Source organism: Megachile rotundata, chromosome 9, assembly GCF_050947335.1.
Source record: "Megachile rotundata isolate GNS110a chromosome 9, iyMegRotu1, whole genome shotgun sequence".
Classification (NCBI taxonomy): Eukaryota; Metazoa; Arthropoda; class Insecta; order Hymenoptera; family Megachilidae; genus Megachile; species Megachile rotundata.
Window position 1 is genome coordinate 17,309,615 of NC_134991.1, and position 917,379 is coordinate 18,226,993.

A 917,379-nucleotide genomic window follows, 5' to 3' on the forward strand; every position below is an offset into this window, starting at 1 on the left:
AACTTTTATTGCTTTATTTGGGTTCTATCGCGATCACATAACACTTTCCGAGCCTCAGAAGTACTCAAAGTTCGTTAATTTTCGAGAAAATCGCATTTTTATATTTTTGTAGTTCCAACTTTCACCGCTAGATGGACGCCAATTTTTTAGTCCATGTTTTGACCTATTTTTTAATTTTCTTTTCTAGCACTCTGAGGAGGTTCTTGTGGCAATACATAGGTTCTAGAGTGGCCACAGAACAATTTCTGACCCTCAGAAATACGTAAAATTGCCTAATTTCGGAGAAAATCGAAATTTTAGTTTTTCATAGTTTCGCCGCTCGCCGCTAGATGGCGCCACCTGTACCGTTTTCGAACGAATTCAACAAAAATTGATTTTCTGGCTTTGTTAGGCATCAAAACGCATCAAACCCTAATAGAAATTTGTTTCTAAATGCCTCAGGGACCATACTACGTCGTCAAAGTGCCGAAATTTTGCACTTTGCATGCGCAGTAGAGTTGACATAGGCGGCTTATGTACGTATCGCAATGCTGCCACAAGATAATTAATTACTCATTACCCGAACATTATTTATGAACTTTTATGATCGAACCATGTAAACAATGCATTGGTGAAGTGCAAAGTTTTATGTCACTCCCTATATCACCGACAAGATAAAATATAGTGTGCGAATTGTTCTGAATAAGACCTTCGGATCCACTGTATCGTGCTCTTCATTATCTACAACGGGTACAAAGGTAGTACTACCGCAACAACTGCCCACAAATATAACACTTCTGTCATTTGTACTACTTTATAAAATTCCGCATAGATGTCTAATTTGGTATGTTTCGAAGTTCGAACGACACTAGATTTCGATTTATTCATAACTTCAACAAAAAAGTAATCGCCATTATACAAGTGCGGAACAACTCTTTACAGTATCTAGAAGTATATTTCTCTGATCGCGTTGAAATTTTAAACAAGATCTCGAGTGCGTCGCGAAGAGTAAGAAAAGCAAGTCTCAGAGGGTAGGACCAGTGAAAACGGGGTGGTAGGGTAGAAAGAATAACACGGAAGCGAATCTGGGGGTGAGCAGAACGTGACAAAAGGATCAGATAAGGAATCTTGCCTTCTTCTTTTGACGTTTCCTTTGTTCAGGAATTAAGATAAAGAAGCGAGAATGAGGTGTAAGGACCGCGGAAGCCTGTCTGTTTGAGCTCGAGCAGGAACAAACCAGGCGCGCCTCCTTTTCTTTCGTCCAAGTCAAATATTATCGGATATGTACGCTTACCTGTATGTATGCTTTACTTTCAGGGCACCTGCGTGGAACAGAACGAAACATCGCTCGTTACAAGTGTAACTTTTTCTCAAATGTATCGATCGTTTCGATGATTGTATCAAAGTACAAGTTTTAACTCTTAACGCGGGAGTCGCTATCGAAAGCTGAGGAAATAGTAATAAATGTATAACAAACAATTTTATTTCAGGACTATTCAAATTGAATGAATACTCTCTTATTGTGCGAGGACTTCTTTATATACGTACGAACAATCAACAGCGGTAATGAAGCGTGTAATGAGGGACTTAAGAATCGGTCGAACACCGCAAGGCGCCAATGGCGATAAAAAGCAGGGTTAAATTCGCGTAATCTTGGAGATAATCGGAAGAAAACAAAAGGCTTTGGTAAATATTTTCGGACGGGAGGATCAGTCGTCCGGTTGTTTCGGTGGAAAACTGATTTCACTCGGTCAAAGGTTTTTATATTTACCGTGCACTCACGAGGCTTCAGACCCGAGTACCGTGGAACGAGCGGTTTTACTCGCTCGTATATTTACCGGAAGGTGGAGGAGGTCCTCTTTAAATTCCACCAGCAATCGGCGCCTCGGTACACCGAAAATAACTTTAACGATCTTTCGGCTTAGCCACGAGAATCCATAAACTTGGTAATGACTGGGATCGCGATGCAAGGTTGGACTACGACCGAAGCGTTCAAATTGATAGAACGACGAGGAAAATTGTAGCTTGTTCGCGAGCAAAAGCGTTTTATCAGAGACGGATAAGAGAGACGATGAACGTAACGCGGTAGAAAACAATTTTCCCTCAAAACGGGAGAATAAAGATCCTGACGGATAAACGTTTAACGTTTAGAGAGACGCAGAGAGAGAGAGAGAGACGAATCGGGTATAAAAGAGAAATGGATACGGAGAAGAAAAGAGAGGAGAGCAATGGAGCAACTGGAAAGCCCGGATTTCGTTCCCAGGAGGAGCGCTCGACCGCGCTACGCAGGATTAAGCAATCACACAGGCCGATGGTTCTTCGATAGCGATGCTAATGTCGGGTCGAAAGGGCCAAGCACGCGTTTATGGCCCTTCCGTTTGCTTAGGCAAATCGAAGACATTCGCGGCAGAAGGGCGGCTCTGTGTGTATCTTCTTTCACGGAGGGCCGAAGCTGCAATAAAAACTATGACGGTCGCGGCATCTAATCTTTTTAACGGTGAAAGCTGTTCCTCTCGAATATGTAACGTGTGTACATTAATCGAGGAACCTTTTATTCCGCATCCGTATATCTTTTAACCCTCTTTGCAGTCGAAATTAACTTGTACTCGCGATAACGGGACAAAAAAAACTGGTGTCTCGAAGAATACGCGAATTTGTAGGCAACAAGATTGTTATTAGCGGTATGGAACCCGGAACGAAGAGAAGCGCCTAGGAGAATCGATGCGCCGGATGATCGATGACGGCGATCGTTTCGTCTATTATACGCGGTAGGCAAACGGGCAATAATCGACGCGTATCGAACCACTCGAATCGATCTCACGCTCTCACGGGTCGTTGAGTCCGAATCGTGTTGCCGTAGCTCGATTATGAAACTCGCGTGTCACAACATTTCTCCTCTTCAATTTGTCCGATCGATCTCGAATCGATCGGTCACGGTCAGGTTCTCGAAGGATACTTTATCGATGGTTTTCGCGATTTTCTTACGGCGGGACGAAGAAGAAGAAGAAGAAGAAAAGATCGCGATGAATCGGTGAGAAAGCAAATGACCCCGTAAGAATCTTCCACGTTAGGAGAGAAGAAGCGAGAAGAAAGAGCAAGACCGAAAGGAAGGATAGGGTCAGAAGGAGGTTGGGTTGGTTGGTAGCGATTAACTCTTACTTAAAGGGCGCCTCCGCCCTTGCGAGACCCCGTCACTTCGCCAAGATGTCGTGCAACAATGGAGCACTTAAACGCCGCGAATGCTTAAGTCATCTTAACGGCCAATCGACAGCCACCGGCTGCTCCCCAATTATCTCTCGGGGCAAAACAATTAAACGCGACTCGTCGTTACCCGTCCCCGGATCTCTGCCCTGACTAATGCCCACTAAAGACCAAATCACCTGTAACCGGTCACCGACTACGAAACTCGTGGCTTTCGTCTCTACCAGGGACAAAAGGATGTGCATCTTCATCCAATTAGGCGATAATGGAACATCGGACGCGCGTTTTGCCACGGGCCTTGGCTCTCGATGATTTTTCGATCTTTCTCGATACCTGTCCCTCTCTGCCCGTCATCCTCTCTCTTCCCGTGCATCGTGCTTTTTATATTTCCTTGAGACTTTCGTAGAATTTACGTTCAACGTAATCTCGTGTTCTTCTTTCTATTTATTTTCTTTTTATACTTTAAAAGAATATTCGTAGAATCGGAGAGTTATTCGATCGCGATTCTCGTGCTTTCACGAGACGGTATTTCGGACATTTCGAGAATTTCGAGAGTTATAAAACGAAGCTGCGTTTCGGAAAGAATTTCCACGTCCCGAAGGAACGCACGAGGTAGTAAGAGCAAACAGAAATTTATAGTAGCCCGTACAGCGAAATGACGGTAGAACATGGTCACGGGTAAGAGAGAAATAGAGAAAAAGAGGGAAACGGAGTGCGGGTCAGAGGCAAAGACGGATCGCGACAGTCCCGATAACTGTTTGCCTGCGTCAAGAGCGTTCGAGCGCGTTACAACTCAAACCTTTTAGCCGTTGTTTGCACGGCGCTTTGTATTCTATTTGTACAACCGCTTAAACAACTCCGGTCTGAACGTATAAGCCCGTCGTCGAGCCTCCTCGAGGGAGTTGTGCGAACCCTCGATCGAGTCGAGGGTGCTACTTTCCGGGCCAACCTGTTGACGCGTCGGTCCAAAAGATTTCTTCCTTCTTCTTTCGGGCCAGGATCGTTGACCAAATCGCTTCGCGTATTAATCTGGTCGCGCGAGATACGAGAGCCAAGAGGAGGGACGGATTAGTCGTCGCCGCAGACAAGGCGGAAAAACGTCCGAGACGTTTCGTCTTCTTTGTTTTCACGGGATACCTTCGGCTTCCAGGCTACGGATTTCTTCGGGACCTGTCTCGATTTCACAATCTCGGGGATGTCGAGTCGCGTTAAACGAAAGAAGGATGCGATCCGCTACCATCACGGAAGGAGGATCGTTGACGGGCTACGAAAAGGTTAGATGCTTCTTTCTTTTCGTTGGTCCGGATAACGGCCAGGAAAAAGAGTAGTTTAGCTCGGCTACCGATACGTGACTAATACGTTTTTACGATATTCCATTTTACAACGAGAGATAAATTCGGAGGGAGATATCGTAGGCGTACACGCTATTATGAAACGGACTGTACCCGTACGGAAGAAACAGTGTTCGTAGAGAAGACAGGTTAGGTGGATAGCAGAGCGGTACGATCACTAAATTAAGCTGGATTAGGCTAATCTGGCCCCGCGGATCGTTAATTAACGAGGCTATTAGTCAGCGACGGTGACTATTAATTCGAACGATAGTCGTGTCTCGACGATACGTTATGGCAATATCGTGTATTTGTCACTATCGTCCGGCTCACAAATTGGTTACAGCGCACCTGGAATGTCGTATCCCTTCTCCACCTTTCCGTCCGTTCTTCCACTCTCCCTTTCTCCGCCTCCCTCCTTCTTTTCGAGGATCATCTTTCTTTCACTTTGTTTTCGTTCGTCTTTCTCGCGCTCGTTCGCGCGGTATGCTTCCGTCTCGCTCGTCGCGTCTTCGATGGGACCCTAAGTCCGACTGGTTAGAGGCATTTTTCGCGAAACGGTCTGCCACCGGGTCGTTCGCACGAGGATGGGACCAAGATTCGATCGTTATCGTCCCCCTCATCAACGTCGTTTCGCTATTAATTTATCGGCGTGTCGCGGTTCAACCGAACGATACCACGGTCGGACCACACTCGGGATACCTCGAGCAGCGCTCGCTCGATAAATTACATCCACGGACGATCGATTAATTCACCGAAATTGGATACTTTATAGTCGAGTACAGCCTGTGAAAGAGAACGGATGAGAAATCGATCGACGGTTTCGTCCGGGATTCCGGTAGCGTGCTCGAAGGATCTCGGAATCGTGCCGATTCTCTTGCTTCTCTCCTGTCTACTCCCGTAGCTGGAGAAAGCGCTAAGAAACGATCAGTATTTTATTTTTCTCTACAAACGTCGCGTCGTTATTTGATCGAATTGCTCGGTAAGTTCGAGTAGGGCAATGAATGGACCCGTTAAAACTGTCACCGAGACGACGCGAACGGGACACAACTAGTTCAGTGTCCATTGATGGTTCAGGTAGGTGACGGCAGGGTTCCACGTTGCTGTCCTGGGTGTCATCGGTTAAACTCGAGTTTAAGAAGGCCGAATCTCCCCTTTGACCGGCTCTTAACTAGCGTGCATCCGGGCTGACCGTAGACCGTCGACTAAAGGGAAAAAGACTCGCCTCCTCCTCCTCCTCTTGCTCACCTGGCTATGACAAATTTAAGAAATATTTGTAGGCACGCCACGAAGATGGAGCACAACGCGTACGCGTAGCCACTTCGAAAAGGAACGTCTCAATGGAAAATCACCGAGGATAGCTAATTCGGAATTCGTTGTTGGACCGGTGTCGCCGCGGACACCGGGAACGACTTCCAACAAAAACAGCTTCCAGATCTCTCCGACGTTTCTATTTCTTTTTTTTCTCTCCTCGTTTCATGACTCGCCAAACACGGATCTCGTCTCGAGTTGAATTTTCTTTTCGCGGACCGAGGGATCCGCGATTATTAACGATTTGGCACGGGTTTCAAGGGCTCGCTAGAGAACCGCCCGTGGAGCCGGAGTTTTGCGCGTCCGTTCGCGCCGAAATTACAACGGGACGCCTAATTATCCTTCGAACAGAGGATCGTCGAGGTCCGGGGAGAAGCAGGGATCGTTCGCGAGCATTTTACCTACCGCGAAGGCGGTCGTTGATTCGTCGCGGCTAAGAGGAACGCGTACGCGTTCGCCAACTGGACCCCTCGTCGCGTAATAACTTTATTTCTGAAATTAGCTTGGCACTCTGCTGCTCGTGGACGTTGAAACGACGCGTAGCGTCGCATCGCGTCGTCTCGGCTCGAAGAATCGTGGATCTGACTCGAAAGCGGGCCGCCTCCACTGGGTGGTCAATGGTTCGAACAGTCGGGTCGAGAAGCATAGTTACACCTATTTGTTCCTCGAATTCGACATAGACGAGGCATTTCCGTCGATGGTTCTCGCAGCTGGTCAATCTTCGTTGCGCGATCGTTTTGTTTCGCCTTTCTATTTCGACGATGTTGCCGTGAACGCTTCGACGACTCGTCGAGCAGTCTGGTCGAGTTTCGACGCGATCGAACGCGCCATTCGTTTATTACCATTAACAGAGATGACTAGTCAAGGTTGATCTGGCGTAAACATTTCGATCGTGCGAGCGGGTTCGCGGAAGTGACGGACGATAGTCTAAACCGGTGATTCACGGTCACGCGTCAACTTCTTCGGCGAACTGTACGTATCGATTCGATTACGAACCGACCAATTACTGACCAAGTATAGTGTACCGAAATCGTCGATACACGGTTCGATAAGAGAGGTGTCCCAGATTCGATCGATTCTGTAGTAAACGACGAGAGGATAGCTCGTAAAAACGTCGGGTGTCTCGAATAAAGTCGATATTTTAGATCGAAAATCAACGTCGATCCGTAGTTAGAACGGAGGCTTCGAGGGGGTCTTCGACCCTCGCGAGGCCCACTGTGGGAATCGTAGATATCGATGACGGGTGAAGAACGCATCCCGTGGAGCGCTAATGGATCGATCCTGGGTGGTTCGATCGGCGGCTCGATCACGATCTTCGTGATCCAAGATTTGGTCGAGGGCTCGAGGAACCGATTGCTCGTCGGGTCGTCGAGAGAGGTCGTTGAAAACGACGACGGCTCGACCAAAACAGCCCCTCGGGGCACCCTTCCACGCTCGCGATTCGCCTCGCGTGTCGCGTGATTAACGCAACGTTATTAAAACGTATATATCCGCGTGTCCACGGGGTCACGTTCAAACGTACGATCAGCCATTAGCCCTAGCGAAAACCGTGGTGGCTAATTAATCGGAGCAATTAAGAGGAGAAGAAGAGTTGTCCTCCGTACCCCTCGTCCGTTTCTTCTTCCATCTTCATCCGCTCTGTTCTCCGCTGTCCCTCTTCGTTTTTTCTTTCTCTTGCTCTTTCTCGTTCTCGGTTTTGCCGGGTCCCGAACCTCCTATGGATCCCCGCGTGGCTCGTGAGCCCGCGACACGATGATCTACGCCCCGTGCGTCCACGCCGATTTATTAATGCGCGCCCACGGCGTGGGACTTTGTTCTTTCTTTTTTTATCGTCCAGCTCTGCCTCGGGAAACGGACGACGGACGGTCGCTGCGAGGAACGGCAACAATTTTGATGCTACTCTTCGTTTTCCTTCGCGGCACTTTAATCAATTCGCTTCTTATTAATTTTACACCGGAAGTCGAACGTTCGAACTGACCAGATTTTTCGACTCGATTTACGATTTCGCGAGAATGTCGGTAAATCGAAAATTTCCCGGCGTTATCCAGTGTCGACGATTGAAACACCAACCTCGTGGAATTTTCAAAGGACAAGCAACGTAACAGCAGGTAGGTATAAAACCTTTGATCGATTCCCATGGTGGAACGATTTTTACCTTTGAAGGACCGTCGCGTATAGAAAGCAAGACGTCTGTGTCTCACGGTGGCGCGTTACACCCGTTTATTTCCGTTCGTTCGACAGTGTGGCGTCGCGTCGTGGCACGCGCGAACCATTCTTGCACAAGAAGCGCAATCTTTCCAGACAGATCGGTTCGGTTCGCACCGCCTCGTAAACGTTTTTTCTCCGTTTGGATCCGCGAATCGGTAGGCCCGCTGCGTTCGACTATACGTCATTTCTTGGCGGATCGAACGATCGATATTAACGCGTCCCGTCACGCGAAGAATGCGATGTCGACGCGTCTCTATTTCTTTCTTCCTTGGGGGACGACTACGCCCTTCTTTCTTTTTCCGCTTCTTCTTCTTCTTTCCCCTTTGGCGAACGATTCACGGGAAGGGACGTGGTCGATCGACGGGAGCCTCGAGATTTATCGACCGGTTCCCGAAGACTCGTTATTGTTCCATATCGTATCGTCGTCTGGATAATTGCGCGGACACGCGCGTCGAATGTCGATTCGCGAAGGGAACGAACGACCGTCGCTTACGAATTTACTCGTTCGAGACCTCTTCGGGGAAAAGAAATGGGACATTTCGAAAACGAAGAAACGACGACAACGCGTAAAAATAGGACAAGTTTCGTCCACGGTTTCCTAACGAAACGACGGTGAATACGAATTTGCATAAAATCGGGAAGAATCAGAGTCGAAATAAACGGGTACAATAAATTACATTGTCTTAACATTTATGCGTCTCTTATTTCACGGTTAATCTCGATGAAGAACGAGGGGTGCGAACGAAGAAATCGGGTATCGCGAGGGTCGCACGGCCCGTGGACGGAACCAGCCTCGACCGACTCGCTGGCTGGCTGGCACAACGGGATTAATTAATATTAGTAACACTGGGGGAGGCCGTAATTAATTACTGGTCCGGAGCAACCATTCGTCTTAATACGGCCGCGCTATGCGCCCCCTTCCATCACCACCCTTGGCATTCGCTCGTTTGTTCGCCCGGGCCAGATAATGATCGCGACCTAATGAAAACATTATGTTTGACGATGGGGACTCGAGGCGATTCGAGTCCCCGAGAATATTACTCGAGGCTACGCGATTGGCGAACAAATCGGGACTTTGTAGACAGAATTCGAACCCTTCGAACGCCTCTTTTTTGCCTTCTCGAATAAACGTACTTCGCGCGACGTTTATTTGTTAACGATTCCACTTTCGTACCGAAAGCCTATTACCAATGTTTTAACGACACTCCGCGCTCGTAAATTACGTCTAATATAAGTACCTACTTAATGATTAACGATGGAAGAAGAGGACATTAGAAGAGGGATAATAACCGAAGTAATAAATATTATTAAAAATTACTCGGTCAAGTAACTAAGTAAACGAACGGACGCGTGTTCGAGCGCAAGAAAGGAAATAGAAGTTGGTTCAGATAAGAAGCCGAAGAATTCCTTTGAGGCAACGATCAAAGAAGAGCTCTTACTTTTGCGATATCAAGGAGGAGATAAAAAGCAGACGCGAACGAAAGCAGTGCCGTAGCATCCAGCTTAGAATAAAAACGACCGAATGATCCATGAACGGTCTTTCTTTTTTTTCTTGGTCTCGGTAGGGTCCCTGGAGCGAGGAGGAGCCGAAGCGGTAGTAACGCGTATCGATCACGTCCGTGAGGTTATTATGCCAGCCGTTTGTCCGGCAATAAATACATAAATGTTTGCCCATAACAGAAGGGATAATTCGGCGTGCAAGCCCCATGGGTGGTGTGTGCTCCAGGTACTTTCGCTCTTTCTTCCTCTTTCCGTTTGGGACTCTGCTCGGTGGTCATGGGTCCTCTTCAGGTAAGCCAACTCGGCACGCGTTTTCTTTCTCGTGGAAGAGGTCTGCCGCTATAGCCCGAAGCTTGGACAGTCACACGTTAAGTTTAACGTATTTATTAAGTTGAACGCGAGTCGCCGCGAGCGAGAGAATCGGCCGAGCTGGGGAAAAAGGGTGGACGAGGTGCAAGGTGGCAAGAAACAGGGCGTTCGTTCGACGAAACACCTTGGAAGATCGCGAACTGCTCTGTTCCGTGCTTTCTTAACCGTTGTTTACTCGAGCTCCATGGCGAATCTCTTTATTCCTCCCAACAATCTTCTAAATAATTGCGACAAATTAAATTCGTTTCATCCTAACGGAAATCGAAAGCTATTATAACGCGCGTGTATGTATTTTCTTGCGACACGTAAGAGATATCATCGATCTCAGAATATTCTGAACCGTTTTGATTTATGAGTTGATCGGCTCTTAACGCTTTCCGGTTGTAAGCACGTTAATGTATCGACATACGTGTAGTAGATCTGTGATTAGGCGAAGGTGTTACAGAGAGAAATACGAGTGAAAGGTTGTTTGCTTACGTTAATACGATCGTAAACATGATTAAATAGTTACGGCTGAAAATTATGAAGCGTAAAATCTCTGTATTCGACATAACGCTGGAATGTTGTCTCGAAGTAAGTATATCGTGCATATTGACAATAAAGTCTGCGATTCATTTTATCGCTTTCATCTTTGCAAACGTTCTTCCGTGACGAAGGTAAACGTCGGGTAATAAATCGAACGGGAATCGATGGATATACGAGGGCAAAAGGGGGAAAGAAAATTTAAACGTCGCGTTAACAAAAAAGGAAATTACTCGAAGGATCGATTGATCAAGGCTGAGTATCCAGATCGTAGCGCGCGACTGGCAATGAAAGAAACGGCAACGAAATTCGCGTCGAGCTCGAGTAAATCGATCGAAGAACGACGACCTTGCGAGATCTCGGAATGCGGGACCGTGGATAATCGACGGTGAGTCGAATGGCGTTCTCTTAATTAAGGGTGGTCGGTGGAATGCTCGGGAAAGCAGCAGGTTGATCCTTCTTCTTTCCATCGCCTGGCTCGATCGTTCGAAGAAAGCTGACTGTCACGATCGTAGCTGGAAACAGAAGAGCCAGATGAAGGAAAAGAAGAAGAAGAAGAAAGAGAAGAAGAAGCGAAACGAGAGAGAGAGGGGTGAGAATGGCAGCGCCTATCGTGCAGGCGCCACCGTGTTCACGGTTCCGCTTGGCCGGCATCGAGAAACAATAATTAGCTCTCGCGGGGTCCTTTGATGTCCTCCGACGCGTTCGCACCCCGCCCAGAAATCCTCCGGTAGGTGTCCCGGGTGGTCGTAGACGGTCATCACGCACACCGAAACGATTCCGAACCTTAACAACGATCCTGCCGTGTACACGAGTCTTTTCGCTGAATCGGACAGAAACTGTTCGACGATTCCGTGTGTCCAAGCAACGATGCTCGCGTTTTTGTATCGATCCTCTCGACCGGACTTTGGAATTCCAGCCAAAGAGGACTTCTTCTCTGCCCATCGTCCGACCAAGTCGGCTCCTTCCAATTTTTTCTATCGCGATCGTCCGTACAGGAATTAAGTAGAACGTCGATTATACAAATACCGGTTGATCGAACGATCGGTTATAATTATCGCAACGTGAAACGGCGATCGTTTAAACTTAATTTTAGGTTCTGTAAGGAATTTGTTTTTTTCTTCGACTTTAAAATATTTCATTACTTCGTTTGCGACATAAATGCAAATTTGAATTTAGAAAATGTAACTTCGAGTAGCTATTAGTCCGAATAATAGAAGTTTCTCCGTAACCATTTTCCTGTTTTGCTCGTGAACGACGCGTGTATATTTCCAGTAATACCCGATAATCTTTCGCAAGGACAGACGGGATAGAAAGGCTTTGGAAAAATCGTTGAAAGGGAGCCGAACAGGATCGTCCGAAACAAAACGAATCCTCGGCATTGTAGTCTCTTTATTCGGTTAGTTAATGAGGATGAACGTTAACCTATATTAAGCTGATCCCCATCCCTCGGTGGAAAGCCGCCCGTTGGGTCTCGAGACCTCCACGAAGAAGAGAATTCGTGGAGGAAGGAACCACCTGCCGTCAGTGGCAATTCTTTGTCGAGTAGTTCGCGAGGTCTGCTGAATTCGATAAAGATCGATTTCACGCGTATACTCGCGTCAGTGCCGACCGTGAAATCGGATTACCTGGCCTAAAGCTTCGAAATCAAATCGTCTTTTCGAATGTCCGGAATCCGTGTAAACTCGAGAAAAGTATCTAGATAAGCTCTAAGTAAGCTTCTTCCTGCGCAATGATTCTGAGCCAAAGGAAGCTCGTATTGCACTAGAGCGTGTACTAACAAGCGCTCTCTCGAGGGAAATAAAGACGTAGGGTATGGTGCTCTTTCTTTAGAAGTCGTGCTAGCGTTTTGCGAACAGGATTGGAGGCTGTTGCGGGTCCAGCACGCACGGGAGACAAAATATGCGGGGTGGTCCGGTCGAGTTTGCGGCGGGCCACAGGCCGCAACTTCATTTACACCTATTCAACCTCCTTCCTTCTGAACACGGTCTTTAGATTTACGAGCCACCTCGCTCTCGCCTCGGTTCGCCTCTGCTTTTCGGTTCGTTCAGCTCCGTCGTCCACCATCTTCTTCCTTTACGATGCTCCAACTTTTCTCCGACAGATTAAACCGGTGATATTAGGAGAAATTTGAACATAAAACGTAAAAGTTTGTCCTTAACCAGACTCGTCGTGTACCGATGAGCCTCTAAACGAAAATTAAAAGAGAGATAAGGATAGCGCATATATTTTTATTTTTCTGTGCAAGAGACTACGACTCGCAGCTACGCTTATTTTCGTCGAAGCTCAGGGACCAGGTGTGTACGCCACGTACGCGGAACGAGCGGACGATTTTTGCCGTGGAACGTGGAAAAACGCGGTCGTACAACATCGTAGAACTCGTCGACATTAAGTCATTACCGTAAGCGTCGAGCCGAGCAAGTAATCGACGGACGCACCGTCCGTCACGCGAGCCCTTCGCTCCCGCCAGATCTTGCTCCTTCCAACAACTTATTCCTCGCGTCATTACTTCGACGCGACGTCGAAGGAATTTCGACGATCATTAGCGAGAATTAGAAGATCGTAGACGATATCGAGAGTGTCGGGCGATTCGTTTCTCGATTCGGTGAAGGAACACCGATTTGACATAGAGTTCGCACGCTGCTAAGGGAGATATACGTTTTCAAAGTTTCGTTAACGTCTAATTAGCGTTTCGAAGAGGTTCGTTATCACGGACAAAGACAGCGGAGAGAAGAATCCAGCAAACATTTGATCGTTCCTCGAGGGGTTTTATCGCGCGGCGGCAGGGCGATCAATTTTCAGCCGTCAGCGAGCGAAAGAAGAACGAGCGGATCCGAGGAGAGAAAAGGTTTCGCGGGAGCGTACGCTCGCATTCTTCGCGTATAATTGCCTCCGTGATTTTGTCGGGCAAAGCGGAGACAAGCTCGACCTCTTCGCGTCTTCCTCTACTCGCGTTTTCAAGCGCGATTCCGAGGACAGGATCGAGCGTACGCGCGCCGACAAAAACGTAATTGCGCCCTCGTCGCCGCGACGATTTACGTCGATCAATCTCCGTAACTCTTCGCCGGGATCTCGCGACCACTGTTCTGACCTCGTTCCCGAATATCCCTCGCTCCGATCTTTTTACGCGTCCCCGTAAATTGCCCTTTTTCTCCTCCTCGCGTTCGTCGCGATCCTTTCCTTCTCCTCGCCTCCCCCGCTGCCTTTCTTTCGACGCTGCTTTCGTTTTCCAGCCGCGAATCCGCGCGCTTTCGAATTTCGCGGTTTTCCGACGACCAGGAATAGGAATTCGCGGTCGCGAGAGGAAAAAGCTCCTCGTCCCGGCGCGGTTCCATGGCTACGCTCGCTTCGACTCTCGCATTCCGAACCGAGTTCCCACACACGCATGTGCACCACCACCTTTCGATTCGTGCATTCTCCGCGACGTCGTCCCTCGACGTTCGTAGGAAGGGAGACGGAAACGGCGATCCGCGGCGCGACGGAGAGCAACGCGAGGGCAAAGAGGAACGAGGAAGGAACCGCTCGACGGATGAATGGAAAAAAAGTAGGAGAAAGGAGAGACGCGTCGAACGGCCGAGGGACGAAGAAAGAGAAGCAGACGCGCGAACGAGAGAAGAGAGAGAGAGCGCGATATCCGGGTAGGTTTTCGGAGAGTGGGAGAGCATCGACGAGAGTTCCTTGCGCGATGACCACGAGGAACGCGGTGGGGATGCCGAGAGGCGTGACTTTCGTTAAGACCGCCCACCATTTTCCCTTCAAAGCCACGTGCTCGTCTACGATCAGCGGAGAACAGTTCATCGGGTAGAATCTGTCAGCGTCCCTCTTCCGTTTCCTCCACAACTTTCTATCGCGCGAAATCTCCGGGCAAAACGACCTCGATGTTCCGACGCGTACGACGGAAGATCCTCTTCGTTGAATGGAAAACGAATCTGGAGTAGAATTCGCGAGGGAAAGGAGCGGGAAGGTGGTCGGTAGTGGAGCAAGAGAGGAGGATAAATAAAAGTCGAAACGGAGAAAGAGGAAGGTTGTTCGAGAACGGGCACGTAAAAGAAGAAAGGGCAGGAGTTGCACGATCAGTGGGGCGGAGCGAGGTTCTATCGGAGGGATCCGCCGGACCGAGGGGAAACGAGCTGGTCGCATGGATCAGCGAAGAAGCGGAGAAAACGGAAAGGAAAGGAAAAGAAGAGAAGAGAAGAGAAGAGAAGAGCAGAGAAGAGCAGAGCAGAGCAAAGAGCAGAGAAGAGAAGAGAAGAGAAGAGAAGAGGAAAGAAGAGAAGAGAAGCGAGAAGGTCGAAGCAAGGAGGGGAGAAGAAGCGAGACGGTTAGAGGACTCGTGGGGCGGAGAGGGGAGAAGGTTCCGTTCTCTCTACTGAAGAGAGATCGGCTCTTCCGCGGACGAGCGCGTGCAGTCGCTAGCCGAGGCCTATACTTGTCCGTCGAAGGGTATTGGTTCTCCAACTCGGTACCGTACCCCCCGAGACCCAGCGAAAGAGAAGGAAACGACGAGTCTCTCCCCTTGGCGCGTTCTCTCGACTGGGTCGACGCTCGTTCCTTCGCTGCTCGTTCGTGCGTTCTTACGTGGGTTCGATCGGCCGATCGATCGTCCGCGTCGCGCGACTCGCTACCACGCGACCGGATCAAACGGAGAAACGTTTCAGAGTAAGCAGAAACGGGCGAGACCGCGAAAGGTTAGCGATTTACCGGGCCGCTCGGCCTCCCTGCCGGCTCCGTTATTAACCGGGCCGTCGCTACCGACCGACGCGACCCGGCGCGACGCGTCGCGACGGGCCTAAACGTCGAGGAGGGTTGTCAGGTATATCCTCCGACCGCACCGTGCCTCTCCCACCACCTCTGATTCGGCGAGAACTCGGCAAGGGTGACACCCACCCCTCGAAAAAAGCCCTTCGGGGGGTGAGTTTCCGGCTTTCGAGGTCGACAGCTCCGGCTCTACCAACTACAGTCACTCAACGGCCTGTCGGCATTACGGTTCTTCCGACCCCCGTGCTTTTCACAGCTGACTCTTTATCGCCGCGCCGTTCCCTCTCGATACGGATCTTCTTGGTGGACCACGTTCTTCCTGTCCCGAGGAAGATGATTTAAACGGTTCCCTCGACCCGCCTTACCGGTCAATCGTCTTCCGAGTGTCGCTGTCCCGAGGACATCTCTCCGAGAGACGCGTGGACGCTCGTTATGTGCGCGACACCGTACGCGAACAGTATCGTGTGATGTTTGTAACGCGGTGAGTGAGACGATCAGTGTGCGTGGTGTATCATCTTTTGGAAGAGGCTCGAGGAACAGTCCGGAGAAGAAAGCGGACGAACCAGCATCGATCGCCGAAGAAACGATGAGGCTTTGGGTGATTATCGGCGCCCTCGTGGTCGCGATACACGCGTCCATCGCGGAAATCACCAGGAACAAGAATCGCGGCAGAGGATCCATGTGGTGGTAAGTGACTTTTATTCCGTAACGATCCGAATTTTCGCATCTCGAGTAAGAATAGGTATCGCCGACTTAACCGCGCTTTACTACAAAGATAGTTCCTTGTTTATTCGCCGCAAACTTACGCGTTGTTCCAAGTAATTTTCGAAAATCCTGCCCGGAATACATAAAAAGTCCACGTTATTCGTCGAAAAAAAGGTGAATCATAATTTCGTTGTCTCGGTAGGGCCCCTCGCGTTCTCGTCACGACCTTTGACAGTTAATTACCAGTCGCGTTAACACCTGTCTCCGGAAGGCACTCTTATCGAGCCAACGGTGGCACCTAAGACCGCGCGGCTTCTTATTAATTCATTAATCATAAACCTTCGGGTCCATTCGTTTCAATTCGCCAATGATTTCTGCGCGTAGCATGCCGCGGCTACAAGAAAACACGTTGGATAGATATTAGATAATGGCTAACTTCATTAGCCGGGTAATAAATAATGGTCACGGGTACGGTCGAGCGCGCGTGTGTACACGTGTGCGAGCGGTCGTTTAACAACCGAAAGAGATAGCCGCGGAAATATCCACGTAACGATAAACTGCCGGCGATAAATCAGTCGGCTCTTGGACGGCTTTTCCAACCGCGTTGATTTAAGACACGGCCACGCACGTCGAGTAATTATTACCTACGAATTAATTAATCTAATGCGACGGTAAATTCGCGTCGGACGGGGCTGCCATCGAATTTCGCGGTCGGCATTAATTTATCGTGGCTCGGCGAAAGGCTGACTCGGAGATCGTGACTTTTCGGTGGATTTATGTTCGGAACAGCTTGTCGTGCTTTCTCGACTAGATATCGCGAGCAAAATCGCTCGTATATTCGCTGGTAATAGGGGATTACTTATCGAGTTAAGAAACGACGTACGACGATTCTGGGTGGTCTTGTTCGACATCGATCACCGAACTATTCGGAAACCGTAACTCACTAGTCCAACCGACAACGAAAATTAGGAAGTTACGAAACTTTGTATGCAAATGGAGCACTTGATCCGTACCGAATACTTATTTTTTACCGGTGCCACTGTCGTGGATAATCGCGAAGATATTTCGAAATAAAACATCATCGAAGCTAGGATTCAATAACGGTCTTTTGTCATTGCGAACGCGTGCCATCGAATCGTTATTAGCCCTCTACGCTCTATAAATTATTTTCGTTGCGGTGGCGTGTCCGTTGGCACGTAACACGTGGACGGGTTAGAAGAAGGAGAAGAAGAAGAAGAGAAGAATGGTTCCACAGATTTTCTGCTCCGACGTAAATTACGAGCAATAGAAATATCCTAACCGGTCCAATGCATCGTTCATTTACGATGGTTGTTTATCGAATGCATCGTACGTATTCCCGTATTTGCAACGCGCATGCGCGACCGTGAATTCTGACTGCGCGGATTTTTAGGCGCGCAGTATAAACAGAGATATTACTATCTCTGTAGCGGAATAATTCGTTTATTCCTATCGCGAAACCGGTGACGAGAAATCATTGTCGTTACAAGACGAGAAGCGGTCTTTCGATATGCGATCGTGCTCCGCTCCGGAACAGAGATTCGGGTTCGTTGGTTCCTGTTGCTGGCCAATGTAACGCAACGTAACCAACGTTTTTACGAGCGACCGCATCGTAATTCGGTTTATTTACACGGCTAGGAGAGTGTCAACGGAAAATCTCGTTGGTCCTCGCTGGTGCCTGGTTGCTGTCTCTGCTAGGCGTCACGAGGCTACGTTGACAACGAACCGTCGACGGAGATCCAACGACAGTGATTAGCTGTTTATTGTGCACGGCGATGAGCGATCCGATCCCTACCAGTGCGAGCTATTTTTTGATTCGACGATACTCCGTTCAACCAAGAGTAACGTATTTTGCTCCAAATCCTTTAAACACGCTCCGGAAACGTTCCCGTTACCGTAACGAAAAATTACGCAGTCTGTTCTTCTCTAAATTTTACAATTATTGCATATTATCGATATGCACACTCGCTACCCTCCTAATTCTAATAATACCAACAAATAAGACGAACGACGAGGATCATTCTTGAGCAATGATTTCGAAGCGGTCCGAAAGTCGCGATCCTCGGACGTTTCTCTCTATAGTTTGCACGTTCTTCCCACGAAAGGGACGCGAGCAGAGCGCTGTTAAGCGTTTTTCTGCGCGACGCTCGATCGATCGAGACGCGAATTCTTTCGCAGGCAGAACTCGCGCGGCAGCTTGATTTATATATACCTCGGCTACCGTTGACCGAAACTGTTGAACCAGTTTCGTCTTTCGAACTAATCCTTCTCCAATGCTCCTTCTCTTCTCCTCTGTCTCCTTACCCTTTCTGTGCTGCTCCTACGTACCCTTTTTCTTCCTTTCTTCTTCGTCTCCTCTTTCCACTGTTACTCGAGGCGCTTCAAAGCGTATCGTTTTTGCGCGTAAACCAAATTAGCGTCGAACGAACGCACGAGAAATGCCAATTCCGCCGGACTATCGACGCGCGACCGAACGAATCGCGGCTCGCGACGTCCTTTAACCCTCTCGCCCTGAGCGACGCCGAAGGCCTATTAATAACGACACGAGCAGTTGGTTAATCGCCACGGAAGAGGTTCATTCTTCGAGACTTTCTAGACCTCTCTTTTTTTCTCGTCACAGTTTGTTTCTCGTTGCGCTCTATATCTACGTTTTTGAACAAGCAGCGCGTTTAACAGGTTGAAACGTGGCTGTCGCTGTCAAAGCTCGTCACTGACGCGACGCGTGTTTGAAAACGCGTCTTTCGCGCGGTGTCTGCCGGATTCGAGCGAGTGTTCCTCATCGGACATTCTCCCTAGTCTTCGAATCGGCTACGAGAACATGCGGTATCGACTGATTTTTAACGAACAAATGACTTCTCCGATAGTTCGATTAAAAATAAATTTCGAGAAATAACTGCAGGGTATAACCACGTACCGAACAGAAGGATGATTATCCAGCGAGCTAGACGTATCTAACTCCATCTTTCTCTTTTTTCTTGTCAGGGGAATCGCCAAGGCAGGAGAACCGAACAATTTTTTGCCAATGTCTCCGGCATCCCTGCACATGGATCCCACGGTGTACGCGACCTTGAGGAGAAAGCAACGAAAACTGGCCAGAGAAAACCCAGGAGTCCTGATGGCTGTGGCCAGGGGTGCGAATCAGGCGATCGCCGAGTGTCAACATCAGTTTCGCAATCGTCGATGGAACTGTTCCACCAAGAACTTTCTGCGTGGGAAAAATTTGTTCGGAAAGATCGTCGACAGAGGTGAGCCAATCAGATTTTTCCTTTCTCTTTGCTCCTACTTCTAACCGCGAGCTGTTCAGATGAATCCGACTTATGTTTACCTCTATCTCTCCAATATTGTACACTGTCGATGCACGAGAAGGAATTTTTTTCAACGATCGATTTATTTCGTAAAACGACACCGAGTCACCGAGCTGAGACCTCCGTGGCGTTTTTGTTCGACCGCGATCGAAGCGACAGATGTTTAATAATCGATTCAAATATCGAACAAATGACCAAAAAGTAGAGAAACCGCATCGAAGCGAGGTTGCCGAGCACGGAGGAATCGAGATTCGCGATAAAACGATTTATACCTGTATAGATATACGCGTATATAACGGACCATAAGGTGGACTCGTTCCACGTTCGAAAGAAAAAAGGAACAGCCCATTGTCCATGGCCGTCTCCGACAACCGGTATTCTCGATAGAGATTTACAGAAGACGAGTTTCGTGAAAAGAGACGGAACGACGTCGAATCGACAAGAGGGAAGAGAAGCAGAGGGTGACAGCGCTCTCGTGGTCCTCTCGAAATCGCGAACGTGCAATCTGTCGATCCGAATCGACGACGCAACAACGACGAGCTTATCTCGAGTCGCGTAGAATGACCAACATGAAAAGACGTCGTTGTCTTTGGATGATCGTTAACGACGTCATCGTAAACGAGACGATCAACCGAATAAACTATATACGACCTACTCGAGTTTCAGCTTGGGTAATATCGTTAGCCGATCGATTCGTGAAGCACCGTAAAAAGCCAATCCCTTTCGGCCGCATAATTAAAGTACGACTAATTGGATCACGGTTAGTTAGTTGTACACGATAATTTGTCGTATCGTAAATCGGTCACGGATGCGTAAGCTTCTCTAACGTTCTTTTCGTTGTGCTCGAACACGTTATTAAACTGTAGATCACGGGCTACGGTCTTAATTACCGCGAACGAGAAACATGTCCATAGATTTTAACACGTGCCATCGAAAGCAGGAGACACTGTGGAGAGAGATGTTTCGAGGGATGAAATTACGTCGTTTAACGACTTTTTTCATCCACGAAAGGGTGAAAAAATCGTAGATCGATCGCAGGACCGTGTCGAGACCGGAAGATTATTCGAAGTCGTCGAAGGTACGGAGTGTCGAGTAGGGGTTGCATTAGAAGCAAGGATCAGAGGACAGGCACCGGGGGATATAAAAGGGGCGTGCCCTTGGTCCGAAGGCCCCGGGCACGTGCCCTCACCGACCAGATGTATGTTTTGCAACCTGATAATGGACCTTCTCGTACCAGTTTCTGGCTCCCCTGCGGCTCTTTTAGATCTCGTCCGAGCGATTGTAAGAGGAGCTTTTTCGCTCGGCCCGCTCCCGCCCCATCGCGTTCAGTGTCCCCATATGGCCACTTATCGCGGTAGTAAAACCGAAAAAAAGAATCACGGGATACAAAATAGCGAAGAGGAGGAGATCGCACGCGCGCGTTCTTCTCACCAGCAGCTCGCGTAACCCTTGCTTCGCGACGCTACCCTTTACCGCTCTTTTTATGTTCTTTCGCATAAAACTTCTCCGACAACGATTGTGCCGATCTAACGAAAAGAGGACAATTTCGTCGTTTCATCGAATGACATTTTTTAATACTGTCGAGTCGAACGCGCTAATTTCATTACACAGGAAATAACCGTTAATTTCTGTGTATTTGCATGGGAAATCTATTTTTAGACGACCAACCGTTTAGCGCCAGTCTTCGGAAGGTCTAATTTTAGACGATACCGTGCTAACTGTTCAAAACCATCGAGGATGCGTTTTCTCTCTTCCTTCTCTCGCTCTTCCAGTTTTATACGTACTCCACGTTTCGAAATATTAGCTCGGTGCATCCTACTCGATACACTTATCGGAAAATTTCCGTGCTTCTGAATCTACTTGGAATAATCGCCACTACTTGATACGTGGTTCGAGCAGGAGCGCGATACAGCCCAATGTAGAAAACAAAAGAGACATCAACGAGACATTCCTCGACGTACGGACGAAGAGGGCCTCGACCTTTCACCCCTCGCGATCGTCTCGGCCGAACGAGGACCAGTTTCTATCTTCGTGCGTATCCGTCCTCTGTTCGTCTTGCCACGTTGCTATCTTTTGTCTCGTCGAACCGATCCTGCGCGTAGATTAGATCCGTGAGGGGAGGCTCCTAGGGGAAACTCGGATCGCTATCGTCGATCCGTAATACGCTCGCGTACTCGTCGTATTTGAGGATCGTGAAAGGGGATCGTTGGCAGACTGGTTGTCGCGCGCCAAACTAAACGGTCGTTTCCGGATTATGCGAGCTTACCCGATTACAAGATTACCCGTCGTGTTCTTTTCTTTTGTCGCTTCCCTACGATTCGCTAATGTCCATTCGTTTCATCACGGTTCAACGGCGAGTTCTTTTCGCGCATTCGTTTCGATAATACGAAAACGAGAAGAAACATCCTGAATAGCGTTACTGTCGCGAATTGATAGTTTCAATTTGTACGTTAATCCTCGGAAATGAGAGGCTCGGCGCGCGCCTGCAAGCTCGCGTGCATTTTCACCGAAGCAGCGAACGCGTTAATAAGTAGAGCAGTTGTCCGACAAGTAGAAGATTCCATTAATTCGTTCGATCGCGGTTCTTTCTTGCTTACGATATCGTGATTCTCCAACTAAACGTACGAAGCGTGCGTTCGAGTCGAAAAGAACGAAACTCCTCGATACTTTTGGAAGTGTTTGTACTCGATATTATAGCTGGTAGTGAGTAGGTTCGCGGCCTGTAATCATTTCGCCGCCAAGAGCCACCTACCGCATCGGTCTCTACCCTCGCTTTCGTTCGTTCTCGTCTTCCTCTTTCGTTCTCGGCTGACCATCTCTTCTCCTTTACCCCACGGCGAGCACCGTTTCAACGTGTTCGTCTCGCGTGGAAGCCGAGCCAAGTTCCGCAGGCTAATTGCTCGGTAAACTGCGAATCTCGCGAGCCTCGGGTGCTGCGTTCACGTTTTTCTTCGATTTCACGGGACTGTCTCCCCTGTGACCCCTCGGTTCATCGGGCGGGAATCGACGTCGGACGTGACCGACGAGGAATATCGAGGCAAGAAAATTCGTATTTCGATCGTATCAAAAATTAATTTGCTTCCAAGCAAAGACCGCGTCCGTTGATTGGTACAATGTTCGATACCGGTTAAAAAAAAATAAATTCGATCGATATCGATGGATGGTGGCGCGCGACGCGCGGCTCGCGTCTTATACGGAGGACCAGGTTGACTTTTTGCCACGGCGTTACGCCGCCATAAATCGCGGCCTATGATGGGCTACATGTGTCGACGGCACGCCACGATTTCTTGCGAAAACGTGAGTCGCGAGTCAATGGGCCTGTGTCCTCCCGTATCCTTCCTCGTTGCCTCGTCCCATCAGTTCGTGATTTTTACATCTTGTTTTTTTTCCACGCTCGGGTTACGGGTTCCCGTCGCGAACAGAACTACGGCCTATATGGCGGTCGCGTTTTCGCACCCGCTTCTCCTCTGCCCTTCTTTCTGCGCGACTCCCTTTTGCATTCAACGGACACGCACGTAGCCTCTGGTCGAATGCACTTTTTCTTGGTCGGACTTTCAGGGTGAACGTGACGTTCGATAACGTTTCGTTAATAAACATCTAAGGATTTTTTCTTACGGTAATTCGGTGGTCCGTGTCGAGTCAGCGGTTCCAGGAATTGGCAAATGTAGCTAGCGGTGTAGTCTTGCGTCTTGCGGTCAGTCGGTGACCAGGACGATTAATCATCTTTTGACGTAATCGTTAGCTCTGTACGTTACCAACGTACAGATTGCCGAATTCTTTAAAACCAAATGTAGCGAGAACGTTACACACGGATGTATCTATCAGTGTGAGAAACGTCAAGAATACTTTTCTCCCGGACTCGGCTTACAGCCAAAAATCTCAAACAGTATTAACTGTAATATTTTTTGCTTCGCTTTGCGGAACAGGTACGCGAGCCAGGAATTTCCCAACGATGCGACCGGCTGTTTGCCTTGCGGCAACGAGCTGCGCCTCCACCTTGCTCGTACTATTTGCACGAGTCGATAAAGCGAACGTCAAACCGTTTATCGCGCACGGAAACGACAAAGCGTCGAAGCGGTCGTCGCGCGTTGCCCGTCCGCGAGGACAAATAACGCATCTCGGGATTATCCTTCTCTCCGTGCTTTTCTTCGGTTCTGTTCTTTTTTTTCTCTGTTCGCGACCGCGTCGATAACCATTTTTCTCGAGAACCATTCTCGTTACGTTCCTTATCTCTGCGTCATCCGGCTGTTTGAAGATCGTAAAATCTTCGAAACAGATGATCGCACGAGTCCGACTCTTTTGAAAGTCGCGAGGTTCGTGGGACGCGGCCGTCGCGATGATTTCATCGCGGCTTTCGTCGTTTCCGTGAGAAAATTCCTTTCTCTTCTTCGACTCCATACTTTTAGTCTTTCGGTCGTTACGCGCGAACGCCTTCCAATGACGTTCGGCAATTGACCGAGTGCTAAGGGCTCCAAGGATGGGAACAGGGACCTGTCGAAGGATAGAAGACAACGTTGCGCGAGCCCGATTTTCGACGACTCGCGGAGAGAACTCCCACCAGCCGTATAATCCTCTCGGTTATGCCAGTCCCGATGATGAGGAATAATATCTGGAACCGATGAAATTTCGAGGATACTGCGTCTCGAGGATTGGACGCGGTAACAGGGTGGAACGGCGTAAATCTTGCTTCCTCTCGGGTTACCTCGGGACTGGAAAGCGTCGCTTCCGTCGACCGCCGTTAGCCTCCGGTCTTCACCTTGGACAGGGATTAGGTGGAAATCGTTTCTTTCTTTCCTTCCTTTCCTCCTTTCTTCCGTGATTTCGCTTACCACCGGGAGCGATGCCAGCACTCACGAGGAAAACATTCGTGACGAATTTGGATCTCGCTTGGAAATTTGACGCGGTCGATTATCTCTTTGCTGCACCGGTTTCTTTTCTCTCGGTTCCAGCCTATTCCCTCGGTTTGACGTCTCATTTCGAGCCTGCTTCTCGGACTTTTTCACCTGGCTCATTCGTCGAGTCGGTGATACCATTTGTCGCTCCGTGGAACGTTATAGCTTGCCATTATCCACGCGATCATAAAGGTACGTTTCTACGAGACGGTAAAAATTCTCACCGTCGCGACGTCGCGTCACTTTAAAGCGCGCGTTTTCGATAATTACGAGAATTCGTTATCGCGACGACGCGATTTTCGCTTTTCACGACAGCGAAAGTCGCGAAATTCGTGTTACGATTTTAAAAGCGACGATTTACGGTCACGTGGGAAAGTACCTTAAAGGTGGCAATTTGCGAAACGACTCCTCCTTAATCTCTCTCCGTTGTCTTTGGTGGCTCGCGAAGGTGCTTTAGCTGGTCGCAAAGGTGCCGGCACGCACCTGCGCCTTATGCAGATAAGGTCGAGGTGGCTGTCGGGTCAGCCTACTCGGGGTTAAGGTCGTGTTCTCCCCCTCTCCCTCTCTCTCTCTCGCTCTCTTTCTCCGTGGCCGGCCAGGTTGCAGCACGTCCTTCCAGGTTCCTTCCACACCTGCGCGTAGGAGATCTCGCGCGCAGGTAGTCCAAGGATTGAGACGTTGTTCCCTGACGTCACCTCCCACGTTACCGGCCACCGCAACATTTTTGTTCGTCGTTCGACTTTCCTCTCGCCGTTGCAGTTTCGATATTTTCTTAGCTCGGTTTTTCTAGGTTGACGCTTTCGCTAATCGCTTAATTAGAAACATTGAAATTACGGATAATAGAAATACCGTAATGTCACGAAAATAATGGACTACCAGTAATTCCTCTCGTAGGAAGTCGAAGAAAGCAACGCGTGACGTTCGACGACGATAGCTTAACGTTTTTTTGTTTTACGCGATGTTACAGGTTGTCGAGAGACCGCCTTCATATACGCCATCACCAGCGCGGCTGTGACTCACAGCATCGCGCGAGCGTGTAGCGAGGGCACCATCCAGTCGTGTTCCTGCGACTATACCCACCAATCGCGACCACCATCCGCCGTGAGGGACTGGGAATGGGGTGGCTGTTCCGACAACATCGGCTACGGCTTCAAGTTCTCCCGCGAATTCGTCGACACCGGGGAACGGGGACGGAACCTGCGCGAGAAGATGAATCTGCACAACAACGAGGCGGGTAGAGCGGTAAGCTTCTATTCCTCTTCGCCACGAACCGTTTTGGACCGGCCAAGCTTAACGATCAACGATATAGCAGGAATCGTAATACGTTTCTCGTTTGTCGCAGCACGTGTCATCGGGGATGCGTCAAGATTGTAAATGTCACGGGATGTCCGGTTCCTGTACCGTGAAGACCTGTTGGATGAGGTTGCCGAACTTCCGCGTGGTCGGTGACAACCTGAAGGATCGATTCGACGGCGCGTCTCGGGTGATGGTGAGCAATTCGGATCGCGTGCGAGGCAACGGGAACGCGATCGTCAGCAACTCCGCGAGTAATTCGGTGCACGGGCACCGGGACGGTCTCGGTCGTCGACACCGGTACAACTTCCAGCTGAAACCTTACAACCCGGAGCACAAACCACCCGGGCCGAAGGACCTGGTCTACCTGGAGCCTTCGCCGCCGTTCTGCGAGAAGAATCCGAAGCTCGGCATCTTGGGCACCCACGGCAGACAGTGCAACGACACAAGCATCGGCGTCGATGGCTGCGATCTCATGTGCTGCGGCAGGGGCTACAAAACGCAGGAGGTGACGGTCGTAGAGAGATGCGCCTGCACCTTCCATTGGTGTTGCGAGGTCAAGTGTCAACTCTGTAGAATCAAGAAGACGATACACACGTGCCTGTAGTCCTTCTAACGTTTCACCGGCGAAGAGACTACCCCCTTCCGGGCGAAGGACGTGTCCGTAGTCTCTCGTAGGCAACGAGGTGATCGTATTCCCATCGCGTCGACGTGTACTTTTTCGATCTGTAACCCTCGATAATGAAACCCTCGATAATGAAATAACGAAACACCGACGCGATGCATACTCGGAAAGTCGCGACGACTAACGAAAGGGTGATCTTCGAAACGATCGTAGGAGGGTCTCGTTCGTTCGGGGTCTTCCCCGTCTCCCCAGTATTACGCGAAACGATCGAGAGACCATGCGAAGACTGACACGCCGAGAAACGTTGGACGGTTCGCGATCGTAAGCTTTTTAGGACGGTAGATGTAAATCGGCGGATCCTCGTGGTCTTTTCTTTTTTTTTAACGTTGTACATACGATAATCGTTTAATTTTTACGCGAGTACGTTCCCTTTCTTTTTATCGCTTCGAAACAACGAGCTTCGAACTTGCACGTGCCTCTCCTTCTAGATCGACGAAACGCGTGCGAGATTCACCAGATTCGTTATTTATTCCGATCTTTATGGCTCGCGTTCTTGTATATACATATAGATGGTAGTTATATAAATATATATATATATACATATATATATATATATATATATATATTATTTTTTGATATCGTGCGAGGAAAAACCTCGTTGTAAATAAAATAAATTGACGTCGAATCGAGACTAGCCGACGCTCCGCGTTCGGTACTCGTAAATTATTTTTATACGTCTCTTCCCGTGCGCTTGTTACGCTCACGCACGCGCGGCATTATCGCACAGGCTTGGAAGAATTCGTTAGCCCAGTGTTTTAGACGATCGACTCTTTTCTCGTTTTGAGAAAACGGTGATTATGGTATTCGTACGCACAACAAACGTGTTTTTTTGTTTTTTAATCGACTTTTGTAATTTATAAAGACGAACGAGTAAGGAGAGGAAATAAAAACGACTACAAAGTTGACTGATTTGCGAAAGCTTCTTTTAATCCTATTCTCCCATTTAGCAGAACTTTTCGCGTTCCCCGTCTTCGCGAAGTCGTACGAGTGAAAAAAAAAACCGCTTAATCTCTAGAACCTAAACGAACCTAAACGGCGTCTTCCTTATCTCTCTTTCTCTTTTTCTTTCCTACCGCGATCATTTCGCGAACGAATTTCTTGTTCGGTCGCAGACGGAACGATGCAGAGTCCTCGCGTAGAGCCGTATCGACGTCTCGGGGTTACACGAGGGCCGTATCCTCGCGAAATATAGCAACCAACTGGTTCTCCAGTTGGACGACTTCATAACTCCTTTACCGGGCGAATATCGTGGGAGGCCCGTGCCTCGAATAAGACTGGTTCGACTCTCTCCCTTTGCTTCTTCGCCGTCGTTTCCCATCGCGTTCTTTCCTCCTACGTTTCTTCGTGGCTGTGTGCTGCACGCGATGATAACGAACGAAGGAATCCCGTAGGAATCTCTGTACGGGATAAAAGGATTCTGACCGCATACGAACAGGCATTCGCGCTAATGGTTCCGACGCTCCTTTTGCCCTCTTCCTCTTCTTCCTCGTCTCCTTCGCTGTCCTCCTTCTTTCCCAACGATCGGCATTTCCACTTGTAAGCGCATTCCGTGGCGAGTTCTGCGCGGGGTGAGTCGATAACGTGTGCTTTGACCTGGACTCGGAGTTCGATTTCGGTAGCAACGAACGAACAAAGATTCTTTTCGCTTCGAGCGCGAAAATTCATCTCGTTAGATCCATAAACGTTATTTAAAGATCAATTTCGAGCAAAAGTATCGATCGATGGATTGGTCGTAAGAGAAAAGAACGCGGTAAGTCCGAGGGACGATCGCGCAACGGGCCGTGCGCGCGATGGAATCAGGTGGCACCAGGAAGGGGGTAGGTTGACCGTGATACTAAAACAAATTCTTCGGTGCGCGAGAGGGGCTCCCAGCATCCCGGCAGACAAGAATCTCGAGCAGCCGGGCCACTTCTCACGGCGGCTGCTTTGATCTCGACCGACCACCCCCTCGTCTCCATCACGGTCACTCGAGCAACGGCAGCGCGACCGCCTCCCTCGGCAGCGAGCCTTTTTACCCGCTTCTGCTCTCGTCGCCTCTTTTTTCCCCTCTCGTGGATGAAACGGGTCCACGACGGGCCCGAAAACCGGCGAGATATACCGGACCAAGGTGGGTTCATTCAGTTTTACTATTATTACGCATACCGTCACGCGTGTGCAGCTCGTTCCACGCTGCGGAATGTTCTAGAATCATAGGGGGCGCTACGAGATTCTCGAACGTTGGCGCTGCGTTTACGAGCCGTTCCTCGAAACCAACGCGTGCCATTTTCTGTACCGCGAAACGGCAACGTTTCATCTCGCGAAACGCAGAATAATATTTCGAGGAATTCCAAATTAGCCGAAAAATCGAACGGTTCTCCCAAGTGACCTAACCGAAGAAGGAGAATAAAGCGAAAAGAAGAAAGCTGTCAGGTTGAAGAATACGTTTAATACGTGGACGAAAAACGGGGTAGGGTCGACGACTTTAAACGAAAAAAGACGACGAACGAGCAAAAGCGGAGCGGTCTTCTCACAGTCTCGCGAGAGAATTCGTCTTGTTCGAGAAGCTCGCTCGCATCTGGCTCATTATGCTCGACGAATACGAAATTCAATCCACGAGGTTGACAATCGAGGTCCCCCGAGAGACACAGCGGCTCGCGTCACTCCGTGAACAGGACCCCATCAGGGATGCCACGCGCGTGTGATCGGCCGCGACGCGCCGCGTGCCGTTTCGCCCGCCTTCCACTGCCCCGATTTTATCCTTCTAACCGAGACTTCTCTCGATCCCCGAATTCAATTTTTCTTTCTCGACTGCTTTTTTTACCTTCGATCCTACCGAATAATTTACCGAGTATCGCGATAAATCATTTTATTCTTTTAACGCGCATTCGAATCGCGTACTTTACTATCGAGTCGACTTTCGTTGGTTCAATCGAGTATCGTTCTCAACGGAAGCGTAATTTATGGCTCGCGGACCAGAATGCGTTGAAAGCAACACCTTATCTCGTCGCGAAGTTCGATGAAGAAGCGGAGAAAAGAAGAAAAAGCGAAAGGCGAGTAGACAGAGAAGTATACGGCGTGCTTCCTGTTGCCCTAATCTTCCAGTGGCGGAGAGGGCTGGTTCCCCCGGTCAGGAGTTATTCTCGATAAAAAACGGGCGAGTAAATCAACTAATTTATCGTTTTTGCGATTGGGTAGAAGGTGGGCCGCGGACGCGTTCGGCGGAGCGTAGGCTGCCGGGGAATGGCAGGAATCCCTTTCGCCGTGGTCCAGGATCTGGTCGTCCGTCCTTACCGAGAGCCATCCGTGGGAAAGAATATCGGCTGACGTTCGAGACCACACGGTCGAATTATCGGTGTTTTGGCATGTTATACGGTCCCACCGATATTCTCTCTCTCTCTCTCTCTGTTTGTCGTTATTGCTCGAATTAGCCGGCGCGCGCGCGCGCGCACACACACCTCCTCCTCCTCTTTCTCTCCGCCTGTTTTCTCCCTTGGCCGTCTTTGGACGTCTTCGGACGTCTTCCGCGGAACGAGCAAAGGGAATCTCCTTCGGAATCCACGTCCCCGCCGACTGTGGGAACGAAAGCACGAGATCGCGATTCTCCGTACACCGTGTTCGGACGCGTTCATCGACAGCCAGATTCCTATCCTATCTAGCTTTATCTTTGCCTCTTCTATGCCTGTTACGGGCCCAACTCGGACGGCATCGACGAAGAATTCGCGAAACGCGCCCGTTTGGCCCTTCTTCGTTTAGCGGCTAATTCCTCGGGAAGAATGATCGACCACCGTCACGATTTAGCGCGCATTCTAGGAATTCGTGGAAAGTAGGGCACCAGGAGTCGTCAGCGAATTTCGTCGCTACGTCGTCGTCATCGGTCGAAGAAATTTCTCGTGCTCGTTATCGTTCACCGCGATATAATCTCGCAGGATTCGCGTGTTCCATTTTCCAAGCGGTTACGGTGCATGGTCGGCAAGGGTTCGTTCTCTTCCGCTCGATCGAGAGTAGCACGAAGAATCGACTGGGACACTGTCAGGAAAACGAATCCCTTTGCCCGAAGAAACACGCGACTAGTCGACCGAGTCACGAGCGGAAGGAGAAGCGAGAGAGCCGGTAATGAACCGAGGAAGAGGAAAGGTAGTCGTTTCACGGAGCGAAGAAGCGACCAGTCGGGAACCAAGAGACGTTATTATTAATGTCGAGCAAAAACGCCGAAATACATCATCTCGACCAGCTACGGCCACCTAAGTAGTCGAGACCCTACGGAGAGGGTAGGAAGGGCTTCGAAGCCGATACACCGACACCCTGCTCCACCTGGGTAATTAATGGTTTTACGATATTGGAAATATCTTGCGAGCAACCGAGCAGAATCGGTTCAGGCGTCAAAACGGAAGGTCGATCCGCTCGATCGCCGTGTTTTTTATTTTCTTTTTTTCTTAACGTGCCGTTCGCAGAGTCGAATGAACGAAGAAGAAGACGAGGGAGAATTTGTTTAGGTAAAGCGAGATTATACGGGCAGGACACGGAAGATTCGATTCGACGTCGAGATCATCGACGCGGCGGCGAGGACGAAGACGCGAGGGAAAAAGTCGAGGGCACTCGGGTGTGTACGCGCAAAGAGAGGACCACCTGGTCATCCGAGGACTGGACTCATTCTTCTGTCCGACGTTGGACGAGGCAAGAAGGAGAGACGGCAGCAACTACGCCAGCAGAAGCAGAAGGAGAAGAAGAAGAGGAAGAGGGATTCCTGGTAAATTAGCATATACCGCTCGGATCGGTGACTCCAGGGCTATCCTGGTCTCTTTGTTCTCACTCCGGAGAACGCACGAAAGACCGAAATCGTGAAGCTTCTCGCGAGATACGGACGATCTGGACGAAGAGTAACGGAGAGGCTACTAACGCTTTTCGTTTTCGCGCTACCGCGTGTACTATTGCTTCGACTTATTTGGCCCGCTCCGAATACGCGGTCTCCCGCTGAACGTTACCTTTAGACTTGCTCGCTTTACAAACGGAAGAACATTTTCACGGAAATTATTAAATGTCTGGAACGTAAAGTTGAACGCGAACCACCAGGGGAACGCGATAAAAAGGAGAAAAGAGAAGGAAGGCAAAGGGCCACATTGGACCCACCGCCGTGTTCCGCGAGCCTCGTAATTACACCGCAAGGCCGCCACGAACGAAAGGCGTCAAAATCCTCCTCCTGCTGCTCTCCCCTCTCTCTCTTCTTTTCTCACGCCACTCCTTCTGACCTTTTTCTCTCTCTCCACCGTCAAAATTTGTTGCTCGCGCGATCTCTTCGGCCATTATCGAAATTGATATTTTATCGATGACCCGCGCCATCGTAATCCAATCGGGCCCCTTATTGAGTTATTTCTCGGTAATTACGAATCGGTCACGATAATTCGAGGTTAATCGACCGCAACGATTGCCGTCTACGATTTCTCTCGGATAGGCGCGATAAAAATTTCGTATTTCTTCCTTTTCTCGACAGAGACGATAACAATTAGGATCCGACTACGTCGGCGTCCGGGATAATTTAAGGGTAATATGGTCGAAATTAAAACGACCGAGCTTGGTAACCGTGTGCGACGTCGGGTTCGAAGTTTGGATCGACGCGCGAGGTCGGAACAGAGGCGAGGAAAAAATCCCCTGCGGTCGCAAAACAAAATGTCACGTAATTATCGCGGTAGGTGTTCCATCGAGCGAGCGACGAAGAACGAAGAAGTTTCCTCCGGAGTTCGGTCCGCGCCTCAACCCCTCTTTGACCGGTAGGTAAGCTTTCAGACAGCGGTCAGCGAGCAAAAACTGAAGCGAAAACCACCGTTGGGATCGTAAAACGGGGCCGTTTATGAGATGGGACCGACGCGTCCGGAGGAGGGACCGTTTCCACCGATCCTCCCGCAATAAACGTTCTCGCTAGCGTTACACTCACGAATAGAGCACCTGCGCGATCTTTCCGTTCCTTTTTCATCGTTCCTCTACATTTTTCGAACTACCGGACGCTGCTAGGTCCTCGTTGCTCTTTACGGTCCTCAGGTTTCGAAGCATTAGAGAACAATTACGCGACCATAGGCCTTTTAGATAACTTCGCTGACGAGTTCGCTCTTTCTTTTTTCCTTCCCGTCACGATCGATCATCGTAATCGTACAGCGGTTTCTACAATACTATGCAAATAAATAAATGGACGAGTAAATAAGTGGATTAGCTAACTACCTGTGGCAAGGCGAGATAGCCTTACGGTTCTCTCCGACTGTAAAAAGGTATACCTACGAGGATAGGTAAGGAACGCAACGTTTTTATTATCGTTATTCAGACGTAAGCTCAGCGATATAACGACAGAGATCTATGTACATGGCATAATTGTAATTCCCTACAACGACAGTTTCGAGTTAATTGCGATACTTAAGACGGGGGAAACGAGTTCATTTAGCGAGAAACGAGCGTAGAAGGAAAGAAGAAATACGCGAGAGCCGCGTTTTCGAGAGATTTCGCGATGATTCAACAGCCTCGCGTTGCGTAGAATCGCGTCGCGTTGTGGCCCGTTGCGCCAACTAACTGCCCGCATCCATATCCTCCTGATCGTGGGTGGACGCGCGACATGAGCCAAAAGTCAGGGGGACAAGCACGAGACACGCCGCTCCGTTCTTCGTGGATTTTCATAACCGACCGTTGCACCGCGGCGCCTTTCGGAGCAAGAGATATGTTTCGCGATTAACCAGCTTTGAACAGCCACGCGTACTTTGCTCTAGCGTCCGCTCGCGCGACGAAAAAGAAGACAAAGGAGAAATTGTGTCGATACAAACATTCGCTATTTAACACCTGGCCATCAAATTAAGATACTACCATTTAATATCCGATTAGGAAGCACGAACGATTTTTACGGAACAAGTAGCCAACAAAAATTGAAATCGAAATCGTAAGGACATCGAGAGTGTATCGTTCTCGAGGAGATCCATGGGACGACGGGAGAACGTGAATTACGTTCGAGTTCCATGGTGAATCGATGGCTGATCGAGCGGATATACGGAGTTGAACGTCGATCTCAGATCGACCGTTCGCGATAAAGGATCGATTCTTGCTCCCACACACGGGACAACGGTGGTCCGTTTACGAAAACAGCTTCATTAGACCGAGCTGCGGCATCCCTCGATCTCCTCTGTTTGGAAACTTCTGCGCGCCTTCTCCCGTTACCGCCTCTCTTCTTTTTTCATCCCGTTCATCGACGCATCTGCGATTTCATCTACTGGCAACGAACGAATACTTGCCGCGGAGATTCGTAAATTTCGTGAAACGCAATTGGATCGGTACGCCACGGCGTATACTTTGAAAACTGAGGGCTAGCGTAGGAAGCATCGCGAAGGTTCGATATAAATTCATTTAATTTCCTTGTCTTGTCTCTTCGCTTCTATGTACTACACGCTCGTTCGTAGTAGTTACGTTTTATCGGACACGGACGATAATCTCGTAACAGCATGAATAAAAGAGAAAAGGAAAAAAGCTTTAAAGCGCAAAGGTTAGGAAGCAGCGATGCGCGAGCCTGCCCTACGACTCTGTTTATCTGATACTCTCATCGTTCCGTCGTCGCCCCTTCTTAATTCACAGCCAGCCACGGCCATAATTCGCGTTTTACCTCGCGGTGTTTATGTACTTTTAATAATGTCTGATATCTCGTGGAGGCGCTGCTCGATTCCCCCGGACCCTGCGACCACCGTTCTCCGCCTCCCGTTCCTCGCGGCCTCGGACACCCCGCTGCGAGCCCATGCGTGCTCCAACTTGCCGGAGAAACTTTCGACCGCGTCTTCGAGCATCTTTGCTCTCGATATCTTTCCGATCCTTCGTCTTCGCCCATCTTTCTCGCTACTTGGCCTGATTTTTCCTAAACGTTTTCTGATCCGATCGGCTTCGATCTTCCAGCGGAGGAAATTCCGTCGGAGGCATCTTCGGCTTTCGCTCGGTGGAATCGTTCGACTTTGAAGAAAACCGGTCCAAAGAAATCGATCGAATCGACTACTTCCACCGTATTAAGGCTTTAAATTTAAATACGAGTAATTCTCGTTCGCCTTTCCAAAGTATTCGAACGACTCGTTGAAACGAATCGGTCTGGTCTCGGAACAGATTTTCGCCGAGAATACGGTACTTCGTCGAAGTATGAATGGTAGCAAGATAGTTGCGAGCGAAACGAGATTGTATCGAAATTTCGGCCGCCTACGGAGCGCAATACTTGCTCAGCCACGGTCCTGTTCCTTCCTCTTCCGTCGACTCACCCTCCTTCGCTGTCTCTCTCGGTCTCTGCGCCGCGTTCGCCGTCACCGCCACCCTCCGGCACATGTTAACAGCACTTTAAAGTTTTATTAATAAGGATAAATCAGAGGCGCCCCGCGGATGAAGTTGTCGGTGTCACGGTCCAGCGCGTATAATCTGGCATCGGAAACACGGCGGAGTCTGTGCAGAGAGGAGGACGAGGAGGATGAGGAGAAGGGCTTGGCAACACGTCGCTTTACGACCATTGCCCACAATGTCGTGTGCTCGCAACGCGACCGCACAGAGATATTTATCGTCCTGTCGACTCTGGCTCGTTCTGCTCCTCCTTTTCGGGACCAAAGAGCTCGGCGATTTCCCCCGGATTCGCTGAATCTCTTTTGCCATCCTGTAAGACGGTACAGAGACCGAGAGGGCGTTTTCCGCGGAAACGTCCGAGATTTTGAACGCGTTCGTTCTCGAACGAGTCACGACCCGCCTGAACGAGAAGCTCCACGATCGTTTACTCGACTAAGAGGATAAAGTTGTTTTCTCGCTGAAACGAGTAGATTTTGTAAACGTTAATAAACGCGACGCAAAAGGAACAACTAGTTTGCAAATGCATGGGACTGACGAAGATTTTTGCGGTCGTTATACATTTGATCGGCGGTTCGCGATAAATCAGAAAGCGAGCCGCAACGAAACGGTACCAGCTGCAACATACTTGTCCGAGTACCTTGCAGATAAAACGAAATTCCTGGTGCGCGCGTAAAAATTCTTGAAAATAAACCCACCGATATTATGCGACCGATAATTACGACACGCCTCGACTCGTTTCCAGTCGGACTCGACTCGGCTCGATCAACATCGGGCCGAAGGGAAATTACGAGCTCACCTGGACGGTAATTTCCATCCCTCCTCGAACGTTAACTGATTTTCCGCAATTCGCCGTAAATTCAGCTCGCGAAACGAATCGTGCTCCGATCACGCGCGATAAGCATCGAAGAACGAAGGTGGTCGAACGACTCGAGAATTTCCCCGCTTTCGCGGACCGACTGGAACGCGGAAGATGGCGCCGCGAGCGCGCGTTAACCGCTTCTAAACGTCTCTGAACGTCTCTAAACGAATCGGCGGGAATTAGCGGTTCACCGTGGCGAACAACAATGCTCTCGAAACGGAACGCTCGATTACCTGGAAGAAGAAGCAACGACGAACAACCGAGCTTATCCGGAGCGTGCATTCCGAGCGAAGATTACTCGCCCCTCGTGTCCCTCGCTTTTTCGACAGGGGAACGAACAGGAGGGAGAAAAAAAGACACGCGGCTAATTACGCAAGACCTGTACGCCAGGAAGGAAGGGTGAAGCGAGAGGAAAAAAAAGAGAGGAGAGGAGAGAGTAGAGTAGAGAAAAGAGGAGTTCGAAGAAATTCCAAGAAGCTGGAAGAACCGTAAAGATTTCAACGACCTCCTCCACCTACCTCGTGGCACGGTCCTTCGTCCTTCGAGTAGCTGGATCGGAGAAAAAGGGCGAGGAAGAGCGGTGAAAGGGAGAGGACACGGGAGGAATATATTCTTTTTCGAAGAATATCTGAACGAGACGCAAAGAGGAGAGAGAGCCGTTCGTGGCCGGTGGCCCGCGTCCGGTGGAAACGGTAAACGGTGCACCGGCTTAAGGCCCGTGGAATTATCCTCCTGTAAACACCTACCTAATTAAGATTGGAACATTTTAACGTCCTGCTCGGCGAGCCCAATAAACCGCCTAACGTACAGCCAGTTTGTTAGGCGCTTATGGGATCGTTTAATTAATATTGGCGTCGGTCGGCTCCAACGACCGACCACCTCCGGCGCCTCGATTTCTTGCTTGCCCCTGTACGTACACTTGCTGCTTGCGATCTTTCTTAACCCTTTTGCTCTGCTCTCTGTGTATACGAACTTCGGAATTAATAACGAAAGCGGCAAGTATGCGGATATCGACCGTGATATCGAATTAGCATCGAGCTAAGATACGATTAGGTATCGCGTTAATTCGACTATCGGAGAGAAATTCATTAAGGATGCTGCGAATGGGATACTCGGGTTCCTCGCCTATTCTCGTACACGTTTCTTCCATTCGGGTCGGAGTTGGCCAAGTCGTTGCGCCAGGACCTTTCTTTTCCCACCGTTTCAGGACGCAACTTTGTTTCGGCGATTCGTTCTACTTGTTCTTCCCTCGATAACGAGCGTTTCGACGATCCCGTTGAAAAAAGCTCGACGGTCGCGCGTCCAGTCACGGTACCTTATCGTTGTTTCCTCCAGCAGTTCGAGGGTAACGAGGCAACGAAGAAACTTTCAAAGAAGAAAGAACAGGAAGGTAAGAGGAGAGCTTGTTGCCTCTTTCTCTTTCGCGAGCAGCTACGATTAATCACGGTCGCGTTTTGCGGTTTTGTCGCGCGTCACGACTCACGTGCGTTCTGCGGGTCCCATTGTTCCGCGTCTAATCGTTCCAGGAACGGTGCCAAACGAACGGTCCTCCTCCGTGAGAGAGTTGCTCTCGCGAGTACGACCCCCCATCGTCTATTCTTTTTCTCCGTCTCGATTTCGATAGTCGCGGGAAAGTGGTCCGACGACGGGCTCTGTACAACTGTCTCGAATACGTCCGATTAGATGTTAAATCGGCGAGGAAGAAATATTCGTAACGAGTTAACGCGGCGATCGAGAAAAATCGATAAATAAATCTGACGTCGCTTCCCATGAGTCGAGGTATCCCCCGTGACGGCGATGTTTTCATTAGGCCGTAATAACCGGTACTGATCGCCTCTGTCGGGCGAAATTGAATTACCACCGGAAGATCTCTCGCCTTTCCTTCGCTCGTGGGAAGAAGCAGGAGAAGAAGGAGAAGAAAAGATGGCGACCGTCGAGTCCTGAGAGCGACGAGTTACGGGCCGGGTTTCTGGTACGCGCTCGGTAACTTCGGGTCCAATTTCGAGGGGCCATTTTTCCCTCAAAGGGGAACGTCGACGGCAGCCGAAAATTACCCTGGTTGGACCACCCAGTTAGCCCAAAGCAGACCAATCTCTTGGCCATGGGCTAATCGAGTCCGGACGGTCCGGTCCAGCGAAGCTGGTGGGGCTAATTGCAGCTCACCACCTTTCTACCCTATGGAGGTCGACCTCTCTATTAAGAGACCTTTACGCGAGCTCTTCTCGCGCGCACACCTCTCCTTTGCCGCGTCAACCTATTAAATCGGAGGGTGTAACAGCCGAAACTTTTTTACTCGACCCCTGCGAACGACTTTTGCCAGGACCATTCAGAGTTTAATGGTTATCAAAGGAACATATTCTTCGTGCTTTTTTTATCGTTCCTCACGAATTCCTTACGGCCGATGTTTCTTTATTAGCTCTCCAATTTTTAGCCGGCAATAAGGACACGATAAATATGTCATTTTTTTACAACATTTTCGTTACAATACATAAGTAGGTAAAAAGATATTGAACTTTAACGACTGATTTGCGACTTTCACGCAAGAAACGACGCACGGAGAGTTCGGAGCGACCCTTCGCACCGACGCGAGATCAAGACGACGAAAAATTTTGAAATCGATTATACCGTCCCAACCGACCGCGTTAATTTTCACGTCCGACAAACGAACGAAAGGAGAAGCAAAACGATCGAGGAAGCTCGTGTCGAAGAGGGTAAAAAAAGGATTTTTCTCAGCGAAGTTTATGGCTTCCGCTATCGCCGAAACGCGACGAGCGCGCCGCGCGATACGACGCGAACGTTCCTTCTCTTTTCTGGCTTTATGGTTATGCGAAATTCCTTTCTCTGGCCTCAGCCGTAAAACTATTTTATAGGAGATGTAGACACCGGTTGTTTATTGCTCGCACGACCGCTCTCGTGTACAAGGTCGAATTACAGCTAAAAGCTTGTGTTGTACAAGACGCGGTAAAATACGAGATCTCCTAACGTCGTTTCTCTTTCGATCATCAACGGATCCTCTTCGGATCCTAATAAACTCGAACATTTCTTTATTCTTCGGTCGTTTAACCCTTGGCTATCCGTTAATTTCAAATCGACAAGGATGTGCAGTCGATATGCTACCGAGTCCCGGAAGAAACAAAATACCTTTAAAAAATGTAAGAAGCGGTAAAGATCAACTTGATCGTCGCCTTTATTTTTAGCGTACACGATGTACGACTTTCGTTTGAAACGATCTTAACGAAGGGATTAATTACGAAACGTTTCACTTACCTGCAGTGGAACGGAAAGACGAGTATCGAGGTCAGAATGAAAGAAAGAAGCTTCGACCGACACAGACGTCACAGCTGGTGGCGGTGATTAATCGGCGATCTCGTTGCAAACGAGCTCAAAGGTCGATCAATGCGATCGCGAGGCGGTTTATAGAAAGTAACCAACGAGAATTTTGCCCGTGGGTACACGTCTTTTTATTCTGGCACAATATAAAATTTCGTCGATTCAGTCTTATTTACAAGAGCGAAAAAAAAAACAAACAAACAGATAAAAAATAATACTAATACAAGATAAAAAAAATCATGGAGACATGTTGCAAGCGTAAGGAAAAACACTCGTCGACGAGGTCGGCGAGAAGCGAGAAAAGCTACGAACGTTCCGTGCGCGACGAACGCGAGCGGAATCGCTCGAAACGAACAGCTGGAGATACCTGGAAAGCTTCGAACGACGACGAGTATCGCTTCTCGAGCGAAAAATTAGGCACAGCCTTTTTACGGCTCGATTCGCGATATCTATATTACAAACGCTTACTCTAACCGCGAGATCTACGGTACAGGTTAATTCGCGTCTTTTCTTTTCAGGCAGTTGTCGGTACTTCGATACGTTAACGCGTTGTCGAATATCGTACGGTGTACACGAATGATTAGCAATAAAAAAAGTACAAAGAACTAGCACTATTTTCTATTTAACTCGAATTTCTAAAGATCTAGGAGAATAAAAGAAACATGTATAATGAGGGTGTCGCGAGAAACGCGTTCAACGTGGACTGCTGAACCGTATTCTAATAAAAGGAAAGTGAAACGCGTCGACAAGGGGAAGTAGGAATTATCTAAAAAATCATTCGTTCGACGATCGCTAACGACACGTGTTGACGGTCTTCTTGACGAGACAAGTGTTGCAGGTGACCTCGCAACACCAACGGAATCTGCACTCGCAATTGATCTTCTCCTTGACGATCCTGGTGTCGTAGCCTCTGCCGCAGCACAGTAGCTCGCAGCCGTCTACTCCTTGACTGGTGGAGTTGCAACGACGTCCCTGCGTACCTAACGATCCCGTCTTTCGGTTCGGCTTGCAGAAGTCGGGCGAGTCCTCGCTGTAAATCAGATCGAATCTGTCGGGCGGCTTGATGGTCGGACCCTCTGTGATGAAGCTGTGCCCGTCGTTGCTCGGTATCACCTTTGCCGCCCCGTCGAACGACTCTTTCAGCCTGTTACCCACGTCTCGGAACGGCGGCATTTTCCGCCAACACGTGCGAACCGTGCACGACCCTGACAATCCGTGACACTTGCACTCCGTCCTCATAAAGTTCCTGATAGCCTGCGATACCAACCAAACAACGCGTTCGTTGAGAAATCCTTCGAAAAGGATCGATCGCTGACCGGTATAACCAACGAAACGAAAGGGAAGAGAGAGAGGGTGCGTTTACCAAACGGCCAGCGTTGTTGTTGTGAAGTTTCACCAGAGTCTTGATGTCGGTGCGTTTCCGATAAGGAGCGTCCATGAAATCCCGAGACTTCTTGAAACCAAATTTCACGTTGTCGCCGCATCCGCCCCATTCCCAGTCACCTTCCGTGGGCAGACTCTTTTCCGTGTCGATGGCGCGTGCGAGTTTACCGAGACGATTACCTAAATATTTCACGTGCAGTTCGCAACAGCGTTTCGCGAATAGGATGATAAAGAGGAATCGAATAATGTTTACCTTTTGGCGTCATCTTGTCGCAAGAGCATTCGACCAGGTGGCCCATGGTGCAGGCTCTGGTGACCGCGTAAGTGACTCCAGCCGCGGTTATGGCGTTCACGAAACCCGCCTCTCTGGTATCTGAAAGTATCGGCCGTTCGGCGATCAACGTACGAACGTTTCGATGTTCGAAGGCTACGGAACGAGTTTTCGACGAGAAACTGTTCGTGGCTCTAATTATATCGATGCTCGGCTTTGCACCCCTGGATTAAAGAGAACCGAAGGAAACAAACAGGATTACGCGTCGTTCCTCGAGCAAGACAATTACGAAAGGGGTAGTTTGGGTAAGTCGGTTAAATCGAGGGATCGCTGATTCAGCGCGAAAGACGACCCTCTTAGGAAAATGTCATAATCGTCGATGGACAGACGTCCCGAAAGCTTCGGTGCCGAGAGGCGGATTGGTCGGGTCGGCTAGCTGCTCGTCGTGGTTCTGGGAGCAGCGTAGCCAGAGAGAATTTCGGTGACGTGTGTATTCGGTTTCACCTGTCATGTCTCCACTCCATCATTAAGCGGACAATGCACGCCGGAGTTCCACCCCTTTTCAAAACGGCGGATTACCACCGCCATCGTCCTGGCTCTCCCTGTCACCCATTGTCTCTCACCTGCCCGGGCATCCGGGTTTTGCAAATCCTCTCGGATCCTTTCTCTCGCATATTTTTTTCTCTTTTCTTTTTTTATTTCCGCGTGTCCAAGTCCCGCCTCACCGTTACCTTGGCGCAATCCCGAGATAAGTTTTTGGTCCGTGTTTCATCGAGAAATCGCGTCTCTTCGAAAGTTCGCGTCGCTCGGTTCGCGACAAGATAGAATCTAGCGGTTACACCCTTCGATTAACTTATAATCGTAACGGGGAATGCGGCTCCAATTACCCGATTCCTTTGGGCGTGCGACGAGCCAAGGGAATCGGCGATCCTGGTCAAAGTATCGGGAGCGTATCTGTCGGCGATCGGTCGAGTCGAACAGAGTCGAGCCGGGCGGCGATCGAATCGAACAAACGCTCGAAGCGTTTCCGCGCCGCGAGGCAATTATCCTTTTCGAACGTTTAAGCGAAAACCAGTCGCGAATACTAATGCCGACCGTGGCGGATCGAGGATCGAAATCTCCAAGGACGTTGCGGAGGAAACGCGCGAGAAAATCAGCCGATGCGACGAAAAGAGGACGAGAAGTTTCCGCGTTGAAAACGTTGCGCGATCAGCGAAAGCGTGAAATTCGAAAGGAGCAACATCGTTTATGGAATGACCTAATATTCGATTCGGTTCGAGCGCGAGTCGTAAGAAGGAAGCGAAAAGGGTAGCGAAAGAGAACGAAGAAGCGGCGCGAGCCTGGGAAGGGGTTATACGCGTTAAGCTCGGTTCGCCGTGGTTCCCATGGATTCCAAGCGGGTATCTTCGCAACGGATCGACACGCGGACGAACGAACGGACGGACGGAACGAGAGGACGCAGCTCGAGAGAAGTAGCCTGCCACCGCCCGCGTATCTTCCGATGCATCGCCTCACCTTTCAGTGCGTATTTAAACGATACGATAGTTTTATACGGGCGATCTGATATCGGTGGTGGCTTCGAGAGCGAAAGGCCCTGGGCTGTTTGCTGTCTTCTCGAGCTCTCCTTTCTAACCATGCCCGCCGCGTGTTGCGTCCGCTGCCTTTTGCCCGGCTATCCGCCTCTTCCGCTGCACCGCGCCGTACCAGCCGCACCTCACAGCACCTCACCGCATCGCGATAGCTGCGCGATCTTTCAACGCGAACCGAATCTACCTCCGTGCTTCTTGTTTCGCGCTTCCGGATTACCTTTCTCTTCTTTCGAATCGCCGCAGCAACGCGCCGGACTAAAGCGTAGTCCTCTCTCGATTCGAATTTCACGAAAATGCATTAGTAGAAATTTCAAAATATGTAGGCATTTCGTATCGCGCGACCTAACGCGTCGTATAATATTTTTCTGTTGGCATGCACGCACGTCACGAATACGGCGCGATCGCGTCCGAATCGGGCTTAAAAGCGTATTCGTCTCGCGTACGAAGCAATGAAATCGATTGGAGCGTGTGACGCGGAGAGGGGAGAATGTTCGTGGCAGCAGGTAATATAAATCACTTGGAATCAATTAGACACGAGGGATCGCGAGCCGATGATCTTGCAGTGCCGTGCGATGCCAGAGCCAGGTGCACGGAGTACCCATCGTCTCTCGGGTCGTCCCGACGGCTCAGCCAATTATCAGCATTCCGGGGCATTATCCTCGCAGCGAGACTTACGCCGTGTTTAATTGCGAGTGGTCTTCTTCTTCTTCTTCTGCTTCTTCGTCCTCTTCTTCTTCTTCTCCTCCTCCTCCTCGCTTCTTCCGCTTCTTCTTTAACGCGTCTGTTCCCCCTCGCTGTTAAATCGCTTCTGATTTTCGCGTTTACTCGCGAAGCAACGCGAAAATAGTGTTGTTGCGTTGTTAAAAAACGAAGGATAAACGCGGTTCGTTCACCCAATGATTCGCCAAAAGAAAAGAAAAATCGTGAAAGCTCGTTGGAGATGCACGTTGTTCGTATTCGGTCGATCTGTTTGCTCGACGATTATGCAAGCTGACGAGAACTCGTCGAGAGGTATTTATTCGCGAAAGTATGGCTACCGTTTTGCGACGCGAATCTTTCGCTTAACGGGACGAGTATGCGCGTCTTCTATTGACCGCGGTAAAATACAACGTGGAGAGATCATCGGAATAAATAGACGCGATCGAAGTATTCTTAATCCTTTTGCTACCGACGCCGACTACACCACCAAGCAAAGATCGCGAACGTGCAATCGCGTTTTCCTTATATAAGAGTACCGCGATAAGAAATTATAGTAATTTATTATCGTTGAAAAATGGCGTTTCAAGGTACATTTTAAGTTGAACGACGACACGGGTAGACGGATGGCTCGACCATCGTAGTAGTTTCCGAAGGCTGTAGAAGACAAGAAGGCAATTTTGCTGGCACGTTTAGGGCCGATCACCCTCCGCGAAAGAGTGAAAAGAAAATTGAAGAGAACCGTTGCCGAAAGAATCGCGGATCCCGGCGATCGATTTATTGGCGCCTGCGCGAATTATACATCCGAACGGAAGCTACGCCCGCTAGTTTACTCCGCTGGCGCGCTCTCGCGGCCTCGACAAATCCCTCGTAAATCGCGGCGTGATTAATCGGTCCATCGGATTATGTAAGCGTGTAATTTGCGACGGTGCATCGGTGCCGCCATTGCAGGAATTATGTCGCCGGCAGAGTCGATCGACGCGACGCGGCCAGATGCTATCGATCGGTCCCCGTCCAGTGATTTGTTTTACCGTCTCGCGATTTATCGACGCTGGATGCGCCGATTCGTGCGCAATAGATCGCCTCGACTCGCGTCCGTAAATCCAACTAGTTCGAATCGATCGTAACCAATCGGAACGTTACGCCAGTCGTTTCGTCGAGTTCGCTCTAATTGCGGATAAGATTCGTGGAAAAGAGAGAGAGAGGAAGGAGAGGAGGAGCGTGACAAAGTCAAGGGGAAAAGATAAATCGCGATCACCGTCCGTAAATAAAGAGAAGAATATCGAAGAAGAGAGAAAAAGATAGCGAGGAATACGGCGTTTAGTTAACCCCGTGTATAGCAGATCCTACCAGAGAAACCTTTCCAATAAATACAGCGAGAACGGACGCATGAATGCCGACAAAAATCGCCCAATGACCAATTGCGGCAACGGCCACTCGCCTTTTCCCGAGATTCCGCAGGATTTTTGAGCGGCTCGGTATCACTGCTGGATTCTCTTCTCTCGCTGGAATTTCTACTTCGCGTCCTCTCTCCCCACATATACGTATCTCCTTCTCGTACCTATACCGCTATCTCCTTCTTTCCAACCGAACGAACCTGTATAACTCGAAGATACCGCGGCAATTACGCCTATACGCTTCTTCCGTTTCTCTTTCGCTCCGCTTCTCTCGCTTCTTTCGAGAACATCTCGGAGGAACGGTTTCGATTCGAGGGTTGCGAGGGAAAGTGCTCGGCGTTTCGAAGACACGGTATCGGCCGGAGGGAATTTTCCACGATCCATTACCGCGCGCGATTCGCGAGTATCGAAACGTCGAGAAGCAAAAGTCCGAAAACGACGGAGAGAAGGAGGGTAGTGCGTTTCGCGATAGAGAACGGTGAACGGGCAAAGGATATCGGAAAGAAGTTCTCCTCGTTTTCTCTGGCGAGTCTTCTTCCTTCGGGCTTCCCCTTCGCCGATGTAAAATCGAGCGAGCATTCAAATGTCACCGGCGAACGGGCAGAGTCTAACAGAATAACAGATCTGTCCCGGTGTTCCGATTCTCCTCTTCTCTTACCTCTCGGTCTTCTCCTTCTTGCCTCCTTTCGTCGCTCCTTCTACTTTAGCTGCCGATGCGAGCTAAAGCCACGGTAGCCGAGATACAATAAACGTACGGGACATTAAACTGTTTGCTATTGTCAATCCTTTGTGGGGAATACCGGCCATACCGTATCGATGCTCCTCTTCTCTTCTCTGCTATGTCGAAACACGATCCTTTGGAAAAAGTATTAAATTCAACTTGAAACTATTTCTCCTTATATCGCCATCTTCGGCAAATACCAAATGTACGATAAACACGCGCGTTCGATAGAAATTAGCGGCAAAAGTTCTCGCGCGCAGAGACGGCTTTAGACAAATATTTCCTGCGTCGTTTCGTACAGAGAGCGCGGACCGGTATGCGACCGCTGATAAACTCCGAGAGAATAGACAAGCGTGAAGAAGTCTAAGAGAGAATCGTGAACGATGACGACGAAGAAAGGGAAGAGTACCTACGGTTCTGGCTGCTAGTGGACAACCAGAGGCGTCTTTAGTCACGGACAATTTCCTTCCTACCGACGGCTGCCTCCACGCTGGAAGCGAGAAAAATTGGGCTTTCCCTTTTCATCTGGAAGACACGCTTCCTCCATAATCGTCGTTCATGGCTCGTGTATTGTTGTTTCCTGTGGCGAGGGTGCCGACTACGTAGCCACCACTCTCGGTTCGAGTGTTACAACGGATAAATCATCGAGATTTTCTCGCTTGGACTCACCCGTGATTTTGGCCCACCCTGTCGATTTTTCTTGCATCGTTCGAGGCAACTCGAACAACTTCCGAGTAAAGTTTGTCGAAGCGTTCGAAGGAAAATTTCTAAACGAGAGAAGAAAGGAAACGACGTGTGAGGTAATTCCATGGATACAGGAGGAACGCGGTGACGAATTCGTCGACGAGTCGATAGAAGGTAAAGGGTGAGAGGCGAAGAAGAGAGAGATACGGGTACGAACCGTTCGCGGACCGCATTAGTTAGCACCGAGTTCGCGAGGCGACAAAACACTTAGCGCCGTGACGCTAAATCGCTTTTAGCTCGCTCATTATCGTCTTGTCCTGTTTCGTTTCGTCCCGTCCCGTTTCGCCGTGTCGCGAACCTTCACCAAACAACTTGGAACTCTCGACGTGTTTTCTTTGCCTTTAAATCTACGAATATGACAAATCTACGCGCGTAACTGTAACGTAATCGACTATTTAAATAAAAAATAATTCTTTGATCGAGTATTTTTATTTTCGAGAAGATCCAATTAGAAACAAATCGTGAATTTACACGTCAAAACAGCGTGTCCATTTCAAGTTCGAGAGAAAAGAACGAAGAAAGAATGTGGTCAGAATCTGTCTCGCTGTTTAACGTGCTAATCGTTATCGACGAGTAAAGTATTCGAGTTCACCTTCGGAACCGATGAGAAAGATCTCTACGTAGCAATTATCGAAAGCGAGCGGAACCGAGTTGCGAAAACGAGGAATAATCGCGAGTCGAGACGCGAGTTTATTAACGCGCCAAGGTGAGCATCCTCGTTAGCGGACAGAAACGTCGACGAAAAGAATGTTTTCGAGGTAATTCCACGAACGAATGTGGACGTACGCGCAATGAATGAAATCTTGGTCGGAAATCCAAACAGGAAAGGAATTCGAGAAAATCGTTAAAATTCGACGAGCGGAATTTAAAACTGATCCCGTACTCTTACGTTGTTTATCATTTTTATTCTCGCTAAAGCGTTCCAGCGAGAAACGGGGATAAAATTTCATTCTCTCGCGATACTTGGGGGCTGAGAAGGTTTAGTAGGTGCCGTACGATTTTGAGCAATAGCGTAGGTATCGAGAAGAGAGGATCCAGTAGGAATCCACGTTGGATAACCCTGAAGGAACAACGAGCGAACGAGTCTTAGCAACGCAATAAATTCCTTCCTCCTTTCGTTTCAGTTCCCCTTCTTGGTAGCTCTTTCCACGGGTTTTTGACGCCCGTGTTTCTCTTATCGCGACACGCGGCACCCCTCAATTAAGAGGTGCTGCTCGTCCACGAATGTTCTACCAGTCTAACCTCGAATCTCCTCCGGGACTTTTTTTCGGACCACACAGCAGGAGCTACCTGCGGGGCTAACCTATCGGCCAGATCGCGCCCATAAAAATTAAACGTCGCCAGATAAATAAACGTCAATCGAGAATTAAGATAGGCGCCGACGGTAGCGTGGCTTTTGCCTTCTACCACGCTTTTTCTCTATATGTTTTGTGCCCGTTAGGAATTTTTCCTCGCTTCCTCTCGATCCTGCTTCGTCCGACCTTACCTCGATAGGCTCCCACGAATTTTTCTCTCTCTCCTTCTCGGTTAATCTCGACCTCCCACCGTGATTCTTTCGTTCGCGCGACAGTCTTAACTGTTTCGTCATCTCGCGACCCAGTAACGTATCGGTACACGAACTTTCGAAGCTTCACTAGAATTTCGCGAATACGCGGTATTTCAAAGAAATAAAATATGTATGTTAAAATGTTCCGAAGGATATAGGCTGCCTTTAAAATTCCCTTTGTACGCTGAAAGTCGCAAAATCGAGTTTCGATGCAACTCACCAGGTCCTGTACAGTTTCTAATTAAAAGGACCACACGATGGACCAACCAGGACCCAATTTGCGTTCCACCTGCCACTTACGAGCTCGACTCATCCCATAAAAACGATACCTTCGTCGTAAAGACGACAATGTCCGATTACATTATGCTTCGCCGTGCAATCGTTAAGTTCCTGTCACCTGTTACACCCTTCGTAATTAACGATTCCTTGCTGCTACCGACGTTCTCGCGCCAATTTCTTCTATCGTATCCTCGCCGAACAATGGAAATGCTTGTTTTCGTGTAACCGTTACCGATCGCTAATTTCTTAAACACAGATAAACGTAACACGCGTTTACGTAAACGTTCCTCTAAATTCGTAAGGCATTATATTTCCCTTAGAGTTCTAAGGAGAAACAGTAGAGCGGTTCGTGAGCCAGAACGGTAGGAAGGTTCGGAAAAGGTTGAACAGCAGGTACATAAATTCTGGCTGCCGGGCGCATTATTGGACGGTGCGGATCGATGACAGGGACGACGATGTGTTAACCGGTCGTTTCGGGTGACAATTCTCAACGTCGTCATTTATCTGCGATCCTCGGGCGAAGACAGCTCGCCCTGGGAAGTCTACGACAAGAAATATACGAGCTTTCGGCCCACCCTCGGCTTCGAGATCGCTCGCGCAACGCCTTCCATATTCTTCCATATTCGTGCGAATGTACGTATTGCCGTTTCCCTTTCATCCTTTCATTTTCTTACTCGCATCGACCGAAAATAAAAGTAAATATTTCTCTACGCTTTCGAAGAAACTTTAGTGGAAATTTTTCGAATCGTTCCAAGATATCGTGTACACGTTGCGGTAACCCGTTGCTTTCGTGGTACGTCGAAGGTTGAATCGAGTATAAAACGATGTATCCTGTCCGTGGAATCTTCGATCGGTCGAACAACGATCGTCAGGCACGGTCTACAGTGTCGGATATAATTCGATCATCGATCGTCCACGATGGAATCCACGCGTCCGGTACGTACAAGTTGATCAGGGACGTCGACGAATCACGATCGATAGGATCGACGGTATAATCTTTTAAAGAACATAAGAAGAAGAAGAAGAAGAGAAAGGAGGAGAAGAGGAAGGAGAAAAGAATAAGAAGAAGATAAAGAGACTAAACGGAACGGTTCGAAGGATCGGTCGCCTTGGCAATGAAGCCTTTAATTAAGGGAACATATTGCCACTAATATCCGACGGACAGTGTCAATCTGTCAGGCTACCAAAAGGTACCGATCTGATAGCGGAACCTAGAGAGCAGTTCGGCCTATTGGACACGCTGTCTTCGATTTAGTTGTCGTGCTCGATCACCCGGAATTAATACATCGGATGGTTAACTGAGCGAGCCACGCGGACAGGTACGTTCTCTCTTCTGGTCGGTTCACGAATAAACGCAAAGCCAACCGCGTGAGAATTTCTCTTCGGACACCAGGCTCGAGACCCTCCTTCAATTTGTTCCATTTACATTCGCAACCGTTTACGCCGCTCTTCTGGTTCCCGCTCACCGAAATAGCTCCACTTTCTGTCAACCTTCTTTTCATGCTAATCAACCTCCTATATCGTTTCGTATTCGACGTAATCGTCGTTACACGCGTCGCTTGATAATAAATGCGAGTTGAAAATATTCGTGTATTCGAGTTTTTGTCGCGTCGCCACGCGTTCTACGACCGCGCGTTTGTCACCGGACATTAAATCATCGCGTGTTCTTCACGCCTCCTTGAAGGAAAGAACTTTCCGATCGGCTCGATACATCGTCGATTCCGAGTAATATCCGCTCCTATAACTCCCTCAAAATATCCTGTTAATTCACCGGTCTACCTTGTCGCGACGACTAACAAGAGCACGGATATCCAATCGCGAAGTGCTAATTGCTTTTTTCCAGATAATTACTAACATCGGAATATTTATTAATTGCGATTCGATTGACGGTGCGTCGCGCCGTAAACGAGCGCGGCTTCTGTGACCAATAAAACGAACGGTTACCAACGCCTAGTAGACAGAAGCGAGGAAATAGAAAAAAGAGGGATGGTCGTGTAACTTTCCTCCGTTCGCGACAACGTCGTCGAGGTTAATTCGAAAATAATGACGGACGTTCGATCGGATATAATAACACTGATCGAGCATCGATGCGATTCGTCTCGAATAGAGCGATCAACGTCGAATCGGAACAACTTCCTCCAGAGGTGTGCCGTTAGATTGCCTGCATTTAATCGTAACGAATCGAACCGCCGCGGTTTGAAAGGGAGTGTGTAATCGACATCTGGTTCGCCTAATCTCGAATCGGCTGGCTTTTTTCGTGTTCTAATAAAGTTGTGGCAACAAGTGTACCGGTGTCGCAATATTCTGCTCGCGAGAACGCGAACATGTTACGTTTAACGCGTTAATTGCCGCGAGGGATCACCGCTCGACTCGTACAGCAAACTCGATATACTCGAATGATTTATCGAGGAAAAGAAACGATCTAAGATAAACGATACGACAACGTATTAATCGATTTGCGATTACTGATCATACTTTGCAAGGTTTATGTATCTTTTCCACGAAACTTTTCTTTTTCGATACCGATCAAACGACCGACATATCGATATCGAAAATTGGACGATAACCGACACTCACCTCGTAACAAAATCTTTCTCAACGATCTCCTGATCGTGGTACAATTCCATCGTCGATTCCTGAATTGATGCTGGCATTCTCTGGTCCCGACTTGCACGCCTCTCGCGATCTCTTTCAACAAGGAAGGCTCTTTGCGACAAATATCCGCCATCTTGCCTCTCAGTCTTCTGGTTTTCTTGCAGATCAGCAGCGGATCCATCACCACCTGATTTCCAACGGTCCTGAAACGAATAATCGAGTCGTAGAGATAATCGAATCTCCGTTACGTTCGAGCGGTGAGGTAGCAAGGACGTGGCAAGGTCTACGGGGAAAAGTAAAGGACGAAGACGAAGGTAACCGCGACTTTCCTCCTTCGAGATCGCGAACAAGAAGGAGAAGGAAAAGAAACGAACCTAGAGTAAAAAATTTGGAAAAGAAGAAGGACGAGTCGAGCGCGGAGAAGACGAGACTGATTAAAAGGACAGTCCGAGCGAACTTCGTTACGAAACGTTAATTAAGATCATTAGTTCTGCGTCGGTTGGATGCCAGGACGCGTACACGACGGCCTCTCGGGAATGTAACGACCTTAATGGCAAATAATTCCGTTAAGGACGGTTGCTCGCACCCGTCTATGCGTCCCTGATGCTGCTCCTGCTTTTCGTTCCGCACGAACCAAGCACGGGAAGAAGGAGAAGAAGAAGTAATACGGGGTAACAGTGCACCGGTGACATCGTCATTTGGGCGAGGATTCCTGCTTCGAACGACGACTATAACAACGAGGACAAGAACGTCGGGACGGAGAATTCTCGAGAAACTCGCGATCGAGAGAGATCGAGAGAGATCGAGAGAGATCGAGAGAGATCGCGAGAGAGCCGAGACCGAAAGACGTTCGGAATCAAGCCGGTTGCGGTCTTCGTTCCTTCACAGAGAGAGAAAGAAAAAAAGGTTAAACGTTGCTCTGGTTCTCGAGCAAAATATGGCGCATGTTACGTCTCACGGGACGATCGGACTCGCTGGCAGAGAACAACGCGCAAGAACTTCATTCGACTCGTCGATATTCTTACTCGATGCTCGTTCTCGACGGTCCATAACGGAGAGCACCACCTTCGAGTCACCGGAACTGGACACGCTTCGAACGAGATCGAGAATGCTCGATCATCCTCCGAGGAATCTGCGAGCCTGATACGTCCGTGCCTCTTAACAATGTTTCGCTATCGCATCGATCAAATTTTTTAAACTTCCGACACGATAACATCAAAGTATCTTAACGAGTATCGAAATTAATTCTTTATCCGTATCGTCCTAATTTCCTAATTCGCGAGGAATGCGACGGAAACTCCCGATTCGTCAGCGCTCATCGACACAGATACCAGAGGACAACGGACTTTCCAAGAAGTCGAAAGTTATGGCACGGCACTCGCCGAGCCGCGTACATCAAACGCTTATCGTTGTGCTGACAAGTCGAGAACCAACTCTTACGCGTGCTCCTAAAAATAGTCGATTCCTCGACGCGAGTGTCGCTTTCGACGCGAACGCGTTGTGAATTCTCTTTCCGTATACTCGTTTTGTCTACGACTACGTATCGTTCGTGCCGATAGCAACTATCTTAATCTCTCCGGTAGGATGCGATTTTACCAGCTGTTTTATATTTCAACGCAAAAGATTTGGCGAAACTCGCGAGCATCGTAGCGATGGCGTCGCGTCGTAGAATCGGTTAGGACAAACGAGAAAGGGACAAGAGAAAAATGAAAACGGAGGGTACCCTGCAGCGTGATACTATCCTGACCCTACACGGTTCAAAGGGATCGCGGGCAAAGAGTATTTGCGCTGGTTCGTTAACGACCGTGTGCACCAGCTAAGCGATCCAACCCAAATAAACGTTCAAATCTCGTGGTTGGTCGATACGCGAATAACGTTACGACGTTATTAATGGAAACACGTCGCGTCGTTCGACTGATCGGTCGGTTCGTTTTCTATCATTCCGTGGCCTATAAATAACCTGGCACGACTGGCGGTCAGTTTTCGGAGAGAAATTGGAGTGGTCAAGAAACTGAAACGTTTCCGAGCAAGTTAGCTCTCTAGTTTTAGTAGAATCGAGTAAAGCTTCGGAAGGAACGCGACGCGTTCAGAAGAAGAAGAAGAAAGGGTCTCTCGAGTCTAGAGAGAAAGTCGAGCAAACGAGCCGAAGATAACGAACAATCGGTTCGAGCGGTGTCTCTTCGACATCGACGAAAGGGTAGAGGAGAATCTTTCGAGGCAGAAAGAAGAAGTAGAAGGGGTTGTACTCGCGGAGAAGGCAAGAAAAGAACTCGAACCGGAGGATGGACACGTCGTCGCGAACGAAAAGCGTGGAGAAGGCCGGTTAGGGCGGTCGACTTATTTATTGCCTCATTAGACGCACTCACTTTGCTCGAAGGCAGCTCCACGCTGTCTGCTCGGATAGACAGTGACGAGAGAGCTACGTTGGCTGGCTCGCTCGCCTCGTCGGTCTCTGTACGCGTTCGAATCGAGGCGGAGTTGGAAAGAGTCCGCGCGATTCCGAACGAACCTCGTCGGACAGAGAGAACGAATCGTCCTCCGATTGCCGAAAGGAACCCACGAAGAAGAAGAAGAAGGAACGGGACCAAATGGGAGGAGGAATATGGGAGGAGGAGAAGAAGAACGGGGTCCTGGGACCAACGGCGAATTCCTCGAATATCTCGCACCGTTCGAACGAGACCCTCGAGAATAGGAAGAAAACACGACGGAAGTTGGCAGCCTCGACTTCAAGGACATCGCAACTAATCCGATCGGATGCTTTCACCCTTACCCATCGACCGCAGGAATCTGATTCAGAAAAATAAGATGGACGCTGCGAGCAAAAAGTAACGCGAACGGAAGTTGAATGTCACGACACGCAACCCGTCACGGATATGCGCGCTCGATCCGAGTCGGTGCTCGATGACATGCCAATGAAAAGAAACCGCGCGTATACGGTTCTAGGCTTAGTAATCGCGTCAACTTGCTTCGGACGTCGTTTCTTACGGACAAATAGACGGCTTGGAAGATGACTCCTTTAAGTTAACGAACAACAGAATCGAACATGCACGTTGACCAACGCAGTAGAATCAGACACATCTAGTAAGACACGGTGGCAGAATCGCGTACGCTAGCGCAACAAATTCGTTGCATCTTCTCCATTTTATTTGTTGCAACATTTTCTTCATTCTGTACTATATTTGAAGAATCACGGCCCGACTAGAACGAAACGAACGCGCGATAGTCCTTAAAAATTCTACGAAGAAATGAACCGTTTCGTCCGCCACAACGCGTTAAGCGAATTCCATCGGTCAGCAGCATGGGTCAGAGAAGAGAGCAAAGAAACGAAGGTACACGGAAACGAGTAAAGAAGCCAAGTATCGGACAAAGGATGGACCGTGCCGCGTAAGAAAGGCGATTCAACTGGCCTCGAGAATGCGCGAACAAATTGGTGGCAAGGGTTACAGGGTGCAAGCCGAGTCTAGGTTGCGTTTCCTAACAGTCAGCTGGAATTCGTGGCGCGGTCGTCGTTCAACCTTTCGATCGTAACAGCGGAAGACACGAAAGAGACGACGCCTCTATTTCCGGTTGCCGATAATCGTAAACTACCTAACGTGCCCCAGCGTTTAACGAATTATTCGAAGCACGCGGCTTAATGAAATCCGATCGAATCGGAAAAGGGACTAATAAAATTAGAGTAAACTTTGGAAGGGGGTCTTAAAATTCCATACATAGCTGGTTGCGTCGTGCACGCGCCGTCGAAACAATTTGAAATTCTTCTGTCGGGAACGTCTAGCGTCGGGAAACGCGTTTACCTCCCTCGTTCTAACATTCCACGAAAATCGATCCCATGCTTTTGCTCGTACGGGACACGCGTTCCAACCTCGTTAACTACCCACGATGGTCTTGTTCCACTATAACTATTATCGTAGACCACGTACCATGCGTCTCTTTTTTCCGGATCGTTCGTCGTTCAACGAACAAAATCTGAGAGACCCCCTTGCCACCGAACGAATCACTCGCTTCCGCTGAAAGAATCGACCTTTTTGCCGTAGTTGGTCTCCGGCAAAAAATAATGCACGATTTTTAGCGGAGGAAGAACCCGTATATCTCTCGAGTTAATATATCAGAGCGTCCCGGAAATAACGCTGCGCTTCCAAATAATCGTCTTAATCTCTAATGTTGCAAATAGAAGGACGAAACTTTTGTTTCGTTGACAAGCGAAAGCGTGCACGGTAGGGTAGTGCAAAGGGAAGGAATTTTCCGTGTTTACGTTGGCACAGTTACTGGCGGTGTACGCATCCCTCCTCAAACGAAAAGATCGGGCTTTTACGGCCGCAAATAGACAAACCGACCGCGCAAGAGGGTACTAATCCTCGGCGAAACTTCGAGGAACGTTCGCGACGAAAATAAGCATTACGAGCACCGGCTGACCGAAATACGCTCGGTATCGGGATCAAACATTCGTACGCCAAACCGCGTAGTTTCCGGAATGGCATAGACAAACGCTTAATCTGTACTATTTATACGGTAAAAAGCGATACATTGTATCGATAAGAAAGAATAAGAAATTTCAAAAGACTCGAAGTAGTATCGGTACGCTTACAATTACCTGTAAGATTAAAATTGGAAATTGAAGCGAACATATCGTAGATAATGGCAATTAAAACGGGCCTCGACGGAGCAAAGTCCGCTTGATACTCGCGGACCCTTTGAATCGATCGAAGCAAAACCGGAGTGTGACCTCGCGTCGCGCTGTCCCTTATGATTATGATTATACAGGAACACGGTAAAGAAAGAGAGAGGCCAGGTGAGATAGAGTGTATCGGGTGGGAGTATCGGGTTGTCCAACCAGCGAGAAGGTAGCCGTGGACTGCCCACCGCGCGGCTCATTGGCCGACTTTGCGACCCGACCGAACGCTATCGTATTATCGGCAAACTGGTCGTTACGATACCCGTGGTCGATCGCTCGATACCTAGATACCTTTTTCACCTGCGACACGGCCAACAGGTTCGGCCGCTTCTGCGCCAAAGAGAAAGGCAGAAGGTGGACGCGTTCGTGGGGAATAATTAGCTGAACTTGATCGGTGCTCGTTGCTATAGGTTCACGCACGGGAAATTAGTAGATACGCGACGATAGTCCTCGCACCTGCTGTCGACGGGTCATCCGCAACACCTACCTTTTCCTACCTTTCGCACCGTCTTCCCTTCGCGTTAGTTTTTTATTGTTCGACTCGTTTCGACTATAGCTTCGATAGATTGGTCGCGATGTCGAAAATTACAACGACCGATTCCAAAGGATAGCGGTCATTTCGAGCTCGTAACCAGGGTCAGTTCGACGGAAAATTAACGGAGGCAGATACGAGAACGGTGCCTGTAGAGAACGTTCGTGGCGAGAGACAGGAAGAATGCGAGTCTGGTGGAAGAAAGAGAGAGCAAGAGGCGCAAGAATGCATTCGAATCTACCGCGGGATCGTTGTGGGCCTGGTCTCGATTTTTGTGCCCCGAGACGGCTCGCGGGTCCGTGGCAGCGAGACGAAGAAGGATCGCGCGACCGGGAAACAGAAGGCGAAGAGGGAAGAGGCGAAACGGGGCTGCTGCTGCCGACTTACAAATTATACGCGCTCAACGAGATTTACGGGTGACGCTTCGAGCGAGACCATTGTCCGTCCTCGCTCGCTTCTTTACCTCTTTACTCTTCCACTCGGTCGTCTTTGTCCTTTGCTGGATTCAGCTTTGGCCGCGTGTCTTCTGACTACCGTGAAACGAATCGAGCGAAAGAGAGAAAGAGCGAGCCGATCCGAATCGCGGAGAAACCCGGAGAATAGGATGGTATTCCTCGCGACAAAATCGTGGAATCTCGATCGAGAGAATCCGGTTTCGATCGAGTAATCGGTTCGCGAATTCGCGGTACCAGAAAGCTCCGACTCGACGAATCTACACGGACAGTTATCGACACCGTCGCGTATCAAAATTTCGCAAGGAGCACGCACGAATCGAGTCGAATTTGTCGAAAAAAGCGATACGACCATTTGGCTGAACCAACGCGGACGAGGAGCGTGCGACATTCCCAAAGACGTCCGACGAGAAAAAGAAGTCAGAAACGGGCCTGGCTGTTGACGGGAAAGAAGGTTCCTCGAACCTACTTAAACAGCTGTTAAATACCTGTCGTCGAAACAAACCAGGAACCTTCTAATGTATTTATCAAACACTCGGTCGTGTGGACCGTGTGGACAGGTAAGCGAGCAAGGTGCGACGTGCGACGGCACAGTGTCGAGTGCGCGCAGAAATCCCCTTTAAATCGTTGACAAATATTTACTCGACCTTACAGAAGAAAGAGAGAGAACACCGCTGCTACTTTCCACCCTCTGCGGAAATCATACTTTCTGAGCATAACGTTTACGCGGGAAACGCATAAAGAACCATAAAATTCGATATAAACGGTAACAGGATTCGATGCCGTGTAATGATAAAATAAATAAAATGTTATTTGATCGAATGTTAATTTCGACTCTTCCTCGTTTACAACTCACGCTTCACGCACTTTTCCGCTTAACCCGGAAAATTGAACGATCAAAGTGGACCGACGTTCGAAATGGACTTTCGTTGACAGGAAACGAATAATCTTTTGGACAGGCTGGAGTGGATAGAATCGAAAGGATCGATTACGAGACGAGTAAAACGCGGTTCGAAGGAAGCAGCGAAGTAGCTGCTTTCGTCTCTGGAACCTTGGATGGCAGTACGACGATAACGGTCTCTATATCGTCGTCCAAACATTTACATAATAAACTCGAGTACACATCGCGCGCTCCAGCTACCGAATAATTTACTGTTCCAGCTCGCGAGATACGTAACTCGGTTACGAGCAGCTCGCATCACGTGGACCGAGTTACGAATTCTCACCGTGTTTCAACCCTCGACGTTCGAGTCCAGTTTTTTACGCGTCATCCGTCACGCTCTTTAGAAATTGTCGGGTTCACGGAAGACTACGATAAAAGCCGAATACCGTTACGTTAACCGTCGTACGTTTCGTTTAGGATCCAATCTGTATGTAAGACGAACGACTCGAGCAATAAACAATTTACGAAATAAATACCGCGTTTAAAGACGACCTGTCCCTTTTTGGATGCTCCATCGGGACATTCCGAGCAAAAGAATTGCCGGCGATGGTAACGCGTAATTTAAACGAATCGAAATGAAATCGTAAATCTCGGGACAGGTCTTACTTACCGCGAGAGACAGAGAGGTAACTCGAGCAACTACCAAAGGTGGATTTATAGGGTCATTAATCATTCCGCGTGCGGGTAACGTGCCGCGTAATTGATAACCCAGATGACGTGCTTCGGAACTGGAGCACTCGTTAGTTCGTCACGTTCGTAGAGCAACGGCGTTTACCGGTGCTCCAAGACCGACCATTTTCTACGTAATTACCCGCGTAAAAGTGTGACGTTTTTCATTACGACTTGCCATTTTTGCTAGTTTCGTTTAATTTACTCGCGAGCGTGGAAAGAGTAATCGCGAAAGAATGCGCGAATCTCATTCGACGACTCCTCGGTGTTTATTTTCTTTTACTCTTAATTGCTCGTTAATCCTTGTATGGGCGATATCGTATCCGCGATATCCATCCAAGTTTTACCGTTTCGATAAAGTTCTTCCGAACTATTTGGCGCGTGTTAACGAGACGAGAGGTACGGAATACGAAATTAGGAATCCACGAAAAAAAAGTGAACGATAAACGATTCGAACATGCAAAGAACAGTAACGAATGTACGTACCAGAAAGAGCCGGCGATGGGGGTGACGAGAAGGAGGCAGACCGCCACGAGAACGAGGCGCATCTCCATCCCCTCCGCCCCTCCGTACAAGTCCTGAGACAATTGCTTTCCTTCCCGGCCGTTCGTGTCGCTGGATACCGGAAGACGGATGTTCTCGAGTCGACAACGCGAAAGGAAATCGACCTCCTCGTTCGACCTAGAGAACCTCGTCGATTCCTGACCTACCAAATTCGTCGAAAAAATTCCGCGACTCGTTCGCCACTGTCGTTTCGATCACTGGTGTTTACTTTTTCAAGAATATTCGACGCTCCTTTTTCCACGATGTCTAGTCAGAGAAATTTCTTTATCGAGCACCCGATCTCCTCGACCGTCCACTCTCGACTACTTTCTCGTGTATCTTCGCTTCTGCCGACACTTCACCGAAGCATGATCCTTTTCTTCCTCTTCCTCTGCTTCTTCTTCTCCTTCTTCTTCTTCTTCTTCTTCTTCTTCTTCTTCTTCTTCTTCTTCTTCTGCTTCTGTTTCGGCGTTGCTACAGCCCTCTACTTTCTCCTCCTCCACCTCCACGCCTTCTTCTTTGGTTCTTCTTCAATTTCGAAATCAAAGCGAACGAGCTTCCGCGAAATGCAAATATCGAACACGTCGAATGCTCATCTTCCCTTTCCAGATTGCCGCACCAAACGATCGAAAAACAATCAAATTTCCCGGTTTGCTTTGACTCTCGCGAGCTCTCAGGTCCACGGTGTATCTTCGTTATCACTAAATCGAGAAACATCCGGAAGACCGTTCGCTTCCGGTCTCTTGAACTAGATATACCCCCACCTTAAAACTCCCCCTGCCGATTCCTCTCCTTTCCGTCTCCTGTTTCTATCCTTCGACCCTCTCCTCTTTTGATCCGTCGTTATAAGCTGTCGATGCTTTTTAGAACGCAAAATGCTACAATGTCGTCTCTTTCGGCTTGGGACAAAAACGCGTCGCGTTCCTGCCAGAACTACGTCACCACGAACTTTGAGTGTTGCCTTACCCCCACCAGAAATGTGTGCTAAGCAGTAGAGAAGACAGCAGCCCCACCATTCACCTTACTCTTCGTCTTCTTCTTCTTCTTCTTCTTTTTCCTCTTCTGGATTTTCTTTCCGAGACACCACCTGATCCACCTTCACTGCACGACCGTTCGAAGGAAGAGACAAACGTCGATCGAATTCTTGTCTATTATCGTCGAAGCGATAGAGGGATGATAGACACGGTTGATGGGAAAGGAAAGGCAAGACGAAGCGAGGCAAAAGGTGAGAGACAGAGGGAAAGGCAAGGAAAGGAAAGGGGGTAGACCGAAAAGCTGACGACACGTGGCGTAGCGAGATCGTGCGGAGGTGGAAAGCGAAGAAGGAGGTCGATGGTAGGGGATGGAGGAGAAGAGAAGAGAAGAGAATCGTTGGTCCGTGATCGGCGACGAGGCTCCTGGTCGGAGCGAACCGTACGAGACTGTTGCGGACTAGGCAGGTGAGCGCCGCTCGGCGGCAACGAGACGCAACCGAGCCCCTCTTTTCCTCTTTTAACTCTCCTACGAGAACCGAGAGGCTCCTCTCTGCTTCTTGCAACCTGCCGCCACGGGTTCCACGGAGGGAGGACCAGCTTCCAACCGCGCCGCTATCTTTCGATGCTTCCGATCCGTACCGAAAATTAGCTGGATCAGAGGGAACGACGACGATTCGCAGAACGATTCACGGATACGAATATTAGAATTCTACAGCAATCTGTAAGATATCGCGATTGTACCGCGCTTCCCTTTCTCTATTCGCCGGTAGCGAGCGCGGAGAACGGCTGACCTAATTGACAGATCGGTCCGTTGGTATCTCGAAGTCACGGGTCAACTGCTTCGTTGACCGAAGCGATCGGTCTCGATGTCACGACCGTTCTCCGTTACTTCGCAGAAGCGACCAGAACCGTTTCGCGGTACAGAGAACGCGAACAACGAATTCGTCCGCAAACGCGAAATCGGAATCGTCGAAACAATTTCGATCTCTAATTCAATTTGAACCCGCCTCGCTGATCCTCGAATTAAAAATGCTTGATGCTTAAGGAATTTCGTTCGCGAGCGCCGTTGAATCGACGGGAGAAGAAAAAAAGGAGCGATAACAGCGGCGATGAAAGACGAGAAACGATAAAAGGAGCGGGAAGAGTGACGGTAAAAGGAATCGTCCGGTGTGGCCGTATCATGACCGCCGAATCCTACCCGAGAGGCAAGTAGTTTCGAGAGAAAGAAGGACGCGGTCGGAGGAGATCGGCCAGACTGGAGAAGCAACGGGCGAAAGAAGGAAAGGAGGAAGGGACGAAAGAAGAGCGAGAAGCAAGGGGGTCAGCGGGGGTCCGTATTACAGCTCATTTAGCAGCGGGGTCCTGTGCCTCTTCGGCGGGCCCGAGAGATCCTCCCGGATCAGAAGAGCGGACCCACGATACGGACGAGTTCCTTCCCGTTCTCGTAGGACACAGGCTCAGACGTTCCGGCACCTAGATACCGCTTCGAATCCTCTTCGGTCGTCGATCACGACTACGATTACGGGCTAAAAATCGATCGAATATTCGAAGAGGTGTATCGTTTATTTTCGAAGATGGCGTGCAAGAGGCACCGCGTAAAATGTGAAAGAAGGGACGAGAAAAGATGGGAAAAAAAGAGTGGAAATGGAAGGCAGACCGAGCGGAAGGATCGAAGGAGGAGGACGTTACCGAGTTGTGACCAACACAGACGCGGAATAGCCAGTAATTTATGGGTGAGACTAATTACCGGGGAATGCCGCTCCTCCGACTCTTCTTTGCTCCTAAGACCGCGTCTCCGGCAGACCAGTTTTCGGAGACGAGCACGACTTCCCTTTGGCCCATCTTTTTCACCTTGTTTCTTTTTTTTTCCACCTTTCTCTCTCGCCCCCTTTTTCATCCTCGTTCGAGCGGTACGGGCTGATTCGCGAAAAAACGCGATCGATCGATCGCGTCGAAACAACGATTATCGTGGAATAATTTAATCGTCGACGCTGCGTACGGCCGAAAGTCGTGGTACCGCCTCCCGTACCGATCGAAACGGTGAGACGAGAAAGAGAAGACGGGGGTTCTTTCCCGAAAAAGGAAGGAAAATATCGAGGCGAGGGTGCTCTCCAGGAGGATAATGGAGAGAAAAAGAGAAGCGGGCGTGTTCCCACGAGCCATCGTGACGGAGAAGGGTGTCGGAACAATACCAGGCCCTGTCCACGGCCGTCGTTTCGACATTAGCCTGACCTAGCAATTTGGAGCAAGCTCGCCGGGCCCGGCTACCACGATTCCTCTTCGTTAAATGCCATTATACGTTTCACTCGGACACCCGGTCGTCGTCGCATGAGTCGTGAATTCCTGAGAACCTGCTCCGGGAACCTCGACAGCCAGCGGCGTGCCGCCCGGTGCGGTGGCGGCCACCGGTGTGCCGCTCGAAACGATAGAGGCGGACCAAAGCGGCCAGCCACGAACAGATTCTTCTATTATGACGAGAACGAATCGAGAGGAGAGAGAGACGGGAAAAAAGAGGAGAGGATCGACCCGCTGACGTGCACGCGTGACGAACTCGCTTCGAAAGAGCAGCGCGTCCTTCTTCTTCGAGAGTCTCGATCGCCGCGCGATTCGACGCGATCGAGTCGAATTTACGATTTTCCCGTACAAAGTCTCCCCGACGCGGCGACGCGCGTTTCGATTTCGTCGATCCGATCGACGGAAATCGAGCAAATCGAGCAAACTGCGCCGCTGCCACCCTGTTTTCAGTCACCCTGTTCGAATCAAGGACCCATAACGCATTCTAAGCGAAACGCGAACAGAAGCGGAGGAGAAGGAAGGAAGAGAATCGAAGGGAACCGCAAACAGTTTTTGCCGGGAATCTCGCAAGGCCGCGTCGCAGACGATCGAGCGGGACCTCGTGACCAAGTGGTGGAATCGAAAGCCGCGTTCGCTCGGGGACCAATGCCGTGTCATCGGTCCCACGACAAAGAAACAGCGAGACGAGCTGGATCCGGCTGTTTTTATGCGTCCTGACGTTTCGCCAATTTATTGCGCCTCTGCCCCTCGTCGTCATCCACCTTCCGACCAAGAATTTCGTGTCGGATAGGCCGGCGCCGGGACGGTAGCTTCGAACCGTGAATCCATCCGATTCGCAACAGGTAAATTATGAGGAAAGTATTTCGGAAAAAAGAAACGCTACGGTACACGTAACTCGTTTCGCGAACAATCATCGTCGTAGTCCTGTCGGACGCTATCCTTCATCTGTGTGTCCGCGTCGATGGAGAACGTTACCGCGACGACGTCCGCGAGAACCGCGTACTTTCGAGATATAGTAGATATCGAGGCTAATAATTACGCGATACGCGTTTCGTTCCTAATTATCGAAGGTAGGAGGAAGGCCACCGTGTCGAACGGTTTCGAAATAGCCGTGGCAGCGTCGTTAATGCGAATCAGATACCGATCGGCAGCCAGTTTCCGCGGGTATTAAGCGCGCTCGCGCCGAGATGGAAACCGATTCGAACGATCTCGAAATGGGCGTTTACGAGCCGCGATCCAAGTGGGTAAACAGATGCGCGAGTATACTCGTCGTAGCAATTACACGGCACTCGCGAGACCCTGCATACGCGACTGGCCTCGAGATACTACCTTTCCCGTTTCTCTTTTTACCGCTCTCCGTATTCTCTTCCTCAACTGTCCTCGAAATATCGTAAAAATTGAACGACAACGCGTCGCAATTCGAATCGTTAATTGTCTCTTAATCCGAAATAATCGGTACCTTCTCTTCGAGTTCTCTTCGAGTTCTCTTCGAGTTCTCTTGGAGTTTTCACAATGGTAATTACGAGGCAGTTCGCTCGTAAATTTCGCGCAGGCTAAACGTAAGTACGCACCGCGGTGAACCGCGACGAAACGCGGGGCACCGCGGCCACACCGCGTGGCCACTTTCTATTTCCCATAGGCTATAGGAATCGATAAGTTCTCGATCGAGACGACGCGACGCGACGGAGAAAAGAAGAACTCGACCCTGGCTGACCCGTTCGGGTTAAACGACTCCGCGTGCCCCGTGTTCTCCACTTGTCCCTTGCTCGTTCTCCTTGTTCCTCTTCCGCTTGGTCGTCGTTCGAGCTTTCCTCTCGTCCGAGGCCTACAACGATCCGGACCAGATCACGACGTCTATCCGCGCCGTTCTCACAGCTTTTGGCACGATGAATCGTCCACGGATCGGCGATTTAAACCATGTAAAACAACGATCGTTCCGAAAGAATCTCGCGAACGAAACAACGCTTGTGTCCCCGGTTATGGAACACGGATAGACGAGCGAGCCCGTTCGCGATCGTATTTCGTTCGAACGAAACAGGGAACCGCTCGTGCTTGTAAATCCGGATCAGTTTATAGATCAGCGGTCGTTCGTGAAACGCTCGTGTTCCTCGCTCGTCCATCGTATTATTATGCTGGCTGGAACACGCGCGTGGCAACGGGAAGAGGACCGTCGTGACACGCGGAAGCGCGACGCGAAAATCGCGTATCGAGGCAACGAACGAGAAGGACGAAAGATCGAGCGGGTAGAGTCGGAGGGAAGCCTCGAGGGATCCACTAAATGTTCGAAACGTGTCTGGGCCGCATCAAAAGCGAACCTGGCCGCAGGCCGGCGTTATAATTTCCAGGCGGTTTCAGGGAGGTCCTGGACCCGCGGGCCAACCGGGACCAGTTCAATGAAGTCATCAGCTAGTCGGGGCTGGGGTGCTCTGTTATTATACCGTGGTACCGCGCCACCATCCACAACCTTCGTTCTTCCACGCAGACTGCAACAGAGACTCGATATCTTCGCTCGAATCCGTCCATTTCGTTTACGCGATCGGCGTACCTAATTTTCCTCTAACTCTCGCTAAAGAAACGACGTGCCTATAGAAAACGTATCTCTCGACGTTTCACCGTGCGCGTCGTTATTAGGAAATTCGTAATAGCTCGATAACTTAATTCGAAGTTGCTCGAATGAAAACTTCTCGACGGAATAATAACGAACTTTAACGAGTTAATTACCAGATATCACCGATCACACCCTCGGGCAATCGCTGCGTTTATCCTCCTTTTCACTCGCCTCGAAGGAGATCGAAAAAGTCTGCCGGTCTGAAAAGAGGGAGTCGTTTAAAGCATAAATTGTGTTCTCAGGTATTCCAGTGCGATTGGATCCAGACATCTTCGGCCAGGAACTGAAAGCTCTTTTATCCGTTCCGATGAAAGAGGCTCGTGTACCGTGGCGCGGCTGATAAACGGATTAAGAACTTTGGATCTAATTGGCCCCCGGGGCCGATTGTAAAAGAAACCCTCGCCGTCCTTATTGCCATCCACCAGAGATTAGGATTCGTTCGTGTGTATATACTCTTCGAAGCTTATCTACACTTTCAACGTTGCTTTCCAACCTGTCGTGAAACCTGCCTCTATTTACTCGCGTATCCCTTGGGTTTCCAATCGTTTTACGCTCCTCTAATCGTCACTTCCGCATATTTGACCGACATTCGGTACACCGAGCACGGATCCGTTATCGTCTATCGTTATCGTCAGCCATCGTTTCGTTTCGACCGAACAACCTGCGATCGTTCGTTTCGTTTTCATCGACCGAAAATCTACCCGTTTCGTATCTAGAAAGAGGAGAGCACGATCGAGCGGATAATTCTCGGAATAGTTGGAATCGTTTTACGATTCTTTAATCGATCCGGTACACCGTAACTACTCGCTGCTTATGCACCGAAACGAACGAAGAAAATCGAGATATTTCTTAGGTCGGTAATTCGATCGAAAGCGTAACTATCTCGGAAGTATAATTTATTCGCGTTAAACGGCAAATCCTCGAGCGTTATTAATCGTAACGACAGCAAAAGAAAAAGAGACATCTCGGTGGTGAGTTAGGTCCGGCAGTACGGATGGATACAACGTAGAAAAGAAGAGGAGAAGAAGGAGGGCCTGTTGGAGCACGGGGGCCTCCGGCATGGCATTCGTGTGGATATTAGAGCGATTGTCGTGCCTGATTCGGTACGGTCTTGAAATAAGGCCCCCGCGGGCTGACAGCGGCGAGGGCTCCTCGTACAAAACCGGCTAACGGTGCCCACCCTACGACTCTTCTGCACGAGATGCCCCACCGTCGCTTCGCTTCGCTTAGCGTCGCGTCGTCCGCTTCTTTCCGACGCCTTCCGCTGCCCTAATCGTCTCCTCTTCTTTCCTTCTTCCGCCCGTATTCCTTCTGCCGCGTTCGCTCGGGGGACACGAACACCCGCCTAATCATCGCCGGAGACACCCCTTCGATCTCCTCTGCCGATAACGCAACAAATTATCGGAACGATTCAATTAACCAACGATACTACGAATACGTCAACTTTTCAGTTTGATACGAAAAGGATCGTTCGTCCAAGATACGAAGAATCCTTCCGCAAAGTAAAATTCAAAGTCCTCCCCTGGAGGTCCGAGCAACGTTTCGTCTTCGTCTCTCCCTGTCCGTGGCGCGCATCATCCTCGAGGCCGACGTACCGGTCGGCATCGTGTGAAGTCCGTCCGAGCCATTATATCCCCCTTGGCCGCCTTCGAGGTGTATATACCGTCGAGGTATCCTCGATCGCTACGAGAAGGGAAAAGGGGTACGAGAGGTTGCGGAGCAGAAGGGAGAGATGCCGCGGTTCGTTCCTCCTTCACCCTCGTTCGTCTTTCCGCGTCTTCTCGCCTTTTCCCTTCGACGTGACCGAAGCGGGAACAGTTAGCGGGAGAGAGAGAGAGAAGAGGAATCGCGGAGGAAGAAGGCTGGAGGGAAGAAGAGGAAAGTGCGTGCTGGATCGCGGAGTCGAGAGGTGTCGGGGCCCGCATTAAGGGGGCGGAACGCCTCGAAGGGGCCCCGAATTATGACGTCACGGACCGCACACGTTGCGATCAGGCGAGTCGAATACAAAAATGAATTGTTCGGTACGAGGCAAATCGACCTCGTCACTTTACCTTCTCTGTCGCGCGCCACCCCTTTACGACGCTACCAAAATTTACGCCATTTTATGGAATCGCGTGTACCAGCTCCTCCAAATACGTGACCGAATCTCGGTTAGAAGGTAACCTTCTTCCTCGCGTTCAACCACCCTCGAGAAAACGGCGCAATAGAAAAGCGTCGAATAGGTCGGGTTCGAACTCGCGAGTAGGCATTAACCGAGTACAACGCGTGCTCGGCAGGTCGTGCCATTCTAGCGGACAGGAGAATCAATCGGTCGATTACGAGATAATGCTGGATAGAAGGGCAGGAAAAAAGAGAGCGTATCGAGCGTAGAAAGAAGAAAGAACTAAGAAAGAGGGGCGGAGAGACGGGGTGGAGAAAGGCTCCTCCTTTCGAAACCGATCGTTAAGATTCTCCGTGGAAGCCGCAAACGCGCGTGAAAGAGAAAATAGACGATAGCGGGGAGGAGGATCCAGAAAGTTGAAAGAGAAACCGAGGAAAATAGAAAGGATCCCGTGAGGAGAACATCTACTACCTTCTTCATTCATGAAATCCTTTCTCTCGTTGGATTTCTACGAAAATTGGTTCCCACAGTACGCGGAGACAATGAAAAACATCTTTCACCGACTGCGCGTCCGTAGGTGGCCAACTCATCGTGAGCTTTAAGGTTGCATTACACGCCGCGTTTTCGAGCGAGATCGCGCTGGAACAGCTTCGTCATACGGATGCGTTGGATTTCGTGTCCTCGTTCCTCTTTTCCGAATGTACGGTTAAGCTATTCCGTGATCTCTGCGCCAGATAATTGAGTCATCGCACGATTCTCTAGCGGGAATGGACGGGAGACGTCCATTTTCTGCTCGTTAACGGGCATTTCGCGGCCGCGAGATTACTATGCCGATTCCGTACGTACGCGATTAATGGAAGCTCGAAAGAGTATTTGTTGGCTCGTCGAACGGGCAGTAGCGTGGGAAAGGGTCGAGCATCGTGGCCGAGACGAATCGCAGATTGGACCGATCCGAGAGTAATCCGCTCGCCGCAACGCGCCGACACGCGGCGAAACGGAGAGCTCGTAACGTTGGTAACGGATTTAATACTTGTACATCGACCGCTTCGTGTTACGGCAACCGAAGGTGTTCCCGAGCTGTGCCCCAACTTATTGGGCAACGGAAATTCGCGAAATCTACGAACCCTGTCCGAGCGTACCGATCAACAACGCGATCGAATTCGAGCCAACGTGAAGAGAAACATTCGCAAGAGTACGCGCGAGTACACGGAGTGAACGAAGAAGCAGTTGCGAGTGGATGTACGGTACCCGCGAAGATACGATACTCGTGATCGTTAATCGCGTTAAGTTAATCTTGTTTACGGCTGTTTTAGCATCGGCGAGCAACGCTCGTAATAAAATGGTTCGCAAAGTTGCTGTTCCTGTTCTCGCGTTTTCAGCGAACTCGAGACCACCCGCTGTTCGTAGACGACGTCGACTCGCGGGTTTCTTCGCCCTATCCATCGTTCGCGATTCCTCGACGCTCGAACCACCCGTAGAGTCTCGAGGGACTTGCTCGAGGGATTTATTAAAGCGAAACGGAGTGTGTTTTACCGTTCGAATCGATTTCAAACAACTTCTTTCGCGAATCGGATTAACTTTTTTCCGTATCGTTAAATACCTTTCAATACTTGGAATTTTCTTCTGTAAAAAGTCAGAGTCGCAACTATCGAGGTTCAACCGTATTTGAATCCTTGGACTGGCATACGCGCGAGAAAGTTCGACCCTCCGGCAACACAGAACCAGCCGACGGGATATGTAACCTCTTCGAAAACCGACGCTTATTATGGAATGACCTAATATAGAAAGTGGTCGCGCCTCGATAGCGTCCCTGATCGGTCGTCGTTCGGTTTCTCGCGAATCTGACCGTTCGATCGTTCCATCGTATCGAAGACTAATCGATGTTTAATCGCGAGAGGCGCGCTCGTGCTCACGTACACGTACACGTGCGTGCAGCACGTGCGAGGAACACGTGTCGCGCTCTTGCGCGGCGTTGCGCGCGCGCGCACACACGACCGGGATACATACCTGTACGTACGCGAGGGGACACGCTGGATCCAAGGAGCCGGTTCATTTCTTTCTAGCCGCCTCTCCTCGTTCCGTTTTCTCTCTGTTCGTCTTTCGCGAAACCAGTCAACGGTGGGGACGCGAAACGAGCAACGTTTATTATTAACGTTTTGTTTGTACATCTCGATTAGAGCTAATCGATCCTCCGGCGAAATGAGGCATAATATAGAGCCGTGCCAGCCTCATAAATACTCATTTGTGCGGCTAGCCGATGCATTCCGTCTCGCTTTATCCCCTTGCCTTTGTCCCTGTCCACCGAGATTTCCACCACCGTCAAAGTCGGCTTCGTTACGCTCGCTGCGTCGATCGCCGAATTCGTATATACGAATTTGAGTACGTAATTAACGAGCTTTATTAGCTGGTAATTATATTTATCGTCGACGATGCCTGGACTGACCAGTCGGGAGAATTTAATACCGCCGAGAGACGAACGGCTGTTGATAAATGAAATTGATCGTATTGTACTTTTTAGAGGAGGGATGGTTTTCGATCGTTATTATGTTCTACCTTATCGGCAAGAACATAATAATTATTTAACGTCTATTTTCCAAATTACCGATCCCTTCGGTCGTTTAACGAGTTTTAGCCGGTTGAAAAAGTACGTATACCGGGTACATTCCGAACGTAAGGAGCAGGACACTTAGGTATTCACAACGTAACACAGAGCAGTCGATGCGTTTCGACGTTGATGCTTCGAATAACGGATCACCTGACAACAGAAATCTGTCCGCGATGAAATCATCGTGAGGGTGGGGCATACGAGGGACCTACCGCGCGCCATCACGAGCATCCTTTCGATCTTTCTGATCCACGAATCGATCGCTTCGACGCGATACCAGGATAATAGAGCCGCATCATCGTATTTAATAATCGTACAATGGTCGACGCGAACCGATAACATCGCGATCGTTTCGGTAGACGGACGAAACCTCGATAAGCTGTTCGACCATAATAACGCAATTAACACTTCTTTGTTCGATCAATTTCCATCCGCTTGTCTTCGTGGCTCGTCGCGAATCGAAAAAGGCTCACGCTGGGAGGAGAAAGAAGAGTGCTATGTCGAATACTTGCTGCTTACTTGCACGGCTCGCGTTTATGGGAACGTGTCCATTTTCACGCGACACTTTTTCGCTCGAATCGCGTAGCGGTTTTCCATACCCACTTTAATACCAACATTCGCCATCTACAGCGAATGTCCTTCGATCGTTAGCAAACGCGCGTTCTTTTGTTTTATAACCTTGCCACCCGCATAAAACCACCCACACCTTGCGTGCAATTCGTAAAGCGTTGTCCGCGTTGATTCGGTATGTTAAATACGGAACGAAAGTCGAGTAAAACGGAAGGAAGGAAGAAAGGGAAGACCGATAAAACGAGTTTATTGGCTCGTTTGTTCTCGAAGGTGGCGGTTTCTTTGTCGCGACTAGTAACGATCGTTTTACTACCGGTTTCAACGATTAGGGCTATCGTGACGTTTCGCGAATGAAAAGAGAGGAAAAAAAAGGAGAAAAGAAAAAGGAGGAGAAACATGCAGTGATTTATCGGTCGTAAAGGATCGTAATCAACTCGAGCCAAGAGTTTCGAGCACATTGGGGTGTCCGGCAATTACGAGAAGGAATATATCAGTTAACGTAATACGTATACTGTTCGGCTTTAAACAGTGTAAAGTATTAATGCTTGATTTTAACGACACATAACTGCAGTGTATTTAACGGACGATGTACGAAGAAACACGTACGACCAAAGTAAAAATGATGGAATATTAACCAACGTTATAATTATTAATTTCGTAAAGTAACGTGCTGGCTATTTACCGTCGCGTATCACGATGTAATTTTACTCGAAAAATGAAACTATTGTATTCAGAATATGCACGATAACATGCTGCGGCATCTAGCCATCCCGTGTCTTACCACGTACGGCTAATTCTACTGCGGAGGTACGCGAACTTTATTTCGTAAGTTTCAATCGTGGATCCGGGTCCAGAGAATCGACGAAGCGAACTCGTATTGTTGCATCGAAATAAAACAGCGCATAATTTGTTGTTTGAACTTGCGATATAATCGAAAATTTGCTTCGCGTCGCGTGAAAACTACACACGGTTCGTATCGAATCGACGTAATTCGAAGAAGAAGAAGAAGAAGAAGAGAGTCGAGAAAGGAAAGGAAAGGTTCGATCCACAGGCTCGAGCCAAAGAGTCGTATACATATGCTGGAGAAGATAGCCGGATCCACAGGGAGTGTGAGATCCGACAGCTTCGGAGGTGGCAATGAGCCTGGGTCCCGCCTGCCGCCACACCCACGCGCATATATCTTATTTTCCCTCTTTATTTATTCGAATTGCCGTTGGTCGAGGGCCACTCTTCGGATCCCCATGGTTCCTTTGCCATAATAGGCGAGCATGGTGGCCCATCGCCTCTTTGGCCTTCCCTCTATCTCTTCGGCTAACCATTCCTCATCCTTGGATGCTCCTTATTTTCAGCTATTCTCTGCCCTCCTCGACTACTCCGGAATCTTCGTTTTTTCCTTTTTTCCTTCGAATAGTTCGTGCCTCCCGTTTCTTCCATTTTATGCTTTCTTATCGATGGCTCTCGGCGTTAACCCTTTCTGTATCGCCGACTTACACTATCGTATCGTTTCGTAAGTTTCGGAGCATCGAATGAATTTTGAACATCTTTAATAAAACCGGACCGATAAACCGTGTCGAGTGCACTCGGTAATCGAAGTGTCGTTTACCGGACGAACGTGTCACGATCGACCCAGTTTCACCGTTTAATCGACTATGTATCGAAATCTTCTCGTTTCCAGGAACAAACGCGGCTCGTTACGCGTATACCATCCGAGGCAAAAATCTCCTCGAGATCCTTTTATCCTCTTAAGTCGTTACTTAAGGTGGATCGGGCTCCGTCAATGAACGAGCACTCTCGTCCCTATCGAAACGTTCATTGTGTCCGCGATGGAATCCCGAGCGAAACGTTTTGCGAAAACCGTAGCCGATATTTTCCCGGTGTTTTCTACTCGTTCCCTTTGCTGGGATTTTCTTTGAAGTGTCGGGACATTTCACGGATGCGTGCGCTCGGATACGCGCGAAAGCACACGGAACAAACGCGCTTCTTCCTGCTTTTCCAGCGAGACGCGAGGAACACGGCCAGCGTTGTGCCGTCGAATAATAAACAGTCGGTACACGTCTATGATCCTCGAAAGCAGATTATCCGGGAGCTACGTTTTAGCCGGGAAATCGATCATGCCCGAGCGCACTCCAACAAGTGGCTTTTAACGGAAAACGATGCCCGATCATCCGCCTTCGGATTCTATCTCCTCGTTGATCGTGCGATCGAGCGTTACCATTTTGTAACGGATATCTGTTCGAGCGTTTCGCTGCTCATCCTGCAACAACGGCGAGTAAACGAGTCGCTACACAATACCTAGACAGGATTCTTCTCTGGAGCGTCTTCTGTGGTCGGCCATTTAATCGTTTAGTCTAGGAAAATTCTCGTAAACCCTGAAAGTTGACGGATCCAACGCGAGACTAGGAAACGCTGGGTGGGTAGTTGCGGCGTAATTTTGCTAAATCCCCTCGATTCGTTTCCGGTGCGTTCCCTACGGTCGGTAGTTGTTCCTTTTGATCGGCGTACGCGTCTTGTACCGAAATAATCGCGAAGAACAAGGCATCGAATTCACGGTGAAAGGACGAGGAGGCGTGACGGATACGCGCGTACACCTTCCCTCTTCTTCTTTGGTCCGTGGAACGCGGTGGGTGTTGCGTTCACTTGACGCACCCGTTCTACGACATAATAGTTAATGACGGGTCCTGTCGAGCATCCAGTAACGCAGTCTTCTCGGATGCGTTCGTCAAAGAGCGGCACAATGTTAGACCTTAAGAGCCCGGTAGGAAGTGGGACGTTCCGAAACGTTCGACTTTGCTCGTACCCCGATCCCTTTCTTTTTTCTTTTTTTTCTTTTTTTAATATTACTTCCATAAGTGTATCGCGTTACCCGTCGTTCCCAAGGACGCATTCTTTCGACCCGAGAAAAATACCTGGTTAATTATATCATAGTTGTACACGAAAGCAAAAGGAAGGGGATGCTGCTCACAATACAACCCCTCCGCCGCTTTCAACGTTCAGCAGGAATGCATATTATTAAAACATTCCGGACAGGTCTCTCCGTCTACGGCTGTGGCTCCCACAGCCTCCCATAGTTTCCATGGTGAGCGGAATCGTTCGAATTGCTACGCTTCTCTCGGCGAACGACGAGTAATTTCTCTTTCCGAGGCAGAAAAGAATGGAGTACAATTTACAGGACGAATCGATGCACCGTGAAGCTTTTTCCACGCTTCTCGTTAGGGATTTCTTGTTTGGTCGGCTTGACGTCTCGATTAACGTCGAAATCGATCCGTTGTCCCGCGAAAACGAGTCTCGAAGCCGGTCGATCGATTATCACGCTCGATACGTGATCGTTTTCTTCGCCGAGATGAAATTCGTGTATTCGAGCATTGTCGAGAGAAGAAGAGAGATCGAACGAGACGAGCGAGCGAAAAGGAAGGAGGAAGAGGATACGTAACACGTTTTACGCGTTACGGCTGAAAGATAATTCGTTTATCGGGATTTTCATACCTTCCAAGGGGTAACAGACTAGTGCACGAGCGGAGGTGCTAGTTTTCTCGCAAACTCGAGTCGATAAGCGCGCGTTCAATCGAGTCTAGACCGAGTCGTAAGTCGTAAGTCGTAAGTGGATAGATGCCTCGCTAAATGTCGCGAGCACCGGACCGCGTCGAACAGGTATAATTCTAACAATACCTTTAATCCCCTTTTCCCTATATCCGATCACGAAATAATTAGATAAGACGCGATCGGTAAAGTACAAATAGGGCACAATTGTCGTACACGAATCGTTATCGCGATCTACTCCGAAAGAAAAGAAGGAGGACGAGAGTCTCGTAGTCTTTTACGAACGTCGGGCCAATTAGGCTTCCGAGCAAGAGTGCACGAGGGCGCATTGCACGGCGATAGGATGATCGAGTGGTTCGATGGTATCGATGCTCGCGCGCCAAGATCATAGTCAGGACACTCGATAGGCCGATAAGTAATGCACCCAGATAGGATGACAGAGGGTACACGACGAAAAGGAGAGGGAGTTTCGTGGAGAAAGGGAAGGGCAACGAGAGGAACTCCGGTGCAAGCACGAACGATCTTATCGTCGCGTCGCGTCTTCGAGGTACCTGGCCCGGCAATCAGAGTCCACTACTAAACGACTGGAACGCGGAGTCGTCGCGTACGGTTCTCGCGCGTACCGAGTTCAACGAGAGACAGAAACGAGAAGAAAGTAAAAGTAGGCTCGGCCCGCGTGCCTCCGTAAACAAAAAATATTCGTGTCTCTCGGCCGAGTCTCGACGATCATAGTCGCGATTCACCGCCCAAACTGGTATCGATCACTATAAACGCGGCATTCGCGAGTCGCGTACGCGTCAACGAATATAGCAACCGATTCGTCGCGATTTGCCAACGACGCGCGATCGTTGCGACACGCGCCGTTAAAAATATAAATCTCTGTCGGAGAAGCGAAAGAAGGAGAAAAAGCTGATTCTCTATGGAACCTCGGTGACGCAACGCGACGCGGTCTCGTTCATTGGCACGTGAATTCTAATGGCCATCGACAAACGCATCCTGCGCGTTCGTTCGTCGTCGTCGTTTCGATCGGATGATCAACGAAGAGACGCGTCTACGACGTTCCTCTGGTCGGGGAAGACCCCGCGTTAGTTCGCTTTGATTCGGGACATCGTTTGATCTTCGACCACGTGGCAGGCTGGGGTAAACCGTAGCCCCGGAGTTGCGCGAACGGGGTCGTTGCGACTAATTGCCAACTCACAGACCACGTCAATGAATTCGAACTCGGCCGATGGAGCAAGAGGACCGAGGATGAAAAAAGAACAAAGAGCCAAAGGTGGATGGCAAGGGGGTGGAGGACGGATCCAAGGGGAACGAACGGTCTCCCTTACGCGTTTCACCCTCGGTAATCGCGGAACGGACTTTGGGATCTTGGCGAGTCGATCGTTACACCGAAAGCTCCGCTAATTGGATGCGTAGAATCGAGCCGGAGACCAGAGGCCAGAGACGGGACAGATAATCGCGCCGAAACCGATCCGGTGGTCTATCGCGTCGAAACGCTTGGAGAGTAACCGCGATAGAAGAACGCCGCGGCGACCCTTGCTCGATTCGACGGCATTCGCGCGCCTGTGCACGATTCTACGGAAACGAGCGAACGACGCAGGACGAAGAGAGACGCGGAGAAAGCTACGGAACGAGCGAGAAGGGAGAAGCGGGCTCGAGTAGTAGGCGGAAAACAGAGTTAGGGAACGGAGATAAACCTCAATTATGCCGATTGAGCATCCTCCGGGGGATGCTAGGTAGGGGAAGTTCGCTCCTCCTACTTTTCCTGCCACGTGATCAAGGGCAACCTCCCTTTCTTCTTTCCTTCCTTCCGTTCCGTCTCCTCCTTCGTTCCTTCCTTCCTTTCCTCGACGGGCAAGTAACGCGGTCGATCGTTCGATCGTCCCGTAAGTCGCGACGAATCGTTACCGAAGGAGCGAAAGCAACGGGAGGAGGGAGAAAGAAGAGAATAGTTATTCGGAGGATCGGTACGGAGGACGAAACTCCGCGGAAGCTCGGGGAGTTGACGCGAAATACCTGTTGGTTCGCGAAGAGGCGTTTTAAGACGATCGTTCGACGGATAAAGACAGAGAAGAAGGGAGAGGAAAAGAGAATTGGAAAGAAAAAGGTGGTCGGAAGTGGGAGGAAACAGAGGGAGATGCAGAAACTGGCCACAGGCTCTCTGTCTCGCGACGACGTCTCCCTCTCTCTTGGTCCGTCTGGCTCTGCTTTTCTCGGCGCTCCGTCTCGGTTCGTCTCCGTCGAGATCCCGGTCTCTCGGTCCTCGCGCGTCTGTCCGTCTCCGTTGGTAGTTTAACTCGCGATCGCGCATCCTCGTCTGGTCGGTTTGAATCTCTCAGGGTGGTGGCCGTCGTCGCTCGGGTAGTGGTGGTCGTGGTCCGGATGGTGGTGGTTATGGTGGGGGGGTAGTTGGTTTCTTCGGTGCCTACCGCGCTCCCTATCTCTCCTTTCGCTCCCTATGGGAGGGCGAGGAGGGCCCCCGTAGCCGCGCACTGCGCACCGAGTTCATCATAGACAGACCGATCTCCCTGACAGCTCCTCGTCTCGAGCTTCAACGGAGGTGGAATCATCAGATTCCGTCTATCTCTTCTTCGGCTCGCAAGTAGCGTGTCTGGATAACGAAACACGGGGATTAACGATATAGTGCGTGGCCACGCGTCGTCGCGTCGTCGTCGCGTCTCTCGTCTTCGCCTCATCGAGCATCCCTCTCGCTATCGCGCTCTCTCTTTTACACCGTCCCTTCCACTCTTTCGGATCTCGTTTCACCCCCTCGGACATCGTGTATCGTTTCCTTTCCTCCTACCGTTTCCACGACTTCTTCCGTTTCTTTTCTCTTCATCTTCGCTGTTGGCTTTTCTCACCCCCTTTGCTCTCGACCGTCTTCGAGCCGGCTACCTTTCCGACTACTCGGAAATTCGCTACTCGACCGTTCCCTTTGAACGTAGGAGCCGGTTGCTCGTACCGGCACCTCGCGCGTGCAGCTCGGTGGTGTGTCGACGACGCTCGTCGACGCGTAACGACGACGCGGCCACGGGAAGTTTGCCGTTCCGACTGTTTGCACGAACGAAACGAAACGAAACGAAACGAAACGATAGCCGCGGTGGTACGCGACCGACAGATCGAAAGAGAGAGAAAACGAGAGGGAGAAAGAGAGAAAGAGAGAGGGAGAGAAACGTAGAGAAAAAGAGACGGAACGAGAGCAACGGTGGAAGAGGAACACCACGAACGACGAAGGAGGGGGATGCGTGCGTGGGAGGAGTAAGAGATCCCGGAGGGCGACTTTTCTTTTATTTGAGCTTGACACTTCGTCGTGGACGCGCGCACACACCGGAAGTACGATACGCCATCGGTCTCGTTGTTTCGTCGCGCGGCGCCGGCCACGGAGCAGAATCGGAGGAAACGCGGTTCCATCGGCGAGCACCGAACGCGAAGGGTCGCGAACGCGTCGACGGAATGTCGCGGAATCCGAGAACCGTTGCGGCGAACAAGGCTGCATCCTCGAAACGCGTTCTCCTCGTTGGTCGGGGTTAGGATTTGCCCCGCGTCTCTTCTTTCGAGCGAACTCGCCGAGTGTTCTTTTCTCTCGTGGCACGTGGGACGTCCACGGGACACGCGCATCGCGAACAGAGGGGTTGCGGGCACGCGTTTGTTAACGAATCGACTCGACCGGTGTCAGTGAAGCAACTCGTAGAGGGACTGGAATCTTCGGAAGATCGTAAGATATCGCGAGGCTCGTGGAGGGAACTTCCGGAAACGGTGAGAAGAAAACTGGCCGAAAGTCGACGGACGAGCCGTTCGATCGTCATCGAGGATATTGTCCCGGGGTAGTTTTTCGGAGCGACCCCTCGAAGCGACGAAACTGGAAGCTCTCGAATCGTACGGAACGTCAAAGCAGAAGCGCCGGTGCCCGGGGCGAGGAGGAGTCCTCGACGCGTGCCAGACTGCTGATCACAGGCACCGCGCCAGTCACGCCAGAGGAAGAGAGTGGTAGGTGTGGGATTCGAAAGAAAGAAAGGAAAGAAGAAACAAAAGAAAAGAAAGGAAAACGTGCGGAGAAACGGCACGGAGAGGAAGAAAGAGGAACGACGACGCCACGCCGGTCTCTCCAGCGAGGGGTCCTTCCGTTCGGGTGCTAGGGGTGTGCAGCCTTGGACGAGGGGTCGCACTCGACTCTTTTTAAAGCGGGCAAACCGCGCTAAAGAATAAGAGACGTCCTCGGGGCGATGACAGGATGCCTCCTTCTCGATCAGGACGCGTCTACGAAGGACCACCGTCTAGGATCGCCATCAGGATCGGACCCGCCATCGCGCTCTTGCTGATTCTCTTCGAGAATCGTCGGTGAGTACAAATCACTGCTACCCTTCGGTTTAACGAGTATACGCTCGAACACGATGTGTCACCAACGTTTTTCAATAATCCGAACAGAAATGGTACATATACGAGATGGGTACTTTCTCGATTAGCCTTCGAAATTCATTTTATTGCCGACAACCGATTCGTCGCTAGGTACAAACCATTATACGCGTAATCGTCGAATTTATCGTTTGTATCGTTGCTTCGAATCGTTCGAAATGTGTCTTGCAAGACGTACGCATGACTATTTTCTGCGTTCGAATCGAACCTCCATCTCCTACGCATCTTATCTTATCCTCGTCGATTTGTTATTGTAACAACCGCATCGCATTATTCGGACTCTCTAATTAACATTCGATATCTCGCACCGTGTCGTGTCGTGTTCGGTCTCGCTCCCTTCGATCGAGAATATTTATTTATTCGTTCGGAAGATTACGCCGCGAAAACGAGCCAAATTGGAGCGCTGAAAAGTTATCTTCGCGATTCGTATCGTTACGTCGCGTTCCTTCGAGCTCGGATATTCGTCGCGAAGAAATACCACGGTAAAGAAAATGATCGCGAAACAGCGAAATGGTCAGACGGACAGAACATGTCCGTGTCCGATTTCGTGGAGAAAAATTTACGAGCACAACTTCGCGCTCTTCTCTTTTCCGTCTGTTGCGGAAAGAATCCGTCAATAGAGACGTTTCGTGGAGGCAGAAAGGCCGTATCGTCGGTTTCGAGGTAGAGTACAATGACGAAGTGCAAATAGGGGCCCCTTTCAGCCGGCACGAACAACGAACGATCCCGCTGCGATCTTCATTATGCCTGTACCCGATCTTGCTCGGGCACTGTGTCGAACGCGCTGCACGCTCTAATCGAATCTTCCTTTCGCCAATGGAACGATCGTTCGACGTCTTCTTTCTCGCGTGAACAACGCTTCTATTTCGTCACGACGCGTTCAGTCCGGGCGAGGCCTCGAGGCAGGATCGTCCGCGAGTTACTCCGGATGTCCAGGGAACACACGGTTGCCTTAGAGATCGATCTCGCGGCAACGATGACAGAGGCGTTAAAGTAAGTAAAGGAAGACGTAATGCCCTTCGGAGTTCCCGATCGGACCCCTTAACGCTCGGAATTGTTTAGAACGCTGGTCATCGCTAAAAAACGGTCACTTTTAGAAAAGAATCGCTTTGAGAAGATCACGACGCTTTCCAGGACGCGGGCAAATCGCACGGAAGCGAAACACGGTACCATGAATCGCGACGAATTGTTTGGTTGGTTACTTCCAGGAATACAAATCGCTCTTCTCGTCCCGACTACACGAAACGACAAACATCCTCGACTATCCGTGACAATGTTGTGTCTTCGAGATAAAAGGTAGCCACGTACATGCTCGGAGAGGACTAGCATCGAAGCGTCTCGTTGGTCTGACCACGACCAAACGTCGGACATATTCTCCTTCCTGCCCACGCGGTTTCTCGTAAATAATTGCAAACAGCATCCGGGAACAAGGCCGAAGTACACCGTAACCGTAGCGGCATGCACGAACGCTCGCGTATAGATACAGGCATGCGTGCTCTTCGACGTATTTACGGGACGACATTGAATCACCGCATCCAATAACTGCCCCGTGATGTAACGGTCGATAAACCAGTTTAAGGGACGCAACGCGCTGCTTAGCACCCTGACAAACATCCTGATTCGGAGTACGGTACATCGAATAGTGCCACTTGTCGCGATGATTTTTTTCGACGATCGATCGGAAAAGACGAGAAAAACGCGAAGGACCTCTTTGCGAAAAACGACTCTATACCGCGGGAACGGGCGCGTAACATCCTAACCACCCGATCATCGAGACGACCTAAGAACGCCGCCGTTGACGATGATTCGTCGGACGATAGGACATCGCGACGTTTCGATGCTTTTCATCGGAGATCCGCGATATCGAGACGATACCGAGAGTAGTCGAAGAGGTTGGTTCGCGCGAAAATAAAAGAAACGAAGCGATTCGATATCTACCGCAGGAATTCTCGCGAGTCTCTGGTAACGAGTTCTCTCTCCGCGGGTATACCTCCATTAAATGCGAAATTCCGTTCCGTGATTCTCTCTTTCTCCGTTGCTTCTGCTCGTCTCGTTTCCCTTGCGAACAAGTTAAATAAAACACGTGCATCAGCTACGCCATCTTGGATTCTTCGGCGACCCCTTGGATCATTGCAAAAATGCAGGACGCTACTCGGTCCTTTTCTCTCTTTCGTGTCGCGTTCACCCTCTTGATTTGCTCGACGATTTCCCACGAGTTCGGGGAACACGATCCAAAGATACGAACCTGGTATCGTTCTCTTTTATTATTTCCATTGCGTCGCGTACGAGATCTGCTCGTTTTTCTCGAAGGAAGGTGCGCGCAGGAAGCGACGAAGGAAGCCCGAGAAAACGAGATGCAACGAACAGAAGAACCGAGAGAGGAAAGGTAACGGAAAGAAGGAATCCATTCGACCCGGTCAGCCTGCCACAGGTACGGCCGATGTCTTCGGTAATTTGTTTCGGGGAGTTAAGATCATTAATCTGCTTCCCGTAGATCATCAATAGCGCGAAAGATAGCGACGGTGGCAACGGTGTATCGGTAATGGGAGCCCTCAATAACCTGCTTCGCGACCCTTCAAATCTTCTTCCTCCTCCGGCGCGCCGTTCTTTCCCACACTTAGCGACAAGCAGAAGCGCCAGATTTCACGGGACACCTTCTTTCCGGTTCTCCTTGCCAACACCTTCACGATCTACAGGCCGCGACAAAATTTCTACCATTTTAAATCCACCTTATTGTCCACAATTTTCTTTTCTTTTCTTTTACTTTTCAGCTATCGAATATTTTATTAGTCGATCGCGATCGATCATTTCAGATTCTGATCTAATCGATTAGAGGCGAGCGACATTTTACGGCACGTATTTCTGACTCGTTAAATCGTGTCGGATCGTCGCGGTAACGAATGTCGCGAATTTTGTCGCACCCTGTATACGTTCTTCTTCTTTTTGCTCGGGTCCTCGAGATCCCTTTGCGCCTCTCTTTTCTCTCTTTTCCTCGTTCGCGCGGGTGCTATACACAACTTTTACTTTAGGAGAAGCTCGTCGGCTAATTTGTACTCGCAGATAACCACCGACCCACCGAGAACCTTGCACCCGTCCTCTGACATCGTTCCAGACCCAGGTCAGCCCTTCGTAAAAAAATTGCCCACTTCGCGAGCGAACCGAATAAAATCAAACGAACCAGCTTCGCGGCCGAAATCCTTCTTCCTGTCAAAGTTTCTTTTTCTTTTTTTTTCCTTTTTTCGGAACAACCCTTCGTTGCGGTTCACCCTTCGATCCCTCTTTGGCTTCCTTCCATCTGGAAATTAATTAACACCCGGTGTCTCGTAATGCGCCGCCATTAGCCAGAAGCTGTCGCTTAAGATAGCGCTTTAAGAGCTACTCTTCCGAGACGCGAATGGCGTTATCGCGACGATGCGAAAGGGTGTCGTGGAAAAAGGGTAACGAGCGAAGGATGCGATGGAACACCCAGCGAAACAGATCTATGGCGAGCTCTTTGAGAGCTATCGCACCTCTGACCTTAAACTCGTAAAACTGTCGAAAGTAAAGCAGACGATTCGGTTGGATGCGAGTTCGTTGCAGCAACGTCATCGCAACCAGTTCGTTTTTAGAACTTATCGCGCAGCTTTGGTTAGGAACGAATCTCGAGAAGGTATTAGTAAACCCCTTCCGCTTCGGCTCGTTCGAGATCGCATTTATACCGTGTCGATCCGTCTTCTCGCGGCTCTCCCGTCTTACTCGGTAACTGGTAAAAGGTCTCATCCAACTATTCTTGCCTTCGTGAACGCTATCGTGAAAGTTTATAGACTCGTAAGAAAGTTCGTTCATACGAGACATAATATCGCAATATTCGAGAACATCCTTTCGCGAGGCATCGAATCGATAACGTAATCCGTGAAAGCGATAATCGAATAAGAGTTCGCCAGCGAGTACAAGAGAAACGTCCCAAAGCGAATTCTGTAGAAGTTACGATCTCCGAAAGCATTCGAATGCCCGAGGAGAGAGAGTGCAGTCATCCTCGAGTGTAACGTTCGAAGCGAAGGGAGTAGTTTTAATCGGTAAACGTCGTTTGATTTACAGCGCGACCTGCTTAATGAGCAACTCCGTGGACGATTGGGTGAGCGGCAATGCCGTGGTGTGCAACGGTATACCAGGCCTGACGAAGGAGCAACGCGAGCTCTGCCACAGGAATCCGGACGTGACGGTGGCTGCGATCAAAGGTCTGCAAATGGCGATATCCGAATGTCAACATCAATTCATGTGGCACAGGTGGAACTGTTCGTCTCTCACGCCGAGCAGTAGAACTCAGCAAAGCAGCGTTCTTCTTCAAAGAGGTAAAAAAGGGAAACGCGATGGATCTTTCTTTTCGATCTTCTGTATTTCGTTTGTTCGATCATAATCTAATAGACTAATACACGAGTGTCAACGTATGAAAAAAAAACAACTTATTTCGCCAGCCGATAAACGAGCAGCGGAGTCGCGATGTCCGTCGCCGACACGGACCATCGAGACGTGGAAACGAGGGAGAAAGGTGAAATCTTTTACGACGTCGTTGACGTCGACGAAACGGTCGCGGCGTAGGCGAGAGACGAGTGCGCTTCCTTAAATCAGAATACACGCGGTTAAGCTGCCAGCTCCGAGAACCTGTCCCAAATCTACGTTAAAAAGCGAGCAGACGAGAAAAGAAGAGTGCCCCCCTCGACTGTCCTATTCCAGTGTGACATATAAATTCGTCGTGGCGCGTACGTGCGTCGAAAGAGGAAACATATATCGTGCCGGACGAGTGCGCGAGAGCGCGACATCGAGCGCACCTGACCTGAAAGCTTAAGTTCCGTCCTGCGTGGCCACGATCTCGCCGCGTCTGTCTTCTCGTTATCTACCTTCGTGGATCGGTACACCTTTTCGTTTTCTTTCCTTTTTACCTCGTCCTTTGGCTCGAGCCAGACAACGAGAGGTGTCGATTCCACGACTTGTTTCGAGGAACGGGTCAACGGCGGAACAGCCGCGAAACCGTGGCAAACGTTGGCCGATTTTCGAGGAAAGGTCGATTCGCCGATTATCCGACGCACGAAAAGTGAAAATGGTTAGTGTCGGAACGGAGAGGGCAGCAGCTTCCGAGAAACGGATCGTACTTTACCAGTTGCCAACGGTTTCAGCTTTTTGAAGACGACATCGGTGGCCAGGTGAGGAGGGTACTCGGTCGTTGGAGAAATCCACCGTGTCAAATTCGTGCCGGCTACGTATCTCGAGGAGAACGCGGATCGTTAAATCTCTCTGGACACGGTCCTCTCCTTTTCTCTTTCTCTCTCGTCGCTCTTCCTTTCGCTCTCCTTTCTTCCATCCTTTCTTGGCCCGTCCTTTCGGATCATCTCGTCTCGCTTTTGCCACGTATTCGTTAAACCTCGGCGAAACGACTTAATGTATTATGAAATGTACACGAAACGGTCTTCCTTCTGACTGTCCCACAGGCCCACACAACGCGAACCGCTGCCCACAGGCTCGACGTGCACCGAGCTCTTTCGTTCGCCGGCAGCCGGCGACAGTGTTTGCGCTTGTAAATTCTTAGATGGACGAGCGAATATGCTTACGCGTCGCTGACAGTGTTCGATGCGCGGCAATCGCGAATTGACTTTTTCTCGACTTTTTCGTTTACGGGAAAAGGTCTCGTTCGCCGCGAGATTATCGAAAAGATCCTGGTCCCGTGCGCGTAACGAAGCTCGTACCAGCTACGCTATCTATTGAGTTATCTAAACAGTGATTCGGGCTTGACACAGGGTAGCAGGGTAAAGCCAGTGCGCCATCCGTCACCGCGTCCCTGCGTCACAGTCCGAACGGAGTAAAGAGAAGAGGCAGTTCGTGGTCCTCCGTGCACCTCAGCCTTCGTATCTTCTTCCTTCCACCTGTACAACCTCTCCCTCCGCTGTCCACCGGAGGAGACGCACAACTCCCCGTGGAGGATTTATTACAAAGTCTCCGGTGTGCTCCTCTTACCAGCGAGACGCAGCAACAGCAACAGCGGTTGCAGTAGCTGCAGCCCTCCAATGGTTATCTGCATTATAAAACAGTTGCTGCGAATAGCCGTATAAAGCGCGAGCTTTCGATCGCCCCTCCCGTCGCGAGACCATATAAAGAGCAGTTTTCGTTTCGTTTCGTCCACGAAAGCCGGTCTTCGCCGAATCGACGAGGCTATCATCCTTTCAGGAAGGAACACGAAATATCCGATGGTTCGGACAGCGAACGATAACTCCGGATCCGGCAACGATACCCTACGAATCCGATGCTCTATCCTGTCCGAGCAAATTCGACTCGCGGATCCCTCGATCGTTCCTCGTCGACGACGTTTCTATCGAACACGGCGATCTCGAGAAAAAATCTGCCCACCGATCGAGCGACTGTCGACTCTTTAACGTCGTCCAGGGTTCTTCCGATCGACGAAGGGCGACGTAATCGACCGCCGGCTGTCCGATCTCTCGCGCTGAAACGGACTCGTGCTGTCTGTTGAATCCGTCGAGACGCGAGTCCGTGGCACCGTTACATCGAGTCTCGGCTAAAAGGAAAGATCGCGAGACGCTCGTCGCGGGAACGGGAAAATTAGAGAAGAACCGTTGGAAAAGACGCGTTTCTTCGTCGAGAAGTTGACGCGCGAGTCGCGTTCGAAAACACGGTCCGAAAACGGAAAGAACAAAAGGGACGCTTGTCGAGAGGGGCAGTCGCGACGACAGCACGGTGGCTCATCGGGTGTCGGGAACGAATACCACAAATCCTTTCGAATGCGCCTTTAGCGCGTCGTCTCTCCCCGGTCTCTCATGAATACTGCAAATACCGCCCGGTATTCGTGGATTGGAGTAGCTCTTTCGAAGGCAGCAACAGGAGGCAGAGTAATGTGTGGGCATTGTCGAGCAGTCGAGAGGAGAAAGGACAGTTGGAGCCGCGCGTATTCCAATACCCATGCGGACAGTCGTGTGTCGTATCGTTTGTAAGTTGACAGCCACCATTGCGGTTTGACGATCGACCATCCGTCAATCCGACTCCAGTCGACGCTTCGGGGACGAACAGACCCTGGAGGTAGCGAAGAAAAAGTGCGTTTGACGTCGCATTACTTATCGGACTGGACCAGTCTAAACCCTTTTGTTCCTCCATCGACCGATTTCCAAATTCTACTCTTCGAACGTCGGACTTTCCGTCACCTCGTCGATCAAACGAGCCCGATAAGCTCTCGGGAGTCTCGAGAAAATTAACGACGTCGCGACGCGCTTCCGGACCCGTTCGATTTCCGGGCAAAAACGACGCACGTAAAATTGTCGGGAAACGCGGTTAGAGTTTGGGATCGCGTGTTCGGGAACCCCATCGGGAGATCGTTTATACATGCAGTCACAATGGATGCCCGCCGGCCGCCGCTGTTGATGGCCACGCTTTGTTTTGACGGACGGCTGAATAATCTACCTCTGAACTTTGTCTGATGGCTGTCTGTCGGTCGAATCGTCGCTACCGAGACTCCTTCTACGGAAGCTGGGATCCACGATGTCCCGCTGTTTCGCGTTCTCGTTGCTTCGGACGATCGACGACCGCCGTTGTCGTCGTTGCGTATATTACTCTTCCGCCGTGAGAATGGCGTCACCGTGGACGAGCAGCAATTTGCTAACCGGTCCTCGCGTCTCGATCGCTACCCTTCCATCTTTCTTCTCCGCGTCCCGTGGCAGCGGTTACGCTCGAATCTCGATACCTACAACCCCGATATACTTGCGCTTGTCGCCGAAATTTTTAACGTTGGCTCCTCGATTCCTTCCGCTCGACAGATCACGGCGACTACGACGTCTAATGGTTCCGCCGTTAGCGCATCCCACCGTTTCGGATTCCTCTCAATTGCCCGAACGAATCTTTAAATAGAATTTCCCGCAGTTATCGAAACTCGACAGCAGTATTTTCTAAAGAAGTATCGATTTTTACAGGTTACAGAGAAACCGCGTTCGCGTTCGCTATCTCCGCGGCGGGGGTGGCTCACAGCGTTGCCCGAGCGTGCAGCATGGGACGGCTACTCTCCTGCGGATGCGACCCGTCCAGCTACAAGGGTAAACCTCCTGCCAAGGCCAGGGGCACGCAATGGAAGTGGGGCGGCTGCTCTCACAACCTCGATTACGGCATGGAGTTCTCGAGACAGTTCCTAGACACGCGCGAAAGGGTCGGGGATATACAGTCGACGGTCAATCTCCACAACAATCAGGCTGGTCGCTTGGTAAGCCGTTCGATTAATCTTCCTTTTCGTTCGTTGTTTTCTTCTCGCCCCGTTTTTATCGAGTCTCGCTCTTTCTCGCGATAAATATTTCATTCCACGACGATATACGCTTCTTGTTCGAGCGTTTTTCTTCGTTTCGCTCGATTGTTCGCGTTTGAACGTTGATCCGTGCTCGTCGATGCTAGAACATCGACTAAAGAAACAACGCGAAAGAGAAAGAGGACAAAAGGAAACGGTGAACAAGGGTGGAGAGTAGTAGGAGAACGAGCGAGTCCGTTTCTCTCCTCCACGCGGCTCTCCACGCTCGGTCTCGCCTCGACGTTATTAAGACGAAGCCCGGGGCTGGACCACCCAGCCGTAGACTCATTAACTGTTTTGTACGCGACACCTCTTTGTTTAAAAGAAATTGACCCCCTTGCTCTTCCTCCGTCGTTATACCTGCCCCTTCTTTGACCATTCTACGCGTGTTCGCTGATCCGAATCATCGATTCGAGCACGTAAGAGTCCGCGGAGAATAAGGCTCGAGTCTTCCGCGTTCTACCTACTTGTCTCGTTTGCTTATCTCGCTGTCATTTCTCCCGCTGTAATATCGCGATTCAACGATCGTTGCCCTTCGTTCGAAATTTATTAGAAATTTGCGCGTTTACCACGTTCGTTTGTTACTCTCGATTCGAAATTTTAGGCGGTGGCGACGAACATGCAGGTGCGCTGCAAGTGTCACGGCATGTCCGGCTCCTGCGAGCTGAAGACCTGCTGGAAGGTAGCGCCGGACTTTCGATTAGTCGGGAAAACGTTAAAGGATCGTTTCCGAAACGCCGTGTTGGTGGCACAGAGCAATCTAGGCAGCGTGACACCGTTGACTCGAGTGAGAGGCTCGCGAAGAAGAAGGCCGGATCGACAGAGGCAAAGGAAACATCGTGGCGGTGGCCGTAAAAGGAGGCCTCGCGATCTCGCTAAACAGCTGTTCTATTACCAAAAATCGCCGAATTTCTGCGAGAGGGATCCTAGCGCGGACATTCCTGGTACCGCCGGTCGAAGGTGCAACAAGACCAGTTCCGGCGGGGACGGATGCGGCAGTCTCTGCTGCGGCAGAGGGTACAACGTGGTCAGGCAACGACGCGTCGAGAGGTGCAGGTGCAAATTTCACTGGTGTTGCTACGTGCAGTGTCAAAATTGCACGGTGGAAGAGTGGATCACCGTTTGCAAGTGAACAAACGTTGATATACATCGAACGAACGTTTCTGTTTGTTCTCCTCGCAGCCAGCTGGATTATCGTCAAGCGACCGAGGGAAAAATGATGAAACGAAGAAGACGATCGACGTCAAATACATTTCGACGGGCTATGAAACACTTGGAAACGTTTCGAATATACAGGCAGGCATAAAAATAGGTGGACAAACTTTGACGACGTACTCTGCCCCCTTCGAACATTATTTATCCGTTACAGAAAAGAATAATATGCCAGGTAATCGCGACGAGAAATATTCCAGCATTTCGGAATAAGATGCCGAAGTTTGTCCACCCTTTTCTCTCTCACCCTGTAAATACCTCGAGAGGCTTACAATTCTGTTCGAACCCTATAGACGAATCGAAATATTAGAATATGCAAACAAATATAACTTATTTCGAGATTTTCACGATTCGAACAAAATTCTAATCAACTCGAAGTTGGAAAATTTACGAAATAAAGTTCCAAGTACCAAACGCTGCGGACTACGGTATACGAAACGAGTCCGCTTTTATTTCGTGTCGTGCAAAAACGACCGTGATACCGGAGACTGGTAAAAAACCCGATTCGATCGTCGATTCGGTGACCGTACTTTTTAATCACGCTTACAATTAATACGTTATCGACACGGGAGCCCGATTGACGACAACTGGTTCCCATCAACGGAACGATCGACGTCGTTGTTCTAAACCGCGCGAGTAATATAATTTAATCGTCTAGATTAAGCGAGCCTGTAATTTATTTGTAACGTTGGATAATCTATTTAATTAGTAGATAATTTGAATATTCGCAGCAACTGTAACACCTCCGTCACAGTATTATTAGAAGAAGCAACAGTGCGTGTGAAAATGATCGGGAATGGATGCGATTGTATACAAATTTACTGATTTGCGCGTACAATAAAGAGTTCCTTACGACCACATCATCGTTTTATTCATTTACTTCCGACGCGATCTATAAGATCAATCTATGACCGCGTAAAGCGCGACGATTTAAAACCGGTTAAAGAGTTACAAAGTTGATCGATTATTAGCGAGTTTGCAAGTACAAGCGATCGGATAATAAATTTTCCAAATAACTTTCTAAAGAACTAGTAAAAAAACGATTGCGACTTGATCGAATCGAAAAGTAAAAAATAAAGTAGGATTTTCTAGAAAACATTCGATGTTCATAATGGTCGGTGCAGTTCGAACGGTTGCTCGATAGAGAAAAGATCGATGGACGCAGCAACGATTACAACACAACCCCTCGTTACGCAGAAATCGTCCGGAAAGCGTAACTCTTTCGGACAGATTTACAGATGACCGAAGCCTTTCCGATACTATTATTCCTTGCCACGATAGATTCGTTCGACCTTCTTTTTCCATCGATCGAACGATAAATTGTCCCCATGTTAAAACCTTGGAAAAAAATCTGTGCCAATCCCGCTTACGTGCCAACAAGCAAAAAGACCCGTTTCAACGGTGCATTGCGAAACATTGGAGAGGAATGCTTGACGCGTTCATTTTCGATTCGCGTTTCAAATGCTGCTGACTTCTATATCCGAAGAGATGCTCTTTCGATTCCAATCGGCCGACGAGAACATACGAGAGAGAGAGAGAGAGTCTCTTTGTGAAGACCGATAACACAAAGGACGATTATCTTTCCGTGATCGAGAGCATCGCGTTTGCATGCTCAACGATTCGATTCGAATCGAGTCGACTCGAGCCGAGATTCAAAGCCCCTACAATTCATCGATGAGCAAATTAGGTTCTCCGGACTATACCGCGGTGACTAGGATTCCGATTAGATTAGCACCGAAATCGAACGAGGACTTTCGTAATCGTATTTTACGCGGGTCGCTGCTCGCCGCGACGCCACGTCGATAACCGATAATCCAAACCGCTACTGTTATATTTTTATCCAAGATATTAATATGCTTTACTTAAAACGCGTTACGACGTTGAACACGTTTCTTCTTCCATATTATCGAAGATCGTCGATAAAGCGAAACGACATTTATCGTGATCCATGTCGCGAATTCGATCGAATCGATGATCGAAGACAAGTTATTATATCAATACGATGGTACTTTCCTTTAATCCGAAGCACGGAGAAGAAGAAAAAGAAGAGGAAGAAGAAGAAGAAGAAGAAGAAGAAGGAGATGAAGATGAGGAAGAAACGTTTCGCTTCGTATTCGCATTAACCGCGGCTCTCTTTGACAAGAACACTAGCCAGGATGACCCTGAAGAAGCCGCGATAAAGCGCATTAATTTATCGCGCGACCCTCGAGAGATCTTTTTCAAGGCGCATCGATCCGGTCAACGAGATTAGAAGCGGGACCGCGACGCGACACTTTTTACCGCTAGATACCTGTATCTGAACGACAATTATTTCCGTACCCTTGACGATTCCCGATTCATCGCACGTTTACCAGTTCCTCCAAAGCGAAACAATAGCGTTTACGCGAATCGGACGATTTATTTCGAATCGATTGACTTCGAATAATAGTCGCAGAGGATGATACGTTTCTCTTTTCTTATAGCAGAGAAAGATGCTTCGCGCTGAAAATCCTATTCTTCGGGGCAACGACATCCTAACGTTGCGAACAACGTATCGCTTCGATATAGAATAAAATGTATGTACCGTAAAGTCGTATGAAAGAAAAGTTGGTATAAATAAAGAAAATAAATCGTAAGTGCGTCCTCGAAGGACATATTAAAAGCATGGAAAAAGAGAGAAAAGGAGATAGCGAAGAAGAAGGGAAAAAGAGGAGAAGAAGGAGAGGAGAGAGAAAAAGAGAGGCTGAACGACGATCTCAGGAACGAAATCAATGAGCTAACAGGCTTGCGAGTTAGCAGTTAGTTAATTAAGTCGGCGTTATTGGATCATGGAAGCCAAGCACCCCTCCCCAGTAGCACCCCCTCGACGCAATCGTGACTACCGCCCTCCACGAGCGTCGTGGAACTCGGCTCTTACGCCGGCACACGAGCATTGCGAACATTGCGAGGGTGGACGCCGCAGGGCCTGCACAACCTGCCAGACGTTTTAATTAGAGGTGAGTTTCATCGCGAGCCACGCTAAGAGCACCACCACTGACTACCCCCTTCCTATTACTTGTCCCTTACGAGTAAGTATTTTGCACACCTTTCGCGAAACCCCCTTCGTTCCTTTCGTCGCTAGAACGCCGCACGAGCCAGAAGATCTCGCGTCTCTCTCTTCGACGTCGTCGACTCTTGGAAAACCGATGACGCGAATCGAGAAGAACGCCTAGCGAAAACTCTACTTAAACTTCGATTTTCTTTCGACCGACGACGTTCCTGCTATTCTCGTGCGGTGCTTCAACCATGTTTGCGATTAGCTGGCTAGCGATAATTAAATAGACTAGACATCGCTTTCGCTTCTTCTGCTAATTTTTTTAGAATTCTTCCTACGATGTTCGTGTCCGTAATTCGATCGCAATTTAGGTAAAACGTTTCCGTGTCGCGAGTAACGAGTTCCGTTAGAGACCAGGAACGAAGAAGAAAAGAAAAAGCACGAAGGAACATTGTCGTGGAGTTATCAGAAAAAGGGCGCGTATACCGCGGGGTGTTTTACGTTCCACGGTGCGTGTCACAGAGGTGGCGGAACATGTGTTCCAGTATGTTTTGCCAGGAGGCAAAAGACACGGATAGAATACGGGGTAGACGAGGGGGACGAGGCAGGACGACGGGAAGGATTCGTCTACGGCGTACGGATAGCGGAGGTAAATCCAAGGCAGGTGTCTCGACGTGGCAAGAACGATCGAGGAGACGAGCACGCGGTAGTTTCTACCGACGTATCGGTATTTCCAACGAGAGAGCAGAGAGAGGGAGAGAAAAAAAGAAGGGGATACACGGTAGTAAGACAAGACGGAAAGAAAGAAAGACAAGAGGAGAGGAGGATCTCTCGCGAGTCGTGGTCGAGTCGCGAGACGAGAGCCGAGTGCCGAGACCGCGCCAGTCCAGAGAAGAATATAGCGAAAAGTTAAATGTTGCATGAGCTTCGAGGAAGAAGAACAGCCGCGAGATTCCCGGTATCGATTAACCCCCTGACGGAAATAACGTACGAGCGGCGAGGAACGAGCGATTTTTCGTATCGATCGCGAGAACAGCGACACCTCCGCCTCGGAATGCCAAACGGAGGAGAGAACGCGTCGTTATCTGTCGAAAGGATCGATCTTGGATCTGTAAAAGGTAGTAGCAACGCCGAGAAAAAGACCAGCCGAAAGAAAGATATCCGTGGCGCGAGAAGACGAATAGAGAGGAAAGCTCGCGGCTCTACCGAGCGAGCGGGCGATTCGCGCGCCTCTACGACGGCGATCGATGCGATCGCCGGACGTACGATACCGTGGCCGCTAATCGATGCAACGACGACGTTGCAACTTTTTCGTCGAGCGCCGAATCGAAAGGACATCGCGCGTCTGCTAGTTTTTCCGGCGTACAGGCGCGTTTCGAGCCACCATCGAGACCACTTGTCACCAGTTTACCGTACTTTCCGACGAAACGAGTGTCGAACCCTTTTCAACCGGTCCGAACCGGTCGGCTGCCGATCGTTTTCGGCCTCTGCCGCTCTTTTTCTTTCTCTTCTTCCTCGTCCACCGCCGCTGATTCTTCCCAGGGATTCGCGGTGCTAACATTCCGCCCGGGGACCGTTCTTCCAACCGTCGAACGACCGAACGTCAACTTTCCCACAACCGATTTCGAGACTTTCTAACCCGTCGCGCGCGTCTTCGCTTCGTCTTATCGAACAGCGGCGAATCTATTCGTCTTATCGAACAGCGGAGAACGGAGATCTATTCGGCAGCGCCCGTTCGCTTCTTCTTGGACGAAACTTTCCCACAACGGCCGTTTCGTCGCCCGCTTCTTCCCTTTTAAAGAGCTCGTACCCTGGACGAGACGCGACGAGCAAGGACAACGACGAAGAGAGACGACGCGAGCCGACGCTCGACCGAGACGAAGAGAAAGAACCGATGGACCGAGTGGCACGGAAAGCTTTTTCTGAAATCACGGGACCCGTCCTTACCACCCCGCTCCTCTCCCTCTTTTCTTCTCGTTCGTCTTCTCGCGACGCGCGGTCGGGCATCAATAATTTAACGCCCTGACTTACCGATAAACCTGCACGGCTCAACGCCAACAGGAAAAGGAACAAGACGCGCGAGTAGGAGGAAGAAGACCGGTGTCCGTTCGCGAGACGTAACCGAGGAAACTGACAGAGAAGAGAAACACCGTGTGGACATCGTGGATCAACTCGAGTTTCTTACGTTCGTTCGTTCACATATAGTCAGTGACGCGTCACCCTCTCTCTCTCCTTCCCTCTTTCTTTCTTTCTCTTTTATCCCTCACCCTTTCCCTGTTCGATTACAAGAGGCAAGAAGCAGCATTACACGAGACACGCCGCGCCGACAAATCGACGGATTATGCCGGACGAGCGCCGACCCACCGGGAATAAATGAATTGGCTAACGACGCGAATCCTCTCGTTTCTCGCCCTTCTCTTCTCCTTTCCAGACTTACCTCGGCTTTTCTCTTCTCTAGTCTGCCAGATCAGACCAAGGAGATTCGAACGACACCGTGGAACCATCGGATTTCTTCGGCATCGACGACCGAGAGAAAGTCCTCCTCTTTTCGTCGCGTTTAAACAGATTTTGCTCCTCGTGTTTACGCGTCTTTCTCGTGGATCGCTCGAACCTTTATCTCCTATTATTCCGAGAAAATTATTTACTTTCGTAAAGAAAGATCTGTTCGGGATCGGAGCCTTAACGAGAAGGTTAATAAATGTTAAACGCGTATCGTTAACCCGAAAAATCTTGTCAAATGATTCCATCGAAAGGATTACGAGAGCGACGCTAACCATCCAATAACGAGGACACTTGGCACGAGCGTTTTCGTGCCAACGAAGCTTATCAACTGCGTTGTCGCGATAACGGGTACGCGAAGAAAAAGAAGAAGAGGTCCTCGGGAGAGGTCTACGAAAGTAGAACCGCATCGATCGGGCCGTGTCTTTGGTAAAGCGGTTAAGCGAACCAGCCGTTACCCACGGACTCGCGTAACTCATTAAATACTCTTACGCAATCCGTGGGATCCGATAAATGGGATATGTATTACCCTGCAACGTTTCCGCAGCCCTACAAGTACCCAGCAGGGACACGGGATGGTAAAACGAAAGATACAACTGGCGCTTGCCAATCGATTCTGTCGGTTTTTCTTCGTTTTTCGCTTCGATAAAACGTTCCATGCAGATCACCGAAATTATGGTTCCTGCGTCGCGTCGTTCGATTCGATCGAAAGAAATTTTTCGAAGAACAAAGATACGAATAATTTTCTCTTGTCATCTTTTCTGATAAATAATTGAACGAGATACGTGAAATCGTTTCGATTCTTACTAGAAGATCGTCGAAGGAACGACGAATTTGATAATTTTCTATAATTCTTCGTTAGCACGCTCGTCGATAAGTTTGACACGGAAAGCCACAGAAATCCCGCAAGTTCTGTCATACTCGCGCGTCGCGGTATTACCCGGCGATCGAGTCGATAGAGGCTACGTATTACGTACTCGCTGGTCTGCACCGGTCGTGAACTTTCTAAACCGACGAAACGAAGGAACGCGAATAAAAGCTCGTTTCGATAAACGACCAACGAACCTGACAGAAGAAAATTGGTAAATTCGAATTCGTCGAAAGCGAAACGAGATATCCAACGGAATCATCCGGTGGCTCTTCCCTCGTAGAAGCTTTCAGGAAGCCTAGCTACTAATTAGCGATTACCACTCGTTCACGCGCCACTCGAGAAAGAATATAATTAGCACTCACCTTTGTACCGATGTGCCGTGAAACCCTCGACCGGCCGAACCTGGCCTCTCGTAAAAAAATCCGTAGAGCATTCGCTCCCGAAGAGTCATTCTCGACCTTCTCTACTCTCCACGTTCGAACGGATGGAAAGAGGTCCTGCTTTTCCTCGCGAGCGTGAAGAGCGTACGCGACGACCTCTTCGTGTCCCGGTCTCTATCCACTCTGTTCCGGAAACGAGAACAAAATTAATGAACTTTTTGTTATCGGCTTTCATCGAGGAATAGAGGGAACATTGACAGTTTTTAATCTATTTTCACTCGATGCGGCTCAATCCGAATCGTTTAAATTTTATTTTCGCGCTTTGCTTTCTTCTTTCTTTTCTTTTTTTTTCTTTACGCTTTGTTGTCTCTCGCAACAGATATTCGTCTCGTTTCTATCGAACATCCAATTATTCCGCTACTCGAAACGGTACAATTTTTCCTCTCGCTTTCACCCGTTTTTATAGCGACTCGCGCTAACAATTTGCGCGTGAAAATTTCCTAAAAACGACTACGCGAACTTTTCTTTATAGATTTTAACGCGTTCGCAGCCACCGATGTCGTTGCGTGTCTTTTCGATTTTCGAAAAGCTCGGATCGAATTAGTGTGTCGACGTTTTTAAGGTAACGAGAAGAACGATCGAAAATGAGCGATTACGGATACGGCAGAAGGGGTGGATCAGATTCCAGACGTTCAGGGAGTCGAGGCGACGACGACGATTACGAGGATCGAGGACGAAGTACTCTCCAGCGTCTCGATAGTATTCAAGATCCTGGAAAACGTTATCTTCTCAGAGAGTGCATAGGATCCGGTGTATGCGGGGACGTTTACGAAGCCATTGATCAGCAAGCAGGTACGGTAACGATCGACTTTACGATACCTTCGTTCGATTATCTCGCTCACGAGCAAATTATCCGTCAGGAGCGGTTTTCCGAGCGCGGACCGTCCGAAACCTTATCGAACAGTGTACCTACAAAAAGCTTTTTCCTTCCTCCTCTAACATAACCCAACCCTCGTAACGTAATCTTGTGGTTTATGCTTTCTACAGGAAACAAGAGGGTCGCGGTAAAGGTGCAAAAGCTCACGCCTGAATCGCAGTCTCTGATCATAGAAGAGTACAAAGTCCTTCGAGATTTCGCGTCTCACCCTAATCTGCCCGACTTTTACGGAATCTATCGCAGAAGATCCGGCAAGAAGACCGAGTACGATCAGATATGGTTCGTTATGGAGGTAAGTCGAAATCATAATCGGCTCGATACTCGAACAACGAAGAATTTTTACGGACCTAATCCTGGTTAACTGTAAACACGTCGACGAGTACCGTACCTTTCGCTCGCTATCGACGGACCTACGGAACGTTCGTATACGAAGATTTCAAGAACTATAGGTAAAACAGCCACTCCTTTAACATCGTAATTCCTCGAGAAGAAAAAGAAAGAAAAGTTGAGAGATCGAGAACAGACAGGGTACAAGAGTGTGGGATTGTGAAGAATGGGGGCGGAGGGAGAACGGGGAGAAAGGGAAAAAAGAGAAAACGAAGGCAACGTCGAAGGGAAGAGTTGCTGTACGTAGCCATGCCAGGACCCGGAGGCAATTTCAAGCATTTGAGACGGTCGAATACACGGATAATTTACGACACGCGCGGCCATTAAACAATCATTAAACTCGTTCGTGTACGCAGGTGAGCCCTGGCACGTCGCGTACCTAATTTACGGGTGGACCTCCGCGGTGAGCTCGAAATATTATTACTTATCTCGAGCAAAAGCGTCGATGTTTCGTTTAACGCGAACGCGTGCACGCTTCCGATTCTCTTGGAAACGCGCCTAAACTCGACAACGAAGAAAGACGAGTAATATAGCTCGATAGAAATTGGTATCGTTCTCTGGAAACGATATATGCACGAAGCAACGATCGAACCTTTATGGGCCGATCTTTAAAAACGTCAAGGTGTTAATAGAGCGGTAGAGTGGTTCGATCTTGAAAGACGAAGAACGCGGCAAAGAAACGGGTATACGATAACTGTGAGTAACAAAGAAAGTAACAACGATTTTGCGAGTCAATCGATTCCAGCAAAAAGTTCTGTAAACGTTCGGGCAGGTAAGAGTAGCACGAGGAAGAAAAAGGGAAGCCAAGAGGCGGGTTGTAAAAGGAGGTACGACACGCAACGACAATGTGGTCAAGATTTATCGCCGATGGTATTTCATATCGTATCGCGAGCGAGTTTAACGGGCACGTATACGCAAACTGTTTGCCAGTAGAGCAACTTTTCGTGCCGCAGCCGAAGCACCTTTGCTCGAAAGAATGCATCCAAGGGCATGTATCGCGTGCTTGCTCCGTCTCTTCGAAGCTTCTGCCAAATGCGTCCATCGGAGGTACGAGAAGAGTTCGAGCTTTCGCGCTACTATACTCGTATGGTACTATAATCGTATCAAGAGATAGAGATAAGAACGGTAAGGTCAAGATACAGAAATGACGAGTAATTACGCAAAATCATGGTACGGGGAATATCGAACTCCGCTCCGGGTAGTCGATTTAGATTACTTCCGCAATTTTATGGGCAATACTAAGCCATCGGCGGGAGGAGACGAGAGGAAGAAGCAATGCAAATCGAAAATTACTTTCGCGTACTATCATTATAATACGGCTCTTGTACCAGCATATACCACGAACGGATAATTATTGTTCTCGTTGTGTAATTTTCAGCTTTGCGACGGTGGAACTGTGATGGACCTCGTTCACGGACTTTTAGCCATGGACAGAAAAATGCGCGAAGAACACATCGGTTTCATCTTGAGAGAAGTGATTCAGGTACATCTCGAACGATCAATCGAACTCGTTTGAAATCGCGCTGAAACGAAACAAGGTTCGTTCGAAGGTTCACGAAGGTAAAAATGTCGATGCTCGATATATTCTTACACGGTCGATTACTCGAATAAACGTGCGTTTATGTAACGTTCTTGCCTCGTTTCTGCTCGCGGAAAATACTAGGTCATCGTAGCGATAAAAAGCTGGACCACCTTGTATAATTGTATGCTATCTTACCTTTCGTGCCTCGTTTCACGGGATCGATCTGTACGAATCCGTTTCGAACGAGTCCGCGGAAACAGAAAGGAACGACGGAATGGCAAGAAACAGAAAGGAAACGATTAAGGAAAAACCAGTGGTGGAGAGCGAAGTGGACGGGTGTCATTTGCTCGTCAAACGTTGCTGCAACTTGCATCGGCATCGAAGATAAAACGCGCGTTTCCGTTTCGAATCGTGTACCGTTTCCCTTCCGTTCCGTAGACTCGGTGCGGCGTAGCGGTTCGCGGCTCGATTTCTCTTCGCGGCAAAAACGCTGGGATCGCGTAAAATCGATGGGTTCTGCTAATTATCCGCGCCGTGGGAACCTCGGAAACCCGATCCCTCTCGAACTTCTTTCGAAATCGTGCGAAAAACTTGGAATAACTTCATCGACCGTCGCGTTTTCGTTCGATAGGCAGCGATATTCGCGGGACCATTTTTCGAGCGTCCCTTTCTCCCTGTCTCGCTATCCTTTCTCGTAAAGCGCACGCAACAACCCCTTCTTCTCTTCGTCTTCTTGTTCTCGTTGCTACGTGTTCCATGGTCCCAGTAGCGATTCGTCCACGGTCGCTCGTGCGGTAAATCAGGCCACGTTGACGTTTAATGCCGGCAAATTACACGCGAAATAAATGCTCGCGAAGAAAACGAGCCACCGCTGTCTACCGCCGACGAAATCGTGCCTAGAGGAAAGCGTAAAGGCTTACCGAACCTGCTATTCCGATTCCCCTCTCTCTTTCTCTGCCTCCGTAGACCGCGTAGACTACACGGTGAACCAGCATTTTTTCTTTTTACCAGGCGATGGCGTTTCTGCACGAGAACAACGTGATGCACCGCGACATTCGTGGCAGCAATATTTTGTTGACGAAAGAGGGCGAAGTGAAGTTGGTCGATTTCGGATTGTCGAGAACCGTGAAAGGCGAAATGGGCAAACGGTACACGTGTATCGGTTCGCCGTGTTGGATGGCACCGGAAGTCGCAGCGAGCAAAGGGAACACTTCCGACGCTGGTTACGGAAACCGCGCGGACGTGTGGGCGATCGGAATCACCGCGATCGAATTGGCCGATGGTAAACCACCGTTTCAAGACATGCATCCGACCAGGGCGTTGTTCCAAATCGTTCGCAATCCACCGCCAAATTTGTACAGGCCGTCGAATTGGTCGCAAAATTTCAACGACTTCATCGCCGAGTACGTATTCGAGTACGCGTGCATGATCCGTTATCGAGACTGATATCGTTCGAATCCTTGCACTTCTACTTTTAGGTGTCTCGAGAAGAATCCAGACAACAGACCTTTCATGGCGGAAATAGCCGAACATCCTTTTCTAGCGGATATACCCGAGAACGATTTTTTGGTAAGTTACGACAATTTGGCAGAACAAGCGGACGATACGAACGTAAAAAGAAAAACGACAACGATATTTGCAGATGACGAAAGAGATCAAGGTACTGATGATGGACGCGGGTACGAAAGGTAAACAGGAGAGGAGACCGGAAGTGATAGTTCGAAAAGGTTTCCTCAAGGTAATAATCTTGAACAAACATCTGTATTTACCGGATATACGATCTTTTCGTTTCTTCTTCGTGATTCAGACCCACCAAACGGATCCTCTTGAGCCTATGTTCATGGAAGATCTCGCGGCACTCGAGACGCTCACGGAAGACGCGATTTTGGACGAACTGCACGACAGATTGCGGCAAGGTTACTATCACAGTTTCATCGGTGACATTCTATTGATTCTAAATCCGAACGAAAAACAGGACATTTATGGATCCGACGTGAGTATCGATCACTTTATCGATCCTTTCGATTCTCGTCGATCAACCTCGCTAACCATCTACCATTTTCCTGCAGTATCACACAAAGTATCAGTTTAAATCGCGATCGGATAACGCGCCTCACGTATACTCGGTAGCGGATAGCGCTTTTCAGGACGTGCTGCACAACGACGAGCCTCAACACATTCTATTGGCCGGAGAGAGTAATTCGGGGAAAACGACGAACATGATGCATCTGATTCAGCATCTCATGTATCTGGGGAAAGTAAGTTGAACGAACATCGCTTAAACGATTCGCCACGTAAATAGAACTTTCGTTGAACTTCAGAGCCTGCAAGATACAGGAGCTAGACTGATGAGAGCCATAAAAGTGCTTCACGCGTTTTGCAACGCCGCCACACCGTTAAATCCTAACTCGACCAGATGCGTGTTCCAAGTGCAAACCACCTACGGATCTTCCGGCAAAGCATCAGGCGGTATATTCTGGTTGTATCAGCTTGAAAAGTGGCGCGTTTCTACTCGCGACAGGTAGATTTTCCGAGTGGCTGTACGGTTACGTTCGCGATATCTGAATCGATTCCGTGCAATCAAAATTACCGATTCGTCCGTACGAATCTCGAGGTCGCGGTGTAACTTTTAACCCTTTGTACTCTAACAACTCGCCGCTAAGAACAAGGTTTCACTTCCCGATCGTTCTAACGGACGCGTATCGTGGTAGCTAGGTTCGTAGTATGTACTTCGTCTGCTTCGATCAATCTTTTACCGCAAGTAGTTAGAGCGAACGAACGTTTTTTACCAACCTTGCATAAGTAGATCGACGGCTTAACGTAGGTCCAAACCTTAGACGCAAAACGGAGCGCAATACTGACAGCAATTCAAATTGTTCGGTAGTCTTTCGTCATCGCGTTCGATTTACGTCCCGAGTGCAAAGGGTTAATTTATTAAGTTTCTCGAATCGACACGCCAGTCACGCTTTCGATATGTTCCCAACAGAAACCAATCGAATTTTCACGTGTTCTACTATTTTTACGACGGTCTCGACGTCACGAACAAATTGAAACAGTATAATCTATCGTCTGGAAGAAGGATGCGATATCTTCGAATCAGCGAAAAGGGAACGGAACGAAAGCGATCGTTCAAAGTTAGGAACGATCCACGCGGGAACGTAACGAAGTTCGAAGAGCTGAGGGAAAATCTGAAAATCTTAGAGATGGAAGAATATTGCGAGACGATCTGGAAAACTTTGGCGGCGATTTTGTGTTTAGGAGAGGTTCGATTCGTCGAAGGTAACAACGGAGAAGCTGACATGGATAATCACGACGCTGCTAACAGAGGTACGATCTAATGGACAGAACGAATCGATTGTGAAATGTTGAAACTGACAAACGAACGTTTGCTCGCACTCCAGTGGCTCAACTGCTCAATCTGGACGAAAAGAAGTTTGTTTGGTCATTGCTGAACTACTGCATAATCAGCGGTGGCGCCGTGGTACGCAAAAAATACTCCTGCGACGAAGCGAAAGAAGCAAGAGACGTCTTAGCCAACACGCTCTACCAGAGATTGGTAGACTGGATAATAAACACCATCAATCAGAAGTTCACGGTTACTCGTACTTTGTTGTAAGTTCTCAAATGAAACACGTAGTGTATGCAAATATCTTTGTCATCGTTTGCCGATGTACCGGTGGCTTTAACGAACGCGTCAAGATCCTTTTATTTTTCAGCGGAGACAAATACGGGATCAGCGTGATGGACATGTTCGGATTCGAGTGTTTCGCGGTGAACCGATTGGAGCAGCTGATAGTGAACACGATGAACGAACAGATGCAGTGTTATTACAATCAGAGGATATTCGCCTGGGAAATGGTAAGTGTTCGATAGAGGGTGACGATCTCGAGAGAATGCATTATCGCAACGACGTTGATTCGTAGCAAGAACAAGAGGAAGAAGACATACCCGTGCAGCGTTTACATTTTTACGATAACAAGGATGCGATAGATCATCTGTTGAGCAAGGACAGAGGTTTGTTCACTTTGATCGACGAAGCGTCGAAACACATGATGGATTATCAGTACGTAATGAATAAAATAGAAGAACGATCGGGCAACGTTTACGTAAAACCGGCAAGCGCTCACGAGTTCACCGTTGCTCATTATACGGGAAAATTGATTTACGACGCCAGCGAAATCGCCGAGAAGAATCGTGACTTCGTGTCGCCAGAGATGATCGAGACTCTCAGGCTATCGAGCATCGAACCCGTGAAGGAAATGTTCACGAACAAACTGACGAAGACCGGAAATCTGACCATCGTCGTCGAACATCCGAAGGTCGCCGATAAGAAGACGAGCAAAGGAAAGTGGGGCGCGCTCATGCAGGAAACGTCGAAACCGAAGGTGAGAAAACTCGAATTTTCGTCTATTCGCACCTTGTTCCTGTGAAATTATTAGATCGATATTATCGATATCGAGGACTAACGATTAGGCGATAAAATTACTTGTTTATATCCCTTTGCCGTGTAGACAAAAAAGAAAAGGAGATCTCTCGCGGTGAAACGTAACGAATTACAGTGGAAAAAATATGATCACTTCGCGATTATTATTTTACAAACAGAGATTTAACACCGCATCCCGAGGGCAATACTCGCAGACACGGAAAATGAGAACGTGCGCGGCTACATTTAAATCCACCAGCCTTGAAATCCTTAAGAACCTTTCGGCAGGTGGCGGAAGTGGTGGTATCCATTTCATCAGGTGCGTCAGATCCGATCTCGAAGGGGCGCCTCGTGGCTTTTACCGCGAGGTTGTTAGACAACAAATCAGAGCGTTGGCTATTCTAGACACTGCCAAAGCCAGACAACGTGGCTACCCGCACAGAATACGCTTCCAAGAGTTTCTTCGAAGGTAGATTACTCGTACAACGATTATTCGAAAAGAGTATCTCGATCGTTATTGTTGTTGTGTCGCTTATGTTTAGGTATCAATTCTTAGCGTTCGATTTCGACGAAAACGTTGAAATCACCAAAGATAACTGCCGACTGTTATTGGTCCGATTGAAAATGGAAGGTTGGATGATCGGGAAAACGAAAGTGTTTCTAAAGTATTACAACGAGGAATACCTATCGCGCTTGTACGAGACGCAGGTGAAAAAGATTGTAAAGGTTCAGTGTATGATGAGGGCCTTTCTAGCGCGTAAGAACATGGCATCGAAAATCACCTCGACCGTGAAGAAAGAAGTCGGTAGGTAATTCGATTTACGAAGAACGAGAGAACATTGGGTACGAGCCGGCTTCATTATTCGTTTCATTTCTCCGTTTTTTTGGTTTTTATCGTCGTAAGGCTCGTACGTTTTCCATTGGTTACAAGAAATTTAACAGGAATTGTTTCAGTGAAGCAAGCGTCTTTAAAGAAGAAACCATCGGTGGAATTGTCGGAAGATCAGGCAGCGGTAATGATTCAGAAAGGTAGGACGGACGGAAAGTAATTAATGGAAAGAGAGGAATTTGATTTTTGACGAGCCTAATAGCGTAGCAAGTCATTTTCATCGCACGTTCCATCGTACTCGTTACTGTTCCATAAACAGAAAGATATGACTAAATATGTAATCTGCTCAAATGATACAGCATACAGGGGTCATGCAGTGAGGAAGGAAATGGCACCCCAACTTGGGAAGGGCCAGATAGATCCGGAGAAGATGGACATGATGAAGTTTTACAGCAGCAAATGGAGATCGAAGAGTATATTCCAAGTCCTCCTACGTTACCGTGCAGCCCGCTATCAAGACCTCGTGCAATTCTCGCAACAAGTAAGCCTTGTTTGCCGTGTTTAACCCCGATGCGGCCATTGTTTATCACGGCACTCTGTCGTTTCGCCGAACAGGTTCATCTATTCAATCAAGCGATAGTGGCGAGTCTGGAGAAGACCAATAATCAAATATCGATAGAGAAGATCGACTCGAAAGTTTCCGCGTCCGGATACTTGGGCCAGATGAGACCACCTCAAGTGCACAAGCTCCCTTTCAACTTTTATAGCGACTTACCTTTCACGAGCGGCAACGCGGGGATGAAAGGTTTCGGGTGAGTCGATTTTACGTGACTTCTATCGTGAGTGTCTTTATTGCGTTAGTGGTAGACGTAAAGAAACGAGGGGTTTCGCTAGTGGGCCCAAATCGACCGGAGAGAAAACTTAGACGACAACCGTCCTGATTCGTTGATTAGTTTCGATCCTCATCGTTAGACGTCATCCACCATTTAAATATCGTATCGTGTGCGTAGTTAGTCCTCCGTGTCTTGTGTCCGTGTTTCCCCCTACTCGTAATACTGTCCACGGAATAGAAAGAAAACTAAAATAATAACGGAACAGCTACACGACGGAGAGAGCCTCGTGTAGCCCGTGACGCGTAAACGCGTCGTTGTAATCGACGTCTTTTGCTTTTTTTGTCCTATTGTCGCGCGCTTCCACGTGTTGCACTTTTCTTTTTCTTTTTTTTTCTCTCTATTATTTTGTTAAACTGCGCAACAAGTCACGCTCTCCTTTCTCGTTGTGTGTGCCGTCTCTATCGAGTTTAAGAGCCGCTTAAGAATCTCTGCGGAGACTTGTGGCGTCAACTGAGAAATACGTTCTCGCAGATCCGCGTCGTCATCGGCGTCTGACGACGAGCACGAAGCCTGGGACGCGCCATTACGGAGACAAACGGTGCCTTGGGCCAACAGGAACACTCGTACCAGAGGTGCCTATCACATTTTGTTTCATTCCCGTCGAGCCGCATCGATACCGATACCCGATCGTACGCCACTATTCATGCAGGAACATACATACGTTTATCCTACATTTTCAAGTCTCTCGCTCTTCTGTTTCTTTTCTTTATCCGATCCGAGTCCGACGATCGCGCGTACAGGGTGCGCCTCGATTGCGAATCGTACGCGGAAACGCGGGAACCGCGAGTACGCGATCGAAACGTTTCAAGAAACAGACTAGGCGCGAGAACCGCGTACAAGCTGGCTCGACAGAAATTTTACTTTTCTCGTTTCACAATTCGGAACTTCGGTTTCGGGACAAAACCGTCTCGACGCGCGGCATTTATCGCGCTACAATCGAATTTAGAAGGGATTTCTTTCTCGAGGCAGCTTGCACGATTATCACGTCACTCTGTATAGTTCGTCCGACTCGGTGCATTTTCATCAGATTCTCTTTCTCTTGCAGTCGTAATAAGAAGGTGTTTCACCGAGTATATTGTCACTTAATCAATTTATCGTCGCTAACGATCGATCGAGATTCGCTTTCGTATGATCGTTTTACGGTTAAGAGAGGTGCGCGTTTGGGGCGACGAGACGACGGTCCGAGAAAAATCGAGACAAAAATCTCGATTGCCTGTGCCGAGTGGCGAATACTTTCCTCGGGAGAGAACTCACTCTCCATTGGATTGATCTGCATTTTTCAGACGTCGAGGTTCAAACAACGAACTCGCCACATCGAGTGGCGAATTCAGGCGCCGAGGGACAGAGTCTGATCAACACTCCGTTTTCCAGAGACCCAAATATCTCGGTCCGATGTCCACCGGAAGAATCAGCCCGAAGCAGAATGGGTAACTCCGGGTATCAACAACTTCCGAGCAACCGTAGTCCCGTACCATCTGCTAACGCTCACAATCCTCGCTCAGTAAGTTGGACGATATCGATCAGCCTTTCTTCTACTCTTCTCTCGCTCCGAGTCTCGCCCCGAGTTTACGCTCTACCTTTTGTTTCCACCGATACTTTGATCGTTCGTGTTTTCAGAATAATTACGATAGCACTGGATCGATACGCTCTAGAAAACACGCACCGCCACCGCCTATTCCGTTCAATCAGTCGCAACCACCCCCGATGCGTAGCACCGACAATTACGGTCAAGACGCTCGAAGTAAAAGCAACGTAGACAGCGGTAGCAACGATTGGGAGTTCGACGACAGAATTAACAGAAATGCCGGCAATGTTAATCGGTTCGATAAAGCTAACTCTACAAATACATACTCTGCTTTAAAAGTTCGTCAAACTACCCTGATCATTTTTTTCTTCGTCCTTTTCAGCGTCAATCCGATACAGGAACTGCAAATGATAGGTCGTAGAAATAACAATGTCGGTAACGACGACGACGAACCACCGTTCAATTTCCAGGTGCGTGAATTTTTTACCAACGCGTTCGCGTTACTTCATTCGGCGCGTGTCCCCGAAACGTAACGTCGACGTTGCTCTGTTCCAGGCGATGTTGAGGAAAACGAGTCACAACAGAGCGTCGATGAAACGTACTCCCGTCTACGATAGCTATGCCCCTTCACCACTGCCAGGTTCCGGATACCGTGGAACCCGTGAGACCGAGTCGAACGTTGTTTACAGAAGCGGCGGAAGTCGTAGAGATTCCGCCGAATGGAGTCCGAACGAGATGGTAAGAATGTCCGAAAAGTACGGAAAAGAAGGAGCTTGGGGAGAAGATCGGTCCAACACGGCTCAACGAGGCCAAACAACTTCGGAGAGCGTCACAGCGGAGATTGCGCCAGGAATCGTTGTCGAAGGCTACGTGGCCGAATTGTAAACAACGAACGCTTCTTTCGAGCATAATTCGCAAACTGTGTCCTTCTTCTTTCGATCAATTTCGAAATTCAGCTACACCTTCTGCCCTCGTAAGCGAGAAGTATGAGTAAGTTGGGCGTGTGGTGGAGGAAAAACAACCCTTTCCTATACGTGTCGATATCGAACGATGTTTCGAACTGTTTAAACGACGATAATAAATATGCGAACACGTCTATTGAAACGTTGTACGATTGAAAGGAAAAAGGACACGGCTAAACAACCGATGAACGCTTCTTATGTGTCGAACCATGTATACAAAAACTGGATTCAGTTGGAATTGCGAATGTCGCGTAAAAAGAGAAGAACAAGGAAAAGAAGAAGCGGAACAAAGAAGCTTGTAAAGATACCTGTAGATGTCCCGATGGAAACAAATGTAAGATTCGTATGATCGAATTGAACGATTGATGCCCAAAATCCACCAACGTTGCTGACTCGGAGAGACTCTTTTTATCCACAAATATGTACATACATTGTATATTTTTAGCACTTTTCTTTTTCTCTCTTCTTTCTTTCTTTTTTTCTAAATGAACACGAACAACACGACGATACAACGCTTCTTTTGTAATTTCTATCTGTACCTCGAGCGACCGTGATGTCGGCGATTCTTGTCCAATGTACAATAATTTTTCATGGAAGGATTCGATTTCCAAAAACGTGCCTATGTTCTCGAACAGTTAGCAATGCTCCTTACCGACGCGCAGTATCTCATCGTCCTTTTTTTTATAACGGCTGTATTCGCAAACGAAGAAAAAATTACCGTTACCTTTATCGATAATTCGTACGGCCATGCGTACCTACCATGTCACACCGTTATTACAACGCAAAAAACGAAACGATCAAAAGGCGATCAAGTTCGTATATCCAATTCGAAACGATGCTTCTGTACCCCTTTGCCGCACGCAATTCACATTCATCGATGGAATCGAATTGTCATCGAAAAAGTGCACCTTGCACCATTTGCAAAGATTGGCTCCATTTGCAAAGCACGAAATTCCACTCACTTTTACGAAGTAAAATATTTATAAAAATTTCAACCGACTGATGCACGATTGTCAAAAATTTTAAACAATAAAGAGTTAAAAACTACGCTACTTTTATCCCGAAAGCAAATCCTTCTACCCTCATATCCCATCATTTTTCGTATCGTAAATGTTCTCAAAGCAACCAATAGCGATAAACAATTTTATTACTTTTCTTATAAAATTTTGGCGGATATAACAATAAAAATACTTTGCACCCTGTAAACGCGATACTGGCCATCGGACAGTGACTATAAAAGCGATATTTACAATATTATACGAATATACATTTAAAAAATAACAACGATCAACCATATCCTTGTTCGTTTACGAATCACAGAGAAATTATAATACTTTTAAGGCAATTATCAAACAGATCATTACATCGTTAATACGCATTTAAGAAAGTTGCGCAGAAAAGTCTTGAACTTCTTGAAGCTCGTTACCCAACCCGAAATTCAATTTCAATCTTTATCAACCCGAGGATTATCCTGATTACTATTCTGCTGCGAATTCTGCTTGATTATACTAACTAAGGCGTGTAACCGTGTAGGACGCACATTTTGCAGCACCATGTGCGCTTCCTCCAAGATCAGCAGACCATTATGAGCGTCGTTCGCCGATAGATTGTGCGCAAGTATTACGTGTCGTCTCCAAGCCGCATGCGTAGGGAGAATCTGAAAAATGATCATACTCGGTTCACGCCTTATCAATCGCTATATTACTGTAAACTCGTTCGCGATTATCGATATGATCTAAATAATTTCCTACGAACTGTTGATCTCGAGTACCTACCTGCAGACACCATTTGCAATTAAGCGACGGCGAGATCGTGTGGACAGCTTTGATATGTCTTCGTCGAAATCCCCAACTCGTGTACGTCCTATCGCAAAAGGGACAGGGAAACGGTGGATACGCAGCAGCACCCTGTACAGTCTCGTCCGGCAAGTCTGAACTGCCAGCAATTCCGACGTAAGCTGGAAATACGGAACGCAGAACTCTGGGATCTTGTTCCACGAAAATATTCGCTGTATCCTGTTGATCCACCGTTGGCTCCGAATACGAACGATTCGGTGACCGAAGCTCGTCGATGGATCGAGAAGTGTTCCAAGGTGGAGTTCGATCGAGGGTTATCGGAGGCCTAGACGAGGTTCGAGGCTCTGGCGAAGGTGTCGATCGTTCTCGGGCATCGGCGATCACGGTTACGGTTGGTTTTGAAGATCCTGCAAGTAATTCCAGTCTACGACTTCAAATTTTCTATGTTCGATCAAAGTCGACGCGTTTCGATCAAATGGTCCGTCGGTGACAAATGGAAGGAAAGGACGATTCAGCATGGATAAAGGTTCTTGGATCGAGGAATTTTTTCTGAATTCGTAAACACGTTTTCTTTCAAATTTACACCCGTATCTTTGGATACCGACTAACTTAAGACGTTCAAAGTTTATTTGTTCGAAACTTTTTAAGTTTATTTTTTAACATAGTTACCAAGATACGAACGAATGCAAAAGAAAGTAAAATGCGTGTACGAGGAAACGGAGTACCGGCAAATAACGAGACAATTAAAAATGTAAAATAGGTTTATTTGCAACCAGTCGCGTGTGTGTTTTTTCTACAATCGTATCTGATTCAAATGAACAATTAACTCGAAGCGTATCATGCCCTCCGCGAGATCAATCAACGAAATCAAAGAGAGCGGTAAACGAACGGAGGAAACCAAATTTGTTCGTTCGGTAATAAACGTTCGAAATAAACTTTCCAAAACTGTAATTCGCGTGAAGTCTCGTTACGGCACATTTTACGCGTTAAATACTCTACTAGCATATTTTATGTGGGATTAGGAGCCCATACCCAATAAAAGGAATCGTGGAATCGAATAGCCGACCGTGAACCTCTCGGTTTTGGGTCCGGTTTCAAATGTTCCCATTTTCCACGGATTCCTATACTTACGTTACTACTCTCAACATAACAGCTACTTCTCATTTACATGTACAGGGTGTTAAAAAATTAATAATCGCAGCTCAGAGGAACAGACATTTGCAAAGAAAACCTAGCAATATACTTTTCTTTGCAAAGGTTTTTTGAAAGTATCGCGATGGTTTCGCCTAAAAATTTACTTCTGTAAATCACGAGTATTACTTTCTTAACACCCTGTGCGTTAAGTCGCGATCTTGTGCGCGCGCGCGCGCCTGATCATACTGACGCATTATCATTTCGCGCGACACGCAATTCTCTACATTTAATCGCGTACTTTGCAGGTATTTGCAGTTCGCGGGTATACGTACACCTATATATTTAACTACTCGCGTACGTTAATGCGTGTGATTGCACAACCGCGTGCACAGAGAACTTTTGATCAGCGAAGGAAAGAGGGTTCACCACTTTCCTGAGCGGTTCGTGGTTTCGAAGGGACAAGAGTAGTTTCGTTGAGCTAACTGTAACACGTGGATTTCCCTTTAACCGACCAAGTATCTATGCACGCGACTGTACGTACTTTCCGTGCCGTCGAGTGTAAGACAGATCCCGCGTGTGTCCCTACGACACAACGCGTAATAATATTAGTATACACGTGTTATTGTAGATCGTCTACGACAAGAGTGCGTATTCGCGTGAACATCGTGAAGAAACGACAGGGAGGAATGTTACGTTGCTCAAAATACGAGACATAAGGTACAAGAGAAAAAGGAAAAAGGAAGGACACCTTTCGATAATTAAACGAAAGACAACGGTAGGTTCGTCTCGAAGAACGAAAAGATTTAAAATTGCGCGATCATTTGCCTCGTGAAAGCCAAACGTGAAGCGTATAGTTAATTGGACCACGCCTGAAACGCTTTCCGTCTCCCTACTCTCTCTTTCTTTAAAGGCATTCTGCTGTTTACTACGAAACTCTCGATTCTATCTATCGATTCTTCGAAAAAGCGTGTAGTCCATTAAGTTCTAGTCCGTTTTAAGTTGCCTTATTATTATGCGTGTACACTCATCAGAAATCCCCCATCATCGTCGCACCTTTCTTTATTCTATATCGTGTTATTCTTTCTACAAGAAAATTCGCGATTATCGACTCAGCGACAGAAGAAAGGATACGGAGAAACATCGAGAACGATTTCCATGACGATCCTACACGATCTATGACCGATCAGAACGATGGATCGGCGTAACAGAAAAATTTCACTCCAGCCAGTGGAAACGTTTACGTTTTACCCCTGACCTGAAACGCCCTAGTCATTGAGTGTAAACCGACCGCCTCTGGAACAGATACCTTTTCAAACCCCTATTGCTAGTATCGATCTTTGTCACGCAATTTTTCCACGTCTCCTCCCATTCGACGCTGTTCGGTGCAATGCCGCTAAAGTGCAACAGAACTTCCCTTATCAAATGTATTTTGTTACTATCGAACTGCTGTTTCCCCATCTTGCCGTTCACGTTACAAAGAATCCTCTCCTCCGGGGTAAAAAGAATCTTCATAAGGTCACAGGCCAAATGATCCATCGGTCGAGAAGATGCCCACGTTGAAATAATCTCCGGACTCGGCAGAAGATCGGCGTAAGGTAGTTGCTCATACGCGTACAGCATTGGCTTCACGTCCGAGAATCCAGTTAGGCCGGATAACCCAGATAAACCGGAAATGTCTTCAGCAGGGCTGTTCCCAGACCCTGCCACACACATCAGACCACAGCCTGCTTTAGACACGGATCCCCCTGGACGCGCGACAGTCGAACAATCAAACAAAACTCGACGAGATTTTTTTCGTTTTTTTTTTTCTTTTTAGCTCTTTAATACGATCGATGGATCGCGTATCGTTCGATTTCTCTCCTATGCCGCGCATGCACGCGTACGTTTTACTGGATCAGAAAAAAAATCTAAAATAATCCCAAGTAACTAGAAGTCAGGACTGCGTGTACTCGATCGAACGAGTACATGCCAAATGATTCTATCAAACTACGTACGTTTCTCTGTATGTTTTATCTAATCGTCATCTGGTTCCTTGACCTCTAGTCTCTTCGATCATATTTCTCTTTTTACAATTTGCTACCTGCACGCGCTTCCGTTTCCGCTAACGATTCGCTGAGAACATCAAGCGAAACCAAAAGAAACGAAAGAAAGAAATACGTGCCAGACCAATATCGATCAACGACGGAACAACGATCAAAGCTAACTGAGTTACGTTAACAAAGCAGACGTCGAGCAAAATAATCGATCAAATTAGATGCTTCCTAACGATATAAGCTTGACTCGTTGAAAATCTTGCACAATTCTGTGAGTAGTGTATCCGTCAACGCGTTCGTATGTTATTTCAACAGCAATACAAATCAAATTTCTAGCGATATAACGTAACTATGACTTTCGAGTTCGATTATCTTCGGTGAAGGTATTGCTATGCTAAGCTTAGATATGCCAAATACCCTTTAACGGCATTGGATAAGCACTGCGATATAATGCTCGCGCGAAACACGTACGAATAATATAATGCAATTGTAATTTGCAACGCTGAAGAGTATACGTTTAAATATAGCACATAAAATGAAACAAAATAAAATATACTCTGCAAATAAAATACCAATCTTACTGCATTCTGTAATTTTCCTTACAGATACGTAAATATTTTTAATATACTAACCTTGATTCTCATCAATCTGACCAGTGTCCAACCTTTCTCCTGGATCTTTATCCGTTGCAGGTTGTTTCTGAGAATTATCTATCGCTGTCTCCACTGGTTCTATCTGAAATACGATTAATAAGATTGTTATTTTATTATCTAATTTACTGCAGCATACATTACTGAAATAACTAACTTTCATTTCCAATCGCTGAAAAACTGGATTCTGGAGCATGTCATCCTGAAGCGGATAATCCCCTTCCTTTCTGCCTTGGTCGCTGATCACCGATTCGTCGGTTCCCTCCAACTGCGAAATGTTGGGTGTCAACGCTGTTTCTAATATAGAATGTTGATGCTTATTAACTTTCTGCTTCTTTCGTGGTGTATCTTCCCTAACGGTTGTGACACTTTCTTCGACTGTTTGTTCCAATTCGGCTAATCTCTTGTACGATTCTTTAGCAAATATATCGCCTCCGGAAAGCCCACGAATTTGCAACGTCTCTGCTGCTTTCAACAGGGCTGGCAAGTTTTTCTGCTCTATATTCACTTCTCCTTTATATATAAATATAAGCAACGCTTCCAATTCACTGAAGTGCACATCTTGAAGTATTATAACGGGATGTTGGCAGGGATTTGTCTGTAACAAGAGAGAAAATTCTTTTCGAAAATCGAAATTTCGTACAATCGAAACTTCAAAATATGACATGTACTGTTTAAAATAGGTTAACCTCGAGTAAGGCAGAGTACATATATTTGCTTTATACAATTTTCTGTCGACTTATATCAGTTGAGTATAGATTAATAATAACGTTTGCTCGACGGTGAGACAATTGTCAGAAATCAAGGAAGTTAAAAACGTAAAACGAACAACGTAGAAAATTAACCTGAAAAACTTTCTTGAAGAAAGGACTGCTAGCCGAGAGGATCACTTTGTGCGCTGTAAGACATTGTCCATCGCTTGCCAATGTTACGTCGACTAGACCTTCCTCTTCCCAAAGGCTCTCGAAACTCGTGGCGATGTTGTTCAAAAAACTGTTCCATTTTAGACATATTTGATTAGACATATCTCACTCGGTAAGTGTCAGGTCTGCCAAAAATGTTAACAGCTCGTCGCAGATTACACGACACTCGAACGCGTCGATGACAATTACGATTCAACGAGAGTAACAACGTCGACAACAGCAAGAGGAATAACAACAACGGGAATGACAACGACAACGACGACGACGGCAACGACCGCGATGTAATAGCAGTCGTGCCAGGCACGCACAAACATCCTTGGTGCTGGGTTGGGAGAATATAGTCAATATGGCTGCCATGCTCTGTTGAATTGCGCGCGACCTTAGAAACCACCATCGAAACACTGCACCGCTCTTCGCTGTCTACTTACTATTACAATTCGATAGATCAAACAACCGAATAAAGAAGAAACATACTTCCTTATATTAATCGATACCTACTCATTTTCACGAGAAATATGCAAAATACTGCGTTTAAACATTTCAAATTACCATGCATAAACTTAACTGATGCATAGTACATAGCACTTTACATTCTATAATGTTACAATTATAAAGTTGGATAACATTGCTATTAGAAACTTAGAATTGACTAATTTACAGAATCACAATTTAATCGCGATAAAATATATTTCAGTTCTTAAGAAATTTATTCGAAAATAAAATCTTAACAATAGATCGGACTAAAGGATAATGAAATATTGCTAAGCGAAGAAATTATATTAAAGCAGCAATAGCAAGTGCGTGCTTGCGTGCTCACGCTCAGGTGTATACAGGTGTGCACAGCTGTCAATTGCCGCGTGCAATGCGTAGGTAGCGTGCGTGCATTCTGGCGTGTCGTGTCTGCATGCTTGCGTGAGTTCGTATCTTATAACAGTATTCCATAATCGTTAAGATTCTACCATAGCAAACGCATCAAAGTACACGAGAAAAGTTTTACGATATTGCGAAATCTTCGTAACATCAAATGCTTTGCCATCTTATGCCTCTGTTTTTCTTAACATTAGACATATTTCTTTTGTTTCTTCACTGTGACAAATAAAAAAAATTAAATGGCATTCGATAAGTCGAAAAAGGATCAAATGGTAGCACTGTACTTCTTATCTAAAAGCTCATATGCGCAATGTCCTTTTATTAGAAACGTCCTCGTTAACATTATTCATTCGATCGCTGATGCATTATTTTATACATATAAATTAATACATGATCTATTTATTGAATCCAAATTTGATAAGTAAAATGAAATAGAGCAAATTTTAAATGTACTGCTGCAAAAACTTCTGACAACGGTCTCTGGCCATCGGCCTGTTGAAAATTCTTTTTTATCAACTATATGATTATTTAAAAAAATAGAATAAATAGAACCCGATCCGTTCAGTGTCTCTAATAATAAACAGTGTGAGGTGTTGAGGGGAGCGAATTGACCTGAAAGCGTTCGAGTACAAAACATTACGGTCAAGAGTAGTCAGAAGGGATAATCACCCTTCGAATTCTTTCAATTCTAACATGAAATTTCTTTTACATCGTTTGCCAAACGACCAATCAGAGTAGGTATAGGGTGCTATTGTCTAGCTTTCATACAAAACTACGCTTCACTGGTTTTCCATTTCATTCGTAATTCCTTAGGTGTAATGTATAGACTGGTCGGTGTCCAGGAAACAAAAATCTGAAGCGACATAGTGTTTCTGTACGGTGGCGATAGCAAGAGTGAAGTGTCAGCGATCATGCCGAAGGAAAATAAAAGCACAAGCAGAAGGAACAGGCGTCAGTGCTCGGAAGTCGATAACGTAAGTACACGCTTTCGCGAACGAGAAAATAAAAAAAAGAACAAGTGGAAAGTGAACGCAACGAACGATCAGCAATCTGATATCAAAGGTGATTGTTTTATTGATAACGTCGATGATCGTACCTTACCTCACACTGGCATGTTTCGTGATAAATCGAGCCACGAGAATTTCCTTTGAAGTGAGTCAAAATTATTTCTTGCTTGAAACAGAGAGTACGTGCTTATGTCTCGTCTGGTATATATATTGTGACGTCACACAATTATAGATAAACCAACGCTAATTATGTTCTCCAAATTATCTGAAATTTAATATTATTTACGTAACGATAAACCCGATCCGTGGCTCGAAGAAAACGTTCACTTTTGACAAGATTATCTTGTGTCGAGTTCCAGCGAAATTCACGAATCGTATTTCATCACACAATTTCATACATGCAATTCATGCTTTTAATGCTCTCCATATTTCCTAAATTTTCACCACTACCGTCAGTGTAGACTTCGATCTTCGTCAGAGTGTCTTTTGTTATTAAAACCACGAGTTTACAATCGTTCGACGAACACCAAACATTTCACCAAACATTTTAATATTCGTGTAAATTAATATTTTGATAGGAAACTGCGGGATCGAGTGCACGAGATTCGTCGAAGAGTGCGATCAACGGCAATCGCTACAACCCATTCGTACGAGAAATACCAAGGACAGATTCGAAGACGAAACAAGAAAACACGATGATGCCATCAATTGAAGTTCTTCATTCGATGAGCGGCGGTATCATCGAGAGCGGCATTAAGTACATTCTCTTCCCTCTGCATCTGTTACGTTTCTGTATATTTGGAACGAGTACGAAATCCATCGACTCCGACAAACTCACAGAATCCAGTAGCAAAAAAGATACAGCAGAAAAAGAAGAAAAGAAAACGAAAGAACGAGAAGAGAAGAAGCATACACAGCATGAAACTTCGAGGGTGAAACCTTCGGAGAAATCTAGGCAGCCTAAGCTCGATCACGATTTGGTGGATGAAAATAAAGACGCGATACCGGATGTAAAAACTTCAAAGGAAAAGAAAAATAATGACAAGGATGAATCCGCTGACGAGATGGTAACTGCCGAGGAAGACTCAGATTCCTCTGGTGAACAATGGAGCACCGCAAACGACATAATGGAAATGAACATATCGGTAGATAATGACAATCTCGATAAAATTTCGTCGAACACGGTGCTGGAAGAACCTATGGATATATCTATAGAGGAACAATCTATTGACAAGATGCATATCCCACGCGACTTATCGCGGGATCATCGAATATTTGAACAATTTCAAAACAACAAAGAAAACATAGCCGCGAACTTGAACGTCAATGATCAAGATAGCAATTCGTCCGTGGACGAAGAAATTGCCAGAATCTTTCAGAAACAATGTACTTCCTCTGAAGATGAATTTCCTTCCTCGTTTGTTAAATCGTCATCCTCTTTCAAGCGTGAGAAAATGAAACAGAATAATTTTCTTTATTACAAGACTAATTATAACGCTTCCACGGTTGCAAAGAGAGAAGCACAGAGCAACACGAGGGAGCAAAAGAAGAAAGAACCGTCAGATTTTAGCATTAATAGTAAAAGAAGAAAAGTGTCGAACGAGGAAAATAAACATGAAAGACATAGCGAACGAAAAACTGGTAATAAAATTCGCGAAGAAAAACGAAGCTCCCGTCAAAATACTCCTAGTAAACACGAATCACGATCTTCGAGGACAACAGTGAAGAATAGAGAAACGAAACGGAAAGACGTTAAGTTTAAAGAAATAGCCACGCAAACGGACAGTGCATTTTCGGACGACGACGTTGAAATGATTCCTGTAGACGGTAAACTGTACGAAAAACAACTTTGCCATAAACGTACAGGTCGCAGATTACAGTTCAATCTCTTGGACGTATGTTTACAATTTTCTTTTTCTTGATAATGGTAACACACTTTTCTTGCTATAACACATTGCTATTCTTTTTCTTTCAGAATAAAAACACGGAACAAGAATTAAACTACATAGCAGACAATGAAGATTCGAACGATGGATCATCAAAAGTTGAACGTAAACGAATTTCATCCAGCAGTACGTCATCCTCGTCGACGGATCTCGGTTTCGATGAGCGTGCAATGCTAACTCCTGATATGTTGATCGTAGTTGGACGATCGCGTACAAACTCATTGGACAACACGAATAATTTTCCAGCACGATCTCGTCCACCACCTGGCTTCCCAGAATTACCTCAGAATCCACCGTTAATGTCTTACGTCGGTAACAATTACAAACACTTTTTAGCGACGCACTCAAAGTACAATTGTCTTCATTGCTCGATCGTGCCACCAGCACCTTCGCCTATGAGACATCTCTATTACGATTATCCCGAATTTATGGACCTACCTATCGATGTTAATTCCTCGAAAATTTTAAATAACATTTTGAGGAACAATTACTATCGGTGATATCATTGTACTAAAAAAAATAAATATATATGTTATAAAAACATACGTTTGTACAGAAAGTAACGTGTCATAAATAAAACTTTGTTATAAAAAATGTTACGATTTAATTTTTTAATATTTATTAAAAATATATACAACGTACAAAGCGACAAGTTCAACGATTCCCTGGTATCGTTCCCATATCTTACGGCGTTGGCATGAATGACAAGTTCATCGGTGATAACTGGCTTCCTGGAGTGGCATCTGTTCTTTCCCCTTGTTCGATAACAGGATCCGTTTCGTTCATATCTTCTACCTATAATTGATGCGGAATTAGAAATATGTTGCTAGCGATCGTCTCTTAGATATACTGAATATTGCTCTATTACCACCATCGAAGTCTCTTCAACTTTTACTCTTTTCTGTGCGATCGTTCTCAATAGCGCTTTAGCTTCCTCTTTCGTTTCGTCGAATTGCAAACATTTTTGGGCATAGTGATTAGCTTGATCCAACTGTTCTCGTTTCAAATGATATTGAGTTAGATATTTATATGCATGGCTTAAATCAGTTCTGTCCGCATTCCTAAACTCATCCATCACGAAATCAGTATACGCTGCTGCCGCATGATCGTGTTCACCTAACTTCTCATATAATCTATAATATACGAGATACAAACGTGTATTTAATTGTAACTGATATACCTTAAATGATACTAAACTTGAATACATACGTAGCCAATTTTAATAATGCCATTCCCTCGATATCGCCAACATTGCATGCTTTATAATAACACTTCAATGCGTCTTGTATTTTATCTTGCTTTTCGTATGCTTCTCCTAAAGCTAGTACCATTCTACTATCATGTGGCCTCAAAAGTTGAGCCTGTTTATAATAGTAGAGTGCATAAAATGGCATTTTTAATATTTCATACGTCTGACCCAAGCCATACCATGCTCTGTAATCCCGTTTATTCACTTCTACATAAATAAAAAATTGTTAGATGAATACTTTTATAGGATTTAAGGTATTCATTTAAAACGTACCAATCGCTTGTCGGTAACTATGAATGGCACCATTGGTATTTTTCATTTCCATAAATTCGTGACCGAGTAATGTCCAGGCCGAGAGATATTGCGGATTTAACTTTAATGCCCTATGAAAATACATCACTGCCTTTTGATGATCTCCTCTTAAACTATAGTAATTTCCTAGAGAATATTAATTCTACTAGATGGCAAAACCATGTCTTTAGTTTAGATGCTTTCAATGATACAGCAAACTTACCTACTATACAACATGTTTCTAATCTATATTTATCTATTTCTGTTGCTCTGTGAGCTAAATATGCTAATTCAACTTTCATTTCCTTTACATAAAGTAGATTAGAATATGTATCCATATTATCTAAGCAATAAGGATCTTCCTTTATTATCCTTTTAAATGTCTCTATAGCGTTATCAACATCTGAAATCAAAATATATGAATTTAATACAAGTTCCAGTTCCAAAATCATACAATTATTAAGAAATTCATTTACCTCGCCTATAATGTACCGCGATCGCAGTTTGCGCAAGTACATATCCATTTTTTTTAAACCCCATTGACTGTAGTTCGTAATATAGAGCTAATCCTTCATCGATCAATTGCAACTCTAAATACATATGAGCCATAAAGAAATGTTTCATCCAATGATTAGGCAGACATAGATTTTCCAGTTTTTCTCTATCGATAATTAAAGAAGCTAATTCTAGCCATGATCCCCAATGCATAGGTTGTTTGTGAGTTGCCTCAACCAACACATCCATAGCTTCTCTAGTAAGTTGCAATTTTTTTAACGTTACACCAAAGAGATAAAGACCAAAACCATCGAGCTTATCATCCAAATGATCTTTTCTTAAATCAGCGCATAATAACTTTAAACTATCATTTTTCAGAGGATCTGGAGGCACTACAGTCATATCGTCTATCTTCTTCTTTTCGCCTGATAAATAGCGGGAATATAAATGTAAAAATCTAACTTTCGGGCTTTTACATTGTTCGGTAAAATAAGCCGCCCTATCGTATTCTTTCAAATCGAAATAAGTTTTTGCCAATATATACGTGTCTTCTTCTTCATCTGTGTCCGATAAGTATACATCGGCGGTAATATCGTGAACATTTGGCTTGACGTCCTTCAGAGAATAACTCAATTCCGCTAACCTACAAACATATAAAAGTTATTTTTTCGATCGGTACTATAATGAAATAACAGCTTCCTTGTTACTCTTTTTTCATAATCGTACAAACCATTTTGTGGTATGCAATAATCCACGTTGAGAACATTCGTTTATCGCGCGCAAAAGATCAGACTTAACCTCTTTGATATCAAACTTGATAGGTTCTTCCATATCGTATAAATGATTGATCAATGATTGATCTAATTATTATAACTACCGTAGTTAATTAAATACCGATTCTACACATTTCAATAAAAGAATCAATGTTTTTATGAGTTAAATTAAGAAACTGTATACAAAATTTGTATACACGAACATGTTTTGCCGCCATCTACATCGTATGACCGAAATATTAACCTATTAATTTTTCGAGTCTTTCAGTTTTTACTTTAGTACATACGTATTTAGTCATCTAGCTTAAAATTACAGATGATTTTAATTCTATTATTGAAACATGGCCAAAACATGAAATACGAGTATTTTATAAGAAACAATTTACACGTATTCAAGCAACGATGAGCTATCGCTTAATTTCATGGGTAACGTAACTAAACGTTTTTACTACACATTTTTATACACGATCATCTTTATTTCAAATATGCACCCGTTAATAATTTAATTTCGTAAAATCTATAATGAATTATAAACAAAATTGCGCGCAGTTAATAAAATGTTATTCATAATCGATAAGATCAAATTCAAACATAAGTCCAAGATTTGGTGGGAATATTCAAAACATAGAGGACAAGTCTAGATTATTTTAAAACATAAGATTTGCAATTAAGTAAAAATTAAACGTTGTATAGGGTGCCAATTCTCATGGTCAACTTGGACAAGGCATTCGTTCGGAAGAATGCCTTTTGCCGCAAGAAGTTAATTTATCCGGATGTTCGTTAGAACCACGTAGAATACGTAAAATAGTCGGCGGTGCTGGTCACTCCCTAATTTTAGACGATCGCGGTCGCGTTTATTCCTGTGGCTGGAACAATAAAGGACAAACAGGTTTTCCTACGCAGCAGGATGTTCTTTTGTTTCAAGAAATAGGTGGTAAACTCGAAGACAATGTTATCGTGGACGTCGCATGTGGCTGGGACTGTTCCGCGGCATTAACAATAGAAGGTACCTTATTTCTATGGGGGTCTAATTCTTTCGGACAATTGGGAAAACACCCGAGTGATTTTCGATGGACACACGAACCTTTCGTGCTTCTAATTGATCGAAAAATCAAAGGAATTTCTTTTGGCTTAAGGCACACTGCACTAGTAACGGACGATCATAAAGTTCTAGTAGCGGGTGCAGGTAACAGAGGACAATTGGGCTTAAGTCCGTCAAAGAACGAACCGTTTTTAAATGCCGCATACAATTTCGTGGAAGGTAAACATTTTATGAAACGAAACATCGTCTCTATATGGGTCTAAATTATTTTCTAATACTCTGTAAACAGTTCCAACTTTGACGAATGTGCGCAGCGTTAGTTGCGGTCAACATCATACGATCGCAATTGAGGATAACGGGGACCTTTATGCTTTCGGCGACAATAAACACGGACAATTAGGCTTAAATAGCGATATAATCCCAAATACATCATTTCCAATGAAATTATTAGATACGCAATTTAAATCACCACCTAAGATTCAGTGCGGTTGGTCGCATACAGTTGCATTAAGCGGTAATTCGGTTTAATATTTATCATGTAAGGTAACATGTATTATTTTAACGGTGAATGTCTCATTTCTAGATGGTAATGTTTTTTCGTGGGGCAGAAACACGTATGGGCAGTTAGGCATTGAGAAATTCGAGGGATTATCTTGGGAAGCTGTACGACTCGCAAACGAATCGAAAATTCATCAGGTTTCAGTTGGATCAGAACATAACGTTGCTTTAACAGGTGTATTTATAGTTTAGAAACAAAGGAAGAAAAATTTAAATATGTCATAACATATCACGAGTTCAATATTGCAGAAAACGATAAAATCATATGTTGGGGTTGGAACGAACACGGAAATTGCGGAAATGGATGCAGACGAGATGTTAAATCTCCGGAGCAGCTTATACTTCCGTTTGATTACGCGGGAATTCGCGTCGGTTGCGGTGCAGGTCATTCATTCGCTGTAATAAAGAAATCATAAATTTTATTGACGAAATACATGTTCCAAATGTTATTTTCACTCTTGAATCCTTATACACATATTCATAATACTATAATATTATGGAAACTTCATACAAAGTAATTCCATGGAAAAAATCTAAAATATATTCCTACAATAATTGCATGTATGAAATTGCTGTAAAATTAAATAGCGCTCGCACAACAAGGGGTCAAAGAATCGTATTCGTTTCTTCGTAAATATTTCGTAAAGAAACTATAGTTTTACAGGTAGGTAGGCAAAGGCCAGGTAGTACAGTGTAGGTAAAAGTCGACCTCCCTTCGGGTTATAATGCACCACCTGTCAACAATAAACTGTTCAGTAGGGGGAGTGAAATGGTAAAAGTGTAGTAGTTTCATAGGAACATCGATTTAAGTTTGAAAAACAAAAAATTGAAAAACGTGTACATACCACATGATGTTACGTTCAAGATCCCAGATCAGTATATGGTAAATATTTTAACGCGTCTGTAAAGTATCTAGGACTATGTTTTAATGTTATATTTTGTAACTTTTATTAGGGAACAAGAAGCAAAATTTGTGCAAGACAGAATATCTAACGTAGAGAGACACTTCGCAGAACTATGCACGACATTTGCAGCATATACAAGAAAAGCGGCAAGGTTGTTCATAATACCTTTATTTATCGATTATTTGATTGCCTATTTATATTCATAAGTGTACTTTCAGACTACGCGATAAAGGTGATGAAGTTGCGAAAGTAATACAGACTTATGCTCAATCAGAAACTACAAATCGATCTCTTTCTATGGGGTTAATGAATTTTTCTGCGACGCTATCAGTAATAGGAGACTACAGGTATCTACACGTTGACTTGCTAAATAAAACTTGTCAATCGTTTACGAGCCGAAACCCGCTTTAAGAAGTAATAATGTTCCGCGACCCATTCGTTTATGATGCATTATTTACCACAGTTCTGAGGTTCTAATTTTGAAATCTTAAAAGTCCCAAAAACCATCGGGGGAAGAGAAGTTCGAGACTAGCTTTGCAAGAATTTTCGAGCAAAATTATGAAAATGAGTAAATAACAAAATTTTGTTATGTTATTAGGGATGCCAAAGTACAAAGGCTTGATGCAAAAATAATTGCTCCGCTTTCTCAATATGCGACGATCTGCAAACATGCTCGCGATGATGTGAAAAATACTTTTGCTGCACGTGACAAAGAATTAACAAGGAAACGACATTTAGACAGACTCAGAGAAAGAAATCCTAGAAACAGACAAATGATTGTATCCTTATATTAATGTTCACGTTACAATACATGTCATTTCCAATGTATTTTATATTCTTAAAAATGAATAGTCACAAGCCGAATCGGAATTAATGAAAGCATCCGTCGAAGTTTCAAGGGTTGTAAAAGGGTTGGAAGAACAAATCGATTCGTTCGAAAAACGAAAATTACACGATCTGAAAACATTATTGTTAGATTTTGTTGTTATCGAGCTTAGTTTCCACGCGAAAACTCTGGAATTATTGACAAAGGCTTATCAAGATATTGCTGAAATTGATGAAGTTAAAGATTTAGAGGTGAGACCTGTTTCGTTTAAAAAACCAATTTAAATTAGCGTCATATTGATGTTTTTCTCACAGGACTTTCGAACAATGAGAGGAAGTATGAATGGGGTAAATTGTTATTTTGCTTATTATGTTTAATTTCGTGTCGTGAAGGTATCATATAAAAGATATTTTCACTATTTAAATTAATAAATTTAACGATTGGATTCAGGAATTTCGGGAAGTGATGCATGTACCAGACTCCATTGCAAGATTGGCTACAGTTGGACGAACTTCATTCAGACAGGCCTATTCTCTCACTAACTTAGCTAGTCGTTTTACTTCTTCTCCCGTTATTTCGCAAAAATTAGATTCCCGTGCTACAGGATCCACGGTAGGTTTTAATTTTAATTTTAATTTAAAATGGACGACAATACAGTCGTGAAAACTCTATGAATATTTATTTACAGGATTCTGCAAAATCTAGTTTAAAAACAAACTCTTCAGAATCTGTACAAATTGAGGAATACAAAGATAGTTCAGAAGAAACAGAATCTGAATCGATTAAACAGAAACCTGTGAGAACTAGACATAAATCTATGTAATTATGTATAATTCATATATTTTCTTTAATATTTTATACAATTGTAGATTAAACTGCAAAATAACTATAAACATGATGTTCCAAGCCAATTAGTACTTAAAGCAGTACCCCCTGTTCCTGCGTATCAGAAGATTTTAACAAAGCCTATGATGATTATGTACGACTAACAGTATACCTCATTTTTTTACTTAATACCAGAAAAATGTAGATTAGATTATAATATCTTATTGCAAAAAATGTGATTTATTTGTTTTCATAATCAAAAGTACACGTTAATAATCTTCAGATATCATTCTTTGTCAGTAATAATTGCCAATATTGCAATTTATAACTTTGTTGAATACCAAAGTTTATTTTATAATAGATATGATCATTTTTCACCTCCTTCTACTCCAGCCTGTGTCATTAGGTCTGTAATATTCTTCTCGAGATCATCTATTCTATTTCCCATTTCATCTAGTACTTCGTGTTAAGGTTTCTTATAGTGATTATCATTATAATTATAAAATTGTTATAGTATATTACGTGTTTCCTTAAATAAACTTACTTTATCTGTATACTGTCTTTTATAATTGCGTAATAAACACTTCAGCTGTCATAACAGTTACATTTTTGAGGTTATTTAAGAAAGCACGTTTTAAAAAAGAAACTTGAAAAAAGGATATTTTTGCCAAGAATTTGATCCGACATTGTTTGAAATTTGCCCTGCATATTTTGCAATAATGTTTGCACCTAAAAATAAAGAATAAAAATATAAATGAGTAATCGTAATATTAAGTAATAGTAAATATCAAAAATAAACAAGACTATTCTTACATATTCTGTTAATTCCTGCATATTTTTTGGTTCCGCGTTATTACCCATTCCATAATTATCAGTATCTTCAACTTTATGATCTTGTTTAATATCTGCCATTTCTAAACAATTCACTTTTACTTAATTCCGTTTGAGAATGAAATAAATTTCGTTCTCTTAAATAGTTCGGTCGAGCGCATGCGAAGATTTTCAGTTGACTAATCGTTTGCTATGCATATCGCAAAACATTAATGCATTGATTTAATAAATGTAAATAAAATGTCATATTTCGATCAAACTTTCCTACTACCATTCAACAATGAACACCACCCTGTTACTTCTTTTATATACATGTTCATATACTTTCTGTTCTAATAAACCATTTCATTGGAGGAAAGTAATGGGAGAGGGAAGGTTCTCCCACTTTATATCTGTTCAAGCTTCATAAAGCTTATACAATGTATAGGTATAGTATTTAGTATAGGCTTTATATCAAGACTAAACCATGAAACAATAATATTTATAATACAACCAAATTATTAAAAGAAATAAATATAATTCATAAATATAAAATTATTGTTATTATTAATTTGTTATTTACAAAATGATTACAAATGCTTAGTTTATTATCATTTTCACTTAAAAACAGTTTTCACTGAGATTGAAACATGATATCCATGTTATTTGGTACTGAAACATTTAGCAAATTTATTGTTCCAGGTATTTGATGGTTTGTATTAACTACTGGAGTTACAAGCATTTGGTCATTTTTGGTTTCTTTAGGTGTTAAGAATTTGCAACATACAATGTACCAAAAATACTGAACAATATTCTTTACTAATCCTGTAAAATTTATTGTATTGAAAATACTTTTAAAAGGACACAAATTGTGTAGTTACAATGAATAGTTACTTACCGCTTGTAACAAAAATGCCTCCAACCGTAGCACATAATTTTACTAAAAATTGGGATACTGTATCACGTTGTTGAGTAACTTTTATTTTAAGTGCACTCATGTCATACTTAAAAAAGATTCCAGGAACTCCATGGGATCCTTTTTGATGATCGATAGGTCTTTGATAATCTTTTACGCTATACTGATAAGTTTTAGAAGTACTCAATAAAGTCTGTATATCTGTGGGAACTACTTCCACAAAATACTGATATAAAATCATATCTAAAAGACCAATTTTTTCTTATTAATTATAGATTCTATAAAAGTTCATAGTCGTATTTTATATATTTTATGAACCTACTGTTATCAGCAATTTTTTCATCGCCTTCTAATGGATGAACAACACCCGGACTAGGCCCGCCAAATGAAAACTTATTTATTCTATGAGTAAAATTATAGTCTCTATCAATCATAAATGCTGAAATATGTATATGTCCTCTGGGAATAGATAATGATTTTCCAGCTGTTATATGAAAATTTCCAGATACTTTATTAACATTTAGACTGCCATGAATGCGGCATGCATTCGGTGGATATGAAGGTTGATGACTTCTAAAAGAACACATAACTATAATGAGATCCTCTGAGTAAACTAATAAGCATCTGATATTATTTGAAAGAGTATAATCACAAAGATATATTTCAATAAGATTCATATACCGTTTAGGCATTTCACTGTGCAAAGTAACTTGATTAGATTTCCATAATAGCTCGTGAATTGCATGATATTCCTCCCTTAAATAAGAATTCATATGTTTTAAAGCTTCGAAATGGGATCTTTGTTCTTGTGTTAATTCCCACCAAGTATCTTCTTCCTCCAAGGATTCATGCCCTACCATATTTTGATTGGTAGAATCTAGAACATCTGCACCAATGCGACCACATGGCATAGCGACAGTTATATCAATATTTATTTTTAATTTTGCATCAATATCTGTATCTAGTTCAAATTTAAATTGTAATCTGCTATCAAGATAATAACTTGTTTCAGCTATTATAAGGTATGCAATAATACATATTGTAAATATAGAAACTGTAAATAAGAAACATAATAAATTATTGCTAGGCATAAACAAAACATTGAATTATCTAGCATATAGCTTACATGTTCCTCCAACTGCAGTCTTATCAACATAAGGTTCAGGAACCTTAGGAAATCCATCCAGTTCTTTGACAGTTTTAATGTTTACATGCCGCCTTCTTAACATCTTAACAATTTGTAAAATGTAATAAATATAAGATAACACTTATTTATTATCACTTAACCTGTGTCATGTATAAAAATAGATCTAAAAATATTTATACTTTATTTACAAGTCTAACTATTATTTTTACCTTAATTTTATACTGATTACTAATAATTTATACATATTTACAAATCAAATAAATATTTACTAATATTTTCAATACGTGTTACGTTCAATATGTCACGTCCTCACGTGTTAGAAACGAAAGTTTCAATACTGAACATTTTTTTCTTATCGTGATTTTAAATTACTTAGAAACAAACGAAGTTTGACTTTTAATAACACCAAGAGCGCCACCCTACCTATAAAACGAATGCAAGTTGAACAAAATTATCAATCAAATATCTTAATATCAAAAAGAACAATAAGTAATATTATGGTTATACTAAGCAACAAAACTAGTTGGAAATATTAATAAGTATACATTATAAACTGATTTTTAGATAAATAATTTTGTCACTTTTATTTTCAATTACTTTCACAGACTTATATTTGAATCGTTTATAGTTTATGGAACAGATACCTGGTTGTATGTTTATCTAACTTTCAGTGTAGTAGTTAATTTCGTAGTTAAATAAGTATGTGTTATCAAATTAATGATTTAAAGCACTCTCCTTATCTCAAAAGATTTTTACAGTTAACGTTTATATCAGAAATAAGTAGATTTTCAGTTATGGATGACTACATGTTATGTTCTTTCTGTTGAAAATTACAGTATTCTAATTAATTAATGGTGAATTATATAAAGGTTTTCATTAAAAAGTGTATTTGATTAGGTATATTTTTGTAGCATTTTGTGCTGTCTTATATTTATGGCTTTTAATGGTTCTTCATAAATGTTTCATTACCAGTGTACATTGATATACGTATAGTGTATACAGTGTATTCATATAGCAACATGTGCAATATATAAATGTATACATATATATAGAGAGAAAGAATATATATATATTTAATAATATTGCACATTTAATATTATAGTAGATATTTATTAAGTAAAGAGTTTTGGTCCATGTTACAATTGTTACATAACAAATAATAGAATTAGTTTCTTTTATTGACATACTTTATATTAAATCTATATGCAAGTGTCTATGAAGTGCCTTAAAATGTCAAAGTTAATTTGTGAATCATTAGTAAAATTTACTTAAATTTAGTTTCATACATTAGAAACATTTAAAATAAATATCTGCATTTGATATTCAACAGTTGTATTTACTAATTGAATTAATATATTAATATTAATTTTATATAAAAACTAAAACACATGTAATAAATATAGTGAAGAACGTTTGTGTCAATGTGGAAAGTACTAAGAGATTAAGAATATAAGATGCCAGGTACTTTGACCTACCCAATATATGCTGGTGTTGAATCGTCTCCGCAAAGAACTCGTTCTTATACTTGGAATAGTCAGCATCGTTCTACATCTCGAATACTACAAGCTAATACAAGACCAGGACGAGTATCGCTAACAGAGCCTATGGTATGTGAATTTAATTAAAGACTAAGGGTTTATTTTATAATAGTAACTTAAAAATTATTTATCTTCACCACTGTTTTACAACATTCAGATGGAAAATTGAATAGTAAAAAATTCTTTATCATATATTTTGTTACAATTTTCTTATCACTGAAAGTCCTTCAATATTAAAATAATACTTTGATAAACATTAAAACACACAAGTCCTTTTATAGGCGTATTAACTATTTAAATAGAATGATAATTAACGAATAACTTTAATCGGGATAAAAATGAAGTTTTCATAATTTCGATGTCATTGATCAATTCATTGCGTACAATGACGAAAAACTTGTATTTAGGAAAATTCGGAGAAATTCGCAGGCGCATTAGATATTACTCATTGCAATGTTAAACTTGTTCTGTGGATACATCTTTTGTTTTTTAATTTTAAGAATCAAAGATGACGTGTCTTGTGAAGACTAGAATACTTTCAAAAGAATAAAGATACATTTGTTAATTGGAACGTGGATAAAATACAGGAGTTAAATGTTTAGTTATATGTTTAAATATTGGAAAGGAAGTTAGCCATCTTTAAGCGGGAGTATGTCATATCCGTTTCGTTCATGCAATAGTAACGGAGAGGGGTTAAGACAAAATAGGTTTCTTGATGGCACATAAGAAACTGTGAACATCGCTAAATTGTAAGAAACAGCAATCGACGATTAAAACAAAATCGATTACATTTAACGTTAATGGCAGAAGAACATGTTTACGGATATAATCCGACGCCAGGAGTTGACGGAGAGTCTGTACGTAACTATTTTGACAGTTTGACAAGTATAGGTTGGATTTTTGATTGATAGACTTCAGGAAGGGTGTTACTTCCAAAGAGTTGTTGATTTTATGATTAGTAATATTGCTGTGCTAACGTTGCAAGTTTTTACTCAATTGAAAATCATGATGCGAGTTGTTTTAATTATGTTTACTTATAGAGAAATACTGATCAACAATATCTATAAATTGTAAAATGATTACAAGTGGGTTTATTATATAAAATGCACAAAAGTGGATAAAAAGTTCTTGTCATATCGTTGGCTATACGAATGAACGAGATAATCAATGGTTTAATGATTCATAAAAAAATTATAATTTCTTATAAATTTATTTATATATATATATATAAATAAGTTATATTTGATACTAATAACTGACACAAGTTATTATACAACAATTGTTCATTTCAGTTAATAACTACTATTGAATTCTATCTTAATACCTGGATTTTTATGTTTTTTGAACAGAGAAATGAAACCACCAGTAAGTTGAGACTAAAAGTGATCGCTGCGCACCAATTAGCGAAAAAAGACATTTTTGGTGCAAGCGATCCATATGTACGCGTTGATTTAAATACTATAAATGGTGATCAAACAGTGGATTCTGCTCTTACAAAAACAAAAAAGAAGACTTTGAATCCCACATGGGAAGAAGAGTTTATATTTAGAGTAAGATTAATGCAATATATTTTGATGACACAGCAAAATAAATATGTATAAATCTGATATGCAAATAAAATACATTTTTGATCTGTAGGTTAAACCTGTTGATCACAAATTAGTGTTACAAGTTTTTGACGAGAATAGATTGACAAGGGATGATTTTCTTGGAATGGTAGAATTAACATTAATTAATTTGCCTAAAGAACAAGAAGGTCGTACAATTCCTACTAGACGTTATTTACTTCGACCCCGTAGGTAAGTACTTTTGTAATGTATGCTTGGAGCTACATATTTTAATGTTTTGAGACTTTAATTTCTGAGCTTATATTTTAAAATGATTTGTTAATGAATTTTTATGCAATGTGAATTCTCAATTAACTGCATCTGTATTTTTATTTTATTCATTAACTTTTATTGTCTTCATATTTATATGCATTATTTTGAATCATAAAAATTATAATATTTTGCAACGAGTCAGTTTTCTTATTTAGTTCATTATAATATTTTTTTTTTGTATATTTTGTTTGCAAATGCAAAATGAATAACTTACGAGGATATGGCTAGTAATCATTCCAGTCAGCGTTCGAGAGTGAAGGGTACATTGGAGGTATACCATGCATATATTTCTGACACGTCAAGCGTAGACAATGATAATGGAGATGCTGCATCTGACTCAGGAGGGTGGGAAATGGTACAACAACCAAATAATAGTCCTGTGGAACAGGTTGCAGATGTATGGCCAGTTGTGCATGCATTTACTATGCATGGATTAACCAATTTTAAACATTACAATTACAATAAATAACATTCTATACTAATTTCTCTTAGGTTGTCCTTAACAGACCTTTACCACCAGGATGGGAAGAAAGACAGGATGCGAATGGACGAACATATTATGTTAATCATATAGCAAGATTTACACAGTGGGAATGCCCAACAGAATCGTATGTAACAGATATTATAATTGTCATGTTATAGCAATACGTAAATAACGATATTTGTAAGATATTAAAATGTTTTTACAGTACTACTTCACCTAGTGGAAATATGACAATTGAAAGAAATTTCAGTACAGCAGCAACTGAATTTCAGCGACGTTTTCATATTAGCGCGGATGAAGAAAATAGACACAGAAGTTCCATTAATCAGGTAATATTAAATCATTTATTTGCAACAAATGCAGTAAGAAAAATATAATTTATAAAATTAAAGTTCTTGTACATTAGCTTTTACAGTAAGATATTTATGAAATAGAAATTGAAATGTAAAAATATAGTGTATATTTGTTTTATTTACGTTAAACTTCGAGCAATTTGAATGCATTTTATTATCATGACTAATTCTTCTATAGTACAATGTTCTGTTTACACATGTCTTATGTTCTATTAAATTTGTATAGTAACATTTATATTTTACGTATGTGTGTATATAAACACGTACACACACACGCACAAAAAGTAGGATTTACTTCTTTATTATTATTTCACTCTTTACTTATAGAAATTACATTATGTACTATCTTATAATGCTGTTTTATTGTGTTAGGAATTTAATAAGATAAATAATCAACGAAATTTTTTCACAATTTACAAATATTGGTAGTTCTATTTAGTATTTTTAGGTGCAATATATTTTAGCAACTACAGATGTATGCTTTTTCTATACTTACTTATCTTAATATGTTATGGTATCATAATGAAAAATACTATTGTAACTGATGATTTACTAAGAGCTAGATTTGCATGAATTATACAAGGAAAAGATTTGATAAATTCTAGTGTTTCAAGGGTATGATACTTTATTAACCAATAGAGTACCTAGCATGCAGTATGTAGCAATTTTGTGCATGTGTGTGTAAGGATGGTGAAGTTCTTCGCGAGGAAGGTGAAGATTCGGAAACGAGAGATTATGAGATTGAGAATCATAGGGGAGGGGGTATGGGGGATACTTCTTCAGACTCTGGACATTCTCTTGATCAACGTGGCTACCTTAGTGAATGTGAAGACCAGGTACTCGTACATGTAGACATGCTCACTTTCAGTTCTATTCAAAGTTTTTGTTTATATTTTCGTTTCCGCATTACAAAAGTAAAATCCGAAATTCGGGAGAAAAGAAAAATATTTACTTTATAGCACTCCCATCGTGTATACATATATATTTTTTTTTATATAAATAATACTTAAAAAGTGATTTGTTATGAAACTTCACCATGCATTTGCTTCTATTTCCCGGATATATTTGATTAACAAATTTTGTTTATATTTTAAACAATGTAATTCGTATGCATGTCTATACAGAATTTTGCTTTAAATTTGTGTAATTGATACATTGCATGATTCTGCTTAATTCTGTTTTCCAAAAATAATTCCATAATTAACGTATAAATCGTAAATGCTTAATATGTCGTCAAACGTTGAACATGCATAAGATGTAAGTTTATCTTATTGCATAACTAATTGACATTGTTATATGAGCGTGTTTATCATGTGAGTGTGTATTTAATTTATACAAAATCATATTTTGATGTAAAATATGTTAATAACGTTTACAGAGTGACGACAATGTGGATAGTCCAGCTGGATCTAGGCGATCGTCCGAACAAGTGGGTACTGATTTGAGTAAACATAGTTATCTAACAGTAACTCATTGTTCGAATAAACAATTAAAAAACGTTTATCATATAATATTCAGATTGAAAGTCCAAAGCCGACGCTTCCCGTATCAAGCGACGAAGGGTTACCTCCTGGTTGGGGTATGCAAATAGCTCCGAATGGTAGAGTATTTTTTATTGATCATAACGAGAGGACAACAACATGGATCGATCCTCGAACAGGGCGTCCAAGCTCGATACCTAACCACATTGCCCCTTCTACTACATCAAGAAGCGATTTAGATCAACTTGGACCTCTTCCCGAAGGTTGGGAAGAAAGAGTTCATACCGATGGACGAATATTTTTCATCGATCACAGTATGTTTATAGTAATGTTTAATCATGTAATAGATAAAAATGTTCAGTTTAACTACATTGTGTTCTCCCTTCACCTTGTTTAGATACAAGAACAACACAATGGGAAGATCCACGTATGTCAAATCCTCAAATTGCAGGACCGGTGAGTGTAATACTTTGCAATGTTAAAAATTAACGTTTACTAAAAAATATAGTATGAAAATTCTATCAAATTAATTTTATGGTATTTATACAGGCTGTACCATATTCAAGGGATTATAAACGTAAATACGAATATCTTAAATCCCAGTTAAGAAAGCCTGTAAGTACGGAACACAATTAGAGAATTATTTTGGGGTACTTTTATTAGTATCGTTATAACATTATGGTTATGTTATTTGCCTTTTAGAACAATGTTCCTAATAAATTTGAAATCAAAGTTAGCCGAAATAACATTTTAGAAGATTCGTACCGTATAATTAGTTCAGTCAATCGAGTCGAAATACTAAAAACAAAATTATGGGTTGAGTTCGAAGGGGAAGTTGGTTTAGATTATGGAGGGCTAGCTCGAGAATGGTTTTTCCTCTTGTCGAAAGAAATGTTCAATCCTTATTATGGATTGTTCGAATATTCCGCTACGTAAGTATATTTACGATTTAGTACATCTCCCGTATAGTATACGATGTAACGGGTAATAACAATTGGAATTGTTCGTAGGGATAATTATACTCTACAAATTAATCCTTTCTCGGGAGTATGCAACGAAGAACATTTGAATTATTTTAAATTCATAGGGCGGATTGCTGGAATGGCCGTTTATCACGGGAAATTGTTAGACGGTAAAATTTATACTGCAGTAAAGATATAGAAATATTTGGTAATTTGACAAATATTTGGTAATAATAAACGAAGTTGTTATTTCTTTTTTACAGCGTTTTTCATTCGTCCATTTTACAAAATGATGCTGGGTAAATCTATTGATTTAAAAGACATGGAAAGCGTTGATTCGGAATACTACAATTCGTTACTGTGGATTAAGGAAAATGATCCTAGCGAATTGGAACTCACGTTTTGCGTCGACGAAGAAAGTTTTGGACATACCTCTCAAAGAGAACTCAAGCCAGACGGTGCTAATATTCCACTGACAGATGAAAATAAGGACGAATACATTGGTTTGGTGATACAATGGCGGTTCGTGTCGAGAGTTCAAGAACAGATGAATGCATTTTTAGAAGGTTTTAATGCTCTTATACCGCCAACGTTGGTAAAAATATTTGACGAACACGAATTGGAATTATTGATGTGTGGTATTCAACACATTGACGTGAAAGACTGGAAACAGAATACGTTGTACAAAGGAGATTATCACGCAAATCATATTGTTGTCCAATGGTTTTGGCGAGTAGTACTTTCATTTAGTAACGAAATGCGATCTAGACTTTTACAGTTTGTTACTGGTACGTCTCGAGTGCCGATGAACGGTTTCAAGGAACTTTATGGTAGCAATGGACCACAGTTGTTTACAATTGAAAAATGGGGCACACCGGACAATTATCCAAGAGCTCATACTTGGTAAGTATCTAATTTTCAGTCAATGACACCGATTAAAAGCTATAGCAGTTTTTGCTTACACCGTTATTTTTATTTTGTAAACCACGTTGAATAGATTTAAAAGATATTGTTTCATATCTGATGGTCAATATTCCATTTCCAGTTTTAATCGTATTGACCTTCCTCCTTACGAAAGTTATCAACAACTCAGGGAGAAATTGATTAAAGCAATTGAAGGTTCTCAAGGTTTTGCTGGAGTGGATTAGCACGAAATACCCCTTTTCATGATGATATCTGTAATATAATGTGTACATATATACATACATATACATACGCAATCGTGTATATTATCTAATATGATGAACTACTTAACAGGATAAACATCTTTCTGCACTCCGAAGGCTTAGATGTCTTTTAACTGCTAGTTACAATATTGAGACAAATCAGAAAAAAGTATGTTTAAATATTACTTAGCCGCTATCAATAGTTCAAAACAATTTTATGCACTTTTAAAATCATAAGCTATATTTAGAAAAGAAAAAATTTGGAAGTAATCTCAAATACTGCTTCAGACACTTATCAACTACAATTTATTAACTCACTTCACTTTTTAAACGTAATTTCGTATTTTGACTGTTATACTTTTAAAACAGTTTTTTGGAAAAAATTTTGTTCGTCACTATAGGAAAAAATATTAATCTGATATTAATTGTAAATAACTTTAAGATAAGGTTATAATCGATCAATTACTTGTCTTACTTGGTTGATAAAAATGCCTTGTTACAGAAGGAATTTATGGATACGAACTTACAAATTAAAAAATAATAAATTGCAATTGAACTCGTTATATTTTGATTACGTTCGCATTGGTATGATGGAAACAAAATTTGTAATGTTGTTATGTATACAATGACGCTATGTAATTTATGACAAATTGTATGATTAAATTCGGAGTTAATTTTAATTTTAACGTTGAAACCAGCTTTTCCAAAACGAATGTCTTCAAGGTAGTGATTTTGTTTGTTTATATTTTTTACAAAAAAGAAAAGACAGATGTTCCATGGAAATATTTGAGTTTAATTTTCTGTAAGGATATGAAAGCGTGATATTCAAAAAAAAAATTTGTTTAAACCTTTCCTCATGGATTTTCTATTGTCACAACGAAAACTGGAAAATCTATTACGTTTTGTAAAAACGTGTAATCATAAAAATATATAAATAAGAGAAAAAGATCGAAAAAAGATTATGTTGTTAGAAGATGTAATAAGAAAAATCGTAGATATTCTAAAATACGTAACTTTTTTATTGTAAAAAACGTTATTTAATTAAATAATTCACGCGAACTGAACTGATAACAGACGTTGAACTGATGTTACTTGGTTTATTTGCGTGACATGTAAAAAATGTTGCCTATATAACAACTATTGTTCTTGTATTATGTTCTCCTGAGAATCGATAATGAAAAGCTATATTGTGCTTAGCTCATTGTATATAGCATTAGAAGGAAAAGAAGGAAAAGAAAGACGAATTTGCTTATGTATTGTACATTATGACAATATACGAAAGAATGAATACATTAGATTTTTTTCTTTATCTGAAAGTGATACTATACAACGCACGAAGTTAACTAACCGGAAATTCCGTGTTTAGCGTTACCTGTAAATGCCTACTTTGTACGATAACAACTATTCCGAGAATGTAACAAGCGTTCTAACAAAAGATATTTAGCATTTAAAGCTAACGAAACATTCCATCCTGTTTGTACAGCTTATTTTATTGTAAACAGATACGTCCCGTTAGATAATAAATAATTATTATTACGAGACAAATTTTGTGGCCTTAAATTCTGATTACTTTGAATTTTACGTATTCCATGCGTTACTATGGCGAGCTTTCGAATTACATATACATGTCTTAGAAGGTAATTTAAAATGGAATAATCTATTGTGATGTATTTTTTGAACGCGTAACTTTATTTCGACGATTGTAAAATTTTCCTTTATCTTGTTAACTCAAAATTGTATTCGGACAGAAACGTAAGATTACTAATCACCTACATATTTCATCCGCACCTACTTACCTAATCGTTTTTTTGATTTTATCGTTGAATAATGTTCACGTATTATACCGAACAATCTAGTTCTTGTTACCGCGTTTCAACGTATCGTTTTTAAGAGCACCTTTGCAAAATAATTTCGTTGTTAAATTTAGGTAAAAAGCTACTTAATTTTTCCTTTTTCTTTTATAAATATTTAACTATCGTGTATAACAAAATCGATTTATCGATTGGGCGTACAAGTCGATGAAGATATGCCTGACTTAACCTGCAATGTATCTCCCTTTTAGTTTGTACATAAATATAAGAGCATGTATCTTGTAATATATATCGACTACAAGGATGTATGCATTTGTACAACACTTGCGACAAATGAATATGTAACAAAAACATGCTTGTAGATTTAAGTTCTTGCGATTATTTACTATTAACAGAATATGGCGAAGTTATAAATATATATATCCTAACAGTGGTTAAGCGTTAATACTATAATTAATTATCTTAAGATTACGATAAATTATGTTCTTATATGATATTGTGAAAAACGAGTCTATATATATATATATATACATATATATACATGTACAATATATATTTATATATATATATATATGCACGCAAATAAATTACATTGTAAAATGCAAGATATTTCTAGATTGAATATTTTCATTGTATCCTGATGTAAAAATATAGAACCCAATTTTGAAAGGTGAAGATCAGCGTATAGACGCTAAGGTTCCTTGTTAAAAGTTCAGTAAAATAGTTTTTACACATAGTTTTTGATGTTTCAATATGATAGAATTATAGCACTGTATCAGCTTTTACAACATTTAAATGTAGACGTTTTCTCGTTTCATACTTCAAAAATGAAATAATTAAATAAAATTATGTAGCTCTGACAATTTATTCGGAAATACGTAGTATGCAACTACATTCGATCGTTTGTATTTTCGCGGCGAACCGCGAACGGAGAAGTTAAGAGAGGTACCGTCAGATGGTGGTAGTCGCGAGCACATCCGCAGAATCAAAAAAGACAGCTGGGAAGTGTAACATCACACATCGATTCGGCGGTCCTACGAGGCCGAAAAACTTTTTCGTTTCCGCGTTTGTTGCGGACTACTCGCGTTCCATCGTCAAGTAAACGGTGGCTCGTCGCGTTCGTTCGATAGAAACGCGTGTGGTGCGGTGTACAGAGTGATCGTTTCGCGAACCGATGTGCCGATAGAAACGTGACTGTTGGTTATGCGGTGGTTCCTGTCACGGACAGCAGTAGCCCTTGTTCAACCCCCGTTTCACGAGTCTCGCAGCAACGAAGGAGGGAAGCTCTGCATGATACAAGCGTGGAGGTCACTGCATTGCGGTGAGTACAACGAAATGTTATCGTTCACTTTCATCGATATCGTGCCGAGTCGAGGTCCGTTTTTCCGTAAAACCGATGCGGGGTTCGTTACCCTCTCGAACGGTCAGTGTTACATCGGCGATTTCGATACGGAAAAGCTTCGTGCACTCGAATATTTTATACTCCTTCGATTCGATGTCGATGTGTTCTTCAGTAAAATAAAATTAGCACATTTTCAAAAAGAAGGTATATACGCGAAAAATATTTTCCAGGAACTCTATTTGGAATGGTTGATTTTGCAGCGACACGAGGATCGCTTTTAAGAATGGAGCATGCCAACGAGTTTTCATTCATTGGACGCGTGACGCGTTTTCATGATTCCGCCGTCGAAAATTTGAATAGGAAATATTTTTTAAACGGAATTAGAAATCGTGCATACAATTAACGTTGCATTTCGATTTTGTTCGCGACATCGGGATGGCATCGAATTTTCGGACGGTCCAAGGTTCTGTACGCGTGCATAAAATATTTGTATGCGCACGCAGAGGTACACGGTGTACCCGAAAGGTGTCGACGAACCTAACGTCGCGACATTAACCGAGAATCGTTTCAAAGCGCTCTTGTTATCGTTGCTTTCTCGTCGGCAAACGAGCAAACACACATTTCGTTAACGTAACAAGCCCGGTGACCGTGCAATAAGAACGAACAGTGTGCTCCGATACGGCATTGTGTTCAATTGAAAATTAGATTTAGGACGTTACATTTTTTTTTCAAACTAATAATGCACGATATATCTTATCGCATATACGTGTCATTTAAAACAATTTTTAAATTTTAACATTCTTTTTTTAATTCTTTTTCAAATTTTCTTCGACGATTTCGATATAACCACTTATAATTTTCAGTAATTTTAGGTTATTTTAATGGATAAAACAAACAATTACTGGGTGGTAGAATTATTTAAGTCGATTCTCGGGCACAGTGCATGGGTACCTCGTAATTTGATTTTCTATTTTCGAATTTCTGGTTACACGATTAAGTGAACGTCAGCAAAGACAGATGTTCGAGTTAATCGACAGCTGTATATCAAAGTGCGAGACGAAAATATTAAATCTTGTATTAATATAGAAACTGTCAGCTTTTTTATACCTATAACGAAATGTTTTATAATAAAGTAGAACTTCATATTGTGAGGGAATATTTGACGAATCAACATATAAATATTTGAATAAATAAATAACAGATGCATTGAAATATCGCGAAAATAGTAGATCAAACTCGTTAATAATAAAAAAACACTGTTTAATGAAATTTTAGAGAAAATCTAGTTAGAGATGGCTGAAAACAACGTAATACATGTCTGAGCAAATTCGATTTCTCCAGGGCAATAATTTTACTGCCTAGGGTGAACCATAATTAAACCACGCCTCGATAGTCGTACGATGGAGCTATAAAGTGAAATATAATAAATGTCAGAGAAATAAAACTAACGTCCATAAAGTGGGAAAATGTTAATGACTTTTGACGCGATTGCCTCTCCAATTATGGCCAGTGCGTCATTCGAATTCACCTGGATTTGATTTAGTAAAATAAGTATGTTGCGAAATGTTAATGATGGAAACGCGATGCAAGGTGGTATTGATTTTGAGCGCAAGGTGAAGAACAGTACCGTTTTCGAGCCGTGGACGATGGAGATTAATGGAAAGAAACGTGTATTGGCTTTTCTATCGCGTAGTCGGCCAAGTCTTCAAGATCGTTTTCTTCCCCTCTCGAAGGTTTACCTAAAAGCAGTCTCGTCGCGTAACAACGACGTCAGTTTTTTTTTTGAATATCATGCGTCTTATCTGAAACCTTTTTCGGTCGTTTTCGATGCAAGGCTTTCCCGTATGTTCGTTATCGATATTGAGCCCGGAAGAGGTCGACCACAAACGATCCTCCGATAGCCGGAAACCGAGGAACGTTTGCTTTCGTCCATCACTCGATAAATCAACATCTATGATGGTTGTCGCGTTTATTCGATTTCGGGAAAGCGACTCTTTTCAAAAGAGAACTCGTATTCGATCATGTCCACCGTTCGAGAATGTTATCAATCTCGATGCCGACGTTAAATAATTTATTATATTTTTGTCGAGACATATACATATTCTGGCAATGCTATCGAACCAAATTTCTGGTTCATTTTAAACACTTGAATACTCGGAGTATATGGAGTACGACATAAACGTAAACGTTATATACATATCGTAAAACCGATAGCTTAAATTATAAGTTTTTAGACATTCCGTCTAGAGACGGAAAGGAATAAACACGAAATGTAGTATCTCGAAACAAGACCAAAGGACTTGGTTAGATACGAAACTATTCGACCGACAGACTAACACCTTTACGTTAACTGTATCCAAAGTGTCGCTATTCTTCAGACACGCTGCGTTGGAAGCACGGCTCAAAGTGGCTTCAGCGATTCCTCACGACGTACTTTCGTTAAATTAAACGCGAAGCTATCCAGTTTCCGAAGTTGCAACGCGTAGTCGAGCGAAACACGTGTCATCCGATTCCCTCGCCGGTTACTCTCAGTCTTTGCAATAATTGTACACGTAACTTCGTGTCTGTTTGACCGCATTAATTTGAAGCGATGTCGAGTGAAATCGGGTCACCGTCAAACGCATCGAGAAAACGTTGCTTTCTCGGAGAGCAAATATACCTTTACAATACGTATAAATGTTATAGCGATCGAGTACGATCGATAAGATCGAATATTTATTCTTGACAGGATAACTTGATTGGACAAAGGCGGGCTGGTATATTTCCATGTTATAGTCTCGTTCATGGCAATGTAAGAAAAGTGCAGCGTAACAGGAACGAGGAGGAAGACAACGTTGTCGAATATTTGTAGGAATTTGAACGGAATTTCAGCGTTTCAGAATGGATGATCAAGTACGTGTTCGAGTACCGTATCGTACTAAAATTGCACGAAGATCGACGCGTGTCGCTCGAACGATGTCCCTTGTTAGAGGGACAACAACAGGGCCGTAACGTTTCTATAAAATTGTTCGTTCGATACGTGTACGTAGCTCGTTCGAGGGTGGTTGTCGCGCACAGGTCTTTTTTTCTCGCTCGAAGACGTACAGGTCGAGAGGGGTGTAAAAGTTGGATTACGTGGAAAGTGTGGAATGGCGGTGTCGCAATCCCATACCGTGTGCCGTACAGTCGCGAGCTACCAGAACTCTTGCGCGTTTCACCACGATTTCTCGACCCGTTTCGCTTTGCCGTTCGCGCCGGTGCTCTTCATCGATATATACGTTTACCTCCGGTCAATCATTATCGACTTTCCTTTTGCACGGCTCCCTTTGTGCTCCGTGTTCCCGCATCAGTGATTCAACCATCGCTACGGCACGATAACAATATTTTGTCGACGGATAACGCGATCTTCCCTGGACAAAGGGGAGGCCAAGACACTGGAGGGTGGCCACCACCTTAAGCCGTTTGTTCTCGATCTCTTCCTCGCAAGCTTCTTTCGTGTTTCTTCCACGTTCAGGCGGGTTTAAAGGGATACAAAGTACCGATCGTTCTATGTTTTTTCCCTTCAACCAAGACCCATCAGATTACCTTTCGGATTTCGTTCCTTTCGTTTTACGCGCGCGTTTCTACCAATTTCTGTTCCTTCGTATTTTCGATTTGTTCGAAAGATTGCTCTCGATGCTTGTCGAATACCGGTGTAATTTAATCGAAAGTCATTTTTATTAACAGTAATGTTCGTTGAATCGTTAAGTGTCGGTTGAGTGATTTCGAAAGAGAAAATCTACCACGATTCGATGACACCGAATTACCGCGAAACGTTAGCAATGTAAATGTTATATCGAAATCCGTAATCTATCGATGAAATATTTGCATAACAATTTTCACCGGACATTAAGCTCGAAATCGATGCGTTATCGGTTGACACGCAACGATCGACTATTGGTTACAACTATCTATCCCACGTGTCTTGAGTCATTTTTTAAACACCCTGTAAATTGTTACGTACAAAAGAATAGGATACACGAAGGGAAAAAGAAAGAGAAATCTATCGCGACAATAGGAGTTTTTCCATAGCCAGCATCTCCGCATAGCCATTGCGATAGCGAAGAAAGTGCTTTTATTCAACCACGTAAGAACGAATCGATTGCTAAAACTGCCGTTAACCGACTGCCGCCGGATAAAATTCTTTTTGTCGCGAGAGAAACTCTGTTCGTTCGGGCCGTAGAATCGGAAAGAAGCGGAAGGGTATCGCGAAGGATGCGCTATCGATGTGTTCGTCGTTTCATCAAAGTCCCTCGTTCAAGGCCGGTCAGAGATACGTCGTTCTCATCTTTGGTCGCACGATCAATCGTAGTTCTCTCTTTCCCCTTCTAGTTTCGCCAATGTTGAGGCCATAGACCTCGCTGCGACATTCTGAAAGTTCGAAATGAACCTCGTGGCATATAGAAAAGCGAATTTGCCTGGTATTTCGTTTAATATTCTTCCCTTCTTACTACATCTTTCTTGGCCTTTGCTATTAGTCGAAAGAATGGATAGTGGTCGAACTGGTAGTACAAAGTCGGGACGGAACACGCGTTACGCGAGCAGAAACGGAAGCTATTCGCGAAAGAAGGTCGAGAAAAGTGATCGAATAGGTACGCTGGAATTACGGAGCCTCGAGCAGAAAGTTGGACCGCTCGCGTCGATTCTAAAGAAACAAAGGAGCATCGAATCGTACCTGATCGCGATCCGTGTACGTACGCGCGACGACAGGCACGCGAGATATCCGCATTGCGGTTACACGAGCTTTTTAACACTTTGTGCCCGTGCACGGGCACAGTGTGTACGATACGCACCACCGCAGCCAGTAAACATCAGACTCGCGTGTGTCGGTGACTGCACGGTCGGTGAGTGTCGTCCTCTGCAAGCACAAAAGCGAGACAGGGGAGGCGAGTGGATGAGGACGACGATTACGCTGGCAGCGAGAGGGCGAGGGTGAGGCAAGGGTGAAACGAAAGGGAAGCAGGGGCGAGAGGGGGTCAAAACACGATATTAGGTTTGGACCAGGTCTATGTATGCATGTATACACATATGTACACCCCCGGTGGAAGATCGCAGGACTAAACGCGAGCGGAACGCTCGGTACGCCCCTGGAATTGCATCCATTTTCGAGAGAGACCTCAGTCTCCTCTGATAAGCTATATACGCGTACATACACTGCCACGGAGTAATATATCGCGAGGCGAGACGTCGGGTTGCGAGCGCGATCTCGGGAGAATCGGTTCCACCAGCCTGCTGGGACGAATCTGCGAGCACACCTGCCGTCTACCATCGACGGAGAATAACAACGCTAGTAGCGCGATCGTACGTTGTTAACGCTTCGATTGCCGTGTCGATTGTACGTTGACGACAATCGTTTATTCGACAATCTTTACAGAAATCTGTCGAATCGAGTTTTCTCCTTTCGGCACTCGGTGCACAAATCGCAACGACGAGACTCGACACCGACTTATTTCGGTCTAATCGCGAGTGCCAACGCGCGTTTCAACGTCGATCGAAATCGCCTCAAATAGTCGAAAATCGGAACGTCACCTTACTAATTTTTCCACGGACATTATCTCTCTCCCTCTTTTCTGCTTCGCTTCTGCGCCGATTTCCATTCCCGTCGCATGACAAGAGCCTCGTGGAAAATAGGAGTTTGATTGGGACAGAGGGAATTTCAATCGGAATCCTAGGGCCGTGTCGGCCAGATACGACTACGACGAGCAAGAAGCACGGGGACGAGGAGGTGGAGGAGGAGCAAGAACGCTGATTCCACCGTCGTCGACGAGCGACGACGCCGACGACGGCTTTGCTCGTAAATAACATTTGCCTGTTCGCGTAGGAATGAAGTTACGACCGCGGAAAGGGGAGGTGAGCGGAAGGAAAAAAAGAAAGGCGGAAACGAGGGTAGAAGAGGAAGAGTGCACCGGTTGTCGCGGGCAAACAAACGGGCGAGTTACAAAGCGTCCAAGGCCTCGGTCGAACTGTATCTCGATGAAAATCGGAGAATATGTACGTTCGGGGAAAACCGAGGCGACCGAGGCTTTAGCTATCGATTCGACTTGTTCCAGAGGCGTCGCGATAAACCTACAAATTATAGTTGAACGTGTACGCGTTGAAATTTCCATTCACCCTCGCCAACTTCGCGATATCTTTGGAAGACGACGCCCGGTACCGACATCCTAAAGCTACTAATCAGAGCATTCGATGCGCGGCAACTTAACATCTGTTAGACTTATCGTTGATCGTAGCGGTCCGAGAGAGAAGTAAGTTCATTTTTTCGCGTTAATATCCTTCCAAGAACTCGAGATCGTTTTTTGGAAGAAAAGGGAACGAAAGTAGGAGAAACTCGAGCAGAGAGGTCGCTTTAAAGATTTGAAATTGCACGGTACGAAGGCGCGACACGAGCAGAAACGAAAAGTCACGGTGCTGGTAACAGGATTTATCGCGTTCTTAGATCGTGCATCACGATACCCTGGTGAATTTACAGCTGGTTCCCGTGCACCAGGTAAAAATCGATGAAGAAGCTCTGTCCCGAGAATATCGAAGAGGACTTTCGAGCAGGAATACCAAGCGATTTTCCTCGAATCTAGTTCAGCGGAGGATACCTTGGGTCAGTAGATATTCCCAGTCCAAGATACTCGGGGACTCGGCGTTATATTTTCGTTGGCGAAACCATCTGAAAACACTGGAAGCTTCGAGATCGGTATCGAATACCGAGGAAATTTCGTCTTGTTTAATTTGCAAATTGTTGCCAAGTCGAAAGCTTTGAAAATCGACTTTCGAACGATTTTCGAAAGAGATGCACGCGATAAGTTAGTCTCGGTGAAAAGTGAAAAGGGGATGTTCGCTCGAAGAGAGGATGAAAGGGAGCGGAAAAAGGAATAGAAAAAGAGAAAGAAAAAGGGGCATAGAAAGAGGAATGCACACGTTAGAATTCGCACAGACGAGCAGAGCCGCGCACCGATTTTCTCGATATTTCGGCTGTTCCCTGTTCCGAATTCCCCCGTTGCGTTGGTCCTTTGGAATAGTCGAGCGAGCAGCCATCGTCGCTCTCTATGTACTTTCGGACGCGGCTTAATCACCGTGAAGGCTTCCCTACCGTATTTCCCAGTGAACGAGAAAGGATCCGGTCTTTATCTCGAACAGCACACGTTGCGTCCCCGCCAGGATTATTCCGTATCCATTCGGTCGCTTCGTTAATTTCTGCCCATAGAATTACGATAGTTTGGCTTCCAAACGCGATATCGACCGATCGAACCGTTCGCTTCTCTCTCCTCTTATTTTCTTTTCTTTTATCTCGTCTTCTCTCGCTTTCTCTTTCTCCGCGCTGCGTTACACGCTAACGCGTTCGATTTATTTAACGCGTTGTATCGCACTTCAAGATTATACGCCGTGGAAACGAACGAGTCTTCAAAATATGTCCTTTACGACTACGTTTTGCAGTCTATCGTTTCGTTTTCGAGATAAAATTATGCGAAACGTTTGTACGACGTTGCGTAATCCAGAAATTAACGAGCATTCCTCGTCGAGGATTTTCGGAGCGAATATTCGATTCGACTCGTAACGATGGTTTGGAAGGTAAAGAGCCTCTCGCGCCAATCTTTCAACGATCTTACGGATTTCTGTTGTCGAGAAAAGAATCGTTATTGAGCTCGAATCGAACGAAAAATAAATACGCGGAATCGAACTTGGAAGATTTAACGAGAACAAGTTTTTCGTGGCTACGTTGTTGATCGATCGAAATGGTTCTGTTTGGCCTGGTTCCTTCGTATCGATAGGCGCGCGCGGGCGCGTTATTGAAATTCGCACAGAACGTTGCAGCAGGGATTACGTTATGGTTGACCCGCGTGCACGTAGCTTGAACTTTAGTCCTAGCTACCGTACTTCATAAATATGCTGGCTATAACCATAAAATTCTAACCAGCCGATTACGGTTATGGCTTTATTCGCCGCCTACGTAACGATAGCCACGTACCCAGGCTTTCTCGTCAATAAAATCTGCTCGACCGTACGTTCAAACACGCCAAAAATCGTGCCGTAAGTCGCAGCAGCTTTTGCTCAAAATTGGTAAACGTTCATCGCCTCTGCTTCTGCAAATTGTTCGATTCGGTTCTTTTCCGATTAATTTTTTATCCTCCTCGATTTGACAAGATCAGTCGTATTTGTTACCGATTATGAATATTCTTTTAATGTAAAAAGATGGAAAAAGATGGAAAAGCGACAAAATTTTGAAGCGAAGTAACGGTACGGAAAGCGTTTCGGTCGACCAACCGGAATGACTCGTTCACGGAAAAGAAAACAAAGAAATGGAGGGAAAACTCGGTTTTCCCTGCTTCTCACTGACTCTTCTCGGAAGCTTGTTCAAAACTCGTTGAAATTTCAAATGTTCAACGCCGTATGACTAATTATATTATCGTTAAATAAATTAGAAGGAACAAGAGAAGGATGGGTGGGGCAGAATCGTGCAAAAGATCCGTGGACCAGCGAGCGTACGTTGAGACCTATTCACCTCGATGTTTTTTCCCTCCTTGTGCACGTACGCGTTATACAGGGTGCTTCGCTACGTTTCTGGCTAGTTTCGGTGGTAGACGTCTATAACGTTTAAACATCGCAGTCGTTTTTTCATTCGTTTAGATAATTGGAAAACTTCTCGAATGGCGAGTATTTAGGAAAAACAAACTGAATGGCTTAAAGACGAAGAATTCTTAACGAATTGGGACAAAGAAAACAGTTTTTTGCACCTGATGGGATGAATCGATTGGTAAAAATTGGACAATGAAATTTTAACAGCGAACTGAATAGAGACTAACGAATCCGGTGTAAAGAGATCGCGCGTGGATTATGCACCGAAATTATTTCCACGCGTTACAAATCACCCTATATATTTTGTGGGCGTACCGCTTTCGCACGAGCGCTCTCCGTAATTATGCCTTGCCCTTTGCGCGAGAGGTGCGTCACCGTGAACGAGACGGTGCAACCTGGTCTCGTACGTTCCCCTAACGCTGTATTTATCGTTTCGGGATGCGACACTCGCGCTCGCGGAATCTCCGTTCCTCGCTTCTCCGTGCTTCCTCGCACGTTTCTTCCTTCCAGTTTGCTGCTTTCGCCGGAATTTCATTGCGTCGCGATACGATTTCTAGCGGCAACCGTGACGACGATGGTGCACTTTCACCGCGGCAACCATACGTTTCTCCGTTTCGCGTGTTCCCATAAAAGCTCGCGCGATATCCTCGCGTTTCCCTCTTCCCCTTTTTAAACGTTCTTTATCGCGTGAAAAGTCACGGAATCCGAATCTCAGACTTTGTACGAGTCGCGGAGCTTTTCTGCTGACCCGTATGAAAATCATGCAAACGGCCGGGTAGCGATCGAATTAAACTCCCTGCTCTTCCGCGCTATTTTTGTTATCTCCGTACTTAACGATGCATAATATAATCTCCGGCCGTTATCCGTTTCGCCATTCATTTCACGTTAACGCCAAGGGTCTTCTTATCCCGTCGAGTCTTTCCGAAAGAACAAGTCGTTCCGTCGTTGTTCTCGTTTTTCTCTTCCTCCTTCTTTCGCTTTCGGTCTTACGCCATGTTTCGTACGCAAAGAAACGCCTAGTTAGCGGCTGCTCCAACGAAGAATGGCACGGATTTTAAGGATTCCGCTCGTACGAAAGAGTGCACGGTATTTCGTTGTGGGGCTTCTCGATAACTTGCCGCGAGCAAGTACATTCTCGGCATGGAATTTGGGCAAGAAGATCCGAATTTATTTGGTAGGGGTTCGATGGAGTGTTAGAAGAACGACAGGGGGAACACTCGAGGAAAGCGTATGCTGCGGGGAAACTTTCGAATCCACGCTAAGAAGATTTGTACGAATAAGTTTCTCGAGAAAGGGAATGCGACGTCGAAGTTTGCCCTGCCACGTGTATCCTGTACACCTCGTGTACTGTCGCGTCCGGTGCCCCCGATGTTCACGTGTCTCGTGACCCGTGCAACTCGAGTTAATCGTGCCACGTGCCCTACGAATTTTCGCGTTCGGTCAATTTAAATTTCGTAGTTCGAAGCTCTTGATTAATTTTAAAATGTAAAATACCAATTCGTCTTGTACGCTTCGCACGCACGATCACCGTCGACTCGTAACTCGTCAAGGTGCACGCACGTATCCCGAGGTATCTCCTTTCTTTTCCCTTGATCGAGCAACGAGTAATCGGATATGTCGGAGCGGTTACGTAAAGGATCACTTCCGTGTAGCTTGTCCAGTTGATCGACGTTCGACCAATGTTTTCCGACGTCTCGTATCTTCGGTGTATTCGTTGTGTCTCGATTCAGCGTCTTCTGGAGCGACTCGCGATTCGTCGTGGCTCGATTCGGATATAAATCCATTCGGTGGATGTTTGGCTAGGACCCGCGAGTATCCTTCGGTTAATAGATTTGTATGTTTATTGCCCATGTATGATCTGCCAGTCGGTCGTTATATGTCGTGCAATTTATTCCCGTGTATCCTGGAATCGCGGCTGTAGTGTATACGCGAAGGCGCCTGTACGTCGGGACGCGTCGCGCGACGTTCTTCGTATCGTGATACGACGCGTGCTACTTTGCTCAGTTGGCAGGCTTTTCGTCGAATCGAGTGATGCTGTTATTTCTTTTTTCTCTTTCTTGCTACGAGGAAGAAAGGGGATACGTTTTTCAACTTGGATTTTCCATTTCCCCCTCGATGTCGTACGTTTCGACGCGAAAGGTTCTTCGAGACGATGATACAGCTTGCCTTTTACAGTCAAATCTATCCGTGTACTCGTGAGCAGAGACTCGTTGCGAGATTAGAGGGAAACGAAACGTCGAGAATCTGCCGATTCGAGATAGGTGGATACTCCGCACCTGCCGAAAATTCGTTGTTCGATATCGCGTTTCCTAATTTTCCTTAGCGGTCCTTTGCTTCTTACAAGTTCGAGTAACGATAACGAAGATAGGAAGAAGACGGAAGAAAAAGGACGCTGCTATCGACGCGAGAAATATACATATAATATGTTCTGAAATATGTAGGTGGATCGGTGACCGCGCCACGACGACGCAGTTTCCCGCCGTATAAAATGGTAAACGGAAGAAGGGTTCTCGTGTAATCTACACCCGCGATATCCACGGGTATAAATAAAGAGCGGAATCGATCGGAATTCGTCGCGTTCAATAAAGATAATTAAGGGTAAAAATTACCGTGAATTTCCAACGGTCCCGGTACCATTTAGTATACGGCTCCGGGGTACAACGAGCAGCGGTATCATTCATTTTCCGTGTGTTTCCTATCGAACGAAAAATTAACGCCGTGTGTAATTAACCCTTCCGCCCGCGTGCCGTGTCGGTTCGATATGCCGGCCACGTTTAATTTCACTAATTATACGTGACCAGTAGGGATTGGCTCGCTGTCAGAGCCAACGGCCGCGTCATTATGCGATATCGTTCGGAACTAAAAGGATTAAAATCGCGCTACGAACAAAAAGAAGGGGAAAAAGAAGATAGATGGGCAGGAAAGAGAAAAGTCGGGGAAAATACGAGAAACCGGTGTGTATTGCCTCGGCAAAAGATATTGAAAAGGCTCGAAAAAGTTAAGCAGCGAGCAAAAATCAGACGGAAAAGTCGATGGTAACCGTATGCATGTACGGGGGCGTGCATTGAACGAGGGCGCGGTGCACGGATCCGTTACTCGAGTGCATCTGCACGATGCACCATGATGCACCACGAGGCACGGATGCACGGGATGTAGGCTAGAAGCTGTGCGCATCGTGCCGCAACAAGCTAGCCTCTCCTTCTCTCCTTTGCCCGTGTTTTTTTTCTCCGCTGCTTTCTCCCGTTTCTTTCTCTCTTTCTCTGTCTCTCTCTCTCTCTCTCCCTCGGCAAGGTTGCATTTACAGGAGAACCACCATCGCTCGTATTTCCATCCTCGATGCCTGGGTGAAAACCGAAACGCCCCTGCATCGTCTTCTTCTTCTTCTTCTTCTGTTCTTTTCTCTCGCACGGCGAGATCGGTCGTTCGTCGAACGATGGCCTGAAAACATCGAACGATACGCCGAGATTTTCCATATTAGAATTTTTAAATATTCAACAATGCATCGCGTCTGTCGGGGATACGAGGCGCGTCCAGTTCCCTTTTTACGCATACAGATTGTTTCGAAGTAGCTGTTCAGCGTGGAAAAGTCTTTTACCGTTTTATAATTCGAAATTTCGTTCTTCAGATACGACCGATTAAAAATTTACGAAGAACGTAAGGAAATTTACGCCACGGTATTTTGAAACGCTCTATATGTATATTCGTTGATCTTCTCCCCTTGCCCCGTGACCGATTGCAGCTGCGTTCTCTCGATATTCTAATATCGAAATGATCTTCGCCGGTAAATTACATTTTATACGACGTTTCGTGATAAATTAGGTTCGGCACGTGCTCGCGCAACAATGCCACGATCTTCTCCGAGGATGAATTTTTCGAGACGCGTCCCGTTTTCACGATCGGGCATCGAAAATTGAAGAACGATGAGAAGGTCGTGGTGCAAGATGCGCGTTGCAGCCAGTCGAATGAAAAACCGTTTCCGAATGTCGCGGATATATCTATCGCGTAATTGTTCGAAGCGTTTTTAGTCGTCCATGGTTGTTCCATTGTTGTTCGATAAAATGCTCGTGCACGCGATACAACGCGCGCAAGGGTCTGTGGTTTGCCAAAATCGTGTCGCGTCGATTCTTTATAGGAAACGATCAAAATTTCACGCGACGCGGTCGTAAGTTGGAATTTGTTGGCTTTCCAACGACGAAATAATCTTTGACGATTGCATGCACGACCAGTCTCCGTTCCAGTGTTTCCGGAGTTGCTCGTTAGCGACCTCTTCACGGCATTTCGGTCGACCGAGTACATTCGATTTTTCAGCTGGAATGCAGAGAGCGTAGGCATCGCGCCAGCTTCTCCAGCGGCGGATTACAATTTTTAAATATTCAACGTTCTATGCGAGGAAATACGAGATCGTTCGGTGTCAGCTACATTCTCGATGCTACGATATACGGTAAGATTTGTCTCCGTGGTCGAGAATTTCAGATGACTATTGTGACGTTGCTTCCGGCATTCGTTACCGGAGGGACATTCGTTGCACTCCGAACACCGATACCTAACTTGGAAAACTATGCATTTTCCGAGAATAAGTCTTTTACTAATTTCGTTAATTTGTAGCTTAAATACTTTGCATTTCGAGTCGCTCTGCACGTAGATCCATCGTTTGTTTTTTTCTTACTTACACGGCTGGTTGTCGTCGTTTTATTGGATCTCCGTTCGTCTCGATTCGCCTCTCCGCTAGATTTCAAAATTAAACGAAATAGATATTTAAGCGTTCGAATATGTAGCGACTAGAAAGCACGAGCTTTTACCGCAGTTTTCGACGGTCGCGCCCAGATGATATCCTGGCACGGATATCCAAGGAATACGAAATCGCGTATAACCGTAACGCGTTTCTGAAAATACTTCTCGTCGAGATAGAATCGCGGAACCGATCGGTCGTTATACTTGGAGACGGTCCACCGTTTCCCTTCTTCGATTTCCCTCCCGATGGGCGGGATAGGGTGGGATGGAAGTTTTGACGGTGGTGGCGCCCCGTTGGGTGCCAAGTAACTTTATTGAAAAGTATCTAGGTAAGTCCCGAAGAACAAAGGTAGTGCTTCCCGGTTCCTTCTCCCTCTTTCTTCCTTCTTTCTCCAGTCACCGTAGCAGCTCTCGATCGGCCATGGAACGGAATATTGCCTTTTCGTCGTCGTGCAAGCAAAATCCTTTCCTCCCGCTCGAACACTCGCTGGAAATTGACTCTGCTTATATCGGCTTACCGTCGGCTTTGCAGCCTCTTGGACCGCGTTTCCTTTCTCCTCCTTCGTTACCTCTCTTCTCTCGTTTCGTCTCGTCTCGTCTCGTCTGGCCTGGTCTCGTTTCGTCCCGTCTCCTATCTGCGCGGGTTTCTCTTTCTTGGTTTTGCGTAGGGCCGCGCCTACCGTCTGTCGCGCGTCAGGCCCCTTTGTAACGTTTCTCCCTTCCTCGTGTACGCGATCACGAACACCACTATGGAAGCCACCTTCTTTCACCGAGGAAACGATTTTCTTTCTTGCCAGAATTTTATTTCCTCGTCGAGTCCTTTTCCGATCGGATGAATAATTCATCGTTAAGGAGTTTCGAAGGTGCTCCCGCGTGACGCGTGACCGAGCGTACGTCAGCTTCGCGCGTTACTCGAGCAACGCGTTGACCGCGTGGATGACCCTGCGTCTTCGTTATTTAAAGTGTTGGCTAATAATTTCATCGCGTAAAATAAAGCTGACAACTGCTACACGACTTGTTCAGTGTACAGAATGTAACTACTACACGTACACAGCTATTTACTAGTTTGTATAGGTGGATAATCGTGAATAGATATCTCTGCTCTTCCTCGTCCCTAAAAGTTGGGTTTCTCGTCGCACACGTGGTGTCCCATGACTCACAGTCGTTCTATGCCCCGTACATTTTTCTTACCCTCCATAATATTCCCCGTGCCCTTTTTCCACGCTGTGACCCGAACCAAACGTTCGTCTATCCGTGGGATAGACGACGCGATGCCGTCATCGAGAAGCTCGTTTTTAGACCGATCCAATCGCTTCGATATGTTTCTTAAAAATTTCTCCGACACGAGAACGAACCTGCTTTCGGCCAGTCGAAGACGTATTACGCGTTACGGGAAGCATCCGGATTTTCTTCGCGAGTTTTTCTCGCTACGCTCGAGGCGTGTTTTCAGTTAATTCGAGCAAAGTGCTTCGAACGTTCGTAAATAGCTGTGGAAACAGGCGGATGCGAGAGAATACGAGAGAATAAGAAAGAGAGAGGAAGAGAGAGAGATTAGAGAGGCTGCTGAACTTCTTCTCATACGTTTACCAAAGTTTCCTACTAATTTTACCACCGTACACTCGTTCAACGCCACGGTTCCAAGTATTGTTCTTGACACGAACGAGCAACGAGCAGGGATTCACCGAATTTTGTTTAAATAAATGACGAAAATCGTTAAAATAACTTCGTAACTGCGGGAACTGAGGGAACATTTTTAAATTCAATTTCAATTTATTTCTGGCGTGCTGCCGTGCTTCCGACTGGTCACTGATTTTTTGTCTCTTTATTAATTTAAGCTGTAATTATTTGTAACGGTCTGTCGCGTTTTCCAAATATTTCACAAATTTATTTTTGTGTTCGCAATCGAGTCTATTTTCGAGGTAATATTTGAGCGTTTTTACGGTTCCCTTTTGACTACTGTTTACCATCAAACAACCACGAATATGGTCGAAAAAAGAAATCGGAAACTAACTGTTTAGTCTGTACAAATTTCGATAACTACTCGAAGCAGAATACATATGTAATAGTTTGTAAGCGCGAAATCGTTTCATAGACACGTCAAAGACACAAAATATAGGCGCCAGTTGCGTCTCTTGTATACGTTTTCGCTTGTCGGTCGAATCGAATTTTCCCTGTAAAATCAATGAAATTTTGACTACAAAATCAAATTTTCAGCGCAAAAAGGTTTGAATTTGGTGGAAATTTTTGGTAAAAAGGAAGGTTACAGGGACAACAAAGTTATTCTTTTCATCGTTGTGCACTGCTTTGACGAACCGAACTTTCGGTACTAAACGGATTAAATGTATGAATTCCTCAAACGAAATCGATCTTTTCGAAGCATTCGCGTTTTACGCATCGACGTTCGTTGATTTTCGGTTCCGTCAATTTGTCACCGACAATCATCCACCTGTGCTCCTCTTTCACCCCCGTACCGCCTACTTGATCGTTCCAATCGAAGTTTAATACCCCGTACAGGCTTTTATTTCCTGCAGATAGGTCGACATAAATCTTCCTGGAACCGTGATACGCGTATTCGTGTTCGTATTGGTACATGGGTTACGCGCACGTAATTCGACATGAAACGACGACACGTTCGTGCGCATTTATCGAAACGTTATCACTGGCAACGAGCAACGATCGATGCCGTTTGATAGTCGATTCGTTAACGAAGGAATTTCCGTTAAATACGGATGGTCGGCTATTCACTAGATCGTATACCACGTGTCTTGGTACACAGATTCTGTTCAAGCGTTTTATGATTAATCCACGTACGGAGGCAAAAATGCTACGGCAGAACGTGGTTACTTTTCCAATTAATATTCGTATTAAAATTCATCCGTCGGAGCAAATAGCTTTGCTATACACGTTCGGCCGAGTTAGGAAACATTTTACGCGTTTGCGCGTTTAAAATCGAGTCTGCGCTACGTTCAATTTTTCGGTCGACACGATGTCGGTCGTTTGGAACGTCTCTCCCTATTTTTATCTCTGTATAGACCCGACGCGAAAGCTTCCCTTCTTTTCATGGCGGCTATAGCCGCCATTTAACAGACGCGGCATCTTCGTTGCTGACAGGAACTTTCGACTCGCGTGTACAAGTCTGTGGCTGTTTATTAGAATCGCGATTACCGTCATACTCTTCCGAGTTAAGCGCTTCCCGTCAATCTTTGTGTCGTGTTCTCCCTTATCATTCTCTTTGTACCGATTCTTATCCCTGATCATTCTCTATTTGATCGTTCGACCGCTTGGATTTCAAATTGCCGATAAACGAAGGCCGAAAACTTTATAAACGTCGGATCGTATACGCGATTAACGTCGACGGATGGCTTATCGTTCTCGAATTAACTAACAAATATATTATTAAAGCGTATTATCGTGAAGGAAACGTCGCGATAAAAAATGTGACTGTGCAAGAAATGCGTTGAGTCGAGAAATTATTACGTCTCAATAGAACATAAACAGACGCAATTTTTCTCGTTTTCCTGGTAAATTACAAGCCACGATACAATAAGATTTCACGTAATCGCGGTAGCTCTCTGGAATCGTGTTGAGAAGTTAATGTTATCCACGATTGTATTCGATCAAACTCGCTTGAAAAAAGGAAAAGAAAAACCGGTGAAAAAGAATCAGGTTGCATCAACCATCTCTGGCAACGAGTTTTGCTTTTCTACGGGAGAGTTGCCTTTTGTTCCCGCGTATCTGTTACCGGCGGCCATTGTAATCGTCGTAAACGGATTTGCACGTGCAAATCATCGTTCCGACGTATCGGAGGTAAAATTCAATTCCTCCCCCCACTCGCGCTCGGAAGCTTGAATCGTCTTCGCGGAGGAAACATTCTTTTTCTTCTCGAATGGAAAGTCGATCGCGTAAAAGGGGAATACGAAGATGGGGGTGTTGCGATCGGGGGTGAAAAGCGTACTTGTAAGGAATAAAAGGGGGAGTAGGGGGAGCGGGCAGAGGGCAAAGAAATCGAGTAGAAATCCAGGAACACCGTTGGAACTCGGAAACGACGTAACGAAGTTTCGACTCGGCGCAACGGAAGTCGACCGATGCTTCGTACACCGAGATGCATGTGCGCGCATTCAACGTAGTGGATGGGTGTATCGTGTACCGCGCCACGGTGGTCACGATTTCTTCTTTTTTACCCATCTTTTCCTCCCTTTCTCTCTTTCTTTCTACCTTTCGAACACGTCGAGCGAAAAGTGCGGTTAGAAATTCCGCGTGGCGTCGCAACGCCGTCGTGAACCATTTTGTCACCCACGGCAAATTGAAATTTCCCACGGTCCCTGGTGCCTTCAACCCCTTTTCTCTCCCCACCCTCTCACGATTCCTTTCGCTTCTACCTCCGCGAAGACACTTCGAAGTCACTGGGACAAATCGATAGTCGAGATTCATCGAATCCTGCAGCCGATTGCTTCTTTCGCGTATTTGTCTTCGGTACATCGCGGCGATATTTCATTCTCGCTGTTTCGTTGTTTTCCTTTCGTTCGACGTTTAAGTACGTCGCCTACCTTACTAATAGCCGACGACGAGAAAATTTTCTCCCCCGATAACGTTCGATCGCGATATAATATTACAGGCGTTCGACGGATACGCGTAATCGTGATCCAATTAACGACGCGAAAGCTTTCTATCGAGAAATCCGATTTTCATGGATTTCTTCTAAATCGGTCGAATCTGCCGCGAGTCGTGTCGTAGACTCGTAATACCCCTGGCTCGTCGAGCAATAGAAACGAGAATAAGAAAACAGAACAGGAAAGGAAGCAGCAAGAAGGGATTCGAAGAAGCGCGAGAATCGAATTACTGCCGTCGGAAATGATTTATATTCCGTGGATTCGAGGAGCTTCCTTAACCCATTTCTCAGAATTTTAAGACGCGCGCTTTTTCCCCTCTCGAACTAGCATCCTGCCAGTCGACCCTCTTCCTCTTCGACCGTACCTCTCGAACTTCCTTTCGCTTCTAGTCTTTCGTCGATCTTTCCTTGGCCTCGTCTATCTCGCCATCTCTCTTCAAACTGTTCGAGAAGTTCTCCGTGCGTTACACGTTTCCGCGAGCGGAAATTGTCCTGTCTCGCAAATCATGCTCGTTTTCCGCTTCTTTCTTTCTTTCTCGCCGTTTCTCCGAGCAGAAACGCGCGCGAACTTTGTTGCACGAGCATAACTCGCGACTGAACGCGAGCCACTCACGCGCTAACGCTCGAGAAAGGATTTCTTTCTTCTCTCCTCGCTTTCCTTACGGCGATCTTGTTCTATGGATTTCACCGCGTCCGGCTAGTTATCGTGTCTCGAATCTTTTCAAACGGACCGTTTTGTGCCATGTTTTATAACAAATTGTTCCGTTCAAATTCGCTAATTGACACTCGAATCGTGCAAATATACGCGCCTTGTTAGAACGTAACTTCGACAATTTGGAATTGGTAGGCTGTACAAACTTTGCTTCGCGAAATTTTTCATTTATTTCGTTTGCGCTTTCGGTTAGCGTTTTCGTTTCGGAAATGAAACGACATTCAAATTACATCGGTAATAAGAGTATTCGTGCGTATTTTTAGCAACGGGTCATTCGAAAATAAATTTCTCCTCGTTTGTATTTTCCCCAACGAGCGTACCCGTTGCATTTTCCATCGATACGTAGCTAATTCGAAAACCAATTTTCCTTTCGTTTTTGTATGTTTAACGAGGATATTCGTTGTAATTTTCGTTGATCGGTGTTTGGAAAATAAATTTCCCTTCGTTCCCCGCATCTCGAATACACGCATTACGCATTCGGAAATTTACCGGTTTGATGGAGCTTCGCGATATTCGTGATTTCACAAAAAAATTATCAGCCTTGTATCTTATCTTTCGTGCAACGAACGTTTAGTGACTGGATTCGTTTTGATATCGCGATCAGTAATTCGGACATCGACGATGTAACGCCGACGGAAAAGGGAATTAATTAGTTCGTGGTCAAGGCGTGGTTATTTAAGCGTATCGATTATTGCGCGCAGTTTCGTCCTTTTTTATTCGAGAACGTTGACGAGGATCGGGCGAAATTATGCATAACAGAATCCAATTTGACGAAACTAGTCGCGTTGACACGTTTACGGCGCGACACCTATAAAACAGATCGGATCAATTCGAGTCTCCGAATCTGTAATACCTCGACTAATTAGCGGCCATGCTAATCTCAGAACGCAACTATAGGCGCGCAGATTATCCCGGGGTTATGTTTGGAAGGGTACATACATGACGCATAACTCCCCCGTTGGGCTTTGCGATACGCTACCGACGTGCTTCTGCTTTCGAATACCATTTTCTAGCTGTATAATTGTTATATTGCTTCTGCTTATCGTTAAACTCCTTTATTGTATAGAGACTTTTTGTCGCTAACTAATAGGTTCCTTCGTAAAGGAATGCCGTAAAGGCATTCAACCAACTCGTACAAAAATTTTGCTTCGATTCGTTTAACTTTCATTTCGTTTATATACTTTGGAACCTGATCCAGCCAACTGCGACTCGCTTAGAAATTCCGTAACGCAGTCTTTAAAATTTTCGAATAGCAGAAAATCTTCGCATTGCGCGAAAGCTCCGATAGAAAAAAGTACTTTGACCCAGAAAACGAGCGCTCTCGTTACTCGACGATTAATTTTAAATGACTTAATTAGTGTATCTTCGAGCCGAGCGCTCGATTACGCGGAAACAAGAAAGTTTGGTGGCAAAAAAAAGTTTTTCAATTTATTTGAGAATCCGGCGCTCGAAACATCTCGCTTTTTCCTTCTCTACTTTTATCCTTTGTCGTAGTTACGCTAAGAAAAGTTTCTACGTAACGCATACTCGAACCGATTCAACTCGCTTCCATATTTTTTATCTAATTTATCGAACAGCAATCCGTTCGTCTTCTCGTTCTCGCGTCTTTTTCTTGGTCGATGCGATACACGACGGTTCATTGTCTTTTAAAACTCGTCGCGTTTCGAAGTTCGCGCGTACGATAAACTAGATCGAGATCGATCTATCACCGTTCTTCGTTGATCGATTACGAGACGGAGAAGAGTTCGTCTCTTCCGAGGCGCCTATCATCGAATTATTTACCGAGTCGGTGTCGTTAAAACCAATATCGGTAATATTACGATATTTATAGGAAATCGTCGAGAAAGTGTCACGTTGTCTATAATATTTATCGGATAGGCGTCTTGGTCGCTTCGAACCGACGCGTTTTAATCGAAAGTCGAACACTTGGAGCGCGATGACGAGGTACAAGAAGGAAAAAGGCTGGCTAGAGAAATACCTAACTCGAATCCCCCGAGGATAACGCCGATAAAAACGCTTCCTCGTAGCGAAGATTCATCAACTATTTTGTGCGAGAGCGACAGGTGACAGGGGAGATTATTTAAACGTTTGTGCGCTCGAAAACGAGCTCTTTGCGCATTTCGCGGCAAGTCTCTTTCTTCCAGGTCACCGATATAATCTGTAAAACACAAGCCTTTCTCCGTAAAAAAAGAAAGGAACGTTTCTCTACAACTTATTCGGAAAGCGTAGTGGTTCGTAATTCGAAAGAAATCACTTTGGATCGTGAATTTTCTTTATTTTTACTGTTATTTTCGCAAGGGTAGCCGCTTTATAATTCTAAGCGAAACGGTGTAAATATTATACGAAGCTAAACAAACTTTCACGAAGCTTTGACGGATCGTGTATTTTGTTTGTTCGAGAGAATCACGGTTTCAAATAATGCCTGTTGTTCGACGGAGCGATATCATTGAAAGACTCGATCAAAATTCGAAATTTGTTAACCTACTCGTACATTTTGTCCCCGTTCGGTTAAACGCATTTTCGCGAAAATTTTAAACGACCATTGGTCGCTTATAATTCACGCTGAATGTATTTTACATATAAATGCTGCATAAATTTCCGTGACAGTGGTTCTCTCTGAATGGCCCGTCGAACGGTAATTGAAATATTATAGAACGGAAAAGAGAGCTTTCGATGTTGGAACAAAGAACAAGAAAACGTGGAATTTTAATTCCGTTTAAATGTTTCGCGCGGTTGAATCGAAACAATAGATTTTTCGGTCGGTTTCGACCTTTTTCGTTTTTCTTTTTTTTTCCACAGCAGATTCTCCGGTGGTACGCGAACTTCGTTTCGAACAAGCCTAACCATCCAGAAAACGTTTTTCCGGTGCCAGATTTTTTTCTTTTTGTTTTGTTTCGCTCCTTTTTTTCCACGTTTTAAGCCGGTATTCACCGGGGGTAGCTGGACGCGGGTATACGCGAACTCAGCTTAAATGGCCTAACCAGTTTCACCCAGAAAATGTTTTTCATGTAACGACCTAGCGGAAGTTGGACTTGCACGGACTTAATTGGGTTTTGTTCCACGCCCTTCGATCGCTCGACCGGCTGCCACGACTTTTGCCCTCTCTCATCGGTTCGTGACGAGTGCCGGAGCAACGTATCCGCGTTTTCCGCGCGTTCTCCATCGGGATTTTCCCCGTTGTTCGGCTATCGATCCCCTGCAAACTTCTCCTCTCCTCTCCTCCCAACTGCCCTTCCTTTTCTGGGAACACCGACAGACTGCCTGCACTCTCGTTCCCTTGCGTCCCCTCCCCCTCACCGTATACGTGTACTCTGGATACGTAGATACGCGTGTATACGTGTGTGTTCGCCATGCCGAAAATCGACTCGTACGAAAGCACTCCCTCGGGACGGTTTTATGGGTTTTTACTTTTTTAACCTACATTTCCTATGCCGTCGCGTCGGTGGAAACGAGAGGTAACCTCGCTCGATTCGATCAGAATTCGGATGCGCGCTTCCTAAGAAAACCATTCCGAACGATTTGCGCGCTTTCAATGGACCAGACGCATCGCGACGCAACGCTCGCGTCTCCTCGCCGCTAGAATTTCATTACTGTTCTTTCCTATCGTTTAAATACGTGTTCTTTGCTCGAAAAATATAATTCTCCGTATTCGTTGATTAGTTCGAATTAAGGAGTCTTCGTATTACTAATTCATTGAGTGCTTAATTGGATTTACGAGGAGCCGAAAATTTTTCCGTCGACGTCGAGGCTTTGTCTTAGTTAGACTCGTTAAACGTAATTGCATCTGTTTCCATCAACGTTTGTTCGCTCGTTCGAGCATCGATCGGTTTCCTCTCTTGTCTTTCGCCCTTGTCAGCGATGCTTTCATGGAAAACGTAACGTTCAACGAAAGAAACGTCGACTCGGACGGAGGAACGTTGATCCCCTGGGACGATTTGGCAAGTGTATCTATCGCACCCTTCGACGGGATCCTTGAAGCGTACCCTTTCCTACCCCCTTTAAGGAAAGTCCTTCTTTCTTTCTTGTATCTTCTTTGATCGGTCTAGCGTACGTGGCACGGCTTTTAAATAAAAACCATCGAGGAATAAGAGCTTGTTCGACGTGGCATGTAAAGTGTGTTTCCCGTTTTTCGATTCGCGCTCGAACGATTCGACGGCGCACGTCGAGAACGCGTTCGGATAATACTAACGAAAAGTTTCGAGTATCCGTGACTCGCGATCTCGACTCCTACCGATGCAAACAACGACGGATTCATAACGTATTTTATATCAATTACAACGCCGCGTCGTTTGGATCGAAGAGGAGAAAGACGATGTATGGTGGCGATTACAGTTTCAAGGCGCTAGTGTTAACGAGATTGGCGAGAAATCTTTTTGGTCGTTAATATATCTCGACTACGGCTCTGTTCGCCGAGATACGGCAACGCGAATCCACCGTATTTTCTGCCAATTCATTTTTAATCCACTGTGCGTCGTAAAATATAATTTTGAACGAAATCTCGTACTTTCGACCGACGGTGTACGTGATACGATGAGATTACGAGAGACAGCCAGGAGGGATTAAGTTTTTTTATCCCTAGAAAATGTACAGCGAAGTTATAACGAGAAGTCGTTACGGTTACTCGGCCGTCAGCAAAAGCTTCCCGTCCTCCTTTTTGTTTTCGTTAATATTTCATTGGTCGCGTCCGATTGTCCATTATTCTCTCGCATCGTTGACCGTTCCAGCCGAATAACGTTTAAAGGCGAGCACGTAGCAAAGCATCGCATACGTATGTGGGTGTGTATCGCGTATACGTGTAAGCGTATAGGGTTGGCATCGCACAAACGCGTCGAAATCTGGCCACGATGCACTCCCCGTTGCTCGCACACGACCAATCATGTGCCTAGGAATTAGGGGTTCGATGTACGCTCTGGCTACTTTTAATTCGGCAAATTAATGAACAACGTCAACGTCGGCGACGTCGCAACGACTGCCGCATACAGATAACTACAGGGAAAATTTGCCGAACAGGCAGCACCGCTGTTCGGCTAACGTAGTTATCCTGTCGAGAATCCCGAACTTTTCGCGGAAAAATCGACCATGGATTTTCAAAGTTGGACAAAAATGTTACTGCAAACGTTTATAGATATAAATTATTAATTTCAAACGAGTTTCGCTACGAATTCTTTACAGAATGAAATTTAATTGGTACGCGAGCAACATGAAATCTATTTTGGACAGGTCATTTGATATTTGTCGGCGAATAACACAGTCATCGTAAGCTATCAAAAACGGTATAAAAACACTACCGTACATTAAGCAGGCGCAATATTTTTTCCAACCGTAATAATCGTTAAAAATATTAGCGTTCATTTATTTAGCATAGCGTAAAATTTCGCGTGTCTCTACTGGTCCCACGGTATTTGATAATTTTACCGTGCACGAAGGAATAATTTAAACGTGGCTTGATTGCACCGGATAATCTTTTTTTCCAGCGAAATGAAAACGCCGATGGAAATCATCCGCGCGTAGGAACGTCGATGGGAACCTTTATTAAATAAACACGGCGTTTTGATGTTGCCGGTCGAGGGGAGGCCATCTTTCCGCGAACATCCGCAAAACTTCGTATACGCGAGCAACGTAACGAGGTGATCGTTAGCTACGCGTTTATTACGCTCTCTCAGCACCCTCCCGCAAATAAAGCGTGCTAAAATCCACGCCGGTGCAAATTGAAATTCCTCTGAAATTTGGGTCAAGAAATATGTGTATCGTCGACTTGTTCGAAAAAAGAGCGAACCACGTTGCATCTGTACAACGTTTTGCTTATTCAAATACCGAAATCATAATCCATTTAAACAGTTTTATCGATCAACGGAAAGCCAGTTCGCTCTTTTAATCGACGTATTTTCATTGATGCGTTAGTTGAAAATATTTTTGAAGAGAGAAGAAAAAAAATGATTTGTCGAACAAACAAGTTTTAACATCCCTTTTTCTCGTTGCAGATTGGTGACGCTGCAGTAGCGTCGACGAGATACCGACGACGACGACGACGACGACGACGACAACGAGCACGAGTACAAGGACGACGAGGACGGCGGCGTGATCGTGTCGCGGGGGTGGCGGGTTGAAAATCGACGCTTGCCCGGTGTCTCCTGCGTGTACCAAGTTCTCTTCTCTCCCTTCGATTTCCTTCCCCTTTTTCTATCCAGTGGCCCTTATTTCGTGTACCAACGGTGTCTCTTGCTCCAACCCACGTGCATAAGAGGGTATACGTGTGCATACGTAGAGTAGTGGCGCGTAAGTGTACGCACACGCGACTCGCGGTCCGTATATACGTATCGTCGCGATTGCGCGGTACGACTCTCCGAGCGGCGACTCGCGCATCGTGGTGGGGGGCCGCGCGTCACCTGTCGAGGCGCTGCGCGTTGTCAGTGTGACGGCGACCGTCGTTGGTGCGGGTCGTGTCTTGTACGTGTCCCGTCGATGAAGGAGTGAGACTGGTACGGTGTATCGAGAAAGAGAGAGAGACACACACATACATACATACACACACACACACACGCACGCGCGCGCGTTTCTACATACATACGTACGTGTGTTCGCCCAGTCGTTGTCCTGCCTATTTCGCATATACGCGTACACGCACGCGCTTTCTCTCTCGTCTCCATCCTTCGACGCTTTTCTTCCGCTTCATTTCACCGGTTTTCGAACACGTCGAAGTGCGTGCTCGTACACCACCTTCGGTCTCGTGGATGTGCGCGGTCAGGAAGCCGGTTGTCCGCAAGGAAACATGCGTGAGCAAAGTTGGAGGACAACGACTGCGACAACGACGAGGAACACGCTGCACGTGACTGCGGCACCCTCGCACGTTCTGCTGCAGTGAGTGGAGAGAAAGGGAGGGAAAAGAGAGTGTGGTAGAAACACGTCCTTTCTCCTTCCGTTTACGCGTCAAAGTCTGTGTTTGACGAGGAGTAAAAAAAAAAAAGAAATAAAGAGTGTCGGTGATTGGTGCGATATCCGTGAGTTACCGAGGTTCTTTCTTTGCGTGATCCGTTCTCGGAGGAGACTACGAATCCTGGCACGTTTTCGGCGTTGTTCGAATCAACCGAGAGAAGATGAGGCGTACCATCTTGGATACGAGGATGCACCCGGTGTTATCCTGTTGGTGCGTCGTCGCCACCGTTACCCTCGTCCTCGCAGCGTGGCAGGAAAACATCAGGCCGAAGATGTATGTCCAGCTCGGTAAGTACATTATTCTTTCGATCTCCTATGCGCGAAGTGCGAGATTGAATCGGCGATCTATTTAACGTTTGCCTGTAACGGAGACTAAAAGAGTAAACGACGCAAACGATCGAGTATGACTTGTTCCCCTTGCTTCTTTATTTAGAGAGCTTTATTCTCGTTTTATCGATCGAGCGAAAACGGCACTCGCGACGATACGATTCGCTAAAATAAGAAGAAAATTTTTCTAACTGAGAAAAAAAAAACGGTTTATAGGTCAATTCGGTGACATGGAAAAGTATATTTTTAGTCTTCCATTTTCTCGCGTAACGGTCGTAACGTAGTCGAACGGGGATGTAGAACGGAAGTTGCACGGGGTGCAGGGTCATGGACCTTTTCCCCACTCGGTATTGGTTCGCTCGTAGAGGAGCCGTGTGTGCAACCCGGTGACTGTAAACCCTAATCAGTGACATAACCTCTCCTCGTATCGATACCAGGAAAGAATACGTAAAGTTATCGACCGTCGCGGAGTGTGTCCCGTTTAAATGATTAAATCGAAGTTCGTGGAAAGGCTGTGAGGTCCGTGATATTCGTGTTGCTACTCGTCGAGCCGACGACTCGGCGTCTCGACGTGTGTGGGGCACACCGGTGGTCATCGGCGTTGCGACTTCGATGTTATAAACGAATTATGAACGAACGATTTTGTTTGTTACAAAAAAATTCACTCGTAAATCGTATGCCTATTTCGCGTTTCGTTTCCGTTGCTTGTCGCGCGAAAGGGAGACTGGTTGGAGCGTGACCGATTAAAGTGTCTGAACGCGCCGAGAGAATAACGATCGATCGATAATCTTGGATTCGAGAGGTCGCTAAAGATTTTCCTGATACGATGCGCCGTTGTCAAGGCCGTGGTACATCGAGGAGAGGAGGTAGAAGTCGCGAAAGGGTACAAAGTGGCCCACATTCGAGCCACTCGACCTTAACGGTACTCCGCGCGTTTCGTAGTCGCGGCCCAACATCCATCATTCTTTCTAGCGATGCCGGGATATTTTAGCGAAATAAATTGCTACGAAGCGAGTGCATCGTTTCATCGCATGCCTCGTGACACATAGCGTGCTTGCCGTGTAAAAAGCTTCGTGACTCGAGAGGATCGAGCGATAGACTAGAGCCTACTCGCTAAACGTTTCGCCGTCTATGCATGTACTTACGTAGTATTCTTTCTCGTTTCGACAACTTTCGGCAACTGAAACGCGTTCTTTTTTCTTTTTTCGTCTATTGCCGTTTATTTGGAATCGTATCCGACAACACGCGAGGGGTTAATCTCGTCTCGAATAATTTTGCCGATGAAAACGCGAGCATAAGACGCCAGTCTCGTAAACATCTCTGCTAGCCTAACCGATTAGGTAATTACGCATCTCGTTCGTATATTATTTTCCAATATCGGTGGAACGGGAGTCGTGACATAAAATTGAAATTACACGAAGCACGTGTTATTAATACGCCAGTGGTGTTGCGGCAACGGTACTGTTTTGCTCGCCGAGCCAGAATTTCTGCTAATTCTACAGCAGGGAAAACCACCACGATGCAGAGTCGAAATCGTAATCACCGGGAAATGCATATTGCCGTTATGGGGGCATATCGCGACGAGACAGAGGGAGAGAGACTTTTCCCTTCTCTTTGCTGACGCGGCATTTTCCACGGTTGTTTATCGCGATTCCACGGCTCGCTACTGCTTACTTTTATTTGGTCCAGGCTTCGAGAGATACGGCAATATCGTTAGCCAATTACCTGCCAATTAAATCCTCTTTACGCTGCTCTCCGAGAGTGGCTCGTTTTAACCCTTTCATCGCGGCTCCACTCGTGTAATGTTCGCGAAACGATCGTTAAAACTTTCATGATAATTTGTTACGAGATTTTCGACGCTGCAAAGTAGATCCGCGCGAGTCGATGCTCCCATGATTAAGCAACGAAATAACATTATCGACGGGTAGTTTCATTTCCGCGATTACGAACCGTCGTTTCCCTTTATTCGGAGTATCGACGTTTCCACGAATTTCGCGCCAATGTTTCCTCGTTACAATCAATCGGTCGAAGATTAGAACATCGAAGGGAACACAAACGATTTCCCTTTTATCCGTAACGAGTAACGCTCGTCGAGGTAGGTGGCAGATTTTCAGCTCGAGTGTACTCCGCTTGTCGAGGCTACGATTTTGATTTTCAAACGCGTCGTGTCCCCGCTGGCGCCGCGCTAACCAACGCTTGATTTACGATGTTCGAAAAGCTCGCAGATATTTTATGTTTTTTTTTCCAACTAAAAGTCAGTACTCGGACGATCGTCAATGCCACTCACGAAGTACACGATTCATCGTCGTACCAGTATGAAATATCGTTGTTCGTCGATGGTTTTCGCGTGACCGGTCCAACGATTTGGAAAGATATCAAAAATTTGCCCGTTCACGTAACGCGAAAGAGATAACGATTTCCGCGAAGCATCGATCGGTGGACGAAAATTGATTTTTAATAACGAAAATTAAAACGTCGACGCTCGATGGTATTCGCGAACGGTAATTCGCGATTAGCTGCTCGTGGTACGACCGCAAGATGTTAATCGCTGCAAAATGCAGATCACGGCTCTTGACGATAAATGAGTGCAACGACGTCGATCGATCGCTCGGCATCCGCTCGCGACGGGCACGAAACTTTTTCGGCACGGTTGAATCGTTTTAACGACGAAATTCACGTGCCTCTCCCACGTACGCGACCAGAATCTACGTGTACGCATCGTATAGGCATGCCACGATTGAAACGGATAGAATGGCAGTATTTGTAAGGAACCTTATCGACCAACGAGACAAGAAATCGTGCATAGATACACGTTATCTGTAGGAAAGTCATCTTTGTCTCGCGAATATGGTCGTTTCCGTTAGCCAACGAGCGTCGAATTAACCGGGTTACACGAGATGGAACGGGGATCGAGACGATGGATTTCCAACCGGTAGAACGATGTATTCGCGTTACGCTGCTTGATCGATCAGCCAATACATCGTTTACGCGTTTATGCGAACATCGCGTTATTAAAAGACACCGTGCGGGATTCGGTGCGGTTGATAATAGCACCGGTTACCAGTTCATTACTACGTTGCAGTCGAATGCGAGCGTCGGATCGGAATATGGGCTGTAGCGGCCAGTTAATCCATATTACGGTAACTTTATCTGGCAGCGAGGAATACCGCAGCGGACCAATCACAGCGCGACCCTCCCCCTCGACCGATGAGGATACATTATGATTCGTTTCAGCAGCACCGTGTACGCGACCCGGCACGTATAATCTGACCGACCTCGCTTCTAACCACTGACTAAAATTACTGTGAATCGTGTCAATTGACTCTGCAGCACCCGCCTGAGAACCCGTGAAACGTTATTCCACTTTCGCAACCCCGACCTGCTGGCTGGTCTTTCGCTAGCCAGCAAATCGGATCCTGTGGCGTTTAAGAGTTTCCTACGTTTCGTGCTTGCACTGTCTTCTCCAACGAATATTCTTCGCTTCTCGTTACGGTCGGCCGAAACATCGGCGCAACATGGAATTTGAATAGAAAGGAGAGATCGGAAATCCAGCAAGTATCGATGCCAGACAATTGTCGTAGGTGTAGGAGTTCGCGAGCCTGGAAATGATTGATTCGATAGGAGACGAGGGGTAGCAGGGTCGGCTCTTTTTAAGATTTCTCTTTGAGGATCGTTCGCGTGTACATACCGCTCCCGCATTTTTTGTGAACCTCGAGTGTGTACTCGACGATAGAATAAGTAGCGTACTGGCATTGCCGAGAGGGGTTCATGAATCTTTTGTCGAGTCGAGATCCCCCCTTCTGCTGTACTCGATCCCGGGGAAAAAGCAAAAGGTCAAAAGCGGGAGGCTGTATCGGGGAGAGGAAGCGGTTTTCTTCGTTCGAGTGTACGAGCAAAAGTGTCCTCTTATCGTCGGTGTTGACTCGGCGTAGGCGATTGCCTTGGCGAAAACTTGGATGGAATTGCTTTCGCGTCATTTCCGAACGATTCGTCTCTTCTCCGATTGGATTGGGACGCGATTAGTTGGCGATTTTATTCTCGACTGGTCTCGAGGCATTCTTTTTTAATATCAGGACTCGACGGATGGGGAACGGGTAGTCGAAAGAAGTTGTATCGATATCGTCTCGTCTAACCATCGCGTCGCTGCGAAGCGAACTTTCGAACGGTTTCGACGCGTTAATGTGATTTCCTCGTCCGTTTCGAGCTTGTCCTCTCGATTCTATTACCGCCGCATGGAGCTCGTTTTATCGGAACCGTGAGTAATTAGATCGAGAGCGATGGCTCGTGCCTAATTATTCGCGTGTCCTTAACCTACAAATTAAAAGGTCTCCGTCTAGAAGGCGGCGAGACGCGCAACGAAGCGTCGATAACCAGGGAACGAAGAAAAGGGGTTTAACGAGTCGGCGTTAACGTCGTTCATTTTTCTATGAGGCTTCGAGTCATCGTGACAACGACAAAGCTATAAGAGTAGCCGTGAAAAGCGGTCTATTTTTCTTCTCGAAGGCATCTTCCGCATCGTTGAATCGAATGATAAAATTAAATGGCGGCGCGGATCGTTCGATGATCCTAGTTCTCGCGAAACTTTGCCTTCTTTTCTTTTCGGTTTCCTCCGCGATCGGTCGGTGTTTCGATGAAAATTTCATTATTCCAAAAGTGCCATTTATTTGAACGCGTTCGGACGTTACGAAACAAGGGGTTAAAACTTCTCTTTTTCGTTGGTCCGTCGTTGACATTCATCGTATTCTGCTCTTTCCTCGACGTCGGTCGTCCGTGCGTCGCACGTTGCGACGACCCGATCTTTTCCTCCTCGATTTGTCCGCTACAGAAATTGGTTTATCGACGGATAAGTATGAATAATTCAAACCGGACGATTCACAGTCCAATCAATTTGGGTTCAAAAGCAGCGGTAGCAGCGGGGTAGGGGCTGCCGTAGTCCGGGGGAGAGAAACTCACCCTCGAACAGGCTGGAACGAAAGGGCCATTAGTAGTACGGTCTAGTTTAATGCGAAGGTCGTTGCGCACTCTCCAATCAAATCTAACCACCCTCCAAGTAAATAGAACAATATCTCGGACAAGTTAAAAGATATAAATTCAAGATGCAACCGCTGTTGGATTACTCGAGAGGGTGCATCGGCCTAAGACGATAAAAAGTTTACTCGACCGGTAATTTCTTAAGAAACTCTAGCGCAAAATTTGCAGAAACTTTACCCTTCCCACCTTTTACTCGATGAATTTTCCCATGAATTTATTCCCTTGTTTACGCGTAACATGGCCGAGTATGGTTTACGTTGTAAACAAGCCTTCTCCATCGATCGCTTATAGAGTCGATTCTTTGGAAAATATCCGCGATACGAAAATCTCGTCGAAGCAAAACGTACCTCTGAAACTTACGCGGCGAAAGAATCGTTCTCTCCGAATCGAATCAAGCGTCGCTTCGAGCCGAGCCAGTTCGACGGAGATCGCGGAAAAAATTTCACGTTGGATACATCTTTCAAATTTCTCCGTAACGAATTAGAGCGTGCAAAGATATTAAAAGGGAAGCGAAACGATGCCATCGAGGATGAAATTGGAAAGATTAACAGCAGAGAGAAACTAAGAAGAAAAGAGAGGACGTAAAAAAGTGGGGAAATGGAGAAAAACGTACGTGACGTCTCGTCGCTTGGAGAACAAGTTTCGCAAACTCGATTACACTGGTTTTTCTCCATTGTTGATTTTTGCTCGCGATTTTTCCCTGACGTAATTGCTGACTATACGCTCGCCGTTGTCTTTTCTCTTTCCGCTCGTGCGCCAGGATATACAGATCGGTTGACACGCTTCTTTTAGTTTCGCAGACTTTTGCCGGAGCCTTTCTTAATCGAGTTTCGAAGTGAATTTTTCATTGACCGGTATGAACTTCTTACAGGATTACTCAAAGTTTTCGCGCTTTCCTCGCGAAACACCGATTATTTATTATTACCGAGCTACTTATTACTCGCTATTTACGTTTCTCCAGCGACTCGGCCAAAAAAGACAATGTAAAAGCGTAAACGACGGACAATTTCAGTTTCTCGCGACGAAAATCGTAGAAATTAGAATCGATCGGAATTCCGTAATCCGGGAAAAACTGGAAAGTACATAAACAAGCGGTCGAATCGTCGATAACGAGGAACGATCGAATAGCCTTTCCGTTTCTAAGGACGCCAGTCGAGTCTCGGACGGCGTGGTTATCAGCAACTTCCGGTCGGCATCGCGAAAGCACGGTGCTTAGTGTTTGGTATTAGTAGTCTCGGTAGGTTGTAACTTACGCCAATCCGTAGCAATTTGCGGTTTAATCGAGCGTATCTGCTGGATCAATACGAGTGGCTTCCATCCCGTCTCGTATCTCTTTCTATCGCGTTTCTAAACTCGGACCTTCTGTCTACTCGGTTCCATGCTTTTCCCTTCACCGCGCGTTGTCCACCCCCTTTTCCCTCATCCAACTTTTCTTTCTCTCTCCTTTTACCAAGATATCGTTAAAAGATCTTTAAAAGCTTTTTCACCGGTCGTTCGATGAAAAGTTTACGCGAAATAACGACGATTATCCTCGTCTTCGGTTCGATCGATCAATTTTATTCGTCCATCGAGCCAAACCAGTCACTCCACGGATGCTCATTTTTTTTGCCGAAAAGAGCAACGAACGATACACGTAATGACTTTGTCGAGCTTCTCTTCCATATCGGAACAGTTCTCGAACGTTTAAAAAATCGAGCGTGAAAAACGAAAAAGATTTCGAACAGTCGTCGAACGTTCAAATTGTGCGGTTTCTTTTTGTCGGGACATCAGGCACAGAAACGAACTTTCGGTTAAAAAGTTGAACGATATCGTCGTTAACTCCGTATCTCGCACAAGGTAAAATTATACTTGGTAGTAAGGTATTTATTGGATAATAATTTTTCCATTACGATTTCCTACGGGCCGTTAATGGAACTCTCCCATTAACCTGGAAAGAGCTTGCCGTGCGCGCTTCATGGATAGTCTTGGTCTGCGAATTTCATGGAAATTTCATAGAAAACCGCAACCCGCGTATTACGGTAATTAACTTCGACAGCACCGAAAATCGTTCCCTGGTTTGTCGTAAATTTAAGAGATCCCATAGAATGAGCCTGCTCGAATGCCGCATACGTTGGGGAATAATAGACGGAATCGTACTAACCTCGTCGATAATTGCGTTCGAAAGAAACTTTTGGCAATTTTCGGAAAATTAACTCGTTAAGTCTTCGTACAATGGCTGTGGTTAGCTGTTTGAAAAATGACAAACACGGCAAACCGTGACCGATATCGTAAATTTCACGCGGTTGAATAAACGAAAGAAATTTACAAGTATAATTAACGTTATACGAGAAAATTTTAATTAGAAAATTAAAACATCGCGTTCCGAATAATTACAGTTACATCGTGCTGTGGTACACGCGTCCGTTTTCACTACGATATGTAACGCCTTATAGAATTAGATCGCGTAATTGTATAGAAATAAGAAACAATTCGCGTAAGTAATTAAAAATTTTTGTCTGTAGTTAAATAAAAGCACGAAAATATTTTCCGTACGAATCTTGATCAAGATCGAATAAAAATTTAGGACAATCTCGTTGATAACGGGTTATCGGTGAAGTAAAATATGGTGAAGGCTGTGTCCACCGGTCATTGCCGTAGAACAGTAACTCGTGTCCTGCGAGATCGATCGGTCTCTCGAGTATCCCGCAGGATGCGACACCGTGCGCCTATCCTGTCTATTCACGAGCTTTATGTACACGATCCTTCTCCAGGAATGTTGGGTTCGTACATACGCGTACAGGACCCGTTATTAATTTTCTGATCGTTGACCGATATGATCATCGTCGATATCAGGTTAAAAGCAAAACCGATTGAAAAAGATAGAAATTATAGAAGTTATCGGAAGCACGCGAACGTAGATTTTTTTCAGATTTCTGCTCGAAATCTGTATCGTCGATAGCGATTCGATCGGAATCGAGAGAGAAACGTTTTCCAGAAAGATTGCAAATTGCTTTGGTAACGAGCGAAATCCTCGTGGAGCATTTAAAAAGCAGCTTCGTAGCCGATGTTGAGCGTGCCACCCCCGTTAACCGAATCAGGATTTCTCGCCTCGAGTCACGAATCAGAAGCTTTTCAATCGGTCCTAGGTACGGATGGCATCCATGGAAGATCGATCGTCCTTCCTCTGTCCCTTTCTTCTTCTCCCTTCTGTTCTGCAGGATGATGCGTCAGTGGTGAGATAGCGGAAGGCCAAGGGAGGGAATGCTAGGGACAAATGGAGGGTGTCCGGAGGGTACTTGGAGTCGGCCACCGCTGCCTCTCGGAAACGACTTTTTCTCCCTCCGTCCCATCCGTCCTTTCACCCTTCTTCTTCTTCTTCTTCTTCTTCTTCTGCTCATCCGTGGATGCGTATACGCGCGAGTCCGCATTTCTGCCTTTTCCCTTTCTCTCTCGATTCTGTCGCGCGTCTCGTGCCTTTCGTTCCGTCTATTCGTGGCGCTGCTTTTTCCTAGGTCCTAGATAATATCGTGGCTCGAGACGTCCGATACACGTACGATCGACCGGTCTTTCTCGTGCGTCTCGACTGGATCGCTGTAGGGGCAGACAAAAGGCACGTAAAACGGGAGTCGGCGAGGAAAAAGACGCGCAACCAGATAGATCGAATTAGTTTATCGCGTTCCGAGGGAAACTCGATCGTGTACGAAGACGTTATTCAATTTCTTGCCTCGCCAATTTTTTCATTTCGCTATTGGAACAAACAGTCAAACATTGTACGCGGTTTGCGCACGACCACCGGAACTTGATACGTATCGATTAAAATTCGATCATTTCGTTTCTGGTAAAATAGCGCGTGTCAAATTATTTAGACCGTTAAACGATGCTATTTCCAGTACCTTGAAGAAACATCGAAATTGGAAAATAACAGAAACCAGTTAAAGATTCGTTTAGTCGTTATTCGTGGAAGTTTGTCGATCAACTGTCCAATCAACATCGTTCCGATTTTAGCGGCAAACTATTCGTACTCGGACGTAATAAACGGATGTTTAACATAGATCATGGTATTTCATGATCGAACAAGTATTCGTAAATGAAACCATTAATTATCGAAATTAAGCGACCGAATAATATAACAATGAAAACAATCCGACTTCTTCGACAGCTGAACATACAATCTTGCTCGAAACTGACGAAGTCGAAATTCTATAGAACGGTCGGAACAACCTAATAAAATAACGCCGGTTGTTTTCTTAGGATACTCGTGCTTTTACCGTGATAGCATGGTAATATTCGCGTAAAATACGGTGTTACGTAATCGTTGCCGAAGAAATCAACTTACGCGAATCAAACATTTGCAACCCTTTTCTTTTTTCTTTCTCTTCTCTTCTTAATTAAGCCGAAGTTTTCGGGAAGCGGTTAAAAGTTGGCTCGTTTCTTTCTCGAAAGAGTTAGCGAACACGTTAAACAGTTGTAGGAACGACCTACACGCCCCGCCTGAAAATCGTAGGCGGTGTAAGAGTAGCTACCTTGCGGGTGGAAACGGCGGAAAAAAGATGCTTTCCGAGGAAAAACCGTCCGAGAACGTAACCGCTCTGGCATTTTGTTGGAAAGGAAACGAGCCATGCGACACGAACGACAGATGTTTCAAAATACAGTACTGATTCGTAATAAGCAACTCGCTCGGGTCTGGCGAGTTGCTTGTTACGAATCAGGTATATTTTCGGCTTGCCTTTGTTCCCGAGCGCGAGGACGGTGACGGCGTAGAAAAAACAGGGGGTTGGGTGTAGCGGTATATTATAAAGTAATCGGTCGCGCGGCGATGTTATTCTTTAGACAAGAACAGAACATAGCATGCTTTCCCTTTTTAATAGTAGTAAAATTTCATGAATGGAAAAATATACCGGATTCGTAACAAGCAACTGCCCAAACTCAAGCCAGTGGCTTATTACGAGTGGCTTATTTCGAATCGATGTAGAATCAGATGAATCGAATACGTTGCAATTCCTAATTTGTCACACTTTGCCTTATCTTTTTACAATTATGTGAATATAAACATATACCTACATAGCAGTTTAAGAAATATTGATGTCAAAAAATAGTAGGTCATCGCCATTACTGCGACAATAAAGCAATTCGGAAAAAATTATGGTTGAACGAGCAGCTAGTTTTATGATCATTTCATTGTACATAGTTCATATAGTATTATATATTGTATATAGTGTATTATACTTACATAATTTTTCCTTCAACTTTTTTTTATTTTTGTTAAAAAAATTAATTAAAATTATAGATAAAAATGTACCTCAAATTATTGTTCACTGTCAACCATTAGATTTAAAAAAAAATGTCATATTACGACAGAATCGCTATGTATCAGAATGAGAAAACAATATAATGTACCGGATTCGTAACAAGCAACTGGCCAGATCCGAGCGAGTGGCTTATTACGAATCAATGTAGAATTAATTGAATGAGCGACAGAATCGCTATGCATCAGAGTGAGAAAACAATATATATGTTCTGTCCTCTTTCCACTAAACTGTTCGGTCGACCGTGAAAATTTATGACTTCTTCGGTTTCGCGGACCTCTCACTCTTTCTCGGATCTCTCACTCAGCAGCCGACTTCAAACAAAGAAGAGGGGATAGAAATTTGCTTGTTACGAATCACAAAACTGTTGCTTGTTACGAATCAGTACTGTACCGAGAAAAAGTCGCGCAACGCTCGTTCATCGTCTTGACAGATCGAAGAAATACGCATTCTTCGTATAAAGACGACCAAATTGGAGCTTAACTCGTACCCACATAACCGTTGGTAGTACTGGCGCGTGGCGATACAGCGGTCGGTAATACGGCTATATAACTCTCGGTGATTAGATTTACGACGACGAACGAAAATTATTAAACCTTCTCGAATATCGTACAAGGAACGAACTCTGGCCAGTTTTTTCGTTATCCTGAGTAGAATTTCGATTGTAACGTCATTGAGAATCCGTGGAAATATTTAATGCTGGTCCCCGAAGAAGACACGGACGAGACAGAGAGTAGGAAATAGCGAGAAAAGGATAAAACGAGTAGCAGAGGGAGAAGAGTCGGTGGCTGCATCATATATCCGTTGCTGTGGTCGAGTGCGCCTTGTGCGTGTGTCGGTGGTGGCGGTCGTCGTGTGAGTGAAGGGGTGGCGACCACGTGACCGCCTACGGGCGCCATGTTAGCCACGAAGGGTGGCGATTTCGCACGAAGTCGCACGAACCTCGAGTCGCCATGTGGTCCTCGCGGGTTCAGTCGATCAATACCTTGCCGACTGCTGGCACAGCCAACAGAGCATCAACTTATGCACAAGCAACGACGATAATGCCATCGATTTAGACGACTGGGATACATTTTTCGGGGTCACAACTTATTTTTACACCCTCTCTACGCCAGCGGTCTTCGCGTTCGCTTTGTCCCGATCTTCTTTGTTCCGTTCGATAAGGGCGATATAATTTTTTTTTTATCGCTATCAACAATCTCTCGGCGCATCTTCGTCTTAAAGTTCGTTACCGTGATCGTGTACTTTGTTTCTTTATTCGTAATACGATCAGATATATGTATGTAGAACGGTGGAAAGATCGAGTCATTGGATCGTCGATTCGTCAGCCGCTGAGAACGGTTTTCCTTTTGGCGAACAAACTTTCTTATGATTTCCAACTTTTCCAACGTAACGGCTGTTAGAAAGTTACGCGAATGTTTTGACCGTCTTGGCTCGAACCAGGAGCCGAAAAACGCGGACGAGAGTGCCGGGAGCGAACTTATCAGCCTCGGTCTTTCGAGGAGAGTACCACAGCATCTACGTATTACGTTGTTGCATATCGAATGGCCGATCGCGAGACACGAAAAGTTTCGCGCAATTCTATGACGTAAAAGTTACGAAGTGCTTTTATAGGAAAAACGAAAGTTATTCGGTAGCCAACTAGAATCAATCGTTATCTTCCATTAGGAAGGTCCGTCTTGTCGCTGGTAAATGTCGGCTGGAGTATCTACCATCGTCTTGGAGACAAGGGTGGTTCGTTGACAGAGATATCGATTGCCATTCATAAAAAAGAGGGACTAATGACGCATTTTCCGTGCTCGTAACAGATACAGGAGCACAAGGCAGACGCGTCGTTTCACGTGACATGAATGTTACCGATGCCAAACCGAATCGGAAACGCCGAATAACCGCAATAGTTTCCATTATTGAAACGGATTCGCGCGAATTCTGTCTCTCGTCTCCGTAGAATGAAGGATGATCCGTTATCTACGTGCCAAGGCGACACCGAGCACGTAGCCATCAGAAAATTCACGCAGACCGTGGTATTTCGAGGTATCGTCGCTACCCGTCCAATCTGGCGTGTCTCGGAGGTACACGGTCACCGAATAATACCGGACAAACATGATGGTACCCTACGATATCGCATCGACGATATTCGATTGTCATTTCTCTTTGTCGCGTCGCTTTGCCTCGCGTCATTGGTCGAGACGCGTGTATCCGTTTGCAGGGTGTCGGGGAATCGATAGAATTCGTTGTCCCGTTGCTTTCCTGCATCTCCCTTTTAGTAATCCACTTAATTTTATCTACCACGGGGTAGCACTTTGCGTCGATCCCCTTGGTCCACGAGTCTCGCGTCACTTTCTTTCGGATTCGATGACTAGTTCGTAAAGTCTAGTTTGTATTGGTACAAGTAAATAGGAGAGTTAGTATTCGGAGGTTTTGCTACTTGGCATGTACCGACTTTTGTCGGATCAACAAAGTGAAACGACGTCGACTGCGAATAGCCTCGAAACGGGTCGAGACTGCGTCGAACGTCAAAGTAAAGAGTAATCGAAAAAGATATAAAAGCGAAAACAAATTATAATTCGTTGCGCAAAGACCAGAGACGGTACTACGGATGTACAGATTCAGATGCAGATTAAGCTTAAGGTAAAATTCTCTTTGCGGTGAGAGAACGTAGGAATTAAATGATAAAATTGATAGAGTCAAAATGGACGTAACTAGAGTAGGTAGGCGAGTTAATTACGCTAGTGTACTTTACCCACGTAAATTAGGCTTATTCGAATTGCGCTAATATCTCATCCTTCGAACGATGCATTATTTCGCGGCCATTCTATCTTTCACGCGCTGACCTTTGCGCGCGAAATCGTGTTAAGCAACGATCCATTTGTACTCCCTCTCTGTGCTCGGAGTTCGCTGCTCTTTCGTTTGATTTTTTTTGCGAGTCGAGCACATTTTCGGGGGTTAGAAATGGACGCTTCGCGACAGACCAGAGGGATCGGTATTATGCTAAGAGTAATACTTTTTTAACCGGCAAATGGATCGCGAATGTTAGCGAGTGATTTATTTCTGACTTATACTACTTGCTAGCTGTACTACTTTTTGCTCGACTCGATTCTGTCTTCGCGGTTTTATTCGAGCGCTGACATCTTTGTTTCTATCGTACCGTTTATGCCGAATAAACATCTTGTCTTTTCATTTTTTTTCCAATATCATTTTTCCAGGACGATGACAGATTTCTTGTCTCGAATCGAGAGCTTGTTTCGCAATTCGATTTCGACCGATTCGATCGAGTCACGGTATAATTATGACGCCGGTGTAATTATCGCGTTTGAAAGGTTGCTCGCTTAGCCTCGTATTAACGAGCCTCTCCAGCCATTCTTACCTCTCCTGCCTCTCCAGCTCGATTTCCAATATCCAGAGTTCGTGCTTGTCGCTCGTAGACGATAGAATTTTGTCGTTTTCTCACAATTTTCTCGTCGCTCCTCGAGCACGTACGCATCCGTCTCTATCTGTTCCGCCATGCAGAACAGTTGAAAGAGATTATGGAAAAGCTATGCTTCGGCGGATAGATAAGCAAAGGGAGGACCGCGAGAAAAGACGAAGCTGTTGGCGAATCGCGTTGGATACGGGGAGAAGGATCGAGAAAAGGGAGAAGAACGGTCCGTCCTTAGGAGGAGTCGGTCCAATCCGGCTTTACTGCCTCATCATGCAAATTGTACGAGCAGCGGGATAAGCGGAAGAGGAGTCGCTATCGTTTTCTTCACGCACGTTGCTTCTCGAGAACGCCAAGACCGCGAGCGTTCCGCGGTGGAACAATGACTCCTTAATTGGAAACCGAGCATAGTTTTCATAGGGGTATGCGCACTTTCGCGAATCGCCCATGTCGGAGTATGTACTCGAATAGTTTGCGCGCGAGTCGAAGCTATGCTCGTTTCTACGGATCGATTCGGCCTCGTAGAAAATCGCCAATGGCTGTTTTTACCTGTGCTGATCGTATCGATTTCCTGCGAACGATTATCATTCTCGTGAACGAAAGAGCGATCGTTAGTTTATGTACGAGTCGTACATAAGAGACTTTTGAACCCGTCAAATCCATTATCGCGACAGTTTTTAACGACGAAAATCTTTAAAGCGCAGCAAATCCGTGATCGCTCTCAAGGTTTTTCGTTTAATCCAAATCGTATAATTTTTTCGTGTATCTTGAATTGTGCGCGGTCAAACGCGAGCAACGCGGGTTCATGTTCTTTCAAAGGATTAACAAAATGCGTCCACGTTATTGCCGTAATTTTCACGGTTGTCGCGACAACTCGTATTTCGTGCAGCTCCACGGTGACATTTCGGAAAAAAACGCGAGCCGGTAATTCCTCGAATCCAGTGCTGTACGATTAATCGCGCGCTGGTATTTCAAAAGCCCTGCCCGCAATGAATATAAAAAATGTAGCAAAATCAAACGTTATACAAGGTTGGTGCGCGTTTAAAAAGTTGCTTTTCCGTTCTTTAAACCAGAGCTTTGCGGTTATTCGGGTAACTAGCAACGCGTACCAACGAGGAAGTCAGTCCTCCGGTCGCTAATAAAAATATAGCGCGCTACGAGAGCTTGCGTGGCTATTCTCTCGCGAAATCCACCGTTTCTCTGCTTTACCCGTTCCCTATTTTTTTTTCTCACCGCGATTCTCCTTCGTTTCCGACTTTAATCCCAGGGAAAAATAGTGTCGTGTACTTAACGCTCTAAGAACGTCGCATCTGCGCCGCGCTGTCTGGGCACGTGCGCCACTTACGACCATCTCAGCTGCCCTTTTTACTTCTGTTTGTCCCTTGTCTTCTTCTTTTTATACCCTTGCGAGCTGACCGTCCGTTTCTTCTTCCTGTTCTTCTTTTCCTTCCTGGCTTCCTTCTTTTCGCGTGGCTCGCCCTTTACGTTCAAAGCGTTCATCGATCCGTGAGGAGAAGACTGTCTCAAACGTGGACGATTCGATAAAAATTGACGGCGATAAAGAGAGGTCGATTTAACGAATTAGCCTGTTAACTGATGGTCGGTCTACAAGCATCGATAAAGACTTCGAAAACTGATTCTTAAAGCGGTCGAAAACAAGTGGCAGTGCCTGACGATCTAGCACGTGACCCTACACAACGTTTGGCTATGCAACGCGCGGTTGGTAAGACAAGAAACCAAATTCAACGACGACGGATAATTCTTAATTATCGCCGAAAGATTAATGGTAGAAACGTAGCATGGAATGTCTATAGCTACCTCGAATCATTGATGCGTGTATAATTTTCGAGTCTGTATTCATTTTTCTGTTCCTCTTTGTTCGAATATAGAAACTCGTTCGTTTCGGGAAGCTTTGGGAAAAATGCGGAGGGATGTACGTGAAACACGGTTTAATTGCACGTTGGTTCGTCGACATGGAATTGGTCGCGACTTTTTTCCGCGGTTATTTCTCCTCGAAATTATCGTGAACGAATTCGAGCGTTCGCTCGTTGGCACAAAGGATTAAAATATTGTTGGTTCTCCTCTGTTGGTACGACTTTGATTTATTATACGTACAATAACTCCGGAAAACTGACAGCGTACAATGACCGCTGCGCTTGTCGGTGCATGTACAAGTGCATAATTAACCATAACTCTGAAAACTTTTCGGAGAAATAGTTATTTTTTATCCCGTAAGTAGTGTTTGACGTTAGAATTTCTTTTTTCCCCATATTTTTACCACAAACGAGTATTTCCAGGTTGAAAATTATTTCCACGCGCGGTACGCACATATATTCGCTGTTCCTTCGGCAAACAAGTTTCCAAAGAATCTTCTTCGATGGTGTCGAAAACGAATTAGACGACGCGTTGCCATAATTTAGCCGTTCGACTTGGAAATAATCCAATTCCCTATTCTATTTCGCGCGTGAACGATTTAACGGTTTCGCGAACGCATTTTGGCGCGACAAAGAAAACTTCCGCGGCATTCCATCGTGAGCGGCGTGAAACGAGTAACCGCGTCGCATGGAAAGAGCAATTCGATCGGTTATTTCGTCGGCGAATCGTCGATACGAACGCGTTTATTCGCGGCTCGACGCGAACATAAGCGTTTGTTTTATCGGCAATTTTAGAAATTGCGTCCGAGAGCATCGTTCGTTACCTCGGTCGACAAACGTTTCCAATGTTCCACGAAATTCTCTCGTTTTTACTCGTAACCTTTAACCCTTCGTTTCGAGTGGTTCGATCCGCGGACAAAGCCGGAACATAAGTTTCACTTTGTAGCTATATACCCGGGCTGGAAACCTGACTTATTGGTTCGCGATCCGTTTGCTCGCTTTGTAAGAACGAAAGAAGAGGATAGAAAAGTGGGGAGAAAGCGGAAGAAGGCGAAGAAGAGAAAAAAGAGTGCAAGTTCGACCAGCATCCCCATCCCCTTTTGTCTTTCACGACGAGCTTCGCCATCGGCGACGAGGACAATCGAAAGTCGAACGAAACCAGGCCAGAGCCTCGCTGCCAAATCGTTCCCGAATTTTCTCCTTCTCGTCCCCGCGTTTTCCGCGTCCAAGGAACTTCGTATTGTCCCGGGAAAATCCCTCGAGGACGAGTGCTCGAATCAGAATCGGGAATCGGTTTCTTCGCGCTTTTGTTCGCGACCGAACGTCTTGTTTCTTCCACGCGGATCTTACGCGCAGGTGTCTAGATCAAAGTCCAAGAGATTCGATTTTTCGATCTCTTTATATCGATTCGCGCAAAAACCATTAAATAAATACTATCGCCTCGTAATCGTCGTTTAATTCGAAAAACCATCGATCGTTCGTCGTTGAATGGACGAGCGAGCTTTTCGGAATCTAAATAAACTCACGAATTTTTCAATTCTTTTTTTCCATTCTAAATACCGACAATATGCTTCGCATCTTCCGTCTCTTCGCATTCTATTTTCTGACCGAGTTTTGGCAAGCGAGATTGACGTTCAGCAATATTTCCGTGAAAATTTATCGCCCGTATCGTGCACGCGCGAACGATTCGCGTCGGCGAGCTTTCACGTTGCATATCAATATAAAAAAAAAAAAAGAAAAACCAATATTTGAACGAACAATCGTTTCGTGAGGCTTTGTTCCCGGGATCGAAACGCATGGATTTTTCAAGAAGCTGATTTTTCATTTTCCTTTATCTCGATATTTACGAACGAAACGCGAAACGTATGAAACGCGCGAGGCATACGAGTGTAAGACGCAAGGATTCGCAAGAAAGAGGTTTTCTTCTCTTCCGTTATATTTTCTTCGATGCACGAACAGCGGTGAACTACTCGATGAAAGCTGGTTGTCGCAGCGACTCTGATGTACCGTTAATGGCGGTTACATACTGCACAGGGAGGTTGTTCGATCGTTGTACGCGAGACGACGCCTCGGTGCATAATTATCAGTCTCCGGAGCGCGGCGTGCGCTAATTACAGGCTAAGGTATTAGTTGACGACGTCAGGCGTGTTGGAGGCGATGTAAATATTTGGCAAGGGCCGAGAACACCGACGGCCCGGTCTGTGCCTGTCCTTTGGTTACACGCTGTCTTTAAATCACTATTAACGAGCCTAGCAAACTGAAATTTCAATTTCCTTTCGTTAGCTATCTCGTCATTTTCGTTATTTCATTTTCCTGCTCGTTTTTGTTTTTTTACGGGTTGTTCGTGATACGACGGTCTACGTTTGAACAAGTTAATTAAACAGGATTGCTCTCGGACACAAAAGCGAATTAACAGCGACCTAAACTCTAAACTAAACGTTAAAAGTTTGTTAGACGAATTCGTGGTCAACTCGAATAATTTTGTCCGTTTTACATGGAACAAATGCTCTGGATAAAAAATAAACCGGAACAGACCGTTCGGTGAATTAATCGAAGTTAAACACGGATTAATGGCATTTTTAAGGGAGGTTGGAGTCACGCTCCGTTTAAATATTTGAGTTTGGTGTTGTCGGTGTCGATTGGATTTCACTCGGCCTGCATCGTGACCGAACCGGCTCGCCCTTGTTCGCTTGTATGCGCTTTTCAAACACGCCGAGGCTCGTCGAATCCGCTCGCGGAATCGTTCCATGGAACGATTTTAATCGACCTTCGACGAGCGCAGAAAGATGCACTCGTCGGAGAAATTGCCGATTTATCGATACTTGGACGAGGTAAATTTTGGTAAACGGTTCTTTTTGTTCGCGAGATTAAAGATCGTCTTAGACGCGGTCATTTTTGTCGAATCCGGAACGCGTAATACCTAAACGTGTAACGTAGTCGGATTCCGAAAGCGATAACGCTCGAAAACTTGAGAGGATAACAACTCGTGACAGCGGAAAAATCGTGTTACCGTTATTCCGGAGTTTCGACGATAGCCAAGCAACGTTACCAGCCGACAACGCGAAATCAGCCGATTCGAGCGTGTTTCGCGAATTTTTACAGGAAAATCGAGAAGATTCGTTGGTCGCGCGTGTAAAGCTAAAATCGAGGCAGAGCGACGAGAATTCGGTATGTGACTAGGTTGAAAAACGGAACAATAATCGACAGTTCCATCCACTTGCTTATCCACGTCATGCGCACACGCGAGCAAAGTGGGCGGCTGTGTATGCCGTATAAACATATATTACGTTTCAGAGTACGTTACCTGAATTCGCGGGTAAAAGTGATTCCGCGAGTCGCGTTCCTCTCCTATTCCCGAGATTTTATATTCCAGATGCACTCGAGTTTACAAATATCTAGGTACAGGCTGGGTGGATGGGTGGGTTGATGCGACGCGACGCCCCGAGAAATTTGCTGAAAAATCGCTTCCGTCACGACAAATTCGTGCACCGAATAATTCTCCGAGTCAAGACACACGGCTACAGACAGATAATTTTTTAATTCGATCCACGGGACAGTTTCCCCTGTCGTGTGCGCGCTGGCGCACGGAACAGAGGACGAGATTAATCGCGGCGGCACGCGAAGCAATTTCGCGAAAACCGCTCCCCTGGAGGTCTTCCCATCCACGCTCGCCGATTTTCAAAGACATAATAAAACTTAATTAACTTTCCTATCAACCCACCTTTATATTCGCTTCGGACGTTCCGCGAACGGATAAAAATATTTCTCGATGCGTGGCTCCACCGTTTCGCGAATTTAACGCTTCGAAACACTCGTACGTTTTTCTCCGAATGTAAAATTCTCGCGTAACCATCGAATACCGTGGGCTTCTACTTTATTCACCGTTAAAATATCGATGCTTCGATGGACTTTATACGAAACTCTGCGCAGAAATCTCTATTCCCGTGAAAAAATATTCGAAATAACACTAATGTCGATCTGAAACTAGAACAGAAACGATTATTACCGATGTAATGTATGTATACGCGTTGAAATTTTAAGAGATGTATTCAGAATCGACGAAGCGTTTAGACAGTCATTTTCGTGAAACTTTAAACTTCGGATTAATACAAGCGCGTCGACGTCTCCGAATCGTCTTGAGCCTCGTTAGGTCGGAAAATTGGTTATGCGATGCAAAACGACCCAATAGAATCTGCAAGCGTGTATCGGAGAAAACGTTCGTCGACTTGGTTGTTTCTCTTTAAAATATCGATTGTAACGAGAAAAAGTTAATCGATTCGTCGCAAACGTTAAAAATAAAAGTTAGAAGTAGATTTCGTTTCTACCCAGTTTGCATACCGCGTATTTACCTCTTTCCGTTAAAATCAACATCGTTCCCTCGGTACGATGCGATGGTCTTATTTGAAGAATCACGAATGGTCGAACGAAGAAGAAGCGGCATTACTTTTACTTTAATTATACAATTTTTCCTTTGAGGTAAAGATAATACGTTTAAGCGGATGTAAGCGTCGAGCGTGCACTTACGAGCGAGAACTTTGTTCGCGAATTAATCGTGTCATAGACGGTTCCCTCCGATTGCTCTGAAGTTATTTTTTCTCGGTTTTCCATGGCGCTACACGAGTTTAAAGCCGATAAAAAAACGTCTCGTGGCGCTTGCGGATTTAGCAATACGTAAATACGCGCATTAACATACTGGAAATGTTTCGTTCGTGCTCGGCGAGGTTAAATAATTATAGGGATGAAAAGCAATTGTTGTCGTTTCGTATACATGTATGAACAATATAATAGATAGGTATAAATCTCTGATAAAATATCGGTAATAACTTAAGTCTTAGTACGTGTCGTGCCTGTTCCTCGTTATCTTTCTCAGAAATTGAGTGACTAGCTAGGTGTGGTTACTAAATAACAAGTAAATAACAAAATTGATACCGTAACTTAGTTTTAACGTAGTAATATTTCAGCTTCCACGTTATACCAGAAATTTTATTTAATTATCCATTATGGTACCGGCAGTTCATTGTTGCTTCTACATGAAAAATTTCATTTATAAGGAGCTTCTATTAATTAAACCGCGCGTGCTAAATTTTATTACGAGCTCCGAAACCAAACAAACGAAAGCGCAAGATGGCGTGCATGATATTAAAATTAAATTTTTTAATATTTTAGTTGGCAATTTTGCGCGCAAAAAATCTGAAGTAAATTAACATTTGATAAAGTTACAACTTCCCTGCTTCGGAATTACACTTCGTGTAATTATCTGATTGTTATTCCGGGGATTTTGAAATTCGAAAATCGCGAATAACGTGGAAAGCGGAATTTCAAGAACGAAGCGTGTCTCTTCTTATTCGATCCATCGTAATAACATTGTTTCGAACGATTGTCCACGCTCGCGTGCAACTGGCTGGTTCTCTTTCAGCTCGAGAAGAAGGAGAAAGAACATCGGAACCCTCTGTCGTACCTTTCCCTACCTTTTTCAAGCACGTCCGCGTCGCTGACTTATTCCACCTACTTTTGAAAATGAACGCGCGAGCCTCGGTAACCTCGTCGCCTTTTATTCTACCCTTTTTGCCACTACGTGTTTCCCCCCTTTACTTTTCTTTTCCTTCCATTTTTCTGTTTGCCTTAACGCGACCCTCTCGCTTCTCGTCCTACAATCTCCGTCTCTGTCCATCGCTCGATATTGTTCGATATCCCTTTCTTCCTTTGTCGTCTTTCTCTTCTTCGTAAAATATTGTTCTAATAACGCGTTATTTTCTCCTCCGACGCTACAGGATGAATGTCTGAATTTTACAAAATTTTAATACCCGTATCTCGTATTACCCCTTTTATACTTTCGTCGCTGTTGCTCGCTATCATCTTTCGCGAATTCGAAAGCAAGCGAGCGAAAGGAATACAATAGAATGAAATTGCGAAAAGAGTACTCTTTTACCGACGAACGAATCATAGAGTCTGAGTTGACGTCGCTTTGAGAAGCAAACGCTGCACCATCATCGGGAACGCGTATAAATCAGAGTTCAATTAACTCTATTTTGACGAATTGTTATCGCGCACCGACGAACGTGTCGTTTCATTATATCGGCAGAGGTAGCAGGACCACGTACACGCGATTCAACTAGGCATAACGAAGTGTGCCAGAGCTTGTACGACCGAGTTACGCGTCAATGGTTTTTTACCTGTGTCGCTGTCGACACAGCACCGAGCGTACAGGTATTCGAGCGTCGGCTGACTCTCGCTTCAAGCCAGACCGAGCACGTATCGTGGTTCGATTAATAATTCGATTACACTGCGAGCTAATTACCGACGCTCGGCCGTTGTTTCGACGTCACTAATTACTGCGAAAAACAATTTCCTCGGTTCAAAGAAACATCCTCGGTTTCCAACAAAATTCTTTGCGGGTTTTTACGATAGATCTTCCAATCGATTCGCAGACATTTCTAAATGGAATTTTTTTTGTCTTTTTTTTTTTCGAATAACCAACATTCTAATAGCGTTCGAATCGCAAACATTTAGAGTATCCTGGTCGAATTTGACTAGAAATCTCAACGAAATTCTATTCAAGTTTTTCACCAGGATCCGGTCCTGTTACGATTTTCCTATTTCGTGAGACATTAATACGAATCGAATCGAAATTCTTTATGGAGTTGTACGATAATTTGCGTTCTTCGATTAATATCAATTTGCGAGTCGAATTTAATAGAACGTTGAATATTTTAACCGTGTTTGACGCTAACATATTCCACTCGGTTCGATAACAATTAAATGGAAACAGAGCGCGTAATATGCGGCTCGATTAATAATTAAATCAGAGAAATGGCCAATTACAAAATTGGTTGCTCAATATTGTTACAGTGCCACGGATAATTATGCGTAGATTTAAAAATCTTTGGATCGTGCATGGTATTACAATCCGTTGTGAAAATAATGCCAGAAATTGACTATTATAACGGTAATTATTAACTGCAGAGACGCGCGTCAGCGATTTTGAAAATTTTCTTGCTATTGATGGTCATACCGAAGACAATATAACATCGTTTGTGATTGACGTTTCGATGCGTTGGCGTTGATCGAGCTTTCATAAATATTTTGTTGTTGAATTCGTTAAATCGCTAAATACATTTTGATCGAAAGATATAAAATTTAAATAGTCGAAATGTTTTCGATGCCGACAGATCTCTACTATATTTATCTTGACTTAAATTGATCGTTTATTATCGGTAACCGGTTGTTCCGCGCAAGATATCGTACAGTCGTATAGAATTAAAACATTTCCATCGTGAATGGTGAACCGTTTTTCTTTTTCCTTCGTATTCCTTTCGATTCCGTATCGAAGGCTTTCGGATGGAAATCGATGGGCGATAAGAGCACGGCTACAGGAATTCGATTTCTCAGCGAACGAGCAGGGATACGAGAGCTCGAATCTCGGGATCTCGACTATATCCGTCCCGTATTTGCGTAGGAGAGCAGTCACCCCTAACTGAAAGCAGTCGACATTCATTCGAGGCAGAGCACGCGACCACGAAGGATAGCCAATGATCTTGGCTTCGGCCGCCTGTTTCCGAGACCTTCTTCCTTTTCTGGAATTCCGTGCTCGATCCCACCAAATATTTCTCTTGATCAGACGAGATTGCGTCGAATAAAGGAGACGAAACCATGGAAGGGATCAATGGCCGCAGAAGAAACGAAATGAAATACGCGAAAGTTTGTCGAATGCAGCTGCAGCTGTACAAGTTTGCCGCAGGATGTTGCTAGAAACAGCTGCGACGCCCTCTTTCGATTCTCTCGTACCCTCGTTCCTCCACCTTCGACCGGATTGACCTAATTCCGTAACTTTTCGAGTTTGAAGAACGTCGGCCGAAAAATCGTCACGGCTTCGAGACTTATTTCGTCGCTGGTCCCCTTCGCTTCCGTTCCGTATGCTCCTCTCTTTACCACTCTTTCGGTCATTTCTTTCGCAATAATTTATCCACGACGAGTATTCGAATCTCGACATCCCGTTGTTTGGCTCGGCCGAGAAGTAACGGAGCGGAACATCTCGAATAAATATTTTTTAAACATTTTATTCGAACGATATTTGCCGGATAGAGATTTTGCGCGAGCGTATATAGCTTGGAGTCTGTACACGTTGAAACGCGGTCGAAATGTAAGGGAATGCGCGATTTCGAAAATCGGCAGCCGTATATCGATCGGCGTCGATGCGTGTGGTCACGACAGATGAATTTCGTATGTCCCGGCGAATGGTAAACAGCAAACGGCGGAGTTTAACTCCACCGCAAAGTTTCCGCGTATAGAGAGAACTCTTGTCTCTCTCTCTCTCTATCTATCTCTCTTGCTAGAGTTTCTCTCGGTGCGGCACGGCCGTTCCGTCTCTTTTCGTTCTCACCCCATGCATCTGCCTCGGTCAGACCGCATGGTGGTGCAACGCAGTGGCCATGGCGTTGCGTACGTGTGTAAATCCTGTGTTGCAGGGTGTGGCACCCTGTCCCCGTGTGAATATGCATGTACAACACAACCTGACAATGCATGCGTGTGCATCGTGTGTAGGTATGCGTGTGCGTCACCCTTCGTAACCAAAGCCTCCGGTTATATAGCGTTGCACGTCGCGATCGCTGGGAAATTCGACGATGTAACTGTCTCCAGCTACTGTTCTCGGTTACCGCGATGCACAATTTTATCGGAATCCTTTTTGTAGACTAACCATTAGGGAAGGATAAAGAAGTATAACAGATTCCTTGAATATCTTAACTTTACCGGATCTTTGTTGCTCGCGTAATTTCTGATACAGTTAAGACCGAATTTTCGTATCGTCTCTTCGTTCCTCTGTACGAAACAGCGAACGCGTTAATGCAACCATGATAGTGCAAAAATCGAATCGATGGTGCGTCAGAGTATAAAATAGCATAACGAACGATGTTTGTTTTTGTTTCCGGTATTTTTGTTTTACCGAAACGTGGAAAAAATAAAACGTGATCAGTCTGTGTTACGCGTGAAATAAAATTCACAGACAGGATGTAGCAGGGCGAAAACCCGTTGCCGCGTAACCTCGTGCTCTGTCCCGCGAAAATTTGATCGGTCGTCGATCGTTTTCGCTTCCGTCGTGTGCCTTTGATTATTTTCAATCGGCCGTACACGTGTCCCGCGTCAATTGATTTATCACGGGGTTGAAAAACGTAAATAAAGAAAACACATTTGTTCCGAGCAAGAACCATTAATCGATTTAAATGATGGGAACTTCGAGGTCAAAAACTTTATTCTTCTCCCTGCAAAAAATTGTTGAAAATCATTTTCGGCAGAAATAAATTCATAAATGTTAGTGAAATTACGGAAAACGTTGCATTCGAAAGTTGAAAGTCGAAATTGAAAACAGCCGGTTATTCGATTTTCGAACGTTGTCTTCCTATTTGTGTTATCGCGATGCCTCGATCGATTTCCGCGGTCCGTGTACGTGTTTCCACGATAACGAACTATAGGGAATGGTCGGCCAAAAGCACAGCGAACAGTTTTAATTATTTTTCGCCTCGGTCTATGGCGCGAATTTCCTGCGCGAAGGAACACCGGGAGGGGTTAACGAAGTAATTTCCGCCAGGCGACGCTTCGCTATAATTGGCACGAAAGACCTCGACGAAAACATTACCTTTCGTTTGCGGACCGTTTTGTCTTCAAAACGAACCAAGCCGGCGAATAGCATTCCGGTTAATACATTATTTCCTCGTGAAAGTCACTAGGCCACTGGGTGCCAGCGGAGAGATAGAGATAGAAGTCGAAAGTTTACCAGGATATCGCGTCATAACCGAGAAAATTGATTTACCACCGATACGACTGCATCGTTTATTTACAGTTAAATCTCTGTTCGCAATTTTGGTCGTTTACAGAAGTCGGCCCGTAACGTGAATCGCCGTATTTACGTGGGATGCGTTGAGCGAATTTATTCGAAAAAGATTCGAGTTTGCGTAGGAAACACGTTCTTATTCAACAACTCCCACAGGAAGATCGTTTATATTCGCTTGATGCAGGTATTACGTAAACGTGGCCAGCATATCGCTAATGTTCATCGCCGCTGTTACGTTGAATAAATAATTAATGCAGCTAACTCGTGTTCATAATGTTAAAAGGATTCGACGATTGTCTCTACCGCGTTAGCTACAGCGTTGTTTAACAGATTGATTGCCACTGGGAGAATGCTTATATTTTCGTACATTGTCGCGTGATTTATTTAAGTAATCGTTTCGTTAACACGGTTCGATAAATATTGTCAGTTTCTTCCCTCCGCGACTCTCATGGTCTAATCTATTTTGACAGCGTAAACGACGAGGAAACGAAAGTTTTACCAGGCTCGTTTTCCAACGAAAAAAGCGTGTCCGATGGTTCGATTCGCGACTCAAGTGGAAAGTCAAACATAGAAGTGGTCTCTCACCGGGCGGATCGCGATCGAGCGGAATGGAGCAGCGTGGCTCGGCGTGTCCGGAAGAAAGCAAAGAAAATAAGTTTCCTGTTAAAGGCTTTTAACGTGTGCCGCGTAAATCCTAGCAAAGGAAAGTCGTCCCAGAAGCATCGTCTCTTCCCAGTCGGTTTTATTAATTTCGTAATTAATATTTACTAGGCCCGTGGCGCGCTCGAGCTCATTAGCATTCGTCGCTGGGCGTACGCTACCGGTAGCATTTTAATTCGAATCTTTGTTGAAACCGAAAAGGGGAGTAGCTTCCGCGTCTTCTCCCTTTCTCGCTGCACGGATGCGGGCTCGATTTTTCTTTCTTTTTCTTTTTTTTTCGACGCGAATTTTCCACGAACGCGTCGGAAAGCCTTTGCTTCGCTCTCTCGCAGGATCGTTCCCGGTTTACTTTGCATATCGAGGTTACAAGTTTCGAAGGCGAAACAACGAGTTTGCGTATGAAACGACGTTCCGTAACGATTAGAATATTACTTTGGAAGGAAAATGGAGACGATACAAGAACGATACGACGCAGTTAGCCAGAGAAAATGAATCATCGGAGTGTTTAAAAACGGCAATGTCGTATCTCGTTCGCTTCGTAAACCCCGGTCGAGTGTTCCAAACAACGGACGACAAGAAAAAGTGAGGCAGAGTCTCTGTCGAAAGCAAAATGGAGGGACAATTTAATAAGTCGATAAACGCGTTAGTGGCACGCGCGTCAGCGTGTACGAACGCGCTCGTTAATGGCTTCGGCTGCGTCAAAGAAACGCTCTTGTTCGTTCGCGCCGTCCTCTCGACTCGGTTTTTCTCCGTTGTTTTGTTTCGTAATTTCATGACGCGTCGCCGCTTCCACGGAACTCGAATGCTCTTTCTCTTTCTACCTTCGCGAGATTTATCTCGACGAAGCTAAATATCGTGGAGTTTTTTACCGTGACGTTACCGGTGTCCAACTTCGCGACCGCTTCTTCAGCGCATTTTCAGATGTACAGTCTTAATGGCCGGTACTCAACACGCTTCTGCCTTTTGTCCCTGTAATTTTTAGTAGGCGACGTTCGTACGCCGCCTCCTGACCTCGATTTTCCGCTTTGATGCCGACCAACGCCTCTGTCTAAAACGAAACACTTGAGAATTCCTTTACTCGGGATAGAAAAGCGAGCTCCTCTGAGTAGCTGTAATGAAAAATGAAAAAATAGATACGGAGAACGCTAAGTATATTAGTGACGGCTCCCGTGTGCCAACAGAAACCGCGTCCCAGCGCCTTCTCAGTTTGCCCGCTGAGTACACGATCGCGGAAAGACTTTCTGTCTTTCTGTCGGAAATTCAACGGAAAGGACGGTAGATTCGAATTTGTTTCGCTGCGTATTCGAAGTCGTGGCGTAGATATTTGTCTACGGTGCGTACGCGCGTACGAGGGGAATCGAGCAAAACGATTCAAACTTTCATTCTATAAGTGGTTGGCACACATTCGAGTGGACGATTACCGTTCTCAATTGGCGGCAATTGTCCGTGGCAATGAAAGAAACAAAATGCCGGAGAATATAAAAGGAAAAGTGCGAACCTTATCGGAGCAAAAATAACAAGTTGTTTCGTTTCGTCGAATCGCATTGCAAGCTTTCTCGTTTTGCTTCCTCGTCGTTAAAACCGATCACGTAGTCACCTATCATGAATGGATAAAGGAAGAAGGAAGTGTACGTACACGGGTCTTGAAGGTATTCGAATAACATTGTGATTCGTGTTTGTTTAAATTAGTGTGCAATATTACGTAATTAATTATTAACGTAATCATAATTTGAGATCGAATCGTGACGCGATCATAGATAAATCGCGTCGGAATCGATGTCTTATACAAATAGAAGAACATCTTCGGGATAGAAGGATGTCTCGGTCGGTTATAGGTCGTCTGTTGAAATCGGTTTTCGGCAGCATAACGTTCACCCGGTTTCCGGCTGAATATTGAAACGCAACGAACTATTTCGCTGCGGGACGTGGCGGGGTAGCACGGTTTGCTGTATAATCGAAAATGAAACACAGATATTACAGTCGTGCTTTTGGTCGTGCCATCGTGTTTGCTTCGGCTATACGAACATCGTTAGAAATTAATCTAGCGAACAAATTGGTTGTGCCGATACACGATTAAACTCTGTCTCTCTCTCTCTCTCTCTCTACGTCGCGTCGTGGAAATCCAGCCTGGCAATAAGAAAGATTTCGCTCTGAAACGACGAGATTTCGTTTCACGGGGATTGTCACGAAAATCCCCTCGACTATTTACAGTATCGCGAATTAAATCGATCTCGAAATTTCAATATCCAATCGAGCCACCGACCGCCTGGACTCGATGCTCGATGACCCGATTGTTCTCTCCACTCCCAACTTCCGGCCGGTATTTATACAAACGAATCCGTGGTCGATGCTTCGGATTTTTCAACGAGGATTATTCTCCCATCGAACGATCTACAATTACGGAGTACTTTGACCCCGCGTCGATTACAGGGAGGAACAGGATCCCGGCAACTCGAAGCCGGCTTTTTCGTCGTAACAACGGGAGGAACGTTTCTGTTTCGTCGTTATAATAATGGATGGAACGTTTCGCGAGCATGTTTTTTACCCGTGAAAAACTCGATTAAAAGCGTCGCGCTATCGAGCGAAATCTTGAAAATTCGACAAGAAATCCGAGAATTTTTGTATTTTCCTCTCTATATCGATACGTCGCGTAATAATTTCGCACGGATACGACGGAGGCTCGATCGTTCGTTGGAGACAATTTATCATAGTACATCGAATCGCGGTTCGACGGAACGTCTTGCGTACCAAGTTTAATTATCGTTGCGCTTATCAGTGGCTACGAACCACTGGTCTCCTATTATTCCGACAACAGATAATCCCGGCGACAGATTAATTACTACAAGTGCATAGCGCACGTTACAACGGGACACGACGCGTGCCTATCACACCCTCTCTCACCTGTAATTACGAGCCGCGAGAGGCTACGCGCGTTTGCTACGTTCTCGACTTATCTGACCCCTCGAAAGGGGGTAGTAGTTGTGACGTATTAACTTTGCGACGGGGGAACGGCGGGAGGCAATAGAGGTTATCACGATATCTTTACTAATCGCGTTACGACAGCGGTGAAACGGATGCCCTCGGTTCAACGAGGATAGAGGGCAAACGGGGACAGTCACCCCTTTTCAGCGCCGGCATACCCCGCGGCGCCAACAACGTCGACGTTCGCGTCGAGTAAAGACGTCACGGGATTGAGAAAGTATTTTCGAAAGATATTCGTCTTTGATCCTATTAATAAGCGTAATTTTCCAGTAATTTCGTGCCGTTCGAAACGCGTCAAACTTCCTGTATTTCGAAATTCGTCACTCGATATGCGGCAATCTAATAATTACGCTCGCGGATTGTGTTCGCCTGACAAATTAAAGGAAAGATTCGCTCGATGTAACCCTGTGCTCGTTTTCTTTCGTTAATCCCGTCGAGTGGCTCGCTTCCGGTGTCGTGGCACGGGGTAAAGGCACCCTTCGTAAAACAAGAACGACCCTTTCAGCCTTTTAGCGTTGAAATTCGCTTCCACCGGCAAGAGAAAGTTTTCTCTTCTCGTTGTTCGCCGGAAAATTTGTTCGACAACGCGCGCCGCGACGTTTCCAGTTCAGAAATTTTGCATTTTTTCACGCGGGCATTCCGAACTCGTCTTCGAGCGAATTATCGCGTTGAACCTCGCGCGTAGCTTCGTCCCGATGCATAATTTGACGAAACCGCGCGTCGCGATCGCCGAAAGTAGACGCAAGGACCAATGATGCCCGCGAAGAAAGGCTAGGCGAGTCGAAGACGCGAAAATGGAGCGTGGAGAGACGCGCGTGGGGCTGGATGAAGTCCGAAGAAGGGGCTACCGGATACCGGATAACGGGTAAGGGAGCGAGAAACTAGCGGAGACGAGGAAGAGAAGCTGAAGCAGAAAGGGGAAGGAGGAGAGAGAGGACGGAGGTCTCATTAGGAGCTCTAACGACCCGAGTGCAGTACTCCCATCCCTATCGTGCTGAATCACCTCCCCCTTTTCTAGCGCACATTCTCATCCCCCGACACACAAACGCCGACTTGGCACACACAACGACTCTTGCTAGGGTACCTCGTGCCACCCCCTTCCCCTTTGTCCGTTGGCTCGCGCAACCCCAATCTGAAAGTCAAATTTCCTCGTGGCAACGGTAGATGTCGTGCTCCCTTCCTCTTTTTCTCTCTTTCTACCCCTCCCTGTCTATCTCTCTCTGTTACTCCCTGTCAGTGCGATACCTTTGGTCCTTGTCTTTTCCCTTCGGTGTGGAGTACACCCTCCGGTCAGCCCCGACCATTCAGCTCTGGCAATAAAACTGATAACATCATCGGGAATGTAATTACGCGCGCGCGCACGAGAGGAAGAGAGAGAGAAAGGGAGAGGACGAAGCCGCGAAGCGACTAGGGACGTTGAAACGAATTAAGAAGATACCGGCTTACTCGACGGCTGGTCACTCTCTTTCGCTTTTCACGCCAACCCCTTCATTTAATTTTACCTGCTGGATTACTGCGCCGAAAAACCACGTTTCCACGAACAGACGGAACGGTGGTTATTCGTTTTCGCGTCGAGCTCGTCCGAGTTTATTTTACATCCGATGGTTGCTTGGATTTTTGCCCTTAAACGACGCGCAGCATTCATGGAATCCGGTGAAAAATAGGGGAACACCGGATTCTTTGCGTTCGTAAGGCTATTCGCTGTGCCACTGTCACCTCCGCTTCCTTTTTGTCCTTTAAAGATGTTCACGGTCGCTCGAGCAACGTTCCCTGTAACGGGCTGTTTCGACGATGTCGTCTCGAACGCGTCAAATTTATATGAAACCTGTACGAACGCCGATGTACCTTGCTCGCTAGAGATTAGGTAACGCTGTACATCCTGCTTTTAGAAGTCGCGATTATCTTTCTTGTCCCTTTTTGCCGGTCGAATGTCGAGCAAGAAGGTCAATTCGGTCGTTGTGTCTTATCTCGGTTAGGGTCTGTAAAAAGAGTCTGCGAGCGTGCTTCGAAAAAGGACAATTCGCGCAAGGATGCTCCTCTTCTGTTTGTACTTGGCCAACAGTAAAGGCGATAACATCGGCTAGAAGGTAATTACGAGAAGCGGTCGGTGGTCCATGGATGGAATTAACCCTTCCGCTACGAAGGACGAGTATATACGTTTCCTTGAAATAGACAGTCGGTTACGAAACGTTAACTTTAACGAACAAAGTCGCGTTGACGTACGAACCGTTTTACGGTAACTGTTATTTTATGCGGCGTATAAACTATTCATTTGAAAACGTTCCAGTCACAATTATTCGAGCAACGTTAAGCAAACATCGCGATTTTTTCTTTGAAAAAAAGATGAAATTGATTTCTACTCGTGAGAAAATTATTCGATCGTTGCATGTCTAGAGATTGATACGACAGCTGAATACTTGATTCGATCAAGAATACCGTATCAGTCTCAAACGGTTTATCGACATTCTTATACGAAAAGATAATTTTCAACCTTGGGAGTATCCGATTTCCAATTGCTGGATATCCATTTCTAAATCCTTTGTATTTTAAAGCGGTAGAATATGTCGCATGAAAGCAGGAATAACGAACTAAAAGGTGTCGACGTTCGAAACGAGCGTTTATGAAAAGGAAGCGTTTCGTCGGCTCTTAGCGTGACGCGTCGTGGAAAAGCGTAAGACAAAGGAGAAGACAGATCCAATGGAAACCCGAGAGGTATTTCGTATTCAGACGTGCACGCTAATGAAACTACGGGCATACCCCTCCGACTTCTGGAATACGATTACATCGTCGAAGAAGCGATTCCGTCCGGAATCGAGGAATGATTTCGAATAATAGCGCGGACATATTTCGTTACGAGAATGAAGCTCGCGTTTCCGGTGCCGCAGACTCGCCGGGACTTGTTCGTCCGGAATGGAACGACCATTTGCATTTCCGTTGTTATCCGTAAGAAGAAGCGCGACCTAGAATACAGCCAGAGGATCGATAAGCGAGAGGATTCGCCAGGATTTTACTCGTCGATGGAAGACAACCTGTCGATTTTTGCTTTCTTCTCTTCTCTATTTTTTTTTCCTTCGACGATGCATCAAGATCAGGTTTTTCCGTTGTTATCCGGTGGCCCAGGCTTTTTCCAGAGATTGGAATCAGAAACGAGAGGATTTCGTGGAAGCTTACATCTCTGGAAAGAATCATTTTTCTTTTTTGCTGGACGGTTCAGGGATTCGGAATGTTTACCGACAGATTTTCAGTCGCTAGATCGAAATGGTACGACGGAGAATTAATCGATAGCAAGGCTGAAACGTATTTAAAGCAATTAGACCGCGAACATTGAACGATGCAGGAAAAGGACGCGACTCCAACCGCGTAGTCGATTTCAAAATATTTCGTTCTCGGTTGACTTTACAAAAGCTACCTTTTATGGACGAAATATTCAACGTTATTCGCGAGACGACATTAATAAACTTTAATACGAATTAATAAACGCGCGTTTCCGTTGAAAAATTTTTCGTTGACGGTCTGTGAAGCGTATAAAAAATGTTGGAAATTCTGCGGAATACGATTCACGAATGGTCGGTTTGGTCGATACGCGAAACGCTAAACCACACCCCTCGCTATAAATTGTGGAAAATCCTGGCCAAGCTTTCATTTTCTTTGGCGCGCCACTTAATCCAAAATTGTTACTCGCGAGTAAGGTGTTCGTTTACCTTGAAACACTGGCTACCGGGTCGGTTGTTCGGGTAATTTGGCTAATTTGTTGTAATTGCTATGAATCGCAACGGAGCAGAGGAAACAGAGAAACGAGCGGAAGAGGAGAAGCGAGGTACGAGAAACATCTCGTTCTCTGGCTACATTAGTTTGGTTTACGCGAAACGGTTAAACTTACGAAAGAGACAGTCGACTGGCTTGTAGACAATTTTGAAATTTCAAATTGCTCGATGTTTATTAACTCGTAAGTAAACGGTAAAGTTTGCTAACCGTTCATAATGATTCTGGCGAACCTTCCACCTCGTTTGCATTATATTGTTTCGATTATTTCTTGAAACGCGTTGCACGCTCGCGAGTAAATAAGACTAAGAAATCGGCGGTATAATTTGTTACGAGCATACTCGCACCGACTCTTCGCTAACTCGTAAAAGCACGAGCGAAAAGGTAAATTACGGATTAAAAGAAAAGAAGAGAAAACGGGAGGTCTCGTAATTTCAGTCTCGTTCTATAGAAGTCACACAAACGCCTTAACAGTTCGTTAACATCCTGTAGGCACAGTGCCGTCGTTCCTTGTTCCTGCTATTTCGCGTCGAGCACTATTTTCGGCCAGTGTTTCGCGCGAATAAAAGTAATGGCATCGTCGCGAAAGAATGTCGACGGTCGTGACGAGCGAGTATAACGACCGCTGAAAATACCCTTCGCCAGTGAAATACACGTGTACGAATACCAGATATTTATACGAAGCATAGCGAATCTGTGCACATACGTGTGCAGTTTAGGCTTCTCTTAGTAAACTGAAAGCGTGAAACGGAGTTCTTATACTCTCTATACTGAAAATTCTCTTTGGGTTCCAATCGTTCGCTAGGTTTTCTCTTTCGATCGTTTCTCAGGTGCTGCCGAAATTTCAGATAAGCGGCGAGAGTCGCTTCCCGGACGAAGGAACTGTGCATTCAGCTTGGACCGGGTCGGATTCGACTTTACTATAGCACTTAATTCTGTTCGTTCGAAAGATTTTACCATCCGTTGCGCGGTAGTTAGTCGCGACATTGAGTAATCGAAGGGCGTGGACGGTTCTTTTCCCGTGGCATACGCGTTCTCGTCTAATTTTGGACAGAGAAGTTGTGCGCGACTAACACCAGACGTTTCTTTGCGCCCTTATATTTATGTCTTTATATTTCAGCGTCGAACGATCCCTCGTCGTTATTCTTGTACGTTGGCCGAGACTCGCATGGAACGGGAATATATTGGTTTCCTGCGATTTGAATACATACATACGTATGTACGTACGTATACATATACTTGCGTGTACCTATGAAAGGTACATATACGGGAGATATTCAAAGTTTATTCGTTCGGTTACGGTTCCACGAAGTTTCGCGTATTCGGCATACGTAATGACAGGGAGCCAAGGGTTCTCGGACGAATTCGTCCTTAATTCCACTGAATTTTGATTTATGGCAATTTCGAACGTCGAACCTTTTCGAATATTTCGTTTTATCGCCTAAAATCTACGGCCTCGTCGACCGATAGGAAATTTCTTTGCGTCGGCTAATCAATCGTAATCATATTGAACTTTCCGAACGATTATTTTTCTGATCGATCTAAATTTAGCAGCATTCTCGAGAACTATTCATATTTCGAATAATCTATATTGTCCGCGGAGCTCTACAGAGTAATTATTCAATACGTGGTCCAGATCTGTCAAAAGGGTTGAGCGTTAATTAAGAGCATACGGATGGACGTTTCATTTTATACAGGGGATGAAATCGGAAAGAGAAGGTAGAGTTTTCATGTTTCAACAAAATAGTCTATATTTTCCTCGGAACCGTCGAATATAATCGTACAATATTCGGTCTAGATCTGTCAGGAGCTTTAAAAATTAATTGGGAGCATGCAGGTAGACGTTCCGTTATAATCGAAGGAAAATCGGAATGTTCCGTTTCGACACGAATATCGGCGGAAGTGGTACGCTGTAACGAATAAGAAGGCGCATCTTAATAATAATGGACGCAGTTGATAAAAAATGTTAAAAAATGTTAATCGAGAACGCAACAGGCAGGTACTTCTTAAATGGAAATATCTTCGCGTTCGGAAAATTTGACGAATCTTTTACGGCCGGATAGTTTCTTTGTATTCGACGGCCGTTAGCCGAAGATGTCGCGACGTAGAATACAAATTGAAAAGGTTCGAGTATAACGTCAGGTGCAACGGAAGAACGCAACGAACGACGGGTCCTTGAAATCGTTACCTGTCCAAGAAGATTACTCGTGGTCGGTCAGGATGGTTGTCTTAATAGGTACTGTTGTATTCTCCACTCGGATCGTTTCTCCTTGCTTCCTCGTCCTCTCTTGCCTTTCCTCGTTTTCTCCTCGCTACTTACCCCGTAATGGAGAACGAATCGATTTTCATTTAGGTAGATTGCCGTCGGTAGCAGACACGAATGTTCGCTCGATAAAATTAATTGATTCGATACGATCGAACGTCGTCGGTTGGTCGACGAATCGGTAACTGTTGCAACGACGCGTCTCTCTTTGACGGAGAAATTGATTCGATGTCCTCGAGTAAAAGTCGATCCCTCGATTAACGCTTTCGCAAATATAATTAACCTTTTCAGCTCCGTCGCCAACGATTGCTTTCGTAATTCGTTCGCCCCACAAAATAATACGAGTTTTCACGCATACACATTTATCCCTCAATTTACGCGAAGTACTCGTTTCATGCGGTTGTTTTTTGCGTGGTTAAAAATCGCATAAATGGAATCTGTCATAACGAATAATAAAAAAGAAAAAAAAATATCAGGGAAGGGAAAAAAGTCCGTGAACGTTATAAAAATATTTGTTTCGCGGGTACATATAGGAAAAACAATAATAACGAAAATTCATAAAAATCGATCGAAATTATATACGTTGTCGCTAACAGTCTTCTCGATCGAATCTAGACTCCAATTTAATTATCGGTTTTTTACGATCGCGACATATTTATTAAGAGCAGCTGTATCTCGATATTTTTCGAGGCAAGTTTCGAACAGCGAAAAGATTGAAAAAATAAGTTTGTTTTCCGCGTCGGAAACGTATCGCGACAATTAAAGCGGTAGTTAGCGGTCGTGATGGCAAAGGGCGTGGCGGCGGCTCCGAGAATAATCGTACGCCAGGGTGCGGTGTTGTGACACACGAGACAAAAATCGGAGGGGACCGCCATTAAGAAGATGAGAATTTATTATCCCGTCGAATACTGCGGGTAAAAGATTCCAGTACGACAACGAGCTTCTTCCCTTCTTTCCCTTCGAATCGAGGGAATTACGCGTAAAGCGGTTCGAACCGCTTCGAGACCAAACGAGAGAAAAAGTTTGTACTCGCAGCAATACAAAGAAGCGCGAATCGACCAAGGGAAATTCGTAGATATCTCGATTCATTCTGTACACCGGTTTCGAGTGTATAACGCCGACGAGTCAACTAAATACCGACACAATTCGCTGAAACGTGAACACGCGGCTCGACGACGCTTTATCTCGAGTTCACACGGTTATCTGGTGGTTAGAATTCGCGGAACGTCATTGCGAAATAAACGGTGAAAGCGCAGTGTCGGCGATAAACAGCCGAGTTGGATAACATTTCGCGTGTTGCTGCTGCTGTTGCCGCTGCTGCTTTTGAATGTATCCGATTTGCCTCGTGTACATCCAGCTTGAAGCGTTTAACTTTGAAGCGGCTACGCATTCTAGATTCGCGGTTAACTTTCCGCGGACGACACATTTTTTACGTTTTCGTCGCGAAATCGATACGCGTTTCTCGCCTCGACGCGTAAAACTGCTTATCCGAAGCGTTCGATTCAAGGACTGTTAACAGAAAACGAGAGAAATCGCGAGATGAAAATTTTCTACGCTTTGTTCGCATCCCCTGTTGACTCGTACAGTTACGACCTACTCACCGGACGCGTTACATCGATCCTTTATCCGATATCGATCAAAGCCAATCAACGAGGTTATCGAGGGAATTAATATAGCATTAATTACACGTGCCGCGTATGACGGCACATCGATTCGTGTAATTTAACAATAGAAACAGTCGTTCGTTTCGTCGAACGCTGTGCCGGTTGCGGTCGTCGCATCCACCGCCGAAACGACAACACGTAACTCGTTTTAGGTACAAATTATCGCCGGTTTTACGACCGCCAAAAGTGTCACGCACGACACGTAGACGAGTACATTTAATTTAATTATGGGATTTCATAATTAACAGCTCTCATTACCGTCGTGATTGCATACCGCGGCTCTGTCATTTAACCCCTCTACATCGTTTCGCTCGCTCACCCTCTCGGTTGTGTTGCCCATTCGCGATTTTCCCGCGTTTACGCAGCTTTTCTCCTCTTCTCGAGCGTTTCGATTCGTTCGGCTCATTATCGCACGACGACTAACCGCGTTTCCGGCCGTTTACTCGACGCGTTTATCTACCGAGCAAAACGTTCGCCGCCGCGGTATCGCAAAGCGTTCGAAACACGCCAGACCCTCGTTATATCGCCAAGGGTTGAACGCACCATACGGCGATACGACGCGACGACGATTTTCGATTCCCCGTTCGGACTCCGATGGAGTCGGAAGATCCTGACGAGAATCTTCGAAACGAAACATTCGTTTTTAGGCTTTGGCCCACGTTTTCGCGATATTCGACCATTGTGCGACGCTTTGATCACGGACGCGAACAATGTGTCGCTAATTAGGAGGATAACCGTTTCGCGAGCCAACCGATCGTTATCTACCTTGGAATTTCGCCACGTTCGCGAAGTTGCCCCGTTTCCGGGCGTGCGGGAAAATTCGGGTCGATCGAGGGAAATAGTGAAGGTAGTACGACTCGCGGTATGTGCCCTGATATATGCATACAATAGTGAATAGTTTGGAAAGCGGTATGGCGCTCAAACAGATAGAAATTACATGGCGAGCTAAATATTCTAGGTGGGATTTAATTTAATACTCGATCCTCCAACCGCTAACTCGACTATAACCTACGTAATCTTAAACCCTTACGAATGCATTGTACAACGGAATCGCCACGAAGAAAATAAACAACGAATGTACGTATCTAGAATCCTGCAACATTTTATGTGCACTATTTCGCGATATTTTAACGATTGTCGTACAATCACTTTTGGTTAACCGAACGACGAATTAACTTTTCTTACCTGGCTTAATCTGTTCCGAATGTTTTAACCGTTTTCTGTTCGCGGCGAATAAAGAATAGGCGAGCTCGAAAAAATAGCTGCGGTTCGTTGCTCTTTTCATTGCACTTTCTGCGCAAATAGCGTTTTGTTTTTGTTTTTTTTTATTCGCGTTGCTCCATATACGCCTCTTTATTACATTGGCCTCGCGATTGTAATTTCAAGGGTGCTCCGATTCTTTATCGAAGCATTGCACGTAAACGAGGCCGTCGCGTCGTTTTCGAAGAAAGAACATCTCATCGCGTTGCCAGATTCGATAACGAGGTCGTTTTCGCTGTAATCAAAGGTTTCGGGGACGCTGTTTCTCCTCGCTTTTGATTGGCATCAATTTCTATCATTTTTCCTTGGCGTTCATTTTCTTTCTTTCTACCGTAATTAACGCAAGGACATCGAATTGTCCATAAAGGTTTTGCGGTAAAGTAGCCTAAACGTAAACGAAGCTAACAGCGGCCGAACTTTGCAAAACGATATCGTCGGTGATACAGGTACATACGCGTTAGTGTATTCGCGCGGTCGCGATCCTATATGTGTACGTTTTGCGTGGAAGGCCGATTAAATCATTTTTATTTGCCTTTTATTACGCAGCGATTCTTGTCCACTCGCGAAAGGAGTCCTTAATAGATCAAACCAGGATTACCGGATGAAAAAGCTGGAAAACCCGGCAAGTGCGTTCTTTATAACGCAATATTTGCGACGATTTCCACTATGTCGAGGCGTGGCACTGCTAGTCGGCATGAAATACTTGATGCAATGAAAGAGGTTTGTAAAAAAGAGGGAAGGAAGGAAGGAAGGAAGGAGAAAGGAAAGAAAGAAGAGGGTGCAACAGTGGCGAAAAGGCTGGGGACAGGTTGGCCATGTCGGATAGGGGCGGGGGTGCGCAATGTGCGAAGGAAGATGGAAATATGGTGTTCGTCGGGACGATGCTTTAAAAACGAGCGGCTGTAATGCCACGACGAGAATTATTGTACGGGCTGCAACTGCAGCTGCCGTGTTATTACCTTCGACGCGAGTCGACGCGCGAGACGAATGTTTAACAGCAGGAGAAAGAGCCAGCGTGGATATTAACGGCGCACACTGGCTTGCATAAACGCTTAATGTCGTTTCCCTGCCACTCAAACGTCCATGATTCCATTTGGTCATCGTCGAACGAATCGAAATTGCTCGATTCTCTTTGCCGTGCTAGCCGAGCATACATTGCCACCATAGAAATATCCCTGCCTAACACCGCGCGAGATGATACGGATTATGGAGAGTATTGATTTCTTTGCGAGCTGGCGCTATTAATTTACGATTTTCAACGGCGTACGGAGCGAATTAGTTAACATTCGTTCAAAAGATTTACAACGCAACGATCGGCGGAATAGAGATACCGGATGCTGTAAAGTGTTACGGCATTTATCCCGTATTTCTCCATTTTGATCTCTTTCGATTTACATAACACCGTCCGTCTGCAGCAAAGACACCGAACAGTTTCGAAGAGTTTTTGATCGAGAAAGGTAGGAAGCTATCCGAAATATGACTAAAGGTAGCGGATAAAAAGAGCGGAATATCGCGGAGCAAAGTTATTGGCCAACGAGGAAACGCGAGTCTCGCGCGATAAAGGAGCCTTCATCCGTCAAATATGTTGCCGTCGTTGATGTCGACCTCTTAAAATTCTACGTCGAATAAAATAAATAGAATAAAAAGAAAAACGTATTCCTCCTCCGTATAGTGACTGACCGATTTACCGGTAACACCGACGAGATAGCATTCGGCGTTCGGTAGGTCCGATAATATACAGGTGGAATTGGATCGGATAGTTCCGGAAAGCCGCGAAATATTTTTCGATCTTCCATTTCCGGTGAAGAAAGGCCACGTATAGGGAGAGGCTCTTCTATATTTATAGCGGAACTTTTCCCATGGAATTCCGGATACGATAAGCTTCGAAAGCTATTCGCCACTTGCCGCTCGCATACGCTTCCAGATTGGCATACGAGTGACCCGTGCTTATCAGACGTTCTAATCTTTTGAATATTCCTTCTTAACCACTTCGCTGAAAGTAATCCTGCCAGGATTATTACGAAATAATCGGGCATCGAAGTTCGCGATAACGTAGAAACGACTTTTATCGACTCGCGAGAGATCGTGCCAAGTTATTTCTGAAGTTGACAATTCGATTTCGCGCGAATAATTAGCAGGCACGAATTACCTCGGCCAATTCGATAATTGGGGACGATTCTTTTTATCGCTTTGGTATTTGGACGTTGATATTTAACCTATTATCCTCGTAGTCGAAACCCGAACAGGAACACCGGTATATTTGTCGGTGCACGTTGACTTACTTTGACTCTGTCGTGCTTGTACCGTTGGTACGCGATATCTCGTGTTTGAGTTACTCGTAATTAATCGGTAGTAGGATCGTTACGGGTGTATTTCTCGTTGCCAGTGGGTCGCACACTTTTCCCCTTCTCCCGTTCAATTATCCCAAAAACGTCTAGGACAATCGTTTCGCGAGATTTGTGTGCGGAGTCTCGGGGAACAAAGGTAGCTCGTTTCCGTCGTTGAAGCCTGTTAACAAGGACAGAAGAGATTATGTTTGCGTCAAAGGAACCGGATATAGGGACAGGTCATGGACGTCGAGTAGAAAGGGGAGGAAGAAGGAACGGCAGGGGCTTGGCGTTCGGTATTCAGTTTTCCTACGGTGGCTTTGCCACGGATGCCTTCGCCCGTTGATTGTGAACCTGGTTTACCGAGGTATTCCAGTTTGCAAGAGCGAACCTCCAGCCATCGTCGGACAGCGATCCATAATTTGCGACCTGCCTCCTTGCGTTTCCGGCTACGACCCGGAGCATGGGTTACGCCATTGCTACTCCCATTATGTTTCCTTTTCGTTACCTCGCAAATTTCGCGTCGGAATGTTCCTTACAGATAACCGTTTTAACGTTACCGGTACTTACCCGTGGTTGGCCATTCCTTTTTTCAACGAAATATCGGAAATCGAACGCGTCGCGCGTTCTATGCAGAGCTTCTTTCTTCAACTCGTTGTCTCGTGTTGCTTTTTTTCGATTCACCGCTGCGGCGCACAGCTCGACGAAAAAAAGCTTTCGCCAGCCCCCGCAGACAGTAGGAGACGAAGGGTTAACGGTTTCCGGCGTCGAAGAAACGAGAAACGGCGTTAGGAAGAGCTGTCAGGAAGAGCATTGAAAATAATCGAGGCAAAAGTTCTACCGTACCTTTGGACCATAGGCGAGATATACACACGGTCTGGGTTAAATCTGTCGCGTGGGGCGAGCGAGTCGAGTGGATCGGTATCTCGGTAACGGTAGAGCGTGCAGTGTGGAGGAAATACGGCGCGGTCGTCGGAAGCCGAGGGAATAACATTGATCACAGAGGGTGAACACTCGAAAACGCTGACAAAAGCCAGGATAGCCGATACACGACACCACTTTTCTAGCCGATAATAAAAGACGTTGGTCTCGCGAGCGTAATACGCGCGATAAATTCTCGTATTACGCGGCCTGTAAAGCGACATGCCCTGTGTAACCCATTCAGATCGCGATCCTCGACGTCGAGACTATGCGAGCCGCGCGCACGTCTCTCCGTCGAGAACCGGAGCGAAACGGAACGGAGCGGAGGATCCGAGAAGACCGTAAATCATTTTTGCGAATCCCGTGTATACAGAAGCGAGAAGCATCCGAGACGAGATCAAGGAAGAAAGGTCCGGGAGTTAGGTTTGCTAGAGGGGTTGGGAACGTAACAGGGAAGAAGGGGGACGAAGGAAGGCGGAGGGACAATAACTTCGCAACATCTCGCGGATGAAAGCAGCGTTTATTACCTGCTGGAACAAACGCGGGACTGGCGTTGCACCCTGCTGCAATGGCTCATGGGTAACGTTTAATAAAATTAATTTTATCCCGTTCTCGCTCGTTCTCGCTCCTTCTCTCTTCCTTTTTTCATCGCTCATTCTTGTTGTCGCGCTTTCCACGGACGTAAATGGGCCTCGCTTTATTTCCTCCTGACGCGTTACCGCCTTTCGAGCAGTCCTTCTTTTTTCTCCGTCTTTTATCGCGCGGCCCATGATGTTATTATTTCGCCGGTGGTACTCTCGGCTGTTTCCAACCCGTGCCAAAGCGATTGACGTCGCTAGCGAAAAGTCTCTTTGATTAAAAAATCGCGCGCATTCCGCGAGAATCGACCGATTTCGCTTCGCTGTCGCGACTTCGTTTCTTCTTCGCACCGACTACGGACTATAGAAAAAATCCGGACGAAACGATTTTTCGCGTGAACCGAAAACGATGGAGAGAGAGAGAGGGAGAGATCTCGTAAGCGCGATATTACAACGATGGTTCTTTAGAAACGCAAACGCTACCTCCTTATCGAGCGGAAACCCGGAAGCTATGTCAGATCTACGCGAGTCTGACGGCAACGGTAGCTTCTGGAAATTAGCTACGTAGATCAGACCGAAGTTTCGAAACTCGAGTTCTGGTTATTTCGAGCGTCTAACATCGGTATCATCCGCGGCTGTTACCTGTTGTCGAGCAGACCAGACGGTTGTTCTGCCGGTGATTAACACTTTGACGGCTTCGCGGGATCTATGGCTGTCGTAACTCTGTGCTCGTTTAGACGTTCGAAGGCTGGCTATTTATCGACGAACGAAGGTATCCGTTTATCGTCGAAACTCCTCAAAATTCTATCCGAATATCGAAGTCCGAATGTCGATATCGATCCTGGACTCGTCCATCGATTTCTCAGGTTCATATAGAAGATTCGACATAACTCGATAACGTCAAGGTATGGTAGTCGATTACCAATTAGTTGTAATTACATCGATCGTCTCGCGTTATTAATTTCGCGTGCATAAGCTCCGATTACAATTAACGAATCGATATTCGAGAACGCAGGTCCGCTGCGCGCGCGTTAACAAGAACAAGAAACTAGGCTGCGATTCTGGTTTTACGGTGGAGAACAGTGTCGGGCCGAAGGACGGTACACGTAAAGAGGGTAGCTGCGCGACAATAATGGCCGTTAGTTATACTCACGTCCCAGCGTAATCGGTTCTCTGCAGCCAACTTTGCCAACGATAGGGAGAGAGATCTTGATAATTAGCACCCACCTATCCACCGTCTAGCTCTTCTCCCCGTGTTCCTCGTTCCTTCGCTTCTACTCTTACGCGTCCCTCGAAATGAACCGAGACCCACATACAAGGCAAGTTTGCGAGGTTGTCTAAAGCGGCATTCGTGTCTGGCAAGAGAGAGCACAAAGCTAGCTAAGGGAGTGCCGCTAATTAGGCCAAGATTTTAAGCTGACGAATCTTTATGGGGGATGAAGCTCCTGCGGGTCTCGCCCGCTTGTCTGTTTACAGATAACGGTCTCGTTATCCGAAACGAAGACGTAACGAGCGGAAAGCGGCGTGGAATTGTCTCGAGATTTAGAGCTTCCATTACGAGAGCGTCTCCGAGGGTGCACGAATAATAATTTGTCGGCAACAAAAGAGGGGGTGGCTCTTCGCGTGTCTCTCGAACGCGTCAACTCGACTCCCGACAGCCGTCGTCGTTTTTTCTCTTACGATCGAGTCTTTTATTTCGTCCGCTTCGATTTCGAATTATCTAGATACGTATTCCATTCGCGATCGACTTGTTCGATTTGATTTTCGGACGAATTTCCACAGAGAGTGTTCGATTCCCCGATAATAAAAAGGTTAAAACGAAGAACGCGAAGCGAAATGGGCGTGCCAAGGTCCCCGTGACGCGTCGCATCGAGATTTTGGAGACGCAGTCGTGGCGTAGCGTAATTCCGCGGAGACATCGGCGACTGTTTAGAATGCAACCGCGGTTTGCGTCAATCTCATTGGTCCTCTGCGGAGCATCTGCTTCCGCTGCAAGCATCGAGAGGCAAGCTACGTCGCTAATTGATTGGCACGTCTCTATTCCGACAGAGAGGTACGAGAGGATGGAAGAGAGACGTGCTTCTCTCCGTCTCCCTGTTTCTCTCTCTTTCCCTGGCGTGCATATACATATTTAGCATACTCAATGATTGGTCGTCGGCTTATTACCATTGAAATAGGCTCGCGTGTCGCTACCACCGTTATCCCAACTCGCGTGACAGCCCTGCTCGGGCTTCGACGTGCATAATAAAGTTCACTGTCATACTTATTCACGGACGTCGACGACGTCCACCATCACCTACGCCATTCTCGTCTGCGAACTACCTATACGGCGATACGAAAGTTTTCCATGGGTTTTGAATAGCGCGTCGACAGACTTTACACTCTATTTCTCGTATCGTTCCAGCGAAATATGGATCGACACAAATTAGCGAAGCGAAAATAGAGATTTAGTTTGATTTAGCAATTTATTATCGATGTATTATCGAATTATTGGCAGGGAGCGTAAAAAATGCATTAAGATCGAGATGATCGAGAGTCTAGAAACGAAAATCGAATTATAAAAGGTTCGACTCGGATTCAACTTCGTTTCGAAAGCTTCGTCGACGTCAGGTGCCGAGGACAGACGTCATTTTTCTTGCCGATTCTCGCAAACTGCTGGCAGACTTCGTTCCAGCGCTAAATAAGTTCGCGACATGCGATTTCGATGTTAAGGTCGACTCGGCCGTTATTGTTGCCTCCGTTTCTGTTCTCCGACAAACACCGTATCGAGTCGACCGTTCCGTTTAGATCGATGCTACGCGATTACTCGAGCGACTATTTCTTCTCGAACGAAAGAGAAAAAACGAGCAAGAAATTGTGCTCGCTTCTCACCTGCGCGCGACGTTTATTCGAAAAAAGGCAAAAGGGAAAAAGAAAAAGAACGTCGGGATAGACGGACGGAGATCCTAGATTACCAAACAGTTTTCACCGCCGACGCGAATTTCCTTCGTTTACCGGAAGCTCGTTAAAGGGGATCAGCGTTAAATCGCGTCGAGACTGGCGTCGTTTTGACGCGCGAAACGAGGTACACCTTGTCTCAGAATACATACACCGTATTCCGTGTATGGACTTTGAAAGAATTTTATATTAACCGATCAAAGGCGAAAAATTGTCCGGCAAAGTAATGCGTTGTTTTATTTCCGAGTTTACCAGAAAATTCGCTTCCCTGGGCCACATTCCGGAAATGTTCCAAGCGTTCACGGTGGTTACCGATCTCGAGTAACTCGACCAATATCCGCCCGCATGTCCACGAACATAATAAAACGGTTAATTTTAAATGGTTTCCTTTCTGCCACCCAGTCGAATCCACTCGAAACAGATGTTTCTGTCTGCGCGAACTCCAACAGTTAACACTCAATTGGTTTATCGTACAGCCAAGGCAGTAATTTACTTTGCGACGCGACGCTCCGATTGTACACGACGCCAACCTTTTTTTAGAAATTAGCGTTCTTATTCTTTCGTGGAACCTTCAACGAGACCCGACGAAACGGGACTTTGCTATTCCTATTAATTATAACGTTATCGCAACGTTCGCTTCACCAAAAGGTAAAGGACATGCCATTTCGATTCAGAGAGAACGTAGGAATAGCGGGGCTTTGAAAAGCGAGCAAACGGTGAGGGAATATACATCCCTCTATCCTTATCCTCCGGAAGCGTACGTTGCACAGAAGTGTACATTAAATCGAACGACCGACGATATAGTCGAAGAACGTGACTATAATACGATGAAAAGCATGTCGAAGAGTTCGATACCGGTTGCTTTATAAGCTTCGATAGGGTGTTTTGCCGCGTCGGTTCTTCTTTCCTCGCAGCGTTTTACGCTTCACGGTCGACGGCGCGTAAGACGACGATTCCACGGCTAGTTCGCTGGGAATGTTAAATTGTAACGTTCGCGAAGAGTTTTCCAGCGTTTCCGGACCGAACGGTTCGTTGAGAAGTCTCTTTTTCAGCGCGTCGTGCCGCGCCGCGCCGCACCGCGCGGAGCTTTTCCGCGGTCGCTTGGCTCTGAAGCCGGAATTCATCGTACCGCGACGTCATTGCACTCTCCTCCTCTCAACGGTTATAAAAAGTTTGAAATTCTTGCGTCCTGGAATCGAAACTAATTTCAGGAGGGGAATACTTTTACCGACCGAATTAATTTCCCCCGTAACTTTCGTTATTGCGAAATATTTCCATCGGATACGACAGATTTTTACGCAACTTTCGTTATTCGTCCGAATTTGCTACGCTGACCACCGGCAAATCTGCCTTTATCCGATCCGTAGATTTTTATAGAAATTTCGTGGAGCGTTTTATTTTCGACAAAAAAAAGGGGAAAAAAAAGGAAAAAAAAAGCATTTTTCGCTGTTTTAATCGAGGTACAGAACAGAGCATAGATCGCGTTGGGTAGCGCGTATGAAAATGAGCATTATGTGACGACACGTTCGACGTTGCGTTTCCAATGGAACGATCACGAATACGCGTCGAAAACGGCTTGGCAGAGGTACCGTGATTGGTACTATCGTGGGATAGATACTCCTGGTGGATTACAAATCAATACAATTACCGCATTCGAGAGGAACTCTTACGCAACCCGACGATGTGTTCCGCCCTATCCGTTGTTCGCTCGTAGACGGGCATGGTCGCGTCTCTCGCCTTTTCTCCTCTTCTCTTCTCTGATCTTCTCTCCTGTTTGCGTAGCTTTCTGTTTCCACTTGACGGTGCGGAAGACGATCTTACCTTCCCGTATCTGAATAGCGAGCGAACGGTGTCGCGGTAGACGTGTAGCTACGAGCACACGCGTACATACGGACAGGTTCAAAGAGGAAGGAAGCGATCAGGTTGCATCGCGGTGAAACGAGTTTTCGCGAAAGGTAGAGTATGATACGCGGTGCTGGATCGAATTTATTTCGCGCAATTTCCCTGGTCAGACTTTTAATTCGATATATTTGAAAATTTTTTGTTAGCTGCTCGTTGAACGAGAACTCGTTCTCCCGATCCTTCCTTCTTTTTCTTTATCTCTTAAAACTCTCGAGCCACGCAGCCTCTTTTTCGATCAGCCTCGTAGATCTTGTTTTTTCGCTTTCTTTCGAGACTTCTGACATCTCCATCCGCTCGTACGTCTCTCTTCGGTGTCACGAACAGGCTAAGATAAGGAGGATGCTGCTTCGCCATTTGGGTCAAACCGGTGTACCATATGCCGCGTGGCCAAACGACGCGACGAGCAACCAACCGCGTTACGCGAGACACGAAAATGTCGTGGAAACGAGGTCGAGACCTCCTGCAAGCCCCTCTGGTGAGACCTTTTAAAACCGCAAGTTGAAAGAACGCTCCGCTAAGCCTAAATACGATTCCGACCGGTTTTTTTCAATTCGCTCGCTCGTTTCGTTCTTTTGTCCCTTTGGTCGAACGAGAATCGGAGCTTTGATCGCGAAACACTGAATCCCGCTGTGGAACGGGGCATTAACAGCTCATTTATTTTCGTTTTAAAGCTTCGTTATGTTGTGCACCGTTCGTCTAAATAAGCTGGCACGCTGAGTTGCCGAAGCGAACGATTCCGGCGAGAATTCGACGTGGTCGATTAATTAACGAATTACGTCGAACGCGTCGATCGATACGAGCTAGTTTCGCCTCTTTATGGAGTAACGTCCAATTCGCGAATCGATCACCGGGTGAAAAAAAAACAATTGCGATGGCCAGAATGGAAGAATAAACCGATCTATCGATTTGTAGCGGGAATTTTTTCTACGCGATCCAAAGTCACAGAGATAGGAGGAGAGCGTGAAACGGCGAGAAACGCGTGGATGAACGAGAGTGGAATCGAAACGAATTGTTTCTCGTTTCGTTGGCTACCGTCGAACAGCAACTCGACAGAAAACGTTCATCCAACGGGCTTTGAACCATTCGCGGTGGAAGCGACGGGGAAAAACGTAGCCATTCTACCAGAAGGGAAATCCGGATACACTATCGGTCAAAAGTATTCGGCCACCGTCGAAAACGCTGCACAGATAACTTTTCGTTCGTTACGATAACGCGATATCGTTAAACGAATCGAAAATATTCGCCTTTTGGTTTTTACTCTTTTCGAACGATATTTCGGAGTAATTATCTCGTGCTCTATCGGTTAAACAAGGAATTTACTGTTCGAAAACTTTTGATATCCAAATATCGGTCTCTCAGATGGGTAATGTACGATTTTTTAATTACGTACAGAAACGAAAAATTCAATACAATTCATAACGATTGCAGAGCTTTGTACGTAGAGATGAAAAGTTTTTTAACCGGTAGTGCGCGTCGACCTTATAAGCGAACGCAATTTTCCGGGCTTGCGTACCTTTTTGTTCCGCGGTGGTTTGTATTTTTGTCGCGGACTCGAAAACAAATTTCGAACACTCTCGCAGAGCGAACATTTGACCGACCGGCCGATGGAACGGAAAGAAAATCGTTCGTGACCCGGTTTCATTCACCCTTTGGCCGATCGAAATTGCACGACGATCGAATTAATCGCGCGAAAACGATTTCGACCAGTCGATCGAGCCCGCTGGAAGCTCGCCGCACCAAAGCCTCCGTGTCAATTGTTCTATCGTTGCCTCGGTAATAGTTTTTTTTCCCTTTCTTTTCGCCAATAATAGCCCGATAAATATGCTAATTTCGAAAGGCAATTTTATGCTTGCCGTTTTCAACGTTTCTCCATGGAAACGGGCCTTCTATAGCGAGCGTTGCTGCTCGATATTCTTCGGTGAAACGAACCGGTGTTTCAAGAAATTCGTTTCGACCCATTTTCACTAACAATTCTGAAGTAGTAACTGCGATAGGGGTTGATTGTAAAAGTTCCGATGGGATGGAAACCGGTCGTTAGCCGTTTCGAGGTTTAAAAGGGTTTGTCGAACGTTTGCGATTTCGTTTAAACACCTTGTCGTTTGGTAACGATCAATCAAATTCTACAATGGCAACGTATGATTTTCGTTTTTAGCTGGCTCTTGTACGCGATTACGTATAACGAGGAACGATTCAACGATGGCAGAGCGCTTATTAAAAAGAACGCTACGCTCGACGTAGAATTAGAATCTCTTTCGAACTCGCTCGAGAAGCGAATTTTTTCGTTTCTACGGATTTTGTGTCGCGTTCTGTTTTCGCGATAATATCGTTAGCATTCGGGTAAATTAGCTGTTTGCGGGGGTGATCGTGATTGGTTCGTTCGTCGGGAAAAGGAGACGCAATGCCCGGAAGCCTGGTATATGTACGAGCGACATTAACTATGCCCCGAACAGGAAGACCCGGATAATGGGTGAAATACAACGGGCCGCGGTCGAGGCGTGCATTAAACGAGCAAATTTATTAACAGTTGATTCGCTTAATTATTAATCGAGTTTGCGTTGCCTCGCGAACCTGTACCATGTGCCCACTAAAATCATTAAATTGTACGTCGAAAAATAGCTTGTTACCTGGCTTCGTTTTACTTTTTTTTCACCCGCGCATCCGATCGTGTGAAACGACGAAAAATCCTCTGCACCTTAAAGTAGAATTTACTCGAGGAAAGTTGATCGATATTGGCGATACAACGGCACAGGGTAACCAGGACTTGTTAGCGTTTAAACGGGCCAGATAGCGACGGGGACAACGGTGAATAATCGGGATTATAAGCGGCCAGTCGGCTGTTTACAAGGCTCTGATTAACCCCTTAGCGTTATATGTATACCTACAGGTTAGGCGAAGCAGGGTAGGGACCTTCTTAATTAGTCGCGATTAATCGTTCGTGGCTCGTAACTGGGTTAAACATTACGATGGCTTTGCATGCCGTGTCGTAATAGTAACTTCTAATCGAGGAAATTTATATCTGGCTCTCGAGCATCCTACTCGAAGGGTGGTCCGAGCCGGTGATCCCTGTATTTTAGAAACAACTAGCTTTCCCCAATCTCGTTGTCGACCAATCTATCGCGTCTCGTAAAATTTCCTCATATTTCCATACGTACTTGTTCGTATAATTATTTTCTATTTTCCGGGCATTTCTCGTAAATACGAACGGCTTACCGGAGAGCGTTAAAACGTTTGTCAGTTTTCTCGTAGTTACGCGTAGCGAACATAATTTTTCAATCGGATCGAATTAGCGTTGCTCTGTCGAGCAAATTGAAAGGCCACAAAGGAAAATACCGCGGTACGAATCGTGTCGATCCGATAAAAGTATTCGTAGGAGAACGAAGCAAGGTAACAAAAATTGGGATAAAAGGCGAGCGTGTGAATCGTCTGTCGGCTCTGGCTGTATACGTGCACGGTTACAATTTTCCATTTCGCGAAATCAAATAGACATCGCGAAAGGGACAGGCAGGCCGATGGATGAAACGGCAGAAGCGGAAAAAAATGGAAGAGAAGAGAAGGGTAAGCAGACGGCTGGTCGAGAGAGGGGTTGAAGCAGACAGAGAGGGAGAGGAAGAGGGAATCCTTTCTGCGTCAAGAGAAAAATTAATAATCTACCGTGGAGCGGTTACAGCTGAATCTGGGCCAACTATTTCCATCCGCAACATCGCAAGGGGATTCATCAGTTAAAATGCTCAACCGGCAAAGGCTGTCTCTCTTTCCCTTTCGCCTGATGGATTTGCGAAAAAGAAAAAACCTTTTCAATTATCACTCTTTGATCAAAAATACCGACGGCGGGAAGCGAAATGCCACGCGTGCATACATTATCGCTCGAACGGTCTTAAAAAATCGTGATTGAATTTTACGCAGTCCGTGTTATAACGTGTACACGAATCTTGAGACTCCTTGGAAATATTCACACGAAGTAGCGGCAACGTATGGTCAGTATCGCGATAACGCGTCATACTAGTCCAATTAGTAAGATTACGTTCTAAACTCGTTGTACCGTGAATTCCTTCGTGTCGCTAAAATTTATTGTTCGAAGGGAAATTATACCGAGTGAACCCAGTCAACATGGATCTACGCGTAAAATAGTCGTGTAAAAATAATTAAAACCCAAACGCGCCTATCGCTCGAAGAGATGTTTTCGAGATCGGCGAGAAACGTTGAAAATCAATGACGCGCCATAAAATTAGCGGGTACCGTCGAATTTTTCATGTTATACGTACGTTCGATTTATCCGCTTCCCTGTTTCGTAGCAAAACCGTAGGGGAATTAATATCGAAGAATAAGGCAATTAGTATCGGAACACTCTGATTACATGAATATTAATCGCACGCGAGCCTGTCGTGCACCTTTTCCGAACGCGTATTTGAGAAAGAAAAAAGAAAGGGAGAACGTAAAAGCAAGCAGGGAAATTTGCCTAGCTCGATACGATCGAATAAAGCAACGTCGAACGCTCGGCAAGGAAATAAAAGCGAACTGGAAGAAGCGGACGAACGATGCGCAAAGCCGAAGCGGTGTCGCTAATCTAATGGAGTTTGCAAATGATCTTTTTTTCGCGTTCGTTCAAATATCTTCGAAACAGTTCGCCGCACCTCGCCGCACCCCGTATCTCGACAGATTTCCTCGTTCTCGCGTCGTTTGGCCTTGTTTGCGAAATTTCTATCGTAACTTTCAGTCGAGTCGCGGCTCTTTCTGTCAATTACCGGCGTACAGTCGGTCGCGTTAATCGAATTTCCCTCGGGCGGCGGAAACTTGCTGCAAACTTGCCACGAATTTTCGCGTCGTCGAGGAACAGAGTGTCATGCTTCTTGCTAAACCGGTCATCGAAACTACGAAACGCGTCCGTATACAATCGTTCGCGACATCGCCAAAACGAAATTACGAGCGTGTACGAATGTACGATACGTACCAACCGATTACGAACGATAACGTACTTCGCTTATATGTATAATCGTTGTTTATATAATTTGTTGTTTTAATATTCGATCGCGAAACGATAGAAAATATTCGACCGCGAAATGATAGAAGAACCGACTTGAAAGCTACGAAACCGAAACTTTTCGTGAACGCGAATGCACGAATGAACGAACGAACGGTTACCGACCCGGCGGAAGAGAACGCGAAACGGTCGTGAAACTTTGAAAGCAGCTCGTCGAAATTGTCAGGAAAGTTTGAGTTCGCGGTTAAAACGTCTGCGTCCCGATCCAACGCGGATGCATTAGGTCGCGAACCGATCGAAGGATAGCCGGTATGCGCATTCGTGTTCCTCCACCATTGACACCGTTTCTTTTCTTTCTCGGTTAATCGTTCCGTTCGCAGTCACGAGAACGACGTCCAACTTTCCATCGAGTCGAATGTAGATTACTTTTTCAGCGGTACACGGCAACACGCGGGGAAATTAATTACCGCAAAGTTTGCCGCTGACTCGACGTGGAAAGAAGAATTGATTCTTGCCCCTCCCCGGCGTATTTTCTGTTTTAATCAAGCGGATTCCTCGGGAAGAGAGCTCGAAATTTAATGCCCCGACTCGGCCGGAGGTGCGAAAAGATAAAAGCGATCGACATCGATTCTCCTCGATACCTCCGTGGAAACTTTTCAATTTCTTTAGCGGTGCTCGTAAACGTGTTCGGGATGGATAAGTTCGATTAGTCAACGGTCGTAGAAAATCCCTGATAAACTAACGCAACTGTGAAATATTCGAGGATACACCACGAGCAATAAAATATGGACCCTTTCGGTCGAAACTCGCGATACCGTCGTAAAGAACAGCGAAACTTAGCCGACGGGACATTTGTCTTTCGCGTGTGCCTCGCGAGGTCGTTGCAAAAATTCGAAACTCACCGATTCGCTCGCAGCCAGTCGGGTCATGCGATTCTTACGATAATTTTACGCGAACATGCAAGCGGAGTCGGCGATGGCGCGGCGTTGTTTACGTGACGGCAATGAACCGAAACTGTCAGCCAAGATAGCTATCGGCCCTATCTACTCCTCTGCGCGACTTTTAAAATCGCGTAACTTCCTTGTACCGCGATTCCTAGTTGGTATAGTCGGGCCGCGAACCGCGCGGGGTGTTCGATCGTAAAACGAGCCGCTTAACGAACGAAAACTCGCTAGTCTCGCGATCCCTTCCCTTCCGTCGAACCGACGAAACTCATTTAGGAAGGGACGAGATCTTCGGAAAGAACGGCTGATCGTCTGGAGCGCGTATCGCTCTCTTTGTATTCGAGAAGCGTTCTATGGCAGGCGGAGAGCGTCCCTCGGGAAAGCACGCCCGTCTTCCTTTAACCAGTTTCGATATTATCCGTGGCGAAACTCGGGCTATACCTTCTTCGATACCCTCGTATCCGTATCAGACAACGCTCTCTCGCGGAGACTCGTGTTCCTCTACAAAGTATTTCAAAATAGATTTGAAAATAGATGTACGTCGTGATCGGTACAAATTGTTATCTTCGTACGAGAGGCGAGGGAAATCGAAAAGTCTTTTGACCAAGACACGAGGGTCGCGGCGACGAACCGTTTCGAAACGAGTTTCTCCGAAACTTGTCTGTTTACCCGTAATTCGCGAAAATCGAATAGAACACTGGCAAACTCCGTCGAGCAACTAGCGTGTCGGATAAGGCGAAACTTTTGCGTGCCTCGTCGTCGTCCCCGTGTCTTGCCGTTTCCTACTTCCGAGAATGGACCTTTCCGTCTGTTGGCTTCGAGAAAAATCGTTACGAGTTCCAATCCTATCTCCGCTACGCGCCACGCGTCCAAGATCGTGTGGCGAATTTCGACGACGATCAAAAATTAGCGTTCGAACGGCGAGTCTAGAAAGAGAGAGAGAGAGAGATAGTCGTAGATGCACGTCGAAAATGTAACCGGCGGCGGTGCAACCGAGCTACCCGTAACCACGAACTCTTGGCTCGCAGGCAGGTGAAAAGAAAAGGTTTCTCGAAAGGGACGTGGCCTATTTTTGTCCCGGTGGCATTTCTCAACGGCTCTTAAGAATTTTTTTCCCTCGCAGCCGCGCAACGAGCCCATGGTAATTAAGGCCTCGAAAGAGCGCGACGAATGCACGGCCAGGAAACAATGTTCACCCTCCGCTTCCGGTCGTGAGTTTTTCAACCACGATCTCTCTCTTTCTTCTCCTTTTTTTTCCTTTGCTCGAGCCTCGCGTTACACTCGATCGCGGTTTAAAAATCCTTCTCCCGCGTTTTAATTCCCTCGCGATCACCGAAACGCTCGCTTTGGACTAAACGCGATCGTAGCAAAGCTGGAAGTCCCGAATTCTTGTTCCGCGTGTGTCCGGTCGTTGTCGAAAAGGTAGAGAAGACGCGCTCTTAGGGGATAGCCTTTTCCTTCCTCCCTTCCCAGTCCTTTCTCCTTTGCTCGCCAATCTAATTCCTCGAAACTGTTCCCGGCGAAACGCTAAAGGAAGATTTCTCTGCAGGAAGAAGCAGAATGGGCTATTCGGTTTACCCGCGCTGGGATTTGGCCTCTCGTTGGCCGGACGATCGCTTTAATCAATTGAGCTATTCAAGCCGCGAATGGAGTTCTTCTTTGCGAGCTTAATATCCAAACGACTGCCTTCTACACGTTCCAATTTGCTTCGCGTCTATTCATTCGCTCGTTCAAAGACCCGGACACCGTTGCTTTCGCGGAACAATAAGCTCGCCGCGAATTTCTTCGTCGCCAATCCGTTAGAATCGTTGAAAAATCTTCTGTTATTCGCGAAACCGATTCCGAAAGATTCGAGAATTAGTCGTACGCGTTGCAAGATGGGCCATTTCGACGCTCGATTTCCGTCCCTCGAGTGTTCGTTATTTTTTACATGGACCATCGCGTATCGGTTTAACGGCGATTCTTGGGCAAATACGATCGACAAGAGAACGTTCCGAGCGAATCGCGACGATAATAAATACCTTTACGAGATACCTTGGCTGTCGTTTAACCACGTATCGGCGATCTCTCTCGACTCTCCTTCCTTTTATCGTACTTGTTCCTCCCGTTTCGCTCGTATACAGTCGCTGGCGAACAATAGCGACAAAGTTTCGAACATCTCGGGAGACTTAATTCGCCGTAAACGTAATTTACCAGCTTGCTTGACCGGTACGAGGTTCAACCGTTAAGTTTTCAGCAGTTGTCTAATTCGATCCGGCATCGCGTATAAAATTTCGGAGCAGCGAAACGTGGCTTGCTTAATCCTCGTAAGATCGCGAACGTATACACGAGTGTATGTACCGTAGGCTTTCTTTGACCGAGGTTAAACGCGAGGAGGAAAGCCTCTCGTCACTTGCCTCGAGAAAATCTACACAGAGCCTAGGGTAAACCTAGGGAGAATCCGCCTTTCTTAAAATAAATGTACGTACGTGATCTTTCTAACCGGAAATACATCCCGCGAAAGTAAACGAGGTAATTTTCTACACGGCACGTAAATAATCGTTTAAGTAAATTATCGGAGAAAAAGCTCGCCGGAATCGTGCAACGAAAGATCTATTTTCTCGTTGATGCCGTTGCAGAGATTACAGGCTCCTGAAAGTGGGTCGGTCCGGTGTACAACGGTACACGAAAGGACGTTCAAATTTATGTTAACCCTTTTCGCTCGGAATTTGCTCGACTAGTCGAAAACGTAGTCAAGAGGCGAATGCTCGATAATATAATCTGTTGCGGTCGGAAGCTTTTCAACTCGAAATTAACTAACGTACATCCGATCGATTCTCGTTACGAAAGCTTCGTAACATTTATTCGCTTCGAACGGTTTTCTCGGCTTTTGCGAACGAATTTCTCGGCTTTAGCGAACGCTTTTAAATGAACCGGTCTAAAAGTGTCACGATAATTTCGAAATCGACTAAGGAAACAAGAATTTTTGCCACGGATAACGCTTCGAAAGACCGTACGAACCGAGATGTCGACTACCTCGAACAAAGAATTTCAGACCCTTCCGTACACAGGGAATAAAAGAGCGTAACAACTGTCAAGGTTTTCGGAGGCTGAAATTCTCCGAGGCTTTACGGAAGCTCTAGGATTTTCCAGGCAACGCCAGGTATCCCTCGAACTCGCGATCGTTGCTGCTACTGATTTTCCACGGATCACTCGGGGTTTGCGAGTCGTCGGGGTATTTACACCGGCTTGCGTCAAGATTTTTCGAAAATCCTTGTATCGTGACCTCGATCTCTTTCTCGCGAAGCTCCGTTAACCGTGAAAATCAGGGACATTTTCGTGTTCGCGGTGTTAAAAGACGCTCTGTACGATTCTCGAACAACAAGAAAATTCTGTCGCTTCATAAACTGTAGAACACAATGTCCAACACCGACTATTGTACGGGCAATGTCTACGCGTTGTTTAGGGCTGAACCTTTTCGAGCGATAAGGGTGTATCCTCTTGTCCGCTATTAGCTCGTTAACGAGTTTGGAAATCCCCTAATTATTGACGACGTCCCTTCGAAGGAGTTCCCCGGAACAAGGACCAAGTTCCTGGGAAATTAGGTCGAACGGTTGTAGTACAGTACCGTTGTCGTTTTAAAAGCCAGTTGGTCCGAGTACATAACTGGTAGTGGCGTTTTATTCAGGACTTTTAACGGATAGAGGAACAAAAGTCGGATTATATTATTCTGCATAGAATGGTTGTAAGAATAAAAATGAGAAGAGCAGTGGTAACGGTGGTACTAATATTTTTGATCACGTTCGTTCGCGGTGTAAGAGACAATAACGTTAACAACGATACTATCAAGACTCGGAGCGTAGGAAAACGAGGTAAGTCGTGGCCACAGCAAATGAAATTGGCAGCGAAGAATCGTTAGACGAGGACAAAGATCGATCCAAGCTGAAATCTGTCGGTAGTTGCTCGAATTGGAGGGAAATACGTTGCGTCGCGACGCGTAAAAAGCAACGACTACTCGTCTAGTATCGGTGAATTCCGTGGAAAAGGGGAGTAGAGAGTAGTGCGCAGGTATTCGTTAAATTAGGTTCCATCGGCACAGACGCGTCGATTCTCCAGGTTCTATTAATGCCGTGGGACAGAGGAAAATGAAGAAGGCAAAGAGCCGGGTACGGTAAAACCTCTGGCTGGTACACGGTTGGCCTCGACCGACTCTGCCAGAGAAAAAATAAAAAAAATTTCTTTTGCATCGTTTTTCCAACCACCACCGACGAGACGCGAATGCATATCGCTCTTTTCTTACCCTTCTCGTGTCTCGTTCGCTTCCAACGCTCTTCGACCGAGCTGTTTTTTCTGTCACGGAGGGAACTTGATAAATGATGCGAATAAACAAAACTGGAAGGAGATTAAGGAGGGTCGAGAAAGAGCGGTTACAAGTTGGAGGAGGGCGAAAGAAGAGAAACTGGAACAACGGTGTTTGCCGAGTAGAGTTGCAGTTATTGGCCGTTGAAAATCATTAAAAAGTGATTTTACGACGTCGCTTTTATTACCTTAAGACGAGAATTTGCTGTTACACTCTATTTCGCTGTTCTTCTCGATCTTCCGTTTCGTTCGAAAGTTGCCGACGCGAGTCGCGATATTGATAACCGCTTTTGGTCCGAAATTCGAACCGCTCGTTACGCTGTACGTATTTCGCGGCAAACTTTCGAGTGAAAAATAAAAACGGAACGAAGTTTTTGAAAGCGTGGAGCAAAACCATCGTTCGAGGATGAAATTCGTGGAAGCAGTTGCCAGAATGGACGAGTCGGTCGTTCGTCACGAGGTTAGTCTCGTCCGTAAAACGGAAGCTCGTTTCCGGAACCGAGTAATCAAATCGAGGCGTCAGGAAACGGGAAAGCTAGACGTAAACAGCAACGTTACGGATTACTCTCGGTCGATCGTTTGGTAAAATCTTCGGCCGGCGAATATTGTCGAGTCGTTCGGTATAGTTCGGAAACGAAACGAGGGCAACGAAAGGTTTGCCCGGTGCAACCGGAATACCCTTTCATCCGGAATTAACCGAATTCCTGCGGATCCGTGGCGAAGTCAATTTGTACGACGACAGGAAGTTTGGCGACATCCTGAACTCGTGACACCCACACACGTTCACGCACACGGATACGCGTACACCGATGAATTCTCGTAAACTGATCGAACGAAGGAGACGAATCCAATCAAGGCGAGGAGAATCGAGCGAACGGTTCGCGGCATGTTAGACGCGCTAGGCGACACCGCAACTTTCCTACGTTCAGGATTACGTTTACGATCGATCGTGCTTATCCTTCGCGCTATTCTCTCCTCGATTCGCTCACCTATGAACTTCGACTTTCCCTCGTCGGCTGACCTCCTTTACGTTCCACCCGAATTCCCCGACAATTTCACGACTTCGCGACGACACTTTTGTTTCTCTGGCTGATCCGATTCTCCCATTCCGCGGACTTTTCAACGGCAATAGCTAGAAAATAGATTCGGTGTAACGCCGAGATGGAAAGTCGAGTCTCGTTCGGAACGAAAACGCGAAACAGTTTCGCGCGTTGCCATTGAAAAGATTCCATAGAATCGCGCGAACGAATACGCGGCGAGAAAAGGGAAGTGCGCGAATCGATCCCGCTCTCGAAGACTCGCGAATGTTAGCCCCCTTTATTCGGTTGCAAGAGCATTAGCGTAACTTCGGGGAATTGATGTTTTTACGTCGGTGGAAGTAATTCAACGAATGGCCATGTACACCGGCACGAGAATCGACGAACAGCAGGGGCCTGCTAGGAAACCGCTTTTTCCATGGCTGGTAATGCAAAGCTTTTCACCGAGAGCAGTTCTTCCAGCTCGTTTTTTCGACGCCCCTTCTGCTCGCCGTTCGCTATCGCGCGGCAAAGAAACCTTCTCCTCGAATTAAGCGAATGGCGATGCCCGAGGAAACTGCCGGACGGTTTTGTAATTTGTATCGAGCATCGTCCAGGCATTCGTGTCTATTTTTATCGCTGCTAGCAGCTACGTCGAAAATTAACCTATCGTATCCGGTTTTGTCGTCGTACAGGATTAATTTTTTAGACCAGCGCCACGTTAATATTTGCGAGAAAGCGTAATGTCGGTGTACGCGACAGCCGAATACGAGTAAAAGAATACCTGGCGTCTAGTGGAACTATGTACGTACAAGAATCTATTTAAAACATCAGGCATGTAATAGTTTATTCGTTCTCGAAGACTTAAAGAGCTTATTTGTAAAATATCTGTTAAAAAGAAAGAAAGAATAAAAATCGCAACGGAACCTTCTATCGTTCGCACGGAATTAACTCCGTAACGTATACAATTTGGAAATTAACGCGTGCTTCGTCGTCGCTCGCGTTGGAAACGATACTCAGTTGTCCCGATAATCCAGTTGTAAATAGTTAGCCTTTAAATTCGAGCGTTGATCCGGTAATGTCGATAATCGGGGATTTTCCCGGAACAAAAATGATTTGTATATGATCGATTATTTATCCGAGGTGCGAGGGCTGCGGCGGTCAGCGGTAGCTCGCCAAATCTCGTAGCGTGTTCGCGCGTTCGAATAAATAAATATTGATGTAGGGCCTTTGCCGCGGTGTATCGCGATAATCGAATTCCGTACTAATTTAACGGTACTCGTTGAAAATTCTAACCAGCGGAACTATCGTTCGAAACCACGAATAACCATCGATCGCTCGAATAAAGCGACTCGTACGATTCGTACTCGTAGGACGCGTAGGGTTATTTTTTGTTCGAGCGTTGAGCGGGTCGAACGTAGGAAAAACCTATTTTAACGATCGAGAAACTTTGTCCGCGAACGGACAGAGAGATTAAAAAGGCAGAAATTCTCGTTTTCGCAAAGATAATTTCGTTCTTTTTCGCGAAGAAAGGTAGAAACCCCAGGGAGTCTAGCCGGGTTCCCTCGGAAGTCTCTCTGTCGTGCTCGACGGGAAATATTCTCTTTATTCGAAAAAGAAGTGACTCGCGAAACCTTTTCCTTTTACGGACGTGTTCGCGCAATCGGAGACCTTGCTCTCTTCTTCCATCAAGAAAGATCGTTCTTGCCAATTGACGAAATTTTCGCTCGACGCTGTCTTCCTCGGCGATAGGATTTAAAATCATTTCAATTTCGACAGCTGCGACAATTTTTTAGCCGCGAACGAACGCGCAAGATTTTCTTCTCGGAAGAAACTTCTCGACGATGGAAACATTCCGCGTCATTCCGACGTTCTGGAATCCTTTTTATTTCTCGCGGAATGTTTCTCTTTCTCTTCTCTATTGCCGCACGCGCCTCGTAATTTACCTTTCGCGAACGGGACCAGGGGAAAAGATGGAAGTTTTTCCAATCTCACGAGTCGCGAGGACAAGGGGTGTGCAAAAGACGGTTCGACGAAGAGGTTCGCGGAAACGCTGTTACTGTCTCGGAAACGTCGCCTGGCGTTTGTTAAATCGAGTTTCAAGCTACGTACGGCCCGGCGAACGTGATCCACCGACTTCGAACGAGTTTAATCTTTCCGGCTGCAGCTGCACGCTCGACTGGCTAACAAATGCGCTCGCGTTCGGGTAATGGGGCTGCAAAATAATCGGCATCGCCCCTTTTTCGTCCGACAAAGACCATCGACGACAAAAATCGTCTCGGCACAGTAATCGAGGTGATCTACCACCGTTCGCGACATCGGCTCGAGAGCGATTCGTAGGATTCGCGTGACATTTACCGGTTCATTCGATAATACACGCCGTTCTTAGTACAGAATTAGTAGTAGCTCTTCCTACAAGCGCTCGACGAAGGCGTGGAAATTTGCAAAGGTTCTTCGGCTTTCGAGTTCCTCTGGCATTTGCCGGTGAACAAGATATCGTTTCGGTCGAGAAAACGGTTTCGAGAGACATCGGATAGCGGTTGAAAAGAGTCGAAGAAAGGAAATAACGGCGGAGAAAGTAAGAGAGTGACTCGACGATGTTCTTCTTCTTGACACAGCCCGATTTCCTGCGACACGATCTTTCCAAGGTCTTCAGGACTTACAATGTAATTCGAGAGAGAAAGAATGGAACAACGGTGGCATCGTTGGCAAACACGCGAGAAGAAAGAGACGAAGAAAAAAAAAATGTAGGAAGTAAAGATTCGAAGTGGATGAAAAGAAAAGCACCAGCTGTAGCGTGAAGTAGCGAGAGAAGGGAAATTGAAAACTTTTACGACCTGCTAGCACGCCAAGAAACGGCCAAGAGATTGTTCTTGGGAGATGCAACCCTCTTCTATACGCCGGGAATATTTTTAGTAGCGCGTTACATGGAAATTCGCCGCCGTTTCGCTGCCATGATTTTCGAGACGAGTGATCCAAATTCGTGGTAAACTCGAATACGAGAAGGTCGTAACGCTCGATGGTCGTTACCCACCAGGATGACCAACGAAAATCAACACCTGCCTTCTCGCGTTGTCCGGAAGAAAAACGCTTGTAAGAAAGAAGCTATTTCTCGACGGTTTACCAGATTCCCCGTACAAAGGTATCCTCTATCGAGTCAAATATTTATCGTATAAATTTCAATTTCCGATCCGGCCGAAGAGTCGTCGAGAAGTTTCGATATTCATAAGAAAGTCGTGCTTCGACGACGATTAGTTCGATATAATTGTCGCTAATCGTATGTATCTTGTCCGATTGGTAAGCCGATAGGAAATATCGGTCGGCGATTCTCGAGGGCTTTTTCAATTCCCCGGGTAACACACGATGCTCCAAGTTCTCTCTGTCGATGGAACATTCGTTTGGCCAGGACACGGCCAATTATCGTAAAAAATGCAGCAAGCGGCGAAGAACCGACGATAACGAAGATGGTCGAACGAAGCTGGTGCGTTGCCAAACGTTTCGACAGACGCGATTCAATCCGTTCTTCCGTTTCCACTCGCGCCAGTTTCCACTAATCGATGTCTGGTTTCGTTGGAATTTTTTTTTTTTTTCAAAGTACACAACGCCTCCCTCGCGAGGAGAGCGAACGAGAAGAACGGTACGAAAGAACGTCGAACGGAAGAACAAGAAACAATAGTTGCATCGTTGTTTTTATCGTCGCGTTGGAAAATACCGCGGCGAGAAAACTCGATTTCCGGACCGGATTTTCCGAGAGAATCGCGATAAGATTCGAACGGGAGGAGGAAGAAGGGCGAAGAAGAAGAGGAGAAGGAGAATATCGGTTCTCGGTGAGATTGCCGGAGATAGAACAGGGGCCAGGTCGTGTCGCTCAGGGAATTATCTTCGAATTTCTCGAGATCAAACGGCGTGACTGGGTTATTCGGTTATATTCGATTCTCGCGCGAAGTTGGAAAATTTACGCGGTCCCTGGGGCGGGAAGCGCGGGGCTTTCGAAAATTCCGTGGGAAGAAGTTTTGCTGGATACTCGATGTTGGGCTGGTTCGTCTGGCGCGCGTCGATTCCCAAGTTTTCCATCGAACCGCGAACAAACTTGCCGCTACGACCACGTAGTCGAGCATCTCGAGATTTCTCCAATTTCCATTACGATTCTCAAAGAGATTTACCTCGTGCGAACGGAATGCATAACGCGCGAAATAAGAATGACGATCGAATAAACATCGACCGTACTCGTTCGAATCTCGGAAACTTTCTTTCGATTTTCTGTCTGCCTCGAGATACTGCGGAGCGCCAAATATCCGGCGTAACCACGACGAGAGCCATTGCGCGCTCGTAAATCTCGACCAATACCAACAATCGATATCTCCATCGAGCGCCGGCGCTGCGACAAACGATCAAATCGTGCGCGCGTCGTTACGACGTTCGCACTCGCGAAAATTAAACTGCATCCTCCGCTCGAAATCGCATTACCGATCTCTGACCCTAAGAATTTTCGACACGCGTACACCATCAATTTCAGACAACTTTCGAACGACGAACATCGTGTCATCGCATCGAGCGTTTTCCGTCGTAACGATACCTGAGTGCGAACGGAATTAATCCTCTTAGCGATTAGCGTAGGATGAACGATGGAATGGCTCGTTCTCGCAATATCCCTTTTACGTAACGATTAACGATTTCTACAGTTGCACATGACAGGATATTTACATATGTATATGTATATATGTACATACGCGTGTAATACATAGAGAGAGGAGAGAGTCATATACGCGTATACATACGTAGAGATTTTATCGGCGGCGTTAACGACACGTGGCTCTCGTATTTTAATTAACTCTAATTCGAGTGTAGGAGGCCGCGGTTCGAGGACAAAGTAAAATAATGGCGGGGTAACGTTCCTCGTGGACGCCTCTCGTCGGTTTCGCGTCGAAATTTATATTACGACGGTACACGGGGATGTCGCGCGTCACGAAAGCGATGTATATTCATTTGCACGCTTCCTAGTCTCTGCTTGCTCGTTTCTGCCGACCATTTTATCCGGCTGTCGTTAACGCAGACTGGATCGTATAACCCCCTTGTAAACGGTTTGTAACGATTTAGAACGTCCCGCAACGTCAAACGATAGCCGGTAACCCGAGCATGGAACGGTGTTTTCCGTGTGTGGCCTGCGGTCATACTTTTAACCTCCTCGGACAAGAATTCCCGCGAAATCTCCGTTGGGGGATCGATCGATTCGCTTAATTCTCCTTTTGTTTCTTTGCCTTTAAACAACGCTTCAATGATTTTCGTCCCTTTATTCCCGCGATCGCGTGTCACGAAGATCCACCGAGCGTCACGCGTTCCGTTGCTGCGCATTCCATTGTATCGCCACGCTTTGTATTATCACGCGTCATATTCCCACGCGATGAATCGTCGCGTTGCGTTAAATTTCTCCGCGTTAGGTAGCTAGAGCATACTTTTCGGTGCTCTCGCTCCGATAATGCAGCATCATCTTGAAACAACTAATTCGGCCCAGTTATCGCTTTTTCAATTGTTTTCGATAATCGCTGCAGCCACTCGTAAGGAAAAACGAGATGGCATTATTAGAAGTAAGGCAAAGTCTGGGGGACGAGTTGTTTGTCAACGAAATTTATTCGCGAATTCGTCTATCTCCTTTTCTCTGCCTGTCTACCGATCGAATTATTTATGGTACCGTATATGCGGGTAACGAGACGCTTCTGCTTTATGAATCCCATCGAACCAAGACGCGTAACGTTGCCTCGAGGAAATTTCGGGTAGTTGAAGAGGACCCTTTGAGTCGTTGAAATATACATATAGGCACCTTCTCTTTTTCTCTCTGTCTTTCTCGAGGAAGATTGCCACTGAATAAGGTAGCAGGATACCAGGCGTGCGATGTATCAAACAGAAATATCTAAATGCAGAGTTTCAATGAAATGCGAGAGATGGAGCGGGCAAGTAGACGCGAGGAAACGGAGCATCGCGAAGAATAACGAACCAGGATCTCCGGTATACCATGATCTCTAGGAAATATGTTCTACGAAATAGATGACATCGATCTTTTAGCATCGATTAGTGGTTTTTTGATTAGGAAAGCAACATTATCCAGCCGCGTTTTAAAACGTAACGAATTAATATTAAGTACACCGTGAAGAGGTTGCGCAAAATTTGCAATTCTACTTCTGTTTCCTGATTAACGTATTAATTAGTTTAATTATTAATAGCACGGACAAGAATTTTTTTTATTTCTAGGAGAAGCTAAGTAGATCACGATATAGTGCAAATAACTTATTAAATAGAAGCGCTGAATATGAAACTCGAATATTTCCTAGGAAGTATTCCGCGATTCATACATAATTAGCTGTATAATTCTATTATTTCGTTCGTAAAGAGCATTTCGTACTTGACGCGAAAAACCGGTTAAACGTTGTATATTTTGCGAACATAAATTTTGTTAGTCGCAAGTTGCTGTTGCGTAATCGAGAAAATAACGCGACTGCGAATGGTTCGTCGGTCAATCGAGGATATTAACGTTGTTGTTGTTGTTAATTATATGGGGGAAAGGGGACCTTTCGAGTTCCGTTGTTCCATGGCTGGCGGTAGAAACGTGGTTTGTCACGCGAAAATTAACGCGTAAAAATAATTAATCGCATTAGCGAGAGTAAACGATGCAATTTATTACACGGTGCCGCGACAAGTATTTTTCCTCTTTTCGCATGGAATCCGAAACAGTCTCTCTGAAATTCGCTGCAACGTTTTTCGATATTAATCGAGATAGCTGACAGTTACCGGTTACGTATCTCGTACGTAATAATAGTAATTTTTATCAGTTGTCCATAATGAAGAATCGATTACTTACAATAGCGATGTTACTTATAACGGAAGGACGATATATCATTTCTCTTAGACGATTTAATCACGGTTATCGTGGTACAGATTAATCGACGCTTACAAAGAAAATAAATGGCCGTGAAACGATCGACATTGATAATGATCGTTGGTCATGCGTTCGGTGCTCTCGACCGTTGTGAATTTCCATGCCTTAACGTGTCCCCGATAACCGGAAGTCATCCGTGCGTTGCCGGTGCTGCTCGTAGCGCCTTTGATCGCGACAGTTGGAGCGAGCGCTAAGAATGTTGCCACCAAGAGATATCGATTATGCAATTTGGGAAACCGAACTTGGCCTACCATGGATCGGAACGAACCCTCGACGATTTTCCTGCCTATGGCTAATTTCGAAAAGTATCGTCCCTGGCAACGAAAAAGACCATCCGAACGCGATTACGCGGCGCGTCGAAGAGAAAAAGAATTCAGAAGTTGTTCGTTCTACGTTCTAGAACGATATACGTCTACGTATAGGGTCGGTCGTTAACCTCGCGCGACGGAATCTACGGTTCACCTTTTCTCGAGCCCTATTTTGAAAAATCCTGTATATTTTCAAGGAATTCCCTGCAACGTGCAGGAAATTCGTACGACATCTCGACGTACGAGGCGGAAAATTGAACGGAACAATCTTCCCTCGTAATTTCTCGAACGAAACGAGCAACGGAAACGGGTCACGAATATCCGAGGTTGGTTACAAGTCTCGAAGCGAGCGAACCAAAACAGCCGAGAGAAGGTTGCCCGCGCCAATCGGAAGCGATATTACTTGCCGGACGAACAGGAAATACCCGAGAGAGAGAGAGAGAGAGAGTGAGTGGAAAAATTCGAAATTGAATTTCGAGGCTTGTTTGCAGGCGGGCATGACCGCGACGATCGATTATTTGCGAGAAAAATAATGCACACCCACCGTTGTCGCCTCTGGTCGCCAACCGAAAATCGAGTTATTCTCCTAGCCATAGTTAACTGGGTTAGGATAGTTTCTGGCTCGCCGGTAACCGACTGTCGGTAAAAAAATTTAAGCAACCGATACCTGGTTAACGACGATATTGGGAATCACGGTTTCGATATAAGGAATATTTCGAGCTTCGAAGCGAAAGGTAAGTTTATTTGGCGGTCAACTCGTCGATATTTCAATCTTTCACGAATGATTGATACGTCGAGTCGAAATAGCGTAAGACTCCTTTTCCAAAAACGGATTTTTCTATTTGTACGCTCATATTTTATTTCGGGTGAACGTCGAGTTTAAAAGAACGCGTCGAAACTTAAATCCGTTCTTTCTCGAATAATATCAAAGCAGGATACACTGACCCAGGGAACCATTAATAAATTCATTCGCGTTTCCACGAGCAGCTTCCTTTTCCCATGGCACTTAGACTTTACCCTTCCAATTTCCAGCGGGGAAAAATAGTTTCCCCAGTGTGTTTCTACGTGCCTTTTAAAGCTGAAGTCTCTTCGAAGAGCAGCCACGTACTTGTACGTGCACGTACCAAGAGATACGCGTAACACTATAGGAGCAGTAATCGGAGCAGCGACAGTAGCGCCGCGACGCGGCGTGTTATTGATCGGCACCCCTTTTGCGCCACCCCCGTCTCTCCGAACCTTCCTTCCTTTCTTCCTTCCTTCTACTGGAACGCCACTCAGAAGCGACCCCTAAGGTTTACGTGACCCTCGAATGTCGCTGTACGGGCCACCTTTCTCAAAGACTTTCGCGGAAAATCTCTCGTGAATCTTCATCCTTGAACGGTCCAGTTGACACTGACCCTGCCGCTGCCTCGATCCCTTCTCTCTCTTTCTTCGCCATCGAACAACCACTCCCAAACTATCGGCTTGCACGAAATCTCGAAACTCTCCTACGATTCGACCACAGAAAAATTCAGCACGATTCTGTGACGACGTAACGCGTGGCTGTACAATTTGTATCGGATCGTTGCTAATCGAACTTGTTGTTAGAATCGCTTATTCGATATTTATTAGAAAGACGATCGAAAGTGGCCGAAAGGTCGACGCTGGTTCATGAATCCAATTTACGAATTGGGTTCGCGTTGTTCCCCCTTCGGTTTGTTTCTTCTTCGATCTCGAACTACTAAAATGGTCGAACAGCAAACGAGGTTTGGAACATCTCGTTTATAAAACATCGAAATCCGCGATAACGTCGTTCGATGGGAATATTTCGTAGACGAAACGAGCTCAGCGGGGACAATGTTCTCGAATTTTCTGCAGTTAGAGGCTTCCGGGTGGTTCATTGCTCAACGTTTCGTCGCGAAATGATCCCTGGAGACGGAACGTAACCGTCTAACGGGCAAAAGTGGACTAGTCGTTTCCGTGGCCGTCGTAATTCCTAGAGATCCAATTTGCGAATTGGGACGGGGACGTTTCTCTTTCGACGGCACGTTTATCGCGCGGATCTTCTTCACGGATGGCAAAGCGTTTCATGATCCGTGGAGGATTGTTCAAACCTTTCGTGGACGGAACGATTCTAAGCTCTGCGCTCCGTGTTAATTGCGGATTAAAGCCGAATTCTCGGCCGTTTTACGAGATGAAGATACTCGTTATATTTAGCAAAAGTAACGATTGCCGTCATATGAATTACTCCACTTTTCGATCGAAATATTCGCGATATCTGTTCAGTCTCGAAAACAGTGTTAACGCGTCGTACACTTAGAACGCGTACGGGCGAATCGAGCCACAGGAGAGAATTCGCGATAAAATCGCGACGATCACGAATATAGGTATGTCTATACAGCTAATCCATGTCACGAGATCGAGTGACAGTATTGTTCCGATGGCTTCTAATTATCGTTGCGACGTACTTTCGATTAGAAGCAACTTTGCCACGCAAACTCGACGCTCCCTTTCCCCCGGTTAATCGATTCTCGCCACGTTTGTCAAACGCCACGAGAATGATCGTGAGCGTGAACGCAATTGGTAGGCCCGAATTTCCAGCAAACAGAGTTAACGAAGCGAGCTGTAAATACGCGGTGGAACGTACACGCGTGTTTCGAGCTCGCACGCTTCTGTAGGCGGGAATAATTATCGAGCGAAACGAGGATCGTGAACGGACGCGACGGGACCGCGTAAAAGTAACGCGCGAGTTAATTCGTCGAGACGAGTCGATTCGAGATCGGTCGATGAACGCCGCGGAGATTCTTTTTAACTCCAACTGTTTCTCGCGAATCCCTGCGGTAACTTCGATATACCCTTATTTACGCGTATTATTCCATTTCGTACCTCTCCTCTGTTTCCCTCTTTTCCGCGATTCTTGATCGCGAGCAAGGAGATAACGGTAAATAGAGGGATTACTCGCATCGAGCGAACCGGCATAAATTTTCGAATTGGAATTAATCGTCCTCCGTCGGATCTCCGCCCTGCTGAAAATTCGTTCGCGAGTAAATCGTACATACTACCGTGCTGTCGCTCGGGGAGTTGTCCGAACGACAAAAGCTGGGTCGATCCAATAAAAAGGAGAAAGAGTCGAGATTGCAGCGGATTCCGATCTGCTACGTGGCTCGTTTTTCCGTAATTTCGGATCGATTGCCTGTCGAACGCTGCCCTCGATCGGTCTAGGTCCATCGGGATCCACGCGATTGTTTCGACGTCCTAATTGTTTGCTCCGGATTAGCGTGCTTTAACTGGAAAGTGGCAGTTAACCGATTGCATTTTCAACTGCTTCGAAATTTTAAGCCTCCTGAAGATTCGCTATCGCGTACGTGGGTCAAAACTATGGAATAAACATGCACAGACGAGTGCGTGAACGAGCGGTTTCGCGTTACGAACAAATCAAGATTAGAGACTTTAAATCCAGAACGACGAATTTTCCACGTCTCTTTAGGGTGAAATGTTAGTACGGGCCAGAAACGACTTGGCTATCGTCTTCCGCGGTCCGTCATTGCCGGGTTAACTGAATCACCGTCGAGTTTCGAGCTGCAGGAAATTAGCCGTCCACGGTTTCCAGTCGAACATACATCACGGACGTAAAAACCTTCTCGTTCCCGTTCCCATTCCCGTTCCTGTTTCCCTACAAAGATCGTAAGACGGTGCAGGATATTACGCGAACGGAGAATTAGTTTCCCGCGGACAGCGGAAAAACCGACGCAGCTTTCAACGGACTGTCGACCAGGGAATAGACGTCCGAGAAACTTGCACGTTAATGGACTGCTCTCGTTATCGTTATCTGATAACTGATTAGGTCCGGCGTTTCTCGAACGTTTTCTCCTTAAATATCTTCTCTTCGAATATTTCTTTCGATATATAATATTTGACGAATCGAAAAAATGTCTCTTTCGCTTTCTATTCTGGGCAACGATAATCGACGAGATTACAGGGTTCGATCGATGATGGGCGGTAATGTCTCGGCGACAACCGTACGAGCGTCGACGCGTACCCGATTCCAGAAACGAAATAAAAAAATCCATTAGCGCGCGAGTTCACGAAGATCGCGTGAAATTTGCTACAATAGGGTCGCAATGGTCTGTGAAATAGAAATAGAAAGGGTCTGACCGGCGGGTACTAAGGCCATCGCGTGCAAGTATCTCGAGATCGTTGGAACGGATACGTAAACCGTTTTAAGGATTCCATCGCGTTGTAAACAGGCATGGTCGTTTTCTCGAACCGGCGCGAATAAAAGTGTCGCTCGTGTGGTTGGCGAACAGAGGGTCCGCGAACAAGTCCGTAAACAAACGACCCGTGTCTTATCACCGTGCAACTGCATTTTATTATCTAAATGGCTTTCAACGTGAGCCAACGTCAACTCCGTAACCGAAACGATGCTTTACGAGAAACGGTCTCTCTTCCTAGAAAATTCCCTAGCGACGCGATCGCTTTTCATTCTCTTTCGAGAACCGTGATTCTCTTTCTGCTTGCTTCGTTCTCGACTTTTCTCCACTTTTACCTTTCACCGTTCTACCGTTCTTAACGGTTTTCGTAACGGTTTAACCGTAATTGTAACGACACTGGCCAAATTAGCTAATTGCTCCTTAATTAATCCTTTTTCCGAACTTTCGAACGTTGACAAGTAGGAATATGGAATATCCTACGCGCAGATAGTTTTTAAATCGTTAACACTTTCGACGGTCCTAGATTTTGTTCCTTGTTTGTCTCGAACTCTCGGGTATCGTACACTGCTTGGAATTTCGGGCTCTCGTCCCTAAACTCTCTGCTATTCGGATGTCCCGTCCGTTTCTTCGCTATAAAAGTAAGATCGTGAACACTAATCGGGAGAGGATTAGATCCGATAAAGTGCAGTGGTTTAAAGCCGTCGTTCGGGACGTGTTCCTGTGATTTTTCGTCTATCCAATAACGATCTCGAGAACTCTGTTCGTAAAAAGAAAAGCGGTGGTAGAATCGCAAACGTGTACCAGCAATTTGAAAGTGAAGCACTTGCTGAAATCTGTAGACGAGGATTTACAATGAATTCATACTATCCGATGCTCGAACGATCGAACGCTTGTATCGTAAATCTCTGGAAAGCGTAAAAAAATCTGTTCCACCTTTACGAGACTATCCGATGTCAAGAATCGGCCGTTTGAAGCACGCAAAATCGGAGGCGGAATGAAAAATTTTTCGTTGGCGCGGAACATTGAACGAGCGTCGCTTTTAAATCCGATTTCGAAGATAAAACACGCTTCTGCACTCGACGCAAAACTTCCCTTTGCGTTTCCCCTTTGTTTCCACGTCAGTCGTCCCTCCTCTCCTCGGCTCCTGTCTCGTCCGGAAAATTGACCGAGTGAAACTGCACGCCGGCTCGTATAACTTATTTAAATCGCTTTTATAAGCCCCCTTTCGTGCGTCCACGTCGCCGCTGTATCGTCTCGTCGTTTGCCGTCGGCCTGGCAGAATCGACCCGAAGCGAAAGAAACTGTCGAATGACCAATCGTTTTTATACCAATCTCTGCTCTGCGTCGTAAATCAAACGACGGCCATTTTGCAATGACGGATTTCGTTTCCAGCCTCGAGTGTACGATGCTCGTTGTAGCGCGAAAGAGGCACGTGTATACGACGGACTATCTCGAGGAACCTTTTTCACGGAGAATTTTTTAATAAAATTTTCCTCTTTCGAGAACAGGGACTTTAATGATTTTCGAGAGAGTTCTTTTTATCGGAAAATTTGTCGATGTCCGTGCAGAGTTACAACAGGTTAAAAATCGTTCGGTTCGTCCCACCGGTCCTGTTTGATCCATAATACATCGACTCTGTTTGGGAATTCGTTTAAAAGATTGATTTTGGTCGAGGTCGGAGCGAAGTATCCGTTTTTCTATTTAAGGGAGGTTCGAGACGGTTCGCGTCGCTAGGCAAACCGGCCAGACGATGCAAAAAAGAGGGACGAGAATCGTGTAGGTGACGGGGGATGCGGCAGACGAGCGTTCACCTGTCGCAACCCCGTTTTCTAGGACTCTTGCCAAGTACACGGTCCCGATCGATGCGAAGCAACGAAGGCTTCGAGCCTCGAGGCTCCAGGCTAATCAAAACGTCGTCCGTGCGAGCCGCACGCTAGGCACCGGAGGAAGCCGACGAGAACCGAAAAGAAGTAGAAACCGAAAATTCACCGGAGACTCCTTCCATCCGACCCTCTTTACCTTTCTTCCTTCCTTACCTTCCTTCGTATACCTCCCTCCGGGCTTCGTTGCAATCTTTCAGCCAATCTAATCAGTCGGTACGCCTGTACAAATCTGCAGGAATTTAGGACCGTCCTTCCGTTATCTAGATTATTTAGTGTCTACTCGAACTGTCTCTTTTATCTCTTTTTTCCTTTTTCCATTCTTCTCTCGTGTAGTTCCCGTGTACTCGCCGTATCTCGCTTTTGAGGTCATCACTATTTGGGACAGAGTTTCATTAAAAGTTTCTTGGTTTATATACGGATAACAAACTTTGAATTATGTTCGCCGTTGCACACCGTTTCGTCGCGACGGAACAGATTACGCATCGATTCGTTCGTCTCGTCGGTTCCGTTTCGGTTCGCGACATATATTTATATACGCCGAAGATTCGCTTCGAGGATCTGTTTTCGTTTTAACAAAATTCTCACGAAATTCACGTTAGAATTGCAAATCGTGCAAACTGTCTAACGCGATCGCTATTATCGGCAAACCGATTAAAATTCCCTTTTGCTCGGAAAAAATGAGTGCGAAAGAACGTAACGTAATCGTCTGTACGGTCTCTTCGAACCATGTAATTCGAGGAAAAAAGTTTCAATAGGTCCACTAACAGCGGAATAATTTCGAACGGTCACGTTATGTAGCACACTTTGTAGAGAAAATCGCCGGTTACACCGTAAATTCGAGCAAAGGTTCTGTGGTTGCGAACGTATTAAGAAAATGACGATGCGGCGGCATATTTCAATGTACATACGCTAGTACCTTTTAGCGCCTTTTCAGCGCACTCGCCATTTCAATCAGCCACGAGCCACTTAATCGTTCCCTGTTTCTTGCCTGTAATCTGAATTTCGCACGCGACCAGAGTCGCAAGAAGCGTCCAGCTTTCCAGTTAGCCGAGAAAACGCGAACGTTCGCGAGATAGAATCTGCTCGAACACCCTATAGTTTTCTGAGCACCTCGGTTCTGCGGTCGAAACGAGGGTTACGTAATCGACGAGCGCTATGCCGCGATCCTCGCAACACGTGTTACCGACGTTGCTGCTTAGATTTACGAGGATCGATTTTTGCCCCCTTTTTCCCTCCTTACAACGACGAACTTGGCTGTAAATTATGCCTCCACCGCTCTCCGGAACCATTGGTCGCGTTTAAGTATTCAGCATCGGGCCACTTACGCGTTCGTTCGATGCATTTTTATGCGGCTGATTATCTTTTTCCTGTTCCCTTTCCTCTTTCTTCCCGTATCCGCCGCGGCGGGATTCTGGATTCACGGCTGATGCCACTTCCGCGATCGTTATCCTCGTCCTCTTGATCCGAAATAAAACGTTCGCGTTTTCTTTTTAACGACTGTTCGTCGATCGAAATTTCAGCTACCGGCTAATCGCGTATTCGTGATAATTGGATAATGTTTTCCGAGAGAAAATGATCGTGGCGGAGCGACGCGCTCTAAATTAGACGGACAAAGCACACCGAGGGCGACGTAAAGCGCCTTGGAAGATGCGTCATTTTAACGGGAGTTGACGGTCGGAAATGCCGCCGGTCGTTAAGCACTTTCGACGAATCTCTGGAAGACGATCTCTCTGCATGCGCCGTAGCCGTCTCTTCTTGTACGCGTACCAGCGTTTTACGACTCCGCGGGAGCATGAATCATGAACCGTAAAGATGTTCGCAGCGTTCCGCTCCTTTGCAGGCTTTTATTGCTCCGAAGATAATTTGTTGATTGCGTCGGTCGCAGCACCGTTTTCTATTGCTGGAGGGCGATCGATGAACGAGAATCGCGATCGGATCGTCGTATAAAAACCGGCAAAATCGAGCAACGAATCGTGAAACGATGAAACGCGCGAGTTGATACCGTGCAATTAGTTGCGATCAGAAATTTCGAGTTTTCTGAACCGAGAAATTGGATTAACGCTCGATGCGATGATTTAGAAAATATATCTCTGATAGATAGTGCAGGAATAATTGTTAATTATCCGGATGGGAATTTTTGCTGGTAAAGCACGGTCAACAGGAAAAGAATAATTTGCGCTTTGTTCGCGTATTTTATTTTTTATTTCGAATACGAAACACGTTGGTACGCGTCAGTTGGATGCGCGCGATCTTTCGATTCGTTTTTCACTTCCGAGAGGTCTCGTCGCTTTTGACTAGTCACCGCGATCGTTGAATCTGTATCGCACGCGTCTATAGTTACACTCGCAACATCGTCGTACGAGTTTCGATTGTCACGAGCGTACGTGAAAGTAAAGGGTGCGAAGAGAGAAAAGATTCGCGCTACGCTGGCTCTCGTTTCGCTTGAACTCGAGTAAATTGCGAATCGCGAAATACGGCAATCGTGGGACGAGAAGAACGGCGACAACCGTGACGACGACCACGACGACGACAACGACGAGAAAAGAGGGAGGAGAAAGGAGGAAAGAGAAACGAGGAGGTTGGATAGGGAGAGTCGTAACGAGGAGGTCGACGACGACACGCGCAAAGAGGGGTGCGTTTTCCGTGGCTAGATGAAAAGCGGATTCGTGCGTAGACGCGACAGTCTCGCCGGAATATCAATTTTTTCCCCCGACGAGCAGGGCCATTCGCTTCCGGGTGTGTTTGGGTCTTCCTACCCTTCGTCGCCGCCTCAGCCGCCGCCTCAGCCGCCGCCTCAGCCGCCGCCGCCCGCGGTTTCGGACATCGTGGAAAACGTTGTCGGCCGGATTGGAAAGTTTCTCGAGCGGAAGAAAGTTTCTAACCGAAGCGCCGCTTCCTACGAGAGCTTTTTCTGGATCTTCCAAAGAGAGCGTAAAAATCTCTCGTCGAGTTTCGTGATACGACCCAACCAGTCATTCTTTTCTCAAAGAGATCGCGTTACGACTGCCTCTCTACTCTCCTCCGATGTTTTTCTAACAAACTTTCCGCTCTCGTGAAACGCGTTCGTTTTCTTTCATCGATCGTCGATTCGCTCTTTTTCTTACGATTTATACAATTTCTTGTCGCGATAATACGTATTCGGTGATTCTGGTCGGTGGAAAATTTTGATTTGTTATTTTTAACGAGACGAAATGAACGAATCGGTCGATAATCGAAACTTTTTACCGCGTTCCATGCTGCGTTCGCGTGCATCGATGTTTCGCGGTGCTCCTCGACCTGTTCCTTTTCACCTTTGCGACTGCGTTCCTAACACACGCTTTCGTTCTTTTTCTCGAGAACGGTAGTGGCTCGATCCGCAAAGGATGTTTGCCTAGCGAACCCTTTGTCTCTTTGCGTTCGCATTCGACTCGTACGAGAGCTTTGAAGGGACTTTGTTTGCGTCCACGCTTTTCGGAAGAGCGTTCCCTTCGGGCGCTCGGAACCGAGACGATTGCTTGTTCTTTCCTCCTTCTTTTTCTTTTCTTTTACCGAAAAAATCTTGTTTTTGAGCTGACTCGGCGTTAACCACGAGTATTTGCGAGTCGAAAGCGGACCTCGGTTTTCTCTTTGAGCCTGTACTTGGTTCGGAAAGTGAATTAGGGACGGAATCAACTCGACGTTTAACTCCGGGAAGACTAATGAAAATTTCCCTCGAAAGTTAAGATTCGTTAGAGTTTTTACGAGATTTCCACTCGTATCGAGAGAAAATTGAACGCAACGATCGTATCGAATTCTTCCCAAAGGGAAGCATAAATTGTTGACGCGATCGATCGACGACGGAATACCTTTCGAGCGGTACTCTTCGAATTTCGGACGACGCGTTATCGTTAGCGGACTATCGCTATCGAAGGAAAGTGTCGCTGGAGTAGGATCGCGTGCGTGTTCGACAGAAAGTGCACCTAATCGTTTGCTAGCAATTGTTCGCATCAACAAGTGGCAGGCGTGGAGCAACCGGCGTATAACTCGTAACGCTCGCTAGCGGATTCGATGTTCCGATACTTTGACGACGAACGAACGCACGCAACGATGCTTGTCACGACAGCGCCTACCTTTTCGCCACCATTTTCTCGGCCAATGGGCCTTTCGATCGATACCGCGCCTTCCGCGAACGTTTTGAAGCGCGCGAATGATCGCCCCGTCGGCATCGCGACTTCATCGGATCCACCAGTCGACGGACCGGAAAGTCGAAGTTTATTCGACGGTGAAGCTCGGCTTTGGCGCATACGATTTTCGATAAAATATCCGGACAGTGACTATATATGTATGTATAGGATCGTGCCGATAGCGAGCAATCCGGGACGGGAGTATCGACTATGACGCGTTGCAGGTGTGCCGTTTGATCGAGCGGTGCGGCGCGACGCCTGGTTATATTCGCTGTTCGGTTTAATCTCGATGTTAAGATTGCCACCGCGAAAATTGGACCGAACGATGCTGGACGAGAATTTGATGCTTCGCCGGGCCGCCGGGGAAAAGGCAATTAAAGCCGCGCGTCGACGTTTGCCGTTTCAGGAACATTTCTGTCGTTGTGCGCGGAAACCACCCTCTCTCGTTCCCGGAACCGATACAAACGCGGAAACGAAGGAAATCAATGTTCGATCGCGCGATACAATTTCCACGCGCAAAGATGAAACGATTGTCGAGCTTCGAGTCGAGCCAGATCGATTACCACGATGTTCATCGATCCATTAGGTTCGATAGTTGTATTCCCCGACGAATGAATCGTGGAACGCGCATTACCAAAGCTCTTAACGAAACAAAATTTCACGTGTAACGCGTGTTCGACGCATTTTTAAAGTCGCCTTGCTCGACGACGAGCATAACGTTGCAGACGCAACGCTGAATTTTCCCACAAAGGGTACAGCCAGCGGGGATAATATCGGTTTAGAGACGGTCTCGCGTCGACGATACGGTGATTGATTAAAAAATACAAGCGATAGCGGCACGGTGACGGATGAAACTCTACGAACGAACTTGTCGCGACTAGCGAGGATTTTATCGAGCACGCATCGCGACGAACTGCTGTTGCATATTCGTTAAAAGACACGAAAGTGTCGCGCGATATTTGTTTTTTTCCGCGGAGAGCGCAGAAATTTCCTCGAGCGAACGTAAGTTCGAGTCGCGAATCGTCCGATCGCGAGCGAGGCGAGTTCGGAAAATCGTGAAGACAAAAGATACAAACGAGCTTACGAGTGGCCAGCGCGACGAATAATCGTACCGAAGGTATTTGTCGCGTTTGCTGTTTATCACAGCGTGTACACGGTGTGTTCTCCTCGAACTCGTTCCAACTCCGATTACCTTCTCGAGAAAACAGTCACGCTTGATTCACCAAGCACGATAACGCTCGAGAACCAGCTGCGTCTGCCGCTTCGTTTCCTCCCATTTCGCCCCATGGAGACACGCTGGATTCTCCGGTAAATGCTGAAAATTATCGTGCACAGTTGGGCTCGTTTCGACGCTTAAACGTTTCGCGAAAAGGTAGATACGCGCCGCCTCTTCCAGGAGGATGACACGCGTCCAGATTACGCTTTAACTTTTCCCCGATACCCTTATTTTCCCTACGGCACCGTTCAACGCGGGTACAACGATGAAAATTGTTATTAGATACCCTGGAAAATTTATTTCGCTTCACCGTGCGCTTTTACTCGCGTTACAGCTCGGTGCACGAACGCTTTTACGGCTTTGCTCGCTTTCGTAATCGAAACACGTAGCAACGCAACGAGTTATCTTCGAAAAAAAAATGATTTCGAGTCGCTTAAATTTTTCTACGACTCGAGTATCTTCGAAATGTCATGCGACCCATCGAGCTTACGTTAAATAGAAAAGCGGAAGTACTCGAAGGATGAAGTAGAATTCGTTGAACCACGTGTTTCACGTAAAAGCGCATTCGCGAACTCTCGACGTCGATCGACTCTGATTCGCCGCGACGTCGACGAACGATTTCCTTGTAAATCCCGGCAAACGATCGGTCGGTAGCTCGATGTTGATTGGGATGGCAGTCGTTCAATTATCCACGGCCAAGTTTTTCTCGCGAAACGTCAAATTGTCGCCAGGGATAATCGCGCCGATACGATCGAAGGCTTTATTTTTCCTGGCCGTTCGCGACGAGACCAGGAGAGACGAGTCTCGCCTCATCAATCACCGTCACTGCCGAAGAAACAATACCGGGCCTTTGTGCGCGTGCAGAGGACACGGGGACGGCTAGCGGCGAGTTCATTCCGCACGAACGCGCTCGGATCAACGATTTCACGGTGTCGCTCGAAAAAATTCTGATCGAAGAGCCTGCTCGGACCGCGTACAGCGTGCCTACCTCGCTTATAACTCACCGTCTTACCGAACGATTCGGTACCGATACGAGTTTTTCTTTCGATTGTTTGGCTTTTCTTTTAACGCTAAAGAGTAAATATGATCGGAAGAAACAGTTTCGTACTTTGTTCGTGGCGACAACGACACCGATCAATAGGTCATAGTTCCGCAGCTGATGCCAAAAACAAATCAGAATATCTCGTATACCGTAAACCATTGAAGCTTAAAACCACATCAGTGCCTTCGGTATTTCGATATCGGTATTTCTCTTTGTTAATTCGCTTTCAAATGGCTTACGATATGTTTTGACAAGATGTCGTTTCAAAAGTTTAACAAAAAATACATGTCTGATCGTGAGAAATTTTTGAAACATAATATATTCGCGTTACTTACATCGTTGAAGCCGCAACATTTGTTTCGCGGTAAGACGAGTCTCTCGTTCGGTTAAGAAAATCCCATGGAGATTCGGTGTTTCGGATTGCTCCAAGTGCCGCGAAGTCAGCCACCGGGAACAAACTACGTCCAGGCTGGGAAACGAATTTCCTGGATTTCTAGGCGGCCAAGTTTTCCATTTATTCCCACCGCGTCCACCGTGTGTATTCCGATGCAATTTCGAGGTAGTGCCGGCCCGCTTTCTCGTATCGCGTCGCGACGCGTCGGGGAATTCGGAATCGAGCAGAGTCGTTCCCCGTAGGCGGGCACTCTGTTCCGTCTGGTCGTTAATTTTCAAGACGATGCAACTTCCGTGGATTTGGGGCCACTTCGTTCCGGAACGCGAGAAGCCAACCATCTATAGGTACGATTCTCGGTCGAACCGGCTTGGCGCAACGACAACGTCCCGTTGGCTCGTGCACGCGACCCCTCGATCGATAAGGTTTATCAGCTCCTTAATTTGCCCTCCCTCTCGTACATTAGCGTGCACCGAGCGTACATTAGCCCGCATTACCGTTTGACGCGATCGATGATGTTGGCAAGCCTATCGTCGCACGCGACCCGACGCATTCTGACCGGTTCAAATCCCCTCTTCGTTCGGGTGGCTATCGAATCGCTGTTGTCTTCCGTGTCGTTTCTGCTCGATCGCCGCTATCGGTCGTATCGTCGTTAATAATGTCGCGTTATAAACGTACAAACAATCGCTTGCACGGAACGAATTATCCGCGATTATGGAAAAAAAATAAATAGAAAGCGGGAGAAGAAGTGGAAACGAAGCGACGGGAAGCATTCGTTTAACGGGACAACGTCTAACTCTTAATTAATCGAAGCATTTTTCGTTACCGAATTCCCAGCAGAGAGCACGGAATCGAAACGGATGGCAATTTGTTGAAAACGCGACCGCGCACAAGGGAAGAAGGGAAGGGGTTCGTTTTTATCGGTCCCTAGCCAGTCATCGTCTATCCCGGTTAATTTAACGCCGTTAGTAAATTATGCGACGGTTTTCGAACACGATCGCGCGATATCGCGTCCACTGGCAGACCCACCGCCACGCTATTCCGACCAATAATAATTCTTGTTGTTAATTTATCGCGTAGAGCTCGGCGTTGCTCTATGAATCGACCCCCGACGCGTTATTAGCCGGCCAATTAATCCGTGTCGCTGTCCTGGCCTTTTACTCTTTCTCGCGGCTCGAATAAAAATTTCTGCCGCTGCCGAGGCGAGCCGAATGGAACGACTCGAAATAAGCATCGTAAATCTTGTCTCGTTTTTAACAAAAAGCAAGTCCGACGAAACGATCGATGCTTCATCTTTCTCGATGAACGAGTATTCGTCCAAATTACGGAACTCGTTGCATCTTTTTTCCGATATCCCTACGCTTATAAATATCGCAACGATATTTAGAAATTAATTAGACGTACGTAATTAGAAATACGAGAGTGATACTTTCGATTTAAAAGAAAAAAGAAATGCCGCCTTTTGGGAATCGTTCGATAACAAGAGGCTCTCTGGATGTCCAACGTTTCGAGGAAGAGCGGTAAAAGAGGCGAATTTATAATCGGAACGGTACACGCGACAGGAATACGCGAATTATCCTCCTGGACCACGGGGAACCGAAGCCAATTAGAGCGTCTATAGATCCTTGAATAGCACGGATCCCAGGAGGTGGCTCCGCTGTGCCATTACGCGATTTGCGATGCCAGCCAATCTAGCCAGGGCAACGCGTTGAAACTCACGACCGATAATCGCGACAACGCCGAGGAAAAAAAAAAGGAAACTTGTCGTGGTTCGTTTGAAAAGACGACGAGCTCCAATTAAAATTTCCAACCGGAGACGAGAGAAGAAGAAGAATCGGGCTCGCGATCCCTCGAGAACGAGCGCATGGTTGCGTAAGTGGTCGTGTATTCTCCGAGAGCGCGGAGATAGGGGACAATTAGACGACCCATGGATGTCAATGGGGAATGGTACGTACAATGGTGGAGATGCGACTTTGCTTTTCTGACTCGACGTCGAGTTTATTAGGTTGGCGCGAATGAAACGGTCCTTTTTTTTTCTTAATCCGGCAACTTTTAACTTACGCGTCAAAAACCGCTATTCTTTCGACCGGTATCAAGGGAAACTGGTTTTTTCTTGATTAAGGATCAGCGCTAGACAACAAAACGTTTAATTTCGCGTTGCAGAGCAACGCAAGGATGATCGATATGGACAGTACATAGAAAGGTAGAAACGTCGACGCGCTGGCGATCGCGTTAAATCAACGGTTTCGCGTCGCGATTCGTCGTCGAGCGAGCATCTCGAGCAAGGAAGTTCGTGACGCCGCTTCCGGCGGCTGATCCGAACGCGTATATCTTCCGACGCGTCGCTGAAAAGCTGCCAACCGTATCGTCCTGGCCACATATCCAGGCGGTGATACGCGTTTGCCGCCGCTGTTACGCGTGCATATAATCGCGTTTCCCTCGATATTTCATTTCCCAGCTGTTTGCACGGCGTTTCAGTCGTTTTATTGGCTCCCTCGTTTAAGGTTCTTTCCTATCTTCTATCGCGCGATATCGTTTGCCGAGCAAATCTTCGGCTCGTCACGACTTCCCCGTGAGGGATTTTTCCACGGCTCGGACGATATCGCGCGATCGCTGCAGAAAATTTCCCGAGCGAAACAGAGAGAGAAAGAGCGTTTTCCGGGAACGGTGTTCCCTGCAGCGGACGCTCAATTGCATCTGCATAGGGAGGCAGTTTATCCCGTGTTTCTTGGATGGAAAGCAGACGGAGCCACGGTGAATAGCGAATTTCTTCGGCCAGAATGTGCGGGGTGAGGCGTCTAATGGAGCACATCTGAATATTTTGCGATGTAAACGAGATATTGATAAATGTTTCGCGAAAAAACAACGGCATGGTTGAAAAGAAAAGGTTTTAAGTTTCTCCGCTAACTGTTATTTACGAAAACAAATTGTTCGCAAAGCAGTCGTTTCGAAACGGGTAAAGCTCTCTCGAGATCGCGTTCATAATTCCAAACTGTTGCGTCAGGAAATTAGCTCGTAATGTCCGTAATTAATCGTATTGTCGTGTAACGTCGATCGTGGCCGTGAACGCGGTAAAATAAAATTGTACGTTAATCGAATTAAATATGATAATAGCGGCTATCGTTGTCGAGTCCTTATCCCTCGAACAACGTTTTCGCCAAAACGCGCGTATTCAGTTATCTCGATAGTTGAAATACGTATTTGGCCACACGCTCTCTTAAACGCTTCAACCACCCTGTACGTGTATTCTGTCCAAAGGAACTAGCGCACGCGCATTTACATTCTATTTTACCAGCCACGAAGAGGACCCTTATTAAATTAACCACGAATTACGGTGGAATTCTTTTCTCCAGCAAGTATCTACACCACCAAGGAACGCGACGATAATCGAGGAATTTCGGTCGCGTGTTATACCCGTCCGGTGCGAATTTTCGTTCTGTACGCGACTTTCTTGCCCCCGTCAGAGCAGGGAGAACTTTATACGACCGTTTTACGTTATCAGTCGCCAGTGAAACGGTCATAAAACATAACGAAATACGAGGCATAAAACAAATCCGTGTATCGGTCGAGTCACTTCTTTCTATCCCACGATACTTTTATTTCACGGCCTCCTTTCTTCTCTGAACAACCTCGGCTTTGCGATATTTTCCCAGTAAAATTCTCCCGTCCTCCTTTGTTCTCGCAGAAAATTCTTCGACAGACTCGGCGCGTGCTACGTAAACGGATCGCGAGATCTTGATTTTTCGTCGTTTCCCCAGGAAAATATGGAACCGATTCCTTTATTTTCCGACTACGTACTCTCGCGTCGTGTCACCGACACAAGAGAAAATATTCTCGCTTCGAACCGTCGCGTCGCGTCGACAAGTTCGTTCGTTTCGCGCAAACGTTTAAACGGATCATCCCGGAAGCGGAACAAGCCGACATAATAGTTTTTAATATCGCCAAGTCCGTGTTTCGATGGACTCGTAATTGATTTCAATGCAAATATCGAGCATGCATTTTCGGTTTTTCTAGTAGCGTACGAAACACGATACGCATTTTCGCTTTGCCTCGGTTGCCCTCGTTTACCGTACCGGTAAAATGTAACTTACTTTTATTCTGAAAATTCATTTTTTACAACGCATATCCGAATTCAACGAAAAATCTGCAACAACCAGGATCCGTTAGTAAAGCGAGAAAGTTCATTATAGAGGAATAATCCCAGTCCAAAAGTGAGGTTCGCGAAACAGAAAACACGATTATATCCTGTACGCGTTGGAGCATCGTCGGTGAAGAAAAAAAAAAGGTGAACGGTGGGTTTTCTTAACGCGCGGAATCGACTTCGGTATTCCCTCGCGAATTCACCACCGGCGAAAGCTGCTGGCTCGTCAGGAATCGCGAGCAGAATCGGTTACCGAGCCCACTAATTGCTCGACGATCAGGATTTCGCGTCGCGTACGGCGCTGCGCAACGTCTACGGAGGGGGCCTTCGAATTTCGTCCAATTGAAATTCAACGGTCGCATGGCGCTGTACGAAGCGAATGGGCTCGAGACGAGCGTGCGAGGCAAAGGTCACGCTATATCTCCCTCGCGAAACAAGATTCCTTCTCGTCCATTGACGCGACGTCTCGCGTCTGTTTGCCTGATTGCACCTTCTGCGCCTATACATAGCTCTTTAATGGAAACGGAAATCATCCGTGCAACCAGCGAGTCTTATCGTCCGCGTACGCTTCCAGCTCGAACACGATCATTTTCTCCGCTCTGGTCTTTCTCGATCGAACGAAACACTCTGCCTTCCGAAATTAACTGCTCGTAACGATTCGAAGCGTCGAAAACAATTTCGGTAGCGAACTATTCTCACCAGCCAGCGCAACGATAAATTCGCGTTCTCTCCCTTAGCCACGGCCGTCGAACGAAAGTCGAAAAGAAACGAGAAATTCGGGCAAAAGATACTTTCGAGAGAAGTATTTAAAAGGACGGAGTATTTAACACGCGCAAAGGTTAATGGACTTTGTGCCGTCGCTTTAACGAGACCTTCGGTGGCTTGATTAATTAAAGCGAGATCCCATTCGCTCTCGGCTTCGAAAAGACGTGCCGGTGAATGACGACGGATGACGATCGATACCCCGTCAGGGAGCCGTTCGTTATCCAAGCTCCAAGTTTACCAGCACACGCGGGAATTCGAAAACTCGCGTCACCTCGCGTCGTTTCGTCGATTAACGCTTGATTGATCGTCCACGTTCTTCCCGCGGCGATGTTTGCCCGATTTTCCGATGCTTCGAGAACAAGCGCGTTTGCCTCTCCTTGGAAACAAAGCGTCCCATAAATAGCTCGGGATCGAGGCCATTTTCCGTCGAACCGACACCCGCAAAAATACATCCTATGAATTTTTTTACAACTACGTATAGCGAAAAATTGTATCGCGTTTGCCCATGATATTCGATCGGAGTTTAATAATCGTCAATATTTCTTGGTTGCGACCATCGGTTGATTAATAGTCGGAGAATTTCGACTCGAATTTCCATCGGAATAACCGAGGAAATCGCTGGAAAATACCGTGCAGAATTTTCTTTCTTTTTGCGCGCTCGGTTTTGCACCAAAATCGAGTCGCGTTACGGGTATTTTAGTAAAGTTCGATAACAAGTAGAACGCTCCGCGCGGTCGCCATAAATTCATTATCGTCGAAACGGAGGCAAACGGTCTGCGGTGGCGCGGAACGGAACGCGGAACGAGCTCGTTTCCGGTTTTCCGTGCGCAACGCGACGCCTCCGATAACTGCCGAGAAAATTGAAATAAAGTTGCTCGAGCGCACGGGGAAAAATGAATGAAATGCTTCTCGAATCGTGGATGAAATTAAGAACACGCCAGCGCGATCGTTAACGGGGTTAAGCAAAGCAAGTTTATTACGCTTGGATACCTCTGTGCAATCGCACACTACTTTTTATAAAACCGCTTTAACGCGATACGGTTGAGATTCTGATATCGCGGAGTAAGATTCGAAAAAGTAAATTACTCATGGGTCGAAAAGCTTTTTGCACGCCTACTTTCATCCTTATAATTACGATTAATAATACTACTCTCGTCCCAGGATAATAACAATTACGAACAGGTTATTCCGTATTGTTTCGAGTCGTTCACGTTCTATACGTACACGTACAAGATACGCGTATGTGCGGCAAGAGTAATGCGGTCAGCCGTTTGTGGCTTAACTGCGTGCATACTGCCAATATCAAATATTCGATCGCGTCTATCGCGAAAACAAAGCCTTCTCGATTTGTTTCAGCACGAAAGATTCGTAGCTATACGGTTTTTGGATCCTATAACATTTTTCGGTATTCCTTTTCCGCGGATAGAACAAACGAGTCGGTAGAAACGGTTCGCGAGGTAAGCGCGGCGATGTTCCATTGGCGATGCGCCCTATTCGAAATTACAGGTTTTCTCGTAAATTAACGACGCGGTTCTCGATAATCGGCTTGATTTCACGTAAATTAACGACGCGACTCGAGAGAATTTGCTTTAGACGAGGATTACGCGTTTCCCTTCGACGTTACGTGGCTTTCCTACAAACATCGTGTAAACTCGCAGTGAAACGATCTCCATAAATTATTACGTTGTAGCAGATGAATTAGCCTGTTCGCTCTTAATGATATTCAGATTTATTCATTCGAGCCATGGCGAGTGCCTTCGCTTTATTTAGCGTTCGATATCAAATTAATAACCACCTTTTCGCGAATGGGGACGTTAATGCGTTTTCGATGTTATCGGTTGATCGCGTTCCAAGCGCGTGCTTTTTAATGTCTCGCGACAGAGAACGATCGGTTTTTCCGGAAGATTTTCCAGCCGCTCGACGCGTTTACGAATGCGCGAGATACGATCGAAATAACGAAATAATTATGCGTAGATGGGATAAAAAGAGAGAAACCAAAGGGTATTGGATGGTACGACTTCGATCGATCGTAGAGGAATTCGTGACCACGTTCCCATTTCGGCTCGAATGATTAATCCCGAATTTGTGTTAGCCCGCATGTTACGCGCGGCAACGACGATGCAGTTTCGCGAACGATTCACGGCTGTGGTCCGCCAATTATTACGAATCGCGGTCGAGCTTCGTGCCGTCGAATCGGTGTCATTCGACCGAAAACGATCGAAAATTCCTCGTTAATTTATCAGTTTACGGAATCGCTATCGAACCTAGCGGATCTTGCCCACGAGACAATGGTAGCAAACGAATCGAATCGATTTCGTTTGTCGTTCGTTCCAGCGACAAAAAAAATTGCTGTCGTCGAATCTTGCCAGTCTTTGTACAAAGATTCATCGTTCGATTTACAAGATCGTTCGAATCGATACGCGACAACGTCGAAAATCGCTGGATACGTACGGGCAGATTGTTCTCATTTCCGTTTGACAGTCGCGCGAATGGCCGGATAAGAAGCCGATTCTCGATTAAACCGAGGAAAGTGCGATACGATGTAACGCGAACGTATCGACGCGAGAAATCCACTTAGCCAAGCCACGAGTCGATTCGAGCTTCCAACCTGATTCGACGTTAACGATATCGCGAGTCTGTGCATTCTCGTAAACGCTTCCGTCGCGTCAACCGAGAGACACGAGTCTCGTTCATCCTTGACTTATCGAAGCCGATAAGAACGCTTCTGTTGTACCGAAATCCTGGATACAGGGGTTAACTGGGTCACCCGGATTTGCCGCATCCTTGACACGTTCGGCAACTTTACCAGAGCTTCCCCTCGATATCCAACCATTCTTTATTTCGCTGCCTCCATCCTAATCGAGGATCACCCACTTTCCATGAAAGTTCGATAACTTGCCCGCCCTTCGATCTCCGTCTATCAGGAATTCTGCAGCTGTTTGTGGCCAGTTACTTGTTAGAAGCTCGCGTAACTTCGCGAATGACCAACGGCGATGAGTTAACGATGTTTTGCTCGCCCGAACAACGAGCTTCTCTTTATCCCCGTCTCTCTCGATCTTCGATTTTTCTTCCGCGCGATCGCATCGTTCTTCTCTTACTTCTCTTTGTGCCGTTACCGCTCTCGATTCCCTCGTCGACCATTGACCCACTTCCCATCGGACGATTTTAATTTATTTAGACGATCTTTCGCGAGAGGGCCGTTACACGGCCATGGAAAATCGAAACTTGTTGGATGCGTTTCTCCATCAAAACGTTCTTCGCCTCGCGTCGGAATCGGCGTATTCTTCGTAGCTATCTCTCGAAAAGAGACTATTCAGTGTCGACCCAGTTTCGCCAACGAACGCGCTTCTTGGACGCTTCAAAATTATCGAGCTGCTTCGAGAGGAAAACGTTCGCGTGTTTTAACGCCTAGCCAGCTTTCGAGGAATTCTTGCCATTGCTGTCCCTATCGTGACGGTGTAACAACGTTGATGAATGATACGCGATAAGAAATTTCGCTTCGGTTCACCGTCTGTCTCGTACGTTTTAAAAATCGATCAAATTACTAGCGAAATATTATTAGCAAAACTAGTTGGACGATCGTCGAAGCTCGAAAACCGTTCCAGTGGAAAGACGATAGAGGATCGATCGTGGAGAGTCGGGTTCGCGATCGAAAGCCATTACCGAGGTGACAATGTAGATACATCGAAGGGTCGCGCTAACGATCGAGCTGCTCCCAGGACGGATGATCTCGTTTTCTTCGCGAACCGATCTTTCCCCGTTGGAAGCCGAAGCGAAAGCGTACGTGTTCCTAAAATCTACACCGACGCGATAAATGCCAGGGTCGGACTCGTCAGCCGAAGTTCCGCCATTTTACGGTACGCTACGTTTTTTGGCTACTCCCTGGTGGGCACCTTGACAGTCTCCGCATCTCTTCCGATGCCATTTCGCTCGAAACTCCGACTCGTACGCTTTTCCATTTCCGTTGTTTTTTTTTGTTAATTCGATTCGAATTACGCTTATTCGAAATACCCTCGAACTTGAAGGTTCCGTCGTATATCCGCGCGAGTCACCGTTAACCAAATCTCTCTCTTCTTCTATGCTCCGACATTGCATCGAACGACGAACGAAAAATTCTCGGTAAATACAAAAATCGAGTCTCGATACTCGTAGCTGGTTTGATCCAGCTTACAGACAATCGAATAAATCGAAGAAGATCAACGCTACATTTAGAAAAATGTTCGCGACAGACGCTGGTAGAGATGCATGGTATCGAAAAGGATTTAAAAAGCTGGCAGGCAGCACAGCAGAGCGCGGCGGTTCGATAAAGGGAAAGAGGTTCGAGTCCAGTCGATTCACGAACGAGACGGTTCGATTGGTGTCCCTCGTTAGCGATGTAAACTCGATGGGGGCCGGAGGGGGATGAAAACGAGGGAGGGAAAATAAAAGGTAAATACTAGAGAACGTTCGTGGAACGTCTTCGACAACGTAACAGCATTGTGGCAGAATCGGATCGTTAGGTTCTTCCGATAACGTTTGGCCCTTCTCCACCCTCCTCGCCCCTTCCTTCTGTCCCTTAGAACGGAATTACGTGCTCGACAGCGTCGATGTACCGTGTCTCTCGATGCATTCTACGCTCGTGCATCGAACACGGACACGTCTAAAGCGAGCTGACGGTTTGTATCGTCGAGATCGAATCGTTTTGATCCGATTCGGCTAATCTACCGTATTCCCTCGAGCTTACCAGCGACCGAACAACTCTTCCTTCTTCTCGTTTAATTAAATCTCCTCGAATCTGCAGATTATTCCAACGAATTATTTTCCTTTCGCATGCAACACGTGGCGACGATTTCTTCGAAATTCGCGATGCTCTAATATTTTCCCATCTCGCGCAAATAAAACCGAAAGAACGGAGAAGCAACGGAATTTAATTAGGAAGCATTCTGTAGACGCGTCTCGGCAGTTATTCGCCCGATTGACCGTGAAACCCAGCGACGAATCTCTCGTTTCGCGAATCATTTAATCTTGGCACAATTTCTCGCGCAAATACATACCTTTTTGCGCAGAGGAGAAAGAAAAATTTCCTTCCCGATTACCTCCGAGAAACGCCGTCAGATTTGTTCTTCTTTCCTGCATTCTGTCTTGTCAGCTTCCGTTTCCTCGTCGTCCGTTTCTCTCTCTTGTTCGTTCTCTTTTTCCTTCTTTCTTTCTTTCTTTCTTTCTTCGTGGACTGCCTTAGTGAAGGAAAACACGTGTTGTCCCAACGAAATTGGAGTGCACCCAGCAGGCTCGGCTAACGCGACGCGTCGCGGTACCGGGGGACATTCGCATGACTGACCGAGAACATTGTGACCGTTCCACGGTAGGATAATTTTTTAGAATTCTCCTCGGCCGTCTCTATTTCCAGCGACAGCTTTCGTCAAAGAAATTCGAGGTTCGCGTGAAAACCCGTGCGCGTGGAACACCAACGACCGGCTAGTTTAATTAAAAGTTAAATTACGAGAGGTGACATACCTTGGGCGAGGATGATAAAATGAGTCTTGTATTTTTACGACACGTTCCCTCTGTTTTAGTAATCTTTCAAGTAGCGAGTTTTAACACGATATCCTTTTCGTTCTTGGAAAGATTTCTTCCTAAATTGGATGGAAACTGCAATTACGAACTGTAACGTGACAAATTTGCCCAATATTTTGCGCGCGATATTAATCTATAGATACCGCGAGTTTTCTTTTCTCTTCGATTCAACGTTTTCTTCTCGTCGTCCGAATTTCTGTAATCGATTCGATCGAGCAAGTTCTCTCGTAACGATTGCCCGAGTAATCGAAGCGTAATCGTTCGCTATCGTGTTGGAAACCGCTATCCGAGACTATTTTTTCGCGCAATTTTGACCGCAATGAAAGCAGCGGCAAAGGGTCGGTCGGGTTGATGGGCTCGTTCATTAGTCATGGTTTAACCGCGGGTCGAAGACCACCAATCTGGCTGGTGTGCGTACGCGTATACGTAGTCGGGAGATGGTAGTAGGTAGCTGCAGGGGGGCCGTTAAAAAATAATGGCCTAGGGTCGTTGCTGGCCGTACCGTCACCGTGGCACGTGCGAAACTTTAATGACTTTCGCTCGACGTAGCGCCACTCTCTTCTTCCACATCCCGTTCTCCTTAACCCTCTTTTCCCCTTTCGTTGTGTGTAAACCGGGTCTCGCGTGGATCCACTCGCGTGGCGTACCGCCACGTCGAAGGTAATCCACTTCCGGAAACGGCTATGAGAACCCTCGATGGCCAATGGCGCGTACCCTTGCTTGCCGAACGATCAGATCACGGACAAGTATCGACTTCTCTCTTTATTAATTCATCGCGGGCTTCTTCTCTCCATCTAATGGATCTATAACACCATTGTTAATGTCCTTTCCTTTTCAATCATTTTTACGCGATCTTTCACCGGATTAACAATTTACGTCGCGTCAACGCATTGGACAGTACGTTTTGCCTCAACGATTTTGTCGACACAGCATGGGACACGCGATACTACGCGCTAATCGAAAATGAACGTTCTCGACGTTCGTTATTAGCATTAGAAAATCATTTATATCACCGATGGATTACGACATTACAAACTAGCTGACTCTGAAAAACTAAAAATGATCGTAACTATGATTGTGTTTTCCGCCATTTTCGATGTTCGTTGTTTCCGTTAGTTCGATCAGCAAAGTTTGAACCGCAACTTTGACGGCGTCCGATACATCCGAATACGCGGCTTCCGTTTCACGGCATGACAAGACACGACACCGTACACTGTTCCGTACCATAGCAGAGCGCCTCGGGAAACTTATATACGTGATTTGTGGCCTAACCTCCACCTCCTCGGTCCGTTCCACCAGATAAATTCACTTGGATCAATTTTTTAGCGGTTCACGAACAATCGCGCTCGACGCTCGCGTCGGCCTAACGCGCGCTCGCTCGTTCGCTCGAGATACCATGAAATATTGACCAACCGTACTTCGAAACCGTAACTCTCTATCGCTTCGAAATTGCTATTTCGTTCGCAAAGACGCGTATTTACGCGTTGTGCCATTTTTCATTCGCGAGTGTCGCCTTTTTTGCCAGGTTGCTGCTCGTTCGAACTCGTTAAACGAATACTCGTCAACTTTCGAAATTTGTGGGAGTAAAATGTAAAAGGATTCGAAATTAAAGTTCGCTTTCGAAACAAAGCGTTAACTCGTTACTCTTCGAGGCGCTCTTCGAGAAACAAAGAGTTTCGATCGATCGGTAATGGATCCGTCTTCCTCTATGATTGGTCACTTTTTCACTCGTCAGGAAGCTACTTCATTATCCGCTAATTACCTATCTATTGGCTTGAAACGTTCCCCTTGCCCTTCGACCGATCGATCGATTCTTTCTCCCTCGTCGTCCACTCGGAGAACGATGGCACCTCGTTTCATCCGACGAGTTTTCGAACGATATTCCTCTGCACCGTTAAAGTCTTAATCGGGGCGTTACGACGATTATCGCCTCGTTACGTAAAAAATCACGGTTACGTAAGCAACAATAACGGTAATCGACGGAAGTTTATCAGGAGTCTATTAAATGGTTCCGTAGAAAAGGAGCGTAGGATTCTCGTCCGCATGAGCGACGATATCGGAACCATGCCATCCAGAGCAGATTCTAATCCTGCTACCAACGGCATAATTATCGAGCTGTTTCCGTGTTTCGACGTCAGTCAATGTCGCTGACCGGTCCCTCCTATTCGATGGTTGCAATTTAGGTCGGAGATAAGCACGCAATAGCGTCGGCGGTAACAATGGACGGATGCTACGCCAAAGGGGACCGTTATGGGAGGACATCCTCCACGAGACCCCAAGATGTTCGATACAGTATCGGGAGTAGAAGCGTAGCTCGCGTTTAAACGCATCGTCGCCGAATTTTTATCTCGAAAACGATATCTGCGTCGCTGTAAGATTCTTTTATTTCGATAGACGAACGATCGAATAACTAAGGCATCTATCGACTCCGCGATAACGGACAACTTTCGGGATGCAATCAACGCTGACCCTTCGACACCGGTCGAGATATCGACGATCGGTATCGCGTGTCTCGCGTATGCTATTTGGGTCGTAAAATATCGTTGAACGTTAGCGAATCGTTATCGAAGGGTCATACGTTTTGCGTCGAAAACGAATTAATGTCTAACGCGGCGGTCGGACAGGAAAGCCCTGGAGAGTCGAAGAGAGAAAGAGAGATGGTAGAGGAAGATTGGTCGGGGTATGATTCCACATAGGAAAATCAGAACGAAATCGCTCTGGGCTAGCAGGTTGAATCAAATGGCCGCTTATTAAACGTTTTCCGCGTGGAAACGTTACAGCCGTATTTACGGCGCGGCGTCTGCTTCTGACTGCTTTTCACCGCGGTCGAACGCTTTGCACGGTCAAATCGATAATTATTCGGAGCAGTGGCGCTTGTTCTCTGAAGCGCTTTCGAGTCGACCAGTTCTCGCCGGTTGGATAGGTCGCGTGAAATCGCGCGAAATCGTGCGACGAGGACGAGCCTTCTGAAAAACAGGCGACACACCGGACAAAAGGTTTCGTTTATGCAATTTTTTTTGTTCGAACTAGCGGGATACGTTGCTTTCGCGCAAAATGAACGGGATCTTAAACTTTTTCAAATAAAATAAAGCGCTTCGATAATATCTTTCACGGTTTCCTAAGTAAGTTTCTGCATAAAACAGTCTATTAACAATGTAATAAGTGAAAGGTAGTTTTAATTATGAACGTGTTCGGTCGTCGATCGTTGTTCGTCGCGGAAAAGAAGAACGATGAATGGCTGTCGAGTTAATTAGACGAATAAGATGATCCTCCTTTTTCAAACTTCTCGAACGATGAAAGAAAAACCAACTGAGCGTTCCTCTGCTTTTCTTTTCCAGGTGCGGAAGATGTGTTCAGGTTTACGGGCAACGAGACGCACACAGACTACTTTCGGCTGATGTTACGGGATGGGAACTATCTTCTGGTCGGCGGAAGGTAAATAGAAGATTCATTTTGAGCGAGTGCTTTAATTAAAGGACCGCTTCTTCTTCTTCTCCTTCTACTTCTTCTTCTTCTGTTGCTGCTGCTGCTCTTCCTTCTTTGCTAGACTGCTTCGAGGGTCCTCTTTTACGATCGACGCATCGTCGGAGACGGCTGAGGTCCTGCCGACAAGTATTATTAGATCCCAGCTAATGCACCGAATAGAAATGATATTCGTTCATCGAAATCTCTACCGCACGAAGCGAACAATAGTCTATTGTGATTCGCGTTACCGATTGCCATTATTTTTAACGAAATTCATTAAACTATTAAAATATTGTTTATTTATTCAACTGCAATTTCTCTGAACGTAATGTTTAATTATCAACACGAACGTTCTTCGAATCGAAATTCAAAGGATTTCTCGTCCATTGTTTATCGTAATCGAGAGCTTACCGTTTCGCGTGAATCGCGGTAACAAAGGATACGTGTAATCGTTGCCGTGAAACTTGAGCTTTAAATTGATACGGCATAAGTGGTACTTTAGCATGTTTTCACGCTATTATTGATCACGATATTATCACGTGATATTGAATAGGAATAGGACCGTTATTCGAGAATAAACGCGCGGACTATTTTTCTGGATAAGGCTAGTTTCTTACAGATTTTCTCGACCTTTCTTTTCTTTTCCTTCTTCCTTTTCCTGCTCCTTATTCCCTTTTCTCTCCCTTTATCCTTCTTCCTCGATTTCTACTTTCCTCCGTGCTGGCTATGAATGCCAAGAGCGGCTACGGAACGCTGTTCTTCGCTGTTAATGAGATCGTCGAACTTTATTTAGAAACTTCTTTGTACGCTTTATTCTACGAGCCTTCGAATCCCAGGCACAGCGGGTAAGTACGACTTCCTACCGAGAAACTTAGTAAAAGTTTTTGATACGGAGCGAAGGAGACGAAATTCGTAATTAAAACGCGATATGCAACGCAAAATCTTGAACGCGTTCTCGCGCAATATTTAGGTGGAAAAACGATTACGGAATCCCGCCAAGAGTCCAATGCATCGTCGCTTATCGGTATTTATTCGGATCGATAAATTTCCAAGTTTCTGTTTCGTCTGTGTGCCAGAGGGAAGGACAGTGGGATTCTTAAGTTCTAGAACCCGGATCTCTCTCTCTCTCTCTCTCTTTCTACTTTTCTCGAATATTAATCTAGTGCCTCATAAATCCTGGTCCGCTCGTAATAAACGATTCGTGCTGGTGTTGTTCGCGGTCCCGTTGCTCGCGGTCTTTCGATCGACGTTTTTGCCGTCAGATTCGACGCAACGCGAAAGGACTGTGCTACGTTTTCTGGGGAACCGATGAATTCTACCGATAACGGGACGGGATCGAGTAAAAGGACGGTGGCACGGTGATTAATGCGAAAACGGTAGTATCCTTCGGGGAAAAAGCTCGTGAATCGAGCAGGAGAAATATTCGAGAAAATTGAGAAAAAGAGTAAGCGTTGGACTATCGATTCGAAGTAGCCGAGTGAATGTCACGGTGACGCGTGATCTATCAAGCGCAATAATTACCGCTTCGATGTTCTCGCGTTTCCTCAACTTTTCGACTTTTATCCGCAGAATCGTTACTTTCCATAACGCAACGACCAAATGCTCGCTGAATTTCATCGATTCGTATTTAAGCGTCGTTTATCTTTCGTTTCGTTTCAGAAATCTCGTGCACAACCTGAGTCTGACCGACCTAACCGAGCAACAAAGGCTAATTTGGTACTCGACCGACAGCGACGTAAAGATGTGTCTGATGAAGGGCACACCTGAAGAAAACTGCCAAAATTATATTCGCATTCTCGTGAAGACCGATACGAACATGTTGTTGGTGTGCGCGACAAACGCGTTCAAGCCAATGTGTCGCGATTACGCGGTACATCCTGGCAATTACACGATGTTGAAGGAGAAAGGTGGTCAAGCGATGTGTCCGTACGACCCACGTCACAACAGCACCTTCGTCTACGTGGACGGGGAACTTTACACCGGTACTGTGGCGGATTTTGCGGGCATGGATCCTATCATCTACAGAGAACCTCTGCAAACGGAGCAGTACGACTCGAAGAGCCTTAACAGTAAGCGAAACGATCAATCGTAATCGATGTTACTCGAACGGACCAAGCGCGATTACTTTATCGAAATAATTTTCGCGCGAGTCACGCCTACGAACCGATCGCGGTTAAAGTTTAAATCATCCTATGACGAATAGCAGCCATCCATTAAAAATTGATTAAAAATTGAAACAAGAATCACGCGATTTCGCCGAGTGCTTTCGGTGGTGAAAATTTATGATTCTGTATACAATGTACATTGGCCGACTACCCGCTATCAACGGTAAGGGAGAACTTTTCATTCGCGGATAAATTTCGAGTGGTCCGGTATGGTTAACCGCCCGACTTTCGAATATACGTACAACTTGCTTCCGTTCGTGATCGGCCGCGATTATCGATAACACACCGGCCGTTGGAAAATTCTTAAAAGATTATATTTACGCAAGGAAGTATGTTCACGAAACGTAGAATATTCGTCGGGTGCTCGCGAAAGTTGGAGCGACAGTTCGATTCGGTATTTACGCGAGAAGTTTCCGAGACAGACTCGACTTTGAAAATCCTGGCCCCGAGCCACGGGGCGAGAAATTACTCAGAAATGTCGCGATCGGCCACGGCAACGACCCTGCACACCGGCTTTAATCCACACGCTGTAATTCCGAGATTAACCGTGCGTGTACGTGGATTTCGCAGACTACGTCCTCGCGCAGATTACTCCACGAACCCCCCCTTCCATATCTGTGTAATGACAAAGCAGCGCACTGCGTTTCTACGCTCGTTCACTGCGAAATATGCTACGCGCGTCTCCCGTCTACGTACTTTGCCCAAGCGACGATGGGAAATTTTAATCCGGATAAAAGAACGACTTGTCCGACGCGACGGTTCAACGATTCTGTCCTGAAACCCCTTTTTTCTTCTGGATTGTTATTATTAACCCTTTGTACTTCATCGACAACGTACACGGTTACGAGAGCTTCCGTGTTTTCTTATCGGCGACGTTGTTGGATCAGGACTTCCCTCGCGTCGTACGCGGTAAAACGAATCTAGTAGTCTCGTCTTACTTACGTTGGTACAAAATTGAAATTGACGTTTCGATGACTACGATCAGCGTGTCTCGGTTAACGAAGAGAGAAAAAATGATTCGACGCCGTTATTTGTCGTGGCCACATATTATATGGTACGCCCTGTATTACGGGCAGCGGCCAGAATTACGACTCTCTCGAGAATTCGTCGACAGGTCGAATTTTTATTCGATCCGGCCACCGCACCAGCGAGAAAGAATTATAGTTCGGTTACCGAGGGATGACGCGAAGAAACGGCAAATTTTTACGAGATCACCCCGACTCCGACTCCGCGAAACAGACCGATAAACTGGATACGTCACCTTGTTCCAGGGATTCGATCGTTCGCTAGAGCATTTTAATTGAACGATGTACGAACGCTAATCAAGTTTCTCTGGCCGCTGGATAATATTGATTTTTCCCCCCGGTTCGTTGAAAATTCAATTCTCTCTCGCTCGCCCGTTCCTCTTTCTACCGTTTGTTGCCAACGAAATAGACCGAGATACAACCACCGCGAAAAATCGTGACAAAGCCGATCGCGAACCGCGAATATCACCCACAAATCTCTGCGTTGATGTGTACGGTAGTCTAATACCGCGCGGATGTATTCTTTACTCTCTAGCCCCGCTTTTCCGATTAACTTTCTCTCTTTCGATCTTTATTGCCAATTCCGTTTTTTTTCCCCTCCCTTTCTCTCTCTTTTGTTTTTGTGTACTTCTTTGTTAATGGTTTTTTATATATTCGTTGACGGAAAGAGATATCTCGCATTCGACGAAAATAGGTTACGCGAACGACCGCTAGCAATTTTCTCTAGGCTTATTTGCGAATCGATCCGGGTTAGTTTGAACGATATAATCGGAAATTGGGAGCTTCTCGTTGGTCAAAGCCAGTCGATTAAGGAGATTTTCTGCTCGGGATGGACACGATTCGTTCGGTTTCGATGCCGCGTTAAAATTCTCCCTACCAGGTTCGAACAAATTCCCGGCACTTTGTCTTGGATATAGACACGGTTAAATGCAGCGAAAAAGAAAAGACAGCCGGATGACGGGATGGAATTGGAGGAGAAACGAAAAGAGTGGAGGGAGGAGAACGACAGAAAATTTATGAGTCGGAGCACGGCAGGTCGGTCGGATATACCTATGTGGCGTGCGAGATTAATATTACTTTATGAATCCTAAGAAGCTTATGAAAACCCTGTCAAGTTAATAAATCGATAAAGTTTTCCCACTTTATCGCGCGTTCGTGCGCGCCAACCGGTGCAACGAGGACCGGAGAAACGGAGAGAAAAATTGCGGGGGACAGAGAAAGAGAGTCATTTCGAGCGTGTCGTTTCAACGCGACCGCTTTCAAATAACCGAGAAAATAAAAGGGTTCTCGCGTATATTCTTACGCGACTCGTTCGCAAGATTGATTCTAACGACGACGCGTGCCGCTCGATCGTTGCGACGTAGCGACTCTTCGAACGAGGATTATCCTTTCGAACGCGTCGAGAAATCGACCCACTCTTCGTCGCATTCCTAAGGATCGTCTTTATTTTCGTGGTCACGCCGGAACGTTTATTGCGGCTGCAGTTTATTGCGGGTTATCCGTTGCTCTGCACCGGCCAGTTATCACGTTCGTTTATTTATAAGGCCACTTTATGACCGTCCATTTACCGCATACGTAATAACGATAGCGGCGTTTTAATTGCAGCGCCAAACTTTGTCAGCTCCATGTCCCAGGGAGATTTTGTCTACTTCTTCTTCCGGGAGACTGCCGTGGAATATATGAATTGCGGCAAGGTACGTAACCGTTTATACTCTATCGAGCGAAGATTCTTGCAACGTAGAGCTTTCGTTTCTTTTTACAGACCGTTTATTCTCGCGTGGCGAGAGTCTGTAAATACGATCGCGGTGGTCCGCATCGATACCGCAATAGATGGACCTCGTTCCTAAAATCCCGTCTCAATTGTTCCGTCACCGGAGACTTTCCTTTTTACTTCAACGAAATACGTAAGTACACGAGCGTTCGCGGAATCGATCTCCGGCTCGTTCCGCTCACGGACCATCTCGATGTCGCTCGATTCACCGAGTGTTTTAAACGTTACGACGTTCTGGAACACGTTCCAGAGAGAATCCGGGAAATATATGTTCCCAACGGGTTCGCTCGTAAACGTCCGATGGTACGGAGCGAACGAGGCCACGCAAACAAAAGAGCCTCGAAATCACGAGGCATGCATTATTTGCAGAATCAACGACGGAATTGATATCGGGTCAGTACGGCAATACGTCGGCGCAGCTGATATACGGCACGTTTACCACGCCGGTGAACAGCATCAGCGGATCGGCCGTTTGCGCTTTCTCCTTGCAGGACATCACCGACACGTTCAAGGGTAACTTCAAGGAGCAAAGCGCTATCAACTCGAACTGGTTACCCGTGCAGAGCGCCAAGGTGCCCGACCCGAGACCCGGTCAATGCGTCAACGACTCTCACGCGCTGCCTGACCTGACCCTCAACTTTATTCACACTCACTCTCTCATGGACGAGTTGGTGCCCAGCTTCTTCGGTCAGCCCATCGTCATCCGCACCAGTTTTCAGTAAGTGGAAACGCTCGCGACCAGTCCGAGCTCTCCGAGTTTTGCCGTGTAGGCTCAGGTGCGGCTTATCGACCGACTCGTATGAATTTATATCGAGGTTTCGTAAGTAGGCTGCTGCTCCAACGGAGAAGGGTCCACAGTCGATTAAAGCGTCGAAACTTGGCAAGGCAGTAACAAGAGCTCATTATCGATTAACGAGCACGCTTTATACTCTCGGGCTTGGGCAACGTTACTCGATCAAATAACCAGCGCGGTGGTCAAACTTGGATACCGGGTCACGTCGAGATCCTTACAGCGCCGTTTGCTCTTATCGAGAAATTTCCCGTTTCCACGGCAACGCAAAAACTCATAAGAGTCTCCCCTCAGTTACAGATTCACGCAGATCGCCGTGGATCCCCAAGTGAAGACACCGGGTGGTAAAACGTACGACGTGTTGTTCATCGGCACCGACAACGGTAAAGTGATCAAGGCGATAAACGCGGAATCGGCCGACACCCATCTGAAGGTCAGCCCGGTGGTGATCGAGGAGATTCAGGCGTTCCCTTCGACGGTGCCCGTGCGCGGAATCAAAGTCGTGAGAGCCTCGCAAGCCGGAGACGGCCTCGAGGATGGCAGACTGGTCGTGATAGCCGACAGTCAAGTCCAAGCCCTCAGGCTGCATCGGTGCTACAGCGACAGGATATTGTCGTGCGGCGAATGCGTGGCCTTGCAGGATCCCTACTGTGCCTGGGACAAGGTGGAGGGCAAGTGCAGGGCCTTGGTTGGACCAGCGGCCACCGACGCGAGCAGATTCCTCCAGAGCATCGCGACTGGTATGCACGTTTCTTGTCCACCGAGCAAAAGTCTGAACAAGGACGCGGGCAGCGTCGGCGCCATTTCCGCGAACCAGAATAAATTCCCGCCAGACTCGATGATTCCCAACAAAGATAGTCCGGGAGGGGAGATCATCAACATCATGCAGGACGAGGAACAGGACAGTTCAGGTAGCGCGAGATCGAAATCGCGGACAACTCGAACGGTGTAAATCGTTTTCGAGACTTGCCGGTATACGCGTTTCTCTCCTGAAACGGTCGAATCGTTACAGGCCCGGAAGTGTCCGCGGCAGACTCGCCACCCCCGCAGTACTCCGTGGAAACTCTTGTAATGGCCGTGGTCGCTGGCGCATTGGCGGCCCTGTTGGTCGGTTTCGTAGCAGGTTACCTGTGCGGCAGAAAGTGCAGAAAGGACGAGGACGACAACCTGCCATACCCGGACACGGAGTACGAGTATTTCGAGCAACGGCAAAACGTGAACAGGTGAGCTAGAAAAATTGAATTTCAAAGCCGTAAGCAAAGTTCGCGTTGTCGACGCGACGAGTGCGTTGAATCGTTGCGATTGTTACGTTGCAGCAGGTTAGCGCCCGAGCCGAAACTGCTGCCCCAGGAGGAAGTAACGTACGCGGAGCCGGTGTTGGTGCCCCAGCCTCCGAAGTTGCACTCGCCGAAAGGCACGATGCGAAAACCACCGCCTACGCCGACGGAAACGCTGTTCCAATTTCCAGACGGTTACGGGTTCCGCGGTCCCAGGGATAATTTCGGCACCTTGCGATCTCATCAGGGCGACGCGTATCGGCGCAACGACGGGTTCGCGACCACCCGCAGCGTAAAGAAGGTTTATCTCTGAGAAACGAGCGAGGAGGGAGGTGGCCGTCACCGGAGCTTAGGACGGCCAGCACGCAATCGCCACAACGCGACGACAGCGGCAAGGAGTAGTCGCGCTGTGACATCCGGAGGACAGTCGAATCGCGAGCTCGCGGGTCCGAGGGCACTAGAATCACCCACGCCGCCTTCCAGCGTTTCGTCCAGTTCTCCGTCGCCTCCCTCCTCGTCACCTTCGCCCACACTCGTACCGATCGCCATGAGCGGTGCTTCGCCGCCACCGCCAACGCCGCCCTGCAGCTTCATCTATCGGTCATAGTCGTCGTCGTCGTCGGCGTCGGCTTCCTCGCCGCCGCCGTCGTACTCCGCCTCTTGTTACGCGACGCCAGCAGCCGGGACACCGTTCTACGGACCTACCGCGCGTTCCGATCCTTTGTAATTAAGCGAGAGCCGTGCCGCTTCGATTTCATCGAGACACGGCGCACCCTGCTGCCACGCGTTTCCACGTTTTCCTTTCGTTGCGAGTTCCTTGCGTTTTTCGCTTACGCTCCTCGTTTTCGTTGCGCTTCGCGCGGCCAGCTATCGTCCGCGGCACGAGAACAGTCGCGATCCATTCGCGGAACGCGGAAACGGAATTCCGCGTTTCGAAAGCCGAGAGAACGCGACGTTGCGATCTCCGTCGGTTTTTCGATTGATCGTTCCCACCGAAAAACCAAAAGAATAAGCGCGTCTATAGTATTACGGCAAGGTTTCTTCTCGTCAAGTCAATTAAAAGAGACTATCGTCGGACTCGACTTGCGATTTTTCTAATGTTATAATATTTAACGCGAGTGATCGACAGTGCCATTATCGTTCGCGTAATACTATCGCGTGCCTCTTGAAATTGCATAAGGGATGAATTTGGATGTCTCTCTCGATCGATCGAGAGAGAGAGCGAGAGAGAGAGAGGGAGAGAGAGAGAGAGAGAGAGAGAGAGAGAGAGAGAGAGAGAGAGAGAGAGAGAGAGAGAGAGAGAGAGAGAGAGAGAGAGAGAGAGAGAGAGAGAGAGAGAGAGAGAGAGAGAGAGAGAGAGAGAGAGAGAGAGAGAGAGAGAGAGAGAGAGGAGAGAGAGAGAGAGAGAGAGAGAGAGAGAGAGAGAAAGAGAGAAAGAAAGAGAGAGATAGGAGGAAATTTCGCTGGTCGACGAGGAAACGGATAGAACAAGGCGAAACTCGTTGCGTGCGTGTATGTTTATTATTGGATTAGACATCGTAGGAACACGATCGTTGCATCCTGTATCGATCACGGAGATCGCCGCGTTGCCTTTCGGGGATGGCTCGTTTTCATCGGAAACGAGTCTCTATTACCGCGGTTCGGTAAAACGAGCAAAGATACCGTCGAGAGTATTCCTAAGTTTTTCTCGTACCTTTCGGTAACGCGCATTTCATCGGCTGCACATATACGTAATAGGAAAAACGAGAAGAGAGTCAAGGGAAGAGAGAGAGAGAGATAAAAAAGACTTCCTTCGTGGAAGTCAGCGAAAGAGGAAAAAGGATGGAAAAAGGGAGCGAAAGCACACGAGGCTTGTATGTAAATAGTACGTATATACAAAGAAAAAATAGATAATATAACATATACAACGGTTTAAAGGTTATATGAGCGGCAAATGGGGGATGACGGGAAGGAAAATCAGTCCATCTAAGAGATCTTGGGCCCGATGGTACACGTAGACATCTATCTTAAAGTGCTTCTTATTTCAGTGTGTTTAGAAGTAACGCGTATGTGATATATACTATATGACACGAGGTGTTTTTCTAGGCGTTCAGAGAAAAGGGGTCGAGAAAGCGAGATAAAAGGACACGATGCACAGGTACAGGGATGCACACTAGAGCGACTCTTTTTTCTTTGTTCTTTTCGTTTCTATTGTTCGACACGCACACGACACCGAATATACACGACAAACGGATTCGTACGTTTGTCACAACGTTTCCCCGATCACTTTGCCAATCGAACCAACCGGCGCTCGATAACGCGAAACATTCGGTTCGATAAATATTCGTCGTTAATTCTCGCAAAAGTACTTTCGAATACCAAAAAAATATATATGTATGCGGTATCGGTTGGCAAAGCGTTGTTATCGGCCGCTATCGGTTAATCGATCGCTCGATCGATCGATACATTCGATCGAGAAACGAAGACCCGCCCTCACATTCATCCCCTTCGAAACGGTAAGACTGAAAAGATTCCCCGCGAAGGGCGGGTTCCTTTATCCGTTCTTAGAGTAACAGTTAGATCGACTCATCGAACGCGGTTTCCTTTGTCGACACAGTACAAATTTTCGTCGTGTTCCTTCTAACGATATCGCTTTGATTTCGCGCGCGCGATTCCGCTATTTTCCAACCGTTACGCGCGGCAAAATAGCCACGAGAAGAAAGAGGCTGGAACAAGCGTAGCGTCTCACTCGCGATACCAAAGTTTCACAAGAGAGGGGAACTCGATTAACACACGTGAACAGACACACACAGGACAGTCGCATAGACGCGAGGCGCGAAGATTTCGCGCGTTTCAAAGCTGCCATGTATAATCGAATCGACGTTGTTCTCGTCGGATCGTTCGAGAAAATAAATGACAAAAAACCAGAGAAAAATTATCAGAGTGCATGTACCTCCGGTGCGGGTAATGTATTTAACGGATTGCTTTCTCGCGTCGTTCGACGAGGTACGGTTTTTCTAAGTTCGATACGATGGAAACGGGATTCGCATTTTATTCCGGTTGAGATTAAACCGAAACATCCCTTTTGCGTGATCTTTTTCGCGAATGAAAGACTCAGGCAGGATACCAAAGATATTAATCGTAAACTAGATACATCCGTTGATCATCGCGATGACGACGATAACGATCGAAGAGGCGCACAAAACGTTCAGGGATGATTAAGCGAGTCCCTTGCACAAACATCGAACCGCGAGAAATTGTTTGCAGGCAACGAAATGGCCTCGAAACGAACCGAACGGTTCTTTTCATCGTCGTTTACGCCCCCTTTTAAAACGTTTACCGTTCACGACCCTTCTTTACGATTAACTTTTTGCCTTACAGTTTCTTTTAACGATTGAGCACGTTGTTTGGTGGTCGAATGCAAGGACAAATCTAACCCGATTCTAGTTCTTTTGATACTATGCTGTGTACCGATACTACGCGAGGCGATACGAGCCTGACAATCTAACACGAGGCAATAGATACGGCGTAACACGTGGGACTCGACCCGAACGATTATTAGATCGTAGGGTCGAATGCTTCGTGATTTTTATAGCAATTTAATACGCCAGGGTGAACTACTTGTCGCTGGCACCCCGAGACAGACGGACAAAAACTGAAATACTGTATATAACCTCTCTTCGTAAACCGTCAACGTCTTTTAACGGCATTTAAAGTTTTAATTAAAAATTTCATTACTCGGGGAATAGCATTTATTTTAGAATATAATATGAAACGCGACTGCCATCCAACGTTAATAATCCGAGGCATAAGGTTAATGTCGTTTACCCCCCACTTTATGTGTTCATCGCGAGACTAACTTACCGTTTTCCCTACGATTAATGTTAAGAAGAGGGTGCAAACGACGGATTAGATCAGTTTGAAACGACCACGTTAAAGATCGAGGAAAATGGAGAACGTTGGAATCAAGTAATGCATGAAAGGCTGCGAGAGACGAAACGTTGCAGAGATATTTTTCGAGACGATAGCAGCGTGTTGGAACAATAAGAGAAGCGAGACAAACTAATGGAAATAAGGGTGGGAACATTGCGGCGAAGAGATCAGAATTCTATAATTTTAATGATATTATTATTATTAAAAAGGAACGTTGATAGATACATGTAATAAAAATTAAAAGGGACAAAACGGGGGAGGGAGAATTTGACGATGGTTCGTGTTAAACGTGTTCAAAGGAGCTCTCGCGCGTTCGCGTCGTTTTAAAAAGCCAATAAGGAACGGATTCCATCCAAGATACAAAAAGAAAGATTAATTCGTTTGTTGCGTGGAGAAATTTTCGTTTCTCTTTTTTTCCGAGGATCGAACGAATCGAGAAACGGAGAAAATATTTTCCGGCAGAATAATAAGAAATTTTGGTTGTCGATGCGTCGCGAGAAACGGGACGCGATGATTTTCATGCATTATTTCATTTCAATCGCTTAGAGAAGCCCGAGCTTTTTCGTTTTCCTTTTTGGGATCTGTACATTTCCAAGGGCAGAGCGAAACAAGACGCAAGGAAGGAAAGAACGCGAAAGGGGAAAACGAGAAAAAGGAAGAGAGAAAGAGAGAAAGAGAGAATGCGCGTGTGCTTGGGCGTGGATAAGTTTAGCCAGTTATTATTACGATTATAAATTGATAAGAAAAAAATTAGGTAGAAACTCGGAGCGTCCACGTTTTGATAGAGAACGTTTCCGATTAGAGAACGCAAGCATGTATGGGACAAGAGATTTGACGATGAAAGCTTAGACATAAGTAGAGGATTAGCAAACAGTATATATATATATACATATATATGTATATAAATATAAATATAAATATATAAATAAATATAAATATAAATAAAAATATATATATATGTATATGTATATATATATATAGAACGCTTGAAACGTATATTAATATTATAACTTTTTATAAATATATTTTTCCGTCGAAGTCTAGCCTAGTTGGATACATACACGGTTATTAACGACTATTAATTTATCCGATCTTGATTATTAATATCGAGAATCTAGCGTTAATTCGAACACATTTTAGACGTCATAGTTTTACATGATAGGCAAACGTTGTACGAAATTGTAAACGACGGGGAAGGGGGGATAAAAGAGAGGGAAGATTGATAATGATGAAACACATTAGTACCTAAAGTTATGAAAAATTTAACTACTAGCGTTGAGCCATCGTTGAAAAAGTGATCGCTTCGCGACCGATCGATCGAATTTCGTAGAAACATTCGAAGTCGAGTAACGGCGTCCGGGAAATTGTTCGCGTACGAGGTAAATCGGTCGATGCGATCGCGAAACGATCAGAACCGCACTTTTTCGCGCTTTGTAATTAAGTGAGAGACAAAAAGAAACAGGACACGATCGAGAAAAGTTAGCGATTTAGATGAGAGAGCAGTGAGAGAGCGAAAGAGAGTGCACGTATATACACGTATAAATATGTAGTCTGACATGTACGCGAATCATTCGTTTCTTTTCTCTTCTTCTGTTTCCTCTTGGTTTTGCCAGAGAAAAGGATAGAGCGCGAGTGAAAAAGAGAAAGAAACGGGATCGAAGTAAAAGAACGAGAGCCCCGGGTTCCTCCGCGCAAGAACGAATTCCATCACCGAGGAAGAACGCTTCGACCGTAGGGTTCTCGTTCGTTGCGCTGATCACCGCATTTAACACTAATTAATAATTACCGTTAACTACCAAGTAATAATCATACTGTTAACTAAAACATAAAAAAGAAGATAAACGATCGCGATAATGCCGGACGGTGATTTTTAAAAATGAGCGAAAGAAAGAAAAAGAAGACGAAGGATACTATATAAGTATTATCAACGACAAAGTAACGAGAACGTAACACGTATTTTGCTTCTTCCTAATACAGTGCCGTTTACGCTATTTTTTACTGTAACTGATAGAGAAACAAAAAAAAAATTACATTCGGCCAAGGGGTGTGCGCGCGGCATGCCAAAGGAGGTGAACGCGTCGCCACTTTTGCAACAAAATAACCGCGAAAAATGCGTGCGTGCGTGCGAGTGAGAGATAGGAAGAGAGCGAGAGAGAGAGAGAGAGAGAGAGAGAGAGAGAGAGAGAGAGAGAGAGAGAGAGAGAGAGAGAGAGAAAGAGAGAGAAAGAATGCGTATGAAAGTAACGAAGAATGAAAGAGCAAGAGTTTTAGACAAAGATCTTTGGAATACGCGACTCTGGCGCGTTTAATCGAATAAGAAAAATCGAGGTCGATTAGTCGATGCTCGTAGCGCTTCGTTAACGACGCTACGGTTCCTTCTTGGAGCGTGTTCGCGTAACTCGTGAATTATCGTAGAATTTACGTCCTCGTCCGTCACGACACGCCCGAACCGCTCCGTTTTCAATCTCGCCTAATCCGCCTCGTTTTTTTCTTTTTGTCCATGCCACGTCGATGTTTCTGTCCCTTTGCTCGGCCGAAGCACATCCACTGTCAATTATACAAGGAACTAAGCGGCATAATTTTTAGTCGTTCTGTCGCGTAATTCTTGCAAACTCTACCCTGTCTTGTAAACTTTTTCTTCCCGGTTCTTTAGTACGGCGAACAAAAACGGGCTACCTAAAACGACCGCGTGCAAAGGGATAGAAATATATATTCTTTATTGTTTGTTCGGAAAACAGGAAGGGTACGGACAGAGAGCCTTTCGCTCTTGCGCCATTCGAAACCGAAGCGAATGATACCGTATGGAAGAAAAAATGAAAAGGGAACGTTTTTGACGCGACGTCACGACGTCGCGAGAAATTCCATTTGTTCAAGGTACTCCTCGGCACGAGGTTCGCCACACGGGGCGGGGGGTCGTAATCGATTTTTAAAAAAGAATATGTAATAACCGGCAGGATGAATAATAATTAACGATAATATTAATAATACTAATAATAGCTGCATTAATACCGACGGTATATTATTGCCGATAATTATATTGTAACGACACGAGAATGATATTATGATAATACTCTTTATAAACGCAGAGAAGAGCGAATGAAAGAACGAGAGAACGACGGCACGAGAGAGAAAGAAAAAGCGAGAAAGATGCGTAAATGCGAGGGTGCGAGAGTGGTTAAAAATAATAACGACGACGATGAGAGAACGATATAAGTAGTGTTTTTTCGCAGTAGCCTGACGGTAGAGACACGGCACGTCTAATATTAACGAACAAATTTAAGAAAAATAATAATAATGATAACGATAATGATAACGATAACGATAACGATAATTAAAACGGTAAAGTAAAACAATATCATAACGTGAAAAAAAGGTACTGTAGTGATTTACTATCGGCTGACACGTAGCGTGAATGCTGACATAGGAGAAGCATGCTGGCAACGAGTGTTTTTGCGTAATTCCGAGACGAACGGTTCGCTTTCGTCCTTCCTTGTCTTACGATGTTTAATCGATGCGCGTAGCTCGACGCGTTCCGTTTTTCGCGGTTCGCTACTGGTCCACGGCTGCGATCCACCGATCGAGACATCGCTCCGCGTCGCCGTTAAACGAATTCATTCTCTGTACGCGGTATCGTACAGGTACGAGTATTTTTCGATTCATTCATAAGGCCCCGACAAGTTTCGAACGTGTCCTCGCGAATGTTCGCGTCGACGTAGTACCGTGAAAGTCGAAAGAAATAACCGGGAAGAAAAAGGAAGCACAAAGCTGGAAACAAGACAAAGACTTTTCGTCGCGCGACGCTTGCTTTGCCATAAAGAAAAAGCGAAGAAGAAGCCAGAGAGAAAAAGACTCGTTTCCATTACCGTATTGCGTCTGTTATGCCCGACATAGTTCGCTGTTAAAGAAAAAAAGAAGGGAAGGACAGGATACTCGTGACGGAAGCGTAGCGAAGTACCGGAAACGGAGTACGACAAGGAACGGAGAGCGAACCGACGAAAAGATGGTGAACGAGAAATATCGAGAAAGACAGAGAGAAAGTGAGAGCGCGAGAGAGAATGAAAGGGTGGCGAGCGAGGATGAGAGAATGAGAAGGAGCGATTGTAGATTCGGAAAGTCACTTAGCCAGCAGACTGCTGTTCATAGTGCCCTGTTATAGTGGGTTCCCTAGGCAGAGTGGCAGAGACACGATCGAGAAGCGAACACGAAAGAACGAAAGAAAAAGACGAAGGGAAAATTCGAACGCGTTGTTTCCAACCTTTATCTTCTTTTCGCTCGAATATCAACTTTCGCGCCGCGATCGTTCGAAAGTTACGAGACTGTACAACGTGTTCCGTTGTAACTTCACATTTCTGTAAACATTTTAACCAAACGTCAAATTGATTTATCGATAACGCGATTATCGTTGATAACCTAACCTTATATCTGTAGTGGTAATTTTTTATCGATAAACTTAGCCAATTTCGTTTTCGAGAGAGATTTCTTCTTGTCAAAGGAACCACGTAGTTTTTCCTAAAAAAAAAAAAAATATCTCGCGACCGAGAATATTTTGATAGATACGGATTCGACGAATGACAAGGTGCTCCGCTCTCTGCCCACGGGACCCTGATCTATTTTTCAGAATACGCTATTGTGATTATTACTTATATGATAATATTTAAAGAAAATAACAAAAAAAGAAAAAAGAAGAAACCATTAAAAGCAGAAAAAATACCTTGTACTATTGTTTATTATACGATTCTGACGATGATTATTTGTAATGTTAATAATCTATATTAACGATAATTACCGCATTAATACCATTATTATATTTAGTACTATTTAGAGAGTGAGGCTGCTACTATATTAATGACTTAAGTACTAAGTAACGGATTAAGTAATTCATTAGACTTTATATATAAATATATAAATATTACTAAAACATACTCTTCGCGTCGAACTGCGTTTATCGGTTTTTCTCTTCGTATACACGTTGATTTCCTATACATATACGGAAATATATAAATAAATAAATAAATATATATATATATACATACATATATATATATATATAAATATAAATATACATAAAGTATTTAATAATCACAGTACGACTGCCTCTGACTCGACTTTCTTTCTTTTCCGGCCGCGCTTGTTCAGTCGGCGTTTAAGAGAACGGTTCTTTCGTTTCACCTATTTACATTCGACGACTACGTTATTTTATATATCGTAATAGACATAGACTGTACCACGAAATATTAAGTAAAAATAAATTTGATTAGGTAATACGACGATGTTTCATTTCAGCGTTCCCGACCACGATTGTTCAAGTCCTTCAAAATATCCTCGTATCCCGACCTTTTTAAAACACAATTTCAATGTTTTAAATCGAGTAAATTTTGACGTTAGGACAACAGTTTGCTCGACAATATGTAGAATTACGTACATATATCGTAGCTAAAGATACTTCAGGAGCAGGAAATAGGAATTCGCTTATCTGGAATGTCAGAAATGAATCGAAACCATGTTCATTTTTATCCACCTTTATTTAATCGTAGCACATACTATTTTAAAGATTCGTAAGTACGATGTAGATAAAAAAGTACAAATATTTACAAAATACTGTAAAAAAGAAATCGATTAGAAAAACGCGTAGGGATATGAAAGGTCGTTTTCTTTCGTTTTAAAAATGGATCTTGCGTTCGCTGCTCGCTTATATCGTTCTCACCGTGTATGACTAGACATCAGACGTATAGTAGGTCGCTTTGTTAAAAAACACCTTTTCTCTTATTTTTTTTTTATTTCAGTCTAGGTGTTGTATCAACACTCCCTTGTTCTCTTTAAAACCTCTCTCTTTAAAGCACGATAAAATGGATCGTATTCATAGAGCAGAATTCAATTCTAATTAGGATTTTAAACGTAAATCAGAACATTATTTAGATCTCCGGTTACTAAATCAGCAAAATTTGGAATATCCAATCGCTAAAGAATCGTGAAGGCAAGAAATTAATAACTAACGCAAGAGTCGTTTCGCAGCGGTTAAAAGAGAAATTGAAAGCCTAATTCACACCTACACGTTAAACGTTGTTCATTGGTGTGAAACAGGCTTAAGGGTTGACGATCACAACACCGGAAAGATTCGATCGGCGAATGATACGAGAGCACACAGTCAGAACTCGTCAGAATTGAATAATGATATACGAAATGTCAGCGAAGTGGCTGCAAGGTATGTTCCTAACGCACTTTATATTACAAGAATATTCCTTGGCCTATTACTGCGAACACTTAGGAAGCATCTGAACATTCAGGACGTTTGCAAGCGAACGTTGTTCGTCGATCGACTATATTATCGTATCTAACGGTTTCTATTATCGTCCGAACATTTTTTTCATAGGAATTCCGAACAACGACTATCGTCGTCGTAGCGTTTCAATCGTCGAAATTTCCTTCGCACAGAAGTTATAATCGTTGGTAAAAATATTTCGAGAAATCGACGACAACGTTCAAAACCCTTGCAAAATGTGCGGGCTCGTAATGGAAAAGGAATCGATAGTCAAATTGCATCGATCTTCTCTCACGGTGCCTTCGACACGACGAAGAATGGGGTGTATATTAAATTAGGGAATGGTCGTATTCGCTATGATTATGAAAACCTTTAACGTTAAAGAGATTACTCGTTGGCAGTGTTTACCTTAGCGTCTCGTACATCTAAATGCGTATATGATACATTATATATTTTATGTTGCGTATACGTGTGCAGAGCTGAGGAATACTTTGAATACTGATCGACCACCTCTCGTGTTTTCCAGCCAACATCGTGATACGGAGTACAGTAAGTATCGAAAACGCGTTAACTGCCACATTACGCGTATCCGAATTTCTCATCTCGTACATATAACGCAATCGTATCTACCAAATACCATGCTACCAAGTATTACTTCTTGTAGTTGTTTCTGAATCGAATCTGGCTCGGACACGTATAACGTGGCAGTCGCGGCGTTAAACAATTTATTTTTCTTTCGTTCGATTCTAGAAGCAATCTTCGCTTCGACGTTGACAGCTCTGTACGTGTACGTGTTTCCTCGCGTGAGCCATGATAGTCATCGTAACGGCATATCCGATGCTCTTGATTTACCGTCATCTGTAATCTCCCTCTGTGATTTGATATTCCCGAGCTCTTCTCGAATGCGAAATGGAAAATCCTATAAACGCAAAAACGTAACACGCGACTCGAGAAAACGAAATGCATCGAGCCGCGTGTCGTATCTCGTACGAAATGAAAAGAAACGAAACGAAATTTCGGCTTCGTTGTACAAATTTCGTGATATGGACGGTCGAAGTGTCCAATTATTCGAGGACGTTCGACACGACAGATTCTTAATCTATTCGTTCTCGAATAGCAAAAATAGGCTCTAAGATAGTGCTCGATATAAAACTTGGGTTTTTCTTTCAGCCTTGTTCGTCTAGCAAAGATAACGAGAAGAATAGCATGGCAAAAGTTGAATCTCGCGATTAGTACTTAACGAATGAGCTTACGTTCATACCCACGGTATGTACAAGACCGTTTTATTTATCCTCTTCGAGTCGATATCGAGAAATCGCTCCTGTCTTTCTTTCTTTCGATCATCCTTTACTTTTTTTCATTTCTCGTACTGTTGTACAAGGTGATCCAAGCGTCGTAAAACGATTATCGAATTCGTGACCCTTCCGGTATTAAATTCTTCCTCGATTTCCATCCAACAATCAAACTAAATCACAGACATACGTAAGTAGTTGTATCGACACGTCCAAGGCGCTCGCATCGCATCAATCGCGTAAACACTTTCTCGAAGGGTCGAAAATATTCGTCGTTTCGACTACCTCGCCCACCCCGTACACGTACATTCCTATCTACAAGGTATCGCACAGGTCTTCGTGAAATTTTGCCGATGATTTTCGTTACCTAAAAATCGATGAGAATTTGCTAGAAATACGCGTTACGCGGTACAAATCTCTCGTATTTTCACTGTGTCCAGTTTAATAGAGTCTCTTCGTCTTGTATTTAGTCGGACACTATCGGTAAAATTTGTAAGAAAAACCTGTCGAATACCCTGTACATTATACATATATATATATATTTATATATTTATATGTGTTACGTGTCAGACGCAAACATGTACGCTATATAAATAATTCTTAAGCCTTAGACCTTAACAGAGTACAACGAGGGCAGACGTGAATTAGGCGGTTATAAAAAACTTGTCGTTCGTTCAACGTTGATATGGTCTTGATACTTTCGTAGCTTGCGATCTCTTGCCGTGACGACAATATAATATGTATATGTATTTACGTAGCGGTGTTCTTAACGAGTATTCGATGTGCGATGATCGATATATACCCTATATATATTAAGCGTGAGCAAAAGTTTTAGTCTTTTTATTCAGTCTTTTTAGAAGCACACTGGGCAAAATATCGGATATAGTAACGTCCTACCGAAGCGGAACAATACGTTGGTCGAAGTCCGTGTCGAAACGTTGTTAGAATAGAAAAATCGAAAACCGAGGTTCATCCGGTAAGGAGGGCTAAAACTTTTGCACACCCGTAACGCGTATCGTTACACTGATATTCGATAGTAGATAGACTATAATATTGCGTTAGTCGTATAATATTGTAGCGTGTACCGTGTGTCCTTACGTTAATTCGACGTTCATAGTCGTTGGAGCGGATGTTTGTTCGGTTACAAATAAATTATTAATCCTTACCGACCTAATGGACGCGACCGAATGACCGTAACACGAGTAACCGTTGCGAGATCGAACCACGAACAGCGTTTCCCTGTCGACCGCGGTATCGCGCGAACGAATGATTACCCCTGTCTCGGCGTATTCGGATTTTAGAGCCTCGTTAGCGTTCTTGGAGTAATCTACAGACAACTGTCGACCACGATTTCACCAATTTTCAAAACAACTTCGTCGAAGGTGGGTCTATCCCGTGGATCGTTGGACCAACACTGAGCTTGGAGCTCCTGCAATGCTGGAGGCGCAGCTTTGTGAGGCTTCCACGCGAGACTCTGAGACTTCAAAGCGGTCAACACGGACTCGTCGTTCATCTTGTTGAACGGCAACTCGCCCTGGTGGAACATCTCCCATACGAGACAGGAGAACGAGTAGACGTCGCTCTTGGTCGAATACTCGTCCTCGTAGACGGCCTCGTACGGTAACCATCTCAGAGGGATCACTTGATTCCGGTGTTTGGTGTACTCCTGCTGGTACGGCTCTTTGGTCATGCAGGGAAACGAGATCTTGATCGTCAGGTTGCTGGCGATCAAACAATTCCGGGCGGCTATGTCTTTGTGAACCAGACGGCTGTCCGCCAGGTGTTTCAACCCTTTCGCCGCCTGATTCGACAGGGAGAGAATCTGCGCGACGGACAGTTGGGGTGCACGCGGAGGTTTCGTCTCCTGGGTGGGACTGGAATTGTTGTCCTTGCGAGAAGCGATCAGAAATTGCTTGAGATCGCCCCAGTCGGTGTACTCGAGGATCATGTAATCGGGTTCCTCTTCGCGGCACAGACCTATCAATTTCACCACGTTCTCGTGACTCAGTTTGTGCAGCAGATCCAGATGACGTTTGAACTCTTGCAGAGCCGTCTCGTCCTTCGTGTTGGTCAGACTCTTCACCATCACCAGGGATTCTTTGTCGCCGTCCACTTGGTACTTGGTCGCGTAGATCTCGCCGAACTCGCCGCGACCGAGAGGCTTCAATTCCTTCAAATTGTCGCGAGAGACGGCGATCTTGTCGTAGTTGGATTTCGATCTCTTCGATTGGTTGCTGCTTTGACTTTGAGCGGTATCGGCGCCGTCGCTCTTGTTATGGGAGTCGCGGTTCTCCTTTTTCTTGCCGGCGCTAGAGTTCATCTTGCTGTTGCCGGTCTCTTTCAGCTCGGTCTGTTCCTCCTGCACCTCGCCGTTCTCCAGTTTCTCTGCGCGATGGTAAGCGTGTTATTTCGAGGCGGTTAGAACGGAATCGAAGTCTGAAACGCTTTCGTGCAGCGATCGAAGCGGATAGATACCTTCAGCCTGCTCTTGGAGGTACTGCTGCTTCCTGCGACGGCGTCGGTAACGACAGTACAGCATCAGGCCGACCACGAGGACCATGTAAGCCGCGGCGGTGCTCAGAGTGATCGTGACGGTCTTGGTCATCATCGATCCGTCGTCCCCGCTTTCGGGATCCATGTCGAATCTGTACGTGTCGCCGGCTAAAACGGAATCGTCGTTTTCCTCTTCGTTTCGAACGTTTCTGGGATAGGAAATGAATTTTATCACGGTAATCGAACACTCACCTTTCACGTTCAACTGGACTTCTTCCCTCTTCAGACCGCCACTGTTGCCCGCCGTACATCCGTACTTGCCCTCGTCGGCCATGTACACTTCCTTGATGTACAAGCTACCGTTTCCCAGCACCTCGAAGCGCGAATTGTTCAGGTTGTTCATACGAGAGTCCCTGTCCCACTGTATGGTGGGTTTAGGGTCGCCGTCCGCGGCACAGTGCAGCATCACCGGGTATCCCTCGATCGCTTCGGTCGGATTCTGCGGTTGAATGGTGAATTTCGGAGCGACTGAAAAGAGCAACGATTCTTTTCAAACGAAATGATTCGCCATCGAGACGCGTACGAACTTTCATCGATTCCTCTCGAAACACTTACTGACTACGTCGATGCTGATCGTGTGGTTGATCGAGCCCTGGGCGTTGCTGGCTATACACGTGTAGCGACCCTTGTCCTCCTCGAGAACGCCATTGAAGTGGAGAGTCCCATTGATATCTTGCACGTGCTTCGGGAATTCCTCGGCCGCCGCTCCTTCCTTGATCCACTTCACCGTCGGATTAGTGGCACCCTGAGACTTGCACGGCACTTTGGCCGTCGACCCAAGCTCCAGTCGCTTGTCCACCGGTTGCGGCGAGAACTTGAGCTTCTCTTCGACCGTCAGGGTAGCCCGCTCGGAGAATATCGAAGGGAAACCTTTCGTCGATATCTCGCACGTGTAACTACCCTTGTCAGACAACTCGACGCTCTTGAAATGCAGGGTCACGTTGCCGTACTGATCGGTTACCCGGTGTCTCGTCGGTCCGCCGCTCTCTTTCAAAGGTTCTCCGTCTTTAAGCCAACGCACGTGGGTCACCGGTGGCTCCATGCCCGAATACGAACACGACAACGTCACGGAATCGCCTTCCATCGCGCTCAGACTCTCCGGCGAACTTATCAGCGTCGGCGGTGCTGCGAACACGGGTATCGAATCGACGGTAAAACGCGTACTTGCGTTGGACAACGATAAGAGTCAAGGTAAGTTAACTTACTGGAGATGAGTACTTGTGCAACCATTTCGGTCTCTCCGGCCATATTCTCGGCAACGCAGGTGTAGTTGCCGTCGTCTTCTCCTATCCGTGCCTTGGCGATGATAAGCGTGTTATCCTGAACGCGCACCGGCCCGGAATCGCTTATGATGTGTCCCTTGGGATCTCTCCAATAGACCTTGGGGGCTGGCAGACCGGACGGTTCCAAACAGCTCACTTGGAGTTCTTGTTCTTCTCCTACCACGGCTACTTGGTTCGACAATATAGGCTCGAACGAGGCAGCGGACAGATTCATCAGATCTGTAAGGAAGGTAAACGTTCCTTGGATTTTTCATGTTCGCGTTAAATATCGACGTTCGATACTTCGAAGCTTTCATTCGATTCGTTATTATCGCTACGATGATAATAATAATAATAATAATAATCGAATAATACGCAAGAAATACTTACAAGCTATTTGAAGATCGACCGTGTAGGCGATGCTGGTTTCTCCCCTTTCCCCGCGACAAGAATAGAAACCTTGATCCCTGTGCTCGGCCGAATGAATCAACAGAGTTCCGTTCTCGAAGATGACCCTCTCGTCGTCGCTTTCCAACGGTCCTATGTCCCTGAAGAACCACTGAACAGAATCCGCGTCTTCGAACACGCAATGGAGAACAGCCGGTTCTCCTCGTTTCGCGATCAGGTTCCGGGGAACGACCTTTATCGTTGCCGTCTCGTTACCGGAGACGATAAGAGGGTAGCTTTCCATTTTTGGCGAAGATCCTGCCTCGTTCTTCGCTAAACAACCGTACATTCCGCTGTCTTCGGGGACGGCTCGATGAACGTGTAGCTTCTTCTTCTTGATATCGATTCGATCGCTTCTAACCAGCGGTTCACGATTTCTGCAAAGGGCGTATCAACGTTTCTCTATCGAATTTTTCGACGAACGCGCATAATTCGTTATCTCGTAACGCATCGAAACGGACAGACATTCGGCTGTCACGACTCGGTAAAGAGGACGATCTGACGTTTAAAAAGGCAATGCCGTATCCGAGGCAATGAATTTCGCGTAAATTACGACGTGCCCTCGACGAGGGTCGAACGCGAAGCGCGAGCAAAACGTGAAAATCACTTCGACGAGGGGTGGTAGCGGAAAACGTCGCTGGATAATTCAAGGGTAGTTACGTAAACGACGGGTGTCAGTTACGCGAAGGATAAAGTTAGTTGGAAGCTGGCGGAGTCGCGAACGCCCCCATCGAGTCGCGGCTTTTCCGCGAACGATCCTCGTCCCGGGGTTATATCGCTACGTTCCGGTAAATAGCTGCGAATTATGTAACTAACTTGAACCACTCGTATTTCATGTCTCCGGATCCATCGACGTGACATCGAAGTTCAACCTCGTCTCCGATACGGATCGCCGACGGTAGTTTCGGCTGTTGCAGCTGCACGCTCGCCTCGCTGATCCCTGAAACAGAGATTCCCGCGGATCGATCAGCCCCAAGCTCTCGCGAATAATTTAACGGTATTCGACGGCGTCTCGTTCCTCTACATCCGCGCGCAACTAAAAATTTTATTCGATATTGGTGAATACTTTTAGAGAGCGAAGTCGTTTTGCCTGATCTCGAACTTTTCCGATGCATCGGTTTCTCGATCATCTGTCCTATAGGACAGCCTACTTCCGAGTGAAACAAAGGCCGATCCAGAGACATAGAAGTCGCCCGGTAAATAACGACGGATCCACTGGCCGGATCGTGGAGGATCGTTTTTAAGAGCAAGGTCGTTCAGGAGGGACAAAAAATCGGCGGTCAGGAAAGCCAGAGCCGAAGGGAATCCTGCTAGTGTATGTATATACTCGTACGTTCGTCCGGTCTTTCCTCGAAAAAACGTCGTTGGGAGAAAGGCAGAAGAGACTTCGGTGGTTCATGAATCCTTAAAACGCGGCCGAAGTTATTTGCCGACGTCTTTCAACAAAGTCTGGGTAAATTAAGAAAAAAGGAGGAAGAAGAACGCCTGGAAGCGTTTGTTCCGCGCAAACCGCGCAAACCGGAGGACATCGTCGAAAGTCGTCGTCGAGGGTACTCTCCTCATTTTTCTTCTTCCTTTTCTTCTTCTTCTTCTTCTTGTTCCTCCTTAAGGATCCTGTCGCGAATGCAGAACGAATCGAACGCGCAAGAAAGGTACAGAAGGAATAGAACGGGAAAGGAAGATCGGGAAAAAACGAAGAAGAAAAGAGAAAAACAGATGACAAGGAGCACGATGTTTTATTCGATTTGATTAAATCCGTGGGTTTCGGAAGGTCGATTTCTTCGCTAGGTTACACGCTCGCTTTCGGCCGGCTGCGCAGAATCCTTTTTCGAGAAAAAAGACCGAGGATGGAATCGAGCTGACATTCTCAGAGAGAGCGAGCATCTTCCACTTCTGCTTCGTCTTCGACTCGCCGGCAATTGCTTTTCCTTCCATTGTCCTACGGACGCTCTTTCCTCGTTTTGGAATTCCGACCTGCAACCGCGTTTTCCACCGTCTTCTCGACAATGGGATTCTCCCATCGGCCAATCGGCTAATCGAATTTTCCTTGCACGATCATTTTACGGATAGATTTTTTACCTGATCGACGCGATAATTCGATCGCGAAACTCCGACAGGAGGGTTTCTCGAGAACAAAGTATCAAATTACTCCCACCGATAGAGACAACGTCCGTAGCAGCGAACGAAGATTCGCAACTAATTAACCAACTCGTTCAATTTGTTCCTGTAAGTGCTTCTTCCAGCTCAGACTATCAGCCTTCCGGTGATCGATCGGACTTACTTTCGTATTCTTGGCCGCGATCTTATTCCGTGAAGCACGATTTATAAGGACGAGTACCTTTTCATATCGAGCGATAACCACTCGAAAGTAACGTTCGACAAGCAGGAAATTCAGAAGGAGCAGAGATTTCCAAAGGCAGAAACCGCAGACGGGTAAGCTTTCAACGGAGGAGCCAATAACGACTTGATCCCAGGGAGCAAGGAAATTCGAGACAGATATCGGGGGCAACTTACGGACAGTTTACCGGAGACCGTGATCGCGATAAGGCTTCCTTCGTTAATTTAACTCGTTACCCTTCGTCCTTCGACTACATCGATCGTTCGTCGTCCTCGAGACCGGAAGACGCAATTTCTCCCTTCCGTTTCCCACAGATTCTCCCCGATATCTTCGAAACGAAACGCTTGTTCGCGATTGCCAGCACCGATTTTCCTGTTCTCGCCAAGGGACACAAGGAACGTCGACAGAAACGGTCGGTTATCTTCGATTTTCCAATAAGTTTTCGTTTGATTTTCAAACTGTCCGATCGACGAACGAATCGAAGAGATGCAAAAAGGACACGGATCTCGATAACCGAATGAAAAGAAAGAAAACGGCAAGGAGAAAGGAGGGAGAACGGAATTTACTTTACATGGATGCCTGGTTACCCGTGAAATGGAGACGACTACTTCGAGCAACGTATCCCCGAGGTGGCATTATTAACAGCCGACTGGTCCCGCGCAGCCTGTCCAATCCTTTTACTTTTACCCGCGACGACGCTTCTGCCGTCGACGGCTTTTTTTATCGCATCGAACTCGACACGAGCCGAGCCGAGCCGAGCGGAGGCGAGACGAGACGCGACGCGACGCGAGGCGTCGAGAGGCTAAGCTTTTCTATAGTTTCTCGGGGAAATGCGACGACGATCCATCCGCGTTCGAGACCTCCGCCACCTGCGCTCCTTCTACTCCCTTACTACGGGCTGATTACTTTGCGAATTAATCTTTCCCCGCTAATGCACGCGGTTTCTTCCTTTTCTCCTTTTTTCTTTTCTTCTTCATCTACCCGCCTCTTTTTTCGTTAGGCAGAAACGAAGATTGCGCGAGGCGTAAGTCGATAAGCGGGAAACGCTATCCGAATAACGGTCGAGACGAGAATTCGTTAATCGAGAAACCAAATAAAAGCTGGATAAAAACCGGTATCGAGAAAAGTCGAGTAAAATTTCGCGCGTATCGTGGAACTCTGTATCGTGTAACGTTTCGAGGACGATAATCGCGATCCGAAGAACAGGTACAGTGTCGCGCAACGGACGTTTTTCCGTTTCCCTCCCAGCCTTTCCTCGCGGAGTGCCAGGGCCTTGTGGCTGGACGGATTAAAGGGCGGCGTTAAAATGCCCGCGCGCTCTTCTTCGGCATTGAGTCCATTAAGGGGCATTAATCTCGAGGAGTTATCCTCGAGGAGGTAGATATTCGAGGGCTGCCGCGCGTCGTCGACGTACAATGCGACAATAAAGAGTGACAAAGCTCGGAAGGAGGAAGGAAAAGAAGAAGAAAGAAGGAAAGAATGATCGCGAAGGGATAGAAAGGTTGAACGAGGTAGGCGAGGAAGAAGAGAGACGAACGCTTGGACAAGATGTTATAACGTTAAGAGAGAGACGAAGACGAGGAGGCAAAGAGAGGAAGGGGTTGGCAAGAAGGGCTCGTTTGTAATCGCGAAACTCACTTTGCGTCTCTGAGGTCTCCACGAGATTTTGCCCGGCCACTCGACTAGCTTTTTCTCTTACTTCCTCTCTTCGTTTCACCGGCTTTTCCCTTCCCTGTCCTTCTCGAGCACCGTTCCTCTCTTTCCGCTACTCGGAAAGCCGTGTTTAAATGCACAAACGAAGCGAAAGATCAAAGACGCCGCAGCGCCGACAGGGCGTGAGCGAGAAGAAGCTTGCCGAAGCAGAGAGGGAGAGAGCAACGTTTATTATTATCATCGTGTACGAAGCCAACGTCCAACCGCGTTCCCCTACCTTCCTAGACGTTTCTTCTCGCTTCTCGTTACTCGCAGCATCCACTAACCAACCGGTCGAGATTAACTTTCGCGTAAACGGCGAGGAAGAAGGCGCGTGCGTACCGAACGCGACCCGCTCGGCGCCTCGACCTTGGATCGAAGCCCGACCCTCGAATCTTCGACCCTTTCTTCTTCTTCCGGCACGACCAACTTTCTCTCCTAACGGGAACACCGCTGCTGCGAACCTTGTGCACCGTGTATCTCGATTTTACGACTTTGGAACCGACTTTATTCCAATTACCCGACGTTTCAACTTTCCGCTCGCTATTACGCGTTCGATCGAATGCTCCGAAATTACGCTCTAGCGAGGCCTGAAGAAGAGAAATTCGCGTAGAACGGATTCCGAGAACGTTTAGCCGAGAAAATAGTTTGAAATCAAAAGAGCTCTGTCCCGGGGGAATAAAAAGCTTGGTCGAGTACTAACGAGCCGTCTGGCTCTGTCGGATGTAACGCGATATTCCTTTTTCCAAGGGGGAGATCAGAAACGGATCGAGAACTCGTCGACAGATGCGTGTAATCTTCCGGGGGAGTTTCGTACGCCACCGCACGGACCACCCAGACACGATGCGATGCTACGCACAGTGGTTAAAGTCGACCTGTGACCAGACCAGTAAAGACCAGTAAAGACCAGTAAAGACCAGTAAAACGATAAATGGTAATAGATTCGAGAACAGTTCGCTCCCTCGATGGATAACGTAAAGCATCGGTGCCTTCTGTATCGCTATTTATCGTGGTAAACGAACGGAGACTCGGGTTTGTATCACGGATCATCGGGCTGGATTAACGATCACCGCAGCACACCGCGTCGCATCGAGGCGACTTTCGCGCTTTGATTTTGATTTCCCGTGAACGGAGAAGCCGTCGTTCGTTCTATTCTTAATCGAGCGTTCGACGGAAATCGGACGAGAAGCCGTTTGCACGCTCGATTTCCGTCTTGTAAAGCGCTGCGAAAGGAAAGCACGCGTCAAAGGGATCAGGAGAGTTAAGAGAAAAGTCGACAGAGCAACCGACAAAAGCGAGACCTCGGCGTTCGAACGAATCCCCTACACTCTGCAAAGCGATTTTTTCAAAATCCAAAGTATTCATTAAGGGTTTCAATCCCGAAAGAAAAAAGATTCCTGCCACGAGCGGCACGTTTCGAGGCTCTCGTCGCTTCGTAAATGTCTTGGTTTTTCCGGGAAAAGGCTAAGACAACAGTTTACGAGTTTGAGAGCGTTCGCGATGTCGAAACCTGTGACGACCGAACACCAGCGAAAGTGGTTTCTCTTTCGTGGTAAAAGGAACAAAGGTGGTAAACCGATCGATTTCGAAGCGATATCGAACCGTGAACGTGGCTTTGACGGTCAGGCGATCGAAGCAACGGCTTTGCTTTTAACGGATTTCAATCGTTTCACCGCGTATACGGATGCGTATAGCGTAAGTACGTTCTTGCGTCGATATCGCGTCGATTCGGTAATACGCGCGTATCGTCACCGAGCGATTTTCCGACAATTTCTGCGGATTTCGACATAAAGCGCTCTTAACGGGCATTAACGATAAAAAGAAGAGAACCGAGACATTAACGGGTCGAGTAAATTAAAATTCACAATGAAATAAATTAAACGGTTCCGGTCGAGAAGAATTTAATTGTTGGTATATAATGTGGAACGCACAAAAAAGAGGCTAGTCGTTGAAAACGAACGCGTAAGGCTTCCGATTGTTCGTTAAAAGAATGGCGATAATCGTCTGGTAGCGAGCGAAGAATCAAGTATGCGGCAAACGCGTCACGAACCACTCGAATTAAAATTTTCCGGGGATGTGCGCGCAAACGAGGCAACTCCGGAGGAACAACGGGACCCGTTATGCGCAACTTGTAAAGGGCGACGTTGTTACGTAAAAACCGAAAGAATAATTTTCTTCGTCGAACGGTGAAACGATTCTCGCTAAAGGGGCATCGGCCGAGAAGCTAAAAGCGTCCCGTTTCAAATCTAATATCCCTCGAAAAAGACAAAGCACTCCCCTTGGAGATCGTTTACGTACATTGTAAACCGAAAAGCACATGAAAGAATGCCGCCAAAGGGGTGACGGACGGCAGCTGTTGGATAGAAACGGACAGAGAAAAGAGAGACGGAGAGAAGGAAAGCGCAGCGGGGTAAAAAGGACGGGCTCCTGTTTTCCGCGCGACGCGTCTCTCCCGGAGCGATTTCGTCTTTCCGACAGAGGCCACTGTTTATCCTAGACGCGCAAACAAACCGCGCGGCGGTTTTCTCTGGAAACCTCTCGTCGAAAGAAAGAGACCACCGAAGCGTACGGCAGGCCAGAAGGAACGACCGCCTAGCTTCCGTTGAATTATTAGCGGATTACGCTCGTGTCGTGGCGAGCTTCGTTTTTTCGCTCGAGGGACGTTAGCCTCGCGAGCAGCGTCGCGTCGAGTCGCGTTGCCAACAACGAACAGGCGATGAAGCGCGCCACGAGCAAAGAAAAGGTGCGTGGAAAGAGATGAAAGGGTAGGCGAGCTAATTCGTCGACAAGAGTGTCGGCCAGAGACACCGCCGCGCCGCAGTCTATACTCGTTTCCAGACACGTTGCGTCGCGGGGAAACCTTCGATGGACAGAGATTCGAACCAGTGACGGCTCTAAAACGCTCCACCCCTTGCAATTCCATCAAGTAACTGTCAAACTTTCGTCAGTTATGGAATCCCGCGAGGATCAAATTCTTTCTGAAGCAACAGACATCGGAAAAAAGAACTCGTTCTTCGAAGAAACTCGGTACCTATGCCTTTAAGCGATGGAACTTATCAATGGAAACAACAAAAGCAAGTTCCAGGAAGCCTATAAAAAAGGACGTTTAGATTTCATGTTCAGAATGGAGAGTGCGACAGGGGAAATCTCGGACGGCTCGAAACGCCGAGAGATCAGATAAAAAGCCGATAAAAATGCACTCGACGTTCGCGTAACTCCGACGACCATTGGCGCGGATACGAAACTATCCGTAAATAGCGTAAATGAAAAACAGATTCTTGAATGGCGCGAGATCTTTTTAAATTATGCGACGTCTGGGAAAAGAACGCGATCGTTGGAATTTTCTCGGAACTTTTTATTCGAGCTCGAAGATTTCTATGATCGAACGTTTTGTTCGCGCGACAAATCGAGGACTCCCGACGTCGAAAGATCGTGCCTCGAAAATTATTCGTTTAATGGAACGGGTAATACCTCGAGCGTTCTCCAAAAGCTGACCCATTGTCGTGAGCGAACGAAGGTCTAAATATACGTTCCTAAGCATACACGTAGTCAGCAAATATCAGCAGGAAATCGTCCTAAACGATTGCTTTCAAAACAAACAAATCTCCAGTTAGGATTTCCTTTGATCTTGTTTCCTCTTAAACCGTATCGCTCGCGGCATTCTTCTTTCGTGGAACCCGAAACGATAGCGACACGACCCAGGCAAGATAAGGCCAGGAAATATGTTGTCTACACGCTATCGAGCGTACGCAGGCAGGATCGTGGAGATCGAGGCAAACTGCGAGGAAGAAGCTAACTAGAAGTATAAGAGGTGATCACGGACAACGTATCACCGTCGTGTGTGGTGCTACGGAAAGGGATATAACCGTAAAACGGGGCAAAATAGGAGTTGCGCAGGATATACGTACGATCGAAGAAAAGAAGGGAGAGAGAAACGGTTGTCTAGATTAGAATTCTTTGAGAGAGGTGCATCGCGCGAACGTTTAAAGTGGAGCGCGAACGAACGAGACGAAATTTCATTGAAACGCGTAACCTGCGCTAACGAGTAACAGACCGGCTAAGAGAAAAAAAAAAAATAACGAAATCCTTCTATCACCGCAAAAGAGGAGGCGCGAACATGAATAGACATATTTGGTAGCAAAGGTTCAAGCGCTTCTGTAATCCCGTAGAATCCATCCTATAAAAAGACGATTCAACCGTTTCAAGTTACTGCCACTTTCGTTTCTATGTTAATCGTAAGCACGTACGCGCATGCATAAAAGAAAAAAGTTTATCTTCTCTATTCGATTATAATCGAGCTTTCCGACGTTGCGGATATTTTCCATCGATCGAACCGTCGAAACTCAGTTTTTCCCTCGTTAACTCGCGAAGGATCAAATCGTTAGCCTCGCACTTTACTTAATCAAACCACGATCGAGATTCGTAGAAAATTTTCAGTCGTCGAATAAGCATGTGATTTTTCGTTCTACAGTTCGAATCAGCCGTGGCACATAGTGTTAAGAGATAGAAAGGGAAGAAGTAAAAAGAGAAAGGGAGAAAGAGAAGGGCAAGCCTGACGTGCCCTTGCGAGTTCCCATCCGAAAGACGAAGAAGGCGAATAGAGGGCGAGAGCGTTAGTCGAAAAGAGAAAAGACACGGAGACATCGCGATAGAAAGGGAGAGAAGGATGCAGGGTGGTTCTGTTCGGGGGTCGGTCGTTGCCATGGGGATGGTAGTAAGGCAGGGTAAGGGAAGGGAGGGTCGGTCGATGCAAACGCACCATAAAGTTTTATGGCTCTCCAGAACCGTAGCTATCCGCCCTCGTCTGCCAGCTCTGGGTCGCCGAGTCTGTTCTTCGTTTCGGGAAATACGCCGACTCTGACCCAACCAGAATTTTTTCTCGCTCCAAAAATGCTCCTCTCTACCGTCGAACACGAAATCAACAGAAAAATAAAAAAGAAAGAGAACGTTCTCGTGTCTATCTTTATTCGCGGGCCACGACGATTCGTTTCCGGACGAAATAAATATTAATGGATAGCTACACCGCTTCGTTGTTCTTCCTCGAAGCGATCTAGACCAAATTTCGTTTTTCCTTTTGCTCGAAACGTTGCTTTCTGAAAAATATTTTTTTTTCATTTACTCGTTTAGTTTTAATATTTATTTTGCAGGATGTATATTACACACCTTTCGTACATTTCACTAGACGTACGAACATGTACTTGGTCAATAGACAGATTAAGACTACTTGTATCGAAGTGAACGAGAAAAGGGTCGTCGAAACGTATCAATGACGCGAAAAGAGCGTTCAACGTTAATTATTAGCCGCGATTCATCGGCGTAGACGCGAATCGTTTTAATTGAGCGGAGAGATTCGCGGACGTCCGAGTCGCGTTGTTAACGAGCGAAATAGATTCTCGCTCGATAATTCCGTGTCGCTGAGTTCGATGCAACTCGATTCGATTCTATTCGTTTGGATTCGCGGGACACGCGGGGGCGGCTCTGTTAATGGAAAAAAGCGAGGGGAACGCGAACGGCGGACTCTGACGGCAGCAAGAGATTTTTAGGAGCGAACTTACTAACGAACGAGTCTCTGCCTCGTTACTTTTCGCCTCCCAATTATTTCGCCGTGCTTCGACTTTCAAAGCTGTTTATACATTATACATCGATCGTTTAACCCTTGAAATATAGTCTGTTCGCGTTCTCCTGCATGTTCAGCGATCAAACATTTCTCTACCCGTTGCTTGTCTTCGTTTTCACCGTTCCCGCGAGATTCAACGGTCTTACTCTTTGAACTAGAGTACCCGTGAAAAGATACTTTTTCTTCTTTAACGCTACGATTAAATGATCCGTAAAAGAGTCAAATATCGACACGATTCCATACCGTATCGAGACCGGTTGGGTCTATTAAGCTCGCGTACAGACAGGTTTCGAAGTATTTACATTTCGCCTGTTCGTAGGTGCTCCGTAGGGACCCGAGTACAATTCTCGCGTTATCGGTTTGTATCTCCTGCACGACGATTTCTACGCCGGATTCTGTTCTTCCGGAAAGCAAACGGACCGACTGCACTCGTCCATTTTTATTACCCGTAGTAATCCCAACCGTTCGTCATCCACTACGGCCGATATCGTATCTACGGACAGCGTGTATTCGAACGTTTCCATACTATTCAGAGAATTTATCTGCTCTTCTTTACGAGGTGTCATAAAAAATGCAAGAACGTTTCGGTACTTCCAACAGCCGATATCCGTCGATAGGAAAAACGGTAACAGTTGCTTGTTGTTCGAAACGTTCCGAACGAGTGACAGACCGCTGGAAATATTTAATTTGAACGGTTCAACGTTACGATATACCGAAACGTTCGTTCGAAAGTTAATCCTCGATATTATTGATTAAGACTGCCGGATAGACTCGGACGCGAACAGATTATAGAGTTTCGGATCGAAATTTCAAGTACGCGGCTAATCAATCCTCGATCATTAGTGAATAGCAAAGTCATTAATAGCCTAGGCTTTGGAACCACCTCCTATCGAATCGTCCGTTGACCAATGACTAAACATCGGATTTTGCATTGAACGTGTTAGATGTAACGAAATAAACGTCTGCTTGTGACGGAAATAAAGCATTTCCCACTGTCCGTTAGTTGAAAGAAAACGAAGACAAAAGAGTGAGAGAGAGAAGGAAAAGAAAAGGAGAAGCAACGAGCGTCTTCGAACCGTTCTTGAATTATCTAATTTCAGGAGAAACAGAGGCGAAGGAACCGAGACGGGAGAGGGTAAGGGGAGCGAGTGTATTGCGAACGTGCCCCGAGTGCCAATCCTCGAAACCACCCCAGAAGGAATACAAAAACCATGCGACGAGAGAGGCGACGCTAGTTTCCAAGGGGAGCATCGACGAAAAGACAGGGAGGTAGACGCACGGGGTAATTATTTTCGAACCGTCAAACCTGCTCGAGACGAGGGTGATGTCAGGTCGTCATCCGAAAGTCAAGGGTTACCTAGCTAGGCGATACTTAATTTTTATTAGCGAGCCTAATTGCGCTTGAAATATATCCGATCTGTTCGCGAAGCAGATCCGACAATCGAATGACCGAGGCGTTTTAATTAGGTCATCGAGAAAGTTCCTCCGGACGCGTTTGACGACAACGTCGTTACCGAGTAAAAGCTCGAAACGATGCGACGTTTTGAAGGCCATTAATTTCGCCGATACGGTGCGACGAATCCATCGATGAATGCAGATCACTCGCTGATGGATGCGTCTCGATCCTTGGGAATTAACGGGTGCAGTCTCCGGTATCGTTACGAGACGCGTCTCTCCCAGTGGCCCTGCAACCGGTACTCGACTGCGCGAAAGGGAACCATCGCGAACGATCCATTTGCGTTCAGATCGCTTGAAAATGCACCCGTTCCTTATCGGCTGTCGCGTTTAATGCGTCGCCGATGTTGCCTATTGTTTTTTCTGTGGCGAAAAAACTCTTGGGGATGGCAGAAAAATCGCACGACCGCGCCACAACTTTCTTTCTCTTTCCCCCTTTCTATCTCGTCGTTACGAATTTACGTTTACCCTCCACTCGGTTTTCGACAAATATTTTACCAATTTCTTCTTCGAATTTATCTGCCATAAACTACTTCCTCCTCACGCGAGGGTTAAGTATTTTCGAGAAACTACGAGAACCCTGAGAATATCTTAATACTTTCGAACAGTGGACGAACGTAAGAAAAGCCTTCGGGCACTGGACTACGGAGAGCGATAAAGTTTATCGCCGAGTCCAGAGAATACGCTAGGCGAAGGTGCATCGTAAGCGTTGGGTCCGATACTTTGTCTCCGCCCAAAGCGTCGCTCCGAAACGATCACATTTTCTTGCAGCTTTTAATCGACGATCGAGAAGTCACGACTCGACGAATATTTGTCTGCTCGCGCGATTCTAAAGATGAAACGAGATTCCGTGACGACGCAACGGTACCGAAGGTAACAAAGCAGACGATGAAACGAAAGAGGAAAGACGAAGACATCGGTGTATCTTCTGAACTCGAGTTTCGATTTTAAATTGGACGCGTCGCCTTGACGAATGATTTACGCTCGTGGAGGCGGGACGAAGCGAGGCGAAGCGGATCGACACCCCTTTTCCAAGCGGATCCCGACAGGAACGCGATGCCAGATCGTCGAACAAAAGCGACCATTGTCGCGACTGAAAATCAGAAACGGCGAGATCACTTCCGTCCCCAGCCCATGCTCGAGTTCGAGGGTCGAACGGCAGCTACCGAGCTCGCGTCAAATTCAACCAAACAATGCGCGCGTTGCGACGCTCGATGCTTCGCGCACGCTGTTCTCGCGTTAGACGAGCGTAACCTTACGAGTATACGTACTTTACCTGTGTAGCTATACGCTCGGTTGCCCTCACGGGGCAACGATCACGTTATGTTTTCCCTCTTCCGAACAAAAATACCTTTTACACCATTATGTATCCTCGTGTACTTGCATCCACCTCGATTTTCACTACGCTCGATCGAGAGCCTCGAGAAAACTTGCGGGTGTTTAGATTAGGTCTACCTGATCAGTAGCTGTCTATTCCGTGTATGTACCATGTTTATTCCGTAAAAGATTAATAAGTCTATTCCTACGATTGAAATACGAAAATGAAAAGATGTTTCTGTCACACGAAATAGAAAGTGTCTGTTCTCGCATCGCCACGGAAGAGGATGGCAGACACGAGGGAAAAAAGCGAATATTATTTTTCGAGTAGTCTGCGTAGCCTTTTGACCGATTCCGAAGAGGTCAGGCGTTCACAGCGATCGGTTCTTCTCAAACGAAATCCAGCCGTGGCTGGTGTATATTGCAATTACAACGAGCATCTCTTCTCGCGGGAATCGGAAGAGATAAACAAAACGGGGGAAGAGATGATAGAAAAATCCAGACGACGACGTGCAGCGTCGCGTCGCGCCGTTGCATGAGCATCGATTCGAGCGTGCTCTTGCCAGTTCGTTCCTCCGACCGAGTGTTTCGTTGCCGACGGAAAAAATTGGTGACAATAATGCTGGCGTCGCGCATTTGCCACCTGATAATCTTTTTATCGCCGTGCCGTTTTCTATATTTACTATATTTTCCGCTCGATATCGCGCTTCATCCAAGCTTCTCCGGATCCCATCAATTTTTCTGCAAATTTTCAACCGTGTTATAAAAAGTGTGCATCGCGGATAATCGATATTTTATCGGCAGCGTCATCGATAACAGTACTCGTACAACGAACGTTGTTCGGTGAAACGGAAGAAAGAACAATTACAAGCGGTTCCTTTATCCTCTCTATCCGAGATAATATCTTTTTTTCGGCACATTCGAAAGAACGGGATCGCTGGCCGATTTAAATCGCTGATGAAGCACTCGCCTGCATACAGTTTGTTTTATTGATTTACACGGGCTCAAATGTACCGGCAACATTTACTTGGCAAATAACACGGCTCGATACTCTATCGTGGCGTTTCAGATTCTCTCGGAGCTCGATACTCGACTCGCCGCTGTGTTTATGTATTTACGATTACCAGCTTGCGGAGTAAAAATAGACTCAGCATCTTGACAACGATAGACTTTTAATTAGAATTGGATCAACTACGCGTTATTAGGATCTCTCGGCTCTTCTTTCATTTTTACCGCAATCGATCGCTTTCGACGCCTACCGTCGCTTATCTTATCTTATTCGATGACGTAGCGAAATAGCGTTCGCGACACGCCACTTCGTTATTTCCTAGATCGTAAAAGATGTAGGAAATTTGATTAAAAACGCGCCGTCCAGGCATATTTTGTTGCTCTCAATGGTGAAAGCACCATACTCGAAATAAATAGAGGAGACTTTGGTTCGGAGTCGAACGATTTCCTCGACGCTTTCGAGGCGTTCCCGGTCGACTCGTTTCGCGCGACTTTTGTCTCGCGTACGCCAGGCAACCCCTGTCTGTCAAATTACCGTCATCGAGGCGAACAATCGGGGCCAAGTGTGCACGGTAAGGCGTTTTAACCGGGGGGAACCCGGGAGTAATCATTCCTCGTGCCAAATGAACGCGACTAATAGCACTGCGAAGAGAGAGAGAGAGAGAGAGAGAGAGTTGTGCATAAAAATACAAAAAAAAAAAAGAAAAGGTGGAGCGCTGGACCAAAAGCAAGAGCTGACGATAGGGAGACGGATGCGACGTGTGGGAGGAGCTGGAAGGAACAGAAGAAAAAGGAGCCGATGGAAGAAAAGAAAGAAGGACGGATACATAAAGAAAGAAAATGTGCGAGGGAAATGACAGAACCACCCTATACGCGAGAATCAGACCGATGAACACGCAAGATCCCAGCCTTCCCATTAATTACGCTCCTTACTAATTAACCTTGCGCGTTTTTCCCTAATTAGTTGTGCAGCTCGTAAGGAGAAAAGCTGCTACGTACAAGCAATTTAAGCGTCGGTTGGCTCGCGTCACGACGGAGAAAGAGACACCTGTTCATCCGTCGAATATATACGAAAACGACGGGTCGTCTCTTGCAAAAAAAAAAAAAATAAAACGAAACGACGTTCGCTCGAAGCTCGATGCTGTACACATCTACCAACACGCGAACAGAGAGAGAGAGAAAATTAACGGCTTCCACTCGGGAAAACCACCTGCAAAATCGACGCGCGACCGTTTTATTTCCTTGCTCGAGGCTCGGCTGTTCAATGTAAACGGCGTGGAGGGAACCGTCGCGAATACCGCCAAACCGGATTTTCCACGGTTGGAAATGGACAGCCACGTTGAAAACCGGATGGGGAAATGCCGAGCACGTGGAATTGGTTATTTCACGGGACACGGCGAAATATATTTTTCATATTACGCTGACGTCGGCCAACGGCCTCTATTCCCCGGGGGGATGGACGACGTTTCACCGGTTCGCTTTTTTCACCGTAGAAAAATTTGTTATTTTTTATGTTTCAGTCGAGTGGAAATGGCAAGGAACGATTTTACGTTGCGATATTACGCGAACGAACGATGGAAACGATGGAAACGCGTAATTATTGTACTAATATTTGAAAAATGAGCATAGAGAATCGATGAAAATATAGGACATTCGCTACCGTAATTCGTTTCGTCGTTGACGCCGTGATTATTTTCAAAACGATCGTGACCACGCCGCGTTAAACCTCGCGAGAATTCAACTTTAACTAGAAACGAAAGAGATCGTATAAATATCTCGTACGTATTTCGTAAAGTTACGTGTGTCAACGCGTAAAGAATTAAAACGAGGTTTAATTAAAAAAGGGGCGCGCATAGCAACAATCTGGTCGGAGGGAATAGCGAGGTTTGGTTGGCGAGGTATAGAAAACGCGAAGAAAAGCGACACGAAACGCTGAAACAGACTGGAAGTAGCTGTGAATCGAACGAAGGCAGCGCGCGTTCTGCTCGGTTTTTCTACGGTGACCCTAGAGTAGCCCGAGAAGCGGGCACGGGCGCGAAGCGTCGCACACGTTGGTGCAATTCATTCGGCACAATGCACGGCCACGGCTAGCGAGATACACCTCGAGCTCGAGCTCGAGGGACGGAGAAGGAAAAAAAAATGGAAGGATCGAAGGGTAGAGTGGGATAGGGAGAAGCAAGAGTTTCTCGTGGCACTCGTTTCGCAACGAGTATTCGTGGTAGTGTTTTTAAAAAATGCAGCCGCCTCGGGCTGCACGTTCAACGATTAGCTTACCCCCTTCCTTTTCCTCCCTCTGTTTCTCCACCTTCCCTTACTCTTTCTTTCTCTACCCTCTTCCTTCTACTTTTTTTCTCTTCCCTCTCTCGCACACACCCTCTCTCTCTCTGTTTGGTGACGGGCCAACGACGTCGACTACGACGATGACGACGACGGCGACGTGCAGCCCGCACGGAGGCGAGACAATGAAAATGCAAGCAAACCCTCCCTGAATTGAGTTCTCCACCTGCGCGCGACCGACCGGGAGAGCAAGAGTAAAAAAGAGAGGACCCGGACAAGGAAAAAACGAGAGAGAATCCCTATGGTTGGCTTGCCTCGAGATCTCGTGGATTTCCTACCTTTAAAGGGGATATAATTTCAAGCTACACCGTGTCGCGATGTTTTTCTTTCCTTCTCTCTTCGTTTTCTTTTCGCCGTCACCGACGGATTATTACGAATAGAGACGACTGAGATAAACATTTGCTCGGAAAAGGGGCGAGAGTCGTTAGCGAACGAGTACAACATGACGCCATTTTAAACTTTCAGAATTCGGCGTGAAAGGTTGCAGTAGGGGGAAAATCTGCGTATCGGCGAAATCTGTCGCGATTCCAGCCGTTTTAATTAGAACGATCAAATTTTCTAAAGATTATTCCAAGCTTAAAAAACGTTCAGATTTTTATGATCCAAAGACCAAGTGGAAGAATAGAATTTTCGGAAAATTCGATAGAGGCAATTATGCTATATTTTATTGGCAACCAATTATAATTATAAACGTTTCGATCGATCGATCGAAAGGGTGCTGCTTGTTCGGTCGAAAACATCTTTCGCTTGGAACCCATCGGCCGTTGAGCGTAGCTCGCGCGTTATGATTTATCGTCCAGGTGTCATTAATATGCCGACGAATCTGGATCACGGCACACCCCTAACGCGAAGCGGTAAATTCATCGCGGTATTTAGTGGAGGGAGCCTCTGCATGCGCGTTCTTCTCGTCAATGCGGACCCGTTGAAAAACAGCCATTGTTGCGGCGTACAATGCAGAAAGCTTAATTGCCATTTGGCCTCGCATTATGCGGTCGACCGACCGACTGGCCCGTAAGGTTCAACCGCGAACCAAGAATGCGGATACTCGTCGAGCCCTTCTTCTTCTTCTTCTTCTACTTCTCCGTACGATCAAACTTCTTTTACGTACCGTCAACCTACCAGTTAGTCGCGTTTATTAAATCCATTCGCCGAATGTTGGCTAGCAACCAGCTATTTTACGCTGAAAACGTTCACGAAGGATATATTCGTTTTCGACGCGATCATCGTTCTTGATCTAGCGACTCGTGAAAAAAATATACTTTCCACGTGGGAGGAAACGAGATTCCGAGCGGAACGATGGCTTATTGTGGAGCAGATATAATGCGAGGGGTCTAATTGCCGGTCGAGAACGACGTTTCGCTCGTGAAGATGGTAAACGAGAAGCGACGAGAACGTGAACCTTTACCGCGGTCGTTAGTTGCCCTCGTAGACCCATTACAAGTTAGAGAGAGAAACACGAGATTTTTCAGCCCGACTTCGAATACTTTTGGATTCCATTATTCGCTCGTCTACTTGAACCCTCGAGAGTCTTAAATCTTGAAATCGTTACATCTCGCGGATCATTGAACGTGGTCGAGAGCTTTTCGTAGCTCGACATCTGTATGAAGAACAGCAAAATTTCTCTCTTCACGAGTTCGCAAGAATGCTCTATTAACCTTCGAAGGACCGAACCTTATCGAATTCTAAATCTATAATTTGGAATTGAAATTCATATCTGATACTTATTCGTAATAAGTAACAACAAAATGTATTTTCGAAACGTTATATGCATATATGTTTTCGATACTGCTTCGAAGCAATCGATTCTGCATACGCGTAACACAAATTGGATAGAAGAACGCGTAAGGTCGACGATACGCTTCGTCGAGATTCGAGCCCCACGAACAAGTCCGTCGTTCGTCCCTCTGCCGTTCTCAACCCCCTTTTCCGTTCTCGTAGCTCGGGGCTGAACAACTTCCTATCCATTGTCGCGTATCGCAGCAGCAGCAGCAGCAGCAGCAGCGGCAGCAGCAACGGCAGTAGCAGGCTCTTCCTCGCTCGCGAAGCGAGATGTTATTTTTTTATTTGGACAAAGGATCCTCCTCGGCGTGTTATTACCCCCCGTTTGCCTCCGTATCCACGTAGGTCGGTCTGTGGCCGCGAGCCGAGGGGTTGGAAATTAAAAGAGGGAAAGGGATGGTTTTCACGGCGAGGTACGCGAGAAATATTCACGGCGGGCCAGCTCGTCATCGCCGAGCGTGTTCGAGAGATCACTCGTCAGACGCTCGACCTTTCGAGGGTTGAAAAACCGGGGTTCGCGCCCCGACGTCGCGTTTTTCGATATCGCGAAATTATTTCGAAACTCGCGTCTTCAATTACGGATTTTCTCTACTAGAAAATGTAAATAGAAAATAAATGTATCTATAGCCGTCAGATGGTATTTCTTTCATCGAATCGAAGAGGTACGAAATTGTTTATTTGTCACGAACGACCTTGATCCGATTTACGTAAATACGACGAATAATTAACCTAAATGAAGACGGAAAGGAAACGAAATAAAGAGAATTTTCATTCGTATTATAATAAACGATAAAGCTGGTTGGTCGACGAATAACGAGAAAAATATCATCCGGTTCCACGCGCTGCGTGAAAATCGCTGGAACTCGGAAAACGCATTTCCGTTGTTCCGTAAAAACAGATCTGCTAGAATTCCGGAAATACGCGCGAGCATTCCATTTAATGGAATTAAAATGCACCGAAATATGTACACGCCTGCGCAGACAGAGATTTCGGGAATTAAAAGGTGTTTAAAGGATTAACTGGAACGAGCGCGCTTCCAAAACGTGCAAGATGTTCCGACCAACTTTATCGCTTGGAATTGTTGGAATTTCAACGAAACAGGTCGAAAACGACTTTGGTACCAGCATCGTCGTCGTCGTCGCCAGAGCGGAAATATCCACGGTAACGTTTTGTTTGCAAACGGTTGGGTAAAGCATACCAGACCATATACGTACCAAGATATTAACGGTAATCCTTAATAGAAAAAAAGGAATATTCGTAACGATAATAAACATTTTTTTTATCTTAAATAAAACGAGACATTGAAATTCGCGAAACAACTTTGAACAGAAACTTTTAGTCGTCTATCTACCATCGTGGTATAAAAATCTTGAATATTAAAATTCTTTTAATTAACGTCAGAAGCGACGAAATGTCACGGGTCCGCCAAAGATTGTGAATCCCGCTTTCCTCCAGACGCGGTTTAATTAATCAAACAAGAAACAGAAGTAAACGTTAGACGAGTTATAGATCGGTAAGCATTTCATCCATGATGAGTGTTTTTCCCGGAGTGGAGAGTGCATCGGTGGAATCGGGAATGTGAAAAGAGGTCGTTCAGTTCGATGGAATTACGTGGCGACGACGACGACGACGGCTACGACTACGACGACTAGACGAAATTCATTGGACGCGAAAGAGGCAGGAAAACGTTTCTCGGCGTAGATGGCGGGCCCGAAGAAAACGTTCCATCGTCATTATCATTATTATATTTATCGCAATTATCAAAAGGAATCGAGCCAGGCGACGAGTATTAAGCACGCGCTAAATGTACTCGTGGCTCGGTACACTTCACCGGGTTGGTAGCAGCGTGTAATAATAATTACGAAACGATACATGATAACGAGGTGCTGGGCCGCTAACGACGCCCTGACGTTGTTTCTCTCTCTCTCTCTCTCGCTTTTTTTCCCACCACTCTTATACACCCTGTACAACTCCCTGCAACGCCAACCAACGTTTCAACACTATTTCTCTCTTCTTCGTCCGTTCTCGACGTTTCCCCGATTTAATAATATGTACTTTCATTATTTTTCTTTTTTTTTTTGCAAATTTCTTCATTATTCATTCGATCCGCGCCAACTCACCCTCCGCGTGGCTGGCGCGTACATTTATTTCGTCCCTTTAACTCGTTCCCCTTCGTCCTGCGAGCGGAAAGCACCCATTTTGTTACGTTTTACAAGTGAAAAACGAAGGAAAAAAAAGTGGTACCAACTCACGAGTAACGTTATATATTTTTTTTACCCCTGTTCCTCGTCGATTTCTCTTCTCTTTCTTTTCGTCTTACTCTCGCTCGACTTCGTCTCGACGCACCGTACGCGTCGTCGTTCTCGTCGCCGTGGTCGTCGTGGTCGTCGTCGTTGTCAGGATTTATGTTCTCGTACATGCGAACCCTTCAACGTTTTCGAATCATTAAAACGAACTGGCTGCGCACAGGCCACCAGTCATCGACGCCGCCATATTAGGCAGCTCGATTCGACAGCAAATTATCTTGCTTAATTAATGTCGCGTTGGCGAATAATTGGGTGGAGCGTGGAAGGGATGTTGCAACGAACACGAGTCGCGATATCGCGAAAATTTTTTCGAAAATTTTCTCGAGTACAGTTTAGCATACCGATGGGCACGAAGTAGTTATTTATTAAACGGAGGAAAGGGGAAACGGTATCGCAGACGTTCGCGTATTCTTTATCTCGTGCCCCTTCCTTTTTCAATAGGTTCGCCCCTATTCTCGATTCTGTTCTCGTTTCCCGTTCAGTTTCGTTTGTCTCTCTCTTTGGTTGGACCGGTGTAATTTCTGCGCAGCAGGCGTTTGATCTGCGCTTTTGCGGAGAAAGGGCGATTAAAAAGTGCCGTGAGAATAACGTAGCCACGGCGAGATCTATCCTGGCGTCGCTTTGAGTCCCTCGGGCGACGCTCTCGCGGAAACTGTCCTCTCGTACCCGCAAGCTCTCGCACTTTATCGATTAAGCAACGCGAGCGTGAACGCAGGATTATATCGGTTTGCCGGTTTCGACTCGACGTCACGCCGTGCCTAGCCAACGAACACGGGACCAACCTCTCTTCACGGTTACGCGATTAATCTCTCGATGGTCTCCATCGTTGAGGACGTTATTAATTAAACGCCGGTGTTCGCGCTCGTTAAAAAAAGTCACCGTGTTTCGCGCGCTACCGCGATGACTCGACTCAACGACTAAGCTCTTTTCATTCGATAACGATTTACTGGAATAATCGCGTACGCGATGTTGTTCGCGTATCGGACGAAATAGTTGGATTTTTTCGTGCTCCGTTTTCCAACCTTCGTTTTATATCGTTGAATTTATCGAATTTCAAAGTCACGAAATAAGTAGAATAAAAAAATAACACTTACATTGGATGTCTATCTTTGCGGGTGAACTCTCGATGGAATATCCAGTTTCCTCGTGAGTAGCCACGCAGACGAAGTTTCCACTGTCGAGGATACGGTTGACCCTGGTGATACGAAGGTCTCCACCGTGTTGGTGTCTCCGCGGACTCGGCGCGAGGGGTTGACCGTCGATTTTCCACGAGTACTTGACCCGCGAACTCGGCTGCGCCTCGCATCTCAGACGCACCGGAGATCCCTCGACGACCGTGTGCTCTCCAGGGCTCACCGAGAAATAAAGGTCGCCGTCTTGTCCAAACACCGCTGCCACTGCGCAAACCGATCGATCGAACGTAATACGATCAAACACGATTAAATACGATCAAATTATCTTCTGCCTTATATCTCTAGACCGTGAAATATCACCGTGCTCGAACGAATCGTTCCTTTTAAATTATAGGAGACAGAGATTGCAGGAAACAAAGGATCGCCGCATCGGTTTTATCTCGAAATTTTCGGTTCGAGGCTCCTGAATTTTTTACGCGTTGCGAAACAAGGGAGGCGGCTGTCGGTGGTTCGCGATTAAAAATCCACTAATTATTAGGAAGCGGATCGAATCGAACGGTAAAACCTGCGTCGAGGGAACGGTTTAAAAAGTATTCGAAAAGGAGCGGAAGCCTGGTTAAACCGACCGATAATTAGCAAGAGACAATACTATTGTTGCGCGATGTCCTTTGATTTCCACGGATATAGACATCTTCGCTTGACACGACGCGTCTCGACGTTGTTCGCTATTCTTTCTTTAATGCAATATTTGTTTCTTTTATCGGTTCACTCGCAATTTTACATCGATTCGCGATACCTCTTACCCTTCGCCGCTGTTTGCACGAACACAAACGTACATGTACATCCCTGGAGTAATTTCGCACAATTTACCGATTGCCGTGAATATCGACGATTCGGCAAAGAAACGAAAAAAAAAAGAAAACCGGAGGGAAGCGAGAATCCGTGAACGATACTCGCGTAAACGTATAGCAGGTGTTTCCCGCAGAGAATCGCATTCACGTATTCGTGCACTTCTTTCGTTTGGATACAGCGATCGTAAATCCGATCGGAAGAACCGTTTATCTTCGCGAAACAGAGATTAGAACGGGTTCGCGATAACCGTTTCGTTGCGGGTAATCTACGCTTATACGAACATCGCTGTATTCTGAATTTCGCTTTAATAATTGAAATGTTCAATTACGAAAGTGTCAGGAAGATCTGGTGACAAGAAACGCGTTGATCGACCGATTTGCTTCGAATAGAAGAAAATACGGTGAAAATTGGAAGAGAACCGAGAATTCGGAATCGCTTCGAGTCACATTCCGGCGAGATAAAGCGAGCAGTCTGGCTATTTTGTAATCGTCCGTTCGCGCGCTTCAGCGGCACGTATGCGGAAAAGCTCACGTACCCGCGACTTTGTCGAACAAACGCCGGGAACGAGCTGCAAATAGTCGTTCGCGCAAATTAAACGAACCATATTGTACGAGCATGCCGCTCGACGCGCACAGCCAGGGAAGAACGTACAGATATCCGCGAAAACAGAGGGAGAAGAAAAAAAAGGCTGTAACAAGAATCATCTGCCTGAACATACTCTTTTCGGTTCGCTTCCGCGCGCCACAAAAGAGAACGAGAAAAATCGCTGGAAATGTTCGAAAATTGTGCATCCACCGATATCGCGAACAGCACCGCGTTAAGGTGTTTATTGTCGATGTCGCGTGTATCGCGAATCGTGGCACAACCAAGCGAGAATGTTTTTACGCGCAACTCTCGCAGAGAATTTTTACGCTTTTCTCGCGATACCTCGAATCCCGTACGATTCGTAACGCCGCATATTCGACCCGTTAACCGGGAACATTCGAATCCATAATGCCTGACCATAAATCTATCTCGGACGGGCCTTTGCGCTCTTTTATTTAGCATCGCTCGGGGGCCCGTTCGGGCGGATCAGGTAGAGCTTCGGTCCCAACCACCGGATCTTTCCAACGTTTTCGAAATTCAACCGTGTCCTTTGCACACCCTGTCATTATCTCGCTCTGGCTGAAAATTAACCCTTAAAAATCCGTAGCGAGAGAAACGGTCTCTCCAAGAACCTGTAATTTACAACGCTGTCTGTTCGAGCGACCGAGATCGTAATTCTCGGTAAAATGTCCCTTCTATTTTCTTCTTCGTCGTTAAAATATAGTTATGTACGGTAGATGGGTATTAATTTCATCGTAAGCATCTAAAATCTAAACTATCCCACCGAAACAACCACGACCACCTGCTCGTTTATTACTTATTCCAACAACGTGTTACGGTTACGGACTTGCACGAACCAAATTACTACGATAATTCTAGAGTTTACGCGCAGAAATCTCGAACGAGAATCATCGTTGATAACGAAAAGGATAACGAAAGAATTCGTAATTAATTCGGAATTGTTGCGTAAGATGCTAGCGGATCTTGCGATTCTTCGTTCGGTGCAACATCGAACGCTTTTCATCGGCGTGGTTTTAAATGACCGAGTGAGTCGAAGGAAGAAGGGACGCGACCGAATCCTAAAAAAAGAATGCGCAGGACCGTTGGTCCACGATCGTGGAACCTCCCCGTGGATGGGGATGCGGTAAACAACGATCGCTTTTACGACCTACTCTCGAGATTACTTTCCTCCTCGAAGCAAACGTCTCGTTCGGTCGGACGGGCATGCAGCTGCTTCGCGTTGCTTTACGGCGTTTACACAAGCGGCGTGGTTCGGCTCGATTTTTCGGCTCCGGTATATCGCGTCGCGTCGCTACGCTTCCGCGCTCGAGCGAGGTTAACCAGCCAGCGGAACAGAGCGTCTGTATTCTAGCGGAGGGACGCACGCGAGAGGATCTCGAACGGTATTTGGCTCGTAAACCACGGAGCATCGCAAAGGACGGCCCTTCTTTTTCCTCCACGGTCGATCCGCTTCCGGTGAACTTGAAAGCGCAGCACGGACGAAGCTATTTTCTTCTCGACGCGCGCCGAAAGATCGTTTCTGTCCGCACGGCAACATTCGTTCGACTATCGCAAGAGATTTCCAAGAAACTTGTTTTTTAAGAAAATCGTTATTTCTCACGCTTGAACAGATGTCGCGATAAGACTATAGATACAAGACCGCGTAAAAGGTGCACATCCAGACGACGATTGGCCGTTGCGCGGCGTTATTATTCGTAACGCGATCTCCGCGAACAAAGAATAAAGGAGGCAAACTCGTATCCGGTACGCCTCGTTACGCGTTGAAATCTTTTCGTTACCGCTTTCGTTACCCCGAGAACCTCTCGCGCTAACGACTTGCTCGTTAAAACCGAAAAATTATTAGCCGAATGCCTTTTCCGTCGACTACTCGACGATACCCGTTACTTCTTGATACGTTCGAATCTTCCTCGCGAACGCGATACGATAAGGAAACCGCCAAAACGTGGCGTTACGCGAAAGAAGAAAAAATTTTCGCAGGATGCCCGTTGGAACAACTAGAAGGAGAGTCGGAGGAAAGTTTAACGCGCGCGGATACATAATTCATAGCGCGTTTCGCGACTCGTGGCCAGCGAACTAGGCGGACATGATTTACTCTGGCGACGCGGTACAAAAGTTGCGGCGGACCGTGTTTGCTCGTCGTTGAAAGAAAGAAAATTCAACGTGGCATCGCGGAGTCTGCGTAATATTTTCACGGGATCCTGGCCACCGTGTGTCGTTGCACGACGCCGTCGCAAATTGTGTCCGCGGTGCCGCCTTCCAGACGCTCCCTAGCACCGTGAAATTCACACTCTCGGGACGACGTTTTTCACGATTCTGAATGCGCGCTGAGAGCCTCCTTTCTTCGTGCCGGGGCGTCGAGACAAGACGCGAGTAAGTCGGAGGTCTTATTTAAAAAAAAAAAAAAGAAAAAGAAAAAAAAACGACCGAGGGAAAAATGGCGAAGAAAAGAAAAGGCAAAGAAGGAGGAGAAGAGGAGAAAGCCGAGGAAGACGACGGAGAAGGAAAAGGTGGCCAAGGAAGAGGAGAAAGGAAAGACGACAGGGATGGGAAGTGCGAGGATCAGACTTGACGAGAATTAGAGTACCGACGCTCTTTTGACAGTGAAAAAAAAAGTAACGCCACTCTGACGCGCTTCGCGGTAATAAATACAAAAGCGAAGACGCCGCGAAATTATCGTGCAGGCGACAGGATACGGCGTACCCCTTGCGCCTCAAATTCTTTACGACGAATCGTTAAAAATGCACTTTCTCGTGTCTCGTTCGAAACACGTGACACGCTGTTGGCATCGACTCGAGGCTCGAACTGCGCTCGAAGCTTCTTTTCTTACGAGTGCTTTCCGATTTCCTTCGATTTCCTACTATTTTCAGCGCCGTTATTCTTCATCGGTACTCGAAAATTTAACGACGTTAAATCAAGTGTGCGCGCCTCGAGGATCAAAGTTCGCGCACCGATCAAATCATTCCGTACGAAAAGTTTATCCTCCACGGTAGTGAAAGTGCAGTGAAATTCCACGAGACGCGTCTGCTTCATTCTTATTAAGAGACGTAATTTCTTGCTCGAAATGTTCCGTACAACGTTCTATCGTTCCAACGTTACTAGTACTAAAACTAGGACGAAAATTTGAACCTATCAACGACAGACGTCAATTTCCACGGAGGAACGAAAGGATTCGAAAGTTTGGAAAAAGAAACAGCTCGCTACGTAGGAAAACGATAGAGAGGTACTCGCGTAAAAAATTGAAAAATCGAGAGAGCATCGCGATATAAAGAGGGATAGGCGGGACGAGGGTGGCATTCACGCGAACGAATCAAAGGGAATTCGTCGAACGGAAAAGGCCGATCGAGCGTTCCGGCAGTCTCGCGCGGTATAATGAGAACGCGCGAGCAAATTTCAAAGAAAGCCTATTCGTGGCTGTTCGTCGCCTCTCCAAGTACGTATATTATCCGCGTCCCTTGCGTTGCACGCGGCTCATCGAGCGCTGCTTTCCTTCGCTACGGAACGTTTTAACCTCTTCCGGAGCGACCCACGCGGTCCATCGTCGAACTCGATGGAAAATAGAAAGGACGAGTCATTTCCTGTCGGGAACGGAAACTTCGGTATCAACGACGATACCGTGTATCTGTTCGCCGTGACCGTTCTCGAACTCGCTCGCGATTATCGCACTTACGAGCCTTCGATGTTTCCTCGTTTATTTTATTTTCATTTATTTCGCGATAAAATCGTACCTCTCGCTAGTCGATAAAGTACTTATACGAGCACAAAGTATTAGATATTCGCGAGAAGTCTAGATCCTAAGCGATTCGTCCCAGGGCGCGTGGTTGCGAGAAAAGGAGCTTAGGAGCGATTACGATTTCCGCGAGGAAAACGGTGAGCACGCGACGTAAAACGTAACACGTTCGCGAATCACGGGCTACGGTGAAAGAAAGAGAATACGAGCTTTGACAAGGGGCGCAGAAGGAAGCGTGACCTGTCCTGACAGCGCGTATCGCGGTAGCTCCGTGGAAAACACGCGCGTCGTTTTCGCTCTTTATGCGTAAATAGCCGCATTACGCGTGGCCTCCGCTTTTATTCCCTCTCTCTTTCGAGCCGTTCTACCCAGCCGAGGGATCAAAGGGCTAATACAATTTTTCTTGGTACCTCCTCGACCCTCTACGCCCCTCGAACCCGCGTCTTCGTCACGCCGTGTACCAGCTACGCGGAGCAAGAGCTAAACAGAGAAAGAGAAAACAGAAAACGGAGAACGGAGAAAGAGATTGCACGGCGAGCAACTCCGAGGCTGAATAACATTCGGTGTATAAAATAGCCGCGCACGCCGCGCCGGCCCACGGACAAAGGACCTTTAGTGGCAGCCGCTGGAAAAAGAGCGTGGAGCGAGAGCGCGAGAGAAAAGGAGAGAGGAAAAGCAACGTGGAAAAAAAGTACCGGAGTACTGGTACCCCTTTTCAGGGCACAGGACGTCTCCGAACGACACGACGGGACCGGACGGGTCGTTCTCGTCCGTAACCCGAGACGCGTAATTAGGAGCACCGGACCAACCTGAATAGCCAAGTGGCCGGTGCCGCGGTGGCCCAACAGCCGGAGAAAGGAAAAGCGGAGCCAAATCGTTGGCATAAGTATACCGTCACTCGTCCATCGACCACCCCACTTTCAATTCCATCGCTGCTCTCTTTTTACGTACGCGAACGATAGGATAATTTTGATAAAAAGGGTAACGTATGTACATAATCCGGGCGTTAAAGGATCTTCTAAACCGTGTACGGATTCCGGATTATAAATTACTCCAAAGCCCAATTTTCGAGCTTCTCCGAGAAATCGATTCGCTCACGGTCGAAATTTTTTTCTAAATAAGGTATCGCGCGAAATCTCTGCCTACTAATTTTTACTCTTGCCCTTAATCACGCGTGTAGCTGCACATACGACTTTACCGTCGATATTTGGTAGGTGGATACCTACTATGGCCCCCCTTTTCCGTCGCGAGTCTGCGTATATTCGCTTTCTAGGTGTGCATGGCTATCGAACCGGTTCTCTTCTCTTCGAGAGGCAAAAGGAGGGACAGAGAAGCAGTGGGTTACCGGCCGGCATCCACGCGCAATGAAGAGAGACCATAGCCAGCATCCACCCGGCCACCATCGCCATCGCCACCATCGGCCGCTGCTATCGGAAACATCGTCGTCGGTCAAGTCGAATTTTATATCGAAGCACGCGAGAGATCGGCACGACCGATTCTGCCACCAGCAAATTGGACCTACGAGCTTCCTTTCTCTTTCTCTTTTTTACCTTTTTTCATTCTTTCTTTCTTTCTTTCCTTTTTCAACGCTTCAAAGGATTGGACGATCGCGTTAAAGGGTCATCGATACCGTTTTGGCAGCAAGACAATAGGACGTTCGATAGTCCCCACGGGAAATTCGATAAATTTATTATAGACGTTTCTTGCGGCGATGCGAAATTATCGACAGGCGTTGCAAGGGATAACTAACTGCGGTCGAATAAAGATCATTTTTTATACACGTATCGCACCTCGACGCGAACGGCCAAGGAATTGTTTAATAGCTTTAAACGTAAGTTAAAATCTGAACGAGTTTCCAAATATTTCTGTAATTTATGACGCTACAGTCGGATTCGAGAAGTACGATCGATGTAAAATTTAATCGGAAGTTGAAAAAAAAACTCGTCTTGGGTGTGGACTGGTTTCAGAATCTACCGAACGAGATATTATCGAACGATACATTAACCGAAAGGACTGCTGCTTATAAATATTCGAATAGCTTAGAAAGTTACAAGCAATTATACTCAAATTAAGAAAAGGTCCCGAATAAACTTGTCTGTCGAATGAGAAGCTTATCGAGAAAGAGAATCTAGCAATTTATTGACGCAAAGCACGCTCGTTTAAAACAGAATTTCGGGTGAACGAGTTCGAGTCGAATTCGAGACGACAGTATCGAAAAAGGAAAATTACGCGAACGATTCGGTGTACGGAATCGTTGAAACAATTACGATTAGAAGCGAACAAACACGCTCGAGCTCCGATTCGAGCTCGAATTGGTCGAGTGTGGGAACGGAGGAGACGGCCTCGTCGGGAGACGCGAGATTATCGACCGATGTATCGATAAAAGAGGCAATAAACGGCTATAAATATTCGAGTGGTCTAGAAAGTTGCAACCGATTGAAAAGCTAAGAAAATCTGTTGGAAACGCGTCGATCGAACGTTACGACGCACAGATTGGAAAACAGAAGAGGCAAATTGCTGAAAGCGGTCGTTTGTCTCGGGAGTCGCGGCAGTCAGGCCCAATTAACCGTAATTATGGCACAGCCGGTGAAAGAAGAAAGGAAACAGAGGCGCAGAGGTTCGTTGAAAAAGCTCGTCGCGAGGGTGAACGATTTCGCGTCCAGGAGTCGGAGAGGAGTTCCCATCCATAATAGCATCCCTCTTTCGGTGTCTTCCTTTTTCTCTGCTTCCACTTCCCATGATTCGTTGCACGAGTTCCGTGAGTTCGTGAGCCCGTAATTCCGCGAGCTAAGAAAATCGCGAGAAGAAAAGGACGTCGTCGCGTGTACGGTACTCACGATAGCAGAAGAGGAGGAGCGTGACTACGTCGAGACGCCGCATCCTTTACGACACTGTCCAAAAGGGGATGAAACGCGCAGCTTCGAAAGTCACTGGAGGGTGAAAGCGCGAGGAAGACGGTCCCGTTTCTCCAAACGCTTCACGTCGCTGTCATTCTATTCCCTTCGATTCGATGCTTATCGAGAAACGAACACACTTGTACACGAACAACGAGAACGAACCAACCGAACACCACGAAACGACGCGCGATACTGAAGGCCGTTGGCTGCTAACCCACGCCGCCTCGGAGCGACCCCTGCTTGCCCGATGCCCGATGCCTGGGGTTCACGGTTCACGGTCGTACCGTTTGCTCAGGGTGTAGTCACCAGAGGGAACCGTCCTACGGCCCTTACTCTGTCTTTACCGACTGTGGATATTTCAAACTTTTCGTCGCGTCGATAAGCCAAATTCCTACTATATCCACCTTGATTTTCGCGCCGGCAACGCAACGCGCCAGTTAACGCTTAAATTGAACGAAGCGGATCGTTTCGAGCGAAATTAAATTGACAACGTGCTACAATTCAAGTTTGATATATTATTTCATACATCTTATGACACGTACGTCGTTGTTCTCTCCCTCGGTAGTCGTAGTATCGTTATCGATAGCATTTTATAATAACAATCTAAACAGTCACGTTACTTACATCTCTACATTTAAACTATATACTTTTCTCGCTTTACATATTGATGTTTCTCTTCGTCTTTTCTATCGTGTACGCTGAATCCAAGTTTCGCATCTGCGGAGATGTCTTTTATTTAACGAAAAGAGAAACCGAACAACCCATCTCGAGCACGGGTGCGAGTTCTCCTATGTACAAGTCCATAAATGTAAACGATCGATCAACGTTTTCGGTTTTGATCGCGCGTCCAATTGTACGATCTTTGATTCGAGACCCACGATACGATTCATAGATACCATTCGATGAATAAAGCTGATCGACTGACGTGTTATCAGAAACAATTATTTCGATTTATTGGAACAATTGTTTAGTTTCGAAGTTCAAAGGTATCGAATCAACTTTCGTCGCGATTAACGAAACAAACGTCCAGGCGTTTGTTCGATTATTTTCACCCGATTCAGAAAATGCGTTGGAAAAATGGTACATATGTACATAAATAATCGGCATGTTCTCGTATACAGGATGATTCAAAAACCGATCACTGTAATCCTTTCACCAACTTGAGTTTTCTGAAAAGAAATCGTCTTTTCATGCGCTATAAGCGTATAGATAACATGATCTGTACGAATAATTGTCAAAAAAAAAACGTATTCGAGGTAGGTTCCATATTTTTCAAATAAAGCTCCAAAAATATGATGTAGAAATCGGTGGACTATCGTTCGAAACGTTTGTTCCTTCGAATCCTTTGGAACAATTCTAAACTGCGACTAATTACTTTGAACTCGGCCTGTATACGCGTACAACTCATGCTTAGTATGTACATGATACATATCCGTGCACGCACAAACGCGTACGTACATAATTTTTCTTGGGATATCCTTAACGAAGATAGCAAAAAGGATCTACCGTTTCTCTCGTTGCTTCCTGCAAATTCCAACTAACTACATTCTCCGAACAACGCAGGGCTATTTATATTATATACATCAGTGTTCTCGATATTAAGAGAAGTGATCTTTCGATGAACGTTGCATCGTCACGATGTATTAATTACAAAAAAGATGCGTGACAGTAGGAAACGTTCGCGGGATACGACGCGTTCTCGATATGCGAACGATATCACGCGTAACACTGACTAAACGCCGAACGAAACACGAACTAACGTAATACCAAATGTACGAATTTGTTCTCCTCCTCTTTAAAATCATTTATTTACCAGAAATATTTCCATCGATTTTCCCTTTCATCGAGATGACTAGCGTCAGTAACGAGTGAATATTTCGCGACAACGAATAGGATTGCACGTTTCAATGAACGGAGGTAAACTAAATCGAACGCTTCGAGTTTTAATTCGTTCCGGCGAGTGCGATGTACTCTACAAATCTTTCCTAAACACGTCGTGGAAAGCGTAAATTTTCGACTGTTACGTCAGGACAAATGGAAACTTGCTTCATCGTTTCCAGTCGTTTAATCAGCCGTCTCTTCGAGAACATTTCATTTGTCCTTTGTCATATGGAACGAAAGTTTACAATTTTTATGGTGCATATTGTTTTTTAGCGAAGCACGGATATAAATTACAGATTGTTACTCGATGACATCGAAATAAGTGATAGACGAAACGATTAAACGAAATAAAGAATATTCCGCGATGATTCGACAGTTTGACCGGAAACAGAAGTATTCTTCTCTTTTAGTTAAAATATCTCGTTAAAATATCTCGCGATAAGGAAACCGGACGTTTAATACGTCGAAACATCGCACCGGTCGCTATCGTTTTCTCGAAACGAATACTTGGATAAAATACAATTTCACGGCTCGATTCCGTTGAACGCAAGGAAACGGATATAACACTCGATGATCACGCAGCGAAAAGTCGATAACACGAGCATTCGTCGCGCAACGATATGTCTCTTAACACGAAGAAGACTGTCTTTGGCCGCGTTCCACGCCGCTTAATCAGCGACACAAAGTTCGTTTATCTATTGTCGATGATATGTACCGAAGCCTTGATGTTTTGCATCAATCAGCGACTTTCAGGTTCACTTCCGATCGCCCCAGCCTGCGCTGTTGTAAAACCAGGAGGATGCACTTTCGTCCCTCGTTTTACTCCACGTGTTGTCCAAACCGCTTCCTCCTCCATCCTGTCGACAATAATTATATCGCAATGATTACATCGAATCCTAAATGGAGCGACAACGATCCGATGGTTCTTCATCCGACAATTCTCGTTCCGATCGATTCACAATCAGAACTTACCACGACGTTCAATTGATGCGTAGCAGGAGACAGATAGTCCATATTAGTGTAATAAGAAGAATAGTTTTGATAGCACTGTTGCTGGGAGGTGGTTGTTGTCCACGCTAACCTCTGATGGTCACCCGGGAATCCCCCGCCGCTTTCCGTCACGGCCGGGCTCCAAATACTACTGCTGCTACCGCCGCTACTATACACCGTTCCACCTAACTGAACGGAGAATTCGAACAACGCGTAAAGACATCTGTACCGACTACGGACGGTAAACGTGTTTTCGGTCGATAACTTACGCTCGGAGGAGTCGTGCTGGCTGCCAACAGTAGACTTCCCGCTGGTTTGTACTGAGGGGAATCCCGGAGAAGAGCTGGAGAGCTGGCCGCCGAACCACCTGTACCTCCGCTTCTACGCACACAAGTTATCGCTATAAAAATGAACAGTAACGAACCGATATCTCGTACAATCGTAAGCTCTCGTTAACGATTCTTTGTACGAAGCTCGATCCTTGTATCCTGACACCGAGACTAACTACGATAAGAACGATTATCGTTCAACCATCATCTCGCTTAACTACTTTCGTTTAATTACTTGGTCAATGCGTTTGCCCGGAAGGATGCAGTCGCGTGCATCGTAAGCGTCCCCTGCCCGCGTTACATTTTTCTCAGGTTCCCGCAAAACCAAACGCACACGGTAGGAAGTCTTCCTTCTATCCTTGGTCAAAGAAAGCTTACGTAGTACCCGAGCGTACGCAACAACATGGATAATAAGAGATGTCAAGAGTTCATTTTATAAATCGATACTCCTGTTTACTACCGCAATTCCAGCGGTCGAGCGAAGCAAAGGCAAATATCATAACAAAGATATTAATGGATAGTTACAGGGGTGTTGTGGCAGGCACCGCGGCGGCAGGCGTGGGCGTGGTAGCAATCGAAGGACTTTTTCCAGAGGGCGGATTGTTGGTCGGATTTCCCGAGGGTTTCTTCGACCTCGGTGCCTTGTCCTGTTGCTGTTGCTGCTGCTTCTGTTGCTGTCTGCATTTGGCTCTGCGATTCTTGAACCACACCTACGCACACACGTGTGATTTTCAAACGAAACACGGAATCCGGACCATTTGAAAAAAGTAGCGATTAAGACAATCGTTGTTCAAAAGGAGAGAACGAAACGCAGCGTTCCATTGGTGCTCTTGGGACTCGAACGGAACGAGATTCCGAGAAGCGAATACGAAACGGTGTACAAAGCTTTTCGCAAAGCTGGCATAATAGCCAATTAGAAGGGAATACACCGCCAGCGCAACTATCAATTACCAACGAAGCCGACTACGGTAACGCGTGCTCGTATCCCACTGCGTTCTCGTCGATGCGACAAAATTACCGGGCAAGCAAATGGATCAACCAAACTGCCTCGAGGAGGAATAATTATACCGGAATTTCATTTGCGTCGATCACTTTTACACGACACGCGTCCTACGCCATCTTGAATTCGGAATTTTTTTCGAACGATCGCGAGATTATCGATACGTGATCGCAAACAGGAAGTCAGGTCGGTAATTATCGAAGTTTTAATCTGGAAACAGTAGGAAATTTTCTCGAAATAACTGTCGAATCGATTCGAAATTTCTGCGAAGCATCCAACGAACTTGGCTCGTCCTTCGATCCACCGTTCGCCCTCCTAGATTTCCAGAACGCGAGAACGACCTCTGGAGAAGGACGCGAGACAACGAAACGGTTGGAAGAACGAAGACAGGGAATAAAGAGGTGAATGAAAGAGAGAGAGAGAGCGACAGAGGGAGAGAGGAGAGTGGGCGGAGGTGAGGCGAGAGCAAAGAGGAGAGGGAGAGGAGGCGAGAAAGAGAGGAACCTAGAGAAGCCCTGCGCGATCAATGTTAGAAGCGGAGAGGTGAGCTTGGGTTTCTACGGATTTTCTGGGGAACGACACGCGCAACCCGCGTTCTTCCACTGAAGCTGCTAGCGTCGCTGTATATTTCTACCTACTCTGTACAAATTCTCTAGTCCCGACCCGATAAATTATGTATATAGCGTATGTACGCTATCGGTCAAAACCAGCAAATCGCTCGTATCGACCAAACCGTAAAATAACATTTTTTTTAAACATCCGGTATGCAAATGTTGAGAAATAATTTTCATTTTGAAATAATCGAAATACCGATTCGTCGCGCTGTTTCTGAAAGTTTAGTCGATGTTCGCTGGAGAGATCGATCTCGCTAGACCAGGAAGTGACGAGGAAGTAAAATGGAGGAGAGCGTTGAAACGAAATAAAAGAGCAAAAAGAAATTTGCGATAGATTTTCGATCGGAAGACGACACGAGGGTCAGAGAACACGATCACGGACAAGAAGCGTCAAGTTTTGCAGTCGGCGACGAACGTGCTGAAGACTATGGGTCCGGTTGAATCCATTGAATTCGTTGACGGGGCTGGGACCAGGTGCGTTGGTCCGCAATTGCGGATGCGGTGTGCCCTTTCCACTACCGATGAGGGTGGAATATGCACGGACACGTTCTCGTTGTCTGTCGGCTTCGAAAGTCGATTCGTACGACACGAAGTCGTTCGTGACAGCGTTGAAAATTAACGATTCCACAAACTACCACGAACAGTTCCGTTTTCGAAACTACCGACAAACGTTTGCGTGAGTAGAAATTCGTCGGAAGCTTTCCAACGAAAAGACGATGGTTGACAGCGTCGGTACGCAAATTAACAGGGTGAACTACTAACTCGGTTAACACCCGATATACGGGAAACACGAACGTCCAGTAAATCGATGCTGTCTACGCGTGCCGACAGTGCTACCCTTCGGTAACGAGACACCATTAACTGCTAACGGTACCGAGACTCGTTTTCGTACACTACGCTGGATTTGCAATCGATACTTTTCTACAGATTTATTTACAAATACAACACCGTTTCGCATTTATCGAGACACGAGTGTCGATCGCGAAGATTCGTTTGTTACGGAAAAGGGACAGTAATTACGATAGAAAAAACGGTCGCATCGAAAACGTGCACCTCCAACATTCTTAGGAAGTTAAACGACAGCAACGTTTCGTACAGTTTTGCGAAAGTTGCTCCGACGTACCTGCACTCTCGACTCCGGAAGATTGATCTTCATCGCCACTTCTTCTCGCATAAAAATGTCCGGATATTTGGTCTTGGAGAAAAGTCCGTTGAGAACGTCCAACTGCGCTTTGGTAAAGGTTGTTCGCTCCCTTCGTTGCTTCCTTGGATTACCTTTAACGGAATATCCGATATACTATATTTAATAGCGGATCAACGTTCTTTCATTCGTTCTCTATAGAAATGATAGTAATAATATAAAATAACGAGTGGCACTCACAGTAGTAGGACTCACCAGCAGGAGTACAACCGGGGTAGCCAATAGTGGTGTGAAGAGCCTCGATCGGGGGCATACCGAGGGCACTGACGTAAGGGTTGGTCTTGAGGGCACCGTAGGGCCCGGCCGCGGACGCGCCAAACGCGGCGGGCCCGAAAAGATCGGAGGCCGAGGTGGTGGAGGCGGCGAGGCCCCCGAGATCGGTGGCGCCGGCGCCTCCGCTGCAACCGGAAGTACCGCCCAGGCTGTTCGGCCACATCACCACCCCCTCGGCCCCCACCACGACCACCCCCCCGCGCCTCGCGGCCGCGTCTAAGCCAAGCTCCTCCGCGCCACGGAATTACCCGCTGCTTCTGTCGTGCAAATTCAAAACCGATTAATTCTCTACCTATTTCGCCCCGGCGGAATCGACGATTTTTACGAGTTTCGAAACATCGAACGAGAATCGACCCGATAAATACCTTGACCAACGCCAAAATACCCGCGATACGTCTTCGCGACTTTCGAAACTTTGGAAAATGTCGAATTTCTAATTAACGTCGAGGCAACCGTTATCGCGCCATGTCAGTGACGATATTCGAACGCGTCAGTCGATCGTAATTTACGCATAAATATTGAAACTCGCGCACTTCGATCCCGCGACTGTTGTTTTCGACGATTCTTTTCGAACAATCGCAACGCGATACCGGTCTCTGAACGGAAGTCACGACTAACGGAAAGTTCCCGATGCACGAATATCGAAAGCGATCGCGGAAGATGGGGACGTAGAATCGAGGATGGCGCGGTTGGCAGCTGGCTTGATCGCCGGATAATCCGAAGAAGATGCAACACGACTCCACGGCACTCTTCGAAGCCGTTGATTCGCCTCGTAGACGGACAACGAGGAGGCTAATTCCGAAAACGCGTCGCGTCCTCTCGAAAACCGAGAACCGGGTCGAAAAAGGGCTCGATCTCGGACGCGTTGGTCGAGTCAGTGTCTTTCCGTTTCACGTTTTAGCCGCTGCCTAAGCCGCGTTTTATCCTCTCCGATTACAAAGTCAAGAACGTCGTCGTTCTAGCGAAGCCGGTACCGCTCGGCTTTCGATCTCGCACCTTCGTAACCTGGCCTTATTAATTTATTTGCCCTTCCGTTCCGCATCTGCGTCGTCCTCCACGTCGCCGTTGTCGTCTTCGTTATCGTTCCCGGGAGAATATCGTTTCGTTGCTCGGAGCTCGAACGGGGAGGAGAGCTCCACCGTCTGGCATATGTTTCGGATTAAAACCGGCTAATCGGTTCTTAATTAACATGTGCGACGTGAAAAACAATCGAACGACGACAGCCGCGCAGAAGGTCCCCGTGTATTTCCGATACGATTCGCGATCCGGGGAGGATCAACGAAATAATGGAAATTCTACGCGTCGCGTCGGCCATCGGTGGCATCTTCGATTCGTTACGATGCGATGGTACGATGCACGGTCGTTGCTTATACTATTCGTAAGCGTTCCAACCAGTTAATAAAAGTCAACTTAAACTCGAATCGACGCGAAAGTAACAAGCGCGCGAATCGAGACGAAAGTTTCGAGCGCGACTTTCGTCCACGTTTCCGATGCAATATTGCTGTACGCTCGTGGATCTCGTTTCGAACGCGGGTACGCTCGCGCAAAATGAAATTTCGCATCGATAAACCCGCTTTAATAAAGCATTGTTCCCGTTTCGATGGCTTCTGCGTGGCGTAACTACGAATTCCCTGATGAAAGAAGGGTGCTTCTCGGAGCATTCGAGCGAAAGTTCCTTCTCGCGGTTACGAACGAAACGAGTCCTCTCGATCGCCACTCGATTTTTCTGGTCTGTCATGGTACGCCGTGTTCGTGTTTTCGCGAGAAAATAAAAGAGCGAGAAAACCGCTGGTAGGGAGGTTCGAAACAATGCGAAACGAGCACGATTTTCTCGTTTAATTACGAGGTCTTTGCCGCGGATCCTTGCCGCGAAATGAAGTTTCAGACCGATGAAAGAGAATCCATAAAACGCGAGGCTTCCCCGTGACGCCTCCTCACCCGGTCTGGCTATATTAAAATTTGGCTGGCTATGAAAAGAAGGCCAGCGAAGAAAAGGGCGGCCTACGTCGTCGAGGGTCCTCGTGAAGCGAGTCAGGCGCGAATATCCTATACCTTTGTGCGGTCTCGCGCTCTACGCTAGTCACAAAGCACTCGTTACGAGCAAACTCTTCGTTCGTCGTACCACGCGACAACTTGGCTGATTTAAAGCGTAATAAGACGAGCACCTGTTTCCCTAGAATTTCGAATGTTCTTTTGCGCGGAAGAAACGATGGTTCGAGGGTTACGCTGAAAATGCGAGTACTTTGCGAAACAAAAAGATAAAGGGGGGTAGTCGAAAGAGGGAGAAGGACTAGCTGGCACGCTTATTTGCACTGGCGCGATATTAAAAGACCGCTGCGAAATCGGAGCGAGGGATGCGGGGGAACCTCTTCGGTGGGCAAGAGAGGTTTCTTTATCTTTGTGCAGTTTGGCGCACAGGACAATGCACTTGTTACAGGGCCGCCAAGTGCGGGCAAAATGCCCAAGTCGCCACTCGATTGGTCCTCGAGGGTACTCGACTAGTCTACGAGCCTGCTGCACAACGCTGGGCGAGAGATACGCTCGGCGAGAGAAAGACGAACGGCAAGCCTGCCTTTTCCACCCCCGATCAATCGATCTCTCGCTACAACTACCGACCACCCCCGCTTCCACTCTCGCCCTTCGATTTGGTCAGACCCTACTGCAAACACTTTATGTTACCGAACGACGTATATGTATAACGCCACCTTGTCTCTAATGACTGTTAAATCTCCATTATTACGTACCATCCGCTCGTTCGCGCTCAACCATTTCACGCGTTAATATTAGTTTTTATTTTGCCGGATTTCGTTGCAACCGGATAGAGGTCGCTTATCGCGTCGATCAACAAAGTGGAAAAAACTATGTTTAGCGCGACATCGTCGCATATTAAGGATTTTCGATCTCTGACGTAATTTTAATAGTATCCCTAATGGTTCGAAAGTATTACGTACGAATTTCCGATTACTTCGGGGTTACGAAAAAACTTGCCAAGATAAATCTCTGGTTCTCGATAATAATTTCGAGGCAGCGTAGCAGGATCGAAGGATGAAATTCGCGGAGTGTGCGAGTACAGTTTGCTCGGAAATTGTATTCGACGGTGTACGAGGAGAGAGGCTGCGACTCCGGCGGAAAGTTAAGTTCCGGCCGTGCATTGTTTCCACGAGTGTTTGCACACAACCGCATTGTTCCCGAAGAGCACTCTGTCGCTCCCTGGCGTCCACAATGGTCGCGTACCCGTACGTAACGCAGTCTGTGCGCGAACAGGAGAGTACCGGGCGCCGATGGAATCGGGAAAAGTCGAAAACTTCTTGCGGGGTATTAATCGATTTTCCCAACTACTCTTTATATCTTCCTAGTCATCGACAAATATTTCCACGTTTTTAAATCCTTTCGAACGGCTCGTACTCGATTTCCATCGCGTTCGATCGAATATAACGGCACAGACTGAAAATTACCCTCTTTTCAACGAAATTGAAAATCGTACGACCGATAAACATCCCGTCACGAGTTGAAATTTAACGGATACTCGACACGCGGTAGCCTTCGCGTCTTCGATCAAACGAAAATTCGCGTCACTGCACGTTCTAGTTGAGGCGACGAAACATCGAAACGTCGAACGATCGCGCAGAGATTTCGTCGAAAGAAGGTCTGGGCGGTGGAAAGTCGAGGGTGGACTCGTTCGCGGAACAAAAGCTGTCCGCGAACCGTCTGGCACATCGGTATCTCGTAGCTTTGAATACCTTCTTTAAGAGGTGGCATCCGCATAGTCACGAGGAAACGGTCTCTTCGCCTTGAATGCAATTTAGCCGGAGGGACTCCGTTGTTGCGCGTTCATTGAGCGTAAAACTTAATTCCCGTGGAAATGCTACGAACTAGACACGTATATATGTACCGTATATACCCATCTTCGAGGGTTGTTCTCTCACTTGGGTAGTTAGTTTTTATTCTTGGCTGGAAAAAAAGATTCCAATGGGGTTGCAGTACCCTCCTCCTAACGGGGATCAGCCTTTTTCTTTTCTTCGAGTTCTCTTCCGTCTCCTTTCTTCCCCAGCTTTCATCCTCTCCCTTTTGCTCTAAGACCACACCGGCGATCGTCGAACCGCTACGAAACTCGCTCGATTCCTGCAGATTTTCTTCCGGTTCGGTTCGGCGCTGAAACGACGATCGCGTCGTTTCGCCGTCTCCTTTTCTCCTTTCGAACGATACACGCGCGATCGTGTCGTTTCAACTGACAACTATGCACCGAGTTTAAATTTGCCGCCAATCACGCCGCGATAGGGGTTCCTTTCGAAACGAACGGCCAAGCGGAAGCATCGGGTTTCCGCTATCGTACGAAATCCCGGCACCGACTAGGATTCGAACCGTTCTCCGCTCCCGTCGAGGACGCTCCACCGCGTAAACGCGACGAGGAGACGAAGGTCCTCCTCGTGGAAGGCGGACCTTAACCGGGAGGGAGGCAAGCCAAGAAGATTACCGTAAGCAGATTATTTCCGTGGAAATCCTGCTGGCCAACTCTGCCGGCACGTTTGCCGTGGATCCAGCGTTTCGGAGCCGAATCTGTTCGTTCCGCGATCACGACCGCGATTCGAGCTTCCCGCGAAAATTCTCCGAGCATTCGATGACAACGTTCGCCGTTGCTCCTTTCCTCCACCCAGTTGCCGAATTACCAAATGTCCTCCGCAATCCTTCCTTCGCGGTTGTTTCTTCGAGTACACTTTCCTCTCCGTTCCCGTCGTTCCGTGAGGAATTTTCAACAAAATGATGCACGTGGCATCAGACGCGTTAAGCACTTGTTTCATCCGAAACCGATAACATTCGCACATATTTTCAACATGGAAATAGTTTTGATATTTGTGTTCGGTTTGATCGGAGACTAAACGGAGTATTGCCGTTTTGAACGCGATATCTTTTTAGTCGATAAAATTTCGCGAGAGTCGAGAATGCTGACGGAAAACGAATCCGAAATTCTTACTCGGCCTGCAAAAATCTTTAAGAAACAGTCTATTGAACGATACGAGTCCAGATGGCTATTGAACAGCGTACATGAATACGTAAGTAGAGTTTCAATATGTCTGACTATACACGACCGATACTACTGCGCCGGTGAAAGCGTTAACAACGCTAAATGGAAGAAACTCCCCGATGTAATCAGATCCTTTATTTTTATTTATTATTATTTTTTTTTAATAAACTTGAGACCTTTCGCGAAATGAAATTTTCTGTTTTATACGATACACATACATATAAGCGTGCTATAGTCGCGATTTTTGATAGTCTATTCTTTTTTCCACTCCATTTCATGATCTCGACAAAAACATCGAGGCGGGAAAGAAATACGAGCGGATTAAAATTTGTCCAAAAACGTGTCGAGCGATTATTTAACCGATGGGCGACAACAAAGAATCATCGATGACCTAACAAAATTAGTAGAACGCTCGCCGACGCTCACGCGAATACGACGCGAATTATACGATACGTCTCTCGAGTCGTTTGCTTTGAAAATCAACAAACGAATCGAACTCTCCGTGTTTCGTTGTAGAACGCAACGCGGTTATTTTCGAATAGAGCGTAATTCGGCGAACCTTTTTCTCGCGATGATAGGGTAGGGGAAGGAATAAAAAAAAACAGTTCTCTCGCTGTTTGGGAATATCGCACCGCGAATTCAGAGTTGTACGCTCGCGTGCAAATTTATATTCTCTCTTTGGCCGGATGAAAGCTTCCGCGTACGCTTCGCCGATTAAATGCCGGCATTTTCGAGGTTTTCGCGCACCGCAGCATCCGAATTCGGTTGATTCGTTTGGTCGGGTTTTCCCCTTCCCATTCGCGTAGCCAGATTTTTTTGTCCGTTTACCACGAAAAAGTAATCGTACGAGGGATTCGATATTCATAAAAGAATTGATACCGCAGACACGTTTCTACGAAGGAGGGCGAGTTTTGCGCGGCGAAATTCGCAGTTTTCACGGAGTCGGACGTTTAACGGGTCCACGGTGTCGGCGAATTCCGATTGCTCGTAAATCACGAGATTTCGATGTAGCCGTCGAGGGAAGCCCAGTCACTGTTACGAAACGGGTAAACATTGGATCGATAGACGCGTCGCTGGCGGATTCGTCGTTCTCGTCGTTAACCAGCTTCGAATCGTTCGAATTTCATCGCGGTTTTTACGTTTCGAGGTACCGTGACAATTTCCATAGGCCGAGTCGTTGGACGTTTCGCTCGGACGTCTCGCGGACGTCGTTCATTCGTAAAGCACAGAGATTCGGACTCGAGGAGCCGTTCGGGAACGTCACCGCGCGTATCGGCGATTCCGACGCGCGCTAACTAACGCGGCGACCGGTAAACAAATCGACGAGGATTCGCGCGTCGTCTTCCGGCGAGTCGCGGAAAGTCGCGGAACGCACTCGCGATTCCGAGATAACGGAGAAACGAACAAACAAACACTTACCCGTGTTCCTCGACTAGAATCGTCGACGTAGATTCCCGTTGCGTACGGAGCAATCCTCGGTGGTCGCGAACGACGAGGTGGAGCCGGCACCGGCGGTGGAGTCGGACAGGGTGGCGAAAACAAAGGTTAGGTGTATCCAGTGATGCGGTCGGTAGTGTCGTTGGGTCGCACGGGGCACACACGTTCGTCGCTACTGCGCCACGACGTTTCGCACTACGAGGACGCCCGATAGAGTATATCACGGATATGTAGACCGATAATGACTATTCTATTCCCTAATCCGGCCGCGTCCCTCTCTCCTTCTCGCTTTATCAGCCGATCGTCTTCCCTCTCGGTTTCTCGCTTTAGCAGCGCGTTTCTCCGTGATCGCGGCCGTTCCGCTCCGTCCCGTCCCGGCCGTCAGTCCGTCTCTTTCCCTCTGGCTGCGTGTCGGCTGGCGTTCCGTATGCGGGATGTGGGACAGACCCGGCACAGATGGACAGGGATAGACTAGGTAGGTAGAGAGAGCAGCGAGCGCGGCTATTATAGCAGGAGGGCGTAGGAGAGCCCGGCTCAACTTTTCACGAGAACTTTAGTTGTTACGGATCGCTCTCTTGGCCGAGGGGTTATGCGCGAGGGGGGCGCTCGGTCGCTCGCCGCGGGTGACCGGACCGGCAGTCGGTCGAGGGGAGGGCCGAGGGGAGGTAACCGTGCACCGGTGGGGATCGAGAAGCGACCAGGTGGGGATCGGTTCGTTGGCGTAGGCAGGACGGACTGCGAACGGGAGCGAGAGATACGGTGAGCACGGCGCGACGGAGAGCGAGCGAGACAGCGACGTGGACGCGTTTGCGCGATCGCGAAGAGGGACGAGGACGGCGCGAGTTGGTTATGCCCGAGGAGCGAAACTGGTCCGCGCCGGAACGAGAGAGGGAAACGAAACGAGTACAAAGACGTCGATCGCGAAGCGAGGAAGCGAGACGCGGCTGCGAACGACGTCGAACCGCGTCTGCTCGTGAAAAGTTGGCGTGGTTAGGGCCGTACCTTCGACCACCAGGAGTTACGGTGGGGAACCAATGGCGCGCGTTCTCGCGAACCAACCTTACCAGCCGCGATGGCAACGCTTGCTCACCGCCGCGTTACGTACAGTCCGTCTCTAAAAATATATTCCGGTCCGGTCTTCTCTTCCTCTCCCTCTCGCTCTCCCTCTCTGTCCTCCTTCTTCTTCTTCTTCTTCTTCGACCTATTCCACGAAGACGCGCGAATAAATTACGGGAAAATGAACGGACAGGGTAGTTGTTTTCGTTCGGGGATGTTTGCGCCAACCGAACGATTTCCCAGTTAATTTTCGCGTTACCGACAACTTCGATTCGAGTTTCTAGGCTCGCGATCGTAATCTGGTTAGAGAAGCGAAGAAGGAGCCGACGCGACGGACGTTCCGCTCCGAAATCGTCCTTCTCTCGTTACACCCTGTAGTCAAACGATAGCTACATAGCCGGCAGTATACCCACAACATAGCAATTTAACTTGCTCACGTGCGAGCGGTTAATGCTCTTACGGGATTTCGAAAAGATCAGCCAGCATTACTATGCTATTAGCGTAGCTAAAACCGGCTTGCTTCCATAAACCTATACTAACATGCAGCCACTTTATTCACGCCGGCCCATTCATGAACTCTTAGCCAATTTTCCTTATTGACCAATTGACTCGTCGCGCGAGTCACCGGCACGTGACGCTCGATTCGTTCGGACCACCGAGCTCGCTCTATTTTTTCTCGTTCGATCCGATGGTATCCGATCGCCACGACGTCTCGAGAATTTGCTTTTTCGCGCTTCATCGATCGATAACTTGCTCGACGCGCTTTCACGAGATTTCCAGATTCGAGCTAAAGCTATTTTATCCGTCGCGCTCGTCTCCTAACGTTTCCACGGACGCGGCTAATCGTTTTCGCGCCTTCGTTATCTCGCGCACTCGCCGCGTCGATCTTAATTAGCTGAACGCGTCGCTCGAGGATTATTGCACGCGTCATCGAACGAAACAACCGGTAACAAGAGGGGATTACCCGTTGTCCGGTCACGATCGCGATGAAAAACGCAGCTGTCCCGCGGACGGGACACGCGTCGTTATCCGAACGGCGCGGCGACGAGATTCGCGATAAGATTCGAGATCGTTCCGAAAAATTGTCGAACAAGACGGAAATTCGTAAGAGAGAGGCTCCGGTTAAACGATCGATACGCGGCACACCGCGAAAGCGCATTCGAACGAGGCTTCAAATACTCCCGTGCCTTTATATAGAATGTAGTTCATGCTCATCATCCCGAAGATCAGCCGGCTGAGCCGTTCGACAAACCGTTCGAACAAAAAGCACCGAAAAAAAGACAACTCGGTGCAAATAACCTTTGCTACGTTTTCTACCCCTCGTTCCTCTTATCCCCCGTCCCTCCCGTCTCGATTTCCCTCTTCTCCGTTTCTCTAGCTTTCTTCTCGTTTCGTCGCTTCGAATAGCTCCCCTCCATTTCTGTCTCGCGTAGGGTAGAAGCTCATTGACGAGAACAGGGCGGCTCAACCAGACGGAAGAAGAGAGACCGATGCAACGCCGGAGGGAAGGGGTATGGAATTTGAAACTGAGGCAAGCCGCTTATGAAGCTTTCGCGTAAATCACCGGTGAAAGTCACCGAGTTACCAAGTCAATGAATTACCCGGGGTCACACGCGTCTCGAGGTTACTAGGAGGTATTAGCGTCGTCGTCCGTGTCCGCGATCGAAACGACGATCCCGAAAGATTTTTCCCGATCGCGACGCGTCTCTTTCCGCGCGGCGCATCTAGGTGTACCCTACCGACGTTAATTGGATTCCATCGATCTTCGAGTCGTCGTTAATCCAGGCCCGTGGATTATCGTCCCGGGGATCCTTTATCGGTGATCTATACCGCGCGCTTTCGTCGTTCGACTACCGTTCGATTCGTTCCTCGTAAGGTATACGTATACGATCGATCGAATCGAATACCGTGTTCCACCCACGGCGACAACGAACGGCATCGATGGTGATTGATCGCGTAAACGGCAGATAGAATCGGCGCGAGAGAGGAAAAATCCTCGGAGTGGATCCGAGGCGTCGCTTTTATTCTTTCGCGAGACGTTTCTGCCGGTCATCTCGGACGACCCCACGGGAACCATTCACCGTCACGATTCGCCTGGCAGGTGCTTCTTCGGGGAATCTTCGGCTCTTTAAACGCGAGATAACGAGGCGAGGCGACGGTGAAACGAGAAACGAGGCGCGTTGCATTCGAGAAATCGAAATCCAGTCACGGCTACGTAACTCGTCGATCGACGTCTTCTCGTAATTCGATTTCTCCCAAACAATGGACGATCCTCGAACGGGGCCCCCGCGGAGGCCCCAATCCCGTCCACCATTCACGTAATTCTGCCGCGTAATACTCACGGGAATCGCGATAACGATCGACCGCTAAGAAATTGATTCTCGACAGTCACTCGAGTCTAAGGTCTACCGCGGACTTTCTTCCGTGTCAAAATACGGATACTCCCGACGCGGCTACGGTACGCGACATCTTTTGCCGGTTTCTATTACAAAAGATGCGACCACGTCGACTCTCGAGCAACGACGCGACGATACTGTAATTCGTTTCGAATAGACTACGCGTTTTCGAACTCTTCGAAAGATACCCAAACTGTTCGTTTCTAATTAAAGATAAATACAGGAATATTTATACCTTTCCAGATCAGATGCCGAACGAACCGTATATGGACGGCAGGAAATTGCTGTTGTTCCGATTCGCGCGTAAATCGTAAATCGCGTAAGACCGGAGGCAGGAAGAAGAAGCGAATAAAGGCCGACGGAGTGGGTGTCCCGAGAGAGCAATCCGAGTTCCCACATTTATTATCTCGAAATCCGAAGCGGGACTAACGAGTTTTTGATCGCTTCTGTCGGTGCTGGACCATAGACACGATTGCACCGGTCGTTTTGCTCGTTCACCTACCTGCTCCTACGTCCTCCGGTTGCTTCCTTCCTCGCATTGTCCGAACGATCCGACATTCCGTCGAACGCGAAACATTTCCTTCGAACAAAGCGAGACCGACTCGTCCGGTTTTTTTTCCTTCTTCCTTTCCGTTTTCTACCGTGTTCGACTTTCGACGCAACGCCCACCGCTTCGAAACAGAAAAGAAATTGAATCGTACGCGACCCGATCGATGCAACGCGAATCGTTTTATCCTTCCTACAAGTTATACGGAGAAGAGCGACAGCGCTGTCCAACGAGGAAGATTAGCGATCACGATGTTTGGCATCGCGACTGATTTATCGTTTTCGGGACGATCGAGTTCGTTAATCGATACTAATGAGCGACACGCGTTCGCTGCTGCTCCTCTATCGCGAGGATTATTTCCGTTTGAATGGATAATTAAACGGAAGAGAGGCAAATCGAACTCAACCGACTGTGCTTCGAGACTGGTTAAAGGCTTTGCGGTATATAATACACGAATCGTTTCCACGACGCGGCGTTTGCCTAATATTTGCGCGAATTCCAGTAATCGCAACGGAAAGAAGAAGAAGCGTGTCGGAGAATCGAAGACATTTCCGCGAAACGAAGCCACAAACTGACTTTGATTTAATCCTTGCAGAACCAATAACATCGATGGTAGTCAATGAAATAATATCGAATCGTTTTCCTCTCCGACGGTGAAACGAATTCGAAGAAAGTCGAGATAATAGAATAATTCGTTAGCTAGAAATCGACAGTCCGCGCGGTATTACGCTGAAGAGCGATCGCGGTAACCGTAAAAGTCGAGAAAATCGGCGAAATCGACAAGTAGCCGAAATAGACAGGAGACGGACGAACGAGGGACGAGTGGGTCGATCGCCGCTGCAACGGATCGGCTTAACATCGGAGGCGGCAATGTTGACTAACTGGGCTAACAACGTCGTGGCGTTTGCCGGTCGGCACGTGGCACGGTCTCTCCGTGGCTGCCTAGTCGATTAGCCGAGCTTACGTTTATTCCCGCCTCGTTCGTTGCTCCTTTCGACGATTCCTCGGTCCCTGCTCTTCTTGCCCGTCCGTTGGTTTCGAGCTAACTGGTCGTCCGCGATAAACACCGACGAAGAGAGCACGAGAAATTTCTCGTTCTGGACGAGCGACGATCCGCGAAAAGGACGCGTAAAACGGGGCGTCGCGACGCCTGTGCACGCGCCCTTACGGCTTTACGTGCACGCAGACCTTGCGCACAAAGTGAATCTCGGATTACCGGTCTCTGGGGCTCGTGGAAACCCTACACCACCGGTCGCTGGTAAAAACAGACAAGTACCGAGGTCCGTGGAGGGTAGCTGGAAACGAGATGACACGAGGAGGAGTACAGGGTGGAAGAAAGATCGCTAGGGGTTTTGATGGAAGTCCGCTATCCGCGATTCGTATTTCGAACGAACCGCGTCTGTCTCGTGGCTACGTTGTATTAATGGGTTCGTAATAACCTATTTGTGATCGCTAATAACCGAAGCTCGGTATCTCTTCCCTCTGCCTCGTCGTTTTCCCTACGCCCCGTGGAATCCCCTCGGGAAATCTGGACTGTACCCTGCGAAATGGATCGTTGCTCTTCGGCGTTCGATCACCGCGCGATCCTTTTCGACCCGGCCGTATCGTCGCGTTCTAAGGTTTCTCTTTTAACGGTTCGCCAACGGAGCTGGCTCAACTATGACCCAAATTATGCTCGAGACGAGATAAGTAGCGTTTTACGAGGTTGACGGAAATTCAACTTCGCCTCGTTCGCGTACGTTGTTACGTTTAATTTTTCTTCGGATTACGGCCCCTCGCAACTTACAACTAATTATTCGCATATTTATGTAATCCTCGATTATCTCGTCAGAATTCTTAACGCAGCAAAGCAAATTAATTTGCGCTTATCGATTCGGTAAAATGGATTTAAAAGAAATAACGACGTCGTTGAATTTTCGACGCTGTTGCGGCTCCGTGATACACGACTGTTCGCGATTTGCCTCTTACTAATGATCGCTGTTTATCTCGTTGGAATCTGACTGGATTCGACGACAAATTCACGAGTACTTCGAAAAAGAGTACTCGAAGTATAAGCGGAAAATTACTGGCAATGCCGCGCGGAATAACTATCTAAATTCTCGTTAAAACTCGAAAATGGTAAGTAAGTGTCTAAAAAGTAAATTCTGTACGATATTGCGCGTAATTTAACTTAACGATCTTTAGACCGATCGACCCGACACCGTTTCGAATTACACCGTCGAAAATGTTTAGACGGTGGACATTCGGGAACTGTTGCTATTTTTCATGATATCGTAGCCACGTTGCGAGACAGAGCGTAGTCAACGTAGATTGTAATAAGATAGGTCCGGACGAAGGGTTGCATCGCGTCGCGAGAACGAACGCTGGCCGGAATCTCGTCGTTTGCGGAGAGAAACCGAGAGAGCACCGAAAGAGCACCGAAAGAGCACCGAGAGAGCACCGAGAGAAGAAGCAAGAGGCGAAGGAGGAAGAGGGTGGTGGTCGCGAGCAATCGGGCGGTGGAGAATCGAGGCGAGGGAAGGTAGCCTAAGCGAGAGCGAGCAAAGGGCTACAGGGAATAGTGGATGCTCGGCGAGGAGCAGAGCGAACGGGGGTTGTAAGCGGCTTACGCCCGCCGAGCGGAGAGCGACTCCTCGCTAATTATTTATAGGACCCTCTCTCCCGGCTCTCTCTTCTCGTACACGGCAAGATCCTTTGCCCGAGAGGAGTTGTCTTCTCTCTTACTCCATCTTTGATCTTTTCCTTCTTTTCTCCGTCTCTCGTTCGCTTCCTCCTCCAAAGACTCCTTCGGTTTTTATTTTCTTTCGTCTCTATTCTCCCGCGCGACCGCGTTACGCGTACACGGTCTTTTCTGCTCGCTACCGAGAACTGCCCTCGGGTTCTTCAAAATGAGAAATGCTCTCTAGCCGAAGGGTGAAGTACCTTTGCCAGCGATATTTCGTCGACGGCGACGCAACGCGAATATCTTGTTCGACTTTGCGATCTTTAAAAGTACTTTTCTCCAAACGAAAACGTACAGCCCTTTGATTACGACTCAACTTACGCTTCGCTTCGTATCGTGCATATTAACGCGCAATAATTTGTGGTTCATCCTGCACGATATATGCGACGAATTGAAAAGTCGAAACAGACACTGATAAGCACGTTTTATTTCGGTATCTCCTGCAGCGAAAGGGTTAATTACGATCGTCGAAAGACCAGTAGCTATCCTCCCTCGAATTCGTAAAGGGATAATTTGGAGGATTTATGACGCGAGATCAATTAGCAACTCGCGTTAGCGTTCCTTTCAACTGGAAGGATGGTTGCCGTCCGATTCGATATCGAAAGTTCGTCTCGTTGGTACTTTTTCTCGACTAGGAAGTTGCTACGGTCTGACCTGTCGGTCCGTGTGCGTGAAAAAGCGACGAAGGAATCTCCGGCCGTGTGCCGTGTATAGCCTATGGCGGCGGAAACCGACGGTCCATTTTTTAGGATTACCTGTGGACGCTTCTCGCGCAGGCTACCGAGGGTGGCACGATCGGGGAACGAGAGAAAGGGCCGCTCGCAGAGAAACGAGATAAAGAGAGAGACGAATAGACGAGGGAAAATAGGTGTGTTGGTTACTCGTGAGCCAAGCCGAATGTTTGGACAGAGGGAGCTTAACAATGCGTTCGCGCCCCTTGACTTCCTGCCGGAGCTTCTGATCCCTCTGCCTGATCGCCGATCGTAATTGGGTCGAACGAGCCGACCTTAAGAAAGATCCACCCGTCTCGACTTTGTTGCGCGATCGACTTCCTATTTTTGCCGATTCATCGACCATACGAATCGAGGATCGCATTCGAACGAATCGTAGCGGAAGACCCCAGAGCGTTTCTCGATCTTCGGCCGATTCGCTTTTAACCCCCTATCCGCTATCCGCTCGCCTCGTCGTAATAATTCAATTTACTTCTGAAATTATGTTCCTGTATATATTGTGCACCATAAAGGATATGTTACGAGATTAATTCGGTATAAGTACACTTATTATTCTTGTCGTAGAAACAAAGTCATTGCGAGTACAGATATACTTAATTATCGTAATTAGTCTATCTCTTTTCAGATGCATTTGTCGCGTGACTCGTGATCTTCGCGAAGACTTTCAGACATAATTGTTGAGATTTCAATTTCCAAGCAAACAAATACGTTTTCGAATGCCGCGTTAAATCGAAGTTTCGTCGAAATCAAAACAGATGCGTTGCTTAACGTCCCTCGAAGAATAAAAGGAAAAACGATCGAAAAAGAGGAAAGATTCGAAGACGCGAGGATAAATCGAGGAAAGAAATAAACACGTTGATCGAATGTCGAGGAGCGAGCCCAACGGGGGACATATGCAAATAAAGTGTGTCGCGACTGGCGTCAGCATCGGCGTTAATTAAAACGATAGCTGCGTCGACTAAAGTACGTCTCGCGGTCCGGTCGATTCGAACGCGTCGAAAAAGATCAAAGCGCGTGGAAGTCGGAACGCGAAGCAACCAGCGGAACTGTCTCCAATTGAATTTGCAGCGTGGCGCGATCTCGATTCGTCACTGATTCGATTTCATCGAGTTTAAAACGGCCGCTTATAGAGCATTAAGCAATCCTCAAAGTGGGAACGGGAAATCTAGTTAGGCAAGCGCTTCTTTGATCCCAGTCCGATCCTTCCCCACCCCGCCTATGGTTCCTCTTCTCCATCCACTCCCTCGTCTTTCCATTCTTTCGATCGTCCGACCGCCCCTTTCGCCATTCTCTCTCGTTACGGATATTGCCAATCGAGAAAGAATTCCCTTCCAGGCATTCCGTACAGGCGAATCGACGAGATTGCGTGAAAATTTCATCCTCCTCGCGAGGCTATATCGACTCTCCGATACTTCCGTCTTTCGTTCCTGTATGCATAAATCAACTTACTATCCGCGTCATAAGTTATTCGTAACAGAAACTTTAACGAACACCGGTCTAATGTTCGATCGTTCGGTGCGCGATGAAAAAAAAATCGCAATGACGAGCGATCGGAAGGAAGATCGCGAGAAGCTACGGTATTCGGAAACGTTTTCGTGCAGCGATTTTCGAGCGAATTTTTGGTAGGTGCGTCGAATCGGTAAGACATAATGCGAGTATTAAACCGGCATAGAGAGGGGGACGGTAGGAAAAGGGGTAAGAGAGCGAGAGGTTCGCAAGGATAGGTAGGTAAGTCGGGGCTTAGCCCGGTGACACAGTGAGCGGAACCAAGCCACGAAGCTTACGACCGGCTCCGAGTTGTTATAATGGGATCCGGCTAAACGCAAGCCGATTTTAACTCTTCGCCGCAGCACTCGGCCAAGTTCAAGGCCATTGTCTTCGCCACGATGAAAGTGAACGGTTGACACTCGCAAACCCGTCTAAAATGTCGCCGGGATATCTCGAGGAACTAAACCAACCTTGCCCACGAGGATCTTTCGTTATTCGCGGTAACCCCTTGTTTCCAACCTTCACTCCTACCGTCTTCTTCTTTTCCTCCTTCTCGCGTCTTTTCTCTTCGCCCCCAAAAAATTAAACACGCCAAACCGACTCCGCTTTAAAGCTTAATTCGCTCTTAACTTGCTTTTTTTCAATCGGATCTAATCGTATCGCTTCCGAGGACAAAAACCTTTCAGCATTAGTTAATGTAACTCGAACCGAAAATAAACTGTATTATACGCGTCTTTATCTCCTTTATCCGAAACTACGCGAAGCGAACTTTCTTTCGCGTTGAATTATCGCGTTTACAGTCGATAACTCCGCGAAACAATTTTCCTGAAAATCTGATCATTCCTTCTTCTAAGCGCTAGGTTCGGTATGGACTCGATAAATCAGCGAAAATAAAGGATAGTTTTATCGACGGTATTATTTGCGATTTACTTCCCGGCTGTACCATCCCGTGGTCGTTAAGAGGCTCAACGAAACTCTCGGTGAATTCGAGTCGATGTTTACAGGTAATTCTTGTACGGTACACGCATCGGTCGTGAATCGACGCGACGGGATCTTCTTTCAAAGAGAGAACGTCGCGAGAAGGATTTGCGTAGCGATTATACGAAAAGGGTCATCAAAGGACCCGTGGAGGTACTTAGGTTGGCCCCGACCGATTTGTTATAGCCCGTTAATTTGATGAGTTAGAAAGGATGCCGGATTACGCCGTCAAAAGGTAGACAGGTACCTGATCTGTCCAATTAGCCAAGCACAAGCTGGCCCGGTGCTGCCTTCCACTGCTGCACGGGGTTCTTTGCCCCTCGAGTTTAGGCTATTTAGAGAGATACGCCGTTACCTCCACCGCCACCACCACCATCACCAGCATTACCCTTCTCTATCAACAACCAATTTGCTCCAACGCACTCGTATGTCCTTGTGCACCTGTGTATAGATCATCTAATGGACCGTCGTGAAAGTCGATGGTCCTCTATCTGTCTAACATCTCCCCCTTCTGTGCTCGACTCGATCGTATCAAAGGGAACGCTTTGCTATAACAAACGGTGCTGCGGAGAAACGCGTGCGTTCGCTAATTACTAATTACGCGTCCTGATGGGAAGCATAAAGTTCGAGATAACGACGAGCGGTTAGAGAGGAACTATGGTGGTAGTGCAGCGGAGCAGACACGAAGGAAACGTAGGAAGAACGAAGACATCGAAGACTCCGCGATTAAAAAACGGTAGTCTCCTTGCAAAACCCGTAAGTTCGGTCGCGCAATTATTGGTAAAGAAAGAAAGCATTCGCGATGTAAATAATTCGTTCGCGTCGCTGGTGAAATGTTTTTTAATTTCCCGGAAAACAGGATAACGTCAGGCAAGGAAGGCGCGTACGCAAATTGCAGCCAGCGATTACGGTGACCACGAGTCTGTAATTAATATGGCTTTTAACGGTTCGCGATCGATACGCGAGACCGCCCTCGTATAATGGGACGCTTTAATGTTAATTAATTTCGAGTGCATTAGCAAAATTACAGCCCGCGGCGGTGTGATCTTGCGAACATCAATGTGATTTAATGGCAGGCTACGATTTATAAGCCTGGTTATCTTTCATCGAAGCGACATAAGACACGAGACCTATACGTATCGTGTACACGAATTATTAGATGCATCGAACGTTCGCGTTAATTACGCTAGAAAATTACGCCGGAAATTAATTGTTCCCGTCTATGTATCTCGGATCATCGAACAAAAATAAATGAACAAATTGGATTATTAATAATATGCGATGCTTTATTTTTGACGTAGGAAGATTTTCTTCTCACGCGATAGAATCCAATCGTGTATCTTACAAGTTATGATAATTATGTACATTTTTTGCGTCATATTATTACAAAGTAGCTTAATGTCTATGTGCGCACAATAATCATTTATGGTTTACACGATCATCTGCTATTCTTTTACGTTACTGATATCTTGAACTTGCGTTTATTCTCTAATCCACAATAATATACAATAGGGTTGTATACACGAAATATACACTCACGATTACGTATGACGTCCTTTGACACGCTGTTTTCCTTTTTCACTCGCTTTCTCCAACACTCGTATTAAGATAGCGAAACTGGTTTCGTTCGAAAGCTGGTGCCGAATTATTATTATTTTGGCAGCGGATTATGTCGGGACGCGAGGAAAGCTCGATATGCCCTGTCCACGATAGAACGAAAGAAAGAAAAGGAGGAAGGAAGAAAGAAAAGAATAATCGTGGAACACGGAACGTTTTTTCGTTAAGAATTTACCGCAAAATCGTGAATCATTTCGTTCTCACGCATTCGCAAAAACACGCTTTCCGCTTTCGCTATGTACACGAATGTCCGGCTACTGGCCGTACTTGATATGAATGATTATCAATTACAGTGTTAATCGTAAGAATAAAGATTGTAACGATAATATTAAGAATAATAACGGCAGTGATCCGCTTGAAAGGAATTCGAAGTGAAACGTCGAAAAGAGATAATTACTCGGGGGTTCTCGCGACGGACCGGAAACGTACTTTCCGTTTCGATCCTCGTATCGCGTCGACGAGACTCTCCGTTCGTCGGAACGAAAATTCCTCGACCACCGACAAACAAGGAATAACGATAAAGCAGAAGGAAACGATGCGCTCTCGCGGTTCATCCTCGTCGTTTCGGACAAATACTACGCTCTTTCTTTTCCGTCGATTGTTTGTTCGGTTCGATCGAAGCGATATCTGGAACAGGAAGTCGGTCACGGCGGTAGCTGTACGCGATCGATCGCGACGCGCTCTTTCGCAACGACGGCTATCTCCGGACGGTTATCTTTTGCTCGATGCTCTCGGGAAAGAACCGATCGAAAATCACGAAACGATCGCGGATCGAACGGAAGCGAAGACTGAACGATACGAAAGTACGAGAAAGACTTGCCGCGCGTCAATTCGAAAGAAAAAGAAACGAGAATGATAAAACGCTGAACGATTTCGGATTCGATCGCTGGTCGACGAATGACCCGAAACTAAACGCGAGACGCGATATGTTTTTACAATTTATTCCGATCATTGATTCTCGCTAGACACACTCGTTGTTCGTATTTACAATGTTTTCAGAGCTCGCCGCGCAAACGCGATCAAGACGAACGGGAGAAACGTGCCGCGAATAAGGAAGAAACCGTTCATCAATCTCCTAAACGTTCTTTATTCGCGACGCGTTCTCGCGTCGGCTATCCCCGCGACGCGAAATAGTTGGCGATTTGAACGTTTCAACGGGAATCGATGTTCCACGGTAAGGAACGTTAAATCGCGAACATTCCGCGAAACGATGCGCACAATATAATAACGTATCCGTCCGTGTCGCGCACAGAACAGAGTTCACGCTTTCTCGAAGCGGAACGGTACGCGACTCGCGTCCATATTTCGTATCTCGAACCACGGAGAATCCTTGAATCCTCGCGGCATTCGGTGAAAGAACCGATACTAGGCGTAAGGCGTGCAAACTCGAGAGTGTCGAAAAGCGCCTCAATTGTCGTCGGAGTCGATACTACCGTTTATCTCGGGGCAAGATGGCGCCGAGGAGAGACGCCAGTTGTAGACCGCGGAAGAACTAGCCGCGGCAGTGCTCTCTTGGCCACGCTGGAACATTCCGGAGGATCTGGTGGACCGCTATACCATCGCCTGGTATTTTTGATCGGGCAGTATGTAGCCGTCGGAGTCGGATGGCGAGGCAGCCATGTCGTTGGTACCTGTTGGATTCAGGTGATGGCTGGTCAAGTGCGACATCGAGGAGGTTAGCGTCATGTTGTGATGATACTGCGGGTGATGATAATTTCCTTGAGGGCTGTGGTGCATGTGCGAGATCTGGGTTTGATAATAATCGCCGTTGGTGTACGGGTTCTGGTAGGCGTTGTAGGTCTGCCCGGCGTAACATTGACTCGGGTTCACCGAGCCCGGCGACGCTGAACTCCAAGCGAAACCATACTCGCCGTGATGAATCTGGTTCATGGGGGGCGGATAAGAGGAAGGCGGTAGCTGGCTGGAACCCGGGGTCAACGGTGGCGACGGTGTTGTCAGAGCGCTGTTGGCGCCGCTACCGCCTGTCGGCGTCACTCCGAGACGCGGGTACGTCGACGTCGTCGACAGCAGAGGCGAATTCGGAGCCGGCGCTTCTTTGCCCCGCGGCGAGGAGACCGGTGACGAGCGTCTGCTGGGCGTCGCGGACGCGGTGCTCGACATTTTGTTGCCGTTGTTGCCGTTGCTCTGCGTCTGACTCGACCTCGGCGAACCCTTCGACGGCGAGGTCTGCTGCTGCTGCTGTTGCTGTTGCTGTTGTTGCTGCAGTTGCTGTCTGCACTTTGCTCGACGATTCTTGAACCACACCTGTACAACGGACGAAACATTTATATCAGCTCCGGCAGGTTGACTCTTTTTCGCTCCGCGACCAATAGCTACGGAGCGAAATATCGGATAGGGGAGAGCTGGCTAGCGAGGTTTCGCGGAGAAAGCGTCGGCCGAGGGATCGTCGAGGAGGAAAGGTGTCCCGTGACGAGGGACGCGACCAATGGGGAGTTAATCGGCGCAATGGGAAAGTAATCGCGGCCGGACGGCCGTAACATTTCATTAAATCGCAACAATAACAACGGACGGGCAGGAGAGACGGTTCGGTGGGTTTGGTAGACGAGCACGCCTCTCGGCCGTGTGTCGGTGTGCCCCTAGGGATCTCCCGTTAACGCATGCGCGAATCGAGCCGATTCGCAGCCGTGTGTCGCGCGCGCGTTATCTACGAGGCTATCCGCACGAAGAACGCTGCCTATGTCGTAACGCCAGCGTAACAACAAACACGAGCAAGGAACCGCGGTTCAACTTCTCCCTCTAGCTTTCCCTGCCTCTTCTCCCGTTCGCCCTTCGCGAATCACCAGCGAGAGAAGGACAAAAAGCTTCCCCCGGCCGAGGCTTTTCACTCCCCCTCGCGGATCCTCTGTAATCCCGGCACACAATGTGGCCAGGGGTGCGATCCTATGAATCTATGCCCGCCTTTAAAAGCAAGACCCGTTCTCGTTGTTGTTATTATCGACAGCATTGTAACAGTTGTTGCGTAGAGCGCGAATCGCCCAAGCGAATACACGAGATTTCCACTCGTTACGAATCTACTGGCGGTTCGACGAATCGCTAACCAAAGAGAGAACACTCGACGCGAGTAAAAACTCTTTGCCCGTGCGATGAAGCGCGATCTCGTCGAGCGGATTAAAAAGTCAACGCATATTATACATATAGGCACGTGCGAGTAAATTCGAGTAGATTTGAAAGTTTAAAGCGCAAATAATTATCGTCGCGGTATCAAATGTTGGCGTTAGATTGTTCGTTCGGAGCGGTGTCGCGACAATAAGCAAATCGTCGCTCGGCAAACAGATCCCCCGAGAATGGGGTGCGAAGGTCGTAGACGCGTGAAACGCGAATATCGCGCATCGACCGCAAAGTGGAACGATCCCGAAAAGAAAGAGAGAGAAAACGGCCATTACAGTTCCGTGTTTGCACAACGACACTCACCCCCCGGTGAGTAACAACGCACGAGTCGAGGTGGCAGCTACCCCGAAAACCAACCGAACGGGCCATGCTGCGACCCGGAAACCCCCGGGGGCGACCGCAGCCAGTTTTACTCGTGTGTATCGATGGCTAGGTGTAAATTGCATCACCATCTGGTCGGCGTCCAACACGGAAAACCAACCCATTGGCCACGGGCTGCAGCAGCTGCGTTGACGTTTCCGTATGACAAATATATTTTCTTATTTGCACCATTAACACGATCTCGCGGGAGACGTTTCGAGGTGCCGGAATGTCAACGCGAACTTCAACGAGTGAAAAGGACCTTACGAAAACGGGGAGACATTGCCTTCGCCAGCTGTCCAGACGAATTTCTTCCTCGTTACGAGCGAACGTCCTTGCGATAATGTCTTGCCAATACAAATTATGTAGCAAGTTTTCAGCCAACGATCGAGAGTAACGTTGCCGCCATCGTGCGACGCTTAATCGATATTCACGATCGATAAGAATCGATTTCGCTCGAATCTGAAGGGTATCAAAATCTCGAAGCTTTATCTTTCCGAAAACGTCGACGATATCGACTAGGACAATTTAGAGCGCGTTTAGCGGTAATCGAGTTTGTCGTCGAGAAGAATTCAAGGGGAATATTATTCGCGAGGCAAACCTGTTCGCGAAGGAAACGTTCGCCGGGCTTTTCTTCTTCGATATTGCCGACTTCCTCGAAGCCACCGTATCTCTTTTTTTTACCGTCGAAGAAATAACGTTTTGACGCGTTCCTCGATCGTAAACGACGAACGAACGAGCCGGCGCATTGAAACGTAGCAAACATCGCGCGCAGCTGTGTCGTTCTCTCGCGTATAGAAACTCGCGAGCGAGATGGAACGAAGGGCTATAATCCACGAACAAATCAACTATATATGTTGTGCTCTATACACCTACCTATACACTATACACGCACCTCTGCCCTCTCTCTCCTTCTACCGTGGAAACTTTTAGATCTCCGCGTATGTCCCTTCGTTTACCCCCCTTTCGTTCATATTATTCGTTCGCGTGGATACGCCTCTACAATGTACATCGCAACTCGCACACGTGTGCTCTACGTTCGTGTGTTGTACCCTTTTGCAGTTGCGCCTCCATTCATCGAGAAGGGAGGCTTAACTTCGCGTGGAAACTCTGTCGGTAGAAATTTTCTCGCTTTGTTCTATCTTTTCCGCGATGGCGACAACGATCGAGCACCCTGCACCACGAGCTGTAGATTCTTTCCGACGAATAGACAGCCGGGATTAACAGCTCGATCGCGTGTTTACAGCGTTTCCGAAATTTCTTTCTTAATATACTACAATTCTATTCGGCAGCGATGTTACCTCTCGTACAAGTTGCGACAGCGAAATTTTCCAACTTCGAGACTGCTTCGACTATTTACCAACAGATTAACATCGAACACATAGTGCCATCATGAGAAATTCTATCGGAAAACGACTACTTCGATATCCAGCGATGAACCAAAGTAACCCAGTTGGTATATCAATAAGAACGTTCTCTAGCAATCGGTGCGAAGAACGCGGGCTGCCTATGAGGGATTACGATCCCGGAAAAAAGATTCGCGGAGTCGGAAATAGTCGCGACGAGCGTGACTTCGAGACACCCCGCCACGAAATAAAGATGTTACGAGGACCGCAATAAAAGCGTCAACGAGCTCGTCGACGCATCTATCAATGTATAGCCACGAGCGGGAACAATGGTGAAATCGGAGGGACGCGGACCGCGACACCGAGTCGTGTAAATACCTTAAATCTCGTCCACGCTTGCCGAAGCACGAAACTCTGCCCTCCTTCTCTCTTTCTCTCTTCCTCTTTTTTTCGTTACCGCCGTCCGCCGAGATCGCGTCTCCCTACTCTCTATTCCCTATACATATTTACGTATCACGAACTACTCGAATCCGTGAAATTGATTTCGACGATACATCCGCCGACAGTCATGTTTTCCGCGGTTCTACCGCCGTCGATACAAATATCGATATCGTCGAGAAAAATATAACGCGACCCTGTTTCGAATCTCGACGACGCTTCGGGAACGGGGCAAGAAAATGAAAATCTATTTACCTGAACTCGTGATTCGGGCAGTTTAATCTTGAAAGCGACCTCCTCTCGCATAAAGATATCCGGATATCTCGTTTTCGTGAAAAGATCTTCGAGCACGTCCAACTGTGCTCTGGTGAACGTTGTTCTCTCTCGACGCTGCTTGCGCTGGTTCATCCCTGAAACACGAAACGTCGAGTTTCTCAACAAAAGTCGCACGGTTTTTTATTTTTTATAAGGATGCGATAGATATCGTCGGGGACCAAATCCATAATCGGTAGGGCTTTTCAAGGTCGAAGCGTGGCTGAGCGGGAAAAACGATTCGAAGGATGTTTTCGAATATCGAGACATCGAAAACGTATCGGTTGAAAGTACGAAGACGAGCACGACTCGACATCCCGGTTCGCCTCGAAGAGGGTAAGGCATCGGAACAGAGGATGGAAAAGGGGGTGGCACAGAGGGGTGTAAGCGTTGCGAGGTCGCGATAGCGTAATTTTGAACAGTTCCCCGCTATGACCCACACCCTCCTCTACCTTCCCTGTGCCATCGAGCCTCGCTTGGCTCGTTTCGGGACCCACGTAATCCGCTTATGAGGGGGTCACGGGGGGTGGGCGGAGGGGAGGCAGGAGAACGGGGGACAAGCCGGAACGACGAAACGGGAGAGCGCGCGCGAGAGAGAGAGAGAGGCGAGAAAGAAAGAGAAAGATAGGCGTAGGGTGAGGAGGGGTACACCCCGGAATACACGACCATCCAGAGGACCAAAGTCGCGGTTCGTTCCCAGCTGCCTCTGGAAACGATGCTGCTATCCAACACGCCAACGTACAACGTCCCGACCAATAAAAAGAACAGCCTGGAAAACTGCGCCTCGCCAGTGTCTCTCCTGGTTGGAAGCTAGATCGTAAAGTCGAGAAAGGAATGGTGGATACCTGTCCGGAGGTCTGAGTGCTGCGCGATCCATTAAACAGGACGTTTTTAACGCGTTTGCCGGTGTACGCGCTCGATTTTAACGAGAATAACGAGGGAAATGGTAGCCACCCGAACGATCGTGATATCGCTGAAGCCAACAGCGAGATTATTATTCAAAAATTAATCGCGCTAATTTCTAATACGACTATCCAAACGTAATACCGATGGTTCCCCCTAAAGAATCGAAAACTATCTCCGCGATAACTAGAACGTAATCGCAGAAACTTTCGACCTTTGCCGAGTTCACGGATACGGTAGAAGAAAAGAAAGCGACATAATTTAAGCGAATAAACAGGAGCAGCGAGAAGTACGAAGAAAAAGGAAAAAGTGATTGGAATTAAGAGCGACAACTACCGAACGAGTGATTCACGAGGAGAAGCGAAAGCAACTGGACAGAGAACTCTCATTGTGCGATTCCTGTACACGAATTAGCCAGTCTCCTTTCGAATCTCGTCCGGTAGCGTCGTGACTAGTAATTATGTAAAAGTAACGAATAAAAAAGAGCGTAATCGTCGATGAAACGTATCGAAAAAGAACCGTCGGGTCGATATCGTCTTCGGTATCGGGTCGTATCTCTTGCGCTGGTTGCTCGAACGGTTCCTCCGAAGCTAACAACGATACGTAACGACGAGTCGATGGCAAAGGATGACGACGATGACGATGACGATGATGCATACGTTCGATCGTTGGCTAACGAACTGGTCGAGTGGGCTATCGGCGTAGCGTAGTCCAGGTAGAGATCCTCCGGGCAGATTGCACCCGGGCACAATGTAAAATTCCACGCTGCCACGCTACCCGGCTACCGTCGCATCGCGTCGCGTCGTTTCTCGTCCACCACGACACGCCCGCGATCGTTGAATCTATGATCCGTATCTCGAATCTCGAGTGTTCCGCGGCGGGTACGGAGGCTGCGAGCACGGAAAGAAAAGGAGGATTCGGCCGAGAGAGGATGCTTGATTGTCGAGTGGGCGTTGGCGCTACCGTTAACGACGGCCTTTGCGGGCTATACATCGGCTCCTGTGAAAGCCAGGCCCTTATCCAACGAACGAGACAATGGAATTCCGATTATGGTCTTCCGGCTACTTCCTCGAAACTCGCGGCGAGTGGGCGCGAGGAAAAGCTCTTCGTTTGCTCGAATTCTGCGATACGGCCGAGCGTTTTGGAAATCGCAAATAATTCTTAACTATTTCGAAAAAATACCCCTTAAAGATCGGCAAGTTTTTACGTTTACCGAAATAATCTCTAGATCCAACATATAATGATCAACGAAGCGATCGTTATTTTTGTAATTATCGTCATTTTACGGCTCAATAAACATCCATTGTTCTATTCGATTCCTTTTTCATCGATGGCGTTCGACAGGTTTGAAAAGTTTGCGAACAATAGGACGATCAATTTGGATGCGACGATTCGACGAGAAAGACGGCTAGAGTTAAGCAACCCCTAATGGGACGGCAAACACCCGCTGAGTCCTGAAGTATGATTCGATTTATTATCGTCAGCGCGAGACGCAACCGGGGGTTGATATAAGGGTTGCTTTGCCTCATTGGCCCGCAACGAGATCAGACGCGACCCTAATAGCAAATTCGTTTTCTGTTTATTGGATTCTTCCCTTCCATTGGAATCTCCCTTTCGCCTCTCGACCTACCGACTGGAACGGAATCTCTGAAAGTCAATGGACTGCTAACGAAATTTCACAGTAGGTTATTTTTTTCGAACCAACGATAAGTATCAACTAAATCGATCGAGCCTTTATGATAAAGTTAAAATGATTATTTTAATCGTAATCGAGAAGTACCTTCGAGTCAAAAAACTTTATGTCGAAGGAGTTCATCGATCGTCGTAATAGATCAATCGGTGTACAGCTTCTAACGTATGACTTATACGACCGGTGCTTATTTGTCCGCGCGTACCATCTAAAAATGTGTCGCGATGAAATATCGCTCGAATCGCAACGTTTGTTGCAGGTTAGGCTCGTTATTAATAAATAACGCTGATAACGCGAAGGACTTTTTTGTGCGAGTAGCTCATCGAATTAGAAGGAACAAATTAATACCAATTACCGTGAGAGCAAACGTATAAAAACCAATGGTAATTACGCGATAAATTAATTCCCGCTATTTATCGAACCGCTCGAGTCGCACAGACTGAATCATAAATTACCTGCTTCTTTCGTACGAGTAACGAGCATCGCCAAGTCGAAGAAGAATCGAGAGAAAATTCCAGTTACATTTGTATTCATGGAATACGAGACGCGACGGCAGTCGAGCCGCGACGAAGATCGAGGAAAACGATGCTCGCGAAGAAAATCGAAAATTAATTAAAAGCTAAAACGCGAATAGGCTGGTGGACGACGAAGAACGTAGGCGGAGGTGCGGATTATTCATGGGGAACCGTGGGATGATAGCACGTGCCGCTGTCGATGGGACAGGGAATTCTAAAAGGCCATCAGCTACGAAAACATTCGGCCGACTTTTCGTTTACAATTTACGGCTTGACCTACGATGAAATCGCTGCGTAAAACCGCGAGTACGTTGGCGATCGATGAGAGGAACGCTTCGAACAAAAGTGTCCCTGTACTCGCTGTAAGTGTTACTCGAAACGATTCGATAAGTTGCAATCGACAAATTAAATTAAGGCGTCGACGTTTTTCGGCCTCTTATTCGGTCAAGGTGAGTCTACGCATCTATCTAGTTTACGTAATTCGCTCCGCTCTAAAGATAACCCGATAAACACGTTATCGAACGATTGCGAATTTTTTTTTTTCGATAAAAGAAACTCGAATTTTTCATTGCAGCCAACCACGGGAATTTTCACTACGGCAGCGAACGCGTCCAGAGAAGATCTTTGATTTTTCCGTTTCTTCTACTTCTGACGGAACCGACAACGAAAAAACCTATCAAGACTCGAGAAGAAAGCAAGTGCATCGAGTACAGTTTTTAAACTGTACGAACCTCGTGACACGGAACGAGCCAAGAGAAACTCGCGTGGCCTTCGAATCTATCCGTTCTTGCCTGGTAATCTAGCGGAGAGGAACATAAGTAAGTAACGAAATACCAATACACACATCCGGGGACAATAATCGGATAAGCTTCGTGTTACCGTCCTCTAACCGACGCCTTTTTCCTTCGCTTCCTCTTCGATGCTCCCTACGCCCTGATCCACCCACCTCGTGTAACCTACCTATTACCTTTAAAAGCTGCCAATTGTATCACCAACAGGATACAGGAATCAAAGATCGAAAGAAAAACCTTTTACGATATCCTCTGGGGAATCGATCGGAATATCTTGCCGTTACTCTTGCAAGGATCCAAAAATTCGATACAATTCGTTTGAATATATTAAAAGCGCCACAATTCGGCTAATTATAACGCATAGAGCGAAGCGCGAAGAAACGAGAACAACCGGCAGAAAAGAGGTTAAAGTATCGATATCTTACGTGATATTTCACTCAGACTCGAGTGTTTATTCTGCAATTAGGGACTGGGCCTGTATTTGGATCCCTCTTTCGAGGACACAGCCCACCTACTCAATTTACTCGTGACACGCGTCGATCGGTCCTATTGCGATTTCGACTAAGATTTCTCCCTGGTGCTTTCGCGCGTGCTCCTTTCACCCGATATTTTGTGGCCACTTGGTAACGACGATGAGCACACGTGCGACAGCACGTGCCGCCCTTAACCTGATGTCTAATTGACTGATTGCGATTCCATCGAATCGACAACTTCTCTTTTCACCAACGAACCCCTCTACAAATGTTTTCAATCAATTTCTTTCGCGCACCGAAACTCCGATTCGTTATTTCAAATTATTACCGCATTTTTAACATTCTTATCATTCGATCCTTTCTTTTTCGTACTGGTTTTTAATACTGGTCATCGAAGAGTCTCACGACAGTTCGCTAATTAAGACTTGATTCCACTTATTTTCCTCGATAGCCAGAGTAACACTTTTTGCTTTCCTCTCTTAATTATTAACACCGGTTCAGAGTGATCAGCGTGGCAATAAACGCTTGGAGGAAGGAACAGTTGCCCCGTGATTATCGCGTTACCCTTCGACTACGCCCCGTTATGAAATAAAAATCAGAGGCGTGGATGTCTGTTTACGCTCCGCGATCCCACCGAGAGGCGGAGGAAGTTAAGTGGACGGGCAATTTCTCTGTGACAACAAATAGTAGTCGTCGAACGAGTAAAAGGGAGAAGCATGTGACGCGATTCCCACGTAAGTATATATCTACCCGGTGGCTGCTGTCAGTGTCCCTGAACATCGGTCGCGTTAACGATAACGTTTTCAACGCCCCTTTCCCTTTTCTCGCACCCTATGCTCAAACCTACCAGCCTTCTCTCTTTATTTCTTCCTCTCTCTCTCTCTCTCTCTCTCTCTCTCTCTCTCTGTCTCTCTCTTTTTGACCAAACACGACCCCGCGATTGTCTAATAAAATAAATATTGCCGCACGATGGAACGAAAAGACACGAACCGTCTCTTTATTCGCACGCGTCGCGATACGTCGTCTTCCGCGCGAATTTGCTTTTCTTTCGAACTTCTCGATGATTCCAAGCGTACGAATTCTAATTAGTTCTACCGTAAATTCGTTGCGATCGTAAATTCTGCGCATAAAAGAATCGATCCAACTCGATGACAAGTAAACGGCTAACCGGAGGACGTGTCCGAGAAGAGTCGTGTGGGTAGACTCGACGAAAAGTGGAAATAAGCGAAATTCGTCGAACGTGGCTAAGGAAACCATCATCGCGTTTACTCGATAAAGATCCATTCACCGACACGATCTATTCTCGCTGTCTCGCGACTTCCCTTTCGAAAGCTGCTCTCTTCCATTCTCCGGAATTGCCTCTTGCCGAAGGCAGAGAAACACTCGATTCGTTCCTCTCTCGTTCCACGGCTTTTCGTGTAGCGGATACGCCTACAACGGATAGACGGCTGGACGTGGGTACGTAGGGACCCAACGGACAGATCCGTGTTTCCATGGAAACCCACCTATCTGCGTTGGTTGGACCTATACTGCCTGCTGCCACCCTGATAAGCGGCTTACTCTCATGGTTCTCTCTACTCTTCTTCGCCGGGGCATTCCAGCCCCTTCCTCCTACACCCTCTTGCAACGACGCCACTCGCTCTCGGTGCTCTTTCACCTTTTTCTTCCTTCCCTCCTCCCCGCCGCTCACACCTCCACCCCTTTCTTTATCTCTCTGGGCTCTTTTCAAACCGCGAAAACGCCGAAGAAAGGGACGATACGTGTAGCACGCTTCGTCGCGTATGATTTTGACGCGCGCGCTAACGCGAAAACGCGAGACAAGGAAATAAAAAAATATTTATACCCATCTAGCCTTCTCCCTAACTTCTATTTCATCCTTTAACCCGGCCAACTTTCGCAGCTTGACAGCTAATGTATTTGCAACAATTTTAAATAATTTTTCTACTAAAACTTTTTACTAAAAGTTCACGGATATTTCACGTAACGCTGTCTCCAAGGATGACGAATACTGTTTGTTATCTCGCGAAAACAAATATTTAGTAATAAATATGCAAAACTATGCAAAGCACGTGGTAATGCTACTTGTAACTCGTATCGGACAGGACAGATATCGCGTCGAATATGAACTGACCATACAGAATTAACGAAAAACTTATTTGCTTTGGATTAGTGCAGCTAGGAATGTTAATCCTTGAGGCAATCATGACTCAAACTATTGTAACGTATTACACGACGATGCTTCGACTAATTAAACATTCGCATTTTTAAACGAAAGACCTTCGACGACATCGTGCCGAACTTCGTGATACTCTATGCAACTGCGTTATACTATCGCAAAAGTTTCGCGCGAATAATTCTGTGAAACTTCAACCTCAATAATGTCGAGTCAGACGACGTAATTTAACATAGTCCGAGAAAATCGAGAATAAACAATGGATTACAATTGCGTTAACGCGATATAACGGCGCCTGTATAAATTTAAGCGAGATCCGACATTCGACGAGTTAAGATTTGTCGTTTTAAGACCAAGTATCGTAACTCGTGCGCAACGGCATTTTTCGCAAACATAACCAACGACGATCGTTGTTCGGCACTAAAAGGGTTAAAGGCAACATCGAGAAGAAGAAATGCAGTGGAACGGCTGTCAAAGAATGATACAGGCTGACTATAGTTAAGAAGCCCCAGGTTTACTTCGACTTCGTATGGTTTCAGTCGATGCATCGATTTGCATGGCAATCAATAACAGTTAGTATGGCGGACAAAGCAAATACTTTAACACTGCGGAGATAACGTATCGTATAATTCGTGAAATATAAGAGACGCGTATCATCCCTTGAACAATTAGACCGAAAGCTTCGGCGTTTCAATCTACTAACGACCTTCGAATAAATCAATCGAATCACCGTTTAATCCTATCAAGCTTTCATTCGTGATTGATCCAATGTTTCCTTTAAACTTGTACAGAAATTTCAGGAAGAAACGATATAAAGAGGATTTAGAACGCTCATTGTTCGTTTTACATAGTCGATGTAAGATACGTAATTTTTTCGAAGCGATCTAATCTGAGACAAGAAATTTGTCAATCTACTTTTTCGTTTATTAAATGCAAAGTACTAATTTTAATTCGTTGAAAAAGTTGAAACGAAAAATAGTATAAAAACGAGGACGAATCAATTTTCAAGAATGTTCGCGCGGACAGCTACCGCCACCTCACGATTCCTCCTCAACTTTCACCTGCTCGTAATTATCCCTTTACAACCTTATCCATTGCAACCCTCAATTTTTACGAGCAAAGTATTTTCAATAAGACGATCCCAAAAGGATAATTTGTAGTTCAGGTAAAGGCTTTCGTCAAGATTCGACGCATTGATTTGTAACGATTAGTAAATAGTGTTTCGATAATGTGCTCGGTAACTATTCGATTGTCGATGATTTTAACCCGTGCCACCCTTAAATCGTTATTTGAAACACATAAGCCATGCTCAGAAAATATTTCGTGTAAAAATATTGGATAAAAAATAGTTGACATTGGAAAAATTAACAGGAATTGGCTGACCTAGACGCTATAATATATTTGGGGCGATAAAGGGTAAAGAGCGTGGTCGTGCTTTATCGTAAAGAAAAAAGATCATCCCGAGTATACGTAGCAGGCAGCGTGAAGGGTCGAAACGAAAAAGAAAGAAGGAAGAAAAAAAAAAGATAAAGCTGAACTAATGGTTGTTAGACTAACCTTGTGGAAAAGCCGCGAGTCCGTGTTCCAGTGGATGGGGATGCGGATGACCGTGAGTAGGGAGGGCGAAGGGTGAAGGTAGGCCAGGATGAGGTGCGCCAGGGTGCGGGTGAGAATGCGGATGGGGATGAGTACCAACACCCATCGCCGGATGACTGTGGGGATGGTACTGAGGACTTCCGGTCGGGGCGCAAGTAGCGCCCGCCGCCTTCAAGTACCCCGCCATGTAATCCGCGAGGCAAGCCAGCTCACCCGCCACCGCTGCGCCCTTATCACGCTCCCTTATCTCTTGACCTCCGCCCTCCTCCACCGCCCACCAGCTGTTTTCCTCGCGATGATCGTTCGAGCTCGATTGCGAGGATAGCTTCGTCTTCGCCCCCGACACTTTTGACGCCTGTTCCGTCGACGTTGACGCCTTGTCTTCTCCTCTACGATCCTGGTACCCTTCGTACTCCTCCACCTGCAATCAGTATCGCAACCCTGTTATTTTTACGCTCGGTTCAAGAGTTGTCAATTTATGGTCGTGGGATACAGTAGACGGAGTCCGTCGATCGTACTTTTCAAACTCTATAATTAACACTTCCCTGTTTCACGTTGCGTATCTACGCGATCCTGCTATAAGCGTATTTTTCACGAGAAATTCGTTCAAACTGAACAATAAGTTGGAAACCATTTTAATATGTTGCCTACGACCGATAATCGTCCGAAAGTGTTAATTACTTTCTTTTGTCTTCTTTCCGCGTTTCGAAACGGACCACCGAATTTCTTACGAAATAAATTTTCTGCCTAGAATCCGTTCGCAACAATGGAAACGCCTTTTATTTCCGTGACGAACTTTTCTTTCGAGTTTCCCGATAGGTTTTAGGAGGCGCGCGAACGTGAGGCACGGACGGTGACGCTTCTCGCCGGCGCGCTTTAGGTACAACGAAGAAATTAGCATTCTTTTGGTGACCGGAAAATCTTTTCACAGTGGATGTCAACGCGAAAGAAACCGCCTTTATTGTTGCGAATGACGATTCGTTACGGAATAAACACGCGTATACCTCTACTCTCCCTTCTCTCGTGATTTTCGACCCGAAAAGCTATGTTTCTCCGACGAGATTTACATTCCCCTGTTACGCGTTGTCTTCGACACGACAACGGTGTATCTTATTTTTCCTTTCAAAACTCACCGAATTACAAGATGCCTGAGAATATCCAAAATGCGTAGACATTCATTCGAATAAATCCAAGTTGTAAACTATAACTGTCCTATATTCAAGCGAATATCACAGCACTCGATCACAAACATATTCCTTCGTCTTTGGCATCGATTGCAGTCGAAACGAAAAATCAATCACACTCCGATACCGTGAACACACTACCGGCGTGCGCGTTCCGTTTCCAGTTAGTGCGATTACTAACGCGCGTTACAGCAAAGACTCCGTTTGTACCCCGCACTAATACGTCATGCTTCGTGCAGGGATTCGGTCAAACTGTGACCTACCCCCACCGTGACATCCCTAAATAGTTTTCCAGGCCCTACCTCGGTCCCTTCCCAAAAACGGGGGTGGGGATTTCAGAGTGGGCCTGTTGGAAGTGGGGGTAGTCGTATGAATGGCCACCCGTGGGTGACCCTTTTCACGGCTGAACAACGTCTACCCAGAGAAGACTCGAAAATCTAGCAAATGCTACGCGAACAATTTCAATTTTCCATATTGTCGTAGGAAATCTACAATGCTAATATCTTAATGGCCAAAGATTATTGTTCCAAAAACCGATTCCCGCGTTCATGTCATTCATAAATACACGAGTATGATTCGTTTGCCCGGACGCTAACGGCGATATTTTACTTACCTGATTAGAAATTATTTCCACCGAAATAATAAAGTTGTCCCGAAGCTCGGAAGAGGTAAGTGTACACAATAACTGACGGAGTAGATTATACGTATAAAGTTGACGAACGAATCAACGAGAGGGTAACGGCGCGTGCTAAACCGGAAGAAACGAACGGGAAGTGGGGACCATGTTAAAGAAGCGGCTTATCCGAAAAACTTAACTTCCCGCTAGACGCTAAACGGCTAAACAAACCATCCAAGTTTTTATCCGGTCAACGGACGAAGATACGATGTGTTCGAGAAAAAGATGGAACGATGAGAGTAGGAGAGGCGAGGAGAGGAATGAAAAAGAGAAGAGAGGAGAGGAGAGGAGAGGAGAGGAGAGAATGCACGTTGGTAGGTATGTTTACACGGGGGCATTATGGCGGATAATGTTTGTTATAGGCGTCTATGCTCCACGGCCAGGAGAGGCGAGACTATCCCGACGTTAAAAGGCCAGCCTGGTCGATCCGCTTACGCCGGATGAGGCTCAAATTGAGTGAGAGATAGTGAACTCTCGTGCAACGAGTTGCATGGGCATCACACGTGTCTCGATGTTATGTTAACTTCTGCATACCTGAACCATAGCAATATAGAAAATATCGCGCGATAATTCCCGAGATGATTGCGATACGCGTGCATATTAGGTTGTTTTCGGAAATAAAAATTCAGCCAGGATTTGTTCGCATAAAAGTATCGCGAAATGACAATTGCGTCGCATTAATTTCGAGCTTAAGATTTCACGAAATTTATTGCACAAAGCTCTCGTTAATATTCTGAGTATAAAATCGTCGATTATCAGTAATAGCTAACAATGACACGGAGTAAAATTCATGCACTGTTCCTTTATGGATTTTAATCAAGATATTCCACAATGATGGTTACCAGTAATTTAATACGTCTACAGGAAGTACAGCCAATAAACGCGTAATACGGCAATAGTTTAACAAACTTCAATGAGCAGAGACGTGGCTTGTAACGTGCAGGATTTTTGATAATAAGCTTTCAGATTATAACGCGAAGACGAATATACAATAATTTCTTGTCCAATAAATATCGACAATTAACGAGCGAAAAACAAATTTTATACATGGGTACGCTTCGAAACAAATGTCAGCGATCACGTAGACTTCATTGTTTCCTACCTGTCCAACGGGCATACGATGCCCCAATCAAAGAATTAATAACACTTTACATAGACCCTTTCTTCGCCGCTCATTGTTCTTTTGAAGCCTGAACAGCACAAAAGTATTACGATTTGCGGGGGACCGCGGTCAGTGTCCCAAAAGTACCTCTCTTTGGAAAAACCCAAACGGCTACCTATTCAACGAAACATTGTCTGTTAACGCCCTTCCAAGTATTAACTAACCACGGTAAACATTAGAGGGTGTCGGTGACCAGTCTTCGAGAATTCACATAGCTAATACCTTGTATACCTGAGTATCCGTGACCTCTCAGCATCTGCGACACGCGTTCGAACCTTCTCTCAAGCATTTTTTCCATGAATATCAGTTGATAAATTTGTCACGATTAATGCTCTCGTGATTTCAAACGAGCTTCGCTTACTCGAAAGTAACGTTTTCGCATAATTTCGATAATTTCTTCCGAATTATTTCAATCTCGTTTGAGTTTGAACTTTATTCGAGCCGAATCGAATTACTAGTGGTGCGCATGCCCGTGATACTTCATATTACGACGCCACATAAAAAGTAAAAATACCGTTTAGAAATAAATCGAATGCCACTAGGACAACAAATTAATAAGAGTTAATAAAGAATTACGAAAAGTGTTGACTATGTATGTACACTTTACTACGTTTTAATATTTTTTATACAATTTCTGTTTTCGACATAAACGTTCGAATTACGCGACATATTGGTCACGTTGGCGCCAAAACGTCAGTCGTTGTTCGGCGGTTACTTAACGGGCATCGCGGCGTACAGTTGTCGGGAATTTCATCTTTTAACTGAAATAATTGGCAATCCAATACGTTTCTCGACGCCCGAAGAAACGCCAAGTACCAATGGATACAGTGAAAGTGTTAGTTCCCATAATTTCATCGATGTGTACTAATTACGAGCAAAATTTTGTCGAGGCATAATGGACGAGTCGAATGTAGCCGGCCGGTCAATATCGTAGATCGATTACGAGTAAATATTTATTTATCAGCGCGTTGATTTTGTGCTTTTTGTTCGAGTACCGAGTCCTTAAAAGTGTCGTTAGCAATAACATACGATAATTCGATAATTAGGGGTCATAAATCAAAATCGGGTCGAGTCCATTATGCTACGAAGGGGTGATAGGTGGGGTCCACGATTTTCGAAGCAACAAGATCGAAGATATAAAGATGGCGGCGCGTAAGTGTCAACGTACTCCGAGTCGGTTGAAAGTTTTCGTAAAATTTTCTGACAAGTGTGTGCGATAATATTGTGTGATTTATTGTGTTTTCGTATTTGTGCAAGTGGAATATAAATACAACGTACCGTTGGATATTGGATATTGGATACATTCACATACCCTGTATTGGATTACTAAATCATCGAACGAGTGTTTCGATCGTCGAACGACGCGACGCCATCCTCCGGCAATTCTAGGTAAGTGAACGAAAATATCTAAAAGCGATAAGCGGACGTGTCGCGTTACGGGTCAACAACCGCAAAGGATGCGTACCTACGTAGATATCGTTTCTCGAGAAGTAGCAAAAATCGACGAAAGTTGTAATAACTGTAACATCCGCGGGATGTCTCCACGTACCTTAACGTTAATATCGACGCAGCACTTTTTTAAAGGCTCGATTATGATCGATCCATAATGTAGATATCGACAAATCGAGAGTAATAAGTAAACGTTGAAAGTCGATACAACGAAACGAAATAAAATACTAAAGAAAGAGAGAGAGATGTTACAGCAAGTTTGCGCAAGTCGCGTTAAACACAGGGAAGGGTCGACTAGGTAAAAAATCTATATAAAGGTGAAAAAAGGAAAACCGGATGGGGTGGTTTGCTCTTTCGAGCAAAGCAGAAGAAGAGAGGCGTGTATCGAGTTTGCGCGTTTTATTCCTCCTCCTGTGTTCAGGCCCCGCCCTGATGTTTTCCCTCCTCCAGCTTCCCTATTCGCCCTTCGAGCCCTCCTGGACCACAAGGGTTCATACTTGGCTAACGTCTCGCATCGGAATTTTAGTTCCTAAATGATGCTTGCACCGTCGCGTAATCGAGTAACCCGACGCGATGCGCATGCGCGTTAGTCCCGTCCTTCTCCGTTTTCTTTTCTTTCGCTCAGTCATAACTCGAAAAGAATCGTTACGATAGAAAAACGGTGTCCTAGGGACTTTATTATATGTGGGTTTTCTCGCTGAAAAATCAGCCGGTTCAACGATGGCAATAAAAGGTTATATTACGGTAGCCGGCGTATTCCCCGCAATCGACTTTACCTCGTTTCAGAACTTTTACAACCACGATGATTACGGTAAGAAAACTAATTTCGTAGACACTTTTGGCTCCTATTAGATCTTTTAACACCGTAATAACGATTCTCAGACACAGACTCTCGTCCTATTAGCGAATCGTGAGTCAATTTTCGGTGAATAGTAAAAAAATGATCGTTTTCGAAAATGGAATTATATGATTTCATAACCGTTTAGGATTTCAGAATTTTTCAAATATCGGGAGTTGGAGATTTTTCAACCGTGCGATCTGGAAAAATAACGCACTATTGAGACCATCGAAATTTTTCTCCCCCAAAGTTGTCAAAGTTGGTCGCTCGTCGTTGGTATTGGAATATGAGTTTGCTCGGTACGAAGCATCGTTTCGATTGACAGGAAGGCAGAGGTGAAATTGACGGGCAATAAAATCGTTATTAGTCGGTGAATATCGTTCGCGGGAATGAAGATATTCGTTAACGCTCAATCGGCTTTTATAGTTCTACTATCGGAAGCACCTTGCATCTAGACTCGGTTGTTCGCGATCGTACCCGGCGCTTCATCTACTTCATTACTTTCACTCGAATTCCAATGGCGTTCGTGCAACCGGTTTACGAACACGAGAATTTCTTACTATCGTTTCCAAATATCTTTGCACGTATATATTTTAAATTCCAACGCAGATATCTTTTCGCCAATCGTAGACAATATAAACGTATCTTCTCTTCGGAAATCTAGATCCAAAATAAAGCATGAAAATAATAGAAGTAGCAAATTCGATAATAGCGAGTTTCGTCGGTCAGCGACGGTCAGCGTAAAAAAGAGCCACGACTTTTGTTTCCTTTTGTTCTCGCTTTTGTCGGAACCTAAAATCTTGCCCTCTTCGTTCGGTGTCTTCGCGACAGCGCATAAAGCAGAGTGGTAAATAATAAATGATCCGTGCTGCTGCGTAGACGATTCGCGAATAGAAGGCAACGCACACGAGAGCCGGTAGAACGTTAAATACGGTCACGTATTTACGACACGAGAAGGCTTGTGGGAAAAGAGAGACGAGACCGATCGGTCGCGTCGCATCGCGAGAACCGAACACGGGAAGGGTAAAAACCACGAGAAAGCCACGCGGTAGAAGAGAAGAAGGGGCCCAGGCCTTCCTCGACGAATTTATAGAGGAGAAATTAGGAGGTTTATAGAAGCTGTGCGCGGTAGCTAACCGTAGATCATCATTAGAGGCCCAACTGGGCTGCTATGTGCGGATACATATGTGTGCCGTGCCAGCACATATTTACTGGCCTGCCACGGCACACCGTACCGTGTCCCACCCCACGCCTTCCTTCCCAACCTTCTCTCTTCTCTTCTCTTCTCTTCTCTTCTCTTCTCTTCTCTTCTCTTCTCTTTGCCTCGTTTCGCTTCGACCAAACACCGCTTTTAACCGCGGCTACCTCGTCGATGAGGTTCCATCGCGACGGCAAAATATTTTTCTCTTGGGTACGTTCCGCCATTGCGATCGATCCGCAAACCTTTCTCAAATATATGTATATGTGCACGTTATCGATGAAAAATTTCGGATTAGTCATTTAATAGATTTTTCGAATTTACGTCCCTCGTTACATGGGAACTGAAATTATAATTGTCATTACGGAAAACCGACCGCCTTCGTCGTGTTTGCGAAAGGAAAGCTACGTTTCAAACTGTTGCTTTAGGGTTAACAGGTTATGCACCACGCCCCTGTAACGCCCTCCGTGTCTACTCTTCTTCGCGGACCTCGGTTTCTTCTATAATCGAGAGCTACGAATTTTGAAATTAGAATTAGAATAAATAATAGCGGAATATCGGACAATTGCGTATTCGAATCTCGATGTGCCTAACGCGTAGCGAAATTATGCATCGAGGACGTTAAAAGCTCGTTCGAGTAATAAATTTGTACGTTTTCCAGGGATCCTCTGTCGTCCGATATTACTCTGCTCGTTAACGAGACGCGACAAGAGAATTCGTGTTCTCGCGTGACACGGTAGTCGCGTAGAAACGTTGCCTCGAGGCGTGTTCGGGCCAGAGGTTAGTCTTAATTCTCGAGCGATGATTAACCGAGAAGGAAACAAGTTGCAATTGGTCGTTGTAAAAGCGATGCTCTCGCGTACGTGTAACACATAGATGTAACTGGTCGGCATGGCATGGCAAGGCACGGCAGGGCACGGCACGGTATAGCGCAGCATAGCGCGGCGTAGCGCGGCGGTCCGAGGACGGTCTGCCGCAGAAACAGTTAAATCTCTCGTGGTGGTAGCAAACACCATCAGTGCTAAGCCACAAATCCTGGCTTAAACCGAGCCTATGAATTGAATTGGTTAAAGCCCGCGTTAAACTGGGTTCTCCTCTCCGCTGGCGCGCAGTCACCAAGAAGAGCCTCGCTTCGTCTTTCATTGGTCGTTCGCCACTTTCTATCCTCGTTTCTTTCTCGTTTGTCCGTCAACCTATGCCACGGTACCCCACTGTCCTATCCGCTTCTTCCCTTCTTGGTCCCTGCTCGAGCTACCGCTGCTAATTGGCAAAAGCAAAGATTTTCTCGAGATCTCGTTCAGATTAACGCGACCTACCATGTATACATCTATTTGCTTCCGAATACGCCAGTAAAATATTGTCCGACCAGCTACATCTACCAGAACAAACGCGTTTTCTCCCAATAAGGGTTAAATCTTCTTGCTGACGATCCCTCGAGTATCGTTGCTCCGTTTCAATAGCCGCGGCCCTTTGAGGATCTTTAACCTGCAGCGCTTGGTCGCTGTTATGCGAACCTCGTTTCCAGATACGTCGTTTCAAGGATCGTAAGAATTATCCAGCGATCCGGGAACACTCGACTCGATCCGGAGTCTTCGTCGGGTTACTTTCATCTTCTTCCCTCGCTTCCCAGTTAGTTAGTTACTCTACCGATTAGTTAAATGTAGAGGACAGCGAAACGATTTTGCCGTAGTAGTTGGAAATATAGTTACGCTATAGGACAAAAAGGAAAAAAAGGAAGGTAAAAATATAAGAAAGGCTCGCGTCGAGCCGAAAACGAGAAAGGACGAATCGTGTCGGAAGGGGGATCTAGTGGAGGCAAGTTCCTAAACAAACTGCGTTTACTCGTCGATCATCGAGGCCTGGGTAAACAGATTTTACAGGGACCCGTACAAACGAAACGCCAAATTGTAACAAACTGATCTATAACTAAATTACACGGTCCCCCGTGTATACGCGCGTCTTCGCCCGTGTCCCAGCCTCTCGCTCTCCTCTCTGCAGCTATATAAACACGTCAGCGAGGCATTGTGTCGTTCTCGATGCGAGGATCGAAGTCTCCTATTGTTGCATCCATGGTAGCGCTGAAAACACGACCGTGTCCTGGCCTTTCGTCTTCCACGTTTTACGTTCGTTGTGCTTGCGTGCTCGTGTACGTGGGCATGTAACGTCGGCTAGGCGAATTTCCTTTTCCGGGAGCCTGCGCGACCCACTGTCTCGAGCTTTCTTTCACTGTGAACACAGGTGCTCGCAGACGCGTAGGTGCGAAGAACATCGCAGTGGACACCCGCTGGGCGATCTCACGCTAAATTTCGATTTCGACCCTTTTCGACATTATTGCCGACTACGCCGAGAAAACAAGTTAAACGCTCGATTCGATTACTTCCGTCTGTCTTTCTGTAAGCCGATTCGCGCGATCTTTCTGGATTTTTCCGTACTTTTTTGCAGAAATATTATTTCTCGCCAGAACAAGTTCCTTATAATAACCGATCGTGAACGATGTAAATATTTCAAACTGTCCAGTTAGTTATTAACTATAATAGTTATTCTACATTAATCTATATTATATACGTATTCGAGGAAATAAAGATTTGTAAGCTATTTGTAAAGATATTGTCGAGTTATTACCGACGATTATAAATTATGATTATTTACAATAAGAATCGTAAATTATGATCGATCAATAGATTTGGAAAACGAAGGTACGAACGAATATGCGAAAGCGTGGAAACCAAAGATATCGAGCGAGTAATCCGAAAAACCCGAGCGTAATCTCTCTACGATCCCTGCTATACCACCCCATGAATAGAGGGGTGGTTGGTACGTAGCTTTGAAACCAATGGGAGGATCGAAATCGACGGTATTCGGCAAACGGTTAATCCTTCCTCTACCACCAGGAGAACCCCATTAGGACGTCAATGACTTGCGGTAATTGGCATTCTCTGTTGTTACGTTCGGCCTGGTTGGTGCACATGGTTTTCGCGACGCCGGATAATTTATGAGTAGTCGAAATCCCTTAGCCCGATGACACTTTCGACGAAATTCGTTCGCTAGACAAAACCGAGGCAAACGATGCCACGTATTCTACGCTATCCCTCGTCAAATCGAACTCGATTATGCCGCCGTTCGTTCCCGTTAGTTTTCCTCGAGACAATGCTTTCGGTAACTGTTGCTTCGAAAATTCTATAGAATCGTAGCCGAGCCGCTTCCACGAATCTTCATTTTCCCATTCCAAATTGCCGCGTATTCAATGCTTTATTTACAAAGATAATAAGGTTTCGACGACACAAAGGTAACGTTAAATGGGTTTGAAAGGTTACGCTTTTACGAAAATTACTGCGTAGCTAACATTTTCAGCAGCTACGGTAAACGATAACTAATATCGTGACGTGAAAAACATGACACGATTCGATCACGGGAAAGTATCGTAGCAAAGCTTTTATCGATCAAGTAATCGCAACTGTTAGGAGTTCTGCGATTAAATCGATCACTTAGTTTACAACGATCTGTGATCACGTAATCTGATCGATAACGTAAATTTTTACCGTATCTTTCTGCATTTTTTCTACGTTCGTTCTGTCGTCGAATGTCCGCGACCGAACAGTATGGGACGATCAAGCGAATCCGTCTCGTTTCTCGAGGAGACGGCAGAAGACGAAAGCTGTTCGTTTCGAGATCGAAATTCCTCGAATCGATTAAGATTCCTATGAATGAAAGCTCGGACCGCGAACGATCATAGATAAGAACGGACGAGAAGTGGAGTGACATAGGTTCGACTCGATAATCCGAATAAGTTTACGCTCGTTTAAATGGATTCGTAGGAGAAACGCGGACGGAGTCACCTGATCGAGGGGTGACTCGCCGCCACCTTCAGCAGGAAATATAAATTAATTCGACGCCGTTCTCGGGGTAAAAGTCGTGACGTAGTAAAGAGGGTGGGCATCCATTCGGTTTCCATTCATCGTTCTAGCAGGACTATAAATCGTCGGGTTCATTGTCCAGTTCGACCTTACTTCGTGAGAACCGGACGCGTGGATTCTTTTTCTCGGGTGTATTAATCCTTCGTGCACTTGTTGCGACAAGGCATGACGATGATAGACGAGAGAACATTACAGACTTAAAGGCCGGAATTGTATGTAGGTTCGTCGAATTCAGGAGAATGCGTCGATCGAAAATTAAAGAATTCTTCGACCTTTCGTCTTTGAATCGGAAGAAAGAGAATCGATTACCTAGTATCTACCCGGTAGAGAGTCGAGAGATACGCATAATTCAGCAGCGGATACATCAACGGAGATGTTCGCGGTTCTATTAGCAGATAAAATCTCGGTATTCTATTAACGGCAGGGGTCGGAATCGAGAAAAGAGTATTAGGTAAGTTGGAACCAATAAACGAGTCGTTTGCCAGTGATTAACTACGTAGAGAGATAGAAATCCCGAAGGGGGCGTCGAAGAACCCCATGACCGTACTTCTGGACCGTTTCCAGTCGGCGCAGCGCGGCATGGCGTTTTCTTTCGCTTTCGACGAGCGTGTACACACGTGGCGCGATATACGCCCGAGAGAAAAGGGCCGTTTAATCCCATTGGGAGTGCTAATCTTTGCGCGCAGGAAGCCCCCCGCAAATACCCCATAAATGCTGTACGCTGTACAAAGGGGGCCGCCTGCCACCAACCGTGAAAATAGGCCGCAATGTCAACCCCCGACTCGTCTCCGTATCGCGCTCTGTCGCTCGTCGATTTCATTCTTTACGTTCGTTACCGTAACAGACACGATGATTTTCTCGCAAATATCGTTTTACGCGAATGCGCGACTCTGGTAAAACAACAAAGTCGGGGGAAGTAAAACGGGGAGGTGACGGGTCACGTTCGAATCGTTAAAAGCTCGTCTTGAAAACGTCCAAGGATCTACCTGACCGAATGGTTACATGTCGAACGCGAACAGGTAGTCGCGAGAACGAGACCAAACTGAAAAGTTTTAGTGAAGGATGCACAGGTCCACCCTCCTGAAACTTTTCGACTTTTTTCCCTTCTTCTTCTCCTTCTATTTTTCACGATAGTTTTATGAGAGGACGGAAGTCGAAGGCTGTCACGGTAGAGCAAAGAGCAGGGTCCTTCTAAGCAATCGTGTTCCACGGACGAGGCGTGTCTCGAGTCTTTTAACCGTTTGACACCGGCGACACGTAGAATACATTCTGCGGGCGTCCCTCGTGCACGCAGATTCCATCTCGAGCGTCAACCTGTCCGGAGCGTCTCGTTTCTTCAAAGCCGATGGGGAACTAGCCTCCTGGATGCTTCAACGTTTCTCGGGGAGGGAGAGGGACGAGTCTTTTTCACTTTCTAATCTTACTCGAGCTCGATGCAGTATGATCGATACGTACAGCGCTAATTGCGCAAACCGTAGAAGCGAACGTTGCCAATTGCTGCGATCTGCTCCACCTATTAAAAGTCGTTACCTGTTTCGCTAATCTATAATTAGAAAACGACTCTTATATTTATGGGCATGCCTTAAACTTTAGTGAGACGAAAAAACGATGTTAGATGGTTGAACGTGAGTATTCCGTGCGAAAAAATCGAACGATTTCGTCGTAAATGTCGAACGATGGTCGTTGAACATTTTTCAAAGAGTATCGAGAAAATGATCGAAAGTTTGCTGTAGGTAGGAAAAGCGTTGAAAAGAGCGTGCTCTTTCTCGCGGAATCCTCGGAACAAACCGGCCGAGATTACGAAGGTTTTGCGGTTCCTTTAGTGGGAAAACGATGTAAACTCGAAGGGAGATCCAATCTAGAAGAGCTCGCGTCCCTTGACGAACGACGCCTGTGGTGCTACTTAGCTCCCTCTTCCTCCTCTCGAAGGACACACTATTCCCTTTTCCCCCTCGCAGATGAAACCAATGCACCTTTTTGTGCTTTGCATCGCTTAACGCTTCGACGAACGTTTTCACGTCCTGCTATTTTCACGAAAACGCGGACAGAAACGACCGCAACGATGGGCGTGCTGCCCGCACGAGTTCGAAAAGTTTCTTTTCGGAAAACACGCCTCGGTAAAATACTCTCTAGTACGATCGTGTTTCTTCGAGCTTCTACATTCTACATCCTAGATATTTTTAAGAATATCCGATATAAGAATAATCTAGGAATGGACATTGGAATTGGTTCGCTTCCTTCTTAACGTTCGCGGAACGGGTCAGCTTAACTCTTACTCGATTACCAACTAAATTCGCGAAACTCGCATCGCTATAGTTAGTTAGACGGATCTCTATTCGTGGTCGATCGTCGAAAGCAATCCTACTATCGTTTAGGTTCTCGCTAGACCAACAAGTTCTCGGTTGAACACTTGATCTGCCCGTCCCGGCTGTAAAACGTCGTGGTTTTATTAACCACGTAAAAACGTAGATCCGCACGCGATTGGACGTTCGTAAAGACGATGGCGCGTACGCGTTTTCTGTACGATGTCATCGCCGATGATCGAACGCGTAGATAAATCGCTTACCAATTAACGATCCTGTTCTCGTTTTCGAGTTTATTTCGCCACGGGAACTATTCGAAATTTCGCTCGGTGCTCGGCAGATGTTCCATAGACAGGGTCCGATTCTAATCGCGAGTCGTCCCGTTTCGTACCATTCGTTTTATCGTCGCGTTTACCGCGACCAGATAGGCTAGAAACGTTCGCTGTCCGGTTTGTCGTTTAATCTAGCTTGGCTAGTCGACAAATGTTGGTCCGCGCGATCGAAGTGACGCGGAAAAAACGAGTCGTCCGCTCGTTCGACGAATACGAGAGAGAAAAAAGGATAACGATCGTAACGGATGCGTTCCATAATTACAAGTGAACGATATTTTAACACAGGCGCGGTGTTGGCCTAACGCGAAGCCGTAAAGATCTTGATTTATTTCACCGGCACCGGAGCAGTATTACCGAGTCGTTTAATTAAACGGACCACCGATGAACGCGTGACTCCTTTATTAGCTCGTCCTATCGATCCGGTAGCTGGAGAACGTCCGACACCGTTAGGTTTGCTCCTCTCGGGGTCTTTGGTGCATCGGGCTGCATTTGAAAAGCTAAAGATACAATGCGCAGCCACTCCCAGTGAAAACGAGTCGTAATGGCTGGGGGCGTAGTGTTTTGCGCCGACCGTTTAACCCTTTTAACGGTACATTCCATTAGCGAGCGAATTTTTACTCTTTAACGTGTCAAATTATCTAGTACGATTAAACGCGCTAAATAACGGCCGAATCGATAAGAAAAGTTTCGAATGTCTGTTTTGCTTCGTAGCGAGCGTAATTTTTCTTACGAATTCATTATTTTCGGAAACATAGTTGTAAATATCGAACCCTTAATCGCTCGATTCGATGCAAGGAAAAAAGAAAAAAGCTGGAAATACTCGTTGCCGGTTGCTTCTTGTTCTTTCTTTCGTTCTTGTCTCGTGGTCGCGAGAAACGTTGGACCAGGTTTCCACTCTTTTCTTTCGATCTGTTCGCTCCGTTAATGCTCCTCGTATTTCCTCTGGTCGAAGCCACCGCCTCCGCTTCTGCTCCAACCTCGTTTCAGCTCTCCTCTCGTCGGGTTTCGGAGGATGCTTTTAGAAGGCATTAGACGGGGTGCTCACGGTTCGTCGCCCATAGTCGCTTTGCATTAAGGATCCACGCAATGTGCTCGACACGATCTCTCCACCTCGTTTTCTTGCGCTTCGTTTCTCTCTGTTCCCTTTTTTTTTCTTTCGGTGCCGTTGATAGACATCTGGCGAAGAAATCGCGATATAATTCGTACTCGGCGACGAGTCGAATCGTAAGGGGAAACGAGTTTAACGCGCGAACGCGCCGGAAACAACCGCGAACGATTAATTTTTCCGCGAGACGTTCCTTCTTTCTTCGATTCTACCGTTCGACGAAGGGATTACGAGACAACGGTACGGTGATTCGCACGCTAATGGAACATGGAATAAGTTTCGAAGAGAACTCGAGTACTTTCATCTTGACTCTATACAACCTCGGGAATTAACTCCTTAACACGTCGGCTGGCAACCGCGTCGCTCGAACTTATTAACCCGTGCACCTCGGACTTTTGTCAGTTGTCAACTTCTATAAATATAGAAATATAAATATATACGACACACGTTTGCGATAAGTTGGCACGTTTAACCGAGTTAAAACCGAAGCCGGCCAAAGCGAAAAGATAGCCTTAAAGTACAGTGGAAATAAAGTGATCGCAAAGTCGGTTTAAAACGTTTCGCCGAAAAACATCCAATTCCAACTTAAAATAGTTTACGTTAACTTCGTCGTTCTGCGAAATATACGATTTCCGAAAGATTTATAAGACGGTTGGACGAAAAGTAGAGGAAGAGGATACGATAATTGTCGATAAAGCGTAAAAAAGGAGGATGCACGCGTTAAAGGGTTAAGGTCGACGAGTTCGGTGGAGGCGAAGGGTCAAGGCCATCGGCATGAACACGATCAACGAAGAAGAGACGTATTCGCGAAAGAAACGCGAAAAGGACGCGAAAGAGACGCGAAAGGCAAATCGGTGGCACAATCCTTAATTAAGGGATGAGGCACCCGGTGGCCCGAGTCACAAACCACGCTCGTAAATTCTTCGGCAAACGCATCGAAAAAAGTAAAAAGTTGACTGGACGATGCGGTGAAACGAAGAGGGCTGGCCGAAATAAAAAGGAGAGCGAAGAGGAACGAAGGTGGCGACGATGATTCCAACAAACTGTACAGTCCTCGTAGGAAATCGTTCTATCTGTTCGTCTTCTCTCGCCTCGCCTCGCCTCGCCTCGCCTTACAGCTCTCGAAAATTAACGTAAACGTAAATCACTTTTCAGCCGTCCGCTATTCCGGAATTCCAACCACAAAAACTACCTGTCCGTCGAAACTAATAATGCCGCGTTTCGCTTCGAACCGAGAACTCGCTCGATTATCTTCCTCCACGACACTGTTCGCGGCCAATCGAATCGCGTGCTTCGAAATTTGCAAGTTATGCGACGCGACTCCCTGTGCTTACGCGAGAATCGAGATATCACGAACAAAAAGGGACGTTGAAACAAACATTTCTTCTCGCCACGATTTTTGACGCTGCGAAATTTAACAACCCGCCAGAAAGTATTTTTGCAAATAGTTTAACCGCTTTGCTGTCGATAGCGTGTACATGTGACGCACCGTCCGTTGCCAGAACCAAATTACCGACAGAAATAGTGTTTCGCGGAATTTATGACCCTCGTTCGATCTAACAGAACATTATTCATGAAACTATATTCGATACGACCGTAAGAGTGGGATCGACGTTTTAATAACAGAATTAGCCGTAATCGATAAAATATGCAACGGGACTACTTAATATTATTTTTTTATACCGAGGTCAACGAATACTTGCGTCATCCATGGCAGATGTCGATACATTCGATTTGACATTGGCGGTGTTATCCGTTGATCGGGTATTAGTAGTTTTAACGATCGCGGCAAAGGATATCTATAACGTGTAAACACTATTTTATCTTTCTTAGAACGAAATAGCAAATAGGACTAATGGGACGATCGAACTAGGACATTCGTTTGCGAGTTACGCTCGGAACTCTTAATTAATTCCACGTATTTTATAAAATCCTACGAACGTACAACGAACATTCGCGTAACTTTACGCCTAAAAAATTGTAAAATTTCTCGCTCGTGGCTCTGTATACTTAACGCGATTCATCGAATGAAATTCGTTTGGAAATGATCGCAGGTAGTAGAAAGAGAACATAATAAAATAAAGATAGATCGCAGGTAAAAGAATAATCGGTATATCGACCTGCAAAAAGTTCGAGTAATCTCCCGTTCGATAAGTCGATCAAGAACCGTGGTTGGTCATTCGAGTTGTTATGGTGTTGGCTGTACCCCGTGCAGCATCCCGCTTCTATATATAGATGTGGGACAAACGCGCACACCCATAAAGGATATCCAACGTGAGCGAGGAACGAGCCTTGAGCATATCATGGTAGGAACGGAATATGGGATGGCATGGGAGATGACACATGGTCTGGCCGCCGGTTGCGTTGTGTGTCCCGTATCGCCGACCAAAGCGTCGCGTCGGACCGAGAGAAGCATGCTCGCTTCGGTAGAACGAACAAGGAAGCTTCTATAGGAGCACCGGACAGAGGCCATGGTCAGAGAAATCGAGAGAAAAAGAGAGAAGAAGAGGCCGGTTAACTCTCTGCCACAAGCCGCCGGCGCGAGAGCACAGTAGCGGCAAATACCCATAAATATAAAATATGTCCCTTCTTTTCACCCTTTTGCACGCACACTAGCTTACTCGCGTAATATATCGATATAGCTGGGTACACGCACTCACCGATGCGAAAGGTTCCTCCTTCTTATCTCTCTCTCTCCTTATTTCTCTCTTTTCCTCCCCTTTTTTCATTTCTCAGGATGTTTTCTTCGTTGTCGCGTACGCGCGGCTATCCACCTCAACACCTTTGTGTACGACATTCCTTGAATCTTCTCTCTTTCTTCTTATCATTCTCTGTATCCACACTTTTTTTCTTTTCCGTCTCTTTCTTATTTACGTTTGATACGAGTTGCTTCTCCCTTCTTCGTTCCCTCTATCGTCACTCTATCGCTTGATACACGCAATCCGTGACTGTTGCAGCGGAGAAGCGTGGAAGAAAGGATTCCCCGCGGTTTTTACAATCCGCCGGGCATGATTACGATTAGTTGCCTCGGGAAGGATGCTTTCGGTAGCGAGTTCGGTTTCATCGCTGCGGTCGTGGTCGGGTTCGTTCCTGGTTTGGTTACCGGTATCGGTTAATCGCACGAAATTCGTTTCAACTACGCGACCCTCTAACTTTTAACAGCCTATCGAATTTCTCTCTTACGCTCGTTCATCGCCGAAATTTCTTCACGATTTATGACTCGTCAACGTCACGGACCAACCCCCGTCATCTAGCAATTTCGTTAAATATTACGAAAGCGTATCTAGACGAGCCAATCTTAATCGAGTATTAACTCGAGTACATAAACGCGAAGGCTACATACTCTCTCTAAGGATAGAGGATCGTTTTCAACAGCGATTACGATAGCACCTTTCAAGGTCCCAACGAAACACGATCCTATTAACCATTCCGTACTACTATCAACTTTATTATCCCACGGTATCAAACGGCGGAACATTCGATAATCTGTACCGCGTACATCTCAACGATTGCGTTTCGGTATTTTATCGAACGAACAACATTCTTTCTCGTTGGATCAGCGTTGCCATTGTTTTATTGGTTCATCAAGATTCAGAGGAAGAGAACATAGAGTTGATTTCGATACGTGGAGGCAATTTAACAGGTTACAGTGACGCGTCTCGTTTTGTTGTTGTCGTCGTTGTTAGTGCGCGTGTTTCTATGCGTGTATAAGGTCGAAATAAGCGGAGACTAGCTCGTGAGAGGAGAAGAAGCGGTCGAAGGACGAAGAGCGGAGAAGCGGAACGACAACGAAACCCGTTCTCATTATTATATTCATATTCAGAGCCGCGCGATGTGGCAAACCCTTCCTCCTCCTCCTCCGCCTCCTTCTCTGTTCACCTCTTTCTCTATCGTTATACGTTTTTTTACCTTCGTCTCTGTCCGTTCGAGCGCATCTCGACAGCGTAGAACGGTATAGATATAGCGGTATAAAAATCTCTATAAAAAGTTGAAAAGTGCCGCCGCCGGAGTTGAGGGGCGACAATGGATGAAATATGCCGCTCCGTTCGACCCTACTGGAAGCCTTAAGGTGCCGGGACACCTCCTTACACCTGCACAAGCCTCCATATAGCGCCTTATTATAAACCGACCGGGACGAGAACCGACACGGACAGAATCCATAGAACGATCCACGAAATCTTTGCTCGAATTATTTCGACTCGCGATCGTTTCTCCGCTCGTTCTTCCGCGCCGACTTGCTCGCGTATCTAATCGACGTTTTAACCTTTCGTACGACGTAGCTATCGCGCGTTCACCCCGCTTCGAAACAGCGTAATCTTCGAATAATACCTTTTAATCGTAACGAGCTCCGCAATTTGCCGATTCGAATCGAAAAAGATTTTATTTCGCGAATCCAGTTCTGCTACGAGTTCGGAATAACGGAAGCGAACGTCCAGGTGTTTGTCGAAACAAGCAATTCCGCTTGGCACCTTTTGCGGGATAACCCGAACCCCTGGCGAGCTTCAACGAAACCACTAATTGGTCTAGCGGAAGAAACGTGGCGGGGATAGCGTGCAGGAAGCGAAAACTGTCGACGACAGTTCGTTGCGAACCAAGAGAGGGTGGAGTTTAGTCTCGGAAAGCGTACGGCTGTTTTTCGAGACGACAATGAGGCTGATTATTAGCCGAACCGGGGGGTCTCTGCTTCGACTACGAACCCGTGCTGTTTCGTAGTACGCAGACTCGACCAACGCGTATACCTAGCTCGCTGCACCTATGCACGACCTAGGATCATCGCAGGATATAGCCATCGTTGTCCTTTCATCGTCGACCGAAGCGAGAAACAACCCAAATCCATTTACAAACCTTTCGAATACAGGTGCCTCGTCCGTCGAAACGATCTACTTGGCGAGTCTGGAGATTCTTCGGTTGTTCTACTTGCCGAAAAGATTTCGAGTCCCGAGGAAAGATCGCGCGTGGCCACGACGCCTTCCAGATCTAACGTGATCGAATAATTATTCTCAAAGAGTACTGGATACTACTTTTAACAAGTTTCGTGTTCGATTCGTCGAAATCGAATTATTCGCGAAAGAAAACTTTCCATTCCGATGGAGACGAGTTCGCGGCACTTTTTTTATAGTTTCTACTTTATCGAGTATCACGATTACATCAATGAAAATATACACGCGTGCCATATCGCATTCTTGATGCAGACTATAGGCCAAGATGTCATCGCTTGTAAATCATCAGCCACCGACGGCCGACTTAATTTATGATCGCTTTACGAAGCAACGACAGGTTAAAAAGACGATTCCCCTCACGCTACCAGTTCTTCCAGAAATCTTAGCGAAATCCACGAAAACCGCGCGATTTGTCCTTTTTCATTGAAACGCGATACCTGAAAAGATCCTGTAAAATTAGAGAAATTTTCAATTCACGCGAGGAGATAGACGTTAGCCCAAAAATATTTTCCCTCTCGTTTACGTCGCGATACTTTACGCTTTCTTTCGTAATTACTCGATATTCTTCGAGCTATCCGTATCTAACTTTGACTCGACGCGAATGTCACTCCGTACTAAATCGTTCGGTGAAACCTCAGACGATAGGTGGCGACCACCGTTTTAGGGGATGTCGCTGTTCGATCGGGCACTGCTTTCCACAGAAATGTCGTGAGGCACGTATCTCGTATCGCGTCCGTCGGACGCGGACGGTCTGGCAGGTTCGTCGCTGACTCACTCGACTCGCTCGAAAACGAGACCGAGATCGCAGCTGGTTCTAGACGAAGGCAACACGGAACGGTCAGGTCGAACCTGACCCCATCCTGGCCGTTACCGTTTCTGAGTGACGTCTTCATGTCTGGCTCTGCGGGGCATTCCTCGTTCTCATTGTCCGTTTGTCCGTCAGTTCGTTCGGTACCTGGACATGGGACGTATATCGGCAAACCCCCCGTCGTCGGCCACTTCTCGCCACGAAAAACTTGACCAAGCTCGCCAAGTGTCCCGTAAAAAGGACGAGAAAACCGCAAAAATAATCAACTGGATACCCATAACATCGCATACCCACGCGTCGCGATACACCACTCCTTTTAACCGTCTCAGTCGACGAAGCACAAAATTACAAACATTTTTTCAAATCTCGTTAACTTCGAATATAGCCGTTAGATATTCTGATCCTTTCTGTACGATTAACAGATGAATTTCAGAAGCGATAAATTGCAATTTTACCGCGAACAAATTGAAAAATTGAAAACTATCGAACTCTATCGCTTTAATGTACTCGAAAAGAATTTTGGCCGACTAAAAAAGTAATCGAAATTTTCACGAACGAAAATGAAATTTAAATGATCTTGACGCATCGTACAAGAGCAACGCCGACGAAAGGATAAGTTGAAAAAAAAAGAAAATTTCGACGATGAAAGGTTGATATAGAAGCACGATCCTCCGTGTAGAAAAAATGATTACAGAGATTGATGCGTTTCACGCGCGGTACGCTCTGCGTTTTCTACGAGCGGTGGCTGTCTTTATCGAAAAAAAGACGCGTACTTTTCATAACGATTAGCGGAGATGACGTTGCGTTATTCGGATAAATAAGTACGATGGTTTACCGGTGCTTCACACGGAGCGTTCGTCTCGTTCCGAAAGAAGGGGCAGACTGTTGGCTCGTGAATGGACTCCGATAAGTGTTAAAAACGCGCGGAGAAGGAGCGAAGGGCAATTTCGTTAATTGGCCGCAATTAACAGAACGAGCCCACGTTTCGCTACCGCGATTCGTTTAGGATGGACGAAAAGATCTCGTTTAGTCCACGCGAACCGTTTCTATCGTTCCGTTATTTTAATCGGCCGACAGACCTACGGTTACTATTAGGCGTTGATATTTTAGAATCGCGAGTAATAAGTATATCGGAATCGACGATCGTTCGCGTCGAAATAAATTATATTCACGGAACTTGGAAATTTTCACTCGGACTCGAACCGAAGTTCATCAAATAGATTATCGGCAACAAGTTCTATACGATATACCGTGTTCCTTGCATTTTTTTGCCATTCGAGTTAATCCTAGAGCATTCGATTAATAGAAAAATCGCGAGGCAACGCGTACGTTATTGGTAGAAAAATAACGCGGAAAAGGATTCTTAAAGTTATTACGGTGTTCTTCAACGATGGACAGATAATTCAACGAAATGATAAGACAAGGGGTTGGCCTGCCTCGGCACTCGAACGATAAGCATCTAATTTCAGCGCACCGAATTGCCATAAAATTCACAAAGCAAGGAATTTGGCTTAGTAATAGCGTTAATGATTATTAGAACGCCTACTGACCGCTAAAAATGATATTTTATTAGAAAAATGGAACGTAACGGGTTTCTTTGATTGGGCCCAAACCCGTTGTTAGGGCGTGTCACGCCTCGAGGCAAAGCTATACCCAATTTTGCATAATAAATACCTTACATCTTACAAATTAAATCGCGCCTCCTAATCAATTTATGAATTTAATGTTCGACTAACGCTTTTACGCGACTACGAGGTAATTGTAGCGCGTATTTGTTCGCGATCATTCTTAAACGATAGTATTTACAGCGCTCGAACGAAATTGGAAGCTTGCATCGTAGTAAACGTATAATTTTCGCGTATTAATCCAACGAGGAAAACATACTAGTAAATGTTGGTTCACGTATTTCTGACAATTTATAATGGCCCGATCGACGGAATATTATCAAACACGATTCGTCCTCGATCTTACGATAGTCTATACGCGCGAGCGTACAAATATTTACAAGATGTTTAAGCGCGGCTGATCACCGCGTATCTCGCTACTCGTCTTGCAACAATTTTTCGGCAAATTTTCAAATTTCCGGCGCTTTTTGAAGGCACGTTTTTAAAAAGTATAAAAGTATCTATTTCTGATCCTTTACGGACGATCGACGCGCGTACGAGGTTCCAACGAATATCGTACAAGAGCTGCAAGTGTAGCTTCTATAATTTTTCGGAGAAAATAAATATCATTGATTTCGACTTGAACGAAGAATGGAGAGAAGGGTTAAACATTCGCCGCAGTAGAAGCGGTCGTACAGGACACGGCTCGCTACGATCGCGATTCGGAGTCGTTGTATTAATTTTGCATGAAATTTTCTCGAATTATATTGTACCCGTAACAGTGTCGACCACGCGAAAACGGGAAAAATGAAAACGGAGAATATCGGATGAGGATATTTCGAGCCGATCCCTTACCTGTTCGCTCCCTGTTAGCCGTTCTTTCTTCTCCGCTACTGGTATCCGGCCGTGGTGCTCGTTGCGTGGTTAATTGGCAAACGGTGGCGCAGCTTCCGGAACTCGTCTGGCGGTCGTTCACTCGCGAGTCGACAGTTAGTTGGCGGAGAAAAATCCCAGTCGTGTCACACGCGATACGCGCGTAAATGGTAGGTCGAATAGGGCCAGATCGGTTCGCGCTACCCCGGTTAACTGACGCGAGAAAAGGGGATCTGCCGTCTCGATTCGAAGCGTGATGGTCTCGACGACGCGACGCGGCGCGGCGCGGCACGTCGCGGCACAGCGCGGCACGACACGTCGAGACGAGACGCGGCGCGGCGAGGCGAGACCGGATATCGTTCCGCGAAACTCACTTTGGCCACAGATGCTTAGGTATCTCGCGAGCGATATCTCGGATACTCTGTCGGCGGCGGACTCTTCTCTCTCTCTCGGCGACGCCGATGACGACGGACGACGGCCGTTGCTTCCTGGTACCGCCACTCGATAGCGCTGCCTTCGTCCTCCCGACTCGTCCTCCTACCTTCTTCTGCTCCCCACCCTCGACGAGCGCACGCAACGCACACACCAGCAAACCCCTGATCCCCAGGATGCTCTCGAGTCGGTACGAGTATTCCTCGATTTCGCGCTCCTACTTTCCACCCATCGCGTTTCCTCTCCTCCTCGAACCAAGGAACACACGCGAAGTATCCTAGGGAGCGACGTTGCTCGAGAAAGAAGGAAGAATTTCAACCACGTAGGGTATATTTCCCAGCCCTCTTAGGGAGAACAACCTCGCCTGTCCTTTTCGCGCGAACACCGACGCGATAGCAGCTGGACGAAGCTTTGGTGGGAGAAGAACGAGAGAGAGACGGCAGGAATAGGTGTGCGGACTACTGGCCCGTCCTCCGACTCGGTTTCTCTTGCCCCTCTTCTACTTCCCTTGGAACACTGGCAAGGAATTTTAACGATGACGTTACACGGACTCTCGGATAATAAAAATGAACGTTTGCCCGTATCGAAGAAAGACGAGGACGATTCTGGAACAGCTCCGATTTTCGAGAACGTTTCGTTACTCCCACACTCGAGCGTGGCTCCGCTGGATTTCTTGCTCTTCTTTCGCCCTCTGGCTGAACCTTCCGGAAGAGGGAGAAACGATCTTCTGTTTTACTTCCGACTTTGCTACCGACTGTATTTCGCGTAGCTCAGTAAGTCGACGAGGACCACCACTACCACCACCACCACTGCCACCACTACGGAGATCCTTCGAACCGATCTCGCGTCCCGAAATTTTTCGGAATTTCGGGGAAACACTAAACGCCGTCGTGCTCGGAGCCTGTTCGCCGGTCGCCTCGTTCGTTCTACGCCCCACCACTCCTGTTTCGGTTTTAAAGGAACACGCGAGCGCGGTATCCTTCCCTCCGGTGCACCCACACACGTTCCGAAGGTCACACCGTGTGTGCAGCCGGAAGACAAAGAGGGGAAACTGGCGCGCAGCCTCCGCATGGACCAAAATGGCCGGTCGAGCGTGGACCGATTGGCGGGAGGAAAACGAAAGGGGCGTGGTGAACGTACGCCACCTACCTTCCGACCGGTCGCCGATAAAAATAAAGAGATACCCAGCGAACGGAGTGGGGAGGTAACGGCGGAGGGGGATCGAAGAGAAATATACGGAACAGAAGGGAGAACGAGAGTGCAGCGGGGTGCGCGTTGCTTGCATTCGTTACGCGTTTTCGAAGGGGAGAACGATTATGGAGGGGAAACCGAGAATGCCTAGAGTGGGGGAAAGGAGTTTTTTATCCTTTTTTTTTTTTATTATTATTTTATAGATCCCTTCCCCGTCTCTCGCCTCGCCGTCACCGTCATCGTTTCGATGTTCCACGCTCTCTACCGACGAACGTATTTGCGAGAACGTATGTGTCGCGCGTAATGTACCGTGGACGGAGTACGTGTAGGTAAGAGAACGCCGGACGAGAGGGGGAGTAGGTTGGTGAGCGCGAAACGAGCGCGAACCTAGCTCGGTGATCGTCATTAAGAGAGATGCTAATTGGAGGTAAAGCATGGCCGAGTCGACTGCTCGCCTCACTATATTTGCTCTCAAATTTAGAGCAATATTTTTTCCGTTTATATCGAGTTTGCGTGTCTATCGTTGGATGATCGCTCTTTTCTCGGTACTCGGAGCTAGGCGTCGAGTACGTTTTAAAACCAATTCACCGATATATGCATTTTCTACTTGGAACTCTACTTGCTTTTCGAATCGTTTATCCGATTAATCCGGCAAGATAACGATAACCGAGCGTTAACGTAATATAGCGTAAGTAAATTTTATCGTAAATTTCCCTTCTTCGCTGTTTCGTATTTTTATTTATTCTTTTGGTGGAAATCGCGCACGGTTAGTCTGTACGAGTTTATCCGATAGCTTAGAAAGCCAACTACCGAAACCGACCCAACTCCGTTTCCTTACCGATGTTGTTGTCGACACCGTAACTTAGGTAGATCGAGGACAGCCGTGTCGCGTGGCTCTGTTCACGATTTCCCGAAGAAACTACAACTAACCCTATTCTCCTTGTAATCGAGACAACTCATCCGCGAGTAATTTTATTCGAATACATTGTTCCATGGGCCAAGGATCAAAATGTCCCTGCACATCCAACCGAGCGTCTGCCAGCGACGATATTCCTTCTGTCGGGTGTCCGTCTCGTGGACAGAAGCAGCCGACGGTTGTTTGTTTGTTTGTTTGTATATACTGCTAACAGCCGGGGTGCGGCTGGTTGGTTGCATTGGTACAGTGAAAAGGAACAGAGGGAGGTAGATGGGTATATCGTGTTCTATTCTATGGGCACACGGTTCGTACACGATGCCGTGCGTGCGGTTGAAGGGAAGCACCGCGTTACCAGCCTGAAATTCGAATGTCAGCCAAGAAAGAAATGTCACAATATTCCGCGTGTCTGCGACCGAGGCCTGCTCGCTTTCCATGTCCATCTTCTTTTTCCCTCTCTCTAATCGAGTCCTCTCGCTCCATCGCTCGATGCTCCCTGTTTTTCGAGAACGAGGGACACCGCTATTCATTTTCATAGGAAGTGTTTACGCGATGGATAGCAGACAGAAGGAACGACCGCGGATACAAATAACCGTGTAACATACGGACAAAAATAACGTCGAATAAAGAACGATCGCGGCCAATAACTAATTTCGCGTATTAGAGAACATACTGGGACGTAATAGGGGGATGGGAAAAGACTCTCGAAAAATGTTTGATAAGATCTTATATGGATCTACGTTATTCGCGGGTAAAAGTTCGATTACCATGTTCGTAAATTAACTTGATCATAATCAGGTTCCAAGCAACGCTTTGGAAATCGAAAGATCGATATCGCAGCAAAGAATCGCGAATTATATTATCGAGCTTTAACGCGAATAACTAACTCGTTTCTTTAAACGGCGAGTAATATTAGAATTCTATGGGGCGATAAATTTAGACGTTCGCTCGACGACCTCCCAATTTGCCAGCCTCTTCTCCGAGTTGACGCGTGAATCGACGTATCCTGTCTCGTTGACCAAGAAATCCTTTCGGCATCTGCGCGAGCTAGGCCTAGTCGTTGTTCGTCTGCGCCTTTTCTGAAAAAAGCGTGTCCTGCCGGGACACGAGGTTGCCTCCGCGTCGTGCCACACCGAGCCACGCTGAACCGTAATCCGACGTCCGAATGTTTGACAGAATAATTTTCACGTTAGCAGGCTGCATTATGCTCCTTTATGCTCGCGCCTAGCCCTACGTATTGTCGCCGAAATAAGCCGTATCCCACACCGTACGGCCCCCTCGGCTTTTATGCGCTTTTGCGCGTATACCGTGACCTCACAAAAACCGAGGAACCCCGTCGTATATAGCTGCCACTCGACCAGCAATGGAGAAAGAGCAAGAAAGAATACAAGATTAGAGGAGCCTAGCCGAATCACCTCCGGTAGCATCGTGTTCTTGCTTTACCTTTTTCTCGCGCTTCGACCTATTATTACCTACCAATTATCGAACGTAGCTTTATGGCTATACTCGGTATCACGAGACAACGAGCGATAAAGTTGATCGAACGAAGATGGTAAAACTAGTTAACCCCGCAGGAATCCAGCAAGGATCGGGCTCCCCGTCACTCGACACCGAATCGGACAGAATCTGTCAAAAATCTGTCACCCGGCCACAATGGCTCGACTCTCTCCCTCTAGATTTTACCTACACGGTGAAATCAGACCGGTGCGGCGCGACACGGCACGACGACGAGCAAAGCAAAGCCAAGGAATGTAAGTAGGAGGACCCTTGCCACCTATATTTGACACCTTTCAGTCCAATAAAATAAAATGGTTCGCTGGAATGTGGTCTCCGGTTCGAGGCAGAAGTGCCGTTTCCACGCCAGACGCGTAATGTCCTTCTCTCACCGGCAATCCTCTCCGTTCGACCGACTTCCCTCCAAAGCCGAGGATAATATCTCGAATCTTTGATAAGGGTTAGCCCTAACCTCCTCGTTCCACATTTTCTTCCTCGAATTCGAACGCGTGTCCCTTCGTTTCTCTCGTTTCTGTCGTTTCTCTCGTTTCTGTCGTTCACCATCGTGCAACGACAAAAAAAAAGATTCATCCTTTCGAGCGCGTATCTACCTCGTAAACGTTCGTGTTATCGAAACAAAGTTAACGATAACCCGTGATACGTTTAGAAAGCTGTCGCGTTACGAGTTGGTCAACCGTGACCCGTAGTACCCGGTTCAAGCATTGTCCTTTCTATGTATCGCACCGATATACCACATCTCGCCTATTGATTCTTCACGGAACTCGCAATAGTTTCTCCTACTCTATTATTCTCCTATTGTTATTATTCCGACGATAAATCGTACACTATGTTCTTCGACTACGGTTAGATTCAGCCTTAACGAGACCGATTCGAAGAGACTGCGAATTCGGATGAGAATAGAACGCTTCGATTCGAAGCGATTCCAACTTCTTAATTCGCTTAAAAGAAACGTTACGGTCGCTACAAGTCTCGAGGGGTACAAAATTTACGCGTTCGATAGACCCTCGACAGAACCTCGTATTCGATTTGGAAATTCCGATTTCCATTTGATAGCATCCACGGCTATTGTTTCGGTTTTTATAAACCGAGAACACGAATAATATCGATGAATTTATTTAATTTTTACAAAACGCGGGAGTTTGCTCGCTCGCCAACGCTGACGATAGTATCGTACGCGGATTTATTTACCGTTTCGAATATCCGAATTGAAGCAATTTCCCTGAAGGGAACAAAGCTGAAACGCGTACCTACGAACATTTACCAAGCGGGTGATACTACTTTTACGATCGACCTGTGTCGCGGATTTTTCGAGGCGAACAGGACGAGTGACTCGACGGAAATACTCGACCCTTTGCATTTACGTTCGTCCTAATCCGATAGGCATCGTTCCTTCCAGATGTTTAGAAGAGCTGTTTGTATCGAGATGCGTGGGACTGATATATAATCTAGTCAATTTGACACCCTCATCGAGGGACTAATGGGTGCTTTCAACTCGGGAACGAACCAGTTATACGCGGAGCTTTCCTTCGACGAACGAGGATACTTTCTTGGTCCTGGTTGAGTCGACCAGATGCTTATCGGCTATTTGTTCGTTAACGGACCGTGGTGTTATTGGTAACGTCGTTTAATCGTTAACAGTACTAACTCGTCTCGTCGACTGGTTGAATCTTTTTAACAGAGTTATGAACACAATATCTGAAAATTGAACGAGCCACGTTTCTTCTCATGAATTCAGCTTTTCCTTTTCTTGGTTCGTTATCAGCGCCGTTGGGACCGAATGTAACGGTACTTCGGTGTATTTCTTCGGTGGCAGGAATCTGAAACGTTACGTACGCGTGTAATTTCACCGATTTCCGAACAATTTAACCCTTTCCGGTCAGAGGTATAATCTACTTCTCGAGAAAATCTTGTCACCGTATCGTCCGAATTTTATCTATTACCTCAATTTTATCGATCGTGTCACAGATTTTTTTTCTTCCTGGTCACTCGACCAAAAAGGGTTCATTTAGATATCGATACTTTTGCTACGTACCTCTGAATGATGGGCGGAAAATGATTTTTGTCGACATCCTTCAAGTCTGGAACACCAGTTAGGAAACTAACTATCGTTCCGACTACCATCACTACCAGAAAACCCAACAGGGTGTAATACATGAACGATACGGCAAACAGAGCGAAAGGTTTATCCTCGTTAGTCGGCGTAGGATCCGTACCGATCGTTGTTTGATTAACGTTACTTTTTACGTTTAAACATTCTTCGGTCGAGGTAGGAAGAGGCGGATACACCAATCGTTTGAGAGCCATGTTCACTTGAGCGCCAACGATCACCCAAACCATCAACCCCATGGATAGCAATCCACCGGCTATAGCTCCTTTCGACGTAGCCCATGGCACGATCATCCCCAATGTAAAAATACCTAACATTGCTCCGGCCGTAACACCGTGAAGCGTCAGGGAAAGTTGGAATATATCGCCCAAAAATGCTACCAGGAAAACTAAAGATAGGCAAAGTATGCCCATGACCACCACGATCAACTGAAAATCATTAAATCCTTCAGTTTGATTTTTATACGGAATATCTGTTCGCGTTGGGTTTCAATCGATACAAGGTATTTATGGCTTCGTACGAACCTATGGTAAAATAAGTTTCGCTAAAGAAACGCGATTAAAATCGAATGAAATCGTTGAAACTGGCTACGAACTATGGACAACTGTAGCTGGCAATTTATAATTTCTGCCAATTACTTTCGTACCTTCATGATATTCGCTGCTCTCGCCTCTTTGTTCTCGGTATCCGGTAACCAAGGATCGATGAAATCTTCGTACATTGTACCAGCGACTGTGTTTAAAATAGCGCTCATCGTCGAGAGACCAGCGCTAACCAGACCGGCTAGAAAAAGGCCAGGAAGTCCTGGAATATGTTTGGCAACGTCCAACACGTAATACGGAAGTAGTTGATCGCTTCTCGAAATTACCTACAGGTCAATTAATCCATTAAGATTCGATCGGAACGCGAATTTCAACCATTCGCGGTCCACTTATAGTTACTTTATGTACGATTAAACTTCAATTGAAAAAAAAAAAACAAAACAAATTCAGTAGGAAATCTTGACAACTAAATTAACGAATAATTCGAGTCTTCTGTAACTTTCCCATCGTTCCTAAGCCATTTTCCCTCATCGTTCGTTGAAAGTTTCAACGAGAAGAAAAATTTCTAAGACAATTTCGTTTATCGAAAGCGATTCGCCGTGATATTCAAATAATTTGATGGATAAACAGACCGCGAAGGGTTAATCTCGTAAAGAAAGAGAAAAAGGAGAGGACGTACGTGCGTGCTTATTGGGTCGCATTTATGATACCTGGCGTACATTATAAGTCCAGTCAGCACCGATATCCACTTAATGGCTACTAAGCATACTCCCATAAACGCTATTGCCCTGAAACAACGGACGAAATAGACTGGTTATCGATTATCGTTGATTCTGAACGTTGATAACCATTTACGCTCACTTGTATGCTTCTTTAAGATTCGGTACGGACAGAAATCGTTGCATGGACACTTGGCTGATACCGAGACCGGTCATCCACGTCATCGTCATTCCGACCGCCATACCCCAGAAAGAATTTCTGGCAAAAATGCTAGGATCCATGCTAAAACGAACGAAAAAGCAGATATTCCCAATATGTTATTTCTTTCCATATTCTTGTACTTTCTTTTTTATTTTGCTCCGTAACAATGGCAGTATCGTAAGTTACTGCCATGCTAATTGAAAATAATCTGAACCATAGAAAGTCGATAAGCTTTCGTACTTCCAAAAGACAATTCTGCTACCCTCTTCTGCTATCCTCCAAGTTTCGGAGAAGCCGCCCACAGCGATAGTACCGAGAATGAACACGGCAAACAGACTTCCCAGTGTCACGGTCATTTGAACTGTATCCGCCCACACGACAGCTTTTAGACCTCCCTAAATATGTTTAAACAAAGACTTCGTTTTAACTTCGATCTATAAATAACATTTAGAATTGAACTGTTTCGCAATGCTACCGAGACGGCAAATATTGACATTATTTATTCGATCAGAAACGTAGCCGTATCTGATACGGTACACGATAAGACGGATTAATAAAGAAACTAGGGATTAGTTAGTTAAAATTGTTAGTATAATAACCATCCACGATATTCGGTCACTTCGTTTATCCTATTCTCGTTGTATCGCTAAATGAAATTCCTAAAGATGAAATCATTCATCGAGAATGCACGTATTCGAAAGGTTGAATGTTAAGTTAAATCAATCTAATCATTAGTTACGTCCGTAACTAGCAACTTTACATCCTGCCGCGATCGATACAGTCCTCGATGGGATACACGAGCGCAAACAATTATCGTAATTATATTTTTCATTCATAATCCTTCCGCGCGTTATCGAATAGGTGCTCGTATTTGATAACCCGACAGACATTCGCAATGATGTTTGTAAACATCGATAATCGAACGGCAAAGATAGCTATCGCAGATTTGTAACATTAGTAATCGCCGATAAGTGCTATTTCTCAAAGTACAATCGGTTCGTGTACGAGAAGAATTTTGTTCGGAGATTGTGTCCGAATTCATCGATGAGTATCGACAATGTCGATGATGAATTAAAAGGCGTTTCACTTACTATAGTGGTGTAAAATATACACACGATACCGATGACCGGAGTAATCAGGTGTAGATTGATCCCTGTGGCCTGTGAAAATGCCAAAGCAGGCACATAGATGATCAAAGGTACGTAAATGATCAACGAAAAGGTGTAGAGGAACGAGGCGAAGGTCCTGACCGACCTCGTGAATCTCATCTCTAAGTATTCGAAGGTACTGGTCAATTGCAATTGATAAAAGACCGGCACATAGATAATGGAGATGAGGCCGCACGATATCACAGCCGTAAAAATACACGCGGCATACTGTGTGCCGTATTGATACACCTCGACTGGTACGGCCAGCAACGAAACAGCTGATACGTGACTGAAAATTCATTGAAAAACAAAAAACAATTACGTTATGCTCGGAAACAATTCGATCGCTTTGAAATTTCAAAGACTGCCCAGTGAAATTTTCATACGTGATCGTATCATTGATCCATATTATCTAGCGTTTCTCATCGAACGTGTTCAATTTCTTTCTCTCGGCAGTCCTGATCGCTTTCGTCGATGTGTCCGTACGTTTTTCTTTTAAATAACGCTTTCAAAGAATACACCTTACCTGGCAACTAAGCTCATGCTAACCGGAAACCAGGACATTGTTTTCCCTCCGAGCAAGTACTCGGTAGTGTTATCCTGTTTCTTACTGAAACAGCCAAAGTAAATCCCTATGAGGACACTGATCCCCAACAGACCACTGAAAAGGGTGTAATCGGTCCATCCGAAAGTAAGTCGCTTCAATTCTTGTCCAAGTAAATCAGATCCTGTTTCGTTCTCGGCCATTCTACAAATTCAATGGAATCGAAAATTAAAACATCGAGAGAACGCTTTGTTTCCTCGCTCGTGATGACTGTCGTCGACAAAATTGATCCGCGACCAACGAACTGTTCCGTTTTACTATTTTTATTCGTTTCATTATTTTCTTCTTTCCTTTATTTACGTTGCGATAAAACTTGTCGCGACAAACGAAACGATAGTATCTACTCGACTCGTAACGAACAATTAAATTATTCTCTCTTCGACAAGTATATTCAATTACCGTTCGAACGTCTTGACGGAAAATTAGGAAATAGAAGCAGTCAAATATTTACAGTACCCACGTGTCGATTTCTCCTTTTTTCAGGTATTTAGAATGACATTAAACTCGCGACGAACACGATCGCTATCCTCTAACGCAGTATTCAATGATCGTCGATGTTGCTCGACGTGCAGAAAATAAAAACTAAAACACTCACTTGTTGATCTGTCTGTCTTTAGTCGCGTTATCGCGCTCTCATCGACAAGTATAATCGATAATCCGAAAATCTCACGATCTTAATAGTTGAACAAGATTTCAATCTGAACGTCGGTCGCTGATTCGAGCCAATTCGATTCGATCGTAATAAGATAGTAACGAGTTGGAAAAGTACTCGACTGGATCTACATTCTTACTGACAACGATGACGTTCAATTCTGATGCTATATGTTTAACCAATGTTGTACGAAACATCAAGGCTAATTTATGATGGGAAGATAAAGTGTTCCGTCTTTCGCAATGTTTCGCAAATAGTTAAGTATCCTTAAAAACCAACTCGAACCTTGAATTTTATTCGGTAACCAACGTCGCCGACGCCTTGTTTGCCGGGAAGAATTTCAGAGGTGTATACAGAACAACGAATCGCTGTCCCAACGAATAGAATAGACACGAAGATACCAGTAATAAATTATTTTGGACGTTGATCAAACATCGCTCGCGTCTAGAACGACTCAGCAAACGATATAACGCGCCAGCGAAAGAGCAAGAACAACAATTTGTAACAACTTATATATGTATACATGTATATATATATATATATATATATATATTTCTTTTCTTCTCTTTTCCTTTTACAATATTATCTTATGGACTGTATAAATCTCAAGACATTCCGTACAACAGCCACTCCGTTAATTGCTGCATCTTTTGTTGTCTCTCCGTGTCGCTACAATTGCCTAAAAGATCGTCCAATGTTTTCTTTTCTTCAGGATCCAATTCTTCGAAAGGGTTCAATGGTTTGGTAACCATACTTGGAAGCGTTACGTCGTAGTAGAGATAGATCTGTGAACATTTGTTTCGGATGCACGTTAACTTATCGTTCGAGAATTTTTCTTCATTTCTTTCGGTTATTAAACTATCACCACGTGCCAAGTCGGCACGCGTTGTATAACCGTACGATCAAAGAAGAAAACTTCTTACCGACACGGTATATCATCAATGTCAAGAATTTTCCGTTTCTACTCTATCGGTGGCAATATAACGGTATTCACCGCGGTATTAATATTTCCGATAAACGAAATATTACCTTATTGTTGAAGGTGTTGTACACGAGGCAAGGCGTCGAAACTCCAGGCGTGACGTTGTAATTACCGGTGCAGAACGCTCTGACCGGCTCTTCGAATTGAAAACGTACGCTGTTTCGTTTCTGATCCAAAATATAAGTTTGCCCGTCCCAAGCGCAAGCAATTATCTCGTCGGTTCCGTCACCGGTTACGTCTAATCGACATAAAGCGAATATCTGATGAGCTACTTGCATGGACCTAAAGAAAACGTATGGAACGTACAAGATGTAAACGAAAAAAACAAACCAGGTAGAAGTATACGTGCGAGATCGATAAAAATTTACGAGTATTTTACCACAAAATGATTTCGTCTTTGACCAACATTATCGTGCCGTCCAACGTAGCAAGAGCATAAGGTTTTCCTTGCGACGATGAATCTTCCTCGACGTTCGCCTCACAATCCGCTCTATCTTTCGATTTGAAACTCTCTATATTATTATTGTCGTTCATGTCTTCGGGAGAAAAGTCTTTGTACATGGGTAATAAGGAATCTTTTTCCGGTTTCTCGTCGTAATCGCCAAGAATCACGTTGCCACCCAAAATATTCCCATCAACTTCATCCGTACCGAGAGATTCGGTGCATTGGAAAAGTTTGCTCGTTCGTTCCCCTGTCGCGTCCGAGAAGTTATCTTTACGCAACTCCGACCGTGAATCGTTCGTAGCGGATTTTACGTTTCTTCCGCGTTCATGTTCGCTCGAAACCTCTTGTTTCTCTACCGTAGATTCTAAATCTCCTATGATTTCTGTTGAAATATTTTGATTACGCATTCGCGATATTCCCAGAGTTTGATAATCCACGCAACTCGCCGCCGTTTCGTTATTTGTTCGATGAATTCCGTCTTCCGAGTGACAATCTTCGGCGTTACATTTAATTCGCATGAACGTTCCACCGGGTTGAGCAACTAACAATGTTGGCGTTCCATCAGCCATGTGCTAAATGAAAATAAAACGTCAATTATTACGGGATACTCGAATTCGTTTACGGTTTCTTTAGATCCACTGTACCTGCAACGTGACTGTTCCTATCTGATTGGCACATTCCCACTTGTTCAATCCGACTAACTTTCCTCTTCCTAACTCTAGATTGCTGGACCATCTGTAAGATCTAACTACGCGATCGGTTAAACCAAGTATCATCTCATTTGCGCCATCCTTATCCACGTCTGCTACCAAAACCACTTTTGTGTTCGTTGGAATTCTTTGTACGTGCACGCATTCCATTTTACCGGACAGCTCATTGATCTCGTTAGTGCCATCGATTTGATCCGAACTTGGGGAACTGGTCGTATTAACGTCTGCCATTAAATCCATGCTTGTAAAGTCTATCGTATTCATCGAATAATCGAAATAATCGAAATAATCGAAGAAATTTTTGAACTTACTGCTCTTAATATTTTCGTGATCGATAGTTTCCTTAGTTGACTGCTGCGCGAAAGTTGTATTACTGATACTAGGATTAACGGATCTTGGACTATAGAAAATATGTGCCCAACCATCTCCGCAAATTACAACTAACGCATTTCGTCCATAATTAAAAATATCTCCTACCGCTACGCTAGTGACGAGACCTAAGCCAGGTATTTTTTGCCATAACTCGGACCCCTGTGATATAATGATTTCAAATATATATTCAGTATGTACGAAAAGATTTATATGTAAACTGTTAGGAAACCTAAAGCGTAATATTTACTTTGAAAATATAAAGTTCTCCCTCTGCCGTACCAACGACTAATTCGTTATCTCCGTCATTATCAACGTCTCCTATTGTTAATCCGTGTCTACACACGGTGCCAGGTAAATCCCACTGTAGCCTCTTAACAAAACTCACAGCCCTCATATTGTCCGCGTTAACGTTTGCGTTTATCCACCCGGAACTTTTACCGAATTTAATGGAAAATTGTGATTTAACATAGAAGGATAGAGATACTGCCAACGGCTAGGTGGCCATACTATAGATGTAGCTTTCGCGGTTATCAGCGCCGTAGAAACTGGTCCAAATGTATTAGAATCCATGGACCTTCCAATATGATCTCCTTCTACCCAACAATGACCTTCTGGAACCTGCCAAATAAATAGCATTAGAATTTGTACAACGGTGCAAGAAACAATTAACTTTTCAGAATTTTCCAGCTGTAAATACCTGAAGAATAGTTGTTTTATACCCATGGGTGCGCACAATGTCTCCAGAAAGACCCACTACTCGTTTAATTAAAATCTGATTCGGAGACTTTGGAGATCTTACGGTAACTATCTCGCCGCGTTGAATATCTTGAGTACGAACTGCGCGACGATTTAAAAAAACGTAATCTGGATTCTTCTCGTCCGGATTTAAGGTTGGTTGCATAGAAACACCTTCTACTTTGGCTATATAACCAATCTTGTCCAAGAAGGTAATCCCAGTAGGAATGCCTATAAGGATACCAGCGAAAAACTGCCGTACTTTCATCTATCGCATTTATATCCTAAAAATAATAACCAAATCATTTATTGGAAATAATGTATGAAATTATATATCCTATAATTCTACTATATATTTAACATTCTAAATCGCGTGATTTCACGATAAAAAACGAAATTACACAGTAATTTTCTATAAATCGAAAATTTTAAAGGTTAATGTATTTATATATATCAGTCGTTGAATTGAAAAGGTATTTAATACCTGATTATTTCTTCTTTCTTATTTTTCCTATATAGTACAGATCAAATTAAGATCCGAGTTGGTTAATACTAAAGAAAAACCATATTTACTGTTTATTAAACTGGTAACCAAAAATTGAGGTTATAAAGAAAATTATGAGTAAAGTGTTTAGACTTGCAGCAACTGTTGTTATTATTCAACACGCGCTTATATAATACCAACTGTTTTCCACCAACAATCCTGAAAGCAGCAATTCGTGTAACTAGATTTGAAATGTATATCTCGATGAATCAATTGAAAATATCAATTTGTAATAATATCATTTATTTCTTTGATAACAACGTTGATAGTAACTATGGCGCTAAAATAGATAATCTAAAATAGTTTATTTTTTTTCTTAGATGGATCTTTATATGTATGTATACGTTTATTCGTGAATCAGATACGATTACAAATGCTCTATCCCAACAATAATAATTATATTTTAATAAAAGTTTATCGTCATAATAATGCTTTGGGTATTATTAAATTAATATTGAAATTATATTACGCGATACAGGATATAACTAGTCGTTCTCTCAAGGCTATAATATAACGAATTGGTACTACAACGTTTTGCGTTTTCCTATTACTGTTTAGTAATGTTTTACAAAAAATGCGGCAGCCTTATGCAACTGACATATTTGCATAATTGATTTGAAACAAATATTTTAACAAAATATTTTAAATTAAATTATTTTAATTTATGCACGAATAACCAGAACATTACCTGCATTTTTTTTATTAGTATTTTATTATTAACTCTTTCTATATAGATATTATGTAACAATACTAACAATTTTAACTGATACTGATTATGAAGAAATGAATACTGTGAACATTAATAATATCGTTACCGTTATCATGGAAGATCATGCAATTAAATAAATTGTATGCTTTCCGTATAATAGTATTTTCAATTTCAACTTGCATTTTAATTTTTCTCATTTTTTACAATAAGAAACATCACTCTATATTATACAGAAAATAACAAGAGTTTTTGCACTTGCATTCGATATAGAATCGCACTAATTAAACATAGGTATGAAAATGACAATGCTGCGTACTACATGACTTTATAAACTACAACGTTATAAAATCTTCGTTCAAACATAACTGCAATACTGCCATATACAACGCGATATAAAATTCGTAAATAAAAAAACCGAACAAAATGGTTATGTTGATGACGTAATAAAAAAAAGTACTAAGTAGCATCAAACTGATAAAACTGGTATGTGCAGAAGCATATAGATCAGTGCTTGCCAATCGGTATACCTGATACAGAATCAGAATCAGATTAGAATTGCGTAGCGTTTAATTGTATTGTATCTATTGACTGTACTAGAATTCTGTGGTCTTCATTGCACAATGACGTTATCGGACATATGCGCGAAGCACTGCCTCTTGTTTGGCCCCACTGATTAATAAATTTCTGATTCTATTAAATATAGGATACAACTGGCAATAACATGATCATGCATTAAATTCGAGTCTTGTGAACTTATCAAGTGTTTGGTAGTGCTTAACCAACATTCTGTACCATTTGTAATTACTTTGACCAATTATGCTGTTATTTCTGCTTTTTATCGTTCCATCAGTTTTAAAGATTGGTAAACACTGATTTAATTAAACGTTAGTTTATCATCTCAGTTTTATTTTTTGCTGAACTGTCTTTTCATTATAAGGCAACCCGTTTGTCTCCAGTCTCTTCTATTTCACCATTTTCACTCCCCGCAATTCGTTGTTCGTATAGTGGTTATTTTTTACTCTTTTCTTCTTCCACTTCTTTCTTTGTTTCTTTTACATTTCATTTCTATATCATGCAATATCAATTAAACACGCTTCTCGTTGACACGTTTAACAGAAAATTTTACACGCTTTTTATATGCTTCTTCCATCATCATCTTCTTTGTTACTTTCGTCCTCATCGTATTCTTCTTCTTCTTCTTCTTCTTCTTCGTCTTCTTCTTCTTCTTCTTCTTCTTCGTCTTCTTCTTCTTCTTCTTCTTCTTCTTCTTCTTCTTCTTCTTCTTCAACTTCTTCTTCTTCTACTTCTACTTCTACTTCTTCTTCTTCTAATATCTCCAGCCCTTCCACTACCTGCGCCTTCTCCACCGCCACCGCCACCTCCTCCTCCTCCTCTTCCTCCTCCTCCTCCTCCTCCTCCTCCTCCTCCTCCTCCTCCTCCTTCTCCTCCTCCTCCTCCTCCTCCTCTACTTCTTCTTCTTCTTCAGTCTCTCTATCTTGTATTTCTTCCGTTTCTTTGCCATCAATTATTTCAACATTTGGCACTATTTTCCGGTTTTCCACATTTAAAATTGTGACATCTTCTGCCTCCAGTAAATCTTGATTTTCTTCTTCATATTCCTAAGTTAATAGCAAAATAGTTAATCTTCGACATAATTCAGTGATTTTAGTGTTTAAATTATAGTAAGGAAAATTGATAGATTGTATGTATTTATGAACGTGTAATAATTGTATAACAATAGATTCTAACTGTAATAATTAAATGCGGTAACTAATTCCATCGCCATTAAATAGATTCAATTAGTTTAAATAAACAAATGTTATTCACTGATATTGTTAAAAAAATTAGATTAATAGTAGGTTAATATAATATAAGTGATAAGAATTTGTTGCAATAAGAAGAATGTAAAATGTGTAATGTATGCGTTTTGGTATAAAATTAGTAGATCAATAAAAATAAATACAATGCATAATATAAATTAGATGTTAATGTTTAAAACAAATCACAGAATCCAAATGACTATTATTTGCACGATAGCATATTGGTATTGAGCTTACACGGACAATTAAGTAGAGAAGCTGTTTTTGCGGTTCATATAATTCTCGTGATTTGTCATTTTCATGTTAAGTAATCTGTACAGAAGCAAACAATTAAATGAATGAAAGAATCACCAAATAAAACAAGGCTCCGCAGATTCATTTGATTCTGTTGGTAATTCTAATATTTTCTTACAGCTGCATTTTGGTCGAGACTGATGAGGGAAAGGGTCATTTTGCCTGAAAGTACAACAGGTGCTTCCACGTCCTCTTCGGGCTTTTGTGCCTGTGTTTCTGAATCTGTTACAAGTAATTCGCACTGTGGTGGAAGTGCACCTTCTAAATATATTGGCACTGGCGGTGTTTTCTCCCTTTCAACGTGACTAAAATAATGCAATTAATGCTCTTAGAAATCTTGCGTTAACGAGCTTACACTTTTGATAATGTTTCTATTACCTAGGTGAAATAGGTATTATAGGAGTAGTAGGTCTACTACCTTTACCCTCACAACTAGCTGTCATTTCCATACCCATGACTTTAACGGTCGGTGAATGTTCTATATTTTCTATTTCTTCGTCTGTGTTACTATAATCAGCCTGGGCAACAGCATCGTTCTGTAAATTAAATTATTTAAATGAACTACCGCTCGCGCTACTTTCTTTAAAAAATAGTTACACGATTACAAGATTATAACATAAAATAAATATTATAATATATATTACTTTTAACTGATACTACAGCATGATGGTTAATATTCGTAAATTAATAAAAACTTAACGTTTTTTATTTCTATTAGGAGTACAATATAGCATTTATATAAAAATCATGCAACTTCCAGATAAAACATCAAAAGCATCGTGCTAATTTACTTTAACGAAAAGAAGGTCACAATGCTAAAAAAAAATATATAAAAATAATCGAATTTCCTTTTCGATTAGAACGATTAATAAGTTTCAATTATCATGCATTCAAATTTAGTTGACTTTAAGAAAAGACTTGGAAACATTTACTGCGGTTGAAATTTATAATTCTTGAATGTTAGATTTTGATGCATGTTGCATGTTTAACACGTGGTTATTATAGGATTAAATCCCTAATATCATGATGAATGAGTATTTTTAACGGGACAAATTTAATTTTGATGAAAGAATAAAAATTTAATACAAATAATTTCTCACAAACTCTGGTTACTCTGGTTAACAAATCTTTGAGGCAAAGAATATACCTTAAACGAGCGATCGACCCCTGCCAAGCCTTTGGACTTTGGAGGCCCATCTACTATTTAAATATAAAATTAAGAACTATAAAATTCTATTACTTAATATACTTAATGACTTAAATGCTTTGAACGAGTATTTCACTCAGCTAAAATATGAGTATGCACTTATCATCAAGATGGATGTATAAAAATTTGTAAATAGTTTAAAAATGGTTATACAAAAGCATCGATATATAGAAAAAGCAAAATAGAAGACCTTGTAGTAAAAATATAATATGTACATAATGTACGTTGGGAGAAGGTAAAATTTTTAAACGCAATCAGAACACAACAACGTGCATATATCTAAGGACTAATAAACTGAAAATGTAAATTGTTTCATAATTAGTCTAGTAAACCTTGAGTTCTTGTTGTGAGCTTGGACTATGCATAACTGAACGTGATATGTTGCCCATCTGAACAACAATTCTTTCCATGGCTGCTTCCGTCTCGACCAAACGTCGTCTCAGTTGATCTATCTCTATGTCTCCTGCCGCTTCTTGTGTTCCAGCATGTACAACATTACCAAACGAATTCAGAGAAAATACACGAGTACTTACAATACTTGTAATTTTAGTCTAACATTGTTTTAGTTAAATTCATGGTATAAATACGTGTGTGTTCTAATTGTGCAAACCTTGCATCATGCAACACCATTTAAAAATCTGATTAGATACTCAAAAAAACATGTACCTTATCTTTCGCTATTTCTTTAAAGGAACTAGCTTTCAAGGAAAACACTGCATTAATGATAAAGTAAATCAAGTGTCGTCGATAACTGTTTAAAAACTGAAAGAACTTACGATCTTTTAGCTCCTCTATGGTAGGTGTAGGCCTATCAGGTGACGATGATCTTTCCCTTTGATAATGCATCGTGCCCCCGGTCATTGCACTGGCAAAAGCTTCGGGACTAAATACCATCTTTCGGAACTCCTTTTCTGCTGCAACTCCTGGATACTCTGAAATGATTTCACTATCCGAATTTTTTTTTAGAACCTAATAAAATAAAACATAAGTTCATGGTACAATTTGTGGTAAATAAGTTGATAATAATTTTAAAATATTGTTTATAAAACATATTCTACAAATTACCTTAACAATTGTATACAAAAAGAACAGTACAATGCCTAAGGTATACAATGGCATAATGATTCCCATGGTACCATTTCCTTTTGGTGCAGAAACAACGTGTCCTGCACCACCCAAAGGTGGTCTCATTTTTGGCACAACGTGATCGGGTCTGTCTGTTACTTTGGGTACAATGTGAGAGGAAGGTATAGCTCTACCACGCTCTCTCAACGCAGGATGCAAACCTCCTGCATGAGGCGGTGTACGTCGTTCTTGTCTAAGAGTACCTAAAAGAAACATGAATACAGTGTTGCAGAAATAAAATGATTTTAAACAATTTATTACATTCATTATTATATTAGTATTAAACTACATGGTTAGTTACTATATACTAATATTGTTAGTATATAGCTCTTCCATATAACAAGAAAAATTACTACACGGATAGATGCAACTGTAACTATAGGTCAAACTTATTCCCATCTACTCGTTGCTAGTTATACTTGCTCTTTTGGCAACTTGCCAACTGAAAGAGATAATTTGAATCTGCTTTCCATATATAATCGGTAAAATTGATAAATCCAAAATTATATTTTAAATTTAAAAAAAATGATTAATTCAATGGTATTAATAAACATTTAAATACAACTGAAAATAGATAAGTACATTAACGGCAGAAAAAAGCTGCATGTATTATGTGCTGTTAGTGAGTACTGTTAACAGTTTTGATCAAAACTTTTTGTGATTCTTACTGTGAGGCATTAAAATATGATATCTTATCAGATGCGGTATTCCTAGTTGAGAAAGAGGTATACCAAAATACATTTTGAGGCATAAGGAACTATTAAATGATCTGATTTCTTCCAAAACTTGTTTATAAGACTTTCCCAAACGTTCCCTTTCGGCAAGAAAAGTAGACAGATCTATGCCACATCTTGCTAAAATTTCTTCTTTACATAGACTTGCACTTTGTGGAGTCAATTTTACTGTTCTTAAAGCATCTCTTACACGTGGATCAATCTGATGATGTTTTAATATGTTCTGACATATTTCGTACACAATATCGGCAGCAGTCACATCGCTTTCAAATATTACGTCACAGCATGCTAATAAATATTTAAGAACACAATTGAATGATTACAAAAAGATACTAAAATATATTCTACGAACCTAAATAGTTAATTGAAAACATTAAAAACTAAAATTATAAAAGAAGAAAGCTATTATAATCTTCCGTGAGGTCATTATCAATGTATTTTAATACATTGATAAATTGTCACTCATCCTTTTTTATTTTAAACATCTGAAGGATTATTAATTTGATACGTGTATTAAAATCTTACCAGAACTATCGGATGTATGATGTGGAGTGACAGATGCTGTGAGCATAGGATAGAAAATTTTCGGCCACAAAACCGCGAAGCACCCTGCCACAATGGCTAGAATAAAAATCGTTTTTCTTGGGCCAAAATCCGTTATTTCAGCCATATTCGAAAATTTGTCGTTCGTATAACGTTCGTAATTTCGATAAAAGGTAAATTAGTCGTGGATCTTCCACTACCACGTTCAAGGATCGCGAACGGATGGAAGACACAGCGCACTGTCGTCTGCTATTTCTGTCATGGGACAGGGCTGTACCTATCCGCTTTTGTTCCTAAAATATTTTCCCTTAATGTTCGTTAAAATTTTAAACACGTTTTTATAATTAAATTTTTGATCAATCAATTTTTGAACATAACATCCTTGTAACTTGCTTGAATCTAAGATTGTAGCATAACTTTCGTATAAAATGAATAAGTTATGAAAATATGAAAAATTAACGCGAGCACAAATGTATTTAAAAATCCATAATGTTTTATATTTAGACGATGACTAATTTGTAATAATAATTCTGACATAGCATAGTACTCAAATATTACATAATGTTGAAATAATTTGATCAAGTTTCTCCATTCTTGCCTGGGATTAATGTGGTACTTGTTACAAGAATAAGCCAAAAAGCTGGCCAAAAATAGCAGGTTTTGGCAATGTCATACAGGCAAAGCAAAAAGATCTTGTTTGATAGGTAAAATGATAAAAATATGTACAACTCGAGACTATGGAACTTGCTTGCATTTATTTACATCATACATTAACAATGATAACAATGATAAAGATAAGAAAATGATAGCTTACAATATCCTAAAATTGGTGCTGACCTATGGATATTCTCAATTCATACAATTTATTCTGGGCCACCTCTCTGAAAAAAGGAAATTCATTGCGATATAAAATTCGTTTAAAAAATGAAATTAAGAAATCATGCATTTATTTACAGGGCTAGTGTGAGGCTAATTCGAGGATTTAAGTATACTATGTCTTCACGAAAAGTTTGCGTAAATTTTGCGAGACTCGATGCACGATATCACGTATGAATATTTATAAAGTTTATAAGCGTTTCCAGTTCGAAATGTTTTAAGCTTGAAACGCGTCAATCTTAAAACGTTTCGAGCCCCACACAATTTTTAAACCCAACCCTACAAACGTTCGTACCTGCCTTGTTTATTTATACGCATAAATATGTACAAAAAGTTTCATTAAATCGAACGAACGGTAATAAAACAATAGTATACTTACATTAATATATGCAATTTCTTTTTCATCAATGGGTCGTCTTTGAAATCGTGGAGGTAAATGAATATCATCTATAATTGGTAAAACGGTTACATTTGGCCCCGTTGCACCGACACTTCGTTGTGATGTCGGCCCTGCTTGCGTAGACTGAACATTTGTCCCCTCAGGAATTGCTAACCAATAACAAAAATTTTAGTCAAGTTAAACGCATTTAGTGATTATATCTGATATTACCTCTGCTAATTCCTCCCTTACGAAATTTAATCAAAGGAACGTGCGGTTTTACCACCTATAGAAATGTTATTTGTGTAAATGACATAATTATTATTTGCATGTGTGGACACACGGTATATGTTTCTTACAATTATACCGATGCACTGACCTTCCAACCTTTACTTGCCATCATAATTTTTCTTAAAATTGTATGTTATGCAAAGAGGCAATGTTACTTGCGACAGTACGTATGTATCTTCTTTCGTTCACTTTAATGCTGTAAGTAGATGGCGTGTTTTGACATACTTTATCGGAGTACAAAATATTTAACGCAAACATTTAACGCGTGCAAAGTTCCATTAACTGCTTGTGCAATGCGATTGCCAAAAATGGCATCGCATGTACCAATATTTAATGTTGAACTTTTTTATTTAATTTTTTTTAGAAACTTTGTTGAAATCGAATATAAAAGAAAACATAACTGCACGAGTTTAAAGTGTGCGAAGTCTAAAGTAATTGAACTGGAAAATCATGATCAACAGCGAATATGCATACGTATTTAATAGTTTACTTGTAACAATTACAGTAACCATGACAATTATTTACTTTTTGCAATTAACTCTATCATTAGATCAATGTAACACTACAACTACTAAAGAGTTAGGAGGATGGCAGTAATAAAAATATACACACGTATTTATATATATGTATAATAGTAAATTGTATTTTATTGTAAACTTAACTTAATTCCAAAATATTTATTATCTAGAACAAAATTTTGTACTATAAATTAAGTAGGGTTTGTATGATACAAGAAATGAAAATGAGAATGTTTGACGATACCACATAAAACGTGGCTACTTTGGCAGTCTTTCAATAACTACAATGACATTAATGTTTACTTCGTATTCAGATCTTAAACTTAGTCTACTTCTTCCATTCGTGAAGCATCTTCCGTGTCTCCTTCAAGGGGAGGTACATCTTCTGTATTTTGTTCCTCTGGTGCAGGTTCTTCTTCGTCGATACCAAGTCCCAGCTTGATCATTCTATAAATTCTTGCAGCATGAACCTGAGGTTCATCCAACGTAAAACCTGAGGAAAGAAGGGCTGTTTCGAACAGCAAGATTACTAAGTCCTTTACTGCTTTATCGCTCTTGTCAACCTCTGCTTTTTGACGAAGAGTTTCAATAATAGCATGATCTGGATTGATTTCAAGATGCTTTTTAGCAGCCATGTAGCCCATAGTAGATGTATCTCTAAGAGCTTGAGCTTTCATGATTCTTTCCATGTTGGCTGTCCAGCCATACTGCGAGGTAACTATACAGCATGGAGAATCTACCAAACGATTAGATACTACAACTTTTTCTACTTTGTTATCGAGAATGTTCTTCATTACTTTGCACAAGTTTTCAAACTTGGCTTTATCTTCTTCTCTCTTTTTCTTCTCCTCCTCGTCTTCAGGGAGTTCCAATCCTTCTTTGGTTACGGATACTAACTGCTTGCCATCAAACTCTTTCATTTGTTGTACTACGTATTCATCGATAGGTTCTGTCATGTATACAACTTCGAAACCACGTTTCTTCACACGTTCAACGAAGGAACTGTTTGCAACTTGTTCTTTGTTCTCTCCAGTGATGAAGTAAATGTGTTTCTGATTTTCCTTCATTCTGCCTACGTAATCCTTGAGAGAGCAAGCTTCGTCACCAGAAGCAGAAGTATGATATCTCAAAAGGTCTGACAACTTGCTACGATTAGTACTATCCTCGTGAATACCTAATTTAATATTTTTACTAAATTGTTCATAGAATTTCTTATAGTTATCTTTATCTTCTGTAAGTTCTTCAAATAATTCTAAACATTTCTTAACAAGATTCTTACGAATAACCTTCAAGATTTTATTTTGTTGAAGCATTTCACGAGAAATGTTAAGAGGAAGGTCTTCACTGTCAACTACACCTTTCATGAAATTCAAATATTCTGGTATTAATTCTTCACAATTGTCCATAATGAATACCCTTCGTACATAAAGCTTGATGTTATTTTTCCTTTTCTTGTTCTCAAATAAGTCAAATGGCATCCGCCTTGGAACAAAGAGTAAAGCTCTAAATTCTAACTGGCCTTCGACAGAGAAGTGTTTCACAGCTAAATGATCTTCCCAATCATTGGTCAATGATTTGTAGAATTCACCGTATTCCTCTTGAGAAATGTCATCAGGATTTCTAGTCCAGATAGGTTTTGTTTTATTCAATTCTTCATCCTCTGTATATTTCTCTTTGATGGTTTTTTTCTTTTTCTTTTTTCCCTCTTCCTCGGTTGCTTCTTCACTTTCATCTACATCTTCGACTTTTGGTTTTCCATCGTCCTCTTCTTTTTTTTCCTCAGGTTCTTCAGCTTCGTCTTCGCTCAGTTCCTTCTCGCGTTCCTTCTGAACAACTAATTTGATCGGATAACCAATAAATTGGGAATGTTTCTTAACAATCTCCTTGATTTTACTTTCCTCTAAGTATTCGCTTTGGTCTTCTTTTATATGTAAAACAATTTTGGTTCCACGTCCTAATGGCTCCCCAGGATCATGCCTGACAGTAAACGATCCACCGGCACTAGACTCCCATAGGTATTGTTCGTCGTCGTTATGTTTTGAAACGACCGTAACTTTATCAGCTACAAGGTAGGCAGAGTAAAATCCTACACCAAACTGACCAATCATGGAAATATCTGCGCCAGCCTGAAGCGCTTCCATAAATGCTTTGGTACCAGACTTAGCGATTGTACCAAGATTGTTAACCAAGTCTGCCTTGGTCATACCAATGCCAGTATCAATAATGGTCAATGTGCCATCATTCTTGTTCGGAATAATTTTAATGTACAATTCTTTACCGCTGTCTAACTTGGAAGGATCGGTTAAAGATTCGTAGCGTATTTTATCGAGAGCATCACTGGAATTTGAGATCAACTCTCTTAAAAAGATTTCCTTGTTAGAATAAAACGTATTGATGATCAGAGACATAAGCTGAGCAATCTCTGCTTGAAACGCAAAAGTCTCCACGTCTCCAGCCTCAGTTTCCATTTGTGCAGACATCTGGAATAAACAAACATTTTTTTATTTTATATTCTGAAAATTTGTACCATTTTCACCATTAATTTAAGTAATTCAAATTTTGTAAAATCGATAAAAAAAAAAAGAAAAGACACGTGTCCGCATTCGCATAAGTATACACATATAGAAAAAAAAAAATATAAGCACAAAATATTAAAATTTAATACAGAAGCACCAAATTTATAAGAACGTTCGATTTAAAACAATGGTACAAAATTAGTATTATAAATTTGATTTAATAGGGACAGTTTTCGTATTTAATTATTAATCAAATTTAATATATTACACGGATGTACGAAGTAAAACTTTATAAATAGACGAAAAAATTTCTTAGAGACTCTAAAATGAAAGAAAAGAATTATACCTTGATATTGAGTCGAGTCGATATTAAATGGTTTTCGGAGATGCGAGAGCACGTTGTCGAGCACCTGGCAGATTATTGAATGAAGTGGCGCGTTTAAGTTTCGCTTTATATACTCGGGAAAATTCTAGAATGTTCTAGAACATTCTAGAACATTTTTATTTCTGTGGACGATTCACATCCGGTGAACTTGACACTCGTCTCAGTAAATTTTTCATCGATGGAACTGTTTCATTTATATAGACTATTTTATTTATGCTGGTAAAATTTACGCATATAAAGGTTGCGCAGTCGAACACCAATTCATTCGTTTTGAACGATAAAAATCCCATTAGTTATTTTCTCCCCCGACGTGGTAACTTCCGGCATTTATTACGAGCGAACAAATCGAATATAATCGAAAATTTTTTAACGCACAAATAGACGGTTCTTATCGGAACACTTCCTGCTAATCGTGATTCAGCATTTCGTGAATGTCGTTGCTTGATCAATGGAAATTACACGTGAAAAGTGCATTATCGTTCCGATAGAAAACTATTCGCCATTTTCGATTAGCTTCCTAATTCGACAACGCGTGATGTTGTATCACATTGACTTATTTAGAGTTAAAGAGTTACTCTCGAAAACTTTGACAACTTTACGCGATTCACTCGCTTGTATAATACGTATTTAAAAAAAAAAAACGAGTCGAATAGAAAATATTGTTCCGTTGCTTATAAATTTTGTATCTCTTCAATATTTAACGCAACTTGCCCAAGATCAGCTCGCAGTTCACTAAACTACGCTTTAAGGATATTTATGCTAGTCGATCAGAAATTTCGAGAATTCGAAGTTTAAGACATTTGTTGTTTTCAATTCGCACATTTAACGCATTTCCACGAGTCCTGGTTTTTGTTCGAAACAACAGTTTTCATATAGATATTTAACATTTGGAAAGTTCTGTACTATAATTTGTACAAATACGAGTCTTTGTTAAATGACTTGCTTCTTTTCTATGTTAAACGAATGCGATGTTTTAAGAAACAGCATCGATATGATGAATCATTGCGCATCATGTATATTCATTGGAAACCAGAAGGTTACTAGAAAATTGATGTATAATAGTAATAAATGAAATTGCTCAATAGTAAAATTGATCATATGCATGAAAAGAAAATCGACACCGTTGCGTGAATTTTATTTTTGTAAACACGCGATTAACAAATCGGAAAGACCGAAGAATTCGTAAGAACCGCGGAATTTCTGTCGGTATCGAATAGAATGTAACTACGTATTGGAATGTGGCGCCCCCTGAATTTCTGGCAAATAATCGATTTCGTACGAGTTTGTCATTGGACAACAAAAAGACTCGAATTTCATCGAATAAATGAATATTTATTTTTGCGATTATAATCCTTACGGTAATTAGTGTTCTATGTTTTAACTGCGATCTTTCAATTACGGAAACTCATAAAGTCTAATAATTTTTCATTTTGAAATTTATAAAACAATCGTATCGCATATATTGTATTAAAAATCGATACGAATAAATCGATAGACGGATATTAATTCGATTAGTCGAATATCTTTCAGTTTTGAAATTGATCGATAAAACGCGATCGTATAATATTTTTTGGTACATCGAATCCTGGATCGATACGGATTAATCGACACGAGGGTAAACGGTTTTTTTTCTAATTCGATTAATGGTACAGCATTTTTGAACGTTGAAACGTAAAATGTAAGAAAACGCTCGTAATATGCGTATTTATCGAATCGAAATCGTACTAATTCCATAAAAAATTCTATTTTGAAATTCAACGAAGACTTCGAACTCGAATTCGGCGTATATAGAATAAAATTAGTATGGAATAGAGTAAGGATTGGATGATATTATGATCGTTAAGCCACGAAATATGATCGCGTAAAGAGAAAAAGGAAATATCGATACTAGTTCTGAAACGTCGACGATAGGTAATCGAGTCACGTGGAAATGACACTACTAGTAATTACAAATGCCCAACCCGTACGTTCCGGTGCAGAATGAATACAGAAATGTTCGGATCGTCTTTTACCTATTCATCGTGTCTTCGGTATAGCTTATTCCAGAAGTAAAAGTTTCTTAGACCCATCTCTCTCCTCGATTGAAAGGTTCATCTAAAGATTCGAAGGATTCAAAGGAATAAATAAACGTTAACGAAACAATTTATTTTTATTCTTTTTACGTAACGTCGGTCTTACAGAGTTAAATAGGAATATTTTATTCGCATCGGAGTGTCAGGGAAAACGATAAGAGCATTACATAAATCGATTTCACGGATAAACCACGTAGAATCTGGTTCACGGCTACGAACAGTAGCTCGTTTCGAAGTATGGAACTTTCGAAACACGTCGTACCGGTGGTTGTAGCGACAGCGCTGAAATACTCGGGGGAAGATCGCTGGAGTTGATATGGCGAGGAGCTTAACTCCGGTAACCTAGCTTTATGATGTCGAATAATACTCATACAGCTAGATAACCAAAGAAAATGTCCGCGCCAAGATCCTCTCGGTCGGTTACTAGACGTCTCGAAAAATGATAATATCGATTACATGATTCGAAGAGGCGGTGGAGTTCCTTACCTACGAGGAAAGAATATAAAGAGGCAAAAGTTTGGAAAAGTTGCAAGAGGAAAAAGTTGGTTTTTATAAATTCTTTGTAAATAGCTGTCTAGAAATACATGTATCGTCGAGTGAATTTCGGAGAACGCGTAATACAGGTAACGTTAGACGACCGTAGCAGAACGGTAATAAAATGGTTTTATCGATTCGAGGGATTCCATATTGTCGGTCGGTCGGTCGGTAAACGAGATCACGCTGCAGACCGTAGTTCGTAGCATCGATCGTAGTTATCGAGTCATCGATCACCGATGGATCGTTTTTCTTGATCGCTGTTTCCTCGTTGCGGAATAATGACGTGCACGTGTCGCCAGCCAGCAGTCTGTAACAGAAAGAGTAGGAGAAATCGTAAAACGTTTAACGACAAGAATTGTTCTTTTGTCGCGTAACCAGGAATTGATTGATATGCGCGGGGCTTTGAAAAGTGAAACACGAGCCGCTGACATTTCGGAGTGAAAGTCTAGTGGTCGGTAGAAGACCGGCCGTTTGGCTACGGGATAGATAGCCACGGGCTACGAGGAGCCGCGTACACCTGGAAATTCTTTCGACGTTTCCAGGCCAAAGTCGTTCCTCGTAAAAGCACCGCATAGCGCATGGAAAGCACCGAGAACACGGAGAAAGCGACCAAACACCAATTACCTGACCGCCATACAATTACGCGCAAGTTATCGCTCTTATACGTAAGTAGCTAAGCAGTTGTTCGTTCGACACGGCTCCTATGGCTCGAAAAGATACGTCGAATATTTGTTGAAATTCGGAAAAGAAGAGAATTTTTGGAAAAATTTTCTCGCAGGAAAGCGAGCAAGTACGAATCACGCATTCGGCGAACGCGCTACTCGCGTTTAGCCGTAAAACCCGAGCGATCGAACGAAACGGAGACTTAGCTGAATCGTACAGCATATAAAGCACAACCTTACGTCATAATTACTTCAATTTAGAAGCACGTATGTACGTGTACACACATCGAAAAGCGACTTCCTGGTTAGCAGTTCTAGCGAATCGACTACTAACTTGAACAAAACTCCCGTCTCGAACTACGCAGAGGCGAACAAGATCGTAAAAGTAAATTCTAACAAACGTTTCTATTCGTTGTCGAATGAACGCGAAAGCGTAACGGGTTCGATCGAGATTCGAGCGACAGGAATAGACTTTCATTCTATTGGACATATTACGATGTCACTTGGATCCATACAAGTCCAGACATTACTCGATCATCGTTTTTATTATCTATCGTTATCCAACGCGCGTTATCTGCTCACGTTTTCTGACGTTACAGTCGCGATATCGAGAGGGCTCCCTCGAGCGGCTGCCAAGACCGGTATACGTCTACCAACGCGTGTTTCGTAAGAGGTTGCATTTGGAGAAAGTTATGATCTCGCGAGTTGCCTTATATCCGTTCTTCGACTCGGTTTTATTATCAACTTCTCCTTCTCTCTTCGTACACGCGCAATCGCTCGATCTCCGTCGAAATTCGTGACCGTGACTGAAAACGAGTACTTTACGAGAAGCGACAGCCTCGTTTTTAATCGAACCGACCGAAAACGTTCGAGCACGATGTTCGTATTTTAAGCACCACCCGTTATCGACTCTATTAGCCGGTCGAACGTGTATACGTATATCGTTTCCAGAATATCGAGTTTCGCAACAGATAATTTTGAAAGATTGCGACACATCGTTGCTCGAGCCGGGAATGAAAATCTTTTCTACAATACGATCGAGCGTTGCTACGTGATTTTTCGTTTCAACGTTCCGTCAACGACATTTCAATTTTACCTTTTATCCGAATATCCATCGAAGCTTAAACGTTAATATCGAACCTTTTTTCACGGAGAAACGCGCTTATCCTTCGAACGAATAGTATATTCGGCTGGCCACGCAACGATTAAAATTGAAATTGTCGCGATCGCGAGTATTAATACTACTTAACATAGTAAAATGTTAAACGCGCACGTACGAGAGTGAAAGTAGAAAAGATTCGATCGAGAAAACAAGCAAAAGAGAAGAAAGAACCTAAGAGAGCGCACTCACCTGCGAAACTTGGCGATTCGTTTCTGCTTCGCTATCGAACACTAGATTCAACGATACACGTAGCCTTCCTACTTTCTAACATTCAATTTGCTTTATCATTACTCTATTTTGCTCGGTTTGCAGAGCACCGTAGCAACCAGACGAACGGCGAAAGCAACGTTTCCAGCTCGAGCAAATCGCTTATCCGAGTTATGCGAGTTATCCGAGTCGCGAAATCCGTCGACGCCACGTACCTACGGTAAATACGACCGAGTACCTATATCTTTGCACGATAAGCCGGCCTTCGATTTGTTCCATTCGTTTGCCACGGTTGCTACATCCCAACTGTACTATTATCGAGAGATCACCGGTGTCAAGAATTTCGCCAAAGCTATCGGAAGAAAATACCGTTTAAACGATAGATAAAAAGCCGCTTCGAACTACGTTCGTGCAGGAATATTTCAAGATTTCGCGTTTCACCTGCTAAACATTTCAATGCCAAAGTAAAAAAAAAAGCTGGCATACAGAAATTTCGCGAGAGATCCTGAAGATAACGAGATCGTCTCCGAATAATTCATACAAGGAACAAGAACTCGTCTGATCGTCGTTCAAGGCAGAATGTTATTTATCAACGTCGCGGTTGTTTAACGATCTAATTAACGGCTTACGATACAATTAACAGTCCGGTGGTTCCGTGGAGCCATTGCAGGACAGGGTCTTTGCACGATACGTCTTATTGACCGTACTTTTTATCGACGAGTTTAGCGGCGCTCCAAAGCCGATTGCACAACCGATCAAGACGTGTCTGCAACCGAGACACGCGCCGATTCGAGTCTACCTAGCATCCCTTCGAAACTACGAGCAGAACTCGGAGAAGGATTTTTCGATGATAATCGGCACGATAGAAAGATCGTAGTCGTTGCGCGAAAGAAAGAAAGCGAACGAAACTTATAACGAGAGAGGCCGGCTTTCGACGCGACTTCCAATCGTTTACGCAAACACAGCTGCACAAGTACTCGAGATAGTCGCGACTAATGTCGTTTCACTTATAGGCATTATCACTTCGAGAGTATTTATCGAACTTGATTTAATTTCCTCGAACCGCTGTCGTACGGCAGACTCGGACGCGGAAAAAAAGCGGCGATTTTAAATGGTCTTTCGTTCCACGCTCTTTCGAAATTTCTTACTTCTCGAATTTATACTCTTCGTATCGCCTTTGATCCTGTTAACCGCGAGCCTCGTTACGCGAAATCATATTCGTTGTCTCTTTCATCATTTTTTCGTCACGTTATCGATTTCACGAATTTCGAAGCGTCGCGTCGCGTACAAATTATTCGACTATTTTTCTTAACTCCGATAAATACGTTAAGGCTAATCGATAGACGTTAACGTCAAGGACAAGGTGGTAAACTACGAAAGGTTGATTAGTCGTTCGATGGGAATGGTCGAATTTCAGAGGACGGAACGAGCAAGTAAGCCAAACAAAAAGGTATAACCTTTTCGAATAAATATTTGTAGTACGACACGACTGATGTATACGTTTCGTCTTGTTATTTACTTAACGAACGGGACGCGGTTTAACTTGCAAATTAATTTACGATCGCGAAACGGTTACTCGTTTCACTTTTTATCCCGCGCGCGTTCAACTCGAGTCAAGTTATGTAGCAGAGAAACAAGATTTCTACAAAGTAAATCGAAGCCTCAGCATCCTTTTAACGATTTCGCGTTAAATTATTTTCCAGGAAGATGGTCTCCGACATCGTATCGCGAATGTTCATTATTCGCGAATAATATCTTTTGGCGAGTAAATTCGACGAATAAACGGAATTAAACCGAAACGTAAACGGCGATGAATCTTGCTACATCGAACGAAGGCGAAAGAAACTTATCGAAGAATCTGTAAAGATGAAAACAAGCTGCACCGTGTATGTACAATGGTATCGATGGAAAGCAGAATCGATAATATTTACTGATAATATATTGCAGAGAATCTGACTGAGCAGAGGCATATACGTCGCAGGAAAGTCGGGAGGTCGTTATTTCGATCGAACGGGTTAATCGGTCGGTGTCACTGGTAACGAGGATTCACGGATCGGTAGTATGCACGCGGTGCGGTCAAACACACACGCGTATTTCTATGTTTTATTTCTCGGTCGCTCGCTCTACCGTGCAAATCTCGGATGCATTAACTGGCACGTTGAAGATCGTTCGCGATACAGGCTTCCGCAAATGCTAGCATAGCGGCCGTTGTTCGCCGCCAATCGGCAATGGTCGTCGAACGCGCGACTCGGGGAGAGAAGATCCGTTTTTTGCTGCTCGTCTATCCAGTAAAACGAGATTCTCGAAACAGGTTCGCAGAGTATTAACGATCGATACCATTCGAACGAGTTTATCTCGCCCAAAGGATTCGAACGGTGTGGCGGCGAGATGCAAAAACGTTCGAAGCATTCGAACAGCAACGAATTAAAGGAAAGCCGAGAAGAAGGTCGTTTTACGGTCGATCGTTACTTTAAAGGCCACCGTTGGCTACCTTGAACGTCGACGAGGAACGAGTTTTCCTTTTCGTTTACGCTTTCGAACGCGGGGCGCGAGGGAATAAACGGAGGAACGAAAAGACGCGACGAACGAGGCGTAAAAATCATGAGAGAATACGGGGGAACAAAAGCGTTCGAACGACTGTTATTTTTCCACGGTAGTAAGCCAGATAGACGAGCTGTTGTTGCTAAGAGGGCCGCAGAAATTCGCACGCGAAACGGTGCGAATCGGCAAGCGGACGCTCGCTCGGAAGAAGAAACGCGGAACCGTGAAAACTTGCCGAGCCGCGATTTCCTAAAAGACGAACAAGAGAAACGGAGTAGAAACGCGCGATAACGAGGAAGAGAGGCGCGTCTCTCTCGCTTCGCCTCGACCTTGTCTCTGTCGCGATTTGCGTTCTCTTCTTCCGGCGCGAACCGATACGTTGCGTTTCTCGACCACTCGACGACTTTATTTCCAACGTATCCAACGATCATTCGAGAGATCCATCGGAGCTCTCCTAAAACTTTGCCGCCCTTTCGGAGAGGACAATGTCGTAAAGGCTGAACTTCCGATCGAACAAACTCGTTTTTTTTTTTGTCTTTCTTTTTGATCGAACAAACCTTAAATTCGAGAAACGAAAAATGAGAAAGAGAGAGAGAGAGAGAGAGAAATTCGTACCTGTCGATCGAAGCCAAGGACACGGTCAGGTCAATGCGTGAATTTTAAGTCCGTTACTATTTCCTCCGTCTTACCGACGCGACGGCGCGCAGAGCACCGGGACCGAAAGAGGAGGAAAGAGAGAAGAGTCACACCTGGCGCGGTACGAGATGAGATCACTACCGCACTCACTGATCAACTGGCCCCGCGCCCCACGTCCGGGGCCGCACGCACCTTTCGCGGTTGCCCCTTCTTTGCCCCTCCGGAGCAAACTCGCCGAACCGGGCCCCTCCACTCCCTACCACCTTTCCTTTTGCCTCTTCGCCCTCGTCTCGAACGCCCATTGGTTCGTTCAAATCGACGTCGTGACGTCACCGAAGCCGAACCGACTCTCTCCTCTCTTCTCCTCTCACCTTTTCCCTTCTCCCTTCAACCTTTTCTCCCTTCACCCTTTTTCCCTGCCGTCCCCCTTCTCTTCTGGCGCTGTTCTTTCCTCCAGTCGACTACCTGTCCTTCTACCTACGTCCGTGTCTTGTATCGTCCTCTTCTCTTCTCTTCTCTTTCTCTGTGCTTTCTTTTTCTTTCCTTCTTTGGTCGGTCTCGTTCGACCGGCTCTTTCGTCTCTCTCGTCCTCTCCCTCTCTCGTTCCGGAGGAATTATCGAGCCATCCTTCTCCTTCTACCTGGTCAATTCGTTCTTTATCGCGTCCATCTCGGTACCGGCTTCTCTTCTTCGCCGTCTCGTATTTTCTTCGCTCGTACCGAACTTCGAGAGGAAGAGGAGCATCGGTCGGCGAGTTTCTGCTTTTCGATTCTTCGTCCTCTTCGACGGGAGATCTTCCTCTTTTCCGTTCGGCTCGTTTCGAAGTTGCTCGTTGCAAGATCGGTAACTTCTCCGAGTACGCTGCTATAGAATTTCGCTTCGAAATTCTTGTCCGGTCCGTAGCCGAGATTGTCCGGCAAAGGAAGATCGGCAGGGCAGCGTCGTCGCCAACGTCGCCGCCGCAACGAAGCGAGAGCAGGCTGCCGCCAGGTATACCGCGGGGAGACACAAAAAGGAAAAAAGGACGCATTCCAACGACTATAGTCGGTCCATAACGATTCCCATACGTTGAGAGTGTGCAACGAACAACCAATGACCCCTCTACCGATCTCTCGCGCCTCCTTCTCCTTTCCGCCCTTTTCCTCTCTACTTCGCGGTTTCTCTCCTCTTCTCTTCTCTTCTTCTCGACTTCTCTCTGCCGCGTTTTGCACGATTCCACGTGTGTCCTTTCCGATTCTCACACTGGTACACGCGCGGCGCGTATCCGTGTCCACGTCGCGTGTACGCGTTGCGATCGAGGTGAAGGCTCGGCCTCGTACGTAGCTACGTAGCCATTCTGTCTTCTCGTTTTTCGAAGAAAATCCTCGACGTCACGACCACCGGTCGAATATTTCTCGAGTGTACCCTTGCCCCTTCTCGAATATCCCAGCTATGGTTGCTTGCTCGGCTGCCGGGTTTCGCAGCGTGCCTCCGTACGCGTGCACCACGACAAAGACGAGTCTCTCGTTTCGTCGCCTTGACATCGAGCAGCGTCGACATCGTGGGCGTAATTACCGATCCGCTCATTTTCGCGAGCTTGATTTTCTAAAGAGGAAACGACCGCACTCGGTTACTCGGCGCACCCGCCTTCCTTCGACCCTTCTTCTCTCCGTCGAATCTATTAACATCGGAACACGAGAATTCGTGGGGAAGATCCGGTGTACACCTTGCGTGGGAATCTCGTGCGTGCCTCCTCGATGGGTCTCGCTCTTATGACTTGGTTCCTCTTCGACGAATTTCGTAATTGCGAGCCCGCACATTCCTACTACGGTTTTATCTCTAACAGTTTTAGCTTTTCGTCGTCCGTCTTGCTTTCTTCGCGGACGAACGAACGCTCGCGATGCGTTTTCGGCCGCGCCGTTCTTCTTGCCGTTCACCTAACCGAAGACAGGATACTTTGACCCGGATGTGACGTTCTTACCGCGGAAAAATTGCGACACGCAACCGTTCACCATCCGCATGCCTCTTGCTAATTGCTGCTACGTGACGGCCAATGTGAAATAGGTGCCCCGATACGCTTACGATCTAATCTGAAATTTACTCTTTCTATGGAATCTCGCTACTCGTCGTTCGTTTTCTCCTCGACTTTCGCGTATCGATTCGATAACGCCTTGTCAGCCAGTCGTTCTTAAACATTATCCCTCGCGTTTTTAACGTTGTCGTTTAACGAACGACCGTGAAACGTTGGTACCGCGAATGTCTCGTTAACGTCACCGATCGAAATACCAAAGTAACAGTACAGAAAATATGTTTTCGTTGTTCGAAGCACTTCGAGCTAACAGCGCTGTCCGAAAGCGGTTCGAAAAAATAATTAACTCGACAAAGACCCCCGTGAAACTTGTTTCGGAAAGCCGGGAGGATAAGTATCGTATTCTTTTTTTATATTTCACGCGACGCCTTTTACGTTCGAACCCATTTATGCACCCTAAAAGACACGGCTGCTTGAACGACGTTGAATCGGTTACGCTGTCTGAAGTCTGAAAGCGCGTCCTGGGAAGTTCCGCGACTCTACACGTGTCATCCATTTTCAGTTTGTGGGAAAGGCAATGCCGTGACGGCAAGTATGTGCTCGAGTGGACGATGCACGTAAGTACGTACACGCGTAATTTCAGCGTAGATCAACGACACGACGAAAGACCGATCTCTGATCGTGTCGACGCGACACGACGCCGACTCTTCTGCTACTTGTAACGTTATGTTACTTATAGACTATCTTCTAAACTCATGGAACTTTTAACCGAGGGTTAACGAACAGACGTACAAGAGGAAAGAGCGAACGTGGTCGATTAGACGAAACGCGCTTCTTTTCTTCTTTTCGAGAGAAACTCGTTTTCCCGTCTCCTCGAGACGGTCAGGAAACAAAGAATCAACCAAGTTTCGGCTGCCGACTAATTCTCGGAATGTTATTGCAACGTTAAGCCGTACGTGACGCTTACGTGAATGAAATTTTGCATGGGTATCGACTTGCTCGGAGTACCTTCTACCTCGAAGGTCGAAGTCGACGTCGAGTCAAAGATTGTACGAATCGCGCGAAAAATTTCTCGCTACGTGATCGTCGCGTCGATTCGACTCTAATGGAGAGAACGAAAAGTTACATGTTCAACCATTGTTTAATGAAAATATCGTTTAGAGAATTGACTGGAAGAAGAAACGAAGGTTGGAATTACGTACGTACTTGTACGCGATATTGGCAAAGAGACTTTGACGATTAAAAATCGGTTAATTAATTGCTTAGCCGAATTATCATTTATCTCTTTACATTCGATTTTATACATGTACTTGGGCAGCGACGTTTCGACCATATTAATCTTCTAACATTCTTTAAACGTTGCTACAACATCGAAGTTAGATCGTAAAGCATTATTCTGTATAGTTTAAAACGTTCTAAACGTCTACATAAATATACATATTGTACGATCGAAGTAGATATTAATTTTAGATTTCATAAAGTTTCTCTAGATTTAAAGTCCCGTTTTCTCGCCAGCCTGTACAACAAAGTTATTGAATTTCTAATACAAATAGAATAGCGCTACCTAAGGGCGGATCGTTAAGAATCGTGAAAAGAAATTTTCCTCGACTAATCGTCGCTTCAGATATTTAACCGACAGTGGATGGTCGGTCAAGGACGATTTTTTATTGTTCGTTTCGAAGAAGGATCCATCGAAAGGATCGGTACTGTTATATCCCCCGGTTCTGGTAACTCACCTGCGTCTGTTCAGGTACAAAGCCAATTCAGCCCTGGCTGTTGGGTACAAGCGTTGGCGTCACGAGCCGACTGACGCCCTTCGACTTCCGCCGGATGTGCATCGTCCTTGCTTTCGCGTTTCTACCGTTTTCCTTGCGTACACCTCACTTTTTTTCCATTTATTTCGAACCGCCGTCTCGAAGCGATAGAAACAAATCGAATTGGAATCGTTGGAATTTATAACAAAAGCGCGATCAGCGACTCGAAAACGAACACCTGTCGAACGAATTTCGAAAATAAAGGAAAATCGAGTTTCTCGTTCGCGTTCGACAGCGATTCGTCGGCAAAACTCGCGTTCAGAGTATTTTGCGAACAATTGTTCAGTGGAAAGACTAACAACGTTTGTTTGTTGCACACGCACACATTGGAAAAAGTTGTATTAGATATCTGAAATAACGAATTAAATCGTTAAATTAATCCTTAATATAGTTAATAATCCATATTATTCTGACAATTTTCATCGCGACAATGATCGTTTTACAAATTTCAAACGCCGATCATGAACTTTAATCGTACAAGAAAATGATTGAGACGAGAAGAAGAAGAAGAAGAAGAAGGAAGGTTCGGTAGAAGCCGGTGGACCGTTGGCAGGAAGGACGCACGTTACCGAGGGAAGACTATAGAAATCGGTTCGCACCTGCCTGGCCTGGTAAAAAGAAAAACCTACCCAGAACCCCCGTGAGCCCCGAGCTCCGAAGTAAGTTTATGGATGTCTCGCCCCTTATTCGTGACGGTCCCGGCACAGGTTTCGAGTTTAGAGAAGGTTTCCGACGCTTCTGCGTTTTCTTCTACAGGGTTGCTCCTGCTTCTTGCACGTTCCTCTTGCGAGCGTTTCTCCTTAACGACCATCCTTCTTACAGATCGTTTCTTACAGATTCTATCGCGAAAATTTTTCTAATTATTTATGTCAAATAAATAGATTCTCGTTATTTACCGCCGACTAATATTGAAAATTCTTGTTTACATTTTCAGACGGACCGAGTTTTCTAAAGTAGTTGAAACGATAGTAAATTTGGAATTGTGCGAGCAGGTATATCCAACTTAACGCGAACGAATTAAAACGAGTTTAAGTTTACGCGGCTCAAAGTATTTGTACCGAGTGAAGGAACGATAGGAGAACACGGGTAAAACTTTGTTCGTCAGATGGAAAGTTTGTTCCTCTTACGAGCAATCGAACAAGTCGATTCTAGAAACGGTTTAGAGTATAGCGCTGTTAGATGCAGAGATAAATCTCAGCAGGAGCGACATTTCGAGCAGGAGTTTCACGATGCCACGCCGCACCCTCCACAAATTCAATTTCGAACGAACACAAACGTTATCGAGGCCCGAACGAAGGGATTCGTACCCTCCATTATGAGATACACGATGTTCGATATTTTCTCAACGAATGTACCATTAGTCCTTTTCTACTTTTCCAAAATCGGCTACGAGTCGCAGGTAAAAATTTCGAGAGGAACCCTTCGATTCTTCGAGCCCTTTTTTCAACTTCCCTCGACCTTTCTTTACGAAGAACGTAAACGTTTCCTGTTACTCGCTACCATCGATAGATATTTCGTCGACGTATGCGATAAACCTTTTAAATTCGTTCGATCGTCGAGAACGTAAGGAAAGACTACGGAACGCTTAGAACTTGAAACGGATCGAGCCCGTATTGATGATACTTTCACGGGAGAATTTGTTCTAACGTTTCGTATGCGATACCGTTTCGTATTTCCATACGATTAAGGGAATCTGAAAGGCTAATTCGTCTGGTTAACAGCTTCATTTCGTTCAGAGTTAACGATCTTTCGAGCGTGACCGATCGGATTCCACGATACGATGCACCAGACAATGTCTTCTAACCGAATGAAGAGAAAAAAGCAGGTAAAAGATTTAAGGCTGAACGATCTGTTTCTTTGGACACGGAACAGAGAGAATTTGCCGTGGATATGTTGCAACGAAGAATACATTCGCGGAGGAATCGATATCGCTGTTGCAGCTCTAAGGGCATCGAAGTCTCCGAAAGACTAGATAATCGACGAACGTCTCGCTCGCGTTTCAGCCTCGAACAATTTCGTTTCTTCGACGTACTTATAGCTTCTTTGCCCTATGACACGTATACGTGTTAAAAAAGATGTTTGAAGGGATCATATTAAAAATAAGCAGTACCTCGCGGTAAAAAACGATATGAAACGAAGAAGAAGCAAACGTTCGTATCATTTCCAAGGGCTAAAAGATCAGTTTCGTAATAAAATGTAGAATCAAATATCCCGAAACAGCGTTAAAGTTATTCGAAAAATGAAATTAATCGTGTTAGCGAAACGTGTCGAACGGAAAGCGGGAACGTTCGAAGTAAAATCAAGATCGTACGAAAGAGTTTTTCGAGTCTTCTGCTCGAGAGAATGACTCGAGGCAGAACACCGATGATGTCATCGGTCGACGGATACTCGCGCCTACGCTTTTCTCTTCGCCAGTTTCACTGGCCGAGGTACCCAACGCGTGTGCTCGTTCTCGAACCAACTCTACACGAATATCCAACCAACCGTCTCTGCCGATTGCCCCCTTTCTCTTCTCTTCTCTTTTTCTCTTCTTTCCTCTCCTTTCCTCTCTGCTCCTCTTCCATTCGTTCTTCTTTCTTCTTTTCTTCTCCTCCTTCTTCTTTCTCTCTTTCGTTTCTCGTCTTTCTACCGCCTCGAGGTCCTCTTTACGGTTTGCATCGTACGAGGACGAAGCGAACGATATAATGTGCCGAGGACATGCTTGATTCTACCTTCATGCCAGTCTACATTGCTGGTATATACCGGTTATGCAGATGGAGTCTGGTCTGGACCTCCTCGGTAAACCTTACAACAGGGAACCTCGTTTTCCTCTTTTCTTTCTTCTTCTTCTTCTTCTTCTTCTTCTTCTTCTTCTTCTTCACCTCCACCTCCTCCTCCTCCTTCTTCTTCCTTTTCCTCTTCTTCGTTATCATCGTTATTCGTCGTCGTCTACTTTCCTTTCTCCTGGTCTTCTTCGTTCTTTCTTTCAGTCTTTTCAATTTTCTCTTCTCCGAATAAAACTTTTTAACTCGTAACAAAAGCCTATAGTTTTTAGATAACGAACTATTCAGGATTATTTCGATTAAAAATTGTTGCTCCGGGCCGCAACGATGTTCCAAGTTCCAAATGATTACGAGTCGATCTTTCAGGTATTTCTTTTGTTCGTCAATTATTAAATTTTAAGCTGACCAAGAATACGAATATACGAATAGACAAAAATACGCGCTTGCGGACAACGAGAAGTCATTGGCAGGAAATGATTGAAAAAGAAAAATGAAAAAACAGATACATCGTTCGAAACACGCGTTGGGATGTTGAACCGACAAAAACCGGACACGAGTCTTCCATCTTTCTCTTACCGACTGGTTTTGTTCGCGCGGCGAATATTCAAATCCAACGCGAATCACGAAGTCGAGTTACCTGGCGGGTACCGTTCACTGGAATCATGCAGATACATTATACTTCAACGAACGGACGAACGAAAAGAATACAATCGACTCGCCGTGCCTCGCCGTGCCTCGCCACGCCGCGCCACGCCGCCTCGATGAAAGGTTCAACATTCGACGAGGTACATGTTCGTTTTCGTTTAAATACTTCCATTTCCAACAACCAATTATACTTGTCAATTTGAACAATTTTCGAAATATTCGATCGATGGAAATAGGTTGAAAGTTTTTGCAATTTCACCAAAGAGGGGAGAGATATGACTACGTCGCTGAACGAAAGCATGCGATACCGCTTTTCGACGCGAATCGAGAGTCGTTAACGTTTACAAGAAGATACGATTTAACGATCGATTAAAAAAGGCGGCCGAAATAAAGCCTCGATTGAACACGAGCGAAGAATTCGATCGGAAGGGGCTAACGCGCGGCCTTTAAGGTTTCCTCCGGGCAAGCAAAATATTGCTCGCGTTACGAAAGCAGACACCTAGGCATTGCTCTCTGACAAGGTTGCGTCGCGACACGTCGCGTCTAGTCGAAATAATATTGGCGGTGTTATGTTGTGGGCACACATATCGTAGTGGTTCATAAGGAGGCAAGGAGCTTGTATATAGCGAACCGTCTACCTTAAAGAGGGGGAGGAAGGGTTCCAAGGAGCCGGTTGGCCAACGGAATGTGGCTTGACCGGCCAACCATCTCCTGCCTCCTCTACCATGGATCCTCTGGTCGAAGAAACGAGAGAAAGAGGGACGGTTGGATATAGAGGACTGGCCCAACTACCTTTGGATCCTAATGGGCCTCCATTGGGGTGCTCGAATATTCCTTCGCTATCTTCGGCCATCTTCGCCGTGAGATTTGTAATCCTCGAGAGGGGGAGAGCGCGCGGTTTTTTCGCGTTCTATCAAGCCGTACCCGGTATTCCCTGATCACCGATGTCCACTCTTCTGGACCTGGTATCCCATTTTTATTGAATGAACCACGATCTTCCTCCGGTGAAACGCGTGCAATTTTTACGTTCTTCATTGCTCCATTAAGAAAGTAACGAGACTACGTTTGTCATTTTTTCTCGCGTCCCGTTACGTCCCAAAGAATCGAAGTAATCTCCGAAGTAGTCTTCGATGTAATCTTCTTGGAAAGCGATACGACGATGGAAATGTTTTACCCACTCCTCGAAGCGGTGTTGAAAATCTTGATTCTTCGTAGCGTTCACTTCGCTCGTCGGTCATGGCCTCTCGAACGTTTTCGATCGTATGAAAACCTCGATCTCGAAGATGTTTTTTAATCTCGCGGAATTTCGTCGAGACTAATTGTGTCGATTCGGAAAATAAAATTCTGGACTAATAAATTTTCCTACGTTATCGTAGCAAAGAGCTAAACGGAAACATCTCGAAACGTCAACTTTCGATTTAAAATGCTAATAGGTTTTCGATCGAAAACGCATCTATGATACGTCCTATCGTTCGCATATTATTCGTTATGTCCGTAGTTACGGTTCCCTTGCTACCAAGACCCGGTGGTGATGGTTAAGATCTATTTAACGTTGCGTTTTATTTCAAGTTCGAAACAGCGAACCGGTACAAGCCACTCTGAATAAAAGTCCGCGAGACGGTACTCAAAGAAGTTTCGCAACTGGTCGTGGCCGGTAGATCAGCTTTCCGCTCAAGTACCGCCTAAATTTATTCCACGAACGTTTCGTGCATTCGAAAGGCCTCGCGTCGTCCGTGGAATATCATGTGATTTCCACGTTTTTGGCAAATAAACGCGTACCTCCTACTGGATCGAGTTAGGCGAGAAAGGAAAATAATTGAGAGTACAATCGGGACAATGGAATGTTTCTAATGTAACGTATGTTCACGGACGACCAAACAAGATAGAAGAGTCGAAAATTCTTTATACATTAGTGCAATTTTACGAAATATTCGTGTTAGCTCGTCCAACAGCTTGACAGTATCGAAACCTCCGAACAATTCTTCGTTACCAATATCTTTGCCGTTCCCTTCGTAAACTTACGGAACTACTTAATCGACTATCGTCGCGATAATCTAATCAGACTTTTGCCCTTTCGTTCGAATCGAGCACGCGTCGAATTATCTACTCGTAAAGGCAAGCTATTGCACCGAATAATTGCGAGTTTCATTACGTAACATTACGAAATAATTTGGAAAAACATAGGAAAAACCGAAGATGGTTTTCGTCGTCCAAACAAGGTTTAACTAAATTGCACTGTTCGTTGGACACCGCAAAAGTGATTGTACGCCATTGCATCGTATGCTTGTACTTGGATACGACAGATCAACCAAGGAAAGAGAAACGAGAGGAGCATTTTTTTAATTGTTCCGTCCAATTACGATTCGTACCGGAGGAATATCTGAAAAGTATTGGGTCCCGCAAGAAGAATGGGACAGCCGTGGCGATTTAACGAGGTATCGCGAGCGGTCTTGGGTGACGGTAGATGGCGACGTGGCGCGGTGTGGCGATTTAATCGCGGCTCTGTTCGACCGCGAGGCCGACTTGGTTCGCGATCAACGAACGTATTGTGTCCCCCGAAAAAGGATCTATCGCACCGACCAAGATAGCACCAAAGAAATAGTTCTTTTCGGCGAGCTCGTTTCTTTTTTTCCTTCGCGAAAACATCGAATTATTCGAGAAGCGTAATTTACGCAAATAAGAAGTAACTTATACGAAATATAATTCCGTCGTTTTACTCTCGGCAATCATTTTAATTACAATAACAACGGAGAACGTTAACAAGATCCTAGATATCAAAGGACGCTTCGATATTCAAGCCCTGGTTTCGTACTCGACTATCGACCGATTTATAACCGCATATCGAAGAAAAAGAATTTTTATGCAACCTTTTCGCCCCGCTTCGCTCTAATACCTTAGACTTAAACCATGATCACGACGGTTATGTTTTCCAACGACCAGGTATATGACCGTATTCGTTCGAGCGCGATTGTACCGTATGCAGTCCAAAGAAAGTGTATCTTGGTCCTGCACGTCGGTATACATACGTACACACGATAGTTTTCAACCGAACGAAACGCGAAGAGCATACCGCGAATAAAAGAGCGTAGAAATATCCAGATTCTGTAAGCTGAAGGGAAGTAAATTTTCTATCGAGCAACCTAATATAATATCGTGAAGAGGATCGAAAGCGTTCCGTGGCGACGATGTCGTCGCTTGATCGCGGGGTCGAGGTCCCGAAGAAGGTTCCAGAGATCTCCCGCGAGAGAACTCGCCCACGTAGGGTGCCGTAAAAGTTACCTTCAAATCTGCCCTCCGCCAACCGCCTCCGCTATCATCCTCCAACCAACCCCCCTTTCTCGTTACTCCTCGGCTTCTTCGCTTCCTCTTCTCTTTCCCTCGCCCTCGCCCATCCACCTATCTTTCCTTCTCTCGCCACCCGCGATCTCTTGCCTCTTCTTGTTCCTCTTTTCCCCGATTTCTTCGTCCCCCTTCCAACCAAGACACGTCGAGACGAAGCTTTCCAGGCGTCGCGTCGCCTCGCGTCTCTCGTCGACGAGCTGCAAGAATGTAGGTACGGATACTCCTGTGGCACCGCACGCTGGAAGGTGGTGGTTGGTCGGCTGAGATCTCTAAAGAGGGAGAGACTCTCTTCGAGATTCACGGACCAACAGTGGCGGGAAGAAGGAAGAGAAGGAGAAAGAGGCGAAGGAGGAGGAGGAGGAGGAGGAGGAATCTCACAGAGGGTGTCGACGGTGGAGCCAAGGAGGCGAAGGGGGCATTGTCGGACCCCGAGGGCTTGGTGGACGGGCAAGAAGAACGGCAGGGATGCGAGCGGGGAAACGGGAGAAGGATGAGAAGTGACCGGATGGCCTTGGTCCCAAGACTTGGTTAGTTACCGCGCGGCCGACTATAACTGGTCGAGCTCCGTAACACACAGGGCGGTATCTCCGATTTCGACCGCTTTTTTAAACACGACCGGACCACGGGCCACCGCGCGCCATCCGCGACACCAGGGCAGCACCGAGAAACGCTCTTCGAGAGTTTACGCCGAAAATAGGGACCTTGATGATCACCCGCCGAACCGCCTTCTAACGCTCTCTCCTTTCCATTTGCTATTCCTTTTTCGACTTTCCAACCCTTCCTTAAATCTTAAGCCTTAAATATTAATAAACGAATTAATAACGCGTTCAATTCTTACAGAATATTTTATACTATTTACGAGACGTAATTAGTACAACTAAACGCCCTAATTCGTCGTTTCGATTAATAGAATCACGTATACGTTTTCAGCCGTTAATGATCAATTTTCAATGACGCGCATACAGGTACGCCATCCACGGTAAAACGGTTAACAAGCAACACGAAAATGATGGGTTGTTACCGAGCTGCACTTTCTTCTTCTTCTACCTCCTTTCCCCCTCTCTTAAACGGGCATAATCGACTGCAGGTCGAACATCGAGAGGTTTTGTCCTTGTTACCTTTCAAGATCGAATGCTCCTTGACGACGCGTACCTCGCTCAAAAGCAACGCCTTAATAACGCATTCGCGAACGATTACGTTTTAACGACGCTTTTAAACGACACTGGAAATCAACTGGATCTTCCAGACGAATCGGTTCTTTTTACCCACCCTTTTTTCCTCCACACTCTGCGCGGTACATCGCGAGAATTGATTTATATATCGTTACAACGAAATACGTAAAAGTTATTCGAGCCTTTTGCAAAGTTACAGGAGATTCCTGTCTACGGAGAAAACAAATGGCCTGGTTATTTGACCAACGTTGCTGCTCGTTGCTCAACAGAAGCAACTTACGAGATCGTCAGATATTTCAAGATCTATAGGTTGTGTCAAATGTTAGGGCCATGCGCGTTAAATTAAATAAAGAATCTTTTATTCTTTCGCAGAGATTCGGAAATTTTTCCTTTCGAAATGATCAAGTTACGATTTTGTGAATAACAGGTATAGCTCTTTTGTTACGCGAAACAGTGGCAGTAAATTTTATTGATTTTTCGAAAGTGCAACAATTAAATTCTTATATGAAAGGTTGCCATAAAATCCGATGCTCTGGTGACGACGTGTTCAAATTCCAAGTACGATAGAACACCGTCTCCGTCGATGTCGCTTTCTTCCAATACTTTTCGGCACACGGTGGCTACTTCTTCGGCATTCAGACCACCTTGAACTAACTGTCGGCAGGTGCGTTCCAGATCGTTCGTTCCTAACACTCCATCCTCGTCGAAATCTATTTATCGAAAATTATACAAAAAGAATATTACGAATTAAACGTTGTAATTTCACTTTTTTTCCGCTTTCGAGCGATAACACTGAACGTGCTATCAAAATTCAAACTAATACCATTTACTTTCATCTGAAAAACAAACGATAGAGTAATATTCTTTTGAAAAGCGTTAACCTTTTCGGTATCTGGTTCCGTGACCCCTGTGTCATAATATTAAATCGTAAGAAAATTAATTATCTATCCTAGCTAAAAGCAGCGGCATAATAAGCAAGAAGAAAAAACGTTTTAATCGAGTTGTAATTTATAGCGCAACGAGAAAATCGATAAAAGGTTCCGTACAACGTGTCTCGTGCCTGAACGCTCTACGTATATTCGCTTCTGAAAGCCATAGACCGAGCTATACAGTAGGTAGTACGAAGTCGATCTCGAAGCACTCTCACGATCCTCTGTCTGTCTGGTTCACGCGGTGGTCCGTACCGTAAATCTTAAAGGCGTAAAAGACCTTCAAGTCCCGCGGCGCCTGCTCCGAAAAAACCGACATCATCTCGAGGAACTCCTCGAAGCAGATTCCATCGTCGTCGGACAAGTTCTGCTGTCCTAAATTCTGAACGACTCGTTTAGTAAACACCTCCGAGATACGTTGCCTGAACGGATTTTCCTGAAACGAAATCGTTCGACGTCGAATGTATCGCGCGTTAACGTTACATTATTTGCGTTACGAAAAAGTTCGAAAACCTTCAATTCCGGTATACGCGTTAAACAGGACAATGGTATACGAACAGTGGTCGCTTGCCCGGCCGTCATACACCGTGGAACAGCTCCAGGATCGCCCATTTCTCGAAATCGTTTAAATATTCTATGCAAACACGAACGTATAAAAGTCATAATTCTAGTTCCAGAACGTTCAAATACTATTTTCATTTGTTATTACGATCATAAGCAAGAAAATTTCTCAAAGAGAAATTATAGAAATTGTAGCGTCGCTCGAATATAATTGCGATTTACCTCCTGTTGTATTACTAAACTAACTAAAACGATCACTTTCTTCTTCAAGATAGATACACTAGTTACCTTAAGATTTCTTTGCGGGTAAAAAAGGTGCAATCTTGATAATCCTCTAGCTGTTCCTCGGTGAACGTGGCTACCTTGTTTCCCATTTTATTTACGAACAAAAACACTCGTGAGTGCGACCGGACGTACACAGGAAGAATCGAATTTTGCTCGATGTTTCGCTTACGACTGAGTTTTCGCGCTAGGAATGTTCAATAGGAAATCTAATAAGCAGGGTGTGTCACGCCACTCCCACATTCAGGGCTGTTTGGATCAAGAATTTACGAGGAAAATCCGAATTCCCTCGTGACTGATTTCGTTTTTTCTTTGTAAATCAAATTTATTGGCAAAATGTAAAAAACTATTATCCAACGACGCCGATACCAGCAGAGAGGGCAGCTAGGAAGTTAAAGCGTTAATTCGAGTTTCGAAAATTAAGTGCAATGTATTACAAACAGAATTGAAAAATAAAATCGATTCGATTGGTTAATTTTCCTCATGAATAATGATCTTCATAATTTTCTTTGCAATCGAGCAGATGATCCAGACATTCTTTGAACTCGTCCTCTTCTAAACCGGATTCCGTAAACGCGTGAAATTTCTTGATGCTTTTTATTTTGCTCAACAGTTCGTGCAAAGATTCGTACATCTTACCGAGACTACTTCCACTGTGCAAACCAGCCATAACAGGAACCGACTGAACATCTAAACGTAGATAATCGCATATATAGAAAACCGAACTAATTTGTATCGCATTGTCGACGTACCTGTCCCTACCGGCCATCTTGCAATTTCTCCGTTTTCGGTGATATCGTTATTAAAAATTTTCGGGAACGGCTCCTTTATGCTCAGCGGCGACGAAATGGTCGATAAATACGTAGCAGATGCATGACAAGTACACGCTAAATAAAGCATCATCATCTCGTGTACGCTAGAACATCGATACGCCGGTTTCGACATTTGTTTCATCGCGTGAGAAATAGGTCGTTTCAATCTGTCTTCGGAAATCCCTCGTAAAACTACGCTTTGCATATTTCTATCCATTGGTATTTCGCAACTTGGTGTTAAGCTAGTCCACAAGGTTCCCTCGAATTCGTCCAGCACATCGATCAGATCCATCTTCGTCATCATGGGGAATGGCAGGGTTAAACTCGTTGCGACTGCTTGTCGACCGAACTGATTAAGGTCCGCGCACAAATCGGACAAAACAACGTTTGGATACTCTTTACGCCTGTATCTAATCGTTAGCGTATCTAAAGCAGTTGCTAAGAGTGCACTGCTATGATACTTTAGTTCAGCATCGTATATTAAATGATTAAATGCTCTTGGCTCACCGGCCTGAGGCCAGCCCGCTTCTCCGCAACAGAGTGGGCTATACAAGGAAGAATATTCTCCTGCATGTTGCCAACATAGAGCTGTATTTAGCGATTTGATCAAATTCGATACAGAAGGTTCGCTCGTTTTACTGTCGATACATGGAAAAGACAATATACTTTTTTCGTATTCGTCTTTTAAGTACTGCATACACGACGTACCCAGTCCTGCGAATCCATCCACGGAATCTAGAATTATCTGCATTTCATAAATACCATCAATGTCGTGAAACGATACGAGAATAATTGTTTACATAGCTTAATTAGTCATGTACCTGAAAACCTTGCATTAAATCGCACTCTTCTACATACGCTCTTATTCTATCGGCAAAATCTTCTGAAAATTGCTCCGTATTCCATAAACTTCTTCCATAAGTAAAAATATTGAATGGTTGTGTTGTACAACCATGTTTATACTCTTTTATAATATTCACTGTTCTGGGATGAAACCTAGGTACCAAATAATCCACCCACCAATTAACGTAATCTTCTAAATTCTGAGCTGTCGATTCGAAATTTTCAGTTGGCTCCTCTAAACTTCTAACAAACGATGATTTAGTTGCTGCTTCCTCTTTTGTTACTTCTACCTTTTCTTCGTCCCACAAGCATTTCGTTTCTTCGTCTCGAGGAATACTATACAAAGAACCTTCTTGTTTCAAGTATCCACATGATCCTTTTAGATCTACGAGTAATAATCTGGGTGTGTAAGTTAGCTGTTTCTGAAAGAATGTCACCCATTTATTTGTAGTCGTACATTATTAATATTATTAAATTTAAAAGATCACATTAGTTTCAAATAGATACCTTGAAATTTTCCCCTTCTCTATATAAAACATCGTGATTTATTTCTGATGGATTATTCGGATCATAGGAAAAATTAGATTCCTGAAAATGTTCAAATGGAAATTAGCTCTTGATACATTGAACTTTAAAAAATGAATCTTCCAAATACCTGCAAATTCCACCAATGTGTGCCAATAAAATTAGAATAATGACCCAATTGAATAGTTAAAATCTCTCGTGATGTCATATTTCTTTACTTATATTTGTAGGATTTTATGTGAAACAATAACAAAGAAATAAGGTTAAGTCATAAAGCACGTGTATACATTTACGTCGTTTTGAATGTTTTATCAAATACGTCCAATGTGTTTCCACGATATCGATAAATGCTCAACATTTTCTTTTATTCTTATTCACTATTACCAAACTTTACTTCTACATTTTCACGGAAGTTTCACTACATCGTGTATGCATCCATAACTTGTATCAAAGTATACATACCATGTTTACATGAAGTAAAACTGAACATAAATTTATTTATCAAAGGAAAATAATATTTTAAGTGATTTGTAAAGGTTTTTTTTTTAGACATAACGCATTTATATATTTACAATTACATTATTATTATTATTATTATTATTATTACCATTACAATTTATTATCATTATTATTATCACAACTAGTATGTTTCATTACTGTTCTTATATTCTTATTGTAAATTTGTACAAATATTTAGTTACAATTTATAAAAATTGATTTAAAAGCAACATCTTATCGCATTAAAATACTTGTACATATCTAAGAACCCAAAACTTGCTTTATTGCTGACATTTCTTTATGAGACATGGGTTGTAACATTAAGCCAGAAACAGGTGGATTAAGTTCTAAATCTCGCAATTCATTCACTTTAATTTTTAAATTACTTCTTATTTTATTAATTTCGATGTCGCACTCTTTTTGATCTGCAATATAATGAAATATGAAATTAAGCACAGTTTATTTAACAAACATATCAAAGTAATTGAACAACAAGTGACTTGGAAACCTTTTACAAGTAATTCTTCTGCAGTTTTAGACGACATTTTCAGTAATAATGGTCCAATAGTTATCCAAGTTTTTGTGCCAGTTGCCTTTTGTAATGCTCTCATTCCAACTCTATCCTCGTTTCTTCTTTTGTCCAAAGCAATTATTTCTTGACGGTCTGTAAGAATCTCCCCTGCCTTTTCTTCGACTTGTTGTATGTGTTTTAAAGCTTTCTCTTGATCAAATTTCATCTATAAAATAAATTGTAATAAATCGCTTAAATCTTGTTTTATTCACGAATAATTTTATGTATATCAAAATCAAGCGGAATTGTAAAACAAAAAATTCACATACACATTTAAATAGCGAATGAACAATTACATTATAATCAGTCTTAGAAAAAATGTTAAATTTTAATTTTTCAAATTGTTTAATGCTACTTTAAGACAGAGCAACACGCAGTGCTCTCTCTTTTCTAGCTTCCCTGCTTAATAATTTTTCCCTATCTTTTTTCTTTAAACACTTTTGCTTAAATATTTTAGGACTGCCAATCGCTGCTGTATCTCCGGGCTTGAAATGCGTCACTCTATATTCTTTCTCATCCAATTGACCTAATCCTTTTCTATCAGTTTTTAGACAGGTTTTTATAGGGTATTTTATTCCTTTTCCTGAAGGTCCAAGGCCATATTCTTCGTCCCATCCATTATTCAACAGGATTTGATAACCTTTATTTTGCTTTGATATTCCATACATGGTGCTTGGTAGTTTTGGTTTAGAATTAAATATATGAAGCACAGATGTTTCATGTTTCTTCCAAGTTGTTTTATAAAAGTGAACTTCACAAATTTCGCAATAAAACCCTGTACTATCGCTTGAGCAGTCTTGTTCATTATCAATATTTTGGTTCCATGTTCCATTGTTATCCTTCAAAGGTTCAATTAACTCTGTCTTTTTTTGCATGGTAGTATCAATATTTATTTGTGACGAACACGTATCTGCTTCTATTGTTTTGTTACACACAGAGTCCGTTCTCTTCTTGAGTAGAGCAACTATATTTAAATAATTTTTTTTCAATGCTAATTGTGCCGCGGTAAGACCAGATTTTTCTTTAGCTTTTCTGTTGGCACCAAGGCTTAATAAAAATTCTACAATATCTAAGTAGCCACAATATGCAGCCGACATAAGAGGAGTCCAACCAAAATCATCCATCAGATTTACATTGTCACGCGTTACATGTTTTAACAAAAATTCAAAGTCTTTTTGTTCCACCGCTTTCAATATACTATTAATTGTTACCTTTTCATCTGACCTCTGGTTATGTCTAACTTTTTCATTGCTATCATTTATCGAAAGCGACTTTGTAGTACTCTTAGTAACATATGATTTCTGTTTACAATGATTGTGTTGCAACTTTGAATTTACATCGTTTCTTTCATTAATGATTTCTTCGTAAGCTTCTTTTGCTTGATTTTCCTGGAAATTCAGATGATGTTCTTTCTTTTCCGAAGGTATCGGAGAAACATCGCAAGATTCTCGAACAAACGTTTTCCATGCTATACCAATATTGTGCGTAAAAAAATTACTTTCCTTTAACATCTTTTTCGACTAATATAAATATAAATATTCACGAATAGATATATATATATATAATAATGTTTCTTTTCAATTACAAGTGTTTTTTATTCGGATAATTTATACGCTTCTTCTGTAGTTTACAGGTTCATTCTTTTTTTCTCTTTAACATATCAATTCTTTTAACCACTATATATGTATCAAGTTTGAAAACTAAATACGTAAATTATTACGATTAACACTGCGTCCGTCAATTTTACAATTACCTTTTGCCTTTTACAACTACTGCTGTTTGATCGTAGATTTCACTATTCTTATAACACAAACATAGAGTAGACATCCCTACTTTTTGATACAAATATACTATGGAATAGTAACATGCGAAACATAAAATCCACTAGCTTTGATATTTATATTTATTCAATTATAATCTGCAACAGTCATCTATGTATTATTTTATGTATGTTTTTTTTTCATTTATTCATTTTCTATTATTCTATCTTTTCTTTTTACATATACTCCGTTATTATCTTTTGTTCATTTGACTGTAGACAATACACAGATATCTATGATACTATACAGTATCACTAGAAACCACATGGCTGCATGATTTCATGCTTGTATAGTCACATGGTCGCATCTATAGTCATATAATTGCACGGCTACATGAATGAACGTTCAGGTATATAAGTAATTAATTTTTAATACAGCGATATTTTGTCTGAGTTAAAAAAGAATGGGTTTACAAATTCACGCAAAGATAGCGCTTGGATGGTAGGTGTAGAGTAATCAAATACGCTTGCATTCGCTGTTTTCGACTGAACTTCTTTTACACAGTTGACTCCTTACATAAAAGTATTTGTTATTTACAAATAAAGAATACATACATCCTTTTATATGTACATTATTCTTTGAATCCATTCAATGCGATGAAATTGTTAAAAAATATTTATACGATTTCTTTTACAGGATATTCTCTGCTGGTGTAGGAATAGCTGCTTTTGCACTAGCAAGAAGACGTATAAATGATAAAAGATATGATAATATGAAAGCAAGGCAGCGTATACGCGATTCTAATATTGTAGATTAAACTATATGTTTAATGTTATCTATATCTATATATAAATATATATAAAATAAAGAAGAATTAAAATAAAAAATGGCTGGAATACCGCAATTGAGCGAAGAACAATTAAATTTAGTAAGGGATATAGAAATTGAAATGATGACCGATATGTTTCATCGCATGACATCTGCATGTCACAAGAAATGTATACCACCAAAATATACAAATCCAGAATTAAGCAAAGGAGAATCTATATGCCTAGATCGTTGCATTGCTAAATACTTGGATGTTCAAGAGCGCATCGGGAAAAAACTCCAGCAAATTTCTGTACAAGAAGAAAGTTTCTCGAAGGGTAAAGTCGTAGAACAACCAAAAATAAATTAAGTACAACAAAATATTATTTTGTTAGAAGAAACGTATGTAAATTTTATTCGTATGCATTTAACAGTTTTTTCTTCTAATGAGTTATAAGTATACATAACTTAAATAGTAGTATAACTTACGCTTACAAAGTCGTTATTTCTGTAATTTACAGAAGAAAACTTAGAATAAATAGTAATGAAAACTTTACATTACCGTTTAACAATCTCTTACTTTAATTTAAACAATAATATATTAAAATGTGGTAAAAAATATATATCATGCAATGTTGTATGGCGAAAGAAAATGTTTTCCCGACAACACGTAATCCTCAAGTAGAAAAATTTATTTCATTGTAATACATAATTATAAGTAGAAAAAATAACAATACAATCAAAAAGTCAGTCAATATATTAATCATTATAAACACAATGACGTAATTTTTTGGCAGCACGAAAAATTATGTACATATTTAAGTATCGCGCGTTACTATCGAAATTACGGTATTCCGTCAGAAATGTATTTGTTACGCTTTCTTCGTGAACACGATTCTTCTGTAAGGGAGCTCAATTTTATTAGATTTTTTTCGTTTCGTTGTCCAAATTGCTATCACATACGCGAAACACTTCAAATTTAATAAACAAGTTGCCATTAACCAGCAGTTTTTTCTTTTATCGGATAGGTTGTCGCTAACGCTAAAGTATGTTGACCTCCGCCTGCAACTCGTACTATCGTTTTACCTTCCAATTGTTTTCCTTTAACTAATACAGGTTCTTCGACATCTTCTTCTTCTCCAGTTCCTAATTGTCCATTTGAACCCATACCCCAAGAGTATAAATCTCCTATAGAGAAGAAGCATGTATTTATTAATAAATGAATACGTATCATTGTATCGTATAACGATAAAAGTACCGGATTCGGTGACGGCAAAAGATTGAGCACTGCCCGCTGCAACGTCAACGCATTTAAAGGAACTTAAAGCAGGAACTAGTGTTAATTCTTTCGCATCCGAACAGTTTGGTCCAAGTCCAAGACGACCGTATTCTTTACGACCCATGACAAACACTTGACCAGAATCATCTAGAGCTATCGTATGATGTTGGCCACTACTAATATGTTTCCAAACCTTACCGCTGAAGGTTTTCGAAATTTGTGGGTGAAACTGAGTAACAGGATCTTTTAAACCTAAAATAATATTCGATTATAGTATTCTGTAAAAATCGAGTATCATATTTCATTCGTGTTACTTACCAATTTGATAATAATTGTTTAAGCCAAATGCATATATATCTCCTTTTTGATATTCTTTAGCAAATGTACAGTATGACCCAGCCCATATATCGGTAAATTCTAATTTTTTAGTAACTTTAAATTCAACTAAAGCTGGGATTAATAAAGGACCTATTCCATGACGGGTGTTTCTACTAGCTGCTCTAGCAGCTACGCGTCCTAGTTGACCTTGTTCTCCGCATCCACACGTATAGACGTGTCCGTTTTCGTTAAGTAATACTAAGTGGTCAGCACCAGATGCTATTTTCACTATCTTTACATTAGGCAGTATTTCTATTGGAAACCGTTCGTTTCCTTTCAAAGTAAGGCCCATGCTGCCGTGAGAATCCTTAAAGATACATTTCAATATCACATCGTCTTGTTTCTTGAAAATCTTGTATCGTACAAAACAATAAAATAAAAAGATAACTGGTAAAGAAAATATACCCTAAACGAGCCCCATGCAAACACTCGACCATCTTCCAGTAAAGCAGCGCTATGCGAATCTCCAGCAGTCACCTGAACAGCTTTACCAGGCAAATCGACAGGACCTGGTTCCGTTTCAGAACCATCTTTAGAAGTATCTCGTCCCAATGCACCTTCATCGTTGCAACCAAACGTTAATACTTCTCCTGTTTTCCTTATGCAGACATTATGCATGCCACCGGCTGCCACAGCTACGACATCTTGGTAGCCAGGAATAGTTGCTGGGCGCGTTTTCTCAACAATTTCTTCTCCTAAACCGAGTTGTCCTACATCACCTTGTCCAAATACCAGTAATACGCCGCCAGTCGCGATTTGTCGCAAGTCAGGTTTTACAATTAATTCTGTGAAATGCATGCAAACGTTTAGTCGTCACGATATTTCATGTACAAAGGAACGATCGCGTTCGCGCCGATTCACGCAAATCGTACACGCGTATTATACACGATATCGTAACAGAGAAAGTTATTTTAAACGATTCTGAAAAGTTGCGGAACACCTCAAATGTACCTCCAACTATCCACTCGAGAGAAACAATAATTATCGATCGTAAAATCGAAGCACAACCATGTGCATCGTGGTTTTATACTTTCGATAAAATTCCTCTAGATAAATAACAGTTTATAGGCGCGAAAATTACGATTTTCGGTAACTGTTTGTCATCGATAAAACGAGCAATTCACCTTGTTTTTTCCTAGTCTGTTTCGGCTCTCGTGGACCTTTCGGTGCAGTCAGTGCGGATCGTTTTGTTGCTTTCCTTGGCGGCACTGAAAGTATATCAAGGTTATGTTTACAAATACGCGCGTAAAATCGTTTTTATGACTGTCATGTATGGAACAATGAACGTTTTTAATATCGTAATTTATATACGTACTAATTTTACAAAGCGATTGTCTTGGAAGCAGGATATATCGCGCCTTACAGTCACTTGGCGCCAAAAAGTTGCAATGCTGCTGACCTCGCGACTGTTGCGCAACTCACAGGAGGCGCTAACGTTCGACTCATAGAGAAAACCTCGTCACTTTTAATATCTTCGGTCGATTTTCAATCGTAGACCTCACTTCCGAGATACGAAGCGCGTTGGCTTCGTAACGGAAATCCCACTCCTTCGTCGTCTTGGCCGCCACGTGTTCGACACGTCTTATAACTATAGAGTTCTCGATTTTGCTTTACGTATCTATTCCGATGATCCATCTTTCGAGGTAAATTTTTTTATTTTATAGCCATTTTGCTACGAAAAGTTTATTAATCAGAAACAAATAACGGCTTTATAAATACGTTAGATGATTATCGATGACAATTTTATAGGTTAACAATGTATTATGTCAATCTTCTTTAGAAGAGATCGGTGCCACGTGGATAATCATTTACGATTCACGGTATGTATCAAAAGCATCATTTTCAGAGTTGTAAGCTATACGTAGAGAAAAAATCAAGTTTACGATTATCTAAAGCGATGCGTGTAATAATTTTAATCGTAACAACTGATTGTCAAGTTTAAATTTTATAAACTCGATAAGTGAAGAATCGCACTAATTTAAATGCTTGCTAATACCCATGGAAATCTACGAAATTACGATGATAATAGGACGTTTGGGAAACGTCGATCATCGTGTAAACGCATCTTCGTTACTTTTGATAAGTGGTCATATCATTCTTGTAAATCTATTTAAAGTTGCCTTAAAAATAGTTAAAACGGCGTCGAAAAAACAACGGAAATTTATTTGGAACGTTCGTTTTCTGTGTCGACAACGACTCGATCAAGGCGACACGTGGTTCGAGACATTCGAAACGATAAATTGGTGGTATCGTTGGCAAGGTGGTACGCGTTCGCGACTCGCATTAAATCGCAAATTAGCACATTTTAGGAGGGAACAAGGTTTATGGATATCCAAGGAAAGAGGCAATGCGAGGGTAAACGGGAGCGTGCGTTGAATCAGCGGGGGCTGGCCGGTTATCAGAGGGGTCAGATACGTCGAGCGCGCCAGTCGAAGCCGAGACCTCGTCCGCGCAACTTCTCTCCGTCGAGTCTGTTTCCGTGTCGAACGGATTCGCCGGTTTTTCAACTCGTTCGTCTACCATCTATCGTGTTTTTTTTTTATTATTTCCATTTTTATCATACTTATTTGTTTATTCGATCGTGAATCGGGAGACTTTCCATTTGTGTTACGTCGAACAAACTTTTAACCTGTTTTACCCGTTAACTTTTACTCACTTTTTTCACGATAAAAGGGCTGACTTTCTTTCGTGAGTGTAGCGAATAACGAATTCAAATTAATTATTAGGTTGATGCAAATGAAATGACCGGTTTGTTTGATAAATTTTTAACACTTTTTAATTTATCAACACCGAAACAATAAATATTGAATAAAGAATAAAAAAAAAATTAGCACCTTAAGCGTTTCTATAATTTATATCCATTCTTTCCGATGAGTTCGATCGTTTTAGCATCAGAAATAATATTTATCGATCAGAGAGATCTATATATCCTGCGATAAAAATTGTTAAAGCAACGAAATATTCTGCTTTCATCGTTGAATCGATTAATTAAGAAATAATACGCGAATTTCGTTGTGAACTGTTAATTATAACAGACTTTTAGTCATATTGTACGTACAAATGAAACGTTTATCCGGTAATTTTTGTTCAATTTTAAGCTACGATTTGATATAACAATAGCGCTATTTTACCGTGCATTTATGTTATCGAATCCTGTCAGACTTTAGTATTTCGAAGTCGGTCGTTGGATATGCAACAACTTAATTTCTTCGGATCGTAACGAATCTAAATAAAATGTATTTATGAGAAGATTCTCTCGATAAACGCGTTGTTCGATCGAACGATAATTAACAGGTTAAAAGACGCAAAGGAATCGAGAGTGAACGGTGAAAAAAGCGGGTTGATGTAGAGCCGAAGAATCATGACGAGAGTGCGTCGACATCGATTCATCCCGTTACTGGTGCACATCCTGCTCGGTGGTGAGTTTCGTAAGACACGATGTTTTTATTCGCGTGGCGAATACAACGAATCGTGGAAGATCGTTTCGAGATTTTCCAGTCACCACGTGCCCGCTATTCGTCACTGTATCGACACGATGTTCTTGTCCCCGCGAGATTCAACCTTTCGATTAAGAAAAATGTACGCGTATAGTCCCTTTATATTTCGCTTATAACTTTTTAATCGCTCGACGATAAGTTATTAAAACAATAATTTAATTTTAGTTTAAGATTCTATGTGTACAATGCGTTTATCGAGCATTCTATCGTTCTTCTAACTGATATACATACATATGTCGCTTCAGTTTATCGTAGTATTTTAGTTTAGTCGGTAGGATCGAAAGCAGCATAAGACTTGTTGAATCTTACGGCGATGAAATATTTCGCGCGAAACTCGACATCTCGTCACGAGCAATGTTGTGCTTCGTTCGACTGCGACCGCTTTAGGATCGAGTCTAATCGAATCGAACAGATTCGATGGTGCACGGTACGCGTCCTCTCAATCAGGTTGAGTGGTTTCGCCAAGCTTGCATGTCCTTTTAAGAAACACAATGCCATTGTCGGATGTCATTCAGCGGCGAAGAAAGCAGACCGACTCGCGATATATTTTCTTGCATTCCAAAAGTTCGAGACTCTTCGTGATCCCTTGATCTCTCGAGCTACGAGCCGGTTCTATATCCGATGTTTTTCGAATTCTTCTGTCATGTTGTGTTCTTTTATCCCGGATATTCGTCCAGGTGATCATGGTGGTTCAGATTTTCGAAAGGAACGCGTACTCGATGTTTGGACGGTAGAGAGACAATTGATCATGCTGCCGATATTTCGAAGGAATAACCGTGATTGAAAATCTGCGCGAGCGAACGTCGGTCGGACGGTCGAGGAAAACGTTTCCCCTAGAATTTGATTATCGTCCGTAGAAGCTCGGTAACGAAACTTTGGGAATCGACGAATATCGCGATTCGCTCGATGCCACAGTCCAACGAAAAGTTTATTCGGAACACGGGAATCGTCAATTTAATCCTTATCGCGAAACGATAGCTTTTCCGTCGATGCAGCTTTCTTTGCAATCGATACAGCTTTAAAAGCTACGTTGTATATCTTGATCGTTAACGACCGCTCGAATCGTGCTTTAATCCGTTAGACTTCCGTTAATTCGTTCCTATCTTGCATACGATACGACCACAGGCTACTCGTATCGCCAAAGTAGAAAGTACAATAATATTAGGCGCGCGACGACTACAAGATTTCGCTTCGTTTACGCCTTGGAAAACGAATTCCGAATTAGCGGATAAGCTGTAAGTTTAATCAAGTTATGAATTGTTCGAAAAAAAATGTTCGTAAAACGAGATTTTCGATCAGCTAAAATTGTCTATCGAAACCATTCGCGATATCTGGTACGAATGGAGTTTAGAAGCGACGAAAACGGAATAGCGGCAAGTTTTTATCGGTCGCGAAGAAAGTCGAATCGAAGAACGAGGTGTCGGCACGATTGAAAATGCAATTTGCATCGATGGAAGGAAGCTGCTCGCAGAAATCACAAACGGGCTCTGATTAGAGCCAAGTTTTCCGACAAGAAACTGCTCGTTCGAGGACGGAGCGAACCTCGTCGAAACTCGCGAAAAAAACGAATGAGCCGAGTAACAAGACGGAGAACGAGTCGGGGAAAAAACAGGAAAGAAATTTGCCTGGGCTAATTGCATGAGATATGCGATTGTTTCATGCATATTCAGCGAGTCCTCGATGTGGGAATAGCTGATCCCTATTCTTTCCGGCTATATTCTCTTCCACCCTTTTGCATCTCTTTTCCCCGCTCGTATTCCTTTCCCGCGAAAAGTCGCCCTTTTGCAGAAGGAAGATCGTTCCTCGAGCGAGTAATCCGATCCTAAGCCTCGAGTCGCGTCCTCGATATTAATTAAGTCCTCGATCTTGCGCGCACCTGCTTCTCTCCTTTCCTCGATACGTTCGCGAATCCGTATATTTTCTCGTTTCTCTCTAGTAAACAACGCCGTCGACGGACCAGCGTAAATAACTTTTACGGAAAGCGAATCGATATTCGAAAGGAGAAACTTCCGCTGTTGGTTCCCGCAGTTCCGAAAATTTGCTTCACGGATACGAAACGAATCGACGTTACAACTAGTCCGGACAACTCTGCGTTCACGAGAGCAGCTGTTTTCTCGTAGCATATGGTTGTGAGACTACTTTACAGGTTACTACTCGACACTTTACTCGAGGGCAACTCGGAGTATCGTAGATTTTTCGCACGCTAACATACGGATCGGCAAATGAACGCGTAGCAACGTTTCTAGCCACGATCGAGTCGATTCGTCTTTTCACGAAGAAAATCGTTGGTCCGTGATTGAGGAACGATAGATAACGGCAGCAGCCGTGGACTCGTTTAAACGTTAACCGACTTGGATCGTCGTCTTTCATCGACGGAGGATAGAGAAAGAAGAGAAACCGCTTGCACCGCGAAAACACGTTCCGTTGACTCGGCAAACATTTTCTCCGCGGTCCTCCAGCGATACCTCGTTGCCTAGGATCCGAACGCTTTCGTATTTTCCCGAGAATTCGTTTTCTTTTTTTTCGCGAAAAAGTGGTTTTTTCGTCGCGGTAAGAGAGCACTTCGAATCGTGTGTTCTCAGAAAACATCCATCGGGATCGTACGCGAACGATCGTCGCTGTGCGTATACCTACGTTTGCCTGTTCGATCGAGCCAAAGTTATTTTTACGCTTGGCTGTCGTCTATCGTATCGTTTGTTTTTCCCCATAAATTTCCTACGGGTGAAAAAATTGTTAACCTCGATAATTTCTCTACGCTTAAGAGAAACGTTGCACGAAAAACAGCGATTGAAAATTTTTTGTGTCGCGAGCGTCCAGTCGAATTTAAAGGATAGCGTAAACGATCACGGTTTACAGAAAATGTCTGGGATTGTTCTCTCGAGACATCGCGTATGTTAAAGTTTAGCGATTCTCGTAATCTTTCGAAACGATTCCATTTGTGCGGTAAAGTCCCGCAGGCCCGCTAAGCAGATTGAGCGAGTGGACGATCCGCGATCACGTACAGAAAGTCAAGGTAGCCTTTGTACGCGAACGTTATCTACCATTCGTTAACGAGCATTAACTCTTCCTCGCGTAGGGAGGAAATATGGGTCAAAAGTTGGCCGCAAAGCGGTGAAACGACGCGGACCTGGCGGACTGGGTCGGCAAAGCGGAGTTAGGCATGGTTTTCGACTGGCTTTAATCTGTTCCAAGTCCAGTTACGGTATCTGCAGCAGCTTTCGAATCCTTGAATTTACGCTAAAATACTGGTTCCAGCGACTACATTAGTTTCTTCCAAGTAGACAATATAAGATTCTTACTATTCGATCATTGCTTTCTCGAACGAGCCCCGACTCGAGTTTCAGGCTATCGAGTTTAAGGGATTCGCCTACGTAGAAACGTACGATTCTTTTGGGTGACATTTTTTCCGAGTAGTCCTTAAAATACGTGTCAGTCTACGGGCTAATTTATTATGAATCGACGCTCTCTCGCATCTAGCGTTCCTCGAATTTCGGTGAGTCTTCAAGGTACGAGCGAACGTTCGCGAAGCGGAAATTCGTGGCAACAGACGGAGGTAACGGAAGCGAGAGATGCGCTCGCGAACACAATGAATTATACGAATAGAAGGGATAGAATATGGCGTTAATCCGGCGTGTGTCCGACGATTTGAAAGTCTAATGCGAACTGGAATGATTTTTCTGAAAGGGTTCGTAACCTAGCGTGTTCCACTTCGGTGCTGCCACCTGTTGGCTGGAGAATCCCATAAACTCGGTAGCAGTAATTTTTCTTTGCCGGTAAACAATTGGAAGCTTTTAAGTAATTGCTACGTTCGTACCGAAACCCTGGAAACGATCCTCCGTTTCGTATTCGTTAGGATCTCGGAATATCCTGTATTCGATTACGTCTCTTCCACGGATAAAACTAGGTCCATGAATTAAAACGATCCTCTTCCACTCGATCTACTCGGTTTCTTTCGCTACAAAAATTAGATGGTCGAGTCGATCCCGCTAGCAGAGAATGGTTAGCGGCAATCTCAGCTTTTCCGTAATTGTCGCGCTGCTATTACTTTCGAGCGAATTAGCTTTCCTTCTTCTGGAGCAAGCTGCCAAATTACCGGATTAAATAAGCGAGCGAGTCAATTTTACAATTAGGCCAGAGTGAATTTTTTCTCGCGAGATTCGTTCGACGTTAAAAAGCTTTCGTCGCTGAATGATTACATACATATTTCAAGCGTTACGCGATCGAATCGCTTACTCCTTACGTTAGTCTACGAAGCTGTAGATTTACCGATTTGTAGGCAACGATAGCTCGAATCGGGTACAGTTTCCTATAAAGCCGATACTACTTTTCGAAAGTAAATCGTAGATCTTGTCGAAGGGACATTCGTTCGGTGTAGTTTCTTTTCGCGTAGTTGCGAGTAATTTTCAGGCTCGGACGATACCGCGGCGATAAATGTCCTTGCAGTGAATAAATTCAAATGGATACCTACGTCGTAAAATAGTTGACTTTTTCCCTTATTTTTTACGTCCAGCTACGGTTTTATGGCAAACGGCGAGAAACGGGCTGCTCTCGGCTGCAGCGAGGTATAACGACACGGAAACGAATCAGAAGTCACCGCGATTTCGAGCGACTCCTGCTTTCCTCTTCGACTTTCGTTAACGCTTTTACTCCGCGCGCCACGAAATTGCAACTTTTTCTTGCGCGTTCAAGTAAATCGAAAGTAACGAAAAAAATAGCGCTTTACAAAAAACGAAGGTAGACAATTTGAAGGAAATTGCAGAATAGTAAATCACTTTACGTTGTAATCTTTACGATAGCGCGTGTTCTTCGAGACATCCTATGTACGTAGGTGCATTCTCGGGACAAATCCAGTCAACGAGACACGAGTTTACGGTTAGAGCAAAACTCTGTAACTGCAGTTTCGAACTTGCACCACGTGATTTTCGTTCGCAACAGCTGAGCACACGGTCGATCGACGGGATGCGACGCGAAGCATTGTATCGGATACAGGAAACGTGTTTTCCTTGCATCGTTATTAACACGACCGGAAAGTTTGCCTTTTCGATGCGAATTTATGTTCGTTGCTAAACTTTCGGACGACTTCTTGAATAGAAAAAAATTTGCAAGTAAACAAGAGACGTTCCGTTCGAAGGACAAGTCGTTTACGTTTACGGGCTTGAAAGTTCTTGCCGGGTATGTTTCGATTCGAAATTCTAACATTACCGGTAGTTACGGTACCGACGGAAAACTGTTTTCGCGTGTTTACGCGACCGCCTTTCCATTTTCAGACTGGAAACGCGTGTTTTCGATGCAAATCGTTGCCCGTGCGAACGCGAAATCGTAATCCACCTTTTGCGGAATTTCAAATCGCGTTCGTCGTTCACGAGTCTCCGCGAACGGGCAAAATTTTGCGCGACCTTGTCATCCGTGTTTTTTATCGACGCTGCGAGTGTCACGGGCAAATTTCATTGTCGGATATTCGATACAAAAGCGACGAGTCTCATAAACGCGGAGAGAGCAGACGAGTATTTCGTGACTCGTCGATTAGATCGCGGACTACATTGATTAAGAGCGTTTATACGGTACACGTCGAAATTAGGACTCGTTACGTAAATTTACGTAGGCGAATTAGACGAGATTTTGCGCTTGCTCCGCTCAAGGAAACCCGCTCAAGGATTTGTTCGAAAAGTTGCACGAATAAGAGAGAAAAAAAAAGAAGAACTTTTATGCGATTCGTGAGTACATTTTCGATACGCCTTGGAATTTCAGATATTTCCAATAGGGTGAGTCGACTGCGGAGGCGAGCGTGGCTACGCGATTTATAATTCTGAACGCGCGCTCGAATTATTAATACGAAAAGTTCGGGCGAATCGGCTCTTGGGAATCTTTATTCTCGTGCACGCACAAAATATTATGCATGCTAAAGAAAATCCGGAAACAGTCGTTACTTGTATGCATATTTTATTAACGCGTTCGAGTACGTGTATAAGAGGTTCTACCGAGTTAAGTTCCTTCTTAAATTTTCCCAAGATAGTCGAAATTTTCTTCAGGTATCGCCTAGACACGTCTTGGATGGTTATTTACGAATAATCAAATAATCAAAGCGGAGGTATGGGGGTACATACCATATAATTAAACGCGACCGGTAGTTTGACGATTTTAAAACGGCGAGCAAAAAATGTTGGCTTTTTCATGCGGACGTTACGGTTCATAGACGTCGAGATAAAAAGCTGCTTCTGTCAGCCAAACGGTCATTTTCTCATAACTTTTCGACCTAATTAGAAGGAAATTAATCAGACTATTGTTCGGGAAAAATTGTCGCCAGAATGGGACTTCTGAGACACCGGCTAACTTCTTCCACATTCTATATCCTCTACCTCGAGGCTCCGTGATAATATGCTTGGCAACTTCGAGAATCATCCACCAATCACGGACGTTAAAAACTTGATCACCGCGTTAATTAAAGCATTTGGGATTCTCTCAGCGATCTTTGTTCCGTATCGCGTTTCACTCGCTATCGATTCGCCACGGCGAACCGGCTGTTCTCGATTCGAGAAGATAAACGCGGTGCCCCCCCCCCCCCCCCCCCCCCCCTCTTTCGTCTATCCGCGCTTCGTGATTTTCTCTCTCGACGTTTTTCCTACCCTCTTCGGATAATCCTGTGACGCTCCAATTCGCCGATCGAACGATACGATCGCGATTGATCGCCGAACAGATCGAATACGACGATAAACATATGCTATCGAAGCGGCAGTCGCAATTTATTTTGATTTATTTAGACAAATAGATTTATTATCCCGTTGCGTCGTGCGCGATGCGCGTACAACGTCGTAAAACGAGTGACAACGGCAAAGAGAGAGGTTACGTCGAAAATTTGCGGCAATTTCACGGATCGTTGATTTATCGATTCTCGTTCGAGATGGAAGAAACGAGGCGGAACGAGGGAAGCAAAAGGTACGCGGAAGCGGACCTTTGCCACGTATTTCGTAACAGTTTGAAATCGGGCTCGATGCGTTAATTACTACGACGATATAGAATGATTGGACGTTACCTAGAAGCGATATTATTAAACGAAATAAGCGTTAGTTAATCCTTTCGATTGAACGGATCTTTCGCGACGCGGTGTAGCCGATGCAAGACCGAAATAAAAGTGCAAGGCGAATTCCATTGGGCGAGAAATCGGGCAAAAATAAAATTAGCCGCGAGGAAGCGAGATCGGGTAGGAGGTTTGGTCGCGCTAAAAGGAACGTCCGGAGTCGGTTAATTGAATCCTTTCTGGTCGCCGAGGGCGGTGGAAATTCGCGTGGGTCTCCGTGTTTGTCAACCTCTGTAAATCGATCGACTGCAACGATGTTTTATCGTCGAAGAGGCGCTGTAACTTTTGTCACGTTGGCGCTAGCTCGTTTGTTTGTTTGCCGTCGTGCCGTCCCAACCCGTCCCGACTCGTCCCGTGTGCGCGGCTTCGATCTTTATGTTCTCGGCAATTTTATTTATTCGACCGAAAAATTCGCTCGCTCGCTCGATTATCCGTGACCTGGACGAGATAAAATAATTCGACAGTTTTTTCACTGATCGGATAGATGAAAGCGGAGGTACGGTGCGGCAAAAAAAAATTGGTAAAAAGTGACGATTTTTGTTTATCGTCCGGCCAGTGGTATTCGAGTCGATTATTCATGGAGGGCAACGTGTCAAATAATTTGTGTCGCGTCTGAAAGTTAACCGATTGTCTTTCTTTTCTGCATCCTGTATAGTGTATAGAAACAGAAAGGAAACGGTTTCTAACCCGGTGACAGTGCATTTAGCGACACGACGCGTTCGAAACACGCGTTCGAGCTTTCTCGTTCTCGTTTCGATTCACGCTCGACGCTTACGAACTACGAACGAGGACAGGGGAGAGCAGTGTACTCCGGCGCACCGACTACCCCGCGACCGAGATAAACCGGCTAATGATCGCCACCTCGCCGCCATTCAATTTGGCCGAGTTTCCCGCGATATGGGTCGCGGCACAGCCGTTTCTCTTGGACAACTTGCACAACGAAAGTTTGCCAGCCGATTTGCCGACAATGGAATACACGTTCGAGAGCTACGGGGGAGAACGGAGGACTTATAAAGTCTCGACATTTTGTGCGGTAAAATCTTAATACGTACGGAATACGGTAGAGTCTGTTATAACGTCACCGGCTAGGCTATAAGCGCTAATACATCGGCTTGATCAAGAGCTTTTTTACTTCGTCGATAGTTTTTCCTTCGCGACCCGATACGCTCGGGGATGTAGCAACGTTAGAACGAATCCAATAACCACGATTCGGCAATGTAAAAATTAATACACGAACGTACGAACACGACTTTCGTTGCCGCTGCATTTCGGCATGGGTCGCGTGGAAGCAACGGTCAGGTAGTAATAGAATTTTGCGCGCGGCTACGATTTTCCACGAGAGTAGAAAATTACTCTCGAGCGGTCTGGGCGAAAATGGTCGAGTCGAAAACGTGCCACCGTATCCTCGCAATCTCTAGGAAGTTCCCCAGTCGTCCAATCACTGCTACCGAGTGTTATGTAAATTTTCGTCGCTACATTCGTAGCCGTCTCTATTCGCGCTAGATAGCGACAATTAAGCGCGATAGTTCGTTGATCGATGCATACGAGGACGACGCGACGTTCCGCGATTTCTCGCTATCGAATTTCGAAGGAAACAAAATGTCGTGATTCGAGAAAATTTATCGTCGCTTTCGTAAAATTTATTCTATTAAAAAATCTCTTTCTCGAGTTGTCGAGTTCGATCACGATGGACTAAATACAGAAAAGACCGTAACTGCAAACTGTTCGTCCCGAACCGTCGTTTTATAGACCGTACAATCTTGTTTTCTCAGGGATGCAATATAACTCTCCGCGAGTACCGGTAGTTTTCATTTCAGAAATATTCTTCATTAAGGTTTGCCTGGAAAGTTGAAAACGAGCTGCCACGATAATGCTTTCATCCACGAGACTACGAGCTCGATCAGGGTATCGTAAACTTTCGAAATGAAAATCTCGGACGATAACGTTGAACCGACGCGACGCCGCGCCACGCGGAATCTTTCCTCGATATAACGTCGTTTTTTAATAGTAACCGTGGCAGACACATCGATTAAAGAGTTATCGTTGTCGTCGAAATGTTTAAAAACGGTATTAAACGTGGAAGAGACTAGGCGGAAGGACAGGGACAATTCGTAAGGCAAGTTCCTAAAGACGCTGGTGCGCGGTATAGTCGATATAATAGGCCAACATTCACGTGTTCTTCCCTTTCGATCATCGTAGCAGGGGACGGTAGCGACTCTCGGTCGTTTCTGCGAGGAACAGCGACGCATATTTTATTTTCGAAGCTGACTGCATTGACAATTTGCACGGGCGTTATGTAAATGCAACGTCACGTACGCGCTCCGTCGCGTCGCATCCCGTTCCATCCCGTCCCGTCGAGTCCCGTCGAGTTCCGTCGCTTCCATTCCAGCTGCCGAAGAATGGCAGGAGATCCGAGGAGGGTCGGTGGCTCGGCTTAAAGCGTAAAGGCGCGAAAGTTTTGTCGAACGTCGATCGCTCGGAAAAATGCAGCGAAACGCTTTCTCCACGGTTCATCGCGAACACGCGGCCCGTTCCTGACGCGCCCCTTTCGAACCTCCTGCTTTCAGAGATGGCCCTTCTTCTCGCTGGATGGGCAACGATTCAAACGTTTTCAAGAGGATACTCGATGAGAATCACGGGATTCTGCGAATCTTCGAACAGGGACGATCGTTTCGCGATTTTTACGCGCGCGTTTCTCTCCCTCGAGATCTAACCTGTCCGCTGTTGCTCGAAAATCTGCGGGGAAACGAAGAAGCGGCAAGAGGAAGAAAATCCTCGATCTACGATAGAACGACCCCTCGATTAATTCCGTGAACGCCATTAGAGAATCGAGTAATCTGTTCGGCAGGTACATCTTCGTTGCGTTGCCGCGTTTTTTTCAGTGAAAATATTATAAATTACGGATATAAACGTTAAATAAAAACTCGGTGAAGTATCGTTGATGAGAAATATACGTGCATGTACGTATACGTGTACACGTATGTACATGGGCGGAAAATTAAAGGGAGCTAGGAGAAAGAACGAAATAAACGTTGACAAAAAAGGAGCAGACAGAAAGTAGGGAGTTGTAACGAGCGGGAGAATATGTTAATCTCGGAACCGGTGCTATACATATGGAAATGACTAGCGCACCAAGTCAACGTGCAATGCGTCGTCCCGACATTTTCTTTCAGCAGATTCTCGTGGAAAATGCTTGGAAAAGTTTCTTGCACCGACTGAATTTTTCTGTACGGTGCCCGTGTTTCAGATCAACCGATTGTTCGATGAAACGCGCAACATTTCCGCGAAATAAATATTCGGTCGATCGTTGCGAACGACAACCGACGATAATAAGCGACATTCGGTAATTAGTAATTGGACGCGTCGCTCGATGGATCGTTTAATTAGCATCGGAATAATCGAAGGACAGATCTGTTGGCAACGAACGATCGGACGAAATTTTTTTAAAAGCCTTCCCGCGTAATCTAGCGAATAAAAGGGACTGGAAAGGGACTCGCGACTTTCGTCCAAGTAGATACTTGCTATCGGCAATTTCTCTCGGTAATTTATCGTATCGTTCAGTTTTCCTTGAAGAAAATTGCGTCGAAGAATTTGCCGCGTTTTTCGAAAGTTAAGTTATTCGAATGCGATCCCATTCGAAGGTGGATGGCCTGTTTAGTTTTCGATAGGCGGGAGACGTCGAAAACGTGGACTCCTGTCGAACAACAAGCGGCAATCTCCTCGGGCTCTTTCGTTCTTCGTCGATTCGCGTTACCGATTCCAAACAGCCCGCGGTGAAACATTGTTTCGAACTTCCGTACTCGAAACGCGGCTCGGTGCGGCGAGCAAAGTCTGGACAAGGGGACAGGCGAAAGTGAAGGAAAGTGGCGACAAAGAGGGATTGGATGGGGCGAGAGGATAGAAAAGGGTAGGTGGTAGGCGAGTCGAGGGATACGCGGTTGTATCGGTTACGTACGTGTACGGGTTGTGTAGCCAACGGTGACTACAAAGAGGGATGAAATAGCGTTGGCGAGGGGCACTCTGTACGTATAAAAACAAAGGGCTGATATTTTTCCTGACGCGGGAGGAAGTCGATACTGTCGGCTATCCCGAAGCGACTGCATCCTGTTGGTCGAAGTGCACGAACGTGTTCCATTTCGTTCGAACTCGTATACGACCCGTTCTATCTCGCTTTCGCGCCATGCTGTTCCACGGATACCAAAGATTTGTCCGGAAGGTCGGTGACACGCGACACTTGGACTATCGAACGCGTAACTTGGCTTCTCCAACTTTTAGTCTTCGCTAAATCGGCTCGACGTAATTCGACTCCAGCCATTCGCTTTCACTCGTTTCGATATTTTTCACTTTTTCGACCGTGTAAATCTCTCGACTCGAACAGATTTTTTTTTTATTCCACCGAACTCTCGCCAAAATAACTAAACGAATAAACGAACCTATAGACTACGAGGATAGTAAGAGAGTTGCGCGAAAGCAGATTGGAAAATTTATTTTCGATTAACATGCTTCGGATGGTGGTGGGTTTAAGGAGCACCTTTCGGTGGAATTAACAGGAGGCACGGAAGGGCACATTCTACAAGAGGCGCGGTGCGGGGGCTGTTTAAGCCGCGAGAGAGAAGGCTGGCTTGCTTTAATTAAATTTTGTTTTCGTTCTCGAGAACTTCTTGCCGCGCTTCTTCTTTTTTCCGAACCCATTAAAACTTTCCTTTTCCCCCTTTACTCTCACTCGCGCTCTCTCTCGCTCTCTGTCTTTCTCCCTTTTTTTCTCCATCTCTTTTCGCTTCCCCTTTTTTAATTCCCTTTCATTTGACTTCGCTACGCGGTCGCTGCCCCGTGACCAACCACGCTTACACAAGATATCCGAGACGTTTCCGGTCTCGAGATTAAAATGAAATCATTCCGTGTCCGTAAGGTCTTCGCCTTTTCCTTTCATCCCCGATAGTAACCGAACAAATAGATCGGGAAAGAGAGGACCTTTTTCCTGAAAGATAATCCTCCTTAATTAATTTCGATCTAGCATCGCGATCTATTCGAAGAATATTTCATTCTCCGTAACGAACAAACGGTGTTAAAATACTCGTAATTCACCGGCCTCTTTCCGCGAATCTTTAGCGTATGAAATTTGTTCGTTTTAAAAATGAATCGATCGACGCCTTTCGGTAGAATTTTTGTAAAGGCGCGTAAACTTCTCGCCATTTGTTGGCAGGATCGAATGGAGCGACTAGGATTATCGTTAACCCCTACATCGGCACAGACGATTCTGTAGCCTTTCAGAAGCGTATGGATAGCGCTTTGCGTGTATGCGAGTTCACGGTGGTGCAAGGATTAAAAAACAGAAGAAAAACTCGCAAACGACTTGGCTGAGAGCGTAGGAAACAAGTGCACGCGTCAGATACGTGTGCATAAATATGCACGAGCTACGCGCACGACTCTCCCTGTAGTCGTACACGTACACACACAGGTGTGCGCATTAAACGGCGCATGCATCCCTTCATCGCATGATTTACATCCGCCTACTACGTGACTTCCTGTTCGCGCGATCCGTTCTTGTCGATACAACCACTCCCTCCTTCGTCGCCGACTGTCAAAGCGTAGCCGACAAAGCTTACGCTCGACGACCTGTAAATAACGAGATGTAATCGAAGGATGGCAAGTGCGAACCCTTTTTTGTTACGCACGCACGAAACCACTCGAAAAATCCCTAGTTAGCGCCTACAAATTTACGTTATCGATAGGAGCTTTTATTTAAAATTGGACCTGCTACAGGAAGCGTGGCGACAAGAAGAAACTGTACTTTCTGCGCGTTTCTTCTACCGTAGGACCAGGAAATTTGGAGATTTTCATGATTTCTGGATAAGCAATCTCGTCACCGTTGCTCGAGAACAGCGGTTAAACTTCAAAAGCGTTTCAGAGGCGGGTACAATGGACCATCTTTGTCTGCGACCTACGTCTTACCGGTATCGTTGCACGATTCGACGCTCGGAAGAAAAACGAAACGCAATTATAACGGCAGTAAGATAAAAGGCTGTACTTTAGAGGAGTGATTCGTTACTCGAGAATTACTAATTGTAAGACGCGTGCACGCGATACGAACGCACGGAGTTTCGTATTGGCTAGGAAAATGGATTACCAACGCGAAGCATCTTTTTTAAAATTGAACGCTTATCGTAAGAAAACGCCGTAAGAAGAAGAGTTCGAAGCACACGGTTACGAACGTTGAACAAAATGGAAAATTTACGTCTGCTTCGTGTCTTCGTTTGCTCGTCTAATGAAGGGAATTTCGCGCGGCTTTCGGATCGTTACCGGTGCGCCGTGGAACGGAAACTAATCCGACCAATTAGCGGCACGCCTAAATTGAATTGTACCTCGATTCGAGCAGCCGTGATACGTTGTTTCGGATAGCTTTTGCAACGTAAACCCTCTTTAACGTTTTCGCCACGGACAAAGTACGATGTCCAGCAATTGTGCAACGTCGAGTAGCTCTCGACGCGCGGTACCAACGTTTTTCGAGCGAAACACGTACATAGGCTCGATTAGGTGGCGAAAATACGGAACATCGTCGCGATCGATAGAAACGGACGGAAAAAATATTAGAAACGACGAGTAACGACCGTTACCGCGTTAATTTCGGGGTGAAGCGACGAAGATGACGTCGGGATTACAACGACATCGTTTATCGATAAGCGGATCAGTCGGTGGTCGACTTTTCCGCTGAAACGAGGGGAAACTGAAAGATCGTCGACGAACGTGGTAAAGAAATCAATCGCGACAAGCCAGGCTTCAATGGACCGCTCTTTTTTTTCTCTATTTCGCTGACGGGAGAATCGCTTCCATAAGGTCTTCTCGATCCGGCAAGTAATACGGAAGGAATTTCGCGAAAGCCGAAATTCCCTCCTTTATCTTCGCGTGCCTTTCGACGGATGTAAAATACGACTGCGCGTGGCTTCGTTCGGGACGAAAGAATATCCGGCCGATCGTCGATAATCGAATCGAACGATTACTACTTCACCGCACTTTTTTCTCCTCTTGTTGCGAAAACTCGATTACTCTACCGAATACTCGATGTTTATTTAACGCGAACCCCTGATCGACGATCCAATTAATCTCTTAGCCTATCTAATATTTACGCGATAATCGAATACCCGGAAACTTTCTATCCTGGCACAAAACGGTGGGGTTTAACGCCCGTAGCTATTCTTCTTTCGATCTTCGACTTTCTCCGAAAGTTCGATCGAATTCTGAACGCGTTATGAAGTTAGCGAAGGGTTAACGAGACGCTCGCGGTTTCCTCCCGCCGCGGCGCCGCGTCGCACAGCCATTGCGAACGCTAAGACAGTTCAAGGATCCTACGAAATACTCTGTCGTACAAGAACAATCGAAACTTTGGCGCCAAGTAATCTGCGCCTGTCTCAGTTTCGAGGTCGTTGCTTCGCTGCTTCTCGGTTCTCCTATAAACGGTTCATTTCCCGTGGGCTGTAAATCAGCATTGTCGCTCGCTGCTCGCCTATCGTTGTACACGAGCTTCTTGGAAACTTTCACGACCCCGAGTATCGGATAAACCCTTTCGTTACGAAAGATCGCCGTCTACGACCGGTCAGCCAGTCACCGATTCGAAGTTAGCGCCGTGTCGTCGTGGACAGGAGCGCTCGAAAATAGCGTCGAAGTAACGTTCGTATAAATTGCCGATGCAGCGGTCAGGTTCGAAAGTAAAATACACTCGGCCAGTATTCGATAGTAGCAATTCGGAGTGAAAAGGAAGGGTTGGATATCGGGACAGTGCGGTGTAGCAAGCAGCCTTCCGGCGGTGGAGAGCGAACAGGCTCCGGTGATTTAAGGGGTTGCACGGACGAATAAATTTGCTCGCGTCCTAACGCGGAAAAGGAGCAAGAATCGTGCGCTCGCTTCGCGGAAAAATACGTCCTGTGTACAAGTTTTCCTTGACACGTGCTCGCGCGCGGCAGCGATTACCGTTCGAAAAATAAACGAAATTCTTCCGCTCGGTTTTCGCGAACTCGCGAAACCGCCGAGTAACCGCGCAACGTCGATACGTGTACCGAAAAGCCGCGATTCGCGGAAAAAGTTGGCCGGGTTCGAAAAATTGTAGGATCCTCGAAGAAACGGAGGGGAGGAGAGAGAGGAGGATATTACTCTCGTAGCAACGAAACTGTACGGAATCGAAATGGCGTTGTTAAAGGGGTAGCAATGGAAAGGGACTGACTGATATGTTTCTGTTGTCCGTCAAATGAGCAACAAATAACAAGGTATTGTTGGAAGCGTAGGACGCGCGCGTGTGCGGGCGTGCGCGCAAACGAGAGCTCGTGGCTCACAATGGAACGATGGTCCGGGACAGAACTTTTCACGGACGGGAAACAATGCCAAGAGACGGGCGACAGCCGGTTTAATTAAACGCATCGTCAGCTCTGTATGGCAACTCGACGGTGCCGTGCGTGTGCTGCGCGTCGACGACGCGTGTCTACGGCCACAGGCTACGCTAACAGCGCACACGCCCCGAGCCCACACTCGCCGCATTTTATACACAGTACGGAGTCATAGAGTAGAGAATATAGAGGAACCACGACGCGTACACGATTCAGACGGAATTGAAAGGGTACCCCGATGCACGAGGCATCGCGCGCAGATAAGTAAACCGGACGAAAGCGCATCGACGCTCGTTTCCCGCTGGAACACGCGATACGCGAATCGTTTGGATAAATTCAGATACGATTGTCCTCGTTACGAGACCATTGTACTCGACCACGATTGTGCCTCGATATCGATGCTGTCGAGAGTGGACGTCGTTCTTCGGGCAACGGTGTACACCTCACGGTATCTCGAGTAGTTTGCGTTCACGGTCGCTTAAAAATCCTAACGATTTCCTAGATAAAAGGATTCGTCGAAATACCTTTTGAAAGATAAAGGACCGGTTGTTCGAACGATTAATCGAAGGGTTCATTTATGGCGGGTGTATCGCGCGAGGTCGAACAGTAGGTTAGCTAACCGTAGCTTTCTGTCCCCTAAAACAAAGGGAGCGTAAATTCGTTGGGCTAGGGCCGGTCGAACGAATTCGTGTCAGCGTGAATTTCATCGGTGAACGAGTCGAGGCATGGCCGCGTGACCAATAATTTGGGATCGCTCGGATTAAGCCGTTCAATTTCACTTGTACGCGACGAGTATTTGCTCGCATCCCCCGCTATAATATGTACATCTTCTTCGTTAAGACAAACGCGGGAAAATACTCTCTCTTTCTTACGTTGCAAAACATGAACCGTCGGATGAAAGGCGAAAGAAAAGAGTAGAAAGGGAATACCGTAACGTCGAAACGTTTCCACTCGAAACTCGATGCAGCTTTCGCGTCGAAGCTGAATAGTCGAGGAAAAAAGAGGGTTGTGAAATTACGTTTTGCGAGCCAGCCTCTGGAAGGGCGGTAAGAGGTACAAGGTTTTTTTTCCTTTTCTCCGGAACGTCCGATCGTAGCTTTCCAGCAGGTGGATTTAAGGCGGGTAGAGAAACGCGCGGCTTTTGTGCTCGGCCGCTGACCGAAGATAAATAGCACAGAGCCGTCTCGCGCCTCGATAACTTCGCTCGTTGATAGTCTTCATTTCGTTAACTTTTCTCTTCGCGGTTTACGAGCATAACGCAACGATCGCAAAGCCGGAACCTACCGATTACGATAAAGGATATTTCCACTCGTGCAACACGCCGCTTCGCGTCTCCTCTCGTCACCGGGACGGGCAAACAATCGCGTTCTAACGCGATAGAGTAATATCCAGTCGTGGAGCGAGATAACTTTCTCATCCGCACCCAATTCCCGGTTTAATATGTTTTTTTCTTCCTCTCTTCGACGTCCAATCCGTTCGGCCACCGCGCCTCGCGTCGCGTCGAGTTCGTTACGCGGCATTCAAACGTGGATCTGGGTCACCGTCGAATCCGAGAGAATTGATAGTTAATTAAGAACGTTTGTTCGAGGGGAAAAACGGCCTCGTAACTATGACCAGCGTCGGAGAGCCTTCGAATTCTATGTTACTTGATTTTTCTCTAATTAATCGCCAGTCACTTGAACCGAACGGTATAGTTCGTCTCCATTTTTCGAGAAACTATCCGCTGATGCGGATCCTCCGATTACGTACTTACGTATGGTTGCATTATTTTCGAACAGCTATGCTCTTACTATGTGTTAATAGCGAGTGTACGTTCGCGTGCATAGTTATCTCGTGTCGTCTAACAAACTCTATCCTGTCTTGAGTCCATTCAAAGACGGTTGTCAAGGATAGTTACCGCTCAAGAATCATCGAGCGTGTTCGCGTCCTAATTCGCTCTCGTTTTCTTGTCAGGTTGTTGACGGAATCGCATCGCTGTTCATAACCACGAGATTCGCTTGAATCCGTAGTCTTCTTTCCAACGGAGTTTTGAATAGTCTCGTGTGTTAGGGATAAATAACGACGCATCGAGTTTACGTCCATAGAGAATAAGCTTCTGTTTCCCTTGTCGAGGCTCGTTAGAGGCGGTGCAACGTCCTCGAAACCGGGAGAGAGAAAGACTCGGCAGTCGAAGCATGGAAAAGCGAGCGAGCGTAATTGAAAAGAGCGTGGCCGATTAAGGCTCTTTTCCTCCGTTCTTCGGCTCGCACCCAACTGGAACCGCTACCGCTACGCTGTTCTTTTCTTTCGCGATTGAAACCTCGCGATGTCGACGCGTTGCGTTCTTTTCGCGCACCGTTGCTTTCAATTAATCGCTACCGATTTCATGCATCGACGTGCTCGTTTTGCCTTTTCTTTCTCGAGAATCGATCTTGAGGCTTGTCGGCTAGACACGTGTACTATGAACGTTCTTCGTTATCGACGGTCGCGTAACTTAGCAAAAATCGCCACCGATCAACGGTGTACGTAATTCCTCGAATTTCACGAACAACGATTACCGCGTTCAGCGAAATGCAGTTACAAGGGCCGAAACTTTTCCAGTACAACAGTTACGTATACAAGGGGGGTTATTCGAGTAGGTTCGATCGCGAAACGACGCCAGTGTCGAGACGAATTTTCCTTCGTTCGGAAAACGGATGTAACTGGTAATTGCGGGTAAATCGAGTCGCGGTAAACGCGAAGGTTACTTATTGGACGGAAAAGTTGCAGTTTGTCGAGTTTCCGTCCGGAAAACCGATAAAAGTATGTAGTGCACTCGTGCGCAAGGATGACGCTTTTCTCGGTTAACAAAAAATGCAGCGTGGAGGTAATCGCTGGTGGTCCCTTTTCCGATTCACCTTCCATTGTTACGAGAGAGAGCGGTAGACATATTCGAAAGTATATCTACTTTTTTCGATACGGTATCGTTTCTAACGATACTTATAGAAGTCGAAAAAGCAACCGTTTCTTAAATAAAACTAACTCGAGCTACACACGACTGTATATTATCGTTACCGTGCTCGTGCGGAGACTTCGTGGATGGCTTACGAGCAGATACGCGTTCTTAACTCCCCGAGAGCACTTTACGGTTCGACGTTCCACAGAAAATCTACCGCGATCGTCGTCCACCGTTCGAACTCGTCGTCTTACGCTAACGATCGCTCGCTTCTATACATTTATTTGTCGCGTTTCACGCGAATTTCTCGATAAGATCGATAGGATCGTAAGAGAAGTTGACGAGATCGTTGCACTCCACAGCGAGTGTATTTTTCAACGAGCGCGTGTTCTTTGCCGCGTGTCATTGATCGAGAAAATTTCGTTTCCAAGATGGTTCGGTTTCACGGTCGAGTTCGCATCGACTGCAAACGCGATAAGACAATTTCGGCCGCTGACATTTTGCCAGACACGTCAGTTTCGTTTGTTTATTCGTACTAACGGGACAAACGCTCTTCGTAGATCGACGGTACACCGTTCCGAAGTTAAATCGAAAGAGCGTTGCAGAAATTCGATGCAACTCGCGCAAACAAACCCGAAAGAGCATCGATCGTTTGTTCGCGAGTTACGTTCCCCCGAATTGACATCGATTTCGCGGTAGAAAATGTTCGTGATCAGAAACTGGTCCAATTAGTCGATTCGCGACAGCGTTCGTCTTCGCTTCGTTGATGCGCGTCGAATTAATGAACCTTCGCGAAACGGCCAAAGAAAGCGCACAACCGAACCGTTCTTTATTCCATAAAGAAACATGGTCGGCTTGTTTTTGTCCGCGAACGAACCAACCTCGACAGTGGTTCGAATCCGTCCGTCTCTCTCGACTTTTTAATTGGCCAACCAGGTCGGCATCGTTTCCACCGTTCTCCGAATTTTTTTTTCATCAGAGCTCGGGCAAGCTCTGAATTTGACAGGGCAGTGTGTCATCGGCCGACAGTTTACACGGCACCGCAGAATGGACGGTCGTGTACGTGCACGCGTCCTCTAATATAACGGATTACGATGCGCCATCCCCGAACGCGTCCGTTGGCCGCGTTCTGCTCTCGATGCCGATGCAAAAGGCCACGATGTGTACCGTTCGATCGGATCTGGAATACCCTTTTAACGGACCGAGCCTTTACGAAAATATATTTTACTGGGAGCACGCCGAGCTTTTTTCAGGGACATTGCTCGAAATTGCTAGAATTTCGGTGGACGTTAAGGTAATAGTGGACTCTGGAGATGTCGCTGTACGATATCTCGATAAAACAGGGCGAATCGAAAGAAAGAAGCGAGCCGATACACCGGCTGGCAAAGTCGAGAGACCGTTGGAAGCGGGAAGGGTTGCTTTAAGTGGTAAATCTTGTCGGACGGTGGTTGTCGAGGATGGCGATGGCAGAGATGGGTCCCGGTCGACCAAAGTTGACGGCGGTTGCACGGCAGGGCCAGAGTTTCCAAAGTTTCGTCCGAACGTGTTACGTCTCGATCGGATTCCCCTTGGTTCCGTGGCCCGTAGAAACGTATGCACGCACAGCGAACAGCTATTCGACCGAGATGGCGTGTAGAACGCGAACCAGAATGTTAACGCGTGTCTTCGACGGGGGAGGAAGCTATACGGGAGAGTATAGGTATAGCCGTATCGAATGAGACGATGTTCGTCGAGAAAATAGAAGGGGTCGAGTTTGCTTGTCCGCGGGGCAAGGGATGCGCTTGTAACGAGCGTGCAGCATGTGGCACATAAGAGCAGGACCGCGGATACATAATGCAAACAGTTTGGGCCAAGCCTCGGTCACAAGTTTAACTTAGTTTGGCTACATAGGTGGAAGGTAATTGCATTTACTCTGACGTCTGTAGGTTCTCGCAGCTCTCGCCGTTTCGACCCTTCCCTCGCTCTCGCCCTATTCCTAAGCCAGTCTTCCCGCGCGCTTCCGAATCTTCCGAGTCGCGACTCGTAAACTTCGCATTCGAGATAACTCTCTAAACGTTGCCTATCGCCTTCGCTGTTCGCGATCGGGAAACACGCGTGTCGGTGTCTTCGGTTTTACCGATTTATCATTCGTTTCCTAACGCTCTCGGACTCGAACGGGATAAAACGTCGACGCAAATACACGTTCGCGTATCTCGCTACCAGAATTTATTTTACGTTTTATTGTTCGACCGATCGAACGTACGACGAATCGGACGCTCCTCGTTTTCGCGAATGCACGATTTTTTGGTAGGATAGTTTCTGCCGTTATTCGCGTATCGAGACGTTCGATATCAGGGGTAAAAATGTCGTTTTCCCGATACAGCGGCGTTAGTAGCGTAGCACATTTATGTCTCGACGGACCGTGACTTTAGCCAGCATCGAAATCGTCGTTGCTCCATTACAGATATTTCCTTCCGCGTGAATTTATTCTTTTATACGATGTTATTCGAGATTCGAGCGTACTTTTCGACGATATCGGATTTCGACGTTCGTTAATTGTTCAATTAACCCCGCGCCCCTGGCGTATATAGTATTCCGCTGATTTATTGCCGAGCACGAATACAAAAGTCTGCAACAGTGTAAAATATGCCGAACGACGTACCGAATTTTTCGTACGAACATATTTTTTAAGAGACGTATTTATCTCTGCGATCCCGTGATAAATTCAAAGTCGCGATTGCCCGTGAATCGAGCTTCCTATCGCGCGAGCAACAAAATTTCAATTACTCGCGGCAGAGTTACGCGGGTTTTCTATACGAGACTCGATGGGAAATTTACTTTCAAGTAATAGGATTCATAGACGAAAGGTGAAAGGCTCGAATTAGCGCTCGAATAATGTTTTTCATCGATTTCGCTTTGAACGGTTATGTAGTTTTTTCTTCGAATGGCCGTCCTTATCTAGCATACGAAACTTTTTGTGGTATGGAATTAATCGGTGTCGGTATTAAAACGTATTTCAGCAAGTTGTCGGTGCAAGGAGAGGTGCGACGAAGGCCAGGCATTTCGCGAGATTAAGCCCAGCCAGAAGTCGGTCGACGAGAGATGGTCGGAAGGAAAAGAGGGAGGAGAGGAGAGGAACGGAACGGACCGTCAGGATTTCCTCGTTTTTCTTCATTTTTCCGGATTCACTCGCGGCAGTCTACGTGGCAGCGTGGCTCGACTCGGTTTGCCGAGGTTAGTCGATAAATCAGTCGACGGCTACGGTCGGCTATGCACCGCTTCGTGCCACGTTTTTGCCGTTTCTCCGTCCTTTCTCGCGTATTTCTACCTCTAAGCTGCTCAAATTTGTCGCTACGTGCCGTACAATCTGCACACGCGAACCCTGATTCTGACCCTCGTCTCCCTTTGAACCCCGCGCGCTTTCAAATTTTATCCGATCGCGATTCCGTCATAGCCCGTACATCGCTTTTCTCGCTGGGAAGAACGTAGACAGTTTACGCGCGTACCTAATATCGAAACGAATCGTATCGTGCATCGACGAACTACGTCGGCAAGTTTTTCGCGAATTCGTCGAAACTTTCGGCGGAAATCGCGAGTTATTTCTACGGGCAATAAACGCGCGCGAAGATTTTAACTGCTGCAGGAGACATTGCTCGGCGGTGGCAATTTGCCGGTGCTCGTAAAAGACTCGTCGAAGCTCTATTCGGTCACTAGATAACTAGTAAACTTTGTACGAACCCGGAGAGGTCGAAAGAGATCCTACGCGACGTTCTCGCGTTTTACGACCTCGAAAATCTGTAGAAACAAGTAGGAGGTTCGGTCGACTATTTTGGTCGAAACGTTCGGCGAACATCGAATAACGCGATAAACGGATCGAGAAAGGAACCGTGTTCGCGGATGTATTTGTCGCGAGAATCGTCCGCGAAAATCAAGACCCCCTGGTAGGTTTGCGTAGTCGGGTTTTGTCGAGCAAGGAATATATTTTTCCAAGGACGGTGAACGGTAACGTTTCGACGAATTGTAAATCGCCTAGCTTCGAGACAGGGAGGAGGGTTGTACGTATTTTACGTTTATTCGATCTTGCGGCCGTTTGAATCATTCATGACCCCGCGTCCAACTTTCCAACCGTGGCTCGAACGAGAGAATACACGGTGTGGCCTTTCGTTTTTCCTTCGTTGCGCTCCAATTTTCTAAGAAAACTTCCCTCTTGTCTTCCATCCAGCCTTTCGTCGTCTGGAATATTAACTCTTTTTTCTTCCTGTAACGAATTTCTTTCATCCGGTCGTTTTTCCACGAGAACGGAAATTACCTTTTTTTACCCTTTCTTGCATTTTTCTCGTGCATAGACGTCCATCGCTTCGAAACGGTTAAAAATAAGCCGGTAATCGGATAGGGCAACCTTCGCGAACGTTTCGCGTATTTAGCGTTCGGTAAAAGGTGAACGTACCTCTACCTTGCGTAAGCGTAACAGAATGTCATCGTACGTACACGTTGGCGAGAGTGGATTTCTTTTTCCGCGATACAAACAGAAGCCTCGTCCGCGCGGTAATTTAATAAAAGAGTAAACTTTCTCGGGGAAGCACCGTGCTAGAATCGAATTGTTTGCCGGTGAACTCGGTGTCCGGGAGATGTTGCGTAGCTACAATCGGCTCCAAGTTTTCCGAGCAAATCGTCGAGTTTCATTGGCTTCGAGCAGCGTGAAAATCCGATTGAACGTCGCTTTGGTTTACAAGGGAGTCAAATGTTACGCATCTGGAGCATACGATTTCGATGTCGTTTATATCGAGCGTATTAAATCGTCGGCGTCCGTTCGATACCGTTTATTTCCTTGCACAAAGATTCGGTTCGAACGGTTGTTCGCGATCGATTATCCATGCAGGCAATTCCGATCGATTATTATCGGCGTTGTTTGCACGGGCATGTTTGCGGATGGACGCGGATCGTTAGGTCGGAGGCAGGCCGTTGTCAGAAGCCGCGAGCTCGCTGAATTAATATTTAATAGACATTACGTACAAAATACCAACGTTCCGTGCCAAACCGACTCGGTGCCGACAATAATCAGCGCATTACGCCAATTCCGGCTGACTCAATATTGACCCGCGTTTAAAAGCATTACCACCGCGCTGGAAATTATCGCAATGCGACGATAACGACCCCGACGACCGAACTTTCGTTCCCTGACTCTGTCTTCTCCGAGCAAAATCCTTGGACCGTTCTGAAACGCACCGATGCAGCCGCGTCGCTTGTTCTCTCCGTGTCGTTCGTTAATTTTCCCAGTTTCGGAATTTCTCGCCAAATTGCCACGAATTCGAGCGAGACGACCAGATATCGAGGTCAATTCTCCGAATACGTTTCTCCGTCCCGTTGCTTTCCCGCTTCGCTTTCTTCGCGTATCGCGAACTGACCTAATTTATCGATTCCGAGTTACACGAGTACTAACGTTCGAGAATGAAAGTATATCGGTAATTACGCTGTTCGAAATTAGTTAACCGAGAAGAGAAGCGGAGACACCCTCTAATGGTATCGCGAGGGTAGTTTTTGCACGTTCGCGAGAAGGTGAATCGGTCGTTACAGGGTTCGAAGCGAGGGAAAACAGAGAGAATCAAATTATCCGTTCCATTATCCCGAGAATCAGGCGCGTACGGTAGTAGACGGTAGCAGGCGGAGCGACGACGAACGTATTCACCGGATGGGAGAGCGAAATTGATTCGAGTCTGGGTTTGAAGTTCGTGTTCGTAACTGCGAACTAATCGTAAGATAATCTGGCAGACGCGGGGAAACCGCCGCTGTAAACACTCGGCGAATCGAGTTGTTCGACGCGTGTACACGCTCGAGCGTCGATCCGTCCGCTCCTCGATACGTCTTAATTAATTAATCGCGATGCGTCGTCGAGCAGGTACGCGCGTATTAACGCGTGAAATTCGAAATTTCCCAATTACCGGCCACTTTTGCGTTAGCCGGATCGAAAACTCTCGACGTTTCGTGACCGATTTCCACCCCGAAGCCCTTGCCACTTTCCGTGCCCGCGTTGTCCCCATTATCGTCGTGATTGATCGCGCTATCGCGTGTCGTTCGAGTTACCCCGCTTCTCCTCTTATTATACCAATTACGCTTTTCCTCGCCTCTCTCTGCTTCCTGACTTTTCCGATTCGGCCTGGAAACGAATTTAACCGTACGGCGACGAGCACCGAATTCGACGCGAGTTTATTTTATATCGAGTTACGGTCGCGCGCCGAACAGTAAAAAAAGGCGAACAACTCGAAGAAACAGCTTTGTCGTTAAACGGATTGGTTGTGCCTTTTCCTCCGGAAACTTTAACCATCGACGACGGATACCGGCATCAGGTTCGATGTAAGCGTACAGGAGATACCGGTAATACTGGAAGAAAGTATACTTTTTTTATCCTCTAATCAAGTTGCTGTAAACTTTTCGAAGGAAACGTTTCGTTCGAAAAGAGTGGAAATGTAGGAAAAAAAAATACGCGAATGCCAGTTAAGAATGTCCGACTCGTAACGATGAACCGTGCTCGGTACCGAAATGGCTTCATAAATCTGCCGTTGTAACGCGACACACGAGTTAGGACAAACAGCATAAATTAAGGATTAAATGGGCTTTCCATTGCGCATACGACGATAATGACTCGATATTTGTCCCGTAGGCGATCAAAAGAGAATCGCGTGGCCGATCACAGACCGATTAACCGATATCGTTGCTCGCGACGCGACACAACGCATCCTCTAATTACGGGATAAATATTGCGTGCGTCCACTCGGTCGAATAATAATCCACGAAATATCTAGCGGATCCTTTTGCGAAGGGAACGCGAGCGGTTTAATAACTGAAAATCTGCCATTCAATATCCGATGCACGGTTCGTTCAACCGGTACTCACAAAAGGCTTTCTAATTATCGTAATTAACTTTTATTCGCGTTCGAGAGCCGATAAGAATGGAAACGATCGAAAGATGGTGGTTGGAGTTGCCGCTAATCGAACAGGATACAACGATTACCTACTAGCGAAAATTAAAGCGCGAGAATCCACCGAATGTTCGACGCGTTTCCACGAGACTCGCGAAAATTACGCTCATTTTACGGGTTAAGATTTGTCTCGTCGAAGTCGTAAAAAACCGCGTAAATATTTCGTTCAGACGTTAAAAAGGCACATCCGAAGGAGGAGAACGCGGCATCGCCGCAGTACACGATTTCCAGCAGCAGGAAGCGAAATTTACGATCCGCTGCCGCAAGAATACGAGCGTACCGAGAGCCTACGCGATGTGTGTCCTGTCGATAATAATCGGAATGTCTGTGTCAATAAAGCGACCGCACATTATGGAGCCAGAGGGTGGAATGGGGGTGATGCAGCACACGGGACGAGATCGAAAATGCACTTGCCTCCGGTGGTGTGTTTCATCGTCGAACACGGAACAACGGGGCGGTGATTATTGGCTAGTCGGGATATAATTTCGACGATTGGTCCACGAGGCAAACAATCGGCTCGTGAAACAACGTTTCCGGCTGTGTTGATTCGTTGTGACACGATTAGGTCGATTAGCTAGCAACGAAACGAATAGAATGGCGCGGCGGGGCCAGGCTGACACGGGAACTTTGCCAAGAAATTAGATTATAAATTTAACCGAGACGATACACGAGCCAGGGCTGGAATGTCTTGCCACCACCTGAGCCCTCATGCATACATTCCGCAGAATGGGAAAGTAGCCGCGTACCGCGCGAGGGAAACCTCTTGCTCAGGATTCTGGATTATTTTTACGAGCCGCGGCTTTAATTCTCAATTCCTTCCTCCTTCAAACTCCCCGAACAACGGAATCGTACCAGCATGCTCGGCGAATCTGAACCTGCTCTTCTACGACGTACCTACGATACAGAGTATTCGCGCGACCGTTATCTAAGCCGCTGCGATAACGACACCGCGTTATATCGTATTTACGCTTCACGATTTTCCGATTGACAAACTCTTGTATTTGCAGATTTCTCGAATATTCCGATTGTCCGTTCGGAACAATAATTCCGAATAGAAATTCTTACAGACTCGAATTACTGGCCCGGTATTTCCTTAAAAACAGACAGAGAGGCGCGTAAACGTGGAATTTGCGTAGGTGGGACGAGGAAGCCGACTAGACGTTCAATATTTATTCGTCATTAGCGGATAAATGGACGCGTATCGGTCATCATTTAGTGCAATATTTGTCGCGGTACAATGTTTTCAGGGTCTTTTTCGAGCTTGGTTATCGTCGAATCTCGCATCGCGTGGTCGCCGATCGTTTTTTCGGCGTCCTGTCGTTAATCTTGGACAGGGATCGCGAGTTTGCAGCTCGTTACGTAATATTTATTTATCGGGGCTTGAACGCGATACAATTACCTGTTACGTTTACCGGGATTATGGATGGCATTGGCGAGCAATTAACGAGCGGACCATACGATCGATAGTCGAGCTTCGGTGTGTCCGTCCTATCGGTGAGACGAATAATTATTAACTGCGTCGAGTCTCGAATTCTAAAACTGATTAAAGTCGTTGGTAATTTCGGTGAGTAACTCGTGTTACTGTCTTTTCGAATGTTCCTCTACCGAGGCAGCGACGCATTGCTCCTTAAACTGTTTATAGAGGCATTCGTACAATGGATTACGCGGCATTCGCTCGAATCACTTAAACTCGGATTCGATCAATTGTTTCGATAACTCCCCCGTTACGCGAACTTGTTACGCGGGAAGTTGTCGAAGCGTGAAACGTTTCACGCGTTATAAATAAAGGTTTACGTTCGGTAAAACGACGAAAAAGAAAATAATTGAATTTCTAGCGACGCTCGTACATCGAAGGTTCGCGCTGGCAATTGGACAGAATCGTCGCAGCGAGAGGTAAAAAAAAAAAAAAAAACGGGTGTCGGTTGACCGAATAGAGCGTGATGGTCAAAGGCTCGAATATCAGGCGATAGATAGTGGCTCGCGGGTTAATATCGGGTCGAAATCGGTCGACTAGAGTTGGCCCGAGGGAAAAATCTGCCGACACTGTTTAATGAGCCACGAACGAGCTACGGCCGCGATAACCAACCCTATATGTATACGTACTTATATACACCGAGGATCGTTTCGCTGTTCAGGGACGCACGACACAGAGTCCTCTTTTAACGATCGTCCGAGCGGAAAAGCGTCGTTATAACGCGACGACGTATCGCCCAGGCCCCGCGGGTCTTTGACGATAATCTCCGGTGGGAGAACTGGTTGCGACATGCATCCTCTCGCGCACTTGCCACGATTAAAAGTTGCGAACGCGAAAAAGAACTCGACAGACGCGGAAAATTATTTCGCGCGCCACGAGTGCCACCGGCGACGGGGCAAGAAGGGACAAAAAATAATCGTCGACGTACGCGTTGGGAATTTCATTGAAAACACGCCGTTGCGCTCGTGGCTCGTACAATGGACAGGAAGAAAATGTACGCGGAAAATTTTCTTTGCTTCTTACTAGTCGTCCACGCGAAATTTCATCGACGCTTTAACTAATTCTCGTAGATTTCGTTCGATAGATCCTTCTCCTTTTCTCTAGCCTCTTTCCGCTTTCGATAATAAGCTTTCCCATGGCCGGACAACGTTCGCGATAGCGAGCTGCATCGTCGGCAGAGTTTCGCGCGCCACTTACGAGATCGCCGCACGCCGCCTGCAAACAACGACCTCCACCGTTAATGGACGTGCTCGATAATTGAAACGTTTCATCGATCCGAGTATTCAACTTTTTTAGCCCGACCATCCGATACGATGCCGGAAGAGTATCGCGCCAAGACTACGGTAACGCAGCAATTTCACCAACGGAGTTCAATTTGTTAATTGTGCAGGCTGTATCGGATATCTCGAAGCAAGTACGGCTCGTAAAGGTTTGATTGGCGGGAACGAAGAAATTGCCCGAAACGAAAATGTCGAGAGAGCATATTATTTACGCGGGACTCGTTTACGTAAAAATGAACGCGCTCTTACAATTAGAATGGAAGCGAATTTCATAGAGAAAACGATGGTTGTTATCTAAATATTGTCTCGCGATATTCTATGAATCGGTAAAGTAAGTCGATTCTATCGATAAGAGTATAATTTATCGAATAGATTGAAATACTTTGGTCAACGGACGAAAGAAAAAGAAAAGAGGAGGGCAGACATTGTTCGGAATTTCTTGAAATTTCCATTCGGTAATGAGGAGGCGGTATTTTCAATTACCTTGGCTCTTTACCTCTTCGATTCTTACCGTCGGCTGTCTGTGTCCACTTCTGTCTTCAATATACGATATCTATATCCCTGTAAGAGGATTCAGCCTCTTTCTCCTTCGCTAATTTCTTATAAATGCTTTCCACTCGGACGGTTCCTGGGCAATTAAGACGTCCTTTGTCTTAAGAGAACCCGCTACGGACTATCCGTCAGGACGGAAGAAGAAAAGAGTCCTGGTAAGTTGTACAAGGTGGTTCGAAAATCCACGAGCCTGCCTGAAGCGTTTCTTTCAATGAATATAATTACAATTTTTTATTGTTTGTCGAGGTTCGCGAGTACATTGTCTCCGTTCAACAGCGTCGCGAAGAAGAGGCAAAATCCATGACCGTCTCTTATAAACTCGAAACGAAAGTACACGCATCGTTGCTAGATGAAATTTCTCGCGCGCGTACCAATTTCTTGCCTGTAACGAATAAATATTTAAGTCGAACAACGTGCACGGATTGTTTAGAAAATTGTACGGTAGACAAGGAGAAAAAATAAAGAAAATTAGTATCTACGCGGTATCTCGCGTCGAATCGTTGACCATACCTACGTATTAAGGAGAAGAATATTTTTCAATCGAAATAAAAGTTTCGATTGTTCGGCGTTTTTCGAGCAGACGAGATCCTTTTGTACTCGCGTCACCGTATGGAGATTCGTTGAAACATTTATGTACAACAGATTATACTCGAGGGTATACCACGGACCGATGCTTCAAAGTGCGTGTCGTGCATAATTCACTTCTGCTCGAGCTTGAATTACGCGCACTCGTCGAGGCATTCTTAGAGAACAATGAGCCACCACCAGACCACCACCCCCCATGGACAATTCCCATTACGTAATCCAACGAAACACTTAACGGATCCCAATTTGCCGCGGAGAGAGCGTGCTCGAACGTTGTTATCGTTGCTAGTCGTTCGCCTCGAATACGATTCAATTTATCTAATAAAAATCCGATTTAATAATTTATCGAACGATCTTCACGGAGAACGTTCTCCGTCTACGCTCAATCTTTTCCCGTTTTTCCAAAAGTACTATTATTATTTTCCTATGTATATCGGAAATCGGTATCGCGAAAAGGGTTAAAGGAGCAAGTTGGAACGAACCCTCGGGCGGTCGGTGGTGAAATTCGAAAAGTTGCCGGAAAGTTTCGAGATCGTCCGTCTAGCAGCAGATTCGCTCGGAAACGGTGGCAGAGTTAGCGAGAGGGGGAACGAGGACGGGTTTGGTTGATTCGCGTTCTAAATTTTAATTCGGAACGGAAAATTTATGCGCTCGCGCGGCCTCACTGTCCCCGAGCGAACAGTTTGATTGCTCCGCGGTAAGTTCCGTGCCGGAAATCAGATAAATTCGAAGCACTTTGCAGCAGCAAATTAAATGAAACGGGATTTTATGGGAAGCTGCCGCGATTGTTATTCAGCTCGGGAACTCGCCATGAGAAATTCGAGCTTCTCGCCGTTGGCTACGATCGGAAAATTCTAAGCTGATTTTCTTTCTCTCCGCACCCTCCACTCTCTCTCTACTTCTTCCTCTCGTGTACGTTCGTTATGCGCGCTGCTGCCAGAATAACGCGCTTATTAAAGCAACAGAGCGAAAAAAAATCGTGTAATTTAACCACCCCTCCACTAGTGTCGTTTCGCGAAATGAAACTTTTGTCGCGGTTTATCTTCCTCCTATTTTCTGCATCGAAGTAACGTATCGCGCTGTTTAGAATATGCCGGGTCGCGTCCGATTTTAGCGACGTTTTGTCGTTAACGTCGAAAAAATAGCGGTCACGAATCTCCGAATACGCAGTCCTAAACTAAACGCTGCTCGTTAACAAGACGCGTCCGTGTCGGATACAATTGGACTTTGTCGGAATCGCTGGAGGCAACTCGACCTTAACTTTCTCTCAAAGGGAACGTCAGCTAGCTGCCGCCTTTACCTACGTTCCTGGCCACGTTCCCACAGCTCCTGCGACTGGAACTATGAATTAGAGACTGGTGCCGCGCGAAAAGGGTTTTCCTTCAATTTTAACGCTTTCTCTACTTTTACTGCACGGCTGCCAAATGCTCGAGCACAGACACGCTTTTTACTCGATGTACGTCTCTTCTTCTAATTGTTTCTTATTGTCACAATTTACTTGGAACGCGTTCGTCATGGCAATCGCGTTGCGCGAAGGAAACGGAGCAACGGAGAAAGGACGGTACGTTGCAGAACCTTTCGATGAAATTGTCGAGAAACGAGGTCTTTCGAGAAGAGATTTCATCGAATTCGAGGAGCCAAGTAGCTAACGAATAAATAAACGAAACGATCGAAATACCAAGCGTTAACGAGCTAAAATTTCTTCAATTATTTCATAATCTTTTTCGCGTTTATCTCGAGACTAAGAGCTGTCTTAATTGTCAGGTACGGCAACGTATACGACATAGGGTAACGCGATGACCGCGACCAAAGGGTTAAGGCTCAAGCAGACGGCCGTTGTGTTCGCAAAGAAGAAAGTTGAAAAGTTCCCTTCTTGCCAGACGAACGTCGCGACTGGCGTTGAAACTTTTCGAATCGTCTAGCAGCGACAACGCTTTTCTCCTGCTTCTTCTAGCCCTTCTTTTTCTTCGTTTTCCTCGTTTTCCTCGGTTTCTCGCAAACTGCACCGACCCTACAGAAGCAAGCAAGGTTACCAAAGTTACGCGTTCTTCGACTGTGACGACGGTAGCTTGTCCGCTTCAGAATGACATTCTCAGCCTGCTTTTCTTCCGCTGGCACAACCTTCCCCCTTTCTCTATTCTGCTTCTCTTCTTTCACCAATTTTCAGCAGATTTACGACTTTTCTACCGCTGTTCGTCGCGAAACGCGTAACCGACGTCTGGCTTGTATATTATCTCGGCAACAATTTACTCTTGAAAAAGTTTGCGTCGAAAAGGTGGATGGTTACGAATCGACGAAATCAAAGTTAATTATTCCTATTTCGTTCGGCGAAGCGTACTTACCTCGATGTTATAAAACGCACGATGCGAGACGCGTGTGCCCAAAGAGAATACGCGAGAATACCGCGAGAAATTCGAGCTAAACTTTCGCGAACGCCGCACGTAGCTGCTCCGAAGAAAATTTGCCAGCTTCCGGTCTGGCGTTTTTACTACGACAATTCCGAGTTACTCGTGACCGAATTTTCACGGATTTCCAACTTTCGACGTTCTCTCGTCTCGTTTACTTTCCGTTCCGTAACTTACTAGCTAACCAGCCTCGTAATACACATAGATTTCTGTCGAAATTTTCTCCAACGAATCGGTCGACTCGGTAAGATATTCACCCAAGTATTAGTTTATTAACTGAAAAAGAAACATCGTAATTTCGCGGACGGTAAATTACGTCGAACCGTCGACGTTCGTTCACGAGTGATCCTCTAATCGACAATACGTTCGTCGTCGAGGTCTTCCCCCTAAACAAGCAGCTTCTCTCGATCCAATAGCGATCAGCACGCGCAACAGTTTGCCGTGGCACGAGCAATGCCCAACTGATTCGGATACATCCTTCTCCGCTGTCCGATTACGGTCCATCAGTGTCTGCTAGGCACTGATCAGAGACTACCGATACGAACAGAGGCTACCGTTAAACGCTGTGCTTAACGCTGCTCGAATATGTCCGACCAAAGCTGTCCTCCTACTACCGACACTGGAAAACCGTCTCGCTGATTTCTCTCGAAAGATATTCATAGCGATCGATCGACGGAACAATGAAACGCCAGAGCACGCAAACCGCTTCGCGAGAATCGAGGAATCTCGAAATTTCGTGAAAAAATTATAATCGCTATTTTCTCGCGAAATCCGTCGATTAACCGCAGGAACGTAAATCTGTTGAAAGTTTGCTCGCGACGTTAAAATTCGCGTGGAACACCGTGAAAACGTATTTATCCGACGAGGAGAAAAAAAGGAAAACTCTTCCCTGGCCAGTTAAATGGGGTGCGCGGCTCGTTATGCGCCGCGTCCTAAGCATATTACCAGCTTTTCCGGTAATTAAGTTAGTCGTCGTTTGGGTCGGGGCATTAATTTCCGTGCAAGTTAATGCCGTTTCCCGACGCTTTACCCGCTCGATGTACGAACATCGAAAGGATCTTGTTCGTAGACACCGCAGGGATCATTCGTAGAATCAACTTTTTCGCGTAATCTCGGCTTTTCATCGCTTTCGGTACTTTCTATTCGCGCGACTTTTGCTTCCATCGCGAATCAATACGTGCTCGTACAAGTACGATTTTCAGAAGTATTCAATCTTTCAAACGTACCTAGCCTAACACGCTTTACTCGCGCAGAGAATTCACCGTGCTTACCGAATACGCGATACCGAAAACATTTACACCGATAACCGAAAATCCGGCAATTCTTTTCAAGTATCTCCGTAAATTGTTTAACGCGCTAGCGCGAAAGTAAGGCGAAATCTCCGTTCGAAATCGAAACAACGAACGGAAAGACACGCGTACCGTTCGACGAAAACGCTTTTAAAAATTTGCGCGCGAGATCGACGTCGAGAGAAAATGTAACCGGAACGCGTTACCGCGACAGACGATAGAGCAACGACAACGATACAGCCTCGTTCGAGATTTCCTGGACAGAAAGTTAAACGCGATCTTTTTTTGCTCGGCTGTTTCCGCGAAACGAGAAGGGTGCCGAGCGGTGCCGAGCGGCGCGGCCGAATCTTTCGCGGGGCGTATTACGAGCCAGGCGGAAAACTAGTTACTTGGTCGACGTTTCCTGCCCGTTATTAATTGGAAAAAAGTCGAGCCGTTCCGCCCCTCGGCGCCACTCGCCTCTCCTCGCCGCCCCTCACCGCCTCTCGCCACCCCTCGCCGCTTCCGAGAACAGCTGCGAGTGCTTCGAGCCTGGAAAAGCGAGCTCATTAAAGCGATAAAATTAATTTAAACCCCCACCAATCTCTCCCTCTGCGCACAATCTAATTATTTTTATCGGTTCAGCGAGCCGTATTACGTTCGACACGCGTACCTAATCGGCAACAGAAGAGAGAATATTTCATGAAACAGAAATCGAAAAATTGGATCGATACACGACGATTGCCAGTTCTTTTCTGCTCGGTCGCGAACGCGAATACGGATACGTTTCGGTTGGTCCGTGAAATTCTTCGAACGTTTCTTAATCCTTCGCTTCGCCGCTAGCCGTTTTCCAAGCCATATCCGACGGACCAGAGAATCGAATCTTTTTCCTTCGACAAGAAGCTAGTACAGTATCTCGCAGTTCGTTCAATATCAACGATAAAGTTTACGGTGTATCGTCTTTCGTTTATTGGAAGGCAACTGATAATACCGTGGCTCGTCGATGGAACGGCCGGATTTATATTCCGAGACTTGGCCACTGCAATCATTATGGGAATTGACAAAAAGATTGTCTTGTTCGACGATGTACGCCGCGCCGACACGGAACGCGCGAATAAATTAAGCTTGGCCGTGAACGAGACGGAACAGCGGAATGACGCGGAAATATAGGACGATCCAGCCTTTTCGATCGAACCGGAAGTTTGCGAGGACGATTCCCGTTCTCTCTGGCTCGCAACCATCCGTCGAGCCATTCGTACCGCGCGATCATCCGCTTCGATCTCCTGGTCCTCGCGCTCGCTCGATTGATTTCGGCATGTAGGTCGTACGTGATACTCCATTCGACCCGGCCATTATCACACCGCTCATCTCTTTCGCTCTTTCTCGCTCTCCATTTTCTTTTCGTGCCGCTAACCAAAAAAAATCAAAAGATTCCCGTGAAATTGATTCGAGCTCGGGGAAGGCTCGGGGAAGGAAGCGAGAGTAACAAATACACGATATTCGTTTGCGCGTATATCCTGACTATCCTATCGCGTATTTATTAGCCTGCATTTTGTCGCGAGTCGAAAGCGATCGATTATCGTTAGAGTATAACCAGATTCGCATCGATGAAACGTCTCCTTGACAATTTCTCCTTCTCTTTGACCGTTCGTTCTTTTCCGTTAAGCAAGAATTACGCGAATGTCGAAAATTGAGGCCAGGTTAAAGGACAGAAAGCGGAAGACGAAGGGAAGAAGGCGTAAATGAAATAAGTCGTCGGTACAGTCGTGTCTCGCTGGAGCTTTAAAGCAATTAGTTACTACGTCGATATCGAGGAAACGAAGAAGAAAAATCCGAGTCGAGACATTCCTCGAAGTGCTGTACAGACAGAAAATATCTTCTCGCAACAATCAGCTAGAAAGCACCGTGGATTCACCTTTGGCACAACATTCGATAGATCTGGGTGGTAATTACGCCAACGTTTTCAATCGTTTTTAGGAAATACGCGTAAAAAATTTGGACGGTGGGCAAGAATGAAAGTGTCCGATTGCCTCGAGAAGACGAGTTTCGAGTCGACTAATGAAAATGCGACAGCTCGTGAACTATGAAATCGAGTATTATTAACTCTTTTTCTCTGGACATCTTCTTTAGCGGGTGTAAACCACGATCAACTAACCAGGAGCGAGAGGAAAAAGAAGGAAAGTAAAGCAACGTTCAGCGGCAACGATAACGAAATAAGCTTCTCCCTATCGCAACAGCTGCCCGGGAAGCAATTAACCTTCGACCCGTCCGGAAGCTCGCGAAAATTTATTACCAGAAGCGTCGATAATTTCGAAAGCATCGTGAAAAAAGTCCTTTCGCCGGGTTTCTCTCGGTCTCTGTAGCTTTCTTTCGCGTGGAAATCCGGACGAATCGAAAGAAAACGGAAAAGGAGAAGCGCGCGAGAAACGAACGGAAGCGCAATAACGAAGCAGACGGTTGCGGATCGTGGCAGCTGCAACTCGTGGTCCCCGAAGCAATTAGCCTTCTCCTGGAGGCGCGACAAACGAAAAAAGAATGTCTCGAAGAATGATGCGGAAAATCGTCGTTCAGAGTGAAAGGAAATTCGTCAACGGGTGTCTTACGTGAAAACTTCTTCCAATTTCAAAATCGACGACTCTTCGTAATCGCGTCTACCTCGAACCGTTATTCGTCTTTCGAGATAACAATACATATTTCCTGCTGTTATTCCTGTACCATGAGCCGTCTCCAAAGTTTGTCAGAGATACGGTAACTATTATCGTTCCGTCTTATGCCCGAGAAGCGTTTACACAGACCACATACATATACAATTTTCCGCTAACATCTATGTCGCCGCAGTTTGAACGACATTCGAGAGAAGACGCACGGTATGTCTGTTGCTATTTACGCGAATTCGAAAGATCGATGTTTAACCCCGTTGCCGCTTATTATTTCATATTCTTCTGCTGGTGTATCGAGATAATACGTTCGCGCGATGGAAAAAGACACTCACGGGTTAACTCGGTAAACGAATATCGTTGCGAAGTAGTCGTTTGGAACCGAGCCTCGATATCCCGGATGACCGAAATCGTTAGCACACCCCCATGGGATCGGCCTATTATGGAATTATTGTTACCGTATTCCGGTCTCGTCTATGTCATTTGGTAAAGTTCCAATCTTCGCTTCGTATTGTCGGCGTGGCGCAGACAGTGGCAATTACCGGCCAATTAAGCCACCTCCGACCTCTCCATAGTTCACCTCCCGTCCCGTACGCCCTTTTGCTCTGGACACCCAGCAAGCCGGTATTCGCGGCATTTGACGCGCGTCAACCGGAACGGTATAGAAACAGGGCGAAAACAAGAACGCACGAACACCCTCGCAGACGACACCTCGAGCCGAGAGGCCCGTTCAATTCCACCTTTTGTCCCTATTAATTCATCTTTCGCTTTGCCATTGACGATCGATATTTTCCTTTTACTTCTCGTAGGGACACCGTCTACATACGTACGTACATTGTATATCGTTGGAAGACGAAGCTTCTCCTCCTACAGTTGATTCTATAGCGTGTAGCAGTTATCTGTAGGACTAGCGATTTAAGCTATTTTCAAGTTATTATACGATAATAGTCGAGAAAAGTTGAGGATAGTTTTCATAACAGGTTCAGGCTGAGTTTAACGGATGCGAAGCTGAAAGAAGTTTCTCGTGTCCGAGAAGATAGAATAAGTTTCGTCCTGCTGTTCTAACGGCGAAACAGCGTTGACAGTGTTGAGAAATGACTTAACTTTCGGAAACACGACATCGGTGAGCGAGTCTTAAAACGAGAAATAACAAATTGACTTCGATCGCGGTAAAATTGTTCGCAAAAATCGAATTCTTTTACGTATTCGTTGAAATTAATCCCCGAAAAAGACTCGTAAATAGTTTCTTCTCCATCGTTTCGAACGATTCTTTATCACGGTCAATCAATTATCCGGCTAGGTAAATATTTCTGCTGAAAAACTGGACCACTCGTTTCGCGTCCATCGGAACGAATGAACGAAGCTCGCACGCGCTTGCAGGAGCGCGCGCAAGCGTCGAAATCGATATAGCCTACACGTAATTAACAGGAGCAGCAACGATACGCGATCGCAGGCTGCCGTAAATCCAGTGCCGTAAACTGACGCGTGTCCGACTCGCTCAAGATCAGATATGTCCGTTCGGGTAACTCGCACGGCGCATCGAAATCCGGCTATGCAAATCCTGATGATTTATTCCAGTTTCCTCTATAATTCTCCGAGATGGATAATTATCGTACTTATTCCTCGTGGACAATGTTCACGAACCGAGCAAATTCGAATGTTTAAACTACGAGTTTCTGTTCGTATTACGTGTTCGAAGAGCGCAAGATGGATACAGGAAAAAAGGAAAAAGCGAGACAGAAAAGAAAGCTAAACACGTGTTTTAAGGAATGCTAAGTAAAGAGCGTATCATCGACAAATACATATATTTCTCGGTTTCGTCTGGCGGTGAACGCTTCGGCAGGAAGGGGCATTAAACGGTTGGTGGATTTACGATTTTATAGGAAATTTCGAAATCTCCGTACCGATAGATGAGATACGGTCTCGGCGAGCAGTCGCAATAGAAATGCTGGTGATTTATCCGAGTCTCCGATGCCGCCTAATGGTGCCACGAAGACAAAGTTCGCTCGGTGTCTGGGGTATTACGCGAAGTCGCGTCGCTTTCAGAAAGAAAACGATGATCGGTTCGCGGAGGAAATCTCGAAATTGATGTTGATCCTTCTCGGAGCACGAATCTTTATCCGTCGTTCGGTTCGAGCGATATTTTTCAATTTTTTCAAACGGCGACAGCCAAACGCAACTCTCTAAATCGTATCAATTTATTTCAATCTTCGCGATGGTTAAATAGGATCTAGGGGTCTTTGCACTCTTCTCCTCGTCCTGTCTCCTCGGAATGGTTCCTTTCACGGAAGAAAGACGACCACCAGGGAATCCAGCCCTTGCTCTCTAAACGAGGGTTAATGAGCTATCCGTGAAACCACCTTCGTTCTACCGCCATATTTTATCGTTTATTTTGCGCTCGTTACACCCGCCGCTGTGTAAGAATTTGCCCGTTAGCCTGGGAGATCACGTTGCCAGAACAAATGTCGTTACGCTGTCTGGACGAAGAAAAATGAAAATTGCCATCTTCTTTTCTTCGGCAACGTTTCTCTTTCGTAATCTACAGAGACAGAGAGATACGCGAAATCTTAGATCGCCTAATCGAGCGCGAACAACAACCGTTCGATAAACGCGCTATCGGTAGTACGTTTGTTTCGCTTTCCGTTTATAACTCGAATTTATTCGTTCGCGGCAGGTAGAAGCGTCGAAAGATTAACGCGAAAGAAAAAGTAGACGTTCGTAGCATATTGGAAACGTATCTCTTCCTCGCCTCATTTGGATTCGCAAACTCCGGAAAAGTTGAGCGGCTGAGTTGTTTGAAATCCAGCAGCAAAGTTTCCGGTTTTCCATCTTGAATTTCCCAGTCTGCGCGTAACCACTCCAATATCTCTGAAAGATTTCGGCGCAAACGAAGCAATAGGGGTGACTTTTCCGCGCGATTTTACAGCTTCCTGCCTATCCCCGTGGTCCATTAACCGGAATGAAGGCGCAAAAAGACTTCATCCTCGATCGCATAGCCGAAATTCCATCCTACGAATTCCGGTATAGGATCGATGAACCGTGGATGCACGGAGCCACGGCCGATCCTCGCGTTTTACGATTTATGCTCGCCATTACCGTGAAATATGTGACCGTAGCCGGTGTTGCGGCAAAAGGAAGAGGTCACACGGTGTACGACGATAAACCAAGCGCGATCTGTAACCAGCTTCGATCGCGTTCTCGACCGCTTTTACGATTTTACCGAGGATCTTTGTTTTCGCGATAATCTTGCTGCACTTTTTTTTTCCCGGACCGAATATGTATACGCGATACTTGGACTCGGAAAGTTTGCGCGTCGTTTCAACCGAACAATCGAACAGAGAAAACAACGAATTCCTTCGTCGAGTTATCAACGAAATTTGAATGAGAAATTTTCGGATTTTCATCGAGCAATCGTCGTAACCGAAAGAACACGTCGCGGAAAAGCGTTTGAACCCGAGTACCAGCAGGAAACCGGTCGACTCGGGTCGAAAGAAAGAGGATGTTACCGCCGGGAATTTAATTTTCCTCGACCAGCTGTCCTTTCTCCTCGTTCCAACCGAGAACGCTCCTAATATTTCATCCGAATTTTCACGAGACAGCTCGTAGCAGCGGAACGTTGGTCGGTCGAGGTCCGAATTTTTACCGCGGTGCGGCACGGCTCGGCTCGAAATATAATTCGCGTGGCAAGCGCATCGAGTACGTGGAACGAAATTCCACGGTTATGCTTCGGCCACGGAACAAGCGACGAGGAGATTGCGGACCGACGAAAAAATAAAAAAAAGAGAGAAAGAAAAAAATCGATACTCGCGTGCAGACGTAGTCATTTTTGTAGAATTCTTTGAACGTTGGCCGAAGTCAAAATCGTTTTCATCCAACCACAGACCACGACGCACCGAATACGCACAATAAAATCAGGAAAAAAGCCAATCACGTTCGACCTAGTTTTTCCAGCGTATCGGCCGTTTCGTATCGTTTCGCGGAAACGGGAAAAGAGAGAAGGCAAATAATGGAGAGAAACAGACGCGCTGTGATTTTGCTCGCGATTTTGCTCGCGATTTTGCTCGCGATTTTGCTCGCGATTTTGCTCGCGTAGACGCGCATTCATCTTTTATCTTCTTTCTCTTCTTCGCGAATGACGTTGAATCAATGAAATCAGCGTCAGAATTTTCTAGAGATTCCTGGACTAACAACTGGATTTTCCAATATTTCCAAACGTCCATACAATCCTTTTTGGATTCTTTCGAACGCGTTAACGGCTCGCCTATTTAATCGTTAGAGCGTAAATACCTATACGCGACGACTTTGAAGCGTTTCGTCGACAAATGGCGATTCGAGGGTGAAACGGACGTCGTAAGTGGCGAGCATCGTTGGATTTCGAGCGTAAGACCGACGCGACGAGAATAGGCTGTCCGGAAGCGAAGAGAAACGAACGGGGCCTCGGGACTGCATGTAATTAACAAGCTCAGGCATTAAGCTCCACTCTGCGTGATGAGTCACGTAATTCAAAGCTTAATGCACTCGGCTATCTATACGTATGTATATCGAGTTGAGCCATCAAGCATCCATCGCAGCCTGGATGCGAGCAGCGACTGGGGAACCGACATCGCGTTACCAAACCCGAATCGCCACAGCCACCCGACCAGCCGAACAGAGACGGTTCGGTATGCATATGCAAACGGTTCTACTATTTATCGGATGCTTCGTTCATGCTCGAACCGTCCCTGAATATTCGCGAGTAGACACTTTCCGAAGAAAACCACCAAATATTTCCAACTTCTTTTCCACTGACCTTGCTACTATCTACCTAATTACTTTAGCTAGTTAATCCATTGTATCGAAACGAAAAAAGAACGTTCACGAGGCAAAGGTGATCTCTTGATTTCTATCGAGAGTGGGAGAGACTGAAACCACGATTATAAATTATTCCCGATACTTTATTTCCATAAAGTAAGCCCCCTCGAGAAGAGGAATTAATTACAACGGAGTACGAGTAGAACGTTTTGTCGCTCCGTCGAGGGTAATAAAGGTCGCATTAGTTTCTGAAGGAGGAAGAGGAGGTCTACCCCGACAGAAGCCGCTGTTCTATGTCGGAAAGAAAGAAGAAAAAAAAAATGATTCGAAACGGAAGAATCGGTATAAAGGAAAGTAAGCTCTCGATGGAAACGTCAAAGGAGACGGCGTGACTTATCGACGGTCTTTACCACAAAGTGCGGTATCGTGCCTCCGCCTCCACCGTTTGATCCTTCGCACGATATACATTCGTAGCGGATTCTGTTCGCGATCGTAGGCCAGAAAACTACCGAACAGACCAAAAGAATTTTACTTTTGCCTCTGTCGAACTCCGACAGTTTTTTTCGTTACCTACGAAACGGACTTTCGCGAAAATCGTTCTATAAAATTAGCGAAACTTATCACGGTCATTTAACTTGACCGACAATTACTTATTTTTCTGATACATTTTGAACGTCGATTTCTCGTCTCTTCCAGCTTCGTTAGTACATAGCGTACTAATGGAAAGAATTTCCTTCGGTTTTCGCCGCTGCAATTTTCACCGCTGTCTCGTGGCAACGATAAATCGATGCGTTTGCTCGAGAAATTGCTTCACTCGTCTCTTCGTCTGAGAATCCCTTCGTGTAGAATTCAATTAAATCGGACGAGCTTGTTGTTTCTGTCGATCCTGCCTACAGGATATTAAAAGAGAGATATAACTCGTCGCGATAATTAAAACGTTTCTTTTCGTCGAGTGGAAAATAGCAAGTAACGTCGTTCGCGAACAGTCGAAATCACGGTGTAGCGTGCGTGTATCGTATAGAAGAACTATTTTCGATCGAGATAATGGCCATTAAATCCGAGAAAAACTGCAGATTGAAATTTGTCGCGAATAATTTTGCCACGCGAATAATTCGCTTCTCCGTCGACCTCGATCCAAATAAATTCCACGGCATTTCGTATTCGTTACGCGTAGCTAATTTCATCGATTTCCCATGGGGGTTCCCACGCGACCAACGAATTAATATTTTCATCGCGGAGGAAAAAGAGTGGTAAGAGGTTGGCCGTGACGATAGAAAAACAAAGCGTTGCTCGGAAATTCTATTCGTATCGAGCCGGTTGAATTGATCGCGGGGGTGCACGGTGAAATTTATACGTTTCCGAAGGGTTCTCGAACAATTCGGCCCTTCAGGTACCCATTCGCGAACGTTTTCTCGGCGAGCAGACCGAAATAGGGCAGAACGAGCACATCCAATAAGCCACATTCCCATGTGCCGTGATTTTATTATCGATCGCGATATTCGCGTCCGTTTCGTCGAATAATACCTCGCGAAATGATCGCGAAACGAACCGTTTTTTCGTGCGACCACCCTCCCGCCTTTGTAATTCCTATCTTTTCCGCTTCCTATTTACGACTAATACGTATTCATAGGTACTTACAGGTAAGTCGATTAACGCTTTCGCGTAATTGTTCGTATACTCGACTAGCGAATTAACGACGAACTTAAAGTCGCGACGACTTATAAAATTTCGTTCGTTCGATCGGCTACGCGGACGACACTCGTAGCAGCCTGACGGAGAAAGAGGAAAAAATCAAGGATTCCCTTGTTCGTTGTCGGCTGGACAGGAACATATTTCATTCGGTGGTCGTGTCGAAGTCGAAAACAGAAGGAGGAAGAGCGCGACGGGATGTCGGAAGACATCCCGACAGGAAAAGGGGAGCTCTGATACGCGTTCGAAAGAAAGAAACAAAGAGGATTACTAATGACCCAGCAAACGAATCGGTGGCTCGAACCACCGATGGGAATGCATTCGGAATCGAGAGATTTCCGTGGGAAATGTCGACGTGGACTAATTTTTCATCCTGAACTAGCTTCAGTTCCTGCCTAGTCGACCGGACAATCGACAAAAATATCGGTGTGCCTTAAAAAATCCTTTGACTTTTTTCCACCGAACGAAATCCAGTCGAAACTTTCTCTCTCGCTAATTACTCTAACCTATATATGTTCTTCGATAATCGTTGCTTTTAAATATTAATCATTGTTTACCGTGAACCGTGATCTCGATTTAATCCCGACACAATGGCGACCACGAGTTGCACAGCGAATATTCGAGCATTTGTTCGTTCAAATTGCGTTCATTCAAATTGCGATTCCGAAATTCTTTAATTTCCTAATGTATAGCATATAACTCCGTGCGTATAAATTTCATCGATTAAATATTTTTCCCTGTAGGTTGAAAAAATTCGAGGATTCTCGTTTCTTCCATAAACGCGGCTGAATGAAATAAACTCGGTCCGATCACGAGATTGTTGCGTGAATTCTGTATGCAGCTTCGACGAGCCTGTTTTTTTCTCTTATTTTAGTTTGATCGACAATACTCGAACAGCATCGGCAATTGGTTCAAGTGGAATATACGTGTACATTGGGCACAGAATAATCGGACCGCTCCCCATAATGTCAAGCTATACAAAAGAGTTGGACGATTACAATTAAATGACAATGGACACGTTGGACGACGCATGTACTTCGAAACAAACGAAATAATCAATGCATTTTCGAAAATATATTCGATTACGCGCAACGATAGTATCAAGTTCATTCGATTAATTCACTGTTCCCTTTTATTTCCAGCATTTTTTATTCCGATTCTGCTCCGTAGTTTCTCTACCGTTAGTCGACCGATTAGCGCTCGATGAAATTCCATCGAGTAATTTCTCGAAGCCGTGCACGAATGGAATTTCACGAGCTTGCACCGCGAACTCGTCTCGAGGGGCTGCCACTTAAATTCGTTCGCGCGCGTGGAACTCGTGTCGAGTCGAGCCGAAAAAACGAGCAATATCGATGTTCGAAGACGCTCGATTCTCTAGACGATCGAAAGCGAATCGCGGAACTCGTGAACCCCGCGAAACCGAGATCGCCGATGGAAAAGGAGGAGGAAAGTCACGTCGGTATCGATCTATCTTCGCGTATCGAAAAGATTTTCCATTACTCGGGCTGGGATCTTACCGAGTAAATGAAATTTTACTTGGATGTGGTCGGAATTCTCTTAGGACGATTGATTCGGTCGCGTCGCGTCGCATCGCGTCGCGTTGGTAAGAGACGGAAAGACTAGTCCCATCTCGATACGTATTTGTTCTACCGCCGATATATAATTACCCGCTGACGAACACAGCTACGAACCGATCTCTTGATAAAAAATATTCTTTCCACGGTTACGCTAGACTGTCCAAAGAAAAGACCAATTGTTGTACGGAGACGACAGCGTTTACAGGCAGACAGTGATATCGGTGGTACCTCTTAATATTCTCGCAGCGATAGGGAACGATATTTCGATACCTGTTTAATTCCATGTTCGAACGTTTAAAACGGTGGCGAGTTCGGCTAGGTCGAATCGAAGAAATCCGAGGGCCGTGTTATCTTAAAACGCGCGTCGATCGTCGACGCGACTCTACGAGGCGAACGAAATGAGAATATTCGATCTTTGTCCGATTCACAAAGGATTTCCCGCAGCTAGACGCTGCACTGGATGGGGTCAGATACGAAAGAAAGCTCGTGGTCGCGAGCCCTGATCCGAAGCTGTCGCTGCTACGTGATTCGGTTCTTCGATTCTTCCCTCTTTCGCCATGCTTTGTCTTTTAAATCAGTCTCGATACGCGGAAGAAAATCAGAATGCGCGAGGCTCGGTTCATTTCTCTCGTCCGCTACGAGCAATCTTCTAACTCGTGTCTCGAACATTTTACTATTCTTGTACAATCTTTAATCGCGTAAGTAAGCGAGCAGCTGTCGCGAGTTTGTCGCGAAAAAGAGAAGCGCAAAAACCAATAGGTTCGCGTTGCTTTCGGTTCAATTTATTCCATCGTACGCGAACGATCGAAATATCCTCGACGAAATCGAGCGGATGATGAACGTTAGGATACCTTTCCTTTCGACCAAATGAAATAGCGGAATTAACGAAAGAGAAGAAAAAGAAACGGGGGAGGACGGAAGTAGAAATTTTTCGACACATGCTACATTGAAATAGAAAAAACCGTTTTTGTGCGAGAGAAATGAATTTATTTGTTAATTTATTATGAGAAATGGAATATCATCGTTATGGAATCGTAAGTTTAGCGGAGTATCGTCGGTAATAAACGGGCCGCGGTGTCGCGCTTTATCGTGATTAAATGTCAACACGATCGGATCGGTGATATCGAGTTATCTAAAATTTTTCCAATTACAAAACTGCCGGCGACGTATGTACCTACCTAGCATTTGGATCGACTGGTTGCACTGACACGGTGATCAACGGTACACCGACTACGGTCAATCGTATCGTTTACATTTTTTCTCGTTCGACGATCAACCGGTTAACATCTAGCGAATTTTATCGTTCGATAATTGTTTCTACCGCGACGTTCGATCGAACGATATAAATCGACTAATGCGAATAATTAACTCGTTGTACCCGTTTTACTCCGCGTCGCTGTTGAACGGACAGGACATCGATGCTCGCATCGATAGGATAAGAAGATACGATTTTAATCTTACGTGCTGTACGTAGGCAATCGCCGAGTTCCATCGCCCTATGCTATAAGCTACTTTACACTATCTGAGTATACATACATATACGGTATCGGAGAGAAATCGTTTAATATTAAGTTCATAGTTAGCTAAATGCGATCGGCGCATCGGTTCAGATAAGAGCCGAGAGACCAGCAATTTTTTCCCGTGAAAAGTTTTTCGCGACGCTAAAGGGTATCTCGAATTTGAAAATATTTCTCTCTGCGCGCTGCAATTTCCCTCGTTTATCCTCGTATTTTTTTTACCGTCGACCAGCGTTTTATGAAAGGCCATCCATCTTAATATTTAGTCGGCACACAACCTACGAGTTTGCGTGGTCGAAACGAACGAGCACTACCTTCAATTATGTTGATACAGCCTTCCGTGATTTCAGCTTCTCCATTTTTCACGCGCCGACCGACCAGCGTGGACAAGCTTTCGCGTTCGTCGAGATTTTTCTATCACCGATATAAGCGACCGTATTTATTTTTCTTCAAGTAGCATACTTTTTTTTCGGACACGGTACATTCGTGCAAACAGAATCAATTTGAACGATACTCCACGAGAAACTGTTTGCGACGCACTCGCGGAAAAATATTGCGAACGATTTCGATCTTTCGACGTTTCGGTCGGACGACAAACGAGTTTCTCCGGATGCTTTTGTTCGAACGTAACGAACGTATCTCTGTCGTTGTAGTTTGATCAGTAAACGATTAACGTAGCGCAATCAGTCGGTAAAGAAGAGGTACATATTCGTGCGCAAATGTTTTCCTGCACGAACGCTCTTTGATACATTATTACTCTTCGTATGACTTTTAATATTATATTTTCGTTCGAACGTTTTGCTTTACCATGCAAATATTACCGTCGGCTTATTATTCTTACATTAATATAGTGCATGTATTTGATATTCCACCGTGGTTTTAACATTTATCGGACGGTGGTGAAATTTGTGCTTTTTAGAAAGTAATCGTCGAGTAGAGGTCGGTGATTCTTGTTCGCAAAATGTACGATAAAAAAGTTCGGTGGGACCTTGTTAAAAACAAAAAAGACTGTTTTACACGGAGAAAAGACAAGTAGAAATATTGGTGGTTAGCGTCGAATCGAAAATTTCCGTCTCGATTTTCGATTACATACATCGATGCGTAAAATTGCTGCGGTTGCGGTATAATGTGCCGACGACGGGTATTAAATTACAACGCGTAGCGTTTCAATATTTCGTAGAGAACGTTTTCAGCATTTTTCAGGATCGCTCGCAGAAATCTAATTAACGGTAGTCCGTTTTTCAGCTTGGTTTTTTGACGGTTGAAAAAGAAGCGAAAAAAAAGAAATCGTTTTTCCAACCCGCAAAAAAATAAGCAGAAAGAAAAAAAATTGGTAGGGAAAGCGGCTCGATTCTCGACCATCTCTCTATCTCATCGAGGCAGCGCGATGAAATCCACAGTTTCCATCGATTTAATCTTTCGCGTTTCCGACGCGAACGTCATCGAGATTCGCGCGGGTCAACCGAATTTTTCCTCTCCTCGAAAATTTTCCTACGCTACGCTCGACAATTTAATCTGCGTGCTCGCCTCCTCTCCTGCCCCTCGTCCTAACCCATTTTTAGTCATACCTTTGGACGGTTGAACGCATCGGCCCTTTAACCTGCGCCACGCTTCGGCTGGAAATTATCCTCTTTACGGGAGATAGACGGCAATCACGGCTCGATAATTGAAATTTTATAAAAAGAACCTATTTATCAACGCGGGAGAAAAACACGAAAAATGCACGAGAATTCGGACGAATGAAAAACGAAACCCGAAACAGTCGTTAATAATTTATCTGTCGTTCGTTTTATCGGCCGATTCCGAACGCGGTGGTCGCTCGGGTGAAATACGTATTTCAAACGTATTTTAAAATGTAACCTAGGCAAATAAGTAGAAAAAAAAATAAATGCGCGTGGAGGGTACGATTGCGTGATCTTTTTATTACAATTTCATTCGTGTTCCTTCAAGTACCTTTCCCTTTCTTGTAACACGACCAGCGAAAAGCCAAGCTTCGCGATGATGTTACGCAACACAAACGATCATGTTTGTAAAATCGCTGTACGCGATCGTTTGGCCTGCGCTTTTAACGGTACGAAAGCTGTTCCATTGTTGGACCTCGTCGAACTTTCGGAACTTCTGCCCGTGTATTTCCGTCGCGTTGGAGAACAACGACGCGGTGTGGAGCGGTGCGGAGCGGTGCGGAGCGGTGCGGAGCGGTGTAGAGCGCGGTGACGGGTTAATCGAAAAAGTGGCGCGCGCCAGATTCGAAGTTTAATCATGAATCTTGAATGAGGCCGTCGGTACCACCGCGTTGATCTCTCGTGGGTTATTTCGACGTTTTTCACCCGTCTATGGTACATTGCTTCGTTCGTTCTCGCGCGAAAGAAGCTCCGGTCCAGAAAGTTCAGGGGGTGCGCGGTAGAAAATGAAAACGCGTGCACGATTTCCAAACACGATGCGCCGTCGTACTTATCTTTCCTGTCGCCCTTTCTCTTCGCAGTTTGCCATCCAGGGAAATTCCGTTTTAATCTATGTGACCCGATTCTCCACTCCGTACGCCGTACAACATCACCAGCCACGCGCCTCATTTACCTTCGCGACAACGTTGCTGCTTCGAACTACTTCTTCGTTTATTGCGAAACACGCGTCGAGAATCCCGAAAGAGGTTCTCTTAAGTAATTGCGCTCTACTGTCCTACGTGCGCGTCGATTTTCCGATTGGACGTTGAATTTTAATCTTCTTCGTGGAAATCTCGCAGAATTTTCTATCGTCGTTTCGTACGTTTTCTTCTCGTCGAAATTTTCGAATACGAATACGGTTGATTTTGTAAATTATCGAGGGATCGCGAGGAATCTCCGTTTATTAGAAAGATATTTGCTGTGTCGCGTTTGTCTCGAGCATCGAAACACGAACGAGAAAGAACAACGCAAGAAACAGATGATCATTTGGCGTCCTTCTTCCGAACTAACGAGATACCAGGGTGCGAGTTTTTAATTGCATTCCTTCTGCCGGCATTCGCTTGGCACAATTCCGGAAACCGTGCGTTACAAAAGACTCGTATTCACAGAGAAACGCGTGCAAGAAAGTATATCTCGTGAAACGTATCTGACTTCCGGCTGGGGAGACGCGGTAACAACGTTTTCTACATCCAGCTAAAAACTCGCGTGAATCTGCTCGTTAACGAGGATCATGACACCTTTGTATCCTAGATGGGAGAAGAAAAAACACAAGATAGGGATAAAAAAGTTTATCGTTGAAAACACGTCGAGACTCTCTTTCTTACGGCTCGGTCGATCACATTTTTCTTTGCTTCGTTACGTTGTTGTCCCATAAAGTTTTCAACGGACGAGCTTCAGAACCTTCTTTCATCAACGATATCTTGCGCCATTCGATTAACTCCTTTCAGTCGCTGGTAAACAGCGTAGTTCCTCGGGCAATTCACCCCTCGACGGTATAACGCGAGTACTTGTTGCACGCAGGACATGTCCAGCGAAATCGTCTACACCGTTGGGAATTGAAATTCTCTCGGTTTCGCGTCGTTCTTATTTCGTTCGTCAACCTGCCGCTTCGAACGAGTTCGAAAAACTTTCAAAGTATCGGTATACGTTCGATCTTTGTCGGCGCGAGGCTTCTCTTTCGCGCAAAACTTTCGATGTACCTCTGAACAAGCGGCTCTTTGTTCAGCCGACAAATTCTTGAAACTTTCAGCACGAAGCTGGATTATCGTTGCGTCGCGTCGCTACAATTTCCTTGCTCGGACCTGGCTTATCCAGCCGGTATTCCCCGCGGTTTAACGTTCTCGGCTCCGTCCGGGTCGAGGACACAATGGAGTGTCAGCATTCCATCGCGATACACCGAATTCGTGTAATGAAAATAGCTACGGGGCCGGTGTACCGCGCAGTGTAGAGATTCCTGGTGGTACGCGAAAACGAGCAGGTCGGGCCTCGCTCGTGCCGCGCCAACGAAAAAATGCTGCTCAGGGAACGGGAAGAGGAGATGGAGGAGGAGGAGGAGGAGGAGGACGAGGAAGAATAGGAGGAAGAGGAGTAGGTTGGACGGGTTTGTAGTACGCGATAATTCACTCTCGGTCGCAGAGGCGGCAGCCTCTGGAAATGGAGTCACCACCCCCAGCGAGTCGCCAACCCTCGTGGACTGGCAACGGGTGGCCGGCTTAAACGGGTTTGTATCCTCGATGAGGACCAAATTAGGTTAGCGAGAAAACAGCCTATACACTATACACCGTGCCATCTCATCCTATCCCCGTTCACCCTTCTCTTTCGTTTCTGCAACCTACACCCGAGCTCCATTGTACGCGTTCAGCCTAGGGAACCATTTTCTATTTAGTTTCTCCCGCTTGGAGATCGCCTTCTCGCGTTTATACGCTCTAGATGGAGCCTTAACGAGTTGGTTATTCCTAACGAAACCGAAATAGACTCTTTGAACCGCGCGTAACCTTACTCCTGCTATCGTTTATCTTCAACAACGGATCTGTAGTTTCACCGACAACGACTTCTATATTTTCAAAGAGTGCCGCGTATAAACGGATATCCAGTTTGAAATCGCGATCGAGTTCGATACATTTTGTTCCACAGTTTCACGGTCGTGTTACGAGTTGAACCTCCTTCTCGTTGCCGTCTGTATCAAGATTTTCGTAACAGGGAAGAAAGAAGCGAACAATGACTCTCGCGACGAGCGATTGTCGAAATAGCCAGACAGCCGAGAATATTTCGCTTTTCGCCATTTGATGAACGACCTTTAGAGAATGAAATTCTCCCCTCTTCTGCTGTATCGCATCCACCTCCATTCTGGCCAGGGTCTATCGTTTTTCTTGTTTTCCAGCGCAGCGTATCGTTCTCTTTTCCCCGCTTTCGCTTGTAACCAGGCCACGGACTACGTCCAGGACGTAACACAGATTAATCTGTTTGTTGATCCTATTCCCCCTACGCTTTTTTCACCTCCGACCGTTTTTACTCCCTCCCTCATTTTCTACCGCGAGATTTTCTCTTTTCGCCAACGTCCAGTTGCACCCTTCAGATTTCCACCAGCCGTGCCAGCCGTTTCATCATACCCATCCTCTCGACGATCTTTCTCTCTCCTTTTTTTTTCTTCTTCCTTTCTTTTCTTCGCTTTTTTTTTTATCCTGCTCTGCACCATTCTTCTGTCGGAACTTTTGAAACAACCGACGAAATATACGTACACGTACATATATACCCACACGTATATTCCGCGTGTACATATTTTTAAATATGTATACACGTACATTTGTTTCGTTCACGCGCTCGCTGTAACAGTGGAACCGGATGCGCGTAATATAGTACATTTTCACAAGATCGTTACGGAGTAAGGGTTTCGTAAGATTCCTCTGCTCCCGTTATTACATACAGCGGACTCTTCCGCGGTACGACCATGGCCGAGGGGTTAGTAGAACGAGAAATTTTTCTCGAAGAGCCTTGAAGCGATTGCGACGATAGTTGCTCGATAACGACGATAAACGATACGAAAGCATTCCGAATAGAATTTCATCGACGATTTCAACGTCCGTATCTTCGAGTGTGTTCGGAAAGAAACTTTTTTTCAAGGACTACTATAAGTTTCGTTCGCGTATTCCGAGGATAATAGCGCGAAAGGAGTATCGCTAATTTTATGCAGCTTCTCGGTAACAACCCTCGAAAGCGTCTGGCTCGAGTCCCATACCCTGGCTTGCTCATTAAGCAGCGTCGATAGACGAACTTTTGATCTTAATTGCGCTGGACCGCCCCTTCTTTCTCTCTTCTTTCTCTCCCACGGGAAAACGATCAATTTTTCTGCTAGTTCGTTTCAAACGTACTTTCACCTTTCCGCTTTGTTCTTTTCGTCGGGTCATCGGCATTCTCCTGGGAAAAATAGAAAATAAAGCGGACCTTCCTCCTTCCGATTCGACGCTCTCTGCCTAGGCGTTTCATTAGAACGCTCCATTAAGCGTTTCGACGATAGCACCGAAATTTTGCCTACGCCGCTGCTTCCTTGTTTCTCTTTTCTTCGTCTTTCGTTATCGAGAACAAAAGATCGCTGCGAAAAGCAAAGGACGTCCGCTGAAATTACGTACGATGTCTTTTCGTTGAAATTCTATTTAAAACCGCGAACAAAAGGTCAACGAGAAAGAGTAATAACTAATTTCGTTGCTCGATAAACGGTTGTTTGTAGAGTCGACGGGGCGAAATTAAAAGAATTCGTAGCGAGAGTGACTCGGTCGGATCGCTACACCGAGATTCGTGCAATCCCAGCCGCCGCGCCGACGAGTTCTTTCTTCCCGAAACTCATATCCGAAATAGCTGGCGTCTACGTTGTTAAATGGGCCAATCCTTCCGGCACACAGGGGAACAATGGGAGGCCTTCATTACCCAAAAATCGGCACAGACTCTAAAGTCGTGATTCCTTGGGACAAAAATTAACCCTCGTGCAGCGGTGAAATTTTTATTACGCTCGCATTATTCGACTCGCGTAACTAATTTTTCCCATTCGCTCGAGTTCTCTCGCGGGTAGATCGCGCGGAACAACACTATTTTATCCGAAATTCGAACGTAGCTGGAACGAATCGTCTTTAACCTTTTGTAGTCGTTATCGCTCGTAACAGGGGAAAATATATATTTTTTTCCAGAATAGTACGCGAGATTGCTTCGAACTTTCAAAGTCGTTCCATCCCATCCAGCGACGCGGCATCATTTACATTTTACAAAAAAAAGAAGAAAAAAAGGGGAGCGAAAAATACGCTACACCGGGAAACTAACGCGTAAAATCCTAACGCGCATACGTTGCCCGTTCCTGCGTCGGGAGTGGGGAAAAAAAATCGTGGCAATATCTGAGCCCATGTGTAGCTAGCAGCAGCTCGAGGACAATGGCGAGCCGTTGGCGAATTTTCGTTGAAATAACAGTTGAAAGCACGCGGCTCTGTGAAAAATGTCGTTCCTCTCACCCTGGCTGTACGCTCTCGTCTCCTCTCTTGCGACTGCAAAGCAAATAAAGTAGAAAAGGGGGACGAGAGAGGGTGAAAGCCGACGTTATAGTCGGCTCTTGCACGGTCAGCCTGGTCCGCAACCCTCTGCCACCGTGATACCGCTGGCACACGCATTCCGGCCGATCCAACAGATATTAGAGGTATACAAAAGTTGCCATCGTTTCCCGGCAAGAAAGCCAATTCGCTTTATTAACTGGCCGACATTTGATACGACTAAATTTCATTTTTTGCGCTCGAATTTGTTTAGAGTCTAGGCCGTTGTTATTACTTACTTTACCGAACGGAAATAGCGACGCGATACGATTATAGGAAATTTCTATATACATATACGTATACGCATTATGAAATACGTGTACAAGGAAAACTTTATCCTCCGGCATTTAAAACTGGCGAGTTCCAGCAAAAAGCACGACTACCGAACAGTCCGTTTTTTCCTCTCCTTCGACTCGGCTCGTAAATAAGGCGTGGGCGTAAATCGGTAATCGTAAATCTCGCAGCCGGTGGCAGCGGGGGTTGCAGTTCGTGAAAAAGGAGGAATCGAACTGAAAGGCTGGCTGCCGATGAGAAACGAGAAGGAGGAAGAGGGCATAAAAAAATATATTTCTGGCGGGGAACGGTTCGTTGTCGAGTCGAATGGAATTTATCAGAAGGCCCTTTGTCCGATAGAGCGTTCCAACGGAGAAAATGCCGGCTATGCCAAAGTGCGCTTCTATATGCACATATATGTACCTATATGCACCCGTATGCAGCTATATGCACCACGTAGCCAGCACGTGCTTCACATACGCGCATTCGTTTGACCACCTAACTGGAACCGCGTGATTTCCTTGTATAGACCGTTAGTAGTTGGTAGTTCCCTAGGAGAGGGATGATTAGCGTCAACGACGTCGACTCTAGAGCGTATAGAGGCGTTCGCGAAACGTGCTAACGTAAGGAGAACGCTCTGCGACCGGAACCGTCGTCCAGCGAATTTTCGCCGAAGGACGACACGCCGTATTTCCGCTTCGAAGAATCCGCGTAGTCCGACTAAACGGACGGAAAAAGAAATAGCGAGATTTAGAGGAAGGAGGGCGCCGGGACGGAAACAAGATGGAGAAGAAAGGATACAGCAGAGGGTGAGACAGGGTAAAAAGTCGATGGCACGGTGGTGCGTTAACGTCGTACGTTTTTATTTTGCATTCCAACCGCGTACCCGGTGTGTTCGTATGCACTTCCATCTATTTCGAGACCGTACAACCTGGAAACACGGCTTGAATAAATATTCAACGAGTCTCGCGGACCGTGCTACAGATTTTTAGCCGTCTCCGCGAGAAATGAAATCACGGGAGGAGGGAAGGGAACAAAAGGGAGGATGAACGATCGGAGAGGACTGTCGGTTTAATGGTTTTCTAAAAGCATCCGTCGATGCTGATGATCTTTCCTCGTTCCTTCGTTCGTGGACGAGTACCGGTTATCGTAGCATCGGGGAGGATCTCGTTTCGATCTTCGCCCTTTTTTTTCCCCTTTTCGACGATATTCACGATCGTGCGTTATGTCCAAGGTCTTAGTTATGGCTACACGTTAATAGCTCGATACCGAATACGCTTTCGAGTTACGCTATCGAAAGAACCGTCGGCAAGTCGAAAAATCGACATTGTTGTCGACAACGTTGCGATAACAGGCGAGACTCGCTTCGTCTATAATCCTGACGACGTACAAATAAGGTCGCGAACGAACTTCGAAGAGATACGACCGGTTCGCGAGCCGGATGTTCCCGGTTCGAATCGAACGGTCATCCGCGATGGTCGTGTGCATCGTGTTCGGCCAATCTATAGATTATTCGTGTACACAGGTCGGTACACACGCGGACCAGGCTTAACGATCTGGTCACGCGCGCGGATATTAATTCCGTTAAATCGCACGGATAAGCCGGCGACGACGAGAAACACAGAGGGGAAAAACGTGGGAAATGAAAAACGGGGCCGATGTGTTTTGCGGTCGTACAGCCGATATTTTAACCGCGAACGAGCGTGGAATTTATCCTAGCGTCGTTCCCAGCCAGCTACTCGTTACCGAGAAATATCGACGCACCGTGTCGTTGAATTTCTTTACCCTTTCTCCTCTCTCACTTTCTCTCTTGCTCCGATATCACCGACCGCTTTACTCAATTTAACTATCGTCCGTTCAAGGTATCGTCTTTAGTATGATCGATACGACGTATCGGTTTTTAATCGAACGTATGCAACGAGTAGTATCGACTTCCTGTTTCGTAACAGTCTCGAAAATTCAATGACATTTACCGTTTAAACCTGAAATTGACTCGACATCGATGAAACAAAGTTGATAGAACGCTCTATTCGCGTAGCGTCGCAAGCAAACGTAAACACGCTCGAGCAAATGGGAATCCGTAGTCTCCTGGCGACTACTTTGATACTTACGATTAATATTAATTACCTCGGGGAATATGTAGGTCCGGTTGATTCACGCGTACCACCAGGAATACAGAGGGACGGGGACGAGAACACGCGTGATCGTGGCGCCGGGTCTGCGGTGGCTGTATATCGCTATTAAAGCTTGGCCCAACATCGCTTTGGGACGAGCGACCAGCGGAAACGCATATTCGCGTTGCGTCCCCGCGATAAATTTCACCGGGTGCTCACCCGTTACGAAACAATTTTGCTTTTTAACCGATCTAATCTATTAACGCGGATCTCTCCGGTCTCTCGGCGAACGAAGGATCTTCGACGTTATTTATTACGATACGGACAAAGTACAAACGGGAAATGGAAATATTTCGTGTCTCTTATTCGATAGGTGTTTCGATAGGTTTTTAGCGAAGGAATTAATTGAAGTGGCGGAAAGGAAAAAGCGTCGCAGTTAATCTTATCGACAGCCGACGGAGTATCGATCGAAGACGCAAAAAGCCGGAACCTTGTCTAGAAACGAAGCAGCGGTAATGCCGCGAATGCGAGCAATTTCACGGCAAGCGACTCTCCCGGCCCGATTCGGTTTCGATTCTGCCCGCGGATTACCAAGCAATTACGATCGTTTCTCGTGTCCGATCAGGTAAACAGCTGACCTTTTCGACGTGCCCGTCGATTACTAATTTCACCCCGAACGAACGTATTACTCTGATCGCGAACGGCATCGTTTTTGTTCTTTAAACGCGTAACGGAGCAACGGTTCGCTATCGCGCAAACGACAACCAGCGAATCGTTCGAGAAAATCTCTAATTATCCTAAAACGATCGCTCTTCGCTACAACGATTACCTCTTTTCTCCGCTGCGACAACTATACCTCTAGTAATCTTTGTTCCGTTCTCTGTCGCAGCGAATTCCCCCCCGTTACAACAGGTAGATTAATCTCTGTTCTCTGCCAAATCCAATGAAGCGATACTCTCGATTCGTTTGTTTCTCGCGAAGAGTTAAACGCGTTCGAGTCGCGCAATATTTTCTCCCTACCTTGTAATCGTATATTTACGACGTTCCTTCTCCGAACGCGAATAAATCAATACATTGTCACGAGCATAGCGCAATAAAACAGCTTTAATCCCGTTATTAGTGGCAGACGATGTTTCTTTCTCTTTTCTTTTCTCTCGTTCTCGATTCGGTGGACGCGCTTTCGGTGTTCGCCCGCATTACGGTTTTCCGTCTCGCTGCTTCCTACTGATTGGCTTCCGAATCGTCCAATTATTAATCTCTCATCTGGTTTTCCAGCCGCTATACCGGGTTTCCAGAATCAGTCGACCGCGCTCGTTAATCGTACGATCTTTCGACAAACGCGTTAACAGGTTCACGATGTCTTTCGTTCCCGATCAAACGGGTCAAAGCAAAAATTGGGTGAACCGTGTCAGCGTTGATCGTCCGAACGAACGTTCGACAACTTTTTCCACGCTTTACAAATCACGGAATTGAAAAAGGAACAAATACGGAGCACGCTGTTTTATCGCTCGGCTTTAATTTAAAATGTCTCTTCCTCTCTTGAACGTCGAAACGTCGAAGCGTCGCGCCGCGTCGCTCTTTCCCTTTTCGTCGTCGGACAGAGCATTTGTTCTACCTCGTGCGATGTAACTTTTTCTTTTTTTTCAATCGATTGGTTGCCGCGCGAGTGTTGCAAAAACGTTGTCCTTTTAAATTACCGTCGCGCGTATCGACGGATCGATGTAAATGCATCGGAGCAACGGAAAAGCTTCACGGAGGCTCTCTTCAGCGGGAAATCGTCGATCCAGAAAAGTTGGTCGCGCGAAAGAAAACGCGTATTCTTCGATCGCGAGTCGATAAATTTGTAATTTCTACTCGAATCGCTTATCGCCGTGACTAGAAATTCGAACGATTTCGTCGCGAGTATGTATTTGTCCCGTCTTCTCTGCTCGTCGATGTACAAACACGATTAACGAATCGTCAGACTCGGAGTTTCGAATTTTCTCGAATCACCCGACCTGTTGCGAAACTTTTACCGTACCTATTTTCTGGATCATCGATCGCTTCTCCCTTATCTCCCTTATCTCCCTTATCGTTTCGATATTTCATTTAATACGTTTCGATGAAACGCTTTGAATCTTTTCGCTGGCGATAATTGGCGAAAGTCGCAAGCGAACAAATCGAGTTAGGAAAAGCGAACAGGCGATCCAACATTGTAGCAAATGGATATTAGATTTTATCGGTACTCGAACCGCTTCGAATATTCCGCCGAAACATTCTATCGCGAAGTATTCTCGATACCGCGATATTAATTCGTAAGCCCAGTACGTGGATAACTATCCAGGAGGTGCACCGAATTCCTCTACCGCTTTATCTACAGTTAGCCGGTGAAAATAAGTGGCGTAGTTCTCGGGGATGCATAATTCAAGGAAAGTTACATCGTAACTTTGGACAAGGTCTTTGTCTCGACCGTGAATCACCTCCATAAATTATTTTCTCGATGTCCTCGCGGTGTATAAGTATCTACGTAATATGTACGGAGCAGTTTATCGAAGATGCGCGACCAACGCCAACTTATCCCGCCGTGTCAGTTTGTTTTCTCGCGGACTCTTTCGATATTTCGCGGTCGTTAACTGATCCGAATAATCCACAGAGACACGAATAATAATCATTGTTATGACCGTTTCTTTAACAATAACCAATTACGGATGAATATTAGCTGTAATTACAGTTTATTTCGAATAACAACCGTGCTCTATATCGATTCGAGTACAGTCGTTCGCAAAAATGTTCGCGACCTCGAATCGTTAATTCGCCAATTTAACAGCACGAAATTTTCACTCGCCACCTATCGGTACAACGTCGTTTATCGAGTTTAAGTTTATCCTAGGATGTACATTTTCAATATCTTCCTCAGACTTTAGTTGCGATATTGTTTTCGAAGCACGAATTATACATTATACATATACACATATGTTATAACGATGTCGAACGTAAGCGTTTCTCGTTACTTCCGCGAACGGCTGTAGGTACGCGTTACTGATTCATAGAAATCTGTTTTAGTTTCTAACGTATTAATCGAATTAAGAGATATACGGTGAATCAAGCGATACCGTACTTGATATAACTAATTGTATATCGATTAGAATTTATGATCGTTATTCAAATTCGAACAAATTGAATTCGATGGTACGTAATTCTGGTAGGTGGTAGAGTTACTTTCACGGGACAACGTCTGTTCTGACTCCGGTAAAAATACGCATCTCGTTTGCGCGACGAGGGAAACGGAAGCTGTGCATCGCGAGTTTGTTAATTTTGCAAAGTTATTTCCGTGACCGCGGTAACCGAGCGCCCGGCAAAAAGCATGCTTTATTAATCATTTCCATCTCGGTGAAAAATTGAATTTTTAACGGTGCAATCCTGCAACAGCCTGGCTGAAAGTTTCACGTCGCGTTCCGGACGATGCAAACGAGACTCGTCGAATAGAGACTCACCGATCGTTACAAACTCGACAATGAATACTAATAATTTTCGAGCGAAAAAGAACGACTAGAGAAAACGACTAAGAAAATATTCTATCTCCGAGTTATCGAGAATTAGTAGATTTAAATTTAATGCCTTCGCGACGTTAATGTTTCGATCGGTTGTAACGTTACGCGTACAGAGTATAACAGGAATATCGTTAAAAAGAGAAGACGCTTAATACCAAGGGAGAAACGCGAAGTTTTTCACGAAATAATGTGGTAGGATAAATCTTCTATACGTCGGCAAAGAGGATGCTTTTCTATGTTTACAATGGATTTTGCTGGTAAAATGACGAAGTACGCTTCCCAACGATTAACGCGTCCTTTGCTCCTATTATTTTGCTAAAGTTGAAAAGAAATATAATTTTCAATTTTATATTGTCATCTTGTTGAAAAATATTACAATACCATATTTACCAAATTAAGCAGCAAAATAAGTAGACGATTATCCCGTTGAGATAATTTATCGACGAAGCAGTCCGTCACAATGGATTCGATGAATCTGGACTCGGACTAGGACGAGTTAAGCGAATTTGGTAAAGTTGCGAATTAAATAAGAACTTTAACCAGGAATTCCTCTTTTAATATCCGGATAAAACTGCTCTTATATGTATAGAGGTATTGTAATAACGACCAATCCTTGTTTATCTTCTCATCGTTTCAAGATAAAACTTTCCGTTCGTTCGTTCAATTACGACGCGAAAAGTTCCTTTTATTCCGTAATAAACTATCCGAGAAAAAAATTAGCGGTTGCTATGGTAGGTAGGTACGGGGTAATATCGTTCAAAAAGTACGCGTGTAAGAGTTAACGAGATTTTTCTTTTTATACTTTCAGCTTGCCTTGGTGTTCAACAATTCAAAGAGACACCGCAATATACCGAAGTGAATCCTGGTCAGGATGCGAAGCTGATCTGTCTCGTGCACGGGAAGATGGGTCAATGTATTTGGCAAAAAGATCAAAAGGTGAGTGTCGGGCTTTACCTTGATTCCGCTTAACGATAAGCGATTTCGCGTCGTACGTTCGACAAGAATACATGAAACTGCAACTTTGTTCGAAGCGAAAAATTCGTTCGTTATTAAAACAGTTTTTCGTGAAATTTAATTATCCTAAGTGTATGCGGAACAGTGCACAGCTTCTCGCGATGATAGCCTTTTGAATTTACTAACTGGTACATATCGCAAAAAAGAAAGGGAAATATGGGAATAAAAATTGAACTTACACGAGTTTAATCTAAATGAAATGAATTCCAGGAAAAAACGGTTGAACGAGCATAGGGAAAAAATGAAAACTTGGAGTACGCGCGTACGCGTGCATACGTCGATAATAAAAGGGAAACGCTTATACGATAAAATTAAAATTAATGAAATTGAAAGCGATAAAGGAGGAATGTAGTTATTAAAAAAGCTTTTGATAAATCTCGCAGCAGGAACGTGTAAAATACGCGCGCCTTCAAGTGCAAAGTTTCAAAGTAAAATATGAAAGATCGCAGGTAAGCGTTATCTGGCGAGAGGGTAGAAAAAAGGACGCCGCCACGCCACCCTTTTCCGACTTTAACCCGTCTATCGCGATTCCAGCCAGTTCATTGTTAGCACCGGCGTGTAACCTCGAAGCAGCCAACTTTTCTGCGCCCACCCTACTCTCGATTCCGCTACTAAACTTTCCTCGAGATAAGTTTCTGCCTCCAAAGTGGACGTTACGTGTCTGTCGACAATAAATACTTGTTCGTAGGTAGCTGCCGAATCGACCCCTGGCCCTAGTCGAATCATTCGACCTAAGTAAAACGTATAGTGCCCTGTCGTACGTTTCTCGTTCGACCGATGCGGAAAAAATAGTATGTCGAAGCTGCGTAACGATCACGAACACGCGGAAAAATATCGTCGATCGAACGAAAAACCTAACTAGAATTTTATTAATACGCGTCGATGTCGATCGAAACGATTCAATGGATTTCACTCCCATAGAACCGTGCTATCGAAGGTGGATAAAAATCAGGATACGAAACAATGCTACACCCGATCGCATACACCATAGATTATTGGTTTTAACCCAGCCAAAAGAGAGATAATAATTCATGCACGCGCACGGATATTACCTTTTAAATTAACAAATCCGTCTGACAGGAATAGTGGATGGACTCGATAAACCGCGCCGCGTCCATATTGGCGGTCATGTAAATCCATGTAGAACGAGCTCAAAGCCTAGCGCGAAATTGAAAGTCCAAACGGAATTGGTTACATTCGTTATATCGCGTTTACAAGCGATACTCGTCGATCCTCGATACCGATCGTTATTACATTTTTACTATTTCTAATTCGTGTTAAACAGCACTAATTCGAAATAGCTTCGACAGCGTCGCAGCGGTATCGGCGAAATCGTGCGTCGTTTTCGTATTTCGCCAAGATTCTACCGTACGTTTTATCCGCATAAATTGCTGGCCGAATGTGTCTACGGGTCTACGGTTAAAGGAAAGTGCTGGCAGTAATGCCGCTATTCAACGGCGTTGCGCGAGCCATTCGTTTGAAAAAAATTTTTTAATTAAATCCCCAGCTACCCTTTCAAGCCTAGATTTTGTTTTTTCTCTCCTTCGAAAAAAAAAAAAGAAATAAGGTTTCGGAGAAACGAGTACACGAAAGCGAGCGTGGTCCGACTCATTTACTTACAATTACCTACTTAAAACCCTCGGAAGAGTGGGTTGTTACCACCAGTATTCACTGACCCCGTCCTTGCTGCGTATTTTTCTTCGAACGAACGTCAGTAAAAATTCTGAAAAGAAAACTACACGCGTCCGCAAAATTATATTCAAATATCGTCTCTCGATTCATTTCGCTTAACAGCCCCGGATCTCTTACCAACAAAATGCTAACGGCAGTCGGAACATTTTTTTTATTATTAATTCCTAGGTTCTTGGTTCTCTCTAAACTCTTTCGTCATATCCCTAAATTATTCGTAAATTTTCTCTAGGTTGTCTCGACACTCTCCCAACCGTAGTATTATAAAAACATTAAACGGTCGTATCCTGATAATTAATAGTAACGATATTGTCGTGAAAATTTTGTAAAGTTTCCAAGAGTCTGTATCGGTACCGTTGAAAAACCTTGATCTTTTACTAGTCATTGAGAAAACCGCGCACAACGTGTCAAGCTGAACGTTTTTGTAGGAAAAAAGGGAAGGAAGCGAGAATGGGGTTGGACAGCGGTGAACGCGACGTGGTCGCCGAGAAGAGAAGTAGAGCAAGAAACTCGCCGGAAACGAGTCTGAACGCCGCCTTTAGCTTCCGAATTGCTGTAATAAAATCGTCTGCTATTGAATCTTTCGCAACAGATGCAACTTTTTTTTTCTTTCCTTTACCTTTTATTTTTACTTTATGTACGTCCTTAATGCGTTTGTTTATTCCGGAACGGGCGTCTCTGTACCAAAATAAAACGAGTAAACGATCGATCGCGATATATTCTTTCTACAACTAGTGTTCCTAAATGAACCGTACGGTAGGCTCCCTCGAACAAACAGGCGCGATAACGTTTCTAAAAAGCGGATGATCGCGTAAGGACCTTAAAAAGTTTCGTTTGTTACTCTCGATAAAATGGGAAAGAAGCGCGTCGTTTCGCGGAAAAGGAACATCCTGTGAATCTCGCGACGAAGAAAAAATGCGACGGTTCTCCGCATTGAACCGTCGTCGGACAATAATCGTTTCTCCGTTGATGCCGTCGCTGACACTCGACTTCATTATCGTCGTTATCGTTAATCCCGAAGAAACTTTATCCTTTTTCTTTATTCCATCGGATCGCGCAACTGTCTCGAAGGGCTCCTTTCTCTGCTCACCCCTTTCCACTTTCTTTTCTGCGCCGCTTCTTCTCGCGTAATCGTCTTTTCCTTGTAATTAAGTTCTTCACGGTCCTTTGCGCGTTACCTCGACGATGAAAGAACCGGTACGTCCGTGGTTAACAAACGAGAAGGTAGCCGTGCAAGATCTCGACGTTAAAGCTCGAATCGCGTTTTACGTTTTAACCACGCGTCCCGTTTCGCTTTCGAAACAATTTGACCATGCTAGAACTCGGAATTAACCGGACAATTGTTTCGAGGTAGAACTTGTCGAAACTCGAAGGAAGGAAGGCGATAACGTTTGATAATTTTGATACGACAGTTTCGGAAAAACGCTTACTTTAATCGAACTCGACGAAGATTCGGTAGAATGTTTCTTCCGTGCAATTAGTTTTGCGACGCGAGTGATTTTCATTGAACCGTTGAGTTTCATTAAGGAAAGAAAAAGAAAAAATATCTAGTTACTATCAATCATTTTTAGACAATAGGCTATACACGAAGCGATGTAATTTCGCGCGAGTGAAAAGCTTATGAAAGAAAAGAAAAGGTTATTCCTGCTCGGTGCGTTGCACCTTGCACGCAACATAAAGGAACAATGAATCGAGCATAGCCGAATAAAAATATAAACCTGCAACGAAGAGCCGGTTTTTCTCGCCGTATTGTCGGCCGGGTTAAGAGCCACAATTTTTCTGGCGTTCGCGTCAGCGAATTACGCTTTACAGGAAGCTGGGTCACGACAAAAATACTTGGCCGCTTGTTCAAAAATTTCGAACATCACCATCTTTTGATCGTTCTTTCAGTCCTTTTATACCGATCATCGTAGAACGTTACCGAACATCGTTCAGCGGTCAATTAACTAAACAATTATTTATTATCGACACCGTGCGTTCCTTTATTACGTTCTATTATAAAACTCTCGATTCCGATAACGATACGACGTCGTAGAATTTGCCAAAGGTTAAACGAAAAAATGAACGTGCCCGGAGGTAGGTAAGACGCTAATACCCGTGTAATTGCGTGGCCGTTCTTTTTACTCGCGGCAACGCGACAGTGTAAACGTCAACGCGCTAGCGACTCATTATTCTTCTTGTCCCCAGGCATGCCTCGCGTTCTCCCTTTTATCTACGCGCAAATAATCATACCGAGAATTTCCCATTGTATCATTCTGCCTGTTGTTAAACGACGAACCGTACACAACAACGTTTCGAACGCGTATAAATTTTCTTCCGAACCAAAAGTACCTTCAAACTGGATACGAAAACGAACTTTCACATTAATTTGACCAAGCTTTTATTCCGTTGCTCGGCTAAATCATAAAGGCAAAGCTAAGAAACGGCGCCTTTTCGATTCGGGAAGCGCTACCTTCACGCCCACTCGAGTATCCACGGACGCGAACACGATTCTCCCACTACCCTTCGTATTCGGCTTCCCTTAAAGTTGCCCGTTTTTCTTATACCATGGCCGTGTACCGTTCCGCTTAATTACGAGCGCTCGCGAGCCAAACAAATTCCCTGCGGAGAAGGAAAGAAAACGCGCGTAAGGAGACATCGCGCGAAGATTCTGCGATCCGTGGAAATGCTCGATCAAAAGATTTCTTTGCCTCTCTTTAGTTCGCCGTCGTACCATCGCGGGCGCACCCCTTCCCTTTTCTCCATTTTCTTGCCTCTCTTTTTCTCTTTGTCGTCCAATTCGTTCGCGTTTCGTTTTCAACCAGCGAGCTTTTTTCAGTCGAGGTGTCGTAACGACTTGAATTTAGAGGCAACGCTCGTGGCATACCCTACCATTCTTGACCGCGATACCGATACCGCGCGCGGTGACTTTTCTCGCCGCGTAGTTTCGCGTTTTCGAATTAAACGAGCGTCAGCGCGTTATACGATTAAAGCTTCGATGTAATTAGGCGATCGAACATTCGGAAAAAAAAAACAACGCGAGCAAAGTCGACCAAGCGTATCGCGCGGAGAAGAAGAGCGTCACAGTCGAGAAATCTCTGACGCGTAAGGTCGAAGGGAAGAGGATTAGGGGGCAAGAGTCACCGGTGTCATTCATTTAAAGGATTAAAATCCGCGCGAGCGGCTGTAATGTACGAGCGTTCGCTTACTTAAGGGGAAGGGCCCTTATTCCCTTTTCTTCTTTCTCGTCGGTTCACGGCCGATTCTATCCTCTTTCCTCCTACGTCATCCACCTTCTCTTGCCTCTGTGTTCTCCGTAGAGGCCGCGACCAGCAATCAGCGTAATGCACCCGCAGACACACCCCTCGCGCCGCTGCGCCGCACCGCGCCGTCTTTCCTCTTCGTTCAACACGCTCGTACGTCGAACGTCCGCACACCACCAGCCTACGAACTCGTAACTTCTTCGTGCGCGATTCTACACGTTCGACGGAGAGGGCAAGCAAACCATCTGGCCAGGGTACTCCTCTGGGCCAAAGGCACTGATAACGCGGCCGAGAGCTTGAGTAATGCAGACGCAATGGCAATCTCTTCGAGAGCAACGAAATAGATCGTAGGACGTGGATCGATGCCGCGAAAACCCTGTCTGCTCTTCCTACCAGTTCTTCGCCCCTCCTCTTCCCGAAGCTTCTAAGTCGGTTGATGGCCGAAATCAATCTTTTGTCGATATACTTTGCGCTTTCGAACACAGCGTTGCTAATGTCCCTTCCATATTTTGAACGTTCAGCTACCGCGATTAAACGCTTCGATTTTAATCCGAGTCGTTTCGATGTTCGAATACGTGTTATCGATCTAATCGGAAAGAGCGAATCGAATCGTTGCGAACTCGTGGCGGAATACATATTTGTTTGAAAATCGAAAAAGAATAAGTCGTTACTTCCCATATTTATCGTCGAACTTTCGAAGGTACGAGTGGATTTGTTTGGTAGAAGAAGGAAGAAGGATTGATTCTCGCGCGAGCGAGCAGGGTTGCAGAGGGTTGAACGAGCGTAAAAGGCGCAGCAGAGGGTTCTCTCGGTTGGAATTTCTTCGAGGTAAAAAGAGGCTAAAGAAGAAACCGGATAAGAGGGTGCGGGAGGATGGGTCGGGTCGTGGAAAGAGCTTTCTGGTAATCCGTTCAAGGCGATTCCGTACACCTATTTCGCTAAAGTGATTTCGTGCCTTCGAAGGATTCGACGTTTCCTCGGAAATCACACCGTCGCGTTGCCTCGCGTCGTCCCATCGAACTTGCTCTCTTCCTCGGATTCCATCGTTGGGAAACGCGCATCCCGTCAACCTCGAACGCTCGTCTTCTTCGTTTTCTAATTCCTGCATTAGGTTCCGTGTTGCAGTTCGAACGAGAAATTCTTTTTTTCGAGTAAGTCGCGATCCGATCTTAAAAGAATTTCGCTGGACGATGTAATCGTGGATTACAGCGTTCGAACACGACTTAACTTTTGTTCGTTAAATTCTATGTTTCGCCCTACGAAATGAAATGAACCGTTTCCACCGTTGGTATAACCAACACTTTTACCCGGAGTGGACCGTTGCTGTACGAATTGCAACTTATCGTCTGAGCAAATAATTTACACGAGTTTTCAGAAATAACGGTCGAGAATAAGTTCGAATGCAAAGTTAGTTACGACGTCGTATCGCGATCTCGTGCAACGAGCAAACAACGCTTCTCGACGTCCTGAAACCGGATCGTCCCCAAAAGCTGCAAGATATATACCCTTCGCGGTCTCTCGTTACTTCTTCCCCGATTTCCTCCGCCTTCTCACCCTCTTTTTCTACCCTTTAACCTACCAACGATCTCTCTTTATTCGCCCTTCCCTCGAAAGCGAATATTTATGAAAGATGTAAATAACAAACAGGATAATTCTCTCCGGAGAATACGAATTACTATTGTTTATGACACTAGACGCCTTTCCTCGCTGCCAAACCCTCTTTCGTTCTCGTTCATCCGGGAACGTCTCGCGCGAGCGAGCTCCGTATTGTCTGCGACTTTTTCCACCAGCCGACTATCCAAACGCGACGCGACCCTCGCGCTACGAAAATTGCCCAATGGACCTTTTCTCTCTTTCTTATCTTATGCGACGGAAAAATTTTCTCGCAGAAAATACGAAAGTACTTTGCCATTGTGCTGCTGCTGCTGCTTCGAGTCGCGTGCGTATACTGTAATGTACATGTAAATACGAGAATTCGAAAATAATCATCCAAGATTTATCATCGCGTTCGAGTGACCGAGTAACGCGATACGAATATTAGATTTAATCGAGTTCGACCACTGCCTCTCGAATTGCTAGCATTCCTGAATTTGTTCGGAAACGTAGCAAAATTCGATTGTAAGGTACATCGAAGGGAATAGCTATAGGAGTAGCATGGCAAATTGTAAGTTTACCTTCGGCAAACTTTGTTTCCGATGATCCGAAGCTGATCGAACGCGAGTCCACTTTCTGTTGTTTCCATTTTAATCGTTTTCCGATAAAGATCCCCAATGATAAAGCGAAACTCGAGGATCGAAAATTTCACCAACTATTATGTTACATCGAGTGTGTCTTATTAAGAAAGATATAATTTGAAAATTGTCGGTGAAGAGAATATTTCGAAAAGGCGTTTACCGTTGGTTAATTTCGCCCTTTCCCCTCGATCGTTTCCGGACGCTTTCGATCGCTTTCGGCTAATTACACTAGGATTAATTATACATTCACCGCGACGGAATAGCTTACGAAAGAGAAACGTGTACGCGGGCTTTTGTAACGAAATAACAGGAACGCGAGAGAAAGAAGCAGAGGGTGAAGAGGATGGGCGGTTTTCACGATGCCTCGAGGGGTAAACAAAGCGAGGGGTCTCGCACAGAGTGGACGGATAAGTGGCGGTCGAGTGGTGGACGGTTGCTTTGGAAATTTATCATTTAATCTTTCCGCGCGATGTTCGTGGCATTGTGGTCTCTAGGTTGGTTGCCTCGCCTCTGGCTAAATACGTTTCAACGGACTTCTAGTGTCTCTTCGCGATTCGTAACAGTCTGCGTTTAAATACGCGTACAGCGTATTTAAAGGCTCGATGCAGCAAGGGACGCGAACGGTCGCGAAATTTCTGTCGATACGTAAATTGCACTTTCCTCGTCTTTCGATGTTACGCATCGATCACGACGAAATTAAATTCCTGTATCGATCATAGAATCGCTCCAGAACCGACGCGCGACCGGAAAGTACCTAACGAAAAATAACGATCCCAGCGTTTCTCTAAATTCCCCTAAAATAAACGATACTTCGCGTGATCCGAAGCTTTGTTTTTCGCAAACGAATTTTATTTACGAGAGCGACTTTTAAAACGGAATGAAATTAATGGTAATTTCATTTCATCGAAAATTGATAATCGAAAAGTATTCCGGTACAAGAGGAACAATACTATCGTATATGCGGAATAACAGTCGTGTACATTACACTCGCGTTTTCTCTGATCCCGATGTCATTAACCCGTATTACTCTAGGGGATTAATATTCAAATTAATGCCTGAAAATCGTCGGTGCGTGGTTCCGGGGCCGCAGAATTGGTCGAAATAGCAGGGAAACCGAACCGATCGATTTAACGGAGCGAAATCGCGGCCGAACGAGCGTGTAATCAAAAGCCGACCGTAAACCGAGTGAGGTCGATGAAGCCGTTCTAATATAACGGAAAATCATTATGAAAATACGTCGATACAATTATATGTATGTCATGGTATAAATAATAAAAAATGAAGTCACATAAATATCGAGCGATTCTACGCAAAGCAATCGAAGAAGAATTTTCAACTTATACTCGATTGCTCGCTAGATATTAGGGAAAACTCGTTAACCGTTTAACTGCTTTAAACGACGAACGAGAAGATTTTTCCAGAAAAACATAGGTGGTTGGTGGCGGATCGATTGAATTTTACCGAGCGCAAGGATAATAGATAACGGCGCAAGGAGCATCATAACCGTGGCCTCGATAAAGCATCGCGCGAACAGAAGAAGGGTGGAAGCAGGAAGGGAAGCGAGAACGGGCCTCGAAAATTCGGCTTTGAGCGGAACCGAGCGGATAGATTATACGAGCACACGGTGGTGAATCGATCCTTGAATTACGGCCACATTATGACTGCGAAACTTGCCAAGGCCGCACTTTCCTAGCCGGCAGACAGCGAATTAATCTACGCGAAAGAAGAGAAGAGCCTGGAACCCGGAAGCCGATGATTCATTTCGGAGGAAACGCGACCGTTGGAGCAGACGGTGTATAGTGTATAGGAACGAGGGAAGAACGAGCAGAGAAGCTTGAGAGGATTCCGGTAACGAGGAACGATCGACGTCCGTCCCTTCGTTCGTCGATTAAACGTTCCCGCAAAACGCTGACATACACCGGCCATTGTCTATGGCCCACGAACCGATGGAATCTGTTGGTGGCACTCGACTCGCGCCCCAACACCTATTCCATTATTCTAGTCACCCTTCTCGATTATTTATCTCGTTTTCCTCGACGAAACATTTCGTAATCGTCGCGTTTCATAATTGTTCGAATCGTTTCAGCCGATCGGCATGCAACTGGACAAGTACGAATGGGTGGGACAAACGGACATGGGCGACTGTTCGTTGTGGGTCAGATCCGCCCGTTTGAGTTTCGACGACGGACTGTGGCAGTGTCAGGTGACCGCCAGTGTTTTCACGGAGCAAGACGCATTGGCATCCGAACCGGCGAGGCTGGTCGTCAGAGGTAAGCGTCACCGATCTCGCCGTTGCCATTTCGCTTTCGATTATCGAACTTATTTTCTGATTTCAGTCCGCCCTCAACGACCGCAGATAGAGTACGCGAATCTTCTGATTCCACCTGGCAGCAACGTGACAGTCCGAGCAGGTGAGATCGCTACGCTCACTTGCACAGTGCGGTATGGGAATCCTCCGCCTCTAATTAAATGGTTCGTAATTGTTGCACCGTAGATTCCATACGCCGTACGCTATTTATCGCCTGTCGTCGACGCTTCTCGCCACGCGACGTTCCTTCGCTCTTCTCTCCTACCGCTTTCTTTCGATTATTCTCCCGCGATCTAACTGTTGCGCGCGACAGCTCTGCTTTCGATCGCTCGTCGAACAAACTCCGAATAATTACTCCTTCTTGCTAGTCGTTCGATTACCGACGAACGTTTCTTACGGAATAAGACGCGACTGGAATTAAACGAAGTTGTCCGAAGTCCGCGACGAAATCGACTCGAAGGCAGCGAGAACTAATCGAATCGCTTCCTAAAAGGAGCAGCCGTTTCTCCGCGATGATCGAGCGCGAGCAGAAACTGGCTGCAATCTAACAGCATTCAAAAGCTTTCCTCGAAAACCAATACTGTTACTCGAGTCCTAGCTCGCGATCACTGGTTCTCATTTTCCTACTCGGATACGTCTCAGAGGTGGCCAAGCAAAATACGTACGATCGAATTAAGTAGCGAATTTGATACGTTCATTTTTAATCGATAATATTTAGCGAATAATCGCGTATTCGAGTATTCGATACGGGACGGTGATATTAGCCAGCTAATAAGGCGCTAACGTTACGGATGCCCTATTTTGAGAGATAATTTCCAAAGAGACCTAGTCATCCAATCTTGTCAGTCTCTCCGGTAGATGCACATTCTCATTTGTTCGAGGTGTCTAGCCGGTTAGTTTTCCCCGTGCGAACATTCTGTCCCGTAACGCAGCTTGTGGATCTTGCCAATGGTAGGATGGTTCAATCTTCCCATGAATAATCATGATCCATTTCAGCCCGAGTCTAAATTCTAGGCAAAGTTAAGGAGCCAGCGCAAGGCTGACTTGCACCTTCGAGACGTAGAAATGACAAGTAAGCTTGCCGCGAAACGAAACAGGATGAACAGAGGATGATAAGCTACGGTGAGAAACGTTAATTAATTTATAGACGAATCACGAGCGAACTCGTAGAAACTTTGTCGTCGGTATCGAAAGTTCATGGCTCGTGTCGGAACACTTTGCGGATTCCACCTCTCTCCCTTTCTCTTTCTTCTACTATGAATCAAGATAATCGACAAAGCCGCGTGGCTGTCGAGATACGACTAAACGATTCGATCGTTGTCAGAGCGGATTTACGGTGTCAACTTCTCCGTGACTACGCCAAGTTTGTCCGCATCCGACAGGATTTCGAGCGGATTCGCTGTGTCTTTAAGACGAGCTTAACTCGCGAATCGATGAAAATACACGAGAACGACTCGGTTCGTGCGAAGTATAGCGCGCTTCTGCACGATCGGTTAAATTCGACCTTCGACGACTGTCACGAAAAACTTCGTAACTGGGTGTTCTCGCGTTTCCCAAACCTCGGAACGACGATCGCTAGAAAATCGCTATTCCGTTCGCAACGAAATCTCCACTTTGGCACTGGAGACGCTCGAGAATCGCGGAGCGGCGAGGCAAACTCGAGACGATTACCCGGTTGCGATCTTTGCTTTCGTAACGAAACGAGTTAACGAGAGAATGGGAGAGAGAAGGAAAAGGGAAACAGAGTTGGAGTCGAACCGAAGAAGAAGGTCGCGGCGAGAAGGAAGGGTCGATGTCCGTGGGATTTCAGTCCGCGCAGAGTCGTTAGAGAGTAGCAGCTATTGAAAATGTCAATTTTCCGGGGTAATTCGCGCAGGTACGTGGGTGAAACCGAAGTAACGGCGATGAGGCCCCAGGTAAACACCACGGAGAAGGATAATCCTCGCACTTGGGCGACCTACAGCGTCAGTGAGATTATGGCGGACCGATCTCGTTATGGTCAACTGATCAAATGCGTCGCTATTCATCCAGCCTACGAAAACTCCACCTCCAGCACCGAAGTCAGGTTCGACGTACGATGTGAGTATAATCTCGCTTTTCCAATCTCGATTCGATCGCCACCGACCATCGAACGCGTGAAAATTCTCTTCGTCGACGATAGAACGCGCGGCCGATGCAAATTACGTAAATTAACGACTAACGAAAGATCTCGAATCTTTTCGATCCAAAGCGCTGTGTATTTGTTCTTCTAAACTTTTATTACGACGTTACATAAAATTCCAACGTTCTATAATGCTTTCGTTTGTTTGCTCGACAACTTTCAGATTGTTCGATCCAACGAAGCGATTCCGGACAACTCGATTAGTCGGGAGTTATAGTTGCGGGGGGAAAGTTTTTTTCAAATATGTTGTTGTCGATAACGCGCAACAGTTTTGGTTCGGTTAAGGAATCAAAAATTGTTGGTTCGATGTTTGCTCTCGATATCGAAAGCAAATATTGTTGCTGGATCCCGGTGTTTTAACGCGAGAATGGCTGGTTCCTGTGTCAGCGAGCGATGGATTAACCGCGACGGGATATTAATTCCGGGAACTAGTTTAACAAACGGTATCAAGTTTCACCGATATCGTAGCTTGGGGACTTTTCAATAAAATGGTTTTACGTTTATCGCTCGATGGTTAGAACGGTAAATGTAAACGTAGAAAAATTCCGATAGTATTCGATGTCAGGTTGCGTAAAATTTTCGTTAATGTAATCGACGCGATCTCCCTAGTAAATTCTCGAACGCGAATACGAAAACGATTATTGACCGGTGGGTTAAGCGAAAGTAACAGCGTCGAAATACATTCGGTTTCTGGAGTGGCAACGCTCGAAGAGGACGAGGATGGCTGGCACGACGCGACGGGATCCTTCGAAATTCCCACGAGCGCAGCGCGTCGATCGTGCCACCGTCGGCACGAAATATACTGGCGTTTTCAGCGAAACTTTTCAATTTTCCGTGAAAAGTCCCCAGTAGTAGTCGGCTAATGCCTCTAATCAATATACCAGACGAGCCGTCCCGTCTCGTGTCTCCATTTTCGCTCCAATAATCCCTGCGAACCGCGACGCACGCGTCTTCGATCGAAGGCTTCCCGAAGGAAAAGGGAGGAATCGCACCGCGACCCGACCTCCAACTCGATTTCGTCTGAAACGAATTATCTTGCTGATGGCTAGTAGGAGGAGAAGGTACGGTAGGAAACGATTATTAGAGGAAAAATTTCAGTTTCTCCGACGCGGGATGAAACGAACCGCCATCGATCAGGAATTTGATTACGGGGGTCGTTCGTTCCGATTAAATTGTACCTGGTGTACCGAATTTCTTGTTAAACGAGCTTCGGTTTTGCTGGCGATCTAAGCATACCGGAATGTTCCAGTTCTTCTGCTCGATTTCGCTATTTCGGATCGCTTCGGATAACTCGTTCGCTCGTTCACGAGCTTACAAATTATCGACGTTAATATGAAATAACGAATCGATGGGCTGAAAATTAGCGAGTTCCTTTCTCGACGTAGCCGCGAGCGGTTCGGTGGAATTAATAGACAACCATTCGTATTTATGTGGTTGGCGTTAGAACTCGTCGACGCGAACAACTCGAAAGAACATCGAGTAACAAATAAATCGGTGTTAACGACAGACCGAAGGGGAAGCTGCGTGTGCAGCAAACTGACCTCAACCCCGGTCATCCCCACACGAGCAGCAATTTAACTCTGTACACACGCTGGTAACCGCGAACCCTCATCAATCTCCCTCAAAACGCCGCGTCCTGACATCCTGCTTTCCGACCTTATCGACAATTCGAGCTCCGCTGCATCGTCCGACAATTTTGAATCGCTTTTTACGAAACACCGCGGCGAACAACAATGACTGATGGCCGGTGAATCGATCTGACCGGACTGCTCGAACGCGACGTCTCTGCTTCCCTTTCGAAACCTGCAAAAATATTATTCCTCCACCGCGAACAAACAGAATCTATCATTTAACTCGATAGCGATTACGATATTCGAACATCGCGTCGAGTCGAAAGTTAAGAGATTCGCGGAAAACTTGAAATGTTTCATGACGAATGTTGATTCGAGCGTCTGTGCTGAGCCTAAACTATAACGCGTGGAAAGCTTTGGACGACGTAACTCGACGGGAATACGCGAAATTACAGATTGCTTTACGATAAAGTCAATGTTCTGTTCTTTCGAATCTCGTGTAGAACAACGGCTGTGCCGATATAATACATCGTTGCGCGTTAACATTTGTCGGATCAGGAACGTCACTGGAGCAAAGGCCGACTCGCGACAAAGTTGGACGGAAAGTTGTACGTAGGAAGAAAGAAAATCCAAGTGGAACGAATTTATGCGAGGTAGATGCAGTTTCGAACGTGCAGCTGACGCGTTAGTCCAACGACCATTCGTTGAACCGTATTCCCAGCCAGTCGTTCTTTGGGTAAACTTCAAACGCCTCTGTTTTTACGGAAGTAGGCGACGCCAGATCGAAGAGGAAAAGCCGAAAGAAAGAAAGAAAGAAAGAAATAGAGGGAGGAAAAAACGTAGCTAGCTACGTTTCGAGGGTGTAGCAGCGAACGTTTTGTATCTTTTGTGCCGCATTACAGTAATTTCTGTTTCAACGTTCGCGTCGAGACAACTTTTCCTCGTGCTCGTGTACACACCCTCTCTAAGTAAGCCATTCACCGTGAATTCGTTAATTAACCTTTATCCGATGTATCGTCTAAAAACCGAGTACGTGCTCTTGGATATTCAACGAACGCGAAGGAACATTATCGCATCGACAAATATTTACCGTCGCATCAACGATCAGACAACAAGCTGAAGCGGAAATACGAATCATTTCGCTTTTTTTTCGTGATACGATCATTTCACCCTGAATTCTTGATAATAACGGTAATTTTCTTCTTTCGCCATTCTTCCGTTCAAATTTGAAACTTTATTTTTCAGACATAAGCAATTAAAATTGACAAAAGGTAAGCACGACCGGGCAAGACTTAACTCGTTAGTCGACTGTAACTTTATTTGAAGAATGTAGAAAAAAAATATATCGGCCGATATTTCGCGAACGATTCGTCGAACGAAACGAACGAAATTTTTCGCTATGTTTTCGAAAATTTATTGTACTCTCCCTCGCACCTCCCATCTCCCGCCTTCCACCACCCATCACTGGCCCGCACCCCTACAGCGCGATAATGAATTTGTTTCGATCAACGTTGCGCTCGTTTGTTCGTAATTTACTAGCACCGATGCTGATCGAATATTCATGAAGCATTGTTCGAAAACGAATACCGAACTACAGAATTTATTGAAAACTCCAAGTGAGGCTGACGCGATTTATGCACTGGGCACGTAGTTTTCGAATGTACAGCTGACGGGCTGGCTTGTTTCCCTACAGTCTTCGGTAAACTTCGAAACCGGCTGTACGGTAATAACGTTGTTGCTCGACATGGTCAGCTTGAATACAAAAATTTGTTTTTCTTGTTTTTCCAATCACGATCAATCGCTACATCGCATCGGCCCATTTTTCTCTCCGCATCGAAATTTCCAGCATTCGACGATCGAATCCGAGCCAATAATCGAATTTGCCGTGAAATCACTACGAAATGTTAGCCATTGTGTTCCAACTATATCAATTAAACATTGCCTCAAGCAATTAAACCAGCTTGTTCGATGGTTATTATCGTTTTGGCGATACCTCCATGTATCTCCCTCTCTCTCCATCTATCTATCTATCTGTCTATCTTTTTCTCTTCCTCTACTCGTGTAAACGTATCTCTCGATTCACAAAAAAGATTGCGCTTTAAAAAAAATTACAAGCCGTTTCGCGAGATACAATGATCGTTTTAAAAATAAAAATTGACCGAATAATAATATTCGAGGCCAGCGATCGTACATCGTAATCGTCGCGAAGAGAACGCGTCACCGTTGATTCCGCATCGATTAACACGGCGAAACAGTCGTATTGTACGCGTATGTCAGAAACGAAGCGCGCGCTATCCAAACGTTTCCCGTAGGCTTTCGATTTCACGCGACACCGAACGCGTTCAAAAATATTGTATAAATGTTCGTAGTCCTTCGTTACGGCGTTTGTTCCATTTCTCAAGTACCTACTCGGTTCCGTTCGATCGCGTTTCGAACAAACGGAATTGTAATTATACCGTCGCGATTGCAGTCGACGCGAACCGAGCCTCGAGGCGAAGAAATTAATTTTCTCCTTAAAAAGCTTGGCCACAGCAGGAGGAACGTGGTTCGACGAGCAAAAGAGAGATTTAATCGGAATCGCGGACAAGAATTGCTATTACGGTTTTAATCATAGCACGGCTCGACGGACGCGGAAGAATAAACATTGGTTGCAGAAGAGTAAACGCAGCCTGGAGTAGCAAGTTTTCAGATTAAATTCTTCGTTAATGAGCGCGTAATTAAAAATGGATTCGAACTCCGCACTACCCCTTTCACCCGTCGTGCCGTGTCGTTCGAAAAGTAGAAGCGACGCGACGCTAGGCGTCCTTTCGTTCGATCGAATCGATCGATCCGAACGCTATCTCCCTGTCTCTGTTTATCTTTTCGCGGGCGGAAAGAAGGAAGGGGAAAAGGCAACACACCGGAAGCTCGATAATGGAACGGAAAACAATGGCACGCGTTCGGCATGGCGCAAAACGTTCGCTGCGTAGGAGAAAACCACGAAATAATGAATGAAAGTTGAACCGTGCAGAGGCGGGTGTTTCGTTATTCCTTGTCAGGAATAATTAGTTAGCCACGGCTCACGAAAAATTCAATTACACCTGCGCGCAGTTAATTCCGCGGTCGTTTTCCCGGGCGGAGAAGCGTAGCGGCTGATTTCCGCCTGGCAGGCTAATCGATGCGTCACGTCGCGTCGGCTAGCTCGCCGAAATCCAAGCAAAAATTTTCATTACTTTTTTTCCTTCGACCTTCTAACACCGTCGGAACGATTGTATCGTGCATTAGGGTCAACTTTACTCTTTGCCACAGTTTCTTCGATTTCTAATAACAAAATACGACGCGTTCGACTCGCTCTTTTATTTCGACGATCGATAATTAGTGACAGAGGTGTAATTAATGCTGGGCTACCGGCTACGGTAACGTCGTTACGAGCTGCAGACTGCAACGTTAATTATTTCATTCGATATTTTCCTTTTCGAACGGGCGAAACTTTTCGGTCGAAGATACCTTACGAAATCGACGAATCGCATCGAAAAAGCCTACGCAAAAGTTTCGCAGCGCGATGGTTCGTTTCCAGAGTGGATGTTTTCGTCCGTACAAAGCTTTCGATTCGGACTATAGGACGCGGAAAACAATTTACCGCGTTAATACGCAATTACTCCCTCCCTTCCTCCAGACCGTCCTCCGGTCTCTTCCCACTGATTTAAACCAATGGAAACTGTGGCCCGCCCACCGAGAAACGTCACAAATGACGGTTAATTAATGTTGGAGCACAGATCCAAATTGTATTAATTAATAATTTCGGTCCCGACCTATTTCCCGGGGGCCAAAAGTAACAAGCTCGTATTCAGACTTGGAAATACAATTACCCGACTGGCAAAGAGAAGAGGCTAAACCGGGAAACGTTAACCGTAGAAACTCGTTTCCCTTTCGCAGGAAACTTGCTCGACCGACCAACGGAGCAGGCTAATTCGTTTTCACGATTAATTATTTCTTTCGTCGTTCGATTCAGCGGATGTCCTGACTACGAGACGTTGTTTTCCTAATTCGTTCGAAGATCGAACTCGAATTTTCTCCCCGAAATTTCATTGGAAATTCAATTTTCTCCGTTGTCAATTTTACACCGTTTCGGTTAATTCGTCGTCGTTGTTGGCTGAAAAGCTCGTCGACGATCCGGTCGAGTTTGCGAGACGCGCGAAACAAATCAAACGTTCCGTCGCAAAAACGATGTCGCGCGAACCGTATCGGACGCAAAGGCGAAGGTAAAAGATGAAAAAACTGAGCAGGGAAGGGACGATATCGAATCGAATCGTCGTCGCTATACGGAATGCGGCTAGCTTGCGCAGCTGTTCATTTCACGTAACAATGATTCCGAAATACGCGCGAACGAACACTCGCTGACCCATTCACAATTTCAGCTTTCCGTCCTTCTCCTCCTTCCCCACTATTACCTTTTTTGCCGTAGCTGCTCGCGTTTCGTACGAAGCTGCGCGCGGTTCTGTGTACGTACCTGTACACGTATCGCGTGCCTATACGTATACACGGTCAACCCTATTTGTACGGTTGCACAGCGTGTTTCTCCGCGGAAAAGCCCGCAGCTGTTTCGATCGGTGGAGGCGTTCTTGTTTTATTTTCTCTCTTTCGCGTGTTTCGCCCGCGCGTCACTGCTCGCGAACGCGAACGTTTAGCCACGTGATTGGCATCTCCGAAACCGCGAATTCGTCATAAGCCAATTTTCGATTCTGTTCAGACGTCCTTTCGACGACTTTCAACATTTTTTTACCTTTTCGACTTTGGCTTGGAAAAGTTTCGATATTAACGCGGATAGTAACGCGGATAGTAACGCGGATATTAACGCGGAAACGAAACGTTTCAGATGCTCCGGAAACGAGATTGGTCGGTGTCCCGACTGGCCAACTGGAAGAGGGCCGAGATCAGTTGGAGATTCGGTGTTTGGCCGACGCGAATCCACCGGCTTCGATCCGCTGGAGGAGAACGAAGAGTTCGGGTGTGACCGAAGTAGCCAGTATCGGGGAAACTCTCTTATTTTCGCCGATCTACAGAAATCACGCAGCCGTTTACATCTGCGAAGCAGCCAATCCCGAGGGCGAAAGCAGCCCCGTCTCTGTTCAAGTGTCCGTCAACTGTAAGTATTCCTTCCCTCGACGATCCGGATAATACTTGCCATTAACCCTTCTATTTCAATGATCTTTCGAGCGACTCTACACAGGACGATAACAACACCCTTGGTCTCGGCCGATGACGCTCGCTGACCTACTATCTCACCGATGCTCGATTAAACTTTTACTTTTACGGTTTGCCGTTTTAAAATAACTCTGCTTTCGTTCTATAAAAATCCTTTTATAAAAAGACTCTTCGTGTTTATCCATTTTTGTTCTTTCGTTCGTCGAACTAATCGCGATAAGCGTAACGCGCGAATTACTCGTTCTCGAGGTGAACGAACTAAAATAAAGCGATTAATGACGGAAACGCGTTTGATTCTCGCGCAGATCCACCGACCATCAGTTCGGTCGGACCAGATCGGCTGACGACGGCGCTTCTCTATTCCCATGCTTTGTTCGAGTGCATCGCTGATGCCAAGCCACCGGCCGAATACAGGTGAACGATTCGCAAATTGATTCGCGTTCGAATTCTCGATTATTTCTGTAAGAGATACCTTATCGTTTCATCGTTTTCGCCGTTTAATCGTTAAATACTACGTTTTTTCGTTAAAATAGGTGGGCCCAGATCTTTACCGATGGCCGAATGCCACTGGAATGCGGTACAGGACAGCGATTGGTCCTGACGAACGTCACGTACGAGCAACAGGGTCAATACATATGTCTCGCTTCGAACAAGATCAATGGAAACGTTAGAGAGGTTAAGAGCGACCCTGTATCTCTGCAGGTGGTCGGTGCTCCAAGGGTAAGAGATTATAAGCGAGCCGAATTACGAGCATAAAAGAAAGTATATTCCCATCCAACCTTTGCTTCGCGGACAGCGGTAAAACGTAAAACGCGTGCAATAACGACGGGAAACATTCGTCGTTAATTAAAATTTAATCGATCGCGAAGCCAACAAATATCGACGGTCTAAAAGCTAACTATTTACTAGGCGTTGTAATTGTATCACGATCGATAATAATAAGCTTTCGCTGCGAAATCAGTGTAATCGAGAAACGTACGATCAGCATCGGCGAATAATTAATAATATTATATTTGCAGCGCGCTGGTCGATCCGTTGACGTACACGCATCGTTGAACATTTACTCGTATTTAAATATGAAATGAGAAATTCATATTTATCGAACTGGCGAACTCGGAGGAAGAGAGAAAACGAGAAAACGAGGAAACGAAAGGGTAGAAAAATTACGAACGAATAAAACGTTATTTTCACGACAAGCTTTTCCTCGCTTGATAGCAAGCTACACGCTTGTTTTCGTTCACCGATACATTTTGCAATCCATGATCCGGGCCACTGCTCGCGGTCAATTCCTGAACATTCGACACGATCGATACGGAAAATTTCACCGCTTTTACGGAAACGTTACTTTCGAAACGTCGAATGAAAACAAAAATTTGATCGCTCGTGACCGATTCATCGAGCGATTTGCGATCCTCGTACACGATAACTCGCGTCGATTCGTTCTAAAATCTACCTTTTCTCTCTTTTTCTCTTTTTTTCACCTATGTTCTCGAGACGTTTCGTATTCGTTCATTCGGTAAAAACGCGCGTCATAAATAGATCGATGGTAACGGGAGAAATCTCTGCAGTCGTAACGGAGAACGGGCTAAAAGGGAAAACAAACAAGGTTAAGAAAGATCGATCGAAGGATAAGTATAACACGCGTGTCGTAGGTGGTGAAACCAGCCATCACGGAGAAGTTAGTGATCGCAACGACGGAGGGAAGTCCAGCAAGATTAGAGATCAGACTGTGTTCGAATCCGAAACCCCAGTTGGTTGCTTGGGAATGGGGCAGCACCAGACTCCACGCCGGTTAGACTGCTTCCTCCTAGCTCTACCGCCAAAAGTATTCGACTCTTTGGTTTTGCCCTTTCAGTTTTTCATTTTTACGTACGTCTCTTCTCTTCGCTAATTGGCACTTCTTATAGCTGAAAGTGGTACACTCGCGATTAATTAATTCGAGCATCCCTTTAGTCCGCGAGCTCCCCTTTAATTATATCCATCTCCTCCTTCGAGCCGCGACTCGAACTTTCCTGACGAACCTTCGAGCAACCTTCGATCTACGATCTCGGTTTCTCTAACGTATCCCTTAGAAACGAGATTTCGACGTATCTAACTAATCGCGCGTGGACCACCGGCCGATTATACTCTTTACTTTTATAACGAGATTTCTTTAAGTTCAAACGTAAAAAGTATGACACGATTTTACGGAGCTCGCGCGTTATTCTCGTCGAATCGTGTCACGCTTTTCGTCTTTTCGAACCGGCGTTTTTCCTTTGTTTTTCATTTCATTTTCATTCTCAACCTGTTTAGTACATCCGAGGTGAACTGCGAGGTACACGAGAATCCGGAATGTCCTTCGTCTTTCGATTGCCCTCGGATGGTGGAAACGGAATAATAAAAATGATAAATATCCTTTAACCGATAACGGTAAATATTGTTATTCGACTAATACGAAGTTTCGAGCTGTTCAAAGTTTTAACGCTAAACGAAAAAGTAATATCCGTACCCGAACGACTCGTCATCCAAGGGTTAATCTAATAAAGGATCGTTACGATCTTAGGAGCCATCGCGAGTTTGCGAGAGAACGAACATTGTCGAGTTGAAATGTCTGACGAAATATTGGCAGGTGAAGCTCTGCAACCACGATATCGAGCGTTGGATCTAGAACCATTAGCGGTGGAGGATTGTTACGCGGCAGTTTTGGAATTAAGCAGCACGGTCAAGGAGGATCAGAGACTGTACCACGTAATCGTGGAAAACGATCGAGGAAGCGATCGCCGAGCACTGATGCTGAGAGTGGACGAGCCAGGCCAGGTAAACGATAATACTCGTTGTGCAAACCGATTAAAAGCTTCGAGTCATCCGATTCTTCGATACGATCGTGCGTTGCATCGCCACGTGTTTCATCGCTAATCGTTCGATCGCAACGCGTTACGTTCAAAAATTCTCGCTTCCTACGGTGCCTTGTCCCTGACGATATAACGACAATCTATTAGATGTTTTAACGAAACGATTTTGTTATTTTATGAAAATACCAGAGAACATAAATATTTCACGTACACGCAAGAGACAATACGGCAACTGATAAAAAAATCTCTTCTTCTCTTTTTCTTTTTCCCCTATCTCTGTTCTTCTCGCGTCCGTTACAGATTCCACTCGTTATCGGTGCTGTTGCCGGGTTTACCGTTCTCTCGGTGCTGATAATGGGATTCGTTTGTTTCCTACGATCGGATAGATGCTGCGTGGCCAGAAATACGGTGCCTGCCCTACAGCAAGTGCATTGGTAAGCATCCTCGATATTGCATCACGTCGGTGATTTGCGCGAATAAACGTCGAAGCAATTTGCATGTAAAATCGGCGGATCAACTCTTTTCAATGGAAATATACCTATACATGTACGTGCTGGCTAATGAATTATTCCACGCACTCTTCGCCGCTGTTTACGTTAATTACTAAAAGCATCGTAGGCTAATTAGTTATATTTTTGAACTCGTCCAATCTGGTAAAGCGGTGTTCTTCGACGGTTCTGTGTATACCATTACGAAAAAAAACTGCCGATTTCTCTATACTAAAAACCACTAGGTTCAGCATAAAATCTATTCTTCTTATTATTTGTAATAAACGTGGCGTAAAATTGCCTCGAGTATTTTTGAATCGATTACTCGATCAAGCGACGGTCGAAGTCGCAACGGGTCCGTGAGTGCCGGAAAATAGAAAGAAATCGATCTGTTACAGTACGAAAGCCTCGAATACGATGATCGAGGATCCACGCTTAGCCGTCGACACTATGGAACGTGGTAGCCAACAGTACGCGTCAAAAAAACGTCCGAACCACGTTTTGAAGCCTGTTCCGTCGCAACAGTATCAACAAGAGTGTTATCAACACGTATCCCAACATCAGCAACCGCATTACCAAAGGCATCATCATCACCATGGACAACATCATGGACCACAGTACACGCTTCAGGTCAGATAAGTTGATAGACAGAAAAACAATGGAACTTGAAAAAACTCTATTCTCATAGAGAAGTAGAGAACGACGTCGCTGAGCGACGTTCTTCAAAATTGTTTTATTCGTCCCTCCATTGTCCCCATTGTCCTCCATGGTTTCCTTCATAGTCGCGCGAATGCACGAACAGATTGCAGCAAGCGTTTATTTTTCTTCTTCTTTCGCCTGTACTTCCGAATGGCATCGATGACCAGTTACCCGAAACTTTACGATAATTTTTCTTCATTCCGAATTGTCGAAGTCGAGAGTTAGAACGTCGTGCGTCTCTCCTAAAATATCCGCAAATTGCTTAGGTTAGATTATAGATCCGAATATGACTCGATCGATCACAGGTGCCATTCCGAAGATCGTAACGAAAGATCGTAACGAAAAATAGGGAGACGCGTCCCTATAAGCGGTACATTTCATAGATACTCTATGCACGAATTGATAATCGACAGAAAAATAGTAGAAAAACGAATAAACTCCGTTCTACCGGCAAATCGAATCGTGTAATTTGTCGAGAAAACTTGCACGTGAAACGGTGAAATTCGCACGAGACTAGCCCCGATTAGCTCGCTTGTTCGCGTTACGATAGAAACTTGTCGTTCGCTGCAAATCGCGAAGCATGATCTTTCCCTCGCGAGAAGAGTTTGCGAAACTTTTTGAAGAAACCTTCGGTAAGCTTCGATTGTTTCGTCGTTGGTTCGCTCGTACGATGTTGCAGAAAAAGTTTCGCATTCGAGAGTTTAGCATTCGTTACACCTTACAGATTTTTAAATCGAGACGAAATGTCGAAGAATTTCATCTGGCATGAAAAAAAGACCTCTATAGGATATCGATGGTCTAGCGCAGCGTCGAGCAATCTGCAGGTCGTATATGACCCTTCGATTTCCTTTCTTCGATTTGAAAAAGCGAAAAAAGTAGCTACCAAAGATCATACTCTTGTTATTTAATTTTCTTATTTTTCATAAGTCCTCTACAGCGTATCGAGTTTTCAGTTTGAAGAAATAAAGGATTGCTCGTCGCTGATCTAGTGCTTTCCATTTAGAGCATTTATCATCCGTTTCACCTTTACCCCCGATTTTCAAATTACCTTAGCGTTAGAGTGCTTGCCAACACCGATCATCCACTCGTTACATTTCTAAATGCACACTTTACACGGTTATCGTCGATTTCTCATCCTCTCTTCCACACTTTTTACTTTTCTTTTTCCTCCCCAAGCCTCGGTTATTCGCTCACACTTGTCGAGAAACGATCCCGTGAACATTCGATACTCGCGTTCGAAGAAGAGAGCGTCAGAAGTACGCGTGCTCGACTCGAATGCGGATAGTAATCCCGTTGAATAAGTGCAGCTCGCGATGATTTCGTTGCCGTTTGTTTTTCATGTTGGTCGGTCGCTTCATATTTCCGTATTAAACTTTGTTCGTCGATGACGAACCGAACGTCACGAAATCTCTACAATTTCGATCGAATATTACATCGACGCATCGCGTACTCGTACACGTTGTTACATCGAACAAAGATTCAGGATTTACAGGATAGATCGATCAGGGTAGAGAATAAATAAGTGTAGGTATCGAACACACAACGATTAAATTTAAACGAACAGCGATCTATTCTGTAAGCGTTGAATCTTATTCTATATTCGTTCGATCATCTAGGTTGCAATGCTCGTGCGATAACACGATGATGACAATATAGATTCGCACGAATATCGAACACCGCTGTCCTTCTCTCGATCGAGATAATCGTTCGAGTGATTTATGCGGTCGGGTAGGGTGCATTACGCATGCATTTGGTTGCATCTAGTCTTCTCTCGCCTCGGTCCCCTCCTATCCCAATTACCGCAATGTCCTTATAGGTAATTTAATTTAGGTAGGTGTACATAAGTAACGGATACAGCCACTTCTACTGTAACGCCATTACGGTCGTCTCGAACATTAAAGAACGTGACAGTAGAATTGACTGTATCGAAAAAAAGCGGTTGCGTTATGAATTTCGTTTTGATCCACTTGCTGCATTGCATCTTTTGACCACCGCTTTCGTTTCGTTGTCGCATCCGAAACAGGACCGTTTCCGGTACGGCCACGCGTCCTTCGTGGCATTTCAAAACGAAAGACTGACTCTCTAAACTATACACGGTAAAATCTCGATATTTTTCTCATAGACAAATTCCCCAGAGCTTCTCACGCTGAAAAATCTTGAGATTTTAATGTGTCCTCCTTCTTTAAGTATTATGTCGTCTATTATCGAGGTACTAAAAAGCTTCAAAAACATATATTGACTGATTCGAATTACATGTACACCCTGATAATGGTAAATTCTATATGGTAAAAGAAATCGAGAAGTTCTGCACCGTTTAGTAATTTGAGTTTTTACTTTCGAGATATAAGCAATTGAAAATTGTTCGTTCCATTTTCGAGACGCTTTATGAAAAGTTGATAACGGCAATTCATAAGTACCGATATTTGTTATATTAGGAAAATGTTTAGCGCGAGTATTTACGATGACAGGATCAGATGCATAAAAGTTGAATGCCACCTTTAACCTTATATTTCGAAAACGAAACTCATGATTGCAAAATGATAGAGACAGTCGATCGCATTTACTACGTGGAATTTGCGTTTTTCGCGATGTGCATTTCTTTCGAAATATCCTGTATATAAACACACATGGTTGTGAGGATAGTTATATAAATAAATCTCTACCGACAGAATCTTGATGCCATAAACGGCTTGTAATCAACGTTACAATTAACAAGCACGAATGATAATCGTGTGTTCAATTACCGATTTACTCGTTCCAATAATCAAATTATACTGGTCTATTGCGAGAATACCTTTAACTCGTATGAAACGTTACGCTAATTGACGTTGACAATTATATAAGAAAGTTCGAGTGTACATACGCGTCTGGTTCTATACATATACATAAATACGTACAAACTCTTTATTTATAACAAATCGATTCCAGAAGCCAAAAAGGCATAACGTGCAAGCAAGGCTGGTAGATGAACCGTAAACGTAAACGGATTTTAAGATCGATTTATATTATCCCGTTCAGACACGTAGCGAGTAATCAACGCGAGATAACGCTAAGTATACATGTATCGAAAACAGCTAAAACAAACTTCGAAGTACTTTTTCGTGTATGATGTTGTCATTAAAAAAATGATCATGCAGATGCGTGTGCTTGTCCGTTTGTTATCCGTAAATCCCATATGGAAGCGTACAAACACGTATAATGTTGTAATATATCGTGCAATGTAACGCGACCTGTGTATACGCGACAGCGCTACGTCGCTACGCGTAATCAGCGAGTTGAAACAACCGCCAGGTCGACCGTCGGTTCTTTTCCTTTCTTGCTTTTCCCTTCGGCTATCCTTTCGCTCGTTACGACGCCTCAGATTCTCTTTACGCTCTCTCGCGATGATTAATTCCCTGACCACTATTATCCTCAACTTTTCCCACACACCTGTGTACGATCGGATCGATTTTCTACCATCGAACGAACAAAATGAAAGAGCACCTTCGTTCACGGTTACCCTCGTCGAGTATCACTGCACATCGCAGTCCGTTTCTTCTCGTTATGGGATCAGAGCCTTCGCGTAAAACCTTCAGAAACGACCGATGGAGGGACAAAGGCGAATCGGCTGTAGCGCAATGAATAAGAGGTCGAGAGAGATTTCTGCTAGTTTCGGTTGATTTCGGTTCATCGACGAGTTTCCTATGTATGTGTTACGCGATGCCTTCGACGATGCGTTCACTCGTGTTTGTACGCATCCAAACATTCCTGTTACCTCTCGTCAAGATCAATTATAATGTCGCAACAACGCGAGTTATTTTTCCTTTTCATCTATATTGTCGAGTAATAAAATTTAACCGTTACATTTTATTATTATTTATTCGCGTGTTCGGTGTTAAATTCGACTATTCGATTAAAAATCGGTAGACTTTCGCTGAAGAATCGAACGTCGGGCAATCCACTCCGTTCGTTTGCGATTAATCGAGCCAGTTTAAACATTTATTCGTGCTGTTTACTACGATGTTATCCATGATATCGGTAATATCAATGTGCGTGCAGGCGAATATTTATTTTCCATTTGCAAACATTCGAAATATTATAACGAAATATATTCTATCATGGATCGATACTAAAAAGCGTTTAAATCTTTATATACATATTGCGTGTTTTTAACTCGTCGACTGCCATAAATTTAGAATTTATATAATAACCAGTATCGCCACTAATACGTATAGTAAGAAGAAAGTTGTGGCAGTCAACGCGTTGAAATTATTAAATAAATGTCCCTCGACTCGTTTAACAGCATGACGCCTTTAAAATCGAAACAAAAGCCTCGACTAAATCCTTAAGCGTTAAAAAACGGCCCTGTTCCTTTCTTCTTCACGTATCAAACTGCAACAAGCCGCACTTTGTATCTTCTAGTTTCTTACATTCCTGATTGTCACGTATGTAATTGAACCCGTAGAATCGTAGACTTTCCTGCAGGCGCTTTGGTTTGCGCGGGAAAACTGACCGTTTAAGATCCTTAAGATGAAAATTGTGCAGGGGGAGCAGCTGTTTCTCAAACCAGATCGTTTAGCGACTCTGAAGCCCCACTGCAAGATCGAGAAGCCGCCACAGTACACGACGTTCAAGCCAAGCTCGAACAACTGAGGATTTTGCTACATATTTCTATTTTATATTGATGTACACGCGCACGTCATAGGGAAAACGGTGATGGGAGGAAGATGAAAGACGGGAGGAGAAAGAGGAAGAATCGATTAAAATGAGACTGAACAGGGACACCGGATCGAAACCGATGATCGATCGTCGTTTATTCCCTTCGAATTTAAACGAATTTTTTCCTCCTCGATTAATATTATAACGTACGAATTAATATTATAACGTTCGATCGGCAATTTATTTATTTCGCCCTTCTGGCCACGAAGAAATTTCACGGACATTATCGACCGAGGCACTCGGTCGATATTATCGTTAACGACTAAGAAAAGCGCGCTATTGTCGCTAACATTTTAAATGTTAATCGATAGACATTTCATAGTGAGAATAACTCTCTTGCCAAATAATACTGCCATTCTGTTTCGATAATAATACGATCTGTACAACGTCTGAACCAATCAAAAAATGAGAACTATAATATAAAGCGTATTTATAATGCTTACGAATAATGTTGTTAATAAAGCAATGATTTTCAGCAACTACTGGTTTTATTAATATTATACGAGCGACACGTTCGATGCGCGGATGCTGTTTGCGTTTTATCAAATTCTTAATTCGTTTTTCTTTTGTACAATTGTTACTAATTTCAATAAAGGAATTGTGCGAAAACCATATGAACGTGAATTAACGATATCCTAATTACCCTGTTGAATTCTGTTTCAAAAGAATCTGGCAAATTCCTGTTAAAATAATCGAAAATAGTTTGAACGTTTCGACGGCAGAGGGCAGTGAACGATTGTCAATGCCTGACGTCGGCCGATTACATATCTTTAGTAGAATCGCTATCTCGTGACATAAACCCTCGTGTTAGCGGGCGGAAGGAAATCGGAGCGTGGAATATAGGTTAGCGTGTGCTTTTTTTACACACTGATTAAGTTTTAACCATTTGATTTTGTAATTTTTATACAAATTGTCGAACGCTAATGTAAATTTACACCGTTGCAATTATGGCGGTACGTGTGCAGTTCGAAAATAATAACGAAGTCGGAGTATTTTCCAAGTTAACTAACGCTTATTGCCTCGTAGCAATTGGCGGTTCCGAGAATTTTTACAGGTAATGATAGGTCTGAGTAAGTAATATCGTTTTAACTTTCAGCATTTCGCTGTGTTAGTAAAACTTGTATCGAGATTACGTATAATGATGCAATAATTTCATGAGCGGCCTGTCGATTTCATAACCTATAACGTACGTTGACGCGAAACGCGATATAAATATTTACGATTAATAAAACAGATATTGACAATTACAGTGTATTCGAGGCAGAGTTAGCCGAAACCATTCCTGTAGTTCACGCATCGGTTGCAGGATGCCGGATAATAGGTCGATTATGTGTTGGTAAGCGTTAATCGCGTGAAAATTATAACCCTTCGAGTTTCCTATTAATCGAAACGAATGATCAACTAAATTTAAATAGGAAACAAAAATGGTCTGTTAGTTCCGAATACCACCACCGATACAGAATTGCAACACATACGAAATTCGTTGCCAGATAACGTGAAAGTACAAAGAATCGAAGAAAGACTGTCCGCGTTGGGTAACGTTATCGCGTGTAACGATTACGTGGCTTTGGTTCATCCTGATCTTGACAGGGCATGTATCTGTTCCGAATGTCTTTAACTTTCGCTTTCCCATCATACTAACGTTACGTTTTATAGGAAACGGAAGAAATTTTAGCCGATACATTGAACGTCGAAGTGTTCAGACAAACCGTGGCAAGTAACGTTCTAGTAGGCTCGTATTCGGTATTATCGAATCAAGGTGGCTTAGTACACCCAAAAACATCTATACAGGACCAAGATGAACTGTCATCTTTATTACAAGTACCGCTTGCTGTAAGATAATTTCATACGTACAAAAAACGATGAATTTTTACGTATCTTATTGAGCATATAAATATCATATAGGCAGGCACGGTAAATAGAGGTAGCGACGTTATAGCTGCAGGAATGGTTGTAAACGATTGGGTGTCTTTCTGTGGCATGGATACAACATCGACGGAACTTTCGGTTATTGAAAGTGTTTTCAAACTTAACGAAGCTGCCCCAGCTGCTATTACCTCTACAATGCGTGCATCTCTTATAGAAAGGTAAAGTATCTTCTAATTTAGGATAAAACCGTTGACCAAAACTGACCAAACCGTTTTCGTTTCTTTCAGTATGTCTTAAATAATAATAAACTCTCTGAGAGAGATTTTTAAAAGAAAAAAAGAAAAAAGAGGGAAGGAGAAGTAATAGATTGTACCGTGTACATGTACATAAATTCAATATTTATGTTAACGCAATTGCACAAAGCGACGAGGTGCTTTAACGATACGTCTGTAGCGAGCACACATTTTCATGATTCCAATATATAGAATAACCGAAAACTGTAACGAAATATTCTGTACTAAAATTTATATGAAATACATCTTTAAGTTCCGTCTTTCAGTCGCCAATGTTATATATGAAAATATCGTGCTTACCTCGAACAATGTTCATAAAGGAAAAAATAAAATTCTTAACCGTGAAATCTAAAAGTTACGTTTGCCGTCAAAGGTTAGAACATACAAATTTTTTAATTCTGTTGAAATTTTTTTTAATATATGGATTTATAAATATAACTGCATATAAAACGGAAATATTCTATTGAAATATATTTTAATTGTTAATATTCTCTTTGAATACAAACATATCTCGTGTTAAAAATGTAAATCATTTCGATTCTGACCCTAACTGTTTTGCATAGTAAACGAACTATCGTAAATAACATTGTGCGGACCAGCCTGCTAATTAAATTTATTACAAATAAAAAAGGGGCAGCCTGGATTTTATTAATTTTGATCAACAAGACTAGAGTAATGGTAATTGTTCAGCGTTTAACAACTCGGAAGCAGCAGCAGAATCTGCACACATAACTAATGTAATTCCTGCTTGATAGGATGCAGGAATACGAACGTGAGTTGCGCCGTTAGTTATATTATTTACTTGTCGCCTCTGAGACATTGCTTCGCGTACCATATTTACAACTTGCCCTATTAAAATAAAATATATTAAAGTAATAGTAATTATTTCAACATACTAACTGTACTTTGATAACGAATAATTAAATATACCGAGCACGTTGAGCTTTCGCCATTTCTGATCCATAGTAGCGAGCGGTGTTAGGTCTGTATTAGGATTCCAATGAGCTAAAACATCCGCTCTTCGTACTAACAAAATACTGGGACTTACAAGTTGGTGCCAAACATACTAAAATAAATTGAAGTTTGTATTGTTTTAATTACTGATTAACTATCGTTTTAACCAACCTGTTCAGGTAGACATTCTAACGGATTCGTTAAATATATCCCTGCTTGCCCTACACCAAATATCATTTGATGATGCCATGCATCAGGAATATCGCATCCTTCTCCACAATGTTGTAAATTCAACGTCGCTATGGGCGCAGCACCTAAAAAAATACATAAAGAACAATACGTTAAAACATCAACGTTTTTTTCGTTTTCCTGTTTTTCTAAATCGCTTACCTCTCGATATCCAATAATGTAACCAATGAGACAAAGAAACTTTCCTTTCCGGATAAAATGCAAAAAATTTCGTTATGACTGTACCATTTGTACTCGAAGCGATACCGCGAGCCAGATCTTTGTGTGTCGATCCCGCCACCGATCGACTATATAAATATCGCAATAATGGCGTACCTGGTTCTCTCTGTCTAGTGTTTACACTTTTTACTAACGTTTCCAATGAAAACGATACGTTTAAAGCCAACTATGAAATTCCATTAGTTAGTTAAAGTCTTGAAACTGCATTGAAACTGTGTTTAATAGTACAACATACTAAAGCATTTATCGCAGAAGTAGCACCACACGCAGAAGTTCCAATTTGTGTTACTTGTTTCACTGTAGCTTCTTGTTCACTCCACAACATAACTTTTTCGACTGGTAAAAGACCATCTAATCTTTCGTTAGATAATTCATTTTCCTATAAATATAAAAATTCATGGAAATTATCACAATGCACCGTATAATCTTATAGGATTTTATAATGATTTATATTAACTAGATTCGAGTCACCGCTCTGATTAAATGCAGCTTGTTTATTGAGCATTAATTTTTTTGCCATCATTCGATGGTAAAGAGTCGAACTGAGATTCACTCTTCTAGAGTTCAAATTAGAATTTTCTGAAACAGAAGCCGTTGAAGATTCGGTCCAAAGTTCTGAATCTGAATCTCTATTGTCACCAGGTGAAATAAGATCTCCGCTTGTATTATGATATCCGTAGGATTCTCGTAAAGGGCATCCTGTATTACGATGCTTGCCAATAGTTTCCCATTTTCCTGTATATTCGTAGTTATAGATAGTGTTATTAAACATACGACGTTTTTTATAACATACAATAGCAGTAACAATATACCGGTAGTACTACTCGTGCTTGGCATCCACGACGAAGGATAACTTGGTTTTATACTCGATTCCGGCGCAAGTTGGCTACTACAACACTGCTGAGGTCCTGTATTATTCACATTTTGTACACTCTGCTTAGGATTTTGTGAAGTAGTTGCAATTCCTTGTCTAGACACAACTTTACCGCTACTTAAGTCATTTAATACTGGATCTGGATCTATGTTATCTAGAGCTATATTCTGTATGTCTTCGTTTATAGAGGCCAAATCGCTATCTCCTGTATCCTGTATCAAAGACATTTTAGGTAGAAACTAACTTTATACATTGACTATACCTGTTCGGTACCTGTTCGCAAGAAGGTCCAGGATCAAAATCCATTTCTAAAAAGTCCATTTCTGGACTCGATCTACCGCTATGATATTGTCCTTCCTCTTCCTGTTCTTCTGCTTGTCTCTGATTTACTTCTTCCTTTTGAGCTAAATGAACTATGTCATCGTTTCCTTTGTAAGTATAAATACAGTAATCTTCTCCGTCTGACATGTCACCTTCGTTTCCAGAACTTGAATCCCTCCTTTCGTTTTGTTCTCTCTGTATACTCTAGTTTAAAAAATTAGAATTACTTTATCCTACATTAATAATATATTTTAATACTAATTCCATGTCTTACTTTTTGTAAACCGCTTGGTCCTGCTACTTCTCTGTTACCATTAATATTAGGTCTTAAGAAACAACATGTTCCTTGACTTGTGGAGCCTATACTACCACCAATATTATTCAGTATACACTTAGATCCATAGGATTTTGATGCCCAGGCACCATCCATTTCAGGACTTGAATCTGAACTACATGACACTTTTGATGGACATTTCTCAATTCCAGATATATAATCTACATTATTTTTCATATCAATATCGTCGTTTGGTTTAGTTCCTGATAAATTTGTTTGTACCGGAGAAGAAGCAGACGTTGAATTATTTAAATGAAGAACAGAATTTGACATAGCGCCAGCATTATAAGAACAAGCGTGATTCGTATGCGTATTGTTGATTTGATTGGAAGATAAATTTAGGTGCATCTGAGGCTTAGGCAAATTTAAAGCGCCTGTATTTATTATAGTCTTATGCTTCAATTGACTCGTAACAGTACTGTTCACAGTTTGAGGCTTGATGTTATTGGTATTCAAGAACATGGAAGGTACACCCATGTTCAACATGCCATCATTTCTATCTTGGTCCATAGTATTCGTGAAATTACAAGCGCCAGCTTGGTGAGATTTTGTACCATTAGCAAATGCAACCGAAGTCTTAGAAGACAAATGATTCTTGGCACTATTCTCGTCTAATTTATTATTTAACTTAAGCTGATTTCCGCACACCTTGCTCTCAAGCTGTAAAACCTTAGATGATTTGGTTGTTTGATCAATCGATTGATTACCATTTTTCTTTAAATTTCCTTCTATTCTTGCTTCAGTTTTGTTTTGGTTATTGCTTGTACCTTCTTCAGAATTCATATTATCTTTACTATACGATTGGTAAGTTATCTATTAAAAAATGAATAAGAATAATTTTTATCTCTTTTTAATTCAAGTTGTCTATACACTAGATCATTATAAGATTAATTGAAAACGAGAAGAGTTGTGTTAAATAGATGAAGCATAACCATCACATTCAACTGTGTTTCACAGAAATGTGATAACATGTATTTTACCTCTCAACTAGTTTTCAACAGATACACTATTCTACAGATCTCATTAGTTTATATTTAATAAAGCTTATATTGTAAAGAATTAAACGTGTCAGTCTTTGATTAATGAAATTATAAAAAAATAAAGTACTTGTTTGCTTATACGTGCGCTGTTATGTCAAGCGGAAACCTCACTAACATTTTCTCCCGTATTAGTTCCGGAAGTCAGCTGATTGTTAGAAACAAGTGTACAACGTACACGGAACTTCGTTATTTTTCCGACAAACTATTCAATCGTTCGTAACAACAAATTAGTAGCACACATCATTTCTATTAACACCAACACAAACAATTCGAAGAGAAGATTCTTTCGACTTTTCTTGGTATCAATGAGATTAATAAGTTCTTTCAGTATTTACAAAATATCAATGCACAAGTTGCATGCAGAAATGCGTTTATGATTTGTCTGAAAGGAAACGTTATCTAGAAAGTCTCTTTTAAATCAGAAAGCATTGTAATACACATATGTAATATATATGTGCGTTGTGTGCGCGTGTATATATATGTGTATATATATGTAGTGTATAAACGATCTAGTCTTATAGTTCAAGGAAAATATCAACCAATCGTGAAGAGACATACATTGACTTGTGTAATTTAATAGTAAAGAAGAAAAAATATTTCACGTCATATGTATATTGAATATTTGAACATTGTAGAGATTTGAATCATGTTTTACGATTAAAATTGTCAAAATGTATTGTGGTTTTTGTCGTTACAAATACATACATAATACATTTGCAATACATTATCTGTTAGTTTAGATAATGTCAAAGAATCATGTGCGAAACGTCTAACATTAGTAATCCCTAGGATCACGTTGTTTTGTTTTGATTCGGAATCTTCAATTTTTCTTACATTAGTCTTGAAGGTTGTTTAAATCTCCATTTTTTAATTCAGAATAAGTGAAATTATATTGCTTACTTCAAACAAATCAATTCTGCGACCTATTATATAGATATATTAATACACGTTTTATTGTACGTGAACGAGTAAAAGTTTATTGAATTTTCGTATATATTGAGTATTAGCTCGATCAATGAAACGTTGTTTATAATGAATGTTGTACGAATTAATTCAAGAAATGTGATTTTTGTTCTTCTGGCGATTTTATCGACTACTGTGAAACAGGCTCACATGGGTTATGGTAAATTTCATTAAAATTTCAATCATTTTAAAAATAATTTTCCAATAAATTAATATTTTTCATATAATAAATATATTTCAGACAGCGTGACGAATTATGCAATGAAAGAGGCAAATGTAAACTCTACACCAGCATACAATAGTAAAAAGGTATATAGTAGTAATACATAAATTAATACAGTAGAAAGACAATATACCCAATAATTCTAACATGTGCAGGAAGAAATTGCAAAATCGTGTCCAAGTGGTATAGCATGTTCAGAATTAAGCGGAGAATGTTTAAAGTGTAATTTAAATCCTAATTGCGTGTATGGAGCTATGTTAATTGCTAATTGTTCTGTTTTGGAACACATTGATTGTATTGTAAGTAAGATAACAATACATAATGTCTTTTTATTTAAAGTGTATTTAATACTAATGAATATAATAAAATTTTAGGGCGAACAGTTCTTCCAAAGAAAATACATATGCCGCTATTGTTATCAAACAGAGTATTGGGAACATGAATGTCATCAAAAAAATTCTTGTAGTTCTGTAGCTTCTCCTCGACAGTATTATAGAACAAACTGTACAGTAAATAGTGACATATTATGTTTAGGAAGGCGTAAATTCATGAAAAATTTGTTATGCAATTGGACTGTAGGTTACCGTTGGTCTACTGCTCTAATTTTAAGTATCACTTTAGGTGGTTTTGGAGCAGATCGGTATGTTTCCAGTGTAAAATATGAAATATTTGTTAAAAATTACATTTCATCTATTTCAATATAAATTACAGGTTTTATTTGGGTCATTGGCAAGAGGGAATTGGTAAATTGTTCACTTTCGGAGGATTGGGAGTATGGACTCTGATCGATGTAATACTTATTTCAATGAGATATTTAGGTCCAGCGGATGGATCATTGTACATTTAGAATCTATTGTGCAGAGATAAATTGAGAGTCAAGTGTGAATTCTATTAATTAATTATATATTTAGTATTTTATGAGAAGCAAGCATTTTATTATTCTTAAAAGAACTGAATTGTAATGTGATATGTATATAAAATGTTCAATAATTTTTTCTTATAATGTAATTTTTTTATTAGTCATTAATGTACTATCCAATACATACAATGAAGCATTAATTCCTTGTACCTAGTTTCGTCTTATAATTCAAAGCTTAATTTATATGATTTAAATTATCTTCTGTTTATGTTCCCTCGTTACAGTGCTTTCAATTAGCGCTGTCTAGGAATGGTAATATGCATGAAATTAGATGGGAGTGCATCTCTAATTAACTTACGAGAACATATTTAAAATTAGACGTAACGCTTAAAGTCTACGGGGACATGGTTTTTCGGTAATTATTCCTCAGTGGCATGCGCGGTCGGCCCGCAGGAGGAATATATACGATAATGAGAATGCAAAATCGTTAATTACTCACTTTCTGAGCATAGCCTATGAACTTTTATGATTAAAGAATGGTCACCACTGCATTATTTACATGGTTCGATCATAAAAGTTCATAAATAAAGTTTGGGTAATGGGTAATTAATTATTTTGTGTCAGCATTGCGATACGTACATGAGCCGCCTATGTCAATTCTACTGCGCATGCAAAGTGCAATATTTCGGCACTTTGACGACGTAGTATGGTTCCTGAGGCATATAGAAACAAATTTCTATTAGGGTTTGATGCGTTTTGATGCCTATTAAAGCCAGAAAATCAATTTTTGTAGAATTAGGTCCAGAACGGTACAGGTGGCGCCATCTAGCGGCGAGCGGTGGAACTACGAAAAACTAAAATTTCGATTTTCTCCGAAATTAGGCAATTTTACGTATTTCTGAGGGTCAGAAATTGTTCTGTGGCCTCTCTACAACCTATATATTGCCACAAGAGCCTTCTCAGAGCGCTAGAAAAGAAAATAAAAAAATAGGTCAAAACATGGGCTAAAAAATTGGCGTCCATCTAGCGGTGAAAGTTGGAACTACAAAAATATAAAAATGCGATTTTCTCGTAAATTAGCGAACTTTGAGTGCTTCTGAGGCTCAGAAAGTGTTATGTGATCGCATTAGAAGCAAAATAACGCAATAAAAGTTTCCTGAAAGCTTTAATAAAGAAAATAAAAAAAATGTCATTTTATGGAGAAAATTTGTGGCGCCATCTAGCGGTGAAACTGCGAACTAAACTGAAAAAACCGTATGACCCAACACGCCTTAAGGGGTCGAATAAAAATTGATTTTGTGGGCATAATAGGCAAAAAAATGAATAACTTATTCAACAAAAATCGTTTTAAAATGTCTAAAGAAGCATGCTACGTCGTCAATGTTGCGAAATATTACTTTTTATATTTTTCCTTAACGCGTATTGGGGCATACGTTTTTTCAGTTTAGTTCGCAGTTTCGCCGCTAGATGGCGCCACAAATTTTCTCCATAAAATGTCATTTTTTTTTATTTTCTTTATTAAAGCTTTCAGGAAACTTTTATTGCGTTATTTTGCTTCTAATGCGATCACATAACACTTTCTGAGCCTCAGAAGCACTCAAAGTTCGCTAATTTACGAGAAAATCGCATTTTTATATTTTTGTAGTTCCAACTTTCACCGCTAGATGGACGCCAATTTTTTAGCCCATGTTTTGACCTATTTTTTTATTTTCTTTTCTAGCGCTCTGAGAAGGCTCTTGTGGCAATATATAGGTTCTAGAGAGGCCACAGAACAATTTCTGACCCTCAGAAATACGTAAAATTGCCTAATTTCGGAGAAAATCGAAATTTTAGTTTTTCGTAGTTCCACCGCTCGCCGCTAGATGGCGCCACCTGTACCGTTTTGGACCTAATTCGACAAAAATTGATTTTCTGGCTTTATTAGGCATCAAAACGCATCAAACCCTAATAGAAATTTGTTTCTAAATGCCTCAGGAATCATACTACGTCGTCAAAGTGCCGAAATATTCATTTTTTTATTTTCCATTTATGCGTGTTCGGACTCTTATTTTTTAGGTTTAGTTCACCCGTTTCGCCGCTAGATGGACTCCAATTTTTTAGTCCATAAACTGAATGTGCATATGTTATTGTATGCGATAGAGACTTGTTCCCCTTGACTGCCATTTTACCAAGGGAAGCCGGATTTGGTCTGGAATGTATATATGTAATAAGAATCGATTAAAATAGACGAATATAATTGTATTTGATATGGTCATTTTACATTTTTGAACTAAAAAAGTTGCAGTATGTAAAAGGATTATTGTGTCAAAGTATCTACGTTACATAACCTCAATCTTAGACATTCGAATAAACAAGGAATTAAAGCTGTATTAAAAATGGATCGAATGGCAGATGTGCGGGATATATTAGACATCGAAGTACCCACAACTAGTGAGCTTACAAAGGAATCTATTATAGGCAGTGATAAGAAAAATCGAAAAAAATATGAATACAATAGGTCAAAGAGGCCTGAAGGTATGCACCGGGAAGTCTTTGCATTATTATGCAAGGATAATAACGATGTACCACCTTTATTCCCAACGGACACTGCGAAGGGATACAAACAAGTTAGAGCCAAACTTGGTATGAAAAAGGTTAGACCATGGAAGTGGACACCATTTACTAATCCTGCAAGAACAGACGGTGCAGTTTTTCATCATTGGAGACGAGTCGCAGATGCTGGAAAGGAATATCCTTTTGCCAAATTCAACAAAAAAGTTCCTATTCCAACGTACACTAATGCAGAATATGTTCAACATTTGGTTACAAATGGTTGGACAAGAGCAGAAACAGATCATCTCTTTGATTTGTGTAGGAGATTCGACTTAAGGTTTATTATAATTAAAGATAGATGGGATTGTACGAAATTTCCGGCAAGATCGGTAGAGGATTTGAAAGAGAGGCAAGTAACTGTTTCAAGTTTTCATATTTACTTCTATTTTTAATTAATTATGTGTACATAAATATGTTTAGGTATTACCAAGTATGCGCTGCTTTAACAAAAGCAAAATCTCACTCTGATAAGGTTTATATATTTGATGCAGAACATGAGAAGCGTAGGAAAGAGCAGCTAAAAAAGTTGTTCGAGAGAACACCGGAACAAGTAGAGGAGGAACAAATGTTATTAGCTGAATCGAGAAAAATTGAACAAAGAAAGAGGGAAAGGGATAGAAAAACACAAGATTTACAAAAATTAATAACAGCTGCTGATCATCAAGCAGATCCAAGAAAGAACGAAAGAAAACCTACGAAAAAGAGCGGCGCTGCTGCACGAAATAGACCTAATAAGGCAGATACATCTCATGTAAATAGTTGATCTGTATTTTTCATTCCGCGTATTACTTTACTGGTATCGAACTCTTACTCGAAGGTACGCAAACATATTAATGTTCATAATAACTTTCAGACAGTGGAATCTGCTGGAATTAAGTTTCCTGATTTCAAGAATAGCGGTGTTTCGCTCCGCTCTCAAAGAATAAAGTTGCCAAGTAGTCTAGGACAAAAGAAAATGAAGGGTATCGAACAAATGCTCAACGAATTACGATTAGGTATCTACAATTTGCGGAGTTTATGCTCTAGCCTGTTTCTTCTTTAATCGATATTATTACTCGTATTTTATTTGCAGAGTTAAATCCACCACCTACCGAACAAATATGTCAGCAGTTTAATGATTTAAGAAGCGATATCGTTTTACATTACGAACTTCGAAGCGCATTATCAACGTGTGACTACGAATTACAGTCGTTAAGGCATCAATATGAAGCTTTAGCTCCTGGAAAAGTAAGTACTGCTTTAACGAGTTAACTTTTAATAACTTTTTCATTTTTAAATAATACGTGAAATTTTTCAGACATTAACGATACCACCTGCACTGTTACCGAAAACAGAACCTGAAGTTAAAGCGGATATAATAGACGTAGTTGGTTCACCCAGTATGCCAACAATTACTCATTAATGTTTTAAATAAATTAGATCGATAAGGATTGTAAATAATTTCCTAAGTTTCGAAACATGATACATCGGATACGCTTATTTGATTCTCTGTACAATTTTTTTACCTTCAACTAGACGTTCATTAAAAAATAATTTAACATTGATGGTTGTTGTCATCGTTAACCATTCCAGAATCGTGTTTTTTTTTTTTTTTATTTTTATTAATGTTGCGAAGAAGGTTTCGTCGAACGGAGGATAAAGTAACTTAAACAGATTTAATTACTTATATATCTGTGTATTTTATATTGTCGACAAAAAGTAACAATGTACGGTCAAACCGTATAATTTATCTACAACAATCTACAATAGATTACAATATGTTGTTTTGTTTTCCTTTTTGTTGTGGGTTCGAGGGAGGCAGGAGCATCAGAATAACAGGAACAGGGTTCTCGGAAGGAACAGGACAATCGAGGATTCAAAGTGTGGAGGAAAGATGGTCGATGCAGGCCTTTCTTCGTTCGTGCTCCGTTAATCGCGATACAGTTAACTCGTTTTAATTCTATATATTAGAGTACTCGATAGTTCTAACCGTACTTGGTACGGAATAATGCATATATATCTGCTTAATGATCGATAACCCACCACCGCCCGACTTTTCTATCTACGCCGTGCCGTGAAGATTTTCTCGGTCAAAGTTAAATGTAAGGAAAAACTGGGCACAACGCTGGGAGGGCGTCGTTGACCCGCATATCCGATCCATTGTTCGCGGATCGTGCATCCTCTCGTCCCTCTTAGTTTCTCCCTCGCTCCATATGTGCCGATGCTTCGACCACGGTCATTCCGATAACAGGATATCTTAATTTTCAACTTCTATACATCGTTATCGTTACTTCCAATATTTCATTTGCAGATATCCTAAAAACGACATATCACTGGATACAATGTGGAGTTTTGTTACGTGGCATTCTTTTAAATGGTCCTTGTGACAAATCTAAAATAGGCTAACGTTGTGATCGTAGCGTACAGGGAGATTTCGAAATTTTCTTTTTTTTCGTACAATGCCATATACCGAGATTTATTAATTTCAAAAGAGTAATCTAACAGCATCGCCCCATGAAGATGCTATGTTTGTTTCAAGCTTCGTACGTTTCGAATGAATACTAAATAATTATCGCGTCGAAGTTAAATCGGGCCTAATCTTTTATAAATGTGTAACATCCCGTGGGATGTTAGAAATGTACTAATATAGCATTGTTCAAGAAGGGAAAACAATTGAACACGTCGCTTTATGGTACATGACATTTCCGATTTCGCTACTGATCGAATATGTTTTTGAACGGAATTCGGCGATTCATTAATTGGTAGGAACTTGTTATAGAGGCGAGAAAAGCACGATCGTTGGTTCTGGCACAGCAAACGGGTCGGGTGGAAAGAGAAAGAAGATTGAGCCACGAATAAAGGAACACCGCGGCTGACAAATGTACGTTTACACGTGTCCATACGTATTGTATTTACATACACAATACATACGTATATACACGTATTCGTACCCATAATAGAATAATTAACAATAGCAATTAATAATTAATAATAACAATAATAATGAATACGGACAACTTGCAATGTACAGAGTATGCGTATCTCGTTCGTACTTGGTTTCACGCATGTCACCTGTTCTTATTTCATTTTCTTTTCCTTTGCTCGTTAACCCTCGTACGACTAAGTTCAGCTGCCTATTTTTTTTCTGTTCCAGAGATTTGGATATTTTCAAACATAGAAATTTCAACTTTTCATCACCCTTTTCACGATTTGTTTCTAATCTAAAAATTATAACCGGTATACATTTAAGAGAAACGAACGAAAGGAAAATAATTGAAATTTGCAATTATTCGAATGTCGGAGGTTTGGAATGACCCGATCTTGCCCGGTTTTGTCGTCCGAGGGTTGAACAAACCCAAATACCATGCAGGCTTTATTGATTCGACAACGTTCGAGCGATCCTGCAACTGACCAGAGAATAGAATTTGTCTCGTTTTTTTAGTTTTAAAGTTACTTTTGCTGTTTCGTTATTTTTTTGTTGCTGCTGCTGCTGCTGCTGCTGCTTCTTATAACATGTAACATGAGAAAATCGTATCTTATTCGTTAAAGACATTCCCTACACAACACGGCTACGGTAATGCGTCATGGATATGTGCGCAAGTGCGTGTGAAGAATGAAAGGAGAGAGAAAGAGAGAGAGAAAGGTCAGATTAGTGGGGGTAAACGGAGAGGGCGAAAACGAGAAACAGAGTCAGTTTTAAAAGAAAGGAAAAGAGATTGGTAGGAGAGAAGGATGGCGTGTGGCATATGGGATATAAGGATCTGGTTGGGTTCTTTTGGAGCTGTCGAAGTGTCCGCACGTACGCGCGCGTACGCACGTGCGCACATAGGCACACGTTTCAAAAGTTTTTTTTCTTTATATGTATAGACTTTTGTATATAATGTGTTAATCGTTAATGTTTTCCTTTTCTGTTGCTGGTTGGTTGCTGCTTTTTTTCGTTTTTCTTTAAATGACTAGCTTTCTTCGAGTATGTATATATATACACATAAGTATATGTACAATACATATATATGTGAATATATATATACTTTGCTATTATATAATAATATATTAACATGTACGCTCGGCACAACTTGTTCCTTTCTCTCCCACTCTTTCGTACGAGTTTTCTTTCTCTCCCTTTCTCACTCGCACACATACATATACATCAGGCAATTACGATAATTTTCTCTCTCTCTCTCTCTCTCTCTCTCTCTCCCTCTCCCTCTCTTTCTCTCTTCTTTCACTCGTTTCAATTTGCCTATAATTGGTAACTCTACCTTGTATTGTATATAGCTACAACGCTATGGTAGACAACAACAAATAATATTTATCCTAAACTTGTTTCACCTGCTTTCTCTACAATCGTATTCGTATATGCCGTAAAAATGTTGTATATAATGATATTAATATTGTTTATAATATTTTTATGGTTTTATTGCACGCGGTTGTAGACCGCGACGGCGTCGGTGTCTCGAACGAGCGGCGATTATCCATGGTTTACAACAATCGCGATGCGGTCGTTCGATTCGAATACTAGTGTTTCGTTTTTTCGAACGAGACGACAGCGATTCGCGCGATTTCGAGTAAAAAGTTTCAAATTCGAACAACTTCGAAACAAACTTGGAGAACGAATATAATAACCGATGCCGATCGTTCGTTCCACGCCGACATCTTCGCGAACTACGTTTTCTTAACATCAGCCTGTTATAATTTCATTTCTTTCATTTTTTTTCACTTTTTGCAAAATTTTCACTGTGCTGTTTATTTATTTATTTATTTTTTTGTTGCTTTCTTGCGTGTAATACTCGTTACGTTTAAACTCGCACGCGATCAGCGATTTCTCTAAATATATATATGTATATATATATTTATATGTATAAGCCGAAAATCATCCTTCTTGCGTGAGATGTAAATAACATGGTCGTTGGTGCAGCGTTTTCTTATATTTTTTCTTCTTTTTTTTCTTTATTCTTTATTCTTTGTTTTCTTGTCTTGTTTCCGCTCAAAGAAAAAAATACCGTTCGTACCGGCTAACATCACGACTCGAGATAATGAACGAAAAAAGCATGGTCGTCTATCGTGAAAAGTCGATTTGCCGTTTATATATTTCGACAGGTATCACAAAAAAGTCGTCAAATCGAACGCTTGTCGAGACCTCGTTGTGTTTCTCGATCAAAATTGCACACGTGCACGCTGCAATCCGTAATAAAGTTCATTAATATTTATTATTTATGTGTATGCAGGTTTCGACTCTAACCGCAATGTACCCTAAATATCCGCGAGAAACAGAATCGACCCCAAAATGTACATTCCCGATTTTAACCCTCTCGCTGTTACGACTCTCCTGCTCTCCGCGTGTCTCCTATTTTTTTTATCTTTTTTTCTCCTTATTTTCATTTTCGTATAATGTATTTGTTAATTTTTAATAATAGTAAAAATATGAAAGCTTACGCGGTTCATTTATAACCCTTTCTTCGACTCATTCGTGCTCCGAACGAATCGGTCGAAAAGTTGGAACGGTGTTCCGTGAACGGTTCGTAACGGGACAGAGGTACAATGAAACCTCGCTATATGGCCTTGAACGCAAACATTTCTAAACTGGCAAATTTACGAAACGAAAATGTTAACGATTTCCAAATGTTCCGATTTATAAAGTTCAGAGTTTACAGAGAAAACGTATTCCCGCGTTTGCGAGTAGGTTCAGCAGGAGGATAAGCGAAATAGGACATCATCGACGAGGGAAAGAATCGCGAATAGTTCCATTTTCGATTTTCTCCGTTCGTGGAACCGCGTGAACGGTGATTTATACACATAGCGATTACATTGTAACCTCGAAATAATCCTACTTCCTACATCCTAAAGGTATCCTACGTGTTAGCTGCAAAAACGACGCCTCGTCGGAGCACGAAGAGTTGGCGTAACGAAGGGCATTTGACGATTTAATCACTAAACGAGTTAGAAAAAGTTGACGAGATCGCGAATGTCTCTTTATAGAATGAATGAAATACTATGATCGTTGAGCGGATTAGTCGAGAAACAACGAAAGGGTTGAAATAAGGACGACAATGATAAATATATATTGTATATTATGTATATGTTCGTACGCACGAGCGAAAGAAAGCGTTACCGTAATAAAATTCATCCTATCCTCGGACTCTTTTTGTCCCGAATACAACGTATACAACCTTTACATATATATATGCATATATATTTATATATATATATACACACATATACACGTAATATAATAGTACTATTTAAATTTTTTTATTTTAATTCATTTGTTTCTAAGAGGTTCCGCTATTAATCTAGGTATCATCGTTCTTCCTTCTTTCTTCGTTTACCTCGTTAAATCCGGATTTATCATTTTATTCTTCTTTATTCGTATCTCAATTACGTCGTATCCGGTACGTTTCTCTTCTTCCTCTTTTTGTTTTACTACTGCGGCGATGGACGGGGGTAAAACCCTATGTAATGCGACGAATTCAACAACGACAATCATAAAATATATGTATATATGTATACATATGTGTATATATATATACACGTGAAAAAAGAACCGGAACAAACGAGATCACACGTATATTCAGAATGCATCGTAATATGTGGACCACGCTTTAACGAAGATAACGAGAACTACATATTTGCCGAATGTACGTTCTATTTGACAGTGTTTCTCGAACCTATGAAAAGGAATCTTCGAAATTTGAAGAGAGAGAAAGAAAAATTCGAAGATATCGGTGCTTGTTCGAACATGAAAATTAATGGTCGATAATTTACAAATATATACATCCGAAGCAAGATAAAATACGACACGAGTTTAGAAAATTTCTATTATCGTTATCGCGTGTTCGGTTCTCGATTTCAAGGAATCCTACGTATTATGAAACACTCCGAACATGTACGTATATATGTATATGCATGTGTATACACGTGCGCACGCACGCGCGCGCGCGCGCATCAGCGAGCAAGCAACCGAACACCTGCGTTTTTATTTCTTTATAGTAATAACAACAATAATAATAATAGTAATAATAATAATAATAATAATCATTTCGTCTGGCCATTCGCGTTACGAGTACAGCATATTTGTGCACACACGCGCGCGCACACACCTCTTATATAAGTAGTATACAGTGCGATGTGCGTGTGTGTGAGTGTGTGTGCGCGCGAACGCATGCGCGCGCGTGCGATCAACGCTTCCAACAACGATCGAAATCGTTCGAGATGGGCGCTTCCCCGAAAAAACAGTATGTATAATAATACGTATGTAATATAATCTTGTTAATCATATAGAAACTTTGTAACGCTTTTTTTTATCGTCTCTGTCTAAGGTAACCTTACGATTTAAGTCTCTAATAATACCGCTAAGTAATCAGTTTTATATATATATACATATACATTATATATACACATATATATATATATACACATATACCCATATAACATATATATGTATATAGATATATATATGTATACATATATATAGTCGTCAACGTCTCTTTCTCTTTGATATGTGCGTTCGCGCCTTGTCATTGCCAAGAGAATACTTTTTTCTTTTTGTTTCTTTATGAAGCCTTTTAAGCGAAATTTCTTCTGGCTTTCATCTCTTTCTTGCCCCTCTCTGATCATCTCCCTTTTCTTCACGCATATTTGTACATTCAGGCTCACACTTTTGTCACCGGTCACGCTTTTTTTTGCTATCCTCTTCTTCCGTTTCTTCTACGTAATTATCATAGTTTTCTCGTATTCTTTTGCTAGCAATTAGTGTTGTTCGATCGGATGGGAACACGACATTTGCTAAGACGATCGGACCGACACACGCGGAAAATCAACTTATCGTCTATCTAAGAAATTTTCAAAGAAATAACGAATATTCGAATGAAAATCCGTATACATCAGCGGCGATAAAACGATAAAACCGACTAATGAAAGTTCGACGATCGGAATCGAATCGCTTCTCACTCTCGACGGTTTATCCCAAGGTATTATAAAGTACAAATTACGAGCGCGATAGCACCTCGAGCTTCCAATTGACCTTCGTCTTATCACGCGATTCCTCCGTTCATCCGTTTTCGTTCTAACTCAATTTATGGTTGCCTTCTTTGTTCGTAGGAACACGAACTCGTTTCTCCTCACGATTCACGATATAGGATTTTAATTCGATTACAAATTCTTCGCGAGAAAGAAAAACGTTCTTTTTTCGTACGAGAAGAAAAGAAATTCTAGGCTCGACCCTTGCCCTCGTAGAAAGCGTATCGTCTAGCATATCGTCCTTTTCGGTGCTGGCCAGATCGCTTCAGCAACGATCACGTATCTCTCGCGAAAATAAATTTTGTTAGCGAACCTTCTACTTTCTCTAATAATAAATAACGCGAATCCAGATCGTTTTTCGGCCCGTCAAAGTTTGCACGAACTGCTCGGTCTTTACGATATCGATGCGCATTACGATAACAAATGTTTGATTAAAAACGTTTCATCGAAACTAATTTTTCTTTCTGGTTTCGAACACGCACAAACACACGCGATACACACATTTTCTGTTCGAGCGCGAAAAAAGGGGCGCCGTCGTCTTGTTTCTATTCTCTTCGCGTATATGTATATACATGTTTCTTTTTTTTGTTCTTTTAAACGTTCTGTTCGATCGATAATCGATATCTCGGGAAGATCGTATTGTGCATTTTTCGCTACGCGCATCTCGTTTCCGTTAACGAAACTATCAAGAAACGCTACGTCCTATCGACTATTTCGCGCTAGAGATCCTCGGCCCTCCTCTCGCTCGCGACATTTGCACGCTGTTTCCGCGCTCGGAATAACTCGTCTCGTAAGAGGTCGCTTAAGTCATCCGCTTATGACTTACGGAATTACTTCTCTAACAGTTTCCGAATATTTCACTCGTTGCTAAACCGTGTTTCGAGTTTGTACAGTTCGTTGATCTTCTAGTTCAATATTCGCGCAACCATCGTCTCCTTTCTTTTCGTCATAGGCGCCCTCATAAACCTTACTGTCCGATTCAATGGGAAATATTTGTGTAACCAGAAAGTTCGAAGCTTTGAGAGTAGCCTACTGTGCCGTAGCGTGTAGGGGCCGACAATATAGTCTGGATGAAGGGCTCGTCTCGGGAAAATGATCTAAGAGGATCGATGAAAGCCATCTGGTACGTACGACGCGACGGAAGTTGAAGAATTTTTCGAAAGTACGAGCGGTACAGGTAGACGATAAGATCGAGAAACGCGATCGCGACGGTCCTTTCCACGAACGGTGTCTGTCTGGAAAAGGTCAATTGTCTCTTTCGAGACAAGTTTCACCGCTAATCGTCACGAAATTCTTACTACAAGCGTAGAATTAATTCGATGCTAGAGTTCGATAGCTGGCGATGCGTTTCGTGCGAAGTTAGCGGTAAAATATGGCAACGACAGGTAGACGTAGCAGCGGCAGAAAGGTAGAATAATTTAACGTGGACTGTTCTTTCCTTAGTTCTGCGTCGAGAGTGTACAAAAGTGAGATGGTATTTCGAATAAACGCGAAACGATTCTTGTTCCGTTTAACGATCAATCAACAATTTGACGGCCGTTTACTTTGTGGAATCTGTGACTCGTAATCATTCGTTTCCTTTTTGTAACTAATAGAAGTCTATTTGAGCAAAGACACCAACTTTTGAGACTTGCTAGTTATTCGAATGAAATTGTCCGAAGATAGCTATTCGGATAATAAATTATCTCGTTTGAATAGGAAAATAAATCAATTTCATTCTTCTCTAATGTTATATTTTATCAAATGAGTTTGCAAATAATTCTTGACATTTCCATTCTTACTTTGCGTGAGAAATTTTTCTTATTGTATAAGTATAAATGTATACAAACCAGCCGTCATAGTGTTAACTCTCTTCTTGACTCGTTTATCTTTTCTTAAAATTCATCCTGAAATCTCTCTTCTTTAACGATTCGATTCTTCGTGTCATCGTTCTGTATCACGTAACTGTTTCAACCCGTTTATATATTCTTTTTTTTACTGTTTTTCGTTTTAGTAAAAAGCTAGGCCGCTGTTAGGCGTTCAGGCGGTACCACCCTCTTGACGAACAACACTTATGTATTATCTCTACAACGCTCTCTTTTCACCCTTGTATTCTTAAATTTACTCGATATCACGTAACAACTATCGTTATATCTACGCGCTTTCAACTTGAAACATTCTATACAACAAAGAATTTATCAACGTGAATTAAAAATTTCCCTCTTTAACACGCTTTCGATCTCCCTATCTCTCAGTGTCTCACTCGCACTTGCGCCCCTGTTATACACCTCTCTCTTTCACTCTCTCTCTTCTTCTCTATCTCCTTTCTCCTCTCTCTCTCTCTCTCTCTCTCTCTCTCATACTTTCTGCTTTTCCTTACGATAATATTATGTCGAACATCGTCTAGAAGTATCACCATAGCGTGTTATAGACGAGAACTCGAAGGAATGGTCAGCGAAAAGTTTCAGCGAAGATTCGATTTTTTGTTATCGCGCGCCTCTTACGTAGACTAGTTTGCTGAATAATAATCGAGTAAGTTAAAAACAAGTGTACTTGAAAGCACAGACAAGAATTCGAATTGGGGGCTGAAGCTGGGCCTTTCGAGTACGTTTCAATTTTTTTCAATTTTTTCGTCCAGACAAGTCAAGTTAGATCAGGTTGAAAGACAACAAAGTTATGCTGGGATCACAGGCAACCGAATAAGGTTAGGTTCAAAAACAACCAGATTATATTAGGTTCAAAGGGGATGTTCGGTTGAAAGATAAGAAAATTAGGGTTAGGTGTCAAAGGCAACAAAATTAGATTCGGTTCAGGGGCAATCAGATTATGTTAGTTTTAAGGGTGAGTTAGGCTAGATTCAAATACAGGAGAATTAGTTTAGGTTGAAAAAGAAAAAAATTCGATCAAGTCGGAAGATAATAAAGAATTAGGTTCTATCGAAAAACGATGAAATCAGGTGAAATCGGAAAGAAACAATGCTAGGTCAGGTGCAAAGAGAGTAGCGGTAGAAGATAATCGATGCGATTATAGAAGATATCAATTAACTGTCATCGTTTTAATAGCCAGCGATCCGAATCGTCGCTTCCGTTTTCAAGCACACGCCACGGACCAGCTCTGGCAATCGTCAAGCTCGTTTTCGTGCAGGAAAACACGACCTCTCGACGATCGATGCGAGGCAACTCGCGTTTTCGTACCATCGTTTCCTCGCGACGTTTATTTTCCGACGCAAATATATTCGCGATCAACGTTGGTCAGTCTTCCGAACGACGATACTTCCTTACGAATTGTCTGCCGATTAATCGAAACGACTGCTCGTAACGCTATATATTTTGTCCCTGAATAAGTTCTCGCGACGTCGTTCCAATTCGTCGAATGATTTAACTCGTCGAGTAGCAAACTACGTATAAGCGTAATCTTGTATTTTCGTAACGAAATATATTTATATCTTATAAAAGTTTTGCCAATAATTTAGAACTTTTGTTTCCTCGCGTAAACTTTCGTTCATATTAAATCGTGAAACTGCCTCGAAGTTAGCAGAGCGACATCGCGTTAACGTAGATCGTAGAAGAGAAAAGGAAATCTCGTTCGAGCGAAATTTCTATGCGGTAGAATGGCGGTCATGTCGAAAGCATATTCGATCGCTGAACACCGATCTTTGGGACCAGCTGAGTAAATGTTAGGAATAATCGAAACTTGCTACTCGAGGGGTCAAAGAGACATCGTTGAAAGTATACGAAACGTTATCGAAGGAACTCGATAGCTCGAAAACGAACAGGCGAATGACGGAGCTCGTCGTCGGGTCGATTCTCGCGATCACGATAGAGTAAAGTGTCTAAGATTCTACGGTAACAGGCGAAAAAGAGAATTTCGAGAGAGAGAAATCAGCGAGCGGTCGGGCCAGCGTCCATCGTCGTAACAAGAATAATCGTCCATCGGTCGGTTTGGATGGAATCGTGCCAAGGTATCGTCGATCATGCTTGCCGAGAAGAAGAGACTCTTCCGGAGAATTCCCTATATTTCACGCGAGAAGTCGTAAAAAGTAGCTGCTGGCAGTTCGAGCGCGACGGCGCGGCGCGAAGAAAAAAGAATAGAATACGTTCGACGACGAATTCGTTGCCCTTCTACGTACTTCTTCGATCGCGTACCGATTCGACGAAGATCGTAGAGACCGGAAATAGACCACCATTTCTCCGCCAGTTCCTTAAGATATTAAAATACATTGTAGAAGAAGAAGAAGAAGAAGAAGAATAAGTAGAAGAAGAAGAAGAGGTGGAGGAAGAAGAAGAAGAGATAAAAGGGAGAAAGTGAAGTCGGTAGCGGCAAGAAAGATTTCACGTTATAGAAAGTGAATATTAATTTCGATCGTTGGCACGATTGGCCGACACACTCGCTGCGTCTAAATATTGACCGACGCAACGGCCGTTTCACTCGAACGGTTTGCGTCGCGTTTTTGTTAATTCTTAAACGAGATGAGTATTTTGTTTCAGGTATTTCAAGGTTTTCTATAATATATTTACATTCGTATCTAGAACGAAACAACGCTTGGTAAACGCTGGCCTCGGCTGTATCTTGATTTTTTTTTTTTTCTTGTATAACCATGAAATATAATCGGCGACGGATAAGGGTTAACGAGGGGGCTGTTACGGGGAACGAGGTAGGGGATGATGCATCAACAGTTTTCGATAGTTAATCTCGGGAAGGCTGTTGTTGTCGTTTGCTCCTCTTTCATGCGGCGCTCGAGGAAGATTTTCTTTCTTTTTCCGTTCGTCGGGTGAAAACGACTTCGCCGACGACGATGATGATGACACGATGACGAGACCCGTAAAATGCGCGTATATACCCTTTCTTGTTTGGACCTCTTCTTGTTCGTTCGATCTCTCGTCGTTGTCGTTGTTAGCTCCTAGACCGGACAGACGAGGAACTCGTACTCGAACATCAACGAGACCGCGACGAAGACGAAGTAGAGGAGGAACATCGTGAAACCGAGGCCCTTGTTCATTCGCCATTTGAAACAGGCTATGCTCAGTATCACGAACAGCAGCATACAGAAAAGGATCGCTATGCTGCACACCATGCCCACCGAGTTCACCTCCACGGGCCTTCCGTAGATCAAGCCGTATAGCAGCCACGGAACCGGAAGCCTGTGGACAGAAACATTACGATATGTTTCATTTCAATGACCGTCTCGTTTTTCGCGCGTTATCGCGACTAACTCTAACAAACGAGCTTTTCATTTTTATCTCGAAGCAAGATACGTTTTTCACGAGACACCATCGATATGCATCCGATTTATAAATACGATTCGAATAACGAGGCTAAAATCCTCGTAGAATATCGCGAGGAGAAAAGTTCTCTCGACGAGAACTCGTGACCTCCTTAATCCGGCTACCTTCGCGAGCCAATAGGAGCCGAACAGTTCGATCGAAAGAGATTATCAAATTTCCTTCCCACCTACATACGTATTTTCGACTACCGAAATACACGTTTTACGCTTTCTCTTTATCCCTTTGCTTGTCAGTTTACTTCCACTTCCGTACAACACAGATATCGAAGGAAAACTAGGACACCGAGCGAGAGGGGCTCTGGTGTATTCGATAGACCCTGAAACGGGACTCGTTGCTTAACGGTGAACCTTTTCAGCGTTATTCTCTTCTCTGACTCGGCGTAATCGTAATCTGCGAGGTGCAATCGGGACTTACGCGAAATCTACGTGCCTTTTTATCCGTGAACTGCCAGTCCAGGGAAGTTTCGAGAGGGACGCGCGAACGTTCCGCCGCTCTCTGTTTTCGGGCAACTTGCCAGCTGGCATCCGGACAACGGATGCGTGCAACCGAATCGATCTTCGATCGAGTCGATTGCTGGACGGAAGCAGCCTCGTTGCCAGGAAGTCGTGCGTCCGTGCGCGCGCATTCTACGCGTTCGTTCGTAGGCTAGGTTGGAATATCTTGATATTTCTTTTACAGTTGGTAATTACGCTGAATTTACATTGAAACTTTCCATCTTTCTATTCGTAATTACCGTATTTCTTCATTTTCTCGATCACCGAACGAGAACAAAGCTTCAAACTTACCGAGAACCCATCGGGAATCGAGAAATTTTTCGACGTCCTCCTGTCTTCGAATCCTTAAAACGCGATATGTGTGTTCGCGTGACCAAATTGCTTGGAAAACTCGTCGGTATCGCCGGTATAATCGGTATCGCCTGTAGTTATTGTACGAACAGAGGATTCGAACGTATAAATTGGAATTTCACCGATGATCAAATGGAGCCAAGAGGAGACGCATGGAATTGGTCGTTGCGCCAGCCCATTCAGGTATTCTCGCTATTTTCCTCTAATAGCGTTCGCCATTCGTTCGCCAACCCTTCCCCCGTCTTCCTCTCCGTATTATTATATCGTTGCCGTGCGAAATAGCAGAAATACCGTGCCACACACGCGACTCATTTTCCACTAGGATCCAGCATCGAGTCCCGATTCACGCGCGAATCCTTTTCTCGTTTACTCGACGACCAAACCGACAATGTCCAATAATAATTTCTATTTATCAACAATTAACATCTGTATCGGTATTACACCGATTATCCTACCGTAGCACCTTCTCGTAATTGAAAGAATGACGCAGTTACAGAGTTGTCACAGAGTAGCTTCCGAAATCGTGTTAATTTTTCTAATTGTAGGTATTACCGTTGCTAAGCGTCGGCCAGGAGTTAGCATCGTGCCTCTTTCAGGCGATATTTCTTCGAGAAAAAAGGAAACTGCAGTGGAGGGTAGACGGTAGGGGCTGCGAAGCAAGTCGTTGGAAGCAATTAGGCTAATTGAGTTAATTAATTTAACCGGCTTGGCGGTCGAGGCGCCGATAAATTTTGCTGAATGAGAGATTCGTTCAAAAGTGGGACGATTACGAACACGACGAGCAAATGGACGCGTGCTCGAATTCGCTCGATTCGTCGTAATAATATCTGTTCGATCTTTAGATGATCATTTTATAAAATGTCGTTTTTTCATAAATGCCAACAACCTTTCGATAGTATATCAAACGATACAATGGAATTAGAAACACGTAAGGGCCTTCTTTTATTAACGGCAACATTCTAGCAAGAGTGTTCGCTAGAACAGAAATTTGATCGAAGCCGCGTTAAACTCGTTGGTCAAACACATCGACGGAACTTTTATCCTCGGCGAAAAGACTCGAACGTTCCGAGACTTTTAATGCTTCGAATGTTTGCGGAGACAGTTAAATCGTTCGAGATTTTTAAATAGGCTCGAGAAGTTCGACCGAGCGATCCGAAAGTTTTATTATGCGCTCGAGGCAGTTCGACGCTTATCCATCGTAGCGACCACGAAATTTAAGGATCGCCTAACGGTGAAATTTTCTTCTACTCGTATAACGAGAAACATTCGATATCGTTTTTTGTCAGAAATTTTCGATCGGTTCGGTAGGAAATTTTTCTTTCAACCGTACAGTACCTAGTCGTCGACTAGGTCGCGTATCGAGATCTAATCGTATTACAAAAACGGATATCAGATTCTTATAAAAAACCACGCAAGTTATCGTGGAACGAACGGAAACGATTGTTAGCCGAGCTTACTATCGTCGTTATCCAATTAAATAGATTGTCCTCGCGTACAATGACGGTCTACAACGATATTTCCAATAACGGTCGAGCACGAATCTGTCGGAAGGACCGTTTCTTTTGGCTCTTTCAAGAAGTAATCGTTTCCAACATCGAGCAACTTCCGGTCTTCGAAGACATCTTCTTCCCTTCTCCTTCGAGGGATCGATCGGAAAGTCTTGAAAATCTATGGTCTAAAAGTTTTAGCGAAACTCGTCTAGTAGCTAGTTAGCGTAAGTCGAAGTAATCGTTAATATCGGATATAATCGCGAAACGGAACTGGCGAAACCTATAACGAGCGAAAAATCGTGTGCTCACCCAACGGTCACGTCGAAAATATTACTGCCGACGGAGCTCGACACGGCCATGTCGCCGAATCCTTTCCTCGCGACGATCACGCTGGTGATCAGGTCGGGAATACTGGTGCCGGCAGCAAGAAACGTTAGCCCCATCACTTCCGGCGGTATGCGAACCGTGTCGCCGGCGACGTTCGCCCACCAGACCATCAGGTACGAATATGCCGCGATCCAGAGGATCGACCCGAGGAACGTCACCGCAAACAACTTCTTCCCTGGAAAAATAAACACCGAACAAATTATTCTCTACAATTTCTCGAGGATTTCTTCGTTAACGTTAATTTAATCAATCCTTTAATCGACGGAGTATCGCTGAAATATTCTTTGACCGTAACCTCGATGTCGAACGTTTACACGGAAAATTCGAACGATGATCAGCAAATGACGAATAACCGATATCGATGCGAACGCAAACTGGAAGATACGGAAACGAGAGTGGTACGGTCGTTGCAACGATCGTTATTCGGTGAAATTTTCCTCGGTTACATTCTGAAAATATTTGTCGATTGATCATCTATGTCGCCGATATCGATGGCTATCGTTGAAATCGAGAGATCGCGAAGCAATTTTCTGTAACAATGAAAAGCGAATGGTCGCTCGCAACGGGACCGTGTGAATGCCTGCACGAGCCAACAATCAGTCGTCGATTCGAAATTAGCGTCTCAATATCATCTTTCGTCGCAGCTATTGTGTCTCGTTGAAATAGTACCGCTCGGCGTCACGTCGTTAATAGGCGGTGCATAATGCGACACGTCTCTGATTGACGATGAACACGAGCCACGGTTTCGAATAACAGACGCGTGTGCCGTCTATCTTGATTTTCCAAGGGAACCCTTTTTATCCTTGCAATGGAAAATAAACAATTTCGTGGCCTGTATACTCGCTAGGATAAAATACTTTTTGCTGTAAAGACGTTTGCGTTAATATCGGTGTTAAAATCAGGCTCTGTTCGCCTAATAAAGCTCGGTTAGTTTTAATAATCTTTATTCGTTTAAACGATTGCACGAGGGTACGTTATAAACTCGTAACCGAGGCATGAATGAGTTAACGGTGTGCTTTTTCGAAGGCGGTAGGGTATCCTTGCGTGGTCGGTACGATCGAACGACGGTATTAAATATTGCAGACCACGGACAGAAATATCCGGTTCCGATTAAACGTTTCATCGCGGCCACCACGGAAGAAAGTTTCATCGGCTATTTTCGGAACATTTCATCGTCGTCTTCGCGAACCTGTACGTTCCTGTCGCTTACCCTTGGGTGTCCTCGTGTCCGGCAACGTGAGCCACAGAGGGAACAAAATTGGCGCTACCAGAATGTAAGTTAGTCTCTTTTTAGGGCTGCTGGGCCAGCCCATGTTCAGGGCCTCTGGAGGTTCATCCTCCTCTCCCTGAAACATAAACGTATTCCTCGGCTTAACGACTATTCGTTTTTCGACTCTTTCGATCAGGGACTATACCGATCGAATACTAAGTCGAACTACTTTTAGTCGAAGCTAAAATTCGTAATTATAGAGTGTCGTTATTTTCTGTACTTCGAATGAACGCGATCGTTTAATTCGTTCGGTGTATCTCGTCGACTGGAACGAAAAAGAGGGATCCGGAAGTTTATCGTCCGGAATACACTTGGCTCGGATTAGGTGTGGTATTGTCGCGAAATACAATAAAGCTCACGGCGGAGACATTGTGCCTGTTGAGAAACCGCGTGTCGCGGTAAAGGCACAAAGCTAACCCTTATTCATCCCCGGCTAACCGCGGCACAATGGCCTCGTAGGTGTTTGGATTTTCCAGCTGCAATCGTTCCATCAGGGATAATTGTACTTCCCGACGAGCATTACCGTTCATTTCGCCATTTGCTCGAGTCGTCTGACTGAACTCTCTACTGGCGCGAGACACGACACGAAACGGAATTTTCTAACCAACAAGTATTTAGAAATGCTTCAAACTTATAATTTAACGATAGAATTTAACCTATCCTATAGGATAGGTGTCGTTATCGTTCTCGACGCAGGTTAATCGTATAGTCATACATTTATTATTTGAATTTTATACGATTCACGATACGTAGATGATTCTTTCGCTATTTCTTAGGATATTCACAGTGCCGAACGAACAGCGGTTTCAAACTTTTATACCATCTATGTAGGTACTATGTATAGCATCGTAAGAGCGTAACAGGCACGGTTACGCGGCGTCCGACTATACATCGACTATTCCACTGTCGCGAACCTAGACTCGAGACGAGTTCTTTCCTAAATTGCTACTGTACGATATAGCGTTATTATTATCGGCCCATTAAAAATACAAAGACGTTTCGCGAAGATAAATAACGCTCGTTTGAAAAATTTCATACGGTACGTAAATACGAGTACTTGAATTTCAAAGGATTCGTGTAGCGGGTTGATCGAGAACAGTCGACCTTGAAATTCGAAAAGGCGTGCCAGAAATCACGGAACTCGGATGAAAAAGAAAAACAATCGGTCGGCGACTTTTGGTTCGATTATTCGTAAGGTAAAAGAAGGACCGAAATAGGCAGTGTGTAGCGCAGCAATGTCGGGTTGTAGCCAGAATTGACCCAGATTCCTGGTGCATTCAAAATGAAAAGGCCTTTCTCACTCATTTAGGACAAAGAGGTTCGAGAATCACTCCCCTCGCGATCCGCGCGCGTGCACGTTCCACTCGACAGCTAATATCGATGAAAAAGCTCGTGCCACCAATTTTTCAGTCGTGAAAAACCGATTTCGCGTTTCCAGATTTCGGATTTAAACGAGTACTCGAAAAAGGTCGTGTCTTAAAATTAGGAACCGAAAGGAACCGACTAGGGAATCTTGACATTTGTTCGTCTATTTTAACAATTTTAACGGTTCCGTATTACTCGACGCAACGCGCAACCACGAGAAATGATGCTCGCGCGACCGTCGACGTTCAACGATCTCGAAACAAGGTGACCGTGAAGACGAAACGTCCGTTAACTCGACATCGAGGAATTTAACGGGACGTTACTTCCGGAGAACGAGGATATCGCGACGAGGACGAGAGCGAGTTTCGTCGATGGAAAAGAGGAGCAGCCCCGAGGAAGATATTAAGCTGAAAGCTCTCGGAGCCGGCACGCTAAGCGGACAACTTTGAACGATTCGAAAACGAGGCTGGTTGTTCTAGAGAAAGCTACTCTTAGCCAATTGCCTTATTTTCGGCTCGATGTCCTTCGCTGTACGACCCAATTCTCGAATGTCCTTTCTATTGTCGTTGACTACGTTTCGATATCACCGATGTTCTACACATTTAGCGGTGAAATAAATCGAAGGTACATTCGATAGGTATATCGATCGAATCGAGGTTGTTACAAACCGATCCGATTTATATTCGATCGATCTTCGAACGCGTTCTTTCCCGATGTTGGAAGAAGAGCACGACGAAGATCGTTTGTCAGAGGTCGACCGACTGGAAAATAAAGAGGTTCCTAGCTTCATTTTTCTTATCGCCACTCCGTTGCGTTCAGACGAATTATCAAACATCTATCTCTGTCCGCGACCTAACAGACAGAATTTCAGATAGGATGGGACAAACGATATCGTTGGTTGGATCTTCGCGTTCGTTCGACTACTCGAAATGTCTCCCTGTTTCGAACACTCTGGCTCTGATAGATAGACCTACTAACGCGGGAATTGGTGAAAAATCGGTGCTGGGAATCGAATCCGAGATCAGCGAGTCGGTAACAGGTTCTACCTCATCCATCGTGGCACCGATAGTTTCTCGTTGCCGCAACGATCGTCGAATCTTGTCGATCGAATCGAGTTATCAGTTACGAAACTATCAACGTTCTTCTTATTCAGAATTAGCACCATTTTAAATGTTTAGATCCGATACGAACGAGTGTACCTTCGCGGAGGAACATAGAATTTTAGCGCGATGTTCAAGCCTGAAATCAGTTGTACGTCGAAAGTTTTTCGAATCGATCGATAGACGATAATTGACCTGCTCGTCGAGTCTAGGTTAAATAACTAACTAATTAAGAAAGAAACGTAACCGCCGATCGATAGTTAATTTACACGTATATAACGTTCGAAAAAAGGTTTCACAGTTGTTTCGAGATGGAATATCGCGTGGTGCGTGCACGGGTGTTTAGACGAGCGGAACAAAGCCACGAATACTAGGATCCGAGGACGCATAAGGGGACGAAACATTCGTCGAATTTGATAATTACCGATTCGAGGCCCGCGTCGAGGCCAGCGGCTATACCACCGTTGGGAAGTTCCTGGATGCCAGCGGTGGTGCCGGCGGTGGTCGTCGTCGTAGTGGTGGTCGTGGTGGTGCCCTGAGAGCCTTGCTGCAGCTGTAGCGTGGTCTCTTTCGAAGAAGCCCCGGAATAATGGGCGGCGGTCGACGTCGCGGCGCCATTGTGCGGCTTGGTGGCATCCAACAGCACCTTCAGCGACGCTATCGCGTGCAGTTGCGTCGCTTTCTCGTCCACTTTGCCTGAACAGCACCAGAGATGCAGGTTAATGAGGAAAAGACCGCGAACGCGACACTCTAACGACTTTCTTCTACTTTAATCGACTTTCGACGGTCACAGGCGCCGATGTTCCAACGATTCATTTAATCCGTCTAATCCGTTCACGTTCGTTAACGGCCGAAAGATTACCTTCTATCGGTCCGATCATCGTGCGATTTCGTTTGCAAACATTTTCTACGATATTTTACGGGAGTCGAATATTTCGTTAACGAACTTACGAACGTTTAAACGGTCGCTACGTTATCGCTAAACTAAACGATCGGCAACCGTAACAATTATCTCTCTACGTCTAGCAAAAACGTAACTGGCAAGCAAGCGAAAAAAACGTTTCGATCGCCTCGATAAATTTCCAACGTCCAAGGCTCGAAGGATCTCATCCTATTATCGAGCGTGAAAGACCTTGTAAATTTTTTGCAAGCCTCGCAAATGCGCAAGACCACGAGAGATATACGTATAGCCGTTCCATTTAAGCGTGCAGTTTAAAGTTGGCTAAAGCTGGAACTACGAAATAATTATGAGCAAGAGTCATTCAAGCGTTTCTCGTGCGCTCTCGCCGCTACGTTCTACTTCGCGCGACTACATCGAACAACCTCGCCTTGCCTCGTCTTACGTAATAGATACCATTTTTCCTGTTCACTTTTCTCACCCTACCAATCTTCGCCCCTTCGTTACGAACAAAACGTGCAGAACGTTTATCGTCTTCCTGGACGTTTATTCGGCGAAGAACGGCTTCGTTGAAAAAAAAACGCTCGACGCGTTACGAACGTAACGAGCTTAACGCGCCTGATCGTCGACCAATTGGATTATCAGAGTCGAATGCCGTTCTATGCGAGTGGATCGCTCGGCAAATCGTGTTTAAAAAAATTACACCGTATACATTAATGCTCGAACAATATCCGATTACCGGTTGTCGAGAGTCTTTTACGCGGCAACGGCGCATGGATTTTAAAAGATTAACGCTTTCGACGCTTTCGACGCTTTCGAAACGTTCAAGTATTTCGATGCTTTCGAAAATCTGCCAACTTTTCAGCATCATCCCGCGAAGCATTCCGCGTATCGACGCGCCGCGTTGGAAACGTTCGTCGAGGCTCTCGAGATTCTCCCAAATTCTCTCGACGTTTTCGAATCTTTCAACTTTTCCAACGCCTTCGCGAGACTTCGGAAACCCTCGGATCTTTCGAAACGTTCAAAGCGTTCGTTGCAAATTCGACTTCGAATAAAGCAGGTCGGAATTATTTGAAGCAGAAGATGCTCGTCGCGTCTACTCGCTCGTTTCATTTCTTAACGAGGCGTAGAATTTTAAGAAGCGTCGCTATTTCACGCGATGATAAGTCCACTGGTAATACCTTCCACCTTTCCACCGCGAGAACTAATTTCTCCATCATGATTTTCTTTCCTCTTCCGGAGATGGCCTTAATTAATAGCGGATAGAAGGAAGCGAATCCGGCCAGTGAATCAACCGAGACTTCCGTTTCGTTATCGTTAGCCACCGTAATTTTCCAGAAAATCTGTGTACCGTCTAAAACCTCTCTTACCTTTCCGCAACCGGTCTCCTTCGTTCTCCTATTCTTGTCGCTCTCGACGACGCAACATTTGCATCTGTTCGAGATACGCGAACAAACTCGATGCTTCTCATTGTTCTCATTTTCGACCTCTTATTACTACGGGGATGCTCGCGACGTTATTTCGGTCTAGAAAGAAATTCAATTCCCTCGTTACACGATTCGTTTCGATCCAATAAACTTCGGACGAGAATCGTCTTTCGAAATATCTCCGTTTCGATTTAATCGAAACGAGACTTTATTCTCTAACTTACTTTATCGCGTTATTTTCTACGTATCGTCTGTTTTCGAATTTCGAGGACAACGTTCCCTGTTATCATTTTCTTGTCTATTAATTTTGCCGCCGCGTAAGGAAATCCTCGGAGCGAAGCTTCCCGTTTCCCAACATGCACACGCGAACTTTCCGAAAAATCATGTATTTCCTAAGACTTCGAAAGACGCTTGTCGGTGGATTTCGAGCGGCGATGAAAGTGGCAAATGCGACCTTCTAACCACCATAGTTGCGTCTCGCGCTTCGTAACTCTACTTTCAAGAGACTCACAGAACCACGGAACAGCTGTAAGACACTCGAAATTCGTTCGTTACCGCAACTCGTTGCAACTTCCACCGATCCTGCGCTTGTTCGTGCGATACTAGGTCAAAGAGGAAACTCGAGGTGGGTCGGAAAAGAATGGTGCAAGAAGAACACTGAAAGTCCGGGACACGATATGAAAGTATCTGTCTAGCCGGAGGCTACCTCATTTGCTATTTATCTCGTTTCTCTTCCTTTCTCTCTTCCTCTCTTTCCTCCTTTCCTTTTTTTTTTATATGTACACGCGTCGAATAGGAATACCGACACTCCGAGTTTCTTTTTTTAACGTACATCATTAGCCCTGTTTATCGATTGACCCGCCCATGACACGTTACTAAAAAAACTTTTTATTTAACGCGTACTTTTAAACGTCTCGATATCTCGTTGCTCGATAAATAATGTTCTCGATAACGATGCCGGACAACGGATTCTTTTCGCTATAACGAAACGATAATTAACGTTATTGCGTTAACGAAATTTCGTTCGATCGCGACGGAAAAGTTAAGATACGCGTAAAAACATTCGCTTGCCGATACAACGAATCGCCAACTTACGATATTACGCGATATAAAGCGAAACTGTAGAAAACGAAACGAAATATTGCCGTGAATTCCGAGGATTTCCGTGAATATAGGTTGAAAAACGAGACTCGCGCGAGTGGATCGGTCGAAACGAAAGAAGAAAACATAATTTGACGATTAGCTTGGACCAATAGCGAGCTGGCAACGGTAGCACTAGGTCAAAGAGAAAGAGTCCACCGGTGAGTGGGCTTCGGCAAGAAAAAAAAAAAAAAAAAAAAGGAGAGAAAAGAAGAAAGAGAAAGGCGAACAGCCGAGGGCGAGAAGTCGGATCGCGATGAAAGTATCGACCCTTTAAGCTGCCTCGAGCTAGATGGAAAGTCATAAGGGAGAAACGTGCAAAAAGGAAGGGGCTCAAAGAGAGAAACAGAAGGAGAGTCGTAGAGGGACCAGCGTGTTTTAAGCTGTTAAGCTTCGGTAATTCTTATTCTTTGCATTTTAGTACCCTTTTCTGTTGCGCAGTTTCTCGCCTATTGGGAAAAATAGGTGAAAGAGATTGCAGCGAAACGTGGAAACAATATAGCGGGAAAAGAAGAACACGACCTCAATTAACACATTGAAATGTACAAGTACCGTCGCATTGTAATTTAATGATTCGATAAATCAGTGTTTCTCGCGACCGTGCACCGTGAAGAAATTCCTAAAAACAACCCGATCATTTTCATTTTGCAACGATTAACATTTAATAGCAGCGTTAATTATTCGTTTAAGAATATATTCTCCTATTTGTTATTACTCCGTAACGTTGTAACGATTAGAATCGTTGATAAACGGTGTTCGTTTATCAACGAAACATTTTGAACCGCTTCTTTTTCGATTCGTTGTACAAACGGAAAGATGGAGAACAGTAGGATAATCGTGTTCCGAGTTGAAAGATGGAAATTTCGCAGCTGGTTATAACGGAGAAAGGAAAGGAAAGAGGCCGATCCGAGCGGATCAAGTAGAATGAGTCCATGCTGTTCAGCCGAAGTGGCTGTCACCTATTAACCTACAAAACGCGATCAGCCCTACGTTTGCTCAGCGGACATGCTCCGGTTTCGCGAACAATTAAATCCTGTTACTTTATATGGAAGAAAAATCGAACGAAAAGAAAATATTTTTCTATCCGTGAAATCGGTGAAACAGCTATACTACGATAATAAATATACGCGGTTAAAGAGTATCGAGCGGCACGATCGTTAAAAACCAAGATATAGATCGACTTGACCTTCGCGCGACAATAAAAACTGTCTCGTTAACCCTTTAGTCGTGAGAGACGTTTATAAAAGGTGTTCTTCGTAACGAAAATTCGAAATTCGAGAGTGCACGATACGAGAAGTTCGTCGGAATAAAGGAAAAATTCCATTCTGTTCGTTTCGATTTTTCTATTCACCGCCAAGAAAATTGAATACGAAAGTCGAGAAGAAAATGGAGTTGCGCCGAGTAATTGGGTGTAGGTCTTTAGCAAGGCGACATCTTTAAAGAAAGATGTCGAAGAAAGTTTCCTCTCTTCCAGTAGAGTGCAAGTAGAGTGGCTGCTGAATCAAGGAACATTTAATTCCTTAAAGGACCGACCACGCGAGATCCGATCGCACGAGGGTCGGTTTACTGTCCCTGCTACTATGTATATTTCAATAGCTTCGTCTTAGCTAATCTCCCTTCAAACCTCTCATGGCTATGAACTCGTATATGGGTCGTCGCTAAACGTTCGCCGAGGACCAATCTTTCGTGTACGAGTTGTCTCAAAAGCGGAGTAAAACATCTGACCGATACGTTCGAGCTAAATACTTTCGCTTTTCTAACGCGCTATTAATTATCATCGTAGTTACAGCGATTTAGATATCTTTCGATACCAGGAAAAAATCCTTGTTACATGCTCCGTGTAAACGTTGAAAGAACAACGATATCTAATTTTACGTTGAATTTCTGAAGCTTCGAGATATCGTAAACACGAAATTATCAGTGTTACGTAACAGAAGCGTTCCGTTAAACGAGCTACACTGTTTGACGAATAGAGCGTATTAAACGAATGGAGGGTTAGGCTCGAAAAATCGCGCAACACCGATGTTAAACCGGAGCAAAGGGACGAAGATGAAAAGAGGGCTGGGTACGCGATCGATATCGTTTACTCGAACCCTTTTCGACGCTATCGGATTCCCGCGAGGGTCTTGCGTGTAAACGATTAGACGCGAGTGCCAGCTAATTCTGAGGAAAAACCCGACGTGATTGATGATTCGCACTTGCCACGCTTCGTCGGTCGAAGGTCATCGAATTCGCCGTCAATTTTTTCTTCGTTTTTCCGATCTATTAACGCGTATGTTACAATCGATCAAAGTAATCGTTTTTACGTCGAACCTAGACGTAATTTCTGAATAGCAACGTTGCTAATTTAGCGAAACAACACAATATCGAGAAGCGTCAGTGTTACGGTGAACGCGATGCACCAGTTCGCTAAAATGTTTAATAACTTACGGAGAATAGTGGACGATCGATCAGCATCGTGGTGGAAGGCCAATCGAATTCCCTCGGTGACGTTTCTATATAGAATCGAAAGCAGTGATTTTATCGAAAATCTTCGTACACTCTCCTCCCCTTTCAACTCCTGCCACTTTTTACCTATACCGCACCGTTCCAATTCGTCCCGTGAGTTATACTCGTGATTGCTCGATTCCGTTGGGGATGATATTAACAAATTGGGCCGCGTTCCTTTAATTCCTAGTCTTTGCACACAAACAAGGGTCTCCGGTGGTTAACGTGCTTGTACATACCGTTACTTAATTCTCGTCGACTAGTTTCCCTTCTTCGTTCTATTTACAGAAGAACGCTGAAAGTTTGTCCTAAATGTCAGCCTTCGTTCTGACTTTTCATCCCCTTCTCCCTCTCACACTCTCTCTCTCTCTTTAAAAAGGGAAACTCGGAACGATAGGTCGCTCGTCAAACTTTCGATACTTTGTACACTAATGGATTCGACGTTACGTCGTTTAACTCTCGGATGACAGACGTCGATTATTTCCAGATATTTCTCGAGAATCTTAATATCTTCGCAAAATTCGTTCCTTTTCGAATACTAAACGATCGAAATCTCGAGCAGCGCCAACTACGCATAGAGTTTGAAAGCGTTTCGATGGTAAAGAGGATGGATAGATCCTTTTAACCGGAGAATCAATTAAAAAAGCTGGAAGAAGGGTACCTACTTCGAACTGGGTTTACTCAGTGTCCAATATCTCTGTTGACATTTCCAGAGTGTTTTCTAAGGAAATACCCTTAAGTATTCCTAAGGAAATACTTACAAGTTTTTAGCGTACACTCGAGAATCTTAACCGGTAAGATTAGCATTAATTGCAAAGCTATCACAGTATCGCGATTAACGAATATACATCGATCAAAATCACCGGAGAATTTATTATTAATTACCTTACTCGCTATTCGATCTGCATCTTAAAGCCTCGAACTATGTCGAACGCGATATCATTTTGATTTCGCATATTCGATTTATTCGAAAGAGCATTGATCCGTGCAATTGGGAAAACTAATCGTAAAAACTCCGAAATGCTACCGGACGAAGCCTCGACCGACGCTATTAACCAGCAGCGAGTCCAAGAGTATTTCGTCGAGCGGCAGAGGACACGGATCAGCACATATGCGAAATGTTGCATGAGAAATAGCCATTCACGTTGAATATTATCCGAAGCATCGTCGCAAGGTGATGTCTCGATGACGTTAAAGGCGCGGAGTTAAAGGAAGGGAAAAGGAAGGAAGGCGAGCCCCGAGCGTGGATTCGCTCGGTTACGATCGATACCCGCCGCTTTCTAGGTCAGGGTCCCGATACACGTTCGCCATTCGCCACCGTTCGTCGTGGATGTATGCTTCAAAACGCGTCCCGCAAAATTCATTCGAAACCATCCCGGCGAGCCTCTTCTCCGATGAAACGAACAGTCGAAGCTTTTCCGTTTTTTCCTTTTCTCTTTCGTTAGCTCGCCGAACGACAGAGAAAAATCGAGAGAAATACAGAAAGGAAAGGGGAAAGGAGAGGAAAAAACGAGAAAGAGGACGAACAAGAGAAATAGGCGGCTGTTTCTTTCGCGGCCGCGTGACGATGAAAAAAAAAAGAAAAAAAAAAAAAAATAAAGAAGGAAAGAACTTTCTCGTTTCCAGATGAAACGACTCGTTGTCGCACACAAACAGCGCCAGTACACACGCTTAAGAAACACGTTTGTGTCGAGAGGATATCGAACGGAAATCGCGTATTGAACCGATTCCCACGCAATCGAGATTAATGACGTTCTTTCGCGGGCACGTTCTCGTTGACCGAGAGAGGGAGAAAGAAAGGAAGAGGGAATAAGAGGAAGAAGATATATAACCACGATCGATCGAAGGATTTAAAACGGGAATCTGGATGATGTTGTCGCGGTGAATTATTGCTTAAATTATGTATATTCGGGGGATGAATGTAACGGTTGTAACAACGGATATCTCGATTGTTCGGATTCGTCGGAGGAAATGTACAAGGAATTTGCGTTCGAATCGTTCGGACCGAATATTTTCGAGAGTAAGCTCATCCGATAATGTTGGTATCGCGACGACTTTTAAGCGCTTAATAAATTCGTGTAAGAAGAAGGTTAATTACGATGAAATAACTTGATATCCAAGTATCCGCGCGAAACAGTTGTCTAATTGATGATCGGCCTTTTCTTTCCATTCTCGCGCGTGACCTGACCCATTTATATAACCGACCTCCGGTACACGTACGTGCACAGGCCGAAAATCAATTTCAACGTCGAGATTACCGGGTTACCTTCTGGATTAAGATTCCTATCGATCACGCCAGCCGCGATCCGCTCGTGTTTCGTTCCCAGGTTTAACAAACGCTCTCTCCTGAGCGGACAGTCGTACAAATTTCGTCGGCCGTGAAACGGTCGAAAACTCACGCGATCCTCTCTTACCGTAACGACTAATGATACCCCAAGGGCAAACTACGCGCGGGAACATATCGAAATCGTTCGCTCGCAGATTCGTTCCTCTACCTTTGCCTTTCGGGAGACGGACTTCCACAGGGCGAAGGTAAGGGGAACAACGCAGCCTAGACCGATCTAAGGGAAACGTAGACTAGGATAGTCTAATCCGAGGGAGACTTTCATCTGATCTAAGCTTCGGAAGAGGGAATTTTAGTGGACTTTTAGGTAATTTTAACCTAGATCCGAAGAACAGAAGTGGAAGACTTCGGATTCTCGAGTATCGTTCTCGTAAATTCTGTTTGCTGGTAAAAGATAAGTTAGCGCCATTATTGGAACGACAGGAGGAAGGTTATCGTTTATCGAGTCCGATCTTTCGTTATTACGCGTCCGCTGGCAAACAGCAACGTTGCAGAGGTCGCGCAGCCATGTAGACAAAAATAATATCCTGGATTGGATTCTTTCAATGCGATCAACACACACGGACAATCTATGTATGAATACATAAAGAACGGAGGCGTCGGTAAAAACGAACGCGCTACGTATGTATTTACAATTTATTCACCAGTCACTGTCGAATCGTATCGCTGGCTGCTTAATCTGTTGACCCCATCGCTAGTCGATACACTAAGCGCGTTTATGTACGTATACATATACCGCAGTTGCGCTGATACCTCAAGGACATGCTTTCTTCGGTCGCTAATGAGGTTACAGATAGCCAAGAACCTTTATTTTGTTTAGTCCTGTGGCCTTTGTTCCGTTTTCGGGCATGAAACTTTGCGTTTTCAACTTGTTCTTCTTCTTCTATGTATGTACGTGTACAGATTTTCTCCATAAAAATATTTGATTCGTTAACTTACACGTTATCGGTATTTATCGGTAATACGCGAAACGTTGAACGGCGCGATTCCAAAGTGAAAGTTATCGGTAACCGCGAGAATAGGAGTCCGACTAAGGCTCGAGTTGTTCTACTGATTTCTAATTTCTACCGGAGGCCTGCTCAACCCCGCGCTTTTCGTGCAGTAATTTAATCGTGCAGGATAATTGCTCGCTTCGGGTATCCAAATTATGTCTATCGGACGAATGACCGCGTTGCGAGAAAACCCTTCGGCGAAAGGAGAACATCCTCTCGTATGTACGCGCAACCTATCGCGTACCGACAAACGTATATCTGTTTCCCTTAGTCAACAGAAATTCTACGGAGAGAGATGTCCTTTTATAACCCGTCGTCGTTCGTGTCTGATCCAAGTTCGGGTTCTTAGAACTCGAGCGTTAGGTCTATCTTTTCTATAATTATCCACATGCATTTTTATCTCCTTATCGTAAATTATCGTGTTTTAAAAGGTTAGTAAGAACTGCTATTCGAGAACTCCGCTGGAGATTTTCAAGCTTTCGCGCGGCCAAGTATCTAGCTCGTTACCCAGAAAACGCTGCGCCGGTCGAGCAGGCCCGTTCTACTACGTCCTACGTGCATCGAACGTTAAACCGTACGCGAGCTTCCAGGCACAACGTGCACGACATTGAACTTCTACCTTGTAATCGTCTACTACTTCCTATGTTTAATTACTTGGTACGACGCAACGATACACAGTCACCGGTCATGCAACCTAACCTTACCAGCACGATTAAACGAATAACGCGACTGTTACTACTCTTTACTACTCGAATCTATTTACATCGAGCAATTTTTCGTTAAGCTTCGATCGCTGTTTCGCATCTTCGGTTCTTTCGAATACTCCATATTCAAAGAATTATGGAAGTATCGAATCGGAAAACAGTTTACCTACGTATACAAACTATTCGAATAAGTTTCGATCGGAATTTTGAATTAACTGTATTCGTCTATACACTTGCTAGTTAGTTAATCGATGTTTGGTCAGGCAATTGTTCTGTTCTAAACTACTTTTTGATTCGTACAAAAGGTTATCTCGGTTCTCGTGGAAGGAAATTCCTTTTTTTTCCGAAGCACGTTCCGCGATCGAAGGGAACGTTTTCCGATACGTTTCACTGGGTTAGGAGCTTCGAGTTTCACCTGTCTGTCGATAGAGCCCCCGGAGCTCTTGATAAGTGTTCGCGCGACTCTACATTTAAAAGCACTTTTGTCCGACAGAGTATCCGAGAAGTTTCGTGATTCGTCGCAGAAAGGGTTACTTTTACCCGCGGTATCGCGGGTATAGGCAAATTCGATATGTTCAAACGACAGACAGGTGTATCGAAGATCGCGAACGCGTTGTCAATTATTACAGAACATTCGATATTTTAAGTCGGTCGATTCGTAAGAAAACAACTAAATAATGTCTTAAGATACAATCCGAGAGCGTATCGTCGGTTAAACCTGTGAAAAACCGAAGCGATCGTGCTCTCGAACGACTAGATCGGATACCTCGATCGATGAAAAACAATACTTAAATAGAACATTTCTATACGTAATACAACGTCTCATAAATAGTACAACATTGGTTGGAGGGAAATTTGAATCGATAACTGGTTTTATCGTATAGTCCCGTAAAGAGTAGCACGCAACCGAGCCAAAACTGATAATTCGAGAAGACGTCCAGAGAATTTCGTTCGTTCGGAAGCTATACGTAGTTGGTTCGGTCGGTGAAAACAGTCGCGTTCTAATCTCGACCGGTTTCGCTTTCGTTAAAACGAACTTTAATCGCTTTAATTACTTAATTGTCGGTACATTGTCGTTACTTACGAGACGAGGTTAACGTTTAAAAGGAAAGAAAAGGAAAGAAAAGGAAAGAAAACTAAATAAAATAAAAACATTTATTACTAGACTTAGCAACTAAGAGCGTGCTGATCAGCGCTAAAGGCAAAGCAGCAAGCGAGAGTGATAGAGTGTGGAGTTGGTATACCGGCGCGGGACTGACCGTCGTGGAGCGGATCGAGCGTGAGCATCATAAGCTGTAGCAGGCCGTGCCTGAACTTGGCGTGGCTCTCCCTGGAATGAGACGAGGGGCCACCACCGTGGGCTCCCTGTTCGCAGCCCTGTCCGGCCGTGCCACCGGCACCGCTGCTGCTGCCACCTCTGTTGCTGCACCCGGCCTCTCCGCCCGCCGGTATGCCGCTGCTTCCGCATGCACCCGACACGCCACCCACGCTCGTCTCGCTACTGTTCGTCGCGTTCGGATGCTGCTGGAACACACACGTCATTTCGTCTCTCAGTATACAAATCGACATTCCACCAATGCCTATACCTACGCTGTCAAATCTTTCCCTATTATCCCTTTACGCCTATTACCGAATACGTGTTTCGATCGAAACGACGTTGCTGAACTTCTCGAGTTCACGCTGAAACTCCTCGAACGGCATCGAATCGGCAAAACGATGCTTAGATAAGCGAAATTTAGATACAGCGAAACAAAGTTGCTTGATCGTTTATATCGTTACAACGGTATGATAAAATATGCTATGATCGAATAAATGGCAAGGAAGATGATTCGTCTCGTTTGTTTGTCGAGGTTACGCCCACGCGTAATTTCCAACCTTTTAGGTCGCTTCCGGATAATCGAGCGACAACTTTCATACAATTCTGGACAGATACGTTATACGGTGGTTATTCTTTTGTTCGTTCGATGCAGACGAATCGATCGAATAATCGTACACAGATTTTAAACGTTAAACTTTCCGAGAAGCATCGCATACGTAACGCTGTCTGCACAGTAAATATTCCGACGAGTATGTACCGAAATGGAGAGAAATTCTATCGAACGAACCGCAAATATGGTCCTTAGTGATTCGGAGTAGAAAGTTTTCGAGTATACTTTGCGAGAATCTCGAAAATTGCGAAAATTGCGAAAACAAGAAAGATAAGGACGATAGCAGAAGGCTAAAATTAAGCGAAATATTGTAGGAAAGAAAGGAGCCAGACTGGATTTCTTTGTCGCGTGGTCTAATAAAACGCGTTGTTCGCGAGAAGTAGTATATTTTGCTGGCTTGGTCGGTGCTAAATAAACCGGGAGTAGCAACGAGCGCGACTCGTTGACGCGGTAAAAGGTAATTTCGGCTGGAAGAAAAATACCCGGGAGACTAGCTGGTCGTTGAAAAGCCGAGCTCGTATGAATGCGAAATTCGCCGAATTTTTCCACGAATTTTCCCGAAGAATTTTCTCGAAGGTGTTCACCGACACGACTTCATTTTTTTTTTGTTGCTCATCGATTTTTTCATCGTTTTAAAATTGCCATTTTCGATCGTAGCAAATAATGATTGAAAGACGGTAACGTTTATCGTCTTACACGGTAATACGGTGATAATTATTACGGCAACCCTTGGCCAACTTTTCCTTCGTTGTACCGGAGATCATGAAACACCTTATATAATCGAAAGAACGATACCGAAGGAAGTTTGTTGAATCAACAACATCTTAGACGCAACGAAACTCTTAATAAATCAACAAAAGTTTTGGTCGAGTCGAGGGCACTTTTCGGTAAAAGTGGGTCTCGGCAAGGAGCGTAAAGTACGCCTTCGGTTCAAACGAAACCTCTTTTTTTTCCCCTTTGCCGTTATTCCTTCGTCTTTCGTTTTCTTTCGACCCGTACCAAACTTACTCTATTTACGAGTCATCGTTTTCTCGAATATTACTTTTTACAAATTTGGAAGAATAATCGCACGCTAAAACCTAATATGCCGCTCCTATAAAAAAAGAACCCTATCCATTTCTCACGCTATTAGAAGCACAGTGCCGTTAGGCGGCTTTCTTTCATCTCGATTTAGCCTTAGGCTATTGCCTGGAAAAAGAATCCGAGTGTCTCGGATCAAAGGCGCGACCTTACGAGGGTGTCTTAGGCCGCATCGCTGTAAAGCGGTAAATGGCCAGAGTTAATTAGGATTACGCCTACAATTACTACACTGGCGAAAATACTGGCTTGGAAAAGAACTTGATAAGTGGGTCGATCAAGTACTAAAGCCTGCATCGAGAGAGTATACCGAAGCTATTATAGTATTATATATCGGATCGAGGGGAAATGACCAGCGGTAGAATCATGATAGACGATATTATAGTTCATCTGTCAGCCATTCGAGTATATCAACTACTTATAGAAATTACTTTGTCACGGCGTTATAGCGAATCGAGTCATTGTATATGATTATACGTATATTCATATAAGTATATGCATATATTATGATCGAAACGGTTTTTCTCTACCTTGATTTTCTCGTCCGTCTATATTTTACGCGAACTCGCTATAGCTTTCGAAAGAGAAGGTTTCTTGGTGGATTCGTTCCAACGGAGACGTCCTTCGATTTCCGCTGACTGTTCCTGTGAGACGGTATTTGCTCCGACCGTTGAAAATTCGACGAGTTCGAGCAGGAGCAGGTTAAAGGATCTCGAGTGGAACAGTGGGTCGAGTGGTGGAAACGGGTGGGGTCTATAGCAGCTTCCGAGGATCGTCGGCAAAAATTGGCAAAAGTTTCTAGGTTCGCTGTAACCCGCTCAGACGTGCATATTTCCGTGTCTGCGGAATACCGAATCCACCAGGAAACGTTACCATCCGTCCAGATAAAGCTGCGTTAGCTAAGAGGATTTAAGAAGCCAACATCCGTACAGGTTTCGTAGACTCGAAACGATGCGACGTTAAATATTTATCAACCGTGGAGTTCGAAAGAAATACGAGAAACCCTTTGTTATACATATACCACTCGTACGCGTACAAGTCGTTGAAAATCGATTATTAATTTCAAAGTGTGTACCGATTACGATGGAAAATAAATTTGCTCCAAAAGCTTTCGAGAGAACAATGAATTAGTTATTCGTTAAATTTGAATAATCCCTTTACGACTACGATCAAACGAACCCCGTAGAACAGGGATTAAGCCGTATTAGTATTTTTCACGAGACTAGCTACTAAGAATAAAAGCAAAATTTACCGCAAAAATAGTCAACGACCTTAGCCCTTATCGTTTTATTCGATCGAATTTGTTAGATCGATCGCAGAATCTTACGGGATCGGATTTCAACCTGGAAAATCCCTGACAAATTTCGATTTCGAGTACGTTCTAAGTACGAATCAAAGTCCAATAAACAGAGCGGAATAATATTCGACAGGCATATCGTGACGAGTTGCATTTGTTCGGATAAGAAAATCAAGCCACCCTGTAAAGCGGACATCGTATCACGGAAATGGGTGTGGTCATTTATTTCGTCGATCTCTTTTTCAACTGGAATAGACAGGATTAAAAGGGTGAATCGTGGTTAGTCTTAATCGCAAATGGACAATAAGGATAACAAAGAGGAAGCACTGGTTGGAATGGCTGACATAGGGTACACGTTAAAGGGTTGCGTGTTAAGCGAAGCGCACGAGAGGTAAGCAGCTTACTTGAACAGCTGACAAATTTATACGAGTTGGCTCAATTGTTGCTCCCTGCACTTCCTTCGCTCTCCCACCCTCTATATATTTCGCTTTCTCGAGCGAGAATAATTTAATTATCGTTCGAAATTCGTGAACGAACAGAAGGCTTTCTCGTAGCTGCAAGAAAATTGAAGTTTATTACCGTATCCGATATCTATAACCAACAAATTTTCAAACGGTTTAATCAACCTAGGGTATCGAGTCGATTCGACGGCGGTTCGACGGTGTATCGAACTTCGATATTAACGAAGGTTTTACAAATTTCCAAAAAGTTTGATAGTTCGATTAAGTGGAATAATTTGATAGGTCAGACTTTTAACGAACCTGTACTTATCGAATGAGTTGCATATCTAAACGCCATAAATATTCCTTTCCATTTAGCGGCAGAATAGTCGATCAACCGAATTCTAGTGCAACGAATAGAAAATTGTTTGCCGAATTGAACGCGGAGTTTAGTTTCGAATCAACTTCGACGTTTCCCAAGCCAGCAGGTGCACCAACCAATCGAATAACCGAATCGAGAGCCAGGCTCCAGAAACAATTCGAAACTTTCTAATCGGATCGCGTCGTTCGTGAAATTATTAATACCTACGGTAGTAAAATAACGATCGTAAACCAGCGGTGTTTACGTCGTAGCTAACGTTACTCTACCAATGGCGAAGTTAGGTTATTACCGAATCGACGTATGCTTTAAAGTCAAAGTTCCATCGCGTTGTTCGAGGAATTCATTTTTCTCTTGGCCGAAAATAAGCGTGTAAAAGTAAAGCGAAAAGTTTGATTTCGAAATGGCTAAAATTTACCTGCTTCACCGGGTTAACCTTAAACCGTTCTTGCGAGGAAGCGAATGTAACTATCGGGGATATTCGTCTGGTGGCGAGTGCAGGAAGTATGGCTACAATGTGTTTTAAAGTTTAACCCACATATTCCGGTGTAAAACGTCAGTCGGTCGGTTTTACGACGTTTCCAAGCGTGTTCGTGCTACCGGCACATATCCGCGTTCACGTGTCCTGCAAACGTCAGGTAACAGAAGCCCTGACCTTACCCTAGATTTGCGGACGAAAAAAAAAGGAAACTGCAAGCTCGTGCGCGGCGAAAGAAAAGAATAACGAAGAAGGGTGGTCGACAAATGAGTCAGGACCAGCTTCAGCGAGGTCTCTGCACAATTAACACCGTACGTGTGTGCCAGCACTAGATCGTGTGCCAAAGATTCCACGCGTGGAGACGAGAGGTTGAACGCGTTGAAATTTTCTTCCGTTCATAGAGGATGGAATTTTGCGTGGAAACAAAATCGATCGATTACGAGACTCGTGGTTAACTTTTTAACGCGTGTCCCTTTCAGACTAGCGTGCTTCCGGGACACTTATCGCTGTGTAGTGAAATAAGGAAAACGAGAAACGTGGAAAAACTCTGGTGCTGGAAAAAAGCACCTAACGACCCGTTGTCGGTAAGAGCATTACAGTTAATTATACTCGAAGTCGACCATTCATTAAACGAAAAGAAAAGGCACCACCAGACAGAGAGAGAGAGATAAAGAGCGTGCACGGTGCCAAGTGATAGAAATATGATCTCCTGGTGGTGATGGCATAATTTTGGCCCGCTATTCATCGCGGTCCTATTTAATAAAAATTCCTTACCGGGGCACTGTTCCAATTACACCGGATCCTAGATTCTTTCCGGGAACCACGATCGATTTCGCGCCACGGTTTATTTATGCGTTCGTGTTCGCTTTCAGAAGCGCGTATTAAATTGTTATTTCTCTTGCAATAGATAATATCCAGTTAGAGTCGAAGGGCACGAAAAGCAGTCCTGCAACGGTTCGACTCGAACGGCGAAGAGTAAGAAAGATAGCGAGAATGGAGGGAGCAGAAATTGTTTCGACTAGACGGAAGATACATCGGTAGTATGTACTACGAGAAGACGAGAAGAAAGTGGCGTTGCATCGTCGCTCTGCGATAAACGTACCAATGCGTGACAATGGAAGAATGTTAGCGGATCCAACGCGTAAAGCGTCCATTCTCGTCCAGCAGAGCCACACACGGTACGCGTACCTACATCATCTTTTTTTTTCCGCTTTTCGCGTATAACCTGGTAACAGCGGAGTCGCATTGGACGAAAGCGTAGGCGTTTATCGTTGCTGGCAATATTTCAAGAGTGCACAGCTAGGCAAGCGCAGCGAGTAGGCCAAGTGAGCCGACATCCATTCGAACTCGCTTCTTCGTCTCGCATTCGAACAATGCCGAGCCGGCACTCGATTGTCACCGACATCTTTTGCTGCAACTCGCCAAGGACGACGTTACTTCGAACAAAACCAACTTTCCAGGCGTATGCCTCGTCGAACATTGGACAAAAACAATTTGCATCGGTCTACTTGCGAATTTTCACAATTCGCGAACGTAGCGAGAGGAACAGAAATATAATATATCAGCAGTTTTGCAGAATTTCTACTTTTCTTCTTCTATACCGGTTAATCGCTCGTTAAATTCGTTACTATGTCATTTCTTCGTATAGACGCTTCACGCTGTTTAAATTTCCAAAGGCGGCAGAAACGGAATTTTTCATTGAAACTTTACTCGGAATTTCGATTCCGTTATAATACGTGTAAGAAAATTCAAAGACGCGGACAGTTGAACGTGCACGAGAACAAAAGAAAATACACAGCATTGTAACGGAGTTGACGCTTTTTAATTATAAGCTAGTTAATCGTTGAAATTTCGAACGGGACGATCAAGAAGCCGGCGCGTAGCCAACTCGAAAACCGAATAAGCTCGAGAAATAAAAGAGTTCGGAAGCGTGGTGGTGACAGATGTCGATGTATGACGGAACCCGAGTACATTCTCATCTCTCTCTCTCTCTCTCTCTCTCTATGATCCTTTGTTTCGAACTTTGGATTGACGTAATTGGAAAAACGTTTAAAATATTGCACCGTTGCGTTGCGTTACGCTGGTAGTACGTGGGTCGAACAATCAAAAGTACGCTACATTCGACGTAAACTTGAACGGAAAATCGAACGTAACGACGATAAGTGTAAAAAATAAGGGAAAAAAAGAAGAACGAAAGGCGTGACCAAAGGACGCGAGTGAATCGGGAGATCGGTAATGGTATGAATGGAATGAGCGGCTAATATTAAAGCGTCGAATACACGGTGCGCGCATTAAAGTAGGTTCGCATGCATTCGGTTCGAGAATCAGTAAATAAATGATCGAATCGTATACTACCGGCTTCTATTCGCAGCTACCGTGTTCCTGTATGTACGACTCTCCTTTTCACCTATCCTCTATTTCAAAATAGAAAAATAATCGAATGTCCGACAGATAAAGTATAATAGTAAAATATTTGTATTCTTAAAAGAGAATTTCTATCTCGAGTGTTTTAAGCCGAGTATCGCGTAACTCGTACGACTGTGCGACCACGGTTTTTATCAACCAGTTCCAAGAGAATAAGGAACAACGAGCGTAAAGTGGAACGACATCGACTGGATAATTGAAACTTTTATCACTCGCGTTCGACGATATTGTTGCTCGTAACGTAACATTTGCCAGTATCGTTTGTCGTGCATATGCTTCACGAAGCAATGTAAATACCATAATATAACGTACGTCCAGATACAAGCGAAGATATGCCGGTATATCGCGAAGGATAATTTTTTTTTACTTTTAGAACCTCGAACAAATTATCCTGGCATCGTACGACGTATGTAGGTAGGTAAAGGGTGAAAGTAAATGTTAGGATAAGAGCGAGAAAAGGAATGAAAAGGATTAGCGTAACGATGGGCTCTCGTTTCGAGAGAACGTGGAAAAATCGTGGGAACATTTCGAAAGGAAATTACTTCGATTACGAGGATTTCCCTCTCAGAGGCAGGATGTCTCGACGAGCCAGGATAATGGAGTTTATCAGGACCGACCAAGCTGCAAAGTGTTATTTAGATTCGACAGAAATGCTCCGGAGTAACTTTACGTCGACTGCGACTACTTTGATTCGAGAAATCTCTGTCTCCCTTACGATCTTGAAATCGGTCATCGAAACCGATAGGGGTGCAATTACACAACTTTTACTCCCGACCTACTTCGATCGCTCGCCCCCTAACTTTTCTCGTATAGAATAACCTACAAAGGACAACACAGTCTCGTTCGAATTCTCGTAAATCTTGTCCCCTTCTTCTCGTAGGAATCGCGATCCAATTCGGTATCTCGATATCGATTTAGTTGCTCCAACTAGGTTCGTCGAAAAATAATCGATTCTCTGTTTGGAAAAACGCGATTCCGTATCTATTAGGAATTTTCTTGGTACACGTTGGAATTACGACGGGATCGTTGTCGAACGGAATTGCATGGTCACTTGCAACTTGTCGCATCATTTCTTTCACTTTCCACGATGCGAAAGAATTCTGCGCGTACTCGTATGTATGCACGAATCTATTATACGCGGAAACGGGGTTGAGGGCGCGAATAACCGATTCTTTTCCATCGCAGCCACCACTTCTCGTGCGCGAAACGACTTGGTTGCATCCTGAGCGATGGAAGCTCGACGAGGGAGAAGGAAAAATGAGAAAGGCACGCGAGAGCTGCAGTGGTTAAAATTAAGAAGGCGACGATGAGGTTGAACCAGCAATCGATAGAGGTGAAGATAGTTTTTGTTTCGTGACCTTAACGCGATTTTCCTCGATTCTAACTAATTCGATAGAAAGGTGGCTAATTTATTTTCTTTCGCTTCGCGTATCGCGATAAGGGATGTTGCAAAAGGATTACGCTAATGTTCGATCAAATGGAATCGGTAACGTTGTTATCCGATTAATATGTTTGCACTAGTCGCGCATCCCTCGAGCGAAAGCCTTCCAGGGAAATGTAACGAGGGTTACGCGTCTCCTGAAACTTTCCCCTTGGTTTGTGCTGCGACGAAGAAACACATCGATCAAAGGCACATCGGCTGCTATAATATATCAGACACAGAATCATGCAAGTCGATTTCTTGGTTGCTAAAGTTATGGAAAATAAAATGATCGTTCTCGAATAAACGGTTCTCGTTTCGGAAACATCGTCGTTTTATCGAACATAAGCTTAGCAGCCAAAAGAGAGAAGGATATGGTAGAAAGCGATCGAGTTTATGTTCGTTGCGGCGAACAAAATTTTCCGAAAAATCACCCGACGAATCTCGAAAGATCTCGAACGATAATTTATAACTCGAAGTGAATAAATGCGATGATAAAAAACTGGATAAAGTGAAAAGTTCGTTTCTACCATTCTTCTCGGTGGACGACGATGAAACGCGACAGAAAGAAGAAAGAGTTAGAGACATGCGACTCACCAATGCCTGGGCGGCGCTCTGGTGCTGCAAGCAAGAAACACCCAGTTACAATCACAGTAACGACAATCAAGTAATCGCAATTTAGCAATGACGATCGGTGATTTCGCTAATCGGCATACAGTGACACGCGACAATGCAGTGCTCGCGAAAGCGTTCACATCGACATGTGCACAAAGATCAGACGCTAGGAAAAGCAGGGTACGTAGCATCGTCGGATTGTCGCGACTCGATTAACCCTTCGACGACGGCTCGTTCGAATCAACGACAATTTTCATTTCGTTTTACTTCCTATTCCTTCGTTTTTAAAATTTCATTTTATTCCAATTCTATATTCTTCGTACAGATATTATCTTTGCCACGACTCGTCATTCGCTTAGCTCCGTCGTTCGAGGGTTAACGAACAACGAAAGAAAGAAGCGACATCGTTCGAACTTTTACTTTTAATCGAACAATTAACCGCGATCTTCGATTTGTTCGATGGAATTGCAATTTTTTTTTAATACCTCGTGAAGCTTGCAAGGGAAAAAGCAGGAAAGCCGTTGTAAGATAACAACACGGATACTCTTTGGTTTTGTGATTACGAGACATTACGGATGTTACGTTTTAGGATTTAGAATAGAAAGTCTAACGCGAATCGACGAGCGAAAAAATACCACCAAACAGCATTTACGAAGATATAATGGAAATAATTGTATAAATGGTTCGTCAAACTTTTTTAATTATGCTTATGCCTAAATATCGTCGAAGTAATTATACAATGTTCGCGTAAACGATATTACGATTAACGTACAAACTCCAACGTGACGCGCGATAGTTACACGTTATCGAATCGTGTCGGATTCGAGAATTTCGTTTGAAATTCGATATGCAACGATCTATAGATTTATGCATCGGTAACCCTCTCCAATTTTCAAGAATCGTAAGCCGTACAAACCGTTCTTTCTTCTCTTCTCGTATTTTTTTTTCCAGCATGCCGTTCCTTCTGCTCGATCTTTTAAAAACGACCGAACACGCCGCAAGGATTCGCGACGCGAATTCGAGTACCGTCACAATGCATCGATCGATCCGTTCGAAACGCACCCTTAGCCATAGAACAGCGCCGAAAATGCATTCGTTTTTCTGAAAAGCGTAGAAATGTCATTGGTCAAGGTAACGAGAGACAAATTTTCAAGAGAGAATCGATAACTCGACAAAAGAATCTCGACCAGGCGTTATCGTTAACGGACGAAAATACTTTTGAAACACCGTGGCCTGGAATTGAAAGAATTTTTCTTCCGTGCATTTTCCTACGATCTAACGAAATAAACATACCAAGCAATGGAAACGATGTGTTCTTTTCTTTTGTTGAAAAAATTTTATTCGAGGCACATCGAACAACGGCGGTGAAACAATCGTCGAAGAAAGATCGCTTCGCGAATTAACGGCGGTTAATTAAAGATCGTAGAAAGGAACAACTTCCTTAAGAAAACTAATGAAAAGTCATTGTTGGAGCAGCGAGTATCCTTAACTGGAGTATAACTAAACGAAGCTAATTATTATTTCTAACTGTGTATACGAGAAATTTTAATCCGACCACGTCTCCCCTCCGCTACCGACAATGATTAACCGTACAATTAGTCATCTAACGAATAAGCGACGAACAAATAAAAAGTTTTCAAGCAATCGTTCGGTGAAAACGAAAAATCTAACATCCGAAACGTTTGATCAACGATGTCCATTTTAGTCGATAATGTATCATCGGCATCTCGTTTTTTCTCTTGTCCTGTTTACACGGGACTGTCGAAAGCTGGGTTCGTTCGGTCAATCGGGTTTTGTAGGCAGATTGCTGATAACTCGAGCGTGCATTTGATCAGCGTACATACATATTATATAACGCAAAGAGGAAAGAGAAAGAATGAACGAGAGGGTAGGAGAGCGTGCACGATCCCCGGACGGCGTTGGTTGTATATCGTCGTGGCGAGGTTAAGCGTTGGAAGGGCCTCTGTCGAATCGATTCGACGATGGGTAGAGGGCCTTTGCACACTGCAATGCCGTAACTTGCCCCGAGGAGAAAGATTTCATGAGCTGGAAGCAGCAAAAGATGGAAAAGATGATGACGATGATGAGAGGAGGCACGAGAGTACAACCACCGTTCCGTTTCTCTTTTACCTCTCTCTCTCTCTCTCTCTCTCTCTCTCTACCTCTCTTTCTCGCTCACGCTCTCTGCGACTTATTGGATCCTCCTTCATCCGTGAAAATCTTTTAGTAGGGAAAAAAAGAAGGTGAATTACAAACTACTCGCGAAAATACCTTTTCTCTCGGCAACTCGCGTTATTAATTAAACCTTTTATCTTTCGATCGCTTCCTATAGCCGTGATTCTTTCATTAATATTATTAAACCGGTGATAAATAAACATTCGATTCGAATCCTTTTTATGTAAAAATGATGTGTAAGAACAATAAATTTGGATGAAGATAAGTTAGCAATGTATACAGATACCGAATGAACCTCGAAGATAGAAGACTATACGTTTAGATTTTCACTAAACAAACCCATTTATAAATATTGAAATTATTAACGATTAAATGGGAAATGCATGACATGTATTACGAAAACGCCAATATTATCGTTACTATCGAAGAAAATACCGAACGTGGCCGATACGCTAAACAACTAAATAAATAAATAAAAAAAGTAGCTAACTGCTACTTAAATAATTCCCTCAGTCGTTCCATTTAGGGCTAGTGTACATTGAATTGGAATTAGTGGAACTTATGTTGGAAGTGATCGTTATAAATAAACGTATAAATAAACGGATAAACAGTCGTTACGAATACGATGAAATTAAGATCGACGGCTCTATCCGCGTACAATTGTGCAATCATTAGCGCGCAAGCCCTTCCGTTTTCAGCAATCGCGAATCAGTGTCAATAAGAGAATTATATCTCGTAACCTCGATGCCGTGCCCGATTGACAACGGTATTTCAACGTTCCACTGTACTAACTCGCGATATTCGCGCGTTGCATCCTATCGATGTACCTACAAATTTTTCGTTTATAAATCGCGAAAGGAAAGTTCTTCGGAACCGTGAAAAATGAAGAAAATAAAAAAAGAATCACGACGTCGAAGGATAATCGAATGTATTGGCAATTTCGAAAATTTTCTACCGTTCGAACTCCGTCTGCGTCGATATAACGAAGATTTACTGTAGCATGTCGCAGGAATGGGTAATTCAATGACCCCAAAACAGCCTGTTTATCACTTCGGGCAATCGATTGCCAAGGGCAATTGAATCGCGCCTCTTAGGGCAATAGCCACTAGCGAGAGAACGTTCGAACAAGAGGATACGCTGCTTTTAGCAACAGATGTAACATGAAATGGTTGGTAAAGAAAATTGAAGAGTGGTATTTACCGTGGAAAGAAGTACCGTTTGTCACCGTGAGTATTTGCTGTGCAACCGTAACTCGTGAACAATAACGAAAAACAACGCGAGCCAAGCGTTTACTACGGTTCCGTCTCGCGACTACGTGTTTTATCAGACACGATGTTGATAACGCAATTAACGCTGCTACGGTCCCCGAACGATTCATCTTTCTGAAAGCGTCGAGAGAAATATGTACGTTTCTCCGTTGTAAACGGGACGATCGATCGAAATTACATTAGAAATTTCATCGTAATTTTATCGTTCGTTTCGCGAATTGATCCGAAAATCGGTTCGCGAATCGGTTCGGTTATCGAATGGTCGATCGTGCAAAGCAGAAACGAAGAAGCGGAAAACAGCAGTGGCCTATTTCGTTCGGTTTGCTTTGGTATCGTAAGCCTAGCGAAGTGTTCGAGACACGCTCTTTCTCCCTCCGCTCCGTAGCTATCTTCCGCGTCCATAGACAATCGGGTCGCGAAAAAGTGGTACAAAGATTCGGGCACGGTCAGATTAACGCCTTTGTCCCAATTCTCAGACGTATCGAGGAACGCACTCGATACGATCTTTCCACGTCGCCAGCAGATATTTATCCTTCTCATCGGGACCGTTCTAACGTCTCTCCCGATTATATCGTACGACTACGATATACTCGAATCGATCGATGGAATTTTAACTTGCAACGTTCCCAACTCCCTGGACGCTTACTCGGCTTATTTCTACGTTTATCGTTCTATTCTCGAAAGAATTTTAAGCCGGCAGCCAGAATATTTCCGTTGTATCGATTAACGCGGTTTCTTCCGGTTACAAATTGGATTAATTCGTTATTCGCTATACCTAACAGAGGTTCTACCTCCTTCCTTTTCCTCGTGTCGCTTCCACCAAGTGGCTCTTCCGGGCTCGTGATTGCGGTGAAGCGTGTCCTCTCGATAACCAATTTCCTCTCGCGATCGGTTTACTTCTGGCTCTGTTCCCTTGCCTCTTCGATCGCCTCGATTTTCGAAACGAGCTGCGTAATCGATCGTCGTAACGACTCTCCGATAAATCAAAATTCTCTTCTTGGCGAGTCGCGAATCAATCGTTCGTGGATAATTCGATTCGAACGTTTGATTTATTCGCATTTACGTTTCACCGATTGAGTCATAAATTCCCATCCATCGGTTAACTCTTGCTATTTCTCTCGTTTTTCCTTTTTTTTTCTCTCTTACGGTAGCACGACTAATCGATCGTACAAAGTTTTGAAAGGACGTCGAAAATGGCGAACCGTTCGTAAAATTTTCACCGAAAGCAACTAATTATCATGAAACTGTAATTATATCGAGTAATAAATTCCCATCTCTCGGTTCACCGCGCGTATTTTTTCCACTAATGCGACTAATCGAGTTAGCGAACTTTCAAACGACGGCGATGGAGAACGAAAATCCTTTACAAAAGTTTCACCGAAAACAACTAATTTACGAGGCTACTGTATTTATTATGTTCTGCAAAGCTTCGTTGTTAAGAAGACGTCGAATATCGGACAAATTTCTATAGGATTCGAACGAAAACTGAAACCCGTCAAAATGCTAGATTTCGAAGGTACGTTTCAAAAGTAGGTAAATCCATATTTTATTAGCTAATGCGATGAGATATTTGCCTAATTGGTAATAATTCCCCGATAGAATTTCAAGAATTTTCGAGGGAAAAACTGCTTTTGCTGGTTTTCGCTTCAACCTGTAGTCAGATTCTCCGATTTCGAGTGAAATACCCGATAAATGTACTAATTAAGCTCGTTGGTTGGGTGGAAGACGAGTAATCGAATCATCTTGCGTGCGCCACTATTTTTCGCTCGGATATATTCATCGAGATCAACATTGCGCAAACGAGCGGATACGGAAAGCGCGAACATTTTTCACGATTCTTTCAGACTGTTGTCGCATTCGAGACAACGATGAAATCGTGCCGTCCGCGAATGTCATTTTATCGAGATAAATATACGGAAGACGAGCATCGTCGGTACGTAGAAAATATAGATCGTTGCATATCGTTCGCTTAATTATTTGTCCATCGTAGGAAAATCTAGCTTCGAATATTAGTCGAACGAAAGGAGAACGAAAGGTGGACGGCGATGATCGGTGTAGCAAGGTGGTCAATGTCGTGACCTCGATTGAGGCTCGATAAAAAAGGGGTAGAAAAAATGTAAGCGGGAGACAAGAAGAAGTGGGATCGATAAAAAAAAGCGAACGTGGCAATGTCCGTCAACGAGACGAAACAGCAGACTGGTCGGCCACGAGTAGCCGCGCGAGTAGGCATAGTCACGCGACGCGACGCGACGCGACGCGTCTAAGGACGAGCAGGGAATAAGTAACGCGATTCCAACTGTCATCAGGTACGTACGCGGGACGATCGATTTCGCGAGAGCAGAAAAAATGGAAGAAGAATTCGGTCCCGAGTTCGGTTCCCAGATAACGTTACGTACCGAGGGCATCAGCTGATCGGTGGACCTAACTCGGGTCACCTTATTCCTGTAGAATACCCTTTTGACCAGTTTCTCCATCGGTTGGTTCCATTTCATGAAGCTGACGTACGCCAAGTAGAATCCGAAGAGGACCAACGCCTCGTACCAGTGAATATAATTATCACGGAAGAAAAAGATCAGGGTGAGCAGGCTGGCGCTGTAAAAGGTGCAGTCGCGAAACAGGGGCCACCATGTGAGGGATAGCACCGTACGAGAAAATATTGCGCACATGCCGATCACGAAGAGAATATTGAATACGGCCGAACCGACGATGGTGCCGATACCGACATCGTCGAACGACACGAACACGCCGATTATCGATGTGAACAGTTCCGGCGCCGAACCGCCGGCCGCCATGAAGGTAGCACCTGCCACGTCGTCGGCGATTTCGAGTTTCTCGATGATCACGTCCAACGACGGCACAAAGAACTCGTCGCATACGATCGCTAGAGCGATGAACATGTACACAACACCGATTACGTGAAGTATCACGGCACCGCGACGTCGTTGATGGACGGTGAAGAGGTCTTCGGGAAAGAGGGGCGCCTTTTCCTCGGTCATGTTACCGCCGACCATCTGATGATGGTGATGATGAAGGGTACTGTTATAACCGTCGTCCGCAGCCTCGTTGTAGATGTTGTTGTTGTTGCCATTAGATAGGACGGTACTGTTCGGGTGCACGTACAAGGGCGTCGTTGTCGTGCTGCTACTAGTCTGAAGAATGATGGGATTGTTCGGCGCTGGCCTGTGTCCGTGAACTGGCAAAGGACCGATAACCAGGGCCAGTAAGGCCGACACCGTTATCCCGAGGACCGATCGGCGCCTCCTCCTCCAACGCGTACGTCGTTCGTCGCCTGTCACGATCATCGTCGTCGGTGGTGTTGCTGGTGCTGGTATCTCGCACCCTCGAGGACGTTCGCCGTCGTTAGCGAGTCCTCCGTCCTCCTCTTCCTTCTTCTCCTTCGTCTTCTTCTTCTCCGTCCACCTCCTCCTCCTCTTCCTCCTCCACCACTTCTCTTCTGGCCGCCGCCGCCGCCGCCTCCACCGCCACCACCACCACCACCACCACCACCGCCTCCTCCACCGCCTTCTTCTGCGTGTCGTATCGTGTCGCGGCGCGGAGGGTGTACGCCAGCAGAGGTACCCTACTAAGGCTGGGTCATGTTGAAACACCGAGGAGCTGCTCTCGCATGCTCCTCCACCTTCGATGGCTCCCTCGGACCAGAATGGACCTACCTTTTCCTTTTTCTTTCTTCTCGCCTGCTTCTCTTATTATTTCCACACCCTTTTCCTCGCTATTATTTATCTTCTTCGTTTACTCTTTCTTTTACCTCGGCGCAGTCTCCGTTGCTTTTTTACCTCCTCGTCGAAAACAATGACACTCGTATCGTTCGCTGTCACACGATTTTGAAAAAACGCTTACGTATCACGTAACTCTACTCGCTATGGATAACCAACTACAACTAACGTCGAGAACGAACGGTCGCTTCAGTATCGAACACGAACAACCTCCTCGACCAACATCCTTCTCCCGTTTCCCGACGTCGTCGTTCTCGTCGTCGTTCTCGTCGTCGTCGTCGTCGTCGTCGTCGTCGTCGTCGTCGTCGTCGTCGTCGTCGTCGTCGTCGTCGTCGTCGTCCTCGTCGTCGTCGTCGTCACCGTCGTGGTCCGTAGGATGCGGTGGATGGTGCATATAACCCTGGATGGATATACAGGAGCAGCAGAACGGCGCCCCCGCCGCGATGCCCGCCCGCTGCACACTGGAACCAACCCTGTTCCGTTCCGTTCCGTTCCTCTCTCTTCGCCCTTCTCTACGTTACCACCACCCTCTGCTACGACTCTCCCACCATCTCTCTTTTTCTCTCCTTTCTTCCCTCCGCGGCTCTCTCGACATTGGGAACTCGTCCTCTTCGTCCGTCGTTCTCCACGGTGTCACCCTTTCTCCTCTTTCTTCCCATACTCCACCCTATCCGTATCTCCGTTTTGCTCGTACCGTTTGTCCTTGTTCGTCGGTCGAACCGCTCGCTCCTCCGTCTTCTCTTTTTCCCTAACGTGCTCGTTCCTTTTCGCTCCAACGACCAACAGGCTACCCACCCTCGAACGTTCTTCCGTTTCGCTCTGGCTTGCCGTGCACCCTTAGCCGTTTCCTTGTTTCTCTCGAAATTCTTCCCCGTCTACGCCACCTGGCGAAGGTGGTAGATCGCCGAGGTGGGGGAATCTGCGCGAGTGTACATATTCCCGCGATGAATGTACGCGAACGTTCCGAGGGATGATCGCGTGTTGGTGCGGTCCTCGCGCGCCCTCGTGCGCGCAACCCTCGCTGGGCCTCCCGCTCGATATCGGAGAGTCGACTCTACGACTGCACGATACGAGTCCGTTTATACCGGGTGGCGCCTCCGTCATCTTTTCGTCTACGAGAGTTTCTTTCTTTCGCCTTCCTTTTTCCCCTACATTTCTTTTTACGTTTCCCTCCGATCCGTGCTCGGTCGTCCCCAATTTTCGACCGTCCACGAGACGAAACAGGTTACGACGACGTGTCGCCGATCGATCTTCGAACTTCCAAGGATCTTATGGAAGGGATTATACGATTTGTCGATGAGACACGCGGCTATCGCCTCTTCGAAAGCGAATGTACGGTGTCTTACATTGTTACGCGAATCGAAACTGAACAGTGGAATTTGCTTCGATGGAAAGACGCGTCGTGTCTAATGGAAACGAGTTAACCGATTGATATTCGATTCCTCCTACGACTTTCGTTCGTCGTTCGTACTCGTGTTTTCTCCTCGTAGTCCAAAGAGTTGCCTATACTTTCCTATCGCGCGTATGTACGCGATCGGAGAAATGTTTCGAAACTCGAGGAACGCACGGCTAACCCAACGCGTGACGATGCATCTCTTATATCGCGTCGACTGTGTAGAAGAGTACGACACGGTACTCGAGAACAGTTAAATCCGAAGCGTTAAATCGAAACCGTGATTCGAAGAAAGCTGGCAAAGAATTACGATCACTTTTTAAACGGAAGCTACATGTTTTTTAAAGAAACAGAGTTTGGCCTTCGTTCGAGCGACGCCGTTTCTCGAAAGGATACCGGCAAACCCAACACTAATGTCGAAACTTTCAACGAATAAAAGAAAATTGTTTCGCGATCAATCTTCCTGGATCGTTCCTGCAACGACGATCGATACCGACTAAACGAAACTATCTACTAACAACGATAAGGACTTTCAGCCTCGTTAACGTTTACTCGATGAACATTTAAATGAAAACGCGTTTACCGAAATAATAACCATTGTCTGTCGAGAGGATTACCGAACTAGTGGATGCAGCTATCGCGAGTATTCAGCGACTTACACATATCCGATTCAACGTTTCCCTAGCGACGACAATAGCGAGCTTAAGCGTAAACTTCGTAATCAAAGGAACACACTCGAACGAAACGCGACCGCTGTGCACAATGTGTTGGCCACATTCTCTCGTTAACCGTACAAAGTAACACCGTGTACATTCCGTCGACTCGAGATACTTTACAAAAGGGAAGAAACTTTTTCTCGAATCTACTCGTCGTTTTGTTCGATTCACTGACAAGTTTCTATTTGGATATTTAGCTAGAACCTTTGTTCCTCGAACACTCGCTCTCGATCTCGAACGATCGGATTATCGGTATTAACTTTCCCTTACCTCGTTATCTCGGTAGATCGTAGTCGCGTGTTCGTTGCATCGGGTATGATCCCCTTGTCCCGAATGAAAATATCGAACAGGCGAGAGAAGCGTTTCGTCGAACAAAATAATCGGCCATTACCTTGAAAAAATCCTCCTCGATCATCCTCGAATGCTGGTAAAAGAAATAGTAAGAAGCTCCGTTCCAAGCAAGCGCGATTATAACGCGAACCGTTATACAACGCTCGCGAAGCTTCGTCGCTTTCTGTATCCTCCTTAAAGCGTGTTCGTTATGTTCCAGAAGTCGTTACAGCTATTAGCGAGTGACGAAGAACGCCGGAACCGGAGACTTTCGAGCTTTCGCCTCGTTTCACCTTTCCGTGGCTTCCGCTGTAGCTGTCAGCCGACACGTGAGTGGAAATTCTTGCGAAAAAAAGCAACGGTCCAATTTTAAACGAGATCCGCTACTCTCCCTACTCTGTCCGTACACGACGTTGTCTGAATTTTAGCGATAATTTAACGAAATTGCCTCCCCTCGCTGTCAACGTTTATTCAACTTGATTTACGATTATCGCAAATTTTCTGCTAACCCCTCTGACCGTCCGACGATCCAATAAACCGTCGGAATCTCTTTAGTCGGAATAAAATTTAACCACGCAATCGTTTGCTCGAGTTACGCCGATGTCGCTTCCAGTGGTCGCCAACAGAGGGACATTCGCGACAACTCTTTCGCGAGTACACTTGCTCGCGCAACATATTTTCTCTACGATTCCAAGTCTTTTTCTACCGATTTATTTGAATTTTCTTTCGATTCGCGGCAAAAAGTTTGAAATTGCCGACTCTTCTTCCTTGAATATACATTTATTCTTCGCTCTTCCACGATCATTTTAACAATCTCGAAAAGTGAACTTGAACCGAGTTAGATCCGGTTACTAATCACGGATGTACAATATCGTAGAGTGTAGAGATACCGTGTACAGCGGTATCGCGTAAAGCGTAAAAGAGGAGCAAAAGACGCCGTCTTAAAATACTCCGCGAAGATCCTGCAAGAAAAGCTCCCTCATCGGAAAATAACGAGCAGATAATCATGACTACTACAGCCGAGTGTATCGTTCCGTCGGGTTGGTATAATTACTCGCCGCCAACGAGATTCATTAGGAAGACGCAAAGAAAATAATGACATTCGTTCGAGGTCGACTCGACTCGCGCCACACGTCGACCGGAGAACGTTCATCGTTCAGCGTGTCACTTTCTTCAGGACAGATCGTATCGAATAAGCAAGACCGTGTCAGGTTGTAGCGTTCGAATCTCGTTTAAAGCGATAAATACACCGATAGACGCGTGATCTTAACACGCTTCGCAATGTCGCGTATTATAAAGTTAATCGGAAATAATTGTCAGGGAAGTATACGAGAGTCGATCGACTTCCGATCCAGACGAGCTAATTCTCCTCTCGAGCGGAGATCGAAACGCGACCCGAGCCATTACGAGAACGAAGAAAGATTGGGCGAGCAATCGGGGCCAGAACGTCAGAAATGGAAAGGTAAGTAAAGCCGGTGACGTTAATCCAATTAATTGACGCATCGGAAACACGAGAAACGATAGGAGAAGGAGAAGGAGAAGGAGAAGAAGCCACGTGTACACGAAGCGTGTACAAGGGACACCCACCACCGAAAGCCGCCCAGTATCCACAGATTAGATACACGTATATATCGAAGCTACACCACCCTCGAAAGTTTCGACGTCTCTCCGGTCGAAAGGTGGAACCACCCCCCATTATCGAACGTCCTGCTAGCAGCAGTACCGCGTCGATTCACCCCTCCTACCCTCGACAGCATCGAAACATCTCTCGAGGCGACAACTCCTGAACAGTGTTCGCCAGAGAATTCGTCCTTTGCCCTGACGGCCAATCTCGGGCTCGTTACCATCGGTCATTTTTCGATTACGTAACGCTCGATGTCCTGGAAAAACCGTAAAAGTTCGACCGGATAACGAATACTGACCCACATACGTTCCCGCCACAAACCATCGTAAATCGTGCGGCCACGATTTAACCTAGGAACCACCCAACTTCGACCCGACCATCCTTGTTCTTCTTAATATTTTTCACCTACTCGCTACCATCCGCTGTCTCTCGCTCTATCGGCCACTACGTCTCGCACCCTTTCCATCCACTGGAAACTGGGAACGAAACGACCCTTTTGTTCCGTAGGGGTTAGGAAGAAAGGAAGAAAGGAAAGAAGGAAGGAAGGAAGGAAGGAAGAAAGGAAGGAAGAAACAAAAGAAAGAAATCGTATTGGCCTTGCGCGGCTGTACGCGCGATTAGTCGAGTTTTCGACTACCAGATACGAGGTTCTAGGCACTGCTGGCCACGTTCCAACTTCTCGTATCCACGATTCCGTGTGCACTCGCGCAACCCCCCACACGCTCGAACCCGTGCTCGAACCTGGACGCGCGTTAAGCCGCGTACATGCCGCAACGATTTTTCGATCTTCGACTCGAATCGAGTCTACGCTGTTTATCTCGATAACGGTGCTCTCATTCGAAAGAAGAAGCTAGCTCTACAACGTGGTCAGCCGTTGTTTTGTCCGCACACGTCTCGACGGTTAAAGCGCGCTCGCGTAGAAGAGCGTAGCCGACTTGGACAAGCGGAGCGCACGCGCCTCGAAATGGCCGCAAGGAAATTTCTGTTTCGCGATCGTACGCGTTTCGCTGGTCACTCTGTACGCCGCTCGCTCCTCTTATACCGACTGTGAAGCTCGATTGCACCCTTTTCCAGGCCAGTTTGAACGGCTGCCAACTGAATCGGACACGCAAATGCAACACGTATCCACGAACAACGATGTACCGATATACGGCTTTAAAACGACTTCGATTTTGTGCGAACTATGAATTTACCAAACATTTTTACTTTCGTAATTTGACTTTCAAGGGTCGTCCTCTGCGAATGCGCGATTATCCGATGGAAATTTTCTCGGATAAAAAGGGAATTATCGACACCGAGTGAACCGAGCTAGTATACGTTACGAGCAGGGGTGTAAAATTGGCCCAGACGCACGCATGCGTTCGCGCTCGCTCTACGAAATCTCCGACGAACTGGTCTCTCCGCGGAACAGCTTCCGTTTCACCTGGCATTCTCTATCGAAATAATGCCGGCGAACCGATATAATCGCGATCGTGACCCTATCGCGAAGGACAAATGCAAACGTGCCACTCGAATCAGTGTCGATAGATTGCAAGAGATCCTCGCAAATTTCCTTCCCTGAACAATCGACAAACGATCCATCGATCGTTATCCTCCCCTAACGGATTTTTCTTTGCGTCAAAGACATACTTCTTGCTTTCTAATATACGTATTCCACTCGAGAAACTTACGGACAATTTCGATTCTCCAATTACGACGCGTATACGATGACACTTCGAACGCGATCGGACGTATTCTTCCGTGTGTAAGAGTAAATCGAAAACATGAAATAACAGTTGTTTCTTGTTTACGAAAAAACTCGATACGAAAAGTTGTTTACGTAAGGAGGTAAGGAGGACGACAATCTGGACGATCGTACGATTAGCCGAGGTATTATGAATTTATTAAAGAGAAGCTCGATACAAGTAATGATCGATCATTGGGTAGCAATCTGCGATGTCGCTAATTATCGTTGTTGATCGAATAAAACACAGGAAACATCGAAGTTTCCTCCATACGGTAAAAGACGAGTTATTCGATCGATGTTACTACGTTTACCATCAGTTGCAAAAATGAGACTTAACAACGATAGACAACGTTGTGCATCGACGATAAATCAGATTCACTGAAATATCTAGTACCGAAATATTCTTAGTACCGTAATTACCATTTTAATAATAGAGAATAATTATTATTTTATTTATGTCGAGTTCGCGAAGAAGAAAGCGTTGATCGGTGGTGCCATCTTCGAACGTCCAACTACCCTGATAAAACAACCCTTGCTAACGGAGCGATAACCAACGCATTGGAAACGGTTCCAGTTGAAAAACGAGTTATCGTAGGTCGGGCAGTAGTTGATTGGCGCGTGGCAATGGTTTGTTTGGGGGAACCAAGAAAATATACATACAGAGAAACGAGAATATGGTCACGAAGTCGGGGGAATGAACTCGATAGACTCAACAAGACCTTTCCTTTACAATATTCTTCGATCACAGGCTTAATTATACCGCTTGCTGCCCTTACCTACACAGTCAACCATTTCGAAAGATTACATTAAAGAATTATGCGCGTAACGCGTGAAACGAAAAAGTATAAAAGTGACTCGCCTATAGGGACAATGCCTTAACGGTAGCTCATGGATGCTTAGAAGCATCGCTACTCGTCTCATTTTTAGCGATCGAAAGGACTTTTTCGCTTTTAACCGTACCTCGTACTTGCAGCTCGCCTACCGTAACTTCTTACCGAAAACGCTAACGGTTTTTGTCGATTTCACAATTTTCGCGTTTCACGTGCGACAACTTTCAGCCGGATAATCGAAGAGGTCCGCGAGATCGAAGACTTATACGAAGATTTATACGGCTCTTTACGAGAATCGAGGGAAAGGGAGGGCAAGGAAAGCGACGAGAAAAAAGGAACGGAAGGAACGAAAGGAAAACCGAAATAAAGTCTGAACTCGCCGAGCCGAAAGAGAGGGAAAATACGAAGGCGTTTAAAAAGGGAGAAGGATCGGCAGAAGGGGAGAGCCAAGGAATTATGCGTATTCTCGGAATGATTCATAAATAGTTTATTTTCGTAGCAGCCTACCAGAGAATCGTTAGTTACGAGGCGAGGTTACCGTTTCCATGTGGCGCCGCTCGTCTTCTCGTACATGTGCGCGTTACGCGACGGAGAGACGAAGACGAAAAGTAACCGCGGATCAATCCGATATCCGATATTATGCGTCGTACCTTTTACTTCTTTTTCGAAATACCCGCGCGTAAGTATAGATGCAAAATAAAAACGAAAAAGCGTTCCTTCGTCGCTCGTGTGTATACTCCGATCAAATTTTCAACGATAAAAACATGTATCGATAGAATCGAATTCGTTCGCAGATTCGTTGTTAACTTTTCACGCGACAAAGTTAAATCGATAGTTTCTTTGTTCATAGTAGGTAGGTAACGCGATACCGGTTGTTCGAAAATCCGTTTAATATGTTTTCGACTAAAGAAACGCTCCAACAATTACGTAATAATAGAATCGGTAATTACTACGCTATTTACGCGCGAACGACCAATATCGTAAGCGACTACATTCTACACACGCGATACCGTAGGTATACGCTTATTTCTAGACGCCCCGTATAGAAGTTACAACCTTATTTACCTCGTGAAAGTTCCTGTACAGGAAGGAACGTACGTTTACACGAAGATAAATTTAAGTAAGTCAGTTCCATGGTCACTATTAGCAACGTCAGAGAACTTGGAGCTTGAAAACGGCCAATATCGAGCGATCGAACAGCTAAAACAAGAATAGGACGAAAACGATGTCCGGACGATGAAAAGTTAATAACAGTGGACAACAGCGTTTCAAGCTTATGTTGGCAATCAACCGGTTGAATGTATAGTTAAATAAATTTTCCGACGATGATACTTGTACAACGAAGCATAAAGTGGGTGGAAAATGAAGCCGAAATCCAGATTAACGTTTCAAAACAGTGGCCACGTAATAAATTCTGTTCATCGGCTGCGAAACGAACGATACTCTATAATTCTGCGCGCATATTAAGCGACTGGTTACATATCGATAATAACGCCGGGAATGCTTTACGGACGCGTTAACGAACGTTTCATACGGGTAAAGCAAAACTATCCAACTCGTTGCTTTCTCTTCGATTTCTTTAATAACGCGAGAAAAAACTAAAAAGTCTGGCTAAAAACGTAGTAGGGTCATAGACGCGTCTAAAAGCCAAAGATTATAACAGCGAATAAAAGGCTATTAAAACGCGGAACGGTCAGGGGACATTGACAAACTAACGAAGGTGTTGAACTCTTAGGAACGAGTTGATTTATGATGGTGATCTAGGTCATGTTCGGAAAACCGACTTCCAGAAGTTGGTTTATCGGATCACAATTGCGTTTTACGGAAAAGGAACCACCGATAAAATAGAAGCGGTAGAAAAATGTTCCGACGTTTCGCCATGAAACTGTCAGTGGGTCCTGCCCGCGAATAACATAATCTAATATTTGGAATTTTATATTCTAAGCAACGAGGTAAGAACGAAAAAGCTTCTTCGTCATTTTAATGCGCTCTATCGACTGCTCTAACAATTAGCCTACTCCCACCGTTTCAGCCTACCAACCAAGCTACCGATCCAACCTACGCGTTAAGATTGAATCTGCAGCGTAATTGCTGACCACGGTAAAACAGCCGATTCACTCGGGGCGATTCTCCGAGTAGGTTTAGCCTATGCGTTTAGAACTTTTCAAGAAAGTTCTTATCAAGTAGGATCCCTCTAGTGCGAAATGCACAAAGTACAGACAGTTTTACCGTGATCGAACGAGCGACCCTTCATTTTTTCAGGAGCGAGAGAAGTTAGGACGGTGGAAGCTCGCGACCAAAGAAACTGGAACGAGTTTAATTTGCATATCTTCCGAATGCACAAACAACTCGGTCAGGCGACACGTAACGAAATTTTATATTTCAGCTGTAATAGAGAGAAAGAGAGAGAAAACTTTTTCTTTAGCGATGTTCTCGGCTTCGTCGAAATTCCACCGCGACAAAATATTCGCAGGGCCACGGTAAGTTTTCTAATTATACCCGAAGAAGGTTTGCTTTTCACCGTAACACTACCTGTGCGACGGATTTACCCTTCTTCCAACGGGAACTTTTCTCCCATTTCTTTCCTCGTTTTTCCGCCTGCCCGCTACTCTTAGTATTCTTTCCTTCGCAATTATGTAGAATTTATGACGGTCAACAACGAAATAATTTCGAAAAACGTTTCTCAAGGTCTTCACGCTTCGCGACTGCTTTACACTTTCAACCGAATGAAAGAAACAAGCGAGGAAGAATCGTGGGACGACCCGGGAGAGACCGGGGAAAGACGAAGAAAACGTGGTTACGAGGGTTGTTATTAGCGGTACGCAAAGGTTTCCATCGTTTTCAAGGCAATTTTCTTTATTAACATTCTCGTGATATCCAATTATTTATCAGAACGATGAAATAACTCGACTACTTTTTATAGCGATTTAAGCGCGCCTTCCATACCTCCTTTCGCTTGATGCATATTTCTCCGACGAAACGAACATTTTTTCCGGTACAGAGTAGTCTTTCCTTCGCGACAAATACACTGAACGCGCGATAAACAGCGAAGATGGTAATTGAAACGGTTGCGCCAGAAACTCCTGCTGTCCAATTATCTCTAAGAATTTTTTCTTCGCGAGAACAGATTTTTAATTCGTCGACGAAAGGGATCGTTTATTACACGACGCTTCGATTCAATATTTCCGATTATCGAATACTTTTTTGCCAACATTCTCCGCGCAAAATCTTGATATTATTTCGAACAGCGTCGAAGAGAAAACTTGGAAATATTAATAAACTGTTCGTTTCTTCTGGCGAAGAGGTCGACGGACAAACTGGCCGCAAGTGTTAACGATGTTACTTTGCGCGTATATTCCACGCAAGTATGTTTATGCCGGCATTAAAGTTGCCAAAAAGTCTCGTCCGACGAACGAGTCGCGTTAGCGTGTCTCGCGACCAAGTGTTTGCAGTTCGGGACGCTCGAAAAATAAAGGTAAAACGATGAAAGAAGACGGTGGAAAAAGTAGCTCGCGTGTCTCCGGTGAAAAGAAAAACAACGCTGAAGTATTTATCGGGTACGCTGGCACGGGTTTACGAAGTTGAAAGCTTCAAAAACGCGATAATTCTTTTTTCATATGGAACTTAACGCGTCCTCGTCGAAACGCGTACTACGAAATATTACTGTAATTATATCGAAAGAAGATCGGAATCGTTTGCGGCGTGCTCGCGAACAAAAATTATAATCGATTTTAGGCCACGTTTAGTTCCTTTCGAACATCCGATATTCCGAATACAACGTTTTAAATAAATCATTGAAATATTTCGATACGTGATAAATGTTTCGTATTTCGTTGTCAAATGTATGTACGTATACGAGTGACAACCACCGCATGCATAAAAAATACGAAGCGTTTCTTTCGAAAACTTGTTGATTTTCTTCGAAAGTAGGGATTCTAAATGACGAACTTCTAAAATCGTTCTAGGGAAAAGTATCTAGAGTCGAAACGTCGAATCGTTCTTTTCGAAATACCTTTTACTCGAGCGTAATTCGAGAGAGGCAAATACGGCGTTGCTCAAAAAACAAGTGGAAATCGTTGAAACGATTGAAAGTAACGCAAATAATCGTTTGAAACGACGAATAAAAACCGTTTCCGTTCGAGCAAAGTCGTATCCGTAGTGTTCCTTGCTCGTTGCATCGGTTTGCCTTACCTTGTACGCTTTTGCCCACGATGCATCCCCCGAGGCGAGTCAATTTCAGAACGAGAGAACGAAAATATCTGTTCATTCGAACGACAAGAAAACTACGCCAACCAGCCTGGTATATAAATCAACCCGTTATGTGTACCTGCTCGGTCGTCGACGATGTAAGGAGATCCGTTTGCGGGATGAAAGTTTCGCGAGACCAGTCGATACTATCGAAATCGGTACACAAAACCAACAGGGGAATCAATGTCGGGGTAAAGAAGACGAAACGGCACACGAATATCGATTCTTCGAGTCGCGAAATCCCATGATATTCCACCTAATAGGCTTCGAGTCCCCCTTAAAGAACATTGAAAAATACTCGTTCTACGATACTTATCGTAACACGTAAGTTAACAACATTTTACCGTTTCCCTTTCCACTAACTTTATTTCGTCGATATCGATATTCGGTAATATGCATACATATTACGGGACACACGATCAGTCGTCCGCTTGGAAATTATGAAATATATGGGAATCGCTTTGTTTCGAATGCAAGGTGTTAATAACGGGCCGCTGCGAATACCTCGAAACGCGTTAAACGGGCCTCGTTAATTCTCGGAAAAACATAGGTACTACGCGCGTACTTCGATTCTCGATAACTTACATAACGGTGGAACACTTGAAATCGTATGTCGGCTCGATAAAGGCCCGGATCTATCAGCCAATGGTTAACCCCTAACACGATATTAAGTTCATCGAATCCGATAATCGAACGAATATTCAGAATGTAAACGTTATAGGATCGACCGCGATAAAATTTTGAAATTTTTAACCAGCTGATTTTGACAAATTTCCGCGATAGGTAGACGAACAAACGCGCGAGCCAGCGAGGAAAACAAACGGTACAAGAATCTAGTTTTCCAACAGACACCGAAGCTTTTTGCATTAATAAAACGATTACGCGGCTCGAATTCGCTTTGATCTTGACGTAATATCGCGAATTCAAGCGGATAAGCCAGTTTCCCGCGCTAATAGGCTCGTTTGAATCCACAGATGGGGTTCGCTGCAAACAATTTGCTCGAAATTGCCGTACGTGCGCGATTCGTCGAGATAAGCACTCGAGAGGATGGAAACGGCTCTCTCGAGGACGCGACCGAGCGTCATCTCGTTGCTAACCTCGCTACCTCTTCTTCTTGTCTTACAAAAATCTCCCTTCGCGGTTACTTTCTACACTCGTAAACCTCTACGAAAGACCGACAAAGAGGAAAGAGGGAGAAAGAATCTACTTAACCCGCAAATCGTCGAATTATCGTTTCTCGACAATTAACCGCCTCGGTAGTAAGCGCTTTCCGAAAATACGCACGACGCGACGCAAAGCTTTATAAACGTCGAAGCTGTACTCTCGATAACGTCGAAAGCTTTTTTCCTCGGACATCGAACATAGGTGGAGCCTACGGATGCTGCATCGTCACGCGTTGTGTAATTTCAAAACAGAAGAAGAAGTTAAATGTCAGAAGTCGATGAAAGAAAAAAGTTCATCGAACAACTTTCGCCGAGACTCTGCCTTAGCCTTATCGGTTTGCCGGCTGCTTTTCGCTGTAATCGTCAAAGTCGTTTCTATTGCGACTATTACGATTAACCTTGGAAACGAGTATCAGCAACGGTGAAAGGAGCTTTCTTTCGTTTCAGAGAACAGAATAAACATGATCGAAAAGCCGCGCACGCACTCGGTGAACGAACGCGGTTTCCCGTTCCGTTTTTCCGTCTACGTGTGCGCGAATGCTCGCCGATTAATCTTCGAGATAAAGGGGGGAGTAAGGAGGGTCGAGGAAAGCGGCATAAATTTTGGAATAGTAGAAATTCATGGACGACTTTTTCATATATATATATATATTAAAAAAAAGCGGAGGAAAGTACCGTCGGTATTCGGTGTAACGCGGCTAAAAATTCCAGCTGCCTTTGAGCTCGAGATAAACGCGTCTTTCTACAAAGAGAAATCCTAAAAGTTAGCAGCATCCCTGTCTGCTCCGTACTTTGCTTCCACCACCAACGCCACCACCACTGCCATCACCGCCGCTGACGCCGCCGACGCCGCCAACGTTATTCGCCGGGAAAGCGGTAAAGAAAGATCGAGATACCGGAAAGTAACGAAGAAAACGGAACGTAGAAATCGAGAGAAAACCGGGAAACAAAAAAAAACTCCGAGAAAAAGCGAACGAAGGAAAGTAACGACGCCGAATCAACGATATAAGAAAAGAATGGAAAACAATAGGGGAGGATGAGGCACGTAGGGACAAGAGAACGAAAAGACAAGAGTAATGGGAGGAAAATGAGAGATGGGCCAACAACGAATCCGGTATTGCAGGCAGACTTGGAACGTACAACGAAGGTTTCCAGTTTCGAATATTAGAGAAAATGAAACGTTACGATCTTAAATTCCTGTATGTAGTAATAGTAATTACCGGTTGATTGTTCGTATTTGGTGGTCGATCATTGAAAACCGATAATTAGCAGTTAGTAGCCTTATGCTGAAAACCGAATGTTTATTATCTTTAAGAACGAGATCCCTAAGAAACAACATCTAACAAGCACCGTGAACATCGTCGGAATGTTGCTAACAATAGGAAATAACAAATCGAAGAATTTGTAAAAAAGTGGAGAAAGGCGAAAGGAGAGGATGGAGAGAGAGAAACGAGAGAAGAGAGTAGGAGAGGAGAGGAGTGAGCCGGGGTGCCGGAACGAGCGGGGTCGACCCTGCGCACAGCTTCCCTAGTCCACCCCGAAGATTCAGTCGTTGTGCGGCAGAGGAGGACCGAGGAACGCCCGGTCGAAGCACGCCGTTCCTCTTCTCGCCTCGTTTTCTCTCCTCTCTCTGTCTTTATCGTTTCCAGCCTCCCTCTGCGCGTCTCTTCGTTCGTCGGACGCACGCTCGTTGCCTCCCTTCGGGCCCGTGCGTGCCACGGTGACGAGTGAAAACGGGAGCTACGACGAGCACGGACGTTCGACGCGACTGCGGCGTCCCATTGCACCGTCCGTACTGCCGCGATAAACTCGTCGTTACGAATATTCGACGGACATAACGGATTTAAAAGAAAAAAGGTGAACAACCTTCTGAAAGGAGCACCGTGTGCGCGAATAAAAGGAGCCACGGCCATAGAAACGTCGACGCCGGTCTGGGCTCGCCACCGTCTCTCCCTCTGTCTCCGCTTCGACGCTTTTACGTATTTATACGCGTTCGGCTCGGCGAGGCCAAGGGTGGCCAGTGACAGTGTCCGGTGTGCGGTGACAGTGCAGGGTGTTGGTGGTAGCGGTGACAGCGAGGGTTTCAATTTCTAGCCGCGTGCACGTACGCGAGCCATTACGCGAGGCATTACGCGAGGCTGCGGGTATTCTCGTTCAACGACAGGGTACGCGGTCGGACTCGCTCTACGCATCGTTGCGAATTTTTCATCCCCCGTCGACGAAAGGATTACGTATTCCTTCGCCGACGTTACGCATATACATATATATATATATGTATATTCGCCGAGAATCACTGCCGCGTGCGTGAACGCGCCAGACACCCTATGGATTTTGCGCGTGCGTGTGCGTGCGTGCGTGCATACGTCCGTGTGTGCCGGGCGTGTGTGCGAACGTGTTCCTTCGTGTGCATGTGTGGTACGAGGAGGCCACGAGAGCATTCTCGAACGTGCGACACACCAAGAAACGATAGTGAACGAAGCTTCGATCGAACCGGCACAAAAACACCAGATATATGTATGTAGTTGTCTGGAGTTCGCGTCTAGGCGGTTTCGATGCGACGCTCGAATGAATGGATCAAAAGAATCGTCGCGATTCACGGCACAGAGAAACGGTAAAGTTCCAATGTTTTCTCCAGACGCTGGAAGAAAGTTTGAACACGGTTCCGGCGATAAAAAGGCCGGTTTGAAGGATGCTTGTACGTGACGGTGAAACGAAAGCAATATTTACGTCGTTCCACGATTTATGCTTTCAACGATTTCTCTCTCTCTCTCTCTCTCTCTCTCTCTCTCTCTCTCTCTCTCTCTCTGTTTCTCTCCTTTTTTGTCTCTCGAGTGTTACAGGAGCTGCTCAGTCGGATAGATGAGAATCGTAGCTCGTGGGCATTTCGTTGAACAAAGCTTGGACGTTGATCTTCTCCGAAAATCGGTCTTCCCTCTCATAGAATACGCTGAGAACGATTCAGAGTTCGCCTACGAGAATCGTTTTTTATAATGGAACGGCCACGGGCGACAATCGCTTCGGAACAGAGTACTTTAAATCGTTCTCGAACTACCGTGTCTTTAGGTATTCAGCGCTGATCCTCCGTGACAGTTCGATCGGACAAAACAACGCGATTCATTACACCTGGCAACAGATGCTTTCATCGATTCGACTCGATACTGACCTTTCTTTCGATGTCGACTGACGAAAGACAACGCGGGATCTTCCCTTCTCTTATCTTTACGTTTATCTTGATCGTTTAAAAGCTCGTTACATCTCGTCGCGACGTATATGTAGAGATCTCGACTCCATCTTCTTGACGGTGCAACGGAAAGACGTAAATCGCTACCAAAACATTACCGATTCTTCGATACCCGAATTCGGAGTCAGAATGCACAGGCTGTTTCCGAAATAGAAAACCAAATTAAAACATTTTCTTAACGAGTTCTATACCTCGGTGGAAGCAGACGTGCGTGACAAGACACGCAGTAGTAAAAGTCATCCAGGATACCTGCAAACTACATAGGACATTATGTAGTTTCCTACTGCATAATACAATAATACGGAGTAACTTCTAATAATGTTTAATCGAAAGGTCCAAGTAACAACTTTAAATTGTCAATATTATCTTAACGATATGTTCATACTTTCCAAACTTCGTTCCTCTTTCTTTCGTGTTCGTTGTTTCATTTATTATGTTAAATGATCGGCGCAATTTTCCTTCCATTTTCATCTATTAATTATTCTATCACATTAAATTGGTGGCGGCGGTCATCGGTGACCCTCCCATCAATATGGTAACGAGTTACAAATCTATACTATCGTGTTACAATCCACAGCGTGTTAACGCGAACGTGAAAATGGGTACATATACTAGAACGCGTTATAACAATTATTAATGACGTAATCATTTAACTTTCCAATTTATGCTTTCAATCTATTACCTTACATTATTATTGCCCTAATAACAATGTTGTATTATTGTAAACCATATATTCTAATTTTCCAACGCCGATCATAAGCGAACATGATACATTAGCCATGATCCTATCATTTGTTTTTCAACGTTAACACTAGAATATTACCTAATGTACTCTAATGTACTCTAAGCTGCCTGTAATATATTAATCATTTATCGATCGAAAAATGTAAATAATTCCGAAATAATTTCCGAAGCGCTCAGTATACACGGACGAGTTTTTGCATTATGGAAATCCACGAGACTTTACGACTTTTCAAAGATATCGCGTACATTTTCTTATCTCGGTTTAAGGCTCTCCGAGAAAACGTTTATCTCCGTGGCGTGTAAAGAGGATGGATAGACTCCGCGAAATCAGCAATGATCTCGCTCCATACCGAGATACGTCCGTTGCCAACCTTTCCATCCACCCTTACGCTCGCGTGAAATATTTATACGAGCATGTAGATAGATCCAAAGGAAAGGGTATTTTCGGTGAAATCACGGAACGCGATGATCAATACCGATTTCAGCTTACCTGCTAAATAAATCGAGCCGCGAAATTTCGTTCGATTCGTGTTCGCGTTCGATCGCATCGGGACGAATATCGGTAACGAAAGAGTAGGCAGCAACCATGAAATCATGGTTTGCGCCGTATCGGACTGTTTCACCCGATGGGAACGCGAAATCGGACACAAGTTTTTCTTATTCTTCGCGAGCGTTCTGCATTTTCAAAACGTTCTGGGGAAACAAGACGAAGGATCGGACGAAAAATATGACTCGGTTATGCCGAGTATAGAGTCGACCCAATTTTTCTCTGTATTTCTTTTTTCACTTACTCGATGCTCGAGAATTACCGACGTACGCGTCGAATGTCGGTCGCTTCAAACGAGATTCGCAAAAACTAGAAGGTAGTCGCGCGGGGATCGGTCCGACCAATCGTTTCTTTTTCTACTGCGAGAAACTCTCTTCTGGTTCGAAGATAAACGAACGAAAATAGAAGGGAAAAAATAGGGATGGCAGGCTACGAGTTTAAGGGGTTGTTTAAACGTTTATATGTTATTGGCTCGAGAAAGCCCCTTTCCCCATCTGTTCGAATTCCAGCAGATCGACTAGCATCCTTCGAATTTCGTATTTAGCTTTCAGATTCTTTTCCCACGGATATCAACCGTGCTCTTTATCCTCGATTTAACGTCCAACTACTAATAATATACGTCTTAACGATAACGTTCGTTCGGTAAGCAACTATCAAAGAATCTTGAAACACTCGACGCGTTCGATCGCCGGACATTAAAAGGTTAGGTTTCCGCTTCTACAGTTTGTCTCTGCAATTATTTTCAAGCTATTTCGATAGCGTTTACATTTTCACCGGACCTGTTAACGATTAACGCGCGTGAATTATTAGTGTAGGAAATTGCATTATAGAAGGTTAAGCTTCGTTCATGATCGTGTCATTATTCTCCTATGAAGTGTGCACGAATTTGTATGTTGAAAATGAGTCTTCAAGTACCTGCGTACACATAAAAGGAACCTGGAACAGGTTTTTTATCGCTTGTTTCGGTAAAACAGTATTTCTGAAGCCTTTCCGAGTAGCGAAATAATAGCCTTTTATTACCTACAACCATCACTTCTTATTAACGTCTCGATTTCTTTTCCGAGAGAATGCTTCGATTTTCAGTGCGAATATTTACGGTGTAGTTCTCGGATAACTAAAATGCATTTTCGAGTATCACTCTTTCGAAGAATAATAACCGAACAAATAATGTCAAGATTCGATTCGTTAATTTTTCAGAAACATTGATAAGCGATTCGAAAGAAAAAGAATTATTCGTTCTTCGAAAATGAATGTAGTTCTCTGTATGGTAGAAACGGCAATCTCGAACGTCTGCGTTTCCGAGAAAAGAGCAAGAAAAATTCGCTACTCGACGATGTCTGCTGACGAGCAACAAAAAACATCTTCGTTCTCGAGCGCCTTCTAAACAGCCAAAGCTAACGATACAGGTCAACTCGTGCAGACCCAAAAGCTGTTTCTGCGCTGATTAACTCCTTGCCTTACGATATCGAATCGCGTCAACAAGCACTTTGCTATTATTTATTTATAATCGAATTTTCGAAAGCGTTAGCTCGATTTTACCGTCGAATCGTATCGAACCCGGAACGCTTCGAAGCAAATAGTATTTTCCTTAAACAACAATCAGCCGTGTTCTCCCGTGTTGCTGTATTTTTTGATCACGCGATCGAACGACGCTCGGGTTCGTTACGATATGCAACAACCTAATACTTTGGCAAAAGAAATTGTAAGGCAAAAAAGTAAACGAGATGACACGGCAAATCCGTGCAGCCGTGTAGGTGTCGTTTTACGGTGTTGGGTCCGTACGTTCTTTCAGAAACGAGCGAGTTCACCGAAGCAGGAAACGAGAAGCGTACGTGCACGATGCCAGATAGCGTCTCGTCAAAGGATAAAGCCGGACCAGCAGCTAGCGGTTCGTCGCCGTCGTCGTCGTCGTCGTGGTCGTCGGGCCAAAACTCACGGGAACCTCGCTCGATTTTACACTTTTATACGAGACCGGTCGCAGTCACGATTTCCGCGTTGTTCCGGTGGCCGATCGCGCGCGTCCTCTGATTCCTGCTCGAAAATAGAAGCAACGGAGAGTGCGGTGAACGCGTAGTTTCTTTGCGAACGAAATCGTTCGTTCCGCAGCGGTACACGCGGAGAACGCAACGCGGTCAAATGGATGGGAACATTATCAAATGGATGCAAATATATTAACAGGCGATATTCGAGGACGTTTAGCCGTTTCTTAACTTACCTAGCTGACTCGACACCTTAATCTCGCGGTCGGTGGTCGAACCGAACTGGAACGAGCGGAACGGAAGAGGACAGGCAAAGCCAGAAGGCAGAAAAAACAGCCGAAATCCAGCCGGGAGACTCCTAATGTTTCTCAACGACATGAAGCTGCTAATGTTCTTAGCGGTAACGGGCTGCCTGTTGGGTTACTGCCAAACGGATGAAAAAGGTAACGTATAGGACGACCTCTTTTGGACGAGACACTTTGGTCTCGTCTCGACTAACGTCGCGTAAATCCGAGGCCCCGCGATGGAAAAAGATTAACTTTTATGGTCAAGCTGAAACGTCATGCCGTCGCTTCTCGCGACAGATATGCCAACTACTTTCGACGACACCTTTTCATCGTTCCCGATGGGATACACGAGCTTCGCAAATTTTTCCGATTCTTTTCCAAAATGTTGACGGGTTAAGAATTCGTTCGTTCTCGCCGTACGATCGTTACGAATACTTTTCGACGCGAAAATGCGAGGTACGAACCGTCGCGACGGTGTAGTCCGAGGAATTTCTGTTGCCGGTTAAAAAAGTAGGAAGAAAATGGAAACAGGCCGAGACGTCGACGCGTGCTCGCACGGGAACGTAATAACGAATTTCCACGGAAGTAAATTAGTTTCTCGCGGCGTTGCCCTCGGGAAAATGTTCATTTTGCCGGTAATTTGGTAACTGTTGACTCAACGTATCAGGAGAGAGACGAACGAACGAACGACCGACCGAATAAAGGGAAGCATTCTCCTCGTTTTTAATTAGACTCGTCAATCGACGAGACCGAAAGCATCGCCACGATCGATTCGATGGTAAAACAAACGGAACGACGAATATGGGGAAAGGTTAATTAAAAAATTAACTTGGATCGAATCGATGGAGAGAATGGAACGGAACAGAACGGAACGGAACGGAACGGAACGAAACAGAACGGAAATATATCGAAACCGAGAGAGGATTAGCGCGGTACAATACGATACTCTCGATTCTGTTCCAGAACGTCGATTCGATACGAAAACATGACAGACAGAGATACGCTTTCGATCACCTATAATTGCAACGATACGCTTCGCGATCCGCCATAGCCATTTATTCTTCGCGATATCGTCTTTCCGTTTTATCCATTATTCGATCGATTTCGATTTAATAACCGGTTACGTAAGAACACCGAACATGTGCCAATCCATCGAATCTGTTGAGCACTTTAAAAATCACCCGCAGAATGGAGATTCTGAATCCTCCATGACCGAACAAATCGACGAATCGCTTATTATTTCGGAATCTGCTATTTTAACGACCTGTTATTGTATCGATCAACCGACACGGATATCTCAAAATTTTAAATATATCGATCCTGCGATCATTCGGAACGAGCCACGCCAAATTGCGTCGATTCGATTTTCGGCGAAGCGCGACCGATTAAATCGAGTTGCGTTTAAATCGCGTCGAATTCAATCGATTCGAATTGAATAATACCGAATCGAATCGCGTTCCGTCGCGAACCCGGTCGTCGAATCGACTCGAGCCGAATCGAAACGAGTCGAATATCGACGGAATATCTTTTCCTCGACTTTAATCGGATTTATATCCCGTAAATTCGCGCCACGTAAATAACGCGCTAAATCGAGTAACTAATACTCTTGTACGCGTATTTGTTGCTTTCTTTTACGATGAAATTTCTACGATGTATAGTCCATGTAAAATCTATAACTCACGCTCAGGTGTTGACGGTTATAAGTAAAGTCGATATTCATTGTTCCCCCGGGACGATATTTTACATCGGTAGGTTTTCAGCTTCGGCATTATGTTCCGTTTGTTCGATAACCAACGTATCCGATGCAGTTTAATTGCTCCTTTATCGACCAACTAAATGGAAATCAACCCTTTTTTTAAAGAGATTTCAAAAAATTTACATTTTTCTTAGTTTCTTTTTAATATTTGAACATCGATCTTGAACGAATTATCGCGAAGAAAAATCTTTCGTATTAAAAGCATGATATTAAAAACGAAATATTCGAACGTCTCCTTCGTACTTTGATCGCGAAGCTTCGTCGTGTTCAGCTTCGAAGTTTTATCAGAGTTATCACCGATTCGAAGCACGGAACGAAATCTAATAAAAATTTAAACTTTTTCTTGCCGCCGTTTAATCGAAAAATACTTGGACTACTTTAAAGCTTTAATTTTTCAACCATAATTGATTTCGGTAGCAGATTTATCGAAAAGATTTTAATTATCCGTAAATATTTTTCAATAGCTAGTTTTCACGCTAGAATTCACGCTGCTTCGTACATAGAGCGCTCTCGTACATAAGTCCGCGATACTTAATTGTTCGTAGTAGGGAAATTAAAAGGGAGCAAAGCTGCAAGAATTCCTAGAAACGTTTGACGTCAAACCGTTAAGAACGACGTTCATTATCGGTCGCGGTTGGTTTAAGAAACGCTATCCGAAAGCTGCCGATTTGCTCGTTTCCGAGCTCTATTATATCGGTAATTAGCGACCGATGAACATTTCCGATAGCAGAAAATCTACCTGTAATTGGATAAGTACCTCGACCCGGTTATTTCTGGGCCACGCCTTGTATAGTTTAAAGGCGAAAATAATGAACGGCAAACGATAATGCGGAATACATATACGCGATAGAATGTTAGCCGCCTAACCAAAATACGTGTATACGGTGTTTTAATAATCTAAAAGTTTACTAAAAGTCTAGCCGAATGTCTCGTATTCCACGATGTTAATTTCGTTGGACGAAAGAACGGGAGACCGTAGAGAAGAGATACTCTGTAGTTAATAACCCGTGCGGTTATTCTGCGTGCTCGAACGTTTTCTTAGACCATTTACACGCCGCTGGGAACTAAACCCTCGATAAGTCGCTACGTTCCACTGTTCGTCAGATTTCTCGGTACACGGCTAGATTCGAGATCTCTGCTTGAACGGTCGTTTCAAGGAGTTGAAGTCTCTCATTCATCGGTCTTGCCAAGCTTTTCAATCGCCTTCTCTCATTTCTTCTCTCTTTTTTCTCCTACTTTTTTCCTATTCCATTCTCCGTGCCTCGATTTTGCCTTTCCGTTACACTCGTCTCGTTCCTCCGTGTTCGATCGAACCGGATTCCGCTAATGGGAAATATTTCATCGTACTTTCAATAAAGATCGACGAAACATCAATTAAATTCTACCTAGTCGCTCGATGCTTGTTTGTTTATCTGTGCCGCGTATGCTTTTCCCTCGTTGTATTTATCGTTTTGTTTCGTTGCCTTTCATCGAATCCCTGGATATTTCGCGCGCGGTAACGACGCAGCCGATTTAAAAGGCAAAAGTTCATTTACGCTAACTAAGTGGAAACAAACATATTTAATACCGATCAAAATTACGCCGGATCTTTTCAATCCGTCAACCGTTCCTTCACGCGACAGCGACGAATCGTCAAAAAATTACGTACAACCTCGACGTAAACGTTCGCGTTCTCTGCTCCCCCACTTTTTTCCGCGTCAAAACTTAAACAAACAAAATAAATTTCCAATGACAATGGCGCGCAAAATGTCGAGGATTTCGAAGGAAAAATTAAGTAGAACGTTCTTCTTCGGATGAAAACAAATTAGCGGACAATTGTAATTTATTCGATCGTTGAAAAAGGTCGTAAAGGAAAGGATTAACCCTCGGCCACCGCATCATTTGTTATTCCAAGTTAACGCTCCGAGGGTAAGCGTAAAATGGTTAATTAGTTCGATGAACTGTATAAAATACGAGTTAACGGCTCTAGCGATCGATATAAAATCGACGAAAAGAGAAGTTTCGAACGATCGAGGAGTCGGTGATCTCGATACCCGGTATCAAGATCTAAAGTTACTTTCGATAACGTTAGTTAGCGATCGGTGTTTAGGTATTAACCGCGTCGATGACGGGAAATGCGGTTAAATTGTTGAAATTTATTGCAGTGTCGTTTTACGGAGCCAGCTACATTCATCTTCCGGTTCAAGAGGCCAAGGGTGCGACCGACATCAGCTTCCGGTTCCGAACTCGTCTCGCGGACGCGATGCTGCTATTGGCCGCTGGCAAGACGGATTACTGCCTGATCAAACTCGAAGCCGGCAGATTGAAGGTTCGTTTTGCCCTCGATGCTTACGTTCTATTAATACGCTTTCGGCTTAGCCCGTAACTAACTGCTCGTGCTCTTCTGCTTCTCCTCCGCTTCCAGTACTTGCTAACGAATTAGACTCGCTTCGATACGTCGAAGAGAAGAAGCCAACGATGCCGTTTCGAGGACGCGACCATTCGTCGCCTGCCCGTAAAAAGGGATAAACAAAATAAAAATAAAAGAGAGAGAGAGAGAGAGAGAATTTCACGCGCGCGGGTCCAACGACAACGCTGCACCCTAAGTTTTATAACTTCGATAAAAACCGTGTCTTGATTTTAACAACGTCATGTCGCTACACCGTTTTATTCGACCCATTAAAACTTCACGGGTAAAAGCATTTTATTTATGTACGTCGGTGAAACAGGCGAGGGGAACGAAGAGGAAAGGGCGATGCATTTTATTTTACAAGGAAAATAAAGCTTATCGAGGAGTAGAAGGAACACGATGAGTTTCTATTTGCGTTAACACCGGTAGCTGGCATAACGAAAATGGACTTTGACAAGTTTTGACAATTGACGGTCAGAAACGATGGTTCTAGTAAAGTTTGCTACTATCCTAGCTCTAGCTCTTGTACTTGCGCGTCTAATTAATTCGTTATCTCGCGTTGATTATATACACGTATCGTATCGACAACGAGGAACTTTCTAACGGATGACCAGTTACAACGATCAAAGCATCGAAACAAAAATGATCGCGTAATCCCTTGGATTTCGTTTAAACCAATTTCACGGCATTAAGTTCCCTCGTAAATCAACGAGTCGACCGACAAAGCTTCGAGCCAATACATAATGAGTTTCATCGTGAACGTTGTCGCGTAATAAACTGTCGCGATATTTATTGTCGAAGCTTTTTCCTGCCGGAACACCTTTCTATCTTAGTCGATTTAATCAGTCTGTCATGCAAGTACCGCGCTGGGACAGAATCGTTTTATGACATTTCAAACAAACGAACGACATTACGACCTTTGTCGATCGATATTTCGCTACGAGCCAATTTTCCTCGCGGATCTAAAAAAAAAATATGATATGTATGCACGAATGGCCCGGATCAGCAGCGGACGCATTTTATTCAATTACACGCGACCCGTTCGAATTTAAATTTCATACGGGTTCGCGTAAAATATCGTAATCGTTTTTTACTCTCTCAAACATTTGCATATTAATCGCGAAAAGTGCTGATTTTTTATGTTTAAATGCTAGATGGGAAAAGTGTAAGTCGGTTTTAAAAATGATTAAACTACGTTTAGTAAATTGTTCGCGTCGAACGTGCGCCGAGCCGAATCGTCTAAAAATTCAGCAAGAAGAATGTTACATATTCGTGATATTATTCTAATCTGTTTCCCAAACAAATCTCGATTAAACACGGACGAGCAAGTTTCAGTCGCGAGGTTTACGCGCTCGTATTAAACGAGAACGCGTTATTAACGATCGTCGTGACACGATATTCGTTGCTCCGGAATGGAACGGCTACACGGAGAGCGCAGCAGGTTGATATCGCGAAGAACAACGATGCTCCGGGGACGTCGAAGCCCGGAAGGGCCACTTTACCTTTCCCTAATAATCGTCCTCGAGCTTCGGTTACAAATTACGATTTCGTGAAAAGAATCGCGATGGGACGCGACAAGATCCACGGTATATAGTGTACGCGAGTTTGCAGCTTGTCGTATCGAACGAATTTTACGTTTATTTTTTCTGAACGCGGTAGTTCGCGTTCAATCAGGGGATAATCGCTTTTCTTTTCTTTCCTTTTTATCGTAATCCGGTATCGCGACGTTACGCTAACGTTAAAATATCGACCGAAAGGGTATTAGAGGTGGCGGTGAAATATCGTTTCTCGGTCGAGCGAGGGGATCGAGCGTGAAAACCGCGAGAATCTAATTTCTGGAAGGGCTACGCCGCGTCGTGAGAAGACTGGTAGCTGGTGTCTGAGCTTAATTAAATTTGTTAAGAAGATCGTTAAGGAGGATGAGAAGGAGATAAACGGCCGAGCAAAAAGTGCAACGGAATCGTTTCGTTCCAACGTACGCGTTCGCGCTGTAGCTTCGAACGAGTAAAACCTTCCTTCGCCTTCGCGAACCTGCGAAACGCATAAAACGTTATCTCGAGAAAAATTACCCTTTCATCCTGTATACGTTGAACAATTATATCCGGCATCCGGAAATTGATACGTTCGCTAGATCGCGGTTAGAAATTTCGTTCGTGGACAATTCCGAATAGTGCATAAATTGAAAGGTAAATTTTAACGAGTACGTAATTAGGAAGCAGAAGAGGTAGAGAATGTATTCGCGATTGTTCACTTTTCAATCAGCCGTGAATCGATAATGTTCCGGTGCGGTCTTCTCTTCGACCTTCGAAACGTATAAATTCGCGTTTACATTCGACCAAGTATCGTGTCTATCGCGCTTATACATATTAATGAGGTTCTGCATAGTCATCGGACATTGCGCTGCTACCGGCTGAACTTGCAGCTCGCAAAAACTCGCGCCTTTATTACAGAATCGATCGCGGAGCGTAATTTCGAGCCGTCTCGAATAACGCGCCACGAAATAAGCATCGGCAATGCGTTGTCCGCTTACAACAAGCGATCCGCGTAAGAAACATTTTTAAAACCGAACTAATCCGATCGGAATCGTAGCGTTTTTCCTGTTGCAGATTTTCAACTTATTTATACGGGTCCGTAGTTGCAAGAAAATATGCCTAGGATCGTGAAAGGTAGACAAAGACGGTCTGCTCGAACGTAGTCACGAGTTACTAGCTGGTCGATTTAAGTCACGATTAAACACTCTATCAGATGCTGCCGCTTCGTCTCTTCCTAAAGCGCATCCTCTAACTCGATAATACATTACTCGGGAACTTATAATGGCCTCCAGATACGCTACCGAACAAACGGAAAAAGATACAAGTAATTTCCCGTAATTTACGACGGAAGCTTCGAATTAATGAAATCCACTAGCGTCTTTTACCACCGGCTAGACATTTCTTCCTAGACGCTTGAAATCAGCTGGCCAAGTGTTCATATCGAACAGTCGTTAATGTCGACAAAACTTTCGTAAATAAAGTAAGGACGATACGGTTTTTCCTAAGCTATTCCACGGAAACGATTCTTTTGGAAACGGTAGTTTTATAAAAACAAAATCGAAAGGTATTAAAAGTATTCGATTACCACCGATACGGTGGAAAAAGAAGCGTGATAAACGAGCAACCGATGTCAATCCGAGAGAAATCAATATTCAGAGCATTACAGAGGCGACGTTTTACAGACCGCATATATAAACCGGAAGAGGTACGGTAGCTGAAAGAAAGGTATGAAAAATGAAACGCCGCGGACGAGCAGGTTTTCGTTAAACCGAGTTGCCGAAAAATTGTTGAATATATTGCCAGGACGCAAAGTTACGTGACGTTTGTATTCGTCGACAGAATACAGAACAAGTTTTCGACAAGATATCTTATAAGTAATAGAATGATTTCGAAGGAGAATACTCGAGAAAATTTGATAGTACGTTTAATTACAGGTACATATTAATCTCGGTGCCGGCGAAAGCGAGATGGCCAGTGCGCGTGGACTAACGTTGAACGACCTGAATTGGCACGAGGTGAATCTGACCAGAAGAGAAGCCAACATAACTTTACAAATCGACGTGATACACACGACCAGATCACTTCTACCAGGGCGTTTCTTCGAGTTGAACATACACTATGGTGTCTTCATCGGGGGACAGGGTGATTTCAACGAGCTATTTCTAGGTAAGACGCCAACGGCGAGCTTCGCTGACTGACTCATCCGAATAAATCGTGCTTGGTCCTCGCTATTCGTTACAAAGCCCCTAACAAAAACCACGTGTACGTATGTTGCCGTTTCGACATTTTATCGCGGTTCGAGCTCATTTTTCCGTGACTCGTGCCTTCGATGAAAATGCACGCTACGAACAAACGTAACAAGGGTAACGAAGTTTCGTTTCGCGTTCGACGATCGAATTCTCGATTGCAATTTTGCTCGCGGAAACGATCGATCGATAAATCAATTACCAAATTAATACCGTTTCCACGCGACGATACACCGGTTCTCGATAACTAACGGTATCGATTAAGAAAACGATCAAATTATTCACCGTACGAAAATCCTGTTAATTTAACAATTCTTCAATGAATGATTATTAATTACTTGATAACTTGGAAATTAGCGGTAGGAATAAGCTTTTTCTTTCGAATAAAACTGCTAGGTACTTGAGCGCATCAAATATTCATCGTCCATCCGATTGTTTTTTTCCGGATGATCTCGATTCGAGTATCCTCGAACGATCTTCAACGATTTCGATCTTGTTAAATTCGTCCGAGTGGTTATCGCGAGCATAGACGGAAAGATAAAGCATCTCGTTTAAGCATACAAATAGGTTCTTTGATCGTTCGAATCGAATTGACCATTCGATGATCGAACAACATAATTTCGATCGAAACACACTTTCGTAATTTTACGTCGACGAAAATATTTCGATAAATATTTAGCGAAATGCAAAAATTCATCTGTAGGCGAGGGAGGTGACGCGTAGCAAATTGAATACGATCGGTAGAAACAGAGCGCACCCTTCCCCCTCCGTTCTCGTCGACGTTATCATCCGAAGCATCTCGCGCAACGTTGGACGACCAGCTCAAAATTCAATTTACATATTCATGACAATTCATTTGTACCCCATGGTACGACATAGCCAACCCCCACTAAACCAACCCCTTCGTAACCTCTTATTAATTTCCGTTGCCTGCTCGAATCTTCCTCGATTCTCGCGCCAAAGAAATAACGACCGAGAGGAGAAGAGAGAAATTCGTTTCTCGTTACAGAGTGTCGTCACCTTTCAAAATGCTAACGACGAAGGGAAAACTGCATTTCATTCTGACTATATCGCAAAATTTCTTTTGGCTTTCTTTTGGAGTAGAAGCCAGAAAAAAAGGAATTCGCTAATATGAAAATGTATCGATAAAAATACGTTGAAAACATTGAGTAGCAGTTGGAACGAGAAAAGGTATCGTTGCAAGCGACTGTACAGGAAATATTGTCTAACAGATATACATTCGTTGCTAAGAAATCGATACAAAGGTATACGTATAGCGAAGTAAGATGCCTTCTGTCGCGAAACGTTCCGTCCCAGTTACCACTGGCGAGTTTAACGATAAGCAGCCTATGGACCCCGAGATACTGTGTACAAGGCCCCAAATTTTCTGGCTCTTCGTCGTTGTTTTCCTCGAACGTTCCGACTGCGTGCAATCGACTATTTTTCCACGTTCCGGCTACGAATAGATAAATAAGGTCGTTTAATTCGAATACGTAATTTCCACGCGATTCTGGAAATCCTTCCGAGAACTCGGCAACAGAGTTCCGTAGCGAAACTTCTTCGATTAATATGATCGCGAACCGTATCAGAAGGACAGCATCACGCGAAATGGTAGGTACGGTGATGGTATGGTTGCAGTCTGATTCATCGCACCGTGAACAGCCTCGGTTTATTGCGATATATTATATTCAACGCCGTACCGGAAAATATCGTCGCGATCCTGAACATCCCCCTCGTTTCTCCCTTCTACGTTCGGTGGTTACCTAGCCACAGGTGCATCCAATGGTCCCAGCTTGAAATTTCAATTTTCCTTTGGTCCTATCAATCGTGAACGATCTACCGGAGGTCAAGAGTGGAATTTTAGAACGCGAGGACCAGTTACGACCTCGAGGTGCTACTTGTATCGGCTTTAGACAAGCCGAAACTCCAACGAGAACTTATGAAATTCCGCTTTTGACCTCTAGCTCTGATATCTACCGAGAGGGAATATTTTCACGTATCGTCACGAATCGTCACGAATCGTCACGAATCGTCACGAATCGTCACGAGGAAAATGCAACATTTTAAAACTCGAGCTACGAATTACGTTCGATAATAAAATTGCGAACGTAACGCGTATCATTTTATTTTATTATGCTTTGTTTTATTATCGTATAACGTTAAATATTTGCCGGATTCCGCGCATTTCCGAAAATTTTTGTATTTTCAGTGATCGATAGGCGATACAGGCAACATTCGTAACTACCCTGTTTTCGTTTCTTTCTTATTCGATAAATCAACGATAAGTCGATAAGAAAAATAATGAAACGATGATTAATTAATTTATTTTTTGTTTGTTAGGACACACAGATTACTTGAGAGGCTGCATGGCCGACATCGTGTATAACGGAGCTAGAGTAATAGAATTCGCGAAGTCAAGAAAGGGTCAGTCCGAGGCTACCGCCGTAACGTGGAGTTGCTCGCCGGAATTCGACGCTACGAGGAACGCGGAAGTCAGTTTCGTCGAGGATGGCGCGTTCACGGCGATTCCAAGACTCATTCCACGCTCCGGTTCAAAGTACGTAACTAAACTTCCTTTTCGTCCTGTAAATTAGATCCGAGCGCGTACGTCCTGCGAGACCCGAATGCTTCGAACTCTCCTTACGCTGTCTTAATTAACATTCAACCTACTCCACCCGCGATAAAAACGTTGTCGCTTTCGTCTTTATTCTCGTCGCAAACATCTTATCACTTCGATAGAGATCATTTAATACGTATAATCGTAAAGCAGAGAATAAACGATGTATTATTATAACGATAACGCTATATTATAAATTGAAACGCCAAGATGCCGATTAAAAAGTCAAGTATTCCATGAAACTAACATTATGTTCCGCACACGTTTACTCGGTAGTAAAGTATTCGATAAGTATTCGATTTAACGATACACTGGATAAGCAAATATATCCACAACTAAATTAGATCTTCTGTTTAGGAAGATTTGAAATTGACCAGCCCTCGTGTTTGACGGTTTACCGGTTAAATAGTTGTTATCGGCGGTTTCAGAAACTGTCGATAGACGCGAAACTAACGACAATATTTGATACGAATCCGGTTAAAGCCCTCGGTGAACGCGAAACTCGGTTCCCGAGTCAATTTTAACACGTTGCTCGCAGCATTTCATGCGTTCATCAAAACTGTCCAACGTGCTCGAGTTACCGTACGTCACGCCGCACCACGTCGATCGCTAAAGCGTTAAATAATCGAATGGACGATACGCAAAACTCACAAAAATCGGGTCATTCTATTTTTCTTTCGATCGAATTCGTTTCGAGTGTTTCGCAGAGAAAAGTTCCTCCGCCGCTTCGCGAACGAACGCTTTGTTTTCGAATAACGAACGAAAAGTGCGACTACTACTCGATATGATTTTTTGAAATTTTCTTGCATTCCCTGAAACGTTACGTTTCCTCTGTATCTTCTATTTGGTTTAAAAGAAACGTAACAATCTCGTTGCATCCTTGTACTTTGCTTCGACGTTTCAGGACAACAAAGACATTCGAGAGCGAATCGCTTGATCGACTAAGCGAATCGGAAAGATACACTCTTTCCACTGGTCGATGAAAAACGTCGTTCGCGAAAAACAACCGTATTCCGTAACGTTTTGTCGTAGTCGTAAATCGTTATCGCCGTGTTTATCAGTAGAAAACGTAGTCGATGAAAGAAGAATCTAAATCGGTACTACATACCATATACAGAGCATGCCATATACAGAGTGTCCCGTTTTTATCCGTCCATTCGATTATCTTCTCAACTATTCGTCGTAGAAAGGAAAGAAACGTATTTCAAACGGAGTAACTATGAAGGATAATTTATAGGAATGTTGGTGTTCGTTATTCGGAAACAACCTTTCTATTATATATCGTTGAATACGATAGTAACCGCGTTTTATTCAGAAGCTACATTTATTTTATTGTTCGAACGACAACCGGTAAACAATCGAAGGACCTTAATTCGATTGAAAGCTATAGCCGTAAAGTGTCGTCTGACCCGAGTATCGAATAAATATTGAAAGACGTTCGAGGGTATTCAGCTATCGATCCAACGTGCTTGATAATAAATTTATCTGTGTACGCGAGTCATAAGACGTTTAACCCCCCGATCGACTTCGACCAAGTTTCCGATCAAATCTTTAGAGATCTTTCTGGACGTAATTGAAATACGCTTGTTCATCCTCGATACCTAGTACATTCTTTCACCCGTTTCTGCGTACCGTAACGATTAATTCCAATTTTAAAATTACTTTCATCGCTTTACGACGTATATTATCGGTTCGAAAATACTCGCACGCGTCGAAATTCAACGCGAAGCAATCTATACAACGAGTGACGATATAACGCGCAACGATGCGACCCAGCTTTTGCTCTCGGTTGTCGCCGCCTCCGACGAAATCGAGATGAGCGGTTACGCGTCTCGAGTGTCGAGAAGTCTCCGATTCAGGAACTCTGAATTTCGTTGATTGAAACGCAAAAGTACGCTCCACACACGATTCGATACTCACCCCGGTAAATAAACGTACGAGTACTTACCTGTTGCGTATCGCAGAACTGTCGTGCGTGTGCTTGTATGCGTGCAATCTTGATTTCTCGCGATTCGCCTCGCGTTACGCGTTGAAAATCGTTGAATGTCAGCGATTGGTAGTCCACGACTGATCGATTCGCACGTAGAACAAAGCCAATCCCGTCTATTCTCAGTCGGATCTCCTGCGAATTCGATCGAGATGCCAATCGAGCGGCCCACTTTTTCAGACGCTATGTCCCTTAATGTTACAACGCGCGAAACCTGGCAAAGACTAAATTGATCATATTATTCGATCGCGTAACATAGATAATCAACATAGATTATGCAGAAAAGGTTGAAAAGCGTTGAGCAAATATATTCAGCTTGCATAAAATCAATTTAGAATCACGTTTCTCTCGAAACAGACAAAGTTTTGCAACTTCTGAAAGAGATCCAAACAGCAATTCGTATGCTCGAACGGGTAAGAAACTCGAAATTTTGGCCAGAACTCTATTTAACGGTTTAGCGAGTCCATTCGAACCAGCAGACAGCAGACGGGTAGACGGAAGAAGTCAACTACCAAATTCCAACTCGATCGTGAATAGCTTCGACAACGTTGTTACAGAGCTTCGATGTTATACTCCCCAGATATACCACTCTATATCTAATCGTTATAAGACTTTCGAAGGCATGTAGCGGTACAACGTCTACTATAATTACAGCAGCAACCATTTTACTCGAATTAGGATCTTCGAGATTAGAATTAATTAGATTAGACGATCTAATGGTCTTAGATATCTCGATATTTAGAAGTATAGGAATCTATCGATATAGAGAACTGCATGTAGGAGTAGAGAGATGGTAAGTTAGTTCGTAATATCCGTTAGTTTCGATAAACTTGTTCCTTCAAATTTTATCCTCCCCTCGCACCATTTACAGATGGGAGTTCGAGTTGAAGAGCGGCGCAGAGACCGGTCTATTGCTGTATAACACCGGTCAATCGCCGTACGCCGATTACCTCGGGATCGAGTTATTCGAGGGTAAAATACGACTTCTGATGAACAGAGGGAACGGACCGACCGAATTGATACACGACACACCGGTGGCCGACGGCAAATGGCATCGGGTGGTCGTTGTTTTTAATCCAAGCGGAATAGGGATCACCGTCGACCGGCAAGAAAAAACGATCACCCTGCCATCTGGTGGAAATCGCTACTTAGACCTGGCGGACACCCTCTACATCGGCGGCACAGAATTGAACAAACGAGCCAGGGCGCTAGGTAAAGGACTGAAGTCCGGTGACGTGAGTTACAAGGGCTGTTTGAGGAATATGCTGCTGGACAACAAGGAACTAGGTCTACCGGACGTGAAGATCAGCCAGGGTATCGTGGTCGGTTGCGTTTGGGGCTTTCCCTGCGTAGACGCTGATCCCTGTGTTTCCGGTGCCACTTGTTCGCAGCTGGGTGTCAGCTCCTTCAAATGCGATTGCGACCAGGCATTGTGTATCAAGCCAAATTATGCCGAAGATTACAAGGCAAATATTTCTTAGTGTTTCGTAGGTAGATAAACCGAACTAGCCGATTTTCCAACTTTTCTTCCACTTTATGTACATACATCGAGCGAACACGATAAGCTTCTCTAATAACAATGATAAGGTAGTACGTGGAGAGTAGATAAATATCGAATATCGTAGCAAATAGTGGTTTCCGAACAAGTAGTAGTCGATGTAAAAAGATCATTTTTCCTCGGAGAAGGCTGCTATCCTGTGATACTTACGCTGGCGTTGCTTTCATAATCCATAGGTTTATTCGAAGGCGAATTTACCCGCGAACCTAGAGATACTTTCCTTAAGCCCTCTAATGGTGTCGGAGGGGGAACACGTGCTGGTGACGAGCGATAACATTGCCATGGTACTAGACATCGCTAAATATGGGGTAGAAGAGGACGGTGTTATATTCACCTTGGTAACGCCGCCCGCCCATGGAACATTGGCTCTGGACCTCTTAACGACCAGAACCGAGCAAACCTTCACTCTTCAGGACGTTAATCAAGATAAGGTAATACTTTTTCTCCGATATCGAAACGCAGAAATTCGACAAAGGGCTTTAAATCTGACAATTTAAATGTTTCTCACGATCATTCGAAAAACCTTCTTTCCCTCTCTTGTCTCTACGTAAGTTATTGAGTTCCGAGTCCCGACTAATTGTTATTTACTCGTCACTGTTTCACATTATTTTTATCTAAAGTTAGTCTATCATCTAACTATCGAATGCTACTTTCTTAATAATCTGTTGGTCGTTGATGTCGAAGGTAAAAAGGAAAAGAATCGTGTGTTCTTCCAATTCGTCATAGGTCGACGAGCTATAGATAGTTTCTGACTGAAGGACTAACTTTAGAACCGTGGGGGGCCGTATAGCGTGGTCTCGTTGTCAGAACTCTCGGTTGTCTGTTCCTTTTCCACTTACACTCAATTTATCCAGCGACAGTGCTCTATTTATAAGCACCACCACCGCTCATTAATGGTTTTTTTCGGGGGTTTGTGCCGTGCCGTGCCGTGTCGTATCGTGTCGCGTCGAGTCGAGACCGCTTCTCCGTTAAACGTTTCACCGCGACTCACCACGGTTCACTTCTTTCCTCCAAGTTTTTTCGAACAGACTCATTTCGATCCAGAAACTGGGAATATCAATCGGAGATTTCCACTTGATTCTACGATATATGCTAATTGCCCATATAACCTCCGAGTCTATCTATCGGTAAACGGAAGTTTCGAGATATTAACAAGAATTTATCGGTTCGTTAAGAAAGCTGACGCGTCAGCGTAGAAAATTGAGAATTTTCAATTCACGATGGCTTACTCGCGACATGAATAAACCATGAAATAGAAAGAAATAAATGTCCTGATATCTGCTGCTCAAATGCCTGCGAGACTCGTTTATATATTCGTTTACACCTCTATCGTATAAATTGCTTCGCTTTAATATCGCAATCGCCGTTCTATGCACGATCAGTTGCAGTAATCATCGCACTGTAAGAAACATTCAACGAAGAGGTAAATGTTGTTCGAATTCAAAGTATAAAATAGTTTTGAAGGTCGAGTTTAAGAATAAATTTTAGTTCCTATCATCTACGCGTGTAGTAATTGAAAATTGATCAACGTGTTTATTTTGATCCGCTTCTTTATAACGATGTTCGGTAAAACAGTTATAAACATTTGGTCGTATTAGTATACGAGTAAGAAATCCGAATTCTATTCGAATTATCGCCTTACGACTGGTTCTCTTTAATACTCGTCGATATATTCGTAAGTCGGAAAAGCATCGTTTAGTCTCGTTATTCCAACGAAATTCTTGACAGATACGATACATGCACGACGGTAGCGAAACCACAGAGGACAGTATGATCCTGGAAGTGACGTTGATGGCAGGAGCTGGTTACACGTTACCAGGTTATCTCCAAGGTCGACTCAGATTTCCGCTTCATGTCAACGTTACGCCCGTCAACGATCCACCTTTGCTCGAAATATCGACGGCGAAAGTGTTACGATTGGCTCAAGTAAGTGACCGACAAAAGTCATTCTCGTTATACTCGTCGCTTTACGATTAAAAACGCGTAAAACCTCTATGTGACCGGGGATACTGTTTGAAACGAGCGGTAAGCGGATAATATCTTCGAAGAGACTTTAGAAACGCGTTAATACAATTGACTCGCTATAATACCGATTTCGCGAGTCAGGGTAAATCGATCGACGAAGAATCGAAGAAATTTTAACGCGTTTGTCGCGTCAGTGTCTTCGACGAACGAAGCAGCTGGCATGCAACGAAATCGATTTAAGCCGCTTCAGTCGTTGCCCCTAATTAACCACTTGCAACTGCAATTTTCTTAAGTGGGATCGTTTCTTTGCTCGTAAAAAATCGGTTATTAACTTGATTACCATTAAAAACCGTAGAAACCGTATTTCACCAAAGTAGTACTTACTTGTAATTGCATCTATCCGGATAGAAGTCGGTGTTCGCGGTGATCGACGCGACGATCGTTCGATTAAGCAAGAGAAGATAAAAATTGCATAGACAAGCTATTACGTTAATAATGTAATGGAAGGTAAAAAATGTTAAGAGGTTAAATTGGAATAAATTTTCGTTAGACTCGTCACGTTAAACGCGATCCAATTAAGAAAAGAGTAATTCAGAAAAGAGGAAGTAATTCGTTGGAAAATTTCCACAGGGAACAAGGAAAATTTTGACGAAAGAATTAATCTGGGCGATCGATGCCGACACACCGTCGGACATGTTGGTTTACACGGTATTACGCACGGACGCCGACGCCGGCTACGTCGAGAAGGTGACTCATCCGTCGCGAGCCATCGACACGTTTACCCAGGCCGAATTAATGCAAGGATTAATCGCATACGTGCACCGTGGAAACGGTAACGTCTTCGCCGTCGATATTGCCGCAGCGAATCGAACAGGCATCGTGTATCTATGTTTCGCGAAATGTTTTATCGTTGATTGTTCGTTACAGCGAAATCGAACGCGAAGCTGGACCTACGGGTCAGCGACGGAATAGAGAGTAGCCAACCAGCCAGTCTAAGAGTGGCGGCTCATCCTCTGGAAATCAAACTGATGCACAACACAGGATTGGTCGTCGTTCATCGATCGTTCTCCTACTTGACCCCGGCGAATCTCTCGTTCACCACCAATTCCGACGACAGCACCATCGACATACGTTACGATATCGTGTCGCAGCCTCGATTTGGCACGATACAAAAGCTGAAGGACGTCTCGAGCAGCTGGACCAACGTAGATCATTTCAGCAGCAGAGACATCGAGCTACACGCTATACGATACCTTCACAACGAGGGCAGTCCGAATCAGGACGAATTCAAGTTTCAAGCGAGCGTCAGAGAAGCGAGAACGCAGCATACTTACGACTTCCGCGTCACCTTCATAGATCTCGAATTGAAAGAAACGAAAAGAGCCTCGGTTAACTTCACTAACGTGGCCGAGGTGATCATAACCGGTAAAAATCTGAAATACCAAACGAATCCACTGATTACAGCTTCGAACAAAATTATATTTACCATGTTGACGGGACCAAGATACGGCAATCTGTTTCTATCGAATAGAAGACTAGGAATTACCGACACTTTTACTCAGGAAGACGTGGACTCCGGTAAATTGAGATATCGGTTATATAAGAGGGCTTATTCGACGATCCTGGACGAGTTCGGTTTCAAAGTAAGCGCACCGCAATGCATCGATCTACATTCGAGTCTCAAGTTCAGACACTACCTCGGTAAGAACGCGAAGCCGTTGGACAACGTCGAGACGTTGACGGTGAACGAAGGATCCAAAGCACTCGTTCGAATCCTGCATACCAATCCGAAAGATTACGGTGTCGCTTCGCTGGTCTACAATCTGACTATGAAACCTCGCCACGGTTGGCTAACCGTCACCAACGACTCCAGATCTTACACGAGAAACGACACCGATCATTTCACGTCCGAGGAGCTGCTCTCCCAAAGGGTCTACTATGTCCACGATGATTCGGAGACTCGAGAGGACTCGTTTCAGTATATGGCGATCGCTTCGGACTCGGTGGATTTCATGTACGTCGGTCTGTTTCGCGTGAACGTGAGCATGAAAAACGACAACGCGCCGGAACGCACGGTGAACAAAGTGTTCCACGTGGTGTCCAACGGCGAGAGATTGCTGACCAACAAGGATCTAGCGTACGCGGACAAGGACGTGGACACGAAGCCTAGCGAATTGATCTACGCGAGGAGGGACAAACAGAAGTACAGATTGTACAGAGTGTCAAACCTGACGATGCAGATCCACGAGTTCAGTCAACAGGAGATCGACGACGGTCGCATACTGTTCAAACACCAGGGGGAGGAGAACGGTAAATTCGAGTTCGGAGTGACGGACGGATACTTTTACGTGACAGGCGTCCTCGAGATTCAGGCTGGTGCTCCTTACGTGATGCTGAAAGAGAACAACGGATCCGTGGTACAATTCAATCGATCGATCGCCTTACGACCCGACCAACTCGGCGTCGAGACGAACGTCTACGTTTCCGACAAGGACATTCGATACACGATACTGAAGAAACCGAAGCACGGCCAGCTGCTGGTACACGGCAAGGAAACAAACGTGTTCGTCCAAGAGAATCTCCGCGATGGAATAGTATTGTACAAGCATCTCGGTGGCTCGTTGGCCAAGGACGGCTTCGAGTTTAGAGTATCGGTGAAAGGAGCCGAAACGGAAGGCGTCTTCCCCGTCAAAGTGTACCCGGAGAGCTACTGGCAGCCCCTGATCGTTCAAAACAACAAAACCATCTTCGTGGAGGAGGCTACCAGCGTTTTGCTGTCCAGAAAGAGCCTCGAAATCATGCATCCTAAGATACCGGAGTCAGAGATCGTTTATTTGGTAAAGGAATGGCCGCAAAACGGTTATCTGGAGCTGCAGATCCACGACGAGCACAGCGAGGAGACTCGAGACGATTACATCGGCAACGCGGTCAAATCTTTCAGCCAAGCTCACGTGAACGAGGCTCGCGTTTTCTACGTACAATACGTGATTAATCAGACGAACGACAAATTCGTGTTCGACGTAACCAACGGGATCACTTGGCTGAGAGACCTGAGCGTGAATTTCGTGATAGTACCGGACAAATTGTACGTCGAAGCGAAGAGTCTGGTCGTGACCGAAGGGAAGAGCGCGTTTCTCGACGAATCCAACTATTCTATCCTTACTCCTTACTATTCCGGGAAAGTGACCGACTATCGTGTCATCGAGAAGCCAAAACATGGAACCATTCTAGACACGACGAAGAATTCTCAAGCGAAGAAGTTCTCGCAGAAACACCTGACTGCCGGTATAATATCGTATAAGCATAACGGAGACGAGTCCTCGAAAGACTCGTTTAAGATGGTTCTCGTTGCTGGGGATAAAATCAGCGAACCGTTCGATGTTTGGGTGATCGTGCAACCCGTTAACGACGAACTACCTGTACTGGTCAATAAGACAGGACTGACCGTCTGGCAAGGTGGTTCGATCGCGTTAACGTCCGACAGTTTAGCAGCCGTTGACAACGATACCGCCGCTCACGACATAACGTTTAACGTGACCGGGATTAGAAACGGATTCATCTCGTTGAAATCATCGCCGGATACGGACACGTACAATTTTACTCAGCAGCAGATCGACCAACTGAATGTGATGTTCACGCATACGAGTGAGTGTTTCACGATTTTATTTTTATTTTCATGTTCGCCGAGCAGCAAAATAACCGTGACAACGGTTACGTAGAACGGGTACGGTACATAACAAAATATTCTGTACCGTATTATAATCGTGTAATTGTCGGTTTCAGATGGAACCGATGCCGAATTTCGTTTCGTCCTGAACGACGGAGTGCACACGACCGATTCTTACACGATTCCGATAACCACCAAGCCAGTTCGTTTGTCCATCGAACGCAACGCCGCGCTGAACGTTTTTCCTCTGACCAGGAAATTGCTATCGAACAAATCGCTGCTTACGAAATGTTTGGACCACGAGCGAGAAATAAAGTACGCGATAAAAAACGGACCACATCTTGGCAAGATCATCATGGAGACGAGCGAAGGTGCATGGTTGAACGTTGATCGATTCACGCAAAAGGATATCAACGAGAGCAAAGTGTTTTACGAGCACACCAAACAGTTCATGGACCTGTCCGCCAACGATTCGTTCACGTTCGACGTGGAAGCGCACTTCACGGAATCCTTAACCAATCAGGTAAGGTTACTAGATAGAGAAAGAGAAAGAGTACCACGGCGAAAATGTAATTTCTGTCGTAGGTATTTCAAATAGACATTTCCGTCTCGAGCGGCGGACTGGATCGGTACATCTCCGCGAAGAACGTGAGAGTCGAAGAAGGTGGTTCGGCTCAAATCGTGATGAACATCAGTGGAATCGTGTCGTTTCTCCAAACTCATGCTGGTATCGAGAATCCGGCGGTACTCTCGAAACTGGTTAGTCAACCTAACCACGGTCACGTGATGTTTCTTCCGGACGTGAACGTTACCACTTTCTCTCAACCCCAAATCGAAGGTGGAAAGATCACCTATTACCACGACCACTCGGATACCTTGGAGGATCGTATTCATTTTTCTCTCTACCTAACACCGGGTCACATTCTCCTATGCAACGCCACCATCTTGGTCATAATCGAACCGGTGAACGACGAACCCTTCAAGTTGATAACGAACGCTCCGTCCATCACGGTCGTTCAGAATCAGAACCAAACTATAACCAGAGAGAACTTACTGACCATCGACCCGGACACTCCGTCGGAAGAAATTATATACCAATTGATATCCGAACCTACTTACGGTCGTCTGTTGCTGCTACCGTTTAACGAGAATGTTTCGGAGGTGCGTCAGGTGGACAAATTCAGTCAACACGACGTCGACTCGAACCGACTGGTTTTCGAGCATAACGGTCCGCTTCAAGCAGCCTCCTTTTACTTCAGAGTGTGGGATGGCCATTTTAATCCCACGTACACCTTCTTCAACGTTTACGTTCTACCCATCAAGCTGAATGTCACTGTCCCGGGTCCGGTGAATCTGCAGCAAGGTTCGAACGTAGCCGTCATCTCGGACAGTAACGTGAAACTAGACACTAACGCTAGACAGGACTTGGTGGATTATCAAGTAACGAATGGACCAAAGCACGGTCTATTATACGTGCGCGATATAAAATCAGCAACAGCTTTCAAACAAACGGATCTGTCGTCGAAGAGCGTGATGTATATGCAAATGGACATGACCGTTTCGAACGACAGCTTGGAATTGACTGCCCGATTGAGCGGATTCGAGCAGAAATACATACGAATCGAGATCAAGGTGGTACCATTGATGATCGTCAACTCCATGATAGCTCTGGCGGGTGAGAAGACGCGGATAACCCTGCAACACATGGACGCTACACCGTTGGCCAAATTGACGGGTAGCAATCCCGTCTACAGGATCATCAGGAAGCCGAAATTCGGTAAAATAAAGAGAATCAGAAGAAGTTCCTCGTCTTCTGGCGAGAAACGCGGTACCAAAGAGAAAGAGGTAACCCAATTCTTTCATCAGGAGGTTATGTCCGGCGTGATTTACATGGTCTGCAGAAAAATACCGACAATAGAATACAAAGGAGTTCCGGATAGTTTCGCGTTCGTCTTGGAAGCATCCATCTACCAGCCAGCCATGGGAGAGTTCGAGTTTCGCGTGAAACTCGACATGGACGAATATAACATCACCCTCGGTGGACCAATGGATCCTGTCGGTCACGAAGGTGAAATGGCGATCGCGCCGAACATGAGCAACGACTATTTGTTGATTCTGGGCATGCTGCTCGGTGTATTTTTACTCGGAGTAGTGGTAATTATCACCATCCGGTGCAGGCACAACAGATACAAACACGCCGAAGAGGAGAAACCGGAAACAACGCCGGCGGTAGGCGTGATGCCTCTACCAAGACCTCCGGATCATTTGATGCCAGCCACACCGCATTTAAAACGTTTCGCCAACGATCACAATAGCGTGGCTGCCAGCACACCGTTACCGGTACTGCCTACGATGACGTCCACGTTGCCTCAGTGCAAAGTGATACCTCTCAGTCCTTTGGAGAGCATCGCCGGCTCAGAGGTCGACGTTTCGGCCAAGTATCCTTACGGGGTCGCGGATGCCGACGAATGGAGCAGCTTCGACACGTCCGACCTACCTTGTCAATCGGCCGCGACGCAGAGGACCAACAACCCCTTACTGAGACGAAATCAATACTGGGTCTAGCAGAAGGAGGGCTGTTCGCGATCGATGCGGAACAGGCCGTAACATACCCTTTTACCTTCGAGAAAGACTGTTTTTTTTACATAAGTCGATTACTATGGTCATAATGTGCCTAAAGATAATAACTGACTATGCGATGGACGTATATACCGGAAGCCTCGATTTTATACCGAAACCTTGACGGAAACTCTTTTTTTCCCGCGAGCGTATCGGACCGTTAACGTCTACTGATCTCGAGGCGAAACTCTATATTAAACAAATATAGTTCGCGTATAGAAGATTTTCTATACTCAGGGCCGCTTTAAACCCGGGATTCCCTTAAGCGCAGTTTCTCCATAACGAAGCCCTTTTATCTTGATCGCGGCAAGAACATCTCCGAGCCTTGCGACTAACAGCTCGTTTCTTCGCTGCTGACGTCGGTGATCACGCATAAGACAATCTCGTCTCTTTTGCTACAGTTTAATCGTTAATGTGGAAACGTTGTGCATTGTTTTCTTCTTCTTACATATTCGATTAATCCAGGCTGCATCCGTTACACTCTATAACGTCGACAACTTTTACGTATTTCGATTAGAAAAATTCGGAAAATTCGGAAAATTCGGAAAATATTGCATATCGGTATCGAAACTGTTAGCTAATATGTAGTAATGTAAATATTGTCCATCGGTTATCGATGTAAGATAAAGGAACGACCCGGTACAATGTCATTGCAGTAGTTGAACGATTAACGTCATTCTACACAATCGCGAGTCGAGGATCAGAGTTTCCATCGCGTTTCTTGTTTTTCTTTTTTTACACCAAGTACTCGAACAAAAACGTCGATTATATGTATATGTGTATCGAAACTAGGAAAGGAGATACATTTTGCGCAATCTTCGCCACGATATAGCGAGATCGTAAAACTGTTCGAATGCCGAGAGATTTTAAGGGAGAGAGTTTAAGGACGATAAAGGGATCCTGAAAGTTTCGACTTCGTTGGACGTCGCTTAACAAGAATTTCCATTTACAACTTAGCTATATCGTGACGGAGATCGTACCAAGTGATTCGCGGTGAATCGAGCTAGTGGCCACGAATCTTTCGAAATCTCGAACAATTAGACTTACTAAATGTAAAGAGATACAAAAGTCGAAACTGTATCATCGATTATTATTGGATCGAATGTGCCTAAGAGATTACCGAATCTTGTGTAAGAATATTTCCCACGAGGCCTGCACAGTGGCCAGTTCGCGGCCTTTCTTCTTCACTCGGCGTCGAATCGAAATGTTTCTACATCGGTGTTCATCCTTCGGGTAATACCTTAACAAGAATAAAAGAATAAAGTAAATCGTCGAATCGCAGAGCCGGAACACCGATGGTGTCACACGAATATTCATTGAAAAGAAAAACCGGGAGCATCTAATCTAGAGACATAAACCAAAAACGAAACAATATACATACCTGTACGTAAAATTTTGTAAAAAGAATAGTATTATAAAGATTAACTGACTATTTCGGATTTATATACGTATACACACACGCGCGCGTAAAAAATGTATAAAAATTATTCGCAACTTTTTTAAGAATGCATATACATGTGCGTTCGAAGCATACCAATGCAACAGAAACACTCGAGTTATCGCACATATCTTTTTGCGTGTTGCAAGCGTACTTTCTATCGATTCTGTATCACATACGTCGATCTATCGAATTCTTACCGATCGAGTTCAAATCTTTCGTTCAAATACAAAGATAATGTCGCAACTTTTTACTTTTGTTACGAAACAACGAAAAGAACGATCTGTCACGAATCACGAGCCACAAAAGTTCGAGTATCTCTCGGATACTCGGATAATTGAAGAATTTTTCTTTAACCGAATATTTCATAAATTCATGATCACCCGGATTACCCATAAACTGACAGTTTTAATTCGAACTCGATATCGATTCGCTCGATCTCTTCAGTATTATGACAAATTTAATAAATCGCTCGCTAATCTGTCAGTAAGTATTTAACGTTGTATCTCTTTTAGGCCTGCGCAAATTCACAGTGACCTTAATCATGATTTCGTTAAAACTTTAGATACAACGTAATGATGAAAACGCTCTAAAATCGATGTTAATATAGCGATAATGATAATAATAAACGACAGTTGTTATTATTATTATTATTATTATTATATGTACATGTATGTATAAATATATGACATATGTACACTACGCGGCATAGAAAACACTGTTTCGCAAATTCATAATATATTATAATTATTAATGTAATAGTTTCGATCGTGTGATGAAACAGGATAAGAAAATCGTGTGTTAATAATTAACGAATACGTATAATAGAAAAGTTAGGCTTTTTTACATCCCCGAAGTGAACGGATCCGAGTGCCAAACTTCTATATCGTGTAATATAGTTATATAGGATTGTATTTTCCCTGCCGACTGAATGCCATTACTCTTGTAATTCAAATAAATTAAATGTGCGATGTTATATAAAGAAAACGTGCCATCAGTAACACGAAATTACCCGTTCATTATTAATTTATACAATATGTAACTATTCAACAATAAATTTTCTCAAAAAATTTATCAAAAAAATTGCTAAACATTATGTTTTAAATATATATGTATACTATGTATATTATATTTCAAGAATTTCATTCAGCACTTTACGGAAAAACATACATTATTAACAATTCGATATTCCGAACAAAAATTAAACGATAAATAAAATTATATATAATGTTTCAAAAATTATTATTTCAAAAAGTAATTTACCGACAATGATTGGTAGGTAACAGGACTCCATCTATGCGATCGATTATATTTCATTCGAATTAGTAAGAACGCGGCATAGCAAACGTTACTTTTCAACATGGCTTCATACGTGCGGTAAGTTAATTATTTTCGGCCTTTTAACCTTCAAGAATTGAAACTAACTTTTCTTTCACGAACAGCTCTAACTCACGAAATATTTCGCTTTTAACGATTTTCATGGACACGAAGGTGTAAACGTTATTCTTCTAGTGTTTACTTTTTTACAGTTCAATCATGATCACGCTGACGTGTCCATGATAACATCGTATTTGATATAAATGATTTTTTTTTTAGTAATACAACATGCAACACTATTCTATTTTAACAACCTTATTTACGAAACCGTTGCAATATGTTTAGCGTACACAAGAAAAACAAATTTATCGTTAAAAAATAGTTTTCGATAAATCGGGAGTACGATGTTAAATACTCTTCAACTCGTTCTCCGATTAATCCAAAATAAAATTTAACCTACCATTCATAACTTAATGTTTTAAATATTCAGTTCTTTATATTATAGGGTGGCATTACTATTAGTATTGGTCTGTTCTTCCTTTCTTGTTGACGCAGTCAATAGGGATACGTTTAAAACATGCGACCAAAGCAGTTTTTGCAGGTAAATCCTTAACCTTGTCTCTATAAATGTCTGCTTTATTTACTTGAAACCCCATAAAACACCCAATTTATATTGTGCCATTAGACGCTGCAGAAAAGTTGAACCTGGAAAAACGCCGTATCAACTGCGGTTAGACACGTTGGTTAATAATCGATCCAGTATAAGCATAGATTTATTTAATAAGGATACGTGGATTCTCTATACGTTGCAATTGACGGCGTTGAAAAATAATACATTCAGACTCCGTATCAACGAAAAGAATCCTTTACGTCCCAGATATGAACCTGAACATGCTCTTCAAGACCAACCTCAAACATCCGAGTTGACACTGGTCGAAAAAACTGTAGATCAAGTAACTGTAACAAATGGAGATAACAAAGTTATATTATATGCTAATCCATTTAGAATGGACTTGTATTCTCAAGATACGTTAGTTGTGTCCGCCAATGCGAGAGGACTCATGAGATACGAGCATCATCGTGCAAAGCCTAAGTATATTGATATAACTACGAATGCTATATTGTACTTTTCTATGGTTTAATAAAGTTTGGTAAAGAATGTTCATTCGTTTTCTATAGGAAACCCGAAGAAGAAGAAACTGCAGAAAATATCGATGTAGCGAATAATGAGCAACCTCCGGGCGACGGAGCAGAAAGTGATCCAGGTGCATGGGAAGAAAATTTCAAAACTCATCATGACTCGAAACCGTTTGGTCCAGAGGCTGTTGCTTTAGATTTTAGCTTCCCAGGAGCGGAATACGCGTACGGTGTACCAGAACATGCCGATTCTTTTGCATTAAAATCAACTAAACAAGCTCATCCGTACAGACTGTATAATTTAGACGTATTCGAATACGAGGTCAACGAAAGAATGTCACTTTACGGTGCAATACCTGTTCTTTATGCTCACGGTAAAGAGAGAACGACCGGTATTTTTTGGCACAATGTTGCCGAAACATGGATCGATATTTTATCAAGTGCAGACAATAACGTCGTAGAAAGTATCGTAAATTTGGTATCTGGTTCTAGCAAAAAGTCACAAGTGGATGCCCACTTCATGTCAGAATCCGGCGTAATCGATGTATTCTTCATGTTAGGCCCTAAGCCTTTAGACGTATTTAAACAGTACACTGGCTTAACGGGCACAGCACCTTTGCCGCAAATGTTCACTTTAGGATATCACCAGTCTCGTTGGAATTACAACGATCAGGATGACGTGATACAAATAGCAGAGAACTTTGACGTGCATGATCTACCTCTAGATGTTATGTGGCTAGATATCGAATACACCGATAGTAAAAAATACTTCACTTGGGACGAACGTAAATTCCCAAATCCTCTCGAAATGATACACAACTTGACCGCAAAGGGTAGAAAATTGGTTGTTATCATCGACCCGCATATTAAACGCGATAACAGTTATTTCCTTCATAATGATGCAACGAAACTCGGTTATTACGTTAAAACGAGAGATGGAAAGGATTACGAAGGATGGTGTTGGCCGGGAGCGGCATCATATTTAGACTTCTTTGATCCACTAGTACAAGAATATTATATCAATCAATATAGCTTGGATAAATTCCATGGTACTACTAATGATGTGTACATTTGGAACGATATGAACGAACCAAGCGTATTTAACGGTCCCGAAGTAACTATGCCTAAAGATGTAATCCATCACGGTGGCTGGGAACACAGAAGCGTTCACAATATCAATGGATTTCTCATGGGCATGTTAACGTACGAAGCTTTATTCAGAAGATCAGGAGGCACTCTACGACCGTTTATTCTAACAAGATCATTCTTTGCCGGATCACAACGTTATGTGGCTATGTGGACCGGAGACAATACAGCTGAGTGGGAGCATCTTCGTATCAGTTATCCAATGTGTCTTAGCATGGCTGTTTCTGGAATGTCGTTCTGTGGTGCGGACGTTGGAGGTTTCTTCAAAAATCCGGATTCTGAACTGTTTATAAGGTGGAATCAAGCTGGTGCCTGGCTTCCTTTCTATCGTCAGCATTCCCACATCGAAACCAAACGACGCGAACCTTGGACATATAACGATGAAACTACTCAACTGGTCAGGGAAGCCTTCAGAATGAGATATTCCTATTTGCCATTATGGTATACGCTTTTCCGGGAGCATGAAACAACTGGTGTCCCTGTGATACGACCCCTATGGGCTCATTATCCGAGCGAAACAGAAACTTACGCCATCGACGATGAAATATTAGTCGGTGATTCTATACTCGTACGTCCAGTCTTTCAGCCATCCGTTACGGATGTTAACGTATACTTCCCTGGAGAAGGCAAAATAACCTGGTACGATGTTGATACCATGCAACCGTATCGTCAGCCAGGCTTGGTCAGTGTTCCTGTAACTCTTCACAAAATTCCGGTATTCCAAAGAGGCGGTTCCATCGTTCCGCGTAAAATGAGAATACGCCGTAGCACGGTCGCGATGAAAAACGATCCATACACTTTGGTAGTGATAACGGATTCTTCTGGTAAAGCAAACGGCACCTTGTACATCGATGACGAGACCAGTTTCGAATATCGCCATGGAAAATATCTATATTTGAAACTTAATTTTGAAGGGAATAAATTAACTTCCACGTTCATAGACAAATTAGCTTCGTATCAAACGGAGAGCTGGTTAGAAAGGGTAGACATCGCAAATCCACCTAAAGGAGTTAAATCGGCTGTATTAACTTCGCGCAGTAAGTAATTGAAATCTATATTATAAAAAATGAAACATACATTACATCGAGATGTATATCCCGAAATTCTTACATCGTTCTATTCATAAGTCCCTATATCGATACATCCGTATATCCCCTCGTAAACGCTCCTGCATCCGTAAATTCCTATGTATTCTTCTATAAACATCTACATCGTTACCTTCCTTTCAATTATGTACCGAGATGCGAAACTTGTTCAGTTATAATTGAAATTACATTTCTTTCAGATTTGGGAAAAGTTACCTTGGAAACTAAATACAATCCAAATAATAATGTATTAACTGTGCGTAAACCGGGTGTAAATATGGGAGAAGAATGGACTATCGAACTAATCCATTAAAATTGCATTTTTATTCATCGTACATTCAGTAATCATACAGTAATGCCAATTTTCTATTCACGTAATTTTGTCAGCTATCTGTGATCAAAATATCATTGTATACCGCAAAAGAACAAATACAACGTAGAGTTAATGTAAATGATATATTTATTACTTTGACAAGTTTGAAAAGAAGCTATTTCCGTTTGATCAAATAGTAAAATTGTAAAATCATTATTCAATCTTTGAAGCTTATAATTATGCATGTCAACAAAACATCGTATGTATTAGAAATATAAATGTTCAACATATATCTAGAGAAAAAATATTCAAATACTTAATACATCGAATTAATTGTTTTTTTAAAATAGATTTTTAAACTAGAAAAACAAATTTTATTACAGAAAAAGATTTTGTAATAGAATTGTAAACACGAAAACAAAAAAAATATCTTGATTTAATTAAATAAACGAAAAAAAACAATGTTCTATTGAATCAAATACGTTCTGCCGGTGCTTGCTTATGAGCTAAGTACAAAAACACGATTGACGATAAAGCAGATACCAAAAAAATAACGTCGAACCATCTATGATAAAAATTGAACTGTAATTCCCCTAAAACTTGAGTTATTATTATTCGATATTCAGCAGGCATATTCATTCGCATTAAAAGTACCGAAGATACGAAATACATTCCCTGAAAAGATATAAACCTATGTATATTAAAAAAACAACCACTTCATTTACAAAAAGACCTCTGGTATTTTTATCTATATCGACCAGAGAAAAATCTTACCATTATTTGAGCAAGTATAAGCACAATAATATTCGATGATTTGCTACTTGATATAGCATAAAAAAACTGAAATGAACAATATTAAGAATGTTATATATTAATAAAAACAAAAACTAATTAGAAGTTTAAGTGTACCTTTGTAAGGGTTAATAATAAACCACGGATTGACGTAAGAACAATACAACCAACAAGATAAAAGGAAATGTGTTGCGACCAGAATGTAACATCAATATTGAAACCCATCCAATGTACTGCGATTTCGATTGCCCTAGTTACAGGATCTTTCTTGCCGACACGGTCGAAAACTATATTAATCGTTGACTAAAAAGTCAAAGATTGAACGTCGAACGACTCGGTACAAGATTCTTAAAAATACCTTCGACATTAGTACTTACGATAAATATTTTCCACGTACAATATACAGAGAAGAAATATCCTAAAACATTGAAATATTTTCCTTGCCAAGTAGCAGCCCATTCTAAGCGTTCTCTTGCGATCTGAATATCGTGTGCCTCTAAAAATAACTGTCTGGATAATTCTTCTAGTGCCATGACTTCTGTTTGTAGCTGTTTAATACCTGGAAATATTGTGATCACTATATGATTCATTATTTTATACATATATCGCGTAAATAAAAGGATATCGTACATACTCTCTTGATTACTTTTAGTACCGCTTAAAGGCCCGAGCATACCCCAAAGCCGAGAACGAGCTTCAGTCTGTCCTACCACTTCTCCCTTTTTAGCTAGTGCTATCCGCTTTTTTTTAGCAACAATCATGTCCATTGTTTGCAATAACCGTCTCTCTATAGCCTGAACATCGGCGTATGTTACTGGCCTCATGAAATAAGCCATCGAGGTGTACGGATAATTAACAGCACCAAATCCTGACAACAGTGCCATAACGGTAACGCCGATAACTCCTATTCTACTAACACCTTGTTCGATAGATAAAAGACCTTTCTTTGGACTTAAAATTGGAAAAGGATCTCCCACTTTCCAAAACAAGTAAAGGTAAAAAAGATATACAATAACCGTTAATGGTCGTATTAATCTCAGTCTTACTGCAAAAATAAATTAAAGTCAATAACTGATAGTATAATCAACATTATGCCAACGTATTTGAGATACATACCAAATCTAATATTACTGATAATAAAGTATGCTATGTAAAATGGAATCAGAACAATTACCATAAAGAGAAGCATATAAAGACCAACGTTCCAATGAAAATATCTAGAACTAAACAGATATTGTTATTAGTGTTCAATAAAGAGGGACTTGTTTCCTTACCTAGAATCAAGAACTCCTACTATTTCAAAAATAATTAGCTCAAACATAGTACAGGACAATGAAAACGTTGTGGAGAAAATTAATTGTACTAATCTATGATGAACTTCGTAATCCCGAAATAACTTTTTTACAAAAAATACCCATCCTCCTAAGAAGAAAATCACCTGAAATATGTAATATAAATCAATAGAAAATGAAGTATAAACAAAACTATGAAGCTTGACTGCACATAATCGAACATATTATTAAAATTTAATAATCAAATCCATTTAGTTTCTTTACAAAATGAATCACACGATTTTAAACCACCAGATTTATTAGGGCAGTATCAATATTCATACAGATAACATAAATTACATTTACATCTTAATTAATACAATAACACAAATTTATGATGACACATACAATGTCCTAAATAGTTAATTTAGTTCAATAATCAGTATCATTCGGTATCAAAATGTTTCAAAGAATTTCATATCTCTAATGTATTTCATTTTGAAAATGTTATTAATATCAACAGAAACACTTATTCAAGTAACATAAACATTTATAATTGTAGTTTTCAACAAAAGAGAATTATACGTTCGTAACCTAATAGTATAATATCTAAAAATCCCACTAGGATTAAATTTCTATTAGTGGAAATATATTTCCACCTGTGTAACAAGAATCACGAATGTATCCTCCAAAAAGCCCATGTTTTAATAATATCACGAACACTTCGCATTGCGAAGTGTCAAATTGATCTTGCAACTTGACAGAATGCCGCAACAAAAACAATCCACGCCATATCGTACACACCGCTATCCACGAGTTCATTACATCTCAAGGTGTGTTTAAACTAAACGAACGAATCGATGCAATTGAATTCGATACTATTCGATACTATTCGACTTATTGGAATTCGACTCGGCGCAAACACGAGTGATCGTTGGTGCAATTAGGATTTTTGTCCAGTATAGGCACAAAGTTTTCATGAGGATTAGATCTGATCCCTTGTATCAATTATTATACACTTGATTTTGCAACTTCTTTGTCCGCGTTTTGCTTTTACACCACTCAACCAATTCTCATCAAATTTTGCACGCACATGCGTATGTACATCCAGATGGACATAGAAAAAAAAATTTTAAATCGGACTTGCCACGGAGGAATAAGTACCGAATAAACTGATCCTCATAGACTTCAATGTAAAAATTGAATTTGCTCACATTACAAATAATGCAGTTTATGGACTAAAAAATTGGCGTCCATCTAGCGGCGAAACGGGTGAACTAAAACTAAAAAACGAGGGGCCGAACACGCATATACGGAAAATAAAAATATGAATATTTCGGCACTTTGACGACGTAGTATGGTTCCTGAGGCATTTAGAAACAAATTTCTATTAGGGTTTGATGCGTTTTGATGCCTAATAAAGCCAGAAAATCAATTTTTGTCGAATTAGGTCCAAAACGGTACAGGTGGCGCCATCTAGCGGCGAGCGGCGGAACTACGAAAAACTAAAATTTTGATTTTCTCCGAAATTAGGCAATTTTACGTATTTCTGAGGGTCAGAAATTGTTCTGTGGCCTCTCTAGAGCCTATATATTGCCACCAGAGCCTTCTCAGAGCGCTAGAAAAGAAAATAAAAAAATAGGTCAAAACATGGACTAAAAAATTGGCGTCCATCTAGCGGTGAAAGTTGGAACTACAAAAATATAAAAATGCGATTTTCTCGAAAATTAGCGAACTTTGAGTGCTTCTGAGGCTCAGGAAGTGTTATGTGATCGCATTAGAAGCAAAATAACGCAATAAAAGTTTCCTGAAAGCTTTAATAAAGAAAATAAAAAAAATGTAATTTTATGGAGAAAATTTGTGGCGCCATCTAGCGGCGAAACTGCGAACTAAACTGAAAAAACGTATGCCCCAATACGCGTTAAGGAAAAATATAAAAAGCAATATTTCGCAACATTGACGACGTAGTATGCTTCTTTAGACATTTTAAAGCGATTTTTGTTGGATAAGTTATTCATTTTTTTGCCTATTAAGCCCACAAAATCAATTTTTATTTGACCCCTTAAGGCGTGTTGGGGCATACGATTTTCTCAGTTTAGTTCGCAGGTTCACCGCTAGATGGCGCCACAAATTTTCTCCATAAAATTATATTTTTTTTATTTTCTTTATTAAAGCTTTCAGGAAACTTTTATTGCGTTATTTTGCTTCTAATGCGATCACATAACACTTCCTGAGCCTCAGAAGCACTCAAAGTTCGCTAATTTTCGAGAAAATCGCATTTTTATATTTTTGTAGTTCCAACTTTCACCGCTAGATGGACGCCAATTTTTTAGTCCATGTTTTGACCTATTTTTTTATTTTCTTTTCTAGCGCTCTGAGAAGGCTCTGGTGGCAATATATAAGTTCTAGAGAGGCCACAGAACAATTTCTGACCCTCAGAAATACGTAAAATTGCCTAATTTCGGAGAAAATCAAAATTTTAGTTTTTCGTGGTTCCGCCGCTCGCCGCTAGATGGCGCCACCTGTACCGTTTTGGACCTAATTCGACAAAAATTGATTTTCTGGCTTTATTATGCATCAAAACGCATCAAACCCTAATAGAAATTTGTTTCTAAATGCCTCAGGAACCATACTACGTCGTCAAAGTGCCGAAATATTGCACTTTGCATGCGCAGTAGAATTGACATAGGCGGCTCATGTACGTATCGCAATGCTGACACAAAATAATTAATTACTCATTACCCGGACATTATTTATGAACTTTTATGGTCGAACCATGTAAATAATGCATTGGTGACCATTCTTTAATCATAAAAGTTCATAGACTGTGTTCAGAAAGTGAGTAATTAACGATTTTGCATACTCATTATCGTATATATTCCTCCTGCGCGCCGCCCGCGCATGCCACTGAGGAATAATTACCGAAAAACCATATCCCCGTAGACTTTAATGCAAAATAGAATTTGCTCGCGCTTATGTACTTGACTTTTCAACTTTTTTGTCCACGTTTTTCTCATGCACTACTGAACCAATTCAATTGGATGACACGGTTGACTATTTTTGCTTTAGCGTGAAATTTACTCGCTCGCTCAACATTGTTAGGTTAGGCGCGGTGTGCCTCAATCAAACAGACCTAGTATACTATCCCGGACATGTACAATCACTCTTCTCGTAGAAAAAAGAATATGCACGCATGTATATAGTTCATTTTTACAGCAGCATGACCAAACGATTATGGAAAATTTAGAGTTAAAAAATTAGAAATCTGAGAATCTGAAGATTCGAAGATTTATAATACAAGGTGTACAAAGCAAGTTACATTTCATAGTTACACTGATGGTCGCAATTCAAATTGATACGATTTATCTCGCAGTACTGAACATTCGAATACGAACGTCCAATTTAAACTTTACATTTAAACCTTACCATTTTATGTTATATTAATTATTGATTACGATGACTGGTATAAGAACATATTTACGAAAATTAATAATTGGAATTAAGAAACAAACAACATTTATGTATTTTATTTATAGTTTAATGTAATAAAAAAAATGATAATTTATTTACTGGTAAGGATAAATATTGTTTAAAAAGATTTGTCACAGTATCATGTTTGCAATTGAACATGATACATTTAATTTTATTTCGTCGTAAGCTGTATAAAATACATACAAAATTACATATATCGGATTTCCAAATATTACATATATCATAAAAGTTTTTTTTTTTTTGCTCAAATCAATTTCTCAGGTTGCATTCACAGTTTTGTTTATTTCTGTGTTATTGTTCAATGCAAAAGTTGTCTAGAAAGCAATTGAATTATATTTTATATTATATTACACTTACCATACTCGTATAAAGGATTAATGTGTTATAATATAATGTTACTATATATTCTTTAGTATCATCAATTTATATTACTTACTTCGTGTTCTTTATCATCGTTAATTTCTTTAAGTGCTTCTCTATATCTATTAAGAATTCGTTCAGGAGGAGATGTTTTAATAAGTTTCCTTGGATATTGAAAGCTTTTCCTTACTGGAGTATATCCTATTTATTTCAAACGAAACAAATAACTTTCAGTTATGTGATATAAAGAAAATATAAATAAAATCATACCTGTTGGAACATCGCGAAACAGATCCTCGACGAAAAACTTGTCAACCTGATTACGTATCGATTGTATTTCTGCGATAATCCTACTATTCGTGTTTGCTGCACTCGTATTTTCATATTCAAGTTTTTTACTTACTTCCATACACACGTTCATGAAAGCTGTTTTACAAATATTTAAGCACTTTGCGTGTTTATCGCTTGCGTTATAAACTGTCATATAAACGTCCTATAAATTATAAACATTAAAATAAAACTATGATACATAATAAAAGAATTTTAATACTAACTTTGATACTATGTTCAAGCTTACATTAATTGCCGATAAAAGGGGGCTCTTATCTTCTTCCATTTTCTGCTCCAATTCTCTTATACTACGCTCCACACAATTTTTGTAATTCGCAACTGTATCACAATTTTTGCCTAAATATGCTTGAAATTGATCTATTAACACTTTACTTTGTGCGACAGTATTTTCCGTTAATGTCCACGCCTGCGAGACACGATCCCATTAATATGAGAAAATAAAAAGTGTATATTCATCTAACAATTTCAACAACTCTTGCCTTTTCCGTTTCCACTGCAACCTCTCGTTTCACTGTTTCTAAATTATCTTGAAGTTTCTCTTGTACATGATTTCCATTTTCTATATTTATACGGCAAGTATTCGAAATCTGGTTATTTACAATACTACACGTTTCATCGATATCATTTAACGCATCATGCGTCAAGGAATAATTTTCTTTCTCTTCTTTTTGTAGCTCATTAAAACAGCGTTGTAAATCTTCCATTACCTACAAGTATACAATCTTAAAAATAAAACAATTTATCAATTGTACAAATCACGTACCTTTGCAAAATTTGCATGTTCTTTCATAACAGTATTTTGACTCTGCCGAATATTTTCAATGTTTTCTTTGACTTCTTCAATATTGTTATTTAAACGATCACACTTCTCGTTCGAATATATAAATATTGATGTAATTAATTCTTTTGCAGATTCCGTTAAACTGTCGATTTTACAAGATGTATCGGCATTTAAAACGTGACAATTTTCGGCTATTTTATTCTCCAGTAATTGCTTAATTTTCTCTGTAATACTGAACATGTGTTTTGATACCCTACGTTCTTTGTCTGCTACGGTCGTAACATTTTTTATCTCATCTTCAAACCATTGTTGATGCTTTAAATTCTAAAAAAAATATATATATATATCTTGTAATTGTTATCATTAAAATTAATATTATTAGACGTGCAATAAATATAATCATTTACAGCATCATTTATGTTCCTTTTTAGTTCATCGGTTATATTTTGCACGGAATTAACAAGACTTCCGGATATCGTTTGAATCGACTTATCAATAGCTTCGTTAAGTGAAATAGATTGCGCATCTGGAAACGCAAAATGGTAAGTTTAAGCTTAATGTAAAAATTTGGTATTTCCACTACTTATTTCTCTTACCAATATTTTCTTTCACAAAGGTACAGAATTTGATCAAAGTCTCCGCCTGTTCTGAAACATCAGCTTCGATGTTTACAATTCGATCTTTAATATATTTCTTGAACTGTTGTCCAAGACAGTTATTTTGTTGCCCTACTTGTCTATAAATACATAATTAGTAACTAAAATTCTTACAAATAACTTGAAATTCATATGAAATATCTTACATTTTACGAAAAACCTTATCATGAAGTTTATGTACATCTGCGGTAGCTGTATCAGCGACATCTAAAACCTTTTGTACTTGCGACAGGAGAATATTTTCCGTAGAAGCATGTTTTTCAACAAGATATTTTTGCTCTTCTTTCTCTTGTTCCGATACTGCCAAATACGATGATGTTATCATCAATGCATTTACTGTACTTTCCAATTGATTTGTTGTATTTTGTAGCTCATGTGCTTGTTCAGAATTCTTAGATTTTAATTTGTTGAACAGTTGCTAAACCAACAATTAATATATCTTTTAGCGTATCAAGTAATAAGAAATCATTATGAATTTAATATATCTTCCAATGTAAATAATTACCTCCTTAAAATGCATAGCTTCTTCGAGCGCTTTAATGTAATGTAACTTTTCTTCTATCTCCTTACTCTGTAATTCTATTAATGATTGCATCTCGTTGTAACTATCTGGATTTAAATAAATACCATTACGTTCACGAGTTGCTAATAAATCTTTTTTTAATTTTTCAATTTCTGCTATGTATTCCTGAAGTAATGCTTTCTTAGAAAATTTTTGGTTAATTTCAGGTCGATTCGTTATATTTTTCGCACGATGTGCATAATCCAAAGTCGACAAGGTTTCTTCAAGATTAATACTGGCAGGAGACACTGTTGCAATTATCGAAGTTCTCGTACGTCCACCCAATGATTCTTGGAGCAGCCGCGTTAACTTCGATTCTCTATATACAAGAAAATAAAAGTAAAAAATTTCGAGATCTAACCAGACTTTATAAGTATTAAATTCAAATTTCTGCAAGTATTACCTATATGGTACGTGTGGAGTTTTTTCTATAAGCGCCGTTATAACTCGACTTAATGTTAACAGAGACTGATTAATATTGCCTGCTTCTCTCGCTCTTCGATCAACGGCACCAGACTTCCCAATATTTTCACTACCCGCTAAGTCAACTAGATTTAGTTTTCCCGTCTTTACTAATTCTTCACCGTCTATAGTATATTCCTTTATATGAATGGTAATAGAAAATATTGTGTGAGAACGACTGAAATGAACAATGGATTTTACTAATATTATATTAATATTAAATATTGAATTATACTAAGTTCAATAGATACATTATTATCTAGAACAGAGATTGCCAAAGCGTGAGTCCCGACCCACTGATGAATCGCGTTAAATATTAAAGTATATAGAATTTGAGAGTAATAATGTAATATTTTTATTCGAAAAATTACTGATTTCGAAAGTAGGTCTAGGGTTCATAAAAATTTGGAAAACCCTGATCTAAGATATGAACCTTGAATGAGCATTCATCAATGTAGCTGCTGTTTGTCTTTTCTCTGAACCTCGTTGAAGAATTTTGAATACTTCAATTTTAGTGTGAATTGGCATTTCTTCTAAACCATGTACTATCACTGAACCTTTTTTGGTTGGATCCTCGTATATCCTTAAAAAAAAGTATATGTATATATTTTTAATTATAACAAACTTTACATTATAAAAATTTTATATATATAGTTACCTTATCTTAGCAGCTTCATCGCTAGGAGATAATAAGTCAAATATTTCTTCGTTATATAATTCTAAGAAACTGACTCTTATCGAATACTCTTGTACCTCTAATATACGCAGTTCATCGAATAAATGACTTAAAGCACGTGGTATGATTCCAGCGAGGGTGTCCTATGTGTTACATATTCTCTTTTATATCATTTATTGACATTAATAAAGGAAGAAAAAAAAATAATAGACTAAATTTACTTTTTGCCAATGTAATGATGGATCATTATTTGTTCCTTCCATGGTAAAAGTTTTCCCTGTACCAGTTTGACCATAAGCAAACACTGTACAATTATATCCGGCCAAAACTTCCTCCACTAATGGACTGACAACTACATTGTATACTTCTAACTGAAAGTATATTATTAATAAATTAAAGGTCCTGAAATACTCTTAACTGGACTGGAATACCTACTTGTTTCGAGTTAGGTCCAAATACTTTGTCAAAAGTGAATTTCTTCGTGAATTTATCGTACGGTGATCTATCTCGAACGACTATTTCTTTATTAGACGGAATATCCACAACTGTTACTGATTTTCCAATTCTTTCAGAATCATTTATCGGTCTAACACGAAATAGAATAATATCAATATACCATTATATTTTAATATAAAAAATTGTATACACATCTAACAATCTAATCATTTACCTGACACGAATGTAAACTTGTATATGTTGCTTCTTCTCCTTCTTTGAATTACGAGTGTCGTTCATTTTTATGAATTAAATCTTCACACTTTGTTCGACTGTAATTTTTCTATTTACACGCTTGTTTTTCGCATACAAACACGGTACTTTTCATATTGTGTACAAACGCTTCCTCGCAATGCTAACCGTTGAAAGATTTAAATACTGGGGTTCGCATAAATTTCGACAGAGGTCTCTTGCATCAAATTATCTGTAAAACTACTAACAAAATAATTGAATACTTAAAAAAACGTAAATTTATCGTATTCTTATTAAATAATGATAATGTGATAAATACACTTTACTATTAACCAAAATTAATACAAATCGAAACATCTGTAAATTTTAACTCATTTTAAACGTTGTTTTATTCAACACTTACCATAATACAATATTTTCAGTAAATACACGATTATATTAAATTCTTTAGAGTATAATATATAAGAGGACAAAAGTGATTAATTGAATACGATAAAAACAACTATTATAAAATAATTTTTCCAAATAAATTGTCACTTTTAAGAGGAAGTTAAAAAAAAAAATTTCCAATAAAAATATTCAATTTGCTATATTTTATTAATAATAAATCATGTTCTACAGGATGGATCAGGTATAAATAATTTATCCTTATAATACTGTAGTTCTTGTATGCTTTCCTTGATATCCATTAAAGCTCTATGGCAAAATTTCTTTCTCGGTGAATTTGTATAAATTGTTGGATTCCATCGTCTAAAATAAATTTCAAATAAATATAAATATTATATTATTAATACAGTGCACAAAAACTTATATAACCGTTACAAGTGCAAGTACCTGGCAAGTTCTTTAACTGAACTAACGTCGATAATTCGGTAATGTAAATAATCATTAACGAGTGGCATCAGTTTAAATAGGAATATACGATCTTGATAAATAGTGTTACCAGCTAGTGGACAAGATCCTTTTGGAACGTAGCTACTTAAAAAGTTCAGTAATAACTGTTCTGCTGCTTTTAAACTAATTGGACTAGATCGAGACTCTTTTATTAAACCTGACTGTAAATGCACAGAGTTTATTAATCAATATACGAGTTAACATGAAAATACTGCTTTGTTGGAAAATAATTAATTTACTTTGGTATGATGTTTTGTACACCAATCATTCATTGCATCTAAAACAGTGTCCGGTTGATTAATCACCACACTAAATTCTTTGCTCATTATCTTCAAATCCTTATCCGTTATGACACAAGCAACTTCTATAATTGTATCTTTTTCAATATCTAAGCCAGATAACTAAAACAAAAATGTTTGATGCAATATTTTTGTACATTTACGCGAGTTAGACTAGGAAATATACGTACTTCTAGGTCTATCCATACAATACAGTTACTGTTTTTGGATGTCATCTTCTCATTTAATCAGTGACCTATCAAATGAGATTGCATACAAAATTATTTAAAAGCATTAAGGAACAAAATAAAATATCCGTAGAATGATTATTTAATAAGCAGAAATACAATAAATTTCATACACTAGGAAAGTACATTTGAAGTTCAAATATAACCTCTATTCTTACCAATTTTATAATTTCTACAATCTTACGCAAACTAAATATATGATAACATCCTTAATAACAACACTAACTATAAATTAATACGTTATTACACTTCTGTCAAATAATTTGGTAAAACGATGAAATGCGACAATTTACAACTTTCACGTTTGACACGTTCAGTTCAACGTGCATGTATATTAGATTTGCTCTTACGAAATACAAGAACTGTCGAAAGTTAAAGATTATTTAAAGAAACCTTAAAAAATACAGTACATGTGATAGATTAATAAAATTAGGTGGTGTAAAATATGATTGTTATAAATAAATTAATTTAATTGCTTATTTTTAAGATACTTAAAAATTCTGAATATCTTTACGTATTTTACTTGCATGTATGAACATAACGTAAGTAAGTTTATAGTATTTTGTTATGGAATAACAAAATTCGACTAGTAATTAAACAATTTAACTTCACGACCTCGAAAAACACGCCGCATGTAATACTTTCTACGCATAAAAGGAGTATCAGTTTTTTTGTTTTAGTAATACAAAAGAATGTTTCGAGATGTTCATTGCCAGTTAAAAGGAAAAATACGGACATTTCCAACATCGACAACCACGATGTTTTCCGAGAGCGTAATATATGTAATCGGAATTTTTCTGTAATCAAGCATTATTTTTGTATCCACACTGTTTGGTATTAAAAATATAGATAAATTGAAAAGTTAAATAAAATATCGAATTACATGGATAAAACTGTTTCGTTCGTATAAAATACACACGTATACTGCTTTTAATTTAATGATATTCAAGTATCAAAATTTATTTTCCACCATTCGATTTCCTCATCGGAAAAATTGTTCGCATGTCTGCCAGAGAAATCATTTTATTGCATGTAAAGTATTTTGTAAAGAACAAGGTTGTTTCTTCGAGACAAATATTTGTTGGCCCTGAAAAGGGCCGATGTTTGTAAAAAAAAAAACTAGAGCTTGAATTTAAGCCCTTTCTCCTCTGATCCTACGTGCCAATTGAATATCTTTTGGCATAATAGTGACTCTCTTAGCATGAATAGCACAAAGATTCGTGTCTTCGAATAACCCAACGAGATACGCTTCGCTAGCTTCCTGAAGTGCCATAACTGCTGAACTTTGGAAACGCAAATCGGTCTTGAAATCTTGTGCGATTTCACGAACGAGTCGTTGGAAAGGTAGTTTACGGATCAAAAGCTCAGTGCTCTTTTGGTATCTTCGGATTTCACGAAGAGCAACGGTTCCAGGTCGGTAACGATGCGGCTTCTTCACTCCTCCAGTAGCAGGCGCACTTTTACGTGCAGCTTTTGTCGCCAGTTGTTTTCGCGGAGCTTTACCGCCAGTGGACTTGCGGGCAGTTTGCTTCGTACGAGCCATTTCTTTTCGAGTTTATCGGAACAGCCAAATGTTCAGTTAGACCGAAAGTTCAGCAATGTAAGTTTCGAGGCAGCGTGTTGCGCTTATATGCTATCCAACGCGGCAGCTACAAACGCGGGATTGGTTCGATGCGTGAGTGGAGGGGAGAAGCGTTTTCGTTACGGATTGGTGCACCGTGCGGCGAACAATACCGAGAGAGGGGATCCATGGTACATATGTAGTATACATATAGATTGTAATAACGACAACGACGAAAAAAAAAGAAAATTAAACAAAAGAATTTGATTGCACGATTAACGAATTAGAAACGTCGAAATGAATTTCGAAGAAAAAATAAGGAGGATACGAGGAAAATAAAATGAGGCTTATCGAAAATTAGGACTCGAATCGACTCGTCCGTCTCTCTTCTCGAAAAATCAACCGCTCGTTAACAAAAACTGACCTCTCAAGCAGGCCATGGTTTTTCGTCACTCGTAGCTCCGGGTTTTTCCATGTTTTTTTTCCATCACAATTGTAAAGCATATCTCTCGAAATTTATTCAGAACTAAACATTTTTACTAGGAAAATACAAAATACTATATCGTTCCGAATATTTTGTAATAAAAACTTATCAAACTATTCTGATAGTCTCGCGCATGATTTTCGCGAAGCATCGTTAATTCTATTCGTATTATAAACGAATTGTGAATGGAAAAGGAATGTTCGAAAGCGTTCGAAGCATTTCATTTGGAAAAGTAAAATTTAATGGTCCTTAAAAAGGCTGTTTTTCTATTGAAATCCTTGCAAGCGGCTAGCGGAAAAAAGAAGTTGGTCTCTCACAGGCATTTTATCGGTGTCCGAGGCAGGAATCATCTATCGTTAGCCGTACCGAGGAGTCTTAGTAGACAATCCTGACCCCCCGTGGCCGTCGGGGTTTTTCTACCTCTCTCGTTTTTTAATGCAAAAAAGAGAAACTTTTCCACGGCGAATCTGTGGTTCCATCGATATTTCATCGCCCTTTGCTCGAGATTACATCTGTACGCGGATGAACTTTTCTTTCAGAGCTTTATAAATACATAAATACATAAATACATAAATAATTGTAATTAATGTTCTTCCAAATTTTACTAGTCTTTTCCATGTCTTTAGCAATGTAAATTTACCAAGTAGCGTAATTGTGAACGTTTATTGTAAGTGTATTGCGAATACACTTGGACTTGTTCCCTTTTATAGTATAAACAGTTGTAACATCGCGTCAATCGACGATAAATACGAAGCTGGCGTTTAACCGTCGAAACGTTTCGACTACAGTTCGTGTAATGTAAAAGTTATAGCTTTTCGAATATCGAAATTGTCAAGCGAACATAGCCGGTACATACGGTACACGCGTGTCGTATAAGCCCGAAGCGAGAAATTATTTGAACAATTTATTTGATATAACTGTAGATAGCTAGTTTTTCGATTGTTTGTAAACGACATACGTATACATAATAAATAATAGGCGAAAATAACTAATAAGCGTTTGGAAAACGAAAACAAATGAATTTGTAGGCAGTGGTCGCGTACATCTGCGTAGCATCTGCGTCGCAAAAAGGGAGCGTTTTACAAGGTCGTAGGCAGGTATTGAAAAAGAGGAAAGGAACGGACGAGAACCCCTGGGTTTAGGGACGGGTCGAACGGTTCCCAACGGTCGAGTTTCGAATAGTACGCGCTTGAATATTTTTGCGGATTCGAAAGCTTTCCTAAATTACCTTCGGGTCTCGTAGTTTCCCGGCAAAGGTGCCGTTATACCTTTTAAAGGATAAGCAGACAAAGCGGGTGTATGCATGTATATATAGCAATGCGATGGCTAGATTTTACACAGTTTACCAATGATTTCGGCAAGCGTAACAACCGTCTTCCTCTTCGTTGCTGCTCTAACGTTGGACCGCGACGTTAGTTGTAGTTCAACGTCGCTAAATTCGTTGGAAAATATCGGAAAAAGCAATCGTTCGGTCGCGAACGACGATAGCGATGTCGAGGATTTTCCAGTACCAACGGATGGTACGTAGACGATCCGGCTATAAGTTGTTATAAGTGTAACGTATTAGGACATTTGCTGATTGTAGCGTTAGTAATATACTATAAATATAACGCGTGTATATTTATTACGAAATACGTAGACGAACTGGACACGGAGAGGATCTTTGGAGGACGATACGCGAGGCAAAATCAGTTTCCGTTCATGGTGGCAGTGCATCGATTGTTAGGCAGAGGAATGGTTTCGCAATGCGGTGGAACCATCATTACTCCGAGATGGGTATTAACGGCTGGTCATTGCGTAGCATATCCATCTCGACAATTTCTCGTTGTCTTCGGGGTAAACGATAAGACCGGTATGGGATATAATTTCTACAAAGGACCCGGTGTTTCGATGATGACCAACAAAGCATACCTGCATTCTGCTTTCAAACCGACGATAAACGATATCGGTTTATTGCACATGCCACGCAATATACCGTTCGCGGGTAAGTTCTTCCTCGAGGGATATCGATCGGTTTTGCGTTCACTATTATTATTTATACATTATTATAAATGTTTACTAAGCAAATTATTATCGTTTCCAGAAAATATACAATCGATTCAATTGGCTGGTAGCAGCTATATCGAAGACAGTTTCGTCAATAGAATGGGCATAGTTATCGGATGGGGTAAAGATCGATTCGTCGGAACAGGAACAAAGAGATTGAAGTATGCTACCTTGCCGATCATTTCCAATTCTCGATGCAGCTTATTTTGGGGTATAACAAAGAAACACGTGTGCACGGCAGCGAATTACGGCCAAGATGCCTGTCAGGTAAACGAATGTTAACCTAACTTTACGTTTAGACGAACTAAAGAAGCGTAAAAACTTGCTTGTACGTTTCCAGGGTGATAGCGGAGGTCCTCTAATCGTAGTAGAAAACGGTGTTCCCCTTCAAATTGGAATCGTCAGTTACGGAGACGCGAATTGTCCTAGCAACAGACCCGGCGTTTTTTCCAGAATCACCGGTTACATCGACTGGATCCGATCCGTTACAGGCCATTATTTTTAAACGAATCTTGTACAAACGCAATAAATTTTCTACTTTTTTCTCACGATTACAAGCAAAATAATGTTTATTTGTTCGTTTTGCACCTCATCAACCAACCAAGATCTCTGAAACGCCTTCGCTCGTAAAACTACCTTCGAAACTATTATACTTTGGCGTGACAATTAGATTTGTCGAAGTTCGAATAACTATCGGTGTGCGTTGAAAAATATCGTCGATTTCGAAAATGATCACATAAAAGATTAAACCGTTGCAATCCGTTGCGGTGCTATCTACTATCGAGACGTTTCGTGGAACCGATATTCGAAAGTTTGGAATCCGATAAACGTGTCCCTTCGGGTAATTTTCACGATTATGGAAAATACCATAAATAGTGGAGAAATGCCGAGACATCGAACAGTTCAGCATGCATTTTCTGCTAGTGTCCGTCTTTCTGTTGCTCCGTTACGGCGCTTGCGAGAAAATTCTTGAAAAAAATCCACTCGATGTATCTTCCGTTAACGAAGATGCCCAAGCGAACGTTGTCGAATCGACATTTTCAACGGACCCGTGTAAGTACTTTCGCTTTTTTGCTCGTTCATCGATATAATCATCGATATAATCAACGAAAGCGTTGTTTTATGCTATCGACGAAACAGACGATACAGAGAAGATAGCAGGCGGTTATTACGCCGAAGACGAACAGTTTCCTTTTATGGCGGTCGTTCATCGATTGCTAGGCCATGGTGCTATCTCTCAATGTGGCGGTACCGTGATTTCGAGACGATGGGTATTAACGGCGGGGCATTGCGTCGCTAGTTTGCCGCATAAATTTCTCGTCGTTTTTGGAATCATCGACAAGGCAGGCATAGGGTACAATTTTAATTACGGCCCAGGTGTCTCGATGATCGCGACGCGAGCCGTAACGCATCCGCGATACCGTCAGAGCACCAACGACATTGGCTTGATATACATGCCTCAAAACATACCGTTCACTCGTACGTATTTTATCGAACGGGATCATTTCATTGTTCTAATACATAAACAATGAATATTTGAACCGAGCATCGTGTTCTCAGAAAAAATTCAACCGATACGACTGGCCAGTTACGACGAGGAAGGGGAATCGTTCGCGAACCTGAACGCCTACGTGGTAGGATGGGGAAAGGATCGACAGAATAGCTTCGGTACAAGAGTTTTGAAATACGCTGTATTACCTATAATCAGTAACGGCGAATGTAATCAATTTTGGCGCATAGACGATAGGAATATATGTACAGCAAATGACTTCGGACAAAATGCTTGCCAGGTAGAAGAAATTTACAGAAACTCTTCTTTTTCTATGTCCTACATTTTTCGATACTAACCAATCGAAATAATATAATCGTACAGGGTGACAGCGGCGGACCACTGCTCGTTACAATGAACAATAGACCGCTACAAGTTGGCATCGTGAGCTACGGCGACGGCATGTGTCCTAGCGAAAGACCGGCAGTTTTCACGAGAGTTTCGACTTTTATATCGTGGATCGAACACGTTACCAGAATCTATTATTGAGCCTTCGCAAATACAGATAGCGTGCTTTCGAAAACTTTCCAAGTCACCACATTCGGAAATTCTACCTTCGAACTCCGATTTACTATATTTCCTAATAAATATACCTAGATTTCCACAGTTCATATATCGTAAAAAATACAACGAATCATACTTTGTAACTCGAAATATATATTTTACTTATATTATATTATACCATATTGTATTGCAACTAATAAAGTTACTCACTATGCAAAAAGAGATAATAAAAATTGAACGCGATACATCTTTCGATCGCCATTTCGTTCTTTCGTTCGATGTTTAACCGTTTCATTGTTTCTGTCGTATTGATTTATGCGCGGCCCTTCTTTTTGCTCGGACAAACATCTCGTAGCCGGTTGCTCTCCCCTTCCTTCGGCCAGGTACCGTGCGAGTACGCGGTTCCTTCAAACGCACGCTATTGGTTAGCGTGGTAAGAGAGGGGATGCTAGAAACCTTGTCTCGTCTATAAAAGCGTGGCTTTCGTACTCGATGCGTCAGAACACGTTTCGTCTTCTACGAATATTTTCATCATCATATCGAGCGAGTTGAAAAATGACTGGTCGTGGAAAGGGTGGTAAAGGATTGGGAAAGGGAGGAGCGAAGCGTCACAGGAAGGTACTTCGTGATAATATCCAGGGTATCACGAAACCAGCTATTCGTCGCTTGGCTCGTCGTGGTGGTGTCAAACGTATTTCTGGATTAATTTACGAGGAAACTCGTGGCGTGCTGAAAGTTTTCCTGGAAAACGTAATTCGTGACGCAGTTACGTACACGGAGCATGCTAAACGAAAGACTGTAACGGCTATGGACGTCGTCTATGCGTTGAAGAGGCAAGGACGCACTCTGTACGGTTTTGGAGGTTAAGAAAGAAATTTGCGTCGACGTGCGATTATCAACGATTGCTAAACAAACCGGCCCTTTTCAGGGCCACAATTTTTTTTCGAACAAAGGAACCTTCTTCGAAACATTTCATGAAATTCTTTTCAATGATTATTACGCGTTAATAAATTTATTCCTATGATTTACGTCCTACATTGTGCATTTAAATATATTAATTTAGTAATTTCGATTGAAATATACATAAGAACCAACCAACATTAGACACGAAGATCGGATAATAAATTTCTCGTTAATCCAATGTTAACTCATAACCGTTCTGCAATGGAGCAAAATAATTCCGTTTGTTAATCTTAACGCTACACGAACAACTTCTTTATGTACACTTTCTTCAAAATTATTTGCTGTTATTACACGAATATTCGTCGAAGGACAGACTTAGAATTGATCAAATAACTTACGTATATCTAAGAAATATATTTTTTAAAATTGTATAAGAAAATGTATATAGAAATTCTTAACCTATCGACTACGAATGATAGAATGGCGGTGCCGATACAACGTTGCCACATTTCCCAGCGTCTCTACCATGCACTCGTCGCTAATAATTCCTCTATATAAATCGCTGTGTTGCCATACGTAACTCCTATCAATAATAAACATGCACATATGTAAGTACCTTGGTCTCTCGAATAAAGACAAATCATATTATATTAAGAGTGTTTATATGCTTATTCTTCTGTAATTTTCAATAAAGAATACGTTTTCAAGAAATTGTTTATTCCATAAAAGTATAAAATTGCAGTTGAAATCTTACTTGTTTCATTCGTTGTATATTACTTCTGAACCTATCGATACTTGAAAAAGTTGCATATACCCGATACTGCTTCTCTTGTAATTAAAAATTTGCAAGTTACAATAAGCTACGTTAATAATATTGAAATTTTTGTTTGAAAATGTTTCATGTTTAAAATATAAAATGTTTCAATAAATATTTGTAGAATCAATTGTGCGAACTATGCAAATATGAAAAATATTCACGGGACAAAATAGAAAGAAAATGAAATTTTACTTCGTTCCGTGATCGATTCGATATAGGAGAGTTACGAAATTTAAAAATCGTTATTGAAGCTCTTTTAAATGGAGCGAAAGAAAATTTTTTATCGAAAGGAAAACAATGTTGAACGCTGTTATTATTCCTTTGATTGAAAAAAATTGGTGGCCCTGAGAAGGGCCGTTTGGTTCGAAGTATGAAGATTATGTCTTCTTGTCGGTTTTTTTCGGTAAAAGTACAGCTTGAATGTTAGGCAAAACGCCACCTTGTGCTATTGTTACTCCAGAAAGTAATTTGTTCAATTCTTCGTCGTTACGGATAGCAAGTTGCAAGTGTCGCGGAATAATTCGCGTTTTCTTGTTGTCACGAGCAGCATTACCGGCCAATTCTAAAACTTCAGCGGCCAAATACTCCATTACAGCTGCCAAATAAACCGGAGCACCGGCACCGACGCGTTCTGCGTAATTTCCTTTCCTCAAAAGACGATGAATTCGACCAACAGGAAATTGCAAACCTGCTCTATTGGATCGAGACTTTGCCTTTCCCTTCACTTTACCGCCTTTTCCACGTCCGGACATCGTGACAAATAATGAACGAGCTACGAATACAACACGTTCGCCGACGAAGAATCGTTAGACAATAATCTCTCTAACCGTCGGGCTCTCTATATATACGGTTAGGTAGTGGCGCACGCGCACCAATCGGAGCAAAGAGTTCCCACCCTACCTACTCGACGAATACTCTGATTGGCGCGCTTGCACTACTCTGTTTCCTAATAAAAGCCATATCGAAGCCGAGGAGTTCATTCGCATTAGAGATTCGTCCTCGTACAAGTCTTAATATTAAGTCGATATCTTAGCAACCATGCCGCCAAAAGCCAGTGGAAAAGCAGTGAAAAAAGCCGGCAAGGCTCAAAAGACCATTAGCAAAACTGATAAGAAGAAGAAGCGTAGGAGGAAAGAAAGCTACGCTATCTACATTTACAAAGTCTTGAAACAAGTCCATCCTGATACTGGCATTTCCAGTAAAGCCATGAGTATCATGAATAGTTTCGTAAACGACGTATTTGAACGTATCGCGGCTGAAGCATCTCGCTTGGCTCATTACAATAAACGCTCGACGATCACATCTCGTGAAATTCAAACTGCTGTTCGCTTACTACTTCCTGGTGAGTTGGCGAAACACGCTGTCAGTGAAGGAACTAAAGCTGTTACCAAATACACCAGCTCCAAGTAAAAAACACTTTACTATTCTGACCGGCCCTTTTCAGGGCCACAAATATTTAACACGTGGAAACATTTCTCGTTCTTCGACTTTTACATTTCCTCTTCTCAAATTATCCATCTTCCTAATTTCCTAATATCGTTCAAAAACAAACTGAACAAAATCCTATGAATGTTTAAATGTAAATAATAATGAACAATTTTATAACATTATTGAAAAATTTACAATAAGTAGCGAAATCGGGTTAAATAAATTAGGTCGCTTCTACGATCGTATTATTTGAAAGTAAATAAACATTGAAAATTGTTAATCCGCGATATTAAAAGGTTGTCAAAAGCATACTTAGACGCTACATTTTATTTCTATCAATATGATTTGAAATTCGAAACCGCGATTTTTCAAAACTGTCCAAAGATAATTAAAAGCATAACTTCCGTCGCAAGATCTAAATGTAATAGCACAATCTACGGATCTAGTTTGACGTCTTGTCACCAAAAAGATAATATTAAACCATAGCGGTAGAACGTAGCAACGAAGAAAGCTTATACATACAAAGTTTAAGTTTCTTAAATTATAATTAAATGGAGCTGTGCTTTTCTTTGTTATTGCGCAGTTTTACGTTATATATTGTGTTAATAGATGCAATTTTATATTTATTATAGATGTATTTTATTCATAATATATGTTCCAGACAGATTATTGTACACATTGAAGTGCGATATATGTACTATTTTTAACGCAAACTTCTGCATAAAATTAGTTCCATCGAATATAAATTACATACAGGCATAAATATACGTTAAGTACAAAAGTATTAATTTGCGAATATTTGTTACGAGCTATGATATGTACATACTATTCTGAAATACAAAGTAAATTCCTAACCCGATAAATATTTCGGTTATAAAAAGAACAAATTTTTCTTTCAGAACTCTATTCCGATTCATACCTTCTTCTTTAATTTTTATATCTTTAGGTAATTTTTTAAAAATATACAGCTAATGTATATCAGAAAATTATATTTGTGGTTTAATTAATTTTAAAGTATGTAAGTATTTAACGACTATAATACATATATTTGTGCGTTGGACGTACAAAAAAAGGATATAACGTATTTCACGTCGAAAGTTAAGCTCTGTTAAGCTTACTTATATCGTTAGGATTGTCAAAATTGTTTCTCGTATAAGAAAGTTGGGGCCCTGAAAAGGGCCATTTGTTTAATAATAAGTTTGTCAGGATATTCGATTATTTTTTAGCTGGAGATTTAACGGTTTTCGAGATAGCAGCTTTCTTCGGCCTCGGAGTCCTCGTCTTTGCAGCAGGTGCTTTTGCCGTCCTTTTACTTTTCGACATAGTCTTCGTCTCGGTCAGAGGTTTAGATTTCTCTATCTTCTTAGTCTTTTCGACTTTGACGGAAGTCTTTTTTGTTGCCGCAGTCTTCTTTGTAGTTTCAGTCTTCTTTGCGGAACTCGCTTTCTTCGGCGTTGTAGATTTCCGTACTACCGGCGTTGTTTTCTTTTCAACAGATTTTTTCGTTTTCTTCGATTCGGTTGCTCTCACGGATTTTTGAACCTTGGTTTTAGATTCGGAGCCCTTGCCCGCAGATAGTTTGAACGACCCAGAAGCACCTTTACCTTTTGTCTGAACAACAGCGCCAGAGGTAACTGCCGCCTTCAAATATCTCTTGATGAAAGGTGCCAATTTCTCGCCGTCAACTTTGTACGTTGTCGCGATATACTTCTTAATGGCTTGTAGAGACGATCCTTTACGATCCTTTAATTCCTTAATGGCAGCGTTTACCATTTCAGAAGTCGGAGGATGCAAAGTCTTCGATCGTTGAGATTTTACAGACTTCGCTTTCGACGCTTTCTTTGCTGCACTGCTATTACTTTCTGCAGTATCCACAGCGGTACTACTTCCACTCGAAGCTTTATCCTCCATCGCGAATTTCAAAAATTTCTTTACAGACAATTCGAACTTCTCGAAGGCCAGCTAGCGTATGCTTCTCAGCTAGAGACAGCGCGGACATATAGTTTCGTACTTTTCTTTTTGGGTAAGACGTACAAATGTGGCGACATCTACTTCCTCTTAACCGAAAAGTACGTTACAACACATAATATATAGTCAGTTATTTTAATATTTTCTAAAAGGTTTTCTCTCATAAACGACTGAGAATTAATTCTGTCGTGAAAAACGCTTCACATTGTCTTAACTTTTATATTGAGTCTAGTGCGTATTTATATATATTTTCCAACGGGACGGTTGAGAGGAAGTAGATGTCACCACGCATAAAATGGAAGAGGCGACACCTGCTTATTGCCGATAAAAAAGTAAGCGGGGTTACCGACTGGAACTGTTATTTAAATATAACGAAACAACTCGCACTAGCTATCGCTATCATTTTGGATTTCGAGCCTACTATCTATATTTTACTTCGATACAAGGCATTATACTTATAATTATTGCTTTAAATTTATACTTTATTTAGTCTATAAATAAATGATGAAATTAATTAAAGCGAAAATGTATTTTATTTTACATTGTTTAAAGGTCAAGTCTACGACATAAATGAAACTTCTGAATCTAATGAAACAGATAACAAGTGGTTTTATAGTGATATACAAAGTTAGGTTTGCAAAATTTCACCAACTGCTTAATAAAAGAGCTTTAATATATAAATATTTTCGAGGGCAAAAGGTTAATTCGAAATTAGATTCAAACTAACAAAGGTTAACATAATTGTGTTGATTTGGACATGCAAGTCGCATGTTACAAGTATCGAGCCACGAGAAGCTAATGTTCTTTTGACGAGCGCATAAAAGTTTACGATAATCGTAATAATAAAACATTTTGCAGTGACCGGTCTGTTTGGGTGGGGAAAATCAATAGCAAATCTGAGTTTAAATTACATGTATGGATATGGATCATTAGTGTTTAACGAATGAAATGTACGGTGACGTTTTTAAATATTCTGCTGCGTGTATAAATGTCTCAACGCGTACGAAATTGTTATCATGACCCGTTCGAAATGCGGTACTTCTTGACACGTACGAGAATGTCACGGAACTTAAAGTGCGGTACGGTTATTTCGAACAGCTGTGTTCAGTAAGAAAATGTTAAAAAATTGCGTGATTGATGCTTCTTGACATCTAACTTGAAAAACGATATATTAAGCCCAGCTTAATAATGACGATACTTAGACGAGGTCTGTTGATCTGTTTCGCGTCCTGTCTTTTGTTACAAATGGATTACGTCGAATCTACTCATATTTCGGGTACTTTTAACACGAAGGAATTTTTTCGTTTTCTCATCAAATTTGGTTTTCAAAAGACTGATCGTCATCGACAGAAAGATTCGTATGGATACATTTTCGGCAATATAACGTCCAAAACTAATTTTTCTGCGCCAATCACTTTGGCAGTTTTAGATCGAGGTCATTTTTTAGAATATTATGGTAATCGTACACTAAATAATAAAAGTACTGCTTGTACCCTTATGTTCAGTACCTTGAATCAAACTTCGTACGATGTGCATTGTAACGAAGAAGGTCAAGACTTTTTAAGGTATGTCATTTTTGGACATTTTCATAATTTGCTATAATCTAAGAGAATTAATTTTCTTCCTTTCTTTATAAAGGAGAGTACCTTGTCCAAAGGGTAAGTTGTGTCCTGACGAAGATTCCATATGGAATATCGTGAAAGGATATCAGTTTACGTATGTTATACAAGATTTTTGGCAGCCACGTTTTTGGTATATGAGTTTAGTGGCATGTTATAGAAACACGACTACTTGTCAATGGGAATATTACGATAAACACGATGAATTAGAATATGATATTTGGCTAGTAAATGGTAATCCAAATACTAGTGGCCTAAATAGCCTGACGTATCAATTTTCGTATGATAGACAAAATACAATAGAATTGTACTTGTTATTTTTTGTATGTTACATTATACTTGTGCCACTACAATTATATGCAGTGAGATTACAAAAACATCCTGTAACAAGATTATTCACTGCTAGTTTACTATTAGAATTTATAGCGGTATGTTTAATCTTAACGCATGTAGTAAAATTTGCTCTTGACGGAATTGGCTATGAACAGTTGGAAGTTGCTGGAGATATTTTTGATATTTTATCACGAGTAAGTCGTAACGAATATATTTATATATTCCAATGGAATGATTTGTTAAAAATAATATAATCTTTTAGACATCGTTCATGTTATTGCTTCTATTACTTGCCAAAGGATGGGCCGTAACAAGGATGGAACTGACATGGAAACCATTGGTTTTTACTATATGGCTATGTTACGGGGTAGTCCATATTTTACTATATGTTTGGAACATGGTATATTTTTATTTGTATAATCTTACGTAGAAATTTTTCAACTTTTACCAAATTAAGAAATAATGATTTTAGACGGAAGTCGACATCATTGAAGATATTGACGAGTACCAGACATGGCCAGGCTGGTTTATACTCTTATTTCGCAGTGCGATTATGATTTGGTTTGTGTGCGAGCTACGAAACACTATGACGTACGAGCATAATACTCAAAAATTGAATTTTCTACTTCATTTTGGTGCATCTTCGTTAGTTTGGTTCATCTATTTACCTATTATAGCACTTATTGCTCTTCATGTAAGTGCATTATGGAGGTTTAAACTTCTATTGGGTAAGTCAGTTATGAAATTTAAATTGTACAGAATGTCAGTGTTATATTATTCTTCCTATTTTGGTAGGTATCACATACTCCGCCGATTGTTTTGCGTACTGTGTGATGGCACATTTACTTTGGCCAACACGAAGCGAACAGTACTTTTTGCTCGCGCAAGGAGCAGATAATGGGGATGAACTTGATGAATTTAACGAAGCACCGCATGTATTGAACAATTATGTAGAACCTCCAGAACTTACAAAAATAATTACTTAATAATATGTCGAGATATAAGAGGCAAATATTATACACGTGAAAAGTCAAATTTAGCATTTGACCTGTTGTATCTGCCAAACTATAAAATTTTAGGGTCGATAATGCTCTACTACATACTACTTGAGACTGATATATTCTGCGCATTCTGTAATTAGAAATATATTATTAATAATCAAATTTACATATGTGATAGTAAGTCAATAATTAATACAAAAAAAAAAAGAAAGAAAGAAAGAAAGAAAGAAAAATACAATGGGTGAGTATGATATGAGTATCCTTAAGTATTTCATTTTTAATTTAGAAAGAAAATAAATACGTGTTTTTATTGTACAAATGTTTTAGATTTATAGAGATACTATTAATGAACATACAACTTTTATCCTAATGTACATAATAATCATAATCAGCTGTTAGATATTTGACATGTAAAGGATTTTCTACAGTATTACTACTGTAAGTTTCTGATTTTAATTTACTCATGTCATACTCCTAAATTATATGCATGTGGCGTCGATAATTGATTTAACGCTTAACATCATTTCCATCACTGTTTATTAATTATACACGAAAAAGTAAATAATCTAATCGTACAATTGCATCTAACAAACTTTTAATCTTGTACCAGTATATACATTTTTATGATATACCTGATTTCGTAGTTTTTAATTATATGTATGTATGTATTTATATATAGATATAAATATATATATATATATTTACCGGCCAAACCCGATTTTAGGTCAAACCCGATTTTAGGCCAAACCCGATTTGTCCTATATAGGATGAACTGGTTTGGCCTAGGAAAAACTAGTTTATCCTAAAATCGGGTTTTGCCGGTAACATATATATGTATACATACACACACACACACACCCACACACACATACATACACACAATAATGCACATTTAACAAAATATAAAAAGAAAAATAAATTTGATGACCTTTTTTGTGCTCATTTTAACGAAATATGTTTGTATAGATGAATACATAATTATAATGTGTATATCAAATTATGTATTAATATACTATACCTAAAACTCTTATAACAAATATTCTATACATGTTCATAATTCTTTCAGTATTATAACAGAGTATCATACATTGTACGTAACTTTGAATGACTAATAAGAATTATTATAAATTTTATATGTATTTTCATAATAGAGATTATTGAATGTAAATTAATTTAGTCTAAAATTGTTTTTACCTTTTTTTTTAAAATTAATATACATATATATTAATATTTTAATGTTCAAAGTATATAGAGTAGCAATATTTTTTGCAAAACTTACCTTGTTACTGTTGATTTACGTTGCTGTAGATATTTTTCATAATTCCGTGCAACCATACGATAAATTAAATATTGAAGTAGAAGCTAAAGCTTTATAAGCTGGGCAAATATAAGTCTCAATTTTGATACAGTGTTTCTCACATGATGTTAATGTGTATAGTAATACATAGATAATATACTTGATCATACAAAAAAGTGTTATAGGTGTATTTTTTAAAACTTATTTATGAAAATTTATGCTTATGCTAACGAAAATGGAAATCATTATTGTAAACGAATTGTTCATTTTATGAATGTTACATCGCAAAATGGAAAAAAATACCAACACGTTTTTTAAAGTAAAGCAATATTATATGTTTTAATACATAAAATTGAAGAATTAATATTTTAAAAACACGTTTTCTTGGTATTGTATGTACGGTGTCAGTGAAAAAATAAAGAAAGGATCAATCAACATAATAAAGCATCAATAAACATAAATTGTGATGTTTCTAATAAAATACTAATTTATTTAAGTATTACGGATTAATTCGTTCTTTAAAAATATTGAATAGAAAGGACATTTTTTTATCAGATAAAATTACTGGTATCAAAGCTTACAAGAGTTTTAAACTCGAGGTTAGCTCATCTATGGCTTGTTTTGGACCTGGTCCAATTCCAAGCGTAGAAACTGTGCCAGGCAATAATTGTGTTTTACCCGCATCTTGTATTATAGAAATAATAAGACCAGCTTTACGAGCACTGCGAGCTAACGACATTAATTCTCCTTCGTTACATATTTTTAGAACAACTTTTGGTTGACCTTGTAATAACCAAGAATTAAACACGTGTTCATATTTTGTATTACACGATGCTTGACGATAACATTCTACTGCAGCATGAGCACATTGCGCCGCAATTTTACCTTTTCCCATAACTATATCTGACCTCACAACAAGTACCATTTTAAAATGTTCATTCGCAGAATACTTTACAGGATAAATGAATATACGTTTTATAAAATTTATTATCACAGACATATTTACTAAGATGCGTATGACTTTTCTCTTTCTCTTTGATATTTATCCATGCATATTTTAAATCTTTTTACTTGCTGTTGACACTTCCTCCAATCTTGAGTTTCTGCTATACACTCCTAGAAATACAATAATAAATGATAAATTACTTTATAATATTCACCGATATATTCCCAAATACAAGATTTATACTTGAACTTGATAATGAAGTTCCATACAGCCAGTTTTTTCTAACATTTTTTCAACTGGATCTTCAACATTTTGCTGTTGAGAAGTTAAACGAATGGTCATGTTGAAACTATGAGATACACATATAATTATTTTCAAATTAACAAATATATTTATTAATTGATATAAATTCAAACGAATGTTGTACTCGAATGCTTAAAAGAGACAAGAAAACATTGGTGTTTTACGCAACTCAAATGAGCTCTCGGGCGCATGTGCATTAATTTGGGTAACAGAGTGTACTGAACCAATCGTAACCAGCAACCGATACGCATAGAATGAATGAAAGCTTGTCATTAGATATGATCCGACGATAATGTTCTTTTAAATATACATATCAAATGTATACACTTAATTAATATGTACTTCAATTAATCATTTTGAATAAAAATCGAGATATCTGAATGTATAAAATAATAAAGTGTTATTTAAAATATAAATTAATTCATGATAAAAATATTGTACCGGATATTTTTCAAAAGTATGTATATATATGTGTATATGAATTACGTAAGTTTTCATAAATGCAAAGCGTAAATGTTATATTTATTAACTATTGTTATTTTTAATTAACAATCGATCTCCAAAGTTCCAATCGTAGGTAATAATGGTACCGTTCAATTATTATGGTGATTAATGGAAAGATTATAAAGATTTCTTTGAAAATACAAGTAAGGAAACATCGTAGGTATATGGCGCTGGCTTCGACATATGGCTACCGATGACCTACGTTTTCCAGCAGACAACGTAGACAATAAGTGATGGCGTAGCAAGTGGAAAAACATGACAAACACTATATCTTATCGCGTGCGTTATTAATATTACGTGTTTTGCTTTTATTCGTGCATTGTCTATATGGCATATGTACCTCGATTTAGGTGAAGTGTCGATGATCAAAGTATCTGTCAATTGCGTTCACATCGAGGCGTTGTGTGTTCATTGCCGGTCATCAATTGTAATATTTTCGTGAGTATTTATCATGTTTTTCTTATTCCGATGACTTAAATGATACTTCTTTTTTCGAAAATATCACGATTAGTCGAATAAAATTGTATAATAAAGATGTTTCGTGGGAAATTCGTGCAACGTTATAAATTGTACCGCGATACAACAATTTCATAATACTATAACACGTGGATGGTAAACATCGAGTGGGAAAGTAACGCAAAGTGACTGCGAATATATTTAATTAATTGATCTGTGTGATTAGTAGGCCAATTCGAAAAAATGATTAAAATTAAAATGAATATTCAAGATTTTCATACTTTTAAGTTATTTACTATTTATTACGTAAAAATAAGTGATTTATCGCATCCGGTAAAACGTGAAAATAAGTCGATTTGCTGGATGCATCCAATAGAATTATTAGAAACGACTAGCAATAAATTATATCTATGTAAATTATATTTAATAGTTTAATAGCGATAAGAAAATGATATTTCCTATCGTCTATTAGTAACAAATAGATTTACTAATATTACGTATGTTTATTAGATTATTTGAATCATTTTTTATCAAGAATAGAGGTATGTATTCATATTTTGGCGGTACGCAATGCGCCATCTAGGGAACCGTAGAATCGAGTACTTTATTTTGGTCGCTAGGTGTCTGCATACAGCTGCTAAAATTTCTCGCTAGTACTCATTAGAGAGTGCAGTTCGTATATAAGGGAGAACCAGGAAACTAGCTCTCGGATAGTCCGATGCTTCCCAGGAAGAACTACCGCATTGCGGCCTTATATATTGCCACACACAAATGAGATGTACGTACTCTCTTTAGTGTACTTTTACGTCGTATCTAAAAACTAATTAAATAATTTCGCGCTTTAAAATTTGAAGCGTTGTGTAAATTACAAAGCAGCAGTGATCATCTTGCGTTGTGGAAGTTGTTTGAACTTTCAACCGTGGAAGTCGACGATGACTATCTTTTTTGCAAATTTTTCTCCATGCCAAATCAATAGTGTGACCATCAGTGCTCTTTTACTTCGACGTCAATAAATTATACCAGACTATTTTTATTGTAAAATCGATGATATTAAACACTGAAAATAAGCTAATAATAGCATACATTTTGAATGGCATTTAGTGTGTATAAAATTCGTTGTATCGTACGTATAAAACGAATAATCTTACGCAAGGATAAAAATAAAAGTGACAGAATTTTCATTGTTCACCTTCACCCGTCAACCAAATCATCGTTTAATCAGAAATATCTTACGGTAAATGATAACATAATGCTGCATATGCATTTTCGTCGTTCCGTCGGTCGTTTCTCGTTTTCTTCGAAAACGCATTCGCTATAATTTTTGAAGTATTTTGCATCGGTAAAGTATCGACAGTGGATGGCATTCGAATGTATAACTGATCGAGAAAAAAATCGATCGATTGAATTGTACTTGGATGTACACGAGGCGCTTTTTACGATTTTCAAATGGTTCCGAACGAACGTATTAAAAGTTTGCTATTGGTTGTTTGCATTCTCCCGCGCAAACCGTGACACGTCGCGTTGCCCTTGAAAAGCGCAACGACTCTTCTGCAATGACCGTACGAAAATAGCGCCTAAGCGGGACGGAATTGGCGCGATGCAGTGTGCTTGTGCATGGCGTGGAGCTTAGATCTCCCTCAGTTCAGGGGAATCGTAGAAGAAGTAATGCTCTAACGTTTTACATAAAATAATCCCAAGGGGATCCATAGTAGATTCTAAATTCTAAATTCTAGATTCGATAGACATCGGACGTATACTCGTATACTCGTGTTAAAAATTTGGAAAGTTGCAAGTTTCGAAAGCTCGAAAAATATGTTGGCCTTTTACGGTGTACGAGGGCATTGAACATTACTAGCAATTATTAAGAATTCCTACAAACCCCAAACAAAGTTCTTTCTCTAAACTTCTAATCTCTCTTCGAGTCTTCCCAAGTTTTCTCTGCACATTCTCGTAAAAATAAGGGCAAACGATGAGAGGTTGGTATGTTCGCTTTTAGCGAATGAAAGTTGCGCTCTCGCACGTGTACACACCTTCGCGATTGCAAGGAGAAGGAAGCGCGCGCGAAATTGAACACGATGGACATGGTTAATTTTAGTGTCGTCGTTGGCCGTAAGCACAATCACGATTACAACCACGAGGGACGGCTACGATTCAAGACGAGAGCAGACGCGAAACGGTGCAAATTGGTTGGACGTCGAGACGAAGAGGGAGACAGAAGGGAGGGAAAAGCAGAAGGCAAAAGCATCGACGACGATCATCGTGCATTCCCTCGATCGAATGTGTTCGGGACACTTGCGAAGGTGTGCTAATAAACGATCGCGTGTACAGTGTACTGGACCCTTTTGCTTTTGCAATTCTTGTCTTTTAGTGGAAGGATCGTTGGTTGTCGAACCGTCCAAGTTATTTGGTGTTAAGAAGAACCCTGCACACGCGCTGTTCTCAAAGGTATATTAATTACGGGTCATGGATAGAGAACAGGTGGAAGGGGATGCGAACGATAACGAGAAGAATCAGGAGGACGAGGAAGCGGAGCGCGAGAAGGATGGAACGCTCGGCGACGAGACCACCTTTCCGGAACTGGAACGCAGTCAAACTGGCCGCAAAACAAGCATTTTCAAGTATTATTCGTTCAAGGAGAAAGCAGGTAAGTCGACTCGAATTTGCTACGAAGATAAATTTTCTCAGCGAGAAAATTGTTAGACCACTGATTAAGCGGTCATTTTACTCGACTTTTTACTTATCGCGGTAGGAAATATGTAATCTGTTTTCGAAGGTATTCGATTATCGATAGTCGATAAGAAAAATCTGACCTTTAGTCGCTAATCAAGTTAAGATTAAAATGTACAATCGATATATTTACATATTTACATATATATGTAGTACTCGGAGAACTCATATTCGTTGAACCACGAGAGTCGTGTACTAGTAATCTTGCTAAAAATAAAAGGAGAATCGGCAGGATAATCGGTGCGACATTGGTACAAAAGAGTACACGATCGTAAAGTCTGTCTAGATAATAGGTACATTTATTCCGTAATCATTCCGAATACCGAATAATGTAGGCACAATAAAAATGTAAAAGGTACAGAAGGGTTCATTTAGAATAGAAGCTGCATTATCAACGTCATTGGTATATTTTGGGTTTAATTATTAGATAGATGGTGTAGAATACATCGCGCGAAACATCATTAGATCGACGACCTCGTACTGCTCTTTCATTGCCAATTGGAGAAACTTAACCGATGAAATTCTATACGTAGACATATCGATTTGTTCCGATAGCTAAAGGTAACATAACCGGTTAGTCAAGAAATTGTACGAGACTTTATTAAATTCCCCAAGAAATCATTCGAACGTTGTTTATGTAATCTTCCGGATAAATAACGAACAAATTTTTTCCTCTACTGATAGAAAATTCGTTAGTTACGAAGGATTATCGAGGATGTATAACGTTCAGTGTTATTCTTATCGCGAGTAATCAGACGTCTTTGTCTTTTATCTTTATAGCTAACAGAAGATATATGGCATACAGTTAATACAGTTCTAATCATTATAATTTATATTATAAACGATCGTATTTCTGGAAATTGTATATTATGCTTAAAAATATAATTACTATACACGTATATGAGTTAATAATTAACACGCTTAGCTAGGTGGAAAGCATTAGACAAGTGAAAAACGTGCAAGATTTTGGCACAGTTTCCAGAGTCGAAGAATAAAACGAATATCGTAACTCGGTCAAAGAATGCATGCCGATGGATCGTATTATTACGAATCTTCCTACAGATGGTCAATTTCAAAACTATTCCACTCTTACGATTCTTGATAAAGGGCCTGTTGGTTAAACGCTAGATCGTCGCGGAATAATGTCATTTTCTGCGTTATTTCGAATCTATATACTTTCTTGATAAGTTCGTTTAAAGAAATATAGCGATGAAACAATGCGCAGAACAAGTTACGTAATCCTGTGTGGACGCTGTTGCGGTCGGTGGAGGAAAGAAACTGTCCGACGTGCAACACGCTGTCGTTACTCGTTGATGCATCGTCATCGTAAATACGAACGAGCCTCTATGTGATCGACCACTTCGTTCGCGTTTGCCTATCGAAAGGCGGCGTTTCACGAGATTGAACATCTACCAAATTTCGATCTACGCGCATGCGTGTGTTTAACGCGCATCCGCTACGATTAAATACGATAACCTACACGCGAATACGTTTGTCTATATCGTGTAATTAGAAAATTGAACATTCGAAAGTTTCGGCATTTAGGAAATTTGAAAATTAATAAGTGTTGTCATTTTCTCTAGAGAAGCATATTCTTTTACGTACGAAACATAGTGTATCTAGCCCATCTGGAATAATTTATAGTCACATCTACGGCCGCAGTGTCATAAATTTAAATCAAGTACAAAGGAGCACGAAAGTACATAGATTATAATTAAATATTCTTTCTATAAATTCGTGAATTCTCGTGGTAAAATTTAATTACGCTACGAGAAAACTTACATCTTCCTGCATCGTGAACGGTTCGTCGGAAACAAATTTCTTTCGTGTTTTAAATAGCTTCATTGTAAATTTATATCGGTATATCGAAATTGTGCATACGAATACTTTGTGTCATCTCGTTTCCTCCGCAAAATAGTAGTTTTCCAATTTACGCGGTCATTCAAGCGACATCTAGAAAGCTGTAGTGTTAATATTTGACCGCTAGGTGGCTACGAACAACTGATCAAATTTCTCGCTAGTGCTTGGTCAGAGGTGCAGTTCGTATATAAGGAAGAAACCGAGATCTACCTCTCGGATAGTCCGATGCTTCCCAGGAAAATGTTATCGCATTTTTCGCGGCTTTTCATCGGCCAACCCATACTAATATTAAATAACATTGTGACGCAAACAAAAAAAAAGGTCTTTATATAATATTACTCTTCTTTGCGAAGAAAAATGGTATTGTGGTGTGTTTGTTACACATAAAAAAAACCCCCAAACCAATTTTAATTCATTTCTCCTCGCTGTTGTTGATCAGTGGGTGAAATTAATTTACAAATGCATTTGGAACTCCTCTGTGCATTTGTAAAACTTTCAACTGTGGAAGCCGGCAACGCGACTATCTTTTTTCTTGAAAATTTTTTTCCGTCAAAATGTTCTGTGTCATTCGAATAATAAAACATTAATTTTATTTTCTAACTTACGACGTACTTTTGATAGCTAATAATGCGACGTTCCAAGATTTTAAATTTAAAAAATTGTTCATTCCCAAGGTTGTGAAACTTCTGTTGCGTCGTAAATCAAGAATAAAAAGCAATTTGAATTGAATTAATTTTGACGAAACGCGATAGTCTCGAAATTTATCCCTTTTGTGCGTCGCTTACTCTTTGTACGGCGATATTACTTGTATCGACCTATCAAAGAGCAGGAGCAAATGATAATGAGCTCCCGTCGCAACGTATCACGCGTTTTTTTCCATTTCTATCGTATAATAGTATGCGTTATTATGTTCCGAGTAAAAAAGCCGTTACGATATATAGCGATAACTGGCGATGCAGAATTTTATGCGAAAATTTTGTTTTCGAAAAATAACTTTGCGTAATATCATCGAGTTCGATTTTTAAAAGAAAACTTTCGTGGAAAAAACTTTCCTAACGCAAGGAATTGTATCTCGAGGATAGCGAAGAATTCGTACGCGAAAGGTGAGACTAGCTTCTATCAGTCGTATAAGTCAGAAATTGAGATCCGACAATGAGAAATAGTCGATGTATTTACGGTGGTATCGTGTTCGTTCGATATCGTAGATCTGAAGTCCAGTTTCCAACGATATAACGTTTGTTCGTCATTAGAAACATCGTTATTAATCAATCCGTTGTTTAATCGGTAAAGAATCGTTAGGGTGCTTTTGGAAGCGCAAAATACTATATATACAAATGGCTAGTTACTTTTGGAAGTTGGAAACCTTCGTAAATTGTTGGAACCGATAAAAAAAAGTTTCCTCCAGTAGATACCGCGATGCTCCTCGAGAATTACTTGTTGGTCTACTACGACGAGAAAACACCGTTAGTGGGCGCGAAAGTGGCAATATAACGGAAATCTACTGTGCCTATATTTGGGTAGGAAAATTTGATAAAACCGCTTTCGCGAATCACTACCTACGGGAATTCACAGCTAATCGTAATATTATTGCTCAATCTATACATAGGTCATCGAAGCGTAGAATAAAACACGATAACGAAGAATATCATGCGTTATAATGCCAGTGTTCCCCTTCACTTTTCGTTCAGATATTATATAGGACGCTCGCCTCGATGTTCGAATCCTAATGCTATTCTATTTATCGTTACACGTATTCAAAGTTTCTGCAAGGAGTTTCAGGCATTAACGAATTAACAAATTTCGTATATCTTTCAGATACAATGCCGGGCTCTGGAAAGAAACCAGGACCCCTTATCGGTGTAATCGATGTTGGTACACGAACAGTTCGTTTTGTGGTAAGATAGTATTTTAACAAACGTACGCTACTATTTTAATATACGCTACTATATAAAATAATTTGATAGGCTACAAGTACTATTTCGCGATACTTTCGTCTCATTCAATTATATAGGACTTTTTATGTTTTGATATTATAATAATAAAAATCATTTAATAATAGTTAATGGATATATTATCGAGAGTAATTAAGCAATGAATTAGAAAAAATTGCATCGAATTACAGGTGTTCACCGCGAAACACGTAGCCGAGGTAGCATCCCATCAAATCGACGTAGAACAAATCTGTCCGCAGGAAGGATGGGTGGAACAAGACCCAAAAGAGATTCTTTTCGCGGTGAAGGCATGCATTAAGGACGTCATACGAAGATTCGATATACTTGGCTTGAAAGTTGACGAGATAGTAACGATCGGTATCACGAATCAAAGGGAAACAACCATAGTATGGGATGCAACGACCGGTGAACCGCTATACAATGCTATAGGTGTGTTCCGAGAATAATAAGATCCGTTAACGCATCGACGATGACGATGGAGTTGCCGATTGTTAACTCTAACCGCGAATTTAAACCGATCGAATAATTGAAAGGAAATTCGAAGTACAGTAGTGGACTCTCGTTATATTGTCATCATTACAGAGCACGAGATTCCGCGATTACGCGACGCGCTGCACGACCATCTGTCATATCGCCACGATATGATCATTCATTGATCGCTTCGTTAAATCATTTTCGTTGTTTTAGTGTGGTCCGACGTTAGAACTAGTTCGATCGTCGATAAGATAATAGCGAAATTCCCGGATCAAAGTAAAAATCATATTAAACCGTTGTGCGGATTACCAGTAAATCCATATTTTTCGGCATTAAAAATCCGCTGGATAATAGATAACGTACCCACTGTGAGAAAAGCAATGCGGGATAAGCAATGTAAAGTGGGCACCATGGATACGTGGATCGTTTGGGTACGTGAGTATTGCTCGTTTAAGAGTAGAACTTGTTTAGGATATGCAAACAATTGTTGTGACTTACAGCAAGAGGCATAATAGATGATGAAAATTCGAGATCCAGAGAATTCATTGAAAAATGGTTACAGAACTTAACGGGAGGCAAAGATGGTGGATTGTATATTACCGATGTAACAAACGCCTCAAGGACCATGTTAATGAACATAGAAACCCTTTCTTGGGATCCCACATTGTGCAGATATTTCGATATTCCTATGCAAATGTTGCCAGAAATCAGAAGCAGTGCTGAAATTTATGGACATATCAAAATTGATCCATTAAAAGGAATCCCTATATCAGGCGTAAATTCAACGATGTTTTTTCTTTCCTTACGATATAACATTTGAAATTTTCATTTTCGTTACAGTGATTTTCTTTTATTTTTAGATCTTAGGGAATCAGCAGTCCGCGTTAGTTGGTCAAAATTGTTTGAAAAAAGGACAAGCTAAAAACACGTACAGAAGCGGATGCTTTTTGCTCTGTAATACGGGAACAACGGTACGTATTGACAAAAGGAATAATTCGCGAAAGATATCGTGTATTCGTGTGTTTAAGTATAAATACAAATACAAATTCCTTTTAGCGAGTGTATTCATCTCATGGGTTAGTTACAACGGTGGCATATCAATTAGGTCCAACAAGTCCGGCCGTTTATGCATTGGAAGGCTCCGTTGCAGTGGCAGGGGCTGCCATTAAATGGTTACGGGATAATATGAAACTCATAAAAGATGTTAGCGATTGTGAACATCTGGCTGAAAGTGTTTTCAGCACCGGTGACGTTTACTTTGTGCCTGCTTTTAAGGGATTGTACGCTCCTTATTGGAGGAAGGACGCGAGAGGGTAAATACTATATATCTTCGAAAGTTTTTTCCGCATACACGTATCGGCGGGCTGATTTTTTCAATGTTTCACATAGAATTATTTGCGGTATTACCGCGTTTACCACGAAACAACATATTATAAGAGCATCGTTAGAAGCCGTTTGCTTCCAGACAAGAGATATCTTAGAAGCTATGCTCAAAGATTGTGGCTTTCCATTGACTAAGTTGAACACGGATGGAAAAATGTCTACCAACAACCTTCTTATGCAATTACAAGCAGACCTTTGCGGCACACCTGTATGTAAGTATATTTTATTTAAAATCTTTTCGACAAATTTATCATCGCCTATTAATATTTCTGTGTATATCGACAGTTAGATCAACCATGCCAGACATGACAGCATTGGGAGTTGCAATGGCTGCAGGTCACGCAGAAGGTATAAGCGTTTGGGAACTCGAAGGCGAAGAAGTGGAAACTGTACCAAAAGACACGTTTTTGCCAACAACTACGCCAGAAGGTAGAAAAGATTGAAATAATACTGTAACTTGGTTACAGGTGTTTTAGCTTTTCAAATGTTTCCTTTTCACACAGAGAGAGATGCTAGGTACAAAAAATGGAAGATGGCAGTCGAAAGAAGTTTGGGATGGGCAGCTGTGAAGAAATCCGATCAAATGACAGGTAAATTGAAAATTCTATTGCAAAGAACGATCGAGATTTCTCGTTCATGTATACCTCCGTTAGTAATTTCATTGCTTATTTTTTAATGTTTCAGACGAAAGATATTATGTTCTAGCGTCCATTCCTGCAAGTTGGTTCTTGCTGACAAGCTTTATTTTACTACGATTAAGTTATCACTTCGATAATCGGTGACGACACCTTCACTGTTGTTACAATGGAAAGTTGATTAGATAGAAGATAGCCTGCATTGTATCGTGCAAGTTCTGACAATACAGAAACTGCTAAATCTTGAAGTTATCAATAGTAGAACAAACTATAAATACCAATACCGAATTACACAATAAAATATACAGGGAAATCGCTTCGACTCGATCGAATCGTGTATACTTTCAAACTTACTAGGAATAATCGATAACGACATTGAAAGCGGTAACGCGATACAAAAGACACGAAGTCTGAAGTAAGTTGAGTGGAAAGGTTTCAAGAAAAAGAAAGTATTAGAAAAAATTAGAAAAATGCACATAGTTACTTAAAATATTCATTTAATTATTCGCTACCCTTTATCGACCATCGATACAAGATAACGTGGTATTTCGTGAATTATCGCCGACAACGGTTGAGAGGAGAGGCACGAAAAGAGTTCACGTTACGGATTCCCGTACATAACCTGCCTCTCTGATTTGCGGAAGATTCGTCAGGAAACTTTATTCACCGTGTTATATGTATCGTATAGATACTTATTAAATTCATAAACGTTCTAACTTCGAAACGATTCGAATATCGATTTTGAAACGTAGAAACACGTTTCTTCTGGACACTCTGGATATCATTTTTCAACGGCACTTTAAGTGTAACAAATAAACCAATAAACTTTCACACGATTCTACGAATCGTCAATCGTTATACGTGGAATCGTATAACGTGCGTTAACGTTATAAAATTCATTAATAATATTATCCTCTTTATCTTATAATTTAATCGATTTGTTTCGTATTTCCGAATTATTTATTACCGTACCTAAATTCCATATGTTAAATACTATAAAGACATGTATTAAAAGAGTAAACATGAAAATACACGTTTGTCTTGTTCTACTAAAGCATTTTTTTTCTTCGAATGTTTACCGATCAAACAAATTATATTTCGTTCGAGACTACTCCGTTAAGTGAAAACGGAGAAAAACTGAAGTAAAACGAGCACTAGAGTTTAGAACGTTGAGCGAAACGATTCGAAAAAGCCGCGTCGTGGAAGCGCCGCGGAGCGTCATGCGGCCGCGAATGAAAGTATAATTAATGAGCCACGGGCCACGGGCACGCTTTGGTCGTGTCAGTGTCGATTCGTTATAGTTATCCGGTGTTGTCGTTGTCAGTAGGAAGCAAGAAGACTAGGATGCGGTGTCGTGCAACGTTAGAGTATATCTCGTGGTCGCGACTACGTGAAAAGGTCGTCGAAGTAGCGAACGCGTCCCGTTAAAGGAAATGCGATATATCGCGTTAGAGGAGTGTAGGATAAGGCTAACCTGAGCAAGGTGTGTTGGTGGATATCGCGAAGGTGAAGTGTAAAAGTGCGCGGGACTCGCATCGAGAGCGAGTAGCGAGAAATCCCGGTGCCAAAGGGATATGCACGCACACGTCAAGATGTCGTCGGGAGGACATAGCAGTCGTACACGAGCCGTGCACATAGGTTCGATATTCCAGAAGCTTCATGATCGTTTTGCGGACCCTATGACACTGCCGAAACTTTCGACCGACAAGCGGATGTTGGACAAGACCTGGAAGCTCATGGACAAGGTGGTGAAATTGTGTCAACATCAACGGATGAATTTGAAAAATTCGCCGCCGTTCATACTCGACATCCTGCCGGATACATATCAACGACTCAGACTGATATACAGCAAGTACGAAGACAGGATGCAAGTGTTACACAGTAACGAACATTTTTGTGTATTCATCAATAATCTGATGAGAAAGTGCAAGCAGGCTATCAAGTTGTTCAAAGAGGGCAAAGAGAAGATGTTCGACGAGACTTCTCACTATCGTAGGAATTTAACGAAATTGAGCCTCGTATTTAGTCACATGCTGTCCGAATTGAAAGCTATATTTCCTAACGGAGTGTTTGCCGGACACAAGTTTCGTATTACCAAGGCGGATGCGGCCGAGTTCTGGAAAGAGAGCTTCGGAATCAGGTGCGTATCGTTAACGATCCTCTTCCTTTTTTCCCCCGTACTTCCGTTCGCGTAAACGGTACACCTGTCGACCTACCGCGTGTCTTTTCGCATCTGACGTGCGTAAAAACGAATAATAACGCGCGCTGTGACTCGCACGTGCGCACACCTAACCTAAAAACGGCCGTGCGTCTCTCATTGATATTGACATTACCGTCGCCGAGCGAAAACCGGGACGTGTCGATTCGTGTGCAGCTGACAACGACGATGTAGCATCAGCGAAGCGTGTTTCATTCACCGGAAGTGTTCTTTTTCACGCGTAAACCTGTCCTTCTACACGACCTCGAAACGTAAAAGTCATTTATTATTATGTGCCTGTTTATTTTGAACAGATAACCGTACGATAGCAGACTATAAAATTCACTCACGGTTATCAGGTTTCACAGTATTTTTTTTTTCTTTTTTTTTCTTTTTTTTTTTTTAACGTTCGAGCAGCTTCGCGTTTCCGGTTAGAGATAGAGGACACTTTAAACTTTAAACTATGTATATACTTACACAGTCGTGATTTTATTCCGAGTATCGAGTAACAGTTACCGCTGTATCGACACAAAGGTACTTCCGGTGTAATCAGAATTCCATTTATACTTCGCCGAGGAGCATCGAACCATGTAAATTATTAGTATTTGAACCGTTAGCAAAGCATCGTTAGTGATCGGTCACTGTTCATCGACGTTCGTTCGTAAGAAGCGCTGGCGCGAACATTTGCGAGACCGGTTACAAAATTGCGTACCGGACAAGCAAAATGTATAATACAAGCATTTATCTCGGCTTCGAATTGTGCGCCTATTGCCGTGAACAGAATTGCAAGAGCAAGAAATTCACTAGAACGCGTGGCGATATAACGCACGATAATGCAGCAATAACAATATAACGTACCGTGCGACGATACGACTCACGGTGATATATCAGCTGGAACGTCGCGTGGACGTATAACACGTGGTCCATGTTCGGAGGAGTAACTCGACGGAGGCGTAAAATAAAATAAAATTTATTTTGCAACCAGTTGCATTTAACGTTTTTTTAACACGCGTTAACATGCAAGCGTTTATGATTATTTACTTTAGGCGTGCGCTGCACAAATCGGTAAATTCCGTAACCAAGTACTCCGACACCGATCGAAAATAGTATTGCGTATATCTGTGAAACTAAGATCGATATCTAAGGCAATTATGTCGTTAAAAGTTGTAGATCGGTGAAAAGTTTTGTCGAGCGATTCGGAAAATACGAATTGTTCGAGTTGATTCGCGTCTGGAGTAGATCTCGATGATCTGCTCTTATATACGAAAAAGTAATTGTATGCGACGTAAAACTATGGATAAATTTAAAAGAAGAAGGAAATTGTTGGACGATATGGAACGTATTTGTATCGCGACAGAAGAGAATGGAATCCGAGCAAGGAAATTCGTAGGAGAGGCTATCCGGTCTCGTTAAATCCGTTTCCTGGTTACTATTGTTAGGGGGCGGTCTGGTTTCGGTATCGTTTTGCGAAAGTTTTACGCTGGAAAAGGCGATAACTCTCAGTGAACATATCGAAGATCGGTAGTCGCGGACTCTCGAGCTACGTGCTGATTTATCAGCCGGTATAAATAAACGTGCAGCGCTGCGGTTCGAGCCAATTCATGAATGACTGACTGCTGCCACGAAAAGATCGCGACGATTGGCCGGAACACGAGACCGCGAACGGATAGTCTTTCGACACGCGCTCATTGCCATGGATTTTGCATACGCAACGATATTACGTGTACGCGATTATTTCGCTTATTCCGTTTTCCATTTTTATTCTTGCAAACGCGATTCTTCGGTTATTTAATATTCCTACATAAACGTACACTGTTTTCTTCGTTTTGCTTGTTTCTTACTACGCGGCTTATCTCGTATCCACGAGAAGGTCGTATCTATCACTTTTCATTTATACCGGCGAGTTTCAAACAATTACTGGAAATAACAATGGTAATGGTATACGGGCGATCGTAAAATTTCCCGACGGTGAAATTAGAAAATACGTGGCTAACAATAGAATGAGCTTCCTGGGAGACGATAAAATATTAATACTTAGTCCCCTCCATTCTTGGAATCGGTTAAATTAAATAAGGCGGCCCAACGAAGTAAACGCTGTCTCGCGAGTAATCGAACAAAATCGATTACCGATCGAGGAGTCGTCCGTTCACTTTTTTTATCAGATTTAACTCGAAAACGATTATTTTTTCGGTTCTCTCGGTGTACTCGTAAACTGAATGAACGAAGAAGAAGGCCAGGCGATTTTCCGAGAAGCTTAAACAGAATTAGGTTTATCGAGGAAGTATTCCTCTCCCGAACTCCGAACATAGGATGCGGCCGATCGCAGGCACGATTAACATGCGGCGAGTCGACTCGATTACGCCGATGCGCGAACTTTTGCTTTCCGGTTAAATGATCCGTGGACATCCGGTTCTCCTCTATGCAAACAATTCTAACCTCTTCTCGCTGTTCGATTAAACGCAACATCGAGACGATTTTCTCTCGTTTTCGCTCAACGATAACCGAGAATCGAAAGGAATTTATCGCATCAGAAACAATATTCGTCCTTAGCGCGAATATCGATAAAATGTCGATAATTAATCGACGATCGGTACTGCTCTTTACGTAAAGTATAATTAGCTAGTACTCCGTAATCATAATCGAACGTGTTTCGCTAGGAACGCTTTCGCTCTCGGCCGCTAATGGATGTTTTCAGTGACGAGTGTACCGGAAGCGATGGCAAGGGGTGAGCTTTTATCGAAAAAGAGACCGAAGTCATCTATTCGAGATACATAGAGCGGGGAACATTGTAGCGACGAGTAGTATACCGGTATAACGCGTGTGTTACGAAGGATCGTATATACTTTGTGCGGTGCCGTGCCGTGCCGTGCCGTGCCGTGGCGCTACCGGGGGGATAGAATCTTCTCTCCGCTACGCTGTTCGCGATACATATAACGATATCCGGATGTGGCTTGGAAAAAGCCGCGCGAGAAGGAAAAAGTAACGTGGCAAGACAGAATGGAATTCAACGAGGTTGAACATTCTGCTTTCTTGTCTCCTACGATTATTTCATTAACGTGTCTCCGCCTGTCAAACCTCCTATCTCGTTGAAAATTGCTTCATGAACAAAGTGGTCCCTTTTCCTTCCTCCGCGTATTCTTCTCCTATCTCTTTTAAACGTTTTATCAAATTTCTTATCGAATTATTAATCGCGAAGTCACCTGAGCCGGTACGTCGAACGAAAACATTGATTTCTCGGCTAAGCAATTACGTACGATATACCTTCGTTCACAGATATTCGATTATGCTCGAGATATCAGGCTTTTTCTATCGAATAAGCAAACGGTGCTCTATGGTGTCTAGAGAAAGTGTCGATTTCGATTCACACTCGACGCATCGACAACGATGATCGGTAATAAAAAATACAACGCTAAAAACATTTATTAAGAAGTACCTAAAAATTATAAAAAAAATCGTCTATATCGGTGTAGCGATCATCGTGTCGCTTTCAAAACTTTATCGAGTCTTAGATATTTTTTAATAACATTTTGCTTTCTTTTTGCATTATCGTTTATCCGGAATGAAAAAATATTCGAGGACTTATCGATCACCCTGTACACGCATATATATCGTTATAAAGTCGAAACGGCTCGGCATTACGACGCGATAAATAAATCCTCGAAGGCGTCTGCGATATCTCGATCGACCGGAAGAAAAATATATTCGACCTTTCCGATTCCGAAAATATATTTATTTTATGACCGCTCATGAAACGCGTAGTAATTCTCCTTTCAGTATTTATACATTTATCTTTCGCTGTGGCACATATAATAATCGAATAAAATGTAAGTTATAAAATATGATCGTATACATATTGCTATGATAGATAGCAATGTGGTAAAAGTTGATAAAATGACACCTGGTCACCTCTCCCTCTCGACAGCGTTGGATTATCCTGGCTACGACCTCGCTTAAAAATGCGTCGCAGCTAACACGATCAACCTGACCTGCTTCATGCTTTGGGGAAGCATTCATTCATACAGTCTATTATACCTGCCGCAATCGGGTCAGTAGAATACGTTCTCGCATCTTCGCACAGGTATTTTTATGGATCGCAGTGGAATTTTACGTGCCTCGGTTCGACGCGTTAAACATCGACAAGTATTTTAGTCCCGATGCTCCCGTCATTTTTTCTCTTATTTTTTTCTTATTCATATTAATTCCGATCGGTAGGGGTTGAATGGCATTGATAGGCGGTCTTTGATGTGTATCAGTTATCCCGTGTCTGAAGAGTCGACAGACTTCCCCCGTCTCTTCTCCCCTTTCGCAGCTCTCGTTGTTAAGCTTGTATCCGGACGTGAGCCAAAGCGGAAGGAAGAGGACGTGACGTCGCGATTAAAGCAAATTAAACGAGCGAATTGTACGAATCGGCGTGACGCGTAGCGTCGCTCTGTATCGTGCTCTGTCTGGACCAGTAATGTACATACAAGCTTTGACTTACTCGCCATCTATCGTGGCGAATTTGCCCATATACGTTGCACGCGATTACTCTGCGTCTAATCGCAGAGTTCTCTTCTGACTCGAACGTTTTGTCGCCGATTACGACCGTGTGCGCTGCCCCAACAACACCTTGGTCTCGCGAACATCCAGTGTTTCGTAAATCTTGTAAAACATCGTTCGGTTGCACGATCAACACCTAAACATGCTATTTATTTCTCCGAATATCAAATATTTTTCGTTTCTTAATTACTATTAATAACGATGTATCGTAAGATTGCCGATTAAAATTCTACAAATTGTCGTCGGTTAATTAAATAACCGTTCGAATATTCGATTCAGCAATTGCAGCAACAAGTTCACGGCACTTGACATTATTTCGATCATTGAACGCGACCAACGCGTAAACACGTTGTAGCACTTTAGAGCCTTTGCAAAATCACTGTCTAGCCCCGAAGATCAATGAAAAGCGTTTTGTCTGAAAAGTTCATATCGTTATACACGATATAGTTGTGCGTACCTGTAAAAGCATCTTTTACTTTTACGACTCGCATAAGCGTGATAGAACCCTTTCAAACGAATATAGCATATCCTTGAAAGCACCATCTTCAGTCGTTCCACTAACATTTCCCGTGGCTATATTTTCCTCCTCTACATATGTATATTACATAATTGCATTCAATAATTGTTATCGGTTGTTCGAAACTTTACAGTGTCAACTATATGTCTATGAATGACGCGATCAAAAGTCTTTCATCAAAATCTTGATGAAAAATTATATGCGTACGCGCATGTACATATGTATATTATTTTTTTTATTTTACACGATAACTTCGACGAATAGGTTTGTTTTCCTTGGCTGAAGTAATCTCGTCGTTTTGTCGAGGTCTATTTTTATCTTGGATACACAGGTATTCGTCATTTTTCGTTTTTTAATTTAAAAGTACGATAACACGGACACGTAGATATCTATCTTTGCATTTCTTGTATGCTGTACAAATTTCGCCTGCCATTTCCGTTTCTTTTTCTTTACGATTATGATATTCCCTTAAGGATTCTGATCAAAGTTTTTAACACTCTCGTCTCGTTACCACCTTTATACGAATTTTTCTACACACCGTTGGCTCTTCCCACAGTCGTACTGCATGATTCGATGTTATAAGTAGCGTAGAGAAATACGCTATATTATGTTTTTATGTTTATTTTCACGTTCGTTCGATCAATTATTCGGCAAATTTTCATGGAAAAACCGTCCATGTGATTGCGCGTCGTGTTGCTAGTTTGATTTTCGATGTGTCCTTGAAGAAATCGAAAACGTCACGAGAAGACGCGAAAAACGAGTTTGCGTGTACGTGCGCGCGCGCTTTGGAAAAGCAACGATCTATGAATGGAGACGAGCCTCGGATCAGTCAGCAAGCAAGGACGACTAATTATACCGTTAATATCTCTCAGCTTCGTTTTGTACGTTAACCACGCATCGTCGCATATATATAGGTATAGGTTCTTTCATAATATACAAAAGTGACCAGTAACGAAAAAAGATCCTCATTAAACACGTGTGTCGTATATAGCCGTGACGTGTACGAGATAGCCGGCGTGAACGACGAAGGAGGAACTGCTTGCCATGAACTAGGAATAGGGTGAGTGTTTATGGCTTCGGTCTTTTGGCAAGAGAGCTTTTCGCTAGGAAGCGTCGTTGATTTCAGTCGATACTCTTCGAGTTATTTATTCCTTATCATTACCGATCCAAGCTTTTTTCTGCGAACGGCATGATTTACACGTGTTATGAAACAACCTGTATACGCGTGGACGTAGTACGTACGAATATATCGCGGAACATTCAATTTCGAGATGGCACTCTTGCAATAGAGGACGTGACCTAGTTTGATGATGACGTAAAACAGCTCAGGATTGAAATTCAGGAAGGACACGCGAATCACCCTACTCTCTTTCTCTCTTTCTTCTCTTGCATCCCGTCACTCGAATCCAACAGATGGATGCCCTTACGCGTCGAAATACGAATTTCAAACGTACAAACGAAACAGAGAAGAGGAGCGGAGAAAGGAGCGTTTATGTGTGTATATCCATCTTTCATCCTTGACCCGGTCGAAAGACACGATGGCCTTTAATTATGTCATCCTGTTGGTCTAATGTAACCGGGATACATCGACCCAATTTTTTTTTTCCCCTCGATCTATCCGCTCGAATTAATTCTTAGCAACATAATAACAACCCAACTTGTAATTACAGATGTTAAATTTTATACGATACAACTATTTTAATAATTCGGAAAATTTCGAATATGAATTCTTCGAGTTACCGAAAAGTTTTCTTACATATGCATCATGGACTCTCGTTACATTGCAATCCATATACGAATTTCCACTTATGTTACTTATGTTTTCCTGTCGCCTGAAAAAAGTAAAAATACAACGCGCAAAATACTTATTAAAAATATCAAACTGTTCAGGTGCATCGCGTTAAAAGAATAAATTAAACGAACAAAAGTTTCGCGCTAGTTACATCTTTTTTATTTTATTTTGCTTTTAGTATGCATACGCGTACACGCAATGGTACAAAGAATCATTCGTTTGTGAATATTTGTTTAAAAAAAGTGGATATTTGTTCGTTTTCATGTGGAAAAGCTATAAAAATCCATATAAATGTGAAATACTCGCCAAGAAAAGGAACAAAAAGCTTGTGTTGAAACGAATACTATTCGTGTCTGTAAAAGCCATCGTAAAACGTACATGGTAACGCGTGTGTTTTCTTTTTACTTAGTTCCGTTCTTAATAGGAATGCTCTGCGATCGTTGTATTATTCTTAAATATATTCGAAAAATACAACTGGTGCGAATATTTGCAGATACGGAAGATAAGTCTATGAAACGTTTAAAAATATTTCTCGAGATTGATTCTGAGTTTATTGGGATCCACGTTGGGCCCGTGACGTTCCACCACCTTGCCTTCCTTGTCAACGATGAATTTCGTGAAATTCCACTTGATGAAATTCCCAAGAGTTCCCCCTTGTTCTTTCTTCAGGTATTTCCAAAGCGGATGTGCATCGTCTCCATTCACGTCAATTTTTTCGAACAAATCAAACTTCACCTGAATCGAAACACAATCTCTCACTTTCTCTGAACATTAACGATATTTCGTTAGAAATTATTTTTTTTACCTTTTGTCGATCCGCAAAGCTACATATGTCATCGCTGTTTCCCGGTTCTTGTCCGTTAAATTGATTACAAGGGAAAGCCAAAATTCTTAAACCTACAGCACCCAGAAGTTAACAATTAATTATAATCATTTCCGAAATTAAAAGAAAAAAGATAGAACGATTTAATTGATACCTTTGGATTCAGCATAGTCGTCGTAGAGTTCGTTCAATTCCTTGTAATTTGTTGCTGTAAGGCCGCATTTTGATGCCACATTCACGATTAGGCATACGTGACCTTTGTACCTGTAAATTATATGAATAATACATTCCACTATCGCTGTCGATCGTATTATACATAATTTAATGAGTTAACAACTGACTTCGACAGAGGAACTTCTTCGCCTTTGATCGAGTTTGCAGTGAAGTCGTAAATCGATTTCGCTTCTTTGTAATTGTTGTTTCCGCTCATGGTTACTGCTGTTGCTGCAACTGAAATCGATATTGAAAATATTCTAGACCCGTTTTGTGCGTTTCAATCTGGTATCGAGCATCGTTCGAATAATCTTTCAATTAAAATTCGAATAAAATCCGAATTCCGATATATGCTTATTAAAAGAGAACAATTATTTATTGTTCTCGGATACATAAGTTTTTTAAATTTTTTAATTTTTCCTCGAAACTTATTCGACTAACGTACGTTTCTGCTTAAAATACTGCAAGCATCGCATAAAAATATCAGCAAAACTAATATTATTAAACGGGCAATAAACTCGCAATAGACGTGTATGGATAGCACTACATTTATTATTATTATTATTATTAAGTTAATTGGAAAATTCAGTGAGAAATTCCTGTTTATTATAGCAAAAAGTAACGTAAACCAAACAACGTAGCATACAAAGGATAAAGTTAAATGTAACGATTACTTCCAATTACGTCATTAAGGTATATGTTTATAGGTTATAGTTCTGCCAAATTGGTGGATAGTAACGTGAACAGTACATGCATTGACTAATAACATTTGGAACTATTAGACTTTAAAAAAAAAAAATGCTTTTAAAATTCTTTTTTAACAGCGGTCAGGAAAACTCGTATGTGTCGGACTTGTTGAATTACATGCCTGCAAAATTTCGAGCATGTTTAATGCCCGCCGGCAGCAGCAGTTTAAAGAAGTGCATTCCTTGATGTACAGGGTAAAAGGAAGTATTTCTGAAACTACCAGCATAGACATCTGTACACTTTCTGATGTAAACGTTTTTAGATCATAGTGTATAATTTATAAAATTCAAGGATAATGTACTTACTGCAAGATTATAAGATTGATAAAATATGCAACAAATTATAGGTTATTTCGCACTATTTAGTAGATGTAAAAAATTACGTGTTCTTCTCTCTCACTAGTTGCACGATCGTTTAATTATATTGTAATATGATATTTAAGTAATACCACTGAAGTAATCGCTGTATTAATACGTAAAAAATGTACTCAAAAAATAAGTAATTCTGAGGATATGAATACGTCATTACATATATATATATACACATGTAAAATTGATTGCCATCTGTCGTTCACTTTGCGTACTTCCAGGAATTTCTACGATCAAGTTACGATAGTTGCTTTGATATTTTACGACTAACCCATTCTTAATTTTAACTTTTAATATTTAATACAACAATCAAAGTGTTCGACTACAATTACGATGATCGATAATATATGATCGTAAAACAAATTAAATGAATCTTACCAGTAATATGTTACGAAAACGTCGTGAAGAGAAAACACCCAACCGTACTTCTCGAGTTCAACCTTTGCACTGGCTAGTTGGCTGTTATGTTGCTATCATTTATTGGTTACCGACTTGGCGCAATATGTGTTTTCATGATGACATACTGGACGTACGCTTTTAAAAGATGACATTGACAATTTGAAACTTTCGATTCATTCTTTACAGAATTATGCGTAATGGTATAAAAGTTAAAGGCGAATGTACATAAAAAGTAAAAAGTAAATAATTATTAATGTAACCTAACATAAATGTATAGATTTAACGTAAGCTAAGACTTTCTTTATGGATAGTTCAAATTAAATTACGATTCTCCTATATTTTATTTATAAAACGTTCTTATAATTTTTATTTTTACTTTTAGTACATTAGTTCCATGGAAAGTATTCAAGGAAAAATTAAACGAAGTTCATCCGATTAGTTCTGGATTGCAAGCTATGGCATTGAAGTCTACGATAGATCTCACGTGCAATGACTATATTTCAAATTTTGAGTTTGACGTATTCACAAGGTAAATTTGAAAATGTAAAAGAAGAATGTTATTTTATCGAATCTTATTTTCATAAGATAAGAAAAATAACTCTTCTTTACAGGTTATTCCAACCATGGTCCACGCTTTTACGTAACTGGAAAATTCTGGCTGTGACTCATCCTGGATACGTAGCGTTCCTTACTTACGACGAAGTGAAAGCACGTTTACAAAAGTATTGTAGTACTAGACCTGGTAGTTACGTATTCAGATTAAGCTGTACAAGGTTAGGACAATGGGCTATCGGTTATGTTACTTCGGATGGGGATATTCTGCAAACTATACCCCACAATAAAAGTTTGTGTCAAGCACTACTCGATGGATATCGAGAAGGATTGTAAGTGTATTTTGATACACCGAATAAAATTCGAAAGTACTTTTAACGTTCGTAATTTGGTTTTAGTTATTTGTATCCTGATGGCCGTAATATAAATCCTGACTTAACATGGGCAGTTCAGCCTACTCCAGAAGAACATATAAAAGTTACGGCGGAACAGTATGAATTATACTGCGAAATGGGTAGCACATTCCAATTGTGTAAAATTTGTGCAGAAAACGACAAAGATGTAAGGATAGAGCCTTGCGGACATCTTTTATGTACTCCGTGTCTAACAGCTTGGCAGGTATTAGTATTTAATTTACGTTTATATTTGACAAGCTTTTACAAAACTGTTTTATAAATATCTAAGTTAAAATTTCATGAGTATAAAAAGAAACGTATCGATTTACAGGATTCTGAAGGACAGGGCTGTCCGTTTTGTCGAGCAGAAATTAAAGGAACTGAACAGATAGTAATCGATCCGTTTGATCCTCGAAGAACGCATCGACCAGGAACACAATCAACTTCCGCTAGTAACGCATCAACTCCCACGCGGGACCTTGACCCGGACACCGAGGTATCCGACTAGGAGTAGCACCTACCCTCATTATTATTAAATGTGCTCTATGTATAACAACTTTATAGCAACACGCCTCATTTTCGAAAAGAAAAAAGAAAAATGCTTCACGCATTTCATACGAGATCTCTCGAGTTTGTACGAACGTCATGTCATATCATTTTAGAGAGTTATTGATCAAACGTTATCTTAGACAAGGTACGTAAGTTTAAATACAATGACGAACTTATCGAAGTTGATGTTCGGAGATTAAACGAATGTAAAAAGGGGACCAACTTTTTCGTCTCTGTATAAAACTTTTGTTTGAATCATATTTCTGTTCTTTTTTTTCTGTATTATTTCTTTACACAGAAGTACATATCAAAATGTCTGGCAGAATCGAGTTTCACAAAGTATCAGTTGCGAACAATTAATACCAACGTTTTTGCAATTCACTAACATATTATTGGTTTTTTAATTACTTTTCGTACATATCTCGATGTTGAAAAAAACGTCGGATTTATGGAGACTTTAAGGTAGGTTGCTTTTTTCGCATTTACAAAAGTCTTACAAAAGAGCTTATTGTACGGATTCATCGTTCATTCCATTGTTACAAAGTGTTTGCACTCGTAACTTTAAACTTTCACGAAATGAAACTTCGTATCGTTTAAGGATACAGTTACTAGATTGTATTCGGTGTACAACGATTTATTTAAAACGCTTAAATTTTATTCACAAAAGGCACATGATGTTTATTTAAAAGAATAATACTGCAGTTGATCCTCGTATCAAACTTATGACAACGTACACATACGAATTAATTCGGTTTTTTGTACAAGAACGCACTCGTTTGCGATCAGTTAAAGGACAAATAATGTTTTAAATGCATGTGCCAGTTAATGTATCTGACAATGGTTTCTTTTGCGGTGTGTGCATTATAAAACTTGAAATTAGGAAGCTTTATCTTCGTATACAATTACTCGTTACTTGCCAAATAGAAAATCTGTAATGTCAAATTAATATTTTTTTATAAGGATAAATTTGTTAGACGTAAGAAATCAGTATTGAATAGTTGTTTGTTCTGAGTAGGAAAAGTATTTAAACAAACATCTCAATTTTTTAATTTTGCTTCAGATTTCTTTTTATTCGTTGATACTTAATCCGTGTATATTTCAAATTAAATCTATGATTGTAAGCAATGACGTGGTCAAAATGACGGGTTTAAGAGAAGAAGGTGCGTTATTTCGTTTGAGAAATTTTGAAGAAGTTATATTTTTGTTTTCGAAGATTCACAAAAGTTGGATATTCATATTTTAAAGTGTACACTATACATATGTATATAATGACAAAATACGGAACTATATCAAATGGGTATCCAGTGTTTCAGAGTCTTTCTAAAGAAATATTTAACTTGTATGAAATCTCTTAAAGCGGACAACGTTCCCTCTTTTCGGTGTATCCTTCGAGCCAGCCACAATAATACTTTAATATCGGTTATCGATAGTCTGAATAAAATAAATAGGGCTCACGGAAATTTTATCTTCCAAATGGGGATAGAGAGCGTGGCTTATGATAAGCGTCAGAAGTGCTAAGCAGTCTATAAATATATTATAGGTAACGATCGTTCATCGTTTTTGTATTATTCTATTAGAATTTAATTATGTACCTGTTGGCGAGAGAAACGATGTAACGACATGCGACAGTTTGCCAGGGAAAAAAGATGTTGTTATTATTATTTTCCTTACTTTAGAATATTTATTATTTATTCCGTTTTACGCATTAAATGAATCTGAAGGATTTGTATCAGTGATTGTAATGGTGGCACATCGTATCGAATTTCATATGCTATGGTATATACGTATCTTTTTTTTTTCTTTTTCTTTTTTTCGCCCCTTTTTTTTATTTTCTCTTTCAATATACTGTCACCGTACAGATTTGTTACATATCGATGCATGCACAAGTATTGAGAAATGCAGTGATTCTTGTTATACGAGAATCAGTTTGTTTAGCATATCGATTGGCAGTTTACGGCTCCAGAAAGTTTGTAGTCATTTCTTAAGCGTAGTATTATGTATTTATCTAGAATTACCACAGAACCACTCGTAAAAGGATAGTCTTCTTTTTTTTATTGCGTTCACGTGTAACCATTAGCGTAATTTGTACAATGAATAGTGCTGCTAACTGAAAACAATCGTTTAGATCCGTTCATGCTGTGCAGATATCCAGCAGTGAAAGTGGTCTAAAATAAATGATTCATAAACATTACAAACTATAGCGTACAATTTTTTCCTACTCATTGTAAAAAATAATATCAGGGATTTGAAAAGTATGTTCTTCATATTTTTTCTGTTCGTTTATTTAGAAAATGTAACATTCGATTATATAGGTCAGCACATGCGTATGCATAACCATTTTGCTGGATTCTTTAGTTTTGTTTTCTATGGCTGTTGGATCAGTGTTTCAGCGACAGGGCACATTAATAAACGAGCCAAGATGTTATCGTTTATTATCGCTCGCATGATCGTTTATCTATTATTTCATAACGTTATCTACTGGGTCCATTGCTCTGCCCGCTGCATGATCGAAAACTAATCGGTAATGTACATAGCCGAAGGAAATATTTTTTTACCACTGTATCAAGGTAAGTGGACACACATGCATTATGGCTCTCTTTTTCTCCTCTTTTCTCCGCTTTTACGCTTTGTAATTATGCTCGTTGTTAATTGTGACGTATTTCCGCATACAGGTTTCCTTTCTTACGTACTTTGTTCATTTATAAAGGAAAGTTACGAACAACTTTCTCAAGTTGCTTACAGAGATTAATGAACATTACCAACACTGTACAATTACTTTGATTTGTTTAGTTGAAAATTTGATCGTAGTCTAATAATAGAATGAAATGAAACATTAAATAACAAAATAGTTAACAATATTATGAAAGAACATAAGAAAATGAATTAATCGATAATAATAAAGTTAATGTCTGTTTTCTTGCTATCGTTGTTTTAGGAAATAATGGATCTATGCAACGGTCATTCCGGATTAATCTGCGATGATTCGGACGAAGAAGAAGATTCGAGTCCAACGAATTCACCTGTCTCGACGCGAAGGATCGTGCCAAGTCCACCGCTGCCTCCTCGGCGTCCTTCGCCGTCGCCTACGCCAAATAGTCACGCTAGAAATGGTCGACATTTAACCGTGCCCAAAGAAAATGCTCCTCCGCCACCATCAATTGCTGCAGTTAATGCAGCGTTCAGTTCTAATATTGACAATCAGCAAAACAATAATAGTAGGTTCTTCAGTGAAAGCAAAGTAACAGTATGTGTAAGGTCGGGACTCCATACCGGATAAGTTTTGCGAAGAAGAGATGCGTTTGTAACTGTATCTATTATAATGCTTTAACACTGTTAGAGTTTGCAGGATGTATCATTGGATATTTCAATACCGAACAAAGCATACTCGAACGCTGGTAAAGCATTGAAAATATTTTTTCGGCGTACACGGCTTACTCTAGAAAGCCTCGATGAATGTTACATATAACCATTCGAACTGGAGTGTAGGCTTTAGGTATTCTTTTTCTGCGTGTACTGCATATCTTTGCCACACGTGGTAAGAGCGAAACCGTCGGACTAAGAACGTTGCCGTTTTTCCCCAACAATCTCGCTTGACGAGAACATACGCAGTCACACTCCAGTTAAAATAAAATCGAATGATGATAATCCATACCGTGAGAATCTCTCGAGCTTACCATCTCTACTCTGTCGTCGTTTGTTCTACATCTTATATCTACCTTTTATATGAAACGATATCGTTAGGACTCGCTAAGCTCTCTTCCTTTCTCCCATTTATCACGATTTGTATTACCACGCGTTGTACGGTCTAGAGTAGTATTATCACGCATCGTATAATTTAGCGTAATACGTATTATCGTGCTTCGCACAGTATCGCTATTGCACGTATTACCACAATAGCGTGGCATTACTGACTATAATTCCATGAAAAATTCAGTACCGTGTAACGCACAATTGTCTGTTTTATTCCATCAGTGAACTCTGAAGCAGGATACGACATGTTACATCGTGCTTCGTCGCCTTTGCCAGTGCCACCGATACCTCCAGCGCCATTTCCTATAAGCAGAGCTCATGTTCGTCGATCGCAGGGGAATCACGTCACCGCGTCTCAACCACAGCCACCACCGACGTTACCTGAAAAACCAAATCGTGCCTGTGGCACATCTTCCGCGATTCAAACGGCAAACAGCAATAACGTACCTCCTGTACCGCCTCCTTTGTCAGTGCCACGACCACCGAAGACAACCAACAAAGAGCACAGACAGGATCATCATTACGAGAACACGATCGTGATACCTGGTACGAGACAGCACGTCGTGAGGAACATTAATCTGGAAGCGAATACAGCTCGATTGTCCGCCCTGATGAGAGGTAAGGACGATCCTACCGGTGGTTCCGCGAAGCCAGATACCGCGGCATACGAGAATGTGAACGTCGAACACATTTCCAAGCTGACGGCTCTCGGATTCGCGCAAGACGCCGTGATTAGAGCGCTCGGTATTACTAGGAACGATCTTGAAATGGCTTGTGACATACTGCACGAATTTGCCACGAAATCGTCTTGACCAGGTATGCGTAAAAAGCAAACCTAACGATTACCGAGTATTCAATGTAAAACCCTTTTCGATAAGAGGTTACCCCGTTACAGTCTTTTCTATACACTCACATACTCTCTCCTGTCTCTTCTCATTCTCTCTCTTTCTCTCTCTTTCTTTATCTTTTTATACTATATCATAGATTCGTTACAATCGAATACGCCTAAAAATTGTTATATTCTGTGGCAATAGAACGCCAAGTTGTTCGTAGTTAACACGTTCCGTAAAATTTCAAATTTACGGTGAACATTTCATTCGCGTGTTAACTTCTTATCAAATCTATTTATATACAAAGCGTTCCGAAATAAGTGGTATAATTCGAAAACTTCGGACAAAAGTTACGGAACGTGTTAGATAGATATACGGGCATATTAGTTAAATGGTTTTTTCCTTCTTTTTGTTGCAGGCTCGAATATCGAGGGCTCGTAACTGGCTCCGATTGCCGCATCTTTTCATAAACAACCACGTGTAAAAATGTGTAGAATTTACTATTCCGGGTTCACGGAGGAATAGCCTTTATCGCGAGCTTAAGCGTACCCGCGATTCGAGCAATATACACTCCGAGAGAGTCGATAAGGAGAACTCGTCGTATTCGATTAATCGGCAGTACCATCATCGACTACGTTTGTTAATCTTCGATCGTTTTCGCGTACGTTGATTCTTCCATTTTCCTGGAAGATGTCTCGAAATGCTAGTGTATTTCTTTTTTTTTTTAGACATACGGTCACGTACAAGTTAGGTTTTCCTTCATTAAAACAGAACTTAGTTAACACGAAAAGAAGTGTCCCACTACATGCCATATTTGCCTCTAGGTTCCTCAGACTCTTTCCGAGTTTTCCCAACAAGGGAAGCAAATAGTGCGATGCTTCTTTATCTGTTATTACCTTTGGCCACATGAAGCCTACGTTACTCTCGGATGTACGCTAAGCATGGGCAACTAGAACATGGACAATCTCGATGTAGCGAATAAAGACCCCCTCCCCATAGTTCTTAATCACAAATTTCATCTATGTTAAATACCGTGACATATAGTTTGTACAATGCCTATCGGAAAAGAGAGAATTTAAAATAGTACAATAGTTCTTCCTTAACGGTCGACATTTTTCCCCGGTCATTCGATGATTTATACCCATTTTTCGAATTTTCACAGGATCTTTGGTGTATCCTGCTCGTTTTTAAGTGGTTTTTCGTAGTTCGCGTGCCCATGCTTGGTATATACATGCATTCAAGCATATACACACACACACACACACGTACACACAAACAAAACAAGACTGCTAAATAAACAAAAAAAAAAAAAAAAAGAAAAAGAAAAAAGCTGCGAGAAGATACGTTAAGTGTAAATAAAGAATTGAACTTGACGAGATAGTTCGCAGCCAGCGAGTACAAAATTTCTTCTTTTTCCGCGATTGATACAAACGACATCGTGTACCACGCTTTTCATGATAATTCTTTGATTATCCTCAAAGAACAACAGTGTTTTTCGATATACTTAACATAACGATGAAGTGCAACTGACCCTTCAACAACTCGGTTCTATGTAGCATCCTCTTTTCAAGGATCAACTGTATACGTTTTCAACAATTTTTAAAGGACTCAGATGCGCTTAGTTAAGTTTACAACGATCACATTGATCGGTACCATAAATTGTACAGTCCGGTCATACGCAGTGTACATTTCTCATAGTTAGTAGGAAGTGCGAGGAAAAAGTATTTCACCGCTTAAATTATTTATCTACGTTCTATGTATGCGAAGATGAAAACTTCTGTTAGCTGTTTCTTGGATTTTACACTCCTTAGACTTTAAGCCATCCCTAGATGCTATCTATACTCTAAACTGCTCCGGCTCTAGACTCTCCGTAGGTCCACGGTCTTAATCTGTTCCTAAATTATAGGCTTTTCTTAAAATCCTTCCTAGTTTTCGGATCTTTGCAGATAAAGAACGTGGTTAAAATAAGACGCGCAGTGAGACAAATTAATTCTCTTACACTTCTTCGTAACTAAGAGAGACAAAGTTGCACGAAACCTTCCTAATTGTCGTGAATCTTCCACACTCTGTAATAGTTACGCGAGTAGCTGAACTCTTTCCAAATATCATTTACTTATAGTTACTGAGCGATTTTTAGGAGACGTGAAAAGAATATCGCGACAGTTAGGTAGGCACTACTGTATTCTTGTTGCTCTTAATTTCTTCTCTAAAAAATAAAATATTCGTCAGATTTTTACGAAATATTTCAACCTTTTGACACTCTTGTAAAATTCATGTTTCGTAAAACCGAATCGTTGCACGGAATTTCTTTCACGATCGCATATAGCGACTGATTAGCGTATTTATCAAATGTGATATTTATGTTTTAAACAATCTTTGAGTACATTTATATCGTAACGATACATGGAAAACGAAACCGAGTATCATCAGAACCAATGACTTGAACTAAATCGTGTATATATATATATATATATACACAATATATATATTCGCAGGACACAATCATACAATTGTTTATTTTTAAAATTATTTCTGCGATTACAGTTCGTACAATTGTAAAGTTTTTCTTGTTAAGAAAATCTTTATGCACGTTTAATGGCAATCCCAAATAACCTTTAATTCAACGGCTTTTATCGCAACAATTTTCATATGACGTTGACTCGTGTAAAAACGTAAATATGCGCATATGAAATACTTTTCCTTTTTATATATATACAATACATAGTAAGTTTCGTTGCCATGAATTGTATCCGAATTGATTCTACCTCGCGACTATACTCAAAGGAACATCGTGTTCGTTGTTCTGTACCGAACGAAGTGCGTTATAGAGTGCCGATTGTTAAAAAAAAAAAGGATATGAAAACAGCAACAATTCGTTACTATGGATCCCTTATACATGTATATTTGCGAGTATCGCGGTTTGCGATAACATGAAATTTGTAAATGGCCTTGTCTCGCGGAACGAAAAAGAAACGGAGAAACTGATCATCCTTTAAGCTTTAAAGGAATACAATTTATCATTTGAACTTACGGGATGTCCACGGAAAGAGAAACCTCTCAGTCTTTACGATAAAATTCCATAGATTCAATTTAGGAATTCGGTAAATAAATATGACTATCTCATTTTTCTACATTGTATACTTCGATCAATGTAATTATATCGTAAATTATCATCGTCCGATAAGAACTGTTTAAAGGCCCCGATATCGAGAAAAAATTGCGGTACCGCTACGTTCTTCGTCGCACATTTAGCATGTAAGAGTAGCCATTCGGTGCAATATCTAGGATAGAATTTAGATTTATCCCCTTCGATTTAATCATTACTTGTAAAAATTGTTTTACATATTTCCCCAAATAAAATAACATTTCGTTTATAAGACTGAACATTGTTTGTACCTGATGCTTTGCGATCAAAGTAGTTAGAACTGTTACGACATCGACGATAAATCTAACTGCATTCTTTCGTATCTCTCTGCTTCCTCTTTGTTAACGGAAGGAACCAACTCGCATGCAGCCTTCGATAAATCTCCTAATTCGACGGTAATAGCTTCGTTTAACTTTGTCTCGTTAAACATAGATTGGTTTGTTACAGTATTTTGATTAACGACACGTTTACCGAGAACTCTGCGCGCAGCGTTTAACCACGCGTTTGAGCAAACGGAATACAAATCGGCACCAGTTGTCCGATTAGGTAACTGATCTATTAATTTTTTTAATTCTGTTCCATTCTCGCGAAACTTGAATTTACGAGTCAGCGCTTTCAACACGTTAATTTGCGACTCACGATCAGAATGAATTCCTACATATAACAATTTATCGAATCTGCCAGGCCTCAAAAGAGCTGGATCTATGAGATCCGGTCTATTCGTGGCTCCTATGATAAATATGTTGTTGGAGAAATCAAGTCCATCCATTTCAGCTAGTAACTGAGATACGACACGGTCCATTACACCACCGCTATCACCGCTGCGTCCACGATTAGGGGCCAAAGAGTCCAGTTCGTCAAAAAATATTATACACGGAACTGCCGCTCTTGCTTTCTCGAACACTATACGGAGATAATAGGTTTCTTTAATTTTAATATCCTTTCATATACCTATTTAACATGTAAGTTTATGCATTTACCTTGCCTAACATTTTTCTCACTTTGCCCAACGTACATGTTTAACACTTCTGGGCCTTTGACGGATAAAAAGTGAAGCTGATATTCTGTAGCTACAGCTTTGGCAAGTAGAGTTTTTCCAGTACCAGGTGGTCCATATAAAAGTAGTCCAGACTGACCAAATTCTAGGGTATTCATTAGAGGTAACTGAATTCTACGCATTATTTCGTGTTTTAAAGAAGCTAAACCGCCGATATCTTCCCAGTAAACTTTTGGCACACGTGGTGCATCTTTACTGTCGGTATATATTAATTGCATGTACTCTACAAATGAACGTGAAAAAATTAGAAAGAATTTAAATGGTAGCTACTTTTATAAAGAGTACAATTTTACCATAAGCTTTATCAAAATTTTCTTGCAAAAGTATAACCGATTTCAAATTTCTGCTACTGTCCTTGCAATAATATTTTACTGCGTGCAATATTAGCGCTAACAAATCTAAGAACCTGAAGTCTGAGCATATACCAGCTACTTTGTACAAATTTACTTGATGATCGAGATCTCGTTTAGCGAGCAGCCACGAAATTAAATCTGTTCTTTGATTTTGATCGAGGTGTTCCATATGAATAGTTTCGATAAAGATTCTGTACAATTCTGCCGATATATCGGACTCGTTTGTAGTAGCTACTATAATAACTGGATACTTTAGACATTTGTCGTATAATAAATTTAATTCAGCCAAAAATGTTGATATAATTCTTTCGTCTTTCTGACCTTCTGCATTTTTTCCAAAGACCTATGAACATTGTTTTAGAATCTCCAAAACTGTTGGTAATATATATAAATATATTAGCAAAATACCTCTATATTATTTAGACAAAGTATACACGGTACTGATTGCACTGCATTATGCAACACGATACGTAGTTTAGCCTCCGTTTGTGCCGATGTTAAAGCTTGAACTTCTGCAAAATCTGCGTTAACAAAATTTAAACCCATTTTTTCAGCTACTATTCGAACTAATTTACATTTGTTTGAACCGTGTGAACCTTTAACAAGAAATACTGGTTTTATGGATAACTGAATTTCTGCAAAAAGGAAAAAGAAAGTACTAACATTTAAAATTAAAAATTTAATTTCGGTATTTAATAAGTGTGCATTTATGTATTTAAATATTAATATTTTACCATATTTAATGAATGGCAAGATGCAACGTTCTAAGTGTTCCAAGGGCACGGCGATGCTCGATGGATACAATTCAATTAATGTCTCTTTGAGTTGATCATAATAGGAATGTTTTCGAGGTAGATAACTATGTACATTAGGTTCTTGAACAAGTGTTGTTTCTCCGCGCAAAATATAACAACTAGTTGTACACTCCGTACGATTAATTATAATGGTATTAACTTTAAAATGTACAACAGACGTTAAAGAGTTAATATGCAAATACATTTGATCTAACACGTGTCCTTTTACATCAATACTAAATATGTCATTTTTTCTTAAAAATCTAGGTTCAGAAAAATAATTTTCTAGTAGAATATTTATCAAATCATCTGTAATTTCGTGTGGATTCGAAATCATAGAAACTTTTGCTTCTTCGGCAAAGTTAATAACGCTCTGTTTTATTGGTACTAGAAAAGATTTAAACATAACAATTATTTAAATTATTAAGATTGTTGCATGTTAAAATCAATTTGATTGTACTTACATAAAAAACATTGTTCAACATTACAATTTAATGTATTCTCTATGTTATATTTCATTACTTCGGATACAAATATTTTGTTTGCATAAATATTCTTTAAAGGTATAACTAGCGTCTTATATTTTTTTAAACTGACTTTGGAGCAAACATAAAACCAAGTAGGTACCAATATTTTGAAATTGTCTATATTTGCTAATAAACAAGAGTTACAATCTATATAATAATTTTCGTTATCGTAAACTTGTTTTAGAAAGTCATGAAAAACATTAGCGGGTAAAATGCTCCAATTAATTGTTGTATTAATAATTATTTTTAATTTAAGAACTATGTAATGTACAAATGCAGTCATGAGCATATAATTGGGATTATGTTTCATTAATACCACTGACAATGTACGGAAACAATTTATATAATAATATAATGAATTCATGTTGAATTTATGCATAATTTTATACACACATATATATGTACATATATATATAGGTCCACGTGCTTAAAACTAGATATTCAACAGAAAATAATAATGATATCCACGATATAGTAAGCTTTACTACAAAAAAAAATATATTTAAGTCAACATAGCATCGGCAATTGAAATACTTCAATGAAATTTTTACGTTTCACAACATTACAGTGATTATTGTGAACAAGTAATAATTAGAACACAAATTAAACTATCTGTCAAATTACTATTATTTGTTTCACAGATCGTATTTAATTCGCGCACCTCGGCTAACTTCAAAAGACTCTTGCCATTTAGTTCTGTCCCGTGACTACATACTTTTTTATTCGGTCGATCTTATATATGGTAGTCAAAAATATATCAGTGGGACTGTGAAACTTTTGAATTTTCCATTTCAAGGGCTTTCAAATGTTGAGAATTCAATATTGTAGAATTCCAGGATTTAAAAATTTTTGAACATTAAGATTTTAGAAAACAATATATTACAGTCGCTTAAACCGCAAAAAATGATTATTTCCGAAAATGGGTTTCGAATATTCGATTTCAAATAAACTTTATCTTAGTGCAGTAACTATGGAAAATAAAAGTTCACTGGGTATACTCGAGTTGCGTCACAAGCATCGTAAAAGTGCATGCGCATTCACTCTCGGTTCCATAGGGTGTTCTAACCAATCAGAATTTATATGCGCAGAACGAATGAAAACTCGTTTGTTCAATGAGTATAATCTTCTGTGAAACGAATAATATAGAAATAGTGGTGAAACAGAGATTGTTACTCGAAAAAGATCATGCAAGGTTCCCCCGTAACAGATGTCCTATTGGTAATTTTCAATAGGGATTTGCGTGAAAACTACGTTAAGCACAGTGAATCTTCCTTCGCATCGCTTTTCGATTCTTTCGTATAGCTGATTGAATTAAAATCCGTGGTCAGTGAAACGTTACTCTTGCATCATTTGAAATATCAAAGACAGCGAAAAACCGTTGGTCTCTGTAGCCGTTAAATGGAAAACTAACCTAACCTAGACTGCTAGCGTCGTTATTGGAGTTATCAAGACTAGATTTATTCAAATTTGAAGGTCCGCTACCGTTCAAAGAATATTATGCGAAATTTTGGTACGCGTGAAAGGTTAAGTGTATTTTTTTGAAAGAAAAAAAAAAATATCGCTTATTTTACTGTTTGTTATTTAACAGCTTGAACACTTGTTTGTATTAACCGAATACATCTTGAACTACTTGCGACTTTGACATTGGCTCGATTTTCGTGTTTTGCTGGACACTACAATAACCTATAGTTGTTAATACACCGCGGTATACTCTACTAAATGACAAGCCATTTAAACTGTAACATTTATTTTCTTTCCACTTTCTTCTTTTTTTTTAGATGTTGTTTTAAAGTCTCATATTACACAGTGTAAAATGGTTCCATTAACTATTGATTGTTTAAAATTGGTTTTTCTAGAATATAAAATAGTTTAATTAAGAAAATATAGAATTAAGAATGGATCCTGCAACCGTCATAGCACTTTGTAAAGAAAATATTCAACCATTACGTTATGGACGAAATGCTGCACAATTAGGAACTGCATTAAGAGCACAAGAGGATGCAGATGCTCAACAATTACTTTTACAAGAGAAACAGTAGGTTAAATAGCAATTGAAATTGCTTTTATAATTTTTCAGTTGTAATATAAATTTGATATCCGTATTCTAATTAATACGTTATAATATCATGTTATGCTACAGAATGTACGAAGACGCGATCAAGAATTATGAAGGGGATGATCCTTTAGAATGTTGGTACGAATATATAATATGGGTGGAACAAAGTTATCCAAAAAGTGGTCACGAGCCACACATTGCTAAACTTTTACAACAATGTTTAGCAACGTTCGAAAAAGAGACCAAGTATCATCAAGATCGTAGATACATTCGTCTTTGGATTAATTATGTAAAGAATTTAAAATATATTTGTGTATAAAAAAACATTACTTGTACCACGTATAATATACAATGCATTTTCTGTTTTTTCTTTTTTACAGATAAGTATGCAGAAAAATCCATTAGAGTTGTATCAACTTTTACATAACAATGGAATCGGCACTATGGTTGCTGATATGTATAGAGCATGGGCTTTTGAATTAGAATTAAGGGAAGATTACAAACGCGCGGACGAAGTCTATTTAATGGGTTTATCTGCTTCTGCAGAACCACAAGATGAATTAGATTGTGCTCATAAGTATGAATCGTAATATACGATTACATAAACGAATAATCGATAATATTAATTGTATTTATCCGTCTCTCTTGTTTTTAGCAACTTTCAACTTGCAGTTGCTCGTAAAATGTTGGGGCGAACAGACGATCGTAATGAAGTATCGTTATTCGAACAGCGTCAAGCTTTCAGTTCTTTAAGGGCGATAAAAGCTGGCAGAAAAGTTAGTAGTGTACGTACTGGACATCGAGTACGCGAGCATTTCCCCGGTACCGTTCCGCAAATTTCCACGACGACGCATAATACTAAATCAAATTTCAAGATCCAAATATATGAGGTATAAGATAGTCATGGAACAAAAATGAAAGAAAAGAAAACTTTAGGAATTTGATAACGTATAAATACATTAAGTTATTTCAATAGGATGATGTTCCTAGCACAGTGAAGGGTTCAAGTATATTAGATCATGTTCCGGTAGAAGATACGGTGCATAAAGAGAACACCATTAAACCTGGTCCATGGAATAGTGGAAGCAAACGATGCCCACTAATTACATCTGCTTCTAAGCCAGCTTTTAAGGGTAGAGTTTTATTCACGATAAACTATTATTTATACATATAAATACATGACCAAGATCATTTCCTCGTTTAATTTACAGTTCATGAAGATCAAGCAGAAGATTTTGACACGGATAAGCTAAGATTATTTTCAAATCATACATTTTTTTTTGATGGTAGCAAATATCCAGAGCATATAACTGTACCTGTATTTGTACCAGACCCCCCAAATCCAAATATTATATTAAGACCGCATTATCCCAAAGAATTAGTTTATGCTAATAATGTAGATCAAAGCATGGAGGAAATAAGAGCCCAACTGTACTTACAAAGGTAATAATAATCTTCTGTACAATAATAATCCAAACAATATATAAATGTTTTAAAATAACTATGACGTTTGATGTTTTTTAACTTCAGAGCACAAATTTTAGAAAAAAAGCACGATGTGCAAGATATAAGGGAAGCTGAACAAGTTCAACATAAAAATTTCGAAACTGAAGATCAGAGGCTTGCAAGAATTTTACAAGAATATCAAAGACAAAGATCTGAACAACAAAATTTATCGAAAGCACAAAGAGAAATAGATCAACAACGAAGAGAGGTTGAACCAATTGAAGTCGATAGACAAAGACTTCAAGTTAAAGAACAGGAACTTCGAAGACAGCAGTTTGAAGTCGAGAATCAAGCTTTGGAGTCTCAAAGACGCGAAGCGGAACAAAGAGAACTGGAAAGATTAGAAGCTGAAAGAATTGAGGCTGAAAGGATCGAAGCGGAAAGACTCGAAGCACAGAGAATGGAAGCAGAATTAAATTCACAGAGAAAACTGCAAGTCTCCAATTTTATGCATCAACATCATACATCATCTTTAACTACCGACCCCGAAGAACATTTGCTCGGACAAAGTATTACAGCGAATACAAAAGAGGCGATATCGGTGATACAAGACATGTGGCGTTCTCCCGATGCTGTACATAATACTCCTAATTTTCGCACTCCTATGACACCTAGAATTCCAGATTCTAAAACAAAATTATCGTTTGATATACATATGGATAGTTCAATGACACAGCACGCGATGTCAAGCAGTAAACACCATTCAGGATATAGCATTCAACCTTACAACGATCAAGAAAATCACCAAAACTATTCCGTTCACCAAAGTTATTCGAATCAGGAACATCAAACTTCATACGGCAATCCTGGATTACATAACGCTTACCAGTACCAAATACAGGTATTAACACGAAAAAACAGCATAGAAAAAAAAATGTTATCGTTAGAAATTCTTGTACTAATTCTGATCAAATGATTAATTGCAGCAGCATCACGAACAGCAAATGCAACCTCATTCTCGGCCGCATCATTCGCAGCATCATCAACAGTTGATGCAAACACATCAACAAGCTCATATGGTCCCACATCATCATACTATTTCTCATACGCCACATTTACATGACCAAATTCATCATCAGCCTCATCCTGAGCAACATCAATCGTCGCATAACCAGCATCTTCATCAATCACCTCAAACGCATCAACACATGCAACATATGCAACATCCAGTTTATGGCAATATGATGCCAAATGATATTACTTATCAACAATACCCTTCGCAACTGGAATCGACGTTGTTACAACAAAATGTAGAACCTCAAAAACAGGTTCATTATCCTCCGTATAACGAACCAGATATTGATACTGGCAAACCTTATAGAATGCCTCTTGAGTTACCGTACATAAAGTCTCCAGGAATGAATCGCAGAGATATTAAATATCTCGAAAGCGCCGAGAACAAGGAAAATGCTATTGTCGTTGACTATAATGGACCAGTGGAAGAAAATATGCCGTCGAAGCCAGCCGATGAAAATAGTTTATACACTGATGAAAGTCTTGGTATAACTCCGTTAGCGGGGAACGATGATACTTGTTTCACAGAAGCATTTAATACACAATTGACAAGTTCTACACCTATGACTAATCATTTTAGACAATCTTACAAAGTATCAGAGGGAACTCCACAATATCCAAATCAGTGTGCTACATCACAAACGTATGTATTTTGAATAATACAATTAACGGTTAACATCAATATTTTATGTTTACGTGAAATACTTTTATTACTATTACATAGAAATTCTGAAGCTCCAAATGCCGAAACCGATGAGAAACTAAGCGTCATACTAGAATCGACTAGAGAGTATATTTCCAGTAGCTCTGGTAATAGTACCGCCCATACAAGAAACACTGCGTTGGGTTTCACGTTAACGAAAGAAGATTTGCTTCCTATAAAAGAACAATCTATTACTATAGGTATTTAACGAAATGTGTTAAAATGTACTTGTTTTATAATTTAAATGTCATTAAACATTTTATAAGAAGAATTCTCTGTTTTATAAGGCGGAGAAGAAGAATCCAATGATGTTACGCTTTCTACTAATCAACTTTACGAGCAGAAGCTTCACGCCCAAATTCAAGCTGTTCACGCCCAAAGTCCACGTACGGTGCAACGTAACGTGGATCAGATTACTTCTGAGATCAAAAAGAACTGCGATCTACGAAAATCAATTAATTTTAAACTTAACGAAATAGATCAACAAGAGAAAGTTGATTCTATGGATTGCGAAGATCATCCCGAACCAATGGAAGAAGCAGAAGAAGAAAGTTTTCAATTTCCTTCAGGAGATATAAATCCTTTCGACAAAAATTTAATAGCTGGTCTCTTAAAAAAAATTAAATTTCCCCAACCGCATCATGCTGAGGGATACGTCAGATTAAATACTAACTTAAATAAGTTTGTGCCTTCTATGATTACGCTTGGTTAGTGTATTATTAAAATTACTATAAAAACAATATCATAGACGGTCGATGGTTTTGTATATTCTTCATATATTGTTTATGTGCTTAGGTACTGAAGCATACGATTTGGAAAAGTGCCTTGGAAAGGGGATGTATGGTAAAGTATTCAAAGCTGTGAACCTGCAAACGGGTCAGACAGTTGCCCTAAAAACGCAGAAACCTGCTTGGGTTTGGGAATTTTATATCGCTAGGGAAATAAAAAATCGCCTAACCAATCCACACATGGTAGAGCATTGATTATTATATTACTCAACGAAACATTAACCAATTTTATCACCTTTAAGACATTAATGTGTCATTTTCAGTTGCGTGGATTTATGGACGTTTCGATGGCATATGTTGCTAATAATAGTAGTGTACTAGTTTCAGAGTATTCGAAGTTTGGAACATTGTTAGCGGTAACGAATCAAATAAAAATTGCCACAGGTAAACCGTTGATAGAGCATTTAGCTATATTCTTTACGATTGAAATGTTGCAAATTGTGGAGTACCTACACAAATGCCAAATAATTCATGGGGACATTAAACCAGACAATTTTCTTTTAATGCGTTTGTATGTATTTCGTATTTTCCATATCGGTATTGATGTCAGACGAAATCAGTATTTTGATTAAATCGTATTTATGTTGTATATCAATTTTATAATTTACAGACCTACCGAAGATGTAAGGCCAACAATACAGCTGATAGATTTTGGATGCAGTATAGACATGACACTTTTACCAGAAAATACAACATTTACACAGGTTATAAAGACAGAAGATTTTACGTGCATCGAAATGCAAACTGGAAAACCATGGACGTACCAGACTGATTTGTATTGTTTAGCTGCATCGAGCCATTGTTTATTGTTTGGTAATTACATGAGAGTTTCGTACATGGGTAATCGCTGGTTCATCACTTCGAAAATACCAAGGTAATTTATATATGAATAAAAAGTACTTTAAAAAGTGCGCTGATATACACGGTAGGCTCCGTTAGAAAGAATGGTTTTGTAGCGGAAAGGAGTCTCGACCCTTGTTGATTCTTGATTGATGACTTTTTCAATTTACAAACTTTCAAATACAGAACTTTAGAAATTTGGAAACTTCAGAATTTAGTTTTCGAAGAATAAGGGTCAGTGAAAAAAAGCTCCTTCTCCTCCATTCATTCTAATACACAGGAAGTCTACGTTGCACTTGAGTGTACTAATAAAGCTGTAGCGTCGTATGCCGTTCTTGTAAAAATAATTGAAAAATGCAGGTACGCCAAGAGAGCTGCATGGGAGCAATTCTTCACAGAATTATTAAACATTGAATCTTGCGATAAAACCCCAGATTTATCAAAATTGCGCAACGTGATGGAAGAAGCATTAGGACAAATGACGGATACTCATCAGAAATTTAGAAATTTTGTTAATATTTTAAACAAACGATAACACTTGCTGAATACACTATACGAAATATCGTGTCCCTACGTGTGCACATATTTAGTAAAGAACCAACATTTATTAAGAAAAATTAATGTTATTATGCTATTTATTATAAAAATTAATACTATGGTGATATATATACTATATGGTTAATAATACACGAAATGCACTTTATGGCCTGCTTCGTGGAGGATTTAAGAAACTGTACTGCTTGCACATAATTAATTACATTAGAATTACTAAAATATTTGATTCAATGAAAAGAAAAAAAAATGAAACAAAAAAAACGAAGAAAAAGATGTGAAAGCTAATTATAATATTACTGACATTTTGTGCCCCATAAGTTATAAAAATGTCTTTCAAGATACCTCGTGACGCAGTACCTGGATGTTAGCATCTGTCACGTAAATTGTGTAAAGGCAGATTTGTATAATAAAGTTGAGTAAAAACAAAACTTCGAGAAAACGAATATGTAAAAAAAATATTTATAATACGATACGAGTTGTTTACCTACAATGATTTTGTAATTATAAATAGAGGAGCTTGTGTACCAACGTATTATCAACGACCATCTAAGCTTGCATACTTTAATCTCTGTGTATGTAGCATTTATATGTGTGTATGTATATGCGTATATATTTATATATGTATGTATGTATACATATATACGTGTGTATGTGTGTGTGCGTGTGTGCGTGTACGTATATATATATATAAAGTAAAATTACTTTCCGTTTATTTCTTATTGGTACACGCATTTTAATGTTCTGATTGTATTTAAAAATCTTAATTGCATGTTTAAAACGAATTAAATCATATTTAATTATTAACAAAATATGCAAGCTAACGAAGAAATTATAATTTATCTTGATCGATTTAATTTTGAATGTGCAGGCTTATTTGCTAGTATCCACTAAACAGGCCCTTATGTAGTATATTTTATAAAATAGAATTTATTGTATCAAATATACACACAATCGAAATTTCGGGTTTGTGTTCAAATGATTCGACTTTAGATTTTATAAAGTGCACAAAAACACTAGGTTGTCCAATATTTAAGTAATAATATAAGTTATGTATATAGAATATATGAATAATAATGGATAGCCTATTGTTCTTGTTTAGAAATTTCTGAGAATATGCCTTACCTTATTTTAACGGTATAAAAATATAAACAACTATATCCGAACAGACCTTTATTGAAAAAGAGAGATCTAAGAATAGTACACGGCTGCAATTTAATTTGGTTATAAAAATAAAACCAAGGAAAAGAGTATTCTCATGATAATACTGTTTACTATCATTAGTTTACTTATTTTTATAAAAATTAAAAAAAATACATTCTCTTAAAAAATTCTAATTTAAACATATGTATTCTAATAGATTCTTTGATGTATTATTATTAAAATGTAACTGACATACACAATACTGACGACGTAACGTGGGATTAAAAGGTAATTAAATCAGTATAGGCTGATTTTACCTTGTACATAATCTTATAATTTACAAGATCCTGTAAAATTTATACATTTCGTTGCATTGTTACATCATATCGATCAATTATAATATATACCAACAAATCTCGTATAAAAAATTTCAATTCTTATAAGTACAATTATTTACAAAAATTAATCGTGTTTCTAAAAATTATACGAAAATTACAAATCGAATTTTGAATCCTCGTAGGCTATATAAAAGTTAAAGCTCAACGTGTCTGTTTAAAAACTCATAATTAAAATAAAACATTGCACAAGTGCATAACTGTCATATCGATAAACGACGTATTTCATATTTTCTTTCAAGTTTTACCATAAAATTTTCGATTTAGTAAATATAGTAATAAGTTCACGTTAACTTTCGCTTTACCGAACATGTCCATAATCGGTGAACCCTCAAATTGTAGTTCAAGCAGCTTTTGTATATCAATATCAACTTTCTCCATTTCTACTCCCATAAATTTACACCGCACATTAAATAATCCGGTATGCTCTGTTGGGCTGATCTCGAAAATTACGTTCTTAAATTGTGATTGTGGAAGTCCATCCACTTCTAATAATATTCCTTTCTCTTGTAGCTTGGCCGCTGAATATTTCAATGTCATTTTAGACCGTAACTTGCCATGATTATTCTTTTGAATGGCTTTAAATGCTCGTAAAGATCTACAAATAATTTGTGTTTGTGGTTGTGAATTAGCGAGACAATAGAAAAGGGTTACATATCATATTTACATCTATTCAGATCGTGAAGGGATTTAGGACTTCGGAATTTCAAAACCTTCGAATGTTGCGAATGTTTGAAACATTGAAATGTTGATAATTCTTAAAACACATAGCACTTTGTACATACCCTTTTCCCGTATGCAAGTTCTCCAAGCAACGTTGTATATATTCGTTATAATATTCTACCTGTTCCTGGTAATATTTGCACTTTTCTTCCAGTCTTTGTTTAGTTATGCGTAAAGTTTGTAATTCTTTATTTCGGATGATTCGGTACTTTCCTTTGTTACAAAGATCTTTAGATACGGCTGTTATAATAGTCTGATATCCATCCGATCGACTCACCCATCCTCCAAGTTCAAGTTTATTAAGGTAAGCACGAAGTTGAAGTTTACAATCATTTAAAGACGAACTGAAAGGCAGTTGTTTTACACTTTGTCGATGTTATCGAGCTACTTAAATTGTCCACTTGAATGCAATACCTTTTGTGAATGATACTTAGAGTGGGCGATAAACTAGAACACTTAACATCATAGAGTTTCTCTTGAACAGGAGAACAAGTGGTTTCCAAAGCCTCTACTAGTGTTTGTCCTTTCAAGAATTGGAGTACAGAAACCAATAGCTCTTTAGTTTTTATAAAAAGTTTGTTTAAACTAGCATCTTCATCTTCGGGTACTTGAAATTTGTTGGTAAGTACCAGACATACCTCCGTTTTTCCAAACCGTATTAAATTTGCCTCACACATCGTATCGGCTATAATATATAATTACAATGCAAGATCGTATCGATTCAAATACGTTAAGATAATTTATTATTTCTTACAGATTCCTAGCAGAGATGCGACGGTAGGTGCAGGTCCTAAATCATCTAACAAATCATGCAAGGGATCCATTGGATCTGGCGCTATTTGGTCTTGATACTCTAACATGAGGCAGTGAGTATCGCAAATTTCCTGCAATTTATTCGTGTTTCATCGCTACTGGATTATACGAATTATTTTTGATCAATTGCTTACTTGTAAGGAAATATAGATCTCAGGCTTCTGAATAAGCGTGGCCTCGGTGTACTCATGAATACAGAAATGTTCTTCCAAATCTTCAATTTGGCAACAAAAACGAAAGAATTTTTTAAATTTTTCGTGGCATTCGATTATAAAAGAGTTCAGACACACTAAATGTGTGGCTTCCTCTCCAAACTAAAACAATGTACAAATTTAGGAATCTAAAGATACGAGGTCTCGATACAGGAGATTCGTGCGTGCGCTCGCATTTCACTTTTATAGTATAAATGAATAATAATTACCCCCTTTTTAGAAGCAGCAAATTGTAGTATTTTTGCAATGCTGGCTAAATTTCTCCTTTGATCGTTTGACAATGATCTATCAATCGGTAAGGTAATTATGTCGAAAGCATCTGGAGCTACGATAGCTGCGTTAATGAAATGATAATAAATCAAGTTTCCAACTACTTTGAGAATATCTTTTTCCGGAGCGTTTGGAAATTTTTCAGTCAAAGAATCGTTTAAAATTTTCGCCATGTATAACATTCCGTATGGTATTAGATCTCGAGATTCTGTTATTTTAGTTAAGAATTCTAAGACGGTACTTTGCAACAATTGAATCCCTTTATTTAATCTGATTCGTACCTGTTCGTAATTTAAAGCTTGTTGTTGCGTTACCGTATATGGAAGATTCCTATTTAACAAATGATATAATTATAATATGAATTTGAATATTCATTATTTGAAACTCACAGTGTTTCTCCAGTCTCCATTTCTAATTGATTCCTCCAACACTTATAAATATCAACGGGATTCGTTTCTATATTCAATGTTCGGTCGGCTAATATCTTTTCAATGATTGGCCCAACAATTTGTCGTAAAGCTCTTTGACCATGTAATTGTCGTGCGTAATTCACTACCATTTTTAAGACGAGTGGATTTCCAGTTACGACTTCAGACGGTTTTTGAAATTTACACCTATAAATTTACATTATTTTCTATGTACGTATGGTTTTATCTTTATTTTAATTATAACTTCTTCAATTATGATAGTTATACCTAATTTCTTCTTGTAATGCACTGCCAAAAAGTTTCAATAATAAATACTCTTCTCTTATATTTGATCCGAAATTATATAACGTTAAAATAACATTTTGAAGAAACTTATTCGTTTTGCTTTGCGGCAAAAGAAATAAAATCTTCGATAAATATGTTGGATTAGTTTGTAACGCATAGAATAGATGCTGATACCCCTCTAACATTTTTCGACCTTCTTTTGTTAAAGATTTCAAACCTTTATGCGAAATAGTACTATCTGATAAAACATTCTTCTGATCTCTAGTTGAATTTTTCTGCTTCGCAAGTGTTTCTAAACTCTTCCCATGTGCTACAACATCCTACAAATGCGTTCATTTCTTCAGTATAACATTCTAAACAAATTAAGAACCTAAAATAGTATTTCTTGTTATAGACATTACTTGTAGCGTGATCCTATTTTGAATAAGCAAACCAATTTTTATGTCCATACTATCCAATTGTTGCGATAAAGTTTGATTATGCCGTATGTTTTGTACCACTTCGTGTTTTAATTGCTGTAATAACAAATTCATAATGAAATTTAAACAATTATAATTCTACGCGTTGTTAAAGTTCAAAACCTTTATACTTGTAATTGTAAATCTCTGTCATAATCTTCTGCATTAAAATTTAGAAGTGCAGAAAAATGTCGGACAACAGGAAATGGTGGTTTTTCCATGTACAACAATGAGTGAAACGCTCGTCTTTCTGCACGGCCACGCCACAAAGCTTGTATCTTTATTATCTTTTCCTCCTTAAGCAAGAGAAAATATGGTACACAGTTATTAATATACTATATATCGAGCATAAATAAATAACTGATTTTACTTACATGTTGTTTATAGTAATCTAATACATTTGCATACTTATTTTTAATTCTTAAACAGTTACTGGAAAATTTTTCACTACTATAATTTCTTCTTTCTGTTAATAATTTGGCGTATCGTTTACGTTGTAATATACCGCGCCACCAGGCTTGTATTTTAATAACTTTATCTACGTTGTCATAAAAATATGCAAATCTAACAGAAATTTTTTTTCGTAATAAATATCCTCGTATGCAAGCTTGCAATCGAACTATCCGTTTGCTGATTTTATGCTCTTCGTGTTCTCTTGCGGTAGTACTTTTTATTATTTCCTAAAAGCAACAATATACTAAATTTGTTCATAAAGCTTTTCCACAGCAATTATTTCGATTGTTCTTACAATTAGGTACAAAATACCTTGATATCTTCCATGTTGATATAATATGTTTCCGATATATTTTTTGGACAATCCCAAGTATAATTATACTTTTTCAAATCCAAGTACGATTCGTTGCCTTTAGGAGTGATATAACGAACTAGAGCACAATTGTACTTTTTACTCTGAAATGTAAAAGTTATCAAATTAAATCTTATATGCTACAGAAATACTTATGTGTCGCATAGTTATACCTTCATTTTTTGTAAGTTACATAAACTTTGAAAGCACTCTGTTTTGTATTTATCTGATATTTTAAAACCAAACGTCTGAAGGCAATCAACTGTGAATAACATATCGTTTTGTTGTAAACCTAAATTTACTTGTGACAGAAACGTACACGCTGCAAATACATGTAATCCTTTAAAAGAACAGTTTTAGATAAGGTATAAGTAAAACGAACAAATTACGTATACGCTGTGTACCATTTTGGACATTTTCAGATTCCGCAGCAACGATTTTTGTTATCGTTTCTACATCTTCTAACCATAATTCAGAACCATCAAAATGTTTCTCAGTAAGGCATTTTTTAAATAATTTCAAATAGAGAGATGCATCTTCTGGCGAAGTAAACTTCTGCAACTTCAAAGCGGTATCTTTTAAAGCAATTATAATTCCGTCTCGATCATTCTCTACAACAGCCGCATTTAGTTGACGTAAAACTTGTATTACTGCGAAATTAAACAGTATTAATGATATACGACTAAATAATTATGGGAGTTACATAAAGAATTAAAAATATACCATCGTCGTCATTTTGACGCTGTTGATTTACGGCATCTATACACTCTTGGATATCGATGTACGTTAGCAAAGGACATTCCTCAGCAATTGCTTGTTTTTCACATCGAACTGCTGACAGTGCTCTATAATACTTCACTTTGTTTTCATGATCCAAACCCTAAAATAACATTGTTATAATTTCTTATTAAAATTCAAAAGCTCATAAAACATTCGATTACACTTACAGAAACATGACAGTCTGGATTTTCTAATGACTGATAAACTAAATCTGGATTTCCCGTATCTACAGCTTTACTGATCGCTGCGATCACTGACAATACACGAATACTCACTACAATATCACTATATGAAAGGTCGTTCTATTAAAAACATCGTTTATATTAATAACAATTAACATGAAAGTTTTAACCGCATATTTCTTATTTTTACCTGAGATTCCGTACGATCGATTTTCATTTCTTCGTAATATAATGGTATTGCAAAATCATCGATTTGTTCGATCAATCCCAATTTCGGACTTTTTAAGGCCTCAGAGAACTCATTCTTCAAACCATTTTGTAAAGTTGAGTTTAAGAGTTTAACGCCTTCTTCACCTGCATTAATCAAATTATTCGGTAATTATAGGCAGTTATCCGATGTTTATTTTAAAATACTAACGTTTCCGAGATTTAAGCGCTGTTTCATTTGATTTATCAATTTCTTTCTGAAGCAATTGTTTCAAATGATGATTGCTTTCCGAATACATATTATTCCATTCAGAACTTTCTAGTAACTGCATTAACTGTTCTTTATATAATTCAGCATTTTCATGCTTAATGTTCTAAAAAAATTAATCAAATTCATCACATTAATAATATTATTATCAAAAAGCAGACGAAGAAAACTAGTAATGTGACATATACTTTTAAACACAAAGCAGATGCTCTCAGTGCATTCACGAACTCGTTATTGTTATGATGAATTGACCGACTTATGTTTTTCACTGCGCACTCGACTGAAAATAATGTATATAATTAAACATAGAACATGATTATAAAATAATTTCTTAGACTCTCTGACTTACCATTAACATAATTAATATGTCCCTGAATTTCTGCTTGAGTTAACAATTCATCATAAATATCTGGCACATAACTATCGTTAAGAGACTGTCAAAATCGTATCGATTAATACATAAAAACATACAAAGATGATCACGAAACTAATGTTCACTCACTCTATTAAGAGCAGCCTGTTGCTTAGAATACTTTGCCTCTGTTAATGTATCGCCATATTCCTTAATGTAGAGAGGGTTAATATTATTTATTTGCACTACTTTATTCTGAAGCGCCATTAACATTTTAACATTATCCTAAAAATAAAATAGCTGTAAATAATCGAAGTTCTTATTCGAAAAGCTTCTAAAGGAAAGGATATATATACTTTTTCTGTGATGGCCTGGTTAATTGCTATTACCGCAGCATGAAGCGTGACAGCATCGATCTCCATACTGTTCGCTAATAATCCGCCAATTTTTTGGAACGAAGGCATTTGAATTCCATACTTCTTCAATTCTTTACTAACAGCATTTATTTCGTCGTCTGAAAAATAGAAAGTCTATAGTACTAGCTAATTAATCATATAAATACTTCTTAATATTTAATCGAGTATATACCAGTGAAGTTCACTTTTCCATACAAATCCTGAATCTGTGGAGCTCTACCAAGTTTGAATAAATGAGTACTAAGAGCATGAATGCAATATATAACGCGTGGCATATTTTTTTTATCATAGATGTCTGTAGTTTCTGGTTGGAAAGTCTATAGAAAGATTTCTGTTATCAATATAAGCTGTTTCAAACAAGGCTCCGCGTGTAACATAATAAATACCTACCAATGGTAATTGCACAGTTTTTAAGGATTTTAAAAAATAATTAATATTATCTGTATGACGAAACTGTAAACCAACCGCAGTATAACGCTTCTGTTCAGGGTCATAAATTTTATTAAAGGGTAAAGAATCAGGTGCCATAAAATGTGCAAGTTTTGCTAAATATACCCCGTTCCTTAAGTTTTCTTCTAATTCAATAGTTTGTGGGAGAGTTTCTCTCAGACAGGCTTCCAGCCATCTAACAAGATTAAAAAACTTTAAGATCTTGCAAAAAAAAGTGATTATTTGTTTACTAAAATCTTAAAGGTAAGATCTACTTTTTAGCTTCCTCTAAGTGACAAAGGTACTCGTAAGCAAGAGTTTTTTGACGTTGTTCGTCCATCTCTTCTGCTGATTTCCGAGTCTCAACTTCTGAAAAACTTGGTTTCATAAGTAATTTGCGTTTCATAAGTAACAAGTGCAATATTGTAAAACATCGAATACTACACATTTCAAAATGTGTGCTCTATAATAAAAGTAAAATTATAACTAAATGTCTATATTAGTTGTTAATCTTACCCTTTTCATGATCAATTATTTTATCATCAATATCATTCATACTAAAAGAGAAAACGATACAATTATTAAAAGAAAAGATGACACTGCCACACGATAATAAAGCAATACGTTAAATTCAAACCTATTCAAAATTGTAAAACTAACTAGGGCTACCAACAGAAATGCGTCAATATCTTAAATCTTATTGGACAACAGTATATATATATATAATCATTGCGTTGGTTCCTCCTGTTACATTTATTCGTGAATTATTTGGAGAAATTTTGATATAGGCAAATTTTGATATGCTGTATATGGCTCCTCTGGGATAAATGGTAGCCAAGGGAAACAGCGTCATATTATCAGCAAAGCATACGCGCATTGACACGCAATATACCTAATGACAGACACTTTCGAAATGGATAAATAATCAAATTTTTACGAGGAAGATTTTAAAAACTGTATGACTACATAATATAACATTTTTTACGATTGAATGATACATTGCAATTGATTTACATAAGGGGAATACCGCAGCGATATAACAGGTAAAACATATATATAATACAATATGTAAGAAATCCAAAACGAAGCGAACATGAAGGAATTTTCAAAATAAAAGACTATCGAGTCTGATCTCTGATTGGGTTTATCTATTTTAAATAAATGCTGCATGTAAACTCGGCGAAATTTCGTTCTTTTATGCATATTTCAAAAGTTACAATTTCGCGCGCAAAGTTTCGAAACAGTAATATTATCGCTATACATATAACGGTAAAACGCCGAACTATCGAAACAATATATTGCGTTTTTACGAACATATTATTCTACGAGCGCATACGTACCCCTAGACCATGAGACTATATACCTTGTCCGTGATTCGAGCTTCATAATCCAAGCTAACAATAAGATGCATAGAATGAACGAAAACTTATCATCCGATGACTATAATCTTCCACGGGACGAATAGTAAATTAGTATCTTTGACAGTAGATGGCGCCATATACATTTTTTTGAATCTTCGATAACGGATAACGCGAATACTGTTAATATGCTAACTTATAATACTGTAACTACTTAGATAATTGATCAACGAAGTAATACCGTGATGCGATAAAAAAAACTGAATACTCCTTAGAAAATTGTAAAGCGAACAAATCGATTGTACGCTGTTAACGCTGAATTTTGCTCGAAATTTAATATATATGTAAAGTTTATTAAAGTAAAAGAATTCGCATAAATCCATTGGGTACGTACATACGTGGTGCTTGTTCAGTTCTTTGATTATATTTATTATTCATATTTACAGCGTTAATTCATTAACCAGTTTCGTGCGTAGTGAATAACTAGGTACTAATGCGAGTACGTTGATACCAGCGAAACGATGTAGTATTAAAGGGTGTCCAAGGAGGAAACGAAGGAAACAACGCAAGAATAAGGGAGGGGGCAAGGGGGATCAGATAAAGCGGTTGACCCTCGCCCCTTCAATGACCCGCGAGATATCGTTCCACTTAATTCACTGACGCACCTCTCAGTCAAATGCATGGCCTGTTCTATTGCAGGTCATACTGATCGTTGTTTCTCACCACGCTTGTTTATTTTGATTGTTCGTAAAAAGTGAAAATGCAGTTCTCAAAATTGTTCGTTTACTTTGCCTATTGTACTCTGGTTTGCTTTTGCGATGTTCAACAATCTTTTGGTAAGTTAGTAAATTTGCTTTTCGCCATGCTTAAGACCGTTGATCTATTATGACAGAAGAAAATTGTCAACTTCAACTAACGTTCAGTTCATAGGCCGATTAATTGTCGATACGATACAATTGAATATTTCCTAAAAATCTAATTACAATCTAATTACAATTATTAAAGTGTAATAATAATTTCAGATTATTTCATTTACATAGAATATTAAACGCGTGTTCATGTTATCAGTTAATATTAATTACATAATATTCGCAGAATCGACATTTTATAATATTCATGATGTTTGTTAATTTGACATGTATATCGATCGGTTGTTAATCGGTTATTTAATGTAATTCATTTACAATAAATCTACTAATAGATGACTAGATCATTTGAATAAGATTGATTGGTAAACTTTAAATCGCAGTTTCTATGCGTATAACTTGTTGTCTCGATACACGAACGATAATACTTTGCAGGAAAAAATGATACGGCAGCACAAATAGCGCTTGGCGAGAAACGACTCGGGGATCATATTCGCACGATCTTGAAGCACTACCAGCAAGACGATCCGGTAGGGCTACCTGGGGCACCGATACCGGACCCTATGCCAGTGCCCGATATGAAACACTCTTTTTCCATATACACCATGAATTTCAAGGAAGTGAACGTTTATGGCTTGACGAAATTTCGGATAGTACACATGGAGTCTGAATTGGCGCTGATGCAAGTGAGAATCTTTTGCGAAGCACGTTTCGCGATCGAACAATTCTAGAACAATAGCAGCGTGCAATAATATAATCTTTTTTTAACCTCTTTTTCAAAGTGTATAATTTCTCTTTAATTCGGACTATTACTTTAATTGAGATTATTACGAAAATCACGTGCTAATTATACGATGGTAAGGCGGAACCTTTCGTACCGATGACTAACTATGTAGAAACGTCATCTAATTGAATCGCATCGAGAATCCTTGCCAAATTGGTTCGCGTAAAAATTATTTACGAGTAGAAAAAATAGTCGCATCGTCATCATCTTTATATCCGATCCAAAAAAAGAATGTTTCTTTGAAATTCATGTTTCTATTAATGCTTTCGAAGGTCTCGGTGACATTGAGTATCGAAACTCTGGATATCCGTGGATTGTATACTCTCTCCTCTTGGCTATCACGATCCGCCGGTAACTTTACCGTCAAATTGACGGAAGTAAATATCCAAGGAATCGCGAGGCTCGAGGTTGCCGATGACGGTAAATTACAAGCTCAAGACATCGACATGGATTTAACGTTCGATAAAATAGACATGGACTTTAAGAATTTGGGCTTCCTGGGTTCGGTTTTTCAAGGAGTGATCAATTCCATAGGCACGTTCATTTTCGACAGTATTAAGCCCTTCATATTAAAGGAAGTCAATACTAACATACGGTAAAATCCTTTTTATTTTTTTCTTCTTTTTTCTATGCGTAATTTTATTTTATACAACGAATACGTGAACAGTTAAAACTTGTCTGAAATTTAGGGGCGAAGTTAACAAACAAATATCGCAACTGCCACAGTACTTTCCGAACTCTATATCGCCTTTTGACATGGCAGTGGCAGAAGCTCGCAAACAAGTGTCCCAATTGGGATATGATCCATTCAAAGTCCAGGATTATAGCCAAAGCGTTGGTATGTTCACTGTAACGTCGACTCACACATGGATCACTGGCTTGGCGAGTTTTTATCGAATGGGAAATATTACGCTCAGCATGGAAAATGGAACAGTAAATAATTAGTTTTTAAACCTTTTCCAGTACTAGTACTTGTCGATATAATTGCAACGCAAGTTACTTATCTGTCAGCGTAATCGAGTCAATTACGTATTACGTCGTATACTATGTAAATGAAATTGCAGTGATTAAATCGGTTATAATTGTTATACCTATTACATTCTGTTATGTCATCTAATTGTGGGCGACATTGAATTTAAATATCGTCTTGTTGTTTCCTTTTAAAGGTATACGCTTTAATCGACGTTGGAACTCAGGAGATCGAAGGAAGAACACATTGGGAAGTGAGCGTTATTGGTGGCTTCTTATCGAGAGCTGGCACAGTTTCCTTTACCGTGCAATATTTCAGGGTTCAAATAAAATTCGGCCAACCGATAGATACCAGAAAGAAACCGAGAATCGAAGAGCTTGATCTCGAGTTAGGTAACATCCAAGCCAGGATTCACGGTGCCGGTACCATTGATTACTTACTAGAAGCTAGCATCAACGTACTGCCAAACCTTTTAAGGTTCGATCTCGATGTTTTTCATTTTTTTTACTTAGAGTTTTTCAATTCGCGCATCAAACCATCGTATATTATCTATACGATACGAGGACTATTTTTCCTTTTCTTAACAGATACCAAATAATGGATGCGATAGAAGGACCGCTTAAAAGACGTATACAAGTTGAACTGAACAAAATTAACGTTGAGAAACTTATTTATGAGAAAATTCCGAATATCGAGGAACAGGCTAGATATATTCAAGGTTTAATTCCTGCGGAGGAGACTATTCTGGAGGAATTAATACCCCCACAGGATCAAGACGAACAACCATTTTCGGAAAGCGAAGAAGATAGAGGACCTTCGTAAAAATGAAACTCGTTGCGAATTATATTAATATCTTATTTATGTACGAAACGATGAAATGAAAATATCGCTTCAAATATTTTCTACATAAAACACGTTTCGTGTCTTGTAAATACTTTTATATTTGATTAAATATAAAATTCTTTAACGTATTTTTTTGGAGATTAATTTTAGAAGGAAAACAATCTGTTTTCGGTACTTGGCATTTATTGAAAAATAAAAGAGAAAAAGAAAAGAGTAAAAACCACAAAAGTGTATCTATACATACGTACAATTAAATCATTGTTACAAACATGACAGTTATACGCACATTTTGGCAGGTTATACACATATAATAAATAAATTCGAAAAATTTATATTAAGAATCTACCAAATATAGAATTTCAAATGAAATATTCAAATACGTACACTCGTACTATCAGACTTTAATTACGCAATGACAACACTTTCATGGTCACGATGTACGTATATTTATATGTATATTACATTCTTGCGTTAAATAGTTAACTTCTTTGGACGCTCGTAATACACCTATCGCGCTTACAAGCTAAAATTACATAAGGATGTAATTAAACTATCAGTAATTCATACTTATGAAACTAATTAAGAAACGATATATAAAACAAAGAATTTTCAATGTTTAAAGTGAAACAATGGAAATCTATAGAATTTAATGGAAAAAGGGAATATATTATGAACTGCCGATATAACATGTTTTTTTATGCCGATAAAAAGAAAATTGACGTTATCGTTGTATGCAGCATTAAGCAGCCTTGATCGCAGGTGCGTTGCTTCGCTCGATCGGTACGATTCTTTCTCCAGGTGCTGGTAGGGCAAGTTTTGGTGCAGTGATAGTAAGAACACCGTCAGAGGATAAGCTCGGTTTCACGTGACCCATGTCGTATCCCTGTGGGAGCACGTATCGACGCACAAAATGCCTTGACACGTATCCATGTTGATCTTTTTTCTCCTCGTGTTTACCCTCCACCGTGATACATTTGTCATCTGTTCTGACCGTTATTTCTTCGGGTGCAAATTGTTGTACATCAACGATCACTTGGAATTTGTCTTGGTCTCGTTCAACAATGGTCGAACCATCAACTTCGTGTTCCAACTGATCTATCATGTTTTTCCATGGACGGAAAAATTCACTGAAGGAAGGCATTGGAGGAGGCTGCCATAGGTCGTCTCTTGTTGTTAGCCGTTTTAAATGCTCATCCAGTTCACGATGATAACGGTCCATATCTTCCCACCAATTACGAAAAAGATCTCTCGATACTAGTGCCATTATAGTCTGCAAACGTTAAATGTACAATTTATTTAAATGACAATTCAAACGCTATAAATTTAATAAGATTTCAAAATTGTGCCATCAAATATAAGAAAGGTTTCAGGACACTCTCCGATTCGAAAATACCACCGATCCTTAAAATTTTCATCTAAATCAATATTTTGACATTAAGATATCCTTGCCGAAGCTAATACAGACTGAAGATTCTTGAAAACGTTAGTATTAAATGTAAAATATTTATAAGAAAAAAAAAAGAAAAAAAAGACAACACGGAAAAAAAGAAAAAAAAAAAAGAAGGCTTTATCAAATTTAAAACGAAACGTACATAAACAAGGCCAACGTCGTTGACGTTACCGAAACGTTGGATTTTCGTATAGTTTAAGACAAAGTAAAATCCTGTATTTTCTACGTGTTGAAGAAAAACTAAAACGCTTCCTGAAACGCATATTATGAAACAAACCTGATCGAATATTTTTACATTTCTATTTTTAGAACACGAAATGCACTTTTGAAACGTCAATATTCTGGTAACATCTACATAAACAGTGTTTATTACCGGCTACAACGTAAGCATAATATAGACGTAATCCAAATAAAACGTAATAATTTTACACTATGATCACTGACAAAGCTATAATCGTTCGGCAAGATAAATATACATACTTACTAGTTAAAAATAAAATATTCGGTCTGCTCAATAAATAACAGGTAGATCACAATTGTCGTTTGCTTCGTATCGAACAAAAACTGCTCGTTACTCGTTCAAAAATTCCCACGAAGCGCTAGCTTCGACTTCCACTTTGTAACTGACTACGCAATGTTGTGATTCGTCCATTTATATTAGCACGGCGCGCTTTTCGAGACATTTCGAAACGCGCATGCGTAGACGTAAAACGTTCTTCGAACAGTTTCACGTTCGAACTGAATATACTCGAGCTTCTATCCGTACTCGAACATACTCGAAATCGAGCTTCCGCGCTCGTTTCTCGATTCTTCGAGCAATTTCTCTCGACGTTTTTGACGCGATTTAAAGGACTTTACTTTATTCGATATTTGTCGATATCTTTAAGTTCACGCAACGCCATTGATATGTACATTTCATTATCGACATATCGCTTTAATTATTTATGCAATATTTATGGAAAATATTATGAAATGCTGCCGTTTATTCATATATTTTACACGTGTATGTATTTTTTATATCCCTATTTTATGTGTTAAATTTTGTCATATCTCGACCATAACTTTTTACAGAGGTTACGATTTTACAGAGGTTATTCCGGAAAACAATTATTATTGGAAGTACATGCAGAGATTATAATTATTAGGGTAGGTCGGTGAGTGATTGTAAAATTCCAAGTAATTATTTAAAAAATTTTACACGATATTTGCGATGTGTAGAAAAATATGTAACCAAAGTGTAAAGTGATGATCGTTTTGAAATTGTCAATTAGAAAATTAATTTTTAGATCGATGATGCGCACGCGAAAACGTTTGTTATTCTGAAAATGCGTTTGTATCAGACACACTTAATCGATGACGAATATGTTTATTCTAGGATACGTTCAATATAGACTTGAACGTTATGGAAGTAGAATAAAAAGTCGAAAGGCATAGCTACCGGTTGACATGGCTAAAAGTTCAAGATACAAATAGATAGCTGTATCGAACGAAATGATCTAATTAGAATACGATTGCTTATCTAGAGATGAATAAAAGAGCAGAGTAAACTCGACGATAGCGTTCTCTGCACGCCTTTCTACATAACTGCTAGAACAACGAAATTGTTACATCGGTACAATAGGATCTCGCCTTATCGTAAAGCGGTAGAAACGTTCTGTATCGTTGCGCATGCGCGGATTAATAAGCGCGAACATTTTGAATAGTCCTAACGAAAGGTATCCTTTCGAAAAATAAAGAAATATTTTAAACGCTACATAACAACGATAAAATCATAAATCGTTACGTGTCGAGATAAATGATCTTTATTAGTAGGGGATAGCATAAAGAACAAACGAATATGTAGTAAGTTGTAGACATTACTTTTATCCGATATATTAGTTGTTTCGGTTGTTCACTAAGACGTTCGTTACCCACTGTACCGATCATAACCGATTACACACGGTTCTCGCGTAACAATGCCGACATTGTTCGGCAACGATCCCATTATAACATATTTATTGTAACATACATCGCGTTATAACATACATACATGTATATATTTACAGGAATTACTAATGTACACTTTTACCTATGTCGTTTCAAGTTGAAATTTAAATAGCTATGGAGAAGTTTTTAACGGATACAAGACTTTATAAGGATTAAGAATACAATTCGGATCCATCAGTTTCTTCAGATCATGCATAAGTTCGATCTCGGAAGAGTTTCTGCTCATATGCAGATATTTTGTTTTAGTGAATCCCACGCCGTGCTCGGCACTGACGCTACCACGAAGACTCGAAATGTACTCGAATATAAATGGCTGCAACTCTGCTGCTATTTCCGGTTCATAGGTCGGAATAGAAATTTGCACGTGAATGTTTCCGTCGCCTAACAGATTCAGAACGATTAAAAAATGTAAGCGAAATCGAATTAAAAGATTTACCAGAATAGAAATAAATAATCTTTCGATCGTACCCATATGTCCGTAACCACTGATTCTTATGATTCGTGGATCACGTATCCGTTCTCTGAGTACTTCGATCACTTTATAAAAAGACTGGACAGGCGTGGAAACATCGTATTTAAAAACGTACCCTTCTCTTAGTACACCTTCGCTAATGCGCTCTCTGATCGACCAAATACTCTGCATAAAAGAAAAAGAGAAAATATTTTTTCATCTATATCCTCTACTATAAAGATCTATAATTGGTAACGCGTACGCAAGTAAGCAAAACGATCGTGAGTAATCGAGAGAATTACTAACTTTGATTTTCGCAGGGTCCGAAGTTAATGTTCCGTCCTCGATGATGCCATCGGAGAGAGCCTTTTCCACGAATAACGAAAGTTTCTCTTCGTCGTGAGACGCGTTGCTTCCGGAGGTTTCTATTAGGACATAGAACTCGTGCCCGTCGTCTTTCGACGTCAGTGGATTTTTCAAAGCAAATTGTTCGACCGAAACGTCCAACGATAGCTTGTCCATCACCTCGTACGACGACAGGATCTCTGCCAGCTCCTTCTTCGCCAACTGAAACGTCTTCAGCACCTTATCGAAGCTACTCAACCCTGTACGAAATTAGCGAGAGATCGTTACAAGGATGAACGCGTTGATCGCGTTGTTCGACAATTCCTAAGTATCGCAGCTAAGTATCGTACCTAAGAACGTTACGTTTACCGCTTTAGGAAGCGGTGGACATTGAATCGCGACCTTCGTCACGACTCCTAAGGTACCCTCGGAGCCTATGAACAAATGTTTCAAGTGATAGCCGGTGTTGTTCTTTTTCAGCGTATTCATGCAATCTACCACGTCTCCGTTCGCTTTCACCTACAACGAAACAGCATGGGGTGCTCGCTAAATCTTCTTTCGGGCAACTTTCTTTCTAACGAAACTCACAGCCTCGAGGCCCAACACGTTCCCATGCAGATTGCCATAACGAAGAAGCCTTATACCGCCTGCATTCGTTGACACGCAACCACCGATTAAACAACTGCCTTTCGCGCCAAGGTCGATCGGCATCATCAATCCTACGGTCGCCAAATGATTATCCAGGTCCTCCAACACGCAACCGGCTTCGCAGGTTAACACCCCTAACGTTACAAAGATCGTGAGAGAAAAGAAACGTTTAGCAAGTTCGTTCGCCGAAATACTTGGCGTTAAAACAACAGCCGGAACTTAACGTTTCTATTGTAGGAGCACCAACAATGGCTACCAACCGTCCAGTTCGTTCGTTTCGTTGATCTTGTTCATAAGTTTCATGGAAAGAACGATCTCGTCGAACACAGGCACGCTGCCTCCAACAAGACCCGTGTTGCCGCTCTGTGGACAAACGGCTAAACGATTTTCGTTGCAGTACTTCAATATGGAGGACACTTCGTTCGTCGTTTTTGGTTTCAGCACAAGATTGCTTTTTCCTGCAAGTACATTTCATGCTGTTTTCAAATATTCTTCTAAATCGCCAAATGCCCGATTCCTCGAAAGATACTGGAGATGATCTCCTCGAGAGACCATCACGGGCCACGGTTCCGTCAACCCGCGGGCACAGCCGGGAGGGTACAGCCAGAAGGGCAGCAGTCTCTTACGCGAAGAAACTAGCCTTTCCTTTCTCTTAACCGAAAAGAAAAAAATTACACTTTTTCCCTTCTTTGCAACACAATAAATTCTCTTTAGCGTGACAGAAAATGAAACTTTACCTCCGTTAAGAGGAAATCATTCGAAAGCGAGCACTGAGCATTTAGAAAAAAAGAACTCTGAATAATAACCATTAATCGACATAAGAGAAACGTGAAATTTACCTTACGATGAATTCGATTCCGTACTCTCGACTACGCCCACGCACTTACCTCTGACTATTCTCGAGAAATCTATGTTGTAACTCTCGCATTCTTCGGGATCCGTGATCACCCTGTTACGTCCGAGAAGTTCCTTGAAGAATGCTACGTGTTCCTTGGAAATTTTTGAGTAAGCATATCGTTCTATCTTGTATCTATCGGCGGTAAATTGAGGTTTCGCGTTCGCTGAAAAACAGCGGACGTTCGACGAGCGAAATAACGCGCGAACGAAAATTCGAAAGTACATGTTCTGAAAATGAAAAGATAACATGTTTTTTCTACATATTTTAAACGTTCGTTGTTTGTTCATGCGCGAATTACTCTATCGTTACGATGTCTTGTGCTGGCATTTATATCCGCGAATTGAAGGATATTTTTGTTCGTCGACCGAAGGTCGGCAAGCTGATCCAAATCGGAAAGGCGGTATTTAAATATACGCGGTTCGAAGAAAACTAGCCGCGGGACGATCAGTTCGATTCTCGAATAATCGAGATCGATATAGCGGTGAAATGAAATCGTTTATATCGTAGGCCGATTTCGTATCTACACACGTTAATCAGGTGCTAGTGTCATTGGACATTTAGACGATTACGTATTTTGTTTAGCGTTTATCGGCCGGACGACGCTTAAAACAGGTGGAACGGGTAGTAAAATTGAAACCGAGGCAACGAAGAAAATTGAAAGAAAAGTAGAAATCGTGAAAGCAGGGAAACAACGATGAAATTTCATGACTGGTCAAATGATCACCGACGCACGCTAAAAACCAGGCGGGGCGTAATTACGTGTGCCCCCGGCTGCTACCATTTTCTACGCGGTAATTCGCCTCCGATGCCCTATCGACGGACATCGCGAACGTCGAATATTATAATCCACGATGAATCTTGATGGGTAGCACCCCTCCTCCTCGCGCATAGCTCCCTCCCTCCTGTTGATCAAGAGGATTCGCGACGACGTGTGGTAGAATTACGACCCAACGACACGAAGGTGGGGAAAATAAGGTCAGGGGTAGAGGGGTCGAAAGAGCAAAGCGAATGGACGAGCGGAAAAGAGAGATCGAAACGACTCGACGGACAAAGATGCAAATCCATCGTGGAAAGGGGAAAGAAGACATCGCGAATGGAGAAGAGAGATGCCAAGACAAGACTGTGGAGTGGGAAGAGAACCAATCGTCGCGAGGACTAAACATTTTACGTGTCTCTATACGTGTGCGTGTACGAACACTCTTTTGCTCGAACCAGTTGAGAGTGTGTTCGTGTGTGTGTGTGTGTGCATAGCACGCGCTTTCTCGATCCTTGTATACCTGGTGTCTGTGTCGCGACATCGCGCGTTTCACCGCACACGATCAAATTCAAATACGTATATGACGACAAACCGGGTATACGAATATAACCACATACGAAACTGTCTACAATCGTGTGAAATGTCGCTATACGTACGTACTTGTACTCGTATATATGTATGTATGCATATCATATATATCGAAACACGAGAGTACATAGCTACGAGTTTCCATGGAGGGACGCATGCGCGACGCCGCCACGGAGCAAAGCTAATTTCTCAGTGGCGGCTCGAATCATTAACTTGTTACCTTGGCAACCCCGGTCGACCTAAACCATTGGTTGTTGCTTTCCCCCCACTTTCCTTTGCACGCTCTATCGGTCGAACAACAAACTACGCACCGCCGTCACACACTCCTTCCTTCGAATATATCGTAATTTTCCTAACCTCCCGCGGCGAGGACTATAGACTGTCGCTGGTTCCCTTTACTCGCACAATCGTGCGAATGTGTACGTTAGAAGCATGCTGCTATATAGGGAACGTGGTCGCTGGGATTGGCGCGGCCACGACTCTTCCTACCCTCCACTCAAAACATCCTACCATCTCGCTCTCTTTGCCGAAATCCGTGAACGGAGTTGGAAGATGACCGATAAATCGGATACGTTTCGCGATTTACCTTATATCTTTTCTAACCTTTCCGTACAAAACTAATCTAATTAATCGTGTAAAGATATTTACATGTTCATATAATTAAATATAATAAAATAATAACTTTATCGGCATCAAATATGTATACACATCCGCACGTAGGTGCATACTATTGATGGTGATATTTGCTGCGGATAAAGAACGATTTAACAAGTAACGATAACTAACATTTTTAATATCGTATAATAATATCAGATTTTTAGCACGTTCTTCGAATCGTGTCCTTGGTAGTTCGAATTAAAGGAGAAATATTTGAAACTTTGAATATATAGAAAATCGAATGATTATCGTTCTAGCATTTCGATTAAAAAAATTCGTGATACGATGTTTATGAATCGAACGAATATTTTTTACGTACACGCGAAGGACCAATGGCAAACGAAATCGCATTACGGGGTTTTGAGCAGGGCAGCATAAACCTCAACTTAGAAACAGCTGTATCAGGAACGTAACGCGCGTTCTCGAAACTGGGTCAGAAGTTATCCGAAACTGAATAATTTTCTAAAATAACTATTTTATCGCATCGTTTCGTCGCATAACGTCGATACCATTCGTACCATATTTATTTCTTTTTAATCTCGTGTATTTTAACCATTTACATAATACTCGTATAATTTTTTATACAAATATATGCGTAATTCTCTATATGATTAGTAGTTAAGTAGTCTATGCGTTATCGTTATATATTATTACTAGTTATTTTAATAAAGCTAACATTAGCAGTCCTTAAACTTAAACCTTAAAAACTGAAAGAATATTGCAATTTCGATCGTCTACGTAACAATATGTATTTATGCTGTTTCGAATATTCTACGACGAATTTAATCTATTTAAATATAAAAGTAAATTATTAGAAAAACTCGTTGCAAACGATGGATACATATTATACACGTATACATATATGTTTACTAATAAATTGACGGATTCCGATGCAATTTGACAGGGTCAGTGATGTTATTCGATGCGACAGGGTAACGGAGTGACTATATTCGTCCCTGATGGTATCGTGAAGTTATACCGCGAAATATTCTGCGGACTATAATCATGTATATATGCATCAAGGGGCATACGTTCGTGTTGGTAACGAATGCAGGTGTGCGTCGCAGTAAGAGTATGAGTACCGTTACGGGGCATGCGCCTGCAGCCACCATATCCAATGGCCCCGCCTTTCACGGTGCAAACGATGCCTTTGGGATTTGCCCTCGCTGGACCAATGAGAAGACAAGTTCGCGATACGCGACGAGAGAGGTGAGGTTATAGCGAGCGAAGTGGTGGGAAGTAAACGTTGAGAAGGGCGGCGAGGGGCGAAAAAGGGGGAAAACGCAGAGAAGCGAGGGGTTCCGTAGATCGTGTGGGAGCAGGGAAGCAGACAACGAATGCGACTACGATCGCTTACGAAACCTTGCAACGTCAACGTGTAACGAAATTTTTCCTTTCGAATACTTCTAGTGTTTTTTTTCGAAGGTATATCAAAAACACGGTTATATGATAAAAAGGTTGATCGAATTCGAAGTGCAATCGGACAGTGACAGTGTCTACGGCGTGTTCGAAAACGTGATAGGTGTGACTGCGCAGTCGCCATGTGAGTACCTGAACGAGTATCAAAAATTTTCTACATAAACTTTACGCGTATCTTTGACGCTTTTAATTCTCTTTTCATTTATATTGGCAACATTTAATCGATGTTTTACTGGTTTCTGCACAAGTGTATTCGGTGATTATCGACAAAAATAGGAAGTATATAACACACTATGTACCACGTCCCGCCGGATCTTCGAACGTGCTTTATTTTGTAATCCAATATGTCGGCGTTAGGGACGCTGTTCCGCATTTGTCGAGACGCGTCTTTTTCTTGCTTCGCGCAATTCCTTTATTCGACAAATAAACGTCGAACAGCCAGTTCCCAAAGAACCGCGTGTGTTGTTATTTCGCGCGTGTCGTCGCTTCGTTATTACCATTATGGCGAAATCCATGTTGTCAACCGCCCCCTGGTACGGTCGTTTCTCCCCTTCTCTTATTTTTCTTTCCCTCTTTCGCCTCCCTCCCCCTTCAACACGCCTTTCAATCGTATTTCCCGCTCAGAGATACCTTCTGTCTTCCTCTTCGAACCCCTCGTCGTTATATTAATTATTGTCGCGCTAGCAAGACGACATTTTGTTCTTTTTGCTTAAAAATCCAAGATGGATCATACATTTCGTTTTCGGTTCATCGAAATATATTTTTAATGCTTATGCGCGAACACAGATTTCTTCTTTGCGTTTAAAATGCATTTTCTTTCTTCTCTATTTATTATGGATTCACGCATTTCCCCCCCTAAAATGCTGTGATTCTTTATACCATGTAATTGTCTCGATTCCATCTGTACTTTTAAATCTTGATAAATAAATGCATTCGCTATTTTATTGCATTTTGTCTTTCTTTTCTTTTCGATATACACAATTTACATACATTGCGTTATATAGTGTATATAATTCATCGAGTATATTAATGATTCTTCATGTAATGCATTCTTGCAATTCATACACAAGTGACAGGTTAACCAGTAATTAATACAACGATTTATGTTTTCCCATAATTTCCCTGTTCTTCGTTCTCAAGAAGCAACAAGAACAAATTTTCCAACAAAAATTATAGTCTCTCCTATACTGCTTTACGTTTAAAAGATAAAATATCTGCAATTATTCTTTTAAGGTTATCTGCCTATATATAATATCCCAAGATTGAAGTTCATGGAAGCATTACGTACAAAATAAATGAATACTAATGTTTACAGTGTCTCGATAGAATCACCGATTACATCTTAGGACCTTATATTTGGTGTATAATATATTCCATGCATTAATTAAAACCGCGAAAAATATTGCATGCCAGGTTCCGTACACTAGCTTATTCGAACGACTTTTTCTTTTACTATTAAATATACGAAAGTAGTTATTTATCGTAATACACTTCGCGTTCTCGATGAATATTTGCCACTGTACATACCTCACTTTTACACTTTATACTTAATATTTTGGTTAAAAAAACTTCCAAAAAATTCTTCTTCCAATTCCGATCTTTCCACGTGTATTGAAATGATTAAGGTTATGGCCAATAAATATTGTATCATTTTTTTTTCAGTTGCGCATACTGTACACATGTATTAAATATCTATATTTACGTATTGCAATTGATCATTTGTATACAATTGCTGATTATGAATCACGATTGTAAATAAATTTTTAATAGAAGAATCATTATGATTTTTGTTTGTAAAAGAACCAAGTATTTTGTTATTTTTCATATACAGATTTATATTCTCTAATATGATTATTAATTAAATAAACATATATATTTTCAGGTGCAGCAAATTGAAAAGATTAAAAGTGATATCTTAATAAGAAATATCTATACAATGGCAAGGAAAAAAGACATAGAATCAGCGAGTGTATAATAGGAGGAAGAATACTTCTTTGTATAAAGGAAGTTCAACTTCGAATCATAAAAAGGTGCGAGAAAACATGACAGATGTTAAGTCAATTGGAATCTCCCAAAATCAATCGCAACAAACACAACAGTCGCAGCAACAGCCACAACAGCAGCAACAGCAACAACCACAATCACAACCGCCGCAGCAGCAACAACAATCTCAACCGCAACAAATGATGATCGCTACTCATGATATCCAACAACAGCAAAATGTACAACCGCAACAACAGCATGTTCAACAACAGTCTTCGCAGTCGCAACAAGTACAACAACAAGCACAGCAACAAGTACAGTCTCAACAAGTACAGCCACAGCAACAAATGCAGCAACAGGTGCAATCGCAACAGCAAATGCAAGTTCAACAAGTACAACAACAAGTTCAGCAACAACAGCAGCAACAAGTTCAGCAACAACAGCAGCAGCAGCAGCAGCAGCAGCAACAACCGTCTCAGCAACAACAATCTAATAACGGACCTCATAATGTTGTTCCTACTCAAGTGCAAGTGCAACCACAGGTAGCAGCGATCATGCCGCAACAACAGGGCGCTGTTGCTGTATCGATGCAACACCAGCAACAGGGAGTCGGAGGTGTGTCTATGACTTTGTCTGGGCAACAAGGAGCAACGACCATAACTACAATGGCTGCGCATCCCCAAGCAGTACAAGTCATTCAACAACCTATGCAAAATCAAGCATATCATTTACAACAGTTGTATAATACTCAAGGAACTCCGTTATTAATGCCAGGAAATTTAGCGCTTCATCCAGCAGGCATTAATCCTAATTCTATACAGGTACTTTAAAATACATGCGGTATTAAAATTAGCTGAAAAGCTTGCAAATTTGTTTCTAAATAGGACACATTACAGGTTATAACAGCTGGAAAACCGTTTCAATCGGCTGCTCAGTTGACGCCACATATGTTAACTACCGCATCAACGGCAGGTCAAGGCGGAGGACACCCTGCAGCTGGTGGGACTAAAGTACAAGGCTTTCCTACCGGTTACTTACCGGTACCTACTTCCGCTACACCTGGTGCAGGACAAACTTTAGTATTTGGACAACTTGGTGTATTAGGTTCTCCACAACCACCTCCCTCTATACAACAACAGCAACAACAGCAATCTGCAGCTAAACAAGATCAAGTACAAAAGGTAATTTTATGTTACATGTTTTTTATTCAGTATATTTATGTAATATTTTGTATATATTATTTTTTAAATGTCTAGTATACTACGTGTACAGCGGCTACACCATCCGGCGGAAGAGGTGGCATGCAGTTTGCTCCTTGGCAATTTACGCCACAAGTTGCTTGGGCTGGAATACAACCACCAACGCTTCTTACTAATCAGATATTCATTAGAGGTCCTACTCAACCTGATATGTTCATACAAAGTCCACAACCGATTCAAGCTCATAATGGTAAATTTAATATTTCATATCGAATAAGATTTTATCTTTTCCATTGAATTAATTCGTTATTATATTTATATAGCACTGGCTACACAGCAACAAATTCAGGGCGTACAACAAATTGCTGCAGCTAGTGGTAAACCAAAGGTAATGGATATACAACAGCAGCAGCAGCAACAGGGTAAGCAGAGCACAAGTGGACAACGACCTTTGAGTATTTTACCGTCCTCTCTGCATGCAGTACAAGCTGCTAATATTCGGGCTGCAAGTTCGGTTTCTACACAAACTGTTCATGGAGTACAAGCCACGGTACATGCACAGGTTATTATAATTAAAAATTGGAAAAAAGATTTCGATTGTTGCGATTCTCGAATCACGTAGAAACATATTAAAGTTCTGTTTCTGTTTTCGCGTAACGAAGAAGTTCATTTTATGTTTTATAACTAGAGTGGAAAAGGAAGCGGTAGTAGCGGTAAAGGCCGTACTAAACCACTGCAATCACCGCAACAACCGCAACAGTCACAGCAAACGATGCAACAACAACATCAACAGGTTTTTATCCAACAGAAACAGCACCCGCAACAGCAGCAACAGATGCAGCAACAGTACCAACAACAACAAGTGCAGCCGTCGCAACAGCAAATACAGCCAAAACCCATAATGAGTAAGACTATATTTTATTTATTGTCCATTCAATGTCATACAAATATTGGTGTATGTAATTGATCATTTTTATTACAGCAAACATGGCTTTACAACAACCGCAACAACCAGGCGTAGTTCTTGGTGGTGAACGACCAATAATGCCAGTAGTATCGGTAGGAGGAGTTGGAGTTACTACATCTCAAATGAATCAAATACCACAATCGCCCATGCCTACTATACAGCAGTTACCGTTGCAGGTAATAGACGATGTTAATTTTTCTTTTTTTATAAAACATTTCATTAATACAATGTTTTCTAGGCAATCAATTCGACAATAATTGGTAACCAGATAGTTAGTGGAACTTCGCAAGTTCAGACGATGTCTATGGTAAATCAGTCAACGGATCAGCAAACACACGATAACACCTCTACAATAATGATTACCTCACCGGATCGTAGTCATCAAACTGAATGTTCCTTAGTATTGCCAGCTGCTGCAAGTACACCACTTGCGAACGAAGAAAATTCTAAACAAGTTTTGAAAAAAGAAGACACGATACCAATTTCTATAGAAGAAGTTGCCGTACCTCAACCGGAAATTACAGGTTACGTATCGATATAATCACCGAGTGCATATGTTGTTAAGATATATCAATTTTTTTTTTATTTATAAATTTTATATTGCTTAGATGGGGACCAATGTAAAGTACCTATAAAGGAAGAAGAAAATTCACCTACAAAAACAGACGAGAAATCGTGTAACAATCCTTTGGCAGGGTTAGCAAATACAATTAATTCTATCACTAATGGCGTTACTGGTGAAGAATCTGCAACGGTTCCGGTTTCTGTACCAGTTACTGCGAACAGTAAACATGTGCCTCCAAAAGCTATGGTCAAACCACAAGTCCTTACACACGTAATCGAAGGCTTTGTCATACAAGAAGGTACAAACTTCATCGATATTTTCTATAGGACGGGACTTGCCCAAACCTTTATGAACCGAAACCCACTCATTCGCTTATTACGCATTACTTTTCTGAGTTTTAAAGTTTAAACATTCCAAAGATCAAAATTCCTCAAAAAATACAATTTTAATAATTAACAAATTTTATATTTTAACATTTAACGCGACTAGTGGGTCCGCGCTTTGGGAATCTCTACTATTACTATTACTACATATATTATTGTACTTTATTAAATAAAATTAATATTTATTTTAGCATCTGAACCATTTGCTGTTAATCGTACATCGTTAAATAATACAGTTAATCAAGATTCGAGTAATATTCTAAATCGTAGTAATAACAATTCATCGTCCGAAAAGGAGAATCACGATGAACCTCCGAGTAAGATTTACAGAAATGTTATCTATAACCTAATAGTTGTAATTCTTTTCTTTTTTTTCCCCTTTTTCTTTTTCTCTTTCCCTAAAAAACTTAAATTAAATACATTATTCTCTGTAGGAAAAAAACATGCGCCCAATTATCCCAACGACGATGATACAAATAATATTCAAATTGGGAAATGTGAAGGTTGTGGAAATTTAATAGACGAACAAAACATTAAGTTAAAGAAAGAAAAGAGATTTTGTTCCTCTGGTTGTGCAAAGAGGTCAGTGAAATTCTTTAATTATTAATAGTTGTTAGATTTTTTAAAACATAATATTTGAAATAATATTTATTATCATAAATTATGAACGAAACAGCAAAAAGCGCGAGAGAGACCGCGACGGTGTTGAGAAACAGTGGACTGAAATAGAGACTGATTCGAAAAACGAGGGAGACACGATGAAAAAGAACGGAGAAGAAAAATCATTATCGACTACAACAACAACTTCTTCCGTTGACGATACACTGCCGAAAATTAATCCTGTGAAATGGACGGTAAGAATATAATTAACGAAAATTAACTGTAAAAGTTTATTTTCGATAAAAAAAAAAGCATTACTACTATAAAATTGAATAAACTTTTATTTCGCATAGGTCGGTGAAGTATGTGATTTTATACGTGGTTTACCGGGTTGTGCCGATTACGCAGAAGATTTTGCTATTCAAGAAATAGATGGCCAAGCACTTATGTTGCTCAAAGAAGACCATCTTATGTCAGCAATGAGCATTAAATTAGGTCCTGCATTGAAAATCGTTGCCAGAATCGATTCGATGCGCGTAGAATCATTATCAAACTCTAATCCTACGTCTAATAGCTCGTAAATGTTTTAACGATTTAAGACTTTTACCCTCTCAAAATTTCAAGTTGCAGCCTATGGGCTACAGGGTTTGTGCAAGTATTCAGATTATAGAGTTAAGATTTAAAAAAAAAAAAAAGAAACATTAGATGTTTTTATATAAATACATAATTTTCCTCTGTTCCATTTAATTTAATGAAGATCTTCCTTTTCGAATAGAAAAAAATACGCTGATTATTCGATTTTAATATTCTAAATTGTATTAGCATAATTTCAAGATCGATCTATGTAAGACTATAAATTTCGTACTATCTTTTAGTACATAAAATAATTTTATTGACATTTTGAATAAAAGCGTAGCTATTATTTAATTTTTTTAAATTTTTGTATTTTTTGATTTAACCATATTGACAACATGCTTCACTGCGGTAAGTCTTACACCGATTGATTTTTTCAAATGTAAATAGAAATAAATTTATTAGGTTGTTTTATTTTAAAATCTAAGTACAATATTATTTTCAAAAGTTTAATCTAAAATACCGTTCATTGGATAGAATGATCAAGAAACTGAGTACAAATTATGTCCATTACACAAGAAAAGATAAAAAGTATCTTGTTGTATATAAACTATCTGGCGTATATGCATATGATGTATTTTGTACTCGAAAAATTACTTTTGGAAGCTGTACAAAAACCATTGCCTTTTGTGAGACTTACAATAATCTCGACAAAATTCAGCATTTTTAAAATGTTAGCCTTTATGACAAATATGTAGTGATTTATGTGCACAACAATTTCAAATTGAGTCATAAGACATCTGAAGCAATGCAATTAACTCTTGACCATATATTTTGTAAATTTATCATGTGCACACAACTTGCATACGTGTAAATATTAAACATAGAATGTTTATTTAATATACAAATTTTATAATATGAAACTTTAGTTATTAACAAACATTATCCTCCTATTTATATAGTAACTGAGTTTTAATTAAGGTAATTACTAATTTTAAGAGGAAATAAATAAATATATATATATATATATATATATACGCACATACATACATACATATATATATATATATATATATAAAACTTCCGTTATTTGTACAAAGTACTACGGTGGTGTTGAGTGAAAAGTAGAACAGTACTCTCAGTTTAATGTGATACTTTGTGGATGTGAAATGTGTTCAATGAAATGAAAAGAAGTATGAGTATGTTATTTGTATCGTTACTAAGTCTTTGCAGTTATCAGCGATGTAAATACAACATTTAATCTATAAGCATTTATTCGATAGAATTATTTAATTTTATACTTATAACTCATAGATTGATAACTATCCGATTCGATTAAAAAAGAAAAAAGGTTTTAATGAAGAAAATACTTGTATCTATGAAATGTGCAGTACTTTCGTATTCCTTGTACTTAATATTCATTTAAAATAATAAAAACATTTAAAACAACCTTATAACATAAATTCTGGCTTAAAATGCACTAGGTGTAAAAATATAATATGAAGCACATTTCTCTTTTGCCAAATTTCAAAAATTACTCAGGGCTTAGTCTTATGATATACTTTTTTGTACTAACATAGATGGCACTTGATCAGCAATTATGTATTGTGATTTCTTGAATAAAATAAAGCAAAAATATCAACAAAATAGTAGAATTACACGTGTTTTCTGTAGCATTTATGTTCGAAGTTGACACTATTATATTTTGTAAACTAACATAGAACTCTAATGTTTGCTACACACAAAAAAAAAAAATGTGAAGGGAATATAATTTCAATAAACGATAGCTATGTAAATAATTATTATGACTTTTATTCCATTATAACTTATAGCCTAATAAAAACTATTATTTCAAGTATTAACTGCTGTATACTTTCCTTCCTCTAATAATTCTTCATCAGCTTTTAATGCCATTTCTTTCAAAGCCGGTCGAATGTATCGAAAGTAATAATATCCTCGGTACGCTAAGATCGAACCACCAATTATTGTGGTAGCAATACAAACGTTTACAACTCCTCTATGCAATTTATCTAAAATGTAACTCCTCTGTTTATATTTTGGTATCATTCTTTTGCTAAAATTATTACTATCATATAATTTATAAACCTGAAAAATATATATTTATTCAATCCGATTATGGACACAAATATAATTATAAGTCTTGATTTAAAATTCAAATATAATAGTATAAAGTATGAAATTTCGTTTAATTTATACCATACCGGCTTAAAAAATGTGCACAAAATACAATATAGTAATTATCTACAAATCTCAAATATCGGTTTTCGAACACTTCATGTTTTAGGTTAGAAACAACAGGAAATCATTTCCGTACTGCAGCCCTCTATGAACGAGTATGGAAAAGTAACATTCAATTTTGATTAACCTAAAATAAAACGCTAAATATGTATTTATATATTTCAATTATTAAACTGGAAACATTCACAGCGATACATTCACAAAACATACTGCATTAATTTGAAATAGATTACAATAAAATATAACTATTATATAAAAGTTCATAGGAAAACTATATTTCTAAAATATTATTTATTTTTTACATAATTTGTACAAATCAGTTCAACAGAATAATTAAGGATTACATATTTATTTCTGATTCAGTATTTAAAATGTTCCATTCTTAATTATCTAAGAATTCATCGAATACAGTCGAATCTACATCTAAAACTATTTCGTCTAATGAAGGCCCTTGTTGCGTAACTGGTAATTCTAAAACGAAAATAAATTTTTAGCATCGAATAAAACAATATTCTTGTTCTTAAAATTTATTAAAACCTACTGGATATAGATCCTGTTTCTTTGTATTCCTTAAGTTCCTCTTTAAAGACTTCGTCGAATGTTTCTCTTCTTTCTTTCATCATTTTTTGCTGTTTAAGTTCATATTTTGATACTCTGTCAATATGTTCATTCGCTAATTTTGCTAAACATTAATATGTTCTTTATGTATCTCCTCTATATTAATAATACCTTTAATAATACCATTAATAATGATACCTTTAATAACATTTAACTCTGCTAGTTTCTTTTCTTTATATAAAGCCAATTGAAATCTGTGATCCAACTGTCTATTTTGTAAGTCCAACATTTCGTTCAAATCTTCTAATCTATATATAGCACTTTCTACTTCCTCAAACATTTCTTGCAATGTTCCTTTAATAATAATAAGAATTTTATATTAAATTTACATAGAAAAATACATTTAACGTGTTAGTACCTATTTGATCCATAAGTTCTTGTATCGCATTATTGAGTTTTGGAATATGAGCTAATATACTATTTAGACACATAATATTTTTCCATTCATTTTCAAGCTTTTCATAAATAGTTCCTATAAGTTTGTTAGCCTCTTGGGCTTTCCCTGCATTTTCCTCTGCCAACTCGTGCAATTCGTTCCATTCTAATTGAAATTTATGTAAGATATCTGCTCCAGCATTGTAATTAACATTCCTTATATTGATAAATTTTTTAGGTTTTGGATTTTCAACAATTGTCAATCCTCGAATACTAAAATAATAAAAATACGAGTATTCTAATTTTATATTTAATATCTATATAATGTTAAAGAAAATGTTACAAAAATTCTTTACCTAGCTGATATACTTTCTTGCACAGTTTGAAATTTATTGCGTAATGTACCAAACATGATTATAAATTATATTATTTCCCTATTATTATATGACGCACCATTAACATACAATTAAATATATCTTACATGTAAATCATATGTTTTCAAACGAAGTATAATAATATTAATAACATATTTGCCATTGTTAAATCCATCACTGATAAATGATGGATTTTTAATAAGATATTACTTAGAACACTGTTGAAATATCAAATCAATTGTGAAGATAACCTCTTTCTGGAAATTTCTAACAATTCAATCATCTACGTGAATACTTTCATTAATATGTCGATATGTGCACAGTCAGTTTCTCAATGTAATCGTCATTTTATTAGAATGTCATTTATAAAATTGCGGTCGCATAAAGTAATGTCAAATGTTGTCAACGTACGTAACCAAATGAAATATTACAAAAGATTCGTTCTTCTTCACTTCGTTAAAGATTTTTAATTAAAACAGACGTATAAGTGATTCGTGTGGTTTTTAATTAAAATATGTTGTTTGGTATTTCAAGTAAACATAACGTTTTGAGCAACTTTTTTGTAAGTTGGCAACATTGAATATTCCATTCGCATATACGTATATGTAGTATATATGTGTATATATGTACTATACATATGTGTGCGCGTATGTATATATATATATATATACGCATGTGTCTGTGTGTAATTATAGTTAATGAAACCTGGTAAACTATTAATAAATTTAATATCGATTGTCAAAAACAATATTAATGGTTATAATTTAATTATCATGATATTAATGTCTGATTTTTATATACCATCAATATCTATGTTAAAATATGTAATTTATGTATAACTATAAATTTTGAACTATATACACGTGTACTATGTTGCAAAAGTTTTACCGATTTATACACATAAAATATATGCGTTTACTGTTACATTAAAATGAAGCGTATTTGCAGTAAAGTACGTTACATATTATCGTCTGCTATTATATATACGGTAAATTAACATTTTTTTCTAATAAAATTAATTTAATATAATACATACATTTTAACAGAATATTTTTAATATGAAACAATTTGGCAACACCGCTAAAGCTTCACTCCCTCCCTCTGACAATATGACTGGAGCCTAGCAACCAGTGAGGTCAACAAACGAGGTCAAATTGCAAATTACCTGTGCAATAAAAAGCAGTAAATAACATTAATGGGATGAATTATCAAATTAGTTTTCATTCCTCTTAAATCAAGTTAATTAAAAAATTCGAATGAACATACAGCGTAGTAATTTTCGTTAGCATTACCCTTAAAATCGAACTAAAAATGTTGGATATTATTTTGGACTTTTTTAAAAGCAATAATTAATCAAATTACGATAAAATTACCAAAGTCTTAACTTTGTAGAAATTTCAAAATTCACACACCTGTAAAGCATGTTTTTAAAGGAAGCAGGTTAAATAAAACAATATCGCTTTACTATTTTTAAATCTGTTATATTTCAATACTTAACTTTCATTTTATATAATACGAATGATAATATAGTATATATAATTAAAAATAAGAAAGTGAAATTAAATTCTGTTTAGTATCTTGTATAAACGAAATATTTTTCGTATTCAAAAGCACATATGCATGTATCGGTAAAAACTAAAATGGTTGAAGGTATCACCCGTGTTGCCAAGTATGCCATTACTTTTATACTTTTCCGTTTTGAAAATGCTAATCAACGAACGTAGTAACAAAATTTAGTATCTATTTTGTATCTATTTAGATTCAAGTAATATAAAATATTCTAAACGATCATTAATTTACAGCAGGAAAATAGTAAATTTAAAAAATAATAAGCTATCTCATTAACGAGACCTTGAACGAGTTCGCGAAACGCTGTTAACTGAAGCCTTCATCGATATCTTTCTTTTTCTCTTCCTACCACACGTACAATGAGCATAACTTGAACAAGCCTGGTCAAGAGAGGATGGCGGATGAAGCTTAGAAAGTTGTGCGCAACTCGTGAAACCAGATTTGTGGGAGGTAGTAACGGAGAGGGAAGAGTAGTCAGGGATGTTGGGTCAACGTACGTATCCAAGTATCCCCTTTCTCCTTGCATCAAGTTAAGCCACTACTATATCGTGGTGAACTCGTCTTCTCCATAAAAGCGGTTACCTTTCTGCGCATACTAGCGCGACTACAGCGCATACTAGTAGGAATTGTTAACCAAAGGATGAGGACTTCGTGGTAGGGATGAAATCAATAGTTAAGTATTCCGTGGAACGGAAATATCAATCTACATTTCACCATTCAATTACTTAGTTCAGTTCCGTTCATTGAAATTACAAGGACAAAAAGTGGTCCAAAATAAATATAAAAAGATATAATTCTTTTATCCTTTCGATAATCTTCGATTATGTAATAGCCAATCGATAGCTGCACTAATCGTGTTTGATTCGAGGATCAATGGTTGATCTGTAATTGTTTCAACGTCACGATACTCAAAGCAAATATGTTAATACGTTATAACCAAGGAAAAAAATATTATTTCGGTACTCAATTTTTCGGTAACACATACAATACATCAATACGAAGTTCAGCGAACTAAATATATGTAGAATTTCCAAGTTGAATCGTTGAGTATTTGAATAGAAAACAGTGAAGAACCTGTTACGATCAATAGAAGCTACATTCGGCAATTTTCGACAAGTTCCGTTAAGTTCCCCTACTATATTCGTGCCTTTCGGCTTCCAACCATTCCTGCCACGCCTTGTTCACATACATGCACGTACATATGTATACATATTTCTCTGGCAAAACCGGTTATATTTCAGGTATATACGTTTTGATATTTGATTTTCAATTGAAAAACTATACTCGGAAAACTTTTTATCAACATTTCGATACAGGATATGATACGGTTCAATACAATAGGTTCAAACTTTAAATCGAACAAGATATACCCTCTTAACCCTACGTTATATAGAATACGAGCAATTATATCGAAACGAAAAGCCGCAAACTATAAAATTTATTTACATATATGTACATATATGTAAGTATATCGATTAATTCACGTCCATCTATTACTAAACCACAAACTTGTTCAAGATTTGAACGTATAAAATTGTAAGGATACATCAAATATCGGCATGATACTGTGCAATCCGCATATCCGTAGTATGTGCATACATATATACATATATGTCAGTTATGAAGCTATAAATAACCACGGCTGCAGAGCTTTTAAGCGCAATGGTTGACAGGCGGCAATTGGATAGTTAACGTTGACGATTTCGTTGGAGAATTACACGAACTGAGGGAAACCGTAGAACATTGGAGGGATAGTGAAGAGAATTGCAGGAAGAAGGGAGAGGTGTAGAAGTTAGAAAGAGAATAATGGATAACATTGGAAAAAAGAAAATAAGAGAATTGTTTGGTGGGAGCGGATTAGTAGGAGAGGTTTGTTCAGGAATACGAGGTAAAGGAAAGACGAAGGGAACTAAAAGAGAGGAAGAGAGAGAGAAAGAGGGAGCGCGCGCGCGAGACAGAGTCGAGTTGGTGCGACGATGTTCGAATTGCGCATGCGTCGATGGTACTTGCTATGAGCGGATTGGCTCCCTACTCATACTTGAGTGCACGGTTAGGTTGACTTAATTTCAATTTGGACTCCTTCTCTACTTCCCCCCACCCCGACGCACATCCCTGTCGGTTACTTTTGTTTTGTTGGGTTTCTGCTTGAAGGGCGTACGCGATAGCGTAATACATTCGCCGTGTATATTCCTGCATAACTAAAAAGCATGCAACGAGAGTGAACCCTCTGATCTTTGATAAAAAAAAATCAACGTTAGAAGCAAAGAGAAGCAAAGAAGAAGAGAAGAGGGGAGGGGAGGATAAAGGTGGTAATGGTGTGCAACGAAGGAGAAGTTACGAAGAAACAAACTGAAGAGAGGAGAGGGAAGCTCGACGTTTGTAGCAAATCGGCGCACGCTACCTTGCGCGCTCGCTTGTTCTTACAAAACAACGCATCTGAACACTCTGAACCGTCGCTGAACGCGCCTCAACAGTTCGGCACGAATTCACATTGAGTTGATTATCCTGTCCGACGCGCGGGTTTCATCGCGTCGCCGCCATATTGGCGGCTCGATATAACACGTACTAATAATAAGTTCAGATTGGATACGGTAGGCATCGCAGTTGACGCGCCGATTTTATCTTCGTTGAATATCGCTATTACGAACGTGTCGTAAACAACGCAGTGATCATGTCATAACTGTTGACAATCATACTTAACTATATGCGAGAGAAGCCGGGAAACTTTTATCGTTTATACGTATTGATAGTATATGTTGTTTTCTTTTTGATCTTATATACCAGCGGATGAAGCGTGACCGATTTTTAAATTCGAACGACGAATGTATAATCGATGTCGCATCAACGGTAATCAAGTAAAAATAAACTTAACGTTATTTTTACTTGTACAGTTAACGTTAACACACCGTTGAAAGTTTATTCAGAATTTGTTCAATCGGCCTTATTATCATGCAACGCATCGTTAGCAATTTTAAAAGCTAATGGACATTTCCCGATAACGCGGAATGAAACGGTACGATCTATGATCGCGGGACCGTTTAATCTTTTTCAGTGATCGAAAATTTCGTACACGTAAAAAATACATGTGAGCTGTTTACCAAAACGGATTATGTCGTATTTAAATGTTGACAAATATCTGTTTATGTCAAGATAAATCCTTGTTGCTGACTTTGTGACAATTTGCATTGTTAATAACAATGTCTGTAAGTATAGTAACATCGAATTAATTATGATAGTTGTGATATTGTTAATTAGTTACACGCGATATTTATATTGTATAATGATAAAAGAAAGTCAATAACTTTACTTACAGATTGGAAATGAACAATTCATTAGATCCAGATTTTGAAGAATTTAAATTTTCTGATCAGAGCAAAATTTGGAAGGACGATGCACTGGACGATATACAAAGATTTGGTATGTTCTTTCATGAAATATTGAATACAGCGTGATAAACAAACTATATTATAAAAATTAGGCGACATAACATCCTTAACCGATAGTATTAACGTTTAATTTGATACTTGCGTGCTATACTTTCAAAACTTAACATTCTATTCTTATTCGAGCAGAGATATAGCCTGTCTTAAAAGTACCAACACGTTTTATTTAAAGCATTAAAAAAAACTAAAATGTTTTTTCTTCTTTTTTTTTTTTATATCTTTGTATACCTGTCCTTTAAACATTTTTGCTCAAATTTTATAACTTTCGGAATGACTATTAGATGTCACAACTAAAAAACAGATAATTGTTTATAGGAACAGAATAATCGTTACAGAAATGAATTGAAGACAATTTAAAAAATAATTTATTATACGAGTTTATGTTTTTAATGTAAATTACTTAATTTAAAAATATTAAATCTTAATGTACATTTGCACAAATTTTATGCCCATTTAAAAAATGTAAATAACATTAAGGTTAACGTTTCTTCGAATTCCCGAGAAAAGGTTAGGATTTCTTCGACAGTTAATTATACAAAAGTGACATTATTAAATACATAAATTCGTCGATACTCAATGAACATAACGTAATTTATATTTTGATTTAATTTCAATGAAACATAAACTGACATGTCATTTTTACCATTGATAAAATGACAAAATACTTTACCGTATTGTAAAAAGATGTCTTTTCATTTTCAATATTTTTCTCCAATCGATTGATAAATTGTTCACTAATTTCGTCCATGAATCTAACTTACATAAATTAATATAATTTCTAACACCAGACAACAAAATAAGTTACCGTATCTGTAATGCGATGTAATTACGGGAAATTTATTTCTATATGAGCTACGGTATCAAGCATGGTAGGCTTCCCTAGGGAAAATGTCGATGTAGGGAAATGAAACCTCACTACTCGCTATAATAATCGAAAATTACCATACATTATGCTTAGTTTACACATATTCTTTATTCGAGCAATACGAATAGAGCATTGAAATATCAAAATTTCAAATCGTAATTTTATCGTTGTGTATATAATTAGGATTCTCGAATAATTGAATTTCGAATTAGAATTTTATCGGCATTCCAATATTAAAATATCGTTTTAAAAATATAATTTTACATTATTTAATACTAATTTTGAAAATATTAAGGTTAATTTACAAAATGACAGTTATAATTGTTAGTCGACAAATATTATGGGATTTAGTATTTAGTTAAATCATCTTAATAACGAGATAAATATCGAGTAAAAATATTACCGTACGAGTGGTGGGACCTTTCTTCTCTATATCGTAATTTTCTTCTAGAGGAGCCTATCGTATTTTGCGGTGTACATTATGGCGGGAACTTGCGCTAATATGAATTGAACCAATGATATTCATTCTTTAGGTAGTATCGATTGGAGAGTCCCGTTTTCAATTCTCGGCAAAAGCAAAGGCAATTATCTTGCTTACGCTAGGTTGTCTACTGCTTGCAACCATTTTGCGTGAACACTTGCTGTTGCTGCATATACATCGGCATCGATTGTTTACATCCGTTGTAACACGGGAAACGCGCGTTCGTGTACCGAGTAAACGAGAGCGAACCTTCGAAATAAAGAAGCGTATATGGATATAATCAATGTGTAACTTTGACAAACTGTAACGAGCATCGACACTAATTTAGTCCATTTGACAGAAGACACGAAAGCGCGGCAAATTAACGAGTCAACAACTTTTTCGAGGTTTTTATTCGAAAAGGTGGTTAGATGCTTTAACTTTGTGTTAGTTATCTGTTTTTGAGCGCTACATAAATATTGTTTTCTTAATGCGACGATGTTAATACTTTGAACGATGTGAATGTGTTGTAATTACTGGGATATTTGATTTCAGGTGAACATATAGATGATCAAAATTCAATTTTTTCTTTACAATTTCCATTGTTAAATTGCGAAATTTGTAGTAAACAGTTTATATCAAAAAAACAGTTACGTATTCACATATATACACACTTAGGAAGACCACGTATAGTTTTGAAAAGAATTGCAAATCTGAAAAGTGTTAAAAGAAAATATAGTAATACGTATTGGCTAGATCCAGGGAAAAAGGGTTCTTTGAAACTGACATTAAAAAAACAAACATTTTGCGATTCACTGAAACTTACGCTTAAAAAATCATCCGAATCTGAAGATTTTGCCGTTGTAAACACCAACATTAATCTGGGTACAGAAAATCATTGTCGGGAAGACGTGGCTGGGACTGAGGACGATGATCAAACGCGCGATAAAAATACAGAAAATTCAATTAATCGGTCATTCGAAAACGTGATGGTAGAGCAACAGGTATGTTCTAATAGTAAACATAACAAAAATTATGCAGCACAGTTTTATAAAAAAATGTTATCCTTAGGACGAATATGGGAACGTTAAGTTTAATACCCACGATCATAATCTATTGGAAGAAAATGATAGACCATCCATAGATATAAACGAGGGTGATTCGGGCGTAGGGAGTGATATGGCAAATCCATCCGAGAAAGAAGATCAAAATGTCGATGATCTTCAAAACACGGATCAATATGAGAATTCGGATAAAAGACTTTCTGAAACGGAAGATCACGAGGAATCGGATGCATTGGAGGCGACATGTCGTGAAACAATTGAAAACCTGAAAAAGCTTGGCGAACAATCTGGGTAATATCGCGTATTCGAGCACTCTTCATGGAGGAGATATCATTTGCTATGATTTGTCGTTTAATATTTCAGATCTAGGTCTATGAGTCAATTAATCGATAACTCAAATATCGAAGAGGACGATGACAGGCACGAAACGAATATGACACACGATTTAGAAGAAAATCCAGCTATTAATATTATTTCAAAGTCTTCTACGTTCTCCAATCATTCGACGAATTGTGGCGATAGCGAGGATAAAGGTGAAGAAACAGCGGAAAGCACGGCAGGTTTCAGTTGGAACCAGTTATCTACTAATTTGGCGAATAAAACTAACGAGGTTCCTAAAGAAAACGATGAACAGTCCGATCATGGCGGTGAGAGTAATATCGAGAATGCTGGATCTCTTTTACAGAACTTGATCGATCATCAAAGGCATAACCAAAATGAAACGTTATCGAATAATTTACCGTCTGAAACTGAATATGTTTCACTCGAGAAGTTAGCCGAGACTGTTAGCACGTGTCGCGTCTGCAACGAGAAATTCAAAGATATAGCTCATCTGGATGAGCATCGCAGCAAAGCTGGACATTATCAGTGCAATATTTCGGAATGTATTAATTTAATTTTTCACTCACCGTTAGAAGTGTCAATGCATAAAGCTCAAATCCATGGAACTCCTCTTTCACCGAGCGTGAGCCAATTGTCTCCACATTTGAATCCGAGTTCACCGCATTTGAATCAGAATTCACCCCATTTAAGTCAAACGTCTCCGCAATTGAATACGCATTCGCCTCATGCAACCTCTATGGAATCTCCAAATACGCCGAATTCACAGCAACTAAACAGAATTTCTCCATTAAATTCTCCTCATCAAACAAATTCGCCTACGTATAACGCAGTAGCTAATACTGGACAGCAGATACTACCGCCCGTTAATTTCGAGCAGTTACCTGCACCGGTACAACAGCTGGCTCAACAAGTGCAACGTATGCCACTCCCGCAAACGCAAATGCCTCCAAGTCTTCCACCAGGTGCTAATACAATGATCCCTGGCCCAAATTACTTTGTACAGCCACCAGGAAGACCTCCGCTATATAGGGTACCTGGTCCGCAGAGCATGCATTATCCTCCTCATATAGCACATCTGTATTCGCAGTATGGGCCAGGCCCATACCCGCAAATGACTGCACCGCCGCAAATGCATCCTCAATTGTCTCAACAAATTTCACGTGGAAGGTATCCTACCGTTGCACAAAGTAGTCGGCAAGTACTATTGATGAAATAAACACGAACATGTACTTACATATTGTTACTATACATATAAAAGTATATCATTACAATGATAAAGAATTGTCTAGAAAAAGCATTAAACAGTTTAATTTGCATTTATGTATTTGTAGGGCACCGCGGATTCCACAAAATGGATCTACTCCGCGGCAACGTATGAAACGTCCTTTACAACAAACGGTACAAGCGCAACAACAGAATAATTCTGCGATAAAACAGCGACGAATGGATGTTTTGTTACCAGACAGGAACGAAGACGCGGATTGTCACGTTATCGCTCAGCAAAAACGAAACGACGGTTTACCTGTTATACAAAATGTCCAAGGTGCTACCACTCAACAGTCTAGAAACGATTCTACTATACATCTGACGGATTCTATAACGCTCAGTGTTCGGCAACCAGGTACATTTCAATGTTCGCTCGAACATATTTTAATCAACGATGTAACTTATTATCGTTTCTTTGTTCGGGTTAAATACCTCTTCTAAGAATTAGTATCGATTTCGTATCGTGAATAAGAAAAATAAAATATAACTGTGAGCGGAAGAGTTGCAGATCGCAGAAATAAAAAGAAACATATTTTACTAATCTAAAGGTTCCGCTCCAGCTCAAGTGCAGAATACATCAGGTCCCGGTAGCAAGAAGTCTGATGCAAAGGCTGTGGCCAATGTACTAGCAGCCAGAGGTATTACTGTTACTCCAGCAGCAAATAAAAATAAATCAAGCGAACAAAACAAACAGCAGATACCTTCCCAGCCACAGAAGACTACACCTTCACAGCAGCCTTTAAATTTTACAGCGCTCACTCTGAATTCTGCTATTTCTATCATACCAGCTCATTCACAAAAAAAGCAGCCGGAACAGGGTCAGTTTGCTGTTCCCCAGAACAAACAGAATAAGACGGCCGTGAACGAAGTGGAAAGACCACCGAGACCACCTACCGTAGATTTAACGCAAGATGGCCCACCGCAAATGCCAGTAGTCAGGCGTGGTAGACCTCCACGGTAAAATATCTGCACAGTTAAATAATTGGCATTGCTCTAATATGGATTTATCGATAACAAAGATATCTTTAACCGTTGCAGAGCACTTCTTACTTGTCAGGTATGTGACAAAAGTTTTCAGAATCAAGAAATGTTAACGCAACACATGGCTACGCACCGTGCGCCTAGTAAACTGCTTCATAAGTGAGTAAATTTAAAAATATATTTCACACGATTATCCAAATAATAACGTATCGAATAATCTTTCTCATCAGATGTAATCTCTGTCCTGCCCAATATCCGACAGCTCAAGCGCTGTTGACGCATAAACAGGCGTATCATAAGGAAGTTGATACCGTAGCACAAAATGGTGGTGCAGAATTAGCGTTGCCGGTTGTAGATCTAAAATCTCCTCATGTGTTGAACAGATTATCAAATCTTGGTATACAGAGCTATATTCCGCTGTCGCAGCTTAGCGCTCAGACCGGCGGATATTTTGGTTTACCGATTATCACGATAGACGGTGCACGAAATCCTAATACTTGTAATTTAGGTGCACTTGGTGCTACATCTATTTTAAGTCTAGGCCCTCTTAAACACTTGTCAAACAGGTAACTGTGGACAATTTTACGTTTAGTCTATGTTTTTCTACTTTTTTTTACCCTAGTAATGAGTATCTTCGTACTTTTCATCGGTAGCGATCGCTTATCACGAGTATTACTGTTGTTGTCTATCTACGATAACCGATTATTCTTTTCTCTCTTCTTTTTTCGCTTTTTCGCTTTTTCGCTTTTTCTTTTCTATTTTCTGAATTGGCAAGCAACCGTAAATGGAATTTTTAATAATTCGCTCTTTGCACACTGACTCAAAGTAAATTCAACAGTTTTGTTTCTCCGTTACTTCGAACGTTTTTCTAGTTAATTCGTGTCGTAATTATTATTAGTTTATGTAATCCTAAAGCAATACAGTATTTCTAATAAGGATTGAAAAGGTGTTCGTGTTAATTTTAGAAATAATACAGAACAAGATTTAAAATACATAATCACTATGAGAAAATAGGATATCTGTATATGTCATGTATTATGAGAAAAAGTTTTTAATACGCTACTTAAAAATTGCGTGCAAATCGACGTCTCTATTAGTATATTTTTTTTAATAAAACCATCGGATAACAACTTATCTTCGAGAGTAAATATGCCGTACAGGTAAACTATGGTTCCAGGATATAGTGCCACGTTTTCATCGGCATAAAAGAGAAATCATATTATTATGTGTAACGTTTCAACTACGAAGTTGTATTAGGATTCTTATACGTGAGAATAGAAAAGAAAAAAGTTCGTTAAGCTTTTAAATTTTCAACGAATCGTATTGATTTTACTACGCGAAAATAAGTATTCTTTTAAATGAATATTAGAGAATAATGTCGCGTGAATTTGTATCATTTGAATCGCGTCGTGGTGCACTTTTTTTTTCAAATCTGATATACGGGGAACATGAATGTATGCGCTATGAAAATTACCGCTAATGTACCTAATCAGTAGATTCGTTTCGATTCAGAAGTACGATGTACGTTGGATACTTCAAAGAATTCCCCCAGATAGTAAGTGACTGTATAAGAAATACGTCATGTTGTTGAACCACGTCCGTTTTTTCAACGAGTTTATTACACGGAAAAGCGTGCAGAGTTAATACGATAAAAGCTACGAGAATTCATTATTTTTCTGTCGAACAATTTTATTTCACGGTTAGCAGATTATTACGACACGTGGCCGGTTGTAAATATATTTTGTAAAAAGAAAGGATTACAACTAAAAAAAGCATACGCTCGTTTATACGTGAAATCTTTATGAAGATACTAATAATTATGTAAGATTTAAATAGCCAACATTGAGTATAGTTCTTATATCACACGCAATTTTTTTATTTATTACCATTCCTGTTGAACATTGTTCTATGTAAATAATTATCATTCTTTGTGTACTGTCTATACTTTAAGTAAGCAATCCGTTCCGTTTAAATTATAAAAGGCGATAACGGTTACTAAAGACACAAGAACTGACTTAAAAAAATAACGATATTGTATATATTTGTATGATAATAAAAGAATGAAGTATATGATAATTTCAATTATATCTAGTTGCATAACAGCAGGGCATTACATTCTTAGTTCGTAACTGATGCTTAAAAGTTAAAGAAATTTCATTTTTCAAGTATTTTATTATGTTCTGAAATTTTGTTTATTAACCTTTTATTCTCGAGAGAATAAGTTGTATAATTTTAAGCGAAATAAAAGTATGTTTAAGTAACAATCAGTTTGTTGTCATTAGTCGAATAGCGTTTAATTGAATTATGTGGAATTAAAAACCATGCCGACGTTACCGAAAACATCATTTTTTATTTTTTATAATTGTCGAAAAGTACTTGTATTCCGCAAACCTCGTTCCTATTTGGTTCATAAAACTTATCTTTTCTATCACGGTGCTACTATCGGTCTAATCGGTCTAATGATTAATTACGAAACGATCGAAAGAGAGAATCGCGGTTTTCTGTCAAATTAGTGTTCTCGTTGCTTCGTTGATACTTGGAAATTTTTATACGGGCACGATGAAGTCTGAAAAATTAGTTTGCAATGAACTCAAAGCTTTACATTCTACAATTTAAAGTATTGTACTTTATGGCCCTTAAAATGTTTTGCCATCTAACGGTAGAAGGTGGAACATAACGGAACTAAATATGAAATACTTTATCTCAACAAATGTTAATTCTCTCGACTTATTACGTTATTGCGTATTATAAATTGCAACATGAAATTATACCCAGAAGAACATAAATATTGCTAATTTTTACGAAAATTACCAAATTTTATTTCGTTAATTCCATCGTCCATCACTAGATGACTAAGGATTTCGAGGTTCACATAATACAATTTTTTTACATTTTCAAATATGATGTTTCAAACTTAATGTAAAGCTATTTTTCTCACTATTCCCAGCTTATATTAATTATCAGCGGACATCGACAATTTCGTTTTAGTCGATGAAAAAAACGCAGTTTTTTAATTTCGTCAATTTCGAGTTCGACCGTTAGATGGCTTTAGCGGTACTATTCTCAGATAGCGCGCGTAAAAATATAAATTTCAAAATTCATATATTTTCAAGTTTTTTTAGATAATATCTAGACGATAAATTATGCTTTGTTACATATTAAATTGTTTCGATACTTTCGTTATGAATTATAAACTTGAATATAAAATTCAATTAAAAGGTACCGTCAGTCAACGTTGCGACGTAGTTCGAAGAATCAGCTTTCACAAGCGAAAAGTGCGCAATAGAATAGTTTATTTTTTAAGGCAAGCATATATTTGCGAAAATTTGATTATTTATCGTTGTCGAAAATGTTTATCACGAAGTAGTCATATCGAGCGGTAACGCGCGATATTAATGAGGGTGGTGGGGATCGCCATCCCTTGCTGCCATTTTCCTCAGGAAAGAAAGATTTGCATTCATGCCGTAGTCACTGATTCGTATATATTTACGTGCATGTCACGTAATTATAGATGCTGTGCGATTCGATGGATTCTATTTGTGATTGTAAGCATAATTCGCGAGAGTTGTTTACGTATACATCAATTTATTTTGTGTAGTTTGTAATATTTTAATTTTATTTTTTACACAAATGTTCCAGTAATCATCATGTTTATTAGGAATTAATCGTTTTCAAGTATTTGTATAACTTGTAATCTTTATGATTCTTTCCGTTTATCAGTTTTATTATAATATCAGTTGTGCTCGTTCTGAAATTGTTTCGCAAAATGGTACATTTGTTTCTCTTGCAGATATTTCAATGGTATCGAATTTGAAAATATCGATATGAGTGCTACTTTAAGCTCAAGAGCCGAACAGTATTTTTATAGTATAAATCCTTTGGCCCAAAGAATCGGTGAAGATATAACTGCAACGAAAGAAGCCTACGAGGGTTTATGGAACACGTTAAGTACAGCAGAGCAGAGTCAAGCGATTAACGAAACTATAATTCAACCAGAAGTTGCCTTAAAATACGCTCTAAAGAAAACTGAACCGAACAAAGAACTGCCAGAATGGTATCCAAAGTTAAGGATTCAGACCGGGATGAAATATGTTGTCGACGAGACTGGTTCTGTAAGTATATAGGAAAATTTAAACAGCAAAGAATCAGGAATTACGTTGTCTCTTGTCTCACGAAGCTTATAGATGCTTAACAAATCGTACAGTGTAAACTAACGGCTCTTAAATATATACATAAAAGAAATTTAATAATATAATCTAATCGAATTAGAAAAACTGATTTACAATAACGATGTTATAGACATTGCGATGGAGAGACGAACATTCAGCTCCATTTTCGTTGATGACTCAATCACAAATGAATCTGAGCATAATAGATTCAAGCGAAGATGCAAAATCTAAATCGATAAGAGCCCAATTCGGGGAATCGTCGCATTTCTCGAGTCCAGCAAAATCACAAAGGAACAACTCGAGTTCTCTTAACGATAATTACACTTTGCCTCTGGCAGTTAATCGATTTCCAACCGATCGTTTCTCCAACAGTATTTTTGGAGACGAACAGTGTAGCGGCTTGTTGGAAGGCAATATCGATAACGATCATTCGGAGAGCATATTCGCTAAATTAATAAATAAGACGTCTTTATTGAAGTTGCAGACTAATCTAGCGGACGATATGGAAAGTTTGGTCAGAGAAAGAGATTCGGATACCGAGAAAAGTCAATCGAATACCTTGGTAGTAATGTCGCGTACGAAATCGAGCGATATTAACGAATCAACAGCATTGCTAGAGACACCTAGCTCTTACAGTAGCTTCCAATCTTCTCAGTTGAATCAGGAGGAAGAAGAGAGAACTATACCAAAGACTGGCTTTGAATTTCTTGATAATTGGTAGATCGGATAATTGAAATCGGATAGATTTTCTCTAAATTCTATTTACATTGAAACTGTTACTATATTTACGTAACGATAATTCTAATATTTCGTTCGAACGTACTTGTACAATTTTAGTTCCTAAACTAATAATAATTATTGATCCTATCGAAGTAGAGCAACGTCGGTACAGATAATTAGTATTTCTACGATGCCATTTACGATCCCGACGCGATTACCAGAGAGAATCGTAACGTGTAAAGCGTATACATATCGAATATAACGAGGCGACTTGTTTTGTCAAACAGAAAAGCAGAAGTTTTGTAGATGGGGTTATTAGGTACCGTTGATAAGAGATACGTGCGTACAAGCGAAAATATTAATCGGAGTATTCGTTTTTACAAATATTTAATATTTTGATAATTCTTTTATAGTTATATTTTCATTTGAAAAAAGCTCTCGCGTTTATAACCTGCCCTTCTCCTCGCATAATCATCGACCGTTACGCAGAGTATTAGAAGACTGAAGAGGCTATTTTATTTGTTTCGCGACTTTAAATCTTATATAAATTATTATTAACGTATTTTTAATAATATGAAGAATTTATTCATATGGCTTACATAAAATAATGACGATAATATTTTTGGTGCGTTGTATAACTTTAATGTATAGTTTAGAATAGTTGGTATCGTCCGCTCGTTTTTCGAAACATTGTATGTATCGGTGTGCGATGGATCGTGCTTGCGCGAATAAGAAATGTATGCCCGGTGAGTTTTATTCGAACGCGTAGTATACGTATATGTTCTATAGAGTATCGAAGCATTTCAAAGGATATTTAAACAGATTAATCGGTGTATTATGGTCGATCCGTTGAACGAGCGGGGCCGATGCCGGCTACATTTCTTCCTCGATGATTTTTCAGGTTTTACGTTGTCCAAAAGCCAGAGAGCCGAGCTGTACAATTAAAGAGCATATACATAGGTATATTGAACGAAATTGTTGTTCTCGATTAATTTATCAGCGAACCTATATATACCTTCCGTTACGGGGGATTCCATGAAAGCGATGTTCTCATCTCCACCCCCGATCCGTCCAACTTTCGAACGATTATAACAACCGAAGATAGTTTTATTCCCTCGAGCGATACAATAAAATTCATCGAGATCGGGCGTCTTTGTTAATTTGGCTTCTGATTCTTTTTCGAAGGGTGACATCGGTATCAGACGCCTTTTCGAGGATGTTCGGACTGAAACGGCAACGATTCTCCTCACGATGCTTAGAAGATAGATTTTCGACAGGTTCGAGAAACGGATCGGTCGCCTTTTCATTCGGTCGATTTTTTCGAACTTTCGTCGAGCGAGCACGCGATACGTATATTTAATGCGGGCGCAAATATATGGCAATTGGAAAGTCGACATTTTCATAAAGTGTCTACCTTAGAAAACAGAATATAACTTTCTGAAAGTTATCTCGTTTTCTCCGCGCCATTTTCTCCGCGTCGAGTCGAACTAGTTAAGTACTAACTTAAAGGGAAAAAGCATATTTACCACGTTTATCGGTATTATTAGCCGATGCACCCTTAGATGCGTTTTTCGATCCATAAGATAGTTTTCGAGACAACGCGGTGAAGCTTTTCGAGTAGACGGTCGTATCGCGCAACGTCCCTTCGGAATTATCCGATTCGCTTTTACTCGCCGTTCCTGCGACGTTCGTTTGCTTTTCTACCGAACAACCTGAAAAACAGTTCATTAATTTCGACTTGTTCGACGTAGTCGCTGTTCGTATTTCAGGGTATTCGAGGAAACGGCTACACACTCTGAAGGCTTCGATCACGAGAACGGATAGGAAATAACACAGAAAACGTACAGTTTCCTTCGAGTTACTCTGTGTTTTTTGTAAAAAAGACCAAGGAGAAAAGGGAAAAAGAAAAGATCGATAACCTCTTTCGTTTTTTACGCGAGCGTTCAGAGGACTACACCTTCGAAAACCAGAACAGTTTTGTCCATCGAAGCAGTTGGTATTTTCGAGGTTCCTCGAGGTCGTCGAATCACCGTCGAATCGTTCGCTATCCATCGAGTAATCCTCCTGCAGGTTTTCGCAACATTTGTACTGTTCCAATGCTTGACGTTCCAGTTCCTGCAACGAAATTATCCTCGAGCTATCCGTTCGATTCGAATTTCGCCTTCAGCGATCGCGAACGCGTAACGTTATACTTGTAGAGTGCGCATCGAAGAAAGACGACGAATCGTTCGAAGGTAAGTTTAAAACATCGTACTTGATATTTCAGCGCTAGAGATTCTTCCGAGGATCTGTATTGTTCCATCGCTTGTTTCTCTAATTCGTCGTACCTGGTTTCACCAGTTATCGGACGTTAATCGGTTAAGGATCGAAGAAAATTATTATGCGCAGACAAATACATACATTACACGGTACACAGCCGATCGACTCGGTACCGTGGCAATCTAACGAGAGCGTATTCCGAGCATACCTCTTCTCGAATACGTTCTCGAACATGGCTTGATTCACCGACGCGTTCGTCAACACGTCTCTGTAAAGTCTTCTTCTGTTTCGAATTTCGCTTTGATCCTTCTTCTCGTTAGACGATCTTTCCGTCTTCGGACGTTCCTTATTCTCCGTCTCGTCCTTCTCTCTCCTGCTACCGGATGCTTTTCTATCGGCTTTCCCATCGACGTTCCTTCGTTCACAATTACTTTCGTCGATCATTTCGTTTCGCTTACCGCGAACAATTTTGAACTAACCATCGAAATACTTCCGACTCGGTTTTCGAAGCACGATTCCTCGTCTCGAGGATGTAAGTCGGCTTTTGGTGCGGTTCTTTCGATTGGCCACGATGAGCTTTCATAGCGTTCTTCGTTAAGAGTATCAGATTTTTGAAATCGACTCCATGGTTCTTTCTCTTCTGTCCCGTATCCCGATACAATTCCACAGGGTGTTGGTATACCGGTATCGATACAGGCTTCGGTTGCAGGAACTTCTCTCGAATCTGTGGAATAATATATTTTCGAACGAACGGTTACACCGTGTACGCGTTACGTTACGTTGTCTCGCAGCTGTACGGGATAACGAGCGACGCTGGTGGCTCGCAACGGTTGTATCGAGCTACACGACAGAGACGAGCCAGTAGAGCTCTGTATCTGTACAGGGGCTGGTATTCTTTGATACCATTGATGGGGATGTCCGATAAACATAGTCGTGTCCGTAGCTGCTACTAAAGGTACTCCCGTATTCTGAAATACATATTTCATTTTTCCAAGTACCAACGAAGCGAATGAAATCGAAGCGAAAGAATATATTAGGGTATAATAGCGAACCTGGTGAAACGCGGTTCCGACGTTCTCGCGAGTTCTGTTGTACGGGAATAACTCGTTCTGATAAGTCGTTTCGTCGAGGGACGGAAAATACTGCACTCGGTTAGCATTCTGTTCCCTGTTGTCGTCGAATCGCATCGTAGCCACTTTCGGAAAGAATTCGGCCACTTCGGGACTGAGAACAGCCGGTAGGTGTTTTCTGATCGTCCCGTAATCGGAAAATTGACTCTCCGGATGCGCGGTTTGGTACTCCGTTCTCAGTACCAAAGGTCTGTACCGAAACGCGTAACAGAATTGTTGCGGACGTTCTTTGCCGCGAGAATTTTGTTCGCGGGCTTGTTGTAGCCGAGAACAGTGCTGTTGCCCGTTGCCGGGAAATTTCCATAGGTTTCGAATCGCTTCGCTGGTTACGCGAACGTGTAGCTGCATCTCCATACAATTTTCAATGGTGTAACGTCGATGCGGGTAATGCTCCTTGCCAACGTTCGATTCTTGAAAAATCGAACAGTCGTTTAATTTTCTCTTATCTAACGTACGGAACTAACGTGTACGCTTCCGATCGAACGTCCGAACATTGATATTACATCGAATATAAAATGATTCGATAGCGAATTTCCTGTATCGTGGACTTTCGACGAACAACGAGAATCTCAACGAGAATGTATACATACATACGCTGACCGAGAAAACTACCGACAACGATTATTACCGATCGAAGTTGTTCGCTGGCTCGATTCGTCGTCCGAAACGTGGGTCGATCTAAACTTGTTCCGCGTTGCTCGCAACCGGTCGTCCCATTGTGGCGCGACGATGTTCGGTACGTGGTCAGCTTCCGGTACTGTAGCCGTTGAACTTCGCGGTTTCGATCATCCACGCGTAAATGTTGGTACAAACATGACAAATGAATTTTCGTTCTTTCCCTTTAGTTTCTTTTACTCTCGAACAAAATTATCGGGGACAACGCGTTTCGAATTCGAACAAAATAAATACCAACTAACAAATGGAAATAAGAAAACTAACGATTCACGATTCGATCGCGATCCGTTCGAAGTTAACCAGCCGAAGTATTTTTGGACGTCGGGAAGCATCCACGACTCGGTAACTTCCGTCCAGCAGAAATTCGGTAAAGGAGCAGAGGTTGCGTCGTCATCCGTAGAGGATTTGTAGAGGTTTTCGCGTTCCTCGTCGTACTCGTAATTGCCGTAGCTGGCCAAACGAGACTCCGGGATAACGTCGCGAACGCGTTTCGCTCGGCGGTTGACATTTTCTTTGTACTTTGCGGCCACCTTACGATACTACCGTTACGAAACAGATCAGCTAACTAAACTTCTATCAAGATACTTATCGTCTGGCAATTATCCTTTTAAAATTACCTCGATCCACAAAGATCGATTGAATTTTTGAAAAGGATCCTCTTTGTCGAAGCTCCACGCTTTGTCCGCTATTAAACTAATGTTCGCATAGGCGCTGTTGAAAAGCTCTTCGTCGTACGACGGGAACGAAGATATCATTATCCGAACATTATAACCGGTCGAATGTATTTCGGTAACCTAAACGTTCGAATTAACGATTCGAATTAGGTAACTACGATTTAGTCGATCCTACAGTCCTATCTATTCGCGCGAATAAATATATTTATTCTCGTCTATTCGTCCTGTCAAACTACTAGCGTATTAAAGGACAATCGATAGCAGAATCGATATGTATGCGAGTCGGGGAGTCGATCGCAAAATTCTCTCGTACGGTAGCGTAGTTCGTTAGATCAGAAATGTCGCTGCTAAAATATACATAAATATAAATAAGTGTAGGTAGAATTAGAAACAACCGATAGAAATATTAGAAATAGGAGAGAAACACCAAGATGAATATTTTTTACAAATCTGTCCTTTATTACAAATACGTTCGATGATAAAGTAGATACACTCGTATCATTCATACACTTTGTACAGATCAGGCGTACGCTATTTACAACGAAGAAATTCGCACGTAATTTACACAATTTTCACGATCGTTCGCGCGATAATTATACGAATCTTGTTCGAGATATCGAAAAAAAAATAATCAGTCTGACAGTTACACTCTGTCCAACGTTTTCGATCGAGCCGTACACAAGGATGATTGTAGGAAAACGTCGCACAGGTAAAGTCGTAGTCGCGGTGACACGGCTATAACGAGGAACGCCAACAGAAAGAGTGCTTTCCCTTCAACTTTTTCTTATTCTCCTTCTCGTTCTTCTTCGTTTTAACGATTGGTTACGAGTCTACCTATTGTACGACTGTATCGAGATTATCTGGCACAGATCGTCAAGGTAGGTACATTATATACAGAATTATTAAACGTTTGCGATACAATCGTACAATAATACGGTTTCGAAGATGACGTACAGTGGCGAGCATGGTAGGCTTCCCCGGGGTAAAGGGAAAACGCCGATGAATCTAGGGAAGAGTTTAGGGAGAGCATAAGGAAAAACTAACCTAGTCGCTTAACTAACGATAAGGGAAGCCTACGTTGCACTCGAGCGTACATCGAACACGTTCAAGTTCGACGAAAAAAAAAAAAAAAAAACCTTTCCTTAAGATTTATATGAAACTCGTAGCTATTCGTATCTATTCCCGAGAACAGAGATTCGTTTTATTTACAAATTCACAGTTATCCCGACATAACGAATTAACCCGAGACGATCCATCGAGGTACCGTAGTGACCGGACGCGCGAAGTCTCTCTCTCCCTCTCTCTCGAATAAACTCGACGAAACGCGTCGAGAAAAATCAGCCTGTCATCGATCGTCTCGAGTATTCTTCTACGATTATGGCAAGAGAAGCTACAGTTTTCGTTTCGCGACGATTCGCTTATCGATTTACGCGCTTTCTTACGCGTAGTTCGACGGTTTACTCGATCGGCAATTAAAGCGTATTCGACTCGTGGTCCGTTCGTTCCGTTTACGTTGAAAAGGCACCGCGTCCTTCCGAATGTTCGTTGCCGCGCGTGTCTTTAAACGTTCCTTGCGGAGTTTCGAACGAAACGCGATGCAATGCCCCCACTATCGATCGAACATACCGCGGTCTCGGTATTTCGCTCGAGTCCGAATCGTAGAATCAATGAGCGATATGGCCCGAGCGAAGGTTCGTTCGAGTTCCATCGCGAAACGTTTCCAAGGTTTTTCGGTTTCGCTCGGCGATTCTCGGATAGCGGACGAGAACGCTAACACAGCTGGTGGTTAAATAGTCGTTTAAAATCGTGGTAAAGATTCAAACGTATTCCTCGGACGGCTTGGGTATACTAGCAGGTAGTCGAAGCGTACTCGGAACGCGATTGGCACTGTCCGGCAGTTCCGCTATGTCGATGAATACTCCGACCAGACTGTCAAAATTTAGTCCCCAGTTCAACAGGTAATCCCAGCTCAATGCCGTGGTGGTGGTCGAAGGTGATCCGCTGTTAGCGGGCCTGTACAGTCCTCCCATGTGCGTAGACAGGTCGTCGTCGGAAGCTACCAAAGTACTGAGAGATCCTCGAAAAGAACTGTCGAACCCGTCGTAATTGACGTTGGGCGGTAACGGTGGTTTATTGGTCTGCGAGGATTCGTTCGCCCGTTGATTCACCTCCTCGTCGTCCTGTTTGGCAAACGGATTGTCCGATCGTTTGTCGCCGACCAACGAGGCGTTGTCGTATTCGGAGCAGGTGAAACTGTCGTTGCCGCTCTCGTCGGTCGTCGACGAGTTCCTTCTCTCGAGCCTCTCGACCGGTGGCGTGTGTCTCCTGTGAAGATGCAGCCCACCGTGGGTGGGCGGTCCCCTAGCCTCGCTGGACGAGCTAACCGCGTCCAGGGTCGATACCAGACTAGACGTTCTCGGTCTCGAATTCAGTCTCTCGATCTCTTCCGCGGTCAGACCCATCGGTCCCGAGGAGACGTTGTTCACCGAGTTCTCGTTGTTCGATTGCGGCGCCTTTCGGCTAGCCGTCGAGCCGGACAATTGGCTCATGATCGGCGAATTCAGACTTCTCTCGCTGTTCGAGTTCAACGCGTCCTTGCCGACCCCTCCGGAGGACGAGGTGGTCGCGAGCAGCGCGCTCTGCAACGGTTTACCGCTGATGTCGTGCAGGGTCAGTATCCTCGGTTGCTGAGCGGACAGTTCGCTGCTGGGCGATAATCTGGCCAACGGGGTACTCTGCAACAGTTTCTGAGTCGGTCCAGGAGGCTGAGCGACGTTGGGCGGAGGCAGAGCTCGCGGAGGAAACGGGCCGGCGTGCCGGTGCTGTTGTCCCGCGTGTTTGTGGTGGTTCGCGTAGTTGTTGATGGGCGGCGGTGTGGCTTTGTATTTCCGCATGCCGTCTCGATAGCCCTTGTAGTGGTAGACGATGTCGATGTCGCTCGGTGCTATGGAACTGGCGTTCTCCAGGTCGTAATGTTCGGGCATGTCGGGTTCCGGGTTGTGCTCGTGCGAGTGTAACGAAGTCTGCGCCGGCGGAGGCAGCGGCGGATGTTCGTCTCGAATGGGCGGCGACTTGGTCACCTCTCTTTCGATGATGTCCGGCCTTTGCGGTCGATGTTCGCTGCTCGCGTTCATCTCGCGTTCCTTGTATTTCTTCGAGATCAATTCCGGACCCATGTGTCCCACTCCGCGCAGATCCGACGCGTCGGAAATGTAGGTGTTCTCGTGACGGGACATCAGGTTGTCGTTGCCGGTGCCGACCAGCGGATTACCGCTCATTATGGCGTTCGTGTTCTTGTTCACCACCGACGGGGCAGACTTCTCCTTGTTCTGTCGTCGCAGTCGAAACACTATGAAGCTGACCAGGATAGCGATCAATAGGATAACGAAAAACACGATCACCAGGGTGATCCCTATGCTCAGAGGATCGGCCGTAGCCGCTGCGCTGATCCCGACCAGTCCTCTGCATCCGGTGTTCACTTTACCGTGATACAATACTTCCTTGAAGATCGAACCGGATCCGTTGAACGGCTGAATCTCGTTGTTGACGGTGAAATTGGTTAAACAGCCCTCGAAAGCGCGGGCCCCGCCGCTACGGGCATAGTACAGCTCCTGGTTAACCCCACCGATCGACAACACGGACAAGTACGGATCCAGAAAATCGTGGACACCGGCCGAATCCAGTTCCTCGCCCATCTGAATACCGTCCACGAACAATCTCAAGCCTCGAAGGTACGAATGGAGCGTCAGATTGTGCCAGTGGCCGTCCGCTAAGCCTACCTCCGCGTTGCCGGACATGTTCACAGGTGATCCCAGCAACGACGCGTAAAACAGCCGACCGTTGCGAAGCTGCAACATCGTACGTTCTTTTTACACCCGTTTCTCTCTCTCTCTCTCCCTCTCTCTCTACGTACACGCGTAACAAGTATAAATACCTCGACAGACGTGAAATGCTTGTTCGTCGCCGCGTACACGAGAATACCGTCCGACTTTACCGTCCTAAACATCAGACCGATCGTTTTCGTCGGCGATGGGCTGCTTACGAAGCCGGTGTCCTCGTCGACGGCCCGTCTCGTTCGATTCTTGTGCCAGACGGTCGAGCCACCGTACAGGAATTCCAACAGTTGCATCCGTCTGTGCTTCTCTGAAACCTAAACGAAACTTTCCGTTGAAATCTTTCGTTTCCGCCGACAGATCTTAGCGACGTTTCAGCGTACCTTGAATTCGACGTAACCTCCGTCGGTGAGAGTAACGGGCTCGAGCGCGGCCTCGCAATTGGGCGCGGTTACCGGTCCGCATCGGCAAGTAACTTGATGCCACTTGTCGTAGCAGTCGGTCGCGGCTTCGCAAACGGAGACCGACTCCTTTCCGTTACCGTCCTTCGCGCACGGATTCTTCTTCGATCGGACGCACGTCGACTTGACGCCGCGAGACGCGATCGGATTCGATAAATTCAACGCCCTACCGTTTATGGAGACCGAGTGCACGCATCCCACGAAGTCGTCCGAGTGCACTTGTCCCGGTCTTTCCAATACCGGGTCCGCGTTTTCCAGACCTCCCACCAGCAGTGGGTTGTTATTGAAATTCAGAGTTCTGCGAAACCGAATCGTTTATTATCGTCGGAGTCTCTGAACGCCGGTAATCGTTCGTTGATCTAACTACTAACTAACCCGGTTGGTCCTACGTCGTCCGCGTAACAAGTGCCGTCGCCTGGTCTGCAATCGTCGCAGATATCGCCGTGTTCCCTGCACACGGACACGCTCAACGACACCACTCTTCCGTTCCTGGTCGCCGTCACTTTCCTCCATTCTCCGTCGGATACCGATCGTTCGGTTTTTATGCTGATCGAGGTGATGGCGCTTCGCGCGCCACCGTAAGAGAACACCACCCTTCCGTTTACCAATTCCAACACCACGAAATCCGAACGTCCTCCGGTTTGCGGAGCGTAATTGTACAGCAAGAGAGCGTCGGGCTTCGTGGTCGCGAATACGATCGTTATATCGTTCGTGTTCGAATCGAGTGCCGGGAAAGCCATGTAGGATAATTCTTCGAATCCGAAGGTAGATCGTTCGCAGTGTCTCCCGTAACGACCCTCCGGACAACTGCATCTGTATCTGAAAGATCGACACGAGAATTGTAGACGAGTGTTCCCGCGTCGAATAACCTACGAAACTTACCCTGGTTTCTCGCCGACGCACAAACCTCCGTAGAGGCAGGGGTTCGGCCTACAAGAATCCGTAACGGCTTCGCAATGATTTCCCCTATAGCCAGCGCGACACAAGCAGAAGAAACTGAAGCTGTCGGGACTCTTTCTGCAAGATCCACCGTTTCGACAAGGATTGCTCGCGCAAGCGTCGCCTCTCTCCAGCTCGCACAGTTTTCCCTCACGGTCGATCGGGCAGGTACACTGGAAATCGTAACCTAATCGTCGGCACTGCCCTCCCTAGAAAAATCGTCGATCGGGTTCGTGAGGAATCGGAATATTTCTCGGTCGCGAGAGAGGGCGCTTACCAGCAAGCAAGGATTCGGCGAGCAAGGATCCTGTCTCCTCTCGCATCTGTCCCCGGTGAAACCGTCGCGACACTTGCAGCTCATTTCGTGCATCATCCTCGGCGACGTCAGAATCAGTGCCTGACTGTCCGTGATCCTGGCATCGTCGTATATCACAAGTTTGTCGCTACAGCTGCCCCCGTTCTCGCAAGGTATGTGCTTGCACGGCGAATAGCCGACGGTGAAGCTCTTACCTTCCAGGAGCGATCGAATTTTCTCTCGGTTACGATTCAGTAGCTCGGTAACATCGTATTTACTACGGTATCCTGTTCGATGGAAACGGACGATTATATCGAGCTTTCGAAAACGCTACAAGCTTATAGAGGGATAAGAGCGCGGATTACCTTCGGGCGATTCTACCGCCAAATGAATGTTCAAGTCGGACGCGTTCTCTCCGAGGCTGAAGATCTTCAGGTTGTCGCCCATCTCGATCTCTTCCTGTAACACGTCCAGCAACGCGCGATAGTACTGACCGAGGAAATCTCTCGCGTTCAGCTTCGAGACTTGCAACGTCACGCTGTTCTCGATGGTAGCGTTCACGAACACGAGAAACTCCACGGTCACTTTCGATACCACGTCCGGATGACGACCATCGTTGCCGGAGACGCTCAGAGAGTAACCGACACCTACGGCAGCGAAATTTCACGAAAATATTAGTTTCGAAGCGTTGCCAACGATTCTTCGCCGTAACATTCTCGATCGCGCCCCTTTCAACGAACCTGGCGTGATTTTCTTCGTGTGAAGATCGCACGCGGTAGGAATACCGAGAATCCTAGGATTCGAGCCTTGAAGTATCTTGCAGGTATAGGTGCCGGTGATGTCCGGATCGTTCGGATGTACGTCGGCGATCTTTCCCAACGGGATCTGTTCGTTGAACGAATGAACGATCACGTGAACGGATCTAGGCGACGACGGGCTATCGTTCTGGTCCGTCACGATCACGGTTATCGCGTGCTCGTTCCTCATTCGCGGTATTCCGGAATCCTCCACTTCGACCTGCAACAGAGATCTTACCTGAAGCATCGTTTCCGCGTCGCCGTCGTTTCTCTCGGCATCAACCAAAACGTATACGAACCACGAGATCCAATTGAGGCATAACTTCCCTGTCCAAACTTCTGGTAGTCTTCAGCACACCGGTATGCTTGTCCAGAGTGACCATGTCGCTCTGTCGTCCGCCGACCAGTTTGTAGGTGAACGGTGCCCCGTTCGGTGGCAAGTCCGGATCGGTGGCGCTGAGGGTCATCACGATGGTGCCAGCTGGCTCGTTCTCGTTCACGTAACCGATCACTTCCGGTGGATCGAAGATCGGTCCGTTGTCGTTGGTGTCGGACAGTTCGATATGGACCAAAGCGGTACCGGTCTGAGGCGGTGATCCGGTGTCTATAGCGCCTATAGTTAGATCGTAGACCGGAATAGACTCGCGATCCAATTGCTTGGCAGTCTCAATGTCCCCGGTTTGCGGGTCCACTTTGAAAGCTTGGCCTACGTTGCCACCGATGATCGAATAGGAGAATTGGTTGTTCTGCGGCTTGATGTCCTTGTCGACTGCCCTGACGGTAAGGACGCGCGTTCCGTGCGCAGCGCCCTCCGACACCGTGGCATCGTAATTGCTCTGCAGAAATTCTGGCGGATCGTTTCCATCCTGGATCGAGACGATCACCTGAGCCTCGTCCGTGTCGTTGCCGCGTATTCCTCCGCTGTTCTTCGTCATCACCGTCAGCACCACTCTGTTCTGTGTCTCGCGATCCAGTCGACGGGACACTCGGATGATACCCGTCTCGGAACCGATGGAAAATCCTCGATCGTTCGACGAGCCGACGAACAGGTAGTAGACTCGACCGTCCTCGCCGGCGTCCTGATCGGTCGCTTGAACGAGCCCCACCGAGGTGCCTACCTCCGCGCTCTCGGACACGTCCATGTGGAACACGGGCTGAACGAACTTTGGATAGTACTCGTTCACGCCCGTGATGTGCACCAGGACCGTCGTGAAGCCGACCATTTGCGGATTCGAGTCCGGATTCGCGGCAACGATGTCCAACGTGTACTCGTTCGCCTCCTCGTAGTCGAAGCTGATCAGGGACGTGATCTCGCCGGTGTCCTCGCGGATGCGGAAGTGGTCCTTGCCTGTACCGCCGATAATCTTGTACTGTACCACGGCGTACTTGGGCGAATCGATGTCTCGGGCAACGACCTGTAACCGATAATAATAAACTCCTATTGATCCGATTGATACGCGAGCGCGAACGCACGGAGGAGGAAGAGGATACGAAAATAGAAAACATGGAACCTTGTAAACCAAAGTCTAACCTTGTAAACGAAACTGTCGGCCGGCGAGTTCTCCAACAGGTAGGCTTCGTAGACGCTCTGATTGAACGTCGGTGGATTGTCGTTGATATCGGACACGTTCACGGTCAAGGTCGCGACTGCTTGTTTCGGTTCGAAACCCAGATCCGTCGCGGTGATGTTCAACCGATATTCCTGTACCAGGTCGTAATCGAGAGGTTCCAGTATGGTTACAGCGCCGGTGATGGCGTGGACGAAGAATTCGTTTCTTTCGTTCCCGGCCGATATCTTGTATCTGATCATTCCGTTGGGACCGTGTTGATCGTCGTCGGTAGCGCTCACCGTCAAAATGGTAGTGTTTACGGGCTCGTTCTCGGGTACTCGAACCTGATAGCTGTCCGCGGCAAAAGTCGGAGCGTGTTTATTCTCTCCCGATATGACCAAGGTCAACGGAACCTCGTCCATCTGAGGCGGCACGCCTTTGTCTATCGCTCGCGCTCTCAAGAGGAAGGTGGTGCCCACTGGAACGCTGGCCAAACTTTTTCGAACGTACACCCAGCCGGTGTTCTCGTTAATCGAGAAGTATTCCAACGGAGAGGGACCGGTTCCGTTCACGCCCGCGAAGAAATAACCGATCTCCGCGTTCACCCCGTAATCGGCATCGTCCCTGGCCACCAGTCGAATCACGCGTTGACCGTCGCACGTCTGGCGAATTTGTCCATAGTTCTCGGGCACAGGGTACAGATACGATCTTTGCTCGAACCTCGGAGCATTGTTGTTAGCGTCTACCACGTTCACGTGAACTACCGTTCTCGAGGATAACGGCGGTTTCCCGTTGTCCGTCGCGACCACCGTCAACGAGTACAAATTCTCCGGCGAATTCGGTCGATGAGTATGTTTGTATCTCAAGCTCTTCTTGCTGAACACGTCGCCCGTGGCCGGATCCACCGTGAACAGGTCCGACGGTTGCAACAGGCTGTACGATATCACCGAGTTTGGCCCTTGTTTGTCGCGATCGATCGCGGCCACTTGGCCAACGTGCGCGACAGGCGGTTGTAGCTCCGGGAAATGGAATCGGTAAGAGTCCTGCTCGAATTCCGGTGGATTGTCGTTTTGATCCTGGATGGTTATCGTCAGCACGGTCGCTGCTTGCCAGGCACCGTCCGCAACCACCAGCTGCGCAATAATCTTCGATTAGAAAATTAGAAAACGATCGAAAAAGGTTACGTCCGATTTATTCCGAGGAGCTGTTTTCTAGCTAACGAAACTATGATAATCCGCTTTCGAGCATTTCACCAACTTTTCGATACCAACCTTTAGCAAGTATTCGTCTTGCTCCTCTCTGTCCAAGTGTCCGTCCACGGTGACGTTGCCGCTAAGAGAGTCCATAGCGAACTTCTTTCCGGGATTATCGGTGAAACTGTAGGTGACGTTAGCGTTTTGACCGATGTCGCGGTCGCTGCTAGTTATCCTGATTACGAAAGTACCGATCTCCGCGTTCTCTGTCACGTTCACGCTAAATAATCGGGTAAATTGCGGCGGATTGTCGTTCTTGTCCAACACGGAGACCAGCACGGTGGCTGTGCCTGTCAAAGACGGTTGCCCTTGGTCTCTCGCTTCCACGATCAGTTCGTAAGAAGCGATCTGAAACGAAAACGATAAGTTGCCTTACACCGATCTATATCCTATATCTATCGTTCGTCGCGTCGCGTCGCATAGGATATAGGTCGCGTCGTTCGAACACTCACCTCTTCGCGATCTAATTTCGCGTTGGTGCTAATTTCCCCGGTGTCGGAGTCGACGACGAAGGTGTCGGTGAAATCGTTGACCAAGTAATAGGACACTTGTCCGTTCTCGCCAGAGTCGCGATCTTTCGCGGAAACTTTGCCGACGAACAAAGGCGGGTATTCGTCCTCGGGTACCGTTGCATTGTAAATCGAGGCTTCCATTATCGGTGCATTATCATTAGCGTCGGTTACGTTCACGAGCAATTGCACCACGCTTCTCAGTGCCGGTGTATCCGAATCACGAACTTCGACCCAAGCTTCGTAGTACGGCGCTGTTTCGTAATCGAAACCAGACGCCACCAACACCTACGCGAAACGAACGTACAACAATTTTCTAACTTTCATCGGGCGCGATCTGCGCGTATCTCGACGCGACGAGTCCTGTTCGAATCGAGCAACGTCTTTCGAGCATCGCAAACAAATCGTTAGCGGTCGCTTTTATCGGTCAATCGTTGAACGAACAGGGCACGTTGCTTCGAGCGAGGATACAAATTGCGGATTTCGGTTCGTCGATCAGGATAATACGACGAAAGCGAGGAAATTGGAAAGGATCCGTACGAAGGATACAAACCTCGCCGGTGTGCGGATCGATTTTCAGCGCGTCCCCTACGTTTCCGCCAGCCATTCCGTAAACCAAATTGCTCGCGGCTCCAATTTTTGGCGTGGTGGCAGTTAATTTGGTGATCACTCGTCCTTCCGGCACGTCCTCGGGCAACGTGAATCTCGTGCTGATGGTCGAGCGAAAGCTAGGAAACAGCTGTCTCTCCCACAGATGGATGACCAGATCCGCCGTGACGGATTGAGGATTCGTGCCACAATCGGACGCTTGGATTTGCAACTGGTAGCTGGTTTCGTCATTGGCCAATTCCCGAGTCGCTCTGATCACGCCGCTGTTCGAATCGATCGCGAACTTCTCGGCATCGATTCCCTGGAGACGGTAGACGATCCGAGAATTTTCACCGTCGTCGTCGTCCATCGCTTTCGCGCCGAACACGAAATCACCTGCGAACGAAACCGTCTACCCGTTTAATCGTTCGCTTCTTCTCGCTATTCTACTTCTCGCTTACGAAATATCGAAAATTCGAGATAAGTTCTCGGCAGTCGATCGAGATCCCTTACCTGGTTTGGTCGCGCCTGGTACATAGGCTGTATATCTTGGACTAGAAAATCTCGGCGCGTTGTCGTTCACGTCCGTAACGAAAATCGTCAAATTTACGGCGGAAGCTCTTAATTCCGTCGGGCTAGAATCTTGAGCGATCAAGGTTAAGTGGTAGACGGAGGTTTGTTCGCGATCCAAAGGCACCACGGTGAACACCTCACCGGTTTCGGAGTCCGCGGTGAAACGTTCCGAATTTTCTCCCAACAATCTGTAACTGTATCAGCGATCGTTGGATATCCTAGAAGCAACGATTCTACGAACAACTTATCGGTTATCGTACTTACGTGATCTTGGCGTTAAGACCCTCGTCCTTGTCCGTAGCGTGCGGTTTAGCGACCCATGTACCGGAAACGGAATTTTCGCTGACCGTCGCCTTGTATTCCTGCCTATTAAATTCTGGACTATGATCGTTCACGTCCAACACGACGATCCTAACTATGCCCGATCCAGTCAATGGCGGAGAACCTGCGGAACAGGTTCGATAATCGTCGATCAACCGTTCTACGATCGCATCGCTATACAGGCTGTTTAAAGAAGAGATAGGTCCAGCGAAAAGGAATAAGAATCGGTTAACTTTAAATATCGAACGTTCGGTAAAAAAAGAAAAACTATAACTGTCGCGTCGCGTCGCGTCGAGTTAATCGCGCCGCCTAAAACAGCCCATTATTCTTTCGGGGGACTTGATTTCTCTGATTGCAGCAGGTACATTGTAGACGGTGCCGTGGGCCACGCGCCTCTATAAGCGTATATCGTTCAATCACGCTCCTTTCCTCTCTCTTCTTCTCGGAACGAGGGTAAGAGAGTATAGAACGCGAAGCACAATGGCATAGGCGGTGTTCCCTGCTGGCCAATTCGGGGAGAAATATAGCGGGTTACGCTTGCTAGCGTTATCTCTTTTACTCGTTCGTTAAACCGGTCGATACGTAGGAAATTATCGATCGCGAAAATTAATCGCCGAGCTATTCTTTTCGTCGTTTCGAAAGAACAGGACAGTGCTACCTTGGTAGAAGGCGGAGTAAACTCGTAACGCGTGTTCTCGAAAAAGTGGAGTGGTAGGGTGCGCGCGACAGCCAGATACACGTGACATAACGTACGAATAAAATAGGAGTATAATGCGCGGCAGTATTCGAGCATTCGAGCATTCGAGCATTCGAATAGGATCTCGAGAGACGCCGGTTTCAGGATCCGAGAGGTTCAAGGAGAGAGAGAGAGATATAGAGATACGGAGAGAGAACGTCGAAGAGAACTTCGAAGGGCAGGACGATGGCAGAGTTTAGGAAAGAGGATAAGAAAGGGAGAGGAAAGGAAGGAAGAAATGGTGGAGGCAGAGAGGAAGGAGGAAGCTTAAGAAAAGTAAAAGGTGGGGAGAAAGAGAGTGCAGCTCGCAGCATCGAGCCAGAGGAAGGCATTTGGAGAGCGATTATCATAATCGCGCGTCATAACTCTGCAGGCTTGTCTACCACGCCGGGGACCGATTGGACCCCCGATGCTCGAACGAACGAAAGGGGGGAAGAGGTGGGCATCCTCGAACGGGAGACTACCGGCTTCGTTGGGCCAACGATAAAAAAGATTTCGACGAGGAACTGCCCACCGCTTAAAGAATCTCATCGAACAACCCACAAATTTATATCCAATTTGTATATTTACCGCTCATTACTTAAACCGAGCGCGTACATAGTCTATCGTTTAGTCTATTTACCTGTCGGGGTTCGCGCGTTGCCGAACGACTGATTCTCTTCCGGTCGACGAGCAACGAACAGTTCCTTTTCCTTCTAACCGATTCGGCTGTTAAAATCACTACTTTCTTTCTCGTTTCGTCGTTCGTCCTTCGATTTTTTCCTCGGAAGCCAATATAATTAAGTTCTTTGTCCGTGCTAATTCACAACCAGTTTACATAGAAGCTAAGACCGGTTACCAAGATGGCCGGAAAAATATCCTCTCCGAAGAATAGCGACTACCCTTTCAATGCCAGTCTTTGTGCAAGATTCCAACATACCTATATACCTATTTAGCCGCTCCCTTAAGGTACATTTCTAAAGAATCTGCTAGGGGGAATAGCCTCTCTGTACCCGCGATTTTGCTTCGCTTCTTTTTCTCTTTCGCGTAATTCGCGTAATTCGCGTAATTCGCGTAATTCGCGTAATTCGTACGACGACTTCGATTTACCGAACTAACAGTAGGTAAGAATAAGAGCGGAAAAGACTTACCCGTGTCCATGGCCACTAACGTCAGCGTGTATTCCGGTACCGATTCCCTGTCCAAAGGTCGAAGGAGAAATATGTCGCCCGTGCTCGCGTTGATTCGAAATAAATCCGTGTCTCCTTCTTTCAGAAAGTATCTGACTTGATCGTTGTACGGTGGTGTGTCCGCGTCGTAGGCCTTTACCTACGCATTCGAATAATAGATGCTTTTACGATACCTGTTCGTAACTTTAACCGTAATCGATCATGTCGATCTCGCGCTATTACCTGTATCACGAATCCTCCGCCAGGGGGTACCATATTTTCCATTACGTGCGCCAGATAGGGCGAGTCCAAGAAAACGGGTGCATTATCGTTTATATCGAGTACAGTGATGGTAACTTGAGCATTGTCGCCTCGTGGCGTTTCCCCGACTTCCGACGCGCAATCCTCCCCACGAATCGTCAAATGATACTTGGATTTTCGTTCAAAGTTCAGGTTCTTCGCCACCCTGATCACTCCACCGTCCTCCGATATGGTGAAATCGCGATTGTCGTCTCCCATCGAGATGCTGTATCTGACTCTACCGTTCGCGCCCTCGTCCCGATCCATCGCCGACACCTGTCGTTTCAAAATTACCAATGTTTCAGGACAATCGGATCTCACGATCGGATAGGGATAAGCCCGAAGCGTATGTACCTGAAGCACGCTAGCTCCGATGCTAGCATTTTCGGCGACGGTGGCCGAATATTGTCTGGGGTCGAAAATCGGCGAGTTGTCGTTCTCGTCGAGGACCGTGACAGTGACGGTTGTCGAGGACGATCTCGGTGGTTCACCGCGGTCTCTCGCGGTTACTTCCAACGTGTAGTTTGACCTTAATTCGCGATCCAGCGAGCCAGATACGCGCAACAGTCCATCTACGGGACCCACGGTGAACGGAAGCGTCGTGTCCTCCAGGGAGTACTCTACGTATCCGTTTCGTCCTTCGTCTCTGTCCACGGCCTTAATGGCCATCACCACCGTGTTACTCGCCGCGTTCTCTATTATCGATATCTTGGTCGGCGATATGAATTCCGGCGACATGTCGTTCACGTCCAGCAACACCACGGTCACCTGCACGCGTACACACGCATCGATTCTCGTTAGAACCATTTTAATTTTCATTTATTCCCCCCGCATTAGGGGGGAATTAAATCGATTAACTAGAACGCGCACTCGCTTTCGAAGCAACCTGTACATCCGGTTATCGGATATAATCGAATCTCTTTTACGGTTACGAAACAACCTTTCTAGGCGAGCGTGACAGGACCGATCGAGAGATCAATCGGCGAAGTCGATTTGAATAAATTTACATTCGTACCGTTTTCATTTACACGGTTCCAGAGGCAACCGTGACATACCTGGACGGTCGAAGACAAAGGTCGCGCCGGTGGTCGAGGACTGTCGGTAGCGGTGAGGAGCAAATTGTACAGCGGCTTCTGTTCTCTGTCGAGCAACTTCCGGGTGAAAAGGGTGCCGTTTGCCGCCACACCGAAGTCACCGTTCTCGTCACCGCCGGCCACCGCGTAAATCACTCTGCCGTTATCTCCCGAGTCGAGATCCTGAGCGGTCACCGATAACACCGGTGTGCCGATCGTAGTATTTTCCACGATGTCCGCGGCGTGCGGGCCAACCTCGAAAATTGGCGCGTTGTCGTTCAGATCCACCACGTTGCAGTAAACGGTGACGGTCGAGGAAAGAGCCGGAATACCGCCGTCCGTTGCTTGAACTACCAGGATGTAATGTTGGACCTGAAAAAGTTTACTTCCTCTTAGCCTGGTCAGCTTACGTAAAACCACTTAAGCGGTACTCGAGTAGTCGAATGTCCGATACGATTCGACGAACGATCAGGAACGATCAGGAACGATCAGGAACGATCAGGAACATTGCCGAATAATACGCGGCCATCGTATAAAAGCGCGCGCACCAGAAACACGATAAAACGCTTTCGAATAGGCGGCGCATTAAGAGAAAGAGGGGGTAGGTTGTAGAACCCTTCATCATCGTAATGCCTTACCAGATATAGGGCGGATAGTTACACGGTCGTCGGAGCCGAAAATATCGGAACATCGAGCGCGTTCGAAACGAAGAAACGACGCGTCGCTTCCACGAAACTCGTGTTAGTCGTTGGAAAATTGTTAGCTGCCCGCAAAGTAAGAGTAATCGGTGCGAAACTTTTGTTCCGACGAACCGACTTTCCTTTTCGCGAAACGACTTTAATACAGCGCTTCCGAATTCGAGAATTTTCATCGAGTTTTCGAAATGTTTGCATCGCGCGAGTCGATCGACAGCGCCACGGATAAGGGATAGAAGCACGCGAGAGGTCCACATACGGTAAAGCACGTTAGTCGCTCGAGGCAACGATTATAACCATGAAACACGCCTCTACGTTCGAGCTCGAACGCGCCTATTATATTAGCTTTCGACCACGAAGCCAACACTAGAATTTAGGGTTTAACGCTAACAGTCCGACAGATCGATCAACAGACGTTTTTAATGACAGTCCGATGCTACGTTTCGGAGACAAGCCATACTTATTCTTCGAACGAGTATGCTCTTCTCGCGCCGGTAGCGTCGGCAACGTTTCTTGCTTCTCGCGCGGATTCGAAGAAGAAGCGATCTCTGTCTAGCGTCTATCTCGAGACACGATTCCGAGATCTCGAGACATTAGGTATTAGGAGGTACGCGTTAGGAGAATACGTACCTGTTCGTAATCGAGAGTGGCCGTGAGCGTGAAAACGCCGGTGCTAGGATTTAAGGAGAAAACGTCGTTGGCCCAGTCCGATATCAAGGCGTAACTCAGTTGACTGTTCGGTCCATCGGCGTCCGCATCGGTCGCGACCACTTGTCCTATTCGACTTCCTCGCGGCACGTTTTCCGGAACGTCGAACGAGTACGCGCTACTTTGGAACATCGGTGCATTGTCGTTGGTGTCGGTCACCTAGAAAATTCAACGATCATCCTTACCTCCGATTTTCCAGCGTTTATTTTACCGGATTCGTAACTAAAATAGAACGACGGTATATTTATGGAAGCAATTTTACCGAGGCTTCTCGTTCGACGTACTCGAACGATGTTATTCCTACGGAACAGAAGAGAATCCGTAAGAATAATTATTGTTATTCTTGATCAGCCTCGATTCATCTCGCGCTTCTTCTTTTCTTTTCTCCTGTTCGTTCTTCTTCCGTTCCGGTGTTCGTTGTTATGCTTGATCGAGAAAGAGGAGGGTCGAAAAGGTAACGGGTTAAGATAAACAACTCGGAATCGGAGGTAACGCTTTCGACTGTACTCGACGTCGCCGTTGAGCAAACACCTTTCCATCAAGATCCGGACGACGATCGAGCACGCTACTCGCGTTATTAGTTCGTATACGTTCTTCGAATCGTATCGCTATGCGCCTCGCAACGATCGAACGTAACCGTTAAATATCGCTAGGAAGATCTAGCTTGATCCTGGCGTTAAGCGGTGGTATTAATCCTTGGAAGGTATCGAGTCACGTGACTTTCCTCCGTTCCGCCGTATAATTCATTACCGCTGGCCAACCGAAACGATTCGCGCGGATAAAAAACGCGATGAAGGGAGGCCGCCGCGCCGCGCCGCGCCGCGCCGGTTTAACGAAGGTGGAAGAGCCACGGTAGCGAAAGAGCGGGCCAAGCCGAGACCGGAGCAGCTCGGGGCAGGGCCAACATCCGTCGGAGACAATCGCAAAAATTATCCTTATGACGTGTAATGGCTGGAATTCTTTTAAGGTTCTCGTTGGCCGCCGTCCGCTATTCTATCCGGGTCTCTTAAAGGCAAAAGGAATGCCAGTCCCGATCATAGCTCGCCTCTTTGGGGCTCCATGAAAGAGGCCCGCTGCCGACAGTTGCGGAATCTGCCCCTTCTGGCCCCTCTAGCTCTCCTCTCTTCTCCTTCTCTTCTCCTTCTCTTCGCCATCGATCGACCTTAGAAGAGTTTCTCTTCTCCGACCTCCCCATCTCGACGATCTCTCCTACTACTTTGTCCTTTTCCCTTTCGTTCCTCTTCTTCCTCTTCTCCTCTTCCTCCTCTTTCTACTTTGCTCCTTCGTCTCTTTCTATCCCTTTCCATCCTCGGTTACACTGTCCAACAGCCAATTTGTGTCGGATATCCACTATGCGTTTCTTCTACAATTTTCTATGTACCGATTAACGATCACGCGCGATCGCTTTTCCCCGGAGGCTTTCGAAACCATTCGGAAATTGCCAATTAGAACATTCGAGAATTAGTAAATTATGGAAACGATCGATTTGAAGGGGGTTGTCAGTTCGAAAAACCGAGACCGATCGATTCGTAATCGGCGTAATAACGGTGAATATTAAAAGACGCGGAAGAGAAAAAAAACAATTGATCGGACAGCGTTATCTTTATTTCTTCTCGAAGCGTCTTCCAATTTTCTATCTTTCTCTCCAGAATTCGATTCTTCTTGTTGTACTACTACATGGCCAAGAGTTCGCTTTCGGGTTCTCTCCTCGTCATCCAGCGCATCGTCTCGAGGCAACCGTCACTTTTTGCAAACGTCTCCGAACCCTCCTTAATCAAACCGTGCCCACCTCCGCTTTATTCTTTTATACCGCCACCGCGTGTCGATCCCTCTCGACGCTGAAAACCTATTCATTCCGACTTCCGAGAGAGCCTCGCCCGATAGATTCGCCACGAACTGGCTGCCCCGTCCTTTCGCGAATCCTCTAGCTACGTACCGATTTCGCGCGTGCGTCTATCTAACCTAACCTAACCTAATCTAACCTAACCTAACCTAACCGTGCGGAAAAATGAAAAAACCCTCGACGAATAAAAACTTGTTTCTCGCTCGAGATTCGGCATAGTTCGAAGGTTATCGGCATAGATAACCAGATAAGTGCGAGGAAATACGCTCGATTCGGTTTAGTCGGTCCGCGAGACCGAGCGAAAGTACTTACGTATTTCTAATTAGAAGTTCAGATCGTCCGATAAAAAATTACACCGAGTCAGGAAGATGATATATGGAAAAGAGATCTTACCTGAATGGTTAACGCGATGTCGGTGTGTTGCAATCCATCATCGGCTCGAACTTTCAGGACATATTTTTCTCTGCTCTCTCTGTCGAGTGCCTCCGCGAGCGTCAGTTGTCCCGTGGTTGGATGAAGCTTGAATTGGCATTCGGTTTCGTTCGTCGGCTCTTGACTGTCGAAATTATTGCCAGCGCCGCCATTTGGTAGCAGGCTGTAAGTTAACGTCCCGATCGTATCCGGATCGAACGCTTTGAGAACCGTGACAACGGTGTTAGGTGGTGCCTCCTCGGAAATTTTGAATTTCCAAGGACCGCTCCCCCACGTTGGTGCCACGTCATTCTTGTCCAGCACCGTCACGCGAACCTGTAATTAAAAATTGTTCCTTCGTCTTTACGGTTGTTCGTTTCCTTGCTCCATCGATACCTACGCGTACCACAATTTCTTTCGCGAAACTACTTATTCCACCATTTTTTATTTTACAACGCCCGCGTTTCAAATTTTAAACCATCTTTCTCGAGGCACATTCATCTTCGTGGAATGTTTTTACGACGATCCCGAAGAGAAATCGGCAACGAATCGTCGTTAAACACACCCAACATTGCAAAATAATTAAAAAATCAAATTTATTGGTACGTTCCGCGCTGAAGTCGTAGAGTTCGCTTGACGGAACATCGCATCGCGTCGTATCGTATCGTATCGCATCGCATCCCATCGCATCGCATCGCATCGCATCGCATCTCATCGCATCGCATCGCATCTCATCTCATCTCATCGCATCGCATCGCATCGCATCGCATCGCATCGCATCGCATCGCATCGCATCGCATCGCATCGCATCGCATCGCTTCGCATCGCATCGCATCGAATCGCATCGCATCGCATTGGTCCGAGCATTGTTCGTCATTCCGTGGTTAGTGGTTAGTGGTTAGTTACGTATCGTGGCACACCTAAACGTATCGAGGCAATAATCGATGGCGCGTACTTTATCAACGACGGTCAAAGTCCGACTAATTACTAGGATGATCGACGGTTTGACCGGGGATTACGTAAGCTTAAAAATCACCTACTACGTATTTCCATATTCCGTTTTCTCGAGCGTCGTCTTCGGCTTCGACTCGCGCGTGTCGTACTACTTGTTCTCCGAAATATTTTTCAATAAATCTCATTTTTGAGGAATTTGTGTTTCGTCAAATTTTCTTCGCGATCGTGCCCGTGACGATGAATTAAGCCAAAAGATGTTGTTACAGCTAGCGCCTCGTCAATTTCATCCAATAGTTTCATCGTCGTTTCGATCGTTTCGATACACGCTGGCTTCTGGTAGTCGCATAAACCTTGGCCGTTGACGTGACTGAGAATTTAATGAAACGAGACACACGAGTACACACGAGTCGAATCGAAAAAACTAACTTTCTCACGATCCTTCGCATGCATACCGTGTGCCACGGCACAACAACGAACCGTAGATTTATATTGATTGCACATAATTATATCCTGGCGACTGACAAAACCGAAGCTCCTCTACTCTGGACTCTCGACTCGTCGTTAACGAGAATCGATAATTTTACGATCTAACGATTGGCAAATTCGACGGTATCTAATTTCAGAAACGCAGTTCTGTGTTCCGATTCTCGCGAAAAATTGCGAACTCGATAACAGCGAAAGGTCTCGTGTCTATCGTTCGAACTGGTTACCGAAGCTAGTAAAAGAAGGCAAGGAGAATCGCGAATTTCGCGGGAAGAATGCTCGATCGCGTCACCGTTGTCACGATCCTCTTGGCCGAACAAGCAGACGGGGCAACGGCAACAATAAGCAGACAAATCAGTGCGGTCATATAGCTGTCTCGGTGTGTACAATATTCCCTCTTCCTCCTTCGTCTTCTTCTTCTTCTTCTTCTTCTTCTTCGCCTTCGCCTTCGCCTTCGCCTTCGCCTTCTTCGTTCTTCGTGGCCGATGCCGGTCCTCGAGAGAAGAGGGGAAGCGAGGTATATGGGCGGTAAAGAAACGCCCGGAGAGCATTCGGAGTGCAAGGAAAGATGGTATCTGCGTCAGCGCGGTCGGGGATCAGCGGATCGGATCGAGTCGCTCAGCGGGGGTTTCTTTGGGTCATGCACGAAGTGAGTCCCATTCTTCTGTTTCTCCCTTTACCCTACGCCCTCTCTTCCACCGTCTTTCTCCTCCGTCTTTCTCTTTCCGAACCGTGCTTCTGTCTTTTCTTAGGTAGGTCTCTCCTGCTCTTTCCCCTCTTCCTTCGACTTCCATGGCCTCTCCTTGCCACTCTTCGCTCGTCCCTTTTACCGAACGGGGTCCTATGGGTTCTCTATGAGGGGTCGAACCACTGACATCGGCCGATTAATAACGTATCTTCGTGGGGGCCCCCATAGACCACGACGAACGACCAACGACGAGAAGTTTAAACCCACGGAATTCTGTATACCCACCGGGGACAATAAGATATATATCTACTAATAATTCCCTCTGACCAAGGTGGACAGTTTATTTTTTTTTTCTTCTTCTTTTCTTCCATTTTTCTCTTACCTTTTTTCCTCCTTTTTCTTTTCCGTCTTTCTATCGGTGTCTCGCGAGATAGAGATATTTAGTAAATGGAGGATGCATTAGGCTCGATCGTTCGCCTTGTAGATATCATCTATTTTTTATTTCGACTCTTTTCCTTTCTTTTTTTTTTTCCTTTTTCGCAAACCAGACGCGGAATCTTGTGTCGCGAGTCGTTGGGACGGTTTTTTGCGGCTGGTAAGGTTTCGGGCGGACAAATTTTGCGGTCGTTACAGCTTTTACCGGAATAAGGGGATACGAGGAGAACGGTCGACCGTGAATTAACCACGGAACGTTGTTCAATTATCTTTTCGAATCGAACGCTTTTCGAAATAGTTGATTCTTTAATTAGCCGTATATCGTAGAAAGGTTCGAAACGCGACATAAAGGAGGTTGCGTCGCTTCTCTCGACGAGAGAAGGAGAGCGCGTATGCAACGTGTGCGACAGAAAGTTATAAATGATCGAAAGACAGGTTAACTCGAACGTAAGCGCAAGTATTCATCGGCGAGGCTGCTTTGACGTGGACATATCTACGGTGAAGTCGAGCCCGTTCAGGGACGAGAACGTCGTGTCGTGGGGGCAGGAGAAAACAGAGCTATTAGTCGTAAGACCCGTAGATATAAGTCTTATTGTCTTCGGTCTCCAGCCGTTGGGGACGGAATTACCCTTTCTAACTTTGTCGGTACTCTATGCTCTATACTCTATACTCTATGGGAATACGTTCGAAAGTTGCGCGATGCTCGTGAATCGATCTCGAAAACTCGATAGCGCCTACTTTTCCTTCTGTACGGGTACCATCTAGGAATAGTCGAGCGCGTTATACGTACGTAAAACGAGGATTCTCCTTTCGAAGCGAATCGATCATTCGGACGCGAGCATCGGGATATTCGATTTTGAACGAACCTGTATCATCTCGGTGCACCGACGCGACGTAACGCGTATTAATGAGCTTCCTTTATGCACGGACGGCTCCAGATCGCTTCTCTCTTATGCAATCGTCCGACGTCCGGCGTCCGCCGAGCGCGAGCGGCGCGGCGTCCGGCAACCACCAACGGCAACCAGTTACACGCGTGTTCTCCTTGTAAGTATGTATCTTTATTACGAGTGATACGTTGGTCGAGCGTACGCGAGATTTTCGCATACCGCGAGAGGCCACGAGTCGTGAAAGGAATTGTACGCGAAACTTCTTAACAACCGGTATATGTAGAAGATTCAAGATATATCGAGTTACTGTACGATTAACTCGTGAACGGTGATGTTAAATTCTTCCGCGACACTCTGCCCTCCTGATAAACATGCTAATTTACGCTTGGCCAGGGCCAACATAGTAAACACGTTAAATTAGGAAACTCAAGTAGCCGGAACGATGTACCCTGCCGTATGGACATCGCGAAGAGGAACCGGTCGAAAACCTCTTTCCTCGAATTTCCTCTTTCTCCCCTATCTATGTAGAATCCTTCTAAAAAGTTTCCGCGCGCCTACCGATTATCTATTAGTATCCGTTTGCCGTGTACGACAACGGGTAAAAAATCGAATTCCAAATAAAAAAACGAACGGCCACTTTCCGTGACATATTCCTCCTGTAACGGACACTTAACCCACAAGCTGCGGTCGCCTCTCGCAGGCATCTCGCCGAGAGCCGCGCCTCTGCCGGTATAAATTCAATATCCTTTGGGCGTTTTCAGGGTACCGTATAGACCTTTCGTAGGGTTGGAACGACAGGGTAGAAAAACAAAGCGGATCTGCAGGGAGAACGACGGAAAGAAAGAGAGAGAGGGTATATACCACTGACCGCGGTAGAAACTTGGATGGCTTCTTCGTTGCTTCTCGGTGTACATGGGTATACTTTTTTTTTTCGTTTAATTGCATCCTCGAATCGAGAGAAAAAAAAGCGGTTCGTCGCAAGGATCCCGTACGCGTACGCCACGAACAAGGTGCGCCGTACCTAAGCGACAGATTTTCGACGGAGAAAAGACACGAATCGAGATCGACGTTTTTACGATCGATCGAATCCAATTGTCGCGTCGTAAACGATCCGCTCGTTATCGGGAAAACTGTTAAGCCGCTTCCGATTATTCGTTCGGTCCTTTCGGTTCATTCGACGAACGTTCCAAACCGATTTCTGCTTAATCCTTTCCTCGTAATAAATACTTCTAAACAAGTAGACTAATGTATATGTATACGTAGAAAAATACTGACAGCAGTAACCTAAGCGAACGTAAGAAAAAGTGTCGCTCGCCGTATCGACGGAAGAACACAAACGCTACGAAAGCAACAACGATCAAATCCGATGTAATTTTCGCGACTTATCGTATGTTTTCCCCGATCGCTGTGACGCGCATTTATCGTTCTCGGTCAACGATATTCATTACTCTTCGTTTCAGCGGTATTGTAATATAATTTTCAACGAATTCTGTGAACGCGCGAAATAAAAATAAAAGTTGATCGAAAAGATTTCGTAAAGGATGATCCATCACGCGGTTAAGACGTATCTCGTACAAAGAACGTCTACCTAACCGTCGTTTCCCTCTTCCTTTCAACGAAGAGATGCGCTTATAGACAGAGAAAGAGAAAAGAAATATCGGTAAATTAAGATTTACCATATACTTTCGCCACTTTTCTCGCAATAAAAACAACGATACCCATTTACTCCTACTTTCGTTCTTCTCTTCTTTTTACAACATCCTTTCTAAGTACATCTCTAAATCGTTTGTCGAATTATAAATCGATCTGTCGACTAATTGTTTCAACGCTTTGTCTTTTGTTAAAAACTTCTGAAAAAGAAGTTTATCGCGAATCGCGAATTTATGTACTTCCAACGAATTGAATTTAAAGATAATTTATAAAAGGAAAGGAACATGCAGGAAATGTTGGATCAAATTCAAATCGAATCGAATCTAATCTAATCGAATCGAATCGAATCGAATCGAATCGAATCGAATGGAATCGAATCGAGTCGAATCGAATCGAATCGAATGGAATCGAATCGAGTCGAATCGGATCGAATCGAATCGAATGAAGAAAGGACGAAGAAAGGACTGAGAGAGAGAGAGAGAGAGAGAGAGAGAGAGAGAGAGAGAGAGAGAAAAGGGTGATCCTGTGTGGAGCGGAAGGACGAAGGATGGCGATGAGAACGGGCGAAGAAAGGTGGTGCAAGGTAAGCGGTGTGACGTGCGTGGAAGTAGAATAACGAGAGAAAAAGGGATAAAGGGATGACGAGGTGGGGATTGTCTGGCGAAGGAACCTCTAACAACCTATGATCACGTTATTAATTGAAAGAGGACCGCCGATGCTACCGGTTACGCCACCGACTTTACGCGCCGTCTTATGGCCACGCGGCACTACCACCGTCCCTTAACCAAATTCTCATCGATTTGATCGTCGCGCGAGCGGACGGCCGAGAAACGAATCGCGATAAATCGCGAGCAGCCTTTGACCGGGTGGGCTCTCGAGGAACGTCGTTTCCTACCGAGAGAAAGTCCCGTCAATTATACGGAGGACACGTGGCTCGATTCTCCCCGTCCTCGTCGGACTGATATTCGCGATAGGAATTTCCTCGCGAACTTTCGTCGCTTTGACCCGAGAAAAGGGCTTTATTCCATCCTCTCTTTCTTGCTCGGCTTTATCGTTCGCGTTCTTTCTTTCTCTTAGGCCGCTGTTCTTAGGCCGCGACTCGGCCTCTTCTGGTCGCCGAGCGAGGGAGAGACAGCGAAAGGAGCGAAAGAAGGGGAAAGATGATCGAGAATACAAAAAGACCACGCTGCGCCACGCCGGTCGAACGACTCTTGCACGACAGTCAACGTATGCGTATATGAGAGTGCAGGCGCGTAGAACATGTTCCTCTCCTCGAAGAAGAAAGGATAGTATGCGTAGTTATCGGAAAAATGTCTGGTATGCGAGCTGTCGCTTTTTCGTGTTCTTCCTCCGTTTCGAGTAGAACCCGTACAGATCGCGCGACGCTATCGATGATTTTCTCGGAGGATTTTTCGAAAACGCCACGCGTCGATCGATCGACGGTAGAATTTTCAGAAAAGATTTCGAGAGGCGAACGAGAGGCGGCTGCATTGTTCTCGTCATCTAATAAGTCTGCTGGCGAGACGATTGTTCGAGGCGAGAGCGTTTTACGGCTACGCCCTTGTAATACCTACAACACGTACGTACGTAGATATCGGCACGGTACTCGGTAGGTTTCTCGCATTCGCCCGGAGGCTGTGGGCTGCGCGATAATGCACCGACATGCACATTCCTCGATTTCCTGCGTCTCCAATAACGTGGGTAGCCGTAGCCGTGTATTCGCGGCTTAGACCCGACACGTGTTCACCTTTTATCGATTCGTACAGCACCCTTTACGAAAACAAACGGAAAGAATTGTTATTTCTTCGTTTTCGAACCGCTTTCCCAATTTCTAACGAATCCTCGAAAGTTTCTTAGTTCTTAGGATATCATGAACGGAGATAAGAGAGAAGGTAAATGTCCGCCTACAATTAGATCGATACGCGCGTATTAACGGGCATAAATTATTGTAAAAGGTTAATTGACATTCCGTGATATCCAGTGGATAATTCGGTTCGATGGTTGTGCTCGATAACCAGTTGGTTGGCGTGTCGGGTTGCGCAATTGTTCGCGAGCAACCGCTCTAGCCGATTACCAATGCGTCAACCAACGCGTACAATAATTCCGGAATTTCGTTCGGTTTATTCGTACGAGTACGAGTCTATATTTAGAATCGTGATCCATGGAGAATAGACGCGTTTCCATGTTCTATGCTTCATTATTCTCGCTTCTTGTCGGCCGTTAGACGGCCCAAGGATACGTATCGAGTTTGTCGTGCCAGGGGATAAACCAGGCCACTTTCACGTTTCGATATCCTGCCATGAAATACGGGATAACGAGGACGGTTCGTTTTCAAAAGACATTATATACCTACACCTACAGGATCTTTCTAAAATTAGCCGTGGTTCGATTTAATCCTTCAACTATGCCATGATCGAACGCGTAAACCTGCCGTTTTTCGTTTCTCGTTTCTCGTTTCTCGTTTCTCGTTTCTCGTTTATCGATAACGACGCGTCTTGCACGGTTTAAGTACGGGTTATCCTCGAATCTTCCTATTTCTTCGAGCAACGAATTCTACGAATCCTTTTTATTCGAAGGAAGCGAACGACGAGTTCTTCCTATCCGTTGTTCGAGTTTTGTCGAAACTCTTTCGGAAGTTTCCCATAATCGATCGACCTCGACGAAACTATCTGATCGTAATCTTGTTCGGGATCGAGACAGAGGCGAAACCGAAGGATGAAAAAAAGGTTATCTCTACGGCTCAATTAGCCTACCAAGAATGGCGTCTAAAGTCCACGGTCGATAGTTTCAAGAGTAAGCTGATCGACTTCCGTGATATATTACATTCTTCGAGATTACCGATCGATTTATTGTTATTTCGACCGGGAATCGATAAAAACGGAAACTGGTGGAAAGTCGAAAAGTAGCGAAGATGCAGAGAGCAGAGTGGAAGTCGGAATAATATTATGTTTATTACATAATAAGTTACTGTTATTCGTGTCGTTGGACACGATTTTCCTCGTTCCCGTTAATCGTCGAACGATTATTTACCGATTCGTTTGATCGGTGAAACAAGTAATCTAAACGGATCTTCTTGTCCGAGCGCATCGTGCGAACTTATCCTCTCAGGTAATCGGTTCCAGGAAATTATTTATAATACTCTTCGGATCCGTTGTTCAGCCTTCGGAGAAACAAAGTTTAATCGATAAAACGTCCGTGTTAGCGCTTCGAAAACGTTCAGCCCGATAATTGTTGCTACACACCGTCCAAGTGAAAATTTGCCGGTGAAAGACGACGCCGAGGATGCGAGCGACGCGCGTTCAAAAGACGGGGCGAACTTTCCGACGAGAAGAGGAGCCGAAAGAGGCGCGCTCGGTCTTGGAATGCCTTTTCGAGTTTCTCGCCAAGTGGCCATCAGTTCGAAGCGCCGCGCCGCACCGCTCATCCGAGCCAGCCGGATTCAAACGAAATCACACGGATTTACATATTATGATTTACATCCTTGTCCTCTGCCTCCTCTGCTCTTTCTCCTCCATCTCCTCCTCCGCCACCTTCTGCTTCCACTCGTCTCCGTCCCGCGTCGCTTCGACAACATCCGTACGCGTCTTTTGTCTCCCGCTTTTCTCGCTTCTACTCTGCTCTATGCTACTTTATGCTATTCTAATCCGTGGAAACGCGCTTGTTCCAAGAGTTCGGAATCTTCTTGTCGACGGAATTATTCGTTAGGATTTTTTTTTTATGGAAAAGATCAGCCCCGGAATAACGATATTCATCGACGGTGTCGAGTAAAGTTGTTACCGAAAACGTGCGTGGACGCGTATACGGTATTTTATAATTCCGTCGGTGATCGCGCTGGAAGGCTTCTTACGTTCGACGTCGTTGAAGGGCTTCGAATACTTGTACGGACTCGTACGTGGCTCGTAGCCAACAGTTTGACTAGTCAAGGACAGCGTGGAACATGGAATTCGATTCTATCGAACGCGAAAAAAGAGAGAAGGAAAAAAATTGAACGATCTAAGGTCCATTGAAAGCACCGCGCCTCGAACCGTATCGATCGAATCGTAGGCGGAATAATACGATTTGTTCGTGACGCGGTTATATAGGTACGTAAGTAGGTACCTAACGATTCGCTTTCATTCATAACAGATTTAAAGCGGTCCTCTTAACCGCGAGCGTTTCCTCGTTACAAATCACGCGAGTAGGTTGAAAGAAAAAGGCAAAGAATCGCTCGACCTCGTTCGACCTCGTTCGACCTCGTTCGACCTCGTTCGACCTCGATCGAACGACGAAAGAAGCACGAATAAATTTTCATCGAATCTCGATACGGGCAAGATATCGCGCGCGAAACCATTAACATCGCGCGTATCAAGATCTACGATACATCTACCTAGTACGTTACATCCATTTGCCTTCTAATATAACATCGCGTTATAATTTCGGTCTCTTGATTAACCACTTTATTCTCTTAGCTGGAGGACTCTTACCGATTAGCCTAACAATTAGCCTAACAATCAGCGGTGAATAGGTTATAAAGGTTAGTACGTCTACACGGGAGGTCTGGTTTGCTCGAAGTAATTGTATCGGAATCGTAAGAACGAAATAAAATCGTGGAAAAAACGGCGCGATTAAAAATGAAGAGGTTAAAGCGGGTAGCAAAGGGTGTCGAGGAGAAAAATAAAAATAGAAAATCTGACGGGATGGGAAAAAGTACATATATTCGCCAACAGTTTTATAATCACCAACAGCGCCGCGTAGCTTTCAAGATTCACCGTACGAAATACAGCACACGAAATTCAGGCTGTCAGCATCGGTGAGATGCATAATTAAATGTTGGCTGTCCGCGGGTGCGGAGAAGGAAATCACACTCGCAAACGTACACGTATATAACCAGATTACAAGACGAACAAAGAGAAGAGAGAAGACGAGAAGGGAATCGAGAGCCGGGAAGAGAAGAGAAGCGAAGAGAAGTTGCACGAACTCGCGTGTCGCTCGTAGCCAACGGCTCGCATAGTCAAAGGCAATATAAAAGCTATAGAGTGTGGAATTCAACCTCCTCTCAGCTTGAGACTCGAGGTCCACACGCTTTAAGACTCGCTTCTTCGAGGCTCGATATTCTTCGAGACTCTCCTTTAAGAAAGAGAGGAGGAAGAAGAAGAAGAAGAAGAAGAGGAAGAGGAGGATGCCGCGAACAAGGAGGAAGAAGAGGAAGAATAAGGGAGAGAAAGAGTCTGAAACGAAGCATTCTGGTTCCCGTGATGCTAGCCGTAGGCTTCGTGCGGCTGTTCCTCTCGCTTCGCATGCTTGAAAGTCGGTTCACGAGCGAGACTTTGGTCCCGAGACAGAAGAGGAGTATATACGCTTCTCTCCTCCGTTGGTGTTCGAGGCCGGTCGTTTCGTTTTAAATTGATCGACGAGCCACCGTAGCTGCGTATCGTCCAAAATATCGAGATTTAAAGTGGACGAATAGATTACGCTGGAATGTCTCGGCATAGGTACCGCGATCCTTCAAAGAATTTCAACCATTCTTTCTTTCTTTCCTTCCTTTCTTCCATCCTTCCTCCTTTCTTTCTTTCTTTCTCTCTCTCTCTCTTTCCTTCTTCGTCTTCTTGTCTTTCTTCTTTTATACGCATCGTCTCCTTCCTCGATATCGACGACGTATCTACGTCTTCTCGTGTCCGATCGTCACGGACGCGTTTAATTCCTCTCTCTTCTTCCTTTATTTTCCATCCAGGGGTAGAATTTGATGTTTCTCTTCTGTTCTTGCCTGATCGAACTGTTTTTTATCGATTTTTCCTTCTACCGAGTGGCGCGTGTAAAACCGGTCGAATGTTTTTTTACCTTAACCTTCTCTTCTTCTTCTTATCTACTTCGTAGAAATGTTCGGTTATACCTCTCGACTCTCTTCCTCTTAATTCTAAACTAACTTTCTATTATCCTATTTATTATCCGTTATTGTATCTACGCTTTAGATGTTTCACGGGATAATTTTCGCTGCTTATCACAAAGATATAACTATAAAGTTAGCTAGCAACGATCGATCGATCAAAACGCGGAGGTAAGAGAATAAAGCGAGGGAAAAATATCGGTTTTCCGTGGCGCCGCTTTCTAAACCGCGATAATACGCGGTTAGGTGGTTTATTCGGAGCGAACCAGGTGGGGACATTAGAAAGGACGGAATGATAATCGAAGGTCAAGTACTGAATGTTCCATTTGTATCGCCTGAACGATAGTCATGTAGGTATAGCGTTACCGTTACGCGAAAGAAAAAAGAACGTTGAATTTTTCTTATCGAACAGAGGATCGGTCGAAAGTTAAAAGTTCGAGGTAAAAGTAAAGGTTCGCGATACCCTTACTTCCGATTACGGAAGAATTCGTCTAATCTAATCTATAGGAGATTAACTGGACGACTAAATACCTACCGTTTTATTCGTTCGGAATACGCGTTTACGATCGAAAAAATGGATCAACCTTATTTGCGATCGCTTTATATTTCTTCTCCGTCGCAGCCACGCACGACCGTACGATAATCCTCGTAGCAGTTATTATTATTTAGATAATCGTAGCGGATATGTTTGCAGCGTACAGGAAGGTCTCGTGCGAACGGAACGATCGCTTTCCGTTGTAATCGTAATTATTATCGCGGAAAGAAAAGTTTTCGAGTTAGAAGCGTATCGCGAGAGGACGAACGATCGATGAAACGACTAAGAAGGAACGAGCAAATTCCTCGATGTTCGGCACTATGTGATTATCATATCATAATAACGGCGCCGGTGCTATTATGCTTTTAACGTAGTGCTACACTTTGCTTCGATGGAGAAAGTTAAGGACCGGCACGGCGTGGAGCGGCGGAACGACGGATAGTAGAAAAATTAAGGTACACTTTACGGCCTACCGAACGCATTAAGATCCTGCTCGAACGGCTACCGTCTTAAGAAATATCGCGATGCTCTTAAAAAAGAACACAGACTGCGACCAGATTAATCGTTCGATATAGTTCGATACAGTTCGGTGTCAGTAGACCCAATTTCCTCGAAACTAATTTCTTTCGAACCGCGATACTTTTAGTTCGATTTATCGAAACAACAATCGTATACATTATATATACAGGTATGTATATATAATAAAAGGTAATATTAACTTTGAATGGAAATATCGAAGGTGGTGGATGATGAACGAGACAGGCCGTATAGCAGGCGCGGACTAGCATTGTTTGCGAGACTCTTTTCAGAGCTGGAAGAGGCATAAGCCGAGGAAGGTGACCTCGTGGAACCGGCAATGCAGACATAGTCCTTGGAAAACGATCCGCGATGCCAGCCATCGAGGTTGTCGCTTCGCGTTCGCCAAACTACCTATGCCTCCTTCTTCCTCGTCAGCGAGTAAACCTACCTCGAGCAACAGTCGCCTCCGCTCTTTTTCTTTTTGTATTTGCAACGTTTCTACGAAACGATTGAAAAATTAACAAGATCAATATTAATGTTTGTTTAACTAAAAGTTGGCTGTGGCCAAAGAATCGGTTAGTGCAGTACATAAATCGTCCTCCTAATTACGTGCAAAGTAATGAATTTTAGCGTCGTTTTATGTGATAAAACGAACTCGTAAATATTCTAGGTCCAAGCAAGTACCGGTATCTGCGATGTTTCTACTATCATCGAGCGTTACCGGTCGACGCGACGCTTGTAAAAACGAAGAAGAAACGCGTACGGGAGGGACGTTGAACGCTTGTAAAAACCAGCATCGATACCTCCTCTGCTCTCGCCGTTTACAACCGAACGTTATATCACCGTATTGTCGTGGACGTTTTTTACTTTACGACAGCCCGTTAACCCGGCCAATCTAAACGCGACGTTGGCTGGGAATCGCGCGAATTTGTAAAACACCATTTCGGACGGTAATAACTGTTCGGCTGGAATAATTAATTCGACCGAATCGTCGTTAATACGGCGAACTTAATAGCTAATCCGTCTAAGACTCTTCGAAGGAAGAAATAATGTCTCGTGTCCAGCGAACGATATTCGATACACTGCTACCACGCTCCCGAACAATTAGCCGTACCAACAGAATTCGTTTCCTTTTTTCTTCTAACGCAGAAATTCTCATAGGAGCCAACACACAATGCTTACAACCGGCATTATACCGATTGCACATTTACTCTTCGAACAGAGAGGGAGAGAAAGAGCTTTTTGTCTCGCGACGCTCTAATTCATGCCTGTACAAAAGTATTCCTCACGGTCCATCGCTGGATGACCTTCGAAGTGGGGCCTTTATTAATCAGGGTATTCTCTATGCTCCCCCTTTTTAACCGTCTTTTGCTCGCTGACACTCTTTTTCGTACCGCTTTTACCTCCCTCGCGAATCGACATTCTTCTTTTCTTCTTATCCCTTTTCGGATCTTATTTCCCTTTCTTAACGTATTTACGCGAAATACCACGCGTTACTCGTATTATGCCGGGGTACGCGCGCGTAAAGCGTACATTTTCAAAGGTGGCTATATTAGTTCGATGGCTATATTAGTTATCCGCGAACCGTAATTTATTAACGATTTATCGCCGATATCGCGACGAAACTTTCACTCGAGTTGTTTCCGCGTGGAAAAAATCTCGCGTCCTCCGAGTTGGCGAAGGACGTTTAATAAATCAGTTTTTTAGTATCGTAGTCGAGCGGAGAAAGATCGAAAATAATCGACCGTTCGAGAAAGAGGAGAATTCGTATAAAAGGTAGAGACGTAGAAACGTTGATTTACAGTTTGAACTCGGATATAAAGTTGGTTTTACAGCCGATGCGATGCGTGGTGGGCCGTAAAGTCGTCCTTTAAATCCAAACGCGTAACGTTCGATCCTTTACGAAAGAGAGAAGAAAAGGGTCCCTAGCTCCCTGGCATTCCGTGTCCTGTCTAGATCGTCATCGCGACCTCTCTTCTTCTCTCGCGTCCATCACGATCCTTACACCTACGTACGCCGACTATTGCCAGCCACTGCTAGTAACGCGATATACGTAATGCTCCGCGTAACGCGACAGACTTCGTATACGAGCATTAAACGATGCTTTCTCTCCACTGATCCGAGGATCGACTCTGTTCGAGGTAGTCGATGTTTGCCGGAGAAGAAATCGTAGCGAATATATCGAATTCGGTGAAACGGGCTCTTAGAGAAGGAGAAATCGTCGTGGTCGCGTCCATTTAGCTGCGTCGAGTCTCGACAAGAAATCGTTCCGCTAGAGTCGAGTCGATCTCTTCGGGAGAAGAAATTCGCCTCGAACGGAGTCTATCTTTGTCCGCGCGTGGCTGCTCGATTAATATTCCGCTCGTTTCTTCCTGGGACGTTCCGCGTTCCGCGTACAACCGTATCGCGGAATGTCGCGCCTCGTTTCGAGCCGAGACGATACGGGCTACGGTGAATCTCTTCTCGCGATCGCGTCGCGGGCTAACGGGGACTCTCTTGACAACTCGTCTTCTTTTTCTCCGCGAGACTATATTTTTAAATCGACGGTACACCCGATAGAATCGCTTTGCCACCCTGTCAAAACGGCCAACATTTTTTTTTCCGATTCTACAACGAGATTCCGACTGTCCGAAAGAAGCGACACGAGACCTATGGAAAACGATGACAACACGCTCGAGGAATACGATGCGAAATAACTAGTTAGAAGGAAAAAAAGAATCGACACGTGTTTACACGATCGAATACCTATGTTTTCGATACAATTAAAAGACCTGGGAGAAAAAGGAGGAAAAAGAAAAAGAAAAGACAGGAGAAGAAGAAAGAAAGAAACGAAGGTAGCCGCGCCAGCTCCGCCCTCTTCGTTCTATTCCATTTCGATGCTTTCATTCACGGATTCTCGATCCTACAATCCGAACGAAATTTTCTATTCCTTCTTCTTCTTCGTTTCGACTAAACTTTTCAAACGCGATCTTGATTCGCATAAATAGGACATTTCAAGCGGAAATATCAATGACGCGGTCGAATTTCGCGTATCTCGCGAAAGGACGACAGTTCTCTTCTTTTTCTTTCGGTTTCACGAAACGATCAGGAATTCCGTACAAAGTTTCATTCCGGCTGATCGTAATCGGAGAGTCGACGACATAAATCGAGCCGTAAGAAGAGTTTCGAGAAACGACCACGAGTCGTCCGGATTAAAACCGCGTAAGGATTTTTCTTTCGCCGATTTCGCGTGTTTCGCTGTTCGCTGGAATCGTGTCGTGATTTCTACAATACGAAATTTATCGCGCAACCGATATAAAGCATCGTTTTGTCGTTAACAACGACACCCCAGCAGCGCACGATTCGATCATACAAATATTTTCCATCTATTCATCTATACATCTACCGCGCTCGATAACGCTGTTAGTTATTAATTGACGCGAACAATTTTTCCCTGGAGGAATTCTTTCTCGAGCGAGGTACCGCTCGAGTCATCGGTGAGCGTTACAGGCGAACGGTGCTCGTACTCGAACGATTTTCTTTTGTTTTTTTCGCTTTCTCTCGGTCGCTCTACACCATACGCATTTTTTTGAACACCGAACAGAAAAAGAGACAAGACGCACACGCGCGCGCTCGTACAGTCAATATTCGATCACTCGAACGTAAAGCCGCAAACTAGCATTTGTCATTAGTCAATTTATCATCTTTACAACGATAATAATTTCTTGAATCGTTCGGCTTTGAATTAAAGCGACTCCAGTTCCTTTCCGGTAATTTGGGAAAATGTCAGATTCGCGCCGTTATCGATGGCCAACAACGATACGTCGATAAAAATTTGAATCGAAATATCCTTCGGATAGAAGCGACTGTAAGTATCTTTACGTATGCCACGTGTGAGTACAGTCTCTAAATCCGACATCGGGCGCGAGCATCGAGCGTGTTTTCGACGGTGCGTGTGCGCGTATGCGCGTGTGCGTGTAACACGTAGGCAAGAGTTCCCGCGGGGCTCAATCGTTATCGCCAGGGCCTTATCTCGTCTTAAGACTTCTTTGCAAGAGCAACGCGAGGAAGGCCCTTCTGCAATTATCCCCCTGTCCTCTCTTCGCCTCTCCATGCTCTTGCTGTCCGATCTCCCTCTTCCTCTCTATCTATCTATCTATCCATCTCTCTCCCTCTTTCTCCCTGTTCACCTTTCGAAACGCTTCTGCATCGTGTTCCTTCTCCCTTTTACCTTCTACCCTCTAGCCCTCTTACAGGCACCACTCGATCGGAGAATTTGATTTTTCCGCGACACAGCGCGACGCGATATAACGCGATACGTCGCCGCTAGAAGAATATATAGTATATAAAAACTCGGTACTTTCATTTTTCAATATTTATTGGAAACTTTCAGAAAGTTTTTAATACGAAACTTCTGTTCGTTAACGAGGAGGAATGCAGAATTCGAGATACGAGAATCCAGGGATACAGCGATATAGAAATTTAGGCTTTTAGATATACGTATACACTCGGTATCGCGAACGCGCACGATTTATCCGTAGAAGTAGAAGCAGTAATACTTTGGCTCGTTGTCTGATCAATGACGCTCTCGTTCTACTCGCGTAGCTACATTACGCCACGATGCTCGTCTCGAGTACTTTGCAAGCGGCGTTTAATCGAATATACGTAGAGTCGATAAAAATAAGACGAGCAAGAAAAAACAATAATACGCGGCAGTCTCATCGATCAGACGAGGCTGTAAGATCATAACCGATATCTACATATTAGTTAATGATAATATGGGTTTGGCGGTCGAGCGAGTATTTTCACCACGCGGCAGTAGATCGCGTAGAACGCGTAGAACGCGGAGGAGCAACGGCGAAGGTGCAACGCAAAGACGAGGGGTGCGCCAGTACCGAGGCTGCACCGAACTGCACCGAACCGCGCCGATCTGCGCCGAGGTACGCTGGTCGGCGGAGGGCCTGACAGTCACTCAATGAATTATTGGCCATAATAGCAGTGGCAGCGAGGTTCTCTGTTGCATCTCGGCCCTCGTAACCCGTTGGCGTTCCACCGTCATCCTCGCTCTCACCCTCACCCTCTCGCGATACGTATTGTTGCTGTACACTGTACACTCTGCGCTCTCACTAGGGCAAACCGCTACAGTTAACCGCTGGAATCCGACTCGATCTCGATACCCTCGGCGTCGCGCCGTTGCTTTCGAACTTGTCTCTAGATTTTCCGCTCACGAACTCGCGATCGTTTCTCTAACGATCGAAATACGCTCGTCGACGAAATAATCATTATTATTATCACGATTATTAATTGCGCTAGTTGTTGTTCTTATCGTCTTATCGTCGTTGCTTCCTCGGATGTCTAGAAACTATACCGTAGAACGAGGCTGTTGCCTGCGACGGTGACGAGGATGGTGCTTGACTCGAGAGTCGGCTAAAGGAGACGCGAGCTTGTTCGAAAGAGAAGAAGAGAAGAGAAACGAAGTAAAGAGAAGAAAAGGGAATAAAAGGATAAGAAGGTAGCAGGGGGGAGAAGGTAAAGAGGAAGAGCAAGGTAGCAGGGGTGAGAAAGAACGAGGCGGAGAGGAGGCGAACGGTGAAGAGAGAAGGGAGAAGAGTACCTACGCATTGCAGCAGACATTATGCTAATCTGCGAGCGAGGATGTATGCCCGATAAGCCGACTGGCTGTGCCTCGGTATATATAAGTCCCCTTCTGGCAGCAGTGAAGCCCAGGGGCCCCACGCCCTCGATCTCACGTACGTGTACATTACTGGGATCGTTGTGTGAGCGACTGCGTGCCTTACATTACGTTACCTTGCCGTTTCGTACCCGCCCGTTATCTTCCTTTAACGAAAATCTCGAAGAGCATTTGGTTGTCTCTCGAGGGCTCGAAACGCGTCCTCGTCGCGGTACGCGACTGATTTTTCGTACCGTTACTCTCTCTCTGCCCTTGCACGCCCTTCTTCTCGTTCCTCCCCTTTTTACACCAACCACCTTTTTCTTTCCTTCCAAACAACTCGTGGCTGTAACAGCGACACTGGCATACCGATAATAGTCTACGGGTTAACGTTCCTTATACTTTCTTTTTTCTTACCGTCTTATCCCACCTGTAGCGTAACGATTCAAGGATAACGAGCACAGAAAATCAGTAATCGATTACTTATTCCGTATTAGGGAGAGAGATCTTACGGAATTAGAATTTGCAAGATTCCGCGTAAAAAAAGAAACCGACAACGATCGCGTATTTAAAGCGAGCACCGATCGAATTTTGTCGAGGGTGTCGAGTAATTCGAGCAAGATAGCTCGTTAGGTATCGTTGGGAGGTCGATTCTCCTCCCGAAGAAGTTTTACAAGCGTTTGCCGTTACGATACTCGGGACAGAGAATTATACGTTCGGGAAGAGAGTATTCTTGGACAAAACGGAGGGAGAAAGAATGCTTCCACGAAACGTTTTCGAATATTTCAATACAATGGTCCATTTACTGGAAATTAAGCGGACCGGACGACACGCGACACGGTCCAAGTTCATTTTTAACCTCCTCCTCCTCCTCCTCCTCCTCCTCCGAGTATTAACCCCTTACAGCTTAAGCGGATGGCTAAAGGATATTCGACAGACGGCGACGCGCTCTATTAAAAAATCTTTTCTTCCGTTGCTTCGTTCGAAACCGCGTACCTTCCCGAGACGAATAACTATGAAGAAACGTTGTCGAACGAATTCGGTATACATACATAGACGAAACTGGATGGAATACCAGGAATACGGAGGAGGTCGATTCGGTCGAGGCCGCGTCGCGTGGCAAATTTCCCAGGCATCGATGTCTTCCATCGTTGCGCACTCTGGGATTCTCGCTTAGAGCAGAGGACACGGAATTTCGCGGCTGAGAGAACGCGCCAACACGGATATTTCAATCGCATTGTATTAAAATGAACTCGCTCGCATGCGACGCCACTCTACGTCACAATCCTACCATTTCGGCCACGAAACCTATGAAAATTTATCGATTACCACCCAGGATGACTTTTCTTTCTACAGGATGACTGTAACCGTCATCGAAACGGAATTAAAAGTCGTAAAGGAGAAGACCACCGATGACGAACAAATACTATCCGTTCGATCGCTCGAACGCTCTCTATCTAATTACATCTAGAGACACTGTACGTTTCGAACAGCGTTACCATTCTTGTTTCTTAACGGAAAATTAATCCGGGAGAAGGAAAATGCAATATTTTTGTTTCTCTTTAACTCGTGTAACTCTTTAATCGTCGAGTCGCGGTTCCTTTCAAGAATTCTACAACCGTTCCTTTCTTTCTTTCTTTTCTGTCTTCTTCTTGTTTCTCTTCTTCGATATCGGCGACGTACATATCTGCTCCTCGTGTCCGATCATCGAGGACGCGGACACATTTAATTCTCTCGACGGATCTTTATTACTTTATTTTTCGTCCGGGCCAGAATTGGATGACCAAACGTTTTTATCAATTTTTATTTTCGATTAAGTCTGCCTCAGCGTTTATACCGGGTCAATCTATTTTTTTTTTTTTTTTTTTTTCACGAGACAGTGTAAGATCGGTTATCGATACGTTTTCACGAGTCAACGTTGAGAGTTCCGTCGAGATCGAGGTGAATTTTCCGAAATTTTCCGATTTTCGCGACGAAGATGAAAAGAGAAAAATGAGAGAAAGATCGGTGTAGAAAGAAGAAGAGTAAAGAAAAGAGAGGGCGTTGAAGAAATAATATTTCAAAATTAATGTCATGCGGAGGCTTCGAAAGGGGTCCGGTGGGTTCCGCACCAGCTTTCTGCATAAGATAAGGAGCCCGTTGGCCATCGAGCCAGCAGAAAGAAGGCATCCTTGTCGAGGGTGCGAGCACTCTTGCCAACCTCCTTCCTTTCGACCGGACGTGGACTAGCAAAGTCAAATAGAAAGTATTTTCGTAGATCACTAATCGAACACGTCGAAATACGTTGACGGATCTTTTAAGGAGCGTAAGAACCGGCGAGACGTTTCGAGGTATCGCGCTTCGGACGGAAGAACAACGCGAACACAGAGTGTCGAGGGAACACCGAGAAAGAAACATCGTGGAACGACCGAGCGAAAGCGCGAAATGGAAGGAGAAGAAGAAGGAGAGAAGGAAGATGGCTAAGAATGCGCAACGAAGAATGCAACAGCGTAAAAGGAAGAGAGAACGTTCCGGTAACGGCGGTGCGTTAAACGAAGAGCGAGAAGAGAAATGGGCGAGATGAAAAGGACGAACAGGAAGAGCGTAAGAGCGAGCAAGCGCGTAGGATGAAGCGAGAAGAGGATCGACAAGAGTATCCTGCGTGCTGCAAGGTAGACTAATACCGAAAGGTGCAGCCTTCTGGCAAGAGAAAGACAAGGAAACGAAGGATGCGATCGGTGGACTCGGGAAAAGAGAAGAGGCCTCGAACGAGGGAGACTAACTTTTCTCTTCTACTATTCCTCTTTCCTTTTCCACTCGTTGGAAAGAGTTTTCTTTCTTATTTCTTCTTTCCTTCGCGTCCCTTTCTTCGCGCGTCGTGGACACGTAACGATCTTTTCGCCTAACGCGTGACAAAACGCGTAGAAATTCCCAATTAGCAGCTATCGGTCTGTTGAAAAATACCAGAAATATATTTGGTTTAATCCCAACCGTGTCCTCGTTCGAATCCACCTTTTCGCTAAGGATGGTAATATCGTAGCGAATCGAGACGACGATATATACGTTATATCGAACGAGCCATTCTCCAAAAGAGGATGCGGGTCTTCCGAGAAACGTCGATTTTACGCGAAAAATCGAAAGGCACAAAAGAGAAGAAGAAGAAGAAGAAGAAGAGAGAAGGATTCCTCGAAAGCTTGTATCTTTTCATAATCGGTTGACCTTCGCATAGTGATCATTCCTCGGGACTATGTCCCCGGTAAAATACTACTTGGTTGGTCCTCCGCTTTTTATCTCGCGGCTCAGAAGCGCACGCTCGCTAATGACCGTCAGATACGGTTCGAACGTTTTCAAACCGACTCTCACGCTTACTTTACCCACCAACCAACTACTCGACGACGGTTCCCTCGAAGCTCGTGCGTCTTCTTCTATCCTACGATCCATTTGCAAATATTTGTTTTTTTTTTTTCTATTCGCTACTTTCCATTTCGCGGTGAAATATAACACCTTCGGATATCGTAAGATCGAATATCCATTAAACACCTTCTAGTCGTTCTTCTTTTTCTCGATCGATACGAAAACGATTGGAAATCGACGTCGGATAACGTTCGAAAGCGCGCGAAAAGATTCGCCGCTTACTTCTTTAATACCGTAACGCGTTCGTAAGTAGGTACGAAATCGTATATATGTTATAAGTAGTATTTGCCGGTATATTCGTCGGTCCAGCGTAATTTCAGACCACTTTTACGAGGTCCAGAAGAACACCGGGCACACGATAAAACGTCCTAAATGCGCAACAAGGTCCTTAATGATGTCATAATTGAATAATGCCCATAATCTTCCACGGATCAGGCTCGTTGCCGTTTCTTACGTCGCTTTCCGTCGAACGCTTTAAATTGATGCAGTTACACTGGTAAATAGCAGGTCGGCTAAAAAGTGGCCGATTTCGCGGTAAAAACATAGACGATAGGAACGAGTATTAATTTGTAAGTTCGTAAGATCGTTTCGAGTACACGGTCCTCTTCGAATCTAGTTTCTACGCTATTCGTTTGTTGCATTTTTGTCGCATGCCGCTCTGTCGCTCCACCGACGAAAAGTTTCTATCTAGATAACCTCCTGTCGCGACCATATTGGAAGGAAGGAACGGTGGAATACCGAAAAATATTCGTCAGCCGTGGACGTTAACAGAAACGAAGAGCAGAACGGGACAAGGGTCCGACAAGCAACAGGACAAAGGACATTCGTTAAACGTCGTCGGGGTAAATCGTCGATCGATCTCCGGGAAAGCGTGAAAGAGTCGGCAGCAGGTTGAAAACCTATGAAATTATACGCTGGGAATACCTGGTTTTCTCGAGTGCTCGGTGTCAAATGTCGAGGAACATCGGAAAAGCAGGTAGAGATTACGAGGAACAACAATGCGTAGGTAACCGTGCGGCTAGAAAAGAAGGAACTTTGGCAAAAAGTTCTTTAAAGGATCCGTGCGAGACGAAAAGAGAAAGGAGACGAGAGGATGAAAAGAAGAAGATCGAGGAGATATACCCACGGGGCACGGGATGATCGTCCCGTAGGACGTAAGAGAAACGGTATGCGGTTCTGGAATTTCGCCCTCTCTTTTATTTCTCGTCCGCAACCGCGATCGTTTCAATAGACGAATCTCGAGGTTGCCATTGGTTCCTGCTGCGAGTATTCTAAGGTGACATTTCCACAGGACTAACAAGAGTAATATTTCAATGGGCCCTTATGCGTTCCTTCTCATGGATCGCCGTGCGACCTGACCAGAATCGTCCCCTTTCGAAAGATATTTAGGATAGCCCGATAACTTTGCCCAATTTCAATATTTCAATTATTTCGAATAACAATTTCCACAGTATCCTGCTATTTAAACGCGTTTATAAACACGGATAATAAAACTAATAAAGGTAATAAAAGAAGAAAATTCTTTTATTTTACCTACTCTTTGATCTCTCTCTTTCTCATCGTCCGTCTACGTTTTCTTTTAATCGATTTACGGTTCGTCCTCGGAAACTTTAGATAGCTGTGCGCGTACGAGCGATATCGATACGCCGACTTTCGTTCGAATGTGCAAGCTCATCCAGGATCATATCTCTTGAAATATCGTTCGCTGTTGGTAGAAACGCGCGGGCGGAACGGAGCTTAAAACCTCCCTCGTTAAGTAACGCTCTCCTTCTTCCTTTCGCCTTCCTCTTTCTCTTCGGCTCGTATATACCAACGGCCTTTTAGAAATTGTCTCGTTCCTGTTACGATTAATTTCTCTTCTTATTTCGCCGTTTTTCTCGTCCCCTTTATCTTAACGGCGATCGTAACCCTGCGGGCTCGTAATTCGATCAACGAAACGCGCAGTGCCTAATTTTTTACCGATATCGACTCGCGAACCAACGATTCTTCTCTTATCGAGAAGAGAATAGAAGAGGTGAAGTATTCGCGTAAGAAGGAGGAAAAGGAAAGGGTAGAAGAAGAAGAAGAAGGAGGCGAGAGAAAATTCGTGGTGTTCGCAATTCCTCACGCCCACAGATTTCATTTCTACCAGGGAGATGTCGTTTCGTTCCGATTCTTCGCGTTGCGCCTTCTAAAGAAGACGTTGAAAAATGAACAGGATGACGATTGTGATTACATGGGGACGAACAACGACGGTAGAGACGGCAGAGCGAAACAGAGAGAAAAGAAGAAGATGATGATGATGATGATGATGATGAGCAAGTAAGAAGATTAGCGTAGCATTAAAGGTGCCATCCCCGCTTCCTTTATTTCGTGCCCCGTGAAGATCGACCGAGCGGAATGAAAGCGACGAACTTTATAAATACGCCCTTGTAAATCATTTTCTGCGCACCGCATTCGTGCAGATCGAATCCCCCGCGCTCGCAGAAACGCGACTAATAAACGAAACGATCTCGATTTGCCGCGATCGTAACTTTCGATCCGCTTCCGGATCCTTCGATGCAGTTTTAAACGCTTCGATCGAAACTTTATACGTAGATACGTATGTATGTGTAATGTAGGTTGTAGACGCAAGTAACGATAAAACAAGACATTTCGCTTGAACCGAGAACGCGCCGCGCCGGCGAAAACTCGGGAGCCAGCCACGGGCTCGCGAACGCGTGTGGGTTTGCCGTTCGTGCACCGCAACGGCCATACATCAAGATCGCGTTAAAGCCACTTTCTTAAATCAAACGCCGTGCCCCTCGCTTTATTTATATCCGTATTTCCTACGTCCTTTATCATTCCTACCTCCTTGCATTCCATCATTATCGTGTTCGCGTACGAAATCGAAACTTTTCTAGGGTCGTTCGTCGTTCGCGAGGCTCGACGTCTTCGAATCCTGACGACTCTATCTGGATCAGCTATTAGTCGAGAGACTTTCGATCGTCGATCGTTAACCGTATCGCGAGCCATACTCGAGACGATCGTGGCGAAACTTTGTCCAGAGTACTCGGATAGAGAAAAGATTTTAGTAAAACCGATCGCGTTCGATCGGCAATAGAGAAAGGTTGCAACTGCAACGTCGTTCCTACTGATCAAGTCTTTCTGAAAACAGTGTTCGATCGTACAGATCCTTCGATACTTTACGTTATTTCTCGTTAATTCGTTTCGTCGCACGCCCACAACAATTACAACATCGTGTTAACAACACCGTATTACGAATACGAATTAGGCGATTCTCGTTTAATATCGGTAATTAAGTCCATTAACGTCGCGATTCTAACGAATGCTTGGTACCCGGTCAAAAACAATTCTCCTTTCTCGTCTCGTCGGTTCCTAATAGGTATACAATGTACATAGAGAGAGAGAGAGATACGTAACGCGCTAATGAAATTCGTCAATCGAAGGGCCAGCGAGCGACGAGCCGAGCAAACGACACCACCAACCACCGTGTTAGAGTCAACGTGGAATCGGATCCTGTTAATTTGTCCCCGGAAAAGCCATACTTGTCCCGACGCGATAGCGTTTTAAAAGAATTTCCTCTTCTCGGAGCTGACACCGAGAGAAATTTCGAAAAATCCAACGTTTCCAGATTATTTCGACAAAGAATGTATACGCTTATTAAAAAGCTCCGTAGTACGAAGTCGGTGCCCGGGCATGACATACTCGAACGAATACTAGAAATAGAAAGAAATAGAAAGCGAAGAAGAATAAGAATAAGAATAAGAATAAGAAGAGGGCGAGGAGGAGAAAGAGAAGGGTCAGCGACAAAAACGTTCGAAGCGCGGTCGGTTCCCGAACAGTGACAGATCCCACAGAGAGCGATAGAAGCAGGGACCAAACGACGAAGAGGACAGGAACGAAACGAAACGAGAAGGGAGAAGCAGCAACGACAACTGCAGCGGTCGCGCAACGAGCTAAGATGGGACCGACTTTTACCTACGTCCGGGCTGTTTGTATGCGTTCACTCGAGATCAAGTTTTTCTCGAGTTCTGAACCTCCGGCAGAGAGGCAGTCAGCCAACCTCGGTCTCGAATCCAGCTTGATTTCCTGGCACGCGGTTCGTCTTGTCGTTTATTCTCTCCCACTCCCACTCGAAACCGCGTACCTGCTAGTTCTTCTTTCTCTCTTTCCCCCTTTCGCTTTTCCCCACTTATCAACGAGCGATGCTTCGCCGTGAACACGTGCCCTTCCAAAACGAGATACGTACCTCTATGCTCCCCTACGCCGTTCTCAAGATTACGCTTCTACTCGATTAGCGCGCGTAATTAACCAACTATTTAAACCGTTTCGATGAATTTTAGTCTTGTTCGCGTTACAGTTTTACGACTAATTCTTCCGATGGTTCTTCTTCCGACGTTTAACGAATAACATAATTTCGTTACCGATACCGATATAACCGTGTACGAGTTTCCTGGTCGAGCGGCTTTCGCCGGATCTCGCGAAAGCGATCGAATAACGAGAAATCGATAAACAGCCGCGTCTCGAACGGAGAAGATAGATAAGAGCAGAGGTTTTTAAGGGGAAGAAAGGTACGTAGGTGGATCGAAACGCAGGACGGTTTCCGTTCGAAAGAAATAAGCGAAGGAACGCGCATGCCAAGAGGAAAGAGGAATCCGCTCGACAAAAAGCGGCGAATGAGTTTTGGAAGCCGCTGGATCATTAATATCCGCAGGATGATCAATCAAAGAACGTGGAACTTACTTTGGTAGACGTCGTACTGGGTCTGGTACCACCGACACCGATGGCGTACAGCTCCACCTCGTACCACTGGATTCCTGTTTCCCTGTCGAGAGCGGCAGCCGTCGACAATATACCTGTCCTCGAGTCGATGTCGAACAATCTGTCGACCTGGGGACCGCCGCTGCCAGCGGTCACGTTCGTCACGTAATACTCGAGATCGATATTCGATCTACGACTCCTGGCGGTCACTCTCAAAATGCTGGTACCGATCGGTTCGTTCTCGTACACGTTGCCCTCGATTTGCCCGCGATGTTCCCAAATCGGCCGATCGTCCCCGTCCTCGCCGGGCACGATCAAACTCAAATAGGTCTCGGTGGACCTTCGTTCCGCCTGGACGGCCTCGTCCGTCGCCCGAATCCCTACTTGATACTTCGAGACCCGCTCGAAATTGTTCTTGAGGGATCGGGGAAGCTTCATGGTGAGGTGACCGGTCGTACGATGGATCCGAAACATGTCCGAGTAGTTGACGCTCGAGCGAAGTAGCTCGTAAGTGACCAGACCGTTGGTGCTCGAATCGAGGTCTCTCGCGACCAGCTGACTGACCGTCATCTCCTTCTGGTACTGATAATTGCCCTTGGCGGGCAGAACAACGGCCGACATACTGACGAAGATCGGAGCGTTGTCGTTGATGTCCTCGACGATCACGATCACCAGCTTCTCCGCGGAGAGCCGGGCGCTCGGTGGATGAGCGGAATCGGTCGCGACCACCACCAGTTTGTAGGTGTCCACTTCTTCCCGATCGATCGGTAACAGAGTGTGAATCACGCCCGTCGACGGGTTTATGCCGAATCTGCGAAGCTGATCTTCCGGATCCTGACTGGCGATCGAATAAGTAACGACGCCGTTCTCGTTCGAGTCCGGATCCTCCGCGGTGATGGTCACTATAGGCGTGTGCACCAGGATACCTTCTCTGATCTGTCTGGCGATCGCGGTGTTCGGAAATACCGGCGGATTGTCGTTGGCGTCGATCACCTCGACGGTCAAGCTGGTCACCGAGGTTAACCTGGGATGACCGCCGTCGCTGCAGGTCACGTTCAGCGTGTATCTTTCGAGTTCTTCGTAGTCCAACGGCTTCTTCAGGTAGAGCGTGCCGGTCAACGGATCCACGTAGAATGTGTCTCTCCTGTTGCCGGCCGAAATGGCGAACGCGAGTTCGCTGTTCGGTCCGAGATCGTCGTCGGTCGCTTTGAACCGCACCAGTTCCGTGTTGGTCGGCGTCGTCTCCAGAACGGAGATCCTCGATTCGTTGTCGACGAATCGGGGCACGTTGTCGTTCTCGTCGAGTACCTCGACGCGAACCGTCGTACTGGAGGAGAGACGCGTTTCGAGTCCGGCATCGTGCGCCACCACCGTCAGCACATACGAATCCGAGGTTTCGCGATCGAGTTCCTTCGTCAACGAGATCTGTCCAGTCGCCTCGTCGATGGCGAAGTGACCGCGTTCGTTTCCCTCCTCCAACGAATAGAACACGTCCCCGTTCAGACCCTCGTCGGCGTCCGTCGTGTACACTTTCAACAGCTGCGTGCCCGTCGCGGCACCCTCGTTCACCTGCACCTTGTACGGTAGTCTCTGAAACTGCGGCACGTTGTCGTTCACGTCGGTGACGTAGACGACGACCTTGACCCGATCTCGCAGACGATTCGGCCCGTTGTCGGTGACGGTCGCCTCGAAGGCGATATAACTGGTGCCGGTGTTGGCGACCAGTAACTCTCTGTCGAAGACGCGCAGCGACTTGACGAAACCGTTCCTCGGATCGACCGCAAAGTCCTGTTGGCTGGCCGGCAGGGAGAACACCAGGTCGGCGTTGCGTCCCGCGTCGCGATCGCTGGCCAATAATTTGCCGACGAACGTGTCCGGTGGCTCGTTCTCTCGTAGGTGGAAAACGAAACTGGAATTCGCGAATTCCGGCGCGTTGTCGTTCTCGTCGATCACGTGCACGACCACCGGGACTACCGAGCTTCTCGAGGGATTACCCTGATCGGTGGCCGTCACCTCGAGCGCGTAATAGTCGCGTTCCTCGCGGTCGAGAACGTTCTTCACGTAGAGCTGCCCGTCGGGGAATATGCCGAAACGATCCTCGGCGTTGCCGTCGGTGACGCTGTACAAGACCCGTCCGTTGCGTCCGAGATCGACGTCGATCGCCGTCAGAGAGAAGAACCGGTCGTTGACCGGAGTCGACTCGAGCAGCGAGGTCTCGTAGCTGGTCAACTTGAAGACCGGCGTGTGATCGTTGACGTCCGCGACGGTGATTCTTACTTGATGTTGCGCCGACAGCGGTGGATTGCCGGAATCGCTCGCCTGAACTTCCAGGTTCAGCACCGTGCCGGGCGGAGCTCGTATCGGTTTGTCGAGATAGATGATGCCCGAGTTTTCCGTCACTCTGAACTGTTCGCCGGGATTGTGCGTCAACGAGTAAGTTATCCTAGCGTTGCCACCGGCGTCGCGATCCCTCGCTCGAGCCAGACACACCTCTTGTCCTACGGCGGCGTTCTCCTCGAGGAACACCTCGTCCCCTATCTCGCCTTTAGGAAATCTCGGCGGATTGTCGTTGACGTCTTGCACCGTGACGTTCACGGAAGTATGCCCGTAAGCGAGTCCGGCTCTCGCCGATAATTGCAGACTGTACGAAGCCTGTTGCTCCCGGTCCAAACAACCGGCGGCGCTGATCGTGCCCGTGCCCTCGTCTATTTTAAAATTGCCCTTCGGATCGCCGTACACGATGGCGTACGAGATCTTGGAGCCGGCGTATCGCGCGATCTGCACGGTGCCGACCTCCCTCGCAACCTCGAACGAGCTCGCGCTCGACGACGAAGAAGAGGAGGAGGAGGAGGAGGAGGAGGAACAGCATTCGCCTCTGTCCTCGGCCACGCGAAACTCGTAACCGTTGTACGCGTCGAACTCGAGCCGTTCCAGGTCCTCCTCGCGTATTATCTCGACCAACGCGTTCCTCCCGGCTACCCTGTCGCCGGTGTCCTTGGCGGATATGCTCAGCTCGTAGAGGGTCTTGTGAGCGGCTCTCAGAGAACCTTGAAGGGTTATCTCGCCGGTTCGCTCGTCGACCGCGAACAGTCCCTCGCCACCGGATTCCAGCGAATACCTGACCTGCGCGTTCTCTCTGGCGTCGGCGTCGGTAGCCGTCACTCTGCCCACCGACGTTCCCGGCGGGGCGTCTTCCGGTATCGGCATCAAGTATCTCCACGGATAGAAGACCGGCGAATTGTCGTTGACGTCTTGCACCGTCAGCACGACCGTCGCCGTCGACGACTGAGGCGGACTCCCTTGATCCTTCGCGATCACCAGAATTCTGTACTCGCCGATGGTCTCGCGATCGAGCCCGATCTTGGTGGTCAACTGACCGGTTAAACCGTCCAACGCGAACGTTTTCGGATAATCTCTGGACACGCTCGAGTGAAAACTGTACGCGACGCTGCCGTTCGTTCCCTGATCGTTGTCCACCGCGGACAAAGTCGCCACCAGGCTCTGCGGTGGCGTGTTCTCGGACAACGTCACCTCCAGCACGCTCTGCGAGAATCTCGGCGCCTCGTCGTTCTCGTCGAGGACGGTCACCTTCAGATGAGTAGAGGCGTATTTCGGATTCGGTCCGCCGTCCCTGGCCGACACGTGCAACTCCACGCTGCCCTGTACCTCGCGATCGAGCGTGGCCACCGTGGTGACCAGACCGGTGTCCTGATCGATCGCGAACCAACCTTGCTCGTTGCCCGAGTCGAAATCGTAATAAATTCTCGCGTTCAGCCCGGAATCCGCGTCCGTCGCGGAGATGCTGGCCACGAAGCTGCCGGTAGGCGAAAGTTCCGACAGCACGGCCGAGTACTCGCTCTGCTGAAAGACCGGTTCGTGGTCGTTAACGTCGTTCACGTGGATCACCAGGTAGGCGGTCGCCGATCGCGGCGGCGTGCCTTTATCGGTCGCCACCACGGTCAGATTGTATTTAGGGATCTCCTCGCGGTCCAATCGACCGTTCACGTACACTATGTCGAAGCTCTGCGAATTGTCTAGCCTGAAGTGACCCAGTTCGTTGCCGGCACGAATCTCGACGGTGGTCTCGCCGTTCAATCCCTCGTCGTTGTCGATGACCGCGACCGCTGCCACTATCGAGTCCTTGGCGGCGTTCTCGTCGACGGTCGCGTAACCCGGCGTCGACGGGAAATAGCTGAACTTTATTTCGGGATCGTGATCGTTCGCGTCCAATAGATTCACCGTTACGTAGGTCCGGCCGTCCTGCCTCGGCGAGCCGTGATCTCGAGCGAACACCGTTATCACGCAGCTCTTCGGGCAACCGCCGGCCGGATGCGCGGCGGTCGTGCCGGTCGCGCAGCTCTGTTGCGGACAATCGAGCGGCTCGACGGTGGTGATCGTACCGGTCTCGGGATCGATCGTGAACTGTCTCTCGATATCGGGCAGATAGTAAGTCAACCTCGAATTGTCCTCGGAATCTTTGTCGGTAGCGTGGACGGTGAGGACCGTGGTCCCGACCGGTGCGCTCTCGTTCAGGGCAACCACGTAGTCGCTCTGTTGGAATATCGGCGGATTGTCGTTCACGTCCAACACGGTCACGTTCACCAGCAGAAACCCGACCCTGGCCGGTCGTCCTCTGTCCCTCGCGCAGACGTTCAACGAATAGAACTCGACCTGTTCCCGGTCCAATTTCCCGGTCGTCTCCAGATGCAGATACGAGGTTTCGCCGGTCGGATTACCGGTCACTTGCAGACGAAACTTGCCGTCGGTGTTACCGTCGACGATCAGGTAGTCGTCCACCACTCCGTTCTCCAACGTGTCCCTGTCGGTGGCCGCGTCCAGCAACAATTTCGTTCCGACCACCGCCGACTCCGAGAAGCTGACCGCTATGCTCGATTCCGGAAACTCGGGATCGTTGTCGTTCACGTCCAACACCAGGATCCTCACCTCGATCGGGTAGGTCGGTTGACTGGACAACACCACCAGATCGAACCGATCGCTGCTCAACGCTTCCCTGTCCAAGATTTTCGCCGTCCTGATCTTGCCGGTCTCGGGATCGAGCACGAATTCCTGCGGCGGCTCGTTGAACCTGTAGGTGAAGCCGGGCTTCACCGGTATCACGCCGACCAGAGTCCCCTTCGGTTCGCCCTCTCTGACCTCCAGCTGAACTCTCGTGTCAACGGCTCTGCTCTGCATCGCCAGACCCATCGTGGCGCTATCCTGCGGTAACATCGGCGATCTTCGTGGCACCAGCCGCATCACCCTTTCGGCTAGGCTTCGCGAATAATACTCGGAGCCTCGTTTCTCCCGGGCGTTCGCCTGGCCGACATTTTGGTCCGTCGACAACAGTCCAAGGACCAGGACTAGGACCATCGATCTCCTTATGATCATCTCTTCTGTCCCTTCGGCGCGCCCCCTTCCTTAGCCAAATTCGATTCTCGCTTCGACGGCATAAAAACTTTCGACACTACCTCTCGTTTTTCTTCTTCCTCGTCGTCGCTGCCGCTGCCGCTGCCGATGTCATCTTTCTTCGAGCTTTTCAAGCGCGCGTTCGTCTCGCCGATCGCGCCCGGTACATCGCGCGCTGGTATCGCGATCCGAGGATAAATCAACGGGAACTCGAAGAGCCGCGCGAATGGCTAACGGATTTCATTTTTCCCTCTCTGCCGTTGCGGTTACCTCCTCTTCCTCCACACCTCCTCCTCCTCCTCCTGCTGCCGCTGCTGCTGCCGCTGCTGCTCGTTCTGCTCCTCGGCCCCTTCTTCTTCCCTTCGTCCCTTCTACCCTGTTTGCCCGTTTTCCGTTTTAATCGGCAATTCCACTCGATCCGATTCGAAATCGGATTAAGGATACCTCCGAGGTGTGGGCGTTTTCTTTTCTCGTTTCCTCTCGTTTCTCTCCGTTTCGCCGGTCGATCCGCGTCGCGGAAACTCAAGCGAACACGGGACACGAGAGAGACTCGGGCCGACAGAGGGGGCACTGACCCGCGGAGCCGCGCCTCGCGAAACGCGTCTGCGGATGCTTCGCGTTCGATCCCTCGGGCTTTTCCAGCCAGTTTCGTTCGCCGGAATCCTTCTCGGAACGACTCACCGCCGATTCCGAGCAAGCGATTTAAGCGCGACGCCGCCGCTTTCGAGCACTGTTGTCGGTCACCCGCGGCGAATACGCGTCCGTCACCGGTAACCCTCGTTTCACCGATCGCGCGAACCTCCTCTGTTCTCGAGGACGACGACGACGACGACGACGACGACGACGACGACGACACTTGGACGCAAACAACCGCGACACGTACGCACTTTTCTGCTATCGTCGAGTCAACGATTCCCTCGGACACACCACAAACGACACGAGGATACTCCGTCGAGATCATGCACAGAACCGAACTCCTCCTATTATATGGGCAACCGTGTTCCTCGCGTTTTCCTTCGGTCAACGACGCGCGACCGTTCGAGCGTCGATTCGTGATCCATCGATCGCCGCTCGCGTATCAACGCGATTCGCGCGTGGCTCGCGCGCACGCGGCCAGAAAGAACGCACCTTTCGTACGGGGGGTGAAAACGCGTTCGAGACGAGTTTTCCGCGACGGTCGCGAACCAACGTAGGCGACGCGCGCGAACCAGAGATCGACGGAAAACGAGCGAAAAGACGTGGGCCGTGAACGCGACGGTCGCGACGCAAGGCCCCGAAAACGTACCACGAACGAACGATATCACCTTCCCGAGGACTGACCTGACTCGACTGAACCGAGACGGTCCCAGAACCTTGCCAGTGCCGGAGAAACATTCTTCGGCCTGGCTGAGGCCCGCCGTCCCTCTCCGATCCATCGGGACCACGGTATGCGTCCCTTTCTCTCGCTCTTCCCTCCTTCCTCTCGCCTCTAGCCTCTCCTCGACAGGCCCCGCTCGCGCCTTCTATCCTTCCATCGATGTCGCTTTTTCTCTTTCGCCGAACGGACCTTACCTTCCTTTTTCTTCCTTCGAAACCATCCCCCGCCCACCGAAACACCTCTTTCTACCTTTCTCTCTCTTCTTCCTCGACAACCTCCGTCTCGCTTTACCCTACCATTTCCCTCTGTTTCTCTCTCCTCTGCCACGGTATTTCCAACAGCTACTTCTGACCCGCGCCGTCTCTCTTCGATCACTGCTTTCCCTCTCCGTCCACCGAAGCATTCGCGGATTCTCTCTCTCTCTCTCCCTCGAATCTTTTCGTGAAACTCGTGTTCGATTCGTCCTGCTTCCTCCGAGAGGACTCCGTATCTCGCTTCCTTCTTTCTCGGTTTAATTCGACCAGCTCTTTCCTCGATCGCGTTACCTTTCTTCGACCAGCCGTCGATAACGTCCGTCTTCTTCCAGAGAAGCATTCTTGGGCCCTCCTTTTCCCGAGCTAACCGTTTCTCTATCCTTCTTTCGAACGGAGCGATGTCCTCGTTCGACCCGGCAGTCTCTTCGTCCCTGTCGCGCGCGCGCGCGCGATTACCCCTCTCCGTTGCCGCCCGTACCTACCTTCTCTGTCTCGTTGTCGGTCTAGCTCGAGCACGGGCCCCTTCGCGGACCCCTTCGCGGGCCCTTAGCCATCCCCGTCCTTGTCGGCCTCGTTCCCCGTCTCTCTCCCCGCGGCCGTTATCCTCCCTCCTCGGACTGTATCCTCTCGCGCATCCCAGCGTCCAGCGTCGTCTCGCGCCGAGATATTCTCCCTTTTGCCCTCGAGGAACGAGCGATGCGGAGGCTCAGGTATGCAAGATGGCCGTCGCTGAGAAGCGTTCGGCGACGAGGACCGCTTACGGGCGAACGGTGCGAACCGCGTGGACGGAAAGGGAGACTACGAGCGCGACGAAGACCGGCCGGTCTCTTCGACGGGTCGAACGAGGATCGAACGATTCGGATGAATAATGCGCGGGAGAAGAGGGGAGCTATCGGGAGAAAGCGAGAGGAGAAAAGACGGGACCGGGGTGTGGGATAGCGAGGAAAAAAGGAGCGAGAACCGGAGGAACGAAGAGGTTCAGAACCACGATGCTGTAGATATACATCCGCGGCCCTATAGCCACTTTTATAACTAATCCGTTACCACGATCGGACGCTTCTCTCTCCCTCCGTTCTTGCTCTTTCGCTTCGTCGAAGGTGCTCGATACGAACGAGACCGCGTCAACCGACTCGATTCTCTCTCGAGTTTTCCTTTAATCGCTAAACGCTCGATAACTCCTATCGATAGATTTACTCGCGCCTCTTATTCCTTCTTCTTCCTTCTTCTTCCGCGAAACCTCTCGAACAATGTCGCGCGACTCGGATAAGGACAAGCATAGATACCTGATGCTCGCTTTCGAACGTTCGACGAGTCGTTATCTATAACGGAGAAACGCTATAGATCGAGGAAGCGCCTGTGGCCTACGCGCTCGTGACGGGACGCTATGGGAAGTTCGAATTCTGCCTCCTGATCTGCCGGAATTATTCGAACGCGGCGCGACCCACCGAGCGTTCGATCGATCGAAACAACTACCGGCTACCTGCTTCCTCGTCAATCTTTGCCTACTTATCCTCAAACTTCCCTCGAACTTTGGAAAAACGCGTTGCGTTTCGCATTCTCGCGCAAGTCGTAGTCAGAATAAATAAGTTTGATGCTTTAGTCGATGCACACCGCTTCCTGGTTGGCGAGGGTTAATTCCGAGTATTTGTCGCGAGGGAGGGATACCGCTCGCACCGTGTGATTAATATCCCAAGTTCAGCGGCGCGGAGCGGCATGGCAGCGCACGTGCATGTGCCATTTGTCGACTTCACGACACTCGAAAGGTTACGATTCGAGAGACGACTAAAGATCTTGACATTTATTCGAACGGTACGATCCGGAATACGTATTCGATTTTAGCATTCATTTTATATTGTCTCGACCTACCGTGATCGGAACGCGCTGCTAGACGACTATCCGATACGAATCGTTCTGATCGATTACCCGCGAGATACGAATGGGAGCATACGACGCGTACGAGAACAAGTAGTAATAACCGTGAAAAGCCAGACCGCGCATCTCCTCGTACCTACTCGCGAACGCAAAGTCCCGAACGTTTTATAGACCGATGATAAATTCTTATTCGACCCGCCAAGGATCGAGGTAAATGCACGGTGACGCGATGCGATAAGGCATCGAGATTCCTCGAGGTAAGCACGATTTAACCAGAAATCTGATCGTTTTCCGCGTAGGTAAGCGTAACGATCGCCAACGCGATCTTTATCCAGCGCTTCGGCCAACCGCGAAAACCATCCTGGCCAGACTTCTTAACAACTTATTTCCCGAGGCGCACCCCTAATAAATTCGCTCGCGATCGTTCCTCACTCGAAATGGTCTTTTGCGCCCACTGGTCTAACATTATTTCGAGCTGTTGCCATATACGGAATAACGTCATTCGCGAAACAGTAAAATTCTATCGGGTTGCTGCGCGCCATGTGGGCGTTACGTGTAACAGCTTCATTGTTTCACCGAACAATAACTGTAACGCGTTCTCCCTCTTTATCTCTGACAATGAACGTTTTACACGTCACGCGGAATAAGGGGAAAAAATACTTACTATCTTAGACGCTTTTCAATCACAATTACAAAAACTGTTAACAAAACATAACATATTTTATTACGCAGTGTATATCAGGGTTAAACATTATCCGTACTAAAAATATCCTATCATTTCTTAGGAGCCCCATACGCATCTGGCATTCTCTCTATCGTGTACCTGTGCTGAGCAACGTACATAATAGGCACTCCGGGTATCTTTCGTATCCGCCTCTTCAAGTCTTTGTCGTTTGTCGCAACGATGTAACATTTATGCTAAAACATTCGAATCTTTCTTATCTCGTAATCGAACAAAATATCGCTTTAATAACAACACTTACTTGAGTCACTCTGTTAACGATGCAGTCGTCCGCGTAAGTGCCTTTATGTATACAATTTAATCTTTCGAATCTAGGATCCTTTATAATCTTCAGCGCTATTTTATACTTTTGTCCTAGCTTTTCCAATTCGCCTAAAACGCAATCTGTTATGTACGGTATGCATTTAGCGTAAAGACATTCCATCATATTTTCTATAATATCTAGTTTGTTTTTAATCGAAAAATTAACAAAGTTTGTATCCACCAGAATATGATAGGGAGGACCTAATTGCGTGTTGTATTGGAAAAACAATGCCGACGATTGTTGAGGCCTATAATGATACGTTACGATATATATACGTATACTTTCCACTTTCTAATCAGCTATCCAAGGATTACTCTACTTACGCTTCTTTTATTTTCAATTCCGTGGGATCTTCTTTTTTCGCTTTCGCCGGTGCACGTAATTCCTCTTTTCTGCAAATTGCCAAGCAACGCTTTACCATACGTTCTCCATGTTTTCAACAAGTACGGTTAGTCGATAAATACCGATTCGAGTTATTGATCCTTTCTGTGTTAAGATCTTATGTCGTACGATCGAACAATGGACAGGAAATTTCGAAAATACTATTATTTCGAATAAATATTTACGATACAAACTACCAAATACTTTACTACTTTCTTATTTCCGAAGGCGCTGAAATAGCAAAAACAAAAGGAGCCACTTACATTCTCGAATCCCTTAAACTTATCATTTTCTTCATTTGTGCAAACCTCTGCATAACAACTTTTCTTGTTTTCTTAGTTTTTCCCTGCGAAACATAAATCGGTAAACTCACAGATCGACGGAAAGTAACTCGAACTAGATTACTATGTTACAAAAGAAGCAGAATATTTTTGATTATGCGACTGATTACTTGCCATATTTATTTGTTCTTTAACACTCTGTTATCGTTCAAATAAATTTGCAGTTTTATAACTTGTCACTGCCTAATTCGTTCAAAACAATACACACCATGTGGGAACGATAGGAAATATTCTGCTCGAGATGGCGCTAACCATCCAAATAGCTGCTAGATGGCTAGATGACGCTGGCTGTACCGTTTCTCATGAGCGCGCTCGAAAATATCAATTCCAAAACGCTTTCAACTTTTTTAAATCAATCACTCTGCGATAAACTATTGTCTTTTATATCTTCTTTATATGTTAGCTTGCCGCGGTACTTGCGTTAATCTTCTTTCTCGAATGCAAAGTGCGCAATGAAATAGAATCATGCACTCGAGTGTGTGGTAAAAATTGGTACGCACGATAGAATTCTCCACCAAGGAGAGACACGTGATACTCGACATCTGGTGGTCGATGGTCCGAACCCGAGGCGTCGTTGTGATACTACACTCTTTTCCCCTCTCGAGTACTTTACACTTTCCTATAGTGCGTAAAAGGTTCGTTCTTTTCTAACCTAAAAAGGTTTGCATCAATCGTTGCGCTTTATTTATGATCGAATATCGGACAACTCCGAGACAATGTTAAGAAAAACCAACAAGTCCTCGTGGGGAGGTCGAGGAGGAAGATCAGGAAACTCGAACGATAAACACTATTTTGGTATATTTTTTACAGTTAATCGCATATTTCTTATGCCCTACTTTAATCGCGTCTTCAAATCGTTCGCTCTCAGCAGGTCACGATGATCGTGTTCCAAGGAACGACGGAGGCTCGTATATCGGAAACAGACCTAGAGTGTCGTTTAAAACTCAAGCAAGACCGACGAGAGATATACCAAGAAGTTTGGCATTAGCGTGTTTGGACGAAGATGTACAAATGGCGACAAGTTCTAACAACAATAATAGACAAGTTATCATCAGAGGAAGAGATAGAGGTATGCAACGTGGAAGAAATAGTCCTTTGCCTCATAGGAGGTTTAGAGGAGGACTTGCTGCCGGTATGAGAAGACTTCCTCTTGGTGAACCTAATTGGTATAAGATTACCGTAAGTGCATAGGATCGTACGTGCTATCGTCGTTTAACGCGCGTAAATTACGAACGACTTTGATTACAGATACCTTACGGACACAAATACGATAAAGATTACGTAGTGAATAATCTCCTTAGTTATATCGCGCCGGAAACATTCGTTCCAATAATGGTAAGTATCAGCGATATTAGTCGTGTAACACGATCGGAAAGACGGTATAAGGGAAACCCTTGCGCTAAACTTTCTTTGCAGTATAAAGTAGCCGGAAACGAAGCTAGTTTCTACGTCGACGATAACAAAACCGCGACTGCTCTACTTAGTTCTGATCGGAAAATTACAACCACGGATGGATTCAAACTCCAAGTAAAAGTTATAAAATCAGGTTTTCCACATTGCGAGATAGACGAAAAACTGAAAGAAAGATTGAAGCAAGCAATGGCTAAACGATACGTGCACGAAACAAACGCGTTAGATCTATCGAGTTTTCACAGAGATCCCGGTTAGTAAACTTGTAAATATAGACGGTAATCATTTAATAAATACGTTACATTTTATAAAACTTTCTTTATAGATCTCGTTACCGATTACTTCTGCGCATTATTCCGCCCTATTATGCTGAAAGTAGTGCTGGATCTTGTATCGGAATATATACCAAATTTGGAGGCGCTAAATTTGGATGGAAATAAATTACAGATAATTGAAAAGTTGAACATTTTAACGAAAAAGTTTTCAAAGTTAAAGATATTGTACATCGGGGACAACAAGGTTATATTCAATTTAATTGAAAATAAAACGATACGTATAGCGAATATTTCGATAAGGAAATTAATATAGAATTAATGTTCCACAGATAAAAGAAATGAATCAAATAGATACCATCAAAGATTTAAAACTGGAAGAGCTGAAACTAGCAGGAAATCCAGTTTGCAACAAGTATAAGTCTCGTCAGAATGACTACATTAGGTAATGTATTATTTCAATAAATCTTCCGATTCTCGGTGAAAGAATTTTCGAAACGGATTTCCAAATGTTTATTACTGTTCAAGCGACTAATATTTGTTGTATTTAGACAAAATATAGGTTTCCATTTGATCAAAATCCAAGCTTTATGGGTAGACATTCTAAAATTACCAGAACTTTCTTGCTTTAATTGATAAAGGGAGGTCAAATTCGAAAGTTCTGTATGATTTCTCTATATCATCTTTTATAATACTCTTTAATAATAAGGCAAATGTTTCTGTTATTACGACTAACCTGGAGCTTCCGGGCTTCTGGCTTTTCTTTCCTGACCATAGCGACGTGCGGAAACGATTCCCTAAACTACTACGGCTGGTAAGTAATTATCCATCGTTTCTCTACCGTTAATCGTCGTTTACGACAATCGTAACATGTACCGTAACATTTGAAAAGGATGGAATGGAACTTCCAAAGCCGATCTTATTCGATGTAGTGGACGAAGGAAATAAAATGCCACCGTCGCAAAGAATGTTCGTCGGTAACGCGAAAGCACAAGAAATTGCTAGTCAATTTTTACAGCAATACTTTGTTATATTCGATAGCGAGAATCGTCAGCCACTATTGGACGCGTATGACGAACACGCGTGCTTCAGTATGACCGTATCTTATACTCACAACTCTAACAACAAGTGAGTTATTATTATTAACTATGAAGAGTCGATCGCTCGTAACGGCTGTTTCTCTAATCGATAGATTGTTACAGATTGAACGGATACCTATTGGAAAACAGAAATTTGTACAGAACGAACGATACAAATAAGAGACACAAGTTATTGAAACAGGGCCGTTTACCCGTGGTTTCATTTATCTCTGAAATGCCTCAAACGAGTCACTATCTAAACACATTCACGATGGATATTAGTCTTGTCACTGTAAGATGATAATTTTTTCGTAAACTCGACTCGAGTCCCGTATCGAGTTTCTATAACCCGTTTAATGATCACGTTACCACGTACTTTTAGGAGGGAATGATGTTGATCACGGTCACAGGACTATTCAAAGAACTCGATAAGAAAGAGCAATCGATTCGTTACTTCAATCGCACGTTTATTATAGTACCAGAAGGGACTGGTTACTGTATTCGAAACGAGCAATTACATATCAACACTCCGACGGATGCACAATTGAAACATTTAAACAGTCAAACGGAAGTACAAATACCAGGACCTGTGTCGCACGGTGCTTCATCGAGCAGTGGTATCGCGAAACCGATGCCTTCGCAGCAGTTACCCGAAAACGTGAAACAACAAATGACAATGACGCTTAGCCAGCAAACGAACATGAATCTAGAATGGAGTTTGAAATGCTTGGAAGAGGTAATGTGGAATTACGACAATGCGCTGTCGGCGTTTCAAGAGTTCTTCAAACGAGGACAGATACCGTCTGAAGCGTTTAATAAATAAAACAGGTTATGTTAGACCTACGGGTTAGGGGAAAAGTAAGATTCAAAACAATTTCAATTTATATCACTATTTTTCTTCTCGTTGCATGTGTCATTTGTAACACGTAGTATTTACGTCATAATCTGAACAAGAACAAGTTTCTGGGTTCTTTGTATTTCTCTCACGACTATGTTCTTTCTTTCTCTAGTCGCTCAAGTGATCTTTAACGCGTATTAACACGTTGACTGCCACGCCAAAACCGTTGAAACTTTCGTTCGATACTTTAGATAATACTTTCTTTTATTTTTACTAGATTTTATCTATTCTTTTTACGACGTTCCGATTTCCTACGGAAATTTAACCATTACCCATGCGAATACGTATAGTCAGCGTGTTCGTTATATCTTGTACGTTTCTTTCTTTCGTTGTTGCGTTATCACCCAAAACTATCGAATAACATAGTGTATCGAACAAAAAGAAGATTGTTCGAAATTAGGAAAAACGACTAATCTTTTTTCACAGGGTAATTCCTTCGACGACAAGCTTCTTTTTGCATCGAATACATAATATACTCATAATCGGTCATAATATACGAATAGATTCGCGTAAAGAATATAATCCTTGCATACCATTTTCTGCAAAATCTTCTATTCAGATTATGATGTATCTAAGAAATGAGATTAGAATTTAAGATTATCTTCTAGGTTTAATTAATTTCAAGAGTAAATAATATTGGCACGATCCAATTAGTTATTGCTTCATTTTTTATGTATCAATACTGTCGTGCTTGTTGCCTTATTGTCGATACACGACATTAGATCATACGTATTCTAATTTTCTATTATTATTATTATTATTATTATTAATTTTCATACGTTTCAGTACTTTCCTCCGATAGTACGAAAAAGAAAAGAAAAAAATGTACGACAATTTAATATTTGAAACACGAATGGTACTTAGCTGCCGGTTAAATTCTATTTCATAAATACGCGTACAATGATGTTTATTTTACACGATCTTGATAATTTATACGTAACACTTTGATTTTGCTTTAAAATGTATAACAAGATGGTGTCCTGATATCTTATATCATTGAACGATCGTTAAAACAGAATGATCGTTGTCCTCTGCCAGCGTAAATTATAATTTTGTTATCTGTAGTAAAATAAGCGTCATTATGCACTTCATACAGTCTAGTTTATATTAAACTTCGTAAGGCTGGGAAAACGAAACATGCATGATCTTGGAAAGGTCATGTTCGACCTCACTTTAATTAGCTGGTTGATCGTAAATTATAAAAAAATATGCTGCATACTTTTTGAATGTTAAGAAAAAAAAAGTAAATAGTATAAATACTATAAATTTTTTAAATATTAGATTAAGATTTAAACTAGTGTAAAAACGTAAGCGACATTGCAAAGGGACAATGAACGTTTAACCAAAAAAAAGAAAAGAAGAATTTCGAAACGAATCAACCAGCTTCTTTTATATACTATTACGATAATCAAATGTGTTGACTTTCCGTAACGAAGATTATCATCATCTGCATACGCGAATGCACCGTTATTTCTGATTGTTTTTATATAGTTTCGATTAATATTATGCGAATCCAAAGATTAGATGCAGTATGTGAACATAAATTATTTGTCGGTGTACACGAATAACGCGCGTTTAACAAAACGATTACCTCGGACCTTGCGTGCCACAAAAAAAAAAAAAGAAGATTAATCGCCACAACATGGAAACTGTTTTCGAATTTCTTTGATTTTGAAGACAGTCAACTCGCCGTAGTTGAATTAAACTACTTGCGAGGATAATAAGAGTGGTGGAAGAGGGCAGTTGCCTCGAGTAAATTTGGGACCCCAACAGCAAGTGAACATTCACGTAGAAGACAAACTTTCAAAGTTTGATCTTGTCCCAGGTCGTAGCCTGTCGATGTACGACAATTAAGCTATGACCAACGATATATTTGCAAAGTGCGCATTATAACGTTAAACCTGAACCTCGAACTGAAGAAATTTAACTCGAGCATACCAATTGCTTCTGCGGATTGATAAGCCCGTAAGAATTTGTTTGTGGTTCTCGTGTCAGTAAGACAGAAGCCATGACCGCATCGCTTCGCTCTCTTGTCTCTTATAACGAGACACATTAAATAATAACGATGAACAGGATCGACTAACATACGTAAGAAGAAAGACAAGGAAACGAAACAAGATCTACGATTTTGACGAACGTTACGATTCAACTCGATGATTTTAATGATCGTTGGTTTTTTTTTGCCGCGAAAGTATGAATACAATCCATACCAACAGAATAATTTTATGTTCACATTCTGTGCTGATTCAATTATGCTAATGATAATATACTAATTAGGACAAAGTTATTTGTTAACGATACTGTTAAATTTCCTTTAAAGCTAACTCGTCGTGTTCATGTAGAACAAACATTGATATCCCAACGCATTCGCTCTGACACATTGTACAAAAAGCCAGGAATGTAACGCGAGAAAAATCAATTATTCGCGATCTTTACTCGCAACATTGAATCAATTTATGGAACACTGCTCTTCGGTTCTTAGATACGTATGCCGTCAAACGTGCAAATGTTTCGCGTGTTCTCGTTTTTATTAAATGAAATGTAAATAGTTGCGTTAACGGTGTACATGTTAAGATATAGGTTTTTTGCATTATGCCTTCCGTCAAGTTCAAGTGCATACGAACTGTAAATACACGTGTAATTAAATAAAACCGAACATTTGTATACATAATTGGGCGTTGAATTTCATGTAAATAGAAAGTAGAATATTTATTAAATATAATTCGTTTTTTCTTTTTTTTTTTTCTTTTTTTCTTACATTAAGTATACCGTTATGTGTCTAATACTTTGTTAAGTACTTTTGGCCATAAAACATTACGCGTCATCAGTCTCGATCACAGACGTTGTTTCTTTCTCTGTTACCTGCGAACGATATGTTAATTAAATACAATATTAAATCGTATGCAGTGTCATTAAATAATTACCTCGTTATTTTTCAGATTTGTTAGATCTTGTTTTCCTTTGCGTTTGAAAAAACCCAACTATTCGGTACATATCAATGTAATAAATACAGTATTTTACTTGTTATTCGACGATTATTAAACAGAAAAGTACTTACCAAGCTTAAAATTACAATGAAAATAAGTAAGAAAAACAATCCTATTGCAACGGAGACAAGAATAATCCATAACTTCAACTCTTGCACTTTTGGAGCATTGTAAAACATTGTTGTTACTTCCGTCGCGGAACTGTAAAACGATTTGAAGATTTATTAAAAAGTAAATATATTTAATTTCTCAGACAAGTATTTAAAAATTTATTTACCGAGTTCCATTCGCGTCTCGCCTTACAGCGGGTTTTATTATTTTCGCTCTGGCTTGAGTGGCAAACTTTAAAACGACTCTAGCGTTCTTAAAGTAATCTTAATACATAATAAAAAATTTTCATCAATGAATTATAATATAATACTTATGCACATAATTATGTAAGTCAGCTACCTTTAAGTTCTTGAATATTCAACGAAAGTTTAATCACTATCTTTCCGATATCTTGCGATGTTTTTAATGCATTTAAATCGCACAGGATGGTCGTACAGTTCACCTCAGGAGTCGAGCAATTCATATAAACAATATCACTTGTCGAACTTTCGTTCGAAGCTTGCAACGCTTTTACGTTACCCGCGTCATGAAACGCCGTAATTGATTCGTTCAGATCTCGTTTGTATAATTCGTGAAGTTCAATTTGTTGTACTTTGTTAGTGGACTGGGGTATATCAAATTGATCCGAAGACGGTTCTCCTTGTATCTCGATCAGTTCAGTGTTCAATAAAATATTTCCCGAGGAACACTCGAAACGTTCTCCCGATACGTATAACTAGAAACATAACTTCCCAAAAGTTTATATTTACCAGAATAAATTAACAATTATTTTACCTGAGGTTTATAGATGTAAACCAAAGTTTCCGAGTCTTGTATAGCTGTTGGCACTTTAACGATAAGCTGTGCATCTTCTATAGCCGAGGCACCAAGTTTGTATACCTGATAAGTATGCTGAAAACTAACGTTCGAAGCAGCATCGTGCGAATTAGTTAAGTAATAAGTTTCTTCGTTTGCTTTTCTACAAAGGATATAATTATGAAAGATAAATAGCTACGACTATTTTGCAAATAAAATAAGTAGTACGAACCCATGAAGTGACAAAGAAACTTCGTTTATTAAATGCAATGTTTTAGTGATATTTTTCATCCCGAAATTTGTACTACGACTATTTATCTTCGCGTAAAAATTTAACTTGTACCCATGTATCGAATCATTGTTCAAGTGCCTCAAGTCCAAGTCTAATTTAACGTTTTTCTAGAATAAAAATGAAAAAAATTAAAAATTCAGAATGCATCGAAAGTCGGGTAACGTTCAAATATCTCATAAGCATGGAATCCCCCCAACAAAGAATACCCTGTTTTTGCCCGACGCTACATCGGTAGTTTCTATACCAATACTGTTTCAATAAATTAGTATAACTACGATACCTCTTCCCCTTTCCAAATAGGATTTCCTGCCTCACAAATTACCAACAAACGTCCTTCGACGGTATCCTCTCGACAAGAAGTTAAAATGCTACGCAATATTACTCCTTTGGGTAAGACGAATTCGATCGTGGTAAGATACGCAGGTTCTCCGTGATTTTTTAAACCGATTTCCAAACTTACGTCGTTCGAACCAACAACCCACGTATCGTTGTCTCTGAAAGAATCTCGTTCGAGTATAATTCAATCACGGAAAATGGTAAAAGGGATTGGTATGATGTTCGAATATTTACTGCACGTCATAAAATTTTGCAACGGCAGATATGTTGGAGTAACAGATCCTGTCTTCTCCGCAATCGATGTTGAAAGAAAGCGAAGCCTGTGCTATTTGCAATTTGTTGTTTCTTCTTTCCACAGGACAATATTTACAGAATGCTGTCGCATTGTTATAGAGAAAATCGTGTCTCGCAAAGATAGTAATTGGTTCAATGAAATCTCGTACATTCTTCTGTAAAACGTTTCGCGTTAAATCAAAGTGAAATTTTTAACAAAGATCAATCTTTACCAAAATATTAACGTTGGCGGATAAACATTTATCCGCTTTTAAATCGAGAGACCTTAATTCTACAATCGTGTTCTTTGTTCGCTGGTATCGTTCGTCAATTGTAACTGTAACCTTAAATTCTGTGAACAGAAGTGAACAGGTGCAATAGTAACCGTAGAAATTAGTTATTCTTATAGAAATATGTAACTTACCCTGAGAAGTTGGCACTTTGTAGCCGATATAATTCGGACATATACTGATAAAAAATTGCTTAGCATCCCTTGGCAAGATGTTAGGTGAAGTTTTAATGACAAGTTCCGTTTTTACCACCGGTTTACCACGAAGCAGGACAGCATGTCCGGATTTGTATGCTCCTACTGCGATATCTAAATAACTGAATACGATAATGAACGATAAATTAATCGATTAATCATTGATGTATTAGTGGAAAAGAAACTGCACCGACCCATTTCCATCGATATCGACGGGTTTCGATAACGAGAACCCAAACCGCTCTATACTCTCGCCAAATTGTGCGAACTTTGCGGCAGCAATTCGTTGCGAAGCCTGTAAATTTTTATCTTTCAAATCTGAACCGCCATTGTATACATAAATGACTCCACGTCCTTCCCAAGGTGCACCCACAATTATATCTGCCATAGCGTAACAAAAGTATATTAAATACTTCTATATATAAATATATTTATGATAAATACGTTAAAATTACCATCAAATCCATCTGCGTCCAAGTCACTGCAAGTTATTGCATATCCGAAATGTCCTCCTTCTATAGTTCCTTCCAAGACTGCAGCTGTTTCAAATTGACCCTCCTATCGATAATTAGAAAAAGGCGTAATGAACGTATATTTTTTATGCAACGCACAAGCATATTTCACTTTTATTTACCTTGGACGTACCAAAGTACACATATACTTTCCCATTATCCTCTCCCCAATACGGTGCCCCGATTAGAAGATCATCTAAACTATCATTATTTAAATCGCCTACTGCCAAACTAGCTCCAAAAAATTCACCAATTGTCGTGCCCTGGAATCTCGCTACGATCATTCCATTCGCTGGATTAATTATTCCTACCTAGAAACAGCTACAATAAAATCTTTGTAAATCGATGCGTAATGACAGGTATAATTACTCGCCTGGCCTACGTAATGCCAACCTGGAGCACCGCTAACGTATAATAACTGATCTCTTCGAAAAAAGTAGCCAGATTCGACGCTGTAGCCTATAGAATATTATCGAATGATAGTTTGCTACATATAAATGTTAAACATATTACCGATGCAATAAACATACCAAATTGAGATAGTTCATCGCTCAAAGGCAATTCTATGGTCATTCTCCTATTTAAATGTAACACGTCTACAGTACCATAGTTTTCGTGTTTAGGTTCTCCCACTATACGACTTATACGAGTGACGTACCTTTCCTTTTCTTTATTCTATCATAGATTATACTTTAAATCGCTTCGCCGATACCAAAATAGACACATAATGTTTTCAAATATAGCGTACATACGTACCTTCATCGAGGCGTAATGAACGGTAAAACCATGCAATGGATTGTACCAAAATTTTGACTTGAAATCTTGCAAATTAAAATTAAATAAAAATCAATTGGTTGTATTATGCTTATTAATTTTTCCAAATACGTACCGTGAAACTGAAGATCCTTGTCTTCGATTGTCAATGAATTCGAAGAAACTATTCCGCTGTAACACATTCCCTGCATTGTATCGAGATTAACATCGGCAGAAGGATTAAAAATTGTCACGATGGTCCGTGGTGCGCATACCTAAAATTAAATCTAATATTCAAACTAACATCGAGTCAGACAGGGGAAGAGAAAATAACGAGTAACATTCCACCTACTGTTAGTATTTTATTCGATTTGTCTATAGACATTGCGCTTCCGAACCAACCACGTTGCTTTTTTATCAACATATCCATACCAAGTTGTGTTATGTGTTCTTCTTCGTTCTCAATTATTTGTGGTCTAATTTCTTGGCACTTTGCATTTTCGATTTCACAACGATACACGATTCCTGGTTCAATCGTATAGAAGGACGTAGAATAGTTTCCTTTCGGTGCTCCAACAAACAACCTTCCACAATCGCATTAGACATGATTAAATATTATCTGAGAAAACAGTTTTATTAAACCTTATCAAACACAAGAGGCAATATACCGTACCAAGATGTACCATTGTCATGGTATAAGTACACTGTATAGCCAAAGTAACTATCACGATTGTCAAACGTATTTTTCGGATTATAAAAAGCCGCAAAATCCACATCTATATTGTATCCGCACACTATTTTAACGAACAAAAGGAACGTTAATTTAACGATCATCTTGCAAAATTCTATTACCAATTCGAACGCGGCATGGCTCGCGAAGAAAAACTATTAATAATACTGCGGATTTTTCCACATCCACAGGAAGACGAACGATAAGATATTTCCTGAATGATGTGTCACCATAGTATTAGCAGATCCTATCTAATGAATTATTCATTTCATTGGATTCGTTGTCGCGTAATGAACGTAGAAGTTTTATTATTCACTCTTCGTATATTCAAAAAACTGATTTTACAAGTTTACAACTGTATCCCGAAAGAATTGCGATCAGTTCGTAAATTATCTTCGAGTTCTTTTAAGTACCGAGGTAGATTATCACGTGGATCCATATCCGGTAATTCTGGACACTAAAATGTTCTCTGATTTAACAACTTTTCATATTTTAATACACAACGTTTATGAATGATATTTAATAATTACATACATTGGCTTCATTTCGTAATTGCAAAAGTTTCGGTAGATCATCGTACATTCTCTTCAGCCTATCTTCTAAAGGAGGATGAATACTGAACAACGAAACATCGAATAATGCATCTTTGAAGATCAAATCTTTGTACTTTTTCAGAATTTCCAAGAATACAAACACTTCTCTCAAATCAATGCAGCTCTAAAAACATAAAGAACATTCTCATTGTCAAGGTACAAGAATTCGATATACGTACGTATATTACATACTCTTGCACACAATTCAAATCCTATTTTGTCAGCTTCTATTTCTCTGCGTCGTTTGTACCAGCAAAAGATACTGAGAGAGAGTACAGAGGCAAGTACAGAGTGTACAAACGCAATCCAGAATGAATAGAATGCAAAACTTAGAAACACGATTATATCGAGCATAACGATTCTTAAAAATTTAAAAGATAACACTTCTGTCTGAAAACAAATTACAATATGTTTTTTGTACCAGTTATATATATTATTTAACTTACAATCACAATATCATAAGTTGATTACGAAACTTACCGTATGTAGGAGCATTTGATGCGCCATTTCATGAGCTAGAATAAACGTTAACTGATCATCGTTTTTAACGAATTTGAAGATGTCGCTAAAAGCAATAATTGTAGCATCCTTAAACATTTAAGTTAATATGTCAACCTAATTATGTTATAATTTTGATTAGATTGCAAAGAGATTAATGTACATACAGGTAAAACCATAACAGTAGGATTCGGCGTTATATCGAACATACGTTTGACTATAGTAATACGCCAGTTACTATGTTTAAATAGATTTTCGTTAGATCTTCCCAGGTTTCTCATTACATCGAGGATCCTCGAGTACATGGGATCATCGAATGGTACCACGTTATCTCTAGAATGCACTATTAACTATACAAATTTATGATTATGGCAAGTATTTTGTTACACCATCGAACAAAATATATACCTTAGCAAACACTTGGGCATTTCGAGCTTGTTCTTCTTCGTTAAATAGCACAAGACGCGGACGATTTACTACTGGATCCCTTTTAACAAACGTCGAACAGTAAGCGATCATGACGAAAGACATTACAGCCAAAGTACCTAAAATATGAACATCGAGTTATTCTTGAATCAGTTTAAAGACCAATGGATCATAGATAATCTACCATGAATTTTAAATCGTTTATTCTTGTACCACTTTAAATATTCTTCACGTTTCATCGGAGTCTGTTTCAACCACCAATGTCTTAAGTAACATCCAGAGGCAAAGGATGCAATACTCAAAATCACAGATGTAGGAGAATGCATTCTTTGAGTGGTATGAAAATTTGATACTCGCGGTTTCAAGCAATACCATTGTCTTCGAGGTTGTTTACATCGGAAAAGGGAACTTACGGAAAAAATGCTGTTTGAAAATTTGTTCGCAACATAGATTTGAGTTGTACTAGTTACTAGTTTACAACATGTAAGATACATTATTCATAGAAACACGATACGTTTGCTGCTTATTAAATAATTCTTCCGTTGACGAAAAGCTGTGCGAATTATTTATTTATTTTGCGCCGTACTCTTCTCATATACTCCTAACACGAATTCGAAGTTATTCCGCAACTTTCTTTGCATAGGTTAATACAGATACATAGATTAGTACTCGGCGCCTACACGTAGATTATCTTGAATGGAATATAGCGTTAAAGGTAGGCCGATCACATAGACTACGTTTCCATCGAGGGTTCAAATCGGGTCAGAGTCGGGTTAGAGTCGGGTTGGGGTGAACGCTTTTACGGTGGAAACACCAAAGGTTTAGTTGAACTCTACCCTACAAAATTTTAGGGTAGCGTTCAATTGGGTTCGGTGGAAACGACAGGAGTCGAGTTCGTGTTGCCAACATAACAAATCCAAATTGCATTGTGTATCACGTGTTGTATTAATCGGTGTAGAAGAGGTTATTATTCCTTTTTGTCGGTGATCTTGTAATCTGAGAAATAATTTTTGTATGTTATTTTGATATTGTAAAATTAATATTGCTCTCCTTTACATGTCAGAATATGGTAGTTGACTTTGTGCAGTTGGTAATGTTCAACCCTGCCGCAACTCCAACCCGCTAATCAAACCCGACTCTAACCCGACTCTGACCCGATTTGAACCCTCGATGGAAACGTAGTCATTTTTGGTCGTTAACAAAAAAGTAATTAGATGAAAAAGGAAGATAATAATTATAATATAATACAATACAGTACATATACAAATGTTGTTACTCATATGTACGAATTAACAAGTAATAATAATACCATGTTTAAGAATAAATATATATATATATATATATATGCTTATGGATGTATACATAAAGGAGTATACTACTGAATGTCGAATGTTTTTTATAATGGTATGTACGTATATGTATGTGATGCATCAGCTGATATGTGTCAAAAAAGACCGCCTTGCTTTTGTCGCGTAGTTATGGACAGTCGATATTTTTAGATACTCTTTTCAGAATATCGACGTACATATTTTACAGGTATTCATAGAAAAGAATTCACCGCATTATGATTAAAATGACTAAAATAATATTTTAAAATATAATTTCATCGAAATATACTACATCGATGCCGATGTAAACTTTGAAACTATGTATGTAACATTGTTGGCAACTAGCGCCAAATTAAATCGCTTCAAATCGAATTACGTCCGAATTATCGCGCCGTAATGAATCGCAACGAATGGAATCATATCATAATGGAATTAAATAATGGAATTAAATTGTATCAAATCTAATCATGTTGACTTGACGCGACGTGCAGGCGTTACTGTTATTCGTTTACACTCGAATTTTGCTACAGCGAGGAAGAACGAGCATTCATTCGATTATAGTTAGGACGCGTATCGATAATGGAATATGAACGAGAAGAAAAGTCTTGGTTCGGATTCGTAAATAAAATTGATCGCAACAAACGAATTTTTACTCCCTTGGCACATGAATGTTTAAAGAGGAAATGCATCGAAGCTTAAACTGGAAAGGTTCAACTGAATATTGAATATCGAATATAACAATGGCGAAGAGGTTTCTAGGAACAATACCGATACGGTCAACACAGTACAGAGTACGTATGTACCAATATATATACATATATACATACATACATAGATACATATATATATTTTCATGCCTATGTATACATATATGTACGTTCTCGTACTCCGCTATAAAGGGCTCGGTGGCTCGGTGTTGATTCTCGGCACAGCTTGCGGCCAAGGATGCGTGTATTCGTGCGCGTTTTCATGCACGAGCGTTTGCGCGTGCGTTCGTGTACGTAGATGTGTACATTATACGTACACGACCGTAGTTATGTGTGTGTGTATGTCCATCATGAGTCAGAACCCATGGTCGGTCCGCGTTTCGTAATTAATTTCTGCGGTAACGAGAAAAATGCGAGTCTAGGCTCGAGACTACGACACCTGCTCACTCCCGGGCCGCTTGTCCTGAAAGGACATGCCCGTTGTGCCCGGTAAATCGTGCATCTTTTTATCTTCCTCCCTTCGTTCTGTTCGTATCCATTATGCGTGTTTAGTGTTGTGTGTTTTCTTCTCTCGTTTCCCTCGTCGAATCGTTTTCTGTCCCGGTTTTCTTTTTTCGTGAAACTCTTGCTTTTCTCCTTTGAGCAGGTATATTATACAAATCGAATTCTCACGACGAATCGTGTGGAATCGCTTATTACAATTTTTCTTCCACCAACACGTTTCATTTCCTATATCCTTACATGTAAATACATATAATTTTTTGTACAGCAGTGTTAACAACGAATCGTTCAAGACGGCATTTTAACTGATCGGAATACGGATACGAATACGAATGCTCTTCACTCGTCACTCGCACTCCCGGCTAATCTTTCAATCTTCCTCCGTCAGTCTCTCCGTCGATCGAACTTTCGCAAGAAAGAATGGATTGTGCATCTTTCGACAGTCTCATTGATCGGATTAACCTTCCCTTTTGTTTTCTTTTCCGTTGATAAAACGGCTCGAGACAGGTACATTTGCTTACTTCTTACACGATACGCTTATTTTCAAATATTAAAAATAACAAAGAATATATAAGTGATCTGTTCAATTTTAGGTAATATCTATCATCGAAGAAGAAACTAGTATAGTACCAATATGGATCAAAACAGAAACAGACCTAGTAGACCACGTCTTCGTTCCCATGGGAATTCTGCCAGGGTACTGGTATTCGATCAGGCAGAGAGCGAAGAATCTGCTTGTAGCACGGAAACGGATACTCAGAGACACCCAGTACCGTCCAAAGTAGAAAGCAAGGAAGCCCCAGTTCGCCCTGGTTAATAAATCATTCTATAATTCTATACGTCGATACTTTGTTTTTTTTTCTTTACAGAATTAATCTTGGATCATTCTCTATTTACAGTTAGCGGAGAACTGTCGAATTTGGTTAGAATGAGAAACTCTGCGATCGGGAAGTCTGCTCCTTCTTTATCTGTTCACGTGGTTAGTAATATCGTGTACCATTTTTATTAGCAGCATACATAATACTTGTAACTAATATTATTTTTTTGTAGCGTGACTTTAACATCTCTCGCCGCGCTGCCAAGGCAGTGCATCGTAAATCGTTCATTGCAACAACCTCTCCGACTTTACCACGCTGTCACTCACCATTATCAGGTGCGTCGTCACTAATGTTCATACTCAACCTTTCAATACGATTGTCTTGTTCGAAAACGATACGTCTAATGCGTATATATATATATATATATCTGTTTACAAGTGATTCAGTACTATATTTATACTTTCTAAGAATATTATACAAGTGTTCTGCAACATTATTATTATTAGTATGTACACGGATGCAAGTGCGTGCAATGATAGTAAATCAGCTATTAAAATATAACTTTAATTTCAATTACGATAGATCTAGAATATTTGAATAATGTCCTTAAAGGGTTATTTCTTATTTAGCTAGAAATACGCCTTTTATATTATCCAACTATCGTAGAGGATTAATTTTTTTCGTTGCTTGTTTTCCAATATAGCGTTCGTCCCGATTGTAGGCAGTCCCCTAGAGAGTCCTAGGATGTCGTCCAGTCCACATTTTGCTTTTGCTCCGATTAAAAGGTATCTATTTCATACCTACTTTTAGTACATTTAAATTTGATATGATTGTGTATGTAAGTAGATGTCGCCGTTGTGAGCATTATATTTTTAATACATTATTAATAGCAAAGAAAAGAAAATGCCGATGCAAACTAAATTAAAGTCTGATACGATGAAAAGAAAAGGAAGAACATGGGTGTAAGATCTTTTTTTCCGTTACAGTGATCGTATATTGGTTTTGTTAAATAGTAAATGTTCAGGCTCGTAAAATAACAGTTTAAATTGTTTAAATGTAAATATTTAAGAATCAGTGGAGGTGCGACAGGAACGGGGGATGGCAGAAGATGGTCAGTTACTAGCTTGCCGTCTAGTGGATACGGAACGACGCCAGGTTCCAGTAACGTTTCGGTTAGTTACCTGTCGAGAAATGATTTAGTTAAGAATAAACGTGATTGTTTACAAAGTTATTGATGAACTTACTTAATCAGTCACAGTACTCGAGTCAAGAACGTTTGCATCAACTTCCAAATGTTCCAACCAAGGACGAATTGCGTATGCTTTCTTGTCATTTCTCTAAGCCTGGCACACCGTGTTCTTCGCATCCGGGATTCCCAGGTTCTAGTATCTCTAGTATTCCTGGGAGCGTGTCCCTCAGTCTCGACGAGGAGGGTCGCAGATCACCGTTACACAGACCGCGTTCGCGAAGTTTGAGGTAACTCGAGCTATTAACCGAACTGCATCGAAACGTCGATTTAGCAATTAGTAGAACGACTGGTGTTTTTCATTGTAGTAGTCCAAGTCGGTCCCCCGTGTTGGACAGCGAAATCGTTATGATGAATACTCTTTACAAGGAACGATTCCCAAAGGTATAGGTTTGTAATAGGAAAGTCGCATCGCAGCGACAAGCGATTAAAACGACACGATTTGATGAAAAATTGATTTTATTAGGCAACGCAACAGATGGAAGAACGTTTGACTAATTTTATAAACGAAAACAAAGAATTGGACGAGTACGAAGTGATGGCAAATATGACCCAAGACTCTTTGCCGATTTTGCGATTCGTGCATCATCAAGTAATCGAAATGGCAAGAGATTGCTTACAAAAATCTCAGGAGAAATTAATTACAACTAGGTATTTTTATGAAATGAGTGAGAATTTAGAACATTTGTTAATGGAGGTAATTTTACGTTTTAAGTAAAATCGTGTAACGTATCGATCGCGATAAGGAAATTTGAATAAAAACGAAACATTTTCATTCGCAGACAAAAGATAAATCGCTCGAAGCGGCAACGAGATTAACGGGGCTAATTAAGAAATTACTGTTGGTAATATCTCGGCCAGCTCGTCTCTTGGAATGTTTAGAATTCGATCCAGAAGAATTTTATCATTTGCTCGAACAAGCCGAAGGACAAGCAAAAATTAACGCTGGAATAAAAACGGATATACCTCAGTATATTATTAATAAATTATCTTTGAACAGGGATCCAATATCGGGTAACGGTTACCTCTTCTTTTCTTCGAATTCTGTCGATTCTTGTCGAACGAGAACGTCTAAGTAACATTTATATATCGTAGAACTGCAAGAAGATTTAAATAAACTGGAAGATTCAGCAAGTTCGAGCGATAGTAATTTACAAATTGCGTCCAGTCCGAATAAGGAGGACGAAAAGTCTCAACGCATTCCATGCGAAAGCGACTACGAAGTATTGAAGCTCATAAGCAACGGCGCGTACGGTGCTGTCTATTTAGTTAAGGAGAAAACCACGCGGCAAAGGTTCGCCATGAAGAAGATAAATAAGAATAATTTAATGTTGCGAAATCAAGTAGAGCAAGTTTTCGCTGAAAGAGACATAATGAGCTTTACGGACAATCCGTTTGTAGTTTCTATGTACTGTAGCTTCGAAACAAAAGTACGTATACATAACCTCTTACAACATGAAAATTAAACTTACGAACGTTTACGATCGTTCAATTGCAGAAGCACTTATGCCTAGTAATGGAATACGTAGAGGGAGGAGATTGCGCGAATCTTTTAAAGAATATCGGTCCACTGCCACCAGATATGGCAAGGTTTTATTTCGCGGAAACTGTGTTGGCCGTCGAATACCTGCACAGCTACGGTATTGTTCATCGCGACTTGAAACCCGACAAGTACGTAAATCTATGCCTCTTCTATCGTACGTTTACGATGCACGTTGCTAGCATGGGCGTTTTAAACTTTCTTCCTTTCTTCCTTTCTTCTAGTTTACTTATTACTGCCCTTGGACACATTAAACTTACAGACTTTGGTCTGAGTAAAATGGGTCTCATGTCCCGTAAGTGTTGTAACGAGCGACATATTCTCTCTACGCTACTGTAGAGTCTACAGAAGGAAAGAACGATAAAAAAAGAAGTGTTTGTTGGTTCCAGTGGCGACAAATCTTTACGAGGGATACATCGACAGGGACACGAGACAGTTCTCGGATAAACAGGTATTCGGCACACCCGAATATATCGCCCCCGAAGTTATACTTCGTCAAGGATACGGTAAACCCGTCGATTGGTGGTCCATGGGCATTATACTATACGAATTTCTGATTGGCTGTGTCCCATTTTTTGGCGATACCCCGGAGGAATTGTTCGCTCATACGGTCAATGGTAATTATTACGACATCGCCGCGTAATAAGCGGCAAATATATTCTGCGTGTATATATATACATATACATATAGTTAAGAATCGGTTGATCGCGTAGACGATATCGAGTGGCCAGACGAGGATGACTGGCCTGTTCAACCGGAGGCTAAGGATATTATAACAGCGTTGCTGCAACAAAGTCCCAGAGATCGACTAGGCACCGGTGGATCTCACGAAGTGAAAGAGCACTTATATTTTTACGGAGTAAATTGGAACAGTTTGCTCAGACAAAAGGCTGAATTCGTGCCACAATTAGTCAACGACGAAGATACAAGTTACTTCGATAGTACGTGTAACGAGTCCATACGTTCCTCCGCGGTGATTCTGCCCGATGTCGTTGCATAATACACCGATAATTGTTTCAGCTCGTATGGATAGATATAATCACGATATAGGCGACGATACCGACGACACCGACGATTCCCCTTTATTCGGATCGTTCTCCTCCTACTCTCCTCAGTCAAGAAAGATATCTCAAACCCGTCCACCGCAGCTGAATCCCGAATCAGAGTCGGATTCTTCGAAGAAACAATTATTCCGTTCCGAGCTCGAGCGTACGGTCGCGCAATTGTCTCTTGGATCTAATAATTCGACGACGCCACCATCCAAATTGATCGAGTCGACTCCGTCGGATAAGAGCCGGTTTTCTTCGTCCATTAAAAGTAGTACGTCTAGCGAGACACCGCCCAAGCCAGACAAATCGAACACGTCGTTCGCTAGTCCTGCTACGGTAACAAGCGGCGAGTCACAATTGACGGTTATCAAGAATAATCAAATCGAAGGAACGTCGATCAACTTGAGTACACCCGATTCGTCGCAGACCGAGTCGGAGGATATTAGTCCGCAGATTCAGAGAAAGCGACACGTGCACTCCCGGGACAAGCTGCCCAGGTTCAGTATATGCGTTGATGATGAACACATGTGAGTCATTCAGACATACATCTTCGTAACGCGTAACGATCGATTCGGTAGCCCAACTAGCGTGTACAGCTTTTTCAAGTTTCGATAACTCCGGAGTTAGGAAAAATTCGAAAATTTCCAAATCTTCTTCGACTCTGTTTCTCGGAATTTTTCTCGCGATTCGCGTTTCATTTTTGCCGATGGACCTTCTGGGAATGAGATCGGGATCTCTGCCGCGAACATGCACATTACTCATTCACGCGCAATGCATGCTTCTACCGAGCGACTCTGCTCGTATCTACAACGAATAAATATAATTTTAGGTTGGATCTGATCGCTGCGAACCGAGATACGACCGAAGAGAGCAAACATAATTCTAGTACCGATTCGTTCGAGTCGTTTAGCGCAATGCCAATCGTACCGTCTGCAAAGCATAAGTCACGGTCCGTTATTAAATCCGCGTCTACCAGTGGATTGTCGCTCGTAATACCTACCAGTGATTTTTCTTGTTCGTATTACCACGAGTCATTTCGTTGATCGTTGTAGCGTTATATTCGATTTCGTTGGTATAAGTTACTCTTTTCAGACGATGCGTCGTTGAATACTCAACCGATCGAATCTCCCGGTGGATCGTCCACTGCTTCTTCGAGAGACACGTCACCTTGTCGGGAATTGAGCCCTTTGGTAACTAGTTTGAAACCACCTATAATCATTCGAAGAGGACCGTGCGGATTTGGTTTTACCGTGCACACGATAAGAGTGTACTACGGTGACAGTGACTTTTATACGATGCATCATTTGGTTATGGTGCGTTGTTAGACATATATTAATATATATTAATATATATATATATAATATATTATATATATTTTTTCCGATGGAATTTACTCGCGTACTTTACAGGCGGTCGATCAGTCGAGTCCTGCGTTCGAAGCTGGCTTGAGACCCGGAGATCTCATAACTCATATAAACGGCGAACCAGTACAGGGACTGTATCATATACAAGTTCTTCAATTAATGCTGAGCGGTGGGGACCACGTGACATTACGTAGTACACCGTTAGAGAATACCAGCATAAAGACGGGAGGACGAAGAAGGGATTTGGCCCAGAGTAAAATGGCACGCAGAACGTTGCACAAGCAACGCAAACAGAAGCGTGATCATTCCGATAAGAAACGAAAAACGTCCCTTTTTAAACGAATTAGTTCGAAACGGGCTAGCGTAGAGATGCAACAGGTATAGAAGTAAAATCACGTTGTCTTTGCTTTGTAACCGTAGTAGAAAGCTAATATAAAAATACACGGCATACTTGTTCACGTCGTGCATAAAAGATGTTTAAAAAAACATTTGCTTCAAACGACGAATCTATACATATATATTTGTACATATTTTTTTTTTTTCTTTAATCTCTCTCTCTCTTTTCTTAACACGAAACTGCGCACAGCAAGATACTAAAGCACCGGCAATGTCTGAGCAACACACCGATTACGTTAAGTGTTACTTTTGTTTTTTATTGCAGCCATTAACTATCAGTTGTCCATTGTCAGCACCCATTCTATCCAGCGACAGCAAACCTCCACTTATGGTATGATTTTTTGTAACGTTTTCGTCAACTTGTCGCTAACATCGTTTCAGTTGCTACTTTGTTTGGTCTCGATACTCGTTTGCCCGATACAGTCACGCGACAGCTTTTGAATGTTCTTTTCTGTTATGTTCCAATTTGATCGCGACAACGTCGGTCTTACACTACACCGATCACGAAAGGCATACATAAGTTCGGTAACGCATCGAATACTCGAAGAAACAGAGATTACAATGTTACTTGAGAATTCGTTGTATCTCGTAGGTGGAAAGGCATCGCGGAGAAACGTAATCGATACTTTTTCCAGATGGCCGCTGGAATGTGTTCTCCGTCGATGGTTACCCCTAGCCGATCGTTCCAGTCGTTTACACGTTCCCAGGAGTCGTCGCCGTATTTTGCAGCCTGCACAAAGTCCGTTTGCAGCCCGTCGCCGCCAACGAATCGCGTCAGCTCGGACTCTTATCATTCGACAGGCAATTCGAGTCCTTGCTCCAGCCCGAACTCTTCGTCACCGGGTTCTACAACGTCCGCTGCCAACTTACCGACCATTTCGAATCAATCTCATTACCAGAGACCAAGTACTCTACACGGTTTGAAGCATAAGTTACATACCGCAGCGAAAAATATTCATTCGCCGAATCGTAGAAAATCCGTGGGACACATTCCGTTGTCCCCGTTGGCGAGGACTCCGAGTCCGTCGCCGCTTCCTGCCAGTCCTACCAGGAGTCCAAGTCCATTAGCGTTTCCTACGGGACATCAGCCTGGTAGCTCCAATACGACGCAGTCCTATAGTCCAGGTATTTCCTAGCTCGAGCGTTTGAAAAGTCTATTTAACCGAAAGGTAGGCACGACCAAGCTACGGAGCTTTCGGAGGTTGCACGATCTAGGAATTTCGACGTTTCGAATATCGTACTTACTCACGTACGTAAGGTATTCTAGTACAAAGTACGGAAGTACTGCGAACCATCGCTTGACCATGCCTACCTACTGGATCTACGAAGTAGTTCGACAAAACTGTCTAACCGTAGTACAAGAATATTTATATGACTGGTATCGCGCACAGGTGTCTGCTTGGCAACGCCGAACAACCAGAAAAAAGGCTATGGACGACCAAAGTCTGCGGAGCCAGGTTCTCCGTTACTTCGAAGAGCTCTTAGTCCAGACAGACTCCATCCTCGGTCCGCCGAAAATAAGACATCGATATCGCCACTGGCCAACACGATAGTGAAGGTAACTCCCCGGGTAACCATAGCGCAATCTTCCTACGCGGAGACTTCCGAGGAAAGCAACGAGAACTTCAAGGATATGAACGACGCGAAAACGGAGAAGAAAGTGGCAGTGGATCAGAAAAGCGATTACTCGAAAATATCTCACGGGATATCGATCAACTTGGGTAACGTGGGTATGTCGAATTCGTGCGGCAGTACGCAACTGCCTAGAATAGCGGAGGAGAAAGACTCGCCGACTGGTTCCAAGGCCGACGATTACTCGACGAAGGAGGTTCTGCCTTTGGACAAAAGCAATCCTTTCGCCGGTAAATCGACGGAACCGGAGAACTCCGTGGTAGAACGCAGTGATCGCCGCGAATACGAATCGATGGCGGAGGAACAAAAGTCGAGTACGAAGAACACGGAAGCGGCAATTTATAAATCGGAGAACGCTGCTCGAACCGAAAACTTTTCTCTCCTACAAGCGCGTAGTTTACAGAACAACGCGGCTCCGAAGCAACTTCAGGGTTCCAACGAGAAAAGCTCGCAAGTCTCCTCTCAGAAGGTATCGTCTCAGAACAACGAGAAAGGTCCGCAGATACCGTTTCAGAAAACGTCGTTTCAAAGCACCGAGAAGAACTCGCAGTCTTCGTGTCAGAAAACGTTGCAAAACAGCGAGAAAAGTTTGCAGTGTTCGATGAAAGTTTCGACGCAGATGGGTGAGAAGGGTGCGCAAACTGGCTCGTTAAAGCCTCAAGGTGGCGAGAAAAGTTTAGCGAGTGAAACGGCAGGCAAACAGAAACAGCTTCAAGGCAACGAGAAAACGGTCGTGTCGCATAAAGCGAACGAACAGAAAGCGGTTGGTAAAAATACGGAGATCAGCGCGGAAGGTAGAAAGGTATCGAAGAAACACAAAGTCGATAGTTCGGACGGCCCCGGTAACGCTTCTTCGAGCAACTTCGAGGCCGGTGGATCTGGAAAGGATAAGAAAAATAATTAGAACCGAAAATTTGTTTTCTGGACGATCGTTTATTATCGAATCCTAAATCGTAAGCGATTTCTGCCAATGAAACGAATAGTCTGTATCTTTTCTTTTTCTTAAAAAACAAGAAAAAAGGAAAAAAAAAAAAGAAAGAAGATTGTGGAAGGATGGTAATCGAAAAGAACGAGTTTGCAGCTTTAAAAACCGAGGAAACAGTTCGTGCTCGAATCAAGTATTTATAGGCTTCCGTCGATCAAAGTAACCGAGGATATAACTTTAGATGGTATTTCTCCGAAATCGCGTGACACGTTCGAGTCGCGTTCCGTAACCGTGATCTTTGTCATACGATTATCGAATTGTAAGGAAAGCAAAGGATGAAAGTAGAATCGATGATTACTGCTCGATCGATTTTGCTGTTAATTCGTTGAAATCGCTATTCGGTAACCGGTAGCGAGGAAGAGAAAAGAAGAAATTGAAGTAATTTCCACTTCGGGCTACAGTATTTACACGATCTCATTTTACAATTACATCTAATTATTATTATTATTAGCACATCATGTATGAATCAGCATAACGATCAGCGAATCGCGTACAGATAAGTTTCCAATGTGAGTAATATTATTCGTGGAACGAAAGCGAGAAAAGCACGTATGTATACTCGTGATTCAGATTTAAACGTAATCGTTTCTTTTTTAACCCGTCGTGAAACGATAATATATTTAACGGTACACGTTTGTTTTAGCGCGACAAGAAACGAGGTAAAGGCTGGACCTACGCGTTAAATAACAAATTTTCATCGCTGTTCGTCCGTGCACGTTAGGCTTAGTTCGGTTAAGAGGCGATACCATGGAAAATTCCTGTTAACCGAGGGAAGCGTATCTCGTACCACGAACGTTCGTGAAAATGCTTCGGAATCGGCCTACACACGAATATATACGATAAGCGGATCATCATAGGCATCCCGCAATGATCAGCGTACAAGATGCTCCCGTGCATGCACAACGATATTATTACCTTTCTCCGTTTAAGTATTCGATCACGCACGGTGATCGCATTTAATCGTACGAATCGGTGCTAAACGTTCATCCGAGAACTGGTGCTTGCTACTAACGTTTCAGCGTCTCGAATCGTTCTTGGCTCGAAGAGAGCGCAAAACCGAAGAAAGAAAACGTACGAAAAGGAGTGCGATATAGAAAAATGGAAAAATGGAAAAATGGAAAAATGGAAAAATGGAAAAATCGAAAAAAAAAGTACGAGAAAGTAAAGTATTAAGTGTGTAGCAACGTAGCGGAACATACGTGTACGAAGAACATATCGCATTGGAAGCATCTCAAAGTTTTCAGCGATCGTAAGAAAGAGTCGCGAGCGTGTCGCGGATCATACTCTGCTCTTTTGGCACGTTGTAATCGTTTTAGCGTTTAGGTACTTGTTAATTTATTCTGTATATAAAAGTGTATATTAGTTAAGGGCAAAGTGTATGCTTCGATCGTGAAACGGAACGAAAACGGAAACGAAGGAAGTCAAATGCGTTCTATTACTTCTGGTAATAATGTTTTCGCGAAAAGTTCGCTTACAAGAAACAGGAACATTGCCATAAAGAGCAACACGATATATGTATGTACGTATGTGTGTCTCTGCCATAAAGGTATACGCTTCGCTCGCATCGATAATAAGCTTGGCGATCGAACGAGCGAATCGCTGGTATTTTATTCTCGTTATTGCTTGTTTTTTCTTTTATTCTTTTTTTCTTTTTTCCCCCCATGTTTTTCGGATGTAACGTTTAATATGTTATATTGTTCTAGAGACGAAAGAGAAGGAGGGGGAGAGAGAGAGAGAGAGAGAGAGAATGAAACTGACGCTATATCCGCGTGGCGTTACTCGTTAAAGCAGCTCATCGATTGTACATACGCACGCTTTAGTCGATAAGGATAGACTGTAAGAATACTTAAAGGAATCTGACTTTAACGACATAAGCTGCGCGACGAGCCAGCAACACCATCGTCACCGTTTTTTCTAGATCCTCTTGTTCGACGGTACTTCAAACCCTTTCGCTGCCTTTCGACATCTGCCTACTATTTTGGAAAAGCTCAGTTTTATCGCGCGATGGGTTAATACACGCTCGCGATGCAAGAAAGAAGCTTTCTTTAGTTAATAAATTTATGCACGCTTTACATAGGTTTTTCATCGATTCTCCCAAAAGACCGAGGTTCAAATATCTTTCGGAAAGTTAGATTTATCGTGGACTCACCTTAAAAGTAAAAACAAATTTCGCCAAGTCCTATGGCATCTATTTAATCCGTAGAAAAAGGGATCGGTCTTACGGAACTCTTAAAAGTTCGTACAACGCTTTATAGACGGTAAAAGCAACGAAAGGGTTAGTACGTTTTGCCATTCGTGAAAAACGTTCTTTGTTAAGCGATTTACATCGTCAGATATTTGGAAAAGTATTTCGATGCGACTGAATTTGTTTTTCGTTTAAATCGGCGCGGAGCGTAAGAAGTACACTACTGTTCGTGAACACGTATCTCGATGAACGGATGGCAAAGATGAAATTGTTCGAAAGGAAATAAAAATACTCGCGAACGATAAGGTAACGTTATGTTCGCGGATAACTCATCGACGGTAATAAGTATCGTTGTTAAAGTATCGAAGAAAGCTTATTTCGGGCGTGATCGCGTTCCAGAAAAGGAGCCTGAACATTCTTAGAGACGAGCGTATTCGTCGCGAAGCGAGCGAGAGGAGAAGAAGACGAGAAGAAGACGAGAGCAAGAGCGAGAAGAAGCTATAAAATAAAATTGCGATGTAATCGAAAAGCGGAGGTTCGCGAGAACGGTAAAAGGGGAAGGGGATAAACGAAAACCGAATTTGATCGGTCGCATATTAATCAATGGGTAGACGTACAATATGATAACGAAGCTAAGCAGCATGTAGCTAAAGGAGTAGACGATCGTTGTTACTTTCGTTTTCCGCGTGTAGACGAGTAAGCGTGACCAATTAATGGCGCGTCGTCGGACAGAGCAACTTCCGGTCTTTCGTCCGAACAAGATACGAGTTCGAAGGCTACCGTAATAATCGCGGTCGAATCGAATAAGTTCAATCGAAATCATAGAGCGTAAGAGCGAGAAAGCGAGAGAGGTTCGATTTCGGGAGAGAAAAACATCGAAAGCGAGTAAATGGATAAAAAGTTTCCTTCGGGCAAACGGAGCTTGGTCGTGTCTAACGATCGTAGATCTTAGATCGTAGATTGTAGAGTGTAGAGCGTCAAAACCCTATAAGGAAAATCATCTGACCGGTACGTTGCAACAACACCCTTTGTCGCGGCTCTCTCCGAGCGATTCCGAAGCAAACGTCTTCGAGAAAGATTTCCCTTGTTGCGCTGGACGCTTTCTGCTGTACGCTTTGCGCTGTACGCTCGAGATTCTGTTAGATCGACCAAACGAAGTCTAGGTTGCACCGCGATGTACGGTAATCGATCGAATACCAATGCTTCGTTAAGGATTGTTTCGTTACGTTTACGCGTCTAGAGAATTAACGAGTTCGTTGCCGAATTTTTATTCGTTGAAAGTTGTTTCACCGGATGAGCGAGCCGTTTCACCGATTTACGTATTACAGGCTCCGATCATCACGAAGCGACGAATTCGGTCCGTGTTCGGATCGTTGAAAGCCCGACCTCTTCGTTTTCTCGACGAAGAAGCGTCAATTTCGACGATCGATCTTTCTTTCGACTCTTTTTCCTGTTTCCTTTTCTTTTAAAAAGGGTTCGATGAACTTTGTTGCTCTTCTTTTTGTGATAAGCGAACGAACGTTCTCCATGAGAATATTTATTAACGAACTCAACAAACGTTTGATAATTATATTACAGACACTCTCCACGTGAAATACAGTTTCGTTTCTTATTATAGAGGACGAGCCAGATTATTTTGCACCTCCTTTCCGACATCCTAGACACGCGAGAAACAATCGGTTAACCAAGGTAAACGTGTCGTATGCCTACGAGTAACTACCGCCAAAGTATTTCTATAGAAGTATAAATCTAGAAAACGTAAGATAAAGTATTTACCGTTAACATCGAGTAATATGGATGACATATCGGTATGATCGAACAGGTAACGCGTGGAACCGAGTACATACCGCATCGACATTTCCGTTGAAAGGAGACGAAAGATAAAAATCAGAGCAGCCATCGGGTCAACAAACTCGGCTAACGTTTTCTCAGGATCGCCCTTTGTGTCGATCCAGCCGCGCGACACTTGCACACTTCGGTACAGTTAATATACAGCGCCGGAATCATGCTCGTATATCGTCTACGTGTACGGATCGACAGGGTGATCTTTGCGCGTATAGACGCGCGATGCGAACGATTTATCGAGGGTAGAGCTAATCTTGCAACGTTTCGACTCGGAGTCGTTCAATTTTACCGAATTTCTCGGAGCCTCTCTTTGCTAGTACTTTGCTAGTCGAGCAAACGCGGTTGTTTCTTAAGAATTTTACGAGCTCGATATTTCGTCGCGGAAAGTATAGCAGCGACGTTGATCGGCATCGTGCTGGTCCAAAGTGACGCTTGGAGATGGCAAGACAGGAGAGCAGGAGAGCAGAAGAGTAGGGGTCGAGAGATTACGCGCGTCGCTTCGTGCGACTCGCGCGAGTAGATCAACATCTCGGAGCCGCGGCTCTCGTCGAAGCTCGAAAGAACTCGCTCAGTATGAATCGGGACAGCCAGCCGTCCACCATGCTCAGACTCGTCGTTCTCTTGTTCGTTTGCGACGCGATCACCGCCAACAACGATACTCTCGGCAACCTGATCTCGAACGAGGAGCATTGGAATCTAAAGAAACAGCCGGACAATTGGTCCGCGTACAATAGAACGTTGGACGATCTGTACAAGGATGCTGTTCAAGCTTACCTCGAGGAAGACTGGTCGCGTTGCATCGACGACTTCAACGCTGTCTTGCAAGGGTACTTTTCGAATTTCAAATTTCCGCCGGAAAGCTATAATAATCCTAAATAAATCAACAATAATATTTCGATTTATTTGCATGGGACGTATTCATATATATATATATATATTCTGTTTTATCGTAACAGATATTTTTTTAATCCATCTTTTTACGCTCGTCAGATATCACGCGTTCGTCTCGAATCGCTAGACTCCCGTAAAACGCGCAAACGGTTATTTCAGGTACAAGATTTACAGGCGCACGATAGTCGGTTGTAGACAGAAATGTAGAGCCCAGGCTGCTGGAACGGCTCCGATCTTTCCCGAAAATATCGACGATATGCATTTCTACGAGAAGAAGGTGAAAGAGACCTTGTGCCTCCTAAGATGTAATCAAGAGTACCGGGAGATCGCCGGCTCGAGGGCGTTGAAAACGTTACCTCGCGACACAGAGCACAAGTTAATTAATCATCGAGTGTACGAGTACCTGCACCTTTGTTACTATCGGGTACGTAATACACCGAAAAATACTATACTTACAATTCGATGTCTTTCTTGCTAACGAAGCGTATTCGAACATTGAAAATATCTAATTTTCTTTCGATAACAGACTTCTTCCCCTTTAATCCGTCGATTAACGTTTTTTTCTACATCCACGCGTGTCCGACGAATTCTAATACGGGATCTTACGCAATCGTGGCTTCGCTAATCCCACTTTAGTAAATAACGAGTTTAGCGTTCTGGTCAGAGCGCGTTTTAGCCTTTAGGTCGATCTATAGATATCGCTCTTTTATTCGTTTCTTTTTCCACTTTCCGTAAACGTTTGTTCGTTCGGCCAGACGTTCCGAAGCGCGAACCTCTAACGCTCTAAGGGGTGAAAAATGAAAAACGGACGGTTTATTCGTAGGAACGTCGATACCAAGATGCGGCGAACGCGTTGTTCACGTACCTGGTAATATATCCGGATCACGAGGCGAGCATCGAAACGTTGAAGAAGTATCTGACATTGCCGGGCGTGCAACCGGAGGCGGTTGTAAACCTAGAAACGGCACCTTATGTCAGCATCTATTTCCAAGGAGTTTCGGCTTACGAGAACGAAGACTACGCGCAAGCGGCGGCTCTTTTCGAGGCTTCGTTGAGCTCCTATATACAATCCGAGGAAGAATGTAGATTTTACTGCGAAGGTCCGTTCGATCAAGGCTGGCACCCGGAGTTCACTTCTTCAGTCGCTAGTGAGTGTCGCGAACAAACTTTCGAATCTTCGACGACCCGTTCAAAATGGTAATCGCAACTTTTCCTTACTCTGCTTTCAGATCATTTTACCTTCTGCTTGAGATGCAAACGTGCCTGCTCTCAACGGCTGAACAACGTCAACGGCAATTATCGCAGAGACATGCTCAAAAGTCACTACAACTATTTACAGTTCTCTTATTACAAACGTGAGTAGATCCGAACGAACGAAATATACATGCATGCATAAAAATTTAGTAAACAAAGAAAGAAACGTGAATCGTTATCGCGGCGATATCGCGCATCCTGTCGCGTCGTCGAATAAACGCGACACGTCCATTTGACATAATTTTTATTTTTAATAGTCTAATAACTTGCCAAGAAACCGAATCGAGCGATAACGATGCGATACTCGATTCTACCGATACAATACAGATAGAATAACGATTTAGAAATTTCTCACGAGCACATGTTCCGTTCATTTGTAAATTGATCGTTCCGACTCCTATTAGACGAAACTAATCCAAGTGCCTGGTGAACGAGCTTTAATTTCCTTTAATTTCCTTTAATTTCATTCGAGTTGCCCGTCATTGTTCGACACTCATCTTTTCTCTCCTTCTTGCACAATACACCGTAATCGTCTAACCTCGTTAATTCTAAGCATCGCGTCGGTTAGCCTTGCAAAGCGTTATCTTAAATTATAATAATTTCGACGCCGCGTACCATCTACCGTCTACCGGCCGAACTATTTCCGACTAACCGCGCGATCCGTTTCTCCGTTATGCACAGTGGGAAAACTGAAAGCAGCCTGTGCCGCGGTCGAAAGTTACCTGCTGTTCGACTCGCTCGACGAAACTATGCAGAACAACAAAGCATATTACAGAGCCCAGCCAAAAGTCCAGGAAGAATATTTCACTGGCAGACAGGTGATCCTACGCCTTCGTAAATAATAACTTATCGTACGCTTTTTGCGGAGCGTCGCTGTCTGCTCCTCGATACTCGACGATACTCGACGATACTTCGACCAAGTGTCATGTTATCCACGGATTAAATGCGCGACGCTCGGCAATTTCCAAATTGATCAAATGTTTCTTCTATATACATATATGTGGCACGCGATCATAATTGTATTCTCCTTCAGGAAGCTGTCGACTACTTGAAGAGACAGGAATACGAGTTGAGCCTTCTGCGTTACATATCGAATGAGTTTTCAGTTATCGACGCGAAATTCTCCAAGATGAACAAGAAGAAAAAAGAAGCTGATCGGGAGAACGAGAAGAAGAAAGAAATAGGAAAGGTAAAGAATGAAATATAAAGTACAAATATTCGGACAAGATACGCTTCGTGCGTTGATCGATCGGTACGATATACCCTTATTGTGTCCGTTTGATTTCTGTTCAAAGGACGTTATGCGTATAAATATATCGATACGGTATCGGGCTTGAGACGGAGGAGCCCGTATTTTTTCGAGAAATTTCTTTTTCTAAATACACTGTATCTTTTGTAAGAAAATTAATAAAATATTTAAACCGAAAATTCATCGATCGTTAGAAAATCATTCTACTCGAAGATTTATTCGAAGGATAATCTTCTCTGAAATGCCGCGTTACGACGTCTCGTTGAAACGCCTGTACAACGCAACCAGAAATGCATCGGTGCAACTATTCCAAGTATAAACGTAGGCGGCAGGAGACGATTCAGTTTGATTTTTTATTCGCACGATGCGTATAATCAAACTTTTCCGATTTACTTTCGTCGTCTAGGAAAATGTGCGATAATCGTGTTTTTCTAGCAAACGACTTCCGAAGTCGAAACGACGCTGCATCCGGCGCCGGGTCATTCGTCGGTCTCTCGGGCAAAATTATCGGACAACCTTTCCAAGATACAAGAGGAAAGGCGCGAGATAAACGATACGAAGAAACTCGGGGTGAAGAACGTTACGTATCTGTTGGCGAAAGAGGAAGATCTCGGTGGGAAAAATCGTTACGTCGCCGACGGTTTCCTCAACTCCACCGAGTGCGAATCCTTAATGAGGTTTGCTTCGGTACGTTCGCTTAACTCGACCGTCGTGTAGTTAGAAAATTGCAAATGAAAAATTTCCTTTCTAATTTTGTCCATCCTTTAAATCGACACAGATGACCGCGGTGGAAGGAGACGGATACAACGAGAACAAGAGTCCGCATTCGAAATACGAGAGATTCGAGGGTATAACTGTCGGAAGAACTGCCTTGGTACAAAAACTATTCTTTATAGCGTGACTACGTAATAATACTGCATCTCATCGACGCATCGGCTATCACGGTAGAAGTGGCTTTCTGTATAGTACAGCATGCGATAATACATGTATAAACGAGCGATCAGTGGATAAATCTCCGGTTCGGCGATCGAACCGATGTAAACGCTTTCAACAGATTACTCCTCATCCTCTTTGGTATTCGCGCGAACTATCGATCGTCGATAATATTAAGAATGAACTTTTTCTCGACTTCAGATGGTATATTTTGGACAAATCGAACCGACATGGTTGGAAATGTTTCTGGAGAGCACCGAACAAGCGCGTGACCACGTGGAAAGGTATTTCGGACTAGATCGACAACTGTATTTCACCTACACTCATTTGGTCTGCCGCACGGCTTTAGCTGGTAATTTTCATCTGATGCATCAGCGTGCTTCCGGTTCCTTTCGCAGCCGAAATCGCGTTACACCGATTCACTTGGTACGATACGTGGGTAACGGTGTCGAAAACTGAAAGTACAGACTTCGATCGATCATCGAGACGGTCTTTCTTCCTATGTTGCGTTTCGTTTCGTTTCGTTTCGTCGTAAAAACATCGTTCACCGAATACATCGGTATCGACGTTAAACTCGTTTCCTTATTTTCAGATTCGCCGATGGATCGAAACGACTTGAGTCATAAGGTTCACGGAGATAACTGCCTTCTGACCGACTCGAATACCTGCGTCCAGGACAGTCCAGCCTACGTTTGGAGAGACTATTCGGCCATATTATATTTGAACGATGACTTTCAGGGTGGCGAGTTTTTCTTCGCGACGAATCAAACAAACCGTAAGTCGGACATCGTCGTTTCGCCACGTTGCGGTCGTATGGTAGCTTTCTCCGCTGGCGGAGAGAACCTTCACGGAGTACGCGGCGTTCTTCGGGGGAAGAGATGCGCGTTGGCTCTATGGTTTACTCAGGATGCAAACTATATGGAATACGAGAGAGTTTTGGCTCGTGCTATCCTGAAAAGAGTTCGATCGATAGGACCTTTCCAAGGAAAACACGCTCCAGTACCTTTAAAGTAGGTTCGCTCCATTATTTTTAAAATACTTTGGCATCAACTTATTCTTGAACCCGTCTTTGAATTATCGTTCTATTTTCAGGTACGAGGATGTACTCGTCCAGCACATCAACAGCGACGAGTCGTTGAAACGTTTCCTAAACAATTCTTAAAGAAAGCGAACAGTATTGTGCAACAAGTTCCAATTATTTAAAGAGTAATATATTTGAATTTAACGGTCTTTGTCTTAACTGGACCGATATCGAATCCAAGGGACCTGAACGAACACGACGAATTCGCGCGCTCGAATAGACTCGCGAACGGCTTCGGGGGAGGCTAGAGTTCCTAAGGAGCAGAAAAAATCGAACGACGTGGAGGAGCCTAGAGATCAAGAAATCGGGTAGAATAGATTTGAGGAACTAGCAGGGATAACCGGTGTTCCTTTACCGAAGAATCTTAGCCCGTGTTCGAAGGAACGCGGATCGTAGTAGGAACCTAGACAGAGACGAGGAAGACGGCTGATAGAATACTGCTACTGTCCTTATACTTCCCCTTAGCTAGTAGACTCTTGACCAGTAAATTTAACGTTTCTGTACTTATCCGTATTAGTCTAACACTCTTTCGTTATATTTTCGTAACACTGCCAACACGTTCGTCGTACCCTTTAAAACGCACAAAACACGATAACTTCTCTAATCAAAAATACAAAGAGGATACCCAAATATACATAAGAGGATGTCCGTAGTCGCGGCAACCAATAGTTTATTTATATAAAATATCCTAATCTTTATTAGAACATAGACATTACATGTCAACAGGCTTACATAACCATTCTATGTATCATGTAACACGTGTAATCGTATTTATTTCTTGTTTGTTCGTATTTATACTATGTATAAGAGCTATATACGCAATTGCATTGCAATCCCGCAGTTTCGCGCGTCTTTTGCTGGCGTGACATCGAGTCCTGTACACGCGATTGCCTCTATTACGCATCGTGTTCGAATCGAAACACACAAATAACGCTCGTGTACATATTCCAGAATCGTGTCGTGTTTGTACGTGTGTTGTGTGCGCGCGCGTGTGTACGTGTGTGTATGTGTGTGTGTGAAACTGTTTCTCTCGAGTAATCGAATTATCGTCGTTATTATTGCAACTATATGTAAAAAGCGGATCGCCGTAAAATCTAAATTGTTCATGTAATTGTACGCATAGGAATCGAAAAGACGCACGCACGCTCGTTCGATCGATGTTACACGAATAAAAACACGGTGGTTGAGCCACTTTTGAACGTCTTGATCTTCGTAGGATCAGTCGGGAAGAGAGTGAACGCGATCATTAACATTATTATTATTATTATGTTTCGTTACAAACGTTTATTACGAAATTATAGTGACATCTGCGTATCACAGGAGAGCTCAGTCGATTTTTTTTTTCGCAGGAACCACTCCATAATAATAGTCCGTACGCTGTTTCTTTCTTTCGTTAAGGTTTCTTTCTCTATCGCTACCTCGCATATTCGTACCAAACATAAATCTTTCTTTGCGATGTTAGAAATACACCTCGTAAATTGTAAAATGCTACGGACACGTGATACATAAATGAAAAGAGTAATAAATGTATATTATCAAGAAAGTTCTGTTTCGTTACAAATCGAATAAACACGAATCAACATCGGATGGAGTGGTCAGCAAATTTTCTTCGCATTACTAAAGATGGTATTTCGTATTGCTCTTCGTAGACGTTCGCTTCGTTTTCTGCTACTAGTGTACAACATTGACAGTAAAATGAAAGTAATACAAAATTCGTCGAAACATACGCTCTATCTTAAAACTGTAAAATTATTATGATACGCCGCGATTAACGATCGCTAGAAAACGAAAGACTTTCGTCGCGTTCGTCGTCCGGTAACTAAAACGAAAAACTGTTTAGATCTTGAGAATAGCGCTCTTTTATCTACGAATTTCTGCTGGTTTAGCTTACGAAGCATAATGCACTTTAGAGCCAGGTAACGAATACCTGGCAACAAGCACCGTAAATACTCGTGTATGAATTTCAACGACGTTAATTCAAACTAAAAAATACAAACAACGTAGAGATTATTTCGAAAAAACGATACTTTTTCTCTGATAGAAACAAAATAAAAAGATTATTTCTATGAAACTATGCACGAATATGTACGGCCTATTCGTCGACTTGTTGCCGATATCTAAGTCTGCATAGAAGGAAGCATCGTGTGTGCTGGACTACGTATATACGCGTACAGAGGGTGTACCAGTTTATCGGTACGCTCAATAGACCATTCTGAATGAAAGAGGTCATACATATTATACGTATACGTATATTACGGTCAGGGTCTTGATCCATTCTGTTTTTATTCGTTTCGACAAATTTACGCGATCCCGACAGAAAATTACCTTTTTTCTTTTTTCTATTTGAAGTAACAGTGTAATTCGCGTTAATACAGAATCCTTGTTTTAAAATAAAATATTATCGAGTGGAGCAAGAACCGCGGCACACCGCGACACCCTGTACGCACATGTATAATATTCGAGCTCGTTTTCAGACTTGTTCTTAAAGTTATTATTTCGTTTTGTATACGCACATTCGCCCCGTAGTCGTTCGTACGCACACGGTTTCGAAGAATAAGAGGAAATTAGGCAAATTCCTTGTGCTCCGATTTGGTCGTAAACTTGAACGAGAATTACTTTCGTACAGTACCGTTAAAGGCTTCCCTACAGAAAATATTTGAATAACTCGAATAATTCAACTTACTAATACTTAAATGTTTACCTGCAGACGGTTTGTCCGTTTAAAAATGACTAAAACACGTCGATAATGAAATAATGATTTATTTTCCCTAGGAAAGCCTAGTGCTCCGTGATGCACGTAAATAAAACGATATAAATATTTTGAAAAGCATAAATGTACGAGTTTGAATAAACGCGCTTAGTCGACTGAAAAAATGTAAAACTGCAGCGAAGAACGTCGCGTCGATACCGATGATCGTAATCCGTAACCGGCTGAAACTGACATTCGGTTAAATTTGTTACGACCAAAACAAAAAGTACGATTCTAGGGCACAAGGAACCGAGAGACGCGGTATCCCGAATTCGTTTCCCCTTTACAAACGAAATGCTCTGTAGAGTAGATTCGTTCTTGAATGTATCATAAAGTCGTAGCAAAAACGATAAGAAAAACTGAATAAAAGTAAACGATAAAAAATATTCGATTCGATCGATATAAGACCGAGAAGACTCGTTTAACGTCTCGAAGTTAATAAACTCTTCCTTCTTTGAACGCGATCCGGTGCATAGATCAAAGTCACTGGATCAAGTTACTCTAAAGTTAAATGTAGAAGAAATACTGGATTATTAAGATCGTAGGATCGTCGAGCTAGTTTCGAATTGTTAGAAAAACTTGAAAACGCTTTGAAAATAAATCGTGAACCTGTTCGTTCGTCGAAGCGGTAAAATCTCGTCGCTAATCGTTTCGAAAAAGCAATCGTCTTAACCATTCGATTCGATCTATTTTGAACATATTTTTGTTCTCACGTCTTCGTTATCGGAGGAAGTAAAACTATATCAAACTATTCTATAATAGAAAGTGTACACGGAAACTTTCGTGTACAGAATCGTCGTAAAAGAATACAATTCCGCGATATCTTCTCGACTACGTTTACGGTTGTATGTCCAGCTATTGCGCGTACAAAAGAAGAAATTCGAGAAACGAGAACAGGAAAAAAAGAAAGAAAGAATACGGTTCAAGGACATACAATCAATCCTCGTGCAGACTGTAAATGCTAATGTACACGTCGGTAATTAGTTGGCGTTTACATATACTTTACATTTTCCCTTCTCTCTCAAATTCTTAACGATACAATGTAGCGATGTAATAATTATATTAAAATAACGCAAAGTATAACAATATGATTAAGACTTGTTGTACTGTTTGATGACCTTTTGGAGAGCTTTCGCGTAAAAAAAGAAATATATCGTAAACGTATTTTTATAATATATATATATATATGATATAAATGTATATGTATATATATATATATATATACATATATAATAATAAAGACAATAATATGGCGAGAATATCGTGGTGAAAAATATGCTGGACACCAAAGGTTGTTATGCGAAGAGGGTCAGTGCTGCCCCCTGTTTGTCGTTTCAACAGTCTCCATCGTCGTCGTTACCTCGGTACGCATCGTACAAACTTTACTAAAAATAGTACAATCTAATCGAAGATATATAGAAAATTGAAAAATATACAAGTTATAAAACATATATAGAACGTCATTCATCAGGTAGCGAGTGACTTGCGAAGTCCAACTATGTTTTCAACGTTTCTATTCCAAGGTCTAACACGGCTTCCTTCATTTCTCATTAACGATACGCAAGATCCTTTCGAGTTTACAAAACGAACGAACTTTCTATCCTGCTACTTCGAAAGCACGCAGTTGCTCCTTTTGTACAAATCATTATTCGTCCACTTGACAACCTCGTTAGTTCGCGTCGCACGTATTCTTTGGTATCCAACAGGTTTCCCTTCCACGACAATTTCGGTTTTGAACGGACATTTAGTCGTGGTATGGGCAGTGAGTAAACAAGCAAGTACCAATATTAAATGGGCAGGCTCTCCGATAGGCACGCCCAATCTGGAAGTCGTCAATCCACGTTGGATGGCGGAGCGGCGTATCTACTCCGCGAGTCGGAATCTCCGTCGCACATGTATTTGCCTGAAAATAATATGCAATATTCGAGCAAATATTTCTTCTTATCGAGCAGATCGTCCAGTTATTTTTAGTATATAGAAAACGAGTGAAGAACTTTTCTACTTACCGGATACGAATCTACGCTTCACCAAACTTAATCTATATCCCGGGCCCAGAAGCTCGAATTCAACTCCGGATAACGTGGTCCCTTCGCAATTGAATTGCGTGAATATCGTTCCTTGATTTCCTGGCCCGTGTCCAAGCTCGACACGCGCTTTCAAAGAGCCCACACCGTTACCTTCGCTGTGCTGCGATAACTCGGTAAATTTCCACAACACACGGTTCGTGTCCGGTAACCATTGAGCTTGAGGTTTGCTGTTCAACGATTTGAAGCCCCCGTCTATAGGCGCCGCTATGTGGAGATTCAGCAGTGGACTCGGAGAAGCCATAGCGCGACTATTGTATTTATAATCGATCTAAGAAACACAAACCAGCCGGTTATTCGATAAGAATATCGGATTAAGACGTTTAAGAAGGAGGAGTACCTTAAGGTCGGTGTGAGTCGTTTCGCATTTCCAATAAGCCACCAACTGAAACGGACAAGAGCTCGCACCTTCCTTGCACTTGATCTGATATTTCAGTATGTCGACGTTAAAATACGAAGCCGAGGGATTTTGTTCGGCCTGTTTGCGTAACAGCGTAGTTAAGGCACTCATGTTGAATTCAAAAATTGTACTGTCGACGGTCGTTTGCGTAACGTCCCTGCGATAAAGAGAAAGCGAAAGAGAAGGAGAGAGAGAGAGAGAACATAGCCGGTAAATGTCGTTTAAAGAAAGTCGAGTATCGCGAGGATATGTACTACAGACAACTTACATGCTGACCAGCTGATTATTAGGAAACAATTTCTCTAATCTGTTACTGTTTCTCACGCGAAACGTTAGCTTCGCGGGACTCGGGTTATTCGCTAGCACAGCGACGATACCGGCCGGGAAAGACAGCATCATGTCACCGCTAAGCTTCACCTGACATCGCGTTTCGTCGGTACCCCGAAAATAAGAGTGAACAATCTCGTGGAACGCCACTGCTAAAGGAATGGTATCCGCCAGGCCTATGGTGAGCGGCGAAGGTCCCCTGGAAGAACCAACGCCGACGCCGGCTGTTCGAAATTCCAAACTGGCTACGCTGTCTGCCCGAGATATCGTCGCTGGTGACATTCTACCCCTCGGCGAAGGACCTTCTCCTCGCCGGGACGGGGGTCTAGGGATGATAATAGACCCTGTCGGGGTGGAAGATGCGGACTGCTTCGGTGGTAAGGCCGGAGTGATGTCTCCCACTTCCGAGAACAAGTCTCCGTCTAAGAGAACGATCGGTTTATACGGTCTCGTTACTCGGAAAGTCTAGCGATCGAGGGACTCGGTTCGCTCACCGGGGAATCGCGAGTGAGGATGCGTAGGTGGTGCGGATTGCGGCGGCTGTGGTTGAGGCGTCGGTGACAAAGACAATGGCGGAGGACTTTGCAACGACACGTACGGATGACTACCGGTCGGCGTTGAGGCGCTCGATGGTGTACTGCTGGGATTGAACAAGTTTAGGCCAAGTAAATCCGAGCTTGGCTTACCTCCTAATTGCTGTGACACTGACTGAGACCTTTTCATCTGATGATCTGAATCGGTATTCGATCCTCTGCGTCCCTGTAAATCGAGCAAAGTCGAAAACAACGATTAACAAATTTAAATTAAGAGAGAGGAAGAAGAAGAAGAAGGGAAAAGGTACCGTCGGTGCAGGCGATAACGACAGGTTCTCCACGGTCGCCCTTAATTCGTCCACGCTGGCACTCATGGGTGCTCCACCGTTGCTCAGAGGTTTGATTTCCACCCTGATCTTTCTCTCCCTTTCGTCCTCGGAATCGGTGTCCGAGCTAGAATAAAATCCTTTCTCGTCCTCCCATGGCTCCGATTTTGGCCTAATACAAAAACCGTCTTCGTCTACCTCCGGCGTCGGCGTCTCGGACTTTCTACTGTCCTCCTTATCCTCCCTACCATACAGAACGAACACGATTCAGTGGGATATATCGTCGAGTGTTCCAGCAGGCCCAGTGCATCGTACGCGTTAAAGTTTCTTCTACCGTGAAAATGATTACGTTACGATTCGTTACGATTCGTTACGAAATATCGTACGGCGACGTGTTTTAACAACGACTCGATGTGCCGGAGGAATAGGAAACTTGAAATGCGCGTAAGATTAATCTCATGATCGATTCTTTAACGAGTAGCGCCGAAATAAAAGACACTCTAATCGTGTTTGATCATGAAATTGATCCTTAGTGCACTAGATCTGCTGAACGTGCATATACTGACAGGTCAGACTTTTCTTCTTTGTTGCTGCTGGTTTCCACGACATCCTTCTTCTTTTTCGCTTTCTTTTCCTTTCTTTTTTCTCTCCTGCTGCGAAGAAACCCTGTTGGTTGTGGGCACACGATATGTAGAAAACAAATAAATCCTTTGATAAATCGTCGATAAATCGTCGATAAATCCGAACGTGTCGATTAAAAATGCTAGCTTCTAATATTTCTATCGTAATAAACAATAGCCGAGCGAATTTTCACCGAGGCGACAAAAATTGCTTTTCTCGTACGGACAAATCGTTTCGTTTGGCCAGGCAAACGTTACAAGTTGGACAAGCTAGACTCGAGCGTTTACGAGAAAAACATTTTTCCATCGATAGTCGAAACGATTTTTACTCTTATTCCGACATGTACAAGAGTAAAGTAAAGTAGCTATTCAACCAAAGATTAAGAAGCGGAAAGAAATTACGTTCTTCAACGTCAACGTGTCTACTAAAAAGTTCATGAATTCTTTGATCCGAAGAAAATTAACACGAACCAAAAGTGGTTCAATGGAAAATGGAAATTCAATTTACTTTCCAAGTGTTTAAGGCATAGCGCAACGTGATCAAATCAGCTCTACGATAAAGGGAAGAAAAGAAAATCATTAACGAATCAACGGGTAGCAGATGCATTCTTTAACAGCTTTCTATTTAAGACATTCCCTGGAACGATGCTGACACGAATTTCCTTCGTTCGGTATTTAAATTTCATTCTTTCGGATACTAGGACTCTAGGAGAGAGTTTCACTATTATTAGGACGAGAGAAATACGTATCGGCATCTTCTAGAAATGAAAAGGAGAAAAAACAAAAAAATATCATTTTTCTAATCATAGGTTGCGTTAATAATCATGATACAACGATAGATAAAGGGGCTAGAGCAGTAGAAAAATAAGTTACATTGCGCAAAGATATAAGAAAACCCATACGCCATCACCATAAAAAATCCTACATAAATCTGCAAAGGTCTCTTCCTTTAAATTGTTTTTCTAACAATTACGCGTCCTAAAATTTGTTCGCGATTTATCGCGCATCTAACAGAGAATCTGCAAGCAAGGCTGTTGTTAACTATCGACATGCAAAAGGACGAGTATCGTGAGAATTCGCGCGATCTTTGAACTTTGGACCGCGATTATCTCGAGTAATTGCGAACGAAATGGAAAACGGCGAGAAGAGATACCGCGATCGGGGAACGTTTACAAATACATGTATATCGACTACACCTTCTAACGACTCGATGCAACTAGAAGAAATAAAAAAGGGTTGCTTGCAGAATCACATTACGCTATATCACGAAAGATATCTGCACTTGGAAAATAAATACACGTGAGCCATGCAGTAGATACACTGGTAAAAGGATGGCTCACCTTAGGCCCCGTCAATAGCCAACCCCGCATTCGTATTTCAACGTTATCCAAGTCCAACTCCCGCGTCCATTTAATTAACATTATACATACATACGAGGATCACGGAAAGTTTCAAAAATTATTTCATTACCGATCATTCGAGATATTAGCGATTCACGATAGCAAACTGCCACCACTGTTCATGCTATATATGTACACACATATGTATATATATGTATGTATATGTATATTTCAATTTGAGAAACTTTCGAAAATGCGATTTTCGCTATTTATAGAATATTTATCGCACAATAAAACTAAACGTGTGTAAGATCTTACGATGAGTTGTGTCGATAGAAGAACCCCTGATACGAATTTACACAAAAAATATTGTTAGAAAAACAATTTATAAGTTATATCTTAGGAGTAATGTTAATTTACCTGTTAGATTACCGTGTTATTCTAAAGGTGAAGCCTATTATTCTAAGCAAGCTTGTTTCCGCGTGTTAGTCGAACACGAACGAACAGATATTTCTTCCCTCTAACGATATACTGTATATCTATGGATCTTTCCAGGATACCCTAGCGGAACTGAACGTGTATCAAAGCGAAGAAATATTGTAAATGTGCTTCAAAAGCTAAGGATAAATCAATGTTACATAAACGTGTCTCTAGTTATTCGTGAATTAGCGTTAAAACTCGTTAATCCTGTTATACGCTATATCGCTATATACGTAACATTAATTTAATGTGCTTAAACGATGTTAGTATACGTACATTGCTGATCTAAAAGAGTGCAGAGTGGAGGAACCATAATACACGTTACCACTGTAAGTCATTAGATATTTATTTAACCGTTTATCCTGTTTAGCCTTAAAAGATTTGTCGAAAGAGATATGGCAATGAAATAATCACCGAATACCATAGATCGATTGATTAAATACCATAGACAGAGCAAGACAAAGATAAAGGTGTAACGAAGGAGCAATCGATTAAACGCGATCGTGCGAAATTCCACGCAAGGATTTCCCTCGCAAAGATATTTCGATAAATTCGATCAATTTTAAGTAAGCTACTCTTACAGCACCTCACTTTTAAGGAAAAGAATCGTAATGTCCCCAAAAAGATCACCGCCACGAATTATCGCTATCGTATCGAATTTTTCGCGAAAAATGTTTCTCGATTCAAATTTCAATCATCTACTTGTTCTCATCTTTTTTTTTTTTCGTAATATAACAATATTACAGAAAGCTGTATAGCAGTTTTCTAATAATATACCTTCACCTTCATCGTTTTTTTCCACTAACTACCAAAGAAGTAATTTTAAGCAAAAGTCATTCTAAAATGCATGTAATGGATATGGTCAGGGTACAGGTAATCACAATGTAAGCAGTTACATTTAGATCCTCTGAGAGGGTTCCTGGAGATGCTGGGAGGTGGAACAGCAGGAGGCAGGTTGTTCCCCTGAGGAGTTGCAGGTGCCGAACCAGACCCTGCTTGCTTCTGTTTGTCTGAAACAACACTCATTTTGCTTATATCTTTGAATGATCTGTGCCTCCAATGGCCCCTTTTTTCTTCATCTTGCTATTATCATACATTACTTATATCTATTAAAATTTCATTATAATTTGCACTTTCAGTGGCATAAAGAGCACTCCAGAGGGATGTTTATCGCTTTATCTCAATGTTCGAATCTACGTTAAATGTAATTTAACACCCACTAATAATATAGTAATATTAAAAAGTAACGTTCCAACTGAGACGAACGGTGTAAACGTAAATATAAACCCCCTGGAATACACAATAATTCGTAATGTCATCCTCCACCTATGTATTGTTAGATCGTAACGCGCAAGCATTGTAACACAACCACATAAGCATAGTCAATAAAATTGTTTCGCATATGCCTGGATTAATAAATCTGTGATCGCGTGCTAAAAATAAGTTGGACAAATATATATATATATATATATATATATATATATATATATGTATATATATATATATATGTATGTGATTAATAAAATGGCACTGACGTGATAAACAAAAACTGCAAAACATATCTACCAAGACATAATAAACTTTTGATAAATTCTCGATTCGTTCGAAAAATGTTTGGACAGGGCACCGACTGGAATTCAAATATTATTTTTAAATTAAAAGTATCTCGATCGATTTATATTACAAATTTAAGTAGATTATGTCAAGGTAGATAAAAACTATTGCAATTAAAAAAGACTAAAACTTGATAAATTCTGTTCAGTTTTCGAAACCTACCCTGGGAGTTGGACATGAACAGGTTGAGTAGCGAGGTAGTACGGCGGGAAGCCTTGGTGGCTTGTGCATGTGACAGTTCTCTGTCCCTTTCGTTCAGTCTTTCGTTCTCTTTTTCTTTCTCTTTCTCTTTTTCTTTTTCTTTCTCTTTCTCTTGTACCCTCCCCTTTTCCTCGTCCACCTGACAACCCTCCCCCTTTAATCCCTGATCTTTTTTTGAACTGTGAATGTTACCAGCAACGCCTGTTTCTCCATTTGCTCCTTTCGATGTTTCCTTAGGTGTCTCAACGTTGCTTTCCGATTGAGAATGACTGGTTATTTCCCCTAAACCTGTCATGACTTCTTCGTATTCGATCATACCTAATTTACAAAGAAATCGTATATAACAGAATACCACTAACTTCCAAGCTGTACGTTACAAAAATTATTACCTGGTTTCTCGAAACCTGTATATTTGCTTTGAACAAATTGTTCTAATAACTTGTCCACTGTCATATCCAGGCACTGGCGTTTGAAGTCTATGTGCACTTGGCCAACTTGTTCGTGATTCGTTTGCAAAACATCGGCGTAGATATTTAAAAACTCCTTCATATGTTTTAAATGTGTCTCCTCCACGTCTTGGAATCGCTTGGCATAAAGAAAAGAATACATTCGTTGACTTCATTTTCATTTTTCAAAGAAATAGAGCAGAAAAGAAGCGATTGAAATAAATACCCTGCATGCTTGAGTCATTTTGGTCTGAAAATCATTTCTGATCACCATATATTTATCGACCAAAGTTTTATAATCGTCCTGTGCCTTTTTAAATTTTATTTCTGCTTTTTCTAATTCCTTTTGACTGGCGTTGTCCTTTCTCAATTTTTCCAGCTCAAGACCCTTTTGCATACGCATATCTTTAGCTTTATGTAAAGTTACGGTAATACTTTGTATACTTTGTACGACTTCCAATGTGGATGATTCTTCCTCTTTTACCTAATTTTATATTCTCTTAATACTGATTTGCATCAATTTTCAAGTTGCCTCTTGATTAAAATATGCCATTGAAAATTATAATTAACGATTAAATTCTATATTAATTAAATGATTAATCGATTAATTAATCGGTTACTTCAAATCGTTATTTGTCATTCTGTCTCTCGATAAAAAATTATCTCTATTTTTTTTCACGAGCAGTCTTCTGCCCAATGAGAGAACCTACTGACCTGACCGTGGGCGGATACTGATAAAGTATACAAAATATACAAAATGATTCATTCTACAAATATGATAAACAGCCGCAACCGATACAATGGATAAAAAATTATCCGTATCGCGCGTGCTATTAAAAATAGTCAAAATATACTTTGTATCCATCTAACTGTGTACCACGTATATAACAATCGCGTAAGAAAAAAATTTCAAAGTTCTACTTATGTCTAAGTAAAAATATATAAAAAAAAAGTGTTACATACAGCCTTGTGTTTCTTATGTAATTCATCCGCATATTTTGATACATCTTTTATTAGTTCGGCAACCTTCTGGGCCATCTGCAAGTGCAAGCCGGCAAGTTTTTCCGCTGCGCCTCTTAAAGCAGCCCAAACAGGCGCAAATGTTCCTTGCGTACTACTACTATTGCCAGCTTGTTTAGCTACCTTACTCAGGAGCTTGTAATTGTTTTCTTCTATGGCTGATCGCTCTTTTAAAAACTCAGCCAACTCCTTGCTCGCGATTACACCATGCTTCATGTTATGATATAACACGTCAAATCCATTATTCTTTTCGCCCTTGAATCATAAAAATTTACTTTTTATGTTTACTGCAATTTAAATTTTGGAATATCGATATTTTCTATTTTTATTAATTATTTACAAACATAGGAGAAACGTTTCAAACAATTATACGTGCCATCAATTTTATACAGAAGAAAAATTTCGTTTACAATTAGAATAACACGACCGAAAGAGATACACTAAAATTATACTTAAGACCACTTAGCCACTTAACACTTGAACCCCGATCATGCTACAAACTCACGTAGAGTAGGACTCTGGAGCGACGTCGACACAATAAGCTGTCATTACATATTATTACTCTCGTCATCCTATTGTACATATTACTTGCCACTTATGACCCATAGTTTAATTTTTATTGCAGTCTTTTTAACAAAGAATAATGTAAACTACGTATAGTTAAGTACGTACATTTCGCAAATAAACTTAATTGAACATAAATAAAACATATAATTTGGCAAAAATTTTTGATGTCATAAATTTTAAACGCTACAATAAAACATTCAATTGGTAGAAATTTAACGAGCTCTTACTCGGAAGAAAATATAAAAACATGCTGCATCATATTCATAATAACGTTTAACAGATATAAATTTAACGGAAGCGAAAGGAAGTAGTAGCTATCTTATCTATACCCTGTTTCTGTTACAAAGAACAATGTCACATCTTCAAAGAAATATGTATATATATACATGTAGTAAAGGTAGAAGCATTATAATAAATTTATATTAGTATTTAAATTCATATTTTATTGTTCATGTCAAATTACAAATTGGTCAGGTAACAACATAAGATGTATGAAAACTGTTAGATATTAACAGAATCGATCGAATATTAAAAGGCATAACACGCGGAACAAAAGGTTCAACTAAAATCAATTGAAACGAATGGTACAATTGAGAATATAAATCATGAACAAAGAAAAAAAGAAGCAGAAAGAGATTTCTCCGACAAAGTCAACAATTAAATTCCCTTTTGCACTTGAGCCATAAACACTTAGAGGAAACGCGATACACATGTCAACGTGCAATTGAATGCGCATTCTTTCGTACTCGGTGCTTCTCTACGTTGATCGCGAAGACGATACGAAGACGGGATGACAGAGGGTGGTGAATGCGTAACCTTGTACAGTTCGCGAAAAGGAGAGGAGGCAACCGAGCCGCGTAAAACGAAGACAGAGACGAACGTAGATGACCATACCGACGAGGAAGAAGGACAGAAGGAGAGATTTCATTGAGAGAAACGTGTTAATTTATTCGAACGGAAGAAAAACGCAGAAAAGGAATAGAACGAAACGAAGAAAAAAATGTTGCTGTGGCATGACGTAGGTGGTCACGAGAGAGAGGCGGTTGGTCGAGAGTCGATGCTCGAAGAAGAACGGAAAGAAGAGGATGGGAGTTTCTCCGCACATAACCTAAATCAGACTCGGATGACATTCCAGGATACAAAGCGAGAAGACACTCACCCAAAAGTAATCGGCGAAATCCACAGTCATGTTGGAACCGCGATCAGACCATCATAATTTATCTTGTGATGTATCAAACGAAACTGCACCGTTAATAACGAATCATTGACACGCACGTACACACACGCGAGACTACCCGATGCAACGATGCAACGTTTGAACCATACACGTACGATAGACACGACGATACGTAGACGTAACTCAATTTACGACGAACCTAACGTAACGTTTTCGTGCTCGGACGTTTCGAGCAGAACGAGCGCGCTCGACCACGAAGACACGGGTCAACTTATTTCAACTATCTCCGTTGCTCGCGTCTCTTTCTCTCTCTCTCGATCTCGCAAATGGTGCCTGACGCCATCTTTACCAGGCTCAACCGAAGTCTAAGGTACAAAAGTCTGAAGTGGTCGGTAAAAGACACTCTCTTCACGATTTCGGGCGCTTTCTGTTTTTCTTGCAAAATCACGAGATAAATTAAATAAATTTAAATAAACTCTTCTATCTCTTTTGAAACATCGCAGAAAACTTACAATGTTTACATCTTCTACATTGCACGTAAGAACTAATATCTTAATCGGGAAGATTTCAAACATTTAATAATAAATCGTATGTAAATGGTATTTATTATTTATTTTTTGGGTTACGATTAATATGTAGGAAAATCATTGCTTTCGCGTTCGTTAAACGATGCATTTCGATTTTAATAAGTAAGGAGAAGGAACAGGTGTATCGGCACAAAATATAAACGATCGTCGAGCAAATAATTCGATGAATTTAATCGAATCGAACCGGATCAGATCGAGTAAGAATATATTGAATCGATACACTCCGATCTAGACGGAGCGTCGAATCGAAATTGAATTCGAAACACGCCGATTGAAATGATTGCAAATTGAATCGGGCCGAACCGAATCACGTCGACTTAAATCGATTCGAACCGATTCGAGTTCCACCGAAACGGAAGGAAGAATATTCGCTCGCTCGGTCTAAACGCACCCTAAAATGTAGTTAAGTGATTTACCACTTTGGAAGAATGGCGCTACTAAAAGCTCAGGGCCGATCACTTTTTTGACAGATCCGCGAAACATCCCCGCTTCTTTCTATCAGTTTAATTTTCATGTAATTTTACGTTACGACAGAGAGCCGGTAATTATGTTAAGTAGGTCGGGAAATTTAACGAACGGATCGAGCGAGACCCGTCGTTAAGGGAAAAACGGGAAAGATAAGGAATCGTTGGCGTATTTGAAAAATTGGAAAGGGGCGGCATGGCAGTTACGTGTAAGGTCGGAAGACGGGAGGCGTGGCCTCGAGTAATCATCTCAGGGTAGTCCAGTGTCCTTGCGCATATCCAGTAGCTATACCGTACATACACATGTACTATCGCTCACGTGTGTATTCTATATACGTATACGCGGAAGAGAGAAGTTTCGAGCGTTTATCAATCACTTTCGTCGCTGGACCGAAAGGAGCATTCGTCTCGGTGGCAGTCGACAGGTAGAACGAGCCAATTTCCGTGGTACGAGAATTAACGGCGATGCCCGCCAACAAGGGAAACCTGTCGACGCCTCATAAAGAAAAGGCCGGAAACGGTTTAACCACTGGAGCCTCGAAAAAGAAGAAACGGTGCACCGTTAAGCATAAAAAACATTGCAAGCAATATCTGGTGAGTGAGCGAAACGAAACTCGTTAATTCCTTGCAAATATCAGACCGGGCGGCCATGTTGGGTGATCGCGGTCGCGGCCAAGTCCGAGCCCAAGCGTGACAGAAGCGCGTCTTCGATCGCGAAACGTTTTCGCGGTTGGAAATTTTCTTACGGCCGCGAAATATACAGTCGCGAAAGAAGAATATTTGAAATAATCGATATCTCTGTTCGGTTCGCGTAAATTCTTTTCGTCGTAAAGATCGTGGAAATGTTAAAGGAAGAAAAGTCGCGGTAGTGGAATATTTAGGTTATGTGGCGCGGATGTGTCGAGTCTAAACACGTAGGGTTTGTTCACCTTTACCGATGCATGGTCGAAGTGTTATGGGTTGCAACGATCGATCGGTGCAAGCATGCTTCGGTGCCGGTCGCGATGCAATAAAAATTTCGTTCAAAGTTCCTCCTGTGATTTAATGCGCCACACCGAATCGCGGCCAAGCAATTTCCATAATTCTATAGCCTCTGGTTCTTTATACAGGGTGCTCTGACTTTTTCCTTATATCGCTTATATCGCTATACCTATAAATTATTTATATCCGGCGACGATTATGTATCGATATATATATATATCTATTCGGCAAATGGTTATCTCGTACCGATTCGCCTTCTATCGTTTCGAAGAGGCTGACGTTATTTTCTATCAATCAGGACATTTTCACGAGTAGCATTTTATAAACTTTTGATTATTCGATTTCGCATATAACATTAACCGCGTCGCATCTATCAGTGTCGCCCGTAAGCGGTTGAATCGGTACGCGATAAAAATTTCTAAACAGAGACGACCGACCGTTTTTCTACTGGACGTTGATCCATCTTTCTCGTGCAATCTACGATCAGGAGGAACTCGATGCAATATGTATATTTTTCGCGATTGTATCGACGCCGGGAATAAAAGTCCTATATGTATTTGTGTCCATTGTGTCAATATGTTTCTTAAAATACATCATTTAAATGTTTTATTTTTTGATCGGCCCTGCATTCGAATACCCTATCCCACGAACATTTCAGTACTTAGCCGCGTACGTACTCGTTTCGACAGCGGTGCATAACGAATTGTTCTTCCGTTCGCAACGAATTAGACACGTTCCAAGTTCGCGTGCCACCATCGTAAACTACGAAGCCATGACACGCACACGTACTTAGACGCGTTCACTTTAATACGAATACGCGGAAAATAGCGTGGTTCGTTTGAAAGTATATAGAAAAATTCTCGCTATATTCTTTTCTCTTTTTTAATCGTCCATCGCTACAAGTGGTCGCGAAGGACAGCCGTTCGATTCCGGGTAGACTGGATTCAAGTTTAAATGTTTTTCAAATCTCAGCCTTATAGCCGGTTAACGCGTTAAATCTCTCGGGACAAATCGTAAGTGGGCAAATACGATTACGAAGCGTGGGTTTCTAAGCGAGGAAATTTCGACTCGACAGCGGGGAGTTTTCAGAGATCGAAAAGTGTACCGATGGGTTAAATTTGTGTCGAGTTGGAAGAAAGTCGTCGATTTTTGCGTGGGGTTGTGTAGAAAACAGCAGACACATGCACACGCATACTCACAGCCCTGGTAGGGTTGTGTATTAGCAACTTAGGAAGCACGTATTGATTTCTAAGAATGCCAAGAAAAAGAGGTTGGTGCTGATTCGGCGAGAACAAAAGACGACACCAATTCCACTTCTGCAGTCCACTTGAACCACTTGCTATTATGTCTGGCAGGTGTAGAAGTTGGCAGAGCCGTATTGGCTTACCTATGTGAAAAAAATCCGCTGGACACCTTATTTCTTCTCTTCTATAATAACCTACGAGTTATCGTTCTCGTCTGAACCGATGAGACGAGATGTAGGATTCGAAAAAATAATTTCAAATAAAAACTGGACAATTTATTGTTCCTGGGTGTCATATGGATCTTTGTCAGGCGTGCACTGGATGCTAGCAGTAATTCATGCAATTCGAGCAGGTGCGACTAAATGTGGCTGCAGCGAACGGAAGCGGAAGCGAAGCGTAGCTTATCATCGGCAAGCGTCGTGCACACGAGCGCGTGCGTGCGTGCGTCTACGGGCACGTTTAACGAGAAACGGTACGTTTCTCTCGATCAACTTTCGCGTTATTCTCTCGTTTCTCGAATTGATCGGTTCTGTAGCGACGCGATTAAACGCGTTAAAAACCCTTAAAATATTCCGTCGGTCGAAAGTTTGCAAGATTGCGATAATGTACCGTTCGAAAGAAGATGGAAATTCCAGTCTAGAGGATTATTAGTCGATAGAATTATTATCGTCGAGGCGTTTTCTAACCGTGTTACGTACGGCGCGAAACATATCGATAGATTTTCTGTTGGACGACGTTCATCGAACCGACCCGACCGAGTACACCGTATCGCGATCTTCTTCAAAGGTACTCGTGTCGTATACTTCGTATCGATCGTCTAGCGGCCGATAATTTTCCAATTGTTAAATATACTGTAGTTTCGTTCGTTCCTAACGCAAATGATTTTTCGCACGATTAGACGCGTATCTTTTAACGTTAAGGTGGCTCGATCGGCGATAAATCGACGATAAATCGACGATAAATCGACGATAAATCGACGATAAACCGAGGATAAATCGGAAATAGACGTAGACGTCGCGACACTCGGTTCGAAGATTTTAATTAACCCACTTGCGCCTACCGGTAGGCTCGGTTCATTTTTAACGAGGCGCGCGTGTGTGGGTGGATTCCCGTGGAAGGGAATTAAATCGCGAGACGTCGACGTCTGCTCTTTGTTGGATATCATAATGCTCCATAATTTCATTATATTCACGACTCGAAGTAGCTGGCTGAAATTCCCTCTCGCTCGTAACCGATGATGGAAAAGCGCGCTTTCCTGTACCGTCAACGGCCCGTCAATTAACCAAGAAAATTGGGACGCTTATGATGTAAACAACAATGAGAGACTGCACTCCTCGCCAATGTTCGGCCAGGCAATATTTTTTTCCTTTTTCCTTTTTCCTCTTTTTTTACGCGCGACAATCTTCTCTACCTCGGCTGCGCGTCTCGCGCGACAAGAACACCGCGCACGGTATCCTTGTTTCGGCGTAATTAGAGTAATTGACGTCGGCCGGTTGATCCGTCAAAATAAAATGGGTGTAGGTATCAAAAGGTCTTTCTGTCTGGTCCGTTATCTTTCGAATTGGTAGGGCCCTATAGAGACGTAGCGTATCTAGGAAGTTAGGGATTTGGTTTATGCGAGATTCTTTCGAAACACGAACGGAAGCTAAGTAAAATTTCTGTATATTTCGGTAAGAGAGACCGAAACGAATACTCGCGAATATTTTAAAGCGGCCGACGGAATCGATCGAGACACGGTACACTCTCTATACACGTACACGTGCATATAGATATTTTCGAATGGACGGAATGGTCGGAAATAGGAAATAACGCGTATTTTCGAAGGTCGAAAGAAAGCTCGCGTGCATCCGTTGACGAGCGGTATCTTTACACACGTATTTATAACGCGCCAGCCCCGAGACGAGTGGTAGCTTCGATCAAGTAGATAATCGGTCAGCAGAATCCGAAGGATGTACTAATTTTCGAAGCAACTTTTAGACGAAATGTTTGTTTAAAGGGATACACACGTTGATAGTGTCGATAGCGAGTTAACCTTTGCGCGATATATACGTAGAGGCACGCCTTGAGAAGCGAGAAATTCGTTTCTGCATACGCGATAAAAGATCGTTCCTATCCTAGTAGTTGGTTGCTGGTATGTACGTATATAGTGTATGTATAAAATTCAGCGCTTTATCCTTTAGCTTGCACGCCACGCGATACGACCACGTGGAATCATAAATATTTATCCTTCAGGTAAGTATAAATTCCGCATGCCGACCACACACCTACACCTACTTATGTATATATGTACATGCATACAAGTATTTATTTCCTACAAATTCGCCACGCGACGACGATCGAACGAGTTTCGTGATAATTGCTTATTAATTCGACTGCTCTCGTTGATACGCTACCGATTCGAATAGAAATTAGGATATCTATAGAAAGGTATTAATCTTCCAAGTATGCCAACGCGTTCGTATCAGTTTCGACGGTGTTGCCGACGTTCTCGCAGCGATTTCATAAAAATTTGACGAATTATCCGAATAACGTATTCGAAATGAATCTAACAACGTTACGGAGAGTTTCCCTGGTTCAATGACCAGGTAACGATATCGTCCATGTACGGCGAATAACGAGTAGCAGATTGAGAATTCGGGATTATTTGGGTCACGGATATGTTATTTAACGTAAGCACCGCTTACGATCGTACGAGAAGTATATGTACACGTGCCGACGAATATTGCTGGAAAAGCGGCTTCGGGTCGATGGAAACGCGGTGCGAGCGAATGGTTGGCAGGCGTGTCCCTCCTACTAACGAAAACTAGTAATCCGGCAATAAATAGGAAATATTGCATAACCATTTCGACAAAACCGTCGGTTAACGTTCTCGATAGACGCACAAGGTGTACGCGAAATGACCGGTTGCCGGTTAGAGCCAGACCTCCGCAGATACGTGGAAACCTTTCGATCTCGAAAGCGGCAGATCGAATATTTCGAATAACGGTTAAATAGCCTTTACCGAAACGCGAAAAGATGGCTTAGAATCCCCAACGTATCAATTGGACGTTCGAAGCGCGCTTTTCCGGATGGAAATAAGATGGTTCGTAGTTGCTTCGGACACCGTACCCGAATGAAAGTCGACGCCGTCGTACTCCGCGTCGAAAACGCGTGATTATTTCGAAGAATTGCGATCCTTACAGGTAGTCGACTCGATCGAACTTTCTAGCTTTCCTCGTACGGAGGAAAAAGCGTAAAGATAATCTATGTCGAGGAAAAAGAAGATGGGCGTTTGTCGGTTTTTGGAAAGGCCGCGAACGTAGCCACCGCAGGATGGTTGGCAGCGCAGCGTCGTCCCGACGCGGGGCGACGCGACGTTGGCTCGACAGAGCGGCGCCGACTACGCGGACGAAACGACTCCGATTCGAACGACGGACGAAGACGAAAAATACGGCAACCCAGCGAGGGATGGCTGGCAAAGAGCGAGAAGGAGAAAGCATCGTGGAAAAACGAGGATAACACCACGGAAATTTCATCGACCGTCTTCGTTAAAATGACTAAAATGCATCGGGAAACTCGACATTTTTTTTCTTACTCGTTCGTTTATCCGATTCTAACGTTTTCGACGATTCCGCTCCTCGCTCGTTTTATTCCGTATAACTAACCAAGCCGATATTTCGATACGTTGTACGGGGATACGACTGGCGACGTATCGACGATCCAGCGACATAATGCAACGGACCAACGAATACCGATATACCGCGACGATCAGGAATAGCCGTGAACCGCGACAAAACTTGCTAATTACGGCAACGGTCTCGTCGCATTAATCACGTGTCGAAGGGGCATTCTACCATTCTACATATAGTCGCGTACTAGCGATTTCGTAACGTTCGCGCGAATCGTTTTTCCACGCTGCGACGTAAGAAGAGGCACGATCGAACGTATACACTTATTACCTTTGGGAAAAGTTCTCCAAGAGACGTTAGATGCGGGGGAAACACTGGGTGTTGTCGCCAAAGGGGAACCGAGTACATCGAAAGAGAGAGAGAGAGAGAGACCGAGCGAAGAACAGAAAAGGAGAGACGAGTAACGAAACTGGCATCGCTCCACAGAGACGAGGATAACGAAGGAAGACGGGCTGGCGATCGACGCGGGAAGAGAAGGAAAGAATCGAGGAAGGTAGACCGCGTCCGCGAAAGATGAAAGGAAGAGACTGATCAAAAGAGGGTGTTTCTCCACGAACAGAGACGGGAACGTGCTCGAATCGGGCGAACAGAGAGGCGAATAGAAGGTGCGAAAGAGAGAGGGAGAGTGAAACGACAAAAATTATGAATGGGGGATCAGAGAATAAAGATCTGGAAGGTGAAAAAAAGAACGCGACGAAAGAGAATAAGAAAAATGAGAAGAAATTCGGCAAGGAAGTTATAAAAGCATAGTAAGAATCAGTTTTTAGGCGAATCGAAGATAGAAAAGGGAGAGTATAAAGAACGTAGAAACAGAAGAAGAATAGAAAAGAGGGAAAAAGTATGCGGCAAGAAGGGCAACGTTAAAGAGAAAAAGAAGGATAGCGAGGGGGTTAGGCGAAACGGAGAAACAGAGAGAGAGAGAAAGAGAGACCGCTGTGATCGGTCGCGCAAGGGGGGAGAAAAAAAAAAAATTGGAAAAATCATGAAAAAGAAAGGAACAATAAGAAGGCAATGTCGGAGCAGAAGATAAGAAAGGCGAGAAAAAGAATCGAGGAAGAAAGGCGATGTAAAACAGAGAGAGAGAGGGAGAAAGAGAGGATGCGTCTTTGGGAGAGAAAGAGAGAGAGAGGAAAAGCAGGGAGTAACGTTGCGGACTATCGACCCGATCCGGCGAAGCGCCTGCGCTCTGGCAACCCCTTCTACAGCCGAGCCGTCTTGCCGGCGACGCGGCGCTCCACCGTTCTGCCGCTCGAAGGCTCTACGCAACGTCGCGTCGCGTCGGGGACCAGTGCCTCTCACGATTCCGTTCTCGCTTTGCCCTCCGTCTCGTCGTTCCGTTCGTACAACGCGTCCGAGTGTTACGCTTCGTTTATCCCTCGATACACGTACACACGCCTATACATATATTTCTTTCCCTTTCTTATTTTCTCTCTTTCGCTCTCTCTCTCTCTTTCTCTACATATATGTATATGTATACATATATATCTATCTCCCTCTTCCAATATATGTATATATATATATATATATATATATATATATATATATACATCCCTCTCTCGATAGGCCAACTCGCATCGCGGTGTCCGGCTCTTCAACCGATTTGCACGTCGTTGCTACTCGGAGGACACGGGAAGCTCGCGTCACGGGAAGAGAGAGAGAGAGAGAGAGAGAGTAACAGAGCCTATACACGCTCGTACCCGTACGTACGTATTTACGTTGACTACGTGTTCGATTAATTAGGTGCGTTTACGCGCGTCGCGTGTGTCGGCAAGCAAAAAGACCTTCGACGTGCTGATCTACGGTGTACGGAAGACGGACACGGGAGCACGCACGCAGACACGCGCGTCCGACAATTAGCTTCCGGATGCGGTGAATCTGAACCGGCGAACGAAGGACGCCGGAGGGGAACGGCAGCGGCTCTCCGGTTTACCGATCCACGAACACACGGTTTTTATCCGGTCAGAGAGAAAGAGAGACGCGGACAGTGATCGGTGACAATTTGTCCGGAGAAGAGGATACGAGACCCGCGAGTTGATCGCCGGGGAAGGAAGCGGAAAATCCTGACGACGGAGACGATGGAGTGGTAGGCCACGAACACGGCCCGCCCCTTTACTCGCTTCCCGGCTCTCTTCTCTCGCTTTGCTCCTGCTACTTCCCCATTTCCTATTCCCTTCCGTTCGGACTCGTTCGCTCTTAATTCGAGACTTTGTCCTCCTATCGTCCGTTTGCGAAATTTTTTCGACAATTTGCGCTCGCAGGTTTCCGCGAACCGCACGATCCGAAAACCCCGTAAGTCTACGGGGCTCGGGATAATCTCCTTTCTATCCTATGTATCGGAAGACGAACCCCGCCAGTAGTATCGTCGAGTGTCAGGATAATGCTATCTTCTATCGAATTATTATCGGTAACTAGTTGTTTCGTTGCGATTCGCGTAATCGAGTGTTCGATAGGACTCGTAACTTGTTCGAGAAGGAACGTCTTGCGGCAGTGGCCGATCAGCCGGAACACGAGTTGGTCTGGAAAGCGTGATCGAACGACTAGAACGGAGCATCCATCCTGACGCGATCTCGAGTACACGGTATTGGTGCAAGGCTGGTGCAAAGCTGGTGCAAAGCTGATGCAAAGGGTACCTGTAACGTTGCGTCTTTCGATGCATCCACCTTTCTTCGGCCGTGCGTCGCTCTCTTTCTCTCTTTCCGTTTGCACGCGCGCTTGCCCACCTGCCCGATTCTCGTGTCGTACACATCCAAACGTAGAAACGCGTACACGCAGAGGGAGTAGCAGCCGATCACCGTTCGCGACTACCGCCGCTTCGACGGAGCAAGAAAGACGGAAAAGCGCCAGGAGATAAGGCGAAGGTGGAGGAGAAGATAGAAGGCGGTAGAGGAGTGGTGGAGGTGGTGGCGAAGGAGGAGAAAGAGGAGTCGAGCCGAGCGTAAGCCGCATCGTCGACGCCGAGGGGCCACGTCCTCGGGAGGAAATCAAACCTGGCCTGACGAGCGTGCCCGTCGTTCATCGCCCGTCGCCCGTCGCCCGTCGCCCGTTGCCCATCGCCCATCGCCCGCCGTCCGTCGTCCGAACGGCCCCGTTGCTACCGCAGCGGCTGTGTGTCACTACTGTTCCACTGCCTTACACACTGCGGCCTCATGATTGGTTCATTCTGGAACCTCTGTCGTGCGTGCCCTTCAATGCCGATTGACAAGGTGAGACAGAAATTCCTCCGAAGATCATTGCCGGCTTCTTTTCTTCTTCGCTTTCCGTCTTTTCGATCGAGTTTTCTTGCCGATTATACCCGGCTTTACCTCGCTTTTCCTGCCTTATTAAGCGAACATTAACACGCGGCCTTCTTAAACCGAAGCCAATCTCGCAGCAGGGAGGGGAGTACCTGCTTTCAGGATAGTACGCGGACGAATCGGTTAGTATCGAGGAACGATGCGAGTAACGCGTGGCGATTTAGTTTCCGTAATGACCGTAACCACCTTCGTAGCTGATCCTCGGTATCGATCGATCAGTTAAACGGATCATTGTCTCTGTTTTGTCGGACTGTAGCTAGACAGGTTTATACGGGTATTCCATCCGCGAACATTTCTACTACCGACACGATCATGGGCTCGATAGGAGAAAGTATACTTCCGTCCTCTTCCGTACGAATATTTCGTTTCGCGTACGGTACCGTTCGTACAATTTTCTACCGGTTAGGTTAAGTTGCATTGCAGAGCAAAGAGATAAATAATGACGGCTTACGAGACCGGTTTCACCAACGAGTTCCAATAACCGATCGACGAGTGCGTCGAAGGATCCAAGTTACTCGGGAATCAGGTGCCGGTGTCAGGAGCCACTCGAGTCGAACAGCAGAAATAAATCGTAGCTTCGTCGATCGAAGCTAGAAAGCGAGTTTTCTATTCTCGCCTATACGTCTATGCCTATACGTATACTCGTGTGTACTCGTGTAGTTTATCTCGGCGCTGATATTATCTCCACGCCGGGTATCGGAATCTCTAAGTACGACAACGATTTAGCCGAGGGGGATTTGCGGCTTTATTGGATGAGAGGGGAAAGTTTGGCTAGCACTCAAACTTCGTGATCCATTGTCTTTCTAATCGAGATACGGCCCAAAGCTCGACGGCTTACTTTTTCCCGAGCCGACCGAAGCTTTCTACGTCGAAGGAGACATTTCGAAAAGAAAAGAAAGATTTTCGAGTCAGCCGTTCGTTATTGTTTATCGCGTTAAACGTTAATCGAGTTTGTTGCAATACACAGTTCGTATCGTTCGGACGTTGGAAATTATTCAAGGTTGATCCTACGCTTTGTTCTCGAGCGAAAAACATCTGAAAAGCCCTTTGATATTCTTTATTTAGACGATCCATTAAGGCTTTTCTATACGTAACTTTTGTTCGACTCACGTTCCTGGAAAGCTTTATAGCTTCATCGATCGTTGCCTCGAAAGCTGACTTCCCTTTATACGTTTGTGCTTCGGCAACACGTGTTTTCGTTACGATACTATATTTTAAAATTACTAAACGTATTCGAAATACGCGCGACATTTATTTTTGCCGAAATACCTTTTTTTTCGGCGAAACTCTTCGAAAATGCTCGTTTCCTTTATTAACGCGTCGAACGCCGAGGCAAAGCGTCGTTTGCTCGGTTTTCGAAAATTCGGAATATCGAGCGGTTGCGAATCGCGAATAGATGTCCGATAAGTAATACGGTATTAGGGATTATCGGTTCTTGCTCCTGCGTCCAAGGAGCCAATCATCCGCGTGCACATTGTTACGAGAGCACAATGCGAACTTGGACATTGATCGACAGGGGCATCGCGGCACGGAAATTATTTCGCGAATCTATTTTGCTCGGCGATCCGAGAATTCGTGGAATCGACTGGAAACACGTTTACCGCTGCTCATACGTATTTTCAAGCTAATATCGGCAAACGTAGTAATTACGCCGGTGCGCTATCAACGTATGCTTAACGTGTCTAGTATAGTCTAGCATAGCTAGCGTAACCGGTCTTCCTATTATTAATACGCTTATCCTAGTTCTTCTTCGCATGGTTACCTGCCTGTACTATTCGTTGCCTGCTACACGTATTCTATCTACATATTATAGTACCTAGCTATATTTAATATCCTTACTGTAACTAGTATACCTAGTATGCTTAATATTTCCCTGTCGTATCCAATTCGTGCAAACCGTACGTTCGCACCTTTCAGCTACCTTTGCGCGTTGCATTTCTACGCGCGATCTAGAGTAGAGGACTATAATAGTTCTCTGGTTCTCGATAATATGTGTACGTATGTATATCGATGAATCGAGCGTAGAAAAGAAGGAGAGCGGAAGGAGAAAGTTATTAGAGACACGCGGTAATACATGGCTGTTTGAATTTTTCCGAAAAGGCTCTTGTACGATCCCGTGGATTTCTTTGATCGTTCCCCAGCCGAATGAAATTACGATGCTCGACCTTCGCGGCACTTGGATTAATTCAGCCGAGAGGGTAAAACGGGAATCGGCTGTTCGCAGTGCGGTTTACTTCAAGCTACGGCTCATAAATCCTCGCCCTGGAGAATTGGCATGTTTCCGGTGGTAGGTTCGTGTCTCTATTCTTTCGCCCCATCCCTCTGTCTTTTAAACTTTTCCAACAAACTTTTTTAACGCGTTTATAGAAATATTGTACCGATTACGTTTCGTTAGACGATACGTACGCGAACGACAAAGTTTCCTTGAAAAAGTATCGGACAATCGAATGCACCTTCCGTTAAAACGTTCTGTATACTTTCGTTGACGGTAAATTGCAAATTAATTGGTCCATCGAAGAATCAAAGAATTCGGTCGACTTAAAGAAAATTTCAGCTCGAAAGCGATACGCGACATCGTTGTATTACGAAATCGTATTGTTGGTTCCCTTAGTCCGCTTTAGATGTATATTTTTCGAACAGTATCGACGAAACGAGATTTAAATCGATTCGCGCGTCCTTACCACGAGCGATGCCATCGTCCTTAAACGGCGGGTACAATGGGATGGAACGCGAAAAGTGTGAGGCGTCGGCTTTCATCTTTCACCGAGTGTACGTAAAATACAATCGAGCCAAGTAGAGTGGCCGGACGTCACGAAACGTGGAAGGAGAAACACCGGCACTGCGCCACTCTGCTACCTTCCTTCGCGTTCTTCCTTCTCTCTTCACTATCACATGCACGGTCCTTCGCTCGTACGTACGTTGACTTTTACTACTTGTACGCTGCAATGCGCAACAATGGCTAAATTAGACAACCGTTCACCCAACTACCCTTTCGACTTGTTTCGAAAAGGGTAATAAGCCTCGTTCGCATCGGGGGAACTCGGAACGATATTAGGGAAGAATGTGCCAGTGCAGGAGGGTGTACGGCCTACGGGGATAAACCCTACTTTCCACTGTTTTCCAAACAAATCGTCGCTTTAAAACGGCACGCGTTTCTCTCCTCCTCACTTTCCGATCGCTTCCCCTTCCTTGCCAAGCGGACAATATAATTATCCAGAAAACTGATCGGCATAATACGAGTTACAACCAACAACGCCTATAGTGGTCTAACGCGCGCTAAAGTGCGATTATCTCTGTACCGTTCGAAAAATCCGTAGTAGACTAGGAGTATGACTAGGAGCTCTCTGTAATTAGATTCGCGATTAATAATAGCTCTGGACTAGGCTAATATTTCGATATGCAACGGCTGATAGAAATCGGGCTTCGGCTTCGAAAATCGCACGTAATCGTGGAACTAGGTCTCGCGTGAACGTGTTTCATTACCTTTCGTAGGGTAAAATTAACCCGACAAATAATTCCAGCCTGTCGTTTCGTATCCCGAATAAAAAAGCGTTTTTAGAGATCAATTGACACGAACGTCGGTGGAATTCGTTTGGAATTTCGTTCGAGGAAGCGATTCGGTGGATATTCCTTGGAATCGAAGATACGAAACCTAACGGAATTCGAGGTTACAGCGTTAGACGAGGAACAGGCGAAAGAGGGAAAACGAGTAAAATTGGTGGTATTAGGTAATTAGAGGCGAGGAGGTGCATCGATCGAGGGGGGTCGTGCAATCGATTCGAAGAAGGGAACGTTGCACTGGACTTATTCGACTTTGACGCGCGGTATATTTCGTCGTCTGCATGCAGCTGGCACGAAAGAGTGCAGTTGCAGGTAGTAGGAGAACCGGCACTGCGCCACCCGTTTCTCCTTCGTCGATATTCCCCGTTGTGTAGAGCGGTACGTTGACTCCTACTACTCGGCCATATGCCCCTCAGCCGAGTCGAGCTGAACGTCCTTTACAACGCGCAATCGTGTTGATAACCCGCCGTATAGCGGCTAGAGCAGACTCGCAGCAGACCATCGTCATCGTTACGTCACTCTCCCTCTGTTACTTGCAATTTCGCTCGTTGCAACACGCTTCTTTCGTTCCTTTTCTTCTCCTCGAAACGAGTTTCTTACGAGTCCGCGAACCATAAACTATTCCTATCCGCGGGGGTTTTCTCTGCTGGGAGATGCGGCACGTTGCATAACCCGCACGGTTCTGCCACGTCAGCTATTGGCTGGCCAAACGCGATTCTTCTCGATCTTGTCGCTTTCTTTCTCTTTCTCTTTCTCTTTCTCTTTCTCTTTCTCTTTCTCGTAACAAGTTGTTGGCACGGAACGCTCTGTTTCTGATCTTGGCTACCTCTAGGTATTACGCGCGTTATCCAACTAACGGACAGGAAAGAGAAATTTCACTTTTCTCGCTAATACCAATTCGGTATACGTGCATCAATCGTATGCACTAATCGAGATATTTCTCGAGAGCAAAAAGAAGAGAAGCGGTCGCGCACTGAACAGTGCAGAGTGCCTCGTAAATCCTCCGATTCCGGTTCGTTTCAACGCCAGCAACGGCAACATATGTAGTTACCTTAATAATCGTAACAACGAAACGGCTGTTCTAGCCTCGCGTTACCCCAATTACGGTCGTGTTTTCCTCCTGTCACTACCGAGAGCCTTTTCAACTTATTCATATGGAGCCACCCAAAGTCCTCGACCTGGCAACTCGACTCTTCGATATATCGCGAAGCATGATCTACGATTTAGGAAACGAGCACGATATCGAAATATAACGTAAAAGAAAGAACCTTTTCGATCGACGCGTTTATCGGCGTATGCTCGAAATAGTAGGATTCAAGGTCGATTTTATGCGTACACCATTCCGTAGAGCCAGCACGTGAACCGACACGGGCTTCGATCGCTTCCAGAGCTCGCCGCACGGATGAACGTAATCGCATTAAGCGAGAAATTTCATAAATTTTCTTTTCATCCTCGAAATAGCAACGTACACGCGGACACATCGAAGGAACAACTACACCGTGAAATATTTCCAACGTCGTATAGCGGCGTTCATTGTACCAATTAAAACAATGCTGCAAGGTTTCGATAGATAGACGGACGGGTCGATGCTTGGGGCTTCCATAATCCATTTGCAAAAGCTTTAGGCTCATATGTCTTTCGCGCTACGAATAATTATTCTAATTCGGGCCACGACGCTATCAATCGGACTGCTGCTCTTCATTCTTATTATTCCGAAAACAGAATTATTTCGAGAAAATCTCCTCGACGATAGTTCGATTTATTCGATTTATTCGTACGGTGATCGCGTTAGAGTCGAGACGAGAAAGAAGAAACTCCTCGGGAATATTAATCGATCAGGAATATTAGCCCTTCGGCTAATTTTACGATTTCGTATTGTTCGAAACGAGAAGCGGGTAGATGTGTACGGTGGCGTAGATAGAATTTGTTTGTTCGGAATTTACTCGAAGAGGGAAAGACGGAAGAGCAGCGATCAAAAATGGATCGATCCGTTTAAAAATACAGCGCGCCTCGTGCCACGAACTCTCGTATTCTATGCCCGTCTATCGATTCTTCGTACGTTCATTTATTAAGAGCGATGTAGGGCACAGTTAACCTTTTCATACGTCGCCGCGCCCCTACGACGCGAACCTTCGATATTTTCGATTCGAGCGTCGATTCGACGCGCCGCAACGCCCTTCGGATCAATTTCCTCTATCATAGACAATTCTACGTACGTACATATATACATACATGTATAAGTCGCGACCAGACTACGAGGGGCCAACAAAAATCATGAAACGAGATTACGACGGACGAACAGGGCACGCGTAAATTTCAACAGAGTAACGTCGTTAATTATTCCACTTAACGAGGCAGCGAGTTAATTGATAATTACCGAACGGGACCGAAGAAAACTGCTAGGTCGACGGATATCGCGTGCACAATTAATCGAGACTCGAGCACAAACGAGTCCTATAATTGAACGCGAAGCCAGCCCCAGGAGTTGCCAGGAATTCCCGGACTCGAATTCTTGCCTGTACCTCTTGTCGATCGTTGCTTTTTCCCTGGTTCATTTAACCACTACCCGTAGTTCATCGCGAATAAACTAGCTTAAGCGAATAGCGAATTCAGGAAAACAGAAAGGCACTCGTTGCCTTTAGAGATTCTCCTTAAAGCAATAAGAGACTCGGCGAGTCGGATGCGCGTGTCAAAGTTCGTTCAGCGTGTCCGCTTTCTCGTCGCTTCCGTGCTCGTTTCGTTTCCGGCCGAGTTGCCTTTGTCCCTCCTTAGAGTTCGCTCGTCTAAAATACGAATTAACGAACGCGTATCTCGTAACCGCGATAGAACGTTTAATAATTTTCAGTTCGTAATCGGCTGTTGGACAAACTCGACGACTGGACAGCTCGCAATCCGGATAATTGGAAGAACAGGTCCGTCGATTTCACGCCGACTGAACCCTCTTCCAAACGTCGCGTCGTTTCGAATTCACTGAACCGACTTCTCTCGACTCCGATGTTATTGTTTAAACGACGAGTATCTATCGATCGATCGAACGAACGAACAAACGGTGACGGTGAGAGATAGAAAGCCGGGCCGAATATAGATTCGCAAAGTTTCCGCGATCGTGCTACGTGCCGGCATTGTGGATTCATTAACGGAGCCGGCCATGAATGGAACTTTGTTCCCGACGAATCGTTCACGAGCCGATCGAGCACGAAATACGAAACGTTTTCTCGCCAATCGTGAAAATTGTACCGTCGATCAACCTACCGTGGAAATATCTCTTAGATTGCCAGTTAATCGATAAATGTTCTTTTTAACGGAAAGAGGAAATTTTGGAAAAGATAGCTTTTTAATATCGGACGCTTTTCGGTTGCGTGGCAAGGGGAAATAGGTCAGAAATTGATGCGGGTAAGATCGAAAGCGATCGAGTCGAGATTAATCCCGATCTCGAAAGCCGCACGGTTCATCGAACGTTCTCGTTTCGTCTAGAGTCTAGAGTCACGCGGTATTTCCGAATCTCCGTGGAACTCGTTCGCTTCGGCGATACGTCATTTTTTTCTCGTAACTTCCTCGTCGAATTGCGCGAAAAATCCTGCGGTAATAGCGTATAGAGAAGTTTCGAGGTTACGTAATCGTCGAAAGATCGCCCTTCGCGTAGCGTACGTTCGTTTCACGTAGCTGGCTTTCACGGTCAAATCGCCTACTACATTTACTACGTATTTTATTTACCTTCTCGAACGAGTTTTCTCGCCTAATTTATTAGAACTTTCGTAACACCCTGTATAGAGTACTCTTTCTCTCTCCGAAGGAGAAATAAACGCACGCACGTATTGGAGCGAAAAAGATCGTTTTAACTGGACTGTGAACCGGCTTGGCTTGACACGGCGTTGCCTCCTCCGTATTCCCGGACACACAACGATTCTATCTGGGTTAAGTAACTAAATCGATCAACTTTGAGAAAACAGGACGAATCTGTCGAGCTTTTCCTTCGATTTATTTATCTAACGATAATTGTAACCCTCGTTAGAAACGAAAAAGCAACCGCTGTCCGTCCAACTAGCACCGATTCTTCTTTTCCGAATGGTAGGTTGGCGCGTTTAAATAGGAAAGCTCGTACCATTAACGGAGATAATACAGCTATTTATTAGCGCAACGTGGTCCCGTTTTATCGACACCTTTACACCGAGCCGTAGAAACTTTTCGTTTTGTCTCGGCTACGTTTATTCGTCGAAGACATCGATCGACGTGTCCGTTGTAGCTCGTGACAAAAAAGACTACATGAAAAAACGTATCGGTCTAGTGTGTCCTCGATAGAACGACGTACATATGTCACGATTGCGCTCGTTCGCTAAAGGTGCTGCTCGACGAATCGAATCGTAACGAATGGATTAAGCGAAACAGAGTCGAAAAGTTGCAGAAATTTCTACCCGAACCGAATTCTACCTCTTTTCTTTCGACGATATCGCGACCAGATATAAAGAAATTTATTCGACAACAGTTTTATCGCTTTAAGATAAATAAATATCATGCCTGTTCGCGATCTATTCGCCTACGAACTATCATGTTTCGCACGAGTTTCGCTTATCTCTGTTTATTTATTAACGATGCTTCTACTTGTGTGTTTATTAGATTTTATTGCTCGATCTTTGATACGATTTTTAACATTCGACGACAAGTTATTCGACCTATTATATTAACTCGTTACGTTGATTGTGTATTGTAGCAGCTCCATTCAGAGTATAGGAGCACGTACACATGGCACGAATACACCGGTCCACACCAGGAGCACACGGTCGTTCGTCGAGCGCCTCAGCCACCGCCGACGTCCAGTAAGTTTATACTTTATATTACTATCTAATGATTTTTCGTATACACACACACATACACACGCACAAACAAACAAACAAACACACACACACACACACATACATACATACATATATATATATATATTTCCTCGTGACATAGCGAAGTCAATCTGTTGATCAGTACGATAGTTTTTTCTAGCTATATCGTCGCATAGTTGACTCGGTTTGGCGTTTGAGCAATTAGTTTCGTTCTCTTCGTAAAGTATTAATCTCCGTAAGATAGTTTGAAAGTTTGAAAATATGAAAATTCTCGATAAATTACACGATATTTTTCGTCGATCAACGAAAAGAATTTGCTCGAATAGCCATACCACGCTGTTCAAAGGTTAATTGTTCCCATAAATTTGGTGGAATCGTGTTAGCTGCCGCGAGCGTGAAAGTTGTTAACCCTTTCGTTACCGAGGACGCGGATTTAACGTTCAATAAAAGAACGCAACGTTTGGTTAGCGTAAAGATGAAATTGAATATACGAACACGAAGGAGATTTCGAGGAAAAATTTCGTATTCGAATTGTAACGAAAGGGCTAAATCGCATATAAAAATATTGCAATTCGTGAGTTGGAAATTCGCAAATTCGCAAGAACGTTCGCAAATGCCGGTTCGGGGAAACGAATTACAGGCGTCGCGCGACACGCGTGATTCTATCTTCGAATTTACCGAATTCGATTCGATCGCGATCGAAATCGTTGAGCAATTGCCGAGATTAAAATTGTTTAAAGCCGAAGGTAAGGTTATCTTGGAAAAATGTGAATCACGCGTATCGTTGGATAGACGGCAAATAAAAAGTTCACGCTCGTATGGCACGTTCTTATTTCTCCCGAGAATTTTCTCCTTCCTTAGTACATATCTTTAAAGGCGTTTAGTGATTTTTTCTTTGATATCGTGCTACCACTCATGTATATCTCGTCTCGTTATATCGCACACGCTCTATCGTCACGTTTCACCTCCATCCCACTCGTTTAACACCGGACCATCTTTCATCCCGCGATTCGTATACGTGGCATAACTATGTATAAATCGTATCCGTTTCCACTGTTTCTAGTCCGTGGAAGAAAGTCTCCGTACATTCCTCTCTCTGATTCCAATTCGTTAGGAATTCCCTCACCGATCGTAATTCGCGACTCTGACTGTAGAACTGAACCAGAATTACCCGAACCAAAACTATTCGATATTCTTTGCTCGTTCGTTTACGACTTTTGCTTATCGAGAGAAATTTTAATCGAACGTACGGAAACTTCTTCCATCGACCGTGTATTCACACTGATCTATAACATGTACATATATAGATATCAGTCGTTCGTCCGTTCGTCCGTTCGTCCGTTCGTCCGTTCGTTCGTGTCGATGTTGTAACATTTCACCGTACTCTTCTTCTCTTTCTGTTTATCGCGTAAACGAACCAACTCGTTTCAAGTTTTCTTCGTTTTTTATTTCGCTCGACACTTTCATCGAACTGCTCGAAAGATAGTTTCGCCAACAGCAACAGTGGATTCGGAGATATTTGGAGATATTTGTCGAAAGAGGCAAACCGTGTAAAGATCTTGTTGCATCCTCGGAAATTTCTTTACAGTTGCTCGATGAACGTTTTCGCGGCTATCGTCCATTATCGTTAAACCCGGGATATCTACTCGGCCTCGTACGAAAATTATACTTTCGCCAATGGACATTGGCTGTCGATAAAAAATAATTTAATCGATCGTTTGGATCCGATCAAAAACATATTAACTCCTCGACACAAAGATCCGCGTCTTACGACACGCGCGAATTAAATCGTTTTACCAGCCATAGGACTCGCGCGATCATCGGGGAAAGTAATTAGTCAACGGATGTAGTCGGTCGGACGATGGTTATCGACTACCGATAACGAACGATCGTTCGCGAACGATTCACGTTCGAATTGGCAACGAATTTGCCCGAACGAAAAAATGGAAGAGGAAGAAACAAAAGCGATAGCGAAAATCCCGTAATTCGGGACGGGAATTTGTTGTACGGAATCGAAATTGAAACGGGTCAGCAAACCGAAGGAGAATCTAGAATGAGACGATGTAAAAGAAAGAAGGGTGAACGAATAGATTGATGGATAGATGGATAGATAGATAGATAGAGAGGGAGAGAGAGAAAGAGAGAGAGAGAGAGGGAGAAAAAGAGAGAAAGAGAGAGCGAGAGAGAGAGAGAGAGAGAGAGAGAAAGGGAAAGAAAAATAGGGTGCCAGCTGCGAATTTTGATTGCAGCGAAGCAACCGAGCGCGAAGCTACAATCGGCCAAGTCAACCGAGGATGAAAACAACGAAGGTAAGACGAACGATCGGTGCTATACATAAATATACGCAAACATTTATAGATTATTACGGTTTATTTCGCTCGTTTTCCAACAGCCTTATCCTTATCCTTCGAGGGATGTTCTTTTCTATTCGACAAACTATTTCGAAAACCGATAAACTCCTTCTCGTAATTTACCTTTTCTTTTCTTTCCTTTCTTACGTTGCGACTTTGCAAAACGATGAAATTCTTTCGCGATTGCATGGAGAACGCGAATCGGTGATCGAGAATCAACGATGGTTCGCGGCCGAACGATCGACGCTGCATGTTTCTTTGCTTGCGGTTCATCGGTTGATCGATCGATCGGTTACACTTGGATTTCACTGTCGCTATTACCGTGTTCGGCTAAAAATTCGACGCGAAAATAACTACCATTCGTTTTCGCGTTTAGAGTCGTTTCGCGTGATATTCCACTCGCGCGATCGCTTCCAGGCAAAACCTGTGTACGGTAGAAAAGTTTACGAGCTTCTTGAAAACTGCCTTCGAGGTAAGAAAAAATGAAACGACAGTGTGAACCAAGTCTAAACGTTTCAATCTTTCTCCCTCGTGCTTCCCCTAAGTATTTACGGAAAATCTCCTGTGAACTTTTTCATTCGTACCCCGTTGTTTGCGAATGCATCCATTGTGCAGGCTGTGTTTAGGTTGCAACCATTATCCTTCAACGTCTTTTCTCTTCTTCTCCTTTTTTTTCCCTTCTTTTTTCTCTTTTTCTTTCTCTTTCATATACGTACATAGACAACGCCTTGTAAATAGAAGTTTTCTACTCGACCGCATAACCGGCCGAGATATTTCTCGCGACGTAGAACGATATCGAAACACCGAAAGTAACGATCGCGAAATTAGCCGAACGACACAAAATATAAATCGATAGGATCATAACGGACGTTTTCTCGTTTCTTTTCTTCCTTTTTCGTTAACATCTTCCTTCCTCGAACAGATAATATCTGTTGCCAACACGTACTTGGCCAGGATACGTATCGTTTAACGCGTTCACTGAATTAACGACGTAATCCGCACCACCTAACGCTTATTACCAAAATTCATTATTATTATTATTATTTATTTATAAAAAAACTTGATTAAAGTAGCTTTTGATAGACAGTCAACTTGTTGAAATCACGAGCGATAATGGTGTTATCGGGTAGAGCTTGTCGAATTAAGGACAACATCTCGACTTTTATTTAAAACGTTCCATAGAGCTTCCAGAACGTTGTCGTGACTCGGTGGAAAATTGATATCGGCAGGCTTTATCTTTCATCCGTGTAGATATAGCCTAGATACAGCACGATGCGCCTCCGCATTTACTTGCACGAAAGTTTGCTTGCTCGTACACGCGACAGTCGATTCCATAATTACTCCGTAACTATCGTTACCGCGGTTCTCCGATTTTCGGATCTAAGGACATCAACGTGGTTACCAGTTACTTTCGATATCGATTACGATCCAAGTAATCTTATTAACGCGTTTATCCGTGGCTAGAAAAACGTTGCTATAGTCTCGCGTATGCGCTCGTACATGGTCGACGAACAGAGCTAATATATTTTGCTGTAAGTCGAAGAAATGTCATCTTCATACGTTCTCGTCTCGGAAGGCGATCGTCGCTCGAGACCGGAGATATGGCCAACTATCGAATTTCGCCGAGGAACGCTGCAATTACTTTTGCCGTAAAAAGAACCTCTTCTCCATCGGCGATAGACCATCCGCATTACGATTACGAGCCTTTTTCCTTTCTAGAACGATCGAACGCCTATGCACGATACGTATCTCTTTCGTTAGGATGCTTGCAGCTCGTAGATGCGCATTTCCTTGGACTTGCGGCCGATTGTAGCGATTAATCGTTGCGATTAAACCGCAACTATCGATTTCTGAACCGATCGTTTTCCTGCCTCAGCCACGGTTTCTAGAAAAAAAGAAAAGAAAAGAAAAAAAAAACTCGACGAATCGCTATCGATCGCGCGGAATTACCACGATTGATTGTCTCCGCGATCAAGCGGGATTAATTGTTCACTGTTCCCAACGTGGGCTCTCGGGCACCAGGCTAATCGCGAAAACGATTAACGATCGAGCAATTTAATCATCGACGGTGAAGATACCGCGAATATTAGATGAATTTGCGGCAGATTACCAGCACGTGATCCTGTAAACTTGCCCGACCGATTAACGAACACAGAATTTCTTCGATCGATTTCATCGTTCTAGTACACTTATTACCAAAAAAAAACAGTTAGATCCCTTCGAAACGTATCAATTACCGGTAAAAATAGAGGAACACGGCGAGGAAAAGCTTTATTCGAAATATTCGAATAAAGGGAGGGTGATTCTGTTTTTTAAAGTGCTCAACACCAAACAACGCCAATTATACTGGCAGAGAATAGAGGAAATTTTGATCGGCCGAATATGTATACCGTTAGTTGGGGAAAAAAGAGAAAAAGAAGAGTCGAGAGCGTTTCGAAAGACTAGAAGGCGACCCAGTTTTTTCGCGACGACTACCGGACTAGACTTTTTGTTCCGAAAATTACTCCGGTTTGACCTGTTTTCCACTGCCAAGATGACTAATCAATGCTCGTTACTTACGTATTGTACGTAGTATACGTATTGTAAGTAAGAAGGAGCATTCGAGTGGTTTTACATCGGGCATCGTGCGCCTTCCGAATACTAACAACTCGTTACGGAAAATCTTCTCCTCGTTATACCCGATCTTTAGTTTATTCGAAGAAAGGAACAGTTTCGACTTCGCGGAGGAACGAGCTACGCGATCTTGACCGCGCCGCACACGGTAGTTATCATTGCCTCCAGTCGATCCAGTTGTGCTCGGTTAATCGTACGATCGTCTACTCGTCTATTCGAAGCTTTGCAAATTGTAATTCGAAACACGATATTCCTGACAACGATTAGCGTCGACGTTCGTTCCGGACTGGCTACATTTTCGATCGTTTAAGCTTCGATTACCGCGCGGAAAGCAGCTCGAAACTTTAATAGAGTTCCCGGAAGAATTAATCGAGGACGCTGTTCCTATTAATTAGAAATCCTTGGACGCGAATTATCTTGTTACGTGTATTTTATTTCGTTACGTTCCCAAAGACGATCCTAAAGTTTCCAACGAAGAAAATCCGAAAGTTTCCAACATGAAAAATTAATACGAATACTCCTTTGCCTACGTCGCGACGACGCAAAATTATTATTCGCAGCTAAATAGCGGTTGAAACGAAAACGTTGCCCACGGACGTTAATTGATTCGTAACCGACGAGTCGAGTTTAGCTTGGAAATAGAGGATCGAGGAGCGAGAGAGAAGTCGAACGAGAGACAGAGCTTTATCAGTTTCGCGCCGGCTATTGATACGCGCCGGAAATCCTCTCGACAGTTTTCTGGGCTGAAACTGTGACACGGATCACCGAGAAAAGCTAGCTGACAATTATATGAAACTTTCAACGACTAATCGAAAGAAAACGATCAGGAAGTTTAATGGAAAATTTCGATCCTTTATCGTTTCTACTTCCGAACGTTCCGCGATCGAAACTCTTCGGAAGTTTGCCGAATTTCGTCGAATCGTTCGACAGTCGCGAGACTTGATCGCGCATTTTAAACCTTCGATTTAATTATACTCGGCCAGGATAGCTAGCCGAAATTACGTAAACGTAGATACAAGTATTTCGTGTAGTATTTCACGTAGATACAACTATAACAGTTTCTTATAATAGTTGTATTATACGTACTTTTTATTCTTGCGCATTTCATCTAAACGTCGAATAACTTGCACGTTGCACGTATGATCGATCGTAACGCGTTATCGATGCGACAGAGCATGCTAACGATAAGTAGGTGTACTTGGAATATACGCGAGCGCGATCGTTGACTCGTCGTTGAACGTTCGAGGAATATAGTAGATGGACCGGCTCGTAATGGCCGGTGATGCACGATCTAATAATTCGAGAAGGTAAAACGAAGCGTTCCGTTACGGTCGGTTGAACGGAAAGCCTTGATTTCCATTCAGCTACCCAATTGGAGCACAAACCCGTAATATTTGATCGAGATGCAGATCGCGAGACTCTGCTCTTTGTTACCCTTGGTCCTTTCCGAAAGGAGATTCGATTTTTCTTCGGGCGTTTATCGCTAAAACTAAGGGCCAACTTACGGTTCACGAGCGTACCTCGAATTTGCGCTTGCGCATTTCGCTAATTGTCAATTAAAATCTTTCGTTTTCGTTCGACATTTTGCCGAGCGTAAAATTAATCGTGTTTACCTTCGATTTGCTCGACCGAACACCGAAACAAGTCTATTACGTTAAGTCGTGAATGGTCTCGAAAACCAAAATCGATCTTCTACGACGCTCCAACTACCAATCTAAATTACTAATTTTCTTACGTAAACAGATATTTTTCTACTTGAATTCCACGATTGAGCACGACTCTTTTTCACCTCGTTCCGGGCTTGCGCTTTAAACGATTTAATCCACTATCGACTTTAATCGCCACGCTTTACTCTCGTTTCTACTCCACTTTCACCGCTTATTATGAACGATAAGCAAGATGGGAAGAGGTAATATCGCATTTGAAACTATCTACTTAAAAATCGCTTAATACACCCGTCTACACAGTAATAACTTTAATCCGCTTTTATTTTCGTTTATTATCGTTTCGACGAGCAACCAGCAATCGGAATAATTCGCATTCTTTCTCGAGACGCATGCGTACGTATAGACGCGCGTGCGTCTACATACATACATACATGTAGTCTATAGAAACGTACAAAGTACATTTTACATGCCACACCGTGTGCGTCTATGGGCGTCTGTGGGCGTCTGTACCGACTATGGGAAGACTATGGCGACGTTGTAATTTACGCGTTAAAATTTCAACGAAGCTTACGTAATCGAAGGAATATTTCACGCGTCGTTACACGTACTCGCGCATAAATACACTAATCCCATTGACATCGCAACGATAGAGGCGCGTGTGTAGACCGCATCGATCTTTCGCTCTCGCACCGTCCACCGACGCGACGCGACGCGACGCGACGATCCAGTCGTTCTAAAAACGAAATGATCTAGCTAAAAGAAACAACGAATTCTCGCGGACTAACCGGCGTAGCGCGACGCGATAACCGCTAACTTTTCATAGACAACTTGACCTCGTCGTTCAACTTTAGCCCGCTTAACGATACACACTCCTCGAATCCGATTTCCGTTGACCTTAATTGAACGCGAAGCATAAGCGTCGAGAACGAGAGTATGGCCGCCGTCGCCACGATTCGCAGAGACGATTTCGCAAGAAGAAACGGTTCTAGATGTTGCGGATCCGCGACGAAACGTTTCAACTTTGATAATTTTCATCGATATTTTCGATAAATACGATTGCGGTTAGGTTTGTCCGTAACCGAGATCGAATCGAAAATAACTTTCTCGCGCGTTCACTATGCATTTTTCATTAGCAATTTACTGAGAGCAGGGTGGCGCATCGAATTCTTATCGAAAGTAGAAACTTTCGAGCAAAACGACCTAAATATTAAACGATCGGTTTATTAACCGTATCGGATGAATCTCGGACCGATTTAGTTGCGCCACTCTCTACTCTCTCTATTGCCTGTCCTCTAATCCTTTCTTTATTCGATACCCTATAGAGTATAGCGGAACGTTTGCAAAAGCTACCTTTCTGCTTGCCCGCTTTCCCCCCGCATTGCCGCTTTTTCGCTTAAACAGTGTTTCGACGATGTTCGCGTTCGAGTTAAGAGACCTCTTCCAGGCGCCATGACCAGCTACGCGAAAACAGAGGGCTCTAATTGCGGTTGGTAAGAAACGTGCTTCTGCAACGTGGACATTGTCTAAAAGGCTTTCTTACGCTTCTTCCGTCGTCGCGCGCAAACGTAAACGTAAACGGTGCGCGATGTAGCAGCTTTCGCTTATTTCGTCGCTTTCCGAGAACGAAACTTGTTCTTCGCTCGTTTGTAAATTCGTTTTCTTGATCGTGCACAACAGACAAACATGCACGCGCGGACACATTCTCGACCGTTTGTCCGATTGCAGTCATTCCGGTAATCAGAAATCGACGAGAAGAAAGACGAATGAAAGTCGAATCGAGAAACGAAAGCGGACGAGAATGCGTGGCGTGGTCGTTGTCGGAAGGAGCGGCCGTCTTAACGCGGTACGATATTGCTTTCAGGACCCACTCTGGAACCACCGTTGCCCAGACGGAAGAAATGCCCGGAACTCGCGTACAAGACGCACGAGTTTATCACGGCGGCCGACGGAGGTGGCGTCGATGCCGTCGATTCGAACGTTGTAGCTGACAAAGTGCGGGTACGTGGAAACGTAGCGATATCGTTCCGACACTTTCGAACGATTTCATAAGAGGATTCGTTACAGGAAGTTACAGCGCAGTCGGGTCTACCACCTAGCCAATTGAGCAAAGCGATATCGCGGATCAGCACGGAGTATCGGTTGCAGTTTGCTTGGCCTAGACGTCCCCAACTGACTAACGGCGAGACAGTGGCACCGGGAGTTCCAGCTGCCGGAGTTCCAGCAGGTACGACAGGACCACCTAGAAAGTCTCTCAGCATGGGAGCTCTTAAGCAGGGTATCGCCCCTACAGGACCTGCCCCGGTGCACAAGAAACGACCCGGTGACGTGGATCACAAGCGCGATGGTAAACGTTCCTTCTTCGATTCCGCAGTAATTTCCAATTAATCGAGAGTACATCGTTCGTTCGAAATAATTTTCAGGGATGCAGGCGTCGGAGCTGGAGCCCCTGGTCGGAGGAACTGGAACGGACACTATCGACGGAACGGTGCCCGAGGGCGACGAGCGCGAGGAGGACATGCCCGACTTGAAAATAACTTTCAGGTCAGAGATTCCTAGTACACGCGTTAAAGCTGTCTCGAAAATACACGATGAAAGCAACGTGTTCGTGGCGCGAAAACGAATCTTCTCCCTTAGACGAAACTACGCTTTCGACGTTGTATCGATAAGATCTTTTCGAGACAAGCTGGATAAACGCGCTTAGAACCTGCAGGGAAGAACTAAAGCATCTACGACGATCCGAAAATCGGTGTGAAGTCGCGTATACCTCGAGATACGTACGCTCGTATAGCCTACAGCCGCGATTGATTCTTTCAGGGGTAAAAAGTCAGGTAGAACCGTAAGGATATCGGATGATAAAGTGCCGAGCAAACCACAGGAGAAACCGTTTCCTACCGCAGACGTCATCGAACTTAGGCGACTCGCTGACGAGTACAAGGTAATTCGACATAATCGGGTAGAGACGTTCTTTATCGTTCGACACTCGACACTCGCTCGACGGATCTTCTCGACTACGATTATCGTCCCTAGTACGCGTTTTAACGAACGTTCTCTGCTTTCCGATCGATTCGATTTGCACGCTTTCGTAGACCGGCGAAGCACCGCCGGTTTAAACGGCTGCTTGTTGAAATTTTCGCGAAATCGAAGGCGAAAGTAATCCGAGCACGAACGAACACGCGCGTGCATGCATGCATCTTTTTCCGGTCGTGACGTTCAGCCACGAGATTCGTGTCTTCCAAAGCATGTGTCCCAGTGTGTTAGATCGAGTTTTAGCTTAGCGTGTGTGTGGGAATGATAGTAACAGAATGAAAGATCCGTTCTGATTTGCATTAGCATCGCGACTGGGGTTGCGGTCTGGCAGCCGAGGACGAAGCTTCGCTGTGGAAACGAGTCTCCAGTAACCATGCCCTCAACGCGCTATCTCTTGCCAGGCCAGTACACAAATCCATTGACCGTCTCGCTCGATCGCCGAATGTCGACGTAAACGGGCACGCGACAGATTTCAATATCTTTTCGAGCTTTCTCAAATATTCTGGATCGCTCTGATCCAGAGTAGACGTACGTACGTCGCGCGGCGTCTGACTAGTCACCTTCTTGTTCCACTTGCAACGAGAACATTACGAGCACGGATGCACATTTTCTAAAGAGATCTTTACAAACACGTACCATTTCTGCACACATGGTCGACAAGTTGTTCGCGTGTGCGGCTCGCGAACTTTGTCAAAGCTTCAATTCGAAGGTGAAAAGAGCGAAGCGCATTTTCTACGGCGGACGAATTGTTCGAACCTTCACACGAGTTTTGTCGTAGCTGCCTTTTATTTCTTCCGCGCGATCGTGTGCGTCGCCGCACGAAGCTGCCGGTTCGCGAAACACGCGTGACACGAATGATTGCATATTTAGGTCAGTGACGAAGGAAGAGAAAGAGAAAGAGAACACGAGGAAGGTCGGCCCCATTACCGCGACGATGACCATGCCTCCAGCTGGTCGACCATCTTCCGTACAAGCTAGACCGATGCACGGCATATTGCAGGACGATTCGAAAGCGGTACGTACGCGTATTATTCTCGATTACTCGATGTTTATTAACTCGTCACCTTTCGCAGGATACCGAAAGAGCTATTGCTCGCGCAAGAAAAGATTTCTTGATCCGCCATCATCTGGATCGTACTACCGGTGTCGGTAAGTTCAATTATTCTCGATTATCTCTCTCTCTCTCTGGAAACGAGGAAACGTCATTTATTCGTAACAGGCGACGGAGCACTGCTTCCCTCTCCTACGAGAGAGAAGCTGGAGCCTGTGATACCGCGACGTCGAGAAGAAACGAAGGAGCATCGTGAGGAAATTCAGCCTAAAACAAAATCTAGTCCGAAGAATAGTCCAAGAACGGGTCGTTCTCAGAGCCTTGGACCTACCGTGACGGAACGTCGGTCACCGAAACGTCAGCCGCCGCGCGCGCCATCCGTCACTAAAGAGGCCAAGGTAATTAACCCTCGATTTTTCCCTGACCGCTTTCGTTGATCTTTCCACTAGAAAAATCGCTTTTTGCCTAGGAAAAGGAAAAGGAGCCAAAGGATAAGGAGAAAGAGCATAGGGAGAAGAGCGGTGAGCCCGAAAGGCATCCACGACCGAGTAAGTTGTAACACGAACGTGTTACTTCTCTTCGTATCGGTAACGACAACGGTCGATCGATTTACCGACCGACAACGGATCCTGTCATAAATCGATCGACGCCTCGTAATCTATCCACAAGTTCCATGTGCATTTTCCTGCATAAATTAACTTTCGATAGGATTCTTGATATATTACATTTTAGCGATTTTTTTACCGCTCTCTTGTTTGCTCTTGTCGATTCCAAAAAGCCAAACCCCTTCTTCGTCATACTCGACTACACTTGCCCTGTTCGAATCGTGCTCCGATCGACATTCACCGCTTCCAAAGAGTAACTCTATCGGAATAGATTCGCTAAGTAACCTCGTTCACGAGCAAACGTAAGAGCCCGATTACCGAACATTCTTTGAGCGGTGTGTGTCGAACACGTTAACTGCAAACTCGTCGTTAATGTTTAGGCAGATGCATGACAATCCTGTTTAATCGTCTCTATCTCTTTGTCTCTGGCTTTTCAGCTCGAGTCTAGTAACCAGTAGTCCCGTATATCTATATTGTCCATGCAGAAAGCATCCTAAACCCTTGTAATACCGCGAGTAGTATATACAACGACGCGACTCGCTATTCCTTGCAACGTATCCAAAGATGAGTTTGACGGGGAGTTATTCTAGGATTTTCATCTCGCATCGCTCGTTCGCTCGCTCGTCATCGTCATACTCCTGCTCATCCATCGTTTCAAACCCGAATCGTAACGCGTTCCGATTCATCTTCGTCTTCTCACCGGCGGAATTTCTTCTCACCGAAGAAATATCTAGAAATCCTTGAAACATACGTCCTTCGCATTTTCCCATCTCTTTATATCTGGCTTTCTTTCATTAATAAACAAACAAACAAACAAACAAGCAAGCAAGCAAGCAAACGAACAAAGAAACTGTGAAAAGAATTGAGTTGTAAGCTGCTCGCGCGAGGTCGATCTCGATCGCGATCCCTCGCATCGTGGTCGAATCGATCAGGAGTGGTAGCGGGTGTTTCAGTCACGGGCCCTGGCCGCGTGCGTTGGAGCATACGGGAACCGTCGACGGTCTCCTCGACCGGTTCGTCGACCAGCGTGCCGCCATTACCGCCACCACCCTCGGGCCCAGGGCCTACTCCGTTCTACAGGAGGTCCCCACAGGTCCACCGGAAATGTACGTTCTCTGTGCCACGTACCCGTGCTTCCCGCTAGCCCGTTATACCCTCACGTATTTCGGATCTCTCTATCCCTGTCGTCCTGCACCAAACACGATAGTCACTGTTCTTTTAGGACTGCAAGTACTCGTAGTCGCGCGCAATACTTTGTTCGACTTAGGAAAGCCGAAAGATTCGACGGCAAAGCCCACTATTTTCGAGAGCGATGCACCGGATGGGTCCTTTGCTCGCGCGTCCCTGTCCACACACAGGAATATCTTGGCTATCGTCGCTTCTTAGCCTTTTTCGTACTTTTAGCGTCTTCCTTCGCTCCCGAACTACTCGGTCATTTCGAACGATGCATCCTCGCACGGACCGCGACGTAAATGACCCACCGACGAGGCGTCAAAGTCCTCGCTCTGCGCTTCCCATTTTTTATTCGGAGACGTCGTTGCACGCGACTCTGCATTGGCGAACGATCGCTAGTTATTCTTATAATATCGACTATATTTTTAACTTTACCCTCGCTTATCGTTTGCCAATGTTAAATATTTGCAGCCTTAACCTTTTTCTATCTACCTTCCACTTTGCGGTTCGCAGTTCCGAATCGGATGTTACCCAATTCGATCCTAACACGTACTCGTATACGTGTTTTTTTTTCTTCTTTCTTCTTTCTTCTTTCTTTTTTTCTTTTTTTCTTTTTTTCTTTTTTGCGAAAAAAGTTCGATCATTATTTATGTCTCCGATTAAAGCGAATTACTTCGCTTAATAAATTTTGAGCTGCGGACCATAAAGCGTTCCAACTACTTAGATCGCCGTACAACGGAACGTCGAACGTAGAACAATATATTTCTCGTTTCTCGTCAACCGTCAAACAGTTAAATAAGATCGCGTATCGAATTGTTGATCTATTCTTGAGTTAGTTATTACTAAACTATCCGGAGAAGAGATCGTGTTTCCTGTTCGCGATTACCTTTCGATAATCAGGACACCCTTCTATTCGCTCCTATATCGGTGCAATTTTGAATATTTTTTTTCTTCACTCCATTTAAATTAGATTATTTGCACACGATTTGCAACAACTCGAAACTAATAACGATCAGCTTGCTCGTGTAGCTTTGCCAATCTTTTCGAATTTCGTCTATACTCGAATATTGTTCGCGATCGTTTCTTAATCGAAATTACTGTACTCGGGACGAAGCGACACGACACGACAGGACACGACATACTTGCAACGAAATCTCGATATTCGAGGGTGGACGTAATTTTGAGCGAGCTTGACGGTTCCAAGAGGCCCTTCGATCACCTTTTCGATAAGAATGAACCTCGACGAAAGAACGCGGCCTTGCTTAAAATGCGTTACGATCGATGGTCGATAATCGAAAGGTTCTTTTACCAAGGAGAATCGTAAGGAAACCCTGTTTAAAAAGCTGCTCATCCGCGATCGATACGGTTCGATTCGGTTTCTTAATCGAAAGATCATCGCAACAATCGAATATCGATACGGAGTAAAGAATCAGTTGGGCGAAATTCGAGAGGGCATTTTAAGCAAGGAGATAAGCTCCTCGAAAAGAGGCTAGCCTTATTCATCATTGTGTACTTTGTGTACGGTATGTTTTAGCCTTCCTCGCAACCACCGCTCCTCCCCATCGCCCTCTTCATCATGCCAAACCTTCAACCACCTCCACAAGTACCATCACAACCGCCACAAGTACTACCGTAAAACCCTCGGTAAAGCATTCGGTTCATACGAGTGTCCATCACCCACCTGCGTCGAGCGCTGCCGCTGCGGCCAGGCCGGACCGTGTTAAAGATTTAAGCCGGTGCCAACAAGGTCCGCACGAAGCTCAGGCAAAAACAAGCCGCGACCAGCCAGCTGCGGCTGCGGCCGCAGCCGCCGCCGCCGCCGCCGATCCATCCAAATCATCCTCCGATAGTCGATACGCGTCAAACCAAGCCGCTACCGCCGTCCAACCTAGTAAGTAGCATGCTCTCTGCCGTGTCTGCCGTGTCTGCCGTGTCTGCCGTGTCCGTCGGACCGATTCTTTGGCCCGTATCCGTTCTTCTTTTTCTTCGCTCGAACAATTTCCGCTTTTCGTGTCTTCCTTGTCGTTGCATTTATCTTTTCTCTACCGCACTGTTGTCCGTGGGAGAAGCGATTTTCTGACCTCTAGCACTCGCCTTCTCTCTCTCTATACATATATATATATATATATACATTATATATAAATATTTCTTTTTCTCTGGGGAGAACGCATCGACCTTAGGAATTACGAGTATTCGAGGATTAGAAGAGCGCAGAAACTCTGAGGAACTTTGAAATTAGGAAAGGACTTTATACATGCAGGACTTGGATAAATCCTACAGATGTTAATCTATGACCTACGAAGAGCGTAGCTTTTGCTGCGATTGTCGTTGTCAGAGAGGAGCCTACGTTACATCCTAGTTTTACCTAGGGTAAAAGCTAACGTACGCCAACTCCCATGGGCAGCACTGTTTTACCTACTTCTTCTCTTTGTTCGTGCTCTCTGTACGAAAGAGAATTTCCTTTTCTCCCTCTTTCCCTCTTTTTCTCTGTCTCTCTCTCTCTCTATATATCTATCTATCTATCTTTCTCTGTTTCTCTCTGTGTCTATCTCTGTTTCGGTGTAGCTTCTCTCTCCGTGTATGTACTCTGTACTGTTTTTTTTGTCTTTCTGTCGCTGTGTACCATCGTACCTTTCAGAATGTCATCGGGGATGACCCTGCCAAGATATTCCGCGGAACTTGAACGTATTCTGTTGTTTGGTGTGCTTTGAAAACAAAGCGGTGATTTTACGTACCCGCGTTCCTCCGACTCTCTGCGCAAAAAAGTTACGCGTGTTCGTTACCCTTTCGAAAAAACTTCTCGTTTGTCTTTCCTTCCGTATCTAGCGAGGCATTCGAGGAATCAAAGATGTTCTTGCTCCACTATGCAAATGGCGATTAGAGCGCGAAGAAACCAAGAAAACGAGCGAACGTAAGCGTTCGCTTTCGACGAACAACGATCAGAGCGCGAAGAAACGAAGAATAACGAGTAAGGTAACCGCGGTAAACAACCAACGTCAGATTTCGATACGAAATTCAACGTCGTATTCCTCGTACCGATGAAACGCGAGACACAACGTTGCTTGTTCTTGCTCTTTGTCCGCTCTTTGTTCACGGCTTCTGTCTATCACGGACCACGAAAGAAGAAAAGTCGTCGCGCGATCGAGTAAACGTTTCTTCGCGATAGAGCCGATAAAATTAGAATCCTTTGTCGACCTGTTGCGCGCAACCAGCCACGTTCGTGCACGATATTATTCCGTCACACCAGAGCCTAGTAACGTTCGTGCCTTCACTTGTCTATTTATGTGTGTCTATGTATATGTACATATGTATGTATATATATATATATATACAAATCTAAGTTAAATATATGTATATATATATATATACCTGTATTTCCTGCATTCTAAGTACGCTAGTTGTACTCTTCTGGGATGCTGTCTGTAGACCTCTATCGTGTATGTAACAGTGACTCGATTCGATCCTTTCGTATCCGCGCTCGATGACTCGAGCGATAGTTTCGCGATAGTTGATGATCGGTAGAGGCGAGTAACGCAGTTCGTGGTTCTAAACTCGAAGCATCGAGTGCGATTCCAGCCCGATCGGAGTCGGGCAACGAAATAGAGCGGCTTATACCTCGTCGCTAAAGCGCGTCCGAAACGTTCCAGTGACGGCAGAGCCACAAATAAACGGGGACATGACCGGAGGAGAGTCGAGCGTCGCGTCGACTCCACCGTCGCAGACGCAACCGCCTGTGTCTGCCACCGCCGTAAGCCCTTGGATCGACGACGAACCGGTGGTGAAAAGTCCACCCGAGCCGACCAGAGTGAAGTCGCCGGAACAGATGATCATGCGATCGCCGGAACCGGTCAACTGGACGGTACCTCTCGACACCGGAAAGACGTTCACTGTCACGCAAAACGTCAGGGAAGGTAATTAATCCGTGTCAACTTACCACCGTTGCTCGAATAACACTTGCTTTCGCTAAATGCAAACGAACCTAGGAGAGATTACTTAAACTATATCGTAACTCGTTTGTTTCCAAGAACCTCTAACGCGTCCACATAGCGAAGCGAAAACATGGGCACCGTCCTCGGCACCTTCAGCGCCGCAATCAGCACCGCCCGAATTAGCGGCTCAGCACAAGTCGCAGCACTCCCAACATTCTGGCTGCAAATCACCGGAAAGCGAAAGCGTTTCGATCGGTAGCTTCAGCGGTTTGAACGGACACAAGGATATGGACTCGGAAAGAGACAGCCCGTTGCCGACGAACGTACAGAGTACCGGCACACCGACGCAGCCCGAAAAGGTGATTTATACGGTACCGCGTTGTTAATCTATCCGCCGATTCTAGATTCGTGAACTGAAGAGACAAATCGATTTCCAGGAAACCGTAAGCGCCGACGAAGAATCGAAAGAGCCGCAAAGATCGGAACCATCGGCATCGATAAAACCGGTAGCAGGAACGAATTTAAGATGCCTAGAGGATCCCGGCTTCGAATACGACAGAAAGAAGGAGGCCGGTGGACAAGCGACGACTACGGCGACTATGACGACACCGTCGTCGTCGACTCCTCAGCAAGGTTACCGTATCCTGGAGGCCGAATCGCCTCAAATCGGCCCGGGAGCTGGCTACCACGTGCTCGAAGCACCGACGGTCGTTCCTGGCTCGGCCCAGCGTTCGGCGGCGAGCGAAGTGTTGGAGAAGGCGCGAAATCGGTTCGATAAATTCTGGGGTAAAGGTAGCGGTTCGGAGAATTAATAGATGACCGCGCTGCGCCGCGTCGTACGGAACAAGCATCGACGTCCTCGAAACCGAACGAGCAACCGAAAACGACAAGGAATCGACGATAGAAGGAGCGGATGTTTCTTCGACGAGGTTCCTGTGGATGCTCCTTCCGCGGTTCGATTGCTCGTCCCTGATCAACGTTCGTTCATTGGGACCGAGTCCTCGCAGGTTCCTTCGAGTCTTACCTATCACGCGTTCAACGTTTTTTCGTTGATATCGGATCAGAACCGAATAGAAACATCTAGAATCCCAGTGCGATCGATGTCTTGGCCAGTAAGAAGAAGTAGGATTTGCATGAATGTCTCAAGTACCGATTATTTTACCGTTATCGACGGACATCGTTGCTTTCGATCGAAAGAGATTTCCGATCCGCTCGTCGTAGATCGTCGTCGAGAGCGAACAATCGAGGTAAACAGTTGATTCGTCGAAGAGGACAACGAGAATAACGTAGACGGTGCGTGCAGGCAACGCGTCAGTCTCGTTGAAGCTCGACGAATCGTTCGCAGGGTATCGGTGAGATTCGAATAGGCGCGTATTATCGTTTTTCGAAACTCGTTCGATCGGTATACCGCGATCTCGAATCTAGATAAAGATTTTAGAAAAGAAACGGAACTTGCATTTACGCAGACACCGAACACGGACACGCGAACACGTAGGGAGAGAGAGAGAGATCCAGAGAGGATGAAAGAAACGCCACCGCGATACGTTAGAAAGAACACGCACTTATTGTTAGACAAACACCGCGCGAGTCAGTACGTTTCTAGAATTATTCGAGCGATCTCGCGAGGAACGGTCGTAGTTTAGCCCAATATTCTTTTTCCATTTGACAAAACGAGAAAAGAACAAAAAGATAAAAGAACTATGAACATACAAGTAAAGAAGAAACATGGTATAGGATAATCGTGAATAAACGGAAACGCGAGAAAACGACGGTACCGGCTTTGTCGCTATAGATATGACGAGAAGGATCAACGTAAACCTTCGACAGCTTCGTGCGTTTTATATAAGTCCTATATACGAGGAGTAAAAAAACAATTTTACCGTACGTATACACATATTGAACGTACATATACATTAACGGGAAATTGCATTCGCGGTATACGCGAATCACGGTACCGGTACGATTTCACGGATCTTTCTTCAACATTGTCCACCGATAGGTCTGTCAAATTGTCCAGAGTACCGTGAGCAAGATTAATTTCTTTTTAAATACAGAGCGTATTTTCTCTGTGCGCGTTTGCCGACCCAGAACTCGTTCCATTTTCCCAAAAACGACTCGACCGTTCGAAAACCGACGCGTTCGATCTCGAGTATCCTACTTTGCCAAGTAGGATATACTCGCGTAGACAAAAGTTCCTTTAAAACGATCAATTTATTTTCTAGCCTCGGCCATCGATAAATGCCGCTTAAACCTATTGTCAAAAGTCGAAGAGCCTTTTCTCTCTTTAAACGCCAACAAAATGTTTAATATGCCTTCGAAACGGTCAAATAGATCCTACTTGGAGAAATTCCGAGCGAAAAAAGCCGTTTTTTCACGATTTTTACTTTTTTCTAGTCATTTTCACGAGTCACTGCGTCACCCTCTTGGAGAACGAAAAGGGAGCTGCTCTCTTCACGCTTTGGTCTTTACGTCGAATCGTCGAAGGGTAATCGAATCAACGTGCTCCGATACTCGAGAACCCTTCGCGAACGGTCGAGACGCGTTTAATCGAGGAATATTCCGAAATCACGGCAAACGATAACCGGTAACCACCAAACACGCGGAACGAATTACTGTAGTGAGGCGTAGTGTTTGTTTTTTTTTTTTTTTTTTTTTTTTTTTTCCCCCCCCCACAGAAACGATAGCTCGAGGTCCCATGATCGAACGTAGAAAACGAGACGGAGAAAAAAGTATTCGCGTGACGAGCATGGCACATCAACGGATCCTTTCTCCTGGAAGGGTTGTTTCCGATCAGCAAACAGGCAGGGACGATTTTGATCGATTTCGCGGATCGCTTGGCACAACGTCACGCGTTTTAACGATGAAACTGGTGCTAGTCAGAGATGCATCGAAGTTACGAAGCTAGAAGCATCGAGTTCTGGGAATGGAAGATGGAGGGAAGGGTGGGATGATGCACCTGCCCGTTGCACCGCTGCATTCCGTCTAATTTGTTATACAACAAGTTCACTCGTACGTTCCTCTTTCGAGCGAATTAACAGCTAACAGGGGAGAAGGTCTGGCAATTACGGTTCGATAACGAGATCCATCCGTTTGTGCGAATCGACTCGTCGACCCCGATCATTTTTCGACGTAAGTGTTACGCGCCCGATCGCGAATAATCCTATCTGTCAAACGTTCACGTCAGGACGAAAGAGAGAGAGAGAGAGAGAGAGAGAGAGAATGAGAGAGAGAGAAAGAGAGGGAGAGCAAGAACGAGAAAAAGCGCCTTAAAAGCTCACGAAAACGGACAAGACACAACTAAAGATGGCAAACGAACAAATACCTTAAAGAATCTGTCGATGTCCAGATCGACAGGCCAGTACCTTCTTTTCCTGAGAAGACTGTCAAAGAGATGTAACTAAACGGAGAGATTAAAAAAAGAGAACGAGGACGAGAAAAGATACTTTTCTAGATACCGATCGAAGAGAACGAGGACGAGAAATGGTATTTTTTTCCGGAACATACAAAGTCCAGTCATACTAGGAAAGCGGGTCCTCGTTCTCGGCTCGAGGACGATGGAAGGAAAACAGAGAAAGAGAAAGAGAAAGAGGAAATCAAGCGACGGAGCTTTTTTTCTCTCTTCCACCGCGCATTTGATACACCACACTCCATCCAGATCCACGTCCAAGATCAACCAACCGTAGTGAAGCAGTATAACGATAATGATTAATGATAACGATACTCTAATAATAAAAGTAAAGAAACAGTTAAACGGGAAAAAAAGAAGAAAAAGAAGGAGGATGAATTTGATTCGATTAGAGAACGACTAACGAGGGGCACGATGAAGCTGTTGAAATCGGGATATCAACGACAAGTTACTTTATTTGCTTTTTTTTTCCACTTCTTTCGAAAGATAGATGAATCGTCTGAACGATGACTTTCGTTTACGCGTCAAATATTTTCCTCGTATCTTTTAGGCCTATGCGTGTCCTTTTTTCGTGAAATATCAGACAATCGCAATTAACCTTGAAATGACGGCAGGCGAGCCCTGCTTACGAAACTAGTTTCTGTCGTCACGCGTTCTATTACCGCGGCCGGTATAAGAAAGAAAATCGACTCGCCGGCATTTCACGGTTAACCGGAATACGTATATCGTTGATTCATCGATCGCGCTGTCGGCGCAGACAATTTCGGATTGTCCGATTGGACAGAATCGGTTGCACCCCCGAGCTATTTTCTTTCTTCTTTTCCGACGTCAGTGGAATTACCAAACCCTTCTTCCTTTCCTTCTCTTAGGTTCATTAGAAACGGGACTGTACCTTTGCTTACACCGATCTGTTACATTCGCCCGATACTAATAATTGCCCGGAATAACGATACATAATAATAATGAGAAATTTGAAACCGTTACCTAATTAATTACTCGACTAAATTTCAATCGTTATACGTTTCAATCATTATTATTCTCGCGTCGAATTTTATTTGGGTAATACGAAAAGTACAAATTGAACGTTTTCATTGGCAAGGAGTCAGCAGTTGAAAGGTTGCAAGAGTCTTGTCCGATTCGCTTATAGCTTATAGCATCCGTCTGACCGACGCGACGCGACGCGACGATCAAACTCGAGCATCTTCGATCGAAACGAAACTTTTTAAGCGTATGTTTAATTATGCTACAAGCTGAAAATATAAATCGAAGAGACGTTGAAAAGATGCGAGATAAATGCTCGAACAGTTTGGTGTAAGCAACGACGATAGGAAAACAGAGATGATAGATTTACACGTTGAAGAAGCACCTCGCAAAAGCTTACACTGCCCATCCGAATTTAGAAGCTGATTTGTCCTGTGATTTCCAGAACGTTACACCGTGTATTTAGAGCAGGCCTGCACAACTAGTACCGCGACACGAGCCACTTGTTTACTTTATTTCACGTTCTACGCTCTGAACGATACATTCGAGCCTTGATCACGCGGCCGCGTGGCTTAACACGTTAACTGCCTGATTTATTCGAATAATTAAGAAATAAGGAAACCGAGAAATTTTAAATACCTTTCGGTAAAATTAGATTAACGATACACGATATTAAATAATTAATCGTTAAGAGCGTCGACATTTCGTATTACGTATCATGTGTCGTTATAGCTATTTATACTGTGTGTCGGTGAACGTGTTAAGAATAAGGTTTCCCGATTTATTCGTGACCAACAGATACCGGTCCAATGAAAAAACACGATTACTCGAACAGGCAATTAGTTGTGCGGGCTTAACGTAAAACTACGACACGAAGCAAATAATCGGCAAAGAGACGAATAACGTATCGGTAACGTCACTTGTAGCCGCGGATTCAAAGACTGTTCCTGTTCCCATCGGATGAACAAAAAAACACACACATACCTCCCTAAACAAACGCGACACATAGCAAATCTTATTTATTTTAATCGAGTGTCGTCGATCGTTTAGATATCGAGAATCGAGGGGAGAATTCGTTGAACCGTTCGTAAAATTTCGCACGATTAGAGCGCCCGTACCTTAACAGGCGAGGCTCAAACGCGAACATTTTCTTTCGTTTCTAGTTAAATGTAAAGAGAAAACGTCGACGGAAAAAGGCTCGGAAGCTTCCACAGAAACGAACTTTGCCGCTGCTACGGTGTTTTCGAACGATGTCTTCCGAGAGAAGAACGCGGTGCAACAGGTAGATTTTTGGAAAAGTACTAGCTCCGAACCCTTAAATCCTTACGGTTGCTTATTACCTCCTTAACTGTAACTTGTACACGCGATACGGTTAACCTTCGCATAGAGTAACCCAACGAGAGAGAAAGAGAGAGAGATATCTTGTCCAGCAGAAATATACTCCGCAAGTTTTAGTTTCTATTCTTAAAGCGGAGAACTTTTGGTAGTCGGGTTGGGTTCCTCTGTCCGCAAACTTTTCGATTCAACGATCTACACGCCGTATCTAGATTCCTTTGGACGTTGCTTCAAACGCCGTATCGTAGCCCAAATTCGTTCCTCGCTTCCGAGCTACTTTTTCCTCGTACACGTAGACAAATCTTGAATTATACCGCTGTTGAGAGGAAGTTTAGCGAAAGCATCGATCAACGGGCCTTAAGAAACGCCGAACGGCAGGATCGAAGGGAACGTGCTGGCCACGTTCTGAACCAGCGTTTTCTGCTCGATGAATCGAGATGCTGAAGAAAGTGAAATACGGAAGAAACAGAGAAGACCTTTATTTCTACGATTCAGGGAAGAGATTGACTGGGTGGAAACTCTATGAGCAGAGATTTCGAAGGCTGATCGCTGTAAGGGTCGACAATTTTCCGGTACGCGAACGGGACACGAAGTTTCGTTTTCTTTCGTTTCGTTCCGCTTCGCTTCGTTTTCTTTCGTTTCGTTACGTTCGAAGAAATTGAAATTCGGACGAAGCCTCTTCGCTCGAACAAAGCGCTGCACGACGGAAATTGAATAGAGAAAAATTCTTGTTGAAGTTTTCTATCGGAACCGAAAGACAATCGAAGGAAAATCGTTTCTCGGTATTTTTACATTATCGCGGAATGAACACGGAGAGCGTTAACGGTACAAAACCAGTAAAATCTGCGTATACGTCTCTCGAGGTCCTCCACTCGTTATACTTTCCACGATTGTTCCTTCTCGATTCTCCAGTAACCGAGAGATATAACTACTTCAATTTTTCCTAGGTCCTAGCCATCTCCAATCTCCAATCCCGAAGCTTTAATTCCTCCTATGCTCTTTGATCGAGCGCTTCTCAGGAAACGTATATGCAGATTTCTTATTCGATTATTTCCATTTTTCTTTTTACTTTAAAATAAAAAAAAAAGATACGTGACACGCGAGGGACTACTGTTCGGAGTTTCGCCTGTATTCTCGCCTCAGTCTTTATGCCTACTTATACATAGATAGGTCGTACTATATTAAAATGCGACGGTTATATACAAAGTATATATATATATATATATATATAAATATATCTATATACACTATATAATATATTATTACGAATGATGCGGGCGAAAAGAAACTAACGTTTGAACAACGATAGTAGAAACGAAGGAGGAGAGAGGCTGTTTTGTCGGAATAAGAGAATCGCGTGAAATCAGGAAATATCGGTGATGCTGTTAAATGATATTGATACAACGAACGATGCGAAGATGAATCGTCGGATTTCTCGTATTTTGCAAAACAGAATAACATAAACGGAATAAGATAAAATGCTGAACTGGTCGTAATGAAGGATGGATAAGTCTGACAAAATGAGTAACATGAAAACGACGCGTTTGTCCGTTTATATTTTCTCATATTTGTAAAAGTCGCACGTTTCTGCGTTCTTCTAACGATGCGTTATCAGTTGACGTTAAAATATCAGAGCTGAACCGTTTGCCATAACGTAGGCAATTCGTTGTTAGTTGCTGGAACAGGTGGACCATGCCAACGCGTATCCGAAACGAAATTTTCCAAGCGACGGAATTTTTGTTAGCTTGCTCGATTTACTGCCAAATCGTGACACGATTAACGCTTTGAACTCGCGAGGAAATCTTCTATTTTCTATCTGTTTCTACTATATTCCGCGAAAGATCACGGTTTTTCCTCCAATCGATTAAATTCCAGTTAAATCCGAGACTTAATAACGATCAATTTTAATTCTTCTATCAAATCATGGTTTATAGTACCAGAAAAATTCTCGCGAAAATCAAAGCGTTAAACGATGTCGTTTCGAAGCCTAGACGTACAATCTTCATTTTCCGCCAAATTATCGCAAACGATTCGATCGCTTGTCCCCTTATATCGGTTTTCATTCTGAATCGCCTCGTATTAAAAACAAGCACACAATGTAAGCGGCTGGAAATTTCAGGAAAAATACCGGACTTCTATCGAAACCTTTCTTTTATTTTTTTTCTTTCTTTCAACGATCCTTTCCCGCGCGCTCAGTGTGCACATTCCGGGAGCGAAGACGACAGAACGAATTATTGTTGCGATAAAGCGAGAGAAAATGATAACTATTTGGGATTGATAATGGAACTATTACACGGCGAGCGTAACGTAAGCATTACGTAACACTACGGTACTTTTGCGCATCCCCTTCTCGTCCAAAATTGCGTTTTTACTCTCCGATTGCATCGTAGAGGAGGATCATTTATTACAATAATTGCAGATTATTATGGCTATATATATATATATATTATATATATAAATATATATATATTATATATTAGAGATTGAAATACTCGTAATAAAGAACACGCCGACGCTTCCTGTGACACTCTTCATTGTTCTTCATTGATCCATGCCCAACTACGTACCTTCTTGATGCTATAATTTACACAACGAGTAAACTAAAGCCTTCCTATAATAACTACATTAGCAAGTAAAAAAATCTTTTACGCGCGAAGAATAATTTATTATCGGTACACGCGATCAAAAGATCGGCATAAAAATATATATACACATTAACATACGAATTAACATAGGAATATGGCAGCTCCATATTTCGAGCGAAGAAAGATTTCCGATTTTTATCAGAAAAACCTACTTCAATAAATAGGTCCATCGTCTAAATTATCGTCTTCGTCGTCGTAACCTTCTCCATTATCGAAGTAGTTGTTCACGTAATCGGTTCCCTCGTCCATTTCTTCGTCCAATTCCTCTTCCTCCTCTTCCGCGTGTTCCTCGTCCTTCTCCTCCGCTTCTTCCTCCTCTTTTTCCTCCTCCTCTGCGTCGCTCTGCTGCAAATTTTCCTTCTTCTCCAACTCTTGTAACTTTGTTTCTATATCAACGTTTTTTTGCTTTTTATCGGACTTATCCAGTTTCTGTCCTTTTCGTTTACGTGGTTGGGGTTTCAACTCTGCTGGCATTCTACTCCAGTCGTACCTTGTTTCGTAACTGCTCTTGTCTGTTATTAAGTCTTGATACCGATCCGAGTATCGTTCTATATCTTTCTTTATTACAACCGGTAAAACATTGTTCGGCGACTCTCTCATGAACTCTGCAAACTCCCTTTTCAGTTCCAGCAAATAATTGGTCTCTGTTGTAACGGTTAGAAGTAACGGTTTGTACTCCAAAGGAGGATACTTTGGAGGAGGTTGTAAAACTGGTGGCGGTAATGCTTCGCCTTTGGAAAAACCTAACTGTTCTGTACTAATGGACATAGTAGGTTTACCTCTTCCTCTGCCACGTCCAGCCATGGCGATACTTTCCTATTAACAAATGAATCATCGCTAATGAAATAATTCCATTAATGTTCTATAATTTTGGCGCACGAAACTAGGTAAAAGTGGTAAACCGTTATTCCAAAAATTATTATAATTTACCTTAAGCTTTCTGTATAGCGAGTTCTTTCTCCTCGACCTTAACAACCTCTTCCTGCTTAGCTGTAAACGTTTCTTTGTCGTAAATTACTTTAATCACCAAAGAGCAAGAAGGACAAGTAGCTTCTTCTTCTCCAGCAACTAAATCTGCTTTAGATATTTGAAACTGATCCCCGCAAGGACAAGGATAATAATATACTTCCTCGTCCTCGTCGTATTCGAAGTCTTCGATTTCTACCTCATCGTGATACACGGACATAATTTCGAGTATAAAATGTATAAATAACAAATGATTTTTATATTTTGAGGTTAGAAAGAAACTGAGTGCACATGGTTAGTCGGTGACACGATCGTATCGGTATACGTATATACATATAATATAGTAAATAGTTCGGAAACTTTTCTGACAGAGAGATCCCCTCGTAAAGCACAAAAGTTTTGTAAATCATTCGCAGATTATACAGCGCTATCGCTCTTTTCTTATCTATGAAACGTTGCCAACCAATTATTATTCTGAATTGTATATGAAACAATCGTAGTGCTTCCATTTCGTAATAGATTTTACAAGTATATTCGAAAGCAAGTTTGAATTCCCTGTAAAAATGGCAGCCAACAAAAACAAGTCCTTATGAACACCGATAACGTTCGCGCACTATGCCTAATTCGTTTTAGCAGCGCACTCCGAGAATAATACCGTTAGCATCATCTAGCAGCCAATTGCAGAACTACCTAAACTAAATATAGTTAGGACGACATTTTCCCTAGGGAAATTATATTTGCGCTCGAATCGCTGTAAAGGGTCATCCTCATCACGGAAGTTTCGCGACTTGTATATGTATACGGCCGTGCCCAAAGTTGAAAAGCACACTTCCGAAGAATTTTCTGATTTTACTATATATTTTAACAAGGATTGTGCGACGACTATAGCTTTTCATGTGCCTGTCTAAGCAAACACAGAATATACTGCATATGCATTACGTATTTAGCAACCAAAGACAAATGGTGGGAGGTTCCTTCCTCTTCGTTTCCCCTTAACCATAGTGAGCCAATGTTACACACGAGTATACACATAACTCATGCGCCAGTGCGACTGCTGGTATAAACGACTGCGACGAATCCCTTTAAATAACTTTTACATTTACGCTAAAAAACAGATACATCAATGCATCTTTCTTGATAAATAAGAACGTAAAGGTGGGTTGTTGTTACTATGTATATAAATCGGACAAACATTGTACTTTGACACAGTGTTTAAAATTTCAAGGAAATGTTTACCAAATGTCATAAAAAGATATTTTCAGTGCAAACCATCAAATACAATGGATGTGTCGTTATCTTTTTGTATATTTTCAAGCAGATATTTATTTTTTATAAACAAACACACTTACTTAGAAATTATTCGACTTGCATTAACTGAAATTGTTACTTAAAATTTCTTGATTGTACTTGGTTATTAATAGTTTTATTTATAACTACCATAATTATGGTCAAGTTAATAAATTTAATTTCACTGTATTTTCGTGACCGCTTATTTAAAACGTGCTCGTATGCACGTTTATATGTCGTTTATAAATCGATAGCAAGGATTAAGAGGTTATACTATGTAATTAGTATCTTTGCTGTAGATGTCAGGTGAAGAATATGACACCGAAATGGATTACTCCGACTCAGACTGCGGAGATCCAGGTTATGAAGATTATTATAATGTTCAACCATGGGACGGCGAAGGTGATAACGACATAGATTTTGATCATAGCAGAAGAGATCCAGAATATGCGGTATACGATTGTTTAAGAATCGAAGAAGTGGAAAGACTTTTGAACGAAGATGTAGAAGTGTTAAGTAATAGTCTTCGCATAACACCATCCTTAGCCAAAGTTTTATTACACGCGCACAATTGGGCATTACAAGATATCGTCGCAAAATACCGTACCAATGCTTCCAGTTTATTAATTAATTCGAAAATAAAATCGTTACCTCTGTTGGATTCAGTGCCAGGGTTAAAGAGTCAAAGAGGTGGATTGTGTTCAGTTTGCGTTACGATTTATCCTGCTGATAAATTTTCTACGTTAACGTGTGGACATTCTTTCTGCAAAGACTGTTGGTGCATGCATTTCGAAGTACAAATAACTCAAGGTATTTCTACAGGTAAAGTTGTTAATGCATAAAACATACGATAGAATAAATACGATCTATACTTTATTAACGACTATAAAATATTTTAATTTGAACTTTCCTCCGCTAGGAATAAGCTGCATGGCGCAGGATTGTAACGTCCTAGCTCCAGAAGATTTTGTTTTATCTTTACTTACTAAGCCTAACATGAGGGAAAGGTATCAACAGTTTGCTTTTTGCGATTATGTGAAATCTCATCCGCAACTAAGGTTCTGTCCAGGTCCCAATTGTCAAATGGTTATGCATTCGAAAGAACAACGGGCAAAAAGAGTTATGTGTTCATCGTGTAAAAGTATATTTTGGTGCGTGTTTTTCGCATTCTAATCATACCTACAGTACTTTAATCTGTATCTTAATTAAATATTATAATCATTTCAGTTTCCGTTGCGGTACAGATTACCATGCACCTACCGATTGTAATACGATTAAAAAATGGCTGATAAAATGCGCGGACGATTCAGAGACAGCTAATTATATCAGTGCTCACACCAAAGATGTTAGTTTTACTAGAATTTTATTCTTCTCCGTGTTAAAATCTGGACAATAAACAAATGTTAATTTACAGTGTCCAAAATGTCATATTTGCATAGAAAAAAATGGTGGTTGCAATCATATGCAATGTTACAATTGCAAATATGATTTTTGTTGGATATGCCTTGGGGATTGGAGAACACACGGAAGTGAATATTACGAATGTTCGCGTTACAAAGAAAATCCTAACATCGCTCATGAGAGTGTTTTAGCACAAGCGCGAGAAGCTCTTAAAAAGTATCTTCATTATTATGAAAGGGTAAAGTTTCTCCGTTTAACGATTATCTTGTATACGCGTATGAAATCTAAATATATTATGATTAACTTTCACCAGTGGGAAAATCACAGTAAATCGTTAAAATTGGAAGAACAAACGCTCGAAGCCATAAAGATGCGAATAAACAAAAAAGTAATGAATTCCAGTGGAACCTGGATCGATTGGCAGCACTTATTCGCAGCCGCGTCACTTTTAGCGCGCTGTCGTTACACTTTACAATACACGTATCCTTACGCGTATTACATGGAACCTGGACCTCGTAAAGAACTGGTAATATTTCGATTAAAAACTTTGGTATCAATGTTGAATCATGTTTGACGGTGTCCTCAGCATTTAGTACAATGCTACAAGCATGTATTTAATGCATTTTTATTTTCAAGTTCGAATATCAACAAGCTCAGCTGGAAGCCGAAATAGAAAATCTTTCTTGGAAAATAGAACATGCAGAAACAACGGATCGTGGAGATTTGGAGAATCAAATGGACATTGCTGAAAAGCGTCGTGTTACCTTGCTAAAGGATTTCCTCGAGGTATAATCGCTGAATAAATAAAAGTTCTGTTATACAATCGTTGCAATCTCTTTTACGGTCAGGTAAAACTTACGAAGCAGCTATAGTTTAGTTTTTCAAATGAATATCTATATATTTCAAGAGGTGTAATACTTTCTGTAATGGTACATATGCGTTAGAATGCTTTCAGTTGACGGTGTTTTAGAGACGTAGAAAAAGGAAAGATAACAGGTTGAAACGTTTAGTTACGATTAATTCCAGAGTACGAAATAATTTCAGGCAATTCATCTGAATGAAATTATTTTCGAATTGTGAATTTTATCAAGTAACAATTTTTTTTCTATTTCTACAAGAAGTAACGTTTAGATAGAAGAAACTCAAAACCTCTACATTTCCAATGCTTTAAATGAGCTTCGATCCATTGAATTGTTTATGTAACATTACATAAACGAAGAATTACGTAGGTACATTATTAGGCGAAAGAGTACCGTTAAGGAGAAAAGAATAGGAAAGTATTAATTGTATTGACTGATTGTTAAAATTTGATATAGAATGTATGTATATTAATTTCCTAGTCTAAGAATGTTTCCATAAATATTATATAATTATAATGCTTTCTATAAAATTTATGTTTAGAAACTATTTTTATTGATACTTATCGCAAATTCCGCAGGAAATATCATCAAACGACTTTGAATGTAAAGTTCATACAATTTTGTTTTTCCTAATTATTACTACTGTTAAAAAAAAAAAAAAAAAAAATATTTTAGTATCAACGACCGACTAAAGAAAAAGACGAAAGATCGGGTAGCCTAATGAAATAATTAAGTGTCAATAAATGGCACCTTCCTTCGTGTAAATATTGTGGTAATATAAAAGAATGTGACATTTTCTATAATTAGGTGTAAAGTGCATGCAACGATCAAAGACATTCACAGAAACCTAGCCGTAACTGAACCTACATTTTTTTCAACTATTTATACACGATACATTAGATTAGATAATTTCTCTGCGAAAGGATGATCGTTTAAATAAGTCCTGTTTAAAACTAACGATCATTATGCGAAAGAAATGTAACAATTATTATGTCACCGGAAGAAATAAATTTTATCGCAACAACCGTATGAATTCTTCTGAGCTAACATTGTTCGATATATTAATTTCCAAAGTTGAAAAATGTCCAAACTTCGAAACTCCCAAAATATCCTCCTCGGTTCTTTACTTCGAACGATTCATTTTTCACGGGTGCTAATGGCGCGAAATCGTCGTACGTACGATTTTTGAAAATTTCAAAATGGCGCGTTCGATTGATTGTTACGGTTAAACAAGCAGACGGCAGGCTTCGTGGAATCGCGATGTATATATCGCGAAAATATCGAAGTATCGATGAATTAGCGAGAAGAGCGCTACTCCCTTCCGTTAACTGATAGAGAAAAGTATATTATCGTCGGTGTTGACCAACGAAGTTCAGTCAGCAGAGAGAAAACATTCGGAAAGTGGAGTAATCGTGCTGCTCCGTATGACAGACGGGCCTGTCATATTTTATCAAAACGTACCTTTATCTCCAAAACCTTCAAAGACATTAGCGCAACAATGGCGATGGGCAAAGGGTTTCGCGTTTACGAAAAGTTAAAACCGCCTACTCCTCATTCTCTTATATTAGAACAACGAAATCGAAAGGAAACCGTTCTCTTTGAGGCACAAGCGGTCGCTGTTCTCTGTAAGCAATTTATCGTTATTAATAATAATGTACCGTTGAATCTTCTATCTCTTTAATTCTTCATTTTTTGCTCCTTTAAAGGATACCAACCGGTATTCATCAAACGTGTCTCGCTTAACGTTCGACCGTCTTTTTAGTATGTAATCGTTTAAAAAGTATCTTTTTCTAATTCTTTACAGCTGCCGAAGAAACTGATACTTTGAAGGGAAAATATACAAAATTATTAGACGCATACGGATGCTTAGGTGTTTTGCAATTAAACGCAGGTGAAAATACTTTACTATACCTGGTTCTTGTCACTGGATGTTTCTCCGTTGGTAAAATAGGAGAATCAGAAGTATTTAGAATTACGCAAACACATTTTGTACCGCTTCATTATACGCAAGGTCACGAGGATCGTGTGTCAGAAGTTAGAAAAGTTCTTAACTCTGGTACATTTTATTTCTCTTGGTCCGCTGGCTTTCAAGAACCTCTCGACATTACTCTCAGTGCACAGAGGCGATGTAAATCCACGACGACCGATAACAGATTTTTCTGGTCAGTGGCATGTACACGATAATTTTTTACGTTCATAGAGATACGACAATAATTTTATTATGTAAACAGGAATCGAATGTTACACATACATTTATTAAGATACGGAGTCGATACGTCTCACTGGTTACTTAAAGCGATGTGTGGTAGCGTGGAAATTCGAACTGTCTACGTTGGTCATAGACAGGCACGAGCTGTTCTTATGTCCAGACTAAGCTGCGAACGTGCAGGCACCAGGTACTTTTGATTTACTTAAAACTCAATATCTACATTAATAATTTCTACTAACTTGTTCAGTATTACATATTATTCTTATCAAATCTTATCATTCTTATGGTAACGCGATACTACGATGTATTAATCGTTTATGAAACAGACCAGCACTTTCATTTTAATCGTTTCTTCCTTATTCAGGTTTAACGTCAGAGGAACTAACGACGATGGTCACGTAGCAAACTTTGTAGAAACGGAACAAGTTATATATTTAGATAACGAAATAACTTCTTACGTACAAACCAGAGGATCAGTCCCTTTATTCTGGGAACAACCTGGCATCCAAGTCGGTTCTCATAAAGTTAAAATTTCTCGCGGCTTCGAAGCTTCAGCGCCAGCGTTCGATAGACATTTAAACATGATAAAACAGAGATACGGGCAACAAGTGATTGTCAATCTACTTGGTTCTAGTCTGATCGGTAGTAAGGAAGGAGAAGCGATGCTAAGTCAGTTATTCCAAACTCATCATAATATGTCGGAGCATAACGATGTGCCTCACATTTTGTTCGACTATCATCAAGAATGTCGGGGTGGAAACATGAAAAATCTGTCGAAATTGAAGGCAAAAGTAGAGAAATATTTAGAATCGTTTTCATTGTTTTATGCTGTTGGTAATACCGTTATTCTTGAACAAAATGGCACTATTAGAACAAATTGTCTAGATTGCTTAGACAGAACTAATTGTGTACAGACGTTTTTCGCTTTAGAAATACTTGGTAAGCAACTAGGTTTGTTGAAATTGCTGGAGAAGCAACAGATGGTTTCAAGATTCGAAGAAGTATTTAGACAGATGTGGATCAATAACGGTAACGAAGTAAGTAAAATATATGCTGGTACCGGAGCAATTCAAGGGAGCTCAAAATTAATGGACGGTGCAAGATCTGCAGCTAGAACGATACAAAATAACTTGCTAGACTCCAGTAAACAGGAAGCTATTGATATTTTGTTACTCGGATCAACTTTGAACACAGAATTAGCGGATAGAGCCCGATTACTTTTGCCTTCCAATATGTTACACGCTCCGCCAAGTGTTTTAAGAGAAATGTGTAAAAGATATAACGAGTACGTAACTACGATGAATCTTCGAGTAAGCGTGGGTACTTATAACGTTAACGGAGGAAAGCATTTTCGGAGTACGGTATACAAAGATGTACCCCTTTCCGATTGGTTACTGGATGCTCCAAGAAAATCATCGTGTACGTACTGTTTAAGCGTATCCTCGTTTCAAACGATACATTTCTAACATGATCCTTAATCGATTGGTATTTTCTTTTACAGCCCTAGTATCGGTCGAATACGACAATGTTCCTGTAGATATATTTGCAATAGGGTTCGAAGAAATTGTTGATTTAAATGCTAGTAACATAATGGCTGCTAGTACCGATAACGCGAAAGCGTGGGCAGAACAATTACAAAAAGTACTGTCCCGAGATACCGAATATGTATTAATCACGTATCAACAGTTAGTCGGTGTTTGCCTTTATTTATTCATACGGCCTGTGCATGCACCTTATTTAAGGGACGTAGCTGTAGACTGTGTTAAAACTGGATTAGGTGGTGCAACGGGTAACAAAGGAGCTGCAGCTATCAGATGCGTATTGTACTCCACATCTTTTTGCTTCGTTTGTGCGCACTTTGCTGCTGGACAGTCTCAAGTTAACGAACGTAATGCCGATTATGCTGAAATTACGCGAAAAATTACATTTCCTATGGGAAGAACATTGAATACCCATGATTACGTATTTTGGTGCGGAGATTTTAATTACAGAGTCGATATGGACAAGGACGAAATGAAAGATATGATCAAGAGAAACGAACTTGATCATATATTACAATATGATCAATTAAAGGTAAATAAATCTTAAACGTTGGAAAATAAATGTCTTACGCGAACTAAGTAAATAATAAATTTACGTATTGCTTCGATATATTTTAAAATGTAGGTTCAACAAGATCAAGGAAATGTTTTTAAAAATTTCCTAGAAGGTTCTATCACTTTTCCTCCAACGTATAAATACGACATGTTTTCCGACGATTACGATACCAGCGAAAAATGTCGTCAACCTGCATGGACAGACAGAGTATTATGGAAACGTAGAAAACAAGTACCTGATATCGGTTAGTAAAAACAATTTTTATTCCTTGATTGTCTTTATTACATTTTACATTTTAAATCACACGTAATCGGTTTAGATTCGCCAACAGATTGGAATCCAGGAAAATTAATTCATTACGGTAGAGCAGAATTGAAACAAAGCGATCACCGACCGGTTATTGCAATTATCGACGTAGATGTCCACTGCGTTGAACCCGAGAAACGCGAACAAGTATTCAAAGAAGTAATTCAAGATTTAGGTCCACCGGATGGTACGATAGTGGTAAAAGCAGTAGAAGAATCGGACGACATGGATAGCGTATTTGACGAAAACTTTATGATGGCTCTGTTACAAGATTTCTCTCATATCGGCGAGGTAATTCTCGTCAGGTTTGTCGGCGAAACAATTTGGGTTACGTTCAGAGACGGACAGTGCGCTCTATCGGCGGCAAGAAAAGGAATGACCCAAGTGTGCGGTCAAACTTTGAAATTATCATTGAAGTCTCCAAACTGGGTGCAATTAATTGAAAAAGAAATAGAACTTTGTAGCAACACCACTGTTGCACAGTTTACTTCGAGTTCTCCTGTTAGAAGCCCTATGCAAAGATTGGATCAATTAGAGATAACGGAACGACCTTCGCCCAGTAGAGGAAGTCCAAATGGTGTAACTCCACCGCCAAGACCTGCACCTCCAGGTCGACCATCCCAACCACCCAGAAGCCCGTTGCAGGATCGAAAACAAGGGCCACGAGCTGGTGTGTTTAGTGTATTGCCTAATCAATTCTCAGCGCCGTTACCTAGAGAAACATCGGAGCCTGAACAAAGTGAAAGGTTATCTCCGGAATCTGCAATTTACGAGGAAATATTGGACGGATCACCCAATTACCCTATACCAAACCGTCCACCACCGCCGTTACCTCGCACAGCAGATCCTTTACAAGAATCATCCAACAGACCACCCAGTTCTAAACCTCCTCCATTACCGCAGAGACAAGCTCCTCCACCACCTCAACACCCTCCGCCTAGTTTACCTGCACCTAACGCTCCACCACCCATTCCAGCAAGAACAGGCGGACCACCGATTCCAGCTAGAAATCCACAATAAATCGTGGTTTCTCATTCCAATGCGAGCGAAATCATTAGACGTTACTGTGTAGTTAATTATTTATAAATATCAATAGGAATTAAATCGTAAAATATATAGATTGCTTCCACGTAACGTTGTGTACAGCTGTGAGCTTATCGTAAACTTCAAATCTATTCTGTGATTAGTCAAACTCCGTTCCCGTGCACTAAAAGAACGCATATGCTTCCTGTCATGCACTATCCTATATCGTATGTAACCAAGTTTGTTAAATACCTCAAAGATTTCATTGTACCGATATCGTAGGAAATAAGCGAAGTTTACTGACGGATATAGCGTAAAGGTTTCTCGATGATTGTTGAAACGAACGAAATAATAATTATGTTAATTAAATCTATGTTGTTGAAAATATCGTACGAAAAGTTCTTGAAAAAAGTTACAGCGTTTCCAATATATATATATATATAGAAAACATTAATAATATTGTTGTACCCCATATTTCATGACACACGAATCACTGTTTTTACGATATAGTAATTTATTTGCGATTAACATTGAGATTGTTTATCGGTTACGCGCGTTTTCTTGTTAAATCTTTGAACAGTGTGAATAACGGTTGACACGAATTTTGAGAGTTGAAAGAAAGTAATTTAAACTTGCTGTTATAACGCTAAGAAAAATGTTAGTCTCAAAAGCAGTATTCTTGTAAAATATTTTCCATATAAGTATACCTATATACACGTACACGTATACATATTGTATGTACAAAATATATAACGGCAATCGTTGACCAATCAATGTTTCCTTGAGTTAATAACGATATTACAAGCGATAACAAATTAAAGTTTTTGTTACAACAATATAAAGAAATTAATCGGTAAACTTCCATTTTAAACGTTGTCAGATAGGATAAAAGATTACTCTATTTATTTTGTAGCTTCATGTATTGTATTATTGTACATATACATATAACATATAAAACATCGATGTGAGATACATTCAAGTAAAACGAGATTCTGCGTTTACACAACGAAAGAAACATTTTTAATTATTTTTCAAGATTCAGAATAAGTACTTGATACGTGAGCGTTTTTATTTCGGAAATGTTTCTTTCTTAAAGATAAAATTTCACAAAAAGAGAAATTCGGTTTTAATAGATGCAAAATTTTTCATTTTAAAAAGCTGAATATAAATTGGAGAATTTTTGTAACTGAATCGTGCACTGAATTAAACAGTAGAATGTAAATAGTCGTGATATTTAGTAAGAAATAGTGTTTTAAACAATTTCCTGATTGTACGAAATATACAGTATATTTGTTTCGCTTTAATTCGTTGAACTACCTCTGTATATTTCACAACAACACGAAGCACAGCATTTAAAAAAGATATTTGCTCTTACAAAAATTTGTTATTTATTTCAGTAATATAACGAAATTGATTTCTAAATTTGTAACTAATTCTAGCATTGTCATTTGTTTGGCAGCTAGAGCAATGAATCAGCTCTTTAAACATTATCTATTAATACGTATAAAAAGATTGTGCAAAAATTTTTATCAAATATAATAATTTGTATAAATATCTGCTCGTGAACACAGAGAGAGAGCTGTGTTTGTCATCGTAATACGACAATTATGAGAAAAATAAGTGACTTGGAGCACTATTCTGGAAATGTATTTCCATTTAATATAAACATTGTTCATTCCGTGAATAAATTATATACAAAAATATATCACTAAATTAACAGCTAACTAGTTTCCGGTTAATATACTACACAATTAGCAGAAACTAGATTTTTTTCATTTGTAAATAGTATCTGCTTTTATCGTCAAAAATAATATATATGTATATATATGTATATATATATATATATATACACACACATATATATAAATATTAGAGTTTGGTAATTTTGCAATGTTCTGTTTGAATATCGACTGTTATCTGAAACAATCTAATAAGTTAAAAATTAGCCTATTGCAATGAGACGTTTCAAAGTTTTGTGTAGAGAAAACCACAGGTCCTAACAAATAATTACATAATACTAAACCAAAATATTGTAATGATCAATAAAATGCCAAAGTGAAAACATCGATTGAATGGTATACACGTTGATATACAGAATATATCTGTTTAAAAAAAAAAAAAAAAAAAAAAAGTTTGTTCAGTCTCATCATGTATATCCTTTGTGCATTTACATACCGGTTTATAAACCTTAGATTATCGATCTAGCGCTTTTGATTCAATAGAATATCGAAACGTTTAACTTAGTAAACCACAATTACTCAAGTTGTTCTTGATAATAACATCGGTTACAGCATCAAAAACAAACTGTATATTAGAGGTGTCAGTGGCACATGTGAAATGTGTATAAATTTGTTTCTGATCTTTTCTTTTATTCAAATTTTCGAATTTCATTTGAATATAAGAAGCACATTCTTCGTAAGTGTTGGCACCTTTATATTCTGGGAAACAAATAGTTAAGGGGCTCCTGGTGATCTTCTCTTCGAAAAGATCTTTTTTGTTTAAAAATAAAATAATCGACGTTTCAACGAACCATTTGCTATTGCAAATGGAATCGAATAGTTTCATCGATTCGATCATCCTATTCATTTCTTCGTCTTCCGCTAGAACCAAATCATAGCCACTTAGCGCGACGCAGAAAATAATAGCGGTAACACCTTCGAAACAGTGTATCCATTTTTTTCTTTCCGATCGTTGACCACCAACATCAAACATTCTGATTTACGGAAAAAAAAAATAAAACGTCGTTTAATACAAAATAATGTAATGCAGAAAATAAAAATTATTAAACGTATTTCAAAAATAACTTACTTAAAGTGTAAACCTTTAAAAGAGAAATGTGTTTCTACAATTCCCGTTGTTTTTACGCGCGTTCTTAGAACATCTTGTTGGGTAGGAATGTAATTAGGTTGCGCTATGCGATCTAAAGCGTTAAGATAGTATGCTGCCGAGTCATTCAGTTGGTATTCCCTACTACGCGTGAAACAAAGCTGTACTCCCGCGTCCTGCCACAATCGTTTCATTAATAGCACCAGTTCCCCAGTTAGCTCACCCTCCTCTGCCGCAGAAGCTAGGGTAAAGAATTGGCGTGCTATATCCTACAACATAATTATGATTTATTAACACGTATCAAACATAGTACCACATAATACAATATAAAACACTTTTATTCTAAAGCTAACGTATTTACCGCTTTGTTAGGGTCTGCAAAATCGATTCTAAGTTGTCCCATGGCTCTGATTATTGCCATAAGGCTTTGTATCGTGTTGCTATATACTACAGGTTTATATTGTTCACATTCCTCTTTGCTGTAGCCAGTTTCGTGTATAATTTTCATTTGTTTCACTATCGTAGATTTCCCAGATTCTCCCGCTCCTTAAAATGTAAACGTTATTATAATTAAAATACTCGTTCTTTATTCCCTATTCTAGTTAACCTTTAAAGTACGAAACGAATGATTCGCATCTCGATAATTGAAAGTTTAGCGAACCCAATATGTCAGTTACATTTGAAAATTAAAGGTTGATTGAGACGATAAAGTTATGTACAACTACAGATGATCGAGCGATCATTCAATACGTCGTATCTAATGATTCACTCCAAACGATGATTCAAGTTTTCGGAAAATTGCCCGCGGTACGTTTCCGCGATTGCGCGAATCCAAATAATTAATTATTCCACGCGGGGGAGATCGTTCAAAATAAATGTACAACGGTAAAATGAGGAAAAGAAGAATACGGAAAAAAGGAAAACACGTTTCTTCGATAGTCAAGCTTGCTGAATACGGTGATCCACTTTTCCGACAAACGAAGATACCGGAGAAACGAAAACCTCGCGAACAATATTACAAACAAAGAAACAGCGAAATAACAATGAAACGATTCTCTCGGGAGAAAGCATGTCAACGAAAAGAAAACGAGAAGAAATTACCGAGCAAGAGGAGCTTGACCTCACTGGCGGCTCGCTCGCCATCGGCTCTAAGATCCTTGTCGATCTTCTTAGACCTCTCCGCAGCTTCTTTCTCGCCGGTGGTGCTCACCGCGCAGCCCATCCTCGCCGGTGATCCTCTCTATCCTCTGTCAAAACAACGAACACCATGCACAGCGTCTATATAGAGCCTCTTCGAAACAGTCGTTTATTCACCGCGCTGCCGTGTATGACACTTGTTGCACGGACGTGTGGGAACCGCCCGCACGCGGTTGCTCTCGCATAGACACACCGATGAACACACACACCCGCGTACACTGGCTTTTGTGTAGTTCCCCTATCGATAATACATACGTATTATCGTACGATATTCGCATGCACGTGATCTATTTGACGAGTTTGCTCGCTGCTTCACGTCAAAAACGATGACAATGGACCAAAACTGCACAGGCCCTTGATACCGGCACGACCGCTCCGCTTTCGAGCTGTATCCGCTCCTTCTCGGCGTGCACAACTCAACCAGGATTCGTGGAGATGTCACGATCGCGATTACGGACCAATCGGCGCGGAGATCGCCAATCCTTTTCGACCAATGAAAACGCAACGTTGAATGCATTCCTCCGGAATCCTTGCGCCATCTGATGCGCGAAATGTGCATACAAAGATCGGCCCGAAAATAGGAGGGTGATCTCGTAGTCTGTTTCGATCGATGACCATATGCCATTCCATTTTGGGGCCTACAGACCCCGAGTCATTGTTATTTTACGTATATAAATTAGAGGGATATGCAGGATCCCGAACATTCGAGATCACGTCGAAACGGGGCGGAATAGTTCGAACGAGATCGAGGGATATCTCGATTACATCGAATCAAATTACGAATCGCAGCTAGTTGTAATTTCGGTATTTTGAGTTTCGAATGAACCCGATAAAAGTAGGATTGCCTTTAATTTCCGGAAATCGGAAATCAAGCTGTATAAGTATGTCGAAAGATCGAGTCGAATCTCGGAATTCGTATTATCTTATTATATCGGTAAGGTTATCGCGACATCTTATCCGAAATAATTCCACTTTCCAGCCTATCCTGAAATTCGGATTATCGAGTGTCGATTCCATTCGGACACTTCCAGCATATAAATTATACATCTACACGTACAACAAATTTATCGTTTAATATCGGTTAATCGATGTATTTATTTCAAACAAATATTTTCTTATATTCTGTATAATGTCTTGTAACAGAAGCATACATAATATCATTTCGTAGATAACACGATACTAAAATAACACTAACGATGCTAAAATAATGCAATACAAGCATAATAGAAACTGCTCGTGATCTATCGGAGAAGTTAAAGAAAGATAAGACGAAGAATTAAACTTTTACCGATAAACGATGTCTGGCAAATTCTAGCAGAATTCGGAATTGTACCCAGATCCTGATCCAATTTCATCCAATCGTCTAACCCATCGAAATAGGTATATTTATAAATTCCAATAATAACAGTAAATTGAAATACCTCCGTAATGTTTCCTTTATAAATTAAAATTAATTTATAACTAGGATCACGGTCAATATGTACCCATTAATCATTCTTTTCAAAACGAAACGAAGTAACGTTCACTTTCTGCTCTTAGGATGTATAGGAAAGGAAGTGTACACCATAGGTACTATCGGATATGCATGTACTACCTCCATTCAACACCAGTCGCGTCATCGGAATTTAAAGAAACATGATTATTAACACGTTTTGGTAATAAAATATGTTGAAAATAATTTTATTAACATTGTTACACTATTTCGCAGCGATATAGTAATCCATTAAAAAATAAAAGATTATAATTCGTTGGGAACGTCGAAAGGAATATCGTACAATACATTCCATGTACATAATTTTACAACGTGTACGACAAATATTCGTATCGTTTGATTTTCGATTTCGATCGATTCGAATCTTAATTATGCTCGTTATTTGTTGACGTTTATACGTATGTTTGTATACACGTATAATCAACGTCCCGTAATTGCCGTCGTAAGTCGATCACAGTTCTCATAGAGAAACTTTCATTAGCGAACGGACGAATCAGTCCGAGATCATTACGGAAACATGGTGTCGTTGCAAATTCTAGTGAGTTTAAATTCTATTAAAAGATACAATACATCTTCGATAATAAGAAAAAAGGCATAAAGTTATTTTGCTTCTTTGTTACCTCAGCTTCTCTTCGGTTATGTCTCATTTGTCTTGACGCAAGTTTCGACGGACGATTTTTTGGACGAACAATTGAAGAAGACAAAAACCGAAATAGCTAAACTTTGTTTTCGCGATGAACAACCAGGTAAAAGAAAAAAGTAAATCATCGAATTCAAAGTAGAAAGAAAAACTCTGTAACGTTATTATCGTAGTCGAAAGAAAAGTGTACAACGTGAGCTGGGATAAATTATGGCAGCAGAATTTCGATAAAGAACAGCTATTCACGGTAAACGCATTCAACAGGATCCTCCTGATCGAAGGAAATCGTGTGCTAACGTTGCTTTTCGACACACCTCCGTCGAATCGAACGTTCTCGCAGCAAATAATGTTAGCTGGTACCGATAGCTCTACAAAATTCGTCAAAGTATAAATAACAGTATTTTCGTTCGTTAATAATTTGCAGTTTAAATTTATTCGATGAATTATTAGTTTCTCAATTGGCGTTAACTACTACATTAAAAATAACCATATATATTAATCTTTAATTTCACCGTTAAACTGCAAAGTATTAAATAATTTCTGAACCGGTTCGCTTTTACAATTTCAATTAACACGTTATAGAGCATCGTTTGGAAGAACGTGTTATATCTTTTAATTTGTCGCACAACTGGATCGTGTAGTTTGTACACGGGAACGGAAGCAGAAGCGGGAACGGATAATTTTCAATTAAGACACCGACAATCGATTCAGCACAAAGGATATCCCATGGACGCCAGCTTTTTCGTTCGTGCGAATCGTCTCTATCTAGTAGTAGCTGATAATTCTGGCAAATTTACTGTGCCTTCCTTGTAAGTTCGAGCACGATGACCGCATAAATTTCTGTATTATTAAACACTTATTACGAAGTAAAGCACTTTTACGACACAAACATCGACAATTCGAACATTTTATAATTTATAAAATTAAAACGTTCCAAAGCCTTAGAGAAACCTCGGAACGCGTCGACCTGTTGATTAATAAAATTCATAAATAACAAAGATACCTTCTGTACAGAATATATCATTGGAGAGGAACGTACATGGACGTAGTGGCAGAAATAATGACTACCGCTGCAATATCAGTTACAACGTTCAGGCACAAGCAATCGACGATCATAGTTTTCGCGCAGAACGATAAAAATATGCCCAATATTGGATCCATGGTGTACGAATTTAAAGAAGACAGCCTCGATAGAATACAATTTCTCGATACATTAAATCCTGTTGCGATATATCATTATAATCATGCTGATTTCAATTTCATTTTTCTTACCAACGAACGTAGTCCGAGTAACTTGTTTTGGTGGGACGGTTCGTTTTCAGTTATTTTTCATTCTCGTTACTGTTCATATACGATGACTATGTAAGTCTGTTTTTAGGGCATGAATTGTTGAACTGGGTGCAAATTCCAGAAATCAAAGAATGCGATTTATTCCACGATGCGAACATCGAAGACGAGACATTTTTCTTAGTCGGTTGTAATGTAAGTTCAAAAGTTTTACGCGATTCCGAAAGTAAGAACTCTGTAAAATATTAGGGTACCAACCTAAAGATCGCGATTGTAAATCTATAGTTTCCACATTTCGAAATTACGTTATTTCAGACTTTTGATATTTCGAAGTATTATTTTTGAAACCTCCTATAACTTGTGCGAAGCACAGGCCCAATAATTAGCGTTAAAACATTATAAAATTAGAATTAAAATTCGCATATATATTCCATTTCAGAACACTTTACGATTGTACAAATTTGAAAATGCATCGCATCCGAACTTGGTGACTTCCATAAAGCTATCGCATGCAAATAGAGTTATCGACGTACAAATTGAAATCGAAAAATCCACGATAACTATGTTGGTGGTCATCGTTAACAAAAATGACATTTACGTTATCCAATCATGGAAGTTACGCGTGGATGAAATTCCTGGAGGTTCAATTATCCTATCGAAAGCGAACATGATTTCAAAATTATTCCATCATCACCATTACTTACGCACTCGTTTTCAGATTATTCGACAAAGGAGTACGATATGTTATCGAAGCATCTGGCAAAGCTGATCGAAATATTGCAAGAAAGAAAACCGATCGTAGACAATTATCAATCGTTGTGGCCCTCCTTATTACCGGTCGATAAAGACTTAGCGATAACACAGCCGCTGATGTTACCAACATTGATTCTAGATTCAGGGACTATAGGGAACATCGACGTCTCCGTCACGGAAAACGTAATCGTGCCTAGTGAACTTGAAGAAAATATAAAAAATCTTACTCACGATGTCAACGATATTTTAACGAGATCGAAAACTCTTCCAACGTTGAATAACAGAAATTTATCCGATAAAAACATCGTTGTCGATGGTGATGCGTTTATCGAATCGTTGAGAATCGATGCGATGAATGTGGATTTTTTCAACGACTTCGATACGCATTCGAACGACATCATCGATTCGAATGAAACCGAGGAATCCTCGTTACGTGGAAATAACATTATTATCGAGAACATTGAAATAAAATCGCTTTGCGGAATTCCATATCAACGTAAGTTCTATGTGATCCTTGGATGAACGTTATGTACCGATGAATTTGGCATTTCAATTTTGACATTGTTTGTATTTTCGACGAAATTATTACAGATTGGGTACTAAATAACGACACGTCAAGACTAGCGATAGACATTGCAGCGGACAAGGCTGTATTTTCAAATGACACGGTAGTCTTGCATTCGAACATCTCGACGAAAAATTTCAACGCGATAACATTGAACAATATTAATTTAGACGAATTCTTCGGCGAGTTATTTATCATCGATAAAAATCAAAAGATTAAAGGTGAACTTTTTTATAAAAATCAAAAGAAACTCCAAAGTAACGATCTAGACTCGAACAAGTACTATTAATTCGATGGAAACAAATCGAATTGTTTTAAACGAAATGTTCCACAGGTGATGTTATCTACAACGATATGTTACAAATTCAGTACGTTACGATGCAAACGTTAAACGGAGAACCATTTCATAATTACATGACTACAAGTACCGATCAATATTTCGATTCTTTTACTATAAAATCATTCGAGCTGAACAAATTGCACGCGATTTCGATAAATAGTGTTCCAGTTTCAGAAGCGGCACGAATTTCCAATAAGAATGTAATCAAAGGTATCGGTCAAATAATAACAATGAAATTTTTTACTTTACAGCAACCAGGAAAATCGGTCAGGATAGGTTTTGTCATAACAAAGTATTAAAAGATCACCGAGAATATGTTATTTTGCAGGCAAAGTGAAAATCGCAAGATTACAAGTTACGGGCAAGCTAACAGCGGATTCACATTTCGGATTACCCGAAGCTCAACATCAAATTTACTACAACGTTACCGTTAATGGCAACGCGAAGATTGCGACTCTCGACGTAGATAAACATACAACAATATTTCTGAACAACGAAGAATTTAAATTGAACAACATCTCAAAAACATTGTGGACGAAATCAACCGATCAAACCATCGAAAACAGCGTCGCATTCGAGAACAACATCACCGTCGATCGTCTGCAGACGAAGTATTTAAACGGATTCACGGGGGATGAATTCTTGTACACGAACGCGACGACGATTCCACAGACTTTCAAGAAACTACACTTTGAAAATGTTCACGTAGAGGACACGGTATTAACGAAACAAGAGAACAATAGCATTTTCCAAGTTGCTCCCGAATCGCTGTCTATTCAAAAGAAATTATCCATTAAACAGTTGCATACAAATCAATTGTTTACCGAAATTTACAATGATTTTCTCATTACCGATATATCGAACGGAAAACTATCGAATTTTTCACGAACGACCAATTTTCCTACGGTTCGAGCGAAACGAGTCAACGCAAAGGAGTTACGGTTCCACTTCTTCAACGATACGGATAGCGCAACTTTCTTACGAGGCGCAAACAATTCTGAGAAAGATGGAAAAACAACATTTCTCAAGGCGCCAGAGTTTCATGTCGAAAATCTAAACGTTGAAAAAATCAACGATATTAGTATGAAGATATTTACGAAGAATATACAGATATCCGATTTAAAAGACTTGGTAATAGACGATGATCTGACGGTGAACGGTAACATTGAAATCGATCGAATCGACGATCAATCGGCAATAACTTACCTGAGAAATATGGTAAAAGGAGATATCGTGTTTACAAGAAAATTAACAGTAGACGAGTTAACTGTTCGGAACGCTACTCTAGAATCATTGCACGGCTACAACTCGAAAGATCTGTTTGACGGTGTTTTTTCCAAATCCCGGGAACAAGTGGTGCCCGGAAATTTCTCATTCTACAAGATCGTTACCAAAAACGTTGAAAGCAAATTCGTCAACGAGAAAAACACTTCTGAATCGATGTGGATCGATAAACCTTTGTTTTTAACGGGAAATATCACGTTCGAGGATTTGATCGTAGAAGGAGACGTTGCAACAAAGACATTAAATGGTCGTGATGTTAACGAGGTAACGTTTTAAATATTAACACTTCGAACAGATCGTCGAATTAATCTTTTTAATCATAAAACTTATCGTTTCAGCTATACAATAGCCCGTTGAACTTGCCAGTGTCAAACATCGATACGTTGGAAGTAGACGGAAACGTTTCTTGGATCTCTTATTCTTCATTGAAGCGTTCGCCTTCTTTAACTTTTCTCTTGGAAAATGGAATGACCAAAAGTACCGATCAAGCCGTACTAGGAGAGGTCGTTTTCGAGAACGATGCGTCGGCATCAAGAGTAGAAGGGACGATTAAAGATATAGACGAAATACGCGATATCGTAGAACATACCGTGCAAGACGATGATGACATTATTCAAGTAGACAGTGTCAAGATTTTTAACAAGATCGTTACTATCGATAATTTGTTGGTAACCGGCGGAACGAATATTTCTATAATTAATAATATCAGCATTATCGAATTCAACAACTCTGTGGCGAAGAAAGATGAAAGCGTGACGATAACGAAGCCCATCAGTTTCCGAGACGAAGTAACGATCGATGAAGTTCTCGTCGACGATAATGTCGATAACGTTCCTTTGGAAGGATTAACCTTAGCAACCGATACGTTGCCCAGAGTTACGTTCAAGAATCTTATCGTGTCGGAGGATGTATCCTTGAAAAATCTAGACGGAGTAGATTTCGACAAATTCATGAAAAATCGTATAACTACCGACAAAGATCACGAAATATTTATCGATGTACAATTCAACGATATCATCGAAGTAACAGGTACAGCTTTAAATGTACGTTATTCGCGTACTCGTTGTTCGGGCACAGCGAGCGTTCTTTAGACTACTCGTATACATACATATACATATACGTACTCGAACTGGTTACGATTTCTTCGGCACGCACTCGATCGCAACGCGAAACGGCGTAAACGAACACGATACTCGGGTCTCGCGAGACATTCTAGATACTAATTTCTACTTATATGTATCTTAGGAAACGCGACTGTGACGCAAATCAACGGCATTGATCCTTCGGATCTGATCTTGAACGGAATGCAAGAAACGCAGTTGATATCCGGCTCAAAGATTTTCGAGGAAGATGTCGTGGTACAGGGTAACATCAATACAAAATTGATCAATAACATGGATATATCTTCGGAATACAAGAGTGGTATACAAACGGACGAAGACGTCGAAATAATCGGAGATTTGGTAAAACAATCCTTCCTTACTCCATGTTCGACTAGAATTTCTGATAACAAATCGTAGATTTTTCTTCGACGAATTTTCTTGTATCTGTACTCCTGCAGGTTTTCACGTCAACCGTTAACGTTCCAAAAAACGTGTACGTTTCAAAACTGATAAACGGGATATATTTGCACACCGTTCTCGCTGATTCGGAAAAAATAGTCGAGAAAACCGTGCAAACGTTCGAACGAAATGAAAGCGCACGAAACGAGAAAATTCGAGAGTCCGCATTAATATCTTCGAGCATGGGAAATATTTTTTCCTATATCGAAGAAGAAGATCGATTGAAAATCCAAGTACCAAACGTTAAGAAAGTCGATATCGTTTATTACGAAAAAACAACAAAATTGAATATGTTCGGAGAAGAACCAGGATCATCTTGCGGACTTCCCGATAACTGTTCTTGTCCTACGCAATACGTTGCTGAACTTACCAACGATGGATGTCGTATTCGTAAAACGAACGGTACCATAATTGTACGAAATTATCACGAATCGCGCAACGCATTCGGCGTGAACGTGATAACGAATACGATAGGAAACAATCGAGATTGCGTTAGAAACAAAAGCGAGGATGAATTTATCACGATTTCCTGGATGAAATTTCAATTAATCGATACAGGAGACGTTTTAGCTAACACGGGTGAATCGTCTCCACGGATTCATGGCTTTATAAAGGATGCAAAAGTTTTTGCGACACACGAAAGTATGCGAACTAAATTTTACCGTGCTTCCGATACAAATCATTTTCAATCGATATCAGAAACGTATAATTCCCTTTGAAACTGGATGTTAATTTATCGGTTCTAGATGCAGCTTTTGTCGTATTGGCAATCGACTACGATACGTTATTCGCGACAGGTCGCGCAAGTTCCTTAATCTATAAAATTGATTTAGAGAAGAATTCGTTGTCGTTACAACAGGAATTGCACACCGATGGCGCCTCGGCTATCGAAATCTTTCAAACAAATCATCACGATGTATATCTTCTCGTAGGATGCTTCGGAAAGTCGGAAAAATCTTTTCTTTACAAGTTAAACACCCTTACATCCGAAGTAAATCTTTATCGATCATTAAAAGGTAAAACAAGATATATCGACAGTAATTTAAAAAAAAATGTAATATTCTAGTTTACAACGGTCCGAACATTCGGAGGTAAAACACGTAACGCAAAAAGTCTACGTCGAGAAGAGGATCATTTCATTTTACTGGACGATTACGATACGAGCGCTGTAAATATCTTCCATTATGATTCGGAATATGATAATTTTTACAATTACCAAAGCCTGTTTCATGATTCGCCGATCGAAGGAATAGAAATTTTCTACTCGGGTGGTAAGAACGACAATCTCGATAATCCACTGAAATAATAGTAATTTTTCGAATCTGTTTTTCTCGTTCCTTGTTTGTAGAGCACGGTGAAAGCGATTCTTTCGTTATCGTCACAACGATCAACGATCAATTTTACATTTACAAATATACGTATGCTCAGGTAAGGGTTCATTTAAAAAACAAAAAACCGATAAAGTTTCGTACATTTTTATATACGCAAAATTATACCTATATTTATATATCCATCGATAAGTTAGATTAAATTTCACTTTCAGAAATTTCAGATGAAATCTCATCATCGAATAGATGATTTGCAAAGTGTATCACCATTTAAGTATTTAGGAAATAGTTATGTTTTCGTCGGTACTAGTGGAAACAGTACGATATTGAGAATCGTACAACAAGGACCACGCTAACGTTTCGATAAATCTGTTTGTTTAGAACGTTCGCTTTAAGAAATATATTGTATCCGCATTTGTCGCGGAAGGATAAATCAATCCGTGTTCTTAATCATTTATTCGTATGCAAGAGAAATGACTTTCTCTCGATCCAAAACTTATACAGCATGTTTCCTCGTAAATCGTAGTAACAATATTTGCAACGTAAGAGTATATTTAGACAGCGAATGGTTATATCGTTTGTTGCATTCAACTTCTGGCCAATAATACTTTTGCGAATAAAATGCAATGTATTGTACGTAAATACGCCGCTTCAAACGATTTTATTTCGAAGCGGGCTTAGCGTCGAACGAATTGCGCTGGCGCAATTCCGATAGAACGATTACAGTTTAATTTGTTCGTTTGCACGAAAGAAATTCGAGGAGAAAACAAATAATAGAGTATAAAATCGACGGAAAGAAAGTACCGTCGGTAATTACATTTCGTGGTCGTAATTATTTCGGAAGGTACCTAGTTGCACAGTTGTATCGAATCCATACATATGTATAATCGCGAATACCAGAACCGTCAAGGTTTTACTGCTTCACGAAGTGGTGGCCATTGAAATATCTACATTGAAGTTCCTCCGTCATTCTAATAGGACACTACGTTAAAGTATCAAGGTATAATCAATCACGAAAAGTGTCTCTTCCCGCACGAAATGATTCGAAATCCTTCAGGCCTGACGATTTAAAGTTCGACTGTCAGTGTACCATTACGTATAAACGAAACAGTTTTGTTCGTCTCGAATTGTATATACGAATGGTAATCTACTTAATATTTATAATTCAGTATAATCGAAGATATTTCCTATAATCGAAGGTATTCAAACATTTCCATTAGTTCGAAACGATCGAAATATTATCGACAAAGTTTTTTCGTCCGGCATGTTTTATTGGTTATGTGAATTTACGGTGAATCGGCATAATAGAGGATATTATGATCTTTCAATGTAATTCTCACAGTGTTATTAAAAGTTTATTCATTATGACATCTATCACCTTATTATCGGAATTAGTCTTTTTCATCGTTTAAAAATGTTCTAACGAAAATTGAATTTTGAGGTTATGACACGTATTAATGTATTAGTAACGAATGTCTTACTTTGTTAGAAACATGGAAAATGTGGTGAAATACCATCGTTTTCTCGCGATAGTTAAAATTTTTTTTCTTTTTTTACATATTATTTAAAATTATTAATAAGAGCATCGCTAATTAAGTAGGTGATCACGATGCGTGTGTACTTTATAAATTGTTTTTGTTCGTACAGATATTAAGACTGTTTCAATACGGTGATGGCTGTGAAAGGGCTAGTCGCGGCGATTGTTCAGTTTTTAACACAACAGTTGAAGGATGGCGATATTATAGCGGATTCGCGAGAAAGCCTGGAAGTAGCTATACAATGTTTAGAGAGTGCCTACAACCTGCAAGCATCCGATACTCCAGCAAATTTTAATCTATACGAAGTATACAAATCGGCCGTAGAGAATGCGAGACCTCAAGTTCCAGAAGCTACTCCGGAAGCGAAAGCAGAAGCCGAAAGACTAAAGAACGAAGGCAACGCGCTTATGAAAGCTGAAAAATACCATGAAGCGCTTGCTAACTATACAAAGTATACGTCTTGTATTTCATCATTAGATATATATATATATTGATACAACTTATAAACGAAATATTGTTCTGCAGGGCGATTCAGTTAGATGGCAGAAACGCAGTATATTACTGTAACCGTGCTGCAGCGTATAGTAAAATTGGCAATCATCAACAAGCCATTAAAGATTGTCACACGGCATTGTCCATCGATCCTTTGTACAGCAAAGCTTACGGTCGATTAGGTTTAGCGTACTCGAGCTTGGATAGACACAAAGAAGCTAAAGAAAGCTACCAAAAAGCTCTAGACATGGAACCCGATAACGAAAGTTACAAAAATAATGTACAAGTAGCAGAAGAGAAACTGGCTCAGCAGGGGATGAGCAATTTGGGACTGGGCGGAGGTGTGTTTCCAGGTATGGATTTTAGTTCGCTCTTGAGTAACCCTGCTCTTATGAATATAGTACGTCAAATGTTGTCCGATCAAGCCCTCCAAAACATGGTGGGCAATTTCATAAGCGAGAACGCAGAACAAGGAGTACGCATGGACGCCCTTTTGGAAGCGTAAGTGTTGTTTATAATTTTCGAAAGTGTACAACACGATATAAAAACGTACGTTTTCAATGATTTCGTAGCGGTCACCAGTTTGCGCATCAGTTGCAAAGTACCAACCCGGAATTGATAGAATCTATAAGACGGCAAATGGGAGGAAATCCGAACGATCCTGATCCACCTCAGCAGAATTAAAGAAGCCTGTGACCGAGTAATAATAATAATTGAAAAAGAAAAAAATATTTGGAACAACTTAAACGCAACTGTAATTAAAGTATGCGATAGTTGTAAGACAGTGCTAACCGATTTCTTTTTTTCTTTTCAAATATTACGACTGGGATTGACTCGAAATATCACTGTCTTCGAATTATAATCATACATGCATATATAAATTGTATATCTGTATATGTATGTATTCAACACACCTACTATAGAAATTGTCTCAAATTTAATTACAACAAGCTTGTTTCTCAAGAATGTTGACATTGTTTAATACGTGAAAATTTGGTAATAAATGTTAAAACATGGAAAACACATTGCTTATGTCATCGTCAATTGTTCGAGTACAATAAAATATACGCTAAAAAAAAAAAAAATATATCGTGCTGTGGGGAATTAAGAAAGTAAAAAAAAACCAACTCTCCTTACAACCTTTTTTTCTTTCTTTTTTATATAAACACTTATTTAAAATATTCTTTCTTTGTAATACATAAGTATTTGATATTTTCAAAATAACTGTGAATAGTAATAACTGAAATTGAAACTTGTTACATTACTTTTCATGATGAAATAAATAAATACACTGAAGAAACGAAATGCTGTTAAATTTGTAATTCACATTCTGTAAATATTGTTGTTTTTTTTTCTCTTGTTATGTAAGAAATATATTTTATCTCAAAAATGAAAATTAACACGCACACCAGAGACTGAGAGAATGTGTCTTCCGTGCTTGAAATGTAAATTTCAGTCTGACAGAGCAGCGATTCTGTAGAAACGATGAGCATTGAACACGAAATGTGAGAGGCACAAAGTATTAAGCTGCACCGCTTCAGTATCGCCAACTACCGTCAGTCACAGATCAGGCAGAACAGAGATGGGTGGCGCCGCAAAAAGCGTTTGTTGAGGACTACCAACCCGAAAGTCACGATACAGAATAGCCAACCGTAATGAGTCATAGATTACATTAGAGCTAGATGGGTCGCGGTGTAACAGTGCCAACTTGAAAATGTAAAGGAATGCAATAGTGCCAACACTAAATAGTCATAGAGCAGATAGTATCAAGATGGTCATGAAGCATTAACGCGGCAGTGCCAATCTCCAAGAGCGAACGACTTCGAAACTGGCAACCTACGAAATACTCTGCCGCATTTCGGAAAAGCCAACTTGTAAAACAAAAAATGCGAAGAAAATTCGAAAAGACCTCGAAGAAGGCAAGAAAATTTCGAAAAGCCCCGGAAATACAAAGAAAACGAATAAAAAGGAATAAAAAAAAAGAAAAGAAATCGATTTAGCGGTATTTTAACGAAACGAAGGAAATGTGAATCGGTATAGACATCAATGTGAACGTGACAGAGGAATCAATGTGAATAGGTAGAGGTACTAATGTGAACGTGTATAGGCATCAATGTGAACGAAACCTTGGCGACTCTACATGGTCAGCGCTTTGGACGCATCGGCGTGAAGGGGTGTTTCGGTGGTGCCAACCTCAAAGAGTAAAGGAATCGAAACCTGCCAACCTGAAAGATACATTGCCGCGAATCAGAATAGCCAACCTCAGTGAGTCCGAGAGCACCTGGAACGACGACGGTCAACAGGCTTCACTGTAGAAATACCAACTGTATGCAAATTGCGACAAGGAAAGACTGCCAACGTAATTGGCGAACGGAGAGTAATCGCCACCTAAGTACTGCCAACCACATTGAGTCACAGAATATCGGCAATCTAGGCGGCTGTGCACCAGCAAGCAGCAACTCAAGAGTGCCAACCTGAGGAAAATTGCGCGAGCGGAGGATTGCCAATATAAGTGTGGTGCGTCGTTCGGCAGCAATAAAAACTTCAACGAATAAGTCACTGAGCAGCGGGAAACGAGATGGTCGGGCAAAATGTCAACACCATGGGTAATGAGGCAGTGAAAGATCGCCAACTTTATTATTGGATCAGATGTGAACGGTATTTCAGCACTGCCAACCCGAACGTCGCTTAGCACTGATGCAATGCTGCCAACCCCGTAGAGTCACGGAGGAAATGAGATGTAGATGGTCGTGAGGCAGTAACCGCAGTAGTGGCAACATGACGGGTACGGTGGTAGTGATGGACTGCCAACCTGCAGAAAAAAAACCTCGGGAATAATTCAGTACCGCCAACCTAAAAGTCGTTTGACCGAAGCAGTACCATATTCGCAACAGTTATGAGCGACGCAGCAACCCGAACCGAGATGGCTGCTGCTGTAGAAAAGCGAGGCTAAAAATACAAAGGAATGTAGTAGTGCGAAGAATAATCAGTCATCGAATAACGGCAACCAAGATGGCTGTGCGTCATTAATCGCAGAACTGCCAACTGAATGGATAACACGTCAGTGAAGGAGTGCCAACCTAATCCTCGAAGCGGAAGTGCGCAACAGGTAAGTGGTGCCAACCGAAATCCGGGATGCGGTAGCGTGAATCGGCCTTTTCCAAGATGGCGGACCGACGCTACGACGCACGTGCTGGCGGTGCTGCAAAAATCGTAAAAAACGTGGAAAAATCGGTGAAAGCGTGCCGTGCAGTGCCGTGAAAGTGTTGTGGGAGTGCCGTGGAGTGTCTGTGAGTGCCGTGCGTGCAGTGGGTGCCGTGGAAAGTGCGTTTCGTGCGGGGGTGCAGTGCGTGCCACGTGGCGGGTGCAGCGGAACCGGTGGAAAATCGTGAAAAGCGGCGGAAATGCAGCGAAAATCGTGCCGTGGAGTGCCTTGTGAGTGCAGTGGATGCCGTGGGTGTCGTGAAAATGCTGCTGCAGGTGCTGGTGCGGGGGTGGGGGCCGGGGAGGGTAGTGCGTGGGTGCAGGTGCAGTGGAACCGTTGGAAAAGCTGCGGAAAAATCGTGCTGCGGAGCGGCGTGCAATGCTCTTGAATCGCCGGGAGTGCAGTGCGAGTGGCGTCCGGTGCGTGGGTGGCACGTGCGGGGTGCAATGCAGGTGCAGTGCGTGGGTGCAGGAAAAGCGGCGGACCGACCCGGAAAAGCGGCGGCAGCGGCCGGAAAATCGCCCCGAAAACCCCGGCGCAAAATCCACCCCTGAGGGGAGGGGGGTTTGGGGGGTGGGGTTAGTAGAGGGTAACCTGTCTTAATAAACTAACTCGTATGGTATACTACGCTTGGAATTCCATAAAGGTTTGTATATCGTACAGGTTATTTAATGACTTCCATTCTTTCCTATTCCATACGAGTTAGGTTATTAAAACAGGTTATTGAAACTCTGTCTTATTTGTAGTGATCGGCGCAGTGAATAAAGAGACTCGTTGTTACAGTGAAATGCATTTATTGGAACATTCAGTGGAACCTATTGGATTACAAATCTTGTGGTATAGTGAGAGTGCAATAGTGAATATAACCGACTGTATTACATAACCTCGTGGAATAGCAGTGCATGGAGTAGTGAATACAACCTGGTGTAATAACAAACCTAGTGGAAGAGGTGTATTGGAATTCCATACGAGTTAGGTTATTAAAACAGGTTATTTTGTTAGTGACAATTTGTTGAAGTAACCTACTTGAATAATTCCACCTTGTGGAATAGTGAGAATGGAATAGTGAGTGCATTGGATTACCTGACCTTCTGGAATAGCAGCACATGGTGAGTACATGCACACAATATAACAAGGTTAGGGCATCTAACATGTTAGATCACATCAAGCTACCTCTCCAAAGGTTAGGTCACATTGAGCTTTACCTCGGAAGGTTAGATCACCTCAAGCTTATTTAATATACACCTAACCAACTCCCGAAGTTGTTTGTGTTAGGTTAGGTTAGGTTAGGTTAGGTTAGGTTAGGTTAGGTTAGGTTAGGTTAGGTTAGGTTAGGTTAGGTTAGGTTAGGTTAGGTTAGGTTAGGTTAGGTTAGGTTAGGTTAGGTTAGGTTAGGTTAGGTTAGGTTAGGTTAGGTTAGGTTAGGTTAGGTTAGGTTAGGTTAGGTTAGGTTAGGTTAGGTTAGGTTAGGTTAGGTTAGGTTAGGTTAGGTTAGGTTAGGTTAGGTTAGGTTAGGTTAGGTTAGGTTAGGTTAGGTTAGGTTAGGTTAGGTTAGGTTAGGTTAGGTTAGGTTAGGTTAGGTTAGGTTAGGTTAGGTTAGGTTAGGTTAGGTTAGGTTAGGTTAGGTTAGGTTAGGTTAGGTTAGGTTAGGTTAGGTTAGGTTAGGTTAGGTTAGGTTAGGTTAGGTTAGGTTAGGTTAGGTTAGGTTAGGTTAGGTTAGGTTAGGTTAGGTTAGGTTAGGTTAGGTTAGGTTAGGTTAGGTTAGGTTAGGTTAGGTTAGGTTAGGTTAGGTTAGGTTAGGTTAGGTTAGGTTAGGTTAGGTTAGGTTAGGTTAGGTTAGGTTAGGTTAGGTTAGGTTAGGTTAGGTTAGGTTAGGTTAGGTTAGGTTAGGTTAGGTTAGGTTAGGTTAGGTTAGGTTAGGTTAGGTTAGGTTAGGTTAGGTTAGGTTAGGTTAGGTTAGGTTAGGTTAGGTTAGGTTAGGTTAGGTTAGGTTAGGTTAGGTTAGGTTAGGTTAGGTTAGGTTAGGTTAGGTTAGGTTAGGTTAGGTTAGGTTAGGTTAGGTTAGGTTAGGTTAGGTTAGGTTAGGTTAGGTTAGGTTAGGTTAGGTTAGGTTAGGTTAGGTTAGGTTAGGTTAGGTTAGGTTAGGTTAGGTTAGGTTAGGTTAGGTTAGGTTAGGTTAGGTTAGGTTAGGTTAGGTTAGGTTAGGTTAGGTTAGGTTAGGTTAGGTTAGGTTAGGTTAGGTTAGGTTAGGTTAGGTTAGGTTAGGTTAGGTTAGGTTAGGTTAGGTTAGGTTAGGTTAGGTTAGGTTAGGTTAGGTTAGGTTAGGTTAGGTTAGGTTAGGTTAGGTTAGGTTAGGTTAGGTTAGGTTAGGTTAGGTTAGGTTAGGTTAGGTTAGGTTAGGTTAGGTTAGGTTAGGTTAGGTTAGGTTAGGTTAGGTTAGGTTAGGTTAGGTTAGGTTAGGTTAGGTTAGGTTAGGTTAGGTTAGGTTAGGTTAGGTTAGGTTAGGTTAGGTTAGGTTAGGTTAGGTTAGGTTAGGTTAGGTTAGGTTAGGTTAGGTTAGGTTAGGTTAGGTTAGGTTAGGTTAGGTTAGGTTAGGTTAGGTTAGGTTAGGTTAGGTTAGGTTAGGTTAGGTTAGGTTAGGTTAGGTTAGGTTAGGTTAGGTTAGGTTAGGTTAGGTTAGGTTAGGTTAGGTTAGGTTAGGTTAGGTTAGGTTAGGTTAGGTTAGGTTAGGTTAGGTTAGGTTAGGTTAGGTTAGGTTAGGTTAGGTTAGGTTAGGTTAGGTTAGGTTAGGTTAGGTTAGGTTAGGTTAGGTTAGGTTAGGTTAGGTTAGGTTAGGTTAGGTTAGGTTAGGTTAGGTTAGGTTAGGTTAGGTTAGGTTAGGTTAGGTTAGGTTAGGTTAGGTTAGGTTAGGTTAGGTTAGGTTAGGTTAGGTTAGGTTAGGTTAGGTTAGGTTAGGTTAGGTTAGGTTAGGTTAGGTTAGGTTAGGTTAGGTTAGGTTAGGTTAGGTTAGGTTAGGTTAGGTTAGGTTAGGTTAGGTTAGGTTAGGTTAGGTTAGGTTAGGTTAGGTTAGGTTAGGTTAGGTTAGGTTAGGTTAGGTTAGGTTAGGTTAGGTTAGGTTAGGTTAGGTTAGGTTAGGTTAGGTTAGGTTAGGTTAGGTTAGGTTAGGTTAGGTTAGGTTAGGTTAGGTTAGGTTAGGTTAGGTTAGGTTAGGTTAGGTTAGGTTAGGTTAGGTTAGGTTAGGTTAGGTTAGGTTAGGTTAGGTTAGGTTAGGTTAGGTTAGGTTAGGTTAGGTTAGGTTAGGTTAGGTTAGGTTAGGTTAGGTTAGGTTAGGTTAGGTTAGGTTAGGTTAGGTTAGGTTAGGTTAGGTTAGGTTAGGTTAGGTTAGGTTAGGTTAGGTTAGGTTAGGTTAGGTTAGGTTAGGTTAGGTTAGGTTAGGTTAGGTTAGGTTAGGTTAGGTTAGGTTAGGTTAGGTTAGGTTAGGTTAGGTTAGGTTAGGTTAGGTTAGGTTAGGTTAGGTTAGGTTAGGTTAGGTTAGGTTAGGTTAGGTTAGGTTAGGTTAGGTTAGGTTAGGTTAGGTTAGGTTAGGTTAGGTTAGGTTAGGTTAGGTTAGGTTAGGTTAGGTTAGGTTAGGTTAGGTTAGGTTAGGTTAGGTTAGGTTAGGTTAGGTTAGGTTAGGTTAGGTTAGGTTAGGTTAGGTTAGGTTAGGTTAGGTTAGGTTAGGTTAGGTTAGGTTAGGTTAGGTTAGGTTAGGTTAGGTTAGGTTAGGTTAGGTTAGGTTAGGTTAGGTTAGGTTAGGTTAGGTTAGGTTAGGTTAGGTTAGGTTAGGTTAGGTTAGGTTAGGTTAGGTTAGGTTAGGTTAGGTTAGGTTAGGTTAGGTTAGGTTAGGTTAGGTTAGGTTAGGTTAGGTTAGGTTAGGTTAGGTTAGGTTAGGTTAGGTTAGGTTAGGTTAGGTTAGGTTAGGTTAGGTTAGGTTAGGTTAGGTTAGGTTAGGTTAGGTTAGGTTAGGTTAGGTTAGGTTAGGTTAGGTTAGGTTAGGTTAGGTTAGGTTAGGTTAGGTTAGGTTAGGTTAGGTTAGGTTAGGTTAGGTTAGGTTAGGTTAGGTTAGGTTAGGTTAGGTTAGGTTAGGTTAGGTTAGGTTAGGTTAGGTTAGGTTAGGTTAGGTTAGGTTAGGTTAGGTTAGGTTAGGTTAGGTTAGGTTAGGTTAGGTTAGGTTAGGTTAGGTTAGGTTAGGTTAGGTTAGGTTAGGTTAGGTTAGGTTAGGTTAGGTTAGGTTAGGTTAGGTTAGGTTAGGTTAGGTTAGGTTAGGTTAGGTTAGGTTAGGTTAGGTTAGGTTAGGTTAGGTTAGGTTAGGTTAGGTTAGGTTAGGTTAGGTTAGGTTAGGTTAGGTTAGGTTAGGTTAGGTTAGGTTAGGTTAGGTTAGGTTAGGTTAGGTTAGGTTAGGTTAGGTTAGGTTAGGTTAGGTTAGGTTAGGTTAGGTTAGGTTAGGTTAGGTTAGGTTAGGTTAGGTTAGGTTAGGTTAGGTTAGGTTAGGTTAGGTTAGGTTAGGTTAGGTTAGGTTAGGTTAGGTTAGGTTAGGTTAGGTTAGGTTAGGTTAGGTTAGGTTAGGTTAGGTTAGGTTAGGTTAGGTTAGGTTAGGTTAGGTTAGGTTAGGTTAGGTTAGGTTAGGTTAGGTTAGGTTAGGTTAGGTTAGGTTAGGTTAGGTTAGGTTAGGTTAGGTTAGGTTAGGTTAGGTTAGGTTAGGTTAGGTTAGGTTAGGTTAGGTTAGGTTAGGTTAGGTTAGGTTAGGTTAGGTTAGGTTAGGTTAGGTTAGGTTAGGTTAGGTTAGGTTAGGTTAGGTTAGGTTAGGTTAGGTTAGGTTAGGTTAGGTTAGGTTAGGTTAGGTTAGGTTAGGTTAGGTTAGGTTAGGTTAGGTTAGGTTAGGTTAGGTTAGGTTAGGTTAGGTTAGGTTAGGTTAGGTTAGGTTAGGTTAGGTTAGGTTAGGTTAGGTTAGGTTAGGTTAGGTTAGGTTAGGTTAGGTTAGGTTAGGTTAGGTTAGGTTAGGTTAGGTTAGGTTAGGTTAGGTTAGGTTAGGTTAGGTTAGGTTAGGTTAGGTTAGGTTAGGTTAGGTTAGGTTAGGTTAGGTTAGGTTAGGTTAGGTTAGGTTAGGTTAGGTTAGGTTAGGTTAGGTTAGGTTAGGTTAGGTTAGGTTAGGTTAGGTTAGGTTAGGTTAGGTTAGGTTAGGTTAGGTTAGGTTAGGTTAGGTTAGGTTAGGTTAGGTTAGGTTAGGTTAGGTTAGGTTAGGTTAGGTTAGGTTAGGTTAGGTTAGGTTAGGTTAGGTTAGGTTAGGTTAGGTTAGGTTAGGTTAGGTTAGGTTAGGTTAGGTTAGGTTAGGTTAGGTTAGGTTAGGTTAGGTTAGGTTAGGTTAGGTTAGGTTAGGTTAGGTTAGGTTAGGTTAGGTTAGGTTAGGTTAGGTTAGGTTAGGTTAGGTTAGGTTAGGTTAGGTTAGGTTAGGTTAGGTTAGGTTAGGTTAGGTTAGGTTAGGTTAGGTTAGGTTAGGTTAGGTTAGGTTAGGTTAGGTTAGGTTAGGTTAGGTTAGGTTAGGTTAGGTTAGGTTAGGTTAGGTTAGGTTAGGTTAGGTTAGGTTAGGTTAGGTTAGGTTAGGTTAGGTTAGGTTAGGTTAGGTTAGGTTAGGTTAGGTTAGGTTAGGTTAGGTTAGGTTAGGTTAGGTTAGGTTAGGTTAGGTTAGGTTAGGTTAGGTTAGGTTAGGTTAGGTTAGGTTAGGTTAGGTTAGGTTAGGTTAGGTTAGGTTAGGTTAGGTTAGGTTAGGTTAGGTTAGGTTAGGTTAGGTTAGGTTAGGTTAGGTTAGGTTAGGTTAGGTTAGGTTAGGTTAGGTTAGGTTAGGTTAGGTTAGGTTAGGTTAGGTTAGGTTAGGTTAGGTTAGGTTAGGTTAGGTTAGGTTAGGTTAGGTTAGGTTAGGTTAGGTTAGGTTAGGTTAGGTTAGGTTAGGTTAGGTTAGGTTAGGTTAGGTTAGGTTAGGTTAGGTTAGGTTAGGTTAGGTTAGGTTAGGTTAGGTTAGGTTAGGTTAGGTTAGGTTAGGTTAGGTTAGGTTAGGTTAGGTTAGGTTAGGTTAGGTTAGGTTAGGTTAGGTTAGGTTAGGTTAGGTTAGGTTAGGTTAGGTTAGGTTAGGTTAGGTTAGGTTAGGTTAGGTTAGGTTAGGTTAGGTTAGGTTAGGTTAGGTTAGGTTAGGTTAGGTTAGGTTAGGTTAGGTTAGGTTAGGTTAGGTTAGGTTAGGTTAGGTTAGGTTAGGTTAGGTTAGGTTAGGTTAGGTTAGGTTAGGTTAGGTTAGGTTAGGTTAGGTTAGGTTAGGTTAGGTTAGGTTAGGTTAGGTTAGGTTAGGTTAGGTTAGGTTAGGTTAGGTTAGGTTAGGTTAGGTTAGGTTAGGTTAGGTTAGGTTAGGTTAGGTTAGGTTAGGTTAGGTTAGGTTAGGTTAGGTTAGGTTAGGTTAGGTTAGGTTAGGTTAGGTTAGGTTAGGTTAGGTTAGGTTAGGTTAGGTTAGGTTAGGTTAGGTTAGGTTAGGTTAGGTTAGGTTAGGTTAGGTTAGGTTAGGTTAGGTTAGGTTAGGTTAGGTTAGGTTAGGTTAGGTTAGGTTAGGTTAGGTTAGGTTAGGTTAGGTTAGGTTAGGTTAGGTTAGGTTAGGTTAGGTTAGGTTAGGTTAGGTTAGGTTAGGTTAGGTTAGGTTAGGTTAGGTTAGGTTAGGTTAGGTTAGGTTAGGTTAGGTTAGGTTAGGTTAGGTTAGGTTAGGTTAGGTTAGGTTAGGTTAGGTTAGGTTAGGTTAGGTTAGGTTAGGTTAGGTTAGGTTAGGTTAGGTTAGGTTAGGTTAGGTTAGGTTAGGTTAGGTTAGGTTAGGTTAGGTTAGGTTAGGTTAGGTTAGGTTAGGTTAGGTTAGGTTAGGTTAGGTTAGGTTAGGTTAGGTTAGGTTAGGTTAGGTTAGGTTAGGTTAGGTTAGGTTAGGTTAGGTTAGGTTAGGTTAGGTTAGGTTAGGTTAGGTTAGGTTAGGTTAGGTTAGGTTAGGTTAGGTTAGGTTAGGTTAGGTTAGGTTAGGTTAGGTTAGGTTAGGTTAGGTTAGGTTAGGTTAGGTTAGGTTAGGTTAGGTTAGGTTAGGTTAGGTTAGGTTAGGTTAGGTTAGGTTAGGTTAGGTTAGGTTAGGTTAGGTTAGGTTAGGTTAGGTTAGGTTAGGTTAGGTTAGGTTAGGTTAGGTTAGGTTAGGTTAGGTTAGGTTAGGTTAGGTTAGGTTAGGTTAGGTTAGGTTAGGTTAGGTTAGGTTAGGTTAGGTTAGGTTAGGTTAGGTTAGGTTAGGTTAGGTTAGGTTAGGTTAGGTTAGGTTAGGTTAGGTTAGGTTAGGTTAGGTTAGGTTAGGTTAGGTTAGGTTAGGTTAGGTTAGGTTAGGTTAGGTTAGGTTAGGTTAGGTTAGGTTAGGTTAGGTTAGGTTAGGTTAGGTTAGGTTAGGTTAGGTTAGGTTAGGTTAGGTTAGGTTAGGTTAGGTTAGGTTAGGTTAGGTTAGGTTAGGTTAGGTTAGGTTAGGTTAGGTTAGGTTAGGTTAGGTTAGGTTAGGTTAGGTTAGGTTAGGTTAGGTTAGGTTAGGTTAGGTTAGGTTAGGTTAGGTTAGGTTAGGTTAGGTTAGGTTAGGTTAGGTTAGGTTAGGTTAGGTTAGGTTAGGTTAGGTTAGGTTAGGTTAGGTTAGGTTAGG

General features: G+C 43.3%; 74 protein-coding genes and 4 long non-coding RNA genes across 236 annotated transcripts; 34 read left to right on the forward strand and 44 right to left on the reverse strand.

Annotated features, from left to right (window-relative positions):
• Positions 1-13,362: 13,362 nt before the first annotated feature.
• Positions 13,363-26,979, forward strand: wg (Wnt family member 1 wingless). The gene is made up of 4 exons (XM_003707837.3): positions 13,363-15,863; positions 18,882-19,144; positions 25,064-25,338; positions 25,439-26,979. The coding sequence occupies exons 1-4, from the start codon at positions 15,763-15,765 to the stop codon at positions 25,994-25,996; spliced, it is 1,197 nt and encodes a 398-aa protein (XP_003707885.1). The 5' UTR covers positions 13,363-15,762; the 3' UTR covers positions 25,997-26,979.
• An 11,704-nt stretch (positions 26,980-38,683) lies between these two features.
• On the reverse strand, positions 38,684-93,401 carry LOC105663942 (Wnt oncogene analog 6). Of its 4 annotated transcripts, XM_076535567.1 has the most exons (7): positions 92,977-93,390; positions 91,682-91,864; positions 57,552-60,108; positions 49,780-50,000; positions 40,213-40,332; positions 39,940-40,139; positions 38,684-39,830 (listed from the first exon to the last, which is right to left on the reverse strand). In XM_076535567.1, the coding sequence occupies exons 3-7, from the start codon at positions 57,617-57,619 to the stop codon at positions 39,369-39,371; spliced, it is 1,071 nt and encodes a 356-aa protein (XP_076391682.1). In that variant the 5' UTR covers positions 57,620-60,108; positions 91,682-91,864; positions 92,977-93,390; the 3' UTR covers positions 38,684-39,368. The 4 variants fall into 4 exon arrangements, with proteins under 4 accessions (XP_076391682.1, XP_076391683.1, XP_076391680.1 ...); XM_076535568.1 differs by lacking the exon at positions 91,682-91,864; XM_076535565.1 differs by lacking the exons at positions 57,552-60,108; positions 91,682-91,864 and having other exon boundaries at positions 92,977-93,401.
• Wnt10 (Wnt oncogene analog 10) lies at positions 72,331-87,089 on the forward strand. 4 transcript variants are annotated; one of them, XM_076535563.1, is made up of 5 exons: positions 72,331-72,409; positions 75,394-76,636; positions 80,789-81,042; positions 84,658-84,941; positions 85,624-87,089. In XM_076535563.1, the coding sequence occupies exons 2-5, from the start codon at positions 76,530-76,532 to the stop codon at positions 86,149-86,151; spliced, it is 1,173 nt and encodes a 390-aa protein (XP_076391678.1). In that variant the 5' UTR covers positions 72,331-72,409; positions 75,394-76,529; the 3' UTR covers positions 86,152-87,089. The 4 variants fall into 4 exon arrangements, with proteins under 4 accessions (XP_076391678.1, XP_076391679.1, XP_076391677.1 ...); XM_076535564.1 differs by having other exon boundaries at positions 75,417-76,636; XM_076535562.1 differs by having other exon boundaries at positions 72,386-72,409; positions 75,244-76,636.
• On the forward strand, positions 89,076-105,519 carry ninaC (STKc_myosinIII_N_like and MYSc_Myo21 domain-containing protein ninaC). 7 transcript variants are annotated; one of them, XM_076535535.1, is made up of 24 exons: positions 89,076-89,206; positions 93,617-93,846; positions 94,042-94,223; positions 95,697-95,801; positions 96,852-97,243; positions 97,319-97,409; positions 97,483-97,578; positions 97,648-97,833; positions 97,910-98,098; positions 98,162-98,361; positions 98,827-99,167; positions 99,242-99,452; positions 99,557-99,698; positions 99,764-100,225; positions 100,443-100,732; positions 100,806-101,068; positions 101,218-101,292; positions 101,452-101,633; positions 101,708-101,904; positions 102,457-102,557; positions 103,269-103,486; positions 103,603-103,805; positions 103,893-103,980; positions 104,066-105,519. In XM_076535535.1, exons 2-24 carry the CDS (start codon positions 93,639-93,641, stop codon positions 104,393-104,395), a joined length of 4,752 nt encoding a protein of 1,583 aa, XP_076391650.1. In that variant the 5' UTR covers positions 89,076-89,206; positions 93,617-93,638; the 3' UTR covers positions 104,396-105,519. The 7 variants fall into 7 exon arrangements, 5 of the variants coding, with proteins under 5 accessions (XP_076391650.1, XP_076391653.1, XP_076391652.1 ...); XM_076535536.1 differs by having other exon boundaries at positions 89,131-89,206; positions 93,527-93,846; XR_013039331.1 differs by lacking the exon at positions 104,066-105,519 and having other exon boundaries at positions 103,357-103,486.
• Positions 105,520-105,601: 82 nt separating this feature from the next.
• LOC143265145 (uncharacterized) lies at positions 105,602-111,486 on the reverse strand. Of its 3 annotated transcripts, XM_076535557.1 has the most exons (5): positions 110,931-111,456; positions 110,243-110,683; positions 110,068-110,170; positions 106,248-106,675; positions 105,602-106,129 (listed from the first exon to the last, which is right to left on the reverse strand). In XM_076535557.1, exons 1-5 carry the CDS (start codon positions 111,108-111,110, stop codon positions 105,917-105,919), a joined length of 1,365 nt encoding a protein of 454 aa, XP_076391672.1. In that variant the 5' UTR covers positions 111,111-111,456; the 3' UTR covers positions 105,602-105,916. The 3 variants fall into 3 exon arrangements, with proteins under 3 accessions (XP_076391672.1, XP_076391674.1, XP_076391675.1); XM_076535559.1 differs by lacking the exons at positions 105,602-106,129; positions 106,248-106,675 and adding an exon at positions 107,012-109,147 and having other exon boundaries at positions 110,931-111,486; XM_076535560.1 differs by lacking the exons at positions 105,602-106,129; positions 106,248-106,675 and adding an exon at positions 107,012-109,102 and having other exon boundaries at positions 110,931-111,476.
• On the forward strand, positions 106,710-115,372 carry LOC100878941 (uncharacterized). 3 transcript variants are annotated; one of them, XM_076535553.1, is made up of 4 exons: positions 106,710-108,177; positions 112,692-112,852; positions 113,464-114,780; positions 114,861-115,372. In XM_076535553.1, exons 2-4 carry the CDS (start codon positions 112,790-112,792, stop codon positions 115,329-115,331), a joined length of 1,851 nt encoding a protein of 616 aa, XP_076391668.1. In that variant the 5' UTR covers positions 106,710-108,177; positions 112,692-112,789; the 3' UTR covers positions 115,332-115,372. The 3 variants fall into 3 exon arrangements, with proteins under 3 accessions (XP_076391668.1, XP_012151652.1, XP_076391666.1); XM_012296262.2 differs by lacking the exon at positions 106,710-108,177 and adding an exon at positions 112,320-112,612; XM_076535551.1 differs by lacking the exons at positions 106,710-108,177; positions 112,692-112,852 and adding an exon at positions 112,913-113,030.
• On the reverse strand, positions 114,822-117,729 carry Cdc23 (cell division cycle protein 23). 2 transcript variants are annotated; one of them, XM_076535554.1, is made up of 8 exons: positions 117,597-117,729; positions 116,848-117,509; positions 116,595-116,774; positions 116,354-116,518; positions 116,041-116,287; positions 115,703-115,964; positions 115,474-115,626; positions 114,822-115,341 (listed from the first exon to the last, which is right to left on the reverse strand). In XM_076535554.1, the coding sequence occupies exons 1-7, from the start codon at positions 117,695-117,697 to the stop codon at positions 115,516-115,518; spliced, it is 1,728 nt and encodes a 575-aa protein (XP_076391669.1). In that variant the 5' UTR covers positions 117,698-117,729; the 3' UTR covers positions 114,822-115,341; positions 115,474-115,515. The 2 variants fall into 2 exon arrangements, with proteins under 2 accessions (XP_076391669.1, XP_003707891.1); XM_003707843.3 differs by having other exon boundaries at positions 115,700-115,964.
• A 196-nt stretch (positions 117,730-117,925) lies between these two features.
• Sergef (secretion regulating guanine nucleotide exchange factor) lies at positions 117,926-119,688 on the forward strand. Its single transcript, XM_012296261.2, has 5 exons — positions 117,926-118,065; positions 118,333-118,900; positions 118,971-119,195; positions 119,265-119,414; positions 119,489-119,688. Exons 1-5 carry the CDS (start codon positions 118,042-118,044, stop codon positions 119,653-119,655), a joined length of 1,134 nt encoding a protein of 377 aa, XP_012151651.1. The 5' UTR covers positions 117,926-118,041; the 3' UTR covers positions 119,656-119,688.
• A 284-nt stretch (positions 119,689-119,972) lies between these two features.
• Positions 119,973-122,867, forward strand: Fam92 (CBY1 interacting BAR domain containing protein Fam92). 3 transcript variants are annotated; one of them, XM_012296257.2, is made up of 9 exons: positions 119,973-120,122; positions 120,194-120,295; positions 120,363-120,491; positions 120,743-120,923; positions 120,997-121,221; positions 121,285-121,317; positions 121,421-121,582; positions 121,659-121,766; positions 121,840-122,867. In XM_012296257.2, exons 1-9 carry the CDS (start codon positions 120,088-120,090, stop codon positions 121,957-121,959), a joined length of 1,095 nt encoding a protein of 364 aa, XP_012151647.1. In that variant the 5' UTR covers positions 119,973-120,087; the 3' UTR covers positions 121,960-122,867. The 3 variants fall into 3 exon arrangements, with proteins under 3 accessions (XP_012151647.1, XP_012151648.1, XP_012151649.1); XM_012296258.2 differs by lacking the exon at positions 121,285-121,317; XM_012296259.2 differs by having other exon boundaries at positions 121,659-121,881.
• Positions 122,015-122,955, reverse strand: LOC100876635 (uncharacterized). Its single transcript, XM_003707844.3, has 3 exons — positions 122,609-122,955; positions 122,458-122,524; positions 122,015-122,251 (listed from the first exon to the last, which is right to left on the reverse strand). Exons 1-3 carry the CDS (start codon positions 122,705-122,707, stop codon positions 122,163-122,165), a joined length of 255 nt encoding a protein of 84 aa, XP_003707892.1. The 5' UTR covers positions 122,708-122,955; the 3' UTR covers positions 122,015-122,162.
• A 185-nt stretch (positions 122,956-123,140) lies between these two features.
• LOC100879164 (endoplasmic reticulum-Golgi intermediate compartment protein 2) lies at positions 123,141-125,075 on the reverse strand. 3 transcript variants are annotated; one of them, XM_076535561.1, is made up of 6 exons: positions 124,938-125,075; positions 124,648-124,831; positions 124,203-124,575; positions 123,844-124,094; positions 123,504-123,764; positions 123,141-123,430 (listed from the first exon to the last, which is right to left on the reverse strand). In XM_076535561.1, the coding sequence occupies exons 2-6, from the start codon at positions 124,748-124,750 to the stop codon at positions 123,240-123,242; spliced, it is 1,179 nt and encodes a 392-aa protein (XP_076391676.1). In that variant the 5' UTR covers positions 124,751-124,831; positions 124,938-125,075; the 3' UTR covers positions 123,141-123,239. The 3 variants fall into 3 exon arrangements, with proteins under 3 accessions (XP_076391676.1, XP_012151646.1, XP_003707993.1); XM_012296256.2 differs by having other exon boundaries at positions 124,648-124,808; positions 124,878-125,016; XM_003707945.3 differs by having other exon boundaries at positions 124,648-124,750; positions 124,878-125,011.
• Nedd4 (E3 ubiquitin-protein ligase Nedd4) lies at positions 124,969-134,077 on the forward strand. Of its 9 annotated transcripts, none has more exons than XM_012296249.2 (16): positions 124,969-125,104; positions 126,072-126,275; positions 127,556-127,756; positions 127,845-128,005; positions 128,315-128,483; positions 128,579-128,694; positions 128,776-128,899; positions 129,610-129,759; positions 130,302-130,352; positions 130,442-130,718; positions 130,802-130,860; positions 130,954-131,019; positions 131,107-131,336; positions 131,415-131,536; positions 131,630-132,269; positions 132,412-134,077. In XM_012296249.2, the coding sequence occupies exons 2-16, from the start codon at positions 126,123-126,125 to the stop codon at positions 132,512-132,514; spliced, it is 2,622 nt and encodes an 873-aa protein (XP_012151639.1). In that variant the 5' UTR covers positions 124,969-125,104; positions 126,072-126,122; the 3' UTR covers positions 132,515-134,077. The 9 variants fall into 9 exon arrangements, with proteins under 9 accessions (XP_012151639.1, XP_076391664.1, XP_003707893.1 ...); XM_076535549.1 differs by having other exon boundaries at positions 125,075-125,157; XM_003707845.3 differs by having other exon boundaries at positions 125,087-125,207.
• A 1,132-nt stretch (positions 134,078-135,209) lies between these two features.
• On the forward strand, positions 135,210-269,777 carry Sema1a (semaphorin 1a). Of its 2 annotated transcripts, none has more exons than XM_076535550.1 (10): positions 135,210-135,664; positions 160,302-161,541; positions 253,447-253,543; positions 255,233-255,642; positions 258,369-258,457; positions 258,526-258,667; positions 258,904-259,252; positions 259,619-260,235; positions 260,337-260,547; positions 260,644-269,777. In XM_076535550.1, the coding sequence occupies exons 2-10, from the start codon at positions 161,415-161,417 to the stop codon at positions 260,912-260,914; spliced, it is 2,313 nt and encodes a 770-aa protein (XP_076391665.1). In that variant the 5' UTR covers positions 135,210-135,664; positions 160,302-161,414; the 3' UTR covers positions 260,915-269,777. The 2 variants fall into 2 exon arrangements, with proteins under 2 accessions (XP_076391665.1, XP_003707895.1); XM_003707847.3 differs by having other exon boundaries at positions 135,214-135,664; positions 260,641-269,777.
• Positions 269,778-270,016: 239 nt separating this feature from the next.
• LOC100879278 (tyrosine-protein kinase-like otk) lies at positions 270,017-305,618 on the reverse strand. 2 transcript variants are annotated; one of them, XM_012296283.2, is made up of 9 exons: positions 305,331-305,618; positions 297,270-297,572; positions 277,143-277,266; positions 276,270-276,703; positions 275,823-276,119; positions 275,173-275,742; positions 274,810-275,103; positions 274,540-274,725; positions 270,017-274,449 (listed from the first exon to the last, which is right to left on the reverse strand). In XM_012296283.2, exons 1-9 carry the CDS (start codon positions 305,371-305,373, stop codon positions 273,392-273,394), a joined length of 3,309 nt encoding a protein of 1,102 aa, XP_012151673.1. In that variant the 5' UTR covers positions 305,374-305,618; the 3' UTR covers positions 270,017-273,391. The 2 variants fall into 2 exon arrangements, with proteins under 2 accessions (XP_012151673.1, XP_012151674.1); XM_012296284.2 differs by having other exon boundaries at positions 274,810-275,085; positions 305,331-305,616.
• A 267-nt stretch (positions 305,619-305,885) lies between these two features.
• On the reverse strand, positions 305,886-319,106 carry otd2 (homeotic protein ocelliless). 5 transcript variants are annotated; one of them, XM_076535572.1, is made up of 7 exons: positions 318,121-319,100; positions 311,601-311,935; positions 311,328-311,479; positions 309,116-309,300; positions 308,531-308,642; positions 308,244-308,450; positions 305,886-308,128 (listed from the first exon to the last, which is right to left on the reverse strand). In XM_076535572.1, exons 2-7 carry the CDS (start codon positions 311,839-311,841, stop codon positions 308,027-308,029), a joined length of 999 nt encoding a protein of 332 aa, XP_076391687.1. In that variant the 5' UTR covers positions 311,842-311,935; positions 318,121-319,100; the 3' UTR covers positions 305,886-308,026. The 5 variants fall into 5 exon arrangements, with proteins under 5 accessions (XP_076391687.1, XP_076391684.1, XP_076391686.1 ...); XM_076535569.1 differs by having other exon boundaries at positions 311,586-311,935; positions 318,121-319,099; XM_076535571.1 differs by lacking the exon at positions 318,121-319,100 and adding an exon at positions 312,675-315,358 and having other exon boundaries at positions 311,586-311,935.
• Positions 319,107-329,321: 10,215 nt separating this feature from the next.
• Positions 329,322-344,844, reverse strand: LOC143265140 (uncharacterized). The gene is made up of 4 exons (XM_076535507.1): positions 344,533-344,844; positions 343,361-343,820; positions 335,202-335,356; positions 329,322-331,938 (listed from the first exon to the last, which is right to left on the reverse strand). The coding sequence occupies exons 1-4, from the start codon at positions 344,572-344,574 to the stop codon at positions 331,225-331,227; spliced, it is 1,371 nt and encodes a 456-aa protein (XP_076391622.1). The 5' UTR covers positions 344,575-344,844; the 3' UTR covers positions 329,322-331,224.
• Positions 344,845-347,113: 2,269 nt separating this feature from the next.
• On the forward strand, positions 347,114-510,071 carry LOC100878243 (synaptogenesis protein syg-1). 12 transcript variants are annotated; one of them, XM_076535482.1, is made up of 15 exons: positions 421,305-421,443; positions 421,550-421,620; positions 423,095-423,219; positions 482,147-482,274; positions 491,604-491,787; positions 491,854-491,989; positions 493,702-493,904; positions 500,413-500,682; positions 501,047-501,155; positions 501,275-501,461; positions 502,394-502,532; positions 503,350-503,537; positions 503,873-504,006; positions 504,459-504,690; positions 509,269-510,071. In XM_076535482.1, the coding sequence occupies exons 3-15, from the start codon at positions 423,162-423,164 to the stop codon at positions 509,389-509,391; spliced, it is 2,091 nt and encodes a 696-aa protein (XP_076391597.1). In that variant the 5' UTR covers positions 421,305-421,443; positions 421,550-421,620; positions 423,095-423,161; the 3' UTR covers positions 509,392-510,071. The 12 variants fall into 12 exon arrangements, with proteins under 12 accessions (XP_076391606.1, XP_076391603.1, XP_076391597.1 ...); XM_076535487.1 differs by lacking the exon at positions 423,095-423,219; XM_076535489.1 differs by lacking the exon at positions 423,095-423,219 and having other exon boundaries at positions 421,311-421,443; positions 491,854-491,928.
• Positions 365,857-376,008, reverse strand: LOC100877145 (sodium-coupled monocarboxylate transporter 2). The gene is made up of 9 exons (XM_076535499.1): positions 375,754-376,008; positions 375,081-375,302; positions 374,498-374,843; positions 373,647-373,801; positions 373,347-373,487; positions 373,165-373,273; positions 372,590-372,811; positions 371,869-372,371; positions 365,857-371,653 (listed from the first exon to the last, which is right to left on the reverse strand). Exons 2-9 carry the CDS (start codon positions 375,299-375,301, stop codon positions 371,560-371,562), a joined length of 1,791 nt encoding a protein of 596 aa, XP_076391614.1. The 5' UTR covers position 375,302; positions 375,754-376,008; the 3' UTR covers positions 365,857-371,559.
• Positions 376,343-378,713, reverse strand: LOC100877262 (KICSTOR complex protein ITFG2-like). 2 transcript variants are annotated; one of them, XM_076535498.1, is made up of 6 exons: positions 378,567-378,713; positions 378,259-378,478; positions 377,882-378,171; positions 377,172-377,809; positions 376,840-377,074; positions 376,343-376,595 (listed from the first exon to the last, which is right to left on the reverse strand). In XM_076535498.1, the coding sequence occupies exons 1-6, from the start codon at positions 378,711-378,713 to the stop codon at positions 376,416-376,418; spliced, it is 1,710 nt and encodes a 569-aa protein (XP_076391613.1). In that variant the 3' UTR covers positions 376,343-376,415. The 2 variants fall into 2 exon arrangements, with proteins under 2 accessions (XP_076391613.1, XP_012151689.1); XM_012296299.2 differs by having other exon boundaries at positions 377,882-378,478.
• Positions 378,737-379,695, reverse strand: LOC105663946 (mitochondrial inner membrane protease subunit 2). Its single transcript, XM_012296297.2, has 3 exons — positions 379,539-379,695; positions 379,017-379,338; positions 378,737-378,937 (listed from the first exon to the last, which is right to left on the reverse strand). Exons 2-3 carry the CDS (start codon positions 379,320-379,322, stop codon positions 378,737-378,739), a joined length of 507 nt encoding a protein of 168 aa, XP_012151687.1. The 5' UTR covers positions 379,323-379,338; positions 379,539-379,695.
• On the reverse strand, positions 379,825-386,157 carry RIC-3 (RIC3 acetylcholine receptor chaperone). Of its 4 annotated transcripts, none has more exons than XM_076535493.1 (8): positions 386,013-386,157; positions 385,422-385,775; positions 384,694-384,956; positions 384,405-384,597; positions 383,569-383,618; positions 382,800-382,957; positions 382,540-382,726; positions 379,825-381,926 (listed from the first exon to the last, which is right to left on the reverse strand). In XM_076535493.1, the coding sequence occupies exons 1-8, from the start codon at positions 386,155-386,157 to the stop codon at positions 381,441-381,443; spliced, it is 1,836 nt and encodes a 611-aa protein (XP_076391608.1). In that variant the 3' UTR covers positions 379,825-381,440. The 4 variants fall into 4 exon arrangements, with proteins under 4 accessions (XP_076391608.1, XP_012151828.2, XP_076391607.1 ...); XM_012296438.2 differs by having other exon boundaries at positions 383,569-383,621; XM_076535492.1 differs by lacking the exon at positions 383,569-383,618 and adding an exon at positions 383,961-384,100.
• LOC100877489 (alpha-ketoglutarate dehydrogenase component 4) lies at positions 386,183-388,056 on the reverse strand. 2 transcript variants are annotated; one of them, XM_012296296.2, is made up of 5 exons: positions 387,665-388,056; positions 387,517-387,571; positions 387,286-387,455; positions 386,845-386,911; positions 386,183-386,323 (listed from the first exon to the last, which is right to left on the reverse strand). In XM_012296296.2, exons 1-4 carry the CDS (start codon positions 387,686-387,688, stop codon positions 386,894-386,896), a joined length of 267 nt encoding a protein of 88 aa, XP_012151686.1. In that variant the 5' UTR covers positions 387,689-388,056; the 3' UTR covers positions 386,183-386,323; positions 386,845-386,893. The 2 variants fall into 2 exon arrangements, with proteins under 2 accessions (XP_012151686.1, XP_003707900.1); XM_003707852.3 differs by lacking the exon at positions 386,183-386,323 and having other exon boundaries at positions 386,764-386,911.
• Positions 388,192-391,115, reverse strand: LOC100877375 (heat shock protein 83). The gene is made up of 2 exons (XM_003707851.3): positions 390,957-391,115; positions 388,192-390,574 (listed from the first exon to the last, which is right to left on the reverse strand). Exon 2 carries the CDS (start codon positions 390,572-390,574, stop codon positions 388,418-388,420), a length of 2,157 nt encoding a protein of 718 aa, XP_003707899.1. The 5' UTR covers positions 390,957-391,115; the 3' UTR covers positions 388,192-388,417.
• LOC105663945 (uncharacterized) lies at positions 393,126-394,606 on the reverse strand. Its single transcript, XR_013039323.1, has 2 exons — positions 394,507-394,606; positions 393,126-393,911 (listed from the first exon to the last, which is right to left on the reverse strand). It is a non-coding gene; the product is annotated as an uncharacterized LOC105663945 (long non-coding RNA).
• Positions 410,990-412,588, reverse strand: LOC100877679 (Calcium and integrin binding family member 2). Of its 2 annotated transcripts, none has more exons than XM_076535517.1 (4): positions 412,334-412,588; positions 412,043-412,118; positions 411,740-411,920; positions 410,990-411,265 (listed from the first exon to the last, which is right to left on the reverse strand). In XM_076535517.1, exons 1-4 carry the CDS (start codon positions 412,417-412,419, stop codon positions 411,048-411,050), a joined length of 561 nt encoding a protein of 186 aa, XP_076391632.1. In that variant the 5' UTR covers positions 412,420-412,588; the 3' UTR covers positions 410,990-411,047. The 2 variants fall into 2 exon arrangements, with proteins under 2 accessions (XP_076391632.1, XP_003707901.1); XM_003707853.3 differs by having other exon boundaries at positions 411,998-412,118.
• mst (misato mitochondrial distribution and morphology regulator) lies at positions 412,732-414,960 on the reverse strand. Its single transcript, XM_003707854.3, has 5 exons — positions 414,638-414,960; positions 414,490-414,570; positions 413,961-414,404; positions 413,080-413,884; positions 412,732-413,017 (listed from the first exon to the last, which is right to left on the reverse strand). Exons 1-5 carry the CDS (start codon positions 414,713-414,715, stop codon positions 412,809-412,811), a joined length of 1,617 nt encoding a protein of 538 aa, XP_003707902.1. The 5' UTR covers positions 414,716-414,960; the 3' UTR covers positions 412,732-412,808.
• Positions 415,067-417,477, reverse strand: LOC100877906 (Pdrg1 prefoldin-like subunit). Of its 5 annotated transcripts, none has more exons than XM_076535508.1 (3): positions 417,330-417,477; positions 415,514-415,742; positions 415,067-415,430 (listed from the first exon to the last, which is right to left on the reverse strand). In XM_076535508.1, the coding sequence occupies exons 2-3, from the start codon at positions 415,740-415,742 to the stop codon at positions 415,267-415,269; spliced, it is 393 nt and encodes a 130-aa protein (XP_076391623.1). In that variant the 5' UTR covers positions 417,330-417,477; the 3' UTR covers positions 415,067-415,266. The 5 variants fall into 5 exon arrangements, 3 of the variants coding, with proteins under 3 accessions (XP_076391623.1, XP_012151685.2, XP_076391624.1); XM_012296295.2 differs by lacking the exon at positions 417,330-417,477 and adding an exon at positions 416,788-417,044; XM_076535509.1 differs by lacking the exon at positions 417,330-417,477 and adding an exon at positions 415,846-415,985.
• On the forward strand, positions 417,612-419,144 carry Tim10 (translocase of inner membrane 10). Of its 3 annotated transcripts, none has more exons than XM_012296293.2 (2): positions 417,612-417,745; positions 418,033-419,144. In XM_012296293.2, the coding sequence occupies exon 2, from the start codon at positions 418,223-418,225 to the stop codon at positions 418,511-418,513; it is 291 nt and encodes a 96-aa protein (XP_012151683.1). In that variant the 5' UTR covers positions 417,612-417,745; positions 418,033-418,222; the 3' UTR covers positions 418,514-419,144. The 3 variants fall into 3 exon arrangements, with proteins under 3 accessions (XP_012151683.1, XP_012151684.1, XP_012151682.1); XM_012296294.2 differs by having other exon boundaries at positions 417,667-417,918; XM_012296292.2 differs by having other exon boundaries at positions 417,667-417,837.
• On the reverse strand, positions 418,815-421,257 carry Rcc1 (Regulator of chromosome condensation 1). The gene is made up of 6 exons (XM_012296291.2): positions 421,116-421,257; positions 420,925-421,008; positions 420,206-420,585; positions 419,741-420,107; positions 419,402-419,674; positions 418,815-419,331 (listed from the first exon to the last, which is right to left on the reverse strand). Coding segments are annotated over exons 1-6 (1,296 nt in total). The 5' UTR covers positions 421,117-421,257; the 3' UTR covers positions 418,815-419,140.
• A 158-nt stretch (positions 510,072-510,229) lies between the features above and the next one.
• LOC100879721 (eukaryotic translation initiation factor 6) lies at positions 510,230-517,855 on the forward strand. 3 transcript variants are annotated; one of them, XM_012296307.2, is made up of 6 exons: positions 510,230-510,511; positions 510,708-510,793; positions 510,873-511,048; positions 511,114-511,290; positions 511,363-511,544; positions 516,815-516,881. In XM_012296307.2, the coding sequence occupies exons 1-6, from the start codon at positions 510,405-510,407 to the stop codon at positions 516,873-516,875; spliced, it is 789 nt and encodes a 262-aa protein (XP_012151697.1). In that variant the 5' UTR covers positions 510,230-510,404; the 3' UTR covers positions 516,876-516,881. The 3 variants fall into 3 exon arrangements, with proteins under 3 accessions (XP_012151697.1, XP_003707998.1, XP_003707907.1); XM_003707950.3 differs by lacking the exon at positions 516,815-516,881 and adding an exon at positions 511,614-511,884 and having other exon boundaries at positions 510,232-510,511; XM_003707859.3 differs by lacking the exons at positions 510,230-510,511; positions 510,708-510,793; positions 510,873-511,048; positions 511,114-511,290; positions 511,363-511,544 and adding exons at positions 516,158-516,733; positions 516,952-517,095; positions 517,171-517,436; positions 517,508-517,855 and having other exon boundaries at positions 516,815-516,882.
• Positions 512,065-515,951, reverse strand: LOC100878358 (uncharacterized). Of its 2 annotated transcripts, none has more exons than XM_012296310.2 (10): positions 515,678-515,951; positions 514,511-515,383; positions 514,189-514,440; positions 513,854-514,127; positions 513,499-513,776; positions 513,277-513,420; positions 512,964-513,207; positions 512,745-512,887; positions 512,550-512,685; positions 512,065-512,468 (listed from the first exon to the last, which is right to left on the reverse strand). In XM_012296310.2, exons 2-10 carry the CDS (start codon positions 515,351-515,353, stop codon positions 512,287-512,289), a joined length of 2,496 nt encoding a protein of 831 aa, XP_012151700.1. In that variant the 5' UTR covers positions 515,354-515,383; positions 515,678-515,951; the 3' UTR covers positions 512,065-512,286. The 2 variants fall into 2 exon arrangements, with proteins under 2 accessions (XP_012151700.1, XP_003707906.1); XM_003707858.3 differs by having other exon boundaries at positions 515,551-515,951.
• A 1,860-nt stretch (positions 517,856-519,715) lies between the features above and the next one.
• DMAP1 (DNA methyltransferase 1 associated protein 1) lies at positions 519,716-521,791 on the forward strand. Its single transcript, XM_012296311.2, has 5 exons — positions 519,716-520,596; positions 520,668-520,998; positions 521,101-521,242; positions 521,320-521,474; positions 521,545-521,791. Exons 1-5 carry the CDS (start codon positions 520,031-520,033, stop codon positions 521,647-521,649), a joined length of 1,299 nt encoding a protein of 432 aa, XP_012151701.1. The 5' UTR covers positions 519,716-520,030; the 3' UTR covers positions 521,650-521,791.
• Positions 521,792-521,901: 110 nt separating this feature from the next.
• On the reverse strand, positions 521,902-566,893 carry Nckx30C (solute carrier family 24 member Nckx30C). The gene is made up of 7 exons (XM_076535481.1): positions 565,853-566,893; positions 559,996-560,019; positions 551,200-551,479; positions 540,388-540,659; positions 537,439-537,574; positions 536,151-536,403; positions 521,902-533,362 (listed from the first exon to the last, which is right to left on the reverse strand). The coding sequence occupies exons 1-7, from the start codon at positions 566,756-566,758 to the stop codon at positions 533,122-533,124; spliced, it is 2,112 nt and encodes a 703-aa protein (XP_076391596.1). The 5' UTR covers positions 566,759-566,893; the 3' UTR covers positions 521,902-533,121.
• Positions 566,894-574,348: 7,455 nt separating this feature from the next.
• On the forward strand, positions 574,349-577,042 carry LOC105663949 (uncharacterized). 2 transcript variants are annotated; one of them, XR_013039329.1, is made up of 4 exons: positions 574,349-574,820; positions 574,896-575,944; positions 576,072-576,289; positions 576,498-577,042. It is a non-coding gene; the product is annotated as an uncharacterized LOC105663949 (long non-coding RNA). The 2 variants fall into 2 exon arrangements; XR_013039328.1 differs by having other exon boundaries at positions 574,349-575,944.
• A 3,708-nt stretch (positions 577,043-580,750) lies between these two features.
• kon (chondroitin sulfate proteoglycan 4-like protein) lies at positions 580,751-610,875 on the forward strand. Of its 9 annotated transcripts, none has more exons than XM_076535426.1 (12): positions 580,751-585,454; positions 585,545-586,174; positions 589,919-590,082; positions 593,630-593,861; positions 596,282-596,498; positions 599,417-600,011; positions 600,280-600,534; positions 601,832-602,029; positions 602,699-602,900; positions 602,996-605,713; positions 605,852-606,258; positions 606,321-610,875. In XM_076535426.1, exons 2-12 carry the CDS (start codon positions 586,093-586,095, stop codon positions 608,298-608,300), a joined length of 7,050 nt encoding a protein of 2,349 aa, XP_076391541.1. In that variant the 5' UTR covers positions 580,751-585,454; positions 585,545-586,092; the 3' UTR covers positions 608,301-610,875. The 9 variants fall into 9 exon arrangements, with proteins under 9 accessions (XP_076391541.1, XP_003707909.2, XP_012151713.2 ...); XM_003707861.3 differs by having other exon boundaries at positions 580,751-581,831; XM_012296323.2 differs by having other exon boundaries at positions 580,751-581,734.
• Positions 610,876-611,047: 172 nt separating this feature from the next.
• On the forward strand, positions 611,048-616,215 carry GCS2alpha (glucosidase 2 subunit alpha). 2 transcript variants are annotated; one of them, XM_003707862.3, is made up of 5 exons: positions 611,048-611,169; positions 611,615-611,710; positions 611,795-612,202; positions 612,289-614,429; positions 614,678-616,215. In XM_003707862.3, exons 1-5 carry the CDS (start codon positions 611,153-611,155, stop codon positions 614,788-614,790), a joined length of 2,775 nt encoding a protein of 924 aa, XP_003707910.1. In that variant the 5' UTR covers positions 611,048-611,152; the 3' UTR covers positions 614,791-616,215. The 2 variants fall into 2 exon arrangements, with proteins under 2 accessions (XP_003707910.1, XP_012151707.1); XM_012296317.2 differs by having other exon boundaries at positions 611,123-611,169; positions 611,600-611,710.
• GPHR (golgi pH regulator) lies at positions 614,783-618,036 on the reverse strand. Of its 4 annotated transcripts, none has more exons than XM_076535505.1 (8): positions 617,658-618,036; positions 616,857-617,020; positions 616,699-616,805; positions 616,217-616,627; positions 615,960-616,159; positions 615,700-615,885; positions 615,565-615,630; positions 614,783-615,465 (listed from the first exon to the last, which is right to left on the reverse strand). In XM_076535505.1, the coding sequence occupies exons 1-8, from the start codon at positions 617,673-617,675 to the stop codon at positions 615,265-615,267; spliced, it is 1,353 nt and encodes a 450-aa protein (XP_076391620.1). In that variant the 5' UTR covers positions 617,676-618,036; the 3' UTR covers positions 614,783-615,264. The 4 variants fall into 4 exon arrangements, with proteins under 4 accessions (XP_076391620.1, XP_076391619.1, XP_003707911.1 ...); XM_076535504.1 differs by having other exon boundaries at positions 617,513-618,034; XM_003707863.3 differs by having other exon boundaries at positions 615,960-616,141; positions 617,513-618,029.
• A 2,415-nt stretch (positions 618,037-620,451) lies between these two features.
• LOC100879023 (kinesin-like protein Klp61F) lies at positions 620,452-625,075 on the reverse strand. The gene is made up of 16 exons (XM_012296330.2): positions 624,864-625,075; positions 624,629-624,779; positions 624,415-624,564; positions 624,176-624,336; positions 623,951-624,100; positions 623,459-623,695; positions 622,999-623,374; positions 622,640-622,911; positions 622,434-622,573; positions 622,245-622,363; positions 621,820-622,161; positions 621,536-621,763; positions 621,283-621,462; positions 620,976-621,198; positions 620,782-620,906; positions 620,452-620,659 (listed from the first exon to the last, which is right to left on the reverse strand). The coding sequence occupies exons 1-16, from the start codon at positions 624,926-624,928 to the stop codon at positions 620,603-620,605; spliced, it is 2,976 nt and encodes a 991-aa protein (XP_012151720.1). The 5' UTR covers positions 624,929-625,075; the 3' UTR covers positions 620,452-620,602.
• A 383-nt stretch (positions 625,076-625,458) lies between these two features.
• On the reverse strand, positions 625,459-627,238 carry LOC100879941 (putative oligoribonuclease). Of its 2 annotated transcripts, none has more exons than XM_012296332.2 (5): positions 626,916-627,238; positions 626,244-626,308; positions 626,014-626,175; positions 625,715-625,935; positions 625,459-625,630 (listed from the first exon to the last, which is right to left on the reverse strand). In XM_012296332.2, the coding sequence occupies exons 2-5, from the start codon at positions 626,286-626,288 to the stop codon at positions 625,489-625,491; spliced, it is 570 nt and encodes a 189-aa protein (XP_012151722.1). In that variant the 5' UTR covers positions 626,289-626,308; positions 626,916-627,238; the 3' UTR covers positions 625,459-625,488. The 2 variants fall into 2 exon arrangements, with proteins under 2 accessions (XP_012151722.1, XP_003708000.1); XM_003707952.3 differs by lacking the exon at positions 626,916-627,238 and adding an exon at positions 626,459-626,774.
• Positions 627,239-627,386: 148 nt separating this feature from the next.
• LOC100879246 (histone H3) lies at positions 627,387-627,916 on the reverse strand. Its single transcript, XM_003707866.3, has one exon. It carries the CDS (start codon positions 627,841-627,843, stop codon positions 627,433-627,435), a length of 411 nt encoding a protein of 136 aa, XP_003707914.1. The 5' UTR covers positions 627,844-627,916; the 3' UTR covers positions 627,387-627,432.
• A 1,269-nt stretch (positions 627,917-629,185) lies between these two features.
• LOC100880170 (transmembrane protease serine 9) lies at positions 629,186-632,691 on the forward strand. Its single transcript, XM_076535686.1, has 8 exons — positions 629,186-629,865; positions 629,985-630,329; positions 630,429-630,658; positions 630,732-630,893; positions 631,264-631,444; positions 631,532-631,870; positions 631,952-632,181; positions 632,265-632,691. Exons 1-8 carry the CDS (start codon positions 629,694-629,696, stop codon positions 632,427-632,429), a joined length of 1,824 nt encoding a protein of 607 aa, XP_076391801.1. The 5' UTR covers positions 629,186-629,693; the 3' UTR covers positions 632,430-632,691.
• Positions 632,692-632,923: 232 nt separating this feature from the next.
• Positions 632,924-633,374, forward strand: LOC100879357 (histone H4). The gene has a single exon (XM_012296333.2). It carries the CDS (start codon positions 633,000-633,002, stop codon positions 633,309-633,311), a length of 312 nt encoding a protein of 103 aa, XP_012151723.1. The 5' UTR covers positions 632,924-632,999; the 3' UTR covers positions 633,312-633,374.
• Positions 633,375-634,506: 1,132 nt separating this feature from the next.
• LOC105663950 (histone H2A) lies at positions 634,507-634,988 on the reverse strand. The gene has a single exon (XM_012296334.2). It carries the CDS (start codon positions 634,914-634,916, stop codon positions 634,542-634,544), a length of 375 nt encoding a protein of 124 aa, XP_012151724.1. The 5' UTR covers positions 634,917-634,988; the 3' UTR covers positions 634,507-634,541.
• Positions 634,989-635,133: 145 nt separating this feature from the next.
• On the forward strand, positions 635,134-635,617 carry LOC100879470 (histone H2B). Its single transcript, XM_003707868.3, has one exon. It carries the CDS (start codon positions 635,203-635,205, stop codon positions 635,572-635,574), a length of 372 nt encoding a protein of 123 aa, XP_003707916.3. The 5' UTR covers positions 635,134-635,202; the 3' UTR covers positions 635,575-635,617.
• Positions 635,618-636,760: 1,143 nt separating this feature from the next.
• LOC100879579 (uncharacterized) lies at positions 636,761-637,594 on the reverse strand. The gene has a single exon (XM_003707869.3). The coding sequence runs from the start codon at positions 637,501-637,503 to the stop codon at positions 636,808-636,810; it is 696 nt and encodes a 231-aa protein (XP_003707917.1). The 5' UTR covers positions 637,504-637,594; the 3' UTR covers positions 636,761-636,807.
• Positions 637,595-637,916: 322 nt separating this feature from the next.
• On the forward strand, positions 637,917-644,964 carry LOC100880284 (transmembrane protein 145). 2 transcript variants are annotated; one of them, XM_003707955.3, is made up of 6 exons: positions 637,920-639,125; positions 639,199-639,706; positions 639,775-639,912; positions 639,985-640,240; positions 640,308-644,001; positions 644,530-644,964. In XM_003707955.3, the coding sequence occupies exons 1-5, from the start codon at positions 638,749-638,751 to the stop codon at positions 640,496-640,498; spliced, it is 1,470 nt and encodes a 489-aa protein (XP_003708003.1). In that variant the 5' UTR covers positions 637,920-638,748; the 3' UTR covers positions 640,499-644,001; positions 644,530-644,964. The 2 variants fall into 2 exon arrangements, with proteins under 2 accessions (XP_012151728.1, XP_003708003.1); XM_012296338.2 differs by lacking the exon at positions 644,530-644,964 and having other exon boundaries at positions 637,917-639,125; positions 639,985-640,206; positions 640,308-640,483.
• Positions 642,272-642,810, reverse strand: LOC143263913 (peptidyl-tRNA hydrolase 2, mitochondrial). The gene has a single exon (XM_076535519.1). It carries the CDS (start codon positions 642,808-642,810, stop codon positions 642,388-642,390), a length of 423 nt encoding a protein of 140 aa, XP_076391634.1. The 3' UTR covers positions 642,272-642,387.
• Positions 642,780-643,332, reverse strand: LOC100879692 (uncharacterized). Of its 2 annotated transcripts, XM_012296366.2 has the most exons (3): positions 643,229-643,332; positions 643,000-643,105; positions 642,780-642,926 (listed from the first exon to the last, which is right to left on the reverse strand). In XM_012296366.2, exons 1-3 carry the CDS (start codon positions 643,330-643,332, stop codon positions 642,816-642,818), a joined length of 321 nt encoding a protein of 106 aa, XP_012151756.1. In that variant the 3' UTR covers positions 642,780-642,815. The 2 variants fall into 2 exon arrangements, with proteins under 2 accessions (XP_012151756.1, XP_012151758.1); XM_012296368.2 differs by lacking the exon at positions 643,229-643,332 and having other exon boundaries at positions 643,000-643,099.
• On the forward strand, positions 643,914-653,302 carry LOC100880397 (Glycerol kinase 2). 4 transcript variants are annotated; one of them, XM_076535495.1, is made up of 13 exons: positions 643,914-644,001; positions 646,115-646,319; positions 646,388-646,663; positions 650,422-650,501; positions 650,729-650,987; positions 651,246-651,463; positions 651,595-651,807; positions 651,893-652,003; positions 652,089-652,345; positions 652,422-652,627; positions 652,701-652,844; positions 652,919-653,005; positions 653,100-653,302. In XM_076535495.1, exons 3-13 carry the CDS (start codon positions 646,483-646,485, stop codon positions 653,195-653,197), a joined length of 1,854 nt encoding a protein of 617 aa, XP_076391610.1. In that variant the 5' UTR covers positions 643,914-644,001; positions 646,115-646,319; positions 646,388-646,482; the 3' UTR covers positions 653,198-653,302. The 4 variants fall into 4 exon arrangements, with proteins under 4 accessions (XP_076391610.1, XP_076391611.1, XP_076391612.1 ...); XM_076535496.1 differs by lacking the exon at positions 643,914-644,001 and adding an exon at positions 644,656-644,797; XM_076535497.1 differs by lacking the exon at positions 643,914-644,001 and adding an exon at positions 645,710-645,995.
• Positions 653,303-654,205: 903 nt separating this feature from the next.
• On the forward strand, positions 654,206-674,098 carry Cbl (E3 ubiquitin-protein ligase CBL). 4 transcript variants are annotated; one of them, XM_012296355.2, is made up of 8 exons: positions 654,206-655,190; positions 665,028-665,174; positions 665,257-665,529; positions 665,596-665,818; positions 665,924-666,088; positions 669,077-669,356; positions 670,114-670,707; positions 671,140-674,098. In XM_012296355.2, the coding sequence occupies exons 1-7, from the start codon at positions 654,625-654,627 to the stop codon at positions 670,701-670,703; spliced, it is 2,244 nt and encodes a 747-aa protein (XP_012151745.1). In that variant the 5' UTR covers positions 654,206-654,624; the 3' UTR covers positions 670,704-670,707; positions 671,140-674,098. The 4 variants fall into 4 exon arrangements, with proteins under 4 accessions (XP_012151745.1, XP_076391595.1, XP_012151746.1 ...); XM_012296356.2 differs by having other exon boundaries at positions 654,251-655,190; positions 670,114-670,509; XM_076535479.1 differs by having other exon boundaries at positions 654,256-655,190; positions 665,596-665,815.
• Positions 662,232-664,784, reverse strand: Gtpx1 (glutathione peroxidase-like 1). Of its 4 annotated transcripts, XM_012296353.2 has the most exons (6): positions 664,184-664,330; positions 664,000-664,094; positions 663,260-663,368; positions 663,073-663,182; positions 662,901-662,992; positions 662,232-662,830 (listed from the first exon to the last, which is right to left on the reverse strand). In XM_012296353.2, exons 2-6 carry the CDS (start codon positions 664,055-664,057, stop codon positions 662,615-662,617), a joined length of 585 nt encoding a protein of 194 aa, XP_012151743.1. In that variant the 5' UTR covers positions 664,058-664,094; positions 664,184-664,330; the 3' UTR covers positions 662,232-662,614. The 4 variants fall into 4 exon arrangements, with proteins under 4 accessions (XP_012151743.1, XP_003707921.1, XP_012151744.1 ...); XM_003707873.3 differs by lacking the exons at positions 664,000-664,094; positions 664,184-664,330 and adding an exon at positions 664,625-664,784; XM_012296354.2 differs by lacking the exon at positions 664,000-664,094 and having other exon boundaries at positions 664,184-664,332.
• Pex6 (peroxisomal biogenesis factor 6) lies at positions 673,208-677,524 on the reverse strand. 2 transcript variants are annotated; one of them, XM_076535478.1, is made up of 7 exons: positions 677,259-677,524; positions 676,535-676,723; positions 676,011-676,457; positions 675,685-675,911; positions 675,217-675,619; positions 674,847-675,146; positions 673,208-674,769 (listed from the first exon to the last, which is right to left on the reverse strand). In XM_076535478.1, exons 2-7 carry the CDS (start codon positions 676,587-676,589, stop codon positions 674,150-674,152), a joined length of 2,052 nt encoding a protein of 683 aa, XP_076391593.1. In that variant the 5' UTR covers positions 676,590-676,723; positions 677,259-677,524; the 3' UTR covers positions 673,208-674,149. The 2 variants fall into 2 exon arrangements, with proteins under 2 accessions (XP_076391593.1, XP_003708005.2); XM_003707957.3 differs by having other exon boundaries at positions 676,535-677,524.
• A 171-nt stretch (positions 677,525-677,695) lies between these two features.
• Positions 677,696-684,487, forward strand: LOC100880623 (uncharacterized). 8 transcript variants are annotated; one of them, XM_076535444.1, is made up of 15 exons: positions 677,696-677,815; positions 678,454-678,632; positions 678,738-678,942; positions 679,034-679,230; positions 679,309-679,543; positions 679,630-679,786; positions 679,865-680,096; positions 680,184-681,000; positions 681,086-681,816; positions 681,898-682,076; positions 682,164-682,583; positions 682,672-682,847; positions 682,928-683,175; positions 683,275-683,538; positions 683,865-684,487. In XM_076535444.1, exons 2-15 carry the CDS (start codon positions 678,493-678,495, stop codon positions 684,037-684,039), a joined length of 4,176 nt encoding a protein of 1,391 aa, XP_076391559.1. In that variant the 5' UTR covers positions 677,696-677,815; positions 678,454-678,492; the 3' UTR covers positions 684,040-684,487. The 8 variants fall into 8 exon arrangements, with proteins under 8 accessions (XP_076391559.1, XP_012151736.1, XP_076391558.1 ...); XM_012296346.2 differs by having other exon boundaries at positions 677,767-678,120; XM_076535443.1 differs by having other exon boundaries at positions 677,767-678,107; positions 678,186-678,632.
• A 1,023-nt stretch (positions 684,488-685,510) lies between these two features.
• LOC100880131 (ras GTPase-activating-like protein IQGAP1) lies at positions 685,511-692,888 on the reverse strand. Of its 2 annotated transcripts, none has more exons than XM_076535442.1 (26): positions 692,739-692,888; positions 692,498-692,591; positions 692,184-692,418; positions 691,966-692,110; positions 691,734-691,891; positions 691,528-691,662; positions 691,375-691,459; positions 691,214-691,305; positions 690,969-691,131; positions 690,741-690,904; positions 690,536-690,670; positions 690,312-690,468; positions 689,993-690,238; positions 689,762-689,910; positions 689,549-689,692; positions 689,158-689,463; positions 688,915-689,079; positions 688,727-688,840; positions 688,308-688,645; positions 688,002-688,226; positions 687,552-687,942; positions 687,265-687,444; positions 687,072-687,201; positions 686,732-687,002; positions 686,380-686,661; positions 685,511-686,192 (listed from the first exon to the last, which is right to left on the reverse strand). In XM_076535442.1, exons 1-26 carry the CDS (start codon positions 692,776-692,778, stop codon positions 685,832-685,834), a joined length of 4,905 nt encoding a protein of 1,634 aa, XP_076391557.1. In that variant the 5' UTR covers positions 692,779-692,888; the 3' UTR covers positions 685,511-685,831. The 2 variants fall into 2 exon arrangements, with proteins under 2 accessions (XP_076391557.1, XP_012151730.2); XM_012296340.2 differs by having other exon boundaries at positions 692,498-692,588; positions 692,739-692,876.
• A 1,186-nt stretch (positions 692,889-694,074) lies between these two features.
• Positions 694,075-697,171, forward strand: LOC100880845 (uncharacterized). Its single transcript, XM_003707960.3, has 6 exons — positions 694,075-694,416; positions 694,882-695,132; positions 695,503-695,825; positions 695,920-696,163; positions 696,397-696,677; positions 696,788-697,171. The coding sequence occupies exons 1-6, from the start codon at positions 694,341-694,343 to the stop codon at positions 697,020-697,022; spliced, it is 1,410 nt and encodes a 469-aa protein (XP_003708008.1). The 5' UTR covers positions 694,075-694,340; the 3' UTR covers positions 697,023-697,171.
• Positions 697,172-697,208: 37 nt separating this feature from the next.
• Positions 697,209-699,137, reverse strand: LOC100880247 (protein lethal(2)essential for life). Of its 2 annotated transcripts, none has more exons than XM_003707875.3 (2): positions 698,978-699,137; positions 697,209-698,313 (listed from the first exon to the last, which is right to left on the reverse strand). In XM_003707875.3, exon 2 carries the CDS (start codon positions 698,305-698,307, stop codon positions 697,783-697,785), a length of 525 nt encoding a protein of 174 aa, XP_003707923.1. In that variant the 5' UTR covers positions 698,308-698,313; positions 698,978-699,137; the 3' UTR covers positions 697,209-697,782. The 2 variants fall into 2 exon arrangements, with proteins under 2 accessions (XP_003707923.1, XP_012151760.1); XM_012296370.2 differs by having other exon boundaries at positions 698,974-699,132.
• Positions 699,138-700,279: 1,142 nt separating this feature from the next.
• Positions 700,280-707,879, reverse strand: D2hgdh (D-2-hydroxyglutaric acid dehydrogenase). Of its 2 annotated transcripts, none has more exons than XM_012296378.2 (8): positions 707,770-707,879; positions 702,811-703,048; positions 702,184-702,381; positions 701,864-702,057; positions 701,626-701,794; positions 701,237-701,535; positions 700,948-701,116; positions 700,280-700,860 (listed from the first exon to the last, which is right to left on the reverse strand). In XM_012296378.2, exons 2-8 carry the CDS (start codon positions 703,043-703,045, stop codon positions 700,592-700,594), a joined length of 1,533 nt encoding a protein of 510 aa, XP_012151768.1. In that variant the 5' UTR covers positions 703,046-703,048; positions 707,770-707,879; the 3' UTR covers positions 700,280-700,591. The 2 variants fall into 2 exon arrangements, with proteins under 2 accessions (XP_012151768.1, XP_003708009.2); XM_003707961.3 differs by lacking the exon at positions 707,770-707,879 and adding an exon at positions 706,740-706,854.
• Positions 703,074-714,835, forward strand: LOC100880362 (uncharacterized). Of its 7 annotated transcripts, none has more exons than XM_012296372.2 (13): positions 703,076-706,366; positions 708,125-709,046; positions 709,110-709,406; positions 709,482-709,674; positions 709,748-709,986; positions 710,113-710,329; positions 710,407-710,567; positions 710,630-710,915; positions 711,000-711,254; positions 711,531-711,656; positions 711,774-711,921; positions 712,016-712,193; positions 712,293-714,835. In XM_012296372.2, the coding sequence occupies exons 2-13, from the start codon at positions 708,285-708,287 to the stop codon at positions 712,518-712,520; spliced, it is 3,090 nt and encodes a 1,029-aa protein (XP_012151762.1). In that variant the 5' UTR covers positions 703,076-706,366; positions 708,125-708,284; the 3' UTR covers positions 712,521-714,835. The 7 variants fall into 7 exon arrangements, with proteins under 7 accessions (XP_076391565.1, XP_012151762.1, XP_012151766.1 ...); XM_012296376.2 differs by having other exon boundaries at positions 709,748-709,974; XM_012296375.2 differs by having other exon boundaries at positions 709,122-709,406.
• Positions 714,836-715,043: 208 nt separating this feature from the next.
• Positions 715,044-722,046, reverse strand: Dysb (dystrobrevin binding protein dysbindin). 3 transcript variants are annotated; one of them, XM_012296387.2, is made up of 5 exons: positions 721,821-722,046; positions 715,748-716,037; positions 715,528-715,683; positions 715,313-715,453; positions 715,044-715,242 (listed from the first exon to the last, which is right to left on the reverse strand). In XM_012296387.2, exons 1-5 carry the CDS (start codon positions 721,844-721,846, stop codon positions 715,154-715,156), a joined length of 702 nt encoding a protein of 233 aa, XP_012151777.1. In that variant the 5' UTR covers positions 721,847-722,046; the 3' UTR covers positions 715,044-715,153. The 3 variants fall into 3 exon arrangements, with proteins under 3 accessions (XP_012151777.1, XP_076391631.1, XP_003707925.1); XM_076535516.1 differs by lacking the exon at positions 721,821-722,046 and adding an exon at positions 716,246-716,739; XM_003707877.3 differs by lacking the exon at positions 721,821-722,046 and adding an exon at positions 716,121-716,262.
• On the forward strand, positions 717,703-728,204 carry LOC100880584 (uncharacterized). Of its 4 annotated transcripts, none has more exons than XM_012296384.2 (10): positions 717,703-720,910; positions 721,021-721,124; positions 723,031-723,479; positions 723,547-723,830; positions 723,903-725,075; positions 725,213-725,502; positions 725,696-725,785; positions 725,900-726,104; positions 726,186-726,287; positions 726,359-728,204. In XM_012296384.2, exons 2-10 carry the CDS (start codon positions 721,028-721,030, stop codon positions 726,696-726,698), a joined length of 3,030 nt encoding a protein of 1,009 aa, XP_012151774.1. In that variant the 5' UTR covers positions 717,703-720,910; positions 721,021-721,027; the 3' UTR covers positions 726,699-728,204. The 4 variants fall into 4 exon arrangements, with proteins under 4 accessions (XP_012151774.1, XP_076391561.1, XP_012151770.1 ...); XM_076535446.1 differs by having other exon boundaries at positions 725,708-725,785; XM_012296380.2 differs by having other exon boundaries at positions 725,696-726,104.
• On the reverse strand, positions 728,053-729,265 carry LOC105663952 (uncharacterized). The gene is made up of 2 exons (XR_001097321.2): positions 729,019-729,265; positions 728,053-728,694 (listed from the first exon to the last, which is right to left on the reverse strand). It is a non-coding gene; the product is annotated as an uncharacterized LOC105663952 (long non-coding RNA).
• A 187-nt stretch (positions 729,266-729,452) lies between these two features.
• On the forward strand, positions 729,453-731,992 carry LOC100880697 (uncharacterized). Its single transcript, XM_003707879.3, has 3 exons — positions 729,453-729,673; positions 729,919-730,240; positions 730,428-731,992. The coding sequence occupies exons 2-3, from the start codon at positions 729,953-729,955 to the stop codon at positions 731,016-731,018; spliced, it is 879 nt and encodes a 292-aa protein (XP_003707927.1). The 5' UTR covers positions 729,453-729,673; positions 729,919-729,952; the 3' UTR covers positions 731,019-731,992.
• Positions 731,959-736,066, reverse strand: LOC105663958 (uncharacterized). Of its 6 annotated transcripts, none has more exons than XM_076535472.1 (11): positions 735,699-736,066; positions 735,346-735,620; positions 735,035-735,177; positions 734,329-734,816; positions 734,056-734,244; positions 733,756-734,000; positions 733,485-733,691; positions 733,272-733,344; positions 732,937-733,132; positions 732,544-732,729; positions 731,959-732,431 (listed from the first exon to the last, which is right to left on the reverse strand). In XM_076535472.1, exons 1-11 carry the CDS (start codon positions 735,834-735,836, stop codon positions 731,959-731,961), a joined length of 2,613 nt encoding a protein of 870 aa, XP_076391587.1. In that variant the 5' UTR covers positions 735,837-736,066. The 6 variants fall into 6 exon arrangements, with proteins under 6 accessions (XP_076391587.1, XP_076391588.1, XP_076391590.1 ...); XM_076535473.1 differs by having other exon boundaries at positions 731,959-732,242; positions 732,975-733,132; positions 733,210-733,344; XM_076535475.1 differs by having other exon boundaries at positions 732,975-733,132; positions 733,210-733,344; positions 735,699-735,869.
• A 125-nt stretch (positions 736,067-736,191) lies between these two features.
• ft (cadherin-related tumor suppressor fat) lies at positions 736,192-787,366 on the reverse strand. Of its 2 annotated transcripts, XM_076535423.1 has the most exons (22): positions 779,571-787,363; positions 753,771-754,124; positions 751,457-751,693; positions 750,114-750,503; positions 749,413-749,826; positions 749,002-749,334; positions 748,741-748,918; positions 746,818-746,998; positions 746,494-746,747; positions 745,946-746,376; positions 745,336-745,680; positions 744,902-745,231; positions 743,612-744,763; positions 742,380-743,495; positions 742,024-742,300; positions 741,649-741,930; positions 741,266-741,570; positions 740,932-741,197; positions 740,425-740,868; positions 739,972-740,347; positions 739,690-739,905; positions 736,192-739,603 (listed from the first exon to the last, which is right to left on the reverse strand). In XM_076535423.1, exons 1-22 carry the CDS (start codon positions 784,974-784,976, stop codon positions 737,573-737,575), a joined length of 15,318 nt encoding a protein of 5,105 aa, XP_076391538.1. In that variant the 5' UTR covers positions 784,977-787,363; the 3' UTR covers positions 736,192-737,572. The 2 variants fall into 2 exon arrangements, with proteins under 2 accessions (XP_076391538.1, XP_076391539.1); XM_076535424.1 differs by lacking the exon at positions 751,457-751,693 and having other exon boundaries at positions 779,571-787,366.
• LOC143265141 (uncharacterized) lies at positions 757,354-775,829 on the reverse strand. The gene is made up of 2 exons (XR_013039322.1): positions 774,972-775,829; positions 757,354-774,935 (listed from the first exon to the last, which is right to left on the reverse strand). It is a non-coding gene; the product is annotated as an uncharacterized LOC143265141 (long non-coding RNA).
• A 1,810-nt stretch (positions 787,367-789,176) lies between the features above and the next one.
• On the reverse strand, positions 789,177-790,700 carry Bka (FCF1 rRNA-processing protein Bka). Of its 2 annotated transcripts, none has more exons than XM_012296397.2 (5): positions 790,454-790,700; positions 790,168-790,250; positions 789,847-789,915; positions 789,461-789,770; positions 789,177-789,395 (listed from the first exon to the last, which is right to left on the reverse strand). In XM_012296397.2, the coding sequence occupies exons 1-5, from the start codon at positions 790,454-790,456 to the stop codon at positions 789,252-789,254; spliced, it is 609 nt and encodes a 202-aa protein (XP_012151787.1). In that variant the 5' UTR covers positions 790,457-790,700; the 3' UTR covers positions 789,177-789,251. The 2 variants fall into 2 exon arrangements, with proteins under 2 accessions (XP_012151787.1, XP_012151786.1); XM_012296396.2 differs by having other exon boundaries at positions 790,360-790,525.
• Positions 790,701-790,818: 118 nt separating this feature from the next.
• LOC100880921 (nuclear RNA export factor 1) lies at positions 790,819-796,806 on the forward strand. Of its 2 annotated transcripts, none has more exons than XM_012296395.2 (10): positions 790,819-791,040; positions 791,114-791,424; positions 791,494-791,580; positions 791,662-791,908; positions 791,981-792,174; positions 792,260-792,372; positions 792,705-792,741; positions 792,820-793,055; positions 793,130-793,298; positions 793,389-796,806. In XM_012296395.2, exons 1-10 carry the CDS (start codon positions 790,962-790,964, stop codon positions 793,827-793,829), a joined length of 1,914 nt encoding a protein of 637 aa, XP_012151785.1. In that variant the 5' UTR covers positions 790,819-790,961; the 3' UTR covers positions 793,830-796,806. The 2 variants fall into 2 exon arrangements, with proteins under 2 accessions (XP_012151785.1, XP_003707929.1); XM_003707881.3 differs by having other exon boundaries at positions 791,117-791,424.
• On the reverse strand, positions 791,116-803,541 carry LOC100881182 (integrin alpha-9). Its single transcript, XM_076535520.1, has 26 exons — positions 802,879-803,541; positions 802,677-802,813; positions 802,436-802,618; positions 802,251-802,358; positions 801,963-802,160; positions 801,712-801,894; positions 801,534-801,634; positions 800,800-801,031; positions 800,584-800,722; positions 800,451-800,515; positions 800,225-800,369; positions 800,068-800,153; positions 799,817-800,005; positions 799,638-799,740; positions 799,377-799,563; positions 799,123-799,304; positions 798,932-799,050; positions 798,660-798,874; positions 798,370-798,583; positions 798,030-798,196; positions 797,777-797,960; positions 797,342-797,717; positions 797,169-797,265; positions 796,963-797,092; positions 796,829-796,885; positions 791,116-796,766 (listed from the first exon to the last, which is right to left on the reverse strand). The coding sequence occupies exons 1-26, from the start codon at positions 803,186-803,188 to the stop codon at positions 796,719-796,721; spliced, it is 4,155 nt and encodes a 1,384-aa protein (XP_076391635.1). The 5' UTR covers positions 803,189-803,541; the 3' UTR covers positions 791,116-796,718.
• Positions 803,542-804,372: 831 nt separating this feature from the next.
• On the forward strand, positions 804,373-814,316 carry dop (microtubule-associated serine/threonine (MAST) protein kinase dop). Of its 14 annotated transcripts, none has more exons than XM_012296401.2 (24): positions 804,373-804,813; positions 805,502-805,737; positions 805,824-806,042; positions 806,130-806,209; positions 806,281-806,383; positions 806,752-806,833; positions 806,939-807,010; positions 807,118-807,220; positions 807,301-807,524; positions 807,603-807,678; positions 807,761-807,991; positions 808,077-808,308; positions 808,390-808,724; positions 808,793-808,965; positions 809,059-809,129; positions 809,224-809,451; positions 809,530-809,775; positions 809,855-810,410; positions 810,713-810,897; positions 810,976-811,196; positions 811,293-811,625; positions 811,909-811,974; positions 812,279-812,768; positions 813,035-814,316. In XM_012296401.2, exons 3-24 carry the CDS (start codon positions 805,865-805,867, stop codon positions 814,177-814,179), a joined length of 5,430 nt encoding a protein of 1,809 aa, XP_012151791.1. In that variant the 5' UTR covers positions 804,373-804,813; positions 805,502-805,737; positions 805,824-805,864; the 3' UTR covers positions 814,180-814,316. The 14 variants fall into 14 exon arrangements, with proteins under 14 accessions (XP_012151791.1, XP_076391547.1, XP_076391544.1 ...); XM_076535432.1 differs by lacking the exon at positions 804,373-804,813 and adding an exon at positions 804,927-805,019; XM_076535429.1 differs by lacking the exon at positions 804,373-804,813 and adding an exon at positions 805,027-805,375 and having other exon boundaries at positions 805,499-805,737.
• A 3,891-nt stretch (positions 814,317-818,207) lies between these two features.
• LOC100881517 (prolyl 3-hydroxylase 2) lies at positions 818,208-825,020 on the forward strand. Of its 2 annotated transcripts, XM_003707966.3 has the most exons (11): positions 818,208-819,117; positions 819,341-819,605; positions 820,005-820,329; positions 820,411-820,536; positions 821,117-821,253; positions 821,469-821,624; positions 822,120-822,371; positions 822,463-822,558; positions 822,819-822,969; positions 823,210-823,627; positions 823,710-825,020. In XM_003707966.3, exons 1-11 carry the CDS (start codon positions 818,864-818,866, stop codon positions 823,777-823,779), a joined length of 2,250 nt encoding a protein of 749 aa, XP_003708014.1. In that variant the 5' UTR covers positions 818,208-818,863; the 3' UTR covers positions 823,780-825,020. The 2 variants fall into 2 exon arrangements, with proteins under 2 accessions (XP_003708014.1, XP_012151789.1); XM_012296399.2 differs by lacking the exon at positions 823,710-825,020 and having other exon boundaries at positions 822,819-823,043; positions 823,210-823,374.
• LOC100881109 (F-BAR domain only protein 2) lies at positions 824,352-837,834 on the reverse strand. Of its 12 annotated transcripts, none has more exons than XM_076535456.1 (15): positions 837,565-837,834; positions 835,782-836,093; positions 835,045-835,302; positions 834,762-834,957; positions 834,334-834,690; positions 833,454-833,567; positions 832,834-832,884; positions 830,684-830,783; positions 830,100-830,361; positions 829,974-830,017; positions 829,753-829,895; positions 829,200-829,680; positions 828,872-829,088; positions 828,454-828,802; positions 824,352-828,350 (listed from the first exon to the last, which is right to left on the reverse strand). In XM_076535456.1, exons 1-15 carry the CDS (start codon positions 837,592-837,594, stop codon positions 828,280-828,282), a joined length of 2,985 nt encoding a protein of 994 aa, XP_076391571.1. In that variant the 5' UTR covers positions 837,595-837,834; the 3' UTR covers positions 824,352-828,279. The 12 variants fall into 12 exon arrangements, with proteins under 12 accessions (XP_076391571.1, XP_076391570.1, XP_076391567.1 ...); XM_076535455.1 differs by having other exon boundaries at positions 829,968-830,017; XM_076535452.1 differs by having other exon boundaries at positions 829,753-830,017; positions 830,693-830,783.
• Positions 837,835-838,088: 254 nt separating this feature from the next.
• LOC100881294 (uncharacterized) lies at positions 838,089-875,293 on the forward strand. 10 transcript variants are annotated; one of them, XM_076535465.1, is made up of 19 exons: positions 839,105-839,227; positions 846,267-846,609; positions 847,299-847,729; positions 856,089-856,194; positions 858,462-858,521; positions 864,705-864,841; positions 864,908-865,187; positions 865,264-865,384; positions 865,658-865,778; positions 866,174-866,271; positions 866,741-866,885; positions 866,944-867,019; positions 867,090-867,319; positions 867,391-867,469; positions 868,480-868,632; positions 870,234-870,590; positions 872,347-872,610; positions 872,725-872,987; positions 873,066-875,293. In XM_076535465.1, the coding sequence occupies exons 3-19, from the start codon at positions 847,673-847,675 to the stop codon at positions 873,438-873,440; spliced, it is 2,922 nt and encodes a 973-aa protein (XP_076391580.1). In that variant the 5' UTR covers positions 839,105-839,227; positions 846,267-846,609; positions 847,299-847,672; the 3' UTR covers positions 873,441-875,293. The 10 variants fall into 10 exon arrangements, with proteins under 10 accessions (XP_076391578.1, XP_076391576.1, XP_076391577.1 ...); XM_076535464.1 differs by lacking the exon at positions 839,105-839,227 and adding an exon at positions 844,168-845,911; XM_076535466.1 differs by lacking the exon at positions 839,105-839,227 and adding an exon at positions 844,168-845,911 and having other exon boundaries at positions 846,267-846,473.
• Polr3G (RNA polymerase III subunit G) lies at positions 875,294-882,065 on the reverse strand. The gene is made up of 2 exons (XM_012296421.2): positions 881,926-882,065; positions 875,294-881,811 (listed from the first exon to the last, which is right to left on the reverse strand). Exon 2 carries the CDS (start codon positions 881,797-881,799, stop codon positions 881,149-881,151), a length of 651 nt encoding a protein of 216 aa, XP_012151811.1. The 5' UTR covers positions 881,800-881,811; positions 881,926-882,065; the 3' UTR covers positions 875,294-881,148.
• A 664-nt stretch (positions 882,066-882,729) lies between these two features.
• Positions 882,730-886,533, forward strand: ari-2 (E3 ubiquitin-protein ligase ari-2). 2 transcript variants are annotated; one of them, XM_076535502.1, is made up of 8 exons: positions 882,730-883,116; positions 883,548-883,764; positions 883,915-884,070; positions 884,168-884,399; positions 884,476-884,593; positions 884,663-884,887; positions 884,963-885,175; positions 885,286-886,533. In XM_076535502.1, exons 2-8 carry the CDS (start codon positions 883,548-883,550, stop codon positions 885,439-885,441), a joined length of 1,317 nt encoding a protein of 438 aa, XP_076391617.1. In that variant the 5' UTR covers positions 882,730-883,116; the 3' UTR covers positions 885,442-886,533. The 2 variants fall into 2 exon arrangements, with proteins under 2 accessions (XP_076391617.1, XP_076391616.1); XM_076535501.1 differs by having other exon boundaries at positions 883,548-884,070.
• Positions 886,534-886,702: 169 nt separating this feature from the next.
• Positions 886,703-891,529, forward strand: Synj (synaptojanin). 2 transcript variants are annotated; one of them, XM_076535445.1, is made up of 7 exons: positions 886,703-887,134; positions 887,314-887,671; positions 887,741-887,905; positions 888,083-889,137; positions 889,220-889,791; positions 889,885-890,059; positions 890,147-891,529. In XM_076535445.1, exons 1-7 carry the CDS (start codon positions 887,008-887,010, stop codon positions 891,139-891,141), a joined length of 3,447 nt encoding a protein of 1,148 aa, XP_076391560.1. In that variant the 5' UTR covers positions 886,703-887,007; the 3' UTR covers positions 891,142-891,529. The 2 variants fall into 2 exon arrangements, with proteins under 2 accessions (XP_076391560.1, XP_003707937.1); XM_003707889.3 differs by having other exon boundaries at positions 886,705-887,134; positions 890,135-891,529.
• A 1,720-nt stretch (positions 891,530-893,249) lies between these two features.
• Positions 893,250-895,589, reverse strand: Galphai (G protein alpha i subunit). Of its 2 annotated transcripts, none has more exons than XM_003707890.3 (4): positions 895,072-895,589; positions 894,332-894,516; positions 893,953-894,239; positions 893,250-893,857 (listed from the first exon to the last, which is right to left on the reverse strand). In XM_003707890.3, the coding sequence occupies exons 1-4, from the start codon at positions 895,190-895,192 to the stop codon at positions 893,380-893,382; spliced, it is 1,071 nt and encodes a 356-aa protein (XP_003707938.1). In that variant the 5' UTR covers positions 895,193-895,589; the 3' UTR covers positions 893,250-893,379. The 2 variants fall into 2 exon arrangements, with proteins under 2 accessions (XP_003707938.1, XP_076391625.1); XM_076535510.1 differs by lacking the exon at positions 895,072-895,589 and adding an exon at positions 894,648-894,953.
• Positions 895,590-895,768: 179 nt separating this feature from the next.
• On the forward strand, positions 895,769-904,855 carry LOC100881625 (female sterile (1) M3). Its single transcript, XM_012296423.2, has 21 exons — positions 895,769-896,048; positions 896,147-896,257; positions 896,336-896,547; positions 896,707-897,197; positions 897,285-897,405; positions 897,473-897,684; positions 897,882-898,108; positions 898,314-898,609; positions 898,678-898,781; positions 899,026-899,227; positions 899,305-899,835; positions 899,931-900,125; positions 900,239-900,454; positions 900,573-901,792; positions 901,867-902,557; positions 902,774-902,991; positions 903,090-903,732; positions 903,837-904,081; positions 904,157-904,361; positions 904,439-904,518; positions 904,634-904,855. Exons 4-21 carry the CDS (start codon positions 897,177-897,179, stop codon positions 904,772-904,774), a joined length of 5,568 nt encoding a protein of 1,855 aa, XP_012151813.1. The 5' UTR covers positions 895,769-896,048; positions 896,147-896,257; positions 896,336-896,547; positions 896,707-897,176; the 3' UTR covers positions 904,775-904,855.
• A 217-nt stretch (positions 904,856-905,072) lies between these two features.
• LOC100881949 (small glutamine-rich tetratricopeptide containing protein) lies at positions 905,073-907,471 on the forward strand. Of its 6 annotated transcripts, none has more exons than XM_076535515.1 (5): positions 905,073-905,418; positions 906,066-906,407; positions 906,482-906,801; positions 906,874-906,949; positions 907,021-907,471. In XM_076535515.1, the coding sequence occupies exons 2-5, from the start codon at positions 906,091-906,093 to the stop codon at positions 907,130-907,132; spliced, it is 825 nt and encodes a 274-aa protein (XP_076391630.1). In that variant the 5' UTR covers positions 905,073-905,418; positions 906,066-906,090; the 3' UTR covers positions 907,133-907,471. The 6 variants fall into 6 exon arrangements, with proteins under 6 accessions (XP_076391630.1, XP_076391629.1, XP_012151831.1 ...); XM_076535514.1 differs by having other exon boundaries at positions 905,074-905,418; positions 906,482-906,789; positions 906,850-906,949; XM_012296441.2 differs by having other exon boundaries at positions 905,074-905,418; positions 906,482-906,949.
• The last annotated feature ends 9,908 nt before the right edge of the window (positions 907,472-917,379 follow it).

Excerpts from the sequence above, each read along its gene's own strand:
- wg (XM_003707837.3), top strand. The coding sequence starts at position 15,763 with ATGAGGCTTTGGGTGATTATCGGCGCCCTCGTGGTCGCGATACACGCG. Across the intron at positions 15,864-18,881 it reads GGCAGAGGATCCATGTGGTG|GGGAATCGCCAAGGCAGGAG; the intron begins GTAAGTGACTTT and ends TTTTCTTGTCAG. Across the intron at positions 19,145-25,063 it reads CGGAAAGATCGTCGACAGAG|GTTGTCGAGAGACCGCCTTC; the intron begins GTGAGCCAATCA and ends GCGATGTTACAG.
- Wnt10 (XM_076535563.1), top strand. The coding sequence starts at position 76,530 with ATGCCTCCTTCTCGATCAGGACGCGTCTACGAAGGACCACCGTCTAGG. Across the intron at positions 76,637-80,788 it reads ATTCTCTTCGAGAATCGTCG|CGCGACCTGCTTAATGAGCA; the intron begins GTGAGTACAAAT and ends TTTGATTTACAG. Across the intron at positions 81,043-84,657 it reads CAGCGTTCTTCTTCAAAGAG|GTTACAGAGAAACCGCGTTC; the intron begins GTAAAAAAGGGA and ends CGATTTTTACAG.
- LOC105663942 (XM_076535565.1), bottom strand. The coding sequence starts at position 93,065 with ATGACTCTTCGGGAGCGAATGCTCTACGGATTTTTTTACGAGAGGCCA. Across the intron at positions 40,333-49,779 it reads GAGAAAGATTTTGTTACGAG|ATACCAGAGAGGCGGGTTTC; the intron begins GTGAGTGTCGGT and ends CGATACTTTCAG. Across the intron at positions 40,140-40,212 it reads CGACAAGATGACGCCAAAAG|GTAATCGTCTCGGTAAACTC; the intron begins GTAAACATTATT and ends TGAAATATTTAG.
- ninaC (XM_076535535.1), top strand. The coding sequence starts at position 93,639 with ATGAGCGATTACGGATACGGCAGAAGGGGTGGATCAGATTCCAGACGT. Across the intron at positions 97,410-97,482 it reads TACCCGAGAACGATTTTTTG|ATGACGAAAGAGATCAAGGT; the intron begins GTAAGTTACGAC and ends CGATATTTGCAG. Across the intron at positions 101,293-101,451 it reads AGCGGTAATGATTCAGAAAG|CATACAGGGGTCATGCAGTG; the intron begins GTAGGACGGACG and ends CAAATGATACAG.
- LOC143265145 (XM_076535557.1), bottom strand. The coding sequence starts at position 111,110 with ATGTCTAATCAAATATGTCTAAAATGGAACAGTTTTTTGAACAACATC. Across the intron at positions 110,684-110,930 it reads TCTTCAAGAAAGTTTTTCAG|ACAAATCCCTGCCAACATCC; the intron begins GTTAATTTTCTA and ends CTCTTGTTACAG. Across the intron at positions 106,130-106,247 it reads ATTGCAAATGGTGTCTGCAG|ATTCTCCCTACGCATGCGGC; the intron begins GTAGGTACTCGA and ends ATCATTTTTCAG.
- LOC100878941 (XM_076535551.1), top strand. The coding sequence starts at position 112,965 with ATGATCGTACCTTACCTCACACTGGCATGTTTCGTGATAAATCGAGCC. Across the intron at positions 113,031-113,463 it reads CCACGAGAATTTCCTTTGAA|GAAACTGCGGGATCGAGTGC; the intron begins GTGAGTCAAAAT and ends ATATTTTGATAG. Across the intron at positions 114,781-114,860 it reads TACAGTTCAATCTCTTGGAC|AATAAAAACACGGAACAAGA; the intron begins GTATGTTTACAA and ends TTTTTCTTTCAG.
- Cdc23 (XM_003707843.3), bottom strand. The coding sequence starts at position 117,697 with ATGGAAGAACCTATCAAGTTTGATATCAAAGAGGTTAAGTCTGATCTT. Across the intron at positions 116,775-116,847 it reads CGCGGTACATTATAGGCGAG|ATGTTGATAACGCTATAGAG; the intron begins GTAAATGAATTT and ends TTTTGATTTCAG. Across the intron at positions 115,965-116,040 it reads GCATTATTAAAATTGGCTAC|ATTATATGAGAAGTTAGGTG; the intron begins GTATGTATTCAA and ends CGTATATTATAG.
- Sergef (XM_012296261.2), top strand. The coding sequence starts at position 118,042 with ATGAGCTATCGCTTAATTTCATGG. Across the intron at positions 119,196-119,264 it reads GCATACAGTTGCATTAAGCG|ATGGTAATGTTTTTTCGTGG; the intron begins GTAATTCGGTTT and ends TCTCATTTCTAG. Across the intron at positions 119,415-119,488 it reads ACATAACGTTGCTTTAACAG|AAAACGATAAAATCATATGT; the intron begins GTGTATTTATAG and ends TCAATATTGCAG.
- Fam92 (XM_012296257.2), top strand. The coding sequence starts at position 120,088 with ATGATGTTACGTTCAAGATCCCAGATCAGTATATG. Across the intron at positions 120,924-120,996 it reads CTAGAAACAGACAAATGATT|TCACAAGCCGAATCGGAATT; the intron begins GTATCCTTATAT and ends AAAAATGAATAG. Across the intron at positions 121,767-121,839 it reads AATCGATTAAACAGAAACCT|ATTAAACTGCAAAATAACTA; the intron begins GTGAGAACTAGA and ends ATACAATTGTAG.
- LOC100876635 (XM_003707844.3), bottom strand. The coding sequence starts at position 122,707 with ATGGCAGATATTAAACAAGATCATAAAGTTGAAGATACTGATAATTAT. Across the intron at positions 122,525-122,608 it reads TGCAGGAATTAACAGAATAT|GTGCAAACATTATTGCAAAA; the intron begins GTAAGAATAGTC and ends CTTTATTTTTAG. Across the intron at positions 122,252-122,457 it reads GGATCAAATTCTTGGCAAAA|TAGATGAAATGGGAAATAGA; the intron begins ATATCCTTTTTT and ends AACACGAAGTAC.
- LOC100879164 (XM_076535561.1), bottom strand. The coding sequence starts at position 124,750 with ATGTTAAGAAGGCGGCATGTAAACATTAAAACTGTCAAAGAACTGGAT. Across the intron at positions 124,576-124,647 it reads GACTGCAGTTGGAGGAACAT|TTTCTATATTTACAATATGT; the intron begins GTAAGCTATATG and ends TCTTATTTACAG. Across the intron at positions 123,431-123,503 it reads AGGCATTTTTGTTACAAGCG|GATTAGTAAAGAATATTGTT; the intron begins GTAAGTAACTAT and ends TAAATTTTACAG.
- Nedd4 (XM_012296249.2), top strand. The coding sequence starts at position 126,123 with ATGCCAGGTACTTTGACCTACCCAATATATGCTGGTGTTGAATCGTCT. Across the intron at positions 128,484-128,578 it reads CTGTGGAACAGGTTGCAGAT|GTTGTCCTTAACAGACCTTT; the intron begins GTATGGCCAGTT and ends AATTTCTCTTAG. Across the intron at positions 130,353-130,441 it reads CTAGGCGATCGTCCGAACAA|ATTGAAAGTCCAAAGCCGAC; the intron begins GTGGGTACTGAT and ends TATAATATTCAG.
- Sema1a (XM_003707847.3), top strand. The coding sequence starts at position 161,415 with ATGAGGCGTACCATCTTGGATACGAGGATGCACCCGGTGTTATCCTGT. Across the intron at positions 255,643-258,368 it reads CGACTCGAAGAGCCTTAACA|CGCCAAACTTTGTCAGCTCC; the intron begins GTAAGCGAAACG and ends TTTTAATTGCAG. Across the intron at positions 260,548-260,640 it reads CAACGGCAAAACGTGAACAG|CAGGTTAGCGCCCGAGCCGA; the intron begins GTGAGCTAGAAA and ends GTTACGTTGCAG.
- LOC100879278 (XM_012296283.2), bottom strand. The coding sequence starts at position 305,373 with ATGCGGCGTCTCGACGTAGTCACGCTCCTCCTCTTCTGCTATC. Across the intron at positions 274,726-274,809 it reads AGTCCAGTTGAACGTGAAAG|CCGGCGACACGTACAGATTC; the intron begins GTGAGTGTTCGA and ends ATTCCGTTTTAG. Across the intron at positions 274,450-274,539 it reads CCTCCAAGAGCAGGCTGAAG|AGAAACTGGAGAACGGCGAG; the intron begins GTATCTATCCGC and ends ACCATCGCGCAG.
- otd2 (XM_076535569.1), bottom strand. The coding sequence starts at position 311,841 with ATGTGGCCGAACAGCCTGGGCGGTACTTCCGGTTGCAGCGGAGGCGCC. Across the intron at positions 311,480-311,585 it reads TGCTGGTGAGTCCTACTACT|GTAATCCAAGGAAGCAACGA; the intron begins GTGAGTGCCACT and ends ATTCCGTTAAAG. Across the intron at positions 308,643-309,115 it reads GTGCCTGCCACAACACCCCT|AAGCGGAGGTACAGGTGGTT; the intron begins GTAACTATCCAT and ends TTGTGTGCGTAG.
- LOC143265140 (XM_076535507.1), bottom strand. The coding sequence starts at position 344,574 with ATGTCTACGCATTTTGGATATTCTCAGGCATCTTGTAATTCG. Across the intron at positions 343,821-344,532 it reads CTCAGGCATCTTGTAATTCG|GTGGAGGAGTACGAAGGGTA; the intron begins GTGAGTTTTGAA and ends TACTGATTGCAG. Across the intron at positions 335,357-343,360 it reads ACTCGCGGCTTTTCCACAAG|GGATGAACCAGCGCAAGCAG; the intron begins GTTAGTCTAACA and ends TTCGTGTTTCAG.
- LOC100877145 (XM_076535499.1), bottom strand. The coding sequence starts at position 375,301 with ATGGCCGAGAACGAAACAGGATCTGATTTACTTGGACAAGAATTGAAG. Across the intron at positions 373,274-373,346 it reads AATCTTAAAGAAGCATACAA|GGCAATAGCGTTTATGGGAG; the intron begins GTGAGCGTAAAT and ends CCGTTGTTTCAG. Across the intron at positions 372,812-373,164 it reads GCGACCCAATAAGCACGCAC|GTAATTTCGAGAAGCGATCA; the intron begins GTACGTCCTCTC and ends ATTGACCTGTAG.
- LOC100877262 (XM_012296299.2), bottom strand. The coding sequence starts at position 378,713 with ATGAGGGCTGTGAGTTTTGTTAAGAGGCTACAGTGGGATTTACCTGGC. Across the intron at positions 378,479-378,566 it reads GAGAACTTTATATTTTCAAA|GGGTCCGAGTTATGGCAAAA; the intron begins GTAAATATTACG and ends ATTATATCACAG. Across the intron at positions 377,810-377,881 it reads TAGGAACAGTCACGTTGCAG|CACATGGCTGATGGAACGCC; the intron begins GTACAGTGGATC and ends ATTTTCATTTAG.
- LOC105663946 (XM_012296297.2), bottom strand. The coding sequence starts at position 379,322 with ATGAAAGTACGGCAGTTTTTCGCTGGTATCCTTATAGGCATTCCTACT. Across the intron at positions 378,938-379,016 it reads ATAAAACAACTATTCTTCAG|GTTCCAGAAGGTCATTGTTG; the intron begins GTATTTACAGCT and ends TTTATTTGGCAG.
- RIC-3 (XM_076535492.1), bottom strand. The coding sequence starts at position 386,157 with ATGGCTGAAATAACGGATTTTGGCCCAAGAAAAACGATTTTTATTCTA. Across the intron at positions 385,776-386,012 it reads TCATACATCCGATAGTTCTG|CATGCTGTGACGTAATATTT; the intron begins GTAAGATTTTAA and ends AATATTTATTAG. Across the intron at positions 384,598-384,693 it reads TTTTGTATACAATTGTTAAG|GTTCTAAAAAAAAATTCGGA; the intron begins GTAATTTGTAGA and ends TTATTTTATTAG.
- LOC100877489 (XM_012296296.2), bottom strand. The coding sequence starts at position 387,688 with ATGATGGCAAGTAAAGGTTGGAAG. Across the intron at positions 387,572-387,664 it reads TGGCAAGTAAAGGTTGGAAG|GTGGTAAAACCGCACGTTCC; the intron begins GTCAGTGCATCG and ends ACATTTCTATAG. Across the intron at positions 387,456-387,516 it reads TAAGGGAGGAATTAGCAGAG|CAATTCCTGAGGGGACAAAT; the intron begins GTAATATCAGAT and ends GTTATTGGTTAG.
- LOC100877375 (XM_003707851.3), bottom strand. The coding sequence starts at position 390,574 with ATGTCTGCACAAATGGAAACTGAGGCTGGAGACGTGGAGACTTTTGCG.
- LOC100877679 (XM_003707853.3), bottom strand. The coding sequence starts at position 412,419 with ATGGGAAACAAGGTAGCCACGTTCACCGAGGAACAGCTAGAGGATTAT. Across the intron at positions 412,119-412,333 it reads ACCCGCAAAGAAATCTTAAG|AATATTTAAACGATTTCGAG; the intron begins GTAACTAGTGTA and ends GTGTTTGCATAG. Across the intron at positions 411,921-411,997 it reads CGCGTATACCGGAATTGAAG|GAAAATCCGTTCAGGCAACG; the intron begins GTTTTCGAACTT and ends ATTTCGTTTCAG.
- mst (XM_003707854.3), bottom strand. The coding sequence starts at position 414,715 with ATGACATCACGAGAGATTTTAACTATTCAATTGGGTCATTATTCTAAT. Across the intron at positions 413,885-413,960 it reads ATTTAATGCAAGGTTTTCAG|ATAATTCTAGATTCCGTGGA; the intron begins GTACATGACTAA and ends TATGAAATGCAG. Across the intron at positions 413,018-413,079 it reads AAGATGGCCGGTAGGGACAG|ATGTTCAGTCGGTTCCTGTT; the intron begins GTACGTCGACAA and ends ATCTACGTTTAG.
- LOC100877906 (XM_076535508.1), bottom strand. The coding sequence starts at position 415,742 with ATGAAATTTGATCAAGAGAAAGCTTTAAAACACATACAACAAGTCGAA. Across the intron at positions 415,431-415,513 it reads AGAAGAATTACTTGTAAAAG|ATCAAAAAGAGTGCGACATC; the intron begins GTTTCCAAGTCA and ends ATTATATTGCAG.
- Tim10 (XM_012296293.2), top strand. The coding sequence starts at position 418,223 with ATGGCTGGAATACCGCAATTGAGCGAAGAACAATTAAATTTAGTAAGG.
- Rcc1 (XM_012296291.2), bottom strand. Across the intron at positions 420,586-420,924 it reads ACAGACTAGGAAAAAACAAG|AATTAATTGTAAAACCTGAC; the intron begins GTGAATTGCTCG and ends TGCATTTCACAG. Across the intron at positions 419,332-419,401 it reads TTTTGCCGTCACCGAATCCG|GAGATTTATACTCTTGGGGT; the intron begins GTACTTTTATCG and ends TCTTCTCTATAG.
- LOC100878243 (XM_076535482.1), top strand. The coding sequence starts at position 423,162 with ATGACGAGAGTGCGTCGACATCGATTCATCCCGTTACTGGTGCACATC. Across the intron at positions 503,538-503,872 it reads GAGTGGACGAGCCAGGCCAG|ATTCCACTCGTTATCGGTGC; the intron begins GTAAACGATAAT and ends CGTCCGTTACAG. Across the intron at positions 504,007-504,458 it reads GCCCTACAGCAAGTGCATTG|TACGAAAGCCTCGAATACGA; the intron begins GTAAGCATCCTC and ends GATCTGTTACAG.
- LOC100879721 (XM_012296307.2), top strand. The coding sequence starts at position 510,405 with ATGGCGGTACGTGTGCAGTTCGAAAATAATAACGAAGTCGGAGTATTT. Across the intron at positions 510,794-510,872 it reads AATAGGTCGATTATGTGTTG|GAAACAAAAATGGTCTGTTA; the intron begins GTAAGCGTTAAT and ends AAATTTAAATAG. Across the intron at positions 511,545-516,814 it reads CGTGCATCTCTTATAGAAAG|ACAGCGTGACGAATTATGCA; the intron begins GTAAAGTATCTT and ends AATATATTTCAG.
- LOC100878358 (XM_012296310.2), bottom strand. The coding sequence starts at position 515,353 with ATGAATTCTGAAGAAGGTACAAGCAATAACCAAAACAAAACTGAAGCA. Across the intron at positions 514,128-514,188 it reads CTGGACCTTCTTGCGAACAG|GATACAGGAGATAGCGATTT; the intron begins GTACCGAACAGG and ends TCTTTGATACAG. Across the intron at positions 512,469-512,549 it reads GCGAAAGCTCAACGTGCTCG|GGCAAGTTGTAAATATGGTA; the intron begins GTATATTTAATT and ends TTATTTTAATAG.
- DMAP1 (XM_012296311.2), top strand. The coding sequence starts at position 520,031 with ATGGATCGAATGGCAGATGTGCGGGATATATTAGACATCGAAGTACCC. Across the intron at positions 521,243-521,319 it reads GCTCAACGAATTACGATTAG|AGTTAAATCCACCACCTACC; the intron begins GTATCTACAATT and ends TTTTATTTGCAG. Across the intron at positions 521,475-521,544 it reads AAGCTTTAGCTCCTGGAAAA|ACATTAACGATACCACCTGC; the intron begins GTAAGTACTGCT and ends GAAATTTTTCAG.
- Nckx30C (XM_076535481.1), bottom strand. The coding sequence starts at position 566,758 with ATGATCGTGACAGGCGACGAACGACGTACGCGTTGGAGGAGGAGGCGC. Across the intron at positions 540,660-551,199 it reads CGACGGTCAGTCCCGCGCCG|GCAAAGTGGACGAGAAAGCG; the intron begins GTATACCAACTC and ends GGTGCTGTTCAG. Across the intron at positions 533,363-536,150 it reads ATTTTCGACGTGACCGTTGG|GCTTCCGGTTCCGTGGCTGC; the intron begins GTGAGCACACGA and ends TTCTGTCCACAG.
- kon (XM_012296318.2), top strand. The coding sequence starts at position 581,545 with ATGGATTTTGCGCGTGCGTGTGCGTGCGTGCGTGCATACGTCCGTGTG. Across the intron at positions 581,735-589,918 it reads CACAAAAACACCAGATATAT|TGTCGTTTTACGGAGCCAGC; the intron begins GTATGTAGTTGT and ends AATTTATTGCAG. Across the intron at positions 596,499-599,416 it reads ATTCCACGCTCCGGTTCAAA|ATGGGAGTTCGAGTTGAAGA; the intron begins GTACGTAACTAA and ends CACCATTTACAG.
- GCS2alpha (XM_012296317.2), top strand. Across the intron at positions 611,711-611,794 it reads GACCAAAGCAGTTTTTGCAG|ACGCTGCAGAAAAGTTGAAC; the intron begins GTAAATCCTTAA and ends TTGTGCCATTAG. Across the intron at positions 614,430-614,677 it reads GGCTGTATTAACTTCGCGCA|ATTTGGGAAAAGTTACCTTG; the intron begins GTAAGTAATTGA and ends CATTTCTTTCAG.
- GPHR (XM_076535504.1), bottom strand. The coding sequence starts at position 617,554 with ATGGGCTTTTTGGAGGATACATTCGTGATTCTTGTTACACAG. Across the intron at positions 616,806-616,856 it reads GTAGGAGTTCTTGATTCTAG|TTCTAGATATTTTCATTGGA; the intron begins GTAAGGAAACAA and ends ATATCTGTTTAG. Across the intron at positions 615,886-615,959 it reads GTACGTGGAAAATATTTATC|TCAACGATTAATATAGTTTT; the intron begins GTAAGTACTAAT and ends TTGACTTTTTAG.
- LOC100879023 (XM_012296330.2), bottom strand. The coding sequence starts at position 624,928 with ATGAACGACACTCGTAATTCAAAGAAGGAGAAGAAGCAACATATACAA. Across the intron at positions 622,912-622,998 it reads AAGCTATGCATTTTAAGGAG|CAACTGTTCAACAAATTAAA; the intron begins GTAATTATTTAC and ends TTGTTGGTTTAG. Across the intron at positions 621,764-621,819 it reads AACATGCAAATTTTGCAAAG|GTAATGGAAGATTTACAACG; the intron begins GTACGTGATTTG and ends GTATACTTGTAG.
- LOC100879941 (XM_012296332.2), bottom strand. The coding sequence starts at position 626,288 with ATGACATCCAAAAACAGTAACTGTATTGTATGGATAGACCTAGAA. Across the intron at positions 626,176-626,243 it reads TTGTATGGATAGACCTAGAA|TTATCTGGCTTAGATATTGA; the intron begins GTACGTATATTT and ends TTTTTGTTTTAG. Across the intron at positions 625,631-625,714 it reads TCAGTTAAAGAACTTGCCAG|ACGATGGAATCCAACAATTT; the intron begins GTACTTGCACTT and ends AATTTATTTTAG.
- LOC100879246 (XM_003707866.3), bottom strand. The coding sequence starts at position 627,843 with ATGGCTCGTACGAAGCAAACTGCCCGCAAGTCCACTGGCGGTAAAGCT.
- LOC100880170 (XM_076535686.1), top strand. The coding sequence starts at position 629,694 with ATGATTTCGGCAAGCGTAACAACCGTCTTCCTCTTCGTTGCTGCTCTA. Across the intron at positions 630,330-630,428 it reads ACGCAATATACCGTTCGCGG|AAAATATACAATCGATTCAA; the intron begins GTAAGTTCTTCC and ends TATCGTTTCCAG. Across the intron at positions 632,182-632,264 it reads TCGGACAAAATGCTTGCCAG|GGTGACAGCGGCGGACCACT; the intron begins GTAGAAGAAATT and ends ATAATCGTACAG.
- LOC100879357 (XM_012296333.2), top strand. The coding sequence starts at position 633,000 with ATGACTGGTCGTGGAAAGGGTGGTAAAGGATTGGGAAAGGGAGGAGCG.
- LOC105663950 (XM_012296334.2), bottom strand. The coding sequence starts at position 634,916 with ATGTCCGGACGTGGAAAAGGCGGTAAAGTGAAGGGAAAGGCAAAGTCT.
- LOC100879470 (XM_003707868.3), top strand. The coding sequence starts at position 635,203 with ATGCCGCCAAAAGCCAGTGGAAAAGCAGTGAAAAAAGCCGGCAAGGCT.
- LOC100879579 (XM_003707869.3), bottom strand. The coding sequence starts at position 637,503 with ATGGAGGATAAAGCTTCGAGTGGAAGTAGTACCGCTGTGGATACTGCA.
- LOC100880284 (XM_003707955.3), top strand. The coding sequence starts at position 638,749 with ATGACGATACTTAGACGAGGTCTGTTGATCTGTTTCGCGTCCTGTCTT. Across the intron at positions 639,913-639,984 it reads TACTATATGTTTGGAACATG|ACGGAAGTCGACATCATTGA; the intron begins GTATATTTTTAT and ends TAATGATTTTAG. Across the intron at positions 640,241-640,307 it reads GAGGTTTAAACTTCTATTGG|GTATCACATACTCCGCCGAT; the intron begins GTAAGTCAGTTA and ends CTATTTTGGTAG.
- LOC143263913 (XM_076535519.1), bottom strand. The coding sequence starts at position 642,810 with ATGTCTGTGATAATAAATTTTATAAAACGTATATTCATTTATCCTGTA.
- LOC100879692 (XM_012296366.2), bottom strand. The coding sequence starts at position 643,332 with ATGACAAGCTTTCATTCATTCTATGCGTATCGGTTGCTGGTTACGATT. Across the intron at positions 643,106-643,228 it reads GCGCCCGAGAGCTCATTTGA|TTTCAACATGACCATTCGTT; the intron begins GTTGCGTAAAAC and ends TGTATCTCATAG. Across the intron at positions 642,927-642,999 it reads AACTTCATTATCAAGTTCAA|GAGTGTATAGCAGAAACTCA; the intron begins GTATAAATCTTG and ends TTGTATTTCTAG.
- LOC100880397 (XM_076535495.1), top strand. The coding sequence starts at position 646,483 with ATGGATAGAGAACAGGTGGAAGGGGATGCGAACGATAACGAGAAGAAT. Across the intron at positions 651,464-651,594 it reads TGGATACGTGGATCGTTTGG|AACTTAACGGGAGGCAAAGA; the intron begins GTACGTGAGTAT and ends AAATGGTTACAG. Across the intron at positions 652,346-652,421 it reads TGGAGGAAGGACGCGAGAGG|AATTATTTGCGGTATTACCG; the intron begins GTAAATACTATA and ends TGTTTCACATAG.
- Cbl (XM_012296355.2), top strand. The coding sequence starts at position 654,625 with ATGCACGCACACGTCAAGATGTCGTCGGGAGGACATAGCAGTCGTACA. Across the intron at positions 665,819-665,923 it reads GTCTAACAGCTTGGCAGGTA|GATTCTGAAGGACAGGGCTG; the intron begins TTAGTATTTAAT and ends ATCGATTTACAG. Across the intron at positions 669,357-670,113 it reads CAATCAGCAAAACAATAATA|TGAACTCTGAAGCAGGATAC; the intron begins GTAGGTTCTTCA and ends TTATTCCATCAG.
- Gtpx1 (XM_012296353.2), bottom strand. The coding sequence starts at position 664,057 with ATGCACTTCTTTAAACTGCTGCTGCCGGCGGGCATTAAACATGCTCGA. Across the intron at positions 663,183-663,259 it reads GAAGAAGTTCCTCTGTCGAA|GTACAAAGGTCACGTATGCC; the intron begins GTCAGTTGTTAA and ends TATAATTTACAG. Across the intron at positions 662,993-663,072 it reads CGACTATGCTGAATCCAAAG|GTTTAAGAATTTTGGCTTTC; the intron begins GTATCAATTAAA and ends TGGGTGCTGTAG.
- Pex6 (XM_003707957.3), bottom strand. The coding sequence starts at position 676,976 with ATGCATAAATTCAACATGAATTCATTATATTATTATATAAATTGTTTC. Across the intron at positions 676,458-676,534 it reads TGTTGAACAATGTTTTTTAT|TACCAATAAAACAGAGCGTT; the intron begins GTAAGTACAATC and ends AATCTTTTCTAG. Across the intron at positions 675,912-676,010 it reads CTTGCCATTCATTAAATATG|AAATTCAGTTATCCATAAAA; the intron begins GTAAAATATTAA and ends TCCTTTTTGCAG.
- LOC100880623 (XM_076535444.1), top strand. The coding sequence starts at position 678,493 with ATGGATCCTGCAACCGTCATAGCACTTTGTAAAGAAAATATTCAACCA. Across the intron at positions 681,817-681,897 it reads CAGTGTGCTACATCACAAAC|AAATTCTGAAGCTCCAAATG; the intron begins GTATGTATTTTG and ends ACTATTACATAG. Across the intron at positions 682,584-682,671 it reads GCCTTCTATGATTACGCTTG|GTACTGAAGCATACGATTTG; the intron begins GTTAGTGTATTA and ends TTATGTGCTTAG.
- LOC100880131 (XM_076535442.1), bottom strand. The coding sequence starts at position 692,778 with ATGAATGATATTGATGATAAAATAATTGATCATGAAAAGG. Across the intron at positions 690,905-690,968 it reads AGCGCTTAAATCTCGGAAAC|GTGAAGAAGGCGTTAAACTC; the intron begins GTTAGTATTTTA and ends TGATTAATGCAG. Across the intron at positions 686,193-686,379 it reads AACTTGCATACGGGAAAAGG|ATCTTTACGAGCATTTAAAG; the intron begins GTATGTACAAAG and ends AATTATTTGTAG.
- LOC100880845 (XM_003707960.3), top strand. The coding sequence starts at position 694,341 with ATGCAGTTCTCAAAATTGTTCGTTTACTTTGCCTATTGTACTCTGGTT. Across the intron at positions 695,133-695,502 it reads CTGAATTGGCGCTGATGCAA|GTCTCGGTGACATTGAGTAT; the intron begins GTGAGAATCTTT and ends ATGCTTTCGAAG. Across the intron at positions 695,826-695,919 it reads GAAGTCAATACTAACATACG|GGGCGAAGTTAACAAACAAA; the intron begins GTAAAATCCTTT and ends TCTGAAATTTAG.
- LOC100880247 (XM_003707875.3), bottom strand. The coding sequence starts at position 698,307 with ATGGCACTAGTATCGAGAGATCTTTTTCGTAATTGGTGGGAAGATATG.
- D2hgdh (XM_003707961.3), bottom strand. Across the intron at positions 702,382-702,810 it reads TTTCTCGAGAATAGTCAGAG|GAAAAAGCAATCTTGTGCTG; the intron begins GTAAGTGCGTGG and ends ATGTACTTGCAG. Across the intron at positions 701,795-701,863 it reads ACGTGTTGGGCCTCGAGGCT|GTGAAAGCGAACGGAGACGT; the intron begins GTGAGTTTCGTT and ends GTTTCGTTGTAG.
- LOC100880362 (XM_012296372.2), top strand. The coding sequence starts at position 708,285 with ATGACAGATGTTAAGTCAATTGGAATCTCCCAAAATCAATCGCAACAA. Across the intron at positions 711,255-711,530 it reads AGGCTTTGTCATACAAGAAG|CATCTGAACCATTTGCTGTT; the intron begins GTACAAACTTCA and ends TATTTATTTTAG. Across the intron at positions 712,194-712,292 it reads TTAATCCTGTGAAATGGACG|GTCGGTGAAGTATGTGATTT; the intron begins GTAAGAATATAA and ends TATTTCGCATAG.
- Dysb (XM_003707877.3), bottom strand. The coding sequence starts at position 716,176 with ATGTTTGGTACATTACGCAATAAATTTCAAACTGTGCAAGAAAGTATA. Across the intron at positions 715,684-715,747 it reads AGAACTTATGGATCAAATAG|GAACATTGCAAGAAATGTTT; the intron begins GTACTAACACGT and ends TTATTATTAAAG. Across the intron at positions 715,454-715,527 it reads AGAGTTAAATGTTATTAAAG|CAAAATTAGCGAATGAACAT; the intron begins GTATCATTATTA and ends ATTAATGTTTAG.
- LOC100880584 (XM_012296380.2), top strand. The coding sequence starts at position 721,028 with ATGAACAATTCATTAGATCCAGATTTTGAAGAATTTAAATTTTCTGAT. Across the intron at positions 723,831-723,902 it reads AAGCTTGGCGAACAATCTGG|ATCTAGGTCTATGAGTCAAT; the intron begins GTAATATCGCGT and ends TTAATATTTCAG. Across the intron at positions 726,288-726,358 it reads CCTAGTAAACTGCTTCATAA|ATGTAATCTCTGTCCTGCCC; the intron begins GTGAGTAAATTT and ends CTTTCTCATCAG.
- LOC100880697 (XM_003707879.3), top strand. The coding sequence starts at position 729,953 with ATGAGTGCTACTTTAAGCTCAAGAGCCGAACAGTATTTTTATAGTATA. Across the intron at positions 730,241-730,427 it reads TTGTCGACGAGACTGGTTCT|ACATTGCGATGGAGAGACGA; the intron begins GTAAGTATATAG and ends ACGATGTTATAG.
- LOC105663958 (XM_076535475.1), bottom strand. The coding sequence starts at position 735,836 with ATGATATCTTCGTTCCCGTCGTACGACGAAGAGCTTTTCAACAGCGCC. Across the intron at positions 734,245-734,328 it reads TCGGAACCGCGTTTCACCAG|AATACGGGAGTACCTTTAGT; the intron begins GTTCGCTATTAT and ends TATGTATTTCAG. Across the intron at positions 732,432-732,543 it reads TAATAATACCGATAAACGTG|GTAGACACTTTATGAAAATG; the intron begins GTAAATATGCTT and ends CTGTTTTCTAAG.
- ft (XM_076535423.1), bottom strand. The coding sequence starts at position 784,976 with ATGATCATAAGGAGATCGATGGTCCTAGTCCTGGTCCTTGGACTGTTG. Across the intron at positions 746,999-748,740 it reads GTTAGTGGCCATGGACACGG|GTTCTCCGCCATTGACTGGA; the intron begins GTAAGTCTTTTC and ends CCTGTTCCGCAG. Across the intron at positions 746,748-746,817 it reads GGTCTTAACGCCAAGATCAC|TTACAGATTGTTGGGAGAAA; the intron begins GTAAGTACGATA and ends TCGCTGATACAG.
- Bka (XM_012296397.2), bottom strand. Across the intron at positions 789,916-790,167 it reads AGTTTAAGGGATTCGAGAAT|AAAAGAGGAATTACGTGCAC; the intron begins GTAAGTGGCTCC and ends GGCAATTTGCAG. Across the intron at positions 789,771-789,846 it reads GAATTGAAAATAAAAGAAGC|GCCTCAACAATCGTCGGCAT; the intron begins GTAAGTAGAGTA and ends GTATCATTATAG.
- LOC100880921 (XM_012296395.2), top strand. The coding sequence starts at position 790,962 with ATGTTAAGAAAAACCAACAAGTCCTCGTGGGGAGGTCGAGGAGGAAGA. Across the intron at positions 791,425-791,493 it reads CTAATTGGTATAAGATTACC|ATACCTTACGGACACAAATA; the intron begins GTAAGTGCATAG and ends CTTTGATTACAG. Across the intron at positions 791,581-791,661 it reads AAACATTCGTTCCAATAATG|TATAAAGTAGCCGGAAACGA; the intron begins GTAAGTATCAGC and ends CTTTCTTTGCAG.
- LOC100881182 (XM_076535520.1), bottom strand. The coding sequence starts at position 803,188 with ATGTATCTTACATGTTGTAAACTAGTAACTAGTACAACTCAAATCTAT. Across the intron at positions 801,895-801,962 it reads GATTTGAATTGTGTGCAAGA|AGCTGCATTGATTTGAGAGA; the intron begins GTATGTAATATA and ends TTATGTTTTTAG. Across the intron at positions 798,875-798,931 it reads CCGCCAACGTTAATATTTTG|AAGAATGTACGAGATTTCAT; the intron begins GTAAAGATTGAT and ends AACGTTTTACAG.
- dop (XM_012296401.2), top strand. The coding sequence starts at position 805,865 with ATGGATCAAAACAGAAACAGACCTAGTAGACCACGTCTTCGTTCCCAT. Across the intron at positions 809,130-809,223 it reads TAAAATGGGTCTCATGTCCC|TGGCGACAAATCTTTACGAG; the intron begins GTAAGTGTTGTA and ends TGTTGGTTCCAG. Across the intron at positions 811,626-811,908 it reads CTAGCGTAGAGATGCAACAG|CCATTAACTATCAGTTGTCC; the intron begins GTATAGAAGTAA and ends TTTTTATTGCAG.
- LOC100881517 (XM_003707966.3), top strand. The coding sequence starts at position 818,864 with ATGAATCGGGACAGCCAGCCGTCCACCATGCTCAGACTCGTCGTTCTC. Across the intron at positions 819,118-819,340 it reads TTCAACGCTGTCTTGCAAGG|GTACAAGATTTACAGGCGCA; the intron begins GTACTTTTCGAA and ends CGGTTATTTCAG. Across the intron at positions 822,559-822,818 it reads CTGTCGGAAGAACTGCCTTG|ATGGTATATTTTGGACAAAT; the intron begins GTACAAAAACTA and ends TCTCGACTTCAG.
- LOC100881109 (XM_076535451.1), bottom strand. The coding sequence starts at position 837,594 with ATGACTGTGGATTTCGCCGATTACTTTTGG. Across the intron at positions 835,303-835,781 it reads TACATAAGAAACACAAGGCT|GTAAAAGAGGAAGAATCATC; the intron begins GTATGTAACACT and ends ATATAAAATTAG. Across the intron at positions 829,681-829,752 it reads TCCTCACTCGCGATTCCCCG|ACGGAGACTTGTTCTCGGAA; the intron begins GTGAGCGAACCG and ends TCGTTCTCTTAG.
- LOC100881294 (XM_076535461.1), top strand. The coding sequence starts at position 839,099 with ATGCCCGCCAACAAGGGAAACCTGTCGACGCCTCATAAAGAAAAGGCC. Across the intron at positions 839,228-856,088 it reads AACATTGCAAGCAATATCTG|CAGCTCCATTCAGAGTATAG; the intron begins GTGAGTGAGCGA and ends TGTGTATTGTAG. Across the intron at positions 866,272-866,740 it reads AACGCGCTATCTCTTGCCAG|GTCAGTGACGAAGGAAGAGA; the intron begins GCCAGTACACAA and ends TTGCATATTTAG.
- Polr3G (XM_012296421.2), bottom strand. The coding sequence starts at position 881,799 with ATGGCTGGACGTGGCAGAGGAAGAGGTAAACCTACTATGTCCATTAGT.
- ari-2 (XM_076535501.1), top strand. The coding sequence starts at position 883,548 with ATGTCAGGTGAAGAATATGACACCGAAATGGATTACTCCGACTCAGAC. Across the intron at positions 884,071-884,167 it reads AACTCAAGGTATTTCTACAG|GAATAAGCTGCATGGCGCAG; the intron begins GTAAAGTTGTTA and ends TTCCTCCGCTAG. Across the intron at positions 884,594-884,662 it reads TCAGTGCTCACACCAAAGAT|TGTCCAAAATGTCATATTTG; the intron begins GTTAGTTTTACT and ends GTTAATTTACAG.
- Synj (XM_003707889.3), top strand. The coding sequence starts at position 887,008 with ATGGCGATGGGCAAAGGGTTTCGCGTTTACGAAAAGTTAAAACCGCCT. Across the intron at positions 887,672-887,740 it reads ACCGATAACAGATTTTTCTG|GAATCGAATGTTACACATAC; the intron begins GTCAGTGGCATG and ends TTATGTAAACAG. Across the intron at positions 889,138-889,219 it reads TGCTCCAAGAAAATCATCGT|CCCTAGTATCGGTCGAATAC; the intron begins GTACGTACTGTT and ends TTTCTTTTACAG.
- Galphai (XM_003707890.3), bottom strand. The coding sequence starts at position 895,192 with ATGGGCTGCGCGGTGAGCACCACCGGCGAGAAAGAAGCTGCGGAGAGG. Across the intron at positions 894,517-895,071 it reads GGTCAAGCTCCTCTTGCTCG|GAGCGGGAGAATCTGGGAAA; the intron begins GTAATTTCTTCT and ends TTACATTTTAAG. Across the intron at positions 893,858-893,952 it reads TTTAAAGGTTTACACTTTAA|AATGTTTGATGTTGGTGGTC; the intron begins GTAAGTTATTTT and ends TCCGTAAATCAG.
- LOC100881625 (XM_012296423.2), top strand. The coding sequence starts at position 897,177 with ATGGTGTCGTTGCAAATTCTA. Across the intron at positions 898,610-898,677 it reads TAACTTGTTTTGGTGGGACG|GGCATGAATTGTTGAACTGG; the intron begins GTTCGTTTTCAG and ends GTCTGTTTTTAG. Across the intron at positions 901,793-901,866 it reads ATGGTCGTGATGTTAACGAG|CTATACAATAGCCCGTTGAA; the intron begins GTAACGTTTTAA and ends TTATCGTTTCAG.
- LOC100881949 (XM_012296441.2), top strand. The coding sequence starts at position 906,091 with ATGGCTGTGAAAGGGCTAGTCGCGGCGATTGTTCAGTTTTTAACACAA. Across the intron at positions 906,408-906,481 it reads GCGCTTGCTAACTATACAAA|GGCGATTCAGTTAGATGGCA; the intron begins GTATACGTCTTG and ends ATTGTTCTGCAG. Across the intron at positions 906,950-907,020 it reads ATGGACGCCCTTTTGGAAGC|CGGTCACCAGTTTGCGCATC; the intron begins GTAAGTGTTGTT and ends ATGATTTCGTAG.